At 38.5% G+C, this 1,032,043-nt stretch overlaps 5 protein-coding genes and 1 long non-coding RNA gene across 13 annotated transcripts; all 6 read right to left on the bottom strand.

Annotated features, from left to right (window-relative positions):
- Positions 1-812: 812 nt before the first annotated feature.
- PRPS2 (phosphoribosyl pyrophosphate synthetase 2) lies at positions 813-32,699 on the bottom strand. The gene is made up of 7 exons (XM_012784820.2): positions 32,443-32,699; positions 24,976-25,159; positions 17,117-17,215; positions 15,944-16,068; positions 6,476-6,649; positions 5,366-5,525; positions 813-3,455 (listed from the first exon to the last, which is right to left on the bottom strand). Exons 1-7 carry the CDS (start codon positions 32,562-32,564, stop codon positions 3,363-3,365), a joined length of 957 nt encoding a protein of 318 aa, XP_012640274.2. The 5' UTR covers positions 32,565-32,699; the 3' UTR covers positions 813-3,362.
- Positions 32,700-72,378: 39,679 nt separating this feature from the next.
- LOC105882445 (glia maturation factor beta) lies at positions 72,379-975,171 on the bottom strand. Its single transcript, XM_075999213.1, has 2 exons — positions 972,994-975,171; positions 72,379-72,670 (listed from the first exon to the last, which is right to left on the bottom strand). The coding sequence occupies exon 1, from the start codon at positions 975,085-975,087 to the stop codon at positions 974,659-974,661; it is 429 nt and encodes a 142-aa protein (XP_075855328.1). The 5' UTR covers positions 975,088-975,171; the 3' UTR covers positions 72,379-72,670; positions 972,994-974,658.
- On the bottom strand, positions 96,886-636,416 carry FRMPD4 (FERM and PDZ domain containing 4). Of its 4 annotated transcripts, XM_075999302.1 has the most exons (18): positions 629,876-631,101; positions 439,294-439,390; positions 280,382-280,498; positions 196,052-196,212; positions 191,461-191,563; positions 145,809-145,854; positions 137,156-137,260; positions 133,590-133,697; positions 129,289-129,420; positions 124,681-124,800; positions 117,277-117,413; positions 114,798-114,924; positions 111,969-112,058; positions 111,231-111,413; positions 108,394-108,532; positions 102,736-103,800; positions 101,096-102,352; positions 96,886-99,517 (listed from the first exon to the last, which is right to left on the bottom strand). In XM_075999302.1, the coding sequence occupies exons 2-18, from the start codon at positions 439,308-439,310 to the stop codon at positions 98,196-98,198; spliced, it is 5,229 nt and encodes a 1,742-aa protein (XP_075855417.1). In that variant the 5' UTR covers positions 439,311-439,390; positions 629,876-631,101; the 3' UTR covers positions 96,886-98,195. The 4 variants fall into 4 exon arrangements, with proteins under 4 accessions (XP_075855417.1, XP_012640278.1, XP_012640277.1 ...); XM_012784824.3 differs by lacking the exons at positions 439,294-439,390; positions 629,876-631,101 and adding an exon at positions 631,114-636,416; XM_012784823.2 differs by lacking the exon at positions 439,294-439,390.
- LOC142865854 (uncharacterized) lies at positions 464,329-688,662 on the bottom strand. Its single transcript, XM_075999304.1, has 2 exons — positions 688,653-688,662; positions 464,329-477,727 (listed from the first exon to the last, which is right to left on the bottom strand). Exon 2 carries the CDS (start codon positions 474,366-474,368, stop codon positions 473,598-473,600), a length of 771 nt encoding a protein of 256 aa, XP_075855419.1. The 5' UTR covers positions 474,369-477,727; positions 688,653-688,662; the 3' UTR covers positions 464,329-473,597.
- LOC142865895 (uncharacterized) lies at positions 850,399-898,783 on the bottom strand. The gene is made up of 3 exons (XR_012915988.1): positions 898,500-898,783; positions 869,148-869,277; positions 850,399-855,001 (listed from the first exon to the last, which is right to left on the bottom strand). It is a non-coding gene; the product is annotated as an uncharacterized LOC142865895 (long non-coding RNA).
- Positions 945,203-962,186, bottom strand: MSL3 (MSL complex subunit 3). 5 transcript variants are annotated; one of them, XM_012784828.2, is made up of 13 exons: positions 962,035-962,186; positions 960,533-960,615; positions 960,050-960,145; positions 959,659-959,759; positions 958,702-958,784; positions 958,021-958,143; positions 957,293-957,453; positions 956,680-956,838; positions 954,843-955,105; positions 952,091-952,200; positions 948,773-948,872; positions 948,302-948,386; positions 945,203-946,025 (listed from the first exon to the last, which is right to left on the bottom strand). In XM_012784828.2, the coding sequence occupies exons 1-13, from the start codon at positions 962,134-962,136 to the stop codon at positions 945,926-945,928; spliced, it is 1,566 nt and encodes a 521-aa protein (XP_012640282.1). In that variant the 5' UTR covers positions 962,137-962,186; the 3' UTR covers positions 945,203-945,925. The 5 variants fall into 5 exon arrangements, with proteins under 5 accessions (XP_012640282.1, XP_075855198.1, XP_075855199.1 ...); XM_075999083.1 differs by lacking the exon at positions 962,035-962,186 and adding an exon at positions 961,624-961,827; XM_075999084.1 differs by lacking the exon at positions 962,035-962,186 and adding an exon at positions 961,651-961,827.
- Positions 975,172-1,032,043: the final 56,872 nt, after the last annotated feature.

Raw genomic sequence — 1,032,043 nt, 5'->3', positions numbered from 1 at the left:
TCCTGCTGCCTCAGCCTCCAGAGTAGCTGGGACTACAGGCGTGCGCCACCATGCCTGGCTTATTTTTCTATATGTTGTTTCTATAGTTGGCCAATTAATTTCTTTCTATTTATAGTAGAGACAGGGTCTTGCTCTTGCTCAGGCTGATTTCGAACTCCTGAGCTCGAGCAATCCGCCCGCCTTGGCCTCCCAGAGTGCTAGGATTACAGGCGTGAGCCACCGTGCCTGGCTCTCCATGCAGTTTAGACAAAAAGATGTGTTAGTGCGTCTCAGCCCGAGTTCCCTTCTTCACTGGGTGTCCTCATGGAAACACATCATGTGCACTCTGCAATGCATGCTAGAACACAGGCATGGGGGTCTGGAAACTTCTGCCATTAAATTAGTAGTAGTGGGGGTCCCTTCACCAAGCCCTGCCTGATTTGGCCCTCTGCACGCCTCTGTCCCTTTACCACTGTGCCTGTAGGTCCCCTACATTTAAGTTTGGTCTGCTCCAATAAACTGATATTGAACATCACTACTTTGACGTGTAAATACACCGGGCAACCTTTGATTTTATAGGAAACATCTAGAATTAACGACTTGGATGTCTTAAGTGGCACAGCTGTTGTGCTTGGGGAAAGGAGATTGCTAGTTAAGTCTTTCAGAAAGAAACACCTTCAAAATGGAGAGGAGCTGACTTCAATTAATGTCTGGCTTTTCTGTAATCTTGTATGCTGGGCTATAATCGTAAAGTAGCAAACATTTTTGGGTACTGCGTCAACACGTCACTCCATCAAAACATCCACAATGATGATAGAAATTATGAAAGAAAGTTGTCAGCATGATTTTATTGAAATGTTTTAGTACAATGTTGAAGGATCTTAAAGTCCTATACCCAAATCAATACAAGCACTTCAAATGATATATTCCTAGCTGACATTGTATTTAACAAAGAAAAGGTATCATCTACAAGTTGACTAATATAATTTAAGCTGAGGCTAAACAACTTTGGTGTATTCATATTTCTATGGCTTCCCTTTTTAGCTAGACATATGCCAAGCCCACCCCCATTCAGTAGAGTTGGGCAGGATCGATATGTTTGGTGGTCTCAGGTTTCCACACTAGGAGCAGCAAAGATCGAGAAAGTTCTGGGACTCTACTGCTTACCAGGCAGTCTTCAATTGGCTTTGTTGAACTGGAAACATCAAATAGTTAAGGTCTGAATTTCCACTTTGTATGGATGAGTCCAGTCTAATTAGTTCATAAATGTATTCAGAAGTACTTTGAAATACAAAAGTGGAGCTAAAGCATGATAGAAACCATCAGTGTTTAATTCAGAGAATACCAATGCAGATTTCCTTAATCTCGTTTTTTATCTGAAGATCAGTATTTTAAAACTAGCTCTATACATTCCTAGACTTTAAATATCTTAGTTAAAATGATTACCTTTTACTAAATCAACTGGCTTTAGTCCCGTCCACATGTTTAAACTTGCACACTTGCACATCAAGCTGTCTACATGTGTCTTTACAATTACACCTTTATTTCATACAAGCATAGAAACTCCAAGAAATACAGATGTCACACATTTATCAAAAATAAAAATTACGTAGCATCAAAATAGACTCTTTACACTCTTGCTAGATATAGTCAATCTGTACTGCACAGCTGACTTTACCAAGCCACTTTAAGGTACAGCAAAATGTTAGTTTTTGCAACTAAAACAGTATTTTCTAACATCATTTCATCCTCTAGTATAGTGAAGTTTAAAACCCTAAAGATTGCTGTTCAACTTTGTTAATGATCTATTCTATTTTTTTTTGTTTTTCCCTTTTTTTGCACCTATACCATGGAAATGTCAATGATCTATTAAATAGATTTGATTTTTCCACCTGCAAAATTTAGAGCAGAGAATTTATTCAGCAGAAGGGAGAGACTGCTGTTCATTATTTCTAGGCTTTGCCTATGCAAATCCTCTTCTTTCAGGGCTGAAGAATTTAACTCGTTGTCTACCAATGTACATATAATAAAATTCACAAAGAGCCAATGCTTGACTTCTGCCACAGAGGCAGCAAGGCACTTCCCTTAGGAGCATGTTGTGAGGGTCACCTTATGGACAATGCAATCATCAGTGAATTTCTTCTCTACAGACACTTCTGAGCCACTTTTAAAACATTATCCTACTGGAGCAACTGAAGTTCATTAATCTGTGCTTTTTTCATAGGCCTCTCCCACCCATATTTTTCATAGAACAGCTTTAGTTAAAATTGCCAGTTGCTAGAGACTTACTACTTCTGATTACAAAGGGTAAAAGAACACTGAATCAAAACTAATGAAATAATGTTTATGCATTCGGTGGCTCTCATAAAAAGTCACCTTTTATTTATGTCAAAATCAAGATAATGATCAGAATAGTAAATCTGAGAGGATCCAAGGGAGTCTTTATTTCAGTGGATATCTACGAAATGAAATCAGTGGGAAAAAATGCAAAGTAAATGCTATAGTCAAAAATATGATATAAAAGAACAAGATGTTGGGACATGAGGCGCATTCCAAAGAATGGTCCATCTGGGAGGGACAGAGGGGAGCACTAATGTGACAACGAGCTCAGAGATTGTATCTCAAAAGAATTTCCAAATCAGAGCAATTGCTGAATATAATTTTGGAATTTTAGGTCATGGCATTTGGTAAGTAACAGTTATAATGTGTTTCAGAAGTAGTTATAAAAAAAAGATACAGAATACAGAAGTACATTGCCTCTGATTTTGTTTACCAAAAAATAAATGTGTCAGTGGCCATCTTAAGCTAAGTAAAATTTGGTCCAAATTAAGTACAATAAACAAGATGGTTACAAAAAAAAAAAAAGAAAAGAAAAGAAAAATTAAAAATTCATGGTATTATAAATTTTTTTTAAGGTTTACTCCAAAGTAAAGGGCTCATTCTATACAGGGTTTTACCCAAATGTCCATAGGCATTATCATTATATTTACACAGAAGGCTTTAATCTGAAGTCACCTTTGGCAACCTCGAAATATATAAAGTATGAACTCCCACGATGAAATTATACATTTGAAAGTTGTTGCCTCAAAGTACTGAAAGAACAAAGGAAAAGATCACCTGTCAGAACAAGTGAAGATGACAAAAACATTTCTCACTTAAGATGGTTCCTTTAAAGACTAAATAACCACCACCCTCCCCAAAACACTGGAAAGAAATGATCTTGAGCTTTAGAAAGGGAAACAATGAATCTGAGAGTATACAAAGATCTGATGCTTTTGCCAGTGATTATGTTATCATTGCTGAGTCCTAAAGCTAAAAAAATCAGACTAACGAAAACAACTCAGAAGTCAGAGTAGGATTGCTGGACACTGCATGTTCTGGATTTATAGCGGGACATGGCTAAACAGGTAGGACACAGATTCCCCGTTGTGTGTCCTTCGGATCGCCTCCGCCAAGATCATGGAAATGTCAATGACCTAAAAGCCAACGAGAAAAACAGAAGGGAGGAAAAAAGCGAGACATTGAGTTCTTTAAAAACTGAAAAGCCCGAAAGCTGAGAAGCGATTTCTCTAGCACACATGATGTGTTACCATCAAAACCTCCCATGCCCTTTTCTTTTGAGGACAGACAGCTTTGGGGTCTGTCTTCAAATGACAGCCTGTTGAACCAAACCCATATGGGATGGATCTGGGAAGGGAGATTTTTCAGTGCAGAGACTCAAAGGCTTTTTAGGGTGTTAACCAGAGACACCTTTTTTCTAGGGTCATTTGTTGTTTTAAAATTAATTTTACTCAATCATTATATGGAAAGTTTTTCTCTGTTTCTGAAAAAAAGGCGACCGTGTCATTTAAGAGTAGCACAACTGGGATCATCTAACCCAGGGGTCAGCAAACTACTTTCTATAAAAGACCATATAGTTAATAGTTTTGGCTTTCCAGGCCAGATGATCTCAGTCACAAATACTCAACTTGGCTGTTGTGTGAAAGCAGCCACAGGCAACAGGTAAAATGGGCGTGGCTATGCTCCAATAAAACTTTATTCACAAAAACAGATGATGGGCTGGATTTGGCCTGTGAGCTGTAGTGTGCCAACTCCCAACCTAAACTGCTACTAGTCAGGCATGAAAATATTAACTGCCAGCTCTCTGGTGGCTAGTGGACATCCAGTCAGGAGGGGCAGGAAGGAGCAAAGCTCTTAAGATTCTTAGTACATAGGGCAGGCGCGGTGGCTCACGCCTGTAATCCTAGCACTCTGGGAGGCCAAGGTGGGTGGCTTGCTCGAGGTCAGGAGTTCAAAACCAGCCTAAGCAAGAGTGAGACCCCGTCTCTACTATAAATAGAAAGAAATTAATTGGCCAACTAATATATATAGAAAAAATTAGCCGGGCATGGTGGCACATGCCTGTAGTCCCAGCTACTCAGGAGGCTGAGGCAGGAGGATTGCTTGAGCCCAGGAGTTTGAGGTTGCTGTGAGCTAGGCTGATGCCATAGCACCCACTGTAGCCTGGGCAACAAAGTGAGACTGTCTCAAAAAAAAAAAAAAAAAAAGATTCTTAGTACAGCCTGCTTCCCCATCCCGATTTTTTTTATTGTGCTAAAATATATAACATAAAATTTGCCATTTTAGCCATTTAACTCAGTGACATTAATTATATTCCCAGTGTTGTGTAACCATGACCATTATCTACTTCCAGAACTTTTTTTATCATCCCAGGCAAAAACTACCCCTATTAAATAATAACTCCCAATTCTCCCCTCTCCCATTCCCTGGTAAGCACCATTCTACTTCGTCTGTGTGAATTTTCCTATTCTATGTACCTCATTTAAGTGGAAACACAATATTCCTCCTTTTGTGTCTGGCTTCTTTTCACTTCGCATGTTTTCAACATGCATCCACGCTAGAGCATGTGTCAGAATTTCCTTCCTTTAAAATATTCCATGGAGAGCACACTTGGTTCTCTATTCATCTGTTGATGGACATTTGGGTGTTTCTACCTTTTGGCTATGGTGAAGAGCGCTACTATGAACATTCATGCACAAGTTTTTGTTTGAACTTGTTTCCAAATTTTGAAGGTATACACCTAGGCATACACCTAGGAATTGTTGGGTCACATGGTAATTCTGTATTTAGCTTTAGTGCGGCCTGTTTCTGTTTTTCTAGTGCGATTTTGTTTACTCGCTATTTCTAAATAGCAAGCACTGACTTTTGCTGGCCCTGGCCTTTCTCAGGGATCTAACAAGGTTTTTATCCTGCTGTCATGAGAAGCTGCAACCTCTGCCAGCATCTGCTTTAGCAAGGAGCCACACATACAGAAGACTTGACGCTATATTTGGGCATCTGAAATAGGTGCCTTGCTGCTTGGTTCTGCCTGCAGTGTAGACAGTACCTGAATCTTGGCGCAGTGCTTCATTTTGTCCTCTTGTGGAATTGTGTTTGTGACAACAACAGCCTCAAAGGCAGCATTATTTATTCTGGAAATAGCTGGCCCAGAGAAGATCCCATGGGTAAGGATAGCATAAACTTTGGTGGCTCCAGCCGAGAGTAGCCTATAAAATAGCAGAAGATAAATAATTGTCACAAATTCTTGAAATACCCTCCTCTAGTATGAATGGTAAAAGCAAAAAGTGTGTTCCATAAAGGAAAAGATGAAACAAACTTCACTCACATATATTAGCCTAAAATAGGATCTTTTAAGGTATACATTAGCAAAACACTTTGTATCCCATTAAATAAAGGATTAGCAATCTTGGCATTCAAGCCCAGATAATTCTTTGCTATGTGGGCTGTCCTGTGCATTTTAGGAAAATTCAGTAGCATCTCTGGCTTCTACCCCATAGCAACACCCATCCCCTCAGCCCTGACAATTAAAAATGTCTCTAGACATTGCCAAATGTCCCCCAGGGAGCAAAATTGCCCCTGGTTGAGAACCATTGGTTTAAACTAATATAGCCCGAATAACATCATTTTGACATGTAATCAATATAAAAATTATTAATGAGATACTTTACATTCTTTGCTTCATACTAAGTATTTGAAACCTGGGGTGCATTTTACACTGGCCACGTTCCAAGAGCGCTACAGTCATGCATGGCGTGGTGGTGGCTCCTGCACCAGACAGCGCAACTCTGCAACCTCTGGAAGACCACGACCAAGAAGGCTGCCTTGAAGACTGAGCAGAAGGATGCAAGGGCCCAAAAAAGCCCCCAAACTCTCTTTCCTTCCATACTCAGCACCTCCTCTGACCCTTTCTCAAACACTCTGCAAGCTCAACCTGGAAAAGGCAAAGCCCATGATTTCTTTTCTACCAAAAATGATAGATAAGATAAAGATGATAAATGATAAAGATAAAGATGATGGGCCTAGCATCTCCTTTGGTCTAAAATTCCACTGCCAAGCAACCAGCGATCATTATAGGAAAAACGGGCCCAATTCTAAAATCGGATGCATTTCCCTTTCTTAGTGACAGGTTCTAGCACTTTCCCCACCGCCTGCATACTTGTCCGCAGCGTGGCAGATGGTGCCACATGTGTCAGCCATGTCGTCCACGAGGATGGCCACGCGGTCCTTCACATCACCCACCAAAACCATCCGGTCCACTTCGTTCGCCTTCTTCCTCTCTTTGTGGATCAAAGCAAATTCCACATTCAACCTGTCTGCGATGGACGTGACCCTGGCAAAGATGCAGATGAACATGCAGTCAATTAAAACTCTTTACAATCAATTGTTTAAAATTTATTTTAGGGATGCAGCAAGCAACTACATTCAAGATGAAAGAGTCAGGTATCCCTCGTTCAGCCAGGCATGGTCTAAGGTATGCCCTAAGCAATGTACAGGGAGAAACGTGCTAGCCATGGGCCTTGTGTTCATGGTAGCTGGAATGAATGTCAGGGCACCCTGGATGGAATTATTGGATAAGAAATTGATATTCAATTTGTTAGTATTTGTGAGTACCTTTTAAAAATCACAGGCACAGCTTAAAGCATGTTATTTAGGAACTGCCATTTGCTCAGTTGGTGGAAAATAGTGGGGACAAAAGGCCTGGGTAACACTTGCATGTAACACGTAGGCTTGTGAGAATGGGTTTCATTAGACTTGAGGCCTAAGGAGACTCTGTAAGCCTTGAGTCCAGCTAAAGCAAATGTTCAAATGTCATTAATGCCAGCACATTGGTATGCACCTGTCGTCCTAGCTACTCAAAAGGCTGAGGCTTGAGCCCAGTAGTTCAAAGACAGCCTGAGCAACATAGCAAAACTTCATCTCAAAAAAAAAAAAAAAAAAGAAAGAAAGAAAGAAAAAAAATAAGTTATTGGCTCAGAAGGGGCTGAGCTGGCAACAGGAAGAGAAAGTAGACAGGCCAGGCTTGTTGGTGAGCCCTAGAAATTTTGGATTGTCTGGTGAAGAGTGGACTTAAACGGTAAAACTTATTTCAAAACAATGCTGTAGATACATGACATTAAGACTTTCCTATTCCTGGCTGGGTATGGTGGCACATGCCTGTAATCCTAATCCTAGCACTCTGGGAGGCTGAGGCGGGCGGATCACTCAAGGTCAGGAGTTCGAAACCAGCCTGAGCAAGAGCGAGACCCTGTCTCTACTAAAAATAGAAAGAAATTAATTGGCCAACTAAAAAAATATATAAAAAATTAGCTGGGCATGGTGGCGCATGCCTGTAGTCCCAGCTACTTGGGAGGCTGAGGCAGGAGGATTGCTTAAGCCCAGAAGTTTGAGGTTCCTGTGAGCTGGGCTGACGCCACGGCACTCTAACCAGGGCAACAGAGCAAGACTTTGTCTCAAAAAAAAAAAAAAAACAAAAACAAAAAACTTTTCTCTACAAAAAACACAAAAATTATCCAGGCGTGGTGGTGGGTGCCTGTAGACCCAGCTACTCGGGAGGCTGAGCCAAGACAATTGCTTGAGCCCAGGAGTTGGAGGCTACAGTGAGCTATGATCACACCACTGTACTCTAGCCTGAGCGACAGAGCAAGACCCTGTCTCAGTCTCCCCTCAAAAGACTTTCCTATTCCAGTTTTTAAAACAACAATCAGACATTATGCAATTTAGCTGAAAAAATATTTGAGGGACCAATATACACATACCCCAATTTAAGATGAAGTGCATGGAGGATACAAGCTCCAAACATTATTTTTTAAAGTATTGGTCCTATTCACAGTGTCATCCTCAGATAGTGACCAGGAATGGAGCTCCCATGTGCCCTAATCCAGAACAGAACGGCAAGCCTCTGGGAAGAATCCACTTGCTGGGGCCAAACGGGCAGCAGGAAGGGGACTAGGTGCTCCAGGCTACCCTTCCCCACTTCTGTGGACTTTCAACATAGCCAGTATTTTTTTTTCAATTGTGGAAAAATACATATAAAATTGAATCTATCTTAAAGTGCACAGTTCAATGGCATTAAGTGTATTCACAATGATGTACAACTATTACTTGTATCTAGTTCCAGAACATTTCATTACACCAAAAGGAAACCCCTTCCCCATTCTCCCCCCAACCCCGAGGCCCTGCCAAGTGCTAATCTACTTTTTGTCTCTATGGATTTGCCTATTCTGGACTTTTTGTATAAATGGAATCATACAACATGTGACCCTTTTTGTCTGGCTTCTTTCACTTAGTGTAAACTCTTCAAGGTTCATCCGTATTGCAGTGTGGATGGATAGAATCAGTGCTTTATTCCTTTTTAAGGCTGAATAGCATTCCATTGAGTGGATACAGCACAATTTGTTCATCCATTCGTCTGTTGGCGGACACATGGGTTGTTTCTACCTTTTGGCTATTTTGAATATTGCTGCTGTCAACACTGGCATGCAAATACCTGTTTGAGTCCCTGTCTTCAAGTGTTTTGGGCACACACCTCAGAGTGGAATTCCTGGGTCACATGATAACTGTGTATAACTTATTCAGCTGGTATTTTAACAACTTCAGCTACCCTCTTTTTAATTTGACCAAAGAATGCAGCAACCTCCTTCAAGCCTTAATGTTCTTTTTCCACATTAGAATTAGCAAGGACATTTGCTATCTCAAGGCCTGAAAATGAGGCCTAGGGAAAGCTACCTTTCTTCCACAGAGACATATCTCCGCTTCCAGATGACATCTTTCTGAGTTGTACTTTGGTGCTCTGGCAGACTAGGCAGCCTGCTCAGCCTTGTCAATGGAACAACGACATGATACATTACACTGTAATCCAAGGGAACTATCTTTATAAACACATCACGGAGCTGGAATGATAGCAGGAATCATTAGAGGCAGAGAACGTAGAAGCAAGCAGGTTATCCTGAGAAGCTGATATGCAACAAAGGGCTTGCTCTGCGGGTTTCTGAGGAGCCCTGATGATTTCAAGCTTCCGCTTTGTTGGCAGAGACAGGGGGATGAGAAAGGAAGCCTTAGGGCCCAGCCGAGACAGACTCTAGCAGGAGACCCTTGTGTAACCCAAGGAGGCCAAAGGTTCTTCAGAGTTACAAGGAATGAAAAATAAACCTGCTGCCCACGTGGGAATAGGAAGGATGCTTACCTGTCTCAAACTTGATGCTGAGTGGAGGGGGTTAGTTCTCTCTCGAGAGTTCAAAACCACATCTCTCCCTAGCACCCTGGGAGGCTGAAGGGGGTAGATTGCTAGAGGTCAGGAGTTCACAACCAGCCTGAGCAAGAGCAAGACCCCGTCTCTACTATAAATAGAAAGAAATTAATTGGCCAACTAATATATATATATATAGAAAAAATTAGCCGGGCATGGTGGCGCATGCCTGTAATCCCAGCTCCTTGGGAGGCTGAGGCAGAAGGATCGCTTGAGCCCAGGAGTTTGAGGTTGCTATGAGCTAGGCTGATGCCACGGCACTCACTCTAGCCTGGGCAACAGAGTGAGACTCTGTCTCAAAAAAAAAAAAAACAAAACAAAAAATACATCTCTCTCAGCTCTCCTGAGGGCTGCTCATCCAAATTCCTATTACGTGTATGATGAAAACCCTCAAGTGGAAAGTTTAATTTATAAGGGATACTTTGAGTTAGTACACCAACGTAGCTGGCAAATGACAAATGCAAATCCTCTTGGAAGGATTATAATGCTAAAATTCTAAGGAATTTGAGGATTTCGCAGGAGACAGTCACAAGGTACCAAGGCACCAAAAGTGATAGCCACAAGAAACAATGTAATCAACTCACAACAGCGAAAGAATCAGATGCTGGCATTAGCTGAAAGGAGCCTAAAGTGACTGTTTATGTTTTAAAGAAATAAAACAGAAACTTGGATAAGAATAAAATGCTTATAAAGAATGACTAATCAAGACATGGGCAAGAAAAGAATTTCAAGAAATAAAAAATATTGTATTTGAAATTAAAAACTGTAGTAAACAGATTGAAAGCACCTGAAGAGAGAACAAGTATAGTAGGAGACAGAGATGAAGACCTTGTCCAGGATGCAGCCCAAGAAACAAAAGAGACAGAAAGGCACCAATCTCCTGATCTAGTAAGCCCAAGACATGCATCCCCAAGCAATCTCAATAAACTAGAGAAGACCAAGAAAGCTTAAAAAGGATCAAATGTCTTAAAAAAAGGATAAAGATGAGTCGCCTAGAAAGGAATAGCAATCAGACTGATGGGCAAGTGCTCAACTCTCCCAATGGATGCCAGAAGTTAGTAGAGTAAGATCTTCGGTTTGATATGAGAAAATAACTTATCAATCTAGGACTCTGAACCCAGCGAAACTGCCTTTTCAGAATGAGGGCAACATAAAAATATTTTCAGCCAAACTATACAACCTGAGAATTCACTTCTAACATGCAACTATTTAAAGAATGCAACTTAAGCAAAAGGAAAGTGATAGGAGATATATCGAGATGTGGGAGGAGGGGAAGGTGAGCAAAGATATTGGCCGATATGTGGAAAAACCTAAATAAATGTTAATTGTCTAAAACCATAATAATAATAATAATAATAATGTCTACTTTGTTGAGAAGAAAAAAACATACTGCGCAATAGCTTTAAAGCATACAATAAAATAGTGGTAATAAATCCAAATATGTCAATAATCAGGGTAACAGAAAAGGGACCAAACTTAAAGACTGTTAGATAAGAGAATAAGACGCCCATTTCAGATTTCCAAATGGCCTTGGAAGCAAAGGGAAGCATTACTATGATGAGAGCCATGTTTCTCCTTCCCTTAAAAAAAAAAAAAAAAAAAATCACCCTTCAGGGTGGAATGAAAATCACAGTAGCCCTAGCAGATACCCTTCATTCCCTAACTTGTCTAACTACCAACTTTCCTTACATAAGGATTTAATTGAGAAAAAAAAATGTAATTTGGAGGCTGATAAAAAGTTTGCCCCATAATCACCTTAAAGCATACGCAGTACTACTATTTACATGTCATTTAAACTCCAATTAAGGAAAGCTAGTTTCACAAATGGTATTGGGACAACGCATGACACTGAAATCTTAGGCAGAAAAAGCCAGAACGAAAATAACATATATACAGTTTGCCTTTGATTTCCTCCAGCATATTATTTACATTCTGTTTTCTGTATGTATGAGTACGTGTAGGCACCGCCAGGAGAGACAGATACATGATATACCAATTTATTCATAGTGGTATCACTGGTAGAGATAAAAGATAAAGTTTTCTTCTAACTTTCCAAATTTTCTATAGAGCATGTACACAGATCAGGGGGAAAAAGTTGAATCTGAATTATTTAGTCTCAACCACTTCCCATTCCACTTTTAGGTTGATACTTGGTATCTCAGTAGTGGTAGGTCTGTTTCCTTCTTAGCTTTATTTTTTTCTTAGTGGTCAACCCAATCAAGCTTCAAAGACTACCCAAGGGTGACCTCCTGTGGCGATATTAAGTTTTACCTGGAATGAGTCAAGCCTTGAAGCTTTCTCTAAAGCAACAAGCTCCAATTTGATAGATATTTACGGTACTTTCTTGGGTCAAATACAACTTTTTGTATCACGGGAAGAAGCCACAGATAATGCCAACTGCATGCACCATGTCTAACCTGATGGAATTGTCAGTTGGGGAATGCCCCACTCCAGAATATGAGGGTATATGGCTGGGTGTGGTGGCTCATGCCTGTAATCCTAACACTCTAGGAGGCCGAGGCCAGCGGATCATTTGAGCTCAAGAGTTCGAGACCAGCCTGAGCAGGTGAGTGAGTGAGCAGGTGAGCAGGTGAGTTGAGACCCTGTCCCTACTAAAAAACTAGAGAAAATTAGCTGGGCCATGGTGGGGCATGCCTGTAGTCCCAGCTACTTGGGAGGCTGAGGCAGGAGGATTGCTTGAGCCCAGGAGTTTGAGGTTGCTGTGAGCTAGGCTGATTCCACGGCACTCTAATCTGGGCAACAGAGTGAGACTCTGTCTCAAAAAAAAAAAAAAAAAAAAAAAGGATATGAGGGCAACATGATGTAGAGCAGAAACGCTGGGCAAAGGGAAAGGAGGTGACAAAAATTCCACATCCCCTAAAAAGCTTGACTTTCCTGGCAGAGGAAGCAGGTGAGGTTGAGTGGGGACTGCTTTGAAGGGTTCTGAACAAACCATCTCAAGCCCCACCATTTACTCTGGTTAGTTTATTCTGCATTTTTTAAAAGCAGGAGTTGGCAAATAGCTATTTATTTGGAGCTGGGAACTTAGTATATAATAAAAGACGCCATTTCATTTTTTTTAGTACCTCCTCTACGGAAATCAAATCAATAGGGGAAGAGGTGGATTATTTAATAAATAGTTCTGGAACAACCAGATAGTGGGAGGCGAGGGGAGAGTGGATTCTTATTTCACTCTTTATTACAAAACAAATTTCAGATGGAAGAAAAACTACAACATTAAAAAAGAAAAAGGCAACCATAAAATATACAGAATAATGGGAGAAGCAGCATTTTAAGAGAAGGGCGAGCCTTTCATAAACCCAGAAGTCATAATATGAAGAAAAGATAAAATGACTACATAAGGTTTTAAAAGTTCTGCAGAGAATAAACATATAAAAAGGGGGAAGAAATGAAAAACTTGGAGAAATACTTGCAACACACACGAGAAACAAAGCTGCGATCTGATGCCTGTGCAGAACTCTTGACAATGCAGAGGAAAGGCCTGCAGCCCACAGAACAACAGGCAAAAGGTATGGATAGACAGACCTCTCAAGGAAAATCCAATGTATCCTCACCCGCAGCAACCCTAATTAACGCAGAGAGATCCCATAGATCGTGTACTTGATTTATAAATCAAAACTGCCTGATAATACACTATGTGAGCAAGACTGTACAAAGTCACTGGCATCCATACCTGATGGAACGTCAACAGGTGTATCTTTTTGGAAAGACCACATTTTGGCACTGTCCAGCAAAACAAAAATGGCTTGTGTCTTGCACTTGGCAATTCCACTGCTGGGACTGTATCCTACTTGCATGTGTGTACAAACAGTCAAAGTAAGTATACTGCTGTGAGACTGTATTTAAAAGTGCAAGCAACGGTGCCCATAAGTGGGTAACAGGGGACTGTTATAATAGAAATTATGGAACATGTACACATGGGGATATTATACATCTGCAAAAAAAAAAAAAAAAAAAAAAACACAAGGCAACTCTATTGCACAACTATGGAATCATTGCTAATATACAGCAAGGAAGTTTTTTTCTTTTTAACCTAATAAGTCCTTAAAGCTCAAGCAAGTAAGTTTTTAAAGAAGCACAGTGAAGAAGTGTGTACAGCACATTACCATTTGTGTGAACTAAATAGGGGGATATATCTTTAAATAACATAATTCTGACACTGGAAAGAACAGTGGTGTTTAAAGAAGCAAATTGGGGACAATACCCTTTTGTGCTGTTTGAATTTCTGCTAAGAGCATGTATAATATTTTTAGACTATGTATATAAAAATAGGGTTGGTGTAGGAAAGGAAAAGGCCATACAAGTTTGTGGAATCAACTATTTTGGGGCTGATTAGCTGCCAAAGTAACATTTTCTGGTTAAAAAAGGAAATATGCCACACACAAAGGCCACATATGATCGATTGATGTAAAAAGTCTCAAAGAGGCAATTCCACAGAGACAGAAAGTAGATTCATGGCTGCCAGTGGGTGGTGTAGGGGTAAGTAAATGGGGAGTGACTGCTAATGGGTACAGGGTTTCTTTCTGGGTTGGCGAAAATGTTCTGTAATTAAATACTGGTGATGGTTACACAAATCTGTGAATATATGAAAAACCACTGAGCTAGACAATTTAAATGGGCGACTTGTAGGTGTCTGAATTATAGCTCAACAAAGCTATTATTACAAACCAGTTACTCCTTGGCCCACGTCTTCACCTCTAACCTTCCATCAGGCCAGTGCACTTGCCATATTTGAATGCAGATTTTACCGTGTGCCTTATGGAAGTTTCCACATAAGCTTTAAGTATTTTGTTGGACAGCAGCTGAGAGCAGAATGGACAGAGCTCTTCTAAGAACTGGGACCTGTGCTTTCCTGCATGGGCATTTGGATGTTTGATTCTAGGTCCTTATCTGGGCTTTAGGCAGATGAGGGTGCCAAATGAGGGACCACTGGCTTTTGATTTTAAAGACATTCCAAAGCTTGATGGTCACTTGTCACGCGCATCACACCTTTATTTGCACATTTATGAGCTCCCTTCCTTTCTCACTGGGCTGGAGGGTAGAGGCTTCTCCTACTTCTCCCTTCCTTATGGAGGCCCCTGCCTGGGCAATAAAACTCCATTCCCCCTTTATTCCCTTTCCAGATAACATTTGTAAAGCTCTACAAGGTTACTGAGGCACCAAGCCTCAGCTTGCAGCAAACACTGTGGATCAGGTCACCATCCTCTTACTGTTGCCATCCTCACTCCTGAACACCCGGTGCCCTGACTGCTCATCAACTCCTGGAGCTTCTTTGCCGAGAGACTGATTGATTGATTGATTTTTTGAGACAAATTCTCACTCTGTTGCCTGGGCTAGAGTACCATGGCGTCAGCCTAGCTCACAGCAACCTCCAACTCCTGGGCTTAAGCGATCCTTCTGCCTCAGACTCCCGAGTAGCTGGGACTACAGGCATGTGCCACCATGCCTGGCTAATTTTTTCTATAAATATTTTTTAGTTGGCCAATTAATTTATTTCTATTTATAGTAAAGACGGGGTCTTGCTATTGCTCAGGCTGGTTTCGAACTCCTGACCTTGAGTGATCCACCTGCCTCAGCCTCCCAGAGTGCTAGGATTACAGGCGTGAGCCACCGCGCCCGGCCCTGCCAAGAGCTTTAGACGGGCTGCTCAGCACCACTTTCCCATGCCACGAAGTGTGCCACTGCTACTATCAGGTTGGTTCTGCCTCTTTTCTGCCTTAGTTTCCTTTTAAACTTACTGATTTCCTAGGCTAGTAATTGTTCTATTATCCCGAGGTGTTGGCTGCCTGCTGCCCTGTTGTCTGCACATGCTGGTTCACGGTGGACGGTGCCCACTTGGTCACCAAGCATCAGGTGGTGCTCAGCAGGGGATTTGCAGCCTGGGATGGATCTTCATGTTAACCCCTTCTTACTGTTGGCCTCAGACAGTTCCCTTTCCTGGTGCTCTACGCACAGAGATTTCTTTTTCAAAATGGTATTCTATTTTGGCTACCATTTCCAAGTGTTTGTAGGAGAAAGGCCTAGCTCAGTCAACCGTGTTGTTAATGAAAAGACTTATGATCCAATTAGGCTCATTACTTTTATTTATAATCAGAAAACATTAACTTAAAAAAACCTAAACCATAACTGTTCTTTGCTGAAAACAAAAGAATACACATATCGTGTGCGTGTGTGTATTTTATTCTTTCATGAATGATGAAATATTAACAAGGATAACGAGGCCTGTACTCTACTTACTTGTTCATTAGCAAAATAAAGTGTTAAGTAATTTAAAGCATGCTTCCTTATCTAATACACAGGAAAAAGAAAAACCCAGCGGCACATACAGCAATCTGCATGGGGCAGCCTGCACGGTACCTTTTGGCTCCCCCCGCGTCGGGTGACACGATGATGCAATTCCTCCACTCGGCGATGTTTTCCCGAATCCACTGCAGGACTGCGGGCTCCGCGTACAAATTATCCACAGGAATATCGAAGAATCCCTAAGGGGGAAGTGAGTGTCACTTTTTGCAGGGTTTTGTTTTGATTTTTTTTTTTAGAACAATACTCACCAGGGAGGATGGTTTGAAAATAAATAACATTTCATTAAATAACATTTGAATTTTTTATTCGAAAGGAGCCATTATAACAGATTCCCTTTTGTTAATTTTAACAGAATTAAATCAAAAGATAGATATGTTGCAGGGGCAGATTTCAGTCTAATCCATCTTTTGGGGTGTGTTGTATTATCTTACGATGGCCTATATTCTGAATAGAATGGCTTTATGGGGCAGTGAGTGAAAGCACCAATTACACACCAAATAGTTCACATTCTTGTTTTTTTTTTTTTTTTTTTTTTTTTTGAGACAGAGTCTGGCTTTGTTGCCCAGGTTAGAGTGAGTGCCATGGCGTCAGCCTAGCTCACAGCAACCTCAAACTCCTGGGCTCAAGCTGTCCTCCTGCCTCAGCCTCCCGAGTAGCTGGGACTACAGGCATGCGCCGCCATGCCAGGCTAATTTTTTCTATATATATTAGTTGGCCAATTAATTTCTTTCTATTTATAGTAGAGACGGGGTCTCACTCTTCCTCAGGCTGGCTTCGAACTCCTGACCTCAAGCAATCCACCCGTCTCAGCCTCCCAGAGTGCTAGGATTACAGGCGTGAGCCACCACGCTTGGCCAGTTCACATTCTTTAATGTCTCAAAGTGGGCATGGTATACTTTGGCCTGTTTTAGAGACAAAGGAACTAAGTTATGAAGAGGTTGAAGCATGTATATTATGACTCTGCCATTCTAATTATTTTCCAGAATTTGAGATAAAATTACATACCATTTCCTACCAAGAAGCCATTCCTACTCCTTTAAGCTTGATTGGAAGCAAAGTGGTGATAGAGACAGGTGGTATTAACATTGAATTATATTTCCAAGTTCAGTAAAGACAAAAATCCAAGAGTAGCCATGTACAAACTCAAACCTGAGTACCTCCTTCTAAACTTATTTAAGTTAACAGAGAGCCAGGACTTCACCGTGTGCAGAAAGGCAATGCTGATACCTGTATCTGAGAGGCGTGCAGGTCCATGGTGATGATGTGATCCGCCCCAGCCACCGAGAGCATATTGGCCACAAGCTTTGCAGAAATTGGAGCACGACTCTAAAAAATACAGACACGGATTTTGTAACAGGGGAAGATGGATACTATTAGATTCCTGCCACTAAGATGTACATGACATCGCTAAATCACAGATGCAATCAACAAAACCTAAGAAAGAAAATTGCATATGTTGTAACAACAAAGGATATACTCGTTCCATTTGATTCAGCAAACATTTACTATTTATATACACTATTGCAAGACAATGTGTTTGACACTGGGTACACAGAACGGATATCAAAGAAGCAAACAAACATATAAGCATGTAATATCATAATTTGTAAAATTAAAATCATAATAAATGTGTAGAAGTAAAATAAAAGGTACCGAGAGAGAGATGATAGCAGGAAGGACATAAACTTTAAACAAGATGGCTGTTAGAAATCCCTTCAAGGAAATCGCTTTTAAGGCATGGCCAGCAAAAGCAGGGAGAATAGTGTTCTAGAAGGATGGAGTGGCATGTATGAGATCACTGAGACTGAAAGACCCTCAAATAGCCAGGAGCTGAAAGAAATCTAGCTATTGAAGAATTCGTGTACTGACAGTTGGAAGCTAATGCTGTTACAAATGAAATAAAATGCAGGTTGGGCTATGCGTGAGGCTCACACCTATAATCTCAGCATTTGGAGAGGCTGAGGAGGGAGGACTGCTTGAGGCCAGGAGTTCAAGGCCAGCCTGGGTGACAGAGAGAGACTGCCCCCATCTCTACAAAAAAATAGAAAAATTAGGTGGGCAAAGTGGCACATGCCTGTGGTCCCAGCTATTCAGGAGGTTGAGGCAGGAGTATAACTTGAGCCCAGGAGTCAGAGGGTGTCATGAGCTATGATGGTATAATTGCCTAGGGTGACAGAGACTCTGTGTTAAAAACAAACAAATGAAAATACCAGGTTGAGGAAAAAACACTTTAAAGGGATTGATAATTTAATATTTAGATGCATTGTCATTTACCAATACTGTATCCTTTTAAAAATTACCTAACTTCTCTATAGCTTTAGTTTCCACATCAATATATTATAGACAATAAAACTGTCCCCATCAAAGATATCCAAGAGACTATGTAGACTTATGATTTGATTAGACCTAAGTAGATTTCAGCATTTTGCTGTAAACAACAGTATTCCTATACACCAGCCACAAAAAAGAAAATATAAGCTTAAAAAGAGATTTCATTCGAAATAGCAACACACATTTATACACACACACACAGTATATTCGTGTAAAAACACACAGAAAGGAATTCCATCAAAATGTTAACAGATTATTTGTATTTTCTCTAACACATCATTCTTTTTTTAAAAAAAATATGTTATCACCTTACAATAAAAATATGTATATACATATATATATTTTAAACACAAAAGAACGAGAGGAATCACCCCCAAAATGTTAACAGATGTTTCAATGCAGTGAGATTATGGGCAAATATTTCTCTCTCTCTCTTTTTTTTTTACTTTTTCAATCTTCTCTACTACTTACAGAGCATAACCCACGTTTTCATCATTTAACTCCTCTGTACTATGTTCCACATTGTCTTTGGAATGAAACCAAATTTTTGATGCCCTCTGGCCCTCCAAAGCCCTCTGGCCAGTCTGGCTGTAGTCTGCTGAGCACCGCTCCTCTCCCACGCCTCGGCCACAGGGACATTCCCTGCGGTCTGGCCTGGGCCTGCTCTCCCTTCTCTAGAGAACACTTTAAGCCTGGCAGTTTCACCCACATGCCCACCTTGTCCCCATTCCACCCCCATCTCTGCTGAGCCAACACGTTTGATCCTCCAGATCTATTTCAAACCTCCCAGTTTTAAGGCACCCCGAGAACTCCAGAAATAATCTCCTTTCTAAAGGGACACAGAATTGACTAAGCATTTGGCCCCTACCAAATCACCTTCTGATGCCTGCTGAAAGATCAACATTAGAAGATATATGTACAGATGTCATGGTTCACAACCAGACTATGTGTCCCTCAAGGGCAAAAAATAGGTTGTGGAGATTTTCATATAATCTGCAGCAAGCAGCTCTGTCCCTTGCATACAAAAGCTCTTAAATAAATATTTAATAACAGAATCTCTATAACACCAAATTTCCAAGGCTTAGTCATTAGCCTCATTGATTGAGAGAATTATTTAGTCTAACAAAGTTCCAGGAAAATAAAAAGAACAAATTGGTCACTGTGACCTCTTTGTAATAGAACCTGACTCCCAACGCTAATCAATTTCAGGCCCATCCTCTAATTTTATAACCAGCTGCTAAGCTTTGAATGTGGCTCCTCCAAAATTCAGGTGTTGCCAGTGTGATAGTATAAAGAGATGGGGCCTGCAAGAGGTGATTAGGCCCTGAGGGTTCCACCCTCGAGAATGAGATTAAGGCCCTTCTAGAAGAACTTGCCCTTCTGCCACGTAAGGCCAACATTCTTCCCCTCCGAAGGATGCAGCCATCACCAGACACCAAATGCCAGTGCCTTGGTCTTGCACTTCCAGCCTCCAGAACTGCAAGAAAATAAATTTCTGTTCTTTGTAAGTTACCCTGTCTGTGGTACTTTGCCATAGCAGCACAAACGGAATAAGACACCTGCGAAAAGAATCCTTTGTTCTTATCTCTCCTCAGTGGCATCAAGCGTTTTGTTACTTCTGGGATCCAAACCACAGGAGTAATTTCTAAATTCACACTTTCTGATTTCCTTCTTCAAACCTTGTTTACAAGTTTGGGTTTTGTACTGTGTTTCAGAGTTTGGCTCGTACCCAACTGAATCTTGCAGGAAGAATGATTTATAAATTAGCTGGCTTTATAGCCTACATAGAGAAAAATTAGTAAAGGAGCATTTAAACAAAGGTGGACTCAAGATACAACAGCTAAAAATAAAACTTTCGGCTCTCCTAGTGAAAAATGTATAAAAGTCAAATGTTTTGCAAGTCAACTCAATCATGACAAAGACTCTCAGGATATTCCAGATCTTATTCAATGCATCAAATGCCATCTTGCTAAAAGTGTAAATTTGACAAGAGTTAAAAAAAATTTACAAGATTGTAGAAATTCATGTCAGGGAAAATGGTTCTTAATTTCCCTGGTTAAAAAAAAAAAAAGAAACAATTTTATTGAAAAGAATATGACCTACAGGAATCTTCTAGGTCAATAAAATAAGAAAATAAATGTAAAAAAAAAAAAAGAAAAAAAGCAAGAAAGAAGATGAAAAGAACATGACCTTGAAAATGATTTTGAAAGAAAAAAAAGAAAGTCTCAAAGCTACAAGTCCTCTACTGCCTGCAGATGTAATTATTTCCAGCCTCATCCACAACCTACCATTTTTCCCAGGGAAGGGAACTTGTGATTATTGAATGCCTACTATAGCAAGGGCCAGCAAATTAGGGACCGTAGGACAAACTTGGTGGACAACCTGCTTTGTACAACACAGCACGCCCATTCATTTACGTATTGGCTATGGCTGCTTTCACACTAAAATGGGACAGGTGGCTGGGCATGGTGGCTCCAGCCTGTAATCCCAGCACTTTGGGAGGCTAAGATGAGAAGATCATTTGAGACCAGCCTGGACAACATAGCAAGACCCTGTCTCTACAAAAAATAAAATTGAAAAAAAAAAATCAGCCAGGCACAGTGGCTTGTACCTGTAGTCCCAGCTATTCAGGAGGCCAAGGTGGGAGGATTGCTTGAGATCAGGAAGTTCGAGGTTACAGTGAGCTATGATCGCTCCACTATACTCGAGCCTGGGAATTCCCTTTTCAATAAGTTTGGAGAAAGAATGAAATCATCTCCTTACTATAATACACGCTGACTACACAGACATATCAGAAATAATGGTGCCAGAACAATATACATTGTCTTGGCCATTTCCAAGGGCAGTCCAGAGGCTAGAGACCTATACAGAGAGGGTAGCCAAGTCACAATTGCCCAGGACAGCCTGGGTGGACACTTGTTTCCTATCATGGTTATTCATAAAGCCCCCTTTCAATCTCGAAAGTGTTCTGACTTAGATAATAAATGATATGATAACAATAATATCGCCAAGCTTGAACTGTCCTCAAAAGGTTCATTGCTTGACATGTCAATGACTTCCTTTAAGTCTCCCAGTGTGGGCTGAATGGTGGCCCCAAAAGTATCAGAGCTCAGTCCCTGGAACCTATAAATGGAACCATATTTGGAAAGAGGGTTTCTGCATGTGTGATTAAGTTAAGGATGCCGAGATAGAGAGATTATCCTGGATAATGCAGGTGGGCCCCAGATGCTATCACACGTATCCTTTAAAGAGACAGTTTTGACAGAGACAAAAGAGGAGAGGGCCACGTGAAGATTCAGGCAGAGATTGGAGTGCTATGGCCTCCAGGCAAGGAACACTGGAGGACAGTGGCCACCAGGAGCTAGAGGAAGCAAGAAAGGACCTCCCCTAGAGCCTCCAGAGACAGCGCCACTCTGCCAACTCCTTGATTTTGGACCTCTGGCCTCCAGAACTGTGATTCCTTCTTTCCTCCCCGTGTTATCTAACAATAAGCCACACGGCTTCCTAGGCCAGTACAGGCGCTGTCCCTCGGATGTCAGCAGTCTCGCTGGGAAGGAGGAAACATACTTACAGCAAAGTGGTTAAAGAAAGGGTGGAAGGAAGGAAAGAAACACGTGTTCGCAATGGGCCAAAGCAAAAAGACACATCTAAGGGTCTAACAATAGGAAAACTGGTAATAGCTAGTCAGACAGTGCAGTTCCACAAAACAGTTAAAGCCACTGGGGTTTTTAGAAATCTGTAGGGCTCTTCTTGTAGCACAATAGCTGGGGGCACTGCTGGCAACTAGGGGACAGAGGCCGGAGAGCCAGCACACCCTCTGCAATGCAAGGGGTGGGGGCAGACAGTGCTGGTTTCTCCATATTACAAAGACTTCCTTATGAATAAAAATAAGAAAAAAATTTGAAACTGTTGGGGAAAAAAGTTACTGCAGATCGGATACATGCACACAAAAAATGTAGCGAGGTCTCAACATTTGGATCAGTTCAAGATGAACTTGGGCCATGCAATGACAAAAAGAACAATTTACTAAAGAAGATGCAATCCGGCTGGGCGCGGTGAGGCGGGAGGATCGCTCAAGGTCAGGAGTTCGAGTCCAGCCTGAGCAAGAGCGAGACCCCATCTCTACTAAAAAAATTGAAAGAAATTAATTGGCCAACTATATAGAAAAAATTAGCCGGGCATGATGGTACACGCCTTTAGTCCCAGCTACTGGGGAGGCTGAGGCAGAAGGATCGCTTGAGCCCAGGAGTTTGAGGTTGCTGTGAGCTAGGCTGATGCCACAGCACTCTAGCCCGGGTAACAGAGTGAGACTCTGTCTCAAAAAAAAAAAAGGAAGAAGATGCAATCTATCAAATATCTTAGAGCCAAAAACAAAACACAAAACTTACTGGAAGTGAAAGAACTTGATTAAAAATACAGCTACAGTGAGAACTGACTAAACCTCTTGCCACATGGATGAGAAATCGTGACAGAAAATTAGCTACTTTATGACATGGACAAGGAGGAAGATGCTAAGCGATCCTTTGGAAACACACAGATGGGAGGAATAATTAAAACAACAGATTATACGGATGGGACAAAATTTAAAAATTGAAATTTAGCAGCTAAAAATATTAATACCCATAAAACTTGAGAATCAAGTTTAAAATAAAAGAAGCTGTATAAATACCAAGTGGGAGGACATGGCTCCACGTCGGCATATGCAACCTAAGGTTTTGGCTGCACAAGCTCAAGTTTAAGTCACAAATAAGTCACAGATAAACACACATAAAAGACTCAAACGCAAGGATTAGCAAACTGTGGCCCATGGGCCAAATCTGGCCAGCCACTTGTTTTGGTACTGCTTATGAGCTAATGGTGGCTTTTACACGTTTAAATGGTTGAAAAAAAATTCAAAAGAATAATATTTCACGGCACGTGATAATGATATGATATTCACATTTGAGCATCCATAAATAGTTTTATTGGACTACAGCCATGCCTGTTGATTTACGTATTGTCTGCCACTGTTTCTGAGGTACAACCAAGTTGAGAAGTTGCATCAGAGACTATACATCCATTTACAGAAAAAGTATCCTGAGTCTTCTAACATAGGGTAAATCATATCACAAGTGTTGGATGGAGTTCTAGAGATCAAATTTTAAGTGAGAAATTAACTGACTAGCCACTGTCAACACAGGGAATGGAAACTGAACCTGAAGAAGCTGAGATTAAAATTCAGGGGGACCAGGCGCGATGGCTCACGCCTGTAATCCTAGCACTCTGGGAGGCCGAGGCAGGTGGATCGTTTGAGCTCAGGAGTTCGAGACCAGACTGAGCAAGAGCTAGACCCTATCTTTACTAAAAATAGAAAAATTAGCCTGGCATGGTGGCACATGCCTGCAGTCCCAGCTACTTAGGAGGCTGAGGCAGGAGGATCACTAGAGCCCAGGAGTTGGAGGTTGCAGTGAGCTATGATGACACCACTGCACTCTAGCCAGCGCAACAGAGCAAGACTCTGTCTCAAAAAAAAAAAAAAAAAAAAAAAAAATTCATGGGGACCTTGGTAAATGAATTTAAATTTATAAAGAGATTTTTTACCCAGATATTATGGAATCTCGTGTGCTGTTTCAGAAATTTGCATTGTTTCAGAAATGAATTACAGGGATCAATGACAGTATATTGGGGGAAACCTTTCTCACAATTAATTACCAAATCTCAAAACAGCAGTGTGTCTTTTAAACTGGCAGGAATTCATGCTGAGCCCGACTGAACATCTACTCGTAAGATGTAGAGTAGACAATGGCTTGGAGTTGAGCCCGGTAGTAGGTCAAATGGCATTCCCCGAAAACTCATGTCCACCCACAACTTCAGCACGTAAGCTCATTTTGGAAACACCTTTGCAGATGTAACCAAGGCGAAGATCAAGATGAGATCATTCTGGATTAGGGCAGGCCTGAAATGCAATGACAGTATCTTTATAAGAGACACAGGGAAGAGGCCATGTGAAGACAGAGACAGAGACTGGAGGAATGCGGCTGCAAACCAAGGAATGCCAGAAGACACTAGAAGCTGGAACAGGTGAGAAGCATCCTCCCCGAGAGCCTCCAGAGGGAGTGTGGCCCTGCCCACACTTGGTTTCAGACTTCTGGCCTCTGGGGCTATGAGGGAATAAATTTCTGCTCTTTGAAGCCACCCAGTTTATGTAATTTGTTACAGCAACCCTAGAAAACAAATACAGTCTCTTTTAAAGCTCCCCAATTTGGGGAGCATTGTAGATTCACATGCAGTTGTAAGGACCAACACAGGCATCCTGTGGACCAAAGACTCAGGGACTTCCCATGGTAACATCTTGCAAAACTATAGCATAAGATCACCACACCAAGACACTGCCATTGATTGACACAATCCAGTGATCTGATTCAGATGTTCCCCAGTTTGACTTGTACTCCTTGAGGGGGTATGTCCGTGTGTATGTATTTAGTTCCATCCACCACAACAAAGATATACAACATACAACAATTCCATCCAACAAGGGCAATAAAGGTATTTTAATAGCCCATAAAAATATGCTTTATCTATTTCTATATTTATAAATATTAACATTAGGGTCAGTTCAAAGACAAATCCTAAAAAAAAAAAAAGGTAAGTATATTTACTTGATCATTAAAAGAAAAAGCCAATATTTTCCAGATATTCTAATCCAAGGGATATGTGAGTGAAAAAAGTTCACAGTGACCAGACCAGGTTCCCAAGGGAGGACACAACTCTCCTACCTTGTCCTTTTTATCTTGTCGAGCATATGGAAAACACGGGATCACAGCCGTCACCCTGGACGATGACGCAATCTTGCAGGCATTGATCATGATGAGGAGTTCCATCAGGTTGTCATTAATTTCTCCACAGCCACTCTGGATGATGTAGACATCTTCCCCTCTCACGCTTTCACCAATCTCCACGCTAGGAAAAGAAAAGGGCCAGTGATTACTATTAAAGCATATTTGTGTCTTGTGGGTCCCTGAGACCATCCCTGGTTTGATGATCACCAGGATGACTCACAGGACTCCGCATACAGCTGCTCTCATGGCTTTGATTTATTGCAGGGAAAGGACACAGAGAAAAACCAGCTACGGGAAAAAGCACATGGGGCGGAAGTCGGGCACAGCTTCCAAGAGTCCTCCCCCAGGGGATACTAACGTCCCCAGGAGTGAGCTGTGACAACATGTGTGAAATAATGTCTACCAGGGAAGCTCCTTAGAGACTCAGCATCCAGGATTTGTATTGGGGGGTGGTCACGTCAGCATCATCTAGCAGGTACCAAAATGCCAGACTTATAGGCATTCAGCATAAATCACATTATCAATTGTTGGAAAGCACACACAGTGAACCATTCTTACCAGGGACCGGCAGGAACCCTTCACAATCTAAGCCCCCAGAGGCAAGCCAAGGGCTAACCTTGCAAGCATGCCTTTCTAAATCTCAGGCCTGCTATATTAATTCTTCTGTAAAATACTATATTTTAGATTTTTTATTCTTATTAAAGTTATACATGTGCATTGCTTAAAAAATTCACTCTGTGAGGCTTATAACAGATAAGACAATCCAGAGGCAACCAATTTCAACTCTGGATATGGCTTTTAGATATTTTCCTTCAATTCTCTAGCTAGTATGCATGTATTCCTGTGTCTTGATTTTTCATTTTAGGCATCACGTACTGACTTCTCACTATGGAAGATGAGGATTTAACTCCATTTCCTCTCGGTCCCATCATTTGCACGCACCCTTCCCATCTCACCATCATGCCCATATAGGACAATACTCAAACTAAAGAGCGACTGCCTCATCTCATCTTAACTGTGTAAGTGCTGCTCAGAGCTCAGCCATGTGTAACAGTAAACTTAAACCAATGTTTATATTTTCCTTTCATGTACAACGTTTTTGTTGTCTGGGGAGGTAACTATCTTATCTTTTTATCTGTTGAGTTTTCTAAGTACTGAATCCAGCCAGATTCTACCCTAAGCACTTCACTAACAATCTAAAATGCCCCAAGGTCAGAGGCCTCAGGTCCCATCTGCATGTCACTGTCCTACAGATGTCCCTCTCAGGGGTGGGTGACCTGGGTGATCTTTCTGCCAGTGCACAGCTGCCATCCGGGGATTCCCTTCACCCCTCTCCTGCGCTTGATTTCCCATTTTCTGTATCCTCTTTCTTGGCGTACTTCCTTGTTTTGCTGGTTGGCATCCTTCTGTAGCTTCTTGAGAAAGAGTAAATAGGAGCTAATTTTTTTTGAAAATTGCATGTCTGAAAATTTCTGTATTTCTAGGTATAGAATTGTGGATGTTCCACATGACAGGGCCAGCCCATCCCTGGTATTTGCCTTTTGTCGGAAGAAAAGCAAAATAGTTTGCTCAGTAAGGCCCTTCACAGAGCACTGCATCAGAACCAAGAATATGGCTAGCTCTGCTATGCACTTGTTTTGAACAGGCAAATTTGTTCCAATGATTGATATATTTGGAGCAATTTGAGTATAACATGAATTTTGCATTTTGTTATGCATGACTCTTATCCTGAGATAAGAATGTGGAAAACTGCGCTGCGCCCAGCTAAATGGAGCCACTTGGAAATACACAAACGTGCACACGTGTACACCTCTTGAGGGCAATGAGCCATATCCATTCACATTTGGTATGACGACTTTCTGGGAGATTTCAGAGAACCTTCCTTCTATTACTTCACCATAACTCAAAAGCTGCAACCCCCTGAAACTCCCTTCCACAAGCAAATTGCAGGTATTTTTCAATGGAAAGTGCCCCATTTGTTGTAGTATTTATGTATTTTTTAAACACACAATAACACATAGAAGTGTTTTACCGTTTTTACAGATTGAGTATCCTTAATCTGAAAATCTGAAATTTGAAATGATCCAAAATTGGAAAGTTTTTGAATGCCAACATTTTTCCTTTGATGTTCGAAGGAAATGCTCATTGGAGCATTTTGTATTTCAGGTTTTTGGATTTGGGATATTCAACCGGTAAGCACAATGCAAATATTCCAAAATCCAAAAAAAATCTGAAATACAAAATACTTCTGGTCCCAAGCATTTCTGATAAGGGATACTCAACCTGTATTGTATTCTCATGTTTTTTTATGTATCCCTGAGGAAGTTTTTGAATGTTGTGCCCCAACCTCATTTTTCTCCTAAGCCCCATGGTTTTTAATTACACGATTTTGCATAGTATGGCAATTTTTAGCAATACGTATGTCATATTACAGCAGAACTGGCTGTAAATGTATTCATCCAAAAATGAAATACAATGAATCCTATTTTAAAATTACAAGTGAGGCACATGAATAATCACCCTTCGCCCTTCTCTATCAGATACTCAATAAAATTTGTTTTATTAAAAATGCCAATTATAGCTAATGAAAATTTAAAAACAAATCAACATTTAAGATAACCATGTAGTCTATCTGAATCAACAGAAACTTATACCCAACTTCAGGTAGACTAATTAGAAGATAAAAATGAAGTTTTTCAAGTTGGCATGTTCTGAAAATCAGTTTTGATAACATCCAGTCATGTTCTTGCATGCTCTCTACTATGGATAAAAATGGTACAATGCCAACCTCTCAGGATGAGAGACAAAAAGAATTTGATGGGCTCCCTCCATTTCAAGTTCTAAGGAGCTAAATGTACTTTCTTTATGAACATTACATCAACCAAGGGATGAACTTAATTTGGAAACTATTATGGTTTGAATATATATATCCCCCAAAGTTCATGTGTTGGAAATTTATTTATTTATTTTTTTGAGACAGAGTCTCACTCTGTTGCCTGGGCTAGAGTGCTGTGGCGTCAGCCTAGCTCACAGCAACCTCAAATTCCTGGGCTCGAGCGATCCTTCTGCCTCAGCCTCCCGAACAGCTGGGACTATAGGCATGTGCCACCATGCCTGGCTAAAATATATATATATATATATATATATATATATATATATATATATATTTTAGTTGTCCAGCTAATTTCTTTCTATTTTTAGTAGAGATGGGATCTCCCTCTTGCTCAGGCTGGCATGTGTTGGAAATTTGATCCTCAATGTAACAGTGTTGAGAGGTAAGACCTTTATGAGGTACTTGTACTTAGATAACACAGGCTCTGTCTTCATGAATAGATTAATGTCATCGTGGGAGTGAGTTTGGTCCATAAGCAAGTTTGGCCCTCTGTTGCTCTCTTGCATATGCTGTTTTACCCTTCCACCCTTTGGCCATGGGATGACCACAGTAAGAATATCCTTGCCAGATGACAGCCTCTCAATCTTGGACTTCTCAGCCCCTAGAACTGTGAGAAATAAATTCCTGTTGTTCATAAATGACCCAGTCTCAGGTATTCTGTTATAGCAGCACAAAATGGACTAAGACAGAAATCAAGTACAGTATTATATAGCTCAGGGGTCAACAAAAGTACAGTGCACAGCCTGTTTTCACATGGTCTGTGAGCTAAGAATAGTGTGGCAGGCAGAACAGTGGCCCCTCAAAGATGGCCAAGTCCTAATCCTTTGAATATGTTAGTTTACATGGCAAAGGGGAAGTAAGTCTGAGGATGAAATTAAGGTTGCTAATCAGATGACCTTAACATAGGGAGATTGTCCTGAATTATTTAAACTGGTCCAATGTAATCATAAAGGTCTTTAAAAATGGAAGGAAACAAGAAGTAAGAATCAGAGAAAGAGATGTGATGACTCAAGTGGGGTCAGAGAGACTTTGTTGCTGGCTTTGAATGTGGAAGAAGTGGCCAATAGTGAAGGAATGTGGGCTGCCTCTAGAAACTGGAAAAGGCAAGGGAATGGATTCTCCTCTAGAGCCTCAGAAGGAAATGCAGCCCTTCTTAGCTATGACGGACTTCCAACTTACAAAACCGTAAGATACAGCAGCAACACAGACTACACGTGGCCAGCAATGCCTAAAATATTTATGATCTGGCCCTTTAGAGAAAAACTTTGCCAACTCCTGGTCTTATGACTGTTTATCCCACAAGATCAGATTCTTTGGCCTGTTTTTCCTCAGGAACCTAAATCCTCATATGACTAGCAAGTCCAGGGAAGGACACAGTGTACCATCACCAAGGCAATGTTTTTTCCAAAGCTAGTCCTGCTTCCACTCAAAAATATGATCGTGATTATCTTTATTCTAGGTTTTTATAAAACTGTAGATAGAAGGCAGCATCCATTTGCTGCTCAGCCAGAGGATCTTTACTGACCCCCAAATAAGAAGGTTGAAGAGTATAACTGACTCAACAATGAATGAGTATGGTAATTAAAAGATGGTCACAGACCCTTTAACACTTTTCCCATAAGAAGTGGGTCTAGTCCCCTGTCCTCAAATCTGGGAGGACTCTGTGCTTGACCAACACAATGTGACAGAAGTGATGATGCACCGACTTCCAAGCCCAGGCCTTAATAGACTGGTAACTTCCACTTTCTGTCCTTTGGAACACTCGCTCTTAGAAGTCAGCTTCCATGCTGTAAGGAAGCTCAAGCAGCCCAGGGAGAGGTCCAGGGGAAGAGGAGCTAAGGTTCCCAACCAAGTTCCCAGGCAAAAGCTAGTACCAGCTTAAGTGGATCCTCCAGCCCCAGTTAGCCACCCCAGCTGCCATCACATGGGGCAGAAACAAGCCTTTGGTGAGCCCTGCCCAAACTGCAGATATGTGAGCCAAATAAGTAATTATTATTTTAAGCCCCTAAGTTCTGGGGTGATTTGTTACACAGCAATAAATAACCAGAACCTTCAGTCTCACAGTACAGCCAACCACTCAGCCAGCAGGTTAACTGACCAGTACAAGATGTTAAACAGACTTCCAGACACAATCACCAATGCTGTCCTAAGACATCACCATGGGATTTCTATGGTCTATAGTAAAGATGAAGCAGACCTCTCTCCCTGCATATCTGAAATGATTTAGAGAGAAAGTAAAATCAGGAGGCTCCATGTCTGGTAAGTAGTGTATTAAAAATGTGAAATGGGAGGACTGATGACCAGGAGACAGGAAACCAGATTTCTGATCCTGGCTCAGGGAGAGATTCAGACAGATGTCCCTTACATGAATTGAATCAGTTTTCTCTTCCTTTTGCCCTTCAGTTTCTCATCTCTGGGACCATACAGTAAAAACTGGATTACTAGCACAGTACCGTGTTGGGAGAGGACCATTTGTAAAAATCAACCTCTGTACCTGTACAGTTCATGGAAAAGAGAAAAGTCAGGAAGTTAACCTTTTATATTCTTCATATTAAAAACATAAAATGTAACTCTTTGCAAAAAAACAAAACGAAACAAAACATGCTATGTAGCTACATAAGCAATTCCCAGACTTCACGCTGAGTGGGTTTTGAGACCTCATGACTTCTAATTATCAAGCGATGGTTATAATACTCAAAAACAAATAAAAATGAATCTGCTTTATATTTAAAACAAACATATAAACAATCATATTTCAATGTCTGAGTTTCGTATAACAGCACATACAGTATTTTTAGTAGAAATCCAACACTGACTTAGCAATAGACTGATCTAGATTAACCCATGCTCTTTAGCAAAGGGTTGTGGTGCACTGAGAACATGGAAGGACAACATATTTGCTTTCAAAATCCACTTTATCCAGAAATTTCTCCTTTACTTATATGATAACACCTTCTTAAGAGAAACTATTATTCTTCTTGTGTTCTTAAAGCCAGTAAAATTTGAACAGGACTGGCAAAATATTATAACATTCATACCTACCTCTTATTCTTCTCCAGAGCCCTAGACCATCCTCCCAGACTTATTAAACTCTGCGAAGTGGAATTCTTTAGCCAAAGTTCTCTTGGCAGTAATACCATCTGCCACTCATTTCTTCACTAATATTATTATCAGAACCATGTGACTGGAATTTGCCACCTCGAAGAAATCACATAGGATTCACATATCCTTTTAACTCACCAAGAAATAGCATCTTGGCCATCAGCATGAATTCACTAAGAAATTTTCGCTTAATCCAAAGTCATCAAGATTTTCTCCTATGCTGTCTTTTAGAAATTTTAGTTTTAGATTTCACATCTAGGTCTACAACCCATTTCAAGTTAATTTTTGTAAATGGTGGAAAGTATGGATGGAAATAAGTTCATTTGTTTGCATATGCTGTCCAACTGTTCCAGCATCATTTCTTGAAAATGTTGAATTGGATCTTTGCCAAAGATAAAAAAAAAAAAAATTATCAGTAACAGTGCCAGACATTTGAGGGAGAGGGGGAAAAATGAGACCAACTTGAAATTAGTCAAAGAGCTTTGAGGACTCAGGCAGGTGGAGAAAGGAGCCCCCCAGCCCAGGTTCTGAGAAGGGTCATCGCCTGACGGCATTTAGCAGAGGAGACCATTTCTCCTGGACTTGAGAAATGGGTGGAAGTTACACTCGAATCATGGCCTTGCTGCTGGACACAGCAGAGACTCAGAACCAAAAAGGGACTGAAAAGCCATCATCTTTGAAACGGCCAAAGTAGAGGAAGCACAGGGGAGCCCAGCACGTGCGCCCTGGGGTTCTCTCACTTTTTCAAACCTTTGCACAACCGCAACCTCTGGATTGCTTAGTGGTTTACACACTGGCTGCTCAGGAAAATCACCTGGACAGTTGTAAAAACCCTGATCCTCAGCGGGTTGGATCAGACCCCCCTGGGACAGGCCCAGGAAGCAGTATTTGAACAGTCCCCAGGTAAAGCTGGTGCACAGCCAGGGCTGGGGACGTGGGCGGAACCTTTGGCACCTCGCACCGGCCTGGGGTTCAGCCCTGCAGGGACGCAGAACTGGGACCATCAGACCCAGGGGCGGCCCTCCACCAAGCGCGGCACCGATGCGGTTCCCGCCGGCTGCGCCCACTCTCTCCCCGACGGTCTGTGACCTCCCAGATGTCGCCTTTATGGGCTAGCGACATCAGGCCAGGTGGCGCCGCGAGGAAGCCAGGAGCACCTTGGGGCCGCCGGGTCGCCATGGTCCCAGGAGGCCCTGACGCCAGGGGCACAGCCAGGTCGCGCACCGCGACTCGCGGGCGCCCCTCCTCGGCTTTTCCCCTGGCGCGAGCGCGGTGGCGCGGAGGCCGCGTTGCCGCCGTCCCGCCCCGGAAGGGGGAGCGTGGTGGCCACCGAGGTGGCCGAGGCAGGCGCCGGCCCCGGCCCGGCCCCACGGCCGCGCGCCCAGCCCCGTCCCCCCACGCAGCCCCACCTGGTCTCTTGGTTGCTGAACTTCTTGGTGACCACCTTGCCCAGCTCCAGGCCCAGGCGGTCGGCCACGCGCTGGGACAGGTCCTGGTGCGAGCTGCCGCTGAATAGCACGATGTTGGGCATGGCGGGACGCGGGGCTCTGAGGAGCGCACGGCGGAGGCGAGGCGGCGGCAGAGGCGACGGCGACAGCCACAGCCACAGCGACGCAGACGGCTGCTGGCGCTGGAGCGGGAAAGCACGGCAGCTAAACCTAGGGAAGGGGAGGAGCCGAAGGAGGAGCCCGGGGAGGAGCTGAGGGAGGAGCCGAAGGAGCCGCTGGGGGTGCTGCCCGCGCCGCCGGGGCGGCAGCTGGGAAGCCCTGGGTGGTCCCGGAGCACTGAGGTGTGCTCGCTCAGCGGGAGAGCTGCTAGCCCGGTTCTTGACCTTGCTGACCTGCCTGGCAAGGGAGAGCCAATGAACCAAGACTAACTGGGCACAGACGGAGAGCGCAGGAAGAGGTGATGGAGGTGCCTCTCAGCCAGGGGCAACCCCCCGGAACACCCCAAACCCAACGCGGACGACTGGTGTTCAACTACAGCAAGGGTCTGCGAACTGTGGCCCTGGCCCGTGAACGTTTGAGGTTTGTGTGATGGTAGCATACACCACCCTCGAACTCCAGTTAAACATCACCCTTGAACTCCAGTTAAAAGAAATATTCCCTTCAAAAGAATTCCTTTTCTCTCATTAGTAGATGTGTTACAAATAATTATACTCAAATATTAATATATTTTGGGTTATGTCAATAAGAACATTGCGAATAATTTGTTTTCTCTCTTGTTATATAAGTATCTACATAATATCTTTTGCTTCTTTGCCTGCAAAGCCTAAAATTTTTTATTTATTTATTTTTCTGAGACAGAGTCTCACTCTGTTGCCCTGGCTAGAGTGCCAGGGCGTCAGCCTAGCTCACAGCAACCTCCTGGGCTCAAACTCCTGGGCTCAAGTGATCCTCCTGCCTCAACCTCCCAAGTAACTGGGACTACAGGCATGTGCCACCATGCACATGCCTGCTAATTTTTTCTATATATTTTTGGTTGGCCAATTAATTTCTTTCTATTTTTTGTAGAGACGGGGTCTCACTCTTGCTCAGGCTGGTTTCGAACTCCTGACCTTGAGCCATCCTCTCGCCTCGGCTTCCCAGAGAGCTAGGATTACAGGCTCGAGCCACTGCGCCCAGCCAATCCTAAAATATTGACCATCCAGTCCTTAACGGTTAAAATTTGCTCATCCCTATACTACACAGTTGCCCTGTGTTCTTGAAAAATCCAGCAATGCCGGCCACCACCTGAGCCTTGACCACAGGTGGAGGTGAAGGGTGGCCTGTGGGATCAAACCAAGTCTCCCCAGATTCCTCATTTTTAGGTAGATGTGGTGGTCCTTGGACCAGCTTCACAGTCTCCCACCTTTCTCAAGGACCTGATCCCAGAAACACAAACTGTCGCAGACAGTCACCCTGGCTCAGTCCCTCCATGTCCCTGGAGTCAGGTCCTCTTTCCCCACCTCTTGTGCTAGAAACCAGCAAAAAAGTTTTTCCAAGAAACTAATGCAGTCCCAGGACCAAACTCTGGACACAAACCAAGTGTAGGGAAAAAAAAAAATGCATTCCATTTCCATGGAGGGCTAGGAGTGTCACTGTCACTGCTCACAGTTTCCCACTCCTCAACAAAAGATAGATTCAACCAGATAGAGAAATGGCTAGGTTTTATTAATACTAACGTTTGCCAAGAATTGGCTCTTCGTCAACAGTGAAGCCCACTTACAGTTGAGTTGTAGCCTACCCTAACCTGATTTCATGTTACTGGGATTTGGAAGATTATTGGGGTTATTCATATCATTGGGAATTTTCATCTGGGTCCTTGTACTTTGCAAATGAGATTACCCTGCACATCAAGTGTTTCTTTTAAACTCTCATATCTGCCTGCCTACCAAAAAGTTGTTCAAAGCAACAATTTCAGCAGCATTTCGGGCCCTTTTTCATTCTGCCTAGAGACATGTATGCGCCCTATTATATAAGAAAACAAACCAAAAAACCCCTATCTGCAATGGTTTCTTATCTATATATTTCACGGTTAATTCCTGTAGCAATGATATTTATACTCTACTGTATGGCTAAAATTTTTATTGAATGAGTCTGCTAATGTAATTATATGTAAACTCTCCTAATAAAATTTACTATCAGCAACATTACAAATTTTTATGTCCTTAAAATTCTCTCATAGATGAAATTGACTGATAATGGACTTCCTCTGAATACATACATGTTCTTCTCAAAGAAAAATGATTTCCTGTTAGACCGTGGTGGGGCCACAGGTTGTTTGATAAAAAGGTTGACAGACTATAAAACAGTGTAAGTTAAAGCCCATGGTCTCCAGATGGGTTAACGGATGAAGATTTGGAAGCTAATATTGAATTGTGACAAACCATGACCTTGACAGCACCGGAGAGAAGCAATATCTGGGCTGGGGCAACTAATTCAATGGTTGTTGGTTCAACAGTCTGATGAGTTACTCTGCTTACATGCTGAGTGTAAGTAAGGGGAAATGTGCCATTGGGATCGATGAGAATATTAATGGGAATCATTGAAAATCATCACAAGCAGCAAACTGTTCAGAAAGCTGTCACTGGGGCCGGGCGCGGTGGCTCATGCCTGGAATCCTAGCACTCTGGGAGGCTGAGGCAGGCGGATCGCTCAAGGTCAGGAGTTCGAAACCAGCCTGAGCAAGAGTGAGACCCCGTCTCTACTAAAAATAGAAAGAAATTAATTGGCCAACTAAAAATATATATATAGAAAAAATTATCCGGGCATGGTGGCACATGCCTGTAGTCCCAGCTACTTGAGAGGAGGATTGCTTGAGCCCAGGAGTTTGAGGTTGTTGTGAGCTAGGCTGACACCATGGCACTGTAGCCCAGGCAACAGAGCAAGACTCTGTGAAAGAAAGAAAGAAAGAGAGAGAGAGAGAGAGAGAGAGAGAGAGAAAGAAAGAGAAAGAAAGAAAGAAAGAAAGAAAGAAAGAAAGAAAGAAAGAAAGAAAGAAAGAAAGAAAGAAAGAAAGAAAAAGAAAGCTGTCACTGGACAGGCTTAAAAGGGAGCTATAGATGCTTTTAGTGTGAACTTTCCCTCCCAAACCCCTTTATCCTTGGTCCATAGGAACCAGGTTGTGGGGAAACCTTGATCTAGAGCAGGTTTCTCAACCCCAGCACAGCTGACAATTGAATTGAGTAATTCTTCGTGGTGGGGCTGGCCTGTGCATTGTAGGATATTTAGCAGCCTCACTGGCCTCTACCCACTAGATGCCAGTAGCACTTGTCCACCAGTTCTGACAACCAAAGGTGTCTCTAGACATCGTCAAATCACCCTGGGTTGAGAATCACTTGTCCAAATGAAAACCTGGTCCTTTTCTCTTCCATGCGGGCCTTTCCTCATGGCTGCTCAGGCTTCCTCACAGTATGGCTGCAGGGTTGCAAGAAGGAGTATTGCAAGAATATAAGCATCAACGAGCAAGTGCTTATCAAGCCTCTGCTTGTTAAGCAGAGGCTTAATAGCAATCTGCCTTGCTAATGTCCCATTGGCCAAAGCAAGTTACATGGCCAAGGTCAACATGGCATGGGACAACAGAAGGGCATGAATAACTAGGTCCACCAATGGACTACAACAGTGCACTACTTCTTGAATGAAATGTGAAGTTAAAGGAGCCTCCTAGAAAATACACCACATGTTCAAAGACTCAAGATTCAGAAGAGAAAAAGAACATATACTCTGTATATGTGATCTCAGATCTCAGAACTACTATAAAATATTCATTAAGATAAAATTTTAGTGGAAAAAAATGATGAGATAATTTTTATTATCAACTTCTATCTTTATTGACTCATGGACAAGGATAAAATGGAAAAACAATAATTTGAATCTGTGGACAGTTTCACATCTTATATTTCTCCTACCATTTAGCCAAGTTCTTGGTATATAGTATGAACTTTAAATATTTGCTGAATTAATTTATTCCTAACTATTCTAGGGCTGAGAAATGAAAGAAATGACCCAAAGTTACATGGCTAGAGGAAAGCAGCAAAGGAATTAGAAGTGGTTTTGTAACCACGCTATAGAGAAGTCATCTTCTATGTAGAATGGTGCTATCCAAAGGAAATATAATGCAAGCCACATATGCAATTTACATTTTAGTTAGCCATATTTAAAAAGAATATAAAGGCCGGGCGTGGTGGCTCACGCCTGTAATCCTAGCACTCTGGGAGGCCGAGGCAGGCGGATTGCTTGAGGTCAGGAGCTCGAAACCAGCCTAAGTAAGAGCGAGACCCCATCTCTACTATAAATAGAAAGAAATTAATTGGCCAACTAATATATATAGAAAAAATTAGCCGGGCATGGTGGCGCATGCCTGTAGTCCCAGCTACTCGGAAGGCTGAGGCAGAAGGATTGCTTGAGCCCAGGAGTTTGAGGTTGCCGTGAGCTAGGCTGACACCACGGCACTCACTCTAGCCAGGGCAACAAAGGGAGACTCTGTCTCAAAATAAATAAATAAATAAATAAAAAATAAAAAGAATATAAAGAAACAAATTAGAGTAATTTTAATAATACACCTTTTAGAATCCAATATATCTAAAATATTATCACTCTAACATGTAATCACATAAAATATTAATGATATATTTTACATTCTTTTTTTTTGTACCAAGTCTTCAAAATTCAATATACAGTTTACACCTATAGCACATCTAGGTTTGGACTCACTATAACTGAAGTGCTCAATGGTTTTATGTGGCTGGTAGTTGCTGTATTAGAGCAAGAAGCTCTAGAAGACTGGTTCCTAGGAGCAATGCCAAGATACCCTGATGTGCTCATTCTCTTGTGAATTTTAATTAGGGGTGTGGAAAATAATCTATAACTCATTATAAAATGCTAACCTTTATAAACAGTTTACTTTAAAAATAAGTTAAAATGGATTCAACTTTATTCCTCTGTTAGTGACATTTTCACTCATAATCAATTTTTTTTACTTTTGTTTCTATGCCTTTACTGTTTACTTTGTATTATTTAAAGCAAATTCAAAAACAGAGAGTAGAGTATAATGGCTACCTACATACTCATCACTTAGGTTTTGCAGCTGTCAAAAGTTTCCCATATTTGCTTTATCATTTTTGCTGAAATATTTTAAAGTAAATTACAGATATCATATATGCACCTCTAAATTCTTTACAACTGTAAAAAGATAAGGACATCTCACCATATACAAACATTAACTTAAAATTGATCAGAGACCTAAATGTAAGAGCTAAAACTATAAAACTCTCAGAAGAAAACATAGCTATAAATCTTCATGACCTTACATTAAGCAAAGATTTTTAAAATATGATATCAAAAGCACAAGCAACAGCAAAATATGTAAACTGGACATCAAAATAAATAACTTTTGTGCTTAAAGAATACCAAGAAAGTGAAAGACGGCCAGTCTCGGTGGCTCACACCGGTAATCCCAGAACTTTGGGAGGCTGAGGTGGGAGGATTGCTTGAAGCCAGGAGTTCAAGACCAGCCTGAGCAACATAGTGAGACCCCCTCACTCTACAAAAAAAATTAAAAATCAGCCAGGCATGATGGTGCATACCTGTAGTTCAATGTACTTGGGAGGCTGAGGCAGGAGGATCACCTGAGCTCAGGAGTTCGAGGCTACAGTGGACCATGATCACACCACTGTACTCTAGCCTGGGGCAACAGAGCAAGACTCTGACTGTAAAAAAAAATTAAAACTAAAACTTTAATTTAATTTAAAAAAGAAAGAAAGACAACCTGAAGACTGGGAGAAATGTTTACAAACCATGTATCTGATGAGGGATTTGTATCTAGAATATTTAAAAATGACCACAACTCAATAATAAAAAGACAATCCAACTTTAAAATAGGCAAAGGAGTCTGGACATGGATGTTTTTAGCAGCCTTATTCATAATTGTTAAAACTCAGAAGCAACCAAGATATCCTTCAGTAGGTGAACGGATAAAGAAACTGTGATACATCCAGACAATGGAATACTATTCAGCACTGAAAAGAAATAAGCTATTAACTATCAAGCCATGAAAAGAGAGGAAGGAAACTTAAATACATATTACTAAGTGAAAGAAGCCAATCAGGAAAGGCTATATATTGTATGATTCTGACTATATGCCATTCTGGAAAAGAGACAGTAAAAAGATAAGTGGTTATCAGTGGCAAGAGGGGAAGGAGACACAAATTGGTGGCATTAGAGGATTTTTAGGGTGTGGAAACTATCTGGTATGATACTCTTATGGAGGATACATGCCATTATACATATGTCAAAACCCATAGAATATGCAATACCAAGAGTGAATCTTAATGTAAACTATGGACTTTGAGTGTTAATGACATGTCAATATAGGTTCATCGATTGTAACAAAAGTACCACTTTAGTTGGGGATGTTGATAGTAGGGGAGGTTGTGTGAGTGTAGGGCCAGAGTGTAAATGGGAACTCTCTGTACTTTCCACTCAATTTTGCTTTGAACCTAAAACTGCTGCAAACTAGTACAACCTCTATGGAAAGTAGTATGGAGATACCTTAAAGAACTAAAAGTAGAGCTACCATTTGATCCAGCAATCCCACTACTGGGTATTTACCCAAAGGAAAAAAAAGACACCTGCACTCGAATGTTTATAGCAGCACAATTCACAATTGCAAAGATGTGGAAACAACCCAAATGCCCAGCAATACATGAGTGGATTAATAAAATGTGGTATATGTGTACCATGGAGTTCTACTCAGCCACAGAAAACACTGGTGATCTAGAATCTCTTGTATTTTCCTGGATAGAGCTGGAGCCCATTCTACTAAGTGAAGTATCACGAGAATGGAAAAACAAGCACCACATGTACTAACCAGCAAATTGGTATTAACTAATCAATACCTAAGTGCTCATATAGGGATAACATTCATCAAGTGCCAGGCATGTGGGAGGGGCAAGGAGGAGATAGGTAAATTCACACCTAATGGGTGTGGTGCCCTGTCTGGGGGATGGACACGCTTGTAGCTCTGACTAGGGCCGTGCAAAGGCAATTTATGTAACTAAAGCGTTTGTACCCTCGTAATATTCTCAAATTAAAAAAAAATAAAGTAGTACCTACATTCACTATTATAAAAAAATTAAATCTATTAAAACATGAAAAAAGTGGGCAAAAGATCTGCATAGACATTTCTCCAAAAAAAGATATACACATGGCTAATAAATAGATGAAAAGATAGTCAACATCATTAGCCATCAGGGAAATGTAAATGAAAACCACAGTGAGATAATACTTTACACCCACTAGGATGGCTATAATCACAAAGAGAGATTATTACAAATGTTGATGAGAATGTAGAAAAATTGGAACCCCCAGACACTGCTGTGGAAACCAGTCTGCAGTTACTCAAACAGTTAAAGGTAGAGTAACCACGTGAGCGGCAACTCCACTCCTGGGTAGGTATCTACCCCAAAGAACTGAAAACAGGTTCTCAAATAAATAGTTTGCATGAATGTTCTCAGCAGCACTATTTGCAATAGCAGGAAATGAAAACAACCCAGATGTCTGTCGACTGATAAGTGGATAAACAAAATGTGGGGTATCCATACAATGGAATATGATTCAACCTTAAAAAGGAATGAATTTCTGATACCTGCTACATCAATAAGCCTTGAAAGAATCCAGACACAAAAGACCACATAGTGCAAGATTCCATTTATACAAAATGTTCAGAACAGGCAGATCTATAGACAGAAAGTAAATTAAGGGTTGCCTAGGGTTGGAGGACTGAGGGGATTGGAGAATGGAGGGACAGGGGGCTGACAAGTAAGGGGCGAGGGGTTTCTTTGGAGGAGTAATGAAAACATTCTAAAATTGTGGTGATGACGCACAACTCTGTGAATATACTAAAAACCATTGAATTGTACACTTTAAATGGGTGAATTATATGGCGTGTGAATTGTATCTCAGTAAACGGACATTTTTCTTTATGACTCCAAAACCATGATCACATTTAATGTATTAACATGTCAGGTTATCCTGCTATTAGTGATATTGACATTGATCACTGATTTAAGATGCTGAGAGCCTTATTCCTCCATTATAAGGCTGCCTTTTACTTTTACAAAATGCAAACTTGCTAATTATATCAATCTTTCCTGTCTACAAATATTAGCTGGAATTCAGTAAAGAAGAGCTTCCCTTTATCTTCTGGGGCTACTTGATTACCCTAAAATATGATTTGTCTGGGAAAGCAAGACAAAAGTTTTTTTTTTTTTTTTGAGACAGAGTCTCGCTTTGTTGCCCAGGCTAGAGTGAGTGCCGCGGCGTCAGCCTCGCTCACAGCAACCTCAAACTCCTGGGCTCGAGCTGTCCTCCTGCCTCAGCCTCCCGAGTAGCTGGGACTACAGGCATGAGCCACCATGCCCGGCTAATTTTTTCTATATATATTAGTTGGCCAATTAATTTCTTTCTATTTATAGTAGAGACGGGCTCTCGCTCTTGCTCAGGCTGGTTTTGAACTCCTGACCTCGAGCAATCCTCCCGCCTTGGCCCCCAGAGTGCTAGGATTACAGGCATGAGCCACCGGCACCCGGCCAAGACAAAAGTTTTATTTTCTTCCCTTGCATTACCAATTTTCAGAGTAAGACGTCTGGTCTCTAAACACTATCTCCCGTGGAAAGGAACCAGGGATCCTTGGCGATTTGGCTGATTCAAGGTCTGGGGCAGGAACAGATGATGTGACCAGGACATCTTGCCTCAGGTATATCAAACACAAGGAGGAATATGTCAGAAGGATAAGGGTGCTAGTTTAAAGTAACTATTGATCAAAGGTAGGACAGTCTGAACATCAAATATTAATGCAACAGGCCATGCACAGTGGCTCACACCTGTAATCCTAGCACTTTGGAAGGCCAAGGTGGGAGGATCACTTGAGACCAGGAGTTTGAGACCAGCCTGAGTAACATAGTGAGACCCTGTCTCTACAAAAAATGCAAAAATTAGCCAGGTATGGTGGCACATGCCTGTAGTACCAGTCACTCAGGAGGCTGAGGCAGGAAGTTCAGGTTGTAGTGAGCTATAATGATGCCACTGCACTCCAGCCCAGGCAACAAAGCAAGACCCTGTCTCAAACAAAACAAAACAAATCAATGCAACAATAATTGCCTGAAATGTACCTAATATATAAAAATCAATGAGTCTATAATGATACTCAGTAAAGTGAAAACCTGAACAAAAGTAAAACTCACTTGAATTCAATGAATATGAATATTAAACTAACGCCTTTCCCTGAAAATTGGTCACTAAAGATAAAGCTTTCTTGAGAGACAAAGGTGAAGGTGGAATTATTATTAACACATCGATTTCTCTTGGTAATTCCATATAAACTAATGTTGCCAAGGGGAATGTCCTTTTCATGAGGGGTTATAACAGTCACTCCTGGAAATAAGATCAAAGATGAAAGTCTGGTGGCTTCAATCGCTTAAGATAGCTGGATGTGGCATGCATAATTCAAACAGAGGAGGAGTCAAGGCAAGATAAGTGACGCAAGAATTTACACGGACAGGAGCATAAGGAAGTTTTATAATGGTGGACATAGAAGGTTCTTAAAGGGGATGGAAGATTTATATTGTCAGGGAGGAGGCAGGGTAGCATTTTGATGAGAGGAGTAACAAAGTCATTGACATTGGATTGAACTTCACTTTAGTGTGAGCCAAACTGATAGAGAAGGGGAGGGTCTAAATTCAATAAGGACCAATAAGAGCAAGTTGCCTCAAATCCTTTTTAGAATAAGGTAGCAATTAGAGAAGTAATAATATTGTTCATGTACTAACATGTATGCCATAGCATTGCACTTACTATATATGGCAGGCCTTCACAACAACACTATGAGGTCAGTCTTATTACTCTCATCCCCATTTCACAGGTAGAGAAACTAAGCAACAGAGAGGTTAGGTAACTTGCCCAAGGTCACACAGGCAGCTCTTTTCCACTGCTCTCTGTGCCTCATACTTCACTCCCTCGTGTAAGTGCAAGCATTTAAAGAAGGCTTTCAACTTTAAATCAATGTGGTGTACAAAGAGACCTTCTTTTTTATGGTTATGTTTTCTCCTTCTAAATAATCCCAGTAACACACACAATTTGGATAAAGATTATTCCATTTGGCCAAGAAATGCTTGAATGCATGCAAGCATGCTCCTGGGCTTTGTTGTCTTAGTTCCTTTTACAAGCTCCCCTTGATGTCATCCAGGCACATGACTTAATCCCGATGACTTTCATGTTTTTATCTCCAGCTCAGACCTCTCCCCAGAGGGTCCAACTTGAATATCCAACTCTACGACAGGGGTTGGCAAACTATGGCTCAGGGGCCAAATCCTGTACACAGCCTGTTTTTGTAAATAAAGTTTTACATATTTACACACTCACTCATTTACATATTATCTGTGGCTGCTCTTGTGGCCAGGACAGAATTTAGGGGTTGTGGTAGAGATGCCCTGGCCTTGGAAGCCTAAATAGTGACTATTCCACCCTTTCAAGAAAAAACTAGCCCTCTCCAATAGGAAGGCTTCCCTCCCAACGACCCACTCTTTCCCAAGTACATGGCACCTCTGGCCATCCAGTTGATCAAGTCTAAAAGGTGTGAATCACCCGTGGCTCCATCTTTCCCATCATCCTTCTGTCCCCACCCTGTCCCGAGACTGTTGGTTTAGTTTGCCAAATTTGGATCTCGAGCCCGCCTACTTCTCTCCATCAGCATGGCCACCAGCCAGCCCCTGCCTGCATCAGCCTCCTCAACGGTATTCTTCTCAAGATCTTTGCCTCCCTCCAATCCCTTTCCACACCACAATCAGAATGATTTATTTATTTATTTTTATTTTTATTTTTTTTTGAGACAGAGTCTCACTCTGTTGCTGGGCTAGAGTGCCGTGACATCTGCCTAGCTCACAGCAACCTCAACTCCTGGGCTCAAGACATCCTCCTACCTCAGCCTCCCGGGTAGCTGGGATTACAGGCACGCGCTACTGTGCCCGGCTAATTTTTTCTATTTTCAGTTGTTTGGCTAATTTCTTTCTGTTTATAGTAGAGACGGGGTCTCGCTCTTGCTCAGGCTGGTCTTCGAACTTCTGAGCTCAAGCAATCCTCCTGCCTTGGCCTCCCAGAGTGCTAGGATTACAGGCGTGAGCCACCTCGTCTGGTCTAGAATGATTTTTTAAATGCAAGCCAATGAATCACTCTCTTGCTTAAAAGCTGTCAGTGGCTTCCCATGATTCTTGAAAATTAACCCTGCTTAACCCTCCCACTTCATGTGACCTTCCGCCACTGACTTTTTCTTTTTTCCTTTGTAAGACACATAAAACCTTTCTGGCCATAGGACCTTTGCACATGTACCTTCCCCTCTCAGGAAGCTCAGGTTGACTTCTCCAACTCAGGCTTGGCTCCTTTAATCTTTTAGTCTTAGTTTATAAAGGTCATTCCTTTAACCTCCCTCCATCCCCAGCCCAGTTTGTCTTGATCTCATTGCTCCGTGCATTGATTGCCTTCATAACATTTATCTTCATCTGTAATTATTCATTTGCTGTCTTTAGTTGCATATTGACTATCTTTCCCATTGGTGATGAGAATGTAAAGCAACTCTAGGTCAGGGATTAGGTCTGTCTTGGATGCAGCTTTATACTCAGAGTCTAGCATGGGGTTAGCCAGACAGTAAATACAGTCAGCAGGTTATAGGGTCTCTGTTACAGCTACTCAAGCCTACAGTTGTAGCACAAGCAAATGAATGGATGTAGCATGTTCCAAAAAAAAAAAAATTATTTATGGATGTTGGAATTTAAATTTCATTTAATTAATGTGCCATGAAATAGTATTATTCTTTTTTTTTATTTCAACCATTAAAAATGTAAAAACCATTCTTAGCTCAAAAGCTATATAGAGACAGAGCAGGTAGGATTTGGCCAGTAAGCCTTAAGTAGTTTGCCAACTCCTCATCTAGCATATTGCTTGGCAGATTCTCATAAATTTTTTTTTTTTTTGGAAATAAAGAAGACATGCAGGCAAGAACTTAAGAATTAAAACTGGTCTCGAACTGATTCTCCTTAAATTTGTTTTCAGAGAGGGCACAGCATATTGTTAAAGGAAAATGTGATTATTTTGCAATTGATGTGATCAGTGCAGACGGCAACCAAAAGTCCATTCACATTTGGCATCTTCCTAAACACCCACTTCCCTTTATGCTGTGCAGACATAGCCACTCTCATAAATACTCTAGCTATAAAATAGGAATTAGAATTCAGTGACCCCAGCAACATTTTAGAGCAATGAGGAGTAATTCCAACAAAGCATGCCTTTCTGGTCATTGCACAACAAGGCATGCACACCCACACATAACTAACTGTTTCCAATTTTAGCATTTTTTTTTCAGTTTCTCTGGATTTTGAATTGTCTCAGTCTTTTTCTTCTCTTGCCCCAGAATATCAAGGCACTTTTCCTTGAAGGAACTGCTAGTGAACCAGAGAATAGCACCCAATGTAGCAGTATATGTTGTTTTGTTCTTGACTTAGATCTTTACCACTATTCTTTTTTTTTTTTTTTTTTTTTTTCTGAGACAGAGTCTCACTTTGTTGCCCAGGCTAGAGTGAGTGCCATGGCATCAGCCTAGCTCACAGCAACCTCAAACTCCTGGGTTCAAGCGATCCTACTGCCTCAGCCTCCTGAGTAGCTGGGACTACAGGCATGCACCACCATGCCCAGCTAATTTTTGTGTACATATATTTTTTTTGTACATATATTTTTAGTTGGTCAATTAATTTCTTTCTATTTTTAGTAGAGATGGGGTCTGGCTCAGGCTGGTTTTGAACTCCTGACCTCGAGCAATCCACCAGCCCCATGAGCCACCGCGCCCAGCCTACCACTATTATTTTTCACCACCATTGTTTGCTATTTCGGGCTGTGATTGTAACACTATTTCTTTTTATTGTCCCATGTTCAATATCTTTTGCTGCTCAGGGATCAGAGATGTCAGCTAAAAAACTACAAACTGTTTATCCTACCTGATTAATTTAGCCAAGGTAGTGGGAAAACGTCGAAATCAGTATTGCCTCAGTGCTTATTTTCTTAAAACTGTTTATTTCATAGTGTTTGTTTAGAAAAAGAGAAAATGAACAATTTTTGAAAACATGTTTTTCTCCTCCAACATAGACCTCTATAGGAGGTGAAAGTACTTTGGCATGTACTTTCTGAAGGTTTATCATATATGAAAATCTGATTAAAGACCACAGCTTTTTAACAAAAAATGTTCTTTTCCCTGAACGCCAACTTATGATAACAACTATCTACATATCAATTCTTAAAAGCATGATGTGATTTTCTTGATCTTTTGAAAGAAGAATAATGTGACCTTATTCAGGCTTGAAAAAAACCTCAGCTCAAGTGTCTTTGAGGAAAAAGCCATGTTTAGTAAATGATTAACTTCTTTGGCACTGCTTCAAGGTCACACCATCACAGGTAAAGGGAGGACCGAGCCAGCCACCTTCAGGAATTTTAGTTCAAGCATACTCCTCTCTACCGTTTAGACCCTCAGTTCCAGATGCTTCAAAGGAAGTCAACAAAATACATGTAATAAACACTAGTATTGTGTGAAATACAAATAAATTAAATCACATCAGTTTAACATAGAAAAAGGTGGTTCATTAATTCATTCATTGATGGGACTCCAAGAAGGGAACATGAATCCCTACCATGTGCCAAGCTTCTTCTCATACAATTCCATTTAATTCTCACAACAACCCTATTGGATATTGTTCCACTAGTACAGATAAAGAAGTAAGTGGTGGATAAGAATTTGAATTATCTTCTCTGTTTTCTAAGTTTGATTTTTTTTTATATTGAAACACAGAAGATGGTCTAGGAAAAGAATTTATGACTAAGACCCCAATAGCAATTACAGTACCAACAAAAATAAATAAATGGGACTTGACTAGATTAAAAAGCTTCTGCACAGCTAAAGAAATAATCAACAGAGCAAATAGTCAACCTACAGAATGGGAGAAAATATTCATAAACTACACATCCAATAAAGCGCTAATGTTCAGAATCTACAAAGAACTCAAACAAATCAGCAAGAAAAAAAAAACCCTATTAAAAAGTAGGCAAAAGACATGAACAGAAGTTTTTCAAAAGAAGATAGACAAATGGTCAACAAACATATGAAAATATGTTCCATGTTACTAATCATCAGGGAAATGCAAATTAAAACCACAATGAGACATCACCTTACCCCAGTTAGAATGCCTTTTATTAAAATGTCAAAAAAACAAGAGATGATGATGTAGATGCAGAGAGAAAGGAATGCTTATACACTGTTGGTGGGATTGCAAATTAGTAAACTCCTATGGAAAACTGTATGGATATTCCTCAAAGAACTAAAAGTACACCTACCATTAGATCCAGCAATCCCACTACTGGGTATCCACCCAAAGGAAAAGAAGTCATTTTATCAAAAAGACACCTGCACTCGAATGTTTATTGCAGCACAATTCACAATTGCAAAAATTTGAAATCAACCCAAGTGCTCATCAATTCATGAGTAGATTAACAAAATGTGATATATGTATACCATGGAGTACTATTCAGCCATAATAAAGATGAATTCATGCCTTTTGCAGCAATCTGGACGGAATTGGAGACCATTGTCCTAAAAGAAGTACTTCAAGAGTGGAAAAACAAACACCACATGTACTCTCTGATAAATTGGAGCTACCTAATAGGTGTGCAAGTACACAGAGGGAAGTAAAAGTCATTGGAAATCAAGTAGCAGGGAGGGCCAATGAGGGGAAGGACAAAAAGCCACCTAATGGGTACAATGAACACTATTGGGTGATGGGCACATTTATAGCCCTGACTCAGGCCATGTAACAAAAATATTTGTACCCCCTTACTATTTTGAAATAATAATACTAAAAAAAGAAACACAGAAGATAATTAATTGCTCACCCTTCAATATTGGATAGAGGGAGCTGTCCCTAGGGAATCAGTGGGAGTCTAGACATCTGATGATAGGCCACAGATGATAATAAATATATTGACAACTGGAATGGGAATAAGATTAATAAAAAATCAATACATATTTAAAATTATAAATGTGCTCACCCTTTATTTTATTTTTATTTTTTTGAGACAGAGACTCACTCTGTTGCCTAGGCTAGAGTGCCGTGGCGTCAGCCTCATTCACAGCAACCTCAAACTCCTGGGCTCAAGCGATCCTTCTGTCTCAGCCTCCCAAGTAGCTGGGACTACAGGCATGTACCACCATGCCCAGCTAATTTTTCTTATATGTTTTTAGTTGGCCAATTAATTTCTTTCTATTTTTAGTAGAGACGGGGTCTTACTCTTGGTTTCCAACTCCTGACCTTAAGCGATCTGTCCACCTTGGCCTCCCAGAGTACTAGGATTACAGGCGTGAACCACCACGCCCGGCCTAACTGTGCTCCCTTTTATACTCTAAACTAAGCTATACCAATCCAAAACTGCTTGTCAAATAATCTAAGTTGTAGTATATTGCTCATTGAATATCTTAATAATTTCCAAATCATTTCTTCATTTTTCAGAAATTGTTGTCACTATGTTTTGTCCAACACAACTATGATTGGCTAAATGGTGCTTCTGTTGGAGCCATGATTTGACACAAGGTGCCACAGCCAACTCATCCAATGACATCACCCTTATCATCATTAGGGCCCCCATTCTGGCTCTGGGATTTGTTCCTGCCCAGGGGCCACCCGGCGAAGTGCCCAGATCTCAGCTGGCTGAGCCTTTGGATATGAGAGCTTTCTACATGGCATGGACTCAGGAACTATGGCTCTGCAAACCATGGGGCCCAAAACATCCCCTGCTGCAGCCTGCTGGGCACCCCCTCTTCAATGCCTATACTAGGTGCCCTACACTAGCACTGCCCTGATGTCCCCATGGCCCACCTTTGAAGCTGTCAGAAGGCCATATCATCTTCTTATCTAATCATCAGAGAATTTCTGTTAATAGCAACAATATTTCAGCTTCTGATGAACCAACAGCATATTAATAAAAATATTTTCCAGCAACTTTTCCTAGCTGGGATGTTAATATATTTACTACCTCTATAATCTTCTGAGTCACACAGCCATCAGAAGACCATATGTTAATTGGTCATCATGATATTCAATAACATGGCAATTATCTTGAACTAACAACTTTATATTAGAATGCAAATTATTAATTCTTTTTACCACTAATAACAGTCGCTATTTTACTGTTTACCGATTAGTATAGAAGTGGATAAATTTCAAGTTGAAATTGACGCAATCGCTGATAGCCATTTTTGCCCTATAAAAATAGCAGTTTCATATGGTTCTACTAGATCTAACAACTTGAGAGGCAGTACCGGGGTATACCTGTGAAATTTACTTCCTGATTTAGATAATTACATTTTTATCTTGACCAGTGGTTCTCAACCAGTGGCAATTTTGTCCCCCAACAGTGTCTGGAGACATTTCTGTTTGTCACAACTTGAGAGTGCTACTGGCACCTAGTGGGAAGACACCAGAGTACTGCTAAACATCCCACAACAAAGAATCATCCAGTCCAAAATGCCAGTAGCACTGAGAAACCCTGCTAGAGGCAAATTTTATAGAGTAAATGGCCACGCGTGTATGTGTTGTCGTGACTTAGATGGTTTTCCCTTTCATTTTCTTCCAGGCCTTTATTTGTGCTTAACTTTTGCTTGTAAATACCTTATATCTTTTTAACTTGGCGAAGTAAAAAACAACTGAAATCAGGAGCTGGGAAGCTGGTAAACCACAGATGAGTAAAGAAGCCTTACTGTGATTATATAATATTGAAGTAAAGAGAAAATAAATGAGTTATGCCATTGCCTACTCTCTCTACATGGAATTCGGGTCTGTAATGGTTTGCTCTCCTTTTCTTTCAGGTTTTCACCTAAATCCTCCCTTCCCAGACTCTCTGACCTGCTCACATTAATTTACCAAATTGTCTTAAGATATCTTATTCCTCCTGGCATTTTTTCCCCCTGGCCCTCCAGCCCCATGCCTGAACATATTTGTGTTTTCTCCTTAGTTACCATCAACTCATTACAGTCGTGTTCATGGAGAACTCGCTCAGTGCATGTTTCATGATTTAATTGATGGGACATATTTCACATGTTATTCTATATAGTTTATTTTAACTAATCTTTTTAGTTTGGAATCATTTTAGATCCCAAAAAAGTTGCAGAGATGATATAGAGAGTCCCCGTACATCCTTTACTCAATCTCCCCGGATGTTGATATCTTACATAACCACAATGCATTTGTTGAAACCACAAAATGAACATTGTTTCAATACTATTAACTAAATTCGAGACTCGATTTGAATTTCACTACTTTGCCGCTGTGGTCTTTTTTTGTTCCAGGATCCAATTCAGGATACCACATTGCACTTAGTATATACATTTACTTCTTTAATATTTCTTTCAGAGAAGAGTGCTTGAATGAATGGCATTTGTCTCAATTTATGTTTCAGGTCGAAATGCAGCCCTGAAGCAAACCTCGTATACTCTAAGCCACAATTAGGAAACCAATGTCTTGCAGGTCTGTTTTCTTTGGTCTGCATAGTGGTGTTGCATTGTTGCCTTTAATTTATATGGGCTATTAACTTTTAAAATATTGACAATTTCATGTGAACACTACATACTTGACTTCTCTTGAAAACTTTGAAGATATGGCAACTCTGACCCTGCCTGCACATCTAGCCACAGTTGTCTGCCCTCTTTGCCTGGGGCAGCATTCTCTGCTCTGCTGTCTGCTCCAGCCGTCTCTATTTTATCTGCACGGAAGCCAAATGTCAGTTGTCCATTTTCATTACGACTAACTTGCATTTGCTGTTCGGCCGTGTCCTAATCATACCTTTCCATTGCTCTGTTGGCTCTTGCAGGCATCTGATTTTGCTTGTATGTCTCTCAGCCTTAGGACTTGTTTAAATTAGAGGGCAAATAGCTGCCTGCCTCCAATTATCCTGAATCTGCAATGCAGCTCAGGATGTGCATGGGGCTGGAGAAAGTTAATTGTCCTCCTGGAGAGAGAGTGTGCTTTTACTGTTGAAGAAAAATCAAAGAGCATATAAAATAGTTCTGGATAAATGGATAAATGTTGCCTTAATATGGAGGCTTTTTTTTTTTTTTAGAGTTAAAATCTTACTAAGTTGCCCAGGTGGAGGGCAATGGATTGTAATGTGCTGCAGCCTTGAACTCTTGGCCTCAAGCAATCTTCACACCTCTGCTAGACTCGAGGCACTAGAGGCTATTCTTAAGCTCTTGATGTTTTTAAAATTTTGAGACAGAGTCTCGCTCTGTCACCTGGGCTAGTGTGCCGTGGCATCAGCCTAGCTCACAGCAACCTCAAACTCCTGGGCTCAAGAGATCCTGTTGCCTCAGCCTCCCAGAATGCTAGGATTACAGTCATGAGCCACCGTGCCCCGCCAAGTTCTTTATTGTGAACTACCCTCAACAGAGCATTGTAGTCAGGGTTGAGGTAGGGGTTAGAGACTCACGTGTCAAAGGATTTGTGCTCCTCTTCATGGCAAAGGATCTGCTTCCTTTGTATTTTCAGAGAACTAAATTAAATAAAACTCCAATTTTAAAATGAATAATGCAGCCCTAAGAAAACAGGTAACAGTGGAATTGTCTAAATCTAGATTTCTGTTTCAGATGCTGTTACTTGGCAATTTTCTTTTCCATATGAATTGTAACCATATGTAGCTTGAGATTTGCAGGTTTAGCCTAACTTCCCAAATAATACTTTTTAAAGAAATATGTTTATATTTTTATTTTCTTCTGGAGAAAGGCTTTTGTTGTATCATCATTGTTTGGGGTATAATTTTAATTTTTATTGTGCATTTTCCCTACAAGTTAGAAAAATTAAGGTATGGAAAGTATATGGGTCTCATGGTAAAGCATTTAGAAAGGAAATAATTAGAATTCACTATTTTAACTTTCTAAAATAGAGCAAATTCTAGAGAACTTGTCTTTCCAAAAGTGAAAGAAATTTAAGAATATACTGTGTCTTGGTTAACCTATCGAATGTGTACTGAGATCGTGTATTATTAATTTTTATTTTTAGATAAAAATTCCAAAGAATAGCATTTCACAGTCTTGAATGAAAGATGACTGTATGCAAGGCAAACATTCAACTGTTTCAGTAAATTAGTGTTTGAGGGCAGTTACATTTCAAAGACATAAAAATCCAAAACCAAATCTAGGGAAACTTTTAAAGACAGAAATAAGGTTTTTCCTATAAATTCTTTTTTTCTATAGTCCCCAAACTTTTTAGTAGAGGAGAACAATTTGAATTGTGCCTGTTATTTAGAATGAGAATGATAAAATGGTCACCTATTGTTACCCAGTTTTCTTCTAGATAAAAATCATAAAACCATACTTACCATATTTGGCTCTAATGTGTATTGTACCCACATTATGCATTCTCCAAGCACGGCGCTAAGTGTTTGTGTTCATTATTTCAATTAATCCTTACAAAAGCTGGAGAGATATGAATTATTATCCCCATTTCATAGATGAATAAACTGATGGGCAGATGTTGGCAGTTAAAGATGTAAAAGATTTCAGGAGTTTTGCAGGGCTTTGCCTTGAAGGAATATGTGAACGTGTTGGTTCACAGATCAAAAGCTGCCTCGCCTCAGTAGTGCATCTCACAGATCAGGAGCATTTTGCATGGCTACGCTCATCTCAGACCTGAAGGCTGGCGCCTGATGCTTCTGTGAGACAAAGTTTGGTATGTAGTCACAGGTTGAGAACTGATCAAAGAATGTCTGCCCGGCAATCACCTGCAGCTAGAGACAATTGGCTTAAGGAACAGTTCTTGCTTCACTACTGATCACTTGTCTCAATCAACAAGAAACTAGTTAAAGAATTACATAGCCTCTATATTTCTGTGTAGCCTTTCTGCTACGTGATAATTTTATCTCAGGACTTAGAATTTTATCCTAGAAAAATTTTATAACCATTTGCTCATGTAGATAGAGTTAATTAAGGGATTTCTAGAAGCTTTTGGGGAGACTTAAAACCTAAACGAACTATCTGTTATTATGTGAATCTGTAACCACTGGCAACTAATTGCTGCACCAATAAATACTGATGCGGAACTTCACTCGGGGCCTCACAGCTCATGGCAATGCTGGAGGACTGCTGACTCCCCCATCTTTTTAAACTATACTTTTGTCTCTGTGTTTCTGTTACTTCTCTATTTCTATTATTTCCATATCTCTTGTGACGATCCTGCCAAGGGACCCATTTTTGCTGGGAGTGTAGCTAATCACCAGCAGGCAGAGAGAATAAGCAAGTTGATGGATAGCTGCTGAGTGGTACAGCTGAGATTTGAACTCAGGTGTGTATGATCCCCCAAGCTTGTCATCTGAACTACTGCACACACCACCCAGGCTAATTGCTATGACTTTATGTCCCATGATTCCTATGTAATAAGAAATAGGAGAGCAAAACTGTCTTTCTGCCTTTGGCTACCCCTGCCATTGCCATGAGCAGGAAGCAGAGTTCAGGCCTGCTTCCTGGTTCCCAGAGTTCAGGCCTGGTTTCCCTAGCACCTGTGTCCTTCCCAGCTCTCAAAGTCTTGGAGTTGAATTGCATATTTCCAACTTGAGTGTCTGTTTCCCTATTCCCCTTCCTGAAGGATTTAGGCCAGCTTGAAGATACAAAGCACAGAAACAATCAAACCAAACATCCTAACACCAGATTCAAAAGACCAAGCAGACTTGGAAGAATTACATTGGAGGACCAAGTTATAAAAGAACATTTGAAACCCCAAACAGCTCTGAGCTTCCAGGCAGCAAAGGGAGGCCAAGAAGGAAAAAGTAGTCTATTTATGATCCTCAGTGGCAGTGGGCAGGGTATGGGGGAAGACCCACAGACTCAGAGTTTTGAAAGATGCCTTTTTGCATTTGCCGAAGATCTGGTGGAAGTAAGAAACAAAAAGACCACTGGCCATGAAGAGTTTAGCACCTCTGTTCTTAACACATCCATTTTTACATTTTCTCTATTCTATACCAGGACAAGCAATCAGAGCGAGATTGCCTACCCCGATCAAGACCCCCTTCCCTCCCAGGACCCGTGGGTGATCCCAGCTGAGAGGAGGCTTGCACGCACCAATAAACACACTTCAAAGGCCATTTGAAACACAATGTGTTTCATAGTAATATATTTGAGAAGAGGTCAAACCTGTATTTGAATACAAGGGAAATCAGTATTTGCTCAGAAGAATAAAGGCGAGTATGACACTGAAAGTTCATAAAGGGTCATGACGTATGTTCAGGGTATTAAACAGTACGTTCTTTCTACCAGCTAAGCCTTTTCATGTTTAGGGCATAAGGCATGAAGTTCTCTTGAATATGCATGAGCTGGAACAAATCTTTTTAAAAAATGTTCTCAGAGAAATTATTTTTAAAATGAAAGGAAAGAGATGTTCTTCATCTGATTGGAGAAATGACATATTAATAGAACCAGCATGAAGCCATCCCAGGAGAAACAGCACTGGCTTTGAAGTGACAACCATTAAGTTTGGCTGTGGGGTCTTTCAACACAGAGCTGGTGGGTCACCAGCACTCATGTTCAAAACACAATTGAAGGCAACCATCTCTATTTCTTCTCCAACACCTAGCACCAGAGCAGCCCCCTTTGTCACACAAATGAGGGGCTGCAATTCACATCACTGTTCGCATGGTGTGTGCCCCCTGAGTTGTGCAGTACACAACCTGTGTGCCCGTATATGGCAGCCCTGAGCGAGGGGAATCTCTTTGGGTTTTGCAAAGTTTCCCTTTCTGTTTTATTTATTTATTTTGAGACAGAGTCTCGCTTTGTTGCCCAGGCTAGAGTGAGTGCCGTGGCGTCAGCCTAGCTCACAGCAACCTCAAACTCCTGGGCTCAAGCAATCCTTCTGCCTCAGCCTCTCAGGTAGCTGGGACTACTGGCATGTGCCACCATGCCCGGCTATTTTTTTTTCTCTATATATTAGTTGGCCAATTAATTTTCTTTCTATTTATAGTAGAGACGGGGTCTCGCTCTTGCTCAGGCTGGTTTCGAACTCCTGACCTTGAGCAATCCGCCCACCTCGGTCTCCCAGAGTGCTAGGATTACAGGCATGAGCCACTGTGCCCGGCCATCTCTTTCTGTTTTCATGTCTGCTGGATGGACAAGTATAAAAATGTAGAACCAGTGATTTGGCCAAATATGTTGGTATGCTTAACTGCAACTGCAACCCACAAACAATTGTCGAAAGAGATGAATATAGAATTGGATTGTTAAATTGAATAATTTAAAATATAGAAAATGAATTGGTTATCTTAAGAAATACTGTGGTGAATTTTTTTTTTTTTTTTTTTTTTTTTTTTGAGGCAGAGTCTCACTCTGTTGCCTGGGCTAGAGTGCCGTGGCATCAGCATAGCTCACAGCAACCTCAAACTCCTGGGCTCAAGCAATCCTCCTGCCTCAGCCTCCCGAGTAGCTGGGACTACAGGCATGTGCCACCATGCCCGGCTAATTTTTTCTATATATTTTTAGTTGGCCAATTAATTTCTTTCTATTTATAATAGAGACAGGGTCTCGCTCTTGCTCAGGCTGGTTTCAAACTCCTGACCTTGAGCAATCCTCCCGCCTCAGCCTCCCAGAGTGCTAGGATTACAGGCGTGAGCCACCGCGCCCGGCCATTGAGGTGAATTTTTTCATAAAGAGAGGAAGCCTTTTACAAAGTAAATAATCATCTCATATAATTAGAAACATTTGGATTTCCTTTCATTGGATTTACTTCAAATGGGGAACACTGCGGTGGATGGATCCCAGCGCTGCGAGTAGAAAGTGCATGAGGAGGCTCCTGCTCTTTTCCACTCTAGGCTGCAGAGTCTGCTAGGCACTGCTGCACTGCTTTAAGGAAATGAGAGCCTCTGTTTCCTCCTTTAGAAAGCAGAGACAATCAGTGGTGACACTGCATGCCTGCAGGAGGAGGCTTTAGGTCCCCATACTCTTGGTCCTTCTCCACCCCAGCCACCTCAAACAACCATATAATATAGGGAAGAGGGCAGGCTTGCTATGCAAACTTAGCTTCCAAGTGACTCCCCAAGCTTTCCAGCCACCAACTTGCCACCCCTTCACGCTCCTATGCAGAAATTTAGGAGCCACCAAGGAGCTGATTGTACTTATCATGCAGGGATTATACTTTATTGCACAAGGATTAGATGAGATAATCTATGCCAAAATGCTCTTGTATATTTCTTGGGGATTTTTTTGGTAATTACATATGAAATGTGCAACTTTGAATCAAAACTGTATCTCAAACAAGAAGCAGTACAATTAATCAAAGAATGCTCGTAAACTATCGACACAGTGTTGCCATCATAATGGTAGCGAGTTTGTGCCAGCAGTGAAGAAGAAGCCTGGAGAGCAAGAGGCGATGAAATTGCAAAAGGTGTTTTCCACAGCTTGTTGAGAAATGAATATTTTTCCTTACAAGATGTGGTCCAAAGCCTGGAAGAAGTGGTAGTCAGTTGGTGCAAGGTCTGGTGAATACAGTGAATACAGAGTTTCTAAGTCCAGCCTCTGTAGTTTGAGCACTGTTGATTGTGTGACATGTGGTCAAGCACTGTCTTGCAAGAGGATTGGCCTGTCTCTATTGACCAATCTCGGCTACTTAATTGCAAGCATCCTCCCCATTTCATCCAATTGGTTGCAGTAGACATCCACAGTCATTGATTGACCAGGTTTCATGAAGTTGTAGTGCAGGCGTTCTCAAACGATGACCCGAGGGCTACACACGGCCCGCCGGGTGTTTTTGCCGCCGCTGCCTGTCCTGCTTAGCAGCCAACTCGTCCCGGGCCCACAGTGCGCATGTGTGGAATGTGCGTTGCACTCTCCAATGGCCTTCTGACGGTCTCAGGGATTGTGAACTGGCCCCTTGTTTAAAAAGTTGGAGGACCCCTGCTGTAGTGGATAATACCAGTACTAGACCACCAGACAGACACCATTGACTTTTTTGAATGTGTATTTGGGTTTGGACTGTGTTTGGGCACTTCTTCGTTATCCAACGACTGTGCTGAATGCTTAACAATTGTCAAAAAGAATCCCTTTTTTTATCACACATAACAATATGATGTAGAAATGGTTTGCCTTTATGTCGTGACTGCAAAAAAAGGCAAGCTTCGAGACAATTTCTCTTCTGATGCTCATTTAATTCATGTGGAATGCATCTATTAAGCTTCTTTACCTTGACCATTTGTTTCAAATGGTCCAATATTGTTCGAATAGTAACATCAAACCTTGCTGCTAATTCATGCATAGATTGAGATAGATTCACTTTCACTAAAGCTTTCAGCTTGTCATTATCCACCTTGGTCTCAGGACACTCACGTGGGTTTTTCAAGATTAAAATCACCAGAATGGAACTTCTCAAATAATTGATGTTCACTGTGCGTTCATTAGCCACATCCTTCCCAAACACTTCGTTGATGCTTTGAGCTGTCTGTGCTGCATTGATTCCACAATGGAAGTTATATTTGAAAATAACATGAATTTTTTACTTATCCACGGTTTCACAAAAAATACTCTAAAAATTTTTTGAAAGATAATCACAAAGCGAAAACATGCATTTGAAAGACTGAGGATGTACCTTCACAATAAAAATAAAATAAGAAGTGTAGTGCAATGTCAAAGATATCAACTATCAAACTTTGTACTTACAGAAATCTGACATTTCATATTTAATGACCTAATATTATTTTCTCTAGAATTTCTATGTTGAAGGAAAATGCTCTTGTAAACTGTGAAGTTCCATGCTCATGTAAGATACCATTGCATGGACATAAACAGTGATCCCCATACATGACTGAGCATCAGAATCATCTAGGAGCTGCAAAAAATACTGATGCCTGAGCCACTGCCAGAGATTGGGATTTAATTGCTCTGAAATGTGGCCTTGGCTTTGAAATACTTAAAGGATCTCCAGGTGATTATAATATGTATACAAATTTTGGGACCACTGCTGTAGTCCATTTCTCATGTTTTCTAAAGGCAAACCTGTTGTTGGTCCTCTTTGTTTGTGTGATGATGACGATGATCACAATGATGAAGATAATGAATGTACATAGAATAAATCATGATATTTGCCCTTCTAAGATTTCTCTTAGGAGACATCCTTACTGATTATAACACACTGACAAAATGGCTTAGCTATATTGTAGGATGTCTGTTTTCTTTCATTTCCTTGTGTGTGTGACATGTCATATCTTGAAACTTTCGGTTGAATTACATTTTACTTTTGCATCAAATATTTTCAAATATCTGCTCTGCATAGGCATTTTTAAGAAAACTCGCACTTCAAGGATCAAATATTTGAGTCCTGGGCAAATATTGGTACGTTCAAAGGAGAAGATGTGTTATTAATTTGGCCAGTAGATGGCAGGAATTTTTAAATCAAAATGAACATAAATCCAAAGCCCATTATAAATCAAAGCATTCTTACTATAAAAACAAATAAATGGCTCCGAGGTGAAGATGGGGCAGGCTGAGGCAGTATTTTAAGGGAAATGCCTGTAGACTTCCCTCTCTCCCCATCTACTTGGGTGGCTCTAGGGCCATCAGGAGCACCTGACTCCACGTTGGCACATGTGCTCTCTGTCCTACTCCTTCTGGGCTCTCCATGTTTCGTGGCAATCGGTAAGGGCTGGGTAGCAAACCAAATGGCAAACCACATGGATTATACCAACTCCAGGCCAATTTATGTGAGACTGGGAGAATGAGTTTTTACTTTCCCTCAATCCATAGTTTGTTCCAGGCAACAATGCAACTAGTAGAACTAGAAAGGAAAGGTGTGTGTAGGCAGCCACAGGATTTATGTATGAACCATGCTGACCCACCCATGGAGTAAGTTACAGACCTGCAGGACCCTAGGCGATCAGGTGCATTGGCTTGGGTGTACAAACTGCATTAGCTGGCATTAGAATTGTCTTCAGGTTTAAACTATTGCAGATATATAAGATAAAGGTATTTAGAGTCAACCTAGACTATTACCTGTCAGTGCTTTCAGGTGAATATGGCTTTTTGGCATTTTCTGCCCTTTTTTAGCCTCAGGTCAGGTAAACCTCTCCCTAAGCCTCAGTACTTGGGAAATGATGCCTGTTTCATGCCTCAACTAAAATGCTGAAATCCCCAGCCCGTAATTTTTAGCCCACCAATTTATAGATTGAAACTGTTCTCCCATAGTAATGACTTGCACTTTGAAAGGCCTACGCCAGCGGCTTGCTTGAGGCTAGGAGTTCAAGACCAGCTTGGACAGCATGATGAGACCCCTGTCTCTACAAAAACCAAAATTAGCTGGTGTGGTGGCACATGCCTGTACTTCTAGAAACTTGGGAGGCTGAGGCAGGAGGATCACCAGAGCCCAGGAGTTTGAGGTTACAATGATCTATGACAATACCACCATCATCATCATTGTAAAGATGGGATCTCTTTTCTCATTCGGTACTTTAGGGTGAAAAAAAAGAAAATAATTTAAAAAATAAAATAAAAGGAAAGAAAAAGAAAAAAAAAGATGGGATCTCGTTTTGTTGCCCAGGCTGGTATTGAACTACTGGCCTCAAGTGATCCTCCTGCCTCGGCCTCCCAAAATGCTCAGATCACGGGTGTGAGCCACTGCACCCAGCCTCTATCCATGTTTTAAACCATCAGTGTTGAACTGATAGAAATAAAAACTAAATTTTAAAAAGGCAAACAAGAAAACAATAATAACTATAGAATCATAAAATGTTGGACCTGGAAAAGATCACCTCTAACTGCTTTGTTTTACAAGTGGGAAGACTTAGTTTCAGAGGCATGAAATAGCTTGTCCATGCCTGGAGGTAGTGGGAAATGTAGGAGTACGACCCAGGCCACAGATCCCCTTAGTTTGTGTCCATTGCCAGCTGTTAGCTCTTTCTAATCTTATCACTTCTATATAGGTGACTCATGAAACATTACTTGAACAAAGTAAGTTATTCATGAATTAAAATTCTCATGTGACTGGGGTTCACTGAGAATTCTCATTTAGCTTTCTACAATAAAATCTGTGAACCATGAAGCCTACATGCAATTGAAATTCCCAGACTTTTCAAGAACACTGTTTTGAGTATGCAATCACATTGCCTTGAATGTGATTTTCGATTGCTTTCACATTGTAAAGTATTACTCCAGCTTGCTTTCAGTTATTTCATCAACCCAAGTATGTATTTGCCAATTGGGGGCCTATCATTTTCCCAAAGCAGAGTTAAAGGTGCCTAAGATTGAGAGTTTGAATATTATTCATCCACATTGTTTGTTAAAAGCTAAACTGATATGACAATAGAACCCAAAATGTAATGGTTCACACACTAAAGTTTCTGATTCATGTAACACTTTAAAGGGATAAGAGTCAGGGGTGGAGGATGTTGTATAAGGTTGAGGTGAAGGAAGAGAGAGACTCTGCTCCACATGGTTATTCAGGGGCCCAGGCTGATGGTGGCTCTGCCATCTTCAATGTTTGGCTTCCAAGAACACTTTGGTCATTTTGAACTTTTTTTTTTTTTTTTTTTTTGAGACAGAGTCTCGCTTTGTTGCCCAGGCTAGAGTGAGTGCCATGGCATCAGCCTAGCTCACAGCAACCTCAAACTCCTGGGCTCAAGCAATCCTCCTGCCTCAGCCTCCCGAGTAGCCGAGATTACAGGCATGCACCACTATGCCAGGCTAATTTTTTCTATATATATTTTTAGTTGGCCAATTAATTTCTTTCTATTTATAGTAGAGACAGGGTCTCGCTTTTGCTCAGGCTGGTTTTGGACTCCTGACCTCGAGCAATCCACCCACCTCAGCCTCCCAGAGTGCTAGGATTACAGGTGTGGGCCACCGTGCCTGGCCTGATTCACATAACACTTTAAAGGGATAAGAGTCAAGGGTGGAGGATGTTGTATAAGGTTGGGGTGAAGGAAGAGAGACGCTCTGCTCCACATGGTCATTCTGGGGCCCAGGCTGATGGTGGCTCTGCCATCTTCAATGTTTGTCTTCCAAGGACACTTTAGTCATTTTGAACTTCTGACCTCCAAAACTCTAAAACAATAATTTGTGTCATTTTAAACCACTCTATTTGTGGTAATTTGTTATAGCAACAATAGGAAACTAACAAACCACCCATTCTGTTGCAAATGCCCCAATGTCATTTCTCTTGGGCTGGTGGAATTTTCCAGGGAAGAATTTTCTTATCTTCTACTTGCAGGGTGTGTGTGCACATATATGTAGATTTAACTTAATTCTTTTGTCATTATAACACCTGTTATGGTTTTAATGTGTCCCCCAAAGTTCATGTTTTGGAAAATTAATCCCCAATGCAAGGGTTGACAGGTGGGGACTTTAAGAGGTGATTAGTAATAAGGGCTCTGCCCTCATGAATGGATTAATGTCCTTATTTTGGGAACGCATTCGTTATAGCAAGAGTTGGTTTGTTATAAAAGTGAGTTTCGCCTTCTCTTGCACTTCTGCTCCATCTCTCTCCATGTGGTGCCTTCCACTGTGTTATGATGCAACAAGAAGGCCCTCACCAGATCCAACCCCTCAATCTTGGACTTCCCAGCCTCCAACTATGAGTCAAATAAATTTCTTTTCTTTATAAATTACGCAGTCTCTGGTATTCTGTTATAGCAGCACAAAACAGGCTAACACAGTACCCTTGCCCTTAATCATAGCTGGTTTCCCTCAGGGCAGGACCCTCTACTATTTTTATCCCGTCAAGAGCATGGAGCTGGTTCTTCTCCCAGAGTGAGAGAGAGGAAGTTTCTGCTTCAGTGATTGAGTGGAGGGATCTGAGGGTTCAACAGCTTCAACCAATTCTTCTATTTTTAATTCTATTTTATATTAGTTTGCTAGGGCTGCTGTAATAAAGTACCACAGACTTGGTGGCATACACAATAGAAATTTATTGTCTCACAGTTCTGAAGGCTAGACATCTGAGTTCAAGGCCTTGACAGGGTTGGCTCCTTCTGAGGGCCATGAGGGAACACTTTGTTCCAGGCTTCCCTCCTTGGCTTGTAGATGGCTGTTTTCTCCCCGTGTGTTCATATTGTCTTCCCTCTGTCCATGTCTGTCCCCAAATTTTCTCTTCCTGTAAGGATACCAGATATACTGAATTAGGGACCACCCTAAAGACTTCATCTTAAACTCAATTTTCTCTTTAAAGACCCTGTCTTTAAATATGGTCATATTCTGAGGTACTGGGGGTTAAGTCTTCAACACATGAATTGGGGGTGAATGCAATTCAGTCCCTATCACACCTTTATCTCTACTTCTAGAGGTAAATGGGGCCACCCATTCCTTAGTCTTCTGGGGGACCTACAGGAAAATTCTGTTGCTTCTTGGTTTTTTTCCCCTACAGGGTTAAGATTTGGTTATTTCCAGCTACCAAGTCAGTTACCTACTTTCTTTCTACTTTTCCACTTCCCAAATTGGGTTATTACTGTGTATTTTCTTCTCCAATTTCCTTTGTCTGTGAGTTTATGCCTTAAAAAACATCCCAATACTTTCCTTAAGGAGATTTTGAATGGAGCAGAAATAAGTGCTTAATTTTAGTGGGCCATCTTTAACTGGAAGTCCTGGTAAATTAAATTGGTATTTGCATGTTTTGACATAGACCAAAAGAAATTGAAAATTTGAAAATGTGACTTTTCATAACTTACACGGAGCCCTTGGAAAATGAGTCAAATTAGCTATAGTATTACATTTACTTTAAATATTTTAATAAATCTACTAGAGGATTTTCGAATTAGCACAAAAATTTGTATAATTTTTCTTGAGACCTACATAGCAAATGATGAAAGGGATTGGTGATAATTATCTGACAGGAAAGTATTGGGATGTTTCAACCTTCATTTAAACAACCACTTCATTTAGCCCATGAGAAATGTATTTTGCACTTAATTCATTCTCACAAGTTCATCAACATGATGGTCTGCATAAAGCTGGAATATTCTTAGAGGCAACACTGAGATTCTTTTATGGACTAAGTGATGAGAAGGAAACAGGTATTGCAAATGATTTTCAGCCCAAATATCATCTCTTTTTGGCAGTAACTTTGGACCTTATACATTTTTCAAAAAGATCCCAAGTTCTTGCCTGAGAAAAAAAATGCTGCTCCTCCTGTAATGGGCCCCACTATTTCTCACACTTTTTGAAAATCGATGTTCCATCTAGCTGAAAATAAACCTGACTCTTAATCTTTCTCAGATGTGTATATGTATTCTACCACTCCCTCTCCCTTCTAAATCTCACATCCTAGCATGTAACATACTTAAAACCACACTTTAGAATACCTGCTTTTACAGGCAACTTTTAGAGCAGGGGTTCTCAAAGTGTAATCCCTGGGCCAGCAGCATCAGTATCACGTGGGAACTTGTTAGAAATGCAAAATCTCAAGCTCCACCCAGACCCAAGTCAATCAGAAACTCTAGGGATGAGGTCCAGAGTTTTAACAAGCTCTCCAGGGGATTGTGTTGCACACTCAAATTTGAGAAGTGCTGTCTTAGAGGACTCAAGGATAAATTGACTGCTATTTTAGCACCTGGCATAGTGTCTGACATACAGAAGCTACTCAATAAATTTTTCACAGAAGGAACCTAAGAAAGATTCACTTAAGACACACAATATTGGAAGAGACAGCCTAATGGGCATAGTATATCTTTCATGTTTATAAGGAATCAATAGAAGAATCCATCATGCAGACAGCTGATGACTCTTGCATAACTGTAGTTAAAGGTGTTGTGTCGACTTTGCGACCAAGTGTCCTTTATTTAGTGCCCTGTTGTGATAAATGCACTTACGTGGGGAAAAAGTCTGTCTCTGAAGAGAAATAAAAAAAAAGAAATTTCATAACCCATGGTTTGCCTTCTTGACTTCACTGTCAGGAAATTTAGAGCTGCACAATAATTCCCTTTTGCCTTTGTCCTCTTCGCATGGCTCTCTTTATTCTCTAATTATCCCACTGTGTCTTTTGCTTGATCATGTGAGTAGCTTCAAAGCCTTTGGAAAGAGGAAGGGTAGGGATTTTAGATAAGAAGGTGCATGGCAGGACTCAGACACCTCAAAAGGCAGGGCCAGCTAGTAGAAGCTATAGCTGCAAAAGTGACCCCTTTGATCATTCAGGTTTGCTGCAAACACCAAGGAAAATGCAATATGCAGGGGTTGTTACCAGTGGCTTGCACTTGAGAGCAGGTTGGGTTGGGCAGGACTCCAGAATATTTGGTGAGATAGGGGCACACGCTATAGAGTACAAAAAATCCCCAAGGTCACGATAAGCATGAGCTTCTGGAATGACCTGATGAGCTCCTCTCTTTGATCAGCTGGGCAATCTGAGAAGCCTATAAAGCTCAGTGAAGCTTGTCTCTCCAGTTGGGGGAGCGACTGGGCCCCTTCTGTTGGTAGATCACTCTTGGGTCCTTTACATCCTATAGCTACATTAAAGGAACTTGAATCTGTGGCCTAGGACTGTTAGAACCTTTCCAGCAATTATACCCTGTCCTGTTGTGACAACCAAGCAGTAGTTTAAAACAAAAATTGCTGAGATATGGTGGTTTCAAAACATGTCTGGAAATTCTTTGCTTTGGTTCCCATTAAGAGCCATTGAATATGGGTTGGCCTTCATCACCCCCTTCTGATGAGAATGCAGCAGGAGATGCTGCTTTGTGATTTCTGAGGGTAGGTCATCAAAGGCAACACAACTTCCCCCTGGCTTTCTCCTTGGATCATGCAACATTGGAAGGTACAAGATATGTGGCCACCTTGAAACAGTCACAGGAAGAGATCATCTAGAAAGACCACAAAGGGTTAGAGAGCAATGCTTGAGGCCAGGTGTGGTGGCTCATGCCTGTAATCCTAGCACTCTGGGAGGCCGAGGCGGGAGGATCACTGAAGGTCAGGAGTTCAAAACCAGCCTGAGCAAGAGCGAGACCCATCTCTACTATAAATAGAAAGAAATTAATTGGCCAACTAAAAATATATAGAAAAAATTAGCCAGGCATGGTGGTGCATGCCTGTAGTCCCAGCTACTTGGGAGGCTGAGGCAGAAGGATCCCTTGAGCCCAGGAGTTTGAGATTTTCTGTGAGCTAGGCTGACTCTACGGCACTCTAGCCCAGGCAACAGAGTGAGACTGTCTCAAAAAAAAAAAAAAGTGCTGGGATTACAGATATGAGCCACCATGCCTACCTTCTGTATACTTTTAAACACTTCCAAATTCCCCTTTGGAAAAACTACCACAGGCTTGTCTGTGGTTCATGTTTTTTTCCAGGTGTGTCTTCAACTTTGGCTTACTAAACCTCCATTGATTAAGATTTTTGCCTCAGTCACTTATTTTGGGTCAAAAAATGGTGACCACATGAATGGATACCTTGGAATAGAGCCCCTTTAGACTTGCAACAATTTCTCTCATCAGGGCTAGGCTACCAGCTAGAGATTTGCTCTAACCAATTGTGAATTTTGCCAAGACCAAAAGGCAGCTCTCCCCTAGGTTCCTTGATCTCCCAAAATTTTTGGTTTGAGAACTAAGATTTACTTTGCTGGAAAACTCCTCTGAAGAGTTTTGTTCACTTTCAAAAGGAAGATGAGTTTCCCTACTTTCATGACAATGGAAAGCAGGCTCAGCTTGGGCCTGCTCCAGGGAAGGAGCTGGTCTGGGGTTACATTTTAGAATTTTTTAAAATTTTTTAATATACACATATATTTTATATTTTTAGTTGGCCAATTAATTTCTTTCTATTTTTAGTAGAGATGGGGTCTCGCTCTTGCTCAGGCTGGTTTTGAACTCCTGACCCTGAGCGATCTGCCCGCCTCGGCTTTCCAGGGTGCTAGGATTACAGGCGTGAGCCACCACGCCTGGCCTACATTTTAGAATTTAATAGCTGAAGGTTAAGGTTTATTGTCAGCTGGCTATAACTTCTCCTTATGCTTAGAGTTCTCAACAATGTATTAATTCTGATTTTGGTTTTAGGTTGTCTTACAGTAGTCCTAAATCATGGGAAAGGAGGCCTCCAAAATTGACTAAAACCCCTGCAGTTGCAGTACACCAACTAGTTAAAAGAAATAAAAATATTTTACCCCCAAATATATTTCTTTGATATATTCTGAGATGGCTGCCACAGAAATAATGCTACAAAGCTGCCTTTTGTGGGGTAAATTTACATCCGTAGAGAATCTACATTAATACAGCCAGGACTTTCTTTACGGAATCAAGGAAAGATTAACTGAGAGTCTAACACTTTTGCAGATTTGAAAAGAAACATTTACCACTCATTCTTTCTGAGGACTACTACCTGTGAGGCTTTATCAGCATAACAAGATCACATTTGCTAGCCTCCTTTTTTTCCTTCCTAAACCTATTTGTTGCTTCCAAATCCTGATTCTTCAAAAACCTCTGTACCTCGTTGAGAAGTTTTCATTCTATAGGCTCCTGTGTATACACATTAAAAATTATTTTAAACGTGTTTTTCTTCAGTTAATCAATCTGTCTCATGTTGTCAGGTTTTAGTCTGAAAATGTCAGTTCTTGGCGCGCCCATGGCCGAAGAATGACCAGACATGCCAAGGTTGGGCAAGTATGAAAATGAGGTTTATTGAGGAGAGAAAGATAGGACTATAGGGCAAGAGCAAGATATAGGTTTACAGAGCATGGTACATACCCCACAGATGATGACCAGGCCCCTTGTTGCAGGAGGAAAAGAGAGCCAAAGGAAGGGTTCAAAGAGAGAGATTGGCTATGGTCTGCATCTTATTTTATAGTGCCTGGATGGGGGCCTCCCTCATAGTTCAGAGGTCACCATGGAACCACTTTGATTGGATAGTTGGGAGTCACATGACCTGAACCTTAACTACACATGGGGGTTTTAGGTCACTTTCCAGACTTTATGGTACCCATGCGGCTTGGCCCATGGGCTAGAGAGTCCTCTGCATTCTTTCACAGCTGGCATGCCAAGTTCTGATTAGCAGATTCACAGAGTACTCACTCCTTCCCCAGAAATGGAGAATTAGGGTTGAGCAGGACCAAGATGGGGGCAACAGCATCCATTTTTGTCCCTAGGAGACCCGGAATCCCTCACTATCTACCTAACGATGTCAGTGATTTTTCAGTGAACCTTCATGGGGGAAACAGCCTTGCTTCCTACAGTTTGAAGCTGCTCTGTTCTTCTAACAAGCTGCAGTAGAGACAACCCAGGAAGCCGAGAGGCTGGCAGAAAGGGTAAGCCTTTCTTATCAGCCAGGCTCCTGGCCTCCCTCTCTCTACAATCTGGTTGAACAGAAGGTGAAGATCACTGTTTACAAGGTTTTGATTAATGGGAGAAAAAGGATTTGTGTGACTAGTCTTGGTATAGTGACTCTGGGGTGCTTTAGTACCTTGTGATGTGATTTCATATTGTTTGATCCCTTTCCTCCCAGAAATAGCCATCTTTTTTGTCTATGTTTTTCTGTGTTGTTCATGAAGAGGAATACCAGATAAAGTTCCCACTTGTCTTGTTCTATGTCCTTGATAGTTTGTCTTGTGACCATGTGGGAGCCCTCCCTCTTGATCTCCACCATCTAGGGGATGCAATTTTCAGGTTGTGTTTGGTGGCCAACATACAAATGTCTGGGAACCTGAGATTTTTGCTCCAAACATGGCAAGCTCTCAAGAGTGTTTTATCATATGAAGTCTCATTCATAAGGGGCCTTTGTTGTCTTAACATTTGTTGCTACCTTAGCCTATTTCTAGGAGAATGAGTGAATCTTTGGGATTGCTTCTTCTTTTTGAAGAGGCTATTGGATGAATTTGCTTTGGAATAAGTACATCATTGAAAATTAATGGTCAAAAGATGAATCCTTTAAATTAGAAAGACTCCTACATTTTTGAAAATAAATTTTAGAGATCTCTTATTCTAAACAGTTGCCTTATTTGTACTAATAGAGGAATTGGATTAAAGGAAGGACACATAATAGTGTTGCAGCTAGCCTTAAAAATTCTCTTGACAAAATTAAAGAGCAAAATCTGACCTAAAAGATAAAAATCCTTTGTATGCTGGCCCTGTGAGAGTAGCTGCCCTTGTGGGAATAATACCTAAAGCTAGTTCATTTTGTGGCCTAGTAGTTAAGGTTCTGTGCTTGCACCCTAGCAGCCTGGGTTTGATTCCTGGCTATTTCTGTTGGATGGTTTAAAGTCATAAAATTGTTGTTTCTGTAGTACTTTTAATATTTGCTTAATTTGTCTGTGAGTTAAAGCTGTAAGGGTGGACTGCTGGTCTCCTCCAAGGCCTTATGCACATCTTACTCTGAGCTTGTGTTTAGTTTCAAGCCTTTACATTTTGAGGTCTAGAGGAATGATCATGTCGAGGCCTCAGAACAATACCCAGGCCACCTGTACTCCCTTGCCCAGCTGTGTCAAATTACTTACTTCTAGGTTTTTCATTAAAATAAGGGTTATTAAGAGTTAAAATTATAATTATTTAATAATATATATAATTGAAACTACTGGATACAACAAAACCCCAGTTCCATACAAAAAGGATATAATGAAAGTAAAATGTGGGGGTTTTTGATAAAGAGGTTATAAAAAGGCATAGAAATGTGGTTTTTGTTAAAGGGAAAGTAATTTTGCCTAGTTTAGAAGTTTTGAGGATGGCTTTAAATTAAAGGAATAAAAAAAGATAGATAAAACTAAATGGGGCCGGGCGTGGTGGCTCACGCCTGTAATCCTAGCACTCTGGGAGGCTGAGGCGGGTGGATTGCTCGAGGTCAGGAGTTCGAGACCAGCCTGAGCAAGAGTGAGACCACGTCTCTACTATAAATAGAAAGAAATTAATTGGCCAACTAAAAAAATATATATATACAAAAAATTAGCCAGGCGTGGTGGCACATGCCTGTAGTCCCAGCTACTTGGGAGGCTGAGGCAGGAGGATTGGGAGGCTGAGGCAGGAGGATTGCTTGAGCCCAGGAGTTTGAGGTTGCTGTGAGCGAAGCTGATGCCACGGCACTCACTCTAGCCTGGGCAACAAAGCAAGACTCTGTCTCAAAAAAAAAACAAAAACAAAAACAAACAACAACAAAAAAACTAAATGGATATAAAAGTTGGGAAAATGGTAAACAATGTAAAAAGGTTTATAAAAATCTTAATTTGTGGTCTAATTGATTAAGATTACATAGATTTGTTTATAAGGTTTTATTAAAATTAGCCTTAACATTTAAGATGCTAATGCAAAGATAAAGTTTGGTTTTCTATTTTAAACAAGATTTTCATGTAATATTAATAGAGATAATAAAAGATTTTTATTCACTTTCTGAGTAAACTACAAAGAAAAAAAAGGAGAAAGAGAGACAGATTCAATTTGCCTCTTTATTAGCTTATCTTTTATTTTGTCTTTATTAGGTCATCATATGATTGTTTGGGAAACTGAGTCTGCTCTCTATCAAAGAATAAAGTTTTAGTTTTTAAAAATCTTTGAATTATCACTTTGGCCAAATGAGTAACTGTGTTTTTATAGTCACCTGTGATCCTCTTTTGGGATAACAAATGTTTTAAACCTTTGATATTTGACAAACTTTCCAAAATCAAAATTCTGAATTCAGTCTATTTGGCCTCAAACTAGCTCTTTTAATATTAGAGCCACTGAAAGTCCAAGAGAGACATAGTAAACTTATTTGGTATGTTAAAACCAAACAGGAAGTGATCTCACTTGATTGTTCACAGTCAGTTACAGATTGAACTCCTTGTTTTACTTCTTTCCTCCTTTCTCACTACTGCACTTGACTAGTCCAAAAAAAAAAAAACACAAAAAATAAAAACAGGAAACATTGTCAAATATGAAATGGTGTTTAACTTTCTTTGAGTTATATTTGTATAACTATATTATTAATATATGTCTCAAAATTGTATAAGATTAGTAAAATTATGATATGTCTTGGTATATGTTATTGGTAATAATTATAGTTATTATGTTAAATTGTTGTATGCTACAAAAATAACTAAATTTCTTTGTCAATTGCATCTTTAATCATGGCTATTCTAAAGGTTTCATTTTGCACAGACTATTATTTTACTTTGATTCTTCTTAAAAAGCAGTTTTTAACTAGCTACAGTTAAACATTTTTTTATTCAAGAAACTTTATAGAAAGAACTCTGACAGATACTTTTAAATACAGGTGCAGCTGATAACTTTGGAAAGCATTCCATTTGGACTAGGAAAACTTCTAAGACTTTAATTAAAAAGCTGATGCATTCATGAGGATTGCTAACCCAACCTTGAACAGAGCAAAAATTAATTACATGGGACTGAACTAAGCTTTTTAAGACTTTTTGTTTGAAACATTACTGATTCTTTTAGTGTTTTGTTTTCCAGAAGCTATTTCTATTTCCAGAAGCTATTTCTATTTCTACCAGTTTTACGAATTGGTAAAGCATATTTTTGTGAGCAAAATTTGAAGCGTTTATTTTTCTCTCTACTTGACTTCTCCAGAATTTGGAAACTATTTGTGAATATTCTTAATTTATGGCAATATAGTTATTTGCATAAGTTCAATAACAATCTGCTATCTTTTGTATCAGGACAGAATTGGAAACACTGGTTATTTTACCAAGGCTTTGAGGGAAATGGCATATTTTCAGATATGCCCAGACTGCTTTGAGGAATTAAGTTTGACTTTAAGGGCCAATAAAAAGCCCTCTGGAGAAACTGTCTTGGGGCCTCATCTATAACATTTTCTGGTCTGAGTAAGTAAATAGGTCACTTTTTGACAAGTCCAGGAATTCCAAATTACTTTGAGAGCTCAAGAAAAGAGGAATTTACCCAATTCATACAAGTATCCACAGGCACAGTTAATCCCTTGGCTTGGCTCAAGAGGCTTTTAAGTTCAACCTGAGATTCTTTATAAAAAAGGTTCCAGCAAACCCAATTTTTAAAAAAGGGAAAGCCTATACAGCCAATAACTATTCTTGTTGCACTTCATGCAAATAATCTAGCCAAGTATAGTAAGACTAAAATTTATGTGCCAAATAAATTGGTCCCACTATGATTTGTCTTTGGTACAAATAGGAAACTAGAGAGAGAAAATTCTGTTTCAAAAGAAAATTCTAGCTTTGTCCATCATTTGTGAGTTTTCATTTTTTGCCTACAATTTTGACATTGGTCCTTCTTGAATTTTTCTCCTCTCTGTGGACCATAAACTCCTAAGAATGAATGAGCCTTCCTAGTAACGTGGGATTAGATGAAATGAATTCATGTCTTCTACAATGCTTTCTCTGAGAGATTTTGAAGAATGGAGGAAATGTAAAAAGAAAATGAAAATCTCAGGACCACCCCCCCTAACTTCTTATGCAAAAAGAAGGTCAAGCCCTCAGACACCTGTGAAGAACTGGCCCCACAGGTCATTCATTAAGAAAATTCCTTGCTGGCATCCCATAAGCAAGGACATGCAAACTGTAACTTTAGGTTTACAGGCTATGTCTAGCTCCTCAAACTAAAGTCCATTCCAATTTCACACTAATAATGAATTACAAGCTTATCTTTACAGGTGCAAAACAGAGACAAGACAGGATCAGACATTTTTCTACTTACCCAGGGATAGCTACATAACTGATGCTTATTTTAGTCCCTTTTTCTTCTCTAACATTTGCCTTATCTTATGTAAAATGTATATTTTCCTGGGTCTCACAAAAATGTAACCATTTTTTTTTTTTTTTTGAGACAGAGTCTTACTTTATTGCCCAGGCTAAAGTGAGTGCCATGGCATCAACCTGGCTCACAGCAACCTCAAACTCCTGGGCTCAAGTGATACTTCTGCCTCAGCCTCCCGAGTAGCTGGGACTACAGGCATGCACCACCATGCCTGGCTAATTTTTTTCTATATATATTAGTTGGCCAATTAATTTCTTTCTATTTATAGTAGAGATGGGGTCTCGCTCTTGCTCAGGTTAGTTTTGAACTCTTGAGCTCAAACGATCCACCCGCCTTGGCCTCCCAGAGTGCTAGGATTACAGACGTGAGCCACTGTGCCTGGCCAAAAAATGTAACCATTTTGTCTCACTTCCCCCTACTCATTTTTCTGTATGCTTTTAATGCTGAAACTTCCACATTCCCCTCCAGAAACACAGACACAGGTTTGTCTGTGGTTTTTGTTTTTCCCGGGTGTGTCCTCCACTTTGGCTTAATAAACAGCAATTGATTGAGATTTTTCCCTCAGTCTCTTATTTTGGCTTGACATTGCTTTATATGTTTATCAAGCTACCTATCTATATTTTTTGCTGAATCTTCAAAGAAAGTTGTAGACATGATAACATATCACCCCTATAGCTCCTAGAAATAAGGACATATTTTTATATGATCACTGTAACATCACACTTAAGAAAATTGATAATGGCCTAATATCATATAATATCTAGTCCATATTTGAATTACCACAATTGTTCCCTGTATTAGTTATCTATTGCAGTACAACGAATGACCAAAAACTTAGTGCCTTAATACAAAATTCATTTACTTAGCTTGAAATTCTTTGAAGCAGCAATATAGGCTGAACATGCCTAGGCAGTTGTGATTTCTGCTGGTTTCCCTCATGCCTCATGTAGCTACAGCAAGCTTCAGGTCACCTGGGCCATTCTGTTTCTAGAGGATGCCTGGCTATCAGCTGGGGTGTCAGGTGAAAGTGGGCCATGAGTCTCTCCTCACCTAGCAGGCTTATCTGAGAGTCCCCATGTCCTGTTTAGCCTGTGGGCCAGCCTTCTTTTTTTTTTTTATATTTTTTTTTGAGACAGAGTCTCGCTTTGTTGCCCAGGCTAGAGTGAGTGCCGTGGCGTCAGCCTAGCTCACAGCAACCTCAAACTCCTGGGCTCGAGCGATCCTTCTGCCTCAGCCTCCCTGGTAGCTGGGACTACAGGCATGTGCCACCATGCCCGGCTAATTTTTTCTATATATATTAGTTGGCCAATTAATTTCTTTCTATTTATAGTAGAGACGGGGTCTCGCTCTTGCTCAGGCTGGTTTTGAACTCCTGACCTTGAGCAATCCGCCCGCCTCGGCCTCCCAAGAGCTAGGATTACAGGCGTGAGCCACAGCGCCCGGCCTGGGCCAGCCTTCTTGATGGTCACAGTTCTCTCTAGGCCACCATCACTATTTTTCCATTAGCTTCATTTTTTCTTCATCACCTCAGTGGTCCACATGGTAACCCCTTGAATCTGGAAAACAGACCTGACTTGCTGGGTAGAGCATCTTCAGGTGATCTATACTTCGAGATGATTTTCCTTTATTTCCATTTGTACTTTTTGGCAAGTGTGCCTAGCTTTAAGTAGTGCAATCATAAAAGAGTAAGTGTTGATAACAATACAAGCCATCCCCATATATCCATAAATGTGTAGCCAAAGCCCCAACATGCAGGCTATCAAAGACACCTGCTTCCCCTTAATTCATAGGGCTCAGACTGACTATGAGGACATTGAAATCATCCCCATTAGGTCTTCATTCTGATCTGCCGAGCTTGGTCACCTGACCTACCTCTCCCTTCTCCCCTGCTGTACCTTCCCTACTCTGGAGACAGTTCCAGTGGCTGGCAGCCTCTACTATGCTGTGAGCAAAGAGGAGAGCAGAGGAATTTTTGATGGGTGGATTCAAATAAAGGCTATTAATCAATACTTGAATTTTTCTGTTCTGTTCTATGTCCATGACTTGCCATATGACATGGGGTGGGTCCTGGGTTCTGAGTCAAAGACCACTTTGCCTCCCCTACTTCCTTTTCACAGGCCCCCAAGCAGATCTGCCAACCTCCTTGACCCTTTAGAGGTCATTTCCTCAAATGTGAAGTGGGGATAAACACAGAATTGTTCGGAGGATTTAAGAAGAATAATTGAGAATGCCCTTTGTAAATGAAAACACTGTATAAGCCTCATGAATCATTATTAAGACAAGCAGTTATGGCCGGGCGTGGTGGCTCATGCCTATAATCCTAGCACTCTGGGAGGCCAAGGCGGGTGGATTGCTCGAGGTCAGGAGTTCAAAACCAGCCTGAGCAAGACCCTGTCTCTACTATAAATAGAAAGAAATTAATTGTCCAATTAATATATATAGAAAAAATTAGCTGGGCATGGTGGTGCATGCCTGTAGTCCCAGCTACTCGGGAGGCTGAGGCAACAGGATTGCTTGAGCCCAGGAGTTTGAGGTTGCTGTGAGCTAGGCTGATGCCACGGCACTCACTCTAGCCTGGGCAACAAAGCGAGACTCTGTCTCAAAAAAAAAAAAAAAAAAAGACAAGCAGTTAGGAAAAAACAACAAGACCTGGAGAAGCACTGTGTCCTCTCTGAAACCTTGGACAAAATGAGTGAGGCACCCCATGAATTAAACAAGGAAAGTCCATCTTTGTTCATGAATGTAAGCACGGGTTTTGAGAGATTTCTCCAGACAGAGATTAGGATAGAGAGAAGAAGTTTATGTACTTTTTCCTGGACAGAAAAAGGGCCATCATGGAGGTGGAAAAATGGAGAATGTGCTGGCTTTGAAAACCAGCTATTCAGGCTTTTTAAAGGGGGGAGGGTTGTAAGTTAGCAGGATACAGTTGAGAAACTGCTGCATCTGTGCCTTTCTTTCTCTCTGGTGGCAGGCTGATAACAGAAGCACGGCAGCTGGATGTCAGAGTTGGCTCCCTCACCTTTCCCTGAAGATGGGATTGTCACTGGGGATGTGACTCTGCCCTCGAGATATGGCTGAGGCCTGAAGCCCACACCCTGCTGTCTGCTCTTGTCCACTCAGGAACTCCTTGAGGCTGTAAAAGATGTTTTAAAAAGTAGTTTTAAATGAGAAAGATTTACATTTCCTTTCCATCTGTTCAGCCCTTTTCTGATGTTTTGAGAAACAGAACACCCCACAAAGGTGCCTGTTAGTGAGAGAGCTCATCGGGTTAATCTTTAGCTGTTATTGGGGAAATTGTGGCATTAGATATTTTCCTGTTATTTTTACAAGGCCACCCTTTCAGTGAGAACTGCTCAAACAAGACCCTTGCCTGGCTTGTAATCTGGGTGGGAGCAAGCATCACCTCTGGTTATGGTTAAAAAGCCTACATTTTCCTGCAAGTGTATCCATTTTACTCAACCTAAAAATAATAATTTGTTTTTGTTTGTTAGAGCTTACCGTATGTCAGACACCCTTCTAAAGATGTTAATTAACTCATATATGTCATATGGAAAGTATAATGGAGGAACTGTTTTATCATTGTATTACAGATAAGGAAATTGAGGCACACAAGCATTAGGCACTTCACCCAAAGTCACAGATGGAATGTGGCAGAGCTGGGAAAAGGAGAAATATGTATTTATTATTCTATTAACCAGCAAAGTGAGTCTAACAAAAAAATACATTTTAAAATCTAAAAAACAAACACCTAAGTACAAAAAGATTGCTTTTATCAATGAAACTTTTACAATGATAAAAGACCCAGTTTATTTATGAAAGCAAGGCCCTATAGGAACACTTTCCTTCATAATGCTTGTGATAAAGAGCAGCAGTAAAAATACTTACCTGCAAAAATAATTCCATGTATCATTAAATCTGAAAATTTAAAAAGAAACCATCTATAGTTCAGCAGTCTAACCATGTATTCTTCTCGGGAGAGTCATATTAAACATTGAATTACGCATCTTTCATTCCCAGTGATACTTGGTAGGGTGTTGTATTTTAACGATACTTCAAAGCAGCTAAAATTAGCATATTAGCATAAAGTCAGGTCCTAAAGGGCTATTTGGAGCCCAAGGTTTATTACTTTTATTCATTCAACAGTAAACATTTAATGAGTACCTGCTATCTGCCAGGGGTATCTCTAGTTCTTTGAGAATAAATATAATTAAAACTCGTCCCTGTCTTCAGGGAATGCAGTGTGTATTACAGTTGCCAAGTTGCTGAGCTACAATGCACTGCTCAAGAGTAAAGGTCTAGTGAGGTGGGAGATCAGAATTGCAGGGGTAGGGGGTGCCCTGGGGGGTTAGCAGAGCAGGGGCTGCTTCAGCTGAGTCTTAAAGTATAACTATTTGTAGATGGAGAAATTCAGGCTTGGGGGCTTTGGTCATTTGCCAAGGAGACGTAAATCACAGGTTCAAGACCCAGAATTGGAAGCCAGGTCTTCATACCCCTGATCCAGTGCTCTTTCCTCCTTACCAATGGAGGAGGCATCTTTTAACATAATGAACCACCAAATTACTCTCACGTGGCAGACAGTTCCAAAGTGCTCCAATTTGTTCATTTACTATCACCTGTGCAAATGCTTGGACTCTGACAATTATGAATAAATTGGTCATTGATTACAGTAGTTTTAGGGTGACTCTCAGAGCACTGATTCTCAAAGTATAGTTCTTGTGCCAGCAGCATCAGCCTTGCCTAGGAACTTGCTAGAAATGCAGATTCCCTGGCCCCACCCAGGAGCACTGAATTAGGAACACTTGGCACGGTTCCCACAACTGTGCTCTCCAGGTGATTCTGATGGAGGTAACATTTGAGAACCACTGCCTTAAAGAAGTTTAGAAAAGCTCACTTTCACATTTGTTTGCTTGTTGATGAGTTGTCCAAATGTAGCTATAATTCATGCATTTGTTTGATGGGCAGGGGAACTAGGCTCTTGTTACTTCATGTGTGGTTGATGGACCAAAAGCACCACGTGACCTGGGAGCTTCTTGGAAATGCAGGATCTAGCCAGGTGCAAAGACAGGCACCTGTAGTCCTGGTTACATGGGAGGCTAAGGCAGGAGGATCACTTGAGCCCTGGAGTTCAAGGCTGCAGTGAGCTATGATTATAACAGAATAGTTGCCCCTCCTCTCATAGATATGGAAGTGTAAAATTGAGAGTAAGGAATATGTAACAGAGGGAATGGCATGAAAAAATGGCAAAAATGTTTTCTGTCTCTTTAAAACTTCCCCCTCTCTTTGGGAATTAAAATCTGCATTACTGCCTCAGGCCAGTGATTGGCAGGGGCAGGAAAATGTCCTTTGTTCTTTGAGCTACAGGAGATGGCTCAACAGAACTGTCCTGGTCTGGCGGAGGTGGAGGTCCAGAGGTCATGGTATTATCTTTGGTGGAGATGTAACAATCAGAACCATTAACTATAGTTGAATGACAGTAGCCTAGAACTGAAAACCGCCCCTTTAAAAGCTCTGTATTTCTGCTTATTATTAGGACATTGGCAGTTTTAGACAGGAGTCTCCATCCCTTCTCATTTGCTGGCAAATTAATAAACTCCTCTTTCTTTCTCCTCAAACCACTTGTCCTCATTCTTCTGATGCAGCCTCGAGGACAAGTGCCCCTGACGACAAGTGCTGAGCTTTCGGTAACATGATGATACCATTCCACTCTAGCCTGGGTGACAGAGCAAGACCAAGTTTCTAAAAAGAAAAATTAAAGAAAAAAAGAAATGCAGAATCTCAGGCTTGCCCCGAGACCTCCTGGATCAAAATCCACACTTTAACAAATACCCAGGTGATTTATATGCACATTAAAGCTAGAGAGGCACTGGGCTAGATAACATCCAATTTCAAAGTCCAGGTTGTATAATTCTTTGAGTTTTAACGTGGTCACAGATCAAAGTGTATTATTAAAAAACATATAACCGTCTGGCAGCAGCTGTTTCATCATTATGTGAATACATAAAGAAATCCCTTGGCATTTCAGCACAATTTTTTTATAAAAAATATATTTAGTTTGGTGCCTGCTGTGCACCAGGTATTGTTCTAAAACTCCAGGAATACAAATGTGAATAAGATGTAGGTATTCTACTAAACAGAACAGATTAAAAAACAAAACAAAACACTAATACTGTAATAGAAACATTGACAAGACACAGGTAGCTTGGGAGGAGAAAGTATTGCTTTTGAGTACAGTTGGAGGGACAATCACAGAAGGCTGCCTGGGGAAGTGACCTCTGAGTTATGATTTGAAAAATGCACAGGACTTCATTAGTTAAACAAAGCAGAGGAATGACATTCCACACAGAGGAACTCTTTTGATCAAAGGTACAGAGACATGAAACAACTTGGAGCATTGAAGGAAACTGGAGAAGAGTTTTAAGCAGGGGGAATTTGCATTTCAGAAAGATCACTTTCATTCAGTGGAGTCCCTTGCAAAGTATAGACGAATCCTTGCTGCGAACAGAAGGGGCAACTGTCTTTTCTCCGGAGATGGGAGCTTTGGGCCTGGAAAAGGGGAAAAAGGAAGAGAGGAGGGAATTGTTTTTGTTCTTTTTTTTTCCTGAAAACTTATGTTTCTACAAAAACCTGTATGTCGATGGGTTTTTAAAAAACAACTTTATTCACATGCCATAAAACTCACCCAATTAAAGTATTTTTAATTTAATTTTTTTTGTATATTCATAAAGTTGTATGGCCACCACTGCAATCAATTTTGGAATATTGCATTACTCCAGAAAGAAACCCCAAACTCCTTAGTTGTCACTCATCACTTCCCATATCATCCCCAGCCCTAGGCAATCACTAATTTACTTCCTGTTTCTCTATATTTTTCTATCCTGACATTTCATATAAGTGGAATCATACAGTATATGACCTTTTGTGTCTGGCTTCTTCCACTTAGCATGTTTTCTAGGTTCCTCCATGTTGTAGCATGCATCAGAACTCCATTTTGTTTTGTGGCTCAATAATAATATTCCATATCGTATGGCTAGACCATATTTTGTTTATCCATTCAATAGTTCACAGTGAAGGAAATAAAAATATTTTACCCCAAAATATAATTTCTTGACATATTTTTAAGTGGTTCTGCAAGGTTGTCTTTTGTGGGGGAGGTTTGCATCTGTAGATCAGTGGGGAATCTGCATTGATGCAGCCAGGGCCCTTGTTCTAATCTCCTAATGTAGGAAAGATTAACTGAGGGTCTGACACCTTTAAAGGTCTGAAAAGGATATTTTCCATCTATTCTTTTATTTATTTATTTATTTATTTTGAGACAGAGTCTCACTCTGTTGCCTGGGCTAGAGTGCCCTGGCATCGGCCTAGCTCACAGCAACCTCAAACTCCTGGGCTCAAGCTATCTGCCTCATCCTCCCCAGTAGCTGGGACTACAGCACGCACCACCATGCCCGGCTGATTTTTTCTATTTTTAGTTGTTTTGGCTAATTTCTTTCTATTTATAGTAGAGACGGGATCTTGCTCTTGCTCAGGCTGGTCTTGAACTCCTGAACTGAAGCAATCCTCCCGCCTTGGCCTCCAGAGTGCTAGGATTACAGGCGTGAGCCACCGTGCCCGGCCCATCTATTCTTTCTGAGGGCTGCTATCTGTAAGGTTTCTTCTACATAATGACACTGCCTTTGCTCCCAAGCCTCTTTCTTTCTTCCTCCCATAACCTGTCTTGCTACTAAAACCGGATTTGCCACCCTAACCTGGCATGCTCTGAGCCCCCATTCTTTTTGTAACCTCAAGATGGGGAGTGGGTCTTCATTCTGTTGACTCCCATGTATACACATTAAATAAATTTGTATGCCTTTTCTCCTATTAAATCTGCCTCATGTCAGTGATTTTCAGTGAACCTCCAAGAGACCAAGGGCCTTGGCCCCACGATGTGGATTGCTTCCATTTTTCTGGCTACTCTGAATAATGCTGCTATGAACATTTGCATATAAGCTTTTGTGTTGATGTATATTTCCATTTCTCTTGGGTATATGCCTAGGAGTAGAATTGCTGGGTCACGTGGTAACTCTGTTGAATCACTTGAGGAGCTGACAGCATATGGTCTCTGTGTTTAAAGGTACATGGAATTATTGAGTAAATGAAATGTCAAGTTCATTCCTGGCTTTTGTAGCTGGTTTAGACAAACAGTTTTTCCATCACCTCTTTGTCTATCCATTCTGCCATTTTCAACACTGGTTTCAGCCTTCTTAAACATCCTGAGATGGACCAGGGACTCCTCTTATGGGCCTATCAGGCCCACAAAGCATAGAAATAAAGGGAAAATCTTGAGTCCCTTCAAGGGAAATTCTGGGCACCTTAGCTAGCCTAGAAAAGTAAATGAGCAACCTGATAAGCAAGAAGATGATAATGACTTAAACAATAGTCTCCAAGCAAACCAGAGACATGAAGTGTTTTAGTTCCTTATGGAAACTAAAAGATAACATCTTAACATATGTTCTTGAGTTGTTTTTCAGAAACCCCCACTAGATGGAAAATGCCAGCCTATCACATAGACTTCGGGTAAGGGAGAACTAAGGGTTGAGCTCTGAGCACTGTTCTTTGCTCTAAATTTCTTCCTGAGGGGCCTGGAGAAAGTCACACCCACAGGCCAAACCTTAACATTCCTTTCTTGTGACCCCAAGTTTTAGACAAGGCCTTGCTTCCTTGATTAGAACCAATTGCTAATCAAAGAATCTCTGAATCCACATATGCCCCATAATCCCCTGCTTCAGGATATCCCGACTTTTGGGGCAAAACCAACACATGACCTCCATGTATTGATATATGATTTTACCTGCAACTTCTGCTTTCCTGACATATACCCCGGCCTTTAAGAACCCTTGCTTGTAAGTCATCAGAGATTTTGAGTCTTAAGCATTAGCTGCCTGTTCTCCTTGCCTGCCACCATGTTACCGAAAACTTGGCACTTGTCCACGAAGCCAAGGAAGAATGAACAAGTGGTTTGAGGAGGAAGGAAAGAGAGTTTACTTTGTTGGCAAAGGAGGAAAAATGGTAGACCTTCTTGTCTCAAAATCCAAATTTTTCCCCCAACATTCATAGAAATACAGAGCTTTTAAAGGATGGGTGCTAAGCTTAAGGCAATTACTGTTCAACTGCAGTTGATAATTCTGATCATCCCATCTCCACTGAAGACAATCTTGTGACCTCTACCCAGGATATTTCTTTACCAGGTTGGGCTGGGCCATCTCCTATTGCACAAATGAACAAAAGACATTACCCTGTTCTCCCAACCACTGGCCTGAGGCAGAGATGCAGGCTCTAGTCCTCAAAAAGGAGTGGAGGATGTTTTAAAGAGACAGAAAATATTTTTGCCATTTTTTCCAGGCCATTCCCTCTGTTACAACCATGTCATAAATGTCTTTTTCTCTCTCTGCACATCTTGGCATCAGTATCTGGCTCTACTATACCAGGCAAATGGACCTTAGTTTAGTTTGCTAACAAGCTGGGTATTGCTGACTGCCTACATTTCTCCTTTCTTTTTCTTTTCTATTTTTTTTTGAGACAGAGTCTCACTCTGTCACCCAGGCTAGAGTGCCATGGCGTTAGCCTAAACTCCTGGGCTCAAGCAACCTTTCTGCCTCAGCCTCCTGGGTACCTGGGACTACAGGCATGTGCCACCATGCCTGGCTAATTTTTTCTATATGTTTTTAGTTGGACAATTAATTTCTTTCTACTTTTAGTAGGGATGGGGGTCTCACTCTTGCTCAGGCTGGTTTTGAACTCCTGAACTTGAGCTATCCTTCCTCCTTGGCCTCTCAAAGTGCTAGGATTACAGGCGTGAGCCACTATGCCCGGCCATTTCTCCTTTCTTGAGGTGTAGGGGCCAAGAGAAAACTTCCCCCTCACCTTCTAAAGGTTCACTAAAAAATCAATTGACAAAAGGCAGATTAATAGGAGAAAAAGCATACAAATGTATTAACAGGCTTGGGAGTCCTACAAAATATAATATCTCAAAGAAAGGGAAGATGGTTGACTCTTTTATACCATCTTAAGGTTACAGAAAGAGTGAGGGTTTGGATCATGGCAAAACAGGTTATGGGAGTGGGGAAAGAGGAGGCCTGCTTGGCAAAGGTGGTCTTGTTACATGGATGAAACTTCACACGCAGCAGCCCTCAGAGAAAACAGAAGATAAATGTTTCTTTCAGACCTTTAAGGTATCAGATTCTCAGTTAATCTTTCCTAGATTCAGACAAGGGAGGCTCTCAGAGAAAGCCTGGCTGCATGAATGCAGATTTTTCTCTACAGATGCAAATCTCCTCCACAAAAGACAGCTTTTCAGCTATTTTTATATTTTTAGCTCTTCTGAATAGCCACCTTGAAACGTGTGAAAGAGGTATATTTTGGGGTGAACTATTTTGGTTTCCTTCAGAAGAATGATAAGAAGGATCTGCCTGTAAGCTGCAGGCAAGGTCTTTGGACACAGCAAAGCATCTGGTTTTATTGTCTCTTCTAGGGCAAAAAATGATCAGCAGTGGCTATTCAGCCATAACTGTTACCTAATTTACAGCACGTTCATGGGAAAGTTGTCATCTAATTCCTAACTGCATCATTAAAACAGGTGCAATTTCTAGAGAGATTTCTCACAGAATATGTGATGCCTGTAGAATATGTGTGTATGTATAGATTGCAAACTATGTATAATATGTATACATTGTCTTCTAGAAAATACAAGGTATTGCTCTGTCACTCATGCAGGAGTGCAGTGGCGCCATCACAGCTCACTGCAGCTTCCAATTCCTGGGGTCAAGCAATCCTCCTGCCTCGGCCTCCCAAGTAGCTAGGACTACAGGTGTTTGCCACCATGCCCAGCTGATTTTTGTTTCTTGTAAAGACAGAGTCCCGCTATGTTGCTCAGGTTGGTTTTGAACTCCTGGGTTCAAATCCCAGATCCTCCTATCTTGACCTCCCAAAGTGGTGGGATTACAGGCGTGAGTCACCGAGCCCAGCTGGTCATGAATTTTTGTAAAAAAAAAAAAAAAAAAATTGCGAGAGGAAGATATTTTAACTGGAGTTGGTTAAGATGGCTGTTTCTTTCCACTCTGACTTGCCCTCTCTTACTCTTCCCCTCATTTTATATAGTCTTGGGGCCACTGTGAACATTTTTGGGAAATGGTTAAGTGGAAGTTAAATCAGGAATACATTTAGCCTGGGCATAGTGGGATATATTTATGTGATTCCTAGTTGCTTTTGTGCGCAGTTAAGTTATTGCTTGTCATCTTGGTATGGGAATAGCTTCTAAGAATATTCCTATCACCCACTGAGATGACTCACCTGGTGGTGTGATAAGAAATGGTAGGAGCAAATGTTCTATCTCAATACCAACATATACTACTGCACCTGGAATCAAAAGTCTGTGAGTAGTAAAGGAGAAATGAAGCATGGAATATATAAAGCCAGAAGCTAGCCTGTGGAAAATCCTTCCAATCATTTAAATATGTAAAAGTATAAGCAGGAGATTTGGTTCCCATTTTTAGCTACTCAAAATGGAAATTCTCTCCCGTCAGAAACAAACTATATACTTTATCATTTTTTTCTCAGTGATTTGACATGAAATATGGACAAGAAACCATAAAATTCACAACATGCTACAACAGTTAAGTCATTGACAACTAACTGGCTAATGAATGCTGTCAATTCAAAGAATATTTAAGATTAATTACTGTACAAGGACCCTTGAAAGGCCCCCTAATCTTACAGCTTACATAGGAAAAAACTTGATAGAAGTTTTACCAAATTTGACAATTCTAAAAATTTGGCCTTAAAGAGCATAAAACCAAAACATTGTGGACAAAAAAAAAAAAAAAGACATTATAGCAATTTGTCAGGCAGTTAATTAATAAAAATAATCTGTTGGTTTTATAAATTTTTTGTGATACAGTATCTACCAACTTCACTGAATTTTGTTGTGATTTATTTCTTCTTCTAAATAAATATGCACATTTGCACCTACTTTTGTATTTTCGATTTGTTTTTTTTTTTTTTTTTTTTTTTTTTGAGACAGAGTCTCACTTTGTTGCCCAGGCTAGAGTGAGTGCCATGGCGTCAGCCTAGCTCACAGCAACCTCAAACTCCTGGGCTCAAGCGATCCTCCTGCCTCAGCCTCCCGAGTAGCTGGGACTACAGGCATGCGCCACCATGCCCGGCTAATTTTTTTTATATATATATCAGTTGGCCAATTAATTTCTTTCTATTTATAGTAGAGACGGGGTCTCGCTCTTGCTCAGGCTGGTTTTGAACTCCTGACCTTGAGCAATCCGCCCGCCTCGGCCTCCCAAGAGCTAGGATTACAGGCGTGAGCCACAGCGCCCGGCCTCGATTTGTTTTTATACTTTTTCATGACAAGGATCCATCAATTGTATAAGCTTCAGGTCCCACAAAACTGTATCTGCCTTTGCCTAGAACCCTGCCGCTTCTGCCAGCCCAATCACTGAGGAAGAATATCAGAGGATGGGTTTCCTTAACTCTAGCCTGACGAAGACCACAGATCCAAGGGCTTTTACAGAGGTACCAAGATCTGTGCTCAATCTCTGCCAATATCCCCTGCTGCCCGGGATCCACTTCTGTTTCCTCCCAGCTCATCTGACCTCCCAGTCCCTGACCAAGTCATGCTAGATAAATGCTGACACCTCTTAAGAAAATGGCTAAAACAGTTTATCTATCTAAGATGCCCTGTTGGAAGTAGTAAGAAGGACATCTAGAATGGGCAGTTGGGGCCAGGTGGTAGAAAACATTGGAGACTTTGCACTGTGTCCTGGAATTAATGGGGAATCACTGCAAGATTTTTCTTTTTCTTTTTTTTTTTGAGACAGAGTCTCACTCTGTTGCCCAGGCTAGAGTGAGTGCCTTGGCGTCAGCCTAACTCACAGCAACCTCAAACTCCTGGGCTCAAGCAATCCTCCTACTTCAGCCTCCCAAGTAGCTGGGACAACAGGCATGCGCCACCATGCCCGGCTAATTTTTTCTATATATATTAGTTGGCCAATTAATTTCTTTCTATTTATAGTAGGAACAGGGTCTCACTCTTGCTCAGGCTGGTTTCGAACTCCTGACCTTGAGCGATCCGCCTGCCTCGGCCTCCCAGAGTGCTAGGATTACAGGCGTGAGCCACTGCACCGGCCAAGGTTTTGGGTAGAAATGATCACACACACATGAAACATTTCAGTGGAAGTGTTTTGATTATGCCAAATTATTAATGGCAGTTATTACCTAGGTTGGTGGGATTATACATTAGTTTCTCCAATGTTATAATTTTTTGAACATTCTGGTTTATGATATATCTGTATTTACTCACATAAGGTTTTTTTTGTTTTTGTTTTTGTTTTTTTTTTTGAGACAGAGTCTCTCTCTGTTGCCTGGACTAGAGTGCCATGGCAGCAGCCTAGCTCACAGCAACCTCAAACTCCTGGGCTCAAGCGATCCTCCTGCCTCAGCCTCCCGGGTAGCTGGGACTACAGGCATGTGCCACCATGCCCAGCTAATTTTTTCTATATATTTTTAGTTGGTCAATTAATTTCTTTCTATTTTTGTAGTAGAGTCAGGGTCTCGCTCTTGCTCAGGCTGGTTTCAAACTCCTGACCTTGAGCGATCCTCCCGCCTTGGCCTCCCAGAGTGCTAGGATTACAGGCATGAGCCACCGTGCCTGGCCCTCATATAAGATTTTTAAATTAAGTAATTTTGACCCAGGTTACTAGGGAACTTGTTTTATTAACTGTACTAAGGTTCTCTAATAGTTTTTATATTTGGTTAATCACATTAATAAATAAAATGACCCAAGGGATTATAAGATCATCAGCTGTAGCAAAATGTACACCTACATCAAATTAAATCCAAAAATTAAGTTCTGTGAGACTAAACCCTGATTTATTTTGAACTGAACATGTGCTGGATACAATGAGTGATGTAAGAAACTTTCTGAGGAATTTGGCAATTTTCCTTAAAAACAGTCATTTAAAATTGTAATTAGAAATTCCAGAAGTATTTATCGAACATCAACCATTATTATACCTTATATTCCTGTGTTGCCTCAGGCACTTGTGAACCCCACTCCACCTTCTGCTCTGTACTCTCAAAAACATGTAAAAATATCTTTCTGGATTGAGTTATTCTTTCCACTATGCTATTTTACTTAAGATACTTTCAGGTGTGATTTAGTGATATTTTTACATGATTAAATGTTATAATTATAATGTCTTATTTCATATCCACTTGCTTTAACAGGCTGAATACTGCATAATAGAAAAATAATTCTAAAATACAGAGTAATCCTTCACTTATAACAATAGAAATGGGTGAAATATACAGACTTAGTTTCAAGAGTAAAAATTTTCTTTTGTCAAACTGCAGTTTTGTCCACAAAATGTAATTCTCATTTAATAAATCTGCAAATAGGCCGGGCGCGGTGGCTCACGCCTGTAATCCTAGCACTCTGGGAGGCCGAGGCGGGCAGATCACTCAAGGTCAGGAGTCCGAAATCAGCCTGAGCAAGAGCGAGACCCCGTCTCTACTGAAAAATAGAAAGAAATTAATTGGCCAACTAAAAATATATAGAAAAATTAGCCGGGCATGGTGGTGCATGCCCGTAGTCCCAGCCACTTGGGAGGCTGAGGCAGAAGGATTGCTTGAGCCCAGGAGTTTGAGGTTGCTGTGAGCTAGGCTGACGCCACGGCACTCTAGCCCTGGCAACAAAGTGAGACGCTGTCTCAAAAAAAAAAAAAAAATCTGAAAATAAAATGGTAGTTTCACTCCATTGCACATTAGAGCATGCAACTAACATATATTGTTCTATTTCCCTTGATCCCATTGACTCTGTGGTTATAGAAGTAATCAACTTTATAGTAATTAACCATAGGTTGGCTGCCATTGTGCCCATCTAGAAATGTAAGACTTTTCTTTCCCATTAATGTCTCACTCACTTTTCCCTGGGAGTTCTTAATGGTGTCTCACATGAGTTCATCAACAGTTTTGTCCAGAATGTGTGACATCCACCATGTTCTCCTGCCTTAGTTCACCCTTGTTGAGATCTGCTCCCTATAATAAGATGGTGAAAAGCACCTCAGCCTTTCCCTATGTCCATGTCACCACAATGGAACCTGTGTCATGAGCAAGGGCACTCCCTCTAGAAAGTCCCAAGTGGACCACAGGCAAAATGTGCAGAACTTAGAAGCGATGTCAATTACCATCCCTAATCTGTGCCACCCTTCGCCATCTAAGCCTTAACGTGTGCTGCTTCACCTGAAGGATCTTGATGTTGAAGGAATTGTCTACATCTATGGAGAAAAATAAAAGTAGATTCTTACCTAACTTCATATAAAAAAGTGTATTTCAGATGGGTTGAAGACCTAAATATGAATGGTGAAAGTAAATAAAAAAGAATGTGGGAGAATACATTTTCCACAAAGGATTGGGGGGAAACTTTTAAACAAAACCTTCATATGGAAATAATCAGATCCACCAATTTTTAACCTTATGATTTATTATTATTGTTGTTATTTCCATACTAAGGGTTTCTGTTTTATAAGAGAAACTAAGACTAAGTTTACAAATGATGGATTGGGACACTTAGATCATGACAAGGGCACATTCCACCGGCCACATCATAACTCAGATCATAAAAATGTCAAGCCAGGGCTCTCTGTGCACTAAAGAGAATTTTATGAAAACAATGTAGCTGGTATCTCTGAAAAAATATCTGTGACTATATGACTAATTGTTTACTCTGTTCATTCAACACTAGATAATAGTTATAGGGAAAATGGAAAAAAAAAGTAATGATAGAAGAAAAACAACTGAATGATAGAAGGAAAAAATTCGAGGAAAGATACAAGCTCTCAGAAGGAAAAGATCCACTAAATTCCAGGCAGAATGAACAAAAGAAAGTTCCAGACTTAGACACAACCTTATGAAATTTAGATTTCGAGTAAATGGAAGAAATGAGTCTCCTGGGTGAGAGAGAAGAACCCTTTAAAGGAACAAGAAAAACTTAGCAAACGGATGCGAAAAGATGATGGGGCAATGACATCCAAGTCCTCAAGGCAGGCAGTTTAAGCCTGGAATCCCAGACACAGCCAGATTATCAGTTATGCATATGGACAAAGTCAAGGTATTTTTAAACATGTAAGAACTCAAAAAGGTTACATTCTGTATAATCTTTGTCAGAAAATTCCTCCAGGCAATATCGGATGTAGGAAACGGTGGGGTTTACTCTAAGGTGGAAAGGGAAGTTCTAGGATGGTGTTTATGCAGCTAAAACAGGTTCGTACTAGAAAAGGAAGTCAAAAAGCTCTACCAGGGAGGGACAACTCCAGGAGGAGCTGATTTCATGGAATAGATAACATGACTGAGATGCTGGATCATGTTGAGGCTTTGGTGGAAGGACATGTGACTAATTAAAGGCAGTTGCAGGCTGGGCACGGTGGCTCATGCCTGTAATCCTAGACTCTGGGAGGCCTAGGTGGGCGATTGCTCAAGGTCAGGAGTTCGAAACCAGCCTGAGCAATAGCGAGACACCGTCTCTACTATAAATAGAAAGAAATTAATTGGCCAACTAATATATATAGAAAAAATTAACCGGGCATGGTGGCGCATGCTTGTAGTCCCAGCTACTCAGGAGGCTGAGGCAGGAGGACTGCTTGAGCCCAGGAGTTTGAGGTTGCTGTGAGCTAGACTGACGTCACGGCACTCACTCTAGCCTACGCAACAAAGTGAGACAGTTGCAGATTTTTTTGTCACCCATTCAATTGAGAGTCTGGTTTTGCTCTTCTAGTCTGATTGGGTGACTCAGTTGACCAATAGAAAGTCACTGAGTGGCTTTCCAGACCAGGCCATAGAAGCCTTGCAGCTTCTGCGTGGTTCTCTTGGGATACTCACGTTTGAGATGCTCTGTCTTGGAGGCCAGTCACTATGTTAGGAAGTGCTGCCATTTTGAGAACACTATGCTGTGAAAAGCCCAAGCCTCATGGAAAGGCCACATGTAAGATTCTGCTTGACAGCCTCAGCTGGGTTCCCAGCTGACTGCTAGCCATGTGAGAAATCATCTCAAACCAGTCAAGCCTTCAGTTGACTGTGGCTCAGTTACCACTTGACTGCAACAGCATGAGAGACTGCAAGTGAGAACCACCCAGCTCAGTTCATTCCTGGACCCAAGAGAGGTAAGACATTGTTCTTTAAGCTCCTATGTTTTGGAGTGTTTTTTAATTCAGCACTAGATATGCATGGCAGCACATTTTAACTTTGTCAGTAAGAAAAAAGGAAAACCTGTAGAAACTCCAGGAAATTTTGAAAAACAACCTAGGAATTTTGGCATAAACACAAAGAAATCTAAATATGGCAAGATTTTGAGAACTTCTGGCATATATACAGCTTCTTCAGGTTAAATGCAATTAAAGTTGTGTTCTATCTACTTCCTTTTGTCTTATGAAACTTTTCCTTGATGTCTCATGATGCTGAAGGTCTAATCTGGTAAGAGCTCTCTTAAATATGTATCCAGCCTGCAGTCATCTCTTTTGGAAATATTAATCATAGCCTCTCTGTGCAGATTTTAACTTTCACAGCATGTTTTAAGTAATTTCAGTTACAAGGTTTAGAGCAGGAAAGAGTCATGGTTCTTGATTTGTATCTGCTGTTAATTATTTAACACAGTGATTCCCAAACTTGAGTATGCATTAGAATCACCTGAATGACTTGTTAAATCACAGGTTATTGGACATCCCTCCCCCCACCCCCCACCCCGCCTTCTGGGATGGAGCCAAGGAAATTGCATTTCTAACAAGTTCCTAGGTAATGCGATGCTGTGGGTTCAGGAGCCACACTTTGTGAACCATTGCCCTAAGATAGAATGAATTCACAATAAACCCAACCTTTATTCTTTCCTTCCATTCATAGTTTTTGTTTGTTTGTTTATTTCACCCTCTATAAGAGCTCTAGATAATTTTATGTTTTTTGAGAAACCAGTTGACTATGCTGTTTCTCCAGATTGCAGTGGTTTACAAAATTTCAATCCCTAAACACCATGGAGAATGTTCCTTTTTTTTTTTTTTTTTCAAATTCACAGTCAACATTTATTACTGCACATATACTAAAGACAAAAGCAAAGGGAACTCTTCATTTCTGACCCCCCTGAGGACTCCTGACCCCCTCAAATCTTCTTCCTCTCCACTTTATTTCATTGTTGTTCTTAAAATGAATTCCAAAACCCAAGAGAGGGATAGGGCTCTTACCAAGAAGAAAAGGAAGAACCTATGCTGTTATGGTTCAGTGCATTCTGAAATTTTGAAATTTGGGGCCTATTTATACTTCAAGACAAACAGAGATCATGTTAACGATAGCAGATGTTCCTTTTGAGAACACTGTAGACAATGTAAATGCAAAAGGACTGCAGGCCTAAAACAGGAGGAGGAAGTGAAGTAGTAGGGGTAGGAGTGGAGGGAAAGCAAAACTGAGGGGTACAGAGAGCTTAGTTTCATAGAGGTGGAGAGTTAGGAGACTGTCTAAAGATGATTGAACAAGAAGCGGAGATGTAATTATAATATTTAAGGCTAAATAAGTAACCATGAATAGAACTTAATACTGCTGTCAAACACTGGTTAGGGGAGGAGAAGGAACGGTAAGTGTGACATAAGTAAGTCAATTCCTTATCTTTCAAGAGGTGGTCCACAAAAATCATCCAAAGTTAGTATGTCAAGAAATTAGATTATTTAGAACTATGCAGAAAACCACTAAGAAAAACTAAAACCAGACACTGATGAAATGGATTATCTCTTGGAATTGGGACTGAGGGTAGGAGTTTGGGGTGGGGAGACTGTTGCCTTTTGTTGTAAGTTCTTTGGTGGAATTTAATTTTTTACAATATATGTCAATGGAAAAGAACTTAAATTCTGTAACATAATTTAAAGAAGTTTATTCTGAGCCAAGTATGAGTGACCATGGCCCAGAGCCATGCCTAAGAAGCCTTGAGCGAGTGGTCTTGCCTCGGTTGGGTTACAGTTTGGTTTTATACATTTCAGGGAGACAGGCATTATACATAAAGTAATAAATCAATACATTGGTGTACATTGGTTTGGCCTGAAAAGGCAAGGCATCCTGAAGTGGATGATTACAGGTTATAGGTATGTTTAAAGATTCTTTGACTTGTAATTGGTTAAAGAAATGAAGCTTTGATCATTTAATACCAATTTGCTGGTGAGTACATGTGCTTGTTTTTCCATTCTTGGGATACTTAATAGAATGGATATCCAGCTCTATCCAGGATAATACAAGAGGTGCTATATCACCATTGTTTCTTATAGCTGAATAGGAATAACATTGATCAGGGGCAGATGGGAGGGGAGAGGAAAGGATGGGTATATACATACATAATGAGTGTGATCCGAAACGTCTGGGGGATGGTCATGCTTGAAGCTCTGACTCGACGGGGGAAAGGGACAAGGGCAATATACGTAATCTTAACATTTGTACCCCCATAATATGCTGAAATAAAAAAAAGAAATGAAGCTTTGTCTAAAGGCTTGGACTGTTTTAAGTTAAGGAAGTCTGGTGATCATAAGTGAGCCACTGGACATATACCAAGACTCAAGTGATCTGTTAAGTAAATTGAGGACCTGCAGGTGTAATTTAAACTTTGCCTTGCACGGCCTTAGGCCTGTTAATGAGTTATAAAGGACCGCTCCCCAAAGGGGTGGGGGCATGATGAGGCATGTCTGATCTTCCTTCTCATGGCCAGCAAATCAGCTTTAGGGTATTTCTGGAGTCCCCTTGGCTAAGAGGGGAGGTCCTTCCATTCAGCTGTGGGGCTCAAGATTTTATTTTAGTTCACAAATACATGCTGATATTTCTTCTTCTGCTTTTTTTTTTTCTATATCCACACACCTGCCCTGCCCCACGCTGATATTTCTCTGATTAAAAACAGTCAAGCTAGCTACTTGGCTAAAAACTACTGAACAAAATTGCAATTCTTGATTCTGACTAGCAATCCGTGATTTGGGTGGGGCAAGTTATTTGGACTCTCTAACCTCAATTTTCTTTTCTTAAAAATTGGGAAGGATGGCCGGGCGTGGTGGCTCACGCCTGTAATCCTAGCTCTCTGGGAGGCCGAGGCGGGCGGATTGCTCGAGGTCAGGAGTTCAAAACCAGCCTGAGCAAGAGCGAGACCCCGTCTCTACTATAAATAGAAAGAAATTAATTGGCCAACTGATATGTATATAAAAAATTAGCCGGGCATGGTGGCGCATGCCTGTAGTCCCAGCTACTCGGGAGGCTGAGGCAGAAGGATCGCTCAAGCCCAGGAGATTGAGGTTGCTGTGAGCTAGCCTGACGCCACGGCACTCACTCTAGCCTGGACAACAAAGCGAGATTCTGTCTCAAAAAAAAAAAAAAAATTGGGAAGGTAATAGTAATTTATTGTAGGTTATTCTAAGAAACAGATGCAGCAATTATGTAGAAAAAGCATGTAGCACATTACTGGGCACATCGTACCTGAATAAATATTAGCTATTATTATTATTATTAATGTCATTATAACCATACTTAAAACAGACTGGCTACCGTATTCATGGGCGTGGAGGGCAAAGGCAGACTACAGGCAGGAAAGCCAAATCTGGTCCCTGCATGTATCTCTGAGTATCGTGATACATGACATTAATTTTCATTGTGCGCATCTATGTGTGTGCACACCTATGTGTGTTTGCCTCGTTGTACCTTTCTCAGAAATCCAAGGAGTACCAAAGAAGGAGTACGTCAGTAAAGTCTGATTCGACAGTATAGCTTTATATAGCTTTGGGAAATAAGGGGAGAGAATAAAGGGTCATGGAATCTAGAAAGAAATGAGCCCTGTTCCATGCTTCTCTCTTCTGGAGACTGCATGGAGGCAACAGTATCCTTTCAGGGTTCTCTGGCCAGGAGTTCCAAGTGGAACATATTGGGGAAGCTGAACTTGAATGCATGGGCTCTGCTTCCAGAGTAACTTAGGAGCAAGCAACCTGAGCTGACCTCATTCTCCTGCCCCATAAATACTTGAGAAAGGCATGGCTACACTAGTTAAAATTCAGCATCTTTAATAATCCATCTGCCAGTTGAATTATTCGATCTAACCTGATCCCAAAGTCATAACTTGACTCTAAAATGAGTGTAATGAAAAAAGTCATATTACCCCAAAATGCTCACCTAAAGCACTAATAAAATCCTTACGTGCATAGGTCAATACGTTATAATCACTGGAGTTTCCATCCTGGGAGCAACTTGGCACACTGACACAGAAATATATCTAGAGAATGGGCCTGGACCAGGGCAGAGAAGGCTGAGAGCTTCCCATGTAGCCCTTAATGACTCATGTTAGGACTATGGACCCTGAAAGCCTTTCAAGTCTGTATTTCAAATGGCTATACTATTTTGTCCAGAGGAATGTGCGATCTGTTGAGTCTATAGCGGAGGGAAGGGCCTTGGTGGGCATGGCAGATAGTCCCTAAGGTGACCCCATGACTCCCCCCTGGTGTTCATGCTCTGTACATCTCTCTCCCTTGGGGCACAGGCACGACCTGTGACCTGCTTCTAGCCAGTAGCATATGGCAAAGGTGAGGCAATTTTGGACATGCACTTAAGGTCTCAATAAGTTATTATTATTATTATTGTTTTTTGAGACAGAGTCTCACTCTGTTGCCCAGGCTAGAGTGCTGTGACTACAGCCCAGCTCACAGCAACCTCAAACTCCTGGGCTCAAGCAATCCTCCTGCCTCAGCCTCCCGAGTAGCTGGGACTACAGGCATGTGCCACCACACCTGGCTAATTTTTTCTATTTTTAGTTGTTTGGCTAATTTCTTTCTATTTATAGTAGAGATTGGGGGGGCGTCTCACTCTTGCTCAGGCTGGTTTCGAACTCCTGAGCTTGAGCGATCCACCCGCCTCGGCCTCCCAGAGTGCTAGGATTTCAGGCGTGAACCACCACACCCAGCCTCAATAAGTTATTTTTTAGGCAATCAAAAGGGAGATTATCCTGGATGGGCGTGACTTGATCAGGTGAAAATCATAATTAACAGGAATAATAATTAAAAAAAACCCCAAACCCAAACCAAAATCCAATGCTCTGAAATTAATGTGTAACAGAAAATTGAGGTACAATTATAAATATGTAGGAAAGATTAGAGAAAGTGCAGTGGAAAGCAGCAGGTTAATTTGAAGTTGAATGGTGAAATAAGCTACTTTGGATAATTGATTGTTCTTTCAGTAATGTAGGATTTAGGTCATTCCATTGTTTTGTGTAGCAAAAATATTTGATAAAGACATGGACTGTTCTTCCATGGATTTCCTATCTATAGGCTTTGAAATTAAAACAATGAGATGAGTAGGCCAGGGAATAGGTAGAATAACTAAAAAGTATCCAATTCAATGATGTTCAAGTTGATATGAATAAAAATTCAGTTCAAAAGGTGAGATTCCTACTCTTTGATCTTCCAAAGCTGAGAAGCTATTGCTGACTTTAAAGGAAGATTTGGGATGTTATATATAAAATTTTTTTGTCATAGATTTGCAGTGGCAGCAGGGAAAGTAGCACTGAAATCCATAAAGCCAAACTGATAGCTGGTCTCACAGACAGACACACACACATACACATATACACATCCCTATCTATTCAACCCCATCCTACACCTCTATATGTCCATGCACACACACACACACACACACACACACACACACACACACATCAAAATTGACCACTTTCAAAGCAAAGACAAAGTCAGGTTAGAGACAAAATGCAATATTCATGCATTTTGATCCCCATAAAGATTTTTCAATGTTTGGAAGAGATAAGGAATTACCTAAACAAAGCTAACTTGTTTGTTTTCAATTTCAAAAATAGTTCACACAATTATGAAAGGTGATAAGCAGTCAGTAAACAAACTGCCCCCATTGCCAAATCAAGAGTAATCCAGGCAGTAAAAATTATACCAATATCCTGAGTAGCTCATAATTAACTTTCAGAAAATTAATAACTGGGATTTAGAAATATATGAAAGTGCTGGGAGGCCGAGGTGGGAAGATCACTCAAGGTCAGGAGTTTGAGACCAGCCTGAGCAAGAGCGAGAACCCATCTCTAGTAAAAATAGAAATTAATTGACCAACTAAAAATATATAGAAAAAATTAGCTGGGCATGGTGGCACATGCCTGTAGTCCCAGCTACTCGGGAGGCTGAGGCAGGAGGATTGCTTGAGCCCAGGAGTTTGAGGTTGCTGTGAGCTAGGCTGACGCCACGACACTCTAGCCAGGCAACAGAGTGAGACTGTCTCAAGAAATATATGAGAGTGGGATACAAAAAAATGAAGATGTCTTTCCTAAGACAGCTCATACGAAAGATGAAATTCATAGTCAAAGGCATTGAGCCATTGTAGTATTGCTATAGCTAGTGATTTCAATATTTATTGTCAGGCTTTCTTTCTGGAAAATAATTTCTTTTGTGATTAGACTGATTCCTACTGAGTCTGGGGTCAGTGGGGTCTGTGTTAATTTTAATATCTGAGCAATTGTATTAGTTGTTGGATTTTTCTAGAAGCTCAATGCTGTAGTGGTTGTTCATCTGAGCATTCCATCTTTCCACATCAATCATAACCCTTATGACCAATCCCCTTACATGAAATATGATGGAACTGAGACCAGACCAAGTCTCTGAACCAAAAGCAAAACTCACAAATGGTACAATAACAATAACCTTAGTATAAATAGAGAAAAAAATAAAAGAAAATGCCCTGAATTGTGGACAATGATTGTCTTTGGGGGTTGAGTTTATAGGGGTCTTGTACTTTCTCCATCATTTATTTCTGCAATGTTTATTTGATAATATTAAGGAATTACTAATTTTTTGAATGTGAAAATGGCATCATTACTATGTTTAAAGTTCTTATAGGATATTCTTACTGAAATATCAATGGATAAAGTGCTATGATGTCTGGGATTTGCATTTAAACTATACAGTGTGGAAGCGGGTAGAAATACAGAAAATAAGATTGGACATGAGTTGGTGTGTGATGAGTCCACACTGATTCATTATAGGATTGTGTCTACTTTTGTATAAACTTGAAAGTTTTGTAATAAAAGATTAATAAAAATGGCAGGAAATAAACTTGGAAAGGTAGACTGGTAACTAAATGTAAAGGAGCTTGGGTGCAAGGAAGTTTTATTCTCTAGTACAGTGCTCTCCAAACTTTAGTGAATGCAAACCCTACCTGCGACAATAGTTTTGCATGCATGCACCAGGCATATACGTATTTATTTATTCATTCGTTTATTTATTTAAAATTATGTACATATATCACTGTACTATTATGCCATTATAAAACATACACAACATAAAAAAAGCTAGATAAAAATACGCACAAGTATCATTTTAATATGTTATTTCTACACTCTAGTGAACCTGGACCCCAGTTAGGAGCCCCATGCTTAGTGAATGCGGGGGCCCCTTGAGGTTTTCTGAGTAGCAAAGAATTTATTTATAAGAAACAGAAACTTACTGGCGCAGCCACAGGTAATGGGAGATTGATTAGAAAGACCCAGAGCTATTTCCCTGAGGCTTCTCAAAGAACTCAAATGGACTGGGAAGTTGTTCTAACTCTAATAGATATGTGATTTGAACAAGGATCATCACTTCCTTGTACACTTTTATATATATATATATGAAATACATACAATGTGTTCTACATACAGAGTCAGGATACAATATGCATATAAAACAAACATCCCCCACATATTATCTTGGGCAATATATTCAACACCATGATTATGATGATAATAATATCTAACATTGAGTACTTACTCTCTGCCAGGTATTGTGGCTAAGAAGTTTACATACATAATTTTACTCAAAACTCATGACAACTCCATGGAAATAGATCTTATTATTGATTTCCATTTTATTATGAGGAAATTAAAACTTAGAAAAAATAGCTTTCCCACGATGAAAGGGCTAGAAAATGGCAGAGTCAAAACTTAAATCAAGATGTTTCTGACTCCAAACCCCATATCTTTACTCAACCATATTGCCTCCAGAGAAAATTAAGGATAGTGTCCAAACCAGCAGATTGTTGATGATTAAATGAGATAATATAGGTGATATGTTTAGCACACTGACATAGGGCACACATCCTATTAATAGGTCAGGATTTTTGTACACAGAATGATATTTACTAAGATTTTCCACAGTAAACACCACTAATATCTCTCAATATCAAAACACCAATATTTATAATTATAGTTGTAATGAAATAATGTTTTATTATTTAATTAAACATTATTTATAATAACACACACCTAAACCCCCTTTCTTTGCTGCTATCTGTAAACATGTGGGTTACTAGAGAGAGATTGCAATTGTGGACTGTGTTATGCCTCCTGCCCAGTAGGTTACAAAAATGGAAATATTTGTAACTGGTGTACTCCTGTCATATTCTAAGGAGCCACGAACATAAGTAGGAGTACGTGTAGTTTGAGCACTGAATGACCCAGGAAATACATATGTACATGATGACTTTATTTTACGATGGCAGGGTATTTTTGGAGGTTTGACACTCCTGAAAACTTCTTTGCATTCCATTGGTTTCACTTGAACTGGTCAAACTCACCACTTCTATTTCTTTCTTTTTTTTTTTTTTTTCAGATTTCATATTTTTAATTCAGCCAATCCAAATAAGTATATTCTTAATAAACACTTTACTATTTATCTAGTCATGGCTTCCATTATTAGAGTAGCCATCTCTCCCTGATTTCCTGCAACATCCCAGATTTGAGAGTTTGTCCTGATATTAGGCTGGAATTCCAAACTTGATTGGCAGCCTTGGTCCCTGTAGAGGCGGTGATGTATGAAGCCATATGCTGAGAGCTGCGATCTAAGATGTGACTCATAGGTGCTGGTGTGTGGTCTGGTCTACATTACTGGGTCTGTACCTAATTTTGATGATCTAATATTAAATGTTCCTTTTTGTAAGTTTGCAAATACTTTACTAAACGTTCTGTCACTCTAAAGGGAATGTTAAGTTTCATGGTTGAGTTGGGATGGAGGGAAAATAATGTCTTTGGTTCATAGATTTTTGACATTTAGTCAAAGCAGATCTCTCCATAAAATAACTAGTTTGGATATTATTAATTCAACACATTTTATGTAATGAGATAATCTATAACTCTAGGTATTACCTAGGAACCTGCCCATCATTCCCTCTGTTCTTCTATTTGGGAAGTTTTTAAATTCTAGAAACACTGTGAAGAGCATTTGTATTGACACAGTAGAATCCATCCCCCCACACATTTGTAGACCAAATAGCATAAACCCAAATTAAATATGTGGGATTCTTGGAAGAAAGCATCTTATAACCAAACACTATGAGCAAAAAAATTAATTTATTATAGATATATTCTCTACTAATTCATAATAGCTTCTTGAATTTTAAATGTCTTTTTGCTATTTCCAATGCTTAAAAATCATAATTTTAAAACATAAGTACTGTTTTATATACACTGTGATTTCTTTTCTTTTCTCTTTTTTGTTTTGTTTTGTTTTTTTACTTCTAAATATGAATGATACGGTCTCCAAGTATTTGCTTGGAAAGAAAGGGGAAAGGATTCATTGTTTTGCTCTAACACGATAGAATTTAAAATTTCACATCTCATATACCTGGAGTTTTGACTATATGAAAAATAGCCAAATGTCATCACTTTCTTGGATATTTCTTTTACGTGTATATATATATGCATAATATAAACAGAATACATCTGATTAGTACATTTCAACATTTCATCAATGTGACTTTTATCTCCTATTTTATATAAAATAACAAAATATACAGAGAGAAGAAAGGAGACATCTGTTCATCGTACACATAAAGTAAATAAAAGTTCATGTATGGCTTTGCAAAGGTAGATTATGACGTGACTTTCATATTTATTTATTTAAAAGCCTCTTGAGAGAACGTGTTAGTGTGCTTACGAGAGCGGCCATGGTGGTTGAATGTCGCGCCGAGAGTCCAACATTAGGGTCCCCAGTCTTTCCAGTGGCTGCCTCGGCAGCTTTCAGGAGACAAATGTAGTTTATGACCACTTCATCGATCTTCCCTACAATTTCCTGCTGCTGTGTTTCTGAGTTCACGACTTTAACTAATCGCATGCAAGCTTCTGTTAAGCAACAGAGCACTTGAAAGCTGGAAGTCATAGCTAGGAGCATCTCCTCTGGGCTTTTCTCAGCCATCGCCATTTTCCTACAGGCACTTCCCAATTGTCTGGACTCGATGGATAACAGTTGCTTGTACTGAGAAAGTGTAAGGTCGTACGCCTCAGGGCGTGACTCCTCTCTCCTCTCCTTGGTTGCCCTGACGAGGCAGAGCAGCTCATTGGCATCATTTTGGGCTGCGAGGAACCCATCAGGCATTGCATATGTGCTCTCCTTTAGGGCATTTATTCTTGCAATCCGGGCATCAAAAGCCAGGTTGCTGAAGTCCAAGTCATCTGGGCCACTCAGGTCTTCTGTCCAGACCTTCAGCACTGAACCTCTGGATAGCTCCCCTCCTTGCTTCTGAATCCCAACAGCCAGGGAGAGGCTGGTTGGTTCTGACATGGCCTGAGTCATCTGTGGTCGATAAAGGCAAGACACCTGGCGGGTGGCCTCTCCCTCCTCTTCCTCCTCATCACCATCTTCATCCTGCCCTCGGTTCAGGAAGCAGTAGCTGAAGGGACCCCGGCATCTCCAATTGCTGCCCTCCAGCTTCCGCAAGGGTAATGTCCTATAGAGCTTTGAGTCTTTATGAGCCACTGGGGACCTTTTGTGAAACTTCCCCTCAGAGCTTAAGTGCATTGAGCTTTGGGAAAAACTTTTGGTGAGCTTCTTCCCTAGGGGGAGTTCTGCTCGCCTTTCCGAACTGGCCTCCTGTGCTTCTGTGATGCCTGGACACTTTAAGCTGACTGCACCCCTGGTTCTCTCTCGGAAGGTCTCCAAACCTACAGATCCTAAGAGGATACTGCTGCTATGTTTCAGAGCTCTCTGGCTGGGGGTTGCCCTGAGGCTCCCCCCTCTCAGATCCGGTGGCCGCCAGCTCACAGCCTCTCCATATGCCTGGTTTGCTTGAGAGAAATCATTAGGGTCTTGATTTGGAATTGGCACCTTTGATTCCGAGTGAATGTTTGATGGTAGCAGGATGGGATCAGCTTCAAGATGTTGAGACCAAGCTGAAGGCATGCCTCCTTGTCTCTCCTTCCCAGGCTCTGTCAAAGCTACACTAGGGGTAGTAGAAAAACAGAGAGAATCATTAAGCATCTCTGGGAGGCCATTTTTTACTACATTTCTACATGATGTCTGTTATTTCCTAAGAATGCATTCTAGAAGGGCTGCCATATGCCAGGATCACCCTGCTTTTAAAGGCCACCTCCTGATATTGCATAACAGATTTCCATTTCAATGTATGCCAAGAAATACTGGAATCTGTTATTTCTGGAAGTAGTGATTTATTTGGAATTGTCTAGAAATCCCAAACACTTTTAGGGAGACAATGGTATTTTATGAATTGCCTTGCTCTCAATATTTACCTATCAAAGCTTAGACACATAGAAAACAAACATCCTATGTACAGATTATTCAAATATATTGAAGATATTTAAGTTTCATTTCAAGGGAGTTAGATGAATCCTGGCATCAGTTACTTTTTTTTTTCAAGAAGTGGCCTAACTTAATTAATGCAAATTAAGTAAGTTAATGTTTTTTAAAATGAGGTTTGCTTGGTACGGGATCTGAAGTTGAGATGCTGGGCCAGTTGCTAAACTATTCTTAGAAAAGGCAATGTGAAGAAAATAATCTTCATCTCACAGAATTTATGTGAGGAGCACCAGGTAACTTAGGTGAAGCTCTTTGTAAACAATGAAGAATTAAACAGTGTGATTTAATTAGTTTGGAGGTAAAGATGCAGTTGGGTGATGAGTTAAATAACATTCACAGATGGCTTTTCCAAGGTAGGTGAAGCTAGTGATGGGTTTTGAGAAAGCAGAAAGTCTTAAAAGGGCAGGAGCAGAAATTGACCAGTATAAGATCTCACTAGCATCTATTGATCTATATGGAAAAGACCGTATTGATGATATAATTTAAAGAGCATCTGCTTTCGCCATGTGACTGCCAGCCAACTGGGTGGTAAACTGGTGAAGGTGGGGAACAAAAGGTGACTGTGTACTTCTTTCTGCATGTGTCTATATTTAATTATTTTAGGGAAAATAAAACAGCTTATCACAAATAGCCTCCAAATCTTCCTGACACTGGGGTATGCCAGACACTTCAGAATATTCCTTTAGTGGAGTCTTACAGAGTAGGGAGGAATCTGTATGACTGCTGAATGACAAATGATCCCTCCAAACCCCTCCAATCTCCCTGATGCCCTGCTCTCTTATCCTTCCTTGTCTCTCAACAGCAAAATGACAGAATTGGAAATCAGATGTCTTGGAAAGGAAATCAACTATGATGTGATTCTAAGCAATACTACACCTTGTAACTAAAAGTCACACTGGGCACTGCTAAAAGTTTGCATTTAGAATTTAGGGAAAAAAATACTGCTCCACCAAATTCTAAAAACAAGCACAGAGCAAGATTATAAAGAGCAAATGCCATTTCCACCATTGTTCCAGATCTAGAAACTTTAGTATTTATTAAACACCAGGGGATCAATAATTGCTACTTAACAGTTCTGTGGCCTTTTGTTATTCTAACTTTTGCTTTTCTTCCAGACTTTTTACTTTTGGGTTTGTTGTAAATTTGGTTTACATGCTCCTGGCGTGTAATGCAAAGTACTAGATCCGTCATTGCTGTACCTGTGGTTTCCTTAATCTTGGGGAGCCGATGGCATCCATCTCTCAAAGTGCCAAACAGGGGTTCGGCATTAATGGCTGAGTGCAGAGCAGGTACTGTCATCCGTGGACACATCCCTTCCGTCTGTGGGTGCAGGTCCTTAAAGGTGGCTCCGTGGCCGGGAAGCCCAGGGGCTCTCTCCTCTGAAGGGATCAGGTGCTTCCCCATGGAGGGGCAGAGCGGCGACTCTACGGGAGTGGCGCAGGCACTGCCGCTGCTGCCGGTGCCACAGCCTGCATCCACTGAAGAGCCTTGGGAGCTCTGCAGAGAAAAGTGGCCCTCGCTTTGCAGCGATGACATCCGCTTGGCCAAGTGGTAGTCACAAAGGCGGGCTACACTTTCTTCTGCCTCGGGAAGCTTGGAGGGATGGTCGCAGCCGGATGAGTCAGCATCCTCTGGGTTACCTAAGTCTTTGGCTGAAGATGCACAGGTCACGTCAGTTAAGAAGCGGTCCCCTTGGCCAAGTCCCGAAACATCACTGGCTTCTCCATCAGGAGCTCCTTCATCCTTCCCTTCGGCCTCCCTTGGCCCAAGACCAGAAGCTCTTGGGAAGGTTTTCCCCGTGGCTGCCTCCAATCCACTTTTGTCAGCCACCCCACCTTCCGTGGCCACATACCATCTTTGGCTGTCCTTGCGAAAGGCAGTTCTCTCCAGGTTAAAAGTGCTTAGGTGTTGGCTGTCCCTCGAAGACACAGTACCAAATTTACCACCGGTGTCCTCCTCCAGCTCAGCTGTTTTGGTCCCCTGCTGTTTGTTTCCTGGCATGTTTCCATTAGGGGGTGCTTTCCCGTCCCCATCAGCCAGCTTGCTTTTCCTTTTGCTGGTGCAGGAATACGCCACCGACCCCATGTGCAGTTTGCTAAAATAGTCAGTGACCGACTTGGTCTCCATGGTTTCAGGCTCCATCTCCATGTGGTCTGAGTGAAGTATCTGCTTGGAAGGCACAACTTTGGGCGGGAGGTCGGTGGCCGGCCGAGCAGCCAGGGCGTGGGAGGACTTCGGAGGCAAGGACCCAGCCGGGGGTTTGGAGGCGGGGAACTCCGTCTGCTCTTCTGCAAGGGGGTGGTAGCCTTCGTGAGTGGCCAAGAACATGCGGGAGAGGTTTTCTGACTGCTTTTGTGCTGTGGCCAGTTCAGAACTCTCAGTCATTTCAGAAGAGTTAGTTTCATTGCCCGAGTCTGACGAAGACTCGGGACTATAAGCCCGCAAGATGGCCACACCTGCATGCCGTAAAAGACAAGAACGGGTTAATGCATGCATCACAGGCACTTGGAGACATGTACGAAAATGGGACTCATGATTATAAAAAAAAATACCAAGTTTTTCCCTTTTCAGTAAGGATTCTGAGTTTATTGCACAGGTGTTCCGGAAATGGGGGGAGGGGAGGGATGTGCCATACTGAAAAACAAAACAAAACAAAAAACAACAAAGGAAATCACGACTCAAAAAAAAAAAGAAACCCATGATGGTAGTTTCAGCACATTTATGAAATGGGACATGCGTGAAATGGAGAACAGCACATAACAGGACTCCAAGAGCAAATGGCTTGAAAGGATGAAATGACATGGGTATCAGTGAATAAATGTAACAATCGTGAAAGAACCTGAATTGTCACTGGTCTGCTGTTCTTCGGAAACAGATAGAGCTTCTAGAGCTTCCAGCGTGGAGACGACGGCGCTCTCCAGTCCCTTCTCACACTTGCCCTCGGCACTGGTGGGCACAGCGTCAATGAGGGACACGGGGATGTCATCATTTTGGAGGCTGCTGCCTTGCTCCTTGTCCTCGCGGAATGAAGCTCCCTGGCTCTGAGAGTCCTCCTCATCCGAGCTGTCTCTGAAGCCGGGTGGAGGTGCGGCGATGGCCATGTTCAAAGAACGCAACAGGAAGTCATCCTCGTTGTCATCGCCTTCCGGAGGGGGCAGGGACGTGAGGTCAATGATGTCATCGCTTGACCCAGACAGGCTGAGGATGGCCGGCTGGTTCATCTCCCCCACCACGAGGTCCTCCTCGCAGCTCACCTCATCCTCATCCTCTGCGTCGTCGGTGTTCTCTGCGTAGCAGATGTCGTGCAAGAGGGGCTCCTCGATCCCCTCGGTGGCCTGGAAGCTCTTCACATCGCCTATGTTTGCATAAACAGAATTTGCCACGAATTGGATGCTCTCCGCATCCGGAGCGAGATCCAGGCCCTTCATGTCATTGGCACTGCCGATGTAGAGATTCCTCTGCTTCTCCAGCATTTCTGGACTCTCATCTAACAGTGTTTCGTAGCCGAGAGTTGGGGGACTAATCCCATCATCCAACGCAAGGTCTCCAAAAATAAAGGACACTTTGGCTCCTCTCGGAGATTCCTGTGCTTTCTTCAGAGTTTCTGGTCCTGAGAGGGTCAACAGGGACCGCTGCGCGAGACTTCTGTAGTCCGCCTCACACGGGGCTTCCCCGGGCTGGGTCAGTGGCTGGCTAAGTTCATCCGAATTGTAGGTGCTGTCTATGAACAAGTGCCGGTGCTCTTTCGGACACATGGCACTATCTGTCATCTCAACCGCCTTCTGTTTGGAATCTATGTATGTTATCTGGGCTTCTTGTTCCCCTTCGCCAATAAAGGTGGTCATTTGGGGTATACAGTTCCAATCTGGGCCAAGGAGGTTATGCTTGCCTTTGTTTTCAGTTCCTAAAGAGAAAGAATCATGCAAAGACACGTTACTGTGTTGTCTGGTGTTTTTATTTTTTTTGGGGGGGAGGGGTGCAGGCGTGCTCGTCTCTTTCTTAATTTCATAGCTTGTAGAATCACTTGTGCAAATACAGTTATTCAACTTTCCAAATCTGGTACAGGTCCAAATAGGCTTCAGGTGTAAAGGTTCCTTGGTTAGGAGAATTGACCTTAACAAAACAGATACTGCATAAAAGATAATTGCTGTTTGATAAAATGTAATACTATCTGGGAGTAGGGAACTATAGCTTAATTCCACCTAAATTATTAAAAGACCTCATTTACGTCTGTGAATGCGAACATACAACAAGTCTTTTACAGTCCTTAAAGGTGAGATTTCAAGAGGCTGTTATTCCAGAAAATAAATTGCCCTTTTCTTTGTAAAGTAAGACCTAACATTCCCCACTTTGTAGAGAAGATATTGGAATTTGTCCTCGTCCAGTGAAGAGAAGGTCAAGGATCTTCATATTTCTATTATATTTTTTAGGAAATTAAAATAAATATTGTAATAATAGCACAAAAACCTCTATCTTTAGCCTTTTTATATCCTAGTGGGTGGGTATTAACATATTCATGTATAAACATCGGTATACATGCCATGGATGTGTATGTGTGTATACAGTACATAAAGGGGTGGTCACAGGTAACATACTTCTCTCTGCTATTTTAAGCATAATTAATATTTAGACTAATTTTAATTTTTGTTTGTATCATGGGAACCCCTGAAGATTTGTTTGATATTCCTCATTGATTTAAAATTGCAAAACCCTAATTTAAATATTATTATTTTGTTTGCTCTTCAAGGGTCTTTCAATCTGGAATTTTGATGTGGAGATTTGTTCTGATATTTAACAAGACAGGAAACTGGGTCACTCTGTAAATATTGCTTCATAGATTCGAGAGGCAACATTTTGAGGAAATTTTAGTGCCATATTATTCTCCCATCTGTTCCCTCAAATTGCCCCCATCAAAAGTTTGGATAATACTGACATCAGATGTGAAAGATATGTAGGAAAAAAATCAGTTTTACCAAAAAGGTTTTTGCTTCCCCCAAATTATATAATGGATTTAATGCTGAACAATGTTCAGAGTCATTGTAATAAATTTTCATGAACAGCAAGTAAAAGATAGAATTTTGAAGACACTGAATTACACACTGGTCATATCTGTATCTTACCTTATAATAAATACACCTTGTAGGGGTTCAGCATTGTTATATTAACAACAATTTAGATGAATACTGGCTGTATGTGTGTGTGTGTGTGTGCGTGTGTGTGTGTGTGTGTGTATGAGAGGAGTGTGGATTGTTGCAAGGAAGGAGAGTGGTTCAGCAAAGTTGTATTGTAACAGAGGTTTGGACCAGGGGGTGGCAAACATTTTCTGTAAAGGGAGGGCCAGATAGTAAATACTTTAGGTTTTGTGGGCCAATTGTTCAGTAAAACAGCTACTCATCTTTGCTGTTGTAACATGAATGTAGCCATAGATGATATATAAACAAATGGGTGTATGGGTTGAATAGTGGCTCCCAAAAGATATGTCCACTCTGTAAATGTGACCTGTTTTGGAAAAAGAGTCTTGCAGATTTAATTAAAGATCTCGAGATGGAATCATCCTGAATTATCTGCATGGGCCCTAAATCCAATGGCAAGTGTCCTTATAAGACAAAGACAGAGGGAGATTTGGGCAACCCGGAGAAGAGGGGAACGCCATGTGAAAACAGAGGCAGAGATTGTAGTTGTGCAGCCACCAGGAATACTGACAGCCACCAGACTTGGAAAGAGGCAAAGATGGATTCTCCCCTAAAGTCTTTGGAGGGAAAAGGACCCTGCCAACAGCTTCATTTTTGGACTTCTGGCCTCCAACACTGTGAGAGAATAAATATATGTTGTTTAAAGCTCCCAAGTGTGTGATAATTTGTTACAGCATCCCTAAGAAAGTATAATAATATAATATGTGTGGTTGAGTTCCAATAAAACTTTATTTACAAGAACAAGATTTGGCCCATTGGCCATAGTTCGCCAACTCTTGGTTTAGACCAACAAGAAAACTGAATGGGTGAACAAGCTAAAAGCAGGTTAATGGATACTTACTTACTTAGGCCCTCCTAAAGCCCAGAGATGCATAAATAGGTGGGGCCATGGATTTTGAAAGTGCTTGAAGGCTAATTTTTAAGACAGAGATGAAGAAATGGGGGCTTATTGGTCTTTATCTGAGATCCTGACTAAGGTCTATGATCAATTTGAGGTGAGAAGAAAATACACACTCAAGCTTGGCTTCCTTCCGGAAGAGTATACTGATTTAGCTTTCTGGGATGATTCTGGAGACATGGAAGGGTGTAGGCTGGGAACTGGAATCTATTCTGTGGCCTCGTCTCTCACAGAGTAGGAGGAGAGAATGGAGTAGAGATGAACTGGCCTAATCGGACTTTACTCTTTCTATTTTTGGGGTCTTAGGAGATCTTTTGGGAGTTTCTGAGGAGAAGGGAATATGTTCAGCCACTAGAGGATGGTTGGCCAGGGTCTACCAGTTTCTTTTTGGAGTGGAGTATGCTGTCTCCCTTGGCCCCACCCCCACCCCACCCCTCTCTCCTAGAATGGGGAGAGGTATTTGGAACACGTACCCTCACCCTCATTCTTGCTGTAGAACTGGGAGAAATTACTGAAAGGTTGAAGTTCCATTTCTTTTTCCCCCACAGTAATAACACTTTTTTTGTAACTAAGTTTTTGCCTCTCGAAGTTCTATTAAACATTATATTGTGGGTCACTATAAATTGGACAGAATGGAGACCCTTATTACTGTAATCATTTTTAGAATGGTAGGTTTGGTTTTCTTCATTCTCCTCTACAATCTTTATAGTCCATGGGGAAAAGGATTTATTTTCAAGATAAACTTTAAGATTTGAAAATAAAAAGGCAAAAACTGGTTTTCCAATGTGAAAGGATTGTGTCAAATGGCTGAACTGCTCTTCGGAATTTCAAAGGTCAATGTTAAATGGCTCTAAATCTCCTAGCTCAATGAAAACATGTGGTCATAAAAATGTTTACCACCAAGCCCAGTGTACACATATCACCTCCTTTTTGTTCCTTCCCTTTCTCTATTTATTTGAAAACATTTGGGTCTCTCAGGGATTTTCTTTGCCGCATGTTCTGTCTTCCTCTCTTTCCTGTGTTTCTATCATTTTCAGTCTCAATTTTTTCCACCACCATTTTTTCTACAGCCAATTATTGTTTTATTTAATTTTTTCCCAATATACACATATAACAAAACTGCCAATTATTAGTAGAAGTACCGAGCATCAGTACTGTGTATTAGGTGATATACATAGTTTGCTACCCTCACCTTGCAAACTAGGTTTTTAATCCTAGTCTTATAAACTAGGAAACCCAAGCTTAGAGAAACTAAAAAAACCAGACACCTCAAGATAGGGCTGGCTTAAATCTCAGATTTGTCTGACTCAAAAGTCAAAATTGCCTTCTTACATGCTTTGTCCATCTCTCTTCCTTGCTCTTGTATCTGGCCATCATAATAAATTGCATGTAAGTCCGTGTGCATGTATGTATATGTACATACTACAAAATATCTATGGAATAAAGATTTATGTTTTCTGCTCAGTTTAAAAGTGAGAAGATTTTCCTTCCCTTTTTTTTCTTCCCCCAATTTTCTCTCAGAAAAGTGACAATGAAATTGGTGTTTAAGAGTTCCCCTTTCTTTTAAAAGAAACCCTAATTATGGAACCTCTGATTATATTTGCTTCATGGGTCAGTGACTTTGCCTGAAATGGTGGTGTCTGTCCTTCAGCCACATTTAGTAAGCATCTACTGTAGATGGAGGAAAACGCTTAAATAAGTGAAGAAAAAATGTCCTAAAACAAATGAAAACAACCCACTGTCAAAGGAACAGTCAACTTAACATTTGCAGCCTTCCTTGTCCTCACTTTGGGGGTATTCTGTGCTGCCAAGTGGCTGAATTGAATTATTTGATGTCTTTTGCCATCTCGATGCTCCTATTATAGATCTAAGATGGCTGCCGGGGTAGAATAATTCTCTTCTTGAAGCTCCAAGTCCAAGCACTAGGCAGTTCTCACGTGCTCCTGTTGGTAAAGCTCCCAGAATCCTGGGATATGTCTGACTGAAAGGGAGGAGGCCCGCAGGCGCCTGGGCCTAGGCCACCTGAAGGAGAGACCAGTCCTAGAGCAGGGGCTCGCAACCCCTATCCGGGCACTCCATTATTACTTCTCTGCCTCCTGACCTCTGTAAGAACGAGGCAATAAAAACTCAGCCATAAAGACTTTCACAACAATAAAATCACTGCCTTTGAAGCAAGCCCCCGGACATTTCCAAGTGATGTGTCAAATGTAGTGAGAAATCCACATTTTCATTTTAAATAATTAGGCCACATCAGAAGTATGGGAAGGCTTTTGGTGTTAAATTTGGGCATTCGAGGGTTTTTTGTGAGTATAATTTTACCTTTTCCAGAAACATCCTTATTGCTATTGTCAGGTGGGGCGTATGTATGGCGGGGAGTCAGTGCTTCATGAGTTTGGGAAGAGAATACCTGTGTCCTGGGTTGCTGTGTTTTTCTTGTTGGCCATGTTAAATATGGACCTTCTGGAATCTACGAGTAGCCTGTAGTATCCAGCTGTCAAGCAGGCCAGGTTCATGGCATCTGAGGACTCCATCAGGAGCGTGATGGGCTACACAAAAGAGAACGTTTTGGTTAAAGCCATCCATTCTCAACAGCCTCCTGGAGTGTCAACGGCTGCATATATGCTTATGAAATGCAAACAAAGGAAGTTATTGAGCAAACATTTTATCAGAGAAACACAAATGGGGAGGGAAAAGTCAGGGATAGCACAAAATGCCTTCCTAAAAAACATTCAGGATACACCAGTTAAAAAGCCTAGACATTTTAGATCTCTTCAAAGTCACATCGAAATGAAAAAAAAAAATGGCATTGGTTTTGTTCCCAGATAGTTAACATTTGAAAAAGTGGTAAGTTATCAGTTACTTCAGTTACTAGAAGTGAATTCACAATCTGAATATTACAAGAAGATGAAGTTTTGGGTTTGTGGTGAAAATTAGTATTTAAGGAAGGTAAAAATCAAGTGGAAATTACTGCTAAGACTGAAGGAAAAGTGTCAAAGAAATTCAGAAAAGGGATACTTAAAGAAACTAAGTTCACAGGAGGGTAAAACAGAGATGGGAGTTGAGAAAAGGCCTTGCTAAAACTTTCTGGAAACGATTGGACATGGATCTTGGGCGTGTAGGGAAGAAAGTGGTGAATGAAGCCACTTTTCTCATTGTGTTAGGAAGGGTGTGTTAAAAAAAGCAGACAATGGCTGGGCGCCGTGGCGCAGGCCTGTAATCCTAGCACTCTGGGAGGCGGAGGCGGGTAGATTGAGCTCAGAAGTTCGAGACCAGCCTGAGCTAGAGCAAGACCCTGTCTCTACTAAAAATAGAAAGAAATTAATTGGCCAACTAAAAATATATAGAAAAATAGCTGGGCATGGTGGCGCATGCCTGTAGTCACAGCTACTCAGGAGGCTGATGCAGGAGGATTGCTTGAGCCCAGGAGTTTGAGGTTGCTGTGAGCTAGGCTGATGCCACGGCACTCTAGCCTGGGCAATAGAGTGAGAGCCTGCCTCAAAAAAAAGAAAATAAATAAAAATAAAAGCAGATACCAAGAGAGGCAGGCACAGAGACAGCAAGATGACAGGCCTCTTGCTTTCACTTTCAGATGTAGGACACTGGCCAGGTAGAATGTTCCTGGCTAGTGGAATATAACTTCCCACCCAAAGCCCCCTTACTACTTGTTGAACTGCCTTTCCTTCTGCTTCAGTCGAGGTCTCCCCTCAGCCTCTAAGCCACCCCACCATTATCGTACACAGGCAGGACACCAGCAGCTGGGGTTCGCCACTCATTTCTGTTTGGGACAGATTATCTCTGTCATCAGGTCTAGAATGACCATATCCAGTTCACCCTTTCTTCTGCCCTTTTCCCACAGTGAGGCTATTTCTCTCAGCGTCTTTGGTCATGGACCAGGCCAGGCATTCCAAGTCGATTCCCACACTTCCAGCTTGCTGTGAAGTCAAATGGAGCCCTCTGGACCAGCCCATGAATTTCCATGGGCCACAGCCACCGTGTCTGAGCCCCACGGTCTCTCCTTCTGTTCCTGCTGCAGAGCTCACTGATGTGCTCTGATCTGCTCTGTAGAAACCCTTCCCCACATTCTCATTTACTTTGTTTTTTTTCCTTTTTGAGACAGCGTCTCACTCTGTTGCCCAGGCTAGAGTGAGTGCCGTGGCGTCAGCCTAGCTCACAGCAACCACAAACTCCTGGGCTCAAGCGATCCTCCTGCCTCAGCCTCCCGAGTAGCTGGGACTACAGGCATGTGCCACCATTCCTGGCTAATTTTTTTTTTTCCTATTTTTGGTAGAGACGGGGTTTGGCTCTTGCTCAGAGCTGGTCTCGAACTCCTGACCTCAAGTGATCCTCCTGCCTCAGCCTCCCAGAGTGCTAGGATTACAGATGTGGAGCCACCTCACCCACTTTACTTACTCTTAATTCATCCCTCCGATACCACCCTGGGGGCAGTTGGGGGTAGGGCTGGGTCTTCTCTGAATGTTTTCAGGGCACCCCTCCTGGCTGAGGCTGTCTCCTTTGTGTAGTCACTGTCTCCCTTTGGGTCTGGTGCCTTTTCTCCATAGAAATATGAGATATATTAATATAACCAAAATCCACTGACTCATCTTTACTGGGAAAAGAAGATGGGGACAGGAGACCTGGATTGTGTCCTGTCAACTTCTGCTTTGGGAGTAGAGTTTAACCCTTTGTGGGTAATCTCAGATTGTTGTTTTAAATGGAAAGGCCATGACATTTATGGAGACCACATGTTCAATTAGTACCAATTGCTATAGCATGAGAAGACAGATTAACTAAAATACTTAGCTTTTCCAAAAGAATAAACATATATGGACCCAACCTAAACAAAGGGAATGAGAATTCTAAAGAAAATTGGGAAAAATCTCCCTTTCTCTATGAGTCATATATTCTAGAAAGTTAGTTCAGAAATCTGAGGAAGGAAATCTCTCTTTTTCTCTGTGATTAACATATTCTAAAGTCAGAGGGACCTAGAAATCATGCAGCTCGCTTTCTCACATATAGATAAAACCATTGAGCCCAGAGAAGTATAGCTACTTGTTCCCAAATCACACAGCTATTTAATGAGGACTGGAGTCCTTGGGCCTGAGTTGTGTGGATTTTTTTCTGTACCACGTGGCATCTGTTATGCTCTGCACACATTAAACTTTTGCCTGCTTTGTAGACAGCAGCAGTGTTATCAGAAATTCAGTGTTCAAATCAAGGCCTTGTGTTAACATCTGAAAGACTCACCTTCACATCCAGGACGTGGAGCTCCACCCTCACCAAGTTTTCCTCCTCAGGGAACATTTCGATTCTGTTGACATGGCTGAAGTCGGCTAAAAGTGCCACCAGATTGGTTTTGGTGTTTATGACGTGGCTTATGCCATATCGGGGCCCAACCAAGAGAGTCACTTCTGAGCGCTTTTCTGCCTGCTGAGAAAGAGATATTGACAATATTTTTAAAAACCCCGGCACCTCTGAAGCACTACGCAAAGTTGAACCTAGGATCTTGTTTCTATAAAATCACATTTACTTTAGAAAGTGTTTCTGGGTCATATTAGATATATGACTACATCGAGGCTCTGATAAATTATGAATAATGTAGAAAGTAAATGTTGTCATAGCACAGTATACTCATAATCATAAGAGGCTTTTAGGAATGAGGTTTGTGTTTTCTTTTCTTTTTTCAGTGTGAAAGTAACTTCTGGCTCAGTGATTTAAAAGAAGGCCATGGTTAGAATCCTTTGATTCTCTTGGTTCTTCACATTCCTTTTTCTAGGGCATTCTGCAGTGGCATTATCTAGTTTAACATGGCTTCTGATATTTTCAGGTGAAGTTGGTTAGCAATGAAGGCCAGAGGAGATTCACATCTGATTTGCTTTTGTCAACAGAGCAAACTCATTCAAGACAGCCTATATAGGGACATTTTGCAAGCCTCCCTGCCTTCCAAGAAAAAGCAAGATAATAATAATAATAATTTAAAATTACCACTAATGTTGCCTTGAACACACGGCCTCCATACAATCGCAGGTCACTGAGGAACTTGAGATAATGAACCTTGGCTTGCAGTGCAGAGAGCTGAGGAGAAAAAAGAAACCTCACGTATTAACGTCATCAGGTGTGACTCCATGTCAGCTGGAGAGCAGCTGAAACTAAGGGCAAAATAGAAGGATGATTTTATTGCTGAAGAGACGGGGTGTGACAAAGACTTTTCATTAGGAATGAAAGTAAATTGCTACATATTTGGTGTCTTACATTGGATCTTAGCCAAAAGGCCAAGAAGCCACATATTTGGTTTCCTGATGACGGACTTCAACATGACATCAAGATTCAAATCTTATTTATTTTGGGGGTAACGTATGGGGGATTTGTTAGTCCGGAGATGCTGGGCCAGGGCACTCAACGTGTGAGAACAAGACCATAAAAGTTTCCGTTGAAACATCTGGTCCTTGGGAGATTTCTAGAGGTGAGTGGTGCTTTCTACTTGCAATTAGGGGACGAAGGCAGGTTGTCTATAAATTCTCCCACAGCACCGGAGACTCACCTGAGAGCTTGTGGGAGCTGGTTTGAATACGCACCTGCGATCTAGGTAAAGCCTTTTAAACAGGCTCTCATACATTCCCTCTCAAGTTTCTTCCGGTCTGCAAGTTTTCAGGGAAAATGAACTTGCTGAGCTCCAATCATTGTGGAAATGTTTGAACTTGCTATGTAAGCCCCTGTTTTATTAATTCAACTCAGAGAATCTGTTGAGTTTCATGAATGATTTACAAATGAAATTTTATCCAGATAAAATTGATCTTTATAAAGACTTAAAATTATAGATTGCCATATCACTAAAAAACGTATTTGATTTAAAAAAAGTCCATGTTTGGCCGGGCGCGGTGGCTCACGCCTGTAATCCTAGCACTCTGGGAGGCCGAGGCGGGCGGATTGCTCAAGGTCAGGAGTTCAAAACCAGCCTGAGCGAGACCCCGTCTCTACCATAAAAATAGAAAAATTAATTGGCCAACTAATATATATAATATAAAAATCAGCTGGGCATGGTGGCTCGTGCCTGTAGTCCCAGCTACTCGGGAGGCTGGGGCAAGAGGATCGCTTGAGCCCAGGAGTTTGAGGTTGCTGTGAGCTAGGCTGACACCACGGCACTCACTCTAGCCTAGGCAAGAAAGCGAGATTCTGTCTCAAAAAAAAAAAAAAAAAAAAAAAAAGTCCATGTTTCATACTGAATATGTCAGGAATGTTTATTAAGGGTGAAGTTTTCCAACAAGGTGTAGATCATCATTAAGTAGCAATGACTGTAAAATTCTCTTTTCAATTGCAGATGACTTGCCAACTCTTTTATTAAGTATACCTAAAGGTACTGCCCTCTATGTGATTGTTATTTAGCTCCATTTGTCCATCCTACGTGGTTGGAAAAGCCAAAGCACTCTGCAAATTGTTTTGAAAGCAAACAACTCAGTCTTGGCTAGAAAAACCAACCTTTATACAAGGCAGTTATAGACAGATCAAAAGATTGCATAGCAGTTATCCAAATTATTACAAGACCAGTTGGCCAGGCTTGGAAAAAAATCACATTAAGCCAATTAATAGAAATTAGCTTCAGGCGAATCAGAATTGAAATTTTTAAAAATTTTGATCCATGCTGTCCTGGTATATTTCTGTAAGCTGAATGCTCACTGCAACCGGAAGTGCCCTCCCCATGAAACTGGCAAGTAAATCAAAGGTGGCTGATAGTGTGTTGAACCTGATTATACTTTACAAAAAAAAAGTCATGAGGTGAGGAGGGTATAGAAATAAGTGTGCTTTAGCCAGTAAAAATGACTTAAAATCAGATACTAAGGCAAAAGTATTATCCACATAAACAGTGATTTGTATTAGAGTACACAAGTTTCTCTAGCCAATATCAATTAGAAAATGTTCTTGGGTTGCCAGACTGCTTCCAATTTTATAGGTCCAATATTTTAAGGCTCCTTCTCTTTCTGGTTCCTAGACTCTTCTGCTTTTTATTACCTATAAACCATACCTCTCTTTTCTGACCAGTAGTACATTTTTCAATGTCCTTTGTGTTTTTCCTTCTTAATGAAAACAAAAAGAAAAGCAAAAGATTTTAACACTAATGATGGTGAATGACAGAAATAACGTTATCTTCCCTCCAAAAGTAGGATTTAATCCAACGATTGTTAATAGGCGTGACTTTGTTCCCAAGAGCGTATTTGGCAATGTCTAGAGACATTTTTATTTGTCACAATTAGAGGTGGGCGCTACTGGCATCTGGTGGGATGCCAGTAACACCCTACCAGGGATGGCACTAAACATCCTACAGTGCACAGGATAATCCTGTCCACCCCCCAACAAAGAACAATCTGTTCCCAAATGTCAACAGTGCCACAATGGAGAAACTCTGGTTTAATTAATGTGGCATTTGACCTGGTGGGCCCCTTGCTGGCTGCTGTGCATTTAAGCTGGTATGAGGGGTAAGCAAGAGCAGGATGGAAATGTAGACTTATCTCGAAATTCTATCCCCCATTCACAAGGTCTCAGCAGTTATGCAAGGTTCTCCTGCATGGGCACATAAACACATACCTCCCCCTAACAATAAGGAGTCTATAACTTGTGAGAAATAAATAGGTTTCCATATGAATACTTATTTTTCACTAGTCTTAGAAACATGTTAATAGTTTTAAAAAAGTTATACAGTGTTACTGCTTCTGAAAATATGGTACAATGTATTTTATTCACGAGCTAATTTTAAACATTTTTTAAAATGCATGCAAGCCTTTCTCTTTATAATTTTCTATTAAGATGCAAATGTGATACCTTTTTACCCGGTGGTACCAAGTTTTGATTTGCTTTGACAAGGTGTGAAAGTGCTTTCTTTATGTTCTTCTCTTTCATGCTTTGCAGTACAGCAGAGGGTAGAAAAGTCTCTAATCCCCATTCTTTTCTGCAATAAGGAACATATCTTTAATTTCACATTCTTGTGATTAGTTATCTAAGGCAAAATGGCGCTCTGATGTTTATTGGAACAAATGAACTCTTGGTAAGGCAGGGAATGGAGACAAGCCCCCAATTAGGGAAGTAACTTTTAATTTACACCCAGGAAACATGCTATTTGATCATTAATACATGTGTTTGCATTGAAAAAGAAACATATTCCTCACTCTCTAGAGAGAATGCTAAGAGGCATTTGGGGCCAGTGGAAGCTGAAGAGGCACTGTCCAATCCATTTCTGAGTCTCTTAAAATTCACTCACATATCTGAGTTTGTAATTTCCAACACCAATTTCTTACCAACTCTTTGTTTATTCCCATTCTCCTGTCTCCCTGTCTGCCAACACTCCATCTTTCTCTCTTCTCATAGAAGGATGGATGCAACTCCTTCATGCCCCCAAACCCTTCTCCTCTGTTCTTCTCCCTCCTAATGCCTCTCTCTCTAGGCACTCACAGTCCCCTTTTGCCCCAGCCAGTTCATGTCTGTCTAACTCCTTCCATCAACATTTCTTGCTTGGGGTTTGGGGGAGGTGCTGCTGGTGTGGAATCAGGGTGGGGTTCATCACTCTTAGGTGTGTCTGGTATTGATGGGGAGATGCAGACATCACCCATGGGTGTGCATATATAAGAAAACAACAACAGCAAATAGGACTAGGTTAATATATTTTTGCCAAGAGCCCATTTCCTCAGCAATGACTATAACCCTATTCTAAGAAGCTTCCATATTTTGAATTCTAGAAAATCTACCCTAGAATAGAAATCCTATCCTAGAAACCTGTCGCTTGTTATGTGCCCAACCAGCATCTTCTAAATTATGTAAAGACCTTCAAGAAGAATCTGATTATTTCTCCTGCTGCAGGTCTTCTCCAAAAAAGGGTAGGAAGACAACCTCCCCTGACTTGACTGTTCATGTTCTTATTTTTAAGAACCAGTTAAGATGGTATTTTTCATGATCACTGTGTTTTCTTCTTCTTCCTCAACTCGTACTTATTGTCTTTACCCATCATTTGGTACTCCTTATGGGCTACCTTGTAATTCTAGTTGTATCATTCTTTTAAATAATTGCTTTTCATACCTTTATACCTGTCTTTATAATCAGAACACAAGTTCCTCCATGATCACGGTTATAACTTATACATATTAGTATTTTCTACTGTCCTAATGTGAATACTGTATAAAATGCTCAATGAATATTTTTTTGGGAGAAGGAATTTATTAATGAAAACATTATTGTAGACTCTACAAAATTCTTAGTTGAGCTAATTATCTCAGAGAGGTTTTTAACTGTACAATGTTCAGCCTGGTAAAATGTGGGGACAGACAGTAGGAAAAGAAATGCATTTTAATTGCCTGAAAATCATCTCAAGTTGTGCAGGCCACCTTTTCAAATGGCAGCCAGTTTCACCTGTCCCCAAGAGCTTCAGAAAGGGGGAGGGTGTGAATGTGTCCAGCTGAGCACAAGATCTCTTTGTGAGCTTAGTCTCTCTCAGGTTACAGCCACTGCATGTGTGTGGCAAGAGAAAAAGGGAGAAACCATCTGGGAGAAGGAGTGGCCCAAGACTCAAAGGTCTGAGGTTCTCAAACCGTGAACGAGGATTTGTCTCTAAGCATTGACAAGTGAACTGAGAGTTGCCGGAAGAGTGGCATTGAAGTCAGCAAGTTGGAACTCCAATGTTCCGCAACCTAGGCTCATGAATCTGTTGAGAAAAGCCATTTTGCCCCCTGGTGGATCAACCTGGCATTGCGGAATTTAGAAAGCCTTTATAGGCAGCCCATAGGAAGCATCTTTGGAAAGTGGGATTTTAATTAGTTTGTACATGGGACGGGATCCAAGGCATTACATGTGCTTCCAAACACAGGTACCTCAACCCGTCACTATAGCACAATGAGGAGTCCTGCCGCCTAGGTTTGAATTTTGTGTCCCCAGTTAATAGTTGTGTCACTTGGGCACGTTATTTAATCATTCTGTGCCTTAGTTTGTTTGTCTACAAAATGAAACCCTAATCCTACTAATCTCATAGGGATGTTGTGAGAATTAAGTTAATGCATGAAAAGCACTGAGACCAAAGCTGGGCTGGGAACCAGACCCTTATTTTAACCACAGTGCTCTGAAGATGGATTATGTAAGAAATGGGTCGCTTCTACCAGAAATGAACATGATCTTCATACATTTTGCCTTTGGTTAATCAACACCCTGCCACAAACAAGATCAAATTTGGAAGCAGAGACAAAAGATCAAAAATACCCCCGGGCGTTAAGTAGGCACCATCTCGGTCTCCGAAATGGCTCTGAGAGCCAACACTTACTCGATGTATTTGAGGGAGATTTTCTGCGTTTGCTTGGTGGTGACGGTGGCGATGTACATTTGTAAGGCGGCCAGCCGCAGGGCTATGTCATATTTTAGCTCCGGCCCAAATCGCTCCTGAACGACGTCGTTACAACTCTGCAGAGAGACCAGCAGGGGGCGCAGCTTGTCAAAGAATGAGAGGAACAGGTGCCACGCATTTCCCCGGAGTGCTGCAACCTTCACTTCACAGGCAAGGAGGCTAAATGTGGAAACGTTTCCACCGCGCTGCTTGGAACCGAGTCAGTATTTAATCGCACGCACAAACACAGAGACCACACAAAACATTTAACATTCATCGACGAGCTGCTATTTAAATATTTAGCTTTTTGTAAAAATAATTAGGAATTTAGGTATGAAATTTCCAAACACAGGTGCCGCAGTCTAACACACAAAGTATTGATAGCATAATGTGGCTTCTGGAGTTATGCTGTCAGGGTTGGAGTCCTGGGTTCAAAACTTGTTCCTCCACTTCACAGGGGACATGACCTTGGGAGAGTTCCTTAATTGTGCCTCAGTTTCCTTTTCTGCAAAGCAAGGACAATATTGCTCCCTATTGACAGGGGCGTGGGGAGTGTTACATGAGTGTACAATGTAAAGCCCTTAGCACTCTACCTGATAAGATGGGACACCCTCACGTGTTAACTACTGTCATCATCCAGCATCACTCTTCTCATCCTTGTCACCATCCAGAGCAGCTTCAGGGAGGCAGCATTAGCAAGGTGCTTAAGCGCAGCAGCTCTGGACTCACACCTGCTGCTTTGGTGTCCTGGCTTTGGCAATGGTCCCCTGTGTACGTAACTTTATTTATTTATTTGAGACAGAGTCTCACTTTGTTGCCCAGGCTAGAGTGAGTGCCATGGTGTCAGCCTAGCTCACAGCAACCTCCAACTCCTGGGCTCAAGCAATCCTGCTGCCTCAGCCTCCTGAGTAGCTGGGACTACAGGCATGCGCCACCATGCCCGGCTATTTTTTCTATGTATATTAGTTGGCCAATTAATTTCTTTCTATTTATGGTAGAGATAGGGTCTCGCTCTTGCTCAGGTTGGTTTCAAACTCCTGACCTCGAGCAATCCACCTGCCTTGGCCTCCCAGAGAGCTAGGATTACAGGCATGAGCCACTGCGCCTGGCCTGTACATAACTTTAGACTATTTACTTCAACTCTTGCAGCTTTGGTTTACTGATCTGTGCAATGGGGATTCATGTTAATTACCTCATTGGAGTGGCTCAAGGATCCGATGAGATGCACAGTGAGCATTTTGTCACAGTGCATTGGTACACTGGGTAAAGGGTAGGTAGTAAACTCCTCGCTTCATTTCCATGGCAAATGCTTTGTTGTTTCTATTGCATGACTTTGTGGGAGTCATTCCACCTCTCTCGGCCTTAGTTTGTTCATCTATAGAATGGGGACATGTACCATACAGGATTTGCTGTGAGGATCAAATTAAAGAGTGGCTGAGAGTGTTATCAAGTGTAAAGTCCTGCACAAGCCCAGAGATTGGTTTTAGAGTAGCGTCCTCACTCACTGGTCAGGAGAGCCGCTGGGAAGCACAGCATCGCTCAGGCATATTCAACATGTGTGTTTACTTATTTTTGTTATGGGAAGCTGGATTCTTGGGCTAGAGAATATGATATTTAGCCCCTTTGTTACTTCTTTTCTTTATTCTTTGCCTTGTCCCAAGAAGATTTCAAATGAAAAACTATATCGGGATTTGTTTGCCTCCTTTCCAAGAGAAGCACATTTATATTGCTTCCTATATCGAATATTCTAACATGGGAACGTGTACCTCTGGGCAGCTTCTGCATACAGTATTTATACATGCTGGACTGGTGCTGTGCCATGTACACTCTGTGTTCACATCTCAGCCCATTGCTTCACTGCCAAGAGTAAAGTCACATTCTCTCCTGTGTCCATCCCTAATACAATCTTCCACTTTAGCTTCTCCTTAAAATCTTAAACCTATCTACATTGCACTGCACCCCTTACTGGAAGTGGGTCTTTCAGGAGACAGGAGTTAGGGTGCTCTGAGTTAGGGCAGCCTCTGAGAGCAATTCCAGGCTGCCATTTTGTTTAGCCAGTCTTGGGTTTGCCAGTTATTTCTGCAGGAAATTAAATTATATTTTATGCTAAAAAATGTTTTTGACATATTTTGAGATGGTTGTCACAGAGCCAGTAAAAAGTAGTCCTGTAAAGCTGTCTTTTATGGGGAAAAGTTGTATCTGCAGAAAAACCTATATTGATGAAGTCAGGTCTCTTTTTGGTCAGATCTAAGAAAGATTAATTAACAATCTGACACCTTTAAAGGTCTAAACAAAACATTTACTATCTATTCTTCTTAAGGGCTACTACACAGCAGGTTTCATCTACATAACGAGACCACCTTTGCCAGACATGAGTCCCCTATCCTTCTTCCTGTAACCTGTCTTGCCACTAAAACTTGATTTACCAGTACCTCTTTTTAGCCAAGCTCTGAGCTCACATTCTTTCTGTAACCTCAAGACAGCATATAAGCTTCTACACCCCATTGAGGGGTGGGTCTTCATTCTGAAGGCTGGCATGTACACGTTAATAATACATTTTATATGCCTTTTCCCCAATTAGTCTGCCTTTTGTGAGTTGATTTTTCAATGAACTCTCTAAGGGCAAAAGGGAAGCTTTTGCCTCTGCCCCTACATTTCTATGTGCTCTGGTTGTCCATATGGGCTCCAAAGGATAGAGTCCCATGAGAGGTGGGGATGAGGAAGCCATTGGTACAGTGTGAGGTACAGGCACTTGAAGAATCAGTTTTCTGATAAATCATTTTGATAAATCACTTTCTTCAATGACTGCTATTGCATGATGGATTGAAGTAGGATTTGAGCATAGAATTTAGAGGCAAAAGCTCCAGATTTGATACTAGGCTCTGTCAACTACTAATAAAATGACCTTGGACATGGCATTTCATCTCTCTGGAATCTCAGTTTTCTTCTCTTAAAAAATGGGTTAACTCGCAACAACAACTAACTTGAGAGTTAACAACTAACTTGCAAGGTTGCCATGATACCTGTAAGTATGATTCATAAAAAGGAATGCACTTTATAAAGATGAGCCATCCCTATTACGTCTCCTAGGAGTTGTGGCTGAGACTGTTTTTCCCATCCTTGCTTTACCCTGTATTTAACCAAACTTCTGGGTGAATTTTTTGACAAGGTGATTAGTCACTTAATTACGTTATATAATTAGTTTAGACTGATCCTGGAGAATGAGTTATATATATGTATATTTGGTATTAATCATGCTTTTATTACTCTCAACTACATTACTTCAAATACAGTTAAACAAGCAAATGGCAATCACTGTTTTGCTAAATATAGGCCCCAACAGGCTCCACTTTAGGCCTACAAAAAAGTTCATTTACAATGAACATATTAGATATTCAAAAGGAAACCAATACTAGTAAAATATCTGAAAACAATTTGGAGCCTCTTGGGTCTTATTCTGTTTACTAATTGGTGTAACAATCTTTTTCTTTTTTTTTTTTTTTTTTTTTTTTTTTTGGAGACAGAGTCTCGCTTGTTGCCCAGGCTAGAGTGAGTGCCGTGGCGTCAGCCTAGCTCACAGCAACCTCAAACTCCTGGGCTCAAGCAATCCTGCTGCCTCAGCCTCCCGAGTAGCTGGGACTACAGGCATGCGCCACCATGCCCGGCTAATTTATATATATATTAGTTGGCCAATTAATTTCTTTCTATTTATAGTAGAGACGGGGTCTTGCTCTTGCTTACGCTGGTTTCGAACTCCTGACCTTGAGCAATCCGCCCGCCTCAGCCTCCCAAAGTGCTAGGATTACAGGCGTGAGCCACCGCGCCCGGCAACAATCTTTTTCTTAACAGTGCACAGGTAAATGTCCGAATAGCCTATTATAATTATAAATTACAACAGTCTGGATTATTAGAGTTTACTGTTAATATAGATGTTAAAATCTGTAAAATACCTCATGGCCCATTAGGGACGAGGAGATTAATGGATATTATCACAATTGAAACCTCTGTTTTCATCATCATGGTTCATCTGGTCATTGGCTAGTGTCCTCGTTAGAAGCCCACTAAGTTAAATTGATTTTGTCTTTGTAAGGTGATACATATTGTTTTTTGTTGTCTAGGCTAATTTTAGTGCATTTTTTTCAGTATCTTAAGATCAACATGGGCACACAGGTACCATTTGCAGATCTGTTGGCTTATAGTAGATGGATACTTTATTTTAGACATACAGCTCCGCGCATTCTGTGATACAACACATTTCAAAGTAGAGGGTCTGAGGCAAAGATATCTTCATTTCTGATTTCAGTGGAGGATATATAAGATGACAGTAGCTTTATTTTGGTATCTATTGCCTACTATACATGGCTTTCCATTCCCCACTCCGGCTACTCCTTGAAGAGATGGCTAATGCACCACCCATGTAATACCCAAGGCAGGAAAGCAGAAACATGATCAGTGCTTTTCTGCTAGTCCCTGGGCAAGATTTCCAGACAAGTTTTCCTGTTCTGAGGACAATCTCACAGGTATAAAAGGTGTGTCTTGTGAATAAGAAAGAGCTCCCTAAACTGCATTAGATTTGAGCAAACTCACCTAAAACAGCACTGTGTTTAGCAGTACTCCTTTTCTACTTAACGGGTCTTCCCTCCCCAAGACAAATGCAACCATGTTGTTCTTTTATAGATGCAATGGACTTGTGGTGTTTATGTAGAAGCAGAGTAAAATAGTTTTAAAACACCATCCCGTTAGCGGGATGAGTATATATTATATTTATAGAGAACCACTAGCAAATGCATATCACTGTTCACAGCCATGGGCTGACCAGCACCTATAACTATTTATTTGCAACTAACACTGGTTGCACATGGGCTGAGCTATAGCAGCAAAGCTCTGGGTTGGTTGACAGCAGGAATTCGGGGAAGATGCAGTAACAGACTAGCTGAGAATCAGGCTCTTTGTTTAATGCAGTCACATCAGGGTTACCTGGCCTGTTGGGGACCAGGAAATATTGTTGACAGGTGAGGGGCCTAGGTGACCAAATTTTAACATTAAAAACCCAAAACATGATAGTTTCACTGTTTGGGGTGGGAAACATTATTAAGCACTCTCTACAATTCTTTAATTGATAAACAAGGTATAACGAACAGGAATTGACTTTTTAATGACTGACATAAGGTAGGATTATCTGCATGAACATTAAGCATTTTACTGAGCTGTAAACACCATAGTCTCTTCCAAAGACCACTCAGGGGAGGAAGGTTTAACTGGCCTCTCCTTGAGTGCCCCCATCTGCTAGAATGTTCTAGTATGTTCTGCCTCTTTCCTCTCTGATTTAATTTCTGATCTCCAGGGCTTATTGCCACTTTAATTTATGTCACCATTCCTAACCTCTGACATCTATCTTGTCTACATCCTTCTTCCATCTTCTACCTACATTTTTTTCCCACCTAAATTTTAAAGATTACAAAAGCTTTGAAATATACAAGAAAGTACTGAAAACAGTAAAATAAATACCAGTGTTATCAACTACCCAGAGTTAACAAATGTTCCTTTTATTATCTTTTTCCTACTTTTTGGCTTTTTATATTTTATATATGGAGCCAGCAATCTTTGGCTTATACAGCCATTCCCAGCCAAAGAGAGCATGCCTTCTTTTCCCTTCACTTTTGTTTCTTTTTCTTTTTTCCTTTTTGTAGGGGGAGAGAGGTTACATTTAGGTTTACAACCTCTTTGAGTAGTTCTACTACTAGATGCCTAAGCATTAGGTAAGTCAGTTCTTACTATTTAATGTGATTATATTGGAAGTGAGATTATATTTTATATAATTGTTTATATAAAAATATATAGATTATATTTAATATAATCTATAATTAATTAATCTATAAATAATATTATATTTAATCTATATAACCTATATATAGATTATATGTTAAGTGAGAGTAATAGGAAGCAGTTATAGAAAAATATAGGAACATCTAAATATCAAATTGGATAAATCCCTTTTAGGAAAAATTGCTCCAAATCCTCATTCCTCCAAGTTTTGTTTGTTTGGGAATTATATTCCAGAATCAGATATGAGCTATAGATAGTCTAGAAAAGATACTAGTCTCTTAAAGTTTTATCATCTTGTAATTAATAATTCTATTATATGAATATCACAACTTTTCAGAACAATTCAAGCACCAAATAAATTAATGAATAATAAGTAAATAAAGGAGAAGGGAAAATGCTTTCTTTATAGTATCATGCCGATTAATAAATGAAGAATAATGAATTAAATTAGAAAAAATAATCATTTTCAACCATCATAATAATAATGGATTCAGGTAAGAATCATCAGTCAGTACTAAAACTAGTAGGTGAAAATTTGATGAGGTACAAGATAATAAAAGAGTTACAAAGTGACTTCACAAATTACTAATTGATTACAAAAGGAAAAGTAGTAGCATTTGGATGGATAAATTTGGAGGACATGGCATTAACCAAGACTCAAAGTTCACCTTGTCATTAAGGGGATAAACTGACATCATGTTCCTCCCGAGGTGATACACTGAGGATGCAGTCACCCATGTTGTTCTTTCCAAAATGTATGACCTCAGTCTAATTATGAGAAAACATCAAAGAAACCCAAACTGAGAAAGAGACTTCTACAAAACAGCTGACCAGTATTCCTCAAAACTGTCAAGGTTATGAAAGTCAAAGAAAGGCTGAGGACTGTTCTAGATTTAAGGAGACTAAAGAGACACGACAACTAAATGCAACATGGAATCCTGCAATGGATCTTGTTCCAGAAAAAACCTGATATAAAGGACATTTGGGGGGCAATAGGCATAATTTGGATATGGACTACAGATGAGATAATGGAAATATATCACTGTTAAATTTCCTGATTTTGTTAATTGTACAATGATTATGTAAGAAAATGTCTTTGTTATTAGAAAATATACACTGAAGTATTTAGGGAGCAAACCAGCATGATTTGGGCAACTGATCTTCATATAGTTTAGAAAAAAAATTATATATATGTATGTGTGTGTGTGTATTTGTGTGGAGAGAGAGAATATGTGCACACACTAAACATAAAGTCAATGTGATAAAATGTTAACAACTGGCGAAACCAGTGAAGGGTACAGATGACTACTCTTGCAACTTTTTGGAAGTATGAAATTATTTCAAAATCAAATGTAAAAATAAAAAGAGCACCACAGAACCATTTTACAACTCATTGATCTTGGGGTGGGGAACAAAGAGAAAGAAGATACCAAATTAAAGAAGTCAGAAAAAAAACAAAACCCTAAAGTTAATTTATCCCACGACATTAACATAAAACATGCCAAAATTTTCACATACCTGAACATAGAGATACTCGAAAGCAACTGGATCTCTCCTTAAAAGGTCAATTGGATCCTTTGGGACGAAGCTAATTCGGAAAAGACACCTCATCTTATGGGAGCTGGGCCTCTGTGTCACCTAGAAGAGCAGACCAATCACACAAGAATCCGTCAGTGCTGCCTAGAAATGGCTGAGGGATGGTAAAGCAAAGTCAACTTTCTTTGGACACTAAGGAAAGAAGCAGTGGAAGTTCCTAACATTTATTGCAGATAGTCATTCCCTGAAAATGGCACATAACTTTGCAACTTACCTTGGACTCCCAGGAGCAGATCCTAAGATGAGAGTTTGTGTGCAAGGGACTCATTAAGGAAGTGCTCCTGGGAGAAGCCAGTATGGGACAGAGAGAAGCAGGTCAGGGAAGGAGAAGCCACGCAAACATGCCATCTCAGGGAAGCCCAGCAGAGGGTAGCCACAGCCTGATCAGGCAGGGGACCCTGGCATGTCAGTTACACCATAAGAGCTGCCACCGAGACCTGAGCCAAAGGAGCAATGACAAGTCATCGGTTTAGGGCTGTCCCAGGGAAGATGAATTTCCAGATGTGGATAGGATAGGCTCTAGTGGTCTGAGGGCAGTCCTCGGAAGAAGCTCAGCAGATGCTGGCTGTTGCTAGTGACAGCACACCAAATCTAGGATGGGGAGTACAATAGGATCCAAAGATGGAGATTGTCCACCACAGTTTATTATTGTATATGACTGTGCCTTTTTTGTTTTTTCTAAATTCGACTCCAGACTGATTGTAGCAATGAAAGCACAAATAGTGTCAACCTTGGAGGACATCACATTGGAAAGTAGGAAGACAGAAGTTTTGGCCCATGCACTACATCTGGATTCTATAAATTTCTAGGCTACCCCAAATTTCTCATAGCGTGACACTGTTCAAATTGTTCAAAGGAGCTTAGAATATACCACAGGTTCTTCAGTGTTAAGGACCACGGATCATGGTTTGTTTTCCTTTTATCCAGCACAGTATGTGTCAACTACTAGATGTTAATTTCTTAATTCCTTTTGCAACAAAGGGAAATCAATTAATAAGCAATAATAATAGTAAGTACTTAATAAACAGTTGAATGACTGAAAAAACATTGGACTACAAGAAAGAAGGCAAAATCTATTGATTTCCCATAAACGGGTCAACAAAACAAAACAAAAATCATGCAGCATGCACCAACACAGTTGAGAGTAACTGCTTTTAAGCAGCGGACAAATCTGGCAAAATAAAAATATTTGTGAGCTGCAATTAAAAAATTCAAAATAAAAATAGCTTTAAGTCTTATAGCACGTGTGTGTGTGTGTTTACAGTTTACATTGCTATCTTTGTTGACTAGAAGAATACCAATGGGAAAAGACTTTTAAATATCTGGGCATACTGAAAAGTAGTCACGCCAGCTTCCTGGCCATGGGCATGATTAGAAAGCTGAGCGGAATTGTGACACTTAGGGCTCTAGGCTGCTCATCGCTGACTAATGGGAAAGCAAACGAGGAAGAAGGAAACAGGGGAATCTCAGAGGCCTGGAGTGTTGGTCAGCCCTGCTGTGATTCACAGTGGCTTCACGGGCTATTTTGCTAAAGGCCTGCTCTCATGTTAGAAAGTCAGGAATCATCATATTTCCCACTGCTTTAATTATTGGCTAGAATCTATCTTTCCTGAATTTTCCATAAGCCATCTTGGGTCCACTTTTAATGTCAGTAGGATACACTAGTTTTGGGAAACAAATTAATGTCATGTAGAAAGGTGCTTTAGAGTCATTAGAAATGGCAGTCCATAGGAATAATACTCTCTAAAACAAACAAACAGAAACAATTTCTTAAAAACTTTAAGCAGTATGTAAATAGACAGTAGTATTTTCTAGGCATACATTTAACATCAAACTGCCAAAAATTCAGGTAGAGTTGCTTAAAAGTTCCTTTGGGAGTTTCCATCAAAATTAAATGTTTTAAGATGATTTTTGTTATTAGACAAATTATAATTTCTCATATTTACTTCCCTTTTCATCATGCCTATAAATATTTTAGTAATTGATTCTTTCATATGCATTGATTTCAAAGGCATATAGTGAGTTTGTTTCAGGATACGTAATCAATTTTCTTTTCTAGATACAGTGCTTGAGTTTTAGCACTTGACTTTTAGTTCTGATTCTAATAAAAGAAAGAAAAGATAAGGTAAGAATCACTGTTAGAAGTTTTTTGTTTCCTTCTAACATTTTTTTTTTTTTTTTTAGACAGAGTCTCACTCTGTTGCCCAGGCTAGAGTGCCATGGCATCAATCAGCCTAGCTCACAGCAACCTCAAACTCCTGGGTTCAAGTGATCCTCCTGCCTCAGCCTCCCAAGTAGCTGGGACTACAGGCATGCACCACCATGCCTGGCTAATTTTTTCTATATATATATATATTTTTTGAGACAGAGTCTCACTTTGTTGCCCAGGCTAGAGTGAGTGCCGTGGCGTCAGCCTGGCTCACAGCAACCTCAATCTCCGCGGCTCAGCGATCCTACTGCCTCAGCCTCCCGAGTAGCTGGGACTACAGGCATGCGCCACCATGCCCGGCTAATTTTTTGTATATATATATTTTAGTTGGTCAATTAATTTATTTCTATTTTTGGTAGAGACGGGGTCTCGTTCAGGCTGGTTTCGAACTCCTGACCTTGAGCAATCTGCCCGCCTCGGCCTCCCAAAGTGCTAGGATTACAGGCGTGAGCCACCACGCCCGGCCTTTTTCTATATATTTTTAGTTGGCCAATTAATTTCTTTCTATTTTTAGTAGAGATGGGGTCTCACTCTTGCTCAGGCTGGTCTCGAACTCCTGACCTTGAGCCATCCTCCCACCTTGGCCTTACAGAGTGCTAGGATTACAGGCATGAGCCGCCGTGCCCGGCCCCTTCTAACATTTTAAAAGAAATTTAGAAATTAGAATGAAAAATTTAGGTTACCTAGCACCAGAAGAGACTTTTAAAGAATCTTTGTCCAACTAAATCAGCACGAAGCTTTCCCATAAAGGCTATGTAGCAGATAAAAGTTTAGAGAGAAGGTATAACTGGAAAGATCAAAAGGTTGTGGGGGTTTTTGTTAGACTCATAGTAACTGGCTGTCGGCCCATGTGCCTTTGGCATTTACTGCTACAAGCTGAAGGCCATTTATTGCAAATACCCGTGACCAGCTGACAGCACAGGGAAAAAAACCCTGAGTCACCAGGGGGCTGCCCACACCAATAACAGACAGCATGTTGGTGGACAGATGCCCCAGCTCTCCCAACTTTGTGGGATAACTCTGCAGTGTGTTCCACATTGTCACCCAGTGCCCTCCAGTAGGACAGAGCTCCAGTTGCCTACAGTGGAAACTGCCTTGATGACATATCCTTCATTGGCCCCCCAATTTTTCCCATCTCCCTTCCCCATTCCTCTGCCAGTATTTCCTGAGATCTCGTTCCAAACAAACCACGTGCATTCAAATCCTTAAGTTCTGCTTCTAGGGGAACTCAGACCCAGACACTGACCTTTCACATGAGGGGTTCTGTATATCAGGGGTTGTTCCCTTGTAACGAAGCATAAAATAAGTCATCTAGTTCCGAGAGTGTTTTGGCGCACGTTAACCAATCAGTAGAAGTGATTGAAAATAGCTATAGGTAGATTTAAACTTGATAGAAATGATAGGTCAAGTGTAGACAGAGGAATATAAATCAACACAAATGGCACCTTGCTCACTAATTCATTACATCGAATTGAACTGGATCAAGAGAATCCGAGATACCCGCGGGACTGATGTGCAAGACACCAGCTTTTAACTGTACAACAACCAAGAAGCGCTTTAGTGCAAAGACACTTTCTGCCACTCTATCCAACTGGTGGTGTCTTGATGTTTCTCCTCCTGGTGTCCCCTCATGCCCCTCTCCCTGAAGTTCTCTCAGCTCTGAACTCTTCTATGGAAGAGGAATTTGTTGAAATCTCTTATATATTCAATAAAGACTCTGCTTGTGTGGAATCACACAAAAAAAGCCAGGGTGCCGCACTGAATTCAGCAGCCAAGCAGCCCGCTTGTCTCCCCAGAGAACAGATGGGGGTGGCATCTTGGTAACCAAGAACTGGGACACATTGGTGGATCATATATTTATAGCGAGCAGGACTGGGGCAGGGATTTCAGGCTTCCAAAAATAGTCTTAAGTATGTACCCAGAATTTAAAACAACTAAATATGATTTTGGATTAATTTAAATAATCTCCGGAGCTATTTCTTTTTAATGGTTTCAAAAGATTAATGGCCAAAACAGGCGAACAAGTCATTGCAATAACATAAACTATGATTCTACAGAGCTATATTCCCAGTGCGTAGCTGCTGAGTCTTTGAATGACAAATCTAGTTATGAGACCAACCGACTGTCTGTGAAAGATTGGCAGAAAGAGAAACATCAACTTCGGGTGTAAAATCCATTATGAAGGCCAGCACTCCCTTTTGTGAGGATACCCTGGGATGCAATTAATACATTTAAAGCATTAGAGGGAGGGAGAAGTCTGGAACTGGGCAACCTCTGCTCTTGCCAGCAGCCTCCACACCTGGGGGTGAAATTTCACAGACCTGAGTTAGAGTCTCCTGTTCATGAAGCAAGAGCAGCTTCGTTCCGGCCCCTTCCGTCCTCTGCTCCAGCATGAGGGAGAAGTGTTCGATGCCTTTGATGGAGAGCTTCTCTTGAAGGGTTAAGATGACATCCTTACAGAGGAAACATTGACATGATGAGATAAAAACTGAGGCCACCCTCTGGTGGAGTCTAGCATGGCCAGAAAAATGTTACACATGTAGACTTCAGATCTTGAAGTTTTGTACCTTTGGTCAATTCTAAAATTTAATACTCCAAAGATCCAAAAAGATACAGAAATGAGGTCTTTCTTCTCTTGCCCTTTTCCTGGCCTTCTCAACCACCCCAAATTTTTATGGACTTCAAAACAGAGAGTTAACAAGGTAAGTAGCTAGAGGAGGAGCTTACTTATGTAAGGTCTTAGAATAGTAATGTTATCGATAGATTATATAGCACAGTCAGTTCAGTTCTCCTTTCTTCTAAATGGGGTAGCAATTAAATTAGCTCTGAAAGTGGTCTACCCTAAGGGTTGGCAAAATATGGCCAGCACGCCAGATCTAGCTTACCACCTGTTTTTGTAAATAAAGTTTCATTGGGACACAGTCATGTCCCTCTGTTTATATAGAGCAGGGGTCCTCAAACTTTTTAAACAGGGGGCCAGTTCACTGTCCCTGAGACCGTTGGAGAGTGCGCACTGTGGGCCCGGGACGAGTCAGCTGCTAAGCAGGACAGGCAGCGGCGGCAAAAACACCTGGAGGGCCGGATAAATGTGCTAGGCAGCCCGGGCCATAGTTTGAGGATGTCTGATCTAGAGTCTATGGTCGCTTGTGTGCTGCATCAGCAGAGTGGTCGCAACAGATACTATGTGGCCTGTGAAACCTAGAATATTTGCTCTCTGCCTTTTATAAAAAACGTTTGCTGACCCCTGGTCTACCCTTCTGAAGAGCAGTGTGGCAGTGGTAAGGAAGGGGGCTCTGGAAACAGTCTGGCTTTGAATCCTAGCTCCACTGCTTATTAGCTATGCAGCTTTAGGCAAGTTATTTAATCTCTAAGTATCTTAATTTCTCTATGTGTAAACTTGGGATAATAATAAAGCATGTCTTGGAATGGAAATAAGGATTAAATGAGTTCATACGTAGAAAGCATTGATTACAACACAAAGGGTTGTGTTGGCACAGAATTAGGGCACTATAATGTACATATATTAGCTTTTATTTTACATCTCTAGGGAAGGTACAATGAGCAAGCTTTCTCAGAAATCTTTTATAGGATTAAGCACCTATGATCAGAAAAGTGTTCCATGGACAAACACACAGATTTACTGCAATGCAAAACTAATTCCTCAACCTTTACTTTTTGGATGTACCTGAAAACTAATAAGTGATCACTCTTCAAGGTAATTTACACTCAGATGCTAAAAATTCTGTAGAGCAGTGGTTCTCAACCTGGGGAAGTTTTATCCCATGGCAACATTTGGAAATTTCTGGAGACATTTTTGGTTGTTGCAGAATTGGGGATGCTACTGGCATGGAGTGTTTAGAGGCCAGGGATACTGCTAAATATCTTGCAACGCACAGAACAGCCCCACAGCAAAGAATAATCTGATCCCAAAATCTCAGTAGTGCCAAGAAAGAGAAACCCTGCCATACATAGAGTTTTCTTTTCCTGACCTTTCTGATATTTTGATCCTTCTCTGTGGTCCTTTTTCAATTTCTTCAGGTCCTATTAAATCAAAGATTCCCACATCTACCTGCTCCCCCCAAAATCATTCAACAGAAATTCCTTGACTCTGTTGAATTTCAAAAAAAGTTTCTCTGTTTTATCATTTTCACTCAAGGACCAGAAAAGAGAAAACAAAAACAGCCTTTGTGTGGCAACATGTAGTTTATAGAATATTTTCCTTAATCACCTGGGAGGACACCAAAAAATCGATAGCAATAGTTTTCTCTATTGTAACTCTGTAGCAAGAATTTTGGAAATTTTTATCAAACAGTGTCATATTCCTTTCAAAACTATACTATTTTTATTTTACACCTACCAGCCAGTGTCTATTGTGATAATGAGGCTGTTAGGTACGAGATAAGATAACTTGAATTCGATGTGAACTCTTTGCATTGCTCTCTGTCTTTTCATTGTCATCTACAATCCTTGGGGAAATCAAACTTAGTCTAGTGTAGGTTCCTATAATAAAGAGGCCAGAGGGAATTAACAACAGGGATTTCTTAAATTTAGATTTACTGTTAAGAAATACATTCAAGTCTTTATATCTTCAGGTGGGTTATGGAGGCCAGTGGTAAGGAGCTGACCAGTTGCTAACACAGAACAAGGCCATGGTGTCAGAGAGTTGTAATAACGTAGCTCTATGGGTTAGTTCAGCAGTCTGCAAACTATGACCTGTGGGTCAAACCTGGTCATGCCCATTTGTTTACATATTGTCTGTGCAGTAACGAATTGACCTTGCCTAAAGAAAGATTTGACCCTTTGCTCCCACTCTTGGAAAATAACCTCTAAACTCTTGGAATATCTTCCCTGATAGGAGTGGTTTTGTTTACCTGGGGGCCTTGGGGCATATAAGATAGTCTATGCTAACAATTGATTTATGACAGGAACCTTGGGCCATGTGGTATCAGCTTGAACTCTGGAAGGGCTGGAGACTAAGGGCAGCCATGTGGGTGGTTACCAGTGTCTATGTGGTAAGCCCCCAATAAGAACTATGGACACCAAGGCTCAGGTGAGCCTCCCTAGTTGGCAGTGCTGTGTGCAAATGGTCACACATCATTTCTGGGAGGATTAAGCACTGTCTGCAGAAATCCACTAGGAGAGGACACTTGGAAGCTCTCCTCCTGATCCCTCCTGTGCCCTGCCTTTGTACCTTTTCCCATTGCTAATTCCATTCTGTATCCTTTTGCTATAATATACTGCAACTATACATATAACAAATTGCTGACTTCTGTGAGTTCTTCAAATGAATTCTTGAATCTGAGGGTTATCTTATGGACTTCCCAAACCCACCTGTCTACAGCTGCTTTCATGATATAATGACAGAGTTGAGCAGTTGAAACAGAGATCAAATAGCCTACAAAGCCTAAAATATTTATTATTTTACCCTTTGAAGAAAAAGTTGGCCTACCTCTGGGTTAATTGGTCATTAATTACATTAACATCTCACCAGAAATTGGTATTGAATAGGAAAAAAGGAAAAGAACTTTTCCAGTCATCACCATTTAAAATTCACAGTCTTCTATGAAGGAAGTTAATATTTCACCTAGAATGATTTAAGGAGGATTTAATGCTCTGACATCAATCTACTAAATCACCACATACATATAGCAATTCAAAACAAGCTGCTTGCTGGTGTCAGGACAATAAGAATGCCTAGTGAGTGGGCCTCTGCAGAAACACTTCCACACATGAAGTCTGTGCTGATTAACTTAAAAAATGAGAATTAGGGGTTGACTATTGATAGACATTTTTAACACAGAGCTGATATTCTCTTGATAGATTATTGTACAGATCATCACCAGGTACTTTTTTACCTCCATAAAAATCTTTTTTATTGTGCCATTTGAATAAAGCCTATTTTAGGCTGATGAAGCATTAGGGAGCAATCAATTTCTGAACACACTTTTGTCCAATAAAAAAAGAGACTCTGTACTTTTCTTTTCCAGTAAGGAAGCATGGGGGGAAAAAACCATATGCCCTTGCTATGATGCCTATTATGTAAAACTCACCTGTGGCTCTGAAAGAATAGAATTACTTTGTGACTCTTCCTTTCCACCCCTTCTAAGAAGCATACCTCATTTCTGCCTTTTGATGCACATTTCCATGAAATTGGTTACAGCAATTCAAAGTAAATGTTACCTTCACATTATGCTACCCCTTGTTCTTGCTGCATACAAAAGTAATGGATATTCAATTAAAAGCTAACATCTTAATCTTCTGGGCAGCTGATGTTGCTGAGAAATCATGCTGGCTTTGGGCAGGGTGCCAAGCCTTCTTGGTGACAGTCACACTATTTTAATTAATCTGTAGTTGCATTAAAATGACTAGCCTTAGTGTTTCTTTGCTGATAGCATTTTGCAACTCCAAGGGGAAAAAACCAGCAGTACCTTTTTCGTTTAATTTTTCTGTTGTTGTTTTGGTTTGTTTTTAAGTATTCATACACTACCTTCTATGGAAGCAACCAATAAAATTACAGAAATAAAGGGATAGTTCTGAAAGAAGGTACTGCTACAAAATGGCTCAAAGTGTGTCTTGATGTACATGGCAGAGTCCAGGGACAGACTATAGCAGGTCATCCTACCTTTATGGAGGTGCTGCAGTCAAAGCGAAATGATTTGGTCTGTCCATTTTCCAGATAGACTTTCAAAACATTTGGCATAAAAAGAAGTGAGTTGTCCTTAACAGTTTCCTGTTTAACCAAAAGAAAAAAAAAAAAGATGGGGGGGTGGTTAAGTCAGTCAAATTAGAATTCTCCTCTTTGCAGTAGAAGCACATCTCTATAGTTTATGCTAATCTCAACTTAAAAACATTCAAACTCTCTAAAGCCAACCAAGGTGTTCCTTTGATGATATCTGAGTTAAGTTGTTCATAACAAAATTCTTTTCCAGCTACAAATGACTCAGGTGATTCAAATAAAAGACATTTTTCTCATCAGAAAATCAGATGAGTGTTGTTTTTTTTAAAAAAATAAAACAAGCACCACATGTACTCACCATCAAATTTGGTATTAACTGACCAACACTTAAGTGCACATATAGTAATAACATTCATCGAGTGTCAGGCAGGTGGGAATGGGGAGGGGGCAATGGGTATATTCACCCCTAATGGGTGTAGCGCACACGGGGTGATGGACACACTTATAGCTCTGATTCAGGTGGGGCAAAGGCAATATATGTGTCCTAAACACTTGTACCCCTGTAATATGCTGAAATAAAAACATTAAAAATTAAAAATAAAATAAAAATATATCAAGAAATCTCAAAACAACAAATGCTGGCGAGGATGCGGAGAGACAGGAACACTCTTACATTGGTGGGACTGCAAATTAGTGCAACCTCTGTGGAAAACAATTTGGAGATACTTGAAAGAGCTAAAAATAGAAATTCAATTTGACACAGCAATAGCATTATTAGGCATCTACCCAAAAGAGCATAAGACATTCTATTATAAAGACATCTGCACCCGAATGTTTATGGCAGCACAATTCACTATTGAAAGGACATGGAAACAACTCAAGTGTCTGTCAATTCATGCGTGGATTATTAAAATTTAGTATATGTTTACAATGGAATATTACTCAATTCTAAGAAATGACAGCAAGCTAGCACCGCTCATATTATCCTGGATTAAGCTTAAGCCCATTATCCAAAGTGAGGTGACACAAGATCAGAAAAATGGGCTCCACATGTACTCGCCATCAAATTGGTACTGACTGATTAACGCTACGGTGCTCAAAGGGTGGTGGTGTTCACCAGGGATTCGGGGAGTGGGGGGGTAGTCCCACATCTGAGGGATGTGGTGAGCATTGTGGAGGGGAAGGACATACCTCTAACCCTTGCTAGGGAGAGGCAAAGATATAACATGTAACCAAAATGTCCATACTTTTATATTTTCTTGAAATAAAATTGAAAAAAAAATATAAAAATAAAATAAAAAAACCCCCAAACCCTCAAGATTCCCCACTGAAAAACATGATTATAGAAATCATTCCTTTGTAATTAGGCTTTGACATTTGGAACTATCAGCCCAGACGTTAGCTGAGCAGGACATCTTGAGCAGAATGCAGAGCAGCAATGACAGTGCTTGATGGGCGATGCTCTTGGTGCCTGGTGCCAGCCATGCCTGTGAGTCACCAGCATCACTCAGCTTCAGGGGCAAAGTTATTTTGTGAACCTTTTTTTAGTCCATTTAGGAATGGTCCTCAAGCTCAAAGGGACAATATGAGGAATGGCTTAGTATGGCAAAAGAGTGAAAACATTAAGTATATAATGATCACATCATAATTTAGAAATAACTCAAAAAAAGATCCAAGCTTGAACCATGACCAAAAGTAAACAATAAATATATTCCTTTGGATTTTTTCTGTAATTGGAAGTAGTGAGAGATGACAGGAAGGAAGGAGGGAGGAAGAGAGCATGTCTGAATGAGTTTCATGAATCCTGGGTGTGAACTGAGCTATTTCCATGTGGTTGGTAATAAAGGCGCAGGAGTAGAGTGGAACTCGGCAATCAGGAAATCATACATCCCTTGTTTTGCAGATGAGGGAAATGAAGATGAGATATTCAAGGATTTGCCAAACCCTTACAGTTAGTCTGAGAGAATTCAATCCCTAAATATTTCCATAATGGACTCCCTGCCTTTGACTTTCTATTGCTTTCCAGAATTTTCTCCCCCTCTTTTCTGCTCCCGTGGACTTCCCATGTAACTTTCCTGCACCTAATTCATTGAATGAGTCTGGATCCAAGTCCAGAAGAATGGCACTCAGTAAATGAAGACAGCCACAAAGGCTGAGGGGCACACATGTGACTGAATGTCCCTGCCATCCACAGGCCTGCAGCGAGGCAGAGAGGCTGCAGGGGATGATCAGCCCTCAGAGCTGTCCTCACATGTCTGCTGCCTCACGTGAGCCCTGCTATACCCAGGGACAAACTGCCACTGCTACAGTAGCTTGTCGAATCATATTTTCTCTAAAGATGCATGAACTGCCTGTTCTGCCCATGCTTGGAAGCTCTGGGCACAAAAGGTAAGTTGCAGATGACCTTTTGTGGCATGTTGATTCTTCTGTGCCTAGAAACTTCCACCTCTCAATTGGGACAGACTTGTGCGAATCAATAATTCATAGTAACCCAGCATGACAGGGATCCACTGAGGTGAACAGAACAGACCATGCTCGTGGGGCAGCCTGGTGACAGCCTGAGGCACTTTCCCACAGCATCATGACAGTTGAACAGATAGGCCAGCCAACTGCCTGGACCCCACGTGGGGCAGCCCCAAATCAGTAAGTTTTAGTTAGACAGCACTCGGGCCATGGGTGCCTTGCCCAGGATGTACAGGAGTACATCTTCAAATACAGGTCCAGGACCAATCTAGAGAAGAGTTTGTGACCAATAACAAACATATAGTGGATGAGATTTTAATCTTGTGAATTTATTTAAACAGCAGCAGCAATACCAAACCTTAACAACAAACTATGGCATTCCAAAAGCACTCCCAAAATTAGAGCCCTGGATGACAGCTTTCTAGAAAGGAAAAAACGCTATACCAGATTTTTTTTTGAAAAAGTTGAAAATAAAACATCCTTTTGATGTTTTGCATTATTCATAGTGAAGAGAAATTAAGTGCCTGAGCAATCATGATTTTTATCAAGATCTATATATGGAGATCCAGGTAGTATTTCTTCAGTTCTGGTTACATACACAAAAGCTTTCCATCATTTGAATTGTTTTGCCATTTTGATTAGTTGAAAGATTAGATTGTTCTTTTGGATAAGGAAAAACTTAGGGGAGACAGTAACTTTCTAGAAATACATAAAGGGCTATCTTATGGAAGAATGCTTAGTTGGCAGAACGGAAAGGACTAGGTGGTAGTTTCAAAGAGGCCTATTTTACTCAATATGAATGAGGCAATGTCAGTGATCCCAAATCAAATGAACTGCTTTGCAAAGTAGTGAGGTCTCTAACCCTGGGAGCCTTCTGGGAACTACTGGACTACCACACATTCTGGCCACAGTAGAGGGCATTCAGGCACAGCCTGATGATTTCTCAAGCCCTTTAGAGTCCTGAGATTCGATACCTCTGTAAAAACCAACAATTCTGGATCGATCATTCCAGTGGGACCCTATCACAAAGCAGGTGACTGGAAACTCACCGACACTTGGCCGTTGATGATGACTTCCTCAGAGAAGCGCACTTTGACCGGATTGGACTTTAATCTTGCCTTTTTTGCAGCACTGATAAATGCTGATTTGGGAGACTAGAAGAAAAGAAAATATTTTATCTGATTACTGGCAACATAATGCAAACCTTGTAACAGTTGTTTTACATCTTTATCCTCCCAGATATGTTATATTTTTACTAAAAAAGTGCTTAGCACATGCCCAATTCAAGGATGAAATGCAAATATGGACACAGTGGAAACCCTGTTATGACCATAAATTAGTAAGTTTGATTTAGTCAGCAGGCCAGAACTACCAATAGCATGTTCCATGTTCTTACCGGGCACATTTCCAGGGATCTTTTAAAATGATGGCCACAAAAGCACACAAACCCTGCTTTTAATATAGAACTTTAAGCACAGTATGGAAGGTGAGGTGGTGGTCAAATCAAATGTCAGGTTTATGATGAGTTCATTATCGATTATCTATTTTACTGAAGTGGAGAAAAGCCATTGACAATTCTAAAATGATCGATAATTCCATTGTTATTCACATTAAGAGCATGTGAAAAGGTAAGTACACACACATACACACAAACATGCACCAAAAATCTGGTATACTGTTTTTCCTCTCTTAAGCACTCAAGCTTTACGTTCCTGCAATCTGAGTTTCAACCTCTTGTTGGGAACTTGTGATCTTATTGGGCAGGGTAGAGATGAGACCTTGACTTATGATAGAAAGTTGACTTCATAATCTGCCTCATCTTATAGGTTCTTTGCACTTTATGATCCTCTCCCTTCTTTTATTGGACAGGGGGCCATGTGACACAGTTATTCTGCAGAAATTAGAATTGCCATGGGAGAACCTGCTTAGAAGGGTGCTCCATGATTTTGGTAAAGTCATTTCATCTGACAATCATCCTTATTGCATTATTTTAATGAAGCCTAAGATTTAGGGAACTCACATCTAATAGATGTCTACTATGAGCCAGGCATCACTTCTTTATTTTTAAAAAGAATTGCATTCTCTATTAAGCCCAAATATAGAAGTAAATATTAGTTCGAATCATACAAATGCTATTTTATAGACTAAAATAGTCACATATTGGTAACTACCATGGTTCAAACTAATGTTTTCCATGCTATATAGTCCTAAGACATTGAGGCTGTTACATAAAGAATTCTAATAATTGATTCTAGAATCATTACAGAGGCTTAACTTTCTATGTTTTGTATTAATCTCAAGACACAAAAGCCAAATAAGGTGACCCATACTTTGGTTTCCAAGTAAAGTGAAAAAAAAAATTCTCATCCTTGTCAAATACAAATATACATAAGATCAATTAAATTAAAAACAACATGATAGAATAGACAAATCAAATGTGGGCTATCCATACAATGAAATATTATTCAACCATAAAAAGGAATGAACTTCTGATACATGCTACAACATGGATGAACCTGAAAAACATTATGCTCAGTGAAAGAAGCCAGACACAAAAGGCCACCTATTATATGATTTCATCTATATGAAGTACCCAGAATAGGCAAACCTATAGGAACAGAGAGTAAATGAATAGTTTGTGAGGGGCTGGGAGAGGAGTGAATGGGAGAACAGGGAGTAAGTACTGCTTAATGGGTACACGGTTCTTTTTTGAGGTGATGAAAAAGTTGTGGAACTACAATAGTGGCAATGGTTGTACAACACTGTGAATGTACTTAATGCCACTGAATTGTAAACTTTAAAATTGTTAAAATGGTAAATTTTATGTGTATTTTACTATAATAAAAATCATTGTTAAAAATATGATACAACATGTGTTTGTGTGTGGGGTGTGTGTGTGTGTGTGTGTGTGTGTGTGTGTGTGTGTGTATGTATTCCTGGATGGGGTTTTTGCCTTAATACTGGGAGAATCCTGTTATTTCTAAAGTGCCTCTCCATACTTATCCCACCCTTTGCTATGAGCAGTGTCTTAGAAGACAGGATGGTTGGATGATTTGTTCCCCAGAACTTGAATTCATGCATTTATGTAAGATGTTTTAAGAGAATGGCTGCCCTCTTAAGAAAACAGAGCAAAAATTAAAAAGAACTCTGAAAGGCTGCTCCTCCAAAAAGAATAGCTTTAAACACGCACCACGTAGGATTCAGAAGTCCTGCTGCAGAACTGAAGTGGTGCGACAGCAAGGTTCTTATCAGTATCTTTGTAATTAAAGGCAAAGTTCAGTGATGATCAACGAGCAAATCATACAGTGGTGAATTCATTTGCTTTTGATATGTCATTTTTTCGCTGAAGGGAAAACATTATTCTCCCATAATGATTCTGAGCAGGCGGTATTTACATTGGCACAATGAGTTGAACACGAGTGAAGCAGCTGTAATAAAGCTACCCAGAACAGACACTTCTAATTAGATGAGATGTTTTAATGCAGTAACACCCCACTTCTCCAGCATTGTTTGGGAATGAAGTATTTCACACATGTTCAGTGTGCCAGAGACGAAGGTTTATTCCGCTATCCATCTCGATTTTTAAATTTAATATTTTACCATATTTTTCTAAAATGTTCTACATAATTCCTTGTCTCAATAAAAAGTACATTTAACAGGACTTAGATTTTTGATGCATATCATTTGATATAATCTTAGAATGCACTGATGTTTCCAGGGGTCCTGGAAGTACATAGCGTTATTTGTCCCTAAAGTAAATAGCCCCATATAGTAAAATTTGCCATGCTGGGGGTGCCTGTCTCTTTTCTCTTTAGCTGTAACATGCCCACCTCGTGTAGCTTCATTCCTATCTTTATTTACCATGTCATCCTGACAAACATGGTCATCTAGGAAAAGCACAAAGGAAACTAGACAGCCAAGGTTCTTAAGTCAATATTATTTTATACACAATTTGAAGTCAACAGACTTGGGATAAACTTCCTTTTTCCTTTTTTTTTTTTAAGAGATACCTCGATATGTTGCCTCAAGTGATCTTCCTGCCCCAGCCTCCCAAAGCACTAGGATTACAGGTGTGAGCCACCACGCCCAGCCCAGGATGAACTTCTAACTAACAATCTACAAGTGCATTTTTCTTGTCCTGGGTTTGTGACTGTTTCATATAATGGGCATACATTTTTTAAGGTTACTTTTTGATAATAGAGCCATAAGTTCTCCAAGTCTGAAGGCTACTTAATGAGAAATAATAAAGTAATGGCTTATTTCACTGATGGGAGTTACTTGTGGTATATGGGGTAGTTCAAAGCAGTTGTGACTACAGTTTTAACTCTGGTATCTCTTTGCTGCTCAAAAAATACACAATGTGCACCTCTCAAAAGCCTGGTGAATTAATTTTTAGCAACCTGTAGGTGCTGATCACAAGCACTTCATATCCTGTGGTGGAAATGACAAATAATTACCATTTAGAATAATCCGATTCTCCTGATGTTAATTAATGTTAAAATTAGCAGGCCCCTAATCAACCCCTGTACCTCTTTCCAAATTTGCTGTTGCTAAAGTGGCAACAATAGAGTGTGGCATGCTCTTGATGCTTTTAGATGCTCTTAGAAGTTACCAGAATACAGTTTGAAAAAATTCCATAAATAAGACTAATTTCTGAAACTGAAGTGTCAGGTCTTGAACTTGTAAGTCCTGTAGCTCTACAATACAACTTACATTGCAGACATTGAGGGAATATTTGGTGAGGACTAGCCTACAGTCATCACTGGCTGACTTAGTTTGGAGTTTCCAAAAAGCAGACCCTAAGACAAAGAGTCACAAACAGCTAGCTGGTTTGGGAGATGTTCCCAGGAATCCCAGGCAGGTGAGTAGGGGAGGGAGAGAGGAAGAGGGAGTCAGCTAATATTACTAATAAAGTCTTCACTGCTAACTAAGGCATCACTGCAGGCAACTGGAACCTGCTCCTGCTGGGAACCTCTGGCAAAGGGAAGACTTCAGAATTATACTATCTGAGGCGAGAGGGAGCCGGGGTATTTATCCACCCCTCCTGTCAGTCACTGCTAGAGTGATTGTTTGTATTGTAAATTTGAAAACTTCATATTTTTGTTGATGCTGCCTCAACATCCCCACAAACAGGCTGTGAGCACCCTGCCCAGGTGACCGCATGTGCTAGTGTGACAAGGTGGGCCCCTGCCACAAGTTTCCCTTCTTATCCTCCCCTGACTGTGAACTAGTGACATTTAAACACTTCAGGGAAATCCTCTTGCACCTTTTCCTGTGTGTTCCAGTCTGACCCCTGACAAAGGCATTTGCCCCCCGGGCTCTCCTTCTCTCTCTGCTCCCCACCTGTTTGGCTGAGTCTGCTCCTTTGCACTCCCTCCCAGGTGAGCACCCCTGTTGGCATGCAGTCTCTCTAGGAGCTGTGAGTATAACATGTTCCCCCCTGCACCTCTCCTATGTCCCCTCTTATTGCCACACCTGACTGACCATCACCTAAGAAAACATAAAATGCTGCCCTTCTGGGAGTGATAGTTCCTCATCACTTGTGGCTTGCTCCACGAGCATACTCCTGGGGCCAGAAAATCCCCCCAGGCAAACAATCACTGGTGCTCTCCATTGGAACGTAGGCGGGTGGTCTCGGCATGACACATGCCAAGGGAATGTGATCTGGGCTCTGACTGCATTTGCTACACTGGGGTTTCCACGAGGAGGTGTGTAGCCTCTCTCAGGTATGTGAAACACGGGAAAGGTAGTTAGGAAGTGGGAGGCAGGCAAGCAAGTCCCTCAGCTCTTTGGACTAGAAGAAACCAAAGGGAATGTAAATTATGATAGCTCAGGGACATCAATACAGAGAGAGTGACTTAACCCAAGTCCTATCAAGTTGGGGTTGTGTGAGAGGAGGTTGTAGAAACTCTTTAAATACTCCCCATTTCAGGTAAGATTGACTAGGGAATTTGGGAAGTTCTAGACTTGGAAACTGTGGAAGGCAGAGTCAAAGGAAAAAAAAGATGGAGTTGGTCAATGAAAGGCCCCTCGTTAAAAAAAGATAACAGGGCAACTTCTGGGGCCCCCCTCTCTTGGGGCCCCAGAACCTCGTCCAGGAAAAAAAATTTAAACAAAAAAAAAAAAAAGAAAAAAAATTAAAAATTAAAAAAAAGAAAAAGATAACAGTACAAGGAAAGAAGATAGTTTATTAGAACCAAACAAACAAAATCCATGAGTAACCCAGAAATTCTCATTCTAAAATTCCATCCTGGGGAAATACTACGAAATACAGATAAAGGCTCATACATAAAGATCTTCTTTGCAGAATTATTTATAATAGCAAAACATTAAAGATAGTGTGAAGGGCCCAAAGATAGGGTGTTGGTTAAGTTCATCTAGTTCCATGTAGTCCATCTAAGTTCAATGTAATGTTTTGCAGCCATTTAAATGATACTTATAAAGGATTTTGATGCATTTAGTGAAATAAACACAATAAAATTATACATACAATATGATCTCAATGAAGGCATAAAAAAGACTGGAAGGAAATAGGTAAAAATGTTTATACTGGTTGTATATAAACATAAACCCATACTTTTCTGGATCTGTATTTCCACTGGGCAGGGACGGGGGAGCCCTCCATAATACTAAAAAAAAAATGAGGCAGCAACCTGTTAAGAAATAATTCTTATCAAAGAATTTCAGGGATCCTAAGACTCTTGTTCCAGGCCCTCTTGACCTGGGCCTCATTGGAGATGGATTTCTGTGTTTGGGTGATGTTAGGTGTCCTGGGCATATGTGGAATGTGGCAGGAAAGTGTAAATATTGGCTCTCTGTCTTTATTAGCCCTTACCATGCAGAATTGGTGCAACGTGAAAAATGCTGGCCAGAAAGTTGCAAAAGAAATTTAAATGCTAATTTTTATTATCTGTAATAAAAGTAGAATTTATGAACTTTCTTTTGGTCTGCTGGGTCATTTGTTTCTGTATGTCAATCTTGATTGCCAAGAGGATGTTTAGCAAATAAATGAAACCCAATAAATTTTTTTTTTTTTTACAAAAAGCAATTTGCTTGTAGGAAAATCCAAACATAAAAGTACAAGTAAAAACTGCAGTCTCTTCTTCCATCTGCTCTCCTCTCCATGTCAGCGTATCTATTTAAGTAACTTTGAGGTTTCAATTCCTTTATTTCAACTTCTACAGTTCAGAGGAGGGAAAAGCCACTCTGGACTGGAACAATAAAGGAAGGCTTTAGGTAGGACAGCAGTTCCCATCTAGGGACAATTCTGCTCCAAGTGGACATTTGGCAACATCTGGAGACATTTTGGTTTGTCACAATTTGAAGAGAGGTTGCTGTTGGCGTCTAATGGGTCCAGGCCAGGGTTGTTGCTAAACATCCTACAAGGCAGGATGGCCCCCACAACAGAGAATTTTCCAGCCCAAATGTCAACAGTACCAAGGTTCCAAACCCCTGAAGTAGCATTTAGAATTTGGGCTTAGACATGAAAGGTGAGAAGGATTTGGTTAGGCCAAGGAGGTAGTGGGAATAGAGTATGTGGTAGTCATTTCATAAAGCAGGGCTGGTCAAAGGAAAGTCAAATATGAGAATTTATCTGCAATGAGCAAGCAGGGGCAGAGTGACCCTGAGCAGAGGTACAGCTGTTGCCCATAAGAACATGCAACACTTGCTCCTAAATGTTATGGCTAAATGTTGCCTTTCAATATAGCACAAAGTGAGAGCCACTCAAACTCCTAGGAAATTGTAGATTATCTGTTAAAAGGAACTTCCATGATTCACTGATAGTAATGAATATTCAAATGAATAACAAGTCACACAGAGTCAAATGGCAAAAAGAGCAAGCAAAGGCACAAGACACAACCTTAAACTTAAATGCAAAACTCCTTTATCTCTAAGTTTACTGCATGGGGTAAAACAGTACCCAATGTTGCAAAAATAACCTGGGTTGGACTAAAATGGTTCTCTTGCATTTCTAATAGGTTATAAATATGGGGAGAGAGAATTCAGGAAAGATGATGTAAACGTGAAGTTCCACCAGGAATTTATAGTTGCTCAATCACACGCTTATAGACATTTACATTGGCTTTACCATTTTTTTTTTTGTCCACTGCAAACAAATTAAGAAGTGTGGGTGGATTGGAAGTAGGTGAGAATGACAATTTGGTTAACTAAAACTATCTAAAAACAGCCCAGCTGTACTTTATATCAAAGCACATGGAAAGAATCATGGACTCATGAGATGGTAGCGTGGGAAGGCCCTTGGACAAGATGCGATCTCACCCTTCCTCATATGGATGATGAGATGGAGCTTCTGCACAGCTACAGTGTCACCCATTACAGTGCAGGGAGCTAGATCTCAAATCTTGGTTCTATTACATCCTGGGGCTTCCTTAGTTTTTAAGCCCAAATGTGTATATGTAAATTCTGTCAAAGAGTTGGTGCTATAAGTTACAGTTAAGATGAAACTGAGCTTTTAATGTACATAGTTATGTCCTGGATGGCATAATTTGTTGTCTTGGTTAATTCTATTTGTGATCTTACTGGAATCCTGAATGTGTATTATTTCCTGCCTAAAGTGCCTAGCTCCCAGTGCTTAGGAGAAAAATTCTGGGGCAGGTGACATGAAGAGTTTGGTCGGAAGATGGAGACTGGTAAATACCAGAGCCTTTTAATTGATGTAGAAATGCTCTAACTCTACCGGGAAGAAAATAGCTACTTAAGCAGGTTGGAATCTGTGCCACTCCATATGAAGGCCAGACTGACAGTAACCACTTTGGGAAAAATCTGAAGGAATCTGTCTCGGTATTTTTTAGTTCAACTGACAATGTATGAAATTCACAAGCAATGGCAAGTCTATGGAAATAGAAAGTAAATTAGTGGTTGCCTGGGACTGAGGGTGGGAACAGGGATTAATTGTAAATGGGAACAAGGAATCTTACTGGAGTGATGGAAATGTTCTCAGACTGGATGTGGTAATAGCTACATACCTCTGTTCATTTTATAAAGACCATCCATTGATGGTACAGTTAAAATGGGTGCATTTTATAGTAGGCCAATTATACCATGATAAAGTTGTTTAAAAATAAAATCATGGGAACTGAAGTCAGTCCAATTTGTTAATCACTTTCCACTTTCCTAACCAAAGTGGCTAAAATCGAATTCTGACAGCCACATTTCCTCTAATATCTACTTTTAAAGCAGGCTTTTCTAAAACATCCAGTTCTCTGCCAAATTATTTAGATGAGGATAAGAATAACAATTGTCTCAAAAGGTAAACTACAGGACACAAAGATAAAAAAAAATAAAAAAATAAAAAAAGTAATATAATTTTTTAAAAATTTTAAATAAAAAAAAATAACAATTTTGCTTCAATCTCCTACAGTTTGATATTCCTAATTCTTAAGCTGGAAACCATAAGAGAGTCTTGAGGCTGGTGTGATTTACACATGTGACAGTTGCGTAGGACTGAGTTGCAAATTGCCTTTCAAGATATTTAGGAAATGCATTACTTTGTTTTCTCTCCTATAACGACTTTGCTAACCTGGAGTATAAAGTACAATACTCAAGACTTTTTTAAACCTATATTGTGAATGCACGTTATTTTTCTCTGCTGTTATTTATCCTTGTGGTTTTACCGGAGTGGGCAGAGGAGATTAGAAGTCTGGGATCATTCAGTGGCACTTTTACTCACAAAATACTTACAGGGTAAGGCTGAATGACAGTGAGGAGTATCGATTCTTTGCAGCTTCTGTAAGAGAGAAAAACAAACATTTATGAAATTCACAGAGCCTGGACTCTAAGCAGTGACTGTTTTCTTTCAAGATGAAATGTATGGCAAATGTTGCATGGACTCCCAGGGCAGAGTAAACTAAACAGCTCAGAAGTGGGCTCTGAGAACACATAGAAAACCAAAATCAAGTGTTTCCCAAGTGTAACAAACTACCCAATTGAAAGCTGCCTAGGCGGTTTATATTGGGTGATATTATCTGTGCTGCCAAACAGCAGGGCCCTAAAATAAAATTCTGTGAGGGAAGAACAGTTTTAGAAACATCAACTCAATCAGTCTCTACATTTTTCACTGCTCTCAAAATTGATTCTCCCCTTCTGATTTTCCTTTAGCCTACTTTTCTTTGTTGCTTAAAAATTTCTCTGGATGTCAGGGGAAGAGATTTTTAAAAATTCTATCAATTTGTGGAACGTCATTATCTTCTTAGGATCAGTATCAGGAAAGAAAAATATCATTGTAGGTTTCTTATATAAAAACACATCCCAACAAACATCACTTCCCATACTATGTAGCTTAGTAAGTCCCTGGTAACAATGCCCAGGACTCTGGGCTGATAAATATTTCAGACACACATTGATTGGAAATATTGTTCACAATAGGGAACACTTCATAGCTAAAAGCAGAACAATGTAGTATGATGTTTTATTTCATTTCCTCCAAGTAACCCAAACCTTTGAAACCCTTGTGGGAAAAAATCATATTATGGGTTATAATAGTTTTTCCTCCTTCCTTTCTCTGTTCCTTTTTTATCACGAGTAGGAGAAAGGTCAGTTGCCATTTTGTCAAAGAGGAGCTGACTTTTTCTACTTTAGGTTGTAATTAATTACCTGCTTTTGTGATTTATTGCTCTAATGAGTAAGGCAAAGGGGATCTGCTGCAAGGCTGCTCCCTTGAAGAAGTCTCTAAAAGTCACCTTTCTAGCATGTACTGATTTGTGGCTGGCCCACTCGCTCTGGCTGGGCTGGACCATGTGGTAGGGAGTGGGGTGGGGGCAGAGAAAAATCAACAGGACAGTTGAAGAGGACTAGCACTCCATGAAGACTCAGAACACTTGGGATGATGGTGCTGCTGGGAGCAGGAGGGCAGCACACGGGAAGCCACAAAAGCACCTAACCACAAGGGAAAGAGTCCACCTGCATTATCTTCCATGGATAGAGCAAACCAACACTAGATCACATTGGTGCCAATCAAGTGAGAACTCTTCCTGCTCTTTACCTTAACCACTCTGGCTTCATTTCAATCTGGAAGGAGCTAAAGCTAGGGCAGAATGCTGGGGCAACAGAGAAAAACATTGACAGTGCCCTTTAACCCCCTGCAGGCTTCCTAGGCCTGAAATAGGGGCAAGAGAGAAGTTTTGTGGAGTTGAGAGTTTTGACTATTATATGACAATTGAACATCTTAATTGTAGATTACAAATTCCTGTGATTATAAGTATACGAGTGATTTTTCTGAATCTGGAGAATTTTTTGAACCTGTTCAACATGGTTATGGAACCTGCCTGAGATTTTGTTGAGGGCTAAGGAAGAACTGGTCCCGGGGAGCTGTTACTAATGGGCAATGGGGGAAAAGAACATAATCACCTTATGATTCCACCCTGAGACTGGCTTGCTACATTTATTCCCAATTTCTCTTTATTTAAAGTGACTTGAATAGATCATATTCTTTGAGTCCAAACAATCACTGACTAAGACAGAGAGGCTTAGAACCTTAAGAAGAAACAGTAAAAAGGTAAACACAAGAATGGGGGATAAGTGTGAGAGCAAAAACATGAAGTGGTGGGGTGGGCGGGAGAATGGATGGGCCCATAAGGCTGCATGACAAATGCTAGATTCCTCGAGAGCAGTGCTCAGTGGCAACATAATTATTTGTTCATTTCTGGAAAGGGAACTATATTTTATTGTTTAGAAGGTTTCATCCACACTAAAACAGGGGAATACAGAAAAGTACGATTACAAGGGGACAGGATCATTGGGTTCCATCTTATATTCTGTCACACTAATAAAGAGAGACTTATAACCTAGTTATCTATAAGTATCTCAAAAGTAGTTTCCACCCATGATATCTCCTTACACAGAATTTTTTTTTTTTTCTGTCAAGAGCTTCAGGAGGAAGCCTTGCTCAGTACACCTTGTTAATTTGAAAACAGGAACTGGTTTTCATGATATGTTGATTATATAATATTTAAAGTCATTGTGTCTATAGTATTGCTCTGTAAATTGCCTGAAATATAACCTAAATTAACTTTAATTTTACTATTTAATGAATAAATGAAGTTATCTGAATTGAAATAAAATATTTCAATATGTTATTTATCATAAGGACCGGGAACTTGCTTTTCTTCTATATTTTTTCCTCATTAGAATTATTGTATTCTAATCTGCCAGACAAGAAAAATTAAATCCACAATATTTTGGATCCTCTAGAATTCTTAACCTAAGATCCTAAAGAGGAAAAAAAAAAAAGATCTTAGCCATGTTAAAACAGCCTTAACAGAATGATTAGAATCAGGAATGAAAGATGCCCTATTCACGCAATCAGATAACTTATTTTTAGGGAGACCTAAAACAGCTAGAGAGCTTTAAAAATACAGTTAGAAGCACATTTAGAAAAGAATTAGTTCATAATAAATTCCATGTAAATGTTCTACTTTTGAAGAGTAATTTCAAATTGCAGTGCCAATATTTTTTAACCAGTTGAGTTTGTTAAAAACATTATTTTAATCCCTGAATCACAGTGCTGATCTCTGGGGGATAATGTAGTCTAAACTGCTCCTGTCAAATTTTCCTTCAATTCCTCTCTCTTTAATTCTTTGAAACAAGTCTCTTCTTATCTTTTTTTTTAAACTTTTTTTGAGACAAGCTTCACTATGTTGCCCAGGCTGGCCTTGAACTTCTGGGCTCAAGCAGTCCTCCTACCTTAGCCTCCTGAGTAGCTAGAACTATAGGCACATGCCACTGTGCATGGCTCTTATCCTTTTTTGATGGGGAGTCCCTTGAAACATGTTCAGGACACCCAGCATCAGTGGTTGTATGCCATACTTTAACATCATATCCCATTTTATAATTTCATTCCATGTACCTCAGATTCTAATGAGGTAGTGTTTTCAGTATTAAAATCTCTCTGAACAATGAAGCTAAAGCTGGTGTTCTTTATTTCTTAGAGTAACATAGTTGGGCACCTTTCTTTAACTACCTTTCTCATTTTATATTTACACCATTTTAATATTTCAATATATAATCATATTGGCATGTGCTATTGTATATTTCCCTTCTAGATGAACTAAATAGATCCCATAATCAACTCAGAGATTGATACTAATTTAACAGAGTTGTGAAGGGCACTATGATTTTCTCAGAGATTGGAACAACAAAACAAAATAAAAATCAAATAATGAAAATATATAGGAAGGTATTTTATGTCAAAATTCAATAGTCTTGCTTTAAAAACATTAAGTCCAAACAAGTTAGCTACATGATTTTAAACTTTAAAAGTGGAAGTAAGTACTCAATCTGTGAAGGCTGAGAGGTTAGGCTTTTGAAAGGCAAACAAAGTGGTAATTTAGGGCTGTACATGAAAGGATTTTGTAAGCCATAAAAGGGTATTCTAACGTTAGCTCAAAAGATTGATGTGCAGTGTTTTTATTTTGAAAGAAAGGTGGTAAGGCACAGCGATAGGGCATTGAACTCTCACTTCTAAGATAAATACATGCATGTATAGGATTCTTTCTTCTTCCTGCACTTCAGAGTTCTTCAAAGAGATTAGAAAACTATTCTTTTCTGCAAGCTAGTGCAACACAGCCCTTAAACTCTCTGCTGGTGGGCAGCTACTGTTGATGGAAATAAGAACTGATGAGAAACAGTGTTTCTCCAATGACTCTTTGCTCAGAAGGGCCTTTCCTCCATCCTATGGTATTTTGTGATAAAGCCACTTGATTGCCTTCCATTTTCTCTTCCCATCTGAACCCAGAGATGTGAAAAGAACTCTATGATTTTTCTGATTTGATAACCAGTCATAATGTAGTGTCAGCCTAGTCAGTTGCTTGCAAAGCTGGAGGCAAGCAGCTTTTTCAGAAAAGTTGCCACAGGACTACACTTGGAATGGGCGTCTAATGCTTCATCTAGTTGACCTTTGCAACACTCTGAATAGAGATTATAATTATCCACTGAATCAGTTCCTAAGAGTACTGAAGCCATTAGCTGCAGAGAAAGGAAATGTCCAGCAAAATGACCAAGCATTCAGAAAAGGTCAACATATTATGGTTAAGCATAATCTGTCATGGACTATATGAAGCATTTACACTCTGCCCATTGTTGCTGAAGCTTGCCTCTACTCTGATGCCTACAAAAAAGAGGAAAGGGATTATTTGTCATCTCTAAATTATGTTCAAGGGGTGCTATGGAGGAAGATGGGCATAATGAAGCCACCATGGTTATCATGACAACGGAGACATGAGATGGATTAAAGAATCCACTAGGCCAGTAGCATTGGCTTGGCTTCTACCAATCCTACAGAAAATGTCTCTCCTACTACCTTTTGACTCTTCAGTGAGGGGTTATATTGCTGATCAAAAAGACTACCAGTTTGGTAGCCAAAGGGAAATTGAAGAGAATTTAAGAAAAGATCTTTATTAAGCAATATGTGTCTATCCTGAAAAACTAGATAATTGTATCACTCATCTTTTCCCATCTGTGGGAGAAGGGCTCCAAAGATGGCCCTCCATTAACCACACATCCTAGTATTCACATGTTTATGTAGTCTATCCCCTTAAATCTGGACTAGTTCTGTGATTCACTTTTGACAAATAGAATATTGCAGAAGTGGCATTGCATGACTTTTGGGTCTTGCAAGGCTTACGATGTTCAAGAATCTTAGAAGCCTTACAATGTCCACATGGATCTCTTGGAGTGTTCAGTTTGAGGGAAGCCAGCTACCATGTAAGAAGTGCAACAACCCTGTGACCACCATGTTATGCAGAAGTTAGGCATGTGAAGAAGCAGTGTGGAGAGAGGGAGAGATACCTGGCTAGTCCCAGCTACGTCAGCTAAGTCCAACAACACATAGGAGGGAAGAAGCCATCTTGGATATCCAACCCAATCAAGCCTTTGCATTTAACTGCAGCCACATGAGAGACTTCAGTGAGAACCATCTGGATGAGCTCAGTCAACTCAGAACCATGAGAGATAATTATTTTATTAAGGCATTGCTTTTGTTAGGAAGCAATATATTATAGAACATCATCTTCTTATAAAAGATGTGAAAAGTATGTTTTTTAAAAATAGTCATTCTAAGGGGTCAAATGGTTTTGAAATTGAACATGTCTCCCTTATCAAGGAAGGGAAAGTATCTAATCTGATAGCTCCCCAGTATACTGCAACCTGCATTAAAACAAACAAACAACTGTCTTATATAAACATGTTCAAGTGTGGAAAAGGATGCCCTTACTGCTGGGAGTAAGATTAGCACATTTGGAACATTAATTATGGACTTTTAAAGATTGGGATGGAGGGGAAAAGAGCTAATAAACTTAGGGGAGAAGAGGAACCAATCAGCATCTTGGAATAAAAATGCTTTACTATAAAGAATAATTTGGAGGGCACAATTGGTATTTCATTGTAGGGTATATATTTGAATTTTGCAGAGAAAGGTTTAAAGTACATTGTAATTTTAGGTTTGGAATTAAATAGCTTACATACTACCAATGATTTGAATATAAACCTAGGGAGAAACCAGAATTCTTTGCAAAGTCTAATTCACATTTTACTGAATGTATTTAAGGCTTAGGCTGTGATTTTCTTTGTGAAAAATATTAGGCTGTTATGGTTAAAATTCATATAATTGATACAATTATTATCAAAATTAACATTTTGATGAAATTATATCATTTCAAACTCTGTACTTTATTGTATTTTGTAAACCTTTGCAATAAAATTTCAGATTTGGCACTCTGAATTTGGAAACTACTGCTAACAGAGTTTTGTTTGCATGTGCATCTGCTTTTGGTTTGACCTAATTTTTTGTCCATTAATTCATATTTTGCTCAATGAATGTTGTCTTTGGCCTTTGAATTACTTATTTGACTAATGGATGAAAATGGCACTCATATTTAAGATTTATTAAAAGCAACAAGCTCTCACAAGGTAAATGTTAAATTATTTTATACACATGTGTGATATTAAATAGCTCTCCATTCATTCCTTCAGTAAATACTTATTGAGTATATATCTAGGGCTTGGCATTTAGGATACATCAGTGATTCTCCATGGGGAGTGATTTTTACTCCTCAGGGGGCACTTGGCAATGTCTGGAGACATTTATGGTTGTCACAACTAGAAGTGCTAATGAACAGAGCCTAGGGATGCTGCCAAAGATCCTATAAGGCACAGGGCAGTCCCCACAACAAAGAGTTATCCAGCACAAAATGTCAATAGTGCTGAAATTGAGAAACCTTGAGCTACAATAGACAATAAAACCTGGCAGGGCTCACCTTCTACAGAGGGAAGACATTCAATAACAAATAAAAACAAATATACTCTCTCTCTCTCTCTCTCTCTCTCTCTCTATATATATATATATATATCTCATGCTAAAGATGATGTGATGTGGAGAAAAACAGGGCATTTGCGAGTATTGGTGGGGTGGCCTGCCATGCCATTTTGGGTAAGGTGGACAAGTTAAGTCTCATTAAGAGGTGACATCTGAGCAACAATCTGTAGTCAACATGGTAGTTGACTACCACGCAGCTGTCTAAGGGCAGACCCTTCTAGGCACAGGGGGTTGCCATTGCAAAGGCCCTAAAGTTAGGGCCTGCCAAGGAAGTCTGAGGAAGAGCCAGGAGCTCTGTGAGTCTGCCATGGAGTAGGGAGGAATCCTAGGCAGTAAAGGTCAAAGAGAGGGGCAAGAAGCAACAGGCCATTGAGAGAGTCTACCTTTACCTGTGAGTTGGAGCAGAAGAATGACAAAATACATGTTTTTAAAAGGTCACTCTGGCCACTAAGCTGGGAACGGACTGCAGGAGGGTGAGGTGGAATCAAGGGTCCAGTAAGGGCTTAGGCAGCGATGCAGGCAAGAGATAGTTATTGTCAATAGCTGTGAAATCATTAAGTAGAAGACTCTCCAGAAGGCCCTTTAGATGAGCCTCGATTCTTAAGAGCACTTCTTACAAATACCATTGGAAGAAACTGACATAACAAACTGAAAGCACAAAAAATACTGAAGGAAAATAAATAGGGTAGATGTTTTCCTCAAACGCATTCTCATGGATGAGCGAGGTGGACACTAAGAGAAAGCAGGTCACTGTGTCATGTGCTCCCTTGATGGGTGATCCAGCCATGGTTATGACAAATGACAGAGAAAAATAGGATAGTTATTGAGAAGAAGCCAAAAGGCTTCTTTTAGAGTGAGAAATAGAGTGCATTTTAACTGGCAGTTCCTTTACTAACATTTCCCAAGCCTTTTCAGAATTGCTATTTTATTCTCATCACCTAGGACAAGACTTCCCTGGTTTAGTCCCGTCTCATCTCTCCTGCCTTTATGCATTTTCATGGTCTTGGGTATAGGTGCTTAAGTGTAAAGGTAAGAAGTGACTAGAAACAGGCCGACCCTGAAATCAGGGACAGTGTTTAGCATATTTATGATTTTGGCCCATGGCAATCATCCTGATGTTTGCTCAAGGAACCTTCGTGTTCTGTTACCATTTTAATGTGTGTCATTACTAGAGGGTGATTTTAAATAATACAATTTACCTTCTTCACCAGCTCAGAGGCTTCCCTGCTCTGACTGAATCTGACCATGGGATTGGCCAAGGGAACCCCAGGACTTGAAACCATCACGGCAGGCCACTTTCCCTTTCTATGACAAGAACACCAGGCCTCATGTTTTTCCAACTGGAAAGAACCCTTCAGTCTTTTGGGATTCATAGATTTTCAGAGGCAGTGGTGACCACATATATGTTCTGTGATGGTGTACAGGGTTGAGGGGCAAAGACCTAGAAAAGTCATTGTTTGCCCAGCTTGGCAGAGGTGGGTTGGAAAAAGGGATTCTGTTTCTGGAGGGCAGCCTTTTTAAATTTAAGAACCTCCAGTTCGGTAAAGTTTGTCTGAAGGCTGCAGGTCTCTTTTGTGAGATCCAGAGGTCCTGTTAATTATTCAATCAGTGACACTTTCCAAGTATAATGTATATATAGAAAAGTACACAAATCTTGAGTGGATAGCTCATTAAATATTACACACTAAACACACATACAGTAGGCAGCCACTAGGATGGTTCCCAATGATCACCCTGTGGGACTCAGACCATGTATAATCCGCTCTCCCTGAGTGTGGGCCACACTTACTGATTCATTTTCAATGCATAGAATATGGCAAAAGTGACAGGATGTCATATCCAAGATTAGGTTAAAAAAAAAAACCTATTGCTTCCATATTGTGTGCTTACTGCCTCTTCTACTCTTGCTCACTTGCTCTGAGGGAAACCAAATACCATATTGTGAGCTGCCCTTTGAAGAGGCCCATATAGCATGGAACCACAGGAGGTACTGGCCAAAAGTCAGTAAGAAACTGAGGCCCTCAGTCCAATAGCCTGTGAGAAACTGAATCCTGCCAAGAAATGTATGAGTAAGCTTAGAAGCAAATCCCCCCTTCCAATTGAGCCTCAGATGAGACCACAGCCCCAGACAATACCTTCACTACTGCCTTGTGAGAGACCTTGAGCCAAAGGCACCCAGCTAAATTGCACCCTGTTTTCTGATCCATAGGAAATGTGGGATAATGAATGTTTGTTGTTTTAAGCTGCTGAGTTTTGAGATAATTTGTTATATACCAATAGATAATTGTACACAGTATCCAGATAAAGAAGCAGAACATTGACCATATCCCAGAAGCCCCCTATGTTCCCTTCCAGATACAAACCCCAAGGATAATCACTATTCTAATTTCTAACACCATAGAATAGTATAACTTCATTTGGAACATTATATAAATGTAATTGTAAAGTATGAACTATGTTTTTCTTTCTTCTTTCACTCAGAATTCTTTTTGAGATTTATCCAAATTATCATGTGCAATTATAGATCATTTATTCTCATTGATGTGTAGCAGCCATTGCATGAAATTACCACAATTTATTGATTGATTCTACCACTGATAGACATTTGAGTAGTTTCCAATTTGGGATTATTAAATAACAGTGCTGCTATAGTCTTGCATATGTCTTTTAATGAATATACATATGCATTTCTGCTTGGTATATACCTAGAAGTAGAACTGCTAGGTCATAGGGTATTCATGTGTTCATCCAATGACCTTGTTTCATTTGGCTCTGTCATTCCTTGCCAATCCTGTGACACGTGCATCTCTAATTCCACAAACTCTACTAACCTTCCTTTACCCTACTCTTTTGCTCTTCTTAGTATCTCACTGAGTTACTTCTATCCTGCTGGCCACTGGAACAAGTTGCAGTCCATCAATACATGCTGTCATCTAAATACATATTTTTGAGTGCATATGGAGATAAATGCTATTATGAATGAAAGACATCATGTTGAATAAGTGATCAATTTATGTTTCACAAAGGAGGGATTTGAGAAGAATGTCTTAAAGTTATCTAAAAAGTAGTTAAAGCTTTGCCAGCTGAGTGAGGGGTGCTAAAAAGATATAAGCATGCTGCATTCAACTCATTCAAACTAAGTAGCACAAACTGTACGAAAATTATTGGGAGCCCTAAAGTCCTCGTGGAGAGTTGGTAATAGTTCATGCTCATCATGAACAGTTGGGAAAAAAGGCAGATAAATTACATGATTTCATTCATTTCTGGCTTATTTTATATGCTTCCAGTATGAAAGCTTTCTTTCCATTGTTTTTTTTTTTTTTGCCTGTCTATATCTTCAAGGATGTATTAGTTGATGAGTTAAATATCAAAATTTCAAACAGCATTCTTGTTGGCTCAGAACATCCAAAATAGTCTGTAGACTTATGGCTATTTACATTTAAATTCACTAAATAAAATAAAATTAAATCCAGTCCCTTAGTTGCACTAGCTACATTTTAAGTGTTTAATAATCAAATGTGGCTAGAGGCCACCATATTCCATCATGGCAGAATGATCTGTTGGACAGTGATGCCACAGATGCTCATCTAGAAGTATTTTCCCAAGAAATAAGATAATCATTTCCAAAAATGTTAGCATGATCTCTACCTTATTCTAAAAGAGGGCAGTTGTGCCAGTTAGAGCAGATTGTTGGAATGCACACAGAGATAGAGATGGTGTTCAGGGACAAGAAACCACACTGAACAATCCTCACAGTAGCCCATTCTCTTGGGGCAAAATATTTTAATAGTTTCTCCCTAAAATTAAGAAATATTGCATATTTCTGAAATGTGATTTTTAAATATTTCAACTACTGCTGTTTCAGCATTTCCCCAGATGTATTTACCTACGCCTGAGTGGGTAGAAAACTGGGGAAAACTTTGAACAGCAGCAACCACAAAATAAGAACAAGATTGAGAGCTAATGTGTTCTGAATACTTACAATATGCCATACATTGTACTACACCTGTTACCTGTGTTGCCTAATTTAAGCCTCTGGATTTTCCAGTAAAGAAGGTAATGCCAGCCTTATTTGGAGATGAGAAAACTGAGGTTCAGATAGATCAATTCAATGATCTCAGTTCACAGTTCAGTAACTGGTGGAACCAGCACATAAACTTGTGCTTTTCTGACTCCAAAGCCTATGTCCTTAATCAGTAAGTTATTCTGTAGAATTGAGAAATGGGTCTAGAAGCACAGAACTTAGAAAGCATAAGGGTGACATTTTGACAGCCCTGGTAATACTCCCAAGGTGATGAGTGTTATTAATTCTTTTTTTTTTAGTGTTATTAATTCTTAAAAGGAGCTTCTGTTTCTCATATACATTTATGCTTGCCACATCCTTATAAAGCAGCTATTCTTAGCCTCATTTTACCCAGAGGATGTTGAACTCAGAGATATTGAGGAATTTGTCCAAAGCCCTACAACTATTAAGTGGTAGAATTTTGACTTCCATCTCATGACTCTCTAATATACTACATTAAGTGTCAGATTTACAAAATGGTGTATGTATGTACACACATATATGAGTAGATCTATATATATGAGTATATACATGTGAGGGTAAATATGCTCATATTTTCTGTATCTACTCACGTATCTACTGTATATACTTTCCCATTCCTTTCTTTTCCTTTTTTGCTGATGGAGATGGGCCTTCTTTCACCATGGCTAATAAATGAATGCTACCTACACTTGTGATATATCCGAATAAAGGACAAAATGAGAAAGAAGAGAGGAGGTAAAATTAAACAGAAGAGGATGCCATTTACCAACAAAAACATTGAAAGTTCACAGAAGTCAGCATGGTAAAAGCAAGGAGTTAAGAAGGGAGGTTCTCCTCTCCTCTATTCTCTGGAATTAATTAGCTATGTGAGTCTGGGGCAAATCACATCACCCAAGTGGGCTTCATTTTTTTCATCTGAAAGAAGGAAGAGCTTGGACTAGTGGTTTTCAAACTGTGCTCCATGCAACCCTTCTGAGAGAGGAACTCATGGCAGTGGGTGGAGCCCTGGATACCCCTGCATCTTTTTAACTAGAACCCTTCTGCTACTTTATGCACCAATATTATGAGTTAGGTTTCTGTTGAAGAAAGAATTCTGTTGCTAAAAGGAAATATGAAAATAAACAAAATGGTTGTTACTGGTTCTTCAAATGCCAATACTCCTCAGTCTGTAATTCTAAATCCCTTTCTGAATTTCCATGGTTTCCATCATCCTCTTCTAATGTAAACTTCATTACCTCAATGAACAACAAAGATAAAAAAGTTTTATTGACTTTGATTGCTTTTCTATTCTTTACATTTTAAGAATGACAATAACATTGCTTGTTTTTTTTATTGCTAATGCAGAACATTTTAGCAATAATCATAGCACCCTATGAGATAGGTAATAGTATTATCTCCATTTTACTGAGAAGCAAACAAGGTTCAGAAAAGTTAAAGGACTTTTTAATAAAGCTGCATGGCCCCAAAGTGGTAAAGCAGGATCCCTCCAACTCCAGAATTTACATTTTAATCATGTAGGACATGGTCCCAGCTCTTCAGCCTTTCCTGTATCCATGCACTTTTGTATATCTTGGCAATCTCTCACTAAAGGTAGAGTTTACTTGGCTGACCCTAGACTTTGGGTTTGGCCAATGACTTGCTTTGGCCAATGGAAAAGGTATGGAAGTGACAGTGTATCAATTTAGAGCCTAATCTTTTTTTAGAGGCCTTGTGTGTTCCTGCTAGTCCTCTCATGTTCTGTATTGCCATGTGTAGCCCTCTGGTGTGAGGAGAATAAGAGACATGTGAAATAGATCTGAACCTAATATGCAGTTTCCAGGCAAGCTTAGCCAAGGTCAGCAGAGCTACTCCACCCAGTTCATAGATGTGTGAGAAAGAAACACTTATTTCCAGCAAGGTGCAATGGTATGTGCCAGTGTCCCAGCTACTTGGGAGGCTAAGGTAGGAAGATGGTGAGTTTGAGCCCAGCCTGGGGCAAATAGCGGGAGACCCTTTCGCAAGGAAAAAAGAAAAGAAATAAAAGAAAAGAAGAACCACACTTATCTACAGACACAAAAGGAAAAATATTATATGCCTCTACTTGTATGAAATATCTAGAATAGGCAGATTCATACAGACAGAAAGGAGACTAGAAGTTACCAGTGGCTTGGAGAAGGGGAGAATGGGGAGATATTGCTTAAGGGGTACAGAGTTTCTGTTTGGGGTGTTGGAATTTGAAAATAGATAGTAGTGATGGTTGCACAATATTATGACTGTAACTGATGCCACTTAATTATACAGTTTAAATTGTTAAAATGGCAAATTTTATGTTATATATATTTTTTATCACAATGAGAAAAAGCGATATTCAGTAAGCCGCTGAGATCTTGTGGTTATTTGTTATGAAGCACCAGCTGACTGATACAGCCCTATCTAATATTAATAGTAGGACAGCTGTTATGAAGAGAGAAGGATGTGAATTTCATGTAACTCTATAAATGAGTAAGAGAGGAAGAAGGGGAAAATGTAAACGTAAGATTCAATATCTAGTGTGCTGAATGAAATCTTTCCATGTTAAAAACAAATTAGGTAGTGGGCCAAGGTAGGAACCGATTGTTGGGGCAATTAAAAGAGACCATTTGCAAGGGGCTTGTGGCATTTCAGGGTCATTCCCAGGGGAGGCTCTGTTTTCACAGAATATGTGAGATGACTAGAGGAATTCAGCAAACTGGAAACATTTTTTGAGATGTTAAAAATTTTGAAGCCAATACATATTTGGAATTTGAAAGACTAGAAGAGATTAGAAAGAGACAGGTAGTGTCATCTGCCAAGTTGAAGCTGTTAGAAAGAATAGTTCATATCCCGAGTCAATTCTTTAAAAAAAAAAAAAAAATCACATTCTTATGCAATTTAAATCAATTTGCCTTGACAGTTGCCTTCCATTTCCTTTTTAGTTTGGAAGATATTTATGTTTGATTCTGTTCTCTTTCAGCACTCACTTCACCTTCTGTTCAGCAGTCCTGTGGTGCTCTCACAATACAGGAATTTAATATATTTTTAAACGAAAATTAAACAGAGGGCCAGAAACTGTAATGGAATACATAGCACAATCACAAATGGGAGGTGGCAATTGCAGCCTTTTTTCTATATATGCTGAGGGGCTAAAATTGTTCAAGAAATGAGGTGTTAGCTGCAAGTAGCAGCAGCAAGCGATGTGACTGCAAAATGGAAATAATAATAATGTTAATAATAATAATAGGCCTGTTCAAAGGATTGTTGTGAGAGCAAATTATAGATGGGTGAACTGCTTTTAGTGTCTTAGAAGGAAGGTATTATGTAAATTCCAGCTCTTTTTTTTTATTATTTTTCCTTGAAGATTGCCAAAATAAAAAAGGATCCTAGTGGGTGGATGAGAGCAGGCATTGAGGGAGGAAAGGGAGAGAAAATAATTCAAGGAAGGAAGGAATAGCTCATTTAAAGCACTTTTTGGCCATTACATTTGCTTCAATAAACTTCATCTACCTAGACACACAGCTATGTAGGATGTCGAGAGATTGCAAGGATATTTTCTGCTCTCACGCTTGTCCAGGAAGTATCTAGAGCTTATATCCATTTTGCTAACAGAATCATGTCCATCTTGTTGGCATGGCTATTACCATCACTTCCATCATTGTGTTCTATGTTTTCAGCATGCACAGAGAATACGCTGCCCAGGCAACTATAAATGTCTGGTCCCAAGGGCAGGCACCGATGCTGCATGCTCTAAGGGAGTTAGCATCAATATGTGCGACTTCTGTTTTTAAACTGAGCATTTCAGAAGGCAAGACTGAATGTCAGTTTGTTGCAATTTGTAGTGAGAGAAGTTAAATTCTTATCCTCGACTCTATGGATATGTTCAACTTTGTCAGGTAAGATAAGACAAGAAGCTTATGACTTTCACTATAACCAATACATAAATTGTTTTCCAAATTAATTCATTCAATAACCATATTTAGGGAAAGTAACTTTATAGCAGGAATTGGAGTGCCTCCTGTCTCCTTTCTTGCTGGTCTATTTGGAAGCAATTTGAACCATCTTCCTGAGGTATTATATTGATTCACTTCCCTTCTCCAAATACTCTGATGATTTCTAAATTCATCTCAGATTCAAATATGATTTCCTCACCATTTTTCCCAGTAAGAGACACCCCTAGTAGCTCTCTGCTCACCTCCCCTTATTTTCCCCTACATTTCAACTTTAAAGATCATTGGAATTCATTCAACAAATATTTTACAAGCTCCTACTATGTATCAAAGACTGTTATAGACTCTGTGGATACACTAGAGAACAAAACAGAAAATATTTCCTGCCTGTCTAGGGGTCACCATTCTATGGAATGACCTGGGACTCGAGCACCGGAGCAGAAGATGCCCTGGAAGCCTGGCAGCAAGCCTGGGTGAGCCCCTTACGTCTCCAGCCATCTGTATTCTCATCCAGAAGATGCAGAAACTGGCCTGGACCTCAAATCACATGAGTTTCTCCGAGAGACCCAAAGCTGCTTACCCTTTCAGTTGATGAGTCCCCTACATCACTTTTTGTGTGTTTTGTGCAAAGTCATTCGTCTAAAACTTCTTGCTACCTTTTCTTCAACAAATGGTACCTCACCTACTTTCTTCAGAACACTGCCCATGGATCACCCCCTTTGAAGTCTTCCCAGATTAGCTCAAGTACCTCCAGGCCTATTGGTGTCCATGGCAACCCTTCAACTCTGCAGCTCTGCAGGGGCAGGTGAGGGGAAAGGCTCTACCTATCCTTAAGGAAGAGAGAGAACAAATTGAGAGGAGAGAGAAACAGGCTGCTTGGCTACCTGCGGTCACACAGCTCGGACCATTTTTATCAGAAGACTGCTCTGCACAAGGTTTCAATACAGAGAGGAATGAGTGGTGAGGGATGGTCAGGATCTATGTGGGGTCAACCAGGGACACTGCAAAAGGAACTACCAGTGTAAGCAACAATTTGCTCCATGTCTACTACATGCTAGGCACTGTGTAAAGTACTTCACACCCAATATTCCCCATTTACTCCTCTGATTAGGCTAGGAGTTAGGTATTATTATTCCCACTTAGAGGTGAAGATACAGAGGCTCTGGAAATTAAAATACTTTGGACTCAGGTGCCAGAAGTACAAAGAAATCTTCATTTACCAAATTTATCCACTCCTGCTACAGCTGGATGGTCCTTGCTCCAGACCCAGTCACAGGCTCAAGGCAGGGGTGGACTCTGGGTGAGGAGGGGCAGGATTAAGTAGGCTAGCATATGGGAGGTGCCTCATACACAGCCCAGAACCATGTCTTCGTAAGTGGTGGTGCCTGTTGTTGTTATTAAACCATTACTAATTATTAGTAATTAGTAATCATTATCACTAATTTCTGTCCCTGGAGCCCTGAGGGAGAGCATTCTAGAAGACACAGAGGAGAGTCTAGCCCAGTCAGGGAGTTAGCTCATTTCACTGCTGTATAAAGAACTGCTCCTCTCCCTGTCCCCATGCACGCTGAATGTTCTTGAAGCTTCTTTCTGGGTCTGTCATATTTGCGGGTCCGAGAATAACTTTTGAAGAAGTGGACATGATGCTCTAGACTGCTCTCGGCCGAGACGCAGAGAACTCTGGGGGTTGAGCCGGTTTGCAAAGCAGGCTCCTAAAGCAGGAGCCTGACACTTGTCCAGGTTGGCAGCACAGCCTCCCAGGATGGAATTCCTCCTCATGGGTCTTATAATGACTATCTCTCAGGCCTTGTCAAGTCACATAATACTGCCTCTTGCCCAGGGTGTGTGCCCCGACCTTACTGGTCTGGGTGGGAGGTAATAAGGAAATATTGGGAACTATTTGAGTTTGCGTTATCAGAGATCTTCCAGCTTCCATTTATTATTCATTCCTGACTGGGCCACCCAGGGGTCAGGCTGCTTGAGCCTCATCATGTCTAATCTTGGCAGTAACTCTGCAAAGTAGACTGCATTGTTTCTACTTTCCACATGAGAAAACACACTCTCTTCAAAGAGATTAAGCATCTGGTTCAAGGCCACACAGCTCATTTGAAGTAGAGCCATGAATCCAACCCAGACCACATGCACCAATGTCCTTTCCTTCTATCCATGGTAAAGTCACCTTTGGTATTCATAGTATACCCACACAAGGTTTTGCCTTTTTCTGTTAGTTCCTTACAAGTGCCTAATAAAGATACATGTTGTGTTCATCTTTATGAGTTCCAAAGTATGTTCACGCATTGTTTCTTTTAATCTCCACAATGACACTGACAGGTCACTGTCACTTTCTCTATTTGGTAGTTGATTACACTGAGGCACAGAGAGGCTAAGGAATTTGCCCATTTCACCCCACAAGGCAGGATTTGACAGTTGCAAAGCAGAGCTACCACTACTTGAAAACACAGATGGGAAAACAGTGACTTCAATGTGCAGGACACAGGAGGGGAACTGGCAGAGAACCACAGAGAAGGCTGTGTTTGAGCTGGATCTTGATGGATGGGTAAGAGCTTGACAAGGAATGAGGTTTCCAGGAGCACTGTAGGTGAAAACAGGACTACAGGCAGGCATGTGTGGGGGCTGGTGAGGGAAAAGGATACTTCTGAGTGTGATTAGGACACAAGTCGAGTGGTGGGTGGCTCCTGAGAGACAGAAGTCTATGAAAGAAGACTTGGAAGAGTTGGGGAAGATGCCATTGTTGCAAATAATTCTGGTGAAAATCACTCTTCAGTGGGGAATTCATTAAAAAGTTGGATATTGGGAATTTATGGTATCAGAGAAGGTTTGGTTCCGGGTGTCAAAAATGTTGAGGATGTGGAGATGGGAGTGCTTGGCTGAAATGGAATGGTGGAGAAGGTGGTCAGAGTTGGGAAGATGGATAAACTGAGATAATAAATTCATCCATGTGGATCTTGATAGTCATCCAGAGTGTGGCAGGGTACTTCAAAGGTACCAAAGTCTTTAATGAATATAGGAATGCCCTGAAATTTTCAGAGAGCCTGAGGTGGTATTGTTGGAAGGCATATGTAGTAAAAGAGGAGGAAAATTTGCACTAGGATGAAAGAAAAATGGTCTATAAGTTAATCATGAGAAGCCAAGAAAATGCCAATACTATATCTTGACTCTGTGATTTAAGTGGCATGAGGATTAGACCTCCTTCCAAGATGGTTGCAAGAGAAAGGTCAGGTCTCAGAAAATGGTAAAGAGGTTAAATGTTAAGGTCATTAATTTACAATAGAGTAGGGGTTCCAGAGGATGCAGTGGAAATGGTTAAGAGGTATAATACAAATTAGGGTGCTCTTCTCACCTCCATCTGCCTGATGGATCTCTCTGGCTGCTAAAGTCTACCCTGCCCACACACAGTCAGCTGGAAGTTCTAGGAAATTACCCCCCAGAGCAGCCCCCAGTCAATACTTGACAAGAGTTGGAGTATAAATACCCTAACTCCCTTCCCTGTTGGTTGAATAGCTCCAAGGCATGTGTTCCACACTGATCCTGGAGTTCCCCAAAAGGATGAAGCTCCAGTTGTCCACAGGGGTGACTGGTTTGATAACTGACTCTTGATTGGTTGTCTTTCCTCTCAGTCTCACTTCCCCATCCCCTGACTGGTGTTTCTTGGGATCACCTCCCAAATCAACTACATACATGCAAATCCTTGTCTCCCAGTTGGCTTGTGGATGAACCAAAACTAAGCAGAGTCGTCATGGGGAAAGTGTTATGTTATGAAGAAGGAAGGACCAGGTGTCACAGAGAAGCAGGTGCTAGAGGAAATCTGTGTCCAGAGGCCTCATATTTTGAGTGGTTTAAGAATAAAAAGGTGAAAGGCCTGGGTAGAATTAACTAAGGGGAACCTATGTATAACATTTTTCTGGAGCCAGAAGTAGCTGGGGCTCTCAGGTGTTCATAAGGGTTAATGATCATAGCCACTGCCTCCCAATCTACACATATCAGAATTGGAACAATGTGGAGCTTTACTGGAATTGAACTTGTACTTGAATATTAACAATAAGGCAATGGTGAAGTTTGGGAACTCTTTTTCCAGTTGGTATCTTTCATATGCATGTTAGGGGAGAGGGGACAAGTATAAACAGAGAAGTACTATTTTTAATGTTGGCAAGGAATAGAGATGATGTCCTTGAAGAAACTTCAATTCAAAGATGGTATATGCAGAGACTACTTATAAACAACTACAGGACACAATATACCTTCTTACCAGAAGGTAAAAATTAGGTTAAGAAAGCATAGGTACATAGTTCTAATATGGCTATTCTGAAATGACACCCCAAATCTCAGAAAACCTAGCAATGCCCTAATCCTCTCTGAAAGTTGACAGATTTTCAGTCAACCATGATAATATTTTCACTGAGGGAAAGAGGTTGTGGGATTTATACTAAATTTCTGAAGTGTGCCTTCCATGTTTGAATTTCGCTTCAACCTAGGAAAATTATAAATTGATCAATAATTATACTTTATCTATGGGAAGACAGAGAAAAATTCCATTTTCCTATTTATTGGGAAATACTGCTTTGACATTGAACTTGGGCCATGCTAACCCTGCAACTGAATTCTGAAACCTTTCTGTTTTTATATTAATAGGGTTTATGGGCTGACTACAAGAAAAAGCAAAGTGTTTCACCAAAGCTATTCAATCACTACCTGAAAAATAATATAAATATTACGTTTCAGAAGTAGACATCCATTGGGGTTAGAAACTAAGAAAGAGCAAGTAAAACAAACTGAAGCTTCCTTCCTACAGAACCTGAGAGCACAGCTTTTCCTTACATATCTCCTAAAATAATAACGATTAGAGTTATTAATAGTATCATTAATAATAATAACAGATTAGAGTTTTAATAGTACCATTGCCTTTTACTCTTTCTACTTTCAAGGCTATGAAGAACAAGAAAGGTGGTTATTGTAATTTTCATTTTTAATCATCCTATGTTTTTCATTCTTGCCACCAAATGGAAGCTTAATCTCATGTCCAGAACCAGAGTGAATTAAAAAGGTGCAAACTAAAATGTGTGCAATAGCATTTAAAAAAATATGAACAAGTTTTTGTCTCTTATACTATTTTTTTCCTTGAATTTCTTTAATGTCCAATGAGGATCAATCTTTAAGTAGGTAAAAAGAGAAAAAATGTCCTGTGGGAAGGTGAGGGGATAAGAAATGGCAAATATAAAAATTGAGTTAAAGAGTGAAAATTTAAAAAAATTTAAAAAAATTTACTCAGTGCATACAGAATACAAAATACTATGCATGAAAAGTAGTATGCATAATGAGTGAGATGTGCAATGTTTGGGGGATGGTCATGCTTGAAGCTCTGACGCAAGGGGGAGGGGGGCATGGGCAATATATGTAACCTTAACATTTGTACCCCCATAAGATGCTGAAATAAAAAAAATGGAAAAAAAAGAAAAGTAGTATGAAATAAAATATAACAAGGTCTAAATAAAACATAATATGTTAGAAACAATGGTAAAGGATTAGCAGTAACATTAAATGGGTAGGAGATGATTACTATGTGAATATTATTTTGATAATATTGTAAAGTCCTATTTTTCATATTTGATAAACAGTAGCAACATTAAACATACCATGAAACATGATTATAAAAACACACATTAGGGCTTCTTTAAAAAATGCATCTTTTTTGCCCAAATGAGACCTTAATAGTCTCTTTGAAACTCATGTAATGTATGATCTAAATATGTTGTTAAGCATATGCCCTATAAAACCCGTTACAGAAAGTCTGAGCAGAATAGGTGAAGTAGTCAATTTGCATAATTAATGACTCTCTCATTACATGCTTTGCTATTATTCACATGCAGTTTCTTCATGTAGATGAACTGCTATATATTCAAAGAAGGGGAAGTAAAAGCCTTCCATGTAGATCTCCAGAAAATCATTAAATGTGAGTGGTACTTGAGCTTGAATTTGAAATGTAACTAGTTAGGTTGTTCTTCAGCTTCCAAATTGTATCAGATTCCAACCTGGGCTGGGTCTGTTAAGGAGACTTGTGTGTGGGTGGACTGGGGCTTGAGATTCCATTCAGCGGGGCAGAGTACTGGGGCCACTAAGAAAAACCTCTTTATGCCTTCTCAGCTACCTAGATGGGAAGCTGAACCACATGCAGGAGGTCTTGCTCAGGCTTGGGGCCCTCAGAGCCACTTCCATCTAGTTTATGGCTAAGCACAGTTCTCGAATCTGAGGTATGTTGTTGAGTGGGTCCCCCATAGCTGCCAAAGACAAAATAAATGCTATGGTGGCAGCAAGAGCCCAACTATTTTGAGCTCTGTATTATATGTCCCCAAAGATGCTCTCTGCACAGTGAATATAGATATATATTTAATTTGCATGTGAAAGATTTTAATCAATAGTTTGAAATATTTTTTATTTTAAAGATGAAGCTCAAAATTAGCTCATGCTTATACATAATACCAATTATGTATAAATTCTGTAAAATATAAAGAAAAGGCTATACAATTACAGGTCTATCTGCCTAAAACAGATCACTTTGACCCTTTCTTTGTGGCCTCATTACAGAACTGCTCCAAATATTGGCAGTAAAAAAAAAATTGAGTCTTGATGATTTTGTATCAATTCAAAGTTAAATCCATGTGATAGTTCTGGTGGAAGGCCACCTGTTTACTAGAGCTTACTGTTTACTGTTTACAAGCATAAAGACTTGGTCTCCAGGTCAGACTCTAAGATATAGTAACAGAGAACTCTTAACAGAAAACTTAAACTTATTTACCCACCCTAAGTTATTTCCACCTACCCTAGTTGGCTCATCTCATTGACTGGCACCATCATTCACCCAGGGTTCAAGTGAGAAATTTGGGAGTTATACTCCATTTCTCCCTGTCTCTCTATCTCTACATTGAATATACCACTAAGTCCTACCAATTCTTTGTCTACATATGGCTTTTCTCTATCCCCAGAACCACTGTTCTGGTCCAGTGCTCTAGCTGCTATTTCTCAATGGGACTCTTTTGAGAACTTCTAATGGTTGCTTGCTTCCAGTCTTATCTCCTAGATTCCATTTTACATGTAGTGTAGCCAGAGTGATAGTTTAAAAATATAAATTAGATTATTTGAGTCTGCTGCCTAAAACCCTCCAACGGCTCCTTCTCTTTCCTAGAATAAAATCCAGACTTCTTTTCATGGTTTAGGCCAGGGGTCAGGACACTTTTTCTGTAAAGAGCCAGAGAGCAAATATTTTAGGTTTTATGGGCCATATGGTCTGTTGCAACTACTATATTCTGTAGTCATCACAGAACGAAAGTAGCCACAGACAATGTGTGACTGGGCAGGTGTGGCTATGTTCCAATAAAAGTTTATTTACAAAAACAGGCAGTATGCCATATTTGGCGTATGGGGCACAATTTGCCAACTCCTGCTCTAGAAGACTCTCTATCACCTTGTTCCTGGTTCTTTCTCTAGTCTTTTAGCATCACTTTCCTCTTGGCTGGCCAAAGATGGCCATATCACTTCTGTTTCACTCCCCTAAACATTCTAAGCTCTTTCCTTCCCTCTATTCTTTGCCTGGTTGGCTTTCCCTTTTGTCCAGGTCACAACTTAAATGTCACCTCCTCATAGAGAATTTCCCTGAGTCCTCTACTCCTATGCCATCATTATGATCTACATTACCTTGTTCTTTTCTTTCCTGGCATTTCCTACCAACATTTATATCCCATGTATTTGCTTTTTTCATCTCTTATGGTCCATCTTCCTCACTAGGCAATGTGCTCAAGGAAAGAAGGGACCCCAGATCCATTTTGTTTGTCACTCTATAAGCAGTATCTCACACCATGGCTGACACACAGTGGATGCCTACTAAGTACTTATTGAATGAGTACATTTCATCTCTTTGAACCTTAGCTTCCTCACCTCTAAAACAGGAATAACGATACTTACCTTATAGGATTGCTGCAATGACTAAATATGCCAAGCACCCAGAGAAGTGCCTGGGATTCAGACATTTTCCTTGCATTTGGTTCTCTTCCGCATAGATATAGTCTTAATACGATAGGATAATTTCTTAAAAACACCATCCATTCTTTCAAATGGCATTTGACTGGCTGGTGATGCATCACCCTAGTCAGAACACTCACGCTACTTTGGTTGCATATTTATAATCCAAGTGAAAGATTTAAAAAGCATAGTTTTCTTTTATGGCAATTATCTTTTTTTCTATTAAATTAATTCACTCCCAAGTCCTTCCTCTAGAGATAATTGTCAGTGATTGTAGAATGTTGGACTAGAAATTAACATTGGACTTAGGTCTCTGATTTTTTTTTTTTTTTTTTTGAGACAGAGTCTCACTTTGTTGTCCAGGCTAGTGTGAGTGCCGTGGCGTCAGCCTAGCTCACAGCAACCTCAAACTCCTGGGCTCAAGCGATCCTCCTGCCTCAGCCTCCCGAGTAGCTGGGACTACAGGCATGCGCCACCATGCCCGGCTAATTTTTTATATATATATCAGTTGGCCAATTAATTTCTTTCTATTTATAGTAGAGACAGGGTCTCGCTCTTGCTCAGGCTGGTTTTGAACTCCTGACCTTGAGCAATCCGCCCGCCTCGGCCTCCCAAGAGCTAGGATTACAGGCGTGAGCCACAGCGCCCGGCCAGGTCTCTGATTTTTGATTTGGTAAATTTCTAGAAAACACAATAGAACTTGAACTTCTTATGTACCTTTTCCTGATTAAGATGTCCTTGGGAATGGATGTACCCACGGAAGCAGGATGAATAAAGCACCAGAGGCAGCCAGCATCCAGCATCCAGCACATGCACTCATCCCCAACACTTTCAAGCTCATCCTCTAGCACCTGGACTCTTTGTTTGAGAAACATCGTCAGGCTACTGAATATGCATTGCCTGAGAGCATGGAAGGGAGGGCGGGTTTCAAGAGCCCAGGAGGCAGTCCCTAACCAGTGACTGTCCTGTGGTGGTGGGGGGGAATAAGCACTCTATCCCTCTGCCTCTGATGGGACAACTATTAGATGTGACCTAAAAAGTATCTGGAACTCCCCTGTGGACTGAGCCAAAGTCACCTTCTAGGACTTTGCCTGATATCACATCTTTGGCCTTCTTTTCTTCCAGGTCCCACTTCTCACCCCCTGATTTAATTTTCTTTAAAATTCTTACTATTAAGTCACTTACTCATGACTTCTCATCTCAGAGTCAGCTTCTGAGAGTCCAACCTTAGACAGTGAACAAGTGCCTAATGATGAAAAATTGGTATTCTATCTATAAATTGTCATTTCAATCCCACCTTTTAAAAATTCTTTCTTTTCCTTTTTAATTTTTTTTTTTTTATCAACAGGAGTGCTAGCCAACCACTTATTAAAAAAAATAGAGATAGTATCTCATTATGTTGCCCAGGCTGCCCTAGAACTCCTGGGCTCTAGTGATCCTCTCACTTCAGCCCCTTGCATAGCTGGGACTACAGGTTTGCCACTGTGCCCTCTCAATCCCACCTTTTTTTTTTTTTAATTTTAACTTATCTGTATTTGTTACAAGTTTTAAGTGGATTGTGATTTGGGCACTACATTTCTATTCATAAGCCTCACTTTTCCAAACAGTTTTACAACACATATGGGTAGGGCTTATAATTTTGCTCCTCTAAACAATACTTCTTTGGAAAATAAGCCATGTGTAGAGTTTCAAGTTGCTTTACTTTAAACATACTTATTTTTAGAGGACTAGTAGTACATGCACAAACTACAAGGGGATGAAAAGTAGATTCTAGAAGATGAACTCAAGTCATTTTAACAAATACTTTTCTTCTAAATATCAAGATATATCTTGGAATACTCAGTAACAAAAGATTTGGTCTACTAAGGAATTTGGTTTAATAGCTAAGAACTCTAGGCCACAAAGTTAGTTAACAGAGGTTAGATACATTTTACAACACTTTTACCTCAATCTGTTACAATAAGCCAATGTGAAACCAGAAAAGCATTACTAGCTCTGCTTTAGTGTCTAAAGTATCACAGTATCACATTTAGAAGTAGAAAGAAACCTTATCTTCCCCTTAGTTATTATCATGCCATACAGATTTTTTTAAATGTTAAAAAATAAAGAAAAAAATCCTTAAAAATATATTATCAGAGGAAATGAAGTATTGAACACGTATACAAGTCATTCTTCAGGGAGAGCTTAGTCTACTTCTTCCATGCGTGATGTGTTATCATCTCCTTCAAGAGGTGACATCTCTTCAATCACAGCTTTGGATAAAATTTTTATAAAAGGTGTATGTAGACTTGTTGGTAAACAAGTCCAGCTTACTTGAAAAACTTAAATAAATTCCATTCAACAATTTCTGAACTAGAATGAGTAGGGGAAGAAAACTCTAAGAAGCATTTAGAGCTTGTAAGTAAATAAGAAACAGACCAGATTAAAAGTATAATCTCCTATGTCAAGGCCATACTGCGACCATTTTCCCTCTACCAAAACATATTGAAATAATCATTATAATAAGGATCATTCTATTAAAAGGATGACTGGAAATGTTCTTTTAAACTAAAGAAATGCCAATCTGTATTAGTCTTACATAAAGATTTCTCTGAGCAAAGAGGTAATTACAGCTTGACAGATGCCTAAAATAGCCTTGATTCCATGTTTCTTTTTCAATCTAGAGGTGGGCAGATACCACCCTAGTGCCTTGCTGAATTACAGATTATAAAACTTGGAAGAAAAAAAATTAAATCTATTGAATTGCAATGTTGAGAATATATAAATAAGCCTTTCAACTACCTTCTCCTTCCCCCTTCCTCTCTTTACTATCCTTTAAACAAACGAAAAGTCTAAGTGTTCTTCTTCAGTGGTAATGGTTAGAATCCCTTCTGTTGAAAGTATTGCTGCATGGTTTTTGCATGGTCTAATACAACGGCTCCCAATCTGTTGTCCCATTTGGCATCTGCATTCGACTCTGGGCTCTGCTATTTACTGGCTGCATAACTTTGGGAAAACACTACACCTCTTTGAGCCTCTACAACCTCATTTATAGAACAAAGATGACCTTTTCTGTGAGTCTACTATTATGTAAAGGTGAATGGTACTCTTTACTCACATATATTAACTACAGAAGAACACAGCATGAAAATAATACTGGCAGAGACAATGCCTTCAATGGATCAAATATTTCCCACACTACTTTATAGATACTTTACTTTGCAGGAAGTATTTTTATTTTAATCTAGGCTTTGTTTGATGTTTACAATTCTCAACATTTAAAATGTACGTAGAAAATTACATGTGTATCATAAAAGTGGTCTGCTATTCACTTCCAAGGAAAAAAGGAAATATTTTTAGCAGAACAGCTAATTTTTCTTTTTCCATAGTAGGTGATTAATTTTTCTTAATTTTTAAAAAAAGCATAATTACCATTTGCTTATATTTATCTGCCAAGATTGCAGGATTAATTTGAGCTTAATTAGTCAAATTAAAGTGCTACATGACCACAAAAGATACTGAATATTTGTAAATAATTGTTTAAAGAATTTGTAAAAATTTCTTCAACTTTTTGATCGAGTCCGCAGCCTCTGGAGGATTATGGGAAGAGGGTAAAAGAGATTTTGAATCTCCTTGAGTTCTCCCATAAAAAGGGAGAAAGCAACTCAGATAGCAAAGCCAAGACCCAATGGACAACATCAGCAGCAAAACTAGGTGGCGAGGTATTCCTGTGAACGCCAAAGTATGAGCTGGTGGAGACAAACCACCACCAGCATCTATGTGGGAGGAGATGGAGGGAAGGGAAAGGGCCTTTTAATGACTCAGAGACCAGAGAAACACTGGAATTGCCTGCATGTCCTCACAAAAAGTGAGAGATTCCTCATCCCAGGAATCTACAAGGGAACAAGCTATAGACATTCACAACAGCCAGCATGGTAGCCACTGAAGCAGAGTGGAAAGGCTCAAAAACATTTTTACCTGCACAACCACGACTCTACTGTTACCTGGGAGACAGGAGCCCCCATACTGGTTCTATTCTGACAATTTGGGGGAGAAAAAGGAAAGTTTATGAAGGGCAGAATCAGGTAGCTGCTTGCCTTAGAGGTATTAATATTAATTGGCAGTAGAAAGAGACTAGTTCAAGTTGAATGTTTAGGGAGAGAGTAAAGAAGTTACTTAGCTCATTTCAATAATGTTCATAGTAGGAAACCAATAGATGATAGCTAGAGGAGAAAAGGTGGGCAGATGTGTGTGTGTGTGTGTGTGTGTGTGTGTGTGTGTATGTGTGTGTGTGTGGTGGGGAGACAAAGCTATTATATAAAGGCATTAGTCTAATGACCACCACTAAAATAAAAATATACATCTTCCTAATTTCTAAAAGTTACACACAAACACATATACTTACTCATTTTTTTCTTTTTTTTTCACGTGTGTGTATGTGTGTGATAGAGAAAATATAATGCAATGAGTACTAGGATATATAGTTATGTGAAAACAGCTAAGTGAATAAAAGTGTGTGTAGTATACTACTATTTCTAAGAATGGAGAAGGATCAGAGTATGTGTTTACATTAAACAATGGAAGAATGAACCTTAAAATAAAATGGAAAAATAAGTGTTACATACAGGGACAGGGTCAAGTGAACAAGGACAAAATTTATACTTTTTCAATATACATTTTGTAGGTTTGACTTAGGAATCATGTAAATATTATTCATAATTGTAAAACTCATTTAAATTTAAAAAAGCAATTCCTAAACATTGCGTGGAAAATGAAATGGAGAACTTGTGTATCCAGTTGGTGGCATGATTATAGTTTTACATAATTTTAAATTATATATAATTTTAAAACAAAGTTAAATAAAAGAGCCATCCCTAAGAATTAGACATAAAATGAAAAAATGGCCTCTGTTAATCCTGTCAATGGCAGAGTGACACAGAGGGGAACTACCCCTAGTGATTTTAAAAGTCATTTGATATGTTTGTGGAATATGCCATAAAGATAAATCGAAGTGCAATAAAAATATCTTCAAATGTTATTTGGGGCAGTGATGCTGTTGTTCTGAGACTGTCGTATGTGTAATGTGGGATAAAATTGAGAGATTATGATGGTGTCACTGAGAATTGGGATTTACAGTTTAAGGGAAAGGAGATAAAGACTTAAGATAGATGAAGTTACATAAAAACCTTTTGTCCTGATTTTGAATTGGACATATCAGCATGAGCGCATGATATATCTTATCTTCAAAAAATGTACACATATTTCTTAGTTCTGTCCTTATCAATGAGCACACAAGCATTCCATTTCCCACTAAAAGGAATCATGGCTCCTTGGAGAAATTACTGATTCCAGCTCGGGAGCAACAAACACACAAGTTGAACCTGAACATCTTGTCATATCAGAAAGACACTAACAAAAGCTATTAGGGTTATGTTGAAAGGACTCAAAATCCACTTGAATAGGCTCCCACTTATCAAAGATGAGACATGTTGCATCTTCAATGAGAATAACAACATCAATGGATTTAAATACATCCAATATACTTAAATCCATGAGTTTATTATAATGAGACCATTAAAATTCATTATTTTTTTTTCTCCTCTGGGAATGCCAGTGAAACATCTCATTGTTTTCAAAACTGGTAAATAAAGGGACAGGATTAAGTATTTGTTCTATCTTTCATATGAACTATTCCTCAGAGTAACCAAATAGTTTCTAGAGTTATTCAGCTAATAATTAAAGAAGAAATAATGGAATTAGAGCATTACCTTTTACAATCATTAGTGAATTAATAGAACCTGGCAAAGATTATCAATAGCTGATTACGTCCCAAAGAGAGAGACCTGCACCTCTGGAGGAAGAATGTGTGGAGCATCCTCCATAAGGGAGGGAAAGCAGACTCTTACAGGAAATACAGGAGGACAGAAAATCATGAAATGACACCCAGAGATGCAACCAGCAAAGTGCAGACTCTGGGAATTTTGGCAGGACAAATAACTTTAAAAAACCCTACAAATACATTGTTTTGAAAGACAATTAAAAAAGGAGATGGAAAGAGAAACTATACATTAAAAGAGTCTTAAATGACATATCCATAAATCACAATATATGAACTTTACTTGGATCTTGATTCAAATATACTGTAATAAGAAATTGTTTTAGGCCGGGCGTGGTGGCTCACGCCTGTAATCCTAGCACTCTGGGAGGCCGAGGTGGGCAGATCGCTCAAGGTCAGGAGTTCAAAACCAGCTTGAGCAAGAGCAAGACCCCATCTCTACTATAAATATAAAGAAATTAATTAACTAATATATATAGAAAAAATCAGCTGGGCATGGTGGCGCATGCCCTGTAGTCCCAGCGACTCAGGAGGCTGAGGCAGGAGGATCGCTTGAGTCCAGGAGATTGAGGTTGCTGTGAGCTAGGCTGATGCCATGGCACTCACTCTAGCCTGGGCAACAAAGCAAGACTCTGTCTCAAAAATAAATAAATAAATAAAAAATAAATAAAAAAGAAATTATTTTATGAAACCATGGAAGAGATTTGAATACTGACTCGATATATGATAATATTAAGAAAATAGTGTTAATTTTTAAGGTATGATAATGGTATCATGGGTTTTCATTATTTAACAAAGAATTCTTATCCTTTAGATATACATAGTGGATCATTATAGGTGAAATGATATGATGTCTGGGGTTTGCTTCAATATCATCTAAGGGCAGGGAAGTGCCTTAGCATGTGGAATACGTATGGCATATGGCTATGAGTTGATGACCCTTGCATTGAGTGAGGGGAACATGGGTTGACTATACTATTCTTTAACTCATGATTCTGTTTATAACTTTCTATAATAAAATGTTTCTAAAATAACTGGCAGCCATGAACGACCAGCTGTAGTGACAGTTGTTTCTTCTGCTTGACCAGGATTCAGTCCATTCTTTAGTAATGACAATCAGTTGCCTTTGCAGAAACAACCTCCCCAACTCTCAGCCACTAAACATCCAGACTTGGCCCCTTCCAGAATATTTCACTCCCCTAGGTGGCAGAGTTTAGAAGTGGACAGTCACTATACTGGATCACTGAAAGCTGTTTGGGATGTCTGGTTGGATTTATTGGGAAATGGTGGTCTTTCACCTTCTTGGGTTGTTAAGTTGGTAGCACGCAAACCTAGAGCTCTCACACAATCTTAACGCTACTTGGAGAGAGCCCTCCTGAGAAAGAAGCCAACACAGGAAAGTGAGCTGAGCCAAGAGATGAAGGATGAAGGGTTCTTGCTCCCATGAAGTCTCGACATCCCACTCCCCTTGTGTCTGACCAGCTCCACCCCACACCCTTTTGAGTTCTGCCAGCTAGTAAGTTCCTTTTTTTGTTGTCATTGCTTAAGCCATTTGGACCACATTTCTTTCAATTCTGCCTGAAGGGCTCTTACTAATCACAGCTGTGCTACTTTTAAGATACACTATATATTTGAGAGCCCAAGGAGAGGGACTTCATGGAGAAAAGAAAACAAATTATAAGGGAAGGGCACTTTTAAGGGCCTCCCACATATTGTATTACTTTGTCAAATAATGGAAACTGGTAGCTTACTGTGCTTAAGAAACATAAAACATGCAGGCAATTAAAGGGGCAAGAAATGTATTTTTTTTTTAAATTTCACACTTTTAGAAGCTTTCCTGAAACTTGTTATTTTTTTAATCATAAATCCCAAGAGAGGTTTCCTTTGTTATTGTGTTTGGTTATTCAATTTCGAAATTATCAAGCTCCAAGCTACCCTGATACCCTGAAGTGCTCGACCAGAAAGAACATTCCAAATGTTATTTCTGGAGTTCAAAGTGAGCTGATACTGTTGATTACATTCAATGAAGAACAGTTTGTTCCACCTCTAATATCCTTGATTTAACATTAAATATAAATGAAAACACCCTGGGGTAGACTTTCAGAGTGTGTGATGAATTCTGCCCTGACATGCTTCTTGTAAAAATCCAAGAATGCTCAACCCACAAAGTGATACCATTTATTAGGCATGGAGATGTAGACTATTTTGTTCATAAAAATATAAATAGAATAGGAGTGAGGAGCTAAAAGGGAAGAAGGATGTTTAACAGTGATAAGTTCTTACGTGGGGAAAAAAAATCTTTTGTTTTTGGAGTCCTTTATTATCTGACCTATAGAATTGGTAACAAATTTTGCCTCAGTTGTTTAAGTTTGAAACACTTGGAATACAAAAAAAAATCTTTAAAAAGCAAAGATGTTGATATAAAAGTGAAATCTTATTTGGAATAATAATTTATTACAATTGCTTCTGTCTAATGACAAGATTTGTAATTTTTTTATACCTTTCTAACATATGTACCATATGGAGGAAATGAATCTATATTTTATCTTTTAAGTTGTGATCAAATGGCTTACTAACTGCTTCTTAATATCTACTACATGGTGCACATAATAAAGACTGATTTAAAATATGCAGAATACTAATAAGCAAAGATGTTGAAATACAAGTGAAGTCATTTGGAATAAGATCAATTTGATAGACATGAGCTCCTATGTTAGGATGAGGAATCAAATCATATTTCAGTGGAAAAAGGGCACTTAGGAAAGTCCCTACTTTCCAACATTTATAAATAAAACAAAACTATGTAGCATATACAAAATTTTTACTCCATAACATTAGTTGTAAGAAATATCACATTATTTTTCTACTCTGAGCTCCTACCCAACTGGCTGGCGGGAAACATATTCTTAAGTTATATCCTGGAAGATTTTCCCCCTCACCTAGGTCATGCAAGGTTCCTGGGGAAATTACTCAGGTATCACCATTCAGGTAAGGTCCTTTGGTGGTTAACCCAAGCCAGACACTGCAGACCTGGTCTGCACATTGTCTAAAGGTCCCTGGAAGGGGTTAAAGGTCAACTTGGACCTTTAACAGCATGGCTAGGGCCTCTCTTTCCCTGAGCTGCATCTGGGAAAAGAGATGAGACTAGTTTCTTTCCTAATAACTCACTTTGTTATCCTTCTATTCATTTCCTCTCACCCAGAGTGGCAGCATGGGTGTAAGAGAAAGTGCATATGCAGATGGACTTTGGGTTTACCTCCTGGCCTCAAGTATTGCTCAATTATAGAACTCACTCACACAGTATAGATGCCTGTACACTGTCAGCACTTGTCTAGTCCTCTTTCCTCAACTATAAATCACTCCAATTACCCCCATTCACAGAGATGTGTGAGGATTTGGTGTATGTTGCCCAGAGGAGGGCTTAATAAATGGTGGCTGCTCCCTTTTTCCTTTTTATTAAGAAAAAAATTCAGTTCAAGTGCCTCTTTCAGCAGGTTCTGAGTACATGAAAAAAAAAATACTAGCAAAAGAGTAGTAAGAGAGTGCAAAATCCTTTTTTGCATCTTACTTGTTCAAAGAATCCTTTCCTGCTTCATCTTGCAGACATAAAAGCCAATGCATGTTTACAGATCCCATTTATAACTACATAAATCCCATTTATAATCCACTGTCTTACCATTTAGTTTATGAACATGGTGGTCTCTGCTACCACACCATCTGGGTTCCCAGCAGGGAGAGAGCAGATCTTGATCATTGCTACCTCGCTGCTCCCTGCTCCCTGCTTCATTGCTTGGGAACAAGGACAGGACTTGACTCATTACCTCCCTCTTCTTTCTCAATAACCTAATGAATAGTCTGCCATCTTGGAACATTCCCATCTACTAGGGAACCATTCATCTATAGGAATTTGAAAATTGCATCCTCTTGATAAAAAGGTGAGATGCATGTACTACCATTTGTAGTACACTTAAGCTGGAAAGACTTCTAACAATCATCTCCAATGTTTTTTAATGGAATGGTTGCATCTCTAATGATTGGGGAACACTGCCAGGATTTAGGGGATGGGGTCACATATGTTAAATGTGCTTCCATTTAAGGATAGACATGTACAATGAAGAATGGTTTCTAGCAGAATGCCTGTAGCCTCCTGCAACTTGACATTTTGGGGGATAAGGACTCTGAAGCTGTCCCGTATCCACGTTGGGAAATCCCTGGTATAGAACAACAGTCTTTTCCTGCCCAGATGCAAGACTCTTCTGAGCTACCACATCCCTTCATCTTAATGACAAGAAGACAATAGAGGAAGATTGCATAGCGTGGATGCTGATTCATTTAGGAGATAGGAGCCTGTTTATCTGCAAGTTCACATGTAAAGGATACATGGAAGGCAAGAATACAACCCTTAAAATCCCACACAAAAGGGCACTACGCACCGCATTTTCCCAGAGCAATGACAAGTTATTGAGTTTAATGTAAAATTAGAGGTTGGTGGGCATAAATATGACTCTGGTTATGCTGGGTGTATGATCTGACACTGGATTAAGGCAGCATGGGGGGCAGAGAGTGGTCATTTGAGCAACTTGCCAAATACTTCATTTCATGAATGGAGCCTAAGGTGCTGTAAAGAGCTCAAGAACAATGAAGTTGGTAAAACTGAGGCAGATGGAGAAAATATAATGAATGACACTGATGAAGTGATGGAGATGTTTGTAAAATATGATGTGTCAAGGCTAAGATCAATACATATGCAAAAGTATGAGATGAGCAAGGAACCTGCTTCAAGTACAAAGCTGAAAAGTCTAGCAACTCATTTAGATTTGATTATAAGAATAGTAAATAAATAGTAGTAATCTTTTTAAAGATGGGTAGTATTAAATTCACATTTAGGTTTTTTTCCTGCAAACATTTCTTTTCAATTTTGTGCTGAGCACAGTGGTAGGCACAAAGGCTATCAAAATGAGTACAACAGGATCTGTACAGCGACTGGCAAAGTGCTTGCCACGCTGCTCCCTCCACTGTCTGGGCATGCAACCAGGCTAGGCTCAGCTTCCTGTGTAGGTAGATTCCTCCATGCGGCTGGCTTCTTACCAATGGAAGGGGAGCAGAAATGCTGTACACCTCTTGCATAAAACCTTTCCATGTACCTCTTCTGCTTCTGGCAGTTTGACAGGGACAGATTAGAAGGTCTGAGTTGAAAATGGCAGAGCTACAAAATGGAAAGGATCTGGGTTTGGACTCTGGATTAACCCCTAAAGAGAGTTTTTCACCAATCAGGAGCACCCATTATGGACTTTATGTGTTTGAAAAATAAATTTCTATTGTGACCAAACCTTTGTATCATTTTGGGTTTGTTAATGGCACCTAGTGCTACCTCAATGCTGGTCTTTGTCATTAAGAAACACATAGAATTGTGATAAAGATAGAGAAATTTGCAAGTAATGATAACATTGTATTATACAGATTATAAAAAAGGTATATGTACCTTTCAGTGGGTAAAGATTTGGGCTCAATTAACCTTGCAGGGTAGATCAGGGAGGATCACAAAAAGCAACACAAAAATTTGTGATGTTTGTCTGTTTGTTTGCTTATTATTTTTTCCCATATCTCCACTTTCCAAAAAGGATTTTAGGTGGCCAGAGGGTTTATAACATTTGCTTTATCTTCATTATTAGTTCTAGCAAAAAGCCTCTGTTTCATTTCTCTGCCTCTATCCCCTCTTATCTTCAGATTGGTCTCTTTACGCTTCATTGGTTAAGATCAGAGGTTGGCAAACAAGGCTTGTGTGCTCAATCTGTCCCTCCTGCCCCCAGTTTCTGTAAATAAAGTTTTATTGGAACACTGCCACAGCCATTTGTTTAGGTATCATCTATAGCTGCTTTTGTGCAGCCAATAAAATTTTTAAATTTAAATTTAAATTAAATTCTTCATTAAATTCTTTTAATGGCAGAATTGAGTTATTGTGACAAAAACCATTATGTCCTGGTCCTCTGCAGAGAAAAATTTGTTGATCCCTGATTTAGGTCATTCCTAATGTAATCTCAACCCCAGCAGGGCACATCCCAATAACCCCTGAATGTTTCCACACTCCCTTCACCTTTATAACAGAACAATGGTTGCACACCCATAGGGTCCCAAAATTCAAGTTCACTGCCAAACTCTGGTATCCAGAGTCCTGGGGGTAAGCCCTGGATGCCTTTAAATATCCTCAGTCTCAGGATATTGATAGTGAGTTTACCCACCCCAACCCCCCCAATCCCTGAAGAATATTACTACTGTGTATATTATAAATACAATAAAAAATTCCTCATTCTCAAGGTTTTGGAATTGTTCCGCAAGTTATCTTCATCTTGAAAGACTAGATTTCTGCCAGGGTCCTCTCTTTGGTTTTGATTAGATACCCTAGCTTTTGCCTGAATCTCCTACCCTGCAATTTCAACAGCAGTAATGATAGCCTCTGACACCATGATCTAATTGATTACAAGTCAGTTACAGAGTGCTCTCACATACACTATTTCATTCAATCCTGAGACAAACGCTTAGAAGTGCAAATTCTTAGCCACATTTATAGACTTAAAGACTAAGACCCTGAGATTTAAGCCATTTTCTCATGATCATTCAGCTGTGATGATCCTGCCAATGACAACCTTGATGAGGATAATGACGACTCAAACTTATGAAGAGCTAATTACATGCTCTTACTCTGCTAAGAGCTTTACTCAATGCAGTTTGTCTGATTCTTACAACAACTGTATAATTCTTACAACAATTGCCTTCATTTTATAGGTGAGGAAACTGAGGACTATAGGAATTAAGTTCCTTGCTCAATATCACACACAACTAATTCATTGCAGAGGTAGGATTTGAATTCAGATTTCTCTAATTTCTACCCCATGTGGGTTTTCATTGGGTAGCAGAACAATGTTTTGACATAGTCATCAAAGTTCCCCTCTTAACCCCACCCCCCTCATTTATTTGCTTTGCTGGATCAGCCCTATTTATTTGCCCATTTGGTCAGCCAGGTCATACAACCCTCATTGCCCCAGGAAAGGGTTGTTATGGAAGAAAGTAAAGAAATATCTAGATTTTAGGAACTAAGGGTAAAAACTGTAAGCTAGGAAGGATGCTTAATAAATTGGAGTAAAGCTTCCTCCTCCCAAGAATGGGGACTAGTCTAAGGATGGAAGAAATAGGGCAAAGCATAGGGTAAGCAAAGGGCTTAGATTTGTGGGTGCCTAGGAAATGGCAGGCATGCTCCCCGTCTTTTCAGAAGCTGATTCTCCAGGAAGAACCAACTAGGAACTCCCTAGTTGGAGTTCCAACTCAGATAGCTTTGTGGAATTAAAGAGTGCAGTGACCTGTGCCTTCTTTCCTAGTTAGAACCCTGGGGAAGAAGGAGTGATAAGATCCTGGAAAGAATTAGCCCCAGAGATTATTCTGTGTCCCATCATGGCTTGTGAGTGGCAAGTGCACCCAAAGTGACAAGAAAGTGGCTAAGGGAGGGTTGACACTAGTGAACAAGGGGTGACACAGTGGCTCCCTTCCTAGATAAATGATCAAAGACAGGCCAGATGGGCACTAAAATATTTCAGCACATTCTGGTGACATGGGTGATGCCACTGAGGAGTGGATATACTTCACTTCTCCCAACCCTTCCTCCCATTAAACCAGCCCCTCTAAATGTAGCCTTAACACTGGGGAAAATGGGATGAACTAACCATATGCTGCAATGGGGATTTGAAATAAATATTAGATATTATAGATAGTGAATACATGGTACACATCTGAGGGTGTGGCCTGCGATTGTTGCCCACCACACATACCCTCTGTGTTACCTGTAAAAGTAGGCTCGGCTGTGAGCTCCTGGGACCCTCCTCCTAAATGTCTTTAGGGAATGAGGCTTATACTTTGGTTCTGGGCATGTTCCGGTCACAGAGAAAATGTACAGCCTAATCAAGATGATTCTTTTTGTCTTTTCAACTACTTATAGAAAGGGCAGGCAATCATTTATAAATTTGTAGCTCCAAAGGATTAACAGAACATGGCATAGGCTCAATAATTGTCTCCTTCCATTTTTTTCTTAATACAAGTAAGATGTTAAGACATTCAGTAGTTTCAACCATATGAGATCATTGAAAACATGCCCTAGTTTAAAATTTATTCTGGTTCTTCAATCTTCAACATTCATTTTCTATACACGAGTTGCATAAAAGCATCTCCAGTTGTGGAGAGACTTAATGAGTAAGTGGGAGATGGTCATTAACAAAATCTAAGAACATTAAAATAATCTGGGTAAAGCCATTTTTCTTATTAATTTTCATCATTACATGTCATTATATCTTTTATGAACTATACAACCAAATCCTTTCTACTTTATCCTTGTTAGAATGTTTTCCCATGCTTTCCATTTTCTAGAATTGCTGACCTCTTTCTCCTCAGGCTCTGTAATTTGCAATTGTCAGAAAACGTGTACACTGCAAGCGTGTATGAGGTGAGACCACAATTTGTAGTGTCAGCATACCATGGGGTTGTTTCTTTTGTGTTTTCACTGAAATTGCTTGCTGGTTTTACTATAATAAGGCCTTATTATATCATACATCACCACGCATATTTTATGTGCTGGATGCTCAGTAGATGGTCTTTGCTTTCTTATTTTACTAAGCAGCACTGTGATGTACCTAAGTCCAGCTAAAATAGGCAGAAAGGTGACCTTCCTAATGTATTGTTCTCCAGAGACAGTGGCCCTGGAACATGATCTGATTTGACTTTCCATTGTAATTCTGATGAAGGGGGATTGATAAAAAGACAGATATGCTGACATCTAATTCTTAGATGGATCCCTTCTAAATGGTCTATTTTTCTCTTAGTAATCTTGCCAGTCTCTTAGCTACTGCAACAAGCAGCTACTCCTGAGCATTCCTTATTAAAATCAAGGCAACTGCTTTGCAAACCTGGGATGGGAGGTAGGTTATTTGTGTATAATCTGAAAATGAAGCATATCTAAGGGACATATGGGATAAGACCCAGGTTCTAGAGCCCAATCACAGCTCTGTTATTTGCTGGGTCCACCAAGGAAGGAAGACTTAATATGTCAGATAGTCATCAGGATCGGCTGTCTTTGGACTACCAGGTCCCAGTCATTTGTACTGACTTTCTTCTACTCCAACTACACGCCTTCCTCCTTGTTCTGACCACGAGCAAGTGTTTCAACCTCTCTAAGCCTCAGTTTCCACTCTGTAATATAGGTACAATAAACAGTACTTGCTCACAGAGCTGTTATGAGGAATACACACAATAAGCATGTTAAGAGCATTCACTAAGGAACAGATTGGGTTTCACTCCACTCACTAGCTGTGGGATCTTAGGCATGTCCCTTAACCTTTCTATGCCTCAGTTTCCCCATCTGTAAATTAGAGGTAACCAGTGTATCCATTCACCACTGTGAGCAATGACTGAATTCATATACAAGAAGTACTCAGGACAGGGCACAGTAAACACCATATATTAAGAAGTGTTAGTTAGTCTTAACAAGGAAAGAAAGTATTTAGCAGGTTTACCATATATTAAGGACTTATAATACATGTTAACTCTCATCACCGTTATTAGTTAGGATGTCACCATTTTTCTTTCTTGGAAAACTGTATTGTGGCACATCTCTTCATCCCTTCCTCCCCCCTACCCTTCTCAGCTTCTGGTGACCAGTCTCTCTAGCTTCATGAGATCCACTTTTTAAGCTCCAACATGAGTGAGAACATGCAATATTTGTTTCTGTGCCTGGCTTAGTTCACTTAATATAATGACCTCCAGTTCCATCCATGTTGCTGCAAATGACAAGATTTCATTCTTTTTATGGTTGAATAATATTCCATTGTGCATATATATCACCTGTTCTTAATCCATTCACCCATTGATGGACACTTAGGTTGATTCTATATCTTGGCTATTGTGAATAGTGCTGCAATAAACATGGGAGTGCAGATATCTCTTTGACATATTGATTTTCTTCCTTATGGATATATACCTAGGAATGGGATTGCTAGATAATATAATAATTCTACTTCTAGTAGAATTATTTTTTGAGAAGACTCTATACTGTTTTCCATAGTGGTTGTACTAATTTACATTCCCACAAATAGTTTATGAGGGTTTCCCTTTCTCCATATCCTCACCAGCATCCATTATTTCCTATCTTTTTGATAAAAGCCATTTTAACTGAGGTGAGATGATATCTAATTGTGATTTTGATTTGCATTTCTCTGATGACTAATGATGTTGAGCATTTTTTCATATACCTGCTGGCCATCTGTATTTATGTCTTCTTTTGAGAAATGTCTATTCATATCTTTTGCCCATTTTAAAATCAGATTATTATTATTTTTTTTGCTATTGATTTTTTTTGAGTTTCTTATATATTCTGGTTATTAATACTTTGTTGGATGGATACTTTGCAAATATTTTCTCCCATTCTGTGTGCTTTCTCTTCACTGTGTTGATTGTTTCCTTTGCTGTACAGAAGCTTTTTAGCTTGATGTAATCTCATTTGTCAGCCATTATTTTTAAAAATATGCTTTCTGATCCTTTTCCTCTTTCTTCCCCTTCTGCAACTCCTATTGTAGAAAGGCTTGTTCTCATGATAGTGTCCCATAATTCCTGTAGATTTTCTTTATTCCTCCCCAATTCTTTTGTCTTTTTGTTCCTCTGGCTGGATAATTTCAAATGTTCTGTCTTCCAGTTCACTGACTCTTTCTTCTGTTTGATTGATTCTGCTGTTGAAGCTATCAAATTTTTCAGTTCAGTCTTTGTATTTTTCATCTCTAGGATTTCTATCTTTTTATCATTTCCATTTTTTTTGTTGATCTTCTTGCTCTTTTCATGTATTATTGTCCAAATTTGATGAAATTTTTAATCTGTATATTTTTATAATTCATTGCACTTCTTTATGCATGTTATTCCAAATTTGTCAGTCATTTCATAGACTTTCATTTCTTTGTAGTCCATTATTGGAATTTTCTTTTGGAGGTGTCATGATTTCCTGATTCTTTGTCATCCTTGTGTCCTTATGTTGTTGCCTATACATTTGAGGAGCCATCCTTGTCTTCTGAACTTTACACATATTCTTTGGGAGGTATAGAGTTTCACTGTTTAGTCTGGCCTGTGATTCCAGAAGGGCCAACTGTTAACAATCCCAGTGAGGCAGAACTTGTTGTCTTTAGTGGGCTGGGATGCTGCCTTTTCTCTGATGTTGAATGGGGCTACTAGCTGGGCTCCACTGAATTGTGAGACCAGCCTGCCTCTGGGGACATGGATGGGCATGTCTCCTGCTAGGTTCTTGGGTGGAAAGGACTGCCCCCAGATTGTGGCTGAGCAGGGCTAGAGCTGGGTCACAGGGCTGTTTTAAGATCTGAAGTTGGACCAAGGTTTACAGGCCTGCATGTGGTGCCACAAATGGGCCTGTTATTCCACAGGTCTAGGTGAGGGGCAGGGCTGCTTCCAAACAGCAGATGAGAGTAGCTGTAATTGAGTTTTAGGGCTGTTTCAGAATCTACAGTTAGACCAAGATTGGTAGGCCTGCCTCTGGGGGCACAGAGGAGCCTGTTCCCCTCTGGGTCCCTGGGCAGGCAGGACTACACCCTTACCATGGCTGAGAGGGTTTGGAGCCAGGTTATGAAGCAGCTTCAAGATCCATATTCAGACAGGGGTCAGCAGGCCTGACTTAGGGGGCACAGATGCATGTGTGTCCCAGAGGGTCTCTGAGTTGGCAGGACTACTCCCAGATTGTGGCTGAGAGGGGCTATAATCAAGATACAGGGCCATTTCAAAATCTGTGGGACCAAGCTCCAGAGGCTTCCCTCTGGGGGTATAGACTGGCCTGTCTCCCAGTAGGTGCCTGGGCAGGCAGAACTGCTCCTAGACCATGGCTGAGAGAGGCTGAGATAGATTACAGGCCACTTCAGGGACCACAGCTGTGGCCAAGTTTGGCAGATCTGTTACCCCAACACATAGGTAGGTGTGATTCCTTCTGGGTCTCTTGGCAGATGGTGCTGGTGGTAGGACCAATGCCAAACAGTGCTGTCCACAGGGAAATGTGGCTATTTATGGGTCTGTAGCTGGGACCATAGTGAGCCTGCTACTTGGCCTGGGTGGGTCTGCCTTCTCAAAATGGTCTTCCTCAGTGTTGGGCTCCACCAGGATTTTGCAGCTTCCTACCTGGATGCTAAATCTCCCACAAAGGCACTTTAGTTCATGGATGGCTGCAAAATTATAGTTGCTGTGGGGGATGCCAGCAGGGGACCTCTTATTTAGCCACCTTACTGATGTCACTCCCCTATGATTTATTCTTATTTCTTATTACAGTTACTTCCTTATTGGAAGAATACTACTGCTCCCCAGGAAAGTTCTCTAATCACAGGATATTAGTATAGAAGGAGTGACAGGTCTGATAGATGTGAGCAACCTTCTGTTGATAAATGGCCATAGCCACAGCACTGTTCATCAATTAGATCAGCAGGAATAATCAACTTAGGTAATGGGAGAAAGCATATGGAGGGATAGATAGCTGCCCTATTACAGAGGGTGGGAGAAGAGGGTATTAGTCTCCAGTTCAATCTTTGTACCTTCCGATTATGCAGTGGACAACTTTTTACTTCCAGTGCTGTGATGGAAAAGGATAAGACTGAGTTGTTTATGTGCTTGTCTCTTCAAAGTCAGTTTCTGATACTGAGGAAGCGGGAGGAAGGGAGACAGCATTTTCACAGTTTGCTGCCAGGGCTTTAAAACTGGGATTGGCTTTAGGGGAAATCAAGAAATATTCTATTATATGCAGAATTTTGTACACATGTGGATTTTTCTGGGTAAAGGAAGAAGTCCATGGCATTTATCAGATTCTCAAATGGATCTCTAATGCAAAAGGCTGATACATCCATTCTAACAGGAGACAGTAGATTTATGTTGGTGCCTTGTGGACCAAATTTTGAGGTTGTGTTCCAGGATAGCCACTTAGTCAACAGGTTTTTCCGTATGTGTAGGTTGGAAAGCTTTTTCTCCATTTCTTCCATCAGGAAGGTCTGAGGTTGACAAGGACAAAGGAAAGATCTATTTTACCACCCTCTCCCTATGCATTAACCTGCCCTTCCATTCAGCATTGTTGGCTACTCTTTACCACCATCACTAATATCTCCTAATATACCTGTCTATTTTCAAACATTCATATCAAACACTATCCTCTCCAACAGCCTTGCCCAGTCATAAATATAGTGCAATTGATTAGAAGTCTCCTCTTTGAGGGCAGGAATCATGCCTATGTATCTATACATGCCCAGTGTCTTACATGATGTTTGTTAATGCTTAATGATTGTTTGTTAAAGTAAAATGAATTTAACTGGGTTGGCTACCCTTGGGGGACTGTGGCAAGATTCATAATGTTTCTATGAGCAATAATACCCCCTACTTTTTAAAAATAAAACTTTGGAGATCGCTTTAAGTTAATTTGTCTAATTATGAAAAGCCAAAGAAAATTATCCTTGGATATTTTTAAAGAAGAAAGATATGGTAATTTTGCAAAGGGCATGGATTCTTCAAAGATTTTACTCCTCATACATTATAAAGCATGAGTTAGAGTTAACAACTTAGAAAACTATGAAATGAACAGAACTCATCTAATTTCAGTATGGCAATTATAGCTTTTTGAGACTACATGAAAAAACCAAAATGTGGTTACTATAGCAGTAAATTGGTCTCTAAGAAACTCTTTCATTTTCTCAAGAAAAAAAATAAATTTCTATAATAGAGTAACCAAATGATAAGGAAAATAATCCACAAAGAAACACAAATGTATCTGGAAACAAAAAAATGATATAAGAGTAAATGCTATAATGAGGGGAAAAAGAACAAAACAAGACTAAACCACTAAGGCAAGCAAATGGATGCCAATTTTTAAAGAGAGAATTTTATAATGTTATTAAAATGATGAGTATTTTTCTGAATGTCCTCAGTGACTAAGAAAATGGGATATTTTTTATTATACAGGAAGGGAATTTATCTTGTGTAAGATATAGACATTAAAACACATATCAGCTGAGGAGCCCAGTAAAAAGGGGATTATTTTCCAAGAGCTAAATTTTTACGTTAGTAAGCATTATGGCAGATAGATGACTAAACTTATGGGAAGGCATAGGAAAATTTTCTAATACATAATCATTTTCATTAGTGAGAAATACAATATTTCAAAATTTTGGTTTAATGAGAGTGAAAAGGTTTCAATCCATTTAAAACACCACAATCTTTTTATCAAGCATGTGGGAATAATGCAGGGATTACAACTTCATTTTGAGAAAATTCTGTATGTATATTACATAGGATTTTTGTCTAAATATGGCTTAACCAAATGTAATTGGTTACCTAGATATCTCTTAAAGCAATGGTTATGGTCATTAAATGTTGTCTAAAAAGGGCTAGTGTTTCTGACTTCGTGAGCTTGACAGTTTTTGTTGCAACTACTCAACTCTGCTGTTATAGCAGAAAAGCAGACATAGATAATATGCAAATGAATGGGCATGGCTATACTTCAATGAATATTTATAGATACTGAAATCTGAATTTCATATGATTTTCATGTGTCACAAAATGTTATTCTTTTATTTTTTCAACCCTTTAAACATGGTAAAAACCTTTTTCAGCTGACATGCTTTGGAAAAACATGGGGCGAGCTAGATTCGGACTTCAAGCTATTGTGTGCCACCCCTCTTTTAACTGGTTCATTTATTCCATTATTTATAAAGTTCTATAGAGAGTGCTTTGTTTACAGAGATGTCATTTTCTTCTACAATGTGTTAAACCAGAAGGGAAAAAAAATCATCCTTGGAAAAAAAAAATCTTTCTAAATGCCCCTCGAAGGATTGCTGGGAAATGATCACACTTTTAAATAGCTTTTTCTCTGTCTCTGTCCTGCGGCAGGTAATTCAGTCACAGCAAACCCAAATACAGATATTTTATTTCTCCTATAATCCTCCGGGTGCAGAAATCAATAGGACTGATCACAGAGGTGTGTGCCTAGGGGAAAACAAAATGTCCATGGGACTTTTGCCATCGGGTCCAAACACGGCACTCCAGGATGCAAGCTGATATAAAACTCAGAGCCTGCCTGGATGAGATATGTCCCTGCTGACACCCACACACATCTTGATTCCAAATGGTAACATTGCAGCTCCTGCCCAAAGGCTCTAAAATGTAGAGTCTTTTCCTATTCTTGCATTCCTGGTCCACAGAAAGATCAGAAATGTTTCCAGGTCTTGTTCCTGATGCACGGTGAATATGACACAAGTCACAGTTCCTGCTGAGTGTTAACACCATTTTTTGGAAATTTGGATGCCCCATGAGTACAGGTCTGACTTTTCCAGCCAGCTTGGAAGGCTTCATTATATTAGGCGCAGACTAAAGTAGATTGACTATCTTAGTCCATTTGGACCACTATAAAATGCATTCAGTAATTTATAAATAATAGAAATTTATTTCTCACAGCTCTGTAGGCTGGAAAGTCCAAGATCAAGACACCAGCAGGTTCAGTGTGTGGTGAAGGTCCCTCTTCTCATAGCACTTTCTCACTGTGTGCTTACATCGTAGAAGGCACAAGGCAGCTGCCTTCAACCTCTTTTATAAGGGCACTAATCTCATTCATGAGAGCAAGACCTCATGACTTAATCACTACTTCAAAGGTCCAACTTCTTAACACTATCACATCAGGTATTAGGTTTCAACATATAGATTTGGAGGGGACACCAGCATTCATACCATAGCAGTGACCAACCATTCCAGGACTAAGGGAGTTTCCTTGGGATGTGGGCCTTTTAAGTGCTAAAACTGGAATGGCTGGTCACCCTAAAAATAAGCCCCCTTTCTTTCTATTTCTCTGCCCTTTTGCCCCTCTTCTAGTTCTTCCAAGAATGTTTGACCATCCAGAACTTCTTTGTGAAGCAAAAGCTGAACTAAGCTTGGGAAAAAAACTTTTTCCAGAAGACCCCAGAAATATTCTACTTAATGCTTTTCCCAATGTACAGATGTACTTTTTGTTATGAGTGAACACAGATGTTAGGAGATTCCCTTCTCAGTTTAAAGTATTCTGATAGCCTCAGCTTCTGCTTCAATCTTGGTTGAAAAGATCATTTTATAAAAGACAAATGCCACATCTTCTTATTCCTCAACATCTCTATAGCATGAGTGGATCCATTCATATGATAGGTCTAGCTTCATATGAAAAACTTCTAAAGATCCATTTTGCCCTAAATTCACTGAAGAAGGGTAACTTCAGTGGAATTCTAAGAGGATTCTTGACCAATATATATATTTTTTATTTCAGCATATTATGGGGGTACAAATGTTAAGGTTACGTATGTTGCCCATGCCCCCCCTACCCCCCTCGAGTCAGAGCTTCAAGTGTGACCATCCCCCAAATGTTGCACATCTCATTCATTGTGTTTGTATATACCCATCCCCTCCTCCCCCCTCACACCCACCCGACATCTGATAAATGTTATTCCTATATGTCCACTTAGGTGTTGCTCCATTAATACCAATTTGCTGGTGAGTACATGTGTTGACCAATGTTTGTAACATCACATAAGATACATTTTCTGGTTCCCCATTAAGAATATAACATAACAAACCAATTACATGTACAATACAACTAAACCAATAAGCCAAGTGCATTGTTTTAACTGTCCTAGCCTTGACCTAAATTATCCTTTTGCCTCCATTGATAATCTCAAAATTCAGTAATGAATTACTCAGTCAAATATGAAAAATCAGTGAACTGTATGTTGGTATATTCATGGGATTATGTACATAAAATTGCTCATCACTTACACTGAATTCAGGTATTACATTTTGATCTGCTTGATTATGGAAAATCAAAAATTAGTAATTAGTAATTCTGGAAGGAAAGAAAATGTAACGTTTGGATGTAAGAGTCATAAAAATTTTAAGCTAAACGATATGCACATTCAGTGTTAACACAGTGAACATTTAGGCATTTTGTATTTATGAATCATAGGTTTTTACATCAGAGGTTAATGTCAGCAGCATTTTTAATGACGTGAACGTGTAGGTTTGTGTTTCTGCTCTAAATTGGCCCACAGGAAGCTCTTCCTCTGCCGGACAGGGCTGAGAACTGTACAGTTGCCACAAGTGAATGAGTTACCTACCTGACTAGGTCGATGACCCGCTCCCTGGGCGCTGCGCTGACCGGCTCATCATTAATCATTACAATCTGATCTCCCGGGATCAGCTTGCCTTCTGAGGGCCCACCTGGAAACAAAAGAGAATGAAATGCAGGTGAGAAGACCATTGGCAACCCATCAGAAACCTCCTCTCCTGATCATGATTCACTGTGAGCAAATGGAGCTATCAGCAGGAACAAAACTCAATCACACCTGAGTGTTCTGTGGACAATGGGCCCAGGCTGCACCCTGACCAATTAAATCAGAATCTTTAAGGGTGGGACCCAGGCATCCACATTTTTCTAAAATATCACAGGCAAGGTTGAGACTCACTAGCCTCACTAGACTCACTTCCCACACCTTATCGCACTTATGCATCACCTGGGGATCTAATTTCCATGCAGGGTGCAGGGTGAGGGAATGCACTTCTTACAAGCTCTCAGGGGCTGCTGCTGCTGCTGGTCAATGGATCATACTTTGTGTGGTGAGTCCCTAGAAGAAGGTATTCTCCCAACAGGTAGCCAATCAGTTGTGCTGATATCCTGTAGCCAAGGCTGCAACCACTTGGGCACAGCTGGATTTGAACAAAGTTGCATTTGTGTACTCATTACAAGTAAGGAGGCAGCATACTGCAGGCAAATGTAAGACATCTCAATAAGAGGGTGTTAGAAAGGGCTTCTTATAAGACTTGGCCTTGTGGTAGGTGCTTTTGGGGTGGGTTCAAGGAAGTGGGGGTTTTCCATGGATTAGCTGCCAAGAGGAAGTGGGAGGTAATTCTACCATGAGCATCTTAATAATGGCCTAAAAGGTGAGAGGGAGGAAGCAGAGCAACCTGTGATTGATAAAGCAGCAGCAGTCACTCATATCAGCTGGGAGGGGGTGTGCCTGCATATTTTTGTGGTTTGGGCTGTGCTTGGATGTTTGTGTCTGTGCTCACAATATGATTATAGAGGAGTCTTATTTTTGTGTCAATACATCATGGTCACAGAATGGCCTTGTCTGTTGTTGATATTTGGTGATTGTTCATGTTCACAGGGACAGCCTGATCCAGCTGTGAGGGCTCACCAGCCCCCAGATGTGAACAGCTGCTTTTCTCTTTCAGTTGTTTCCAAGGAGGGAGTAGGAAACTAATATTTGTTGAGTTTATTAGACAATGGGCTAAATGCTTTGGCTAGTAACCTCACTGAAAACTATAATCCCTTTCATATAATGAGGCTCACACAGGTTAAAGAATTGGCTGGAAGGTAGCACTAAATCTCAGCTTGGACTCTTCCAAGTTCAGAATGACCAACATGTCTTTTGCACTTGCCCCCATAATTCAAAGCCTGGTCTCTTCCAGGTGTCCTAACACATAAACTGTGTGAAGCATATGTCTGTATTTAAGTAAAATCTAAAATCAATAACCTGGATTATGCTCTAGATATGTGCAATTATCTCCCAAATATTTATATGCTACTATAGAGTAGTACAATTTTAACTTTATTTCCACAGGTTTGCCACTGGGTGACAGGTGCTTCTGGAATATTATCTTTTAAATATTATTGGTATTACTTTATTTAGTAATGAAAATGAATACTTCATACCCAGAACATGGAACTGAATAATTCAGTTGTTCTCTACTCACCCAGATAGTTGGTGTTTGTGTCACTCAAGTTGTAGCACAAGTTTGTCTTCTTTTTGGGGAGTAAGAGTAGAAAAACCTTAACATCTCCCCATATTAGTGATAGAAAATATTCATTTCACAGATATGAGAACCGAGATTCAGCATTTACACACATAAGGAATTCAGAAAAATCACTTAGGAAACTTACTGTAACTATTGAATTACGTGCAAACAGTCACTCAAATTCAGCCAAACAAATAGTTAGAAATCAAATGCTAGTCAACTACAGAACAATTTTCAAAGTAACTGTTTGGAGGATGAATGTTAACTATTCTAATAAGAAAACCACTCTCAGATTAACAGAACATATTCTTACATTTGACCTATGTTTTTTCAACAAATAAAAATTGATCAAAATATTTTGATTAATTCTTGTTTAATCAAACAACTTTAATCAAGAATTCTGGAAGAAGCAACACACAGTCCCTTCCAAAATATGAAACAGTGCCACATTTCAGAAAATTGTCTTCTGCTTTTTACTCTGAAGATTGGATTATGTAGTATAGAAAATATGTTCATACCACTGAAATCCCTTGGGACTTCAGTAGAGTCATTTTTATGATAGACACAGTTTATTTGACCAGTATTTTCACTCATAAAAATAACTGGAAGTAATACTCTTTGACCTCTGCCTTCACTTTTATTCTACTCTTCTCAAAATTGTCTAACAGTAGGTGTTAGTGTCTTTGAAGCTAAGGAGAATTGAGGGCAAAGAAGGGAAAGAGGTTGAAAGAACAGTGAGATGGTACAAGAAAGTGAAAAACAAGACTTGAATCTCCAGTCAGCTTCAGCTTCCAGGAGGACATACTTTGGAGAATCTCATAATTAGAGATGCTAAAATATCCCAATATTATAAAACAGCATGCCAAATATGATTCCATTTAGGAAAAAATATGTGTATATACACATACACACATAGATAATACATTATATGATATATAATACATATGTGTTTGTATATGTACAGAGTTGTCTACTACACATATTCTCTCTATGTCTATGGCAATAATGGCTATCTCCTAGTAGGAGTTCAGGTGATATATATATATACATATATATATATATTTTACTTTCTCCTTTATATTATCTACATTGTTTATATTTTTTTACAAAGCATATGTATTATTTTATTATCATAAAAGGCAACAAATCTATTTTGAGCATAAAATTCTCAATTGTGTCAAGCTTAATAATCCCACACAGAGAACTAAAATATGATCTACATTTAATGAAATAAAAAGCTCAGCTGACAGAGTAAGAAGTTGCATGGTGAGACAATGATAGGAATGAAAAGGACACATTCTGTTCAGCACAAGTCTAAAGTGGTTAATTATTTGTGGTGCTTGCTCTGGGGTATATTATGTCAAAATAATGAAAAAGGAAAAATTAAATCAACTTTAAAAATCTATACCAGAAAAAAATTTTTAATAAAATTTTTTAAAAAGTGGGGTATGAGGGCATCAGGGGAAAGATCTATACCAGGTCACTAGTTGACTTTTGTCTCCCTTAATTGACAGACTCAACTGATCAAATATTTTAGAGTTTAATAATAATAATCATCATCTATGAAATGATCAGGACATGCCTGGCACTCTTCTAACTTATTGCATCCTCTCCATAGTCTTATAAAGTATTATAGATACTACTATGATCCCCATTATATAGAGGATATAGAGAAGTTACATCAAGCTGATGTAAGAGAGTTAACATGAAAGCTACAAAGTCTAACAAGGGGTAGAGGCAGGATTCAAACTCAGGCAGTCTGATGCCAGAGTCTGTGCTCTTAAGTGCAGTACTTTACTACTGAACACTGTTACTGATTTGCAAAATCCTGGAAAGAAACAGCATGGAAGAAAATTTCCTTTTGTCTGAAAATAAATCCAATACAAGTATATTATAGTAAGCACATACATATATATAATAAATAGATAATATAAAGCACATTTCTGGAAAGGCAAAAGCAGCCCACTTCAGGTGATTGCATCGTAGTCTGTGGTATTCAACTGCGTTGACAGTACAACATCTGTATGTCCTAATACATTAATTATCTGGTCATATTGTAGAATTTAAGCAACTTGACAAGTACTGTATCAGTACGAGTTTGATGTATAACAAACTACCCCCAAACTCAGTACAGTGTTCAGTGATCATTTCTTCTTATACTTATGGGTCTTCAGGGTGATCGCAGACTGGCTGATTTAGGCTAGGCTCAGCTGGGTGGTTTTCTTTCAAACTGCAGATAGGCTGCACTTAGCTCCCAGCTGCAGGCTTCCTGCTACATGTGTTCATTCTGAGGCTAAGGTGGAAGGGGTAGCAGCCACCTGGGGAAAACTCTCTTCTATGGCCATGGCAGAAGCCCAGGAAATAAGCTCAACTGCACAAGCACATCTCAAACCCTTGCTCACGTTGTCTTTGCTAATATGCCATTGGCCAAAGTCAGTCACTTGGTCCAGCCCAAAGGTAAGGAGGTAGGGAAATGTATTCTCTCCTAGTGGGAAGGAAGGGGAGTGCATATTTATAAAAATAATCCAACCACCCTGATGACTAAATTCTACTGTAACTTAAATACTACTTCCTGCTTTTCTCCACTAAGGAATTCTTCATGAGTTTATTGTAATACAGCACAGTGCCTGCCTTTTATTGCTTGTATTCATATGTTAAGAAGTGGGTCATTTCCATGGTTACAAATGATGGCTCAGTATTTTCTTGAGTCAAGTGATATGATGGATTTGGCAGTTTGAAACCTAGTTTGAGGAGCCAATTCTGTCTCTCAGGTGGTCTCACTCTATCCAGGAGTTAGAAAAACTCACCTAGCCTTCAGAGCCTGGACACCTTATGAAACTGAACAGTAGTCATTCTGGCAGGGTGTGGCAAGTGGTCCCTGGAGACCAAGAACTGGGGTTGGGTGCTTACCTGGTGTTACCGAGCGAACAACCACTGGCTTTTCACTCCCTGCCACAAAGCCAAATCCCAGCACAGGGTCCCTCCTCATCTCCACCTTGCGGGGAGCTGGAGGGATGATTTGGCAGCTCTCTAACCGAGGGTCGTCAAATGGGATTGCTTGTGTCATGTGACTGTGGAAAAAGCACACACAAGAGAAATGAGGCGTTAATGAATGTAGTAGGCCTTGGCCTGGCAATCACATCTCTCTGGTTTCAAAACCTATTCTCTGTTAGGTAGAGAGTGGGAAGGATGTGGGGAGACCCATAGTCATGCTTCTGTCATGGCCTCCTTGTTGACCCACTTCTGCTTTAGGCCTTTGCATTGGCTGTTCCTCCAACCCAGAATGCTTATCCTGCAGATATCCGCATGGCTCACCCTTGCCTCTTTCAAGGCTTTGCTCACATATGACCACCTTAAAAAGGACTATCCTGGCCATACATTTTAAAATTGCAACCCTGCTCTCCCACACCCCCATTCCCTTTATTGTCTTCTACTTCTTTTTTTTTCCCCATAGGACTAATCACCTACTAACATGCTGTACGATACAGTTGATCCTTGACCAACACAGGTCTGAACTGCATGGGTTCGCTTACATGCAGATTTTCTTCCACCTCTGGCACCCCTGAGACAGCAAGACCACCCCCTCTTCTCCCTCCTCCTCCTAAGCATACTCAAACATGAAGATAAGAATGAAGACCTTTACGATGATTCACTTCCACTTAATGAAAAGTAAATATATTTTCTCTTCCTTATAATTTTCTAATAACATTTTCTTTTCTCTAGTTTATGATAAGAATACAGTATATAATGCATATAAAAATAAGTGTGAATCGACTATTTATGCTATTGGTAAGGCTATTAGTAGTTACGTTTGGGAGCATCAAGTCATATGCAGATTTCTGAGTGTGTTCTGAGTTGGTGCCCCTAACTCTTGTGTTATTCAAGGGCCAACTGTATACTTATTTTTATGCTTATTTTTATTGTTTTACTCTCTACAATAGAACGCACACTCTGTGAGAGCAAGAAACTTATTTTTTTAATTAAAAAAATTTTTTTTCTTTTACAGGTATAGTGAGAATAAGGAACTTAGTTTTATTCAATGATTTATCTCAGGTACCGAGAACAGTGTCTGGCATATAGTAGGTTCTTAATACTTGAATAAAGGTATTTCTTTGTGGAAAACTGCCAAGTTATAACTGATATGCTGAGAAATAGCCTTAGAGGGTTGTAGACATGCTTGGGATGGATGAAGAGAGGGGGGCAGACCTCAGGTACACAGCAGATCACAAGAAGAAGTCTGACAGTTAGAAGACAGAATTCAAGACCCTGAGTGAACCATCAAAACCAGTGCATAGTAAGGCCTAGTGACCAGGGCAGGAGCCTCAGACAGGGTCTCAGGCAGGAGGGACAGAGACACAGGGAGGAGGTGGGAAAGCCAGGGCTGAAAGCCAGGACAGCAGGAGGACCTCTGACATTCCCATGGTGCTCCCTACTGGGCAGGAACTTGACCTCCTGACATTGATCCCTTCTGGGCCTAAAATAGGTATGGCTGGGTGCAACTGGGGGAGCATGAGGCCACCTAGGCATGGTGACCACTGTTTGGTTCTCTTGTCTCCTCTGTAAGAAAGCGCCATCTCAGAGCATGTTGTTCTTGGTTCTTGAGCTACATCTAGAAACAATTCTCTGCTTTTATCTCCAGATGAAACAATGAAAGGATGGAAGGAAAGAAGGAAGAAAGGGCAGGGAAGAAAGGAAGGAAGGAAGGAAGAAAGGGAGGAAGGGAGGGAGGGACAAAAGGGAATCCACATTTTTGGAGCCTGGCCCTAAGTTCCGAGTTTTCACCATCACCCACAGCAGACATATAAAAAGGAAGGTCAAGCTTGTTGAAGCTAAGTGACTTGCCAATGGTCACACATGTTATAGAACTGAGGTTGGCTTAACTCTCAATTCTAAGCACAGAGAGAGATCGAGGAAGGCTTTTTCTCCTTGCTGTTGCCAGTTGTGTGAAAAGCTTAAGTGATTCCCAACCTTTGCTGCACATTACAATCACCTGGGGAGCAATAAAAAATCCTAATGCCCAGGTTACACCCCAGACCAATCACATCAGAATATCTTGGGTTGAGAACCAGGATAAATTTTTAAAAGATTTCCAGGTGATTCCAAAGTGCAGCAAAGTTTGACAATCACTTACATGCCCAGGAAAGGGTAGGTTATAGTGTGCCTTCTAGACAATAAGAAAAAAGAACACAAATGATGTTCCTGAACATTTCCTCTGGCATCCATTGCCAATATACATTAAAATACTTAAAACATCTGTAGCTTGATTATCCTCTTTCCACTACATGATGAAGTAATAGTATATAACTTTTCAGTGAATCATGCATTCAATAACTATTACATTATTTTATTAATACCTGACATTTATTAAACACTAATTTTATACTAAGCACTATTCATTCTAAATGATTTCTATATGCTAGTTAATTTAATTATCCAAAACAACTCCATAATGCACTCATTTATTTATTTAGTCAATTTGTTAAACACCCACTGGATTCTCAACTAGGGAAGAAAGCAGACAAAAAATAAAATGTTCACTCTAGTGTTCAGAGACAGAGAACACACTAAGAAATTAGTGAAACTGATGGAATAGCAGGTCATTATAAACACTAAGGGGAAAATAATGCAGGGAGAAGGATGGAGAACTGGTGGGGGAGGAGCTGCAATGTTGGGGAGAACTTTGGGGGCAGAGCACTTCCAACACAGTGGCCACAGGGTGCAAAGGCCCTGAGGCAGGAGAAGCACAGAGGCCAGTAGGGGCTGGGTGTGGGGGGGTTGGAGGCAGGGAGGGGAGTAATAAAAAAAGTGATGGGGAGGGCACAGATCACACGGGTTCCTGGAAGGACTTTGCCTTTTGTCCTAAGTGGAACAGGCAGCTGTTAGAAGGTGCTGAATGGAGGCGTTAATTTCTAGCTGCTGCACTGAGAACAGACAGGGGACGGGGACATGGGTAGAAGTAGGGCCCATTGCACCAATCCCGACAAAAGATCGTGGTGGCCTGGACCAGGCTGAGAGTGGCAGGGGTCACAGAAATTTTTAGGCTTCCCAGTGAGGATGGCCCTATGAGCATGTTTCCTAGCGTAAGCCCCATGTCCTGATGTATCCACACTGCAGCAGACATTTTCTCTTCAAGAGGATAATATTTTCTTGTTTGCTCAAGAAATACATAAATGCCCAGGTATAGAGTGAACATGAGAAGTGACATGGTTGTCTAGTATGAGACTTTGGAGCCAGACTGTCTGTATTTGAGTCCTGGGCACCCCACCCCTCCACTTCCTAGTGATGCACATATTACTTCATCATCACCCTGTGCTTCAGTTTCTTCATCTGTAAAATAATGATAATGATAGTAACAACTTCATAAGATAGTTGTGAAAATTGAATGATGAAACGCAAAGCACTTAGCAAAATGTTTGACACATAGAAAGCACTCCAAAAGTATTAGCTGTTATTTTCATCTCGAGATCAATGAATAGAAAGGAATAGATTCCAGACATTCTGAACTCATTCTATATTAAAATATGAAAAGAAACTCAATAACGCTTCAAATATCTGCAGCCCAACTTTCTTGGTGAAATGCGTCTCACAAATCCTAGGCAAGCTCTGAGGCCTTCAATTTGAAAAACCCTATCAAATTCAATGACACAATAAATACAAATATACACTGATATACACAAGGCAATACTGTACCAGAACACAAAAGAATAAAAGAGGCACTAAGAATAAATAAATAAAGAATAAAATCCAGGCACTATAGTGACTGAACCACTGGTAACAAGTTTTCCTCAGCCATATTTCTAAGCAACCTTTGAGTGCAGGGCTGGGGAGAAAATTCGAGTCTTGAGGAAACTGAGAAGCACGAATTATGTCCCGTAAGTAAGGAATGAGACAGGCACAGGCCCTTTCACCTCAGATGCTGCTATCCTCTGTGTCAACAGAGAGTCTTACTTTGGTCCTTATCACTTCATTGTTGTTTCCTCACCCAAATAAGGTTTGAAACATAACCAATGTGTATTTTGTGGTCACTGCTTTTCTAGCATTCTCATCTGTGTTAATGATTTTTTGATTATTTTTGCTTTCCTTGCACGTTAAAGATAATCTTCCAATGTCATGATCATCGTCTTGCTCAGGGGTCCTCAAACTTTTTAAACAGGGGACCAGTTCACTGTCCCTCAGACCGTTGGAGGGTAGTTGGAGAGTGTGGCCGACCATTCCACACATGCGCACTGTGGGCCCGGGACGAGTCGGCTGCTAAGCAGGACAGGCAGCGGTGGCAAAAACACCCAGAGGGCCAGATAAATGTCCTTGGTGGGCTGCATGTGGCCCACGGGCCGTAGTTTGAGGACCCCTGGTCTTGCTCAACAGGTGTGTTTTCAGAAAAAATTGTCTGAAAGTAACCAACCCCTGTTTCTTTTCCAGTAAGAATGGATCCATAATAGACTGTCCCCGCATGAAACATCATTTGGTTTTCTGTATTAAGGCAAGGGGTTTGGGGCCCTGTACATGCAATACTTTTTATAAATATGCATGCCTCTTTTTATAATGAGCTGAAAAAGCAACATCTTTTTCCTGCTGAACATGCTTCAGTGAATTCTGATGCTGAGACTAGAAGAATACAACCAATAAGCCATATAAACCTCCGTCCTCTGCCCTCAACCTTCTCCCACAAACACACAGATAGGCCAAGAATCTATGACCTGAAACTATAGAGTATATTAATTGAGATGGAAAATGTGTACATCAAGATAAAGGGAGCAATCTTCCTGTTTCTAACAGATTTCATTTCAAAAGGAATGATGGTAACCCTGCGGCCTAACTCCCCATAACAAAAGGAAAGGGCTTTCCTTGAACTCTTGGAGCCTTTCTTCTTCGGCAGAAATAAAAGACTGATGTATCCAATGTAACACAAAAATTGCTTTGACTAGTAGAAGGTGCCCTGTATGAAAACCTAAAGTCATTCCAGTTTTTGATGCACTCATTAGAGCCAGCAAGGTCCTTTTTGGAGTATGTGCTGAGTGGAAAGATTCTGCAACGAAGAACCAAATTTAGAAGCCAGTATATTTGGTATGGAAGTTAAAGAATCTGGGAAGATAATGGCAGGTGGGCCACCTGGGTAGTTAAGGCTGGAACAAAAATAAGTATAAATTAACATATGTGCCCAAGTTATGCTTGAGAAGCTCACTGTTGGTGTTACCTTTCAGAGATGGCCAGCTTTAATTACACAAGAGCATAAAGCATCAATATATATGTTCTTCTCTTGGTAGCACTGGTCTGTGTGGTAGATTGACTTAGTGTTCATTTGCTTCGTAGGATGTGACTTGCTACCAGATGCCACATTCCTTTCCAGTACCTTCCCACTATACACAGTGCATGTTTCTCCACCCCTCAGCTCTGCTAACATTCCATTGCCCAAAGAATGTCCCACGACTGAGCCCAGATGTGACAAGTGAAAAACACTTGTGTATTTGGGCATGTGTTCTTGCTGCTCATCATCTCCATGAGAAGACCTTCTTAAGGTGGCTGCTGCCCCTTTGGCCTGGTCTCCAGAACAGATATATGTGGGCCAGATCAGAGCCTGCAACTCACTGAGAAGCCAAGTACAGCGGAGCTGCCCAGCCCCATGCCCCCACCCCCCCGCCAGCTAGATCAGCCAGCTGAATGAGGGAAAATACATAATGATGGTTTTATGACACTGAATTGGGGGGGAATATTTGTTTTGCACCAAAACATCATGCATCTAATTTGTATATAGTGCTTTTAATAGTATTAAAATACCCTGAATTTCCAGACCCCAAAAAGATTTTCTCCACCAACCTTATTCCCATCTTTCATGACTAAATATGTTATATTGGAGAAATAGCACAGACACTTCCAAAGGAAACTTCTCCCCTCATTATCCTTGTTGACATGGCAGCTACAGGAACCCCATATTCTATTCTTCACGACCTTCCCACATCCCTGGCTGGACTTGGGTAGGGGGAGCTCCCAACAGAAGGGGCAAAAATTCAAAGCCCTATTGTAGCCTGTGAGGTGGCCTAACATAAACAGATTTGACCTAAAGTGCTAATTTAGGCAAACCAGACTCTCCCAGAACAAGAATTTAAGTTGGAAGAGGAAAAAGAGAGTAAAGTATGGATTGTTAAAGTTGATATTTTACCACTGAGAGAAGTCATGAGGTAGGTTAGACCCCATGATAGGTTTCTAGGGAGTTAAAACTATGATAATGTGTGTGGCAAAATAATATGTTGAAAGAAAATGTTTTTGCTTTGTTCTCATTTTGAGTTTTTTCCTATCCCAGGTCAAATAAGGTAGACAGGACTTTTGTAGACCTTTGCCTTAGGGGAGGTGCATTTACACGGCTCAAAGCAAAATTTGACTGCATATAACTCTTTCCTGACTTTTGTTTCCTGAAAGTCTGAACAACTTGGCTGAGGTAGCCAAAGTAGAAGACCCCTATGAGGTGGCAGAAACTTCAAGAGAAATAGTTTGCTGGTATGGCTGGCAAGGCATCAAGAACTATAGGCTGAGCCTAAAGAAATGGCAGAGTCCATGGACTTCAGGGGACCATACAGACTCACTCGGACCAGGGTATCTTAGGAGCAGGTCAGGAGGAGGAGACCATAAAGGCTTGCTCAAATTTCTGCTCTGCATAAGATTCCCAGGACTTTTGAATATTCAACATGATTACATTTGACTTGTTGACCAGCAGGAATGTAGTATGATGGTACTCACACACATGAGTTTAGGGATAAGATTTATGTGTACTGTGTTTCCCTGAAAATAAGACAGGGTCTTATATTTACTTTTCCTCGAGGAGACACCCTAGGGCTTATTTTCAGGGGATGTGTTATTTTCCCCTCAAAGCCTCAGCTTGCAGCACGCACAGGATGGCCGGGACCTGACAAGTAGAGCTGACCTTGTTGGTGGGGCTGCCTGCACCTTTCCAGTCACCTCTGGGATAGTAGTAGCTGTCACGATGGAGCAGATGAGAAGGGCTGCTCATCTTCTTTCCCTCTCTGCGACAAAATTCATGGGTTGTGCAGATACGCTGCATAGCCACGCCCATCACTAGGTCTTATTTTCGGGGTGGGGGTTCTATTGCACAAATGCTTAGAAATCCTGCTAGGGCTTATTTTATGGGTACGTCTTATCTTCGGGGAAACACAGTACTATATGAGAAAACAGAAACAGAATCTTTGAGGAAAAGAAGAGGGGAGTTGGAAGAAGTTACCCACTTAGAGAGAGACCATTCTGTGGAGTGACATCATGGTAGGAGACTCAGGAACTCCTGCCAATGAGGATGCTAAGTCTTCCCTGGATCTGGAGCTACCTCCTTCTGCTGCTTCCCATGCTCAGCCCGTCTACAGTTCCATTCTCATATGTCCAAGGCATTCCACTTCTCTTATGATATACATATTTTTTAACTCAACTCCCATTTTTTGAGCAAGTCCAGACAAGCCTCTGTCCTTTGGGACCAAAAGAACCAAACCGAATCCCTCCACTAGAAATGAGTTCAATTTTATATGAACATACATAACTGCATATAATGTGTTTTCAGCTCACATAACATAGTCGAATGCTTTTTGCCTTCATAAATATGCATATTGTGAGTTCAGAAGAATTTAACCTTCACTGATCAATTCCACAGGCCACTGTCAGTCAATTCCCATAACACGTCAGGAGCATTTAAAGATTTAGAACTGTTTAGTCAAGCTTGGAAACTTACATTGTACTTGAAAAGCCAAGAGAATCCAGAATGATTCAACTTAAAAATCACAAAGTGTTTAAAAGAATCTTGTTGGAGAATTTCGGGAGGTTTCACAATAAATGAGGCTTCTCTTTCATGGGTAGACTAAACATAAAACTTTCAGTTCTCTCCAAATTAATTTATGGATTTAATGCCATCCAATAAAGCTATCTCAACAGTCCTTTTTAAAGAATTCAACAAAGAGAATTCTAAATTTTATATAATACTGTAAAAGAACACTACAAACAAGAAAAACACTCTTGATGTCTAGCCCTATAAGATACCAGAACCCATTATAAAATGACGATTCTTAGAATGTTATGATACTGGCACAAATATAGCAAAGTGTACAACATCGGAGTAGCAGCTTCGCCTAGAACAAAACAAGGCTTCCATGGTAAATGGTTGTACCCTTGAAAGAATTCAATGCAAGCTATGGTAGCAAAGAAATTGAAGGACTTTAGCATGTCAACAATGTGTTTGTTTTTGAAACAAAACCATTAAAATAAAGTAGAGTGGATATGAAAATCTTTTGTCCTATACAGGGGTTGTTGACTACCTGATGACAATTAAACTAAAAGAGTTGCCTTTTCAGGGGAAAGGAGGTATAATAATGAGTGTGAAAGTAACTTATTTTTTTTCAAAGAAACTTGGATTGTGGTTAGAATGTAGGGAAACAGATGTTTGGACAAAACAGCGATGTGCTTGTTTTATTGAAAATTATGCAAATATGTATCTAAAAACTGCAGTCTTTGAAAACTTGGAAATGAATTTGTCTAACCTGTTTAGAAATCTTCTAAATGAAGCATTTCAGTGGATGGTGAACTCATTTGTTAAAAATAAGAAAATGCAACATCTTCCATTTGGTTTGTAACAGTTGACAGATATCAAAGAAGATGGCAACTTCCCAGATGAATTTCAACAAAATCCATTGCAAAGATGGGATTGAAAATGGTGCTACATGATCTAGTAAGCAAATTGGTGCCACACTTTGGTCCATTTGCCTTTTCATTTGTTTCTGCAGGTTTTTTTTCCTCCAATGATAATGATTAAAACCAAGTAAAGACATTAAGCTGAACTTGCAACCAGAGCTTCAAATTTTCATTCAATGAAGTGATAAACCAAGATGTTCAAAAATAAATAAGCATTCTCAGTTTATTGTCATTAAAATATTAAATAATTTTAATGTAGTAGTGATATTTAATATTTAAAATAATTAATATATATTTTACTTTCATTTCATCTTATTTTAACATCTCATTTTAACACCTTTTTAATATATGCTTTATATGCTCCATAATATATTACTTACAGTTGCACATATATATATAAATTATGAATAAATTAGTATGTATTTAGGATACTACATGTTCAAAACGTTTTTACTAATAGGAGTACAAAAACAAAAAAATGTGGAGATTTCTGTTCTGTATAATCCAAAGGGTTCCTGACTACCAGTGTGAGTGAGCCCAAAGGGTGTTTTAAATATTTAAACGTGATGGACAGAGGCATTCACACTACAAAGCTCACCACAGCTCTCAAAAAGTCCAGCTCTCACATTCAGAAATATTCAGTGGCATTTTTAGAGACCTAAAAATGAAGATAGAGTACTGACGGGAAATGGTGCATTTCCATCCTGCTTGTCTAATCCTATCTCAGCAAGTGGGATGAAACAGAGTGGTCCCAGGTTAGCAGTTATGAGTGACTGAGACATAGACTGATTGATGCTTCTTACACGTGTCTTGCTTTGGGCTCTGATAGATTGAACCCTTTGAGGGTTGGAAGTCTAACCACCCTAAACCTTTCTAAGGAGTTGGCATCTGTTGCTTATAGAGCAGCATAATTACTGCATGGCTGGGCAGGCTTTTCCTTCTTGATTGATTACCCTTATTTATTTATTTTTGGTACCTGCAGGAAAATACCTCTTTGAGCAAAAGACTTGATCACAATGAGCAAAGCCTTTCTCAAATAAGTTAAAAACATCACTTTTAATTCTGAGAGTTTGTCTCCATCAAATTGGATTTATCCATATTTTAGGGTAGTGGTTGGGGAGGAGGGTTGAAGACATAGGATTGTCCCTTCTCCATCCCAAGGGGCCATTATATGTCCCCCTAGCCTACATGTATTCTTTGAAAATTTATATTATAACTTTATACTTGGAAAGTGAGAACAACCCCATGGTTTTGGTAAATACAAACTATAAGAGTATGTGTTACAGAAATCCGGGTCTAAGACACAAGGCAAAAAGATGAATTGATTTTTATAAAAGAGATGTTTTTAGAGAATTGATTGGCCACACTTTATAAAGTTCATAATTTTATAATCATTACACACAGGATTTTTAAAAAGTGATTACATGGTAAAGGCTTACTTTGATGGCTGAAAACTTCTGATGGAAGTTAAAAGGGCTGGTAAGGAAATCACAGAATCAAAGGTTTAAGCTAACAGTTCTGTTATAATTAAGAATTTGTGATCTCTTAATCTTTTCTGCATTAAAATTATTCCTAGGCCTTACCTAGAGAATTCAGTTTCCTTAGACATAAAACTATATTACTGCTCAACTTTAAACATTTTTTCTATTTGGAGTTTCGTTTGTGAGAGTTTCTTCCATTCTAAGACTTGTGCATGTGACCTGAACCTCAGTTCCTATGCCCAGCCCCACTCCTGTCCCAGATCCTCTACCTGGTTCCCTGGGAGCTTCACTGTTATGAAGGATATCAGGTGGGCTCCTTACCCTCTGGCTTCCTGTTGGGGTTCACACAATGGGAGGTGCTTGCAGGCGAGAATGAGGATAGGAAGAGAGAGATGGGTTATTTATTTTTCCTGCCACCTCCTTGCTTTGGTGTAGTTGCTTCACACTGTTCCCTTTCTTTGCCTTTTAAGGCCTAGCTGTGCTAAGTGGTCACAGCTGCTGCTAGTCCCTGGTGTCTCAGTGTGACTTGCTGGGTTTTTTTATCTGTGCCCACAGACATCTGTTTCCTGCCAGGACTCTCAATCATGCACCGAGCCTCTCTCTTCCATGGAGCAATCCACTAGATCTCATAAAACAACTGCCCCTTGAATGGGACTGATAAGGAATGTCCTCGTTCTGGCTTCCAGTGAAAAATGTCATTCTAGTTCCTTTTCTGATTCTTATCTAAGAGTAATAAATAATTTTTTTTCATTAAGAGCTGCACTGAGATCAATTATTCAACTAATATTTATTTATAATATATCAACCATATTTATATTTATACCAACAGTTCTCAAAAAAACAAAAAAACAAAACAAAAAATACACATCTATTAAATAAGCATTCTTTTCTTGATTTTCCACATATGGACCTTGAAATACAATGAGAATGTTAGGTTGATACATTGACCACTATAGAATCCATTTCTATTTGCCTAATTTAAATGAAATGAGATCTCTTCTTATCTCAACTGAGGCATTCTTTGTCTCTGCGTCAAAGTTTTCACAGTCAACTTTTATCTTTGGTCAACATTACTCATGTAGCAAACTTAACAGACCTATAGTAAAATGTATAACAGAGAGAGTGTCACTGAATTTGAGAGCATCACTGAATTTGAGAGCTAGAAGGGACCTTGGCAAATGCCTTCATGTTTTAGAAGAGTTGATACACTCATTTGAAGATTTTGTCTACCATTTTCTTTTAAGTTGGCAGAAATTGACTTTTCCAGTTCAATCAAAATTAGTCTCTTTTGTTATTTATGGAGTATCAAATTTATCTACCATTTATTCAACAACCATTTAATAAAAGCTTTCTATATGCCTAGTTCCTGAGATATGGCTGTGATTCAGACCTCCAAGCTTATATTCTAGAGCAGGGGTCAGCAAACTACAGCCCACAGGTCAAATCTGACTCACTTGCCTTTGTAAATAAAGTTTTATTGGAATACAGTCATGCTCATTTATTTATGTATTATAGCTGATTTTACACTATAATGGTAGAGTTCAAAGACTCTACCATTGTGGTAGTTGTGACAGAGACCTTGTGGCCCCTGAAGCCTAAAATATTTACTATCTGGCCCTTTACAGAAAAACATTTGACAACCCATATTCTGTTGGAAGGACTGAGATAATAAAAATCAAATGAACATAAACTATATGACATATTATCAAGGGCTGATAATTTTTACAAAGAAAAATACAGCAGTATAGACAGTGAAAGGGGTGTTTGTTTTAACAAGATGGAAGTGGAGGCATCTCTGAGATGCCTGAATGGAGATCTGAATGTAGTGAGGGATTGGGCTGGGTGAATATCCATGGGAAAAATATCCCAGGCAGAGGGAACATATGGATAAAGAAAGGCCTTGTAAGAATACTTCCAGGCCATTGTTGTATTCATGCATCTATTCCTTTATTCAAGAAAGTCTTAATAAGTGTCAATTTACTGTTCCTTGGATTTGTGAACACAGTGACACATTATACACATTCCCCGCCCTCAAAGAAATTCCAATCCAGTAAGGTAGCCAGAGATATAAACATCAGAGGACAAAAGATTGGTAGAGGAGCGAGTGATAGAAGGATGGCCCCATACTGTGGGGGTGCAATCCATGGGGGTGGTCAATCCAACCCAAGGGCAGTGAATGGAGGGTCCAGGAAAGACATCACAGAGTCTGTGTCCTTGAGGTGAGTCTCAGGAAGTGAGGCAGTAACTACCATGTGGATAAGGAAAGGAAGGCATTCCAATCCAAAGGAATACAAGCGCAGCCATAGAGGCATGAAATAAATTGCTGTTTGGTACAAGTGTAAGTGCTGCTTGTTGGGCATTGGGCCAGAGGGGTGTTAGAAGAGAAAGCAGTAGCAAGGAGAAATGATGTTAGAGAGGGAAACTATAAGCCATGTCAGACTGCTGTCCAGTATCAGCCATATACCCTTTACGTAAGCAAGAGCACATCCTTACCAGAAAGCTCAGATGCTAAAATCTGTCACTTGCTTAGGATCCAGCATGCTATGAATTGAGAAAATAAAAATCCTGAAATTCTCTCTCTACATTAAAGGAGACAAAAGTGGGATATCTTAGAAAATAAGGTTAATAGGGTTCTTAAACATTAAATTGAATGCTCATATTATTAATGAATCAGAGTATTATTCATTTTGAGGGTTACAATTCAAAGAACCATGGGGTTTATACAGAACCCAGATGGATACATTTTTCCAGTCATACTTTAGCTTTAGAAAGTGAGATGCAGTAAATCAAGGATCTATTAGGGCTTGTCCAAATTAACGTACAAGATAGATTCCATTAATGGATGACAAAATTTATCCTTCAAGGACTCAGTTCTATTTGTCAATACCACTACTGAAAATCATTTCCCCACTTAGTCTTTTATCAACAGTTAGTTCACCCACCCAGAGAGATTTTTGTCATCATTAAAGACGATAAATTTAGAGCCTGCAAAATGCTTATTGACTGTGCCTTGTGAATGTAATTGGAGGATCTAAAAGGGCAAGATGTTTGTCAGTTTCCCCAAAGCTGCAAAATCCCTGCAACTAGGCTGGTGATCAATTCTGTTAATTGAGTTCAGTTCAATGTGTTTAAGGAGATGACTTTTATGTTAATGACACTCTAATGTGTCAGGGGCAATAATAATCAAGTCACACGCACGGGTTGAGAGAGATGCTGAGGCAGAGCTGGTGGCTCTCTGACTCCCCTCAAACCATCAACCCGAGAAAGGCATTACTCCCCAGGAACACCCAATCTTAGATCGAGACTTATTGGTGATTAGAAATTAAAAAGACAAGTCATATAGACAACAAGAAATGCCCAGAACTATATGCTCTGTTTGGTAATAATCTGTATAAACAGTGTGATATCTATGTGAGAGTAAGCTAATGCGAATTGAATTCTAGGGGAGGCTATGGAACATGTCAACTGCCACTATCAAACTCTGTTCCTGGAGAATAAATTGGTACAACCACATTAGAAAACTATTTAGCAGTAAGCCCAAGCTTGTATTCGCAACCCTGACTTCTGAGCTATTAGGTAGGACCCAGGAATAGGAGTCTTCACATCATGTCAGTGGTCCTTCCGGGACACTTGGCAGTGTCCCGGCAGTGTCCCTGTGATTTCAAGAGTGTACTTCCCCTAGAAGCTAGAGGTGCTAGTGAGCAAGGTCAACATCAGGCGAAAGTGGGCTGGGAAGAAACCAGAGGACTTAGTTGTTCAGACCCTTCAAGCAGGGAAGGCCTTCTGCTTCAGTAGGGAGATGAAAATAGTCACTGGGAGTAGAATGGTCAGTATCTTACAGGATTATGAATTTCCCACCACCTGTCTCCATTTCCAAATAAAAATATTAAAATAATTAAAGAAAGCACAATGATATTTTCCACGATATCTGTTTTGACTATTTGAGCTATCTGCTTAAAACCATTTCATTTTCTAGTCCTAATTTAGCTGATAACCTAAATCATACTTAAATTCTCCCTAACAGTGAATCCAGCATTTGCCAGGAATCTATGATATTTTTGTTGTTGTTGTTGTTTGTTTTATAAGATCCGGGGTCTCACTATGTTGCCCAGGCTGGAGTGTAGTGACTATTCACAGGCACGATCCCGCTACTAATCAACAAAGGAGTTTTGACCTGCTCCATTTCAGTTCACCCCTCCTTAGGCAACCTGGTAGTCCCCCCTCTCAGGAGGTCACCATATTGATGCCAAACTTAGTGTGGACACCCAATTGGCAAAGCACACTACAGCCCAGAACTCCTGGGCTCAAGAGATCCTCTCGCCTCAGTCTCCCACAGCTGGAAGTCTGTGTTTTTAATAAGCATTCCAGGTGATTCTGTACAGGGTTCAGTATCACACTTTGAAAAGCACTGCCTCAGTGAGAGACATCCAGGGAAAGAGTTTAAGAGATGAAACAGATATCCAACTCCCATACAGTCTGTAATTTGCAGCCACTCTCACTGCAGGTGGCTGGAATGCTGGCCTCTATTATATCTTCTTAATTCTCTGGTGACTTTCTTGAGAATCTGGGTTCCCAGATGGAGAAGCATTTATGGGAGGCAATAGCACTTCTTTACGATAAACAATTTGATGACTTGAATTAACATTTGCCACTGCATTAGCATGAATCAAGACCACTGCCAAGGATTGAGAAGCATATAAATCAGAGGAACACATTTCAAAACTTTTTCTTATGTTGCATTGCTGAGAATTGATGTGCCATCATCTCACAGACAAAGGAAACAGCTCTGCATTGTTCTATTTTGTTTTGTTGTGGCTACTCCAACACAGACTGAAGCTGCTGAGACTTTGGAACATTCCTACCTGAACATATGGAGTTCAAAGCAAGTTTATTTTATGGACCCTTCACTACAGTAATTTGTGTTTGTCTTTCGTCTTACTAAAATAACTGTAAGGAAATTTTTACTTCATTTTATATCATTAGATTCTTGTGAATAAGCTCAAAATAGCTCAAGCTTTCTGAGGCCATGCATGCTTAATAGCATATTGAAATTTTTAAAGAGCTCAATTATTTTCCAGAATAATTAGCATGTGTCAGTAGTATCCATTTTATTAGATGCAGATTTCTTATGATCATAATTGATGTTTAACAAAATATGGAACATAGGCATTTTCAATGACATATATTTAGCAATTTTATGGATGTCTAATTAACTTGTCACAATAGTACTCATTTAATTCAATTTAGGGGCTGAAAACTAATTTCAACCTTTATTAGTGTGACACATTTTCTGGCCACACAAGGCATGGGGAAAACAGTCAAAGACCCAGGATAAAACTTTGGGAGATTTTGTCCCATCCCTATCCACTTTTTAAAAAGGGCATTGTGACTTTATGCCCCTGTCTTCCTCACAAGTGATTTCCATTCTCTTGAATAAGTTATGTTCATATTATCTAACCTTTAAGTCAGACTTGTTTAATCAGGCACTGTGCTTGGCCCTGAGGAAAAGAACCATCACCTTAAGAGCAGCAGTTGCTATTGACATTCACTGACCTTACCAAGCACTACTCTCGATTGTTTATATATATATTATAACATTCATTTTCACAACAAACCTTCTAGGTTGATATTATTCTTATCATTTATGTTGAGGACACCAAGGAACAGAGCAGTAATCACACTTTGGACAGTAAGTGGTAGTGAAGAGAATCTCCACTGAATCATTATATTATGGAACGATACATTCACTAAAAGAAACTGATGAATAGTACAATGGAACACAAATGGCCCAGAAGTAAAGCATGAGGGCAATTCAAATCATAAGGAGAGAATACATTATTGTTTAAAATGAGGTTAACTACAGTATCTATTGGAAAGTCAATAAGCTAGATCCCCATACATACCATAAACAAAGTTTCCCACATATATGTAAAACATTTAAGTTATGAAAGTACTAGAAGAAAATACCACTAAAGAATATATTTAGAGTCTTGGGGTAGGAAGGGTGTTTTTCAGCATAAAGTGAAACAAGAAGCCACAAAGGAAAAGACAAACAGATTCAACTACATAGTAATTTAAAATGGCAAAAGCATAAGCAATGTTATAAGACAAATAACACACTGGAAGAGAATATTTGCAACATATAAAACAAATATAGAATATACACAGAAAAGAGTTTGTACAATTCAAAAAGAAAGGGCAACTCAATTTAAAGAAAAATGAAGTGCATGAATAGGCACATAGATAAAAATAATACTAATGGCCAATAAAGTTCTGAAAGATACTCATTCTTACCAATAAATACAAAGTAAAAATACTGATATATGACATTTCTGTCTCCTAGAAGTAGAAGTGGAAATTAGTGCAACATGTATCTGAATGGCCATTGTAAGCTTTCGAAATTTAAATTCATATATTACGTGTCTCAGCAAACTCATTTCTAGGTCTGAATCCTGTAAGATAACTGGACGAACCATGTGCCTTAGGATGTGCACTGTTACAGGGCATTGGGAAAAAATTAGAAAGAAACATAAGAATGAGGAAATAGTCTTGGAAATTAAACATTTAATTTCATATTCAATTTAATAGAAAGCTTGAATAATTCTTTTTAAACCTTCCAGAAAGTTGAATAAAAAGACAAAGTATTAAATATATGAGAGAAAAGAAAAAAATTACAGATGATCAATCTAGAAGAGCCAATATACAATAGATAGAAATTTCTGAAATAGAAAAGGGAAAACAATAGGGAGAAAGGAATTATCAAAAATAAATAAATAAAATAAAATGAATCTGAAAAGTCCCTGAGCTGAATGACCTGAGAACTCAGCCTGAGAGCCTTTAGCCTGGATTTGAAAGCACCTTCACACCTGGAAGCATCACAATGAAATTGAAATACACTGAGGATAAAGAAATTATCTTTAAAGCTATAGAGAGAAAAGATATGTTGAGGATAAAAGAATGAGAATCAGATCATTATCTGACTGCAGGGCCTATAGGCCTGAAGGCAATCATTTTCAATCTAGATTTCTATGTTAAGTAAGAGGTCAAAATAAAGACATTTTCAGACCCACAAAGATTTAGAAAGTTTACTACCCACACATCTTTTTGAAGCAAGTGATCTTCAAAAAATCAACAAAATCAAGAAAGAGAAAGGCATGGGATCAAGGACACAATGGATCCAACAGAGGAGAAGGAAGCAAAGTCATAAGGATGCTAGTCTTGTAACATCCCTAGGAAGTCATCAACTCAGGTTGGAGCAAAAAGGAAGAACTGAGAAGGGAGGAGCCTGGGAGAGAAGATGGTTTTAGAGATTTGATTCTACTTTTTTTTTTTTTTTTGAGACAGAGTCTCACTTTGTTGCCCAGGCTAGATTGAGTGCCGTGGCGTCAGCCTAGCTCACAGCAACCTCAAATTCCTGGGCTCAAGCAATCCTGCTGCCTCCAGAGTAGCTGGGACTACAGGCATGAGCAACCATGCCTGGCTAATTTTTTTCTATATATATTAGTTGGCCAATTAATTTCTTTCTATTTACAGTAGAGACGGAGTCTTGCTCTTGCTCAGGCTGGTTTCAAACTCCTGACCTTAAGCAATCCGCCCGCCTAGGCCTCCCAGAGTGATAGTGATTCTACTCTTGAGAAGGACAAAGCATTCAAGACAGAACATACAATTGGAGAAATGAAAAAAGGGGCTGCTAGAAAAACAAAAACAACTTTACAATAGTGGCAATGTGACCAGCAATAATTAGCTATACAATGAATAATATTTTCTTAGTACTAAAAATAAAAACCTTCCAGTGTGTTTAAAAATTTACAACCAACCTCTATAGATAAGGAACAAAAGACTTAATAATGATTACAGAACAATAGTAAATGTTTTCAACCCTTGTATTATTAAGACAAAATGTGAAACCTGGCACAGTGGCTTGCACCTATAATCTCAACTATTTGGGAGGCTGAGTTGGAAGTCTCACTCCAGCTCAGGAGCACAAGACCAGCTTGAGATCCTGTCTCAAAAACAAAACAAAACAAAACAAAACAAAACAAAACAAAACAAAACAAAACAAAACAAAAAAACCAAAAGTGAAAATGTGGAAGATGGAAGATAAAAGTTTGGGGGAAAAAGGGGTAAAGAGAAGTAAGGAAGGGTACATAAGTTATATTTTCATCTTACTAAGTGGAATTACTAATATCAGTATACACTATTTATAGTAGAAGGAAAAAGAAATAAAAGTATAATCTATCATTTAACATTTCAAAGATAACTGGCAATTACAGAACCACACTGGGGAAAGAGGAGTATACAGGGACAGTAAGGTGTAACGCCTTTCCTCATCCATTGTAAGAGTCATGGCCAACATTTCTATAACAAAAGACAGGTTAATAAGAAAAAACATAACAAATTTATAGAACCAAAGTTTTACATGACACAGAAGCCTTCAGAAATGAAGATCCAAAGACCCAGGGAAAACTGTCTATTTTTCTGCTTAGGTTTGATGAAGCATGGATAGCTGTGTAGAAATGGTATGACAAAAGGGTATGACCTAATGGTAAAAGACTAAGGAAGAAACCCAGCAAAGTCTGTCAATTCAGATTCTTCTTGGCCTCTCTGCACAGCATTCCTCCCCACCACCCCCAGGTATGGGGCAGGACTCCTCTGGGATAAGGGTATTCAAGGGAGAGAGTGACCTTTCTAGGTTTTATGGCTTGCTTTGGGGGAGAGGGGTTTTAGTTACTAAGACCCACCTTGGGGAAAAGAAAGTCTGGCTTCTATGACTCATGCTGGGGGAGAAAGAGGGGTGTAGAAGACAGGAGGATGGGAGGTGGTCAGAAAAACCTTGCTACTGAGGCTTTTTTGACTTCCTTTAGTTCAAAGTACTCAGCACACCAAGGCGATATGCTTTGGGGTATCGTGTTCTGAGTCCCAAGGAGTGTAAGGAGGTGGGAAATGATGCAATGGACCTAGCCCTTATCTTGCAGAGTAAGCAATCAGTAGTAGAAAAGGTCTAAAATTGGTAAACCAAAATATACAAGTGTAAGTACATTATTTAGATCAGGAGTTGGCAGACTTTTTCTGTAAAGGGTCAGATAGACTTTGCTAGTCATGTGGTCTCGATCACAGTGACTCAACTCTGCCATTGTTGCACAAAAACAGTCACAGATAATGTTCAAAGAAGGAGCATGGTGGATGTTCCAATAAAATTTTATTTATAGAAACAGGCAGAGGGCCTTATTTGGACTGTGGGCCACAGTTTGTTGACCCCATATCTAGCTATACAGTTGACCCTTGAACACAGGTTTGAACTGAGTGGGACCAAATATATGTGATTTTCTTCTGCCTCTGCCACCCCTGAGACCACTAGACCAACCTCTCCTAACCCTTCTCCTCCTCAGCCTGCTCAATGTGAAGACGAAGAGGATGAAGACCTTTATGATGATCTACTTCCACTTAATGAAGTAAATATATTTTCTCTTCCTTATGATTTTTTTATTAACATTTTAATTTTTCTAGCTTTGTTGTAAGAATACAGTATATAATATATGTAATATACAAAATATGTATTAATCAACTGTTTATGTTATTGGTAAAACCTCTGGTCAACAATAGGCTATTAGTAGTTAAAGCTTTGGGGTAGTCAAAAGTTACACACAAATTTTTGACTGTGTGGGGGATTGGGTCCCCTAACCCCTGCATTGTTCAAGAGTAAACTGTATATGTAAAATCACCACATTTACAAAAATGAGAGAGTATGACTTTCCAAACTATCATTAGGGAGACATTAAAGTTTAATACTTACACTTCCTTCTTTATTTGGCCTCTAGAAAGAATCTTCTCTCTTGATTCTCAAAGTCACATCAAGAGCACAAATGTTCCACTAAGATTAAACACTGGTGATCTTTTCCCAATATTTAGGACAGGAAAGGCCAATGGATGAACTGTACTTAAATTGAAGATTTATGCCAGCATTTGTCCTGGCAAATCACTGATAGAGGCAGCCTTGGCAATTTTATTAATAGAATGGAATGCTACTGATTCTGAACTCCTTGAAGGTTGTATAATATTCATCTATTTTTAGTCTCTGACTGTTCGGCATATAGATGGGGTGCAAAGAATACTCGGTCAATACAAATGTAATTTAGCCAAATTTACCTACTTGTTTTTTAAAGTTCAATTTAACAATATTTCATTGGGTTTCACAAAGAATCCCAGAGATGTTATGCCCCACTTGAATAAATTTTAGAACCATTGTTTTCATTTTAAACTTGGCACAGTCAACTTTATCTAGTTAAAAGAAATGGAAAGACTATAAATCAAGATTATGAATCAAGGTTAGAAACTTTTATAAGGCACATTTCAGGCTTTAGAACTGCATGATGAATAACAAGTCTTTTTGTCCAGGTATTTGAAAAGCTATCCCAAAAGCTTTAAAAAATATTTTTAAGGCAACACTCAAAATGTAATGTTGATAATTAGCACTTTTTAAAGCTTGTGAGTAATATCTATTAACAATGAAGAGACAATCATATTAAAATCTCTAATTATTATTCAATTCAGGAAGTCACCTTCTCTCCTAAAATCAAGAAAAAAGAAGTTCCTATGGGGGACTTAAACTCTTTTGGAAATGAATTGTTTGTTTGTATTTCCCCCCCACAAACACCAGGTGAAAGTTAAAGCAGAGAAATAAACCTTTGTGGTTTCAGTTTGCATAAAGCCTTGTCTATACACTGGAGCATAACTGCATTTCATCATTCAATTACAGATAGTCTCACATGATAATTATGCAAAGTAGATTTTCATTGTGTCTCAAATTGAGACCTGAAAACTGTGGATTCGGTAGGTGGAAGGAATCAGTTGATGAATTTTTGCTATGGAGCTTTGCGCTGTTAATCACAACAATGAAATGGGAATGGAGGGTGAGGGAAAGAAAAAAGAAAATGTTCAGTAGAAACATCTGGAAATAAATCTAACTCTCCTTTTCTGAAAAGGGCTTCCTTGAAATGTTATGCCTATAAGTATTATTTTATAGGCATTATAAAATCATGCGCAATTAAGAAGCAAATTAAGCATGGAAAGGCTACAATTCACTTTTCGGAGGCATGTCTCAGGATGTGTGTAATATGTTAAAAGTATATGAAAATGGAGGTTGGATAGACAAAGAGTTTAAGTACTTGTCCTCTGAAGATATCAAATTTAGGAGTTTATAGACAATAATAATATAATTGCTAATACTTTTTATCTTACCTATGCTACATGAAAAGATAAATCTTTTCTATGTGTGACTATTATTGCCAAACAGAATGTAACACTTTTTGTATTCAATTTCAGATATTAAAATCTGATAATTGTTAGTAAGTGACTGAATAAACAGTAGCTTGATCCTCGGGAGAAGCATAATGGCATTTCCACTTTCCTGAATATTATCACTAGACAATAAAAGCTCCAAATGAAACACCTCATTTTGGCCTAAAGGAAAAAAATCAAGTTAGGTATTAGCCTAATTTAAAACTGATTGGATGACTTTTTTTCCCCAAAGAGTCTAAGACTCAAATCTATCAAATATTAGTGACCCTAAAATGCCTATGTCTACATTATGAAAATAATCTGACAATACTCAGAAAGTAATCTAAATAATTTCAATATGTCTTCAACCAAATATTGGAAGATATTGGCTTAAGAAGCTCTTTATTCTATAAAAACTGAAGATAAATAATCATTCCCAAACATCCTTACAGAATTCTTAAGAGAATTGGTCTCAGGATGTTTTAAAAGTGTCACATAATTCTTCTTTAAAAGGTAGTTGTGTACATGTGTGTATACACACATTTGAAACGAGCAGAAAAATACTTTAAATTAGGAGACATATGAAATATATTGGTAAATATATGATGTTTTGAGCAAATTGGCATTAGTTGTGGGGTGGCAGATTTCATTACAAAATGGGTACATTGAATTGGAAATATATTGACTTGTCTACATCATGCAAAATCATTTGGATTATTTTTAGGTAGAAGAGAAAACAAAACGTGAAATATTATTGGAAAGGCTCATTATTTCAGTTGCTAAGTTCAAACCTATGATACAGCTGTAAAATGCTTCAAAATATTTTATATATCCCACTCTTAAGATTCTTGTCATGGTGTTACCTTTATTGATTTACATTGTGAACATAAAAATATTTTGATTTTTAATTCAGATCTTCACAGATATGGACCACCCATCCTGATCATTAATAGCATCATGGGGTATGCTAAGTGGTGCTTAGCTGATTCTGTCTTTATACCCAAAGGGAGGAAGTCCTGGGCCCTGGCATTTCGCACTTCCCGAAGATTCTTTCATCATTTCAGTTAACAACTCTCTTAATTACTGTTTTTTCTCCATCATTGAACTCAAACTAAGTACATAAGAACTCTACAAATCAGGCCAGAATGGTTTTTTAAAACGTGTTAAGTTTGGCAGTTCCTCAATAAGTTAAACATAGAGTTACTCTATGACCAGCAATTCCATTCCTAGGTCCTATATAGACCTAAAAGAATTGAAAACCGGTGTTCAAACAAAACATTGTACATGAATGTTTGTAGCAATAATATTCATGAGAGCCACAAAGGTGGAAACAATCCAAATTTCTGTTAGTAGATAAATGGATAAATAAATTGTGGTGTGAATGTATACATACATGCACATACAATGGTATACTATTTAGCCATAAAAAGAAATGAAGTACAGATACATGCTACAACATGGATAAACCTTGAAAACATGATACCAAGTGAAAGAAGCCAGACACAAAAGGCCACATGTTATATGATTCCATTTATATGAAATATCCAGAGGAGGCAAATCCATAGTGACAAGAAAGTAGATTAGTGGTTGCCAGAGGTTGGGGGGAGGGGGAATGGGGAGTGACTGCTTAATGATTACAGAGTTTCTTTTTAGGGTAATGAAAATGTTCTGTGACTGGATAGTGATGATGGTTGCAAAATATTATGTATTTTACCACACAAAAAAGCATTAAAACACTTCCCTTTGAGGGGCTAATTTTCTCCCTGAATCTCCCTCATTTTCTTCTATGCTCCTATGGAGCATTGCCTGTAAGTAAGTTCAATCTTAGAAAGAAATGAAATCTCACTTGCAAAGTACAAGTATCAAATGTCCTGATCCATTATTCACATGATCGTTCCAAGGAAAAGAGTGGGAAAAGGAAGAAGGAAGGCAATGTATAAAGGAAGAACCTAAGAAAAAGGGAGATACAATTAATCCTATCTGCTAGTGGAAGGTTTGCAATAATGTTTTGAGCAAGTTCTTGGTGTGATAAATTGTGGATCTGAGCAGGAGACTCCTTGCTGCAGAATTAGCTTTTGCTCTCCATACTTTTGTGTATCAATGAGCAAACAAGGGACAGCTAAACTTATGTCTGCATGGTCTGCTTCATAATTTCACTAGCTAAATTAAAAATGATAAGCCAGTGATCCAAATCAAACCTTGCAGCAAGAAAGCAACCATAATGAATGCTAAGCTCTAAATAATAACAGCATATTAAGAGAAACCAAGACACAAACATCGATATTAAATCTGTCACTTTTTCTAAAGACCACTAGGTACAGTCTCCTTGGCACTGGATCCACACTTCATGTGTTTAATGATAGCAAAGAACAAGCTTTAAGACTGGTTAAGGCTGAAAGTCGACGATCTTGGAACTAGGTGGTTGGCGGAGGTCCAAAGTGATTAGACATAGCTTCCATGTGTGCGTTAGCTCTTTTAGTATCTATCTGGCCAAAGCCAGTTGTTCACTATTTAATCAGCTCTTGGCTCTGGCAACACGGAGGAGTAGAAAGGTCACAGCATGCTGTGTGAAGACACTTGGCTTTGCCACTAACTAACATCTGGCCTTTAGTTTCTTTTTCCACAATGCAGCAAATATTTCTTGAATGCCTCCAAAGTACAAGACACTGCAATAGGCCATTCCTGAAGTACAAATACGTGGCAATATATTGATCATCTATTTTGAATCTTCTATGAACCAGGAACTATAGATTTATTATTCCTAATCTTCATTAGACCTAGATTTAGAGATGTTTTTATTCCCAATTTTCAGCAGACATAGCTGTAGTTCAGAGAACAAAACATCATTCTTATCCTTGAGAAGTTTACAGTGTGGTGAGGACTGACAAATGCATTCATAATTTTAATATACTTTGGAGTATTGTAAGTCATGGAATTAGAGAATTTTTGTCCTAGAAGGATTTGAGTGATCAGAATGCAAACCCCTGACAGATGACTATATGGAACATAGTGACTTGTCCAAGGACAAATAGCAGTTGAGTGATAGGGGTGGAGGCAGATCCCAGGGTCAAGGACATAATGAGGATTCAGAGGAATGAAGGTGCCATGGGCTTCAGAAACCCAGGAAAAATTTGATTGAGGAGGGAGCATGGGAAATCAATCTTAAAGGATCAGCAGGGACGGTGGGAGAGGCAAAGCAGGTGAAGCGCAAGCACAGGCACAGAGGAATTGCAGGGAGTGACTTTTGCAACCAGAGTAGTAAGAATCCAGCTAAAAAGGCAGCAGATGCTGTCAGTGTTCCGTGCACACCCATATTCCCACAATCCCTTTACTGTTTCCCTACATGCTGCCTCCTGGGGCTTTCACTCCCAAGAGCCAGTGCTCATGTCTCTCGGTTGGCTGACAGCACTGAGCTGCCAGAACCTGCTTCGCCTGCATGCACAGAGAGCCGGGAAATATTCACAATGAAGGGAAAGGAGCCCATAGGAGTATAATGGGGTAGAATTACTCCAGTTTCCTGTCCCTAGAGCTAGAGACAACTATGAGGTGGGACCTTCACTTTCCACAGTGCTCCCCTGCAGGGTGGAGCAGACGTTCCCTTCTTTGGACTTTCTGGATGTTGCACCCTTGCTTGGTCACCTTTCTTTCCCTGTCCTGCCTTTCCACTCCCATAGGGAAGTTTGCCTGGAAAACTTCCTAATGAATTACTTTGCCAAGTATCCTTGTCTCAGGTTCTGCCTTTGGAGATGTAACCTGAGACAATGGTCATATTGTAGAGCCTTGGATGATAGGACATGAGGCACATTCTTAATTTAATAGAGGAGGCTTGAAAACTTTCACAGTTTTGGAAAATGAATCAGCTATTAACACGGATGGACTGAAGAAAACTGGAAGACTATTTTCATCAGGCAATTATTATTAACTCACCAGGGTGGACTGATGTAATTCCATTATTTATATTTTCTATCTCAAAAAGAAAGCAATGCAGAGAGAAATCAGTGCTGTCTTCAGGGATTGACTTTAATGTCTACATGTCTGAGTGAAGGGCATACAGTGAAAACATGACAATTCATTATTATAGTACATTGCACAATTAGATATAAGAAGATTATTCATTCTTGCATGCATGCATTTAATAAATATTTTTGATAACACATTATATGCCGGGCATTGTTCTAGGGATTGTGGAGACAGAAGAGAAAAAGCATACACATGTCCCTGCATTCATAGGAGCTTACATTCTAGTAAGACAGACAATAAAATATATGCCAGGTCAGAGGCTAATATGTGGTACAGAGAAAAATAACACAGGAAATGGATAAACAAGTGTCAGAAGGCAGGGTAGGGGGTGGAGGCAGGAAAGGCCTCTTGGAGAAAATGGCATTTGAGCAAGAATCTGGAGGAGGAGAGGGAGCAAGTCACATGGAGCAAGTCATATGGACACCTGAGGGACAGGCATTCTAGGCAGAGGGAACAGTAAATGCAAAGATCTCAGGCTGGAGGGTGCCCGGTATGTGATTCAACAGAATCACAGGCAAGCGACTGCCTGGAGGAGGACAAGCCAGGGGAGAGTAGCAGGAGAGGAGGTAAGAGGGGTAGGCAGCAGGTAGACCACACCGGGCCTGGTAAAGCATTTTATTTATTCAAACATGCACCAAGTACCTGCTAGGTGCCAAGCACCCTGCTTAGCACTAGGGGGTGCTCTTGCCTGTGCACGAGCTCCAGTGCCTGTGTGCATCCTGCCATTGCATGCCTCCCCACGTCACTCCAGAATATCTTTTCTTCCCCTCATCTGCGTGGCTAACTCTTCCTTATCTTTCAGCTCTTAGTTTAGTTATCACTTTCATTAAGAAACCTTCTTTGATCCCCTACCTCCCAGGCCAAATTAGGTGACCACCCTCATTTTGGGTTCCTATTATATCCTGACCTTGCTTCCCATGAGGTCTATATGACACTGCATTGGCCTGCTTGTTCGTTTGTCATTGTCCTCCACAAGACTTTGAGATACTTGAGGGCAGGGGTGATAAGTTTAATCTCAGAAGAGGTAGCATTTGTTACAGTTCCTACCACATAGGAGGTGCTCAATAAATATTTCTGGACTAAATGAACAAACGCTAGAAGAGCATTCTTTATACCTACTTATTTGACAAACTCAGATTTAAAAGGGACTGTTATCACTTCTGCTTTTTATTTTGGGTTCTGCACCAAAATCTTAATCTTGTAAGTAGGACCGATAATTTGCTAGATCACTGTCTTACAGGAAATAGGAGTTTAAGTCTAGGTCAAGATAGAGATTTAGACCTAGAAATGTTAGTTTTTGTGTCTGTTCCACCCATAGCTCTTTCTAAGGTAAACCATCCTGCCTAAATTCTCTGAACCATGTTATCCATACCCTACCTCTGGGCCACATCTAACTGGACAAGAGTGGACATCTGACCTGAAGGAACCCAATTCATAGGCTAACCAGTGGACCTACGATATGATCCAGCACCAAAAGATGAGCTGGGCTAATCAGTGTGTCTGATGGCAACAGAAACTGAGAAGAACAGTCTCCTCCCAAGAAAACTAGATCCAGTTATACCCAAGTATTCTATCTCTAGAGGCAGAACAGAGGTACTATGTTCCTCTTTACTCAATGTTATGGGATTATTGGCTAAAAAGGGGGGGGAGTCATTGAATCAAGTCTTACTTCCTACGTTAATGAAACACAGGAAGAAAACAACCTATTGTAGCATAATAAGGATTCATACAGAGAGTTACATTTTACCAATTTTTATTCTGCTCAGAAACTGTAATAACTTACACATAAGCTGGATCTAGTTTGTCTCTGTATTCTCTATTTAAAAAGATTTAACAAACAGTTTAATAAACAAAAAAAGATTATATGGGATCCTTTTATCCTTTCTTAAGACTTCAGATGCCACTTTGGTATAATTCATTAGCTTAAAATTAATAACCAGATGACAAATGATTATTGGTGCTTACTTTAAGCAGGACTTCTTCTTGACTATTTATCAAGCACTAGTAAGCACTAGTGTATATTGTTATATGAATCTTAAAGTAATCTTGCTATACTTTCTTTCTAGATATCATGTTTTTCAGTTCTAGAATTTCAATTTATTGAATAATTCCTAGTTTGCTGAGATTTCTATCTTTTCATTTATTAGGCACATATTTTCTTTTAGATCATTGAACATGGTTTTACTCATCTGAATCATCACTGTTGGTTTCTATTGATAGTCTTTCTCTTAAGAATGGCTCACATTTCCCTGGTTCTTTATATGTCAAGTAAGTTTGGATTATATCCTGTACATTGTGATGTTATATTGTGGAGACTCTGTATTCTGTTATGTTTCTCTGAAAAGTGTTTATTTCAGTCAATTTACTTGGTTGGACTTAAACTGCACACACTGTTAGGCATCAGCTAAAATTTCAGTTTGGTTTACTTATTCTTAGCTAGACTGCTTCTAGTTTGCTTGCAGAAGTTCAGGAGTCATCCAGAGATTTGAGCAGAGTTTATACTATAGTCCCTTCTTACCCGCAGTTTCACTTTCCATGATATCAGTTACTTGTAGTCAACTGCAGTCCAAAAATATTAAATGGGAGATTCCAGAAACAAATAATTCATAAGTTTATTTATTTTTATTTCAGTATATTATGGCAGTAGAAATGTTTAGGTTATGTATATTGCCTTTGCCCCACCTGAGTCAGAGCTTCAAGCATGTCCATTCCCCAAATGGTGCACACCGCACCCATTATGTGTGAATATACCTCTTCCCTCCTCCCCTCTCCCACCTGCCTGACATCCAATGAATGTTACTACTATATGTATACTTAAGTGTTGATCAGTTAATACCAATTTGCTGGTGAGTACATGTTATACTTTTTTTTTCCCATTCTTGTGATACTTAGTAAAATGGGCTGTAGCTCTATGCAGGATAATACAAGAGGTGCTAGATCAAATTTTGTGGCTGAGTAGAACTCCATGGTACACATATACCACTTTTTATTAATCCGCTCATGTATTGATGGGCACTTGGGTTGTTTCCACATCTTTGCAATTCTGAAATGTGCTGATATAAACATTCTAGTGCAGATGTATTTTTTATAGAATGTCCTTTTTTCCTTTGGGTAGATGCCCAGTAATGGGATTGTTGAATCAAATGGTAGTTCTACTTGTAGCTCTTTGAGGTATCTCCATATTACTTTCCACAGAGATTGTACTACTTTGCAGTCCCACCAGCAGCGTATGAGTGTTCCTATCTCTCCGCATCCACTCCAACATTTATTGTTTTTGGACTTTTTAATAAAAGTCATTCTCACTGAAGTTAAGTGATATCTCATTGTGGTTTTGATCTGCATTTCCCTGATGATTAGAGATGTTGAGAATTTTTTCTTATGTTTGTTGGCCATTAGTCTGTCTTCTTTTGAAAAGTTTCTGTTCATGTCCTTTGCTCACTTTTTAATGGTTTCTTTTTTATTTTTTTGATGATTTTCCTGAGTTCTATATAGATTCTAGTTACCAGCCCTTTATTGGATGTGTAACATGCAATATTTTCTCCCATTCTGTAGGTTGTCTGTTTGCTCTCATGATAGTTTCCTTGGCTATGCAGAAGCCTTTTAATTTGATTAGGTCCCATTTATTTATTTTTGTTGTTGCTGTGATTACCTTTGGGGTCTCCTTCATAAATTCTTTCCTTAGGCCAATGTCAATAAGAGTTTTTCCAACATTTTCTTCCAGAATTCTTATAGTTTCATGCCTTAGGTTTAAGTTTGTTATCCACTGTAAATTGATTTTCATGAGAGGTGACAGGTGTGGATCCTATTTCAGTCTTCAACATGTGGCTATCCAGCACCATTTATTGAATAGGGATTCTTTTCTCCAATGTATTCACAATAGCAACAAAGAAAAAATATATATATTTAACTAAAGAGGTGAAAGACCTCTGCAGGAAGAACTACAAAACACTGAGGAAGGAAATAGCAGAGGACATAAACAGGTGGAGAACCATACCATGCTTGTGGGTCAGCAGAATCAACATTGTTAAAATGTCCATACTACCTAAAGTGATGTACAGATTCAGTGCAATCCCTATTAAAATACCAACATCACTTTTTGCAGATCTAGAAAAAATAATTCTATGCTTCTTATGGAACCAGAGAAGACTCTCTATAGCCAAAGCAATCTTAAACAAAAAGAACAAATTGGGAAGCATCAATTTACCAGACTTCAAGCTATACTACAAGGTTACAGTAACTAAAACAGCATGGTACTGGCACAAGGACAGAAAGGTAAACTAATGGAACAGAACTGAGAACCCAGATATAAAACCATCCTCCTATGGCCATCTAATCTTTGACAAAGCAGACAAAAACACACACTGGGGAAAATAATCCTTATTCAATTTACGAGTTTAAAATTGCATGTCATTCTGAGTAGCCTGATGAAATCTTGCAACATCCTGCTCTGTCCTGCCCAGGACATGAATTATCCTTCTGTCCTGTATATTCACACTGTACACACTACACACTCATCAGTCATTGACATCATCTACTCCTGACATCCAACCATCAAATTGCCAAGGCTCAGTGATCCAGGATCACCAGAAGCAGATGATCTTCCTTCTCATGAACCATTAGAAGATTACTAGTAACGTAATGCTATGTCACAATATCTACATCATTCACCTCACTTCATCTCATCACATAGGCATTTTATCACCTCACATCATCACAAGAAGAGGAAGGGTGAGTACAGTATAATAATTTATTTTGAGAGAGACCACATTCACATAACTTTTATTACAGTATATTGTTATAATTGTTCTATTTTATTATTGTTGTTGTTAATCTCTTACTTTGCCAAATTTATAAATTAAACTTTATCATAAGTATGTATATATAGGAAAAAAACATAGTACACACAGGGTTCAGTACTATCAATGTTTTCAGGCATCCACTGGGGGTCTTGGAATGTATTCTCTGCAGATAAGAGGGGACCATTGTACAAAGAATGAAAGATACATCTTCTTTGGCTTTCTCCTTTCTGGGAGTTCCCCCTTTATTTTCCAGCAGTGCTGGTTGTCCCAAACTCTGTCCCCCTTGTTTTTCAGGCCAGAATGACTACAGGTTTTCTGTTGGTGTTTTAGCCACTTGATGTGAGGCCATCTGTGACATGCTTTTAGACTAAAAGCCAAAAAACTGGTAAATTTATCTCTTGCCATTCCTCTCATCCAGTGTCAACTTCCCTCCCAAATCTGCCTGCTTTTGTTCATTTTCCAGTGCCTTGTGGCATTTAAATATTTTTTATTCTGTTCAGAGCTTATAGTTATTTTATGTGAGAAGATCAGTCTGGTAGCTTCTTTGGCCATACTGGAAGTGGAAATTTGTTTTTATTTTTAAACAAATCTGTAATTGGAACATTTTACCTATTTCAATAGCTTTCCTTCTAATGGAGTGGAATTTTATTTTATTTTCCAAAGACATTTCAGCCCCTAGTTTTAACATCTTCTTTCTTTTCCACCTCATATTTTTCTGAAGCTGTAAAAAGAAAGTGTTTTGAGTTTTCTTTTCTTTTGTTTATTGGCAATATCTTTGAACTGTCATAAAACATTCACAAAGGAAACTGGATTCAACTTCATGTCCAGTAAGAATTCAGAGAAGGCACTAACTCAGTAATCAGCTCCTGATGGATAAAAACTGATTTTTGTCTATAAAATCTGTGGATATTTAAAAATAAAATATCAAAAACATTATATAACAGTGAAGATATAGAGCTAGGCATCTACTGCCAGGCTGAACTACAGAACGTGCCCAGTGCAGTCCCTGACTCATGATCACTGCACGGGGCCTCTGCTGGGCAACCATAAAGATTTGGAGACAAGGTCAGAAAGAAGTTACCCATGAAGCTGAAATTACTCAAAACAATACATAATGGATCTGCTAAAGTAACGCTCCTTAGTAGATGGCTTTGAAATGTCTCCCTGGTGAGACTAGAGTCTGCAGTCTGATCCAGTTAAGAAAACTAAGATGTCCTCAAGGGCTATAAGCTACTCAATTGCATTATAACAAGTCTGAAACAATTGTTGTATTATCATAAAAATTGGAAGGGTGGTCTGAAGCATGTCTAGAAAAAACAGAATGGAAAAAACAGATTGTGAGATTTCATTTAGCATTGTCAAAGAAATAGCAACATTTTATTTATTAGAGAGTTAGATGTATTTTTCACTAAAGTCAGGTTTTATGTGTTGGGGTGGGGGATAGTTATTTTGGACATCTCTATACCTTGAATAAAATATTCTCCATGACTATCTAATTTATTTTCTTTTGACTCAATGTTCTTTTTGTTCCTGTCTACTATTTCAATCTTCATGGTACCTAGATAGAAGACAGGAATATTCATTCCTTTGGAAAGTTACATTTTCCATAGTGAATGAATAAATAATATGTGATTTGGCATCCTCTTTTGTACAGTAAGTCAATGCACACATGCATATATAGCATGCATTCTCAACAGGGACATTATCGCTCCCAAGAGGGTGAAAATTGTTTTCTGGGGGGTAAAAATCTTATTTTTTATATATAAAACACAGATAAACATACTATATATGTAAATTTATATACAGTGTTATCTGTGGTGGCAGAGATAATGAAAAAAAGGTTAAGAAACACTGATATAAACACACATATGTGTACAGTATGTATATATATATCTCAGAATACATATTAGGTGTAGACATATTTATCAATATACCATAGATAGATATAGCTTTTACAGTTATATTTATATCCATTTGGGGTTTTGTGTGAGTCTGTCAGTTCAATATCATGATCACCCAACTTAGATCTGACAACCCCCCACTGCACTCAGTGGATAAACAAAACACAACTTGTCGCTAAGGCAAATCCTAGAAAGATATCTGTGCAATCTTATCTTATGAGCAACAGGAAAGGGCCGGAAATCCTACTCATTGCTGCCACTGTGGCTAGAGTTAGGGCCTTCCAGGTGTAATCCTCTCCACCCAGTGCTGTAGACTGAATTGTGTTTCCAAAAATTCCTATGTTGAAGCCCTAATCCCCAATATGATGGTATTTAGAGACAGGGCCTTTGGGACATGAGGGTTAGATGAGGTCTTGATGGTGGGGCCCTCATGATGAGATTAGTGCCCTTATAGGAAGAGATACTACAGAGCTTGCTCTCTCTCTCTGTCTTTATCATGTGAAGACACAGCAAGAAAGCAGCCATTTGCAAGCCAGGAAGAGAGCCTTCACCAGAAATTGCCATGCTGGGCATGCTGCTCTCAGGCTTCCAGCCTCCAGAACTAAGAAAGCCATCCAATCTATGGTATTTTGTTACAGCAGTCCAAGATGATGAAGACACCCTGCAATATCTCAGCGAGTGTCACATGTAGCCTCCAGGGTAGGCAGATACAGAATCTTCTTTTCAATGGCCCTGGAACTCATGCATTCAGGTCAAGCCAATATTCAGGCATATTTCTTTTGGTTCCCCAGCGTCCCAGCTCTGCCTTCTCAGGCACCTTTTCTCCACTCCTTATCAGCTGTGGGCTCTTGCCCTAGGCCCTGGCTCCCATGCAAATAGCTCTCTGATGTTGTACTGGGTTTAAATGACTAATAATCCACTCTTCTGTCCCATTCGAGTACCTCAGCTTTAGACGAGTGTGTCAGCTTCAGGCTATGCACAATGTCATCACCTTGTCCTGTACTGTCCTCTTCTTGTGGAATGTCTCTTCTACCATTTTCATCTGAAAAAAGTCCTATAGGCCACTCATGCCCAACTCAAATGGAGCCTCTTCCCAAAAGCCTTCCTAAGCCTCACTCTAGAAAAAGCACCTCTGCATTCCACAATCCCCCCTTACTTTGTTCCTATTTTTGCCATTGCACTTAATATATTTTGATCATGTTACAGCTGTCTGCATAAGGGTCTTCTCTATTCTCCAGGAGAGATTTCTTTTCAAATTCCAGAGCACCTAACACAATGTCTGGAATTAACAAACAGCTGTGGATTAAAACTGAAGTGTCATCTCTCTTCCCAATAACTAAAAAACATTTACTGAGCACCCAGTATAAATGAGGCTTTTGCTTCCATGGGAATAAAAGGATGATGAATAAGATATAATTCTTTTCCTCAGGGGGCTTAGAATTCAAGTCCATGGCTTTACAGTTTAACAGGAATCAGAGGTTTAAAGTGATAGCTATCATGAAATTCAGGCACCCTTGGTTCCTCAAATACCTCTGACCAGCCCAGGTGACAGCCACAGCTCATTAAACCATCCTCAGAGTGACTGTCCACTCCTATGCATGCCTTATTGTAGACAGAAAATGGCTAAAAAATAGTGACTATTCTAGACTCAATAACATGTTTCCTTTTTGGTTTCTAAACAATGTGCTAAAGATGATTTCTAAGCTTTTGAAGACTCCATAGCAGTAGATTACCATGGAGTATGGGAAGAGCCCCACATGAGTACCCCAGGATCCCATCAGAAAGATGTCCTCTGACCAATAACATTCACTTTGTCTTGCTGTTATTATTAGCCTGCTTCCTGCAACCATGACAAAGGATTTGTTTTTCTTGCTGAATTCCCACAGAAGAGTGCCCAAAGGTGCTGTTCTGAAAGAAAAGACTGACAGCTTTCTTGTTTCACAAATGGAGCCTGCAGGCCTTAAGCAGCTGAGGATTCAGTTTGGTATAAACATAAATTTCCCTGGACAGATGACTTCTTCCTGTGTCCTCACAGATGCAGACATATCTATGGTATCTGCATTAAAATGGGCTCTGTTCAGAGCAAGATATTTTTTTAAGTTTTCCTCTCTAACTTCAGCATGATTAAGTATAAGTCTAGATTAAACCTTTTTCTTATTTTAGTTTTATTAGCAAAATTTTATCCAACTTGAAGTCCAAGCCCTTATTTTCATTAGAGAAAAGCATCTAACTATATAGCCCGTTTTAACTCTGAACCTGGCTGTAAGTAAATAAATGTTTTACTTTTAGATACACAGAGCTTTGGTGACCTTAAGTCAAGGGAGTTGGGTTCTACTGCCATCCATCACATGAGATTTTGGAACATATCATGTGGCTTTTACCTTGGGGTCAGTCCTACCTGGAATTATATACAAAGTTGGGTGTGTATGCATGGATATGCACTGTATTAGTTTCCCACTGCTGCTGTGACACATTACCACAAGTATAATGGTTTAACCCTTTGCACTCGCTTGCTTTTTTCTCTTGCTGCTACTGATGCTAACCGTGTCGAGTCACACTGGACATCTGAGTGCAAAGGGTTAAAACAACACAAATGTATTATTTTATAGCTCTGAAGGTCAGAAATCTTAAATGGGTCTTACTGGGCTAAAATCAAAGTGTGGGCAGGGCTAGTCTCCTTTCTGAAGGCTCTAGAGGAGAATTTGTTTCCCCTCTTCTCCAGCTTCTAGAGGCTGCCTATATTCTTTGACTCTTGGGCCCCTTCCATCTTCAAAGCCAACAATGGCCGGTCAAATCTTTATCACCTCACAATACGCTGACCCTGACTCTTCTGCTTTTCTCTTGCATGTTTAAGGACCCTTGTGATTACACTGAACCTACATGAATGATCTAAAATAATCTCCATATTTTAAGGTCAGTTGATGAACAACCTTAATTTCATCTATAATCAGAATTCCCCTTTGCTATGTAATGTAACATATTCACAGGTTTTGGGGATTAGAGTGTGGACATCATTGGATGGCCATTAGTCTGCCTATCACATCCATCTTCCTGGGGGAAAGGGTTACTAAGCTGTCAACAGAATCTCAAAGGGGAATTAAAAAACCATTGAACTAAAAAAACAAAAAAAAACAAAAAAAAAAAAACAAAAAAAAAACCATTGAACTGAATGCTAAAAGGTTCCTTGATGCTCTAACACAGCTAGATTCTAGGAATGTTATCGACTAGCTGTGTGCTCCAAGGCAAAGGACTCAGACTCATCCACTTGGGCCTCAACTTTATTAGGACTGAGCAATAGAGAGTGTCATAAGAGAGATGAGATATGGTTTCAAAAAATAGGTATTTATTTATAAAAGTTAGTGTACTTTTTTTTTTAACAACCTATTTAACAAATGAGGACGATGAGAGGATAGTTGACCTGATAGATTTATGAAAAGACTGACAGGATAAAGTACACTTTACATTTCTTTTAGCATTTAAATAATCATGTATATCAAATAGGTTCTCTATGAATGGCATCACTTGAAGCACCTTCTTGATCTGTCATTTCCTGCAGGAAAGGATGGATCTGAGGGGGAGGATAGCCAGTCAAGGGACTGGCAGTCCTCTCATGAAATCAGGGCTTCTCTTTATGAGCTAGTATTAATATAAGGGGAAGACTGATATGAAAGCTGTCAGAGATATCCCTGTTTAATGAGTAACCTCGGGACATAGGAAAGTGTTAGGAGAGAAGCTTAATTGTTAATTTAGCATTTTATTGGGTTGAAGATGTTAATGAATCCCAGCTCTGAGACTTATATCTATCTTTAAATGTGTATTTAAAATGTTCCTCCATGCTAAAGACTCCATTTGAGTTTAGTCTGATCTATCCATTTCCGTGCACACCCAATAAAATATTCTCATTCTTCAGCACAGCACTTATAAAACTCTGTTCTCAGAACCCCTTGATGTGCTTAAGAATTATTAAAGACTTCAAAGAACTTTTTTGTTCATATGGGTCATATCTATTGATACTTACTATGTTGGAAATTAAAACAGAAAAATTTTAAAAATACTTATTAATTCATTAAAATAATAATAAAACCCATTATATTTTAATATAAGCAACATATTTATAATATAAACCAAAATAAAATCCTAAGTCCCTCATGATGACTGAATGGACCCCCTCCTGGCCAAGGGGACCCAAGAAAAACCTTAAAACTTAGTTCCCAGCCATGAAGGGCAGAGAGGTCAGACTTATTATAGCCCCTCCTTTTTGGAGTTTAGACACAACAAATGACCAGCATAAATGTTAAAACAGAGACCACAGACTGACAAAACAGACCCTTTGTGGCAATAAGATACTAACTTATTAACAGGACCTAACACCACTCAAGGCAAAGGTTAAATAACAACTGTAGGCCATCAGATCACTTAAGTCAGTATATTGAGGTTTGTTTCTGATTAACAGACTTTCTTAAAACATTCCAAGCCTTTAGATAAAACTTTATTTCTTTAACCAATTACAAATCAAAGATTCTCTGAACCCACCTATAACTGGTAAATCTCTCCCCACTTTGAGATGCCCCAGCTTTTAGGGCCAAACTAATGTATGCCTTCCATGTATTGATTTATGATATTACCTGCAATTCCTGTCTCCCTAAAATCTATAAAAAACCTGTAACCCAACTGCCTCAGGGCCACTTATTCAAGTCTTCTTGGATATGGCTCCCAGGGCCATTAGTCATTCATAGTCAGCTCAGAATAACCTTCTTTAAATAATTTTACAGAGTTTGGGTATTTTTTACCATTAGCAATAAAGTTTATATGTTCCAAAACAAACAAACAAAAATTAGTGAGAAGAGTGGCATTGCTTTAGATTTTTAAAAATCTCTTTAATGTTTGGCTTAATAGAGGCGGCTAGATTTTCATATCTGCTTCTGCCTTCAGTTCATTATAAGATCACACATCCAGAAAACACCATTGTATACTTGTGACAGAATGAGAATGAAAAGGGCAACTAACATTTTAGTATTATTGTGAAAGTAGTTTTGGTATCATGGATCCCCTGAATGAGTCTTCAGTACTCCTAAGGGTCCCTAGATCACACTTTGAGAACTGTTGCTCTTGTATGTTTCTCATCAGGAGGTTAGTACTATATGGACCCCTGTTAAATGGCAAACTTACGGGCTCCAAAGAATATGTACTAGGGCTGGTGTCAGAGAAAATCTGTCTTAAAAAGTAAAGTTTTATTTCATGATTCCATATTGCCATTGTAAATGAATTTAGTCTTTAAAATTGTTAAGAAGCAAGGACAGTTTGGGGGGCCCAGTCTCCCAGGCAGTCTCTAACAGCCTGCTTGATATAGTTTGAATATTTGGTCCATCCAAATCTCATGTTGAAATTTGACCCCCAGTGTTGGAGGTGAGGCCGAGTGGGAGGTGTTTGAGTCATGGGGGCAAATCTCTCAAAAATGGCTTGGTGCCCTCCCTGTGATAATAAATGAGTTCGCACACTATTAGTTCATCAAAAGCTGGTTGAAAGAGCCTGGCACCACCTCCTCCCTCTCTTGCTCCTTCTCTTGCCAAATGACGCGCCTGTTCCCCCTTTACCTTCTGCTTTGATCGGAAGCCCCCTGAAGCCCTCACCAGAAGCAGATGATGGTGCCATGCGTGTATAGTCTGTAGAACTGCCAGCCAAATAAACCTCCTTTTTTATAAATTACCCAGATTCAGTTATTCCTTTATAGCAAAGCAAAATGGACTAACATACTGGTCTACTCTCTTTTCTCTAAGATTCCTTGTACATACGTCTAGTCTACTTTTTTATCCTTCATTTTGTTCTAAGAGTTTTCAAACTAGAAGAGTTTTTGAGCTGCTATTAACCAGTGAACTAAGAATAAAGGCAAATTTCCTTTGGAAGTCCTTTTTAATAAGTAAAACAGGTAGAGCTTTATTATGTTTTAAAGGAACAAAGTCAAAGCACTTGATCAGTGGTCCCTTTGAAAATTTCCTGGACTTGCCCCTCAATTACATGAAGAATTATTGGGGTTTAGGATATACCACCTCAAAATATGACTGGAGGAGACCAGAAATGCCACCCCAAATTATACTTCTTGGGCATATTTTGAGCTGGTTATTCTGAGAAATTGTAGGCACAGGAGTAGCTCTGAAAAGCTGTCCTTTTGTAAAAGAAATTTCCATCTATAAAGGAAATCTACATTAGTCTGAGTATCTGTATCAGGAAGAGGGATGCTCAGAGACAACTTTTATTACCTGAGAGACTTTTTATTAATACATAACAAGGCAACCTTCACTCACCGTACATTTCCTCCCCTCACCCTGCCATAACTCAGCCATCTTTCCCTAGAAGCCCCAAGCCCCTATCCCTTTCTGTAGCTCATGATACATAAGCCTCAATCATCTGGCCCTTCTTAAACGCTCATATTTTGTGGGAGTCCTGTGTGTATGTATGTAATTAAATATGGTTTTTCCCTTGTTAATCTGTCTTATGTCAATTTAATTCGTAGCCAAGCCAAAGAACCTAGAAGGGTGGAAGGAAGCCATTTTTCCCTCCCCTACAACATATAGTGGGTAGAAGCCAGGGATGCTGCTTAACATCCTACAGTACATAAGACACAAACCCCTGACAAAAAGCACTGGCCTCAAATGTCAAAAATTATAAAGAATGACATTAATTTTCATCTTAAAACATTAGCATGTCCTTTTCTAAGGGCAGCATTTATTCTGCTTTCTTTTTCCTTCTTTTTTTCTTTTTTTTGAGAGAGTCTCACCCTGTTGCCTAGGCTAGAGTGCAGTGGTGTCATCATAGCTCACAGCAACCTCAAATTCCTAGGCTCAAGCGAACCTCCTGCCTCAGCCTCCCGAGTAGCTGGGACTATAGGGACTATAGGGACTACAGCACTACTGCACCTGGCTAATTTTTTCTATTTTTAGTAGAGATGGGGGTCTCGCTCTTGCTCAGGGCTCAGGCTGGTCTCAAACTCCTGAGCTCAAGAGATCCTCCTGCCTCAGCCTCCTAGAGTGTTAGGATTATAGGCATGAGCTACCATGCTTGGTCTATTCTGCTTTCTTAAACAGAAATTTAATCACTTCTCCTTTAATCGTGCATTTTAAGGAATTTTTAGAACCCTAACATGATTACCTTAATAAGTTTAAAAATGGTTGAGTGAATTATAAGCACAGTTCAACATAGTTAACATGAAAACCGTATCTTACAGTTATCTGGGAAACAATGGGTTAATCTAAACTTTAAAAAGTTAAAAGTAAATCAAATAGGGTTTGTTGTTGTTGCAGGAATCATCAGATGCTTTAAATATCTAGAACACACTGTAAACCACCAAAAGGGATGTATAATGCATGGCATTTTGGGAACAGTGACTCTTTTCTTTAGGGAATTCTTTGGGTGGGAGTATTTTGAGTAGCACACTTAGAGAAACTCTGTTTTTTTTAAGACAAGGCAAGTCACTTCAGAATTTTATATGCTAAGTGAAAACCCAATCAATTTTATTTTTCTTACTATTTTCTTCAATTTATAAAATATTTCCTTTGTTTTTGAAATTGAAATGAAATTACTATTATTTTATACCAATATTCACTGCTGACCACACAAAATGACCCTTTTTGAATCAAATTAAAGCTTCAACGACCCCATGATTAATAGACCATAGCTTTAGAGCTGGGAAATTTTCAATCAAGTGAACAATAGTAATTAGTATACTCCTTTTCAAAGTCTTCCAAAGCTAAGAATATTTATCATATCATGTAACTATAGACATAATTGTTCAGATGGGGATGAGTCAAGAATAGATGCTTTGCTGAAAGGAGAAGAAAGAAGAGGCCATAGGCCTCTAATTGAGCACTCCAGAAAAGCCAGAATATGGCCTGATTATTGCCAATTACGGAGTGGAATTAAAATTTATCATCTACAATTATGGGACAGAATTACTGTTCTGAGCTGTAAGCTCCAATTACTAAGACACAGTTAATCAAGATAGAAAGCCCGAAATGGCTCCTAGGAGGAAGGGGAAACAGGCAGGAAAGAGGAGGGGAAACTCCACCCCTTGTTTAGCTCCCATTAAGCCACTGTCATGTTGCAGGTCATGTAAATTTGCAGTTAACAAAGAAGTACTCGCAGTCCATACTTTGTTTAGTGTGCCAAAGTTTTAAAAATTAAAAAAAAAATTGCTGCCATAGCAACACCTATCTGCAAATTTCATAATACGTTTTATATGTGAGTTAGTAAGGGTTTTCTTGTGATCATTTGTGTGACTTTCATTTAATTATTTCACAGGCATGCCTGGCTAAAGAGTGAATTATTCATTGTGGAAGAAAAGAGCGCAGTAGTTCAATAAATACAAATCATGCTTAGTGATTGGGGAAAGAATCTTGACTTCAAAGTTTAGGTTTGGATGCAGATTACTTAGAGGCATTTAAAACAAAAATAACATTTAATTTTATTTACAGTAGTCCCCTCTTATTCACAGTTTTGCTTTCCATGGTTTCAGTTACCCGTGGGTAACCATGGTCTGAAAATATTAAGTGGAAAATTCCAGAAAATAGACAATTCCTAAGTTTTAAATTGCATGCCATTCCAAGTGTTGTGATGAAATCTTGCAATATCCCTGCTCTGCCCCACCTGGGACGTGAATCATCCCTCTGTGCACTGGATCTGTACATACTCTTTGCTTTTTATGCACTTAGTGGCCTTCTCCATTATCAGATTCAAAAAAGCATAGGACCTACAGGGTTCGGTCACTATCTACAGTTTTAGGTATCCACTAGGGGTCTTGAAACATACCTCCTACAGATAACGGGGAACTATTGTACCGACATAATGGTACTTCTGTGTTTTTTATTGTGGTGCAGGAAAAAAAATGTGTGTAAGGCTCAGAGTTGAGTTCTGTCTTTTCGGGGAGATTAGGAGTGGAATGCTGCCCTGAGGCACTGGCAGTGCAGAGGAAAGGGCAGGGGAATCGCAGGAGATGCCCTGGGCTACACTTCTAACCCGCCTCAGGCAAGTGGCTTCACCTCCTGGCAACTGTTGGGAAATTTACATGTACCCAGAAGAGATAATAATGTAAAAGTGCTGGACCAACTACAAAGTGCTATTCAATTTTACAAAGATACACAGAATTTGAGTAGAAATGAGGAATATAAGGCAAACACTCAAACAGAAGGTGACTGAAACCACTTAAATTTACATGATGCATTGGGTTCCACATTTGAGCTGCTTTTTAAAAGCTACCTTCTGATTTGAACCTAAGGCAACTCGAAGTGGGGCACAGACAACAGAACTGCACAGGAGTTGCTGGATTTAGATTAGGAAAGGGTGTGGGGAAGGGAGAGATTGTTTTATGTCATTTAGTAGGAGGAATTCTTTTGAATGTGAACACAGGAGGTAATGTGAGAACACTTTGTCCCCTGGGGTTGGCAGGTGTTTCTAGGACCAAGTCAGCTATGCCCCCAGCAGAAGGATGGAATTTCTGTGCATTCTTTCACTGTCTTTTCCACTGGAGATAAGGAAGAGAGATGGGGAATCAGCTGTAAAGAGGAGTACCGGTGACAGCAAAGAGAGGTAGTGGAAGGCATAAGATGGGCTCTGCAAGTAGTTAGAGAGGCCTTGTCCACTGAGTGGAGACCCTCAGGCCCAAGATAGGTGGAGGAAAAGGGCCTGTAGGCAGGCCCTTTGAGATTTCAGTACCCCAGCATTTTTAGTAACCTACATAACGAGTTAAATAAAATATTTGACACAGCTTCATTTTATACCTGTGGGACAGTCCTGAACTTATCTTATTTTGAAAATTATCTTTTAACAAACATTTATTAAGTACCTATTATATGCCTAATGCTATACCAGGTACTGCTGTAGGATATATGAATATGTTATATTAGTTCTTGAACTGAAGGCATTTACCTCCAGAGTAATTACCCAAAGTAATTTCTAAAATTTCTCTGATTTAAGCACATTTACTAGTGCTCAGCTCTTTCCATTGATACCTCTTTTGTTTTTAGAATAAATTCCTGTGCCACTAGACCCAGAGGAAAAAATCTGAATTAAATTATATTTTATTCTACAAATACAAACTCTAAATTAAAGCTAACAATAACAAACAGAAAATTTTAAATTAGGAGTGTGGTTTTATTAAAATTCTTTTTTCAAGTTTCCAGCTGAATTTCTTATAGATTTTGAATAGTGGGTAAAAAATATTGCTCTCCCATTGATGTGGGTAAATAGAATCAGTTTCATTTTGCTGACTGATAACCTGAGCCACAGAAAAGATAAGAAATGATCTTAATGCCTAACAATCAAGAGAAAACTTTTGAGCTCTGGGTCTCCTGACTTTCAGCTTAAAGGCACTTTAATATTAACTATAACTCTACATTAGCATAATTAGTTTTCTTTACCAAATTTAGTTTACCAAAATTTTCACTTGAAATATTCTGAAATTTCACTCTCTAGTAACTTCTTGGGTATCTGAAAATTAGTTATTGTCTTTGTCTGTTTTATGTTAGTATAACAAAATACCACAGACTGGATAATTTGTAACAGACAGAAATTTGGCTCCTGGTTCTAGAGGCTGGGAAGTCCAAGAGCATGGAGCCAGTATCTGGCAAGGGCTTTCCTGCTGCATCATTCCATGATGAAAGGCAGAGGGGCAAGAGAAATGGAGAATGAGCTAGCAAGAAAGAGCTGAACTTGCTTTTATAGCAACCCATTCTTGTGATAACAAATCCACTCTCAAGATAACAACATTAATCCATTCATGAGGGTGGAGTCTTCTTGGCCTTATTACCCTCTAATAGTCCCATCTCATAACAATGGCTATTACATTTTAACATAAACCCTAGCAGGTGTGATTTTATAGACTATGCAACTCTAAAATATGTATCTTCTTTGTAGATGAACCATATTGAATAATCTGATTCACAGACTAGAAATCAAATAATCCCATGCTTTTCACTACTAATTTATAATTCTAGACCAGGTTTCTAAAATTATGGAAGTCAAACATGCTTTAGGAGAAAATTTTAAATAATATAGAAGACTATAAAATGGAAAATAAAGGTTTTGCCCCAGGTCCCCAAACCCCAGGTCTATTGCCTAGAAGATATCAGTGTTAAACAATTTCTGGTGGATCCTTAAATAAATATTTTAATGATTTACAAAGTTCATATTTATCTATTATTTAAAAATATTTAAAAAATCACATGCAATGGAATTCTATGTAGCATTTAGAAAGAATGACAGAGGGAGAGAGCTCTATATATGCTGATAAGGAAAGCTCTTCAAGATTTATTAACATAATAAAGCTAGAAATTTAGCCTTTTGTTAGTCATATGTATTGAAAATATTTTCCCAGTTGGCCTTTTAAATTTGTTACAGTATTTGCACTTTAGTCTATTCAAATTTTGAAACAATTATTGTTAATCACAATATTTATTGTCAGCTTAAGGTTTATAAAGCATGACAAGTCTCTTAGATACATAAAGCATGCTGGAAAACTGTTTGAACTATAGAATTAAAAGTTTAAAGACTTCGAAATGGAAGGTATTACTGATAGCACATAGTACCTTTCTGTATCTGTCATTCTACATGCTGTACATTAATGTGGTTATCTTAAGCTTTTCCTATTGCTAATATTTTCTTGCAAAGCAAAATGAGATGTGTCTCTTTGCAGATTCAAGGCTGATATTTTTTTCAAAACCACTGAGCCCTGGAAGACTCTAGGGGGCAGTAAAGAGACCTTTCCATTTTGTGACTGTCATTAGATAATTTTTAGACAATAAACTTTTCTAGAAATGTTGAGAACTCTTTAAATACACATAATTAGGTTATTTTTGAAACAGGGTATGCAGATGTTACCAAAAACTGAGACTATCCATGTAACATTCTTGCTTAAAAAACACTGTTGGCCAGGCGCGGTGGCTCACACCTGTAATCCTAGCACTCTGGGAGGCCAAGGCGGGAGGATTGCTCGAGGTCAGGAGTTTGAAACCAGCTTGAGCAAGAGTGAGATCCCGTCTCTACTATAAAGAGAAAGAAATTAATTGGCCAAATAATATATATAGAAAAAATTAGCCAGGATGGTGGTGCATGCCTGTAGTCCCAGCTACTTGGGAGGCTGAGGCAGCAGGATTGCTTGAGCCCAGGAGTTTGAGGTTGCTGTGAGCTAGGCTGATGCCATGGCACTCACTCTAGCCTGGGCAACAAAGTGAGACTCTGTCTCAAAAAACAAACAAACAAACAAACAAAAACACTGTTGTTTCAAAATGCATATAGGAAAAAGTCCAAGGTCATTTGGTGGCATATAAGGCTCTTCAGAACCTGCCCCCAAATTGTCCTTTCCACAGTCATCCTGCATAGCCCCTCACTAGGATCTAGGGTCACCAACCCTAGCACAGGGAACATCTAACACCTGTCACAGGTGTGGCTATCCCTGCTGTTCCCACTTTGCCCAAAGTTTTCTGCTTATCTATCTACAGAGAGTGAACTCCTGTTAACCATGTAAATATCACCCCATCTGCTCAACAGTCTCCATTCTTGCTCAATGCTCTAGTTCAACATTGGTCATGCTGCATTACATTTATTTTCTTGTATTTTGGTCCTCTCCATGAGACAGTAACCTCTTCAGTGCAGGGCCTACTAGTTTATTTTTTAATCCTACCCCCTAGCACATAGTGGCTCCTAACTGTTTCAGGAAAGGATGAATGCATGCATGCATGAATGAATGAATGAATGGTTACAGAAAACTAAGATTTTTAGGTTTGATTTTATTAGAAAATTAATTCCATGTCACAGAAACATCACAAAGTGAAACAGATATTTCACTTCAAAAAAACTTATCTTCAATCCAAATGGCTCTGGGGCAACCAGCAGTGGAGCACTCTTGGAAAATGAATGTTGTGCAAATATGTTACCCTTGAAGTCCACCTTCCTCAGAAACCCAGAGCAATAGGAATACAATTGTTATTTCTTATAATAACTCAGACAATGGAAATCACCTGCAGTTCAGAATGTGGCTGTGCAGGACAGAAACTAACTGAGGAAGAGAATTTAATGGAGAAAAAATGTGTTTCCTTCTCAAAGTAGGACAAAGAGGGAAATGTGTAATGGCTTACCTATGTTTGTGGGAAGATTATACTGAAATGGAATGAAGGAAAACAGCATTAATTTATATTTTCTACCACTGAATTTTGAGTTATAATTAAGTTAGAATAAAGTATTCTTATAATGCAAGTGAGAAAAGAAAGGTGATTTTCTTATCACTATGAGCTGAGTTTTGAGGGCCAGTTTGGTGTGTGATCTTAGGGAAATAATATTTTTTACTATTTTTAATAACATTTTTACTTTCTCAATGAACTCTAAATACTGCACTTCAACCTGGGCAATACATCTTTCTCTTCAAAAAGGAAAGAGAAGAAAATAAAAGAAAAAAAAATGTAATATAAAAGTGGGCAGACTTTGTATATAATGAAAGTTTGCATGGTATGTTTTATGATGCAAATGTTAATATTTCTAATTATAATATAGTTTAAATGATACATTAGGCTAGGCTCAATTTTAAGGCATGCATAATGCAATCCAGGTATTTTAATGGGATGCCAGAATCTTTTTTTTTCTTTTGGAAATTCCTTTGTGGAACCAACAACAGCTTTTGAGTATTTTATAGAAGAGTATGCTTGATTTGACCTGGGGAATTATTTAGTTAAGATATGGCCATGTCTGCCCCTAAGTACCTACTTTTTCCTCCCTCTCCCTCATTGGATTTTGGTGGTAAAAGGTCAGGTATCTACTGCAAAGCTTTAGACAAGAGGAATGCTCCTGAATCTATCAGTTTAAGTTAGCCACAATATATTTTTGCAATATGTCTCAACTTGAAGTTTAATAATAGTAAAAAAAGGAGTGATACATATTTTATTGAACTTATATATCTAATCTTAAAAAATATATATAAAAGAATAATGAAGTCTCCAGAAATCCATAAGAGCATAGAACCCAATCTAAACAAAAAAGCAGGGAAAAAAGAACTTCTGAGCTGCATGGACTGATAGCACAGTAGAAAAAGGGCCAGAAATCCACCCTGACACTCTATGACTCACCAGTTATGTGGTAGCTGAAGGTGAGGTGGAGGCTCATTGACAGGAGGAAAATATTATAGAATTCTATCTTTTTTTTTTTTTTGCTCCAGACTAAGAATAGAAGACTCATGAGATGAAATTTTAAAAAGAAAGAGGAAAAGTAACAAGAAGAAGAGGGAAGAATAGGTGGGTATTCTGGACGTAGCTTCTGTGTGGAAAGGAGAGGAGGGGCCTGTTGGGAGATGAAGCAGAGTGCCCCAGTCACAGGGTGGTATGAATTAGGACCCACAGCCCCCAGAGCAGGGTGTTTCCAATATTTGTGACTGCCACCCACAAGAGGAAATACATTTTACTTTCTGATCTAGTGTGTATATGTACATCTATATTTATTTAGAGTGAAATAAAAGTTTTCTAAAACAACTTTATCCTACACGCAATGCATTCTGTTTTCTATTTTAATCTAGGTCATATTTTAAATGTTGGTTGTGTCTTATTGAATTGCTTGTATAAGTTGCTAATAGATTATGGTTACAGATTGAAAAACAGGGACCCAGACAGTCTTGGAAGGCATAGTCTTTGGAAATCTCTCTGCATATGAACCACCATCATCTGCTTTTCTGCATCTTAGTAGTTCCTAAATGCATTAGTGGGCCAAGTTTTGGGGATTAGCTGTGGGTACCTAGGAAAACTCCCTTCTATAGCATACCTAATTTGGCAATGATATTAGATAATGAGATTATATGTGTATAAAGCAAAAGTCTCTACAAAACAATACCAAACATAGGCAGATTATCCTAGATTATATCCTTGATATGAAAATAAACACAAACTAAAACATAATATTAAATATAAATATACATATATGTACATAAAATAATTTGTTTCTCTCTTACAAGCAATATACTCTTTAAAGCAGAGCTCACTACTCATCAATTCTAAAATCTGTTTTTATATCTCTTACTATGTCTTTTAATTTACAAATATAAAAATGCAAGCATACATTCACAATAAAGGAAAAATGCAAAATATAGCCCCTTCTATTGATTTTTTCTTGAGATGTAAAATTATGAAGCAGGGCTCCATCTCTCATGGCTCAAATTTTCCTATATAAAACCTCTGACCCCACAGCTTCTTGAATCAGATCAGTATTTCTTTCCAGGAATCGACTCAAAATGTCATCTTTGTAGAGATAACACACTTTACAGAATATTGGAAAGATACAGTTAGAAACATTTTTCAAGGGCATTGATGTTTGTATCCTCTTAAATGGAATAGCATGGAATGTTTGTGTATGTCCTTCTAGAATGCTGACATAGCCTAGATACAAAATGGGTATGCTGCAGCAAGACTTGAACTTTATAGAACTAGAATGATTTGATCTTTAAAGAACAAACAAAAAACCACAATGAACGTTCACCATAATGTTGATTGTTTAAGAAAACAAGGACAAATACAACCATATAATTGTATATACTTCCTATGGGTGGGTCACAAATTAGGAACTAAACTTTCTTGACGCCAATGCAGAGAAAAATTCTAGCCATGTACACAATTCGTATTTTCTATAAGATAAACTCATAACATAGCTATTTTGGATACTAAAATTATGTAGAAGTTTCTCCAGAAGCGCCTCTTCATGAGGAAGCTGGACAAAATAATGGACACAACTAAGACTGCAACTCTCAGAGAACTGGTCTTTTGTGTCATCTAACAGGACTTGGGTCTGTGTGGACAGTGCCACCTATGGCTTGGTGTAAGGACCTGGGGATCTGGGTAAGTGGCAGGGAGTTGAAGGCTGTCACAGAGAGGAGGCTGGAGGAGAGCCAAAATGCAACATAGAGTATGTTGTTGCAGTTAAAATAATGGAATATATATATATATATATATATATATATATATCCCACAAAATTAGTTAGCTGCATGGCACTGTATGTAGTAGCATAAAACTAGAAACCACCCAAACATCCATCATATTCTCTGCAGCTGCAAAACAGAGTGAGGACTACTTCTATATATCCCTGAGAAGTGATATCTAGAATATATGGTGAAGTGAAAAATAAGGTGGAGCAAAGCATATTTTGTATGCTACTGTTTCTTTTCAACAAGAAATGCATACACAGACATATGTACTCACATATTTGTTTTCAAATAATGAGATGACAGAATTGAAATAAAAAATAAAATAAAATATTACCTATGGGAGAGAGACTGAACAGGTAGAGAGGACAGGGATAAAAGGTAGTTTTCTCTGAATAAATCTTGTTTCATAGATTTCACTTTGGAATCAGGTAAATATTTTAAACAGTTACAGAACAAGATTAAATTTTAAAAGGAAATTTTTATAAATCAAAGTGAAAGGAAAGAAGCTATGAAATTAAGCTGGTGACATAAGTATAAATAAAGAAAACATTTCAAGTGAATTTAAAGTATAGCAATTTGACTAAACATCCCTAGTGGAATATATCCTAAAGACAAAAGAAGTGCAAAATATATTTAATCATTTTTAGTATATATTGTCATTGACAGTGTTGATATTATTATTTTGAGACTGTGTATGATTTATGGGATGAAGCCAAAGCATACTTACATTGGTGCTATAAGAGAAAATAGTGATAAAGTAGATACAGATATAAGATCAATGAGGTTATATAAAACTCCTATAGTCCTGAATTGGAATTGGAAGTGTGAAATCATGATGAATTTTATCTTAAAAAGTATATATTTCCTAACACTGTTTTCTGAAAAGGCCTCAAATAACAACAACCAACTCAGCAGTAATGAACATTCCTAGCTCCCAGATTTTGAATTTAAATACTATTTGCTATAGAAAGCAACCAGGGCATTTTGGAGAAGTGGTTGATCCTGGGTCTGGGATAGGAAATGCACAAATGATCCTGGAATATCTTGTTATACCAGAAAGCAAATTCACAATGACATGAGAAAACATCATTGGTCACCTTTGGGGGATGTTAGGGAACCAACTCATTATTTTGAAAACTGGTGAATAAAACAAAAGACTCAAGCATTTGTCCTACCATTCATACATACTGTAATCAGTGTAGTAAAGAGCAGATAAGGGGAAGTTTTTCCTTATGGAAATGCTCCAGTTGATAAATACAAATGGAATGATAGAATTAGAATATAACCATTTCCCATCACCTGGCAAATTAATGTTTAAGCAATAAGCATCAATGGCTGCTAACATTGCACACATGGACACATCCCATGCCTCCAAATGGAAGTACTCAATACCACCAATGAAATAGACTCCCCTAAAAGTGAAAATCAACTGAAGCCTAATAAAACCCCTAGATATAACTACCAATTTCCAGAAACTATAGGACAAGAAGAACATGTTAAATAACACCATGGGTATAAGATAAATAAAATCCAGACAATAGGCAAACCTACAGAATAAACCAAATAGTATTTTTTAACATATATGTGGAAAGAAAATTAAATACTAGAGATCAAAGGAGATTTGAGAGACATATCAACCAATTGCTATGTATAGTTCTTAATTGGATACTGACTTCCCAAACAAATAAGCAAAAAATCTATGAGACCATTAGGAGAAATTTAAATATGGAGCAGACATTTGGTGGTTATCTTTCTTGGGTATGATAATTGTATTGTTGATGTACGTAGATGTATTTATGAGTTTGTGTATCAGGAGTGAGCCTTGTGAGGAAAAAGATTATGTTCTATGAATTGAGGAGTATTATTAAACCAATCTTTTGCACCTAAGATACAAAAGAAAAAATAAGTGCTGTGTGTATACACAGGGAACAATTTTTTTTTTTGCTACATCATTTGGCTCAGAAAATGAGTACTCTTTAACAAACGGGTTGGAAAAGTGCTTTCAAAGTTGAAGCTGCAAACACAGTACTATGGTTCTTGAACTTGGCATGCTATTCTGAAATATTCAATTCAGTACACCTCAGTGAATCCAAAATAAATCATTCCACTCTTTTCTGCAAAAAATATCATATCTTTTGTTGTTTTTAAAATTTTCATGTGAGTTTTATTCTTTAAAAAAAATGGCAACATCTTTTTATTTTTTTCATTTTTTTCTTTCGACAAACCAATGGAGATGCTAACAACTTTAAGGTCATTGTGAATCAGTCAGTTCAGGGATATTTTTACACTTTGGCTTGGTTATTTTCCACATCCAACATAGAACTCTAGAATATTAATAGAATTTGTTATTTATCAAATTTTATATATTTTAATTGTGGTTTAGAAAATCCATGTATGTGAAGCTTCTGTCTACACACCTGCCACTTTCCAATGTGTAATTATACAGAGTTATTTACTTTGCCATTAGAAAAGTATTTCTCCTAGTCCCAAAGTGTCTATCTAAGAAAGATACCAATATGATTTCTTTGGTTCTAACTAAAATTGACCCTGTCACATACATAAATATTTAAGCTAAGATAACAAAAAGTCATAGATTCTCAGATTAGGAGATACAAATCTCAGCAACATTCTATATTATTAGGTTATTCTCCTCAATGATAACCCTTCCAACTGACTACATCTAGAAATATTTTATGGTAAATAGTGGATCAGGGTACTACTAATAAAAAAAGAGTGTTCTGTTGTCTAGGGATTTGGAAAATGCTGAACTGAGAGCATGAAATAGCTTTTTTTACTCAGGCATATAATGTTAATGACCATTATGATTTTCCATAAAAGGCAGAAAGTAAGGCAGAGTTTTCCATATTTATCTTCCTTGGAATAATTTCCTTTCACAGAGCTTTATGTTGGACTAGTGCTCATTAAAACACAGTTTGGGAAATACTGGTCTATTGGTTCCTGGATACTGCCAACAACAGCAGCATGAAGCCCATTAAATCTTTTTGTAGCTCTCATTCAGAACTTCCATTTTCTGAACCAGATGCAGAGGTTGGCAAATTTACAGAAAAAACATCCATCCATCTCTAAAGATACACTATGAGCTTTTGTATTAAAGAGACCTTATATAAAATATAAATTTGTTTTGAGAATGACTCCAGAAAAGGTACATTAATTTCAGCTATAGAATATAAATGAAGATGATCTATCATTTGAATAATCTAATTTTAAGGGAAAGTAAGAACAGTCAGTATCAATATAGAAAATAGAGAGGATTTGAGTGCGCACATTTCAGGAACCTGATTTGTAAAATAAATGACTTTTTTTTTTTTTTGTCAAGAACTTGCAAAGAAGAATCTGGGTTGTAATCACTTCTGAGCTGGCCCAGGAGAGAAGAGTTTTTGGGAGACAATAACTAGATATTTTCCTCACTGACACAAACCAATCTGATGGAATCAGACACACTTCTGGCTAGAAGTGATGGCTTTTCTATCTAATAATCTGGGAAATCTTATGTGTGTAGACATCTCCAGAAGAAAGTTTATTTGGCTAGTCACAGCTTTCATTCTTCCAATGCTGCACATGAGATCCCTGAGGACAGAAGGGAGAACAGGAAGTTTTCCAAAGAAGTAGAAATTTTGCAAAAAATCAACCTGGGCCCTGAGGGAACCAGGCTCTTTCAGAAAGTCTCCTGGGAACTGTCCATGGTGCTGAGCCACAACTGTGAGAAATTCATGATGAAAGATCAAGCCCCATTACGTATCTGGGCCCTATTTGCTTCCATTACCAGCCTAGATTTTGCCTCTGTATACAGGCTTAGCTAGAGCTAGCTATTTCCCCAACCCATGTATGGCCTGATTTGATTAAAATCTATGCTATCTACCTGGCCCAACCAGAAAAAACCTAACCTTGTCTATTGCCCCTTCAGTTGTTAACTGTCATGCTCTCAACTAGCTGCCCAGTTCCCTACCAGTTCCAAGTAGATGAATTATCATTCAAGAAGTCCACAGAAAGGCGGAGAAAACATTGTAAAGGGAAACCATGCCTTATGATACCCTTTAGTGAGAACCAAGGAAGAGTAGAGGATGGAATTCTGAACTGGATGGCATCATGTTGGCATGTTGCCAGGCAGTTGAGAAGCATGGTTTTGGTAGAACTAGATATAATATCTAGTAGATATTGGTATATATTTGGTAGAACTAGACTCTAGAATTTAGCAGCCATATAACTTCAGGCAAATAAACTTTTTTGAGCCTCAGAACTTAGGGCATTAAGCTACCATATTGCAATGAATGAACGATATACGGTGTGAAAGCACAAAGTAGAGGGCTGGAATTGTACACTGGTAAAAGAAGGCCATCCTTATACCCTTTTAAGGATTATAAAATCCATTATAAAATATTTTTCATTTAAACTTACTTTTCCCCCCTTCCTACAATACCAAGATATCAATGAGATTGCTTTATCTTCAGTTAAGATAACTTTTGGACATCTCACACTTAAATAACATAGTAGGTCAATACAACCCATGGGGCAAAATCTCATGCCAAGATACCCACATTAAGAAACTAATTAATAATGTGACAAATAAAACCTTAAGGTCTACATTTTCCCCTATTTTAGAATTAATAAGAATATATATGGTAAATAAAGATGCTTAGAAATTTGTGCAGTCTATACGTATAAGTGTGCTTTTAAAATTCTTGGAATATATCTTTGATGATTTTTAAGTACTCAAGAGTGATTTACAGCCAGAAGTCATCAAAATGGACACAATGCAGTTGTGTAGACTTTAGACTCTGATTCTAAGGTCTTTCATTAAGTGTCTATTTTTGTCATTTAGACTCCCTTCTATTCTTTGGCATGTTAACTTATCCTGTGCCAACTCATTTAATTTTTAATGTTGGCTTTTGTTATTGAAAAACAGAGAAGGTGGGAAATACAGATTTTTTTTTAATCACTCATTTTCTTATAGCCCACTGCTGATTTTTAAAGTATTTTTTCTGTTTAAACATTTTGTATAGATTAGTAAAATCATACTTTTTATATACTTTTTTATCCCTTGCCATTATATCATAAATATTTTGTCATGATATTTCTGGCCTGAAAGCAGCTATACACAATACGTACATGAATAGGTGTAGCTATTGTCCAATGAGACTTTATTTATGAACTTTGAAATGTAAATTTCATATCATTCTTTATATGCTATGAAATATCTTTTCTTCTCCCCCTGCCAACCCTTTAAAATTGGTAAAACCATTCTTAGCTTTCGGGCCATATGCTAACAGAGCTGTGGTTTGCTGACCCCTTGCACTATGGTGACTGAGAACATGGCTTAATAAGCCAGACCACTTGGGTTTGAATTGGTTCTTCTGTTTGCTAGCTGTGTGGCCTTGGGAAAGTTACCTGACATTTCTGTGCCTTGGTTCCTCATCTGCAAAATGGGGAAAGACCACTGTGTAGGATTGTTGAAGGGGTGATTTGATCAGTGAAGGGCATCTCATATGTATTTAATAAATATTAACTGCTTTTAAATGATTGGCCTTGTCATATTTACATGTAACTCACCATGGGCCGTACATGTCAGGTACCAGTGTTTGAATGGAGGAGAATGTGGTAACTGGCAGATAAAGGCTCAGCTGGATCCAACTCCATGATGTCTACTGGGTTGACTCACCTGCCACTTCTGCTCCTCAGGTAACAAGATTGAGAGTAATGGATCATAATATATTGCTACATAGAAAAACCATGGAAAAAAGAATTCTCTGTATTCCCAACTACAGCTAAATTATATGTTAACCAGGTACCTCTTGTGGGCTGGCCTGGAAGTTTGCCCCACTTTAACATTATTTCTATGGAAAAGTGCATTCCGTGTTCCAATTTCTGACTAATAAACCAATAATTGGAAAACACTCATGTGGGTAAGGACAGACTACAATAGAGCTTCCTGTGTGCTACTAGGAGAACAGGAATAAAGTCAGTTGGCAAGAAATAAGGTTCTCACAATTTGGGATGCAATATATTTCACTAAATGATGGCTATCATAAAACTAAAATTCATTAAAAAATGATATGCCCAAACTTAGACAACTCTTCATTGACATATTGAAACTACAGCTCAAAATGACAGTTTAAAATGATATCGTTCTCCAGCCACTTTCTTTCCCAGCTGTTACTAGCAGTGGTTTTAACTGTTGCCCAATAAAGGTAAGTCAAGTGGCTAACTGATAATTAGACAGTTTTCATTTCTACTTTCTAGATGAGCCACTGGTTAAGACTTGTGCTTAGTTTTTCTTCTTTCCTTCAAGCTGTGGGGCCCTAAACTGGAAAAAATATTTTAATAAAGACTTGGTCTATGCCTTGAAGTACAGAAAGCTTACTTCATGCCATCGGCCCCTCCTCCCTGTCTGTCTCCTTGCAGTTCACCATTAAACATCATTTTATGGCTCTTCCTAAAATAAGCTGAAATATGGGAGGCTGTAGCTTAAACCACAGTCTGTGGGCTCATTAAAAATAGCACAGAGAGCCCATCCCCTGGCCTGGCAACATGTGCTACATAATTTCCAAAAGAGTTATGCTGATTTGAATTAATTTTGAAAATCTCTGGGGTTCTTCCTTTTTGTACTTGGTTCATGGCAACTGCCCTAGGGCACACACCATCCAGGAAGACTTTGATGCATCTTATGCTTTGGTTCTGATGACAGGGAGACATAAATGAGAAATGCACTGCAGCTGATCCAGAGGAAATGGCTGAGTTTGAAGGAGCCAAGGAAAACATCTCTAGAATCAACAAAATTCTGTTGTTTGGTGTGCTAATAGAAGAGCCATACAAGTTGTGTATTCTACCTAGTTTAAAGATTTTAAAATTTCACAGAAAGGGCATTTACACTGATATAGAGACAAAACTATACAAAATGCAACCAAATGATTAACCTGGGTGGGGCTGGCAGTCTTTCTGAAGAACAAGAAAGGATTGGGTGTTATATATAATTCACCTCCAAAGAGCTGGGATGCATGACTGCACCTCTATAAAGCTATGGGTTTATTAATAGTGGTTAGCTATACAGGGTTAGAATAACCCATTCAAGTTCCTGAGAAAGATCTCGTGAATTCCTGGCTGAAATCACTGGTTGTTCAAAATCACCAGCACCCTCAAATTTCGTGGGGTAAAATGACAGTTAATTGGTGTGAGAAAAATCACCTTGGACGTCTACCATTCCAAGTCTCAGCACCCAATTAAAATCTCTAGTTAAAATTCATCTCAGTAACTGAGACTGCCTTTGACTTCCTGAGTGCCTAAGCATCTTTCAGCCCTGGGAAGCTCTAAAATTTAGAACAGAAATAACTGCGAGGCTCTCATACTCACTGTATTAATATTTCTTGGTTAAGGCATCTGCACAAACTTGGGGTTGAATGTGTTCGAATAATAGTCAAAGAATTATGGCTTATGAAGATGATAGCTTGTGACTCTCAGATAAAGTATATAATTGAGTGATTTAGTCCTTTCATTTTAAGCAGAAATCTAAATAAATTTATGTGCACATTAGAAATCAAAAAAGAAACCTTTGTTTCATTATAAGTTTGGTTTATTAGCTTTGTAAAATGTATTTGGAACCTGAAAAAGTTTTGTTAATTCAGACAATGGATGTACTTAAAGAGTAGATAGGAAACACACACACACACACACACACACACACACACACACACACACATACATATGTACATAAACTTCATTAAAATGTTTTGAATTTTTGAAGGTATTTGAAATGTATGAATTGGGCCAATATTATTTAAAGACCCCTTAAAGCAGATAGCTAAAATAATCTGGACTATACTTAGAAACTGAACTTAAAAGGCAGAGAGGAATTAATTTGGAGTCTGTAATTTTAATGCATCAAATGATAATTATTTTAACAAAACAATCCCCTAAAGGTTATTTTTCTGTGAATAAAAGCTTCCCTTATGTACACAAAGACCTTATATCAACATATGAAAGGTGACGACAGTCCTATAAGGTGGCTCAGCCTGGGGAGAGTCCTTTCTAAACAAACATATTTTTATTAAAATTATTTTCTAATAGCATGTATGTATGGATCAGGGCCAGGAATGGAGGGAAGGGAATGAGGCCCTTGCCTCGGGAACAAAATTTAAGAGAGTATCAAAAAGCTCAGTAATCTACATAAATAATATTTTAATGGAATATTTTTAAAAATCAATATCAATACAAATAATCCATGGTGAATGAAATGTCAACATTTTTAAGCAAAGATCAGAACCAACCTTGCACTTATATAACTCACTTCACATTCCTCACCCTGATCCTGGCTCTGGTATGCAATGTCTTGTTTTTTAATTTATGTTTCTAACTTTAGTTTACAGAAGAATGAGGACCCAATGATTCTTTAGTTATCATAACTGTCAAATTCACAAACATTCTGCCTTTTTCTCAGACATCAAATTCTCTCCTCTTAAATGATCCTCCTTTCTGAAACACATAGAACTGTTCTGCTGTGTTAAATTTGCTCACTCACCCAAACACGACCCTGTTACTTTCCAGAAATATTTTACTGTACTATTTGGAGCAATTTTTTTTTTTTTTTTGTCAAGGAGGTTTTAAGAGGTGGTGGGAGGACAAGGAGAGCTCAGATATTCTTAAAAGTCATTTCTTCCATTAATTTCAATTATTGTTTTAAACTCTAAACTGTGTCTACAAACTCTATGTAGGTAATTCTTATTAAAATTTGTGTCAAGATCAAAACCTTTTGTCCCCTGAGGATCAAGTGGACTTTTTTTTTTTTTTTTGATAACAGGTGTTACACAATTTTTCATGTTTTCCTTTTTACAATGGCTGTCTCAAATGCTGAGCATAAAGTTCAGTTACAGGAACTATGCTAATCCTCTACTATATTTTCCTTCTGGAGATAATTAGGAGATTTTATCAAATCCATTGCTCATTTTTGGTTTGGAAGTCATCTTAAATCCTTCTTGAAAAAATGCAGGATATAATCATATTTAAATATACTATGGGCTCATTTTAATTTCTTCAGAACTTGTTTATAAACCAGTTATATTATTCCTTATATATTTTCTGACTATTGTATTCTTCACTAGTTCAAAGGAATCATACATTGTAGACCTAGAACAATGTTCTATCTTCCCACAAATGTTTCTCTGTCTTAAAGGGGTGAAATGGACTACATTTATTTAAAGTTTACACTGCACCAGTGTAAACTTATACACTCTTTATCCTGTATATACCTTTTGCCCCTTTATCCTCACACCTATACTCTAAGTTAGGAGTCAGCAAAATTTTTCTGTAAAAGACCAAATAATAAGTATTTTGGGCTTTGTGACCATAAGCATATGGTCTATGTTGTAATCAAACTCTGCCATTGTAATACAAAAGCAGATGTGGACAATATGTAGACAAATGAGTATTACTGTGTTCCAATAAAACTTTATTGACAAAAACAGCTGCAAGCTGGATTTGGCCTGTGAGCTGTAGTTTGCTGACTCCTGCTGTAAGCAGAGGGCAATTTTACTCATCTTGCAGATAAGAAAATCAATTCCAAGAAAAGTTAAATTTGGTCAAAGTTCTATAAGCAGTAAATGTGGAGCTGACATTTGAACCTTTGTATTTGAACCTTGTCTGATTCCAATGACTCTGTTCTTTCCATTGTGTCATGCTGCCTTTAGGGGACAAGTATATGAACTTCGGTTTCCTGGTCTACAAATCAAAATACCTGAATTCAAATGGCCTTTACTATCTCCTCACTCAGGGATTTTTAACATCTTTTGTGCCAAAGATCCCTTTGACAGTTTAACAAGGCCATGGTACCATTTCTAAGAACAAAGTTTGTAAGTGCATAAAATAAAATGCACAGGATTACAAAGGAAATTAGTTATACTAAAATATAGTTATAAAAATAATATTTTTTAAGAGGCAATAACAGATTTCTCAACCTCGGAGCTATTAACATTTTAGATTGGATAATTCTTTCTTGTGATGGGCTGTTAGCTGTGCACTGTTTAGCAGCAGCCTTGGCCTCTACTTGCTAGATGCCAATAGAACTTCCTTCCCCAGTTATAATAACCAAAAATGTCTCTATACATTGTCAGATGTGCCCTATGGGGCAAAATCTCTCCATACTGACAGCCACTGGGCTATAGTAATAGACATTCTCCTTCATGAGCATGCTCAGTGAGAAGATGTAGTGGAAGGTTTAATAAGCACCAAAAGTTTGATGGAGTGGTGAGCATCAATTATATTTGATATCTACACAAGCTATAATGTAATATAATATATATTTGTGGTTTCTATTGGTAACCAAGTCACAGGCACTACAAATACTACTCTTGTCTGTTGCTTATATACTTGATTGAAGAAATTGCTCTCTGTTAGAGGTCAGTGAAAGTAAGAATGAAATGCTCCTCCCATCCAAGTTCATGGACTCTCTACATTTTCCCACAGAGTCCTTGGAGATCCATGAGACTCATCTTAGGAACTTCTCTTCTGGTTTACATATATAATGAAAATATGGGGCTAAGTTGGCCTCTACATAATTAATTTTAACAGACCACGGAGATCATCTAAATTTAATGTACTATTTTACAGCTGCTAAAATGTTGGCTCAGGTAGGGTAAGCAATTTCCTCAAGGTCATGTAATTGTTCAGCAGGAGGGTTGAGACTTGAGCTGCCCTATTTCCAGAGAAGACATCATTCCCCAGTGACTCACGCTGATTGCTTTTCTCATTTGTTTTTCTTACATACATTGCTGACCTCCCAAACACTGCAAGTTACTAGATCCCAAATTCTTACTCAAAAAATGGACTTTTCCCTGATCTTTGAACCTTAATTGATAGTGAATATATGAAGACTTTCAGGAACAACAGACTAAAGACTAAATATGAGGACTATAAACAAAACATTAAGCTAAGAAATGGTGAGGGAAAGCAGAAGGGAGTGGTGAGAAGGTCCTGTGTGACAGCTTCATTAGGGATCTGTAGGAGGGAATGACAGCATGCTGGAGCTACCCCCGCATATTATTATTAAGTTGGAGGAGCTGGAAGCATCAGAAAAGGGATTGCTAATATAAAATCACCCAGGGAGGCTATGAACAAGGGCAGGAGGTAAATGAAGTTTTGGATTGAAAGGTAGCTGACAGCCCAACTGTGTCAACAACAATAGTGATGTTAGCCAAGTCACCAATATTGAATGATACCTTAAGATCCTCATCACTAAGAGTGTGGTCCATGCATCAGCAGCATCAGTATTGACTGGAAGCTTGGAAGAATCTCAAGCTCCATCCAGACCTCAAAATCAGAATCCACATTATAACTAGAAGCACTGCCTCAGAAAATCTGACGTCCAAGAAACCTGAGAATTGCCACAATGTAGGGTTGTGCCATTGGTAGAAAGTTAAAGATAAGGTTAATGTAGGATGTGAAAAGAGGGAACTTCTTTATTTGAGTTTCTGGGAGAACAAAATTGACATTCCCATATCCCTTACTAAAACTGAAGGGATGCTAAATGGCTTCAGTAGCCAGACTAGTGGTTGCTTTGTATAATCTTTTAGGATAAAGTGCTGAGAAATCATATAGGTTTCCAAAATGTTAATATAATATGCACAAATAATTAGTTTTGTTCTCTAAAAAAACTACTCTTTGTTGGAATTTCGTTGAATTTGATGAAATAACAAATTGCCAATGGGAAATATCAAAGTCATGGATTTTCATAAAGAGAACAACTGTTTTTGTTTTCTAATTTCTCTCCTAGTACTTTCCACTGTGACCTTACTCATCTGAGGGCCTTATTACTTCCTCTATCCATTCTCTCCTCTGTCCCCCAAACTGATTTCCCTTCTGTATCCCCTTGATAAATGACAACATTATTTGAATTGACAACATTATTCATACATCCATATACCCACCCATCCATCCATTCATTCATCTATTCATCCAACTATCTATCCATCCACCCATCTATTCATCCATCCATCCATCCATCCATCCATCCATCCATCCACCTGTCAACCCATTGAATACCAACCAAGTCCTAGGCACAATTAAAATGTTGAGATTCTAAAATCAACTAAGACATGGTTCCTCTTTTATCATAAGATAATTTTATTCTCATGAGATAGAAATTTCAGAGAAATCCTTAGCTCTTCCTCATCCCTCTCTCATTTCTCACAACTCTTCCCTGGATCTAATAACCCTGTCAATTCTAGCCCTAAAATATCTCCTCATGTTTAACTCTCCATTTCCATGGCCTTCTAAAAATTTGTATCTTATTTTACATCATTATCAATTCTTCTTTAATATTATCTCAGCCTCCTATCTAGTGCTTCCAGTAAATTCTCCACCCTGCTTCTATAATTCCTTTTTAAGGCATGCATTTCACCACATTATTTTACTAATTAGAGATCTTCAGTGGCCCTCTACTTCCTATATGATAAAGCACAAGCTGCTTGGCATAGCATTCACATCCCTTTTTCTAATGACTCCAATTCATCTTTCTAGACTTGCTTCTTGCCATAACAATTCCCCGTTCCTGACCACATCCCCAACATTCTAGTCATTTTGTGATTCCATCATCCATAACATGTGCCACATTGCATCACTTCTCTATGCCTTTCATTTTGTTGTATTTTATAAAAAGCAATTCCTACTTATTTGATTTCTTAAGAGCTATGTCTAATGTTACCTCTTTTCAGAATATGGTTGAGGAAAAAGAAGAGTGTCAAAGAAGGTTCAACAGAAGAAGTGCTATGGTCCAAATGTTTGTGACCCCTGAAAATTCATATGTTGAAATCCTAACCCCCAAAGTGATGGTATTAGGTAGTGGGGCCTTTGGGAGGTGATTAGGTCATAAAAGCTCCATCCTCATAGGATTAAGGCCCTTACAAAAGAGACTGCAGAGAGCTAGTTTCCCCCTCCACCACATGAGGACATAGCTAGAAGGTGCTGTCAGTGATCCAGAAAATGGGCCTTTAACCAATACTGAATTTTCTGGTGCCTTGATGTTGAACTTCCCAGCCCCCAGAACTGTGTGAAATAAATTTTTGTTGTTTATAAGCTACCGAGTTTATGATTTTTTTTGTTATAGCAGCCTGGACAGACAAAGAAACATTGTTTTTAACTGTGAAATGACATTCCAGTCAGTGGACTCTTCATAAAAAAAGGCATCCCCCTTTTCCCTGTTCTCATTTTTTTTTTTTCTCATTGGGTTTTGAATCTGCCTCTACTATAAGATTTTGCATGTTAGAGTTAGATATTGATGTGAAGGCAGTTTCTGAGAGAGACCTAATGATCCCCATCTCTTGATATTCACTGCTTTGTACATTCTCCTTCCCTCAAATAACTTGCTTTAAACTAATAGAATATGGAAACATTATGGAAATATAACTTCCATGATTAGGTTGCAAACATTTTGATTTCCACCTTGCTAGCATATTTTCGCTATGTCCTTCTTGGCTTGCATGTTTTTTCTGGTTTTTGTTTTTGTTTTTGTTTTTTTGAGACAGAGTCTCACTTTGTTGCCCAGGCTAGATTGAGTGCCATGGTGTCAGCCTAGCACATAGTAACCTCAAACTGCTGGGCTCAAGCAATCCTATTGCCTCAGCCTCCCAAGTAGCTGGGACTACAGGCATGCGCCACCATGCCCAGCTAATTTTTTCTACATATATTAGTTGGCCAATTAATTTCTTTCTATTTATAGTAGAAACGGGGTCTCACTCTTGCTCAGGCTGGTTTCGAACTCCTGACCTCGAGCAATCTGCCCACTTCAGCCTCCCAGAGTGCTAGGATTACAGGCATGAGCCACCGCGCCCAGCCATGGCTTGCATGTTTTGATGAAGTAAGCAGCTATGCTGGGGAGGCCCATTAGCCCAAAACTGAGGGCAGCCTCAGGCCAACCAGCAATGAGGAACTGAGACCCTCAATCCAACAACCCTGGAGGAACTGGATCCTGCCAATAACCATTGGGTGAGCTTAGAAGCATATCCTTGCCCAATCTAATTTTCAAATGAGATTCCCAGCCCCAGTCAACCTTTCAACTGCAGCTTTGTGAGAAACCCTGGGGTAGAGGACCCACTTAGCCATGCTCAAATTCTTTTTTTTTTTAGTTCCTCTTTTAATTCCGGTACATGCCAAAATTCTTGACCCACAGAAACTGTGAGATAATAAATGTAGCTGTTTTAAGGCATTATGTTTTGAAGTAATTTGTTATGCAGTAATAGATAACTAATACAATGAGAGAATCAATCTGGGTGGATTGATAAATAGGCAACTTGAAGATAGTTCTAGATGGTCCTGGACACCAGCTTAAATGTCAGTATGAAAAAAGAAGCTTTTTAAGGCGAGATTTATTAAGGACTCTTGATGCTAGAGTTTTACACACAGTAAGTCTATGCTATAAATAATACTCCCTTGGAACAAAGGTTAAGATGCTTCAAAGAGGAGTCTTCCACTTAGCTATGATGCTATTTTATTTCTTACTCTGGCAAGTGTTTCTAATATGTGAAGCCCAGTGCAGGCTGGGCCAGACTATGAAAGCTTTGCAAGCACATCAGAAGTGGAAGAAGTTATCAGAAGACTGACTACTATGAGGAAAATGAGATATCTTAGCTCTGACAGCTACTTCCTCCTAGGGGCTTTGTCTTATCTATGATGTCCTGCTACATAGTTCTTAGATATTTTTGCTATGCTTATTCTGCCTCAACTAGATTATGTGCCTGGCACACAGTGGATATTTAGTAAACATTAGTTGAATGAATGGATGAACAAATTTAAGCTCCTTGAAATCAGGCCCATATTTTGGCTTTTTTTCTTATTTCTCATGGTACCTAACACATCATTTGGCATATGGTAATTAACCAATGAATTCCTATTTGTTGATTGGTTGATGGGTAATAATAGAAAAGATTTTAAATGCCAGAAATTATTGCATGAGAGAACATTTTGATTTCCCCACTAAGCCAAAAAGACTTCTCAAGCTTAAAAATTTCCTTGGAATGAAAATTTGAGAAAACTTGTCTAACACCTTAGGAAAAATTCCAACCATGGCATCTCAGCTCTGTAAGGAAGTTTTTTGAATACGACACATGAAAATAGCACATGCTTGGTGGTGGTTGAATTCCAGATAGTCAGGAATTAATCTTTACATAGGTATTTTCAAGTATATTGACCCAGTGCAGATTATACTCTTGTCTACATCTGGTTGCCATGCAGATGTCTAAAAGAGGAGAAGGATGTTTAGCCTGAGTGGAGGAGTTCTCACAAATGCAAAGCAAAATAAACCAATCAACCAACCATCAAAAAACCCAGATCCCAAGGGGCATGATGATTTGCTTATGTTTCACAAAGAGGGAAGATAAGAAAATTGTAATTCGGATCTCTGATGTTGGGTAAGGTCCAATTAATATTGCAAGCCTTAACCCAAAATGGGTAACAAGGATCATATACAGTAACAGAAATGATGCCAATAAAATAAATATAAATATAAATGTAAATTAACAGAGAAGGAAATAAGGCTAAATATCAGGCAACATAAGCAGACACACCTCTAGTGAGTTCTTTAGGCAAGGGCTCACCGGGAAAGATGCCACTAGCATGGCATTCTCCAGCAATCAAAGAATCAGTGACAGCTTTAATTAAGTTCCACGAGGAATGTGGGGTTTCCATACTCACTCAACTGATATTTGTTCCTCAAGAGATGTACTGATTATGCGTTTATAATCTCAAAGTCAAAATGATCAACTAAGACCACTATTTCCTTTAGGGATTGCTTTTTCCCCCAGCTTTCCAAAATTTAATCTTGGTTATATGATAACCCATGAAACTGATTGGATGTAGCAGATGAAGACAGACTGTAGATAAGAAAAAGCACTCTTTTTCTTTTCTTCTTCTTCTTTTTTTTTTTTTTTTTTTGATTTCTAATTCTAGGGCTGAGACTCCTGGGAATTTCAGGAGCAGCACTTACAACCGAATGTGTTGTGAAAGATGGAGAATTTAACAAGCGCCACCTGTGAGTAATTTCTCTTGATGATATGTACACTGATGTACAAGACAACAATATTTTAAAGCATAAGAAATTCTTTTGGCTTAGTGGAAAATCGGACTGTTTTTTCATATGATAACTTATTCTGGAAATTAAAAACCTTTCTGTTGTCACCCATCAGTTACCTCTCCTGGAAACACAAGGTGCTTTATGGAATTACAATTTCCAAGATGCCATCAAAAGCACTTTTAATGCCTATTTGACCACCAGATGGCTACAGCTTAAGTGAGAGGAAGGTTTAGAGAATGCGTTATAAATGCTGGCACTGGAGGGAAAAGGGGAAAGGATCCAGGGGGAGCATGTGATGAGTGTGGAACTGACATCAGGATTACTCTAAAGTCCTTTAGAAATGGACTTTTCTTGAGTCAGCAGTTTCTGCACTCTGTCAATTGCTAACAACGCCACTTGCCCTAAGGGGCTCTTTGTGGCTGGAGAGGCAAAACCTATGCATGTATTAAGAATAATATTCCAGGAAAGGATCTCATTATAGGCTCCTGTCACTTATTCTAGCTGCTCTAGATTTCAGGAGCAAACATCAATACTGAAGGTGCTTAAAATTAAAATTCAGGGCCGACAATGGCTAGTGTCAGACTGCACCCAGCTCTTGCTGTTGGGTGAGTGACCTGACAGACTATACTTTGATGAATTGGTCACACCAAGGGAACAAACCCACAAGGGGAGCCTGCAGAGGGCTATATGCTTGTAGGAATTGCTAATCAGTGCTGCTTCTGAGAGAAGACACTTCGAAGGCCCTCAAACTTTAAATTACCTACCCTGTAGCATTCTCAGACTGAGAAAAAAAATAATCACAAAATGTTTCAGGAAATAAAAAGAGATATTTTATCCAGAATATATAAAGAACTCTTACAACTTATTAATAAGAAGATAAATGACCCAATTTAAAACCAGGCAAAAGATTTGATTAGCTATTTCTCCAAGAAAGATATACAAATGGTCAATAGGCACATGAAAAGATCCTCAACATCATTAGCCATCAGGGAAATGCAAATCAAAACCACAATCAGATACCACTTCACTCTCACTAGAATGACTATAATCAAGAAGGCAGATAAGCACAAGTATTGGTAAGGATGTGGAGAAATTGGATTACTCATACATTGCTGGTAGAAATATCAAATGGAAAACAATTGGCAGTTTCTTTTAAAAGTTAAACATAGAGCTACGATATGATCTAGCAATTACACTCCTAGTTATCTACCTAAGAGAAATAAAATCACACGTTCACACAGAAGGACTTGTACGTTAATGTTTAAGGAGCAGAAACAGCCCAAATGTCCATCTTCTGATGAATAGATAAACAAAATGTGATCTATCCATATGATGGAATATTATTCAGCCATAAAATGGAACATAGTACTGACACATGCTACAATGTGGATGAACCTTGAAAACACTATGCTGAGTAAAAGGAACAAGTCACAAACGACCAGATATTGTTTGATTCCATTTATATGAAATATCCAGAAAAGGGAAATCTATAGAGTCAGAAAGTATATTAGTGGATGTCTGAGATTTGTGGTAAGAACATGGAGTGACTACAAATGGGTACAAGATTTATTTTGGGCATGATAAAAATGTTCTAAAGTTAGATTGTGGTGACAGTTGCACAACTGTAAGTTTATTAAAAGGCTTTGAGCTATATACATAAAACAAGTGAATTTTATAGTATGTAAGTTATACCTCAATAAAGTTGTTTAAAGAGTAGAGATGATGACAGAACCAAACATCCACCACCCAACTACAGAATTAAAAATCTACAACAACCTAAATTTTGATTTGGATACTTATTATTCTTCTGACTGTTCTAAGATATCCATTATTGGTATATATGTCCATACTCAGTATATACCATGCATATTTTAAAACTTTATAAGATGGCATCAAATCATAGACATTCTCTATAAAGTTAATTTTCCATTCAACATTGTAATTCTGAAATTTATCAATGTCGAAATGTTGAAATTTGTACCTCTAGAATATTCTTTGTCACTGCTGTATAGAATCCACTGTTATCACCATTTCTATATGCTGGTTTAACTTTCCAATAAAAAGTCATTTTAAAATGTTCATTACATTTAACACCTTGGTGAGGGCAGTCCATTGGGGAAGTTGTGACAGGCAAGGCTCTAATAAGTTGAGTGGTGAAAGACGGTATAGAGATGGAGACAGCAAAGGGGGGACATGATTCCAAGATTTTGCATGCATAGAGAAGGAAAAAGTAAAGTTGCAGGTATGGAGCACATTGCAAGGACAAAGGGTTTTTGATTTTATTATATTATCTATTTCTTAAGGTAGTAACTAATTGTCCATATTTAATACTGATGTGAAAGTGCTATATCATGTAGATACTGAATATACAGCAAAGGGAGGGCATGATGGAGGAAGTGAGGTCCCTACTGAAGGAAGTGGCAGGGCTTATATCTGGGAGTTGAGGAACCATTGACTCAGACAAAAGGGGGCCTCATCTTCCACCATGATGAAACCAAAGTGGATGAGCAGGGGTAAGAATGCACATATGTTTATAGGAATGCAGGTTAGTAGGTGGGCAGAAAATCGGCACAGGGGAGTCTTTGATACTAGAACTTCTACTATGAGATTCAGTTGTCTGGTTAAAGGCATTGCACCTTAAGAAAATGCAAATACCGCTAGGAGGAGGAGTACATGAGCTCCTTAGTAAGACTCCAGTGTGATTTGCTCTATCAGATCCATTCCTCAATGCAGGTTCTAATTGGAGAAAAATGAGGGCACCAAGGAGGTAAAGCTATAGGGAACAGGACTAAAAGAGGAAAGCAGAAAATATCAACATCAAACATGATAAGACTAAAATTTGACTCGTGGCTATCATATCTTGAACTTTGTCTATTTCAAAGTGACAGGTATCAGTGAAGGACAGTACACATCATCTGTTTCAAGACACCAGTCACAATGATGTGATTTAACTGGAAGTCTGTTTGGAGAGCTTGTTTCCTTACTTGTTCTCCCCTTCCTTCTCTTCCTAATGATTATAATAATAATGATGATAATAAAACTAACACTTGAGTACTTTCTATTCTTCATACTTCATATGAATAAGTCATTTAACCTTTATTAAACAAAAATTATGGGAGGCCATTGTTTTAGCCTGAGCTCCTGCACTAGGCCCAACAGACCAAACCAAACCAAAATGGTGTCACACATGCTAAATGCCACATAATCAAAATGAAACTTTAAGGAAGGAGATAGATCCCCAAATAGACCAGTTTTTCCTGAAAACAGATTCCAGTCTACCTGAGTCAGCTTAATAAGAAAGTCTTCTATGCTTTAACACTTACAAAAAAATGAATCTAAAGTAACCTGAAATTAACCAATCAGGTTTTTTTCAATTGTTCTGTTGCCTGTTCTCACCTTATAAAACTCACTATTCTGCCATTGCCCAATGGGAGCTCTCATACTATTTTGTAGAATGAAGGCTGCCCAGATTCATGAATTGCAAATAAAAGCCAATTAGATCTATAACTTAATTTTTTGTAACTTTGTCTCTTGACACCTTCTTACAATTCAGTGGAGTAGATGCCACTATTATGCTCATTTTACAGATGAGTAAAGCAAAGTACAGAAAGGTTAGGCAGCTTACCCACTCTCATGTGACTGGGAAGTGGTACATAAGATTCAACCCCAGGCAGCTTTGCTCCAGACCTCATGCCCCTAACAACTAGGCTTTCCTGCAGCTTAGCTTTTATTTCACAGATAATAAAGACCCTCTACCTTAACATTATTTGGAGGTTACTTTCCTATAAACACAACCATCTGGAACATAACAGTCAATCATTGAAAAGGATATGGGGAATTAAAAACAAAAGAGTATTTGAACAGTCAAAGAGATACCACACAACCTAAGCACCAAATGTCAGGCTCATTTATTTCATGAGAGCTCATGAAGGCCTCACTTAGAACCTATTATCTTTTATCTTACACATAATTCTAACAACCCAAGTCAAGTGGTTCCATGGTCATTAGCAAATTATAAACTATAACTTAAAAATAATCAGACAGGAGGATATTTCAGAAAGGGGCTGCTATTTGAAGGCAAATTTAAAGTCAAAAGCTATGCCCTGGGACAGAGTTTACCATAAGGCAGTCCTAAGTTTTAGAAAACAAAAGGAAGGAAAAGAAAACAATGAGAACAGAATCCCTAGAAGAAACAGGTAAATAACGAAAGCATCATGGAACCACTCAGAGGAAGGGCCAGAGCTAACCCTCCCTCCTAACCTGAGTGTGCCTCGTAATGGTGGCTTAAGAGAGCATAGAAGAAAAGAATTGTTAACTAAGCATTAGGAAACCTTGACATTAAAAGAAATTACTATAATAAAATTCTGGAATCTATAAATTATAATCTGACAGAATGAGAAAAAATTAGTTTTGTAAAGAGCTAGAAAAGTGAGTCCTCTATTCAATACATATGTCAGTATCAATGCAGGTAAATTCTACCTGGTCCATCACAGCCCTGTCTCCTAAAGGGCTTTTTGACCTTGTTTGGAAAGTCTATCTGGGAAATGTAACTCAAATGCACTGCCACCCCATTAGATGTGTCTCTCTCTCTCTCTTTTTTTTTTTTTTTTAATGAACTGCCTCAGATCAGGCCAATGTAAATGGCTATGCAGGGGGCCTGGCCAAGGAGCCAACTAGCGGTTGAAATCTAGTTCTCTCAAAGAACCCTGAAACTGAGCACAAAGATGCTAACTGGCTGGGACATAATGGCTCAAAGGCGGTGTCTTTCATAATTTACATAAGGGCACTACAGGCTAGTTGAGGCTCAGATTTTTTTTTTTAAAGAAGTAGATGGGTCATAAACAATGAAGAAATAAAACAAAGTCATTATATGTGCTAAAGGTATTTGAACTAAAATCCAAAGGCTGAAAAAATATATTTGAGCAATCATTCCACAGTTTTCCATTTTCGTTTTAAAACAGATTATTGTCCCCTTACAGCCCCATGCTATTCCAATGAATTTTGCTTTTTCCTAAGCCACTTTTCTTTTTGTCTCCCTCCAGAGATCCAGTCAAACATGTTCCTTACAGGAATTTAAAAGCTTCCTTGACTTTATCCTTTCTCTTCTCCTTATTGTTCAGCTCTGTCTCCCATCTCTCTCTCTCCCCAGGGTCACCCTCTGATCCTGAAGATCTTTACACTCACATTTCCAATACTTGCTTCAATCATTTACATAATAGCATTATGTCCAATAACTGGAAAATAAAGACTTTAAGAAATACATCATTCTAAAGACAGTTCCAGTCTACTAAATATTTAAGCTAGAAAAAAAGTCACTGTTAAAGGTGAACAAAAATAGAAGAACAATTGCTTAACCACAAGACAGAGTTTTAACTCCATAAATTGTAACTGCAGAGTTGAAAGCATGTTTTTAATATCCAATAATGGTGGAGGGGAAGAATCATTATCTTAAATATTTAACAGTGTACTGTTCTGTACTTCCCAAGTGTTCTACGGAAACCAAGATATTAAGACAATTCAGTGCACCTGGGGAAAGGAGACGCACTTGCATGACCTTCCAAATGCCTTGTTGTGTCAGGTTGAGGATTTTGAGCAAACACATCAGCTGAAGGTCATTTCATTACAGGTATTCCAGAAAGGAGGAATGAAGGTGGCCCAAGTAAAATTATAAAGATTACTGAGCTAAAAAGGCATTTGGAGAGATTATCTAGAACAAAGGTCTGCAAGCTACAGTCTGTGGGCTGAATCCTACTAGCCACCTGTGAGCTAAAAATGGTTTTTATTTTTTTAATGGTTAAAGAAAGAATATTTCATGATACATGAAAATTATATGAAATTATAATTTCAACGTCTGTACAGTTTTATTGGAATACAGCCATGTTCATTCATTTACTTAATGTCTATGGCTGCTTTCATTATATAATAGTAGAGTTGAGTAATTGCAATAAAGACCATATGATCCACAAAGCCTAAAATATTTATTGTGCAGCCTTTTACAGGGAAAGTTTGCTGACTCCTGGTCTCATTAGGAAACCACTTCTCTCCCAAGTGGTCTGGGTGGGATTGATTGCACTCCTACTTTAAAGGAAGGCCCTCTTTGGTTTAAGCCAATCTGTAGCTCCCATGCCCATAGTGATTGGTTCAGTTGTGGATGTGTGGCTTCCACTAGTCTAATCAGTGAGAACCTTGGCTGATTCTGAAAATGCTGGGACACAGGTTTTCTTTCTCTTCTGCCTGGTGAATGTAAAGATGGGAAGGGATGTAGCCATTAGGAATGAAACTCAAGGGGTAAGACAGTGTAGAGAGGGCCCAGAGAGATGGAGCAGAGCCCTGACCACTCCAGTGTACACTTTAAACATATTATGGAGCTGGCCCTGGCACTTACTTTGTGTATATTTTTTATTCTAATAAAAAACACATAATAAAATTTACCATCTTAACCATTTTAAAGTGTACAGTTCATCAGTGTTATGTGCATTTACGTTGTTGTGCAAGAGATCTTTTTCACTTTTCACTTTTTCACTTCACAGAACTGATACTTTGTAGCCATGAAACAACAACTGTCCTTTGTCTCCTGCTCCCAGACCCTGGTAACCATCCTGCTTTCTATATTTATGAATTTGACTACTTAGATACTTTATATAAATGGAATCATTGGAATCATATATCATAAATATCATAAATTTATCTTTCGCCACTGGCTTTTTTTACTTAGCATAATGTCTTCAAGGTTCATCCATGTTATGGCACATTACAGAATTTCCTTCTTTTTTAAGGCTGCATAGTATTCCATTGTATTATAGACCACATTTTTTTTATCCATCCATCTGTCGATGGACATCAGGGTTGCTTCTACCTCTTGGCTAGTGTGAATAACGCTGTTATGAACAAGAGTGTGCAAGTATCTCTTTGAAACCTTGCTTTCAATTATTTTGGGTATATACCTAGTAGTGGGATTATTGGATTATATAGTAGTTATATTTTTAATTTTTGGAGGAATTGCCATACTGTTTTCCATAGCAGATACACTATTTTACCTTGCTAACAATAGTGCATAAGGATTCTGATACAGTTTGGACATCTAGCCACTCCAAATCTCATGTTGAAATTTGATCCCCAGAGTTGAATGTGGCACCTGGTGGGAGGTGTTTGAGTCATGGGGCTAGATGCCTCAAGAATGGCTTGGTGTCAACCCCATGATAATGAGTTCTTGCTTTATTAGTTCACGTGAGAGCTAATTGTTTAAAGAAGCCTGGCATCTCATTCTCTCTCTCTTGCCACTTCTCTTGCCATGTGACATGCCTGTTCCCCCTTCACCTTCTCCCTTGATAGGAAGCTCCCTTAAGCCCTCGCCAGAAGCAGATGATGGTGCCATGCTTGTACAGTCTGCAGAACTGTAAGCTGAATAAACCTCTTTTCTTTATATATTACCCAGCCTCAGGTTTTTTCTTTATACCAATGCAAAACGGACTAATACAGGTTCCACTTTCTCCACATTCTTGCCAACATTTGTTATTTCCTCTTTTTTTTTTTTTTTTTTTTGAGACAGAGTCTCACTTTGTTGCCCAGGCTAGAGTGAGTGCCGTGGCATCAGCCTGGCTCACAGCAGCCTCAAACTCCTGGGCTCAAGCAATCCTATTGCCTCAGCCTCCCGAGTAGCTGGGACTACAGGCATGCACCACCATGCCTGGCTAATTTTTTCTATATATATATTAGTTGGCCAATTAATTTCTTTCTATTTATAGTAGAGACGAGGTCTCGCTCTTGCTCAGGCTGGTTTCGAACTCCTGACCTTGAGCAATCCACCCGCCTCGGCCTCCCAGAGTGCTAGGATTACAGGCGTGAGCTACCACGCCCGGCCTTTCTCTTTTTTTGACAGTAGCTATCCTAATGGGGGTGAGGTGGTATCTTATTGTGGTTTTGATTTGATCATGTGGCTTTGTCCTTCATTCTCTTAATGTTGTGTATTACATTAATTGAATTCCATATGTTAAACCCTCCTTACACATTCCTGGAATAAAACCCACTTGGTTATGGTATATAATCTTTTTAATGCACTCTTGAATTTAGAATGCAAGTATTTTCTTGAGGATTTTTACATCAATGTGTTTCTTTAGGTTCAGGGTCTAGAGTTTTATTTTGGTCCTTTGACTGGGCCATGTTTCCCTCTTTATTTGTGTGCTTTGGGATTTGCTGTTGTTGTTGAGACTTGGGTATTTGAAAAAACAATCACCATTCCCAGTCTTTATATATTGACTTTGTGCAGGGGAAAATCTTCATTGATCAGCCAAGCTATAGATTCTAGGACCTCCCCAATTTCTTTCTGAGGATATCTTCTCTGGGCTTGTATGTGTACTTTTAGTTATCTTTAATTCCCTAAGCAGCTTGTTCCTGTTTCTTCTCAGAAGTCTGTGGTCTTTGCTCCCCCTTGTGTCTGCCTTTGAAACTGAAGCTCTTAGGTGCCATGGGGATTATGTTTTGTTTTCAGCAGCTTCCAAACAAGGCCACCAGTGCTTGACCAAGTCCTGTCAGTGCTCTGAGTATGGTAAGACAGAAACCAGTCCCTCAAGCAGCTTCCAGACTCACCAGAATGCTGGATGCTTGGTTCACTCTTGTTTCCAGCCCCAAAGAGGATCCCTAGTATGAAAAGTTTCTTGTTGGTTGCATTGTGCTAGGTCAGATAGGGAGAGGAGCATGGACAGGTATGCAAAGCTTTTTTGCTGAAATACCTTTTTGGTTTTACATTGGTCTAGGTGCTTTTAACTTTTCAACTGGTCTCTAGAATTCTCACAAAGTTATTCTGGTCAATATATTGTTAACTATGTGTCTCTGTGGGAGAGTAAGGGCCTGAAGCGTCATGGTCTGCCTTCTTGGTGATGTTATCCCATTTTGCGTATTTTTTATATATAAACTTATTGTGGAACACTTTTAGATTTACAGAAAAATTACAAAGATAGTAGAAAGAGTTCCTGTATATCTGGCACCCAGTTTCCCCTATTCTAACATCTTATATTAGTGTGGTACATTTGTCACAATTAATGAACTAATATTGATATATTATTACTAATTAAAGTCCATATTGTATTCGAATTTCTTTCAATTTTACCTAATGTCCTTTATCTGCTGCAAAATTCCATCCAGAATATCACATCACATTGAGTTGTCATGTATTCTTAAGGCTCCTTTTGGCTGTGGCAATTTTATAATTTACTTTTTAGATATGTAAAGCAACAAATTCTTTTTATCATCTTTAAGTTAAATTGATTAAGAATTTTCTGTTGCTTGTAACTCACAGGATTCTCAACTGATACAGTTTTCTGGTCCAACAACATTGTTGTACAATGAGAAAAGTTAGGCCCACAGTTTCCAAATGATTACTCACCATTACACAGCTGGTACTGAAAGAGCTGGAATTTTAGCCTAGGTGTTTTTACTCTAATTTCTGTGCTTTATTATTCTATGCCACTTGTTGCTGGAATATACTGCAATTACACTATTCTGAGAAAGTTACCTTTATTACATCCTGAATTTTGGTGGTCTGATAAACAGCCACACTAACATACGAAATGGTGATAAGGCTTTGATAAACTTTTAGGGTTTTATTATGAAATATAGGCTTTATCTAAATGCTTAAATTCTGGTAGTGAAATTTCTATATCAGTAAGTTAAGAAGAAATAATTTTCACTCACTGATTTGTGTAGATGCATTTTCCCTAATGATCTACTGAACACAACGCTTAAGGAACATTCATCCATCCATCCATCCATCCATCCATCCATCCATCCATCCATCCATCCATCCATCTACTATTACATGCATATGTATTATACATACTTCCAAACATCTATTAACAAATATTTATTGGCTGTGTGCTATTGCCCAGACAATATCCTAGGCAGTGAAAACCAATTTTTGTGAACTCTTTTATCTCCTCTAAGGGAATAGTCAGTCATGAGTCTCCAGTATTTTTTGAACCCAAACCACATGGTATCAACATATTTAAACTCATGAATCCTTTACCTTTTTGTGGGTTTTAAGTAGAAATGTAGGCTTGATAATGTGGGAAACTGAAGTTTAAATGTTGAGCTAAAAAAGAAGAATCAGCTGAGGAGACATGAGAAGGAACCTCCCCTGAGCTTGGAGCAAAAGAAGAGGGATGGTGTCATGAAAGCTGCGAGAACAGTCTAGAACAGAATATCACCAAAAACGAGTTGAGGACCTTTATACAGCAGCTTTATAAAATTCCACAAGGATAGTAAGCAGCATTTCTTCAAAACACTATGAACAATTAACTTTTTGAAAGCACAATGGGGCTGTTTCTCTGTAGACCATTAGTGAGAGCAAGTTGCTATGTAATTTTCACCTTCCTAATAATTATTTGCACTTGCATTTGGCATTCCATTGTGACTGGGCTGCCTCATTGCTATCATTTCCTGTCCTCTGTACCCCTCCCACGAAGGTGTTGGTTGGAGGTGGGGAGCAGCTGCAAACCCTGTGATCAGCAGACCTCCTCCCTGTGAGCACCTACCAAAAGGAAGAGAGAACTTTCACATTATAAGTTTTACTTCTCTGGTGGATTTTGATGATGTTGTTCCTAGAACAACCTTTAGAGATAGGTCATAGGTGTCAGAGCTATACAAGAACTGCATGCTGACAGAAGACACATCATAGAGCTTTCTGGCAACAAGTAGGACAAACTGGGGCTCTGAGGTCCATTTTTAGCTCTCTGCAATCTCAGAAAAGTCATTGTACCAATCTCTGCCCTAGTTTCTTTCAAATATAAAATATGTGGCAGGTCCCCATTTCATGGAAGGGTTTTGAAAATATATCAATTAATGAATTAAAAATATGAGAATGAACTCAAGTGCATGATACTTTAAAGCAGGGGTTGGCAAACTACAATAGTCCATGGGTCATATCCAGCCACCAGTTTGTTTTTGTAAATAAAGTTTTATTGGAACACAACCATATCCATTCATTTACACACTTCCTATGATTGATTTAACACTATCATGGCAGAGTTGCATTGTACTAAGTCACAACAGAGACCACATGGCCTCCAAAGCCTAAAATATTTATTATGTGACCATTTACAGAAAAGGTTTGCTGACCTAGCCTAGAGAATTAAGGTTGGGGGGTAGGGAAAGAAAAGTATATATCTTTTGGTGAGAAAACCCATCCTTGACAGGCCATGGAGATTGCTTTCTGAGAGAGTCAACAGCTAGAAGCAATCATTCCTCCTTGCTAGGCCTTTATAGAGAAGCCCACATAAAAATGATTTTACAAAAAGAGTCAAGGGGTGAGGTTGGGAGGTGTGGGCTGAAGGCTAATTAGTTTTTAATGGATGTGACCTTCCAAGAAACATGATTGACCAAGGAACCCTGTCATATGCTTTCTTATTCATGTTACTTCCCTGTATTGGCCAACCACTTACACTAATAATGATGACATGGAAGGAAAAGAAAAGAAAGATAGGGCAACCTAGAGTTCCTTTTCCTTTCAGTTTTTCCTTACTCATTAGCATGCCAAGGGAAGGAGCTTTGGTAGAAGATGCACATATCAAGAAGCAAAACCAAACCACTTGAGTTAGTTTTGTGCAGCATTTTCACTGTTCTGGTTAGAAAGAAAGACATATGCATGCATGAATTGTGAAATGCAAATTGTGTAATTTCACTGATTCTGCAGACAAGTTAAATGCTTTTATATTTGCAGCTAAAACTTGCATTGTACACTGTAAGAATGATTGGTAAAATTCATGCTAATAATTTGAAATGGAATTTTTCTTTACTTAGAATGGCATTATATAGCAAATAAAAAACCGTTTGACACGTTGACAGAGACCGAAGAAAGGGGAAAGCTTTACATTTTAGTACATTTATCACCACTTTTACCCTGTTGTTTTTTGTTTTGCTTTTTATTTTCTTTCCTTTCAAATCTAGACCTACAGATATCCTGCTTTTTGAACAATGGCCTTGTATTTTCATTTTGCAAAGGGTCCTGAATATTATGTAGTCAGACCTGTGTGCTCAGCAGCATCCTTTAAGATCAAATAGCCTTCTTTGAGAGTCTCTTCAAGCCTTCTCAATCTGAATTGCCATTGCCATATATGTGCTCCTGGAGCAGCTGACTGGCACATTCCATGTAACAAGTGTGTGATATAGCTACTCTTGACTCAGACTGATATGAGTGACCACTGGAACAAAAAGTACCGCCATCTCTTATCACCTCTGCAATTGAAGAGATTCTTTGCCAGAAATTGGCCATTGATAAGAAGGTTTTATTTGTATTTTTAGAGGAGCTACAGAATAAGGGCTTGGCAAGAACTGCTGTTTCCTAACCTTTGGTAGACTACAGAAAGGCATTTTTGTCACCAGCCCTCCTGTCTTGGTTGCTCTCCTTCTCCTTTTGTGGAGGTGTGCAGACAATAATGAAAAGACACCTGCCACAAAGGTGATTCCATGTCCTCTTAAGCTCAGCCAATTTACTTGGCAGCAACACCCACACCCCCTACTTGGCATTTGGCACAGGCCGGAATTTCTGCCTGTGCCCCAGCCTTAGGCATTGACATCAAAATTGCTCTCTGCAGGGTTGGCTCAGTCCAGAAAGAAGAGGTCCAGAGGCCACTCAAAATAATCAGGGTGGCAGGAGGCCTCAAGCTAGTATTTCAATTACAGGCTGTGATGGAAACCTGGTCCTCCAGGTGCTTCTCCTTTTTACAAGCTGGACATCCCTGTGATACCGAATGGACTTTGTGACCCACCTCATGTACATCCCTAGGGGCTACATGCAGCGCCAGAGAAGGAGAGCTGACCCAGTGCACTAGCTAACCTGCTGCCCACAGCTTGGCCCCAATGTGCATGTCCCAACTCTGTGGTAGTCAAGTGGCCCAAGGAACTTCAGATAATTACAATCCCTTCAGATATGTTGGCATGCTGGACAAAAAAGCCAAGTGTTTCAAGGATTTGACCCAGAGTGAAGGCCAGATTAAGTAAACCAGCAAAGTTTTAAGAAGAAATGCACAGGGAAAATGAAACAGCCTTTGATACAGAAGTTTGCCCAGCACAGCTCTTTGTGCCATATGCCAAATTAGATCTGGAATGATAGTGTCATTTCAGAACCTTCCTGTTAAAAGCCCTTCCATCAACTCTGCAAACTTACCTTCCAGCTGGGAGCAGTGATTATTAACTCAGCAGATAGGTGCTTTGTCAGATTTGAAAGAAAACAAATCTGCTCCAATGAAGGGAATAAACAGCACCTAATGTTCAAACTGGGAAGCGTTTGCATTGGCATGACATAATTACCTTTTGTTTCCTGTAATGATACAATCATGTTGACTTTGTTCCCCCCATTCCAACATTTTCATGTACCTCCCTTGCCATGACGGGATGCTTGCGATCCTCAGGAACTTATTCAACAAAATGGCATTTGCTCTTGCCATGAGGCAATTATTTGCTTTTTATACAAAACTCATCATATGTGCTCAAATTTTATTTAGAATTCTTCAGCAGAAACACACAAAAAAAGAGGCAAACTGCCTCTTCTCTAACATAATGCCAGTTCTTAACTCTTTGGATATTTAAAACCTCACAAATAATAGAGCAACCCACCACCAATAGATCTCTGTTACCTCCTTCATGGATATAACTGTTAATTTCCACAAAGACCTCCAGCATTTTATTACCAGAAACAAAGAGTAACAACTTGGGTAATCTCTCAGATCTATTTGTCCTTTGTTAAGTGTGTATTAAAACATGTGCTTGTAGGCTGGGTGAGGTGGCTCACGCCTGTAATCCTAGCACTCTGGGAGGTGGAGGCAGGAGGATCGCTCAAGGTCAGGAGTTCAAGAACAGCCTGTCTCTACTAAAAATACAAAGAAATTAGCTGGACAACTAAAACACATATAGAAAAAATTAGCTGGGCATGGTGGCGCATGCCTGTAGTCCCAGCTACTCAGGAGGCTGAGGCAGGAGGATAGCCCGAGCCTAGGAGTTTGAGGTTGCTGTGAGCTAGGCTGACGCCACAGTACTCTAGCCTGGGCAAAAGAATGGGACTCTATCTTAAACAAACAAACAAAAACAAAAAACCATGGGCTTAATAAAGTAGGAAATTGATGTCTGCTTCAAATATGAAAATATCACATGGGATGGTGGGTCCAATCACAATATCCACATTCCAATTTTACAACTTAACTCTTCTTGACTTTTTTTTTTTTTAATTTCTAGAGAAGAAAAAGTTTAAAGGAATTCACCACAGAGTAACAGATGAAAGGAGTCATCCACAGAGTAACAGTAAGAGTCTTATGAAATCTGGAGTGAAAAATCAAGAAAAAATATATCTGAAGAATAACCCCAGAACTACCACATACTGTTTGAAAATAATCATTTACTTCTTTCCTTTTTGGGACATTTGAATTAGACCAAGTCAAGATGTAGAGGGACTACTTTGGAGCTTACATGGAAGTATGAGGTAAGGCTTTTCCATTGCTAATTTCTATGGTGACAGAATCCTAACACATTGACTTGATTGTCTTCTGCCGTGGTTGATAAAAAAGGAGGGAGGGAACTTGTATTTACAAACTACTTATATTTATTCAGATTTTTCTTTTCTGGAGATAGGTGAGCCAAAAATATATTTCACATTGACCACTGAATAAATTGGCAGATGCTAATGGCTAAACTACTCCCGAGTTGGGCCAAGTCCATACGGGAGAACAAAGTGGAAGTTTCCACATCTCATTACTAATCTCCACTCTTACTTCAGGTTTCAGAGTTGAATTCTTCTGCATTAAGGAGATAGTAACTCAGTTTAATTGCCCACCATGGGAATTGCTGGTAGAATAACAGAATAGTGTGTCTCGTCTAATACACACGCAAGGCTACTTTTTGTGTACACAGGGTAAAAGGTGGCCAGAAAGCCAGCAGGCCAAAAAGAAGAAAAAAACCTCTTAAATTTAGAACTTGAAAAATCAGGCCATGTGTTCTGGCAATGACCCTCCAGTCTCCTCTCTCAACCTCCATCGCGATCCCAGACTCCAACTTTGTTCATAATAATCATCTATAACACTTTGCCAGCTCGTGTTTAATATTTATTTTGATCATGTTTCAATTTCTTTTCTTTAATATATAAAAACCAAAGTTCCAGATTTATGAATCATGTTACCTTTGCATAAACTCTCCCTATGCTCACAAACATGCATGTTTGTACTCCATTTAACTTAAAAATGGGGGAAAGTAACATATGATGCTCCCTATTCTCTTTTAAACATATAATATGCCTCTAAGGAAGGTTAAAATAGACATTGCTCAGTGGAGAAAGATGGTGGACTCAATGTAGTGTGAGGCCCATGGCAATAACCTCTAATCCCTAAATGGATTAGATTAATTCCTCCTTGGGGGACTCTACTGTATCTAAAGCATAGTCTATTATTTTACTTATTCTACCACATTCTGAGATCCTCAAAGATAGAAACTTGCCTTACTCATCTTGGATCTTCAGTATTTAGTGATGCTCAATAAATGCTGGGTGGATGGATGTTGGGTGTGACCAGGAAGAGGTTTTGAAGGAAGCCCATGACCAGACAAGCAGGCTGATCAGGTCCAGGTCTAAGGGTGCTGAGTGCGGAGGGTGTGGCAGGGACAGATGGAAGTGAGCTGAGCACACAACAACAGGGCTGCGTAACCCCAGGGGTGGAGGGTCAAAGCTATAGAATATAGGGGGCTTAGTTTGGATTAAACTCCATGACCAAGTCATAACAGCCAAGGTGCCTTAGAGTCTGAAGATATGGATATAAACATTGGTCACCATAAGCTATTATGGTGTGGACATCTCAATCCCTGTGAACCTCAGCTTTTTCTGTAAGAGAGAGAGTCTTCTATGTGCCTTAACTACCTCATAAGACAGTTATCAAGATTAAATGAAATCTTATGTCTTACAAAAATTTTCTAAACTTTGGTAGTGTGATAGGATATATAAATTGAATTATCTTGTACTATCCAAACCAGAACACTTTGAAAGCAAAAGGAGGTGATATCTTTAATTATTTCAGAACAATACATATAAACCAGGACTCTCCTAGGCAAATGTTTTTATATGGCCACTCATCTAGAATCTATATCTACATATACATCTATATCTATATCTGATCAGCTATATGTGTATTCATATCTATGTATACCTATGACTATTTAAATCTATACCCATCTATATCTATATCAATATCCATGTCAATATCTATATTCTATATCAATCTATATGTATATATACATCTATATCTGTAACTGTATCAATATCTATATTATCTATCTCCATCTATTATGTATATCTGTAATTGTATCAATATCTATATCATCTACATCTACACTTACTAGTCATTGATGCTGTTATTATAACAATCAACTCAGAGTATATCAGTTTCTCTGTTTCTCTTAATTTCTCTTTTTTTCTCTCCCTATCTTACCCATTTCTCACCAGGACATTCTTTCTTGAGACTTTTTCTTTTCCTTGTAGTTTTTCTCTTCCCATCTGTCTCCCTCTTTTTCCCTCCTCTATTCTCTCTTAACTGGTAATAATAAGGAACTGAGAAATTTTTATTTCACATTTGTCATGTTTCTTAAAGAATGTTCTTTGTTCCTTAAAAAATTGTATTTCATATTTCTCTAAGAATACCAACCAAAGTTGTCCTTTTTAAATGAGGAATCTGGTGTAGTTGAACAAGCAATGGAGTATGGCTCAGCAGCACACATGTGTGACTGGGAAAGCCACTTGATTAGTCTGAGTCTCAGTTTTATGATCTGGAAAATGGAGATAATCATCCCTGTGTTGAAGCCAAATACATGAGACCATGTGCAGAAAAGTGCTTTAAAGCAGCAACCATAGCTGTTCATCAGAATCACCCCACCCAAACCCAAGTATTAGGATTTTTTACTGATTCTTAGTCTATTCCAATGTGTGACCAAGGTTGAGAGCCATTAGTTTGCAGACTATACAATATTACACAAATGTATATTAGTGTGTGTGCATTGGCATCCTTGATTTTTTTTAACCCTATGGATCAATGACTCTGTAGAAAAAAGTTTATCCTGCCCTACCCTAAATAATTGGGGATGGAAGAGGGAAGATGAAATTTGAACACATTTTGAACTATTCTGGGCCATGTTCTGAAAGAACATAATGGTAGAATTATCTCATTATTTAGCTATTAGACTAACTTTGAACACATGGATGCTGCTTCCTCCCATAGCTTTGTCCATCACTTGGAAATAGTTGTACCTTCGTTAAAAACAATTGTCTGATTTGGGTTATCATTTACATCCTAAGACAAGATAAAAAAGGAACACATCTAATCTCTTTCAAAAAGAATATTTAAGACAGTGAAAAATTAAATGCAAAGGTGCTAATTACTAACCATAGATTAATTTTCAAATTGTCCCTTTAACTTCTAAAACTAATGAGTACAGAAATACTCCATACTGCAAACCTAGGCTCTTAGAAACTCCGATAATTAGAGTACCTCTTTGTAATGGACATTACTCAGTAAGTTAAAAAAAAAAAAAGAAGAATTCTCATTATTTATAAAACTCATTAGTGATAAAGAAAGAACAAACACTTTTCAAAGTGCTGTTCTTAACATCTTAAAACTTTCTCAAAGAGGACTGTGTAAACTTACTTTCCAAGCAAAAAGAAACCACACAAATTTGGAGAAATGACATTGGTGACTTTGGTTTTAAAACCTACCATTTAGTAATCAGTGCAGGTTTCTCTATTAAGTTGCTGATTTGTTCTTACATGTTTTAACAGCTGGCATTAGGCCAGTGTAAATGTCAAATCGACACTCAGTCTGGCCCTTAAAAATGTCAATGATGCTAATGGTAATGCATGAAGGCAGAGCTAGCTGGTGTTCCCAGAACCTCTAACCAGTTGGCCTCAGTTTAGATTTCTACCTATTGATCGAATGGCCTGGAATGTACGGGAACCCAGATCCAACCAGGGGAAAAGAAAACTTCATTTTAGTCAGAGAAGTCTGAGACATACCTTCATAAATAAATAATCTATGTCTTTTAAAAATTATATTTCTTCGGCAGAAAGTTTGTATTGTTTTGAGTCAAATCATCTAGGTCACTTTAACCGAGCCAATTGCATAAATTCATAGCCATGTTACAAAATGGATGGCACAATATATATACAAAAATTGTCTTTCTAGAAGCCTAAAGAACTTGGGAAAACTATGAAATTCATGATTCAAAATCTAGGGTGGGAGCAAAACTACTGGCCTTTCTTCCAGTCTCTGAGTTTTCTGGAAGACTCTGCTCTAACTGCCATTTCTATTTAGTGTCTCTCTGAGCACACCCTTAGGAAAGCCTTGGAGAGCCAGGAGGCCACTTCTCAGTCATGTCCAAGGGCATCTTGGATCTTCCTGCAATGGACCCAGGAAGCAAGTCCCTCAGCAACAAACTGTGCTCTGAAGCGGGGGTCCTCTCTCCTCTGTAGCAATTCTGAGGAAGGGGAGAGATTTAGGCTGCAGAGACTAGGAAACTGCCCACCATAATCACATGTGTTTTTCCCCTAGCTACTTTCCAACAATCCTCACTTGGGGAGAGGAGTACAAAAGACCAAATCCCCCCAAAATAATCTTGGCAGTTTTTTTTTTATAAAAATGATCCCTTACCTCACGGTGATCCTATGTTTGCTAAATCAGTCCATATGCAGCTTGGCTGGAACAAAGAACACAGCCTGTGGTTGTGAAAGATTTTTCTTCCCCTGGCCACCAATCTCTGCTCAATTATAATTTGGCTAGAGCCAACTATGTTTCCTGATTTCAAATCTATTTCACTAATTTCTTGTAATTAAGAATATTTCACTTAGGTTGGAGAAAAAAGCAGGGTGGACCTTTGCTGCTTTGGGAAATGCAGTATAAGTGCTTGTCTCATAAAACTGAAAAAAAAAAAAAAAAAAAACCCAGAGCACTGCAGCTACTCTAAAAAGCAATCTGGTGTTTCCTCAAAAAGTTAAATGTAGAATTTAATTTTGACCCAACAATTTCAGATGACTCAGTAATTTCACTTCCAGGTATATGCCCAAAAGAAGTGAATGCAGGGACTCAACCAGATTGTTATACACCATTAGTCACAGTAGTATTAGTCACAATAGCCAAAAAGTGGAAACAACCCAAATGTCCACCAGGAAATGAATGAATAAATAAAATGTGGTCTCTCCATACAATGGAGGATTATTCAGCCTTCAAAAGAATGGAATTCTGACACATGCTACGACATGGATAAACCTTAAAAACATGCTAAAGGGAAATAAGCCAGATGCAAAAGGATATAAATTATATGATTCCACTTATATGAGGTACTTACAACAGGCAAATTGATAGAGACAGAAAGTAGAATAGAAGTTACCAGGGAGGAATTGGCAGATACTGTTTAATGGACACAAAGTTTCTGTGGGGATGATGAAAAATTTCTGGAGAAAGATAGTGGTAAATGGTTGCACAACTTTGTGAATGTACTTAATGCCACTGAATTGTACATTTAAAAACGGTTAAAATGGTAAATTTTGTGTGTTTTTATATATGTATTAATATATTTTTATCACAATTTAAAAATAACACCACAAAAATACAAAACCTAAGCTAATCTTAGTGTGAGAAATTTATAAAACTCATAAGGTACATAATCCTTTTAGCTGATTCTTTTAGTTACAGATGAGACGGTAACATTCCTGTCTCGACCGTTTCTAGAAAACTTTCTAAATGATACTCTTCCGTGTCAAACTTTAGTCTCAGACAATGATTACAACTGGCCTAATATTTAGTAATGGACACTTTTGCTTTGAGCCAGGATTACCATGTTATACAGTGAATTGTCACTCTAAGATGGCACCTGCCCAAGAACAAAACAACCCTATGTCACAAGATGTAGGAGGTTTACTCAATCAAGCAGCTTGAGTAATGGTCTTCAAATGCCTATCAGTACCTAATTTAAGTAGGTTCATTCTCCTAAGCAAATAAAAAATAGAGAAGTCCATTAGCCAAGGATTCTGTTGTTCATGCCATGTGTTCAACCTACCTGATGAAGTAGTCTCGCCCATCTCTGTTTGCCGTCATCTCCCATCCATAGGGTGGCACCTGGTTCAAGCCCCAGGTTCCTGAGGGAGGTGGCCAGCCTGAAGACTTTGTTCTGTGGCTGGAAAAGCAAAAAAAAAAAAAAAAAAAAAGCATCATTACAACTGACTCCTGAACATTTCTTCTGATACAAACTCCAGAAGGGGCACAATTTGTTCCTCTAAATTGTGAGCTGTATTCTCAACTGATTAATGAATAATTATAAAGAATATTTTTGATATTTTTGTGTCAGTTACTCTGCTAGGCATTTTTCTATGTATAATCTCACTTCTTTTTTGCATAAGTTCCATAAAGTAAGCATACATTTTACAGATGAGGAAACAATGAATTGCTCAGTAAAATGAAGGAACTTTTCTGAGGAGACACAAGCCAAAAGTTCTGTACACTTCCCACCACAGTAGTCATTCCTGAGGCCAGAAACTATTAGGACAGTTTGGGCACATAAATAGATTTCACCCTATATTATAAATACACATGAAAATACATTACTGTTCTTTTATGGCTCTTAAGCAAAAAATCTGTAGCTTCAGCTTCCTGGACTCCCATGACCAAAATACAAAATTCAGACCCATATAAATCACACTCCAGTCAAGGTGAGTCATAAAACCTTAGACCCTCAATTTAAATTGCAAAGAAAATCCACACATTATCTTTTATAATTTCTAATTCACAACTTAAATTCGACTTACCAAGATGGAACTCTTTGTTCCACTGTTTTCCCCCTTCTTACTACTGCCCTTGGCTGATCTTTTAAAAAAAAAATTCAACTCATCAGTAAAATGAAAGAGCAGGTTAAGGAGAATTTTCTAGAAGCCTACCTTTCCAAAAGCAAGAGGACATGTAACAAGCAGTCGTGATGGGCAGCACTGTGCCCAGTTTCTGAAGCATCACCGAGTCCGGCTAAGCCTTCTCAACTCAGGACACGCAGAAACTCCTCCCTTCCCTCAGAGCTTAACTATGTGTCAACTAAAGAAAAAAAATCAGGCTTTAAAAAAAATAAAGTTAGTTTTATTCAATCTTACTGAGCATTACAGAGAGTCTCTGTTAGCTCCAAAGCAGTGTTTCAGCCTACGACTTATTTATCAGGTGGTGGAGGTTCTGCATGTGCTCAGAAGTTACATTAGAGCAAAGTCTCACCAAAGTTTGAGCGTGAGAGTACATCTGGTGACAGATTATAGAGGCATAACCATTACTCCTGTCAGACGTTATCTTATGTACAAGAACAGACAAGGTCTAGGATCACTGACTTTATCTTTGTTAAAAAATGCAGTGATTCAAGCTGTGCTCTGTCCTGCTTATCGTCTTCGGGGCATTCTTCCGGAGGGCTGCGCTCAGTCACTAAGTCAGGGGCTTTGTGAAATTCTGCTGACCAGCAGAATGAAAATGCTTTCTTACATTTGCTACTTTGCCTCACACATGCTTTGGAAGGAAGTAAGAGATGCCCTTTTAGGATTGATCAACACCCCTCATTACTTGGGCCTTTGACCCCAGGGGAAGTTACTCACTGCATAGCCTGTAAGAACCTCTGGGTGGTTCTAAAGCCCAGGAGTGAGGCAGGTGGTGGGGTGAGGAAGCTGTGATAACATTTTCAGGGACTCACAATCAGTGTCTCAATAGCTACTCAAGAGACCTTTTCAATGAGATGAGAAAGAAGCGCCCCCTGTGGTCAGATGAAAGGACAGCAGGTGCCCCTTCCCCTGGCCTCCAAAGCAGGGGTCTGGATCTTTCCATGAGGAGGGAACACCTTTAATTCCTCAAAAGACTGGGGCAACTCATCCCTCCACAACCCACCCTCTCAAAATACACACACACACACACACACACACATTTTGGACCATAACCCAACACTTCTCAAGTAAAACAAGCCCATTTCTGGTAAGATTTCTGCAGAGGAACTATTTTGCATAATTTTAACTACCTTGGTCCCTTTTCTTTAACTTCCCATCAGTTTTTCTACATCCTTTATGAACACATTTTTTTGTGTGTGGAAAATAAGTGTTTTTTCCTCCAAAAAATTGTTTATAAATTTAATACAGGTCTGGCAAATGTAGAATAGGCCACCATAGGATTATTTCTTGCCCGTTGACTGTTAAAAGAAAAGACATGGCAACCGTTTTGTTCTTCTTTGCACAAAAGTCAGCAGTGGCAATTCCCTCTGGTGTTTTTTTAAAAATGTGTTGCTTCCCTGCAGTGAGAGAACACATGAATTTGCCACCCTGAGGTATTATTTAAAACACACACACACACACACACACACACATATACACCCCAATTTCTGCACACTGGTAGAGAACCCATTTGCAATGTTTTCTAAGGTGGTACCAAGAAAACAAGCTCTTAGAGGTATGAACGCAGTCTATTCTATTATTAAAAACTTTTCTAAAAGCAATTCTAAAAGTTAGAAATGACACAAAGAATACTCTTGTGAGTGAAAGGAGGCCTATGTAGAGAATGCAACAATTGGATTACTAAATTATGTACTGTATCAGAAAGTTAATCTTTCCCAGAGGGGGCTGATTTATTGAAAACAAATAAACTTTTTTCTTTTCTTTCATTCTCCCCACTAACCCCCTGTGCACCCCCCCCCGACCCCGCTGGAAATTTTAATCACTAAAGGAAAGGCATAAGCTTCCTAATATAATTGACATGTATAATACAGCATTATAATACCAAGCCGGAGGAAAGCCTGCATTTTATTACGAGCTACATTCTGTCCTGTACAGTATGTTCAGGAAGTAGCAAACAGCAGTTCGGCAAGATGTTTTCAAATAAAGCCTTATGTCATAAAACACCAAATGAAGTGCTAATACTGGAAAACTCTACAAATACAAATTGACTGAATCTAGGTCAAGGAGCCTCAGCTGATATAAAACAAATAATTGAATAATTAAGATCAGACATGACTACACGTCTGACTTTTAATGTGTTGACATAAAATGCATGAGTCTGAATAAGGCCTTAGTAAAATTTAGCAAATTAAAAGTACAAGTAGAAAAAAATAACACCCTTTGTAAGTATTTATCCATAACAGTCTTGAGAAAAATTAAGGATGTAAGTCATAATTGCAGAGGGATTTGGTTCCAGCTTCAATGCAGTGTGATGACTAGAAGTCCGGCCCTGACAGTGTCCAGCCTGGGAGGCTGGTGGTTTCTCTCTGCTTACTGGGAGATGTTCCTCCTTTCCCTACTCCCACCTCTGTGTGTATCCTAAATTCTCCACTACTCCCAAATGCCCCTCATCACATCACTGCTGAAAGATATAGACTTTTTCTACCCAAAATGCAAAGAAGTAGCCCTTTGCTAGAACAGCAGCAGGGACAATGCATATATAAGTAGAGTCCTGGCTGTTTAAAGTCCCCTCTGATGCAGAATTTATTCCTAGTTCCTTAAGATGGACCAGGCACTGCTATGATTACTCTATTCTGTGCAGAACTCCTCATTTTTAACAGTAATGCCAAACCTGTTTCTCCCCATTTTAAAGAGTTCATTCTGAGTTCCTGGGCACCCTTCCCAGAGGCTGGAGCCTTTAAAAAATTTCCCCTGATTGGCCAGGAATGGTGGCTCATGCCTGCAATCCTAGCTCTCTGGGAGGCCGAAGCAGGAGGATCGTTTCAGCTCAGGAGTTCAAGACCAGCCTGAGCAAGAATGAAACCCTGTCTCTACTAAAAATAGAAATAAATTAATTGGCCATCTAAAAATATATAGAAAAAATGAGCAGGGTATAGTGGCATATGCCTGTAGTCCCAGCTACTTAGGAGGCTGAGGCAGGAGGATTGCTTGAGCCCAGGAGTTTGAAGTTGCTGTGAGCTAAGCTGACACCATGGTACTCTAGCTCGGGCAACAGAGCAAGACTCAGTCTCAAAAAAATAGATAAATAAATAAATAAAAAAGAAATAAAAGAAAAAAAATTCCCGTTTGAATGAGATCTTTCTTTTCTTATCCAAAGACCTATCAGCATTAAGATTCCTCTTGACTACCTCTGTGTTACTCAAAGACTCTCATCTAAGTAGGACTCTAGCAATTCTGCTCAGCTGCCCAGTGTTGCTGAGCATGGTATGCAGCTTGGTCACACTGAGATCATTTGCAAGGATGTTCTCCAGCCTAGGATTTCCAGATTTAGCAAAAACAGATTTAGGACAACCAGTTAAATTTGAATTTCCCATAAATAACAAAATTTTAAAGTATGTCTCATATAGAATTTGGAGATACTTATACCAGAAAATTTATTCATAATTTATCTGAAATTCAGATTTAACTGGGCATCCTGTACTTTATCTGCAAACTCTAGTCCCTTTATTAAATGAACATTCTGATTCTCTGAGAGTCTAAAAGGGGAGGGCTTCTCTATAGGGCTAAAATATCACAGCACAGAATCTTTTAGATTTGCATTCACCTTAGTAGTAGGACCAAACACTACTTCCACTCAGTCTAAGACGTAAGAAGCACCCCCAGCTCCTTGACTAGAGTCAAACCAAACTATAGCCTCCTAATGAGTGGAGTGAGTGTGAGATATAAGTATTACAGGTGTTCATAATCCAGAGTTTATTTTTTCTTTTTGAGACAGAATCTCACTCTGTTGCACGGGCTAGAGTGCCATGGCATCAGCCTAGCTCATACCAACCTCAAACTCCTGGGCTCAAGCAATCCTCCTGCCTCAGCCTCCCCAGTAGCTGGGACTACAGGCATGTGCCATTATGCCCGGCTAATTTTTTCTATATATTTTTAGTTGGCCAATTAATTTATTTCTATTTTTAGTAGAGACAGAGTCTTGCTCTTGCTCAGGCTGGTTTTGAATTCCTGACCTTGAGCGATCCTCCCACCTTGGCCTCCCAGAGAGCTAGGATTACAGGCGTGAGCCACCACGCCCGGCCTAATCCAGAATTTTATGTATTTCCCAAATTGAGCTGATAAGAATCACCTGGCAGGATTTGTTAAATATACAGATTAGAAGGCACTCGAAATTATGATTTAGCACATCTGGATTCAGAGCAGGAATCCACAAGTATGTTTGTATGTGTTGAAATAAGTAATTCAGATGATTCTTCAGGTAAGGTTGTCAGATTTAGCAAAAACAAAAACAGAACAAGAATACTCATTTAAATTGAATTTCAAATAAACAATGAATAATTTTTAAGTATGTCCCATATAATATTTAGGATATACTTATATACTAAAAAAATATTGTTTATTGAGAATTCAAATTGAACTAGGTATCCTGTATTTCTTTAACTGGCAGGCATGGGGTTTGGAAAATACTAGTTCTTGTTACACCAAGTTTGGCCTGAGATCCAGCAGCATGGGTATCACCTGGTGGTTTGCTGGAAATGCAGAATCTGCATTTTCTTGAGAGTCCCAGGTGATTCAGATACCCTGGGAGGTTTGCTAGGCACTGCCCAAATCAGTGGTTTTCAATGTGAAACCTCCTGCACAGTGGAGTCTCATGGGGGAACTTGTAAGCTTTGGATGACTGGAATCAAAGCCAAGCCGTTGAGTCAGAATACCTGGGGATGGGGACTAGGCATCAGTATTTTATACTGCCCAGGTCAGCCAGGGTGGCAGCCCACTGCTCAGAGTAACTGCTCCTTTTTATTAGCTGAGAAGGCAGGAGCAGCAGAGCATGGTGATCAAGAGCATGTGCATTGGAGCAGAAAGTTCCAAAAGTAAGGTCCCAGGACCAGCAACAGCAGCATCACCTGGGAATTCCTTAGAGATGCAGATTTGGGAACATCACCCAAGACCTACTGAATGCAAAACTCTGGGGTATTGAGGGTGACCCAGCAATCTATGTTTAACAAGCTTCCAGGCAACACTGATGCCCACTAAAGTTTGAGAGCCACTAGGTTAGAACCAGACTGTCTTCAATCCAGGCTTTGCCATTTCTTTTCCATGACCTTGAGCAAGTTACTTAATCTTTCTAATCCCCTCAGTCCCAGTTACTCTTTGGTCAGATGGTAATAATAGGAGCCATGTCTTTGTGAGACTATTAAGTGAGTTTTGTAAAGCATTCAGTATGCTGTCTGGCACATAGTATAGTACCTGCTCTACAGTCTTCACTGAACAGATATCTACCTATCCCTCAAGATAATATAAGGCTTTGGGTGGTTGCACAAGTACAAATGGCTATAATACATCCTCAGAACACAAAGAGGGTAAAAATCTCAGCCATCTATTCTTTCCCACTCTGGCAAGTACAGGGAAAGAGGAGGTTGAACCAAGCAGTCATTCCTTCCCAGAAGGTCAGAAGTTGACGAGTTTAGCCATTCTCAAGGCAGAAGGAAATATCAGAAAGTTTTTCGTTGTTGTTTTTGTTTTTGTTTTTTTTTTTTTTTTTTACCAGAAATCAGGAATCCCAACTGTGTAATTCTGGGTGCAGAGTGGCCATTTCCACTTGTCTCAGGGAATTGAGAGTCCTTGCAATTCCAACGTCCTGTGACTTCTGAGAGCATGGCTGTGTGAACCACTTTCAAACACTTAGCTCAGCCTTAAAAATAGCGACCTACATTGGCAGGGCTATTTAAGTCACTTCAGAAACTCCCAGCGACTGACTGAACTGGTTTGCAACTTTGTGCTTCACCCATCTATTGTTTGCAACAGATTGAACCGCCCTGGATCAAAAAGATCTTCACACTTTATATGAACTGAGAGCAGCTGTGAATGGTACAGGCAAAGTTGCAGAACTATTTTGTTCAGATCACCAGTAGAAGTAAACCATAGTTTCCTTCTGTGTGTATGCCTCTAAGGCCTGGACGAAATCTTGATGTCGAATCCACCCTAGGAGAAGGCAAGCTCTTAGGAGTCCCCTGCAGGCTTCCATGGTGATCTGAGTTTCCTAAAAACATCTCAATATCAGAAAAAGTACAGGAGAAGGAAGGTGAGATCAGGTTTTAAAAAATGCTGAGGCAGATTCAAATTCTGCCACTTACTAGGATGGTGACCCTGTGCAATTTACTGTAAACTTTCTGTACCTTGTTTTCATCACCTGTAAAGTAGAATTATTCCAACACATTTGGGGGTGATTTTGCCCCCAAGGGATACTTGGCAAGGTCTGGAGACATTGGTTACAACTAGGAGGGTAGGTACTTCTGGCATCTACTGGGTAGAAGTCAAGGATGTTGATAAACATCCTACAATGCACAGGACAGCCCCTCACAACAAAGAATGATCTGGCCAAAATGGCAATAGCACCAATGTGGAGAAACCCTACATAGCTCATAGGAATGTTATGAAAAGGTCAGGTAATGAGTGTACAATTCTTAGCACAGTACCTGACATATAATAGGTGCTCAATAAACTTTAGTTGAAAAATAAATAAATAAAAACCAAGCATTCTCAATATTTCCTTTTATAGCCTAATTATGATAAGTAATCCAAGAGAATGAGCTCAAATCCTAGGTCTGCCACTTCATACTTTGGCTTTTTAGGGTTTTAGTTTTATATGTAAAATGGAAATAATAACATCCAGCTCACAGTGATGTTATGTAGATAAATGAGATACATAAAGCCCTAAAGTGCAGCACTTGACTCATTTAGAATAGTATCATCAAATGGTTATGTTGTGTTGTAAGTGGTAGTTGTAATGGTAACAAGAGTAACATTTAGGATTTCTACATACATCATTGTTTTACTCACAGATCTGCCTTAGTATGCAACAGTACGCCTGCTAAGGCATTATTGTTTCTCTGTTAAAGAAGAAGAAACTGAGAATCAGAGAGAATGTATAATTGCCAAATAGGAAGAGCAATCTACTTGGAAAAGAGACTATATCTTTTGGCAGGCACCTTGTCTTCCTTAGATTGTACTAGACATGGAAATCGGGGAGGAGGCTAGAGCCTGCCCCAAACTTGCCCCAGGCAAAGCTCCTGCTAGGGTGACACAACCCATTAGAAGAGTGTCTAGGACTGAACCCTCAGGCTTCCTATTCCAAACTCCACATTACTTACACTATTCCATGATTAAGTGTGACACCATTTTATAGGCTTCCTTATATATCTGGTCATATTTAGGACAGGTAGCCAGGATTAACTTGCATCCTTTGAGACTTGGTGTTGGGAAATGAATTATCATGTCCATTTCAGATATGGGAAAACCAAAGCTACATCTATTCAGTCATTCATCCCTAACATTGAATGACACTATATAAATCCAACAAAATAAAATGTGATTCAGCATTTGATCATTCTTATCTACTTGGACTCAAGATTATTTTCAGAATAATCCAAGTTTAGACTGTTCTCATTTATTTTGCTGTAAATGGTGGTTGGGTTACAGAACTCAAATCTCTACAGATACCTTAAGGTATCTTCACACAGTATTTTATGTTTGCAAGCAGATGGTATCCAAAGTATCTTCCGTGTTGACATGCAATGTGGGTTAAGGTAAAGGAAGTAGAGAAGAGTGAGGAAAATGAACAACAATAGATGGTTCTGGATGAATTTAAGAAGCTTCAAGTTTTGGTGATAGCCATATTTGTCTTGTGCCCAGCTTGGTGTGCCCCACTGGAGTCAATAGGAGGTACTAGGCATGACTCTTAGGGAGGCCTGTTCTGCAGAGTTTCTAGTTCCTATGAATCAGTAAGGAACTGACTAAATCTTTTTGTTCTAGTTAATCACGCTGTTGACACACAGACATGTCCTGAATTAGGCTGCATTCTCTTTTTTCCCTCAGGACATAACTTTCTCCATTTAATCAAGCTTCAGCACAGTAGTCAAAGTATTTTGATCTCATACAACAGTTAACGGCTTTCCATCCTACTGCTTCTTCTTAGCAGGTTTTGGCGCAGGTACATGTGAGAAAAGCTATGTTAATAGGGTGAAAATAACTTCAAAGCCATACAGACACAAGTAAGAATCATCCCACCAACTATTTTTAAGACGTCACTTTTCTTATGACAAGGAGGACAGGAAAATACAGTAAAGGGGAAAAAAAACCAGGCAGTTCAAACCTATATAAATATTAATGCCAAGCCTCATGAAAGCAGATATTCAAAAATATATTCATTACAAAATCATTTTCATCAAAGAGAAATGTATTATTAATTAAGAGTTTCACTATGATAAAAGACATTTGAACATACATTTTAATGACCAAATTGAAGCATTTTTCCTGATTATTTTCATCTACTTCATTACATGGTTTACCAACCTACACAATAAAATTAATTATGTGGTTATATATCTATGAGATTCAGCATAAGCCTCTCCCAGCTTGTTGAATTAGCTCTGTTTCTTAATTAGGTATCAGGAAGAATTACTAGAAGGATTAAATCCAGGTTAACAGGTTCTCCTTCCAAATGTCTGTACATACAACTTTAGCCTCACTTTGTGAACAATCCTATGACAGACTCCAGATGTCTTAAGAGTCTGAGGCCATGTATCCAGAGCCCCAGCCATCACATAAAGGAGGTGCCATTAAAGTCAGAGGCAGCCCTGCATCGGATTAGACTTTTGCCTTTTGCACAGTGCATTTGCATCTCTTAGTTCACTGAATTCTCTAATTCTGTAAATCTGGAAGGACAATTATAATTAACCTTGCCTTGTCAAGGAGAAAACGTGTAGAATGGTCAGGTTTCATTGCTCAGAGAGGCATTACAGAGCTAAATGAGCAAACAGTCAACAGGTGAAGTCTTGAGCTCCTTTTGCTAGAATGGTATTGTACCCACTCATGAGTTTGTAGTTATACTTCTCAAGGATGCATAGGATGCCAAGTGCTTATGCTAAGCTGGGCACACATTTCCAAGGTGTCTTCACTATGTCTTCATCTTTCTATCGCTATTACTCAAACTAGTGCCACGCATGCGACAAATGTTCAAATGTGAATTAATAAATGAATCCAAGGTACATGATGATACTGGTATAGAATATTAGACACTAAAGTTGTAGTCTCTGTCCTTGGTTGTGTAACAGTATGTATGTGTGGTGATGCCATTTTACTTAATGACAGCTGTTAGGCAGATACCATTCTAGGCACAATCATAGATTATTTATTTTTAATCCTTCAAATAGCTCAACAAGAGGGGTTATTTAATAACATGTCAGCTCACTTAAGAATGCAATACCATTCGGCTGGTCATTAAACCAAAATTATAGATGAAAACTGCCATACAACACAGTTAAATGAATAAAGTTGGTTACAAAAAGAGTGTGCACAATATGATCTACTTTGTAAAAAAAAAAAAAATCTATATACATAGGTATAGAAAAACAGCCTGGAAAGATGGGTCTGCAATGGCTATCTCTGGGTTGTGAGATTGAGGTGGCTTTTTTAGTTGTTTGCTTTTGTGTATTTTTATTTCCTATAATGAATGTGTATTAATTTGTAATTCAAATATTATTTTAAACAAAAGAAACTAGAAAAGGGATATGATTCCATGTGGATTCTTGGTGGAGTCACTGAAAAAAGTGTAGAGTAGAAGTATTGAAAGTTTGAAAATATAGTGTTGCTGTGGCTATAGAAAAACATGCATTGCCATATATTGCTCAGAGTGCATTTTTGCAATCCCTGATGGAGGGGAATTTAGCAGTCTCTATCCAAACTGCAAATGATCATATACTTTGACTAGGTGTCTATTGGTATGGGATAGATCAAATAAAATATAGCACAACCACACAATGGAATACTATGCAGCTGTAAAAAAGAATGAGGAAATTCTTTATGTACGGATTTGAGAAGACTCTGAAGATATAATAAGTTTTTTTTTTTAAAGCAAGATGCAGAAAAAGATGTACAGCTTTTTACTACTTTTATAAAAGTAAGGGAAGAATAAAATTAAAAAAAAGGCCAACCCATGGAGTCTAGATTCAGATAGAGCTGCATTTGAACACTGGTTCCACCTCTAAGCATCCTTGTGAACTTGAGTAGATTCCTTAACCCCACCAAAATATCAGCTTTGTCCTCTGAGGTAGGGATAACATTAATACCAACTACTTTGTTGGATTTCTATAAAGACTACATGAAGTAGGGAATCAAAAGCTGCTATCATTATTTGTGCATATTCATTAACACACTTAACAAATATTGATTGTGTGCCTAGTTTGTACCATATGCTATGCTAGGTGCTTGGAATCCATCCTTGAAGAAAATAGACAAAGAAAATCATAACTACTGACACAGAAAATAAACGTCAATGATAATCTCACCCAGACTTTCTTTTCTAGACTAGTAAGTACCTGCTATGATTTGAGCTTGTCCCCCAAAGTTCATGTGTTAGAAATCTGATCCCCAACACAGTGGTATTGGGATATGGTGGGACATTTAAGAGGTGTTTAAGTCATGAGGGTTCTACCCTCAGGAATGGATTAATGTTGTTATCATGGGAGTGGGTTCATTATAATATGGGAAATTTGGCCCCTTTTCCCTCTCTTGCCCATGTGATGCTTTTCTCCATGTTATAACGCAGCAAGAAGTCCCTTCAATGAAGGGACTTCAATGAAGCACCCTCTCAATCTTGAGCTCCCTAGCCTCCAGAACTGTAAGAAGTAAATTCTGCAAGGTTCTGTGTCTGTCCTGCATAGGATATAGCAACTCCACACTATACAGTTCATGCTCTGTGGGCTATAATGTAGTCTTCAAGTTCTCTTTCTCTCTTTCAAGCACCTAGGACCCTCATGACATTATATTCACTCGTTCAGAACATTTTATTGAGGACTATGGTGCTGTGACAAGCAGATAGGGTGCTTGTCCTCATGGAACTTATTGTTGAGGAAGACAGGCATCACCACTGACCCAACCTGGACGCTGTCCTAGCTCTGGGTTGTTTCCTGAACCCTGAGTGTTAATTGAAACTTTTCAGTTAGGAGTTTCATGCTGGGAAATTCAGGCATCAGGAGACAGGGAAATCTTCCTTACGCTCCTCAAATTATCCCACGCAGACAACTATTTAACTCATACCAATCATGAAATGCGTTTTCCTGCTTCATTTAGGTCCCAGTCTTTTGCCTTTAGCTGTAATATGGAACCTAAATATGCTCTCAGAACCCACCAAATACATCATGTCATAGAACTTGACAGTGATTACAGGATTAATGAAACACAGCATTGGTTGAATCTGCCAAATGGCCCAATCTAATTTTCAAATGTGTTGTTAAAACACTTTTGCAAACACTCATCATTTTGAAAGATAGCATTCATCTTCACGTTTCACTTATTTATAGATGACTCATAACCTAATATTGCTACTCACCAAGCTTAGCCAAATCCAATTGGCTTCCCATTCAACATGTATATGAAATACTCAAACATTTTCTGATTTAGCTGTCCATTGGGAACATTATACTTTCACTGTTGGTTGGGTACATGTACATATGTTTTGATCATTTTGAATTTTTATGGATTGACATGTAAACAGACTATAGTTTATTTAACTTTCTTAGCCTTGCTTAATGACGTTTAGAATCCAAAGATAAAAAGTATATCTATTTAATATTTATATCCCATTCCATCAAGTTTATTTTGAATTTATGAGTAAGAGAATCAAAATATTACTTAAAAACGATCCTCAGGTACAAACAGGAATAAATGGGGAGGGATTATTAAAAAGAAGAAAGTGGAGAGAGAGACAGAGAGGAAGGAACTGATACAACTATGTATATACCTTTTGTGAACTAAAAGTAAAAAAGGAATATATAAAAATATACTTTTTACTAAAAGTAAAAAAGGAATGCTGGCCTGGAAGGTAGGAGGCTAACTTCTAAGTCTACCATTGATAGCAAGAATAAGCAAAATTTTTTTGTAAAGAGCCAGAGAGTAAATATTTTCAGATTCCCAAGTGGTATGGTCTCTAATGCAACTACTCAACTCTACCATTGAATTAAAAGTAGCCATAGACAATATGTAAATTGATGAACATTGTTGTGTTCCAATGAAACTTCACTTATGAAAACAAATCCACATTTGGCCTTCCAGCGATACTTTTCTGACCCCTGATTTATACTGTCACCTTGGGAAAGTCATTTATATTTGTTCCCTTCAATCTTTTAATTCATAGAATGAAGGGACTAGACTACATGATTTCCTTCTCCTTCATCAACTAAACAGGTTTCTTTCTCAAAGGCCATAATCTTTAACAGGATTGGAAGAGACCCAGATACACAAATTCTGCAAAACTGTTTTTCCACTGAGGTAACAGTTCACCACTCAGGAAAATGAATAAAATTCCTATTTCCCATAGCATTTGACCCAAAGATGAAACATTATAGTTCAACCCATCACATACCTGAATATTTATGGGGAATTTTAAATCTCTGAACCATTGATCTTGTCTTGTAAATAGGGCCACTATATGGATGAATGGTATTTCAAATATGCAATATGCAGGCAGTCCAAAACCATAATGGGAAAACTCACTCTAGTGGCTGCTTTCCAAAATTCAAATCGAGATTCTTTGGGGCTTGTAGGAACAGTATCACAAGCTGATATTTAAAGGTTTTCAAGTGTGATGCTATAAAATGGTTTTACTACCAAGAGGTCTGATGCTTAATAATGTCCACTATTGTTTTAGCCTTATTCACATTTTTTAAACTACCAAAGACTGGTAATTTTCCAAGCTAAAATGTGTCTAATTTCTATCAAAAACATGGTTGAGTTTGGTTTACTATCTCAGTGTCTGCTGGAGACTCTTTACTGCTGAATTATAATCCCTAAAGAACAGGTGTTTATAGTAAGACTGCTGATGTCATTAACAAGGTAAGATAGAGAGTTACAGCCCACTTAGGTGCACCTAAACACATTGGTGCTAAAATGTGTTGTCTGGCTTCCTTCCCCAGAGTTAAGGTGCATTTGTGATATTTTTAATAGGATATTTATAATATAAACAAAACACATAAACCTAGTGTACTTTATTTTTATCTAATTCTAGGAAGATTTCTGGTGGCTTTTCATTTAGAGCTATTTCATTCAGAGACTCACAGCTTTGTTCCTACATTTATTTATATGACTGCTGCTTCTCCCCATCACAACCCTGAATTCATCACGCAGTTCCATGGCATCCCATAATTTTCTGAAACTATTAATACAGAAGGAACAAATGTGTACTTGATGCTAGGTGTAAAATTTAAGATGATTTTTTAATATTCCCAGCCTGGATATCAAACAGAGATACATTATTTCACTAAATTTCTCAATATCTGTACATTTCCAAGGTCATCAAGAATGTATAAGAATAGAGAGTACATGAAGCCTCATAGAGGATACAAATACATACACTTGAAAATAAAGAACTATCACTTGGGGCCTCTCTAATGCTCTTTTTCTCTTTTTTTCCCATTTTTTTTGTCTTTAAATAACTGTGAAGATTGTAGGAAGAAAATATATTCTCAGGATTACGTGGGAACTTACCAATAGTGATGGAAGTTGATTTGCAGATACTTCCTGCCCAATTTCACCCTGCACTTATTCATTTTTGTTTTGTTCAGTTAAAAACCTTTTTAGTGAGCACAGTTTTAAGAGAACTGACAGATAAACAAATAAGACAAGCCCCTGCCCTTAAAGAATGAAAAACCTAGTACAAAATAGAGACAGGAAGAGGCGATACTGACTATAAGCTGAAAATATGAGCATCAAGCCTCCTTGCTCCACACAGGGAAAGCAGAATTATGGTTTATGTCTTTAGAAAATTTCTCAGAGCTGGAGTCCACCTCAAACTCTGGAGGTGAAAGAGAAGGCCTATATTCTTTTATAATTTTCATAGTTTCCCACTCTGTCCTTGCACCACGACAACAATTTTGATAACAATTATATTTACCCTGACATTTATGATTAAACCTGCAGCAAGATAAATGGTGCTAAATGGTAAAAGATTCTGAAAAAAAAAAAAGATAAATGGTGCTGTTAGGAACACTATCAGGGTTCCTTAGTTTTTATCCATCTTCCCTGGCTTCCATTTGAAGTTCATTCACATTTTTCATTCCATCTGCTTCAAAGATAGGCACATTATCTCTGAACACAGAGAAAGATCCAGAAATTCCTTCTCCTAGCTCAAGTAATAGCCTCAGGTAAGCTCTGCTACCATTTTATGTCCAAACATAATCATTTTATAAATCAGGACAAAAACCATCATGTATTTTCCTAAGATGTGTCATAGAGATTCAAAATGAGTTCAAAACACTAGGAAGACAATAAGCTCTCTCTGTTTCTATATCATGAAGTAAGTATTTCCACAGCAAGGAGACTTATTTATAAAGTGCACAGACTTACAAATTGCAGGAAAGAGCTATATTGTAACCATGTATGACATGCTACGTTTTTATTAGACGAGCTCTAAGAATCTCTTCCTCCAACTGACAATGATAATATATCTACAACTGTGAATGTTTCTAGGAAAGAGATTTTAGCAACTAGCTGATACATTTATTAGAAAAGTGCTGGAAGCCTTTCATAACGAAAAGTGCCCCTTTACAGCAGGGTTTCTCCAACTTCAGTATGCATAGGAATCACCTGAACATCTTGTTAAAACACAGGTTCTGATTTAGCACGCCTAGGGTGGGGCTGAAGATTCTGCATTTCTAATGAGCTCCCAGGTGGTGTGGATGTTCCTGGTCCAGGGAGCACAGTCTGGGTAGCAGGCCTTAACATGTTCCTGAAATAGGATGCAAACCAGCCCTGCTGGAGATTTTCACTTGGGCTTCCCATCCTAGCAGAGATTTGCCAGGATGGAAGTCAGCACCCACCCCTTACTTGATACTGACCCAGGTCAAGGCAAAAGAGTCCATGAGAACTGGTTTGACCAGGGAGAATGAAACAAAACAAAGTATGTCACCTGAACAATACTGGCACTTTGCATTCATGGTTATCTGAGATTTCTAATATATGAGCATGGTGACTACTTGTTAAATGGAGCTCCAATTCACTTCCTTCTGACATCAACCCCCCTTATGGTCAAAAACCTAAAGCTTCATTCTCTGGGTAGGATCTTAGGTTAAGTGTCTAGTTCCTAAGCTCTATCAGCATCCCCAATTCCAAACATGGTACACAAGACATGGCTTGTCCTTAATCTATGGTTGTCACTTTGGTTCTTTAGCAAAACAGATTGAAAGCTCTGAAAAACTTCCCTTGAAGCCCCTACCTTACTCTTCTCCAAAAGGTCTCATTGAGCACATATCTTGGAATTCATCTTAACTCCATAAGGATGCAAAATGATCGCCTGGCCCCAATATTCAAAGAATATGTACAAAAGCTGATTATAGGGAACTATAAATAGTTTATAAATCACACAAAATAATTTGAGAACAATCAAGAATAAACTAGATTGAAAATAGGTATCCTTATGGAAGTATTACATGTCCTATCATTAATAGAACCATTTTTCATGCTACCCCACTCACAAAGGCTTGACTCTCACATCTAATAATGGTGCCTCCTCCCTCTACTCTTCACATCAGTGGTCAGAGAACCACAGCCCATGGCCTGGCCCACTGCCTGTCATTGGAACATGCCCATGCCCATTTGTTTAAGTATTGTCTATGGCTGCTTTCACACAAAAATGGCAGAGTTGAGTGGTGTGAGAGACTGTGTGGCTTACAAAGCCTAAAATGTCTACCACCTAGACCTTTACAGAAAACATTTACCAACTGCTGCTCTAGAGTAATGAGTATCTTCTTCACAGCACTTCTGTTGCATCTTATATATATATTTTTTCTTTATTTTTTCCAGCATATTATGGGGGTACAAATGTTAAGGTTACATATATTCCCCTTGCCCCCCTCCCCCCTCAAGTCAAAGCTTCAAGCATGTCCATCCCCCAGTTAGCACGCATCGCACTCATTATGTTGCATATAATATTACAATCCAGTGTAGATAAATAGATAGATTGATAGATCTCCCAGAGTTACCAGTTGCACTACTCCAGGTGGCGTTATTTACTTGGTGTTATAAGTGATCCTAGTCCTCTTATGAGGTTCTGAGCCTCCTTACTCATCTGAGTCGTATGACACCAGCATAGGGATTTGCCTAAACTTGGAGCTCAGTGAACAGAGCTGGATCAAACTGAACTCTGGGGGTTTTTCTAGGGCACAACTGAAGCTGTGATATTTAGGACGGTGAAATTACTGAGAGCAATAAGCAAACATCTGATTATACCTGTAACTAAATTAACGGAAACCAAATGGTCCTTTTGGCAGCAAAAGGAAAATGGCTCTGACAGCCATTTTGTTTGACAGGAATTTTACAAGAGGCTCCATAATGAATTTTAGCCATAAAATACTCAATATTAGCACTACTGATCCTCAGTGAATCTTTACTTCCAAGCCTTAGCAGAGATAAAGAGCACACTCCCTGCCCTTTCCAATTCATACAATCCAAAGGCACAGCCATTGGCATGCTGGTTTATGGGCTGTATATTTCTCCTTCTGTTCCTGCAACTCCATTCATGTGGCATTTTACAGTCTTAGCTGGGCTCCTAAGACCCAGCAGGAAAAAGAGGCAGTAATTGCATTTTGTAAGCAATTAACTTTTTTTTTCTTTTGAAATTTAGTCCTTCCTATTCATCACTTTTTAAGAATGGAACAAAAATATACACTTTCTGTCATTGCCTCTGGAAAGGAGACTAAGTAGAATCCTTTCCTAATTATCATATTCATCCACTGTATATTCTAATGCCCAGCATTTCATTCACTTACTGTCATTCTACCAGCCCCATGAATTCCATACTTTTACAATTGTGAGTCCTGTAAGCCCACACAAGTCCTACCAGTTGCTAAGATCACAGAAGAAATATTAAGTTCAGTTAATTTTTATGGATATAGTATTTTCTTTCATTTGTTTTCCCCCATTAAAAAATCTAAAATTTTTAATTTTTCCCCTATCCAGATTCTATATCAGAAGTTTGTAGATAAATTTAGAGGATGTTTTAAAAACTTGGAAACAATTTGGATAAAAAAGATTAATAAGTGTGATGCTTACATTTACTTGACTTAGGCATGGATCACAAAATTATACAATAAAATTTTGCATTTTGTGAATGATCTTTCTTAATAGCCTAAAATTTGTGAAATCCCTCTAAAGCACACAAAAATCCTTGATTTCATGAAGGATTAAAATATAATAATAAAAGGCCTGCATCCTATATTCAAATGCCATTCTAGCATACATAACAAGAAACCTTTTGTTTATAGAAGACAATGGGGTGTGACTGATAGGTACAGGTTAAATTGGTGCCCATAAACTTTTGATAATTTTAATAATTTAACTCTGTTGTATCTGTTCCTCTGTGTTGAATGGAAAACACTGAGAATTCCAATCCAATATAACCTACACTCTCTGTAGGGTAAATGACGTTGGCTACCCATCCTTTAAAATGCTGGTTAAACTCTAACACCCTTCTTGAAGCTTCTGTACTATAGTTCAATTCACATTAGGGTCTCTGAATTCCTGTAGTTCTTATCATTTCATGCCTCCACTTGTTTGTCCATAGGCACCACAAATACAACACATCCAAAAGTGAACTCATGTTTATTCCCCCAAACCTACTCCTCTGCCTGACTCTCCATCCCTATAAATGGCCAACCTGTACTCTAAGAGAGGCTGCAATGAATTTCATGAATTTCCTGGAAGCTTCTGTCTTTGAGTATTTGAGCTTGCCAGCTCCTCAGGCCTAAAATATTTCTCCAGCTCTCTCATCTCCATTCATTCTCTCCACTAACTTCTTAACCTTTCAGGCTTACTTGTTCATCCTACAAGAAACTTTTTCTCAACCTGCTTTGCACAGTGTGGCAGCCAGTCACCCCAGGTAGTCATTGAACATGGGAGATGTGGTGAGTCTGAATTGAGATGTGTTGCAAACGTGGAATACACACCAGATTTCCAAGACTTAGTAGGAAGGAAGAATATAAAACGTCTGATTAATTGTTTATAAATTGATTACATGTTGAAATGATAATATTTTAGATACATTAGGTGAAGCAATTATTGGGTGGATAACTCCATACTAAAATTAAATTTTACCAGCTTATTTTTATTTTTAAAATATGACTAACAGAACATTTAAAATAACATGTGGTTCCCATCATAATTTTGTTGGACTGTGCTGCTCTATACCTTTGGGACAGGGTTAGGTGCTCCAAACAGATTTCTTTACAATCCCCATTCTCTTTGTTAACTTACCTGGTGACGTGTCTATCTGTTTTGGGCTCTGTTAGCTGCCCGAAGCAGGGAATTTTTGATCTGGTTCAGGATCACACCCATAACTGACACATAGTAAGCACTCACATATGTCTGCCAAATGCACATAAGAACTACATTAAGAATCAGGAAGTCACCTCACCTCCCTAAATCACATTTAATGTGGGGGTTAAACTAGGCTGTTTCTAGTTTCATTGACTGAAAATATCTAACGAGTGTGTTTAAATGAGTCTCTTCTTCCTCATCAGGTTTTCAGTTCTTTCAAGGTGAACACATGTCTTATATTTTCCTTGTTAGCCTCTTCAGGACTCTGTAAATACAGCTGGCCCTCGAACAACACAGGTTTGAACAGGGTGGGTCCACTTACACGTGGATTTCCTTCCACCTCTGCCACCCCTGCCGCAGCAAGACCAACCCTTCTCTTCCTCCTCCTCCTCAGCCTGTCCAACATGAAGGCCATGAGGATGAAGACCTTTATGTTGATCCACTTCCACTTAATGAATAGTAAATATATTTTCTATTCCTTATGATTTCCTAATAATATTTTCTTTTCTCCAGCTTACTTTATTGTAAGAATACAGTATATAATCACATATCATACAAAATCTGTGTTAATCAACTATTTATGTTATTGGTAAAGCTTCCGGTAAACAGTACATGATTAGTAGTTGAGTTTGGGGGAATCAAAAGCTATACATGGATTTTTGACTGTGCAGGGGGTCAGCACGCCCAATCCCCCACTCCCCTGTATCGTTCCAGGGTCAATTTTACCTTAAAAGTCATTAGCAATTCAATAAGTAGTAAGCTAAAAGTACTTGATTATAAGTTTTACAGGGTGGGCCTGATGTGGGGGACTAAGTGTTTAACTTAGTGGGACTCTTCTTACAATAGGTACAAAGGCGGAAACTCTTTCCTGGGTTGGAGAGGTTAAGGGTAGTGGCGGGGGGCTTAGGTGGGAGAGTGGGGGAAGTAGAGGAAGTGGTGTGCCTATGATTCCTAACCATAGAAAAGCTGGCTACAGCAGGGCTGGCAAGCTCCTTAAAGCGACTGGGTAAATTGCTTACGTGCCACATCACTGGGAAGCTTCCAATTGAGTTAGGATCCAGGAATGGCTGTTCCCAGGGACACATCCTTTCTTTCTTTCTTTTTTTCTTTGGGAATAAGGAGCAAGCACGCAGGACTACACCAAAGGTATTGGGTATTACTACCCAATTGGGTTTGCTCATCCAGCTCCTTAACAGTGTCTCAAGGCCCTCAAATCACCTGTTTGTGGATCTCAAGATGCTTCTGATAGAAAAACACAATCTTAACTTATGTCTACAATAAGCAAATGCACATGATCAACTGCTAAGTTTATTTAGTGAAAACATCCACACCAGAGCACATGTTTGTTCTTAGGCTTTTTTTTTTTTAACTTAAAAATAATCTTAAACAGCATGAAATTATTTCCATCTCTGAACAACTGAAAACTCAGGTGTCCAATCCATCAACATTTACAGGCTGATGGTCTCTGCTAGCTCCACTGCTGTGATAAATGTTTCTTATGCGGACTCCTGAAGTCATGAAGACCATTTGCCTTATTCACAGAAAGCATGCCATGCAGCAGTCATGACGCACAAGACAACCTGGTCCAGGCTAATCTCATTTTAGTGAAAAGAAGGAGCATGCTGAAAGTAGCTTTGTCTAGAGCACAGGTTAATGAATTGAAAATGAAGCACACTGCGTAAAGCAGCATGATAAACTTCTTTGGTAGTCCTTAATTACTATTTATATTCCATGTGTATTTCTCCCAGTGATACCCAAATATCTTATGACTGAAAAATCTCTTTTTGGGGAGAGTCAAAATTGCAAGGGCCTATTGGAAATTTTGTTTTTCCTTTCTCATTTCTTTCTTCTTTTTTAATGTAGTGCCTGCTTGAAGCTTCTATTCTGGAACCCCTCTGATCACCCCTGGAGAATTCAACATTCTAACTCTCAAAGGTTTTTGTTGTGTTTTTCTCCTTACCTACCGACAGCCTTCCTCTGATTCTGGGATTTTGGCCATGTGTCCTTGAAGCCAATCTCTGTTTATATAATTGTTCTAATTTTTTTTCTTGCAATTACTTTTCTTTTTTTTTTTTCCTTTTTAAAAAATCTCACCCTCGTTCCATTTTTTTTTTTTTCCATCTCACTTCCTAGGAAAATTTCTCTTTCTGGCAGGCTCCTCTTGTTCTCTTTGGCAGTATTTCACAGCACAAATAGTCATAATGATCAAAATGTGCATTTGCAGAGGGAGCCTTAATCTCCTAAGGAGATTAAGCTACTCTTGCAGACATTATCTCATCAATCTCCCCTAACCTCTGCAAAGAAGGGACCCATTTCCTAGTAGAGACACCAGAGGCTAAAGACAGCTGCATTCTGAGCCTTCAAAGAACTAGGAACTGACTGTCCCTCATTTACATCACAATAGGCCCAGGCTCTTGAATTTTCCTTCTCCCATTCCTTCCTTTTGGGCTTCATCCTTAATTTTTACCAAGCACAAAAGGATGGCTCTTATCTCTTGAGACTCATTCCTTTCTATAAATAGAGTCTTAAATCTGCAGCTGTCCCAGGTAGAAGAGGCACGAAGGGAAAGAAACATAAATTTGGTTTATGCTTTATTTTCAAGTTTAGTATCTGTCTCATAAGTTCCTAGGAGAACTCTGCAACTGTTTCACTTTTTCCACTCCTATATTATTAATGGTCTTACTTAGATTTTGTTGATAATTTTATTACTGAAAGAGATTTGGGCCACACCTCTCTCATTTCCTGCCCCATTGTGATAAATGAGGAGACTGATTCTGGAAAATTTCATTATGTGACAAAGCTTGTTGAATGTCCAAATGAGCTTTATAAGCTAGGCCTTCTGACTTCTCAGTCTACAGGTTTTTTTTTTTTTTTTAGAGTATTATATAACAATTGTCACATTTAATGATCCAAACTATGATAAGGTTATTCATTATTCCTAGCCCCATTTCAGAGATGAGCAAATTGCTAGACCACTCGTCCAAAGTAACCTAGTTAGTAAGTGGATGCAGCCAGCATTTCAACCTGGCTTTGTCTAATTCAAATCCTGTGTCTGCACTTTTTTTTTAACTTCACCCCCCCTCCCACACACACACACACACTTCACCCTGGGTTTCCTAGGGCCTGTGCTCCCCTGTGAGCACCTGACCTTAGAACACTCCCTCCAAGGGAACCAACATCATGTCCTACTCCAGAGACCTCCTTCTTCCTAGGAGTGGGAAGTATCTGTCGAGAAACATGCCACGCACATCATTTTGTTTTAAACTTAAAATACATGTCTCCAAGAGGCATGATGGTGTTGCCAGCACATTTCCTCTGGGTCAGGTGTTGCCAAGGGCACAGTGGAAGCTGAGACCCTGGGGACACTTTCCCGTGTCACCTGTCCCTACCCTGCCACAGGCTGAGTGCTTCAATTTTTCAGGGGATTCTTTAGGGCAGGAACCCTAAAACTATTTTAAAATTCTACTGAGATGCAAATGTGTAGTTCTTTACATTTCTGCTTGGAGGTAGGAAAAACAAAACAAACAAAAAAACATTACAAGTTCCTCAAGATCATTTTTGGCCCTTTTAATGTATAAGCAAATACAGTATGAGAACTTTTTGTAGACAGTTCATCAAATAATCATAATGTTGAATACACATACACACACATTGTAAAATTATACTTGTATGTAATGAGCATATGACAAATATTTGTCAACAAAGACTGCAATGCCAACTCATTTGTTGCTAATTATGAGTTATTCTTAATAATCCTACTGTCTAACACATGGTCCCTAATCTCAAGGAGTTTTCAATATTTATAATGTGCCTTTGTATTCAATGAGGCAGCTGGAAATACCCAGCTGAAAAGACTGATGTCTGCCCAGTAATTCTTCCCACACTCTCAGCATGGAGGGGTTTTCAAGTAACTTACAGCTAAAGCTACAGTTTCTTAAATCTATACTTGAAGACTTTGAGATAAGCCTGTGCATAACTTTGTTCCATAACCAGAGTTCTCAGGCTCCATGCTGACCCCACAACAAGATATTTTACTCACAACGAGTCCTCTTTTAAGAGCACCCCCAAGTTATAATCATAGGTTTGGGGGAAGGAAGGTGATTGATTGTCTTAAGAATTTTGAACTGTACAAGCTTAACTTTCACATTGGGTTCTCTTGTGCAGTTTTGAATGTAGCTAAAATTGGGCTTGTCACAAACCTGGCTTCTCACCATAAGTAATGGCAAATAGATTTAACCAGATATCACTGATTTCTAGGATTCATCATGACAAACACAGGGTTTGTGGGCAACTTATCTTGGCAGCTTACCAATGGCCAGTGGCAAATATTTTTTAATACTGAAGAAGACAATATAGGGATTTTGATTTTCTATTGCATAATTTCTTGTTTCTGTTTTGAAGCTCAAATTGTGCCTAGTCTAGATTTAAGGGACTGTTTAATTCTGTGGGTAAAGGGCTGGCTAAGTTTTGCACTAGGGTGCTACCACAGATTGAGTTATTATTTCCAATTTTTAACTTTCCAGGAGTTATATTACATATCCACTTTTTTGTCATAGCCTCAAAGTGGACAGAGTAAAGTTCCCTATCCCTTCACTTGGTCATGTGACTTGCTTGGCCAGTGAAGTACTGGCAGACATGATGTAAGACCCTTGAAATGTACTTGAATGGCTGGGCTTTTTCACCTGTGTGCCTACCTTCACTATCTAAGACCATGCCTTCGATAGCTGTTGTATCATCAAGGAGGAAGGGGAGAAATGTGGAGCAGACTTGAACCTAAATTCACAGCTTGAAGCCAAGCTCAGCTGAGTCGTGCTTAGATAAGTCAACTGCAGTTGCATGGTCAGCTGCACTATAGAAGTGTCAATGAGAAATAAACACTTACTACTGTTGTAAAACACTGAAATTTCAAGGTTTGTTGTTAATGCAGTATTGTGCAACCATAGGTGACTAATACAGAATCTAGCAAAACTGCCAATATAACCAGCAACTTCGGATCACCAATATATCACCCTAGTAGTAGAAATTAGCTTTCTCATTTTTTATCTAGGATATGTCTTCATCTGAGTACAATCTCAGACAGTATAGTTTTGCAAAAGGCCTGCCTCGGTCTCCTTCTTGCCTTGCCATTGTTCTCTAGGAGTTTTGCCTTTGAGGCAACTACATTTTTGGCATAGGGGGTGTGGGGAGTGAGCTCTTTGTAGGAAATTAGATGCCCTGTGTATATACATATATATGTCCATAGGGAGATTGGGATGTTAGCCTTGCAAAATTCAGGTGTAAAGACAAATGGGGCCTCATTCACACCTACATGCTGGTGAGGAGAGGTTATGCACTGCCTGGGTTTAAACACTGGCTCTAACAATTATTGAATGAACTCATTGTGTGTTTCGTGCAAGTTACCTCACCTCTCTATGCCTCTGTTTCCTCATCTATAAAATGAGCAATAATAATAGGATAATAATAATCCCTACCACATTGGGCTGTTGGGAACATGCAATGAGTAAACACATGAAAAGTGCTGAGAATAGAGCCTGATGCAGAAAACGTAAGTGCTAATTGTTAGCAGCAAGGAGGGCAACTTATCCAAGGAACACTCCTGATGAATTGCCTACATGCCAAAGGCAGCCAAATGTCTCGAAGGCAGCATCAAATTTAGGATCCTGAGTTTCTGCATCAAATTCAGGTCCTAACTTTATGACATGGACCAGTAATGACACTTCTTAGTGATGCTACATTCCTATTCCAGAGATGGGTCAGTAACTACTCCTCCTGAAGTCACAGTGATGTTATAATTAAGGATTGGGCTACCAGTGTTACAGGGGTCCTCAAACTATGGCCTGTAGGCCACATGTGGCCCGCCAAGGACATTTATCCAGCCTGCTGGGTGTTTTTGCCACCGCTGCCTGTCCTGCTTAGCAGCCAACTCGTCCCGGGCCCACAGTGTGCATGCGTGGAATGTGTGCTGCACTCTCCAATGGCCCTACAACGGTCTGAGGGACAGTGAACTGGCCCCCTGTTTTAAAAGTTTGAAGACCCCTGGGAGAATAAATATATTAAATAAACAGAGGTCATAGGGAGACAAAAGTGGGCCTCCAAGGATGGTTAACACCCAATAAAGAAATATTTATTTCTAAATCAAGTTTTTGTTTTTTTTTTTTGAGACAGAGTCTTGCTCTGTTGCCTAGGCTAGAGTGAGTGCCATGGCATTAGCCTAGCTCACAGCAACCTCAAACTCCTGGGCTCAAGAAATCCTTCTGCCTCAGCCTCCCAAGTAGCTGGGACTACAGGCATGCACCACCATGCCTGGCTAATTTTTTCTATATATATTAGTTGGCCAATTAATTTCTTTCTATTTATAGTAGAGATAGGGTCTCACTCTTGCTCAGGCTGGTTTTGAACTCCTGACCTCGAGCAATCCGCCCACCTCGGCCTCCCAGAGAGCTAGGATTACAGGCGTGAGCCACTGCGCCCGGCCTCTAAATCAAGTTTTAATAAACCTTCTCACCAATAGAGAACCTTATGCAATTTAGCCTCAAAGAAAGAAATGTCTTTCTTTGAAAGGAAAAGAATACAAATTTATATAAAAAATTGAAAGTTCTTATAATACTTTAGAGTAGTAGTTCTCAACAATGGATGATTTTACTCACCCCTCAAGCCCCACCCAGGGGACATTTGGCAATTTCTGGAGATATTTTTTGTTTGTCACCGATGAGGGGTTGGGGCTGCTCCTGGTATCTAGTATAGAGGTTAGAGACCAGTGATACTGCTCAACATCTTACAACAAAGAATCATCCAGCCCCCAATGTCAAGGGTGCCAATGTGGGGAAACCATGCTGTAAAGAAAGAACATGGAAAAGTGGACAGAATGGAGAGCTGGGAATCAGGAAGACCTGAGGGGGAGTCTGGGCTCTGCCTCTGGCATCTAATTAAGCTTCAGCTTCCTGTTGCAAAATGAAAAATACCTTGTCCTTTAATCGTGGGTGAGATCATAAATGCCAAGTACAAGGATCAGCATCCTTCCGCTCACCTACAGGGTGAACTACCCCGGTTCATTTAACTGTAATCAGTGACACCACAGCAGTGAGTCCTCAGTGACGCATTGCCACCTACAACCTGCCACCAAGGTTCTGGTATTTACAAATAAAGGAGGAGTATTAGATGGAGTTCTCCATGAAAGTAACACAGCAAGCATCACAAACCCATCATTCTCAAGTCTCCTTGCTCCCTGGCCTAAAGACTAACAAGGCAAGACTGCTGCTCATGTGTGTTTCTGACTTTGCTTAAATTCTCATACCTGCTTTAGGAACTGTCAAATCAAATTGGCCTTTACCTTGACCATTCCAAACCCTGCTTGTATCACCTATCCACCTCGACCCCTGCTAAGTCTTTTTTGGTTTGTCCCAGGTATCCAGTCACCTAACTTCATGGTACAATCAGTGCTGTGTGCCTCCCTGAAGTTCTTTAAAACTGTATTAGTTTCACTTCACATGTTTTCTGTGAATGTAGTTTTCATGCTTCTTGTTGTATTTATCCTTGCTCTATTAGTTATAAGCACTTTACAAACAGGCTTTGTGTTTCTTAATCCTTGAGCATCTTTCCTTAGGGTCGTATGCAGTTTGTGACAGAGAGTGGCTTTTGCTCAAGCATTGACATGTCTGTTTCTGTGAAGCATCTCTTCTCAGAGTCAGGAAGGGCAGACTCGGATTGGGTCCTGAAATACCCACAGAAACAGGGAAAGCTAAGTTGAAGAGAATGTTTGTGAAGGTCCACGTGCTGATTTGAGGTTCTGTAAGTTGAGACAATAGCAGCTTCTTTAGTGGGAAATGCAGGAGAAAAGTTTTCATGAATAAATTATCAACAGGAGAAGGAGGGCTTACACTAGTGCTTCTGGAAGTAGCTAGCAGATGACATTAGATAATAAATAAGTATTTGTTACTTGTGTGGATGGATAGATGGATGAATGGATGGATGGATGGATAGATGAACACAAACAAGAGGGATAATCAATGAAGGGATTACAAGCCTAAAGCTAGGTTTCTGAATTTGTTTTCAGTAGTAATAAGGACCTACAGGAAGATTTTGCAGAGGAAGAAGACCTTTCTAATTTGACAGATATAGAACATATATTTAATAGTTTCAGAGAGGGATGTCTGAATGGGAGACCTTCTTAACTCAGTTTGATCTTCTCCTACTTGGTCTCAGGAAAATATAAGTATATTTTCTCAAAGGAATTTTGGCCATAATTTTCTATTTCATTGGTTCTTATTATATCTGAGATGAACACAAATGATTATAACAACACTAGAATTAGAATAAAGCATGTTTATATTCATTCACAAACGTGACTAATTCATGTTTAATATGTGTGAATCTAGCCAAAAAGACTTCAGGGCATTTATCCTTTTTGCTAAAAGAAAAACATCATAGTTATTGTAGTCAATCAGCAATGTTAATAAATAATTTATGTTTTCCCTAGACAAGTGCGATTCAATGAATCGGTTGATAGAGAGGTAAGAATTGGGTCTTAAATAATCCTGAACATAGATCCATCAATGGCTATAACTGCATTTATTTATTAGGAAAAAATGGCACTGGATTATCATGCAGATGGTTATTATGTGGAAAAAACAAATACAGAATATGTAGATTTTATGTAGATGTTACTACAGTTTGCAATTTGTTTAAATAGAAAGACAGGCTGAGAATCCTACCTTCTCAGGGAGAATGGTTTTTACTGGTTATTAAGAGACTCTGAAGAGAGGGCTTTATTTTCACCCATGCAGTGATTTTAATTGTGGCTCCACTTTGATTAGCTCCTCATTGGATTTTGCAATAATGGTGTCTTGTAATACTGGCATTTGGGATCACAGCTTTTCCTTTACAAAGTATTTTTCACACCTGTCATTTCATCTGATCCTACTCATTGGACTAAGGAGGAGAAATTAATATTTCCATTTCAGAGATGATGAACTGACTGGTCCCAGGTGAAATAGCTGATAGATTTTGTCTCCAAGTTCGGCAGTATCCTCATTATTCTATGTCAACTATCTGAGGGAATAATCTCCTGACAACAGATGAGACACTTTTGGATATTTTTACCTAATAGGTGACTTTGTATTTTTATACATAAGGTATCCAGTTATAATCAAACTATGGATAATTCATTTGAAATAACTTCAAAGATTTTATTCTTCTCCTCATTAGTCTTATTTTAAGGTTGCCTTTGAAATACTCATCACCTTGCTTCATCTTTAGTATTTGCCAGTGCTTAGCATCAAGAAGGTAATTATAAAAGCCAGTCTATCTCAACTTGAAAAATCATGACCTTCAGGGAATAACATTATTTTCCTATAGAGATATAGGTTGCCAAGATAATTAAACAAGAAGGAAGGAGGGAAGGAAGGAGAGAAGGAAGGAAGGAAGGAAGGAAGGAAGGAAGGAAGGAAGGAAGGAAGGAAGGAAGGAAGGAAGGATGGAAGGAAGGAAGGGAGGGAGGGAGGGAGGGAGGAAGGAAGGAAGGAAAGAAGGAAGGAAAGAAGGAAGGAAAGAGGGGAGGGAGGAAGGAAGGAAGGAAGGAAGGAAGGAAGGAAGGAAGGAAGGAAGGAAGGAAGGAAGGAAGGGAGGGAGGGAGGGAGGGAGGGAGGGAGGGAGGGAGGGAGGGAGGGAGGGAGGAAGGAAGGAAGGAAGGAAGGAAGGAAGGAAGGAAGGAAGGAAGGAAGGAAGGAAGGAAGGATCTATGTTAGTCTCAAATATCCAAATTACTAAACTCTACTTTCTGATTTCCCAGAGATGACCAAAATCTGGAACACTGTGCCCAACATCCAGGTCATTCTAAGTGAATAAAATGATTCAATTTCATTTTTAAAACAATCACTTTCAAAATTGCCATTTTTTAAGGAATCAAAACATTCTAATGCTTTTCCCAATTTGAGTTGCAGTTTTTCATCAAATAGTAAAAGACTTAGATTTGCTCATGCTCACATCCAACGTGTCATGTGCAGACAGTGTGAAACCAGCACAATAACACATTTATTTATAATACTCCTTTCCACATAAGATCAACAAGTGCTTTTAGGACATTTCACTCTCTCTGAACATCTTTCCAAAAATTTCTGTGGCTCATGCTTGGGATCCCAGAGTAAGGGGGTGATGATGTGGCTAGAATATTCTCTCCGCTTGGGTCTCATTTTGGGTCTGTCATTGATAAACCCCAAGTCATTCATGCATCACAACTGATAAGATCTTTCTGAAAATTAATAATTTTGCTTAAATAAAGTTTCCTTTCTGCAAGAACCTCTATTCCCCTGCTCCTGTGTAGGACCTGAGTACAGACACACAATACACTTGGAGTGTCAGGCAGGCCACTCCCATCACCACAGCCATAATGATGGTGATATCAACTTGGGATATGACACCTTCCTACATGTTCCTTTGTTAAATTTCCATTTTATGCAATCTTGCTGATAGTTTTTGCTGCCTTTGCATAATATCTCTTTTGTGTTCTGGTCAAAAACTGTTATAAAAGCATAATTTGTTCAAGCTCTTTGAGACCAACTCAAGTAGATACAGCTGGATCCAAACTATTTATTTATTCCTGACAAAAAATTTACACACGTTTGCTGAAAATAAAGCGAGGCAAATCCTCCTTTAATTCATTCAATACGCTTAGATGAAATTCATACACGTTGCGTGATGTGTGGGCTAACTCATGTAAATGAGATTTCTCACTAATTCACAAAAATTCACTAATGCATGCAAATTCACTGATTCGCATCTCTACTTTATTTTGGCTATGCAATTTTCAAATTTAGTTGTCATTTATTATTCTATGCCCTGCACAAAATGGACCTTTTCATGAAGAGATGGGAAAAGTGCCCATAAATCAGAAACCAGTATCCTGCAATTATGATGAAAACCAGGATCTCCTCTGTTCTACTTTTGATTTGTTTTTTGGGGGGGTAGCTCCGATTTCATGTCAATTTAAATCTTTCATTCACTGTAAAATCAAGTCCCTCCATGCGACATTACCTATAGAAAGCATGCATGTTTTCCTTCCTCCTTATTTGCATTAAATTAGAACAGATTAACTTAATGTTGCATGAAAATAAGTGAAGTGTCATCTTAATTAAAAGATAGTAGTGTTATATCTGTTGGCTGAGCCTCAAAAAGCACTTTCCATTTCTTAAAAGTAAAATGGATAATTTTTCCTGGTGGTTCACAAGCTAGAATTTTATCTTAATCCATTTTGATATGTCAGACTGAGCACATTTATGCTGTGGACCATCATGTTGAGAATGAAGCCACAACATTTTGACAATTTCCCAGCACTGAGGCTTGTCCAACAGGAATAGGCAGTTAAAATGTCAGAGTGGTCTTCTGCTACTAAAATGACAAGAAACACTTGTCAGGAAATAAACACTTAGTAGACATGACCCAAAACTGTGCTTTGGGCCTTTCATCTTGAGGTGAAAGGTAATCTTCAGCTTTAAAGAGAAGCTATGTTGGAAATGTGACTAACAAGGTCTATTGCATAGCACAAGTTGACTTCGGAAAATGTGGCATGTGTCACAGGTAAAGCTGTCTTGAATCAGACAAAATCCGTGATCACAAACTGCTTTTTCTTAGAAGAGAACACACCAAGAGTAAGCCTAGGAAGTCATGACGAAACATACTTATTTGTTCACTGATATTTCCAACAACTACCTTAGGGCTGCAAAATTACTATTCTGAGCAAGCAAGCAAGCATCCGTACAGCAGGTACACATGAAAGATTCTGTAGCAGCACACACACATAATTATCCCAATTGTCAGAGACTAATATTATACAATCATAAATTCAGGAACAGAAAGAAGGTGAAGCTAAGTAGAACTCTCTAAAAACAAGTTGGTTTAAACATATAAACACTGATTAAAAAAAGAAATTCAATGGTTCTAAAATTGATCCTACCTTTTCCAGTATGTCAACTGATTTACTTCTTGCTCAAATCTACCATTCTTTTCTTTGCTATTCCTTTAAGAAAGAGGGACTAGCTTTGTGAATTGACTTGGTATATATTCCATCAAGCATGGTCTTCAGGCAGTTGCAGAAGACTCTATTTTCTGTGCCCCTCACTAACAGAGGTTCTTGCCCTCTTCTTTCTTTCTTCTTCTGTGATTCGAAGACTGCAGGCATTCGAAACTGGATGTTCTTTTGACTCTTGTTAAGTTCTAAAGAAGCCCAGTGTATTTTCAGAGATCACAGAAGAGAACAGTAAGGACAGATCATAGGAAAAAAACTTTTGGGAGAGATGGAAATCAAAAGGAGACATAGGAAAATCTGTTTGTTGGACATGCTGAGTAAAGATTATGGATGCATTTAGGAGGCAAAAGAGTCTCTTAATCATGTGGTATAAAAGTATGATCCTTCTCATTTTTGTTTTTCCTTGCAGACATTTCTAAGGGGAACAAAAACACCACTGGAAAATATATTAGCTCTGGTTTTTCTTGGCATAACATTTTGTGTGCCTGTTTATTCTCACAGGCATTTCTGAGAACATAAACCAAAAAGGCTTATTCTCAGAAAAAGGGTTATATTGCCAGTTCTAATGCTCCATCTGTATTAATGAGATTTATATTGATAAATACAAAATTACTCAGATTGGAAATATGCTTCCATTATTCTCACTTCTCTCCCTTCCCACTTCTTCCAACTGGGGCCTCTAACTCTTTTGGGAATAAAAAGTCAAAAAAAAGTCCCATGGAGAATTTAACCTCAAAGTGTTTTATAGACACCCAAAACCTGTTAGGAAGAATATTCAGCCATACTATGGTCTTTCTGCAGAGAAGAAATGAAGACACGGAGCAGGGAAGTTGATGGCTCTATCCAGGCACAGAACCCAGGGCTCCAGTCTAACAGCAAAAGTTATCCACACCTCTACCCTTTCTGTACTTCCAAATAGATGTGGCAGATTATATTAAGAAGAAGAATTTTGTTGCCAGAAGTTATACTTCACATTAAATATTACTTTCCTTATTTTGGCCTGTTCTCAATAATGATAACAACCTGGAATAATCATGCATTCTAGGCACTGCATTCATTGCTGAATCTATCCTTCATTTAATTTTAAAGCTCACAACTCTCCCAGGCAAATGTTTATTAAAACCTACATCTTCAAATATTAAAAGTATTGAATCAAAGACAATTCAATTGAATTTGTGAAACCTCATTTGAAATACAACAAAGCATTTGTTTTGAGGCATATGGGACAGTGAAATGCTGAATGTTTTCTAAGCCATAGGATGGTACCTTCATTATAGAGTTTGGGTCTGTTCTAGACTATTTTTTGATAAAAATCCAGCCTCATTTACATTGTGTCACCAAGACATTTGGCCCTAATGCTGCTGAACTGCGAGCCAAGCGGCCATCAGTATACTAACATATAAAGCAAAAGCAGGAACCATCTTACCAGATCCTTTTCTTAAATTCGCAATTTTATGAGTGGAAACTCTTCTCGATTTGGGATTATATAATTTTCCAAATCAATGACATTTTGCTACTCCTATGCAGTAGAATCATGGGGACTGTGACAAAGAAATAACTGTGGTGTTATCCATCCTGGGCTGTGCTCATCAACCAAAAAAAAGTATAGACAGGGTTCCTGCCTCAGAAGGAAAGTTCGAGTATTTGACAATGTCCCTTTTAACCCTGGATTCCCCAGGTTCTAACTTCTATTTTCCAGAGGAAACCATCTGAAAGAAATGCTGTCCATATAGATTCAAAATAATCTCTAACTACTGCAAATATCTAGTACACTTAATGAAATAAGTGGTTATTACCCATAGTGAAGGATATGGGGAACAGATCATTGGCTTAAACTCTCTCATGAGGGAATATTAAAGGGGGGGACGACTCCATTTCCTGAATATCATTTTCTCTTTGGCTCCATTGTTTTGCCTACTCTCAATGACCACTTCTATTTCTAGTCCCAATGCAGCATTGTAGCACCTAACCCACCTGTCATTCCTATATAACCCAATTTCAAAGTATCTCTTAATTGGATTATGGAAATAGTTACAGTTGTTTACATAATTACTGATAATGAGCTTCTAAAGCAACATCAAATGGCAAATTGTTCTTCAAGGAAACATTAAGCTCCATATAGCTTGCCCTTGCAGTCATGTATATAACATCATTTAGGAGACTTTGGTTAGAATGAGGCCCCTGTCAGCCCTGTCCCTTAGTCTGTGGCTATGAATAGATGTTTCTATTTGGGAAAATTGTCAAGTTTAGTTTGCAAAATCAACTTCAAAGACAATCTCCTATTGCATGCATGCACACATGCGTACACACATACCAAACTTTCAAAATTCTTAATAATAGATGTCTGGGATAACCAGAACTTTCTGGATAATGGCAAAGGGGCAACAGCAAAGCTTTCTTGTTAGTCAAAGAAAAATACATGTTGGTGGGTGGGAAAAGGCTAATTCTTACAGGATAACAATACCATAGCAACTGCTTTAATGCCTCTTTGCCAGCCAACCTGTGCTAGTCACACAGCTATGCCAGACAGTTCTAGGTCTACTGGCAGTCTCACCTCAAGGGGCCTGGTTGAGAGGTCTCCCCACTTTTCTGTCTCAGAGCTTTCTTTTAAGTTGTTTACATGCAGTCCAGGTGCTCCTGGGAAAACACTTTGACTTATAGGAAGGGGTCAGTGAATAAATACTTCAGCATTCATCTGTCAGAAAGACAAGTCTGAGGCAAGTGCTACACTAGGAGTTAGCAAACATTTTCAGTAATGAGCCAAAAATGTTTTTAGATACTTTTAGATATTTTAGGCCATGTGGTATTTGTTACAACTATTCACCTCTGCCGCTGTAGCTCAAAATCAGCCATAGTTAACATATAAACAAATGGGGAGAGCTGTGTGCCAATAAAACTTTATTTACAAAAACAGGCCAGGTTTGGCCTGCAGGATATAGTTTGGTGATCTCTGTTCTACATGATTTCTTAGAAATTTCCCAGGGTGTTGAGGCCCAGATACTCACACTGCTATCCTACACACTCTTTTTTGTTTTGCTTTTCTTCCTTCTCTCACTTTTCCCACTTCCTTACCCCTGCTTCCTAGAATCACCTGCCAAATAAATAATGCCCTGCCCCATCCTTATCATATACTCTGTAAAACAAACAAACAAACAAAAAAACAACAAAAAAAAAACCATGTAGCAGGCACAGGCACCCACTCAATGTCTGCTGACAGAAGCCATGAAGGAAATGAAGGAAGCATACATGATAAAATGTGATCCATTTTATATTGGCTTGGGTGGGCTGGTAGAAATGGATGCTTCCTAGAAGATGATAATTAAGATAAAGCAGCAACTTCAGGATCCAGGTTCATTCTAGCATTAGAATAAATTGCACAACCTTTATATTCTGCATTCCATAATCATTATTAAGAAAAAAAGTATTGCAAAAAACATATCTGGCTCATAAAGGACTGCAGACTAGGGAGGCGAGTGTTGGTAAAGTAGTCCTGAGCTGACTGCAAGCCATATGCTTTTTAAGCATTTCTTCTAGAAGACTTTGCTAAGAGATGGTCTATACACACCCTCAGATTTACTGAACAGTGATAACTGGGGGCAACCCTGCTAAAAACAAGGGAACCATGAAACGGCAGCTTCAAAGGAGGCCTCTTAATGGTTTCTCCAATCTTTTTTCTCAGTTCATCAAATTCTTAGCAAGAATTTCTTTTTTGTCTGTTCTTCATGGATAGAGAGTGATTTGGGGTTTGATCTTATCCACAGTCTCTCAACTTACAACATGGCAACATGGTAGAAAAATATATACTGTTCTTCTTTTGATGACTGTTAGATATGACCTTAACAGCAATTTGATTTTCCAACAGATGTAGATTGTTTCACTCATTGAAACCTAGATGTGACAGTGGACCAGGCAAACTCCATTTTAAAAGAGTGCCTTTGTCTATTTAGGTTTATTGAATTATGGGAATATGGAAAGTGGACAAATATTTGACTATTTTCTCTAAGGGCATTAAAGGATCTGTAACTGTATAAAGTTGGTAATGATGAGTTACTAATCCTATGGTCAAATATGAGGTGTCAACTAGAGCAGAGTCCATAAATTTCCTAAAGGTTCAATATTTAAGTTTCCACATGAAAAAATAAAGAAATTATCTATTCTGTTCTGTTCTTCTCTATGAAAACAATCACCTGGTTCCAATTTGATGGCCAATGGGATTATATTTTTTTAATTTTCCTTCTAATTCTTATTATGTTCGTTCTCTACATTATATTCATTCATTCATTTATACAATACATAGACTATATATTATCTACAAAACATGGGAGGTAGTTTGGAACATTGCCTTCATTATCCCTCCATATGGGTAGATTTACTTCCTCACTCGATTGGAGTCAGGCTTGGACATGTGATTTGCTCTGGCCAATGAACTATGAGTCGAAGTGACAAAATAATTCCTAGTAAAAATTTGTAAGCATCATCAATAGTTCTACTTCCCTTGTGTTTTCTTTTAGCTAATTCCCAAAGTGAAGACCACATGGTAGAAAGCCACAGAAGATCTATAATGGCTTTGGTGAGAATGAGAAACAAATCTCTGTTACTGCAAGCCACTGAGATATTTGGGGTTGTTTGTGTGTTACCATGGCATTGTTTAACCAAAGCTCATAGTTTACAGGGATTTCAAAGATGAAACAGACATGGATCTTGCCCTCAAAAAGGTTTAGGAAAAATTATACAATACAAAGACCGCATGTATATGTTGTGGGTTGATAGTATGGATAGTGGTTAAGGGCACAAGTTTTGGAGTCAGACAGCCTGGGTCCAAAACTCCCACTCTGATTTAAGTTTGGCTAACTTATGGAGGTCATTTAAACTCTCTCAGCCTTACAAATATAATTCTTAATTTGTTGGGTTGGCTGGAGAAATAGCTGGGATAATATTACCATGTGTACAACACAAGATAAAATATTTTTGTATAGAGGAATTATTTGGACAATTCCAAATGATGAACAATTCAAATCTATTTAAGGGAACCCACCATGACATTGATGGCCTCATGTCCTTTCATGAGGTAAGTTTTACCTCATTTGCCTTAATCCTTATAACAAGAATTACAAAGACAAAAAATTTTGAGTAGAAAATAGTACTCAGTATATTGAATCATAATTCCCTAGGTTGCCACAAGTAACTTTTCTTATAAGTGAATAATTCTAAAGTTCCTTTTTCTCCTCTTAAAAATATTACATTTCACAAAGCCTCATTTTCTCTAAATGTAAAATGAAAACTATGTTAGTTACATATATATTTCACATGTCTCACTGTGGAGAATAAAACTAGTGAGGACCTGAAGGACCAGGTTTTGAGGTCTGCACATCATGTTGACTAGCCATGTGACCTTGGACCAGTTAGTTAATCCAGTAAATTTCCTAAATTAGCAAAATTTTAACAAAAATTATGGATCATGCCTTGAGCTGCCACTTTTAACTTTGCTAAATAAGAATTTCAAATAAAAAACATTACTATTAATTACCATGTTTTTATATAAAGGAGTGTTTTCATATGCAAACAATATGAAGGCCCCAATGGGAATAAAAGACAGTTTCTTCCAAGAAGGTAAATGACAAACTTATATAAACATATAGCACAAAAAGAGAAAAATATTAGAATGCAGAAAAATTAGAGTATAAAATCTTATTATATTTATTTCAATTTAGTAATTGTTTTCTAAATATAAATTATTTTGTAAATCCTCAGTTTGAGGATCTACATTCAACAGTATAAACCAGAAAAGAATTATGAGGCCCAATATGTTCCTTTACTTTAAAAATCCCAACATAATTACTGGTAAGAAACAAATCCATTTTGACATGTAGGTATATTGATAAGAACAGCAATAGTTCTTCCAATCAACTGGGAATATTGGGTAGTTTGGGAGAAACTCAAATATAACAGCAATTCTTTAGCTGCTTCAAATACCATGAGAATTATATGGTCAATTGATTTTAAACAAAGGTATCATGGTAATTCAATGGACAAAAGATATATCCATTTGGAACTGAATATCTGTACATGGAAAAAAAATGAATCTCACTCTTGACATTCACTATGCACAAAAATTAACCTGAAATAAATTATATACCTAAACATAAGAACATTAAAACATTAAATTTCTAGAAGAAAACATTAGATAAGATCTTTGTGACATACAGTTAGGTAAAGATTTCTTAAATGGGATATCAAATGCATGAACCATAAAAGAAAAATATTCATAAATTGGGCCTCATCAAGATTAAAAACTTCTGCTTTTGAGAAGGTACATTTAAGAACACAAAAGGCAAGCCACGGACTGGGAGAAGATATATGCAAAGCATATATACAGCAGAGTGCTTATATCTAGAACATGTAAAGACTTGATATAATTCCATATGAAGACAACTCAATTTTAAACAATAAAAATATTTGAGCATACTTTATGAAAGAAAACACACAATTCACTAATGTACACATGAAAAGATGCTCAACATTACTAAATGTCAGGGAAATGCAAAAGTGAAACCACAATGAAATCTCATTGCATATCCACCAGAATGGCTAAAATTTTTAAAAACTGACAATATCAAATGTTGGTAAGAATATGGATCAACTAGACTCTCATACATTGTTGGTGGGAATGGAATAGTACAGTCACTTTGAGAAACATTTTGGCAATATCTCATGAAATCAAAGGTATATTTACCATATGATCCAGGAATATCACTTTCATGTATTTACCCAAGAAAAATGAAAACAAGTTTTTATACAAAGACTTGTCCATAGGAGTTCATAACAGCATTATTCATAATAACCCAAACTAGAAACAACCCAAATGCCTACCGACTCTAAATGGACAAATTATGGTGTACCTATATAGTATGGAATACCATTTCACGGTGAAAAGGAATAAAATATAATACATGCAAAAATGGCTAAATCTCAAAATGTGACGATAAGTGGAGTAAGTCAAACACAAAAGACTCCATACAATGTGATTCTGTTTATATGAAATTCTAGGTAACCCAAAACTATAATGGTAGAAAGCCAATTAGTGGATATCTAGAGCCAGGGGATGGGAGAGCAGATTGACTGTAAACTGGCTTAAGAAACTTTTTGGGTGGATAAGAATGTTCTATAACTTGATTTTAGTGGTGTTTATATGATGATAAACAATTACCAAAATTCAGCAATTATACTTAAAATTGGTGAATTTTCTTATATATCAATTATATCTCAATAATACTGGGTATGGTTAGGGAAGGCACTGCCCTTGATAATTTCACCCAGAGTTGCAGTAAAAGCCTAAAGACATATCTATAGATTTCAACTTAAAAAACAAAAACAAAAAAAACCATGAGGACCCTGAGAGAAATCCAGGAAGCAGGAGGACACTCCTGACAGATTACCATGCTTGAGTCTATTCCCTGAGAGCTTAATAAAAAAAGACATAAATTTATTTGAAAATAAATACTTTCTCTTTTTGGATGGAGAAAACCTTACCCTTGTGGTAAATTTTTTCCAAAGATGGCCTCCAACAATTCTCTCAATCTGTGTGCTTTTGACATTCCTTTCATCAAAGAACTGGAGACTATTTCCGTTCTCCTTGAAGCTGAGCTGGCCTTGACTTGCTTTCACCAATGGAAATCATAGGCCCAAGCCTTGTGAGTCCTGGAAACTTCTGTTTTCACCCTCTTAGAATCCTGAGACTACCATGCCATTGAAAGGCCATGGAGGAACCAAGATATCCTGGCCACCAACAGCTCTAGCCCAGCCACCAGCCAAATATAGCCAAGAGTGACTCCAGACAAATTTAACAGAAAAGCCATCCAGTCAACCTATTGAATCAAGAGTAACAATACATCATGGCTATTTTGAGTCATTACGTTTTGGTATGGTTTGTTACCCAATAATAGATTACTGACTTAAACTTTGTGAATCCCAGTGAGTCAGGGGTCTTCAAGACCACCCCCATGGTTGGTGATTAACTAGAAGGACTCAATGGTCTCAACATACAGTAATATTCATTGCTAGGATTTATTACAGCAATAGTCTAGAGAATATTCTGAAGAAATCCATGTACAAGCTTCCTATGCTCTCTCCATCTCTTAAAAAGTCACACAGAGTGCATTCACCTCTTAGCAACAACAATGCAGAAATGTGTGTGTGTGTGTGTGTGATGTTTTTGTCCAAGGAAACCCATTAAAGACTCAACATCCAAGGTTTTTGTTGGGTGCCTATCATGTGAACACCCTCTGCCTAACAACTTCCAAAATTCCTGACTCCAAGTAGGAAAATAGGTGTTCACTGTAAAACACATTTTTTTGTACAAATAGTCTAGGTATAGTGAACAAGCCTTATCATTTAGTAACAAAGGGAATATTTTAACAGTAAAGTTTCTATGCACCAGCCAAGGGCTAACCTTGAAAGTGGGCCCTTCTAAAGGTAACAGTTTCAGATTTGCTATCTTAACTCTTTGCTGAACCTCCAGTTTCTTTGAAGAGCTATCTTCACTGTCTTATGGGCCTGCTCTGAGGATTAAAAGAGATGGTGATGGTGAAGTACTTTGCAGCACTAGCTGTAAAATGTATACAATCCCCATGCTCTGAAATCACTATCATCATTACTGCATTTTGCAGAGTTCTTTAATACAGTAATTCACAAGAATCAACATTTATGTAATGCCTTATCATTTGCAAAAAGGGATTAGAGTGCAATGGTTAAATATATTCTCCAGGAAGCTGAATCCCAGTTTTACCACTTGGCCACTGTGTTGTCAAGTTATTTAAGCTCTCTTTGCCTAAATTTACTCACCTCTAGTATGGAGATAATAATAGTATCTATACCATATGTAGTATTCATGAGGACTAAATGAGAGGTAATTCAATGAAGTGCTAGCATAGTGCCTGGCAGATAGTAAATGCTCTATACAATTTCTTAACTGAGTACTCCTCTCAATGCCAAACATTTCTATTTTGGATGTTTTTCTTCATGGCCCAACTGAGTGAGACATGTGAGGACCAGTGTACCAATAATCATTATGAGAGGGTCAGTAGTCTAATAAACTGGATCATTCTTCTCTGTTGTGTGCCAACTGGCTACCATCTCTCCAACTCCCCTGTAGATTCCCACCAGAAAATAAATGTTCTTCAAGATTGTGTTAGCATCTCCTATTGACTCAGGGAACAATCAGAACATGTTTGTTTTATCAAAAACCAGCTGCAAAAACAACTTGCCTGTGATTGCAAACAGTGGAAGAGTTTACTGACTGATAGTCTATAGGACTTAGACAGATTCCTCTCTGAGTGTTTGTGAGTTTTATTTCTGAAGCTCATAAAATTTAGTATAGTTCAGAGATTCTTTCAGTGAAGCCAAACATCTGGAAAAACACACAGGGGGTCAAAGTCTAGTACTGGCAGAACTGACCTGAAAGGAATCTGGTCAATGACAATTTCTCATCCTTACACGGTGAGACAGAGAGATGACCTTGGAACTGACCAAATCCATTACATTTTAAAGACAATCTAAAAAATAGGAAGCTTTTATTCAAACTGCAAAGCATAAATAAAAAATACTCTGGAGGCAGATGATATCTATACTTATTTATTATCTATTATAATTTAAACCTGTTTGTAGAATGCAATTATTACAACATCCAAAATTATTTGAGAATCTCATAAATTATTCTCATCTATCATCTATCTTTTTATTTTCCTCTGTTAATTTTATGCTTAAAGAGTAATTCTTATTTCAGATAAACCCCTTCTTTGAATTCAAGATCAAGAAAGAATCTATGGTGACTCCTGTCTGTGTTTATTTCCCTTTGAGAGAGAGGAAGGAATGTTGATAAACTGAATAAAATCAGTGGTATGCTGATAGACTGAATAAAGAAAACCTGATTTGTAGTGTCTGTTGATTTCCATGGTATAAGTATTTCCACTATGGCCAATTTCATGCTATTAATAATTTATCATCTCTCCCAAACTGGTAGAAGCTGGCTCCAGTACCACTAAATGAAGGTAGAAAGAGAAAGGAAGGAAGGGAGAAAGGGGGATACAGAAAAAGACAAAAAGAAAAAGAAAGGAATAAGAGAGAGAGAAAGCAAGAGAAAGGGAGAGAGAAAACTTTAGTAGTCACACTAGCCAGTATTTTTTGAGCACTTATTATGTGGTTGGCATTTACATTGATTATTTCATATATTCTCTCTATAGCTCTATAATATAGAGCTATTATTATTCTATTATCTTTATGTCTTTTATCCTATTATCTTTATGTCCATTTGAAAATGATGAAATTTAGGCACATGTAAATTAACTAACATGCTTGAAGGTACATGACCAGTTTGTGGTAGAACAAAAATGAGGCAGTTAGATTCTAGTCCTTACCTCCCAGTCAAGACATTCACTCTCAGTGCATCAAGATCAAGTCCAGACACCTTGATGGAAACTCACATTCCTCACTTACCTAACCTGACTTGGTCCAGTAATGTTCTAGGCACACTGCTCATTGTTCTTGTATCCCTATAATTACAATTACTATACACCTGGTCTCTCAAAAATTGCTCCTGCATTCCAAGAGGAAAGCCATTTGCAAAGCTTATATAAGAAGCCCAGGGTCCTTTGTGGATTCTAGGAAATGTTTTATCCTAGATAGGCAACACAGATACAATGAAATTAATGATGGATACTTAACATGCTGGGCAGTAGGACTCATAATCAGAGTCTCCCATTTTATACTCTATGCAAGATCATCATTATTTTAACATAACTATTTCATTGGTTCTGCAAAACCTTATATTTCCAGTCCTAACTTTTTGCCAGAAGTATATGATGAACTTATTTCAAATATATATGGCAGAGATAGAAGGTTCCTGACACATGCCTAACCCTGTCAGGCTGGCATTCTGCTAGTAGAAGAAACTCAGGGATGATGAGCTCTTTGTTTATACATAATTTTTTTTATTTTGGAACAATTTTAGGTTGCAAGACAGTTGCAAGGATAGCACAAATAGTTCCTGTATACCCTTCACCCTGGGTTCCATGGTACATTTGTTAAAACTGAGCAATTATCTTTGCTATATTACTAGTAACCTAACTCTGGATTTTATTCTAATTTTACTAATGACCTTATAGTAACTATTAATCCAATAACAAGATAATGTGTGTAACATTACAGAGTTTATAAGTTGTTTTCACTTCATAAACTTCCCTTTCTGGCCCTGAGACAGGTAGGTTCGTGATACCTCATTGAAAAGGTGAGGAAGCTGTAAGCTTCTTGAATTTTAGTCTAATACGTAGAACTACAAAAACATGACTTCCTAACTCCAAATCCCATGCTTTCTTTCATCCCACTACACACACTGTCTCTGAAAAAAAAAGAGGTTTCCCACTGTATTGGAGGGATCAACTCCGAGTGATGGATAAGAATCTATAGCAAAGCTCAACATCTAAGTTATTCTTTAGAACCCATCACTGATATGTCTAGAAAATAACTCCTCACGTGGGCTTGCTTGTCTCTTTTTATTATGAACCTATGTTGGTGGAACTAGTCTTGATCATTTTTCTTTGCAAAAAAACAGCCTCCAGCAATTCTTTGATAGTCAATATTCTCTGCAGTCCATGATCATGTGGTTATTCTTAATTACATTGTGGAATTTTGCAATATTGTAGAGTTCTTCCAGAAATCTCATTGCTTTCAATGCACACATGCCTTTTAGAAGAGACTATAGAAGAAGGAATGTCTTCTTAGCTTAGAAAATAGGAATTCATAATGCAGATATTTTCTAAGTACCTTCTTTAAAAAACAATTTATCTTCCCAAACCTCTAGGGTCTCACTGGATTCTGAAACACCAAAGCTTGTAGATCCATCACTGAAATTTTAGGGAAAAGAGAAGCTCATTGACTGATTTACATCTGGAAGCACAACTCATTTACAATATTAACATTCACATGGAAATTCATGTATCTAAAGATCAACTTTTCGCTAAGCCAGTACTAATGCATCCTTCTTGAGTATTCTAAGAAGACATAACAAAGATTAGATTTTTTCTGCCTTTTTGTTAACTTCCCTGGACAAGTAGCAAATCTGTTTACAAACAAATTACTCCTGTGCCATATTTATTTCATATGTATTTATGAAGTAGAACATGTAGAAATAACAAGTAAGCTTTCATGATAACACGAAGGAATCAAATTTGAATAGCAATATATTGGTTTAATATGTTAATATGTTAGCTTGAGGAGCTGTGGAACATTAAAAGTCAGGGGTTCACTGATGTATAAATAAAATCATAATCCATGTCGATCATTAAAGTGCTCATTCTATACCACCAATCAAAATTCTGCTAAATTTTCAGATGCTCAAAAATTTATGTTCTGTTTTTACTTTATTCTGGCACATAATGTGCTTAATAGGTGGTGGTTATAAATGTATGAATGATAGGATACAGTGCTGAATGTTGCCTAATGAGAAACCCAAACTTCCTGTACCCTGCTCTATGGTCCTTGACATCAAAATCACTCAGAACTGATTCTGAGGGATGACATTTGAACAAGAGAACTCATTACCCTATTTTCACCTTTTTGTTCCCACCAATGAAATCAAGAAACACTTTCCCAGAATCACTAGGAAAGATTTTGCTGCTTTTAAGAAGACATCAAAAAGGGCCTTTTTTTTCATTAATACCTTCAGTAAATTATTCACTTCAAAAGTAAACAAATAAAAACAAACAAAAATCCCAAACCAAACCAAAACAAACACGCAGGCTTGCCATGCCATTATTTCTCTCTTTCTAACCATTCCATTATTAATACCGACCTCCTGTAGCTACTTTGCTTTAAAAATATATGTACTTTTCAAGAAACAGAACGTCTTATTGTTTAGACAGTTGCCAAGGCCTAATTCTCTCCTTTGTTTGCTTAATTTGTTCTACCCACTGTAGAGAATTTTGAAAAAACACATGAGACAAACATAAGGCCTTAAAATGGACAGCAAAACTCAATACAACCGCTGACTGATAGTTCGTTTCTATACTACTTGCCTCTGAGTAACAATGACAAATAGGTGTGTTCCTTTGCTTTTGAGTAATGAGAGTCACATTATATAATTACACATTTTGGACATTCTACTCTACCTTCTGTAGTCAAAATCAAAAGTAGAGATAATTATGTCCATGCTGGGCTAGAAGCCTGGCCTTGCCATTCGGAGCTCCAGGACAGCGGCCATCAAGCATTCATCATGTCTGACCAGATAGTCAGGACAACTTGGAAGGCAGTTTTGAGGTGGTAATTCACTGAACTACAGGAAGCCTGCACAGCAGTGCGTTTTTAGAAGTAGCAATTTTAGCCTCATCAATGGTAATTTACAAGTGATTTAATGGTACTGAATCATGGACCTGCTTCAACATTTATGAGAGGACATAAAAAGTTATAACAATTTCACAGTACAAAATGAATATTAATATTAAAAACAGGCTTGCTTTTAACTGATATGCAATTTGTGAGATGTTAGATCTTTTTTGTAGGAGGGCATACTTCTCCCTTAAAAGGCACGCCCTGGGGGAGAGAGATGATAATGGTGGAGAGAGAACACAGGTACTGACAATGCAGATTATTGCCATGTTGGGAAATTGGCATTGGCCAGTTATATCAGCTATTTTCTGCTGATCATTGCAAAACTTCTTAATCACTTTTTCTTGCTTTCTGCACCTATTTGTTTAAGAAAAGATGTCGTGATAATACTCATGGCCATGAATATGTTTCAGATATTAAATAATAATTATTCCATAAGTTATAATGCAATGTCTGACAAAGTAGATATATATCCAATTCCATCTGTACATCACATTTTGATTACAAGTTATATAAAGTTATGTGTAAAAAACTATTAAAGTTGCCAATAATTCAGAATGACAATTAAAATGGGAGATTTAAAGGAAAAAACAAACTATATACATTTATTCTGTAAGGATAAAGACTGGAGTCATCCTTTCAGATGTGGCAGCCCTTGTTAGTCTCAGTTTTGCAATTTGGGTGCTGGTTGTAGTTGATATAATTATCATTGTAAAGAGAGCCAAAAGGACTCATCAGAGGAGATAATATTCTACTGAGAGAATTACATAATATCTGTTTTCATAGAGTCCATATAATGTCTCACGGTATGATTGTTAGAGGATGGTAGAAGGCTAGTGGGAAAAGACAAGAAAGGAGAAAGAATAGAGCTGCCAGTGATAAAAGTTCAAGGAGAGTATGAGAAATGGACCCAGAAAAAATAAGAAAGTAACTAGTGAGCCTGGACGCTGAGAAAAAGAGGAAAAATGTATTCAATATGCCAACACTTGGAACCCAGATAGGAATGGAAAAGAAGGGATTAAGTGAAATTCACACGCATACATGCACATACACATATGTTCGTGAGAATATCAGTAGTGGGAAACTACAAGCAATACAGAATTTGAAAAAAAAGATTTTACAGTGTAAACTAAGAACTTTGTGAACAGTCTGAAAATATTAAAGACTCCTTGCTTTTGTCCTGTGAGCATATTTATACATACACAGAAATAGATATCAGTCCCAATTGGTGATATGTATGCCATCTTTGTTCCTTTTTTCCAAGACCACACCCTGGGAAAATTCCCCTCCACTCCCTTTTCAATTAAACAGGTAGAAAATGTATCTCATGGAAAGAGAAAAATTAGAGAATCTAAGAAAGACCAAGGAAGGTTCTTCAACCATTTCCCAAACAATTGGGTATTGTCTGAAAAAGAAGAAAGTGTCATTATTTATCTGTTTGTTTCCTATTTTGGAGGGGGTGAGGATTCTACAGTTCTCAAAACTATGAAGAAAAGAGGGCAAAACTTCTGGTCTCTCTGGATCAGGTAGGTATCACTAAGAAGAAGGAATTTGAGAAAAGATTTGAAGCAAGAGGAAGAATGAGCCATGAACATACCAAGGGAAGCGGTTCAGGTCCAATGGAATAGTCACTGCACAGACCCTAAGGCATATCTATGGCTAGCAGGTCTGAAATGGAATGAGCAGTAGGAAATGATGTCAGGGAGATTACAAGCCAGGTCGTGGAGGGCCTTGTTGACCATTCATTATAAGGACTTTGGATTTTTTTCCAAGTGAGATCCAGAGCCACTAGCTTAATGTACTCTCTAGATTTTATACGTCTCCTTTACTTGGATAAATTGTACGGCATTGAGTCCAAAACAAATAGATATTTTCATTGATTTAGTGGCAATTATTCTGAGTAAAAAAAGGCATTCATCAAACATTCTATCTCAGTTTTACAGATTGTTACTTATTTATTTGGGGGAAAATATGGCTGCTATCTAACAATCATCTTCTCTTCTTCCTTAGTAAAATAATCCTTATTTTATTCAAAGTGTCAGCATGTGCAGTTAAAAGGCTGTATTTCCAACGTTGGAGTGCATTGAGGACGTGATTAAGCTCTGGTCAATGACATCAAAATGAAAGTGTTGAGTGGGACTTCTATGAAATTGGCTTAAAGCTGGTGGATCTGTTCTTTCTTACTCTTTTCTCCATCCTTCTTTTCTACTCCCTGGAATGCAGAGGTCAATGCTGTCAATTCACAGGTCATCTTGAAACAAGATGAATTTAAGATTGAAAACAATTCACTACAATGACAGAACAGAAAAGTCCCTTGGTAGTTGTGCAGTGTTTTTGCAAGCTTTGTCTACCCACTTTCAGACTTCTTTTACAGATGAGATAAATTTCTAACTTTTAACACAACTGTTTATTACTATTGTTATTAGTTTTCCATTACATGTAGTAGAATCTAATCCTAACAGAAAGAGTTAGGATGTTTTATTCTTATGTCTTTTCATCCTTTAGCTTTTCTTTATGTTTTTAAAAAAATCATTACTTTGAGTTTTATATAATACATCCCTCTCCCCCAATATCAGCACTATGAATTTAAAAAATCTTTTCACAGGTTAAAAAAAGTGGGGGTGGGGGAGAGCAGTTGAAAGAAACAACACTGCCTATAAATAAGGATATCATGAATAGTGAACCATGAAAGCAGAATCCAAGAAGATCAGAGACTAACTGGCTGAACTAATCATAAACAGAGCAACAATCTTTGTCCTGTACATAGGATACCTGTAGGATGGCTATAAATATGGCTGGCCAAATTAATATACTATGTGGAATCAGAAATTCCCATGCAAGAAAAATACTATGTATTTCGCCAAGTTAATAGAGAATTACTTGATGGAAAATTCCTCCCATTTCCCCACCACTTAGAACATAAGCAAAGGAGTTCACATTTTCAGAACCCATTTGATCTGTTCACCTTTCAGAACCCATTTGATCTGTTCACCTTTTATTTCATTAGTCAAAACAGATCAATAAAAACTCCTGATCATTTCACAAGGCTGCAGAGAATCAGATCAAATAAAAGATATGGAAGTCTTCTAAACAAATGAAAGGCATTGTTATTAGTAGTGGCATGATTTATATCGGTATTATATATTTTGCATTATTCCATTATTATAAGAAAAATATTTCTGGTTCATTCTCCAAGTCCAGTCATTCTGATAATCCAACTTCAATTACTAAAAATGACATTATCTTATATTTTGAGTGCACTCAAATAACTTCTAAAGCAATTTGAGATGTATTACTGTCTCAAATACTCACAACAACATTGAGATATAGGGTAGTTAAAATAGTTACTCTTAATTAACACTTGAGGACAATGAGAATCGAAAAGTTTGAGCAATTTGTCCACAGATGCCCAGCTGGGAGGTTAGGGGGAAAGTTTTAGAAGTGATTTTTCTGATTGCTAAATCCAGTATTTGTTTAGCCCCCCCTTTTTTTTTCTCTAAAGAATTTCTCAAAGAACAAATGGTTGACCACAATCAATTTGGCTAAAGAGGTATTGTGAAATACCTTAACTCATAATTTCAAATAGCAGGATCCACTCATGGATTTCTGCATTTATGAATGGATCAGCCAGGTATGGAACTGTCAGAGAATTCATTCCTTTAAGTCTTATAGTGAGGGTGCCTGGCCATGAGAGAGACAGTTTTCTGAGCAGAGGTGGGATATTCAAGCAGGGTCTTAAGCACCATTACACACCAACCAGAGACATTAAGTCCATGCCTGCTCAACCTGGAGAGAGTGGTGGAATATATATTGGGCCGGTAGCATTACTCAGTGGGAAAAGACTGGCATGAGATCAGATGTGTCTTTCCACACTCATTTTATAAAAGGATGTTTAATCTTCAACATATCACCTAACTTAAAATCAAATATTCAAATGTTGAGAACATGAAATAGAAGCACCTTCATTTCAATACAAGTGACTTATGGTCCCTGTATTAGCATGAAGATAGCAATACTTCCTATTAGTCTTCCTTGAACAACAACGACAAAAAAAAAAGCAAACCCATTTGCCTAGATAATTTAATATTTCCTAGGCATATGCTAGGAATGTTATTTTCTTTCCATCTGAAGATTTCTTAACTCAATCAATAGCAGAAATAATAAAATTCACAAGGACCAAAACTGTACTTACTGGTTTTGACTATTTGCCTAGTCCATATTGAATATTTTAGAAATTTTTATTTAAAGGAAAGGAACTCATTTTATTTATTAAAGTGATTCAGGGCTAAGAATTAGGTAGTTGTTTTCTTGTTTGTTTTTTACTCAAATCCTACGATCCTCTAGTTGACCAATAACATGAATTCTAAAGAATAAATTTCTATTCTTTCCAGCTCTAAATATAGTTACTGTTAAAATGGAGGACAAAGTTCTAACAAATGCATAGATCATTTTGTTTATCAGGAACAGCAACCCTTAATAAATTTTGAGAGGCTTGTTTTGTTTAGAAACAACAAAATGCTTCCACTTTGGTTAACTGAGTATACAAACATTCCATCGTTCCCTAAACATGCACAGTCAGAGAATTCTAAGATTCAAGCAATACATGCTGCATACAATTAACTACCATTCTACAAATATCACCTTTGTTTACCAGAACAGTCCTTCACAAGGACAGTTACCACTCATGACACTTAAATCTAAATCATGTTTCCCAGAAAAGTTGAAAGTGGGATTTATGTTGAAAACACAGCTCCACATTATGAAAACAGACATTTGAAGGCAACACTAATTTGATGAGATAAAATAGATAGGAAATAGAGTGAAAATTAAGGGAACTTAAAAGAGGGATTATGTCTATTTTTGTATGTTGCTTTGATAATAACTGCAAATAGGCAATGGCCCCGCATGTCACACATTGTCTTTGTTTGTTCAAACAGGATTTTACCAGGATCTTGTGAAGACTACAATTTATATATTTATTTCCCATGTGATTAAACAGAACAAAGCCCTGGATCTATGATGGAGTTAGGCTATAAAATGATTATCTAACCACTTGCAACCCAGGGAAATATAAGTAGTATAAGAAGTATTAATATTATTACCCCACCATGCTAGAAAAGACCATAAAACACCGATGCTTTGCATTGATGCAATCTAACTCAGAAAAGTTGCAGGAGGAGACAGGCTTGTTCTAGGTATTCTGCTTGTGAAGTGCCTGTTATTACCTGAAATTCATTTTAGAAGTTGTCTGGGGTTCTCTTCAGTATTTTAGACTAGTGTTTCTCAAGTACGATGACTTTCCCCCCTATGGTACACTTGGCAACATCTGGAAATATTTTTGGTTGTCATAACTGGGGGTTAAGGGAACAGGGCTCCTGACATCTATCATTAAGGCCAGGGATGCTGCTAAACATTCTGCAAAGCACAGGGAAGCTCCCCGTTACAAAATTTATCTGGCTCAAAATGTCAATAGTGTCAAGGTTGAGAAATCCTGCCTCGGTCATTTATATTGCTACCCTGATGGCCTTCTTTCAATCACTGATTTAGGACTGGGGTGTTCATTTAGTCATTTGAAACCATAGGTGCCTAGCCTAGAGACTCCCTCCCATCTAGCAGTTGGCTGCTAGGGCTCCAAAGGACCAGACTGGCTTGGTGGCAAAGAGCTCCCCATCACATTTCTCCATTGGAGAACTAGTGGCATGCCAGCCAGGAAAAGCTCTGCTGTGCAGGGTTGCCCCATGCTCCTCACCACAGCTAGCATTCCTTCCACCTAACTGCCAAATGCCAGTAGTGCTCCCTGTCATTGTGACAGCCATATCATGCTCTATAGGCACTTCCGAAAGGGGCAAAGCCACATAAACGAACCTCCCAAACAGCTCCTTACTACCTCACATTGTGAGGTTCAGAGGCCTAGGCCAAGAACTGTGGGAGGCCAAACCCCTGCTTTCCTATCTGGTTCAGCCTCTCTGATTATCTTGTTCCCACTGGAAGAACATTATTCCCTATAACAGGCACTCAAGACACCTCAGATTGTCCCAAAGTGTGTGCTGTAGACAGTACTTTTCAACATTTCAGTATTTTCAACATTGTAAGTTGCTACTGATTACTGAAATGGAAAATCACTATGGTGGGTGGTAGCTAACAACAAAACAATTAAATAGACTAAAATAGCAAATACCAGCATTTATCATACATACTAACTACAAATGTTTTATTATTGTTTTTAAAAAAATTCACATGTATGTCCTGAAGTGTATTGTAAAATGTATTTCTAACTGTGAGTCTTGATCAAAAAAGACTAAAAGCCATGGTCTAGAGAGCCATCTCCCTTTTCTACCCAGTCTCTGAGAGTAACAGAGTTTATAATTTCGTTCTCTCTCTCTCTCTCTCTCGCTCGCTCGCTCTCGCTCTCTGCTTTCATCCTTGAGCTCACAGACCCAAGTCATGTTAGCAATAAGAAGTCCACTCCATTGAAAAACACTTGTGATAAAGCATCTCTCATTTTCATTTTGCAAACAAGAGATTTCATCAAACACAAAAACACATGAGATCTGTACATGCTTGGTCTCTGTGCTACAGTTTGAAAATCTTTTAAGCAAAAGATTCTGACATAATACTGACATATACTGTTGAAAACTTGTTAGTGCCTGTAGCCAGAATATTTTCTAAAAGAGAACAGAAAATGCTATGTTAGCCATCAAACACTTTTCATGATAAAATGAGTGGATAAGAACACTAATCACACCTCTCACCAACAGCTCAATATTCATAACTCTATACTTCTCCAGGCTAAGTGAACAGATCTGGATTCAACTGATTCAACTCCTATTTCAATGTTGCCTCTTATTAGCTGTTGACCCTGGGTACATTACTTAACCTTTTTGAGTAACCGTTGCATCTGCTATAAAATAGATATATAAATGGATATACACCACCAACCTTTGAGATTTGTTGTTAGGACTAGAGACAATGTATATAAAAGGTGCTATAAGATTGTTTTTCACATTCCAGGCATTCAACAGATGGTCTGATTATTATTCCCAAATCTGTTTTTGCACATCTTTTCTCTACTTCTACTAGTAGAACTTTTCTCAACTGGAGATTTAACATTATTTCGATTCCTATTCATTTTTAAAGCCCCTCAAGTGAAGCAGGAGATAACATCAATGTAGTACAAAATGCTCTACATCAGCATTCTGAAACTTTAGCATGCATACAATTGCCTAGAGGGCTTATTAAAACATATTTTCTGATTCAGTAGATCTGTGGAGGGACCTACAATTCCTCATTTTTATCAAGTTCCCAGGTGATTCTGTTGATTTTCAAGCATGGATTACTCTTTGAGAAACACTGCTCTACATGGACTTTTATGATAACTAATGCAGTGGCCATTGTAAGAGGAATCAGCCAACCACACCTCATCCACCATGAAAGTCCTGGAGCCAGCTGAACCAGGCAACTTCTAAGATACAGATAATCAGAGAGCTCTTGAAGGATAGAGAACAGGAACCCTGTTTTCATAAGTTTCTCAAGTCAAACTCAGGTCAGGATGGTTGCTCCTAGAATGAGTGACATACATACTGGAATGCTGTGGTTTAAATGTGTTTCCCAAAGTTCATGTGTGCTAGAAACTTAATTCCCACTGTAACAGTGTTGGAAGGTGAAGCCTAATAGAGGTGATTAGGTCATGGGGGCAGAGCCCTCATGATAGATTCATGTCATTATCATGGAAGTGGGTTAGTTATCTCAAGAGTGGTCTTGTTATAAAAGCAAGTTTGGCCCCCTCTTGCTCTCTCACACTATATTGTTATTCTGTCTTCTACTATGGAATAATGCAGCAAGAAGATCCTCACCAGGTGCTGGTGCCATGCTCTTGGACATCCCAACCTCCAGAACCATGAAGCAAATAAGTTTCTAATGTTTATAAATTCCCCAGTCTTTCAAGGCCAGCCACAGTGGCTCACACCTATAATCCTAGCACTCTGGGAGGCTGAGGAGGGAGAATCACTTGAGGTCAGGAGCTCAGACCAGCTTGGGAACATAGTAAGACCCCATCTCTACAAAAAATTTAAAAAATTTAGCCTATTGTGTTGGCATGTGTCTGTAGTCCTAGCTACTTGGGAGGCTGAGGCAGAAGGATTGCTTGAGCCCAGGAGTTTAAGGTTGTTGTGACCTAGGCTGATGCCATGGCACTCTAGCCTGGGTGACAAAGTGAGACTCTGTCTCAAAAAAAAAAAAAATATATATATATATATAGATAGATAGATAGATAGATAGATAGATAAAAGTACTCTGTCTTTGGTATTCTGTTATAGCAACACAAAATGGACTAACACATGGAGGAGAGGAACTAGATACAACTTTGCTCTCAAGTCCCAAGAATTTCACTTCCTAGTAAGAAAACAAAAAACACAAACACCATGTCTCCATTTTGGGAGGAAGTAACAAAGGTAGTTCTCCTCCCATCCCCATAATAAAATTTCTTCACAGTTGTAGTTCATGGTCCTTTTTGCACAGAACTTACCACCCTCTTTATTCTCAGTTGTCAACACAAACACATTCACCAAATTAATTCACCAAAATTAATGAGGGACATAATTCTGCTTTTGGTGAGGCAAGAAATTTCCTTAGGAATCTCTTAATTTCTCTGTTTCTTAGAAAACCTCAGCTCTAGGGAAGAGATACACTTATATCCCCACAGGTTATTTTTTCCTCTTTCTCTTCTTCATGAATAACCCCCAAATCTACCCATACAATAGCAAAAACACTGCATCTCCCTCAAATCAGGGGATGGGAAGAAAAATATAGATAGAGTTAAGGTGTATTTTATGCTATGCTATTGAAATATAAGGGAACCAAAACCATCAGATAAACAGGAAATTAGAACTTGAAAAAGCAGAGGTTTTCAAGGTAAGTTAGAAGTGCTGAAATGAGCATTCGGCTGATTTTTAGAACACAGAGAAATGATGCAAATGATATGTATGTTGAAGTTCTTCAAAGAAGGCTAACTCACCATGTGGCTGGGACACACTTATCTGCGAGGTCAAAATATGAATGGAGAATGGGTTCAGCTAGCAGCTGTGTGTTTGCTTTTTTCCTCAAAAAGCAAAAACATCTGTGTCCCACATTTACTTTGGCAGCATAACCAATAGTGCTAGAAGGTATGAACAAGCTGGCCCTAGAATAATCAAAATATAATGAAACCATGCTTTTGTTTGTTCCCACTTCTACTAAATTCATTCAAAAGCTTAGACCATTATATTCTTCAGATGTAGTCCTATTATATATCATAAACCCAGAAGCTAGCAGCTGCTAATAACCATTAGTTAGACCCACACTGCCCACTATGGTAGCTGCTAGTCCCATGTGGTATTTGAGTCCTTCAAATGTGGCTAGTCTGAATTGAGATGTGCTGTGAGTATAAAATATACACTGAATTTTTAAGACTTAGTACAATAAAAAGACTGTAAAATATTCCACTAATTTAAAAATATTGTTATACATTAAAATGATATTTTGAATATATTAGGTTAAATAAAATGCATTATTAAAATTATATTCACCTATTTCTTTTTACCTATCTTAATGTGCCTAATAGAAAATTTATAATTATATATGTGGATTGCATTATATATATTTTTTAATTATAGATTTATTGCAATATAATTTATATATTACACTATTCACCCTTTTAAAGTTTATAACTCAGTGATTTTTAGTATATATATTTAAAGAGTTTGCAACCATCACCACTTGCTATTTTTGGAACATTTTCATCAAAACAAAAAATAACCCCTTACTCATTAGCAGTCATTCCCCACTTTCCTCTGCCTACAGCCCTTTGGAAACTAGTCATCTAATTTCTGTCTCTGGATTTGTCTATTCTGGATACTTCTCAGAAATAAAATTATGCAATATGTAGTCTTTCACAATTGGCTTATTTTACTTCTCATAATGCATTCTAGGTTCATGTATGTTGTACTGTGTACCAGTATTTCATTATTTTTCATGGCTAAATAATTTTCCATTGTATGGATATACCATATTTTGTTTATCCATTCATCAGTTTATGGATATCTGTGTTGTCTCCACTTTTTGTTTAATATGAATAATGTTGTTATAAACATTCATGTATAAGTTTTTGTGTGGCCATATCTTTTCTTCTCACTGAGGTATAAACCTCAAAATGGAACTGCTAGGTCATTTAATAACTCTATGTGTAACATTTTGAGGAACAGCCAGCTAGACTGTTCTCCAAGATGGCTGCAACATTTTATATTCCAACCAGTAGTGTATGAAGGTTCCAATTTTTCCACACCCTCATCAACACTTGTTATTTTCCGACTTTTTTATGCCATGAATCTGTAAACCAAAAATAAAATTCCAAGACCCCTGCTGACTGAACAGATCCCCTCTTGGCAAAGGGAACCCCAGAAAAATCTTAAAACTGAGTTGCCAGCCACAAAGGGAAGGAAGGGAGGTCAGACATACCTCCTTATACTCCTTCCCTTTTGGAGTTTAGACTAATTGCAAACTGGACCTACGGCCACACAAGGCAAAGGTTAAGTCATGAGAGTAGACCACTGATTTGCTTAGAAGATCACATTGAGTACATTGTGGTTTGCTCTCTAATTAACAGACCCTCATATCTTAACTCAAGCATTCCTTTCTACTGACTCCAAGTCTTTGGATAATGCTTTATTTCTTTAACCAATTACAAATCAAAGAATCTCTGAGCCCACCTATAACCTGTAAGCCCCTACTTTAAGATGCCATGCCTTTTCTGGGCAAACCAATGTATACCTTCCATGTATTGATTTATAATTTTTACCCACAATTCTTGTCTCCCTAAAATACATAAAACCCAACTGTAACCCAACTGCTTTGAGACCACTTACTCAAGGCTTTTTGGGTATGAATCCCTGGGCCATGGTCACTCATATTGGCTCAGAATAAACCTCTAATTTAAATTATTTTACAGAGTTTGGGTTTTTTATCCCATTAACAAATCCTAAAGAATGTGAAATAGTATCTTATTGTGGCTTTGATTACACTATATTTTTATTGGACGGTTCTGAATTAGATGATCTTTACAGGGGAGCTACAAGTACTTCAATTTGTCAAATTTACAGGGAAAATTTGGCCATATCACTTGTAAACAGGTGTTAATTTGTCTCTCCTTGTTTCCTCTCCCATCAAAAGACTCACTTGTCTCCACAGTGTTCATAGTAATCCTGTGCCCAGTGAGCAAAGGCTCCTTAACAGGATAGGGCACATCACATGCTAAGGAAAGCAAATAATAATATTTGTATAGTAGACTAAAAAAATGGATGAGACTGCCCATGGTCTGAGACAAACAGCCCTGTGACTCTAGCCACCCTAAAGACTGGGGAGATAAAAATCTTGGCTCACATATAACCATACATTTTATCACTCAAATTTATCATCCAAACTGGGACAATGTTTCTAGTGAAAAGAGGCACTATTAATAACTTTTCTGGGACTATAGACATAAACTGAAACTGTCCCAGCAAACTGTAACATATGGTTACCCTGCCTATATCCATTTGTGGCACACTGGTTAGAAAGTTCTGCTCTAGAAAACTCTGCCTCTCTGAAAGGAGCTCATTACACTGTGCTTAGAAACATCCCAACTGCCCAAATTCTTGTGGCCAAAAGTGCTAAGAAGCTACGTCTTTCCAAACTGTTTTGTTGAGAATTGCTATCTACTGGTCAGTTTCGATATCCAGGGTTTTCATTTAATAATCCCCAGGTGGAACTTCTTGGAGGGAAGGTCTCAACAGTTAAAGGCACGTTATTATCATTGTAGTGACAGTATTAGCACCTGGTAGCTGACAGAAGTAGTTTTCCATTGAGTTGAGAGGCCTTATTCTATGCTTTGTTCCTATAGCATTCATTGTTTCCCCTAATGCTCAGTTCTCAAAAACAAATCCTCCCATGTGTCTTGCCAAAGACTCTTTTCCTCTTCCCCAAGCTTCTCAGTTTGCTCCTTTTTGCCTCTAAATAATGCACAAGGCAGTGGCAAAATGCCCTGCCCCGTCTGCCTATCATTTTGCATCCTGAGAGTCTCACACACGAATGAAGGGAGTGAGTGTGATACCAGAGGATCCTTTTGTCATGGAGGTATTATTTGAGGGAGAGAGAACGGGAAAAAACAAACAACCAAATGAAATAAATGATGATTTCAATAGACGTGGTCTTTTCCAGTTGTGTATTTAGCAGTTTTTAATTTTAATATTTAGAGTTTTATAGGCCAAGCAGCACATACAGCTTCCTGGGGAGACTTCCTCTAAATTAGAGGGTTTTCAAAATGTGCAATTTGGGCATCAGTTTAAGGCCATTCAACTTCTCACCATGAGTTTTTAGACAAAGCCATGCAGCACTTCATGGAATTCCAAATTACTCCCCGCGGTTTCCCCAGGAGATGCCCTGCAAGGGCTGGCGATTGTGTGTTTATAGTTGCCTCCAGCTGGGCTTTCAACAGCACAGGAAAGAGGAGGCTATAGGGGATGCCTTCTCTCTGGATTCAAGGAAAGTTCATTTTATTCACAGATACATGCAAATAAAACTGGGGAGGAGATACTACCCAACCTCCTAAATGAGTGTCAGAATCTAGTAAAGAACTATTAGAAGAACTATGACTTTTATCATTTGAGGGAGTAAGGTCCTCTATCTCTTTGGTTTCTTCACTGAGAAGCCTGTCTCTCACTGCCTCTCAATGCGTTATCACCAACCATACATAGCCATACATAGTACTCTATAGCTTGTAGAGCAGTGTAGCGAATACAGTTGGTGCTCTTCCCAGGTTTCCTCCCATCCCTTCCTTTTCATTTCTGTTGCTGCCTTCCCACCCTCCACCCCTACTTCCTATGTGTTTTCCTTTTTAATGATCTGTATCTGCAGATCTTCTTTGGAAGGCTGCCTTTGGACACTTGGACCTGCTGTGCCAATTATTGGAGAGAGCCAGAGGTATCCCTTAACCAATAACTGAGAGGTGCAAGGAATATCAAAGTCCAGTTTTCCTACCTCTGGTTGAGGCATATCTACTGCGTAGCTCACATTCCAGAGCCCTGTGCAGTATGAGGCTGAAGCTCAGCTCTGCATGACTGCCTTGCAGCTGAGCTTTTGTTTAGCTTCCTCCTCCCCTTCCCTGCTCTGTTCTCTCTACTCTCTTACAGGTCACAGTCAGCCCTGCCAGCAGTTGCTTGGTAAACCATTTGAATAGAAATGCTCAAATCACGGTTACAAATAAAATATAGGGTATCCAGTTAAACTTGAATTTCAGATACACAAAAGATTATTTAGTATGTTACATGCAATGTTTGGGACATACTAAGTCATTATCTGTTACATATCTGAAATTCAACTATAACTGAGTATTGTGGATTTTTATTTTCTAAATCTGGCAACTCTATCATACCCTCACAACAATTCATTGAGATAATTATTTCCATTTTATAGCTAAAGAAAAATAAAAAACTTGGAGAAATCTAGTGACTCTTCAAAGGTCTTAGGCAGTTTTCTGACTCACACTTGGAACTTGGGAACTTTTTACTGTTCTTTGGTTTGTTATTTTTCTTTTTTTATTTTATCTAATTTTCTTAGATATTTCTAAGAAATATCTTTTCAACCCCTCTTTTGGAAAAGCCAACTTATCAAACTAATTCAAACTAAAGTTCCAATATGGCCAATAACCATTTGGTGTGTTGAACCAACTCCAAATATGGCATTTTAACAAACAATGCTCGAATAGGAAAGAATAGGAAAATGTGAATTGTTCACAGTGAAAACAACTCATCTGCTGAGAGGTGACCTTCTCTTGCCCTTCATACAATATAAGTAACCCATTTCCTTTGCCTTTGAATAAGGCTGGATATAATTTCAAGGTTTATAAAAGAGAAGAAAATGAAATGAGCTTTGGACTTCATCAGTTCAGAATGTAATAATAAAGCAGTTCCAGTTACACCATGACACCATGGTCTCTTGCTGAGATTATTGTGCCAGTTTCCATGGGAAATAGTACAGAGGGGAGGTCGGGAGCTCTGGCTTTGAGATCTGTCACATGTGGGTTCAAACTCCAGTACTTAATGAGCTAGATGATTTTGAAAGCTCTGAGATTTGACCCTACTTGCAAGCTAACACATTATTCTGCCAGAGTTTCATGAATGTTTGCAGAAGACATGAGATTGCTAGGTCAGAGAAAAAGGTATTTATTACATTACAGCAATAGCTGTAGTTAGAGTACTAGCATTTGTGCCACTTCCAGAACCCTAATTCGCATTGGAAGACACAAAGAGGGTCAGGTAACACCTTCACACACTGGGTTACATGACAGGAATCCACAGCCTAGAGAACCTGAATCTTTCATAATGGGCAGTGAGCCTGCCTGGAGGGAGACATTACCTTTATTATACCAGACAATAAACAAGGCTGCCTTTGTTCTCTCATCCAATTTTGTTCACTATACAAACATCCTTGGAAAGACAGTTCAGAAGAAAGGTAGTCAGTGCCACTGCTTGCAAGACATATGAAAAGGTGAGAGATGCACAGAGAATTGCCTCCTGGCACTAAGTCTTGGTTTCCTTGTCCAAAAAATAGGCTTAATAGTTTCTACCTCATGGTGTTCCTCTTCATCTTCTGTTTAGAAAAATTATTTTATTCTTACTACTTCTATTTCTTGCCTTATCCACAATGATTGTATAATTCTGTATAACTAAAGGCAGCTGTGGAAGTAGAAAGTGCCTTGGGTGTGGCATCGAAAACCTGGGTTTTGTCACCCCTTCATTAAGCAAATGTGTATTAAGCACCTGGCACCCAGGCTCCCTGCGATGCCTGGATTAAGCCCAGACTGGCTGACTTAATCTAACTTCTCTTACTTGAGAGATATCTTGAATCCCTCTGAGGCTTCCTTCTCTCTAAAATAAGAATAGCAATACTTTCTACATGTCTTTACTAGGAATGATGAGATAATGAATGAGAAACCACTTTTAAAATTATAAAGTGATATATTCATTCAATTTTCCCCCTCTTTTCAGTAGGAGTCTGGCATATAACCCTATGAATCTGGCATGGCCCAAATTGTATTAATGGACTAGCATAGTTAACGACCAAGGAGGTAGAAAAATTTTATACCTAATCCCAAGTTGCATAAAGGATGAAAGGCAAATTAAGGTCACTTCATTGATATTCTGCTCTTAGATCTCTAATTTCACAAAGCGTTTGTGGGCTATGTCTGCTTAAACTGACTTTTTAGAACTTTACTAAAACGGCAGGAATAGTTTACTTTATAAGGTCATCTGAAAACTGTTTTTGAGTTGGTTTGCTGATACCCTCACTCAGTTGTTAAATAGTATACTTGGATACAATCCAAATAGATTTTAATTCTTTTTAGGGCTTGAAAAATCACAAAATGATATATCTCTAAAGGCCAGAGGCAGTGTTAATTTATCTATTTCTCTCTCTTATTTTCTAGGTTTAGGTGAAAAATGGATGGAGGTAACCACACATCATTTTTCATCAGTAAATTTTGATCCTTACTCCTAAACAGAACTCAAAAAACAAAGTGTTCTTTTATTTTGAAATTGCAACTAACCAAGGGACTATGAATGCTTAATATGACTGGTTTCTCAGGAAACCCTTAGAAAAAAACTAAGGCTTATAAACTAATAGGAAAGATTCACTTGAGTGTCAACTACTTCCTAGCAAAGCTTCAGAAAATCAAGTGTAATGGGAGCATCATGAAAGGAAAAGGGGCAAAGGCAGATTACCCATGAGACACAGATGGAGAGGGACTGATAGCAGATTTCTCATCACAGCAGGAAATTCCAGAAGACAATGGAGTAATACCTTTGAAGGACTTAGTAAAACTGAGAAAGTTCTGAGGGGAAAAAAACCTAGAACCCTAAATCATCATTCAAGAGTAAAAATGAAATAAAGACATTTTCAAACACATTAGAACTCAGAAAGTTTACCACTGATAGACTACAACTGGGGAGAGGGGGAGTTAGTACTGATTTTAGCCTAACCGAAAGGAATAAAAGAATAAAAAAATGCATGAGACAGGCAGGCAGAAGAAAAGAAAACAAAAAGAAAATATATTGCTAAATCTAAATAAATATTGCCTGGAAAAACTGTGTGTGTGTGTGTGTGTGATAATAAATTGGAATGAAAATTCCAGATTCCAAGTAATACTGTCTTGGGAGTTGGGGATAAGTTCCAAGGTGAGACTATGTAGGGAAGCTAAAGTGTCTTGTTTGGGGGGGAGCAACTACTAATTGACTTTAGATTTTGCTCAAAAAGTATTAATAATGTGCTTGTTAATAATACGAAAAGGCAATAAAAATAAGAAAAATGGAATGCATAACTTCCTAGCAGTAAAAAAGAAACAAAATTCAATCAATTCAACAGAGATCAGAAAATAAAAAAATCTAAAAATTAAAAAGAGAGAAAAAGAAAATATAAAAATCAGTATAAATATTTTAATATTTGAACCAACTGATCAATAAATATGAATCAGTTAAACTCATCTATTAAAAGACAGATTTTTAGTATTTCTAAAATCATCTAGGTATTGGGATAAAACAATTCTTAGTTTTAAAGATCTACTTTTATATACACTATAATCAATCATCACAATGCAATAGCAGAAATAAGCAGAAAATAAAAACAAATATTTAAGTTGATGGATATCCAAATTACACTGATTTGATCTTTACAAATTATATTAATATATTAAATTATCACATGTACCCTGAAAATATATACATCTGTTATATCTCAATAAAAAAAGAAACAAGCAAAAAGACTCCAAATACCAAAAATCGGAAAACTAAAATATGTATCTAAATAATTCATGGTTAAAGAAGAAAGAAAAGTAAATATTATGAAATATCAATATTTTCTTAAAGCTAGTCCATATCAAAATCAGTAGGATATACTTAAATGCTTAAATATTTTTATTTAAAAAATGAAAAAGGAACTAAAAATAAAAACTAAGTGGTCAACTCAAAAAGCTAGAAAATGCTAAATGAAGCAAGAGGAAGAAAATGAAATATAAAAAGAAGTTAAATTGGAAAAAATCAACCACACAAATCTTCCAGAGATGCTCAATAAAGCTAATGGTGGTTCTATGAAAGTCTAATGGAATAAATAAGCCACTAGAAAGAGGATAAAAGAGAGAGAATGCAAAAATAAATAATAGTAAAAATGAAAGATATAACCATAGATGCCATAGTGATTTCACAAATAAGAGAACATTATACATAATTTTAAGGTAATAAATTTAAAGTCTAGGAAGTAAATTTCTACAAAGAAATAAATAACTGAAAACCTGAATAGACCAAAAAACCTGAATAAACCAAAAGCTATTGGGCCAGTAGTCCAAGTTCCTACAAAACTCCCACTAGATCTAGTGATTTTACTGGAAGTTTCAACTAAACTTCAAGTAAAATGATTTCTGCCTTATAATAACTGTTTTACATTCACAAAAGAAGTCTAGCCTGCCAACTTGTTTCAAGGGACTAGCATAACCCTGAAACCAAAACCAAAGCAAAATAGCATAAGCAAATAAAAGACCAAATTAATTTATGAATTCAGTTGTACAAATAATCCTAATCATGGCAGAGAAAGCATTTACTACCATTTAACATTTATTCATGACAAAAATTTATAGCAAACGAGAAAGGAAGGAAACTTCCTAAGTCATTAAAAGGGTATCTGCTAAAAAGATACAGAAAACAATCTATTTACATACATTTAAGATGCATTCCAGTGTAAATCCAGAAATAGCTAAAAATACCTGCTGTCAGCATATATTCAACAGATATTTAGCAGTATACTAGAGATTCCAGCTAACAGTGATTTAGAAAAATAAAAAAAGATTTTAGGATTGTAAAGGAAGGGACAATATTTTTATTATTTGCAAATGATGTACTAGTCAAAATAATGCACAATTTAATTTATATGATAATTCAGCAAGTGGCTATGACAAGATGAACATATATAAATCAATAAGATCCTAAATGCCACATTCTGATCAGTTAGAATATGTAGTAGAAATATAGGTCCCATTTACAATAGTAAGAAAAACTATAAAATATCTTAGCCTAAATCTAATAAAACATATGTTAACATACATAAAGACCCAAATATAAAGTATAAAATACTATTAATGGAAATAAAAGACCCAAATAACTACTACATAGTAGCAACATACTATGTTCAAGGATGAGAAGGTTCAACTCTGTGAAGGGGTCAATTCTTCTCAAAGCTATTTTTACCCAAATCCCATTCAAAATCTGAGAAAAGATTTTTGCTGGCACTTGGCTAAAAGATCCTAAAATTAACATGGGTGAGTAAATGCAAGAATAGCAACAGCAGTTTTTAAAAAGCAAACTTTGTGTATAAAATTCCATATTTGTACCCAAACTATAGCATGAATGCCTGAACCTTGGGGGTTTCCCCCAACATCCATTTCATGCCTTCTGCACTGTGCAGCTGCCGTGCACTTTGGGTATTTGTGGCAGCACCAGGACTGACTCTGATTGGTCAAAAGCAGTCAAGCTCCTCCCATCATTCCTGCCCACACGTAGTTTCAGAAACCAAGTATGGGCCGAACAGGAAATAGCATTCCCGTGTCTACAGAAGCTGGTTCAGGAAAGGGCATATGATGTAATCGAGGCCAAGGAGACCCAAGGGTAAGTTTCCTGGGTGCTTCTAGAAGAATCTCACTACCTGGAGTGTTTCAGGCAGAGATGCATTCTCTTCTTTTGATGTTTTCTGGCACTGACATGTGGAACAAACTGTGCCTCCATCTTGCTATCAGAGTGAGGATAAAGCCTACAACTGAGAGGAGAGCAGAGCCAAGACCATCACAGGGAAACTGAGTTAACCTCTCAACCACTGAGTGATGTCAATGCTCTGGCCCTTTATATTAATTTATAAAGTTTGTAAATTGAATAATGTATCCTCGCTGGTAGAATGAGAATTAAGTATTCACCACAGAGTTTCCCTAAACAGCAGTTTCTCACAGGACCTTTACAACATGATTGAATTTACACAAATTAAATCACAAACATTGAAGGAGCATGCCCATGTGTGAAACAGGCAATATCTGTGTAGAGCAAAGCTAGAGAGCAGAGGTCTACCATGAACTTCAGATCTTCTCTGCTGGTTGGGCCCTTCAACTACTCTCCTGCCTTCTCTCTCTCCTCCACACCCGAAGACTCTGCTCTCAAACACACTTTGTATTTTCTCAATTCCAAACTTATACTATTCAACTAACCAGGGAGATCCCCACTCCTTCTCTCCATATATGAAGTCACATTTATCTTGAAAACCCAGCTGAGATTTCACCCTGCTTACAAATATTTCCCTGATTTTTCCAGGCTACTGATTTCCTCTCTCTGAACTCCTATTTAAGGCTGATACCACTTAGCCGGCAATTGAAAATATATTGCCAGGTAGTTGCTCTTCTGCTGTTGCTGAAATCTTTTATTGCTGCTTAACCTCTCAAAAATTTATCTTCTTCCCAAGTAAACTATAAGTGATTTGGTGAAAGCAAAGCAAATCATACCTTTATGGTCCCTCATACTTTGAACACAGTAGCTCTCAGAAAATACCGTTGATTGAACTGGATTTCTGGATCATGCTTCTTGAACTGTCTGCATTCTAACCAGATTTTCTGTGCTATTAATATCTTCGGCCCTGATTCCACCCCCAGCTACCTTTAACTTGTTTCCAAACTGTACAACCTGTCATTCCCCTTTCATCAGTAAATTCAGAAGATGGAACTGTGAATTTTGGCCAACCTCTGGAGAGTTATATCTCCCTAGCAGCAAGAGGCCAATTCAATCTTCACGTTTTCAGATCCTTGGAAATCATTTGTAACCCAGGGCACTGTTGTATCCATGGAGGAAAAGAGATGACAATCTCCAGGCTGTATTTATAGCTTAATCCTATTCATCTCCTTTCCATGTCAGCAGAAACAGATTGCTTTTTGCTCTGCACTGTTCTGGTCTGCCCATGACTTTGTTTATAAAAACAAGCTCCAAGATAATAAACCCCTTCTCTGCTTCTGAAAACTTAGCTGCCTGTTCAACACTGGTTTTAATACTAACAACTTAAGATAGCTCAAATGTTAACTCATAAAATGTTAAAGGACTATTTAAGGTACCAAAGTATACTCATAACTCAGCTGCTTACCTTGACATCTCCATTTTTGAAATACTGTTTTCACTAACCTCTATGGCTGCTTCTCACATTCCATAGCAGAAAAATGCAGTTAATTTTCTATATATAAAATCTGTAGGCCAGGAGCAGTGGCTCATGCCTGTAATTCCAACACTTTTGGAGGCAGAGATGGGAGGATCACTTGAAGTCAGGAGTTCTAGACCAGCCTGGGCAACATAGGGAGACCTCTGTTTCTAGCACCCCCGCCCAAATTAAAAATTAAAAAATCATCTGGGCATGATGGCATGTGCCTGTAGGCCCAGTTACTTGGGAGGCTGAGGTGGGAGGATTGTTTGAACCCAGGAGTTCAAACTTGCAGTGAGCTATGATCATGCCACTGCACTCCAGCCTGGATGCCAGAGCCAGACCCTGTCTCAACAAACAAACAAACAAACAAACAAACAAAACCCTGTAATTAACAGTAGTTAGGGGTTAACTGAAATCAGAATTTGAAAAAAGACTAAAAACTGGATTTTTAAAACCCTACTTAATCACAAAGTGCTCGTCAACAGCAAAGCAATTTCAGGCGAGATTAAATGACTTAAAAGACTATTTTAAAGTTTCATTTACAAAACCTCTATATCCCACACTAAAATGTACTTATGGAGTAAATAGGTATTTGGTTGAATTTTTAGCAAAGATTCACAAACTTTCTACTATAAGAAGCAAAAGGGATGAGCATGGAGTCTTTTATTTTGAAAGGAAAAAAGCTTGTGTTTAGAGAAGAAGTATTCAGTAGAAACTGATTATAAATTATTTGTGTCTTCTTTTTCTTATGATAAAGAAAATTCCTTTCAATCTCCACGTCACCCCATCCTTCCCCTCACTGTCCATTATTCTCACAACCTATTGCTCTACACAGTGGTTCTCAACTGGGGGCTATTTTTCCCCCCAGGGACATTTGTCAATGTTTGGAGACATTTTTGACTGAAGGAAGGGCTGTTACTGACATTTACTGTGTAGAGGCTGAGGATGTTGCTAAACAGTCCACAATACACAGGACAGCCACCATCCCCCCAACAGAGTGATCCAGTTCAAATGTCAATAGGGCCAAGGTTGAGATGCCCTACTTGGCACCTAAGAATGAAGAAAATCCCACCTAATGTAAAATCCCACCTAATGTAAAAGTTAAGTTGAAATATATGTTCAAGGTCAAAAGCGAAGTATATAAGCAGGAGAAGATATTAAAAGGCAAAAATTGGTGCCTTTGTATAAAAATGGAAGTAACTTTTGTATCATAACATATAACAAAAAACATTACAAGACATGAGACAAACTGGAATAAACTATTTGTGACAAATTTGAAGATATTGAACTGATTACATAATATATAAAGAGTGTTTGTAAATCAATATGAAAAGATTCACAATCTCACTAAAAAGGACAATGATGAACAGTTAATTGACAAAACAAAGAAATACAAATAGCTGATAAGCTTTTAAAAAAACAGTTCAACTTCATTAGGAATCAAATGTATTGCTACAAGTGTAACACTATTTTTCAGTTATCAAACTGGAAAACTTTATAAAGATCATATTACTTAATTAATTCTGGCTAAAGGATCATAAGTGAAACGGTGGGAGATCAGGTAAATATAATTTTTCTGCCTAGCAACTTGCTAATATATCTCGAGAACTTAAAAAATGCACAAACTCTTTAACTCTGCAGAATATCCGAAAGAAACTATTATAAAAGAATAATCAAAGATATGATAAAGACTTCTAATAATTAATATTTATAAAAGTAAACAACTGAGAATAATCAGTTCAAAAAAGTTGGCTAAAAATTTATGCTACTACTTATAACATTTTACATAGTTGGAAGATTTTTTCAAAGAATATGTAATAGTTTAGGAAAATATGATGTCAAACATAAGAAAAATGCAAAAGTATACAGAGAGTGTGTTATCAGTGTTATTTTCATACACAGAGACACATTCATGTGGAGGAGCAATGATTGAAAAAAGTAGAGCTCCCTGCTGATCCACCCTTAGTGGAGTGACCAGCCAATGAGCCCTTCTCAATTTGCCCCTCTCAAAGGCAGATCAGCTTTTCTCATACCTTATTTTTAGACATAAACTGATGACCACAGACCAAATACTCAGGAAAAGCCTATAACATGAAAGGTAAAGTCCAAGACAAATAAAAAGCAGAAATGATATGTAGAAAACAGGCAATTCAGGAAAATGCAGTAAACTTAAAAATAATTAATATTCCTCAGATGATTTGGAAAAAATCCACAAGAACATAATGCTATAAAAAGGAAATAAAATGAACAATCAGAAACAAGAAAGAGTTGTTAGAAAAAAAGTGCTAGTAACAAAAAATTTAACAGATGAGTTGGATGACACAGTCAAGGAAATTTCCTATAAAATAGAATAAAAATAAAGAGACGTTCAACAGGGGAGACAAACTATAGAAATCAGATAATTAATACAGAAGTTTCAACATCCAACTAACAAGAGTTTCAGGATAAAAGAGCAAAATAAATGTAGGGAATGGAATGATAACTAGAAGTGAAGGTGAGGCAATTTTAGAATGAAATGACTCACCAGTGAATGAAAATATTTAGGGACATCACTGTCAAATTTCAGAACATATATGTTAAAGAGAAGATCCTAAAGAGAAAGAAAAGATCACCTATAAAAGAATGAAAATCTGACTGGCATCAGACTTCCCATCAACAACAATGTTAAAATGCCTTTAGAATCCTAAACCAAAGTTACTTTCAACTTACAATTCCATAAGCAACCAAACTATCAACCAAATATTAGGAAAAGATAAATCCATGTACGGATTCAGAAAATTTACATCTTATTCATCTTTTCTTATAGTTACTTGAGAATGTACCTCAGCAAACCTAGCGAATAAAGACCAAAAAACAAAGAGAAAAAACATGGTCCCAAACTAGAAGACCAATGAAGGGGATTCAAAGGAGAGCTGTAGCTCAGGCTTGCAAAAGAACTGAGGTAGACAGGAGCAGGAGAAAGGAGAATTCCAGTAAGTTGTATCCAGGAAAGGCCAGTTGAACTATTATCCTTGTATTACCAAGGCAAGCATCAAGAGATACTCTATTAGTTTATAAAAAAAGAAACAATGGATTAAGCATGTTATTTAAAGTTTCAAATATCCAATAAAGGAATCAAGGATGGGCTTCTAAATATATTTGGAAGAAAAGAATTTTGCTAGAGGGAACTGCCTTGTGAAGACTTGGGAATGAGACTGTGTCATGAAGTACAAACTGAATGAAGTTCCACATGACCAAAGCTTGAATGCAAATATTATTTAAAAAAAAATCCAAAGAGGTTACTAATGAACATCCACTTGTTAAGGAGGAGGGATAGAATGTTCTAGTGTGCACACCAAGGAAAATTATATTAACGTTTACTTCAAAAGCTCCATTGTTTTATAAAATGCAAACGTTCAACAAATATCTGTTGGATGTCTACTACACTTTAGGCACCATGGAGATTCAGCAGTGAACAAAACAAGCAATATCCCAGTTCTTCTTGAGTTTCTATTTTGGAGACAGAAAATAAAGCAATAAATATATGGTATTTAGTAGGCAGCCTTCTAAGATGGCTCCCAATGATCTCCACTTCCAAAAGGATAATGATTTATTTCCTTGTGTAATCCACACCCCCTGAGTGTAGACTGATGTAGTGACTTGCTTTTAATGATACAATTCAACAAAACTGATGGGATTTTACTTCTGAGATAAGGTTTTGAAAGATTGTGGCTTTTACTTTGCTGGCACTCTTTTCCTGTATCTTGCTTGCTCATTCTGATGGAACCAGATGCCATGTTCTAGGCTTCCCTACCAAGAGGCTGATAGAGCAAGGAACCGAAGGCAGCCTCTGGCCCACAGCCAGATAAGAACTGAGGCCCTCAGTCCAAAAACCCTCGAGGAATTGAATCCTGCCAGCAGCCATCTGAGTAATTTTGGAAGCACACCCTGTTCCAATTTAACCTTGAGATGACTCTGGCCTAGTCAACATCTTGATTGTAGCCTTGTATGAGACCCTAAGCCACAGAGCCACACTAAGCTGCGCCCAGATTCCTGACTACAGAAACTGTGCAATGATAAATGTAAGTTTTGGGGTAATTTGTTACACAACAATGGATAGCTAAGATGTGCTGTTTTGGATATTAAGTATGGTGGAGAAAAAACTAAAGAGGATAAGGAGTTTAGTAGGTGCTTAAAGGGAAGTAGGGGCTTCTATTTTTTAGAATGGTCAGTGAAGGCTTCTCTGAGAAGATGACACTTGAGGACAGAGCTGAGGAGAATGTAAGCACAGGCCATGCTAATATCTGGAGGAAGCACGCTCCCAAAAGAGAGAATAGCAAGTGCAAAGGCCTGAGGCAGGCATGGGCACGAAGCGTTTAGTTCTGTCAAAGATCAGTCTAAGGCAAACTTAGAGCCCTGAGTTATGGAGGGCAGGGAGGGGCATTCTGGCCCTGCTCAGCCTGCTTCTCTCTATAAGTGGACCATGTGCCGGTTCTGTCTCATCCCGCTTGAAGTGAACAGTTTCTCCCTGGCAGAATGTGAGCCCTTAATAAGGGAATGTGGTAGACCAGATAAGGCACAGATGACACATTCTTAAAGGTATAGCATTTTTGTGTTTCAAATGAACTGATATGAACCAGAGTAAGTAAAAGTTGCTTCTAAACAGGAAACATGTTAATAGTATATAAGGCAAAATTACTATGTAGTCAAAATTGTCAACCATGGAGTTTATTTTAGATGATTTTGTGTATGACAACCTTGTATAGTAAGTAATTCATGCTAAAACAAAACATGCTAAAACAAAAGAAAAGGGATTCTACACTCCAATTACTGGGCAGGCCTTTGAAATAACCACCAAATCCCATGGGAATGGAAGTGCATGGAAAAATCTCAACTCTTTCTATTTCCCTACTGGGCTTACTCTGCTCTGTTTTGATTAAATATCGTTGCAGCCTTAATGCATGTTGCTACTTTTATGAGCTATGTGTTAAACATTGGACACCTCACCTAGCATACAGTAGGTAGCCAATAAATGTCTGATGTGTTTGAATCTAAATCTTACTTGAACAGACTTACATTCATGCTGTTATTCAAAAAGTTGTTGAGAAAAACATAACCACCTCTTTCCCTTATTTATTGAAGCCCTGCCCTCCCTCAGATGTGATGCTTGTGCTGTTTGGCACTGGCCTCATGGGCCATATATACTCTTAAGAAATGCATTATATTTTGCTTGTAACAATTTCTCTATATTTGTTTTTCCCCTCCTAGATTCTTTGAGAGCAGATATTAATAACATATCTATTCATATATGCATTTCGAAAGCCCTCAAAATTGCTTGGCACATAGTGGGTTTTCACTAAATGTTTGCATAAATGAATGAGAAAATGGTTGAAGATACATTCCTAAAAGCCAAAATTAAAAGCTATGTCTCTCTTAAATATAATGTTTAAGATGCAATTTTATTTGTAACTAAAAGAGAAGACCAGATTTTTCTGTGCAATTAGAATACAAATATTCCTCTGAACCCTGAGTGTTATTGAAATTTTAGCCACAGTAAAATGCTTCAGAGCATGTTTTTCATCTAAAAAAGGATTTCAATAATGTCATTTTTTTCCTAAAAACAAAGTTTACATATTTGTGAGAGATGTTAGAAAACAATGCTTAACAAATGTAAAGATCAATCAGAAAGACTGAGTGTAAATGCATTGGCTGTAAAATAAAAATGTGAAACTCAAAAAGGTAATTCATTAATCAGAAAGAGGGTTCAGCAACAACTTATCCTTCAACTTGTCATTTGGAACCATCAATTTCTAGCTGCTGGTGAAACTGGCTTTGGCACTAGAAAAAGAGGCAAAACTAGACATTAAAATAAAAACAGTCTTTGTCTTTTAAAGAGCTATCATCCAAAAGAAATATCATCTATCCATTCATTGAACACATATTAATTGAGCACCTACTATAAGCAAGAACTCTGCTGTTATCAAGGACTCACAGATAAATAAGATCACATCTTTTCCTCAAGGCTTTCCCATCTGGTTTGGGAGATGGATGTGTACACAAATCAACAATGGTGTTAAAGAGAAGGCAAGGCTAACTGCCAAGAGTTAACTCTACTCAGGACATGAAACTTGGAAGTTGTGTATCTTTTCCTGAAAGTCACATTCAGTAAGGGTTTTCATAGAGCTGTAAAAGTACATGGCAAGTTTTGGGAATGGCAAATGATCTGATATGAAAGGGATACAGAATTAATTATGATGAATTATGGGAAATGAGATTGTAAGAACCCTTAGCTTTATTGCATTTCACACTACTCCAGTAATTTATCCCTCCTAAGCAGGTACAAGAAAACGATTAGTAATTGTCTTAGACCATTTTGTGTTGCTATACCAGAATATCTGAGACTGAGTAATTTAAAAGAACAGAAATTCATTTCTCATAGTTCCAGAGGCCAATGATCCCAAGATAAAGGTTGGCAGGTTGGGGGCTGGTGTTTCTGCTTCCAAGATGGCACTTGAAATGCTATGTCTTTGGAAGAGGGAAACACTATGTCCTCACATGGCAGAAGGCAGAAAAACTACTGGAAGCCTCTTTTATAAGGCCCTCAATCCCATTCATGAAGAAGGAGCCCTCATGGCCTAATCACCTCTTAAAGGCCCCATCTCTTAATACAGTCATATTGGTAACACCTGAATTTTGGAGGGAACACATTCAAACCACAGCACCAACTTAGAATCACAGAACACAAGAAGGACATCTGAGTCATACTTTCAAGATGGCAGAGGAAAGATATTATATCTTTTGAAAATTATAAAAACAATAAGAAGAAACAGGAAAATCTCCATCAACTTTGGGGCAATCACACCCCATACTATGGATAGGAAGTGAAGGAAAGCCAATGAACTTAACAGAGAGGAGAAAGGTTGAAGCTAGGTGCTTTGGTTAAGGAAGTGCGGGTGCTAATGGTAGAAGCAAGCATTTTACTTCTACATGACTCCAGAAAGTTTCAGCAGTCAGAGGCACCAGTTACAGTGGAAGGCAGGGTGAGGCAGAAGGCTGGAAAGACGGACTTTGATTGAAAATTAAGAGAAAGAGCTTTCATTTCAGCCTGCACCCTCACTGACTGTAGTCAAACAACCATCCTTCCTCAACCAATGGAGATGCCAGGAGGTTTTCTCATAGAAGAAACTGAAACTGAAGCAGAGAGGCTTCAGACACCTAAGATAGAGAAGCCACAGGGCACTGAAAATGGGAGGCTCACGTGGAAGTCTACATACTTAACATGAGTTCCCACTGCCTCCTCACCCAGCTCAGAAGGTGTCAGCCAGGCTTATTATCACCCCCTTCCCCTGACACAGGCAGCAGATTGGAGGTAATTCTCTAGAGAAACAGAAACGCTTCTGAGAAAGAACTGCAAGTAGTAACATTTGGGGACTCCAATGAAATGGATGGCTGTCTATCTAATTACCTGACAGTAAAGTCTATTAATCCACAAGCCCTAGTCTTGTATGTAGAGCATGCGACCGGTTCTTTCCTACCTCATTTTCAGCATGAGTAGGCAGTCAAGGGCCACATGACATTTGGGGAAGAACTCCAAATGGAACTATGGAAATTGACCAAATACATACAGAGAAAACAAAGAAAATTAAGAAAACAAATGAAAGGAACCAGAGGAAATCAGAAGAAACAGAGACAAGGGAGCAGAAGACAACTTCAAAGAGACTATAATTAAATCCCTAGAGAGGGAAGAGATCCGAGCCATGCACTCTTTCTTAGGAAAATACTGGAGGATGTGCTCCTTCAAAAAGAGGGGCAAATCTAAGAAGAAGATGACATGGGATTCAGGAGAAACAGGTTCCAGCAACAGTGAAAGAAACGAAGGAAATGTATAGGATGAGGGCTGTCTGCAAATCAAATGAGAGCTTCAGAGCAGGCCTAAAGAAAAGACTCAAAATTGGACTAAGAGATTGAAGGAAGTCAGGAAAAAATAAATAAATTTATCAATTTTTCTGATCTGTTGGATGCTGGGGAAAACTGTGTTGAGAGGTATTTTAAAGAATTGTTGGGGTTGTATGTAGGCTTTTCCAGATGGTTGAAAAATAAGCAAAATAAACATAAAGCAATTATGAAACCAAAACAGTTGTATAAGAAAGGAAATGTAATCATAGTGTGATACCTGGTTTGGCAGAGAACAACATTTACATCATCAAAATAATAAAAACAATCTGTATGGATTTTTTAAAAGTTAAAATGTGATTAAAATGGGAAAATGAATCAAAATCCTTATCTGTCATAATAAAAAGTCAATAGATAATGTCTAAAATCAGATGAATAAAAAAGATAGCAATTTATGCATTATTTTTAAAAATATGATTTTAAAAAACAGAATACATTAGCTATTAAATGTATTTTCCTCTGGGGAGCAGGGTAAGACAGGGGAAAGGAGGTAACAGATTTTGATCATAAGCTCTCTAGCACAGAATTTTAAAATCATTATATTTGCAAGTAAATTTTTGATTAAAAGTTAAAAAAATTAAATAGCATCTTGTTCCAGACAGGCATTCACATAAACCATCTTTTTGGCATCCTCTGTAACCTCAGCTGGTGGTTAGAGACAGCACCTGGGTCTATAGTGGCTTCACCATGTGGGGATCTCAAGCCCTTGGCATTGTCCCAGGTGACTCGTGTCATCATTCTCTGCCTTCTCTCTTGTATCTTCCTCATCAGAGCCCCAAAGAGACCAACCCATATCTTGATTCCTTTTATTCTTTCACTGTCCTGTTCTTCTCCTAGCTTATCTCCATCCCTCTATTTTCATCATCACTCACTCATCTAGTACTCTTAGCTCAAGGTGTTTGCATAGTACTTGTATACCCAAGGAGAAAATGTGTATGCACTGGCTTGTGTCTTGATTTCAGCTAGCCAAATTCTGATTGCTTGACTGTTTGTTTTTGCCCCAGGAGACAGAAAGATGAGGATAAAACTAGGGGAGGAAAAAAAAAAAACCTCATTATGAATATAACATTCTGTATTAAGGAGATAGGACATTGTTAAATATGCAGTGATAAAGTACAGGAGAAGGGATTTCAGCAACCAATTAATTACTCTTTGCATCAAAACAAAATTGAGTTCTAAGGTGTTTAAGTATGAGTATTTATTGAATACACATCATAATGATAACTAATGTTTTATATTGTGCTTACAATGTACCAGACATTGTCTAAGGACTTCACATATATTAATTTAGCTAATTTTCACCATCCCATCTACAATGTAAGGACTGTTATTATACTCATTCTCAGAGAGGTTAGGCACAGAGGGGTTCTGTAATTTGCCTGAGGTCACACAGCTACCGCGTTTCCCTGAAAATAAGACCTATTCGTAAAATAAGCCCTAGCAGGATTTCTAAGCATTTGCACAATATAAGCCCCACCCCGAAAATAAGACCTAGTGTTGGGCGTGGCTACGCAGCGCATCTGCACAACCCATGCATTTCATCATGGAGCGGTAAAGAAGACGAGCAGCCCTTCTCATCTGCCCCATTGTGACAGCTACTATCCCAGAGGTCGACTCCCCCTGTCAGGTCCGGGCCATCCTGTGCGTGCTGCAAGCTGAGGCTTTGAGAGGAAAGTAACCCATCCCCTGAAAATAAGCCCTAGGCTGTCTTTTTGAGGAAAAATAAATATAAGACCCTGTCTTATTTTGGGGGAAACACAGTAGTTATAAAGACAGAATTTCAACCCGGTTAAAAAACATTCAACTCTTTAGCTAGAAGCCTGAAGAAATAGCTATCAGATTGTGGGCATATTATTTCCAGGCCAAGATTGGAATGTATGCTAGAAGAGCAGCACCTGAGAGCTGGCTTTTCTGGAGGAGGTTCAATTCACAGTCAGACTGATAGGAGTGTTCTGCTCAGCAAGCATTAATCTGTGATTACAGAGGGGCGGACTGGGCTACTTTATCACTCCTTTTATTTTCTGTGCTCTGTGGTATTTTTGTTCCTTTGTTTTTTTTTGTTTGTTTTTTTTTTGTTTGTTCGAGGGTAGCCTCAGGCATATTAAGGGTAGAGAAATGTGGGTGGCACACAGAGGACCTTCTTCAAGTTAGCAGCTCTGATAAGAAAGAATAAAAAGGCCTTATGCAAAACAAGGCTGTCCATATTAGTTCAGATTAGGCCATTCACTTCAGGACCCAGTGTTCTCTTTCCCAAGGTCAACTGCTAATATTCATCTGTGAGGTGAGGAGGCTGCTTCCAACCGTCCCTCAGGCCCTCTTGGCTACAGCAGTTGGAGATTCTGGAACCACTACTGGTACAGAGATCAGCCATCTATCCAGGGCAATCAGGAGCAATGCAATTCAAGAGGAGTTATTATCTTGTTTCTATAATGTGTCCCTCCTGATGTCACAGTAGAATACTCTGACAAGAACACTTAATACCATATTCTTTCCAGAAAGGGCAACCAATCCCTCTAGTCTGGGGACTTCTGTCTTTATTAAGGGATAGTTATTGTCAAAATGCGTTTTAAGATAAATGTGCCCAAGTGACAGAGTTGTAAGACATTCATGATTTGAAATATAACTTGCTAAAATTGTTAATGATTTATTGTATACAAAAATTCACCTGCTGTTGAAAACATAAAAAATTACTGGTCACGAAATATAGCAAATCTTCATAAGACAATAGAATTGCATTGCCCAAGAATATTTATGTACCTAATGCTCATGACTCTAATAGGAGTTACACGGCTAACTCCCTCATGCATCAGAACAAAATAAAGTCCAGTGGAATTTAAGAGTAGTATGGATACAGTAAAACAGCTACACTAAGCAGGCAACACTGTATTGAATAACAGTAGACCGCGGTTTCTCACCCTTATCTTGACATTTGGGACTGAATAATTCTTTCCTATAAGGAGTTGTACTATGCACTGAAGGATGATTAGCAATATCCCTGACCTTAACCCACAGGATGCCAATAACCCCCACCCACCAAAATGTCTCCAGACATTGCCAAGTTTCTTGTTGGGGGCAAAATGCCACCAACTGAGAACAATTGCAGGAGATGTAAAGAATATACCAGCTATTATCTTGTCAGAGGATTCTACAATTATAACTTTAATTTCTATAAAGCAAACTTCCCTGCTATCTATATAATGTTCACAGATTCCTTTCATGGTGACAGGGAACAAGGTTTAGCAGGCCTAGAGCTCTGGGAAAATCTGAGACAGTGTCTTTTTACATGTAATTTCTATTTGTTTTGTTTTCACTGACAATGGAGAGAAGGGACAAGAAATACAACTTTGGTTGGTTGGCTATTTCTTACAACTTTCAAAATTGCTCTGACAAGTAGATGGAAGAACATCATGGACCACAAAGCAAAAAGACTAAGCAGGTGGAAGGTGGCATTTCTTTGAGGAATGTGGTCTAACAAAATAGAGGCATAAAAAAAAATCTAGCACAAGTACAAGCTCAGCAGATATGTCTGTCGAGTGAAGAAGGCAAAGCTCTAGCTTTTATTTCTTTTCCTTCCTGAATCGTGTCATAACAAGTGACTAATTAGCTATAAATTACTAAAGCTGTTTTTTAAAAGAGGGACCTCACATATTCAACCTATAGAAAACATCCCTTGGGAAAAAATTACAAATGAGTTACTGAGGGATTTGTCGTAAGGCTTGTCTTAGAAGAAGCAAAAGCATTATAGAAGTAGCACTGCCTTCACTCCAGCCCAGAGGAATCTGAATTTATAATCTTTATTCATAATTCATGTAACACTTGTAATCAGAGATGCTAAGAAAACTTTTAGATAATTAAAAATTGTTGGGAGCTTTCATATATTCTCACGATGTGATGAATAACATAATTATTTTCCAAATAGAGGGACTGGGGTATTCGAGGGATACACAGTCAGTGGGTGCATATGCAGTTAAGTCTGAACTTCAGGTAGGGCTTGAACCTCGCTACTCAGATTGTGGTCCCTGGATTGGCAGCACCGACACCATCTGGGAGCTCGGGCAAAAGTGAAGCTCAGGCCTCACTCCAGACCTATCTAATCAGAATCTGCATTTTAACAAGATCCCCAGGTAATAATTATGCTCATTATAGTTTGAGAAACACTGCCCTAGAGGGTCCAATTTTATCATTTAAGATCATATTTTTAGATTCCTTTGTGGTAACCAACAAAAACACTTTTTGAAAATGTTCTTTCTACACCTTCTTGGAAAAATATGAAAAAAAATCTTTTAAAATGAAGCCCTGATATTCCAGGAATAGCATTTTATATATATAAAAAGTGACACCAGAAAACAAAATCAATAGAACTAGAATAATGACAACTAAGCGAAGCATTCATTGTAGATGTTCTTCAAAGGAAAGGTATTTCTAGTTGGATAGTTAACATGGGGTAAGAAATCTATCTGAAAAGAAACGACAAGGGCAATACTGCAAGCTCAAAGGAGAACCTCTCTATGACCACTTACCATACCCAAGGTAGATACTGTCCATTATTTCTTTACAATGACAAGTTTCAGTCCTTTCATGCAAACATACAAAATTCTATGCTAGTATCAACAAGTAATCAAAACCCTAAGATGGCCCCTTAAACCCAAAAGGGCACCATACATTTTATTTTGAAAGCTTATCTTTCTTTCTTTTCTTTTTTTATTTCCTTTTTTCCCTTAAGTGTTTAAGACAATGTGGTGGCATTTGTTAGTATCTGCTGACAAGCCTAAGTAGTCTAGTAGTCTGTGATTTGAGACTATTGGGCACAGGAAGATTGTTGGGCTTTATTAGCAGTCCCCAGATGCCACCATCCTTGCTTGAAATGTGTCTTATTTTAAAATGATGAGTCAAAGTTCAATGCACAAGGTTAAAGAGCATAGTAACTAGCAGGCAATTAGCTCTATAAATGAAAAATAATACCATGTAATTAAAAGACAACTGTACAAACCTTTAAAACATACAATAAAAATAAAGCCAGTATTTTAAATACAATAAAAATTAAGTCACTGAATTGCAGAGAAAGGCATTTCAGTTACATTGATGGGTTATTTTTTCCTTGCAGCCTTTTTTATTCCTCTACCTGGGCAACAATAATATAGTAACAGGAAATACATCAAAAAGGTGGAAGCTTAGAAGCTTAAAGCTCATAATCCTTGTGGTGACAGCCAGAAACATAATTAAGGAAAAATGCTTATTTAAATTTCCCTTCCCTTTAAAACCTAATCCTGTATTTTTTCACCTTAGGGAGAAATTACAATTTAGGGTCAAATTTTGAACAATGTTAAATTATTGCTAACTGGACCCCATGATCTTATTCAAAATGAAATCATGTACCATCAGATTTCAGGAGTAGGAATTTTTAAAAGGTGTTTTGCTCTCCCACAGCCAGAAAATAATCCTTTTATACAAGGACGTCAGGAACACTAGGTTATTGCTCTAGACTTTGCCTTTAGAAACCTACTGAGTTTCCGCGGTCAGGATATGAAATATCCAACCATTAAGAAAATGTGTTTCCCTTAAAATCTCAGCTCAGTTTGAACAAACATGACGTACATAGGTCTATTACCCTTTCCTCCCTCCAGTAAACATCGGTTCTCACAAAAAAGTCACATCTGTCCCATTTCTGGACCTCTTCTGCCTTTTAAAAGGTACAAGCATGAACAACAACAACAACAACAACAACAACAAAACCTGTTGGTTTTTGTTCAAGTTTCTTGGCAGTTAATCCCCTTCATCAATAATGGATCAAACCAAAAAGCAAGAGTGCTACTTTTACAGTGAAATTGGCATAACTATTTAACTATTTCCCACTTTAAAAAAATGTATTCCCACATTAGTTTCTCAGTTATCTAAAACATGCAAGGCCTCCTTCTAGCTCACTTTGGAATCCTAAGGATCTTTTCTCATCTTCTATAATCTTGCTCATAAAGCTCTGAAAGCCATTATTTACCCTACTGTGTACTGGGCACTGACTGAGCTGGGTACTTTATTTGCATTATCTCATTTAATTCATAAAACAGCCCTGAAAATAGGTATTATTTTCCCCATTTTTCAGATAAATAAACTGGGATTGAAGAAAGTAAATGAAATAAGGTTCTATTCAGGTTTTATACCCAAATGTCAAAGCCTGCAGTCTGTCCCTAACATCCTACACAAGGTCTGTTTCTAGAAGATGGCCAATAAATTTGTTGAACCACACTGATTTGTAGGCCATGGTCTTCTTTGGCCAGATAATGAGTTGTGAGTCCTTTGAGGGAAATGCAACAGACTAGATACAGGAGCTAGTGGTCATGTGCACTTTTCTTTTCAAGAGAAGCATGCCCCCAAAGCCACATTCACTTATAACTCCCACGATTAAACTCCTGAAATGATAATATTGCAAAGGAAATATTTTACATACATACTCTGATTTCAAGGACTCAAAGACATTAGACCTTCACTTCCTCATTGTGGAAATGAAGGTCTGGTGAGAGAGCAGAAAGAGGAAAGAACATGAAGGAAGTAAGAACAGACGGCAGGAAAATGTGAAAAGCGCAAACCAGGACAGCCTTGTGACATCAACTAGGTTTATATCCCATTTTTTTCCTTATGTGGTGCAATGGAAATTCAACCTTTTTATGAAAAAGAAAAAAGACATTTACCTCCATTGCCAATATTTTACTTTTTGAGAAACTCAAGGTTAGCATAGAAACCTTTTCCCTCATATTGCCTAACTACCAATCATATCTGATTAGAACCTATGTGCTATGATAAATTATATAGTTTCATTTGCTCACCAATGTGGCAAAGCAGTTAAATAAAAAGACCATTTTTACAATTAAGGTTTTTATAATAAAGGTCACTTTTGGAAAGGCAAAAATAAAACAATGAAATCATTTTTGGTGATGTACTCATCTTAGAACAATGATTTTATCAGATCTCCATTCCCCACACCCAACCCTCCTAATATTTAGGTAGAAGGTCTTAACCTGGTCAATGTGTTGCCAAATTCCACTGCCACCCAGGACACAGGTATTGTTTTTTATGTCTTTCTTGCAGGTGGTAGATGAAATTATACCCAGGTTTCAGAGCAACTATAAATGCTATATTTTTGTAAGCACTGAAATCACTGCTTTTCTGTGCTAGAGCCACTCTTTGATTGTTTGACAAAGGAAAAATCAGTGAAATCTGTTCACCTGTAAAGTAAAAGATAAATTGAAGAAAAATATGAACTTCATCATTCAATAAATAGGTACTGAAAGATTCTGGTTGAGTGACAGAGCTAGAAGATGCTGTGAGGATTCCACAACAAATAAGAGAGACAAAGCTACTGCCCCCCTGAAGGTTGTGTGAAACCAGCAATTATATGTGTGGATTGACAAATGCAATCAGAGAGCACACATGGGGTGCTACAGAAGGTCAGATGTGGGCAGAAGGTGGGTGAGATGGAAGCAGGTGGTTAAGACAGGCTTCCCTGGGGAAGAGAAATCTAATCTGGAGTATAAACACCTAGTGGGAGTTAGCCAGCACTGCCTGTGCTCAAGGTGGGAAGATGGGGATGGGTATGAGGCAGGGATGGTAGCCCAGAATGAAGGATGAGTGTATGAGGGTCTAGAGAAGAAAGCACATGGTGGTATGGAAGCCCTTGTGGACAGCACAGAGTGTCAAGGGAGAGGACGTGATGAGAGATACAGCAGGGGAGGTGAGGGGGCAGGTGTTCCAGAGCCTTGGAGAAATAACGAACTGACAGATTCATATCTTAGAAGGATGACTCTTGGTGGCACTATGGAGACTAGATTAACAAAGAGCCAGTGAGGAGACTGCCACAGTCACCCAGAAGAGAGACGATGCGGGCCTATGTGGGACAGTGCTAGAAGTTAGAGAACAGTGGATTGTGTTGAGGATTCAGAGGGCCAATGACACAGGGCTTGAGATTGCTTGGATATTGCAAAGGACAGTGAAGGCTTAAGAGAAAGGAAAGAGTCATGAATGGTTTTCAAACCTCTGGGTTGGGCAATTAGATAGGATGGGCCAAGGAAACAGAGATGAAGGACTAGGCAGGTTGGTGATATGATAAGTCCAGTTCAGGACATGTTAAATTGTAGGTGCTGGTAGAATACACAAGTAGAGGTGTCTGAGTAAGCTCCTCAATATTTACATACAAAAACTGGTGGAAAGATCTGAACTGAACACAGCTATCCCCAACCTAGGGATGATAACAGAAAACAGGCAGTGAGATTGCTCAGGGAGGATAGGAGGAGGTGAGGTCCCCATAGGTCACTAACCTTAAAGAGTGGATAGAGGAAGGAAAGTCCATGAAGGAGATGGAGGAGGAGGAGCCAGGGAGGAAGGAGTAGTGTACATGGCACTCCTCTCTCGGCTTCTGTAAATCAATGGAAAAGTATTTCCAGAAGAATGGTTAAGAACAGTGTGGAATGATTTCCAGAGGTCTAGTAAAGACTTCTTGAATTTGGTGACCTTGGAGCAAACAGGTTCAGTGAATTGATGTGAGCAGAACCCAGATTTGACTGGGTTGAGGAATGAAAGAGAGGTAAAGAATTAGATTCAATAAGCATAGATTAGCACTCTTGAAATATTTTGGCCGCAGGATTCTTACATCTGAAACATTACTGAGGACCTCAAAGAACTTTTGTTCATGTTTGTTATATCTATTGATGTCTAATGTTCTAGAAATTAAAACTGAGAAATTATTAAAACATTTTAAATTTCTTTAAAAATAACAACTCTAGTGCATAAGTAATATATTTCTATAAAATAGAACCACATTTTCCAAAACAAAAACATTTGGTGAAAATAAGAACATCTTTTTATACTTTTGCAGATAGGTCTCTTTAATATACCAATAAATGGCAGTGGGTTTCTCCTATTTGTTCTGTATTCAATCTGTTGCAATGTTATAGGAGACAAGATACTTCTCCTAAGGCAGAAAAAGTGACTTCTCTTCCAATGGGACAAAAGGAATGAGGTAATGCAGGGTGTGGATATGAGTACATGAATAGGTTTGGATGCAGGAGATTGAGGGTTTCAACCAACAAACTCTACTTCTGGCAAGATAGGATCATGAGGCAGGAGTGGGGAGGGGTCAGAAATTTTTAAAAGCATGGGGAATATTTGAGCATGAATAATCAAGTCATTCTTTCTTATTAAGAAATCTAAGGGATAAACCCTCCTTGGATAAATATACCTCATAACATGAAATATCAAGAATGGTATCTGTGGTGTTAGAGAAATTGTAAGGCCCTTTTGGGAAACTGAAATTCATGAAGAAATAGTTAAGAAGCAACAGAAATAAATTCAACATGTTTGGCCTTTTAGAGAAATGCTGAAGAGGTGGTGGCTATTTTCAGCTATCTGTATGCTAACAATAATGGTGTCACCATAGGATACAACAAAATAGTAACATGATTATGTCTGGGTTCAACAGCAGTTTTCTCCTCTGCATATTTCAACCTTGTAACATAGAAACAAATATTATTTACAAATAGAAACACTGATGGATGCTCAAATCCATGAGTCATCAGCGGGGCTTGGGATAGACTGCAGTCACCCAATTTCTGCTCTTTCCTGCACCAGTCAGAAGTCCACAAGTTTCTCCATGTTGATGATGAGGGAATCATAGTCAATGACTAAGAGGGCAGCCATGGTAAGGCCCATTTAAAACCATCCTCTCAAATCTCTTTGAAGGGTTGCTGAATTTTACAACATGTTTTTCCAACAGGGGTTCTTAAACTTTTGGTGCCACACAAGCCCCTTTGGCAGTCTTGTGAAGCCTATAGACCCCTTCTCAGAACAATGTTTTTAAGTGAATAAAAGTATATAGAATTACAAAGAAAATGAATTACACTAATAATAGATAATAAAAATAAAAATAACTGATATTAAAGTTATCAACAAACTTTTAAAACCAAATGTATGATATAGAAATATGTGTACTTCTTGGTAGTATATTAAATAGAAAGATCTAGCAATATTTTGAAGCGCTACTAGTGTAGCACATATCCAGTATAGTGGTATCTGATGGCAATACAAAAAGTAGTTTATAGGCTAATGGGAAGGTAGACCTATAAAGAGATAAATGAATGCACTGAAGAAATATTAAAGCACAATATGTACTCATGCTAGGAAACACAGAGAAGTGTGTCTTTTAGCCTAGAAATGGCCTCCTGGAAGAGATGCTATCTGAGCTGAGCCTTTGAGTCTTGATGGTGTTATCCTTATCTGTAAATTAAATTAAATTTTTTCAATTAATTAGGGAGAGTCTCTAGACGACTAAGAAAAGAGATTAAGCACAAATGAGAGAAAATCTTCTACAATTTCCTTTCTGGTGTTCCCCCAAAAAAAGGATTTAAAGAAAGATAGACAAAATGTATGGTATGACTTCCTCTGTAAAATGGCTAAAAGAAAAGTGCAACATAACAAAAACATAGAGCAAATATTTTTCATTTTTAACAAGCCAGTTAAATTTTTATCTGGCTTGTTGCCCACAAGAGAGACAAATCAACTTTTATCATATGTCCCATCTCCAAAGAGGCAAATAGCTAAATAAAGAGAGTCATAAGACTGGTTAAAATACTCTCTGACCACATGAATCCTGTTTTTGAAAACCAGAATTTAGAACTGTGTCCCATGAAAATTTATCTTGGAGAAAATGCCAAAACCATTAAGGTGAAAAGATCTAATGTAAATCTGAAAGGTACTGATTATCATTGCTGCAAATTAGAGAATAGGGTTGTGTTCCCTGCCTTCAGAAGCTACATCATAACAAATCGTTAATAAGTTAGCAATGCCTTCTCACAACTGCAGTGCAAGTAGAAACTAATGGTCAGGAAGACCAGGCCAGGGCATGTCCATTAGGAAATCCACCATCACCCCTCCAAGAACAACTTTCCCTTAAGGAATTTAGGGAGGAGAGAGAGTTGTTTTGTGATTCTCACTCAATCACCATTTATATCCAGATAACAAGAAAAGGAAGGAAGGAAGGAAGGAAGGAAGGAAGGAAGGAAGGAAGGAAGGAAGGAAGGAAGGAAGGAAGGAAGGAAGGAAGGAAGGAAGGGAGAAATGTCAGAAAGAAGGAGGAAGGAGGGAAGAGGCAGAAAGGGAGAAGGAGAAAGAGGCAAAAAAGAAACATAAAAGAAAGAAAGAGAGAGAAGGAGGGAGGGAGGAGGGAAGGGAAAGAAGGGAAACATTCAGAACAGAATGGATGCTCAGTAAGTGTTAGTATTTCCTTAATAGCCTGCTCTTGGCATTTCATCATTTTGCAGGAAGTAGACTAGTTCTTTCCCTTTAAAATTATGTATGCTGCCCCAAAGTCTCATATTTTCATGAAGAATTCTAAATAATCAGCAAGTTTTCTGAAAGCTTGGCATCTGCCAACAATTGTGAAGAAGGCAAATATACATGGCCTTGAAATGACCAGAGTCACCAGTAAACAGCGGTGTTCGAAACATATTTCAGAGTGAAAGAATAGACTGTTCTCAGGAGATAATGACTAACATTGCTCTAAATTCTGAACGGTGGAAATAGCAAGTTTTGCTACATGAGCAATAAACCAGGACGACATTGGATACATTCACATACAATGCTATGTGCAGGTAATATAATCAAATCCAACAGAAGAAAGAGTTAATCTCAAATATTTAATAATATTCATAATCATAATATGTAAATAGCAATTGAGTGTTAGTCATATACTTTCAGTATAAGTGAGAGGTTTATCCCCCTATTATTGTTATCAAAACTAAAACTTTAAAGGAGATAGAAAAGCCCAAAGGGGTGTTGGGAGAAGAATTCTGGTATAAAATCCTTCAATCAGATTCCAAATATATTGATTTAGTCAGTTCCTTTCCTCACACTAAGAACTCAAGAAATGAGATTTTTTTTTTCCATTGGAGAGGAGAGATGGAGGAGGTGAGGGTTACAGGGCTCAGGACTATCTTTTTGAAAACATTTATTGCCCAGCTATTATCATTATATTATATATTATATTATTTTTCTGGTGCATCTTCAGTCACCCCCAGAGATGTTCAGTAGGGCTGGACTTATAATGAAGACCCACTTATTCCCAAGATTCACATGAGTCCACAGTAACGCCAAAGGAAGGCACAAACCATCTGAGCATCAGTTCAGTGTTAAAATAAAACCTGGGTAAATGAAGGGTTAAATGTGTCATACAGAATGGCTCACATGGAACACTGGGGCCCACTGATGCATTCAGAATACATTCCCCAGGCCCTCAACATCTTCCTTACCTGCGTAGTGCTCACCACCTAAATAAAGTGCCTAGCAGCAGCCTGACATTTAAACGATTTCTTTCATGACATCATCTAAAGGATCACTAGAAAGACGACCCACTCCCATACCCTTCCATAAAAGAAAAACTCTACCATTTAGTATTGAGCCTTTCAATATAATCTGGTATTCATGTGTGGAAACAGAACTATGGAGTCAGACAGACCTGTGTTTAAAGAACTCAAATGTTTTTTTACTAGTGTTCTAACCAACTTGGGGAAATGATTTAATCTCTTTGTGGTTTGGAGGGAAGATACAATGATATGTAAAAAACTACCATAGGTTCAGAACATAATGGATTCCTAATAAATGTTAAGATCTTCTCTCTTTTATTGGAGTTTTTCCCTTCATTATTTTTGGGCTCCCTCTTCTCTAAAATCCCAACCTGTGACGAAGGCTTCCAGGGTCTGTGTATACTGATGGCTCTCCAACACCTGAGATAAGCAGAACCCTGGGTTCTGGAATTCCCTAGTGCTTTCTGTAATAGGAGAATACAAATAATAATATGGATCTCAATACTGACACAAAGGATTTTCGGGATATTATTGAAATGAGACTTAATTAGTTTTGTGTGAACCTTGGCATCAAAAAACATAACAAAATGAATCAATCGAGACTAAGAAATAACTTTTTTCACTTCATAAAAGGCTTTTTCAAGTAATTCAAATGAATCTTTGATTCAAATAAAATAAAATTCCATGTTAAATCAATGACAGACCTTTTGAACTGTTATCTGCCAGAAAGTACACAACCCCAAAATTGAAAATGGGCAGATCAAAGTTACATTGATAGGAATCTGTTAATGAATCACCATGTGTTGTGTGGACAAGATTAGCAAGGACCTATCTGACTTACTGCGTGGGTATATTAACATGGAAGGTAGAAGGGGTGCATATTAAATTGTCACCAAGTGTTTCTGAAAGAATTTTTTTGTGGCAATAACATTTAAATTCCTTTCACTTAGCTAAGATATACTCATATAAAACTGCTAAAACCCTATTTATAGTCACACAGACCTACATCGGTTTAACAGGGAAGGCTACCATCTCACAAACAGTAAATCCACAGCCCTATGAGTTTTAATTAAAAAACATTTATCACCCAGACACTAAATGAATTTGAAGGAAAGAGAAGACTAAAATGTTCCCTTTTAGAGTGCTGACAATTCTGGCGGGTTGTTGGCTCAGAGGGCTGAACATCCCTAAAATAGCACCAGATTTAAAAAACAACCCTCCAAGAAGTTTAACTGGTGGGCACACCAGGTCCTCAAAGATAAGAATTTGCACATTTAAAGGCTTCCACACAGTGTTCCAGGGACCAAGCCATGAACACTATAGTCCATATAACATACTCTTTGCACATTTGACCTGGCATTCTTATTTTGGAAAAGTAACTAAATCTACAGACCACTAGGCAGCCTTTTCTCTACCAGATCAGAGTCTCTACTCGATAAGAAAATTCCTTACATTTCTTCACTTAGCTCTTGTAGCATATTTTTGGTGTAGCTGGAGTATAGATTTGGAAAACCAGACTCACTACATGGGTTTGAACCCCAGCTCTACCACTTCCTTTACCTCTCTGTGTATTAATTTCTTTGTGTGCAGAATAAATGTAATGATTGTATCCAATTCACAGGGTTGATACTAGTATTTGTCTTAGTTTGGGTTTCCCTAGATGCAGACTCCAAGACAAAGATTCTAGTGCGAGGGTGAGGAAACTGTGTTGGGAAGAGAAAGTGGTCAATAAAGAATGCATTATCCAGCCAGCTACCACAGTGGGTGGCTAGAGTTTAATACTGCCAGGAAACTCTGGGAATGGTGCAAAACTCACAGCTCTGAAATATCCTATCTGAAAAGCAAGGGAGTTGGGGTATTTATACACCAATTCATGTCAATCATTTTTAAAGTGCTCCCATACAAAAGCCTAGCAGCTTTAAATATTATAGTTCCAGAAAAATCCTTCAGAGATGCAGATACTGGCTACTGAAAGTCATCTAGTGCACAATGATGTGGTATGGTGAAAGGGATGTGGTTAAGACTGAACTAATTAATGTCCATAAAGTGCATAGAGCAGTACATGGCACATAGAAAAAGTTCCATATGTGTTATTTACTACTACTATCAATATTATTACTTTTATGACCCATGGAGGCATTGGCCAATGCTATTAAGTATTTATGTCTATGTCCTACTACCAGGACCCTTGCTGATGTTCCCCAAAAAACAGCTATTCCATAACATTTGATGATCATACTTACGATGATTCAGATGCAACCAGAAAAGCTCAGACTGAGAAATGGGCAGTTATTTGCCTTTGCACACTATGTTCCTATAAGACGAAGTGTAAACCATCACCAATCCAAACATAAATTCCTGTCCCAGGTACCACCAAGTCTTTACTCTCAGTAAAATCCATGCCTCTACCTTTGCTGCCATTTTGAGGTGTGGCCCTGAGAATCTCACAGTAAATTGTGGCTGAGTTTATTTAATCTGAATGCCATAGAAGGGCCTTACCCAGAAGTGATAATCTTAAGAAGTCAGTTAAGAAATTCCAGACACCTGCCCTAAAAGTATCCTGACACTTGCCAGAACATGGCTTAAGAGTTTCCCAAAGGAGATAAGCAAACTCTAAAAATGTCCTCTTGTCAAGCTGCTGCATTTATGAAATTCCTTATGGGCCCCAAAAGGGAACCTTAGACACCAGATCAACTAGGAGCAGCAATCACTTGTCAAGGAGGAAGGCAAATGACATCAAATCCATGTATGGAGCATTTACTGCATGTCAGATAATTCAGACAATGGACAGTGGGGCAGGTGATGGAATGGGAGAAGTGACTAATATTTAGAAGACTGACCCGCCTCATGGAATCTGTAGACTCATTAGGGAAAAGTGACTTAGTCACATTAAATATCAATTATTACGGACTTGTGCTTACTTTTGAATCACATATAATAAGAACAAAATGTAAGATCTGTCACTAAGGATTAATATTACATATTGAGTGGCCTATGAATCAGGTTGCACATGAATTGAGCCTTCAAAAGGATGAGGTGAAGATATCCTTAGTTGGTTACCCAGTAGACATTCTTCCCTTCTTCCCTAATAACAACACTCAGACTTTTTCCCTGGGGACAAACTTGCTCAGGTAAAAGATTGCAGATCTCAGTCAGTCTCCCTTCAAAGTTAGGTGGCATCCAATGAGTCCCTTACCTTTTTGTCCTTTCTGACTTTCTCCCTTTCTGCCTGGGCATGATGGCTAGAGCTTACTAGGTCACCTTGAACTATATAGTGACCTTGACAATGGAAGTCATATGCTAAGGATGCAGAGTAGAGAAGTAGCTCAGGTTTCTGATGGACTGTGGAGCCACCATATTGAATCATGAGATGTTAATCTTTAAAATTAAAATGAGGCTTATAATTGATGGTGTTTTAAATCACTATCCACAAAGCAACAGTTTACCCTGCACAAGTGTGAACAATGTACTCATTGCTATTTATTTATATGGTCTTCACCTCAACTGAATTATGTCTAGTGTTAATAGAGTGTAGTGTTAATACTACACCTGTTAAGCTTAAATCCCATTTAAAATGTCTTCCAAAAGATTACACAATGATTCAATATTTAAATAGAAAGTTACTCGCATGGAAACAGGGCAGTGGGGTGTGAATTTCATATCATGAAAGCAAATATTCATTATTGAAGAAGTGAAGACATTTTCCTATTTTCTAGCAAAGGGAGAAATACTCTTGGGACCCAAAACAGGAAAATATTCACACAAGTAGATGAAACCATGTTATATTGTGCTACTAAGATACTTTCAAAAGTGTTGTCTATCCCAGGCAAAGCAAGAAAATTCTGAGTCAAAATCTACAAAGTGGGTGTCAGGAGTTTGGAAGAAAATCTCAGAGACACGATAGTGGAGATTCTTTAGAAATGCTACATCACCAATGTTGTTGATGGCACAGTTGTATGAACAAACATGAGCATCAGTGATTTAGAGTCAGAAAGACATTCAGAAGGGGTTCTGAACATGATGAAATTTTAGGAATACCTTAACCAATTTATTTTGCTTATATATTCATCTTTATATATTGTCAGGATACATGATTTTTAAAAACCTCCCTAAATAAGTCTAAAAGAACTTAGACTCTAAGTAAGTCTAAAAGGGACAAGGAGGACAGAGAGGACAATTCAGAAACCACTTCTTTAAGTCAGCAATAAGATGAAAAGGGGCTGATAAAAGCAACAAGGAAGAAGAGGCAACTACTTATACCTTAATATTTAAGTGGTGCTTGGTGGAAATAACTGCATCAGCAAAATTAGAAGCTAAGTAGCCTTTTGCAAGAGTTGGGGGTTAAGAAAAGAGATTTTTCTTTCAGCAGGGTTAAAAGTAAGAACATTTTAGATGATTGTGGGCAGGATCAATTTTGAGGGATCTGAAATTGGCATTTTAGCCGCTATTCACAGCTAGTAGCTTTTTCTTTTATTACGCTTTTATGACTCCATCATAAAAGGAGCAAAGGCAGAGCTGCAAGTTACTGGTGCAAAGTGGTTATCTCTCAGAAACCAAGTTTGCTGCACACCATGGAGCATGAGGTGGCAGTTGGAAAAAAACAGATTAGAAGTACACAGAGCAACACGGATGAATACGAATATCCCAGGGCTCAGAAAACACACACATAATGCACCACAGAGCACAAGAAAATTTATGCAAATTGAAATGTATGCACATGAAACAATAATACTCCTTTGCAAAAATAAATGCATACAGAAATATCCACAGCAAACTCAGTAGAATAATTTCCTGGGCATGTAAATGGGAGTGGAATAGGGGATAAAAGGGAATGAATGAGTTACTCACTTAACCACATGTGAAAGTCTTTAACGATTAGTGATGATAAAGTGTCAGAAACGGATAAAATAATTAACTCAATCTGATGCCCACCTCCCTCCATGAAAAGATTTTAGCTTAAATTGGAAGTTATAATTGGCACTGACATACAGCTTCACAAAGATATTTTAAAGCCCTGTTTTTCTAAAATTCAGGAGAGAAAAAAAGTGGCATTCACATATTGTAGAACTAGTGTATACTTGAGGTAAAAATGAGGAAAAAATGTTTAGCGAACACCAATGAACTTCATAAGCACATTTTAGAATAAAAATTTGCCACAACTCAAAGGTGACATTAATTAGTACCTTTTTCCCCTTCAGAAAATAATAACTGAAAAATCATTTTACTGGATGATTTTTGCTAAGTATGGTTTTCATTTCATTTCCTTCAGTAAAATTGAAAAATGTACAATGTACAACTGATTAGTTTTAATTCAACTTATTTTGAAATCTTTTCTATTTGACCATTAAAATATTCTTTTATATTTCATGAAAATGAGTATACTCAAATTTCATTTCTTCTGCTAATTTATTTTTAGCAAGTTAGATTCTGGGATAACCTCATAGGGATAAATTTCAGAAATGTGTCCTACGTTTCCTACGTCCCTGTATCATTCTCTTCTAATTGCAACTTCAGAATCTCCTCAAAGTTTTGTTGTCTTTAATAAAGGAACAGACTCAGATGTCCTTCATTTCCATCAAAGTTGATCTCTAAAGTAAGAGTGTGGGACATGCAGAGAGAAATAGATTAGCAACTGGAAAAAGCAAATCCCTTTTAGCCGGAAAAAATGAAACCAGCAGCAACACAACAAATACCCATCTACTTTACTATATCCCAGGATTTCTTAACTTGGCACTATTGATATTTTGAATGGGATGATACTTTGTTGTAGGGGGATGTCCTGTGTATTGTCAGATGTTTGGCAGCATCATTGGCATTTACTCGCTAGATGCCAGCAGCAACCCACCCCGAACAATGTCTTCAGGAAGAGGACAAAATCACCCAGTTGAGAACCACTGCTATATAGGAAAAAAGTGCTATACTGAAATCTACTGGAGAGCAATGGCTTGAGCATTCACTACATGCCTTGTATTGTAGGAAGTACTTTTTTATGTTATCTCATTACAAACATGCTTAACAACAACAACTAGTTATCGATGGCTTATTGCACTGCCTCTACCCCTTCTTCCAGTAAGAGCCTCCCAGTATTTTTGCCTTGGAGACGAACTCTTCCCCATCAGTCACAATGAGGGGAGGTTTGCCAGTCAAGTTGTTTCACTCTGTACTAGCTAAGTGTGGGTACTCTTTCTCTGATTAAACAAAAGAAAGATAGAAAAACAAAACAAAACCGGATGTCATTCATTCTTGCAAAGCCCTCCTGAGTTGCTGCTTCTCAGTCCTTACAAGCTGCCATTGTTTTTGTCTTCCTGACACTTCTTTGAATTCTTTGAGTGCCTCTGTATCTTTCCAATGATTTCTTACTCTGGCCAAATTAGCTAATTTGAGTCTTTGTTCTTTGTAATCAAAGCACTCCCAAATGACTGACCATCATTTGCTGGGTTTCTGTACGGACTGGGCGCTGTGCTAATGGCATGCTGCAAAGTGACTTACTCATACTCAGTAGATTGATTGAATGCCCAGTATGAGGTAGGCCCTTTTCTGGTCCTGGGAAACAGAAACAAGGTTATGGGGCACACATTCTTCATCCAGGTTGCCATGAGCATCATCTGGAGAGAATTTTCACAAATCAAATACCTACCCAGGCCCTACTCCAGAAATTTTTGTTCACTGGAGCTGGAGTTAGGCCAGGTATCATCATATTTTTCTTTTAACAAAGTGTAATTGAAAACTTGCTATGTATAAAGCAGTGTCTTTGAGCATTTAATCTGAAATCAGGAATGGAAAAATAAGAATAATTTTATTTTTAATTAAAAGAAAAGTGAACAGTAGATGTGATATTATTATCTTTTTTAAAAGCTCTCAAGGAGATAATAAAATGTAGCCAGGGTTGATTCTCACTATTCTACAGTAGGGACTTGAAAACTATAGCCTGTACACACTAGATCTGCCCTGCTGCCTAAAGTTTTATTGTAATGCAGTAATATCCATTTATTTACACATTGTCTATAGCTATTTTTGTGCTATAACAACAAAGATGAATAGTTGTGACAAAGATTTGTGGTTTTCAAAGCCAGAAATATTTACTATGTGGCCCTTTATAGAAAAAGTCTGCTGATCCCTGAATTATCTTGTTTAATCCTAACAGCCCCATTAATGACAATATTCATAGCTAATGTATATTAAACAATTATTGTGTGCCAGGGGTTATGTTTACTGCCTTAAGTACCTTATTTCATTTATAGCCTCTAACAATCACTCTACTAGAGTGGTGTTATTGGAATGTTCATTTTGCACATAGAGAAACTGAGGCAAGGTAAAGTAACTTTCTCATGTACATATAGCTTGTAATTGGTAAAACCATTGCTGGAACTCAAGTCCTTTGACTCTATAGCTCAAGCTCTGTAAAATGTTGTATGGTTCTCTGTGTAACAGAATAATGTATGTGACCAATTCCAGAGTCAAGCACAATTGATGCCATATTTGGCCACTTTCAAGCTATGATAGGTAGAATAATAGCTCCCAAAGATATCCACTTCCTAATTCCCAAACTTATTAATATGGCACATTACGAGGCAAAAAAGACTTTGCAGATGTAACTAAGTTAAAGCTCTTGAGATGGGGAGATTATCCTGTAGTATGTGGGTGGGCTCAATGTCATCATAAGATTTTGACAAGTGAAAGAGGGAGACAGGAGAGTCAGAGTCAGAGAAGGAGATGTGAGGATGGAGGCAGACAGAAGTCAGAGTGATTTGGAGCTACAAGACAAGGAACGTTGATAGACTTTAGGTGCCAGAAAAGGTGAGAAAATATGAGCTCCCTGGAGCCTCCAGAAGGAAATGGCCCTACTGATACCTTAATTTTAGCCTAGTGAAATCCACTTTGGACTTCTGATCTCTAGAACTATAAGACAATAAATTTGTGTAGTGTTAAGCCAGTAAGTTTGTGGTAATTTGTTACAGCAGTCACAGGAAGCTAATACACAGGCCTTATTTTACTTACCTGGGCCACACTTGAGTACATACAAAATTGCAGCTACAGAGGTACTTATTCTAAGTCAAGCTCATGGTTAGTTGAAGCTTCACTGAGCAGTACAATGCACGGTTAGGTGGGATTTGAGTTGAGAAATAGCCTCTGAGCTAAGTAACTACTTGGACACCTGAGAAGAGGAATTCTGATATTGATTGCCCATATCAATTGCATTGGGTTCAGCATATCTTCTCTGAAGGCAGATACTAACCTACCCAGCTTGGTTGTGGGGAGAAGAGGCTGCATTGTCCCCCAAGGGCTAGAGACCGTGGTGTGAACATTTTTTTTTTTTAATAAGAGCAGGCCTTCCTCTAATTTGACTTTTTCCCTCTAGCATCCAAAAGCTCATTTTAAGATTTCCAGGTCCATTAATGCCACTACCCTCTACTTTGTTAAAAGATATCTTTGGGACTTAAGAGATTATTAAAAACTTGACTTATGGGGATAATTATAAGGATTCTTTGAAATATAAGACAGAAAATTTCCTGAAAATCAGTATGTTTCTGAACATATTAGCATAATCCAGGGTTATTCAACCTCAGCACTGTTGACATTTGGGGCCAGATCATTCTTTTGTGTGTGTGTGTTTGGGGGCACTGTCCTGTGCTTTGTAGGATGTTTAGTGGCATCCCTGGCCTCTACCCACTAGATGTCAGCAGCACCCCCCTACTCTAGTTGTGAGAACCAAAAATGTCCATAGACATTGCCAGATTTCCTCTGAAGGGGGGGGGTGCAAAATTGCTAGCATAATAAAAGATAAACCTTATTTTTTTTTTTTTTTTTTTTTTTTTTTTTTTGAGACAGAGTCTCGCTTTGTTGTCCAGGCTAGAGTGAGTGCCGTGGCGTCAGCCTAGCTCACAGCAACCTCAAACTCCTGGGCTAGAGTGATCCTTCTGCCTCAGCCTCCCAAGTAGCTGGGACTACAGGCATGCGCCACTATGCCCGGCTAATTTTATATATATATATCAGTTGGCCAATTAATTTCTTTCTATTTTATAGTAGAGGCGGGGTCTCGCTCTTGCTCAGGCTGGTTTTGAACTCCTGACCTTGAGCAATCCGCCCGCCTCGGCCTCCCAAGAGCTAGGATTACAGGCGTGAGCCACAGCGCCCGGCCGATAAACCTTATTTTTTACTTCCATCATGATGTTATGTATCTATGTGTCTAGGTATCTACTCTCCTCATCAATCCCTAGAATCCCACCGCCTCACTATCTGAAATAAATAAATGAAAGAACCAGTGGTGTTGGGAAGATAATATTGAGAGAGTAGATTCTAGGAAAGTGTACAGAACCCACCCCATTGTCTCTGCATTGTTCTTTAGGTCTCAGATTTTTACTTTTATTTTCAATTCCTTAAAAAAACCTGAAATTTAAGTAAATAAAACTTAATTATTCATTTGCCTTTAGTCACTGATATATTAATTCCAGAAGAGTAAGGCAATGACAAGGTGCTAATAAACAAAGGCTCCTGGTGCAGGCTCTAATTCTTCATTATGCTCCTAATTTCACATTAATGAGGGAGACAGAACTTGGCAGAAATTTGGCCGGAGATGTATTGTGCCTGCTGTTTTCACATCCTTTGGAAAAAAATGTTCCAGTCAAAAAAAAAAAAAAAAGTGCAGAATTCAAAGAATGGCTCCAATATTGCTCTCTGGGGAAACTTTTCTGACTGGCCCCTAGCCCCCAACCCTCTTTCTGGGGGTTCCCCCTTGTTCTTCTACAATAATTATTTCACTCTTAGATTTAGTTGTTCACATACCCATCTATAATATCTCACTTTGGGAGCTCCTTGCCTCTAGAGGAGATAACTCCCTTTAAAACCACTTCGGTACGGCGCTCACTGGCCAGGAAACCTTGCCCACAGCCAGCACTCATAGTCCACATAATAGTTTGTGCTGTGCATTGATGATGCATCCATTTTGTTCTAGTGTGATGAGGAAAGCTTTAAAGCACTGAAAGCTTGTTTTACTCTACAGGCAGCTTTACTTATAATGTAAATCAGAATAGCTAACATATACATATATGTTTTCATTACGTTATTTTTAAATGTTCACAATTTTATTTTGATAATGAAAAATTAGAAAAGTCCTATCACGGCTGTCGGCTAAAGTCGATGCTTGGCTGTGCACGTTCATATCACGGCTGTCTGCTAACATCACTGTGCGCGTTCATCTGTGGCTATCGACTATCACTGATGCTCATACAGAAGTGGTTAAACCAGTGGTTCTCAACCATATTAGAATCACTTGGAGAGCTTTAAAAAATACCAACACCAGCGTCTCACCTGCAGACATGAGGATTTAATTGGTTTAAAGTGGGGCCTGGGCATCAGTGTTTTTTAAAAACTACCTAGGAATGCTAACCATCTGGGTTGAAGAACACTGTTTAAACCAAGCATCTGCATACTCCTGTCTGCAGACTGAATCCAAGTAAAGTTTTGTTGGAACACAGCCACAGCCACACTCATTTGTTTACATAGTATCTGTGGCTGCTTTCATGGTACAATGGCAGAATTGAGTAGTTGCAACAGAGACTGTCTGGCTGTCAAAGCTGAAGATATTTTATATCTGGTTCTATATATAATAGAAAGTTTACTGATCCCTGCTTTAAACCACTGATGCTAATAGAGAAATAGCTTTAAAAATTATATTTACTCAACTTATTATTTGCTAGTTGTAAGAAGAAACACACAGATTACAATGGAAGAAGCAATCTTTTATTACCTGAACCCAATGGTGGAACAAAGAGAAATTATGTTCATCCAGACGTGATATAAGATGTGATACCCAACTTCACGCCTGAGGGAAACTTTCCCAAAAGGTTTATTTGGACTTTACTCAGACTTTTAATTCTAGTTTCCAGTAACAAAAATTATAGGTGATAAAAAAAATTTAAAGACTACAACAAAGCAATGAGACAAATTTAGAAGTTGAGATATTCCACAAGACATGACTTCTTTAACAAGTTATTAAGATTAAATAAAAGGCAGGCAGCTATTATAGATTAAAAGAGACCCAAAAAACATAATACCCGATGGAAATGTGGGCCATTTTGGATAGATATTTTGGGAACAATTAGGAAAGTTCAAATACAGATTGGGTATTACATGATTTGAAGGTATTATTAATTTAGGTAGGTATGAGAATGATACTGTGCATATGTAAGAAAACATCTTTATTTTTTGAAGTTGTAAGTTAAAGTATCTAGGGTATATAGTCATCATTCCTGCAATTTGTTTTAAAATACTTTCTTAAAATACAGCACAGATATGGCAAAACCTTAATGACTATTTAATCTAAATTTAGCTGTATGGAATTGGCATATGGGTATCATTATACTATTTTCTTTGCCTTTTTAATGTTTGAAAATGTTCATAATAAAAGCTCTAAGAAAAGTTTACACTTGGCCATACCAGCAGCACAAATAGTATTAGGCTGAGGTTGGAAGATAGTGCACACTTCCTGAGTCACTAAAGTGGAACTCAGCAGAGAAACACAGCCAAGAATGGGTGAAGGTCACAAACCAACTGAGGGCAGCATGCATCAAGACAGAAGCAGGAGGAAGCTTGAAGCTCCCAGAAGGTCAAGGCAGAAGAATGGCTAGGGGAGAGCAGAAAGCATCTATTCAGCAGGACAGCTATGTAATTGTGGTGCTACTGGTTGATTCTGAGGGGACCTGTGCTACTGCTGTATTTAACATGTATTTACTGAGCATCCAGGTTCTTTCTGAGGTCCTGGGGAGACAGTGGTCAACAAGACACATACAGCTCTCGGAGGAGATTGTGTGCTTAGGACAGTGGAGGGGACAGTGGGGTGGGTGATAAACAAGCCAGCCAATAAATGAGAATGTCTACTGTGCTAAAAGCCATCAGGAAACCAAAGCAGAGTGATGGGGTGGAGTTAATGGAGTAGAAAGTGGGGAACTATTTCAGATGGAGTGGTCAGGACACTCTGGCATTTTCCAAGGTGGAAGTAATGAGATCTGAAGGAAAAAGTATTCTAGGAAGAAGAGTCAGAAGCTCAAAGACTCTGAGGCAGGAACAGGCTTGATGTATTGCAAAATAAACAAGACCATGTGCCAGAAGTGGAAGGTGGGAAGAGTGTCCCTAAGGAGGCAGAAAGGTAGGCAGGGGCCAGATTAGTTCAGCCATGTAGACCATGACGAGGATTTGAGAGTGGATTCTTAGTGTAGTGAGGAGACAATGGTGGATTATAAACAGGGGCATGACATGGTCTGAGTGTTGTAAAAAGACCTTTCTACCCTGGTGCATAGAGAATGGACTCTAAGGGGGAAGAGTGGAAGCACAGAGAACAGTAAAGAGGCAGCTGCTGTAATCCAGGTGAGACATGGTGGTTGTCTTAGTCTGTCCTGTTATGACAAAATACCTGTGACTGGGTAATTTATAAAGAACAGGAATTTATTTCTCACAGTTCTGGAGGCTGAGAAGTCCAAAATCAAAGTGTCAGCAAGTTCAGTCTCTGGTGAGGGCAGCTGTCTACTTTCAAGATGGTGCTTTGTCACCACATTCTCCAGAGGGTACAAACATTGTATCCTTATATGATGGAAGGCAGAAGGGCAAAAGTGGAAAGCCTAAACTGGTCCCTCCCGGCCCTTTTATAAAGCATTCATTAATGGGGTGTGGGGGATGGGGGGGAAGGGTAGCTCTCATGACTTAATCACTTTCCAAAAGGCCCTACCTCTTTTTTTTTTTTTTTAAGAGATGGGGTTTCACTCTGTCACCCAGGCTGCAGTGCAGTGGTACAATCATAGCTCAATGCAGCCTTGAGCTTCTGGGCTTAAGTGATCTTCCTGGCTCGGCCTCCAGTGTAGCTGGGACTACAGGGGCACATGCTACCGTGCTTGGCTAATTTTTTTTTCATTTTTTGTTTCAGAGACAAGGTCTTGCTATGTTGCCCAGGTTAGTCTTAAACTCCTGACCTCAAGCAATCCTCCCGCCTCAGCTTTCTGAGCTACTGGAGATTACTGGCATGAGCCACCGAGCCCAGCTGACATGGCCCCATTTCTTCATACCACTATAATGAGGATTATGTTTTAACATATGAATTTTGGGGAAAATTCAGACCATAACAGAGGCAGGCCTTGATTACTAATGGTATTGATCAAATAAAAAGGGCTGATTCCAGAATCTTGTTAATGGATGGGATGTCAGGAAGATACAAGGGAGAGAGAGGAAGCAAGGATGACTCCCTGGACTTTGGCCTGAGTACCTGGAGTGGTATAATTTACTGAGATGGGGAAGTCCTCTTAGTCTTATAAGCAGGGTGTTTTATTCTGGAATTCATGGAGCTCATTCCTGCCTCAGAGGCTTTGGACTTCTTTTGTCCCCTCTTTCTGGAATGTTTCTTCCCTCAGATCTCATTAGTCATGTCTCATCTGAAATGTCACTTGCATAGAGAATTCTATACTGACCACTCTATCTGCTTTTGGTGGCAGAAGCAGAGAGTTATAAGTGGCTTTTTTAGAGAAAACCAGGATTACAAAAGACTTAAGAGGTGGTATTGGGGCCATTCTTGCCAAAGGTGCTAGTTGTACTTAGCCCAGCCAGTCTCTTCCTCCCCTTTCTTCTTTCCTGTCTCTTCTTCTTCTTCTCCTTCTTGGCCACCTTCTGACCTCTCACTTCCCCATTGTGAGACAGGGGACATGGGTTTTAACTCGAAGAATGTAAGCAGCTACTTGCAGAGTGGTCAGGGCCTCTGCCCCACTGGTCCAGGATAACCTCATCCTCCAGGGGCCATGCCTGCTCAAGACATGATTTTGACATTCTGTTACAAACTATAAATCTGTGGTCAATTTTACACTTGTTCTTGAGCAACTTGAGGACAAAAGCTCCATCGATATCTAGTACAGTGCTTTGTAAATAAACACAACGTTGCAAATGGACTACTGGTACAATGGATGAATCTGTAAATATTGGAGCCATCAGCCTTCATATTTATTATGGTATCACATGAATCATTATGTCTAAGAAATACCCATATGATAGCATATCTAAAGGCCAACTGATTTTCTTTATAAAACTAATATCTTTAATCATTATCTATCCCAATTTAACTAACAGATTCAACTTATGTTAGATATTTATTCCTCTTTTCTTGTTTCCACATTTATCTCTGGCACATTTGGTCCTCCCAAAGACAGGGAGAGTGTTTGGAGACAAGAATAACAAGGAAAATCTGGAACATGATGAAGACCAGAAATGGGGTGCAACACAAGCCAAAAACTATTAGAAGCAACTGTCCTCAGACTGTCCTCACTCAACCTTCCATGAGCTGCCAAAATAAACCAGCATCTGCATGGAGAATTACATTCTCCATCTCTGAGAGGGGGGGACAGGAAAGGAGGAAGGAGGAGAAGGAGAGGGAGAGGAGAAGGAAAGAAGAGGGAGAGAGAGGGGAGGGAGGTAGAGAAAGGGAGAGGGTAGAGGAGAGAGAGAGAAAAGGAGGGAAAGAAGAAGAGAAGGAGAGAGGAAGAGAGGGAGAGGGGGCAGGAGAGAAAGCAGGAGGGCTAGAGCACAAGAGCAAGCACACAACTCTCTTCTCAAGTCTCAAGATTCAAGGATATAATACCAACCAATTAATTGATTTCAACTATATTTAAGTTGTCCATTTTCTCTTAAAAAATTAAGTGAATATGTGACTTGAACATTAGACAGATTTTTCTTCAGCTGAGATCTGTCTTAAGCTAAAGGACAAGCAATTTGGTCCTTATATTTTTATTACATTTCTCTAACAAAACGTGAGAATTAACCCTTTCTATGTATCTTTCTAAAAATGAAATTTTAAGATTTTTAGTTTCAGGATTCTGTGTGGTTTGTTTAATTGTTGGTCACAACATTAGTTTCAAGCATTGTCTTCATATCAGTGTTATCACAACATCTTTCATGACCTTAAACTATCAAAACAGAAACAGTAATAAAACCAACTCTAATTAAATGAAATGAAACTCTTTTGTGAACTTAATATTTGGCCTGAACTTGTTTGAAAGCCAAACAGTACATCAAATTGAATGAGCATAAAAGTCATATAAATTAAAGTGGTAGCTTGGCATCTATCCTAGGTCGAAAAGGGCACTAAAATTCTCAAGAGTAGGGGTAAAAAGTGCAAGAAAGTAACATTCTCAAAATCACATTTTATAGTTGTGGAACGACAGTTGTTAATGTGATTTTCCTATAAACTAAGTGAACTTGATTCACATATGACATGGTGCTTGCTACATTGAAACATGTAGTGACATCCAAGGGAGGGAGCCATTAAAATTAATACTCATCCAATAATTTTAGGAATAGCACTCTGCCAGTTGGCATTTTCTCTCTGCTTTAGGCAGATTGCCCAAAAGTAGACAGTGGTTGCCCATTTTCTAATCAAAAAGCCATCCCAGTAAATTAAATATGACAAATATGAAGAAGCATATTGTTCAACTTACTTTCTAAAAGTCTCATTGAAGGTTAATCCAGCTAATTATTTTATATGGGTTTCATCTCACCTCTATATGGGAGCAAGGCACTGTAATGTAACCCTTTCAAGAAAATGGGTTTATTAACCAATGGAATAAGGGTAGTATGCCTATGTTACTTTCTCCCATCTGAGAAATCAGAAACAAAGGCAAACTACATTTGCATAAAGTTTCTTTTAAGGCTAAAGTTTGTTTTAAGGCTATTTTGCCAAAGAATATCTTCTAGGCGAAGAGTTGAAAATCTGATGTGGGACAATATTATTATAACCAAGGAACAACTGGGAGAACTGTGTGGGCAAGCATAAATGTAAAGCAAATGTCCTCTGGCCTAATATCACCTCTTTCCATTGAAGTGGAAATATTATGCTGCAGCATAAATATTTGGGATAAAGTTTCAGTGTCCATACTTTTTTCAGATTTTGTGGCCTTGAGGAACTTGTAAGATGCCTTCATTAAAAAATAAATTGTACAGTTGACCTTTGAGCAACATGGGTTTGAACTGCATGGATCCACTTATATGTGATTTTCTTGTACCTCTGCCCCCTTGAGACAGCAAGACTAACCCCTCCTCTCCCTCCTCCTCCTTAGCCTGCTCAATGTGAAGACAAGTTTGAAGATCTTTATGATGATCTACTTCCACTTAGTGAATAGTAAATATATTTTATCTTTCTTATGATTTTCTTAATAACATTTTCTTTTCTCTGGCTTACTTTATTGTAAGAATACAGTACATAATACATATAACATATAAAATATGTGTTAACTGTTTATGTTATCGGTAAGGCTTCTGCTCAACAATAAGCTATTCGTAGTTGAGTACTGGCGGAGTCAAAAGTTCTATATGGATTTTTTACTGTGTAGGGGTCAATACCTCTAACCCCCATGTTGTTCAAGGATCAATTGTATATCAAATATTTATGATTATATCTACATCTCTATCTCTATATCTATACCCACACACACATCTACATGTACATCCACACCTACTGTCCTAAGTACTAAACACAATCCTGTGAACAAGGTAGACCTGAACCTTTCTTCATGGAGTTCACTGCCTACAGGGCAACACAACGGGCACACTGTGCAGTAAAGCAAAAGCACGAATGAGACATTGGAGACTACATAGACGATTGGCTAAGCCAGGCTCAGGCACAAAGGAAAGACACAGGTGAGGCTGGATGCTGTCTGCACTGAGGTGTGAAGGCCGAAAAGCAGTTAGCCAGGTGAAGGGAGCCTGAGGAAATGGGATTTTCTGAAAGGCTGGGCCTTGCTCCCAGCAGGACCGCTGGTTTGGCGCTCATTTGACTGCCCTGCCTATGGGAGAGGAAGCACAAACTAAGTACTGATACAACTTTGAAGGAGGTCCACAGTAACATTTGAACTGACTCTTACAGAGAGGACTGAAAATTGCTTCTTAGCCTTTTGGCTAAGATCAAGTGCAGAGAGGACTGAAAAACACAGAACCTTCATGCACAACAGATGAAAAGAATATCATAGTGATGCCATATAAAATAATCACAGCCTAAAACATTTCCTTGCAAAGTAGTTATTACAAGTAGGCAAAGTTAACTTTTTTGGATTGATTTTATTTTACCCTTTGTTTGGAAATAGTCCCCTTCCCACCCCCACCCCCGATAATTTCTTGTAACACAAATAAGCTTTCTGAATTTTGACAATAATGAAAATAAAGAAGCTGATGTTTTAAAACAGTTTGATATAATGACCATATGGCCCCATAATTTTGATGTTCACCACATCCTCCAAATGAACTTTGACATTTCTCTAAGTCCAGGAGGCACAAAACTTATAACTTTAGTATGAAACTCCCAGCCAAGAGCCTAGAACCAAGCAATATGTGAAAGCTAATTATTATACTTGCTACATCCCTCTATGCCAACACATGCTCACTTCCTCTCTTTCCCTCGAATTCAGAGGAAGGAACAAGCAATGACTTTCTTAGTTCACATGGAATTCTTCCAGGGTAGCCTTTTACTTTATACAACATTGGATATATCTAAGTCTCTCCATAGCAATTGCCAGTATTTTGGGAATATGTTCTAAATTAATTTTGGAACACAAAGTAATCAGAAAAAAATCTCACATTCACTGTGATCTTCTTGGTTACTGAACCATGACAGAGGTAAACATACAACACAACTTCCCTTAGGTTTTAATTTTGAGAAACTCAGTTCAAGAATTGACACCCACTTAGTATATTAATTAAAAATAGAATGGTTTTCAAAAGTGGTCAAATCAAATGTGCACTACCCAAGGTTACCTAATTTATAAGGAGAAAGAACTCCCAGTAACTGAAGAATCATCAACAAATGATGGTTTTGTGGGCTCTTGTCTCCTACTGCTGTCCTCTGTTAAGAAGCAAACAGTTCTGTTGGGCCATTACCTACACATATTTATGTTAATTTGTTTGACAAATATTTATTGACCTTGGTGTTGTTCTAGTTATTGGGAATACAGTAGAGAACAAAACAGACAAAATCCTTTGCCCTCGTGGAGTTTACATCTTATTATATTATGTTATTATCGTGAATATCAACCATGCTGCCAGACATTTACATAGGACTTGGTGCTTTTCTAGAAAATTCACATTATCCACTCTACACTAGAGGAACAAACTGAAGAATGACCATAAAGCCAAGGAGCAGAAGAGGAGAGAGGCTGAGGTCCGCAATGTCTTTTCTGTTTGTCTATGGCCACTTACATCAGACTGCCAAGAGATGACCAGAATACTTAGGTATTGAAGACATTCAAAGACACCAACAAAAGCATCCATCATACTGATACAAGGTTTTATTCTTCACAATCTTGCTATAATAAAAACATGACCTCTGTATCCATTTTCCAAAATTGTATAGTTGAAAGAACTGAAATCTACTCTTGCGTTATAATTTGTAATCAATTTAGCATGCTCATCACTTGATAGCTGCAGTTGATTTTCTTCCTTTATTCATATTGCCTTAATAGCACTAATGCTTCAGTTGATTATTATGCAGAGTGTGTTTACCAAAATGTGCTCCACAGAAGTCCAGTTCTTAGGGATGTGACTGTGTTTATAAACTTGTATATTTTTAAATAAAAAGGTTCTGAAAAAACACTGCTCATCCTTCGCTCTTCGTGTTCTTTGGAGGGCTGTTAGGCAAGTCTGGGGGTCTTGGAACATACACCCAGATCCTGTCCCTTCTTTGGGATAATGAGTTTAGTTGTGTCAGGGTGAAGGACCAAGAGACAATTCATCTCTCAAAACCAAGAGGGTCCAGGGGAACGCTTAGTAGGACTGTCCCACTTGAGCTCTTTAATGCATATGTGCCCATGAACTCCTGTGAGCTGGGGTTGTGTCAGCCCCCTCAGTCCCTGGGAAACAACTCTTGGTCACTTTATGAACATCATCACAAGTTCAAATGAGGATGATTTAAGAAGAAAGAAAATAAATCACCAAATGTGAGGATTATGCTTATACTGGTAGTAAATAATCAATTTTATTTTTAAATCAAGAAGGTTAGAAAAAATTCAGTGTTGGATAGGAGGCATTAAAAAAAATTCTTACAAGTTTATTTTGGGAGTGAATGTATGGAAGCCCTTTAAAAAGTAACTTGAAGACATATATATATATACACACACATACATTATATGTCTCTCTATATATGTATGTATATCCTAAAAAGGTTTATAGGGTTTTGATCTAGTGCCATCCCAAGGAATTTATTTTTCACCCTCCAAAACATTTAATTGTACATATAGATATATCTCATTCAAGTATTTTATGGCCTGGCACAGTGTCTCACACCTGTAATACTAGCATTTTGGGAGGCAGAGGCAGAAGGATTGCATGATGCCAGGAGTTTGAGACCAGCTTGGACAATAGTGAGACATCATCTCTACAAAAAAAAAAAAAATTAGATGGATGTGGTGGTATATGCCTGTAGTTCCAGCTACTCAGGAGGCTGAGGCAGGAGGATCATTGAGCTCAGGAGTTGGAGGCTGCCATGAGCTATGATGATGCCACCGCACTCCAGCCTGGGTGACAGAGTGAGATCCTGTCTCAAAAAAAATAAAAACAAGTATTTTCTATAAGAGCAAAAATTTGGAAGAAACTTAAATATCCAATTATAGGTTAATGATTAAGCAAAATATGGAACATTCATTAATTAAGTAACAATCATCACAAAATGTACTTTTAAAAAGAATACACTAACATGAATATCCTTATAATCAAATGTTAACTTAAAAAGTAGAAAAAAAGGTGTATTTCTGGTTTGAGGATGATTAATTAAAAAAATATCTCCCAACCTACATAGAAAGACAGGAAATGTACCAAAACACTAACAATGATTATGCTTGCATAATGGGACTTGTGGAATAATGTTTTTTTCATTCCTTCTCTCTGCTTTTTTATGATTTTGTAACCTTTTTAATGAGCACAAGTTACTTTCATAGTTAATAATAAGCACACATATTTTTTCAGTTTCTTCATTCTATCAGCAAGGTATGTGTGTGGTTACCAGCAATCTCAGAGCAGACCCCTAAGAAGACCTGTAACCAGAAGAGACCATGCTACTGAACAAGAAAACATAGGTCAATAAGAAGTCATTAGGCAGAAGGTAATGCCAATCATATGCCAGCTTTTATTAGCAGAAATAGGTTTTATTAACCATTTGTTTCCAAGATGTCTATCTGTCTACCAAAAATTCACATCCCCCTTTCATAGCATAGAGTTGTTGGGACATAGCTGCCCAGCCAGGGACTATGTTTCCTAGCTTCCTTTATATCTAGGGAAGACAGGTGATTGAATTCTGCAATGGGATGTGGATGGAATCATGTGAGTCACTTCTAGGCCTAGCCCATAAAACCTCCCAGGCAAGTCACCATGCTTTCTCTTTCCCCATGTGTCAGATGAACCTCAATACCCATGGATACTCTACAAACCACAAACCACATGTTTGAAGGCGGCAGAGCCTTCAGCAGCCTTAGTGCTCGAATGACTGCATGGAGCAAAGTGTTAGCACCCCCTCTCAACCCTCCCTGCCACTGGTCAGACTTTTGGTTTATGAGACATAAACATCTATTATTTTAAGCCACTGAGATTTAGGAGTATGGCTGTTACAGCTATTGACATTACCTTAAATATTAATACTATCCCATTCATTTATTTTAAAAAGTTGTCATTCAATTCTACTGCTTCCATAGTAGCATATTATACTATGACTATAGAATTGAACATCATTCTAATATGTGAACATTCTAACATACATGAAATAGACAAAAATTGAAAACATTGCTTAATTTCAAGGAGCTCTCAAATTCTCCACCTTTGTCGAATCTCTCAAGTTTTGTATTCTTGCAAAACCACAGTCATCACTGCTCCAGGTTTAAACCAATATTAAATTGTATGTAGACACTTAGCAAAATATGCAGCCATAATTACAGCCATGTCAAAGAAAGGGCTCTAGAGCCTCAAATAAACTTCCAAGGATAATTATGTCAAAGAAGAGTGAATGGATGAAAATTTGAAAATTTTCCAGGTGATGTGAATGAAACTCCTATTAACAGCATCCATACAATCACTATAAAAATGATCAAATTCATCCTTTATTGGATGAGTAACTGGAAACAAATTTGCCCATTAATTTTGTGAAAACTTTGCTAATTGTGATAGTTCATATCTTTGCAGATAGTTTGTATCATCTTTGCAGTAAAAATAATAAACAACAACAATAAAAATGTAAGAGATCAACTTAATGGCTTTCATATCCTCAAAGAAATTTCTTTTCATTCTCCAAGTCAAGCCAGCCCCATTGGAAAGGTTTTGTTGGAGGCCTACCTGCCTTACAATTCACAATCCCCCAGTTCCCCAGAGAAGCCTCCTGGGACTAATTAATTTGCCAGTGTGCTTGTGAATAGAGCTTAACTAACTCTACATCACACAAGCAGTTGGAGGCTATAATTGTTATTGGTCAGTGCCCAACACCTACACCAACAGATGTCTATTAGTTAAATTTGTCAACACAGCCAGATAAGTAGGAAATTTCATGCTTCAGATGTGGCAAGCTGGATCCAGGCTTCTCTGAGTCCTGGAAATGCCAACCGGCAATATGCTGGGAGCACATAGCCTGCCTGACAATCTCAGTCATCTTTACCTCAGCACTTGTGATTCAAATGCAAATCCTGTGTGCAACATTACCCACCCACCTCCTGAATTTTTCTAATGGAGTACTGTGCACTGTATATCTGCAAGAGATCAGCATGTTTAGTCAGAACATAAATAAATCCAAACATGGGGATGAAAACAACAAATGCACTGCAAGTCTTCCAGACTGTTCTATGTTATATTTGATCAATAAAACAAATGACTTTTTCACTGCCAGAAAAGAGGAAGGAAGGAAGAAAGGAAGGAAAAAAGGAAGCAAGGGAAGGAGGGAAGGAGGATGAACAAATAAATGAGAGAGAGCAAGAGAAAGAGAAGGATTACCACTAACACTCAGTGTTTGTCTGCAGCATGACTCTCCAATTGTCAAAAAGGTCAGGGAAGAGCAACTAACATCTTTTTAAAAACAACTATTAGGAACTATTTTTTTTATTTTGATTTGAAATGCAATTAAAAGATTACCTCAATAAGAAGAGAAAAGTTCATGAGAGAAAAAAAGATCACAGGGCAAAGGTCAAAACAAATTTCATTTGGCTGTAAAGAAGAGCCACCATTCTGTTTCATTATCCTAAATACCTATTTAAATCCCCTCATTTCACCATTTTTCAGCTTCGGCACGGAAGCTGGTGGTCTCTTCTAACCCTGAAATTCTAGGATTCCACTGTGATTCTTTCCTCTTTAAAAGGTTGCTGCTTTTAATTGGGATAGCCATCAGTCAGTGATGGCAACATAAGGAAGCCATGACATTTCCATATTGATGTCAACACTATTACCTATTCTTATTATCACACATATATAGCAATTAAATCACACAGAATGGCTACAGATTTACATCTTTCATAAGCAGTCAGATGTCTAAGATTTTCCTTAAAAGCTCTGATTTTTAAAAATGCATCTGGTAGATCTGTAGAGAAATATTTTATTACCTTGTACTCCCTCAGGGGTGAAAATGCTATCTTGACAAATGGATTACTTAAGAATAAATTATGTACAAATTCTTAATCTTTTGGGAGACAGACATTAGTCAAGAAACAATGGCTCCGTCTGTCATTTTCCTGAAAAGCCAGGTAGATTTGTTCTAAAAACAGCAGCAACACCAAAAATGTTCTTGCTTTAAAAAGAAAAAACAGATCAACGATTTGGTTATTTAAAAATAAGGCCTCTGTACACATAACCCATTTAAAATGGACATTAGTGGAATATAATGACCCTTTAGAAATTCACAGTTCTTTACACTTTGGTTCAATATCTACTTAATTGTTTTCCAACCCAGAGGGCAAGATAAGCTAAGCCTATCTTAATTTAGATTAATAATGCATCACCTTTTAAAAAATTACCTCTATGATCAAGAAAATTCTATTAGAGACATATAAATGAAAAACAAAAGATGGTAAAAATATGTGTAAGAATTTTTTTGTTTTTTTCTTTCTTTCTCCTTGAAGCAACAGAAAGAAGTTAAAAGGGTAGAATGGATGTTTTAAGAACAGACTACTAGAGTTGCCAGATAAAATGCAGAATACTCAGCTTAATTTGAATTTCAGATAAACACACAAGCCATCCAGTATTTTTACTTGCTAAATCTGGCAATTCTACCAATGATGCTTTGTTTCTCCTTAAGAACTAGGGAAATGAAGGCACAGAAAGATAGAAGTAGAAGACACACTGAAGAGAGTTCCAAGCTTACAAACTGGATTTGCATTCCCTGCCCTCCAAACTGTTGATGCGACTTATTCACATCTTATCCATGAACTTTTAAGTTTGTTACTTTCAAAATTGAAGTAAGTGTACACTGAGGCAAAATTAAAAATAATTTCCAATTGTTTTACTGTATCTAGACTTTAGATTAAATGGGACGGTCTTATCTCTAGGATATGGGGAGCAGAGAGAAAATAATGTGGACGCTTAGATCCGAGCTGAAAATTCTACTCAACAGCCACACATAGCTATTAGTAGATTTCCATCATTGATGAAAAATTTTATTAGACAAAATTAGCATAGAGCTTACTAAGACCCTACTTAGGACAGAGTTGTGCAACAACATGTAGCTAGAACAGTAGGCTAAAAGGCAGTGATCAGGACTCACCAAATCTGGAAGTGACACTCCTCTAAACCAGAATTTTTGTTTTTGCATCTCTATAGTGGGTGAGGCCCCTGTGTTCCCACTCTATTCAAAAGCTCCTCATCCCTGAGTTGTTCACCTAGGTGTCTCCAGATAGAGATTTTTAGCACGGGTAAGGTTACATTAGGGAGGACAGAGCCCTGGTGCAGAAGTCAGAGAACCTGGCTTCCCAGAGAGCTCTGCACCAGCTAGTCAGTTACTTGACTTCTTTGTACTGGTTTTCCTCATTTCTAAAATGAGGACCAGATACTGGATGATTTCTAAAGGCTCTTCTGCCTCTCAAATGCTACGATTGAATGAGGCACGGTATCGACAGACCAGAGTCCCAGCGAGCTGTGAGCAAATCTAGATAATAACTAGAAATGTTCCTTTCCTAATTTGCTTCCAGTCATCACTGAAAGCCGATGAGTTCTGAAAGGGCAGTGCATCACGCTGTGAACTCATTTTTCATAGATGTCTGTAGGTAGCAATAACTTCTGTCTGGGACATTGCCCCTGGAGAAGCTATTTCTCTCTTTCTTGACAACAAAGGGACCTTAAATGTCAGGAATCTGATTTGTGTTATTCTCCTCTCCCCTTCCCCATTTCAATCACATGAATAAGGAGGTGGGGTAGCGGAATAGGAAGCAATGATTCCTTAGTAAAAATATTATTCTCTCAGTTATTTTTCCTTATTAAAAGAATTAGAAAGTTTTCTCCTAAGAAATGGTCTGTGAGACATTTATGATTCTACGTTTAAAAGGGCCTAAGATCTAAGATAAGAGGTTTGGATTGAGCATCTTTTATAGGCTTTCCGTTCCAAAGGACTGACTCTATGAAATACTGATACTTCTTTCCATGCTGATCTGGAAACGTCAGAGATTACTGAACCATAATGAAGTCATTGAGACATAAGGGAGAATGAATTTAAAAGATGATTTCCATCAACACTCTCTTGATTACATTTTAAAGTAGCTCTTGAGCCACTATATTGAAATCAGAAATGTGTGAGCAAAAAGAAAATTAGGAGAAGATTTCTGAAAGATATATAAGACTTAGATACTAGCCCCTAAAAATTCACCATATAGTTGGAGTGACATCACAGATCCAGAAAAACGTGATAAGCATCATAAGGTAAAGTCAAACTTAGCATCATTACTTTCAAGCAATGTAGCCATAAAACTAAGTACTGGGGCTTTGGGGGCACCAACGTCCATCCTTCTCTGAAATGAGGAAGTCCTAAATGTGATTGCTAAGGACTCAGTCTCTTTCTACTATTCTGCCATTCTAGGTAACTCTTACAGCAAAGTTAACAGATTTTGTTGCACTATCTAAGTACATCAAGCATTATGGAGAGCACAAGTAATGCAGATTATTAAAAACAGAGAAAAAAATCTGTATTTTGTTAAAAGGCAAAGAATTGACAGCAAAAGTGATGAGTTCACAAATAAATATTTGGTATACACTGGAGCCTTTGAGAAACCCACACAAAGGTAAAAAGGGATCATGACCAAATAAATAGAAAAAACTTTATATTTTGAATACTTACAAATTATTTAATTTATATTTCATAGAATATTTCTTTTTGGTGGGGAGGGAATGGGGTCTCATTCTGTCGCCCAGGCTGGAATGCAGTGGCCTGATCATAGCTCACTGCAGCCTTGAACTCCTGGGCTCAAGTGATCTTCCTGCCTCAACCTCCCGAGTAGCCAGGACTATAGGCATACGCTTCTGTGCACAGTTAATTTTTGTATTTCTTGTAGAGATAGGGTCCCACTATGTTGCCCAGGCTGGCTTCAAATTTCTGGGCTCAAGTGATTCTCCCGCCTCGGCCTCCTAAAGTGCTGGGAGTATAGGCATGAGCCAAATCCCTCTCTCTTTTCTTTTTAAAATTCATAATCTCTTTTTTTATGCCATTTAATAGGTTCTGTCCTCACACTGAAAAAATAAAACCACAATAGCCTTGACTTTTGTGAAGCTACTTTTGATTCCCTGCATGACTTTACTCCTCCATCACAAAGCTGACATTCAACACTGAAGCATAGTACTTATGTAAACTGCATTAGAGCTACTCTGGAAAGACTAGAAACTACAACATTCAAAGCTAATAATTTGTCAGCCACCATTTTCAATTTGACTTCTACTGCAGTCACAATTTTATTAGCTCCCATCATGAAATTGGAGTCAGATGAATCTGGGGTTAAATCTTGGTGCAGACATACTTAATAGCCACAGAACATCAAAAGATGAACTCTTCTCGGTGGCAATCTATAAAATGGGAATGAGGCTGCACATGTTCAATATTTAGTAAGGGTCTCTGCTACTATTGTTAATTATAGAAAATATTAGTATATTCACAATTCAGAGATCTTTCTTGCTTAAAAAGTAAACTCTTCTATATATTCATTAGACTGTATCTTTTTAAATTTATTTTTTATTTTATTATAAATTGACAATTTATAATTGTATATATTTATGGAGTATAATACAATGTTACAATTTATGAACACAATGTAGAATAATTAAAATCAAGGTAATTAACATACCCATTATCACAAATCCTTATCATTTTTGTGGTGAGAACATTTTAAATTTACTCTTTCAGCAATTTTGAAATGTATAACACACTATTAACTATATTCACTGTACTGTGCAATAGGTCTCACACCAAAAAAAATATTCCTCCTGTTTAACTGAGACTTTTTCCTTTCTATCATCTCCCCATTCCCCCCCAGCCTTTGTAGCTACCATTCTACTCTCTGCTTCTATGACCTTGACTATTTTCAATTCCACAGGTAAATGAAAATGTGCAATATTTGTCTTTCTGTGCCTGTCTTATTTCACTTAGCATAATGTTCTCCAATTCTATTCATGTTGTCAAAACTGACAAGATTTCTTTTTCTTTTAAGGCTGAATAGTATTCCATTGTATATATATACCACATTTTCTTTATCCATTCATCTGTTGATGGGCACTTAGGTTGATTCCATAACTTGGCTATTGTGAATAATGCTGCAGTGAATATGGGAATGCAGGCATCTCTTCAATAAATTGATTTTAAATCTTTTGGGTAAATAACCAGAAGTGAAATTGCTAGATCATATGGTAATTGTCTTTTTTTTTAGTTTTTTAGAATGTATCTTGCATCTAAATATGTGAATAGATTTTTGAAATTTTTACTGAAGTTTAACATATACAATAAAGTACATAAATCTTAAGTGTATAGCTGAGTGAGTTTTTACATATGGATAGGCCCTTGTAACCAACACTGCTGCCAAGATATAGAACATATCCAGTACCCAGAAGGTTTCCTCATATGCCTACCCAGTCAATACCCAACTGGCTCCCAGAAGTAACTATTATTTTGACTTTTATAACCATATATTAATTACGCCCATTCTTAATCTTCATATAAATAGAATCATGCACTATATATTTTATCTGATTTCTTTCATTCAAACATTATGTCTGTATCATAGTAATTCATTCTTTGTATTGCTGTAATGGTATTTCATTGTATAACTATACCACTTTTTTAAAAAAAGATTCCCATATCTTCGAGGTAACCAGAAGTAACATAAAGCTAGCAAAGGAAGAGTTGTCACAGTGACAACTTACATGGTCAATGGACAGTTACACCACCAACAGACATAGACAATGGCTATCAGATGTACTGAGACCATAACCAAGACAGATCTATTGTATGCATGAGGAAGAATGGAAGGGGAGAGAAAGGGTAGAAAATACTTTATGATCTCAGAATTTGTTTTATACCATACCATCCTGCTTATCTAACCCTCAGAGACTCACAAGAAAAAACAGAAATTTCTGAAATGATGCAAGTACATCAAATTAGAAACAGTAACATTATTAACAGAATTTTTATTAAATCTCATAAATAAGAGATATTTCCAACAAGATGTTGATCCATGATTAATTCATTTTAATTATGTTTTTCTTATTCATCTGATTTAAACTTCTCTCTTCAATCATGACACATTATTAAAAAGCTTCCTTTCTAGACATAACTTTCCATCCGGCCTCTGAGTGAGATTCATTTCACTCTATAATCAATAAGACTTACGTTCCATTGAACATCTTTCAGGCAGTTACTTTCACATTATTTAATCTGACTTAGAATTTCTTAGAGGCTTAGATTAAATGCCATAAAATAGAAATACACAGCCTTTAATCACCAGGTCTGTCTGAAATGGTGTTAACCCAAGTTTAATGTACCTGAGCCTGGAGGGATATTTGTCGGATCCTAAACAGTGAAAAATATTTATCAATGTTATATCTGCAAATTTTGTTACTAAAAAGCTTACTGATATCATTAGACATTCATCTCACACGGACAAAGACAGGATGGCTTTCCTATTGTTTTATGATGTTCTTAACCTGGTAATTAAAAGAATAGAGCAACCCAAGAACACAAAGTTAAAACTAAATACAGTACAGAAAAATAAATACAATACAAAAGGCTTTCCTTTATGTCCTGTTTGCCAAAAATTGCATGTTTTGATTCCTTTCTAGTATAACTACTAATAGCTCTTTATTACAACCTCCTTTTCTGATGACAGATTTCTTGTCCTTTCATTTATTTATCACCATTTCCATTTGTTACTCCTGATGAACAGCCTTTGTGCTTTGAGCTGCACCTCTTCTATTCGCCACTGTCAGCCCCTTTGTAGCCAGTGACATATTAGGTAAATATATAAGAACTGCTGAGGTATTTTCATGCAAAAATGATGATGAGTCGGCTACAGTAAAACAAGCAGAGAAGCAGATAATACATTCTGGTTCTTTTTATTTCCTGAAAGCAAACTGAATAGTTTGAAAAGGGCATATCAATTGAACGAGCAGTCACCCATGATACATGAACTCTGAGAGGGTCAGATAGACCCCAAAATGCTTTGAGGAGCCCATTTATCAAACTCAAAGCTGAACCACAAGAATTAAAAAAAGTCCTTTCCAATCAATCCGTCCACACACTTTCATCCTTGGCTGCTCATAAATTTCCCTCCATTCACTTCCTGCATAAACCAGTGAGTCTATATTTGGGTGCCAACTCTCCCAAGCTTTTCTCCCTCATGTAATTTTCCACAGAAATGGGTTGTTGCTTTGTACTTCATCATTTGAGAGGGTCATTTCATTTGGTGGCAATTTCAGCTATACTGAGCTCCTTCCAGATGTTATGAGATTTACCTCTGAATGCCCATTTCACTCTGAAGGGCTCGGATTTGTTTCCTATTATGAGGCAGATACCAATGTTCTTCATGTGATTTCTAAATAAGGTTTTGATCCTGGTGAACTTGAAAGTCACCAAGTTCAATGAAGAGAAACAAGAGATGGGTCATCTCAAAGCTCACCTGAATGTAGAGTTCTACTTATTTGTGAAAATTCCAAATTTCTAACAGGACTGTCAGAGAAATGATTTTAAAGGCCTTGGGTTGCAATTAGGTGGAAATTTATTGTAAGAAAAAAAGGCACCATTTAAAACTCCTTTGGACAGCTTTTCCAAACATTACTCCCTTTCTCTTTGGACTGCTTTACCTATAGGTTAAGGTACAGAGTTTTATCTATCATTTGACTCAGTGCCAATCTGGATTATTCTTAGAACCTGTTTAATTCTCCTTCTTTTTCATTGTGGTTAATTATGTGTTAATATACTTTCCTTGAAATTCTCCAAAGGCTCTTGCTATAAACATATTTGTGAAATATGCACTTTTTGGTATAGTCCAGTTTCCTAAGTCTTGATGTGTAAAGGACAACCTTTTGTTGGTGGGTGTTTCCACTAAGGAACAATTTTATTATAAATTCAAGTCAATTTAAATACTGACCTTTATATAGTCATTTATTTAGTATATAGTCTAAATACTGACCTTTAATATTTAGTGACAAATATACAAAGCCATTGAAGGACTGACCTTGTCTCTTGGTATTACTTATTAAGGTCTGTATTCTCAGCAGCGTGGGATCATCAGGCAGCAGGTCAGAAAGTAACTTGGCCTCTCTATACCAAGCTGCTCAAAGGTTCTATCACATAGGATAAAACCCACAGAATTTCTTAGTGTACCCTTTAAAGTGTCTAGCCCCACAGTTACATCTGATCCCATTGAAATTCTGCACTCAACACCATTCAGGTCTTGTTCAATTTCATTGATAACCAATAGGTGTTAGCTGACTTGCCAATGCACCATCCGCCAGCTTCCAGCCAAGTATATTTCCACTTTACCATGCTTCCATACCTATTTCTGCAAGACTGGTCACAGGAATGACTCTGAAACTTTGAGTAACAATTGGGAAACTTACCATGAGAAACAGAACATACCAATTCAAATTCCTTTAGACAGCTTTCTCAAAAAGATGTGGGGGAAAAAAAAGATATGGACATGGTCCATCTAAAAGTACATCCACAAGTCCCACTGAAACCTGAGCAAGCCTGCTACTTAGTTTATATCAATTAAATAGACTGGAAGAAGTGATACAGCAGTTTTCATAAAGTATATTCTGAGGAACACTGCTATATATTATAAATGATCTCCTAATTAATAAGTTTTAGAGGAGTCATATATTGTGTCTCCATCTTAGAGAAGTATATAATATATGAAAAACTCTGAGTTGTCCTTTGGCAGACATACTTGCTTGTTTTTGTTTATCCTTGCATTTTCTAAATTTATCTGATAGGGTAACCTTGTTTTCCTATAATATCCTTTGTAACTAATTTTAGGAAACACTCCCATTGTGAAAAAGAAGACAGAGAGTTCTAGCACCCCCTTTCTATGACTCTGGATAAAGCTCCTGATCTCTGATCTCCTCTTTCCTCTTTTTCCAGAATACAGGGGTTTACCAGATGGTTACCAAGATTTCTTCCAGGTCTAACATTTCATTATTCCAAATTCTTTGTTAATGATAGTAATGCCTAGTATATTAGGTCAAGGTCAAATTCTACAATACTGTAAAGATATAATTTTTATGTGTTATTAATAAATTTAATACTACATTGAGGGTGGTACCTCATGTAATCACAACAATCAGTTGTGCTAATTTTTGTAGGGATGATATAATGGAGACAGCTTAGCATGATGAAAACATGCCAAGACTATGAGTTAGAAAGAATTCTACTTCCAGTTCTGCCACTGAACTCTGAATCATTAGGTGAGTCCTTCAACCTCCCTGGGTTTCAAGTACCTCACCTGTAATTGAACTGAATGATCTCTCAGGTCCCCTTCAATGCCAATATTCTATGATGTGAGGTCCAGTGGACTTCTTAACAGAGACAAAAATGTGTGGCTGCTGTGTCTCTGCTTCTGCAACTTGTCATTGACTCTATTGGTTATTTAATGTCAAGGCCTTGATTAGAAATGCAGTTTCTAAATATAATACTGTTGTTCCAAAAAGAATACAAAGCACCTTTCTTGGCATCATTAACATTCATTAATTCATCAATTTGGCCATCATTTATTAAAAACCTAATGTATGCCAGGTGTTATGCTGAACTTGGGCAGCACAAACATGAGTAAGACAGACCACTGCCACCAAGAAGCACAGAGCTCAATGGAAAATAAAGACAAATAATAAAAACCATTCTAAAACAATGTGAAAAGGGTTTTATTTTAAGCCAGGGTTTCTCAACCTCAGCACTATTGAGATTTGGAGCTGAATGTTTCTCTGTGGCAGGGGCTGTCCTGTGCATTGCAGGAGGTTTAGCAAAATCCCTGGCTTTTAGCCACTGGACGCCAGTAGCACCCCCACCGCTACCACCAGATGTGACGACAAAAATGTCTTCAAACATTTCCAAAGTATCTCCAAGGGAGGAGGGTGGCCAAAAACACCCTTGTTTGAGAACCACTAGTTTAACTGTATCCTCTTATTGTTAGAGAATTTTCTATGTGAGAGATGAGTCTGACCATAAAATTTTAAAGATGGCAATCATACCCTATATATTTTTGGAATACTTTCAATTTTGTAAATATATATTAAGTTTGTAAATATATATTTTGTAAATATATATTATTTACAATTTTGTAAATATATATTATTTACAATTTTGTAAATATATATTAAACCTCTATAGGTTTAAGGAGCTATCCTACTTATTGAACACCTTAAAAAATTAAATTAGTATGACAAATTTGCTACTCCTGTTTAGGGCAGGGAGTTAGAGCACAGAATACAAGTAATACCAGTCCTATGGAGAAAATTCCAGAGAAGGGCTATAAATAAGAAGAATTAGGAGCAAGCCATTTATTCAACAAACATTTTCTGAGGCAGCACTGTTTTGGGCTCTGGGGAGAAAACAGTAAACAAGATAGATAATTACTACCAGGAAGGAACCTCCATTCTCATTTTCAATAAATAGTTAAAACATATAATATATCAAATGGTGGTGAATGCTTCTAATTAAGACAAAGCAAAGAGACAGGGAATTCTGGGGCCCAGGGGTGGGCACAATTTTAAAATTGAGGATGAGGGAACAAGTCATTCCCCACATTCTCCAGTAGTCCCGAGGATAGCTTTACAGAGGAGGATGGGCCATCACACGTAAGCAGCACCAGGCACAAAGTTTTGCTTTTGTTCAGGAAACAATTATTGTGTGCTATGCTATGGTAGGTAAGTCACCAAGTGCAGGTGAGAAAATTTCCCAGCTTCCCTGGGTCACAGCATCCCCAAGTGCATAATCCACTAGATACTTGTGGTTTAAGCCTTCCCCAGTCCCCTCTGAGCCCTCTCAACTTCATAACCCTCCCAGCTTCACAGACATCTGCTTGGCCAGTCCTTTGGATCAGTCCTCTGCTGCTGGGTCAACCCATCTTCTCTACACCTATTTAAATCTAAGCTACTTTTCTCATCGCCTTTGGTCATGGGGAAAGAGGGTCCTTTCTCTTGTACCCATTTTCCCGAAGTGCCTTTTGTAGCTTTTCTTACAACATTTAAAACTCACTTATTAGGGGCCTTAATGTTTTGCACACAAGAATCCTATTGTCTTACATCATCCTTTCCACTGGGGGTACAAAGAGCCACCTTCCCTGCCAACCTTCATGTTTCTGTCCCTGACTCTTAGCACCAGCATCTGTATGGATTCTTTGGGTTCCTTCAATCTCCACCAGGTCTTCCTGCTCTCCCCCAGTTTTTTGGTCTTTCCTCCCTCTCTGAAAGCCTCAAGCCTGGTCCACTATCCCCAGTGGCTCTGTTACTAGGCTGCCTCCCTCTGAGCTTGCTTCCCCACCATTCAGATTTAGATGCAGCAGCACACAAGAGTACAACTGAGTGCCACGCCATGGGCTGAGACCTTACAGATTACTGGATCTCATCCCCTGGTGGAATTACTCCATTCTGCAGACCTTCTTTCCAGGATCCATCTGCCCAGACTCTACCTTTGGATTATTATGTCATTTATAATTTGACCATAGCCAGAACATTCTCAATTTGTAATGGTCTTCTGGAAGGTCCTTGCCTTGCCATTTAACTGCCTATGAATCTAAATAAGATGCTAAGTTGCAACCACTTTGGTGTGCATTTGCTAATTTTTATGTATGTGAAAGCATTTTCTTATCTTGTAACTGGGACACAATTTCTTTCAAAATAAGCACTTAATAAAGCAGAGGAAAGAGAATGAATAAGTCTTCGTGAGTGTATGAGAACACTTTTTTCTAATTTCTTAATGTTTATTCCACTTTGCACTTGGCCTGCCTTAATAACTAAAAGCTAAAACACTAAAGGAAGCATGTTTCCTATCAGTTTCATGGTTCCTATATCAAGGGTGAGAAAGCATCCCAACTCTCTCATCTAGAGTTGACAGGCTTCTAAAGAGGGTCCAAATGTTTTTCAAGTCTAAACATTGGGAAGTCATAGGTCTTGTTGCTTTCTGTATTGGTTGTAAAGACCTCAAGTGACATTTGCTAATTCTGTGGCCCCAGTTTTGTAGCCTACAGGCATGTCCTTCATTGCTTTCACTCCAGTTGATCGCTGCAGATGTCAGACAGGTCACTGGAATCCTATAACCACAAATTGTTGGGATGGCAACCTTTACGTTCAGAAAGAACAAATTCTTCCTGGCTTGAGGACACCAAGGGACACACTGAGAATCTACTGGGCCTTACAGATAAAAGTTCCCAGATTCACCCATGGAGCTCACCTTGGCTCATTTCCTAGCTGTGTGTCAGCATTTTTCTGAATCATCTTGGGCAAATTGCTTTACCTCTCTGTCATCTCAACTGTGGAGTGGAGATAGTATGAGCTCTCTATTTCCTTGTCGTTCCGATAATTAGATAATGTTCAAAAAACACTCTGAGCTGTTCACAAAGGCTGCTCTGTAAATACAAGATATCACAATTGCTTTGATAAATCCTATTAGGAAATAAATCAAGCACAGACGTTCCTGACTTCCAGCATCACACAACTCTTCTTGGCTGTTTTCACAGGCAAGGCAAAGTTGGGCCCTCACAGAAATGATTCTTGCAGCAACTTTTAGCTCCAGTGGGACTCTGGACATCTTTCATGAGTGGACCAGATAATTGCTTTAGTGCAAGCAAAATAGTTCACATGACAAAAAAACTAAATTGCTAAATTCATCTAAATTAGCTGAAACATAGGCTCCCAGCTTATTTTCTCTCCTTTCTACTTTTATGCAGCTATACATAGTCTAACTAAAGGTAAGAAGATAATAAAATTTCAATTTCTTTGAAAATGAACAAAAACTGGTATGAATTCTCCTATGTTTTGCTCTTCAGCTTGCCCTTTTCTAAACTCAGTTCTCATTCTGCAAAACTGTATTTCTGAAAATTTAGTAACAAATTTTGTAAAGTATTTGCTTTTTATGCTGACATTTTGCCAAAAAATATTCCATAAAACTGTATGTTTATACCTTTAAAAACTCACTAACAAAGCATTCCTTGGAAGAATCTGATACCTTAAATAAGAAATTAAATAGACAAACCAAAAAGAGAACTAAAGATATACTTTAAAGGCTCAAAACAATGAAGAAAGTGTTATCAATCAAAATTGTTTTTCCTATAAAGTTATCAAGTTACTGGTTGATCCCTAGTACCAGTATAAAATCCATCAGAAGCTACTACTTCCAATACCAATTTTCCCCAAAGACCTTGCATCTCTCCCCTAACTTTTTGTCCCATTCCTACCCTCTCATCCTCAGATCAGATGCAGAGTTTCTGGAGCTGAAATAATCTACATGTCATGTCACAATGAATCCCTGAGTAATCACCACCATTGTTTCTCAAGTGAAATACAAATGAAGGATGCACACTTGAGCATCCCTCTTCTTTTTGAGAACTAATATTTATATGCCAAGAATGCTTTATTCTAAGTCTTGTTAACTCTGCTGCTGACAAATTGCCTTGCTCCCAATCTAACCTTTTGGACAAAGTATTCTGGAAGATACACACACACACAGGTATGTATCAATAAATATTAAATAAATAAATACATACATATATAAAATGGGCATATATATCTAATGGATATATATTAGGTATATTTTTATATAAATTTATGTCTCTATTCAATTTGGGGATTAATTGAAACAGACATTCATTAGGTTCAGTTGGGTAGGGTGATAACAGAAAATGCCCCAAAGATCTAAAGAACAGCAGACTTATTTTTAAATTGCAATTTATATGAATAGTCTGTTAGAAACAATGGAGTTATATTGTCCACATGCCCACATAACTGTATTTCAGCTCCCTGAGGGCAAATCCAATACCTAGTTTAATTAAAAACCTATCTTTCTATTTTTAATGCAGTTCGTAAAAGAGCTCAAAGAGCTGGACAAAAGATTTACTAGGCACAAGTTAAGTTTATAGTCACAAAATTTCTCAATTAATTGCAGCGAACACACATTGCCAAAAGACACTGCTTCCTCCAGAGAGTATTCATTTCAACCCAACACATGTAAAAATGATTTACAAAAGATGGTACTAAATTTCATTAAGCAGCTGATATGCTTTAAGGTAGCAGTCCCTCTCTCGAAGATTATCCCCTAAGGGATAATGGTAACTATATGTCTTTAGAAATGAATCTAAGGCACCAGTCACATTTACTAGGATTTTTTTTGTCTCTGAAAGCCATTTCTTACTAGATTTTAGAAAAGCAAACAAACAGAACCACTACTTCAAAACACCGAAGGCATTTCGGTGAGATTTCACCGGAATGAACACAGAGGCAGCAAAGACTACTCATTCATTTCTGTGGTCAAAACTTTTCTTTCCATCAGGATTCCCATTGAGAACATGCTTATTGCAAGGATAAAAGTATGATAAAGTTCTGAGTACTTGTGGACAAGATGAGATATCTTTATGTGTAAAAGTAACTTCTGGACTATACTATAAGTCAGCAGCAAGTCGAAATCTCTCTCCTTCTATTGATCCACTGGCCAAGAAAATCTAAGAAATACCTCATTCCTAAAAAAGTGAAACATAACTCCCTCATCCCCGGTGCAATCTCCCCTCAGCTCACATGTTCCTACACACAGCACACACTTCACGGTTTACCTTTTAATTACTGGATTCTGTCAAGGGTCCTTCCTAATATATCCAGCAGGAATGCAAGATGATGAGTGCTCTTCACCCCCAAGTGGCATTTGACTCCACTCCATGCAATCACTCAATGCAGTATGGATGAATAGGCCAAGTTCAGGTTCACTGCCCTACAGAGTCTTTATTCCTCATAGCACATGACTAGAGAGCAAGTGAGCACTGCTGCTGGTGATGCTCCGCTCCTGCTAAAACTAATTGAAAAAGCATGTTGCAAAAAGCTCTCTATAGGCTCGCTCTCCTTACCCTTGCTGTGACAAAGTTAAAGCTGCAGTCTCGAAAAAGAAGAACAAAAGAAAAATACAATACAAACTGCCTCGTCGGAGGAGCTTTCTCTTCCAGCAAAACATTATCCACGGCAAGCTTGGGGACAGCAGGTGAAGCCACAAATAAAGCCTTGAACTTTATTGCTCAAAAGAGCCCAGGCAAAATTGCATGGGTGCCATGCAGGCATCAGTCGCCCCATCTGTGCCTCTTTGCAGGGTACCTTGGGTGCACACCGAGGCCAGCAAATAAATATCCAATAAACAGCAGAGAACGCGGCTGACAGCTTAACCTTGCTCCTGCCTTCAAAGATGCCAGACTGTTCTGTTTGCTTAGGACTCTCCTTTTACCAACATTCAATTTGAATGAGCCAGTGCAAATGCACTGCTCGTCTGCTCCTGAGAACAGGATGCATTTATGTGAAACACGAGGAGAATGCCTAATGCCGAGGCATCCTCTGCATTCCCAGGAGCTTTTATTACAGGGCTAGCTTACATTTCACTGCCAGCACCCGCTGCACTTCTGCGAGTGTTGTAACTTCAAGCCAACATCCCATCCACACACTCACACACACCTGAAACGTTGTGATTGTCTTGTGTTAAGAGAAGTGCCTTTTGTGAGTTCCCATCTGCACCCAGTGATACTCCAGGTGACCATGACATAGGGTGAGCTGACTGTATGCTTCTCTTTTCTCTTTCAATCAGCATCTTTCAAGACTGGGAAAAATGACCACCAGATGCAATGTGGTATGTCAGCATTATGCTGAGAAGTAAACTGCTCTGTGGTCCTTCATGACAAATGAATCCAGGAAAACAGGCACTGTAGCTTTAATTCCTCTTTGATCTATGACATTAAACACAACCTTAATAAAATTCACCATCCAAAAAGTGTGTGATGCTATGTAACATAATAAGGTGTGGCTACCAGGCCACTGCCAACGTCCCATCTGATTAAAATGACCTGTTACAAGCGGTGAGAGAACAGTTCTCTTAATACATTTCATTTTACCCTCACAGTTCACATTTGACAGAGTTGCAAAGACAAAATTGTCATGGTATCCACCCCCTCCTTAAAATTGCCCCAACTGTCTAGCATGGTTTGGGAATTAAATTTGTATGGCTGTGTTACACTAGGTGCTTTTGTGTTAAGACATGCAGGGCAGAATCTTGGTGTGACTGGGGAGGGCCTTTTCTTAACCTTTTTTCACAACCTGAGAGTTTCAGTAATACACGTTTGGATACAGCAGGAGGATTTTCCCGAGATTTTTGTTACAGGGAGTGAGATGACTGAGGTCAGAGACTCTAGGTAAGCAGGAAGCATCTCATTGGGAGGAGGTATCTGGGAACTTTGGCAGAAGTATTTCTTTGGGAAATGCAGACTGTCATCACCCGGGTCAGAGGAATTCTGCTCAGTTCCACAGGTGAAAAAACTCTGTTTGGTCACTGTACCCAGGGCTTATACAGATCTCTGGAAAGTTATACTAGCCACACTCATGAGAGAATGATATATAAACCAAATTACAATTGATAAATTTTAATTCAACCAATAAATACTGTATGACAAAGAAGATATCTTTTAAATGACCAGAATTTTCACATCTACTAACTGAGCTTAACACAACTCTCCACCTTTTGCTTGGATTCAGGTACTCAAGGGGTGGCTTATTCTTATTATTCTTATTTATTTCAAGTATACAGAATGGCATGAAAGAAAGAAAGAAAGAAAGAAAGAAAGAAAGAAAGAAAGAAAGAAAGAAAGAAAGAAAGAAAGAAAGAAAGAAAGGAAGGAAGGAAGGAAGGAAGGAAGGAAGGAAGGAAGGAAGGAAGGAAGGAAGGAAGGAAGGAAGGAAAGAAAGAAAGAAAGAAAGAAAGAAAGAAAGAAAGAAAGAAAGAAAGAAAGAAAGAAAAATAAACCTAGCACAAAACCAAGCATTTGCTAAATAACATTACTGTCTATGAGCTTCTCTTTGAAACTGTAGCCATTTTTTCCCCATAGACTAAGAAACTGGGTGTGCAGGTGTGTGTGTGTGTGTGTGTGTGTGTGCGCGCGCCTTGATGGTATGGAAATAAATATTGAGTTATATAAATTTCCTAGGAGTCAATGGGAAATAAAAATCACAGTTAAGAGATTTCACAAATAGTTGGTAAATCAAGTAAAAAAATAAAATCTAGTAGATTCTTAGACTCAACGCCAGACCCAAGTACAGAAGTTGAGTTTCTAATCATAGCACAGACATGTGAAGCCATTAGTGTAAGCTGGGGAAACATGGGTGGTGATAGGAAAGGAGAAACAGATGCACATGTTAGCACCAATGATTAGGACAGAGAAATTTCAGGCAAATGTTCCACCCAGCTCTCTCAGAAGGGAAGCAAGTATTTATGATTATGATTGCCCACAGAGTGCCTGGATGATCGGATGATGCCTCCCAGCATTTGGGGAAATATGGAGACAGCTGGTAGGAAATGGTTGACTATAAATATCAGTTCAAAAACTTCTAGTAGAAGATGCTAAGGATGGATCAATTCATGTGTCCATTTATTTATTGCAATAAGCATTTCCAGAGTGCCTTCCATGGGCTATGCTTGGTGCTGCCGATGGGGGACACAGGAATGAATAATGGCTCACACCTGCTGACCAGAGGGGGCTCATGATCTTAGCACTCAGGATGCCTTTCCTCATTTCCCAAAGAAATATTTCTGCCAAAATCCCAGAAAAAGACAAGGTGGGATTCCACAAGAAAGATTTAAGACCCATCAGGAATAGCACTGTGGTTCTAAGCAGCTGACTCCCATCTTCCCAAATACCTAGGGAAGAGCCAAGGATGGGTGGGTCAGGAGGCACCAGCAGGAACTACGAGTGAGCAGCTCTCTCTGTGCTAATGCTTTCAGACTTGCCAGCTGCAGCAGACACAACTTTGGCCTCCAAAACCTTTACCTTCTGGTGTCATGCCTGTGGTGTTAGATGGCAAAAGAGACTTTTCCAGTGTAATTAAGGTCACTAATCAGCTGACCTTGAAATAGGGAGATTATCTTGGATTATCTGGGTGGGCCCAATGTAATCACATGAGTTCTTTACAGGCAGAAAAGTGATGCAGAAGAGTAAGTCAGAGGGACTCCAAGCATGAGAAGGATTCAATGTGTCATTATTGGCTTGAAGATGAAGGGGCATAGGTCACAAGAATAGGGACCTCAGTCCTACAACTGCAAGGAACTAAATTCTGCCAACAAACAGTGAGTTTGGAAAACACCAAGGCTCTAGAAGCTGAGAACTACAGGCATAGCTGATACCTTGATCTCAGCCTGCTAGAACACTAAGGAGAGAATCTAGCCATGGGATGACATATTTCTGATTCCAAAAACCTGTGTGATGATAAATGGGGTTAAGTCACTAAATTAGTGCAATTTGTTATGCAGCGATAGGTAACTAATAAGCTAGCTACACCTATGGCCAGGCTGGCTGATCTTCTACAAACCAACCATCCTGTTTTGCAGACTGTTTCCATTCATGGCCCATCTGTGGGGAGAGTAACCTCTACCAGTGCCACAGATATCACTGGGAATGGACAAGCCAAACCTAGAAGACACTAGGTCAGAACGGAGATACCCAGAGGCAGAAAAGATGACTCTAAGACCAATGGAACAGAGAGGGAAGTATATGACAAATCAGCACCAGACACTGTGCTCTGGGTATTCAGAGATAAATACGGCAAGATCCTTGTATCCAAGGGCCTTAGAGTAGAATGGGGTAAATAGTCCCAATAACTAGAAGGCAAAGTGGAACTAAGTGAGATGTCAGGAGCACAGGATAAGGCCATTTTTGCCATTTGGAGCCACAGGTGGTGTGAATACCCAAGCTGCCAGCTGTATGTGTACCATCCCCCATGAAAACTACCACCCATCAACTATCAAAATATCCAAGTTTTATGTAAAGACTGGATCTGACCCTGCACTTGTATAACTCTGCCTTACCTTATCCAAGTCTCAACCCTGTTGGATTCTGCATTTAAAATGATGAGATTTAGTTAATCTTGGACTTTTTAATATTCATTTCTCTTTTTAAAAGTATTGCATTACAATATTATTTCTCTTGATGACAGTATATTTGGCACCCCCTTAAATTTTGCTCCTCAGGTGAGTGTGTCACTCACGTTACCCTAGTGAGAAAGGAGCAGAGATGGCCAGGGAGGGAGATGCCAGGCAAGGGCAGGGAGTTAGTCCAAATTTAACATTGATTCTGGCATGGATCATACAGGCTTCAGGAAAATGGCTTGTGATTTTAATTTATGCTTTCTAATTTGGGAGCTCAACGAAAGTCTCATTTCTTTCTAGTCTCAAAATTCAGAGTCTAAAATTGTGTATGTAATGTTGTGTCTTTGAATGAGTAGCTTGACTCCTAAACTTAACAGTTCCTAGTTGCAGAAAGTTTTATAAATGCTCAGCTTCGTTTTGTCTGTCCAAAGTATTAATTTAGTCACATCAACTTCACTGTTAAATTAGAATAATTTCACTGCAGAAAATGTACAAAGCTCCCATTCTGGACATCCAACACATCTATAAAGAAAGGCAAACTGAGTCTAACGCCTTAGTGAAATTCAGGGAGAGCTAAGTCATAGTTAGGACAGAAGTTCTATGCAATCTTAGTGTGATGTGGTCAAGCTACTTCTGTAATTTCATGCAACTGGTGATGAGCTTACCACTGCCAACCCACAGGTACGATGCAGGTAACTGAGAGATCCCAGAAACCCCTATTCCTCCTCTGAAAGGTGGCCACCTTTGTGGGCTTCATTTTCTGCTTTTATAAAAGGAACGTTGGTCTCAAAAATAGTGCACAAAGAAAACGCTGAGTTTCCTGGTGGCCAACTGCATGTTTAATTGAATCAGTTTTACAATAAGGAGGATTCTTTTCCCCTCAAGTTCTAAAAATAGCAGGAAACCATGTGGTTTTAGCTTTGGGTTATTGACAGAACGATCTGTCCCATTGGCTTTTTTGCTTTGTTTAGTTAGGAGATATTATTCCATTGTCAGGTTGATGCTGGTTTCTTCTAGCTGTGAGTGGGCTTAACACAAAAGGTATTCTCAGGACCAATTTAAACCAGCAGGTAGAAATTGTTACACATCTGAATCAAAACAGAGGAAAAGTATATGCCACTTGCTTTGATAAACTCCCACCGTTTATTATCTGGGACTGAGGTTTTTAAAAGCAAACACTTTGTAGGGTTTAAGCAATCAGCATCTGATTATTACTTAATGACTGAACTCTCTTTAAGGCTCCATAATAATTAAATGCAAAAAAGGGAACTGGATGACATATGAGAATTTGAATTTTTTAACACCCAGGTTAAAGCATGTGAAATGTAATATTCTCTCTGCAAAATGAATTATTTCCTTTCCACTAAGCAGTCAGCTAGAACTCCAGTAATCAACAGAACACACAGAGCAAAGTGGGTGAGTCAACCTGTTCTGTGAAAACATTAAGTCATGCATATTGTGATTATGCACTTGACTTTACAAATTCAGGGCTAAATTATGCAAGGTTTTTATACTTCCGTACTTGATGAAGACCAAAATACAAGGAAACTGTCCTATAACTGTACAATTATCTGGTGAGGCAGCAAGAGATGACTCAGCGGGGCTATTCCCCAAAGTTCTAGAAGACTTCTCTGCTTCATCATGGCACCAGGAGTTAGTCCACGAACTCTCTGCCTCTCCTGGGGACTGGTCCTGGAAAGGCAGTGTCAGGCCCTGTGGTACTTCAGGACTGATGCCTGTATTTAATCAGACACAGACACTTCCACAACTCATAGCTCACTCTCCTTCTCTGAGGAAGTGCCTCGAACCAGGTTGAAAGGGAAGCCAGTTCCATCAGCACATGACAAAAATGGAAAAGGAATGTCCATCTTCCTAGGAACCTTCTAGAAACCTAATTAACCATTTCCATGCCCCAAATACAGAACCCAGAACAAAAAGCAATAGCCTAAACAATGCTTGGAGAACTCAGCATGCCTGGTCTCTGCAGCTTTATCAAGAATCAGGCTCTGCTACTTCAGAAGATGAGGAAATGCTGATGGCAGGGATGGCGAGAGGTGGAATAGAACACAAGAAGGCACACCCCAGCAGAGATTAGGAGGAGCAAGGGTCACTATGCTTCAGCCAAGGCGTCCGAGGGCCTGTAAGCAGAGGCTGTGGCTCTCATCTCAGGCAGTGCATTGGAATCACATGAAAAACATGACAAATACTCATGCCTGGTCCCACTCCTGAGATTCTGGTGCAATTGGTCAGGGGTGTGACCTGGGCATCAGGATCTTTAAAAGATCTTCAGTGATGCTAACATTCAACCAAGGTTGGGAAGCACCAAAGTAAGGACAACAGGTTTCTAGCAGCTTCCAGAAGTTAGCAAATGTCAAGCACCAGGAGGCTGCCTGTGGCTAAAGTTAATCTGACTATAGAGACAGGAACTTTGAATATAATCAAGAAACTCTGATGGGGCCCAGGTTTGTTCAGATAAGCACAGGAGATGGTGAGTGGGTGAGTCTTCACAGAGAAGCAGGGCTACTTTCCTGGAAGTAGCTCAGTGTTTATCACAAGCCACCATTCCACATGTACTCAATCATATTGGGTGTTGCTTGATAAAACACAGAATGCCCAGTGAAATATGAATTTCAGATAAATAATAAATGTTATTAGTATAGGTATATCTCAACTATTGCATAGGATAATTTTCAGAATAAGTGTGTCCCAAAAATTGCATGACATAATTTTTTTTAGTAATAAGTGTGTCCCAAATATTGCTGGGACCATACTTATACTAAAAGTTACTTGTTTATCTGAAATTCAAATTGAACTATGCACCCTGTTTTTATTTTTTTCTACATGTGGCCACTCCCTTCATAGTCATTCTTCACTGTCACCATAGGCATACTTATTGACCTCATGTAGCAGCCACTGTCCTAAGTATTTATTTATTTATTTATTTATTTATTGAGACAGAGCCTCACTCTGTTGCCTTGGCTAGAATGCCTTGGCGTCAGCCTAGCTCACAGCAACCTCAAACTCCTGTGCTCAAGCGATCCTCCTGCCTCAGCCTCCTGAGTAGCTGGAACTACAGGCATGCATCACCATGCCCAGCTAATTTTTTCTATATGTTTTTAGTTGGCCAATTAATTTCTTTCTACTTTTTAGTAGAGACAGGGTCTTGCTCTTACTCAGGCTAGTCTCGAACTCCTGAGCTCAAACGATTCACCCGTCTTGGCCTCCCAGAGTGTTGGGCTTATAGGCATGAGCCACCATGCCCAGCCCACCAATCTAAGTATTTAGCATGCTGTAGCACACTTGATGTTCCCAGAAACTACCATTGTGCAGATCTGGAGGTTTCCTAGCGCATAATAAAGACTCCTTAAATGACTGCAATCGTTATTGTCATGACATTCTAACACGTTGATTGCAAGGAAGTCTTTGAAATACTCATATCACAATGAAACTAAAAGAAACTCTTAGGTAGGAATTTCAGCCACAAGTAAATTGATTTAGAAGATAAGGGTTAATGAAGGACAATTTCCTCCAACCCCATGCTTTTTCTTCTTCACTTCTTGTCATTCCACCTGCCTCTCCAGTGTCTTGGCTCACTATAATTCTCAGACTTAATGGTGACCAGATGATCTGGCTGGGCTAGGTCATGGCAGGAGGTATTCCTCAGGCTATGCAAAATGGGTCGCCAATTCCTTATTGTGATTTTTTGGAAAATGTATGTTATTTGTCTGACTTATACTAAGAAATATAGATACTACAAAACCACTAAAACAGGTAAACAAAATTCAAATAGAGAAGGGAGTGAGAGAGTTTTACAAGAAAACCTAGGCTGCAGGTAGCTAGTGTGGGGCAATTTAGTGTAAAACAGCTGATGCAAAACTGGAAACAAACTATTTCTGGGTTCTCTATCTTATAACAGGAAGCACAACTTATCCAGAGAGAGAAATTTCCCCCAGTAATGAGATTAATATATCACCTTGCTTGTTAATAAATAAGGCTCCCTAGACAACATAATAGACTGGATCTATTTTTATACCTCACTAAAGACATGGAAGCATTCTGGGTTCCAAATATTCTTAAGGATAAAGTCCCTGAACACAAAACAATTGAGAAGCAGATGTTTAAAATATGTTCAAGGAAAAAGGCTTGGGTTCTAGCAATTTTTTAAAAGGCCAGGTGTCCGGCTGATGGAAACTTTAAGAACTACAATTACAGCCCACGGTTCACTACAGTCTTTCCTTTTTCTCACCTAATTTCTTTTTCTTTGGAACACTTGTAATATTTTGTAAGCAGCCGCCAAATGCCTTTTTCCTGTGAGCAGATTTTCACAGCGCAGGTGGGATCTTGGAGAGAGGAGCTGCCCTGGGGCTGCGCACAGCTCAAGGCAGCCCTACCCTTGGGTTTGTTCTATTGTGCCCAGCAAGGTTTTCTCCTCCACGTGGCCAAGGCCAAAGACAGAGGGGCCCTGCGTTTCCCTGAGGGTATTGATGTGAGCCTCCTGGGTAAAACAGCTAGAGTAACTCGAAACCCATTTGGCCTTTGCTTTTTGTTCCCTTTCTTCATCTGCTTTCCCAGGTTGAAAACTTTAAATGACAGATTTCAAGCAAGTTCCCTGTGGACATTCTCTTTGTTGGTTATGTTACTTATTGAGCAGCATTGATTTTTTTTTTGAAAATAGGAAAATTACAATGAATATAAAAGTTCAGGCCAATCAAAAATAAAACCATTAAGTCTTGGAGAGGAGGCAAAAATTATATACATGGTATAGATTTGATATATAAAATACGTAATACATATTTTTATATAACAGGAGGAAAACCAGTATTCTGAATTGCTGATTTAGAGTCTTATGACTGAGTCCAAACTCTTTGGCATAGGAACTAGCCTGTTTGAACTTGACCTCAGCCTCCCTAAATGATCTCCAGTCATACCCCACATCAAACTATGCTCCTTGACCCTATCATGCATTTTACACTTCAGGAACCTTCTTTATAACAGCAGTTTCCACTGACAATGAGACTCTCACTATTTCTCTCCAACTAGTGAACGTCTACTTACCTTTTAAAAACCAGATTAAACACCACCTCCTCCATGAAGCCTTCTCAGAATGCCCCAGGCATGGTTATTAGCCACCATGGCATTTGATACAGACATATAACACTTCTCACACTGTATAATTATGCATTTGAATCTGTTTTCCATTCTAGACTACACATCTCCCATTCTGACGTTTTCATCTTTGTGTCTCTGGTGTTGAGAGAGTATCTAGCCCAAATCCCAAATTAATATGTGTTGAATTGAATTTGAAATCTATTCAGACAAAAAGGAAGCCTTAGTTAGTTCAGTGATATAACCCATGCTGCAAAACAGGATTTCGTTAACTTTGTTTGGAGACAGACCTGCATGATTCTAATTACTTGCATGGTATCATAAACTGCTAAAGAATTCTCAAAATGAAAACACATTTGAGTTTCTTGTAATCAAAAAAATTAAAATAAAAATCTAAGTTTATTTTAATGAAAAAAATGTCCTTAGATAGACTGCCCCTTGAAAAGGGGAGGAGTCCCCAAATCAGATAATGCAAACTCCATACAATGCTACAGAGTTCTATTTTCTTGGGGCTACTGAGAGAGAGAAAGAGAGACACAGGGAGAGTGAGAAAGTGAGCATGCCTGAGGGAGCAAGCAAGCTAGTGAGCGCAGGGGAGGGAGGAGGCAGGGAAGTGGGGAAAGAGAGAGAGCAGCAGAGGAGGGAGTAAGGAGGAGAGGTAGAAAGGGTTTAAATTAGGTCTCAATTTATCACAAGCTTTTTGTAAATCTGGTGTTAATTTACAGCTTTTATTACATATCATGTTGTTTTTAGATAATAGGTCATGTTTAAATGCTTTGAATCTATTGACTTGCAAAAAAATAGCACAGAGCAGGAAATGTAAAACATGTTCCCTCGCCAGGTAGTAATCTGCAAACCATTCTTTTAACTTTTTTATTTCCTTCTTAATTTAGCGCTGGGCTTCACTTTATAGGAAAGAATACGGTGCAAATAATTTATACTAGCTGGTTTTTCTAATTTCAGTGGGAACTTGTATTCAGTCTCTTTCTCCCTGGTGATGTGAGGGGTTGTACACGCTCTTGTCTCCAGCCACCTGAAATGGTAAAGGCCAAAGCTTTGGGCTGCAGGGTCTCTGTTTTATATATCTCATCTCCCTTAGCGCTTGCCTCTGAGTGTTGTGGGGAGGAAACTGAGGCAAAGATGTAGCCACGTGCTCAAGCCCAGTCAGTCTGTCCCGAGGGGCAGAAGGAGAGAGCTTCTGGAGTGGACAGGCGGGCAATTTATGGCCATCGCATTAGAGGTGTCATGGATGCTGAAGTCACCCAGGAGGACCAGTGAGAGAGCAAGAACGGGGACCTAAGCCTAGGGAGACATCTGAAGATTTGTGGGTGTCCATGAGGAGCAGAATGAACAGGTATAGTCAGTCAGGTGTATGAACCTCCTAAGAAGAGTTTTTGTTATGTTTGTTTTTAATGAAGATGAGGGCCTATTTATTCCCCTTTGTTTCCTTTTTAATTAATATGATAAATCCCTTCCACAAAACTTCACCAGCCCCTAACATCATCCTTGATACCATCTTCTTCACCTTCCATATCTAATGCCTGACCAGGTCCATCAATTTTACCATCTGAATGTACCTTGAAGGGTCCCCTTCCCCTCATCATTATCTCCACTATCCCACACTACTGCTGCTTCAAGCACCATCAACTTTTCCCCAAACTATTAATAGTGCGTCGCCCTGTAACAGTACTCTTTGCCCCACCACCAACCCCACCAGTGCCCTCGAGTCTCCAGTCTCTGTTCTCCACACTGCCACCAACGTGCGCTTGTTAAAGTGGAAATTGGGCTGTAGGGCAGTTGCTGAGGGTGGTTCTTCGCACAGATCCTGGGGTGCTGTGTGCAATGTATCCATGATACCAGGATTCCAGAAGGCACCCTTCATTAGAATAAAATGTAAAGGGTACCCCTGGGGTAGCCAATGTTGCAGTGCTGTATGTACGTGGCAGAATGGGTCAGGGAAATGGGCGTCACTACCAACCCAGAGGCAGGCCAAATAGGTAGAAACCTCACTTGCATTCAAAGAGGGCAAGAAAGGAGGAGGATTTAAAAGTTTGTAGAAAACTGAAAATTTCTAGGTATTCTATTCTTCCTTCACGGATTCTGGGCAGGTAAGTGAATCAAAACACCAAGGTGGTAGGTACATTTCCATATCGTTTCACCTGGTCTGCTGCAAGGACAAAGCCATGGACTGGGAAAAGCAATGGCTCGGACTCCTGATGCCCCCAGGGAGCTGGCCTGGAGTGCAGAAACTGTGTGCCTGCCTGGTCTTTGATGATGTTCTCTGCCCTTGGCATCACCCAGACAGCAGCCCACTCACAGGGAAGAGGCGCAGGACAGGGTCGACCCCGCATAAGGCCAGTGTTAGTTGGGCCTCGCCTCCTCAGGGGGCTGGGTTGGCCCCTCCCTCCCCTGGTGCTCTGTGCTGTGGCCACTTTGGGGCTTGGCAAGTACACACTTGGCTCCCTTCACCTGTTGGCTCATGTGGACCTGGCTCAAAGCCCGTCCTTAATGCCAGTGTCACTAAGTGCCCTGGGATGTGGCCCATGGCCCCTGCAGGTTTCTTTCAGTGCATGTCCCACTTAGCTGTGTGCCCACTGGATCTGATGCCCCTCTCCTAAGAGATGGAATGGCCCTCAGAGCAGGGCCTGCATCACTCTTGTGAGGCATTATGTTTCCTGAGCTGGCATAGAGTCTGGTCCATGGGGACACTGAGTGGGTGTGTTCATATCTAGTGCTTACATCATTTCTGATAAACAAATAAATGCATGACAACTGCTAATGCCTTGGTTAATTTATTTTATTTTTGTCTCTAGTCTGGACAACTGCCACAGCCTCCTACCCAGACTCTGAAACTAGTCTCTGTGCCTCTGATCTACCCTCTGCACTGCCATCAGAGTTGTATTTTGCTGATATAATCCTGTCTGACCTTCTCATTCCCCTGCTCGGTCCTAGCAGATGCACAGAGCCCACAGGATGAATTTCAAGTTCCTGATTATGGTGTAGGAGGGTCTCCATCATCCAGCCTCACTTCTTTTATCAACCTCCCATATGTCCCTAGGTCTATGCCCCCCGACACTAAACTCCTGCTCTGTCCCTTTGTAAGATGGGCCATGCTCTTTGCCTTCATTGAAATGTCCTCACCCCTTCTCCACCTGGCAAACCCCTTCATGTCCTGCAGATAGACCTGGCTTAAATGTTACTTCTGCTGATATTCCTTGAACCCTGAGGTTGAGTTAGCAGCTTCCTACCCTGAGATTCTACAACTTTCTATCTCAACCCCTACCATGATCAAAACACATTGGAGAACATCAATTATTTAGTTGTTTCTTGCCAATCTGAACTCTTGAGGGCAGTATGATGCTTATGCATCCATCTTTAGTGCCAGGCATAGAGTGTGATGAGTGGAGTTATTGAGTGAATGAATGAACAGATGGGAGAACAAAGTAATGACTTGCAGGGAGCAGAAAATAAGGAAGATGGTGGGGGAGGAAAGAGAGATAAGGTGAAACGCTTGAGAAAAGACACAAAAAACAAGAACTCCCAGGCTTCTCTTCCCTAGGCCACTCCCTGCCCCTGCCCTGGGGTCAGGAAGAGGAAGCTATCCTTCCACCTGGAATGGCCCGATGGAATGGGTGAAACCACGTGTTCGAATGGATAGAGGAGAAGGAGAACATACATAGGCCATGAAATCATGGGAGTATAGAACAAGGTCTGACTCTAAAGAGGCAGGCCTCTTGCCATGAGCTCCTCTAAGAAAAACAACAACAATGTCAACAACAACAAAGAGATTGGCCCAGACAACAGCGGGATAGCAGGAAGACCCTGGAATTTGGCAAACAGAACCATGAGATGAAGGAAAAGGAGCCCCATAATGGAAGCCAAGTTTCTGAAAATAAGCTTACACTACTTCACAACTGCGGGTCTCTACAACCATGTAGCCACAACCAAGAAAGGCATGGATAGAGCTCTATCTTGTCTGCAAAGCCATTTCTCAAACCATCTCATTGACCCCTCCAACAGTAATGACTGCCACCCACATTTCAGAGCTGTGAAACCAGGGCCGAGAGGTGTGTCTGGCTCAGGGTCCCATAGAAGGGAGTTGTGGGCGTGGACATATAGGAATAACATTCACTGGGTGTCTGGCAGGTGAGGGGGGATGGGGATATACACACATAATGAGTGTGATGTGCACCAACTGGGGGATGGACACACTTGAATCTCTGACTCGAGGGGGGAGGGAAGGCAAGGGCAATATATGTAACCTTAACATTTGTACCCCCATAATATGCTGAAAAAAAAAATTTAAAAAAAGGGAGTTGCGGGAATCTGATTTGAACTCGGGTCTTCTGCCTCAAATTTCAGGCTCTTCCTCCCTCCCCCACCCAGCCTAAATATCTCAGCATGAAGAAGCTGAAGAGAAAGGCAAAGGATCCTTCATACTGTGAAGTAGTTCATGTCTGCCAGTATCTTCGGGTTCCTGCTCCCCACCTACCCCCTTGAGCTTAATCTCAGGGAAGTAAGCCCCAGATGTATCCTCAAAAGGGCTGTTTTCAAAGATACAGAATCAAAATAAGGGCTGTGTCTCAGTAGAACACTTGCTGGGTACCCCCAGCCTCCAGGCCAGGACATGCTGCTCCCAAGTATAGCTTTTCTGCCTGATGTGTACTAGACTTGGACGAAGAAGTAAAGACAAAAGGAATAAACCAGTCCATTAGGATCTAAGGGCTTCAGGCAATGTCTAACAAAGGGAAGCTATTGGAACCTCAGTAAATCAGTCTCTATGGCTTTGTAACTGGGCAGCAAGATTCCAAACTGTGAGTGTGTGTGTGTGTGTGTGTGTTTATTTACTGTGTTTCCAGCTTCTGTAATCTTGGTGCTTTAATATTTGCTCAATACACCTTGCCCTGGACAACAGGATGAAATGCCAGCTTCACATTGCCTGGCCTCCTGTCCCCCTCATGGTTTCCGTCCCTCCTCAGGATCCTCTCCATCCTGGGGGTGCATTTTGCAAATACAAACTAACCAATCCAGAGCCCATACCGCATCCTCCTCCTTTGTGGAACTCTCACACTCCAGGCTACTATATCCACCTGCCCTAATTACCCCAGGGCCAGGAACCAGACAAGGAAGGACAGCCCCTATGCCCCAGAGCAGGATGAAATTATTCAAAGCAGTCAGTTCTCAGCCTGATTATCCTGCCTTGCCTGTTTCTTCCCATGAAAACCACAGTTAAGACTCTTGCACACAGTGTGCCCTCTCCTTCTGCCTGTTGGCCCACTTGGTGCTTCCCCCTATGTCCCCCCAGGGGCATAGTGTGTCCCTCCTGTTGGGATCTGTGAGTAACAAACTATCTTTTCAATGGAGTCGCCTCCTGATCTGTCAGCCTTACTATACCTCGAGCTTTCTGTGAACACACTATATTTTGGAAGTGTATGTGAGTGTGGCAGTGGGAGAGCAGGATCTGAATCTCCAGTTAGCTTCAGAGAAAATGGAGGTGTCATTTTTTCCTTGATATGGAAACATAAAAAGTTTCCAACACCTAATGGATTCTAAACATAAACAAATGAAGTTTCTTCTGGGTTGTAATGAACCCGCAGCATAGATGGGACCTAAAAGAGAGCTGACCTCATTCCAAAGTACTCTCTGTCACCGAATGTGCTCTTCTGTTTCTAACCACACGGTGCTGATGCCAGGGGCATCACCTGCCTCTTTATTTGCAAGACGCTACTTTCTGGGCTGTCATGCTGGCAACTTGTCACTGTACTCCCTAAAGAGGCTGTCAAATTCTTTTTCATAATGCACACATACCACAACAGTAGAATAAACAATGACTCAAAGCTAGGTATCTGAGTTGTTTCATGTGCCAAGTAACAGCAATGACAGATACCCACAATTGCATTTAGTTGGCATTCTGATTCGTGGAATACTATGTACCCATCAAAGCCCTGGACGCATGAGCCATGGGAATGAAGGGTGGCCGGCCTGGTCTCTGGTGATGGCTTAGGGGGACCTCATTCACTCCTCATCTGGGTCCCACTCCTCTTCCCCTTCCCTCCACTGCTGCTAAGGAGCACTGGAGAATTTTCTGGCATCCCTCTCTTCATCATATCAGTTAATATCTGAGTTATTGGGACTTATACAACACAACCTGTGGCCACTGCTGATTTCTATACTCTCAGACCCCTGCCTGTCCCAGGACTCAAAGAAATGCAAACATTTGTCCTTGGAACTGTATCATCAGTGAGGTAAGTATTTTGAAAGCATAAAATACTCTGCTAATAGGAATGTAATTTAGAACTATGAGTTACTATTGGGTAGGATAAGGAAAGCTTCTGGATGACAGACTTTCTCTCCTAATATTTGTAGAGACCCAGAAAAGATTAAAATTGTCCACATGAGTGGAAAGAAAAGAAATGGATATATTTCTACTAACTACTAATTTAATTGAGTCTCCTTTGCTGTCTGTAGTCGGTTGAATCTTGGGTTATCTGTCTGGGTCCTAAATCCAATGACAAAAAGAGAAGAAGATAGAGACAGAAAAAACACCCCAAGAAGGCCATGTGAAGACAGAGGCAGAGATTGGAGTTATGCTGCCACAAGCAAAGAAATGCCTGGAGCTGCCAAAAGCTGGAAGAGGCACAGAAATATCCCCCCCTAGAGCCTTCATAGGGAGCATAATTCTGCCAACACCTTGATTTTGAACTTCTGACCTCCAGAACTGTGAGACAATTCCTTTCTGTTATTTTAAGCCACCCAGTTTGCTATAGCAGCCCTACGATACTAATATACTATCAAATGTACATTCAAAGTCCAAACGGCACATATAATGATGCAAAAACATGCCATTGTCTCAAAATACTTGCAAATCACTGTATTCAACTTGCTCCTAACAAGTTGTGTGTAGCTCTTTCCCTTGTGAGCAGAAAAAAGCGAACTGATCAAATCGTATGGGACACCAAATACAAAGACAGGATTGGCGTCCCCAGCAAAGCCCAGTGGTTCATCCGTCTGCTCTTTTGCATCAAGGCAAGCCTGCTCCTATGATTTCTAAATTATCTCAGAGAGGTGATGTCAAGTTCAGCCTGGAACCTTTCCAGAGTTGGCACACCCATTATTCCCATTGACAATTTTATTGCTTATGTGTTATTACAGAGAAGGTTCCCTTAATGCTCCGACTGAAATTTCATTGCTCTGGCTATTTGCAAAAGCCATCTTTTAATCAATACATAAGTATTCTTCAAAATGTACCTTACATGTTAGATTCAGAAAACTGCAACATCAGGATTGCACAGTCTCACGTAGTTCAAGAAATAACTGGTTTGCATTATTTTGTAAGACCATTAACCCAACTATTACACTGCATTGACTCATTTTTTTCAGGGAAATGTCACCTTCCTTTACTGACTCTGAGCTGACAAAACAAAAACAATATTGAGTGACTTCTGTGATCATTCTCCAAAGCCTCAGTGATCCATTTAGGTCTGTAGAGTTCAAAATACTTGTTTCTTCTTTTCACAACTCAAGATTTTAGCAAAAGAGCCACAAAATATTACACAAGAAGAGACAGATGTCTTTGAGTTTCTCCAAAATAATTAGAAAATACATGAACATATAAGGCAAACGTATAACTATCAGAAAACTACATTGTTTGAGCACAAAATAATTCTTAAATATACTCATCACTTGAAATAGTTTTTCAAAGATGTAGTCACCTCTCTATGAAGGAACACATATCAGGGACCGAGTATTTGGCAACCAACTAGTTTTTAACCAATAAAGAAATGTCGAGAATTAACCAGAGCATGATGAGATTTTAGTACCTAATTTGTGGGAGGATGAAAAGTAATTTTTATCAGTTGGCCTGCATGACTACTCAACATCTCATAATACTGATGACCAACAGTGATTCAGATTTGTTCACAATTGGAATTTGAGTAAAAGAAAGATAACACAGGAATCCTTTTTTCTTCTTTTTTTTCTACATGGTTACTTTTGATATAGAAAATGAAGCTGAAAGCATCAGGCTTACCAATGTACATGCATGGATGGATGCTCTCCACTAAACTACTAAGCCATCCCCATATATCGCCTATTAACTATATATTTTTTAGCTCACCTCACTGAGTGGGCCAATCTTTTGCAAAATTTTACAGTTACTGGAATTTGGTCTCAATGCCTCCTAATCCCAACCAGATTCAAAATAGAGTCACATGAACTTATTAATACTGAGGCATACATGGCTGATATTTAATTGGATCCATGCCTAAAATACCCAATTCATTTAAAGATTAAGAGCTAGTGGCACAATATATGCTTGGACTACTATGTTTGCAACATTCAACCTGATAAGCTTCTAGGAAAATAAATATAAAAGCAAAAGCAAACCTTGAACAATCAAAGCATACCATTAAAATATAGAAAAATAGCATTAAGTCTAAACCGAATCTCAGAAGGGGCAGCTTGATTAAGTGTGGTTGACAGGCACAATCAAGTCCCTGGCCTGGCCTTAAATGTCTATTGTAGTTATCACCAGATGAACCAGAGGCTTTGATGTTACATATGAGACATTGAGCATCTGCAGCCTTGCCCCCAACAGAAGAACCATAACTGAATGCATAAGTATGAAAAGGGAAAGAGGAAAAATGCCTCCTCCCTCCATTCCCTGCCTTCCAACAGAATGATGACACTTCTGAGAACATGGCAATGGTTCCTTGAGAATAAACAAAATGGCAGAAAGATGTGAGTAGGTGACTCTACAAAATTTCTTATTAATATTTTCAATCAGATTAACTTGAAAGTAATATTTATATTCTGAAAGGATTTACATAGAAAACATTAATTATATGTATATTTCTGTGCCCTCCACTCACACATAATATGCTTAATATTCATAAGGAAAAATAGTTAAATGGGGAATATGTCCTGGGTTTCTATCAGTTCATTTCATTCATCTCCATTTTTATAGTTTCTTTAATTTAATAAATCCAAGGTCAAAAATCAACTCTGGGTTATTAATAGATCTACCAGCAATGACATTTGCAGCATCATGGAAACCGATATCGCATTCTTTCCATCTAGCATTGATGATAGCTTCCAGCATTCTGTACCCTTGTTTTTTTTTAAAAAAAAAAAGACAATGGTTCCCTTCAGGGCAACCTCTGCAGCATATTTTATGCTGTTGTTGCAGTTACAGAAGTAATGTCTATTTGGAAAGCCAGTTAGAAATCATTAGGAATGACACATTGGGTGAAGTAAAAATCAAATTATAAGGCACTGAGCAAGGGGTAGCTACATTCTGAAGGCTTACAGTACAGGTTCTCCCATTTGTTCTTTTTTTTTTCTTGAGACAGAGTCTCGCTTTGTTGCCCAGGCTAGAGTGAGTGCCGTGGCATCAGCCTAGCTTACAGCAACCTCAAACTCCTGGGCTCAGGCGATCCTCCTGCCTCAACCTCCTGAGTAGCTAGAACTACAGGCATGCGCCACCATGCTCGGCTAATTTTTTCTATATATATTAGTTGGCCAATTAATTTCTTTCTATTTACAGTAGAGATGGGGTCTTGCTCTTGCTCAGGCTGGTTTCAAACTCCTGACCTTGAGCAATCCGCCCACCTCGGCCTCCCAGACCTCCATTTGTTATTACAGACATCCGGCATTGAATTTTTGAAGCCATCTTTTTTTCTGCTTTGAGAACTATAATTGAATTTTCTCCTTAAATTTAAATCATGGCAAGTAAAGACTTTTCTCACAGGCTCCCAGGGACCAAACTGTAAAATTACTTATCAACGAAAAATATTTAAAAAGGATGGGTAAATAAAATACCTCAATAACTGAGATTTTAGGTGTCTTCAGGTAAAATTATAAAGTCCAAGTAAATGGCATGTTGCAAAGCTGGCAATATGAGAGACTTTACTGTGCAATCCTGTAATTTGGAGACATGAAGCCACCAAGATGGGAACCACCATACTTCCTCTGTCACCAAGTAGTGCAGAACAATATACAAAACAAGATAGTCACTACTCCTAATGCATAAACTCTTTGATTTAAGCATCCAAGAGCCTTGGAAGAGGGCTAACAAGTCATTTCCCCAAAATAGGACACATATCTGCTGGCCTTAGGGTCTCAATTATTTCCTTATCTACACTTAGGAGTTTTGGGGGGAGGAAAAGGAGAAGTGTGTAGATTACATAATCTGGAAAGCAGTAGTATGTTTTTTTAAAAATCATCATAGCAGCATTATTCCTAATAGCCAAAAAGTAGAAACAATCCACATGCTCATAAACTACAGAATGGATCAACAAACCATGGGTTATCCATTCAGTGGTGTACAATTCAGCAATAAAAAGGCATGAATTGCTGATATATGCTATAGCATAGATGAACCTCAAAAACATTATGCTAAATGAAAGAAGGCAGTCACAAAAGAGCACATTTTGCTTGACTGATTCCATTTAGATGAAATATTCAGAAAAGGCACATCTATAGAGACAGAAAGTAGAGGAGTGGTTGCCAGGGGCTGGAGATGGGAACAGGAATTAACTGTAAATAAGCACAAGTGATCCTAATCTGGATTTTATAGTGATGCTTGTACAGCTTGGTAATGTACTAAAAATCATTGATTTATCCATTTAATATGGGTGTATGGTATGTAAATTATACCTCAATAAATAATAATACCTCAATTAAATTATACCTCAATAAAAATTATATTATACCTCAAATTAAAAATGATATTATACCTCAAATTAAAAATTATATTATACCTCAAATTAAATTATACCTCAATAAAAAATCAAGGAGCAAAGTCCAAAAGTCCCCAACGGCATAACACATGCTGAACGTGCTTCTAGAAGGTGTCTTCTTTCATATGTGGCCTTTGGGGTGCAGGTCGCTCACATCTGGTGTATTCATCCTATGCTTTTAATTTAGAGAGACAGTTTAAAGACTCAAGTAAATTGCCAGGACACGTGACCACCCTGGAAGCTGCATAATGTACAATTTCATTATGTTTGCTGTAGCCAATGATGCATCCCATTCAATTCCGGGTCCTGCTGTCCTGGATGTGGGTAAACTGAATCCCCATCTGATTTGAACAAAGTTGAGGTTTAGATTACAGAGGCTAAAGATTATGTTCCAGTTATGCAGTCAACTATAAGATGAGGCTAAAAGTACCTACCTCATAGAGTTGTGAGGATTAAATGAATTACTACACATAGAGTTCTTAGCAAAGAACTGGCACACAGACCATATGCAATATATGTTAGTTGTTGCTTTTTTTCCTTTGAGTATAGTTAAGGAATTTAAAATATTTAGGAGCTAAGTCTCCTAACGAAAATATTAATAATTTGTGCAAATGTCATATACTGTTCTAAAAGTCTATTCCTACAAAACATTATCTACTGATTTACTTGATAACACTGGAATTCCTTAGTATTATTCAAATACTTAAAAATGAGAGAAAGAGTAGAAAAACAAAATTTGAAATCTGTTTCATACATGGCATGCTATTAAATTGAATAGGAATAAATAATTGCATATTAATTCAGTCATGATGTGTTAGAACCTTTTAGTTACATGAATTGTTTAATTAACAGACTATTTTTTAGAGCAGTTTTAGGTTCACAGTGAAATTGACCGAAAAATACAGAATTTCCACATCTCTCCCCCAGCCTCACACACACACACACACACACACACACACACACTTGCACAGCCTCCCCCATCATCAACATCTGGCACCAGAGCAGTGTATTTGTTATGATCGATGAACCAACATTGACACATCATTATCAAGCAACGTTCAAGGTTTACATTAGGGGTCATTCTTTGTGTTGCACATTCTATGGGTTTTGACAAATGTATAATGACATGTATTCACCTTTATAGCACCACACAGAATAGTTTCACTGCCCTTCAATTCCTTTGTGCTTCCTCCATTGATCCCTCCCTCCCTCCCCCCAAACCACTGGCAACCACTGGTCGTTTTACTCTTTCCATAGTTTTGCCTTTGCCAGAATGTCATATAGTTGGAATCATATAGTATGTAGCTTTTTCAGATTGGCTTCTTTTGCTTAGCAAGATGTGTTTGAGTTTTTCCTCCATGTCTTTTCATGGCTAAGAGTAAGTTTTTAAATGTATTTTAACAACGTTTCTTTATAATAAGGTTATTTAAAAAATTAGTCTTTAAAGATATTAACATTGTGTATATTTTCAAAAATGAATAAATCATAATGAGGAAGGCAATATTAACTGAAAAATATGTTTAATTCTGTGACATATTGAGACCTAAAGAGACAGCCAATTCAGTGTTCTCTTTATCTCTCCAGAGCTGGCTGCAGAGACCAACATAACTTCATTTTAATATAAGCAACTGTCTGGCTACAGTGTGAAAGAACTAGAATATGGCCAAAGACTCAGAAGCAGTCACATGAACCTACCATTGAACTAAAGGTGGCAGACATTTAAATCATTAGAATGTCCCTTTGTCAAATTTGAATACAATGCATGTGTCATTTACTGGGATGAGATTAGTTGCCTCTAACATCAATACCTCAAGTGTGAAATATCTAATGCTTCCAAGGAAAATTTTAAAAATAACCATAGCCAGAATTGGAGCAATGGATAGTAGGTAACAGAAATATCTTTCCCCTAGAGCTTTCTGGAAGAATTTTATTAGAGCTGAAATGAGCCTTATAGATGATTTCAAAACAATCGTTTCAACAAACGTGTATGCTTGGATGTGAAGTCCACAGGGAACCGTGGTGAGAAGAGGGGAAGAGTATTCTGAGAATCTATTATCTGCAGTTTTTTTTCTCTCTTGAGCAGCACTGTCCAATACAACCTACTGAGATGACAGAAATGTTCTATATCTGTGCTGTCCAGAACAGTAATCACTAGCCACATGTGTCTGTATTTTTTCTATAGCACAATGATATTTATGTAATTATTAATAAAAGCATATTTGCATACAAAATAACTGCATATATTTTACAGTTATGTGCATTTTTAAAAAACAGCTTACTGAGATATAATTAAAAAAGCATAAAGTTTATCTTTTAAAAGTGTATAACTCAATGATTTTTATTATATTTACATGTGTCCTCACATGGCAAAAAGAGAGCAAGAGAGCTCCCTGGGGCCCCTCTAATAAGGGCACTAATCCCATTCCTGAGGGCTCCACCCTTATAACCTAGTTACCTCTCAAAGGCCCAACCTCCTAATTCTATCACATTGAGATTAGGATTACAATATATGAATTTTGGGGAACACAACCATTTAGTCCATTGCACATATGTAGCTCATACTCAAATGTAAATGACTCTTCCATCAAGGAATCTTTCCCCATGCTATATTTTTTAAATAGTGGCTTTGATTTTGCTATTGAAGGAAATCAAAATATTTTACCCCAAAATATACTTCTTTGACATACTTTGAGATGACTATTCAGAGGGCCTGCAAATAGAAGGAGTCCTGCAAAGCTATCTTTTGTGGGGCAGATTTGTGTCTGTAGAGGAAATCCACTTTAATACAGCAAGATTTTCTTAGAGGCCTTTCCTTGTCCAGATCTAGGAAAGATTGACTGAGACTTTGACACCTTTCAAGGTCTGGAAGAAACATTCACCATCTATTCCATCTGAGGGCTGCTACCTGTGAGGTTTCATCTGCATAACAAGACCACCTTTGCTAGCCAGGCTTCCTCTTCTCCCCTTCCTATAAAGTATTTTGCCATGGTCTACAGCCCCTTTCTTTCTGTAACCTCAAGATGGTATATAAGTTTCTGAACCCCACTAGGGGGTTGAGGTAATCACTGTGTGCCCCCCCCACATTAATACATTTGTATGCCATTTTCCCCATTGATCTCCTTTTGTGAGTTGACTTTTCAGCAAAACTTCAGAGGGTGAAGGGGAAGTTTGCCCTTGGCCCCTACACTGCCTAATATACTGAAAGCACAGAACTAATACAAAGGTTGCAAATTCCTCCCTAATAAAGGGAAACTAAACCCTTATTCCAAATGAAAACTGAAGAAGAGCCAAATAGTTCACCTGCCCACACTCATCTTGAAAATCTCTCTCTCATTCTAAAGGAAGAAAATTGATTCCACCTTCCCCATGAATGTATATAATAAAATTTGCCATTTGCCATAGTTTCATTAAAACTTTGCAGCTACTTTGAGAGATATAACTGATGGGGCTCAGAAAACAGTACCCCAAAATGAAGACCTCAGAAGTGGAAAAAAGTTTTCTCTGATCTTCTGCCCTCCTGTCTCTCAGTCCCATTCTCCCCTCAGGCTAGACATAGAAACTAGAATCCCTTTTCTCCAAGGTGGGTTATAAAAGCCAGAGCCCCTTTTCCTGAAAGCCAGCCATAAAACCTAAAACTATTCTGTGTAAAAACTCGCCATAGGCTGGGTGCGGTGGCTCACGCCTGCAATCCTAGTACTCTGGGAGGCCGAGGCGGGCAGATTGCTCGAGGTCAGGAGTTCGAAACCAGCCTGAGCAAGAACAAGACCCCGTCTCTACTATAAATAGAAAGAAATTAATTGGCCAACTAATATATATAGAAAAAATTAGCTGGGCATGGTGGTACATTCCTGTAGTCCCAGCTACTCGGGAGGCTGAGGCAGCAGGATCGCTTGAGCCCAGGAGTTTGAGGTTGCTGTGAGCTAGGCTGATGCCACGACACTCACTCCTAGCCTGGGCAACAAAGCGAGACTCTGTCTCAAAAAAGGAAGGAAGGAAGGAAGGAAGGAAGGAAGGAAGGAAGGAAGGAAGGAAGGAAGGAAGGAAGGAAGGAAGGAAGGAAGGAAGGAAGGAAGGAAGGAAGGAAGGAAGGAAGGAAGGAAGGAAGGAAGGAAGGAAGGAAGGGAAAGAAAGAAAAGAAAGAAAAAAGAAAGAAAGAAAGAAGAAAAGAAAAAAGAAAAGAAAAGAAATAAAAAAGAAAAAAAACTCGCCATAAAGAAATTCTCTGACCTATCTTGTTTGACTGTAGGTTATAAGACCCCCTTTCCAGAGAGAGTCCTGGAAGGAAGGATGCTGCTCAGAGAGAACAAGAAGAATCTAGACAGACAGGCCTTGTTGGGTTTCCCACTCAGTCCTTTAGCATTACATCATAGCCTTTTTGTCCATTCATATTTCTACACATAATTTGCTAAACCTAAGCAGAAAAATAGAAAATGCCCACTGTATCTTTGGGTCTTCATTCTGAAGGCTCCTGTATATACACATTAAATAAACTTGTATTCCTTTTCTCTTATTAAGCAGTCTGCCTCATGACAGTGATTTTTCAGTGAACCTTTAGGGGGCCTGGCACTTGGTCCCTACAGAACATACTTTAAGCATATATAGAATTGCTTGCAGGTATATTTAAAGTAATCTCTCACTAGCATTAGAACATTATAGATATAAACTTCAATGCAGAAAACGTACCTGTAATGTGCTAAGTAGATACTGAATTACCAGGAAGGAAAGAAACATTCCATTACCTCTCCCATAGAGGAAAAATGCCATACTATCCATACTATAAGTTTTCCAAATGGCTTTTACATTAAATTCAGGAGTACTATAGCAAGAAAAAAACAAACTTAGAAGCCCATCATATGTAGAAATTTCACACACTAATGTGAGATTTGGTAATATTCTCCCCAACAATCTTTAATTTTAATCCCTCATCCTTTGGAGGGTGGGGAATGGCAATGACATCTTATTCTGTCACTTGATATTAGTGGATAGATTTTATAGTTCTGGACAGAAATTTTTTTGCCTTCCTTAATGTGGCCTTCAGCAGAATGATTTATATTTGTGATTATAGACCTACTTGAAAAACAATAATCATAGTGTACTAAATTTTCAAAAGACCTAAACTGTCAGGAGCAGTGTCTTTCATCTAAAAAGGCAGAAAAGTTTGTCATTAAGTAGCAAAGGAATAACATTTTGGCCCAAACCCAAAGTTCAAGATTAACTCTGTAGTGCCCAGTGCTATGAGATCTTTGTGCGGAACTGAATAAGGTGGGGAAGACAATTGAAACCATGGGGATGACCTTGGCTTGGTTCGGGCTTTTGTGTAGCCAGTTCTCTCATGCTTGTCAAGATTTGCAGGCAGAGTACGGCACTGCCACTGCACGAAGCTGTAAGCCACTTTCCCACTCATGGGGACAGGTAGCTACGAAACCAAGGCGGGCAGGTACTCCAGCTCAGCTGTTCTTCATTTTTGTCCTCTACATGAAAAGGGAACACACTGGTTTTTTTGGAAGGCTCCTTGGAGAACATGGCATGAATGAGATAAAGTTAGAATAGACACAATTCTTTCCCAACAAAGAACATACCTATTAGGCAAGTGAAAAGTTAATATTGGGGATACTTGTGAATTTGTACTAAGATAGGAAATCCTTTAAACATTTTAGTAGGTCATTATTAGTAAAAACAAAGGGCCTTGGCTCTGCCACATTCTAGAAATATGACCTTGGCAAATTTCTTTAACTCCTCTGGGGTTCCCTTCTCTCCTATGAAAAGTAAGGATAGTACAGCAATAGTGTCCTTCTCTTAGGAGTGTCATGAATGTTAAATGAAACCTGTTGAGACTAGCACCTAGGGAATAATGAGCACTCAATGAATAGTGCCACTATTCTCATTAACTGAAAGACACTTTACATCTAATTGTAGCATTCTGCCTAAAAGAGTTATTCGTCTATTTGATTTCCAAATTCTCTTCCAAAGACAAATAAATAAAAAGTCAAAAAAGATGACAGACATCAGAAGCCAGGTGCTTATCCAGGTTTTCTGGGACCTGAAGTTTATATAATTTGGGGTGAGGCCTCTTTAAGAGCATGAATACAAAATTATGAATGCATAATTTAATTAGATACAGACTCTTATAAGGGGTCTGTGCAAATGAAAATCTCTGAAGCTTAATGATCATTAACCTCACAGTAAATTTGCCTCTGCAAAACTTTCTGATGAGCAACACAAATATTTTGAGCTTCAACTAGTGAGTCCAGCATGACTGGTTTCTAGCGTTCTGCAAGGTAAAAGTCACTCTTCCGGGGAGAATGTCGAGTGGGTGGATAATAATGGGATGCCAAAGGGGGCTGTTCAGTGATGAGCTAAGATGGGCCACCCCGTGCAGAGAGAGAAAGTGTTTGAGTGATGAAACACAGCCTGTGGAATCAGCTGGAGCTATTGTTGCTAAAAGTTGCTCTGTGGACTTGTGCTGGTGAATGGCTGACACTTTACCAGTGGGAGCTTCCCTCTGAGATACATTTCTGTCTGTGCTGGTGGGTCCAGGTAGGCCCAGAATCTTCTCTGTGAGCTCATGCAGAGAGGAGCATGCCCAGGGAAGGTCCTTTTCTCTGGTCCTGCCTAGCCCACCAATCCATACTTTCTTTCTAGCTCTGTAAGAAGCTTCAGGCATATGAGCTGGCTTCTCTTACAGGAGCCAGAATATTGTATTCTAGATTTACAGAATCACTATATAACTATTCATCCCAATTTCAAGTACGAATGTAATAATAATAGAAACACCAGAACACCTAGGCTCCACTTGCTGGGTTTATTTTGAACTAGATAACAACAACAACAACAACAAAGATACATAGTAACCCTGGTATATCATGAAAACAACTAAGATCCATGTCTTAAGGTAAAAGCAAAATTTAATGTTGTCCCTTTTCAGCATTCATATTTTCCATATGTATATGTAAAAGTTTGCAGGTCAATGAAAGTTGCCAAATTGTTCTCTTTGCTAAAGGATTATATCTTTTTCTGCCTTTATAGTTTCTAATTTTGCTGTTTAAATGATCCTTCTTTGGAAATGCAACCAAAAACCATAATGGGATACCACTATGCTACAGAATGGCTACCATGAAAAAGATATGCAATGACAAGTGCTGAGGAAAGGTGGAAAAGCAGTTGGAATTCTCATACACCACTGGTCAGAGTAAAAAATGGTACAAACACTTTGGAAAACTGAAAGCCAGTACTAAAGCTGAACCTATGAAAAATACCTTTTGTCCCAACAACTACACTCCTAGATATGTACCCAACAGAGATATAGTCAGTAAATGGCATGTAGTAGACTGTTCATGTTAGCAATAATTTTAATAGCTCATAATCAGAAATGATAAGTACAACAATTTAATGGCTAAGTAACTTGTGATATATTCATTCAATGAAATTCTATAGCATTATGAATGAATGAACTACAACTATATACCACTACATGAATGAAACTCACAAACACAATGTTGAATGAAAGAAACTAAATACAAAATAATGCATGCCATATGATTCCATTAAAATAAAGTTTGAAAAAGACACTAATCTGTGGTGTTTGAAGTCAGGAATAGACATTAGCCCTGGCTGGGTAGTAGCTCCAAGGGGGCATGACAGGCTTCAGGTGGGCTTTTAATGTTCTGTTTCTTGTTCTGGGATGTAACTGCAGCATGTGTGTGTTTACTTTATGAAAAGTCTTTGAGTTGTCCACTTATGACTTGCACAGTTTTCTGTCTGTATGTTAAATCTTAACAAAAAGTCTACTTTAAAATGTTCCTTCTTTTTTTAAATGATGGAGATTGTCACTATGGTAGTCCCCCAATTAAAAGAAAAATGTACAAGACTGAAATCTCCAAGTCTGGGAACTGCTTATCTGCAGGCTGCTGAGAAACTCAAGCATAAACAACCAAGTCACATATTCCTCTATTTCTAAGGGGCGGGGGCTACACCAATGGGGCAATGGAATAAGAAATGGTGGCTTTAGAAATAGCAGCAAGATCTACAAATTTCAGAGGACTCTCCTTTATACAATGCTCGCTAGAAAGAGACACACTATATATAGGCAAACACATTGCTTCCAAATGTTTTTTCTCATTTCTTGCTGCCTTCTACTTTGTGCACATCTTGCTCTGTCACGATGTACCCTTTCTCAAGGGTTTCATCAATAGATTTAATAACATTCATTCTAAAACAAATTTCCATGAACATTTTTCTACTCTGAGATTTTCCTTGCTCACCTCTGGTTTTCATTTCCTGTCTCTTGACCTGTTTTTAACTTATTACAAAGTTAATTTGAAATGTCCAACCTGTTTCAACATATAGTTCGTATCAGGGTAGTTTTAATCACACACATTTTGAAAATTTAATTAAATAGGAGACAGTTTATCCCTGCCCACTATTGTAGTCCAAAACAACTTTCCTTTTCAATAAAGATGAGGTCACAATGACTATGGCAGATGTTAGATCTCTATGAACGATTCTTATAAATGAATCTAGTGGTTCATCTTCTGAAATCTGGCAAAGAAAACAGGCCAGAAGTTTTGCACTTGAAGACCACTATGACCATTAAAGCAAATCTAAAATTTGAGGATTGGGAAAAAATATTCTCTACTCATGTTTTTGTAATTATGAAAATAAAACAAGCTCATGGTATAAAAAAATAAAATGAAAAATCAAATCCTTCAGAACAAAGGGAACAAAAATAAAAGGAAAAGGGTTTCTCTTTCCCTCCTGTTCCATACTTAAGTCATAGAACTTTAGGATCTGTTTTCTTTATTTTACTGCTGATAATTTGGACATATTACAGTCACTTTTTTGGATCTTCTAGTGCTTACCTTTGTAAGAGCATTATAGATCCAAACATCTGTTTCATTCATTACTAATTTTAGACAAGGTCTATTAACTATCTGCTCTAAGAGAAATCAATGTATGTAGCTTCCTCCTCATTCCCCTCCTTGCTCCATTGTCCATTTTGAGTTGTTATATTGTTATGTTTTATGTTCCTCTACTGGTTATCTTTGGACTTTTAAACACTGCATTTATAATATAACTTAAGCCTCTATTGCTTAGCATATTCATTTTAGGCAGTATCCTTTTATTCCTAACTATAAAGCATGAGGAAATCCACACCCTTAAACTTCTCCCACATCCTCTCTTGCCATGAATTTTTATTAATTATGTTATATAAATTCTATTATTAATAACCCATTAGGAAGACATACAATATTTGCATTCTCTTCTGTAACCCTAATTCCCATAATTGGTTAGACTTTTATATTGAAATTGATATAATATTAATTTCAGCTTCTTTATTAATTTCTGGTTGGAAAAAAAATTCTCAAATCAAGTATTCTGGTTTCAAGAAGACCTCATAGATGTCATACTCACTTACATGTTCAAAAATGTCTTTCTTTTGCCTTTCTACCTGAATGACAACCTGGCTAAGCATAAGCTTTTACTGTTGTCTTCCCATGGCATTGTAGCTGTTAGGCTACTCAGGACTGAGCTTAGCTATGGAGAATTCTAGAGGCAGCCTTACTACCCTCCCACCTACCCATCCCGAGGTGACTTGCTTTTGATCACATGGTGGCTCATAGGATTCTTTACCCTCCTTACCATTTTGGTGCAAACAGAATGCCTGCACATGGCTTGCAGCAAAGCCCTGTATGTCATAAGATTTCCACGTGTTTGTGGTGATTTCACCTTTTTAAAATTATTTCTTTCTCTGTGGCTGAGATAAGCTGCTGCATAGCTGACCGCCACCCATGATCTCTCTCCACCCAGCCACTCTGCCAGCTGACTGGTCTTCCCCAAACATGGCAAGTCTGAGTGACTCCTCCTCCAACTCTGCCTCCTCATGATGCTATGGAGGGGACCTGCTCTTTCAGGGACACTCAATGGGCCTTTCCTACCTGCCTTCCCCATTTATGGTGCTCTCCCTCCCTTGAGGGTCCCCTCAGTTTAGGCTAAATCTCACTGACCGTGGCAGTTCAGTGCTGTGGTTGATAGTTTGGGATTTGTTTGACAAACTTTCATAGCTTGCTTCCCTAGTTTCATTAAAGATGGAGTTTTCTGTTTTGCATTCTTTTTGTTGTTTTCTATTATGTTATGAGAGGAGAACAGGGTCAAACTCTAATTCTGACATATTTAAGTAAATTTTTCCATTATTTGGTTCAGAAAAGAATTGGGTTCAGTAAAGTGGGACCCAGGCTTAGCCTACGGCACTAGTGAATTCTTTAGTTTCATTTTAGCTTTGTTTATGATCAAGGCCTGTTTTCTAAATGTCTTTTTTTTACATCTTCTGGACAGTGAAGGCCTTCTACAAGGTCCACTTCCCCCCACCCCCAGAAGCATGTCCTTCGCATTAACTATGAAATATCTGTATATATATCATAATACAAAACAATATTTACATAAACTAAAAATCAAAATTAAGACTAGGCACATTTCACTGCACTATATTTTAAAATAACTATTTCCACATTGATAAATAATTAAAATAATAATTTAAATAAATTGATACCACCTTAGATTATAGAGTAAAATTTAATATTGTGAAACTCCTACAAAATAATTAGAAAGAGTAAAAATTTAACTTAACTTACAATTATCTACTATTCATTAATATTTAATCTCAAAAAATTATCACCTATATTTTCACATGTATAATGAAACAAATCTTGGGGTGAAATTTTTGTATCAATTTTATAAGCTACTTTAAAAAATTCTAGATTTTAAAAGATAATAAATACTATCAGGATTCTTATAATAAACAGCCATGAAAAAGATTAAATATATAAAATATTAAAATCATATTTTCAAGAGACAGGGAATATATTCTAGAAAGAATATCACATTTATCCAGCCTGCATTCCTATGCCCTAATCCAGAGAAAGTAGATTTCCTCAGTTGGATTATATGATTAAACAGAATATTCCTAACCAGGTTGAATCACTATATTGTCATAACTACCCCCAATTAAGCACATGAAAAGAGAACTATACAATCACTTTTGCAGCAGTGAAAATTATTACTCATGTTAACTACTTGTCTCAGAATATTGGATAATAGATCCCACATAATTTAATATTCTATTTGTAAATGCCAATTCTGCTGGTATGAATTAATGAAAATGTCTTTTAAGATTTAAGATGATTTTTTAAGAGGAGATATTATTATATTATTCAGAGAAATAATGAAAGCATCCATTTGAATCACAAAAATTACAATTTTATAAAAAATCTCTAAACAAAAGAAAGGAAAATACCAAGGAATTTGTACCCTCCCTCAACAAATAAAGGGGCAAAACAATAAAGTGACTGGAGAATAAAAATGCATACTCTGTTTTTGGCAAAACTAGGAGAAAGACTCCAAAATATTTTTAAGGTGTACTAACAGCAACTGAGTATGTATAAGAGGTATGCTGGGGAAAAAAGGGAATATACTTATGTCATTACTAATGATTTACCCAGCAGTTCTCTGAAGTAGTTTTTATTTTACTACTTTTACATGTATGGCAATCTAAGCAAAGAAATTACAGAAAATTTGCCAAGGTTTTAGCAGAAATAAGTGAGAGAGCTTGCATTTAGACCCAGGACTCTCTCTAAACCCCCATGCTCAGAGCCTTGTCTAAATTCAGCAACACCTCCCAACCCCCATATGACAATTTCAGACTGGGCTCTGCCTTCCTCTCCTTTATTTGCATAATCCCAAGGCAACCTAAATTTTTTCTTGCAACACAGTATCATCCCAAGAAACACTTTCAACTTATTCCATGGTGAATCATAATGCTATTTCATTAATAACAACTTTCAATTATCCATCAGCTTGCCATCCCAACAACATGCCATATTTTTGTTTACTGATTTCTTTTTTTTACAACTGCCTTCAAAATGTCAAGTAGTTCAAGTCAATCACATAATCTTTATTAAGCATTTACCTTTGCAATATACATTTTTAAAATGTAATTATTTAAAAATTCTCATGGGAAATTTGAAAGGCAAAATTATATCCCATAGTTTAAGAGAACAGTATAGATGCTTCCTTTCCTTTTTCCTTATAGATTTCTTGTTCATAAAGTAGCTTAACTAATGCTTTTTATAAATTCAGAGAAAAAGTTATTCTTGGGCCCTTTGTCAAGATTATACACCTTCCTTAAGAACACTACATATTGTATTTTAAAGACCTAGAGCAGGCTTCCTCAAACTACAGCCCGAGGGCCACATGCAGGTATTTTTGCCCATTTGGTTTTTTACTTCAAAATAAGATATATGCAGCATGCATAGAAATTTGTTTATAGTTTTTTTTTAAACTATAGTCCATCCCTCCAATGGTCTGAGGGACAGTGAACTGGCCCTCTGTTTAAAAAGTTTGAGGACCCCTAACCTAGGGAGATTAATAATGTTTTATGAGATGTGAATAGATTTAGTGTTCAATAAAGTACAGAATTAACAGGATTGAACTACATTGGCACAGTTAGTGACAAATTAGATTTGTTAACTTTCCTCTCCATCTCCCTATATCCACAAATTCTGTGTCCATATCACAAGATGTTGGCTTATCCACTGGGAAATTGGTAGCGGGTAATAAAAATCAGCAACATGAGGAATTGTAAAGGTTCCCCAATTCTCCCAGTATTCACTATCATTAGTCCTGGTCTACAGATCATGTTTCTCTGGATGGAATCCCAGCACCACCTGGGTCATTGGGAAAGTTAGTAAGCCTTCCTGAATTTGCTTGGGAAAAGGGTTAGAGGTGCAATTGCTAGAAGAAAAGAAGTGTCTTAATAGACACTGTGACACATAACAATGGGTAGACATTCTTAATATATAAAGAAATGATATACATACTTACATATATAAAGAACTTCTATACATCAATTATAAATCTCCTAATAGAAAAATGGGGAAAATTCATGAACAGAATATTCACAAAAGAAGGAATACCAAACTCACTTTGCAAATAAAAACTAATAGTTTGCACATATCAGATTAAGAAAGTTTAAAAGATCAACAAAATACAGTGTTGACAAGGCTATGGGGATATGGATGATCTAAAACACTGTTTAAATTGATTCATTTCCAAAGGTTAGGTTGGCAATCTGTATAAAATACAAAATACCGTCTATGATCTAGCAATTTCACTAAGAATTTATTCTAAGATGATAAATGCAAGTGCTAAAAGATATATAAACAAGGAAGTTCATTAATGTTTATAGTAGCAAAGCTTTTGAAACAACCTAAGTGGCTCTATCAATCGGGATGTATTATTTTAGTCAATTACTTTGTATACATTAAAGGTAATACACACCTACATTTATTGATATGTAAATATATCCATAAATACAATTTAATGTAAAAGGTAGGTTATAAAGCAGTACAATTCACTGTACTTGTCTGCATATTTCTGTACTTGTCTATGTATTTCTGTACATTTATGTGTGCATATAAGCATATGAAATATATAGAATATTTCCCACCAAAATGTTAATTAGAGGTAGAGGGATTTTGGATTTTTTTAAAAAAAATCTGTTGGTGCTCTTAATTATTTGTATTTATAGTGAGAATAATAAAAGCATATACGATTTAAAAAAAAAAAACTGCTGCTAAAATAGATCTGAAGTGCAAGCTCACACATGTCCACAATCAGGCCATAAGCACCCACCCCCTTTCACACACTCATCAATCCCACCATCATCACCCACCCATCAATCCATCCCTCCATCCACCTACTGAATGCCCCACTGGGATGATACTTGGGAATTTTTTCTATTCATTTTTAACCAAGTTTAATTTATATCTGTAAACAAACAAACAAAACAACCTTGAAGGATTACTATTATTTCCCTGCTTTGTGTGTGCTTAGGGAGGGGTGGGAGGATGGCGCAAAAATAATTTCAATTAGATTTATCTTCCCTCCCCACTATGGTGGATCTGGGGAGGTCTAACAAACATTTGGATACATTCAGCACCAGCCATCTAATGCAGGGTGCAAAAAAATAAAAACAACAACAACAAAATAACCACCCTTAAAAGCCAGAAACTGACTCCAAAGGGAGTCAACACCACTCATCTGCAAAGGTCAATGAAATCCCAATAAAGTCCAAAAAGATATAAGCTCTTTGGTTTGGAATCTACTGTACATGATTTGTTGAATGGGGCTCAGTTCTATGTCAATAATTAGCATATGAAAGTAATATTTTCATGACAGGGACAAAGCAATATCCCCCATCCGCCTAATGATGGTGAATGATAAGAAAAATGGATTGGTTTGGACAGGACTGCAAATGGGGATGCAAGGGAGGAGATGGAGAAGAAGGAAAGTGTGGTATCAAAAGATTTTTTTCAAAACTGGGGGAGGTTGTGCTGGCTAGGGAAGAGAGAGGGGGAGAGAAGAGAAGAGAAGAGAAGAGAAGAGAAGAGAAGAGAAGAGAAGAGAAGAGAAGAGAAGAGAAGAGAAGAGAAGAGAAGAGAAGAGAAGAGAAGAGAAGAGAAGAGAAGAGAAGAGAAGAGAAGAGAAGAGAAGGGAAGGAGAAATTTGAGCAGTTACTGAAGGGAATGGGATTAGGTAGAAAGAGGAAGTTTAATGAAAATGGGGAGGTAGTTTTGCAGTAAGATGTGATACCCCCACATTCCACACGTATACATACAGAGCCAGTGTCTTCAAGACCTTCAGCAAAGACCTACATTGATTTTGCAAGGCTTCCTTGGGTTGCATTTGTGTTTTTTTTTCTGGAATGGTGCAGCCTGCCAAGGGGAGCCTCAAGGCAAGAGCAAGCAGCCTAAGAGACACAGAGGATGTGTACTAAGGAACTTCATAGTGAAGAACAAAACAGGCACTAGCAGAAGCCAATTCAAAGCCCATTTGGGGCAATCGCTCTTCCAAATAACTGTAGTCACACACTATATTTTCCAATTCCAAATTAAATTAAGGGAATGAAGGCATTAATAAAACACCAAATAACAGCATCGTAATTTCTCCGGCAACATATGATGCTGCTTGGAAAAGAAAATGATGACTTTGAGACATGAAGAAGGAAGGGAAAACCTGCTTTCAGATTTTGTGTATGACTGTAGTAACTATGAGGCTACTGTTGAGGTCATGCAGCTGAAGTGATTTTATCCGAAGAAACAGCAAACGTGGAGACCAATAAATAAGCGTGCTCAGCTCACAACCTCAAGCTCATGATGAATCGTGCATAGGTCAAAAACACTGATGTAAGAAGGGAGGTCAGTGACAGCTTCATATATCAAAAAATACAATAACTAGGGAACAATGGATGTACACACAGGAATAGTCATCTGATCCATCCTGGATCAGGGGCAGGCAGGGGTTTTCATCAGCCCTCTTCTCTCCACTCCTCTTCCCATGTAGACATTCCCCTTAGCAATTTCAACTCTCATACACCTGGAGTTGACTCCTAAGTCTGTTTATAGCCCTGACCTCTTTCCTCAGCTCCAGACCTAGATTTCCAACTGAACTGCTGGGCCCAGCCAGATGGATGGCCTGCTGACACCTCAGAATCAGCAGGGCCAAAATAGAATTCAATTGCCTGGGGTCTGCTGCATTTTCCCCCTTTGTGAATGAGAAACTCAAAGCACAAGCACAGAGGCTAATCCACCAGCTCAAGGTCACTCAGCAACCCCTCAAGGACAGGGTCAGAAGTTGAGCCCTGAGATCCTGCTCCCAAGTCCCATGCCTACCTCATTCATCTCTCTCACCTCACATTCCTTTTCACTGCTACCCTCCTGCCATCAGGGTTGACTCTTTCTCACATGGAGTATCACAGTGACCTCAGCTGGCCTCTCCTCCCCAAGTCACTTGTCTTTCTTTTCCTTCCTTTCCTGCTCATGGGTCCTCAATCCACCACTCCACTTCCAAATTATATGGTAGCACAGCAGTTACCACCCTGGCCTTTGGAACCAGCCTCCTCATTTGAACTCCAGCTCTACGTCTTACTAGCTATGTGATGTTGGGCAAGTTAATCTCTCTATACACTTGATCCCCCAGTCTATGAAAATGGAATGGTTATACAACACATCACCTCGCCATGAGGAGTAAGTGAATTAACCTGTGTAAAGTGGGCACATGGCCCATGTCATGTAAAGGTCTGCTAAATGAACCATAAGTTACTGTGCTCAGTTTGGCCTTTGCGGCCCTCTAAACGCTCACCCTCACCCACCCTTTAACCACATCACATGGTACAAAAGGCACTCCTACCAGGTTGACCTGACACTGCTCCACAGACATTTTATTTCTACTTTCCTGCCTCTGTTATTTTTCTAACTCAGCTTGGGGTGGCCTTCCCAGTCCCCCACTACCAGGGTCTGGATGGCAAGTATGACCCTATCATTCATAACCAAGCTCCAGTGTCCTCTTCTCCATGACACATCTCTGCTAGAGCTGACCAACTCACCAATGACCCCACTGAAAGTACCAGTTCTGGGTCATGCTGCCTGGATTTGAAATTCCTGCTTTTTCACCAATAGTTTTGACCCTGGGAAAAGTCACTTAACTTCTCCATGCCTCCATTTCTTAATGGGGATTAAAATAGCACCTTCTTTATAGGGTCTTGATCACCAAATGAGGCAGTATGTGTACAGAACTTTGAACAGCACCTGGCTCAGAGAAACACACAATAAGTACTAGCAATTACTTACAGAAACATACCTATTTGCCTTCATATATGTCTCCCTCTTTTAGATTATGAAACCCTAGAAGATGAATGCTATTTTATTCCATTTACATGTCTTGTTTAGTAACTAGGTCCAGGTAGACACTACCAAAAACGAAGTGTTTGTTCAATGAATCATTATCAGTCAACCCACCTGCCTTAGTAGTTGGAGTATAGCAAATATGTGGTCCAGGTCCACAAATCTGAATATCTATTCTACTGAATATCAATTCTAAAAGATAGAGCAGATTTGCCCAAATCCACAGGCAAAAATCAGTATTTTAGTAAAGAATTACTTTTTTTCCATTTAGTCTTTTTTCCCCTACAGTATTAGGGCAGAAAGCAATTCCATACCAGCTTCCAGTTCTGATTAATTCCAGTGATCCTGGATGTTTTGAATTTTAATTTCAAGAGTCATTAAAATATCTGAAAAGGGACATTTTTAAAAAGTTCCTTGAATTAAGGATTGCTCACAAACTTTGTCAGGAGATATAAAATAATATAAAACTGTGTGGAAGATTCATAATAATAGTCAACCAGCAAAAATCAAATGTAATGGAATATTAAGAGCTCAAGGTTTAGAGTCAGAGTTCAAATCTTGGATCTGTCACTTACCAGCTGTGTGACCTCATGCCACTGAACTGCTCTGTGCCTCAGTTTCCTTAACTGTAAGTGGAAACACTAATGCCTGTCTCCTAAAACAGCAGAGTGCCTGAAAAATAACAAACACTCAGTAAATGGTGTATGTTAATACAATAACAATGGCGACAATAATAATAGTCTGGGAAAACAAATTTGACCTTTCCTTTAGTGTCAGTAATCAAGATACAAAAGTCCCCTTGAATTAGAGAGCAATTACAGTTTGACTTCTAAGAGAATCAGTAACTTCGAATCCATAAAGAAAAAAGACAAATGGTTCAAAATAGGGCAATATTTCATTAGGCTTCCCTCCTATGCATCATTGCTTTCTGATCAATGTTTTAGATTCATTTCCTAAAATGATGCAATTCTGAGATATTATTTCATGCCTTGAAGATAAAGGGAAATGCTTTGCAAGGCAAGTCTTTATGATGAACAGTCCTCACTCCAGAACTGAAGGCTGAAAGAACTTGAAATATCATGACCTCAAACTCAGTCATTTTACAGATTAACGAAACGCTGACTTGAAAACAAAAAGAAAAACAAAAAACACAAAAGCCCACGAAACTAAACTATTTTCCTGAGGTGAAAAGTGAGTCAAGTAAAGAGATTCCCAATTGCTAGGCCAACATGCTGACAGCAGAAAGTGCTGGACAGCTCACCTGACATGACTGGAATGCCATTGACCTTGATTACAGTAATGGGGAAAGCAAAGGACTGAAAGTTACCTCGTTACACAGATGTACATTTGCAAAATGTGGAGCAACAATAATAACACTGGGGAGAAAGGGTTGGAGCCCATTGAAAATTAATGTTGATGTCAAAATCAAAACCCTTAAAAGCATAAAAAAACTAAAACTAAGGTCCATAAACTATATGCAAATAAATTTCTTTCAAAACTGTAAAATGTGAGCAATTTTGAGGAGAGAATTTGTGCAGACCTCACCTTATTAAGATATGGGACACTGGCCCACTCAATGCAGAAACAAACTGTCATGCATGCTTCTCAGCTAAGATCTCAAGGTTTTTTTCCAAATCCTTCAGAAATGCCATAGTTTTCTTTGATAACTAACCCTAGTTGGCCACTAAAGGACAAAATATCCACTTTGACCTCTTTCCCAACCAACTAATCAGTTTCCCCCCAAGTTGTGAACCAACATTTCATATTCTCAGATTGGTTTTCTCCTCTCTCCTCTCTCATAAAAAGCCAGTTTTTGTCTTCTTTATTCTTTGACAGTAGTTGATAGACCATTTTCCTAATAACTAAATGTGCACACAAATGATTACACATGTCTGAAAAATGTTGAGTACCAAAATGTTGTATTCACTTTCACTGGAAGAAATGATATTTATGCAGGGGTTAATAACATTTATGATACAATCAACACTGTATTGGTGTAATATGGTTGCAATCAGCCTTGGTAATATGAGAACCCAGGTTTTGAGTGCCTCCAATGGGAAGCCTGATGTAGACAGCACAGGAAGTACCATGAAACTGCAGTCTGTTGGGAAGAACAATTCTAAGAAAGGTTGGAATTAACTCTTAGAACAGGTAGAGGAAAATCCCACTTGCCATTGAGTGACTTGCTTGCTACCCAAATTTGTTTGTTAACTTTTCCAGTGATACTGTGGTATGTCAGCAAGAAGTTGATCTCTTACTTCACATGCTCCCAGGAATGCTGAGAGAATGAAATATGCCATAGGTTAGCCAGGACTAGTGCAAATGTCATTGGTGGGGTTAAAGGTGTAAAAAGCAAAGAACACACAGTGATGTAAAGTATCAAAGCATAAAGGCAAGAACAAAGAAAGAGAAACAAAGAAAAACAAATTTCATGCAGTCAAACTATGGTCCATATACAGAAGTCTGGTATCCATAAATGATCACATGCATCCTGTCCTAATATGTGGAAAGTGCCTTGGAACATTAAAAAACCATGACTTAGGGTTCACTAAAACAATCTTCTATGTTGAAAACCCATTGAATTAAAAAAAAAAAAAAAACCTTTGAAGAAAGCCTCTCTAAAATCTGGATAAACCAAAATGGTCTGGTTCCAAATAGATGCTCAGCCTGGACTGTAGCCCTTAATTTTTTATGGATAATTTCTTTGCTCTCAAACTTTCCTTCTTGCTGCTCTTCCCTTAAAATGCTTTTGCCCCAATTCAACAGCTTTTTGGCATTTAAGGGCCTTTCCACAAGCTCTGTTCCCAGGCTGAAAGTACCTTTCCCCTACTTACTAACTGGTAAGTTCATACATACCCTTTAAGATCTAACATGGAACACATGCAAGATGGGCTCTGTAGTGAAGTAGACTGAGATTGAAATCCTGACTCTATCCCTGTTTAGACATTTGCCCTGGTGTGAGCTTCTTCAACTCTAGAAACATCTGTTTCCTTATTTATGAAAAGGCAATAATGATATGCTACCTGATGACTGTTGTAAAACATAAATACTGTACCAACTGCCTGGCCAAAAGCCCTCCAGGTAGTATATACTTCACAGCTGTGACTTCCCTTCTACTGGCTTAACATGGGCAACATTAGGCAACCATTCCTAAATTTCTAAAATGTTTTATATCCATTTCTAACACTTATCAATTTGTATTTTTAAAAATAATGTCTGTATCCCCCAATAGTGTATGAATTCTTCCAGACAAGAGACTGTTTTATCCATCTTTGTTATTTGCATTGTATCAAACACACTGATCAGCACATGGTAGGTGTTCAATCAATGCCTACAATGGATGTTTCATAAATGTTTATTGAATAAATGGGTGGTTGAATGATTTATTTCAGCTTATAAATCATAGACAGATACATACAGATAATGTGATAACCCCCCTTTCAAGCTGCCTTTCCCATAGCACCATGTGCTATCCAGGACACACATATACAACTAGGCACATGACTGCACATGAGCTCTGCTATAGTCTGAATATGTCCCTTCAAAATTCATGTTGAAACCTAATCCCCATTGAGTGATACTAGAAGGTGGGGCCTTTTAGGAAGTGACTAAGTCATGAGGGGTCCATCCTCATGAATGAGATTCGTACCCTTATAAAAGGGGTTGAAGGAAGCTCTCCAGCTCCTTCCACTACATGAGGACACAGCAATCCCCACTCCCACCATGTGAGAATGCAACGAGAAGGCAACATCTTTGAAGCAGAGCAAGCCCTCACCAGACACTGAATATACTGGCACCTTTATTTTGGACTTCCCAACCTCCAGAACTGTAAGCAATACATTTCTACTGTTTATAAATTAATATGTTTTGGAGACAATCACACATACTTTTTGTTATGTTTCTAAGTTAAATTAAACCAAATGCAGAATAAAATTATATTATTCTTTATAAAGTCTTTTTCATCATGAAGGTAGGATTTGACATCAGAAATTAACAGTAAAGCAATCTAACCACATAAAAAACTATTTTTTTCAATTGCCTTTTTTCTATTGGTGAATCTTTCTCAAGGTTCATTCTACAAAGCCACAGTTGACCTCTTAACCCACTCTAAGTACAGAGTATAAATCACTGTTGCAAAGCACCTACATAGTCATTAAACTCAAGGGCAGACTTGGTTTTCAGAATATTCAGTAAGGAAAAAAATAGCCCCTGACAGTTTCCTTACCTTACTTAATCTAGATAGTTCATAATAGTGTACTTCATTACCTTAATACCATATCCCAAACCAATTTCATAAACTAGATATTTCAAATTTACAAAATATAGGAAATAGTGTACTCCTAGAATATGTGAGCATTCCTCATAAATCGTAACTATAGTTTTCCCAGTCAGGTTCAGATGATTTCTCTCTGAATCCTCAATTAACAACTTTGTATAACCTAATATTCCTGAACAATGGCAGTAATGATCATTTTTTACTTTTATTTTTGCAGTTAAAAAAATTGAGCTAATAAATGAACATAACAGAAAAGCCTCTTAAGGAATACTTGCCTACAAAAAAAATCATCTTTAATTTTAGCATTAATCATGAGTCCAGGAATGTACACCTCAGGGTTTTAATGATAATTTAGGATTATTTGTTTGAATTGCTATCATTGCTTCCTTATTGCTCAAAGTACCTCTAGATTTTCACCCCTTCAGTCTGTTTGGCACCTCCTAACATTTTCAAACTCTTTGCATTACCCACTTGCCTCCTCCTAACACACACAGACATGCACCATTGTCCAATGTTCAGTCCCACTCGAACCCTGCCAGCATACTTCCCATTACGCCACAATCCAGGCCTGCTACTCTGCCAGGTTATTCATCTTCTTGGTTCTCTCCACTGCTCTTCCCCATCAAAAGCTCTGAGCCGCCATGCACACTGCTCCACTTTTCAAATCTCCTGCTCCTATCCTTGCAGCAAAAGAGAAAAGCTTGGCTTTGAAGTTGGACATTTTTCCTGTACCAGCTGTGTGACCTTTCAGACTCAGCATGGGATTAGTTTGTTCAGCTAAATCCAACACATAGTTTTTAAAAGTCCATAAGAGATGTTAAGGAGAAAGATCCTTTGGCCTTTCTCCCAAGATAAGCCTGCCTGTGCGAGATGTTACAGTTCCCTGCACAGTATCTGTGACGCTCACTGATGTGGCCCAATGCATGACTCAGCCATGTGCCAGGCGCTACTCTAAGTCCGTATTTAAGAAAAGGTGGCTGGGCGCAGTGGCTCATGCCTGTAATCCTAGCACTCTGAGAGGCCGAGGCAGGAGGATAGATCAAGGTCAGGAGTTTGAAACGAGCCTGAGCAAGAGCAAGACCCTGTCTCTACTAAAAATAGAAAGAAATTAATTGGCAAACTAAAAAATATACATAGAGAAAAAATTAGCCAGGCATGGTGGTGCATGCCTGTAGTCCCAGCTACTCGGGAGGCTGAGGAAGGAGGATTGCTTGAGCCCAGGAATTTGAGGTTGCTGGGAGCTAGGCTGACTCCACGGTACTCTAGCCCAGGCAAGAGAGGAAGAATCTGTCTCAAAAAAAAAAAAAAAAAAAGAAAAGAAAAGAAAAGAAAAGGTGTATCTGTCCCACCCTACTCAGAAAATATCTCCTCTTCTTGGGAGGGGGTGTTTAGGACAGCAACGGCAGCATTCATGTTTTTTCCCTTTATGACAAAAACAAAAACAAAAAAGCCTTGGAGAGGAGAAAATTAATTTCCTAACACTAGATCACTCACAGGCACATAAAGGTTTTGTATTTAGAACCCCAACCAGGCAAAGACTCAGTCACCAAGAATGAGCATCAAAACAACTCCACTGTTTCCTTTAAAAAGGTTTAGTCAATGCCTTTGTGCAAATTAGAGTCACAAGTGAGGTGACTGAGGGAAAAAAATGATATTGTCAAAGCTGGCTGCAGTGGAAGCTAATTATTCTAAGAGGATAGCCAAGTTCCTCCTTCCAAGAGAGCCACTTCTTTGTTTGGGGAAAGGCCTAAATGGAATTTGTGATTTTGCAAAACTAAGCCATAGGGCTAATGCAATAGAAAGGCTGAGAAAAAGAAAAGACAAAACATGCTCTGCAGGAGCAGGTAACCAGTATACTCATTCTCCTGGTAGAAACTAAGGTGTGAGTGCCCTGGAATTTGGAGAAGAGAGTTGATGGTCAAAGTATCTCAGTATGGAGAGAAATGGCCCCGGAGAATGAGAATAGGCTAGACCCAGAATCTAAGGGAAAAGAGGCTCATAATACATTCCTTGTGTTGGAGAGGAGACAATGTGTCATTTTAAAAGAAATGATTAGATAAAATCAGAAAGCTTTAAAAGAAAGTCTAGAAGTTAAGAAGGATGCACAATCAAATAGCTCTGAATCCCATGAAAATGCAGAAGCAACAACTCCTTGAATTAGTTATAAGTGAGGCGGGCATGAAACTCTGTAACTTTTCAAAAGTTATTGAACCTCAATTGTATCATCTGTACAATGGTGTTTGTGTGAAAATGAAATGAGCTAATAAATGTCAAGGGCTCAGAACAATCCCTGACATTTATTAAAAGAGGCACTTTGGCAGGAAAGTACCAGTAATGTATGAGATGTACTAAAGCTATATTTGTGTCTTTTCCCTTGTAGCCTGTGTGCTCCTCGGGGGCAGGTGTTATGTCTCATCCATGCCTCACAGTACAGCTAGCACATAACAGGTGCACAATAAACATTTGTTGAATTGAACTGAAAGAATTAGAACTCTCAGTTAATAACCACAAGGGCCAAAAGATCTCTTCTAGCTACCTACCTGTATATAAGTTGGCTTATTTACCAATGAAGAGAGTTCTGCGAATACCATACCTATTTACAGGGAGGAGTGGAGAGAGGCTTAGTAACTTAAAAGATGCAGAAACTTGTCTCATCTCCCAAGAATGCATACATTTATATGAAGTACACACTTAGAAGGAGTTTGCATAGGAACACCTTGCCCTTGCACTTGACTTGGCCGTGCCCATATCAAGGAACACTGTACCACCACTGAGGCAGGCCTTTGAGGGGGAGATGATTTCTAGCACCAGATGGATGGCCTGGCCCTGACTGGAATCAGAGAAGGGAAGGAAAAGAGAGGGAAGGGGAGTGGAGTGGAGGGGAGGGGAAGGGAAGGAAAGGGAAGGAAAGGAGAGAGGAGGAGAGGGGATGGAAAGGGGAGAGGAGGAGAGGGGATGGAAAGGGGAGGGGAGGGGAAGGGAAGGGAAGGGGAGGGGAGGGAAGGGGAGGGGAGGGGAGGGAAGGGGAGGGGAGGGAAGGGGAGGGGAGGGGAGGGAAGGGAAGGGAAGGGAAGGGAAGGGAAGGGAAGGGAAGGGAAGGGAAGGGAAGAGGGGAAAGGGGAAAGGGGAAAGGAAAGGGGAAAGGAAAGAGGGTTGAAGACAATTCCATTTGCATGCATATTATATTACTAGGCTGAATCCAATTACCTCATACATCTAAACTATTTTAATGCAAAACTTGTTCTCTCCCTGAAATAAGAAAATATGTTCAAAAGTGAGGATAGAGCTTATTGTGAAACTTTCCACTGTAAGGCAGATAGGAATACTACAGTAATATTTTGTGATTCACAAGTTACAAGAGGGGAAAGCCCTTTCCATAATCTCCCAATAAAAGTGTATGATTGCACAACATAGAAAAAGGGTCTTTTAATGGGAAAGGATAATGCGGAACCACAGATTTTGGTTGCAACTTACACTCATCAGAAAAGTCTACCTGCTAGGGAAACTCCCCATCATCTCTACCAGATGCAACTACATCCTGGAAAGTGGACATTATTATGGTTTTCTGCCAAAATCTAAAATAATTCAGAGATAACCAGCCAACAAAAAATTGCATACATAAATATGTTTCTTCTAGTCAGGTGCATATATGCCTTTTATTTTATATAAATTATGTGGAATGTCAGAAAGATTCCTCACTGAATTAAATCTCACCCTAAACAAACTGCTTGGCTGGCTTGTTAAACCATAGAAAGGGAAGATTATGATTCTAACCTTTCTTTTGTTGAAAAATCTATGTTTATATTTTACTGTGCTCCACATCATAGATCACACAAGGCCATAAAAGGTAAACCCAAATTTTGCAGAAATTATACAGCATAACTATACCCATTTGTAGCCCAGATTTTAATTTTCAGATGAGGGTACAACCCGTGTTATACACCATTCTTTGAAACATCTCTTTTCCTGCTTAACTTGAAGGAATGAAGATTCATTTTGTCAGCACTGTTACTTCTAAAGCTACCTTTTCTGAAGATAGTAATTCCTATTTCATAAACTTAGGCTAATTTCAGTTATCATTTATCTTGGCCACACCTCTGTAACTATGAGTCCAAAAAACAAACATGCCCTAGTGGCTGCCTTCTTACAAAAGCATTTAAATGCAAAAATGCACAATGTGGCTTAGGTAATGAATCATACACACTTGTGAAATTTCAAGGACATAATTGCCTGTCCATAATAAATTTTGGAAATTAGCCCATTTCTAGAGTTTGTGCATATGGCCCATAAAATGTGTCACTTTTTGTATGATTCATAGATTTTATTCCAATTTTAAAGCAAACAGATGTTTATCTTTAAATGAAGTAGAAAATATAATGCTTTAAAAACTTTTGGTACATTTATTGTGGTTAAAATAGCAAACAACTGTAGTTAGAAAAAATACGCTAAAGTGCCTTAGTCCTATGGGAAACCACAAATTAGGGGTTGACAAGTTGCAGGTATGTAAAATGTCTGGCTATATTGCCATTTCATATAAAACAGTGAGCTTAATCTGAATTATATTTACTCTGTCCATATGTTGCTTTCAGACTACAAGGGCACCTTATTTAATGATGTAGTGTTTTAAGAGTGAACTCTAGGCCAGGTGCGGTGGCTCATGCCTGTAATTCTAGCACTCTAGGAGGCCGAGGTGGGTGGATGGCTCCAGGTCAGGAGTTTGAGACCAGCCTGAGCAAGAGCGAGTCCCCGTCTCTACTATAAATAGAAAGAAATTAATTGGCCAACTAAAATATATAGAAAAAATTAGCCAGGTGTGGTGGCGCATGCCAGTATTCCCAGCTACTTGGGAGGCTGAGGCAGAAGGATTGCGTGAGCATAGGAGTTTGAGGTTGCTGTGAGCTAGGTTGACGCCACAGCACTTTATCCTGGGCAACAGAGTGAGACTCTGTCTCAAAAAAAAAAAAAAAGGATGAACTCTTTAAGAAGAAATAATAAATAATATAAAGGGATTATTAGTGTCTTTTATTTTTTACTTTCTAAATGTTAGATTATGTTGCTAAGCAATTCTCAAGTTCTATTTTTAAAAATTACCAGGAAAAAACTACTTTCAGTATTCTTAATTAACCCATGAACCCAAGATCCTAAGTTTTAATATTAGTTATAATTCAAGTTGAGATGAAAATATGTAAATTATAATTTATGTATTATACCTTTTTCCTAAAAGAAATTAATTTAGACATACATAATAAAGTGACCTGGAAACACTATGCATTTAATCATATTTCTCAGTAAGTATTTGCATTTTATCTATGATGTACCCAATAAGCACACTTGATCAACTCTCTCATTTCCTTAGATTTAATGAGGCTATAGTTTCTATATCTTGGCTGTTTTGAAAACCAGGAAAATCAAACTGTAGCATAAATCATTTATACTTTTTCCTCAATAAAAGTTTTCTTTTAAATGTCAAAATGTCAACCCTTCCAGGTCTTTTCAGGCCTTTTCTTTACTTTTTGTGTAGAAACATCACATTTGTCAAATGGTATTCATTACCTTGAGTCCATGGCTGAATTTTTTAAAAAGTATTAATGCATTTTGAAAAGGATAACGAAGTGAGATGAGTTTCATTGTTGCTTCTAATTCCAGCAGCCTTGAACTTGAGGATGCTTCTACAGGTATTCAAGTTTCAAAAATGCCTTTTGTTCTCCATGTCAGAGATCTAATTCAGATATGAACTTTCATTTAGGTTCTCAACATTCTCATTTTGAGAGGCTTGCTAGCTTCCCAACTAGAATGAATACAACCTTCAATACCTGGAGAAGTCATTCACTGGACTACTGTTATTTTCTGAATTATATCTCCTTGATGGCTACTCTGTTAAGAATTAATATTGATGTCTTTATAGTGCTGTCATTTTTAAGTGAAAAATGGACAAGATTTTCCTGTGTTTGTTTTAAAAGAATTCTGAAAACACCCTATTGCCCAGCCCTAACAACGTATGTATTTTATTTCTGCCAACCCAAGGGTCAGCAAACTATAGCTTGAGGGTCAAAACTCATTGCCCCCACTTTCTAAATAAAATTGTATTGGAATGCAGACATGCCCATAATTTAATTTACATATTGTCTATGGCTGCTTTGGTGCTACTCTGCCAATGGCAGAGTTGAGTCATTGTGACAGAAGTGAAGTCTTAAATAGTTACTATCTGGCCCTTTACAAAAAACATTTGCCAATCTCTGCTGTAAGTCATTAGTTCTGCTCCTAGCCATTGAGCTACTTCTGCAGGGAGTAGCCACACTTACCCTCAGGGTCTAGCCCTAGCAACTGTGGATGTAAAGCAGGGAGGAGGGTGGGAAAGTACAGGTAACAAACAGGAAGGCACACCTCTGCAGAGTCATGGGAATTAAGGCATCCAGGAGTGTCACAAGGATATCAAGATTGTTTCAGAAGTGAAGTCAAGTGTCAGTTAAGAAGGGCATTGTGGCAAACCAAGCTTTTCATTCACTCCTTTCTTAAGTGTTTAGCAAGTGACATCCCAACTTAAGGTCCCCATCAGTGCACTGACCGCTAGTGAAAAACCCCTGGTCACCAATGGTCTATGGACCACAGTGGGGTCCCACCATCAAAGTAGCCCTAAAAATATTATTCTCTGTGATCCCCAGACTTTCATTGCCAAAAGTTTCTTACACTTTGTCTCAAGAGCTTTTTCTAAACCTAGAGCCTTCTTCAGTTCACCTGCTTTCTGAAATTGCTTACTAGATTATCCATGTAATTATACATTACCCTCTTGGAATTAGGAATAAATAAAAGTAATTTTTCTACCTCTTTCACCTACTAGATGCTAACCTGTATGACCTAATGATAATAAAAATGGTACACTTGCTTGGCTTCTGGGGCATCAGTTCAGTTGAAGGTGTTCATGACATCATCATAGGCTGCGACCAACCTGATCATTACTTCCCTAATTTCACTTGAGGAAATTGAGGCCCAGGTAGCTAAAGTGCTGCATCCAAGTGCTATAATCACGGCTCAAATCTGACTCCTGACTGCTGGTTGAGTATTCTTCATTTAAATACTAACAGTAGCAGAGTTTTTGAGTATTTATTAAGTTTCAGGCATGTGTAGTAAGCATTCTGCATGAATCATCTCATACAATCCTCATAGCAATCCTATGAAAAGGTTTATAATTAACTGCATTTCATAAATAAGGAAACCAAGGCTGTACAGACAGAATTGATTTTCAGTTGGACTGGAAAAAGCTCTATCTTTATCTCTGAGGATGCTGGAGGTGTGGTTTCTGACACTCAGCCAAAATAAGGGCAGTGAGATTTAAGATGTATTTTTTGGTGATTACAAACTCTCCTGGCTAATCCCCGTGAGTTTCGTTACTGCAGGTTTGCAACTGCCCTAACTGGTTGGACAACTCTAGTTTGATTATGACCAAAGGGATTTAGGAGTGTCCTGCATTGAGAGCTGCTCTGAACTCTCCCCACACCAAGATTCCTCACACAGATCTTGGTGTTCAAGCCAATGACTCAGCCTGGCCCTTTGTGATCAAAGGAAAAGGCTCTGGGTCCTTGGAATGTCTCTCAGACACCTGATGCTTGCCCTCATTTGTCTTCTCTTGCTGTACCATATCCTTTGTCTTTAAACAAAAGCCTCCCAAGAGTATACTTTGTGGTGAGTCCTTTCTAATACTTGAACTTGGGAAAGTAATATATAGACTTATGAAGATGAGGTCCTCCTCAAGATCGCACAGCTTCTAAATGGCTGTGTCTAGAATGGAGGGTAGCAACCTGACTCTGCATTTCATGGCTTCCAATTGTGAATGCTGTAGCCTTGCATATGGACATGCAAGGAATAGAGTAATGTCAGAATAAGGGGTGCTATTACTTAACTCATGCACCCAAAGGGGTACCTTTTTACAATTCTCACTATTTTAGTTAGCTTTTGTCATATGACAAATTATCCTGAAATTCAGTGGCTTAAAACAACTATGTATTACTTCTCTTTACTGAGCTCACAACTCTGCAGGTTGGTGGTTGGACAGGGCTCAGCTGGCCAGTTCTTCTAGTCTCAGATGGGTTCACTCACACATCTGCAGTCAAATGCTGGTTTGGCTAGGACTGGTGCTCTAGTGTAGCCTCAGCTGGGATGGCTCTTCTCTAGCCCACGTGGCCTATCATCTTCCAGCAGTTAAGCTCTGGCTTAATCTCATGGGAGGTGAGTGTCTCCAAGACAAAGAGAGCAGAAGTATACAGGGCCTCTTGAGGACTCCAACTATTGATGGGAAGAGCCAAAAAATCACAGTGCAAAGAATATGGACAAAGGCAAAGATGAAAAAATTGGGGCCACTTTTGTAAATAGTCTCCAATACTCACAAAGGTACAGTGTGTACTAACAGTAGCATGGGCTAGATGTAATCTTTTTTTTCCTCTCTGGAAAATGATGAAATATCCAAATGAAACTGTAAATCAGATTTGCTCTGCAGTACCTTCCTCTCAGGAGGTAGATTACACAGTCGATTCTCTGGCTGACCTAGACTTACTCCCTCTGGCAACCATTATTACAGTCAATTGAATAAACTGCAAATTTGCATACCACAAATTTGGGAAATAACCAAATGGAAAATAAAGTCCAATATTTGAAAACTTAATATTTTAATCCCTGCATAGTATAAAGTGATTTTTAACAAGAATAAATAAATTAGGTTTGATCAGATTGAAAAGATTTTTGAGGGCCATCATTACTCAAACAAAACTAAGCATATGCCAGCTCTCTTCCTCACAAAGGACAGCCATATTACCAACCCTGACTTGTGATGAGCCAGTCATGGAATCAGCTACAAAAAATTAAATCATTTGGTGATGATTTTTAAAAAATATACCATGTGCCAAATAATTAAAATGAAGCAATAGCAAAATTCCAATTTGAAAGATTTCTAAACCACAAAAGTCAATTTGTTTCTCAATCCTCAGTATATTACTTTAGAGGTCATTTTGATAGAGATTTCAATTCAAAATGCCAAGTAGACAATACATATTCATTTCTTCTCTCACAAGAGATTATTTTAAATGGCTATAAAGAAAAAAAATCAAATCAGAACTTATCCTGCCAGAGACAATAGGAAGAAGATGGATCAGTGGTCAAGGGAAAGCTAAGTGGGTTGGGAAAATGCAGAGGTCATGGAGTGGCAGGGCCTCGGGAAGTTAGCTGTGGCTTTGACTTTGCTTCCCAAACTTCTCACTTCATAACCCACATGGAGAGTAATATTAATCTTATTAAGCCTCACTAGGAAAACAGAGGGAACACTCAAGGCTGGAGGCCAATGTCCTGGGCCTCTAGCTTTCTAGAGATAACCTGGGAGAATCTGATTTTTCAGCACCCCTTGGACTCAGTGGTTATCAGCTAGGGACAATTTTGTCCCCTGGAGTACATTTAACAATATATGGAAACATTTCTGGCCATCACAACTGGAGGTGGGGGATTCTATTGGCATTAAAGGAGGAGAGGCTAAGGATGCTTCTAAACACCTTACAATGCACAGGACTGCCCTACACAACAAAGAATTGTCTGGCCCCACATGTCAATAATGCCGAGGCCAAGAAACCCTGTTGTGGTCCAACCCATTGGTGGCCCACCACTGAGTATCAGCACAGAGTCTAGGAAGCCTAAGTATGGTCAGAGGGATCTACAACAAAGGGGGCAATTGATCTGACTTGATGAATGACAAAAAGTTTGGGACCTAGAAATTCCAGGTACAAAATTGGGTGGCACAAGACATGGACAGAAAATGGAAGGAATACTTACATACCTATATATGAAATAACTTACCCCACCCATTCCCTCATGCAGAAGTGCCCATAGCTAATATTTTCCAGAGGAAGAAATTAGGAGATTCCTTTGTAAAGAAATGGAATAGACCATCTGAGAAGACCTACAGCAGGAAGTGGACATTATTGGTGGCCCAGATAAAGATTTCCACATTCTAGCATTTAGAAATATACCATGGTAAAACAGCATGCTCTTTACCTGCTAAGCCTAGTGTTAAGTCCACCAGTCAAAATACTTATTAGTTCACAGAACTTCCTGGGAGCTACTTGTTTCTTGACTTTGAAAAGTAGTTTAGGCCAGTGGTCCTCAAAATTTAAGAAGCATACGAATCTCCCCAGGATCTTGTTAAAATGTAGATTCAAATTCAGAAGGTCTGTGGTGGAACCTGAGATGCTGCATCTCTAAAGCCTCCAGGGAATGCTGATGTTTTCAGCTGGGGGCAATTCTTCTTTGTTATTCAAAGAATAGTGTGGTGTTCTTTGAATAACAAAGATTTGAAGGGGCTGGCAAATTACTGGTGCTCCAAATCCAGCCTGATCCTGTTTTTACAAATAAAGTTTTATTGACACTCATTTCTTTACATATTGTCTATGGCTGCTTTCATGCTACAAGGCAGAGTTCAATAGTTGTGACAGAGACAGTATGTCCTGCAAATGTAATAATTCCATATGCTACAATTCCAGTGCAGTAATGCCAAACTTTTAATCTTAATGACTACTTTCCATGAATCCAATAAGTGCTCAAATAATTCTAATAATGCAGCTGGATTACATTTTCTGTGAAGGCCAGAGAGCAAATTTTTTTTAGCTTTGCATGCCACACAGTTTTTGTCAGCATTTCCTTCAAAGTTAAACCTGCCTCTAAGTGAAATTGAGTTATTCAGCTTAGATAGGTTTCAAACTCCAAGAATTAGAAAATTTAGACTCTGTGTCTTCAGTATTCAGTCCACATCACTTTTTAAAAGATGTATTACACACAAGTCCAATATAAAAACTAGTATATGAAACTGTTTCATATATTATTTTACAATAAATAATATTTTTCAAGAATAGAAAAAGGAAAACAGGTTAGATTCATTTAAAATGCCTTCCTCTTCTGGGATATTGTAATTTGTATTTTTTGTAAGGAAAACATCATAGAAATAAAAATAAACCCAAGGGAGATTACATTACAGAGTTTACTGCTTTGACAAAACATCAGACAAAATTGTTTTCTGTCCTCACAGATTTTATTGAATCAGTAGAACTTTTCTTGTCACATAAATATTCAAAGACCATAAAATACCAGCTTGTGCTTGGTTAAAGTCTATTATATATATTTTAAAAATCCACACTCATTATCTTGCTTAATAAGAAAATATATCAGTAATAGCAATTACTTTCTAAATATATCAACTAAAGGGAAGATAATTAATTTGGATGCATCAACATATATATTCATGAATATAGTCTCATGTCAATAAAAATCTAAGTTAAATAATCTAGGAACTTAATATTTGAGAACATAAAGCACTCAATTTGTTATAAAGAAGCCAAAACAATGAGAAAATCAGAAAAATTTCTCTATAGCATGTTTATTTTCGGACTGCTTTTTAGTTAACTGGCAGAAACTATCCATAATGCATTAAAATTATGTTAAAAAATTCTAACAGTTATACTTGAAAACAATTAATAAACAAGCAAAATGTGTTAGTTTGTCAAGCCTTTTGATCTTGTAAAGCCCACAAAGAAGGGCAGAAGCTATGGTTTGAAGGAAGAATTAGGTAAAGAACAAATTATTACATGCTAATTTGCTGGTCCTGGGCAGCCTTCAGTGATTTGATTAATTTTAGCCATAATCTGCTGACAATAAGAGCGTATTTTGGAATGCATTTTGGCAAATGATGTTATGACTAAATTGAGTTCCTTGGAAAAAGGTTACACAACTTGAACTACACATCATTATCAGACTGAAAAGATGAAGTCAGCAAAAATGGGGCTGCAGCCCAGTCTCAGTACTGAAAAGATAGGTCTGTTTCCCTCTTCCTGTCTACATTGGAGAAATGAAAATGGGGTTTCTCCAGAGAGAACCTGGCGAGGGAAGAAGGATAGAGCTTTACTTGGAAGCTATGACAAACAGATTCTTATGTCTTCCTTCTATTTGTTGGTGCAACCCACCTGTGGTCATTTGTACACACATCAGTGGTTTCATCCTCTCAAGAAGGTGAAATGGTGTAAGCCACATGAGGATCCAAGCAGGACATCCCTCCTCTGCCTTATACCAACTGATCCTACCCAGAGGCTCAGCCTTGCTCTAAGAAGAATTTTACTCAAATTTATATAGATGGGATTTATATAAACCCAACCCAACACTTTGGGACTTCAGTTGCCCTAATTTTTAGTGGGGCCTTGGCCTGACTTCTACTTAGTCCCAGAGACCCAATCCCTTCAGCTTAGATCCCCAAAGCAGAGTCAGGTGGGCTCTCTCCTTTTGCACCATCATAAAGTTAAAAAATCTTAAGTCAAATCATCCTAAGTCAGGGACTATCTGTATACTTCTATCCACTAGGTTTATATTTATAAATTATACAATTCACTTCTTTATCCATAATAAATGTGCTAAAAAGTCTCATTTCACAAAAATTTTTTCTCTAGGATATATATTCTTTGCTGGACACATTTATTATCTAAAGCAAAGTCTTCTTATATTTAAAGCACCAAAACTATAAACTCATTTAGTTGATTTTTTTTTTTTTTTTTGAGACACAGTCTCACTTTGTCACCTAGGCTGGAGTGCAGTGGTACAATCATAGCTCACAGTATCCTTGAACTCCCAGTTAATTTGTTTTTTATTTTTAATTTTTTTAAAGATGGAATCTTGCTATGTTGCCCAGGCTGGTCTTGAACTCCTGGCCTCAAATGATCCTGACTAGACATGGTTTAGTTCTGGTCATGGAATATTTTCTACAATTTAAAAAAATATATTCTGTTGCCTTAGAAAGTATATAGAGCAAAGTGAATCTTGTTTGATAATTGAATGTCTTGCTTTGCCTCAGGGTCATTGTCATGAATATTAAACATGATTACATTGTACAGAACAAGGTTCTCTGTCTGTACTTAGTCTGGAAATTAAAATTTTTAATAAACTCCTAACGATATTTTTTTTTTCAAAATTTTACTTATTCTTTCCAGGTCCAGCTGATTAAATTGGGTGCGTTTCTGTTTTCCTTGTCTTCTGGCTATTTAAGGTCTTACAGTACCTCTTTTAAAAGCCTTCTAAATTAAATAAACAACATAACCACATGGTAAACTATGCCATTAAGAAAGCATGCTGTTGATTATCACTTGCCCCTATAGAACATTGGTGAAATTAATTCCCAGCTGCTGTATGGATGATGCTATCTACCTGGAGTCCCAGTTTAATTTTCAAAAGCAAAATGTCTGTTTCTCAATTTGCATTTATACCATTTCAAGTAAAATATAATAATAACATTTAAAGAAGTTTTCCTCAAGGAAAGAGCAGTGATTGGTCATGTGTTTTACTACAAGCATCTCCTGGGTGTGCTTTGCATCCAGATAGGATGCAAACCAATGGGCAGTTAGAGACTCATGTTGTTACTGTTCTGCAGTAGAGGAAAGTATTAGATAGGAAAACAGCCTGGAGAGTTCTAGTTCTCTATTTCCCCTACCTTGCTGCGTGGCCTTGAAGAAGTCCCCTGTCCTCTTTTTGCCTCATTTCCCTCATTTATAAAATGAGAAGAACAGTACCTGGCTATGTGAATTAACTAATCAATCATTTTAAATGGCTGAGATGAAAGTGCTTTAGACTTGAAAGTCATTTTATAGGATGTAAACTGCTATCTTCCGAATACTCCATATGTGCCGACTCTATTAAGTTAAAAAAACACCAGTGGTTTCACAGCAAATTATACTAAGTGTTTTATCAATTCCAGAGGCGAATGCTGATAAAGGTTCTATAAACAGTGTTTACAACAACAGCCATGCACAGAGCTGCAAAATATCATTATGTTGAAGGTTTTCAGAAATAGGATTATTACTGAAATAATACTTAGTTCCAAACCATTGCAGGAAAAGAAATCAACCATAGCCATGCCTCTAGAACTTCAGATCATCTTCCATTGACATCTGAATGGAAGATAACTACCAGGAACATTGCCAGTAGATTTTCATTGTTCAGTGATAAAAATAGGCACCAGAGAGCCAAGGAAAGCTCTGAACACATAGACAATAGAAGCGCTTGGGTTTTATATTTCATCTTAAGTCAGGAGATTCAGTGCATTTTACAGTGGTGATCTCATTTCTTCTTGTCACAGCCCTGAGAAAGTTTAAGGAATTTTAAAGTTTGGTTGTGGGCTGCTGTTCCCAAGCCTGTTCTCTTTCCATTAAGTCTGGGGACAGCCCACCTCAAGCATTATTTACCCCCAACTTGCACCAAGAATGGTTCTTGCAATGCTACTTGGGTGGCAACACCAGCCTGCAGAGAGTAAGTGATCTTCCCATATGGGAGCAGCCAGTATCATAAGGCAGTGGTTCTCAAACTTGGCTGTACATGAGAGAACCAGCTGGGAGCTTTTAAACATCCTGGTGTCCAGGCCCCACTCTATACTAATTATAATACATTAGAATACTTGGAGGTGGGTTCAGGCATTAGTATTTTCAAAAACTCTCCAGATGATGACAACGTGCATCTGTATATGAGAACCAATACTTTTAGGCATTCTGAAAAATATTGCCTGCATGAAAAGACAGTGCAAGATACCTCTTTGCACTGTTGCCTTATGAACTAGCTGGGGTCAGCAAACTTTATCTGTAAAGGGACAGAAAGTAAATACTTTTAGCTTTTGGGGCACACAGTCTTTGTTGCAACTACTCGACTATGCTTTTGGAGCATGAAAGCAGCCATAGATAATATGTCAATGAAGGGGCAAGCAGCCACTAATATGTTATATACATTATAAAACACACACAATGAAAATTTTAAATGGATGAAATAAATGTATCTCTATGTGTTTTATTATTAATAGTATAGAATATCCTCCTGTAGAACCATTCTTAATATTTTTTTAGAATGAGCAATTGCTTTATAATAATATGCTTAATTTTGAAAATCTTAATTTCATACTCTATGATAAAGCAATCTGAAAGTCTGACACCAGGTTCATTGCAAAACTTGGATCCATAGCTCTCAGACTGAAAGAAAAACTTAACAGAAATATGTTGACCCATATATTGACTTGATGAATTTTCTTTTCTCTTTTTAAAAATGTATTTTAGAGGCCAGGGTGGGATGAGGGGGCAGGTGGGGGTGGTTGTCACTATACTGCCCAGGCTGGTCTAGAACTCCTGGCCTTATCCTCCCACTTTAGCCTCCTGAGTAGCTGGAACTAAAAGTGTGAGCCACTGTGCCTGGCTGGCTGAATTTTCTAAGTTATGAATCTCAGTTTTCAACCTACACCTACCAATAATAATTTTTGGTTCTGAACCACTGACAGTAAATGTCCATCTTCCCTGGCAACAATCAGTTGTCCTGGAAACTAATCAGAATGTGTTAATTTTCATATTTTTAATACATGAGTTCAGAACCCACTGAAACCCTAAATCTGGAAGTTTTTAAATAGGTTATAAAATTCTGTTTCCAAGAATTTTAACCATGTAGTTATGAGAGTTTTGATAGGTAATACCTTTCATTTTCAACAATAATATATTTATTTCAGAATATATTACAATTGAAACACTGACAAATATCCATTTGCAAAATGGTCCAGAATTTTAAAACATGTTTCTCTTGAAAAGCAGCTAATTGCTTGTTCATTGTTTAAAGTTTTATCTTGAAATAACAGTTAATTATGTTTGTCTCAAAATGATCTGCTGGCTAGTATACTATCAACAGCTTTTTACATCAGAAAAGAATTTTTGTAAAATAAAAAGTAACATTTTAAATTTTGATAATACTTTTTAGAAGTATTTTGCCTTGAGATAAAGGACAAGGCTCTGTATAAATAAAAAAAAATCATAGTCATGTCCCATCTCATTACAAAATACTCTGAAATTCTAGTATTTAAAGTTTTAATAAATGTTTTAATTAAATTAGGCACAATACTGACATCCTATACAATGTAAATGACAACATTCTAAAACCCAGAAAGAAAAAAGTCTTTAATTCATTTTGACTTGATTTTTGTATATGGTGAGAGATAACATTTCATTCTTCTACTTATGGATATCCAGTTTTCCCAGCAACATTTATTGGAGAGACTGCCCTTTTTGCTATGTTCTTATCGGAACAAAACAGAATAAAGGAAATCTGTTTCTTAATAGTGACAAGATAGCATATATATTTTTGCCATTTTCTTGAAATCCAATTTATGCAGTTGTCAAAGACCTTAAAATCCAAATGGTTTCAGTATTCAGATCTTAAAATGGCAATAGGAAGTTCATTAATTCAGAACTAAGCATTTTTCACTGAATATAAATTTTAACGATTTTAGCAACATTAAAAATGCTAAACTGTGCATGCCATTTTCAATGATGATCATCGTAACTGTAAAAGATTTTTACTTCTAAACCAAACAGTGTAATCAGTGCATCCTAGCAGCTATGTGCCTGGCTTTAAACTAACCTTTGTAATGTAAAACAGAAGAATGCCATAGAACCCAGGAGGCTTTTTTATGGTACTCTTTGTAATGCTAAAAGCAAGCACACCACACAGTGGATTTACCTGGATACCACATTTCAGAAGTAGTTCCACAATAATAAGAAGAAAAGGGAAATGTGAAAGCATTGAAAAAACTCGTCATGTTTGATAAAAACTGAATAATATAAGCAAGTTTCAGTTGAATTTAATAAAAATTATTATGGTTGTATCATTGTCAAACACACAATCGTTGAGAATATTTTTAATTTTACATTTCTTTGGGGAATTTAGATCATACAATTATCACCTAAGATGTTGTTTTTTTAAGAAATCTGGAAATGAACACAAATTGTAACAATTCACCCAGCTTACTAAATCTAACAGACTTCATTTGAGGTCTATGCTTATGTTCAATATCACCTTTGCCTCATGGCAGCCTTGGAGACTCTCCTATGGCTAAGGAGAGTAGCTTCTCACCCTCAGCTTGAATGCTACCTTTGGGCCAGATTTTGTTGTCCTTCTTGTTGTGGGACTGTCCTGTGCAACATGAGATGTTTAGCAGCACCCCTGGCCTCTACCCACTAGATGCCAGCTGCATACTTCCTACCCCCAGTTGTGATAACCAAAAATGTCTCCAGACATTGCCAAATGTCCCCTAAAAGACAAAAATCACTCCCAGTTGAGAAACACTACTTTAGATTTAGGTCTGCCAGAGGCACAAATCTTCTTTGGCAAAATCTGGTATCAATATCAAGCTCACGTGACAATATTTTGTTTGCTGGTGCCCAGTTCTCACTCTCATCTGTCCATCATGCATTGTGCCTTGTGCCTTGCTTTACCCTCTGGGAATGAGGTCATTGATGTGTCTTGCCTACTTTATGCTTGAGAATCCTCATATTTTTGATCCATGCCTTGTGTATCTCCCTCTCAGGCATGCACATCACCCCTAGCACCACCAGCTGGCTTTCCCAGGCTGGTTACTGCCTCTGATATTTGCTATGTCCCCTCCTACAAACCCACCAAATTCAATATGTGAGATTACATGAGACTGCTATGGGAATGCATCCTTTAATTCATATTTGGACACATACTGAGGCACAAGTGGTCAACGAATAATTATTATGACACTCATCTCAAGAGAACAAAATGGAGAATTAACTCAATGCTCTTTTTACCAAAAAAAAAAAAAAAAAAAAACCACAAAAAACCAACAAAAAAAAATTTGTTTGGAATTTTAAAATGAAATGGAATTTCCAGATTTCAGTTTGAAAGGAAAATGAAATTCATTTTAACAGTCTTTAGCCAAATTTTCTGGCAAGCAAACTCAAAACTTAATCACACAAGACATTAAATAGTATATTAGTCACTTGGCACAAGTTAAATTTATAACTGTTAAATCTAGAAAGCCATAATCAGAGAAACTACTGAATTTCTAAAGTATAAGTAGTAACACCATCTAATAAATATGACATGTAAAATGTTAGCTATAGAAATCGCTGATCCATGGTATTTACTCAAATGCCTGCACATTAAAGATAAAACTTTTTTTCTTCCTTTAAGAATGCATTAATTGTGGTGCATTTATGTTTCTTTAGGCAACCCAGCAGCTGTGGTTCCAAACATGAGCCTTTGAGAAATACATTTAAATGAATATTTATAAACTTTTCTCTAGCAATTATATTTAGCAACTGTAGCAGATGCCTCCACTTTCACAGTGTTAGCTGTGTCACTAATTAGAGTCCCTCTTTCATCATGCTGTCCTCTAGTCACTTGCCTCTTAAGTGGACCACCGACACATTCAGGAGGGAAAGAGAGACACACAGGTCTAACGGGTCTATTACCAAGTTAAAAAAAAAAGTCATAAAAACATACATAAACCATAAGCACTCAATGTTCATAACCTCAGATTCTCCCAAAGCAACTATAGGCTCATTTGAAATTGAGATTTTTATGTTCTCAGCATCTCAATGGGATATTATCTCGATTACCGCTGAATAATTTCCATGCATCCTTTAAAGCCAGTTGCTCAGCACAGGTCCACAACCACCAGACCACCCGCTCAGAATCCTCAGCCTCACTCCTAAAACTGATTTAGAAGCTCTGAGACGATGGGCCTGGAAATTAATATTACTTACAGGATCTCCAGGTGATTCTTAGGAACTCTAAAGTCTGCAAACCACAGCTTTAAGGCAATCTAGGCCTAACTCCTTTAGGAAGCCTGCTAGATAACACCAAACTGGCTTAAATGTCCATCTTTGTATTTCCACAGTAACCAGGGTTCCTTTATATCACTACCTTTATTACCTGTATTGGAATTGACTTGGTTGTTTCCTTTCTCCACTCTGAACTACTTAAAGAAAATTTACACATTTCTCCATGCCTGATTGATAGAAAGCAGTCAGTAATTAGTTGATTGAATAAACACTTTCAGCTCGAGAGCTATGTAAGTTTTAATATCATGTGTTTTGGCCTGGTTTTGAGAAAGATTCACCAAATTTGAAACCTAGAGCAGTTTTAACATCACTTATAGATATCATATTTGAGATACCTTTCATTCCTTGGTCATGATCTCCATTTTCTAGTTTAATACATTTACATTACATACATTACATTAAATTTTGGAGGAGCTCCATTTTAACTCCTGAAGACTGAGTAATGTTAAAAAGTTCATGGAGGATTGGGGCAGTCAGTTCCAGTGAGAGGAAAAAACAGAAAAGAAAAATAGTGGAAAGTACAACTCAGGAATAAAAATGAAACTATCCACCCCCCAGGAAATTCAAGAAGTTGGTTATAAAGATGAAAGAAATGGGGGAAAGAACTCCTAAAGCTTTACCCTTTCAAAGGGGTGGGTTTTTTCAATTTTCAGGGTATTCACATTACAAAGAGAAAAAGATCTCTGAAATTTTGGTCATAAGCTTTCTAAAAATTCCTTCTTCTCAATTCAAAGTTCTGACAAAGTTATTCATTCTCTCCTATCTAATGACTTAGTACCAACTCCTTGAAAGCTGATTTTTCCACCAGCTTTCCAGATCCCATCTCCTTGAGAACCACCCTTATCAATTAATTAGCCACTTTCCTACTTTGACCATCATTCTTGCCCTTTAATTGGCCTAAAATTTGGTCCTCTGTACTATTGAAAAGAAACAAGCACAACTTTGTTCATCAATGTAGTTCAGGGGCTAGCAAAAATTCTCTGTGAAGGGCCAGATAGTAAATATTTTCAAATATTTGCTTTGCATATCATACAGTCTCTGTCTCAACTACCCAACTTTTCTGTAGGATAGTAAGTAAAAAATAGGCATGGCTGCATTACAATAAAACTTTATTTACAGAACAGGCAGTGGGCTAGATTTGGCCTGCAGGCCATAGTTTGTCAACACCTACTGCTGGCTCCTCAAGGCACTATCCCATGACTCCACCCCTTGATCTACAAACTCTCCATTTTTGTCACTACACCATCCCCAAGAGTCCTGACTTCTACCTATCACTTCTGAAACCATTCTCTCAAAGATCATTAATGACCGCCAAACTGCCTGTTCATATTACCTCCTTCAATCTTCATCTTCTAAGTTTGAAACTTGTCCCTTCATGATTCCCAGGATATAGAACTCTACTATCCTTCTGATTTTTAACTATTACTTCTCAGTCACCTTTTCAGCCCTTTCTTCTCTACCTCTATCATGAAATATAAGTATTTTTCAGGACTTACTTTTTCCCTATTCTTTTGGGCCATGTTTACTGCGTGATCTTATTCATTTTCCACCCATCACTCCCCCATAGAGTCTTCCCTGACATCTTTCTCCTTTTGTTCGCCCATGGTACAAACTTAATTGTCACTGATGGTTTCTTGGCCTGCTATTTCCATCCTGTAGTGAGGTCAGGGATGCTGTCCATTTGTAGATGAAGCCTACCACAAGAAAACACTTAGATTCTTAAAAGAGGTCACTTATAATTGCAGGTGGTCTGTCATTAGGCTGATGAAATCAAGGACCTCAGGATACTATCTCCAAAAAGAAGAAAAGAATACATAAAGCAAAGGCATCCAGTTTCCACTAATAAGAAGTTTAATTATTTGTGACAATATTCTGGGTAAAAACAACTGAACAAGTGGAAACAAATAAACAAAAACATCATCTTAAATCTATAAAAAACTGAAAACTACAAAAAGTAATGGATCATATTTGAAAAAGAAACAAATAGGCATTACATAAATAAAAATATAAAAACTAAATTTAAAAACACAATGGACAGGTTTAACAGAAAATTAGAGCTGAAGAAAGCACTAGTGAATTGGAAGATAAATCAGAAGAAATTATTCAGAGTATACCATAGAGAAACAACATGTTGGTAAATATAGAAGAGAGGGTAAAAGATATAGAGGATGCAGTACCCAGTGAGGATATCTAACCTACATTTAGTAAAGAGTATTGAACAGAGGCAATATTTGAAGAGATAATATCTGATAATATTTTACCCTGATATAGTCCACAGTTTCAAGAAGTCCAAACAAATTGCCAAAGTATAAAGAGTATAAATGAAAGAGTATACCAAAGAATACAAATGAAATACATACCTAGAAATGTATATATTCTTAAAATGAGCCAGAGTAAAAAAGATATTATCTTTAAAGGAATTACAGTTAGACTTAAAGCTGACATCTCAACAGCAATGGAAGTTACCAGATAGTGGAATAATGCCCTTAATGAGCTAAGAGAAAATAATTGCTAACCTAGAAAAATATAATCAACAAAAATACCTTTCAAGAATAAAAGCAAAATAAATACATTTTTTGACAAATTAAAATAGAATTCATTGAACTCTAAATGAAATTAGAAATGAAATTCTAAAGCATATACATCAACCAGGTTAAAACAAACAAACATAGGAAAAAAGATGCCAGAAGAAGAAATTTTTAAGATGCGGGAAGGAAAGAAGCACAAAGAAAGCAGTAAATATATTTGGGTAACTATCTAAACCAACACTGACCGTATCAAACAAAATTCATTTTATTTTGTGGTATAAATTAAAATGTACAGTAACATCATATATAGTAATTTTATGAGGGGTAGGGGTAAATGAAGTTTAAATATTTTTTTATTCCATGGGAAAAGGATGAAAGTATTGATTAATTTTAGACTTTGATAGCTAACAATTCATGTTTGATTTTCTATGGTGACTACTAAAAGGAGAGAAAGCTGCCTAATCAGCCCTGAAAATAGATGGCACCTAAGTGTCACACCCATACACAACCATCAGTGGCAGCAGATGCACAAGACAGATAGAAGCAGAAAAGTCCCTGCCTCGGCAGGCCCAGCTTTCCCCTACCCCCACCTCCAAAAAATATAAAGCAACCAGAAAAAAATAGACAAAGAACATGGAATCATTGAAAGAAATACAAAGTACAAAATAAGATGGTACATATAAATCTTTGTATATTATTATCTATAATTACATTAAATTAAAATACATTAATTAAAATAAATTTTCAAGTTATAACATAAAACCAGACTAAATTTTTAAAAATTCCAACTTTATGCTGTTTGTCTGAGACATACAAAATTTAAGGCTACAGAAAGTTAAAGGATAAATAAGCATAAGAAAATCTAGAGAGGAACATCTACCTAGCAGCAGAGATAGAGTACAAAACTTAAACTAATCATTGATCTTCCTGCCTGCTTAGCAGATAAAGACTTCTGACTCCATTAGGATACTGCCTCAGTTGAAAATAGTTACCCATTATGGTCAACTTCTCAAATTAATTAACTTGGTTGCACTAAATTGGGGATAATAGAGCTTTATAAGAAGTTGCTCAGTTTTCGCTCTATGCGAAAGCTATCTTATGTTGGATATACCTCAGGAAAAAGTACTGATTTCAGTTTATGACAACGGTATTATTTATTTACTGGAGGAAAGGTGAGAAACTGGGCTGCTAATGGTTCCTGGGTTTTATTTTACTGGTTTCCTTTCATTTTTCACTGAGAGGCAGTTGGAAGGACAGTGCTTAAAACATAAACGAGCAGAATCCAATCTGTGGGGACCAGTGAGCTTTGTTCTTTCTGATCCAATCAGCAACTCTTACACCAAGGGGATCAGCAAGACTGTCAACAGAGCAGAGCAAATCTGGAACACTGGAACACAATGCAAGGATGCCTGCCTGAAGACTGATACAGGCATCATATAAGAGGGACAGCATATTTTGTGCACTGGAAGTATACCACAGTCATTTGTTTCCAAAACAGATATTCTCAGATACCAGGCTATAGTATCTGCATGCTCCTTTCCTTAATTCATTCAACAACTATTTATTGCACACCTATGACCAGGAGCTAGGTATAGAATGGTTAGCCAAGAAGATGGCATCTACCATCATGGTGTATACAGCCTAGTAAATGATCAAATGATCAAATCAGCTTATTTTTATATGCCAATTTCTCATTTCACAAACAACCTTACTTACTATTAAGTAGCGCAAACCAAGGTTCAAAGGTTTTTAAGTAATTTGGTGACACCCTTTTAAGAGGCAAGAAAACTTTCTAGGCCTTATTTTTTGATAATTTTTCATCAATGGTTTAAATGTTAACCTCTAAATAGTGAAAATGACTTTCTAGGTGTCTCTCAGAGATAACTCCACATAGACAAAGTCCACAAAGACAAAAAGAACTTGGCTCTGAGCATGCAAGGTCCTCTGGAGCAAGGGTTGGCAAACTATGGCCCATGGGCAAAATTCCACAGCCATCTGTTTTGGTAAATAAAATTTTATTGGCACACAGCCACACTCATTAGTTTATGTATTGTCTATGGCATATGTCATGGTACAACAGCAGAGTTGAGTATCTGCCACAGGAATCATATAGCCTGCAAAGCCAGAGACATTTACTCTCTGGTCCTTTCCAGAAAAAAAGTTTCCTCTAGAGGAAATTCAGAGAGGGACCATTTGAGCCATAAGTAAAGTGGATCTAGGTTCTACACACAGACAAATGTTGAACCACCAGGGGAAAAAATAAGCCCTTTCAGCATTTGGCACAAGTTGAACTGGCTCCCTGGAGTTGGCGAGGCAGTTATTGGATAAAGATTTTATTAAAACAAAACATTTACTATCCTATAATTAAACCATCTCCACTTTTAGCAAATACCAGTATGGCTCCTGGAACACCTTCACTGCCTTGGTCAGCCAGGAACAGGGTACTGCCCTGAAGAGTCACATTGTTTCTGATTATCTCTGAGATAGCCTGCTGCCTTCCTATGAAACCCTGACCTCTGTCATCTACCCCCCATAGTGTCTGTCCTGGCATAGTTCATCAGGAAGCTCCAAACCAGTGCAGCTGCTCCTTCAAGAACTTACAGTTCAATTCAAATGTATAGCCCTTGAGCACAGCAGACGCCCTGTGAGAAGTGGGAAGCCCATTTATCCAGGGCCCACCTGTATATACGGTGTTAAAAAGACAGGTAATAGAAGCACATCTTCATAACCTCTGTGTGGTTGCAGTAACAGAATCCAAGTATCCTTTGAAAATTAGCTATCAAGCATTAATGTTTTTTTTTGTTGTAATGGTCCTGAAAAGACAAAAACAAGCTTCCTATAACTGCAGACTGCAGAATCTTCTGGATACCGGATGGTTTCTATGTGAGGTTGGCAATGATCTTGGTGAGAACGTATTTATTTAACTTTCTCAGAGTGAAGAGTGGATCTATATAGAATACAAGGTGGATGCTAATGAGATGCAGAGATCATGGAATGGGAATTACAGACAGTGAGTTTTTGTATTTCTGTAGGCATGAACAAAGGAAGCAGAAGCAAGCCAGAATATGCCAGGACCTCATAGCCAAGGAAACTCTGCCAAGGCTACTCTGCCAAGGCTTGTGATGTCCCTGAAAATCAAACGGTCATCCTAACTATATGGTACCCAACACATGGTGATCATTTCATCCCTTTAGATATTACAGCTATGCACACACACATATCCCCTAACATTTATCTGCACTTGCAATCTCACAGCCCTCTCTTACTCCTCTCTCTCCTCTGATTCCTCATCCAATCCTTTACCAAACTCTGGACTCAGTCTACCTCTTATGTGCTGTTACAATTGTCTCCTGCTTATTCTCACTGGTGTCTAGTGCAGGCCCTCTTACCTTCCACAAAACTATTGCAATGGCTTTTTTTTGCTTTCATGTTTTTACTATTTCTTTAAATTGCAGCACAACAAACATGCAGTGAGGTACACCACACTTAAGTGTGCGGTTCAATGAATTTTTACATATGGATACACCCATGTATGTAGACTATTTACAGCACCTCAGAAGGCCCCTCAGGCTTCTTCTCAGCTAATATTTCCCCAAAAGTAACTACTATTGTAATGACTAATGCTAGACTAGTTTTGCTGTTTTTGAACTTCATATAAATGGAATGGTTCATGTTGGACTTCTTTTGCTCAATTTTGGTCTGTGAGATTCATCCAAGTTGTTGCATGAAGCAATGATGCATTCTTTTTTCATTATGCTATATTCATACAGTGGAATACTATACAATAATGCATTTATCTATTTTATTGTGGATGGATGTTTAAGTTGTTTGCAGTGTGGGGCTATAATGGATAAAGCCTGCAGTGCCCTTTTATTGGTTTCTGACTGCCAGTCTCTCCCCCATCATTTCTCTTTGCACAAGCCACAAAATTAGTACCTCCATAGCAAAGCTCCCATTATATGCCACCACAGCATATATAGTTTCAATGACTTCTTACTGGCTTTCTGAATAAAACTAGTTTTCTTGTTCCAACATGAAGAGTTTCCACCATTGCATTTGCATCATCATCAAGTCTTTATTGGCCATCTCTCCTCTCAATGTTTGTGTTCATTCAGCCAAGTTAGATCTCTCTCCACCAGTCAAAGCACACCCCACTTACTTTCCCACTTGGGGGCCTTTGTTTTCACAGTGGCCTAGGCCCAGGAAGCACCCTCTTTAATACATTCTCATTTCTGCCTGTGGAAAACATCTACTACTCGGGCTTATCTAAAAATGCCAGCTCCTCCAGGAAGTTTTGAGAAAGCATCACATTTCTCATATTTGAAGCCTGTTACATTGAAAGACTCTGCCACTATTTCTGGTGGCATAGTAGCACTAACCCCAGTGACTTAATAATAATTACCTGGAGAATTGAATGGAACAAAGGGTCAGCTGCTATTCTCAACTGAATTTCCAATGCTACTTGTACCATGTTCCTAAGAACATTCCTTTTTTGGGTTACTGAAATTCCATTTGGAAAGTAAACACTCACTTTGATTAATCGTTTAATCGCTTAAACAGTGGGAGAATCTGGCAAATCAAGAGGAAGTAAATTAGTTGGATGAAGTTCAGTGTTTTGTTAATTTTAATAAAACAGTGCTTTAAAAGACATTGACTTTTGTGAGCTTAATAAGGCGAGATCAGGCGCATTCAGGGTGGTATGGCCATAGACTGTGAGCTTAATAAGAGAAAGAAAAGAATTAATTGGAAAAGATCACTGGTTACATTCAGCCTGCATTCTCACAATAAATCTTCATTCTTTGTTCTTTCCCTAAATGCTAGTCACTGCAAGGCCTTGTACTAAGAGCTGTGTGGAGTGTAGGTACCAGAGACTTGTAAATCTTGCTCTCAAGGATCTCACAGTCTATTGGAGAAAATAAAAATATAAGAATAGAATAATCAGTATAGTATAAATATTGCTTTAAGAAACAAGGAAAGTTTTTCTGATTGTGGAAAAAAAATTCTATAAAAATAGCCTCTGTCAATTTAGAAAACATAGTGACACATTATAAGCTAATGTCTGTTGGGTCAGGATTTTGGGAGATATTTTTTGAAGCACAGAGTGAGTTTGTAAAATTAATGAACAAAATCTCCTGCAAAAGTAGAAAGTGGGGATCCAGCTGAGGTGGCAGTTAGGTCTTAAGTTTATATCTAGTCATGCTTAGAATCTCTTGAAATTGCCTATGAAATATAGTTTTGTATAATAATCAATCCTATGCAGGAATTTATATACTTTAAAAAGAATTATGGAAAGATTTGAATCATTAAATCAGCTAAGTGTTTTGCTGTTTAGGAAACTTCAGCACATTTATGAAGATTTCCACATCTGACTTGTGCCTGTCATCACTGTTGCCCTCTGGAGACAATTTTAGGATTCCTTCCAACTCTTCCCTGGTCAATATGTCTCTGAAGGCACTTGCCTGTCACCTGAGAATGCACTTCTCTATCAATGATGGAGAAACCTCTAATGCCATTCAAATAAGCTTTCCTGGGGCTTTGCCAACTTGCAGGAATGTTTTGGGTTTGCCTCTCTCCCTGTCTGTGGGCACAGGCTAATAATGTGGAGAGCAGGGCTGCATTACCCCTGGGATTATGTAAATCTTCACTGATACCCCTCCTCTACCTGCCTGGCCCCTCACTAAATAGAGCTGAATCTGGGTAAGTTAAATGTGAATGTGATGCTACTTCTGTGCATAAAGTCAAGGAAAAATCCTTATAGGAATTGTTTTCCTATCAAAGAGTTATATTTAAATCAGGGTACGCAAAGAATTTTTTCCCATCAATCAAACTTCCTAATTTCTAATCTTCTCTATCCATAATTTTGCAGTGGAATGCAACTAATTTGGAAAGTGGCAGAGTAAGATCTGATCTGCAATGTTCATATTTTATAATAGCCACCCAATTAATGAGGTTCTCTGTGGCATATTGTTCTACGATTGTATCATGTCTTCATCATGAATAATTCATCTCATATGACATGCATCAAGTCAAAATTCAAAATCATGCACTGGGTATCTATATTTTATATGTGATTATAAAATAAAAATTTTCCCAAGGTAGCTTCTGTCTCAAGTGAGTGAATGAGTGACAAAAGGGGCTGCCTTAAATGGCTCCACGGGGCAGAAGCAGGCAACAGGGCTGCCCTATCTCTACAGATAACAAACAGTGACAGGAAATCAACACCTTCCTTCCCCGTCACTGGCTTATTTTCTTACTTATAACATCTGGAGACCAAAGGAAGGCTGTGGGTTGTATTATTACAGGTTTAGTATAAAGCAGTGGTTCTCAACTGTGAGTAATTTTTCTCCCAGGGGACATTAGGCAATGTCTGCAGACATTTTTGACTGCCACAACTGTGGGGTGGGAGGTACTGGCATCTAGTGTGTAGAGGCCAGAGATGCTGCTAAACATCCTGCAATGTATAGGACAGACAGTCCCCAACAACAAAGAGTCACCAAGCACTCAATGTTAATAGTGCTGAGGTTCAGAGACCTTATTTTAACCTAATGTTGCCACTTAAACTGTTCAAGGCCTTTCGGTAATGGGCCCCAAATACCTTTTTAGTTCCCATTATTTGAAATAGCAACTTAGAACTTACTATATTAGAGATGATATTACTATATTAGAGATGATACTTCATACTGACACTCTGGTAAATTGCCATCATTACTTTTATTGTTTACATGTATAAATAAATAAATAAGTCATATGTCATATTCTGAGGAAACCCTCCGAGCTGTTGGTATAGTGAATTTTCTCTATATCTGTTAGGTGACAACAATCGAGTTCAGTTTTGACTGCTGTGTAGAAGCTTCTGTCTCAGGTCTATACAGTCTACCTTGAAGAGTTTTCAACTTGGACATGTCTGTCTTATGTTGAAAGGAATGCAAAGAGTTCACTTGTAACTTTTTATACAACTTTTGCCAAATAAAGTTTTACTTTGACTTGAGTCTTTTCTCTTTCTAAAAATCTATTTTCCTATATGGTTAGCACAGTATTTTGGATGTTCAAGGCTCTATTTTTATCAAGGTTTCCTCTCATGTTGCTACCACCAGCCTTATTTAGCAATTCATAAATTTCTTCTCTTTTTGTTTTACCTTTTAAACTCCTGTTCTTATTTAGAGTTATTTCCACTAATCTAAGCAATAGAGAGGAAGAAAATACCAATTAAAGGCCTAAATAATATTTCCCTTGAGATTGTGATTTAATACACACATGGAATTTTGGTTAAAAAGATAAATCAGTTTAATACATATATAGATATACTATATATATTCATAATCATCAAATGTACTATAAGCTTATAATTTATCAGTTGCTCTGAATTTACTATTACAATAAGCACATTTATCTTCAATTAGGAAGACTAATGTAAAAGAATAAACCAAACCTATGATCTTTATTTCCATTTCAATCTCAATTAATGTCATCATTATTATAACTGATTAATTTTACCCTCCATCTACATTTTCTGATCTGCCTAAAATCAAAATTTCATTCTATTTCTCTATTTAAGGTGTGTGGGAAAAGATCTTACTTCAATTTTTAATGTAAATTATATAACCAGATTTTATTCCCTTTAAAAGATTCTTTCTGAATAAGCACTTTACCATTAGCATTGAGTCACAAGATTGAAATTCTTTACAAAGGAGTTGATATGTTTGCAGTACTTACTCTTTGGACTAATGGGCTAATTCCAACAAACGCTTTTTGGAGAGAAAGGCTTAAGTAGTATCTGACACATAGTGGGTAGTTAATAAATACTAACTATAAAAATAATAATAATAAATTATCCAGTGTCTAATAATTATATAATAAATCATCTAGTTTGAGGGAAAAAACAGAGCAAGTGTTGGTGAGAAGTAGAATTCAAAGGCAGACCAGTGAAAGTGAAATTTCCAATCTGCATGTAAACTATGGAGGCAGGGCAGTGTGCGCTAAAGAAACAGACATGTGTAAGGAAACCAGCCCAGGGCAGGGTGACCCCAAGAACAGACTCCAGTTAGTTCATCGCAGGTAACGTCCTCCTGCCAGAACCCAAGGGCTGGCAGCCTCTCTTCTGAGGTGATACTCTTGGGACTGAGGTATAGGCTAGTCTTGGGCTGTGTCCTTTTCAGTTTTGGCTTCCCCTGTAAGGGCAGGAAGCTATTCACAATGCAAGAAATACTCTGCTGCGTGTAGGGGGGAAAGTTTAGGGATAAAGACGACACGCAGTAACTACAGACAGGCTTCTCCTTAGATAAACTATCCTGATGATGGTGACTTGTTGATTGTGTCCTTAAGCTTCTACTACTTGAGGTTTTACTCCAAGGCCAAAAGGTTTGTACTGAGCCTGCACTATTAAGTGTCTAACATGCTGTGTTGTACTTACTAGGGATATTGCACAGGTTAGCTGAATTGGATCTGAAATATCCCTCCAGTGTTTACTATATGGTCAGCACCACTGTAGCCAAGGGGCACAAGTGTCCTTGAGAAGTACAATGTCTGAAACTCAAAATAGATAAGCATAGTACAATGCTTTATTTAAAAAAATCTACAAAGGGTTAAAGGGACCCAGAAAATGCAGCGACTACATTGGTTTCTGGAGCATTGGTGAGAGTTTCTGGAGGAAGTGCTGTTCAGACTGGGCCTTGCAAGACAGACCAACATGGGAGAGGAGAAAGACAACCCTAAGAAGAACCTGTATGGAGACACAAAGCAGAAGGCCTGTATATTGTTTGTGGGTGGCCACAGGGTGGGACTGGAGGGAAGGAATTGAGAGGAGCTGGAGCAGCAGGTAGAGACCAGACGATAAGAGCTCTCACAGGCTCTGCTGAGGAGTTCGGACTTCATCTGGAGACCGAGACAGGCCAGTTGAGATTTCTAAGTAAAGACACTCAGGTTCGCTTGTAGGACCCCGACAGTGCACGGGTGTGGGGGACACGCCACGATGCCAGCCGTGACCACTTGTGGGGAGTCAGGGAGGAGACTGGCACCTCAGTCACGGCAGTGGCAGGTGACAAGGGAGGACAGACTTGAGAAACCTTCAGGAGGCAGAACCCACAGGCTTCCCCGCCACTGCTCACGGAGAGGAAGAGAGAGCAACTGGGGGCCATCGAGGCTTCCAGCCTGAAAACCAACCGAGCGGCGGAGACACTCCTGCTCTGCTGGTGGGGTGCAGACGCAGGGGAGGAGGGAAAGGACTGCGCCCAGGTCAGCTGGAGACACGTTCAAGCCGAGGGACCCGCGGGCCAGCGCGGTGGAGGGAGGCGGCTGAGTGCTCCTGCCTCCGCGGCGGCCTTCGGACGCTCCTCTGCTCCCAGTCAAGCTTGCCCCACGGTCCCTGGATCTAATCTACTGCGGCCGCCACCTCCTTCTCACCCTCTCCCAAGAAAGCTGTGCTTCTCGGCGCTTTCTCCGTCACCTCGCTCCTGAGGTTTCTTTCTCTCCCACTGTCTGGCGTCCGTCCGTCCGGGAGCCATTCCTGAGGGTTCTTTTTCTCCCACTGTCTGGTGTCCGTCCGTCCGTCCGTCCGTCTGTCCGTCCGGGAGCCATTCCTGAGGGTTCTTTTTCTCCCACTGTCTGGTGTCCGTCCGTCCGTCCGTCCGGGAGCCATTCCTGAGGGTTCTTTTTCTCCCACTGTCCGGCGTCCGTCCGTCCGTCCGTCCGTCCGTCTGTCCGTCCGTCGGGGAGCTGCCTTCCGGCGCCCGCGCCGTGTCAGCCCTGGCATCCTGCCCCGCGCTTGCAGGGGTTGGAAACTGCGCGGGGCAGGCGAGCTTGGTGAGCCCCAAGAAATCCGCCGGCCTCCCGTCCAGGGGGCACCTCACACGTGGAAACCACCGGGGGCCGCAAAGGGCGGCATGAAGTGCACGTCGCCTGTCGCCTGACTTTGTTTCCCGGCCTCTCCTCCCACTGTCATTCACTCGTTTTAGGAATTCCCTGTCCCCGTCGCGCCTCCAGAGCCTTCCCGGCCCGGCCTGTCGAAGCCCGCACGGGCCGCAGTACAGCAGCCCTACATGGGGAAGGACGGACACGGGACTCGCTGTCACGGATGCCCCTCCTGCCTCCCATCGCCCTTCTCCTTGTCGTTTACACTGAAGCCATTTCCACGTAGAAATTGTCGTTAGGCACCACCAGGGCCGATCCATGGCAGAGAATCCAAACTCTCTGTCGTCTCAGATCTGAACCCAACTTGGCTTCCCAGATGCAGCGACACGGACGCTGAGCCGTTCCTGCAGCCAGTCCCTGCAGTCACCACGTCCTTCCTCTGTCCTTTGTGTTTGTTTTCATGCCATTTCCTGAACTTGAATCCTGTGAGCTTTCATGGTTTACCTTTAAACGTCTTAGCCATTGTTCCAGGTCTGTCTTGATTATCACTTCCCCTGAGAATCCTTTCCTTTCTTTTGTTTTTGTTGAAGAGTTTTAGAATTGACTTGTCCAATCCACTTACTTTTGATTCTCAGCTTCGTCTTTGTTCCGAGAGCATTTTGTTCACATTCTTACACGCATCTATTGCTGACATGATTTACTTTTGTGTCCTACAAAATTGAAACTTCCTGGAGGGCAGGGACTATATTTGGTTCATTTTTATATTTCTCATGGTCCATGAACATTTGATTGTTGAATAAAATGACTAATTCTAATCACAAACTGGAGTTCTACATATCTGGGAGTACACTACATTTTTTGCATATTACATGTTTTTCTCTAGCTAGAGAAAAACAGCTTTCAGGATTTATCAGAAACAAGGAACCCTGGGCTTTGAAATATGTTTGTCTTCACCTTTGTACTTTATGCCTTTTTTAAGATGAGAAAAATCTTATGAAACCAGGATATTCAAAAGGCTCAAATTTTTCAGGTTAACTAACAAACATAAACATTAGAAATTTTACTTGTTTTTCGCAGGGCATTTTTTTCTTTAGAGAAAGTTAATCATTGCTACTTAGAAATAAAAATTAGACAAACTAAGTGATGCAATTTTGCCAAGGTTATATTCCTAAAGTATGAATTTAAAGATTGTTTCTTAAACAGAATGAATGTGCGCCTGTGTGCCTCATCTTGTGAATGAAGACCATATCATAATATGTCCCACACAGAAGCAAGAATGTACAGAGTCTTCTGCCATTTCTACCTAGATATTTCCTTCCACTTGTTCTTGTGTGTTCTATTGGGAACTTTCTCATGGTCTTGGCAGTTCATGATATTTTCCTAGGTTAAAATTATTGCAGCCATGTACTATGGAATAAGATTTTCGGTCCCTAATCTACCATTTGTCTTCTAGTTGATGGTCACCCAGAAGTATTCAGTCCTGCATGCAGGTACTTCTTTTGCCAACTTCTACAAAGAGGTAGAGGGGCCATTAGGCCAGGTACCTGTTAGGTTAGATGCTTCCATTTTCACAATAGAACCTTAAACTACCCTCCTGGTTGATATTCAAAGCAGATAAATTAATGAACATCTCAGAGTTTCCACTCTTAAGTTTTGGTCAACAGCAATGACTTTGAACCCTCTACTGTCTAATATTTATCAAAAGTCCTGCAATGAGAAATGTTTTTGGAAGACTGCCTAGAAGACCTGCATACAAGACTTTGATTGCTGCAAACCTTTCCTGTACCCATGACAAACACTGCTAATCAGTCAAAGAACATTTTCCTTCTGAGCCTGAACTCATCTATAAAACTTCCCAACATAATTATTGGGGCAGCTATTAATACTATGAGTGAATCAGAGCTGACATGCCACTTGAAACCTGCTTGCCTTCCTGAGAACAATGATCTAAATGGTTTAAGCCAGAACATTGAGAGCTTGTATATTTAGTTGAACAGAAGTTTTGATGGTTCATAGAATTGGTTTAATACATTCTGCTTTGTGACTGTGGCAACAGTTTACACTGAGGGAATCTGGTTGTAACTCCATACCACACTTATTTTCCCCCTTAGCTCACAACATCATCTTTAAAAGTAACTGGAAAAAAAAAAAAAGTAACTGGGATTTCACCCAGGATTAAAAATCAAGGAAACCAGTGGTTCTCAAAAACAAACAAACAAACAAACAAACAAACAAACAAATAAACAAACAAAAACAAAAAAACCTGGTTAGTTTTCATCTTATGAACATGGCAAAACCTTAGAGTCAAATCACTGACCCACTTTTAACAAGGGAACTAATGTTCTCAAAAAGAAAAAGTCCAGGATCCTATGGCACGTATACTTAATTGTTAATATTACCATCGCCTATATTATTTTCTTTCCATTAAGTTCCCCTTTTCCTGGTTGCTTCAACTATTTCTTTTATCCAGTGTTGTCTATATTTTGTTAAGCAGCCTCAAATTATTTGGGGAAGGAGGTAAGATATGTGGGATGACCCAAAGTGAGAGGTGGGTCCCTGCCCAGGGATGGCCTCCAGCAGGCCAGGTTCCTTTTTCCCTTGACAGTATTTCATCACTCCCATCATTCTTTGTTTTTGCTTACAGTCTTCCATTGTCTCCCCAAATGTTCCCTTTACCTCAAATTCTCAGGTCTTTCCCACAATTCCCTATCATACTCATGATCCTGTTCTTTCCTATAATTCTGTTTCTCCCACAATTCCTTATCTTATCCATAGTTCCCCATGCCTTCCAGAATTCTCTGTGCTTACAATTCTCCATTCTCAGTCACAATTCTATTCTCTCAATTCTCACTTACGATTTTGTTCACTCCAAATATTCCATTCATTTTCACAATTTTCTAATTACTGCCACAAGTCTACATTTTCTTCCACAATTCTTGGTTCTCTCACAATACTATATTTTCTTTCACAATTTCCTATCTCCCACAATTCTCTCTTATCTCCCATAATCCTCCATTCTCTTCCTAAATTCCATGTCACTCTCACAATTCTGTTGTTTCCCAGAATTCTCTGTCTCCCACAATCCCCAGTTCTTTCCCATAATTTTTTGCATCACCCACAACCCCCAGTTCCTTTCCAGAATTCTCTGTATCTCCCATAGTACCCAGGTATCTCCTGTAGTTCCTTATGCTATCCCATAATCCTCTGCTCTTTCCCATAATTCTGTCCAGTCCCACAATTTACTCTATCCCATAATTCCATGCTTTTCCCCACAAGTCCCTTTGACTTCCACAATTCTCTGTTTCATCCCACGATTTTCCATTCTCACCCACAATTTCTTCTCTTTACAATTCTGTTCTCAACCTGAATGCCTCACTTCTCCCACAATCTCATGTTTCTCTCATCACTCTCCTTCTCTTGCACAATTATCTCTTCGCTCAGTAAACTATTTTGGTCATTTTCAAATTGCCTATTCTCTCCCACCATTTCCTGTTTTACCCCACAATTCTCAAACCTTTCCCACAATTCTCTGTCTCCCATAAGCCATTGCTCTCTCTCACTATTCCATGTGTTTCCCACAATTTTCTCCTCTCTCCCCCAATTCCATCTTCTATAATTCTATTCTTTCCCTGAATTTCTTATTTATCCCACAATTCCATGTTTCTGTCATCACTCTCCTCTCTTACATCAGGAAATTATTTGGTCATTTTCAAAATTGCTTATCTCTTCAATAATTCTCTGTTCTCCCCCACAATTCTTAGTCTGTACCCACAATTCTCTGTGCTCTTCCATAATTCCATCTCTCCCACAATTTCCTATTCTATCCCACAATGCTCCCTTCTTTTCTATAGTTCCTGGTCTCTCCCACAATTTTCTGTTCTGTCCCACAATTCTTGGTGCTTTCCCATAATTCCCTATTCTGTTTTACAATCCCGTTCTTTCCCACAATTCCCTGTTCATTCACAATTCTGTTTTCTCCCAGAACTCCCCATCTCTCCCACAACTCCCTGTAGTTCCCACAATTCCTGTCTCCCAAAACCTCTCCCTTATTAACCCCTTGTTTTATGAATTATTCTTCCCAATTTCTGTTCTCACCCATAATTCTTCCTTCTCTCACAAAATTACCCATTTTTTTCCTCACAATTTTCTGTTCTCTCCCACATATCCCCATTGTATAATCTTCCAGAATTCTCCGTTCTCATCCAAAATTTTCCATTCTCTCACAATTTTCTGTTTTTTCCCAGAATTCTCTGTCTCCCAAATTCCTTGTCTCTTTCATAATTCCCTCATTCTTCCAATTCTGTTCACTCCCACATTTCCCCATTTCCTCTCACAATTAGGTCTTTAAATGTGTATTCCTCATCTATGAGTTTTCTGAATTTGACAATATATCTTATTAAGTTTTATATATAATATATCAGTGCTATGCAAACTATGACCTGCCAGCAGGGGGCCAGTTCACATACCATTACTAGTCTGTGAAGAGATGATGAGCTTGTGCCATAAGGGAAACAAAGCATTAATTCTTTTATTGCGAAAGTCTTTGTTATGGTTTGATTGCATCCCCTAAAAGTTCATGGGTTGAAAACCTAATCCTCAAATTCATATGTTGGATGTGGGGCCTTTGGGAGGTGATTAGAGTTATATGAGGTAATGAGGGTGTGGACCTCATGATGGAATTAGTGACTTTATAAGAAGAAGAAGAAAGATTTGAGTTAGCATACTTTCTCTTAAATGTGACATCTTCTGCCATATTATGAAGCACAAAGATGGTTATTTCCAGGTGTGGCCCCTCAACCTTGGACTTCCCAGCCTCTGGAACTGTAAAAAGTACTTTTCTTTATAAACTACCCAGTCTGTAGTCTGATATTCTGTTATAGCAATAGAAAATGAATGAACATAATTTTGTTGTTTTAAAAAAAGCCATCTCAATTAAACACTGTGCCTAGTGCTACAGTAGTTTTATATATTCTAGTATAAGCTTATGTCAGGTTAGAGGAATGGCATTAGAGTAGCATTGCCCTCTATCACTTATCTTAGTTCTTAGTGTATAAATGGACAGTCACCAAAGCAGTCAATAAGCAAAACAGTGAAGGGATATAGGATTCAATGAATTGCCCACGAGTGAGCAGTGGGATTCAAAATCTAGGGGAAATGCTCAGATAAGTGCACCTATTGAAGCACAGTTGGGAGTAGGGCCAGGAACCACCCTATGCTCATCTGCCCTGCTGCAAAACAGCTGTTTTTCTCAGGAGGATGCTCAGTTCCTGATAGGATGCCACAGAGGACTAGGGGTTGCCCAGCATAAAATCTATCCTTCCCCGTTCCAACCTTCTTCCTCCACCATGAGGGTCATCAGATGACTATAACTCATAAGAGTATTGTGCACTTGAAGGGAGAACTGCTACTCCAGGGATGTTGGGGGCTCAGAGGCTAAAAGACAGTTCCTTAGGAGAGGATGTTGCCGGGGTTAGTTGAATCTAAATAACTCAGGAAAATTCAACCTGATGTGACATAGTTAGAGATGAAAGTAAAGAATTATCTACCTGAGGTTGCAGTTTCAGAAACCAAGGTGCAGAACAGACTCGACTCAGGTCTGGATTGTTGATCTACCTCACCCCCACTCCCACCTCCAATATAACAAGGCCTGTGGACAAAGTCACAGCCATCCCTGGGGCAGGGGATCACTATCACAGCTGTGTCATGTGGATACAGCAACTTTCACTCCTCAATTCTTTCTTCTGGCTTTTTTCTTTTGTGTCTTTCCCCAGAGCTGTAAGAGAAGAACCTAGATAATAGAGACATTGGTGGTGGCTATGATTCTTTGTGCTATTGCTATTCAGCATTAAATGCTACTGCCATTAGGTTAGTGGAAATTTATTAATATTAATGAAAGTGTCCTTGCCTCCTTTTTGTTTTGCTGGGAAATTTTGAGAAATACTGGCAGATAATACAGACGTTAACACCAGTCATGGGCACTCTTTTATTGTAAAGCAGAGATTCTCAATCAGTGGTGGTTAGGCCCCTCAGGAGACATTTGGCAATGTCTAGAAATATTTTTGGTTGTCACAACTGGGATGGGGGCATACTACTGGCATCTAGTGGATAGAGACCAAGGATATTGCTGAACATCCTATAATGCACAGGACAGTTCCCTACAACAAAGAATTCTCTAGCTCCAAAAGTAAACATGGTCTGCTCTAAAGGAAAGGTTTTTAACTGCTACAGTTAACTCAACCTATATTTACTGAGTGTCTACCATGTGCCAGGCACCACATCAGGCATTGGATACTGGCAGCTCTCTCCAATAAATTACCCAAATTGCTGTCCAACCTTACCAAAGTAAGGTTCTCCACAATCCTCAAAACCTTGGAAATGAGTAATGGAACATTGACATTTGAGAACTAAACTTTAAAATATGTAAATGATGAGTTAGAGCAGAGAAATTCAAACTCTCCTCAAAGAGGCAAAAAACCTTCCTAGACTGAAGAGAAAGAGTTAAAAGATGTCAACACCTGCAGAGCAAGAGGGTATCTTTTAGAAGAAGGGTTAGTCATCCAAGGTAGAGGTGAAAGTAAAATGATGAACAAGGAAAAGATAAAAAAAAAATAAAGGAAGGTAAAGAGAAGGAATAATAAATGTACCTTATTTAAATAATAAATATTTGTTAAATTCTCAGTAAGTACCTTACAGAGGTTATGTCACTTTGTCCTCACAAAAATTCTATGAGATTGTCACTACTGTAAGAAACAGCTCTTTCTTGAAGGCAGACTGTAGCAGAGTCCACACATACACAGGCTAGAAGAGACAGGCTCCCTTCAGACAAACCAAAGACCCATTTCATGATGGTTACATCTGAAACTAAAAAAGTCTGATGGAATTAAACAGTCAACTGATATTCTTCACACCTGATATTCAACACATATTCTTCATTCTGATTCTAGTCTCAGCAGAGCAGTCTTTTGATAATTTGGTTTTTCCTGTAGATTCTGTGCAAGAAAACAGTGAGCAGCAGGTCAAGCTGGCATGAACCTTCAGGTGACTTGAGAGGTCTCATGGTACTCTGATAAACTGGAAGTCTGTTGGTAATTTGGCTTATCGTATAGCTTGCCTATAGGGAAGGAAGGCATTGATATAACAAAGTGAACATTCTGGCCTGTTTGAGGACTACATGGCATTTCAATAGAAACCTATATAAATAATCTCTGTGCATTTACATAAGTAAATGAGATATGTAAATTTATACTTCAATTCCATGAACTTGATTAATAGGATTCTACCCTTGGGAGGTCAATTTGTGCTCAGTCTGAGAACAAAATCTGATTCCCACATTATACATTTGAAGACCAGTGGCTTGATTAGGATTATCATCTGACCTTCTGTATCCACTTACTCATTAAATAGATATTTACCTAGGACTGCATTGGGGAGTGGGGATACAGCAACAACTAGGGTGACATGGTCCCTCCTCTAATGGAGGAGCCTCCTCCATCTTACCATTGACCCTTTGCAAATTAGATCAAAGGCACCTCCAGAATGAATTCACTATCCAGTGAAATTCCTATGATGTATATACATCATATATAGGGTAACATGTCAGTCAAACACTTTCATTTTATTTTATTATTTTATCTTATATTATTCTATTTATTATTTTTTGAGATAAGGTCTCACTCTGCCACCTGGGCTAGAGTGCAGTGGCTTGGTCATATTTCAATGCAGCCTCAAACTACTGAGCTCTAGTGATCCTCTTGCCTCAGCTCCTGAGTAGCTGGGACCACAGGTGTGTACCACACCTGGACAACCTTTCTATTTTTTGTAGAGACGGGGTCTCACTCTTGTTCAGGCTAGTCTCAAACTCCTAAAGCGATCCTCCCACTTGGCTTCCCAAAGTGCTAGGATTACAGGTGTGAGCTACCGCCCCTGGCCAAATACATTTTATTTAACTGCTGCATACCAAACATAACTGCTATAACCAAACATAACTGTAACATAACTGCTACATACCAAACATTACAAAGCTGAGTGCGTGTGTATGTGTGTGTGTGCACGCACGTGTTATGGGTTTCTGGCCAAGTTTTTCTAAACATTTTATATAACGTTTCAAACACTTCCTTTGACAAACAAATTAAATTACTTAGATCTCTTAGTTTATTGTCTAACTCCTGCTAGGCTCAATATTTATGTCCTTCATTGGTGTGCATCTTTTTTTGCTGCCATGAAATGCCATTAGCTTTTCAAAAGGGCATCGCATTTGATTATGTAGCACAATGATCTTCACCCCTTACTCTAAGGGACCTCAGAGTTCTAGGGACATCCTTCAGGACCACCTGGGCAAGCTGTGTACATTCCTCAACCCCACCACCATGCCTCCTTGCAACACAGCAGTTGGATAATAGTTTGTTTGAATAACGGATTCCAGGTCCTGAAGAGAAGAAGAGAGAGAGGCAGAAGATTTACAAAACATTGATGTAGAGTGTAACCTTGTATAGTTCAAAGGACCATGTCTCATGCTCTGTCTCAGCACTTAATCACCACCTTACATCAGTAAGTGCCCAATAAATACTTTCTGATTTATTAGTCTATTCTTTCCATAAGCATAATGCATAATTGCTCTAAGGACTATTCTATTATTCTTAGTCAAAGATAGCTTTAATTAAAATGAAATTTATTGACAAACACATAAAATGTTTAATCAGCTTTACATATGGAAAGAAACTAGGCTTGTAAAACAACCCCTATGTATCATAATATATGATACAATAGCATGCAACTGAAAGACAGACAGAAGTAGAAATATTTAAATTAATACTAAAATGATACATAAGATTTAAAAGCACGGTCACATGATTTCCAAAAGTAAAAATACTTAAAAAGCAGAACAACAGTTGACTTGCAATAAATTCAAGCAAAATTACCTAGCATTAATTCTAAAGGCAGTGGCCTTGGCTTATGCAATATGCAATACAAGGCAGCGAATCTTAATTTATTAGTCTTTCTTGTTGTACAACAGTGGCCACCCACTACAAGAAGAATAATTTAAATAAAGGTAAGGAATAAATTAAATGTAGAAAGAATCCTGTGTTCCTGTGAGTATTAAAATGGAGAGTGACACCACAAGTGAATTAAGGTATAATTCTCTTTTGCTATTTCAAAGAACGGAACAATTTGCATATTTATTCTCTGCTGTCCAAGACAAGTTGGATTTCAAATTGTTCCCCTTCTCCAGGCATTAATTTACATTGGATGCCAATTGCAACACAGCAAAGGGACTCCCCTCAAGTACATCTATTTGCCAGATATATTTCTGCTACATGATTCTTAGTATTCTTTCCCCCAGCCATGTTTCCACACACCTATATTCTTATTATTGCAAGCTGCTTGCTTAGCCTTCTAGCTGCAAAGTTGTGGAAGTACATCCTCAAATCAGCCAAAAATATAGTGAAAAATTTTATAACACAGACCACAGTCACTCAGCATTAATAACCTGCTAGGTGATGGATAGAAAAAAAATACAGCCAGTTACTATCCAACTTTCATTTAAAAAATCCACATTCTATATTCCATGGAGGAATATTAGGATATGTATGTAATGTACACCAAAACCCTTGGATTGGATTAATTGGAGAGATTCAACATTTGGCCCAGTTTGCTCAATTACACTCCAATGTTCTAAAATGACTGACATCATTTAATATTTTACCTAATATATGTCAATAGACTTCACAACCCAGGAAGCATGGTTTATATATAATAATGCATCTGAAAAAGTTCTCATTTAAATTGGCATAATCAGTTTGCAAAACACTGGATGAGGTACAAAAGGACCCTGGTTCAACTTCAATTTGTCTTTATGTGCCAATGAGGAGGCTAGCTAATGACTCCACACTTCATTCTTCAATTAATGAACTCAGAATAAAAAGAATTACCTCATACTGTTGTCCTGAACCTAAGTCAAATAATGAACACACAAATACATGATTGACACAAAATAAAAATAGGGAATATTTATTCTACCACTATTTTATGGGTCAAGCACTGAATTATTGACATTTTGGAAATAAAGCAATAATAGTAATAGGCAATGCCACCAATAATAATAATAGATAATACTTATTTGTTATTTACTATGTTCTAGGCAATGTTATAAGCACTTAGTATATATTAACTCCCACAGAAACATTTTTCATTTGGTGCTACTATTATTCCCATTTTACAGATAAGCAAACTGAGGTAGATTAAAGGTTAAGTAGTTTGCTCAAAGTTGTACAGCTAGCAACTTATTCACTGGAGAAGATCATAATATAGTAAGGGAAACAAATACATTTTAGTGCTAGGTAGGAAGTGGTATAAAATAACTCTGCTATTATGGAGACACTTGATTTTGCATATTTCAGTTAGAAATATAGGGGTGAGAATGAAGGGAAGTTTTCAGAAAGAGCCAAAGGCAGAAAGGCAAAAAATGTCATAGCCTGGTTAAGAAAACTGAGATTTTCAGTATGGCAAAAATATAGGATGCAAAGCATGGAAAAAAGTGGAAGAGAATGGGAGAGAAAGGTAGAGTAGAAAGCTAGAGGGTTCCGCTGGAACCAGTTGGCAACATGTAAGAAAAGGAAAGTAGCCTCTGGCATCCTAACAGCGGGGCCTGGCCATTCTCCTGTTGAACATCAACCATTTCACCAAACATCAACGTCGGACAAGGCCACTGTTTCCACGGTGAAGCAAGACAAAAACAAGACCTCTCTGCAATCATGTCTGAACACAGGCAAAACAAGAATGTTGTCCAAACTGTAAAAATGCCCAAATGTCACTCTAGCCTGGCTAATATGAGTGACTGATGCTTCTTTAATAATGAACTTCAGCCCTAATTTCTTCCTCCTTCTTATAGATAAGATTTATAGATACAATTTGTTAATCCCATCTATACTCACAGAACTGCCCCTACTTCCTAAAGTCCCCGTGGTGTGTGTTCTTCCTCATTGCAATGGGCAATAAACCCAACTTGGTCAAGTCTAGGTGTGATCTTAGTCATTGTCTGGAAAGCATTGAAAACCATCTTTTTTGCCAAGCAAAGACCTGTGAAGTTTTATTCCCTAGGCAAAGAGGTTTTTAGGCAGAGAAGTGGAATAACAAGTGTTGTTGTTTAGGAAAATAACTCTTACAGTAAGGTGGTGATGAGCTGAATTAGGAAGAAGTTGATGGTATCAAGCCTGAGTAGGAAGCAACATACCCTAGCAGAAGTCACGTGGGTAAGATTAAGGCCGTGAGTGCCACTGAAAGGAAGGGGGACAAGACTTGGGGTACAGGTCCAAGGAAGAACTAAGGAATGATTGGAGACTAAGGGAGAAGGGTGAGGCTTGGCAATGAGAATGATAGTGATGCCTACTGAGGTGAACTGTGCTATCACTGACTTAGTTCAGAACTGTAGGAAATAAGAAGTAGTTTGGGAGAAAAAAATCATTAATAAAATTTGGCAATTATAAATTTGATATTGCTGTAGGATATCCATGTAGAAAATGTCCCATATTTGGAAATATAGATATGGAGAAGGGGAGAGAATCCAGTGCCAAGGATTTGAGAGTAATTAGCATATAAATGACATTTGAAGCCAGGAGGATGGATAAGATCATCCTGGGATAGAATGTACTATGAGTCCTTAAAGGGAGCCAAGAACAATCCTTGCAGAATCATAACATTTGATGGAAATGGAACATCCAGCAAAGAATGATAAGAAGAGTCAAAGAAGTATAAGGAGAATTAAGATAAAGTGAAGAACTAGAAACCAAAAGGAGAAAAAGGTTCAAGAAGTAAAAGTGGTTTTGACAAATGTTACAAAGCAGTTCAAGGAAGATGAAGATCAAAAATTGGCCTTTGGACTTGACAGTGAAGTCTCTTAGGGAAACCATTCAGAAGAGAGATAGTGGCAGGAAGAGAGGCAGGGGAGTATAAAGGCCTTTTCATTTATTTCTTTAACCCAAGAGGAGATTTAAGCACACTAATTGCTCATGGAGATGTAGCCAGGGAGTAAGAAAGATTGAATATTTGGGAAGAGAAGTGACAGGGGAGGGAATCCAGGACTTTGGAAGGGTTAGCATTGTAAGAAAGCAGCTCTCTCTTCTTCCCAAACAAATCATAACAAAGAAGTCCATCTTGATGTGTTTAGGTAAACTTTTTGCCTATTACCTCTATTTCTCTATAAAATATAAAGTCATCTATATGTATGCACATGTGGAGGGGGTGGCAGAAATTAGAGCGAGGAGTATCAAGAAAAGATTACATTAAACAAAGTGATATAAGGTACACATATATCTTGCTACTTCTACCATTTATGTTTTCAAGTAACCTTGATCAATTGAAATAACTAATAGACATATAATGTATGGGTACTACACACCACTGAGGAAAATATGTGTGTGCTTCTCATTACTGCCTTTTCCAAAAGTGCCAGATATGTGAAATATGTTACTGCTCCTAAAAGGATAACTCATCAATATGTGGCAGTGGCTTTCCTGTTAATTTGAAAAGCAATGGCAAAATAACACACCATCAATATTATACTTAGTATTTTATGTATTTAGCCATTTTTAAGAGTTTTAAGTTTCAATCCCAAGTTGCAGAGGAGAAAACTAAGGCTCAGTGAATTTAATCAATGGCAATACTCCTGAAGTATGAAAGCCAGAAATTGAACACATAGTTCTTAATTTCAAAACCTGACCTCCTCTTTGTTCTACCTTTGGGCACCCTAAACAAAATTAAGTCTTGAGTCATTACCTGAATCCTTCTTGGAATGAGGCTCAGACTAAATCAGTCAGTAAATTCTTCATCACCTATGTTCCTATACAGCACAAAGTAAGTATTTGATAGCTCTGTCTTGCTAATGCTAGCACAGAAATCCACTTGATTTCTCTGGGGGAAGAAGTACTCTTTGTTGATTGTCACTGACAACTCCACACCTACGCACTTGCCTGGCTACTATGAGGGAGCAGAACCCTGAACTTGCAGGATGGTAGCTACGTGAAATGGTTGGCTCTAGGAAAAGTTCCATCTCTGTTTAAAAAGAAAATTGCCCTAAAATGTGTCTCAGCATTTCCTCCAGCCTCCTCACTCTGCATTACTCAAGCTAATGGCAGGGCTTCCTTATCAAATACCAGGTGTGCAGATTGCTTTTAGATCCTTCTCAGGAAAAGTATGTATCTGAGTGTCATGGCTGGGTTTTGGCCTAAGGCTCTCACACATGCAAGAAGGTAGTGGGCTTGCTCAGTATTAGCTTGAGCCTTCTCACATGGTGATGGTTTTCTTCTCTTTTGCACCATTCGAACCCATGAAATATAGGCTTGGAAGCTATGGTAGGCCAGGTCAGAAACAGCCCCTTACATCTTCAAGTCCTTATCTAAAGAGATGTGGACTCTCCCCCACCCCTTACTGCATTATACCCTGCACACCCCAAACATTCCAAAAGAATTTAAAAAGGCAACACTGGAAAGCATCTAGAATGGTATTTTCTAACAAAACTTTCAACGAGAAGGGAAATGTTTTATCTGCATTGCCCAGTATGATGGCCACCAGCTATATGTGCATCTTTAACATTGAGATGTCGCTAGTGCAACAGATGAACTGGATTTTAAATCTCATTTAGTGTTGTTAATTTTATTTCAACACTTACATGTAGGCTAGTGACTACTGAATTGGACAACACAGGTCTAGAGATGAAACTAAAATGTAAACATAAAAAGATTCCATTCCAATGATAAATAGAAGAAATGTAAGATGAATGGGGAAAACATCCAAAACCAGAAGGAAAATAATAATATTAACATATTTTAAGCCTTTCTTGGTGAGGCTGGCATTTAAAAACCAGATTGAAAATAGAGGAAGTGAGGTGAGGTGAAGGTATGACAAATCCAAGCAATAGAAACCCTATACTATGAGGCATGGAAGGGAAGAAAGACCCAGGAAAAAATGGAGAAGACAATGAGGTGCAACCACTGATTCTATCCAACCCAATTTATTTATTCAGAAAACTAAGGAAATACATAGACAATCATATACAAATATTCATCATTCTTTGAGCTCCTCCTAGCACTGTGCTGAGTCAGCTGCTCTCCCAACACTCCTGTGAGGCAGAACCTATGACTAGCTCCATTAGATACACAGACAGAGACACTGTTCTCTTGACATAAAAGTCAGAAACCGTATGCTGTATTGCTCCATATCCACGTGCCCGTGCCTTCCCTAAGATTCAGAGTTAGCCAAATTCTAGTAAATTGGCTGAATAAAATTATTTAATAAACTATACAACATATTATCAAAGCACTCTTTTTAAAAGGAGGGACAAATAATGTCCATTACTCAATCCTGTCTGAGATCAACGCTTTCCCAAGTCAAATGATAAAGTATAACATATTTTACCTAGGATTATATCTCATTCATCACCAAGAGAAGACTGGTCTGGGAAAAACTGAAGATGCTATGTCTTGGCAGAGAAAAATCACAAAGTAAAAACGCAGGGAAATTCTGCACACAATTGAAATGATAAGATGAATTTGGAGAACAGGAAGTATAATTTTTCCAGGAGAGTGGAGCTTTCTCATTTCCTCCTTTGGGGGCCAAGGAACTTAAATTATATATCTCTATAATATCACAGTAATCTAAGATAGACACACCAAAACCTTGGCCCAAGTACTAGTGTTATTATAATAAAGAACATTTGGGTGGAGATATTTGCTACATTAGAGAGGAATAGGCAAGATTCTGTCCCTCAGTTTTTAGTAGCAACTCCATTTTAATCCACTCCCACTTCCCTGGTTGAGAGTCATTAATAGTTTAGAATGCACTGTCACATTGCCTAGCCATGACCAGGTTCCCTTTCTTCCCTGTTAATAGGACTTGGATTTTGTTCAGGATTTGGATGGCATTATACCCAACACACATATCACACTTGGTCTAAGGCAGTCACAGTAATATCACCCCTCCTGCTGTGAATATGTGACTTCATGGTAGCCAATGAGAAGTTAGAAGAAATCATAAGAGAAATGAAGATTAAACTCAGAGAAGAGAGCTGAGTGAGGAGAAACCCATCCCTTCTATCTGACTTTGGATGTTGTCACAGGAGGGCATGCACTTTGTTTGGGTGGCAGCCATCTTGTACTCCCAAGACATAACTAAAACAGACTGCTGAGAAGCCAGAGCCCTGATATCTATCACTGAGCGGCATTACTACCAACATTCAAATTTTTCAATATTTGAAATAATAAAGGCTTTTCACGTTTAGCCACTGTTAATTGGGTATTCGTCACTAGCATCCAAACTATCCTAAATGATGCAATACTTACCATTATTTATCAGTAAAATGTTATCTTTAAGTCTTTATCTAAATCTACATTTTTAGAAGTTCTTGACTCTACCTTTCTGATCTCCTGATCCTCAAAACTTAGATCATCGAGACACATCTGTCCCAGATTACTGCAACAACTCAACACTTGGTCTCAACACTTGTTAACTTGTTGGTCTCAACGCAATATTCAGCCAATCACAAAATGGCAGTATAATATATGAAGCTTACTCAAAAGCATAAGTGTGTGTTTCATGAATTTCCTTAAAGTGTCATAGAAATCATAGAATTCAAAGGGTCATTCAGATTGTCTAATTCAATGCCTCATTTTTGAGGCAGATGGTACACTGGCCAAAGCCGTTCACGTCAAAAGAGTGGCTCTGTTCATATTATAGATGAGAAAATTGGGCTGCATTTACACTGAGTATTTTTATATATAGTGGAAGGGTCGTGATTAGAAGGAAATGATAAGATTTTCTCACAAAACCTAGAACTTTTCAAAAACACAAAAAATCACCCCAAAATATATCTGCCAGAGACATTTGGATGTCTAAATATAAATGTTTATGTTTGTGTGGTATCCTTATAATACATTCAACTTTTACCTTTAGCTACTTTGTCTTCTTTAGTAGGCACTTTATATAAAATACATTTTGGTCATTTCAAGAAATAGGAAGAACCATCAATGAAGAAGTGGGGTTATTGTTCCCTGCTAATGGTCAGTTTAGTAGAAGTGGGACGTGTCACAACATGCTTGGCTAACGGGTAAATTTCATATGTGCTTATTTATTTATACCACTATTGAGTTGAGTATAAAAGCCAAACCAGGAAATCTGTGTCAGACTTGTTTGCCCATAAAATTGTGCTAAATGTGAGTTCATATGATGGTTTGCATGAGGATTTTCATTTGATATGTGCAACTGATATACATTTAGCCCTCAGATACACCTGGCATTTTGGCTGCTGAGTACTAGACTCCTATAAGAAGCATGTCAGAGGAAAAGGCTTCAGAGAAGAGAAATAAAAAGCAATTGAATATTCAAATGTTCTTCCATAATTTTTCTCCAGAGTTTGATTAGAAGATTCCTTGCTTTAAAGATTTTGGTTACCCACAGCCTAATGAACATGCTGGGCTTAGCTCCTTCTACATATTCCAATGTGTCCATCCTTTCTCTCCTGTCCCTGCATATGTGAAATACCTAAGCTACACACACACACACACACACACACCCCACATTACCTGCCTGAGTTTCCCCAGCATATCATGAACATTACTATGTGTTTGCTCATCTCATTCCTTCTGTCTCTAAATCTCTTCCACAGCATCTCAAACATAAAATGATAAAATAGAAGAGTAGTCCCAAGATCTCTCCAGATGATTCACATACCCAACCCTGCCCCCCCCATAAGAACCACATGTCTGAAATTTATAGAGCTGATGTTGGTCTTTCTTAGCAAATATTATATTTGGAAAAAATCCTCCTCGGGAACAGGATGGAGCAATGTGTGTTTGAAGAAGTGTGGTGACATGATTTCTATCTAAATAAACAGCCATGGTCAAAAAGTGTTGTACAATGAATAGGTCTCCATCACCTGGGAAGGACTCACCAGTGGCACACCATTCAATATTTCCATTAATTATTCTGTTGGGGATGTAGACAGAAACCTGATCAAATTTATAGAGGGTACAAAGCTGGAAGAGTTGAATAACATATTCATGAAAGGTGAAGCTTGAAATAATAATAGTCGGCACCCTTACTGATCACTGACTCTATGCCAAAGCTGCTTCCTAATGCTTTACATAAATTAGCTTATGCCATCTTTCCAACACCCCTATGATATGGGTCATCTCATTTTCCCCACTTTGCAGATAAGAAAACTGATGCACGGAGAAATTTTAAAATTTGTCGAATTAGAAAACAGGCTGTCTAGAGAGGACCTTCCCTAAGTTGCCTTTAAAGATTCTGACAGCTGGGAAGAATAGACTAAATTCAGCAAGAGAAAATCTAACAATGATAGACACACGCAACATTTTGCATCCAAATGCAGGAATACATCTGTACGTGCATTTGTGAGAAGGTTGGTGTGAGGGTGGAAAGATGGGAGATGTATTTTGACTACCAAGGTGAACACGAATTGATAGGGTCATACTGCCTGTAACACTTCCAGAAAGCATGTTCTTGTCTGCAATACAGGTCTTAACTGCTACAAACACATCTCTCCCTTGCTGTAGTCGAATTACAAAAGGAATCTCTCTTGCCTGAACCATTCGCTATTCAGGGAACATGGGGGCTTGAGGGTGTAGAAGCAGTGAGGGGAGTGGGGCAGTAAGGTGATCAATCTGTCATCCAGGCTACACTGCAGAAGGAATGGTTTACATAAAACAAAGATTCCAAATTGCGGGCTCCTATTTCAGAGGGAGCAGTAAACAGAAGGAGAGGAGTTCATTAGTTTCTATTGAGGCCTATATTCTATTTCCCCAAAGTTTCAAGAAATAACACTAACATACTGCTTAATGATAATAGCTGTTCACCAAAACAAGCCAACCTACCAACAAACAAAAAACTTTAAAGAGGGGTGATCTGAAACAAAAATAAACGTGACAAGTGATGAATAAGACCATCTTCCACAGATTTATTTACTGAATTATTTATCAGAACCTTTATTAGGCTCATGTGCAGTGTTTACCACACTATTTGTGGAATATTTCTTTTTCTCTGAACCTCTATTGTCATAGCTCGTGGATCCTAGGTAGGATAGCTCAGAACACAATTTGGGAAAATGTGTGGAATTACAAGAGATAGTTCCTGACATGTTTATGCAATAAAGGTTACTAATAATTTGTTTCCATTCAAACAAATTTTTTCAGAATTTTAGGACAAAAGTCCTAAACACACATAAATGTTATATGTGAGCTTTTGGGTCTGCCTACGGTGTTATTCATCATTTCTTTATGCCCGTCTGGTAAGTTAACGAGAGACTTAATATTAGCAAAGCAAATGGTTCACATAGTTACAATGAAATGTAATGCCTCTTATATTTTAATTAGTCAATTAGGCAATTCAAACTCTGAAAACACAACTAAAACAACATGTTTATTAGAGAAAATGATATTTAAACTAAAACCTCATTAATTAAGAGCCCACCAATTTAGCATGCATCACCATTTGACCTTGTCTAAGCTAAAATTTATCTCTGCACTATGAAGAGTGTACTCATCCGTTTAATGGCACAAACAAGATTTCAGAAGACATGCTTCATTTGCCCACGAGAACAAACTGATCTTAAGGACTTAAAAACACTCACTTAGAAATAACAACATAACTAATTGCAAATCATTCTTATCTTTTCGTTAAAGCAGGCCCACCCACTTGGTTCTCCACTTGGCTTTCTCCCTAAACACACGGTCCTCACAACACCAGATGGAACTTTGCAAGGGCAGCTTTGACACTAGCAGAAATAAGATTTAGAAGCCAAGGATTCTTCTCCAAGGGGTCTGTAACTTAAGAGTTTGCTCCTGGAAAACCACAAAACTAATAATCCGAAACAAGCATTTAATACAGTATAGACCAATGCTGTCCAATGGAACTTTCTGCAGGGATGGCTATTGAACACTTGGTTATGGTTAGCGTAGCTGAGAAACTGAGTTTTTAATTGCATTCAATTTTAATTAAGTTAAATTTAAATTCAATAACCACTTGTGGCTAATGGTTATGAAGTGAACAGTGCAGGTATGTATAGACATTTACCTGACTGGAAATTTCTGGGCCTCCTCATTACAGACATGTCCTGATGTTGGGCACCCATTTGCCTTGCAGTATTAAGCATAGTGTTAGTGTGCCCAACCAGTCAAGTCAAGGGCATGCTGACATAGACCCTGGAGGTAGCTATAACATGAGTGCACCCCACCCTCAGCGATGATTCTGCTTTCCTTGGGTTTTGCAGGTGGCAAGTGGGTGCTCTTATCCTATCACTACATAGTTGTTCTCTTCAACTTCTCCAAGCCTAGCCCCAGGAGAGTTCAAATGCTCATAAGCATTCAAAAATCACAAAACTGGGTTTGTTTGAAGCTAGTTTTTACTTTAGCCTTGGGTTTGAGCTGCCACATATGACATGATACCTTCCATGGGCCGAGGCATTTTTACCTTTGTGCACCCCTTCATCCATTAAAAAATATTAAAAATGATATTTTATAACTACATTGCTATAAAAATGACAAATATATTAATATTATATGTTGAAACATTTCTTTTACCAAAAAGTTCGTTTTTCTTTCTTTAAGATGTAAGAGAATTAAAAAGAGATGGGCTGCCTACCTGCCTTGACACCCTCACCTGAGCCTGGCCTGCAGTTTCATAAGGTCCATGACAGCCTGTGGGCCCTTTAGCAGGCAGCATGGAGGGGCCATGGGTCAAGCAAAGGATGAGGGGCTTCACAATGGGAGAAACATCAGGTAAAGAGACACTTAGCCCAGGGAATACATTTTAAATTAGTAACTAAGTTCATTTGTTTTAAAAATACTTAGCATTACCAAATCAAAACCACAATGAGATATCACTTAACCCCAGTGAGAATGGCCTTTATCAAAAAATCTCCAAACAATAAATGCTGGCGTGGTTGCGGAGAGAGAGGAACACTCCTACACTGCTGGTGGGACTGCAAACTAGTTCAACCTCTGTGGAAAGCAATATGGAGATACCTTAAAGCGATACAACTGAATCTACCATTTGATCCAGCAATCCCATTGCTGGGCATCTACCCAAATGATACAATGACACTCTACAAAAAAGACACCTGCACTCGAATGTTTATAGCAGCACAATTCATAATTGCAAGGCTGTGGAAACAGCCCAAGTGCCCATCAATCCAAGAATGGATTAATAAAATGTGGTATATATATACCATGGAGTACTATTCAGCTCTAAGAAACAATGATGATATAGCACATCTTATATTTTCCTGGTTAGAGCTGGAACCCATACTACTAAGTGAAGTATCCCAAGAATGGAAAAACAAGCACCAGATATATTCTCCAGCAAACTGGTATTAACTGAGTAGCACCTAAGTGGACACATAGGTACTACAGTAATAGGGTATTGGGCAGGTGGGAGGGGGGAGGAGGGTGGGTATATACATACATAATGAGTGAGATGTGCACCATCTAGGGGATGGTCATGATGGAGACTCAGACTTTTGGGGGGAGGGGGGAAATGGGCATTTATTGAAACCTTAAAATCTGTACCCCCATAATATGCCGAAATAAAAAAAAATACTTAGCATTACAATGAATGGATCCTTTAGACCTCTTAATTTATGATCATATCTGCATCAATAAGCCATTAAGACCTGCTTCCTAGGGAAGATGATGCATATTAATCAAACTATAGGATTCACAGATACATCCAAGGGAGGTACAGAAATTCTGCTCAAAATCAGGAGTTTTGGGATCTTAATAACTCACATTCAAATCTTAGTTCTACCACTAACAAACTCTGTCACCCTAGGAATGTTACTGAACATCTTTGAACCTCAATTTTCAAAGAACTAAGTCAAATAAAATAATATCTACCTCACCATATTACAATGATAATTAAATAAGATAATGTCTACAAAGCACAGTGCTTTTCACAGAGTAAATCTCATTGCTAATATTAAAACTAAGAACAATAACAAAAGGTTGCTGAACTGAAAGAGACTTTTTTAAAATGAGATTAAACTGCTTGGAATTATTACCTTTAAAAATGTAACTTATGATGATTATGGTAGATTCTCTATTCTTTTGTATACTTCCTTGCTTTGGGAAATGAAATTCCAGAAGAAAAAAGCTTGCATTTTACCCTAACTTTATGTGGAATCTTCTGGAGAGAATAAGAAGCTGGCCTCCCATTGCCCAAAGCTCCCTGACCCCTGGGATGGGTGATAAGTACACACGACTGAACAACTGAATGCAAGGGAAAGGTGCGTGTTGTTTTCACTGTTTTATTTTTTCCCCAGTAATGCTTGGGACTTTGTCCCTCCACCCTCCAAGAAAGAAGAGTAGGACAATAGAAAATATTGATATAAGCTGAGATAAAGAATACTGAGGGAGTCAGAATTGGAATGTGAGCCCAGACAGTCTGGTTCTGTCCAGAGTTTGTTCTTCTGGTAGCTGTATGCTTCTGTAGAATGTGCAATTTTGTATAGAGAAGTATGACACTTGTGTACCTGGGAACCTTTTGGAGCAAAGAGTCATGAAGATGTGTGACTCTCCCAGACATTGAGATTGGAACAGTGAAATCCCTGGGCATGTTGGATCAGGCCTGGGCTGACCCAGGACATCATGTAGAAGAGAAGAGAGTTGAGATACAGAATACAGCCTGAATGTCAGGAGAGATGCAAGGCGAGGTGTCCCCTGTCTCAGTCCCAAGGGAATCTGCTTCAATTGGTTTGAAAGGAATCTGTTAGGCATGGCTAACAAGAATCCAATATTAGGTGGTCTCTAGAAAACAAAGACCAGGATCACCCTCTTTGAAAGCCTAAAAATTACTGTACTACCTGAAAGCCTTCTACCTATGAAAGAGGGCAGCCTGGGCAGCTGAGAGTGCCCAGTTGAGTGACAAGGTAGCAAATGTTACATTGCCATGAGCCAGAGGTGGCAGAGATAGCAGCATAGTGGAAGCTGCACAAGTGATGATAGAAGAGAGGGTTGGGTCCAATAAGAAGAACATTGGGCCTATCCTTGGGTACTGCTGAGAAAAGAAGGAATTTGCAGAGAAAAGCATCTGGACTCCAAATGTCACACTGAGGTCACTACAGCTCAAGACCACATCATTACCATTACAATGGTTACAAACACAAGTGGCTTTTCAACACTGCTGGAAGAAGCAGAGGTCTTAGACTGGGTTCCCCAGAAGCAGACCCCGATGCAAAGATTTGAGTGAAAACAGTTTATTTGGGAGATGACACGGGGAGCTCTAACAGGCTCTGATAGAGGAATGAGACAGGGGAGGAAGGCAATGAAAGCAATGTTTATAAGCACGTGACTGCTGTGGGCCACTGCGGCTCAGTCCTGCTGGAGACCTCTAGGAGACTCTGTAGAACATGCTTCGGAGTTGTTCCACCTGAGGGGTGAGGGAGCTGGGGTATTAACTCTCTGACTCTCTCATTCAATGAGGGCTGCTACCAAAGATGCCAACCCCAGCCAACAGCACTTTGGCCTCCCTCATGGGAAAACTCTGCTCTCTGAGTCCCAGGTGCTTGCAGTAGGGGGTCCTCAGCATGTTATAATGAGTGACAAGTGTTTTTGTGGAGGGGCCTGAAAGTGTCTGCCACACCAAGACACTAGAGTAATAATAAAAAACCCAAGACATCTTAAAGCCCTCTCCTATCCACGCTTTCTCTCCCACCTCAGCTCTAGCCGGAGCAAACATTTTTCCTTCATCTTTGTTTTCCCTTTAGGGATTAATATGCAGGGTGGACCCCCTGGGGGGGTGAGATATTTTGAGGTATCAGAATTAGATTTGGAAAAGATGCCCATGACTTTGTTTTGCTGGCTGGATAAGGACAAAGCTTTCAGACTGAATGGGATTAATAAATGAGTGCACAGAATGAGTGATGGCTGGAATCTGCCTTGCCCAATATCAAAACAAATGGAGAAGCCAGTTGGGGAAAGAATATATTCAGAGAACAGGTGGCTGAGAGCATCTGTGAGTAAAAGAGGCAGCTGAAATGGGTGAAAATCAAACAGAGGCTGGAAAAAATCATTCCCTGGCATTTCCTGTCAAAGAACAAGCTTAGTACTTTTTTGGACTTTTGTGTTAATATTGAACCCTGAATTTTAGATGGAAAAAAATTTTTGAGGAGAGGTAATCACCACCTTCCTCAAAGAATGGACACTTCTGAGACCAGTAAAGCAAGGAAAAGAATGGCCATGGACTTGAAATCTATGCATAGTCCTCACCCAGTTTTCCAATTAGAGAATAAAAAGTGAGAATCTATGTTTCACACAGAGGTCTGACTTTGGAGATTATTTATTCAGTTATTTCTTACAATTCCTAATACTAGCTAGATCAGACATAGGTGAAACCAATTAGCACATGAAATGCCATACTAGAAATCAGAAATCTCCTTCTATTAAACCTTAGTCTAAAGCCTTATACCTATTTTGTCCGATATGGTAACCATCAGCCCCATGCGGCTACTAAGTTCTTGTAAAGTGGTGAGTCGGAATAGAGATGTGTTATAATTAGAACATCATGAAGACATAGTAAACAAAAAAGTAAAATATCTTAATGAAATTGCTTATATTCATTACGCAGAGTGACAGAATATGCTACTCCAAAATATACCACTTTGGCATGAGAATAATTTTGAGCTAAAAGCATATGAAAGAGCTTCAAGAAGGATACTCTGAGGACCTCTTTTTCTTCCTAAAAGTAGGAGATAAAAAGCCCATATGAGAGATGTCCTCCCTGTACCAGAAGGAAAGTAACATTCTTATCACCAGTGACTAGAAGTTTAGGCTGAGACAAACAAACCTTGTTAAACTAACCCTTATCTTCCTAATTACTTTTCCATAATGGACCGCCCTAGCCCAAGCCCCTTTGTCTTGTCACATTTTTATAATTTATTATTCTTTGTTCAATTCAGTATAGAAGCTTCAACTCTAATTGCTTCTTTGAATCTTCATTTCCTTATGAGGGCTCCTGTGTCATGTAAAACTTATATTAAATAAATTTGCATGTTTTTTTCTTGTTAATCTGTCTTTTGTTACAAGGGCCCCAGCTGAGAAGTTACAAGGGTAAAAGGAAAAGGATTTTTTTCCTCCCCTACAATTACATGTTGAATGATAATGCTTTGGATCCATTGAGTTAAATAAAATATGTTATTAAAATTAATTTAACCTCTTTGAAGCTTTTTAAATGTAGCTACTAGAGAGGTTTAACCTTCTTATATGTCCCACACATTTCTATTGGACAGTGCTGCTTTATATAAAAAAAGGACTTGGAAACTGATGTTTGCAGTCAAATAAATATCCAATATTTTAGCCAACCATCCAACAGTTTTTGTCTTACCCCTTCGATCTCATTGGTATAGAAAGGAACAAGGTTTTTGTGAACAACCTTTTAGGGCTAGAGACTGATCCTGAACTATAATGTCTTGGTGGCAAGAGAGGAACATTGCCCATCTACTGACCTAAGTTGACTTCACCTTGCACTGTGGTCTTAACAAGTTGCTGCCTCTTTTGAGCCGAGGTTTATTCATCTGTAAAGTGAAAGGTTGAGCTAAACTGATCTCTAGATCACCCTAATACTGTCCATTAATCTTCCTCAAAGGTTCTGTTACTCCCAACTCAAAACTCTTCATGGGCTGCCCATTGTCCACTCAATAAGAAAGCCAAATATACCCAGCCTTGCTGCTGTCCATGGTGGAGCCTCTTTTCCCTTCCACCATCTTGCAGTGCTACCCTATACACAGCTCTCTTCCATGATTTGCATCAAGTCCTCTGCTTGAAATCTGTTTCAGTGCATCCCCACACCTTCAAATGTCACCCATCAATCAAAGTCAGACTGAAATGTTACCTTTCCCATGAAAGCTTGTATTTCTTCAGCTGGCAATAATCTTACCTCTGCTGAGTTTCTTTAACATCATGTCTCACCACCTCCTAAAAAGGAAATATATCCTATCTTGGGCTATAGTTATTTATGTACATGTCTCATCTCCTGAACTTGCTCCTGAAAAGCAGGGCCCCTCTTTATATCCCAAATGGAATGAGCACAATGCTCCATACTGAAGGCAGGAGCACCACAGACTGGGCCCCTTTCCCTCCTCATTCCCTTCTATTAATGTCTCTCCAGAAACAAATCCTAGGGCAAGAAAATATGAAACAAAAGCTGCATTGCATGGATTATTTGGCTGCTTATAGAAACTGTTAAACTCAATCATGTTGTTTCTTTGCTTTATTGTTCTATCAGCACTGTCTCTTTTTTACAGAACTTAAGAATAAACATGCATTTGATCAGAGTAAAATGCCCTATTTTTATTTCAAAGTGGATTTTGGCACTGAGGCTAGAGATGTTTCAGTTTAAGGACTCTAATTGCAAGGCTCCTTCTGAGGCTCTGGGTGGGGTTGTGGTAATTTATATTCATGATTTTGTATTCTTCCCAAAGAGGGCTTCTCCTAATGTAAAAGTTTCTGGCTCTATAAAACCTGGATCTGTACCTGATCTTAGTTCTCTTTTAATTTTTAATTGGAAAGAGGAGATACCTAAGTTTATTTTTTCAATCTTAAAAAAATATCTTAGAAGCCATTTAGAGGCTCTTAAACCCATGGCAATGTGCTAACTCCACATTCTGCATTCTTCACAGTTCCCCCTTTCTGCACATGAAAGCCCCATAACACTTATGGAATGAACAAATCAGTGAATGACTAAATGAATGAATACACAAATGACATTTTATAATTTCATAGTATTTCACAATGAGGACATTGGTGCTTTCAGAAGAATGGCATAGCAGCATGGAAACATTGTCACTTCTGTGGAGGAAAAGAAAATGACAGTGACCACACAATAAACATTTCAGTCAAGGAGGCAAATTAAATCACATGCATTTTTGATACCCAGAGATGCAAACTCAGCAGAAAGAGGAAAGTCTTCCCAAAGTAATTCCCTGTAGGTGAAGCATTAAAGAGCCACATACAGATTTTCATGCTCTCAGCAGGGCACAGGCACTTTAGAGCAAAACATGAAAAATATCCTTAATAACTGGCACACTATATATTCTAATGTGCTTCCACTAAAATATCAACCCCACTAATAAGACTGATGCTGCAAGCAACCAGAATCTTCTATAAACTAAGAGGGCACTATCATCTTGGCATATCATATGATTATATAGTACATTCACATAAAATATTATTTATGTCATTTTCATTTTTTTTTATTCCTGGAATAATCTGTATTTGGAAAATAATGTGTCAACTTTTCTGCTTGCAAAATTTTTGGTGTCTCTGAATGTCTGATTTGAAAGCCAAATTACTCTAAGTGCTTAAAAAAAGTCATACTGTACTTTGGCAGAAAATATAAAATACAAGAAAATTGAGTAAAATGGACAGCAACCTTCTTATTTAATAACTTTAGACATTAACTTGTTAATACTTTCAAAATTCCCTGTTTATTGGCACTTTCCTAGTGCTTTTTAAGGAGTCTATTTTGTAAAACAAAGCCAAACAAAAACACTTACTATCCTATAAAATCATCTTTATCTAGAATAACAATACTAAAATTAGTAGGGCATACGAGGTGTTGTACCCTAAATGACTAAGTGGGCATGCCAATAGCACTGGTAACTAAAATGACAGTCATTTTTCTTTCATTATGCTGTTGTTTCACACAAGAATGGTATTAAAAAAAAATATCTACAGTATAGTATTTATTTTCCACCTTGACTTATTTTCCCACAAGGTAGCTAATCATTAGTTAAGAATTGTTATAGGTTTCAAATAGGCCAAGGCTCAAACATTAAGCTTTTGAAATCACTTTATAAGTAAAGAGAAGTTGACTTAATAAAAAATGATATAACCTGACCCTTCTACAATCCATCCTAGGCCCAATGACCACAGTCATTTCATTAGGTATTGCTCAAGTATCAACAACCTGTCCTCTTTCATCACTTAATTGATTCCAATTGCTGCCACCCCTGTCACTGACTTGATTCTAGGTTCTACAGCAGGTAGCCCTCAATGTCAATGACTTTAGATTCCCACCCAAATGCCAACACCAACACTTTATCCTTAGTACTTCTCCTGGAAATAAATGTATACCTACCTAGAAGGCCACGTGGCTGCAAGTTCAATGTCAGTGATTGACAGAATATTTTCAAATGCCCAATCACTGAATAATGATGAGTGTTCATTGGGCATTTACTATCTGCAGGCACTGTTTGACACATATTACATGTATTACATTGTTTAATCCTCACAAAACCCTACTATTATTTTCCCCATTTGATAGATATGTAAACTGAGAGAAAGATTAAGAAATTTCTTCCAAGTCCACACGTATATGGCAGAATCAAGATTTGAATCTGGGCAATCTGGCCCTATAGTCCCTGCTGTCAACCACCACACAGTGCTGTCCCTGGTGATTAGGCAATATCTACATAAGTGCCACCCAAAATGTGGTCCTTTGAATACTGACAGCATCAGTAAAATCAGGAACCTGAAAGAAATGCACAATCTGTGACCCAACTTCAGACCCACCCCATGAGAATCTGCATTTTAGGCAAATTCTCACGGGAGTCTGATGCTCACAAAGTTTGAGATGCACTTGCCTAAGGAACTCATTAATGACAAAAGGTATGACACTGGCTTTTTGATCACCAGGCAAAAAAGCTCTCAATTTTATCTGAATAAAAGCTGTTACTTTTATCTTGTAATGACAAGCTGAAGTCAGAAATTTAAGTTAAAAAATTAAAGAAAACCTGTTCTGCTTTAGTTTAGCCCACCTGGCAGAGGTAAGCATCAAAGAGAAGAGCTCAACAATGGCTCTTTGGCTCACTGCATGAGGATGGATGCTTCCTGAGTGGGGCAGCACGCAACCTTCATGATGGTACGTGCTCATCCTACATCTTTCTCCTGGCAGAAAACATGAGGCATTTTGCCAAAGTTAGAAACAATCAAAGTGAATCTCTGGTACCAGAAGTCAAGATATCTTTACCCTTGGTAGAGGTAGGGCCCAGTTAGGGATTGGAAAGGTACTAGTTGTGGGGTAGGGAGGGATGGTTCTGGGTGTTGGTCATATTCTGGTTCCTGATCTGGGTGCTGGTTATATGAGTGTGTTTATTTTGTGAGCATTCACTAGCTGTAGGCTTGTGGCATTATTCTGCATGCATGTTATACGTTGATAAAAGTTTACATAAATGAAATTACTATTTCTATAAAATAGTCTCACTAATTAACAATAGGTAATATAATAATAGTTTTTATAGCTGAGTGGTAGGAATTATATAGTGTATATAGGAGTATTATGACATTTTTCAACAAAAATGCAGAGTATACTCTCTTTTATAGGAGGACTATTTACACTGATATTACTGTTAGAAGCAAGAAGACCATCCTTGTTGTTTCAATTTTTTTAGTGTTTTATTTTAGAGTCACAAGAATTTGCAAAAATAATACAGAGACTTCCCATGTACCCTTCACCCAGCTTCTTAACTCAATCTTCCATAGCCACAGTATAGTGTCAAAACCAGGAAAGTGACATTAGCACATTATTAACTAACTTACAGACTCTACTAAGATCTCACCGATAAGAATATTCTATCTTAGCTCTAATTTCATACCATATGGCCCTCTTCATAGATTTGTAAAAGAAACAATGATGCATAAGTGAATACAGTAGACGTGTGATTAGTTTTTAACTGTTAGATACTATTTTCTCTATATATATTACATAAAAATATATGTGGATATATTTGCATATATATGTAGATACACAAGATAGATACATATATGTATATCTATTTCTATATATGTATATCTGAAAAGGAAGAGTAAAACAATCATTAAGTAAACTTTTCCTATTCATGATATTGTCACATAACTTGATCATACACATTTAGTTCTAGTTACCTAGCTACTAGTTACCTAGCTGTAATATCAGAGCTGCTCTGGATCTTCTCCCCTCTTGTAATTCCTTAAGGGAAATTACACACTGATTTCAATTTTCAGGAGCTATGAATCAACCAGATGGTCAGAAAGTTTTAAGAAAATAGAAAATTATTTGACACATGGCTCAATTATGCAGTTCATCCAAGACAAACTACAGAAAGTATTTTTAAAAGCATTTTTTTGAAAAAGACAATGGCATTTGGAATGCTAAGTAATATTCCTCATCAGATTGGCAGTATAAAGAATTGCTCAGGAAAAAACGTCAACTAATAAAACAAAAGCAAAAAAAGAAATTCTACATATGGTCCATACCCAGAAGATGATATTACATATTGCAAACACATGGGTATTTTTACATCTGGAAATTCTTTCTGAAGGATCCAGAAATCAGCAATTTCACCAGAATTTTCTACCAGTTCATTTGAATTTGGGGAACTAAATGTTACCAAACCCAAGTAAATGCTTTCTGGGGCCACCTTCTCATCATTCTCCACATTTCTTACTCCCCTCATCTATGCCAAACTCTAAGTTAAACATGGTTCAGATACCTATTTCTTCCTGAAAATGCATCTCCTCATCCCAATGGCACAACATTGGAGAATCGGAGTCTCCACCTCGGTCTCTAAAGCAGTTTCTCAGGCTCAGCAGCATTAAGTATTGACATCTGGACCCAGATAACTCTTGGCTGGTGGGGCGGGGCCACCCTGGGCACTATGTTAGCAGCAGCCCTCAAATCCACCCACTAGATGCCAGTCATGCTCCTCCCATTTCAGTTGTGACAATCGAAATTGTCTCCAGACACTGCAAAATGTCTGCTGGGGCCAGGCAAAATCACTACTACTATAATGTAATGGCATTACTTAGATGTACTTTGAGAAGAAAACTTGGTCCTTTTAATAATAAACCATGGCTAGGAATAGCATCCATCGATGATGTGAGTGGACCCCCAAATACGTCAAAAGTTTTCTACCTCTGCTTTAAAAGACTGTTTCCCAGCCTTGCCAGTCAACTGATGTTTAGAATAGAGCCTAGAGTTAGAAGGCTTCTAAAGACCTTCAAAGAAGATTGCTTTCTGATTTTATGAATCAAGAAACTGAGGCCCTCTGAGAAGGTAAGCAGTTTTCTACAACCACCCAATAGGCCAAGCTGTGTGGTTTCTAGTGAAGGGCTCCATCCATTACCCGGGGTGGCCTCCTGGGCTTCTCTCAAACTCTTATTCACATAATTCAATGTGTTACTATTTGATTGATAGGCTGTAGATTACCTAGTTACATGATACAAAGCCACCGCCCTAGCCTTCCACATTGATAAACAATAGAAGAATAAAAAAATATGGAAATGACAACAGAATGAAAAAGAATAGTCAAATTTCACTTCCCACCCCCCATTCTATCAAAATAGCTATACTAAAACAAGAGAATCCAATCAGACATTTCAAGGATAAGCAGCTAAGGACACTTAGAATCACCTTTTCAGAATGTTATGTATTTTAATTCATTTCTAATGTATCATTTAATGACTTATGGAAAGTATGTCATCTAAATGCAGGTTATGGCCAAACTACCAGTGGAGGGAACAACTGCAGATTTTTTAAGAGAAGTAGGAATCTTTAAGAATAGAGGGTAAAGCTCAAAGTGACATTTATATCAAAACTTACTCAGCATTACAGGGGCCCCCAAAATTAGAAATATAACTCCTTGCAGAAGGCTCTGCACCCTAAGGAACTAATGATGTGCTACTCTTGTCAATGAAATGAAATACTTATATTTGGCAAAAGAATCACAGAGAGACCATTTCAGGCTATGCCTAGCACTATTCAAGAGATGGTAGAATACAACAGAATGATGATACCTCCAAAGTAATTTCCCAACCATTAGCCCATTTGATCCTCAAAATCATCCAAAGAATAATATCATTTTTATTGGTAAAAATAATTCAGGGATGAACCCCTAACCATTCATGAGTATAGTGTTCAGACTAGAACCCAGACTCCCTCCTGTGCTCTTCTTTGATCTATACCTCAGCTACCTCTTGAGGTACAGTAGGAGGCTCCTGCCTGTTGGGTGTTCACAATATTGCACTCCCTAAATTGTCCTGTCTTTAGTTATGGAAGAGCCTGCTATCACTCTCGGGTGTTCATGTTCTCCTCTTCTTGGGAAAACAGGAAGGCTATGTTTTTCTGACATCCTTATAGTCTGCCATGGCTGTGTGATGAACCGTAGCCAATGCAATGTGAGAAGTGCTGCTTCTAAGCCTGAGCAATTAAAAATCTCCCATTTGAGGTCCTCACTCTTTTTCCCAATTTGCTAGCTAAATGGCGATGACTCTACAGATCTAGAAGCAGGTAGATCCATCAGATGGAAGGAGCCTGGATCCTTGAATGACTATGCAGAGTTGGACACACCCCATCCAAACTGCACAGGTCAGGAATGTGAGCAAGAAATACTTTTATCATATTAAACCACTGTGATCTGGTGTAATTATCTTAACAACCACTGCTGCTTTTGTCAAAAACAAATGAGGACAGCAACATATTTGGGAGGAGAAAAACTAGCAGGTGTTCAGGGAACTTCTGGGGGTTCAGCCTATAGAAGGGAGTTACAGACATTCCTGCTAGATTCCCAACGACAGCCTTCAGCTTGTATAAGGAAACCCAGTAGGCCGGTATGCATTATCCCAAAGCCCTTTCCACTTCTGCTCAGAGATTTCACTTTCCACGGACTAGACTACCAACTACCTCTTCAGCAAAATTCCTAGTGATAACTGCTTTAAGGAAATTAATAATGGCATCTCTTCACAAAACTATGGGAGACCTCATAATATTCAAGTGAACCCCTCCTCCCACACATTTTCCATGTAGAAGAATACATGTAAACCAACAAGACAAATAACAGCTTAACATCAGTCTGCCAATGGTCAGTAACAACAAAGTGAACCAATAATTTGTTGCTGAATTTATAAAGAATTAACACTAATACCCATGCCTCAAGATTTCATTTTCAAGTATCCCATCTGTCTTAGAAAAAAAGGAGCTATTTGGAGCACTAAACATTTTTTATATTATAAAGGGGGGGGGATTGGCTGTCATAATAACCAAGCTTAGTCAAATGACCAGTGTTCAGTATTGTAGAAGAAATTTGGGAAAATGAGAAGGTGCTTGGAAGTCATACTTAAAATACATTTGCCCATCTAAATAGCCCATTTGCCCATCTCCACCTACAGTGTGGAGAAAGAGGGCATTTTTTTCTTGCTGTTGATTATACAGATGGTCCCCCAACTTACAATGGTTTGACTTAGGATTTTTTGACTTTATGATGGTATGGAAGTGATACATATTTAGTATAAACCATATTTTAGATTTGAATTTTGAATTTTGATCTTTTCTCAGGCTAGCAATATGCAGTTTGATGTTCTCCCACATTGCTGGCCAGTGGCAGTGAGCTGCCACTCCCAGTCAGCCACACAATCACACGGGTAAACAACCCATTACTCTACAATGTGCTATGTTGCAAGCATTTTTTAGATATGTTTTTACATGCCTGTAGGCTAACACAAATGTTCTGAGCACATCGAAGGTAGGCTAGATAAGTTAAGCTATGATGTTCAGTAGGTTAGGTGTATTAAATGCATTTAAACTTAATGATATTTTTAACTTACAGCAGGTTTATTGTGATATAACCCCATCATAAACCAAGGAGAATCTGTACAGACATCTAATTCAGTCTCCCAAATCTGCTATAGGTTACTATGAATATATAATCATAGGAGATACATCTCCCACATTATTTCCAGAGGAAAGGACTCAAACATGAAAGTAAACCTAGTTTATTTGAAAGTTTTTAATATATAAATTAAATATAAGGAAAAGCAATCATCAAGTGGTGTGGTAAATTTTAATAATGGTAAGTAAGGTAACATTGCTGTGTTCTCCCACTGTGAAGATATGACCCAACCAACCCAGCCCTTGATTCTGGGAATGGTCCAGTGACTGCTTTCGGCAACAGAAAGAGGCAGAAGTGCTACTATGTCACTTCTAAGCCTAGTTTCAAGGGGCCTTGTGTATATCTATTTGCTCTTTTGTTCTTTTGCCATTGTAACAAGAAGGGCGTGTCTACGCTGACCCACTGGTCCCAGCAAGAGGATGAGAATCATATGGAGCACAGTCAACCTGCAGGCACCTGAGTGAGGCCAACCTAGGTCCAACTGATCCTAGCTTAGATCATCTGAGCCCTGCAGACTGATGGGAAATGTTTATTATTGTATGCCATTGAGTTTGGAGGTGATTTATTACACAGCCAAAGCTAACTGATACAACTAGTCAGTAACATATTTTACCATCTAATAATGGTATTTTGTCCTAATATAGGCTGTTCATATTTTTAGTTTGAAATGAATTTTAAATTTCAAAATTCAATTGTCTTCCTGGATGGATTATTAATATCTTAATTCATATGAAATTATGGGGGGTTCTTAACTGAGATTTAATCACATAAGGCTAAAAGTACATTGTAATCATAAAGGGCTATTTATTGCATTATATACATGAAATATTTATTTATATTGCTGATGTGAGTCAGAGAAAAAAAGAGAAAAATAATATGGCAGAAACTCATGAAATAAGGGGAATTCAGAAAAGTAAAGTTTAGAAAATTTCCCCAAGGGACAGTCTCTACAAATCAAAATGCTCTTTCAACATATTCATATATATATGGCCAATAAGGGACTAGAAATGTTCTTGAAAGTTGATTAATTTACTATAAAAATCTTCACTGTTGAATGAACTAGCAAACTGCAACATCAGAATCTGTTCTACACTAGGGCTTCTCAAAATTAGCTGCACAATTAAATTACCTTGAGAGATTTTAAAAATCCTGATGCCCAGGTCATACTGCAGACCAATTACATCACAATCTTTTGGGGGTGGGACACAGGTATTTTTAAAGCTCCCCAGATGATTTCAAGGTGCACCCAAGGTTGAGAACCACTTTGTCTTTGATTACACTATAGGCTGAAACCAAAACACAGGTGACTTGTGCTTTTCCATTAATGCAAAGTCAAGGCAACTTTTTCTTCTACTGTTATATATTAGTAATTATAATGTACAACATTAAGCCTTAATTTTCCTCTACTGAAAATTGGCATGTTTTTACCACAGCTTTTAATCCTGAGCCTATTTAGGATATGGAGGAAAGAGAATGGCTAATTTCACTAGTATATTTCAAAGGAGATTTCACTAGGCTTAATACAACCCAACTCCATATATTTTCATCTTGAAAGGCAAAAAAAAATTCAAAATAATGTAAAATAACTTTGTCATTTGAAAATTAGTTAAAAAACTCTTTTAAATCAACCAAACAGTAGCTTTAGGCATTTTTCAAGAACATAATATGGCATGATCAAATGTCTCCTGATATTCAAAAATTTGTTATGTTACCCTAATAGACAAACTCATTAAAATCTTGTGGGAAAACAAACATACGGTAGCCCACACTTATATCTCACTTATATCCAATCAACACCTGTTGTGAATAGATGGAATTATTATCACACTGTATTTTTAGACATATTAATATAGGGCAGAATTATAATAAAATGTTTATAGAAAATGGCTACAGTGTGAAATACCAGCCCCCATCATGAACTGAGGAAGTGGAGAGTGTCTTGAGCCCCTAACAACACCCAGCCTCCTCATCACTCTGAACCCCAGATTTCGAAATCCAACTTCCTGTGGAACATTTCTGCTTGCATATCTAATAGGTATCTCAAACTCAACTCTTGATCTTCCCCTTAAAATAGCTGCTCTTCTCAGTCTCAGTAAATGGCAATATTCTCCTATCAGTGACTCAGGACAAAAATTCAAGAGTCACCCCTGATTCTTCTAATTCTTTCACTTTGCTATGGTTTCAATATGGCCTCCAAAAAAAGCACATATTGGAAACTTAATCCCCAATGCAAGAACGTTGACTGGTGGGGCCTAATGGGAGGTGTTACTGTGCCACCCTCATGAATAGATTAATGCTGATTATAAAAGAGTTTAAGGTTGTGAGTTTGATCTCTTACCCTCTCTCACCTTCTCTTTACCTTCTGCCATGGCTGACACAGCAAAAAGGCCCTCACCAGGTGGTGGCACCTTGATATCAGACTTCCTAGCCTTCAGAAATCTGAGAAATAAAAGTTTTTTCCGTTTTTTTTTTTAATAAATTACCCAGTCTTTAGTATTCTGTTATAGCAGCACAAGACAAACTCCATATACAAACTGTCAGGAAATTGTTGGTTCCACCATCACTGTAAATCCAGAAACCCACCACTTCTCACTTCCACAGTTACCCTGGCTTTCACCCAAGCACTATCATCTGGTGCCTGGGTCATTGTGGTAGCTACCAAGTAGTTTCCTTTCTGCTATCTTTCTCAACTCTCAAAACAGAAGCCAGCATGGGCCTTTAGTAAAAGACATTAACTTATGTCACTCCAATGCCAACTCTCCATTGCCTTTCCATTTTATTCCAAGTCAAAGCTAGTCCTCAAAATGCCTGATGAAGTCCTAAATATCTGATGCTCCTAGCTCACCGTTAACCTCATCATTTGTCACTTCCCCCAACAACTCACCCCACTCCAGCCACACTTGTCTGCTTGCTGATGCTCTTGCCTGCCAGGTACACTCTCACCTCTCCTAAGATGAGCAACCATCCTGATTCCCCAGGAGTACTGAGGGGTTTCTGAGATGCAGGACCTTCAATCCTAAAACCCAGTAAGTGCTAGGCAAACCAAGGCAAGTTGGTCACCCTACTTCTCCCTCTGCCTGGAACACTCCCCACCCCCAGATACCTTCATTGGCATGCTTTCCCCCTCAGCGTAGGTGTTTGTTCATTACAATTCCAGTTTTAATAGTAAATGTGTATACATCAGTCTTATGACCCGAAGTTTGTTTAAGTAGGAGATACTTGCTCTTGGAAAAATAACAAAATAAGGCTCCTAGATTTTCAAAGCTGAGGCCTAGACTCTAGACCGCAGCAAATTATCCCCAAGGGGCCTTTTGAGTGCCTGTCAGCTGGGTCTCTACAAGGACTCACATACACAGCGACTCTGAAGTGAAGAATACCTGCAAAAAAACACTATAATAACAGTAGCTTCCATTCCATGAATGCCTCCTATGTCCCAAGGCTTTGTCATCTTTATTTATTTCAAAAATCTTACAAGGAAGGGATAATTATTTCTCTTGTACAGACACAGGAGTAGGCTTGGCCAAAATAACATATTTCCTGAAGACCTTCAGTGACATAGCTGCAATTTGAAGCCTATTGGTTTATCTGACTCCAATACTACCACTACCATCACCAATAATATTGACAATGATGATAATGATGATAAAGCTAACACTAGTGCTTATTATGAACCAAACACTCTTCAAAGTATTTTACATATATTAACTCTTTTGAGCCTCAAAACAACCCTATGAGTTAGATTTGACTTTCGTTCCTGTTTATGGATGATTAAATAATCTCAGAGAAATTAAGGTGACTCATCTAAGGCCACATGGATGATAAGAGGAAGCTCATGCTCTAAACTAAAGGGCCAGATAAAAAAATGTTTTATGATATGCAGGTTAAATGGGCTATTGAGTCTGCCATTACAGCCTAAGAGCAGAGCAGTCATAGATATTACACAAATGAATGGATATGGCTGTGTTCCAGTAAAACTTTATTTTAAAAAACAGGCAGGGGGCTGGATTTGGTCAGTGGGCTAGAAAGTGCTGGCTCCTGCCCTAAACCACTACACTAAAGTGCTTCTGGAAACAACTTGGAAATGGAAATAATGTCATTCATATAAGCAGTGATTGATTATTTTTGTTGAGTTTTTTTGCCACGTTTTATTAAGTAAACTAGGCAATAAGTTATTTTAAATTTAAATCAAAACAAACTAATATTTTGTATTTATGTTAGTAATTTCATGATGGAAATATTTTTAACATAAGTACATTGGCCTTGAGCTTTTGAATATGTAAAATGAAAGCCTCAATTTTAAGTCAAAAGAATTAAAAAAATGAGTAATGTCTGAGTGTATAGACGACTCACAAATGGCAGAATGCTAACAGTTGTTGAAGCTGGATGATGTGAGGGGTTGTTTCACTATCCCATGTATATTTGAAACTTTCATAACAAGGAGTTTAAAACATGAATGCCTTGCTTATTGTTTAATGAAGTACACATGATACCATAAGTTTCTAGGTGGGCTCTTGCTCTGTTTTTCTCCTGACTCCTTGTGGGACTAAGCTATTTGTAGTTCTTTGTCACCAAAATAATGTTTGCCAGTCCTTTGGCTTCTGATAGCCTTTTCCCTAAATGTCAAGTCCTGGTGGTATTCACTTGGGCAGGAGACATCACTGATAACATGCTAAGAGGATAATGCAAATCACCAGCTTTTGAGGTCAGAGGTTCCAGGAAGCATCAAAACATTGCTGCTTCTTTTTTCCTTTAATCAATAAAGCCCAGAGAATCAGACAAAATTTAGGGCTTTGTATATTTTATATTCTACTTTTGGTAGCCTTAATGACTTTGAAATGTAATTTTCATGGATTTTTATGAAATAGGATATCTTTTTTTCCTTTGGGGTTTGGAGGTGATGAGCCATCATGTATGGGCATATCCAGATTCAAAATCTCCATCCAGGTGATTATATCCTCTGTAAGAAATTCAGTTCTATTTAGCATCTACTAAGCTACAGAAACAACTATGTCAGGAACTGAGACAAGCTTCCCTGCCCTCAGGGAAGCCATTCTTGGGAGGAGACACATCAATAAGGATTTCTGCATCTATTATACATGCAAAGATAAAGAAAATTATAGGGTGTGAGTAGAGCCCAGAGGAGGGCTGTCTGGGCATCTTAACCAGAAGGCATCTTAAGAAGAGATACTTGGCTCACTTTGAAGGATAAGAGGGGATAGCTATGTGCAGAAAAGAAAGAAGGTAATCAGGGAGAGAAACCAGCTTAAGCAAAGGCATGGAGGATTGAAACAGCATGCTGTATTGAAACAGCATGTTACTACAAGAACAAAGTACACTGTGGAGAGGAGAAAAGTATGAGACTGAAGAAGAGGCATGAAGACAGAGGTCATTCACGGCCTTCTATGCCATGCTAAGGAGCTTGGATTGGTACATGAAGGGGAATCATCGACGAGTGAACAAGGAACAACTACACACAGCTAGCATTTCAGATAGAATATTCTGGTATCAGTATGGATAATGGATTTGAAGGAGGCAAAATTAATAAATGAGATCATTGAAAGAAAGTGAAATAGAATCCAGGGAGAAATAATGAGACAGTAGATTGTTAGAAGCTCAGGGAGCTAGTTCAAAGTTATATCTATGAGGTGACATTGATAAAGAGCCAGGAGAATTGATGGTTACCACTAGTTTTCTGTTTGGGTGACCTGGTGGTGTCACTTAGTATGAGAATATAGAAGAAAGAACATTTTTTAGGATAAAATTGGAGAAGTACCATTTAGGAGAGGTTGAATTTCAGGCATCTGCAGGATATACATACTAGATATAACTGGATATATCATTCTGGAGTTCAGGTAAGAGATTAGGTATGAAGGCTTAGATTTTGGAGTCATCAACATATAGATGCAGGTAACACCACAAAAGGATGAAGCCACCAAGGGAATGCGTGTTGACTAAGAAGAACAAAAGGTCAAGGTCAAAACCAGGGAACACTTAAGTCCAAGATATGCCTACAAGAAGACCTACAAGAGTGATAAAAGAGCCACAATCAAAGAGATGGAAACCTAAAAGAGTTATGTGGGGTCACAGAAATAAAATGAGCTGCCAGGAGAGTGCCATTTGAGAAACTGGATAACAATACCTAATTTGTGGGGTTGTTGTGAAAGTTTAAGATAATAGGCATCAAGCACCTTGTCCAGCACCTGGCATGTAGCAGGCACTCAATACCTGGTTGTCAACATCCTCTACTTCCTCAGCAATATCAAGAACCATGTGGATCAGAGAGTCAAATGCAGCAAGAGATGATGACTAAAAATTCTTGGTCACATGGAGGGGTGGCAGAGACTACTGGCTGATCACTCAGACCCATATTCTTCTCTTCTTCCTAGACACATAGCTAGACTATGCTTTCCTGAATTCTTTGCTGTTGCATGTGCCCATGGAACTGAGTTTTGACCAATGGAAGGTGAACAGGAGTTAGGTATACCTTTTTAGGTTTAGCCTTATATTAGTTTCCTGAACCTGAATAACAAAGTACCACTATCTGGACAGCCTAAAGCAACAGAAATTTATTGTCTCACAACTCTGGAGGTTAAAAGACTAAAACCTAGTTGTCAGCAGGCCATGTCCCTTGAAGGCTCTCAGGGCAATCCTTCCTTATCTCTTCCTAGCTTCTGGTGGTTGTTGGTCGTCCTTGGCATTCCTCAGCCTACAACTGCATCATCCCAATCTCCACCTTTATTGCTACATGGTATTCTCCCTGTGTATCTATTTCTCTGTGTCCAAATTCCCCTCTTCTCATAAAGACATCAGTCATGTTAGATTTAAAGCCCACCCTAAAAACCAGGGGTCCTCAAACTTTTTAAACAGGGGGCCAGTTCACTGTCCCTCAGACCATTGGAGGGCCGTTGGAGAGTGTGGCGCACATTCCACACATGCGCACTGTGGGCTTGGGACAAGTCAGCTGCTAAGCAGGACAGGCAGCGGCGGCAAAAACACCCGGCGGGCCAGATAAATATCCTCGGCAGGCCTCATGTGGCCGCAGCTGTACCCCTGCTAAAAACCATAAAAACTTCCTATGTATGATTCTCCCTGTTCTTTTCTACTTCTGGATGGCTAGAATGGAGATAATCCCCCTTGGGAGCCATGTGTTAAAGAAGGCAGAGTCACAAGATGGAAAAAGTTTGGTTCCCTATATCATTGATTGAAGAAGAACTTCCTAAGCAGGATCAAACACTTACTATTCGATAAGAAATAAACTTTTATTCAGTTAAGCCATTGAACTTGAAGGTTGCATCTGTTTCAACATTGACCTTTACCTTAAAGAATACAGGCAATCTCATAGAGATACAGAGTAGACTGCTGGTTACCAGAGGTGCCAGAAAGGGTAGGGAAGAGGGGGGATGAAAAGAAGTTGGTTAATGAGTACAAAAATATAGTTATGTAGAAGAAATAAATTCTAGTATTTGATAATACAATAAGGAGACTATGGTTAGCAATAATTTATTGTATAGTTCAAAATAGTTAGAAGAATCAGAATGTTCTGATTGAGAGCCTTCTTGCTGCATCATAACATGGCAGGAGGCATCATATGGTGAAAGAGTGAGTGTGTGAGAGAAGGAAGGGGGCCAAACTCATCCTTTTATCAGGAACTCACTCCTGTGACAACTAACCTACTCCCATGACAATGGCATTAATCCATTCATGTGGCAGAGACCTCATGACCTAACCTCTTCTTAAAGGTCCTACCTCTTAATTCTGTTGCATTGGGGATTAAGTCCCCAACACATGAACTTTGGGGATACATTCACAACATAGCAGGTGGACTGAGAACAAAATGAGAAGTAAAAAAAAGATAAAGCAAATTTAGAAAATATTATCAAAAGCATTTTGTGGAAGGTCAGAGATAGGAAGAATTTGGGGGGAGGAGGTGGAACAAGAAAGGTGAAAGGAAGAGTACCTACAGGGTAAGAAAGAATTTGGACTTATATTAAAGGCTAAGGGAAGTTGGTGGGGAAAGAGAAAGTAAAGCTAGGAGAAGGGATGAGAATGAGCACAGAACCTGAGGAAGGTAGAGGCAATGGGACCAGGAATGCAGATGGAGGGGGAATTTCAGAAAAGATGGACCACCTCATCCTCTGAAACTGAAGGGAAGCACGTATGGATGTTTTCTAAATAGAAAACTTTACAAAAGCATAAGCAACAGTTATCGACACCTACCATGTCCCTGGCACAGTGCAAGACAGTTATAAATGTTTTTTCATGCACTCCTTAAAATAGTTCTTCAAGGTACATAAAGTAAGCATTAGGATTTTCATTTTTTCAGGTGAGGAAATGACTCAGAGAATAAGTTATTTTCCAAGGTCATACACTTAATAAATAATAGAATAAAGACTGGAATCTAGGTTTGTTTAACCAAAAAATAAAAATTAAAAAAAAAATCCTATGTTCTCTTCAACACACCCAGCAGATTAGAGAGGGCTCTCACCTAATCTTGTTTACCACTCCACTTCTCATGGTTCAGTGGGCAAAATCAGAAAAGGGGAAAAAATCAAAACAAATGAAAGATTTATTCTGACTTCTAAGAAACTGGAAATGACAAGATAATAAAATAACAAGAAAAGTCTTTGGCCTAAAGCATCAATACATGGAAAATAAGTCAAGAATCAAAGTATGTCTATGTGTGTTTGTGTGTGTGTGTGTGTGTGTGAGTGTGTGTATTAGAAAACAGAGGAACAAGCAAATCGAATTTGTAAGGTGGTAGAAAAGGAAAAACAAACAGAAACCACAAGTGTGACAAAATGTAAGATAACATTTTCAGTAAAGAGACTGTCCTTACCCAGACACATGGGCCTTTTGGCTTTGCAAAGAAAGATCATAAAGCCAAGTATTGGTGAAACAGAATGACTTGTAAGCACCAATTATAGATTATAGCACAAAGAAAATGAAAATGTTGGCAAGAGACTCTATGCCACTAAAACCAAATAAGAAACATTAACTCTGAAGAGTCATTTTAACTAGCATGATAATTAAAATTTACATGAGAAGCCAAATGGTATTTTCTAATGCTTGGCAACGAACATCTCTTCTGGAAAATATTATAGAGTTACTACACCTTGGTCATTAAATAAATGAGAATTCTGAGATAATAAGTTAATTTTATCAGTGGTAATGGAACAAACATTTAGGCGATTAGGAAGAATTGTGGAATAATGTACAATGCCTAAGTACACTGCTATGCCATGAATGAGTTATAAGTGTGTGGAAATATTTATCCAGAGATATTTAACTAAAGTTGCTTAGCCAGATATTTAACCAGAAGTAGCAGCCTGGCATAGTTGGGTCCTCTAGGTTTCTAACCTTTTGCCACAGATAACCTCATTCATTTACTGAATTCTGCATTTGTCATGACATGAAAAGGTTGGGACACACTGAGGTACACACAAATACAGATGTTGCAGCTGTACATAAAGAGGACTTTATGAAGAGGCCACTTTTACAGGGCCTGCCTATGACTATTTCCTGGTGGTAATCCTTTGTGATCATCCCAACTTCAAAGTTAAATAAGAATACCCTGCCATGAGGGCTCAAGGCTTACAGACACTCACTCACACTTGACCAGGTTCAAGCCTTGGCTTAGCCTCCCAAGGGGGTAGTTAGCACAGGTCTTGGCTACCAGCTCATAGGCCTAACTAGTTTTTAGGAAGTTCTGGCTATATTCTTAGGGCATAGGTTCCAGTTGTACCTTCCTGGTGACATGTAGCCCCTGTCTATCAGCTTTGGTTCTACCATCCTCTCCTGTTTGTTGGGGAAGGAGAATGACTAGAGTAGGGACATCTCTGGATGAAACATGAAAGCATCTGAGATTTGTGCTGCCAACATCCCCATGGAGCTTTTCAGGGATACACCAGGGGTTTGGGTTAGAAATTTGCAGAGGCCAATCACCTGAGAAATCTCTCATTTACTGCATGCCTACATTCTACCCTATGGGTGATTGATGGTCAAGCACAGGTGATTAGAACTGACCACCTGCCCTTGATGTTGGTATCTAACCTCTAAATATAGCCTTGCGTACCTGGTGATGTCAGCTTGAACTCAAGACCTCATGTTGGATGGAATAAAAGTTACCTAAGAGCAAAGTTGTTGTTGCTTCTGCCATATTTTATTTACATGGAGAATTAAGTGTTTTTCTGTTCCACTGAAGAAAGGAAAAGGCTGACATATCACTGCCTCCAGAAGTTCTGGGCTGCAGAAGGGCAAGGCCTGGCTCTCAGTGCAGGGGGAGATCTTCGTGAGACTTGAGAAAGGTAAGAGTGAGCATGGAGCAAAGTGGGCACTATGAAGACATCGAATTCCATGCTATATGGAGTGAGGGGGACTGACTTTCCCAGGAGAGCCTGCAGGAGTGATCCAGAAAACAGTAAAACAAAGGGTCTAAAAGAAGGAAGAAGACGGCTGAATCATATTTTGGCAAGGCTGAAAAATAAAGATGCTAGGAAACAACTGCTATAATGTTAGCCCCTCCAAGTCCCCAGAACTTTAGATTGGCTAAATAAAGTCCTTGTGTAAATAATTGTTGTTGATGATGTTGTTATCAACAAAACGGGGCTCTTTTCTACACTCGTGACAATGTAGAAGACAAGACAGCAACACAGGAGGACAAGGAGACAATTGGTCTATTGAACAAATTCAACGGAAGCAGAAATTTCAATTGAGATGAGCAGAAAACAATTTAAATGCCTGCCTCCCTACCACCAGCCCTGCCCATCAGGGATCCCCAGAGATGGCAAGGGCTGTGGGCCCCCTACTGTGTGTCGATTAGGGTTCAACATCATTGCTTTTGAATCCCAAAGCAAGTTGCCTCAGCTGCCTACCAGGTTATATCAATATATTCAACTGCCACTTGACATCGTCACCTGAATGTCTCACATACATTTTGTAGTCCTCCATCTCAGGATTAAACTAATGGTTCTAGTCCCCTGATATGTCTGTTTCCTATCTTGATAAAAGGCTCCAACATCCACCCAGGGGTTCTTCCTGCGTCCTGGCTAGCCTCTACTCCTCACATATTATTAACCATCAAGCCCTATCAATTCTAACAACTGCTCCTGTATTTACTCAACTTCTCTCCTTCTAATGTCAAAATCACTGCAGTAACCTACAAACTCGTTATCTACAGTCATTCTTGCCCTCATCTAATCTATTCTGTTTTCAAAGAAATAATGCACTGCCATATTTTCTACAGAAAATTTATATTCTGACTCTGGGCTCCATATCACTGAACTTATGGGGAATCTGGACTTATTTCGTCTTGGTAATCTTTCCTTCCTGGAGAAAGGAAAAAGAAAAAAATGTTTACATTTCATACTCTTCTGATAATATTCCCTTCTTCCTGGAGTACACTCTTTAGTAGTCATCTCTTAGTAGGAAATCTCTTGTATTTGGTTTATTGGAAAATATCTTTTACTTTGACTCATTCTTTGAAATAGTTTTTCTGGATATATAATTATTGGTGGGAGTCCACCTATCATTCACTCCCTCCCACCATCCATCCCTTCCTTCTATTTCTCTCCCAGCAGTTTGAAGATATTATTAAACTACACACACATTATCCAATTACTTTAACTAAAAATACACTGAAAAAATTCTGTCCATTTGAAAAAATAAAATCTTCATTTTCATATGACAGCTAGCATTAGTAATTAATACCTATTGCCTTGAGTAGAGGGTAACAACATTAGATGTGGTCTATAAAACTTCAAGATGCAACTTCTTAACTAGATTCACATAAATTACAAGGGTATAAAACTCAGGATACTTTAAAAATATCTGCCTCACCATCCTCCTCTCCCCACTTGGGAGCAGGCTCAGGGTGGAGCCAGACACCCAGACCTGTTAACAACAACAACAAAATCTTATTAGGAACATTGATTATGCTTCAATGATAAGGACCAAAATTATTATGAAAATTAAAATGAAATATTTACAGAGCTAGGGGAGAGGCAGACTTATCTGAAGTTTTCTGTAACATCTTTGATAAGCAGAAAACAACTCTAGTGCCAGACAACTCACTTGCTGTTTCCAGCTGAGCTGAAAGAAAGTGCATCTTCTGCTTATCTCTCTGGAGCTTTCCTCCGATAATTTTGGTTCTACCTTTTAGAAGCAGCAGCAAGAAGTCTACACCTTCATCCAGAGCACAAGCTTCCCAATAGTCAAAGAACATTTCTACACTCCTGCATGCCTTGCTTATCTTTGCTACTTGCCTCAAACAAACAAAAAATGAAAGACCCATTTTCTTATATAACATTATTTTGTCTTTCCCACTGCATCTATTCTGTCCTCTAGATGTTCTGATATATAGCTAACGTCTCTCAGACCTGGTGGCCCCAAACCCTCCAGGACACTCAAATATAATTTGAATTCCTTTTTATATTATTCAAAGGCTTATTGCTAAATGGATTTCCTACCCTTGACCTTCCCATCTAAACCAGTGAAATACACTCACTTTTACACTGTTATAAATTAAAGACTCAACTCACACATGCTCTCCAACATCAGTCTGACCAGGTTAGAGTCCTGTGCTTTGATATATTGAACATACCTGAGTTTTTTCCTCCCAGTACATATGGTTTTCCATATGCCTGATCTTAATTTCTTTGGAAGTAATTAACACATACATGAATGTAATCATATGTAGATTTATGCACATGACCTTCACATTTTTCATGTGATATTTTCAAATTCACAGATTCAAGAGCTTCTGAGAACACTATCATTTAAAATCTCTTTCATTTCCCCTAGATAAGGTAGAATAACCAATACCAGAGATTGGAATCATTTGAAATGAAGAAAGAATTGCACTTCTTGAAATAATGTTTGTGGCACTCAAAGAATGGCTAGAGGATCGACTCTTCCTGTGTTCTTCCTTATTTTTATCTTACATCTTTCTTTAACAATATACAATTTCTAATCTTTAGAAATCTCAGGCCTATTTTTATACTTGGAGTTCAGTGTGTTCACTGGTTCAAGCAAACATTCCCCAAATGTCAGACCACTAGATGCCAAGAGGATGTGCGTAACCTAGATAATGCAATATCCTGATAGTCCAGAGCCCTGCGTCCTCATCACAGATCACAACAAACCATATGACTTAATACACAGTCGCTTAACCTTTCTGAGCCTATCTTCTCAGATAGGGAACACCTATAGCTGCTCTATCTCATAAAGCTTTTTTGAGTTGTGCTATAGAGAATCAGCTAAACATATGGACTCCTTTGAAACTTAGGAGAAGAATCTCCTATAAAGCTAACATTTGCTGAGGATTTATCATGTGCCATGAACAGCTCTTTTGTGCATTATTTCTTTTAAGCTTCACACCAATCTTATGAGTTTGGTTCCATTTGTCCACTACTTTGCAAGGAAAATGAAGCTCAGTGGGGTTGGTCACTTTGCCTAATGTTCCACAGCTGCCAGAGGAAAAGGTGAGAGTGGAACCAAAGTTTCTCTGAGTCTAGAGCTCTGCTCGTAACCATTAGGCAACATAGCCACATGCAACCTGGGGTGTTGGTGTCAGTGCTCATTAGTTCCTCTTATCTTCCCTAAATATATGTGCTGATCTAGTGTCTTAGTCCAGGTTCTCCAGAATCAGACACTTAAAGGAAGGTTTGTATGCAAGAGATCATGAAGGCAGTACTCCCTAAGGACACATGGTGAAGGAGGAGGAGAAATAACCCAAGGATGGGGAGGAAGCCAAGAAGAACAGAATCCAAGGAAATGTCTCATAGTGGTAGCTTTGGCCTGAGCCTTCAAGGGACTCTGGAGTGTGAGTGATGCCTCAGAGTTACCTTGACCTGAGGCAAAGGATTTGAGCCTTCATGTCCCAGCACTAGCCAGTCTTGACTCAAAAGCTATGTATTTCTGTGTACAGGGTGGGGACATAGCTTCCCAGGTACTTCCAGCCTTCCATTCAGTGAAGCAAAGTGGGTTATAACAGTTAGGGGAATCACCAAGAAAGGAGTGAAAGAACAAAATCAAATCAAGTGGGAGCAGGAGGGCAAAGAAACAGTAAAAAAGCATAGCCAGACCCTGACATTGGCTGCCCTACCTGGGAACCACAGACCATCTGCTGAACATTTCTGTGGAAGACACCTGCTCCTTGCTCTTTGATTAATTGGTCCCTGCCTCAGTCTCCAAGGCAACTGGCTGAGACTGTAACTCAGAAAAGCATATTTCTGAACATCAGGCAAGTTTCCCAAATTTTATATTCCATTTGTAATGTTTGGAATTGTTATTTCTTTCATAATGAATCAGAGCTTACGGTGAGGTTAGTTTTAAACAGAGGAACAACAAAACTTATCCAGATGCTTTAGTGCCCTGGCCAGAAGACAGTAGAAGGATAGACCCTGAGCCTGGTGGACTTTTTACAAGAAAAAAGGGGCAGCAGGGGCTAACTGTAGTAAGGGAATAGAGGTGTAAATGTGAAAGAGCTCTTGGCCAAGGGAGCTCTAAATGGGGATATTTGACCTGAAACATCAATTAGAGACAGCCAGAACTTTCTGGGTTTTTGATCTATAGTTCCACAATCTCTGCACAAGGGGTGCTGCACACATCCAGCCTTGGCCTATACTTCAGTGAAACTTTTATTCCCTTTCTCTAGAGTAGTCAATTTGACTGAGATAAACTGTCCACTTAAGAAATTTCTATATTATTATTTTTCCATGAAATTTAATTCCGTAATATGCACCAATCTCCCCAAAGTTATATTCTCTTTACAATGTGCATCAGCAGTGAATTTTACCAAATAAATATTTGGTCAAATCTGAAAATTCTGGTTTTATAGTAGAGTAATTACATATGGCATTCTGAACAAAAGTCATATAAAAATTCATAAGATAGGCCGGGCGCTGTGGCTCACGCCTGTAATCCTAGCTCTTGGGAGGCCGAGGCGGGCGGATTGCTCAAGGTCAGGAGTTCAAAACCAGCCTGAGCAAGAGCGAGACCCCGTCTCTACCATAAATAGAAAGAAATTAATTGGCCAACTGATATATATATAAAAAATTAGCCGGGCATGGTGGCGCATGCCTGTAGTCCCAGCTACTCGGGAGGCTGAGGCAGAAGGATCACTCGAGCCCAGGAGTTTGAGGTTGCTGTGAGCTAGGCTGACGCCACGGCACTCACTCTAGCCTGGACAACAAAGCGAGACTCTGTCTCAAAAAAAAAAAAAAAAAAAAATTCATAAGATGTTATAACCCACTTAACAAAAGTTTAGATATGTTTGATGATAGCATGAATCTATTTTGCTGTGAAAATAATCATTGTGAAATGAAAATGTCTTAAAAAATTCTCAAACTTCATTTAGGTATGGGAGAGGACACAGTTAAATTCTCAGTTATAACTTGTTACACGAAAAAGTAGTTTCCAGCTGAAACTGCAGTGTGTTTCTGGAAATTGAGCCACTAAGCAAACCTCCCTTGCAGACTAATAACACAAAAGAGCCTTCAGCACACCAAAAAAAAATTCCTTTTATGCTGTTTGAACCTACTGTATTAAAGATTTTGAGGTACACATACACACACACACACACACACACACACACTCACCACCACCACCACCTCAATTAATCATTAAACCCAACACAAAGTAAGTTTAAATATTTATACTCTGCCAAATAAAAATTATATTCTAAACAAAGTCCTATAAAATGAATGCATGGATTATGCCAAGGGCTCTGATTATGGCTACCCATTATGCACATAACTGCAAAACACAGCTTGACTAGGTTGGGGTATTTTTGGTCCTTAAACTAACACATCAGGTATAAACCAACATTATATAACTCATTAACACTTCTTTTTTTTTTTTTGCCTTCTGATAATTTAGAATAGTTTTTGAGGGAATTATTTTGATGGCTGAAGTCTCTGCAAAAACTGCCCAAAGGTCTTCTTTATCTTTCAGTATACTTCTGGTTATTAAGCACTATAAAATGCATCCTACTTTCCTTAGCGGTCCACTGAACAGAGGAAATAGTCAATAAATGTATGTTGGAGATGATAATGATGGTGTTTCTTGCCCCAGAAGGCAAACTTTTCTCCCCTTTACCCTTCATCTCAGATACCACCATTCAGCTGCTCCAAGGCAACAATACCCAGCCATGACCCCAGGAAACAGCAGTTCATCTCTCTTGTGTTATCCTTCGTCCTCTTTCACTGTCAGCCAACTCTGCCCACACTCTTCCCCAGTCAGTCCACCGGTGCCCTACTAAATATGGCTGGTGATGTTAACAGCACCTTTTCTCTATGGTACCTGTTCAGACCTGTGACTTCACAAAAAACTAATGTCCAGGCATCCATCCTTCCCATTCTCTTTATAACTTAATGCCACAGGGACCTAAATGCCTTTTATGCCTCTTGTAGTAAAGATTTTGAACAGAAGAATATATTCAAATACACACAGTATCATATGATACAACATAAAACGGAGCATATGAAGTCATCAAAATCAAATACATAATGATTCTAGAAACTATCCATAATCTTGTATGTTTAAAAATTCTGACTACTATGATTCCAATGTGCTGTTTCCTTAATGTATGCACATGACTAGAAAACAAAAAAGACTAAAAGAACAGACATCAAAATGTCACCAGGGGTTATGACACAGCAGTAGAATTATGGGTAATTTGCTTTGTTCTTTGTGGTTTTACATTGTTTCCAAATTTGTTACAGTATAATTATTAAAAGCAAATTTTAAAAATAATTTCATAGTTATTAAATATAAAGTACATGTGACCCTTAATAACTTCTAGTATTTGGAAATTTGCTAACATGTTACAGAATCCCTTAACATTTCCCTGGGAAACTAAGAAATCAATTACCATGTTAATTGCTTGGACTCTACAAGGACTATCAGAACTCTCTCTTGCAAAAATGTCTAAGGCAAGAGCGTACATCTGAGAATGAATATGTTGTCATCTCCTATAAGAGGAATATGAAGAAGAGTCTTGTTCTTGCTTTTATTTGCAATAAGTGAGGCTTGAGACTGGAAAGGGATGCCTATACAGAAAATGACTGTCAGCAGCTGCAGTTATTATACTTTTCGTAAAAATTCCCCTAAACTACAGTAAATCTCAAAAGACACATGTCAGTTTCTCGGAATTTTACCTCTTGAACACTTTTTGTGACTTACAAGGAACAATACATGCTATAAAAGAAGATGGCAATCTATGACAGGTGGGAGATGGAAAAGGAAGAGTATGAGTAGTTGCTTGGGACTATTAGGAAGCACCCAAAAGGACTCTCTTGACACTTCAAAATACCTTGATCACCAGGCTAAGATCTAAGAGACTGCATGGTAGTCTTTCTTTGTTATACCAAGCTGCCTGACCTTGTTCAAATTACCTAATCTCACAAAGTCTCAATTTCCTCTTCCGCAATCTTACCTGACAAAATTGCTGTAAGTCTCAAAAAAGATCATGTGACAATTATTAAGCTATAGAGAGTTTTTTTTTTTTACTGATTAGATATTGAGTTTAACAAATCCCTCTTTTAAAATGCATGTATGCTGGTCTGAGTTCATCCCATGAGAAGTACATGCACCAGTGTGAACCACTTTAAATTAATTACATCATTACTTTGTGACAGTTATGCCTTAGTGGAAAGAGAATAATGATTCTGGAGCATGGGCACTCCAGAGGAGGGCACTTGGGGATGGGTTACTGGTGTGATGGGTTCAGAACACTAGAAGATAACGTGGAGCATCCAGCAAATGGCAGAAGGGAGGCTCGGAGCAGAGGTTCTCAATTAGGGGTTATTTTTGCTCCCCTCCCCCAAGGGACATTTAGCAATGTCTGGAGACATTTTTGGTTGTCACAATTGGGGGAAGGGGTGCTACTGACATCTAATGGGTAAAAGACAGCAATGCTGCTTAACATCCTACAATGCACAGTACAACCAGCCCTCCAACCCCAACAACTAGCCTGTCCAAAATGTCAACAGTGCTAAGGTTAAGAATCCCTGCTCTAGAAATAAGGAAGCGGCAGAAGAAAGAGATGAGAAAATCCAAGATAAATTTCACCTACTCTGTGAATCCCCTTAAGAGTCCAGCTGGCACCAACTGCTGGTTTATTAAATCAAAATACCTTCTCCTAGGCATATTAGTTGCCAGCACTTTCTAGTTTTAAATCATAGACTTAGGTGGCTAGAAATCTGGTTTCTGAATTTTTCATCACCTTCTTTTTAAATTACAGGAAACTTGACTTGGCAGATGTAATGATACTCTGTGGTCATCACATTAATGGAAAGTGAGACCTTAATTTTAAGGTGTCCAGGAAAGATTAGACTAAAATGTGCTTTAAAAAATGCTAAACTGGTTCAGGAATCTCATGCAATACATATCTGCTTTTGTCTGCATTATTTCTCACCAGTAGAAAAAGAATAGAAATTACCATAAGAATTATGCAAAGAAAAAACATGGCTTTTCCTATGACTCTAAGTGGTTCAACAGTATTATCAGAGAATGTGAAAATTATATCCTTAAAAATAATCTCACAGTCTAAATCAAATTTCAATGAATAAATACCAAAAAGCCCAGGAAAATTAATAGGTTCATCCTGGAATTCATAGTGGCTTCATAGTCACTATGCCCTGCACTAGCAATGAACCAATGATGCTAAGGGTTGAATAATTCTGTAAGTACTTTTTTTTTTTTTATCACTTTAGCATTTTTGTCTACTAAGAGCACAGCAAGTTAACCCTTACATATCAGAAGATGGTGGGAAATTGAAACTCTTCATTTCAGTGAAGTGGATGAACAGTCAGCTTTTAGATATAGGAGGAGGGATCTCATTTTGATGCAATGTGAACCAAAACTTCTTTGATTTCTGACAGAGCAGCAATCCAACTGTGAAGCAGTCTTTTTCAGAAACCCTGTGGGGTCTGGAGTTCAGTAAATCCAAGGAAATGAATTTCAGGAAGCAGTGGTTAGCTGTCAAAACATCTGTTTGCAAAGCCCAATGGGGGAAGAACACTACTGGCATCCCGGGCTGGATCAGAGGTACAGGAACCATAATTTCAGTGTAGGCAACTCTGATGCAATCTGTCCATGGTGATCATATTTGGACAATGTCTTAGTCTATTTTGCTTTGCTATAACAGAATATCACTGGGTAATTTATGAAAATGAAAATAATTTTTTTTTTACAATTCCGGAGGCTGGGAAGTTCAAGGTTGAGGGGCTTGTATCTAGTAAGGGCCTTCTTGCTGCACCATCCCATGGCAGAAGCCAAAAGGACAATAGAGTATGAGAGAGAGTAAGAGAGAAGAAGAGGGCTAAACTCATCTTTTTTTTTTTTTAATCAGGAACCAACTCCCAAGATAACTAACCTACTCCTGTGATAACAGCATTTACCCATTCTTGAGGACAGAGCCCTCATAGCCCAATCAGCTCTTAATGGTATCACCTCTTAATACCATCACAATGGCATTAAATTTCAACCTGAGTTTTGGAAGGGACATTAAACTCATAGCAGATATACTCTATGAGTCTAAGCCAAGAACCCCATGAAAGATGAGTACATGAAAAAAGAGAAGAGACTAGAAAAAGAGACCAAGTTGGTGATATCAATTGTCATTATTGAGTACACAGTAAATATTCGGGGTTTGCCAAAGGACTTACTAGCACTTCTCAACTCTTGGGTTCTCTTTCTCTTGCTAAGAAGATTATACGCTGAATGAGCCTCAAGGCTGGCCACAGACACAGTTCTTTTGTGAGGAAAGAATCCCAACTATTGTTTTGCCCCTTTCCTAATCATCTCTGGGAAAGGATGCTTAAGAAGGAAGACAAGAGCAAATTAATCTAGCCCTCTTTGCACACAAAGTGTTTTTATGTAAATGAAGCACCCCTCTTCCATTCAGGCCCACCCTCAACATACATAGGTCTGGGCAAGAGCACAAATGGAGGCCCACACACTACATGTATAAAATATGTAAAAGTTCCAAATCAAGTTAATAATCTGTTAAATGAACTATGTGTTATACCCTTCTAATTTGATTAATGTACTTTAATAATGGCATGCAAAGTAGTTTCAAATTTTAAAATTTTAGACTCTTCAAAGTGCTACTACAGTATGACAGGAAGGAGACAGTGCCCCCGTGGCCTGCCCACAGCCCACACCTCACATCTCCCCAACTCCTGCTCAGGCCCGCTCTGGAGCCCCATGTGGTCATCCAGCCCAGACACCTCTGCTCTGGCCACCTCCCCTCAGCTAAAAGCCCTACTTGGCCATTCTTCAGTATGGCCCACCCTTAGGAGCCCTGGAAACAGGCTCAGGACTGTTGGTGATGAAGAATTCTAGGGTCTCAGGTACTAAGCACATGGTCTAACAAAGGAGCTAGTAAATTTTTCTCTATAAAGCCAATTTTGTAGTAAACATTAATATCTTAGGCTTTATAGGCTATGCTATCTCTGGATTTCAGCCACCACTCATATCCCACTCCTCTCCCTCACCCAGCAACAAAATGTGTAATAATACACAGGTTCTTTGACTGAACATCCCTCAAAAAGCCAGAACTAGGGCACCAATCAACTTGGCTGTCCAAAGTGAACTCTTCTTTAACTTGGAAAAAAAATTTCGTCCACTGCCTCAAGAGAAGGAAGACTTTAAGTGGAAAAAAGAAAACCTTCCTCCCATCCACTAAATGGTGGAGTGATCAGATCTGAAGGGGCATATATTTGCCTCTTCCAGCCCTGAGAGGAGGTGGAACTACTTCCATCTCAGACAAGAAGCACTGAGCAAAAGAAACTTAGCTGAGCTGAAGGCAGCATCCTCCAGGCAGGACTGGACCCTGAACGACAACCAGCCCATCCAATTATGTGTTGTTTCTGGGCACATTTTCTCTTTGGAAGAAGGAATGCAGCTTCATTAAAAGAAAAAAAAAAGCAATAGGTTTAAGATGTCCCCCAGGACAGTATCTGACTGCTGCTCACTCCAGCATGAGGAATTGGGTCCAGGTTGGCCACACAGTTATTGGAATAAATGCCTTTCATGCTTCATCTTCCTATACAGTCACAGAGAAAAACTTGACCAATGAGATAAGCTACGTTTGTTTCCTGTACCCGAAGAATCTTTAGTATGCTATATAATGAAAAGAAAAATCTCCCATTTTGTGAATAAAAGTAACCTTATAGAGGTGTTCCCAATACATCACTCTCACCTTCTAAATATCTGCTATAGGAATTTGCAAGCTATTTGTACCCCAAGTTCCCTAACTAAAATGAAAGCCTGCCATAATTAATTTGCACATGTATGCCAGTGAAAATGTTCAAGGTGCTCATTAGTCTAGAAAAGAGGATGTGGATTGTGCTGTGGTCTTATTGGAATGTAACACATCTTGGTTGAGTTGTTTAAATATCTTGTGCATAAGCATGATAATCTTCCCAATATTAGTAATTGAAAATGTCTTTTAATAAAATGGAAAATTCCATGAACAAAGCAAGGGAGCAAGGAGACCTATAAAATCCCATATGTTAAAACACAAGGTAGAAGTGATGAAAATATAAAAACAGGTGAACACAAAGAAGACATAATTGGGCAATTCTCATGTCCCCATACACTTTGTGTACATGTCAAACCAATGTTTACTGGCAGTAGTGTTTATGTTGCAGTAGAAGAAGGAAGATGTAATTTGCATTGAATATTATACAGTGTTATTATATACTGCACATAAATCTACTAATGCATTTGTTAAATGTTAAATAATTTCACAATTTTTTCTACATGCTTTGAGTTATGTAGAAATTTGTTACAGATTGTTACAGGGTAGTTTAGTGACATTTGGTGGAGAATGTTTAGAGTTCTAGATGGATAGAAATGTATTATTATCTTTCCTTTTTAAAATAAAGTAACATAGACTTCTTATATCTAAATTCACCATCTAACACAACATATTTTTCAGAATAGGTCAGTTTGGAAAGGATGCTGTGAATGAGAACTAAAAAGTTTGGTGAGCAGAGATGACCATCAATTTTATTAGAAATGAGATGATCACTTATTTCATTAGATATGCACAGTTATTTGGAGAATAGTGGGTTGGTTATTCGTGTGGGCCAATACACTGGATCTTCTTAATTACAAGCTGAAAAATAATAATTTATTTAAAATACAGATATATTCACATTCAACCTCAGTCACAATCGCAAAGTCAGCCTTAAAGTATGTGAAGAACCTACAGAAAGTTTAGAGGAAAGGAAGTGCTGTGTGAGGAGGCCACGGAGTGCCAAAAAAGTCCTGGAAATTTCTTGTTTCTTTTCTCTATATCTGCAAGCCTCGGATGAGCAATTCTGAGTCCACCCTGAGATGTCTAACACTCACCAGAGTAGCAGAGATAACAGCAAGATAATATCTCAATATAAAAGTTCCAACTGTGCTTTTACCACAAAATCTCAAATATTGGGGTTTGGCAGTATCATTTTGATATACATAAGCTACAAGGCTAAAAGTTATAAACAAGGTACATTTGCCACTTTTCCAATTCCCACTTTCCACGCAATTGTGACTTTTCCAAGGCTCTCTAAGAACTCTCATAGATCCATTGTTGATGGCATGAAAGTAACCCACTTGGACAAGATCTGAGTCAGTCCTGTCCTGATTTTAGAAAAAATTGATACATCTTTGGAACATAATGAGTCAAACATCAATTTCGTACACTGCCTTTGGTGGGCTGATAAATATTTGTAATTTCTCTTGTTGCCAGCTTTTTAAAAGTTATTACTGATGTTGGAAAAGTGCCAGGAACCCAAAGAAAATCAAGGATCCTACTGGGTTTTATTACGAAGGGCCTCCCTTTAGTAATATAAAAATCTCTGATTGCCGTATTCCTATTATTTGTCTCTTTCTTCTGTCTTGAAAAAATCTGGCTGATCACAACCTTTGAGTTTATATATAGGAACTTCTACTCTCACATGAAATTTATACTCCGATGAAACATTACCCTTTGGGAAGGTGCCCATTTGACAATAACTCACAAACATCGGCAGGTGTAATCAGACCAAAAAAAAAAAAAAAAAAAAGGATGACAGGATCCAGAAAAACAAAACCTTGCTTTGTTCGATATTTCAAACACCTATTGCATAACTAGTTCAGTAAATATACAAATGAGCCTGTCAAACCCAACACAATTATTGGACACCCCTGCTGTTTTCATCACATTGCTTATCTCGATCTAAGAAAAGCCCCTAAAACCCAAAACCAAACTATGTGGCTTTCATTTTGTGACTATGCACATTGAGGAAATAAAGTGAGATGAGCTGAAATAATGACAGCTTGGGGAGGGCGAATGAAAGAGCTCATGCATTTATGGAACTTAAAATCAGAGGAAGTTACAGTCAAAGGCAGGAATCAAGAGTGAGTCTACATGAGTAAATTTCTCCTATAAAATGGCAAACATTGACCATTGTCCACTACTATCTGTATTCTCTTATCTGCAGCACTTTGCTAGATTCCATTTGCCAGCTTTCCTTATAGGCATCAGGGATACATGTTTGACTTCAGCCAATTGTGAAGGCAGAGCCACAAGCATATGGCATTAGTCTTGCCCTTAAAACCTCTTGAGAGGACCACCAAGTTCAAGCCCCTAGAAAAGAGGTTGCCAAATGTTTTTTTCGGTAAAGGGCCAGATAGAAAAGATTCAGACTTTGTAGACCACATGGTCGCTGTCACAGCCATTCAACTCTGCCATTGTAGCATGAATGCAACCATAGACAGTAAGTACACAAATGATCATGGCTGTATTCCAGTAAAACTTTGGATGCTGAATGCAAAAACTTGAATTGCATAACATTTTCATGTGTCACAAAATTTTTAACTATGTAAAATGTAAAATCTATGTGTTATGGACTAGATGTTTATGTCCCCGCCCCAAATTCATGTGTTGAATGCTAATCCCCACTGTGATGGTATTAGGAGGTGGGGCCTTTGGGAAACGAAAAGGTCATGAGGATGGAGCTCTCATGATGGGATTAAGTCTCCTTATGAAAGAGATCTCAGAGAGCTCAATCACGCTCCTTCTATCCTGTGAAGACACAGCCAGAAGACGGCCATCTATGAGCCAGGAATTGGGCTCTCACCGGAATCTGACTATGCTGGCACCCTGATCCCAGACGTCCAGCTTCCAGAACTGGGAGGATTAAATGTTTGTTGTTTATAAGCCATCTAGTCTATGGTATTCTGTTATAGCAGTCTGAACTAACTAAAACACCCTGCTTAGCCCACTGGCCATAGTCTGATGCTCCCTAGACTTAGAGACCTGCACGGCTGTCTGGAAAAGAAACTCTTTCCTCATCCCCCCACGCAGTGGATAATGACATGAGTAAGAAATCATTTTTATTGTGTTAAGTTGCAGCGTTTGCTACAGAAGTGGAATACCCTGACTAATATGAAAGTAATTGCATGATCTTGACCATCATAAAAAGAACAGTTAGCATGCAAACTGCTTCAAAAATGAAGAGTTTCCCAGACTTTTGGGGGGAGGGGGGGAAATGGGCATTTATTGAAGCCTTAAAATCTGTACCCCCATAATATGCCAAAATAAAAAAAAAAATGAAGAGTTTCCTTGGAGAAACACTAATGCTCCCATCTGGGTCTTTGTGACAAGCTTCAGCATCCAGATTTCCCTGAAGTTAAATACTTATTTATAATTTTTAAGCAAGCAGATATTCTTTTTTTCCTCCCTTGCCCCTTCCCTTTTAAACATTTGCCAAGGATAATCTGATGGGATAACTTCCTAAGCATTTTGAGATAAATCCTGCCAATGACCAATTTCTAAATGGCAGATACCTGAGAACAGAAGTAGTACTTGTCTTAAAGAAAGAACATACAATTTCATTCTGGAATATGGCCTCAGTTCCAACTTAATATGATGAACTGATAGCATATACAAATAATTCATACACAATGACATATACAAATAATTCATTTTTTCATCTGCAGATTGAACCACAAAAAAGACCATTTCATGCAATTGAGCAAATACTATTCCTAAAGCATGATTATTCTACCATCTAAAGAACAATTCAAACAGACAATGTAATTAAGCCCTCCAATATTCTTGGTTTTACAGATTTTATAACTGCATTGCTAATTTTAAAGGGAGTATTTAAGGATAGAACTGTGTAGAGAGGATTAACTAATATAAATATTTATAGTCAATTTGAAGTTTATTAGACCATATTATCTTAGAATACACAGTTTTTCAACAGGAATTCATTTTTTAAAATTTTAATTACTTTTTATTATATTGAATCCTCAATATGTAAACTTTTTACATTTGAGATGTAAAGAGATATGAAACTAAATTTAGGATGTTAAAGTATAAATATGTCATCATCAAATAATGATTATAAATTTTAATTATATATTATGACATATAACATTGATAGAACCTTTTTAAGAAAAATTTCATAAACAGTCTATAGAAGATTATAGATTACATTTTTAAAGACCTACACTTGTACTGCTAGGGATGGCAAACTTTTTTTGAAAAGGGCCAGATAGTAAATATTGTTGGCTTTGCAAGCCATATAGTCTCTGTTGCAACCACCTCAACCCTGTGGTAGAATGAAAGCAGCCATAGGCAATGCATAAATTAGTGCCTGTGGTTGTGAATCAATAAAACTTTACTTATCAACACTGACCACCACCCTGACTATAGTTTGTCTACTCTTGTTATACTGTTTCCCAATGGTAACCTAAAAGAGCTTATTTTAAAAAGTAGTTGTCTCACCTCTTAAAGCATTGGTTTATATATTTAGAAAGAAAACTCTAAGGATTATAATTATTAGGAAACACATATGATATACTTTAATTTTCTGATCAGTTTCTGGAAATGTTTCAAGCCCTTAACCCTCTCCAAAAATGGACTTTCAAAAAGATTTTAAAACCATAAAGCTTGTTGAAAATGAAATAGCTCTGGGTAGCTAAAAATTCTTGGAACAAATGTCAAGGAGAAAGAAATAATAGGAAATATTTTAATTACAAATTTTCTAGAAATCCTTGAGTTAACATCTAAATATTAATATATCCTTTTTTTCTGAATGTGTGGTCAAGTATAAAAGTCACATAATACGGGGGCGGAGCAAGATGGCGGACGAATAACACCGCCAGACAGAGGGTCTCTACAGAAAAGACCAATTCTAGCAGAAACTAGAGGAAAGAAGCAAGAAGACGAGCATACAGCGGACAAGGGCCGGAAGGAGGGGTACCTGAGACCCCGGGAGACTCCACGGGAGGAGGCTGCGGAGGAGAACTGGAGGCTGAGACCACCGGAGCAGCCCGGAGACCAGCGGCAAGGGTAGGTGGAATTGCTGTTTCCTCTCCCCTGCATTCGGGACTGCTGGCGGGCTCCCCAGTGGGTGGAGAGACCTGCGGACATCAGCCCAGAGACTGCCGCCGCTTGCCAACGGTGAGCCTGTAGCAGACGTGGCACCAGGTTCCCAACTTCCTCCGGGCACCTCCGTGTGCACGGACCCGAGCCGCGCGGCAGGCGCCATATTGACTCCTCCTCCTCTCCGCCGACCCTACCCGCGGCTGCCCAGAGAGACAATACAGCCACCAGCCGGAGGCACCTCCAGGGAACGGGACCTTCCCGTTTGGGACCCCGCCCACCCTCCCAGGTGCTGCTGGCACCGTGTTCCCAGGAAAACGGTGCCGACTCAGAGGCTGAGAGACATAGATCCAGCTTGGGCTCCCTGTGGGTGAATTAGGACCGGAAATCCTCTCCCTGGTGGGAATACAGTTTGAACTCTGGGACCCAGAGGTCGGACCTGCAGACCAGATCCCCTGCACCGAGGGCTAGCATTGCCCCGGGCACAGAAGGATTATACGCGAACAGCCTACTGAGGGCTGTGTGCCACCAGGGGCGGATCGGCGTCCTAGAGGGCAACCCTCCTCCCAGGAGGAGGCCGTGCGCCCAACCCAGGTGGCGTTCCTGTGCAGGGAACCTCCCCGCCGGCACCACAGTCCGGGGAGGCCTGGTGGCTTGTGGTCTGGCCTGCTGGCAGAGGCCCAGGAGTAGCTGCAGAGTTGGGGAGGGTGGAAAGAAGCGAGGCCTGCTGCAGACTGCGGGTCTCAGACAGCCCCACCCCCACCTCCAGACTTTCTGGCTGAGCGGGACCATTCCAGCCCTGCCCTGACAGCTTTCCCTGTAAGCTGAGAACAGAACTTTGACCCCTGCTAACGGCCTGAGGGCAGGCTTACCCAACCCAGCTCCGCCCAGAACGAGAGCTGATAACAGGACTCAAAATCAACACCATAGCCTGTTCCTCCAAGCAAACGCCACCTACTGACAGGGGCGGCATCTTGCACAGCCTTTCCACGGCATCCACTGACTCAATATACAGGGAGTGGTCCAATTTCACCCACAGGCACCACCTAACGCCTCAGAAACTAAACAAGGTGTGTGAATACCCAAACAATAACCTAAGGAAAGAAACAACAACTGATCGACATGGGAAGAAGTCAGCGAAAGAACTCAGGAAATATGAAGAACCAAACGGAAAACACACCCCCAAGGAGGAGCACCAGCCCCTTAGAAACGGACACCGACCAAAATCAGGCAACCAATATGACAGAAAAGGAATTTCGTATGTGGATCATAAGAACACTGACCCAGCTGCAACAACAACTCAATAACCAACACCAAGAAAACACAAAAAACCTCCAAGAAATGGAACAAAGGTTCAACAAAGAGATTGACACAGTGAAGAAAACTTTAACCGAAGTCCTGGAGATGAAGAATCAACTCAGAGAACTACAAAATACTGTGGAAAGTCTCAAGAACAGGGTAGATCAAGCAGAAGAAAGAATCTCAGAGCTTGAAGATAACACCTTCCAATTAAATAAATCAGTCACAGAAATACAGCAGAGAAACAAGAGAAAAGACCAAAGCCTACAAGAGCTGTGGGATTATGTGAAAAAACCTAACGTGAGGGTCATAGGTTTAGCCGAAGGGGAGGAAGACAACACTCAAGGGCTGGACAAGCTTTTTGAAGATATAATAGAGGAAAATTTCCCAGGCCTTGCTCAAAATCTCGATATACAAGTTCAAGAAGCCCAGAGGACCCCTGGGAGATTCAATGCAAACAGGAAGACGTCACGTCATGCAGTCATCAGACTGACCAAAGTATCAACTAAAGAGGCCCTTCTAAGAGCTGTAAGACAAAAGAAGCAAGTGACATACAAGGGAAAGCCAATTCGAATAACATCAGACTTCTCTAATGAGACTTTACAAGCAAGGAGAGACTGGGGCCCCATTCTCACTCTTTTGAAACAAAACAATGCCCAGCCTAGAATATTATTCCCTGCAAAACTAAGCTTCATATATGAAGGAGAAATAAAAACATTCTCAGACAAGCAAAGGCTCAGAGAATTCACCAAGACAAGACCAGCCCTACAAGAAGTACTTAAAACAGCGTTACGCACGGAACATCATAATAATAATCCACGGATATAAAAACAACCAAAACCCAAAGATATTAAAGGCCAGATATTACAATGGCTCAAGACAGAAATCATAGCAACAACATCCAACCCAACAGAATGATCAGTAATCTACCTTACCTATCAGTTCTCTCAATAAATGTGAATGGCTTAAACTCTCCACTCAAGAGACATAGGCTGGCTGAATGGATAAGAAAATACAGGCCAAGTATATGCTGTCTTCAGGAAACACATTTAACCTGCAAGGATGCACATAGACTAAAAATAAAAGGGTGGAGATCAATATTCCAAGCAAATAGAAACCAAAAGAAGGCTGGTGTGGCAGTTCTAATTTCAGACGATTTAGTTTTTAAACCAACAAAAGTAGTAAAAGACAAAGAGGGTCATTATATAATGGTGAAGGGCACAGTCCAACAAGAGGAGATAACAATTTTAAATATATATGCACCCAACTTAGGTGCACCCAGATTCATAAAGCAAACCTTACTGGAGCTAAGCAAATGGATTAATAGCAACTCCATAATCGCCGGAGATTTCAACACCCCACTGACGGCACGAGACAGATCCTCCAAACAGAAAATTAATAAAGAAATAATGGACTTAAACAAAACTCTAGAACAATTGGGTCTGACAGACATCTACAGAACATTCTACCCAAAATCCACTGAATATACGTTCTTCTCATCAGCTCACGGGACATTCTCTAAGATTGACCATATCCTAGGACACAAAGAAAATCTCAAGAAATTAAAAAAAATAGAAATCATACCATGTACTTTCTCAGATCACAGTGGAATAAAACTAGAAATCAACCCTAACAGAAACTCACATTTCTACACAAAAACGTGGAAATTAAACAACCTCCTACTAAATGATTACTTCGTAAATGAAGAAATCAAGACGGAAATAAAAAACTTCTATGAAGAAAACGACAATGGAGAGACAAGTTATCAACTCCTCTGGGACACAGCTAAAGCAGTTCTGAGAGGAAAGTTTATCTCCATAAATGCCTATAACCAAAAGGCAAGAAGATCACAAATAGACAATCTAATGAAACGACTCAAAGAGCTGGAAAAAGAAGAACAGACCAACCCCAAACCCAGCAGAAGAAGTGAAATCAACAAGATCAAATCAGAACTAAACGAAATTGAAAACAGGAAAGCTATTCAGGAGATTAATAAAACAAAAAGTTGGTTCTTTGAAAAAATAAACAAAATTGACACGCCATTGGCTAAGCTAACGAAAAGCAGAAAAGAGAAATCTCTAATAAGCTCCATCAGGAATGAAAAAGGAGATATCACAACTGATCCCAAAGAGATACAAGATACAATTTATGAATACTACAAAAATCTTTATGCACACAAACTGGAAAATGTGGAGGAAATGGACAAATTTCTAGAAACACACAGCCTCCCTAGGCTCAACCAGGAAGAAATAGATTCCCTGAACAGACCAATCTCAACAGCTGAAATAGAAACAGCAATTAAAAATCTCCCTAAAAAGAAAAGTCCCGGTCCAGATGGCTTCACACCTGAATTTTACCATACCTACAAAGAAGAACTAGTACCTATCTTGCAGAAACTATTCCACAACATCGAGAAGAACGGAAACCTCCCCGACACCTTTTATGAAGCGAATATTACTCTGATACCAAAACCAGGAAAGGATGCAACAAAAAAAGAAAACTACAGACCAATATCCCTAATGAATATAGATGCAAAAATTTTCAACAAAATCTTAGCTAACCGAATCCAGACACTTATCAAAAAAATAATCCACCACGACCAAGTGGGCTTCATCCCAGGGATGCAGGGATGGTTCAACATACGTAAATCTATAAATGCAATTCACCACATCAACAGAAGCAAAAACAAAGACCACATGATTCTTTCAATAGATGCAGAAAAAGCTTTTGACAAAATTCAACACCCTTTCATGATACGAACACTTAAGAAAATAGGCATAGAAGGGACATACCTAAAAATGATACAAGCCATATATGACAGACCCGTAGCCAACATCATACTGAATGGGGAAAGACTGAAATCATTCCCACTTAGAACTGGAACCAGACAAGGCTGCCCACTATCTCCACTTCTATTCAACATAGTGCTAGAAGTCTTGGCTACAGCAATCAGACAGGAAAATGGAATCAAAGGTATCCAAATAGGGGCAGAAGAGATCAAACTTTCACTGTTTGCTGATGATATGATATTGTATCTAGAAAACCCCAAGGATTCAACCAAGAAACTCCTGGAACTGATCAATGAATTTAGTAAAGTCTCAGGATACAAAATTAATACACAGAAATCAGAGGCATTCATATACGCCAACAACAATCTAATTGAGAACCAAATCAAAGACTCAATTCCCTTCACAATAGCAACAAAGAAATTAAAGTACCTAGGAATATATTTAACCAAAGAGGTAAAAGACCTCTACAGGGAGAACTATGAAACACTGAGGAAGGAAATAGCAGAGGATGTAAACAGATGGAAATCCATACCATGCTCGTGGATCGGCAGACTCAATATCGTCAAAATGTCTATACTACCCAAACTGATCTACAGATTCAATGCAATACCTATTAAAATCCCATCAGCATTCTTCACAGATATAGAAAAAATAATTTTACGCTTCGTATGGAACCAAAGAAGACCCCGAATATCAAGAGCAATTCTAGGCAACAAAAACAAAATGGGAGGCATTAATATGCCAGATATTAAACTATACTACAAAGCTGTAGTAATTAAAACAATATGGTATTGGCACAAAAACAGGAATATTGACCAGTGGAACAGATGTGAGAATCCTGATATAAAACCAATCTCATATAGCCGTCTCATCTTTGACAAAGCAGACAAAAACATACGCTGGGGAAAAGAATCCCTCTTCAATAAATGGTGCTGGGAAAACTGGATAGCCACCTGTAGAAGGCTAAAACAGGACCCACACCTTTCACCTCTCACAAAAACCAACTCACGCTGGATAACAGACTTAAACCTAAGATATGAAACTATTAGAACTCTAGAGGAAAAAGTTGGAAACACTCTCCTAGACATCGGCCTGGGCAAAGAGTTTATGAAGAAGTCCCCAAAGGCAATCACAGCAGCAACAAAAATAAATAAATGGGACATGATCAAACTACAAAGCTTCTGCACAGCCAAAGAAATAGTCATGAAAGTAAACAGACAACCTACAGAATGGGAGAAAATTTTTGCATCCTATGCATCCGATAAGGGACTGATAACTAGAATATACTTAGAACTCACGAAAATTAGGAAGAAAAAATCAAATAACCCCATTAAAAAGTGGGCAAAGGACTTGAACAGAAATTTTTCTAAAGAAGACAGAAGAATGGCCAACAAACATATGAAGAAATGCTCAACATCTCTAATCATCAGGGAAATGCAAATCAAAACCACAATGAGATATCACTTAACCCCAGTGAGAATGGCCTTTATCAAAAAATCTCCAAACAATAAATGCTGGCGTGGTTGCGGAGAGAGAGGAACACTCCTACACTGCTGGTGGGACTGCAAACTAGTTCAACCTCTGTGGAAAGCAATATGGAGATACCTTAAAGCGATACAAGTGAATCTACCATTTGATCCAGCAATCCCATTGCTGGGCATCTTCCCAAATGATCCAGTGACACTCTACAAAAAAGACACCTGCACTCGAATGTTTATAGCAGCACAATTCATAATTGCAAGGCTGTGGAAACAGCCCAAGTGCCCATCAATCAAAGAATGGATTAATAAAATGTGGTATATGTACACCATGGAGTACTATTCAGCTCTAAGAAACAATGGTGATATAGCACACCTTATATTTTCCTGGTTAGAGCTGGAACCCATACTACTAAGTGAAGTATCCCAAGAATGGAAAAACAAGCACCAGATATATTCTCCAGCAAACTGGTATTAACTGAGTAGCACCTAAGTGGACACATAGGTGCTACAGTAATAGGGTATTGGGCAGGTGGGAGGGGGGAGGGGGGCGGGTATATACATACATAGTGAGTGAGATGTGCACCATCTGGGGGATGGTCATGATGGAGACTCAGACTTTTGGGGGGAGGGGGGGAAATGGGCATTTATTGAACCCTTAAAATCTGTACCCCCATAATATGCCAAAATAAAAAAAAAAAAAAAAAAATTAACCCTCATAAAAAAAAAAAAAAAAAAAAAAAAAAAAAAAGTCACATAATACAAGAGTAAATAGAATATGTTGGCACCAAGAATTAAATTGAATTTAATTGAGAATATTTTAATGAATATGCCTCCCCATGAATATGCAAGATATTTATTCAAAATGTTAAGAGCCCTAAAACAGACCAAGTCTGATTGCCAATATGAAATATGATATAAAATGATCCTTCTCTGGCAGACATTCCATTCGTGATCAGGATGAATAGAGCATGTCTGAACATGAAAAATCATCTATTTTCTGATACAGCTACAAAACAAATACCAAAAAAGAGAGAATATTTGCTACATTTAGATATATGCAATATAAAAAGAATACAAAAATGTATTTCTTAAATGTAAAGATATACTTTCAGAAATAATTTTTATTCTATCAAATTTCATTCTATTATTATCAGAAGAAAAATTATACCTAACAAATGTCCTAATATATACTAATCTTAGAAAATAAACTGAAACCCTTGTTCTTTTATTGTGTATGGATCAGGGCTTCTCAACTTCAGCACAGTGACATCTGGGCTGCATAATTCTTTGTTGTGTGGACTGTCCTGTGCATCATATGTTGCCTAGCTGCATCCTTATCCTTTACTATCTAGATGCCAGTAGCAACCCTCCTCCCCAGTTGTGACAATACAAACATATCTTCAGACATGGTCAAATTTCCTCTAGGTGCAAGATCACCCCTGGTTAAATAAAATGACTGGTGTAGGTCAATTCATGTTCTAATATCCAAGAAAAATTAATATTCATCAACACTGCAATATACTAGGAACTGCAGGCTTACAGAACCCAGTGATGTTTCTGAAGTCTTGAACAGGACAAGATATTAGCCTTCATATTTCTAATTTATACCTAAGCTTATTATCAAGCATACTTTCTGATGAAATCCTTGGTACACGTGTAATTTAAAGGCTATTATTGCCATATAAATCTCCTTCAGTATTTGACAACACAACCATTAAAAGTATATAAATTCCCTTATTTTTCCTTTATTATAAATTAATTTACCTTTCCTTGTCATTAAACATTTCTGAAACACTATATGCCAATTTACTGTGAGAGTAGTAAGGATTAAAAGATAAACATGACTGATTCCTACAATTAAAGAGCTTTTAATTTGATCCCCATCTCTTCCAACTAGAATGTCAATTTCAAGAGAGTATCCTTGGAGCTAAGAACAGTTACTGACATATAGTAGATGCTGAATGAAACTGTTGAGCAAACCTTCCCCTTTTATGATGTTTGATAGTTTTCAAAGTCTTTCCACACACAATGTCATTTGAATCTCAGATAAAACTGTATAGTTCAATAATGCAAATTTTACAGATAAGGAAGTGCAAATTCAGAGTAGCCAAGTGGCTTACCCAAGATTAAACAGTTTGTAAATGTCAAATTGTTAAAAACACAGCCCTAGTTAATCACTCCTTCTATTACAACCAACATCAATAATTTCAAAACCATAGAAATAATCTGATAGCTCTGGTTTAGAGTCTGTTTAGCTTCTTAAAAAGCATCTCGGTGCTTGGAACAGGAACAGGTGGAGGGAGAAGGGCCAGGGGCAGGTGGTTGGGAAGTGGCTGACATTTATTAAACTCTTGCCATGTGCCAAGAGCTATCTGTAGGCCACTGAACTTCACAGCAACCCTATGATGTTAATACTAATATCCCCAAATACAGATGAAAATACTGATGCTCAGAGAAGCAAAGGAACTTGTCCATGTGAATCAGTGGCAGTGCTGGGATTGGCACTTAAGTCTCTTTCTGACAAAAAGCTATGTTCTTTCTACAACTGTATTTGGACTTTCAAAGATATGTGTTGAGAAATGGCTCTAGGTAAAGGTGCAACACTGTATAGAAAGCCCAATAACGAATAGTGGATATAAAATGCTAGACTGAAATCTGCCCTTCAATTTATATTTACTTTTATCATTACTGATGGTCAATCTTCTAAAGAAGCTTAATAGTACTAACTGATTGCACTATTAGTTATATGTGTAAACAAAGTACTATTTTCATTTATTCTGATATTGAGAAAGAACAAATTTTCATATCTAAGAAAAGTATCTTAGTTATCTGATGGTCAATCCAAACTCAAGTGGTGTTATAGGAAGGAATAAAATTACTCCAAATTTTCAACAACTTTGGCCCCCTGATACCCAGAGTATGGAAGGCCTCACTTCTCACAAGAAAGGCATGAACAACTATGAACGACAATTAAATTTAGGTTTGTAAAAGGAGAGAACATTTTATCCTCTCTCTTCTTGTTTTACCCTAATCTGTCCTTGAGGTCAGCACATACTATTTCATGCTCAAAGCCATTACCGTCTGCATCTCTCCCAGAAGGATGTGCAGCTGACAATGGTTGCTATTTGATAAGCTCACTCAGTTCCACCTGCTGACACTGTACCCACTTCCCAGTTCCTGCGGCAGGTCAGGACAGCATTCATAGACAGGATGGCAATACAGAAGTGTTAAAAGAACCTATGAAAGCCAATACTGTGTGTTAACAAGCCTGGTGCTTAGCACAGAGTCAGCATACAAAATGAACACTGAATGAATGAATGGATGAATCATAAGCAAATAAACAAACAAACAAATGCTCAAAATTAGATACCACAAGGGCAGGTCATTCTGCTGCTGCCGGTACATCTTTAGATGTTCTTTAGACAGTACATCGTTAGATGGATTCCCAAGAATTTGATTAAAGCTAAATTTAGAGGCTGTTTTCACTCCTGGTCTCTATCTTCCCCCTAGCAGTGTCCAATCCCCTCCCAAGTCCTTCACACATTTCCTTCTTTTCCAACGCTGCAATTCGTAACATTGCTGCCCCATCGCTTTGCCTGATTTTCTAACACCCAGTCCCACTGCTCCTAAAAGTGTTATATGGAATATAATTGCATTTTAAATGAAAGTGAATTTATTTTAATTTTGTTTTGGATATTTCTTAACACCCCTGGAGGTGGCTGGCATCGTTCCTGGAGGCTGCAAACCAAAGTCGTCACAAAGTGCAGTAGGAGAAACCCAAGAGTGCTGCTTAGTATAATTATCTTTCTGTGGCATTTGTGCACCTCTCTGCTCAAGCCACAGCAAATGCTCAATGACCTGCTGCATCACTGGTCTTAAACACTGGCTCATTTCTCACCTTCAGGATGGATTTTGGCTCATTTTTGAATTAATCTGTACTTTGGAGATTCTAATAAAAGGTTCATTTTATAAAATGCCAACACAACAATCTATCCTTAGCATAGTGCTCACCCTCCCTTCTCTATCACTCTCACAACATACACACACACACACTGCCATAAAATTGAAACATTAACATTATATTAAAATATAGCATTAAAAAGAGGACCTATGCATAGCTTGACTGGTTGCACACACACAGTCACACACACACACACACACACACACACACACACACACACCCCTACACTCTGTCCTAAAGTTAAAAGGAAGGCCTCCACCTAACTTGACTGGCCATACAGTCTCCCAGCCCATTCTTGCTCCCATTAGTTCTTTTGCTGAACCCCATGGGGCTACTCACAAACTTAAAGAAGGGAAACATTTTATGTGCAGCAGACAGCTAAGAAGTAAATTAGAAATAAATAAGTCATTCCCTGATGGAGGATGCGGAAGGAAAAGGGAGACGATATCCGCTTGGAAGAGGCAATTTAATTCACCAAAGACTTGAACAGTTCTGATGTGTAAAGACTGTTGTAAGACCCGTGGGAATATAAAAGGAAGAAAGGCCAAGTCCCACCTTCAACAAGCTTCCCCACCTCGTTTACACAGCCCAGGGGTGTCTGCCGCCATTTCCAGATCTCCCTCTGCTCCCCAGCACACTCCGCCCAGCTCTTCAGCCACTGACTGACTTCTACTGAAGCTCCAGAGAAACCGCACAGCTTATGGAGACTTCCCACCCACACATCTGCGCCTGAACTGCCCACTCAGCAACTTCACTGTGCACTCCCACTCATTGCAGTGACCTCTGCACCTCCGCATCCTGAACTGCAGCAGATTTAATGACTGTTTTTTGAAAGAACAAAAGAAAGTAATCTCATGGTAGGGCATAATTAGGGCCAAGGTTATTTAAAAAAATAAGATAATAATAAGAGTTCTAGAAAGTTCTTGATTTAAACTTAGCTCCCCCAAATTCATAGGGTTGCCAGATAAAATATAGGACTTTCACTTAAACTTGAATTTCAAATAAATAATGAATAATTGTCCCAAATATTGCATGGGATATACTTATACTAAAAACAAAAATGTTCATTGTTCAACTGAAATTCAATTTTAACTTGGCATTTTATATTTTTAGTTGTTAAATCTGGCAACCCTACAAATGTACCATTTTGAGATTCCTTTGGGTTAAAGTACCTCATGTTTGGATTAAAAATACTCCCTGGGAGCATCACACACTTATGTCAATTGTTTTAAACAGTTGTCACCCAACATTAATGGCTTCAGAAAATTGGATTTGTGAGCAGAAAAAAAGAGTATACAGTGGGAAAATTTAGAATTTAGAGCTTAAAGTATTTATATCTTCAGTATTAGGTAAGGCTACATAGAATTTAGAACTATAAACTACATTTAGAAAGTAAAAATGGGCCACCAAAAGTCATGCAGCATGAGTTCTTGTATTACTTCTTCCTGAAGGAAACCTATACTTAGCCTCACATGGTATTTGAATGGCCTGCGCACTTGCCTATACTTCCTACTATTCTGTTACTTCCATGAAGGCAAGGAACCTCTTATTTATCCTTGTATCTCAGAGCCCAGCTCATCCCTGATTATATGTGGATAAGCATAAATATTTGCTACCTATCATGGTTGAATGACTTGATGTGCCCAGATTTAATTGAGTGGTCATACAATGCAACACAATTTAGTTCACAGATCAGTGCAAAATCATTCCCTCCCTTCCCCCAACCCCACCGACCCCAATGTCTGCCATTCTCACCTCTCCAGGTGAGACCAATATGTTCCATTGGGTAGCAAATAAAGCTTCAGGGATGAGGAGGAGAAAGAAGCAGAAAGAAGGCAAAATATGGTAGATCTTCTACTCCCATGTAACCTCTACAAATGGGTTCTCCTACTACTACTTTTCTGTGTCCTTTTTAACTTAGGCCAGGTTCTTATGGGCGACCGTACATCCCAGTTTGTTTGGGACAGTCCTGGTTTATGTCTGTTTTCCCAAAGTAATTATTAGCAGCCCCCTTTTTACTCTTATAAGCACCCTGATTTTGATGGCCATCCCATTCATAGAACACTAAAGAATTCATTTTAACTAGGGAGGTGGTATGGTGACACCCAACAGAATACACAAATGTTTGTGCTCAGACTGGCCATGATAAAGACATTCACCCCAGTTAATCAGTGCTTCTCTACTCTATTTAGCTACTAGAAACTAGAATAACAGACTCATCAGGTGGGAAATATTGGAGTTTTTAAATCTCATCTGTTGGTTCCTATTTGTGGGAGCTGCACATAAGAATCACCTATACCCTAGGAGGCTTCAATACACATAGAATCACAGTACTCCCTCTCCCTTCCCCCAGGATGTTCTCATCCAGGAAATTTGTGTAGGGCCAGGAAATCTTTATTTTTTTAAAGTTCATCCAAGTGAATCTTCTGTGCAAGTGAGTATCTGGCAACTACTAATCTTATCTAATCACTTAAACTTTGGTTGTAAGGGCTTAGATGTTTAGAAGGTGGGCCACATGGGAGCCTTATGTCTAAGCTTGAGCCTGGCAGACTATCCACCAATGCTTCCTTGGAGAAAAGGAACTACTACACTAGGAAGAAACATATTACAAGGGCAATAGCCAGGCCATGTGCTAACTGCTTTACAAGCACTGCATCATTTACTCCTTTTACAATGAGGATGCTAACACTAAATTAATCAATTTGTTCAAAGTTATACCATCCAGTACAGGTGCTCAGATCTAGACTCAGGGTAACTTCGGAGCCTGAATTTACCCACTATACATATACAAAATATTCATTTGAAATACTTTTAGTGGTGCTTTGAAGTTGGGCCTAGAATAAAACAAAAAGAAAAGCAGAGGGGACTGCAAAGGGTTGAGAAAATTCTTCAATCAATAGCTCTATGCAGACTAGAAAAAGTAAGCACAAATTCCATTTAAATAACAGAATGCAAATAGGAAAGAAAAACTCTCTGGTTCATGCCCTTAATTTATCTATTCGCCATACAGGCCTATCTCTGTGGTCAGCCAGCCCCTCTGAAAACGTATCTCCTACCATCTGGTCTCACCATCTCTGCTAGGTCCTCCTTAGCAAGACATTGGGGCCCTTCATACCTTGATTCAAAGAGGTTCACTTTGCTGTGTGTGACATACAATATAGGTCAGTGGTGGGATGGCTAAGTCTGACTTCCCAGACTTGTTACCGATCTGGCTTAAAAACAAGATGGAGATCCTGTGACAATATTGCCATGCCTCCTGCTTATGTGCCCTAAAGCAGCCTGAATAAATTTGGTCTCCGTTTGCCAGTGTCCAGCTCCTTATACACTTTATGTACATGATGGCTGGCATGGTCATGTTTGAAAACGTGAATGTCAGGAGGGTAATGACAGTGCCAAAACTTTACTCACAGTCAATCTGGTTGGAAACGCTCATTTCCCCATGGGCCACTCCTCAAGTGACAATGATAGGAATACAGAGGAAGACAGCTGGTCAGATTTGTTCTGCAGATATAATTTCATCCTACTGAATTGCAGTGCATGGGACAGAAGCCAAAAGGCCAAGGACCACCTTTGGGTAAAGCAAGAAGAAGGCACAGAAAAGTCGACAGAATAACAGTAGTCAGAAAGGGAGTGAAAGGACATAGATGATGAATTGTCAGTGGAAAGCAGAGGACACATTCAAGGAGGGGTCAAAAGAATCAAATGCAGCAGAAAGGTCTAGAAGAATGACGACTGAGGGAGGTCAATAAATTCTGCAAAATGATTTCTTGGTGACCTTCAACAGAGGTACTACAGTGAAATAGCAGGCTCTAGGGCAGATGCTGAGGATTAAGACAGGAACAACAAGCAAAGAAATAGAAGCAGCTTGCATAGACATGTGCCAAGATTTTGATGAAGGAGAGAACAATGTTCGTAACTCAAGGGAGTCAGAGCACAGAACCAAGATCTTTTTGAGATGGGTGAGACCAACTTAAGATGGAAGCCTGGGAGAAAGGCCAATGGAGAGGAGAGAGTGAAGATGAAGCTAAGCACAAAAGCAATGGAAAAGACAACAAAAATCATTTAATTAAGGATGGGGGGCCAGGCGCGGTGGCTCATGTCTGTAATCCTAGCACTCTGGGAGGCCGAGGTGGGTGGATCGCTCAAGGTCAGGAGTTCGAAACCAGACTGAGCAAGAGCAAGACCCTGTCTCTACTAAAAAAAAATATAGAAAGAAATTCATTGGCCAAATAAGAATACATAGAAAAAATTAGCTGGGCATGGTGGCACATGCCTGTAGTCCCAGCTACTCAGGAGGCTGAGGCAGGAGTATCGCTTGAGCCCAGGAGATTGAGGTTGCTATGAATAAAGTTGACACCACGGCACTCTAGCCTGGGCAACAGAGTGAGACTCTGCCTCAAAAAAAGAAAAAAAAAAAAGAATAGGGGAAAAAAGAAATGTGCAGGAGGAGGGAATTGGGGGAGACACATATGGAGCTCAGTCAAGGGGTAGCATGGGAAAGATTTTAAATGCGGAGAAGAGAAGAAATGGAAGGGTAAGAGATGAACACACCAAGAGCATGCATTATATGCCAGGAACTATAGTGAATCCTTCATAGATGGCATTTTATTTAATGCACCTACCACCCTATGACATAAGTATATTCCTCTTCACAAAAGAGGAACCTGTGGCTCACAGTAATTAAGTAAATTCCCACAATGTATCGAGAATTAAAACACAAATGTTTCTGATCTCCCTGACTTGAATGTGTAATGAAACAGAGAAAGAAAAGAGGAGACGTGATGGGAAAAATAAACAACCTTTGCTCACATCACAATTTTAGCCACTGTGAAATTTATCACAAAATCAATGTGAATATGTGATAATTCCTGCCAGAATATGTCATACCAATTCCACCAACTTGGTCTTATCTCACTTCTTGTTTTGTAAGTGATAACTCCAAAAGGAGAAGCTTTCATGTATAAAATTTGATATACGATCTGTGCAAACAAGAGATAAAAAACTAATTTATCTTCCACTTAACATAATGAAAAACACCCAATAAATCCTCCAATTGATAGAGCCTTCTAAACCTGAAAACCAAGGCTGCTATCCAATTCTTAACTGTATTCTTAATATTTTATTTGGCAATAATGACAAAGTAAAAAAAAAAAAAAAACAACACACAAACCCAAGATAAAGACATTCTTATCCAATGGTCATCCACCTTGTGTCCTACATGCTCAAGGAATTCACAAATGACTGTTTTTAAGCAACTTTTAATATTCCATAGGCCTGTTAGAAATTGGAAATCTATCCTCAATAAGTGCTGCTCAAGTTCTGTGAAATGCCAAGGATGTCTGCCTTTTGCCAGAATCATATCAACTCAATGTGGTAGCTGTGGCTTATGAAAAGTTCATATTAACTACTAATGTCAAATATCAGAAATTCTAGACAATGTCTTGTGGACTAGAACCTCTTACTAGTGATGAATGCAGTGCCAGGATTAAAAAATGCTGAGTTTCTAATTGACCTTGGATATAAGCAAGATGTGAAATGATGGATATCACTGAAAAGCTCTTAAAGAGTCAAAGTTTCCTTCATCATTTATTAGCACTTCAGTTGTGACAGTGATATTATAACATTACCATAAAACATTTTCCACAATGTGCTCTCCAAAACATTAGTTCTATGAGATTTTCATGAGTGTTATGCAAAAATAGGATTCTATGATTAGGCGAGTTTAGGAAAGACTGGTTTAAACAAAGTTCAAGAGCATTCCAAAGAACAGGACAACCAAGAGTCTTTAATATGTTATTGTGAAGTATAAATTCCCAAAGGGGTGGTATGATAGCATTTTCAAACTGTATTTGGCCAAATGTTTTCTCTTTGTAGAGTATCTGGAGGTATGTCCTGGGGTTCCTCAAAATATACTTTGGGAGAATGGCAATGGATAATTGATAATTACACATTGCTGATAATATCTGGATCAGAAAAAAAATTAGCAGACCTAGGTGACTCAATTTGGTCACCACTTCTTCATTATTGTTTAATTTTCCTTACCAAATTTCCATTCTCTCTCTCTCTCTCTCTCTCTCTCTCTCTCTCTCTCTCTCTCTCTCTCTCTCTCTCTCTCTCTCTCTCTCCTACACACCATAGAAAGTCTTTTAAATCAGGAGTAGCAAAAGCCAAACTCAATCTAATCTGTGTTCTGTTGAATGTTGATTCCCCCAAATATTAGGGAGTCCACCCTTTTTTCTAGAGCTGCCTCCATTACTTCTAGGAGCCTTTAACAAGTGTCTACAGAAACTCTTAATCCTTCCTGTTAGCCTATCTATAGCAACCATCATCTATCCCTCTCAGGCCTGCACATCTGCATGGAGGTACCTCCTCAGCGTCTCCAGTGGCCATGCAGGAGCTGCTTCTTCCAGATTCTGGGGCTACCACACCAAGTATCACAACCTCCAGAATGACCACCAGACCAGAGCCATCAGACACCTACATACACTGTCCTTGAAATGCCATGTGTGCTCTGGAGTCTTCAATGTATCATAGCTACTCTCTTTCCCTTTCACATTACATTTTGTTGCATCAAAAAAATCAAAAACATCAAAGCAATGCTTCTTTGCATACTTCTCTATCTTCTAATGTAAACATAGATTTCAGATGTTGCTGTCAGGAGGAAATTCTCCATGGGTCTCTTGAATTTCTACACATCCTTCAAGCAGAGGCCTGACTGCCTTTACTCTGTCCTAATGTTTCAAAGATGTTTGTACAGGGAATAGATTTCTAAGATATAGTGCCTCCTTCATGAGCAGAGGGCAGGTTTGCTAACAATCTGGGAAGATACAGTGTCTCCCCTGGGAGCAAAGGGTAGACATGATTACTGCCTATTATAAAAGATTTAGGTTCTCTAAGCTCAAGGTTCCTTTCCTATAACAAAAACTACCGCATGTAGGTATCCATCTGGGCCTCTTCATGTTACCCTGTGGGAATGGGGGCTCAATAAATTGACACAAATGCTGATCCTCTGACTATTGCTTTGCTGTAATAAACTGTATTTTCTCTCTGACAAAGGAATTGGGTCTTCTGCCAGAATTCATGAAGCTCTGGAAAGCTACCTTGCTAGCCTGCAAGTAAGGCAAAAAATAATCTCAGACCTTTCACAGATCTTGACATGCATATTTAGGGACCTACTGTCTGGAATTAAGACCTAAATGCAGATTATGGAGCTAACTTAAAAAAATGTGATAGTCACCACTTTTCTCTTAAGTGCCCCTCCTCAGGATGATGGATTTTTACATTGAGCCAAGTTCATCTTTAGGATGAGTCTCTCCCCCCACATCCCCCAGGAAGTCCTAAGCTTTCTTTGATTTAAATAAAAACAAAAAAACAAACAAAACAAACAACAAAAAATAGAAACAAAAAATCACCACAATAACAATAATAAATAGCTAAAACTTCTTGAGTTCTTGTGCTAGGCACTGGACCCACCACCCCACATGGACTGAACCCCAGCAGTGCACACTGCATGGGCTCAAGCATGTTTAATTCTTAATTTGTTATTCCTCTCACTTAATTATACTATCCCTCATTGTTAACATCTGTAAATGGGAACACATGTGTGAAATGCTATAAATTGCTAGAAAACTCATTCCAAGGAAAAGTGAGACTCTTCCTTGGCCAAATACCTTCAGGTCACACTACTCCAGAAAATTCTACCCATTGCAATGGTTCTAGCTTGGTATAAAATGAGTAGAGCTGTAACTCAACCCCTGACTACCTCCGTCTAGAGTGTGTGTTTTCTCTGTTCCATTTTCAGTTAAGCTAGGGAAATCAAACAGGAGAAGGGTGGGAAACATTTTCTATTCATGTCTGAATTACAATTAGGATTTTAGAGCACTTAAAACCCTTAGAGAGAGTTGCTATTGATTAAGTATTAGAATCACTCTGTTATGTAAAGCTCTACCAGGATGGCCATCTCTCTTTAGGTTTGGTTAAGCAACTTTAGACCAATTTATGATGAATGGTGAAACAGTTCTACCCTCATCCTATTTGCTATAATCTCTCCTTCTATTTCATCTTCCCCTGGGCACATTAGCGTTCACTTATATATACAACCTTGCTGTTAATAAAAAAAAGATTTATGTGCAAGTAAGATTTTATTCCTTCCATCAAATGTTTATTTAAGGAGGTTTTATTGTATAAAGTACCATCCTTACTTGATGCAAAAGTAGATTTATCTTTTTAAACTCATTTACTATCATTTCATACTTCAAATATTAGTCTGTCATGGGGATTTTATTTCGTGGAGGAATTCTGACTTAGTATATTGTTTGTTTCATATATAGGATCTTTAAGAAAGGAGCATTGTTACACTGTTATTGTTAGAGGTTTAGAAATGAGTGCAGCTGCTTCTCAGAATATAGAGAAAAATAGTTTATTCAAAGACTATCTTTGATACAACAGGGCCTATACAAATTGGAAATGGACATTTCCTAGCTGGTACAAATTTGGAAAACAAAGAGGTGATACATATTAAAAATTCATTTCAAAGAGTTAATCCTTATCCCAGTAATATTATTCATAGATATTCATTGCAGAAAAATAATTCAAAGTAAGAAAAATAAGGACTATATGAACTGAGGAGCACACTGAAAGATTAGACTTAAAAGCACAAAATCAGAGCCAAACTTAATGCCTCACAAAAGGCATGTGCAGTCCTTCTGCTTACCAAGAGAGACTTGTAGATAAAGACCAGAAGAAAATACAAGAAAGGAAAAATAGTGTTGTTAGCATGGAGGAAAAGAGGACATGATTCTTGTCTTAAATCTCTAGCATTGAAAAATTATTTTAGCAGCAAAGCTTTTGATAAATAAGGAAATGCTTTACCTGAAATTCCCCCTCTTTTTTCTACCTGTCTAAATTCTATTCATTTAAAGTACCCAAGTTAAATTTCACTTTTACTACATACCTTCGACTGTAACAACTTTTGAATCCATAATAATTTACTAAATCATTGGTTTTCAACTAGGGGCAATTTTGTCCCCCAGCTGACACCTGGCACTATCTGGAGGCATTTTTCATTGTCATTACAGAAAATGTGCTATTGGCATCTACTAGATAGAGGCCAGGGATAGTGCTAAATATCCTACAATACACAGGATAGCCCCTCATAACCAAGAATGGTCCAAAATGTGATAATGTCAATATTGCCAGGGTTGATTAGCCCTATACTAAACCACAAAATTATGTAATGTTTCAAAATACTTTGCAAAATATATAAAAATGGGCAAAAGATTTGAAGAGACACTTGAACAAAGAACATATGTGAATGGCAAATAAGCATACGAAAAGATGCTCATCATTAGTCATGAGGGAAATGCAAATTAAGCCACAATGAAATACCACTTAATACTCACTAGAATGGCTGTAATCATAAAGACAGATAATGACAAGTGTTGTCAAGGATATAGAGAAACTGGAACTCTCATACACAGCTGGTAGAAATGTAAAATGATTCAGCCACTGTGGAAAACAGTTTGTCAGTTTCTTAAAACATTTTAAAGACATCATTCCTATATGATCCAGCAATTCCACATAAACAAAATGTGGTATGTCTCTACAACAGAATACCACTAGGCAATTAAGAGGAACAAACTACTGATAGGTGAAACAACTTAAGTGAACATCAAGAACAATATACTAAGTGAAAGAAACCAAACACAAAAGACCACATATTATCATATTCCATCTATAAGAAATTTTATGACAAAACAAAATTATAGGGACAGAAAGCAGATCAATGGTTGAGAAGATCTGCATGTGGGAGTGGATACTGACTGCAAACAGGCACAGAAGAACTTTTTTGACATGATGGAAGTTACTCTAAAACTGTATAGTTATACAACCATATAAATTTACTAAAACTCATCAAACTGTACAATTAAAATGATGAATTTTATTGCATGTAACAATATGCTTCAATAAAGATGCTAAAATGTTTTGGAGTGCTATAGTCCAATTACTACTATATAGTTATTTAACTGTTCCTGGGATGCCTAGTTTTCCTCTCCAGCAGCAAATAAATAACCTGAATTGTGTTTGCTTGGTTTTCAGTTTCTGCAATTCTTTGCACACAATAAACAAATACTTTGAATTATTATTTAATTTTTAATATAAAATGTAATATACGCTCATCATAAAGAACTGGAAAAGTAAATAGAAAAAAGAAAAGAGTCACCTAGAATTTCTGTACCTTAAGAAATCATTCTAAATATTTCAGTGTATTTATTTTCATTCTTTTATATTAATAACATATTTTTTCATACTGTAGTGGCAATGCTATATAAATACATGCATATCTTTATTTCCACTTATCAGCTATACTTTACATTAAATAAGCTCTTCATAAACATCACTTCAAATGATACTTTATATTCCATCTTGTGGATGTGCTACAATTCCTTTAACCATTTCCTACCATGCCTATTAGATGATTTCTACATTCTTATAGCATTATGCACGGGCACCTCCACCCAGGTTTCAGGGTCCACCAAACTGCAGCCACATCTAAATCAATCTCCCAGTGTGCTCAAAGTTCATACTTCCTCTTTATGGAGGCTAGTTGCTCTGCTTTTTTCCAAATTGGGTGTGCTTTTGTCTAACAGGAAGACTTTGCATGTGTCACCTACTTCCCTGTGCCTGGAATGTCCTTATTCACTGACTCCAATCTGACAAAGTCTACCTATCCTTCAAGATTCCACCAAGTTCCACTTCCTTCATCCATCCTTCCTCTGTTTCAGCTCACAGTAGTCACCTCTTCTGAATTCCTTCAGCACTTTATTAATATGGACATCTAGTTGTATCTGGCAGTTCCTTTGTTTATGTCTTGAGAACAACTAGGTTATAAGCCCATGGTAGACAGCAGACATACATTTTAGTTCTTCTATATTTTTGTATTTCCTTCCTTAATAATATTGTGTTTGCTATTAATAATACTCAGTACCAAGTGTGATTGTTATTGTTGTTGTTTAATCACTGAATTGTGTGAAGATGATTATGACAGCCTTAAAATCAGAAGCATATGTAAATTTGTGGTCTTGCTTCTAAAGGAATATCAACAGAGAAGTGTTTAATGAGTAAGCTTAAGTGTTTCACAAAAATTAGAAAGACAAGTACCAATCTCAAATGTCAAAGAGCTATAGTTAGAAAGAAAGTAAACTAGAGAAATCAGTCTTGTGATTTGAAGGAAGGCACATCTAGGGCATACTTGGACATTCTTCAGGAACCCAGACCCCAAGAGGGATTAATGTTCATTCCCATAAAATTGATATGGTGTCCAGGGCATGTATGAAAAATGACTTGTCCCTAAAAGTTCACATTTCTTTTTATCTTGCTCTAAATTACCTGCCATCCACAGCTCCATATAATAATGTTCAAGTAATCATTAATATAAATATATAGCTATTTGGGAATAAATTTACTTTCTTTAGAAAAAGAACAATTAAGTGAGAAAGTATACAAATTTTAATTTAATCTACCACACCCATAGAAAAGCATAGAAAGTATCATTATTTGGACCATAAGATTATATTCTAGATTATAATCTAGTAACCATTATAGAGAAAATATTATATGTTAATGACACTGTTTCATTTCCTGGGAACACAGGAAGTTTTCCCAGTACCCTTTGCAGTTAGGCTAGAATCCATATGTCTGCCTATATGCCAATGGGATGTGGTAGGAAGAGGTTTAAGCCACTTCTAATCCTGAACTCAAAATGATCCTGCCTGTTGGTTACATTTACTGGGAATGGATATGGGTAAATACTGGGAAGGGATTTTATGGCTTTTTATATGATCTGTTTCTTGAACTAGGTATTGGTTACAAGAGTATGCTCAGTTATAATAATTCATTAAGCACAACTCATGGTTGTACATTTCTGTATGATTGTTATTTCAATGACAAGTCAGCAAGCATGGATTTATAGCCCTCTTCCCCTTCCAGACTCACTTTGAACACCACTTTTCCAATAATAGAGATATCAGATAGGAGCAGTCCTTGTAGAATGCCAAAAATGGGGTTGGTTTGTTACTGCAACATAGCCTAGACTAACTTGCCTTATATATTAACATCCTCTACTTTGTAGTGGTTTGCCTTAATAGTGGGCATAGTACCAAGGAATGACTAACAATGTCTGTACTAGTAGCCTTCAAGATCCAAATATAAAGTTTTGAGACAGTATTTTTCAAAGTAGGATACATGGACCATTGTAGCAGAAGCACCTAGGATGTTTGACTGAAATGCAGATGTTCCACACCAGAATGTCTAGGAATGATAACTGGGAAGCTGAATTTTTAAAAATGAGTTCCCCAGGTGATTCTTATGCATACTAAAATTTGAGAACTATTATTAGAACATGAAGACAAAATCACAATAACTAACAAATCCTAAATTGTTATATTCTTATTGCATTCAAAACTACAAAAGTTTACTTTTTCTCACAGTAAATTAATGCATGGGAGTTTGCTCTCCCTCATAGAATCATAAAAAATAAAGCTCTTGACTGAGACACAAGAGACCTAGATTCTATTTCTAGCTCTACTGTCATTCAATGTATGACCCAAGCCATGTCATCCAAATTATTAAAGCTTCAGTTTCCTCATCTGCAAAATTTGAAGAATTAGCCTAGAATCTATAGTTTCAAAACATTTTACTAAAAACCCATCAAAATCTTATTTGTAAAGCAGTATATAGAAAACAAATGCATAGCTGTTATGTTTAGAAGGAGGGAAGGACCATACCCCAAACTACCTCCTAGGCCTCCAACAGCAATGGCTCCTGAGGGTGTCCCATAGAACTTTTAGACCCTGAAGCAGAGTTTAAAACTCTGCTCTAGCTGACCTCTTAGGTTTCTTACACTTTCTTAAAATTTTGACAGTCATGATTATCGCCCTTGAAAGCCTTTTATTAAAGTGAATGCTCCCATTTTGCTATTTTTAGAGCTGATCTATTTCCTCTACTCTCATTTGGGGGAGAAGGTGGATTATAAACCCTGCTTACGGATGATATAAACTATCATAACTAAATTCTCAGGCAACTTTGTATTCTTTGACTAGACAAATTTCTACCTTTCTCTGAGTATAGTTTGCATCTAATTTGTGCAGCAGTTCATAAGTGATGGCCACGCATCCCTACCACCTCCAAGCCCAAATGGAGACTCCTATTCTCACAGCCTGCAGATCTCAACACTACCTAATATTTTGTTACCATTGTCAAGGAGTTTCACTAGAATAACCATTTTTGAAAGTCATTGGAAATCTTTCACAAATTTCTATTAAACCAAATATCATTGTATGTTAATTAATAGAAAGTTATTAATCTTCCAAAGACTTCATCTTATAGATTCATAAATTCTTGTCTTGACCTCTTATTTTTTCTCATTAATTCTTCTGAGATGTTAAAAAAAAAAAGTAAGGATGTTAATGAACACTTATGACCAAAATCCTTTTTTAGAAAGTTTATTTCTCAAGTCCAATCATACAGGTACCAAAATTAAGAAGTAGCTTGGTTTCTTCTGACACCTTTATATTGACTAAATACATAATTCAGTGTAAAGTTAATTATATCCCTACTAAAATTCGCCATGTGACTCACTGTATTATCCGACATTTAAATGGACAAAAATTCTAACAATTAGTTTAAATGGCAGCATATGATTTGGGTTACCAAACTTTCCTGTAAAAAGTCCAGATAGTAAATACTTTCCCTTTGTAGACCATGTGATCTCTCTCACAATCACTCAATCTTGCCACTGTAGTGCTAAAACACTCATACACAACACATAAATAAATGGGCATGACTGCATTCCAATAAAACTTTATTTACAAAAACATGTGAAGAGCTGGATTTAGCCTACAGGCCATGGTTTAATAACCCTTGAGCTAGGTGGAAAATTATATGGGGGGCAGGGGAGATATAACCAAAATATTATTTTCTGAGATGAACTGTAATGAAAATCCAGTTTGCCAATTTAGACTATCAAGCTTATTACCCCAAGTACCTATGTGGTGGCACATCAAAAATGTATTCCTGCTTTTATAATTTTCTTTAAAGAAATACAATCATTTAATTTCTAAGGAAAGCTTCTTTTTGTTTTACTTACTATTATTGACAGGCTTGGATGTAAGACCATCAAGTGGTGTTTATGATCTATTTTCTAACTTTCATTTCAACCTTCCCTTTCTTCTGATAAATCTCAAAGCAACTCTGCAGAGCTTACTTTCCCAAGACAACAAAAAATTATACCTGGCAAAGAGGAGAGTCCAGAAATTACAAAGTCAGTGGCAGAACCAAGGGAAAACAAAAGACATTAAGCCCACCACCCATATTTTCTTAAATAATGTCCACTGACTATTTTAGTTGTGTCTAAAATATTTTTATACATTCAGCTTTAAGACAGTCCCCTGGTCCCCTCCTTTCATACATTCTTTTCATATCAACCCAGACTGCACCTGCATCCCTTTCACATAGAATTTCTTCAGACTCCATAAAGAAGCAATAAAGATTTTTAAACCTGGAACAGAGCAGAGGCCTTGCTTAGGCACAGGGAGGAAAGGAAGCCACTTCCAGATTTTAAGATTTGACTCTGGCTCAGAAAACAAGCAAGCAAACAAACACATTGATGATAATGCACATAAAAGGAACAGAGCTTGAGGATGAGAGTAATTGTCAAGGCTTAGATTATAAATTTGATGTTTTCTACTAAAAGAGGGTAAGGAAATAGTGAAATGAATGTGCTGTCCAGACACAAAGATCAGCAAATGTTTCAGAGACAAGGTGGTACATGGCAGATTATTTTCTGGCCAAGGACATAGTGAGTTCCCAGGTATAGTCTTAGGAGATAGGAAGATGTCTAGAGTTAAAGACAGGTGCGCAGATGGGGGTGGTAGATTCTATATTCCAAAGATAGTTACACCCATATATATTCCATCCCACATACTTTTCTTATCATGTGACATTGACACCCTTCCATTGAGGAGTGGGGCCTGTGTTCCTTCTGCTTGAACCTAGGAGAACCTTTGTGACTGCCTTGATCAACAGAATAGAGAAGAAAATGCTGCATGACTTCTGGGGCCAGTCAAAAAAGATGCAATGGGGTTTTAAAATTTATTTATTTATTCACTTATTTTTGCTTTATGTTCCTATCTTTTACCTTTGGTAGGAATTTTGTCAAAGAGGTCTATGCATAGAGAGTAGTCAATAAATGTTTCATCAATGTAAAAGAATGACAAAAACAAGAGCAGAATTTAATCTTTAAAGGTAAACTAATAAAGGTTTGGAAAGTAAAAAAGAAAAAAATGATGCAATGGCTTCCATATAGCTCTGTCTCTTGGAACATGAATATCAGGAACCCTGAGCCTACCTTAGAAGTCTGGATGCTGCCATACTGAAGAGACCACGTGGGGAGACCACCAAAATGAAGGAGTGATATCTGAGGAGCCGCTGTGTCCCAATAAAATTCTAGTTACAAAAAGAGGTGAGGGTGGGGAAGGAAAGGTTTTGGCCCACAGGATGTAGTTTGCTGACCCCTATTCTTGCCAAAGGAAGAACCCTGTTAGGCCCAGAAGCAGAAAGGTAGCTGCTTATTCTGAAAATAACAGAGACCACTCTGGAGGCAAAATAAGGTGCCTACAGAGCAGAATGGCTTGGTATATAAACATATGGCCTGTAGATCTAGATTACTTTTTGAGTAAGCCACTTAACTGCTCTGTGCCTCAGTTTCCTCATTCATCTTAAAATGGAAGATAATAAGATGACCTACCTCTCAGGTCACTGTGAGGATTAAATGACATGTACAAAGCTTAGAACAGTGCCTGGCACATAATAAGCACTATTTAAATGCATGCTATTTTTATCGTGCTTAACCAGGGAAGTAACAAAAGAAAGAAAGAGAAGGAGACAAATAGGAGAAATATGACAGAAGGAGGGGCTCTGCCACAAGCTGGTCAAAAGAGGCAAGAGGTGAAGAAGAAGGAGTCAGGGTGTGTTTAGGGAGAACATTAGCCCCAGCACCCAAAAAGAGGCTACTACAGCCCACCAGGATGGGAAGATGGTGGCATCAGGAAGAGAAAGAAGAGTAGTGGCTGCCTTTTAGGTTTCATTTAACCACTTTCTTGGAGGTTTCTTCCTGATTATAAAGGTAATAAGTGCACCTCATAAAACCTTGGATCATAAAGTAAAGGAAATACAACTACTTCAAGAAAAATCTACGGTCTCACAACCTGGAAAATGCCCATTAAATAAAAAGTTGAATGTCAACAATTTTAAGTGGTTCAACTTAAACAGAGTGCTGCAGGATTTCCCTTCTGATATAACAGACACAAATATATACATCTATACAAACATGCATATATATCAAAAGGGAAAACATTTCTCTATAAAATATTAATTTACATATAATTAGAAATTAAATAGTTCATAATATTTTACTATATTTTATAATAATTACTATATAGAAGGAAGGCTAAAAATATAAACATGTAACAAAATTATATATCTCACAAATTTCCATATTTATCAACTTTTTATCTAAACATGATCTGTTGAGCATTTTCTCATATAATTAAGATTATTTTTATAAGAAGAACTTTTCAAGGATGCTTAATATCCCATCTCCTCATTACTGTAGGAGGTATACATTACTGTATATAGTCAAATGACATCCACATAAAGAAGCAGCCATCAGTTTATGGAAACATTGAGTTTAAGAGAGATTAGGAGGGATATCTACCATGACGTGATGCTCTACTAAAAGATGACAAAAGAATTGTGTCATTTGTGTTATAGAGTCCTACTTTTTCCAAAATTATTCTTTGCCCTGAGGTCTCTTTTTGTAATTTACTTGGATTTCTTACAAACAAACAGTAAATTTTATATTGTATTTTTAGCCATGATGCATTCGTAAGTATTAAAATGATGTACAACTATGACAAACTAAGTGCCAATTCTCCCTAGTCTAGGAACTTGGGTTCTGGTAAAGCTAAGTGAAACAAGATTTTTTAAAAAGAAATATAATGTTTATTCAATGGGAAGAGAATATCTTACGGCATTAAGCTTGTACTTTTTAGGCAAGTTTATTTGGCATTTTTAAAGGTCAGTAATCAGGAATGAACTACTTCAACAATGTCAGTCATCAAGAAAAAATATACAAAGAAAAAACTTCAACTATTCATATTGTTAAAGTGCCTTGATTTCTAATTAACTTCTAACTTGATAAAGAAATTAATAAGTTATTAAGTTCATCAAATATGATATCATAAGAAAACTTAAGTGTTATAATAGTCCCTTAAATTTCAATATTCCTAAATAGCTATAGATTCTTAAGAAATATTTCTAAGTCCACTAAATTTAGAAAAGATGTGGCCCAAAGGTAAGTCAAATAAATGTATCCAGAGAAATGTACTCTTCAGTATACACTTAATGCTAAGAGTTTCACGGACAACAGATGAAACAAATAATTGAGGATGAATACATAAGACATTTCCAGCTTCATAAATAATACAAGAAGTCACCTTGGCAGAATTTGGTTAAACTATACATTTTTACTCTTCCTCATTGTACACAGATCAAAGTAAACCATCCAAAGATTATATGTAAAAAGCAGTTTGTGAATGTTTCTAAATACGTAAAGTCCGCACTCTTAACATTGAAATGCAGGACATTTTTCAAGATATTCAGTAGGTCAATAGTCATCCAACAAGAAACTCAACTGAAAAAACATCCCTTAGACAAAAAAAGATTAAATGTCCATCAGTCATCAGGGACCTACAACAAAAACTGAGCCACTCAAGTAAAGCACTGCCAGGAGATCAACACTTCTTTTGGAGAAAATATACCCCAGCCTCTCCGTGAAAAAATATTTTCCATAAATGATACATGTTTTATACCCATCCTTCAACTTTCATGTGTGAAGAAACCAATTTAATCTAGAAAAATGCATTTATTTAAATTTTATAATTTTATTTTTAAGGCCAGCAAGAAGAAAGAGTGTTACCAAAAGTTATGGCTTTATTCTGGTTTTCAAAAGCATTAAGGACAAGAGAATTAGCTTTTCTTAAGTCTCTACTATACATCAAATACTTCATCTTTAAGATGAAGTAATAAGATGAAGAGAACCTTATTATGGGACAAAGACTTAGGGGTAGATTCTATTGTGGAAGGAGACTGGCAAACATAAGCCAGAGCTCTAGAACCTGAGAAGTCAGAGCAAGGTATCAAAACTGAGGCTCAGAGGTATCAAAGGTATCAAGGTATCAAGGTATCAAAACAGGGCCAAGAAAGAAATGCAGCTATAGCAATGGCCATACCAGTTGGACACTGGGTCACAAGAAGGAGATAATGAGGGAGCATTAGGAATGGACTCCCAATGTCCTTTATGCCTAAGGTCACAATTTACACAAGGAGAATCAAGGGTCCTATGCACTCACATACAAACAGCCCTGCCTTCTTAGGAGAAACGAACCAAAAAACCAATGCACAAAACAAGGCACCAAAATAATGTCACTGGGCTTTCTAACAAACTATGAAGAGAATTTAAAAATTCAATGGAATAGAATCAGAATTTCTTTAGACCTGGGTGAAGGGTACAAGATTTTATCACAAAAATAAAGAGAAGTTGAAAGCAATTCCTAAAGAATTGACATGAATATGGTGGTTATGAATGTTTGACTCACTAACCTGAGCTCCCCTAAAGTATAAAATCTGTCCCCTTAGAAAGCAGATTAGCTAAGAAACAGATCTGGCTGTAGGTTACAGTGACTTAAGATAGAAATTTATACTTCCCTCATCAAAGTCTAGGCTTGTATGTCAATACTACTCCATGAGGTTGTCAGAGGGTATGGAGTCCAGCAGTACCATGGAACCCAGCCTCCTTCCAGCTTGTTGCTCTGCCATACCCATGGTACTGTCCCTGACCACAGGGCCAAAATCATATGCCATTATATCTGTCTTCCATTCAGAAGGAAAGATAACAGAAATTAGTCATAAGGCTGCCAAGCTACAGGAGAGTCTGGGAAATATGCCCAGCTGAAAAAAAAAGTTGAAGGATTTTAAAATTCTAGAATAGGGGTCAACAAACTATAGCTCACAGGCCAAATTCAGCCCACTGACAGCTTTGTATGACCAGAGGGTTAAGAATGTTTTTCACATTTTTAAATGGTTGTTTTTCAAAAAGACAAATATGCAACAGAGAGTGTATGTGGTCCACAAAACCTAAAATATTTACTATCTGGCCTTTTACAGAAAAAGTCTGCCAGTGCCTCTTATAGGAAGGGAAGAATGGATACAGGGGAGGAACTGGAAGTTTCTGCCAAAGTGATACATATCTTATCAACACTGTAAATGTTTAGAATTAAGCAAACAATTGAAATAACATAACTCATAAGATTAGTACTTTTGAATTTTATAAACAATATAAGTTATATAAGTGATTTAAGAAACTACAGATTAGCCTTACCATTTTAAGCTGAAAGAAACAAGAAAATTGATTGTATTCTTAAACACAATTTGATCACTTACAGAGCTTGTTTGCTTTGTAAGTTTAATTTATTATATTTATAAGAGTACTTCTAAAAGCTTGGAAAGCTTTGTTTGCATGTCAAGTTGCCCTGTGAAGCCACTGGAAGCAATTCAAAGGAAAATATACTATATTAAATGTATAATTGCAGTATAAAATATTTAAGAGTATTTAACTACCTTTGAAAATGGATCTGATTATTTAAGTTCATATAATCTGTTTGATTTGAATTAATTAAATATTAGTCAAAGAAAACATGAAGGTGGTTGTACTTATTTTACTAGGCTTACAAGTAAAATAATAAGATTTATACATTAAACTTCAAAACACAAGAAAAACTAGGATTTTTGCAAAGGTAACTCTAATAAGCTAAATATGATGATAAAAGCTAAGTTACTGTAAAGAATCCTCACTATCTGCAGAGATTTCCCTGAGACATGAAACAGCTCGGTGGCTGGTAAACAGATCTGTAAGCCAAGAGGAGCAATAGGGAGGGAAGGATTTGATAACTAAATCAGGAGAAACAGGAGACACATCCAAGTCTGGAGAAGATGTGAGCTCCTTTGCCCAATCTTGCATACCACCATTTCTTGCCAGAGCTTGTCATAGTGTTGCTTATCAAGGAAAATTCGGGTAACAAGAGGCTCAAGCAACCAGCACTATCCAAGTCTTGGTGGATTCCATCTTGTTAATGAGAACTACAAAAACACCACTCAGCTCAGCTCTGTGTCTATTACATGGAACTGATCTCTCCCAGGTCTTTACCGAGACAAAAATTAAAAAAAAAAAAAAAAAAAAGAAAGAAAGAAACGCCAGAGCAATGAACAATCACCCAGTGAATTCAAACACTGTTTCATTTTTACAAAAGTACCTTTCAGAGAGATATTCTATTTAATTTTGTCACTTTGAAATTATATCTGCAGGACTTTTTAAAATACCTAGTTTTGACATTTTAAAACCTTCATATTTCAGAAAGTTTAACATTTCGGTGTTTGATATTTTAAAATATAACTTTACCATCCAATGTTGCCTCTTTAAATTCAGTGAATGTTAAGGCTGTCACTTTTTCTCATACATCTAAATTCAAACCGTAGGTTGTCTGGTTTTATTTTCCCCCTTTTTAAGTGTTGGGGGGGCAGGGCAATTTCCAGTATTAACACATGATGATTGCTTGCACAGCCTCCAGAGTATCAGACATGCTCACTGGGAGCATCTCCAAGCTATATTCAAATGTATGTCAAATGTATGCCATGTCTTTTTCCCAAGATGAGGACACCCTTATCCTTTCTGCCTGGCCAGCCCCTGCAGAAAGCCTTCCTTTCGAGTCCACTTCTCACTCTTCCAATCAGGTGGGATGTCTTTGAAGGCAGGTTCCCAGGGTACACCACTTTCCATGCTGCATGCTATTGCAGACTCCTCAAAAAGACTGTCAGCTTCCTTGGAGGCTACCTTTCTCACCATGCTATGGCCCCTGTGCCCAGCAGGGAACATGGCACAAATAAGGGGTCAGGAAATGTTTACAGAAGAAAGAAAAGGAAGGCAGGAGGGAGAAAGCCACCAAGGAGGAGGTGGAAGGAAGTGGCATCAGAGCAGTAGGACATATTCATGGTGTTCAGGAAGGAGAAAGTATGAGCACTCCATTGCTCTCCATCCCAGGCGCTCTCCATGGGAAAACAAGGAGGAACCACTCCACCAACTGCAGGATACTGGCTTATACTACTTCACATAGGGCTGTGTTCATTCAAGCTGGCTTCTGCTGATTCAAGCTAGTTTGGATGGCCTGTCTTCTTATCCACTATAACTCAACTAATTTTCCCCTTTGTACTGACTGCTAGGAAGATTGGATCCAATTTTGAATTGTGTGTCTTGCAAAAGTGAAGTAGCTTGAGACACATGTTTTGCGTACTAACACTTGGCTTCCTATCATCTTTCCTTTTGGTCTGTGTTTCTTGTTTACTTGCTTTTATAATTTATGTTACATATTGTCTTATTGTTTTGTGCATGCACATAGGAGAAGTTTTAAATCTTTTTCTTGAATGAAGTAGGATATACATATATTGATATGCTCAAAGTCACAGGGCAAATCATTATTCACAAAGACACTACCACAGAATGAAAATCAAGCAACTGTCACTTTAGCGGAACTTATGAAAACATGGCAGCGGCTTTCATATTTTACAATAGCAACATCTGATACTGAAAAGGCTCATCTCATTTCTGATGAGTGAAATGATTCAAAGAAATGACTAAATGAATATTCTTTTAAACTGGATTCTCTTGTCAATTGCTAAAACTGGAAAGCCATGAGGAAACAGAAGAGATTCACCATCGTCAATAAATGAAAAAGTACCAATGTGTATAGATAAATACATTTTTGCAAACACTTTAAAGAGACTCACAGATCTACCCACCCCCAGCAATCAAGCCCATACACTACACTGAAGCCCATCACACTAGAGCAGAGGTTTTGAAATGATAATCTGTAGATTTAAATTAAGTGAAGAGGTGTTTACCGTTTTGCAGTGGAAAAAAATGAAGTCTATGTGATGTATATATTAATATAAGCAGATGTGGTTTTAAATATCTATCATACTTGCTTATAGAAGGTTCTAGTTTCTCTTGATATTGTTGTTATCTAAATTAATTTTTGGCTCTATAAAGTCATTTCTCTTAAGAAATGAAGATAATACATGGTACTAGTTTTTGGTTTTGCTCTTTCCAAAATAAAACTGGTAAAAATTAGTGTCAATCTCAAAATTACACTTTTTAAGATATTATTATTTTTATTAATGTATTACTACTCAATAAAATACAAAATGTGGGAATATCTGTTTTTAGTCTTATGAGCCATAAATTAAAATTCCCTGTACTATCTCATAGATATATAAAGAAAGTATTGTATGATTGGAAACAATTTACATATTGATTCAAGATAGACTAGATGGATTTATAAGAGAACTGAAAAAAAATGATACTTAAACAACTATACCAATTTAAGAAGATAAAAGTCCATTAGAGGTTAATGGAGAGGTATTGGGTAATGTGATCATTAATCTCACAAATTGTTTTTACATTCAATAATTAAAATCGACAAATTAAATACCTTATTGAAAGCCAGCTTACTTCACTTAGCTGATTCTAAATAGACAAAACCACCCTCCCAGAATGATTTGTATTTGCTGTAGTTTCTTTCAATAAATTCATAATTTTGCCAAAGATTTCCTAAATAGAACTTTTCCATAATGTTACTCTTTACACTTTATATATAGATATATATGCATGGCAGATATATAAATATAAATTCATGGATATAGATGCATTTATATAGATAGAAATGCATGGCATGGTTGTATTTAATTGGAGGGTAGAGTGGCTTAATTGAAATAATTTGTTCAACTGTGTTCAAAAATTACTAAGGTTCATTATTACTTTAATTTACTGTAAACATTTTATTATAGTATATTGAGATATTATCTGCCTATTTTTATACAATTTAAATGAGGAAATCCAAATTTACGGACTTTCAAAAATGTATCTTTTAACAATAATTAATAATTACTTATGCAAAAACTACTCTATTTGGCATAAAGTAATTAAAAAGAATATAAAAGTGAATAGTATACTAAAAAACTAATGTTGATTTTTCTGTTGTAGGATTTCTATTTGGGATTTTTTTGGTGGGGTCCTTTCTCTCTCCTGTTATTTCCCATCTTTTCACCCATTATATCCATCCTTTCCTATAAATTTTCAAATACATTACAGTAGTTTTTTTAAAGCACTTGTATGCTAATACCAACATCTAGATGACAGGTAGTCTTCAGCTATTGACCATTTGTTTTACTTGATTATGGGTTACATGTTCCTGCCTCTTATATGTCTAGCAATTTGTGGTTGGACAAATTGCTGTATACCACAAATTGGGTATATCACTGATGATACGTTGTATAGAATCTGGATTCTATTATGTTCCTATGAAGAGTATTGACTTTAGTCTTGGTAGGCCAAATTATTACTGGAGATCACCTTAATTCCATGAATGCTTGGTTTTCAGACCTTCTTAGGATGGATCTATTTCAGTTTTGCCCTTATTTAAAGGGCATAGTCCTTATTCCTGGGACACGGTACCTACTCCTAATGTGTGGCTGCTCTGGGGCTCCAAAGAAAACCCTGAATTGTTTACCAAACCCTTATGAAGTGTGGCTTTTGCCTAATGTGTTCCTCTTCCTTCAAGGGTCATATCCTCTGTAGTTCTGGCTTGCTTTTACTGTTCTCCAATCAGCTTTCAAACAATTGGTTTTACAGTTTATAATTTTGAGTTTGTAATTATTATCAGCAAGATGGTGAGTCCAATGTTAGTATAATACAACCTATGCTACCAATACTAGAATGAGAATCTCAGAAATTTCTTTTTGATTGAATGTTTCTTTTTTAAAAAAAAATTAAAAGGGTACTCCTTTTTTCTATTTCACAGTCATGGCTAAAATATTCAGAATTGTCTATCTAAAGCAAAGAGCTTTGGGGCATAATAGTCAGGTTTGAAAATAGAATATTAAGAAAGAATATGAGATTTTTTTATGCCAAAAACAGAAAGTCTAAATTATTTTCTCTCTGCATATGGCATTATAGGTTTTGGCAATCCTACAAGGTATATCTTTCTCCCTGTCATGGAGATCTAGCATCAAGAAAATGGTAACTCTGGTACACTGTTATTTTTCTAATAAGAAATGACATTCTACAGTAAAGAAAGACATAGAAAGGTTGAAAAACAAACAAACAAAAAGCAAACCAATTGAAAAAGGATCATTATAAGGGTCCATTTCATTATAGAAGAGAATAACAGTCTTTCCTTTTTTTTTTTTTTTTTGATAGCACAGAGAACATTACTGTCTAACCAAACAAGATCATTATCATATTTATAAAAATATTTTTATCAGTCAAAAAAAGTTCTAGTTGTGAGCAACATAAACAGGATGTGGATAATACAACTCCAAAGGGATTAATTAAAGCATATTTGGTTTAAAGCAAAACCAACTCTACTAAAGAATCAGAGGATGCCACAGACCCACCTTTCCAGCTTGTCTTGCAGCTAGCAGTGGGGCATATGGCCCAATCACTCACACTACCAGCTGTCCTTGAATGAGTAGCTCATGGTTTGGCAAAGCAGGGGCCACCCAGAATTCATTCTGATGACAAGTCACATTGGCAGCAGCCACCATACCTAGTCTTAGAGGTCTCAGTTGTTGCAGGAGGTAGTTCAAGTCTAGTACCAGTGATATCCATGGTGCAGGTTTCAGTGTCTGTCTTCAGTGACATCAGCTGTGGTGTCTTTACTATCTTGTTCTGTGATGCCATTTAAAATGCTGACCCTGGGTGCATCACCTCCAACTCTGGTTCTTATGTTTATGAATAATCAAATATGCTTTAATTAATCCCTTTTGAGCTTGTATTATCCACATTCTGTTTATGCTGCTCACAACTAGTACTTTTTTTTGACTGATAAAAAATATTGTAATAAATATGATGATTTTGTTGGGTTAGACAGTAATGTTTTATATGCTAACCGAAAAAAGGAAAGACTGTTATTCCCTTCTATATGAAACAGACTCTTATAATGATCTCTTTTCAGTTGGTTTGATTTTTGTTTGTTTGTTTGTTTTTGAACCTTTCTACATCTTTCTTTACTGTCAAATGTCATTTCTTATTAGCAAAATAACAGTGTACTAGAGTTACCATTTTCTTGATGCTAGATCTGCATGACAGGGACTGCCTGAAAAGGCTCTGTTAACCCTAGTAAAGAATCCCCTAATGTAAAAAGGTAATTTTGAAGCTGGGACCTCCCCCATAAAAAAGGAATAAATAAAAGTCTCTTACAGTATCTTTGAATCATCAAATAGAAAAGACAAAAACAACATTTATTAAGTACCTACCCAGTACTAGGCTCTTTGCTTAGTGCTTTTAAACCATGTTAGTTATCTCATTTGATTTAATTCAGTTTAATTTAATATCACAGTAATATTTAAGGTGGATGTGATTTCTTTCCATTTACAAGGGTAGATTCTGAGTCTCAGAAAGATCACACAGTGATAAAGACCAGATTTGTCGCCAGATTTATCTTGGTTCAAAGTCATGTGTTCTTGAAGAAGACAGAAAAGCATACTTATTAGAAAGTTATGCACCAAATGTTTCGCACTGTATCTTATACCAATTGCTATCACAGAGCCCTTTCTGGAACTTCCTTATTTACATATCTAAATTCCCTGCTCAACTCTAAAGCCCCTTGCAGTTAAAGACAGTGTCTTCTTCCTTGATTCTATAATTAGCCCACCTGGTGCCTGAGCACACGAAAGAGGCTTAATCCTTGTTTGCTAAATAAATTGCACAAATCTTGAAAATAGATTTTTGCAGTGAAGGGGGTAATGCTGAGGTAGACAGAACTGCCCTGGGAAGTTGCATAATTTAACAGCTGTCCTGTAGGAAATTATGAAGGAAACAATACAATGCACCATTTTAATATAGAAGGAGAGATGATTCCCTTAAAGAAATAAAAACCCCAATATATAAGTCATCTTAAAGAGCTTTCAGCATTCTAAGTCAGCTGTGCAGGACTAACCTGAGAGAATATAGAAAGAAATAAATTATTTTTCTTACCTCACATAATCTATCGTCTTTTTAAGCTTCTCATTTATCCTGAATTCCAACCCCGTTGCCAAAAGCCCTAGCTTAGCAATTTCTTCAGATAAAAATAAGAATCCTCTTAACTTGAAGGGAAATGGCACTATATAAATTTCTTATATATAAAGAAAATCTTAACTCCTATTTCAAAATTTATTACTATATATTTTTACACAATGTTGATTCCTTTATGAGGCAGTCGATTTAGGTTAGATAGAGAACAGCATTTCATAACAGGGTAGTTAATAGCTGGAACAGGTTATGAAAGTTTCCTCTCTGGAAATCTCTGAAAATTGGCTAGATCCCTCATCTATCTTGGATGATTTTGATCTGCCTAGGTGCACTGGGAATTCACTTCGAAGGCTTCTCAGGCTCCTTCCAGCCTGGGTTATCATCACCTTCATCATTAAAAAGCCTTTATTCAGCATCTGATTAGCTCTAGTTTTGTGTCCAGGTTGGTGGAAAAGCACTATGGGGACCTTGTTTTTGTCCCCTAAGAATTTACAGTCAGTGGGAATCCACAGAGGTGACTCCTCTTGCATTAAGCAACCAAACACAGAAAGACAATCATTCGTCCAATTCATGAATGGGGCAATTTCCAGCAAGTGTAAATGCAGGGTAAGTTTCCTGGGAATGGGAGGCTGGGGGAGTGTCTATAAGTGATTGGGGCAGGATCTGGAGAGAAGAGCAGATTTCTATGCCACCAACTTTTCTCCAATGAATCTAGGAAGGTGATATAGAGAAAGATGACAATGTTTAAAATGTCAAGATACAGAGCATTTGGCAAAGGGCAGGGATGAAGGGGAGAGTGATAAAGGGAAAAGAAGAGAACAGGCCTCCTAGCCATGTGATGAGACTCTGAAGAATGAACTTCAGAGGCAAGCTGACAGATGGGCCGTTCTCAGACTGGGAAGAAGACAGCTCTGAAAGCTAGGGGATCTGGAAGTGGAATGAACCCAGAGAACAGTTAAAAGGGAGGGCACACACTACCAGCACGTTGGTTCTGAACTAGGAAGCCAGGGGGAGAACTATGACCTCACTTTTCAGCAGGGTACCTCACAGGACAGTGGAGAAGTTAAGGCAGCAGACACTGGTGGCAATAGCATTAAAGAATACCTGAGGGCACATAGTCCCACCAGCCTAGGATCAAGACAGAGAGACCCAAGTTAGAAAAGGACCACAATAATAAAAATCTACCTCACCTTTTGCTCCAACCACAGATAGTAGAAGAACAGAATTTCTCAACTATGGTTGACATTTTGGCTGGGTAATTCTTTACTATGGGGGCTGCCCTGTGCATTACAGAATGCCTAGCAGCATCCCTGACCTTAATCCACTTTATCCCAGTAGCACCTCCCCACCTTAGTTGTGATGACAAAAAATGTCTCCAGACATTACAAAATGTCCCCTGACAGCACGAGGGGGAAATCAAAATTGTCCCATTGAAAACTATTAGCAACAGAGAATTGAGAAGAACATGCCTCATTTAACCAGAATGAATCTCTCATTTATGTATTTGTATAAAAACAAAAGATTAACAAAACCAAATATTTTTGCATGTACAAAGAGAAGGCCAAACAGATTAAAATCCTCAAGAGCAAACATTTCCATCTAAAATTTCTTTGTTTCTCCGAGGACTCCTCAGTAAACACTATTGTTAGTAAGTCCTTGTTCCAACCAAGTGGCAATTAGATGGATTCACTTATCTGAATTAAATCTTTGACCTTGTAAAAGTACAAATCATCCTGGTAGAAGAAAAAGCACATTTTAAGGTATCACTGGTCCATAACACCTTGGTATAAATAAATAGAATCTTTCTGAGAAAGACTTTTGTTTTTGAGAGAAAAAATCAAGCTGAGTAAGCAGGATATCATCTCTTGTATTCATTTCTGTCTCTGCCCTTCAAAACTCTCCCCAGTATCACTCAGGCTAAAAGCCTGGAAACATTTCCCAACTCCCCTTAGAGGTAGGGTTCCCATTCATATCCTGCCAATGACAGTCATTAACATAGACCTGGCAGGAGAAGAAAAAGAGAAGACATTATTCAGAGTCAAATGTGTGAACATAAGTAGATGGTATACGCAGACAGCTCTACGAAGATACCAAGGTTTTGTTGGTGTCTTCCAAGTATCTTCCTGAGAATGATCTCATTAAGTGCTCTATGCTGCTAACATATTAGGTAGTAGTTTCTTACCTTCCCTGCCCTTCCTGAATTCTTAATACTAGAAGAATATCCCTGAACTTTGCTCTCTACTTTCTCCAACAGTGTGCACACAGATAATTCTCTGTATTCAATCCCTTCCTGCTCAATATACTCAGAGTGGTTTCTGCTTCCCTTACTCAACCTCTACTAATATTTGAATAAAGCCTAAGATAAGTGCACAGGATACCAGAGAATGAAAGACACTGAGGAAGAAAGGGGAACATCACTACGAATAGGGGGACATTATATTCATTTCCTAGGGCTGCCATAACAAATGACCACAAACTGAGTGGCTTAAAACAAAAGAAATGTATTCTCACACAGTCTAAAGCTACAAGTCTGAAATCAAGCTATTATCAGGGCCATACTCTCTCTGAAGGCTCTAGAGAATAATCCTAGATCAGTAATCCTTCCTTGCCTCTTCCTGGCTTCTGGTAGTTGTTGGCAATCTTTGGCATTCCTTGGCTTGCAGTTACATTACTTCAATCTGTCTCCATTGTTATGTGGTATCCTTCCCCTGTCTCTCTGTCTGTGTCTTCACATGCCCTTCCTATAAGGATACCAGTCATTGTCTTAGGGTCTACTCTAATCCAGTATAACCTCATCTTAACTTTATATCTGCAAAGACTCTCTTCCAAATAAGGTCACATTCACAGGTACCAGGTAGCCATGGAGTTTTGGGTGACACTATTTAACCTAATATAAGCCTTTGATGTCTTGCATCAAAGACAAAATTTGCCTCCTGCTTCCTATCTCTAGTGGCCAGTCCTGCCCTGAGGGCTCATGCCCTGGGCATGATGGGAAGGCTGCCCAGCATTGTCAGAGATGAGCATTGTTAGAACTAAACCTTCAACCCAAATGTGAATATTGGACTCCCAAATGTTTCTTATAGGTGAAGTTATTCCTTCTGAGGGCAGAAAGCTTACATAACCACTCACACCAATACTCCAGAGAGGCAATACATAGTCTGATATAAATAAACATTGTTCATTCATTCAACAAAAACATTTTGACATCAATATGCACAACAGCCCTGAGCTAAACTAAAGAAGAGCAAGAGAATGTTGTTTAATTATTGATGCTATCTTAATCATTTTGATACAACAGGCTATAAATATAAGCCTCAAGGATTATCTAAAATATTCCATGTACACTAGCAATAAGATTTATAACTATATTGTATGTGTGGACCAACTGCTCTGCAAATCTCTCATCAGTCAAGATAAGGATTTCAAGAAAAATATGGCACAGAAAAGGATCTGCAGTTTAGCAGGATGTGAGGAAATGAGGATTATACCAGAGGTACAATGGCATGAGAGGGGAAAAACAAAAGAATAAAACAAAACACCCAAAGCAAAGAAAGACAACAAATCCCTAGGCGATAACTGATACCTAGGCAAATACTTCTGGAATAATATAAGCCATCAGCATGTTTATTATCTCTTTACAACTATAAAACTGAAGAAAGAAACAGCTCTGTTTAATTTTCAAATCAGTTCTATACATAAACGCATTAACCAGAGGTGGGTAGCAGGGACTCTAAAACATCTCTTCATTAATAATTGTCACACACAAAGTTATGGGAAGCATCTTGTATTCTGACACACCATGCACAGCCACTATCCTTCTCCCCTCTGACACCCAGAAGTTGCTCATTAGTAAACAGGGTTTTTACTGACTCAACTTAAAAAGGCACAAAAAATATTAAGAACTTCTTGGTACTTCATTTATTGAGTGTTAAAGCTAAAAGTGCCTCTGATGTGCTAATGCACCTTGGTTTCATCACTTCTCTTATGAGTGATAATATTTTAGGCCTGGAACACAAAGCAATCAATTGGTGGACCCACCAGAAATAGCAAGTTAGCATGGGGATATTGGCCATCCATGCTGTATTCTCTGGCCCCCACTCTCATCCTATTAAACACAATACCCCACAGGCCGTAGGTACATAGCACATTCTTTGTTTCTTTTTAATTATTGTCATTGTAGGATTTACTAAAAACATGAGAAGGTGATTTGTAATTGTTTTTCAATATAGAATGATGGCTTTTCTCCCCTGATTATAAAAAAATGACATATGCTCTTTTAGAAATCCTGTGAAAATAAAGAAAAATAGACAAAAGATGCAAATAATAACAGAAAATCTTACATCCTTAGATAGCTTCTCAATTTTCTCTTTTCATTCTAGACTTTTATATGTATATATTGGGAAAATTTGTGCTTCAGGGAAGACTATGCATTGTTTAGCCTCTAAATTTGAGAATACACCTCCGCAAGTGATCTGATTCTGACTGTATGAGGGCTCTGGCTCTTTCATTGTCTTTGAACTATTTTGCAACTCTGTACATTGTAGATAACTGACAGCAATGCAAAATAAAACTTATCTATAAACAAGCAAATCAATTGTAGAAGGTGGAGGTCCAATTGACTCCCTTTCCTACTGTGGAAGCAGCTACTTTTGGAACCATTTGAAAATTTATTTCAAGATTCCTGATCCATCAATGTGTTTGTTCTGTGGGGATTCCCCTTTGAACTGCTGTAACATCTTACCAGTTCCCTCATTAATAATGAGTTAAATAAAAAACTTTAACATGTTCATTTTATATCTGTATGAGAGTCAGGATTTTATTTTGCTTGATAATTTTCAAAACATTATATGTAGAAATAACAGAATTTCACCATACCTAATCCTTTGTAGCCTGCTTTATTCTTTTAACAATATATCATGCAGCTCTTTTCCATGATAATTAGCATAGATTTGCAATGACTGCATAGTATTCCAATGGCATGAATGATCCATACTACTGGATATTTAGATGATTTCTAATATCTTGCTGTTGTGAGTGATACCACAATGAACATTCTTAAACAAAACTGCACGCCTATCCAAGTAATTATTTGGACATACTTCTAGAAATGGAATTGCTTGGTCACAATACCTTCACAGGCTGTACACAGGTACACTTCTATGAACACTATATGAGAGGACCCACTTCTAGTAAAGTAGCAAATTTAACCACCTTCAGGGCCAGGCAGCTAACAGAGATGTTTTACTCAGGCCTTTTGTAAGATCATATCGTGATGAAGTGCCTCAGAACTGAAGAAAGCAGAGGCTCACTGCTTAGCTTGCTCCCAGGCTCTCAACATTAATGGCATTCAAAGAAGAACAAATACACACACACACACACACACACACACTCAAACACACACACATTTTTCCCTAAAATTTAAATTATTTACTTTATTGAATAAAAGAATGTGAAAAAGTTGGCCTGGAATTAGCTAGTTTAACTAAAAAGCTCACATACTCATAGAGTATGAGGTCCCTTGCTTCTCAAATATTTGACAGGAAAAATCACCCAGCAAGTTGTATTTCCTGACAATACTGGACTGATGTGGAAGGGAGGAGAGGCATAGCCATCAAGTTAACAAAAACAAAAAATGAAAACATGTATCTGTATTAATATGTTAAATCTATACAAAGTATCTAGAAACAATCTAAAAAATTATTTAGACACAAGAAGCAACTTTTTAAAATGGCGTATCCCGTATTACAAAATTTCATGTTCATTCAACCAAGTTCAAATTATCAGTCTGGAACATATACCCATCCTTTCTCATTTTTTCTTTCCTAGAGAAATATTTCTATGCATTTTTTCTCTTTCAATGAGCCAGTAATTTTCATCTTCAAGGGTTCCTTTAATTGTATGACCACAGTGACACGAAGTCTGAAGAGTATGCAGAGTCTTATAGAAATGACATTGGAATGTCTTAAGAGAGTCAAAGAAATGCAAAACTAATCAAACTATGAAGAAAGTGAAATATCTCATCTATGGGTAGATGGAAGAATTATGTAAAAAGACACTTGAATCTAAGGCTTTGATACTTACTCAAGTGTGGTCACTGCCCCAGACCATAGGCATCCACCTGGGAGCTTGTGAGAAATATAGACTCACATCCCCACCGAGATCTACTGAATCCAGACCTTCATTTTAACAAGACTCCCAGGTGATTCATGTGCACATTAAAGATTGAGAAGCCCTGGGATATTAACAGCAACCAGTATTTCTCATTAGGGTCACAACAATGAATAAAGACCAAGCCTATGTCTCTCTGCTTGAATTAAAAACTGGATGAAGCAGGATGGGAACCCCAACTTGACTGAGTGAGAATATTTTTATTTCTTTATTGGATGTCTTTTAATCCCAGAAAGGTTTAGAAGTAAGTAGAAAAATGGAGTAAATCAATCCCATAGTATTAATATATTTGTATAAAGTTTAGAATTAATCTATATATATTTGATATTATAAGTGCTTTCTATTATTTAAGAAAATACGGCTTGGAGAATACTGAATAGGTTAAGACATGGAATTCTAATTTAAAATGTGTGCTCGAATAACTGGTTTAGATTTGGATTCATATGTTAAAAGAAAGTTCATAAATGGAGCTGAAACAATTAATAGAACAAAACACATCAATATGTTTAAAACATTACCTTTACAAAAATTATTTAAATGCTTAGAAGAGTTTGTTAGACAATTGAAGGACTTTAAAAGAAATATAGAAATACCATTTAAATGTTTAAAATCATTTAATTATGTTATAAAAAGTCCTCGTAAAAATGACTGCAACAATTTCCTAGATTTATAAATATTTTTGTAGCTCTGACATGGATGTGGCAAAGGCAATATATGTAACCTAAACATTTGTACCCCCATAATATTCTGAAATAAAAAGAAACTATTAAAAAGCAAGGAAATAAACTTTTAAAAAGTAAATTTTAAACAATGCAAAAGAACAAAGCTTCTGCACAGCCAAAGAAATAGTCATGAAAGTAAACAGACAACCTACAGAATGGGAGAAAATTTTTGCATCCTATGCATCCGATAAGGGACTGATAACTAGAATATACTTAGAACTCACGAAAATTAGGAAGAAAAAATCAAATAACCCCATTAAAAAGTAGGCAAAGGACTTGAACAGAAATTTTTCTAAAGACAGAAGAATGGCCAACAAACATATGAAAAAATGTTCAACATCTCTAATCATCAGGGAAATGCAAATCAAAACCACAATGAGATATCACTTAACCCCAGTGAGAATGGCCTTTATCAAAAAATCTCCAAACAATAAATGCTGGCGTGGTTGCGGAGAGAGAGGAACACTCCTACACTGCTGGTGGGACTGCAAACTAGTTCAACCTCTGTGGAAAGCAATATGGAGATACCTTAAAGCGATACAAGTGAATCTACCATTTGATCCAGCAATCCCATTGCTGGGCATCTACCCAAATGATCCAATGACACTCTACAAAAAAGACACCTGCACTCGAATGTTTATAGCAGCACAATTCATAATTGCAAGGCTGTGGAAACAGCCCAAGTGCCCATCAATCCAAGAATGGATTAATAAAATGTGGTATATATATACCATGGAGTACTATTCAGCTCTAAGAAACAATGGTGATATAGCACATCTTATATTTTCCTGGTTAGAGCTGGAACCCATACTACTAAGTGAAGTATCCCAAGAATGGAAAAACAAGCACCAGATATATTCTCCAGCAAACTGGTATTAACTGAGTAGCACCTAAGTGGACACATAGGTACTACAGTAATAGGGTATTGGGCAGGTGGGAGGGGGAAGGGGGCGGGTATATACATACATAATGAGTGAGATGTGCACCATCTGGGGGATGGGCATGATGGAGACTCAGATTTTTTTGGGGGGGGAAATGGGCATTTATTGAAACCTTAAAATCTGTACCCCCATAATATGCTGAAATTAAAAAAAAATGCAAAAGAAAAAGAAAAGAAATAAGATTTTGAATGTGTAACTTGAATACACTGGATATCAAGTTTGTCCACAAAACTGCCCTTAAATAATTTTTTCTGTGTACAAAAGTCATTCTCAATACACATACATGAAAGTCATGTTTACAGCCAGCTGTCATAGCAAGGTCTTTGAGAGAACTAAAAGTGTCATTATTCAAGTTTACCCTTGTTAGTGCCTTATTTCAGCTTCCAGTCACACTATGTGCCCACTTCTCTTTTCTGCCTTCTCCCAATTTTTTCTGTGTCTATTCAGAAAGCAATTGGGGAAACAAGCAAAAGACCAGGAGCAGGAATATTAATATTTATGGAGGCTTCCAAATATTTAAGTGCTAGTTCTATGACAATAGCAATAACCTCTTACATTGTATTCATATTTTACAGTTGGTAAATGAGTCACTGTCTCATTGGGCCTGGGTAGCCCCATTTCATGGTTGAGGAAATGAAGGTTTAAAGAGTCATGACTTGGCTCACACTGGGGTCAGGGTTACCCCTGGACTTCCAAAGTCCACATGGTCATTTTGCTGATTCCCAAAGCCTACGTGGGCAAAATAGTACAGATATACTCCCCATCTTCAGAGAAAACTGCAATGGTAATTTTTTATTAAAAATACAAATTAAATATATGCATTTCAAAAGAGACGATGCATATGAGATAAACATGCTAACTTGTTAAACTGGAATTCATGATAAAGCTAGAATATTCCATTTTATGATGAGGCTTGATAACATTTTCTATACATCTGTAAAGACAGTTCAGAGAAGGTTAAAGAGGCTCCTAACATTCATAATGATCCAATTCAACTCAATTGTGTGTTTATGTTATTATATATACTCACATTCTGGGTAATTAAATGTAAAAAGTGAAAGAAACACACACATTCAAATCTGCTGATTTTCTGTTCAGAGGTTCAAAGGCTCTGTTTCATAAACAATCTGCCCTCATTCTTACCTGGCTACATATACCTCCATGCTCCTATATGGCTATTTATATAGATACATGCATATTTTAAACTTTAAACTCTCTGTCTCTCTCTCTTTCTCTCTCTCTATGTATTTAAGCTTCACATATATAGATCTTTTTACAACAACAAATGTTCTTTCCTTTAGGTGTATTCCACAATATCAATCACCCCTTAATTGGCTCTTTGAAGATAAATACTAAGGTTAACTAGATGGGGAGTCTCTACTAAACCTGTTTCAGACTCCTACAAACAATCCCAAATTTCAACTGGCCCAGATGTGGTGGATAAACAACCATCTTCTCTCTTCTTATTTCCTTCTTCATCCTGATGTGATTACTGTGATATTCTGCCCTAAGAATAAGCTCTTCCTCATGATCTTCATCAGTTCCATCCTAAATCCAAAGGAGACTGCAATGGCAGTGGGGACTCAGGCAAGTAAGGGCTCTGCCAATGACGGATGAGGATACGGGGTGGCTAAGTGAGCATTCCCGAATGACCATATCACTCTTATCCTTGGAGATGTCTATGATCATTGCTGCACAACTAATTTGGAAGTTGGAAATTATACAAAACAGGGAAGTATTTAGTAGTTAGCTTATAGAACCTAGAAATGAGGTCATTTTAAGATTATTGTGGCCAGGCTGCCAGAATTCTGTTCAGAAAATGAGAATTTTATCATCTATAAATTATACCCTCAGTTAAATTATAATATAACAAGCATTCAACTTCTAATTTATACACAGGACTAAAAATCTACTTCCCACTGATGCATTCATTCAGTCATCCCACAAATATTCATTGGGTTTCCCTTCAGGTCCATCTGTCATTCCAGGGGCTAGAGAAACATAGATGAACAGCCTATGACTTCTGTCCTCAAGGAACAGATGGTCTAATATATTTATTCAAACAAACATGCATGTACAAATTACATGAAAGATACTGCAATAGCACTAAAAAAGTATACAGCTCTGCAGGAAAGTGTTAACCTAGCAGGACTGAGCTATTATCTTTAGAAAGGTCAGCTTGCAGAGTTGGCCCTGGGCCAGCTACTGGGAACTCAGCTTCTACAAAGTTCCCTACACTATCAGGTTGTTTTGCCCACCTGGGGCACTAAACACCTGCTTTCCTTCTGGGAGTCGAACTTCAGTAACTGTGGCTGGTCAGTATGACTTTGTGACCTTACACACCAATAACAACCCTGGGCTCTGTGTCCCCAATGGGCTTCCATATTGCTTCATTTTCCCTGCCAGGGGAAAGAGTATTCTTTGTGGCCTCATTCAGGGACAACATGGCAAGCCTGCACATAGATTCCTCCAGACTCAGCCTGTGCCTTTTTCTCTGCATATCCTTGCTGTGTAGCTGTAATAAATAAATAAGGCTATAAGTATCACTGTATGCTGAGTCCTATGGGTCCTTCTAGAAAATTGCCAAACATATAGGTGGTCATTGTGACCCCCAAACAGTCCCATTGCCTCAACAGTCTATCATTCGGATTGGTGTTTACACATTAGTGCCATTTCAGTCAGTGAATTTGAAAGTTTGGGGAAAGGGGGAGGCGGTTTAAAACAAAATTTCAGATTCAGAGAAATAAATTGCCAAGTTCATTTTAATTTTGATACATCTGCCTGAATAGTCAATATTTTAAAAACCAGAAAATCTATACAGTGCTTAATGCATAATACACACACGCACGCACGCACGCACACATGCCACGTCTTTGAATTTAAAAGTTTGAGCTGAACATCAAATGACATAAAAAGAAAGGACAGAATTAAGCCAACGGCAACATGGCTTCTATTAACCTTTCAACCTCAATCCTTCACTCAAGTTATTTGGCAAATTAAATGATCTTGGATTAAAGGAGAAAGCCAGCATTGGAAGTTCCATTTCATGTTGGCATTGTTTTCAATAATCAAATGCAGGGCTTGCTATCAGCATTACCCAAGTGTTGTGCTAGGAATAGAGAAGTGTGAAAAGAAACAGTATTCCCCCTGAAAAAGATCCATCCGGCTTTTTCAGCATGCCTTTGCTCTCGTTAGCATTTTTTTGCTTTAGAGATTCTAAAATCCTGGGTCTTCAATATGGAATCAGAAAATGCTACAATCATTTCTATAACATTTCTTAAATACTAACCTAAATCATACACGAAACACCCAAGTTTTATATAACAGTACTTCAGTAAATAATAACAGCTCTCAAAATTCCTCCTTTATACCCAACATCTGTAACACTTACATTTGATAACGGGGCAATGCCCCCAATTTTTTAAATGCCACTGTAACTAACATAATGGACTTTCTACTCACCTCTTCTAGCTTGTTTTATAATTGAAACAAAACAGTGATACGTATATGGATGCAAAAAGTTAATTTTCATTCATATCTTAGAGATAATTAGGTCATATTTAAAGACCCCTAATCAGAAATCCACACTTCAGAGACAGCCAAGGCAAGCACTTCAAATGTGTTATCTAAATCTGCACCAGAGGGTTTATTAATTAGCAAAATGGTGTCAGAAATAATTTTTCATTGATGAAATGAGTAGTGTTCCACAAATGTGGTGGCTAGGAACAGTACACTGCCCTTGCATAAGCCAAACACCCAAGAGTCATACTCTGAACTCTAACATTCCATTTGGTCTTGTGCACAATCACTCACCCTCACCCACTTAAAAGAGGACTCTGTGTCTGATCCAGCTAGATGCCTGAGACCATGTTTGTTTCAAAGAGAACTCTTCAGGCAGGTACTACATGGGTAATTCACTGACCTTGCAAGAGTAGGCAGTAGATCTGTTCTTTTTCTTTGCTTTTTTCTCTTGCCCAGCTCACTAATTATTCGTATAAACTTTGATCTGAAACTTGTTTTCATTATAACATTGGAGCATACCACTCACATGTCAGGTTATGGAGAAAAAAAATAAGGATCTCACCTTTGTTTACTTGTCAGATTCTCTTCCAAAGAAACATCTAATTTTGAAATTATCCAATTTGTTTAAGTTCCTTTGTGACTACTTTTTTCACCTGTCATGTCACACTGACCTGGGTTCCTATTTTGTCCAAAAGGCATAAATGTCTGTTTAAATGACTGAATGTTTAGTGCCTAGATGTCTTTTACATTAAATGAATATTTGATAATATTTTGGAAGAAGAATAAGACTTAATTACCAATGATTTAAGATGGCCATCAAGCTGTATACAGAAAATGAAAAAGCTTTCAAAGTCAACAGATTTATTTTAGCAACTTACAATGTGTTGCACATAAAGCTGGCAGATAGCACAATTTAGAAAACCATATAGCAAATCCTGAGATGGACAGATAGGTGTAAAAACATAAAAACTGATTTGGAACCAGGCAGCAAAAGTTCCCATTCTTCTTATTTGGCATTGCTTTCTACCTCCCACCGGCTCTCTGCTCTCATTTTATAACATTTTTGGTAATGCCTTAAAAGGAAGTTGCACACTCTGTTTTTTTTTTTTTTCATCTGGAATAGTCATTATATTGGTTTTGAGAAAAAATTGTTTAGCAACTTACCCATTAAAACAACTAAAACAGTTGGATAAGCACATGATGCTTTCTGATGGCATAACACCTTCCACTAAGTTCTTCCTCTGTTGTCTGTGTGAACTTTCTCCTAGAGCAGGGGTTCTCAAAGTGTGATCTCTGGACCAGCAGCATCAGCATCATGTAGAAACTTCTTAAAAATACAAATCTTAGCCCCCATCCCAGACCTAAAGAATCGGAAGCTGTGGGGATGGGGTCCAGCAATCAGATTACAACAAGCCCTCCAGGTGATTCTGATGGACACTAACGTTTGAGAATCACTGTTTTTCAACATTTGGCACACAGTTAAACTTGGAAACACTGACTACAGATGTACCCAAGCTGTCATCTGTAGAGGTAGGGAAGCAGATGGCAAGGAGGTTAATCCTTCTGTCATGCTTGACTGGCAAGGTGAAGGAGAAGTGATCATGCAAAGCTCACAAAACCCTCGATACCACCCCGTCAGACCTCACTCCAATGTCAGTGTGGCTGCCATCTTCGCACATGGTCTTAAGTTATCATCTGCCATTCTATAATTTGCTCCAGGAAAAGTGTCAAAACACCTATTGATAACTAAAGAATACCATATCTCCTAAATACCACTACAGGAATAGCAAAGGCAAGTTAATTAAATCATCATAGATCTCCATGTCATATGGTGACCAGTGGCATGGAGGCCAGTCACAGCAGTGCCACTACAGGGCTCTGAGCCCCAGTTTGAGGAATGTGCCCAGAAATCTTGGTTATGTTTGAAAATGTAATATAGTTTCTTTAACCAGCAGACAAGAGTCATAGCTCATTCAAACCAAAACCAAACCTAAAGCAAGCTAATGCTTGGGGGAAAAGCCTCCTAGAAGGGAAAAAATTAATTCAAAATCATTTAAGTTTTTAGTTTAATTAATTTTTAATGTTTGTTTAGAGCGGTTTTAGGTTCACATTGTTTGGATGTTTGGCCCCTCCAAATCTCATGCTGAAATTTGATCCCCAGTGTTAGAGGTGGAGGGTGCGGGGAGGTGTTCGGGTCATGGGGGAAGATCCCTCGTGAATGGCTTGGTGCCCTCCCCGATGATAATGAGTGAGTTCTAGTGAGTTCTTGCTTTATTCAATCACAAGGGAGCTGGTTTTTTAAAGGAGCCTGGAACCACCTCTTTCCTCTCTTGCTCCTTTTCTCATCATGTGACACACCTATTCCCCCTTCACCTTTCACCTTAATTAGAAGCTCTCTGAAGCCCTCACCAGAAGCAGAAACTCATGCCATGCTTCTTGCACAGCCTGTAGAATGGTGAGCCAAATAAGCCTTTTTTCATTATAAATTACCCAGCCTCAGGTATTCCAAATATAACAACACAAAATGGACTAACACACTTCCTATCCAGGAACATGGAGTATCTCTCCATTTATTTAGTTCTTTGATTTCTTTCATCAGTGTTTTATAGCATCCCTCATGTTGATCTTGTACATATTTTATTAGATTTGTATCTAAGCATTTTTTCTTTTTGTGCTAATGTAAATGGTATTTTTTTTTCATTTCAAACACCACTTATTCATTGTGGTATACAGGAGAGCAACTGACTTTTGTATATTAACCTTGTATCTTTGTAACCTTACTATAATCACTTATTAGCTCCAGGAGATTTTTTGTCGATTATTTCAGATTTTCTACATAGATAATTATGTCATTTGTGAACAGTTTTATTTCTTTCTTTTCAATCTGTATACCTTTTATTTACTTATCTTACTGCCGTAGCTAGGACTTTCCTGCACAATGTTGAAAAGCAGTAGTGAGAGAGGACATCCTTGCATTGTTCCTGATCTTAGTAAGAAAGCTTACTTGGCCTTTATCAAAAAATCCCCAAACAATAAATGTTAGCATGGATGTGGAGAGATAGGAACACTCCTACACTGCTGGTGGGACTGCAAACTAGTTCAGCCTCTGTGGAAAGCAATATGGAGATACCTTAAAGTGATACAAGTAGATCTACCATTTGATCCAGCAATTCCACTACTAGGCATCTACCCAAAAATCAAAAGTCACGTTATGAAAAAGACACCTGCACTCGAATGTTTATAGCAGCACAATTCACAATTGCAAAGTTGTGGAAACAACCCAAGTGCCCATCAATTCATGAATGGATTAACAAAATGTGGTATATGTATACCATAGAGTACTATTCAGCTTTAAGAAACAATGGTGATATAGCACCTCTTGTATTTTCCTGGATAGAGCTGGAACCCATTCTACTAAGTGAAGTATCTCAAGAATGGAAAAACAAGCACCACATGTACTCACCAGCAAATTGTTATTAATGGATCAACACCTCAGTGGACATATAGGAATAACATTTATTGGGTGTCAGGCAGGTGGGAGGAGAGGATGAGTATATACAAAAACAATACAAACACAATGAGTGAGATGTGCAACGTTTGGGGAATGGTCACAGTTGAGGCTCTGACTCGAGGAGGAGGAGGGCATGGGCAACATATGTAACCTTAACACTTGTATCCCCATAATACGCTAAAATACAAAAAAAGAAAGCTTACTAATGGAGAGAACTCCATTAAGTATATTAGCTGTAGGGTTTTTTTGGGGGGGAATGGTTTATTTTTGGGTGTTTTTTTTGCATATTCTTTACTGAGTCAAGGAAGTTCCTCTCTATTCCTGGCTGACAGCTTTTAATTATGAACAGGTGTTGGATTTTCCAAATGCTTTTTATGCATCTACTGATATGATCATGTGATTTTTTCTTCTACACACCCTGTTGTTGTATTATAATAGATGACATTAATTGATTTTCAAATGTTGAACCAGCCCTGTATACCTGGAATAAATCCCACCTGGTCATGGTATATAATTCTTTTTATACATTGTTATATCCAATTTGCTAGTGTTTTGTTGAGGATTTTTGCATCTATGTTCATCTATGAGAGATATTAGTTTGTAGTTTTCTTTCCTTCTAATGTCTTTGCGTGATTTTGGTACTAGCATAATGCTGGTCTCATAGAATGAGTTAGAAAGTATTCCCTCTGCCTCTATATTCTGGAAGAGGTTGTAGAGAATTGGTATAATTTCTTCCTTAAATGTTTGGTAGAATTCACCAGCAAGTCCATCTGGGCCTGGTGCTGTTTTGGAAGGTTATTAATTATTGATTCAATGTCTTTAATAGATATAGGCCCATTCAGATCGTCCATTTCTTCTTGTGTGAGTTTGGCAGATTGTGTCTTTCAAGGAATTGTTCCATTTCATCTAGGTTTTCAAGTTTGTGAGCATAGAGTAGTTCATAATATTCCTTTATTATCCTTTTAATCTCTATGGGATCTGTAGTAAGGTCACCACTTTCATATTTGATATTAGTAATTTGTGTCTTTTCTCTTTTATTTATATTTAGCCTGGCTAGAGGCTTATCAATTTTATTGATCTTTTCGAAGAACCAGATTCTGAGGTGTTTTTTTTTTTAATTTTCTCTATTGATTTTCTGTTTTCAGTGTCACTGTTATCTGCTCTGTTATTATATCTTTTCTTCTGCTTAATCATTTCAACTAAAAAAGAACAAAGGTCAAAATGTCAGACTCTTTGTATAAGACTGTATGCATAAAAAAATTATTTTCTTGAATGTTAGAATTTGATGCGCTAGCCACCAGTGTTACTTGTCCATGATGCTTTTATTATTGCTAGTTGGGGCTATGTCCACACACCAGCAAAGAGACATCTGGCAAAACACAAGCTGGACAAAAAAGGATTGCAGCGTTTTTATTGGTGAGTGTCCAGCAAAGATTTTATTGAAATAAATTGTGGTTTATGTGCTCGTTTATATTTTGAAGCTAGGTTTCATATCAAAATGCTTGCCATCCTGTGCTCAGTTAAAATGTTTGATGCCATATTCCTTGTAAATGGTTTTGAAAATAGACCAGAATCCCTGAAATCCTTACGGGATACTGACAAGATGTTCTTTAGCGCCAAACATATACAATAATGACAACAGCAGTGATTTATTACAGTGTTGACTGTGTGCCAAGTAAAACTCTAAATACTTCTGCTAATTCTTTTAATCCTCTTTAAGCAACACTATGGGCTAGGTGTTATTACTCTCTCCATTTTACAGATGAAGTAGTTGCAGTGCAGGGAAGGAACCACGGTGACCCAGCTAGTAAATGGCTAGAGATGAATAATAATTGGCATATACTACATGATAATGCTAGGTACTGTACTATACACATATAAGAATCATTTCATTTAATCCCCATGAAGAAGCAGGAGACATGTTCTACATTTAGAAACAAGGAAACAAGATTCAGATTTATTGACTTGCCAGAGCCCGTCATGCTGATAGATTCTAGTCTAGGTCAGCTGATTCCAGAATCCATGCTCTTAACCACTATACCACACTGCTAGGTGATGGGCTAAGATGATACAGACTCAATACACGAACATAACTCTAGTTCTTTCTCACAACTGATGGGCACTTCTCAATGTGCCAGAATGGTGTTTTCAAGTGTCTGCACTATGGGATACCAATAACCATTGTATGTTTGAGAACATTTTCCCATGTGCACTCTCAATGTGCTTGGGTTCCTATGATCTTAGAACAGCATCATTCTTTGGCTGTGCCTCACAAAAACAAATAAATCTTTAATTTCAACCCAGTATATATACACAAATATATGTGTGTGTACCTGTATAAACACACAAACATTTCAATATATACACATAAATATTTATGTAGGTACATATACATATATAAATAGCAATGAGAATTTCATCAAATAACACTTCCTTACATAAAACAATACTTAGAAAATATTCTTACTATGTGTGATAGATTCTGATATTTTCTAATATTTTTCTATTCTATTTCACTATAAAATGCTGGTTGCAACTTACTTAAGTTGACTTCATAATTCACTAATAAACCAGGAACTGCATTTTGGAAAAAAAAAAAAACTGCCCAAGAATTTTATCAGGTGAATATCTTCAAGGATTTTTGTAGTTCTAAAAAAAAACAATTTTCGGTCTTAAATTTTGCGCAGCCATTCAACAAGCGCTGCTGACTTGTGCTATCAAGTTACTGTGGCAATACAAGTAAATTTGATTCAGTTCTGCTGCAACGAAATTCATACTTGTGTAGGAAAGTAAGTCTTGGAAAGAACTAAAATATAATGCACTATGGTTGATAATGTATTTATGATGGGCTATTGGAAAACACATGGAAGTAGGAAAGAGTTGGGAAAGACACCCTCAAAAACAACACTGCAATCCCACTGGAAAGTACCCATAGGAATGGGGTGGATGAACAAGGGCATTCAAAGCATAAGGACCTGGGTATACTTGTTGATTATTAGGTGGGCAGTATCTTCTAAAAGCCTCACACAAAATCATATTTACTTGCATTATTGCCACCTTTTCCACTTAATATTTTTTTCAACAATCAGAGGAGAGAAGATTATGCCATATTTCATATACAGGTAAAATAAATTCAGGTTTTCCAGATGCCTCCAAAATACTGCTCAATTTAGCTTCCTAGAACCCCCACTGTGCATGGCCTTTGCTGAGATATAAAGGAAAAGTTAAAGGGAAAACATGAAGATGCGATATGTTTATGAATATAATTTTTTTCCAAAATTTGTAAAGGTATTGTGCAATAGTGCGAATAGGGAGAAAGGGGAACCCACACACACAAAAAGTCATAACAATTTTTGTTTCCTTTCCAGAATTCACAAGCCAGTTCTCACTGTATGAATGGAAGTATTACTTATTTTCCTTTTAATGAAATTCTCTATTGACCATTATGCCCATGCCAAAGACACATTTGAGCCTTAGCTTTATTTAATATTTTATTGTTAGGAAGTCACCATTGCCAATCTTGAATAGGCAAGGTGTCAAAATAGATTGATGTTGTCATCATAAAAAATTATTTATGTTCTCTCTTTGGGATAGTGTTGTAGTATTACGTGACATATAATAAGTAAGATAGAAACAACAGTAACAAGCACTTTGGGAGATTCCATAAGAAACCAATTAAATAAGTATATGGAGCCACTTTTTAAAACAAAATATCCCAGCCACTCTCTTAACAAAAGAAAGACAGTAGAAAGAATTAACTGTCGCTGCTTCTTTGTTTAAGATTATGCTGTGCTTCAAGACACGAAGGCATGCTTATTAGCAGGAAGAAATCTAAGTTTTAGGATTTTATGAATGAGTTTTATGGTCATGGTGTGTATGACTAGTGAGATTTTTATTTATTTATACATGGAATATATATATGTATGTATACACACACACACACACACACACACACACACACAGAATCAGGGGGTGGGGTACATGAAGCCATTCAGACAGCAGAACAAGTGAGTCTGAATGTGTGCACTCATGTCTGAGAAACTAGCCTGGCCTCCCTGGGTGCCCTGGCTCCTCCCAGCTTCCCAGGGCAGAGCAGGCCCCAGCCTTGGTCTCTGTGAAAGGCTGTTAAGGCTCATCGCAGTGCACCCCTGCCTTTCCCCTGCCAGGGGCACACCAGCAGCCCAGAATGTCTTGCCTAATGGACTTCTGATATTTCTTTTTTTAGATAACTAATAGTACTGAGTTGATTTTCTGCTAGAAACTTGATAGGTTCTGATTTTAGATAAGTTGCAGCCCACGTGCTGTCAGGGAGTAGAAGAGAGCTGGAAGAATAGGGCAGCCTTTATTTATTTTAGAAGAGGGGTCTTGCCCTGTCGCCCAGGCTGGAATGCAATGGCACAATCATAGCTCACTGCAGCCTTGAACTTCTGGGCTCAAGTGATCCTCCTGCCTCAGCCTCCTGAGTAGCTGGGACTACAGGCACACACTACCATGCCCAGCTACTGGTGAGATTTTTAAAAGGTATTTTACAAAATGTAAAGAGTTGAAATATCTTGGGGTAGAGGTAATTCAAGGAACTGCATGCAAACAATGAAAGACATGAAAAACACAGATTATCCACCTTTAAAATTATTTATGATGTGGGGCCCTGTAACTGAACCTATGGATTTCCTTTATAATCACTTAATCGTCTTTCATATGTGAAGTAATGGGCAGCCAAAAACATCGCCTCCAAGACTACAGATCATCTGTCATTCACTTTAATCAGACTCAACCTGACAGCAGTGATTTCTTATTAGAGGGAATTTTATGACCCCAGGTAATGGAATTCAAAAACGGCCAAAATGTAATGATTTCTGGTGAATATGCAATAAAGTCATAGTGATATTTGATTAATGGAGCCCCTGGGAATAAATGGAGTTCCTTAAACTATCACCACTATTAGCACTCCATTTTTTCCTTTATTACTTATGTGAGGCCAAAACTGCTTACATTTTCAATGACATTTTAAAAATGACTGTGTGAACAGTTTGTCCATTTGAGGTGCTTTCTATTCCAGGAATCGTGAGAGCAAGGCAATAGGAAAAGAAAGATAGGAGGAGGGAAGATGGGTGATTTGGGGTATAGAGGAACACTTGGAAGAGTCAGCCCTGACATTAGGTCTAATGGTGGAAGAGACGGTTCTAGGTTTCATCTTGCTCCAGTCATTCTTAATGGTATTCACTTGTAAGGTGTTATCTTTCTACCCATGCTGGGGCACTGTCCTTAGAATTCTGGTTCAGTAGGTGTGGGGTGGGGCCTGGGCATCAGTATTCTAAAATATCTACAAGTGCTCACTTTCATGATGAACATGCACACCATTTATCTTAACACTTCAATGAATCCTTTCAAGTCGGAGCTAAGGAGTTGCCTCACTTATGTTTGGCCATGAAATATTCTTATATAATGGAAGGCTTAGGTTTTGCATGAGCACTTACTAGGGTAAATGTGCAATACTGGTGTATTCTTTGGTTCATGGAGGAAAAATGCATTGGCAGAACTCTCATTGTAATTTTTTATAGCTACGTGTGATGGCTTAGATTGCAATTTGTCTCAAGGCTGAGCATGTAGTAGGGGTTTTTATGCCTTTCATCTTGTGTGTGTGTGTGTGTATGTGTGTGTATGTGTGTGTGAATGGCCACCAGAAACAAAGACTTGAACTTTGAAAGCAAATTCAATGGTTATCTACCATGCAGTATAGATCTGTCCAGGAATTCATAGGCAGCTCAGGGCCATCTCTGTATATCTAGGCAGGCAAATATTTCTCAAAAGGCTTCCTCTAAACATGCATTTGTTTGGTGTTCAGGATTTTTATTTCTATTCCCTAAATCTATAATGTGCTTTAAATCAGCATATTTCTGTTAGATGGGAATGTAGCTTGGGACTTTTAAAAAAATCCAACTGTGTTGCAGACTACTAGTGAATATGATCATACATATCTTTTCTTTCTTTTTTCTTTCTTTCATCTATTTCCTTTATCTAACAAGGTGATATGCTCCACTTTCAATATACAGTCCTAGTAAAGAATAATTAAAAATCATTGGAAAATTGTGCCCTTCTGATTTTCAGGGAATTTTAAAGAGAACATGTCTTTGATTTGTCCCAGGAGACCTGCCATTTCAGAGAAAACACTGCAAGACTTAATGAGCCAAAGACAGGCACCTCAGCTCAACTTTAATTTCTAACTTGGTTCAGGGAAGTCAATTTAGAAAGCTCCAAGAGTATTTTCAATGCTTCTATTTATATTCTGAAGAACACTAGACTGGTGCATATGTCTTAAAAAGCCATGAACTATGAGTGCCTATCAGTGGGGAGACATGCTAAAACTGTCTCCATGGAAGACAGTAGGGGAGGAATAAGCCCGTACACCCTACAATTTATATTAAAAAGCTTCAAGACCAACCAAAGCTAAGTGCAAACCTGTAAACTGACAAAATCCAGATATTTGAGGGAGGGTGGATTCTTTGGTGTTATTATTAGACAAGATTTCACTCTCTGGGTGAAAGATCAGAAAATAAAGGTTTCTCCTTGAAATAACTCTTCTTTTTCTAAAAGCCTCAGGACTTCTTTACCCTAGTGAGGACCTCTGTTTGAGACAGGAAAAGGGAGGCAAAAAGACCATCATCTTGTATGTGCAATTAATGGAAATTTACACTTTGTGGATTTGTGAAGGAGTACCCATGCTAGTGAATGCTGGATTTGGGGTGCAAGTCAACCTATATAAATGCATGCCAACGTCAGCCTGGCCAAGCGTACTACTCATCAATAACTTGTTTATACTAAAAGGAAGTCAAGGCATCCCCATCTCATTTTCTATTCTAGCGTCCTGATTAAATGACTCAGAAAAGGTCCCCTGTGAATCTCAGCAGGTGTGGTGGACCTAGGGAGGGAAGCACTTTATATTGTTTTTGTGGTACTGGTTTATACAGATAGCAATAATGACATTTTACAGATGAGGAAAATGAAAGCTCAGAGAGGCAAACTATCCCAAGGAAATGTGGCTAGTGAGTGGCAGGACCAGACTTCAAATTCCAGAAGTCTGGCTCCAGAGACATTGTGTTTAACTTCTGCCCCAGTGCAGGAGACTTCAGGACAGACTTCTCCATGAGCTGCATGGAATCATGGCAGGGGTTGACTCATCAATTGCCCCCTGCCTCACCTGATAAACTAGCTGAAATAAAATTGTTAGCTAATCCAGTTCCCCAAATGCGTCAGGGTTGACAGGAAAAACAAGGTCAGACCTCACTGGATTCGAATGAAAATCTTAGCTGAGCTGATTTGTGTGGGTGGTAAATCCCCATTACAAATTCTTCACAGTCCTCGTGCTACCTTGTTCTCTTTGTCTTTTCAGGTATTTGACCTGCGATTTCTCCAAAAAGGTAAACTTTTGAGCAGAGCTTATTGAACAATGTGCTGGTTCAGAAGCAGGACTGACCAAGACAGAAAGTGATAACTTTTATATATACATATATTTTTCCCTCAAGAAACTGAACAAAGTTTTGGATTGAATGTGGGCCTGAGAAATATAACTAGGTTCCAGGCAACATTCCTCATTGCATTAAAATAATTTCCAGGCAGGGCAATAAGTGTTGGATTTCAGAATCTTGACAGATAGTTTTTAAGCAGCTCATGCTAAGAATACAAATGATATACTGAATACACATGACACAGCAAAGATATTGCTTGCATGCCTGAAAAAAACAAGAGTTTAAAATTTTAGCAAACTCTTTAAGGTAAAAGGAATCTATTTATTGATTGGTAAGATTTCTCAATTTAGACTTTATCTTACCTTGAGTCACTTTTTCATATCACTCATAATTGTTGTTTGCTTAACAAAGTAGACATTTATGATTAACCACCCTGCTCCATCCCCCCTTCTTCAGGCAACTGTACCCTGCTTTTCATTTATCCTTGTGCTTTGAGTAAGGCTGACTTTACCCTCAGCTCCAGGGTGGACACATCACCCAGGCCTGGCCAAAGGGAATGCCACCATGTAATTGAGTTCAGAGATGAGAAAAGTCTATCAGAAATGATCTGGTATCATTTGCTGCTGTCACCAGGGGAGAGGAACACTCTTTTGCAGTCATATAAATACAAGCCTTAAGCTACCAATGAAAAAAAAAAAAGGCTGCCTGAAAATGAAACCAACCTAGAGAAAAATAGAACAGAGAAGCAGAGATAGAGACCGTGACCTAAGTAAAACAGGGCTGGCTTCATGGGCATGCAACCTGTGTAGTTTCATAGAGCCCTGCACTTTGAAGGACCCACACTCGGTTCAATACTACGCTGTTGCCATCTGGAAATTCTTAATTTTTGAACGAGGGACCCTATATTTCAATTTTGCACTACAGACCACTAGTTATGTAGCCAGTCCTGCCTAAAGACTCTGGACCCAGCCACACCTGAAACTGGACCTATCTGGGACCTTTCAGTTGTGTGAGCCAACAGATTCCTTTTTAAGCTATTTTGGGTTGAGATTTCTGTACGTGCAACTTAATTCTAATCTCATAGTATAGCAACTTAGATGATTATCTTTCTAATTTCTCACCCAATTCTAGATCAAATTCTTCAATCAGCTCATAGATGATTATCCATCCTTTTTCTAAAAACCTTCAAATGTGGAAAACTCACTACTTTATAAGGTAGGCCATTTTGAAACAACTATAATATTTTTTTAAATTCTCCATTTATGAACTTGTACCTCCTAGTTCTATACTATTTCTAATCTCTAGAACTAGTAAGATAAATCACACCTCTTTCCACATGACAGCCTTCAAATACATGAAGACAGCTATATTCATATCCTCTAACAATTCTTCAGTGTAAAGTTAGACCCCAGTTGCTTCCATTCTCCTTTTATTGTTTCCAAATCTTTGAATATCCCATGCAGTATCCCACTAGTCAATATCCAGATTGAAGGCAAACCTCCACTGTGACTTACGATGGAATTCTTCCATCCCTGGCTTTGCATGGAACATGTCTATAAACACAGACTAAAATGGCATTAACCTACGGCAACTGGCTCAAGCCAAGCTACCAACCAACTAAAGATTCCCAAGACAGTGTCAGGCAAATAGTCATTAGGCCATGCCTTTCCATTTTAAGCTGGTTTAACTGACCATTTAGACCAGGGATCAATGAACCAAATCCAGCCCACCATCTTTTTTTTATTTTTTTGGTAAATAAAGTTTTATTGGAACATAGTCACACCCTTTTTTTTAAAAAAATATAATGTTTATGGCTACTTTCACACTACAATGACAGAGTTGGGTAGTTACAATAGAAATTGGCCTGCAAAGTCAAAAATATTTACTATTTGGATCTTTCAGAAAAAAGTTTATCAACCCCTGATTTAAACTAACAATATAAATATTTATATTGATCCTTATAAGATTTTGTTTCCTGAGCCCTTAATTCTATGGTATGATCTTCTTTAATTTCATCAATATATAACCTACATCTAATTCATAGACAAATGTTCTCTTAAACATAATTATATTCCCTATCCCCAATCTCCCCTTAAAATTTCTTTTAATTGATATATGATGCATTATGACAGGTATTTTGGATCACAGAGGAAATTATCTCTCACTCTTAATTCAATTTCAACATGGAAATCTAAAACTGGCATTACCAGTTTTATTCCCGATTGGACAATACATGTCAAAGCAGTACTGTTTGATAGACTCTTCCATGTTGATGGAAATGTTCTACTTCTGCACTGTCCAAGATGGTAGCCACTGGCCACACATAGCTATTGAGCACTAGAAATATGACTAGCTCAACTGAAGAACTGCATTTTTAATTTTATATAAGTCAATATATTTTAAATTAAATATAAATATGTATAGGTGGCTAGTGACTACCAGCTGCAGTGTTAGAGGGTTAAAAACACTAAGAAATAGTAAAGTCTCCATGCTCTCTAAGCAATATTTTCTTATTTGAGGCTCTTCTAAGGCTCTGCTTTAACTACCTCAAAAGAATTTCTTTTCTCCCATATCCAATACCAGCAAATGACTGGCAGGCTGAAGTCCATTTTGTTTGTGACAGTTAATGGCCAATGAGGGCTTTGAACCTAGTTCATGTTTGAAAGAATTCTGGGAAAGAAACAAATACACCATTAAAGAAAAAAAGCTAGGTTAATGAGACAGCATGCAAACTAGAACACAACAGAAGCTATATGGGAATTCATTAAGCTTTAATTTTATTACAAATTCTTTATTAAACATAATAAATCTCTGTGTGGGCACTAAACTTTGTAGTTAGGACCAGGGGTGAAAGCTGATTTGTTGACCTAGTTTCTAAATAATCACTTCAGGAAGTGAGGTTGGATTCTTCACTCCTTGGTGTCCAGTCAGTCTCATCTCTCCATGAAGCAGAGTTCTTCTGCCCGACATTTTGAAGCATCTCTTTCTTGCATAATTAATTGCCATTTTGCATGTAGAACACATGGAAACCCTTTACTATGTCTACTGCTTTCCATATCCTGATGTGCAGCCAGGATTTACAAGCCTCTAATCTATACACTGATAACTTCCAAATCTCTATCATCCAAATTACTTTCTTTAGATTCAAATGCATCTATATAACTATGGTAGATTATAAAATATGTGCATGGATTCTTCCCATCTTGTGTACAAAGGCCCTTAGCAATATGATTTTGTTTCTCCTCCCATTAAGAGGGTGAATCTATTTCCCCATCCCTTAAGACCTAGGCTGGTCACATGAATTACTTGGTCAAAAGAATGTAGCTGAAATAATGTTATGTATCTTCCAAAGTTGGGCCTTAAGAGACCTTACCACTTCTGCATCCACCACCTTGGTATGCTCCCCAAACACCAACATGTAAGGAAGGAAGCAAATCTATCACCCTGGAGGATCAGATGCCAACAGCCAAGAGCCACTGCCAAACAAGCCCATACAGCTTTCTTAGACTTTCCAGCCTAGCTATGTTCTGTATGAATGCAGCCAGATGAGTGAGCCCAAGCAGAACCAGCACTGACACTGTCCAGAAAACTGACTGAATTGTGAGGAATAATAAATTGTTGTTATTCTAAGCCATTAAGTTTTAGGGTGGTTTCATATGCAACAGTAGATGATAGAAAGTCCAACTGTCTCCAGAACATCTCTACTTGTACACTTCAGAAGCATGTCAAACATTACTCCACAAATAGAAGCATCCACATCCCCCTTCAGGATTCCACAACCTTTCCTTGGTCCCTACCTCCCAGCCCCAGCCTGCATGAGTTGCCCTTGCAAATACTTCTCCACTTAAAACACAGTATTACAAACTCTTACACCTTCTCTTAGCTCTCTGGGCATACACCATATTTGTTTTAGATCCTCTATTTACAACTACTAGAATAGTACTTGGCACATAGTAGGTGCTTAGTGACTGTTTGTTAAATGCCAAATGAATGAATCATACATCTAGAGACCTCAACTATCTAGAAACATAGAAACACAAAAGTATTTTTTTGGGGGGGTGGGGCAAAGCAAGAGCTATGCAACCAACAGCCGAAGAATTTACTCAAAGCCTACTATGTCCTATTTTATGTACATTATACAGTGTTCATATCATGCAGACCAGAGTAGCAATGGCATGAATGCTGGGCAAGAACATCTAAATCAATTAATTTTTGAAAAAATCCCTCATGGTAGGTATCTTAGTCCATTCAGGCTGCTATAACAAAATACATTAGACTGCGTAATTTATAAACAACAGAAATTTATTGCTCACAGTTCTAGAGGCTGGGAAATGCAAGATCAAGGTGCCAGCAGATTTAGTGTCAGATAAGCGTTTGCTCTCTGCTTCAAAGATGGTGCCTCCTTGCTGTATCCTCAAATGGATGAAGGGGCAAACAAGCTCCCTCAGACCTCTTTTGTGAAGATACTAATCCCATTCATGAGGGCTCTGCCCACATGACCTAATCACCTACCAAAGGCCTCACCTCCTAATACCATCACCTTATGGGTTAGGTTTCAACATATGAATTTGAGGAGGACACAAATATTCATACCACAGCAGTAGGCAAACTAAGAAGTAACAACTCAGAAACAAAAAGGAGATGAATGAAATTAACTAAAAGAACGGACAGGAGAACCACAAAAATTGTGAGAGTCAGCTATTTGGTGTTTCTTCTTAAAGTGCTCACCTGAGCCACCCTAAACATCTCAATAGCCAGTAGGATATAAGTGCTATAAGGGCCAGGATTCACACTCAGTAAATTCCGTACAGTAAATGTTTGCTGATCGAATGAACAACTTTTGAGGTAATCACCATAGACAGCACCAATGAGACTGATGTCTAAGTTAAGAATCAACCTAAGTTACCAGGAAAAGGTTAAAATATGTTCATTACACTAAATTTAAGAACAAGGGACAAGAGGTAACATTTGAGAGAGACTTGTACTAAAATTGCTTTTCAAAGTTTGGATGCATATACACAGTAACCTTCATTCATCTGAAAAACTGATGAATAGGACTGCCAGATAAGTCACTTAAAAAGTGTGTTTATTTTTTTCCTTGCATCTTGAGAACTAGAACTATCTCTTGCATTTTTCTGTATTTCCACTCTGCCTAGCACACAAGCTATAAATAATAAAACTGTAATGAATATTTTTAAACTTTTTTACAGAAAATTATAAACATATATAAAAGTAGAGAGAATAGTTGAATGAATCTCCCTGTGGCTACCACCTTGCTCCAGTGACCATCCTCTCTCGGTCAACCTTGTATCATGAAAACATCTACTTTCTCTCATCCCATACTAAGTTAATATTTTAGAATGAATAATTGGTTTAATATCCACTTACTCACTATCACCTATAATCCAGTAGGTGAAGTTTCCAGATTTATTTGTTTTTAATGGACACTAATTAATAGTATCTTTTCATTAAGTGATGATTTCATCTAAGTATATGAAAAATAACCCACTCTTAATGGCTTTTCATTTTTACCCCACAGAAAACCACATGTCATACTAGGATAAATGATTCTTTCTTATTTTAATCAATTTTATATTTGTTGCTCTTATTAAGCCATTCCTCTTCCTGAGGATCTGAGAAATTGCGTTTTGCTGACATGACTATGGCAAACCATGTAAAAGAAAGTTACCTAATGGTTTACCTTTTTCACTAATACCAGATTTTTCAAAAGGACACATTTCTATATATTTTCTTTGCCTTTTAGCCAAAGTATAAATCCCAACTGTAGTTTATTATAATGTTCAGAATACAAAACACTTGTTGTTTTGCTTAAGTTTAGGATAACACATTAACTATTTAGAATATTTGAAACCAATTTTAAAACATATATAGCATTAATCATTGTCTTAAAATAAGCTTGTATAGTGAGGAAAAAATATCTTATCTCAAACAATATTTTCTGATCTAAAAAGTAAACTTAAATTATTGAATATATACTAGATCTGATCTTAATTATACAGATTTTAATATCACACAGTCTTTATTTACATAAACTTTTTTTGAAAAGAAAATTTGGGGAAATATAGCCCCCATAAAATTCTTACATGACTTTTTTTTCTTGATTTTAAAATCCATTACTTCCCTACAGAACATGTTGTATCATTGCCAAAGTACAGAGGGGATTAAATCAAAGGAATAGGAAGTATCTTTTCTGTGGCTGGGTGAGAGGAATTATAGTCACTAACAAATTTATTTTACCTTTGCTCCACATTGGAATCACCTGGCTGGTTTCTAAAAAATACTGATATCCCCAGGTCATAGCCTGGACCAATTAATCTGGATCTCTGGAGATGGAACTAATACGTACTGAAGCTGGCTTGGCACTTGCTAGCTTACAAGACCTAAGAGTCCACATGTCTTCCAAACTCTGTGTTCAGTGACATCAATGTTAGCAGCTTGAAACTGGCAATGGTGGGCATATTTACACCACAGAAATGGGCAAATACTATAAATCATGGCTCCTTATTTTCCAAGGAGTCAACTATTAAACATTACCAGCACTTCACCAGGTACAACACAGGCATCTGTATTTTTAAAAACTTCCCATATGGTTTCAATGTGAAGCTAAGTTTGAAAACCAGTGGTCTAGACACAGTGGTTCTTAAATTTGAGAGCTCATCAGAATCACCTGGAAGACTTATTAAAACACTTTACTGAGCTTCTGATTCAGTGTATCTGGATCTCTAGCTCTAGGTGGAGCTCAAGAAACTGCATCTCTAACAGGTGATGCTGATGAAACTGGTCCAGGGACCACAGTTTGAGAACCACTACTCTAGGTAATTTAGTAAGTGTGAACTAATGAGTGGACAATTTAGAACTAGCAAAGGAGAAGAGGAAAAACAAACACAGCTCACTGCTCACACTAAAAGCTGGAGAATAAGACCTAAATACTAGAAAGAATAGAAATAAATACTTTTTATCCATACCTCTCATCTGCTGCCCATTCCTTATCACTTGCCATAGATTCTCTGGGTGTATTTATTCATTCATTTCTGTCACCATCTTTTATTAAATCTATATTACATGTCTGGTATAATACTATGTTAGAAATAAAAGATCAAAGAAGACAAAGTCTAGTCTAGAAGCTTACATCCTGCTTGGAAAGACACCAATCAATCAAACTGAGGTCCTGTCACTGTGCCATCATAAACATATAGGCAGTTTGCATTAGGAACTCAATGTAAGACAGGGATTAGTGGGTCTGCCCAGAAGTGCTACCAGTAGACTAAAGTTTTTAAAAGATTAAGTAAGAGTCAGGTTAAGTGAACCAGAGGAAGGAAGAAGGTAAATCATTCCAGGCAAAGAGAATACCTTGCTTAAGGGCAGGAAGGCATAAAACAACATATTGATACCAAGTGGGTCTCAAATTTTGGTGGCATTGGAATCACTTGAACTTGGTAAAAATATGAAGGCTCAGATCGGTCCTCTCTGGGGGCCTCTGTTTTCTTTATTGGCTCTCCAAGTGATTCTGATATACACCAAAGTTTGCAAACCATGGACTCACAGACTCCTGACCCGATGTAGTTTGCTTGAGTAGCACAAAGGGTCCCAGAGGGGAAGAACAAGCTGGAGTAGACAAGAGGCTGGGGCCAAACTACAAAGAGGGAGTTGAAATTATGTTTAAAAACAAACAAACAAACAAAATTGAGGAATTGTTTATATATTCTCCTAGCCATCAAGACCTTCATTAGCCCTGAAGAGAGTAGAGAATAAGCAGCTTTGGTTTCCTCAACCAGGGGTCAGCAAACTACAGTCCATGGGCCAAATCTGGCCTGCCACCCATTTTTGTACTATCCATAAGTGAAAAGAAATATTTCATGACACATGAAAGTTATATAAAATTCAAATTTCAGTATCTGTAAAAAATTAAAAAAAGGTTTTACTGGAACACAGCCCCACACTCATTCATTTACAAATTAGGGCTGTTTTTGTGCTACATGGGCAGAGTTGAATACTTGCAAAAGAGACCATACAGCCCATAAAGCTGAAAATATGTACTATCTAGCTTTTTGCAGAAAAGATTTGCTGATCCCCATTCTAAAGCCTAAGTCTATAAAGACCTAGAACTAAAGAAGTGTCTAAAGGCTAAGGGAGAAGGGAAGGATCCAGCCCCAGGAAGAGTGAGAGTCCCCAGCCTGGGACAGCGGCTGGTGGGCTCCATGTACAGGGAAGCCCTGGAGCCCTGCTATCAGCCCCAGAGGTAGCAGGTGTCTTCTGGGACCATCCAAGTGATAGCTTAGAGAAGGGTCACCAACATCTGGGGCCATGCATGCTATAGGGAAGGTCAAGAGGCCATGCTTATCGAGAAGGAGAGCAGACCATGAGCAAAGGCACTCACCTTCCAAGGTCATCTTGGGCCATAAGCATGTTAGTAGCAGTCATGATGAAATGAAGACCAGAGGCCTCACCTTAATGTACCCAGCCTACTTAATCCCCATAACTCCTAAATGACTCTAACTGTAGGAGCAGGGACCCTCTCCCCTGCACACTCCACGTATCAGGCAGATGGTGGCCAAGTCAGGTTGGATTCGATTTAGTAAGAGAGAGAAATGTGACATTTCCTGATACACTTGTATTTCCCAACACTCTGTTCATACTTCAGATGACCTACTCTTCAGTTGGCTCTCCTTGAATTTGAACATTAAAACCATTTTTCTTTCTGGCCTCACTGACACACAGCCACAGGGAAAAGCTGGTGATCCCTGGAGCAAGATGTTATCAGCACACCTGTGGGCTGCACCTCAGCACCGCACCCCACTGCGGTGGTTGCAAGGAGGCAGCGATGCCATGCCCCAAATATATCTTCTGGAGAACAGCCCGGATTTAATTCACTACTACAATCTGGGTGCAAGATCTGTTAATATCTTCCACTTACCTGCCTCATATAACCATAGTTATTTTAAGCAGAAGTCACTTAAGTCTTCCTCATCATAGAAAACCTTCCTATTTCCAGAGACTTCTGGTCAGAGAAAAAGGCACAGAGACCTTGAGCTTGGGCTCAGCCCAAAGTATGAATTTGATTTCTTTGGAACCAAGAGCTGCAGCAGTTTGGGGTTCTTCTGGATAGAAAGTGAATATATGTTTTGGACAGAGAATTACTTTATTTGGCAAAAACTGCTTGAATGGACCATTTAGTTATGCAAATGTAAAGTTGAGACTATAATTAGCAAAGGGGATGTTTGAAATGCTAAAACTGCTATAGTGGCGAATGAGAAAGTAGTTGTAGGCAGAGTTGCATCCCTGCAGATAATGTTTCCCTTAAAGAAAGATTTCTTCTCTGTGATGGATTTGGCTGTTCTTTGTCCACAGATTCTAGATTCAGCTTTGCTAGGTCATGGCCCCTTCCAAAGCCAGCTATTGTAGGTCTCTCTCACCTTTGAATCTCTGACTCTACTCTTTCCTACCTCTCCTTCTGTTTTTGGTCTCTTCTCTTCTTGCTCTTGGTTATCAAAGGGTGGTCCTTGGAACAGCAGCATCAGCATTTCCTGGGAACTTCTTAAAGATGCAAATTCTCAGGGCCCACCCTAGACCTACTGAGTCAGAAACCCTCAGAGTGGGCCCAGCTGTCTGTGTTTTAACAAGCTCTCCAAGGTGATTTTGATGTCCACACAGAAGGTCTTGTTTAAGCAGTTTCCAAGGAAAAAGCAAGAGTGAAGATATTTAGGGACGTACTTGAGATCTGCATTTCACTTCACACTAGAAAAAAGACCTTAACAAAAGAGCTAGAGCTTGCTGGATCAGCATCAACCTAGACTATTCTACAGACATCCTATACATTGGTTAAGACATGACTGAGTCCAAGCTTCAAGCAGGTACCAATATGAAGCAACAATGACCTGATATAGCAGCTCTCTATGCCAGCATAAATTCAAGGGAAGAGAGCTGCATTAAAGCGCACAACTGGTGTAAGTCTGGGGGGCTGATGGGAGGCGGTAACTGACAATTGGGATTTGTGGTATGGCGAGGAGCCTAGTGGAGAGGGAACCTTTGGGGCCAGGCTCTTGAGCGCTGAGGATGGCCCTAGCTGATAGCCAGATTGGGTTTTGCTACTGTTCATTTCTTCTTTCATCCCCAAGTCTATGGTAACTGTTGATATGACCTCCCTTGTTTCCACAAGTTAATGAATCCAAGAAACTTCTGAGTTATGCTTAAGTCATGGTGACTGGATGGTATGAAGTCCCACGCTCACAGGCTTGCACGGAGAACAACTCAATCAGATTTTGGCTTCTGAGTCTACAATAACTTTTGCTTTGTTTGGTTTTGACTCTGAAAAATTGAATCTATACCCATCACAAACCTGGCTTTTATCTCCATCATCTTGCCAAGTTGTAAGGTAGGTCTTCAACTCAAACAAGTTAGAGGCACACACATCAAGCTCTACTCTAAAGTGCAGTCGATTGATTTCTGTTGTTTTTAACTATGTTAAAGAGCCTCAGCTATTTAAAAGGCCTCTAGGATCTCAAAAAAGCAAAGAATGAGAAAATCAAAAGCTTTATGTCTCATTTTGAATGCTGCTTATATAACCATATCTGTCACAAAGCAAAAAATAAATAGAACTTGCATGCATGCCAAACTGGGATGCACAATCAGGAGAAAGGCTACCATCAACTCCTGATCCTTACCTGATGCATTTCAAAGCTGGCGGCTCTTGCTAGGCTATTCTGCTGGCTTGAATCTTTTGCCTTTTCACTTTACTGAGTCCCATCCATGAGAGTACTGGAAATTAGCAGCCCCTCCTCCACTGTATTTGGGGTTACATAGTCTTATGACTTCAACTGCCAGGGAAATAAAAAGAGGTTTCTAGACCCCAAAAGTTGAAGTGCCCTGAGACAGTGAAGAACAGCTTTCCTTAATAGACCCTCATTTGCTTTCTGACAACCATTCCCTGTGGGAAACTTCTCTGCAGTTCAGCACAATCAGCTAGAAATCTGAGAACAAGTGGAAACACCTGCTCATTAGGCACGCCTCTTTCGAACCACACCAGTGAATGGAAAGCCACTCAAAGAACGATCTATCGTGTTAACCCAACAAGGGGTTTCTAGATTTTCCCAGGACATTTATGTTACGTACAGGAAAGAGGAGAGAGATTAGTTCAGTTCCAGAGTTCACATGGGCTCCTGTGGCTGCTGAAGGAGGAGAGGACCTAGTTGCTGGAGCCATGCCAGTGGAGTTCCTCTGACACCACCAAGCATGCTGCAATCACTCTGAATTACTGGGACCCCCAGGAAGAGTGGAGCAGCTGAAAAATCTAGAGACTTATGAAGAATGTTTCCATTAGGTTTTATTTTGAGCCTCAGTAAGAAGTCTATGCAGCTTGATAAAGAAAGCAAAGCAAAGAGAAAACAACATTTGGTAGTACCTACCTTACAAAAGACCTACAGGAACATGTGGCTGGATTCTTTCTTTCTTCTCTCCCCTCCATAAACCAGAATGCAAACCATTTCTCATCTGCTGAGCAACACACTACTATATTTCATGGATGCTAAGATATACACGTCTTTTGCATCTTTAAAGCCTCCAAATTCAACTTATGATGGATGGCATTTATAAATGTCTGCCTACCTGAAGCAAGCATAATTGGTTGGTTATTCTTGGGGTCATGATTGACAACCATAACTCCTCCCCATTTCAGGCAACAAACTATTTAAAGACCATCTGAGGAAAGCATAGGAGACTGGTTGTTGCTGAAAAAAAAATTCTATGCAAAATTTCTGGAAAGATAAAGTATCTACATCAAAGCATACAGAATGGGGTTCAGTAGCTTGGAAGAAAATGTTGGAGGCCATAAAGTAGTCTGCATTCAACAAATTCTACATCATCGAAGCTTTTCATGGCACTGAGGGAGATATTTTGTAGAAAATCATGGTTTAGATTTCAGATTTGAATCTACATTGAAAAGTGATTCACATGGGTCAAATTCTATATGTTATATGTTTAAAAACTTGAGGAATACCTTAACTAAGTTGTTTGCTTATATTTCACTATTTTTGTATGCTCAAAAGTATTATATGATTAAAATGTATGCCTAAATTAAAGTTAGCTCAAGAGTATAAAAGTTTACGGGTTTGGCAAACTATTTCTGTAAAGGGCCATATGGTAAATATTCTAGGCTTTACAGATGATAAAATCTCTTTCACAACTATTCAACTCTGCCATTGTAGCAGGGGAGTAGCCATAGAAATGTCAATGGATGAATGTGGCTGAGTTCCAATAAAACTTTATTTATAAAAACAGGCAGTGGACCAGATTTGACCTGCAGGCCAATTTGCCAACCTACAATGTAAGTGATAGAACATTGTCTTAATTTATTAGTGGCACACACAAAGAACATCTAGCAATTGATGACCTCTTCAAGTCCATGCAATTTGGTATATATGCCAATGATATGGATTGTTAGTCAGCCAAGAAAAATAAACTGACATCTTTGTTTTCCACCACCTTCATCCTTCCTATATATGGGGATCATACATATAAAATGCTTCCCCTTTCTTCTAGACTCCAATAATCACTGCTTATTTCATGCTACTTCGAATAATCTTCTCATGTATACATATTTCTAGCCTCTTAATTATTGTCTCCTAAAATATTTGTCTAATGACATTAGAATGCTATCTTCACATGAGTCAAAATATGAGCTTTATCATGAATTATAAGTTTAATAGTTGTATTATGGATGTGCTATATTGAAGAAGATGAAAAAAATACTTTGAAATAAAGTAACACCTAATAAAGAGTTGGGTCTTTACTCCCTAAAAATCTCAAAAGGGTATAAAATAATTTTGAGAAAAGCACACTAACTTATTTTCTAATATAATCTGTTTCCCCTGCTTCCAACCTGAGCATTTTAAAAAGCTTCCTAAATTATATTCTCTTACTGTTTTGCGTTTTATAGCATCACAACTAGGCTGTATACAATTCATTTAAGTTGCATGCATATGGCATTCTGATCACCCTGCAGGTTAGAGAGATTTTATTTTTCAATCTGGCTTTGAATCTCTATTAGCAGGAGAAACTATCTGACATAACAAAACAACTCCAGAACACCAGTGGCTTAACTCAGTCAAAGTTTATTTTTCACTATCCCAGTCCTGTAAAAATATGGGCAGGGTTGGGGGAGGTTGTGTTTTGCTCTACACTGTTGTTCAGGATCCCAGGTACCTTCCATCTATGGGCTCTGCCTCCTCTAAACCTTTAGACCAAGTTTCTCAATATCAGTAGTGCTGACTTTCAGGGTCAGATCATTCTTTCTTTGGTAGGTAGGGGGCTGCCCTGCACATTATAGGGTATATAGCAGCATCCCTGACCACTATCCACATTGAGAACCACTGACTTACTCAAAAATGTTATTATTACCTATCACAGATGATGTGTTCTATTTATTCTTGGAAAACTAATTTGTTTACTTTAAAAGTTATATATATATATATATATATATACACACACACACCATGTATCCCCCAAAATAATACCTACCCATAAAATAAGCCCTAGCAGGATTTCTAAGCATTTGCGCAATATAAGCCCTACCCCGAAAATAAGACAGAGTGATGGGCATGGCTACACAGCCTATCTGCACAACTCATGCATTTCGTTGTGAGAAGACAAGCAGCTCTTCTCATTTGCCCCATGAGAGCTCTATTGCTCGACATGAGAGATTGGGGCCAATGGTTCTAAAGGAAATAGAGTTGCAAGAAATTCAGGATGGAATTCGGGGTTTGGAGAGTTATGATGATGTTGCAGAAGAAGACAACTTAACTATATTTGAATAAATGTAGATGGTTGTACCGTGCTTCAGAAAAAATAACACATACCCTGAAAATAAGCCCTAGGGTGTCTTCTTGAGGAAAAATAAATATAAGACCCTGTCTTATTTTGGGGGAAACACAGGATAGATAGATAGATAGATAGATAGATAGATAGATAGATAGATAGATAGATAGATATAGATATTCAAGTTATCTTTGTTCATATAGTACACCACATGGCACATGATCCTAATAGCTGTTGGAAACAAGATGCTTCAGTCAGAAAGTCCATTATATCATCTTCCCATAAAATGCAAGTATCCTGTGTCCCTGCCTTAAATTATTTCCCAAGCATTTCAGAGCCATTCTGTAGGCCACAGGAACAACTTCCGTGCTTTAATTGCATAAGGAATGTTTAAGAGTTTAGGTAAAATGGGTTTCCTTGGGAGTTTCTCCAGATCTCAGTAACTACCACTTGATATTCATTTTTCCTCTTTAAAATTCCACCATCTTACCAGCTTCTCTCAAAGAGAAGGTAATAGTGTATGCACAAAACTACTTCTGCAAATGAGACCAAATCTCATGAGATTGTAAAATTGCCTCTTATATGCCAAATGTTGGGACCCCTAATAATTACTTACATGATCTTAATTCCCTTTGAGTATTACTACTTCTCATTCTTGCTGATGAAAAAGTAATCAAAGGCAGGCCTGTGTCTTTTGTATGTTTTTGCCAACATTCAGCGGTTACTCAGGAAAGAGTAGTATAATTAATATGAATGGTGTTTTCCCTGTAATCAGTGCATGCTGGAGCCCATGAAGTCATTCTTTGGATATTGCTATCCTTAGAGACGAAAGGAATAGTGCATTGGCAAGTATAAACACTGTCTAGCACTGAACTAAAACCCTAATGGCTATAATTCACCTAGGTGGGGGGACTTACAATGAAGGCTACCATCAAAACCAAACTTTAAAACCATAAGGTCTCACACACCACTTTTTTTTTTTTCAAAAGTGTCACTGGAACCAAGAAATTCATTATGGAAAATTATGACTATCAAAAATGATCAAATAATGATGGGTTTATAAGCAAAAAGAGAGAGAGGGAGAGAGAGAGTGAGCAAGCGAGTGAGCGAGCTAGGCTCAAAAAGTGAGAAACATGGGGAGAAACACAACTGCAAAGAAGGAGAAGGGATAATTGGAATAGTTTATCTTGCTCAAACTCTTGGAAAAATCTCACCAACAAATATCATTAGATCTCAGATATGTCTGTTGTAGGCTATGCACACATGGAGGAGGTTCAGGTCCCTAATTGGAACCTAATGGCTCTATTTATCATTTGGAACCCACCTTCTGGCAACCATCTATTTCATTTTCACCTGTACACAAAAACTGGACCCTCACTTCCCTCCTTCCTCCTTTTTTCATGATGTGACATAAGGAGGAAGTATCAAAAGATGTTACTAGTGAGATATTTACTTAACACAGTCAATCTGGACATTTTAGTAGTGGAGAAATTCACCAAGGTGAAGACTACAGCTGGATGAGTTCTATGACCAATCATGACATTTGAAATTAGAAGGAAAAGAAATATATCAAATTTCACTGTTTTGCAACATAAGCAGACTATGTGTTGGGTCAAGAAGAAATCTCCCTGACCTGAAAGTGCCATGTTCACCACAGGAAAGGGGACATGCCCCCTGCTAGGGGTGGAAACGGAGGAGTCTTCCCAGATTTGCCTGGGACTAAACCCCAGATGCTGCTGTCAGGGTGTATGTGGTGGGCAGTAAATCTGAAAGCATATGTTATCACCACTGTGACTCACTGCTACGTAGTCTAACTCTCCCTGGCACTTGTGGTCCTCAGTTTCAAGGGCACTAATTGTAAATGTCACTGAAAATGATAAACAGGAAGCGAGTCACCCAAAAAAAACAGTACATCTGCTTATAGAACAGCCTGGATCCCATTTATCCCATTTACTATTGCATTCTGAGTGGGGAATCTGGTCTCCCAACTAACACGCCTCATGCAACCACATCTGTTCCAAGGAGAAGGTGCTGCAGTAAGTTTAAAGCCTCTGTTTCTACAAGGCTCTTTAACTGGTGCTTAGAAACCACCACAACTTTCTTGGACTTGATATTGTGTGATCCAAGATGGACCTCACAACCCCGCTATTAACTCCAAGTTGTACATTGTTACCAACTGGATAAACATTGTTAAATATGAGAAACGTGTTCCTGCCCTAGAGTTAATTATACATGCCACTGAAAATTATTAATCAGACCCTTCAACAATTATTCCAGGAGGAAAATAACTAGTTTTACCTGCAATTTAAGATTAACCTCCATACAGCAGACTTTTTCACATTTTCTGACATCTCATGACAACCATTGTTTTTTTTTTTTAAGTAGATCACATTCATTTAATTCAGAAACAAATGTACAAAGGCAATGTGGGTCCAAAAGAAAGAAGATAATATATAATGGGATGATTACGTAGAAAAGGACTACTCAGGATTTTTGGAATGCCTAATTGCTCTATTTCCTTTACTAGTAATGATAAAAATCACTTTGTTTTAAAAGAGAACAAAGAAACCATTTTCATTAACACCCATATTGTTGGAAATGAGACTATTTGTATTTGGTTCTGTAGCTCTGGAAATATATAAAATAGAACAAAGAACATAAATATTCTCTTTGCCATAAGAGATAGCATTATTATTTTAAAAGGCAGTTCCATGTGATCATAGAAGGCTAATGATGACAGCACATCAAAGTGGCATTCATTTCTGCAGTATACATAGTGGTTAACAAGTAGGGACTCTGAAGCAATGGTAAGGTCCTAACTCTGCTTCTTCCTTGGATGAGTTAGTTATACTTATCTTCTCTGATCCTCAGTGTCCTCTTCCTCTGTAAAATGGTAATAACAATAGAACCTATCTCACTAGCTTGTTGTGAAGATTAAATATCTGAACTGTTGTTTATAAAGTGCTTATCAAAGTACCTGGGACACAGTAAGCCCTCAATACTTTTAGGTAGTCATGGTAATAGAAAAGGCAGCAGTCACAGCAGGGGTGGTGGTCGTGGTGGTGGTGGTAATAGTAGTAGTAGGTAGTAGTAGTTAGAAATCATATCACCCATAGGTTTTGGAAGTGATAAAAAAATTACTAATAGCAGGAAATAGTAATAGTAAAATTGCAGATTAAATAACAAAATATTAACACTAATATTAATATTAATAATACTAGTAATACTCTTATGAACACTAACATTAACATATCTAATATCATTGGTGATTAGCAATACAAAGAGCATTGCTATTATCAGTACTCATAATAACACTAATATTCCAGGCCCTGAACATCATTGTATAGTCAATCCAAATAATGCAATATGAAACTGGTCTATTTTATACCAGAAATTACAACTTATTTTGGACACAGGGGTATTCTAAGAAGGGTGATGCCCTTCTGCCTTCCTCTCAAAGAAGATAATTGTGTCTTTCAGCAGTATTAGAAAAACAGACAACAATCTTCTGTAGATTAAAGGAATGAAAGCCACAGAGGAATCACTAAATTAAGGGTTATTTCTGAGTTATGTTGATTACCAATGAGGAAAAAATGTTACACTGAAAAGAATAGAGAAACTCATCTGAAACCAAATGAAATCAGTTTATTATCCCAGCAATAGTAGCTTCCAAATGACAGTCAATTCTTAATTACTTACAAGCAGATTACCTGGTTTGAGAATAATGATGGTCAAAAATATAGTGCCAAAATATCCACATATAAGAAGGTATGTACTAATTGGAACTTTATTGCAACAAATAGATGCCACAGTGTACCTAGTTATAACCACCTGTAGTATCCTTGTATAGTCAGTTCTGCTATAACACTGTTTTCTATATGTGAATTTGTTTCAGTGGAATTCATACATTAGGAAACAATTTGGATACAATGCAAATTTCATGTCTGCTTATGCAAAATTGCATTAAGAAGAAGCACTATTAACTCAGAAAATTGCGCCAGCTGAACAGGGCTTTGTAAGAATACACAAAATGCATGCGCATACACACACACACTCCTCAACATCTACAGTTACCTCAGTTTCCAGCAGGTTTCAGAAGCCACACCCATTTCCATCTGGTTTTACAAATTCCCCTCTGATTGTAGATGACCCTCCATCCATCCCATCATAGTCACTCACAAGCTACAACTCTTCCTACACCACTTCCACCAGCAAACTTCAGGGCTTTTCAGGGGAAAATGCCATAGGCATTGTAGTAATTATGTTTTTCTTAACCATTCAACTCAAGTGAAACTGTGATCATTTGTATTAGCTTCTTACCTTTTTAAAAATGTGTCATTGATAAAGTTTGTGAGTACTTGAAGTATTATGCCCCTCACCCATTGTCCTCAAAAGCCTGGAGTTTTTTATCACACAATTTTGTGGAGTGAGTGCCATTAATTTTAAGAATCCACATGTCACATTCCATCAGAATTGACTGTATCTATCTCCTAAATCTTCTCCAACATAAAAGAGATATATTCTGCCAGATTTCTATAAAAGAATATAGAACATAAGAGACATATTGCACAGGCCTAGGGCAACTGTTGGAGGGAAATGGCAATAGTCCTTAAGTTCCAGACTGTCCACCCCCAGGAGAGGACAGAGTACTGAGAGGGTAGCCAGATCTTTGGTCAACAGGAAGAGAAAGCTCTTAGAATTCCAGGGAGGTCTCTCTGGCATAGACTGGTCAGTTTGTCACCAGACCAATTTCTCTTATTCATGACACCCATGATTACAAATCCCAGCCTCTTGGTGTTGTTAGATCTAGCTTCAGAACAGGTTCTCACTAAGGGATGTGAGCAGAGGTAATATGTGTCCTTTGCCTCTGCTCCATACTCCCTTCCAAAATTGGCCTGCCCCATGCAGACGAGCATGTCTTGGAAGCTGTACACTGAAGACGATGGATCCATAAGACAGAAGGAATTTAAGCCCCTGTATCAACCCTTGGAGAAGACGTCACAAGAGCAGGGCATACAGTTTTGATATTGGACATATTACATACGTTGGAGTGGTTTGGGTATAGCAGATTTACTTTAACTCATTAAATCACATGGGCTGCCTGAACACTTGTATCCTGCTCCAGCTTAAATGTTAAAGGGTTAATGTAACAGCATATTCAGGACTGTTCAAGAAGGTTGTGCACTTCCTATGCAACAGCTTCTTTGCTAAGTGTACAGGTTAAATAATGGTGAATGTGCAGACCAATGAAGGGAGAGAGAAAACAGGAGTGACTACAAAAGACAGTTATAGAACCAACAATTCTACTCCTAGGAATATGCACAGTAGAAGGACATACAGATGATCACCCAAAGACTGGTATGAGAGTGATCATAGCAAGTCTGCTCAATGTAAAAACTAGAAACTTCCCAAAGAGCCATCACACACATAAATTGGGGATCTTCATACAATGGAATACAATGCAACAATGGAATAAATGAACTACAATTACACACAAACATGGATGAGGATCATAAACATTATCTGAGTGAAAGAAGCCAGACACATCTACATGATTCCATTGATATTATGTTCAAAGACAGGTGATAGAAGTCAGGATAGTGGTCAACTTTGGGAAGGGCTCCAAGGAGGGCCACTGGAGTTCAAGTTATGTTCTAGTTCTCAAACTGGGTGGTTGTTTCATGGATATATTCAGTTTGTGAAAATCCACTGAGTCTACAGTTATAATAAAGGATTTAATTGGACAGGAATATTATGTGTCACTAAACAGTCTTGAAAAATAACAAGTGTTAGGACAGAAGTTTGGACAGGGTACCTTAGGTACTTTAGAGACTCAAAGATCCAATGTGTCTACAGTGTCAACTGCACTCATTTAGGCAAGTGAGAGAAAAAGATTTTTTCTGGTGGGATGTCTACAACTGCTAGAAAGCTCTACCTACGTCCTCACCTTGCAGGCCAGTCTGATAACCTCCAATACAAACAATAGTTTATTTACAACCAAAACACACCCTCAAGTCTTAGAAGTCACATCTCTGCAGATACTAAAAGGAGTACAGCAGAATTATGGGGAAAATAAATTTTGTTTTTGCTAATGATAACATCACTTTTCAATAAATCTCTCCCCTGTCTATCCTCTCTCATTTTCCCTTCATTTCTCCTCAGTTTGTCCCCTCATTCTCTATCTATGAGCATGTGCACACACACAAATACACATACACACACTGTATTCAGTGGGTCTACCTTCTGTAAGCTTCTAATAAATTCACAGATCTTGACTGATTTCTGAGGTAAGGAATGGCTATATGGTTCCCAAGGCTTAGGCTACTGTGAATACAAGAGAAGATTCTTTGCCAACCCAGTCCTATCATGGAATCAATACATGGCCATCTCCAGGCTCACCATTTCTATAGTGGCTAATGTATATTACTTAGAGCCTTTTCAGGACAGAAACCATATTATAGTAGATTAAGAAAAAATAAAATGTCTGCTTGTATGAGTAAACCCACCAATGTACACTGGTCTCTGGCAGAGCTGAATCCAGAGCTCCGATGCTAACAGGGTCCTTTCACCCTACCTCTTACTAAATTCTGGCTCAGGCTCTCAGGCAGAGGTCCCCTGGAACTGATACCTATGGCTATAGGGAGCTCTGGACTTACATTTCTAAAAGCTTGTCACCATAGAGAAACAAAGCCCTTCTTTGTCAGCTCAGGTTCAAAAAACTTTGGGCCAGAGCTGTCACTGGCTAAGTCTCAATCCCAAGGTCGGATGATAGGCAGTCACATGGATATATTATGTGTGGCTGACATGTGGAAGGAGAAGTTCCAGAAAGAAAAGAAATTATGTGCCAAGAAGAAGAGGGAATAGTTTCCATAAGGGGTAAAAAAGCACACATCCACAACCCTGGTGTTTTTCAAGCATGGGCTGCAACTTACTGGAGGAGGGGGCCATTAAACCACTTCAGTAGGCTGTAATTAGCAGAATTAAAAACATGAAAAAGGATAAGATAAAACAGAATCAGCTTGTATCAGACTTAATATTATTTTGTGAAATTTCTGTTTTAATTGCATGCGTGTACTGGGTAACAACAGAAAACAAATTTCTTACTGTGGATTTGGTAAAACAAGTCAGAGAATGACAATAATCAAACACCAGATTTGTTTAACATGTGAGCATCTACACCAACCCACTTGTGGAAATGCTCAGCATATATTTCATACCTATCCTCATGCCTTTGTTTAATATGGTTATGGTTGTAGATATGAGAAAAAGGGTAGCTGAGACATTTTTATTATGAACTATTATACCTTATTCAATGAGAAAATGCTTAGGAAGAAGAAATTCATCATTGTGCATTTCTTTTCAATACGGCACCCAAACAACAAAGTTGTCTAAGAACTCAATTGGTTTCATCATAAATACCAAAGAAATTATTTTAAATTATTTGTTTATGATTTTTTATTTTTATTTTTATTTATTTTTTTTGAGACAATGTCTTACTTTGTTGGCTGGGCATGAGAGCAGTGGCATGCTCATAGCTCACTGCAAACTCAAACTCCTGGGCTTAAGTGATCCTCCTGCCTCACCCTCCCAAGTAGCTGGGACCACAGGTGTGTGCCACCATGCTCAGCTAATTTTTCTATTTTTGTAGCTATGGGGTCTCACTATGCTGCTCAGGCTAATCTTGAACTCCTGGCCTGAACTCCTGAAGTGATCCTCCTACCTTGGCCTCCCAACATGCTGGGATTAAAGATATGGGCCACCATGCCTGGCCTTAGTTTATTATGGTCTTTTAAAACTTACTTTCAATCATATGATTAATACATGCTTGCTGGAGATAATACAGAAAAGTATGAAAGAAAAGGCCTTTTCAGTTCTTGTAAACTCAAATTCCGTAGTACCTAGAACATGGGAAGCACATTTCCCACTCATGTAAAACTCCAGCATTATGAGCTGTTCCCCATCAGGGCAACCACTATCATCAGATGATGAGTCAGTCCATAATTATCAGGTACCCATGTAACCATCCCTTTCTGGATATCAATTTAGCAAATCCTCTCTGATATCCCAATCCAGTGCTCTTGGTTGCCTAATAAACAGTCATTTCCTCTCCTACTTCTTTCCTCCCAGAGTCTCAAATTTGCAGAGGGATCAGATGGCCATGTGCTGGGCTGGCAGTGGAATGTGGGTAAGGGGAGCTGAGGTCCTCTGTCACACTAGAAATTGACTCAATTAACATAAGCCAGTGTTTGTCAATGTGAAGGACCACTGCTATTTTGAGTGGGCCAATTCCTCATTATATAGGACTGTTTTGTTCACGTTAGGATGTTTACCATCCTAATGTGGACCAGGGACCAGGTCCCTTCCTACTATATGCCTATAAGACCTCCACCCCATCATTATAAGCAACAAAACATCTTAGGACTGCTTCCCAACACCTACTCCCCAGGTGAGAATCACTGGGACTCTAAAACAGGGGTTGACAAACTTTTTTTGTAAACGGCCAGACAGTAAATAGTTTATGCTTTGTGGGCCATGTGGTCTCTGTTGCAACTACTCAGCAATTTTATTGCAAAAGCAGCCATAAATAATATGTAAATGAATCGTCATGGCTGTGTCCTAATAAAACTTTATTTACAAAAACAGGTGGTAGGCTGGATATGCTCTGCAGATCACAGTTTGCGGACATCTGCAAGTCTAAACCAGCCATGGCAATTCCCTTCACCAGGTAAGACAAGAAACATGGTGACAATTCTGGACAATGTAAGATTGGGAAATTTTGCCATGAGGTTTTTGGTAAAATTCTTCACACTCTCAAAAAAGAAGCATGGAAGGAACATACCCTGCTCCCCTCTCCCTACCTGTGGTTGTGTTTGTGTGTGTGTATGTGTGTGTGTGAAGATAACAATATCTGGAACTACTACATCCATTCTACAACCACAAGAGGTGCAATTAACATGCTGTAATGGCACATAAAAAAGATGTCAAAATCCAGACACCTTGAATCCAGTTAACCAACCCTAAAATAGCCCTACCTCCAGATTTCTTACGTGAGATAATAAATTGTCCTTCTTGTTAGACTATTTTTTGTTGTGTTTTCTATTATAATACTTATGCTGACAGCATCCTAATGAATACACTTTCAATTTGGCCATAAAGCAATAACAATCTATTTCTAACAGAATGTGTGTATGATCTTCAGATGGATGTTTTTCTTCTGCAGTCAACAGACTTGTTGTTATTCTCCAAGTGCATCTCTGAATAAAATAGAAATTACTGAAGAACAGCATGTTAATTGCTTTTTCAACTTCTCATCCCTGCTTCCTCCATGCTACTATAACCCTGATTCTGAGTGTTTGGGTCTCTGGGAAGGTGAACCAGAAATGATCATCCCACTGCCCTTTGCTAGGTTGGTCATGTGACCTATTTTGGCCAATGAGACTCTAGGGAAAAATCCTCAGCTTCTGGAAAAGATGTTCTTCCATGATGAAAAGATAGAACCACACAGGTAGAATGCTCTCAGTTCTCCAGCCACTAACTGCTTCCTGCCTTTGAACCCAATCATATGATGACATGATGCCTGGAGCTGTGGCAACCACTTTGCACCCATGAGGTGACAAAGCCTGGGGCTGATGAAGCAGAAAGAGGGAAAGCACATGGATCCTTGTTGACCTGCTGAGTCAATGAACCTTGATCCAGGAACCACCTACCTTTAGAAATATTTTGTTTAAGCCACTGTTAGTTAAGCACTCCCCTTAACATGCAGCTAAAATATCCTAAGTGATAAACTCAAAATAAGAAAACAAACTAGGAAGATATTCTTTCACTTTAAAACAGTAGCTATTTACAGTACACATGTCCTACTACATAGAGGTGTCTCTAAATAAACTACCCACATTGCAGTAGAGTGTTAACATCCACTCCCATGGAAGTAGGTAGCAGCTAGATAACCTCAGAGGACAGTGCTAGGGTGCACATCCCCTTCCGTTTCATCTCTCCTGTTAAACAAGCCCACTTTTCCAGTGTGGTTTCCACACTTCCTTCAAAGCACCCACCTGTCTCAACAAAGGAACCAGTAGACACAGGGGAACCAGTTTATCTGCATTTTGCTTTTAATCCTTTACTGCCTAACATGTGTGAATTATTGCATCTTCTTTGTGGGAAAGAAAACAAGCATGGCAGGAGAATATAAACATTTAAAACACAATTCCTAGTCAAGATGTTTAAAGTCTATTTGGAAAGAGAAAGAACTCTTTACAATAGGAACATTAATACTGAGAAACATATATAAGTGCAAAGTGATATTTTCTAAAGTTCCATTTATAGAGAACTTCAAACCCAGAAAGGTAAGAATAATTATATATCTAAATCTGTATCTACATATTCATTTGTAATTCCCTTCCCAATAAATATCACTTGATAATATTTGATGACATAGGACCTAGGACCAGGGCCAGCAAACTTTCTGTAAAGGGGCAGATCTTTCAGGTTTTGTGGGCCATATGATCTCTGTAGCTACTACTAAATCCTGCTATTTTAAGCATAGGCAATACATAAATGAATGGGTTTGGCCATGTTCCAAAGAAATTTTATTTGTGGACACTGAAATTTGAATTTCATATAATTTTCATGTGCCATGAAATACTATTTTTCTTTTGATTTTTTTGAAGCCATTTAAAATGTAAAAACCATTCTTAGCTTAATACAAACACAGGCAACAGGTTGGATTTGGCCCTCAGGCTGTAGTTAACCAGCCCCTGACCCCTGACCTAGGACACAGCAAAAATTCTGAAATTACTTCCAGATCAGCAATAAAACTATAAAATATGTCCAATATAGTGTTATGCATTTATCTTCTTGTGCTCAGATAATCTTTTAAAAATGTTAACATGTGTACCTATAATAGCCTATTTAACACATCACTATATTCTAGATAAAATGGAAGTTTACAGAGTTTACATGACCACATCAGCACAAAAGGGAGATAAAGTAAAGGATTAACCAGTGGAGAAGGGTTAGACACTTTATTGCCTCCTATGTGTGTTTCATCAACTTAGTTAAATAGCACTCTATCCTTCAGCCTGTCAACATGATCTCAACCGGAAAGCCAAATTATGAACTAATGGCAGCATAATCAAATTACAGGCCTAAAGGAAACATCCATCAATACATCCCCAGAATGTGGTTCTCCAAAAAGCACCAAGTTGGCCCCTTTGGTGAATAGAAGATTATCAGATGATAAGATTTTTAAGAGTGTTTTCAAAAAATAATAAAATTTAAGTTTAAAAAACATAAAAGCTTTCCTTGTTGGGGGGTGTGGAACAAAAAATATTTTTCTCTTTATATTCCTATCAAAAAAATCTTATCTAGACATTAAAAATGAAGGAATTTTGCTTCAGAGTACTCAATTCTATACAAAAGCTCATTTTTATAATGATATGATCTTCCAGCTTTATCTTAATTTGCTAATAAAAATTATCATTAAAGTTTTATAGATCTGAAATTTCTATTACACTTTTTTGATATATAGCCTTAATATATTAAACTATCTCCTGTGTTTCATTCATTTGAAATAGAGAAAACTAAGAAATTATAGGTTAGAACTGTCTGATTTAGCAATTCATATTTTCATCTGGTATGGATTTTGCAACATTTTGCCACATTTTAGAAGATCATATTTACCTAATTTTCTTTCTTTATTTAAGTAGATTTTCTTTCCCCTCCCACACTCCCCATTCTAATTACACTTTTGCTAGTTTCTAATGTATGCTTTCAGTATTTTTATGTAAGTACAAGCATATTTACTGTTATGTACCCTACTATTTTCACTTAATATATCCTAGAGATCATTCTATATCACTGCATAGAATGTTCACTTGTCCTTTATATTTACAGCTTCATAGTGTTTGATGCTATTTTAATCTAAGTTCTCATAGATAGATTTCTTTGAATTTGCTCATTCCATGGTAAAATGATGTCATTTTTGAAATAGAATTAAATTTAGAGAGAATATTGCATAATTTTCCCATTTTACAAATAAGGAAACAATGGCCCAACTTGCACAAATCCACCTGAAATTCCAACTACCATTAATCAAGTTTTTCCCATCACCAACAAGTTCAAGTCTTATCATTAGGTTAACTTCTATGACAAATGCTGCTTGTCAACTTTAATACCTTTGGGGAACTAGAATGCCCACAATTTTAGCATAAAATTTGAATATCATTTTAATGGCATCTCAAACTACCTTCTGTCTTTTATGGGTTTTGAAATGCTCAGTATGTTATTATTAATGTCATAAAAAAATCTGCCCATGAAATCCAAGGACTTAGCTGTAGTGATATTCATCACATTATTATCCAAAGCAAAACACTGGAAACAATCTAAATGTTAATAAAATAAGAAATCATTAAGTAAATTGCAGTACAAGTAGCTGTTAATTTTACATTTATAAAGAATGTTTCATGATATGGGAAAATAATATTTTATAAAAACTTAAGAACAGAATTGTATATTTATATTAACTATGTAAAATAGATATAAAGCTTAAAGAAAATAGAGGGCTATGTGATATGACAGGCTGGTGGGATTTCAAGTATTTATATTTCTTTTATTTTATACTGTATTTTCAAAACATTTTACAATAAATGTATCTTACTTTTACAATCAGAAAAACGTGTGAAGAACCTGTTGATGTTGTTTGAACCCATGAATTTATGTGGGTATCCTACTAGCATTTTTGAAATTCGAGTTTATTAATGAGTAATATATTCCTAGGGTTCAAAATAAAAATAAAAATATAAAGCATGGATGGGGACATGGGGACCCATCCATGTGCCAGTGTACCACACCCTTCTCATATAAAACCCACTGCACCAACACTTTACTATGTTAAATATTGTTATTAGTTTTTTGTGTATCCTTCTGGTTATTTTTACACAAACATGAGAAAAATACATATATTCCATCTCCTTACCTTTTTAAACAGTTTCACACTATACTATTTTTACGTAACAATAAATATATTCAGAGATCTTTGCATATCACTGCATAGAGCATTTCCTTGAGTTTTTCACACCTGTTGATATATTTCAGGTTAATTTTTAAGCAAAGTTCTCATAAGCCCATTTCTTAAAAGCTTCTCATTCAGTGTGATATTTTTAAAAAGCAATATAAAAATTAACTCTAAGTCAAATATACATATTTTAGCAATGCCTTTCATCTACTATAGTGACTATTTCACTTTTTGGTTATCTCATTTTCCCAATATACTGTATGCAAAATACCCTGATCATAGGTTCTTTAACATCACATTTAAGTATACAACACTCTCATTATCAAATCTTTACGTATTTTACAAACATCTACAACTTTCTCCTGGCAGTAGAAATACAATGTATATAATCAAAGACCAGGATTTTCCAGGCTAGAAGAAGGGAAAGAAAACAATATGAAAATGAGAGGATATGGGCCCAGATGTGAGGCTGGGTCCCAAGCTGTAGGGGCAGGCAGCACTTCCCTGCCATGTGTAAAATGGCTACAATAAACAAGCAGTGATAGCAGATCCTAAAAATCAGAAGGAGCAGTCTAATCTGTTGAATGAAGTACCGAAGCAGCCATATCTGTGATAATCAACATTTAACATCAAGTAAAATGCAGTATGGCTTCATTCTGATTCATTCACAATCTTAGTGAGGCATACTTTGGAGATATTGTTTGGTTCCAGACCACCATAATAAAGTGAATAGTACAATAAAGCAAGTCACACAAGGTTTTTGGTTTCTCAGTGCATATAAAAGTTATGTTTACATACTGTAGTCTATTAAACATGTAATAGATTATGTCTAAAAAACTACACAACTTAATTTAAAATACTTTATTGTTAAAAAATGCGAATGATCCTCTGAGCCTTCTGCAAGTCAATCTTTTTGCTGGTGGAGGGTCTTGCCTCATTGTAGATGGTTGTCGATTGATCAGTATGTTGGTTGCTGAAGGTTGGGGTGGCTGTGGTAATTTCTTAAAATTAAGATAATAATGAAGTTTGTCACATCCATTGACTCATTCTTTCACAAAAATTTCTCTGTAGTATGTGATGCTGTTTGATAGCATTTTACCCACAGCAGAACTTCTTTCAAAATTGGAGTCAAGCCTCTCAAACCCTGCCACTGTTCTGTCAACTAAGTTTATACAATAGTCTACATCTGCCATTGCTATTTCAACAATGTTCAGAGTATCTTCACCAGGAGTAGATTCCATCTCAAGAAACTCAAGTACTTCCTTTATTCACCCATAAGAAGTAACTCCTCATCCATTCAAGCTTTATCATGAGATAGCAGCAATTCAGTCACATCTTCAGGCTCCACTTCTAATTTGAGTTTTCTTGCTATTTCCACTACATCTGCAGTTACTTCCTCCACTGAAGTCTTAAACCCCTCAAAGTAATTCATGAGAATTGGAATCAACTTCTTCCAAACTCCTGTTAATATTGCTATTTTGACCTCCTCCTATGAATCATGAATATTCTTAACAGCATCTAGAATGGTGAATCCTTTCCAGAAGGATTTCAATTTACTTTGCCCAGATTCATCAAAGGAATCACTATTTATGGCAGCTAGGGCCTTACGAAATGTATTTCTTTTCTTTTTTTAAAGACAAGTCAAATGCAGTGGTGAGAAGGGGGGAAAGAATAGAAAAAAGAATTTTATCTGTAACTGAATGTAAGCAATCACTTGAAATAACTCACTACCTCCAGACCAGCCAAATTTCTTAAATAATGAGACTCGAAAGTCAAAATTATTCCTTGATCCATGGGCTACGGAATGGATGTTGTGTTAGCAGGCATGAAAACAGTGATCATCTCCTTGTAAATCTCCATCAGAGCTCTTGAGTGACCAGGTACATTGTCAATAAGCAGTAATATTTTGAAAGAAATTTTTTTTTCCAAGCAGTAAGTCTCAACAGTGGATTTAAAATATTTAGTAACCATGCTATAAATATATGTCACCCAGGCTTTGTTATTCCACTTATAGAGCACAGGCATAGTAGATTTTGCATAATTCTTAAAGGCCCTAGGAATTTTGGAATGGCCAATGAGCATTGGCTTCAACTTCAAGTCACCAGCTACATTAGCCATAACAAGAGTCAGCCTATCCTTTTAAGTGTTGAAACTAGCCATTGACTTCTCTATCTGTGAAGGTCCTAGATGGCATCTTCTTCTAGCAGAAGGCTGTTTCATCCACATTGAAAATCTGGTGTTTACTGTAGTCACCTTCATCAATTATCTTAGCTTGATCTTCTGGATGACTTGCTTCTCCATAAGCACTTGCTGCTTCACCTTGTACTTTTATGTTATGAGGATGGCTTCTTTCCTTAAACCTCATGAATCAACTTCTGCTAGCTTCCAACATTTTTTCTGCAGCTTCCTCACCTCTCTCAGCCTTCATAGAATAGAAGAAAGTTGGGGCATTGCTCTGGATAAGGTTTTGACTTAAGGCAATATTGTGGCTGGTTTGATCTTCCATCCAGACCACTGAAACTTTCCCCATATCAGCAGTAAGGCCGTTTCACTTTCTTATCATCCTTATGTTCACTGTAGAAGCAATTTTAATTTCCTTAAAAAACTTTTCCTTTGAATTCACAACTTGGCTAACTGCTTGGTGTCAGAGGCCTAGCTTTTGGGCCTATCTCAGTTTCCAGCATGCCTTCCTCACTAAGCTTAGCCATTTCTAGCTTTTGATTTAAAGTGAGAGATGTGTGACTCTTCCTTTCACTTGAACACATAGAAGCCACTGTGGGGTTATTAATTGGCCTGATTTCAATATTGTTGTGTCTCAGGGAATAGGAAGGCCCAGAAAAAAAGTGAGAGAGGAAAGTGGGAATGGCTGATTGATGTAGGAATCAGAACACACACAACATTGATCAATTAAGTTCTCCATCTTATATGGGTATGGTTTGTGGTGCCCTAAACAATTACATCAGTAGTATCAAAGATCACTAAACCCCAATCACCATAACAGATATAATAATAATTTCAAAGTTTGAAATATTTTGATAACTAACAAAATGTAATGCAGAGACACGAAATAAGCATATGCTGTTTTCAAAAAATGGCACCCACAGATTTGCTATACACTGGGTTGTCACAAACCTTCAATTTGTGAAAAACACAATGTCTACAAAGTGTGATAAAGTAAAGTGCTATAAAACAAGGTATGACTGTATCTACTATGAACCAAGGAAGTTTAATACAAAGGGGTTTTGCCTTTTAAGAACTCATAAATGAGACATAATCCAAAACTGGACTCAATTATAATACAATCTATACCAGTCAAACATTGCCACAATAATGCTGCATAACACAATGTTATACAACAATAAACAACTGTTTTCATGCTTATAGGTTTGCAGGATGGTATGGCTCCACGTCATTCTAGTTTCTGGGACCAACTGGCTAAATCAGGCAATTCTTTATATAACAATGTTAGAAGCAATAAAGAAATGTGCAATTCCTCAAAGGCATTTTTCTAACAAACTGATACTCTATGACTCCTGCCCATGTTCCATTGACCAAAGCAAGTCACTTGGCCAAGCCCAACAGCAATGGGGCATTAAGTCCTCCACCTCTAGCAGGCAAAACCTTAATGTTACTTAGAAAAGGCTTAGATTCAGGGAATGCTTAAGAATTGGAAACAAAAGTACAATCTACCCCGTAGTGAATAAATGTTATAAAAAGGGTAGGGTATAAGATGTCTAGCAAAGACAGGGGACACAGCTAAACTAAATTTCCTAGCCTCCCTCACAGTTAGATATGGCCAGAGTTCTGGCTAATGGAATGAGGTTAGAATGATGTACTCCGATTCTGGGCATAGACCTTAAAAACCTCCCACCCAACTTCCCACCATTTCTCTCTCCTCATCTGTCAGCACATTGGCTGTCATATTGAAGATGAGAGAGCCTCTATCTTCCAGGCTCTCTGAATGACTGTTCATAGCAAAGCCCTCCTACTCCACCAGGAACACCTGTTTGGGACATCAGGCAAGTAAGAAATAAGTCACTAAAAATTGAGGGATTAATCTGTTAAAGCAAATTATTTTAACTAACAAATGATGCTAGTCAAGTTATTTAACCCAGGATTGGGAAGTTAAAGAAGGTGACATGGTACAAATTTAGGTTAAAAATTGAAACATGAAGACAAATAATAGTTTTCCAGTTGAAAATTAGGCAAGTTAAAGATTGTTCCAGACAAAATGATGAGTTTATACAAAGGCTCAGAGATGTGGCAACTTTTAGAGATTTGTAAGAAGTTCCACACGGTTAGAGGTAGATGTGTGTGTTTGTACACATACATGTTTAGTGTTGAATAGAAAGTTAAGGCTGGGAAGGAAGAATAACAAGTGTCCAGAAATATGGTACCCAAAGGAAACAGGGGCCAAACCTGAAAGGGTGAAGATAAACAACGTGGATTTTGCCGTCAAAAGCAAGTAGATAGAGAGGGCAGAGAGGATCCTATGTGTACTTTAGAAAGCTTCTAAATTAACCTACAAGTGGTATAGTGATTGCTAACAATCTAAGACCCCTGGAGGGGGGCTGGCAGGCTGATTGTGTACCCTCCAGCCATATCCACTATTCCCCTCCCAGTAAACCAGGGGTCCTCAAACTTTTTAAACAGGGGGCCAGTTCACTGTCCTCAGACTGTTGGAGAGTGCACACTGTGGGCCCAGGACGAGTAGGCTGCTAAGCAGGACAGGCAGCCTCGGCAAAAACAACTGGAGGGCAGGATAAATGTGCTAGGCGGCCCACATGTGGTCTGCGGGCTGTAGTTTGAGTTGTCTGCAGTAAACCATGCTGACATCCAGGGCACAGCTCTAGCCCCAAAGGAAGAATTTAAGTATTGGTCTGAGAGATCAAGGAAAAACAGTAAAATGCCCATGTAAAGAGCAGAGAGTAAATATTTTAGACTTTGCAAGCCATGTGGTCTCTAGTACTCTCTCAAGAGCAGCCATAGACAATACAGAAACAAATGGGCATGACTGCATTACTATAAAACTTTATTTACAAAAACTGGCAGTAAAGCTGTTAAAAAAGTAAGTAAATACAAATACAATTAAAACAAAAGTAAATAAATCAGGTGGGCTATAGTTTGCCAGCACGGGCCCTAGGCTATAGAGGAAGCATAGCCACGAGTCACAATTCAGTTGGGCATGTTTGGGACTTGGGCCAAAAGTAATCCCAGGTTCCACCCACTGTATACCTACGACCACTAATGACTCCAGTACTGGGGTCAAGACTGCTGACCTCATTCATGACTGTGAATTTCACATGAGATAAGCACCCAGGACTCCAGTTAAAGTAGCCATTGTAAAATCGCCATGGTCGGGTATGTGATCCAATGTAGAATTGCCACAATGCTAATTAATAGACAAATAAGCTCATGCCTACATTGATTGAGCAAATTTTAACATTAATTTTATGAACTTTATCCTTCTTTTAAGCTTACCTTTGTCAGGTAATCATCATATTATTGGTTTGAATTAGGCAAATCTCATAAAACTTATGAAACATATTAAAAAACCCAAAATTAAAATCCTATAGTAAGATGAACTGAATAACACTTAAGTGCATATATAGTAATAACATTCATTGGGTGTTGGGTAGGTGGGAGGGGGGAGGAGGGGATGCACATAGTCACACCTAATGGGTGCCATACGCACAGTCTGGGGGATGGACACACTTGAAGCTCTGATTCAAGCAGGGCAAAGGCAATATATGTAACCTAAACATTTGTACCCCTGTAATATGCTGAAATAAAAAATTTGAAACAATAAGTAAGAAAAATCCTATAGTAAGTTATAACTACAGGGAAATTGCTTTTCATTTTTAAACTTTAGAAACATTTCTTTCATAAAAATGATTGTGTTTTCCTAGCACTCAAGAAGGACTTCTGAAAATAAAAACATACTGATATCTATAAAAAATCCATTTTAATATCATCATAACTTTGCTTGTTGAATTTATAGCAATGAAACACAGATTTCTTAGAAGTTGATGACTTTTTAACCATCAATCATTAAAAACAATATGCTTCAAATGTCAAAACAGAAATAAAAGTTTATTCTCTGAGACTGAGTCCAAGAGCAGGCTATTTATTTTTAACATATGCATGCCTTTACATTCAAGAGGTACCGATCATGGTAATTATTCAGCTCAACAAATATGACAAATTGTTTGCAACAAGTATTAGAATGAATTGTTTATGATTTCACTCACTAATTATTTAGTATAGAGTATTCATCATATGCCAAATACTGTAAAGCATACTTGAAAATATATTTCTGAAAGAACAGTTCAGGCAGGAAACTCTTCTCATCTCTTTGCCAGGAAAAAATGGGAATGCTAACTTTGTTATCTAAAACTAAGGCTTAGATTTCTTCAAGATAATTTTCAGAGCTTAAGTACATAATGACCTAAATTACTCAGAAGCAAGCAGCATACTTTTGATATGTTTTTGCGGTAAAGAACTAAAGGTAGCCCACAGTTTTTCATTACAATGCTCTCAGTCAAATCATAAGAAAGTTAGATTAAACTCAACTCCAAATTGATACAGCCTACCTCCATTCCTCTGCCTACAACTAAATCCACTTATCTAGTTTTCTTTCCATTTGGAAACAGATTAGTGAAGGTCATTAGCCATTAGGACCAGATGGCTCAAGTATACTGTAAGGAAATACTAGGCATTCTCCTGTTGACTTGATTATCAGTTCACCGGCACACATTGGTTCAAGCTATCCAAGTAGTATTGCACATTATTTTCCATCCATGTTGAACTAGAAGTTTAAAGGCCTATGGAAGGCAGGCATAACCCTAACAAGTGCCTCTCCAGCACCCCCAAAACAGGTCAACTTAGTGGCCAAAGAATAAGCATGCATAATTTTCCCAAGTGCAACAAATACTAGTAGGACAATTATGTCCACTTCTTAATGGTCAGTTTCCAACAGTTAAATAAATAATTTGAGATCCAAATTTAACTAAAGATAAGGTCTACATTAATTGGGAATGTGCACTAGTGAATTTGAGTATTTAATATGCTAAATTAGACATGTGTATTTGGGTATACATGTGCCCACATGTGTGCTGATAATGGTAAAGAAAACAAGAAAAAGGTTTTGTTTAACCCAGGGGTCGGTAAACTTTTTCTGCAAAGACCCAGATAGTAAATATTTTAGGCTTTGCAGGCCATAAGGTTTCTGTGGCATCAATGCAATTTAGCTGTTGTAGAGCAAATAGGGCTGTAGACAATACATAAATGAATGAGCATGGCTATGTTCCAAAACTTTATTTATGGACACTAAAATTTTAATCTCATATTATTTGTCTTCTGATTTTTTTGAACAATTTAAAAATAAAGAAACCATTCTTAGCTCACAAGCTGTACAACAACAGTCAGCAAACCAGATTTGGCCCGTAGGCCATAACTTGCCAACCCCTGGTTTAATCTATTCATAATTTTCATTTCTTGCTATGATTAGCTTTCAAGGTTCAAGATCATCTGATGGTAAGGGTGGCAGATTTCAGGACTGCATGTTTCAACAACCTCAAAAAAATGGTCTCAATTTTTCTTATTGCACTAAGCGTGAAACCAGTGGTTTTAAGTCCATTCTTTAAAGATACATTTCTAGTTCACCAATAATGTATATTCTCTCACAACTAAACTTCCATAGTAAAGCCCAAGTGGAATAATAAAGGTGAACAGTGTGTGTGTGTGTGTGTGTGTGTGTGTGTGTGTGTGTGTGTGTGTGTCTGTAAACTAAGAGAATGAACAGCTGGAAGGGCCATAAGCAGAAAGTGAGAATTTCCAGGTCATGTATTGAAAGTACAAGTTTGTTTCACTGCTGCTGACAGTCTGTACTAAATTCTGATAGTAAGAAGGTGAAATTCACTTGCCCCAGAGAATGAGAGACAGAGAGGCAGAAACAGAGAGAAAGAGAGAGAGACAGTGAGAGAGAGAAGCTTGAAATGGTACAAAGTATGAACTAGCACCTTCTTCCCAGAACTGCCAGTGACTAGACTTTCACAGCTGCAAACTAGCAACCCTTTGGGAACTAGAGTTAAATATTACTAAAACAGGAATCTAGTTCTGTTATGAAACTGTTCATCATTTCACCTCCTGACAGCTACAAAAATCAGCAGAACTCAGAAAGGACTCAGAAGATGAGCAAGTAGCATTTTTAATAAAATTCAAATCCAATCTTTGGGGGTTTCACATTGCTAGCCTCCAGAGCTCACTATTATCAGCAATATTAATGCAATTGCTCAGTAAAAATAGTGGATATGGGAAAACTCTGACCTTTTGCATTTCTTTTAACTTCCCCTTTTCCCTAGGAAATATTTAATTCTGAATAAAGTAAAGGTAAAAAAGAGAAGTTTAGTAGTATCTAAATAGATTTCACATAAAAATCTAAGAAAACTATAAATACATATTTTTGTTTTTCCTCAAATGTAAGACACTTGTAAAAAATTAGCATACTTTATTATAACAGATATTAGTCAGTTTTATATATACCACAAAATAACCTATGTAACTATAAGAAAATACAAAATAAAGCATCCTCCAAATTTACCTGCTACTATAAGAAATAATCTTCATATCCAAAATTGATACCCAATCATTATCTCGAAGTCTACTATTTTGCTTAAAGAAAAGAAGTCAAGCACTCAATCCATGAACACATTACTCAGTTTAATAACAACCCTATGAGTTTTGGGGTTTCAAATCACCTCCTTCAGGCAAAAGGGGCATAATCATATGTTTTTCTACTGGACTGCATTCTTCTATAAACATTTGAAAGAGTACATCTGCTTTACGGATGAAATAGTCAATATAAAGAGCAGTAACAATAAAAATATATGCTTGTTTTTATACTATTACTGCTTTATAAAGCAATCATCTGTAATGCTCTCATCTACAAGGATAGAAAATGATATAGAACTGTTACCAAGGAAACAGTGAAGTAAAACTACATGTAAACTATCAAGCAGTTTAATAACAACCAGAAAATTAGAAGAACAGGAAAAAACATCTCCAGATAGAAACATGACACATTGTGCCACCCATGATGGATGCAATCAAGGGTCATAATGCAAACAGATGATATAAATGATCCCAACTATATGCCAGCTATTCCAATGCTTGCCAGCAAAAAAATTTTTTTAATGATAATCATATGATGGTACTGGGTTCTGGAGGGGCAATTTGAATTCTGATTTTTCACATGATTAAAATGGCATAAATTCTGGGAACAAATGGTTAAAGGTAAGTACTCTGAAAGGTTAAAATATGCAGTTTATTAATTCCAGTGTAGATTAAAATTCTCTTGGAATTCTCTGTACTGTCTTTCCTCACAGATAGGACACTTAGATTTCGGTTACAGCAAAATCCTTTCTGAATTACCATTTAGAAACTCAAGTTTGTAGGGACCAAAGGCAAGGCCAAGACCCAGGGTAACTACGTATGTTTGCCTCTAAACCAAGAGAATTTTAAGCACTCAAGTAACCACGCCGATCAAAGCTAAATCCTTTAGGAAGATTATCCATTCTGAAATCGGGGAAATCCTGCAGTGTAAGCACTTTTATACTTCACCTTTGAGAAAAGAACTTGATTTCTGTAACAGTGTTTAAAACACATGCACAAGACTTTCTTCCTTCAAGGGCAGAAACAAACATCTGCAAACATGTTTTTGCATTCTGATGACCCTCTAAAGGTTTCTGTTTCAATCTGGGGACCATCCTTGAGCTCACACTGAGGAAAGAGAAGAATTCCCATGGATGGAAGATTTTTTAATCAGCACATCAGCTCAGAACATGTGCACCTTCTCTCTTTAGAATAAACACTCTATTGGATCACATTAAGGATAGAAAGTGAAACTCACACTCATTTACTAAATTTTAAACTCTAAAATAAGATACTAATCCCCCCACAGCTTGGCTTACATTTTACAAAAACTCAGATTTGTGAGTATCACACAGGCATCCTAGAATTTAGTAAAATGAGTATAAAGCATCTTTTCACTGATACACAGCACTGTTCTCTCCAAAGCTCCAAAGTTTAAGGACTATATCAAGGCTCCAGATGTTTGGTTAATTTTGTTAGCTTTAGCATTTGAGGCCACTGAAAACTATCTTGGTTTCTTTAAACTATGCTATTGGTTGAACTTCTCTTTCCCTTTAGCAGTATCTCTGTCCATCACACAGAGGGCATCATGCAATCTCTAAACTCACCTACAGCTGTTTCCCAACCATGGTTCATTATTTGACAGCTGTTTATAAACTAGCCATAGGCAGAGCATGCAGGAAGTTAATAGAATAGTGGTGTCAAGTCATGGCCCTCTATGAGAGCAGCGTGAAACCAAACAATCTGCCACACTACGATTATCCACTACTTAACACATCAGTCTTCTGATCTGCAGGGCAACACCTCTTTGTGGGCTGCTCTAAAACAGATGTATTTACCCACTGACTGTATACCTCCAATCTACCCAGACTAGTTTTAAGTTACATTGGGCTCCTTTCCCTGGAGAAATCTGCTTGTGACATGAACAGTAGCCTATGTGAGTTGCAAGAGGAAGTGGAGATGGGCAAGAAGGACAAACAAAGACCTGTGGATGTTGGAGAGGATGACAACATCCAAAAGGACAGTTTCTGAAGTGGCCTAAATGTAATTTAGCAAAGCAAAGTCAACATACATTTCTGCCTCGGGCTTCCATCCCTGCCTGATGCAATCAACACATCTCACTCTGACACTAAGGACTAAAGGAAAACCTAGAATTATTCTCTCCATATTGCGAGTGAGTTTTTAAACTGCATCCTGGAAAAAACCTAACTGTCTACCTCCTAGTTCTTGGTGGTAACCACTATCTATCAGCTCCAGGGCCAGAAGGTTGGGCACGGTTTTCTAAGACCTCTCCTATCTGGCTCTTCCCAGTTAATGCCACACTGCAAGAGGCACAGACCTTACTTCCTGGATTCAATGAAGACTTTGGAAGCTTAAGCAGAGCAGAAGAACTAGGACTGCTCCGACCACGTAACACCTAGGTAGTCTAAAAGTAGAAATGTTTCTCTTCTATCAGCACTGCCCAAGAAATCTGCCTGAATTGATGATTTTTCTTCAGTTTTAACAACACGGCCACTTGGAAGCAAATATCTAAATCTTTCAAGGCTTAAGGATATATATCATTACCCTAAGAAAGGCTGAAAGTCTTTCTTTTTTATCTCCATGACTTCACCATCTAGGTCACTGCTGGGAGCATCTGGATCAATCAACCTAGGAGCCGACTTTTCTGGGCTGTGGAGGTCTAATTTCAGGGTGGGGGAAAAGGGAGCACTTTCGGTTGCTGCTGCTTGGAAGGTGCGCACCCAAGCTCCTAGCACTTCTGGCTTCCCCAACACTAGCAATTACAACCATCCTCTCTTAGTACTGAATTATACATGTGCCCCTAAGCACCACTGGGGCTTTTTCCTTAAGGAAAACAAACTGTCGTGAATATTGGTGCGTCTGTGAGTGTGTGTGTGTATGTGTGTGTGTGTGTGTGTGTGTGTGTGTGTGTGTAGCTCTCTGTGTGTGGTCTACACCCGGGGATACACAAGCCCCACCAGTCAGTGAGAGATAAGTTGAACAAGGCAGCCCCTGGCCACCTCGTTTCGGTCCGGTCCTATCTTAAGCCCCGCCGCTCTCTCCAGCTTTTGCTTTCCCTCAACCTCCCAAAAAATAAGGTACCAAGTTGCCCGCGGCAGAGATCCTGGGTGCCAATAGAACCCGCGCAGCCCCTACCTTGAGAGCTTTGCCATCTTCACAAAGCTGAAGACATCCATGCAGGCAGCTGGGGACCGGAGCGCGGCAAGTCCGTCGCCCCTTCTCACGCCAGCAACGGCAGCCCCATGGCTGGGACCTCAGCGCGCCCGGGGCTCGAGTGGCAGCAACAGCGGGTGGCGGCCCGGGAGAGCCTGCACCTGGAGGCAGCGGCTGCTACCCCCCTCCGGCCGTGAGCTGCGTGTGCATCCCTGGGCAGGACCATTGATGGGCACCCACGGCAGGAAAACTCAATGGAGAGGGAGCCAAGCAGGGCGGGCGGGGGCGGGGAGCGCGGCCCGGGTCCCGCGCCCCGCCCCGTGCGCTCTGGCCCCCAGACGACCGCAGAAGTGAGGCCTGGGCCACAGGGCGCTGCTCCGGCTCTGGCCCTCCCTTGGTGCCCCACGCACTGGAGGAGCGCAGACTGAGCCAGGAGGCGGTGGCAAGCTCAGCACACCGCACACGCTATGCACCCCTCGCAGCACTGCAGCTGCCTCCCTGCCTCCTTCCCCAAGTCCCTTCTCCTCTCCCCACCCCCACCCGCCCAGGGGGGAGGGGGCACTCTCCTGTCACCCGCCGTGCTTGCCTGCAGATGGGAAAGATCTGGTCTAACAGCCTACCGCACACTGGAGGACCGCTAACACTACCCCCTCCCTCCCCAAACCGAAGGAGAGCAGTGCCACTGTGCCACCGCAGGTTGCCCAGAGCCCCGGTTGGTTCTGTAAACAAAACTAGGATCAGGAAGGAGCAGGGAAGATTAAGGCTGCCTCATTAAAGGGAAGGGAAGGGAGATGCCAGGCACAGAGGGCTAGATTTGGAGAGCTCAGAGTTGCCCTAGCTTCTCCGAACCACTGGGGCGAAACGTGACTGCTGGACTGACTGGGAAGGTGTGTCTTTGGACAGCAACACCACTGGCGGGGAGCTTGGCGAAACGAAAAACGAACAAGAGGCTTTTGGGGGTGGGGGGGACCGACACAGCCGCTCCTTCCTAGAGGGGAATGGAGCGGAGGGTCCCAGGAGCCAGTGGTGCGGAGGCTAATTCGAACTGGCTCGGAATCCAAGGGAAGAGATGGGATGAGAATGGGGTCTGGCAGGCAGGGAGAGCCGCTTTTGCAACTGAGCAGCGGTGGCGGCGGGTGAAGAAGGGAAAGAAAAACAAAACAAAAACAAAAACAAAATCTTGTCGGAGAAACAAAAAACGCAAAAACATAAACACTCACCTTAGGCAGAGTAAACTCCAAGTTGCAGCCATTTAGAACTCCTAGTCTTCTCTTTTTACATAATTGCCTTGGATAATCACCCCTGTTCATTAACTCAGTTCAGTCTCCAGGGAGGCTCGGGCTTCTTTGGGCCCCCTTTTCTTCTTTCCCCGGGAGTCTCAAGGCCTCTTCTCTAAGATCCTTTAAAAAAAATTCCCCCAGACTCTGTGTGAAGGTCAGCTGGCCACACAAAGTGTGTGCTCTCCCACCGGGCAGCGTTCACCTGGTGGCAGGGCCCCCGCAAAGAACACACCTCACCCCGAAATGTTGGAGGATCTAGCCAGTGCTCCGATCTAGCTCTCCGAGGGGAGTAAGGAAAAGGAAAAGGGTTTAAAGTTCCCACACTTCTCTCCTATCCTGATCTGTTGTTATATTTAAAGTCTTCAGTATTCAAGCCTAGTACTAACACGTTGGTCTTTAAAAAAAAAACACACACACACATTTCTTTCAAAAACTAAACATAAAGTAATTAGCAATCTGCAAAATCTAAATGATTTAAAACTTGGGCATAAAATTGCAGTGTTTTTTTTTTTTAATAAATAGAATCAATTTTCTTTTAGCTTCTATAGACAGACTAGTTCGATTGCATAAACGGGGCTACTACCGTGGCTCAGGGAAGGCAAGAGGGACCTTGGCTTTTGAATCTCCTATTGTTTGTGTAAAATAATTATAGTTTGGGTCTGCACTGTGCTTTATAATTTTTGAAGTATTTTTGCATTTGAGTCTCATAGCAACCCCATCATATAAGTAAGGCAACATGTTTAAAAAAGAGAAATCTTTTCTTTTTGTGCCATAATCTATTCTCAATATACCAGACAAAGAGATGGTTTTTTAAAAAACATGAGTCAGATAGGGTTACTTGTCTGATCCAAACTCTGCGAAAGCTTTCCATTCTCCTTCCAAATAAAGTCCCACTCCCACAATGGCCAACAAGCCCCTAGATAACTTAGCCCTTGATCTCCCTGACCTCATCTATTACTGTACACCTCCCTCTCCCCCAAACACACTGGGCTCCAGGAACACTGGCCTCCCTGCTGTCCTTCAAACTCTGCAGGTATCTTCCCACCTCAGGCTCTTTGCATGGCTGTTCCCTCAGCCTGGAATGCTTTTCCTTCAGACATTTCCATGGCCAGATCCTTCATTCTGTCAAATCTATGCATAAATACCATCTCCAAAAAGCCACCGCTGAAAAGCCTATTTAAAATTGTAAGGCCCTCACACCCTGGACTTCAAGTCCTATTAACTGTTTTATTTATTTTTTTTTCATGTTTCCATAGCACTTATCACCCACTAGCCTACTATCTAATTTATTTTTATCTTTACTGTTTCTTGTCTTGCTGGAATGAAAGCTCCACAAGGGCAGGGATCTTTGTTTTGTTTTGTTTTTGTTTTTCGCTGATGGATCCCAAATACCTAGAAATGTTCCCTCAATGTAGAGAGACCTTAATAAATATTTATTGAATGAATTAATTTTATGCCCATTAGAATTATAACCAAACCAAAGCTGCCCAATTATCCCCATGAGTACTGATTCCTCTGTAACTTTATGGCTGATAATTTGTGCCTCTCCTTCCCCAGCATCCTTTATCCTCCTTTGCATTGTTGATGATGGCAATGAAGGCCTCTCGTATGTCCAGTCATTTTTCCCCTTTACCTTTTATACCTTCCCCAAGACACTGGCCACCAGCACCTTCTCTCGTTTCTGAGTCAACATCTGGCAGCCCATGACCAGCTCTTGACTGGGCAAGGAGGATAAGCAATGCCTTGGGAGAATGTGTTTTGAAAAAGTGCTTCCTTCTGAGAACAGTTGGGATGCTCTTTGAAAAGGAATACCCTATTAATCAAGAATTGTTCCAGATACCAAATAGCTAGTTATTCAACAGTGAAAGTGACAGGAAATAAGCCTTGTGTTTACTTGTTGAGAGACGCCTCCCTTCAAGACATCTGGTCTACCTGGAACAGCTTGCTGTGGGGCTTTGCCCTGTGCCAATTTGTGAGCTACAGTTATAAATGGTGCAGATGCCAAATCTCCACGGCATAACAGACACCAGGGGAAATGACTGGCTTCTCCAGGTCTTTATACACCTCTGACATAGCAATTATCTAGGATGTTTTCTAATGGATTGATATCATTTTCTAAAGCAAAGAGATTCTGCCCTTCCTCCTTTGTTTCTCATGAATGTGAAAATGAAAGAATCTGTTCCCTTGAAACATGCTAACACAGCCAGTTTATATCTTTAAGCCATCTTGGCAGAGAGGCAGAGATTTGAGTAGCTGGGCTCTCAGTTCTGTCCTCTTTCTGTGCCAGGTGTGTGCTGCAGAGGTTGGGATAGATTTGTCTAGCATGAAATGGATCTGCCTAAAATAAACAAAAGCCAAAGAGTGGAATCTTGAGTACATATGTGATTTTATAAAGTTTCATCTTCAGTCTGGATAATCTCTAATGCCCCTTCTAGATCTTATAGGGATTTACTAATCAGAAATATTACTCAGCCTTGAGAATCTACTTCATCTGCTTTACTTAGATTCAAGTGACATTTGGTGGTTTCTGAAAACCAGACACACTTTCAAACACTGTTGAATGCACTCATGAATAAGAGACTCAGGGTCATCAGATCCAGAGCAAGTCCTTTAACTTCTCTGAGACTCAGTTTCCCCACTTATAAAATATGAATGATAATATATCCCTACCTTAAATATTAATAGAATAAGCAATTGAGGTTGTGTACCAATTTAGAATTGACTACGCATGAGTTGAGGCACAAGGATGTTAACTCTAGAAGGATTTCCACAACTGTCTGGAGCCTTGGTAGTACTGTTCGGAAAAGTTTCAGCCTCTAAGGTCACTACTTTGAAAGTGAAAATACTTGCTTGGATTGATCAGAGGCAGGCATTTTTGCCTAAAAATCAAACATACATATGGGAAAGAGGGAGGAATTTCTTTATCACTATTAAGGCCTTATCTAAAGCTGCTGTTAGGAATCTGCTATTGAACCAGATGTTCCATACAAAAGAATACCAGCTAAGGGTTCTTTTGCTTCAAATTACAGTAGAAAGAGCACCATACATTTCTCAGTTGGACTATAGGATTTAGACCATCTGGTCTCACTCCTGAAAATGGAAGTAAACAACAGCAAGATATACATTCGATCAATAAATATTTATGGAATGTCTGCCACGTACCAGGCACTCTTCTAGGCACTAGGAAATAGGCCAGTCAACAAGGCAAGTTTCTGCTTTCACAGAACTTACATTTTAATAGGGGAGGTAGATGATAAACAACAAAATAAGAAATTACAGTAAATAAGAAAATAGCAGGTGGTGATATGCAGAGAATTAAGGTCATTTTGATTGAAAGAAAGTGACGAGGTAGCTATTAAGATCCAGTGGTTGAGGAAGACGTCTCTAAGGAGGTGACATTTAAACTGAGATATGAAGAACAGGAAGGAGGCTGCCACTCAAAATTCATGTGGAAGAGTATTCCACACAGAAGGAACAGCAAGGACAAAATGAGGATGGAGTCTCTGAGGCAGGAACAATGGTTGTACATTTAAAGACTCAGAAGGCAGCCAGTGTGTCTAAAGGGGGCTATGTTAAATGAAGTGAGAGTGGTTGAATTTGCAGGGGTAGGCAGAAGTGAGATCACATGGGGCATATAGCTCTCATTATGGGATGGGGAGCCACATGAGGATTTTTAGCATGGAAGTGGCAAATCTGGCTTATATTTTGAATGACCACTCCTGAGGGAAATGAGTGCTAGGGCACGGAAATGACATAGGAGCCTGTTGCAATAATCCAGGCAGTGGCTCTAAGAGAAACATGACAAGGAGTTTTGAATAGGATGGGTATGGGAGACAGGAAAAGAGAGGAATAAAGGAAAACTCAGCCAGGCTGGCACAGCGGCTAACACCTATAATTCCAGGACTTTGGGAGGCCAAATAGGAGAGTCACTTGAGAACAGGAGTTCAAGACCAGCCTGAGCAACATAGCAAGATCCTGTCTCTGCAAAAAATAGAGAAATTAGCCAAGCTTAGTGGTGTGTGCCTGGAGTACTTGGGAAACTGAGGCAGGAAGATCCCTTGAGCCTAGGAGTTAGAGATTGCAGTGAGCTGTCATGATGCCACTGCACTCCAGCCCAAGTGATAGACCGAGACCCTGTCTCTAAAAAAATAAAATGAAATAAAAAGGAAAACTCATTGATTTATGTTATGTAAGAAGTACCCTGGTTCCCTTTTCCAGGTATAGAACATATAAAGACCAGAGGGTTTTACCTACCTTTGTGCTCATGCACCCTTCCTTCCTTCCTGTTCTCCTGGATGAGTCTCCCACTCTACAGGCTGCCCCTCCTGCTGTGTGTCCCTCCCCTCTCTTGCCTGCTCAAGGCCCTCACTCCAGCACTTATTCTCTCTTTCTCCTACATCATCATTTTTTTCCTGAACTGTTAGATAATTCTCATGTGCATTCAAACATGCTGCTCTTTATCCAATCTTTAACAAAATCTTTTAACCCCCACCCCATCTCCCTTCAGCTAAGCCCCATTTCTCTGTTTGCCTTTATAGCAAAACTTCTCCAAAAAGATCCCCATTTGCTATTTCCCACTGTATCTTGAATCTATTCCATGCATGTTGTCTTACCACCCTTACAATCACCACTCCATTGAAACTGTTCCTGTGAATGTAACTAGAGACATCTGTGTAGCTAAATCCAATGGCCAATGCTCAGTCCTTACTGACTCAGCTGACCATTCCCTCCTCCTTAAAACATTTCCTTCACTTGGCTTTGGGGCCACCACACTCTTCTGGTTTTCTTCCTTCCTTGTTGCTTACTTTTTCTCAATATTTTCTTTGTTACTCTCTGTCATTGTGTCTCATCTTGCCAACCTCTAAACATTGGAGTATCCCAGGGTTCAGTCCTAGACTTTCTCCTCACTTTTTAGGTGACCACATGGAGTTTTATGATACTTAACATTGCCGACAATTCCCACAATTCTATCCCTCAACTCCAGACTACCTGCTTAATATCTCCATCTGATGTCTAATAGGCACCTTGAACTTAACATACCCTAAAACTATTATAATTCTCATAGAGGAGACTCCTCCCTACAGAGTTTTCCATCTCTGTTAATGTCAACTCCTTTCTTCTAGTTGCTTAGTTTCAAACTCCAGGAGCCACTTTTGACTTTTTTCCCCCTCCTAAGCCTCCCACCTCAAACCAATCATCAAATCTTTTAGTTCTATCTCCAAAATAGATACACACTATTTATACACCTCCCCAACTCCACCACAACCACCTCTGTCCAAGCTTCCATCATCTCTCTGCTGGACAATTGCAATGGCCTAGTAACTACTCTCCCTGCCTCCCCCATCTGCCCTTCCTTTCTTATTTTTCACCTTGCATGCATGTCTCAATATTCCACAGGGCTGGAGAGGGACTAGGAATTGGAAGTCAAGATAAGCTGGTTTTAAGTATTATTGTTTTTATCAGTATTAAATAAGGAGATGAATCATTACTGTACATTTGTGAGTTTTGAATTTTCTAAATGCTTTTGTTCCTTTAGTCCTAGTAATAACCCTGTAGGTTAGACAAGAAAGTTATTATTATCCCATTTTAGGGATGACAAAAGGTGATACTAGAAAAGCTAAGTGATGACAATAATTCTCACTGAGTATGAAGATTATTATAATAAGCATCATTTCTGGGGGATAAATCAAGCATCATAAGGGGAGCTTTTGAATATAGATTTGTGGAATAAAAATGTCTCGAGTTCTACCTCTATAATTTAGTTTTTTCTCTTGTATATGATTATCCTAAAGAAGACTCAAAAATTTACAAGGCTACATGGGGCATTAGAAAGCAACAGACAAGGTACCAGGATATTATAGTTCCATTCCCAAATCTGTAAATAGAAGTGATCTTAATATATCACTTAATTTTTCTTAGTGTTCACCTCCTGCTCTGTAAACTTTATGGCTTAAAATAAATTTGTATGTTCCCATTCTGCTCCCCTTCTCATGCAATGCAGGTACACAAATGAATCTTCCTAAAGGCCAAGAGATTATGATATTTTGAGATCCCGTCTACTTTGGAAATTCTGTAATCAAGAAGGCTAGGTTCTATAGGAACAAATCCAAGATCAAAAACTTTTACCAGTTAACTATATATCTATAAAATAGAAGATGATTGTTCAGCCCCCTACCAGCTGACTTTATTCAAGGTTAAGAACCACATTTGCTATATGTACCTTCCACTAGGCCTTATTAGGCTACTTAATTTCCTTTATTTCTTTATCCCCACCCTCTCTCACCCATTTTTCTCAGGCATATAACAAAAGTCTGCCAATGTAGGATTATAATTACTACTTTCCCATTGAATCTCCTCTTATCTGATGAGATAAGGAAAGGCAAGGGGGAGGAGGTCATTTAAAAGATTCTGCCACTGTATAATTTTCAGAATATGAATTCTTAATGTGACATACCCTGTAACAATATTTTGAATTTTTATGCAACATTAAAAAAAATAAAACATAAAGTCTCATATTTGTCCAAAGCACATTTTAATATTTCAAACTCATTTTAAACCTCTCAGATCCGGACTCACTTTTATGCTGTCTTTCTGACATAATGTTCCTGCACCTTGGCCCCCGACTAGACAAAAACTAATCAAATCACTTTGAATAACAGCACTCCTGCTTGATGGATAAATTGCTCTAGTCCTGAAGACTATTATGAGCATGAACTTTAAGGAAGATGTATGTCCAAAAACAGCTGACTTCAGACCAGTTATTCCAGGTTTTTTGAACTTTAATTCATGTATTAATTTATTACTTTACTTATTAATTCATTTGATTAATATTTATTGAACATATACCATACACCATCTACTATATACTAGGTACTGTGGAGAGGAAATCAAAATGAAGACAACCTGAGTTTTGTCATCCAGGGTTGTAGCAAACACTGTCTGGTGTCTACTCAGCAGGTATGCTCTCTCTCTTTTCATGTGGAAATGAAGTTCCCTTTCAAGGCCACCAGAGGACCCACCTCCCATCCAGAATCCAGTATTCTCTTCCCCCTCACTGTTTCCTGTCTCTGAATGAAGTCATTAAGCCATAAACTGTGGCTATCATCTTTCAACTATGAGGCAACAGGCACAAAAAATGGAAGTCAAGATGTTGAGGATATTGTATTCCAGTGTGGTTGAAAAACAAAAGAAAAAAAAAAGAAAAAAAAGATTTTGAGGATAGTGGGGTAGAAACCAGAAGGAGCTTGGCCCTGGAAGATATTGTTGAGTTGTAGAACCAACCTGGAATGTTGTCCTTCAAATTTTCTTTTTATGAGATAATTAAATCTCTTTTTTCTTCTCCTTAAGTCAATAATGATCAGGTTATTTGCAGCTGAATGCATACCTAATTGATATAGGAGATTGTGGGAGGACGGCATAAAATCATTTCTCAAGTAACTATAATATGAGAGATGTAATAAGGCAACTGTATAAATAAATACAATATAAGATAGAAAATCATTCCAATACTCCACATTAGCTTAATGCTCTACAGTTTAGAAAGATTTCTACGCATGTCATCTCAGGCTTTACAACAATCCTACAGGGCAAGGATTATTACTTCCAATTCATAAATAATTATACTGAGGTCCTAGGAGGTTAAGTGATTTGCCAGCGATCACACTGCAAGTAAACTAGAAGCAGCAGTCCTCAGATAGATGTATCCTAATTTCTAATTTGCTGAGTTTTCAACTATACCAGAGCTAACTCACTCAGCACAACAGCCATGGGCCTGAGAAACCAGGGGAGGTAGAGATAATAGGGTGCAGAGGGGTGAACAATGTTCAGAGGAGGGAGATATATAGGGCTGAGAAATAGGAGGAGTCTCCTGAAGAAGGGGGAACTTCTGAGCTGGACCTTAAAGGATGGGTGGAATTCAAAAAAAGATCAGAGGAAAGATAATTCCAGGCAAAGAGAATGTCATGAAACAAACAAACAAACAAAAAAACCAGGAAGATGCACTGAACAAGTATTTCAACTGGAGTACAAGTTCTGAGTTAGAGAAAATATTAGGATATAAGGAATAAAAAGTATTCTGAAATCAGGTCTTCAATGTTACACAAGGACATCATTTTAGTAGGTGATGGGGCTCCATCAGCATTTCAAGAAGAGAGACTGGAGGGGCAATTGCAACAGGAGGTTGAGCTTTATCAATAGAGCTCTGGATGGATGAAGGAGTGGAAGAGAACCTGGAGCACAGAAACCAGTAAGGGAGTATTTGCTGTGGTGAATCCAGATGAGAAAGCATGTAACAATGACCCAAACTAGGGCTGGGGCATCTGAAACGCAAGGGCTAGGATGAAGTTGGGATGGTTGGTTATACTTGTCTATTGGGTGTGAGAGATTGTGTGGAAAGGAGGAACCAAATGAACAACTGAAACTTCAAGGAATTCAGTGAAAGAAGTAGGTTTAAGGGAAGGACACTTGTTTCCTAGCACCCTAGGAAGAATATTTTAATTTAATTAAATCCAACTCCCTCTTCCTCTTGGAGATACTCAGAGGTCTCTTTTGTGAGGCATTGGTCCAGGTTGTATCTGATGTGGGACCTCTCTCTCACCCTTCCTGCAGTCACACCAAAATTTTGGATCCATCCTTAGCTGTGTGTCTGGCTTTATAAGATACTAAAAATCTACCTCTCATACATTATCCCAGAGTAGCAGGATGGAAGGAGAGCCATGATCTCTTTCTTCCCAAGGCACCAGCTTTGTCTCTGATTTAAAAATGTGGTCTTCTCCTCTATATGTTTTCTTTTGCTATTATTATGTTATTCATTCTGGCTTTCCTCAGGATTCTCGCCATCAATCGGCAGACAGATGTCCTTCTCTATGGTTCTTCCTGTGTCCTGCTGTGTCACTGGCTAGTGACAAGCTGTGGCTAAGTTGTCAGCTCCCTAATTACAGGACAGTCTAATTACAGGCATGTTACACTTGCAAGGTATTATTACTGAGGCTCTGTCTGCCATCACCCAGAAGTAATCTAGCAAAATGTTATCTCAATTGTTAAGGGACTGATATATGAAGTGATATAAATTCTCATGCATTCTTGGTCTTTGAAATGCCCTTGGACTCTGGGGAGGGGTCAGCTGATCAGATCATGCTGAATGAGCTAGAATAAAACATTAGGTAAGATGGGAAAAAGCTGAAGGGACAGGAGCATGGGGAATAGAGAAGGGCCACTAAGCTGGATTTGTCAGGACCATTCAGTGTGGCAGGGCAGAGTTTCTGTCCCGCTCACCCCATTCAATCCCTGCCCTGCTCAACCTGGGAGAAGGGGGGCTTTTGTGTTAGTTGCTTAAGCTGAACTTTTTATGAGGTACTATCAATGTTAGCAAGTGGAAAGCTTGGGTTATGATTGTTCATTCTACCCCAAAGAAACCAAAAGATGTAAATCTATTCCTATGAAGGACTTTACCCTGTCTGGAGGGATGCACTGGATCCTTTCCAGAACAGAGCTTGGAAAGACAGCCTCCACCCACCTGACCCCAGTGTGTTTGCCAGGAAGGCTCCAGATAGGGACCAGGGATTTAAAAAAAAATCAAGAAGAAGGGAGGCCAGGGAGGGGGAAACTCCCAATTGTCCATCAGAGACTGACTGTCCAGATGGAAAGATTACTCAGTGAGAAAAGTAATGTTGGGCACTGTCCTCTGGGTTTCATGCATATCTGAGATTAGTTAATAAAATAATAAATTACTGTCTTTCTGCTTACACTCCAGAAAGCCTTCCAGATATGGTTTCCTTCTAGTTTTGGAAAACCTAAGGGGTATCCTTCTAATTCCAGGTATCTGATATCTCAGGATGTCTAGGTTCCAAAATATTCTAGAAAACTAATACAACCTATGCTGGCTCACAAATGAAAGTTAGAGCCATATCAGAGGGTATTGGTACAGCAGAGGAGAAGTTTGGACCCTCAGTGTGGCATTTGGACCCTCAGGCCAATTTTAGAGCTTACAGCTTTTAGAAATTCTCTGGGGCTCCAAGTATTCTTTCAAGATTGCCAAGGCACCACTTGCACAGTGACTTAAGAAGCCAGCCAGGTTGTGGGACTGTCCCCAAAGGTCACTATGTCTCAACAGAAATGAAGTTGAAAAGGTTCCCAGCTGATTTGCTGGCTGGTAAACATACTATGCAAAGCAGAAATCAATTGAACAGTGAGCTTTGGAATTCATTGATTCATTGATTCACTCATGCTTTCATTCAATAAATATTTATTGAGGATTTTTTATGTGCAGGGTATTGTGCAAAATGCTGTGGCTATAACGGTGAGCCAAATGGATACAACTTCTAGCACTTTCACATTCTGGTGACATTCTGCTACCATTATGCCTTCCCCATTACATCAAGCATATTAAAATGCACACTCATCACACATTAAAAATACTTTGTTGCTATAAAATATTTGAAATAATTTTTAAAAATATAATTTTGAATTTTATTCTGAATCAAATATTTAGTTCATTTTTGTGACTTAATTCTATGTGTATACATGTATTTAGGAATTGAGTTTCAGTCAACTGGTTGCCATATTGTAATATCATTAAGTTTTATAGACATTTAATCATATATTTATTAATTTTATAGCTTATTTTCACATTGTAGAGGCCAATATTTTTCCTTAGGTCTCAAGTTATGCAATAAACCCTTAAAAAACTCAAAGGCCGTTGGTATTCGGTCTGTCACATGCAAGGGATACAGCAATCTCAATTGGCCCTCCCATTGTGGAACTCACTTTTTAGTGTGGGAGAAGAAATAATTATTTAATTATCCAATAGTGTATAAACTCTCAATTATGATAAGAGCATGAACAAAATGTTCTGTTAGCATTTAATTCAGTACCTAACCTTGTATTGGGAGGAACATGGTGTTAGGGGAAGTTTTCCTGAAGTAAGTGATAAGCTCTGAGCAATGAAAGATAAGCAGAAATTAAGAGAAAAGGAATCAGGTCAGGAAGATCATTTCAGAAAGGGAGATCAACATGTGTAAAGTCCCAAGGGAAGGAAGGGTCATGGGATGTCCCAGGGACTGGATGACAAAGGATATGGGGGAGAGTGGTAGCTGGGGAGGTCAGAGAAGAGGTAGAAGACCCACAGGCCACCAGAGGTATACCAGCTCATATCTTAAGAGCAATGGGAAGTCACTGGAGTGTGTTTTTAGAAGAGCAGTGGCGTGGCTGCTCCTGAGATTCCCAGGGGTGGGTGGACAAGGTGGGACGGTAGAGAACGGAGAAGGGTACAAATGAAGAAGAGACTCTACTGGTCTAACCAAAGTAGCACAGGCACAGCAGTCCATCAGAGGAGTACTTTAACCCAACAAGTTTATGAGACAATTACTATACTCCCAGGTCATTATCTGCCTCCAGTGGTTCTCAACTGGGGACAATTCTGACCCCCAAATGACATCTGACAATCTCTTGAAACATTTTTGGTTGTCACAACTGGGAAGAAGGGACTCATAAAAAAATTATTCAACTCTTCCCCTTTTCCTTCTGGGCAGCTAGACATTTCCCAGCATCCCTCACAATTGGGTGTGGCCACATGAGTGATTTGAGGCTGTGAAATATAGAAGGAAATGCTGGCTTGGCCCACAAAACCCTCCTATGTACAGTTTTCCATTCTCTCTTTCCCCATCTACACAGAATAAATTCCAAGGGCCTATAGAATGATGGAACCATGAGATGAAAGGAGTCTGGGTCTCAGAGTAACCATATGAAGCCCTCATCAACCCACTTTGCACTGGAACACAAAGAAACAATCCTTGTGTTAATCTTTTGTAAATTTTAGGTTGTTTGTTAAGTGCTGTTAGCCTGCTTTTCCTAGTATTAACACATTTCTAAGGGGGAAATTATAGTCATCAAGTCTATAGGCAGAGTGATATAATATAGTATTTAGTGCCACATGACCTGGAGCTAGAGCGCCCATGTCTGCATCCTACTCTTGCTACTTTGTAGCTGCAAGAACATGGGCAAATATACTTAAATGTGAGCCTCAGTTTCCCCACATATAAAATTAGAATAATAATACTACTGAACTCATAAGTGTGTGGTAAATTCAATACATGTAAATTGCCACCACCAATGTCTCACACATCATGAGCCTCAGCAACAGCTCTGCTGAGGCTGATAATTGAGTGTTCTGATTATGTAGATGCTGAGAGACTTACAGAAGAAGGTTGCTAATGATATGGGACTGGGCTTGGTGACCATATCTAGATCTTCCCCACAACCCTTCCTTCAGCCTGAAATGCCATCAATCTCTATGATATAGAGATGAGTAACCTAGGAGAATTCCTCCAGAATAGGAATGGGATGTGTTGTGAGGCTTGGATGTGATGGAATTGCCTAGGGAATCAAGCACACAGTTCAGCTTCACCTTGTATCAGTCTGAGAGGGATCCCAAAGATCTGCACTCTCTGAGAGCTTCTCCCCAAGGGTACCACCACTCACCATAAGATCACGGAAGGAGCAGGAAAAGTTAGAATATGTGCAGATCACCCTATATGCAAAGTCATATCACCAAGGTGAAGTGGTGGACCATTGGTTCTCAAACTATTTCATTTCAGGACCCCCATTATAGTCTTAAAATAATGAAAGACCCCCCAAATCTTTTGTTTATGTAAGTTATATCTATCAATATTTACTGTGATAGAAATTAAAACTGAAAAAAATTTTAAATATTTATTAATACCTTAAAAATAAGAACAAACCCATTACATGTAAATAACATTTTTAATTAAAATAACTATATTTACCCCCAAAATAGTGAGAAGAGTGGCACTGTTCTACATTTTTGCAAATCTCTTTAAGATACAATTTAAAGAAGACAGCTGGATTCTCATATCTGCTTCTGCATTCAATCTGTTGAGATATTATATATCACGTAGCCTCCTGAAAACTCCACCAAGAATTAATGAAATAATGAGGTTGAAAAAGCCAAATAAAGTCTTAGTAGGTGGTATTGTTAGAAGAGTAATTTTGACCTTATGACCTCCCCTGAATGAGTTTTTAGGACCCCCAGGATTCTCAAACAACAATTGAAGAATCACTGGAAGTGGCAGGCCAGGCCACAGTACTTACTCAATTCTCAGTGGTTCTCACCACTGGATGGTATGACTTTTGATACTATATGTTTGTGTTTTCTTTTAACTGATCATACATTATTGTATCCTCAGGTAGATGAATATACACATTACCCACATTTGAAGAAGAAATTAAGGCAAAAAGAATTTATTTGCTTCATGCAAGGTGACACAGTTAATCTGTCTCTGGAATCCCAGTATTAAGTTTTCTTCCACCCAATCAAAATGTTCACTTAGTTCCAATATTCTAACAAAATGTCTATTCAGTCCACTGCTAGTACACTTAATCAGATATAGGTAATCTGAACATAGCACACCTTCCTCAGGTGCCCTAAGCTTTTGTCCAATGTCACTGTGAGCCTATATATATCATTTTCTTTGCATCCTAACAGAGATTCAGCTCTATGACCCAAAAACCAGAAATGGATACAAGCAAGTTTGTCAGTTTCTCTAAGTGAACATTCCACCATCCTTACCTCATTTCCAGTAATCCCATTTTTCATCCTTTCTTCTCTTGCAGAGTCACTCAGAATCCCACTTTATTGTGGAAGAAAAGTTAGCTTTTACCTTTAATTCATAATTCCCATTTTACAAAAGAAAATCAATGATCAGTGACTACTGCTGCTTCTTTGCCCTGTGGAGAGCACGATTCATTCAGCCACACCTACAATGATAAACTATTCTTTGAAAAAAATATTATAAAATTTCTTCACTTCTGCCTTTCATTTCTACTAAGTATTGCCTCACAGAACTTGAGGTAATCTCAAGGAGTCCCCTAATTTATACTCCTCTCACTATATCACATTGTGTTCCTACAGATATATTTATACATCTTATACTTAAGAGAGCCTATGAATTTCTCCACACATAGCATCATTGTCTGAAAGCTTGAGCTTATGCTATCACTAAAATCTATATTCTGTTGCATATTATTTCAAGACAATAGAGATGAACTCAATATATCCCTGCTTCACCTTCATATATTTGAGGAAATTCTCCCATCATTATTCTGTCTTCTCTTCTTTAGGCTAAACAAGCCTATCATCTTCCTTAATTTGAAACTCGCATTTTATTTTCTTTCCCTTTTATCATTTGCTTAGCTTTCCATAGACCCCCTCCAATCCTTCCATATGCTTTTAAAAATTTGTAGTCCCAACTCATACCCAGCCTCAAATAAGATTTTTAACCATGTAACAGACAGTACATATGATCGTAAGAATTCATAATTTTTCCTTATTTCATATTGATGACATATTAGTAACATGTTAATTTTAAGATTACAATAACAAATGCTCTTCTATATCATGGTGAACTGGCTATTGAGTTTGGAAGAAAGCAAAGAAACAGCCCTAGGATATTAAACGTAAGTTCTTCATCTTTCATATTACTCAATGATGTATCCCAAATATACACAGCACACAGCACTTTTCACAGTGGAAGCTTTTGGACCTATGTCTAACTCTACTCAAAGCCCCCTTGAAAGGAGATGACCAAGTTTTGGTTTTTATAATATGTGGCCCGGATCCTGGACACAGTACTGTAGACCATGAATGAACACTTGGCCTAAGTTCAAGCACTACTGTCAAACCAGAGATTAACCAAATCCTCTCACTTGAGAATTTGAACTTGGAGTCAGAGGAAGTATAGTCAGTCAATGGTAGGGGATGGAGCTCTAAGGTCATGTGCTGAACTCAGGGAGACCTTGAGACCCTTTAAAAGTGGTCAAAATTGTTGGAGGAGAGACCAAGAGATGTAAAAATAGGAGAGGTCCTGTGGTTACTAACAAAGAGATAAAGAGAGACAGGGAAAGAGCTATCAGCTCCAGTGTTTCCCCTTCTCCCATTCTCCTCAAACTTGGCCCCATTTTGATTCCTGTGTCTGAGCAACTACATAGTGTAAATGTACTATAACTCCTTTCTTTGCATCAGTTAGTTTTTAGCAGATTTCTAACTCTTGCAACCAAATGATTCCCAGCCAAGACCATCTTTGCCACCAGATGACACAGGTGCGGGAGGCAGGATGCTCCAAGTCTGCATGGCCCTGGACATCAGAGACAAGCCTGCCCACCCCCACTCCTCAGTGGCAGAAGGTGTTCTCATTGCATTCCCACAGACACACACACAGGAGGCCTTTCTGCTTCCATTGACAATGACAATACGCCAACGGTGACTTGGAAATGATTTCGTTCATTACTAGATTTGTTCATAGCCAGCAGTGACCTGCTGTGGACTTTCATTTTTTTTAAGAAAAAGTATTGTATTTAGCAATTTGGTATAAAAAATAAAAGAAGGCGAGGCAAGAATACTTCTAAGCACTTTTTAGAAATATCTGGCTTCTTTGGCATCCACTTAAGTGCATACTTAACAGATTAATAAATGGCTCTTGATGAAGAGAGTTCCAGTGGATAATTCCAATTACTAGTAAGTAGACAAGGCAATAATGGAGAGTAAGAATTGAAATTAAGAAAGGGTAAGTATTTAGATCAAAAAGAGTCAAGTAGGCTTTTGGGAGGAGGTAAATTTTCATGCGATCCTATGGGATCAAAAATTTTTTTAACACTCTAATTCACTCTTTGCTTATTCTTCCTAACCATTGTATGTATGTTATATTAAAAGTATTTTAAACATTAAAAAGAATTACCCAGATGAAATGGAATGTGGGAAACAGGAAAAGTGCATATCAGGCAGAAAAAGCAGCCATGGATACTGCTTGATATGCTCAGAAAGCAAAATGATTAGAATACAGATATTGGGAAGAACATTTGGTAAAATCCAATATAAAATTTTAAAAAGTCAGTTATGCAGGTAGCAAGGAGGGAGGGTGGTCTTTGCAGCAGAAGCAAAAAAATGGCTAAAGGAGAGTGACAGTCCCTGTCTCAGCAGAGTGAAGGAACATGCTGGACTGAGAAAATGGGGCCAAAGCATGAAGGGGGTGGGGCTTATGTGCCAGGCTCATGAGATTTAACTTCATCTGAAAGCCAGTTGGGATGATATTTGGAAGCAAGATGAAAATGTGTCCTTTTACTTGGAGGAAAAATGATCTGTGTTCAGTATTGTTTAAGGGGAGAAAGGGAAAGAGCTAAATGGCAACATTAGGTGCTGAGGGCAGGAATGTGGGCTGAGATGCCAGATACCTCATAAGGATGGTGGTGCTGCAGATGAAAAGGAAGGAGAGACTGTGAGTGGCAATGCAATGTAATTAAAGATTAATGCATACAGTGACCAATTTGGCATAGGGTAAAAAGAAAATGGAGTAATCTCAATGGTTATTCATTTAATTATGCAACAAACACATACAGCAACAAAGATATATTCTCTGATGCTATTATGTCAGAGAAGGGTCTTATTTGTTAGCAACCAAAACTGAATCTAGTTATCTTATGCACAAAGAGAATTTATCATAAGAATGCCAGGTGCTCACATCATCAATGAGGACTTGGAGGGTCAGGCTTAGAAAGTTGCCAGATCCCAAAACACCCTGTAGCAGTCTCTCTGAGTCCCACAAGAAAATTAAGCTTCATCACCCTATAGCATGCATTACATATAATAACTGCACTCCTCTCCTATGCATCTAAAATGGCACTAGTTATGTGCCATCTCAGGCAGAATTGAGAAAATTGTCACTCAAATCATTTTCACTTTCTGTGGTTGAAATGAGGTTCTCCAACTGAGAAAGGCTGTCTGGGGGCAAGAGCAGAAGCACTATGTGGTCTCAACCACACACTACTCAGTGCCTTTATTACCATATTATTGCTTCACTTGCTCAAAATTAAAAGTCTCAGGAGCATGAGAAGAGTTCAAGTACCTGGGAAATCTTTAAAAATGTTTTAAAATGGATCTTGACAAGATCAGTGAGGGCTTGCAAGTCCAGCAAAAAAAAAAAAAAAGAAAAAGTCATCATGTGCAAAGATAGAAGACAACAGAAGGTTGAAAGGGCTTAACATGTTTGAGAAATGGAGCAAAGCATGATGGGGCTGGGGATAGAGAAGGGTTGATGGCAGAGGATGAGGTAGGAAATGGGAACAGGATGTGAGGGGCCTGGAATGTTCTAACAAAGAGATTAGACAATACTGTCTAGGCCCCAGAAAGTCACTGAAGCTAGTAAAGTTTGAGAGAGACATGACCAGACCTGTTTGTCACAATAGGAAGAATGATGGGGGACAAATTATGAGGAGGAAAGATGAGAAGAGTAAGGAAAGTACTATATATATGAGATGCCAGGGCAATGGGCCATTCATCCATGAGCCTATGTACATAAATCAAGGCTCAAAAATGTTCCAGTGACTAGCAAAGAGAGGCACAGCTTGCAAGAAAAGAGGGAGGACTGAAACCACTAGGAAGCAAGGAAAACATCCAGGAATGAATTTACATCATCCAGGTGATAAATGATAAGGTCTTACAAAAAGGGAGTGGCAGTCACTGTAGGGAGGAGAAGACATTGCAGGAATGATAATAAGGCTAAGAGAAGGGACATGCGCTAATCTCAGAGCTACAGAATTCTCTGGATATCTGTGACATGAAGGCACAGTCTGAAGTAAGTTAAAAAGAGAAGAAAGAAGCAGCACTGGCGGATACTCAGAGTTAGGGTATGCAGTGAGAACAGGAGCCAACAGAGAGGACAGGACAGCAAGAAGAGAATGCCAAGGGGGCAATGTCATACAGAGTGACACATGACACTGAAGGAAAGGAACAATTAAGAAAGAAGAAAGTAGTCACAAAGACCAGAAACATTCATCCCAAAGATATACATTTCATTTCTTATCCAAAACATCCCTCAGATCTCAGTCTCATTAAAAAACAAACAAACGGAAAACCAAATGCTCTCCTCAAATCTTGTTCATATGACATAGAATGACCTCATCTCCTTGCTTTCTTCCATTAAAATCTTATTTACTCTCGAGGTATTTCATTCTGATAGCACTAAAATATAATAGAGATAAGTAATTATGACCATTTTGCTTGGCCTGGTCTACTACCATTAGGAATCTATCCCAAGAAATTACTTTAAAATGTATTCAAGGCTGGCTTTAGCTGTACTGCTCACAGTTTAAACAAACACAGTAGAACAAAAACAGAAAAGATCTGACAAGTGAGCAAAGCTGGATATGGTTACATGTACTATGCTATAGCAATACTCAGCATTGTAGATCAAGTAGATACATGAAAACATTTACATGAATTAAGGAAAAAGAAAAAAATAAACCCCATATGTACTAGAACAAGAACTAGAAGGGGTCATAGAATCTTATAGATAATAAGATTACATTTATTAATAAAAAGTTATTGTGCATTTTTGTTGTCTGCTACATAGTTACATTTATTTTAAAGAGAGCTAAAAATGAATAAAAATAAAAATAAAATATGACATTTATTTCTGGCAAGCTAGTACAATGAGAAAAGAATTTTCATTAGCTGGGTTAAATTGCCATAGATAAGGTTTTATAGTTAAATGCCATTGAGTAAATAAGGAGCTTACACAATGTATTCTTATGAGCAAAAAGGAAAAATGGCCTGGTAAAATCATATTTCAATTTTAAAAAGATGAGACTGAAATATGGATGAGTATATAAAGACTAAAAGTATGATTTTATAAGCTTTTGAGAAGAGTGGTATAGGACTATATTATTTACATATAAACAGAAAAGAATAAGAACTCTGGAAGAGAGAGATTAATTTATTCAGTTATTATGAAATGGGAATTCATTTTTATTTGATACCAGTCATGAGAATTATCACAAAACATTCTCTAGAACAACAGAAGCACATGTTTTTTAAAAAAGCTTTGAGCCTATTTACCATCCCTAAAGACAAATAGAAAAAAATATTTATAGAAACAGTGAACAAGGGAAAATGGTTCACATTTAAGAAAGGAACAGATGAATATTCTGGAAAATGAGAAGAGTGACAATTGAGAAGAAACTAAAAAAAAGGATAACAGGAGAAAAATATATTGTCAAAAGGATTTGTGGCATAAAACAGGCTATAGGAAGCAAGATATTTTAAAGGTGAACTTGAATGAGAACAAGACTATGTGGAAGGAAATTCCCAATTGGTAGTATAACAGAAGGGAAAAAGATATTTTTAAAAGAAACAAAGAGATTAAAGGACAGGAAAATATTGGAGTCATTTAAAATTATATATATAATTTAATGTTCTCTGTATAATTCTTTCATCTTTCCAAAAGAAAAAAAAATGCTTTACAACTCCAAATATGTATATATAAAAGGTCCTTTTTTCATCATAATTTTTAAATTGCCCCAGTATCTCATTGTCTTTAATATAGAGTTTTCTAAGATTCTTGGTTACAAATGACAGTATTCTAACTCAGACTAGCCTAAACCAAAAAGGAATGAATTTGCTCATTGTGCTAGAATAATGCCCCCTCCCCCAAAGATATCCATGTCCTAATCCCCAGAACCCACAAATGCGCATCCTTACGTGGCAAAAGGAACTTCTGCTGATGTGATTAAGTTAAGGATTTTGAGATGGGTTGATTATCTTGGATTATCCCAGTAGGCTCATTTTAATCACAAGGGGATTTATAAGGGAAAAGAGAGAAGCAGGCAGTTGAGTCACAGTCAGGGAAAAAGATGCGATTACCAAAGCAGAGGTCAGAGTGATGTGGACCCGTGAGCCAAACAATGGTAACCCCTAGAAGCTGAAAAAGGTAAGGAAATGGATTTTCTCTGAGAGCCTCTAGAAGCAATGCAGCCCCACAGAACCATTTTAGACATCTGACCTCCAAACTACAAAATAATGAATATGTGTGGCTATTTGTTACAGTAGCAGTAGGAAACTAATACATTCATATAACTAAAAATTTCAACTGGTATAGCTCACTTCCAGCCAGTTCAATGAAAGGATTCAGATGATATGAACCTATCTATTACAATAACCTCTAACTAATATGCTCCACGGTGCTGATCTCATTTTCAGGCAGGTCCTCCCCATGTCATAGAAAAGATGACTTGATCACTGGTAGTTCAAGGCATTCCTTGTGCTTAATGAGTGGGGATCTCTTGAGCTACACTGTATGGTGGCACTGCTTAATAAGGGCAGCCCCAGAAGAGAAGCAAGAGCATTTTTCTGTCCAAACTCCAGAAAAGGCCAAGAGGGAATCTGGTTGGCTTGACATAGATCATACCCTTTCGCTGAGCCAACCATTTAGATGGGGGGATGCAGTACTTTATTTGACCAGGTCTTGATCATCCCACTCTTATGGTTGGGGTAGGGTAAGGAAGAGCCAGCCCCATAGAAACAACACAGACTTGGATCCCCACAAGAAAGATGGGTACTATTACCAGAAGAGGGGAAAGAAAAAGATATTGAGTAAATAAGAATCATAGCTACCTCTAGGTCAAAACATCAAATACTATTTAAAAAGTATATATTCCATACTTAATCAAAAGTTCAAAACTGGTGCTGTAGTTTCCTTTGAATATTGATTATATAATTTTAAGAATATTATTATAAAATGAAAACAGTACTCAAGATTTTTATTACATTTCTGGTCTCATTAATACCCTTAACACCCTCTCCCCATTATGGATATGGCTCCTAAAAAATTGACCTATCCTATATTAACAAATGAATCTGGCAGTTCAGCAGTTAGAAGGACAATTATTACTTTAAGAACAGGCAAAACAATTATACAATGCAATGCCTAAGTAGCATTGTTTTCAACCCAAGGCAAGGTTGCCTCCACAAGAACATGATCACTGTTCAAAAAGGGATTGGGATGCTAGGGTAGCAGAGCTCCAAGGAGTTGATAGCTGGTAGAATCTGACAGCAGAGCATCAGGAATTTGAAGATAGCATCTGTTAATAGAGTGAATATCCTCCTTCATTTATTGATCTGTTATCACATAGCCCTCCCTTTCTGCTTTGCAGAGCCTGTCATGCCCAAGGAAAAGTAATAGTAGTGGTAAAGGTTTCATGAAAGGTGATGGAGCCCAAGAAGCTGAAGTCACCTTCAGTGTGTAGCTCTCAGAGAAGTGTCTTATAAAATAATTAAAATATGTTCGCTTTTTTCAAGGTGTCTTCCAAAATCTCAAGTGAACAAGACCAACTCTGATGCGAATATTGGAGTGGGAAGGATTTTAATTTACTTTAAAGACATACTGAGTAGCAGGAAAGTTGATCTATCCTCTATAGTATTATCATCATCTTGCTCATCCTACCACAGGTCCTAGCACTTAGGAGGAGCTCAATAAATAAATAACTGAATGAATGAACATTGCTGCCCTTCCTCACTCCTTGAATATAAATTTAACTTTAAGGGTATACAAAAAAGACAAAACTATTTTTTTTTTCATTTGGGCCTGTATTTTTTATCATCATCAACATGCATTTGATGTTTGCTGCTTTCAGATATTATATTTGTGTTAAGGGTCTGAAATAGGGGTTAAGTGAAAGATTAAGGAGTTATAAGCAGCAATGATTCTGACATTACTACAACTGAAAATAAACACAGATGAATGCACATGTGTGTGTGTGCACACTTACAGAGAGCATATTCAAGTTAATGCAAATTCTAAATGTCTAAGATAATACAGACTGGAATGCAGCCAGCAAAAATGTCATTCTCTGGCTTAATGGAAAGATTAATAAATCAAAACCATGAATTATATATGAAGTCTCACTCAGGATCTCCGTTATTTTTAGCACAAGAGAGTAACATGATGCTGCAGGTATGGTTTGTGCCAATGCCATAACCTGAGGAGTAAGTGCCAAGGAAAACAGGGCTGGGATGTCTCAATCAACAAAAGCAGAGGCAAAAACCTAGCATATTCCAGAAGACAGAGACAGCTTTGCTCATGTGCAAAATGCAAAATTGAATGGCAAATGGGATGGAAGGAGTCACAAGTGTGAGGAAAGGACTTCTCCAGCATACTAATAACTATGCAAATAACTGAAGTTGGTCTTAAGCGCATCTCTGCTTGTCAGGTGATGGAAGGTAATGCACAGCTGGGATTTTAACTTCTCCCACATTAAAGAAGGCCACCATCAGAAAAAAAAAAATGAAGGGAGATAATTAGCGCTTGACAAAGCTATATCTAGTATGCAGACTAAAGAGGAATCCACAGATGTGAGTTCAAATCCCAGGTCTGCCACTTACCCTGTGTTGTCTTAGACAAATAATTTAGCCTTTAGAAGCCTTTGTTTACTTGTCTTTAAAATGAGAATAGTTACATCTATTTCATAAGGTTTTGAGAAGGATTTAATGAAATGACAAGTGTATTTACCATGGTGTCTAGTATATAGCAAGTACTCAATAAATAGTTAATTCTCAGAGATAAGTGTGACTAAAACAAAGAGAAGGGCATGCGTGTGCTCCCATATTAGCTTTTATAATAATTAAGCAATTTATTTTATGTATGCATACATAAAACTTGTGGGAGACAACTTACAAGATATATATTAAAAGGTTTAGCAAATAAGTTATATAATGATACATATTCAGGCCCCATAGATATTAATTAGTTTTGAAGCAACTAGCATGACAATCACATAAGGAATCTTGCTAGTCAATGAAGAGAGAAGATAATTCTGAAAAGAGTAAATCTATAAGGCATTATGTTACCACTTTTCCCCTGGGCTTTAGTGCCATAGGTTCTAAGCTCAGATAGTAGCCTTACCTGCTAATTACGATAATTAAACCTTAATTTTAAGAATTTTTTATGGTTTGAATGTCTCTTCTGAAACTCATGGTGAAATTTAACTGTCATCGTAACCGTGTTGAGAGGTGAGACCTAATTTAAGAGGCAGAGCCTTCATGAATGGATTAATACCATTAATGCAGAGGTAGGTTAGTTATCTCAGGAATGGACTCCTAATAAAAGGATGAAGTTTGGCCCCTATTTTTCTCTCTGTCTCACTTGCCCTTCTGACTTCCACCACAGGATGATGTAGCACAAAGGCCCTTATCAGATGCTGGTACCATGGTCTTGGCCTTCCCAGCCTCCAGAACTATAAGAAATAAATGTCTTTTCTTTATAAATTACTCAGTCTGTGGTAGTTTGTTATAGCAGCAGAAAACAGTCTAAGAGAGAAGCCGATCACAAATAAACCAAGCCCCCAGAGACCTACAAAGGGAAGAGATTAAGAACATCTTTCTACTGATAGAATACTCATTGAATATACAGCAAAATGTAAACTCTAGTTATCCTTCATGGTAGAATTTAGGCAAGTTTTATTTTTCAACTTTTTTTTTGGTTATCTTTAATTTATAAATTTTCTATAAATTATATAATATATACTCATACACACACACACACACACATATATATATATATATTTTACTTTTATACTAAGAAACTAATTATTTAAGTCATATCTTATTTTATCTAAGGGGAAGGGAGAATCAAGATACTGAAAACTAAAGACTGACTGCCCCTGTTTTTATAAATAAAGTTTTATTGGAACATGACCACACCCCTTTGTTTCCATATTGTCTATGGCTGCTCTGGCATCACAATGGCAGAGTTGAGTTGTAGCAACAGGGATCCTACTCTCACAAAGCCTGAGATATCTACTATTTGACCCTTTAGAAAGTTTGTTGAGCTCAGAGTTAGTCCACAGAAAAAGCTCAAGCATGGCCTGCCCATTATGAAATACTTATTATAAGTGGGCTGTTCTTTAACTGTGATGGCCTGGTTAAGTCATTTAACTCTTAAGCTGTCTTATTTTATTTTAAGGATAATAATAATCTTTATGGAGTATTTACTATGCAGGTACTCTTCTACATGCTTTACATATATTAACTGATTTAGTCCTCATAATTTAACCCTGAAATATAGACTCTATTATCATTGCCATGGGGAAACTAAGGCAGTGTGACTTGTACAATTACAGCCAGGAAGAGAACCCAGGAAATTTGGGCTCCAGACCTGTACTCTTAATCATGAAACTAAACTGTTGAGTAAAGGGTGTCCCTATTGCATGATCTCCAGGATATCTTGATCTTCTAAACTTTGTGATTTTATGTTGTGGCATTTTGTCTTGAAAAATATGTCATACCTCAGTTTTCCTTAAGGCAGAAATTACCATTTTCTGGCCTACTTGTAGCATCTTCCCATAGCTATGCATTTAGGCCATGTAATGTTTGAGAAAAACAAGAAGTTAAATTCCTTCAAGTGGGCATGCCCTCCTCACTAGGCACAGGCCCCTCCTCCCTGTGACAGCATACCCTGCTGCCACTCATCTTTACCTCCGTGCCTGGTCAAGGAAAGGCATCTGAGCCCCCAGAGTCTTTGGAAGAGGTAGATGGTTGATGAGTATTTGTGCTGTCTGTTCTTGCAACAGAGGTCCCTGTTAAGTGAGGCTGAGATTACTCTCTGACCTGGGCAAAGGGACTATAAAGGGGAGCTTGGTGGGAAGGGGTGGAGGTAGGGATAAAGGTTTGACTCTGAACTTTTGGTAGTCTGGGCAAGCTCAGAAACTCCTGTGAGGGAGAAAAGGAAAATGGGAAAGACAGGGAGAGGAAGGAGGGTAGGCAAGAGGACAGAAGAAAGAAGAGATGGGGGATGGGGAAGGGCAGAAAGGGAGGAGCTGGGAGAGGGAAGGGGAGGGGAGTGAGGCAGGAAGTGGGAAAAGCAAGGGAAGGAGGGGAGAGGAGCAAGGGAGAGAGAGGAGAAAGAAAGAAGATGAGGAAAAAAGGGAGAGAGAAAAGAACCTGTAGGCCAAAGTCAAAGTAGCTATTTTTATGGAAACTGCTATGCAACAGCAGGGAATAAAGAAGACACTTTGATGTCAATGTGATATAAAGAATGGGATGGGGAGAGGGTGGTCCATACACTTCTGAAGGGGACACAAAGTGGGCTTTGATGGTCCCAGCTCTACACTAGACTTAGGGCCATGAGCATTGGTGACATGGAGGCAAGAGCCATGCCTAGCAGGTCACTTGCCATGGAGGCCAGAACATGTTTGAGAGTCCATCTCACAACATTCCAGGTTGTCAAGGCCTCAGTTTTCTGCATCAGGAAAAGACAGAAAGGACAGGAAAATGGGGCACGTGCCACTGAGTGATAGGAAGGACAGGAGATATCTCATTACTCTTAAGACTCCCTCCGGGGAAACTGAGCAATAGCTGGGGGAAAAGATTTTGCTGGGTGCTGGAAGCACAGTCTCATATATAAACTGATACTTGATATGCCAAGAGACAGGCATATAAGGAAAAAGTCTACCCACCTTGAAAGTTTAACGCATTCTCAAACTACTCCCCTTATGTTAGCAATTGTTTTACCATGATGATGGCATCACTCTGAGCAAACCAACTAAACATCTTAAGGAAAATTTTACTAAGTTACTCTTTAAAGCAATCATAATAGGCCATCAGAAAATCTAGTAAGGGCCTTATCTCCAGGAAAAAAAATACTCAAACAAAAATATGCATTCAATTTCTAGGGATTCATAGACCACCTCCCCTAAAAATATCTTTTGACTCTGAGGCATCCATGAGCCCTAGATTTGAGAACTCTTGCTTTAGATCATTAAAACACAGTTGCAGATGAGATTTCCTACTTAGAGAACACAGAATGACTGGAAATCCAAAATGCATTGCAGCAGATAAACCTTGCTATTAAAATTTCCCCAACGCTCACATTTTTATGCACAAAACAGAAAAAAGTCAACATCTAATGTATAGCTTATCACCTTGAAAGGAATAGATACTGAGGAGGAACAGAGCAGAAAATGACTGATAATGGGTGGTAAGATCTATTTGAATTAATTCTTACTGCCTGTACAAAGATACATACATACACACACATACACACAAATCAAGACAACTTGAATCAAACACAGTGACAGGCTTTCCTTTTGAGCGTTTTTAACCTGGTATATTTTATAGCTTATATACATACGCCATCACATTCGCAAACGGGCCTCTCCCCTGTAAACCGATAGGCTAAAGGTGCCCAGATAGCAAGGAAAAATTTGATTTTCCAGCTAAGAAAATCAAGTTAATTTCAAGACCTGTATTTACATGCAGAATAGAAGTAGAGAAGTAGGACAAAAGTAAGGTAAGCCTTGCCGTGCTCTGCCTTGCTCAGTTCAGTTTGTGGTGGTTTCTGTCAGTCACACATGTAAAAGGGCACAGAGGAATTCTCATGTATTCACATGATAGAGTGAAATGTAGTTATTAAGAATAATATTCATGAGGCCGGGCACGGTGGCTCACACCTGCAATCCTAGCACTTTGGGAGGCTGACACAGGAGAATTGCTTGAGGCCAGGAGTTCAAGACCAGCCTAAGCACTATAATGAGACCTTGTCTCTACAATATATATATATATATATATATATATATATATATATATATACACACACACACAAAGATTACCCAAGTGTGGTGGCTCGTGCATGTGATCCCAGATACTTATGAGACTGAGGCAGGTGGATCACTTGATCCCAGCAGTTAGAGGTTGTAGTGAGCTATGATGATGCCACTGCTCTCTAGCCTGGGCAGCAGGGCAAGACTCTATCTCAAAAAAAAAAAAAAAAAAAGAAAAGAAAGAATATCTGTGAATACTATTTACTATGAGGAAAGTACATGTGCTATGAATAAATACAAAATCAAGATATAAAGTTTCATGTAGTTGGATCTCTATGTCAGTATATAAAGAAACAGCTATAGATGGAGATACAGATAAGTAGATATGTAAACACACATTTATTCACTCACACACAAAGACTGGAAAATAAGGACCAAAAAATTTAAAGCACGTATCTGAGTAATGGAATAATGAATGATTTGTGTTTTCTTTCTTTCCCTCTCCCTTCCTTACTTTCTTCCCTTCCTTATTTTCCTTCCTTTCCTTTCACTCTTTTGTAGTTATATATTACCCAAGGTTGTTTTTTATAATGAACATTCATTACTTTTAAAATCAGAAAATAAGTTATACTTGGAAAAGAAAGACACTGACATAGACTGGATCAATATAAGCATCCCCAGGATAATAAAGGGTTGGAATCTTGTCTTATAAAAAAACATTTGAAAGACTGTGCAATTTTTAATATGGAAAAATGAAAGCTTTGGAGGATGAGATAAGACTCGTCACATGCTCCGAAGAGCAATCGTGTAGAAAAGAGATTAGACATCATTCCAGGTAGCTTCAGAGTAGAACTAGGACCAATTGATAGATAAGTAAAGGGAGCTTCACTGACATTCAATAGAGGGAAAAATACTTTCCCATGTGCAAAATGTGCTAAAGAGGAAAATAGGGCTCTCCCTCTGTGGAGACACAGCCCCAGGTGACCATTGGGAAACACATCCCAGGTGCTGGAAGACCATCTATGGAAACACACATCTCAATGCCAGATGCCCATCTATGGATATGCATACACAGGTCCTGAATGGCAATCTATAGAAAAACGACCCAGATGCAGGACAACCATACATACGAGTATACATCCATAGGGCAATGACCATATAAAGAGTCACACACCCTGATGCTGGATGTCCTTCCTGCCCACAACCCATCATAAGCAGTGGTTTTCCATCCTTAAAAATATTCCTCAGAGCTATGAGATATGCCCTAAAATAATAAGCCTCAAAGTGGGGGTCTGTCTTTAGGATCCACAGTGTTTCGATAATACGAACAGTATCTTAGAACAGTGGTCCCTAACATTTTTGGCACCAGGGACCAGTTATAGAAGACAATTTTTCCATGGATAGGGGTGGGGGTGATGTTTCAGGATGATTGGAGCACATTACATTTATTGTGCAGCCAAACCTCTCTGCTAATGATAATCTGTATTTGCAGCCACTCCCCAGCACTAGCATCACCACCCCAGCTCCACCTAAGATCATCAGGCATTAGATTTCCATAAGGAGAAGCAACCTAGATCCCTCAGATGTGCAGTTTATAGTAGGGTTCATGCTCCTATGAGAATCTAATGCTACCACTGATTTAACGGGAGGCGGAGCTTATGCGGTGATGTGAGCAATGGGGAGTGGCTACAAATACAGATCAAGCCATTCACCTCCTGCTGTGCAGCTGGTTTCCTAACCAGCTATGGACTGGTACCCATCCACTGCCTGGGAGTTGAGGACCACAGTCTCAGAATCAATAGCACCAGTGACAGCTAGCTTCAGAAGCATTGCATAGGAATGATCAGTCTGCTCTTTTCAACCACCTCCTTTTTTGGCTGAAGCTGTGAACAGATGCAGGGGCTACTCATTACCCTCCCTTACAAAATGCTCTCAATTAAGAAAGAAGGGGGAGAGCTTGAGAGTGGAAAGAAGGAAGCACACAACTAAGGAAAAGAGGAGAAATGAAGGATAATAAAGTGTAGAGAATGGGGAAGACAGCAACAAATTAATACAAATAAAAGAGCTTTTAGAAAGTAATCAACAGCAACTATTCAAAATAAATTTATACTACAGCCTTTATGGTTTATTCACCTGTTTAAACAGTCAGCTACTTTTTTTTTTTAGAAGCTTCAAAACCGTGCTGCAAAAGGTCAGAGTTGTTAAATAGGAGGAAAAAGAAAAACCAAAACAGCTGTGGTATTTATATTTTTATTACCAACTCTCCTAATTAACTGTGTGACATTGAGGATGTTAATCTCTTAAACTCTGCTTTTTCATATTCAAAATGAAAATTATACCTACCTAGGCTGTTGTGAAAATTAAATATCTTCTTATATGTAAGTACTTACTCATTAGATGTTGAATAAATCCTGGTTTTAGTAATATTGTTGTTAAGAACAATTTATTAGGTCTAGAAAGGAATAAGTACTAATATTTTTTGGCATTTTTATCTGAGATGAGATTTATGTATACTAACTTTAAGTCCCACCAAATCTTTGGGTTATAGCTGCCATTGACAAATTTTGTTTGTAAGGGGCCAGATAGTAAATATTTTACGCTTTGCAGACATACAGCCTCAGTTGCAATGACTAAACTCTGCCGCAGTAGCTCAAAAGCAACTGTAGGCAATATGAAAATAAATGGGCATGGCTGTGTCCCAATAAACCTTTATTTACAAAAACAGACAGCAGGCCAGATTTGGCTCATGGCAGTGGTTTGTTGACCTCTGAACTAGATAGTATTCCCAAATTATAATGAAGAAACTATTTCTCAGAGTCCTTAAGCAACTTGCCTTGGGTCACACAGCTTATAAGTGGTAAGCCTGGGATTGAGCCTAGGACCATCTGTCCTAGAACTTGTGTTCTTTCCTCTATGCTGAGTTGTGTTAATTGGCATAATACCTTATGCAGTCATTTAAAAACAGGATTTATGGTTCAGAAAAGAGATTCTGCTCAACTAAATACACAGTTGCTCCACAACATGAATGGTGTCCAAATAACTCAAGTAGAACATGGCAGGATTTCAGGGGCCATGCTCATTATAAAATTTATAGTCTCAAAAGGGTTTGCTGGTATTATTTCAGCAAGAAGTTGGTCTTGCCAAAATCAAGTGGAGAATTATTACATGAATGTCAAAAAATAATTTTATCTTGAATTTCCTGGAAAACGCTAGGAGACATTTTCTTATTTGGGCTTCAGTAACCCAGAGATTTGCCCTAAATATCCAATGCACTGTCATAGAAGAAGGAACTGAATGATTCTTTATGGAATGAGAAAAGGGAATAGGAAAATATCCATTCTTCCAACTTATTTATGCTAAACATTAATTTCCTTTAAGAGGGATGACAGGTATTATGAAAGATTTGGAGCAATAGTTTTGCCTGGGTCAGAAAGAAAGAAAATGGAGAAAGAAAGGTAATATAGTCAACTGGAGATCTTTATCACAAACATACAGCTCAGGCTTCACTCCCACCACCCCAAGATTTAAAATCCCCTAAGCAGGGAGAATGACTTGGCATCTGAACTTAGGGAGAAAAATAAGGGGAAACAAACACTATAAGTGATTCTAATTATTTTACTTTCAGAAGCATAGGTTAAAGCAAGGTTTCTCCACTTCAGCATTATTTACCCTTGGATTGGGCAAATCTTTGTTGTGAGAGCTGTCCTGTGCATTGTAGGATGCACCATCCCTGCCCTCTACCCACTAGATGCTAGTAGAATCCCAACTTCAATCATGACAATCTGCAGATATAGCTGGCTATTCCTTTGGTAAACAAAATTGCCCTGATTGGGAAGCATTGGGTGAGAACATAACTCACCAGATATTGGCTTTATCCTAACACTTGGTTCAAAACAAACAAACAAACAAACAAACAAACAAACAAAACGTGGAAAAAATAAGTCCACAGGAAAGCCAGTTCTCTTCTGCTTTATTTAAGGACCACAAGCCCACCCATAGCCCCACCTTGTTAATGTGTGGCCATTATTTGCAGCTTTGAACTCATTAGAAACTTTTCGTTTTTTGGGACAGAGTCTTGTTCTGTCGCCCCAGGTAGAGTGTACTAATGTCATTGTAGCTCACCAATTCCTGGGCTCAAGCAATCCTCCTGCCTCAGCCTGCCAAGTAGCTGGGACTACAGGTATCACCACGCCCGGCTAATTTTTCTATTTTTAGTAGAGACAGAGTTTTGTTCTTGCTCAGGCTGGTCTTGAACTCCTGAGCTCAAGCAATACTCCCAGAGTGCTAGGATTATAGGCGTTGAGCCACTGCACCTAGCCCCATTGCAAATATTAAGTATGCCCTAACATGCTTTCTTGACCTGTTTTCTTATAGTACTAAATATCATTTGTCATTCACTGTAGTAGGTTTTATGTCAACATTAATGCTCTATGGATCAACATTTTTTCCTTGATTTTTTTTTTCATTCTATTTTTTATACATTTTAAATGATCCTGGAATTTGCAATAACAATCTTTCAAAACATCTTACCTCTCACCTTCCCTAACTAAAGGTTAGGAAAGACAGAAGACAAAAAGTAGCTTAGTTAAAACTGGGTGTGTGTAGGGGGTGGGGAGGGAGAGTAGCTGCCAATATGTATCTTACAAGCTTCACAGGGCAAGTTTCCTTTTGGGTTGATAAAAAAATTAGATCATGGCTATGGGTTGCACAATTCTGTAAACAAAAACTATTTAATTGTATACTTCCAATGAGTGAATTCAATTACCTCAAATATATAATAAAAAGTAACCAGTCCTCAAATAAATATCATTCTAGTATCAATTAAAATATTACCTAGATCTAGACAGTTACAAGTGTTGGCCAAAATGTGGAGATGTTGAACCTGTCATAAATTGTTGGTGGGATGATAAAATGAAAATGGCACAACCACTTTGCAAAACAGGTTGTCAGTTTCTTAAAAAGTTAATCATAATTTATCATAAGACCCAGAAATTCTAATCTTAGGTATCTACCCAAGAGAAATGAAAACATATGCCCACAGAAAGACTTGTACCCAACTGTTCATAACAGCATTATTCATAATAGCCAAAAAGTAGACACAACCCAAATATCCATTAACTAGTGAATAGATAAACAAAATGTGGTCTATTCATATAATAGAATACAATTCAGCAATAAAAAATAGGAGTGAAGTACTGAAACATGCTAAAGCGTGGATAAACCTTGAAAACATTATGCTGAGTGAAAAAAGCCAGATACAAAAGACCATTGCATTATTACAATTGCATTATTCCATTTATATAAAATATTCAGAATAGGCAAATCTAGAGACAGAAAGTGGCTTAAAGCTGGGTGTTTATAAGGGGTGGGGAGGGAGAGTAGCTACTAATATATATCTTATAAGCTTAACAAGGGCAAGTTTCTTTTTGGAGTGATAAAATATTCTAAAATTAGATCATGGTGATGGTTACACAATTCTGTAAAAAAAACTACTGAATTGTATACTTCAAATGGGTGAATTTTATGATATATAATCTATATCTCATTAAAGCTGTTAAAAAATAAAATGCATAGGTTAGATAAAATCTTTCCTAAATGAAAATTGGGGTTCACCTACCAGGCTGTACACTCAGTCTGTAAACTTCCACTGGCCTTCTGTTAAGCAGGCCTGACTGCAGATCTAAACAATGGGAGATCTGCTTATATCTGTATATCCTCTTCCGGTTCTAACATTCTCTGTGTCCTCAAAATTAATGGGTCTGAAACATGATATTAAGTTTTACAGGTTCTGATTCCATTGATGCTATGACATATCATAGAATCACAAATCAAGTTACTTCTTTGTATACGGGTATATCAATTAGAAGGCAATACTTGATTTCAGTACAGTAGGTGGTAGCTAGTTTCTGGAGGATTTAGGGGGATTTAATGTCCTCATAATACCACAAAGAGTTTCCCTTTCTGTTCTGTTCCCAATTCCTTTTTCTTCTTTTGGCTTAGGCATTGGTTCTAACAGTTCCTGTCTAATGTATACACATTTTTTTTATTATGAATTTTGATCAAGCTGGAGGCAAGATTGCAGTGGCTTCCCATGGGACTATGTTGTTATCAACATCACTGAAGATATAGACTCCTCATTCAATTTCTTATTCAAGTATGGGGTGGGCAGAAAGTACATAGTATAATAAAGTTAAAATTTAAAAATATCTCAATAAGCTGGAACTAAGTATTGAAACAAACAAAATTAAATTAAATAAGAATAGATATGAAGGTTCAATAAACACATTTCATATGGACAGAATGGAGGAGACCCAGTTTCACAATCATTGATCTAAAAGAAGCCTATGGATTTTACATGTTAAAAATGTTTACATGAATTAGATATATAATGTATTTATTAAAAGCATATTATGGTAATGAGCAGCAGTAACAAAGTCCAAAGTGCAGATGACACTTGGAGTATTACACCCATTTCTGGATGTAATATTGTAAGAGATATTAATATATTACACATTAGTCATTCAATAACCTTCAACAAATAATTGAGCCATCAGTGCCAGACATGATGGTGAGAATACAGGAAAAGACAAGGAAACGTGGTCCTTGCCCTTGTGAAGCTCATAAGATACTCAGGGAAGGCAGGTCTTGAGTCAGTCATTACCAGCACAGTGAGTCTTACAGAGGGAGAGGACAGAGATCATGAGAGCAGAAAGGATAGACCAAGTCTAGACCTCCTTTCACAGGAAAGCAACCTGGATGGAGAGAGGCCTGGAAACAGTAAGGCACAGTTGTGAGGTCTGGAGATGGGTGACCTAGACAAGAGAGAATTGATGGGGTGTGATTGAGGTATTACCATGTGGATAAAGATTCAGCTTTATATTATATTGGCTGTTCCAGAAAAAAAAATTAGGACCAATAGGGAGATATCACAAGGAGACAGACTTTCTATGTGGATATTTGGGAGAACATCCTCTGACAACAGGGGAGGTGGCTTAATAAAGTAGTGTGCTCATCAGTGCAAAAAGTATTTGAACTGATGATCTTTTTGTTGGCCTAGATCAAGAGTCAGGAAACTTTTTCTGTAAAGGGCCAGAGAGCGAACATTTTAGGCTTTGTGGGCAATATAATCTCTGTTACAACTACTCAATTCTGCCACTGTATCAATAAAACAGCCACAGATAATATGTAAATAAATGAACATGGGCTGCATTTCAATAAAAATGCATTTACAGACCCTGAGATTTGAATGTCATATCATTTTCACATGTCACAAAATATTATCCTTCTTTTGATTTTTTTCTCAACAATTCTTGGCTCATGAACTATAAAATACATACAGTGGGCCACATTTAGCCTATGAGCCCATAATGCTAATCTCTGGACTAGATGATGAAGTTTGCTTCCAGTTCTGTGACTCTGAGTTTGAGTAAAACCAGAGAAATATGATTTGTCCTTTTAAACTCATCACCTCTTTGCCAATAATTATAACTATAGGTAACATGAATTGAGACTGAAGCATAGAGAATGTTCTACAGCAACAAAGTGATGAACTGGGATTTGAACCCAGAATCACTTTTCTGTGTATTCTTTCAGCTAATCTATTCAACAAACCTACAAGGTGGGAACTCTGGTCATGCCTGTGTTATGAGTGAGAAAACTCAGGCACAGAATTATTAAGTAACTTACCCACACTCGCAAGAATGTAAATGCTGGGACCAGAGTTCCAACATAGGCAGTCTGACCCAGAAACTATTCACCTGACCACACCCCACTGCTTGCTGTGAAGTTAGTTTAACAGACAAGGTGGGCACGGCCATGGTTAAAGGTTGGTAGCTGAATGACTGCAGGTCTGGGAAATGGTGTGGGCACATCATTGAGCCTCTGAAACTAGTGATACAGGGTGAATAAGAAAAGGCAAGAGGAAAAAATGAAAAAGAGATCTAGAAAAAAAAAAAAGAAAAGAAATCCATTCTGCCTATTCCACAATTTGGTCAAGGGGAGAGCCTAGCTTCAATTTCTCTTCTGTAAAAGAAAAGATAATATTAATATTCACCAGTCTCACCCAAGGGTCTTGGGTAAATTAATCCATGATAATAAACTGCTTGCGGTCTTTAGATGGGAACAAAAAAGTCAACAACAAGTACAACAGAGTAGCTGATTTGTATTTATTATTGCGTTTATTAAATTGTCACCCGCCTGGTCTTTGGGAGGTTTTATGAATAAACAATAGCATATTAATTTTTCTCAGAACTATTGATATCACTCTGAGAAAACCAAGCCTAAATCCCAATGGCCACTGCAACTGAGATTTGGAAAGCCAAAGAATTACAATCTTTGATATCTCTTTTCTATTTGTCAACTTATAACTCTGTCACAGAAATGATGGGACCAATTTCAGCCTGTGTAATCTTTTTACTTTCTAAATAATTACAGCACAAACTCCCTGAATTAAGGAGTTCTTTTTGCATGAAGGCAGTCTTGTGCATCCTAGAGGGTACCATGTTGTAGAAAAAAAAAGAACTGGACAGATGAGGTGGGAGAGCTGGTCAGTCTGAGGCCCCAGCCCAGAACCGAAGTAGCATACTAATTTTTGGTCACCTCATACAGGAGGCCTTCCTCGATCTCCAGGCTGAGTTGGATGTCTCTCCTCTAAACCTCAATAGTATCAAACACACTTCTATCATACTACATATGCCCTTTTGAAATTGTTGGTTTGCTCGTCTGATAGACTGGACATGCTTTGAAGCTTTTTTTGTGGCTTTGTCTGCAACTATGACAAAGCTAGGCAGATCATGGGCTCCTAATAAACATTAAATAACAATGAACAATAAACTGCTCTTGGTTTGCTCATCAGTAAAATGAGAGAACAGGATGAGATAGTCAATAATGTCTCTTCTCGTCTTGAGATTAGGATAAAAACAATTCTTCTAACTCCCAAGTAAACTCTCATACATGTGGTTATTCTTTGGCTTGGGGAAAAGAAGGAGAGAGTCTCAAAAGAGAAAGAAATTTATATGACTAGACCTCTTTATTCCTATAGAATGAACATTCTCTTCTCAACTCTTCATCCAGAGGAACCCACTTTCAAACAGTGCAGCTCTTCTCATTCCCCTGCTCATAGCTCTCCAAATGATCCCCCACCTTGACCAGAGTAAAAGTCACAATCCTCCCATGTCCTACAGACACTGTACCATCTGGACATTTTCCTACTCACCTCCCCCACCTCTATCCTTGGCTGACTGTGGTCCAGCCACACAAGTCTCCTTACCATTGTTCCAATTTACCACGTACCTTCCAACCTCAAGGTCTACACCCTTGTGGTTCCCTCCTAGAACTCCCCCCCCTCCCCCAGATATCCTGATGACTTGCTCTCCTACTTTTTTCAAATCTGCCAAAAGTCACCTTCACAGGCAGATCTATTCTAACCACCTTGTTGACAATTTGGAGTTTCCCTTCCAGCACTCCCCATTCATTTCCTTTGCTGATTGATTTTTTTCTCCATAGTGCTTGTTACCTTTCAACCTACCAGAGAAGTGACTTTTACTTTACAGGCTTTTTGAGCCAGGGCTTTTGTCTGTCCTGATCACTGCTGTGTCCCAGCACCTACAAGACTGACAGGCATGCAGCATGGGCTTCAGTGAATGCTTGCTGGGTGAATGAACACAACTAAGGCAGCATAACAAGAATGGGAATGAGGCTCCCTCGTGAGCCTCAAGCTCTGTTGCTTTTCCTGGCTGGCCTTTGGGCTGCTGCTCTAATCTCATACTCATGGCCTCCTCCAGAGTCCTCATTTGTTCTGCTCTTCTAGCTCTCTTTCCCTTTTCAACCTCTGTCCACGGGTTACTCCCTTTCAGGACAGTGGGGGCTCCATCCCAAGGCAAATTAAGCAGGAGGCAAAGTGATGGAAAGGGGAAAATATCTGCATGCGCTAATGGAAGGCAAAAACTATTATCAACAGGGAAGGCATGGGGTTGACCATTGACCTTATTTCCTGATGTGGAAAAAGGAGGCAAACATCAAATTTTCAATCCCAGACTCTCACAAAAGCTATTTTTGAGCTAATGATGGTTAGAAAAGCAACTTCTCAAATAAAACTTGAATACATAAGTCCAGCAATCTCTCTTACCATAGCTGATATTCATGGAGGCTATCCAGACCTTGAAGTCCTAATGTCTAATGATTATGTCCAGTTACATAATTCATTATAAGAAGAAGAAAGAGGTAGCAGGGCAGAATGGAAAGACCCAGGTGTGATATAGGCACTTATATTTCTTCATATGAAGAAGCAAAATCATAATACCTACTTTATAGATTTATTTTGGAATGAAACAGGACATGTTAAGAGTAGGATATTGTATGCAGAATTATCTAGTCCATAATGGGTACTCAATAGATGTCAGCCACTACTACCACCACCATCATCATCACTATCATCATCATTATTGCTGTTGATATTATTTGAAAGTGTTGATCTACCTAGGAGGCAGTAAGAGAAGAGTACCATAATGCTGAGAGAAATAGAGAAATAGAGAAGAGAAGGCACTCTACAGGTTGAAAAATGAATCTGGTTCAATTGGTTTAAAATTTCTCAAATTTGGCACAATTAACATTTGGAACCACATAATTCTTTACTGTGGGGGGCTACTCTATGCATTATAGGATGTTTAACATCATCAAAGGCCTCTACATATTAGATGCAGTAGCAATCCTTCAATGGTGAAAAACAAAACATGTCTCCAGACATTGCCAAATGTCCCCAGAGAGGTACAATCATCCCAGGTTGAAAACCACTGATGCCTGACCATGAAACAGAAAATAGAAGGTAGTAAAAACCAGATCTTACTTAAATCCTTTGTATACATAAGGGACAATATATCATTCTGGTTTAGATCAAGGGTAGGCAAACAATGGCCCATAGGTCAAAGCCAGCCCATCACTTGTTTATGTAAAAAAAGTTTTATCAAAACATAGACATGTTCATTCATTCACACATTGTCTATGGCTGCTTTCTCACTACAGTGGCAGAGTTAACCAGTTGGGACACAGACTATATGTCCAAGAAGCCTAAAATATTTACTATCTGGCCCTTTGCAGACAAAAGTTTGTTGCTCCTTGGTTTATAGTATAGACAGAATCTGGAGGCAATCTGCTTGTTTTTAAATCCTAGTTCAGCTGCTTATTACTGGTAACATTTTGGCAATGTCCTCAAAACTGCTGGTGCCTCAGCTTTCCAATCTGTCAATGGGGCTGATATTCATGGTGCCAAATTAATAGGGTCATTGTGAGTATCAAATGAATAAAAATATGTGATATGCTCAGAACAGTCCCTGGAATGTCATAGGTACTTGATAAGTGTTTGCCATTATAATACTCTTGAGGGGGAAACAAAGAAAACATAGTGATCTTATCTTTTAAGGGACTGATTTATATATCTGAAAAAAATCTACCCAGAGAAAAATCAACTCTTTCATGTTCAATAAAACTCATTAGTCTCTATCCTACAATCATCTCTCACTAATATTTGATGTGTTAATTTCAAAGAAAGAAGGGGAGAATAAAATGCCTTTGAAGAATATGAGTTTAAAGTATCTGATGAAAAACCCAAGAGGAAAAATACAAATTTGCAGTGAAACTGACATGGGTTTTATGTTCTTTCTGGCCATTTCAAATTAAGCTTTCTTATTTCATTGCCCCTTTATCTTATTTATAAAGTCTTATAAAGGAAGGGCTTCCAGATAACAACCTACATGTATGTGTGCTTGGCTGTGTAGATATCCCCATCACAAATCCTCCACCCTGACTAGCCCAGGAGCCTTACTGTACAGGAGCAAGTTAAACTCTTGCCTGTCTCCTAGCATTTGTTCAGACTGTTTCTGCTTCTCCTACTCCTATCTATTCTCTAGGTATCAGCTCAGGTACTTCTTTCCCTGTGGCCCTTGGCAAGCTCTCCAGACTACTTCTTTGAATTTCAGTAGCACTCAGAGGACCTCATCTCTCAACAAGGCACTTCATCCCACACTTGCTGACTGCTGTTACTCATGTGGCTGCCTGGTTTCCCAACCAAATTGCAAATGACTTGTGGCAATGACGTTAACTTATGCTTCCCCCATGTATCTCCTATTGCACTATGCCCAGAAAGGGAGCTCTTACTAGACACCTAACACATTCATTAACTAAAAATTAGATTGGTTGACACCATACAGATATCCAATAAAAGATTCACACATATAGATATATAGAGATATAGATATATAGATGTAGATACTTGTACAAATCAATGAAAAAGCAAATAACCTCATAGTCAAATGAATGAAAAACTTTAATAGACACTCTACAAAAGTTTATCCAAATGGGCAACAAATATATAAGTTACTCAACTACATTAGTTATCAGAGCACTGCAAATTAAAGTCTAGTGTTGATACCTGTATACACCTACCAGAATGACTAAAACAAAAAATATGTAGAACAAGGAGGAAAGCAACTAGAACTCTGACACACAGTGGGTGGGACCACAGATCAATAAAACCATTTTGGAAAATTGATTAGCAGTATCTATAAATTCTCAACATAAGCATATTCTGTGACTCAGAAATTCCATCTCTTGGTTTATTCAAAAAAAGAAATGCATATGCATGTTCATTAAAAGGCAGATATCAGGCTGGGCACAGTGGCTCACACCTATAATCCTAGTGCTTTGGAAGGCTGAGGCGAGAGGAATACTTGAGACCATGAGTTCAAGATCAGCCTGGGCAACAGAGCAAGACCCTGTCTCTACAAAAAATAGAAAAATCAGCTGGTATGGCAAGCACCTGTAGTCCTAGCTACTCAGGAAGCTGAGGCAGGAGGATCACTTAAGCCCAGGAATTTGAGGTTTCAGTGACCCATAATGACACCACTGCACTCTACCCAGGGCAAGATAGCAAGACTCTGTCTTAAAAAGAAAAAGACAGATATTAAAATTTTCATGGTAACACCATTCATAATACCCCAAATCTGGACCCACCTAAATGCTGATTGACAGTACAAAGAATAAAGAAATGTCTATATTCTTTTAATGAAATATGATACCACAATGAAAATAATCATGATATTCTCATCAATATTGATGAATTTCACAAACATAAGGTTGAGTTAAAGAAACCAGATAGAAAAGGGTACATAGTGTGTGATATCATTTATATATAGTACAAACCTGGTGAAACAAACCTATGCTGTGAGAAGTTAAGACAGTGGTGATTCCTGTGGAGGAGAGTATGAGAGTTTTCTTGGGGAAAGACTGTTAATTTTCTAATTTTAAAATCTGAGTGTTGGTTATAAGGATGTGTTCAATTTGTAAAACTTCAGTGAGTTATGCAATTAAAATATATGTCCTTTTCTATATGTAGAGTATTCAATATAAACTTAAAATTATTTTGGTTGATTTAAATGAAAGGAAAAAGGAACAAATTAACAATATCCTCCTTTATTTCCATGTAGTGATTTCTGCCTTGTACATAGTATGCAGGTAACAAGTCACCATTCCCTGGAGAGAGGAATCTATAATGAAAGAACAGCTGTTCTGCTCAGACTGTCACAAAAACCCTTCAATTCTCCAGCACCAGTTCACCACCTCCAGTCTTTTGCTAAACACACTGGAACATGTCATTCTTTATACAAAGCTCAGAGCATTGAGAACTGCAAAGAGCTTCATTTTACAGGCAAGAAAACAGACTCTAAAAGTCAGGTTGCTGGTCTGAGACCACACAGCCAATTCACAGTTGAGGTATGCAATGGATTGAATGTTTATACCGCTTCCCTTTCATATGTTGAAATTCTAACTCCTAAGAATTGGGAGGTGATTAGGTAACCAGGGCTCTGCCCTCATGAATGGGATTAGTGCCCTTATAAAGGAGAACCAAGAGAGCTTGTTCACCCCTTCCACCATATGAAGACACAGGGAGAAGTTGCCATCTATGAACAAGGAAGCAGGTCTTTGCCAGACACTGAATCTGCTGGCACCTTGATCTTGGATTTCCCAGTCTCTAGAACTATGAGAAATAAAAAAAATTTGTTGTTTCTAAGCCACCAGTTTATTTTTTACATGTTATTTTATGATAGCAGCCCAAACAGAGTAAGACGAGGTAGGAACGTGGGCTCAGGATCTATGACTCCCAGCTGCATTCTTGCCTCCTGTGCCTGCAGGAATTAGCAAGGCTCCATCCACAGAACAGGTTCACAGTTTATGCCCTTCTGGGGCTGCTAACCGTCTTTGAAGCACAACAAAAGATGTAGACCTGCAGCAAAGGCACCAAGAATTCTGCATCAACACGTTTTTCTCTGAAATCTTGACAGGAATCTAATAGGAAAGGACACACTTATTAATTTTTAGGGGGGTGCCGAATGTTTCCTTCAGACTATATGTACGTGCTAATTTCTGCAGCTGAACAGCAGAATCACAACCTAGTACTTGGTTAGTAATTATATAGAACATTGTATTGTACAGTTTTTACATGCTTTGGGGGGGAAGAAAGAGAAAAATCTCACAAGTACCAATTCTTTGCCTTGTCATTTTGAAGGCAAAAAATCTATATTTGTATTCAAGGAAAAACAGGTTTAATGATGTGGATATTTTTTGTTTCTCCTTGAACAAGACTTTTGTACCTCTTCTCTGCTTAGTGCATACTGATGCCAGAAAGAGGTGAAGCTACAAAAGAGGCCAAAGTATTACATAACCCAGCCTGGGTAAACAGACCTGTCTACCTGGGAGGCTTCCTGAATCTCGATGCTGACTCCTAGTGATATCAACGATGAGCAAGGAATTCTAAGAAGAGGGCACTGAGTGCATAAGCTTGTATGTCAAGTACAGGCTGCAGAACACAGAGGGACAGGGCCCAACTGTAAAATAGGGGAAGTTGGCTTGAAAAGCCTGTTGCTGCCATATTCTCAACAGCTTTCTTTGATTTTCCCCTTGAACTCTTAGCCCCCATGTCTTCCTCACACCTACTTTAGGCCTTTGGTGTTCTTGGTGGACACACCCTAACATGGCCCACATGAGTTACAGCCTTTTATGATCCCCTCCCCTTAAATGTGAGACCTATGACTTGCTTCTAACCCACAGAATATGGCAAATGTGGTGAAATGTGATGTCAGATACCATCTTAGCAGGTAAAGTGAGAGGCTCTCCCCTTGAGGCCTTGAAGAAGTGAGCTGTCCACTTGTGAGAGGACCTCTGAGTGGCCTGTGAGATTACATGACAAGGAATGCAGGCAGCTTCTAGGAGTAAGAGTGGCCCCAGCTGACATCCAGCAAGAAATATGGGTACCTCAGTCCTACAGCACCAAGAAATGGCTCTGCCTACAACCAGGCAAATTTGGGCAAGGGCCCCAGAAAAGGAACAGAGCCTAGCAGCCACCTTGACTGTGCCTACATGAGGCACTAAGCAGAGAACCCAGTTCAGCCATGCCTGCCCTCCTGATTCATGGAAACTGCAAGATAATAAGTGTGTGTTGTTTAAGTTGCTATGTTTGTAGTAACTTGTTAGGCAGCAATAGAAAATGAATATAGTGCTTTCAGGACAAACCTAACTTTGCAAGGCCCACCTAGACCTTTTCACCTTGCCCCACCTTTGAAAGAACTCACATCATCCTGTTCCTCAAATATCCAAATTCTCTTATTTCTCTAGAACCTTAAAGAGAATTGCTTATTAATCTCGGATACATTAACAAATATTAATGACCCAGTCATATATCCATTCCTGGGATATAAACTTTTTAATAAAAAACCTCAGGATTTTTCCATATGTTTCTTGAGTTTCAGTTGTTACAGAGAAAACAATAATAACAAAAGAGTATTACAGTCAAATATTTGGGAAATGGTGAGCAAAGCAAAATCAAAGAAGTTCCTTTACTGCAGGAGTTTTAGAGCCTTTAACACTGTAAAGAAGTTTGTGCCTCCACAAGAGGAAGGTAAATACATAGCATTTCTATAACATTTAGCTCAATAACCATTTCCTCCCTCTTCTTTTTTAGTGTGTATGCTTTTGTCTGCATGTGGAATCTCACAGGATACATCCTCAGGAGTACATGCACTCACACACATGTATATATATGAAAATGAGAAGATACTCAAATATAACGATGTCTATAAATAATAGTAGTTATATCTACTGTTATAACAATGGGTTTAAGGATGTTTTTTCCTCTATAATATTTGTTTCCAAATATTTTTAAAAGATAAAAAAAATTAAGGAGAACAGCCAGCATGTATCCATCTAAACACAGAAATTACTTTTAAAAAATTCATTAAGGGGTGATTATTCATAATACAATCAGATCAATTACTTTTTTTCAGTATTTAGAAGTTGCTCACAGCTTTCCATAAAACATGAGCCCCCTCATACATTTGAATTATATTTCAATTTTTAAAAATTGAAATACACATGTTTAGCACAGTAATTGTTGTATGCTAGATCCACATGAAGACTTTGTTTAATTAAACTCTTTGAAGTCACATTTACTAGGTAAAATTTGCCATCTGGTGATCTATCTGCTATTATGGGGCATTAATAAATACCATTATCAGAGTTAATTATTTATCTATCTTATGATTTCTTTTATCCTTAGCACTATGTTTTAAATGTATTGGGTTGAGACTATAGGCAATTTATCCGTGCTGGTTTTTATTTCCTATTCTCCCATTATTCGTGATCCTCTGATGACAACCAAACAACTCTCTTTTCCCCAACACTTTTCTGGCTCTACCAAATGTCAGATTTGAGTTTGTTTTAAGGCTCTTATGTTGACAATGTACATATTCTCCTATCTAAAAACATGTACCATCAAATCTTCCACATACAGGGGATCTCACCCTTTAGTCACTGGTCTTTCCAAAGTGTCCACCTAATGTGGCTTCTCTCCTTTGGCACTTTCCTATGTCAGAATCTTTTAAGAATCCATTAGACCATTCTGCTTTTAGTCACGGTAGAGAAGAAATTTCAAAATCCATTGCTTATTTGTTGTCTTGATATGTTAGAAACTGTTCATTATTTTAGATAATGAACCACCAAAATGTTTAGCTTTCTTCTGATGATCAGAAATAAGATTCTTAGTATTAACATCAGAAATTCCCCATCAGTCCTTCAGAGTGCCAAAATTATCTGAATATTTCATCATCATTTCATTTTGTTAAATTTCATTTTGCTTCACCAATTAATCGGTCTCTTGTAGAAAATGACTTGTGTTTGATTCCTGAATGGGAAAAAACCTAAAAATATCATCAATTGGGCTACATCAGATAATTTCAAAAGTATAATTCACCAACTGTCTGAATAATGTCACAGTGAGAGGGAAGAATATTTATGGTGGCTCTTTCCTCGCATCATAAATTTCAAAGGAACAAGGAAATTTGTTTCATACACAGCAGAGAATACTGATGAAATTTTCTAAGGTAAGAAGAGCTGTCAATTCTGGTGACATTAGGGGATTTCAAATGTAATAAAAAATGAAAGGTGTAACTCCTAAAAGAGTCAACGGTCATATATTTCTCCATCTCCATTAGAATCTAAAATTATACCCAAAGAATTAAATAGAAGAAACTGGTATTCTAGCAGCAGAGATCTAAGTATCATCAGGGGTGGCAAAGGTTTTGGAAAGCTTTGTTTCCTTCTTAGCCTGTTAGTGATCTATAAGACTCTTTCCTCTCTGTTAAGTACTTAGAGTATGCAAGACAATGATGGTCAAAGTCATGGCTGATAAAGAAGCCTCAGAATAAAAGAGAAATATCAGGTCATGACAAGTTCACCACTGATAAAACCATGACCTAAAGATTGCCAGACAAAGACTGTTGTGTTCATATTAAATTGTAAGTAAATATATTTGCAGTCCTCCTGCAGTGTAGCTTCTGGGAAAATGTGAATTGAAAAAAGAAAGATACTATTAGCCTTGAGGAAAGGAAAATGTTGTCAGCATTAACCTCAACCCAGTTATAACACACAGGTTGTATCTACAAGCAAGATAAAAATAAATTCAACAAAGGAAAGCTTATTCTCATTCTCTGTGCTCTTAGCATTTAAGGGGCCAGGGTTTCCCGCTGGGCAGCAAGGCTGTAGTAAACCAGAACAACTTAATCTTTCGGTCATGTGCTCTATACGAGGTGACTTAGCTCATGAAAAGATCCAATGTGCGAAAGCAAGAAAGATTTGCCTTGATGAAGTTTTCTGTGGGTAGCTTTAAATAAGCAGACATTTAAATGGGAGGAAAAGCAAACAACTAGGTAAATAATTCACAGGAGTTAAGTCTGAAACATTTTTGGAAGGTAATAAAATGCAATATTGATGCCTTATAAAGAAATAATTCAGCTTTTGCATTGTTTAGCTGAGTTGTGCAAGAAACCTGACAATATTTCATTGACCTACAATTACCTAGAAAAGCAGCTAAAATCACTACTGAAAGGGACATGCTCATAAATTCTCTTTGAATTATAATTCCCAAATAATCACACCATAAATAATTTCTAGAATTCTGGGGTGTTTTATCTTATTTTTCTCCTAGCAATGACTATCTTCTATTCTTTCTGCAGGCTCTGATATTTTCTTGGTTTCAGAGTAGACTGTGCTTTTATTTTGTGCTTCAAAGTTTCAGAAGTTCTACTGAGAGTTTTGTGTCTAACATCTTCTCAAAGATATCCATGGGTTAGCTTTTCCTTCTCTCTTTTACTTAAAATCTGCCAGGAGAAAAAAAAACCACCTCTAGCTGAAGGATATAAGCCAGAAACAAGAGCACTCCCTGGTGGATGTCTATGGAGACACCACTTAAATAGAAACATGCACTGCTTTTCTCCAGACTTTGTCAAGAGAGATGATTAGGAAAAGGAGGACCATGTATGTTGTCGTCCAACCAGAATGCTTTTGCAAGTAAATGGAGGTTTTGAAAATAATGACACCAGGAAAACAGGTGTAAACCAGGACTGTTCAAAATATCTGACCGTTCTAGGCATTAAAGTTAAGAATAGTGACTCTGTCCCTGAGTAATTGAAGTAAGAAATATAAGTTGCTAATTTGTGGAGGGGATAGTAAAAAGCCACAGAGTTGGTAAGCAATATTATCATCCTTTCTTCATTGGGGATGATGTCCTAATTCTATCTGCACTCAGAGAAAGAAAGCAGCATGTTACTGATTGGAAGGATATAGTTTGTGCCTGATCTCTGAGTTTCCAAAAATAATTGGCTCAGCAACAATTTTCAGAATGTAAGAACTTAATTTCTACACAAATGTGTTAATGATCCAAGTGGCACATAGATGTATCTTTGATTTTACTTTTTATTTAGACCCTGGAACATGAAGCCATATTCATGTTTCCCAGCCAATATATATTGTAGCATAGATTATTAAGAGGCCCTCTCTATTTTAAGACCTTGGTTGCAGAATATATTTCAATTAGTGCTGTCAATAGCAGAATGACCTGTAGAGGTGGGTCCAAGACTGCAGATGTTTACAAAATAAATGAAATCATCAGGTTATGACTATAGAACTGACACAACTTAATATTACCTTGGCTTCAATGAAAAATATTACATAATAAAACAAAATAAATGGAAATAATCTTTCATGGATGCCAATAATTTAGATTTATGGGGTCATCTATACAAATTATAATTTCTAATGTATTATCAAACATGTGTCTGAAGACTTTCATTTTTAGTTGTGTACATTTTATTATCATTGGAATGGCTAGTAAATTGGAGTCTTAAAAGTGCAAAAATGGGGACATAAATAAATCTTTGGAAAATGGATCATGTGTAGAGATTCATTAAGCAAACTGTATCTTTCAAAGGAGTTTTTATTAATGTTTAATTATATAAATTTCAAAATTTCATTCATTCTTCTGTTAAAAGAAAGGTCCTGAGACTATTAATGGTAAATACAGACATTTGAAATATAATACTAAGTATGTTGTTGGGGACAGGGGAGAAATTTCAATGGATGCAAAGCAGTTTTCAAATCAAAATACATTTTCTGTGATTATAATATTTTTATTTTACAAAGTGTGTAAAATATACCTATTTTATAGATGAGATGACCTGGGCATATAGAAGTTACAGTCCAAGCTAGGACTGGAACCCTTTAGACCCCAATAAGCTGCCTGAAACAAGCTTGAACCTTCCTATTGCCTTAGATCATCAGTTCTAATGCAGTTGGATAGACTCACAGCTGTGTTCATACCAATTTCACCCTAATTATGTTTCCATGAAATTACACTGCATGGATTTTATTGCAATCAAGAGACGCCCACTGTCTCCTTAATGGAAACCTGGGGAAAGACCCTAGTTTAGTGGATCTCAACTGAGTTTGATTATCCACTCCCCTCTGCTGGAGGGACACTTTCTAGCATCTGAAGACATTTTTCATTGATACAACCAGAAGGTAAGGGTGCTACTAGCATCTGGTGGGTGGAGGCCAGGAGTGTTGCTAAACATCCTATAATGCACAGGACAAGCCTCCACCACAAAGAGTTATCCAGCCTCAAATGTCAATAGTGTTGAGGTTGAGAAATTCTATCCTAGATATTAGCACTGTATTTCTAACTGATTTCCCAGGATTGAATCCACTATTTGATAATTAAATGATCAGTTTATGTTAATGCCTATGGACTGTAAAATAAGATACCTTTATAATTACTTTCTTGATTGTGGAAATGTACTGCATCTGGAGCTTGATGTTCTCTATTCAGAGGATTATGGGGTCTTTTGAGGGTATTTCTGGCACAGGAAGGGATAGAAGAAATTTGGAAGGGCCCTGCTAAGAAGAAATGGCCAGCCTCTCATTCTTCATTGCCCAAGATGATCTCCAATGAGTACACTCTTGTAGTATCCCTTCCCCTTGAGTGTGGATAGAAACTGACTTGCTTCTAACCGATAGATAATGGAAAATTTGATGGGATCTTATTCTCATTGATTACACTGTATAAGACTCTGTCTTAGAAGATTGGAATGAGAAATTCTGCTGTTGGCCTTGAAGATCAGCTGCGATGTTGTAAACTGCCTATGGAGTGACATACCTGGAAACCATGGGAGGCCTCCAAAACATGAAGGCGGCCTCCATCTGACAGCCAGTAAGAAACCAGGGCCCCAGTCCTACAATCTAAAGGAGATAACTTCTGCCAACAACTTGAGCAAGCCTGGAAAAGGATCTTTCCCCAGTCAAGTTCCAGATGACATCACAACCCTAGGTGACACCAGTGGCCCTGAGCAGAGGACCCAGAAAAGCTGTGCTCAAACATGCCCCACAGCAACTATGAGATGATGTGCATTGTTTTAAGCCACCAAAATTATGATAATTTATTATGGATGAACACCTCATGAAAGAACAGTGTTTGTAGTGCTAAGGAAAACCATGGAGCCCTGTAATACTCTTCTTTATTGGCTCTACTTCCTGAAAGAACGCCTGGGGGTGATGCTTGGAACAGGTTTGGAACAGTATAAAATGGCATCTAGAGGCCAATTGGCAGCGGTGCATCAAAGAGCACTATGTATAAAAAATTCTACACTGTTTCACCAAACAAACGTCTGGAAAGCCTCCAGATTTCACCCTCACCCATTTTCTCTGCAAACTAGCCAGGTAACTAACTGCTAAGTGGGTGGAAACATGAGAGAAGTTTTTTCATAAGAAATGGCAAGCCTTGGACTGACACAGCCCCATGCAGAAGTTTCATCAGGTGAGAAAGGAAATTTCAAGAACATGAATTTCTCAGTTTCCAGCTGCAAAGCCCCATACTCCTCTTCATGTGCCCTATAGGAAACTGAGGGATTGAATATAGACTAAAAAGCAGTAATGCCCAGCCCTCCATCTAGGGCTCCAAGAGGAAGATTCAAATAGAGTCCAGATAGAACCAAGAAGGCTCCATCAGTGCTGTTTACTAGGAAGACAAAGGTGGTGGCATGCAAAAGGTAGGTGCAAGCAGAACTGTCCCAATTCAAAGCACACACAACACAAATGTGGGGTCTAAACAAAAATGTTTGTAACCAGAAAGAATAAATCCGGGATGGAGAAGGCAGATGATGTAAATAATCAGGGAAAGATTTATTCAAGTTCACAAAAGAACATTTTCAGTGACTCAAACTCTGATGGAAATAAAAAGAAACATGAGCTCTATAAAATCATAAGAAAAATGAATTAATAAAAAACAGAATGAGAGGGAAATGGTGCTGGCAGAGCTGAGGAAATAAATTGAGAAGAAAAATGATATATTCTATGACTAAAAGAAAGAACTGGAGGCTGGGGAGAGTGTTAGGAAAACGTATGAAAATAACATAAACTTGAGGTGATAGGAACTTATCCAGGCTTGAGGCTGTGGGAGTGGAAAAGGCTGAGGGCAGATTTAGGGAAGGGAGAATAGAGCACAGTAAAAGGGCTGTTCAGAGAAGCAGGGAGAGGATAAAAATAGAGCAATTTTGTGGAATCTGAGCAAGTGTTTTCTAGAAGCAAGGGCAGTCAGTGTCAAGCGCTGAGGAAAGGTCATTAATACGTATACAAAGTGGGAGAAAACCTCCCTGCAGAGGAGGGAAAATCGGAGCGCCTTCAATTTTGGTTCCTCGAGAGCCCTTGATCTCTATGGGCTGCCAAGAGGAAATCAGAACTTTCCAGATCAAAGTGGGAATAGCAGGTGTCTATTTGATCATCTGTAGTTTTCATCTAGGACTCTTAAGCTGCTTTCCCATCCACCTTTGCTTCTGACAAGTGGACTTTGATTCGAAGCTAATTTTTAGAATCTTTTAGATAAAATTTCTGTCTCGAGACACTAGGCTGTCTTATAAACCCTGGCAACAGGTCTGGATACTTTCCCTCCCTCCCCCGCTGCCCCCAAGAGTTTAAGCCACAGTTAATGCCTTCCTCGGTATCATTCCATCTAAGGACTACTAATTTGCCAATGAGAAACACTAATTGGTGTTACTCTGTAGAGGGTAAAAGGGTCAGTGAAGACATTACTTTCTACCTTAGGGACCAAATGCTTTATTCATGCATTTGATATGCTTCAGCCAACTTCAGATAGAACTGAGAAATGTTCTTAATTCTCCACCCCGAGTGTCTATTCCTCATTCAGATTAGGGAAGAAAGCAATGAAAAACATTCCTTATGGCTATGTTTGCAAAAAAAAAAAAAAAACCCAAACCAAAAACAAAAACAAAGGCAAGCAACAGTTTCACAAACAACTCATAGAATAATTTTCTGAAATATTTATTATGAAGCAGAAGCCAGAATTTGGGGCTAAAACACTATTAAGAACAGAGGAGGGAAAAAAAAAAAAGAGGACTTGCCAAATGAGAAATATCTTGTTTTGTAATTCCACATTCAACCTCCCAGTGTTCTTTGCAATCAAGACCCATGGGAAGCTCAGTTCAGTCCAGGCAAACTAATTCAGCAACCACTATGGTCATTGGCTGTTTTGCTGCTAATTTGTTATTATAAATAAAGTCTGGAAAGTCACTTGCTGCTCCATAATTATCATTTAGTTCTGGCCAAGAAAGCTAACTTTCCCACAATGCTGGATCAGCTAGCAGTGGGGAGACCCAGGGCACCTGCCGCAGCTGCCTTGCTGACTGCACTACTGCAGACCAGGTTGTGAGGACCCAGCCACAATTTGTACCTGGTTGTAAGGCCTGTAGAATTATTTATTTATTTAATCTTTGCACGAATGCATGTGTTAAGTGAATACATGCTCTTTTATTATATTGTAATGCAGCCTCTTTTTCCCATTTCCTTTTTTTTTTTTCTTTTTAAGAGCAGTTTTACATTTACAGCAAAACTGAGCAGAAGGTATAGAGATTTCCCATATACCCTCTTCTCCCCACAGGCATAGCATCCTCCATTATCCACATCCCTTATGAGAGTAGGATATTTGTTAACATTTATTAGCCCATGTTGATACAACATTATCATCCGGATTCCATAGTTTACATGAGAGTTCACTCTTGGTGTTATACATTCGATGGGTTTGGACAAATGTATAATGACATGGATCCACCATTGTAGTATCATATGGATGTATTCTCACTGCCCTAAAAATCCTCCTTGCTCTACCTGTTCATCCCTCCCTTCCCTTCAGAATTATTTGTAAGACTCCCAAAACACATGACAGACATTATAGCATTTTAGTACAGTGAGATAAGAGCTCAGCTATTGAGCTATCTGAGACAGACCAGGACCAATCCATGGCTCTGACAATTAATATTAGCTGTGTTTCCTTAGTCTCTTAAACAGGCTAAGCCTTCTTTTCCTTGACTTTTGAAAACAAAGAGCATAAAATGAATGAAGGAAGAAACAAAGAGGCGCTATTAGTTGCACCTGCTTTAAAACGCTGTAAGGATTAAATGCCACACTTTAAGGATAGTACTTAACACAGTTGTTGACAGATTATAAGTACTTTATTAATATTATTGTTACTCTATTATAAATTTAATTGGTTATATTGGTTGTGAGACTGAGATTGAGTTTTTTTTAAAAAAAGAAGAGCACCAGAGCTTTCAACATATCTTCCTAACCTGGCTAATTTGATCAATGGGTAGGGTCTATCAAGAAAGAATCACTTTATGTTGGTCGGGTACTATGGTGGTAAGAAGTGATTTGGAATAAAGGAGAAGGAAATTTTAAAAGTAAAGCCCAACAGCAGACTCCTATCACAGCACTTGTCCCATTGTACTGTAATAATGTTTCTTTACCTATCTTCTCTTCTAGACCATTAGCTCACAGAGGTCAGGCACTTATTTCGTTTTCCTCTCCCAGTTTCTTAACAATGCCTTGTCAGATGGATTGAATGGGAAGAAAGCATAACTTTAGTGAAAGGATGTCAAGTCTGCATTTCAAAATCACATCTAATAATGACACTAATATTGAGCCTCCCTTTTATGAAATCCCTAGATCACTAATATAGGACATATCTTTGGAGGTATAGCCACTCATTATTCAACTCGCAGCACTGCCAGCATTAAATTTTCTGGGTAATAGTAAGGTCTTGCCCATTCCATCTTGGAAGTCATCATTACCATCACCACCACCACTATAAAACTGATAAAGACATTAAATCTAGAGAAGGCTAAAAGTTTCCATTTCTATCTCTCTAAGTTATAACATCCACTGCAAGGAAGAGTCTCCTTCCTCCCTTTGTCCTTGCAGAGAGTTTTTAGAATGATCATCTGTATCTTGTGCAGACCCCAGGCAATTCAGTGGATTGTGCCTCTCCTTTCCTTCTAGGACTCAGGCTGGAGGCCTTCGCACATTCATTCCTGATGTTGCTGAGTGACATGCAGAACAACTTTGACCCATAAGAAAGAAAAAATCTGTTTAGGTCTGTTTTCTTCAGACTTCTTTCTTCTCTCCACTCTGTGGTCCTGAGTTATATCATTGTTTCTTCCTTGTCAGCAGGAAGAAAATTCCTTCCAGAGTTCTCATAAGTGTCTAATTTCTTCCTATATCTCCCCATCACCATTCCTGTTCTCTTTTTAAAAGTCTCCATGTGGCAGCCTCAGAGTCATTCTGCTGCAGTCTGTGCCTCCCAAACTCTTGACACTAGAGTTGGCCCAATGTTTTTCATCTCCAGAATTCCCTCTGTTTTGACCCCTGGCCATTTCTTGCATACTTGATGAACACAGGCAAATAAAAATAATAGTTTCTAATCTAAAAGATGAAAGAGCAAAGTGAGGCATCCGCTGGTTCATTCAATGCCCAGGCAAAACTATGGAATACTTCCAAGTGGCATCCACTCTCAGTCACTGAGCTTGAGGGTGGGTTCAAGTCACAGCCTGCATAGGCATCAGAGCCACTCACTCCCCAGTTTCTGCCATGATCTGGCTCATTAAATTGCCCTCTGCTGCCTGCAAGCTTGTTGCCCCTCAGCTTCTTTATCACTGATTACAACCTTCTTCCCACACAGGCTGCAAGATCCTTTTTGCTTTTACAAACACTGCACTTGTCTTTTGAAAGACCATAATTTAAGGCATTTGGGGAAGAATATCTCTGAATGTTGTTATAAGAATTATAGGATAAAAGAGATTATCTTAATTATGTCACTCGACATGATGCAAGACCCACACAGAGCAAATGTAGTTTCAATCCCTTGTCACTGGAGAAAAGCTAGCAAAACATGTAATATACTTTTGGAACACTTACAAATTCTTATTATCTCAAATTTCATTAACAGAATATAAAAACCATATGTTGAATCAATAATGTGTTGAACGAATAATCTCATTTATATTGCAACGATAAAGCAGGTCTATTGCAATCTAACCAGCTTGATTTCAGGAAGTCAAGATAATTCTCTTTTTTTTTTTTTTTACTGACTGACACCTCAAATTTTATATCAGTCAATTATTCCTTTAGATTAAGACATTGATCTCTTTGTCCGGAAAAATCTCTAAACAGGTATCAGGCATTTTCATCTAAGTGGGAAACTGGGAGCAGGATTTAATAGAACACACAAGAAAAAAGATACAGAAGAATGAGAGGGAGGGGTAATGCCAGGAGACAGGAGCTAGAGGGAAACCACCCCCAGAAAAGTCAGGAGATGGCCTCACCAGAGACAAGTGTCAGCTCCTGTTCAATTTTAGAGTGGGAGCCGTGGCAATGGCGGTAGTCTTTTAAATAGGTAGCAATGATTTTAGAGCAAGTAATCTCATCTAGAAATTTATTTTACAAAAAGCACAACCCATTAAAATGTTGAGGAATTTTGACACAGGCTATTCCAGTACAACAAATACATGCCACAAACCTAAGACATATACAATGAATTATAGTATTTATATCTACGAAAAGATTAGTATTCAGATTATATAAAGAATCCTACAAATTAGTAAGGGAAAAAAGGCAAAAGACCCAGTAGAAAACTTGAAAAGGAAATAGGTAAGAAAATAAATAAAAGAGTGAACCCAAGCAGCTAATGAACATATGGAATATTCTCTGCTAAGTCTCAATAAATGAAAAGATGAAAATTTCCAGTTGGCAGAAAAATATCTATTAAAACAAAATTATTTCACACACATCAGACTGGCAGGACATAATAAATCTGATTATACCAAGCATAGGTGAGGCTATCACAAAATATGGGTAGGACTAGAAAGATAAATAGTTACATTCATTCTGAGACTAATGTGTCTCTCTCTAAAGATGGAGTTGCACAAACGATTTGGTACAATAACGCCACAGCTAGGTGTATACCCTAGGGCAAGGGTCAGCAAATTATGGCCCATGGAATGAATGAATCAGGCCCATTGACTGTTTTTAAGTGGCTCACAAGCTAGAAATGCTTCTTTTAACATTTTTAAACAGCTGAAGAAAAAAATCAAAAGAATAATAATGATGTGAAATTCAAATGTCAGCATCGATAAATACAGTTTCATGGGCACACAGCCATGCCTATTGTTTACATATTTTTAATGGTTGTTTTCATGCTACAACAGCAGGGTTCAGTAGTAGTTGGGACAGAGGCCATCTAGTCTCTGCAAAGCTGAAAATATTTACCGCCTGGCCCTTTACAGAAAAAGTTTACAGACTCTGGCCCTAGAGAAGGTCTCGTACCTGTGTATAATGAGTACATGCAAGAGTGTCCACTGCAATTTGTTTGTATTAGAAGAAACTGGAAGCAATGTGAGTTGCTTAATGAAGTGATTGCATAAACAAACTGTATTATACTTATATAATACAATGAACTAGAATAGTTCAAAAAATGGATCTACATGTATCAACTTGGAAAAACATCAAACACTCAATGTTGAAAGGGAAAAAAAGTTGTTTGCAAAAAGATACAGGAGGAGCTGAGCATGGTGGCTCATACCTGTAATCCTAGGACTCTGGGAGGCTGAGGCGGGAGGATCGCTCAAGGTCAGGAGTTCGAAACCAGCCTGAGCAAGAGTGAGACCCCATCTCTACTAAAATTAGAAAGAAATTAATTGGCCAACTAAAAACATATAGAAAAAATTAGCCAGGCATGGTGGCACATGCCTGTAGTCTCAGCTACTTGGGAGGCTGAGGCAGGAGGATCCCTTGAGCCCAGGAGTTTGAGGTTGCTGTGAGCTAGGTTGATGCCATGGCACTCTAGCCCAGGCAACAGAGCGAGACTCTATCTAAAAAAAAAATACAGTAGGAAATTACTTATATACATTCTGATAAATACCTTAAATGATACAGTACATAGTATATAAAGATATAGAGAGCATATAAAAGTATAAAAATATAAAGAGGAACAATAAACACCCTCAGGATGCAAGTTATTTCTGCAGAAGAGAAGAGTGGAACAGGGTGGGGACCTTCAGATACATCTATAATATTCTATTGCTTTAAAGAGAAATACTTATAGCAAATAAAAAAGAAACTTGGCATGTTTAATATGGGTATATGTGTGTTTATTGCACTGTGCTATATATCTTTGAAATATATGAAATTTTTTCATAATAAAAAATATTTCAGAATTACAAAACCACTCCAATAGCTATTATTCATCTGGCCACCACCTTTTCTGCAAATGCCCTTTGAATTACATAATACTTGGGGAAAGAAATCAGGCAGGAGGTTTGGCTAGTGTCAGCCCTGCATTGTTGGATGCTAGGAAGTGCATACAACCGGGCATGATTAATTACATAGTCCATAAAGTCATGTTACTTGACTATACACCTAATTACAGAGAGCACTATAGTGTATGGGTGACAAAATAATTGCTGTAGCCCAAGACAAATGCTTTATGAATTTCAGAACAGAGATGGAAATGAGAAAGAACTTGTAGCAATGTATTGCATGAGGAGTGAGGCATCTTCTAATCTGTTAAGAAAGAGTATACATTTCCCAGACACAATGAATTAAAAACAGCTTCATTTCCAACAGCAGCATCCAGAAAAGAAATAGAAATGTGCTGTTTCCAGCTACAAGTTGAAATGGATATTGCTATGAAGCATGGTCAAATACCAATGAGAATGATGTCAGATACGGTAGGGAACTTACACCATCTATCTAAATGTCAGGGATTTTGAGGTTTCCTGGAGCCAGAAAGTGTTCATGGATGCTCATTTCCTTGTATTAATATTATCACTCATTGCTGGGTCACACCCTGCCTGACTGGTCCTAGTCCTTCCTTTTGCTAGTAAAAATGGAAGTAGAGTATTAGGAAAGTTTTCACCACCCTATGAGAGTAGAAAAGAGAAAAGCGGCAAACACAGGTGGCTTGTCAGGTTATATCAGCCTCACTGTTGTGCCTGTTTGCCTTCACTAACAAGGAGACATGCAGGAGCAGCATCAGGGTAAGAGTCTTGGAGTCATGCAACCTGGATTTCATTATCAGCGTTGCCGCTTGCTATCCATGAAATGCTTGGTAAGCTCCTTGTCTCTTGGAGGCCAAATTCATGAAATTGCAAGCTAATGAGAGTAAATATCTATCTTGCAGGATTGTTGAATGTTTTAAAAGAAAATTTCTGCCAAAAGTGCTTTAGAAAGGGTTAAGTTCTGCAAAGATATTGGCTGTTCTACCAGATGCTTTGATTTGTGTAATGCACAACTTAGTGAAACCAATCCTGCTGATTTGTGTTGTAAATGCCATGATGCATATGATTTACAAAAGGAGAGGGAAAGAGGCAGGAAAGATGGAGGAGAGGCATGTAGAAGAAAGGAGGAGAAGGAGAGAGAAAAGGGGGAAGGAAAGAGAGAGGGGCAAGGAAGGAAACGGAAGAGGGAGGAAGGGAAAGAGAGGAGAAAGGGATTAGGGAAGCCTGTTTATCTCTCCCAAATGAAGATCTTGACCAGGTCTGATCAATCCTCACAGACCCATTTATATCAGCACTATTCATGGGCTCTGGGCAAGTAACTCAACCATCTTATTATTGTCACCTGCAACATGTGGCTGATTTAACCAGTCTCTCATAAATGCTGTGAAGTAATTTTCTAAGACAAAAACTTGACTTTTCAAAATAAGTTCAGAGGGCACAGTCCCTTGAAAGATCTTAATGCCCAATATAGTCACTGAGTTGCTGTGATGAAACAGAGTGATATGTAATACACATATCTAAGGGGCTTGAAGGCCTACACTTTAAATGATTTAGTTCAATTGCAGCTCATCTTTGAAAAGGCTGGTCCATTACACTGGTCATATATAGAGAGAGACACTCCTGTCCCAAAGGGCCATCTTTTATATGAGATGACATTGACACACTGTCATTGGAACTATTTGTGCCCAGTAGTTAGGAGGGCCCTGTAGTAAATTAGCACCATATGTTCATCCTCCCTTGAGCTTTATTTCTATTGTTCACTTTGGTGGTGCAGTGCATGGCTGCACACAAGTATGTATCTCTTTAGAATCCACAGAACTACACTGGATTGGAGACTTGAACAATGGCCTCAACATAACATTCTAATGAATGAGTTAAAGCAGATATAATAACTACCACTCAACTAGATAATTGTCTATCTAGTTGTATATATGTGTTTCTGTGAAAGCCTACATTTTTAAAAATGTTCTGTCTTGGCTTTTTTTCTTTTTTCTTTTCTTTCTTTCTTTCTTTCTTTCTTTCTTTCTTTCTTTCTTTCTTTCTTTCTTTCTTTTTTTTGTGTGTGACAGGGTCTTTCTCTGTTGCATGGGCTAGAGTGCAGTGGCATCATCATAACTCACTGAAGCCTCAAACTCTGGGACTCAAGTGATCCTTCTGCTTCAGCCTCCTGAGTAGCTGGGATTACAGGCACATGCCACCATTTTTCTTATATTTTGTAGAGATGGGGCCCTACTGTATTGCCCAGGCTGGTCTTGAACTCTTGGCCTTAAGCAATCCTCCCACCTCAGCCTCCCAAAGTGCTGGGATTACAGGTGTGAGCCACCATGCCTGGCAAAAATCTTATGTCCTGTTGTTCCCACAAAACCATCAAATTTCTGAGAAATTTCTTTTTTTTCTTTTTTTTTTGCATTAAAGCCACATATCTTGAAATGCCTCTCACATTAAGAAGTGGCATAAAAATCTTTTGTTAAAATACATGTTCCTGTCAATTGTTTTGAACACATGTGAACTACTTGCAAGACCAAACTTTCCACCTGCCTGATGCACTCCATCCCTCCTCTTGACCACTAAGGCTCATCACTTTAGCAAATGTCTCCCAACTCTCTTGCACCCTCAATTTCCCCTGTTCATATCCCATGTCTCACATTCAATCCATATGAAAATCCCATTGGCACTTCCTCAGAATGATATTCACAATATGGTAATGTCTCAGAACCTCTGCCATGGCAACTGAGATCTAAGCTGCCATCACAACTTGCCTGCACTCCTATTCGCTCTGCTTCCACCTTTGCCACCTATAGTCTCATCTCTATATAGCAGACAGGGTGATACTTTTCAACTATCAGACACGTTGCCTCCTGAAGCTTCCCATCACACTAGAAGTCAAAGTCCTAGCCCATTGAGTAGATGCCCAGTAATCGGATTGCTGGATCAAATGGTAGTTCTACTTTTAGCTCTTTGAGGTATCTCCATATTACTTTCCATGACTCAGGTGGGGCAAAGGCAATATATGTAACATAAACATTTATACCCCCATAATATGCTGAAATTAAAACAAAGTCCTAGCCCAATGATGTACCTCTCTGATTACACCACCACCAGTCTTTCACTCGTTTGCAGGGCTTCCCCTCTGCAAACATATCTTTGTATCTTATTGTATCTTCCAAGCATCCTTCCAGCTCAGGGCCCTTGCTTTTAGCTGAGAAAGTGGTATTGCCCACTTCCTCATTTTCTTTAGGTTCTACTCAAATGTCACCTTATTGGAGTGGCATTCCCAGCCTCCCTGCATAAAGAGCACCAACCCAATATTCTTCATCCCACATGCTCTTTACTCTTCTTCAAAGCAGAGATGCTAGGGAGAGTATACATTTATTTGTTTTGCTTAATTATTTATTGTCAAAATATCCCCTCCAGATATAAGCACCTCTGGGGCAGGGACTTTATTATTTTTTATACAGGGCCTAGAATTGAGTCTGCCATAGACACTCAACAAATATTCATTAAACATTATATTTCATGCTTAATGAATATGTATATAGAGTACTCTGTTTTATTATAATAGTATCAATTCATTAATCAACTCATCAACAAGTTAAGCAATTATTGATTGTGGACCTGGTGTGTGTTAAGAATTTCACTAAAGTTCAGGAATAAAACCAAAGGAAACAAAGTTCTAAGAGTTCATAGTTACAAAGGAAAGTTAGAAAAATAAGCAGTCTAGTTCTGTAGTTTAATTAAAACATACTCTGTCTTAATGTATTCATTAGAATTCAACAGTAAGAAAGTGGAAGAAGGGGAAGAGTTTGAGTGTCAAAAGGTCCCAATACAGATTGGTTGTCAATAGGACTGTTGTGCTCCCCAAATGATGGTTTCCTTTCTCCCTTTATACTTTTCTGGAAAGCAAATTTTTAAAAATCTGAGCTTGTTATTGTCAGCAGAAAAAAAGTAGTTTCCATTTAAAAAGAAAAAGCATCTTTTCTGCTTCTTTCTCTGACATTGACCCTCCTGCCTCCCTCTTATAAGGACCCTGTGATGACATTGGGTTTGTCCAGATAATTCAGGATAATCTCCTCATCTCAAGATCCTTAACTTTATTGCATCTGCAGAGTGCCTTTGGCATGTGAGGTAACATATTCACAGATTCCAGAATTAGTACATAGACATCTTTGCAGGGCCATTTTTCTGCCCATACAACAGGCAAATACTGTGAGAACTAGAGGAAAAGATGTACTATATTGAGTCATCAGATCAATAACTTCATCATGCCAAAACTGTAATAGAACTTGAGAACACATAAATTACTTTTTGAGACAGAGTCTCGCTCTGTCACCCAGGCTGGAGTGCAGTGGTGTGATCATAGCTCACTGCAGCCTCGAACTTCTGGGCTCAAGCGATCCTCCTTCCTCAGCCTCCCAAATAGCTGTGACTATCAGCATGGGCCATTGTACCTAGCTTAAATTATTTACATCAAAAATATCTCCACTTGGTGCTTGGCTTTGCATGACCAAGGGCAGCTGGGTTAGCACCAGCAGCACCGAGTAGTCACTGGCATTTCTGGGACCTGAAATACTGTTCACAAGCCAGTGGAGGAGGAGGGTAAAGGGTATGGTGACCATCTTCTGACCTCATATGAAAGGAGTTCACCACACTAAACCTGTCATGGAATTCAGTATTCATTTAAAACCTTGGAGCTGCTGCTCTGTTTATGTTTTATTTTGTTCTTTGTTTTTTCAAGGAGTATAAACTATAGGAACTAGAGTTTGAGTTTTACAATAGGGTTCCCACAAAAATAATGCCTATGATATACTGCTCCTATAAAAATTATCATCCAGAATCTTTTGAAAACCTCTAATAATCCATTATTTTGAAAACATAGGTGGTCTATAATATATGAATTCCATACATTTTAATGCACTTCAAATATCCCAACCATTCAAAAACTTAAATGTTTCATAATTAAATTCTTCCCCATGAATATGCCCAAAGTAGTTATATTTGTTAAAGGACAAACAGAATTCAAGTTGTTTAAATGGCAAAAAGCAGAAAAGAAATGTTGACTATCCCATCTAATATATTTGCTCAATTGATCCTTTCAATTGTTTCTATGCAAACCCTTCTCACAAAAAGATGTATTCCTGGGAAGTTAAATTTCAAGGGTTCATCTCCAATCATGAAAGATTACAGAAAATACAGTCTTAGAATTCGATTTGTTTCCTAGGTAACACCCCTTCAAATCTGGTATCAGTGCCTCATCACTTCACTACTACACATAGATAAAGATCCTGAAACTACAGAGTGTAAATTTTGGGAAAAGAAAATAACTTGAGCACAGATATCCTAAAAGAAGGATCTGAGGTAGGTATTATTTTTTTGGAAGAAAATTCAATTTAATAAAATTTGCAGGAGAAAGAAACAAAATTGAAAACGTATTGAAACTTAACTCACTGCTGGAGATTGTTATCTAGCAGGTTAATCTTGGGCCCCAACCAAATGATTTCAGTTTTTGAAACACATGAAATATGTCATAGTTTAACCCAATGACTGCAATATGATATAGTTCCCAGAGTAGAAATAGAGTTAGATTTAAATGTTTGGACAATAGCAGCTGAATTCTGAACCTTAATAATGCGTAAGACGAGAGATACAGCATAAATGAGATTTGTATAGACTAAAAAATCGAATAATCTCTCAAATAATCCCAAGGTACAAATTTAGATTACTAAACATGTAAACATTAAGTTACTTTGATTACAAAAAAAGCCTTCCTTCAAGGTATAAAAATCAAGGACAAACCACAGGTGTGTCTACGTCCCCATCTACTGCTTGAATATGTATATTCAGGAAATGTTTTGTTCAAAACAATAATCAAACATAGCCTTGAACCACCAAGCCAAAAATAGAAACGTAGATTACCGTAGCAATATACAAAGCAAGAAGAGATACTCACATTCAATATGAAGCCTCAGGGTTGATATGGAAGTGGAAAGTGAGGAATATAGCTATCAGGCCTCCAGGCCTGATCCATCTAGTTAGCCAACCAGCCTGTCTGCCTGTACCTTTTCAATGGAACTGTCCTGGGTCCTGAAACAGGCATCTGAATAAGCCTTTGGTTCCCCTGATGACAATATGAAATTGTCAACAGACACCGTTTGGCGTTGGCTAAAGACATACTCTCCTTTTCTTCCTTTCTTCTACTATGAGTCACTGTGCATTCCAGCTACCTGCTTCTCACAGTGGCTCAGACCTAAGCCTGGCCAGGAATTACTCTGTTTGAAAGGGATAAACCAGAATATCTGGAGCTCTATAGAAATCGGTTTAAAGGTTTAATGATTTATTTCTTTCCAGCATTCACTGTCTTCTTAAAAGTCACAACACCTACTTAATTTGCCAACTGGGAATGATTTAAAATTCAATAGTCTGTACCCCCATAATATGCCGAAATAAAAAAAAATTCAATAGTATTTGCGAATAGGAATCCTTATGTCCTTTAACAAACTACAGAAGCCTAATTACTCTATTTCTACGTTAATTGCCTCCTCTTCCTTTAGTAAATGGATATATTAATAATGCACACTGACATTTAAAAATCATATGGATTCTATGTACTTATTTTACTAAGTGAAAGTTTTCAAATCATATTCCTTCCTCCACAAATTAGCCTATTATGTTAAATAAGACTGAAAATTTTTAGTAATTTTTATTAAAAATAGTTACATTAATCTACTGAAATGAACATTTTTCAATTATTTGGGGGCTCAACTAATTATTATATCAAGCCCTAGAATAAATTTTCTCTAGGATATTTTGTCAGGGATTCCCATAATCTGTTTCCTTTTTGAACAATGGAGAAATCACCTAATAATAAGGTAGAGGATGGATAAGCAAATTATTTTTTAAATTGATTTTGTGAAGCAAATATCCCTACCATCATATTTATTCTTACTACAGTATATAAAATTTCATTTGAGTTTCCAAGTAATACATAATCTTGCCTTTGGCATGTGACAATCATAAATTAGATGTGATTTTTGTTTTGTTTTGTTTTTGTTTCCTTGTGGTTTTTTTTTTCCTAATTGTAGGACCCCATTTGGCCATTCATCTCCATATCGTCCTAATTGGGGAACTTCATCTGTCAATTTTTCACTTTCCTATCTCTCCAATGGGTATTGTAGGAGACCAGAATATGCCACCCCCAAATATGCCTCCTTTGCATAAGGATTATTTTGAGCTGATTATTTTAAGAAACTGCAGACACAGAGAGGCTCTGAAAACAGAGTAGAAGTTACCCTGTTGTAAGGGAAATTTTACATTTATAAAGGAAATTTCCATTTGTAAGGGTAGCTCCTCTCTGTACCCAGAAGAGAAGGACCAATAAATCACCAGAGATGTACCCACCTAAATCTGCATAATAAACTTTACTCTTATTTACTGAGTTTTTCCTGGTTCCCTTCCCATATCTTGCCTCCCCCACGCCCTTTTTTGTTTTCCTTGAAGGTGCTATATAAGCCAATTTCTGAGCCACCTCTTTGAGATTTACTCATTCCCCTGGGTATCGCCCATGTATATATGAGGTAAACACCTTAATACACTTTTGTTTTTCTCTTGTTAATCTGTGTTTTGGCATAGAAGCCTCAACCAAGAACTTAGAAGGGTAGAAGGAAAATTATTTTTCCTCCTCAATGGTGTCAAAACCTTACAAACAGGAAGATTTTGTAAGGCACATAGCATATATTATGCACTACAATGTGTGAATTGTTATTATTCCTAAACAGCATGGAATCAGAGAAAAATGTGCAACAGCAAATTCTGATATATAGCACATTAAATTATATATATATATATATTGACTAATTACATATAAAGACAAAATATATATAATAACCATGTAGGAGAGTCATAACTACAAAGTATACAATTTTAAAACAGATGTTAGATGAATAGGGAGAGAGGAGGAGGAGGGTATACACAATAGGTGAAAATGGCGAGGAAAGAAAAGCCAGGAGGCTTCATGGATTTACAAATTTATCCAAGGCCAATGATCCAGTCAGTACCAACTTTTATATAAAATAATGTTCTTTGCTTAATCCAATACATATGGGGGAGGGAGTCTCATCCTTTAAAGATACATTATAGAGACAGCTAAGAAAACATATAATTGGTACTTTTCACCACAGTATTGGAATCATACTTAAAATAGATACAGAGACAACTTTTTTCCTTAGAGCAAACTTTCTCACCCCCAGCAGCTATTGACTATTGGGCTCGATAATTCTTTGTTATGAGGGACAGTTTTGTGCATTGTAGGATGTTTAGCAGCATCTTTGGCCTCTACTCACTAGGTACCAGTAGCACTCCTATCCCCCAGTATGACAAAAATGTCTACAAACATTGTCAAATGCCTTCCTGGGCTGGAGAGGGTGGGGTTGTGCAAAATTATCCCAGATGAAAAGTCACTAACTTAGTGAAGTGACGAGCTTTCTTCCTTACCATGAAATAGTCTCTAAATCAATCTTTTAATGATTTCTAAATATTACAATGTAACTTAATAATTATATACAATTAGATATTTTGGTTTCATCCCCTTTTAATTTGTTTCATGATAAATAAGAAACATTCATACAGTTGTATGTATACTTATATAATACATCATAGTGTAAAATTTGTATTTATAGGAATTTACTTTCCTACTTACTCTTCAATGAGTTTAAAAACATTTTATTTGATGACTGAGTCTCACTAGGGCTCAGAAACCTAAATACCAATATATGACACTTTGACATGCTGGACTGAAGCAGACTCAAGGTTTTTCTGATATCTCCCCACCCCTCCCCACATCTCTCAGTCCTCTGTCTCTTCCATAGCACAGGATGAAGTTGTTCCCTTAAGTTCCCTTATCTACCTAAAGTCCTGACTTGCCAAAGAAGAAAACAGTTACCTCTGGTCCCTTCCTAAGTTTTCATTAACTGAACTTATATTGTAGGAAGAAAGACTGAAGTCTGGACAGACTTTTGTCACAAACCATTGTCTGCTCTGCAGGCCTAATAGACTTTGTCCTAGCCCTTATACATGCATTCATTTTCCCCTAAAAATCATTTGTTAAATACTATCCCCCAAATTGCCACATTTCCCTCATCTCCCCTCCCCTATGAAAAAGGATATATAAGTACCTGTACCCCTTTGGGCTACTGGGTAATCATTCTTATGTGATTCCCCCATGTTATGCATGTTAAAAAAGTATTTTGTTTCCAGAGGTGGGTTGATCTTGAACTCCTGGGCTGAATTGGTCCTCCAACCTCAGACTCCCCAGTAGCTGGGACTACAGGTATGTGCTACCATGCCTGGCTTAAAATAAAATTTTGTATGCCCTTTCTTCTATCAATCTGCCTTTTACCAGTTGATTTTTCAGCAAGCCTTCAGAGGACGAAAGGTAAGCTTTCCCTTGGCACCTATAGTTTTATATGAAATATAATCCTTCCGTTTCATGACAATATTTCTTGAAGAAATTTCTGTTTGTGAATGACAGGTGACACCCTCTGTGTTCCCTGTATAGTTTTAATTTACTGGCCCTGAACCCATTGCTGGGAAAGATTTGAAATGGTGAGAGGAAAACAACTTAAGGGTTTACAGAAATAAACCCTTAAGGGATTTGTGTGAGAGGAAGCAGGCATTCTAGGTGTTGAAAAGCCCCTTTTAACTAGCCCCAGAACAAGAATTTCTTATCTAGTGATAAACTGTCTAGTAAACTCAGGCATCTGGAAACCAACCCTAAAGCAAAGATTAAAAGGAAGAGACAGAACTGATTGTCACCATAACTCAAGAGTTGACATAGAATTGTGATCTATGTAATGGTAAAGGAATGGATATTTATAATATTGTTTCTGTATTTTCAAAATTTATTAAATGGAGTATAATAGAGTCTATTTGAAAAGGTAGGCATGGTAAGAGAATTCTAAGGTGGGTCCCAGGATCACCACCCTGTTGGTGGCAGCCTGGTGAGATCCTGAACAGAGAACCCAAATAACCCATGCTTGCACTCCTGACCCATGGAAACTATGAGAATAAATAAGTGTTGTTTTGAGCTGTTGTTCGTGGTTATTGAGAATAGAAAACTAATACTGTGGGAGTTGACTAATATTGATTTAGGATCGCTTCCATTAAAATGCTTAAAATATTTGAGCCCTTGAAAAAGTAAACTTTAATTTATTAATCTGGAAGTGCATTCTCTTAGAATATCTCAGGCCCCAACAAGACTTGGTGAGAAGGAGGTAATTTTATGTATTTCACTATCTCTTAACAAATATCATTAATATAGAACATAATTCCAAATTTGCAACACACAGGACAGCAGACTCAAATCTAAATTCATGATCGAAATATTTAAATAGATTCCACTTATGCCAAAAGTAAGAAATGACACAAGAGAAATAACTAAAAATAGTAATTGTGATTTTGATTCTTTTCAGTGATGCTGATGAGACTAAATTATGCTCTGTTCAAAAACACCATCATCAGTAATGTAACTAATTGACAAATGAAAGCAGAAGGGACATCTGCCAAAATTTGGGTAATTAAAATAAATGCCTGTCTTCATTATGTACACATTAAATTTATCAGATAATTACTATATGGCATTTTTATTCTTTGCTTCAAAGCATTTTATAGTATTAAGATTTTTTTTTAATAAACACCAGAAGTCGACTTAGTAGCAAAAAAACCCACCATAATTTACTTTCAAATAAGCTTCTTACTGTTTTAAAGCAGACCATATTTTGTAAGTCATTTGAGTAGATATAATTGCATAATTGCTAAAAATATAAAGATGATCATTATAGCATTATTTGTTACAATAAAACATAGAAACATCTGACATACCCATCAGTATGGGAAATAGTAAATAAATATTGGTATATTCATATCATGGAATGTTATGTAGTCATTAAAAAGAATAAGTTTGCCAGAATTTATTGACCTAGATATATCCATAATATTTTATTGAATGAAAAAAGTCATAACTCAATACATAGTTTGATGATATTTTAAAATATTATGTGCAAATTTGTTTTATGTACAGAAAAAATTTAAATATAAAGTTTGTAAAAGTAAAAAAAGGTATAAAAGACCAAACTGCTAAGAGAAGATAACACTTAGGGAGAAGGAAGGACTTGGGAAATTTCACTTTTATTTCATTCACTCTAACTCCTATGAATTCAGTATTCAGAAGGTCCCAACAGAATACTAATTGTTTTAAATGTCTCATTTTTGATCTGTCTAATTTCTAAAATGTCTAATTACCCATACTGCGAACATGAAATCAGATTGAAATTCTCCCCCCACTCCCAGAACTGTGAATCATATTCCCTCCCATCCTCTCCAATCGGCCATGCTTTTTCCTGCTTTGTGGCCTTCCATGAACTAAAAGATAGGTGCAGCTATTTCACTGAGTCTCTCCAGGCTTCAAATCCTCAGGCCTTATCTTCCTCTACCCATTCTCTAGTTCATTCCAAAAACCTTTAGAAATTGACCCAAGGCAGGCAAAATCTTCTCTCCACTGAGTAAGTTCAGAGAGATTGGAAACATACATTTTAAAAAACACTTTTCCCTCTAGCTTTATTAAGATATAATCAATAAAATCACGTATATTTATGGTGTACAACTTGATGTTTTGATATAAGAATACATTAGGAAATGATTAAATCAAGCTAATCAATATGTGCCTCACCTCACATACTTACAAGTAGAAATATCTATACATTAATAAACTGACATATCATACTTCTATAATAATAAAATATCAAACATGTTTTACTTAGGCCACTTAAAAATGTTTTTGGATATGTACTTTCTCCCCATTTGCTTTTCATATGAACCATTCCAGTGAATGGCACAATATTGGGCATTTATTGGGTTCATGGACAGATAGATGGATGATCGATGGTCGGTTGTATGGCCATGACATCTATAAAAGGGTGGGGGTGGGAAAATTGGACTAAGTGATCTCTATGGTCATTACAATTCTAAAAAAACTCTATTTTTCAAAATTCAAATGCAGTACAATGAAAAGGATACAACAGTAACAGTTTAACCTTCTCAATATTATCTAATTTTATACTTCTCTGAGTAAAAAGCTTCAAAGAAGTTCAAGTTGATATAGAGAAAATTGAAGTTTATGAAGTTAAAATATAAGGAATTCTGACTACTTCATTATATTTCTATACTTTATGCCTGATCAAACAATTAAAACTTATCTTGCCACCTCTGAAATGCCAATATTTCTCCACATTATCCAAAAGTTCTTCTAAATTAGCATACTTTATTTGGTAAGGTTACCTTTCCTACCTTGTCTACCAAAAAAAGTATGACATTTACTATAAAAAGTACTAGTATATATCCATCAATCATCTGAATAAAATATTACAAATATATTTAAATTTCTTTGTGTGTACATATCCCTATGCCCCCAAAGTTTGCATTATTCTGAGTTCCTTATCATTCCCATGCACACCTTTATATTTTTTACTACATAGATATGTATCCTGTAAACATATGCGGTACTGTTTTGCATGATTTTAAACTTAATATAGATGGTATGGTCCTGTATGTATCTTTATGCAATGTGCTTTTTGTCACTCAACATGAGATTTATCCATATTAATACATGTAGCCCTAAATCATTCATTTTTCCCTATTGTGCAGTATTCCATTCTAATAATATACCAAAATTTATTTATCCATTCTCCCGACAAATATTTATGTTGTTTGCAATATTTGGCTCTTACAATGTTAATATAAACATCTTGTACAAGTCTTTTGTACTTGTGCAAAAGTACAAATTGTGTTTAGGTAGGATTGGAACTACCAGGTTATAGAATATGAATGTCTTTGACTTTATTAGATGCTGCCACATTACCCTCAAAGGTAACTGTACCAATTTATATGCCTATCTAAAAATTAAAAAGCTAAGCATTCCAGTTAAGATGTTATAATAAACTCCCCCAAATTAGGACAAACTCATAAAGAGTAAAAAAGAAATAGGAAACAAAGATATGATAGAAAAAAAAATCAATAAACCTACATTTAGTTATTTGAAAAGACTATATTATATATACATATACAGTCATGTGTCACTTAACAACAAGGATACGATCTGAGAAATGTGTCACTGGGGATTTTGACATTGTGTGAACATCATAGAGTATATTTACACAAACTAGATGGTAGAACATGCTTGGGCTATGTGGTATAGCCTATTGTTCCTAGGTTACAAATCTGTATAGCATGCTACTATACTGAATACTGTAGACAAATGTAACACAATGATAAGTATTTGTGTATCTAAACATATCTAAACATAAAAAGGTACAGTAAAAATATAGTATAAAAGATTAATAATTTCTTCCTTGATCCATAGGTTAGTTATAAATGTGCTTTTTTGTTGTTGTTTATTTATTGAGACAGAGTCTCGCTCTGTTCCCCAGGCTAGAGTGCCATGGCATCAGCCTGGCTCACAGCAACCTCATACTCCTGGGCTCAAGTGATCCTTCTGCCTCAGCCATCTGAGTTGCTGGGACTACAGGCATGCACCACCATGCCCGGCTAGTTTTTTCTATATATACTTTTAGTTGTCCAGCCAATTTCTTTCTATTTTTAGTAGAGATAGGGTCTTGCTCATGCTCAGGCTGGTCTTGAACTCCAGAGCTCAAATGATCCACCTGCCTTGGCCTCCCAGAATGCTAAGATTATAGGAGTGAGCCACCGCGCCTAGCCATAAATGTGCTTTTCAATTTCCAAGTGTACAGGGACCTTTTGTTATGTTTGTTATTGATTTCTAATTTTATTGCATAATAGTTGAAGAATGTGGTCAAAATAAAACAGAAATTTGCTGAGATTTATTTCTTGGTCAATTTTTGTAAATGTTCTGTTTACCAAGAGTGATGTATTAAGATCTCCCACTGTGAATTTGTTGGTTTCTCCTTGTAACTCTATAAATATTGCTTTTCATATATTTAAGATAATGTTCTTACTTTATCATAAGAGTTTAGAATGTATGTATTTGGGGGTTAACATGTATCTTTTTTTCATTGTGTAGTGACCCTCTTTACCCCTAATAGTAATTTTTGCCTTTAGTGTATTTATCCCAAACTAATTGACATGTCCACTTCTTCCAAAGACTACAGGAACCTTAGAGTAATTTAACTCTGAAAAACCTCCATCTGTTTTATATGTCACTAAAGCTCATTAATTTATTTTCCTCTTGCTTCTTTTGCCCCTAAAATTTGGACAATAACATTTTCTCATATAGTCATAATATTTAGATGTATGTACCTGTTCAGTGATTTCTTTTTCCCCTCATTTTCCTTTCTTAAATCTCAACTCCAAGTTTAAGTTTTTTCTTGCTAAGGACCCTTGAAGAGCTACATATCTTATCAGAAGGACTTGGAAAAAATTCCCACACTAGCCCCCAAAAAACAGGGGTGCTGTGTCTATCTCAATATGGACTCTTACAGGGAAAAATGGAAATCTTCCTCTGGAATTTAAAATCATAAGTCATCTCTGAAATGGGTTTGGGGTTCAGATGTTCAATACTGATATTATACAGAAACCTCCAAGTCAAGGAATAAATGAAAAATTAAAAGTAGTTCCTTATTACTAATACCCCTGGATGCAAAGAAGAAACATCCTTGGAAACCCCAGCTTAAGAAATAAACAATAAAAGGTAGTTTCTCATTGGTAGTAGTATGGGGAGTATACACAAAGCATGTTTGGAAATGCTTTCAACCTAGACCTCAAGATTTCTTACTATGTGAGGCTGGCAAGTCTTTTCTATAAAAAAACCAGATCTTAGACTTTTGGGGGGAGGGGGGGAAATGGGCATTTATTGGAACCTTAAAATCTGTACCCCCATAATATGCCGAAATAAAAAAAAAATTGAAAAAAAAAATTTAAACTTTGTAGGCCATGCAGTCTTTGTTCAAACTACTCAGTTCTGTCATTTTAGCATGAAAGTAGCCACAGCCAATATGTAAATGAGTGAGCATAGTTGTGTTCCAATAAACATTTATTTAAGGACACTGAAATTTGAATTGTGTATAATTTCCAAATGTGAATAAATATTCTTATTCCTTTTTCAAGATTTAAAAATGGAAAAAACATCCTTAGCTCGTGGGCCATCCAAAAATAGGCAGTGAGTCAGACTTGGCCCACAGGCAAAATTTTGCCATCCCTGGTTTAGAACATAGTAAATGATGTCTGTGTTTGCTATTACTAAGCAGAATTAATAATCACTAATTTAAAAAGAATATGTTCATTTCCATAGTCATTTTTTCAGCAGACAAACTGACAAAGAGAAGCCCTTATTCGACCACTTAAGGCAAATTGAAAGAACTCATGATATTGAGATCCCAATTTTTATGTATTATTGATCTAAGAAAATACTTAGGTCTGCACTGATCTGGAAGAGCAGAACATTAGATCTAGGACTTAGATAGTTGGGATCTAAAATGGTTAAAGTGACTTGATTAGTGTCTGACCCTAGGAGAGTGGCATAGAAAATCATACTCATCATTCAACATTCAGCTTAAATTGGTCAACTCCTCACAGATGCCTCCCTTGAACTGCCCAGTGTTAATGTTTCTGTCATCTGAGCTGACTTGACCCTTTGCACATATTCCCTGGTAGCACTTACTAGTGCACTGCAAGCGTTTGCTTTCTCTCTTGCTTAAGTGTTACATATTCACCTCTCTATCTCTCATGTATGAACCAATGAAGCTGACAACTGGAAATCACTCATTTAAAGATTATTAATGAAGAAATGTGGTTCGCATAGAGCAGAGCTCATGTATTTCCAGGACATAGGATCAACAGAATAAGCAGCAGCTGGTTGCTTATCGTATGAGAAGGACATGATATATAAATCCCTCGCATATACATCTTTAGAATGAAAGTGTTAAGACCATAACAAAATTATTATGAATATGATTCTGGACTGCTTATTATAAAAATCATTGCTAAATTGATTCAAAACAGAAAGATTTTAGAACTATGGGTAAATTTTTCCCCAGCTTAAATAAGATTTTATCATTCAGAAAATTGGTAAAAAAATTAACTCAAATAGCTAAATTACACAGAAGGGAAAGCAGTAATTCATTTTTCCTGTCAGTTATATAAAAAGCCATTCTCATGAAGAATAAACTATATTCCATTAACATAAAATGATATTTTATCCCTTTAAAAAACTGTCTGACTAAAATTGAGGAAAGCATTTAACTTCTCAGGACTGCAGTAAAATTTCAAAATGCTAGAGAATAAGATGCAGTAGAAAATATTTAATTTTGCCAAATAAGAATATGATATGTATATTTTTCCATTATCATCATTCAACACAGAGTATACGGACATTTTAAAACCAAGATGTAGGAAGACAATGTTACATTAGTTAAAATACAGTCCTTTAAATAAAATAGATATAGCTTTATGAAAAGCATGTTAAAATGTTACTGTTTTTTAAAAATTATGCTATGGATTAGAGAAAAAATTTTCACATGTCCCAGTGAACCCAATAATCCATAGCCCAGTGTTTGGCAACCACTGTGAGTATCTCAGGTCTCTTCTAGCTCTGATTTTTAAAACATAATTAAATTCTGATTATATATCATCATATAGTATATGATGTCTCTCCCCTTTATAGCAATCCTCACAATAGACCACCAAAGATACATTTTTTTAGAAGCTTAACTTTTCTTTTTCTTGAACTTGATGCTGAATTTACTTTCTAATTTAAATCTTTATCAATTTCAATTATCTTCTTGCTTGATTTACAGGCTTTCATCCTTAGCTCACTAAATTACCTGTATATCATTCCTTTCACCATAAAAAAATCATACATTTTTTAAAACACTTATGATTGGCAGGACATTCATCTATGACAGAGTGAAGATTTTGGCAAATCCTCCCCCCAAAATACATATAAAGCTGGACAAAATGGTCATAAACAACCATTTTAGAGCTCCAGAAAGTGATTAAAGGCAAACAACAAATAGAGAGGCACTTATTCATGAAAAGCTCCCAAGGTTTCAGGCAAGAACTGTGAGAGTCTGCAGCCTTCTTGCTTAGAGCTTCTCCCGTCCCCACTGCCTGGTTCAACATAGGAGAATGGCTGTTATAAGGATGTGTAGCTAGACTAAAAACCAGCAATTTCACTGCCAGAAAGGGCTGACTTGATTTGAAGCAGAGCTGAAAACCCAGGCTCAGCAGTGTTATCACTAAAAGTAGCAAACTCAGTAGAAAACAAAAGGGGGAAACCCACAGCCCTGCTAACCTCAGGTTCCATGGCAAGTGGGAAGCCAACCAGAAATTTAATGGGAAAGTGGTTCTGGAAATGAGATCACCTTAGAAGTGCAAGAAAAGCTCTTTACACATTTTTGACTGACTAGGGCAATGCATGTATGGGCAGGAAGAAACGAAAGGGACCAGTGGAAAATAAAAGCCAAGGTAGACTTTAAACTGCCTAAACTTTGAATGTGCTCCCAACTCACTCACAAAGTCATTGGCACAGTGTGAGAGTCAAAGAGCTCCAAGTGTTTGAGCACAACCTCTGCTCAATTATTGCCTGAGTGCTAATCTATACAGATACAGCAGAGGCATCTATAAATGCAGGATAAAAATTTAAATTAGGAAAAAAATTGAGCTGAGAGCAGTGACCACATACCATATCACAGACCACAGGAGAGCCATATTCTACAGATTAAGTCTAGGCAAGTTAATGAAGAAACATACAAACGAACAAAAAGCCTCAGGGAATAAAAAGCAGGATCCAAAGTTGCTACAACACATTATCTAAAATGTGCAATTTTCAACAAAGATTTATAAGGCATACAAAAGAATAGGAAAAGTGTTTCCTGTACTCTGGGGAAAAATGTGTTAAAGAAAATGACTTTGAATAGGTAAGATGGAATTAACAGACAAAGATTTCAAAGCCACCATTATAAATATGTTCAAAAATGAAAAGAAACCATGTTTAAAAGATTATAAGGAAAATTTATGATAATAATTCAATAAATAAGGATGAAGAAATCCTTATCAATGAAGAAATAGATACTATATAAATAATCAAATGGAAATTCTGGACAAGAAAAGTCCAATAAGTAAAATGAAAAATGCACAAGATGAATTCAACAGCATATTTGAGAAGGCAGAAGAACCAAAGAACTTGACACATCAACAGAAATTATCCAATTTAAAGAATAGAAAGAAAAAAGAAGAAAAATAATCAGTATCCAAGATGTGTTGCACATTATCATGAATACTAACATATGTCAAATGGGAATTTCAGAAGTGAAGAGAGGAAGTACAAAGGGACAGAAAAAACAAAGGAAGAAATTTTGGTTGTAAACTTCCCAAGTTTGATAGAAAACCTTAATTTAAAGATCCAAGAAGCTCAATCAACCCTAGGTAAGATAAATACAGAGATTCAAATGTATACACATTATAGTCAAACTGCTAAAAGACAAACAGAAAATCTTGAAAGCAGAAAGAGAAAAACAACTCATCACATACAGGGAAACAACAATGCAATTAACAGCTGACTTCAAATCAGAAATCTGGAGAACAAAAGGAAGTGTATGACATATTCAAAGTGCTAAAAGAAAAAAAAAACAAAAAAAACCTCACAAAGTTAACTAAGAATTCCATGTCTCATAAAACTATCCTTCAAAAACAAAGGTGAAATAACATCATTATAAGATAAACAGAGACTTAGAGAATGTGTTGCTAGATCCACCTTGAAAGAAATGCTAAAGGAACCCTTCAGACTGAAAGGAGTGATATCAGCAGAAAGTCAAATTCATAGGAAGAAAGGAAGAGCACTGAGATCAAACATACGTTTGTAAATGTAAAAGACTCAAATATATTTTTCTCTTAATTTTTTTAAAAAACATATTATATAAAGCAAAATTATAGCACTATATTGTGGTTTTATAACACATATGTAATTTATAAGACAAATCTAACACAAAAGGCAAGAGGAAAAAATAGAGCTGTATTGAAGGAAAGTTGCACATTTTGCTGGAATTATGTCAGTATTAATTGGAAGCAGAATGTAATAATTTAAGATGGGTGTAGTAATCCCTAGAATAACCACTAAGAAAACAATAAAAAAAAACATTTTAAAAATAAAAGAAGTAAAACAGAACACTAAAAAAAAATTAACACAAAAAAAGCAGTAAAGGAGCAGAAGAGGCACAAAATAAATCATGAGATACATAGAAAAAAATAAAGTGGAGACATAGATCCAATCATATCAATAATAACATCAAAATAAAAGAACTAAAATCTATAATCAAAAAGCAGAGACTTCCAGATGGGCAGAAAGTCATTATACTTCTATATGATGTCTACAAAAGAAACATACATATTAAAAGTCATATGATAGAAAAAGATAAATCATACAAACAGTAACTATAGAAGCTAGAGTGGCTATATTACTACTAGAAAAAAATAGTTTTTAAGATAAAAAATATTACTAGATGCAAAGAGGAACATTTCCTAATGATGAAAGGGTCAATATGTCAGGAAGGTATAACAATTATAAAAATATATATACCTAAAAACAGAGCATCAAACTATATGAAGATGAAAATGACAGAATTGAAAAAAATACATATAATTCAATATTTCAAGTTAGAGATTTTAATATTCCACTCTCAATAACAGATACAACTAGAAAGTAAATCAACAAAGATGCAAAAGACTTAGACAACCCTATCTACCAACTTAACCTTATTAACATTTAAAGAATACTGTACTCAAAAGCAGCATAATACACATTTTCTCTAAGCATACACAAAATGTTCCTCAAAATAAATCATATTCTAGTCCACAAAAGAAGTTTCAATACATTTAAAATTATTTAATGTTTTAAACTATTTTCTTCAACCACAATGGAATTAAATTAGAACAATAGAAAAAAAATTTAGAAAATCAAATATTGGAAATTGAACAATACTTTTATAAATACTATATGGGTAAAGAAGAAATAAAAAAGAAAATTAGAAAGTATTTTAACTAAATCAAGACAAAATCACATATATTAAAATTTATTAGATGTAGCCAAGCTAGTACTTAAAGGATAATTTATAGATATAAAGACCTATATTAGAAAAAGAAAGGTCTCAAACCAATAAGTTTCCACCTTAAGAAATCAGAGAAAAGGGCACATAAGATACAAAGCAAGTAGGAATGAACTCATAAAGATCAGAGGGGAAAAATCAAATGGAAAATAAAAAACAATAGAGTTAATCATTCACTGAAAGTTGATAAAGTTCTAGACAATATGACAAAAAAAAGAAGAAACAAATGACCCAAATCAGAAATAAAAGAGTGTATATCTCTGTCAACTCTAGGAAAGTTAAATGGATAATAGACAAACATTATGAACAAATTTATGCCAACAAATTAGGCAAATTAGTTGAGATACACAAATTCCTAGGAAGACATTTCTATCAGAGACCTAAATATAAGAACTGAAACTAAATCTTCTAGGAGAGAACATAAGAGAATATCTTTGTGAAGTTAAATTAGATAATACTTTATTAGATATAGACATAAAAAGCACACACTATAACAAAGTTAGTAATTTAGACTTCATCATATTTCTGCTCTTCAAAAGACACTGTTAAGAAAATGAATAGACACGCTGCAGAACTGGGAGTAAATATTTCCAAAACACATATCTGACAAAGGGTTTGTATAATATCTATAGAATACAAAAGAACTAATAAAACTCAAATCAACCAATAAAAAGACATTCTGATGGAAAATTAAAATCACAATGTTATATCACTATACATCTCTTAAAATGGCTAAAGAAGACTGACATATCAAGCACTAACATGGATATGAAGCAACTGGAAATCTCATACACTGTTAGTGGGGAATACAAGGTGGTGTAGCCATTTTGGAAAACAGCTTAGCATGTCTTAAAACTTAAGCAATACCCTTAAACATCCATCCCAGAAAACTTATTCTTGATAATTACCCAAGAGAAATGAAATCATATGTCAAAAAATTGGTATATGAATGTTTATGGTACATTTTTTTATTATCAGTCAAAAACTGGAAACATAAATACATCAATTAGTAAATGGATAAACGTATTATAATACAGCCATATGAGATACTATTCAGCAATAAAAAGAAACAAAGTACTGATACACACAAGACATGGTTGAATCTCAAAAGCATTATGCTAAGTTAAACAAGCCAGACCCAAAAGGCCACACACTGTATGATTCCATTTATATCATACACTAGAAAATGCAAACTCACAAAGACACAAATCAAATCAGGGCCAGAGGTGATGGGGAGAAGAGATGGGCATAAAGGAGCAGGAGAAATTTTTGGTTGTGATGGAAATATTTTATATGTTGATTGCGGTGGTGGCCACATGACTATATATACATTTGTCATAATGTATCATAAGAGGTACAAATGGGGGGAAAGATTATTAACAAATATGATCCTTATCCCAACAACAACAACAACAAAAACCTGTAGATGATAGGGAAGAACAAACATCACACAATAAAGGAAACACTACCATATTAAAAAAAAAAAAAGTAGGTCTCCTTCACCAGGTGCAGTTGCTCACGCCAGTAATCCTAGTTCTTTGTGAGGCCAAGGTAGGAGGATTGCCTGAAGCCAGGAGTTTGAGACCAGAGGAAGAGCGAGACCCTGTCTCTACAAAAGCTAGAAAAATTAGCCAGGCATGGTGGCGCATGCCTGTAGTCCCGGCTACTTAGAAGACTGAGGCAGGAGGATCATCTGACCCCAGGAGTTAGAGGCTGCAGTGAGCTATGATGATGCCACTGCACTCTAGCATAGGCAAAAAGCCAAACCCTGTCTCAAAAAAAAAAAAGAGCAGATCTCCCCATCCTCTCATGCTAAAAACTCTAAATATTTACCTATCATCGAGCTGAGAACATTGGAGAATTACCTGAAAGCTCCATGAGTCAGTGCATTGCCTGTGTGAGGAGAAAGACATAGTATGATTTTTCTGTATAGTTCCAGTACCCAGAAAAGGGTTCCTCAATCTTGTAGCTACTCAATAAATATTTGTATTAACAAATGGACGGATAAACGGATTCTAACAAAGATACTTAACTAAGCTCTTCCAGGTGTGGAGGTGGAATTGTAAGTGGTGAACTATGAAAACAGTAGAGTCTTATAAATTAATCTAATTCCTATTACCTTACTATGTCAATGTGTCTGTATGGCTGTTTTAGAATCTTGTATATAATAATACTGCCAAATCAGTAAACAAATAAACACCTTTTAAAAGGGATCATGTATAAATAAGAAAATGTCTTTCAAATGACTCACTTAAAGATTAAAATAACAAATCAAAATAAAGAAACTTTACACAAATCTTAAAACTCTATGCAAGTTGATCTGCATAGGTTAGACAATGCCTGTACTGAAATAAGCTTCTATATATAATAAACTGTTTCACTTAAAATAGGCAGAATTTCTTTTTATTGCATTTTTAAATAATGAAGCAAACTCAAAGGGTTCTCTGCAAGCTGTTCATTTCTTAGCTCTAGAATGTTTTCAAAATAACATTCAAATCAATTCATATTATTTCTAAAGAAGTGTCAAAATGTTCTCAATTGTTCACAAAGATACTGCTTTTTTCTTGCTCAACTTATTATTTTGCAAGTTTTCCTAATGATGTCCTTTATAACAATTTTGTTTTTCTGATCCAGATGCAAGTCATTGCATTTACTTATCATGTCTCTTCAGACTCTTTCAATCTGGAGCAATTCTGCCTTTGTCTTTCATAACATTGCCATTTTGAAGAATATCTCCAGCATCATGTAAAATGTTCATCAATATGGGCTTGTCTGATGTTTCCCATGATTAGATCATGATTGAGCATTTTAGGTGGTTATACCACATATGTGATATTGTGTCCTTCAAGCTATACCACATCAGAAGGCACCTGAAATTCATTGGTCCTATTATTGGAGATGTTAACTTGGATCCTTTGCTTTAGATGGTGGTTGTCAGATTTTGTCTATGGTAAAGGGATCTATTATCCTTTGTGATTAATAAATAATCCATGTAAAAACACTTTGATAGCTCATAATTTAGTTCCATTATATATATGTATATATTTGTATATATTTGGAGACAGAATCTCGCTCTGTTACCTGGGCTAGAGTGTCATCGCATCAGCCTAGCTCACAGCAGCCTCAAATTCCTGGGCTCAAACGAGCCTCCTGCCTCAGCCTCCTGAGTAGCTGGGACTACAGGCATGTGCCACCATGCCTGGCTAATATATATATGTATATATATAGTCCAGCTAATTTCTTTCTATTTTTTTTTTTTTTTAGTAGAGACGGGGTCTTGCTCTTGCTCAGGCTGGTCTTGAACTCCCGAGCTCAAACGATCCTCCCGCTTCAGCCTCCTAGAGTGCTAGGATTACAGGCATGAGCCACCATGCCCACCTCTATTACATATATTTTAATATTAGAATATTATGACATTGTAAAGTATAATACCTTTGAAAATAAACATATTTAATCATTAATAACCTCGTTAGATGTAGTTTTAGAATAGAATGATATATTTAATTATTATATACATTTCCAGAAACTATCATATATGCCCATCATCTTTAAGGCATAGATTTAAGTAGAAGTTGATGGAAGGGCTCTTCAGAAATTGTCTATTTTTTTCCTATACCAACACGAGGCTTGTTGTTTATGCTTTGTGCCCACAAGCCCTGTGGGACAATCATTTCCTCTGTTTAAAATTCAAGAGCAGTGTTCTTCATTCGACAGGAAACAAAATACTTTTCCAATGTACTGACAAATGTACCATCTCCCCAAATATCAAGAAACCCAAGAGGCCAGGCTGAATCAATAAATAAACTTTCAGCCCCTGGCCTAAGCTCCGATGATTTAGTTCCATTTATAAAGTGTTAACCTTGAAATATAGCTTGAGATCAAGTTGAACACATTTTATTACAATACAAACTGATAACACACTAGAAACTTCACTTACTCAAAGTTAGTATGTTATAATAGAAAGATCCCTAGAGTGTAAGACAACCAGCGTTTTTGGCTTAACTCCATCACCAGTCTTTGGTAATTCACTTTGACCTTCTGAAAATCGTTTACTCATCTTTAAATCAGTACCAGCTCTATGGGGTTGTATAAGCAATGAATCACATACTACATGAAAGAGCTTTGTAAGCCACAAAGCACTTACAAATGCTAAAAAGGGGGAGATGCCCTCCAAAATACAATATACTGTTATTTTCTACATGGAAAATCGCTCAACTTGGACTTAATACCAAATAAAAATCTATTTATTAAAGAATTTTCAATACTTTGAATGTCTGAAAATGGAGCATCCTGATTGTGCAAATGAAGCAACACTGAATAGAACAGAATTTTAATGATGCCAAGAACCAGGCATAAACTGCTCAAGAGACTGACTCCTTTCTGTGCTGACTTCAGGGAGGGAAGTAGTTTTAAGAGGAACAGCTGCCAACTTGGGTTGTCAGCCCACTGCATACCTTTTACAGTGATGCTAGAGCTGCCTACACATAGAGTTATAGGAAACACTCAAACACTGGTTGTTTTATAAGTCATGTGTGCACATGCACACATACACACAGGCACACATACATGCAATTGTTCTGGCAAAGAAACAAATCAGTCAACCAGAGTGTAAATCTCTTCAAGTAATGCTTACATGCTATTTTATGCATTCATCTAATCCAATTCTTGACTGGTTAGACTACAGGGATGGTGGCTGAGTGTACCTTCCCAGTGAAGGAACCAGAAAGACTGGAAAGAAATATGCAGCGGTGAAGCTAGTGACTCCATTGGAAGTTTCAGGTAAAACAATTATGTACCAGATGAAAATATTTTCGGCTAAGTCAACTCCCAGATGAAGGAAACAGCAGGAGGCCATAGGTAGATGGAGGGGACTCATCATGAAGGATCAGCAAGACGAGCATTGAAAAAACTTGCAGACCTGTGAGCACAGATGATGTTCAGGAACTGGCATTTGAGATTAGGAAAATTAACTGACCACCTGAATGTTGATCTTGTTTGTATATATCTCCCTCTCCATCCCAGCCATCACAGCCCTAGATCAAAGACTTCATTGCCTTTTTATCTGAGTTGTCTTTCCATTCTGACAAATTCCTACCCCATCTCCAGTACAATCTCTTTAAATGTGTTGACAGTCATTGCTCAAAATGGTGAAATTATGGCTGATTTTTTTTTCTTATTTCTCTTATTTTTCTTTATTTCTCCCATATGTTCCCTTAAGGATCTCTCAAGTGAAATCTACATAGTCTCCTCATCTTATAAATAGCAGGGTTGGGAAATAAATCCATGACCCTACAGGGCTACTTCTGAGGAACAACAATCCAAGTCCTTGGTTTAAAATGTGTCCTCTGCTTGCACTTGAATGTTTATAGCAGCACAATTCACAATTGCAAAGATACGGAAACAACCCAAGTGCCCATCACTACATGAATGAATTAATGAAATGTGGTATATGTATGCCATGGAGCACTACACAGCCATAAAAAATGTTGATCTACTATCAGACCATTCTTTTTAGTGAAGTATTGCAAGAATGGAAAAACAAACCCCACATGTACTCAATACTAAATTGGAACTAATCAATCAACGCTTATATGCACATATGGAAGTAAAACTCAAGAGAAATCAGGTAGATTGGAGGGGGAGAAGGGGGTAAATTCATACCCAACAGGTACAAGAGACACTAACTGGGTGAAGGGTACACCTATAACTTTAAGTTGAACTGTACAAAAGCAAATAATGTAACTAAAATATGTGTACCCCTATAACACTTTGAAATAAAAAATAAAATAAAATGAAATAAAATATGTCCTCTCTGTGTGACACCAAGTACCACCTTCTTCTCCTCCCCCTTACCATTACCTTTAAATCTCTACCCTTATTCCATGAAGATATTTTTTCCTTCAATAGTCTACATTCACCACCTCTTAGTACACATTAATTTGGACATTGCATTCAACACTCTTGTCTCTCAAGCCCTTGACTTCCTTGCCTGTAATTACCTTTACCTTCACTTCACTTCTGCCTTCTTCCAGGGCCACATTTTTATATTGCCTTCACCTAGAAACTCTCTATGTCTGAAACCTTAAAGTCAAATAATTTCCCCTTGGACCACAACTTCCTCTGCCTCCAGTTCTTTCAATTAGCTATTCTTTGGCCTCAGAGGGATCCTCTATTTCCTTGATCATTGTAATGTTTTCTCCCTATCCATCATCCCCACCTCCTGTCTTCACTGCCTTCTCCATTTAATTTATTTTTATAGACATTTATTTCCATAATACCTTTTCTTCACTCCCCTCTCTCAAATCCACTTGGCCAAATCTTAACCCTAATAACCCAACTGTCTACATTGATATCACCTTCACCAAGATGCTGACAACTGCTGTAGAATATCCAAAACAGAATGGATTAATGACACCACATTGAAGGTAGCCAGGCTTAACTGGTACTCAGAATTCCTTTGACCAGTAATCCTTTGTGTGTATTGGTCATACCCCTTTCCCAATTTCCACAGTAGCTATTTCAAACTTTTTTCAAGTTCCTCAAAATTCCTACCTTTCCCACATTTTCAGATAACTTTATCTTCAACTTCCTAGAAAAGAAAGAAGCTCTGAGACAAGTACTTACTTATTTACCATTAACAGACTCATGAACTTACCAACAACTTCTGTTACCCTTTTGGCTACACCAGAAGATGTCCTTTCTTCCTTCTAAGGGTAGTCTTGCCATTTGTGCTCTAGAAACCATCAGTTTCAAATTTTCCACTTTCAATTGGCACCAACCTTCAGCATCAAACATATTCTAGTTCCTGATATTTATTTAAAATTTCCTCTCTTTTACCCATAGTCCTCTCTAGGGGTGTGTGTGTGTGTGTGTGTGTGTGTGTGTGTGTGTGTGTGAGTGTGTGTGTGATTATTTTCCTCTCCTTTAAGGTCGAATGATCCACTGAAACTATTCTGTTATTATCAATGATTATCTTATTGCTAAATCAATGAATATTTCCAGTTAACTCCTTTAGACATTAATTACTGCTGAAGACTCCTTCCTTTCAAACATACTCTCACAGAAAGACATCTTGTGATGCTCCTGTACATGTGCAGGAGCTCATTCTTCATTCCCTTGGCAAACTCCTCTTCTCTGCCTATCTTTGAAAGGCTAGAGTTTCTCCACCTCCCTCTTGGTTAGTTCTCTTTTCAGTCACAACTCCTATGGCTTCAATTATTATATGATGGTGATTCCTAAATCCATATCTCTACCCCAAAGTTATCACCTGAGTTTTAGATTCTCTCCTGATTACTGAATCATACCACTTAAACATCCAAGCATGCATGTTAAACTCAGTATGTTTATTTTGTATATTTTTTTCATTCCCATCAAATTACTCCTGTTTTCCTGTCTTAGTGAATGATGTCATGAAAAAACCTGGGTTAACTCCAGAATTCTCCAAGGCCTCCTTCCTCTTACACATCCAATGAAACATCAGAATTTGCTGATTCTACTCCCTAATCTTTCTTGACTGTGTCCATTTCTTGTCACCACCTCCCCCATTGTCAACATTTCGGTCCAGACCACAGGTAACCCTTGCCCAGGAGAAAGACAAATATCTCCTAAGAAATCACTGATTCTAGCCTCGCCCTGTTTCAGTCCACTCTGTACCCCAAAAGCAGAGAGAGCTTTCTAAGATGTACATCTGATATATGCATCTCCTGCTCACAATCACTCAACAGTCACATGTTGCTCTTAGGGCCCAAACTCCAAACCAGCTCCCACATCCTTGTTACTCCTCCAGCTTATCTCCTCTTCCTTTCCCAACCACTCTGCTGACACCCTCACCCATTCCACTCTGCTCTACCCATTCTCAGCATCTTTCTTTCCCTTAAGCTGTCCGTGTCCTTTCTTGCCTCTAAAATCTTACCTATACTCTTATTTCCCTACCTGGAATAAGCTCTGTCCATATACTTCACCCCTTTACTGGCTAATCCCTCAGATCTTAGCCCAGCTAGCATGCCCTCTATGATATTGCCCCTAAATCCGCAGACATCTGTTGTTGATATGTCTTCTTTGTGCACATATTCCCTTAGGATAGCTCTTTCACATTGAATTTCAGTTGGCTGCTTTAATTGTCTATATTCCTCAGATGACAAGTTCTATGTGGATGGGAAGACCATATCCGTCTTGTTCTCGATAGATTTCCTAGAATTTAGTGCTATGTCTGACATTCCAATAATGTATTTAATGCATAAAAATGCATGAATGTACACTGCTTAGAAGAGACTCAAAATAACACAAATAAATAATCGAGGTAGTTCATGTTAAGAATGATTAGAAATTTTCTAGAGCAAAGGAGGTTCTTTCTGTCTGGTTATAAGAAAATCATATATATCTGGTGCTTAACTGAGTAGCACCTAAGTGGACACATAGGTACTACAGTAATAGAGTATTGGGGAGGGGGGGAGGGGGGGCGGGTATATACATACATAACGAGTGATAGGCGCACCATCTGAGGGATGGTCATGCTGGAGACTCAGACTTGTGGGGGGAGGGGGGGAAGGGCATTTATTCATTTATTGAAACTTTAAAATCTGTACCCCCATAATATGCCGAAATAAAAAAAAAATAAAAAAAAAAGAAAATCATATATATTGTAATAGTAATCCAATATAAATGTAAGAAGAAAATCATGACCAAAGAAAAGTAAGATACAAACTATTCTAGGTATTATGTTCAAATGCCCCCCAAATTATAACTGAGCCTCAAGTTTTGCCCTGAATTTCCTGGCTGCTAAGTTAAAAATGGAAAGAAGATCTATTATATGGATCTCATTGAACAGGAAATACATGAAAAATCCTCAGCAAAGGATTTTTCATTACCAGTAATGAAATTAACATTAAATATCTCATATACGACATGAGCAATATAGATTTGTAGATATATATATATATATCTCAAATGCCATGGTAAATATTATGTATTTTTTGTAGTTGGCTTTTGACAAAGGTAAAAGGCAAAATATCTAACTGTAACTTTGTGATTCTATGTGTAGCTAAACAAATACGGCCTGTGGATGAAGCATATACTGGTTCAACTTGATCCAGTAATAGAGTTAAAACATCTAGAGTAGAGTTACATGACTTTGGCACGATTGTCCTTTGGTGCTGGATAATTCTTTGTGGTGGAGGCTGTCCTGGGCATTGTAAGATGTTTAACAGCATCACTAGCCTCTGCCCACCAAATACCAGTAGCACCACCTTTCCTTCCCCAAGTTGTCTCCAAACACTGCTAACTGCCTCCTGAGTGACAAATTCATCCCTAATTAAGAGCTGTTGACCTAGAGTAATATAAAATAAACTTGACTGCTCAGTACTCTTCCTCCCAGTTCATCATCTATACTGATTGTTTCTTCTATCTTGCAATGGAAAATTCACAGCCATGAACAGTATCTCCAACATTTTGAACTTTTGTTCTTGATATTCCTCTATCCCTCCAGATTTCTTCTTAACCTGCAAAATATCACTTGTAAATTTAATTACAGACAATTCTTATAAATAACTCTATGCTCTGAATAACATTTATCACATAGACACAGATGATGCATGCTTCTATTCACTACAGTTTCTACCAGAAGACCGACCTCTTGGGGAAAGCATGACTGTTGCTATTACTGAAATTTGACCAAGCATGTTGAAACATGCTTTTCTGTGTTCACTTCTCCTTTATGTAATCCTCCCATAAATTGCTGTGAATATTGGTTTTATTACTTTATAGTTTTTACCTTTAGGAAGACTGCACTATATACTACTCATACTATTTCTTCTAAGAATACTGCTAGTTATCATTTGTTATATATACTCATTCTCTGACAGACATTATGGTAGGTATTTTACAAATATCATCAATTGTCCTCACCCAAGCCCATCCATAGAGGCATTATTGATATCTGGTAGAGTACCTTGGAAAAAGAGATGCTAAGTTAGTAATAAGGTGAGTAGTACTAGGCACTTAGCTCAAGAGTGAAATATCTAGACCCACATCTGAGGGATATGGTGAGCATGGTGGAGGGGAGGAGCAAACCTCTATCCCTTGCTGGGGAGAGGCAAAGATATAAAATGCAACCAAATGTTTGTACTCTCATATTTTCTTGAAATAAAAAAAACAACATAACCTTTATTGTTCGTCCTTTTATTTTGTCTTAGCTAACATTGTCTTTCCTATCTCTAGTAAGTAAATGACTAACTTCAACTTGCTTTTGGGTTTCATTTTTAATTTTTTTCCTTGCTAGTGCTAAGGCACAGTGCCTTCTCTAACAACTTTCATGCCCACTTGTCTTAGAATGATTCATATTCCTCTTGTAATAAAGAAATTGTTAGAAGCCTGTCGTTAGTTGCCACTCTCAAATTGGCCATAGAGAATATATTCTGTTTCAGCTGTCTGTTGTATAAACTGATGCTGGATTTTCAGAGATTTCAATTGCCAAGAAATAAGGCCCTCTCTGAATAGCTCAAAATGAGGTTTTCCAAGTTACTGATCAATATCAACAGACCGCCCCCCCCCAAACAAAAATTAGAAGAGGACCTCAAGCACCAGCAGGTCTACCTGGGAGAGGTCTCATTTGCAGGTTTATGCCATCATCTTGACTGTGGGTATCCCTTCTCTTTATTGTGGGGTATTCTGCTAATACCCCAGTGGTGCTGAACTAGAAGGTAACTATGAAAGATGTTGCAATGTAGATATTAACTTTTCTGGAAAGCCTGTTCCTTTGAGCTGATCTAGAAGACATTCTCCTACCAGGATGCCAGTGTGCCTCATGAAGTCTGGAAAGTTTCTTATGATTTTATAAGCCATATTATTTTTTTTTATTTTTTACCACCATAGCATAAAGGGAAAGACAGAACTGCTTCTACGAATGGGGTCCTAATATCTATAACATTTCTTATTTGATCTTTAAGCATTCTCATTTGACAGATGATAAATGTGAGGCTCAGAGATGTTAGGAGATGTAGAATGTAATCCCCCCTTATGTGTAAACATGACCTGTTTCTATTATCAGAGAGTCATTTTTGTGCTTAGGTTACATTATATGGCAAAGGTGAAGGAATTTTGTGGCTATAATTAAAAGTCCTAATTAGTTGACATTAAGGTAATCAAAACAGAGATTGGTCTGGGTGGGCCTATCCTAAAGAGGTAAACTCTTTCAAAGAGGGTCTATGCAAAAAGAGAAATGTAGACACAGACCTTATACCCTTCATAGAAATTAACTCAAAATAGATCACAAATCTAAATGTAAAATGCAAAACTATAAAACTAGAAGATAACGTAGGAGAAAATCTAGAAGACCTTGGGCTTGATATGACTTTTTAGATATAACAATAAAGGCACACACCATGAAAGAAAGAATTGATAAGCTGAGTGTCATTAAAATTCAAAGTATCTGCTCTGCAAAAGACACTGTCAAGAGAATGAAAAGGCAAATCTCTTAGTGGCAGAAAATATTTGTGAAAGACATATCTGATAAAGAACTGCTATCTAAAATTCAAAAACTATTAAAACAATAAAAAGAAAAATAACATAATTTTTAAAAAAATGGGCCAAAGAAATTAACAGACACTTCACCAAAGAAGATATACAGATGACAAATAAGCATATGAAAAGATGTTCCACTTCATGTCATCAGGGAAATGCAAATTAAAATAATAATTAGATACCACTATACACCTATTAGAATGACCAAAATCCAGAACTTTATCGACATCAAACATTGACAAGGATGTATAGCAACAACAACTCCCATTCACTGCTGGTGGGAATACAAAATGATATAGCCACTTTGGAAGACAATTTGGCAGTTTCTTACAAAACTAAACATGCTCTTACCATATGATCCAGTAATTGTATTCCTTAATGCTTAACCAAAGGAGTTGAAAACTTACATCCACACAAAAACCTGCATGCAGATGTTTATATCAGCTTTATTCACAGTTGCCAAAACTTGGAAGCAACCAAGATGCCCTTCAGTAGATAAATGGATAAATAAACTGTGGTACATTCAGACAATGGAATATTATTCAGCACTAAAAAGCAATGAGCTATCAAGCCAAGAAAAGACATGGAGGAAACTTAAATGCATATTACTAAGTGAAAGAAGCCAATCTGAAAAGGCTACATACTGTGTGATTCCATCTATGTGGCATTCTGGAAAAGTCAAAAGTATAAAGTAAAAAGATCAGTGGTTTTCAGGGGTTAGGGGAAGGAAGAATGAATAGGTAGAATACAACATTTTTAGGACAGTGAAACTTCTTTTTATGATACTATAGTGGTAGATACTAGTTTTTATATACCTGTCTAAATCTATAAAATGTACACCACCAAGAATGATCCCTGATGTAAACTATAGTCTTTGGGTGATAATGATGTAGCAATGCAGGTTCATCAATTGTAACAAATGTCCCAGGCTAGTGAGTGGTGCTGATGATGCGGGAGGCTATGCATGTGTGGGGGTGGTAAGTATATGGGAAACCTCTCATCTTCCTCTGAATTTTGCAATGAATCTAAGACTGCTCTAAAAAAATTAAGTCTATTCAAACCCACAAATTCAAAATATCATCCCTGCACATTAACAACAACAATAAAAGGTATAGAGATCAGAGAGATTCTCCTGCTGGCTTTGAATAACCTGCCACATTGTGAGAAAGTCAAGTGGCAAGGAATTGCGTGGGCGTTTGGAAGCTGAGAGTGGCCCTCAGCTGACAGCCAATAAGAAAGTGGGTACTTGAGTCCTCCAACTGCAAAGGGCTGAATTCTGCCAACAACTGCAAAGGACTGAATTCTGCCAACAACCACATGAGCCTGGAAGTAAACTCAATGTGGCCGATATCTTGCTTTCAAGCTTGTGAGACAATGAGCATAGACTCAACCAACTAAGCATGGACTCCTGATCCATGTAAACTTTGTATTTTGTAAGCCACTAACCCTGTGGCAATTTGCTATGCAGCAATTGAAAATTAATACATCCTTATTGTTGGAAAATAAAATTCAATGGTTAGCAAGAGAAAGAGACTAGTGACCTATCTAATAAATTTGCTTCTTCCATCTTATCGGGACCTCAAAGACATCAGCAACATTGAAACACTAGACAATAGAAAATGGTTCATTTTTCAATGGTTTATAAGCAAATGATTCCTTTATGCTTAAGACTACACTAGCCATTTATCAGGAAAAGTTTTATCTGTACAAGTAACATATCCTAGGCTTTAATTTTACTACTATTTCTTTTGACTAGGAAAAGACACAGTTTAGTTCAAAATATTTGATATCTATAAATGCATTTTGGAGTCTAATTTCTAAGAAGCAACGGCTAATATGTTCTGTTTGACTATTTTTTTTTTTTTGCATCAGGACTATTATTGCTTATTTCATTTATACTTCAGCAAATTTGCTTTCAGAAAGCAAGGACTGAGGAATGAGTGTTGACTTCCAAGAACAGTTTTTGCTGATCACTCTGTCACATTCCATGTAACAGGAAGGAATTGTTTCAGGCTAATTCTAGGCTTCCCTCACACAGATTGCTCATTCACATCAGGTGGTTGCATCAAACATTTATGTGGTTGAGGAAATTATAGTTCCTTACAATTCAAGATTTGAAGATTACCTCTTGCCATAGATAAAGAATCCATTGAACTGATGTGAGAACAAACTGAGTTGACTTTGGGGACCTAAAAGTAATAAGACATCTAAAAAGGATTAGTCATAAGCCTTTTGATATGAATTTGCAGAGTAGCAATGAGCCCTAGATTAGATTACTGAGTTTTCCTAGAAGTCAACAGCTTTAACAGACATAAATCAAAAGAAAGCACAATTCTAATTAATATGAGGTTAAAACAATTTCATCTTTCTCACATTAAATGAGCTGCCTTATAAGATAATGTGTTGATAATTCCTAGAAGGGATTCTGCAGAGGTTGGAACATTACCAGTTCTGAAGGCTATGTAGCAAATTCCCATACTACATGAGAGAGTGAACACAATAACCAGTAAAAGTCCCCAGTTCAATTCTAGGGTTTTTATGATTCGAAAAAATATGATGTGATAAGTTAGAGAAATCCTACATCATTACATGCCTATATTGGGACAGGATTTATAATGATGTGTTTTTCCTTAGATATAATGTAATCTTGACAATTTGCTCAAACTCATTGATGGTGAATGGAAGAACAACACTCAGACACAGTTTCTAGTATTTAAGTCCCCATACCTAGTGATTCATATATTGGAGGGAAACTAAGGGAGGAAAAAGAATAATTAGATTATAAACCATAATGACACATGTGTACTTTATCAACCACCACTTTAGGCACAATACTGGAAAATTTTGCCTTAAACAAACAAGTTGGGATCAAAAAAGATCCTCAATATCATTTTCTTGAGAAATCATTAGTATACTGGTATATTAGTATATTGGGCAGCAACATGGCTACGGGAGCACAAAGATCTGAGAATCTTATCCCAAGCACCCTGTGTCCATTATTAGTCAAAAGTTATCCAACAATTGTCTTTCAAGTTCTTACTATGTGCCCAGTACTGTTGTTGGCACACAGAAAACATCAGCTAACAAGAAAAAGTCCATGGCTTCATAAAGGTTATATTATAGTGGGAGGAGACAGTAAACAATCAAAGAAATTATAAGCAGTGGTAATTGAGATAAACAAAGCAGATGAGAACTTTGGGAGGGGTTGGACATTAAAAATCCAGTGAGCAGGGATGAGCTCATTGATAAGGTGCCATGTGTGAGGATTTGAGTCCAGGAGGTGAAGGATGACTGAGGAGTCTGAACTTCTTGGGACTCCATCTGTGTCTTAGTCTGTCCAGGCTACTATAACAGAATATCACAGTATTTATAAGCCACTGAATGGCCTATAAACAGAAATATATTTCTCACAGTTCTGGAAGCTGAGAAGTCCTAGGTCAAGGCACTGGCAGATTCAGGTCTGATGAGGGTCTGCTTCCTGCTTCCTAATCTTTTCATTGTGACCTCACATTGGTGGACCAGGTGAGGGAGCTCTCGGGGTCTTTTTTGTAATGACACTAATCGCATTCATGAGGGCTCCACCCTCATGAACTCATCACCTCTCAAAGGCCATACTTTCTAATTCTATCACCCTGATAGTTAGGAATTCAACATCTGAATGTTGGGAGGACACAAACATTCAGTCTACAACAAAGTGCAAATCGAGATAAAGGACAAGATGAGATTTGTCCTGATAGTTTCAAGTCACATTGACAGTGGCAACAGGGCTGTGAGTATGGGTGGGGAGGGAGGGAGGATGGTAGAGAGTGAGTGATCCAGCCAGCTGTACAAAGAGCCCTAGGGCTTCTTCTTAACTCTGATTTGTTCTTATAAGGACTTTGAGCTGAATACCCTACTGGAAGCTGAGACTAAACTGATAAAAGAAGAAATACGTTGTTGGTGCCTGACTCTGCTTGAACTGGGAGAGACTGTAAAGGATGCTGTGATTAGAGGCATTAGAGTCTGTATCCTAAGGGAAATGAGTGAGGAGACATATAGATCTGGGCTTTCAGAGACATAATGATATTGATGATGTCTTGAGCATGACTGAGAAAGCTGGTGTGTCATTTCCCAGCCCAACTTCATGTTGATTTAACACAGAATGGCCCACAAGCAAGCTGCCCCTAGCAAGGGAGAAGAAAAGGTGCTGAGTGAATACAGAAGTATTTCATCTTCATGCCCCATTTCTGAGAGAAATCCTAGTATTGAAAATCTCTGATGTGTGTCTTTTAGCAAGGAATGAGTGGGCCTACCTACCAAAGGAAGGTTCAATTTAGCAACTTTTCTGTACTAGCCAATGGGTTCAAGGTGTGCATGCATGCTGCCAGCACTTCTCATGAACGCAGATGGCCTTTTAGTTAAAATACTAGCAAACAACTGTGCAGTGCTTATACTGCACCAAATACTCTAAGGGGCTTTACATGTATTGGGTCATCTAATTTTTTTTCATTTAAACATTTATATTGTACCAAATATAGATTGGGCATCATGCCAAGTTCTAGAAACATGAACGACTGACACATTTCCAGCCCTCTGAAAACTCAAGGTCTAGAGGAGAAGATCTTGCAGATTTTCTAATCCAAACTTTTAATGTGCATGGAGGAGGAAACTGACACTAAGAGAAAGTCTTCCTTGTTCATGGTAACACAGCAAATTAGCACCAGAGTGGGAGCTGACACACAGACTTTCCAGCTCTCACTCTGTGCTCTTTCAGCTATACTGAAGGTCTTGCCCAGAAATGTGGTGTTGCTCTGGGATAGACTCCAACATGTCACCAAGCAAGTTGATAAGCTCAAAAGACTTAAGGCTCCAAAATGCTCTAATAAAATATCAGCATATATGGTTAATGTGAAAATGGAACCTCTTCTGACTAGTGATCTAGTAATGTCTCTGGAACTAGCTATGCCCAAATCTCTAGGATCAAACTTTAACATTAGATAGGTATTTTAAGTGTTCAAAAAATTATCTTGCCAAGGACCAATGGATTTTTAAAATATATTTGGGGGCAAGATGGAAATGGGCGGGGGAGGCTTTTCCTAATAAAAGCTATACTTCCATAGGTCATGAAGAACTGAATGGAACTGGAGCAATAATTTTTAAATTACTCGTATGTTTCATGTTTGACCTTGTTCCTTTAAGTGATATTAAGAGTTAGTTTAGACCTAAAATGAATGTTTTGTCAATCATATGAAAGCAATTATTAATTTGATTCTATAAACCAGCCATATAAACCAATAATAGATATATTTTTTTAAATGAGAGAACTATTCAGTCCCCTGAAATTCACAGCCTTATAGCATGTAGAGAGAAGAAATCACAAAAGTATTTTTACAAATCATTTGAACACTGCTCTAACATTTCTCATTTGGGAAAGAAAAAGAAATGTGTTAAAAAGGTAAATTTGTTATTACTTCCAGTTGATTAATTATTGTACAGGTTTGAGGCTGGGGGGAAAAAAACAGACTGAGACAAGTATTTCTTCAGGGCAATTTGATTTTAGGTAAACTAATGCATTGACTCATGGGTATGCCTACATAGATTTTTTTATTAATGGACAAATCATCTCTTATAGTCATATATGACAAGACAGATGAGATCAAAGGATTCCTGAATGGCTCAGCTCACTAGGTTAGGCCTCTGAAAAACCACTTCATTTCAACACAGATTTGAAATCTGATTAAATGTACATGATCCTGAGGAAATGATGAAAATAGGGTATATAACCAGAATTTACTAAGACTTTGGACATAAATTTTCCAATTATCCCAAGAACAAGGTGGAGAAACATGGTCTGCATGATGATTTGGTTTGGGGCATTTTGTGAATGGTAGGAAGACTGTACTCAAAAGGGGTTGATGAATTAATTGAAACCCTCTCTGTGGCATGCATTCACTCACTATTTACTTGTGCTCATGCCATTTGCTGTTTCCTTTTCCTCCTGGACACATAAAAATGTAACTTGATTACATTTCTCAGCCTCCCTTGCAGTTCAGTGTGGCCAGATGACTGAGCTCTGGCCAGCGGAATAATGTACACCATTTCTAGGCCTAGCCCATGCAAACCTCCCATCCACAGTCCTTCATACACTAATCACTCTCCATCTGGCTGTAAGGAAGAAAAGCTTAGGGCAACTTTCAAAGTCAAATGATAAAAATAGAGTCAAAAGATGAAATAAAACAGGCCCTTAAATTTTCCCTGGGAGAAAAGCCACCCAACCAGAAACACCTACGATGACTGGTTATGTGAACAAGAAATAATCTTTACCATGTTAAGTCACTAAGATTTCAGGGTTAATCTATTATCACAGGTTGTATCACCTTAGATAGTAAATAAATTCTTGCTATGTGCAAAGTACCATGCTAAGGAGGATACAAAGATGAAAATCCAGACAGCTTTTTAAATTAAAAAGCTAGTATCAAGATAGGGAGATAGATGCTGATATTCACAACCGGAGAGAGTGATGAATGATATAAGGGTACAATAAAGGTTACAGTGGTTAAATATGTAAGCTGTGGAGCTACACACCACATATTCAAATTCCAGATCTGCCATTAACCCGCTCTGTGACTTTGGGAAAGTTACTTAATTTCTCTGAACCTCAGTTTATACAAATGTAAAGCAGGGCTGCACATATGACTTACAGATTGTTGTGAGGATTAAACCAGTAAATACAAAGCTCTGAGAACAGTGCCTAGCACATGGAAAGTGCTTAAAAATGTTTTCCTTCTCATTATTGTGAGGCCAAGAGGAACAAATGAGATTGCAGCCAACTTAAAGGGTCAAAGACAGCTTCCTGCAGACATCATTTGAATTTGGCCTTGACAAATGGGTAGAATTTGGATATTTAGAAGTCATGGCTTGGGGGCCATATCTTCTAAGCAGAGAGAAAAAGCAAACATACTGGGAGGACACTCTGGGACAAGTGACAAAAGAATGTGAGTGGTCCAGTTGAGCTTTCACTCAGGGATCTTGCATGGAAGAAGGAAGCCCAGATTGTAGAAGCACTGAATGCTCTATTGAAGAGTATTAGATTTACTCCATACATGATGGAGACTGACACAAGGTATCTGATCAGGGGAATGGCTTAGTCAGAGCTGCTTAACAGTAAGATTAATCTAGTGGCAGAGTGCAAAAGGAATTGAAGAGGGAAGAAAAGGAAAGAGAGAAAGAGTCTGGTTAGGAAGTTATGAATATGTAAAAGCAGGAGACAATTAGGAAAGAACCTAGTACAGTGGTTTAATCATTAATTAATGAGGACCAGAACTAGAATAATGACAATGGGAATAAGGAAGAAAGGAATCTGAGACAAAGATTTTCAGGGGAATGGCATTCAAGTCAGTATGATATTCCTCCATAATCCATTATCTGCTATTCTGACATCCAAAAATAATATCCATACTGAAAGTTAAGTTGAAACTCATTTGGCAGTAAAATGTGATTTGAATGGATGAGATCCTATTAGTTATATATATTTATCTCATTTAGTATTAATATGATTGTGTTTTATATAAAAAGTATATAGTGTTTGAACACGTGGTACTGCTCTAGAACCTGCTGGGAGTGATACCTAATAGAGTATATACACAGTGTACTACCTTTCTACATACAACCTCAAAGCCTCTTAATTCCAAAATACCTCTGGCCAAATGATTTTGGGTAAGAGATTCATGTGTGTTATGGGTTCAATTGAGCCTCCCAAAAATATATGTTGAAGTCCTAACCCTCAGTACCCATGATTGCGACATTATTTGGAAATAAGGTCTTTGCAGATGTAATCAAGTTGAGTCATTAGGGTGGGCTCTAATCCAATATGACTAGTGTCCTTGTAAGAGGGGGAAATTTGTACACAGAGACACACACACATAGAAGAAAGAACACCCTGTGAAGATGGAGGCAGAGTTTGGAGTTACGCAGCTACAATCCAAGCTGGCAAACATAGAAGCTAAGAGAAAAAGACATGGAACAGATTTTTCCCTAGGTTCTTCAGAGAAAGCATGACCTTGCAGATATCTTGATTTTAGACTTCTAGCCTCTAGAGCTCTGAGAGAATAAGTTTCTGTTGTTTTATACCACCACAGTTTGTGGTACTTTGTTACAGCCCCAGGAAACTAACACAATATGGTCTAATTTGTATGGTGCTTTAAATTTATAAATACTCTCATTATCTTAATTATAAAAGTCCTAGTGGAAGAGCAGATATTGAGCTTCAAATTTCGCTTCTACTAAATGGAAATGAAAAGACTAGGACAATGTCACCCAGCTAGCTATCAATATAATCAGGACTCAGTTCAATAAATACTTCTCAAATGCCTACCTTGTTCTAGTTACCAAAATAGAATGTGGGTTAAATGATGAAAATAACTCTTATACCCTTTTCAAATCTAGAGAAACAAGGTTCCGTGACTGTATACTGCAACCTTTCCACATGGCTCATCCTTTGGAAGAGGATAAGGACCCCAAGATTTGAATTTGAACTACCAACAAAGAACCACACAATCCTAAGTTTCTTACCCTAGGAACAATAAAAGCATTGAAAATAGGAAACAAACTACAAAAAAAAAGGGAGAAATTAATAGTTTTTACACCATAAGACTCTCTCTTATTTTTGGACAGGTTAAGTTTGATGTCCCTTAAAGGAAAAAGTGTTAAAAAAAAAAAAAGAAAAAGAATTGATAGTTAAGGACTTGAAATACGGACATCTGAAATGGTGCCCACTCATAAAATCAGATTCCAGGCACTAACCAGTTCTTGACTTGCTGCAAGAGGGATGCTATAAACATTGCCATAGGCAGGAAGTCGGGCTTCTATTTTGTATCTGGAATATGTGCATGTTCTGTGCTTATATAAATTTCCTGCTGATTAGTCCTGTCTCTTTCTGCTTCTCTGTGCTTAACCCTATAAAAGAATTCAACAAGTTGCAAGGGCCTAGCCAAAGAACCAAGGAAGCAGAGGCAGAGTGTTATTGATTGAGCAAGTACTAGAAGTCAGAGCAAGAAATGGATCCACAGGAATCCACAAGGCAAGCCAATAAGGATGTGTACACAAACTATCCAAGATCAGGGCAAGTAAGGATTCCTAAGCTAGGTCAATCAGCAAGAACCAGGAGGATATAAATAGTGCATGTATATGGGGCAAGCACTATTTTAAGGCAAACAATAGCCTAGTGAATGGGGAAAAGAAAGGAACAGTGTAAAGCTCAGAAGGTCAGATGCAAGCTCTAGATAAATGAGACCAGAGTTTGCCTTCAATGAGAGGTTTTGGCCTGTTTTGTGGGAAGGGCTAGACCTTTCCCTAGTGTGGATGGCCTGTGTCCCATAACTGGTGTCATTTGGGAAAATTTCTCTAGAAGAAGGAATGGTGTGGGGAATAGTAGAGAGAGCTCCCTAACTCAGGCCATAGTTTGACCTATAGACCTGGCCTTCCAAAAGCAGACCTTTTCATTTATTGGCAATGTAATCTGTATATTTAAGTATGAGAAAGGAATTTTAACCTAAATGGTTGATTTTATAAGGATAGTACTCAATATAAAGTTTTCATCTTTGGCTAGCTTTTCTTTGCCTAACGACCAGAGGTATAGTTCTCAAGGTCAAACAGGCACACTAAATATTCTATAACATAGATGAAAAGGGATTATATAAAATAAATCTCCTTCCCCAAAAGCTTTTCTGGAGAAATACATTTGCAGGGATGCATTAGTCATTATTTTTCTAAAAAAAATGGCTGAGGATAGTTGTATAAAATCAATTCACTCCACATTTAATGCACTCTAAGTATACTAACCACAGTGAGCCTCTCTCCTCTAACTCAACCACACTTCTCAGCAGGAGCATTAGACAGCCCACAGACCTCATAACTTCCTTTCCATTTCCTTTGACTTAACTCATTTAATGAGCAGTTCTCCTGTTTTTCTCTAGTGGTGTCTTGGCTTCACTTTCAACTTTCTTCTCTTCTACTGACTTCTCCAATCATGAGTTTCCAGGAAGGCATATATAACTTTCCCCCACATCACTCTCTAAAACCATGTTATACTATCTAATCGAATGCAGCCCTCTTCTCCAGATGAAATAGTCTTAATAGCATTCCTTCTTTGCTTACCTTTCTGTGCCACTGCAAGTAAGAGAAACTCTTTTTTAAAAAGGCAATGAAAATCAGCAAAGTGGTTATTTTTCTTGTGTTAAAATAAAGTCCCAAGGAGTATAGTAGCTCTGCAATGCCATTGGGGAGTCCATTGTATATCTATCTTTCTACTAAGCCTCAACATAGTATGCAGCTGTCATCTTATGCTTGCTGTCTTGTGCTTGCAAAGTGACTTATTCTTTTCCAATATTGTGACTGGGTGCCAAGTAGGAAAAGGGAAAGGATGATAAGCAACAGACATCCGAGTCAGCTGTGTCTCCTGCTATCTTAAAGAACATTCCCTGAAGTTTCACCATGTAACTTACCTACATATTAATGGTCAGAATTATGTCACATGATAGCTGTAACTGCATAGGAGCCTATGAAATGTAGATTTCAGATGGGAAAATTTCCACCCTAAACAAAATAGGATTATTTAAATAGAATAAAAAGGGCAATAAATATCAGCTATCTGGAGATAAACATAAAAGAAATAATTACAAAAATACACAATGATGAGCTTTAATAAATTGGTAAAATGAAAAAGTATAGGCTGATATGAAAGCATCCAATGATGCAACATGATTCAATGAGGGGAAGAGGAAATGATTACACAAAACTTATTGGTAAGTGAAACCTAAGAAGCACATAGGAATTAAGTAGGATAAAGGAGCAGTGTGTTCTCTCTTTGCTATCTTCAAACTGGGGAGATGGCCAAACAGACAGACCTAGAAACTAAGCTTTTAAAATTTACCATGAAACAAACTATAATATGGGTGTTGGGGTTAGGAGCATATCTTAAAATTCCTTAACTTGGAGATGACGATCTTACTAAAGCCAGCCTACGTAAAGATCAATCTCTTTGTCTGACCACACTCTTAGAATTTGAAGCAAAAAAGTCAAGAATATTTTCTTTTCTCAAAATTCAAGCATAGTACTGCCAATTACAGAAATGCAGTCAAGAAAACTCGCCCACTCTTCTTCTTCTTTATATATCTGTGGGCCCAATCATAGAGTCCTCATCAAGCTAACTTATTTGTCCTTTACTGCTAGAATGGTATTTTATCCCATTACCTACTGGGCAATGGAGGGAGATTTGCAATATAATCATCACAACTGCACCTTCAGATGTTCACAGCCTACTTCTCTGTCACAACCTGCAGTACTTGCACTGTTATTGCTTCCACTGAAGGTTATACGTAATAAAAATCATGCAGCACTTGATGCTGTATATTTTCAGCAGCTATCCAGGCTCTCTTTAGAATTCTTTAAACACACACACACTCAAGTATGTATAGATTTCTATTTTTTGCATTCATAGAATTTTTTATTTTGTTCTTTCCTCTTCAAGGTACTAAAAACTCTATTGGAAGAATATAATCTTTTGCTTTTTTTTTCTTACTTTCCATAATACCTGCTTTAATTCTCTGTAAAACAGGCACTCAGCAGACAGGGATGTCTATATCCCTAAGCTTCTAAAATTTACCATATTTTAAAATTTACTATATCCTGTCACTTAAGTCAGACCCCGTCAAAGGTTTTAGCTTGCAGAAGTGAGCTTCCAGACCCATAGAATAACTAAAATGTAGCAGTAAATATAACAACTTATAACCATTAGGGCAGGTAGAGTTCACTTGGCATTGTAAAATCTAAATGCTATAAAGACAGTTAATTTAGAACAGAATGATAGATGTCATGAGTCATAGGGACAGCAGATTGGTCCTTCATGGGCAGTAGTTGCCTTCTTTCTTGTTTGAACAGAGAGGGCTAGACCTTAAGGAGCTCCTGCTCCTTTTCTTACTGCTGTTTATCATCAGTGATGCATTGAGGAATGGTTGACAGCCAGTAGCTGTGCTGCCAAATCTGGTGCTGCCATCCTCTGGATGAAGGTGTGGAGAAGCTCTGAGCAGACCCCTCTCCATTTATGGCATGGAAGCCATGTAGGAGGAAAACGAGAAAGAAGCTCTAGAAGGCTTTAGATAAGCACATTCTATGCTTGTCAAGAAAACTAAAATTAAAAAAAGAAAAGAAAAAAGAAAGAAGGAAAGAAAAAAAGTAGGTTAAATTTTATACCTGATTTAAAAATCATTTTCTAAGAACTACTAATACATGGTTTGCATTAAGTCAGTTCCATAAGGGTTAGTTCTCAGTGCACCATGATGCTTTCTCTGTAATTTAGGTGAATGGGCTGAAAGAATATACTCATGTCATATTTTTCTAATAGTGCTGAGCTAGGGGATACAACTGACAGCTGAAGAGAAGCAGTTGAAATAATTCTGACAAGTTGGAGAATTGTGTGGGTACAAGCCTGGTGCAGGCCAATGACAACCTGTCTGGATCAAATGATAAAGGAAAAAAAATGAATAACCTCAGAAATTAGCCTCTGCCAGGTTCACATACTAATGGTAATTATAGATCAAGCAAGGCACATCCCAAAGAGTTGATTATTAAAGACTATAAGTCTTATGTTTAGACTGCCACCAACACAGATGGCCTATGTTTAGGAAAAGTAGGCAGTAGTCTCCATGGGGAACAGCCAGGGACAGCCCCTGTTCCAAAAAATTTCCCTCCTTGCTTCTAGATGCCTAGATGTTCACCATTTAGAAGTCATTACTTTGGATTAGGTCTTAACCACCCGTATTAGTACTACATAACAAATTACTCCCAAATTTAGTGACTTAAAATAATACAAATTTATTATCTTACATATTCTGAGAGTCAGGGATCTGGATGTGATCTGTGTCCTCTGTTTCCTGGTCTCTAATGAGGCTGAAATAAAAGGTATGAGCCCAGGGTCTGGGAATTCATCTGGGGAGGAATCCATGTCCAAACTCATGTGGTTGTTGGCAGGAGTTAGTTCCTTGTAGGCTGTTGAGAGCCTCAGTTATTCACTAACTTTTGGTCAGAGGCTGCCTTTACTCCCTTGCCATGTAGACCTCCTCAATGTAGCAAACTGCTTCATCAAAACATTCAAGTCAAGAAGGCAATAGAGCTTGTCTCTAGGAAGACAAAGGTTACAATAGTTTGTAATCTAATAAAAAAAATGACATCCCATCATTTTTGCTGATCTACTCATTAGAAACAAATCACTAAGTCCATCCCACACTCAAGGTGAAGGGAATCACACAAGTGAGTGAATACCAGCAGACAGAGTTCACTGAGGGCCACGTCAGAAGCTGCCTGCCAAACTACTTAATGTCCTGTTCTAAAATGTTTCCACTTGGGGGTGATATAACATATGAAGCTCCTCATACCTTAGTGCAAACACATTTGTCAGGTTTCTTTGAAATCAAGAGGAAGCCAGAGAAAGGGGGATACCCAGAAGTGGAGGGAGCTGTAAAAGTGTAAATGTCTCACACGGGGAGAGAGGCAATGAAGAAGCTGATCCTAGCCCTTCACTGATACAGGAGTTAAGAGGATAAGACTGACATTACTGAAGCTTCAGAAAATAGCCTTGGGTAAAGTAAATTAAACATGAGCCAGCAAATTGGCACTGTAGCTAAAACAAAGTAAGCTTGAAACTGAGCTGGATAACAGAAGAATATAATACATAAGGGTCCTGGAGGTGATGCTTACCATGTACTACACCACAATGGTGAGATCTTTGGGAGGCTATAGATCTTTTCTTGACATGGATGTAAAGGGATTAATTGATGGCTCCTCGGATTAACTAACATGCAGAAAATAATGGAAAGTTGGGGATATAACGGAAGAAGGGCACAATAAAACCTGTTTACCTTTCCTGGAGAAAGAGAAGTCTCTGAAACACTGGAATATACTGCTAAACTGGAAATTTTAAAGAAGTAGAGAATGTTTTTGGTTCTATTAAGACACATTTCCTTAGAATCCAAGAGACTGTTTAATGACTCTGTCTCAACCAGAGACCACAGTAAAAATGGGCTTTCAGAGCTGGGTTTGGTAGACCTGTCACAAATTGAAATGTTATGGGAAGACCTCTAGGACTCACATACTACATACTTATGCTGCCAAAACAACTAAACTCATATACATCAGCTCATTCTCATCATTCATTAGTTCTTGAATTTTCCCTGATCATTTCCACTTCTCTCTTTGTTCATTCAGTTTTCCCAATTTAGAATCCTTTCCTTTCTCATCTTTCATCATCTCTTCTTTCATCTACCTCTTCTGTCCTCTTCTCTCTTATATCAGACTGCTACATCAATAAATAAATTCTATTTTTTCCTCATCAAAATAATGAATTATAAATACTAATGGTATATAGTTCTTCTCCCAAGAGATAACGTTTCCCACTATAGTAGTACACAAATTCTGCATTGATTCTTTAGTAGTAGCCTTAACATAGATGCCATGGATTTGTGTAATTTATCTGTTTACTGTTGCATGGCCTTCCTGGTTTCCACGGAAAGAAGATTCTTTAGGAAATGGTAGGTATAACCAATCACATAGCTGGTTTCTGATACCATAAGGAGCTAAGAGGGAAAAAAGCAAGTAAATAGAAAAGGTGACAAATTGAATGAACAGAAGGGAGCAAGGACCAACATACCTTCATGATAAAAAAAAAACAAAACAAAACAAAACAAAAACCTTCAACAGACTTGGAAAAAAGGGAACTTCCTCAACCTGATAAAGGATATCTATGAAAAATTCATAGCTAACATCATACTCAATTTTAAAAGACAATAAGCTTTCTACCTAAGATCAGAAACAAGACACAGATGTCTGCTTTCACCACTTCTATTCAACATTGTACTAGAGGTTCTAGCCAGGGCAATTAGGCAAGAAAATGAAATAAAAGGCATTCAGATTGGAAGGAAGTAAAACTATCTTTATTTGTGAATGACATAGAAGCAAGCAAGGAAATAATGGAAGTTGCCTGAAAGCACGGACATGGTATTATTGAAATAAGAGCAATGTCTTATATTTATGTGTCACAGCATTTTACAGCTTCTAACAAGCTATGCATTATTTTATCTTCATAGCCACCTGCAAGATAGGTACTATTACTACCCCATATTATGAAAAACTATAGGTGACAAAACAAATACTTAGAAAGCATTTGTTAGTGGACCCACAGTTACTAAATGTATTAACTGTCATCCAAATCTCCAGCCCTGGGAATTTAAGCCAGTGCCTTAAGGTTGCTTAGTTTCTTATCCCTCAAGAGCAGCATGATCTGATAGAACTTTCTGTGATGATGAAAATGTTCTATAACTCCATTGCTCAGTACAGTGGCCACTAGACACAAATGATTATTAGATACTTGAAATGTAGCTAGTGTGGCTAAATCATTGAAATTTTAATTTTATTTAACTTTAAATAGTCACATGAAGCTAGTGGCTACTGTGTTGGACAGTGTAGCTCTAGAGAGTTAGTTCCAGCTCTGAATCAGAAACTCCTCCTCATGGTTCTATCCTTGGAGTGGCCAACCTACATGCAACTCTTCATCGATTGATGAGTAATGTGTGAAGCAGCATGAAGGTAAACAAACCACCCCTGGGAACGGTTACAAGTTGCAGAACATCCTTAGAAATACCTAAAATGATTCTGCAACATAGAAACATGTAAGAGTGTTCTAACCAACCAAAAATAAAAGAAATGCTTTCCTAACAACTACAGCTTAGTATTCATTAAGGGGGTGGGGTGAAGTCAGAAATAATATAGCTTATGTTTAAGTGACTATATATGGTTTTCCTCTCTTCCACCCACTCCAGTGAATTCTTGCTTCTAACTCTATCCCTACAGATTTGCCAAATGCATTGCTTGCTCTTCCTTAAATATCTTTTCCATGTTTATACCTTTGTATCTTTCCTTGGGCTACCTTTCCTTCTGGGAATGTCTTTCTGCACCTCTTCAAGTCCAAACATGATCATATATTTTTTCATATTTTAATTTTAATTTTTTTATTTCAGCATATTACAGGGGTACAAATTTTAGGTTACATATATTGCCTTTGTCCCACCTGAGTCAGAGCTTCAAGCATGTCCATCCTCCAGACAGAGTGCACCACACCCATTAGGTATGAATATACCCATCCCTTTCTGCCCCCTAACCCACCTTCCTGACACTCTATGAATGTTACTACTAAATGTGTACTTAAGTGTTGATCAGTTAATACCAATTTGATGGTGAGTACATGTGGTGCTTGTTTTTCTATTCTTATGATACTTCACTTAGTAGAATGGGCTCTAGCTCTATCCAGGATAATAAAAGAGGTGCTAGATCACCGTTGTTTTTTGTGGCTGAGTAGAACCCCATGGAATATATATACCACATTTTATCAATTCACTCATGTATTGATGGGCACTTGTGTTGTTTCCACATCTTTGCAAGTGTGAATTGTGCTGCTATCAACATTCTAGTGCAGATTTTTTTTAATCATAGAATGTCTTCTTTTCCTTTCAAATTAAAAGCTTCTGCATGGCCAAGGAAACTATCATGAGAGCAAACAGACAACGTACAGAATGGGAGAAAATATTCACATGCTACATACTCAATAAAGGGCTGATAACTGGAATCTATATAGAACTCAGAAAAATTAGCAAGAAAAATCAAACAACCTCATTAAAAAGTGGGCAAAGGACATGAACAGAAACTTTTCAAAAGAAGACAGATTAATTGCCAACAAACATAAGCAAAAATGCTCAACATCTGTAATCATCAAGGAAATGCAAATCAAAATCACAATGAGATATCACTTAATACCAGTGACAATGGCTTTTATCAAAAACTCCCAAAAGAATAAATGTTGACATGGATGCAGAGAGATAGAAACACTCATACACTGCTGGTGGGACTGCAAACTAGTACAACCTTTGTGGAAAGCAATATGGAGATATCCCAAAGAGCTACAAGTAGAACTACCATTTGATCCAGCAATCCCATTACTGGGCAAACATGATCAAATCTTTCAAGACCTAACTCAAATCTACAATCTCCTGGATGACTTTCTTTCCTTAGCTGGATGTCATTCATTCTTCTCCTATTTTGGCTGTAACATTGAGTAATCTGACTTCATATTATAGCTTTATGTGCACATCATCTATCTGATTAGACCCAGGGTGGGCAAACTATAGCATACGAACTTAATCTGATACATTGCATGTTTTTGTAAATAAAGTTTTATTGAAAAACAGCCATGCTCATTATTTTCAATATTGTCTATGGCTGATTTTGTATTACAATCTCAGAGTTGAGTAGCAGTAGCAACAGAGACAATATCTTGTCCTCAAAGCCTAATATATTTCCTAATTGGCTCTTCACAAGAAAATGTTTGCTGACCTTGTATTACTATAAACTTCTGGAATGGAGTATAGAAACTACATCTGATTTTTTAAAAAATCTTCATGAAACCTAGAATATTGTCCTACATATAGCAGTAATACCATAAATATTTTAAATGAACATTTTGTTTATAAGGATTTAGTAGTAATATCTGTGTATATATATATATATATATATATATATATATGCACACACACCCACACATCACTTTTCTCATTCAACTTATCCCATTCAATTTCTCATTTACTCACCAAGGTAACTTTCTAGGACACAGAAAGTAGGTGTCATTATGCACATGTGACAATGTGATAAATTAAGGCACAAAGATTTGGCTATGGTCACACAACTCCTAAGAAGGTATAAAACTGGGTCATAAACCTAGATCTTCTGATTTCTACTCAGTACTACCTCATTCTGCTTCTCTTTGCTAATCTGCCTTCCTTACATTGAACTAAGATGCCAATGGAGCTCAAAATAAACATGGATATACATCTAGTCCATAAATTAACAATCATGGCCCAGGTAAGCCATGTTTATTTTTGATACAAATGCAACTATTTATATGAGAATAAGTCATTTAAAAATATTTTGTTCCTAAATGCAAAAAATAATGTAAACATTAAATTAAGCAACTTAATTAATATTTAAAAGCTTTACAGAAAAAAATTTCCCCTCAAAGTGGAAGGAATTTTTTCCCCAACACCAGAAAATACAAGAAATGTCCATTTACCATACTGGTCACACTGATTCTCCCTGCTCTATTTGAAGAGAGGCGGTTGCTCTCTCTTCTTCATTCAACATCTTAAAGCTATTGACTTCAAGTTAGTAGCTATCAGATTAAACCATAAGTGAGAATAATATGCCCCAACGGTGTGTTCAGTCTACCCAGGCCAAGTTTATCTAATTCAAGTCCATTATCTGCTTAGGGACACCTCTTTTCTATTCAGTATTGATTGTTTACACAGCTGATATGAAACACTGGAAAAACCAGAGTGGCAAGAATACAGGACATTTGTTTTATGTCTTCTGTAAAAATTTTCTGACTTTGTTCTGAATATATTAGATACCAGACTCATGAATTTTTAAACAATATTTGAAAAGGCTTTGCATTTATATTAGATAGCTACATTGTTTTTGATATATAAGTAGGATTTTTTTTTAAATACCCATTTCTCTGAAATGGATCACATTCTTTATTTTTATTTCAGCATATTATGGGGGTACAAATGTTTAGGTTATGTATATTGCCCTTGCCCCCCACCCCGGAGTCAAAGCTTCAAGCGTGTCCATCCCCAAGATGGTGCACGTCGTATTCATTATGTATGTATATACTCATCCCCTCCTCCCGCCTCCCATCTCACATTCTCTTTTTTAGCTTCATTGAGGTATAATTAACAAATAAGAATTGCATGTATTTAAGGTGTACAACTTGATGTTTTGATATATGTGTGCATTGTGAAATAATCACCACAACCAAGCTAATTAACATATCCATCACCTCATTCAGTTACTATTTGCTTTTTTGTGTGTGTGGTGACAACACAAGATCTACTGAAATGGCTTACTTTCTTTAAATTACAGAGAGTCTACTTATTTCTGCCCAGTGAGAAGGAATGGATTCGTTTTTGAGCCTCATGGAGGTGTTACAGTCAGCTTAAATTATGTATGCAATTTAAAGCAAATGAAAGGTTTCAATATAAGCAAGTGGTTCTCAAAACTGGAGGCTATCCTATTGGTAAAATACATATCATGAAATACGTATTCAACTCTCTGTGGGCACCCAATAAATAGTTGTAGGCAAAAAAAAAAAAAAAAAATATATATATATATATATATATATATATATATATATACACACACACACTTCTATGCTTTTTTTAAAAAAAGCAAAAATTAATATTTTTCAAGCCACAATGATGAGAGTTATTAGAATATCCATAAATGCAGGAACACTTGCCTAATGTAGATGTGACCTAGTTTCAGTTTCCTGGGTTGTCATAGTAAACCAGTCATCCAGTACAACCAGGCCTTCCTGTCTGCCATGCAGGGGCCAGCATTTCTGCTGTGCAAAAACCACTGGGCTAGCTGGGTGATGAGCTATACTCCAAAATCTTAATTCTTATTACACAGAGCTACTATGTATCTTTTACATTTTCTTTCCTAACCTACCTCTTGTGTATTTATTTATACTCTGCCTTCTTCTGAGGATGACTTTGAGCAGGCTGCAAAAGCAGATATGATATATTTGAGATCAAAATGTGTTTAAAATAAGAAAAATGAAGTATCTCTTAGCTCAATTGCTCTGATGCTTGACACAAGCCAAAGACAAAAAGTATATTGTGAACTCAAACTGAGCACTTCCCAGCTCTGAGCCTAGAGTCCCAATGTCAGCCAAAGCCAGGGACAGATGATGAAGCCAGACCCCCTAGGGTGGAATCCTGAATTCCGGTTAGACACTGCCATGCCATGCAACCTCTCTTCTCCATGCCTCAGTTTCCTCAGGCATAAGTTAGAGAGACCAATAGCATCTATCTTAATTCATACAGGAAGCTGGATCAGTACCTGGCACAAAGCCTCACTATGTCAGCAAGTAGAAGGAGCATTAGTACTAGTCATAGTAATGATTCAGTATTTGCCGGGCAGATAGTGACTCAAGCAGTCTCCCTTAGTCAAGGGTAAACCACCTAAGTGTATTTCTGATGCCCTCCCCATTTCCTGTTTCTCTCTCAGTATCTCTCTCTTTTTTCCTCTTGATGGTGTGTGGCCTCACCCTCCTAGCACTCTTGAGGGGGTGGTCTCATCCTGTGCCCTCTGACAGGCTGATCCTTACTAGTAGCTGATTGTCACAAATCCCTTCTCAGAATTTAATGACATCACAGAGTTTAGCTACTTCCTGAAGGGCATATTTATGTCCCCTAAGTGGGGCTATCAAGGACTAAGAAGGCTTTAATCTTGATAGAAAGCTTTCTGTTGGTATGACGACTAACAGCATCAAAGGGGTTCTTGCTCTGGACCCAACACACATGACTTGGTCAATCAGTGGGCTCTGAATAAGAGAAGATAACAGTATGTGGATGATGGAATTGGGGGGAGAGTAAGGTACAGAGAACATTTTAAATGACAGTGTTTGCCCAGAAAAAGGACTAGGAGGATGCATCCAATGTCATCCTGGATTTTGGAGATTCTCTGGCTGTAGAGTTATTTCCTAATCTCAGCAGTGCCTCTCAGGACAGCTACAGGAAGGAGCAGAAAAAGGAGATGCTAATTATTCTGGATATCTATTACTGCCCGAAGAATGCCTTCAAAACTTAGCTTGAAATAACAACCATCATCTACGTTTCTCCTGAATCTGCAAGGTGGACCGGGCCACGGTCAGCTGGGACAGATCAAGTTCCAACATGGCTCATTCATATGACTGGCAAATTGGAGCTAGCAGCAATCTGGCTTCAGTGCCTCTCAGCATCGGCCTTTCCACAGAGTTGCTTAGGCTTCCTCACAGCATGGGGAGGCTGGGTTCCAAGAATGGGTGTTCCAAGAGACAGAGCATGGAAGCTTCCTGTCTCTTGAGGTCTGGGCCCAGAAACGACACAGCAGCATCCCATTGTATCCTATTGTTTAAGCAATCACAAAGCCTACTCAGACTTGAGTGAAGGGGACATAGAAATCTTCCTCTAATGAAAGGTGTGTCAAAGAATTTGGGGACATATTCATTTGTCACACTAAATTGTTTTCAGTTGAAGAGGAAAAGACTAACCTGAGATTCATATAACCTCTCTCTTCTTCTCCATCACCTCAGCAAAGCAGAGGCACTAAAATTGGCTGCCTTACAAGGATGGGCCCTTCTTCCAGCCTCAGACCATAGAAACCCGTTGCACTTCAGGTTGTCACATTTTAGCATTCTTTCACTTTGAGTTCCTTGTATCCCTTTACAAAAGTTACCTTTTATTCTCCTAAAATCCATGGTCTCACTAAGATTAAAGTATAAAAAAAAGTAAGATGCTACAGCTGTGAGGCAGGAGGGTGGGGAGGATGCAATGCAATGTGCTATGCCCCTCCTTGAGGCAGGCTGGGCCTTGTCAGCCACCAGGTGACTATGAATGTTTGATGAGCTTCTAAATGATGACATTTCCAACCATACCTATACAGATACAATTTAAATCAAAAGCAAAATTTGCTATTTTGGTGGCTTTTCTGGTAGTAAAACCATTAATATCACAATTTTTAGCCCAAGGCGACAGAAGCATGTTAAAAGTTCTTATAACCACAAATTTAAAGATTTCAGAGAAATCTGGTTTTCAGTATTTATGCTTCAGTATAGATGATATCTATTAAATCCTCCTGTTCTTAAGCGAAAATTTGTACATACCTAAGCCAGAGGGCTATTTTGCTAAGAATCAACTTCCAATATGAGATTTTATAATGGGCTTAAAGGGCAAATGTTCAGTGCATGATAAAATTAGTTTTTAAAATCCTAGGTTTGAGGGGGCCAGAAAATCAACAAAGTCAGGGGCTTCTCTAAAAAGACGAGAAAGATAAAACTGATTTAGAGGTAGGGAGCAGGAGCTTCAGGCAGTGACTGCTGTGGGAAGTATGCTTTTGTCTGGAAGAGAGTCAAATGGGCTCATTGTACCAAGGCTATAATCATTTTACCATTTCTTCTAACAGCCTGAACATTTTCTCATAAAGATCAGGTTCTTAAAATTTACTCAACGGGAAAAAAAGAAGCTTGGGAGAGACTAATGACTAATGATTTCTTCTCTAAAAATAAATCCCACTTTCGAATGTGGCAGCCTGAGAGGAGACAGATCTGCTCACACATGCATGGAGTTGGGAGGCTTGAGAAACAGGACCATAAGCCCACCCCTTTCCCCACTCGGCCCCAGCCACGGGGCTTTCTGTCACATGTCTGGGAAGCCTCCCAAGTCAGAGTTGCTCCAAGTCAGAGATGGCACACTGAAGCCATCATTTCACACCGGACCCAAAGGCATATCAGTTCTCTCTGCAGAGCTCAGAAGGATGACATAATGCATTTGGTGAGGGCTCACATGTCTGTAGAAAGATGATTCATCGGGGTAAAAACTAGGACAATAAAATTCTACAGGATGGTTCTGCATCTCCAGGTACTTAGGGATTAAAAGAAACATTGGAAATAAAATGGACTCAGTCTAGACAGGAAAAAAAAAAAGTCAAATAAAGAGAACCAAGCAAATGATTATCTTTTTCAGGCACAGGCTCTTCATGCTGGGGATTCTCAATAATGGTCAAGCTAAAGTTCAAATACAAACTGTCAACCCCAAACGGGACGTCTGTGATTTTATACCAGTGTTTTTCAAAGTGTAGTCCATGGACCAGCAATATGGGCAGCCCCTGGAAGCATGTTAGAAATGCAGATTCTTGGGCCCCATCCCAGACCCAGCAAATCAGAATCTCTTGGAGTTGAGGCCAGCAACCTGTGTTTTAGCAGCCCTCCAGATGGTCCTGAAGCATGCCATCATGTGAGAAGCCCCAATTCAGACTGTGGGTGGAAGAAAAATAATAAAATAGAAAGACACTTGGTTTACTCAGGCTTAACTGTACAGAATACATAATAAAATGAGGCATATTTCATGTGTCATTTAGGCATATAGAAAACTGCCTAAGATTTGATAGGAGCGGAATAAATGCTAGTCAATGAAAGTTGGTAAGTTCACAGATTTGGGGGCAAATTACTAAAATAATTTGCCCCCAGATCACTGATGGCATATTCTAGATTTCAGGAAATGGGGATGAAGGTTATATGGGGAGTGTTAAGGATCTAACCAATGCAAGGAAGAACTTAGGCAGAGTACTGGGCCAGCAGGCCATGGAGGAGCACCTGGCCCCAGTCCAGAGGCCTAGCAGCTGGGTTGGGCTGGACATAACATTTACCCCTAGCAGTGAGATGCAGCACAGCCAGACAGTCCATGTCAACTGAGGAGGGGGGAAAAAAGGTCAGCGGCGAGGAAACGATACTGAATGCTCAAATACAAGGTGACGTTATAGATCATGAACAGGAAGCACAACCACAAAATCAGAAGCTCAGAATCTAATCTGTCTCAACCTGTTCCCATTTTTAAGTGGGTTGATACCAAGGTAATAACCAATACAAGGATGTGGGGGCCTAACTTTATTAGGTATTGGCTCACATTATGAGGTGGGCCAGCCAGGCCTGATGGTGAGCATAACCAGACAAGTCCCACGTGGGCTGCATGGAGATCAGATGTGGTGGTGTAAATCAGAGGCCATGTTCCAAATTGTTAAGCACACTGTTGGCGTGTCTGAAGCAAAGAAACTGCCACCCATGTATTCCACAGCATTGACTGAGCAAACACCAAGCGCCAGCTGAATCAGCTTTAGTTTGGCAGCAGTATTCACCTGAATCAGACTGGCAGACCTTGGCCTCAACAAGAAGTTCTCATCCCCACTAAGAGCTCTGCTTTAGAGCAGTGGTTCTCAATCTCTGATGTACAGACTCCGGTCAACTGTATAGCTGAACGTGGGACCCAGGAGTATTTTTAGAACACTCATCCAGTGATTCTATTATGCAGCCAGCATTGGGATATCAAGGGGAGGGAAAAAGAGGAGAGACAAAGCCAGTCCTGGCCCAGCTGCCTTTTTGGAGGCAGAGAGAGGGAGGGATGAGCCACACGTATGATTGGAACCTTAGTTGAGCTAATTATATTAGGAGCTTGTGTGCCTGAAATGCCCATGTGCAATCAATTGTCTGCAGCTTGAGAGATCAAGTATAGTGAAAAAAAATGTGCATTTCATAATATTAATGATGTATATTTGGGTGGATAATGAAGAGATTTTTTTTTTAAAAGGCACAGTGGAAGGAACCAAGTGACAAATGGGAAAGGGAACTAACAGATCCCCAGCAGAATCTCAATATATATTTGCCAAACCGAATTCAATTAATGGGTGTACATGTACCAGGCCCCAAGCAAGGTATAATACATCACTTCCCTTAGTCCTGTGACTGTCCCTATTAATCCTATTATATACCTATTTCACAGATAAAGAAATCAAGGCTTAAAAAAGGTTAAACAACTTGTTGGGCTAGCATTCCAAATCAGTCCTCTCAGATCTCAGAGATCTCTTCCACCACCTTGGACTGGAACAGGTAGGAACGCCAGGAGGTGACCCAACTCAATGCTGCTGCTGCTTCTGGATCCTTGCAGTTTGTGTTTTTGAGTTTGAGTTCCTGAAACAGGTGATGGCTTGATAAGAATAGCTTAATGCCAGAGCAGCTTCTAGAGTAGCTGATGGACACCTACACCATCCCTGCTTAGTTTACTAAAACTCCATCCAAGAGTGTCCCAGGTCCTGAGTCTTTGGGGAGAGATTCCTATCCCCTCCTCTGTTAGGGGGACTACTGAAGTGAATGTCTACTGCAGCAAGTTAGTAAATATGTGTCAATGTGTCTGCTTATGCCAAACCCTATCTCCCTAGGCTTGAGAAACTCAAGCATGCAAGATTCAGCCTTGCACTCCAAATGCCTGATAGTAGGAGATACATAGTAATTTCTTAATAATGGTCTGATGAATGCGTGAAAAAACACAGGGCTGAAAACTCAAGGGATCCTTCTTTAGTTTACAAGGGATTTTTTTCATGTATTCAACAAACATTTATTGAGCACCATGCACCATTCCAGGAAGTAGAGATATAGCAATGAACACAAGCAAAGGCTCTCAGTTGTCAACACTATTGCACTAAGATTAAGGGTTTAAAAATTGGGCACAAGCTAAAGAATGAGAATGTTGTTTTGCCACTTTTGACTTCTAACATTACTTAATTTTACTTGGCTTTTCCATTACATACTTGTTTTAAATCAGACCACAACATTGTCCTGTGATTAGAAATACAATTTTAGGAGTAATGTTACTGATTTTCTTGGACTTGCTGATCTGACACACAATCAAAGCCGCCTGTCTGCAAACAAGCCTGGAAAATAACTGATTTCCATACCACTCGAGCAGAAGCAGACAGCCTATTGCTCCTATATATCATTCAAGCACTTATATAAAGGGGAATAAGGGGTCCAAGAACTCACTGGAGAGACAGCAAGTTAATTAAAATGCATCTTTCATTGTCCAGAATTTGGGTAATAAATGTCCTACAGAATACACTGAGAAGGAAGTCCATGCTCTGTGGTAACATTTTGCATTTTCCCTTCTGGCATTATGAGAACTGGATGCCAAGAAGTAGCCCAATCCTGTGTTTAAGGCAAAGCTTTGTGTGCCAGTGGGTGTTCTGCTGGAGTAAGAGTAGAGTAAGAGCCACAATAATTATTATTTACTTCCTAGATTCTGGTTATACACAGATGTCATTACATTCATGCTCCACTTTAGATGTAATTTCTGAAAACCCAGGTACTGGTTCTAGTCTGTTAATAATGGCAAGTCAATCTTTATTCAAAACCAATAATCAGTGTGAAAAGATAATAGGGAGATTATTAATGCAATGGCTATTCTGAAGAATTAATTTACAGAGAAGAATTCCAAGTATCATTTAATTACAAAGATAAAAATGTGTCAATTTTGCAGATCAAGTCATTCCAGCAAGCCTCTATTAATAGTTAGGAAGAAAAGTTCAGAAATGAAAATTGAAGACAGTATGACTTTCTCCCCTCTTTAATAGTTTGATTGTTTGGTTTTTTGTTGTTTTTTTTTTTTAACAATGTTTGTTTCTTTGTTTTAGATACTCTGAGTTGGCGGAGATGGTATGGGCATCATTGTTTTTTCCTAAATCAATATTTGCCCATACTCATAAAATATCTGAGAAGCATACCGTCATTTATATAGTCCCTTCTTTCCGTAGGTTGACTTCCTTCTTAATTTAAACTATCTATCACCTATCACCTTCCTATATTTTCAATTAAATTTCTGTGTGATTGTCAAGTAAATCATCAGAAAAGGCAACTGAAACTTCTGCACTTCCAACTCTGTTCAATTTCATGTGGTCTACCTTAAAGGAATGTTAGGAACCATATAATAGATGTGGCTGTCTCTCAATCTTCGTTACAGCAGCTAGCACAAAAAAACTATTATTAATGCAAATGCCTACTTACTAAGTGCTGTGCCAAAGAGTGGGATGTATACAGAGAGGTCTGCCAGCCTTTAGCAGAAACTCAGGGTTATATGCATACCTGAATTCATCCTTTTTCTTCTGAGTTTAGAAAGGTGAGTAGTACAGATACCATTTATTATATAACCCATCAGTAGAGACCAGAACAGCACCTTATAATGAAGCACATTAATATTTCTGCAGCTGAATTCATGGATTTTCACACTGGACAAGATAAATAAAGGCTATAAATAGATTCATGTCAGTTTTAAAAATGTACCCAATGAGTTACAAATTGTATCAAGTAGAAAAGTAAGATTTACAGATAAAAGATCCATTCATTCAATAAAACTTTATGGCACTGAGGGTTCAAGAAGTGAAAGACACAAGCTCACAAATGAGTAAAGTATAGTAATTCAGTATAATAAAGGAGCTAGACAGAAGGTGCTATAGTTGCAGAAAGAAAAGTATGAACAGACACTAAAGAAGAGAAGGGATAGGAAGGTATGTTCTGGGAAAGGAAAATATATTCCAAGGCAGCTACTGTGAGCAGGAAGGAGTAGAGGAAAGGATGGCTCTGAAGAAGCTGAACTCAGCCTCATGTTTGACAATTTCTCTACCAGCAAATCATCTATCTTTGGTCTACTATAATATTGAACTTCCCTTCTGATAAACACTGCTGCATATTTATTTCAAAGATGCCTTTTATTAGACTCTTACTGAACCTTATCTTTGTTTCTCCTACATAATTCCAATCACTATTGTAGGATATTTTAAAGTAAGAGTTGAGATCCAGATACACATCTTTGGCTTATGTACCACCTGATCTCCATGTAACTAAAAATCTCCAGATTTTTTCACAGCTCTATTCTATGCCACAATTAATTGGGGCAAATTAATCCAAGCACTATGAAAATCTACGGAAAAGATTTCCTGTGGTAGCAGCTGAGTGGGGGTAGAGCAGAGACGGTAAAAGAGCTTACATAGGTAAAATACAATAAAGTAGGTTTTTGAAATCATTACACTATATGATTTGGCATAATTCAAAAAATAATAAATCTGAGAAGGCATATCATTTTATCTCTTCAAGCTTAATTCTGAAGCATGGGCCTTTTAAATGTCAATAAATTTAGTTCTTTTTCCTCAAAGAGTAGAAGAGAATGCAAAGCACAGAAAATCTTTTCAGGGTGTGCTTGGTATGTTGACGAGGAAAGGCTCATCTTTACCACGTTTTGAATATAGCTGATGGGCTCCCAGACAGACAGAGCCATCAGTGGCATGCACAGATGTTCATAATCATTTTATGAAGAGGTTGTTAGTTGGGGGAGCTGGTGTGCTCCATTTGCTAATTGCTTCCTCTGCCTGTGTCTCTGTAATCTCCCATTCAGATTTGCTTTCTACCTTTCGAGAGTCAGTGATGTTACCAGCAGTGGGAGAAACAGACCCAGTTTCTGTGGGATTGTCACAGGTGCACACATCACTTTGCATGTGCTGACTTATCTTGCCATGGTGAATTTGTCAACTGAATTTGTCTAACTTCCCTTGTAAAGTTTCAAACATGCTTTAATGACATCTTGAGGGAATAGCTGCAATACACTTGTGGAGGCTAAAGTAACTCCATCTTGGATGCTAATCTGCCATGTTAACATTTGATTAACCCCAGTTCTACGAATGCTTCTAAGAATTCTACTTTACCTGCTATCCCTTGTGTAAGAGCACATACTTATCACAAACTCTGTCCTTAGGGCAAAACAGTCTTAATGTTATCACACAAACTATAGGCTATGACATACATAGCATTTTTGTCTTTTCCTGGAAGGTCAACTTTAATTGTCCTGCACATTCCCTATAGAACATGTATACCCTTTTCCACTAATATATAAGCCCTAGGTTGGGGGTAACAGCATGGAGATCAACTTGTCTTGCTACTGCCCAAGGCCACGCTTCTGTCCATAAATTACTCAATAAATCACCTTTTACCAACAAACTGGATTTGTTTTCTTTGTTCCTTCTGCTTTTGGGACTCACTTTGCACATATGGCCCTTTCACAAAACAACACTCAATGTTGTTTATCTTAATGTATGTGCTTTTGTCAGAGATGCTAAAAAGCATTCATTCAACTTGAAAGTTTTCTGATTCAATGGTTAATGTGTTTCATTATTAAAATTATGTTAATTTATGGGATTGGACTGTTTCTAGATCTCTTTCCTCCTTGAGTTTCTTTAGAATGCTTACCATAGAGATGCTGCAAGCTGACCTATTCAGTTTGGTTCTTACATGGCTAGCACTGTCTTTATTACTTTTGGTTTGCATGGCATGTCATAAACAAATATGTCAACACTAAAGAAAGCTAGCACTGTGGACATGGTAGAGATAGGATATTGGCAACCAGGATAAAGTGAAGTGGTAGGTGAGGCAGTTCCACAGGTGACTATCTCCCAAACCCTCTCCAGAAGGTAGCACATGCAAGGGCTTTCTAGATGAAATCCTAATACACTAGCAGTCAGATGATCAACTATTAATTACTGTGTATCCCACAGATATAGGAAATTGTCCAAAGGCTACACAGCTCATTCATATAGGGACCCTGAACTATCCCTGCTTTAAGAAAGCAAAGAAGGTTTTTTTTTCTTCTATTAAGCAAAGAAAAAACATCTTCCCATACAAACTGAAAAGTACTTAGTCAACTGGTTTAAGTGACTGTGCAGCTGTTCCTGATGCAAGCTGTTTGGAAAGACAAGTTGTTTCCTAAAGAAGTATTCAAAGTTTTCATAACTTTTCATCCACACTATGAAATAAAAGTTTTGGAGGCAGGTTATGTAAAGCTGATTAAAACAATAATTTCTCCTCTGAGTATGGACAATCACACATTTCCTATGATTTGGATATGATTTACAGATTGACTATAAAAAAAGGCTTTTTAAAAATCCCCTTGTATGGCAGAACTTTCAAAAACAGGATTTTAGATTTTTGAAAACAGGATGGAAGATTCTTCATTTTCCTGTAACTCACCTATCCCTTTCCTATCCCCATCACCCCACACAATAACCACCATAAAAACAAAACAAAGAAAACCTTTGTTTCTGCTTCCCAATTCCTTCTAAGGGTACCACCATTATTCATTTAATCATCATATGCAAGGGATATATAGCTGAACAAGACACATGTCCAAACCCTAGGTCACAGAATGAAAATGTGGTATGTTTTATGACAGAGTTATACATAAAATGTGTATAAAAATAAGTGGCATTGATTGCAGGCTTGTGGGGGAGGAGGGTCAAAAAATCCTTCAACACTTCGGTTGAGACTTGAAGGACTGAAAGGGAGGAGGAGCATTCTAGGCATAATAAACAACATGTCATAAAAAGGCATGAAACTTTATGATGAATTAATGACAAATAGGTCATTATGACCAGAGAGGAAGATAGGTGTGGGCACATAGTGGAACAAGAATGGATAGGTGGGCAGATCATGAAGAACCCTGGTTACTAAGAAGTTTGATCTTTATATAAGGAGCCATGCAAAGGTTTTAAAGTGAATGATTTGTACAGATGCATTTTAGAAAAATCATACCAGTTGTAAGAGTTTGAATTAGTGCTCAGAAAATAATTCACTTAACCTCCCTTCTTGAGGTGGATTAAGTGCTTCCCTGCCCCATTGACTAGGGCTTTGTCATGTGACTTACTTTAACCAAAGAAATATAATTCGAAGAGAAGCCTTAAACACATTTGTGCAAGTTGACTTGGCCTTTTGCCCTCCTAAGATGACCACAAAAAGACTGTCCCTTCCATCTGGGCCCCATAATGAGAACCATGTTGTAGAAGTGAAACCTGGAGTTCAAAGCCTGGTGCATGGGATCCACAACCTGGAACTAAGCCCCAACAACTTCTAGCTAGAAAGAGAGCCATTCTGGCCAACCCAAAGATTTATGAGCAAGAAAAGTAAATGCTTATTATTTTAAACCACTAGATTTGGGAGTGATTTGTCACACAGCACTATTACAGCGAAAACTGACTAACCCATGTATGTCAGAAAATATGACCATTTTGGCCTCCCCTTTAACTTTTTTATCCCTTCTTTTTCCAGATCCAAACTGTCAAAGATCTTTTCAATCTTTCATTATAATTGGATTACTGGAACAGTCTCCTAAGCAATATCTCTGAGTCTAGTTTTGCTCAATTCCCATCCATACTGAAGTGTAAGTTTTGGCTATTATTCTTAAACACCATCTTCATGTCATATTCCATCTCACAATCTGCAGGGCTTCCCATTACCTGCCATTTCACATTCAAATTCTGCCTTCTTTCCAAATGCCACCAAATAGTTTAATCCCTTCACTCTTTGCATCCCAGACTAATTCTTGATACCATACCTTTATTTAAGCAGAGGAACCTCTTGCCCGAAACCCCATTTAGAATATTCACTTTCCCTTTTCACCCTATCTACAAAGCTTCATTTTAAGCCACGTTTCATGTAGTGATCACTGTTTCCAGACTTCTTAGAGAGCAAGGACTATATATTCCTATGGCATTTTCAGTCTATATCCCAGAAACATGTAATTAAGCACTGACTTTATATATATACATATATGTATATCTTGTCTTCTAAACACTTTTGAAATCTCCTTGAAAGGCAGAACTACTTCAAATTTTACTGCATTCTCTTGCCTCTGCTCCACCAAAGTTCTTTGCAGAATGACTGAACATAATCAGCAATGGGTATTTACTTGATAACCTACGATTAAGCACCTACTATGTGTCAGGCACTGTGATATGTATTGACTGAAAAAATAAATATTGCCTATACTCTCAAGGGTCTACAATTACTAGGAATAGCAAATAAATATACAAAAGGAAGTATTACTGTTTTCCTCCAAAAGAATTTTATTTGCTACATATATTTTAAATGTTTATATCTATTTCTAGACTTAAAAAATGGAAGATGAGCACAATAAATGCATTTCCTAAATTTGCAATCACATCTTACCTAGAGAATTTTCTTAACCTAATTGCCACCCACTGTGTGAATATGATTGTCAATTCTTAATTATTCTTTTTGTAGAGGCAGTGAGGAAGGGCCAAAAGGGCATCTGGGGAGGGAATCTTCTGCTAAAGTGCATTATTTATAGTTTTACAAATTTACCAGAAACAAATATTTAAATGTGTTTTCTTAATTTTCCCCCTTGTCATCTGACAGAAATGTAGCAACTTCCATAATTTGTCAAAGAGGTAGCATATTATGCTACAAAAAAAAAATCAATGTACTAATGGAATCACATTTTCTACTGTCTATTTTTTTTTTCATTTTATAAATAGAGAGCCTATCTAGATAGGCTTTATACTGGGTACATTTGGTGGAAAATTTAAAGTTCCATTGTTGATTATGAGATTATGAAACAGAACTCACTGATTTTTAAAGTAGCATTGTCAAAAGATTCTGAAAAACGGCCTTGATGCACTTACAAAAAATGAAATTTGCTTAGAGACCACTTCCTGTCTCCAATATTTCAACTGCATCTTAATGCACATAAGGGTTGGAGAATTGGCTATTTTAAATACAATTTGATACTAATTGTGGGAATGGACATTCAACCATATAAGTGAATCATTTCATCCACACTTTTAGTCCAAGTCCAGCATGGTACCTGGAAATGACAAATGCCAAATGAGTGTAGAAGTTGATATCCTTGTTGAGTCAAAGACTTTGTATGACCAAGAAGGGTTGTATTAATAATTATGGTGACAGACATTTAAATTTTGACAATTTAAATAAGTTTCTGTTAATACTTTAACTGTATGTTTAAAAATCTGCCTGGTGAAAGATTATTGAAAAATTCATTATCTTCAATTTTAATGGGTGTTTTCCAAGTAAAGTAGAGTCTTCCCCTGTGTCTGTTGGTGGAGGAAAGAAGTCTGAAATACTAAAGATTCAACTCTATTTACAGCTCACTGGCAACTAAAATGGGAAACCTCAGAAAATAAAGATAAGATAGCAGGGCCCAAGTAAGAGTGGGAAAGATTGGAATGACAAAATTAAATTTCTCTGGGACCTCTTCCAGGCTGATCTGTGCCTGAAAAAAAAAAAGATGCTACAGTATGTCACTGTGAAGAAACAGATGTCAGGAAAGCCCAATTTTAGGGGCTGCAGTGTCTGAAAGAACTGTAGTGTGACATTCTTGGTGATCGACTTCAGATTGCTTTGGAAAGTTTCTGCTAAACTCTTAATTAAACCCAACTTCCATTGTAAGACTACAATTTAGTAATGAGAAATATTTCAATACACAGACAAAATATACATTTTGGAAAACAAAAAGGTCCAAAGACCACATAGTCAGGCTTTGCAGAGAGAAAAAGGTGAGAGCTGTTGCAAGTATTTTAGAGCCTTAAGTAGAAAAGTGACTGGAGAAAAAGAGAATTTTTAAAGTGATACCAGTATTTCAAATTATTATGGCCTTACTTCAGAGCAGACATATGGCATTAAATATGCAACAATGAAAATGAAGAACATAGAAGCAGAGCTGGAATGAAAGACTGAGCATAGAGCTTCCTACAAAAATTGGTGTCTTCTAGAAGTCTATGGGCTAAATGTAAACTTTGGGCTGTTTAAGTTTTTGAGGTTAATAGTCCCCATTATCATTCACTATGTGAAAAACTAGAAAGCATGGGAAGTTCATTTGACAGAAATCATCTTTCAATCTATAATACAACTCTTATATACACACACACCCCTCTGAACAGTTTGCCATTATGTGTGTGTGAACCTAACAATGCTCCTGAAAACAACCAACCATAAGGAAAAAAATGCAAGAAATAGAGTAAAACCTTAGCATTGCCCCTTTCAGCAGCTTCTCCCTCATTTCAAAGACTCTTCTTCCACTCTCAAATGCACTCTTCAAACAAAGGTGCTCTATCCTGCAATCTTATCATAAGAGTAAACCATCTGGAGGATCTGACTGTATTGTAGTAACTCAGTATCTTACCTCTTCCCAAGACTATCTGCCTTTTAATAGAAGAGAATGGCAGGTCTCTGCTAGACCCAAAGGAATGAACTCCCACAAGCCAGTAGGGGAGTAATTTTTGGCAAAAATAACTTCCCTCTGATGAAGTCACCTTATGTGATAAAGCCCTCTTTTCCCTTATGTCTAGGCCAGACATTAGTGATGTTTGGGGCTGGAAAATTCTTTGTCACTGGGGACTCTTCTGTGCATTGCAAGGTGTTTAGTAGCATCCCTGGCCTCTACTCAATAGATGCCAACAGCACCCCTTCATCCAATTGTGAAAATCAAAAATCTCTAGACATTGCCAGATGTCTCCTGGGTGGAGGCAAAATCACCCACCTGAGAACCACTGGTCTATGTGAAGACAGGCCTTACTTGCAAACACCAGTAACCTTAAATTCATTGCCTCATATTTTGTTCTCATTCTTTTGCAGTTGCTATTAGTACATAAATCACTCTTTGGGAAAAACAAAACAGGAAACCTGTTCATCACCAAATAATTAGCAGAATTGGACTCTAGTCAAAAGCTTTTGTTCTTGCTTCACTGAAGAAAAATTTACACATGAATAATATTCTCAAGGAAGGACCTAATACATCCTTGCATTCTTTGTCCTCAGACTTCTTTACAAATACCTACTGGAAAATTTATTAAAGAGCAAACAACTGACTATATTATTTTAAACTCACTGTAGCCCTTGAAATCAATATAACATATCATAAAACTGTTGAAAAATAACTTTAAGGAACACATAAAGAGGTGGAACTTCCTCCTATCAAAGTCCTAGCCAGGCCCCACCCTGCTTAGCTTCTGAGACCAGGTTCAGGGTGGTATGGCCATAGACAAGAGATAGAGCTTTGTCATTACAAAAATGCTAATGTCAGATCCCTCACTTCTACAACACATATCTCTGGCTCAGGGTAGACACAGTAATCTATAGAAAACATCAATTTAAAATGAATGTTTATTTTTTTTTGTTTTTCTTTTGTACTCCTGTTTCCATTCCCTATAGTTTCTAGAGACTAGCAGTTCTCAACTGGGAGAAATGTTGCCCCCTAGAAAGCATTTGTCAATATTTGGAGATTTTTTTGAATGTCAGAATTGAGGGTGGGGAGCAGTGACAGACATTATTAGGTTGAGACCAGGGTTGCTGTTAAGCATCCCAAAATGCATAGGATAGCCCTCCCCCACAAGGAATTCTCTAGCCCCAAATGTCCATAGCGCTGAGGCTGAGAAACCTGGGTCTAGATACATAATTAGAACTCCCATTTACCACTCCTGATTTGGTTATAATCTATGGGAAAGAGATGGTACTCATACCTTCTCCATATGTTTAATGGCCCTCAATGCTTAATATAGGACTACATATATATATCCACAGCAGGCACCCATATATAATTGTTATCTGAAAAGTCCAATTTTTTTTTTTTTGGAAGGAGAAGACATACAAAATAACCTATTCTCTTTGGTTTAAAGGTTTTTGATAAGCCAAAAACAAAGTATGGTTAGAATAAAATCCTATTTTTAAATGAATGAATTGAATCATTTGGAAAAACAAGGACCGGGAAAGTCATACATCATTGATGATATTGGAACAAAGTCTTTATTGATTGTGCATTTGAGCCCCCAGGGGCAGCTCCAGGCTCTTTTCCTCACCCTGAATCCCCACCTCTTCTCCCTTACCCTCCACTAAGAAGAGGTAGCAAACCTGAGGAAGAATAATGCCAAAGTGCCTTGAAAGGTCACAAGGAGGCCACCATGCTAGAGGGTGGGGGCAAATAATGAACAATAAACAGAACTCCAGTGGGGTTTGAATTTTCTTCCTCCTTTAAGTAAATTTCTTTACCACCCATTTATTTTCTCCTTTGCATCTCTTTTCTGGAACTCCAGCTACAGTTTTTGAATGAGAGCTCTGATCTGACTTAATTTTTTTTAAAAAGATTTATGTAATCATATTCATTTGCTCTGAGTTCTCTAAAGGCAGTAGAATACAAACAACAACAAGGGCAGTCAAAATATTAAACTATAACACATGGGCTATAGTGAAACAACCCAGGGAATGTAGGCATCTCACCCTTGGGACTCTAGGTAAACCACACTAGATTCCTGTCCTGTGAGACTGAAAAAGTGGCCACAGCAGTAGTATGTTGATTTTTGTAATAAACCTTGAACAGCATAAGTAAACCAAACTGCTGTAAATAGAAATCCTGTGAGCTCTTCTTGTGATTAAGAATTTAAAGCACCAATCTTCTCCTGGGCTTGCAGACTTTTAGAACAAAAAGTTTTAAGTGAAACTGGAAAACAGTTAAATATTACTGATGCTCCCATATTGCTCATGTAATATTTATGAGCCATGGAATGATCATTCTGATTATTCCCAGCTGATTTTAACAAGGGATTTTTTCCCCCTCTCTTAATTAGGTGCCTGCGTGCAAACAAAAGCCTATTATAGCACTCAGAAAGAACACACTGAATAAAATTAGAGCAGATCTTCTAAATCATTGGATAGTAGTCTGGATATAAAAATACAATGAGTCCCTGTGATCTGGATAGGAGTGTACTTGCAATAAAACTTCAATACAATTCCAATTGCTACTCTTTGCAATTAGGGCAGGCAAATCTAAAATCAACTCAACTTTCTCTTTGAATTCTTGTAATGCATCTCAACTAAGATATATGCTTTATCAATGTCAAAGGTATTGTTATATCTCCTATTCTGTTTAAAGAAGCAAATTTCTAATGTTTTTGGGTGACTGAAATTTAAAGGAAATCATTTTTCCTATTGCTCAAAGCACAGAATAAATATTTCAGGTTGAAGAGGATGTGAGAAGAGTGGAACTTTTAGAACTAATCACTGTCCTTAAGCTTGACTTTAAAAGTCTATTCAACTAAAATTAGTGTCAAAATTTAAATCCCTGTCTGTTGTTGGAATAAAGGTACAGAGTTGGAAATTCTGTTGCAGCGTACACCTCTACTGTCTATTGAGGCATCTTATTTATTTCTGTGTTTCTAAAAAAAAGATAAAATAAGTTCAAAGGCATGGAATATTTACTGGCAACAATAAGATCCTGGCTCCCTGTTTCACATGATAATTAGTTTATAGAATTATAACTTGGAAGTGTTTAGGCATGAAACATTGGACCCCATGGCAGGGAACCACAGACAGATAGTAGGGCATGAGGATGGCCTCCAGGAGCTGAGCATGGCCTCTATCCAGCAGCCAGCAAAATACTGGGACCCACACTCCTACAGTCTCAAGGAAATGAATTCAACAAACAAACTGAAAGGGCTTGGAAGTGGATTCTTCCCCAGTCAAGCCTTCAGATAAGAATATGGCCCAGCCCATGTAAGGCTCAGTGCAGAGGACCTAGATCCTCCACACCAGGCTGCTGACCCATGGAAACTGTGAGATAATAAATATGTGTTGTTTAAAGTCATTAAGTTTGTGGTAATTTGTTACTCAGCAATAGAAACTAACACAGATACCAAGAATTCCATGAAATAGAATAGAAAAGAACTATAGTAGAAGATATTATAGACTATGTTTAACAGTCCCTAAAAATGTGAAAGATGGAATAAAATATATCATAGAAAGGAAATAGGATAACAAAGGAACCTAGTTCTCTGGTTTGGTGTGAACATTTAAGTTATGGGGTTTTTTTCCCCCATACTTTCAGATTTACTTAATTTTTAAATTTTGAGGCAAAATTTACATAACTTAAAATTAACCATTTTAAAGTAAATAATTCAGTGGCATTCTGTACATTCACAATTTTATACAACCACCACCCTGCCTAGTTCTGAAATATTTTCATCTTGCCCAAAAGGAAACTCTATATCCATTAAGCAATTACTCCCCATCCCTGTCCCCTCAGTCCCTGAAAATCATTCATCTGCTTTCTGTCTCTATAGATTTGCCTATTCTGGATACTTCATAGAAATAGAATCATACAATGCAATCTTTTGTGTCTGACTTCTTTTATTTAGCATAATGTTTTAAAGGTTGATCAAGATTATAGCATGTATCAGGACTTTATTCTTTTTTACGGGTGAAAAATATTCCCTTGTACATACATACCATCATTTGCTTATGCATTCATCCATTGATGGACATTTGGGCAGTTTCTACCTTTGGCTATTGTGAATAGTGCTGCTATGAACATGTATGTACATATATTTGAGTACCAGTTTAATTCTTTTGGATACATACCTAGGAATGTAATCACTGGGTAATTGGCTAAATCTGTTTGACTTTTTGAGGAGCCAATGAACTGCTTTTCAGTGGCTGAACCATTTTACATTCCCATCAGCAATGTACAAGGGTTATAATTTCTCTACATCCTCATCAATATTTGTCATTTTCCATATTTTTGATAACAGCCATCCTATTGGGTATGAAGTAGTACCCCATTGTGGTTTTGATTTGCATTTCACTAATGACTAATGATAATGAGCATCTTTTCATGTATTTGTTTGCCATTTGTATATCTTCTTCAGAGAACTACTCAAGTTCTTGGCTATCTTTAAATCAGGTTGTATTTTTTGTTGTTGATTTGTAAGAGTTTTTTTTCTATATTCTTAGTACCAGACATGTATCATATACATAATTTGAAAATATTTTCTCCTGCCCTGTAGGTTGTCTTTTTTTCTTGGTAATGTCTTTTGATGCACAAAAGATTTTACTTTTGATAAATCTAATGTATCTACATTTTTCTTTTGTTACATGTGATTTGGGTGTCGTATCTAAGAATCCATTGGCAAACCCAAGGTCATGAGGATTTATCCCTATGTTTTCTACAAGTTTAAGGTTTTACCTCTGTTTAGGTCACTAATTAATTTTGAGTTAATTTTTGTATATGGTGGTCCCACAGAGAATCAGAGGGGTAAAAACAGACATCTGAAGCAACTCACTGTGCGCAAATTTAATTTGGGGGAATATTTTTTCCTTAAGATTCCATTCTACTGTATTCTGGCTTCTAGTTTCACTGCTCACATTAACTTTACAATTTCATCATCAACACCTAATATTTTGCTTCTTTTTTTAATACTCCTTATAAACTTCTCCTTGAATCTTTCAAGTAAAGCCAATAAAAGGAAAGGTCAAGTGATTGACCAAGTAGGATTGGTCAATCAGGAGGTAGAAGATGAACCTGTGGTTAGAGAAAGCCAGGACTTCAGATTGGGAAGATAAGTGTTCATAAAATGTCTTGCACATGACACTGCTTCCAAAACCCTAATTTTCTGTAAACATGGCAGAATGATTTCGGTTAGGTGTTAAAAAAAAAGCAATAGCTTTCAATCTCACATAAACCTGAGGCCCTGAGAAAACTTATTTTTAATTGGGGCTGAAACACAGCTTGCAAAGATTCTGTCATATAAGAAAAAAATCTACAAATATACATGAGGGGTCTTCAAAAAGTTCATTGAAAATGCATATTATAAAAAACAACACATGGATTTAAAAGTTGTGTTCTACCAAAAAAACTCATACTAATTTATAACAATATGTCTGAACAGGATCTAGTTTGAGGCACTAAGAAGGATAAGACATCAGTTTGAAAAGAGCCCCTATCAGAGCAACATGAATTTTGCTAAAATTGAAGAAAGAATAAACATCAAATTTATGGAGAAGCTTGGGTAGAAGAATGGTTAAAACACTGATGCTTTACAAAAAGTCTATGGGGACAATGTCCCAAGAAATCAGCAGTTTACAAATGGATAACTTATTTTAGGAAGGGATGAGATGATGTTGAAGATGAAGCCCTCAGCAGGAGGCCATCCACATAAATTTGTGAGAAAAAAATTCATCTTGCTCAGGTCCTAATTGAAAAGGACTGACAATTAACATCACAAACAATAACCAATACTATAGACATTTCAATTGGTTCAGTTTACACAATTATGACTGAAAAATTAAAGCTGAGCAAACTTTCCACTCCATGGATACCAAAACCTTTGCACCCAGATCAGCTGCAGACAAGAGCAGAGCTTTCAATGGAACTTTTAAACAAGCAGGATCAAGACCCTGAAGAATTTCTTCAAAGAATTATAATAGGAGGTGAAACATGGCTTTACCAGTATGATCCTGAAGACATAACACAATCAAAGCAATGGCTACCAACAGGTGGAAGTTGTCCAATCAAAGCAAAACTAGATAGGTCAAGAGCAAAGGTGATGGCAACAGGCAAGGACACAAAAGAAAACTAGAGACCAATATCCCTGATGAACATAGATATGAAAATCCTTAACAAAATACTAGCCAACCCAACCAACAGCACATCAAAAAGATAATGCACCACAATCAAGTGAGTTTTATTCCAGGGGTGGAAGGATAGTTCACCATATGCAAATCAATAAATGTCATTCACCACATAAACAGAATTAAAAACAAAATCATATGATCATCTCAATAGATGCAGAAAAAACAGTCAATAAAATTCAGCACCCCTTCATGATAAAAACACTCAACAAACTAGGCATAGAAGGTATATACCTTAAAATAATAAAATCCATAGATGACAATCCCACGGCCAACATCACACTGAACAGGGAAAAGTTGAAAGCATTCCCCCTAAGAACTGGAATAAGACAAAGATGCCCACTTTTACTGCTCCCATTCAACATAGTACCGGAAGCCCTAGCCAGAGCAATGGGCAAGAGAAAGGAAGAAAGGGCATCCAAATCAGAAAAGGAGGTCAAACTATCCCTGTTTGCTTATGATATGATCTTTATCTATAAAACCCTAAATAACCCCCAAGAGACTCCTATAATTGACAAATAAACTCAGTAAAGTATCAGGGTACAAAAATCAACATAAAAAAATCAGTAACATTTCTATACACCAATAACAACAAGCTGAGAACCAAATCAAGAAATCAATCCCATGTACTATAGCCACAAAAAAATACCTAGCAATATATTTAACCAAGGAGATGAAAGATTTCTATAAGGAAAATTATAAAACACTGATCAAAGAAACTATAGACAACACAAACAAATGGAAAAACATCCCATGTTCATGGATTGGAAGAATAAATATTGTTAAAATCACCATACTTCCCAAAGCAATACAAATTCAACGCAATTTCTATCAAAACACCAACATCATTTTTCATAGAATTAGAAAAAACAATCCTAAAATTCACATTGAACCAAACAAGAGCCTGAATAGCCAAAGAAATCCTAAGCAGAAAGTACAAAGTGAAAGGCATCACATTACCAGACTTCAAATTATACTATAAGGCTACAGTATACAAAACAGCATGGTATTGATATAAAAATAGACACACGTAGATCAAGGAAACAGAATATAGAACCCAGAAAGAAAGCTACATACCTATAACCAACTGATCTTCAACAAAGCAATCAAAAACATACATTGAGGAAAGGATACATTATTCAATAAATACTCCTGGGAAACTTAGATAATTATATGAAGAAGAATGAAACTGGATCCCTGTCTCTCACCATATACAAAAATTAACCCAAGATGGATTAAAGTCTTAAATGTAAGACCTGAAACTATAAAAATTCTAGAAGAAAACTTAGGAAAAACTCTTCTGGACATTGGACTAGGCATAGAAATTATGACTAACACCCCCAAAGTAAATGCAACAAAAAGAAAAACAAACAAATGGAACTGAAACTAAAAGATCTGCACAGTAGAAGAAATAATCAACAAAGTAAACAACCTACACAATGAGAGAAAATATTTGCAAACTGTAAACCAACAAAGGACTAATATTCTGGATCTATAAGGAACTCAACAAGAAAAAAAACAAAAACAAAAACAAATAACCCCATTAAGAAGTGGGCAAAGGGTATGAACAGACATTTTTCAAAAGAAAATATACAAATGGCTAAGAAACATGAAAAAATTCTCAACCATCACTAATCAGAGAAATACAAATTAAAACCACAATGAGATACCATCTTGTTTCAGTCAGAATGGCCATTATTAAAAAGTCAAACAACAGTAGATGTTGGTGAGGATGTGGAGAAAGGGAACACTTAAACACTGTTAGTGAGAATGTAAATTAGTACAACCTCTATGGAAAACAGTATGGAGATTTCTGAAAGGACTAAAAATAGATCTACTTTTTGATCTAGCAATTCCACTACTGAGTATCTACTCAAAGGAAAAGTAATCATATCAAAAAGATACTGGCACTCGAATGTTTATCACAGCAATATTCATAACAGCAAAGATAAGAAACCAACCAGAGTTTCCATCAACTGATGACTGAATAAAAAAATGTGGTATATATATGCCATAAAATACTACTCAGCCATAAAAGAGAATAAAATGATGATTTTGCAGCAATATGAATGGAACCAGAGGCCTTTATCTTAAGTGAGATAACTCAGAAACAGAAAATCAAATACCACATGTTATCACTTATAAGTGGGAGCTAAATAATAAGTACACACGGATATAGAGAATATAATAATAGAAACTGGAGACTTGAAAGGGTGGGAGGGTGGTGTGGGTTGAGAAGTTATGTAATGGGTACTACATACACTAATTGAGTGAGGGTTACACAAAAAGCCCAGACTTCACCACTATGCCATTTATCCATGAAACAATTCTGCACATGTACCTCATAAATATATAAAAGTAGCAAAAGAAAAGGTAATAATTAAATTAAAAATTTAATAGACAAAAATCCCCTTAGTAGACGGATTAAACAGAAAATTTGATATTGCTCAATAACTGAAGACATGTAATGAAGTTATTCTAGATACAGCCTAGAGGACAAAGAATTGAAAATATGAAGGTTACAAGAGACACAATGGATAAGACGAGATGGTTTTATTCATCTAGTCAGATTTATTGAAGAGAAACTAGAAAGAATGGATAGAAGCAATGTTTGAAGAGCTAAATGGCTGAGAGTTTTACAGAACTGTAGAAAGACATCCCAATCCTACAATGCAGGAATTTTAGTGAATTACAAAGAAATCCATTACTAAATACATCATAGAGGAAATGTATAACAACAAAAAGAAAATCTCTCAAAAGAAGACAGGAAAAAATAAAGATAGTTCACCTATAAGAGCTACAACTTTACTGATAGGGTTTTTCTCCACTGCAACTGCAGAAACCAGAAGATGGTGCTGAGAGAAAAGAACAGTTCCACTGAGAGTTCCATAGATAGCAAAACCATCTTTCAAGAATACAGTGAAATAAGTATATTTGCAGACAAACAAAAGTAGAGGGAATATACTCACCACAAATACTAAAGAAAATTCTAAAGCATAGACACACAAAAGAAAAGTGGTGGTGTCAGATACAGAAATAAGTAGTATGAAATTTATAAAGAAATGTAATAAAACATTGAGTATATAAAAATACCTAATTTGTAGATTTACAAAAAATACATCTAAAATGCTTTATAGTGACATATAAGTTGGGAGGGGTGATTGGAGTCAAAGATTTCTAAGTTTCTTTTATTTTTACTACTATGGCAAGATGGTGATTAACTGTGTAACATGTACATGGCAAAATACCTGGAATTAGCAATCAAAATAGATAGAATCCATAACTTATAATCTAATGGAGGGCAAAAATGCCTTGAGAAAAAGGAGGACAAAAATATATCATTCCAAATGAAAAGAATGCAGGATGGGCAGGGTAGGGGAACGAAACATAATTAGAACAAATGAATGTGTAGTAAAATGATAAAACAGTTCAAATATATCAGTAATTAAAATAAATAGGAAGGAATTATATTTGCTTGTTAAAAAGCAAAGTATGTCAGGACTAAAATCAAGTCTCATATATTTTACAAAAGGCACAGTTAAAACATGAAAGACACAGAAATTAAAGTCAAATAATTAGAAAAGTATAGCTACATTAATATCAGACAAGACAGATTTTAAGAGGAAAAAGTTAATGCTGGTCATAAAAAAATAAGTTTACTACATAAAGATAAGGGGATCAACTCACCATTAATATAAACCAATTCTAACCTAATAATATAATACCTAAAATAGAGCATCAAAAGATATAAAGCAAAATTGACAAAACTTTAAGGAGAGATTGCCAATTACACTACATTGGGAGATTTTAATATTCCTTAGTTATTAATAGATCTAGCAGACAAAAGTCAGGAATAAAGATAATTTGAATATCATAATTAGCAAGCTTTTTCTAAATAGCATATATAGACTATCATATCTAACAAATGGAAACTGCACTTTGAATATTTATAAAAACTGATCCATGCTAAGATCATATACACTACTGTCCTAGGCCAGGGGGTTGCCAACCTTTTGCTAAAAAGGGCCAGATAGTATATATTTTAGGCGTCATGGGCCAGATGGTCTCTCTCATAACTACTCAGCACTGCTAGTATAGCCTGAAAGCATCCATAGACAATAAAGAAGTAAGCTGGTACATCGGAGTTCTAATAAAACTTTATTTACAAAAACTGCATCAGCCCAGGAGCAGTAGTTTGCTGACCATGCTTTAGCTTTTGGACAATTACGTTAAAAATCAGTAACAAGGATAACTAGAAAAAAAAACATGTAAGTTTATAATCACATGTAAATAATATGTCAAAGAGAAAAACATATTAAAAATCAGAAAATGTTTAGAATTGAATGAAAATAGCAATCCTACAAAATAAAATTTTTGAAATAGGTTTAGGGTGATACTTAAATGAGTATGTTCAGTTTGTGAAAATTCATCCAGTTATAAAGGCATGATATGTTCATCATCCTATGTGTATATTATGCTTCATTAAAAAGAAACTTTTTTTGTTTGCTTTAGATCATAAGTTCCTTATGTGATTGCTATATATGAATACATAGCTGTTTGTAATGTTCTTTATTTGGAAATTTGAGATAATCAAAATACCAATGTCCTGCCAGTTTAAGGGTACATTGTAGAGCTGAACTTTGAGTTACTGTGCAAGATTTTTTTTTTCCATGCTGTCATTTGTAATATGTTTTGTGAGAATCCTTGGGATTAAAGTTTTGGTTACAATTGTTGTTTAACTTGAAAGCCTGTTTTTCCTTGCAAACTCAAATCTGTGAGCTTGGTACAAAGTCCAGGTATAACATTCCTATTGGAAGCCATACTTATATTTTCTTGTAAAGTGCTTTTGAATTAATAAAATATTAGCATAATTGTGTAATAGTCAAAAAAAAAAGTATATAAAAGGTAAAAATCTGAAGGATGGAATTATAATATTTAGAGGGACATTTGTAATCTAAAATGCTTACTTTAGAAAAGAATCATTTAATTTATTCAGCTGATTAACAAAATTAAGAAGTTGGGGGGGGATAATAGAAACCCACATCTCAAAATCAGGAAGGAATTTTTAAAAATCCCAATTAATGAAATAGAAAACAAACCAAAAATAGGATCAAAGCTATAAGTTCTTTGGAGAGATTATAAAATAGACAAATCTCTGGCAAGATGAATAAAGAGATGAAACAAGGAAGCAGGCACAAATTTTAAAATATTAGGAATAAAAAGAAGAACTTAAATGTGCTACAGAGATTAAAGAAATAAGAGGATTTCATAAACAGTTTCACACAAATGCATTTGAAATAGATTACATGAAATTGACAAATTCCTGCAAAAATAAACCCAACAAAAATACTCAAATAGAAGTTTTTTTGGTCTGTCCTAAAAATTTGGAATATTCTTATAAACATAAAAGAAATTGAGGCAGTGATTAATCCTCCACAGTGAAATCACCAGGACCAGATAGTATAAATCTACCATACTCACACAAGTGCACGCCACATACAAACTTAAAGTATTACAGATTTAAATGTGAGAGGGCCAGAAACCTTTAGGAAATAGAGAAAAGCCTTATGACCTTGGGGTATGGAGGATTTCTTAAATAAGATATAAAACTATAAAGGCATATTTGGATAAATCTACTTATTTTAAAATTAAGAACTTCCATTTGTCAAAAGTCACTCAAAAGAGTGAAAATACAGACCACAAACCAGAAGTGGACATGTGCAACATATAGAAGAGACGAGGGTTTATTATCTGGAATATATAAAGAAATCCTCTATATCAATAACTAAAAAGGACTAGATAGAAAAATGCAAGACATGAATGAGTATTTCAGAGAGGAGCAAATCCTACTGACCAATAAACACACGATGCTTACCCTCATTAGGAACCAGGAAATAAAAATCTGAACCACAATGAAATATCTTTTCACACCACCAGATTGACAAAAATGAAAAATTTGGATAATGCCTAGCATCAATGAGGTACAGAATGATTAAGGTTTCATCCAATAGTGATGTGAATAGAAATGCACACCCCTACTTTGGAATTCAGTTTGGAGTTAGTCAAATTGCACGTCTACTCACTCTATGATCCAGCAATTTCAATCTTAGGTATATACCCTAGAAAAATGCTTGCAGATATACTCTAGGAGATAAGCAGAAATGCTCAGAGAAACATTATTCCTAAAAAAAGAAAAAAAAAAACAGGGAATAAATATCTATGAACCATAGAATGGATAAATAAATTATATTCATATTTATATTCATATGATGCATCATACTGGATGAATCTAAAAACATAACCTTGATCAAAGAGGCAAAACTAAATGGTATTTTGTTTAGTGATACATATCTATGTATTAAGACCATAATGAAGAGCAAGATAATTGTAACACAATATTCAGGGAAATGGCCACTGCTGGGTGATCAGGAAGCAGTAATTAGGGAGTGACATGAAGGAGATTTCAAAAGCACTAGTGCTAGTCTATGTCTTTATCTGGGTGGCGGGTACATGGATTTTCACTTTATCTTTCTTTAAACTGTACTATCTTATAAATTCTTTTGCATATATGACATATTTCACTATAATTAATTTTTAAAGATAGTAATAATTATAAAAGTACTTAGTGCTACAAAGAATAAGATATTATAGGCACAAATAGGGATCCATCCTAGGGTGAGTTGTTGGAGGTGGGGAACAGGATAGGGGGAAAAGGGAATGTTGCAGTTCTATATACACTGAATTACTGACAACACTGAAAATGCACTGACCCTAATGTGAATTAAGAGCTTAAAGACATTCTTTTCTTTTGTTCCCTAATTCTCTAATTGCTTCAAAATAAAGTTTTGTATTTGTGGGGCATGATTTATTCTCTACAAACACACTCTACTCATTAAGATTCCATTTTCCTAACAGCCCTGACTTATAGTGCTCATAATAACCATTTCATTACTTCAGTGATTCAGTTTAGATTTCTCCTGCAGTAATTACCAGAAGGATTTCTTTTTCTTCCCCTCTAAGACGAGTAGCATATATTCTTTGAATTGGTTTTCAACACCAAATGTATTTTGTTTTATTTTTTTAAAACAAGTGAAATGCCCTAGATATTTCAATCTTGCTAAAACAGATATGCTGCAGTATTCTTGGATATAGTTCCCTTCTCACACCCACAGTTAACATGATTTAACATATTCTACTCTTTAAAACAAGGGTAACTAAACCCTTTTGAATAGTATGGAAGGACTTCAGCCTTGGAGTTTTCCAGGAGGAATAACCAACATGATGTCCCAATGGCATTAGATTGCTCTCAGTATGCATCAGAGCACCATAGAATAAAAACATGTACACTGATAGATGCCCTTGATACCACCACACACAGATTTCATTTCTAAGACTAGGACCACATTGGAATAATTCTAAAAAGAAAATTTACACAAATGTACCCATTTGCTCAGAGTTTGTTTTCCAAAGTTCCAGCTACTTTTTGAGAAGCAGCAGCAACATATATCAACTTAAATGCCTCTTTGTTTTTTTTTACTATTTGTACACATGAAAAAACACTATTTGCTTAGTAGTCAAGTATAATTTGCCACTGTTTCATGAACCAGAATTTATATTATTTTTTAAGCAAGCAAAAGCCCTTCAATAGATACGATCCCATGCAATGGAAAATTAAAATAAAAATCTGATGCAATTTCTTTTAAAAAGGACAAAACAAAGTGAAAATGACCACAGGACTGGTCCCATCAAAGCTGATGAGTCATGGCAAATAAGGAGGAAAGAACTGGATCTAATAAAGACCGCTGAATCACAGCCATTCAGGGGCTTTTTCTGAGCAAGGTTAATGTCTTAAATTGGCTAGTCATTGGTAATTTGTTTGGCATTAATGCTCATAAAACAACTTGAATAGCAATGGGTTTGTTTGATACAAAACAAAAGTGTGTGATCTGAAGAATCACATTATAATTGACCAATTGATCTAATATTTAAAACGATGGCTTCCAATTCCTTTGACAATTGTAATCAACACATTTAAAGGGTCAACTAGATTGATGCCCTTGCCAGAAAAGTAGGTTTTCTTTCCCATTTAAAAAAAAAATCAATTCATTGATTAAGTCCACAGCTTACCTGAAAATGGATGTGTAGTCAAGAGTGCTATGTTTTAAAAGGTTTTTGTTGAAAAAGGAAGACAGCATCAGAACATCAAAGCTGTGTGATATTTCTAAAGAAAGAAAGAATAGCTTTTAAAGGAAATACACTCATCTACTATGGTATTCACTACTGAAAGGCCAGTAGGACCCTCTGGTTTTTTTTTTAATTCCTTGCTTTTTCAGGGAGAATTTGTCTTTAATTTTTTTTGATAAGCTATAGATTATTCAGATACCTCTGTTGCAGAACCTAAAATCTCAGGCTAGAAAACAGCTTGAGAGCCCAGGGTGGTAGTATGTACTTGTAGTCCCAGATAGTGTGGAGTCTGAGGCAGGAGGATCACGTGAGCCCAGGAGTTCTTGGCTGCAGTGCACTGTATCAACTGGGTGTCTGCACTAAGTTCAACATCAATATGGTGATCTCCTGGGAGTGGGGTAGCACCAGATTGTCTAAGGAGGGGTGAACAAGCCCAGGTTGAGCAGGTCAAAACTCCCGTGTTGATCAGTAGTGGGATCAGGCCCATGAATAGCCACTGCACTCCAGCCTGGGCAACATAGCCAGATCTTGTCTAAAAAAAAAAAAAAATGAAAGGAAAGGAAAGGAAAGGAAAGGAAAGGAAAGGAAAGGAAAGGAAAAAGGAAAGGAAAGGAAAGGAAAGGAAAGGAAAAGGAAAAGGAAAAGGAAAAGGAAAAGGAAAAGGAAAAGGAAAAGGAAAAGGAAAAGGAAAGGGGAAGGGGAAGGGGAAAGGGAAAGGGAAAGGGAAAGGGAAAGGGAAAGGGAAAGGGAAAGGGAAAGGGAAAGGGAAAGGGAAAGGGAAAGGGAAGGAAAGGGAGAAAACAGCTTGAGAAGAAACCACTCCTACCCCCTCAATGTCGGGGAAGTCCAGGATTAATTTAGCAGAAAAGAGGGTCACACAGAGATGGAATGTTCAAGCACATCAAGGATAGGGATATCATAAAACCTCCCTGTCCCCAAACTTCTCTCCCATGTACCTGCCACAGCATCAAAAACTCCCACTGTAAAAGAGTCACTGATCTTAATGGTGGCCTTTTTCTCTGGAGACCCCTGTGGAAATGCAAATGTCTTGTCTGGAACAGATAGGAAACTAACCTGCACCCACCCATTAACTTCAATAGTAGTTGGCCTTACACACAGTTCACCAAATAAATAGCAGCTCTTTGATTTAAGCTGATATGTCTGCCCTCACTTTATGGACATGGATTTTCAGGGCTAGCACTTAAGCAGCTGTTATTTTCCCTGAGGCTCTCTGCCCTCCATCAGAGAAAGGGGCAGTAGATGAGAGTTGTTCCTAGGGCTGTATTGTCTATAGCTTCTAGGTAAGAGTTCAATTTCCCTCTCTATCAATTATATTTTTAACTAAGAAATGCATCTGTCCTCATTCATTACTCACCAGAAATAAAATTATCTTCATGCAGTAAATGCAAAAAATTTTAGTATCCCCAAATGCAAAAAGAATATTTCCATAATGAGGCAATAGTAGGTACAGGGTTCAGACACCAAATAATTTCTCCTCCCCATAGTTATTTAGTTACAATTTAGCAAGTGCCTGCTATGTGTTTGGTGTTATTATGCTAGATATACTACATGTTTTAAACATTTTCAACAATCCTGCAAATAAGATAGGGTTTTCTCAGTTTTATGCACATGGAAACCAAAGCTCACAGATAATTTTCCAAAGCCCCAGTGTGTCTGATTGCAGTGCCGACAAATTTTCCTGATAGCTTGCTTTGTCCTATATTCAAAATAATATCATCTGGGTTAAGACATAAACAACTAGGCCGGGCGCGGTGGCTCACGCCTGTAATCCTAGCTCTCTGGGAGGCCGAGGCGGGCGGATTGCTCGAGGTCAGGAGTTCGAAACCAGCCTGAGCAAGAGTGAGACCCCGTCTCTACTATAAATAGAAAGAAATTAATTGGCCAACTAATATATATATATATACAAAAAATTAGCCGGGCATGGTGGCGAATGCCTGTAGTCCCAGCTACTTGGGAGGCTGAGGCAGGAGGATTGCTTGAGCCAGGAGTTTGAGGTTGCTGTGAGCTAGACTGATGCCACGGCACTCACTCTAGCCTGGGCAATAAAGTGAGACTCTGTCTCAAAAAAAAAAAAAAAAAAAAAAGACATAAACAACTGAAAATACGAAACCTTGGTCTAAATCTCACTGATTTGCAGTATCTTGCTCTTGTTCTCTGCAAGACTCTGGCCTTCTTTGTAATATGATTTGTGCTCAGCGTCATCCGTGCCCATCAAGCTCTATGAAAGAGCATGGAGAACAAACGGTAAAATCCCAGCATCCCAGGCCAACAGCCTCATTTGCCTGAATCCAGTTCACCCTTTCAACCTGAGCTCACCACCTTCTGTTGCTTTCCTGCCCCCTAACAATCCTTCAGGAATTCTTTGCTCCTTGGCCAAGCACAGTAGGGAAACCAGGGCACCTGCATTAACTCCTTCTCACTCTAGCTTCTTCAACCCAGTGGACTTCATCATTCCCACCCAGCCTTGCCCCACTGCCACCCACACCACAAGTCTGCCTGGGTCAATAGCTCCTGGGTCAGCAGCTGCCTGTCTTGATGACTCTCTCCCCTCACTCCAGCCAGGAGCTCCCATTTCATAATAACTTTAGATTCATGACCAACCACATGCAAGGCTCAATATCCTGCACTCATCAACAGCACATCACTGGCTGAGAAAAAAACAAATTCTCATTAACTGACAACCCATATCTCCTACTTCATTTTTTTCATACCTCTTAAACTCCCAGGGATCTTCTAGTTTCTGATTATTGCTTTGGACTTTTGCCTTAGTCCATTTAGTGTTGCTATAAAGGAATACTTGAGGCTGGGTAATTTATAAAGAAGAGAGGTTTATTTGGGTCGTGGTTCAGAAGGCTGTATAAGAAGCATGGTGCCAGCATCTGCATCAGATAAGGACTTCAAGCTGCTTCCACTCATGGTGGAAGACGAAAGGGAGCCAACATGTGCAGAGATCACATGGTGAGAGAAGCAGCAAGGGGCAGGGGGAGATGCCAGGCTCTTTTTAACAACCAGCTCTTGCAGGAGCAAAGAGTAAGAAGTCACCACAAGGATGACACCAAGCCATTCATCAGGGATCTGCCCCCATCACCAAAACACCTCCCATTAGGCCCCACCTCCAACACTGGGGATCAAATGTCCACATGAGGTCTGGAGAAAAAACATCCAAACTATAGCACCTTTTAATGGTTTTCTTAGCTCTATCCTATGTCTCTTGACTTCAATCTTCTCTCTGCAAATTCTTCAACTCTGTGCTAACAAGAGTTTCACTCCAAACCCCTCACTCCCAGATCAACTCTGACTCCCACCTTTAGCCCATCCTGGGACCCAATGCTATGATAATCCCTTTAAACTGTGCCCTGGGTCTGTTAACCCTACTCCCTTGCATCCCAGGGTGCAGAGAAACCTTTAATCATTGCCAATGGCTGCTGAATCTAATCCTGGTTCTCCTTAAGACTTAAGTAGAATGAAGTAGCTGCTATCCTTCCAGCTTTTGAGCTTGCTATGGCATAAAACATATTTCCCTGCCTACCCCTAGTGTTACATAGCATCCCTTATCACCAGTGGGTCCCTATCATTCTCATCACTCTCTTAATAAATGGTAGCTTTCTCTCTCAGGGACAAAGGGAAAGAATACAAAAGACAGAAAATGAAGAATGAACAGTTATCAGGATAAAATCACACAGAGGCCTTCTTACAATCAGAAGATGAGCTTTATAGTCAATTCTCCAGCTTTTTCCAGATATGTTCCCGAGAAACCAGTGCTTCTCAAACTTTTACAGCTATTCAAAGTACCTGTTAAAATGCAGATTCTGGTTCAGTAGGTGAGGGGAGGGATGCTAAGATTTTTCATTTCTAATACACTCCCAGGTGATACCCTGGCTATATCAAGGTCCATGCTTTGAGCAGCAAAGCCCTAGATCTAGGGATACCTGGAGATGGATTTATACCTGGCCTCCCTCTTAAGCAGTACACACAAGATTAGAGAGCCCTAGTCTCTGATTCAGACCATAGCACCTTTCTTTAAAACATAACATTTTATAATACGTTTAAGCAAAATGAAATGTTTTCAGACATAACAGTGATTTCTTTATTCATAGCTATAGATGGAAACCTGAATTAATAGACAGAAAAGTTGTTTCTTTCAACAAAGGGAGGAGAAAGAACAGAAGAAGCATGAATATGAAAGAGGCACTGAAGTGGTGGTTACTGAGCAACCAGGCAAAAATAAAGCTACTGAATTCTGTTGCTGAAAGAATAGAAGAGTTCACAGGAGAGGAAGGCAATGTCAAGCCTTCTATTTCAGAATGTTGCACAGGACCAACTCAAGAGGGGAATTTACATAATCTAGACAAATAAGAATCTTACTTATTATCTATCTTGTGGTCTAGCAGCTTTTACTGGTCACAAAAGCTTCCTTTTTCATCAACCTAAATTCTTGAGCTTTCACATAACTAATTTATTCTTATATACTCATGAGGCTAAGGCTATCCAATTTATGAACTCTTCTGGGTATGGCCTATAACTGAAAATGATTTCTAATTTCTCTATATTAATAACTAGCATCTATAAGGCACTCATTATGTGCTTTACATGCACCAATTGCATTTAATTCTCTTGATGATGCAAAGGCTAGGTACTCTATAAGACCCATTTGACAGATGAGAAAGGAAGAGATAAAGAAGTAAGCAATGTGTATGAGGCCCTAGGAGTGAGCAATGACAGAACCAGCATTTGAATTCAGGCATCTGACTCTGGCCCCTGAGCTTTCAAGCACTACACTACCCTGTCTCTCTGCTCATTTTTTTTCCAAACTGGACAATTCTGATTTATTATCTTATTAAACCTTACCTGGAAAAGTCATCTACAATTCTAATGGAAAATCCTCCAAGTGGATTCCAGAGCAGAACTAGTTATGATCTAAGAGTCTAGGTAGAGAGAGTACATGAAAGGAATGTACTCTATTTACAGGACATTCTTTCATTTATATTCCATCCTAGATTATGGTACAGAATTTTCTCCCAACAATTCTTACTCCTGCTTAATGTACTGTGTGTCCTTTCCAAGTTCAGTATTCCTTATTTAAAAAATCGTATTTGAATCAGGATGCTTTAGGTTCCAAATTTAAAAAGTAAAACTAGAACTGGATTAAGTGATAAGGGGAATGTATTAACTCACATAAGTGAAGAAATCCTGAGACAGGACTGTGTCAAGAACCCAGCTTCTTTGCATCATTTCATATTGCTATTGAAATTGTTGGCCACATCTGGGGCCACTGCCCCTCAGAGTCATAGATGTTGATGGCCAGGGACTCTCAGGGCCAAAAGCTTCCTCATTCTCTCTTGAGAATAGAGGCATCTCTTCCCCAGACCATCAAACAAAAGTCTTTAGCTCCATTCTGAAGCAACTCACCATATCTCATCCACTGGAAGATGCATATTTTCATCTTGTATTAATAATATCTCTGAAGTAAAATACATAATACATGTTACAGTTGATGTATAATTTAACTGTTAAGGTTTTTCCTCATTCTTTCTTAGTGGTACCTAAAATAGTATGCCCTGTTTGGTATCTAACACTAAGATACCAAATAGGGACAGATCAGTTGAAAATTATCCCTAGAGCTAAGGGGACTCCAATCCTGGCACGAATGCATTTTACTGCTATTTCCCATGTGGGAGTAGAATGGATGTTGGGAAGACAGTAGAAATGTTCTTTAAATTACTGAGCACACACTAGTGGGGGGAAATCTAACAGCACAAAGTCATTCTTTTATTTATTTATTTATTCATTAAAATGAAGGCATTTATCGAATGTGAACTATGAGTTGGTACTCTTCATGGTGCTAGGACATAAATGATTAATGAGATATAGAGCCTACAGCTCACACTCTGATATTTACATTGTCAAATCTATATAAATATATTTCAACATAGGTAATAAAATTATAACATTGTCATAATTTTTGCATCATTTTCTACAAATAATAATCAAATACAGGAAATGGTATGGGCATAATGTTATGTGAAGCGCTATACCCAAAAAGCTTTGCTGCAAGTGAAAGAAAACATGTTACCCTGCCCCCCCAAAATCTGATACATGTAAGGCAGCAACTCAGACCTTGATTTTAGAGTAAGGATGGCAGGCCAGCCCACAGCTAAGACACGTTTAGTGACTCAGAGATTCCAGCGAAAGACAGGAAATAAAGAAACTCTGTGGATCAGATCATGGCCTGCAGAAATCTAGGACACCCAGTAGAAAAACCCCTGACAAATTCAGCCATTGTAAACTATGTGAAACACACAAATGACCTGGAAGAGGGGGAAGAACAGTTGCCAATTTCATATACTAACCACCAGATCAATACTATATGTATTATGTTGGGGAGGCTTAAACGGGGGGGGGGGGGGGGGAGCTCAAATGGCATCGGATTGAGCCAAAGGGTAATTATCCAACTTCTATGAGATTCTTGGCTGGGAATAAATTTCTCTGCCTCAGCTGTGTGTAGTATGAGATAAATGACAGGCATTTGTGATCAGAGCCCCAATGAGGTCAAACCACATTAGCAAAACTAGCAAGTGCTTTAAGCAATCATCAAAACCTTCTGGGAAAAATCATTTCACACAGCTGAAGGGGCAGAGATTTGCAATCAGCAGAAATTTTACTCCTGACTTGGCTTAAGCATCTACTCTCTGTGTTCCTCTGGTGATTCTTGTATAGCTCATATCTATGGAGAGCAGTGGCATCCTGCTTCTCATGTGGTCTTATAGCACTGTCTGTTAATTTTTGTGATTCACACATAGTCGATTAGTGTGGGGGCCAAACCTTTCTCCCCTGTTTTCTAGGTAGTGTGATTAGGCATTTACCCTGACCATGATGCATGGATGCTAGACAATAGAGAGGCAAAAGAGTGTAATCAAAAAGCTTACGCAGGATGTAGTAAGCATCTGATTCCATCTGGGAATGCAGGTCTAATGGCTATGATCGATTGTTACAAAGTACAAAGAGCCTACAAGAAGAGACCATCAGATAAGCCCCAGGAAGAGAAACAAATGATACCACAAAAAGCATTCCTCTTCAGCTTCTCTTGATAATCATTGCTTATTATAGGATGAAAGTTGTCACTGTGACAAGAGGGTGAAGGTTATTGAGTTGAAAGGGAAATACAGAAGATCCTTAATAATACAAACCTTTGGAAACATGCATCCTTTTGACTTGGATAGGAGACCCAAATTGCCTACTCTCTTGGTGCCAATAGGCATCATGAAATTAGTAGTTTCCAAAAATACAACAAACTGTATCTGTCTCTGGTTTTGCTACAGTATCTTAGAAACCCCCAAAATACCACAGCTACTGGAACTGAGGCTAGGAGAGGAATGTACTAGTAACAGCTTATTACTGTAACTCAATATTAAGACTACTTGTATTTTGTATATTCCAATGAGGGTTGGTGGGAATGAAGGGAGGCAAGATAAGGGGGTGAGGTGGGGCAGGTTAAAGAAATCCATTAGCAGTCTATGAGGCTAATTACCTTGAGAAATAAAAATGAGTTGACTTGTTTTTGCATATTTTAAATGACAATGACAATAATGTTTTATAAAATCATATAGATTCCAGGCTCCCTGCATTTCCTAATCCCAAACATAGCCAGTCTTTCATAGACCACATCATTTCACACTGAAATGCATCAGTGGGTCTATAGCAAGATGGCCTTGGGCTTCTGTTTGATTCTGATGATTGCTGCAATTTGTCAAGTCTACTTTAGACTTGGACCCAATTTCCAAGCTGCAGGACAACCCCCTACAATTGTTTTAAGGCCCTTTGAATTCTTAACACTCATGATTCTTTTTTTTTTAATTTCAGCATATTATGGGGGTACACATTTTAAGATTTCAAATAATGCCCTTGCCCCCCCCACAAGTCTGAGCTTCAAGTGTGACCATCCCCCAGACGGTGCACATCTCACTCATTATGTATGTATATACCCGCCCCCTCCTCCCCCCTCCCACCTGCCCAATACCCAATAAATGTAATTCCTATGTGTCCACATAGGTGCTGATCAGTTAATACCAATTTGCTGGTGAGTATATGTGGTGCTTGTTTTTCCATTTTGGGATACTTCACTTAGTAGAATGGGTTCCAGCTCTATCCAGGAAAATACAAGATGTGCTATATCGCCATTGTTTCTTAGAGCTGAATAGTACTCCATGGTATGCATATACCACATTTTATTAACCCATTCATGTACTGATGGGCACTTGGGTTGTTTCCACAGCTTTGCGATTGTGAATTGTGCTGCTATAAACATTCAAGTGCAGGTGTCTTTATTGTAGATTGTTCTTTTGGGTAGATGCCCAGTAGTGGGATTGCTGGATCAAATGGTAGATCTACTTGTATTGCTTTAAGGTATCTCCATATTGCTTTCCACAGAGGTTGAACTAGTTTGCAGTCCCACCAGCAGTGTAGGAGTGTTCCTATCTCTCCGCATCCACGCCAACATTTATTGTTTTGGGACTTTTTGATAAAGGCCATTCTTATTGGAGATAAGTGATATCTCATTGTGGTTTTGATTTGCATTTCCCTGATGCTTGGAGATGTTGAGCATTTTTTCATATGTTTGTTAGCTAACCCTATCAAAAAGTGGGCAAAAGACATGATTCTTGTATTTTATTGTTCAAGTCATTGATGAGAGCCTCCCTATTTTCAGATCCAAGGTTGAACCCCATGGAAATCCACTGTTCTATTCACCCTTAGAATAGAACTTAGAATAGCATTGCCCCATCAGTAATATTCTTGGGCTCTGTTCCTCCATAACTGAATTCATGAATACTGACTTATAAGTTCAACAACTTGGCCTGGTTTCAATATATGGATTAGGAGCTATGCTAGGGAATCACCCAAAAAGATTTTCAAGGTATTCTGTCATACTAATGTACCTGGCACTATGAACAAATTTCAATGACCCCCTATATGTTTTTTATATAATCCTCTCCCTTAACTACTTGACCTTTTGAATTGTTTCCCAGAAATGGTGTATTTTCTGCAAGACAAAGGAGCTGAAGGCCTCGGAGCAGACTTCCTGACACCAAGATTTCCCCCTCCCCCAACCTGTCCCCAATGCTAGCAGCCCCTTCTTAGTTACACCACAACCTACCCCAAGGCACATTGTGCCTCCTTTAAAAGCCTGTGATCTCCATTAGTGAGAGAGACTTGTTTGAGGCAGCTCTCCTGACAAGATGTCTTTCATATTACAAAATTCCTTTCTTCCTTGGAATCCTCATTGTCTCAATAATTGGATCTTTGTGTGATGAGCAACTAGACCTGGGCTGGAAACCCTTGTGGTTTTGACAACACTAAGAGAGCTAAGAAGGAGCCCCTCTCAGCAGTCCTGTTGCAGAAAGGAAATGTTGATGAGAAATAGCCTCTGTATTTGGTCAAGTTGCCACTGACACAATACAGCTGGAGATTAAATACAATCATCCAAATAGTTCAGGCCAAAGCTTGCCAGAAATTGCCTTCATACCCAGTCATGGCCTGCCTGGAATTTGAGTTGGTCTATTTGTCAGGCATCAACTGGTTGCAAGTGGCAGAAATAAATAGCTTTATTGACTCCCATAACTTGGAAGGGTCGGGTGGAGATGGCATGGAGCATAACCGAGTGACAGTGTAGCTTGTTGGTTGAGAACAAAAGTGCTGGAGCTGTAGGGCAGAGGAATTTGTAGGACAGAGGAAGGGCAGAGGAGTTTTTCCAATTGTCGGGAATTTACTTGGGTGGGGCAATGAGCTAACCGCAAACTTTTGCTTCTGGTCATTGCTTGCTTGCTACGCCACTGTATGGGGAATTATGGGATGAGGTCATTGAAGCACGGGCGACTGGCCCATCAGGCAATAGAGGGCAACCAACCCGCCAATTATTTCAAAAGGCAATAGTGGGCAACCAATCATTTTAAAAGTCAACGCATGATCCATGCGTAGTCAGCTTGTGCGCAGCTTGTGCACCATGGTGATAAAAGGCATGCCGTTGTTCCGGTCAGGGTCCTTGCGAGAGTGGCCACTGCGTTGGTGCTCTGGGGCTTGGACCCTGGCTAGCCAGAAAATAAACCTTCTCTTGTGTGATTGCATCCTCAATGTCTCTGCTTTTCTGTCCGGTGGGGCTGTGGAAGGTCGGTCCCTAACATTTGGGGGCTCGTCTGGGATTTGCCTTCCCCACAGACTACTGGGTAGAATTCAGGGCTGAGGGAGGGGTGTGAAAATCCACCCCGGACTAGCCGGGTGTGGTGTTGGGCAAGGGACGAGGAATCCCCTTGCAGGACCCCGAATCAGGACGCTGGCACAGGACCTAGGCGGACGCGCTGGTGGGTCGCCGGTAGGAGCCAGGTGGAGACGTCCTCTGGCCCCGTTTGGACTCTGGAGCTGACCTTGTAGGCTAGGGCTCAGTCAGGAGGAGCTGCAGCTAACCTTGTAGCCAAGGGCTCGGTCACGTCCTCTGGCCCCGTTGGGACTCTGGAGCTGACCTTGTAGCCTAGGGCTCGGTCAGGAGGAGACCGGGGAGTAGGTCCGGACTAGGTTAGGTTTTCTGTTTACCTCACTGTCCACTTGTCTGTTGTCTGCTTTTTTTGTCACCGGCTTTCTGTGTGCGTGTGTGTGTGTGTGTGTGAGTGAGTGTGACATCTCTCATTGGCTTGTTGGAGTCTCTGGGTTCTATGGTTTCAGCCCGATAACCCATCAGGGTTGCATGGGTTTTCGGGCTGGGGCCGTGGAATTAGGGGACCCACGAAAAGATCCGCAGGGGCGACTAGAACCTCCAGGTGAGTATTCCCCTGCATGGGCTGGCAGCACACAGTGTATCTCCTGCCACCCGTGCTAGGAGTGGCTAGTGCGGGAGGGGCACGGCCGTTACCTCCGTAGGGAGTGAAAGGCTAGGGATTCAGATCCTTGTCCCCAGTGCCCCAACTGCGGAATATCGGTTTGCACATCTGCCTATTATTGAGTAGCCATGGGACAGGCTCTAACAATGCTGTTGTCCATCCTGGTGAGCCATTTTAAGGATGTCAGGGCAAGGGCACACAACCTGTCCCTGGAGGTCAAGAAGGGAAAGTTTGTTACCCTTTGTGAGGCCAAGTGGCCCACGTTTGGAGTGGGGTGGCCCAGGGAGGGCTCGTTTGATGCCTCCTTGATCGAAAAGGTAAAAGGGGTGGTATTTGGCCACCACAGCCACACTGATCAGATCCCCTATATTGTGGTCTGGCAAGACTTGGTTCTAGACAGGCCACCCTGGCTGAAGGCCCTCCTACCTGCCCCGAGGGGAAAGGCGGAAGTTCTGGCAGTTAAAGAGGTCAGAAAGGAGAGGGCACGCAGTTGGCTGTCCATTGGGACGCCAGTGTTGCCGGACTCCAATCTCCGAGAATCTGAGAGACCTAATTAATCTTTTAGACTTTGTTCTTTTTACTCATCAGCCCACCTGAGATGATTGCCAGCAGTTGCTTAAGGTGCTCTTCACAATGGAGGAAAGAGAAAGAATTTAGGGGCAGGCGCGGAAGCTGCTTCCGGGGGAGGACGGCAGACCTACTACAAACTCGAGAACCATCGACCGAACTTTTCCTCTTGAACGGCCGCTTTGGGACTACAACGAGGCTGAAGGTAGGGAGCGTCTCTGGGTCTACCGCCCGACTCTGATGGCCGGTCTCCGTATGGCGGCGCGAAAGCCGACCAATTTGGCCAAGGTAGGAGATGTTCGTCAGGGGCCGGAGAGCCCGGCAGCATACTTAGAGAGGATCATAGAGGCCTTCCGGCAGTACACCCCCATAGATCCCACAATGGAGGAGAGTAAGGCAGCTGTTATGATGGCGTTTGTCAATCAGGTGGCCCCCGACATTAGGCGCAAGGTGCAGAAAATAGATAGATTGGGCGAGAAGACTCTGCAGGACCTGTTAGAAGTGGCGGAGAAGGTCTATAACAATAGAGAGACGCCGGAAGAGAGGTTAGAGAGGATCAGGATAGAAGATAGGAAATTCCAAGCTGGGGAAGCACAGAAAGCAAACAGAGAGATGGCTAAAATCCTGCTAGCCGCCATAAGAGGGGGGCAGATAGGGTCAGAGGATAGGGAAAGGCCCTGGCGGGAGAGGCTAAGAAAGATCAATGTGCCAATTGCAAAGAGCATGGGCATTGGGCCCGAGAGTGCCCCAAAAAGAAAGGAGGGCGAAGACTTGGAGGTCCTAAAAAAAAAGTCATGGTTGCAAGACAGGTGACAGATGAATAGGGAAGATGGGGTTCGGTCCCCCTCCCCAAACCTAGGGTAACTTTGCAAGTGGAGGGGAACCCAGTCAGCTTCCTCATAGATACAGGAGCAGAACATTCGGTACTAACGGAAGACACAGGAAAATTGTCCAGTAAGACCAGTTGGGTGCAGGGGGCAACAGGAGCCAAACTATATCGGTGGACCACGTGGCAGAGATTGGATTTGGGTTCAGGACAAGTGAGTCACGCCTTTATGGTCATCCCTGAGTGCCCCACACCACTACTGGGAAGAGACATTCTTACCAAGCTTAAGGCTCAAATTCATTTTGAAGAAGAGGGAGTAATAATAACTGATAATAAAGGCAATCTCATCAACAGCCCCCGGGGTCACTCAGATCCTGACCCTGACACAGGCAGATGAATATAGACTGTACCAGCCCACAAAAAGCAGAGAGGAAGCCATGGAGCAATGGCTCTATGAATTTCCCATGGCGCGGGCCGGGAGAGGGGGCACAGGATGGGCAAAACACCGGCTGCCTCTTTATGTTGAGTTAAAACCCGGAGCCGAGCCAGCCTGAGTCAGACAGTACCCCATGTCCCAGGAAGGCAGAGTGGGAATTACGCCCCACATTCAGAGACTCCTGGACAGTGGGATTCTCCAGAAATGCCAGTTGGCCTGGAACACCCCCCTGTTGCCGGTGAAGAAACCAGGGGGTAAGGACTATAGGACTGTGCAAGACCTCAGGGAAGTCAATGCAAGGGCCCTGGATATCCACCCTACAGTCCCTAACCCCTATACTCTGTTGAGCTCTCTCTCTCCCACGCTGTCTTGGTATACCATCCTAGACCTAAAGGATGCCTTCTTTAGCCTGGCGGTGGCGACACGCAGCCAGGAGATTTTCGCCTTTGAGTGGCTGGACGACAGAGAGGAATTCATGGGCAGCTGACGTAGAGGAGACTGCCCCAGGGGTTTAAAAACTCACCTACCCTGTTCAACGAGGGAGGCCCTCCATGATGACCTTGGGTTTTCGGAAAAGGCTCCACCTCTGTATGAAGGGTGTAGGGCGGGAGCATGGGAGTGGACTGTGCAAATGGAAGACGCTTTTCAGGTCCTGAGGGCAGCCATGCTAGAAGCCCGGGCCCTAGCACTCCCTGATCCTACAAAAGAGTTTCACCTGTTCATAGATGAGAAGAGGGGAATAGTCAAGGGGGTACTCATGCAGGCCCTGGGACCCTGGAAGAGACCGGTGGTGTCAGTGGCGGTAGTCCATACCCCGGGACACCAGAGCAGGGATTCAGTGGAAGCATAGGGCAATCGGAGAGCAGACGCTAAAGCTAAGAAGGCTGCAGAAGGCACTCCGCAGCCAAACATCCTGTACCTTAGCCTGCCACCCCCCAGGCATGGGACAGTTGCCTCCTCTGCCAGACTATTCCAGTGTAGATGAGGTCTGGGCCTCAGAGCAGCTACGTGTAAGCGAAAGTGAAGATGGCTGGTTGCAGGACGAAGGGCATCGCCTAATAGTGCCAGAACTCTTAGGACGCCACCTGTTAGAACACCTGCATCAGACCACACATCTAGGGAAGAAAAAGATGCTGCAACTGCTGGACACTGCTCAACTAAGGTTCAAGTCACAAGGACGGGTTCCAGATGACATCGTCAAAAGTTGCTGAGCCTGTCAGGTCATGCAGCCGGGGAGGACCAGAGGGACCCACGCAAGTACAAGGGAGAGGGGGAGGCAGCCAGGACTATTTTGGGAAGTGGATTTCACAGAGGTCAAGCCTAGAAAATACGGGTACCAATATTTACTGGTCATGGTAGATACGTTTTCCAGATGGGTAAAAGCCTTCCCTATGAAAGGAGAAACAGCTTTGACAGTAGCTAAGAAAATATTAGAAGAAATAGTCACCAGGTATGGACTGCCAGAAGGGATAAGATCAAATAATACACCTGCGTTTATCTGTCAGGTTAGTCAAGGGCTGGCCCAGGCTATGGGGATAGATTGGAAATTACATTGTGCATATAATCCCCAGAGCTCTGGGCAGGTAGAGCTAATGAATAGAACAATAAAGGAGACCCTGACTAAATTGGCCCTGGAGACTGGCGGAGACTGGGTGACCCTCCTTCCCTTCGCCCTGTTCCGAGCCCGGAACACCCCTTATCACTTGGGTTTAACCCTTTTTGAAATCATGTATGGCACACCCCCTCCTGTAGTTCCTAGGATGAGCCCTGAGGCTCTTCTGGGACATCCCCAAAAAAGTGTTACAAGCGGTGCAGACTCTGCAACGTGTCCACAGTCAAGTATGGCCGGCCCTCCGTGCTATCTACCGGCCTGAGGAGGAGGGTGCCAGACACCATTTCACCCACACCAGCCAGGGGACTGGGTGTGGGTGAAACGGGCATAACAGAACACTCGAGCCAAGGTGGAAGGGCCCCTATCAAATTATTCTTGTTACCCCCACTGCTCTTAAGGTCGATAGAATAGTAGCGACCTGGATACACCGCTCCCACGTGAGACCTGCTAATAAAAAAGACCAGGATCGGTGCCAGGACCAATATAGAAAGCAACTGCAGACCCGAAGAATCCTCTGAAGACCAGACTGACCCGAGTGGCGGCGACAGCCCAGGACCGCTGACACAGACTTGGACTGGGGTTGTGGCATCTAAAGATTGACTGGGTGACAAACATGGACGGCTCGTGGTGGGGGTTGGTTGTTGTGTTTTGGGGATGTTGTGTTTTTGGTCTAATGTTTTTGGGGTAGAGACCTACAGCTGTACTTACCGCCCCGAACCCTCACCAACCCCATAACCTTACATGGGTCTAAAGATTACTGTATAATGGTGTTAGTGTTCCCAAAAAATACCACACTGAGGAGACAATGTATGAGGGCATAGTAGGGTGAAGAGTCACCAACCTAATTTTTGAAAGAAAGAGAGCCCTTCACAGCCATAACCCTGGCTACTCTTTTTGGCTTAGGGGCAATAAGAGCAGGAACTAGTATCTCTTCTCTGGCAATGCAGCAAAGAGGGTTTAATACTCTGAGGGCAGCTGTTGATGAAGATATTGCAAGGATAGAAGATTCAATCTCACACCTAGAAAAGTCACTAACCTCCCTATCCGAGGTAGTGCTCCAGAACCGGAGGGGGTTAGATCTAGTATTCCTCCAGCAAGGAGGACTGTGTGCTGCCCTCAAAGAAGAATGTTGTTTCTATGCAGACCATATGGGAGTTGTTAAAAAATCTATAGCTAAGGTCAGGGAAGGGCTTGCCCCCCGCAAACAGGAATATGAACAGCAAGCAGGTTGGTTTGAGTCTTGGTTTAACAGTTCTCCCCGGTTAACAACGCTACTATCCACCCTACTAGGCCCACTCATTATGCTAATCTTAGTCCTTACTTTCGTGCCATGTGTAATTAATAGATTAGTAGCTTTTGTGAAAAAATGGATAAACACTGTACAGCTACTAGTATTGCAACAACAATATCAGCAGCTACGGTCAAGTGCTATATAGTACTAGAGCACCTGAGAGACCTTGAGGATGAGCAGGAGTGCTCGTCTGCTACCTAGAGAAAGGGGGGAATGTAGGGCAGAGGAATTTGTAGGACAGAGGAAGGGCAGAGGAGTTTTTCCAATTGTCGGGAATTTACTTGGGTGGGGCAATGAGCTAACCGCAAACTTTTGCTTCTGGTCATTGCTTGCTTGCTACGCCACTGTATGGGGAATTATGGGATGAGGTCATTGAAGCACGGGCGACTGGCCCATCAGGCAATAGAGGGCAACCAACCCGCCAATTATTTCAAAAGGCAATAGTGGGCAACCAATCATTTTAAAGGTCAACGCATGATCCATGCGTAGTCAGCTTGTGCGCAGCTTGTGCACCATGGGGATAAAAGGCATGCCGTTGTTCCGGTCAGGGTCCTTGCGAGAGTGGCCACTGCGTTGGTGCTCTGGGGCTTGGACCCTGGCTAGCCAGAAAATAAACCTCCTCTTGTGTGATTGCATCCTCAATGTCTCTGCTTTTCTGTCCAGTGGGGCTGTGGAAGGTCGGTCCCTAACAGAGCCAGGTTGCCTGGATTTAAGTCTCTCTGCCAGCTATTACTCATGTAATAGCTAAGTTACCTAACATCTCTGTGCCTCAATTGCCTGATCTTAGAAAAAAGAGGGGAGAAAATACTAGCATATCTTCATTGGGCTGTTACAAATATTAGCAATGGTGCCTGACACATAATGGTAACTTTTATCATGAATGAGATCCAAGGCTCAGACAATGGGCTGGTAGGGGTGAAGAGAGGTGAACTCTAGCCCTTGATTTTATTGTTGTGCTCTCTGTCTTAGCCTCATTTTACCCTCCTGCAGACTGGCTTTGGGGCCACAGGGAAAACAGCACCCCCTCCTCTCTGAATCACGAGTGCTGTTACTTCACACTGCTAGAGGTGACGGGTTCTCCAACTGGTCATAGGAAAAGGGACTACAATACCAAGAGAAGATGGAATGGAAAGAACTAGTAAACCTATGTGGTCAAATAGAAAAAAAAAGGGGGGGGGAACACATAACTCTAGATGTTGGCCATCTCCCCCCAGTGGCACTTCCTGCCAATCTTCTATTTCTCCTTTGCAGAGAAAACTAAAAAAAATTAAAAACCTAGCATCTGCAATAAACAAACCCACTACAGCTGCCACTGGTCAGCTTCCTTAAAAAAACCATCACAGTTGCTTAGAAATCATACACTTCTCAGTGTATCCCAGGTTCCTGTAAGTCCAGATCTGTAAACTGAAGGAAGCTGATGAGCTGCCCCTCCATTCTCAAGAAAGACCAAGATCTGGTCCTAACAGAGGGACTGCAAGAGCAAATGCTTATTGTTAAAATGCAAATGATCAGTTCTTACTGTAAGGGCTCAAGGCACCAGAAATTTACAAATTCAAAGGTTCATTGCTATGAATGCATTGTGCAAATAAAGTCACTCAGTGACACAGGAGGCACAGTTCTAACTGAGGCAGTAAATGGTGACTCTAAAGCTAATCTTAAAAACAAAAACACACATCCATCAGGATCTCACAACACATCATCTTATAACAGTTATTTCCATGCAAAACAGTTCATTATATTGTATATTTTCAGTAGTAATGGGTAGGGGAGGCAATTAGGGGAAGGAGCCCCCAACATAGTCTTCATACAGTTCAAATTCCAGGAAGACAGTAGGATCTTTTTTTTTTTTTTTCCCTGCTACCTCTTGCCTTGAAAGGCATAAAAGAAAGAAATCCAGATAAGGATTAAAACTCTCACCCATATCACTTACTTGCTGATAGCTGACAGGGGGGTGGGTGCTGAAATTAGCATAATTAGAAGAGAATCCTCCACTGTAATCCAAATAAGCATGACCACCCAGAAATGTTTAATCTATTTTACTTGAAAAAAGTCAGCTGCCTTCATGTGAGTTAGTAGTCTCTTACAAATAAATGAAACTGGAAATTTAAGGGATGAAGCATTCGGAAGGATTTTGGATCAAAGCAAGAGTCTGTGTGAATGAAAGAAATTGTCACTTGGCATTACTGGAAAGGATAAATCGGGAAGGAAGTGATATTCACCTTAGTTGGATTTACTTATTGATTTTGCTTAAATTACTAGATTGGGGAGAAAATTAAAAACCTTGGATAAAACAACATTTGGGAATCAATGATTTTTATATAACTAACCCCTTGCCATGGCAAATTGAGAATTATAGCTGAAATAATATTATTCTTAATCCATTCAGGCTACTAAAACAAAATACCTTAGACTGACTAACTTACAATCAAAAGAAATTTATTGCTTACAGTTCTGAAGGCTGGGAAGTCCAACATCAAGGCACCAGAAGATTCAGTGTCTGGTGAGTGCTGGCTCTCTGCCTCAAAGATGGCACCTTTTTGTTTTGTCCTTACATAAAGGAAAGGGCAAACAAGCTCCCTCAGTCCTCTTTTATGAGAGCACTAATTCCATTCATGAAGGGGAATTCTCATGACCTAATCACCTCCCAAAGGCCCCACCTCTTAATACTACCACAATAGAGATTAGGTTTCAAACTATGAATTTTGGAGTATATAAACATTCAGACTGTAGGACATAATTAGATGCAAATATATTTCCATCACATAGAAAAGGTTCAATTAATTCTAGTCTTTGTATAAAAGCTCCTTCCTTCCAACTTTATATATATTTTCACTAGATTTTAAGCCTCTTTTAGGTGGGTTTCATGTCTTAGATGTCTTTTATCAAGCACAGTGCTTAACAAATACTCCCTGATTGAGTAGCTAAATATTAAAATATGGAGTTCAGGAAGTGTTACTATATTGTGAGAAATATAGAAAAACTATTATTTCCTTCTTGTTAGGAAAGAATTTCTTGCCTTCTGAGACTATGGAGCATAAAGTGGTTTCTTCTAAATAACAATCAAATCAAGATGCTATTCAAATTCCACACTGGGGTGGAAATAGCTAATACTATTTTCTTTTGCATTCATGTATTGTTTGATTTTTTTTTAATTCGAGATGCTGAGAGAGTGGAAAGCAACAGACAGGAACCATGTCCTACTGACAATAGAATGTTGATTTCTATTCCTAGCAACAATGATTAAACAGAAAGATGATTTTGCTGGACTCTTATTCTTCCAGAAATTCCAGAGACTCTTAAAGTAGTGAAAGATTTCCAGAATCAAACAATGAGAAGAGCATGGTCCTGGCAAAATGACAACAGCTTTGGTAGCATGTGAATTGATCTAAATAAGCACAAATAATATATTTTTGGGCTCTGACATGAGTTATAGTAAATTGATGTGTCATATTCCTGATTAAAATGTACTTAATAAAATTATTCTGGAGTATGAACTAAGAAACATGGAGAAATCCTTTTCAGGAGAATAAAACTAGTAAATGAAGGCACTTTCATTTAGCATTTAGCCCAAATTCACCCAACCATTCAGCAATTAATTATCGAATGATTACTTTGGAAAAACACCCTTCTAGTTGAAAGAATAAGATATAGTCCTGTCCTTTTCAAAATATAATTTGGAAAACAAGACATGATAAACAGAATAATGGCCCCCCCAAAGATGACTACACCCTTATCCCTAGAATCTGTGAATATGTTACATTATATGGCAAAGTGGAATTAAGATTGCAGATGGATTAAGTTTGCAAGTCAGCTGACCTTATGATAGGGAGGTAAGCCTGGGTTATCCAAGTGGGCCCAATATAATCACAATAGTCCTTAAAAGCAGAAGAGGGAGGCAGAAGAGAATGGAAGAAATGGTAGTGTGAGAAGGACTCAGCATGTTGTTGATGGCTTTCAAGATGGAGGAAGGAAGCCCAAGGCAAGGAATGTGGGTTACCCATTAAAAGCTGGGAAGGGCAAGGAAATGGATTCTCTCCTAGAGCCTGCATAAAGGAATGGAGCCCTGCTAACATCTTTATTTAAGACTACTGAAAACCATTTCAGACCTCTGACCTCCAGAACCATAAGATAATAAACTTGTATTGTTTAAACCACTAAATCTATGATAATTTGTCATAGAAGCAATAGAGAATTGACACAGGACATAATCATAAATAGACAAATAACTATTATACTTATAGTAGTAACTATCTAGCACCAAATAGTACATACCATACATTTCACAGGATGTTAGCACTCTGAAGGAGAGACTCTTCTCCTTGAGGGCCCAGAGGCTTGCAGACTGGATGTTGCTGTTCCCAGACAGGATGGTGTGGGAAGTCCTACAGCATTTGATCTGTAGCACAGGTTAAGTGGTGTCAAAGCCATAAAAATCATTAGAGCATTCTTGGTGAACATCTTAAAAACACTGACTCCCAGTCTCACATGTAGATTCTGATCCAAGTAGGCCTGATTTTGTATCTTTCAAATGTTTTCCCCACCTCCTAGGTGAATCCTATGACCAGCTGAGTTTGAGAAACATCTCCTAGGAAATCTTTTGTAGCATACCTAACCAACTTGGAGCAACTCACAAGCAAATCAATGCAGGGTTTATTCATCTTTAAAAACAAATGGTTGGACTACATAATCCTTAGTGACTTTTTTTCATTTATATAGTGAATTTGACCCTCATTCTGCCTCCCATCTTACCCTAATCACAAACTTCCCCTATAATCTGTCCAGTTACTCCTATTGAGAGTCCCCAGATTTGCTCCTGCTCCTTGCCTTAGGCTTATACCAATTTTGACTTAGTCTTTCCCCCACCTCTTTAAGGAAAACACCTGTTATATCTAGCACCAATGAGCTTGCCCATGCATCTCTACTCTCTGATCTATTTGTGTTCAACCAACATATATAAGCATTAATTCTTGTCAGTTCCATCTCACTTGCTTGGAAGGAAATAGTTGGCCAGCAACCATTGTCTTTTTTAAAAGAATGATGGTTACCTGGATAAATCTCTTTGACAACTTTCTAATTGCAGACTTCCTGGAAAAGAAACTAATGGCTAGTGAGAGATTCCTTACCTGTAGAACTATTGTAGCAGGATGTACCTGATCTGTTTAGGATTGCATATGGCAAACAGTCCTGAAATCTACTGATTTATAGAGCATGGAAATGTCATCTAAGTCATATAACTAAGTAGAAGATGGAAACGTTTTGTGTCCAAAACAGTTCCCTACTGTGTAATTGACATAGCAGCAGACATCATTTGGAGCCTTATGTTAAATCTGAAACAGAGTGCATCCCACATGAGGGTTCTGTTTCATGAAAGGGCAGAATGACAAAGGAGTATCTCTACCCCTCTCCATGCATCACCTGTGTTTCACATTATTTGTATTTTTGACATTAGGATCTTATCCATGTGAGTCTGATTTGACAAGTCTTTTCTGTGTGTTATCTCACTTGCTCAGCCCAGTACGGGTACTGGTAGAAATTAGACAAATGAAAATGAGAAAGGTATTGCAAGAGAAAGCAGTGGCACAAATTCTGTTTATTAGTGGTGGTGGCAGGAGAGGTTAATGGGAGGGAGATAATAAAACTAAGTCAGCTAGAGGTATTTTAGGTATATAACAAGGTAACAAGAGACAATAGAGATCACATTTAAAATGGAAGAGACTAAGAGATTATGCTGTGAATCCAGGCCCACCCCAAGAGAAACTATGCCAGATAAATTATTGTTATTTAGCTGATAAACCAACCCGTTCAGGTTCTGCCCTGTGGTACTGGGGCTGAGTACTACAGTCTGCTTTGTCAGCTGATCCCTGATAGGCTCTTTCAATAGGAGGCACTAGGGAGAAACAAAGTCTGGAGAAGGAGAACAACAGTACTTGCTCCTTGCTCCTTCCAGTTTTGCTCTCCTGAGGGCAGGCTGTCAGCATGGACTTCTCGTGCCTGGCACCTCAGCAATACTTCATCCCTGCAGCAGCATGAGTTTGTTCCTGCGGCTGAGCAGTGCCCCTCCTCAGAAGTGTGGGTCCCAGAGACACCAGTTGCTATGGTTTGAATGTACATGTTCCTCTAAGATTCATGTTGGAACCTAATACCCAATGTGATCATATTGTTGGGGCTCAGAAAGCAATATCCCAAAATGAAGGCCTCAGAAGGAAAAGCTTTTCTCTTGTCCTTCTCCTGTCCTCCTCTCAGCCCCATTCTCCCCTGAATCCCTCTTTCCCAAGGCAGGTCATAAAAATCAGAACCCATATTCCCCAAAGTTAGCCATAAAACCTAAAATTATTCTGTGTAATAACTGGTGATAAAAAAATTCTCTGACCTCCCTTGGTCAGAAGTCATAAGACCCCTATTCCAGAGAGGGCCCTGCCCCACACCAAGAAGGAAGGATGCTGCTCAGAGAGGCCAAGAAGAGTCTAGACAGAGAGGCCTTGCTGGGTTTCCCCAGTCTATTAGCATTAGATCATAGTCTTTTTGTCTAATCATATTTCTACATGGCTGTTTACACTCTATTGAACCTAAGCATAAAAATGAACAATTTTCTCTGTATCTTTGGGTCTTCATTCTGAAGGCTCCTGTGTATACACATTAAACAAATTCATATGCCCTTTCTCCTATAAATCTGCCTCATGTCAGTGATTTTCAGTGACACTCCAGGAGCCAAGGGATATTAAGAGGTGGAACCTTTTGGGGAGTGATCAAGTCATGAGCATTCTGCCCTCATGGAAAAAAAAAAAAAACAACTTCAGGGGAGTACCATAGTCCCCTTTTGCTCTTCTGCTCTATTAGGACACAGCATTTGTCCCTTCTGCCATGCCGCAAGAGAATCCAGCAAGAGGTACCATCTATGGAGCAGATAGTAAGCCCTCACCAGGCACTGAATCTACTCATGCCTTGATCTCAGACTTCCCAGCGTCTAGAACTGTGAGAAATATATGTCTATTATTTATAAATTGCTCAGTCTAAATTATTTTGTTATAACAAAACAGGAATGGACTAAGACACTAGCTTTATGAGGGGGGTTCTTTTAGTTTCTAAGTTTTAATAATTCTAAACTCTTCCCTTTGTTCCCTCAGCCTTAGAGGTGGTAGTGGCCTTTAGCAATAGCAACCTCTGCTATCTCCTAGAATTCTTCTTTTACCTTTTCAGTTGTTAAGAACTTTTAAATTTAATAATTCTTTACTTTTAAAAATATTAATATTCTATTCAAATTGCTGATGTGGTTTATTTCTCTTGATTGGACCAGGCTGAGCAGGAGTGGAATATGGAGGGAGGCCTAGAACATAGATCATCAAATGGAATATTCTACTCTTCTTCAGTTTGAATGTTTGACTCACACTCAAAATCTGAAGGGTGACAGTTAAGCTAAGTTCTTTGAAGGCACTGTATAGTGAAGGGGCTTTCTGGGGTGAATCTGAACTCTTTTTCACAAAGGATAATGCAGAGGTATTTCCCAGGGACTAGATGTCAGCTATGCATGAGGGTGAGCTGTCATGGCATTGTTTCAATCCTATCCAAGAGGACCACTCAAAGGAGCAAACAGATCTTAGCAAGAAAAACTGGAGTCATTTCCAGATTCCTTGGGGCTGAGAAAGGACTAAATGGCCAACAAGAATAGATAAAAAATGCCCATGATATAAAGAATCAACTTTCCTTCCTCCCCACTGAGGACATCAATGCTGGACCACTCTGGCAATATAGACAAGGAAGGATTTTCTTGCCTCTTTTTTTTTCTTCTTTCTTTTCATTCTGGAGGAACCAGAAACCATGGTTAGCAACCTAGTTAGCAACCTGAGAAGGGAGAAAAAGCCAATCAAGCACCATTCTCTGGCTGCAGACTTCCTGCTTGCAGTAAGTCCAATTTGAGGGCTTCATAATGTGGCACCAAACATCTTAATTACTAAATTGAGCTTGCATTGTGCAACCTGAAGTGACTATAGGAATTTGTGCTATCAAAGGGTAGCTAGAAAACTCCAAGGACAAAAGGAAAAAAAAATAACTTCACAAGAACAGGCTTAAAGGATAAAGGAAGAAAAACTAAATTTGCTTTATGATTCCATCCCCTAGGTTCTTGTTTTATATACTGGTTATAAGTAGGTAATCAAAGGAAAATAAGGTGAGAAGTTAAATAATGCTTTGATTACAAGGCTAAGAGTTTGGACTCATCCCTTAAGGCAACAGGAAATAAATTCAACTTAACTCAAATATGTACTGAGCATTGTGCTAGGCAGTGAGGATATAAAAATGAATAGAACAAGGTTGCTTCTGTGGAGGTAACAGACATATACACACAGTTAAATTCAATACACTGATGAATGCTATGATCAATATGAACAGCAAGTGCTGAGTGAATAGTATGCACAAGGCAGAGTTTTATAAAGAGTAAATTGCAGGATTAGAATAGACAATAAAGACAAAATCCATAAGTAGATATGGCACACACATCTTTGTATTATAGGAGATTTAAATCTTCAAATACCTATGCGGAAGTTAAAATTCTTAACCATACTTTGAGCCAAAGAATCTCTAGAAAATTGTGTCAAGAAACTGAGATAACTGACAACTATTTTAACATATCAGCCCCCAATATGAATCAGTGCATCTGAGTTTCAGGCTGCCTCTCAGGTCCTCTTTGGCAGCAATGCATGGCCTTTCCATTGACAGACTGAATTTGATGACACTCAGAAGAAGGAAGCAGCTGGCAACTAATCAACCCCAGGTGAGAAAGAACTTGACTTATTTTTCAGCCTTTAAAATTCAAATGGTCCTTGGCAGCACACATGAACTGGAAAGGAAAGCTGGAGGGAGGAAGCACAGGAAATCCTAACTGTTCCACAAGAAACCAGCTTGCTATTAACAAATTATTCCCCAACACTGTAATAATCATCGCTGTGATATGCTGAGCCTGTTCTGGGATGCATACACCAGCTGCTGGAATGGCTGACACACTTGCCACTTGCTGTGTACACTGTCCCCTTTCAACATGGACAGATTAGGGTTTCTTGGGTTCATCTGGTGATGGCCCATCATTTGAGACACTTGAACATCCAACAGAGCTGTCATTGACATCATTGATTACTATTTGCTGAGGTGATTTCCCCCCTATGAGATAGAGCATATGATGATTAAGAGCTCTTATATCCTTTCTAGAAAGTGGTTGTGCTGAAACAAGGCATGTCTGCTTCCCTTACAGAAATGGTTTTAAGAAATACAACCTATAATAATAAATAGTTTGGGCTTTTCTTTTAAGATTTCAAGACAAAACTGTTGTGATTTATGTTTTCTTTTTTTTTTTTTTGCAGGCTTTTTTGGCATTATGATTTTTCAAATATTCATTTAATGAAAGTTAATGGATTCGAAACAAAAACTACCAAATATCCTATATATTCATGTTGACTTTTGGTATAAAATAAAGGTGATCGTCTATATTGTCAATATACTACTACAAAATGCATCTTTCTAAAGTGATGGTGAACACTGGAATTAATTTCAGGTTAGTGGTGGAGTGAAAAGCTATATTAAAAGTATATATATTAGTATAATATGAGTGTCTTAATGATCTAAATATTATAAAGAAGATAATGGACCTTATCACCATCCAACAAGTGACTTGTTAAATAAAATTTATAGGATGCCATTAGTTTGGACTGAGCTTCTGCCAACAGACCAAACCAAAATGGAGTCACTCATGCTAAAGTTCCACATCATCAAGCTGAAACTCAATTGTTTATCTGACCTTCCAAGAAATCAGAATAGAAATGATAGCCAAATCCCCAAACAAGCCATTTTCTAGCCAGCATGGTAAGGACATGCCCTCTGCTTTAACCTCTACAGGAAAGTAATTTTGAAATGACCCATTCTCTTTTTGTTTTGTTTCTGCTTTTCTCAGCTCTTTTCTGGCTATAAAGCCAATCTCCTTTGCTCAGTTCATCAGAACACTCCTTCTATGGTATAGAATGAGGTGTTGCATGATTCTAGAATTTGTAAATAAAACCCAACTAAGATCTTTAAATTTGTTATAATTTTGGCTTTTGACATGCTCAATGACTGGAAGTAATCTTGAATCTAAGAAACCTCCTTCTCCTACCCCACCATCCAATATAATATTTAATTTGTCACTAAGTCACACCGTTTTCACCACCTCTAGCCCAACCCTCCTCTCCATCAACTCTAACATCTACTCCCTTGGGTCTATGATCTGAGAAACAAAAACAGATGCCCTTTAATCACTAAGATGAACCCCAAGGTTAAGGAAACAAAAATTACCTATGGGCCAGGGGTTCAGGGTTTGGCTGGCATGGCAACTTCCCAAATTCCTATGGCTATAAGAAAAACCACACTCTTGCTAAACTTCCCAAAGATAGGAGCTGTCAGGCAAATTATTAGCCCCCTCCTAACCCTGATTTACAACCCAGACCACTACAATTCTGTTTGGATAGAGGACCTGCCTTACGGTTCTTTTCTGACAAGCAACTACAGACATTAAGCCAGTTTCTGCCAGCTTATAGAGACTGGCCACAAATTGTCTTTGTGTCCTACAGTTCACCTTTTGATGTGAACAGCCAAATTCCATCTCATTTTAATCCTAAAACTCTGCCCCAATGTGAACATGGGATGTATGCTACATGTTCACCTACTGCACATTCACTCAACTCCTCTCATAAATATGCATAACTTTCCCCCTAAACTCACTGAATATATATGACTCTATTGTGTGATATAGACCCTGTGAGGCATAAAACCTAATCTGCCCTTTCCCTCCTCCAAGAGAGAGCCCCTTTGGCAAACACTGAAGACCATCTCTTCCTGGTTTGCAAACTAATATCACCAATAAAACTCTCTTTTCTACTATTTAGCCATCCTGATGGTCTTTTGGATGGCAGGTGTCTTTGTTTCTCACCTAGAGTATATCCACAGACTCCTAAAATGGTTCTTATTGCAGAATATGTCCTAAGGCTCCAACCCTCAATAACCTGTATTAGAAAATCCAGAAATGGGCCTGGAAGTCTGTATTTCTAAAAATCTACCTAGGTGATTTTGACCTACCAGGTTTGGGGAATCAATGTATTAAAGGATGGATAAATTTTAACTGAACAAAAGACCAATTGAGGGTTGTTTTAAATAATAAAAGATACTTCCTTAGGGTGTATTACAGAGGAAACTTAGTTATACACCAATGAAAGAGAAGAGAAGGAAGAAAGGAGTTCCAAGGCCAGGAGAAATCATTTCTACAACTGACTTTCAAAATAATGACTATCAATTTAAAGAAGATGTCAGCTTGTAAAAAAAATTGGAATTAGCAAAAAAGGTTACTATTTCTAATGGGAAAACTGCATCATTTAGAGCACAACCTTGTGGGTTATCTGATTGTAGCTTTTCATTTTCTTTGAGCTATTTTACAACTCTATAAGAAGTAGTGATAGAAGGGTAAAATAAATTTTTGCTTATAGGCATACAAAGAAAGTCTGTATAGTAGCAGTTTAAATGACTCCCTCAACCACACCTCTAGGGAAAAATCCAGTTTTGTGTTCATTTCAACATTTCTTTACTCCATATAAATCAGTGGTTCATTAATTATACTTTGAACTAGTTATAATATCTTCTTAGATCCTTGATTTGATTAACAAGTTATATAAAACATTTTACTTTACATGTTCTTTTTATATTTGTATGAGAGTCATGATTTTACCTTTTCTTAAAAGTTATCTTTTAACAAGTTCTACCCAGGAAGTTGTTAATCTTCAAGGAATTTACAGAGGGATGACACTGACCATTTAACTCACCTAGCTCACTCTTGCCTATTTTTCATGGCTTTCCTATAAAGGAGAAAATATGCTACTCAGATAAAACAAGTATTCTAGTCTTTTTGAAAATAAGATTTCTCAGTACAAACAAATCAATTGTTACTATGATTATAAATCAGCCTCTTGTGAATATAAATAGTTAGGTTATATGTGTTTAAGGCTGCCTGACTCTGGACACCACACAATTCTAATGTTTGAAACTACAAACCTGCAGACCAGATCCTGGAACATATGTTAGTAGCCAGCCCGCCTCCCACCATGACAATTCTATCTTGATTCTAACTTTAACACTGACAAAAAAAAAAAAGATTTTAATACTCTTGAAACAGTCTAAGTTTATTTTCTGAAAGGCCAAGGATGAAAAAGAGAAAGAACAAAGATGTTATTTAAAACTGGTACAGAAGAATGTTTCAAAGAGTTTTCTATGCCAAGAGAACATATTGATAAAAGAGGAAATCTCCACAAGCAATGGAGTGTTAAGTTGTACTAGAGGCTAATTTAAAAAGTGCATACATTAATCATGGGAATGTAGCATCCTGAATCACGCTAAGAGCTAACTTAACTCTATACTGACATTGAAGTGAACTCTTCTTGTTACTATATTCAGTTTTTTTCTAGGTTTGACTTTATTATATTTGAGTAGCTAATGTTCTCTAAAGAAGTCTTCACCTCTCCAAACCACATACATCTTTAATTAAATTTATCATATATCACCTTTTGGAAAGCAAGAAGTAGAGTACAAAGGGTAGCCTCCAGTCCCAGTCGGTGAAATGGAGTGCAAATAAGGAGAACCAGCAGAACAAAGCACCTACTTCTAGCTATGTAGAGAGCTGGTGGCCTTGGGGATGGCTCTGTCTTGGTGACTATATCAGAGGTCAAGCAGATAGCAGGCAGTAAGAATCCTAGAGCTTATCTACCCAAGGGTGTTCTGACTGCCTACCTGCATCAGAATTGATTCCACAACTTGGCAAAGGTGAACCTAAAATACAAAGTCCTTGGGGCTTATAGCTGAGAGAGGCTGGAAAGACCAGCCCGACTTCTGCCTCCTCCACAGCCCCTTACTCATCCCTCAGAAATCTGGGCTCAAAAGGGGACTCATTTTTCTGCCATGGTTTTTAGAAGCTTCTTGTAGTATAGTGAAAAGACTGAATTTAACTTTTTGGAAATTTATTTTTGTCATTTGTGAGGTGAAAGGACACCCACTCAGTAGGCTGTGACGTTTAAATGAAATAAAGTTGATGAACTGCCTAAGACCATGCCTGGCCTATTCTTAATAGCTTTCTATTGCTTTGGTCTGAATTTTTGTATGTCCCCAAAACTCATATGTTGAAATCCTAACCCTCAAGGTGATTGTATTATAAGGCGAGGTCTTTTGGAAAGTTCGGTCATGAGGGTGGAGCCCCCATGACTGGGATTAGCCCTCATGACTGGGCCCCTACAAGACAGGCCCAAGGGAGCTCATTCACCCCTTGCACCATGTGAAAACACAGCAAGAAGGTGCCATCTATAGGAAGTGGTCCTCACCAAACACTGAATCTGCTGCTGGCACCTTGATTTTGGACAACCCAGCCTGTGAGAAATATTTAATAAATGTTTGTTCTTTATAAGCCACTCAGTTTATGGTATTTTATTATAGCAGCCTAAACAGACTAAGACCCTATTCTTGTTATTATTGTCATTATTTTGGGGGGAGGGGTTTTAGACTCATCCATAGTAATGAGACTTTCCTACTCTGCTAACAAGCCCCAAAGGACACCAACAAGGTCAGGAACAAATCTCCAGTGAGAAATTTGCAGTTCCTACAATCAATTTATGATTCTCTCATAAAGGATACAGTGATAGAGAACAACAGTGCAAAAGCGTACAATACCGTGGTAAGAGCCCAGGATGATTTAGAAAAGATCTGTATTATTTTATAGAAGTTGTAGTCAGCTGATGGTCACAATGGACCATAGTACTGAAAAATGTAGTATTTAAAAAATTAACCTTTTTTTCCTAAGTGCTACACAAAGATTCCCCTGCTCTTAGTTGCTTTGTTTTAATTAAGCTGTAAACACACACACACAAAAAACAAAAAGCAATTTAAACGTGATTATTTTTAGGAGGTGCTAATAGGACAACCTGTGAACACCCTCTTAGCCACATTGCTTGCTCATTACTGTGTAATTCATGACTACCCAGCACTTCTTTGTTCACCAGTGTGACATATTGTACATACCAGATTTACTGACATGGAAAAAATATGTAGTATCTTTTTCAGTTGCAACTCTTGCATCCAGCTTTAAATAGTTCACCCAATTTTATCCTCAAAGTATTTTTTTAAATTATATTATATATTTGCATGTGTTTAATGCTAAGTTTGGTTACTACTTCTTCCCCAAAAGAGAAGTTTAGTCTTTATCTAATAAAGCAAATTCTCTTTAATTACAAAACATATAAGTTAACCAAATTGAAGTCAACTAGTGTTTTGTAATTAAAGAGAATTGCTTTATTAGAGAAATGCTAAGAGGTTGCATTTGTAAATGTTTTAAAGATATATACTGACAATGATATCTACTGCCTGGAAAACAGCACAAGTTAAGAAATTCCTCCATACTTTTAATCTCCAGAGGAAGAATTTACTACAAAGAACCACTCTTCTTAAACATATGACTTTAAGAATACTCATAAATAACCCCCTTGTTTATCTAGGACAAGGCCAGACACAGACCCTCCAAATATCCATTCATTTCCATGAAGGATTAGTCAAACTGTTTGTACTCACTGACGAAACTGGACAAAATGCCTGCTAACAGCATTGAAATGCCAAACAAGCAACCACGATGAAGGACCTCTCACAAGAATAGACTGACCCTCAAGGAAACCCATTTCCAGCTCATCCCACTCCCCATATCTAGTTCTTCCTAGCCTTGTTTACCGATTCTTGTAAGAGAAAATTCCTTTTCTCCTGACCTTTGAGATGCCTGCAGAACTTGTGATTGGATCACTTTCCCTATTGCAACAATCCCTCACCCCTTATCACAATAATCCTTTTGAATAAAATCTCTCCTTAACTAAACTGGATTTCATTTTTGCTTGACAATGGAAATCTGGGCAAAAGTTTTATTTTTTTTTCTTTTTTTTTTTTTTTTTTACAACTGTATTCATGAATGGGCAAAAGTTTTAAATAGTACCATGGGTAGGAATCTTACACTCTTAAATTCCATTCTCAAAAAATCCCACCCTGGAAATGGGACATCTTTGATGAGATTTATCTTCAAATTAAAGTTTCAATGCTAGATCCATAGGCACACAAAAAAGCAGGGGTTAGAAAAATAAAGTTATCCTTCTTTTCTCTCCCTCCCCACTGTTTTTTCTTTTCTTAATCTTTTTGGGATGAAATTGACAATAAAGAACTTCTTAAAGAAGGATATTACCAAATGATAAAACAACAGATGTTGGTAGGAGAGGGTAAGTCAAATTCAGTTTTAGTTTATATAAAAATGAAAATGATATAATGTATAGATAAGCTTCAGAGGTTTGAGTTAGTTTACTCATTTCTTCTTATTGGTCTTGTACTAGCATTCAGACCCACCTTATTAGGTCTACTCTGAGCCTAACCTGACAAGGACGAGCTTCAGGGTGATGCTGATGACCCCCACCTTCAGTAGCACTGGCTTATTCACCATTCAGCCATCCTCCATTGAAAAGTCCCAAACCGGTGGGGCGTGGTGTAATCCTAGCACTCTGGGGCCGAAGCAGGAGGATAGCTTGAGCTCAGGAGTTTGAAACCAGCCTGAGCAAGAGTGAGACCCTGTCTCTACTAAAAACAGAAAAAAGTAGCTAGGCATAGCGGCGTGCGCCTACAGTCCCAGCTACTCAGTAGGCAGCAGGAGGATTTCTTGAGCCCAGGAGTTTAAGGTTGCTGTGAGCTAGTCTGATACCATGCTCACAGCACTCTACTCATGGCAACAGAGTGAGACTCCGTCTCAAAAAATCAAAATAAAATAAAAAATAAAAGTCCCAAACCATACTAGCCAGGGCAGCCATTGCCAAGGCAGGTATTGGTGGAGAGAAGAATTCTCAGGGGAGGGTGTCATAGGATCTATGCCCAGGGCTAGCTTTTCCCCTCCTACAGTCTCTAAGACAGGAGGAAATGTAAAAAATCAGGATCAAAAATTGAGTTAACTGCTTCCATGTCAAGCATCCACATCCAGAGATGGGAGGCATCGGCAGGACAGCTGCCAGTTCCGACTGCCTCTCACAGATTACAACTGGGCTCCGGGGAAGGCAGAATTGGTTTTGCTCCCCTGGGATACAAATTGCAGCATCTGTGATAAACTTAAGGAGGAGGTTATCCTGATAAACGCGACTTTCCTGGTACAGCTCCAGCTGCGATTTAACGCTCCTATCCTGCTGTCCCAAGAAGTGTTGATTTTGCAGCTTCAAGAAATAAAAGTGCCAAACTTAGCCTAACTGAAAAGGAACCTGCTTTCCTTTATTGTCTTAAAGGCCCCCTTAGAAGGATAAGCCTCCCACAGTCCCTCATTTATCCATATCACTGACCACTGGCCATGATACTCATGAGAGTGGGGACAACTCACTCATGAGGTATAAGAGGCATAGCACCTAGGGCCCAACTTTGTGAACATACTAAATACCATTGAATTAGGCAATTAACTTAAAATGGTGAATTTTATGGTATGCAAATTATATCTGAATTTTTCAAAAGAAATAAAAGTGCCTTTAATAGTTAGAAGGGGGAAATGGGAAGATATTGGTTGAAGGGTACAAAGTTGCAGTTATGTAGGATGAATAAGTCTAGAGATCTAAGGTACAGCATGAAAACTATAATAATAATACTGTACTGTATACTGGAAATCTGCTATGAGAGGACATTTCATGTGTTCTCACCAAAAAAAAAAAAAGCAGCAGCAGCAACAACTAAGTGAGGCAATGTATACCTTAATTTGCTTGACAGTAGTAATAATTTCACTATGTAAATGTACATCAAGGCACAATGTTGTACACCTTAAATATACCCAGTTTCATTAATAAATAAATAATTTAGTTCCATAAGCTAAAAAAATCAAAAACAAAAATGAAAACAACTGATTGTCTTCTGGGAGTCTAAAAGTTGAACTTGGCATTATCTCAGCCACCAGGTAGCTCACAGGCAAGTAGACAGTCCCCAGATTCTGCCAAGTGACAGCCCACCCACCCCTTTCAGACCACTGGGTCAATGTGATCACTCCTTTAAGCAATCATCTTTAGCCATTTGGACATAGCCCTCCTGACAGCTATGTTTATGTCTAAAAGGTTTTTTCATGTCCCTTCTCCAGTGAGTGCCAGCTGGAAGCCTCTTAAAAATCCACTTCTCTCACCAGTTAATCCTACAGTGGAAGAGTGAACAAAACTCACACTAGAAATAGTAGCTAGAAAGAGGTCACCCAAATCCATCAACCCTATGAAAAGTCAGCTTGATTTTATTAGACCTTTGCTAAGGATTCATGATTCCAATGTTATCAGGCACTATATACGTCACCAACAAAATTAATACAATTGAATAGGGAATATTTTCATTTGTGTACTAGACACAGAAGTTATTTTACCATGGGTGAGAGAAAAATGGCATCTGATGACTCTGACATTTTGGGTTTAAACTCAGGTTTTGACATTTAGAATCCAAATCAGAGTTTCTTTAGTTGTCAAAGAGCAATATCGATAATTGCCACCAAAAAGACTTATATTAGATAAGGGATATGAAAATTCCTGTCACTGATTCCTTCCTGCCTGGAACTGAGTGCTTTTTCTAAAGTACATTTTGAAGCCAGTTTGAGCCCAGGTTGCACTCCGCTCCCCGTACCCAGAGGATGCTGCACACGGCGATCATGATCATGGTCCTAGCCCAACCACAGCCCTCACTGAGCTGTACTTTACCTCAAGTGGAATTCTAACAGCATTGGTCTCACTTGAGAATCCTGGAAATCACAGACATTCCAGATAGGAGAAAAGAGGAAAAGGAAAAAATTTCCATTTCCCCTTTAGCTCCATTCACCAACACACACACACACACACACACACACACACACACACACACACACTTTTGTAGGGTTCACTCTAGACAAATTTTGAAACTAGCAGATTTGTTTTTGGAAAATTGCTACCTCCTGAAAGTCTCTAACTTGGATTAGCTGTTCTAAGCAGTCTTCCTTCCTCTTCCACTTCTCGACAGACACATGCTTGGAAAGTTTCAAGTTACTTTTTGGATTTCTCCACAGGACTCCCAGAACAGGAATTCCTGAAGTTCCAAGAGGGAAGAAGGGCAAGTAAGAAAAGCACCTTCTTATGAGACCCCATGGGACAGTCAGTTCATGAGGGGATGGCCATCTTGTATGCATGCACCAGAGCCCACACAATACAAAACCCAGACTGAACTAATGTCACTCATTGCCATTACATTTATCACATTAACAGGACCACAAAAATAGAATCCATATAACAGCCTCTTCTCGAATTCTCTAATTTTGCCTTAAGTCAGAACACACTAACAGCAAGTGCCCTAAAGAACCACTAATTCCTGAGCCAAGGAGGAGATTCTAGGAGCTTTAAGGAACATCTCATTAAATTCTAGCTAAGTAAAACTCTCATGTGATTAAACTACAAATTTCCAAATCTATCATTTGGTTTTTGAGGAGGCAGGGAAAATGTTGTAAGGATTCATATGCTTGTGATTGCTAGAGCATTAAATATTTTCTTTAAAATGTTATATCAAGATGCTACATTAAAACCTTAATTGGCCAGAATACCAGGGACTATGAATAATTTACTGATTCATTTTATTTTAAAATAAAATTTATCAAAAAGCCTTGGTTTTCAACACTTGCTGCTGAAGATCTCTCTAAAATATACATTTTTCTAATGGCTTTCAGGGTTGTCTTTATTCATAGAATCCTTTCATCCAACAAAATCCTATGGTGGATGCTATTGATGATAGTGGTCAAGCAGTGCTGTTGAGGTTGGAGCAGGCATTGCTGGTTTAGGCCTTTCCCCTGCCCCTCCCCAAGAGCTCTGAGATTCCCCACCCTAGGTGTACTAAAGAGGTGCTTCATAATCTACATGTCTCATAAATCTGGGCTGCTATAATCATGTATCATAGACTGGGTGAGTTACAAACAACAGATATGTATTTCTCCCAGTTCTGGAGGATAGAAGTCCAAGATCAGGGTGTCAGCATGGTTGAGTTCTGACGAGGGCCCACTTCCAGATTGCAGACAGCCAACTTCTCATTGTGTCCTCACATGGCAAAAAAAAAAAGAGTGGCCGGGCGCGGTGGCTCACGCCTGTAATCCTAGCACTCTGGGAGGCCGAGGCGGGCGGATTGCTCAAGGTCAGGAGTTCAAAACCAGCCTGAGCAAGAGCAAGACCCCGTCTCTACTATAAATAGAAAGAAATTAATTGGCCAACTGATATATATATAAAAAAAATTAGCCGGGCATGGTGGCACATGCCTGTAGTCCCAGCTACTCGGGAGGCTGAGGCAGAAGGATCGCTTGAGCCCAGGAGTTTGAGGTTGCTGTGAGCTAGGCTGACGCCACAGCACTCACTCTAGCCTGGACAACAAAGCGAGACTCTGTCTCAAAAAAAAAAAAAAAAAAAAAAAAAAAAAAAAAAAAAAAAGAGTGAGAGTGCTTGGGATCCCTCTTATATGGTCACTAATCTCACTTTAAAGGGCTCCACCCTCATGACCTAATCACCTTTCAAAGGCCCTATATCCTTATACCATCACATAGGGTATCAGGTTTTCAATGCGTGAATATGGGGGATAGGGGACAAAAACATTCAGTCTGTAATATCAAAGAACACAGTAAGGCCCAGTTTGAAAGCCTTACTATTAGCCAATTTCCCCTCCCTTATACAGAGTTTCATGAAGATTGCTACTTATTTTTTATGAACATTAATAGCTAAAATTACTGCATGTTAACTGAAACACAATTCTGTTACAAGAGCTATACTTGTTCAAATTGTCTCAATGAGTCCTAACATCCACCCAATGAGCATTTACTTACAGCCAATATACCATTCTTTTAAACAGGGTTTGCCCTGACTCTAGTTCATTATTTAAACAAGACAAAATTGTGAACTAGATGAAATAGGTAACTTTTGCCTACACCTCTTATGTCTGCTTTCTTTGCTCTTTCCCCTGGAGACTCAGATTCAGGAATTAACTGTCTCTATGCCAACATTTTTAGTACCTATTCACCAAGTTTTCACTTTATATCCGGCATTGAAGCTACCAAGATAAATGAGACAATCCCTGACCTACAAGAGCTCAATCCAGAAGATCCTGCTCAGTGGTTAGTTTACTCTTTTTAGGAAATAGCTGTGCTCACGGTTATGATACAGTTCAAATTTTCTTGGGGAAAATTCTCAATTTCAAATATTCAAATAAAGATCTATAATCTCTTACCTGAAACTTTGCAACCAGATCTGTGTCAGAATTCAGAATCTTTCAGATTTTAAAAAAGGTAAGGTGGTATAATATATATACCCTTGTATCTGTCAGGATAGGCTAGCTTATGCTCCAGTAACAAATATCCCCTAAATCAAAATCTAAGTTGGTGGGGGCTCTTTTCTGCATCTTCTTCCAGGTCCCAGACTGTCACAGTGTATTACTCAGGGTCTCCAGAGAAACAGAACCAATAGGATATATAGAGATATATGTAAGAAGAGATTAATTATGGGAGTTGGTTCACATGGTTATGGAAACTGAGAAATCTTACAATATACCCTCTGCAAACTGGAGAACCAGGAAGATCAGTGGTATAATTTAGTCTGAGTCTGAAGGCCTGAGAATGGGGCTGGGGAGGATGGTGTAAGTCCCTGTCAGAGTCTAAAGCATTAAGAACCAGGAGCATGGGTGCCTGAGGGCAGGAGATAAGGTATATTTCAGCTCAAGCAGAGAGAATTCACCCTTCCTCTGCCTGTTTGTTCTATTTGGGCCCTCAAAGGATTGGACAGTGCCCATCTACACTGTAGACGGTGATCTTCTTTACTCAGTACACCCATTTAAATGCTACTCTCTTCTGGAAACATCCTCAGGGTCACACCCAGCAGTGATGTTTCACCAGCTATCTGGGCATCCCTTAGCCCAGTCAAGTTGACACATAGAATTAACTGACACACAAAGCAAGCACCAGCAACAATGTTGTGGGTCAGAGTTCCAGCAACCCTGGAAAGAGAGTTAGAGCTAATTGCAAACTGCCCCTTGAAAGTGCTGCTTGAAAATGACATATACCACATCTGATCACATTTCATTGACCAAATCAAGCCATGTGATCATACCTAACTTCAAAACGGAAGGGAACTTCTGTTGTTTCCACATTTTTGCAATTGTGAATTGTGCTGCTATAAACATTCAAGTGCAGGTGTCTTTTTTATAGAGTGTCTTTTGTTCTTTTGGGTAGATGCCCATCAATATATGAGTGGATTAATAAAATGTGGTATATGTATACCATGGAGTACTATTAAGCTATAAGAAACAACAGTGATATAGCACCTCTTGTATTTTCCTGGATAGAGCTGGAACCCATTCTACTAAGTGAAGTATCCCAAGAATGGAAAAACAAGCACCACATGTACTCATCAGCAAATTGGTTTCACTGATCAACGTCTAGGTGGACATATAGGAATAACATTTATCATGTGTCGAGCAAGTGGGGGGGAGGGGATGGGTATATACATACATAATGAGTGCAATGTGCACCATCTGGGGGATGGATACGCTTGAAGCTCCAACTCGGCAGAGGGAGGGGAGGGGGGAAAAGGCAACACACGTAACCTAAACATTTGTACCCCCATAATATGCTGAAATTTAAAAAAGGAAAGGAAAATGCAACCCTACAATGTGCCTAGAGGGTGGAGGGTTGGAAATGCTTGGCACACAGCACTTTGGATTTCCATAGCCACATATTATGGAACAGCCCTAGCAGAGTTTGGCACAGCAAGGACTAGGAAAACACAAGAACTGTGCCACAAAAAATGTGACTATTTAAATTATGGGGAGTACAAAAAAAAATATGCACAACTTCACATTGGTTCAGTTCAGGTTTTATAGGCAAATGAGTTCTGGGGCCAAATTTATGAAATTCTTTTTCAAGCTCTGGAGGATTTTAGAATTGAGATAAAGGATTGTGCTGTCCTCAAAGATTTACATTTTTGCTCAGTTTTATATTTTATTATAGTTTGATTATTTTCCATGAAGCCATTATCCATTTGCAAAGTTAAATGTACAGGCTGTGTAGCTATGATCTTGAACCCTGGGGATGGGCCCCCAGCTCTGCCACTGATTTCCTGTGTGTGACCTTGAACAAGTAAATTAACTTCCTTGCACCTCAGGTTCCTTTTTAGTACTAATAGGAAAATAATAATATTACCCTCATAGGTTTGTTATGTGAATATTAAGTGAGATAGTATCTGGAAAGTGCTTAAAATAGTGCCTAAATTTGAGCTATTATTTATGAATTAAATAGGACATAATTCTCATAGTCTTACATTTAAAAATCTTATGTTCAGGGCCGGGCGTGGTGGCTCACGCCTGTAATCCTAGCACTTTGGGAGGCCGAGGCGGGCGGATTGCTCAAGGTCAGGAGTTCGAAACCAGCCTGAGCGAGACCCCGTCTCTACCAAAAATAGAAATAAATTAATTGACCAACTAAAAATATATATACAAAAAAAAAATTAGCCGGGTATGGTGGCGCATGCCTGTAGTCCCAGCTACTCGGGAGGCTGAGGCAGTAGGATCGCTGAGCCCCGGAGATTGAGGTTGCTGTGAGCCAGGCTGACACCACGGCACTCACTCTAGCCTGGGCAACAAAGTGAGACTCTGTCTCAAAAAAAAAAAAAAAAAAATAATAATAAAAATCTTATGTTCTAAAACCATAATTATACTCTAGAAATTTCTCATGTCCTCTCCAAAGTAAAAACTTTTTTTATTTTAAAAAACTGTTTTATTGATAAATAATATTTGTACATATTTATGGAGCACATGTAATATTTTGTTACACAAGTAAAATGTGTAATGATCAAGTCAGAGTATTTGGGGTATCCAATACCTTGAATACTTATCATTTTTATGTGCTGGGAATAATTCTTTTCTAGCTATTTTGAAATATACAATACACTTTTCTTATCTATATTCACCCTACTATCCTATGGAACACTAGAACTTATTCCTTCTATGTAAGGGTATGTTTATACTCATTAACCAAGCTCTCTTCATCCCTCCCTCCACCCACCACACACGCTCCCTTCCCATCCTCAGGTAACTATCACTCTCCTCTCTATTTCCATGATATCAATTTTTTTTAGCTCTCACATATGAGTGAGAACATATGATATTTGTCTTTCTGTGCCTGGCTTATTTTACTTAAAATAATGACCTCCAGTTCCATCCATCTTTCTGCAAATGACAAGAGTTCATTCTTTTTTATGGTTGAATGTATTCCACTGTGTATACACATTTGCTTTAACCACTCATTTGCTCCATGTCACATCCTGGTGTCATTTTACCATTGCTGAATAAAGTGAACTAATATTAAATAAGTAAATCCCTTGGGAGAGGCACCCCCAGACATTTGCTCTTAAAAGGATACAGCAATTCTCAAACTTGAATGTATACCTGAATCACCTGGAAGGCTTGTCGGCTTGTCCAGAGGCAAAGATCTGGGGCCCTCCCTAGTTTCTGATTCAGTAGGTCTGAGGGGGGAGGGAGCAAGGTTCTGCCAAAGAAGTTCTGGGGTCATGCTGACGCTGCTGGTCAGGGGGCCATACTTTGAGAACCACTCAGGAATGCTTGGGATTGCAGGTAAAACAGTAGTCAGCAGTCGTATGGGGAGACACACTGCAGCAGAAAGACTTCCCAAGTAAGGCTGTGCTTTAAAACACGGGATTTTAACATGGCTGTGCACAGGAGTCACCCAAGGAGCTTTTTGGTGACAAAGTCTGGGCCACGCCCTCTCAGAGTTTGATGTCAACAATCTGGGGCAGGGCCTGGGCATCAGGAGTTTTCCAAGCTCCCTAGGTGATCCCAATGCACAGTCCAGTCCTAACACTGCTGCTCCGATGGCATTTCCTTAAACATTGAACCAGCATTCTCCAGTTGGAAGAAACAGTGGATTGCTTTCCCAGCTCTCTTTCCTCAGCAATACCACCCTGAGAATAGTTGTGTTTTGCTCTGGGAGAGGCAGGGAAGAGATTATGGAGCATAATCCCAGTTTGGGAACATATGTGCTGCTACTCCTGCTTATATTTGAGAGCTGCTGACTGAGAGTGGCTTCCTGTCCTATTTGCCACTATTGCTTGAGGTCCCAGGGTGTGCGGACTAGCATCTGCTCTTGGTGGCCTCAGTTCTCCCCCTGGTGGGCACTCAGAGAAGATGCAGCCTTCAGATTATCGGAGCATGCTGGGCTAACGCTGGCTGGCCCCTCCTTGGGAGGGTGGTTTTTCTTACCTGCTTTTTGCACGTTAGCCTCCTACACTGACTGCACTGCCTAAAATCTATCTTCTATTAATTTGACATGAAATCACGAATGCTAAGATCCCACCCATTGCTGGAAATAGATTTCTAGATAAAGGCTGAAATGACAGTGAAATTTGTGTCACAAGAAAAGAAAATGAAGATTAAAGGACCCAAATTAGTGGGACCTTCAAAAAGGTGATACAGGTAAAATAATGTAAATGGCATGTGGTGTCTGAGTCCAATTACAGAAAAAAGTAATGGAAGTGCCGACCTTTCATCCTCATGCTACCTTTTATTAATAATGCTCACCTGTAGTATCCAGGTAAAGATGATCGAAGCAGCAAGATATTTAGGTACCTTCACTCCTGAAATTCCAGTAAAATGACTACAAAAGCATTAAAGATAAATGATTTCAAAATAAGAATTGGAGAGGGGACAAACAACAGCAACAAAATTTTAAAAGCTGGAAAACAAATGGATCAGAGATCAGGAAGTTAGCAGACCTAAGGAAGCTGAATCCTAAATGGGCAGTGGAGAAAGTCACAGTGTGGCCCAATTCATGTCATAGACCCCTAGGGGGTTAGTAAATAAAGTTTTATTGGAACATGGCCGTGCCCATTCATTTACAAATTATCTCTGGCTGCTTTCCTGATACAACAGCAGAGTTGAGCTGTTGTTAGCAGCTGTAATTTGTTAGTTTAGCAGTTGTATGGATCACAAAGTTTAAAATATTTACTTTTTGGCCCTTTTGAAAAGAAGTTTGCCAATCCCTGCCATAGATTACTCAAAAGCCTCCAGAACTGGCAACATCAAGTACCCCAGAGAGTTTGGGAGAAGGTAGAATTGTAAAAAGGGGGTTTGGGTGAAAGTATGTTTAAGCAGCAAATAGATTTCCAGTTTCCCAGATCCTGTACAAAAGGAACATCTAGAAATTTAAAAAAAAAAGAGTTCTTAGACATTAAAAATAAATACAATAGCATCGAGTAAATGTCCCAAAAGTAGAGGGGAAAAAAAGACAAAGCATCAGCCTAGTCATGGTTCAATCTCAGAATATAATAAGATGTCTATAAAGAATAAAAAGAAAATGATAGATAAGAAGTTATTGATGCAATTATCTTTAAAATTTCAGGTACTGAAGAGCATGACTGTTAAGACTGAATGGGCCCAGTGATTGCCCGCAAAATGGATGACCAGAGACCCAAACCAAAGCCCATCATGATGAAGGAGCAGAACAAAGAGAAGACCCCACCAGCTATTAGACAGAAACATCAGTTCACAAAGCAAGGGATCAAAAATCAGAACAGCTTTGGTCTTCTCAACAGCAATGCTGGGACCGAGAACACACATATGAGAGCAATGCCTTCAACATTCTGAAGGAAAATGGTGCCATCTTCTGCTTAGCACACAGAGCTATTCAATAAATGTTTCTTAAACTACATCAATTTACTAACTTTATTCCTGATTTGTATCCTCTTTGTTTCCAAGACTCATAAAGGGATATTACATGGACAAAAGAACTCTTTTTAAAAAAAATCTCTGGATGTTCCTTTTGTACAGGATCTGGGAAACTGGAAATCCATTTGTTGCTTAAACATATTTTCATCCAATCCTCCTTTTTACAATTCCACCTTCTCCCAACTCCCTGGGGTACTTGATGTCACCAGTTCCAGAGGCTTTTGAGTAATCTGTGGAAGGTATCAGCAAACTTCTTTTCGAAAGGGCCAAAAAATAAATATTTTAAACTTTGTGATCCATACAACTGCTCAGCTATCAAATTACAACTGCTCAATAACATGAACATGCACACTCATTCCACTTTGCCTAGCACAGATGTAGGATTCAAGAGATGACCACTGTATGAACAGATGTATCTCCATCTTGTCCAGGCCACCACTATGACTCCCCTGGGACTTTTCATTACCCTCCTAACTAGGCTCCCTGTGTCTATTCTTGCCCCCTTAATCCTATCTCCTCACAGCAGCAAGTAGACTTATTAAAAAATAAATTGGATCAAATCTCTGTCTTACATGAGATACCATCCAATGACTATTCCTTGCTTTTATAATAAATTCTGTCTCTGAAAATATAAACTCCTGTTATGATTGGGCCTTTAGCTGCTTCTCCAGCCTCATCTCACTCACTATGTTTCTGTTTTTTTTCTTAGTAGAACATGTGATGTTCCTTCTTCCACAGTGCCACACTGTACATACCATTTCTTCTACCTGTAACTCTTATATACCTGTTTTCACATGGCTGGATTTTTGCATCCTTCAGATCCTAGCTTGAATATGACATCCTCAGAGAGGCCATTTGTGAACACACAGTGTAAAGGAGCTACCTACTTCAATTATTCACAGTCATAACATGGTCTTATTTTCCTTCATAATACTTATAACACTATGTGGTTATATATGTGCTTATTTATTCCATTATCTGCCTCCATACAAGGGTAAATAAACTCTGTGAGGGCAGATAAAGCACCAGTTTTGTACATCATGGTGTCCATAGTGTTGACATGCTCAATAAAGCTTATTTGCAAAACAAAGAAGGAAGGAAGGGTAGGAGAGATGGAGAAATTTTAGGAGTTCTCACAGCTTGAGTAATTTCAAGTACCTGACTGAGGTCACTGTAATGATTGAAAAGTTCCCTGTGAAATTCTGCCTAAATCTCTGGTTCTGGGACACAGGAATTCACATGAAATTCCAGGTTTTCATCTACAGTACCTACTACAGCTATTCTAGTACTCATTTCTGCTCAGTAATCCAGAGTCTCCTATTTGTCCTTGACGTAGGGTATAGCCAGCTGGCAGAAGGATGAGCCCAAGATTGTAAAATCCAACCATTTACTTTTATGCCACTTATTGAATGATGGCTATGGCTAGCTTGGATTTTCCCCTTTTAAAAAATTGACTCCATTTATATGAACTATCCAGAACAGGCAAATACAAAGAACAAGAATGCGGATTTTACTGGTTTGCTTAAGTCTGGTACTTGGTTGCTACAGGTTGAGAGGAGAGGGGAATGTAAAGTGACTACTTAATGGGTACAGGATTGCCCTTTGGGGGGATAAAAATGTTCTGGAACTGGCTAGTGCTGGTGGTTGCACAACACTGTGAATATACTAAATGGTCCTGAATTATATACTTTAAAATGGTTAAAAGGGTGAATTTTATGTGTATTTAACCACAATAGAAATTGATCTTGTGTGCTTTCCTTTTACATATTCTAAAAATAAGAGGCCAATATTATGGAAGACAACCTAATTCTTAACACTCCTTTGACAGACAAAAAGTCTGGTCCTAAACGAATAACAAATGTCACTATGTTTGGGGAAAGTTCTACTTTCTCATTTCCATTAGATTTCATGAGGTAGGAAGTTACTACTTCTCCCTTAGTTCTACTATAACTGGAATTTTCCTTGTGCTTCCTCCGTTTCTGTTTAAGTAATTACACTTTTATTTAAGTAATGATAAATTTTAAAATGCATATTGCAATTAGAAAATCAAAATTGCCTAGGAAATTTCCATAGGGTAACAGTTTGAAGCAAATTTACTACTGAAATATAAAATCTAGCATAAACTTCTGCTAAAATATAACTTTTTTAAAGATAAGTTTACAGTGGAAGGGATAAGTACAGGCCTTTATCTTGCTATTTTACATACATCAAAACCAGAAGCTAATTTGTTTGGCCTTTGTCCGTCTTCAAAGATTTAACATTCACAAGCATCTGTGTTTTCCTCACATCTCTACTGAACATGTTCTTCCTGGAGCCTCTGATGACAACTGATGATTGACGATTGACAAGACTCCTATTAGCCTCACAAACACTGGCTTAGAAGCCAGGGTTGCCTTAGGAAGGGCGGTCTAAGAAGACCTCGTGTTTTAAGCACAGCAGAAAAGCCTCAACTTGCAGAGCAATGAAAGTTCCTCCACAATTTCAGCAGTGCTAAAAATAACTTCCATGCCTTTAGTCTCCCTTGCCGAAGTCTTTTAAACTACGGGATAAATCTAGAAGCTTATTTGAAGCCCACTGGATTTCTTCAAACTTTGAACACTGGATTTATTCCAACAAATGTACTGCTCTCTTTATGCTTTTAAAGAGGCTTGAGGCTGAAGTATTTCTTAAACAAATTTTGGAATAAGCCATTGTATATGGAAGCTGTTTTTCTTCTCCAAGAGGGAGTGATGTGTAAGAAGTACCTACAGATATTAAGTGGCATATGGCTAACTGTGGGGGAGGAAGGGCAAAATGCTTCTATATTTTACCAAGTGCTAGGGGCCGTGGAGAATGCAGTTGCAAGCAAATACCAGAATGACCTACAGGTAAACATATGGCATTTCTCATAATAATCAAATCTTAAAACCTCCCAACAGTACTGTAAAAAAAAAAATCACCAATAGTTTATTGTACTACTAGAAATCCAGTGTCACAAAAGGCCAAAGTTTATTGACAAACTGGTATATGTGAAAGACCTTGACCTTCAACAAGAAAAGACCAATTGCATGTAATTTGCCTTGCCCATGTTTTTGCTGTGTACATAATATAGTACAGGTTCCTCTTCCTCTACAAACAAATTAAACGACAACAATAACAAATGATCTTGGGTAGTAACCGCTATTAACTTCAAGGATATCATTCATTCCTTCATCATTAAAGTTATAAACTTATTGACTCTCTGCCAGGTGTCAGACCCTGTTCTAGATCTTGAGGATAGAGCAGTGGGAGATATAGACATTGTTAATAACTTCAGAGGGTTTATAATCTCAAGGGAATACAGATATGTAAGTAATTACAAACAAGTAATTGTTCTAGAAAAGACAAGGGCTTCCTTCATCAAATCAAGTTATCATCTCAAAACACTAAATGCCACCTAATTATATTTGTAAAAACACATTACTTCTCCATGTAGGAACTGAAATTGTTCCCCCAGATACTCTCTTTACATTTATGACAAAGGTCAGTCTTATCATGAGTTAAATAAACTACCCCTACCACAGAGACTTTCCTGGGAGTGGCAACAGCCTGGACATCCATCACTGTCTCAAGCAGCCAGAGGGATTTTCTCCATTTCTCAATAACCCGCATATTGGCGTTGTGCTTGGGAAGTTGGGTATCATGTGTTCCTTCTAGCCCTAACATCCTGCTTCTATGTAGAATGACTGTCACTGGTGGAACCACTTAGGCGAGAACTTAAGCACACTCTCCTGCTGCTCTAAGAGTTAAGGAGACACAGGAAAGGCAAGCAGACAGACAAAATCCTGACAACTTCAAGTCTTGGTCCGCAGTGCCATGACCCAGTAAGCATACAGAGGTGCTGCCATCTACTCAGCATAGTAGACTAAATCCACACCTCTTGCTTGGAATTCTCTGGAACTGAAGTTATCAGGCATTATCAAACCATCTTGATAAGCTCAACAACCTTTTAAGTATGACTGGCAATGGGCCAGGAGAACTGGGTCTATACCATGAATGAGCCAGGACTATTTAACTGAAATAAAAATTCTACACCTTAAGCTCTGTTCTGAAGAGTTCAATTTAAAAAGAAAATTAGCACAGAGGCAAACATAAACGAAGGGGCAAGGTTATTGCATACTTAACATCAGATTTATCAACCGAATCATAATTAGACGCCCTGCCACTGAAATAATGCAATTTGATGCTACATTTACTCTAGTGAGATATTGATCATCACCAAAAAGAAAAAAAACCATGAAACTAACCTCAATAACATCACCAAATATTTTGGAAACTCATTTTCATTCCAATTGTATGTATACAATGCATACAATTATTCTCCCCAACTAGGAGTAGGTACAATTGGCTCCTGAAATAGAATTGACAATGGAGGCATTGAGAAACAATGACATTTTTGATCCTTTGGAATTTCTGGGCAATGGTTAGATGTAAGAAGAGTTGCAAATCATTTTGAAGCAATAAAATGTTTAATTTTCCTGGGGACTGCTACTCCACACGTCCGGAAAACTTTCAATAATCCAAATGAAGGATATTTCCAACCAATCATCTGAGGCTGCAGAGATAGTTCATCACTTATAATACAAAAAAGGAGGGCAGCCAGTATTGGGGGTGGGGTGCCATGAAAGATAGGAAGCCTGTCTTCATGAAGAATTTTGCAAAGGTATGGTTAGTATGAAACAATAAATACCAATGATGAGAAATCTTTAAAAAGGAAAAAATAATTCTTTTTTATGACCCATAAATAAAGAGGACAATCTGGAACCAGCAGCTTTTTTTCACAATTGGTATAGATGTCTCCATGTACAAAACCTAGGGCTGTAACCTAAATCAGCAGTGTTTGTCTTTCTCTTTTGTGGAAACGTGTACCTAAGTCTGGAGTGTCTGAGACTTCGTCTCCTGTGCATTACACTAAACTGACATTTGGGGGCTTAGTATTAGCAGTAATTCACAGATATTTATTGAGCAACTGCTATGTGTCAGGCACTATAGGGCTGGCACTGAGAAATTAATGCCCCTGATCTTAGTGGAGACAGACAAATTATAAACAAGAAACCAACAACTCTGTGTACATGCCATGAAGAAACTTAGAATAATGGGGATGCCATTTTAGCAAGGTCAGGAAAGGCCACTCTGGTGAGTGAGGTGGAATTTAAACAGGCTTCTGAATGGAATCGGGGCCAAATCCTGCTGAAGATGTGTTCCTAGACAGATGAGGATGCAGAATGTGGCCAAGGAAAGGTACCCAGGAACAGATTTGTCAAGTTGAAGGCCTTTTTTAACGTTTCTTATTTTATTCTTTGGTCCTTTCATTTGTTCAAACGGGAGAATGAATGGTACTAGTACTTGTCTTGGGTATTCAATCCCTGGTGCATGGTCTGACATGCCCAACTGAAAGAAGTGAATGTTGAAGAATCACATCACACAATATACAGCTGGCGATTATCGCTTTCAAGTGGCATGACCACTTGGACAGCTGACCAACCTCTTAATTTGAATAACACCTTCCCAAAAGGTACTGATATTTTCCCTCAGCATTTTGATATGATTTCTGTATGGTGCCTGAATTATTAAAATAATTGTTAGCATTTAATTTATAATATTAAAGCAATGGTAGTACCTTAAGTTAGAAAACTTATAATTTTCAGGATTCCTAGCATAGGAATGAAAGAAAAGCAAATATTAGGAAAAGTTAAACAAAGGGAACAATATGATTTATGAATGAAGAATTATTCAGTAAAGATGAAATGCATATATTGACTTAAAAGATTTTTAATTTTATGAAGTTTTTAAGTGAATAGCTCATCTTTCTTAATTCATGCCTATAGCAGTTTTATCTGCTAGAATACAATTCACAAAAAGAAACTCGATATCATTAATATTTCTTTGTAACAAATCTCCTACCTAAATGGCAAGGGAGTGGACAAGGACAGAGTCTTCCATGGGCCCAGCATTGTGGTATATGTATCCACCCTGCAGTTAATAATATGATTTAATTAATAATACCACTCTATGTTGACATTAAGCTCTTAATCAGACATAGAGCTTTTCTCTTTTATTTTCCTGATCTAACTCTTTTGTTTTGCTATTAGCAAATCCTCTTTTTAAGGTGCCTTAGAAATTCTAAAACATGACCAACTCTTCCCCATGGATGCATTCAGTTATTCATTCAATCCATTCATCAAATATTTATTGAATACCTAGCAGTGTGCCTCCTCCATTCCCATTTGTTCTGCTTAAGGAAAATGGCAAATGTGCAACTTTTCAAAAGTAGCCTTGAGATGGACTAAAGATGGCTGCTAATTCTTTGTCTTTTCCTATCAAGAAATGGAGGTTATTTCTACTTCCCTGAATTTGCTTTACTATGACTGCTTTAACCAACAGAAGCAGAAGCAAAGCTGTCCCAGTTTCTGACCCAGCTTCTAAGAGTACTAGTAGTTTCCACTTCCTCTCTCTTGGAACTCTCCCATTTAATATCCTTAAACTGCACTGCTGTAGAGACCACGTGGAGAAGCCACTTGGAGAGGAGAGGTACTGAGAATACACGGAGAGGGGCACAGCCCCAGCCATCCCAGTGTCCCAGGGAGCCTCCAATGGCTATCGACCTAACTGTTATCTGATTTCAACCATGGGAGACTCAGGAAGGCCAGCAGGAAAGCTGCACAGCTGAGCACAGTCAATTCACAGAACTAGGAGAGAGAAGGAAAGGGTTATGTTTTAAGCCACTAAGTTTTGGGTATTATGTCATAATAAATAACTATAACAAACCTGAATGGAATTGGGGGGCTCACCAATGGCAACACACACACACACACACACACACACACACACACACACACACACACACACACACACACATACACTGCACTGGAAATATTTCTGAGATCAGTATTCCAGAAGAGGCACTGTATGGCCAGATGAATACAAAATTTTTGCTTTTTTCAAAAGGAAATCACTGAAAAGGATTCTTTCTCTTCTCTCTAGTAATGAATTTGTTATTTAGGGAGCTGAATAAAGGCAGCTGATTAAATATCTCCCAAGAGGGTGCTGGGGCAACTCACTGGTTGAGAAGTGACTATGGAAGCTTGTGGCCAAGGCAGATGCCCAGCTTTGCCCCCACTGTACCTCAAGACCCACCAACTCATCATCGCCCCATTCCCCAAGCACGAGCAGACTGGCAGGAACTGCCTGATATCCTCCAGAGCCACTAGAGTTGCTTTTCTGATGCCCAAAGCAGACCATATCAGTTCCTTCTTAAAGATGGTCAACATTGCCTCCCCTGCCCATCCCCTGCTCCCAGGATGCTGTCCAAACTCCTCAGCAAGACAAAGAGAACAGACTCTTCATATCCTCATGTCTTAGCTTCCTGTGATTGCCATGCAAATTACCTCAACTTCATGGCTTAAAACAACCAAAATTTATTCTCTCACAATTTTAGAGGCCAGAGTCTGAAATCAAGGTGTCTGTGACGCCATGTCCATCTGAAGGCTCAAGGGTAGAATCCTTCCTTCCTTCTTTCAGCTTCTGGTGGCTCCAGGCATCCCTTGGCTTATGACTGTATCACTCTAATCTCTGCCTCCACCTTCCCTGTGTGTGTGTCTTCTCCTTTTCTTATAAGGATACTTGTCACTGGATTTAGAGCCCACCCAGATAATCCAAGCTATTCTCTTTTGAGATCCTTATTAACTTATTTGCATCTGCAAAGACCCCTTTTCCCAGTAGGGTCATATCCATAGATTCCAGGTAGAAATATCTTTGGAGGAGCCACCATTCAACCCAGTCTATGTCCTTCTCCATGTCATCTCATTCCCCCATCCTTGGTCAAGTTCATGCTGTGATCTGGACACCCTTTGCAACTCACACTTTCCACAACACACTGTACTTGTTCCATGTGTCTGTATGATGGTGCCCTTCTATCTAAAATTCTATTTGCCACCTTCTATTTTCCAGACTTCTTGAATTCTTTGGGTCCAGCTCAAATGTCACCTCTTCCATACAACCTTCTCAATACCTTACAAGCAAAATTAGTCACTTCCTGCTTCCCATGGCACATTGCATAGGGCATCACATGGAGAGTGTCCAGGGTATAAATGCTTAATGAATACTCACTGAACCAGTTGAGTCAAGATTGGCTTTCTGAACAGATGCACATGGCTTCAACCCTCATCTGTCAGGAAGATCACTGGCATTTTATTCCTTTGGGGCTCACAAAGCTTTCTGATGTTTAAGAGCCCTTTGTTAAAACAGACATGCATCCAAAAGTTTATGCCAAGGTCAGTTAACACCCTGGGGGTGTTGTTAACAGCTAGAAGACAGGAGTTCTCTCAGGAATTAAACACTGAAAATAGGCACTTATTCAGAGGGGAGCTAGGTGTTCACCAGTGTTTCCTTTCCCTAGCCATTCCACAAAACTATATTTCTAAGCTTCCCCTGCACTTAAGTTGGGACCACAGGATTCATTCTTATCAAAGAAACGAAAATGAAGACAGTGATACACTCCATTTCTAGACCTGTCCACTAAAATCTCCCAAGGAATCATTGGTTCTCTCTTGTTTCCATCTGTGTGGCTAGAAACAAAGACTTCAAGATGACAGAACCTCATGATGCAGGAAACTCATATTCCTGAGCTACTACTTGGAAAAAGAGACAAAAAGGAGAGATACCTAACCTGGACTGGACTGTCACTAAGTAAGAAATAAGAAATACATTTTTATATTGTTGGAGTTTCAGTTAGCTTTTGTTATGTTATGTTATAGTAACAAACAAGCCTAAAAATCTCAATAGCCTATGACAAAAAAAGGTGTATTTATAGTTCATATTACATGTTGCTATAGATTGGATATTTGTCCCCTCCAAATCTCATATTGAAATATAATCCTCAATGTTGGAAATGGGGCCTGGTGGGAGGTGTTTGGATCATGGGGGAAGATCCCTCATGAATGGCTTGGTATTGGTTCTCAAGGTAATGAGTAAATTCTCACTTTCTTCCTCCTTTGCCATGTGATATGCCAGCTCCCTTCACCTTCCATCATGAGTGGAGGCTTCCTGAGGCCCTCACCAGAAGCAGATGCTAGCACCATGCTTCTGTATCACCTACAGAACCATGAGCCAAATAAGCCTCTTTCCTTTATAAATTACCCAGACTCAGATATTCCTTTATAGCAATGCATATGGACTAAGACACATAGTAACTTCTGTTTGGCTGTGGCTATGCTCCCTATGTTTTCTTTATTCCAGAATCCAAGCTGTAGGATCATCCTCTGTTGGGAGCTGTTTTAGTGACAAAGGGGAAAAGGGACAAGCAACAGAGCCACTATGCAAGGCTCTTAAGCTTCCACTCAGATGTGACACCATTATATGCTCAAATTCCATTGGCCAAACCTCAGTTGATGGGATGGAAACTCTGCTTCTCTCCTGTTATGGACTGAATCATGTCTTTCCAAAATTCATTGGTTGAAACTCTGACCTTCATGTGATTATATTTGGAGATAGGGCTTTTAATGAGGTACTTAAGGTTAAACAAGATCACAAAGGTGGGGCTCCAATCTAATAAGACTAATGTTCTTATAAGATGAGGAAGAGATACCTGGAGTACACAGGCACACAGAAAAAGGCCATGTGAGGACATGGCAAGAAGGCAGCTACCTACAAGCCAAGGAAAGAAGCCTCAGAAGAAACTGAACTTGCCAGCACCTAGATCTTGGACTTCTAGCCTCCAAAACTGTGAAAAAATAAATTTCTTTTGTTTAAGCCACACAGTTTGTGGTACTTCCTAGTACACCCCCACAGAGACGCATGGCAAGTTACACAGCAGTGAATAAGGATGAGAGTCTTCTTTACATAGAAGACTAAACAGCTGGGGACAATTAAACTACCTGCCACATTACATCACTGAGGTTGGGAATGCTTGTTAAAGTAACTGGTCAGCATTACTCTGACTTTGGCCACTGTGCAGCTAACCTGAGTTGACTTGGCATAACAATACTGATGCCTTGGGATTGCCTAGCTAGATGCAGGTAGAAAGGAAGTTTGGGGGACACCACAGGTAAAATGTCCTTCTCTTCTCCATTTGTCCAGGGCTTCCTGCTTCTGTTCCTAGACTTCATAGAATGAGCAGCCACTGGCCCCAGTGGAAAGAGCTGGTTGACACAGCTACAGTTCTTTGTCTTTTGAATATGATTTCACCATCTACCAGCACGATAGCCTCGGGAAAATTTCACTAACTCTTTGAGTTTTAATTTGTTTATCTGTCAAATAAGTATACTGCTAACTGCTTCCCAGGGTTGCTATGAGAAGCAAATGAGAGAAAATTCTAGCACACAGTAGGTTTTCATTAAACATTATTTTGCTTTCTTCCTACATTCTTCTTAGGAAATAAAAAAGTTCATCCTGAAGGGAATTTAAAGCTTAGCATGTCTCAGTCTTATCAAAAGAGACATTCCCCTTTGTTCCAAAAGTCATTATTTCAAATCAGGGCACATCTTACAGGACTAATTACCATATAGAAGATATTGTGATTAATCATTTGGGAACTAGAGAGAGAGCAGGGATGGGAAAGGCAGGATGGACTTGTGTGGGGCCAACCTTCAGGCAAGAAGAAAGGTTCACTGCATTGATTTCATAGGGCCACTGTGCAGCTAACCTGAGTGGACTTGGCATAACAATACTGACATTTAAATAAAGATGTTAACATTAATCATGGATTGTCATTAAAGCCCATGGTTACTGCCAAAGCTGAAAAGATGCTAGGCTCTTTTTTTTTCTTCCCTTATTTTTCCCCTGGTCCTAGAAATACAGAATCTCAATGGCCCAGAATAAAAATTCTCTATTTTTATTAGGAACAAAATGGGGGGTGGGGAGGAATCTTGGAAATTATATCAGGAATTTAGATGGTAGGAGGGAGGAGAGTTCGGTGTGTTTGCCTAATGTTTCATAAAAGGATGCCAGCTGTGTTGTTTTTAATTTGGGAATTACAGGGCTAAAATGAGACCTACTCACGAATATCCATTCCCTTATTCTTCCTTGCCATATTGTGCTACCGTAATTTATTGCTGATTCCAGAATAGTTTAATACTTTCCCAGCAGATAACATGCAGTGCTGTCACAGACACTGAGCTCTTTGCTGTATATAAACCGACAATCTCTGAAGAGGAGCAAGGAGGAGAAGGGAGGAATTTTGTAAAGATGTTCTATTCTATTTAGGCTTTAAAACCTGGAGAATTGAGTACAATGAGGCAGTTTCACTTAATAGCCCTGAATCTGAAACATAAACTAGCTTTTATGATGGAGCTCCTGATTTGGGGAACCTTTTCCCCAAACACTCATCCCCAACATCATCTCTCAAAGCGGGCAGGACTCCTCCAATTGACAACCACCAAGAGTGATTTCTTGGCATCCCCATTGACTCTCTAGAAGTTCCTGGAAATGTCCAGACTAATTATCCCCTTGCACACAGCCTCCCATTGCCCGTGGGGGCTGTCCTCCCCACCATCCAATCTGTTAGGCTTTTTCATGGGTTCTAATAGGTTCACCAATGATTCCTAATAGATATGTGTGGAGTCCTTGCTATTCGCTCTTCAGATTTTAGCATATAACCAAAGCCTTTGCCTAGAACAATGGTTGTCAACTGAGGGCCAGTTTGCCTCCCAGGGGATATTAGCAATGTCTGGAAATATTTTTGGTTGTCACACTGCAGGGAAGGGATGTACTACTAGTATCTAGTGGATAAAGGCTGGGATGCTGCTAAGCATCTTATCATGCACAGAAAAATCTAAAATGTCAACAATGCTGACATTGAAAAACCTAGAAGATGGCCTAGAAGATGATAGATAATGGCAAGTCTATAGCAAGTAGCAGAAAAGTTGTTTTCTATCTAACTAACTTTGTTAGAAAGGAATGGTAGACAGAGAAGAAAAGGCAGGTCACTGGGAGAGAATTCACAGGACAGATGTCTATTGTCACTCTGTGGACAAGGAAGAAACCCACCATAGTTTCTGGCATTGCCACTTCATTCTGGAAATGTCTTCCCTTTTTGGCTTCCATCTCTTTTCCAGCCTGGCCTCCTCATGACTGTCTCTATGTACATTTTTTCTCATTCTTTGCCCCCACCCCTACCAAAAAAATGTAGGATCTGTGTTCAACCCTTTTTAGAACTTACATGTGTATGCTCTGCTCACATGGCCTTACCTCCCCACAATGTTGATTTCCATGTATGTGTGACTAGGACATACAAATCTATCACTTTAGTGACTTTTTCTCCCTTGAAATACAAATGCACATTAATTCTGGCTGTGTCCCTTTCTATATCTGAAATATATCAAATCAGTCAAAACTAAACTCATCTCCTCCCTGACATATATAACTCCTAATGAATAGCTTTACTTTTTACAATTTCACTTAAATAAACATTTTATAAAACACTACTATGTACTTGCTGCAGTGCAAGCACTGGGCACACACCATCCTTTTTCCATTGGAGTGATTTCAACTGAAGTAAGACAACACCTATTTAAAGGGGACATTAAGAGTGGGGCATGGAGGGAGGTGTGAGAAGAAGGGCAGCTCCATGTTTAGTCCAGAGCCTCAACGAAATCAGGGATCAGAGTCAGCTTCTATGATCTATTCACCATTGCCTCTTTGGGACAATAGGGCAGCCACAGTTCTAATTATGACATTTTCACAAAACAGTGTCTTAGAGCAGGAGGGGGCAGGAAGTGTCCCATCCAACTCTCTTCTTCTGTCGGGGAAGAAAGTCTTTGCCCAACCCCAGTCCCAGTACTTCCCCAGTTCACATAGGCCAGGATCAAATCATATGCCCATGCTTTAGTTGCAAGGGAGGCTGGGATTGCAAGGTATCTGGCATTTTAGTGAGAGGGGAACTCTGCTGGCAAGAAGGAGGGTGTGAGAGGTTCCACAGGATGGCACATGAAGGTATAGACATGGTCTAGTCCTTTCCTCATGGAATCACAGCCCACAACAGAGAGAAGCAGATTAGCATAAGGCAGTGCTGGTGGCTGCTGCCATCTAGAGCTAGAATGTGAGACACAAATCAATGAGCTGTCAGCACTGTCTGGAGAGGTCAAGGAAGCCTTCATGGGAGATGAGATCCCCAACCCTTCTCCTGAAGTCCCACCCAAGTCCTCCCTTTCCACCTCCCCACATGTAATTCATTCCTGAGACTTATCAACACTCCTCTCTCTCCCACTTCCATGCACTCTCAGCCTGAGGTCAACGTCTCATCATTCCCTTTCTCGCTTTTCTGATTGCTGGATCTCACACTTTAATCCATCTTCTACAATATCACACCAGAGTTATCTTTCTAAATCTTAGATATGGTCACATCATAAACCTTCACTGGCTCTGTATTCGTTTATATGAAATCTGGCCTCCTCAGCCTGGCATGCAAGGCCCAACATAATCTTCCTTCACCTGCCTTTTTAGACTCACCTTCTGCATTCCTGTTTCTACAGACAAACTGGGTGACTTGCCATTACCCAGATATACCATGTAATTTCAGGCCTCCATGCCTTTGCATGGGCTGTTCCACATGCCTGGAATACCCTTCCTTCTTACAAACTCATCTTCTTCACTTGTTAAAATTCATCATTCTAGGTCCTACTTAAATGTCACCATTTCCATGAAGCTTCCTAAGCCTCTCTGGGTCAGAATTAATTTGCTGTCTCTTCAGAGTGTTCAGAATGTCCTGCGGAACCTCTACTGAGGAATAGCCACACTGTGTCTATTGTACACTTCCCATGGGTCAGGTACTTGTAAAAGCATTTTATATGAATAAATTCATTTAATCCTCACAACAGCCCTCTTATGATTACCATCCCCACTTTACAGATCAGGAAAACTAAGGCATAGTGATTGCAAGGAACTCTTCTGAGCTCACACAGCTGGATTTCAAACCCAGTCAGTCTGACTCCAGAGGTCAGTTCATGATCTCCACACCAGCACTGTCCAGTGGAACTTTCTGTGCTGACAGATGTGTTCTATATCTGTACTGTCCAGTATAGTAGCCACTAACCACATGTGGCTATTGAGCACTACAATGTGGCCAGTGAGCCTAAGGAACTGGATTTTTAATTTTAATTAATTCCAACTTAAGCAGCCGCATGTGACTAGTGGCTACCATATTTGGCAACACAGCTCTGTGCCATATGCATCTCCAGATGAGGGCAGGGACTTCCTTGTTCATCAGATGCCCCCAGGACTCAGTTTATATGTTTGTTAGATTGAAATAGGCCTATTTCCTTTCCTGCCATAAAAAATGTAGGGCAGCTTTTCAGTTGAGGGACAAGATTATTTTGCTGAGTTCCCATTTTGTAGCAAGGGCTGAGCAATCCCTATTATCTGAAAACCCAGTTAACCACTCTAATTGAAAATGCTTCACACACACAAAATCATTTTATTACTTTTTGATACTAAAAGCTCACAAAACAAGCTTATGTAGCTTAGAGGAGAATCTGACCTCTGTGTTCAAAAATACAATTTCACTTATTGACAATTCTTGTTTATATTTACAAGGTCAACAAATAATCGTATTTATATGGTCAGCATGCTATGCCAAGGAATAGGAAATAAAAGTCAACTCCAGTAAAGATAAGCACATCCAGAAAGCTCTTTGTTTTGTGTTGCTAGAAAGTTCTTTTTTTCTTTTATCCCTAAAAAATATATATCCTATGGAGATTTATGCTTAGAAACTTTGGCATATATCTGTATCAAGAAGTTAAATTAACTTGAATTTCTGAACACTATTCAAAACTCAATGTGAAAATGTCTAAGTGACAAAGGCAGCATATGTTGTGTCTACAGCATGTTATTTAACGTATACATGAAAAAAAGTTGATTTTTCTCCCCATCCGGCACAGTACACAGAGAATAATAATATCCATAAAAATAATTTTTTTCCCATATGTTTAGCCACAGCTGCTACAGTTGAAAGAACACACAGGTTTGTTTGTTTGTTTCAGTTTCTTTCTCAGGGGGAGAAAAGAAACAATGAAATGGCATGTTAAGAGCTATAAAGAATTATCAAATAATTCAAAGGATTATAACTTTAAAGCTCTACAATACAAGCCCATAAGAGGACACTGATTGGTTTTGTTTGGATCAGGAGTTGCAATGTGCGGCCCTTCGATGTGTTTTATTGAACCTACACAGTGTTTTTTAAAATGTGTAACTGAGTGCCTTCAGACAGATTTGCATGCTCAAATTGTCCATGGTTCCCATTGTCCTTTCTTGTTTTCCATCTGCTAGGTACCCCTTTCTAGTTTACTTGCCTGACCCCTCATGGGCATTTGAGTTTTCAACCTCCGGTTAGGCAGTAGTCCAAGAGGAACTCGGAGCACTCAGATGCTTTCCAAAAAAATGTCATACTCCTACCTAGTTATTATTCAAATGATATCATAATTGAAGGACACTGTGCAATGAACTATTCAGATGCAGCATGTCATTAGTTCGCCATGCTAGATGTATTCATCATTTAAACAAAAAGGACAAATACATTTTCTGCATCTATGAACCTTCTATAAACCTGGAATTAATTCATCCAAGAGATATTTGTGGAATATAGAGTTGTAGTTTTAGACCATGTTTTTCTAGTCACTAGTTGAACTAGAATTCTAGGACGTATTGGCAACTCTTACTATCTAATGTGGTTAAAATGACTACAATTACTAAATCTAAAAATGCTGTCATTCTCTTTCCTCTCTGACTGTTTTCTCCAGACTTTTCTGGTAGCCCCATCAAAACAGGAAACTTGATCTGGCATGGAGCCCCTTCCTCTGCTCACTCACTCAACCGTCTTTACCCCTTGCCCTTCTTCCCTCATTCCATTTCATAGCTTTATAGAAATTCTTGATCTTCATTCATCAGGAAGTGCTCAAAAAAATCAGAAAATACTGTGTTTTTCCTTGGTTGTCAAAGAAAAATGATATTTAAAATTTTAATTCTAGAAAGAAACAATATATATTTGGAATTTTTACTTGAGAAACTGAACAATGTTTTCAATGTTAACTAGTTTTCTTCTAAGAGCCAGGTATCTGAAAGATATCTTGAAAGTGAAGTCCAATACCTTATATTTCCATGGAAGAACAAAGACTGCCAGTGATCTTGCAGTTACTCAATGATGAAACTGAGACCAGAACTAGCTGGACTAGAGATTCACAACCCTTGCTGTCCATCAGAATGACCATTAACACTGAAGGGGCGGGACTTTACATTTAAATACTGATGCCTGGGACCCACTCGAGAGACTCTGGGGTGAGGTGTCAAGCATTAGTATTTTGTAAACCTCTAGGTGATTAAATGTACAACCAGCATGGAGAACCTCAGGTCAGTCCAGACCAGCACTACTCCAAGTATTTTTCTCAGACAGGTAGCCTCACAATCATAAGGCATGCCTGATAAAATGGGAAGTCTTGACTGTACTCACCCAAAGCAATAGAATTAGGAACCCAGGTGCTGGGGCCCAGGAATATGCACATTACCCAGCTCTCTCTGAAACATGTAGGCTCACTAAACACTGAACCACAGGCCAGATAGAGTGTAGACAACCTCAAGGACGACTGGCTGTGGAGGCAGATATGGCTATGAATCTAAACTAGGCCCCTTAGAAGCTGCGGGCCCCCTTTAAGGGTCAGTTTCTTAACTTACTTTAGCCTTAGTTTCTTTATTTCTAAAATTAGTAATGGTAATAACTTCAGAATTAAATGAAATAATAAAACTACATCACCCAATCTCATGCCTGGTGCAGAGTTGGTGATCCACAAATTCCCTTCCCCACTTGTCTACTGTCTAAAAGAAGACTCTTTTTTGTAATCCCACTTATTCTGCTACAAATATCAGGAAATAAGGAACTTGTTCTTGTGTCCTATAACTATGATTGGATGACAGAGTGCTTCCACATATTTTTAAAAAATTACAAGTGTGAGGGGGCTTTTAAAAGTTGTCTGTTTGACCAAAAGGAAATCAATCCACAGGCAACATTCCAAATCTTGTTTTGTCACTATGTACCCATAGAATTTTTTTTTCTCTGTAGGTTGAGATAAGTTCACTAGCTAACCAGGCCAGCAGGCTCATCTTTCAGGTGGTGTTTTTGTCCTTGGAGGAATTTGAGCCTTTATATTTCTTTTATGTGTTATTATCCCAACAAGCCATTTGCTCTCTAACTTACAAAAGTGATATTAAACTAAAATGGCCTGTTCATTGTTTCAATCATTTAGATGGAAGAAAGAGAAGAAAATATCCTCCCAGTAGATGATCTCCTTTTTGATCTCTGAGAAGAGGGTAACAAAATTTGTCCTATGTTAAGCATGGGTTTCCATCTCTAAGAGTAAATGTCCAAGGCTGAACTACATACAAAGATGTGAGACCAACCTGGTTACACTAAAAATTTCAAACTGACAGGCAAAGAAAAAGAGGCTTGGAGTGGCTTACAGAAGCTCACTTCCCCTCTATCTGCCAACTTCAATTGAAAGGACTGAGGGGCATGTTCTTCTTCCTCTTCTTTGGTGGCTTCTGGGTAGGAGGAGTCAGCGCCTCCAGGTGAAGTAGCCTGTGAAAGCCTTCTTTTCTCTCTGCACTGCTCATCTCTTCCTGACAACCAGCTAGGAAGTTAAACCCATGAATAGTGTCAGTATGCCACCTCCTTGCTACCATCAAGGGAAAGTGCATGGGTCTTGCCTGCCTATCTTCTACTCTGCCCACATCTGGCTGTGGCACCACGTTGGCTCATTCGATTATTTTTTCTGATTGCTTAGATATCTTCTGGCTCAACAGCACTCACTTACAAAGCATCAGGAATGAAGTCCCCTAGCCTCCCTCCTACCATTATCACCACAATATTTGTCAGTGCTCAAAAGGATGCTTCTCATGTGTCCACAAAAAATATCTGCCAGTTGCAGTCCATCCCAGATATTTACTTTGTTCTCTTTATTTGCTCTTGCTAACCTGGTCTCCATTCCCTGCCTGCTCAGCCTGCCTGCCACCAGTACAAATCAGGCACCACCAAAATTATGCCAAAGAGGCTCTCTGTGGCTGCTCTCCAAAATGCCAGAATGGAATTGGAGTCCATGCAGAGAGAGAGAGAAGCCCTTTGCTGCGATGCAGTGTTACACCTTGGTGGCCAGCCCCACAAAGCTCCTGTAATTGTACCCAGGGTCTCCTAAAATTCTTCTTGAATGATTCTGTTAAACTTGACCTCCATGTTATTTTCACTGCAGGGAGTTCAAAACTAGCTGAAGTGGCCATTCTAACTTCTTTCATTCTTCCCTGAATAGAATATGCTCTCATCTCTCTCAGTTACCAAACGTATCTACAGAGACAAACAAATTTATTGTTTGAATTGAGGGAGGGCAAAACAGGGGATATTGTCTACACCAGAGGTTAGTAAACTATGGCCTACAGGCCAAATCAGGCCCACCACCTGTTTTTGTAAATAAAGTTCTATTGGAGCACAGACATGCTTATTTGTTCACATATTGTCCATAGTTGTTTTTGCAGTATAACAGCAGAGATGACTAGCTGGGTTAGAGACAGCAAAGCCTAACCATCTATCCTTTTGCAGAAAATATTTCCCATCTTCTAGGTTAGACTAACAATGAGCTAAAAATGTGCTGTTATAATACTTAAGCAGAATAGCAATCATTCTATAGGGATACTTGGCAGATTTTATTTGAGGGTTACATTTTTCACTTCTTTCTAATAGCAAAAATAATTCTATCTCTTAAATGATGAAAATTGTGATTTTGAAGGTCTAATATAGATATTTAATATTAATTCACAAAAGAGATGTTTAAATCCTACCAGCTGTCACCCTGTGTTTTGATGTGTCACATATCTATGAAGAAGGCTTGATACTTTGGTAGGAGTACCACATTAAAGATGAAGTCCCGAGTTCTAGTCCTATATTACTGTAAATTATTGTGTTATGTTTATACATGTTTTGATGTAGGCATTAATGATATAATAAATTGACATAGTAGTATATGGTTTATAATGCCTTTTCCTAAATTATTCATTTTGATGAACACAACAATGTACTGAGATAGGAAGAAAGAATCAACATTTTTCTTTTGGGACTCTTTCCCTAAAAGAGTATCAGCATTTGCATTTTAAACATTAAAAAACTCAGTCCCACAGGCTTCATGTCTACAATCATTGGGCTAGTGAGTAGAGAAGCCTCACATATTTAATTTTAAGATTTCTTGAAATGGACAAATCAAAAATTACAGTGGGAGGTTTCAAATATTCCTCTCTTAGAAGTTGATAACACAGACAAGCAGAAAACCAGTAGTGATATAAAAGATTTTACCAACACTACTAACCAGCTTGATATGACATTTATAGAATGTTCCATCCAACAACAAAAGAATACACATACTTTTCAAGTATATATAGAAGAAGAACATATTTTTCAAGTAGGTATGGTATGTATTCACCAAAATAGACCACATTCTGGTACATAAAACAATTCTCAATACATTTTAGATGACTATTTAAAAATATGTTCTCTCAATGCAACAAAATTAAACTAGAGATCAATAAGAGAAAAATGCTGGGAAAATGCCTTACATATTTAGACTTTAACACACTGACTGCCATGCTAGAAAAAAAAACAACCAATTTCCTTGGGGGCATGATGTTTTATTATGAAAATAGAATAAAAATGTTGAAAACAAAATGATCCTTTCTAACTTAATGAAAAATTTTCTATTTTTTATTGTTTTCTGTGCATGAGTTATATGCAACTTGAAAAATAGTTCTCATGGCTCCCAAGATGAAGAGATGTGTGAGTTACATATGCTTCATGAGGTCCTGGGCTCAAAACTAGTGTGAGTTAAATATAACTCCCATGACAGTTAATGTATTAAACACCACAATTCTAAATAAATCATGGGTTGAAGAAAAGATCACAATGGATATTAGAACATATTTTTGACAGAATTTTGAAAATGAAGGTACAACTTATCAAAATTTGTGGGATGCAGATAAAGCACTGATTAGAGGAAGAATTATAGCATTGATAAATATATTAGAAAAGAAGAAAGGTCTCAAATCAATGTTCTAAGCCTCAACTCAAGGAAACCTGAAAAAGAAAATGAGACCCAAAGTAAGCAGAAAGAAAAAAGATGAATAAAGAACAAAAATCAATGAAACAGAAAGACAATAAATAAATTCAATGAAACCATTATTGAGAAGATAAATAAAATTGGAAAAAAATTTTAGCCAGAATATTAAGGGAAAAAAAAAGAAAGAAATACACACACCAACACTATCAGTGATAGAAAAGGAGGCATCACCATAGAGCCTACAAACACTAAAAAATATTAAGGGACTATTATGACGAATGTTATAACAAAAAAATTCAAAACTCAGGTAAAATTGACAAATTTATTAAAAGATACAAACTGCCAAAGCTCATTCAAGAAGGAATGGACTACCGGAATAGTCTATATCTATTAAAGAAATTGAATTTCTAGTTTAAAACCTTCCTCAACAGGAAACTCCAGATCCAGGTGGCTTTAATGGTGAGTTCTACCAAATATTAATATTGGTATTGGTATTGGTATTAATATTAATATTAATAAGCAATAAGCAATAAGACCAATTATACCCAAACTTTTCTAGAAAATAGAAGATGAGGGAATATGTCCAGCTCATTTGATGAGGCTAGCATTATCCTGATATCAAAACAAGACAAAGATATTACAAAAATAAGGACAATAGAAACCAATATCACTTATGAACAAGAGAGAAAAACCCTTAATAAAATGTTAGCAAATCAAATATAGCAACATATAAAACGCATAACATGTCATTCCCAAGAAGGGTTTATTCTATGAATGCAATATATAACATCAAAAAAATAAATTCATGTAAAAGAAAAACTTTCAATAATAGCAGAGTAAAGTAGTCAGGAAATCTTTTGCCAAAACATAGTTATAAAACTGGACAAAACTAACAATAATCATTTCAAAGCTCTAAAAATAGATGAAAGGCAGAAAAATTGAGATGTATTTATTCATGAAAAACTTGTGAACTTTGAGTAAAACAGTATTGTCTGTAATATTCTTGCCTGGACCTGATCACATACACCCCTATCCACCCACCAATATTAATCAACAATGTAGTGCCAATTTGTAATAGTATCAGATGAGGCTGGCACTGTAAAGCAGAAGATTTGCCTCTAGATGGGACTGCCTTTATTTGGAGCAGAGGGTGAAAAACCCATGACCAGTGGTGCTGCCAGTAAAAATAGCAAATTTGATAGGAAATAAAAGGGGAAAGTCCATAGCTCTGTTAGCCTGAGGTTACAGTCCCACTGGGAGTGAGTGGCAGACTAGTTAGAAATTCATAAATTTAACAGGGAGATCCTGCAAATTAGAGATCCATAGAGAGTCTAGAAATACTCTACACACATTTCTGACTAATCAGGAGGATATGCACAGGCACAGTAGAGACTTGATAAATTCATTAGATGAAGTTGGCAGCAGAACTGAAATAGTAGAAGAAAGAATCAGTAAGCTTGAAATAGATCAATAAAATTGTCCAAATTGAATGATAGAGATAAAAAAAATTGAAGAAAAATTAGCATGGACTTGGAGATTTGTAGAACAATATCAGGTATACCAACCTACATGTAATGGGGGCACTAGAAAGAGAAGAAAGAAAGAAACAGAAATAATATTTGAAGAAATGATTTTTGCAACCTTCCCAAATTTGATAATACACATTAATCTACAGACCCAAGAAACTTAACAAGCCCCCAGTAGAATACACACAAAGAGATGTGCACCTAAAAACACCACAGGCAAGCTCTTAAAAGCCATAGAAAAAGAAAAATCTTGAAAGAAGAGAAAAATAACTCCTTACATACAAGGAGAAAAACCAATACAATAAAAAAATTGACTTCTCATCAAAAATAACAGAGGCTAGAAGGCAATGAAATGATACTTTCATGGTGAAAAAAAAAAAAAAAAACTTTCAACTAAGTATTTTATATCCAAGCAAAACTAACTTCAAAAATGAAGGGGCACTAAAGATATTGATTTTACATTCTACAAAAGGCAAGAGGACAGAATGCAGGTCAGTGTTTGCCAGGATTATGAGATCTGGGAGAAAGCTGGTATTTTTGGATTGATGTAAATATTCAATATCTTGATTTTGGTGGCTGTTACACAATTGTACATGAAATTTATACTTCAAATTGGTGAACTTATTGTTTGTAAATTATACCTCAGTAAATTTATTTTTTTACAAAGAGTATCTTCTGTTCAGAAGATTTCTCTGTGTCTCACAAAAAAGAGTCCATGACCCCAGTTTTGGCTTCCATAGCTTTTAGTCTATAACTCCATTATTATACTTGACTCACTGTATCAGAATTATCTACTTAAAGCTGATCTCTCCCACTTATTTATAAGATCCTTTGGGGTTAGGAGCACATATTATCAACCCTAACATCCCCAATATGTAGCACAGTATCTGAAAGTAGGCATTAACATATAAGTATTCTGAGATTAGAACCAAAACCTGGGTTAATTCAAGGCTCTTTCTAGTAGGCTATGCTTGCTTCTACAAAGTAGAGTAGAGTAGATGATTTGTCCAAAATATACAACAAAAGCTGACTCAATTAGCAAGGTTTCTTGTTGAGGAATAGAATTATTATCAATGACTTAAACAATAAATATATTTTATTGTCTCAGAATAAAAGAAGGTAAGAAATTCCTGGCTTGATGCCTTAGATCTGGGGTCCTCAAATTTTTTAAACAGGGGGCCAGTTCACTGTCCCTCAGACTGTTGGAGGGCCATTGGAGAGTGCAGCACACATTCCACACATGCACACTGTGGGCCCGGGACGAGTTGGCTGCTAAACAGGACAGGCAGCGGCATCAAAAACACCCGGCAAGCTGGATAAATGTCCTCGGCGGGCTGCATGTGGCCCGCAGGCCGTAGTTTGAGGACGCTTGCCTTAGATCAACAACATCACCAAGGTTTCAGGCTCATTTTTATCTTTCCACTTTGCTATCCTCAGCATTTTGCCTTAGGTTTGTAACCTCATGGTTGTAAAACAGCTGCTGCAGATCCAGGCATTACATCTTACAGCCACATTCAAGGCAGGAAAAAGGGAAAAAGTGCAGTGCAGAGGTGGTGGTGTCAGGCAATAAAATATTTCCCAGTAGTCTTACCCTTATGTCTTATTGACCAAAAGTCACATGGCCATCTAGTTTGCAATATGGGATGGAAAAGGGAGTATTTGTACACAAAAATGGAATACTGTAAACTTATTTAAACCACCAGTTTAGACTACCAGTTTAGACTCATCCCCTGGTTTATGTGCACTGCCACCTTAATAAAATTGAGTTCTTGGTGGCAAGAAAGAAGGGGAAATGCTCTTATGGACACAACCAACTATGTCTGCAACAGAAAGTAATAGAAAAAACACACTTTTGCTATTTGAGGAGCTATTTCCATTTTCACCAAAAATAGATTTCTACATGTCAATAATACTGTGGTACCATTAAAATAATCATCTCATAGAAGCTCAAGGGCTACGGGTGCAAGGTCAAAACTTCAGAGTCTCAACATTAAAGTGAGAACAGCAATCAAGGGATCAATAATGACACTGTCCTAATATGGTCATTGTCGATATTCCTAAAAGGTGGCTGATGAGTATTGACGTCCCATGGGTCTTGGAGGTTAAGGCTGATGCAGAGTCAATTCCGGCTTGCTTCCTGAGAAGGGTAAAAGGGAGGAACAAGACAGGAAACCCTATATTTGTTTCAGCTAATTGTGTAAAACCACTTGACTCGATGTTGGAGGGACAAAATGAAATGATAAATTTAAAACCCAAATCAAATTCTTGCCTTCCCTAAAGCCAACATTTTAACAGTGTCTTTTGCCCTTCAACTAAGAGGATCAAGGATCCACAGGACTTGATGAAAGAGGTGTATATCCATATCCCTCCTTAGCCTCGAGCTTAGTGGCAAAGTCCCTCCTTGATTATCTGAGTTCAGTGAGAAGGTAGTATTTTATGAGGTATACCTTTAATTATGGAGAGCTCTGTCTGTTTTTTTTTTTTTTAAATAGACACTGTAAAAATGAAAGGGGCAATGTTTTAAAACAGATGATGACTATTTGCACCCACCCATTTGAAAGAGAAATACAGAGGGGATCAATGTGGCCATTTCAAAATAAATTGACAATGCTCCCATAATACCCTGATGTTTCATTTAATATTCTCAAAATCAGACTCAAAATAGCAGGACACATTAAAGCTCAAATAACACAGGAGTTTACATAACAGCCATTTTTGGAAAAGACAAAAGAAGGAGCCTTCACTAGCTGAAGGGTTACAAAGAGAAATTTCTATGGAATTTTGGCTGGAGAACATAGAATCTAAATTTACAACTATGATTCAAGTATTGGGTTTCTGATATGATCTAATGACTTTTAAATTTGTAATTTAAAAATGTCTTGGCTTTACACAAAGAAAGCATAGAATTTAAAACATGGAACTTGAACAAAATGGAATTGTGATTTGGATTTAAATCAGAGAAGAGGAAGTAGGGCTCTAAAGAACCAAGAATGGGTTTTCCTGTAGTTTATTAATCAGCCTCATTATTCGATAGCTACACTGAATATGTTGATGTTCTGGCTCAAGGAATTTAAACTGTATATAAATGTGGACTGCTCTTTAATTTGCTCCCCAACCAAAGTTTGATACAATTTGTTCTTCAATAAAAGTATATTAGCATAAATATTAAAACTGGAAATATTATCATTCAGAAAACTCAGGCAACATATTCCATTTGAGGCTTAAAGTATGTACTCAGTACTAACACATAAACATATACCATTTCCCCTTCCTAGCATTTTATATTTACTGGAATGATTTGGAAAATGTCCAGCAGTAGGTAGATTAGACTAGAAATCACACATGAAGACTGTAAACAAAATGGAGAATGGCAGCTGTCTCCCACTCCATGCCACTTCATTCTGCCAAATCCTGCCTTCCTCAATTTCTCAACTACTGGCTTCCAAGAACACCCTGCCTATTGATTACATTCTTCCAGTTACTCAGGTCAAAAACCTTAGTGTTATCCTTGAACTACATCATATATTCATCCATCAGCAAATCCTGTTAGCCCTATATTTAAAACGTATCCAGAACCTACCCATCTCCCACCAAGCCCACAGCCAGCCCAGCAGTCCCAGCCTCCATCATCACGCCCCTGAATTACTGCAATAACCTATGAACCAGTCTCCTGGCCCACACCTTCAGTCTTTGTTCTGCCATTCATGTTCCTTCTGAGTATTCTACCTCGTATTGGATGAGATGGAGGTAAGAAGCCCCCACAATTCCCATTTTAAATGCATTCTAAGAGATGATTTCCCATGACAGGTATGAGCAGCCACAGATCAGATTCCCGAGGAAGGATTTATATAACAAATCTCACTGAAAGGCAATGGTTATAGACTGAATGTGTCCTCACAAAATTCATGTTAAAGCCCTAACCTCTAATGTGATGGTATTTGGAGGTGGGGACTTCAGGAGGTAATTATGTTTATATAAGGTCATGAGGGTGGGGCTCTCATGATTGGATTAGTGTCCTTATAAGAAGAAGAGAGACCAGAACTCTCTTTTTCTCTGCCATGTGGGGACATGATGAGAAGACAGCCATCTGCAAGTCAGAAAGAGAGCCCTTACCAGGAACCAAATCTGCCAGCACCTTGATCACCTCCAGAGCTCAAAGAAAGAAATAAAAAATGTCTGTTATTTAAGCCACCAGTCTATGGTATTTTGTTATAGCAGCTGAGTTATCTAATACAGCAGTTTAATAATTGGTTTTTAAAAGATATATATATATATGTATATATATATATTAATTATATATCCTCCATATAGAATTGCTTACGATTGGAGGAAAAAGCAAAAGAGGAAAAAAGACATCACCTCCTGATAGATCTGAAAGAAATTCACATATAGAAAATTGTTCAGAAGCATAGCCCACTGAATTGCAAATATAGTATTTTTCCAAAGAGCACATTAGGATAATTCATAAATACCCAATACTTTTGTATTATTGTGAGGTTGTGGTAATAGCAGAAAATGATTGAGGAAAGAATGATGAAAAGCAGCAATACTGTCTAGTTGGAATTGGGCTCACTATTGGCAAAAAACAACCCAGTAGCTGACCATGGAAATTCTTTCACATATTGTCAATTTAAGTGAATGTGTACTTATATTCAAAACTCCTTATAAAAATGAAAGTATTATTGGGAACACAGCAACCACAGCTACATAATCATGATCATATTGTATTATCTGCAATTTAAATCTTAATCCGTATCTCTCATGAGAAGAAAGAGAAAGATGTCAATGAGTGACAATAAAAAGCAAAAACAAACAAATAAATAAAAGGGAGGTTGGCAGCACAAAGTGTCAGCTGCAAAGAAAGTCAACATCACTCCTGAGTCACAGCAAGTGAAAATAAGATTAGGATTGATGTCAGGTTTTAGTCTACCATAAACTCTTCAGCCATTTTCTTCTGCAATAACAAATTATTCTGCAACACTCCTCTTGCTACAGTCACCAGCCACATCCTGAAAAAAGCAAATACATTCTCAATCACCCAGGTGCATTTTAGGCATGACAAATTAGGATGCTACCGAGAGGAATGTAGAGCATATTGCCATTAGCTGCTAGCATCACACAAAAATGCCCTACAAATTTGTAGTTCAGACTTCTTGTATTCCTCAATACCTTTTCAAATTTGCTTTGACGGAAAAGCCATTTTGTAGTTTTTAGGGAGCTATTGCACAAACATAATGTCTGGCTTTAAGGAAGTTGGATGTTAATGTTCACTGCAGAGTGGAGGGTTTGTGAAACAGCCTTTCACCCTTACTGGGACACCCCAAGCAGTCTTCCCATTGCAAAGATAACTGTATCTTTCTACTTATTCAGGTCCAAACCTTAGAGACATCCTTCACTCTCTGTTACTCTCACAGCACACAGCCAGTCAGGAAATACTGCTAGCTCTATTTTCAAAATATTTCTGGAATCTGACTTCTTCTCCCTACCTCCAGAGCTTCTACTTGGTCTGACTCCCCCATAGTTTCTCACCTAGATTGTTATCATTTTCTTTTTCTGTTTTTATGAATATTATTTTTAATTGACAAATCATAATTATGTATATTTATGGGGTAAAATAAATATTGCATATGTCAAAACATGATGTTTTGATACATGCATGTAACCTGAAATAATTAAATCAAGCCAGTTAACATAGCCATCACCTCGCTTACCTCTCATTTTCTATGGACTCACCTAGATCATAGATGGGGCAGCTCAAAGAAGCTCTTCTGAGGTGATGCTGATGCTGCTGGTCCATGGACTGCATCTACAGTGTGTTTCAAAGTTAAGAATATTTGAGAGGAGAGGAGAGACAGGAAAAGAGGAGGGTATCCTTGGCTGTGAATAATAGGATATGGAGCCATCCACATGCAGCACATGATAGAAGACCTGGGGACAGACCAAGTGAATGCAGCGACTGTCTGCCTGCTCCCCTCACCTCAAACCCTTGCCCCCAGACTCTATTCTCAACACAGCAGTCAGGTTGTACCACACTGCTTATAACCCTCCATGGGCCTCTCCCTCAGAGGAAAAGCCAAAGTCCCCACAACCATTGATCTAGACCCATTGCCACCTTGACCACCTCTCTTACTGACCCCCAACAAACACACTTACTCAGTCACAAGGACCTCTTTCTTTGTGTTCGAACCTGGAACTGCTCCTGTCTGAAGACTCACTAGTTGTTCTTTGCCTAGAATGCTCTGTCCCCGTTTGTCTGCATGGACTAAATCTCTCACTTCCTTCAGGACTTGATGCAAGTGTCATCATTTCAGGAATGCCTAACCTGAGCACACAGTTCCTCAATGAGCCTTTGCCTGCCTGACCCACCCTTCCTCCACTTCTACTCCCCTTAGCCTGTCCTACTTTTCCCATGGCGCTTATGTCTAACCTATTACACAATGTGTTTACTCATTGATTTTGTTAATTATTCATTACTTGTCTTCTGTACTAGATAGAATGCAAATGCCAGACCGTAGGGTGTAATTTATTTGTTGATTTATACCTAATACTTAACAGAGTACATAGCACACAGTAGCTGCACAACAAATGTATATTGAATTAATGAATGAATGTAGTCTTTGGTAATAATCTTTCCTATATTCATAAAAAGCTTTCATCATGAGAAGAAACATTCCAGCTGAAAATCACTTTAAGTTTGTGTTCTAGAAATATTCACATATATACAGAAGGTCAACAAGGGCCATGTACTCAACACCGAGCTTCAACAATTACTAATACATGGTTACTCCTGTTTTAGCTATACCCCCACCCTTTTCTACAGCACATTATTTTGGGGCTAGACCTGGGAATTGTATCATTTATTTGTAAATATATCATTATTATGTCTAAAAAATAAGGACAGTTATTACCCCTAACAAATTTAGATAAAACCAACCTCAGCAGTCAATCACTGATCTGATATTTTTCACTCTAGATTGGTTTTGCCAATAAAATGAATGTACTCTTTTGTGCCTGGCTTCTTTTCCTCAGTATAAGGTTTTTGTAATTCGTCCATGTTTCATACCAGATTTTAAAGTAGAAAACTAGAACAGTAATTATCAAGATTTTCAAAGAAAGCAAAGTGAGGTAAATGTTAGGTAATTTACAGCCAGATAAATTCAGATACTGAATTTAGCAGTTTCCAAACCTTCAAACACAAGATGAGTTTAAGTCCTCACTACTCAAAGTGTAGTCTGTCCCAGAGACCACATCAGCATCCTCTGGGAGCTTGCTAGAAATTCCAGGTCTTATCTCACACCTGCTGAATCAACATCTGCATTTTAATAAGATGTCCAAGGGATTCATGGCATCTTCCAGATTGGGAAGCACCAACTCAAATACTCTTTGGGGAACAACTCAGTGGCCCAGTCCATGGGCCACATGCTGACTGTTGTGCCAGGGCTCAGTCCCAAACACATTTCACAGCTGTGGTCATATGATATGAACTCCTAATGATAAGGACTCCTAATATTACCTTTGTGTCTTAGTCCATTCAGGCTGCTATAACAAAATATTAATATCATAAACTGTGTGGCCCATAAGCAACAGAAATTTATTTTACACAGTTCTGGAGGTTGGGAAGTCCAGGATTAAGCACCAGCAGATCTGGGGTCTATTAAGGTCTCACTTTCTGGTTTGCAAATGGTGCCTTCTCCCTGTGTTCTCATATGGTGGAAGAGGTGAGCACCTCTCTGGGTCTATTTTATAAGGGCACTAATCCCATTCCTTAGAGCTCTGCCCTCATGACCCAATCACCTTCCAATGGCCCCACCACCTCACACCATCACATTGGTGACTAGGTTTCAACATACGAATTTGGGAGGATACAAACATTCAGGTCACGGTACACACACTACAATTTGGAACTAGGGGTGAAAAGATAAGGAAGGAACACAGCAGGAGAAAGTAACTAATGTGGTCGAGTTCGAATTTCCTTCTTTAAAATACTTTAATATGCCTCTGAGATTTAGGAAAGAAAGCTAATTGAATTATCTGAAACTATGATAGCCTGAAGAGCTCAAGAAGGGTGTCTGTGCAATTACACGGGGGAAATCATTCAGAATTCAATGGCTATAAGCTCAAAATTGAGCAATCACATTGAAGAGCATCATAAGGAATAGCTCCTTTAAAGGAAAGAATCCTTCAGCCCTTATATATTCATCTAAAGCTGAAAGAGTAACTAGATTAGAGAGGATAAAAAAATACTAGAAAAAGAGTTCAGGTGAAAATACAGTGATTTTTAAAATAACTATAAAAGCTCAGGATGCTTACACAACTCTGTCAGAACCATAAACATTGACCCAGCTACAGGAAGAAAACAACTTATGTGAGGTGGAGCTCTACCTATTACACGGTTGAGAGGTTTCTAGAACAACATGGCACTCAGACCCTGGCTAGGCAGCTAATAGAAGACTAAAAGACGGAAGACATCCTCAGTCTTAACATAATGTAAATGAGCCTGCACATTACAATGGTTTATCTTTTCATCCCCTTGTTTGTGTAATAAGAGCAGCAGCAGCAGCAAGAGAATCCCATTTCCATCTCCTTTAACTATTTAATTTTGAAGTTCAAAATATTATTGCTGATTTTAATAAAGTAATGCTCATTAGAGTAGATGAACCCTAGGCCTACTGTCCTCCTCATTTCCTTCTCCCCTTGATCAAGTGTTCTCTGTCCTCCAAGGTAGTAATTATATCCATCATTCATTCTTGCTTCCTAATAGTTTTTATTAATCTCTAAACACTTGATCTTGGACCTTAGTGTAACAGCCCAACACCTACCCTGGGCCTCCCATCAAGCAGGAGACTCCACTTGCTTGGTCTGTCTCCAATGCTTCCCTCATGTGCTACATGTAGATAACTCCATATCCTATTACTCACAGCCAAGGATAACCTCCTTTTTTTGCAGTCTGTCCCCTCCTCTCAAATATCCTTGACTTTGAAACAAACTCTAGATGGTTGCAACCCATGTGTGGTCTCTGGACCATCAGCATCAACATTGCCTAGAAAGAGCTCTTACAGAGGCAGAATCTCTGCCCCACCCCAAATCTACTGAATTAGAATTTACACGTGAACACAATCCCCAGGTGAATCTTACACACATTAAAATCTGAGACATGCTGCTCTAGTCTAAAGCAGTGATTGTTGAATCTGCCTATGCATTGGAATCTGATGAAGACCTTTAGAAAACACTATGACTGGATCCCACACCCAGACAGCCTGATGTAATTGGGGTTCGCCCTGGGCATTAGGTTTCTACAGCTCCTGATGACATTCTAATGTGCGGCCAAGGATGAGAACCAATCGTTTGGATTAATAATTCCTGTATGGTTGATACTGGCTTCTTTCATTTCTACATACCAATACCTATACAAGAGCTAGTATAAAATAGCAATCAAGAGATTGGCTTTGGGACTAAACTCCATGGGTTGAATTCCAGCTGTCACTTACTAATCATGTGATCTTGGGAAAGTTATCAAATCTCTCTGTGCTTCAGCTTCTCTAGATGTAAATGGGAATAACTATCTCATATGATAAGGGTTTCCATCAGTTGGGGTTCAACTAGAGCAGCAGAACCAGATTATATATGAATTTATTACAAGGACTTAGCTTATGTAGTTGTGAAGGCCACTTATCAAATTTTATTTCCAGAGTGCAGGTGCTTGAGAAGAAAAGATCACAGGCAGGCTGCAGCCCCACGGGTACAAGTTTTAGTCAGGCGTCCTCAAACTACGGCCCACAGGCCACATGCGGCCCGCCGAGGACATTTATCCAGCCTGCTGGGTGTTTTTGCCACTGCTGCCTGTCCTGCTTAGCAGCCAATTTGTCCGGGGCCCACAGTGCACATGTGTGGAATGTGCGCTGCACTCTCCAATGGCCCTCCAACGGTTTGAGGGACAGTGAACTGGCCCCCTGTTTAAAAAGTTTGAAGACCCCTGTTTTAGGTTGTTGTCCATAGGCATCTCTTGACTCTTGACTCAGGGAAACCTACAGCCTCATTTAAAGGCTTTTGGCTGATTAGGTCAGGTCCACCCAGGATAATCTTCCTTTGGATGAACTTAAAATCAACTGATTATAGATCTAATCATATCTGCAAAATCCCTTCACAACAACATTTAGATTAGTGTTTGATTGAATAACTGGGATAAGATGTGTATACTACAAAATGGTCACCGCTCCCTTTTCCTCTTCTAACTCTCTAGGGAATAACCATTGTAGCCTGCCCTAACTGGAAACAGAAAGCCCTAGAAGGAATCCTTGGATAGTGGTTGAGCCTAGGCAAGTTGACACATCAAAAGCCATCACAGAGTTAAATACCTTACCACATTTAACTCTGAAAAAAGTGTCTCACTCATAGTTATCACTCAGTAAGTGTGATTATTGCCCTTATCAAAGCCATAAAAATTTATTTAGCTAAAGATTCTTATACTAAAGTATTTGTTCATATAATGCATTTGCATTTTGATATGGTCAAATCCCAATTTCAACTTTATATTGGCTTATGTTATAGCCAAGATATATTTTCATTCCTAACTAAAAGTAGGTTATTGGTCACAAAAATGTCACAGATACTTGACAGGCAGTAAGAAATCTTAAAACCTTTAAGAATTCAAGAAAAATACATACGAAAACAAAATTCAGGCCCAAACTCCTACAGGAAGAAGGATCTCTTAATAGTGGTGCTCTTCAGAATCAAAATCTACTTGAAACTTTTAAAAGATAAATGTACTTTTGGCCAGTATTCCTCAAGACTGTCAAGGGCATGGAAAACAGAGAAAAATAGAGAAATTGACAGACCAGAGAAGACTGAGGAGACATGACAACCAAATGTGATGTATTATCCTGGATGAGATGCAGGAACAGAAGATGAACTAGGAGAAAAACTGGTGAAATCTGAATAAAGTCTGGAGTTTAATTAATAGTAATGCAGTGAAGTACCATTGAAATCTAAGGTGTTAACAATGGAGGAAATTGAGTGAAGGCTACACAGAAAGTATCTGTGCTATCTTTGCAAGTTCTCTGTAAATCTAAAATTACTCTAAAATAAACATGGTTACTTAATAAAATAATAAACAAATAAACCTAGTATGCAACTCTAGGACTTTGATAAAACTGTTAAGGTCCAGATGTGTGTATATTGAGAAGGTGCTCCCTGATTCTGAAGCAAACCTCAGGGTTGAGATCCATCCCAAGCTTCACTCCTAAAAGAATAGATTATATTCCCAATTGTTGTTATAAAATAATCCCTTCAGGAAACACAGGATACCCTAGGGACAAGAGAGCAACCTATGGCTAGGATCCTTGCAGGACTCCCTCAAACTCTGACCAAAGGCAGCAGACTCCTAGGAAATGGGAGATCAGACTTCTTTCATCATTTGCCCTCTCTTGAACTGTGAAAAATCACCTTGGTTTCACCATCTCAGAACTTAATTATTGAGCAGAGCATTCCCTTTTCTGTTCAGCAGATTTTTTATGTGTCAATTCCAGGGCTTTTTGCTCATCTTGTCTTCCTTCCAACATGTACAGAAGCAAAAGGAGCTGGTAGTTGTCAGACCTCCAACAGGCCAAGTCCAAGAGGGATTTCACTCCCATAGACCACTCACTCACCCAAGAAAGACTGAGGAATGACTGTCCTGGTGCCTACTTTAAATTACAAACAAAAGCAAATATATTGTTGAAAGACCATCTTTAGAGCAGAAAGGCTATACCATTTCACATGGTGAGGACCTTGGATCTCTATCCATGTTACTCTTCTGCTTTACTGTGAGCATGAAAGTCTTCTATTTATAGTAGATATGCTCTGGGACAAGATTTTTAAATCAAAGCCAAAATAAGAACTTAAAAAATAAAGGAAGGAAGGAAGAATGGAAGTTCAGTCCAGGAAAAAAATGCAGTGTCATTTCTGACCAACTGAGCAGAACTTGGAAGATCTGTCCATCCCCACATATAGACATACAGTATACACCTGCTATATGTGCATGCACACACATATACAATCACACACATGGAAGTGCTCAACACCTAAGCTATTGAGTCCTCTGATGAAGCACAAAAAATAACTGTTGGAGTATTTTAGAATTTGTTCACTTGTTCATTCATTCATTATATAATTATTGAATATTACTAGGCACCAGGAACAGTTCTCAGAGCTGGGGATATAACAGTGGACAAGACAAAGTTTTTACCCTCACAAAAACTTTAACATTACTAAACATTTACCAAATATGTAATCCCTTTACATGTTATCCCATTTATTCCTCATAGCAATTACTCTCATTTTTCCAGATGAGAACCCTGGGGCTTAGCAAGCTCAAAGGACTTACCCAAAGAAAGTGATAACACATAGATTTTAATCCAGAGAGGGTCATTGCAGCACACGAGCTAGCATAATACTGCACAGCCAGTGTGAGGTATTAACTGTCAATCTATCTGTGGTGGCATAAAGTGCTAACTGGACCAAAGCAAACATAAACATTGCTCTCTGTACTCCAATGCAGAAGCATTCTCAAGCTTGTTTTCTTGGCCCCCTCTCCTCTCAGCTTCTGGGTCTAGAAAGAGGAGTGCCCTTGCCTTGCACTTGTTCCTCATCCTTCATCCCTTCCTCTCATTCCTGGAAAGGGAACAGCAAGAAGGAAATTGCCTTTCCATCCCACGCACAGCTGTTGCAAGAAAGCTCTGGCAGGTGCCGAGCTCTCCCAGAAGAGGGAATCCAGGAGGAGCCGTCCCCTGCTCCTTCCCTTGGCTCCCCCATTTTTGGATGAGCTTTGTCCACATGCCACCTGTTATGTGCAGCTCAAGGTCTGGCAGCAGCTTCCAATCAGAGCCCAAACGGTGCTCTCTACCCCAGGTAGGATCCAAGGTGTGTACAAAAGGAGAATCAGAGAAAATGCTGGACTGCACTCTCTGAGCAAAGGCCCTTGGAGACACCCCAAGAGGCAGCTGCCCAACTGGCAAGGCTTGTGTCAGGCAGCTGTGTGCCCAGGAACAGGGAGCAGCACACATACGGCAGAGCAGGTCTGTACCATCTGTCACATGCTCATGCCAGCCTCTTCACTTCAGGCAAGTTAGGAGTGGGAGGCATCAGGAGAGAAGTGACAGCTCACCCAGCCAGCCACATGCCGTGGCTCCCCTCTAATGATTTCTTCCTCTAAACATTTAGACTCCTTCGCCACTGCCATATGGCAGTTGCCAGTAGATATGCTATTGTAATTAAGAGCATGCAGTTAGGAGTCAGAAAGCCCTAGGTTTGAATTTGGGTTCTACCTGTACAAAGTGTAGGTGACCTGGGTAGGTTACTTAATGACCTGTCTTTGAGCATCAATCTCCTCTTTTGTAAAATGGAATTACCCATTAAGGTTGTTGTGAGGATTAAATTCAATAATATTTGTAAAGAGCTAAGAGCAAGGCTTAAAAAAACAACATAGTAGGCATGAAGTAAAACAAAGCCTTTTCCATGCTGAGTCAAGTCCCACACTACAAAGCATTCTTTCATAGGTGGTATATCTTCTGTCTTAGTTGCAGAAGTAAAAAGAACAATGGAGTTTCTCAGCACACTTTGTGCATTCGGAGCCCGTGGGGATCTTGGGAAAGGCAGATTCTAATTCAGTAGGTCTTGCATGGGGCCTGAAGGTCTGCATTTCAAATAAGCTCCTAGTGGTTTTGATGCTACAATCTAGGGATAGCATTTTGTGTGGCAAGGGTCTAGGAAACCCGCTTGTAGTACCTTGGACAAGCCATCTCACTTCTCTAGGCTTCAGCTTTCTAAGATGCAAAATTTTAAGAGTTTATCTAGATAATTTCATATTCCTTTCATGCTAACATGTTTTGATGGCAGCATTTACATTTGTGCAGATAGTTTCCTCCCTCTACCTCCCCCTTCTGCTATGTGACTTTGCCCCTCTTCCATCAAGAGGAAGAGCTCATCCCCTTGAATCTGTCTAGTCCTGTGACTTGTTTGGACCAGAATAATGTGGCAGAAGTAAAGTTGTGACTCCCAGGCCTAGGCCTTAAGAAGGTTGGCAGCTTTCCTTTTTTTCCTTTTTCCTTTTTTTTTTTTTTTTTTTTGCCTTCTTGGGATCCACCTGTCATGTGAAGAAGCTCAGGCTAGACTGCTAACAGAGAAAAGAGAGAGTGGTCCGGGCAGCACCCAGCACTACCAAGCACCACAGTTAAGGTGTCAGATACATGAGCATAACCATATTGGACATTCTAGCCCCAGTTAATCCCCTAGCTTTCTGTGCCTACATAAGAAATCCCAGCCAAGATCTCATGCAGGATGAACCACCCTGTTGAACCCAATCAACAGAATTGTGAGAAATAATAAATCCTTGTTCTTTTAAGCCATTATGTTTTGGAATGGTTTGTTACATAGCAATTGGTAGGTGATACACATGTTCTACTCACATAGGAGATAACAGAAATTTTAAAAACCACGATACTTGGAAGAATTATAAAGAAACATGACTATCAACTAGAGGGAAGAATACATGCTGAGAGCTGACTTTTACATCTACAGAGTCTTAATGAAGACTTTTCTTCTGTATTTAGCTCAATTCAATTCATACACACAATCCCCAAGTTGAGATGCTCCGATTTAGGAATTTTCAACTTTACAATGGTATGAAAGCAATATATGTTTAGTATACACCTTGACTTATAATGGGGCTATGTCTGAATAAATCCATCATAAGTTGAAAACACACATTTGACTTAATGATATTTTCAATTTATGATGGGTTTATTGGGAAATAATCCCATTGTAAGTCAAGGAGCACCTGTATTTGTACAAGGTTAGCGGGGAATGTAAGAAAAATTGAGAATGTAATTCCAGGAAACTTGCAATATATTTGGGGATGCTAGTGTGTTGAAAAGAAAACAACTAGAGAACACACATCAATTAATAATAGTACAGTAAACATATATTTGAGACTTAAAATATTTTAGCATCAATAATAAAACTGTATGGATGCCTAGAAGGTGCTCAGTTGGTATAGCAGGAAGTTATCAGAGAAGAGTTCAACAGACAAAATACAGGCATACCTCATTTTTATTGCTCTTCACTTTATTTCATTTTATTGTTCTTCAAAGTATTATATTTTTTACAAATGAAAGGGTTATGACCACCCTACAAGCCTATCAGCATTATTTTTCCAATAGTATGTGCTCTTTTCATGTCTTTGTGTCAGATGATTGTTAGCATTTTTTCAACAATAAAGTGTATTTTAATTAAAGTATATACAGTGTTTTTAGACATAATGCTATTGCACACTTAACAGACTATAGTATAGTGTAACATATTTTTATATGAACTAGGAAACCAGAAAATCTGTGTAACTTGCTTTATTGCAATATTTGCTTTATTGTGGTGGCCTGGAACCAAACCTGTAATATCTCTAAGGTATGCCTGTATAACTTAAACCTGGATAGATGGAGGTGTAAAAAGAAGTATGTAATGGTAAAATAATGGTGTTTAAAATTTTAAAACTGAAACAGTAAGCCCTATTGACAAATATGTTTTAGAAAGTCTCAAAGTCCTTTATACAGAGAATGACAATTTTAAGTAGGATCTTTAAAATTATTATTTGCTATAGCACACATAATTACACTAAATTAGTAAATTGTGGGAACAATGATATTATAGAATATATGCTACAGAAATAGACTAGTAGAATTTCAGAGATGTAATACAGGTAAAAATTATAAAGGTATATGGCAACATAGGACTTTCAAGGTAAAAAGTTTATACAAAATAGAATTGGGAAAAAAATGTAAAGGATTTGTGTATGTAGTGATCATCTTTAACCCTCTCATCCACTTCACAGTTACAGCATGTTTCATTTGGAAAATATTATCTATTAACTTATTGCTGTTGAAGATGTCTATAAAATCAACTGAAACCAAGGAGTTAAAACTTTCCTAGAGGTCTAAGCTTGACAAGATACAGCTATAGTTAAAAATTAACCAGCTTCTGCCCCTAGCCTGCTTCCCTATAATTGCTTACTGCTTAGGAGTTTGGTCATAGATTTATAACTTCCCTTAATTACTTCTATTGTAAAACCTAAGACTGCCTTTTGAGGTGTTTTCCAAACCCTGCATTCCTATGGACCCACTGACACTATGGAACTGACTCAATCGGTCCTATGTTCTCCATCAAGGAACTGGCTCAGCACAAGAATGCAGTTTCTACATTTCTATGATTTCACACCGCACCTTGACCCAGCAATGCCAATTCCCTAAGCTCCTTGCCCACCCAATTTCCCTTAAAACTCCCAGCCTAGAGCTTTTCAGGGAGACAGATTTGAGAAATTCCTCCTGCCTCCACATTGGGCTAAAGGCTAATAAATTCTTTCTGTATTGCATCCCTGCTGTCTCAGTGCATTGGCTTTTCCTGTGCAGCAGGCAAAAAGAACCCAGTTGGGCAATAACACTATTGGTAATGCAAAACCTCAGAATTAAAATTTCCAATGATATTCCACTAAAATGAGATCAATGGTTAAGAATAAGACGTAAGAAAAAACATAATTATACTTGTTTTTATAATATTCTTTATAAATGTTTTCTGTGAGGAAATTATGTACTCACAAATCATGTTTTGACTGTACTGGATAATAAATAAATCCACTTTTTTAGAACAGGAAATTAATCTTGTAGGCATCATCTCAAAACTCCATTTATCTATGTTATCATTTTGCTACCTCTTTTCCGTGAAAATTCCAGGGGAAAAACACAATTCTCCTATAGTGGCAACGTGAAACCTCAGAATAATATCCATTTTAGATGGAAGTTCCAACCAAAAATGATAGTTAAGTGTTCAAATATTCTCAAAGAGACAAAGGTAATGGTACAATGATACCTTCCTACCAGCACATAGATCATCCCTGGGTACATAGTTAGCACTCAATAAAGTCACTAAATGAATGAATACCAATGCATACAAACTTTCTCAAGGATAGCCTTGGGTATAGTAAGTAAGAAGAAAGTATATGGCTTTTTAAATCCTATTATACTTAAATCTTCCTTGACCATTTCTTCATCTATTCATTTAACAATGAAGTTAAAAGGCTGATATTGAAAAAGTTAGAGTAACCTAAAATCAGAGTAAAGGGATATTCACTGAGTACTTATATCTTGGTGGGAGAAAATGAATGGACAATAAACAAACTAATAAAGGCATAAGAATGCTAGATGACTATAAGTACAATGTTAAAGAAAACTAAGGCTGAGTCAGGAGTAGAGCAGTAGACAGGAACAATATTTAGGTAAGGTAGTCAGGAAAGGTCCCCCTGGAGGAGACATTTAAACAGAGACATGTGGGAGAGAACATTCCTGAGAAAGGGAACAATTAGCACAAAAGTCCTGTGTCAAAAAGGAGGGCTGGTATTAAGGTATGACTGTCATATAAAAACAAAAATGATATAACAAAATAGAGAAATAGAATAAGCAATAAAACCTTAAACAACAAAAAATAAAAGACATGATTATTGTAACTGGCTTTGTGTGTAAGAGTATGTGCGCATCTTCCTTGCTTTGGGGGTTTGAGTTCTGTATTAGTAATAGGAGATGGTCTTCCTAGGCAAACATACTAAAGACACAGAATTTCCAACCCATTAGCTTCAGTCCCCTGGGAGAATTGTGTTAAATCCAGTCAGCAATTATCTGTAATACTGGATAACAATCTCTACCTGAGAGTGAGTTTTGAAAGGGCACAGCACAGTCACTGTCAGAGAAGGGTCCTTCAGGTACATATCGAATTGCCTGGGGAAAGATCTTCTGACATCTCTGTTTGCTTTTCAGAGCACTGACTTTGTCTGTGCTTTGTAACCAGGGGAAAAGGGGTTTGTCTAAATTGATCTCCTTTCTGCAATTCCAATATATTTCCTAGCTGTTTCCTTCTAGAAATCCACTTTATTATTAATCCACTTTATTATTTAATCCACAGTGGGAAACTCCTCAACTTTCACCTTACAAATCTTCAAAACATTGGGGTGCATATTAGAGGAATATTACCAATAGAGAGTAAAAATTGATGGAGTTTGAAGCATTAAGTACCATTAGTTACATCTTCTTGATTTGTGTGGGAAAAGCTGAGAAACTAACAAATATGATTCCTCAGGGGCATATGCAGTTCTGCAGAATAAAGCACACTCTAAACCAGGCATCTCACAGGGGCACCTTGGTTTTATAAGTATTTGGCCATAAAATCATCCCAGCCACTAAAAGTATAGATGGAATAATCAATTGCCCAAATGAACCTTAATAAGTTTGTGCTTTATTTAGGTATACATTCAACTCAAAGCTTTGAAATAATGGCTTTTATGCACAGTTAATTTAATAAGGTCTATTTAATAGAAACAATCTATTGGGCAATGCTTCTAAGCCTTTTGTGGGAAGGGTGAGAGGGGGTGATCATATGCCCTTTTGAGAAACTAAAAAAAATGATGGCCCTTTCTTTTTCAGAAAAATGCTCAAACAGATAAAAAACTTGCAATTAGTATAAAGGAGTTCTTAGATCTCCTAGATGTACTGTTGAAGCCCCCTGCCTTAGAGACAGCGGGAGACAAGAGTATGACAATAAGAACACCTCAGGTCTGCATGGCACTAGAAAAAGAACTTTAATTTTATAGTTGATATGTACACCAAAGCAGAGTGTGTTGCTTTTTTTACACAATGGCTTTTTTTATATTTAAAAAATGTTTAATAAACATATGTAAAATAAACATAATAAAATTTACCATCATAACCATTTTTAGTATACAGTTCAATAGTGTTAAGTATATTCACATTGTTGAGCAAAAAATCTCCAGAACGCTTTTCTTCTTGCAAAACTGAAATGCCATGCCCATTAAGCAATGCCCCATTCCCCTCCCCAGCTCCTGGCAAATGCCATTTACTGTCTCCATGGATCAGACTATTCTAGATATTTCATGTAAGTGGAATCATACAGTATTTTTCTTTTTGTGACTGGCTTATTTTACCTAGTATAATGTCCTGAAGGTTCATCCATGTTGTAGCATGTATCAGAATTTCCTCCCTTTTAAAGGCTGAATAATATTCCATTGTATGGATAGACTGCATTTTGCTTATTCATTCATCCACTGACGGACACTTAGGCTGCTTCTGACTCTTGGCTATTATGAGTGATGCAGCTATAAACATGGGTATATAAATATCTCTTTGAAACCCTGCTTTCAATTCTTTTGGATATACACCCAGAAGTGGAATGACACAACAGTTTTGATGTGCCCATTTTGATGGGCCCTTTGGATGCAAGGAATACGACGACTCAGCAATTCTGAGTCAGGTCCCTTGGCAAAAAAGACCTACCAAAACGTGAAATTGGTGTTTCATTACTAAGTCATATACATGATAGGCATCCCTGATCCCTACTCTATACTTAACCTGTCCTCAATTATGTAGATTTTACTTTTAACTTTATTCATGTCAGTATTTTTTAAATTTTTACAAGTATTAATTAATCTCATAATAAAAAGGCAATAAAGATCTCTTTATGTCTGTTAGAACTAAGTCTCAAAGGGTATCTCAAATATCTCTTAAAACCATCAATTCAAAGGAAATTTACAATACAAATATTGGTGAATGAATTATACACACACATACACACACACACACACACACATTAAAAGAACTGTTAGGAATTCATTTAAAGACTTTCTGTGCAGTACAGAGCTAAGAGTAAGGACACATAAATTCCTCTTCTCCTTTCCTGAAGCATCTAAAATAGCACTATCAATAAAACTGAATGTAACCAAGAAGCCTTCAAAATAGCAGAGATGTCTATCCCCTCAATTATCAGATGGAAAAGGAAGTTAGTTAAATATTTAGTTGAGGAACCATAATTCTTTTTTGAATGTAAAAAAGTAGAACCTTTGTGATTTTAAAGGTAAAACTAATTAACATGAAATGTAGGTCATTCATTCAATGTGTCCATGATGTCTCCAAGAATGAGCATTCAGCTTAGAATGATGAAAAGTACTTCAGGAGCTGAGGACAAAGTTAGAACATGATTCCCTGTCATGAGTAGTTTGACTGCCAGATGGTGCCTAGACCCTACCCTGTCACCACCCTACCTCTGAATCCTACCTTGTTCCAACTCCATCACAGGAGAGGTGAGCCCTGGGATGGAGAAAGGACATACATTTGTTTACTTCCTAGTTATCAGGAAAGCTGGAATTTTAATGATTTGGTTTTGGGTCATGTCAATATGGTGGTGTCAGTAGGTACTTGAGTGATAAGAGCTCTAACGACACAGCTGGGTCAAAACTTGTTTCACTAAGACAACCTCTTCAAAATACCATATACCTATCTGCATTATCCCAAGTTGAACCCAAGGACTTGACGTCGGTCATTCCAAGCCACTGTGGATTCTGGACATCAATCACTGGCTTCAGAACATACTCCCTTTCAAAGTGTCCTTGACTCCTGCTTTACTGCTTTGCCTGTGAAAATGTACTAGAAGATTCAGTCTCCTCAAATTCAGCCTAGAATTTGTTTGTTTCCTTACTGCTGTTCTCAAGCACCATGGACATGTACAAAGTGTACAGAGGTGATCTCTCCTTATAGACTCTTAAGTGTTTTTAGACCAGGGACCAGGTCTATTTATTTTCCACCACCTCAACCACCAAAGCTTAGTATAATGCTCTGCATGTCATAGACATTTGCTAATTTTAAGACAGTACCTTCTAGAAAGATTAGAGATCCCTTTATCAGAATGTCATTTAAAAAAGGCACGGGTAGACAAGCACCCTTGAGATTGTGGCATAAGCTAGATGCATCTCTCCTCCCACTAATGACCAGCCCTGATGGCAGACCATTGAGAACAGTGGTGAAAAAATTAGATTTAACCAACTTCTAAGGTTCCAATTTCTATCTTTATGCCAGTGTTCCCAATTCATATTTTAAGCCCAAACTGCCCTTTCACAGCTACCATCTACTTTACTAGATGTTGTTAACCTGGATGTCTCAGAGGCCCTTTATACTCCAAAATTTGCCAAAGCTTAGCTGATTTCACTTCTAAAATACTGCCTCTGTAAGAGCTGGGAGTTTGTTTTGTTCATTGTTTGATCCCCAGGACCTAGGGTAGTGCCTGACATACAGTGGGTGCTCAATAAAGAGTTTTGAATGAATTAATGATGGATGAGTGAATGAAGAGACCTTCCCAGGAGGCAATCTTCCATTAAAGCCACACATGTTGCCAGAGAGTTCTCCAGCACTTGACAGCTAAGACCAAACCCTATACTTCTTTCACTGTGTTTATCCCTCCAGCCTCCTCTCTCTTTTATCCAAACTCCCTCTCTGGTGCCTCATTACCAGCAGCCTCTAAATATGCTTAAAATCTACCACAGGTTGAGTATCCCTTATCCAAAGTGCTTGGGACCAGAAGTGTTTCAGATTTCAGATTTTTTCAGATTTTGGAATAACTGCATATCTTGGGGATGATAACTGAGATATCTCAGGGATGGGACCCAACTCTAAACACAGAGTTCATTTATGTTTCTTATATACTTTATACACATAGCCTGAAGGTGACTATATAAAAAAGAGGATGTTTAATAATCATGTGCATGAAACAAAGTTTTGACTGTAACCTGTCACACGAGGTCAGATATGGAATTTTCCACTTGTGGCGTGTCAATGCTCAGAAAGTTTTGAATTTTGGAGCATTTTGGATTTTCAGATTAGGGATGTTCAACCTATATCATAAAACCAAATGCTCCTTTATTATACAAGATCATGTTCACAGTCTTACTTCCTCAGCCCCAGCTCACACTTTATACTCCTATAATCTTGAATGCCCTAGAGCTCCCAACTCACACCCCACTCTTTCACTCTTCTGTGCCTTTCTCAGGTAAGGGATAATTTGCTGGAATGTCCTCCCTGTTCCCTAGAGAAGCCCTCTCTTGCCTTATATTTCTCACTTACCCTTTAATTCCCAGTACAGGTGTTGTTTCCTCTATGAATTCTTTCCCTGAGACCCTCTCATCCCAAAGTATTCCTCTTCTATGCTTTCATAATATCCTGAGCCAGGACTTTTTCCAAACATTTTTTTTTTTTTTTTACATTTTGGCATACATAGAAAATGGCTGAGGATAAATGAACAAGGCTGTGCATGGACATAAGCAATTGGCCTGGGTCTCTGGCCCTAACAAAACTTGTGCAGTAACATCTGGGTAGCTGTAACTCATTTGTTGCACACTAGCGTGGCATGTCATGCTGGTTTGTAGCTCTGCTCTTAGCATGTCTTAGTCCTAATCACTACATTGACCCCACTGTACTATAATTATTTGTATTTGTCCCTCACTGGACCTGTAAACTCCTCAAGGGTAAGAAATTTGCATTCTTATTTTTTGTGTTTTAAATGATCATACAGTAAAATTGGCTTTGAGGGTATACAGTTCTATAAATTTTACCACATGTATAGATAGATTTGTGTAACCATGACCACCATCAGGATACAAAATAGTTCCATCACCCAAGGTGCCGCCACATGTGCTTCCCTCTGCCAGCCCCTAACCCTTGATACCCACTGATCTGTTCTCTGTCACTATAGTTTTGTCTTTTTGAGAATGTCAAATAAATGGAATCATACAGTATGTAACCTTTTGAATCTAGCTTCTTTCACTTAGCACAATGCCTTTGACATTCATCCAATGTTTTGTGTGCATCAGTAATTGATTACATTTTATTGCTGAGTAGTATTCCATTGTGAGTATTTAACACCATTTTTTTACCCATTGAAGGATATTTGGGTTGTCTCCAGTCTGGGAAGATTTTGATGGGGTTGCTGTAAACATTTGTGAACAAGTCTTGTGTGAACAGAAGTTTTCATTCCTCTGGGATAAATTCCCAAGAGTGGGATTGAATGGGTCTTATGGCAAATGTATGTTTAGCTTCATGAGGAACTACCAAACTGCCTCTAAAGTGGCTGTACCATTTGGCTGATAGATTGTTCTAGCAATGTATGAGACTTCTAGTTGTTCCATATCCTTGCCAGTGCTTGGCATTGCCATATTTTTATTTTAGTCATTCTAGTAGGTGTGGTGTGGTATCCCATTGTAGTCTGGTCTTTATCTTTGTACTTCAGCACTTTGTACAGTGGTTAAGTTCTCCATAAATATTTGTTGAACTGAGAGAAACTCATCTCAGTTGTTTTTATACTTCTTTCTTAAAACCCACTAATAATAGGTCCCATTTACATTATACTTTCTACTAAGCTTTGTGTTTAAAAAATAAAGAAGTTGCACAGAAGTATTAAATTCCCTCTTACCCTCCTGCACTCACTCCTTTTCCTAAGTCCTAAATGGATCATTCTTCCTATTAGAATCTTAGTATAGCAATATAACCTATAACTTTCACTCAAACAAACTGAACTTGAAGGCTTGCAAACAAGATTACTTTTGAAAGGCCCTGCTCTCACTGCTACTGGTGCTAACAATAAGAATCAGCATCAAGGCCAGGCATGGTGGCTCATGCCTGTAATCCTAGCACTCTGGGAGGCCAAAGAGAGAGGATAACTTGAACTCAGGAGTTTGAGACCAGCCTGAGCAAGAGCAAGACCTCATATCTACTGAAAATAGAAAAATTAACTGGGCATGGTGGTGTGGACCTGTAGTTCCAGCTACTTGGGAGCCTGAGGCGAGTGGATCACCTGAGCCCAGGAGTTTGAGGTTGCAGTGAACTATGATGACACCACTGCACTCTACACAGTGTAAAAGAGCAAGACTCTGTTTCAAAAAATAAATTAATTAATTAAATTTAAAAATATCACTATCAATAAGTAGATAATTGGATGGGCTAGACACTGTGCTAGGATCTGTTCCTATAATAACTTACTTATCCCTCCAAACCTATAAGGTAGATATTATCCTCATGTGGCTACTGAAGTTTAATGAAACTGACAAATTTACCCAAAGTCATACAACCAATAAGTGAGTAAAGGCTCTGAGGTGCACACCCAGGTCAGGCTAATTCCAGAAAACTTGACGCTAACCATTCTGTGTTCCTGCTCTACTGAGCAAAGGAATAAGCAGCTCTTTAGTCAACAGCAAAAGCAATAAAAATAATCTCAAGTCATTTTAATTTTAAAGAGTTATAAGACTTCAGGAAAGTGAACCTTTTTCTTTACATCAGTCTTATGACAGCTCCTTCAGATCAGCCGTGAGGCACAGAGATGGAGGGGAACAAGGACCCCTAGTCTGAGAAACCTCAACTGCCTAATTGGAAAACAGACTAAGCATTTTAGATCTTACTCCTGTGAAGCCAGCAGCACAAGTGGGACTCAGTTGAGCAATCTGGACTAACATTACTTGTAGCTCAATGATAATTATCCCCATCCCATGAATCTTAATCCACATTTACATAGTTCTATACTTGAGAACGTCCTTTACTGGTGGCCTGAGCTAACATTACAATAATGGTTACTTTATGTTGATTTATAAAAATAAAATAGTATTTTATATATAAAAAATAAAATTAATAATATACTAACCTGGATCATCTAATGACTATCAAATTACTTAGTGCCTCCAGGTATAACAAACAACCTTAGTTTTTAGAGACATATCTAGCACTAATTCTAATAAACAAGATACGATCTAATAACAAGATACGATCAGACCTTTCACTAGAAACATAGAGTTAAAACTATGGCCAACAAATTATTGAACTGGAATTCAGTGCTTCAGCCTTAGTATTTTGACTTAAAATATTTCTTATCTCTTTTATTACTTCCTCCCAAACCCATAAATAATATGCTTTAGAAAGCTTAGTGCTGGATCTATTTCTTTGAAACTTATTGACTGGGCAAGATAAGAGGCACAAATCCCAGGATCCCATGTCTTAAGAAGTCACTTTCCAGAGCCTAAATATTCAGTTATTTCACCCCCAGGTATGAAATCAGGAGGGAAATGTGGGTGCTAAAAAGAAAAGTCATCCAATGAAATTATGTCATAAGCCAACAGCACCTTTTGGAAATCACAGTAGCTAGTTCCGAAACATGAGACTATTTTGTGTATTTTAGTTCCATAGAATGACAACATTGATTTCAAAATTTTCATTACAATAAACTGCATAACAGAAAGAAGTTTCTTTTGCACTAACCTCAAAACAGTTCTAAACAAATAGTGCCACCAAGTAATTATCATAATGGAAATTTATGGCAACTCTAAAAAATATTTGGCTCCAAGTCCCAAGTAGTAAAAGTCAAGGGCAATGATTTTTATTAATTTGGAGAGCTTCTCTTAGCCTGTGGCAATTCCTCTACACTTGGGCCTGCACTTAATGTTCTTATCTCAATGCTTAAACACTCAATAATTATAGAATCTACTGAAAGAATATCATTTAAACAAATTTATAAGTGGTTTATAATACACAGTGCCAGTGATTAATGAGAAAACATTAAATAGCAGAATGACTGGAAACTTTCCAATCAGTATTCCAAAGTGTGTGCATCACTGATGAATTTCTCATACTTGAAAGTTAGACAACCCCAAGAAAGAATTACATATTTACATAAATTATAAGCCACTCAGCAACAATTTGAACTTTCTGTAAAATCGTGGTGCTTCTCAAAGGAGAAAAACGTATTTATCAAGACCACTGAACATAAAGAAGCAATTAAATACAAACCGATTTGCATAGCTAACATAGCATTTTCTGTTTAAAAATCAAAAGTTTTCATCCTGACAGATAAATTTGTCACTGAGAAGAGACCATTTTTAAAAGAAAACAAACACAGCACAATCTAATTTCCCTTGCACAAAGTACAGTCAAAAGTTTACTATGAATTATAGCCTATTATAATACCACATATATGAACAAGCAGCTAAAATCAGCTTCTCTTTTCCCAAAAGTACCTCTGGACATTTATTCTTAAGTAAATAAACAACCAAAGTAGTACATGGCTTTGTCCTTTTATTTTACTGAATACTTCTGCCTCACCTCTAATATTCTTTATAAATACTGGAATGAACTGAACAAAACTCAGAAGGACCTTATCACTTTTCTATCAACAGCATTGCTCTTGTAATAATTCTGAGACATGGCTTTCAACCTTTGTCCAAATAAATTTGCCCTACTGAAAAGCATGAAGTCATCTCAAAAACAACAATAAGACCCCTGATATTCTTACTTGAAGACCATTACTCACTGGCAAATATGTTCTCCTTCATCCTCGGCCGCCCTGCCGAAGCCCCAGGGAATGGAGAAGGTCTGCCAATTTTCTCCTCCAAGGTCCTCCTCCATGGTAGGAAGCCAAAACAGCCCACCTTTTCCTAAGGATGGAAATAAAGAACCCTCTACTTAGTTCTTTTATAAGAAGAATGACTGTATCATAACAAGCAACTGCTATCCAAGAAGAATGAGGAAGGAAGGAGAAGAGGAATCGATGCTGGGAGGCCAATCATATTTCATCACTCAGCTACTTGGAAACCAGATATGCTTAAACAATCACGTGCTCTGAGAGATTTGAGGATGCAAAAGAGGAGTGGCTCTGTCTTTTGTAAATTATTAACAGGGACATTTTTCCTGACCATGAGCAAAGATGCACAGGCTACTTATTTAAGAAAAAAATCAATCAGGTTTGGCATGGAGCATAAAAACGGACAAGTCAAGAAACAAGATCTCTGATCACAGTTCTGTGCTGACCCCTCTGAATCAGGACAACCCAGTGCAGTTAGAATGGAAGTGCTATCACACTGGGAATGAAGTGGCACCTTCTGAAGGTCTGAAGAGGCCATAACTGCAGCTTCAGCATCTGCCTCTGACAAAAATGCATGTTTGCTCCTCTCCATCTGAGAACTCATGATGGGATAGTTGGCACTCCGAGCTGGAGTGAAGCCGCCTGCACACAGTTCTCACATCCCTCCTAGATTTCAAAGTGCTGCTTAACTTCTCCCGTGGTTTTCTTGTGTTTCATCCAAATTTGAGATTTAACACGTCTACCTTCAAGCTATTTGAGAGTTGCCAGTTTCAAAGCTAGATTCTATCCAGTAATTTAAACTCAGTGGGAAAAAGCTGATCCAGAAATCTTTTCAAAAGTGTTGTCTTCCCATGCCATAGACAGGGCACATTTGGGGAGTGTTCTCTTGGGTGATATAGAATGTCTGTTTTTCTCTAGACCAGGATCTCTGAACCTTGGCATTACTGAATTTTTGGACTAGATACTTTGTTGTGGAGGGCTGACCTGTGCATTGTAGGATATTTAGCAGCATCCTGGCCTCTACTCAGTAGATGCCAGTAGCCTCTCCCCGGTCGTGACAACTAAAAATGTCTCCAGACATTGCCAAATATCCCCTGGGAAGCTGAATCAACCCCAGTTGAAACCACTGCTCTAGACCCATTTAAGTGAAGTTGTTCAAAAGAGGAAGAATGTCATTTACATCTGAGATAGGCTCATGCCAATACAGACTGTAGGTAAACAGACAAGGCTTTGGGTGAAACATAGGACTCATGTGCCAAAGTTCAGGTGGCCAATTCAATATGTCACAATGGAGACACATTTAAAGTGGGGAAATAACTCTCCAATGACATCTGCCAAATCTCTCACTGCCATAGTTTCCAAGTTTCCAAAACCTGCTATTTGGAATATGCTCACTTTTCTCCTTAGTCACATATTCTTTATTTTACCTTGGCTTCTGTCATCCCACTGCAAGAAGGGTTTGTTCTGACAAACTATTCCTAGCTGATCTTTGACAGCAAAACCAACCTAGGCAGAGATAACGAGGATATATAAATCCTTTGCCCAATTGTGTAACCTTAACATTGCAACGAGATGTTTCCCTAAGAGCCTTAGATTCATACAAAAAAGGGTGGGAGAAAAGTCTTTTCAATTAAATACACTAAGACCAGTCTATTTAAATTCAACATTGAGAAAATTAGGTAGATGGTTTCAAAAGCAAAAGTGCAGTTCAGCAAGTCCACAGGTGATGGTGTCTCATTAAGCAGAACAGTATGCTGGAGGGAGAAACAGTGCAGAGAGCAAGTTGTCTTGGGAGAAAGTGTGATCAAAAGAAGGTGCAATCCTCAAGTGGTAAACTGTGTCACCATGGCTTTCTGTCCCCTCCGGGAACTATTCTGGAGATTAGTTTAGAGGGCACAGTCACCGAAGGGCTGGAGTTTGAGCTTTGAAGTTCCTATAGGGAAGGGTATTGAGTGGGCAGGAGAGGTGCTGCGTCCCATTTCCTTTGAGATAAGAAAGGGGAAAATAATTTTTAACAAAGCAGAATGGTATTCTGAGATAAGTGAACTGTGTCCCTTTCTAGGGTCTGGATTCCAGGAGCAGGAAGCTGTCTGCCTTGGGAAATGTCCAGGTTCACAGTGTAGCTTTGATTGGGGAGGACCCTCCACTTGAGAGCTGGGTCCTGGGAGCAGGAGCTTCAAGAAACAAAGCCTCTTTTTTCCAGCCTATTTCCCAGATCTATTCCTTAGCTGTAGGTTGGAGATTTTTCTTTTCTTTTTTTAATTTGAAAATGCTCATTTCTTAACAATATTGAGAGCTACCAACTGGATCACTGCATTTTTACATCATAGCTGGTTACACCTATCAAATGGCCTGCACAATGGCAAATACAAAAGAATTAGATCCCATGTTCCCACCCTCAAAGAGTGTATATTCTAGGATTATATAGAGAGGTGATAAAGAAAACACCCATGAACAGCAGATTTGAAAGATTTCATTTCACGTTTTCATTTTGTTTTTTCTTTACATAGAATTGAGTTATTTTGCCTACTTTGAAAAACTAAAGGTACACTTTGAATGCCATTAAAACTACTTATGAATATGATCATCTTTTCTGACTAGCCAAGAAAAAAATAAGTAAGACTACTGCTTTACAGTTGAAAAAATAATTTTATATCCCTCTAAGGAAGGTTTTGAGGATTATTTAAAGTTGCTCAGATAAAGTCCTTAGTCTTTGTCTGACATTCAAGGCCTCCTCTCCTCTTTCCAGCTTCCTTTTGTGGTCCTTCTTCCCTTGTGCCCTTTCTCATACTTTCAGCACCAGTTACATTAATGAATGCAATGAGCTGCCTATGATCTCTCACCTGTAAACATTTGAGATTTTTCTCTTCTTTCCCACTAGAACACCTTTTCCTTTCTTCCTGACCAAGACCAATCCTTCCTCAAATACCTGAGATGCCTTCCACTTTCTCCCAGGAATTAATCTTTCCATCTCAGTACTCTAAAGGACTTTGTACTTCGGTAAGAGCAGCTATCACCCTCTGCCTTCCATCCCAGATATCTGTGTTCACTACTTCTGGCAGAGTGCAAGCTCCATGAGGGTAAAAGTTTTTTCTGCAGTCACCAGTCAGTATCCATGGGACTGGTTCCAGGACCTCCCACAGATACCAAAATCTAAGGATGCTCAAGTCCCTGATATAAAATGGCTTAGTACTTGCATATAACCTCCCATATACTTTAAATCATCTCTAGATTACTTACAATACCTAATACAATGTAAACTATCTAAATAGTTGTTATATTGTATGGTTAAGGGAATAATGACAAGAAAAAAAAGATCTGCACATGTTCAGTACAGATGCAACCATGTATTTTTTTTTTTAATACTTTCTATCCATGGTTGTTTGAATCCACAGATGTGGAACCCATGGATGCAGAGGGTTGACTGCACTTTGTTCATAGATGTAACCTAGAAATATGGACTGACTCATAGCAGGCTTTCAATTATAAAAATTGAAATAAGTAAATCGTTCTCTCTGCTACCATATTGTAGGATTTTCAAAGGCAAAATACCACATCACGCAGTGCTTAATATGAGGTAGGAACATAGTAGATAGCTTCGTAAATTCTTACATAAAATTGAAGAAATATGCTTATTTAAAATGTATGTATACATATATATTTTTCAGTTTTACTTTATTCCAGGTGAAAAAAAATTAAATTATGCTTTCCAGGTGGGTATATTAACTGAGATTTTACCCCCCCATAAATACAGCTGTCATTCTGAAAAGATTCATACTCCATTCTTCAAAGGGATGATTTTCAACATTTTTTTTTTCTTGCTTTGTAAAGTGAGTCATTCATAGCTATTTCTCCCAGAACTTTAATGAAAGTAGATGGTGCTTTCATCCTTATGTAGACAGCAGGGGCAATGAAAGTATATTTTCAGAGCTTAAATAGTAGCAATGGCTAGTAGGCTCCTTGGCAGGGTACCCAAAAGTCATAGAACTAGAAACTATTCACCTTTATCTCAAAGGAGAATTGTTTTAATATCTAGGAATTTTAGAAGGATCTCTGGTGGTCCTCAAGTTAGTTTCTTGTGTCACTTGAGTTTTAGTGTAATTATTACAGGCAGCTCCCAATTTACAAAAACACCAGACTTAGGAGCATACTTTACATACACTTCTTCCTTGTCCCCAGCACACCTGAATTCCCTTGATGATTCTCTTCTGTTCTTTTTATCTTGCTATTTCGTTTGCTTTTTGTGTGTATTTGATGTCCATATATTTTCTTTCATGAAGTATTTTTTATTATTCAGTCATGTTCATATTATTGAGTTCTAAAAGCCCTTTGTGTATTATAGATACAAGTCCTTTGTCGAATATATGCTTTGAAAATATTTTCTCCTATTTGCCTTTTCATCTTCATAACTGTCTTTTGAAGAATATCTCTTACAATTTTGGTCAAGTCCCATTTATCTGCTTTTTTCTTTAATAATTCCTACTTTTTGCATCCTATTTTAAAATTCATTGTTAAACCAAGGTCACTAAGATATTTCCCTATGTTTTCTTCTAGAAAATTTGTAGTTTTAACTCCTACATTTGAGTTCATGTTCCATTTTGAGTTCACTTATATATATGGTGTGAGATATGGATGGACATTCATTTTCCCAAATATGCCTATCCAGTTGTTCCAGCATCATTTGAACAGATTATCTTTTCCATGGTGAATTGCCTTGGGACCTTTGTTTCAAATTAATTGACCTTATATGTGTGGGTCTATTTCTGGACTCTCTATTTTGTTCCGATAACCTAGATGCCTATCTTTTTACCAAGAACACAATGTCTTGGGAAAAAGTCAAGTAGTATAAGTTCTCCAACATTGTTCTTCGTTTTAAAAGTTGTCTTGACTATTATAGGTCCTTTGTATTTCCATATGAATTCTATAATTAATTCATCAGTTTCTAGAAAAGAAACTGCTAGATTGTAATTGAGATTGTTTAGAATCTATAGATCAGTTGGGAGAACTGATATCTAAACTAGATTGAGTCTTCTTACTCATGAATACAGTATATCTTGCTTATTTAGGTCTTCTTTAGTTTCCCTCAGCAATTTTTTACAGTTTTCAGTGTACAGATGTGCTATATCCTGTGTTGAATTTGTCCTTAAGTATTTCATATTTCCTAATGTTATTATAAATGCTATTTTTAAAATTTCAAATTCATCACTATAGTGACCTTGTAGCTATAATTTTGCTAAACTCATTTATTGTTCTATTAGACATTTTGTAGATACTTTAGGGTTTTCTATATAATCATGTAATCTGCAAATGCAATCTGTTTTACTTCTTCCATTTTCAGTCTATTTTTTTCCCCTTGCCTAATGCACTGTTTAGAACCACCAATGCAGTGCTGAATAGAAGTGGTAAAAGTGGAAACCCTTGCCTTCTTCCTGATCTTAGGGGGAAGGCATTCTTAAATAGTCCAAAGAGTTGATAAAGTAAACTTTATAAAAATTTGGAAAGTATACTCTTAAACAGTGTAGAAGGTGGAGAAAATATTTTTGTGTTTCTGCAGCATTGGGGCTTTCTAGACATTTACCTGGAGTACAATTGCTACATCATATGGAATTTCTATGGTCAACTTTTTGAGGAATTGCCAAACTGTTTTCCATGGTGGTTGCACCATATTACATTCCCACCAAGAATGCATGAGGGTTCCAATTTCTCCACATCCTCATTAACACTTGTTATTTTATATTTTCCTTTGTTTTTGTACTTTTGTCAGCTCTTCAGTAATTTTAAGATTTTCTAAAAATATTTTATCCATAGAATTGATTTGAATAACTGACCCTGCCCTGATAGAGATTTCTGCCCTCTTTGTGTGGCTGATACAGTGTTAAATCAGAATGTTAACTCTAAAAACTACATCATCCACAGAATAAAATGATTTTAAGTTGAAACTACCCTTCAGAGAGCAGCCTGCTTGCTGTTTTGTAAAGCAAAAGTAAAATTGAGGAAATGTTGGCTCTCTTTTTGTGTTATCCACATGCTGCCATTTATCTTCTATTTCTCTCTGTTTTCTCTGTAAAAGAGTAAGGAAAATACCATCTGGCTTGCTGAGAATAAAACTAATCTTTTTCAACTTTGAACTTATAGTTAATAAACATAGAATGAGATTTCATCCTCCCTTTCAGCCTTCCTGAAGAAAGAAAAGGAAATGTCATTAAAAACATAAATTGATTAGTCTTCTGAAATTGGATGAGAAATTTTCCGCCCAAACTCTTTCTCTCAATCTAAATGCTTCAGTAATATTGTTCAAGGTTCAGATAAGTTGGCTATTAAGTAAATTAGCTTTGAACATACAAGTGGCATTCAAAAACCTGTCTAGGCATGAAAGATTTAAGTTGAATTGTACCTGCAATGAAAAATGAAGAAAGGATTATAAAAGCTCATTACTTAGAAGTCACATAGCAATTCATATTTTCTATGCATTTATAATCAGATGCATGTCATTGCTCAAAAAGGCCCTGCACATTTTTCAGTGGGTACCATTTTCCATAAAACTCCCAGTGGCAGAATTTCATATTTCCATCAATTTTCCTTGCCTACCATCCATTCAGTGTTTACTGAGCGCCAAAAATGAGTTAGGCATCATGCTAGGCAGTAGGGATAGAGAAATGAATAATGTCTGTGCAAGTTCAGTCGCTTCAGCCTCTCCCTTCCCACAATGTTTGAGGCTGCTGGTTGTAATTTTGCTGTGTTATACCTGGCTTTTGTCTCCTTGCCCAAGCCCTCTGAATTGATAATTTCTTATTCACCAGCCCATATCCATCTACTCCCTGGTTCTTGATCCAGCTTTATCCTTAGATTTTGTTACTTAGGTCTGCCTCACTCCTTTCATGCTGTATCTTGTAAGCCAGTCTCAATCTACCCTTCCTTTCCCCAGATGTGGAATTTAGGCTAGTCGCAATGCCCAATGCCCCCCACCACCCTCAACAAGATTTGGGATTAAGGATGAAAGATAAAATGCAGGACACCCCTTATGTTTGAATTTCAAATAAACAATTAAATTTTTAGTATATCTTGTATAATATTTGGCATGCGACCTACTTATACTAAGAAATTATTTACTGTTACCTGAAATTCAGATTTAACTAGAGTCCTGTATTTTTATTTGTTAAATCTGGCAACCCTAGTAGGGGCTAACAAAATACATTCCTCAAGGAACTGCCCAGTGTGAATTACTGTGCATGCTATTAATAGATGAACCCCAATATAATTTGCTTGGGAATGGTCTTCAGTTGAGTTCCCCCAGATATAGACTCTGAGATAGGGATCTGAGTGCAAGTGGTCTATTTGGGAGGTAATATAAGAGAGGAAAGGCAGGAGGCCACCCCAGCATGCATTATCCAACAAGTTAATACTGTGGGTGAGTGAGAACCAACTTCAGAGGTATTTCCCCAGGGAACAAGGATGCTATAGTATCTTTCTTCAACTCACATCTGGCATTAATTGACACTGTTCATGGAGGTGTTAACTTCACTACATTTCCAGCTAAGCATCTCTCGGTAGCTAGACAACAGCCTCTGGCAGAATCATAGGTACTTGTAGCAAAGGCTAGCAGAAACAGTGAGTGTCAAGGGGACATGAACAGGCACTGCTATGACAACATTTGCTATCATGATATCTCTGGAGCATGAATAACCCAGTATAAACAGAGTTAATTTGGGGGGTCAAATGTAAGTCCAAAAACCATGACAAGAAGTGAGTAAGACCTCAAAGATAATCTAGCCCAATGAGTTTATTTCACATATCAAGATGTTATGGCTCAGAGAGAGTTTCTTGCCCAAAGGCAAAAAGTTACCTATTTTGGCAGATCAAACATGCTATTTTTATTGCTCTTGGGTCATCATTAAAGAGTGACCTATGATTTGCAAAGAATTTTCACACTTCATAGAGCCCTGGTCCTACCACTCCATATCCCAAGGGAGAAGCATCTCTTTGAGCTTGGTTAGGAGAGGGTATTCGGCAAATACCAGAATTATCTGGGCACTATGTAGACCCAAAGGGGCCTTTCTCATCATGAGCTGAAAACCCAGCCTCCTGCTTGTGTCTGGGAGACAGAGCAGTGTAGGAATTAGGAATCAGGCCTCTTGCATGCAGAGGTTGTCCTGCCCCAGTGCCATGTCACTGTCCTCTTTCTCTGCCCCATCCTCAGCTCCACAAGGTGCCTGCCCTTCCCCATCCATGCCATCATCCCATGAAAAGAAGCTCATCTGGGGAAGGATGGAGCGTATCTAGACAGTGCCAGGCTGGGCTAACCTCTCTACTCTGGTATTCCTCCAGGAAGATCCCACACAAACCTGAGGACTAAACAGAAACCTTGGTCTGATTCTCTCCTGAACTTTGGGGTGATAATCAAGGGGGATCATGGTATGAAATCTCTAGGTTTCTATAGATCTGCAATCTATAGCAGTTAACATAAAACTGAGATATTCCAGTTCCTGACACAGAACTGCCACTTAATAGATGATTGATAAATGCTTAATGAATGAAGAGCAGAGTGCCTAAATTGCAACTGTTTATCCTCAAATAAAAATTCAATGTCTTCTACTTACTTTTGTACAGTTTGTTAGAAACCCTTGACTACATGATCTAATGGTGCTCATATTCTGTGGCCCATGATGTAGAGTGCAGTCAATAATAATAAGAAAGAGGGTAACAAGTACAGGAAGAAATATCCAATGTAAATTTTATGATCTGAACAAAATTTTTGCAGATCTAATGATCTTTAAAACCACTCCATGCTCAGAGCTTGTCCAAACCGCCCTTAGGCAGACACGGCCACCAGCGGATCCCAGCTGCACCAGTGGATCCCAGCTGCAGGGCACTGGGAAGGGGCAAGTCAGCACTTGCAGCTAAAATCCACCTCTAGGGCACAGCTGCTCCCAGAGCCACAGCACCCCTGCCCATGACAGGCCTCTGGAGGCCACTCCAGCACCTGCCCACCATCCAGAGGCTACAAGTCTGAGAGGCCAAGGTCCTCAGCTAATCCACAGAGATCCACACCCTGAGCAAAGCAACCGGCTGATTAAAACACTCCACAAGCGACTTCCTTGCAGATGGAAAAAACTGAGACAACATAGAACTTTGGAAAGACAGACTCCTGTTTGGGTCCTGGCTCTAATTGTACCAGCCATGTGACCTCAGATGAGAAACAAGATCAGAGAGGTCAACTTCCATATGTAAACCACACAGCCACTGGGAGGTAGAATCTAGGCTAGAACCAGATCTCTGACAGGGGCCTACCCCCCTGCTCCACCCTGGGGCCCACTAGGGAAGACACCCTCTTGGAGAGCCTGCCCAGACATTGTGTCAACCACAGAGCCTTCCTCCCTCTCATTACTTCAATATCTGGTTTCCTGCATCCAGATTTTCTGCATTCTGGACCCCTTGGGACGGCTGGAGGACAGCCTTCCAGCTCCAGGTACATTTGCTGTTCACCCTTCAAAGCCCCCAAAATAGAACATTCTCTCCCACCCCGCCTCTGCCAGACCAAATGCCACCATGAACAGGTCACCAAAAATAAAAATTAGGAGCAAAATGTCAAAAAAATAAAAGGTATTCATGAGGCTTTTATTTACTAAAGTATTTATAACTTAAACCAAAATAAGAAAAATCAAGATAATATAATTGATTCTAACTTAATCAAGACAGAGTTTTCTTCCCAAACCAGAGTTTTTCTCCTGTGATATGTTATTAACAGATAATTTTCTTATCTGACCCATAAATGACCTCACAGCAAGGCAAAGAAATTCAGTTAGGCTTTGAATGTTATATTTAACATAATTTTTTCACTTCTTTTTAAATTAATATAATTTTTGATTGCCAAATCATAATTGTGTACATTTATGGGGTACAATGTGATGTTTTGATATATATACAATGTGACATGATTACATCGAGCTGATTAACATATCCATTGCCTCACTTACCTATCATTTTTTATGGTGAGACATTTGAAATTTACTACCTTAGTTATTTTGAAATATATGCCAGACCTACACTTAAAGCATTAGAGATTGTAAGTGAACTCATTTATCTAGAGTTCTCAGAGTTACTTTACAATTAGTAAAGCCCTTGGGGAAAGCAGCGGGAAGGTACTAAGCCGCATAATAACTCTATTGCTCCAAGCACTTAAATACCAAACCACAGAAATGAACTAAATCTGGAATGCTCCAGATGTCTTTGAGATATATGTGGTAAAAGCTTTATGTCCATTTGATGAGAACATAACTTTTTGAAATAATATGTTTTCTGAGAAGATGATGAGTATAACCTTAAATCAGTATCACCTTGAATTTCCTTATGGATGCAATGTCTTAGATTCCAGGGAAACCAAACACGAACTCTGAAAAGGATCTCAGACACCATTAAGTTCAACTCATTTTACAAATGACAAAATCAATGCCCAGAGAAGTTAAGCGACTTTCTCTAGCCTAGGAGTCAGCAAACTTTTCCTCTAAAGGGCCAGATAGTAAATGTTTTAGGCTTTGTAGGCCATACAGTCTCTCACAACTATTTAGTTCTGCTGTTGTAGTGCTTAAGACAATATTGAAGTGAATGAGCATGACTGTGTTCCAACAAAACTTTACTTATGAAAAGTAGTGGTGGCCTGGAATTGCCCTATGGGCCAGTTTACCAAATCCTGAGGTGGATTGCACAACTGAATAACATCAGAGCCAGGCCAGACCCAGCCTCCATGACTTGCTACGTGTATTTATTTACTTATTCGTTGACGACATGGGCAGGATGATAGGGGATTCTGTTATAGCTGATATGGTTGACTCCAAGTTCAGACTGTAGTGTTTATCCACAGGGATAAAACTTAGCAGTCTCTACTAATTGTGTCTCAAAAAGACATCTCCAGTTGGAAATCAAATTCCTGATCGTGGAAATTGTCTATGGGACATAAAAATTTGATCTCCTTTAGAGATAATATCTGCATTTGTAGATCTGTGTTCCCAAATGCATAGGTGGCCTGATCATTTTATTAATACTACCAGATGTGAGCCATAAGGATTTCTAGGACCAGCCTCCATCCCCAATATCTGAGCCATGAGTGCTCCTTCCAGGCAGTTCTCACCGCATTTGGCTCACCTCCCACCACTTCATCCTTCCTAACATAGTATCTCTGCAAATGCTATGATGGGGAGGAACCCCTTTCAGAAACAAATGGGAGGGGAGATCCAAAGGGATTGGCCCAAGTGAAGCAGAGGGACAGGAGAAGTGCTGAGACATTCACGGAAACTTTCCACAAATATTTACCAGCCTTGGCAATGTTCTGGGGATATAGAGGTGAACAGTAGAGACAAGTGTCCCATTCCAGAGGAGTTTGAAGTAGAGTTAAGGGGAAGTAAATAGATCGTGGTAAGTTCTGTGAAAAAATAAATAAATCAAAGAGAGTAATGGAATAAAGAGTTGGGGGAGGCTGTGGAAAGAGAGAAGGGGGCTATATAAGATACAGTGAGCAGGGAAAGCCTCTCCAAAAGGGTGTCTTTGGGTACAAATCCTGCATGATAACAAGGAACTAGCCTCGTGGGGACCCTGGTAATAAGAAACACTGGTGTAAATGGCAGGTACTTGTTTGGTGTTCAGTGTCATTAGACTAAAGCGGGCAGATAAGCACAAGAGTGGTGTGAGATGAGACCACAACAGACAACAGGAGCCGCTGCAACCCCTGGCCAGCATGCCTATGAGTTAATATCTACAAAGCAGGGGACATGCTCCACAGGGCACGACCCAAGATGACCCACTGGGGTGTAGCAGGAAAATATCAGCACTTTTATACAAATGTATTTTTTATCTAAAACAATAAGAAAGAAATCAAGCTTTGCTAATTAGGCCATATAATGATTGCCACTGGTACCCTCTCTGTCAGGATGGCTGAAGGTCATGAACTACTAGGTATGTTACTGGAAATTTCCTAAGGTAAAGAGTCATCAAGGGGTCTCTCTGGGCACCTGCAAAACTTTTGTTCTGTTGCAGTTTAATGTGCCTTGTTAACTGAATTTACAGATTATATTATCTAATTGTAACTAAGTGAACCCTCACATAATACACAAACAGCTTTAAAAGCTCTGTGCAAATGAATCAAGGATTGGAAGTAGTATTAATAATACAAGCATGACAAAGCAAGAAAATAGTAGAGTTTATATTTCTTCTTTTCCTAAATATTAACATAACCCCTTCAACAGCTACAGGTCCTATCATGATTCAGTATTTAGACATGTATATATTGGCATGTAAATAGATACAGGTATGTAACTGAAATGACAGCTTCTCAATACTTATTAGTAAGGTACTCTGACATTTTATCGTCTATTTTATTAAAAAAGTCATTATTAACATTATAATTCACCAATAGGCTGTTGTGACAGGCAGTTTGAAAAATACTGATACAATCAGATCCAAGGAGAAACTAGCCACAAAAAAATTCAAAATTAAGATTACCTGAAAAAAAAAGAATATTATCTGAAACATGGATTAATATCCATTACTGTTAACCATTGATCTTACCACAAATGCATATTTCTCCCCTTAAAAATTGGTTAATGGTAGCATGAGGTCACCAGAATTTGAAAAACTAAACATCCAGACCAAGTAAACAAACCACTACAATATTTTTCAGTAATATTAAAAGCCATGAGATAACCTTCTATCAATTACTTAACAAAATTTCACTAAATTTGATGCATATTTAAAAACCTCTTTTACGATCTCTTAACATATTAATCCAGTAGTATATGTATGTAATTTGTAAAGATATATATATATACACACACATATTATATATATACACACAGATATACATCTATATTGACATTCTTATCATTTGTTTTACTGAGGTGATGTGTGAAAAATAAGTTTGGAGACAATCACTGTAGATCACAGAATTTGTTTACTCTGGATCTTCAGTGTCCGTCTGTGGATTTCCAGGACCTCAAAACAGAGGACTCTTCTTCATCTTGTTTCTCCTACTATTGCCTAAACTCAATGTTCTTGGTCCTTTATTACCTGAACTATTAGCCTGGAAACTTAAATAAAATGTAAGGAATATCATTGATTTGAACTGAACTCCTACACTAGGCCCCAACAGACCAATCCAAAATGGAGTCACTCATGCTAAGATTCCAAGTCACCAAACTAAAATCTAAGCTGTTTACTTGTAAGATCTGACCTTCTGAGAAGTCAGGAGAAAGAGTATAGACAAATCCCATTAAATCAACAAGATTCCCTACAAGGAAAGAAATTTTGAAATGACCAATCTGCTTTTTGTTCCTTGTTTCTGATTTCTTCAGCTTTTAATGCCTATAAAGCTCAACTTTATAAGCTCAGTTCATCGGAGCTCCTTTCTATTTTGGAGACTGGATGCTACCAAGTTCGTGAATTGCTAATAAAAGCCAATTAGATCTTTAAAACTCAATTTTCTGAAATTTGGGGTTTTGACAAAACTGTACCTGCTTTGTGAAATCCTTGTCCCCAAGGCAAGTGACCAATGAACATAATACATCATAAGAGCAGGCCATCATGGTTAAATGTCAAAGACTTGTATGAATCAGTTCACTTTGATTCCACTCACTCTACAATCTGGATAGCCTTTTAGAAAAATCAAATGTGTGAAAGTGTCTGGTTTATCTTAACCATCACTGAGTTTACCAGTTACACAACCTGCTCTGGTTAGGAGTACTAACTTTAGAGAGAGACAAACAAACCTGGACTAGTCATATTAGATACATGAACATCAGCAAATGTCTTAGTCTCTCTCTGTCTTAGTTTCCATATTCATAAAATAGTGAAAATACTTACCTCTAATTAATCTTGTTATAAGGATTAATTAGAAAAATCTATGGAACGCACTTTAACACAATGCTTGACATAGAATGAGTACTCCATAAATTGTAGCTACCACTGTTGCTATTTTCGTAGTTGTCTTTGCTGTGGTGACTTAGTTCTGTGTGTAGCACAACTTCATATGTTACATACAACTCATATAAGCATGCTTTTAAAAAAACATCAAGTCACATATTTTGATGTTCATGCATAAGAAAATAATATCATCATAATTATATTTGTAAGAATACTAAAACAACCCTGTAGTCAGATCTGCAGTGTTATCTTGGCCCTTTTCTGTTTCCATAGGCACTAGGTCAACTCTCAAAATGAATAAAAACACTCACCTGTATTTGTCAAAGACGATGATGACATAGAAGGGCAGGGTTTGGATTCTTGTATTTTATTCTCCACTCTGTGGGTAAAGCCAGGTCATTAAATCACTTATTTTTTTCTCTTGGTCTCTTTTCCATTTACCTATAAGATAAATGATATCTTCTTTGTACAAAATGTGCTACATATTTTTAAAGAACAGCATAACTCACTCAGTTTTACTCACTGCAAAAATTCTTCTAGAAACATCATATACAGATGAGACTACGGAGGAAAAAAAAAATAGAAACATCATAGATAAATGTTGTTCTGACTTTTCTACCTCTACCACCCTATGAAACTGGTAACAATGAATTATAAGGCTTTTTTTTTTACCTTTTTCTACACAAAAACAAACATTTACTAGAGGAAAAATAAATTTTACTATGAGGGGAAACACTCACATTTTACTATAAACAGAATTGTCAAGAATGTCAACAAGATCGAAGAGCTGTAAGGTCAATGGAAAGTGTCCATTAAACTTCTTTCAATTTTGGAATGCATCTTTGTTCTTAGTTGCTTAGCAAAAGCAAATGAGTGGAAGTCTTGATAGATAAACAGGACATCAATCCTCTAGAATATTCCTCAAGCAACAAAGGAATTACAGGATAGTTTTGCATATAAAGACAAGAGGCATGACCACTTTTCGGTTTGCTAGATAACTCCTCAGTCACTCATGAGGAAACGTATGCTTTCTCCAAGGGATACCCAAAGTTCCTATTCTTCAATTGTGCATGCAAATCAAAAGCACTGGCTATTTTCCTCTTCTCTTCTACTTAGAGCATTCAGAGTCTTGGTATACTCTTCTGGGTTCTGGTATCCTCTAGGTGACTTCCTCTGATCTCACCCCTCCCACATTTCTAACCACTCCTTTAGTGCTGCCAATGCAATGCTCTCAAAGTGCCCTCAGTTCATACCCAGGCTCCTCTCTGCTTGCTCCCTCATCCCTTCACTCTTGTTAACTTTCCGAGCAGTCTTTACTTATTCATTGCAGTTATTCCCGTAGATGTTATTTTCACAGATCCATGCAATGTGTATGACTTGCCAAGGCTACAGTATTTGTGGGAATCCGGTCTTCCCCTCCTCTGCCTGGCAGCCTATTTTCTCTTTCCACTTGTACTTGCGGCAAAGCCACAACCTAAAGTTGTGACATTACCATGACATACAAGGCAACCAACTGCAAGGCCCTAAATATACAATTATTTCAATGTAAGAGAAAGCACAACACAAAGCTGTGTAACAGGCAAACAGGATGCAGCTTCAATATACATCTTTATTAATATCAAATTGAGGCAAAGTAATTTCTGGCTGTCAAAAGAGTTCTTTCACAAATTATGCAAAGAAGGAGCATTGTAAGTTAAGAAATTATATAGCCATGCCATAATTTCTGATAAAATGTATTTAAAGGATAGTGGGGAACAAAAATAATGGAGAAAAAAGTTTCTAAACTGTCTTCATCAAGCATTTAAGACATCAATTCTTTCTAAGTCAGAAGCACTGAACTAGAGGCAGAAATTATTATTCAGTATTTTTAGTTTACATTAAGTTAACCAGTGTTAAAATCTGTTTTCTTTAGTTGTACATAATATACATGACTTTAGTCATAGTTTCTGACTGAACTATAAAATAATCTGCATCATCATTCTTATAATCAAAAACTTCAAATGACTCTCTACTACAAACAACCAGGGTAGCCCAAAGGTGCTATAGACCTCCATAATCTCCACCAGTTCCCATCAAAGTCTCTTCAAATATCCATGAAATATAAATAAAAGCAGTGTACTTCCCACACAAACACTGCTTTAAGACAAATTCCCTAACCACAGAACTGCAACCAGGTTGCTATGCTTAAACACCTTACTTAGTCTTGGTCCACAAAGATGCAGACATCAAGATGAGATTAAATGTACAAGGATATTTTTTTAGCAGAAATGTCTATATAAAGAGAAATGTGGACAGAGCCGGGTAAGACTAAGAGAGCTGACAGTCTCACTTTGACTTTGCTGGAAGTCAAGGCTCCCATAACATCTAAGGAAAGTTCAACAAGGCTGTCAGGGAGTGCTTGAGCCAAGGTCAGCCAAAAAGGATGTCTTCCAGAATGGTGCACCTTAGTATCCCATCATGCTGAGTCATTGGTGGGGAACATGATCCACAAGGGATTCCAGAGCGCAGGAGCTGGATCCCCAGGACAACTGCTCCCCACTGTAGGAGGTCTGTGAGGTGCATTATTGGGGCAAATACAACCACTCCTATACCAGTCCTATACAGAAATTCAGAAGTTTACACCATACAATAAATCTTGAGCATGACATCCCAATTTTCTCCAATCTCTGCCTAATCCACATGTAACGTTTATTTTCTAGCACTTTTAGCCACCTTAAATAGTCTAACTACCCCATTGGTTCCCATATGAGCCCCATAGGTCACCAAAATGCTTTCCCTCTTGCTATTTCCTCCCTGTACTACAATTCCCACCCCAAACACTCTTTTCAAGATCCTTTTTGATCTTTAAGGGCCATGTGCAATTCCAATCCAACACTAAGACTGTACTTATAACTCTTCACCTACACATCCTCTCAACCCCAACCCTAGTAGAAAGCTTTGCTCTGATCTCAGAACCTCCATGGGACTTCACCTACTTGGAGGTGAGCACTAGCAATACTGAGCACTTTCTTTTGCTTTAGTTATTATAAGTTTTATCTCTATAGTAGACCTCAGGAAAGACTGCACCTATTTTCAAAGTGTATTCCTATCATACCATACAAACAGTAAATGGAATATAGAGATTAATTAATTAATGAAAGACAAATTCTGGCCTGGTATATACTATGTACCCAGGACTAAAAATAAAGATAAATGACCTTTTTTTTCTTATTTTTGTGTTTGTGCTTTTTTTATTATTTTATGAGATAAACAGGCACTATCAAACTCAAAGTAATATGGATCCTAACATTCAAGGCAAAAAACAAAAAAACAGAAGGAAACACAGACCTGGAAAGGGACATCATTCCTGCTGCAGTCATGGAGAGTTCCATACAGTATAATGAGGTGACAAAGCAAACTGACCCAATAAATGACTATTGTTTGAGGGATTTAAATGTAAGATCCTAATAATACCTTTTCAGCTATCTATATCCTTTTCCTCAGATATCACTTATCTCAGACCTCAGTGTCAACTTTATATTAGAGCACATGGCTCTTTACCTTTGTACCACATATATCCATAATTAATATAAAGAAATAAAATTATTAAATACCTTGAAATTATTCAAGAGTCCCATAGCAGAGAGTAACTGCTTCTCTGCTTAAAACATTTTTAAATTAAATACTTTTGGAAAGAATTCCAACTGAATTCAAGCATCTAGATTAAAAAGAAAATCTTCAAATTGATTCTGCTCTTTTGTGAATAGAGAACCTTGTAAACTTTTTAATAAAAGAACAACCAGTGGTACATGAATATTAATCAAACATCATCTCCCAGGATAACAAAGACTTTTAGATTTACAGAAAGCCCTTAAAACTCATCCCACATCACTTTTAGCAATGAGAGCACATCTATTACTAACTCAGTTTAGGAAAAATCCAAACTGACTTACAAAATTTTTGTCTCTTTCGTAAGTGCATTTATAATCAGATTTCAAGAACCTCATTAGTTGCTTCCCAGGCAGAAACATTTTTCTCCAAGACAATTCATCTCTTTTAAATATCATTAAAGTGTGATTGGCACAGAGCCCTTGGGGAACTGACACCCAGAGGGAGAAGAACACAATACTAATAGCTAGTCAGCTGCCAACTGGCTCTAAGTTGCCAATTCCTTTTCCTGGAAAAACCAAGTATATCTAAGCAAAGGGAACTTTAATGATAATCAGCAGACATTCTCTAGCCTCAAAATTCTGCTTTGCAAGGGATAATCAGGATTGCAAACACCACCTGAATTAGAGAGTGGCAATCACACAGTCCAGTACACCCTGGAAGAAGCTGAAGTTCAAGCCAAGATCCCATAGACAATCGTCAATCAAGCAGTTCTGCTGCTTACATATCAAGCAAAAAAAGTGATTACCCTGAGAGACAGTAACCATGTGTAATAAGTTTGCTTAAATTAAAATAGTCAAGAACCACAGCAACCCATTCTTAAAGAGAAAATAATAACTTGAGAAATTATTCTTTCTTAAATATATGCCTACTGTTACAGATTACAATTGCTACAGCAAATGTACTCTTAATTTTGTTGTCCTAAGGACCATCCTTATTGCACTTCATTGGCAATTTGACACAATGCAAATGTTAAGCAAGTTAGCAAAAGTGACAGTCTGAAACCTCAAGTATAGAGGCAGGATGAGTGCACCCCAAAATAGGAAGATATCCCCAAGAAGGAGAAGGACACTGGAAGAATAGAAAGGTCAGGAAGTAGAAATGAACATTTCCTTTGAAGTGGCAGCAGCATCTAGGAATTGAGTGCATGGTGGGGCCAGAGTTTTGAGTACAGTCTTAGCGCTGGATTGGCATTTCAACCCTAGAGGAAACCACTTAATGTAACTGAAAGAACAGAAGCAGGATGGTAGAAATGATAACCCCAAAAGCAAAACTCTTCAAAAATATAGAAAAAACCATTTCAGTAAATCCTACCTGACCTTGAGCTTCAATGTTATTTCCAAAATGGTCATAAATTGTACAACAAAGCAAACTTAACTACTTAGCTTTTAAAACATGAAAAGGCAGGAACACAAAGTCTTAGAAAGAGGCCTTCCTTCTTTTAGGTAAAATATAGGAATTCTATTGTTCTAATGTGACTTTTATTTTTTTAATTATCCTATAAAATGTCCACCTTATCTCAAGATTCTATGTCAAAATGATCAATTCCAAATTTGAAATAAAAAGGTCCATACATTTTGTAAGACTTCATCATTTCAAAACCTGAAATTCCCTTTAAACACCACATAATAAAGCCTCAAAACATTGCATAGTGCAGTGCTTTGCGGCTTTGTGCTCCCTGCTTTTAGCTATTATGACCACTTTATATTGCAGAAAATAAAAATTGATATCCTGGGTAGTTTTGTCCTTGTCTGCAAGTGTCGTTCTTCCCATGTGCAGTAAATGAATAATTTTTTAATTAAATATATGTCAAATAGTTCAGTTCATGCATAGGAATGGCCTTAATAAGCCTATATTATATACGCAAATGTTTAAGAACATGGTGAGGAAGTAAATATTATTTCCACTCCTTCAAGTGTTTATCATAAATAGAAAAAAATAATTTTTTTGGCAGCTACATTTTTAAGGATTTCCACAAGTATAATATTTACTTTCTTAATAATTTGCATCATAAATGCATCTTCTTGTTAAATTTACTTTAGTCAGGAGAACAGGAAGAAGCCTCATTTACTCCAGGACATATCAACTGATTCAAAGTGCATTTCACAGGATACTTTTTAGTTGGAATCAAATTATTTGCTTCTCGAGGGGTTTTCATAGCAAGCATTCTTTCAAAGTATGCACAGAGGCTGGTATGATGGTAGTGAGTTATCAGAACTTATTAACATTGGTGTCACTAAAGTTGGTATACAACTCCCCACTGCCAAATTTTACTGGCTTTAAAAAAATTATAAATTTTTAAAAAATTAAAAATAATGGATAAAGTATGCAAAGAACACTCTACAGGACAGACTGTAGACTGGGCCACACAACAAGTCTCAATAATTTTGCAAAGGCTAAAATCATACAGAGTATATTCTCTCAACATAGACTCTGAACAAGTGATGGTAGCCCACATTACTGATGAAGCTGTCACTTCCTTCTACTGACACATTAGTACTTCCCAAATAGAAGGCACGATCATGTGGCCCAGATAATTGTAAGCATGAAATGGCTACACAGGAATACCCCAATGCCCACCCCAACCACCATCCATTTCTCAGCCTAACGGACTGGACTCTTATTTTCAGCTAATATCCAATGAGGAATTAAGTTTTGCCACTGGACCAAAACAAAGACTGTTTTCTTAGTCATACCAGGTGAAGGGATTTTTATTAACTTCTTTGTGATAAAGAATTAGAAATTGATAATACAAACCCACTGTCTATCTCTTAGAGGGTTTTTGTATATATTTACACCTAAGTGACTATAGGTAAACTGCATATAACCTGCATTCCAAGGTGTGAGTTTAACTGTTCTCAAAAATAAATTAAAAATGTATTTCTTTGTTCTTTGTCCTAGAAACTTTATAGAAATAAACGTAGTCTACTTTCTTTGAGGGGGATAGTTAGCATTAGTCTCAAAGGTATCAAAGAATAGAATAGGAATGGAAATGAATAATTTCTTCTTCTGAAATAACTTTATTCTCTTTGATCTTTGTATTTTATTTGATCTTTGATCTACTTCGAGTTAACTTTTATATGTGGTATAATCTAAGGGTCCAATTTGATTATTTTGCATGTGGATATCCCATTTTCCAGCATCATTTGTTGAAAAAACTGTCCTTTCCCCATTGAATGGTCTTGGTACCCTTGTGAAAAATCATTTGACTGTATATGTAAGCGTTTATTTCTGGGCTCTCATTTCTATTCCATTGATCTATATGTCTGTCTTTATGATAGTACCACAGTGTTTTGATTACTGTAGCTCTGTAATAAGTTTTGAAATCCAAAAGTGTAACCTTCAACTTTCTTCTTTTTCAATCCTGTTTTGGCTGTTTGGGATCCTTTGAGATTTCATGTGAATTTTAGGGTGGATTTTCCTATTTCTGCAAAAAATGCTCTTATGATTTTGATAGAGACTGCATCAAATTTGTATATAGCTTCGGGTAGTATTGACCTCTTAAGTTTTCCAATAAATGAACCCAGATGTCTTTCCATTTATTTGTGTATCCTTTAATTTCTTTGAGTAATGTTTTGTAGTTTTCAGTTTTAGTCTTTATTTATTCATTCACTTATTTATTTATTTTTAAGACTGTGTCTCACTCTGTTGCCTGGGCTAGAGTGCAGTGGTGCAGTGGCATCATCATTGCTCACTGCAGCCTCAAATTTCTGGGATCAAGCAATCATTCTGCCTTAGCCTCCCGAGTTGCTGGGACTACAGGTGTGTGCCGCCACACCTGGCTAACTTTTCTATTTTTTGTAGAGACAGAGTCTCCCTATGTTGCTCAGGCTGTTCTTGAACTCCTGGGATCAAGTGATCCTCCCACCTCGGCCTCCCAAAGTGCTAGGATTATAGGTGTGAGCCACTGTGCCCAGCCTCAGTATATAAGTCTTGCATCTCCCTTTATTCCTAAATCTGTTATTCTTTTTGATGCTATCATAATACAGTTTTCTATATTTCCTTTTCAGATTGTTTGTTATTATGTAGGAATGCAACTAATTTTTTGTGTTGATGTTGTACCCTGAGACTTTGCTGAATTCATTTATTAGTTTTAACAGTTTTATTGTGGAATCTATAGGGTTTTCTACATATATGATCATGTCCTCTGTAAACAGAAAATTTTACTTCTTTCCTTCCAATTTGGATGTACTTTATTCTTCTTTCTTGGTTTGTGTTTTTTTGTTTTTGTTTTTGTTTTGCTCTGAATAGGACTTCCAGTACTATGTTATATAGAAATAGTGAAAGCAGACATCCTTGCCTTATGTCTTTTTTTTTTTATTTCAACATATTATGGGAGTACTAATGTCTAGGTTACATATATTGTCTTTGCCCCACCCAAGTCAGAGCTTCAAGAATATCCATCCCCTAGACAGTATGCACTGCATCCAATAGGTGTGTATATACCCATCGCTTTCTCCCCCCTCCCACCTGCCTTATTTCTGATTTTAGAGGAGAAGCTTTCAGTCTTTTGCCATTGAGTATGATGTCAGTTGTGGGAGGTACTGAAGGTAGTCAGTTAAAATGGTGATCTTGGTTGCAAGGGATCAGGGAAGACCAGTCGCTCTGACAGCCGGAAGTTGCAGTCTTGTTTGCTAAAATTAAGATGCTGTCAGATTAGAAGGAGATCTAACAGGGAAACCCTGGAAATGAGTTAGCCACAGGGGCTTGATGTGCTCCCCACAAATCCTAAATTGACTGGAGGTTCTGCACATTCAGAGTAGATACTGGAGTGGGCCCAAACCACACACGCATCCCTGGTTAAAAGAGTACGCATGTATGCACAAAGGAGATGCAAGAGGGTCCAATGGAAAAAAAAAAAAAAAAAACAGGTTGGAGCAGACTTGAAAATATACTGAATGTACTCCTTAGCCCACAAACAAATTTATCAGCATATAGCAGAATCCTACTGACCAAAAATATTTAAGCACAACTTTCTGATCAATCTTTGGCTCAGCATTAAGTTATGCAGACAAAGGAATAACACCTAGAAATTCAAGTTAAAAAATAAAAATAAGGGGGAAAAACAGCAGAGACATCAACAGCCACAAATATAAGAGTAAGAAGTCTGGTAGGACAATTCCACAAATTTAACCCTTTGCACTCGCTTGCTTTTTTCTCATTATCCACTCGACATTATCCACACTCGATATCTGAGTGCAAAGGGTTAAGCCTGGGCAAGTTACTAAATGAAACAAACCAAAAGAGAACAATCAGCAAGCACAGAAACTCTCTAGGGAAAAAGTAAGAATCCAGAGTTGCTACAACATATGATATAAAATGTACAGTATTCAGGCCAGGCACGGTGGCTCACGCCTGTAATCCTAGCACTCTGGGAGGCCGAGGTGGGCAGATCGTTTGAGCTCAGGAGTTCGAGACCAGCCTGAGTAAGAATGAGATCCCATCTCTACTAAAAAAAAAAAAATAGAAAGAAATTAGTTTAACAGCTAAAAATATATGGACAAAATTAGCTGGGCATGGTGGCACATGCCTGTAGTCCCAGCTACTCGGGAGGCTGAGGAAGGAGGATTGCTTGAGCCCAGGAGTTTAAGGCCACAGTGAGATCATGATCTGTACTATCCTCTATCTCTAAAATATTTTTTTTAATTTTTTTTAAAAAAGAAATTCACAACTAGACAAAAAGGCAAATAGAAAATCTTGAAAGTAGCAAAAGAAAACTAATCACTACATATAAAGAAAAAATAATATGGTTAATAGCTGATTGCTCATCAGAAACAATGGAGGTCAGAAAGCAGTGTCTATTAGGGTTCCCCAGAAAAACAAAACCAATAATATATATATATATATATATATATATATATATATATATGCATATATATATGCATATATATATATTTATATAAATCTCTCTTTTATATGTAAATCTGTCTTTATAAATAAATCTCTCTTGTGTATATAAATCTCTCTTTATGGTAGTTTTCAAATGGCAACTCTCCCCAAACTGATCTATAGATTCAGTATAATCTCTATCAAAATCTCAGCTGAAAGTTGTGTAGATATTGACAAATTGATTCTAAAAATTATATGGAAATGCAAAAGACCTAGAAGAGCTAAATATATTGTTGAAAAACAGAGAACAAAATTGGAGGACTTATATATCCAATTTCAAAACTTATTGTAGAACTAAAGTAATCTAGACAACATAAGATTGGCATAATAATAGGTATATAGATCAATAGAACAGATTTGAGAGACCAAATTATGGTCAATTTACTTTCAACAAAGGTACTGAGACAATTCAATGAGGAAAAAAATAGCCTTGTCAACACATGGTGCAGGAAGGGAAGAAAAGAATAAAGGAAGGGAGGGAGGGAGGGGCTTACCTCATATTGTACACAAAAATTTACTCAGTAGTCACCTCTCCTCCCATATATATGGAAAGGTAATATTGACAGGTGAGGATATGTAACAGAAGAAATGGCTTGAAAAAAACAACAAAAATGTTTTATGTCTCGTTAAAATGTCTCCCACTCCTTTTGGAGAACTAGGATCAGGATCTGCATCCCTGCCTCAGGCCAGTGGTCAGGAGGGGCAGGGAAATGTCTTTTGTTCTTTGTGCCACAGGAGATAGCTCAAGGGAATTGTCTGGGTGGAGATGATGAGATTGCCTTAGCTGAAGATGGAATTGATCATAACCTTTAAAAGCTCTGCACTTTTGCTCAGAAGCAGGATGTTGGTACTTTGAGACAGGAGTCTGCCAACCTCTTCATATGCTAGCAAATTAATAAACTCCAATTTTCTTCTCCACAAAAAAGAAAAAATAAAACCACTCAGAATGTATCCTAGACCTAAATGTAAGAGCTAAAACTATAAAATTTTCAGAAACAGAAAGAACTTTTCATGATTTTTGACTTATAAAGTGGACTTTGTGAAAATTAAAATACTTTTCACTTCAAAAGACATAAATAAAAAATTAGAAAACAAACCGCAGACTAGGATAAAATATTAGAAATCATATATCTGATAAAGGCATTGCATATGGAATATACAACTTGTAATTCAGTAATAAAAAGACAAACAACCAAATTTTAAAAAGGATAACAGACTTAAATAGGCATTTAACCAAAAAAGACATACAAATAACTAATAAGTATATGAAAGTATGGATGTACAAAACCATTAGTCATTAAGAAAATGCAAACCAAAACCACAAGGAGATACCACTACACACACACTAGAATGGCTACAATAAAAAATAAACAATAATAAGTATTGGTGAGGATTTGGAGAAACCAGGACCCTTATATATTGCTAGTGGAGATTTAAAATGATACAACCACTTTATAAAATAGTTTGGCAGTTTCCTTAAACTTTAAACATAAATCTATTATGTAAACCAGCAAGTCTACTCCGGAATCTACTCAAGAGAAATGAAAACATATATCCATACAAATACTTATATTCGAATGTACATAGCAGCATTATTTATAATGTCAAAAAGTAGAAATAACCTAAATGTCCATCAACTGGTGATTCCATAAACAAAATGTGATATGTCCATACAATGGAATATTATGCAGCAATAAAAGGAACAAACTACTAACACATGCTACAATATAGATGAACCTCAAAAATATTGTGCTAAATAAAAGAAGATAGATACATAAAAACCTACAAATTGCATGATTCCATACATACGAAATTTCCAACAGGCAAATCTGTAAATATAGAAAGCAGATCAGTGGTTGCCTGGACCTGGTAGAGATGGGGATGGGAAGCACAGAGGTGGGGATTGACTATAAATGGGCTCAAGGGAAATTTGGGGGGTAATGGGAAAATTCTAAAATAAAATTCAGACAATGGTTATATAACTCTATTAATTCATTAAAAACACAAAATGAAAACCATTGGGTCAATTTAATCTAAAATCTTTATTTTACAAATAAGAAAAGTGCTATCTTTGGCCAGTAAAAATATATGAATATCCTTATAATACCTTTTGCCTGTGTCTCATATTTGAGCTCTGATATTGCTTTCTAATTTTTCATGATGGGGGTCTTGTCCCCCCCACCCCACATCAAGGATGAAGACCACCTTAGAAGATAGGTTAAAAATCTGTGCTAGATTTTGATGATTTAATTTGAACTGAACTTATTTGATTTAAATTCATAGGAATAAGGTTAGTGAGATTGGGCCATTTTCCTGAACCGGACCTAACATAATTGCTTTTCTACTCATTAATTACTGAGCTTGTACTGCTGAAAACTCCCCAAACATACACAAGAATACTCATATCTAGAGGCAAACAAAAATAGCCTCTAGGACAAAAACAAAACTGCAAAATGTATTCTCATTGTAAATTATTATTCATTTTTGTTTTTCATCATTAGCAGTATGAAGAGTTCTACATTCAAAATGAGGGGACATGCTGGGTGAGCTCTAAGATTCCCTCCAGTCCTAACATAAATCATGACCACCCTATTATTCCTGACTATAATTTATCATTTCTACCCACTATCACCTATTTTTGTAATAGTTGAGCAAGAATCTATTTTTGTCACCCTATTCTTTTACCACATCCTTAGAAAAATAAGATTTTTCAGATCAAGGGCTGAAGAAATGTGAAATTTCAGCTTCTAGAAAAACTGAATCCAAGGACATTCCAAAATAATTTCCTCAAAATTCCACATGAACATAAATATTTGAGATGCCTAACTCAAATAATTGACCAGTAGGATTTTTTGAAAATGAAAAAGTAATGTATAGAAATATATATTATATATGCTAGTAGAGATTTTTTTTTAATTTCTTTTACTGAGGACTTTAATTTCAAGATGAAACAAAAGAAACCAGAAGAATTTTAAGTTTGGTGCTTTTATGTTGAAGCTTTAATTGTTATAGTGAAATAATGAACATTTTTATCAAATAGCTGATAATTTATGTTTTCTTAAAAAAATTTATAATGGAGAATATTTAAGACCAAATCCATCGACCAAAGTGATGAAAGAGACAATGAAAATATAGAAATACATTTTTCAGTTTAAAAATGAACTGAAATATAAACTATTATAAAATACAATTCATAGTCAGTAATGCAAATTCAGTCCAGCATGGCCATGGCCACTTAGGGTGCTTAGACTTTGCCCAGGAAGGCTATGAAAAAAATGATTTGTTATTTTAAGGATTAAATTTAGATATTGGTGGGCTCATATCTTTTTATTTGATATTTCACAGTATTAGGCAATGAGTGGGACAATGAGAAATGTTAATGTGATTTACACTGGTGAATAGAATGGGGGAAACTGTTGAAAAAGAATGTGAATTTTGACTTTCCACTTTGCACTCTTTTTTTCAACAGACATTTTTATCATGAACACATACTTCTTTTACATTTCAAAACCTAATTAGAATTATTCAAGAACAAAATAGAACTTTTAAGTTTCTTTATGTGCATTTCCTTTGGAAGAAAGGGAGAATATAGCAATAATGAACATTAAAAATAAAAACCATACATTTGTCATCAGAAAGATTTATATTCAAATCCCATAGCACCCCAGGCATATATTCGTCTCAAGCTATTACTAGAGCATAATGATTAGGTTTATCTGTCCATTTCCTCCCTAAACAATTCTGTAGTTTGCTTTATGTTTCATTTATCATTTTATCCTGTATCTAGTACATTGCCTAGTATATATTAGTTGTTCATTAAACTGAACTAAACCATTGAAGTCCTGTCTCATCCAACTCCCATCTTTATAATCTTTGGTGAGTCCACTTCCTCACATTCAAAGTAAAAGTGATAATTATTACCTCACAGAGTTGTTTAAATTATACATTTACACAAATTGCTTAGCACAGTGCCTGGTACATAGTAGTCTCCATTCACCCTCACCTGTAATTTTAAAATAAGTCTCTTCCTAATGGGAAATAGTAATAATTTTCACAAGGTAAAAAATCAGCAATCCTTTATCTGACTTTTAAATACCACTTTGAAGGCAATAAAAATGAGCCAGGAAAAACATTACCTTTGGTATTTGTCTCAGAGGTCCCAAGACCCATACATTTAGTGCTTTGCTAGAAGGACTCACAGGACTCAGATGTAGTTGTATTCATGGTTATAGTTTATCACCAAAGGGAAAAGAGAGATCAGGGATCATCTTGAGGAATCCACGCACAGGTTTCCTATGTTCTCTCTTCACACAAGAAAGGAATGTGTTCCTTCCTCTAACAATGAGATGTAGTAACACGTGTGTACTGTTTCTTCATATTCAGGCTTGCTTGAGACTCAGAGTCCAGAGTTTCTATTGGAGGGTTGTCAGATAGACACAGTGACTTGCCACAACTACCAAAATTCTAGATTCCCAGAAAGAAGCAGGTGTTTAATGGCCCAAGTGGGGATAACAATCTTTTACTTAGAGAAGATTTCAAATGCAAAGTTCCCAGGTACCAGACAAGCACCAACCTTGAAAGAAGGCCTTTTAAAGATAGCACTGTCAGGACTGCTCTGTTAACTTTTTCCTGCACCGCATGGCAAGTGATGACACTGGGAATAGGGCAGGAGTTACAGGAAAGAAGAGCAGTAAGAATTCAGGAAAGCAAAGAAAGGACAGAATGGCAGAAAGGAAAAGAGAGTAAATGAAGTAATGGGAGGGCAAGGAAAGAAGTGAGGAAAAAACAAGCAGAAAGGCAGAAAGGAGAGAAAGTAATCACCTGGCTGATCCAACCTGGTTTCTTACTTGGGCCACCTGACCTGATAATACCTCCCTGCTCAATGCCGTTCATCCCAACACCCTATCTCCCACTCTACTTGCTGTGATGCCATTTGCACATGCCTATTTTTTATCCCCTATGTTAATATAAACGTCTGTTCCTTTAGTCCTGCTGCCTTGGTGCTATTTGGCTGCTTTGATAAGGAGAAAGGAGATGGAAGAGGGAGGGAAAGCCCAATAATGATAAGATTAGATAGGAAAAGGCATTCAAGCTAAATGGAACACAGTGGCAATTACAGGCTTCCAGAGCCCCTCTGAACTTAGAAAGAAATACATAGTCCTTCTGGCTTTAGAAGACAAGAGACACTGGGAAAATAAATACCATGGCAGAATGGGCTCCTCTGTGTGTACTTTTAAATTATAAATTATAGTGGCCTCTCTGACTTCTGAGAGGTCATTGGTTACTTCTCTCATTTAAATACCTAAAGCAAGTTTTTTAAAAAGCTGAAAGGTGCTAGGGTTGTTTTCCTCCAACTTTCCCCTTTTTTGACTTCCCAAGTTCATAAAAAGGAAAAGAAGATAAAGGAGCTATTCCTTGCCTTGTGCTTTTATAATTTAAAAAATATGACAGATCCTTTTCTCCTTTTCTCACATTTTGTATTTTAAAATTGCTGTCAGACTAAGGCTTTGCCAAGTTTCAACCTCAAGTGAAATCTTACAAAGAAAATGAAAAGATGTATAAAATGCAGATGGTTTATAGGTATAACCATACAGCCTATGCATGTGTTATAGCTTTTTAAAAATAAGTTCATTCCCCTTGTGTTAAATGTATAATATTAGCTATAAATATATTTGTGTACTGAAATATCCTTTCATCATCCTATTTTCTTATCATCAGGAAGGTTTCACTTTTGTAAAAATACATATATATTCATCTGGATAAAAACAGATACCCTAGATAAGACAAAAAATTGGAAGGGACATGATAGCTTTCCATCTTCAGTTACCTACAAGTGTACCATATGGAAACAGGGGAAGATATTCTTACAACTCCAGAGACTGGGGTTGACCAAATAAATATAATTTTCATGAGACACATTAAGCTCACTTAAAGAAAAACTCGATATCAGTTAGACTCTTCTAAAAATAGAATGGGCAGTCTTATGCAGTAATTGTCAAGAGAGGGACATTGACACCAAGGGAGCCCACGCCTAGATCCTTGGTATTAGCCAAACTAAATCATTGGCGAGCCTGTGGAAGGACTGCACAAAAGAACGAACACATAGATTCCCACAGAGTCCAAAGACAATGATCAGCCACAGGGAATTAATTGGGAGACCTAGGAAACCTTATTGACATGGACAGATTCTAAAAGGCTTGTTGAGATGGGTCAGGTTGCCAAATATAACTATAGGTTTCTGAAGTTAAGTTTAGCACAGACATAGGAGGGAGTTTCAACTGAATGAAGATAAAAGGACTGAGAGCCAAAAGAAAACTTAAGGGTCAGCAAAGAGAGGTGCACTAGTCAGGTTACGCTAGACTATGTGGAGGAAACAGATCAACCCTGGAATCTCGTGGTTTAACACAACAAAGTGTATTTCTTGCTCAAGATGTCCCAGTGCAGAGGGAGCTCTGTTCCACACAGTCATTCTGGGACCCAATTTCACAAAAGCTTTGGTCCCTCATAGCTGCTCCATCTGAATCATAGGGTACTTCAATGGCTCGGAATACAAGAAACAGAAAAACAAAGAGGCACATATTATTAAGTGACCCAGACTTGCAATGAGGTTTCACTTCTGCTCATATTCCCATTGGCCAGGGCTCAGTCACATGCCCCAACCTAATTATAAGAAAGGCTGGGAAATGTAGGGGAGGAAATAGATATTCAGTGAGCTCTCTGCTACAGGCAGGTACACTGCCCAAAGCCCAGATAGAACTCTCTCTGTGTCCAGGTGGAGGAGCCACAAACATTCTTTATCTCAGCTTAATCCCCTATAAGGCCCTCCTTTCCCCAGCCATTAAATGTGTTCTGAATTTCTGACATGCTTAATTATCACTGGGCATTCAAAAAGAAGCCAAGAATGGTCAATATCCAAAACCAAAAACTAGTGAAAATATGGAGCAACAGGAACTGTCACTCCTTGCTGGTGGCAATGCAAAATGGTTACAGCCACTCTGGAAGGCAGTTTGGCAGTTTCTTATAAAACTAAACATACTCTTATCATATGATTCAGCAATCATGCTCCTTGGTATTTACCCAAATGAACTGAAAACTTATGTCTACCCAAAAATCCATACATGGAAGTTTATAGCAGCTTTGTTCATAATTACCAAAACTTGGAAGCAACTGAGATATCCTTCAGTAGGTGAATGAATATAGAAAACTGATACATCCAGATAATGGAATATTATTTAGCACTAAAAAGAAATGAGCTATCAACCTATGAAATGACATGGAGGAAATGTAGATGCATATTACTCAGTGAAAGAAGCCAATCTTAAAAGGCTACATACTGTATGATTTCAACTATGTAACATTCTGGAAAAGGCAACATTATGGAGACAGTAAACATACTAGTGGTTGCCAGGGGTTGGGGGGAAGGAGGGATGAATAGGCAGAGTACAGAGGATTTTTAGGACAGTGAAACTATTCTGTATAATGCTACAATGGTGGATACATGTCATTATACATTTGTCAAAACCTATGGAGTGTACAACACCAAGAGTGAACACTAATATCAACTATAGACTCTGGGTGCCAACGATGTGTCAGTGTAGGTTCACCCATTGTAATAAAAGGACCAATCTGGTCAGGGAAGTTGATAGTGGAGGAGGCTGTGCCTGCATATGGGGGGAGGGGGTATATGGGAAATCTGTACTTTCTACTTAATTTTGCTGTGACCCTAAAATGGTCCTAAAAATAAAGTTTATTAATTTTAAAAAAAAAAGAAGCTGAGAATGCTCTTCTTCAATGAGGTAGTAGAAGGGACATATTTATTTGGTAGGAATTGAATCAGATGACCTCTTCAAGTCCCTTCCAACCCTGATGTTCCCTGATTTCTATGCTCTGCTTGGTATCAGGAGACCATGGACTCCTAGGGCAGGAAGGGATTGTAAAGGTCATCCGATGGGTGAATTCTGATGGATGAATTCTTTCCTTTGCAGCACAACTACTGAAAGGTCATCTAGTCTGCTCTAGAAGATGTTCAGAGAATGGAAATTTGGTGCCTCTCTGATTAACTCTTTTGATACCTCTTTGAACCACTTTGTCTGAGAGACAACCTTGCATTGTGACATTTGTCTCCCCATGGCTCCCACTCATTAGATGTATCTGCAGGAATCAGAAAGATACATTGGTGCCTGTGGGAAAATCTGGTATATGTTCAACAGAGAATCCCACCAACAAATGTGAAGCCCTTGCCAGAGAGGGGAGAAATGGAAGAAAGTGAGGCAGAGATCAGCGATAACCTGACAGAACCAGAGAAGAAAGCAAGAGGACTCAGAGTGACCTTGAGGTCCTGGAGGAAAAAGGCAGGGACTCAGGTGCTGGTGAAGTTATCACTGTGCAGGGCCACATGCAAGTCTGGACAAGGAGGACATTCATTTGTTTGCACCAGGGTCATAATCTTCTTGATGGACATTGAGTTTATTTCAACTAAACATTCCTAAGTCATATCTTCCCTGAGAGGTTCTTCTAAACTCTTCACAGACAGAAAGAGCTAGCTTCTAAAGAGTTCACAGCCCTGCTTAGAAAATATAAAAGAATTTTGCCAAATCAAGTAGATACTTCTCTGTCCTTATTTCACTTGGTATTCCTTCAACATCTAACACTGCTAATACTCTTTTTCTTGATACTTTCTCCTGCCTTGCCTTAATCTCCTTTATCTCTGGCCTACTTTCTCTCAATGGATTCTCTCCTCTCTCTTCTAATAATGATGGTTTTCCCAAAGCCTAATCCTCAGTCTTGTTATCTTACATGAAACACCTTTGCTGGCTAATCTACCCACTGCTGTGGCTATATCTACACTTATATGCTGATGAATTTCAAATGTGTATCTCTCCTAAGAGACTCTCTCCTGAGCTCCAGGCTCCTCTTTAACTGAACAGGGAGTATGTGTGCTCACAGTGGACTTCATTGTTGTTCACTTGTCTGTTCATGCATTTCCAATTTGGCACCATATTTGCCCAGTCTCCAAAGCTAGGAGATCACAGTCATCCTGCATTCTTACCTCTCCATGAACCCCCATTATCCAGGCATGAAGTCCCATCAACTTTACCCCCAGGCATCTCTAAAATCAGCCTCTGCCTTCAATTTACATTATCAATGACATGGTTCCTCCTGTCTTATTTGGACTATTATAATATTCTGCTTTAAGTGTTTTCATTATAATATATTATAGTTCAGGTGCTTTTATAATGAACAACAGTTTAGTTTTTCTCTTTTTTTTTCTTTGAGACATAGTCTTGCTCTGTCACCCAGGCTGGAGTACAGTGACACAATCATAGCTCACTGCAGCCTTGAACTCCTGGGCTCAAGCCATCTTCCTGCCTCAGCCTCCTGAGTAGCTAGGACTATACCCAGGTCCCACCATGCTTGGCTAATCTATCTTCTCTTTTCTCTTCTATTCTCTTCTCTTCTCTCTCTCTCTTTTTTTTTTTTTTTTTTTTTTTTTTGTAGAGACAGGGTCTCACTATTTTGCCCAGGCTGGTCTTGAACACCTGGCCTCAAGAGATCTTCCTGCCTCAGCCTCCCAAAGTGCTGGGATTATAGATGTGAACCACCATGCCCAGCCTATAATGAACAATAGTTTCTTGACTGAATCTTACCCTGTCCCAGACTAGCTCTCCACAAGCCACTAAATGAAACCATCACTGGTTTTTAATCATCTAGTAGTTGCCTCAATATCTCTAGAGGGTATGCTTTATGACATAATTTCTTGGTTTATCAAAATCAGATATTTCTCTTAATTTTCTGATACTATAGATGAAGATTTGACCCACCTCCCTTACCCCCAAATTTTCAGCAGTTCTTCCCAAAATTGTGTGTACTCAAATATAAGGCAAGATTTTTCTTCAAAATTATCCCATCAAAAAATAAAGTCCTTATTGAGACTTTTATATTATGGGCAGTCTCTCAATTACTTAATTATGAACAAATTACTATTTGCGGAAAACACATTAACCTGAAATGACCTCAATCAAAGCTAGATTTGTATGCTTATAGAGGTCGCCTGACATGACAGGAGATGGTAAATAAATTTAACACAGATTGAGTCATTATTTCTAGAGAAATGACTTCAAACTGCAGATCCAGGTGCCATTACATACAAACCTTTTAGAAAATCACTTTATTAAAATACATTAAATGCCTATGTTGTGGAGCCCACTACAAATTAATGAGGATATGTGAATCAGGATAAAACTTCCAGTGACAGCATCAGACGCAGATTCAAAAAGTACTGCAGTCAGACAACTTAGTGGAAGTGAATATGGCACTACGTTTTCAAGTGGCTCTAGAGGAAGGAGAAGTGAATGCCAATGTGCATGCGTGGCATTTGAAAAAAATCCCATCATGAAATATAACAGTGAAAAAGAGCAATTTCAAATAGCAGTGCAGTTTATATAACATGTGGTTTAAAATATGGATATATAACTAAAATTTAAGTTAAAATATTATAGGTAGCTATTTGGCCATTTTGACTCTTTCTCTAAATGTTGTATATTACAGTTAAAAAAATAAAAGTTGTTTTTGACCTTATCATTTAGGAAAATGATGGTTAGATTTATATTCAGTGTCCACTTATATTTAGGCATATATTAGTTACATCTCCAGATCAAGACTTATATTAGTCAATACTGCCACTAAGAGCATTCTTAAGCATTCTAAGTATGCTGCTATTTCTTTTTCGTGTTCTGTCCACCATAGTCAATGTCTCTTGGCTCTCCATTTTATAAGGGGAAGCAGTAATTTTCTACCCTTTCCCTCCCCCTCTCCTTCCCAGTCCCCACTAATCTGATTCTGTAATAAAACTTGTCTGTGATTTGTCTAGGAAGGGTCACAAACTTTTGGCCCTTAAGTAAAAGATGACATAGATGTGCTTTGATTTAAACATAAATTTATAAATTGAATTAGTTTCCCCCTATTTTAAACTGAGAGATTTCACTTGTAACAAACATACTATTTTCTGAATATTTCTATTGTGCTTTATTCTTTTGCCTTTTCAATGACATGACCTTCACCCTAGAATGTTCAGTCATCCAGCTGTCTGGAGAGAGGCCAGAATTCATTACAGAGGAACTTCAAAGAGAATTTCCAAGGGAATATTCATCTCCTGATCTTCAAAAATAGGCTTAGGAAGCAGGACACTAATCCTCTAAAACTAGCTATTTTCTTGAGGAAGGATTTTCTAGATTTTTATATGTCCCTAATAAGCTTGCCGAAGGCCAACTTTAAGGACCCAGACTCATAGATTTCTACAGCAGCCTGACAAGAAGTAATTAATCTGTTTATTTCTGCCAGCTGGACACATACTAGGATAGTTGAATATCATGAGTAGGGTCACCATATAACCTGGTTTGACCTGTGCAATCACAGTGTACACTAGTCCATACATCCCACCCAGCCAGTGCCTCCTTTCACTCTCAGATACATTCCAGATTGGATGATGTATTTTATGGTCATCCTACTTACAACAGAAGTTAAGAGAAAGCCCTCTATGATGGTTAATTTTATGTGTCCAGTTGACTAGGCCATTGGGTGCCCAAATATTTGGTCAAACATTATTCTGTGTATTCCTATGAGGGTGCTTTTTGGATAAGATTACCATTTAAATCTATAGACTGAGTAAAACAGATTTCCCTCCCCAATGTGGGTGGCCCTCATCCAATCAGCTGGAGGCCTGAATAGAACGTAAAGATTGACCTTCCCCTGAGTAAAAGAGAACTCCTCCTGCCTGACTGCCTTCAAATTGGGTCAGTGGCTCATTCTTGCCTTCAGATTTGAACAGAAACATTGGCTCTTCAAGGGGTCTTGAGCCTGCCAGCTTTCAGACGACCTACACCATCAGCTCTCCTGGGTCTCCAGCTTGCCGATTCAACCTACAGATCTTGGGACCTGTCAGCCTCCATAAGCCAATTCCTTACAATAAATATCTCTATCTCTATCTATCTATCTATCTATCTATCTATCAATCTATCAATAGATAGATAGATAGATAGATAGATAGATAGATAGATAGATAGACAGACAGACAGACAGACAGATCCCCTATTGATTTTGTTTCTCTGGAGAACTCTGACCAATATGCCTATCTTTTGATCCCAGGAACTGTGAGGAGAGAAAGAAGGAGGAGAGCAAAGTAGACAGTGAATCTCCTGATTTCCGCTCTTTAGCCTATGCCTGGCAAAGGAGAGATACAACAGACAATTTGGGGAAAATACAGAGGATGTGGGACTCTGAGATGAAGCTGCATCATGCCAATCTGCAGTACATCCATATAATCTTACTGGACAACCAAGTGATGCAAAAGGAGACCCTGAAATTTAGCTTTCTCAAGTTGCCCTGTGCTCCACTATGGGAAAGGTAACTGAGCTTCTGGATGTCAAGTTCACCAAAGGAAATGACTATAGCTGGGGTAAGGTGGCTGTCCACTGAAGACTCCACAGAAGATTACTCAAGTCAGAGTCAAATGGAAGTCAGTGTGAGACCTCAGAGGGCTCTGAAGTGACAAAAGAAGCAAAGCTAAGACCGAAGCATCCAGAGAAACACAAGACGCTCAGGAAGCCAAGAGCAGCCAGATCACCAGTTCTCCCATCAAAGACATAAGCCACAAATGCCAACTTACTTAGTAGCATCCAAATGGACTGTAGAGTATTCTCTACTTTTGCACAGAGTTTGAACCATATTAATTGCCAATTTTTGATCATTTGTGACCTGCAAGAAATGGCAATCATATATTTCAAACTATATAAAAGGAAGCATATAACGCAATAATAAAAAAGATAGCTCAATATTTTAAATGGGAAAATGATTTAAATAGGCATTTCTCTAAAGGACATATACAAATTGCCAATAACCACATGAGAAGATGCTCAACATTATTAATCATTAAAGAAATAAAAATAAAAACCACAATGAGACAGCAATTCATACCCACTAGGATGACTATAATCAGAAAGAGGGACAATAACAAGAGTTGGCAAAGATGTGGAGAAGTTGGAACATACACTACTTATAGAAATGTAAACTGATGCAGTCACTTTGGAAAACAGTTTGGCAGTTCCTCAAAAAGTTAAATACAGAGTTCCCAAATGTCCCAGCAATTCCATTCTTAGGCATATACTTAACAGAAGTAAAAACATATGTCCACACAAAGACTTGTACACAAATGTTCATAGGATCATTATTTGCTATAGCCAGAAAGTGGAAACAACCCAAATGGCCATCAATGAATGAATGCATAAAGAAAATGTGGCATAGCAATACAATGGAATATTACTTAGTCATAAAAAGGAATGAAACATTGATACATCTTAACATGAGTAAACCTGTAAACCTTGAAAACATTATATAAAGTGAAAGGAGCCAGAGAAAAAGAGCCACATACTGTATAATTCCATTTATATGAAATGTCCAGAATAGGCAAATCCATAGAGACAGAAAGTAGATTAGCGGTTACCAGGGTCTGAGTTGTGGGGGGAGGGAGAATGGGGAGTGACAGCTAACAGGTATGGGGTTTCTTTTGAGGATGATGAAAACATTCTGGAATCAGATATTACCAGTTGTACAACTTTGTGAATATACTAAAAACTGGTGAATTGTAAATTTTTAAAAAGTTAATTTCATGGTATGTGAATTATACCTTAATAATTGTTTTTAAAAGTAAGCAACATTTCCCAAATTTTCAGAGTGGACTAACACTGAAACAAGATTGACTTTTAGTGTTGTTGGTGTTTTGTTGTGTTTTTCCCATGATCAGCAGAAGGGAGATTGGGAGAAGGCCATAATTGCAGACTAAACAAAGAAATAAGACTCTTTTCTTCAAGTCTATAACGTGCTGTGAAAAGAATTTTGTGGCCCTGCTATATGCATAAAGATCTAGCTTTCTGGTTCTTTGGAAATTTGGTATCTTGTAACAAGGGGCTGGCAATCCTGTGGGAAAGCACCCCTCTCAGTTCAACAGCAGCAGCGTTTGCCCACTTTAAATGGGGCACACACTCTCCAGTTTGCTAGGCTCATCCCCCTGCTGAACTGGTATCACTCACTCATATTGTCTATCTAATTCTGAATATATTTGAATTTGTGACTCCCGGTCAATAGCCCATTTTTAAAGTTAAACACTAATTAACAGTGTTTTATATTTTGTTTCAGTTAGGAATATGACGAGCTACAAATAACAGACACCTAAATAACAGTGCCTTTAACAAGGGTTTCTTTTTCTCATATATCAGAAAGCCTGGATGTGGGTAGTTATTGAAGTTGGATCAAGAGCTAAATGATATCAGAACCCAATGTTGTAGAGACTCCACGCTATCTACCAAATGTTAAATTTTCTCTCTTCTGTACTACTTGAACCTAGAGATTATTTGACAGGGCAATGTAATGAGTTACAAACAAAATTTTCTATGTCCCTTCCAACTAGGAATATTTGAAATACTCCTGGCCAATGAAATGTTACAACAGTCATAGAAGGGGACTACAGGGAAGGCAATTTTGGGGCAGTTAATACAGTTGGAAAATGCCTTCTTTTCTCTTTGCTCTTCCCCTTCTTCATGTCTGAAATGAAGATGTGATAGCTGGAGCTCTGACAGCCATGTTGACAACAGGAAGATTAGAGTCTGAAAGTTGATCATATGAATTGGGTCATTCTTGTCATATCCAACTAAATCAGAATTCAGGAACCCGGGGATAAAGCACTCAGGATATAATACATTGCTCCAAGAATGTAATTCTCTGCAAGCCTGACTGCTGAAACTACCTGTTGTAAACTGAGACCAGTTTTATGTACAGTAGCTAAGATAAATTACTGCAAGTCTCGGACTAATTTGCCCACTACTCTCACCTACCAATCATGGCTTGCCAGCTCCCCAAACCGTAACTGGTGCCAGTAAACTCTATTGAAGGGCAATATGTAATATTTCTCTTTTTTTAATAAAGCCTCTAACATTCTCTTTGTTCTTTAGATGTGCCAAAAATCACCTGGTCTTCGCGTAAGACCCAGATTTCAATTCTTTCTTCCCAAATAAATTTAGCAATTCATCTTTACATATTTATTTTTACTTCAACAAGTCTTACCCAAAAAATGACAAGGCCAAAATCTGAAAGGAGCATTGGTCCCAGTTTATCTTATTAAACCACCAGAATGGCCCTGGACTATCCACTGTGGACTCAATAAATTTAAGCCATTCTTTTATGGTTTTTTTTATTACTAGCACCAAGTTCTATTGATACGTGGTTGATACACTGATCATGTGTCTGTAGCTCTTTTGCCTTTTTCATTAAGGTTTTTGAATTGCTACTGCCTTGCTCATGGCAAGAATATGGAGAAGGAGAGAAGATTTCCTATGGGCATAGCTTTCTGGCTCCCTTAAGGGCAGAGTAAGCACTGGGGCATTTTTCAGACACTAAATGGCTATCTTATCTAGCTGTGGTTGGAAGTAGGGACAGACAAATTCTTCATTAAATATGTCCTACTACACATCCTCTTAACGAATTTTTTCTAGTTGGTCCAAACAAAGATTGCCATCTTTGCATCTGTGCAAAAGATGCACTGGAACACAGATATGCCTCCAATGCTCAATCCCAGGTTTTTTGAATCCCAGTTCCCAAATACTTTGTGCTGTGGAATTGCTCAGTTCTCATATCTACTTCAAACTAAAGCAAAACATTCATTGGAATAGTGTACAGATGCATGAAAGTCAGGTGGCCACGAGTATTCAATGAAATACACACTTATCTACATGATCATATAAAAAAGGTATGTGTGTGGGTAGGTGTGTGTGTGTATGTGTATATATAAAATTTCCATCTAAATAAAATCACAAAAATTTTAAATTCTTGTAGCAAACTCAACATGCCCCAAGAATTCATCCTTCTATAGGCCCAGTTTGAGATACACTGTCTTAAACAATGAATGATATCCCACCCCCATATCTTTCTCTGAACCTTATATGTGCCTCTCTCACTGTGCTTGCCATTTTGTAATATACTTCTTTGTTTTCTCATGTCTTTTCTCTTTGTCTGGGAGACTTTTGAGGTCAGCAACTGCTCCTCTTGATTTCCTTAGAGACAAATCTAATTATTTAACACTGGATAAATGCTGTATAAATACTGGTTGCTTTGAATGAAGAACTCATCACACTTTGAAGGAGGCCCATCAGTAAGACAAATCTGAAATGAGCTGTACTGGCAATTTACACAATATGCAAAACCCATTAAACAGTACTCAAGTCTTTAAGAACTTGACTTTGATGACCTACAAAGAAGACCAAGGAAAAAATCTAGTACCCCTTGACAGGTATTTATTATTTATCCATCCTGTCAGAAATCATAGATTTTGTTTATCCTTCCTGTTCAATCAGTATCAAGAGGCATAATGGTTGTTAAAGGTCCCTAATGTCTTTGTGCCCCCTCCCAGCCTCCTCCTTTAGGGCAGAGCCGATGAGCTCATTTGCAGAGAGGCTTGCCAGGCTCTGCATATGGTTTGTAATATAAATAGATCACATCTTAGGCATATCAGCAAGATAGAGGAGGCTTGCCCTCCCCAAAGTCCGCTGAAATAGAAATTCTCACCTTAAAAAGTAGGCAAGCCACCTCTACTTTCTGGGAATTTAAGGATGTGTTGTATGAATATTTTAATCTTTAGCTAAACCTAGATGAATCCTGGACTGTCCCAAAATAAAATATGCTAAAACTAAAGACTAAATGGTAGTTCTGTTTAATTTCAGACTTTCACCTATCATTGAACTTTGTGACTGCATATTCATTAAGAGCAATTCAGGTCATGATCTGGATTATAACCTATTACATTAGCTTAAATATATATTGATCAGATTCTATTTTCTCATTTATAATAAAACCTGATAATCTGGCTTACTTATGATACAAGTTTCCATGAAAACAAAAAGGAATCTACAAGGTAAAGTTGATAGCAAAGTAAATTGATCCAGAGCTACACAATAGTCATAGTTTTTATTTGCAATAGTTTAAGGCTCACAGGAAGCTGCAAAAATAATAGAGTTCTGTGTACTCTTCACCCAACTTCACCAAAAGAGAACAGCTTACATAACTATAGTATATTGTGAAAACCAGGAAATTGACATTGGTACAGTACTATTGACTCACCTAATAATCTTATTTGGATTTCACTCTTTTTCTGCACTCTTTTTTTCTTTGGTCAGGAGGGGGAAGGAGAGGTGCTGTGTACAGTTCTGTGAAATTTTATTACATGTTTAAACTTGTGTAACCACCACCACAATCAGGATACACATTGTTATTATTTTTAAACATCTATAAAAGTCCAACGACGTACTAGATAAAGTTTATTATCTTCATTTTGAAGTGAGAAGACAAAAAGGAAAAAGCAGACATTTCCCCTTTTTTTGGTCCTTTGCTCTCAGGCATGTGGCTAAGAGGCAGTTTTGTCTAACAACATTAATCTCAATATCAGGGACTGAATTTTTTAACCTTTATATTGGGCCTTTATTAAGCTGCAGGTCTTCAATTTTCAAATGTATAAAGAGAAACATCACACAATCTGCTCACTATTTTTTAACTATAATTAGGCATGAGGTAAGTGAAGAGATCACAAAGAAAAAAGAAAAAAAAAAAAGAAAAGAAAAAGAAAGCAAAGAAAGCCCAACCCACAGCTCAGGATGGTAAAAGCCACAGCTCTTAAATCTCTCTTGCTTTTCCTCAAAACCATAGAAACTCTATTTCTATTCTTGTTTCTCTCCTGAACCCAAACCATAACAGTTTTATCCTCTGAGAATTATTCCTAAAAATAAAATGAGAAAGAAGAAGAAACGCATAAAGGTCTCTATCTTTGGTTTCTAAATGTTATTTTTACCTTATTTATTTTTTACCATTCCCCACTAGAAAACCGTCCATCACATTAGCTTCAGGCTCCATGCAGTTAGTGCTTGTGTGCCTCATCCCCTCGCCTACCACTGGAAATCTCATAAGGGAAGTACAGTGGGACTCAGTAGGGCTCAGCCTTGAGCTCTGGGGCATTACCTCTTGTCTGTACCATCCACCTCTGCCTTTCAGCAAATATTAAACCAAACCAATAGTTGGGACGAGGCATATGAATTTTTCTCCTACTTTACTGACTACTCCTCAGTCTCTTTTCCCCTTCCTCTTCCTGACTTCCAAAGTTGGAGTCATTAAAGGACTATCCTCAGCCTTCTCCTTAAAAGAGTAATTCTTAACCAAGGGTGACTTTCATACCAGGGGACATGTAGCAATGTCTGGAGGCATTTTTGGTTGTCACAACTAGAGTGGGGGAGGCGCTACTGACATCTAGTGGGTAGAGACCAGGGATGCTGCTCAACACCCTACAATGCACAGGACAGTTTCTATAATGAAGAGTTATCCAGCCCCAAATACCACAGTTGAGAAATCTTGCCCTAAAAGATGTTATTCAATGCCACGATGTACCCAGATTTGGTCTACATGCTAATGATTCTCATATTTCAAGCTGTAGTCCTGCCTTCTCTCCCAACTCCAGATTCCTATATCCAACAGCCTCCACTTATATTTGGTGTCCCAAACTTAACTTGTTCACACCTAAACTCTTACTGTCCCCCACAGACCTGTTCTTCTTCCCCATTCCTCATAGAACCGATGGCACCATCCAATTCATCATCTTAGTGCAAATTTTGATTTTATGGAAATCATTTGGTGCAGGCATACTATGATTAGGATCAAAGAAGAGTAGAGTTGTTCGGGACCTCATTTGGGAGACGAGGAGAGCATGACCCAGAAGTTTTTAAGATGTGCCTAAATATACACATTTAATTTGATGGTAGAGCAGAATGAGAAGTATGGTCTCCCATAGCTTCTGTCCCATAAGCTTTCCCATGGCTGACTTGGCTACCTTAGGTAAAATATATAGCTCAGTTGCTTTCACTTCACTATTTTCATAATTTGTTAGACAGGCAGTTTTGTACAGTGCAGAGATCAGCAAACTATACCCTGTGGTCAAACCTAGGCTTCCACTTATTTTTATATGGTCTGTAAGCAGAATGATTTTATCATTTTTATGTAGTTGGAAAAAAAAAACAAAGAACAATAATTCATGCTGTGAAAATTATATTGAATTCAGATTTTAATGTCTGTAAATAAGGCTTTATTGGAATATAGCCACATTCACCTATTTACATATTGTCTATGGCTACCTTGTTCTATAATAGCAGAGTGGAGTAGATGTAACATACCCTGTATGGCTGCCAAAGCTGAAAATATCTACTATCTGGCATTTTATAGAAAGAGTTGCTGACCCCAGTAATAGTGACCAGACCTCAAGTTTGGGAGTTTAAAAAATAAAAGAAAAAAAGCATAGATTTTCAGTTTTGTCTCAGTTGGCAATGTGATCTTTGAGTATGATTCAATGTCTACGAGCCTCATGTTAAATGAGAATAATGATAGAAGTGTTAGAATTAATGCCTGTAAAGGTTTGGAGTATAGCAGGAACTCAACAAATATTAGCAATAAATAATAATAATATTTATTAATATTATCTGCATAAACTTATCTCTCAAAATTTCCCCTTTGGTATGATTTGAGAGTTCCTGTGTCAAATGCCTTTTCCCCAAATCCAAGCAAATACATAACTTAAAATGACTGCCTTAGTCTCTTTCAGCCATTAGTTGGGTGATGACAGAACAGGTTTCCATCACATCATGAGTTGACAGCAAATTGGAGGGAGGTTAATATCTTTATAATTCATATGTCATTCCACCCAATCATGAATTCCCTCAGTAATTAGTTTCCTGGAAAATTGTCTCCTGAGTGATAAAGGTGACAATATCTGAAATAGGAAATAGTCATGACCTACCCCATCTCCTTTTCAACTTTCTTATCCCAAGAATGTCAGAAAATAAGTTCCGTTGACAGAAAATGAGGGGAGCCAACATTAAATTCGTAGATGGCACATAGAAACAGATAGCCCCAAGCTACCAGATCCCACTCTTTGCGATTTCCTGGAGGGCACTTAGTGTCCACAGAGGCAGAGATTGGCCTTGATTTTTCACTGGCCTCCCCACAAGCATCCAGGGAATAGAGAAGGGGGCATGCCTGACACTTACCTCACCTGTGGCCTCTGTCGGGACCTTGACCTTAGTCCTGGCCACCACATCCAGTCCTTCAGGAGATTCTGCCATCCCTGGTGGAGTCTCAGCCTCAGGCTTGCCTTCTGGCTTACATCTCATTCCCAGAGTGGAAAAGAGGTCAACTCTAGCTCTTTTTCTTTGTGTGACCCCATCCTTTCCCTGGCTTGCATACTGCCATTTTCTCCTGCTCTCTAAGGCAGTTTTTGCTGAGCAAAGAGTCACTTCCAGCCTCCTTAGACTTCCTCCTCCTGCTGAACTCCCTTTTCTATGGCACTTTCTGGGATGAGCCACATCCCTCACGAGTGACAAGGCACAGGGCGTCATCCTGCTAATTAACATATGGCCTAATTATGGCTGTGTTACACTTTAGAAGACAGAATTAAGTCTGAAGTGACCTAAGTAATTAGGAGGGGTACATGGAAGCAAATGAAAGCAGCAGCAATGAGGTTGGGGTGGGCAATGATGTGACCACGTCCTGTGAGGCTGGAAAGGTCTAGAGGCCAGTGAAAAACAACCGGCCGTGACTCAGGTCAGGATCCGTTACAAGCTTTACAAGCTGTTTTAAAAAGGGAGCATCAAATGTAGGGCAAGATGGGATTTTCTTTCCTCCTCCCTGTCTTTGTTCTGTCCTCTACCATCCCTAGTGCTGAGATGGCGCTTGGTAAGATAGAAGAAACAAATCAGAAAAATTCATGCACACAAAGTTGAATTTTCACACAGTGCTGCAGAAGAGACAGGGTTGGGGGGGGTAACTTAACTGATATGCTGAAGCTGACACATTCTTTCGCCACTTCTAGTGAGTGATAAGGGCAGGACTAGGACAGACAAGGACATGAGGTGTGTATGAGTTGCTGTCTTAGTCTGTTTTGTACTGCTACAACAGAATACCTGAAACTGGGTAATGAAGAGAAATGTATTCTCATAGATCTAGAGTCTGCAAAGTCAAGATTGAGAGGCTGGCATTTAGCAAGGGCCTTCATGCTGCATCATCACATAGCAGACGGGCAAAGAGAGAGCAAGAGGGAGTGAAACTCACCCATGACAAGGAACCCACTCCTGCCATAACAACATTACTCCATTCATGAAGGTGGTACCCCCTGTGACCCAAACACTGCCTACTAGGGCTTACCTCCCATAACACCTTGGTCCCCACCTCTGGGGACCAAGTTTCCAACACATGAACTTTGGAAGACACGTTCAAATCATGGCAGTTGGGTACCCCTAGAAGTTGAACTTGGGTCAAAGATGGAAGTACAGATAGTTTATTTGGGAAACAATCTAAGAAACAATGACAGGGAGTGAGAAAACGAGACAGGGAAGGGAAGGAAAGCAATAGAAGGTATGTTATCAAGCACTTTAGCACTGAGGGCAACTGGAGCTCAATCCAGCTGAGGAACTAAGAAAGACAGAATAGAATGGGGATTGGCAAACTTTTTCTGTAAAGGATCACATAGTAAATATTTTAGGCCTTGCAGGCTGTGAAGTTTCTGTCACAATGACTCACTTCTACCCTTGCAGAGAAAAAGCAGCCATAGATTCAGTCATTCCTGAGTATCCACAGGAGATTGGTTCCAGGACCCCCGTGGATATCAAAATCCACAGATGCTTAAGTCTTTGTTATAAAATGGCACAGTATTTGCATATAACCTATGTACATCCTCTCCTATACTTTAAATCATCTCTAGATTAGACTACTCATTACAATGTAAATGCTACATAGTTGCTATACTGTATTGTTATTTATTTGTATTATCTTTTATTGTTATATTATCTTTTTTCAAATATTTTGATTCCTAGTTGGTTGAATCTGAAGATATGGAGGGAAGGCTGTAACACATAAAGGAATGGGTATAGCTGTGCTACAATTAAACATTTATAAAACCAGGCAGCCAGCAAGGGCTATAGGTTGTCAACTTCTTGCTGCAGAACAGTGTTTTTCAAACTCCTGTGATGAAGCACCGATTTTTTTAAATGTCTAATTCATTGCAAAACAAGATTTTTATAAATATAAGAAAAATAATATTTAAAAAATAGACATACAAAACATAAGCCCTTTTTATTATTAGATTCAAAAGACACAAAATGACTCTTTCCAATTGCCAGATTCTTTGTGTACATTAGCTATAATCCAGGTAACAACCCTGCAAGGAAGACACTGTTGACCTCATTTTAAGGAGGAAACTGACCCTTGAGGAGGATCAGTGACTCATTCAAGGTCACACACCTAGTGAGAAACAGAGCTGGGATTCCAACCCAGGGCTATCTGATTCCAACACACACACTCTACATGCATTGGGCTGAGGAAAACTCTGTGAGACAGATCACTATGATCTGGGCTGGGAAAAGAATAAGCAAAGACACATAAAAGAGAAAATGATGCATAGGAAGGCAACAAAGAAATGCCCTTACTATAATTGAAGTTTTTGAAAAAATGGAAATGGGAAAAGTACAGTCACACGTTGAAGGCTTTAACAAGCCAAGCTATGGGTTTTCAAGGGGTTTGCCAAGGCAGTGGACACCAGTCATTCTCACTGGGATTTTTCCAGGAGCTGAAAATGATCATTTAAGAGTCACATGCACAAATAAATTTAAAAAATTAAATGAAATGCAATGAGGGTGCTATAGTTTGAATGTGTCTCCCAAAATTTCATGTGTTAGAAACCTGGTCCCCAAAGCAGCAGTGTTGAGAGGTAGGACCTTTGGGAGGTAATTGGGTCATGAGTGTTCTACTCTCATGAATGGATTAATGTATTCACAGATTAACAGATTAATGGGTTATTGAGGGAGCTAGTTAGTTATCACAAGAGTGGGTCTGTTGTAAAAGTCAGTTTGGCTGTCTCCTGAGCCTCTTTGCCATGTGATGCCCTGTACTACCTTGGGACTCTGCAGAGAGTCCCCACCAGCAAGAAGGCCCTCTGCATATGTAGCCTCTTATACTTGGGCTTCTTAGCCACCAGAATTATAAGAAATAAATTTCTTTTTTTATAAATTGCCCAGTCTCAAGAACTCTGTTATACAGAAAACAGACTAAAACAGAGGGAGAAGACTAATCCTCACAGGACTTTATATGCATTATAAAGCAACAAGATTTTAAACAGTGCAATATTGGCTCAAGAACAGACAGAAATCAATTACTAGAAGAGAATCAGTAGCCCAGAAAATGAGCTTCTTTTTGTATAAAATTGAATATTTAATGAAGAAAGCATTATAAAGCAACATAAAAGAAAAAATCATTTAGCATATGCAGTTGAAAAAACAGATTAGGAAAAAAGTACATCCTTCTCTTATGTCATGTATCAAGTTAAATTTCAAGTGGATTTAAGAGATTTTTTAAAAGTTAAATATAGAAAAACATGGAAGAAATGGAAAGCTTCAATTTAATTTCTGGTAAAATATCTTTAGGAAATAATCAAACATATGAAAAAAGGAAAATGCAGAAAGATATTTACACATCTAGTGTTCATTTAAAGGGTGTGATTAAGGAAACACCAGCATTTCATCTCTATGGACTAATATGTGGCCATTCAAATAATTATGAAAACTACAGTAACATAAAAAATGTTTAGGCATGATGGAATTTATAAAAACACATAGTATTTGTTTTCTATTGCTGCTGTAACAAATTACCACAAATTTAGCTACTTAAAGCAGTGCAAACATATTATCATTCTGGAGGTTAGAAGTCCAACACAGGTCTCACTGGGCTAAAATCAAGGTGTCAGCAGGGCTGCATTCCTTTCTGGAAGCTCTAGGGGGTAGATCTATTCCCTTGACTTTTTCAATCTCTAGGGTGCCTGCATTCTTTGGCTGGTGACCATTTCCTCCATCTTCAAAGCCTGCAGAGGCCAGTAAAGTCCTCACATGGCATCACTCTGACCTCCTTCCGTAGTCACGTTTCCCTCTGGGCCTTATTCTGCCTTGCTTTTCTTTTAAGGACCTTTCTGATGGCATTGGGCCCGCCCAGGTAATCTAGGACAATCTCCCTATTTGAGTTCAGCTGATAAGCAACCTTTAGTTCATCTGCAACCTTAATTCCCAATTTTTCATGTCACCTAACATATTCCCAGGTTCTGGGGATAAAGACATAGGTATCTTTGAGGAGCCATTATCCTGCCTATCATATGGTTTTCAACAGACAGAGAAAATACATAAAAATGTGACTATATATTAGGGTAGTAGGATAGTGAGTGAATATTATCTATTTTCTAAATGTTTTGTTTTGACATACTATTTCTATAATTTTTTGCAGACAAGAGTAGTGGCTGATGTAGGCAAATAAGAGAAATATATGCTACATTTCAGTGAAATAATTGTTGGGCTAACACATTAATGTCTATTGCATTGTTGCCATCCTTGCTTTTATTTCTGCACATTTTTAGATTCTCCTCAGTCATGAACGCCTTGGTGCAGTCCTGACTCATCAGTATAGTCAGCAATGCTTATCAAATACAAGTGATTGTGGCTGACTCCCTTGCTATAGCAAGCTCCAAATAAATAGCATTTGCTTTTTTCATTTGGTTGATCTTTGTTTATTTCAACAGGAAATGTAACTATTTCCTTAAGCATTGACCACCTTATTGTTTCCATTCCAGCAGTTATGGTATCCTCAAGAACGTTGGGTTATCTCCCCAGGTGATGTTTAGACTTTCTCAGAATTCTATGGAAAGAGGTCCAGGCCTCAGACTATATGAAATACTTGTGCACACACAGGAGGGACACACTCAGCTCTCTTTATAGTCACTACCACATTAATCTCTCCAAACAGGGAGGTCTCATAGACCACCTACCACAAGCACCTCTCATTGAAATCACAGATTTCAAACCAGCTTGCAATAGACATTTTGTGAAGCAACCACACAATTGTTTCGATTCCTACTTCGAGAAATGGAAGCACAACAACTATTCCTCCATTGTCCATTTACCAAGGAATTCCTCCATTGTACCATTTACTAAGGAATACAAATAAAAGATGTTATGTACCTTCATTTGTTGCCATGGTGCAGCATCAAGACAATAAGGTCATTAGGTGGGGCAGCCATGGAAAAAAATCATAGTCTAGCTTCAGAAAAACTGACAATCCATGAAAACTTCTGTCACAGGATCTATTCTACTAAGTTGTTCTGTAATCTTCCCTGACTTCTCAACTTTATTAAAACCTCAAAAGTGTTCTAAGATCAACCTTTTCCAGTTCCAACTCTTTTATTTATTGAATAACTTCAGATAGTTCATGAATAATGCTACACAATGTCCAGAGTCAACAGTGCAGTTTGAGAATTCTTTCTTCCCATGACTGTAAAATGTTTTTATATAGCAGACTGTGCCAACCAAAATCACAGGTATTCAAAATAAGCACAGAGCTGGAAAAGATCTTAGCAATCATCTATTTACTAGTTCTCCATCTTGACTGCATATTTAGAGTCATCAGGCTGGGGGGGGGGGGCTTTAAAAAATACTGATGCCCAGGACATACCCCAAAACAGTTTCATTGGAACGTCTGATGGTGGGATTCAGGAATCAGTGTTTTTAAGGCTCCCCAATATCACAGCTAACATTTAAAACCACTTGCTCTAGCCTAGAAAATGGATGTTCAAAGAGATGAAGTGACTTTATTAACATGACATAGCTAAACAGCTGCAGGACCATCAGCATTGTGTTTTCTTTAGAGCTGGTGCTAAAGGATTGAATTCTACTCAGGGTGTGATCTCAAAGCAGCAGTCCCAATCTTGACTAAGAGAGACACATGGAGGCTTTTAAAAATACAGTATACATATTTGGTTTGTTTTGTTGATGAAGCTCCCCAGATAATTCTTATGCATAGCCAGGGTTGAGAACTACTGATCTAAATTTTAGCATATAGCATATAACCTATCTGCTCATCTTTCTTAACCACAAACCGCAAAGTAGGAGGATGTGTCTCCTTCATGTCCAAGGGGATTTATCAGAATGAAGTCATGTCTGTAAGCTCTTAATGTCCAGAAGAGAATGTGGAATAGACAATACAGTAATATTGCCCCCAAATTACTGGAATTCCTCTCTGAAGAATGAAGAATATTTCCAACAACATGCTTCATCATTTAAAGCTTCAGTGTCAGAAGGAAATCTAATGATGATGTAAGAATCAAAGGCATAACAAGGGAGCTTGTGGTACAAACATTACCTTCAATATGAGATATTCAAAGGTGATGAGGAAATGCAGATATGTTCTTAGGAGTCTTGAGTGAGTTGGTATTAGGAGGAATTATCTAGGAGAGTATGTGAGGATGCAGACATGCCCAGGTTAGAGTTCAACCAAGAAAGGTATATTAGGTTATCCATTGCTACATAACAAATTACCTTGAAATCTACCAGCTTAAAACAGTGAACATTTATTACCTTACTGTTTCTATGGGTAAGGAACTTGGGAGCAACTGAGGTGAGTGGCTCTGGCTCAGAGTCTCATGAGATTTCATTCATGGTATTTTGGGGGCTATAGTCATCGGAAGGCTTGACTGGGGCTCAAGGATCTGTTTCCAAGATGGATCACATGGTAGATAAGTTGGTGCTGGCTATTGACAGAAGGCCTCAGTTTCTTGCCACACGGACCTCTTTATAGTCCTGCCCTTATGACATGGAGGCTGGCCTCCTCCAGAGAGAGTGATCCAGGAGTGAGCAAGGAGGCAGCCGCAATGCCTTTTAGAACATAGTCTCAGAAGTCATATATTATCACTTCTACCTTATGTTATTTATTAGAAGTGAGCTACTAAGTCAATCCACACTCAAGGGGAGAGAAGCTAGGCTCTACTTCTTAAATAATGTGCCAAAGAATTACTGGACATATTATGGTTTAAACCCTCACATAAGGCAAGAGACAATAGGCAAAGACAACAAGGTACTTGCTGATAGATCTAAGGCAAATTCCATTTCCTGTTTAAAAAAAACTGATGGCAAGCAGCACAAGCCCTTCTCCCTTGACAATTGCCAAAAGGTCCAGGAATAGGCCTTTGGAACTGGCTAGAACAGCCTCGGGAAGGAAATAAATGTTTGTCTTTGATTTTAGGAATACTTTTGTTCCACAAATGTCTATCTACCTGCTTCCCGAAGGCTAGGACTATTTTAAAATTCAGGCAAAAGCCACAACTAGAGATAGAGGCAACAAATGAAAATGATAATTGAAATAAACACTGATACGGTGGAAAATGGAATAGTTTACTGACCAATAGGCAGGGAGAGTCAGATCAAAGACTTAATCCTCTCATATAGGGGAAGGAAGAATGGAAAAAAAATAGGAGAAAGGAAATAGAAAGGTTAGGTTGAGTGCTAGAAGGACTGGACTTCAAAGACCCAACAAGTCTTCCCAGGTGGAGTTTCCAAGTATCTAGTAATTAATCAGCTACTTCTGTATTTTTGCTTCCTACTTTATACAGTGAGAAATCTTTAGTCAGACAGTTAAGATATCATACTGTGGAGCTCCAGGGGTAAATTCAATAGTATTCTTTGCTTGCTGTGTACTTGTACAAGCAAGTCTTGTAAACATCCCGCATTTTTCCTTCCTCATCTGGACAACAGAGAAACTAATAGTGCCTACTTCATAGATTGCTGGGTGGATTAAACAAGTCATTATTTTCTCATCATTAAAAAAAAAAAAAAAAAAAAACCACTTCTTGATAGTATGGCAAGACATCCCAAGACTCAAGTTCAGTATCTCTGAACATTTGCTGATGAGAAGCAGTAACCAGGCTTCTAGAAATCTGCTTCCTCAATTGCTATAAGTATCTGTCCTTCCAACTGACTCTCATGTGTGAAAGGCCATTTTAGTGAGCCTTCTTGTTCACATATGTATTCTAAGAGCTGAATCACAATCCTTGGGGAGCTTCTGACTACTCAAAAATAGTAAGATTAGATATTAAACATCAATCAGTGGTTTTTGCTTTTTCTCATATCAGTTTTTCCACACAAAAAATAAACTTTAAAATTACGTTTGATATTAAAAAATAACACCAAAATGTCCAACTCAAAACCTAATTCTTCTCAAGCTTTTCAATTCAACTCACTAATCATATTATTATACTTATAATCTACCAAATTTTAATAATCACTCTTGAGGGATCTTTAATTAATGCTTGCTTCCATTGCCAATGAAGTTGATTAGATTCTCTCTAGTATGTTAAACAACATTTAAAATTTTAATATATTCTGTTCCTTTTTTACGTGCTTTAATTATGTGAGTAACCTTCCCAAGTACTTATGCACTGTTTATAAATCTAATAGATTAAAATTTTAAATATGTTGATAAACACGTTTTCCTTAATTTTCTAATATTGCTGATAAACTTTATAAGATTTCAAGCTAAAATCACAAGTTTAAATCAATAAGTCAAATAGACACTTTAGAATTGGTATCATAAAGCTGATTGGTTATTTTAATAGCCCAAATTCTCTTAGATATAGTAAATACCTAAATACTAAACATGTATAGATCATTCGTAAACATAAAAATATTAATGCTGTGATTTTGATTCTTTTAAATTTTTTTCTAAATTATAATTTTTCTTTAGATTAAAATATGATTATCTGTTAAAGAAACACAACTATTTAGTTAAGCATTGAGCATCTTTTTTTTTTTTTTTTTTTTTGAGACAGAGTCTCGCTTTGTTGCCCAGGCTAGAGTGAGTGCCGTGGCGTCCTAGCTCACAGCAACCTCAAACTCCTGGGCTCGAGTGATCCTTCTGCCTCAGCCTCCCGGGTAGCTGGGACTACAGGCATGCGCCACCATGCCCGGCTAATTTTTTATATATATATCAGTTGGCCAATTAATTTCTTTCTATTTATAGTAGAGACGGGGTCTCGCTCTTGCTCAGGCTGGTTTTGAACTCCTGACCTTGAGCAATCCGCCCGCCTCGGCCTCTCAAGAGCTAGGATTACAGGCGTGAGCCACAGCGCCCGGCCAGCATTGAGCATCTTAATGCTTTCATTCAAGCAGTTATGATAACCCCCAGGAATGTTGGGTTACCTACCCAGGAGATATATGGGCCTATCTTCCAATTTCCTGAAAAGAGGCCCATGCCTCCACCTCTGAGATTCTTATGCACAGCCCTGCAGGGAACACTAAGGTCTATTGATAGCCCACACAGTAACATTCTCCAAATGACATGGTCTCACTGCTAAACTCCACATAATCCGATTCTTGAGTCTGCTAATGAAACCCTGGAACCCCTCCCCAAATCTAAAATGATTAGATATTGAATTTACTTGGCTCTAAAGATACTGACCACCTTTCTCCTCTAGCAATATAAACTTGAATAGACCCTTTTCCTTGACTTACTGTCTAGGAAAGGCATTTTCCTATAGATATTAAAATAACAGACAACTGGAAAATGGCTTGTGGGGCAAAAACAGAAGCAGGAGGAAGAGTTAAGAAAGTACTCAGTAGTTCAGGTGACATATGATAGTGGTAGGGACCAGGGTTAGCTTAGTGGAGATGAAGTGTGGATACTTCAGGATATGTTCTAGAGGTAAGGCTGACAGGACTTGGTGATGGCTGTTACTATTGAGAGGGAAGGAAAGAATCAGGGATGATGCCCGGATGTTTGCAACTAGGTGGTTGGTGGTACTGATTACCAAGCTAAGGGAAACTTGAATGGAAGGAAGCTTAAAGAGAAACTTCAATATTTTTCTTTCAGGTATCTTAAGGTTGAGATGCTTTTTAGACAACCAAACAGCAATATCATATCATAAATTTGAGTGTGGCTAGAGAATGAGCTCTAGCATCAAGACAGAAGGCAGAAGTCTGATTCTTCATCAGACAGTCCAACAACACTTCAGCTTTATTTCTAAAAGAAAAGACAAGGCTTGGATTAGCCACTGCTGGGCATATTTGCTGCCTGGATCTGAGGGAAAGAACCCCATCCCCCTTTATCATTTCTATAGAAACTAAGAATAACTTTATGCCTACTGCAGACATTGTTTATCTTCAAGGAAGTGGGAATAAATATTTTCATTATACAAAGCTTTAAATGCATGTAGTCCTCTATAAGATTTGTGATCATTTGGATACCTTTTGAAAAACTGGACTTTATTATAAAAGATTTCACTTCCAAATGACCTAATAGTCAAGGATCCCCTATATGTAATTGTGATGGTTAAATTTTATATGTCAACTTGTCTAGGCTATGGCTGCTTATTTGGCCAAACACTAGTCTAGGTGTTGCTGTGAAGGTATTTTGTAGATATAATTAACATCTACCATCAGTTGTCTTTAAGTAAGAGAGACTACTCTCCATAATGAGGATGGAACTCATCCAATCCATTATAGGACTTAAGAGCAAAAACTAAGGTTTTCTAGAGAAGAAGAAATTCTTCCTCGAGACTGTAACATAGAAATCCTGCCTGAGTTTCCAGCTTGCCAGCTTGTCCTACAGATTTCAAACTTGTCAGGCCCCACAATCACATGAGCCAATTCCTTAAAATAAATCTCTCTCTCCATACATACACACACACAACATATGCATATATATGTGTGTGTATATATATATAGGATATATATTATATACATATATATATAGGATATATATATTATATACATATATATATATATATATATATTGGCTCTGTTTCTCTGGACAACCCTGACTTATATAGTTATTTATTCATATATTTCATATAGGTAAAAATAAGAAAATTACATGCAATGATCAAAAGTATCCTTGGCCTCCTCTAATTTTGTGTACTATCCCAGGGACATCAGAGGTGCTTCATGAATATTTGATGACAGGAGGAGGGAGGAAGGGAGAGAAAAATTTCCATCTGTAAACTGAACATTTTTGGAGTTCCTGCTTGAATATAGAGAGGGAGGTCATAACGACTGGACTTGCTGCTGCTGAAGACCACCCTCGGCACTCCTTGGAGGGACCGCCATGTGCCACTCATAAAAGAATAGGCCTGATGAAAGCTGTTCTGCATAGAAGCTGAGGAAAGAGATTTCCAAAACCGTAACTATTTCTGGAGACAATATGCCATTGATAAGAAATTATTTCAAATTACAAAATGCATCTGTGTAAAAGAAATGCATGTGAAAACCTGCACATTCTTTTGTTAGCAAAACCGAATTTGGCTAGATTATCTTTCCCATATTATTACAAAGTGAGTTTTACATTAATTAGCAAGCTCTCCCAACAGAATGAATGAAAGGCAGCTGATTTTCTAAATCACTTGCTTACTAATACATGATTGCAATTTAATGGGCCACTATGAATAACTTATTTTTAGGACATATGTTTTGCATGCCATTATTTCCACAAAGAGCTCTTTTATTATATAAAGTGTTTTTCCTGTCTTGACAAATTTGTATATAAGTAGCAAATAAGTACCTTCATAGGATCAGAGCCCTAAAGGTAAAGGCAAAAACTAAAATTTATTGAGGAAATCATAGAAAAATATCCTCTTGACCTTGTAGTAGGCAAAGGTTCCTTTATACAGGATCCAAAAATTATTAACTATAAAATAAAAAGTGATAAATTGGACTTCATCAAAATTAAAGACTTCTGTTCACAAAAAGACACCATTAAGAAAATGCAAAGGCAAGCCACAAACTCGATCATATTTACAATACATAATCCATGACAAAGTACATGAATCTAAATGAGAAATAATACTACTACAAATCAATAATAAAAAGACAAATGATTTTAAAAAATGGGACTTGAAAATAAACTTCACAAAAGAAGCTTATAGATGGACAAAGAGAACATGAAAAGATACTCAGCATCATTAGTCATCAAAAAATGCAAATTACAGCCACAAAAGATACTACTATAAACCCAATAAAATGGTTAAAATTAAAAGATTAGCATTAACCAGTGTTATCTAGGGTGTGAAGCAACTGAAATTCTCATATATTCCTGGGGGGGCTGTAAAATGGTGTGACATATTTGGAAAACAGTGTGATACTTTCCTACTAAGTTTCCATATTCTTACTCCTAAGTATTCCACTCCTAGGTATTTACCCAGTAAAAATGAAAAACATGACTACAAAAAGACTTATATGCAAATGTTCATAAGAACTTCATTCATGGTAGCCAAAATCTGGAAACAGCCAAATTTCCATCAATGAGTGAGTGGATAATCAAACTGGAGAATATTCATACAATGTTCTATCACTGAGCAACAAATAGGAACAAACTACTGATAGATGCAACATGAATGAATCTCAAAATCAGCATGTTCAGTGAATGAAGCCAGATGTGAATAAGCACATATTATATGGCTCTATTTATATGAATTTCTAGAACAAACAAAGCTTCTATAGTGAAGAAATCAAATTGGTGGTAGTCTTGAGTTGGGTGGAGGACTGGAGGGTAAGATTTAATTGGAAAGGGACAAGAGGAAACTTTCTGGGGAGACAGAAATGTCCTATATCTCAATTGAGGCCATGAGTACATGGCTGTGTACCTTTGTCAAAACTCACTGAACTTATAATCTTTATACTTTGTTGCCTATAAATTATGCTTCAATAGAAATTTCTTCTTTGTAGGTATTAATAACACACATTGTTGCTTCCATGTTTTTCCCCATTCATAAGAAATTTTCCAGAATCTTTATAGGATGGTCAAGATTTTAGAATAAGTTAGATTTTTTTCCAAAGGTTCCAAATAAAGCAATACCTAAAGAAATTATGGCAACTGTTCTAACACTATTTTACTAATACTTAATTTCTATAAAAGAGGCAAATGTAATAATAAGTTAATATTTCACACCATGTTTCTGTGGGCTCTAATAGAATGGAGAAAATACACGTGTGAGGTCACACGAGGAAGAGCAAACAGCATTCTTTACCACTGCCCTGTTTCAGGAACCCTTATACTCATCAGTGTAATCTCACTGACACCCCTCCCCCGATGGCATCACACACCTGTGTCCTATTGCCACAGCTGTGCAGCTCTCAACAGTCAGCAGTGGGGCTCTGTGTTCAGGTGGCTGGGTCCCCCTTTGCAAATGCTGTTGGCTCTGTGGCCCACTAGGCCTCTACAGTGACCCCTTCAGGCAATCCTAACCAGCCTTTCTGCAGTGCAGGGGGCTCTCAGTATATTTTCAGTTTCTTCTCTCTAGAATTGTGGCACATGTGCATGAACTAGAATTTGGAGGATAATTCAAGAACATGCATTCTTACAGTGGGTCCTCCATTCTGCCTTGTCCCAAACCTCCAATCTGATCCTTACTGGGCTCTGAACTGTGAAGTCCTGAACCCTTTGCCCTGCTGTTTGAAAGGAAACATCAAGGTGTCTGAAGCCTTAATAGACCACCTGACTCTCAGCATCCTGTGTCTTACCCTACAGCTTCCAGCCGCCGACCCGGGCACTGGGCCGTCGCCCATAAAAGCAAGCCTTCTCCCACCACCAGTTATCACTGTGGATGTGCTCCCTCCTGATGGAGGTGGAGAAACCACACTTACTAACTAGTAATATGCTGATGAGAAAACTAAACATTTGAGAACAGTTTAAAGAACTCAAAGGTTAGCAAGTTTACCTCATCCTAAATTTAAAAATCAGTTCTTCATATTTTGTAAATGCAGTTTAAAAAAAAAAACACTACCTCACATAAAACTGTGGGCAAGCAGGTCACACTAAAATTTCGATACACTGAAATCTTTTTTTCTTAACTTGGTGTTTTTGAGGTATGTAACTGAATGGAAAGTTTCTTAGAAATGCTATAATTCCACATATATGTACTCAAAACTTAGGGGATAATAATAGATGTTCATAAATAAAGGACTGGATTAGGAAAATGACAAGCTTTCCTATTATCTGAGAAAAGCATTTTTTTTTTCAGATATATTCACTGGCATTGAGCTGACTTATTCTCTAAGAACAAAGAGGCCTTGTTTTGGTCTCCTACCCATCTGAGTGTAGGAACCAAACTTAGTTTATAGTCAAATCCACATAGCACATCTTTATAGACTGCAGCTTTTTAAAAAGATAGTTTCTGCAAAATTAAGTATGCATCACACTTGAAGACACTAATATCAAAGAGAAACTTAGACACCCTAAGGAAACTCTTTTGTCCCAAGCTGAAACACAATAGACTGAAGTTCAATTTAGAAGGCTGGAACTATAATCTATTATTTTTCACCCTAGCCACTGCACTTTTAAAATGGAAAATGTGGCTAATCAATTATAGCAGCTGAGGTGGAATATTGCATAGCTTGTAATCTCTGAAGCTTAAAAGAAAATCCGTTTACAAAAATTCAGAGATACATCAAACTGACAAGGGGAATGAAAGTTCCTTCATTTTCAATTAACACCAGCTAGAGTTTTAGAAAGCTGTAACATCCTTATTCCCCTCTTCCTTACCTCTTCTGAAGTCTTCCAGTTTGACCATAAACATGCCATGGAAACAAAATTGATGGGATGCTTACAAAACAGATGTTTTCAAGTGATGCTAATAATATATTTAAACCCAAGACCTACCTTTCCAAAGGGATATAAATTATAAGTGACAGATACAAGGCACACAAGAATGCATTAAAATATATACCATTAAGCAGACAAAATCAAGGGAGATGTTGTCTAGTCTGTATTTACTAAATACTCACTATATGATCGAATGTTCTGAGATTTCTCCTGAAGAATACTCATTCACTCTCAAATTATGTACAACTATCTCTTTAGAAAATGACTCAAAAAGAAAAGTATATTTCATCCTACCCAGAATCAATAGGTTCACCCTACCCAGAACCTAACAAAAATATCCAGGATATTTTTCTTATGAGTGAATAAATAATAGAATATATATATATATATATATATATATATATGCATATGTACACACATCTTTATAATGATGAAGTATTTTTTCTCAAATTCTTTACAAATGAAGTATTTAAGGTGCCCCTGATAGGAAACTCTGGTTTGCTAGTGGGACAGAGATCTGATTGTTGTTGGTTCTCCTCATGTCTTTCATTGCTTCTTTGTGTGGACATACCTTTGTCATACTAAATACAGGTTTTTGACATATAACTGTTCATCCAGCACACAGGAGAAAGACTATTCTTCTGTTAGCCCATCCTCAGCTTTGCTATGGCCACTCTCTAACTCAGTGGCTCTCAATTATGGGTTACTCTGCATCCCTAGGGACATTTGGCAATGTCTAGAGATATTTTAGATCGACACAACTAGGGAAGGAATGCTACTGACATCTAATTAGAGGCCAGAGATTCTGCTAAATATTCTACAATGCACAGGTGAGGCCCTCATGAAAAACAATGGTCCAGTGCAAAAGTGTCAACAGTGCTGAGATTTAGAAACCCTGCTCTGAACTTATAACTGGTTAGATATAAGTTGGTCTACTGTGTGATTGGCACACTGCTAAGTAATTGTACTTTGGGAGCTAAGATGCAAAGGGCTGAATTAATGAAACTCCCTAGTTTATGACACATTTTCATCATTGGACTCTACAGGGCCTTATTTATTACTTTTCTATTTCCATTCCCCCACTCCACCATTCTAATGTATTTGATGCGTATCCTTTTATTTGTGTGTGTCCTTGTGTAGCTTTTAGGGGTGCATTTGTGTGCACACATTTTATGTTATACACATAGCACTGGGATCTAGACTCATCCCATTCTGTTTCTGACTTGTTTTGGAGATCTTCCCATGTTGCACATTCTAGTATGTGCCTTCTAATTGCTAAGAGACAGTCGAGAGTACGCTTTCACTGCAGTTTCCTAATACCCCATCCCCCACCCCCATCCCCGCCAGTGGTGGTGTTTCCAACATTCTCCTACCGTCAACATTATGATGAACAGCCTTGAAAATGTTCCTTATGTGACTATGTGAGAACTTCCCTGAGACATATGTCCAGGAGAGAGAGTAGTCAGTGCTTTTTCAGATATTATTATACTTGACCTTCAAACAATGTGAGACAGGTATCATTGTTTCCCGTGATGGAGAAACTGAAGCTTAGCAGGATTACATAGGTTGCTCAAGGTCACCCAGCAGAGCTAGGACTGACCAACTGCATTTTCTGAAATATATCTCACTTTCTCCTTGGAAACCCATGATGCAGAAGAGAATGAAGCCCACAGCAGAATTGGCACTGATAAGAGACATGGAGAGATCTGTGTAAGTCTGTACTCACAATCTAGAGTCTTTTGGCCTTCTTCAGATGAAATATTTTCTCCTCCAGCCTTTTATAATCCTCAGGAACAAATCTCACAGGGACAGCTGAACCCATCAGAAAGAGAATAAGGAGGACCTGCTGGCCTAAGCCTCAAGCCCAAAGGAGACCTCATAGAGAAACCCCAAACATCGCCTGGTGTGTGAATGTCTTCACCAGTCATTCTTTCATCCATTTTCAGTATTAATCAGTATTAATCAGCTACTATGTGTAGCACACTCATCAAGCAAAACCTATCATTCAGGGGACAATGCTCCATATTACAGCTAGCTAGTGCCCTTGATGGACTGCATCTGAGCCATTACACATGTGGTCCTCAGGGAAACCAGCCAGTTGACTATGGTCCTAAAGGCCAGAAAGGCTGGCAGTGAGCTGGGATGTGATTCCTCCTTATGTCCAGGAGACCCCACTGCACAGGAATGTACTAGAGACCTCTTATACCTAAGATGGTCAGACCTTGGGCAGTACTTAACCCTAGCAGAACCCTCCACACTGCAGGGACATCATTCATAGTGGCTAGGATTCCTACACTTGATTTAACACAGATGCCTGATCCCAAACCAACACACTAAGGGGACAGAAAACTAAAGGTTAAAAAGTCATCTGGAGATGAGGGGAAAGTTGCTAATCTATAGTAGTTTCACATATCTCTAAGTTCAATCATGTTTAGAGGTATCAAACCTGAATGTGGCTGTGTCACTTTGGACCCAGGAAGGCATAAAGGGAGGAGGCAGCTCAGAGGTCCAGATGCCTAAGCCTGGTCTCAGCATTACTGCTGATCTTCTGAGCAACTGGGAGCAGCTCAGCTTCTCTGGGTCTCACTGAATTCCCCCGGGAAAGAGGTGAGGTGTCAGATTATGTTTCAGTGAGCCTTAAGGCTCAGTGAAGGTCCCTCAGGGATGACTCCGGATGAGAGCTGGGTGGGGGAGGAGGGAGACAGAGTTGGGAATGGACACTCCAGCATCCACCTACTTTGACCATATTGACCAATTTTATATGCTAACATTGCATGTAAGAATTCATCTGTTTACAACAATGAGTTCCAACACTGAAGAAAGATTTTTAAAATGACCGATCACAATGATCTTAAAGCTCTGCTTAAGGCTAGACACACTCTGCTCCTATATGGCTCATTCTCTGTCTCTTGACACCAAAGCTCTAGCTTTCCTTAAATTCCCTTCTCCCATAAAAGGGAAGGAAAGGAAAGGAAAAGGAAAAGGGAAAGGGAAAGGGAAAGGGAAAGGGAAAGGGAAAGGGAAAGGGAAAGGGAAAAAGGGAAGGGAAGGGAAGGGAAGAAATTGAAGGAGGAATCATGTTAGAGTGGACAGGCTGACTTTTCCACTAGGCCTGGAAAATAAATCCCAGGCCAGGCCCACAATGTGTTTACATGCCACATAAATTTAATCTTTTTAAATCAGAACAAAAAGAAATAATAATAATAATGTGTACATAATAATGAAACCAGCTCGGATTGCGATAATCTTTATGCAAAAACAACCAGAAAGTATAATTTTTAGTATTTTTTTGTGGAGGATGGAACCCATGAAGGCAAAAGTGCCTTCATAGGCTTTGGAGACACACAGATCTGGGTTCAGGTTCCTGCTTTTAACATAGCTACATGGTATTTATCTTTGTGTCTCAGTCTCCTCCTCAGCTAATCAGGGACAGAGATTCCTCCAGGACTTGGTGGGAGGCTTAAATGAGCACACATATGAAGCTCTGGCCCAGCAGGTACTAAACTCATGGAGCTTCTCCTTCTCCCTCCTCCTCTTCACACAAACCCCCAGGCAGGTGGCACAGGCAAACATCTTAGGAGGCACTTCGTCAAGATTTGCTCACAGACCTACCTTCTAAAATCTCCTGCCAAATAATTCATCCCTGTGTTGTACTATCCATACTAAGGGTTAAACAGAAATCATATGATGGTTTATATCATAACTACTTCCTGCTTCTCTGTGAAAAATCCCAGTTTTGACTGAAATAAACTGAGGTAAATGAAGGAACCACAGCCTAGACTTCATCCTCTCTCATTTGTATCCCCAAGAGCTGATAAGTAGCAAGACTTAACAACAGAAAAAGTATTGACAGAACTTATAATCTGGTTAACATAAAAGATTATCCTGGGAAAGGTACAAATAAATCCAGTTTTCATAAAATGGATGTTTACCTTTCAAAAACATACAAAAACACACTTAAATATGATTATCTGTGCACTTAGGTTGCTTCCATACCCTGGCTATTGTGAACAAGTTGCAGTGGGCATGGGAGTGCAGATTCTCTTTGACATATGGATTTAATTCCCTTTGGATATATACCCAGAAATGGGATTATTGGATCATATTGGTTCTATTTTTAGTTTATTGAGGAACCTCCATACTGTTTTCCATAATGAAACAAAGAAGGAAACCATGTCATTTGTGACAACATGGATGAACCTGGAGGACATTATGCTAAATGAAATAAGCCAGGCACAGAAAGACAAATACCACATGATCTCACTTACATGTAGATCTAAACAAGTCAAATTCTCAGAAGCAGAGAATAGAATGATGGTTTCCAGGGGCTGGGATAGAGGAGGTAGGGAAAGAGGAGATGCTGATCAAAGTATAAAAAATGTCAGTGAGACAGGAGGAATAAGTTTTAATAATCTACTGCACAGCATGGTGACTATAGTTAAAAATAATGTATATTTTAAAATTGCCAAAAGAGTAGTTCTCACCACAAATATGTGAGGTGATGGATATGTTAGCTCGATTGACTCATTCTACAATGTACATATATAACATCACATTGTAGTCCACAAATATATACAATTAGTACTTGTCAATTAAAAATGAAAAATAATAAATTAATATTTGCTGTTTTGATTTAAAAAATAAGAGTATAACATTAGCAAAATCACTCCACATTAAGCACATACTAAAAATAAAGCAGAATTGATAGGATACTTTAAAGGTATAGAGGTACTATGAAGAACTCTGTGTCTGAAAGTGAACTAGAATTCACTTTAGAAACTGTGAGGAATTTGTGGGTGTGTATGTGTGTGTGGACAGACAGAAAGACATTTATATATTATATATGCATATAATATACATAAAATCAGAAGAAATAAAAACTAAAATATATATTTTATATTAATAAATTTTATATTAATAAATAATATAAAAACTAAAATATGTATATATATATACAGTATGTGTGTGTGTATAAACAGATATAACCAACTGAAACGAAATTGTGGTACAAAAGTGATCACAGGAGCCCACCCCCAGCTGGGGTCACCTGGACTAACACCCAGCTGGGATCATGGTTTATGTAAGGAGGAAGCTTCTACCCCTTCTTCTCCCAGTGAGAGAGGCCTCATATGAACTCAGCTTTCCACAGGCCCCTTGACTCACTTCCTGAGATAGAAGCGGCTGTGGGCTACCGTGGAATCTGAAGTCCCCTGGTCCTGGGTAGTCAACATTTCCAGGCAAGTTATGTGCAGGCAAATAGCCAACACCCAAATCTAGACTTGCAGTGCCAATATTCTGATTATCTCACCCTGGACTCAGTTGCTCTCAAGCTGTCCCATGGGAATGAAAACTCAAGAGGTGCAGGGTGACCCCACTAGAACATGAACGTCCAATGCATATGCAGCTTTTTGCCTTGATTTTATTATTCCTTTCTGTGGAATTTGATAATGATAGGTGCCCATGATTCTCACCTCAAGTCGATCCTGGTCTTGTAAGTCTACCCCTTCCCTATAGTACCTATTTCCTACTACAAACTATGTAACATACAATTTATCCCCATTCCTGATAGGTGATGCAGAGACAGCCAAAGGAACCACCTGTATGAGAGCCGTGTGCTATAAGTTAGTGGTGGTTGTATCTGGGTGGTAGAACTGTAGACAATGTCTATTTTCTTTTTTTCATTTCAGGATATTATGGGTATACAAACATTTTGGCTACACGTAATGCCTTTGCCTTGCCCAAGCCAGGGCTACAAGTATGCACTTCCCCTATACAGTGCACTCTGCCCCCATTAGTTGTGAGTTTACCTCTCCACCTCCCACCCACCTGACCGGCATCCAAGAAGTATTACTACCATGTGAACACCTTAGTGTTGATCAGTTATTACCAATTCGATGACGAGTACATGTGATGCATGTTTTTCTATTCTTATGCTACTTCACTTGAAAGGATGGGCTCAAACTCCATCCAGGATAATATAAGAGTTGCTAGTTTACCATTGTTTTTTGTAGTTGAGTAGAACTCCATGGTATACATATACCACATTTTATTAATCCACTCCTGTATTGATGGGCAATTGGATTGTTTCTACATCTTTGCAATTGTGAATTGTGCTGCCATAAACATTTGAGTGCAGATGACTTTATTATAGAATGTCTTTTTTTCCTTTGGGTAGATGTCTAGTAGTGAGATTGCTGGATCAAATGGTATTTTCTATTTTTGTCTCTTTGAAGTTATCTCCAAATTACTTTCCACAGGGGTTGTACTAATTTGCACTCCCACCAGCAGGGTAAGAGTGTTCCAATCTCTTCACATCCATGCCAGCATTTGTTGTTTGGGGACTTTTTGATAAAAGCCATTCTCACTAGAGTTAGGTGATATCTCATTGTGGTTTTGATTTGCATTTCCCTAATGATTAGAGATGTTGAGCACTTTTTTATATGTTTGCTGGCCATTATTCTCTCTTCTTTTGAAAAGTTTCTGTTCATGTCCTTTGCCCATTTATTGATGGGGTTGATTTTTTTCCTTGTGGATTTTCTTAAGTCCTATATACATTCTTATTATCAGCCCTTTATTGGATATGTAGAAAGCAAATATTTTCTCCCATTCTGTAGGTTGTCTATTTGCTCTAATGATAGTTTCCTTGGCTGTACAGAAGCTTTTTAAATTGATCAGGTCCCAACAATGGCTATTTTCTTCTTTCTACTTTTCTAACTTTCCAAATTTTCTACCTTACTCTTACAATGGGAAGGAGGTAGTTATCTAAAATAAACTTGAAACCACCCAAATAGTAGCCCTTCAAAAGAAATAAATCTACTTGGTGATTTGGTCTGGAATTAACCACTGGTTCCTTCAGAGATGAAATCTATGAGACACCGATTGTAAAGGAAATCTAATCTCTGCTCTCAATTTATCACCCTAAAAGTTGCTAAAACAGAAACTAGTCCATGTCTCTTTAGTTTAGCAGATGACAGTTTCTGCTACAAAAGATTATTTCTTAGAAAATGTCTCGTTGCATCTTTATAAGGTTCCTTTCCCTTCAGGATTTTCAGGGAAAGCTATTCTTGTGAGAAATAATAAATCAAACTAAATAAAATAATGGCCTAAAAAGGGATTTACACATCTATTTATGAGAATGAATAGTGGCAGTAGATGGATCAAAGTCACCTCATTTAAAGTATGGTCCTAACAAGGGTGGTAATCTGGCTTCTCAGCCTATAGGAAATAAAAGATGTGAAATAGGCGAGGGATGGAGGGAGGAGGTTAGGAGTAGACTGCAAGGCTGGCGGCAATGAACAGACACAGATAAATGCCTGCCTGACTCAGAGGGTAATACACTTGATGATGCCTCAAGAGATACTTGTAATGTAGATATAAACAATTACAAGAAAATCTGTGAGGCACTATCGAACCAGACAAATAGAGAAAGTTGAGTTTTCTGATTTTGTTTTATGAACAGTGCCTGGCACAGTTGGCACTTTACAAATATTTGTTGAATGAGTATTGAATGGATAAATAACACAGAGTCCTGGCAAGCGATAAAGTGAAATGGCCATACAGACATTGATGGCTCCAGTAAAAATTACATTTTTCTTTTTGGAAAGTAATTTAGAAAAATGTATCAGGACTTAAAAATGCTTACAACTTTGGATTCAGTAATTGTCAGGAATCTGATACAAGGAAATAAACTTAAAGTAAAAAAAAAAAAAACCCTTAGCAAAAATATTTTCAATTGATAGGCTATTAGTACTAACATTGGAAACAAGTCAAATTTCCAACAAAGAGGAATGGTTAAATAAGTCGAGTGGAATATCACATAACAGGGAACCTATGATGTGCAGGACAACCTATGAAAATATAATAAAACACTTTAAATTCTTTAAATTTATCCACCTATCCATCTACCTGCATATATATATATATATATATGAGTATGCATGTATATATGCATACAAAAGCATATATATAGTATGATTATAATTTTACATTGAAAGAATGAGTATTATTTTCTACACCAACTGTACTACAGGGTAATCAAATAATTGTTAAAGGAAAGTTTCTCTTTATAGAAGCATTCCAGCTAATAAACGAAGATAGAATGAAAGAATAACACAGAATTAGTTATCTTTGCTGAGTAACAAATTACCTTAGAACATAGAAGCTTAAAATGTCACAGTTTCTGTGGGTCAAGATGCTTTATTTTTGGTATGTATTCCCATAAGAAACTATCACTAAAGGAAAGAATAGCAAAAATTCTGTGGTTAAATGTTCTTGGTTTATGACATTTAATAATTTCATAATTACATTTACCACCACAATTTTATTTGTTAGATTACTTATAAGGTGGTTATCTAAGAAGCAAGGCTACCAAAATAGTAAATACATAATAGAAAACTATCTAATAAACTTCCCATACAAGCACAAAAACAGAAATAAAGGATCCTTGTATAAGTAACTTAGACTACTGCTATTTGTCCCTAAGATTATCATAAATGTAACAGATATCAGTATATTTTTAAAGATAAGAACTTTAATCTTTGCATTGCATTTTAGCAGTGTCTTTAGGTATTTGGATTTTTTGTTTACTATAATTTTTAAAAATTATTATGGGTACATAATAGTTGTATATCTTTTATAGGGCATATGGGATGTCTTGATACAGGCAGACGGTGTGGATTAATCAAATCAGAGTAATTGGAGTATCCATCACTTCAGGCATTTATCATTTCTTTGTGTTAGGAACATCCCAATTCCACTCTTTTAGTTATCTTTAAGTATACTCTAATTCGGGGGGAGAACCTTTTCATGTTGGAAGGCCACATTAATTTAGCTGTAATCAGATAAGGCTGCATTCACGAAACTTCAATTAGATATACTTAAAAATGTACATTGTTTTGTAAAAATCTAACTGCCATGTACTTAATAATTTCAAAAAATGAAAACTGTGTTAATTTTAAAGTTAACTAATCTTTTAATGATTTTGTTGTATCTGCTTTTTTTGGAAAGCATTTGAATAGTTGGTTGTAGTATGTAGGTCTGCAGTTTCAGTATCCTTTAGATGGGTATCAATCATTTGTGACCTTAAGGGCATCTTGATTTGAGTTAGGTAGGAGAATGTAGATTCTCAGCAATAAGTGGTGAAAAGCAAGAAAGCAGTTTTTAGGCATGTGGCTGAAGATGTAGATATTCTACTGCATTTTTCCATGTTTCAATTGGATCTTTCTTAGCAAACAATGACTTTAAAATGTCACCCAAGAGCTCAATCAATTCCATGTGTAGTTCTTTAGGTGCCTTGGTGATATCAACTAGGTGAGGCTGAAATGCTAATTTGAGTGTGATGTCATGATTCTCAAAGTCAGTGAACCTTTCATTATATTCTCTAAGTAATAGGTCTAAGAGCCACATATTCTTCAAATGATCCACATATATCATCCTGCTTATCAATGACCTTTGTTAACTGAAAATGTTCATCAAAATTTCCTTTTGAAGAAGTGTTTTGAACAAAGATAGCTTTTTTTTGAAATGCTTGGATTTTTTGCCACATATCATAGACTTAGTTTTTTACTTTACAAATAAATATTCAAGTCATTTTGATGTGACATGATATCACACAGAAATGCCGCATTCCTATAGAAATCTTCTCATAATTCACATTGCTAATTCTGTTCTTCATACAACTATCTGTTCTTGCAGAGATAAGATTTTGGCTAACACCTGTCCCTGCGATAGCCAATGCACTTCAGAATGATACAGCAAATCCATACTGAATATCTCATCATTCAACTTTAGCATGATACGGAACTTATGATGCCGTGTTGCATTTGCATGAATACAGTTAATAATACTTATAACTTGTTGCAAAGTATCACTTGAAATAGTAACTTTAGCACAGATATTTCGCTGACGCAAAATACAATGAAAAGAAATGAGACCATCTTTTCTTTTGAAATGATGTGTTAATGAGACCATTAACACTTTTTTAATCTGTGCAATAAACCCTTCACATTTTCCTGTCATGGAAGGTGCACCATCTATGCATACACTCACTAAATTCACTAAATTCAGTCCAACTTCATGATATTTATCTTGGAAGTTATTGAAGATATTGATTCCCCATGTTCTGTTCGGAAGAGTTCCCAAAGTGAATAACTCTTCACAGCAAAGAAAATCTTCTGTTATGACCCGAATGAAGTATAAAACCTGTGCTGAGTCAGTAGTATCAGTTAATTCATCCAAAGTGATTGAATAATATATATTTTCTTTTGATGTATTGCATGAAGTTGTCCTGCTAAGTTGAAGGCTAATTCATGCTGCTGATCAGTTATAGTTCTCCTTAAAAGAGGCAGTTGTTTGTACTTTGAAACGTTATCGAGTTCTAAGCATCCTACAACTTTGACAATGCATTCTTTCACGATTTCCACATCATTGAATGGTTTCATCATTGAATGTTTTTTCCCCGAGTGTATAAGCTACTTTATAGGTTGCTTCAGTGGCATTATTTTCAGGTCTTATTGTTGCTTGAAAGAATTGTCTTTGCTTTTCATCTTTTAGTTTCTGCAATACAACCTTTCACGCTTCTCCCTCTAATTTAAAATATTTGTGGTCCTTATGAGTATTGTAATGCTAATCAACATTGAATTTCTTTAATGTTGATATTGCCAGCATCACAAAGCAAGCAAATCATCTCATCTTGAGCAGAAACAAGATAATATTCCAATTCCCAATCCTCATCTGTTTTCTTCCTTCAGTGTTCTCTTGGTCTTCTTTGACATGATGGGTTGTTAAGCAGACAGAATTAAAAAATACTGTCGATCTGTGCAACTGTTCACAAATTCCACTTCAAACAGAAACATAGTGCACCGCTTCAAAAGCTGGTAACAGGCTGGTGTACTCAACCCCCATAAACTCTCACTAATCAGCCTCATGCAGTAGTGGGGTCAGCCAGGCGGGGGAAGTTAGAACTAAATCATGAGCGTAGCAGTCGTCAATTTAGTCCTTATGGCTTACTAATGTTCTAATTGTGCCAGCCAATCTGGGAGGATTATTTTGTTGAAACTTATTTTATTCTTTGGTATTTTAAAAATAAAAATATAAAAGATGAACAAAAATGTAGTAATAAAAATAGAAGGATTTGTTCTGTAAAATTTGGATGCAGTCAAAAAGCCACATTTAAGAACCCAGAAGGCCACATGTGGCCTTAAGGTCACAGGTTTCCTACCCCTCCTCTAACTTATTGTTGATTATAGTCACTTTGTTGTACTACCAAATATTGTTCATTCTATCTAACTATATTTTTGCAACCATTAACCATCCTCACTTTATCCCTTTCTCTCTGCTCCCCTTCCCGGCCTCTGGTAACCACCATACTACTCTCTGTCTCCATGAGATCAATTGTTTTAGTATTTAGCTCCCACATATGAGAACATGCAAGCTTTGTCCTTCTGTACTTGGCTTATTTCACTTAACATAACATTCTGCAGTTCTATCCACATTGTTGCAAATGGCAGGATTTCATTCTTTTTGTGGCTATATTCCATTGTGTATATGCACCACGATTTCTTCATCCATTCATCCATTGATGCATTCTTAGGTTGATTCCAAATCTTGGCTATTGTGAATAGTGCTACAATAAACATGGAAGTGCAGATACTTTCTTGATATACTGAGTTCCCCTCCTTTGGATATATACCCAGGAGTAGGCTAGCTGGGTCATATGGTAATTCTATTTTTAGTTATTTTTAGGAACCTTCATACTGTTCTACATAGTAGTTGCACTAATTTACATTCCCCCAACAGCGTACGAAGGTTCCTCTTTCTCCACATCCTTGCCAGCATTAGTTATTGCCTGTCATTTTGACAAAAGCCATTTTAACCGGGGTGAGATGATATCTCATTGTAGTTTTGATTTGCACTTCTCTGATGATTAATGATGTTGATCTATACACCCAATATCCTAAAAAAATTATAGTAAGAACATTCATTTATCCATGCAGTTAACAAATGTTTATTGAGCACCCAATGTGATTAAGGCATATTGTAATTATCCTAGTCGATACAGAAAAGGTTATATTATGTTTCATACCCGGTACTTAAAAGGCAGCTAAGTACAAGCTACATTTTTGAAGATTGGTATAAAAATGATAGAGCCTCAATAATCTGAAATTTGACTTGGGCAGAAGACATCAAAGAAATTTTCATATCTCCCTTGTATTGCTTAATTTTATAGCAGACATTTTAAAAACAGTTCACCTTTTTAAAGGTGAAGATGCCTGCCTCAACCTCTCAAGCTTTTAGTGGCAAAGTAGGTCTATCTACTTACCTTTGGTGTGATTAGATATTCTTATTTCCATGGCAACTTTTTTTGAGATATAATTTATATATTATAAAATTATCCCCATGAACATGTACAATTCAGCAGTTTTTAGCATATTCAAAAAGTTGTGCAACCATCACCACTAATTCTAGAGCAATTTCACCACACCCAAAAGAAACCTCATACCCATTAGCAGTCTCTCTCCAGACTTCCCCTAGCCTCTACCTGTGCCCCCTTCTCACCCTAGGCAGCAAGTAATATACTTTCTCTCTATGGATTTGCCTATTCTGGATATTTCATATCAATAGTATCATATAATATTTATGATCCTTTGTGACTGGCTCCTTTTACATAGCATAATGTTTTCCAGGTACATCCATGTTGTAGCATGTGTCAGTACTTCATTCCTTTTTATGACCAAACACTATTCCATTGTGTGGACAGACCACATTTGTTCATTCAGTCATTCAGTTGGTGAATATTCATATCATTTCCACTATTTGGTTATTATTAAAAACACTGCTTTAACATTTGTGCACAAATTTTTGTGGGGACATATTTTTTTTTTTTAATATGAGGAAGACTGATGGATTTTTTATTTTTATTTATTTATTTATTTTTTTGGGGGACATATGTTTTTAATTCTCTTAGATATATACCTAAGAGTAGAATTGCTGGGACATATGGTAACTCTAGGTTGAATTTTTTGAGTAACTGCCACATGCTTTTAGCCTTACATTTATTTATTTACAAAATAAATACTGACTGAACAATTAAAACATCTATATTTGGCTCTTAGTTTGTACCTAATTCATTATTTTGTAAAAGTTTGGTTTTATGTCATAAGGTTGACAGCCCTTAAATGCCAGCCCCTACTCCATTTTCTTGAATTATGTTGGCATCATAGCTGCCATTACCTAATATTTTATTTATACTTTATTTTGTCTAAGTTTTAAAAAATGCTTTTATTTGTAAAGGCACTTTTACATGTGATGATACCTGGAATTTACTTCAAAATAATGAGAGCAAGATGAGAAGTGGGTAAATATAGAAAAAGCAGAATGAAACAAGATTGACTATGAGTCAATAATGATTAAAGCTGGAGATTGTACTTGGGGGCTCAATATTCCACTGGGTCACCTTTTGCATACCTTCAACATTTCCCATAATAAAACATTTTTAAATAAACATTTTTACATTATTTTCATAGATTTCAGCCAAATTTTTTTAAAACACTGAAGTTATATTTTTAATTTTAGCTGAAAACTCACAATACTCACTAAACTCACTATATCTTTTCTGTTATTAAACATAAAATATATTTCATTGGACAAATTTTCTCTTCTTTGTCCCAAAAGTACTTGAATGTATAATTTTTGTTTGTTTTACATTGAGGGCTTATAGTCCATGTAGAGAGAATCTCCTTGTTCTACCAATGCTAAATGAATATTACAGAGTCATGTAGCAATGTCAAAGTATAATCACTTAATTTAATGCAACTTACAGCAGACTCCATCTTGACAAATTGACTACAGAACAGTCAACGATGGAAAATGGTGCTGCAGTTAGAGGGGACCAGGCATGGATCATTTGTCAACCTGGCCATTGTGAAGCCCATTAGGAGCAATGCACGACATCTGAAAACACATACTCAAGCTTACCAGAGGCCAAGCCACGATTCTAGCAAGTCTCCAGCAAAAAATAATGCAATAACTACTAATTACCAGGTATTATTTGTATAATGCTGTCATAAATAATTTCATATTTTAAGGTGATTAAAATATGCTTAGATGTTCTCTGCTTGACTTAATCAAAATATGCAACTCAGTCATCAACACTGACAATGTAGTTTGCATACATCATTCTATTTGCATATCCTGACAGCAAGCCAATTTTGCAGTACGTCACAGGAATAGATATTAGATTTGGTTCACATAGATATAGAAAATCTGGGAAACAGGAAAGTATCCTCAGGAAAAGAGTATCCTTCTTAAGATGATCATTTACAATAAGATATTAAAGATAAAATAATAGCTTAGAAGCATGAAAAGTCTACTGGAAGGGTAATTTTTCAAAAATCTATACTGTGAAGTGTCTAGGGAAAGCATATAGATATTTCAATGATGGCAAGTAGGTTAAAAAGTGAATGGCATGTTATAAACTGCTCATTTTCCACCTGCCAAGACCTGGACCCTTATGAGCTGGCAATTTACACAGTAATCTAGGAAATCGAAATGAAATGACTCTCATTTCTAAGTCTTCAACAAACTTATTACTGGCACTTTGAAACTACTTTGTGCCTTTTAGAAAATATAGGAAAAGGCATATTCTGCTTCACAGCTGATCCTTGGCTGCCCTCTCAAGCATGAATCACCAACATTAGCCATCAGCCACACGAGCATATTTAGTGTCTCAATTTTGGTATCTGTAAAGAAGATGTTTCAACAGATAGCAGAAATGGAAATAGGACAAGAATCAAAAGAGATAGTTCTGAAAGAAAGCTTAGAGAAACTAACCCAATGCGTGGTGATTATATATGTGTAAAAAAGTGCCAGTCATCTGGCTGGTCAATGAAACAGAATGAAATCTGTGCTTTACTGTGGACTGATTTTCCTCAAGGAAGCACAAAAGAAAAATGGCCCTTTCCAGAGAGCCAGGCTCCAGGCTGGCTTCTAGAACCCTGGCCACATCAAGTTGGAGAGGAGGATCCAGCCCTCTGGCTGAGTGCTCAGGGTTGGAGGGAAAAATCAGAAAATGAAAGAATAATACAAAGGAAGCACCCATTTGAAAGGGCCTGAGAGGAAAGCAAAAAACCCACTTCCAAAGTTGTTAGGGATGGATTCTATTTTTATTTTATTTTTGAGCCAGTTCCTGGAGAGACTTGTAGGAACAAAGAGAAAATTTCCCCTTCGTCCTCTGAAGATTCACTGAAAATTAGCTGACAGGAGGCAGATTAATAAGAGAAAAGACATACAAAAATTTTATTTTAACATGCATAGCATGGGGGGATGGCAGGAGAGTGATTACGCACTAACCCAGGGCAGTACAGAAGCTTAGATAAAGGAGAGGAGAGAAGTGGAGTGTAGACAACTCGTTTGAGAGGCAGTAAATCATTAGGGAGGATGAATGGACCTGGGAGGTGGGAGGCAGACAGTACAGGAAGGTGAGAGGTGGGCTGCACAGAAACCAAGGTTCTCTTATCAGGAAGCTAAAGTCCTCCAGGTAATATCTGGGAAATTCCCTCAGAAGAACAGATGAAAAGTCTGTCTGGGCAAGGTGATGACTCCAGTCACTTCACAGGCAGTCGATCTTTCCTGGACATTTGATGAGATCCCTAGGGAGGGGATTTAAGACAATTGCATTTCTTTTGGAATAAAGCTTTCTTGGCCAGGTAAGAAAATTCCAGAGAGGGTCTCTCCCAGAGCTTGGTGGGAATAAGACAAGGTTAGAAGGACCTTGAGTCTGAGGCAGCTTCAGAGTCCTCTCAGCATGTCCAACCACCAGGCTTTGGGGTGGTGCTTTCTCAGCCCTAACAGACTCATGGCAGGTACAGAAGCTGAAAGAACTCTCTGTGGCAGGAGTAGGAGGGGCTCAGACAACAACTGCTATTCTAGTGATGTATAAATTTTCAATCTAAAGCAGTTCACATGTTGTCTGTCTGAAGCCACTGAATGCCCAATGCTGCTTTAATCAAACACAAGCTATGTGGACAAGGATACATGAGACATCTAATCAAATCCTTTCACACTGACAAAAGAGGCACTTTGTAAAAGCAACTCTCCAGGGAAGCTTGGGTTTTCTCTTAATCCCCTCTGGGTACACCCTGGCCCAAACACCTCTCTCCCAACCTTGGCTGTACCATGTCAGCTGTTAGAGGCCTGGAACTGTGCCTGAAGCTCCCTCCCCCTGCAGGTAGATGGTGACAGCCTGGCCCATGTGGCAGGCTGGAAAATATGACCACACAACCACAAAATGCAGCATTTTCACATTAGGTCTCACACACTCTTAGTACCTATCATTCAACATCTGAGAAAAACAAAGCCCAGGGGACAAAAAGATGAAAGAGTGTTTCTATTCTGGTGTCTTATTTACAAGGAAAAAATAAAATATGATCTCATAAAACACTAAGGTACTATGGATGAGATGAAATGGTAAGAATTTACTGGAAAGTACAGAGGTCAAAAAAAAATCATTAACTACTAAAAAGTGGTCAAGAGGGTTTTGAAATCACAACTTTCCTTTTGATTCATTATTTAGACCTAAGATTTCAAATATCTGGAGTCATGGGAACAGAAAGCTAGTAAATGTATTTTGCAAATAGCAACTATCCCACCGTTTGCCTTTTGCCTACCAAATAGGATTTCACATTATCAAATATCCTTTCTCCCAGGACATTAAGTGATTTTATAGAATCTAAAAGGCAATGGTAATCAAGTAAGGAAAAAGGCTGTGCCTCCATGCATCACTCCCAAGTAATAAACAGATTCAATACATCGTGCTTAATGCTATTAGTAGGGAATGATGTTGATGATACAAAAATAACAAATACAAGCTCACTATGTAATCATTTTTGTATTAATTTTAGTTTGTTTCAGATAGTTTTTGTGGATATTATTAGAATCTGAGATCTCATTCTCACATAATTAATTTAAAATCTATTTAGAATGCATGAAAAACACTATTTCTCTAGACCAGAGGTCAGCAAAATACAGCCCACAGGACAAATCCTGCCCACCACCTGTTTCTTATAAACAAAGTTTTATTAGAACATGGCCATGCTCATTCATTTATTTATTGTCTATGGCTGCTATCACACTACAATGGCAGAGGTTGAGTTGTTGTGAGAGACTATGTGGCCCACAAAGCCTAATATATTTACTACCTGGCCCTTTACAGAAAGTGTTTGCTGACTAATGCAACAGACATTTCGTTATTTACCCTCATAGTGATACCTTGCATCACTATGGTACAATAATAGATATGTAAAATCTCAATATCTATTATTTTCCTGAATGAAATTAAAGGGGTCTGTATTAAGTTTTGGCACATTTCCTGCAAATATGGCTGCCAAGTAGTCTGCTCTGGCCATCAAGACATAGAGTTTATTTTCCCTCCCCACCTCTTGAATCTAGGGTGGTCCTGTGACTTGCTTTGGAAACAGAATATGGCGGAAGGGGCCTCGCAGCTTCTGAAATTTTCTCTTGAAGCCCTGAGTCACCACATGGAGAGTTTGTCTCCCCTGCTAGAGAAGAGGCCCAGCTAGTCCCAGACACACCAGCTGCAGTGCCAGTCTTTGAGTGAAGCCATCTTGGAGGTCCCAGCCTCAGATGAGCTCCCAGCTGAATGTAGCCCAGGAGTGGCCACAGTCAATGGTAAGCATAGCAGAACTGCCTAGCTCAGTCTAGGCAACCAACAGGGTGGAGAAAATAAATCATTGTTCTTTTAAACCACCAAGCTTTGTCATTATGCAGCAATAAATTAACTCATCTCAAGGTTTTCATGTTCTATTTAGTATTTTAAAACTTTCTTTAGGATATTTAAAAGTAGTACTAAAACAAGACAACTCCATCATCTTTTATATCTTAAAAGCATCATTCTGTTCAGATAGCAATGCAAGCCCATTGGATGAAAAATATCTGTAGTAAACCACACGTAAGACATGGAGAATCATCTAAGAAAGAGCAAAATCATCTGACAACAGCAACAAGATACAAAACATAATCTAAATACTGGGGGGAGGGGGTTAATCTACCATCTCAGTGGTCAGGGATTTCAGAAATTCATTTTTGAAGAATGCATTTTTTGCCCTCAGTCTACTTGTCTTATTAAATAACAACAAACAGGTAAATAGAAAGAAAGACTCCATGGAAACAAAAAAAAACATTGTTGAATTTAAGGTGGCAGATGACAGGTGACTTATAACTGACTAGTAATATAAGAATCTAAGTTGATAAATACTCCCAGAAAAATAAAAGAGAAAATGGTTAAGGAGAGGAAAAAATGAGAGAAGAAACTGATTGCAAACATTAGAATAAAAGTCCCCTTGGAGTCAGAGACACTTGGAGCAGGGGATTGCATTTCCTAAAGGGTTATCAAAAAGAGGGCTCAGGAAAATTTATTTAAATTTTATTTAAAAAAAAAGAATGACTTCAATTTACCGCTGAAACTCATGTGCCTCAAAAAGGAGACTAAATTGGTACAGCTAACAGGGGAAACAGTACAGAGATTCCTCAAAAAATAAAAACAGGATTACCATATGACCCAGCAATCCCACTTTGGGGTATATATTGTAGGGGCCAAGAGAAAATTCCTCTTTGCCCTCTGAAGTGTTGCTGAAAAAACAACTTGCAAAAGGCAAATTAATTGGAAAAAAGGCATACAAATTTATTTAATGTATATACACAGGAGCCTTCAGAATGAAAACCCAAAGATACAGAGGAAATTGCCCGTTTTTATGCATAGATGCAACAAAATATGGACAACCATATATTATAGAAATATGATTGGACAAAAAGGGTATGATCTAATACTAATAGATGGAATGGGGAAACCCAGCAAGGCCTGTCTGTCTAGATTTTTCTTGGATTTTGAACATGCATTCCTTCATTCAAGGTATGGGGCAAGACCCTCTCTGGAATGGGGGGTCTTATGACCTACAGTCAAACAAGATAGGTCAGATAATTTCTTCATGACCAGTTTTTACACAGAAAGGCAGAAGGACAGTTAGAGTAGTATTTATAGGTATTATGGTTGGTTTTAGAGAAAAGGTGTTCTGGTTTCTGTGATCTGCCTTGGGGAAGAGGGATTGTAGTTTCTATGGCTAGCTTCAGGGGAGAATGGGACTGAGAAATATGAGGGCAGGAGAAAGTCAGAGAAAAATTTTTGCTTCTGAGGCCTTCATTATGGGGTGTTGTTTTCTGAGTCCCAACAATATCCAAAAGGATTGAAAGCAGGATCTCAAAGAGATATTTGCACATACATGCTCATAGTAGCATTATTGACAATAGCCAAGAAATAGAAGTAGCCCAAAACAAATGTCCATCAACAGAGGAAATGATAAACAAAATGTGGTCTATCTAATACCATTCAGCCTTAATAAAAAGAAAGAAATTCTGACACATGCTACAACCCAGATGAAACTTAAGGACATTGTGCTAAGTGAAATGAACCATTCACAAAAGGACAAATACTGTATGATTCCACTTATACGAGGTACCTGGAACCATCAACTTCAAAAAGACAGAAAGTAGAATGGTGGTTGCCAGGGGCTGGGGGAGGGAGGAATGAGGAATTGTTTAATGGGTACAGAGTTTCAGTTGCTGAAAAAGTTCTAGAGATCTGTTGTGCAACAATGTGAGGGTACTTACTACTACTGAACTATACCATTAAAAATGGTTATAAGGTAAGAAAGCACATAACATAAAAGTTACCAATTAAAAATAAAATTGTTATCCTACCACTCTGGGAGGCTGAGGCGGGAAGATCACTTGAGGTCAGGAGTTCAAGACCAGCCTGAAGAAGAGTAAGACCCCGTATCTGCTAAAAACAGCAAAATTAGCTGGGCATGGTGGCACATGCCTGTAGTCCCAGCCACTTAGGAGGCAGAGGCAAAAGGATTGCTTGAGCCCAGGAGTTTGAGGTTGCTGTGAGCTAGGTTGATGCCATGGCACTCTAGCCCAGGCAACAGAGTGAGACTCTGTCTCAAAATAAATAAGTAAATAAATGAAATAAAAAATAAAATTGTTTTTTAAAAAAGAATCTAGAAGGAAAAATTCCAAAATGATTATGGTGACTATGGAAGTAGAATGTTGGATGGTTTTTTTCTTCTTTTTATCTGTGCTTTGATGGTGTCTTTGCCTTCTAGTTTTTAGTTTTAGTTTTTAAACTAAAAAATGTTAATTTCCTGTGATTTTAAAAGAAATGGGGGCTGGCTGGGTCAGAAAAAATAATTATCTTAACACTTTTAGAAAAGGATTAAGTCTAAGTAGGATGAAGGAAATGATAAAGCAAAAAATAAATATATTAGAAAACAGATATATATATATATATATATATATATAGCATTATTTATAAACCCAAGAGCAAGTTTCTTGAAAAAAATGTAAAAAGAACACCTTTGTCAAACATAATCAATAAAAGGGGAAGAAGAAAATGTCCATTAAATAAATTATGAGTGTTAAAATAGACATAACAGCTTTTGGGAATAAAAAACCCTGAAACTGCAAGAAATAACTAGGCAGACACAACTGCAATATATTTGAAAATCTAGATCAAGTTTGGCAAACTTTATCGGTAAAGAACCAGATAATAAATAGTTTCAGCTTTGTGGGCCATACAGTCTCTGTAGCAACCACTCAACCTCTGCCATTATGAAAGGACATCACTGTGTTCCAATAAAACTTTATTTACAAAAGCTAGCAGTGGGCCAGATCTGGCCCACAGGTCATAGTTTGCAGGCTAAGTGATAGAGACTGAGTCTCTTTTCCCTCAGGTTTTCTTTTCCCCTAAAATTTGGCCTCCCCCATCACGTGACACCCCTCACCAAGGCAATTAAGAACTAGAACTACTGTGTTGTTTTTTTTTCCCCTGGGCCACTAACATCCTCATCTACAGCATTCCTAATTAGATACCACTAAACAAACACATGCTGATTTTGGAGCCTAAGAATCCACAGGCATCCCCCTTCAACATTTGATATTTTATACTAAAAAACTAAAGGTCAATAATCCTAGAGGGCAAATAGAGGAAAAGTAAGAACTACATCTTGGCCTACCAGTACTCACACTCAATTTGCAGGAAATATCTCAGGTCCATTCCTTAAGGTAAGGAAAACTACAGACAATGTCATCCCAAAAGCTTTTGAACGTGGGAACCAAGGCTCTACATCTTGGAGAAAGTACTAATCAGAAAAAGAGACTATAGCCAAGGCTCGGAGGGCACACAAATATGAAAACCAGGGCTTCCCTTTCATGCAAAGTGTATCCAGTGTAGCTACCCCAATTAGGGTTGCTCCCCTTTTAGTCCCATTTAAAAAAAAAAAAAAGGTCAACAATAAGTAAACAATCCAAAAAGTCCCATAACTATTGAAGAAAGGGGGGGGGGTGAGTCATAAAACTTCAAAAAGAACCATGGGCCCTGATGATTTTAAAAGTCTGGGGCAAACTTCCAAGGCCTAGATAATTCCATGTCAACAATTTAGAAGTTTGAAAATAAAAACATGAAAAATTATTAATTCTAAAAAGCTTAAACAGCCTGTGCGTGGTGGCTCATGCCTATAATCCTAGCACTCTGGGAGGCCGAGGTAGGAGGATCGCTCAAGGTCAGGAGTTGGAAACCAGCCTGAGCGAGAGCGAGAGCGAGACCCCATCTCTACTAAAAATAAAAAGAAATTAGTTGGACAACTAAAAATATGTAGAAAAAATTAGCCGGGCATGGTGGCGCATGCCTGGAGTCCCAGCTACTCGGGAGGCTGAGGCAGGAGGATTGCTTGAGCCCAGGAGTTTGAGGTTGCTGTGAGCTAGGCTGACGGCACGGCACTCACTCTAGCCTGGGCAACAAACAGAGTGAGATTCTGTCTCAAAAAAAAAAAAAAAAAAGCTTAAACACGGCTTGAGGTTAGCATTTGAGAACTGAACTAAAGAGTTAAATGTAAAAAGCCATCAAAGACAATGATTAGTTCATTAACAACAATTGAATGGGAGAGGGTTTCCTGGAAGCGTTTTTCTCACTTAACTAGTGAGTGTAAATCACGCTAATTCGTCTGGAAAGCAATTTGGCAAATGTATCAAGGACTTTAAAAATGTTTATATGTGTTGATACCTGTGGAGGAGGGAGCGCTGCTTCTTTAGTGGAGGCGACTGCAGGCTAAGGCTCAGGCAGCTGAGAAAGGGGCGCCTCCCAGCTGTTACTGGTGTGACCCTCCGGCCCCAGGAGGACGTTTCTGAAAGTGCTGACAGAAGGTGCGGGCTGCCACCGGCCGCTGCTGCCAGGGTAAAGCGCCACCGCGTCCTGACAGGAAAAAACGAGCCAATCCGGATGAAGCGCCTTCTCCCGTCCTGTCTTCCGGCTCCAGTGCCCCCTACTGGCAGCACATACAGGAAGCAAGCGCGCAAAGGAAAAAACGTGTTTTGCCGAGTCCCATTTTCACACAAATAGAGCACAGCAGAAAGCTGGGTATTTAGAGCTGTCTGATTATCGCTGAAAAACTGGCAACACCTGAAACGTCTTTATAAAATTCTCCTCAAGTGTAAAAAATATGCCGGATATTTAAAAAACCAGAGCCTTGATTCCAAAAATCTTCTTAAAGGATGAAGCTAAAAAACTAGCATCAGATGTTCCTTGAAGAGTGATTTCTGGAAGCACACAGGATTTTACTTGATTAACATTATTACTTTATTACTTGTGTTAATCATCATTTTGTCATAGGTCTAGCTTGGGAGTTTTGAGGACAAGGAAGTAGTTTTAGAATAGTTTTATTTCTCCTCATTTTTTTCTATACAAAATGCATGATAGAGTATTACTTCTACAAACCAGCAATTCTTGTGGCCAGTTATAAGAATTTAAAACTAAGAGAACCTACATTATAGATTATCTGTCATGTAACCTGACATAAACCAAAAAACCTTGGGGCAGCTCCCAGATATAGTTACAAATTGAAAGCAATAGGATAATGTTGACATCATCCTATTATGATCATCTGGTCTGAGCTGAACCTAAAGGACAAAGGGTACACACAATTTGTTGAGAAGAACATTTATTATGAGGGCAGGCTTCTTGTGTGCTAATTCACTTTTCATAGAGGATGTGTAAAATCTAAGAGCACTTACCTACTTACTGGTTAAAGAACAAGAATAATGTTCTTCTGTTTACAGAAGGAAACTTGTTTGACTTTACCATGAACATACTATGGTATGTTTACCATAGCATGCCTTGGCATAGTAAAAAACAGGCTTTTAAACTTGATCTCTCCATCAAGAAAAACAAAACAAAAGAGCTGGTTTGCCTTATTGAGTAATGAATCTGAGACTCCTCGGAAATGATCTAATGTGGTGTGTTTGCCCCACTTGGAGAATGTTTCAAAGAGATGTCAAGTTTTCATCTAGTTTTTCTTTTCTTTTAGCTTCCCATGTTATAAATTTGTCCCACGAGACAACCACCCTGAAACTTAACATCCAGCAACTCTTATAAAGACAGGTCCCTATCTGATGGGGTAAATTTAGGGTCCAGAGAATGCAAAAAAGCATATGTTTGACCATCCAGAATTCTGGGTGTGTGACCTAGAGAAAGTCTTAGTCTTTGAATACAAGAAATTATGTATAAGTGCTGTTCATTGCAGCACTATTAGTAAAGGGGGAATTTGGAAGCAATCTGAATGTACAATCATAGAAAAGGAATTAATACAGGGTATTATATCCACATGATAGACTACATACAGAAGTGTAAAGGATTAAACAAAATATGTATACATGTAAAAACTGCATTTGTGTATATATTGTACATATATGGATATACACATATAGATGTATCATACATCTATTTGTATGTCAAAAATATGATGAGTAAAAGAGCAAGATGTTCCATGTATACAATGTGAGTCCACACTACACCACACCACACTCAGGCTAAAGAGTAGGGGATTGAGACCAGGTAATGGTTAAACGGAACTTTAGCCAAATACAATTTTTTTTTCCTTTTAAAACAGTGGTTGGAAACAAATATTACAAAATAGTAACAGTTGTTAGCTTTATGGTGAAATGTACTTTGTATCCTCCTTTTTAGCTTTCTGCAAACTTTAAATTTCTTACCAAAAAAAAAAAAAAAAACAAACCTCACACTAGCTATAAGATTTCAAAGACATGTTGCTGTCTCTATCCATTTTCTTCCTTGTTACCTGAGCAGTAGCAAGGGCAGAAATATGTTCCTTTAAGTATCTGATGACTTCTGAACATGCCAGAGTTTCAGCAATTTCAGCCAAGGCAATGAAGTTTGAGCTGTTCCACAGACAGAGTGTAAAACATACACACCACAAAAGGCCAAGTAGTTCAAATCTCAGCAAAGTTCCAAGGGAGAGAATGGAAGAAAGTCACTTCTGCCATATTTTCTTGGCCAAAGGAAGTCACAAGGCCAGACCAAAGTCAAGGTAAGGGAAAATAAACCATACTTCTTTATTAGAGGAACTTCAAACTCACACTTCAAAACTTAGGGAAGGTGGGGGTGGTGTTATTAAAGATTTAGAAAGATTTTTCAATCCATCTACTACACTATGGCTTCTTGTGGACCACCAAATTAACAAAAAGTTTCAATGCTCTAATGGTTATGCTTTATATGCTACAGAATATAAATGATAAGATGAAATATCACATATCAAAAGAAAACCTTACTAGGTTTTCCCTCTAATAGAGTGTTTTTGGTTTTCAGACTTTGTTTTATGTACTGCCCAAGCACATTTAAACAGCCTTTATCCTCTGACACTAATAGGTATGTTTCTATGCAGCTCACAAATCATCACACCCAAAATTATTTTCTTGATACTAATGGACAACTAATAGATGCTGACAATCTGAAATTGTCTCCAAAGTCACCTTTACAATAGGAAAGATTGCACAGTAAAATAGAGCCTGCAGGCTGGTGTAATTTACCTGTGCCAAACCATATCTCCAAAATAGCTTATTAAATCATTCCACTGAATGTTGTAAATCTAAATGGAAAAAGTGCAAATCAATAGAAAAACACAGTCAAGCACTTTACTACCTATGATTATCATGACCCTCTGGAAGGATGAAGATTGATGTTACAAAGAAATTCCAAAACATGAAGACTTGTAAAGATTAACTGGCTCTGGTTTGCATTATTCGTAGCAATTCATTTTATTTTTGCTGTCACTAACCTCTCTGCTTATTAACCTTTTTTTGCTTAAATCGTAGTATCAGTATATACTTATTCCTTGTGTCCCTCTTGCTATGCAGAAGAATTTGGAAGCCAAAGAAGTTTGAAGATCTGTCAATCCCTATTTGCTTACAAAGGAAATTGCATAAAGGTGCAGCACTGGGTTTTCTGACTTTCAGAAGTATGAACTCAGAGGAACCTTGGCCTGTCTTAAGCATGAAAAAAGTATTGGAGTATGGGGCTGAGTAGACTTTCAGCTCTGGAAAATGGGTCTTCATGGTGTGTTTCCTTGGGTTTTAGGCATAGCTAATTTCTAGTGCCCCCTTTTGTAAAAACTGAGATATAATTCACACACCATAAAATTCACTTTTTGAAAGCATGCAATTCAGTGTTTTTTAGTATATTCACAGAGTGGTGCAATGATCATTACTATCTCATTCCAGAAATTTCCATCACCCTAAAAAGAAATCTCATACCTAACAGCAGTTAGTCCCAATTTTCTCCTCTCCCTATCCTCTGGCAACCACTAATCTACTTCCTGGCCCTATGGATTTGTATATTCTGGGCATTTCATATAACTGGAATCATACAGTAGATGGCCTTTTGTTTCTGGCTTCTCCAAGATCCCTTTCAATGAGTGAAAGAACATATGAACCCGATGTTACCAACTTTTGGGTTGGTCTTGTTCTTTTTCTACCTGCGCAGAAGCCTGTTACAGCCTGGCAACCCATCTCCACTAAAGCTCAAAAGCAGAAATCCAGCTCCTCAAGCATGAAGTGAATGGCTGACATTTGGGCAGAGATGAAGGGGAGGTTTACAGAACATGTCACCCAACAACAATGTCCCCATACCCCTTTGAATCTTTCTTTTTTTATGAAACATATCCTTCATTGCTTTTCTTTTCCTTTCCTCCTCAGAAATCTCCAACACCCCCTTGAGTCACAGCTCAACCTCCTCCCCAGATGCTTCTCCAAACACTTCCTTTGAGTGCCTCACTTGACAAAAGTAGGCACAGGCCTGTTGTGGGCCAGACTATGCCCCACACTGGTCCTCAAGGTCCTCCTGGGAGCCCTTATTTATCTTATCCCACACCCATTCCAGAGCAAGAGCCCATTTGGGTTTGTGGGGCCTGAAGTCTCTATAACTGAGGAGGATCTCTTTAAGAAACAGAATACAAAATTATGCCTACAAAATTGAGGACTTGTAAGAGGGGCACTAGAGCAAGTGAGTGAGGAACTCTGAAGTTTCAGCCTCACCAGCTCTAAGGTAATTCTGCTCCTCTTCCAAGGTCAATACCATGCATTGTTGGAGCATCTGAGTAATGCAAATGTCTCCTGGCCTGACCATTCTCTTGTAGGTAGACCAAAGGCCCCCAAAGATGTCCACATCCCAATCCCCAAGATATGTGAATGTGTTACCTTACATGGCAAAAAGAACTTTGCAGATGTGATTAAGGCCCTAGAGATGGGGAGATTATCTGCATGGAACCAGTGTAATCATATGAGTCTTTGTAAGTGGAGACCCTTTCCTGGCTGTGACCAGAGAGCCATAGAGACAGCAGCATGAGAAGGACTTGGCCCAAAGCTGCTGGCTTTAAAGATGGAGAAGGGGGCTACTAGCCAAAGAAAGCAGGAAGCCTATAGAGGCATGAAATACCAAGGGAACAGGTTCTCCCCTAGAGCCTCCAGAGGGAATGCAGCCCTCTGACACCTTGCTCTTAGCCCAGTGATATCTGCATTGGACTTCTGATGTTCAGAACTATAAGCTAATAAATTTGTGTTGCCTTAAGTCACTAAATTTGTGGTAATCTGTTACAGCAGCAGTAGAAAATTAATATAGACTCTAACATGTGAAAGTGTTGTAATTTAGGCTTAAGTGGAAAAGATGCTTATCCCCTTACCCGACTGCCCTAGCAGGAACCAAACCCCTTTAAAAAGGCCCTTCCATTTTTTTTCTGTTGAGTCATCACAAACCAGTTGGCTAGCTGTAGTCACCATGCAGTCTGCCAAGTTCTTCCTCTCTGTCTCAGGAACTCAGAGGAGGAAGAGGGGGAGGAGGAGGAGGGGAGGAGGAGGAAAATAGTGGAGGGCTGATTTGGAAGCTCCCTGAAGGAGACTCGCCTTCCTCGGAGTGCTAATGGGACCGTCAGGGGAGTACTGGACTGTGGGCTGCCTCCAGATGGTCCCAAGCTTGAAACCTCATGGAGCCAGAGAAGTGTGAAGCTCATGTCACCTCTGTCATCTGGGCCCACAGACAACTCTGCTAGAGTCTCCAAACACACTCGTGAGGTTTCATCAGCTTCTGGCCTCTGCCTTTGCCCACAGGCCTGGGAAGTCCCTCAGGAAACATCACTCGGGGCCTCTACCGCTGGGGACTTGAGCCATCCATGGAGGCAGATAGGGAAGAGATTCCAGGCCACCCTCCACATTTTCCTCCTTCTCCTCCTCTGCACTCACCTCCCCCAATGCCTCTTCTCCCAGAAACCAGCTGGAAACGATCCCCCTGTGTTTCAACATGTGAAGACAGAGAGGAAGTGGTTGTCCAGGCCAGCAGTGTCTGGGCCCTGCTTGGCCAACCAAAATGCTTTGAGAACCAGGGCAAGGGACAGCAGAGGGAATTAACTATTAATTAAACAATAATGCAAATGTTGACTTTTCTGATTTAAAAATGAAACACAGATAAATAAAAATTAAAGAAAATAAAGGTAAAAATTAATAAAAAATTAAATAGCTATAGATAAAACCAATGTTCCAGAGTCCCCATCCCAGTCCCCACCCCACACCCAGCTGTAACTGCTGTTATAATTTGGTAGCTGTCTGTTCACACACATTGTGTATATATGTATGTGTGTATGTGTCTAGACACACCCATACACACACACACACACACACACACACATACATACACACACGGGTCCATTCCGGGTCTACTTCTGCTGTTTGTCTTTTTCTGCACCATATTTCGATGAATACAACTTTACAATATATTGACATCTGTGGAAGACAACCCTCCGTACTTTCTTTAAAAATTATTTTTTTTAGTGGCTCTACCACGTTTATACTCTCATATGAATAAATAGCTCTCTTTGTCTTTATCATGCTTTTTGCTGTGGACAGATCTGTCTCCTGCTTGCAGGAAAGTCAGTAGAAAATTTGTCACAGAGAATCACACAACACCAAGCCCAGAAATGATACTATACCAACTCAGTTCTCAAGTCCTAGTGTTGAGGGCCCAGAAGCCCAGGCATGCTGGCTGCTGTCACAATGGCCTCTGCAGCATTGAATACAGCACGCTGAGAGGTGACTTGAGTTTGAAGGCTATTGTGACTGGCGAGCTCTGAAGCTGGTGCTTGGGAAGGTGGCCAGGGCCACAGTGGAGGGTCCCTGAGAGCCTGAAGTGCTGGGAAAGACTCTCGCTCTTGACTCAGTTTGTTTGAGGATAAAGTGTAAGTCCAAAGTTGTTCATAATCAACATTTTAAAGATATTTTTTGGCCCTGTCTTTTGCATTTAGAGTTCTTTATTAGAAGTCTGATGTTCTTCTCAGGCCATATGCTCTCTCCCCTGGTGACCTCAGCCAACCTCAGCCAATCTCAATTTACCACCTGTGTCTGGTGACTTTGCAAATTCTATTTCCCTCCTAGTTATTCTTCCTGAGGTATGGCTTCCATCTCATGTAAGTCTCAAAGTATGCTCCCTGTCTCCATCCCCATTTTTGTTGAGCCCACTATCTCCCCACTGGTCTACAGGGTATTCCTAAATTTGCCAAACATAGGAAAAATGGGAGATTGTAGCTAAATGTAGCTTTATTTATAAAATATTCATTACAAAATTTTTCCTTTGTATGGACACTTTTGGGACACCCTGTACTTTCTTCTTATCTCTTTCTAATCCATCTCTGCACTGCAGCCCAGTGACATGCAGAAAACACAAACCTAACTGTGCCAAGCATTGCCATTTGATTCATTGTCCCCGGAGATAATGTGCAGACCCTTAATGGGGTCTACATGAACCCCAGCCCTTTGCCTCTCTGACTTCCTAACTTTTCTCCAGCTACACTGGCCTCCTCTTCCTCCAGCAATGTCAAGAACACTTCTGCCTCAGCTGTTCCCTCAGCCTGAGCACTCTTCCTCCAGCTATCTGCATGTCACACTCCCTTATACTTCAGGTTTTTGCTTGGAGGTCACCTTATCAAGGAGTAAGGCATCTCCATAGAACTATAACCACTTTACCTAAAATATTAATTTTGACCTTGGGAATAGGGTCTATTAACTACTAACTAATAAATGCAGTAGCATTCAGAATAGTTAGATGGTAACTATTAACTTCAGTAAGACTAATAAAAAGGTAAAATAGTTTGATGATAAAAATACAAGATTCATCTATAAATGTCCATTTAGATAGATCATGCTGGTCCACAGAAATCAGTAACAATGAGCACACCAGTGCTTTGAAATTACTTCAAATAAGGAACTTGAGTTATTTCTGCTGGGCTAAAGAGATCTAGTCTCCAGTGCTCTTTGAATGTAGCCATAATTACTCTGGCCATTTAGCACATCTTCTATTTTACAGTTCTTATTACACTCTCATGCAACAAAGGATTTGGATGCCAAAACTAAGATATTTTCTTAAACATCTATAAAACTCTTGAAAATGTGTTTGGTAAAATGTGTTGTAATTGAATCTTGGATGAACTTAACTAACTTAACTTTCTTCTTTTGCAATCAGCCGTCAAATTTCAGAATTACAAAAAAATAAAGCCAGCTTAGATCTAGCTATGAAAATAAGCCTTAAACTAAGAACTGCCTATTCCTTTAATACCAGAATCAAGCAAATGGCCAAGCAGATGGTAGTTTAAAACAGTAAGAATTCTGGGGGACATGTGGGAAGGGTGAGGAAGATGGAGAAAGTGGGAAGATGGCAGAAAAACGATTCCAAACAAACCCCTATTCTTCCCTCTAACCTCTGACCCATGAAACTTGACTATTGTCTTGCTTCAACTTGGGAAAAATTGGGGGGAGATAGCTTTCGGATCAAGGGATCCCAGTTTGAATTCTCTTCTGGCTTCTAACGAATCTGAATTCAAATTCCTTGATTTATGTAAGATATTTAATATAATACCTTCCTTATGCAGCTGTCCCGAGAACAAATGGAAAACCATACAGAAAGTATGACACAAAGGACTAGCTACGTCTGCTGAATCCTGTTTCTTGTCCCTGATTTTGTACATCCTAGCCCCTCCAAAAACATCCCATAACTTCCCTATTCAAAGTGAGGACCAAGGGCCAGCAGCATCGGCACACCCAGCAATCATTAGAAGTGCAGACTATTGGGCCTTGCCCAGACCTGCTGAGTTGGAACCCACATCCTAGCAAGACTGCACATCCTAGTGTGAGAAGCACTGCCCTTAGGAAAGGTCTCCTGATTTCCAACAACCTGAAGAGTCCACTACATGTGAACTCTTGCTCATTCACCCATTTACAGTAATTGTATTCCTTGTATGACAAAAGATGTCATGTGCGTGTGTGTTGACAACATGTCCATCTGGATAAGATGATCTCAGATGGCCTCCCAGTTGATGTGCCCAGCATCGTGCAAAGGGAGTGAGTGGGGCAGGCTAGGCACAATCTCCCGGGCCCTTGGGCCCTTGAGCACATTTTCTGGGAACTTGCATTCTGCTCATTGGTCAGATGTCCCACAATTTATACCAGAGGGAAAGCTGAAGGCAAGAAATGGCCATTGATAAATCCATATTGAATTTAGATGGACTCCGGGGAAGAGGGAGGCATTCTCTTTTGGCTGGAACTATGTAAAAACAAATATGCACTAAGCATTCATCCCAAATGAACATCTGGAATAATGTGGCTCAAGCATAAGATAAGCAGCAGCAGAATTAAAAGGTGTCTCTCCAATCACATTGCTTTAAGAAAAAAGATTTAATCAGTTTATTGAGGAGTTTCAACATGCCTTTAAATGACTACTGAAAACACTGATACAATGAATGTGATACTTTAAAACTACAAGATTTGGAAGTTTAGGAAAGTAATTTAAAAATAAACAAAAGGAGGATAATTTATAATTTTTATAAGGATTTAAAAAAATTATATACACGTTTTTATCTGAGGAACGATTTCAATTACTAGAAATATACAATCGAGGGATGGATATTTTGAAGACAAGTTATTATTTAAATCAACCTAAGCTGCATATAATTATCTTTGAAGAGAAGTTGTAATTAAGAAATGCTTTTAGGGGAAGAAAATAATTTTTCATTAGCAAATGAATTAATTGTAAACTCAAGGTATATAACTATATAAATGTTCTGAGAAAGTGTGTGTTCATTTCATTGGAGACATTTAAACAAGTAGATTCTTCTGAAGGAAATTTTTTTTTCTTTTTCAGGCCATGAATAATTTACTGATTAAACTTTTTCAACAATTCAGAGCACACTTCAAGTGCACCAGATTTAAACAGGCATTGCATACACCAAATGGAGACAAAACCTACCATAAACCCAAATGTCTCTCCAGATTATACGCCAAAACCCCACTCTAACTTAGCAACTACTAAGTGAACAGTACTGATTTTCACTGGTCAGTGTATGCACAAGTCACTTTGCTAGAACTACTTATAGATTTTTAAAAAATCCTCGTGGCCCTTGTTGTTCATGACCAATGGTCTTTGGAAGTTAAAGTCTACTGAGCTAAGCTATAAGAAAAGACACTTGCTATATTCAATGCTTGTATGGCACTGGTATCATTTCTACCGATTTAGAACTTTTTAAAACATCTGGGGGTGAGATAAGGCATGTGAGACTAAAATAAGGATTGGAGGGGTGACTGCAGAGACCGTCATTTGGTAATGAGAGAGGAGGATAAATTGGTGTCGGCCCCAGATGAGCCCACAGGGCAGCAACAAGACAGCACAGAACCAAAGGAGCTTCCAGTAACCACTGTCTAGTCATGCCAAGTGAGGCAGAACCAAAGGGGGACTTAACAAAAAAGACACAAAGGTAAAACAAAATGAAACAAAAAGTTATGAGTCAAGGTTATCCCACTGTTATCCTGCAAAAGAGAGAAAAGGACAAGGCCAGAGCAAAACTTCTTTCTCCTGGTTATTTCAAACAACACAGGCAAATGCTTTATTTAGATCGCCCAAAATAACATTTTACAGAAAGGGAACCATAATATTACACAACAAAGTATAGCTATAAAATCTCAAACAAGACAGGCAATGCTTTATTTGGATCACCAAAAATAATGTTTCACAGAGAGGGAACCGTTACAAGCAAATGTATAGCTGCAAATTTTCTTTTGCCATCAATACCAATTCCCTCTAAAATACTTTGAGACTACTTTGCAGTTTCCAAGTACAGACTAAAATTTGTTGGACAGAGTTGCTCGGCCTCATAACAAGAATGAAAATAGTTTGCAAAAAAACATTTTGTTTAATGCTAACAAATAACAAAACAATGTCATTCTTGCTAACTAACTGGAACATCTACCCAAATGGTCTAACCTAGGTACATTTTCATGAATATTTCATTGTGAACATAGTTGCTATTTTTTTTTTCTGCCATCACAGACGGCCTGTGCAGTAGTAAGTGTGGCAGAGCCCTTACAGGTACCTCGGAAGTAATTATTAACAGAACAGCGACAGTATGTGGGCAATTAAAACAACAGGACCCACCTCTGCCAGAGCCCACAGGATGGGCATTGCATTTACACTCTGTGTAAGGAAGACCCACTATTCTGTTAGTTCTTCAGCTGGAACCCAGAGCGCAAAGCTAGATGGAGCAGCTGGTCTTACAGAACCATCAAAACGTTAATAAATTGCCCGAGGGTTCTTGGTGCTGTAATGTGCCTCACAGGCAGCAACATAAGCTGACTCTGGGAAGAAGTCATCATGGTATTCTGCTAAAAACCTGGCAAAAGAAACAAATGGCCCCAGTGAGCATCATACTAAGGACTAAATACCACTAAGCAAAATATTATCTTTCAACCCTTTTTTGGTATTAGAAAGAAAAAAAGACTATAATCTAGATTTTTATATACTGATTACTTCCATCACACTTATCCGACTTCTACATTAATTACTATCTGTTAATATCTGAATCCCTTCACCATCACCAGGTGTACAAAGAGAAATAGGACCTACGCTCCGCTAGGTGGCAGTCTGGTTATACAAACACTTCAGTGGGAAAAAAGCCTCAGTGAATATTTCTACATTTTCCTGTTTTTCAAAGTACAAAAAACAACAAATTATAAATTCAACAAATGTCATGATAAATTTATGTTGCTTGTATGAGCAACGTTACACCAAAAGTGAACAGAATAACCAGTAATAGCATTTCGTATCTTAACTTGCCATGCCAAAAGGTGTTATAGTTTTAGCTTACTGTGCACCAAAACATAAAAAAGACTTACGTGTGTAGATGGATGTTAAAATGTGGCCAGGCATTCAAGAGTCTGCAATATGCAGATGATATCTTGACTCAAACTTCAACTGATTTTGCCATGGAGGGCTAAAACATTCTCAAATGTGCAATATTAACTAGTAAGCTATTTACTTTCATACTTGTTTTCCCAGCTACCTCCCACCTGTCAAAATTCCTAAAAATGTATAATATCTTCTTTAGTAAAAATGAGTCACAATTCATTGGGCAACTAACTTTTTTCCTTCTACGATTGTAACATTTTTATCACCATTATTGAGTCCACTGGTTCTAATTGATGTCTTTGGATATATTTTTTACATTTCTTACTATATTTACATATAAATCTTTCTAAGTTACTTCCTCAAATTCTAATTTATACTTTGTATTAGGCATACTTCAAAATTAGCCAGGTTTCTCATGCTAACTTGCAGCTACCTCCGGATATTTTCTTGGCACTATTTCAGTTTACAAAATTTTATGCCAAATAGCGTTGTGGGTTTGTTTGAAAAGGAGAAGGGGAGGGAAGAGAGTATTTCTGAAACTTGTTTCCAGTAAAATGTTAAGTCTAATTGCACTAATGGATCCCTTTTTTTTTTTTTTTTTTTGAGACAGAGTCTGGCTTTGTTGCCCAGGCTAGAGTGAGTGCCGTGGCGTCAGCCTAGCTCACAGCAACCTCAAACTCCTGGGCTCAAGTGATCCTACTGCCTCAGCCTCACGAGTAGCTGGGACTACAGGCATGCGCCACCATGCCCGGCTAATTTTTTCTATATACATTAGTTGGCCAATTAATTTCTTTCTATTTATAGTAGAGACGGGGTCTTGCTCTTGCTCAGGCTGGTTTCGAACTCCTGACCTCGAGCAATCCACCGGCCTCGGCCTCCCAGAGTGATAGGATTACAGGCGTGAGCCACTGTGCCCCACACTAATGGACCCTTTATTAAAAATGCCTACATGAAATTTATCTTTTAAAACCAAAAGACCCATTTCTCTGGCTGGGGTGTTCACCTGTGCGGTAGTTGGGCCTCACTTTGACCTTGATAAGTCAGGGTGGGGCCTGACTACAAGGAAAAGGTGCCCCTTAATGAGAAGGAAGAAACAAGCTCAGGTAGCTAGGGCAAGCTGGGCAAGGCAGGGTGAAACTAGCGTTGAAGGCCTTGGAGAAGAAGTGATCCACAGACTTCACCTGGCTGGGAGAACGGAAAAAAGCAGAGCCTAGGGCCAAGTGACCCTACTAGCCAGGATAATGACTGGCTTTGTCAGTTGAAGAAAACAACACTTTTCTGTGACTTCACAAACAACAGCACAGACTAGGGTCATTTCTCTTAACTCTAAAGTAAACACCAAAATCCAACATGGAAATGCTATTATTTAAGTTCATCTACACACAAGAAAGAAAAGTCCAATGGTTGAGGTACTCCTGAATAAAATATGTAAAACTAAATTATTATCAATCTCAATCACTTCTACTTTAGAAAATTTATTTTCTATTTAAAAGCTTATTCAATTGAATTCTAGTGACACGAAACTCTTTACCTCTATACAATTAATGCCCTTGACTCAGAAACTGGAGAAATCATAGAAAAAAGAAATATTAAAAAAAAACCCTATTTTACCATTACAGTTAGAACCAACCATACTTAGGTAATATTATATTGCTACTATTTAAAACACCACAGAGCTGACTTCCACATGTGCTAAAGAGAAGTTTAGAAAAGTCACATATATAGCAACTTATAGAAGTTTTGACAAAGCAATAAAAATACCTCAGAAAGAGATCAAAGTGCTTCAGTAAAGCCTTCAGATTCTTCTCAGAAAAGGACATCTTTCCAAGGATTTCTGGAAGTTTTACTGCATTAAAAATAAAGGCAAAACCATTTATAATTAGCAGAATCTGACAATGCATAGGATTCACTCAAGGATCATCTAGGTCCCTCCTTATCCTTATTGGCACTAAAATTAACATCCATGTCATCAAACAAAACCAAAAACTCCTACTGAACAAAGATAGAGTGGCAATACAAATATTACAAACATAAGTTTTGTGAAATTTAAGGTCCATTCAGTGCCTTTTCTTTGAACAGGTCACCTTTGGATGATATTTCTTAGACTTCAAAATTTCTGTATCAGTTAGATACCTAGAGCCCAACCTGTAAGATGTTCGTAAGCTAACAAGAGTGCTAAAAGCAAAGCAACATGAAAAATGGAAAGAAAAAAGGAAGAACTGGGATTCTCACCAAACAACCGCAGCAAATGCTGTGCCCCATAAATGTAAGAGGGAGGGGGCGGCTGGTCCCCTGGGGGGTAATTGTCAGGCACGAGCTTCCAGGAGAGGACCTGGCAAAAAGCACGAATTGAACGCTTTCGTTACTCTTAATGGAGATACTTCCAATCACCTAAAAATTATGACAGCAAATTGTATGTAGAGGGAAAAAATATGCCACTGTATCAAAATAAACACAAGGTAATATAAAAATAAATAAAGATGAAGGGCAAAAAGACTTAAAATCAGATCACGGAAATATTGATTTCTTAATTCTCAATAGCTATTCACTATAAATAATGGTAACTATTTTGGTTCTTTAAAACTATTACCCTTTTAAAGAAACATGATTCCCCTTTTCCTTTATTGAAAATCCTGCTGCATTAGAGAGAATGAAGCATCAAAAAGTAACCCAAAGATGTTTTGAGTAATATTACCATTTTATCAAGATTCCCTAATTTCTTGCTATTACATTCATTATGGAAACTAATTTGAATCTTTTAACCCCTGAATCAACTGAAAATAGACTTCCAACTTGGTAACTGATTTCTCTGCCTTCACTCTGAATTTCAGAACTGTGGGTAGACTTGGGGCTTTTGCTACAGAGAGAGCTGTATTTCAAAACTCTCTAATGAGTTTCTGTAGTACTTCATCAAATTATAGAGTAGAGCTGCCACTTTGGCTTTTGGGACATCAAATTTAATATACAAATAGGCTGAAGGAGATCCTTTAGGAGATAAAGAAGGGTGCCCCCCAAAATCCAGAAGTGCTGACATAGAGTCAATTAGACAAACTGAAACTGCAGAAGCTAAAAAGCACCAAAGTGGCTCCGTAGGACTCCAGGATGAAGGCCTCTGTTTCACTTCAGCCCCCATGTCGCCAGCTCTAGACTCTCCCATAGGCCCTGCACCCCCTGGCCCAGCCTTCTGGGCTGCACAGCACTGAGAGCAGGGATTGTTTCAGCATCTTTATACCATCCCTGGCACCCACTCAGTGCACACGGCTGAAGCTTGGGAACCATTTGGAACCATTTTGACAGTGGTAGTCAAAGGGAACATACAGGAATTTGCAATCACTGGAGGCATGAACCGCAGTACAAAAGCAGGTCATTTGGCTAATTAGCAAGTGGCTCTACCTCACTCACTCAATTCTGCATTTCAATGCAGTATATAATCTTCTCCTTATCAAAGACTCATTTTATGGGTGAAAATAGTAGGTTTCTAGTGGAGTGATTCTCAGTGTGGCATGCACGGGAACCATCTGTGGATCTTTACTAGCAATGTGCAGGGCCAGATCTTCCCCTGATGCAGTGGGGCAGTGACTAGTTAAAAAACTCCGTGATAGAGGCACATAAGGAGGTAGGAATTCACTGAGATCTGACAAGTCCTAAGAGCCTGCTGAACTCCAACCAACTACCAGAAAGCATATTTCTTTTTACTTTTTCACTATGGCCTGTGGCTATTACCCATAACCACTAGATGTTGGACTTTCACTGCTGACCAGGGTGGGAATGGTCCTTGCCTGAACATGCAGGTGCCCTTTTAAAGAAACGTAATTCCCCTTAAATAATAAAAACCTGCAGTGCCTTCTTGTTAGAAAAATGGATGTGTTAAGGACTGCTTGAACTAGGAATATCCTAACCTACCCCCAACAATCATCATAACACAAATCAGGCTTTGTCCCTTCTAAATCAAGGTCAGGGTCAGCCAACTGTAGCCTCTGGGCCAAAATAAGCCCAATGCTCATGTGCTCAGAATGGCTGGAAAAAAAATCAAATGAATAATATTTCATGATATGTGAAAGTCATATGAAATTAAAATCTCAGTGTCCATGAACGAACTGGGGTGGGGAGGGACACAGCCACAGCCATTTGTTTATGGATTATGCTGCCACCCCATTGGAACTATCTCGAGAGAGACCATATGGCACACATCCCCGAAAATATTTATCATCTGACAAAAAAAGTTTGCCAACCCCTGTTTCCATATCATCAAGTGTTCTTTGCCTAGTAAAGCCATCTTCCTATGTACAATTCCTACTCATCTTAAAGAAACAAGGAAATCCTACCTCCTAGGGGAAATTCACAAAATGTGCCAATGGTCTAAGACTTCTGAGCCCCTGAAATGCTCACTACCTATACTACATCACCTAACAGGCCTTCAAAATAGTTTTAAAATGAAGTTTCCTCATTTGTCAAATGAAAACCTGGTGGCAAAGCTGATCTCAAGAAGTCAAAGAAGGCCGGGCGCTGTGGCTCACGCCTGTAATCCTAGCTCTTGGGAGGCCGAGGCGGGCGGATTGCTCAAGGTCAGGAGTTCAAAACCAGCCTGAGCAAGAGCGAGACCCCGTCTCTACTATAAATAGAAAGAAATTAATTGGCCAACTGATATATATATAAAAAATTAGCCGGGCATGGTGGCGCATGCCTGTAGTCCCAGCTACTCGGGAGGCTGAGGCAGAAGGATCACTCAAGCCCAGGAGTTTGAGGTTGCTGTGAGCTAGGCTGACGCCACGGCACTCACTCTAGCCTGGACAACAAAGTGAGACTCTGTCTTAAAAAAAAAAAAAAAAAAAAAGAAGTCAAGGAAAATTGGTTCAAATGTCTTGCACAATGGTGGCATACAGCACGCCCTGGAAGGGATGACTACTAATATTACTGTTAATAATGGAGGAGAATCAGGTATGGAAAGCAGGAGTCAGCAAACTACAGCTCATTGGTCATACCTGGCCCAACCACTACCTGTTTTTATATTGATCATGAACTAAGAATGCATTTTATATTTTTAGATAACTGGAAAATAAACAAAATAACATTTTGTTAACACATGAAAAGTAAATGCTATTCAAATTTCAGTTTCCATAAATCAAGTTTTATTGAAACACAGCCCACTCATTTTATTTCTACATTGTGGCTACTTTTGAGTTAAGTAGTCTCAACAGAAACCATATGGCTTACAAAGCCTAAAATATTTGCCCTCTGCCCCTTTGCAGAAAAAGTGTGTTAATACCTGTTATACAAAGTGAAAATACTGGTATTTCAATAATCACACTTATTTAAGATAAAAGATGATCATAAGTATAGGGCTGGAATCCTAACAAAAACCAAAATTTTGGAAATTTCTCATTTTATAAACCAAAAATGTACTGTTAAGCAAAATCCTATGTACAATTTTGTTAATGCTTACAGTAATAACAACATGATGCCTCAAGAACCTTGACTTCTTTCCATAGGATTTAAGCAACAAGTGGTGAAGGACTCACTGGGGACGAACATCAAAAACTAACTCTTTACCTCGTTTATTTCATTAGTTCTTCTTCCTTCAAAGCCAGCAAACACAGCACTCCCTTCCTTGCTGGGAGTCAGAGGAATAGGTGAAGATGATCTGCTATGCACTGGTGTCTCTTCAAAAAAATAAAATGGAATTATATGCCTGTAAGTTACACAGCAAATGAATGAAAGACTGTCATCAAGACTGTTAAAAACAGAACACAAATTTAAAATTGGTTCTCGGAAATTATTAATCTTTAACAAAACTTTCCTCTTATAAAAAGTTAACATTGGAATATTTGGTTAAAGGGGTTCCATGGTGTAATGGTTAGCACTCTAGACTCTGGAATATTTGATTTATAAAAGGGAATAAAGTACTGACACATGCTACAATGTGGATGACCCTTGAAAACCTTATGCTAAGTGAAAGGAGCCAATCAAAAAGGGCCACATGTTCTATGATTCCATATATATGAAATGTCCAGGATGGGCAAATCCACAGACAGAAAGTAGCTTAGTGGTCACCAAAGCTTACAGAAGGGGGAAATGGGAAGTGATTGCAATGAGTATGTAGTTTCTTTTAGGCAATGTTGAAAATGTTCTGGAATTGATTGTGGAGATGGTTGTACAACTATATGAATATACTAAAAAACACCGAATTGTACACTTTAAAAGGGTGAATTGTATGATATCTCAAAAAAGCTGATCAAAAATAGTGCTACTGAATTATTCACTTTAAAACAGTTAATTGTAAATGTGACCATCACCTCAATAAATAAAAAATGCAAACAAAAAAAGAAAAAGCACTTTATTTTTTAGCATCTTCTTTTAAAAAAACAAAACCTGCCTCTTTACTCTTCCCAACTGAATCTTCCCAATATTCAATTAATCCTTGTTAACCACCTACATACATATTATATGATTCCATTTATATGAAATGCCCCAAATAGGCAAATCTATAAAGACAAATAGATTAATGGTTGCCAGGGGATGCAGGGAGGGGTGCATGAGTGACTGCTAATGGATGTGGGGTTTTTTGGATGGTGAAAATGTCTGGAACTGTTTTTGGCAATGGTTGCCCAACTCTATTAATATGCTCAAAATCACTTTAAATGGATGAATTATAAGGTACATGGATTATATTTCCATAAAGCTGTTAAAAAAACTGATCTTATTTTAGCATTTGATTGTCCAAAACGATTTTTTAAAAAATGTATGTTGTCTTTTACTCTGCCCTTCTGAACTTTTCCCAATCTTCACTCAATCATCAAGTATTTATTAAGCACCTAAAACAGGGGTTGGGAACCTGCAGCCTTGAGGCCACATGTGGCCTCTGGATCCTTGAGTGTGGCCTTTGGACTAAATCCAAATTTTACAAAACAAATCCTTTTAATAAAGGAACTATGCCCCCCACTCTGAGCTATGATGGAGGTGACATGAGCAACAAGTCAGCCCCTTCTCTCAGGAGCTTGTGATGTGATGGGGATGGTGGGGTTGGAGTACACAAGGAAGCGGGCGCCTAAACATTGAGTGCCACTGTGATGACAGCTTTGGGAGTTCAGATATGGTGATGTTTCACAAGGGACTTGAAGGAGTCCGCCCAGCAGGAGAGGCTGGGGAAGAACAGGGGTGAGCAGAAGGACATGCATGAGATACACCTAATGGGGCCTCAGGCTTAGGCTCCAAGCAGTTTTGCCCTGACCTTAGCACAGGAGGTCTCTGTGCAGTTTGCCCTGTTGACAAGCATGCAACCCGCCTCTACTATTGGCTTCTTCACTGAGTCTGACATCTGCTGCATGACAGCATTGGTCCTGCTGGCATCAACCTTTCATTTTACTCATTTTGGGCAGTAAATGGTGGAATTATGTAAACACTGAGCACCACATATTTTATTTGTTCAATATTGTCATAAATGTAAAGTGAATAATACCAGTAAGAGGGCTTTATTAGCATAGGCTAAACAGCCACATTTTCATTAATTTGGGAAAATACCTGGTTAGTGTATGTTATGACAGCTAATGTTAGCTTCTGAAGTCATTGTGTCCAATTAATGGCACTTGTTTTAGCAGTTTTAAAAGTTTAAAAATGAGTAGCAGTGGCTTAAAGTTTTATACTACAGTCAATCGATCTATGTGCATTTTGGAAAAAAAAAATGTGAACTCTTCCATAATTTATCTTGCCCTTCAAGCACTGCAGCTCAAACTCAAGGTGGGCAGATCTGATAGAGTTTTGGTTGGGGCTGAGATGAGGTAATAAGAGAGGATGGAAATCTGGGTATTCTCACTTTGATATTTCAGGATAGAGAGGAGAGGAAGTAGAATGTGAAAAGATATTTCAGGATAGAACTATCAAAATTAAACTTTCGAATGGAGAGACTATTGAGATAGTGCGAGTAAACAAAAACAAAAACAAAAACAAAAACAAAACAACCCATTAGAACTTCTCATTTTGAATGAATCCTTAGGACTACCTCTACAAAACACAGAATTCTAATACCTCAATTTGCTCACAAGAAGAGGTAGAGAGTGATGGTGAGAAGGGAAAGCTGAGGACACAACTCAGTCCTCCTCCACCAAGCCTGCTGTACGGTCTGTGCTGGCCACTTCATCTACCTGCGGCTCTGCAAAGCGTATGGTGTAACAGGGCTTTGGACATGTCATGGAAATCACACACACTGTGCACGCACGCAAACTTAGCACCAAGTAAGTCTAGCACAGACTAAGCAGAAAGTAAACGTTGGCTGTCCCCAGCCTGGGATACCCAGGAATGAACCTACTCTTTTCCAGGTGCAGGAACAGTTTGGGCATGCTGGCGGACGTGTCCTGCTGCCGGCGCTTTGGCTGAGGTGAGGCGCTGCTCTCAGACAGCCTGTCACAGTTGGCCGTGTGGCGCGTGGACCGCCTCAGAGACTGCAATGCTTCGGGCTCAGCTTTGCGCCTTTTAGGGGTGGCAGGTTCACCCGTGGTCTGCTGACTCTCTGTGGACTGTGGTGTAGATGGATTCAACAAAGGTGGGCTAGGAGAGAGCTCTTCCTGGCTCCTAGGGGAGAGGGAGAGTGTCACACACAGCCAGCACAAGGAGCTTCTGCAGAACCTGGGGACTTCTTAAAGGGCCTCTTGAGGGCAGAAAACACTCTCTACTTCAAGAGGGTTGGAAGTCTGCACCTCCAAATGCACGAAAACACATACTTTCTTAAAAAGAGTCATCAAACATATTAAGTTGTTTTAATCCTCTCCATAGCTCTGCAAGGCACACTGGCATAAAAGATTGTGATACCCCTTTTACATTTGTCTTAGAGAAGTGGCTCTCAATTGTGAGCAATTCTGCCCCAATGGGACAGTTGGCAGTGTCTGGAGACATTTTGGATGTCACAACTGAGGGAAGGTGTGCTACTGTCATCTAGTGGGTAGGGGGCAGGGATGCTGCTAAACATCCTACAATGCACAGGACACCCCTACAACAAATGATCCAGTTCAAAACCTTCAGAGGGCCAAGATTGAGAAACCCTGGTCCAAAGAATAAGAATATCATACAATCTCATCAAAATGTAACTGCTGGCAGGGCTAGAAAAAACCACAAGCACCAGGGGAGCTTTGTGGAAACACAGTCCACCCTGGACACTAGGAATCTTGAGGTTAGGAATAGGCCACAGGGACTTCGACACAGGCCCCCAGTGAGTCTTGCATGTCTCTCACCTGGGGTGAAACTGACATGAAGAATGGGAGGGGGGAGAGAAGCCCTCACAGGCAGGCAGACAGAGAACCAGGGGAGCTGGGAGCCACAAAGCAAAGGGAGAAGGGGAGGGTGGAGAAAGGCAGCTGGTACATAGCACAGCACATGGCAAGTGGGCCGTTACTAGTGCCCTTGGAGGAAGAGTATATAGCAGGGCAGTGATAGGTAAAGGCAGCTGATAAGTTGTTAAGAGAGGAGATGGATGAGTGGAAATTATAAGAAGAGACCACCCTCTCAGGAAGAGAGGAAGGAGGGAGATAGAGTAGTAGCTTATAGAGATAAAGGGAAAAGACTTTAGGTTGGGGGAATTCCCCACCTCCAAAAGAAGAGACTGGAGCATGCTTGGTCACTGAGGGAATAAAAGTGGTAACACATCAGAGTGAGAAGGGAACTAACCTTTACTGAAGACCAAAGGTTGCTGGCCCTTTATGAACATTCTCATTCAACATTAACTGCCAGGGAATTGGGCATTCACTCCATCATATAGATGCAAAAGCAAGAAGCTCAGAAGGAATCTCCCCAAGTCACACAGCAACAAGTGATGGACCTCAGTTCAAACCCACCCCTTCCACCCTTCTGGGCCTGTGCTCTCTTCAGCCTACCCACCGCTGTCTTCCGAAAGATGGGAAGAGCTGCTCACCATCCCGCCTGAGTTCTCTACACTGGGATCTTCACTTGGTAAAATCTGTCAGAGCCATGTAAAAGTCAATGACAACTTAGCTTACCCAGGGAAAAAGAAAACCACCTATATGGGCAGTTTTCAATCTTTTCCCTCTTCCAAACATGCTGGCCTCATAGCATCAGATTGAACTCTTAAAAAGAAAAATTTGATTACTGCATTGCTGACATCTGAGGGTGAAAGTGCAGGCCATGGAACTTACCTACTAGTGTTTGTGGCACTTTCCTTAATTGGAAGAAAAAATTTAGACGAAGTCACCTTTTTATACTGAGTTTGTTCATATGGATAGAGCAAAACCAACGGAAGAGTGTAATCAAAGGTTATTCTTAGTCCGTCCACCATCTCTTTACAAAGGTCAACGCTAGGAGGATTAAAAAGAAGAGATTAGAGCTGCAATAAAGTCATAGTTAGATACTGTTCAAAATTTCACAATGCAGTTGCACATTTTTAATAGGGCAGAGTTTTAAAATTAAACTCTGTTTAGAATAAATACTATTTGTAAACAAGCTTTGGGAAAATCCTCACTGCTCAATCTGGTGCTTCTCAAGGAAAGATTTCTCACCCTGAGTCTATCACTGAAAACACTGGTCTCAGTGCTGAGGCAGTGCATTATCCATGAATCCAGGCCAGATTTGTGGAATCTTCACTAATTATTAATACAAGTGACAAGATTTTGACCTTAGATTGATGAGTCAATGAATTATGAATTATTAAATGAATTCAAAATAACTGGAGATAAATGTCACCTGTTCTAAATGGGAGCCACATCACTAACACAAAGAGAACCACAAGACACCAGACAAGCTGGTACTCACTTCTTTTCTGCTGGGATATAATGCACATTCATGTTGGCATGTGGCATAACGTGGTGGTGACGGGGCCTCTCATGGGCTGAAAAGGCTGCATTGATAGCAAAATGCTTCACGTAGGATTCCAAAATTGTTATGATGTTGGTCTGGCATGGAAGCTTCACTAACTGTTAACAAAAATACAGACATCTGAAGTATGCATCCCTTGTAATAAACCACATATTTCAAGAAAGAGTGGTCACATCTATATCATTATTTTATCACCAAAATAAAGCAAAACCAATTCTGTTCAAGTAGAACTTCTTAAATAAATAGACTCTGAAGTCCTTTGATCATTTTGTTCCTCTACTGATCATATCCCTATGTTGATTATGGTATTACATTTTTGAATAAATGTAAGCACTGATTCTCCATCTTAGTGAACAACCAGGGAGCCCCTACAAGTATACTCACACTTGGGCCGCACCCAGATGAGTAAGTCTTAGCCTCTCAGTGGAAGCTAAACCTAACCCAGGCAGCAGGATTCTGGAAAGCTCCCTAGAGGATCCCAATGGGCAGCCAGGGCTGCATGAGTTTTAATTTAATCAGAGAACTTTAAAACCTGACTTATTACAAAACTGAAAATATAAACTTCAATCTTCTAAGCTTCTCAATTATTTGATTCTGTGATTGCAAAATATGGCCAAATGAAACCACTACAACAAATCCATGCTTTATACATTCTCTTGGTATACCCGTTTCCTCCTGTTAATATAGTAACAATCATCCTCAAGCTGCTTCTTCAGAACTTCAGGGATTTCTATAGTTATTGTTCTTTCTTCCATTTCCCTTTTTGTTTGCAGCTCCGGTTCTTCTTTCTGCAATATCACAATTCCATTTGTAACTATTTAAAACAGTAGGAGCGTCTATATCCAAAGGACTAACACATGAGAGGATGCTATGAAACAAATCCAGTTAATCCTCAAGGTGCACATTATGCCATGTGTGCTAATTGAAAGTGCATCAAAGGCCAAAAGTTAACTTATTTTAGGGCACTAACCACATCACAAATGCACATTTTGTTTCATGCCCATTTAAGTTTACCACTGGGATTTACATTAACTTTGGAACCAGAGAGAAGTTGCCAAACTGTTATACTCCAGTAAAAAATCAATTATCATTATAAAATAAAGTTCACAATTTGATTGGAAAGAAAGTGATAACTACAATTTTTGGGAACACTTTATGGTCATAAAGAGCCACTGAGAGATTCATACTAAAAATAAGGGTTGTTTTACTTTAAATGTCAAGAAAAAATTTACATTATTGGTTTAAAATATGTATCTTTAGAAAATAATTCACAACTGCAGAATTTTACCATGAAAATTTACCACTAAAATATGCAACAAAGAATTTTTACAATAAAAACTTTATACCGCTTCAATCTTTTCTTCAATATCACTTTCTTCACTTATTTCTTCATTCTTTTCTTCATTACTATCAGAGGAACCACTTATTGCTAGGCAAAACAAAAATATCAAACCCATATTATATACTTCACCAACCCTTACATTTACAAATATTTAGATGTAGCATGCATTCTATAGGGAATAATAAACTACGGTCCTGTATATTTTTTTCAGAGATGAGGACTCTGTCACCCAGGCTGGAGTGCAGTGGCTCGATCATGGCTCACTGTAACCTCAAACTTGTGAGCTCAAGTGATCCCTCCAGCCTCAGCCTCGCACATAGCTGGAACTATAGATGCATGCAACCACACCTAGCTGGGATTTTTATTTTTTGTGGAAATGGGCTATCACTATGTTGTCCAGGCTGGTCTCAGAACTCCTGGCCTCACGCGATCCTCTCACCTCAACCTCCCAAAGTGCTGGGATAACAGGTATGAGCCACTGCACCTGGCAAGTCCTGCATATATTTTAAATGCTGAACATAAATACTACATCTTTCGCAACAGAAATTTATTTTGACAACAATTTCAATGGATATAAAAATCACACAAGCTAATTATCTGAAAGTGTTTCATCAGTTAGGATCCTACAGTTCCCTGTTGCATTTATAAGTGAGGCCAAGGCCTGGGAGGTGCCAAGAAGAGAATGACCGTGAGAACAGACCTGGGAGGGGTTCATACAAAGACACTGGCCAAGAAGACAGTGGTCATGAGCATGACTCTGATAAGATACCATTACTGACTTACTGACTTATCATATTGACTGCTACTTTAATTGTCAAAAACAAAAGGGGAAATATTATACATAACAAGCTTGAAATGTTTCCCTGTCTATAATTTCAATGAATCCTCCCCTTAGTCCTGCAGTATAAAAAGACTAGGTGAAAGTCCTTTTTGCCAAAGAAAATGAAGTCAAGTCACTCACAGTTTTCATCATTTTCATCCTTTTCTTCAACAGGGAGGCTTTTTAAGACAGAGTCAACACCAGGCAACCTACAGCGCTTCTTCTTTCTTCCTGTGCTTCTCCTGAAAAAGATAAATGCAACTGAAATACATTTTGACATTGAACTGATATGGGTCTTAAGATCAAAACAAGATATAATAAACAATATATCTGAAAAATAATTAAACCTTAGAAAATAAACGGTAATTTCCATTTCAGAAAATTATGCAATAACCACTCCGAAAACACTGTAGTTACTTAGAATAACACTCTTCTCTTACACACTTTAAATAGGTAAAACTACTTAATAAATCCAAAATATTAAGAGAAAACACATTGCATAACATTAAAGTCTTGATTTTTATATTCTTACAGGCGAGCTACAGCTTTTCTTGCCAATTTGCGCTGTAATCTACGATTTTCATCAGTATCACGAAGCACATGATCTTCGGCTGCCCATCTATCCCAGCTAATTGAACAAAAAAAGGAAAATTCAGTATTTTAGTTTGATATGAAACAAATGCTAAAAGTATCTCACAGCAACAAACTGCCTCAGAATTACATTTTAAAAAAACTATTGAAATGTTTTTAAATTACAAAGAGGATACAAATAAACTCAAAAAGTAACTTATTCAGATATAGAAACAACTGGGGTTTCCAGAATCTCTTATAGAAAATCCAAATATAATCAACTTAAAAGCAATTATTCCTCAGAATAGGCTAGCTTTGATAACAAAGCAAAAATAGGAAATGAAACAAACTTCTCTACAAGTGTTTCTAAAACTTAAAGAAATCTGCAATGTTCCTGGGCTGCAAAGATGATCAATTTTCAGTCCAGTTTAACAAGTACACTCACCTTCTGTTCCAACCATTAAAATGGATCAGATATTCTGGGATCTTTCTGCCTTTTTCGTCTTTCCCAACAATAACATCGACAATCTGAAACCAGGAAATATTGCCCATAAATGATACAGCATACAGAAAATTGGAAGTTAGATCAGGAAAACTAGATCATAGATCATTTTTAAAAGAAAAGAAAGAATTCTCTCCTCCTTTAGACCGAGAGCTAGGCTGAAACATTTTTCCTTTCAATACCATTTTTCCCCCTAAGTGGACGCCTTCAAAATAGGAAACATCCGTCCAACCATCCCATGATTGGTCTCTGAGCGTGAGACAGATGAAATTTCAGAAGCCATTGGCTGGCTGATTTGTCACTAACAAGAGAGTCCAGGCAAGGCGAAAGCTGCAGCTCTGAGACCTATGGGAGTTGTAGTATCCTGGGCTCCTCTGCGTCCAGTGCCAGTAAGGCTGGCAGGAGACTCTGGAATCCCTCTCTGCTGTGTCCCCAGAGGGAACATCTGAGGCTAATGATAGGGCCTGTCTCCCACCCCGCCTTCCGGGGAGACTCGGAGGTGGGAAGAGAGAGGAGGGACAGCAGAAGGGGGTAGAAAACAGACAAGGACTGCGGGGAAGGGGACCAAAGGTAGAACATACTCAGCCCAGAGACCCTGGAACATCCCTAAATGACAGAGCCGCCCAGGCTTCGCCAAAGACACACCTGGAGCCGCCCCTGTCCCTGCTGCCAAATGTTTTGCCCAGGTGGCCCTAGGAAACCAGGTCGCTGAACTGCGTTTTCCTTAAGGTTCCAGGAATTCGGTGCTCACTCCTGCCCACCAGCCAGACCTGAGGAGCTGCAAGATGTGGTTCGCCGGCCCCGAGACTTAGGTGGACGGGCCTGGGGCGCAATTTTGCTCAAACATTGTCAGAAACACGCAAATCCTTCGAGGACTGAAACGTAAATGCTGCAAGGCCCCGAGTGGCGAAAGCACTGGGACAACCTTGCCCTGGGGATGGCCTACATGAGGAATTGGGCCTAAACTCGACTAGGGTCCTACAGCAAAAACCTCGCAAATCGGCGGCCAGTGCCGTGGAACCACATATTAGGACCTGAGTCGGACAGCAAGGGCGTCCCACCGGAGCTATCGTGGCACTGGGCCGCATAGGACGAGCAGAGATTTGAGGCGACAGATGAGGCCGTAGTCGAGAAGCCTCCTCCACCCGTGGCCCACGCTGGGGTCGCGGGTACTAACCGCTGCCCTGAGCTCGCGACACTCAACTCGCGAGGGTCCCTATCGCGCATGCGCGGCCCGAAACGCCGGGAGGAAGCGGAAGCACCGCATACCCACTCCGACTCCCACGCTCGGCGCCTCGCGCGCGCCCCCTGCCGCCCACACTGCTCCTCGCAGGCCGAGGAGCCCGGCCGGTCCCCGCGCTCCGCGCCGCTGTCCGCTCCCGCCCCCGCCTCCGGTCCCCGGGTCTCCCGGCCCGCGCCTCCACCCTGTCCCTCCGTGGCGGCACCTTGGCATCGTACAGCACTCGCGCCTTGGTGGGGTCAGGCTCGAAGCACAGCACTTTCTCCCCTGAGTGGAATTTAAATTTCATGCCCTCGCTCGCGCTCATTTGCTCATCGTGGCGGAGGGCGAGGCTCCGGGGCGGGCGGAGCGCGCGCGGCGGGGGAGGGCGGGCGGGGGCGGGAAGGCGGTGCGCCGCGGCCGGGGGGGCCCGGGAATGGCGGAGGCTGCGGCCGCCCCGCCCTCGGCCCCTCCTCTGCCCGCCCCGTGCTGTTGCGGGGCCCCCGGAGGCGCCGGGCACGCGCGCTCCTGCCCGAGCGCGTCCCTGCGCGTCCCCGCCGTGGCTCCGGGAGGGGTGCCGGTGGGCAGCGCGACCCCTTGGGCGAGGTCTACCAGCTGAATGTCTCCTCTCGCCCCCATGGGAAAGGGTCCCCGCTGCCTCCAGGCTGCGCCCACGTGCGCGCGGAGTCGTCGCCCGGGTGCGCGCTCCCTGGCCGGAGCGTGGGGGCCGCTTAGGGACAGAGCCGGCCTGAGGTGGGCCCTGAGTGTCAGAGAGGCTGGACGGCGTCTGCCCCCAGGAGCTCCCTGGCCGCACTAAGCGTCAACCCACTTGGCCGAGCTGCGCGCCGAAGAGTGTGGCCACGCAAGGAGGACGCTGGCTGGAGCTGGCTCCAGGCGGGCAGTGGCCTTGGGCAGGGGGAGAAGGACATTCCGGGCAAGTGACTAGAACACTTGGTTTTATCACTCGGAGAAGGACAAGCAGTTGGAAGGCCCAGAGCCCCCCAGTGACGGGGTGAGCAGTGTGCAGCGAGGCAGATGGGTCCTTAAAGGGTCGTTAACATCTTAAGTGTCAGCTTACAGCATGACTTCACAGCCCCCAGCACTCCCGGAATGCGCCCCCCTGGTCTGTCTGCTCCAGTAGATTAAAGACTCGCTAAAGTCTGGAAGCACCCTTGAGCCCGCTATCAGCTCCGTACTTGCACCGAGTGGGTGATCAGTACATACTCCATGAATGAATGACAAGTGATAGGAGACTGAAAGGGCAGACCTCCAGAGACAGGAAGGACAGTGCTGGGCTTTTTCTTTTGAGGAGTGCAAAGCCACTTGGCAGTATGGTTACTGGTTTACGACCGCGCTGTTTTGGAAGTGCTCAGTTCAAGCCTCTAAAAATTTGCAGTTGCCTTTCTTCCCAGTTCTTCCTTCACCAGGGTACTGGGACACATCGTTCACATTCCAGTTCAGGCATTGCCAAGAAAAAACCCTCAGGCTTCCCCAGATGAAATATATAGCTCGCCAGCCTCCCCCCGCTCCCCGCACTCTACTTACCCTTTTCTTGCATTTATTACTCTACTATAGAATGGGTTGTTCATTTGCAATATGCACTCTTTAAGATGGTAAGCTCCTTGAAGTTGGGGGAGGGGAGGAATGTGTCTGATCCAGTTCATCATTGTATACTCCTGGCACACAATGAATATGAATGAACAGATTGCAGATTTATGAACTAGAATCCACAAAACTCAGTGGCCAATTGGATGTGAAGGAGGAGAGGAAACAAGGAATCTTGGGAGACTTGCAGGTTTTCTGGCATAAGGAATTGAGTGAGTGACAGCTCCATCCACCAGGATAAGGGCCATAGAGAGGAGGGACAGGTTGGGGGAAGATGGCCAAATAATGACCCGTGTCTGGGATAATACAGTGCAGAAGACAGAATTGGAACCATGATTCCTCTCCAGGTTGTGGTTTGTCAGTGATGAGCAGAACAGTAGATGGTGGTGTTCCCCATAAATGACAGAGGCAGCTCTGAAGAACAAGTAAATTATGTGTCATGTCTAACACATAACTGAATTAGCAACCTTTTTATTTTTCTTGCCCATGAATGGAGACCTCTACTCCAGGCTCTAACCTTTTGGGGGCAGGATTTTAGATGCTTGCTTTTGTTTCTCCTCATTTCCACGTCCTTCTATGTCATTGAGCAATGACCCTTTCCCTGTCCCCCTAAAAAGCCCAAAAATACAAAAGCCTTCAGGAATCTAAAAGCTACAAAGCCTGCCAGTGGCCGGTGCCCTCCTCCAACTAAGGATCCACTAGAGAGGGTTCCATCTCTAACACAAGTGGAACATGCTTTATCTCCTCAAGTGTAAAGGCTCTAGAGTCCACTCTCTGGAACTTAGCCTTATGCTTGTCACCCGTTAGCTTGTGACCTTGGACAAGTAGTTTGTCATGCACTCTGCTTATGTCTAATGTGAGGATAATAGTGGCTTCTACTTCACAGGTTTGTTTTAGGAGTAAATAGTCTATTCAGTGTGCATAGCTTTGTATAGTTCCTGGCATACAAGTGCTGAGTAAATGTTTACTATTAATATTAGGCATTGCTCCTTGTCTCCTATTCCTTCATTCAACAAATACTTATTGGGCCTCCTGTGTGCTGGGTGCTAGACACAAAGTAGAATACATATATTATCCCTGGCCTTCAAGAGGGCACATTTTAGGAAGTCAGAGCAGCAGGCAAGCACATTCGAGCCTTGTGCATACCCTGACAAAGCTGGTGTGGAATAGAGGAGACACAGTGTTCTCCCTAGGAGGAGGGATAGTGTCTATAAAAGCTCAAGAGAGGAAGGTGCTCTTGAACTGAAATTTATAAAATGTTTTCCTCATTTTCCCGTTTTCGCAGGGGAGCAGGGGATTAAGATAGCCACCAAATCTCCTATAACAAGCTTTTTAAATTTCTCATTATAGGTCATCAGAGGGTCACTGACCTGGAGAGATCCCTTTCTCTCAGCTATAGCAAGGTGAATGCACATGGCAGACCCAGCTCAGGCTGGGGTGAAACTTGATGAGGCCATACAGTAGGACTCCCTTCTGAGTATACATTCGGAACAGCTAGGGAACTTTTTAAAGATACTGTTACCAGGCGTTGCAATTTTGTTTCCTATGCTCCTAGCTGTTTCCAATGTATAGGCGGGGCTGAGAACCTCTGGTCTAAACCAATCACGGTAACCCCCTTTCTCTTTCAGCGATTGGTTTAGGCATGACCATGTGATACATTCTTGGCCAATGAGAAATTTTCATAGTGAAGGACCGTGGGGAACAGAGCGTACTTCTGGAAAAGATTCTGCCCTCCTCCTCCTCCTCACCCCAAAAGAAATAGATGTGGCATAAAGTCTCTTCTTCCTCACTGGGCATTATTGTCTGCATGGGAATAGGGGTCATTGCTGCAGCCATCTAGGCACCACGGAGATGGCCACCGTCACTAAGGCTCTGAGGATAAGAGAGCCCAAAGCTAGCGCTCGCTCACCTAGGTCACTGGGATGCTGTTGAGCTCCTGACTCATGGAGTTAACCAGTCAGTCCTGCTGCCTAACTCCAGGCTTCTTGCCATGTGGCGTAATAAACTCTTGTGCAGCAAAAGCGTCCTGATCACACCCTTCCTACAGTTGTAGAGAATTAAGTTACCTGCATCTAGCATGATATATATTGCTAATTTGAGTGATATTGATGAGATGGACTTCCAACGGTGAGAGTGCATGTTTCCATGGACATGTAGACGTAAATAATGGTACATCTGAGCTATTTTACATATATTCAGAATTAAATAGGCTTTGGGAATGAAGGATAAACCTAATATCATCGTTTATGATATGGTTTCAACTGGAATGTCGATTTTATGTTAAAAACAAACTTTTAAGTGAATTTCTGATGCAGCCCATTTATAAAATTAAGAACAATCTGTGACTTCACAACTTTGACCTTACAAGTAGATGACCTTACAATTAGATACTTTTTTTCTTTTGGTCTTAGGTAATATGCAGGCCTACTTTATAAGAATGCATTTTGTGGTTAATGAATATTCTGATAAAAAGTTGTAGTTATCCTTTTACAAAAGTTGCAACGCTTCTTAATCCTGAATCTTTGTCAGTGCTTAAGTGGGGATGACCAACATCGCTTCTTGTATTCTACCTCTAATTCTTCAAATGATATAGGGATATAGTTCCGAGGGAAAACCAAACTGTCTACGTTGTGGTTCCATTATAAAGAAAGTGTTCCAGAGTAATACCATCAATGCTCTCCAGCCAAAGACCACCAGGAACACACTTGTTGAACTTGAGTTGAATAAGTTGGGCTTATTATTCATTTCAACCGGGAGAAGGCGCACGATGAGGAGCTGTGGGGCGTCTCAGGGAGAGTTAGAAAAAGATGGGCTGAGCATGATGGCTCACATCTGTAATCCCAGCACTTTGGGAGGCTGAGGAGGAATGACTGCTTGAGGCCAGGAGTTCAAGACCAGCCTGTGTGACATAGAGACCTGTTTCTAAAAAAATAGAAAAGAAAAGGCTTATCGGAGGACTTGGACTGATGATAGGTGATTGGCAGCATGGAATCCCTCCTCTTGGGGAGGGATCAAGGAAACAGGGCTTTGCTCTGGATTGGATGCTGTCAGGAAGAGGGGTTTTCATGATTAGGTATTTGAGTACATCTCACCTAGGAAGAAGAAAGAATAGAAGCTGCAGCTGTAATTGTTAAGGAAGCAGCTGTCACTCACATTAGCTGGGAAAAGGTACTGTTTCAGATTTTGTGGTTTGGACATTTGTGTTTTGCCTGTGTTCAAACATGATTATGGAGTGGTCTTGATATTGTCATGGTCTATCACAGTTACTAAGTGGTTTTGTCTTATATTCTGTGGCATTATTTATGGTCAATAGAACAGCCAGGCCAGGCTTATGAATGCCTGGCCCGCTCCTAGATGTCAGAGGCTGCTTGGCTTTTCCCTTGATTGTTAAGGTTTATTGAGTGTTTACTATGTGATAGGTGCTGTGCTAAGCAGGTTACATATTCAGAGCAAATCATTCCTGCAACCTTATGAGGTGGTATTATGATCTGCCTCATTTAACAGATGTAGGAACTGGGACCTGCATTTCTCACGATGTGGTAACAAACACATTACAAAACAGAATTTGTTTTGCCTGAGGAACTTTTTAAAGCTGCAGTTTAGACCCACTGAATCCGAATATCAGAGTGGAGTTCCAGCATTTGTATATGCAAGCATTGGAGCTCTTATTGTATAGGCTAAGCCTAGTGTTCTAGTTGAGAGGTAGACCAAGGCAGGTGCTTGTCAGCTTTGCTGTTCTATGATCAAGAACATCAATGACCAACATTCAAGACATAGTTGGGTTCTAATGAATTCGGTGCTGTGGGATGTGGTTACTTAGCATTCTCTTGAGACATTTTGCTTAATGAAGATCCGCTGGTGCTTTTGAAGATGGTCAGGACAATTATTTACATCCATTAGCAAGTTTGAGTATCAGTAACGCCACTTTGGGCATAAGATTTGTCCCTGGTGACAAGCTTAAAAAATATCTAGGTCCTCAACCTTCTTCTTCAAGATTAAATATTCAAAGCTGAGGCTCACTCCATTTAACAGAACCAAATAATAACAGCAGGTATTTGTCAAGTGGCTACATGCCAGGTTTTCCATTTGTATTTTATTTAGCCCTGTAAACAATCCTCTGAGGTAGATATTATTATCATCTCCATTTAAAAACAAGAAAACTAAGGCTCAAAAACATTAAGGAGCTTGCCCAATGTAGCACATGAATAAATATCAGAACAGCAAGGTGTTTTCCAATCTGATTCTACCTAATTCTCATGTCCTGCATTCTCGGTTTCCTTGTTAACATCCCAACAAGTTTTACAAGGTTTTAAAATGGCTTGTAAAACTCTAAAGAGGTTTCAAATATCTGTCTTTGTACTGAGGTGTAATCTATGCTCTTTGCACCTGTGACATATCAAATTAGCACTAGCACAGAGAATATTATTTGCATTAAAAAGACACAGCTTGAAGTCATACAATCATTTTAGCCTTCATGATATTGAGTCATATCAGCTACAAAAGCCAGATTACAAGAGTATCCTTACAGTTAAAGTTCCAGAGAAATTTACAAAAAATAATTTTCTAAAAGGTCCAAAATATCAAATCAGTCTTTAAAAAATTTGATTAAATTATAGTCTCCAAATGCTGAGGCCTCTGACATAAAGCCTAATTGAAGTTTGGTGTAAGAATTTTAAAGAGAACATTGAATCTCTTACTCACCTGAAATTTGCTTTACTTAAAACAGATGATGTTTCTGAGTAAAACGACCATATTCTTGACTAATTTCAAATAAAAATGATTTTGTATTAACATGAACAACAAAAGTACTATTAATTGTACATTATGAATCATTGGTGAACCTTGACAAGGATATAAAATACACATAAACTGTAAATTTTGATGTTTAGCCATATTCTCAAATTTGTAAGTTTCTTGATGTTTAAATGTTCACATTCCAGCCAGTGAATCATGACAACAGTGTTCTTTGGTTTTATCATATTGGTAAAACAGGTTTTTGGTTCCTGTAATTAATTTGTCTTTTAAGTTTTTTTTAAGGAGCAGTAAAGGGAATCAAGCTACACTGAATATTTATTATTAACTTTCAGTTCTCCCAGGAATCATCGCTATATATTTTCTTCTTCTTTACCCAAATCTATAATTAATGTTTATAAGATGTCATGTTGACATTGTTTTTTGTTTTGCTTTGATTTTTAATTTTTTTTTTTTTTAGCTATGGGGTCTTGCTATGTTGCCCGGGCTGGAGTGTAGTGGCCATTCACAAGCACTATCTTTAGTGCACTGCAGCCTCAAACTTCTGGCCTCAAGCAATCCTCCTGCCTCAGCCTCCCCGGTAGCTGGGCCTGCAGGTACATGCCACCTCACCTGGCTGACATTGTTTTTTTTTCTTTTCTTTTTTTTAATTCGGCATATTATGGGGGTACAGATTTTAAGGTTTCAATAAATGCCCATTTCCCCCCCTCCCCCCCTCAAGTCTGAGTCTCCATCATGACTGACATTGTTTTTTAAAGCAGAAACTTATGAGGAAATTACCATATGAGTCAGTGATAAATGGATCATGAAAATATTAGCTCAATCAAGTTAAAAATTATTGACTTAGAGTATCCCTCCTTATACTTGGATTACATATAGTAAAACCTAAATGAATAGTGGTAATTTTGAGCTCAAAAAGTAACTTAAAATGATTTTCATATTTTATTTTTCAGAGATTAATAATTTGTTACAAATATGATATTTTTAAAACCTTGAAACTTCTAGGGATATTCAATGACATACATGATTTCACCCCAATCTTATTTTGTCTACATACAAAATTCTCCTCAATGAAAATTACCATTCACAACAATGATTCTGAGGTATTTTCAGGGTTCTTTTTGGTTTGGTGGGGTTTTTTGTTTGCTTGTTTGGGGTTTTTTTGAGACAGTAACTCTGTCATTCTGGGTAGAGGGCAGTGGCATCATCATAGCTTCATAGCTCACTGCAACCTCGAACTCCTGGTTTGAGGAGTTTGGAATCAAACTGGGCTCAAAGGATCTTTCTTCCTCAGCCTCCCGAGTAGCTGGGACTATAGGCACATGCCACTGTGCTGAGCTAATTATTTTTCTATTTTTAATAGAGATGGCATCTTGCTCTTGCTCAGTCTGATCTCAAGCTCCTGACCTCAAGTGATCCTCCCACCTCAGCCTCCCAAAGTGCTAAGATTACAGGCATGAGCCACCACACTTGTCCCAGATCTTTTTTAATGCCACCCAAAGTATTGGATTTTCATGATCATTGCATGGATTGTTTGGGTAGTGATTGTATTTAGTTTTTCTCACAAGATTTACTATCTTCTCTATTCTGGTAGCAGATCTTTTCTTCTAACTATAGATTGGGCACATGACCCAGGCCTGGCCCAAGGTATTATCTCCTCTCGTCTCCAAGGTGTTTGGCCAAAAAGCCAATCACCTTGGTGACTTTATAGGGCCAATCATAATCATTCCCTGTTCTTGCTAATTGGACACAGGGAGAAAGCAACTCAAGTGGAAAGAAAATAGCTTATCTCTCAGATAGGTTTCTGTCACTTGCAACCAAGAGTCCTAATGAATATAATAACCTACTGAACACTCACCAATGCACCAATGTGGCCACTATTTTATATGTAGTAAAAGCAGGAAAGTGAACCAGATTATTTTAAACATTTTAAACAAGATTTGAAATAAAAGGGGGTATTCTCCAAGATTTGTACCAAATCTATTTTTAATTTTGTCGCATCCAATAAAAGATGATTAATAAAAAAATAAATATTAGCTATAATGAGTGTTGTAATCCCATCCTGGGTTTATAAATAGTTTTGTGAGAGTGGTACACATGAGCCTGGTTTGGACGTACTGTTCCATAAATGTTGGTATGTCACAGTTGCAGTAGAAAGAATGGTGAAAGACCAGTTCTAGGACAGGAACAAAAAGATTGCAGAAGCTAAAATGTAAAGATAATTCTTCTGCTTTTCTTTACTCAATACTTGATCTTATTCTGTTGAAGGAAAATGGTGACTTGGGGATCTGATTCTCAATCACTATGCTCCCTCAAGAGGGGCTGGAGTTAAACCCGGGGAAGTTGCATAGACAAGGTATAAATTATCAGAGGCTATATAAACATGTAGCTGAAAAAAGGTTGAATTTTTTTGTTAATTTGGACTTTCATTAATTGGACTCTTTGCATTAATTAATGCAAGAGGTGGTCAGACCTGCAAACCTGGTTCTTAATGGTGGTGCTTCCCCAGAGTCCCATCTCGACCCTGCTGATGGCATCATCTGTGACTTGAAAAATGATGACCCTCCTTTCTGATCTCTACTCCAGTCTTCCTTGGAGTGTTAGACTCCTGTCTGTAAATTGTATGCTTGCCTTACACCCATGGAATACCCAAAGTGTCTAACTGCAACAGGTCCAAAATGGAGCTTATCACGTTTCTTCCTAAACAACCTGCTGTGTCTCAATCTCAGTGGCTATATCACCATCCACCCTATTGTTCAAGCCATATCTCTGGATACCATCCATTCACTTTTCTTCCCCACTCTTAATATCCAATCAATTCTACTTCCTAAGTAACTCTGAAAATTTGGAGTCATTCTTTTTTTGTTTTATGTTAACATTTTATTTAAACCAGTACAAGCACCATGCTTAACAAAAGACTGTCCAAAATAAACATGCAATATGAACTAGCAGAGACTGAAACCACAGCTTAAGAAGTTGTGCCAGTTGTTGCTTTTGTTAAACAATGACAGAGAACTGTTAAAATTCACAAGACTAAATCATTAATGTTTCAAGCCTCCTGAATGAGATTATATTGGACCATCTAAATCAGTGGAAACTGCCCTGACACGTTAGTGATCTCAAACAATATTCAAGTAATTATATGTGTATGAATTATATTCCAAAAAGCAATAAAATACAGTTTCTATCACAAGCTTAATGTAGTTGTTTTAAACATTACAAGAACATGATTATTGATTTGAAATGTCAAATGGCATAATAGGAAAACAAATTTCTCAATATTCAATTCGCGACCATTAGTTTTAAGTGGCCTAGAAGATTACTTATTACATTCTTCCAGAAATACAAAAGATTTGTCCAGAAATGTTTGAAACACATCCTCACATAAGTTGTAAAGGCTCAAACTCTGTAGATTCCAGTATTATCAGTCTAATGAACAATTAGGGAAAGCAATCATACTAAGAATACTTGAATTGATAGAATACAAGTTACTCTCTACTTCCACCAAATATCAGCATTTAAACTCTTATGAAAATATCTATTCGTCACTAGTCCATATACGGATTAGTGACATCGCTGGGGTTTTACAAGTAGTCCAGACACTTTTTAAGTATATCTTCCTTAATATTTATATGGGTGGGGGGAAACAGCCAAATTAAATTTGGCAATAAACTCCCCTAACCGGAAACGTAGTTAAAGTGTCAGACAAGGATACAGTTTATGGCTACGTTTGACTCCTGAAAATAGGAGATAAAAAGGGCAGGAAAAAGTGCTGACAGATATTTTGCCACAAAGATTATTTAATAATGACAATAAAAAATTTAGCAACACCCTCTTAAACAAGAGTATGTTTAACTGCACTAGGCATTTAGTAAACTTTTTAGAAGTCAAACAAAAACAATCAACCAACTTTTTTCCTAACATAATTGCTTCAATACCAGAACAAAGTGATTACTATTCAAAACTCAGACATTTTGGAATTTCAGCATAGTAACCTGAGAACAGTTTTCTTCATGTCATTTATGTTGCCACAAAACCCATACTAAATAATACTGTGATTACTAGTTGGTTCTATTTTGACATTAGATGCTATGCAGAACTTACACAGGCCAACAATTTCAAAACTTAATGCTGGCTTAGAAGACCATGAAGGAGGGTCCCAGGAAAAAAGATGCTGCCAAAAAGGAAAGATTAAGATTTAAGGCTGAATGGGAATGGTTGTACCAGAAAGATATGGAATATAAAAACTGGTATTATAAAATCTGGAGTTACTATTTGAAGGAAGGCAGAGAAAAGAGACTAAATAGGAAATATACTTGAAAAGAATAATGCAAAATTTAGTTAGATGAAAGGGAAATCTACATAAATGTTTGAGAACACTTTAAAGCATGGAATCTGTAAATCTCCTATAGGACTGATGGAGTAAAAATGTCCTACTGATCTTCTAACCTCAATCTGTTGTCTTGCAAAATATACATTGTTGATAAGGAGTCAAGGCAAGCTCAAAAAGCATGGTTTATCACAGCTCTTTGGTCCTGTTAAGATAACAGAACTAAGGAGTGCTGTGTATGCTAGGTCAATATTATCTGACATTATGGAGGACTTCCAAATTAAAAAAAGAAAAAAACAAAACTACACATGCAAGACAAAATAAGGAACCTCATTGAAAAATACATTCATGCAGCACTTGTTTCTCTTATTGCTGCAAACCAGGTGACACAAAATCTCATTTCCTTCATTCGAAAACATTAAAAACACTCTACTCACTTGGATTACATTTGCATTTCTACAGAATTAATAAGCAAGTTATTTTCCATTATCAAAATACCTGTTTAAAGAATTCTTAAACTTCCTGGATGAGTTTTCTCTCTCTCTGGAAATTGGAATAAAGAATCCTTTCCATTTTAATAACCAAAACAAATACCCACTCTAGCACTTCCTCAACTCCAACTAACTTCCTATTGCTTCCTGACTTCTAAATTAGTGAAGTCAAACAGTGTTGGGAACAGAAGATGCTCTATTCAATATTGTGAGAATTCCAACTATCTTTACCTCTTTATAGTAAAGTTGGCACAGAAACCTCAAAAATAAAACACAACGAACATATGAATGGAAAATATTCCAACATAAAAAAATGCCTTTGCTAGTTTTGAAATGACTAAGATATTCTTAATATAAGAATGTACTCACCAAATTTGGTTAGTTTTTAAAGTCTCTAGACCTATTATCAAATTAATGTTAAGTAGTTACTTATATATGTTTTTAAAAGTATGCCAAACATTAGAATCCTTGCTTTATGCCAAAGATGCCACCATCTAACAAGACTGTTTTAATTAACTACTCAGGTGTCCAGTTTAGAATATCTTCTGATATTTAGGATGTAAGGTATGATTTCTACCAATGTGTTAATGTTATCAACTATGGCCAATGTTTTAAGATAAACAATTTTTTCCCTATGGCACAAAACTAATCACAAGTGTACCCCAAATTATAACTCTTAACTGCCATCTGTTCACCAATGCAAGCAGATAGTTGGAATTTTAAAGTATGAAGCTGATTTTATTACAAATTTCAGATATACACATTAGAAAATTGTTTTACTTGGACTCTTTAAAAAAGTATTAATTTCACCAAATCTGGAATACTGTCAGTGTAAAAGTCTTAAACTAACTTTAAAGCTAATAAATCAAAGGCACAGTATTAACACATTTAAAATAATTAGTGTTCATAGGACAGTGGGAGGTGCTTTATAAATAAAGTATTATTAACCTAGATTCAAAATTATCTAGAAATGACATAACCAGGAATGAAGCCCTTGATTACTACCACCCACCAATTTCTAAGACTAAGATGCTATTTTCCACAAGAAGAAAACCTAACAGTCATAATTCTGCCATAAAATCTAACTCCCAGACCTTAAGAATGAGTGATTGATGAACACAGTTTCTAGACTTGATTAAAAACCAAAGATGATAAAGAATTGATGAAAAATATAATTGTAGTGCAAGTTACACTACAGTAAATTATTCATGGCTCAATACTGGGTCATTCAAGTCTTTAACCCCAAATTAATTTCAATGATTTGACAAGTGATAATATGCTATTTTCATACATAAACTGCTAATATCCAGTATTTGTCAAAAGGAGGCAACTGTTGTCTCTCACAATCTAATATCCACTTTCCAATGGTGTCTGTAAAGAGTAACAAATTCTGAACCATAAGTTATAGAAATTAGTCACAAGAGTGCAAAAAGTCCCTGGAGAAAAGTAGCCCACCTAACAATTACAAATATAAGGAAACACTTTACAAAGTTTCATTACTATGAAGATGATTTCTTCTTTGTTCAAACTTTGCACAAATGAACAATTTTTCTTTACTGCAGGAAACAAACTTGTAAGTTACAGTGCATTTTTAGGCATAAATAAGTATTTATGTCTGGTTCCAGTATGGTCAGGTTAATACATAAATACTTTAGAAACACAGAAGTTCACATTAGTGAAAAAATCCAAGTTTCTCGCGTATCCATTCTTCAGTTAGGTCTTCAGTATTTCTTATTTCAAATACCTTGGTAAGTTCAGCTGTTTGGACTAGCTTATTCTTACTCCCAGCATACATCATCTGTTGTTCAGGCTTACATCCAACAGGACTGGAGAAAATAAAGCACAGAGGATATGAAACTCTTCCATCATCATGTTGATATTTATAACTATACACAATGACGCGAGGTTGTCGTTCAGGTAGTTCATCTTTAAGTTCATCTGGTGAAATGCCCTCAAGCTCTTCATCCAGCACCACCAGGCGTTTATCCTTGTCAATCTTCATTATAATGGCAGCATTGTTCGTTTCTTTGCGAAAACGAAATTTTCTCAGCTTTTCCACTAAATCTTCAGCAACATCACAAACCACCAAAGACTCACTCATTTTCCTTCCGGCCGTCAGCAGCCCGTTGCCTTCACTCGGGGCCCTTTAAGAATGGCACGGCGGCCGGGCTTGGTGGCTCACGCCTGTAATCCTAGCACTCTGGGAGGCCGAGGCGGGTGGATTGCTCAAGGTCAGGAGTTCAAAACCAGCCTGAACAAGAGCGAGACCCCGTCTCTACTATAAATAGAAAGAAAATTAATTGGCCAACTAATACATACAGAAAAAATTAGCCGGGCATGGTGGCGCATGCCTGTAGTCCCAGCTACTCGGGAGGCTGAGACAGAAGGATCGCTTGAGCCCAGGAGTCTGAGGTTGCTGTGAGCTAGGCTGACGCCATGGCACTCACTCTAGCCTGGGCAACAAAGTGAGACTCTGTCTCAAAAAAAAAAAAAAAAAAAAAAAGGATGGCATGGTGGCCGCCTCCCTTCCTGCCTGGAGTCATTCTTGACACCCCCTTTCTTTCAGCCCTCTCAGTGATCCCTAACCTAGTCTTATCATGTAAATAGCTTTCTGACTCATCCATCTTTTCTTCCATCTCTACTGCTGCCACTCTCATCAGAGTCTCCGTCACCTATCCCAGGTGAGCACAGTAACCTTCAATTAATAACTGGTTGCCTTACATCCAATCTGGACTCTATACTATCTTTCCTACAGTGCAGATGGGGTGGGCTGTTTTAATATGTAACTGTACCATGATACAACACTGCTTTAAATCTTTCAGGGGTTACCTTTTGTTGTTAGAAAGAAATGGCACATCTCACTAGGCACTTTGTAGTTTGGACATGGCCTTTCTCATGCCACTCTCCTTTTGCCCTATACCAACCACACTGACCCTTGTCCCAGTTCCTTTAACATCCTACTGGGAATGTTATTCCTTCACCCCTTTGCCTGGTTGCCATGTTGGTCTTCCCAGCTTCCAGAGGTGGCCTCTAGTGCTTTTTATGTCCCCAGTGGTCCCTTCATTTTATAGTCCTCTTCTCAGATTATCATTACACACTCATTTATGTTATTGTTTAATTATTCGTCTCTTCTACTAAGTTGTAACTTCTATGAGACCCAGGACTGTGTTATCTTGTACAAACATGTGTCCCCAGAAACTAGCATTTTTCTATAGATAAGACATAATAATGATTCATTGTATTTGAAATAGGACTATTAATACTTTATGTGTATTATGGGTTAAATAGGCTTTGAGGGCTGGAGGGTAAACCTAACCAGTATTTATAATACAATTTCATTTATTAATATAAACTATAGTCTACCTTTGGACAAACTGTAAATGAGTTTCCGATTCATCCCACTCAAAAATTAGAAACTGCCTCTGAAATTATAGCTATTTAATAGAAATTGATTTTTGTCTTAGTAATGTAACTATATGCAGATTATAAGAATGTGTTTGGAGGTTAATGAATACTTGGACAAAAGGTCTTAAATATGATCTTATAAATATCTCTTATCCTTTTTGTGAAAGCTACTAAGGAGAGCAGGGACTATGTCTATATTTACTTATCTGTACCTTGTGCCTAATACTATGTGCCATAGGAAGCACTCAATAAGTGTTTGTTGAATGACTAAAGATTTTTGTTTGTTTACTTTTGGACATCTACTCATGATGCAATATTTCTACCTCTATTCCCCTTTGCCCAGTTAGTTAATATCTATCTTTTATGCTTCAACTCAAGCATTCACTCATATGCAAAGTCTTCACAGATGCCAACTTCCCCTCACCAAGCTTGAGCTAGATGCCCCTCTGTGCATCTCCATGTTCCTATGTCTGTCATTGTGCTTACCATGCTATGTAAGTATCTGCTTGTGCCTCAGTCTCTCCTTGTGCAACAGGAACTCCTTAAAATCTCTTCCATGTCTCCAGGGCCTTGCACACCTCAGGACACATCATAATTTCTCAAAAATGCTTAGTAAGTGAAGTAATTAGTGCATAGTCAACCTTCAATGTCCCCAGAGGGCCAGGCACAGTGGCTCATGCCTGTAATCTTAGCATTTTGGGAGGCAGAGGTGGGAGGATTGCATGAAGCTACGAGTTGGAGGTTGTAATGAGCTATGATTGCACCACTGCACTACAGCTTGGGTGAGAGAGTGAGATGCTGCCTCTGGGGAAATAAAATGTCCCCAGAGCCTGTCATGGATCTTGGTGCATCATAATTACTCCAAAATTGCTTATTGAATGAAAAAATGAATCAATAGATCTTCAGCTTTCAAAAGTCATCTTGATCTCATTTTAGTTTATATTAAAAATGTAGATAAGTGATCTAAATTTAGCCTTAACATAAATTCAAATTGATACAATTTTTTCCTTTTATTTCTGAAAATACAATAAATAGGCAAGATCCAAGCAGCAAAATAGAGGAAGACTCCTTAAAAGATATTAGTAAAAGTTACATTGATATGCAAAACAGAAATCACATGCCATAAATTTATGAAGTACTCCTGAATGTTCTTCATGACTCTGGAGGCAGCAAACATTTTTTTTTTAACACAAAAAGCATTGACTAAAATGAAAAAGTGGACTACATTAAAACTAAGAATTTTGCTCATGAAAGAGTAGCATAAAAATAATAAGCAAGTCACAGTGTGGGAGAGAATATTTGAAAAGGTGATGAACTTCAGTAGGGAAATGCAAATTCCCAAGATATAACTACATTTCCTCTGGAATGCCTTAAATGGACATTACAGATAATACCAAGTTTTGGTGAGGCTGTGAGCAACTGCAACTCCCATGCACTGTAGGTGGTAGTATATAGGAAAACAACTACTTTTGAAAAGTTGTTTGGAAGGATTTACATAAGTTGACCATGTAATTCTTTGTGACCCAGCTGTTGTATTCTTAGATATCCTCCCTGCAGAAATACATGCATAAGTTCACCAAAAGACATGTATAAGAATGTTCATAGTAGCACCTCTTTGGAATAGTCCAGAAACTGTCATCTATCCAAATATCTATCAACTTTAGACTGAGTAAATAAATTGTAATATACTTACACAATGAAATATTATACAGTATACCAGAGAGAACAAACAACATGGGTGAATATTTCAAAAGTATTACTGAATGAAAGAAGCCACACACTAAGTAGTACATAATGGATAATTCCATTTATATAAAGTTCAAAACCAGCAAAAATGGTGTATAGTATTGAGATTTGGGATTGTGTTTACTCTTGGGAATGCGGACAAAAGGAGCTATTCTGGGTGCTGGTAATATCCTATTTCATGATGTAGTCCCTAATTCCCTTTGTGAGAATTTGCCGAGCTGTACACTCATCATCTGTGTACTTTTCTCTCTGTATGTTATGTGCTAATTTAGCATTTTACTTAAAGAATGTGATTACCAGAGGGGGGAAAGTTGTCAGAGAATATTTTTTATAGAATGCTTAGAAATCAATACGAAAAAGATCAATGATCTAAAAGAAAAACAGACAAAGCAAAAAATAAGCAAGTAACATAAGAGAAAATTATAATGGAGGAAGCATTCAAAAGTATGTATAACCTTGTTAGTGTTTAGGGAAGTGTTTCTTCCAAAAACAATGTAACTTTCACATTCTCGAATTGGCAAAAATGTAAAGGCTATATAATACAAAGTGCTGGTAAAGACACCAAGAGGTGAGAATTCTCATCTGCTAGTGGGAGTGTGAATGGGGACAACTGCTTTGGAGAACAATCTGGCCACATATCTTAAAGTTGAAGCTGAACCTATCTTTTGATTCTCTAGTTCCATTTTTTGGTCTATATCTAGACAGTGCTTAACGTTATGTAATAGGAGACACATAACGTTCTTTCTAGTATTGCTTGTTATTGAAAGATTATGAAAATGATCTAAATGTAAATGGGAGAATGTAAAAATGTGTCCTATTTATACAATAGAATACTATACAGTAAATAAAATAAATAACATAGAGATATCATATGAAAGCCATAATAGTCAATAAAACATCCTAAAAACACACAGAACAATAGTCTATATGACATATGATATTTACACAAAATGCATGGAAATAATAAACAATAAATTCAGAATGGTGGTTGCCTCCAGGAAAGGAGAGAAATAAGATGAGTGAAGGGGTACATATTGGGGAGGGAATGTTCCAATTGCACAATTACTTCTTACTTAAAAATAACTGAAACAAATGGGACATAATATATGTTATCCTAACTTTCCATGCATTTGTAATATTTCATAATTTAAAAAGTTTTAACAGGAATAAGTGGTCAAAATTGAGCTGTTTTCCACAAAGTATCCCCTCTCAGAAAAAGAGCTGGTTGTATATATATATGTGCAAATGACATTTCTCTAGACGTGTCTTACTGATTGATATCTTGTTCCTACATTCAAAAATGTGCCTAAACGCCTAGAAAATTGTTTTGAGATAGTAATAGCTGATAGCTATATAATGCTAACTTTATGCTAGCCTCTTCCTTTCCTACCCCTTTCCTGCCCCTCTTTTTCTTCCTCTTTCTTCTCTCCTTCCTTTCTCCCCTCCCACCCTTCCCCCCTTCTTATCATCTTTTCCTCTCTTCCTCATTTCCTTCTTTTCCTCTTCCAACCTTGTTTTCATTATAACATATTACACTCATATAAAAACTGCATAAAACCTAAACCTACAACTTACCAAATTATTGTAAAGTAAATGCTTATGTCACCACAACTGAGGTCAGGGAATACAGCATGATGAACACCAGGAAAGCCCCCATGTGCCAGGTTTGGCTCTAAGAGGCCCACAGAGGCAGCGCATGGTGGAGCCTGTATTCCATCCCAGGTCGTCTGTCTCCATACTCCACATAACACTTGTGTGTGTGTTTGCGCACATGTGCGCATGCTCAAATGCACATCTCAGTTTCTTCATCCATCAGGTGGGTAAGATATTCATGTCTCACTCAGGACTGTTGGGGAGATAAAATGATAACATACTATAAAGTACTTAGAACAATACCTAGGACATATAATTTTTTGCTATTGCCGTCATCACTATTATATTCATCATCAACCTATACTTTATTCTACTCCTGGATCCCTTTTGAACTTTGTCAAATGTTAAACCCCCAGAAATGAACACTCCTTTTCAAAACTTTCACTTTCTGCAGCAATAAATATTTGGGCAGACAGACCCATGAAAAGGTACAAAACAAGACACATGTAAACTTTCTTGGTTTAATACTGAAATGAACCCATAAAAGTTTCTGGTGAGTGTATTTCAGTGTTTGAGAGTCCTAAAGAGACCTACACCCTTTCTACACAGTGGTACTTTTATACCAAGGAGAATAGTTTACATTGCGATGAATCTGTAAAGTAAATTCTGTGTTATAAAAGATATGCGTGCACCAGGAGGAGAAACACAGTGACTGAGAGACACCAAGAAAAAGAAAGAGAATTATGCAATGTGGTCATTTTGATCATTAATTCATCCAGAAAGTATTTAGTAGGCACAGACACTGGAGGAGATACTCAGTAGATGGCAGCACAAGAGCATAATCCCTGGCTTCATCAAGCTGAGACTGGTTGGGTAGACTGATGGATTTACTAACTCAAGGAAGAAAAAAAATGCAATGAAAAAGGAAGGACAGAGTGCTATCAGAGCACATAGCAGGGGCAAACAAATTCATGTCTGAGGGTCAGGGAAAGGTTTTCTGAAGGAGATATTGTGCTGAAAGATAAGGAGTTGGAGAAGAAAAGTTGTTTCTAGAGCTAAACAGGAAAAGCACGGACAAAGGTTTAGAAAAGAAAGTGCAAACAAAGCCTACTTTGGCTAAAGTCTAGACATCAGAGGGAGTTTCGGGAGTTGCTTAGTGCTCAGAGTGGCCTTTTTGACCCTAGTTGACAATGGAAAAATGGGGTCAAGGATGTCACAGCTTGCTGTGTTTCTCACATCCTTACATTAGATTGTGGCTAACCTGAGCCTCTTATCTTATAAACATACTTAACATACTTGGGATCTTCTTACTGAGATTGCTAGGTTAAACGATAACTTTATAGTTTCCTATATTGAATCTTGCCTGCCATTTTTTCCTTGTTTATATCCCAAATGATAAAACTACAAATAATGCTGGATTAATTTTATAAACAAGAAGCTACTAGATTCCCTATAAAGACAGTGTCTCTGACCAGATATATTTGTGCTATCAAACTTCCCTTTTTTGGAAATCTTTTAAAATTTTCATCCAACAATGTTTAAAAAACAATTTTTAGGATTATAACAAACTGATGTTGTAAAATGGCACTTGGGACGAGCCAAGCATTCCTTTCTCATTGTTTAAGCTGTATCACTTCAATTAGACCTAAATATTCACTTTTGTTAGCTTAATAACATGTTTGTGGCAATTTTTAAAACACTGGTTATTTTGCAGACAGGTTTCTTACAGACTTGAGATGAGTACACATCGCAAAAGGAGCATAAAAACAGCAAAAGGTATGTTCTGATTTTTAAGTTATTTCACAAGCAAGAATGATAAAGCTTATGGAATGAAATATATATATTATATATAATATATATATATACAAGTTGAAGATATATATATATATCTATATCTTCAACTTGTATACTAATTTAAATTTTATGCTGTGTATACCAATTTAATTGGTATACAATTTATGCTGTGTATACCACATCTATGTTGTTTATACTGGATTTTAAGTTCCAGGGGGCAAAAAATGTGCCTGATAAATTGCTCTGAGTTATTTAGTAAATTATTCTAGGAAAAAAAAAAAAAGAATATTGTGGGCTTTCTTGCGAGTTTAGTGATAGAAATTAAAATAAATTTAAAACCCCTGACATGGCCTTATCCTGCTAATGATGCTTCCTTCAGCCTTGAGATCACTTCAATCCTTTACCTCTCCTTTTCCATATGTAAATTAAAGATATCTATGCATGTGACCCTCCAAACTACAAGCACTCGTCAGCCTATTAAAGATTTTACTATACTAATCCTTTCTCACTGTCTGTTATAATCTGGAGGTAAAAGGCCAGATCCTGCTGGATAACTAAACTATTTCCTTAGGAAGTTATGTTAGCAGGTGTGTTCTAAATTTCACCTAGTGACTTCATTTCCTGTAGCAAGCAATATAGAAGCTTTTTCATCACAACAGCTTATTAAGATAATCCATCAGCGTGTAGGGGTCTCCAAATTGGTTTGAATCTTTAAAGTTCATCTGAACTGACTTTGTGTATTTGAACAAGCAATAGAAACTTTAAAAAAAGAATACCGTGTCCTCCTTTTCAATACAATAACTTGCTTATATTCTTCAGAGGGGTGCAGGGTGCATTCCATTAAAATTCCTTTTATCAAGACCTCTGATGACCTCACCAAGACCTTGGTGCTCACACAAGTGACAACAGAGTTTTGCCTTGGCCCTCTTGCAGCATTTGTCCAGGCACTGACTCTCACTTTCCCAAAACACTCAACTCCTTTTGCTTTTGTTTCTCCATCTTTCCCATTCTTCCAAGCTCTTGGGGCATCTGTTTCCTTTGCATGCTCCTCTTCCTTTATCTATGGATAATTCTTAGGGCTTTCTTTTAGCCCTTCTTTTCTTCTCATTTTACACCAGAAGTTCTTTTTAATTTCTTCCAGAAACATTTTGGGATATAATATGCTCAGTTGGTAAAAATTCCAAAGGGTGTCAAATAAAGAGTCTCCTTTGCATTCTATTCCCAGCTGCTCAGTTTCTCTTTGTAGGGGAATTTGTTATGGGTTTCTTGTGTATTATTGCAGAGATATTTTATGTATATATAGGCATATACACACAAAAGATACTATATGCATATTTTATTATGTCTTGCTTTTATTATTTAATAATGTGTCATGTAGCTTGTTACATATATGTACATATAGAGTTATATTTTATGTCTGTGTGAATATAGAGCAGCAGTCCCCAGCCTTTTGGCCACCAGGGACCAGTTTCATGGAAGACAATTTTTCCATGAATGGGGAGGGTGGGGGGCGGGGGAGGTGAAGCTCAGGTGATGATGCATGGCCCAGTTCCTAACAGGCCATGGATGGGTACTGGGCTGTGGCCCAGGGGTTGGGGACCACAGTTATAGAATATACCTACATATGGATTACTGTATTTTATTTGTGGATGTGCCATAATTATGGATGTACCATAATTTATTTATCCAGCCCTCTTGTATCAGTCAGAGTTTAATGTGAGAAGTAGAAATTCACTTGATTTCTGGCATAAAAAAGGTTTAATAAAAGGAATTACATGAGATAAAGTCATTGAAAGGGAGGAAAAAGTGAAAATCATGGTGTTGCCAGTAAATTACTGATTTCAAAGTTATACAATCATAGCCATCATCCAGAGATCCAGAAGTTGCTATCACCATGGCCACAAATGGCACTTCTATCTCATACCATGAAGCTGGTGAGTAGACTTTGGAAGATGGAAACCAATAGCTACATAAACTTACATCTATTTGCCTTTGTATGTAGCCTGCATAATATCATGGAAATGGCCCTTGTCTTACTTTCAGTCTGGACTTTTCAGCTTGGCCTCACCTGTATTAGAGCAACTCATGGGAGAACCTAAATAAAACAGAAAGAGGAGTGGAAATGGATACCAAAGGCTGATTGAGCAACACTGTCCACCCCTTTGGCTATTCAGCATAAATACCTAGCCTTTCACCTGACCTTAAATTGCAACAACATGGTCACACCTTAGGTAATATGGTTATACCTTATATCAGTGAAAATGTGTTTACCCTCTCCCCATAAAAGAGAGAACCAGCTCCATCAGGTGCAAATTCCAACTCTGGTTGATTTTAATTACTCTTTTAAATTAGTCACAATTTAACTATCATATCCTGTAATTCAAAAACTACATTCTAAAAATAATCATTACTTATAACATCATGACATAAAATAATAGTAGAAAGGAGGAAGGAGAAAAGAAATTTGGTTAATATATAAAGGTATATACATAAAGGAAAAATATATGTAGCTATTATATTCCTCGATTTCACAACTAATCATGAGGTTGTACTTGGTGTTTATAAATGTCTTTCTTCATTTAGCATTTTGTTTTCCCTTTGCTTTTGGATAGTATTTCAGCTGGTCAGGGATATTTATATGGTGGAAGGATACAAACCAGTATGGTGCTATTTTTAATCTATATAAATTAATCTATATGGTAGAAGGATACAAACAAGTATGGTGTCTCATGGTGTTATCACTGCCATGAGACACAAACAGGTTAGATAACTAATTTTAGTTTTCCATCTTGGTGCCAAATACTGTTTTATTCAAGGTTATGTGCATTCTAGTTCAAGTTGGTATCTGGATAAAAATATAATAATTAAGATATTTAAGGTTATATGTAGAAAACAGAAAGCACTCTAGGTATTTTACATAGAAATGGTTTTAATACAGGAAACTGGTGCTTAGAAACTCATTGGAAGCAATTCAAGGGCTAAATCCAGAAGGTTGCCACTGGGCTAATGATTTAAAAGTTACACCATAATTACTGTGATCACAAAGTCAGGGCTCATGCCCATGTATCTAGTGAGCGGTCTCTGGCATGTAGAGTTCAGCTGCTGCAAATGCTTCTGTCTGCTTCACTTTCCTTTTCAGACTCTAAAGCATCGGGAAAATGTCTCATTTCTACCTTAAATTCCATACATATGCAGCTCATTGATTAAATCATGTCACAAATCCTAGCTATACAAGAATCTGACATATATTGTTTTTAGTCCTCAAACTTTATGGCACCAGGGACCAGTTTCATGGAAGACAGTTTTTCCACGGACTGGGGATAGGGATGGTTCCTGAGGGGGTATGGTGTGGAGCTCAGGTGGTGATGCGTGGCCCATTTCCTAACAGGCCACGGATCAGTAATGGGCTGCAGCCCAGGGGGTTGGGGACCATAATTCTAAATCATTGTAGATATAGAGTAGAAATAAAGAAGCAGGTAAGAAAGTGCTAGCACACTTATGACAGACATTTATGTGGCTTACTATCTTTTGTTTTAACAATCAATCTCAGGAGAAATATCTTTGAACATATGTAAGAATATAAGTAGGATAACTTCCTATAAATGATATTGATGGTTTAAAAGAGGTGTTCATTTAAGAATTTATTAAGCCTTGGCAAATTACTAGAGCTTGTAACACAGACTATGGTTTGGCCGGCAGACCAGCAGTGTTGGCCTCACCTGGAAGCTTGTTAGAAATGCAAAAATCTCCCCTAACTGCCTGAACCGGAATCTTCATTTTAACAAGATCCCCAAGTAACTCGATGCACATTCCAGTTTGATGAGTCTTGGGCTAGAGGTGGTATACACTACATTCCCAGTGACAGTGTATATATGGCATTCTTCCTTTCTGTTCACCAAGACTGTGCTCAATTGCCTTGATATTTTTCAAATTAACATTTGAAAATAGTATTTCTGATGAAATTGTACATGTTTTCATGTGTTAAAAAGTTGTTATATCAATTTCTGTGAACTTGCTCTTCACATTTATTGAATTAATCTATTAGTCTTTTTCTTATCAACTTAAAAATATATTTAATATTAAGAAAATTAGCCTTTTGGCTTTGATATAAGTTGCAATTTTTTTTCATTTTGTTATTTCCTTTTTGATTTTGTTTATGGTTTTATTTCCATGCAGAATACACACACACACACACACACACACACACACACACACACACACATATTCTTATGTGGTTGAATTTGTTAGTCTTTTCTCTTATGTATTGGAGATTTTTGTCTTATGTTTAGAAACTCCTTTATCGCCTCAAGATTATTTTCAAAACTCGTTTCTTTTGTTACAATCCAATCCTTGAACCATCGGTATGTATTTTTGTGAGAGATGTGAAGTAACGATCCAACTAAATAGTTTTCTTAGATAACTATATATCAGGAGTTCTTAACCTAGCATCTGTGAATTCCCAGAGAGTGCCTAAACCCCTGAAATTGTATGTGAATTTGTGCCTGAGTTTACATTTTTCTGAAGCAGAAATCCTGGGGTTCATTAGATTAAAAAAAAAATTAAGAACCATCACTCTATGCAGCATCCCATCTTCCAATATGGCTTCAGTTGCTTTTTGTATCTTTATTACTCATGTGTGTTCAGTAGTAGCCTTCTCTTGACCTCTATATTTGGGCATACAGAAGTGGGCAGGCCCAATGTAATCAGGGTCCTTATAAGAGTGAGGCAAGAAAGTGAAAGAAAAAGAAGGAGATGGAATGACAGAAGCAGAAATTGGAGCGATGCACTTGGAAGATGGAAGACAAGGCCAAGAACCAAGAAATGCCTTGATTTTAGCTCCTTAAGGCTCATTTCAGACTTTTGACTCCAGAACTGTAAAAATGTGTCTTGCTTTAAGCTACTAAGTTTTTGATAGTTTGTTATAGTAGCAATATGAAATTAATACATGGCATAATGTAGAGAAGGCAGCAACAATGTAGCTCCAGAAATTTAACAAGTTTACTAACCTTGTTATAACTGTTGGTATTATGAGTCCATTCCAGACAATGTAATACCCAAACCTATCTCAATGCGATATATTTATATAAAATTTTATAAAGTAGAAAACACAAAAACAATGTGCTTACAGATAATCCCTCTCCTATAACCTTAAAACTGTATCTCATTGCACGTGACTGGAGCATTATTGAAAGAGATGGAAGGAATGAGCCTACCATAGAACCTTGGCCATCAGATCTCATCTAGCAATCTTACCTTGTTCATCTTTTAGACTCTTTGCCTCATTTGACATACAACACCTTTCTGTAAACACTGGAAAAGTTCTAGTGTTGCTCTAGCTCTCAAGTAAGGAAAAACTAAAAGGAAATAGTCTCAGACATAAGGGGAAAAGGGCAGCAAGCCATGCCCAAAGGTAAGGAAACATAAGGCATTAGAGAACCATAACTGAGTTTAACTTGGAAGAGGGAAGGAGAAAGGAGAGAAACACTGGCCAATGCAATCTTGAATTTAGCTACCCAGCTCCTGAAATTGGGCACCTAGTATAGCTAGCTGAGACCTATGCCATCTGACTACCACCTTTCCAAAGCCTACCCTAAAATAGCGTGGCTGTGACAATATGGTCAAATAAGCAGACTACAGCAAGGCAGAACTCTGCAACCAGGGTCTGTTTATAACTCCAGCCCATATTGCAACTCAGGGCCATCCTCAGAGGTGAAAATAACAAGCTCCCTAAAGGTTATAGCAAAGGAAAATCTTCCAGGGAACACTTAGTTCCGGAGATATCTCCTGTAGCCTCCAATCCCCTCCTCCTTCATTCCAGAGAGTATTACCATTCTCTAACCACAGTTAGGGAAAGCATTTTGTAGAAGGTATTGACGAATAGACAACATTAGCCAAGCCAGGTGTATTTTGGTGTTTGGTGAGATACAAATAGGGACAGACACTGCTAGAGCAATGCTAAAGAGTCCAGAATGACTGAGAACAGTTATCACCTCTGTGGAGGAGCCTTGGACTGGGTACAGGTGACAAAAATATCAAAGGTGACTTTTAATGAAGCCATATGATGACTGTCTTATAAATGAGAATATATTCATGTAGTTATGTAATTAAAAATAAATTTTCAAAGAAAGTGTCTGTACTTTAGAAGCTAAATGTTGATGAACTAAAGACTAAGAAATAGAACTCTACTATTGATGAATCAAACCAGATAAAAGGAAGCAAATGCCTTTACATGGAGCTCATTATTATCATGGAAGTGGATTAGCAAGGAAAAGAGAAACATATGACATCCCAATGACAAAAGAAGAATCTGGGGCAGAATCAAGGCAGAATGTGAATTCCCAGAGGGAAGAAACTGTCTTAGTCATCTTTATTCCTCTGGCCCTGGTGCAGTGCTGACTCCTTGTAGTTGTGTAAACCCCCAAATGTCTGTTGACTACTTGGCTGGATGGGCAAATGGGCAGATGGCACAATCCCATACAGGCCTAGCTAAGTTCTCATATGTCCCTGGTGGGAAGGGCTGTGTGTAAACATTACTTGGCTTTTAATAGACATTATGGCCCCTGTGTGTCTATTACTATTTGCATACAGTTTATCCATTCACTTCCTAGAATAAAATTAGGATTCTTAATGATTCAGTGATGCTGACCCTAACCCTAGTAAAAATGTATGGGAAATCTAAAAAATATTGACTGTAAGTAAGGTTTGGCAAAAGAACTCAGATGATCAATCAATAGAGAAAATGAGAAAGTGTTTTGTACATGGTAGCACTCTATGCAAATGTGGTCTGTAATTATAGTCACTTGGTCTGGTGTGGCTTGCCAGTGCTCACCACAGCTGGCTTTGAGTTGCTGAACTGCTCTTGGTAGGGCTAGTCTCTGTAACCTGGTCATTTGTCCCATGCAACCATCCATTCTGGTCCTCTTCAGCAGATCTTGCTTCTTTCTCCTTGGTGGTGTTGATGGATGTGAACTGGTCCATTATATTTTTCCACAAGGACACCCTTCCTCACCAATGCTGTCAATTTACCAGAACATGAGGAAGCTGAGGTCCCCAACAGCATATTGTGATCCAAAGTTTATTGAATGGAATAGAATTTTAAAATGACAAAAGGCTCAATGAGTCAAAATTCTGCCATTTATTTTGCTTTTGTATCAAAGAATTAAAGGACCCTGTCAAAATACACACAGCTGCTTGAGAATTATAAATAATTCATTATCACTGATCAACCATTAGCTGGAACAGGCTCATCAGATTTTCTCTCAATTAGCATGGTGTTGAGACAATGATATAATAAATACATAAGTATTAATAGTAAAAAGTGGGAAAGGAATGTCCAGAACAAGAATGGCAAATCCAAGGTATGCATGCTTTCCTCTTCCACTTCCCATACACATGGCAAACATCAGACCCTCACCAGCCTTGGCCAGATAGAGCCTCAGAATCGTGCTCAACACAAAGCTTTGGGAAACCACTGTGAATTCCACTTTGTGTTGGCAAAGGAATTAAAACCTATTGGTCTTTTCTGGCCTAAAATATGAAGCAGGATGCCAGAAGAGTACCATAGGAGGAGGTAAGAGTAGAACAGTGGTGGAAGGTAGGCAGGGGGACAGGAAGTGACTGAACTTCTGGGAACCTGATGTTGTAAGGGGACACAGCATAGTGACTCAACTGGGTGATTATCTTTCCATATTCATAGAGCTGAACAACAGTGCTTATCAAAATTTAGTGTACATAGGAATTATCTTAGGAGTATTGTTGAAATATTGATTCTGATTTGGTAGATCTTGGGTGGGACTCAGGAATCTGCATTTCTAATAAGTACATGGTTATTGTTGAAGTTACTGGTCCAAAATCACATTTTGAGTAGTGAGGACAGAGTTACTTAATGTGAATTAAAACTCGTGTCTTGGGCACAGAACTCTGTACTCTTTCTCTATGTTGTAAGAGGGGGGAAACTGGAGTAGGAGTCAGAACACCCAAGTTTAATTTGAGTCTGCCACTAATTTTGTGACCTGTGTCTTTGAGACTCATTTCTCTTATCTATAAAATGGGAACAAAAGCATATACCTCGTGTGATGCTCATGAAGATCAAATATGCATGGCATTTGGTAAGGGCTCAATACATACTAGTTAACTCTGAACCAGACACAGTCAATAGTATTCCAAGAAGACATAGAAGCTCTGGCTACACACCCCCAAAGTATGCAGAAGAAATATTTTATCAGCCTTCCAGATGGCTGTCGACATAATGCCAAATATCCAAATATTTGGAATGCATTCAGAACATATTCAACAAGTATCTTTCTTCCTTTCATATGGGTGTTTTGGCTTCAGGAAGACAAAAGAGTGAGGGGGTTTTATGTAGAAAAATGTTATCTATCTAACTTCACTGGCTCTTTTGTATACTTTGGAGCTGCTTACAGACACATTGGAAAATGGTAATGCATGCAACATAGATAATCTCAATTTTCGGAAAGCCTTTGATACTGTTCCATATAATGGGCTGCTTAAACCTAAGACAGCAGGGATTCTTGATGGAACCCTGGGAAAAAGGAGAAATTGGCTGGAGAACAAAACAAAAAGTTGAGAATGAAGTAGAATGGAAAATAGAAGATGGGGTTATGTTCAAAGAGCAGGGAGGAAGTCCAGATTTTGCAATTGTGACTGTCACATAGGTTGATACACAAGAGTGAGCAATAGGAGAAATGGTAATTAGGACTGTGGCCCAAGCATGCATGAACATCAAGCTTGATACTGACAGGAACTTCCTATGACAATATTTTAACATTATAAGGGCTAATATTAATTAGACTAGAAAGACTGTTAAGGATGCTTGAATTGATGTAAAACCAGTTCCAACTTAAGAATTAAAATATTCAGATGAAACACAAGACTTTTAATAGAAATTTTATATTTTAATTAATTATATTCATCATCATCCTAGGGAAATAAGAAATACATATTCTTCTAAATCAGTGATTCTCAACTGGGGATGGTTTTGAGCTCCCTCCACCCCCAGGGACATTTGGCAAAGTCTGGAGACATTTTTGGTTGTCACAATGGGGGAGACAGAGAGGGTGCTTCTGGCATCTAGTAGGTAGAGACTAGGGATGCTGCTCAACACCCTACAGTGCACAGAAAAGACTCCTACAAAAGAGAGTTATTCATCCCCAAATGTCACTAGTGCCAAGATTGAGAAACCCTGGTCTGAGCCATCATACCCTAATCTGTACACAGAAGGGGAAAATTCATAAGAAGAATTTTTTACACAAAGCATTTGAAAAATAACTATCATTCCTAGAATAAAGTTTCATTATCACTAAACTATAATATGATGCTTTAAAACTAGAAACAGAAGCAAGGAGGAGGGGCAGAAGAGAACAATGGAGAAATTTGAGGAGAAAGAGAGGTAGCCAGAGAGAACAGAAAACAAAGACATCTAACCTCTGCTGGGACTTCCATGGCCTGCACAGTCCCCTTTCCTCATGGATCTTCTGCTCAATTCCCTTCAAATGAATTGGTCTGGAGTTTGCTACAGAACAGGATCTATTCCAATCTGGCTCACAGATGTTTGAATCTGCACATGCCAGCTCGTCTTACAGATGTCATTTTCTTTTAGAGAAAAAAACAGGTCCAATGAGAGAATGAGGAAGGTAGTTGGAACACAGAAAGAATTTCACAACTTTTCAAAATGTATGAAATTGCCTGTTTTGTATTTCTGACATATAGATCAGAAGAGAAAGTAATTCTTCTAACTGGATTTTCCTAGAGGTACATTAAAAATTGAACCAGTCCAGCTTTTGATAACTGCTTTCAAAGACCAGGGGAAGAGGCAGCCCTGGATGGAAAGCCTGGGATGGTTTCAGGGATTCTACAGAGGAACCTGGGCCCTGTTGCCAACTCTACCTCTTGTCATTTCACAGTTGGATCCACTGCCTTCAGAAATTTTGCCTCCCATTGTGGCGTGAATATTCTCTGCAAGTTTCCTCATTAAGCAACTTACTCAGCTAACTCTATTTATTAGTTAATGTGGAATATGAACCAGAATGCAACATAGCTTTGGAATTGAAGAGAAGTGGAAACAAAAATATCTCTGAGAATAGATATTAATAGTAGAAAAAAAGCTACCTTCGTTTACATTTTCTTCAAAAGTCAGACTGATTTGTAAGAATGCAGGGCCCCAAATCATTCAAAATTGTCTTTAATTCAGTGGAAAAGAAAGCACACCTGTGACAGGTTCTTGGCTATCAAAATGGCACTTACTAACCTTTGGACCCCGGAAACCTGGTCTGGTATCTTAGAATAAGGGGTTTTTGGGGAAAGACTGAATTATGAGTAGTGACATCAAGGCCCTGCAAAAGCAGCCCGAGCTGAGGACCCTTGAAGCAACGTGAAGGGAACTCTACAGCTAAGCCCATTTATCCATGCAGATATTCACACAGACGGTATTGCCTTGACTTTCAGCACCATTGTCATCATTCTTGGTTGGATTCTTTAGAATCATTAATTGATAGAACTCTGTGAATTAATTGATTTTTTCTTTTTTAAATTAAATCAATGTTTTTAAGTTTCAGAATACTATGGGAGTATAAACACTTTGATTACATATATTGCCTTTGCATGGCATGAGTCAAAGCTACAAACATGCCCATCTCCCACCCAGACAGTGTGCACTGCACTCATTAGGTGTGAATTTACTCATCCCCTCCTTCTCCTCCCCACCTGCCCAACACCCGATGAATGTTACTTCCATATGTGCACATAAGTGTTGATCAATTAATGCCAATTTGATGGTGAGTACATGTAGTGTTTGTTTTTCCATTCCTGTAATACTTCACTTAGAAGAATGGACTCTAACTCCATCCAGGATATTTATCATGAACAACATGAAGTTTGAAATATGTATACTTTATGAAATGGCTCAATTGAGCTAATTAACATATATATTACCTCACATACTTATCATTTGTTGTGGTGAGACCCCTTAAAATCTACACCCTTGGTGATTTTTAAAATACAATAAATTGTTATTGACTATAGTCACCAGGTTATACCATAGATCTCTTGAACTTGTTCCTTGTATCTAACTGAAATTTTGTATCCCTTAACCAACAGCTTCCCACCCGCCAACTCCCTAGCCCCTGGTAAACACCATTCTATTCTTTACTTCTATGAGTTCAACTTTTTTAGACTCCACATAAAAGTGAGATAATGCGGTATTCGTCTTTTTGCACCTGGCTAATTTCACTTAACATTATGTTCTCCAGATTCATCAATGTTGTTGGAAATGAAAGAATTTCCTTTTTTAAGGCTGAATAGTATTCCATTGTGCATATATACCAAATTTACTTTATAAATTCATCTGTCCATAGACATTTAGGTTGATTCCATGTTTTGGCTATTGTGAATAATGCTGAAATGAACATAGGAGGGCAGATATCTTTTCGACATACTGATTTCCTTTCATTTGGTTGTATACCCAGTAGTGAGATTGCTAGGTCATATGGTAGTTCTATTTCTAATTTTTTTTAGCAATTTCCACACTGTTCTAATAGCTGTGCTAATTTACATTTCCATCAAAAGTGTTCAGGGTTTCCTTTTCTCCACATCCTTTCTAACACTTATCTTTCATCTTTTTGATAATAGCCATTCTAACAGATATAATATGATATCTCATTGTGGTTTTAATTTCTCTAATGATTAGTGATAGTAATCACTTTTTCCCATACCAATTGTTATTTGTATGTCTTCTTTTGAGAAATGTCTATTTAGGTCCTTTGTCCATGTTTTAATCAGGTTATTTATTTTCTTGCTATTGAGGAGTTTGAGTTCCTTGTGTATTTTACATATTAAGCCCTTATCAGATGTATGGTTTACAAATATTTTCTCCCATTCTATAAGTTGCTTCTTCACTGTGTTTATTGTTTCCTTTGTTGTGCAAAAGCTTTTTAGTTTAATATAAAATTTATTTTTTTGCTTTTGTTTGTGATATGTATCCATCCACATGAATACACACATATACACTGACAGAACTTCGCAGCTGATTTTAAGCATATTTCAATTCTTTTGTTTGTATTTTATTTTACAGTTTGTTATGGTGTTAGTGAATTTAAAGCTCTGTATTTGATATGCTAGGGACTGGTACATTTCCCTTTATTCCTTACCTATGGATCCTAGCTCATCTTTGAAAAATGTATACCTTAGTCATAAGTGGGAAGGAGCAAGAAGACAATGATGAATGAGTGCCACTGCTTATCCTCAACTGACCCCTTGGTGACAGGGGTCAGTAAAAGCATCTCTATACACAAAGGGGAGGGCATCTTATATATATTTAACATATTTTAAATGGTTCTCATAGGAAGTAGATGCTCAGCACTGAGCAGACAAGAATCCATTTTGGTGCTCATCTGTTTTACACATGTGTCAAAATAATGGAAGTGAGCAATGGGATGCCTTAAGTATAAAGATGATTCCTCATTGACCTTCCAAATACTGGTAGTCTGTTCAGAAATCCATTTTGCATATATGCCAACTTTGGGAACATTTTCAATCACTGCTGAAACTCAATTTTTTCCCATTTACTTCAGAATGCTGGGGGAAGGGATAATAAGTAGCATTGATGATATGGAAACTTCATAAATTGAATCCATTCAGTTGCCATATATTGATTGTCATATTACATTTTTGGCCATATCTCATCATTACCATAAAGCATCATTTAAGTTTTTGTATGTAATAATAACAAAACTAACTTTCTACATGTAAAAGATTGGCTTGTGAGTTGGAATCAACCAGTCGAAGAACATGTAGAAGAATATACCAAAAATACACAAGGATAAACAAAGGAGAATTACTAATTTCAAGCAGCTCGATAAGAAAGATTAAATGTTTATTTTATGCATTGTTCTTTACCCACAATAGACATTTTAAAAATATGCTACTAGCACTATCCCTTATAAATTTTTTTGAAGTTGATGTGTATGCTCTATGGAGAAAAAGCAGGGATCTACACCTGGATAATGTTATGTAATGTCCTATAATGTTATGTAATCTTAGACAAAATTAAATTAGGTCCAAATTACCAAGCACCTATCACGTGTGAAGTTCTGACCTTGGAGGGAACAAAAGGCTCCTGAGGAATAGTCTTTGCCCTTAAGGAAACTACATTAATCATGATGGGAAAAAGACAAATTTGAAAAAGTTAAATGGCAATAAAATATTTTACTTATGTACCAGGATGTTGATAGAAGACATGTCATCAATGACAGATACAGACAATATTTCCGTGCTAGGCAGAATAATGGCCCCTCAAAATGTCCACATTCTAATCACCGGAAACTATGAATATGTCACACTATTGGTTAAAAAGGTCTTTGTAGTTATGATTAATTTAAGGCTCATGAAATGAGGAGATGATCCTGTATTATCCAGGTAGGCCCAATGTAATCACAAGATCTTTGTAAGATGGAGGCAGGAAGGTCTGATGCAAAGAGGGAGATATGAGGAGGGAAACAGATCAGAAAAAAAGCAGGGCCACAAGCCAAGGAATGCAGACAGCCTCTAGAAGCTGGAAGAGGCAAGAAAACAAATTCTTCCCTAGATCCTCCAGGAGGAACACAGTCCTGCTGACCCATTGGATTTCTGACCTCTGTAACTGTAAGATGATATATTTGTGTTGTGTTAAGCCACTGAGTTTGTGGTAATCTGTTGTAGCAGCCATAGGAAGCAAATACACTTGCTATTTTAATCTGCCTCATTTCAAGGGGCGCAAAGTTCACAGCTGTCAAAGGAGGGATGTGACACTAAAGCAATATCCCACTATCCCAAATTATCCCCTTGACTCATGTAACATCTAAGTGCACTATCTTTAGAGAAGAGAGTAGGGGAGAGGAAAAGCAACAGAAATGCAAAGGAGAGGAGATAGAAGGCGCTGGGGAATTTCTCTCTCTGGGGCTGTGCTGATTGATTTGCAAAGCACAGAGGAAAGACAGTATGCTTTCCAGGTCTCAACCCCATGTATGAGGTGAAGCATTAAAGAAGCCAGGGCAAGAAGCATGGCCCAAGGCTACCAAAGCCATTAATTGCTAGTTTGATTCTCAATGATGAGCAAAGAATTTAACTGGTTTCAATCTGACCCAAACTCATGTTCTTATTATCAGCTAACATTAGGGTATTATGGCATGAAGTCGTTTTTTTCTGATTATCATTCTACAAAACTTTAGTTGATTATTTTTTCAAAGGAAATATCAATTTATAGAAGATATTGTGGGTGGGGTCTGGGCAGAGAGGAAAGTCACTTAAGAATGAGAAATCCCTCAGTGTTCAAAGAAATATATTTTTATTTTTATTCCTCTTTATTTTTATTTTTAGTTGCTTTCTCAGGAATGACTAAATTGACATAGACTTCTCACTTCTTAAAAGTCCCAGGAGGCTCTACCTCAAGACAAGATGATACATAAACACAACACTATGTACATATGAAAAGCCAGATATCTCAGTGGCATTAGAAGCTCCAGATACAGCCTGACAATTACAATGGGATACCTCGATAATGATACAGTGACAGTTTTTCCTAGGGAGACTGGTCATGATGGAGACTTGGTATGAGATGTCAGGGAAAGTAAAAAGAAAGTCAACAGAGAGACAGATAGGGGTATTAAGACAAGTAAAAATGATTTATGCAAGAACATAATGAGAAAGAAGAATACTACAGGAACTGGAGTGAGGGGATCTGAGATGTCACCTTCATTCCCAAATCAATTCCACACTCTACCTGAATTCTCTTATGTGCCTCTCAGTTACAGTAATTGTAATGGCTAATAAGAATTAGCCCCTGGGCTAAGTGTCTCCTGCATTACTTGTCACAATTTCCTTGTGTAAGGTAGATTGACAAATGTGAAAATCGAGACTTCAGTTATTTGCTCAAGATCCCAGATTTCAAGTGATGGAACGGCGATCAAATCAAAATCTGTCTGATTTCAAAGTCCACGTTTTCAAGCATTGCATTATACTAAAATGAAGTTTACATATGCCTAAAAGAATATTTCCTGGACATATCTTAGGCATTATTATTTTGATTATTATCTCTCTCCATCCCTTCAGCTGAACTCCAATTAATAGTATGTTGTTGGAGCTTACCATTTATCTGTCTTATTTTTTAACTTCTCTTTAGCAATTTTCATATCTTTGCCTTTCTGCACCATAGTTTGGCCTTTTCTTTAGATTTCTCTCCAAATTCACATTTCTCTGTTTAGCTGTATCCACCATACTGTTTAACTCATTTATTGACTCCTTTATTTCAATGATCAAATCAGATTCTTCTATTATCTATAATTCCTTGTTATTGCTTATGGCACCTGATTTCCTCACATGCTTTGTAAATTTTGTCTGTGAACTCATCTTTAGAACAAACTGTCTTCTATATGGTTCCTTTACTCAATCTCTTATTTGCTTTTGTGATCATCTTTGCCAGGGCTCAACAGGGTTAAGAGTTCCTAGACTAGATGGTACATTGGTCTCACAGCCGCATGCTTTTTCAATACACTGAGATGCAAGCAGAAGATATCTAGCACAAATGCATAGTATGTATCATTCACAGTCATCCTGAAGGAAGGTGATGAGTAGAACAGTTAATGTAGGCTAGACCAGGTGTCTACAAATTATGGACCTTGGGCCACCTTCCACCTGTTGCCTGTCTTTGGAAGGCCTGTAAGCTAAGAATGTTTTTTACATTTTCAAATGGTTGAAAAAATACAAATAATATTTTGTGACATGTGAAAATGGCATGAAATTCAAATTTTAGGGTCCATGAACAAAGATTGATTGGGGCACAACATGCCTATTTGTGTACATATCATCTGTGGCTGCTGCATCCTACAACAGCAGAGTTGAGTAATTGCAACAGAGACCATATGGCTCACAAAGCCTACAATATGTACTATCTGGCCCTTTACAGAAAAAGTTTGTTGGGTTAGGTCATCTAATTGAAATCATTCCTGTTTGAAAGTGAAAGTACACTCAATAACTGTGTGTCAAAATTCTCTACCGATATAAAGAAAAATTCAGAGCACAGAAGATAAAAAAGCCTCTAATTGCCAACCCCGAAAGATACCAAGGAAACTTCTTTTGTTTAATGTTCCCAATTTTACAAAGTTTTGCCCATAATTTCCTCAGGAAAATATGCCACTCCCCATTGTGACCACCAGATGGCAACTCTAATGATGGTTCAATGGTACATGAACATTTACTTATGAAGATCCCTTATGCATAATTTAAAAACAATACTTTGTGAACAGTCTGAATTTAGAGATCAGCTAAATCATGACAAACTCAGAATAGTCTTGGTGGAGAAACAGGCTGGGGCTCAAAGCTTAGCATTTGAGGAGGTGGGAGCATCCTTGAAGTAATCTGTGCTTGATCTTAGCCAGTAGTCTCAAACTATCATGTACAAAGAATAGCCTAGAATGCTTGTGAAAAAGGCAAGCTCCCAAGCCACACTGTTAGAGAGTCTTCCTCAGCAATACAAATACTGCATTTTTTTTTTTTTACCAACACTGTATTTGATTCTTACATAGGTGATCTGAAGACCACAGATTTAAAGATACTGATTTTAGATTTCTTTTCTCTAGGCCTGACTAAAAGGGTGACTGATTGCCTAAATTGCAAGGTCCAATGAAGAATAAGGACATTGGGGCTCACTTCATTGGTAGGGGTTCAAACTTATGGGCAGGAATGGAGAAAGATCTTTCTCAAATTTTAGCGCCCAGGGAGAGGGTCAGAAAAAATTGATGAGGTTCCATCTAAATGGAATGGTCCTTAGGCAGGGCTGCCAAAGGTGTGCTGTGGATAGAACATAACTTGGAAGGATGCTGGAGGGACTGAGGGCTTCTGTGTGAAGAAGTGCCAAGTGTAGAGGCAGCAAGAGCAATCCTAGACTCATGTGATGCCAGACTTACTTAGGCCTGCTTAAGTAGGGGTAGGCAAGGCTGAGTTGGCAGCTTGAATATAGAAATTTCCCTAACTCTTCAGGTTGAGGAAAGCAAGAAAGAAATGTCTTGGTGATCTTTTTTCTCTTGTGATCGTCTTATCTGTTCTCTTAATTCACTGATTTAAAGCAGTACATCCATTCCAAAACCTGTATCGCCTCTTGTTATAAAATGAAGGGTAAATACAGAAACTTTTATATCTCACATATGCTGATCCTCCTAAGTGCCTTCTTTCTTTTCCAAGTGTAATGTTCAAAGCGCTTCCAAAACATAGACAAGCCCTTTATTTAATAGTCTGGTCTGAGGCATTTTTAGATGATTTTTGTTTGTAGGGCCCTAAGTTCTCTATCTTAGAACCACTATGAGGAATTCATATGGGTGTTCAATAAGTGGTCATTAAATGAATGAATCATACAAAGAATAAAGTTTTATTTTAAAAGGGACACAATCTGACATTTTTGTGTCTGTATGCTCTTTCTTTTTGTATTATTTCCTTCAAGAGCATAGAGAATGGAGACATGTACATGACTTCATGCTCACTTCTTGGTTAAAAACTCCTGCATCTCTATTTCCCGTCTTATCCTCTCTTTAGACCTTCAGTTGCCTGTTGTATGTTTCCACATACATGCCCAAGACTACAGTCAGCAAAACTAAGCTCACCGTCTTCTTCCCATATTTCCTAGGATCACTGCCATTTTTCTAGTCGATCACACACAAAACTTAGAGTCATCTTCACTTGTCCCCTCTTTCTTATCTGCTGCCCTGCTGGCTTTGTACTGTGTCAACTTAGCTCAGCTAGGGCCAGGGTTCCCAGAATTTCCTTTGCCATTTGGTTGTGGGTAGTGTTGGCTACCCAAGACACTTTTTGCTCATTTTGGAAATTGGAATTGAACCAGAAGTCATGTCTTGTACACTCTGAGGGTTTGTGCAAGGCTTCTGCACATTGTCACCAATCTATTGGCATGAGGCCAGCACCTGCACCACAGTTCCTCTAGTTCCTACTGATGCCCCCCCCCCCAGCTTCCCCAAGGAAGGCCTGGGCCAAAAGCATGGACAGCTGGCTCTGTCGCAAAGGGCACTGTTCTCACCAATGGCATCAAGGTTTTCTTCCAGATTGCTGATCTTTGTAGATTGCTTCACCAGCTCCCACAATTGCATAAGCCTTATCTCCCACAAATGCAGCCGTTATCTGTCCCTCTGTCTTAGGCTGCTCGGGCTGTCAGAACAAGATACCACAAACTGGGTGGCTTAAACAACAGACATTTATTTCTCATAGTTCTGGAGGCTGGAAGTTAAGATCAAGGTGCCAGCATTGTTGGGTTCTGGTGAAGGCCCTCTTCCTAGTTTGCAGATGGTGCCTTCTTATTGTGCCCTCACATAGTAGAGAGCAGAGAGAGGAAGTTCTCTGGTGTTCCTTCTTATAATGGCACTAATCCCATAATGAGGTTCCACTCTCATGACCTCATCTGGACCTAATCACCTTCCAAAGACCCCACCTCCAAATACTATATCACATTGGGAGTTGGGGCTTCAACATATAAATTATGGGGAACACAATTCAGCCCATGGCACCTTCCTAGAAGTTCTTCTCTAGTTGAACCCTGATGGTTACATCTGTTCTCATTATTCAGGAAGTTCAATAAGACATTGAGATTCTATCTACCTGTTTATTATCTCAACTGCCTTTGCTACCCGCTCAAGTTCAGAATCCCTTCCCTGGACGTGGATTTCTGCAGGAGCTTCCTGGCTGAGCCTCCCCACCCCAATCTCAAGGGCCTCTGATCCATCCTGTCCCTGCTGGATCATTTTGGCCTCAAAACCACAGTATCTATGTCTCAACAAATTCAGTTTAAATGTTTTTTGTTTTGAGGATTTCATTTTATTTTCTCCTGCATATACCTTCTTATCCATTTGTTAATACACATGTCTGGGCAAGTTCCTTGGCTACTTTGTGCCTCAGTTTCCTTAGCTATAAAGTGGGGAGATTAATGTTGTCCACCTCAGGTGGCTGTTGTGAGCATTAAATGAGTTAACATAGGTAAAGTGTTTAGAAGGCTGCCTGTCTGCCTCTTAGAAAGTTCTCTGCAAGAGTTAGCTATTAGTATGAGCCATTATTATTCCCATTGCATAGCCTCTGAAGTAGCCCACAGATGTTCCAAGCTCTGCTTTTGTGCCTTTTCTTGTGTAGAGCAGCCACACCACTTCAAAAGATAAAATGACACCTACTAAGAATAAGCAATTAAGATAGAGGAAAGACTTCCAGAGCATATGTAGGGCCTGTGCTGGACTTACCAAATGTACTAACCTGCAAAGTGTAGAGTTACCTCCTAGCTGGCCACACCCCATAGACATCATCTTGAAGGAGAATCTGTGGTGGCATGATGTGGCTGCCTGGTTGGAGCTGGGGTCACCCAAGAACAAAGGGTGGAGTCTCCACAGGTTGAGGAGACCCCTGAGGGACCTGGTATAAAGGCTTTGTCTAATAAGGTGGTGGGAACTAGCTAGGCTGATGAGACTGGCTCCCAGTGGAATCTGGACAGGAGAACACAGTGCATGTTGGCCAATCAGGAATGGGGAATAACGGTGTAGACAGAAGAAAGCAGAGGTGCCGTGAGGGAGATGAGAGAGAAGTGAATCCTGAAAACAGCCTGGGGGCTGTTCCTGCCCCAGTATTGTTTATTGCCTCTTATGATTGCCTCTTATGATAACTCCTCCCTTCCAAAAGGAGGCCTTCTTAGAACCCCAAGAACCTAAATCTAGAAGGTCGTTTTCAAGAAGTCAGGGAACAGAGGATGGAGAGAGACATGCACCGAGACATGTCTCTCTGAGGGAGTTTGGATAAGGCTGATGAAATCTTGACCAACCAGCTCCCCTCCCCTTTGCCCTACCATCATCCAGGCTTCCTTTGGCAAATATAGAGCAGAGAGATACAAGAGTCAAAGGTAGACAGGATATGGGCCCGAGAAGTGTTGGCATGACTATTTTGGACTACATATTGGTATTTGATTGCTGTATTAATTACTAAAGGCATCGGTAACAAAATATCACAAACTGTATGGCTCAAAGCAGTAGACATTTATTGTCTCACAGCTTTAGAGACCAGAAGTCTGAAAGAAAGGTGTTGGCAGAGCCATGGTCTGGTTCATTTCAGTGATACATACCAAGGAAAGTGATTTACAAATTCCCAAATCTCAGGTTTGCTTTTGATGCAGAAAATAAAGATGAAAATCTAGGAAATAGAAAACTAGAGGCTTTTTTTTTTTAAACAGATTTAATTTAAAAGTCACAGAAACACTGAATTAAACTATCAAAGAAGCTTAACTCCGTGAGTGCTAACACTTTTAGAGAAAACTCATAAAAATACTCAGTCAAGCATATATTTTTCAAACATAAATAAGAAGATAATAGTACATCTTTATGAAGACTATTTAGCCCTTTGAGAAAACATGCATGATATAAAGGTCAATAAAAAAATTCAGCCACAAAACTTAAAATAAGATCACAATTCATAGCTATGCTTTTTTGATGAATGTGTTGATAAAAATATTGAAGAGAAAAAATACTGTAATTAAATACTCTCTAAAATATTGTCTGTAGGTATTGAGACTGGTTTCTTCTTTGCTACTTTGATTATTGTGCAAATGTTCCACCTGGAGCGTGTATTACACACTACAAAGAGAGGGAGGGAGGAAAAGGAACTGGGGGAGAAAGTCCAAATCTCCTTGGACAGAAACTACTTTAACACCATCAGTGAATAGAGAAGTGCTTTTGATTGAACTATATATGACTGTTTATGTTGGCTGCCTTCATGAATTGTATGGAATAGATCTGGTGACTCTCTTTCCATATTTAATCAAATCTAAGCAAAACATGACTAATTAGTTCACCTAACCAAATGTACTTTGGAAGCTTTCATTTTCTTTGTGCTGTATTTATTTTTGTTGGGGTTTCTCTTGAAAGCATATGAAAAAGAGAAAAAAAAACATTTCAAACACTAGATACAACTATTTCAAATATTCTTAAGCTAAATAAAGAAAAAATGAGAAAAAGTTTTCTTACCTATTTAGTATTTGTATTTAATGGTTCTTTTATTAATGAACCTAAGAACTAACCGTTCAAAGAAATTTTCTTTCACCTACCATATTTTTTTATTCCAGTTTGAGAGTTTTTACAACTCAGATATCTTAGAGAACTCTGGCTTCTGACCACAAAAGCCTAAGATAAATAGTATGGAACAGTTAAAAAAACTCAGTAGTTTGAGCTTTGTAGTTGAGAATGCAGCAAGGCACACTCAGATTTAGGAATCATCTCTGTTCAGTTGCAAGCATAGATTAAAAGACTCCAGCCCCAATATAGGGGTGGTCTCCCCAAAGACAAGAAAACATCTTTTCTAAAATGAATCCAACAGGATTTTGAAAACTAGTTATAAATTTTGCATTGAGTTAGCAGAGAAGCCATTCCAACTAGGGATGATAAAAATAAAAGGCCGCTTTCTCATTTTCTTTATCATTATTAAAAACATTTAATCAGCATCTGCGCTCATGTGGTGGTAGGCCAGTGAATCTCAACCAGGATGATTTTGCCATGTCATCTGGGACATTGGGACAATGTCATCTGGGATATTTTTTGGTTGTCACAACTGGAGAATGGGAGTGCTATTGGCATCTTCTGGGTAGAGGCCAGGAATGCTAACTTAGAGGCATGTGTTTAGTAGATACATAGATTATCAACATTGATCCTATTCCCAGATTGGATTTAGACTTTTTAAGGCACCTGTTACTGAGAATTAATAGGAGCCTTCAAATTGATAGGAGCCCTCAAATCATGAATCTTGGATATTCACACATAAACTATGTAACTTATAATTAGCTTATAATTGTAAAAGCTGATGGGTTTTTATAATTTAAATTCATATATGTTGTTCCTATGTGGGGATTTTTCTTATACTGAAATATGGACTTAAATACAGTATCCCTAAGGGAGCATGTTCATCAGTAAGCTATTGTCCATTAGCCCAAGTAGTATAAATATTGGTGGAGTCTCCAAGTAGAGCCCCGTGTTCTGTGCTTTGGTTTCCCCATATATAAAATATATAAAATGAGGCAATTGACTAGGTGACCTTGAAGGGATTTCCAACACTGTCCCTTCTAAGCTGTGATAGTCACTCAGAACCTTCTGTTAGCTTTAAGATTTGCTGGGGTCATAGGAGGGTAATTTGAAGCTTAATGTCATTCCATTCATAATGAATAGAAAGGAAGACGAGCATATGAAAAAGAGAGAAAAATCTTCCCATGGCACTGAGTAAAGTAATTGAAGAAGGAATAGAAGGAGGAAGGGTTTGATAGAAAGGCATGATGCAGGAACCAGGGAGTGCCCCCAGAAAATTCTTTTGGATAGCTATCCAATGTTCCATAGCCTTCCAGAAAAATCTCAAAGCCTGGCCCCTGCTGTCACACCTATACTTCCCTTGGAGGTTTTCTTCTCCAAACCCAACTTCTTGTAGACAAGGTTCTTGCCCTTAAAGACCTCATAGCATGAATGGGGGAAATTGAGCAATAAATCAATGTCTTAGTCTGTTTTATGGGGCTACCTGAGACTGGATAACTTTCAAACAAAAGAAATTTATTTCCTCACAGTACTGGGGGCTGAGAAGTCCAGGATCAAGTTGCTAACATCTGGTCTGCTGAGGGGCTTCTTGCTGTGTCCTCACGTGGCAGAAGGTGGAGGGACAAGCAGGCTGAACTCTGCATGAAGCCTCTTTATTGATTGAGTGCTTTTCTGGGGACACTTCCTTGATTTTGTTTTCTAAATTAATTAAGAAGATCTCTAATAATAGAGATTTTTGATCCAAGTAGGAAAGTGAGAAGTCCAAGCAAGTTAACACCTACTCAGTTTAAGTCAACAGGAAGTTTCTTTTTTGGTTCTTGTTAATGACAATATTGCTGAAGGAGCCAAGTTTTTTTGGAAAAAGGCGGGGGAGGCCCACATGTTGGGCTTCCCCTCCATCCACAGTGTCAGAGACTATCCACTACATCTGGACCCAGATGTTCCCTCACTTCCACTGAATATAATCATTTTTAAACAAAGGAAAAATAAATATGCCCCAATGCTTGCTCATTTAGAGTCCGTGTTTTCCCAGGTTTATGAACCAACACCATTTTAGGCAGTTCAGATTTGCCCAAATGAGGCCTCTTGACCAGATGTGCTATGCTAAGCCAACAACATAGTCAGCAGAACTGCCTATGAATATGAACAAAAGTGAGTGTTTCAGATAAGAAATGATCCCCTGGACTTTATGCCAGAAAACAACTGTGTGAGTTTAGATTTCTGAAGCAAGAGGAGTTCTGAAGCAAGATAATTTCATAACACTGTTGGTTGCTTCTTTATCCTTAACAGCTTTAGTTTTTCATCTGAATTAAGTGCATGCCTGTAATTTGCCATTCAAAATGTAAACTCTATTCTCCCCCATCTTGTTCTCTTTTCTCCCAGGGGCTTTGATCTCCCTAATCTCCCAAATTCTGTCCAGAGATGCAGACTTCAGCAGTTCATTGTATTGGTCCTTCGCCATGAAAGCACAGCTTCCCTCCTTTTAAAAGTCTTATTCATTTTGCACCTCCTTTTAACCTATAGCCAGAAAGCCAGTGTAGGATAGCAGAAAGAGGCAGGCTTTAAAATATTTTTTTTTTATTTCAGCATATTATGGGGGTACAAATGTTTAGGTTATGTATATTACCTTTGCCCCCCCCCAAGTCAGAGCTTCAAGGGTGTCCATCCCCCAGACTTGAAGTCAGCAAGACATAGGTTCGAAAAACAGTTCTGCCTGGATGGCTCTGGAAATTCCTTCACTTTTTAAAGCCTCTCTTCCTCACCTATACTGTGTGGGTGATTGATAAAGTAAATGCTTACAATTTCTGAGGTTTCAATAAAATAATGAATATAAACTGCAGTTAATATATGTGTATATAAATGCCTGGCACATTGAAGGTGATATACAGACAAATGTTTGAAATTGAGTCCCTTGCTCTCCCTTTTTTTCCTGTAATTCCTTATTTGGAAAAATTGCTATAATTCTCTGTGTGTGTGTGTGTATGTATATATATATATATATATGTATATATACATACACACACAGAATATATTTCTCTCTTTATGTTTCCATAAAGTCTTAGAAACATGATTTTAAAACTTTAATGTACATATAAATCACTTGGGGAGCTTGTTAAAATGTAGCCTCTTCTGATTCAGAGAGACTGAGGTTGGGCCTGAGATTCTGCCTTTCTAAAAACCTCTCAGGGGACACTGAGGCTGCTGTCTCATGGACCATACTTTGAGTAGCAAAGTCTTAGAAGGAAAATTCACAAGTGTTGTTAGGAATGCATTCAGCTGCATGTAACAAAACACTAGCTACTAGTATCGTGATTTGTTTTTTATGATTTGTTCTCACACATCAGGCAATGTAGAGGTGGTAGACAGCTGCTAGCATTGGTTTTGTGACCCCATGATATTAAGCCCAGAATGGCTGTTATTCTCTTGCTTTTCCCTCATGCTTGTTGGTCACAAAATGGATGCTTCAGTTTCAGACTTCATATTCACATTCGAGGCCATGAGAAGGGACATGATCATATCAGCTGTTTTCTTTTATCAGGACAGCAAAAACTTTCTCAGAACTCCCTGAAAGCTTTGGCTTATGTTCTCCTTGGCATCTTGGTGTCACATGGCCAACCCACACTCCAGGACAGACTGGGAACGTGAGTCTTCTGGGAAGAAGGGGAGAGTGGGTGTTGAGTAGGCAGCTAGCAGAGACAGCTCTATCTAGGCTCCTTCTACTTTTTTTCTAAGGAATTGCCATATAGCTTTCCTCTGATATCTAACTTTTCCATATATACCCCAAAAATGCTTAGTGACCCTTTTAAGATTTACTTAGCTGCCTCAATGGATCAATTGCTTTTCACAGCTCTTATATCACACAGGACTAATATGATATCCATTATTACACAAAATATAATTGTGAGTTGATAAAGTCAGCTTTCAGTTCCTTAAGAAAACATTCAGATTCTTACTGAACACACAGACCACATCATTCCACTTAAGTAATTTGGACTCTTAAATTAAAGACTTTAATTTATATTTAAATTAGGTCTCAGTGAAGGAATTAGATGTCAAGAATAATAGGTCAAAGGGAACATGGGAATGTTAATCCCCCTGGCTATAAATAGAAGACTAGTGATACACAGTAAACACAGATCAAAATTAAGTTCAAAAGGCATGCCTAAAATAGACTTTTGCAAATGGGACTTCTAAGGAGGAATTATTTTAGTGTAAATAACTCTAGCTTCTATTTTAAGAAATCATGCATATTACAGTAATACATTTAACTAATGGCAAATAAATTAGTATATGTCTAATAAAATTGCACAAAAATAATTCTTAACAGGAAAAAGATAAGTAGATTTACTTCATAAAAAAGTTGAATAAGCTATGGAAATGGGAAAGAGAAAAATAATTCATATCTCCTAGGGTCAAATTAGAGGTCAATAATAAAATCAGGTTTCAATTATCTGAGACTATATGGACATTTTTACCAACTTTACCTTATGAATCAATTGTCAATATATATGAGATATTTAGTAAACTAGAGGCTATAAACTAAAATTTTAAGTCAACATAATTACCTCTGTGTCCCAGGAATAGCATGAACCAACAACAACAACTACAAAAAAGAATTAAAAAAACTACCAAAAAACCCCCCATTTCCAGAGATGATATGTAAAAACATGGTTATGGCTTTGGCTTTAGACACCTGTTTCTGCCACCTTCTTCAGTTGTGTGGTCTCAGACTATTCCCCCACCCCAGTGGCAATCTTGACAATGTACAATTGCTCTGAAGGTTAAGTGAGAGGGTATAAGAAAGGTGTCAGACAGGCAGTAGATCCTCAAAAATGTTCATTTTTGGTCCTCTGTATCTTTCAGAGAATACCCACTCTGCTTTCTATTGTCGCTTGGTTTTCTGATACTCAAATACTAGAAAGATGCTTGGAGGGAAATCATAGTAGAGAAGAGCATAAGATCCTAACACAGTTATTCCTTTATTTTAAAGCATTGTTAAGTCCCCAAGATATCTGAGATAAACGCTAGAATAACATAGAGGCAAATGTAAATTATTTGACAATTCTTCACTGTTTCGTAATTTGAAAGTCTCAACTTTATCAAACTTTGCATAGTACAGATAATTAAGAGCTGGTGAATTTCCTAGACCAGAGTAGGCTCAATGATAGCTCATTCTGCTTCATAATTTAAGTAATATCTTTTTTGAAAGATATCTTTTGTGAAAATCCATGTCAATTAGTGTCAGAATCTAAGAAGTCTACAGCAGACAGAACTAGGGCAGCAAAGATAATTTTCAAAGAAAGTGCACCCACTATCAACACTGCAGAAATGAGAAGCAACTTCCTAGTTGATGTTTTGTACCAAAATGGCACATTCACTATTATAGCAATATCACATAGACTGATTTCTTCTTCTGTGATATAGTGATCATCCTTGCCAATTGTTTCTAAGGTTATAAAAATGATTGGTCATATTCCTGATGCAGGATTAGAGCGGGCAGGGGATGGAGCTAGGGTCAATTAATTCATTAAGCCCTATGAGCATCTGATCAAGGCTTTGGGGCTTTTCAGGGACTTAAAAGTATTCTAGACTTGAAATCAAATTTATGTGCTCAAAATACAAGTAAGAACTGTAAAATGGATAGGAATAAATGTTTAATTAAATGTATACAAAGCCTAACATTATGTCAACTTCAATAATTAATATACTTAGTACCTATAAACATTACAATTAATAATTGTCTGTAAGTTATATTTTCTCACTTTGTGATAGTTGGTGTGTATGCATGATGACTTCTGAGAAATTATAACCAATTCATAAAAGTTACTTGTAGCCAAATATCATAAAACATAATTATAAAATCCTGAACATTTTTGACAGTAATGAATTATGCTTCCTCTGGGATGTGAGTTTGTTTTAATATGTTTTATATAATGTAGAAGGGAGACTCCAAACGTAAGAAAAAGCATGGGCACATTTAGACCAGCCCTGGAATTATATAAAAAAGTATGAGTTGATTCCATCTTATAGAAATCTTTTAATTAAATAAGATCAGTATTTGATATATACAATTATTGGTAGAAAAAATACTCTGTCTTTTGCTTTATTGAAAAATTCATCTTTAAAATCCATTCTCATCAATCACTCCCATCATCTGTCCAAAGTCCCTACTGATTCTAAGACTTTCCTAGTATAAAATTCTAGGCTTGGTTTTCACAGACTGTCATAATTTACTCCTAATTAACCCAGTTCTCCATACCTGCCAGACTCCCAGGCATCAACATTGCCCTTTCTCATTGCTCTTCACCTGGAATGACGCTCCTTATCCTCAGTCCTCATTCATTTAGCATTTATGGAGCCTACTGTGTGCCAGGTAGTGTGCTAGGTTTTGAGAATGCAAAAGTGAAGGAGACATGGTCTCTGCTTGAGAGAACTGATAATCCATGATCTTGCTACTCAGAGTAGCAAGATTTAGACAGGCAGCACCAGCATGACCATCACCGTGTAGGAATGCAGAATCTCAGGTCCCGCCTCAGACCTGGTGAGCCAGAATCTGCTCTTTAACAAGACTCCCAGGTCGTATGTACATCAAAGTCCGAGAAGCACTATGGAATAAGCAAAGATAGACAGGTGAATATTAATAGCTAACTACTAAAAGGGTGGTATATTATGCAGTGGATGAATGTTCTATTATGCAAGTGGTACTCATTGGGCTCAGCTTCTCCCTCTCCCATGAAGCCATTTCACCCACTTCAGTTCCCAGTGCCCATTTCTGAGCATCTACAGTACAGCCTTCTACCAGCAGCTTAGTTCTTAATCATACACCTTTCTCTTGTTTGCTGTTGTTTTCAGCATGGAATGTTCTTCTTCCCAAATGGAGTTTGCATCGGCCAAGAGCAAGGATAGAGACTTCTTACACTTCCATACTCCATGCAAGCAATGGACATTTACTGAGCCTATATAATTAGCAAATATTTTTGTTTTATCAGTTTAGTGAAACTACTAAGATAAAATATGCTTTTCCTGCTGAGAAGTCTAGAGACCATACTAGCTGGTAGCATTCATGGCAGTTGTAACATCCTCTAAAGAGAGATTAGATTGGGACTCCTTATCCATCTGAATGAAAATGAATTGAAGTCAGATATTTCTTCAACTAGCTAGAATTGCTGTTATGCAAATATGAGCAGCCATTTAAACAGACATACCCCAGGCCTGCTGGAGCACTGGGAGAAAACTCAAGGAAAGAAAAACAGTGGCCAATGTGTAGGTCCCCAGTGCCTCATCACACTCTAGGGACGTGCACAGCAATCTGGCAGGACCAGGCATCAGACCCTAGGAGAGGAGAATAATAAAATAGAAAGAAATCTTAATCCAAAGGACATCAGAGATAGAGAAAAGGGAAAGGAGAAAAGAAAACTAAAAGCTGGAAGTAAGGCAAAGCATAACATAAGATGGAAAAATGAACTCAAAGAGTTTTATAATCATAATAATTACAACTAAATCCTCTAATTAAAAAGCAATGATCATAGCCCAAATAAAAAAAACTTCTTATAAATTATATTGCTTATAGGAAACATACCTGAAATAAAACAGCACAGAAATGTTGAAAGTAAGATGATTGGAAAAGTCATAACATACAAATATTAATAAAAAATTAAAATAAATAATAAAGGGAAGAGAAAAAGTTGGTGCATCTATAATACTATCAGGCAAAATGTTGAGGTGCAATATATTACTAAGGGTAATATATAAATGTATTTCTGCATTATATATGTGAATATGTGTAGACACACATTACACAAAATAACTGGAGAACATACAATATGCTTTTTAAGCACACATGGAACTTTACAAAATATGATTACATAGCATAAACTAAAATAATCTCAACAAATGTCTAAAAACCATTATCATACAGCCCATTCCATCTGATCACAGCTACATTAGAAAGCAAGAACAAATAAAACAATAGAAAACAAAAACATACCCTGCACTTTAAGAAATTGAAAAAAAAAATAAAAGTATATAGTCCATTTAAAGGTACTAAAAATAATATGAGGTGTGGTAGCATGTGCTTCTCAACCTAGTTACTCAGGAGGCCGAGGTGGGAGGATCATTTGAGCTCAGGAGTTTGAGGCCAGCCTGGGCAACACAGTAAGACCCTGTCTCCAAAAATAATGCTATGCATCAAATTTGAGGGATGCAACTAAAGTGGTATTTGATGGAAAGTTTATAGACTCAAATGCTTATATTAGAAAAGAAGACTAAAAATAAATGTGCAGATTAAGAAGTCAGAAAAGAAACACAGAATAAGCTCGAAGAGTGTAGAAGAATGAGAATAATAAAGATAAGAACATAAGTGAAAAGATGTAAGAGAGTAGATCAAAATAAAAGCCAAGTTATTTATTTTAAAAGACTAACAGTAGTGACAAGCAACCGACAAAACTCATAAAGTAGAGAAGGCAAAACCAAAACAAAATGAAACACCAACACTCTTAAGAATATAAAAATGGATAGCTACAAATGCCACAGAGATTTAAAAGATAATGAGAACCACTGGATTGGAATGTGGAAAGCTCTTCTGCAAAAGAAGTTACGAGGCATAGTGCATGGCATAGGATTAGTGCTGAGATAATAAGGACAAAGTCTTCTGATTTTCTCAGTGAAATAGGAAATAAGGGGACCCTAGGTGAGAATGAGGAGGGCATATGGGAGTAAAGAACCTATCCTGTAAAGCACTGTGATTGATCTTTTTAATATAATTTTACTCCTATAAAAGAAGAACAAGTGATTTAGAGTGCCTTTGCATATTTGGGAACCCCTCTTCCAAAATCATGCACAGCATAACAGTAGAAAGTTGTTTGAGTATGTATTTAATTTTTTACTAGGAGAAAAGCCACTTGAATCAAACTTGATATGGAAGATGAGGAGAAAAATATGTATTTTGAATCAAAGTGATATGTAACTTTAAAGTAAAGAAACAAGTGTTATTTGGTTCTCAATTGGCATTGGAGGCCCTTTGTATTAATATAGAAGTCTTTCACATATTTTAAGCTATGACAGCATAAGGCTAAGAAGGTCACCACCTCTGTAGGTAGTTATGTTGAAGACCTCACTCAGCTGGCAGGTGTATAAAAAGAAAATCAAATTGCCTTCCTCAAGATAATTGCTCATTTAATGTTTGTTGGATTGGGGAAACAGATGAATCAACCTATTGACTTAACACCTTACATATATCTCTTGTATGTTAAAGAAAAACATATGGTTCTTATTGACAATAGCATGTTTCTCTTTAAAATTTTTTAAAATTTTGTTTTAGTTGACAAATAATTATATGTATTTATAGGGCACAATATGATGTTTTGATATATGTTTATAATGTGGAATGATTAAATTAGGCCGATTAAAAGATCCATCACCTCACATAATTTTTGTGGTGAATTGTTTAAAATCTACTTTTTGCAATTTTGATATATGCAATACATTATTATTTATTATAATCACTGTTTTGTACAATAGATCACTAAAGCCTTATTCTTCTTGTCTAACTGAAACATTGTACCCTTTGATCAACATATCTTTCCCCAACATTCTTTCCCCAACAACCTCCCGCCCCCAGCCTTTGGTAACCATCATTCTACTCTCTAATTCTATGAGTTCAACTTTTTTAGATTCCACATATAAGTGAGATCATGCAGTATTTGTCTTTCTGTGCCTGGCTTATTTCACTTAGCATAATGTCCTCCAGGTTCATCTATGTTGTCACAAATGACAGGATTTCATTCTTTTTAAAGGCTCCATTGTGTATATATATCACATTTTCTTCATCTATTCATCTGATAATGAATACCTAGGTTGCTTCCATATCTTAGCTATTGTGAATAGTGCTGCAATGAACATGGAAGTTTAGATATCTCTTCTACATACTGATTTCAATTCCTTTGGGTATATACCCAGAAGTAGGATTGCTGGATTGTATGGTCATTCTATTTTTAGTTTTCTGATGAACCTCCATACTGTTTCCTATAATGGCTATGTTAATTTACATTCCAACCAACAGTGCACAAGGGTTCCCTTTTCTCCATACCTTGTTATCTTTTGTCTTTTTGATAATAGTCACTCTAACAGGTGTGAGGTAATACCTCGCGTGGTTTGAATTTGCATTTCCCTGATGATCAGTGATGATGAGCATTTTTTCATATATCTGTTGGCCATTTGTATATCTTCTTTTGAGACACGTCTATTTAGGTCCTTTACCATTCTTTGATTGGGTTATTTGTTTCCTTGCTATTGAGTTGTTTGTCTTCCTTACATATTTTAGATATTAACCCCTTACCAGATATACGGTTTGCAAATATTTTCTCCTCATCTGTGGGTTTTCTCTTCACTCTATGAATTGTTTCCTTTGCTATGCAGAAGCTTTTTAGTTTGTTGCAAACCCATTTATTTATTTTTGCTTTTGTTGCCTGTGCTTTTGGGGTCATATCAAAGAAATCTTTGCCCAGACCAATGTCATGGAGCATTTCATTTCCCCTGTGTTTTCTTCTAGTATTAATAGTTTTACAGTTTCAGGTATTATGTTTAAGTCTTTAATCCATTTTGCATTTATTTTTGCATATGGTGTGAGATAAGAAACATGTTTCTTGATGATCCATTAAACAAAGATAGCAATAGAATGCCATATACATTACTATCCTTATTTTATTATTTAAAAGTTAGTATCTGAGCAATATTTAAGGAAATTGAATAACCATAAAATATTCACCATAGTCCAATACGACGATTAATCCATCTATTCTTTTTTTTTCTTTTTTTTCCATTTTATTTGCATTTATTATGGGTACGCAATAGTTGTATATCTTTTTGGGGTACATGTGATTATTTGATACAGACATACAATGTGAATTAATCTAATCAGGGTAATTGGGGTATTGATCACCTCAGGCATTTATCATTTCTTTGTGTTAAGAACATTCCAATTCTACTCTTTTAGTTATATTAAAGTATACCCCCTCTATTCTTTATTAAGAATTTTTTTCTGTGCTTGTCTTCCTAGATTAGGGTAACATCTTGTCAATGGATTGAATTGAATGGTCTGGGAACTGGAGGTTTATATTTCTTCATGTTGACAGTAAGCAAGGAATGACGTCAATGGTACTAGAGCCATCAGATTTTCTAGTTCAATTTATATCACCACTGTTCCTTTCCTGGTGCTTTACAGTACGAAAATGTTTTCTGCTGTTAGAACATGACTGTGTAAATTGAGTGGAAAGTAGGTGGTTTATTAATCACTTTAAATTTATGGCATCATAAGGCCCGTGCACAGAAAGAACAAACAGAACACTACATAACTGTACATTAAGTCTAGAAACTGATTTGTCCAAGTACTGTATGCACGTTGGTAAGATAAACATTTATATCCAATCTTCCTCTTTATGCAGCCAATAGCTCAAAGAACAGTGCTTTTCCATTTGGATTTCATCATTTATTGTGTTTATCACTTCCTGGCCCTTTCCCACGGGATAATCCCAAACTAATGACTCAGGTTTCAAAAAGCCACTAATAGGTCAAAGATAAAGTTACTTTTCTTTTCTTACTGGGCTCCTTCTCCTTGCTTGCTTTTTCTTCATGTGAACAATGTTGAACTGCATCACAACACACAGACACACACACACACACACACACACACACTTAACAAGATATTAACAAGCCCTTTGCAACTTCTCCCTACATCTGCCAATACAGAGTGCACCACGTTTTTACATTTAGCTCAAAGTCAGGGATTTTTGTGTCAAGAAAAATATACCTTGTTTTGGTTGTTGTTTCTACATAGATAGATGAACTGGTATCATAAATCAACAAGATCAACTCAGGTTTGTAAGATGAACTCAGAGGCTTGGGTTCTAGGCCCAATTCGTATTGATCAAGTCTTGAGAGTAATTTCAACAGTCGATGTTCTTTTTTTCTTCAAGAATTTTTCCATTGATCACTTACCTGCCCCTAAGGCATGTTATATGGTTATGTAAGACATGGCTGCAAATAGTGCCAAGTTCCCAGGAAGAAAGCTAATGAATAAGGCATTATCAGTAATAGCTCATGACAAGACTTCAGTGTAAGTACACGAATTTACACTGCAAGAACTTCCAGAACTCTTTTGGAAGAGTTCATGTTTTAAAAATAATAGGTTGAACTATTAATGGTTAATTAAAAATTATATGGCTGGGCACGGTGGCTCACACCTCTAATCCTAGCACTCTGGGAGGCCGAGGCAGGTGGATCACTCAAAGTCAGGAGTTCAAAACCAGCCTGAGCAAGAGCGAGACCCGGTCTCTACTAAAAATACAAAGAAATTAATTGGCTAACTAAAAAATATATATATATATATATATATATATATATATATATATATATATATATAAAAAGTTAGCCGGGCATGGTTGTGCATGCCTGTAGTCCCAGCTACTCAGGAGGCTGAGGCAGTAGGATTGCTTGAGCCCAGGAGTTTGAGGTTGCCATGAGCTAGGCTGACGCCATGGCACTCTAGCCCAGGCAACAGAGTGAAACTCTGTCTCAAAAAAAAAAAAAAAATATTATAGTTTTCTTTGTCTGGATGCAAGCAATTTTGGAGTTCTTTTAAAAATTAATTTCTTGCATTTTATAAATATTTGCCTTCACTCTAAACTGTAGGATATACTAACTATAAATTGTGTCAAGATAGCAATAATATTTAATAAATCCAGATGTGTTGTTTCATATAAAAGAATGAGGGTTTTCCTTGTTTATGTTGGCAGATGATCGAAACAGGTGAGCCTTCTGTTTGGTCTCACAAAAGCAGTTAACAGTTTCTCATTAATCAAAACAGGAAGGAAATTTTAAGGGCAACTCTTCTGCATGGGGACCACCTTGTCTTCAGGTCCTTGAAATGCAGGCCTCAGGCTATTATCACATGACCCCCATCTGACCCCATTCTGCAGAGATGAAATGGGAGTCCAATCAGAAGGTCTAGGTTATATTGACCATATATTCCCCAGAATCTGGAAGATTGCCCAAACAGACACATATGGCTAAGTGAGCTTCAACAGATTGAAAGAGAAAAGCCGATAGACTACAACTAGGTGGATTGCATAGGTGGGCCATTTCTCTTCCTTAGCACTCACCCTCCCTCCCCAATTCCTATAGAGTGGCTGTAGGATTCTGATAATGGGTCACAGGCACCAGCATCCACCTGGGAGCTGGAGTTCCTTCTGTTTATTGAATGTATTTAATATGTGGAGGGAAAAGGGTCATTTTTAAGGTACAGGCCTTTCTGCTTTCTCCCCTCACAACCCTCCTTGATGATGTGTCAGTGTTGTTATCTGTGACATTCTGATAAGGAAGCCAGGCCCAGGAGAGTGGAGTGGCCTGTTGGGATCCAACAGTGAGTCCCAGGCAGAGCAGGCATTAGAATCTTCTGCCACCCTTTGGCCTGTTCTACATCATTGCTTTCCTGAGGGATCCACCAGCTGATCTTCAGATGGCAGAATAAGACATCACATTATGAAGACAGACCCCATTGCTTTATAAGAACAAACCTGGAATATTCTCTTGCATTTGTTTAGGTTTTTTATTTCGTTATTTAGACCTAAGATCCATAACTGAGTTACTTATATTCTTCAGTACATAGTATACCATCACCTATAATATCCATTTAAAAATTGTTATTACTTTTCCTTTTATTTTCCTCTCCTACTATACCACCCTAATGAGTTCAATATGTCTTTAGATATGAATGTGCCCTTGAAAAATTTTTCTTCATAGGGCACCATTATAATCAATCCAGGCAATGTCTCTTTCTTGTTGTATTTCATTAATTTTCTGCTACATTCTGTATCCCACCTCACCCTGGATATGCCCTGACATGGTTAATACATGTTTTTGGATAAGAAAGTATCCTAAAAAAAATATTCATTGTTATTTTGTATTTTTACATTTATGAATTTAATTTGTTATAGTCTAGATCTCATTGTTTCTTACTACTTTCCTTAACCTTATATTTTTAAGATTTATCTTAATGTATTTTTAGTTGATTGCTTCTGATTACTGCTTTGTTTTCCTTCTTACACTTATACTACATTTTACTAATTTGCTTCCCCAGTGAAGCATTTTAAGGTTTTTAATTCATTTGAGGTCACTTTTGCATAATGGCTTGAGATTTTGTGATCCAAATTGCTTTTCTTCATAAATTGAGCCAATATTTCCCAATATTAATCAGTAAACATAAGGAGGTTATATGTCACATTCCAAAATTAGAAAAGATGGTATGTATCCCATGGACTACTATTCAGCTTTAAGAAACAATGGTGATATAGCACCTCTTGTATATTCCTGGATAGAGCTGGAACCCATTCTACTAAATGAAGTATCTCAAGAATGGAAAAACAAGCACCACATGTACTCACCAGCAAATTGGTATTAACAGATCAACACCTAAGTGGACATATAGGAATAATATTTATCGGGTGTCAGGCAGGTGGGAGCAGGGAGGAGGGGATGTGTATATACAAACATAATGAGTGAGATGTGCAACATTTGGGGGATGGTCACACTTGAAGCTCTGAATCGAGGGGGGAGAGGGGGCATAGGCAATATACGTAACCTTAACATTTGTACCCCCATAATATGCTGAAATAATAAATAAATAATAGAAAAAGTACTTTTTAAGATACCAAGGTAGCCAGATATGTTACAGCATGGCTGTAACCCTAGCTACTCAGGAGGCTGAGGCAGGAGGATCCCTTGAGCCTTTGAGTTCCAGTCTAGCCTGGGCAACATAGCAAGACCCCATCTCTTTAAAAAAAGATACCAAGGTGTGAAAAGAGAAGGTATGTTTTAATAGCAGCCAGGGGATGCCATTATGAAGATGGAAGGAGGTGAGGATGAAATGCTAAGTTGGAGCTACATTGTGACTGGTTGAGTACACACATGCTTCTGAAGGCTGGTGATGGCCACTGTGATGCTTACCTGGGAGAATGTCATGATTAAGTTTAAATTTTTAAAACAAAATTTTGTTGGCTAGGCAAATGGCAACTGGAAGAGAAAGAGGTTGGTGATGGGGGATAAGTTTAGGAAGCTGTGGTTAGAATCAAGGGTAAAATGAGAGGGCCTGGTCCATGGCAATGGCAGCGTGATGCAGAGAAGAAATGGATTGGAGAGGTATCCAAGCAGCAAAATTAATTTCTAAACCACCAGTGGCACTGAAAATTGAGCATAAGACCTCTGGATTGATGATTTTGATGCTCTATTTTTATTTTGTTTAACATAGCCATGATCTAAGAAAAAAAATGATGTTGTGTTTTTAAAAATTATAGTCGTATATGTATGACAGGAGATAGAATTCAAGAAAATAACTTTTCTTTGGTTTAGGAAAACACTTAATGGGACTTTGGACTCTGAAAAGACCATGTCCCTGGACCTAGTCACAGATCAGAACTTGAGGAACATGGAGCTACCTGCTTTGTGCTCTGGGAGAAATGGAGTTGAGGTCTTATAATTGGTAGAAGAGAAGGCAATACATTAAGAAGCTAAGGGCTGAGGAAAGAGTAAGAGATATAATCTTCCATAGAGAAGCTATAGCCAAGGAAACTCACAAGGTTGTTGATGCCTAATTTTAAGCTATTTCTGTGATTATGTGGCAATTCCTTTACATATTTTTTTAAGTCTTTGGTAGATGTCTGTTGCACAACATGACACTTCTTTTAGTTGCACCTTGACAATGAAGGAGAGGAGACTATGTGCATCCAACCCAGGGCAAAGTGGTTTGAGCACATAGGCAGCAAGAAGCCTGGAGAGTAACTGAGGATGGGCAGAGACGCGGAGTTCTGGTGAGGAGCAACAGACATCCACCACTATGACTCTGACACAGCAAAAAATCCTTAACAATAGTGGAGCAGGCCTAGGGATGGTGAAGTGAAGGAGACTTGAGTTACTTTATTTGGATATTCAAGGGCCCAGAAGGTTAGAAGACTTGAGCACTCTAGTTATAAGATAACTAAACCATTTAGACCCAAACTCAAGATGCAAAGACTCTAAACCCAGCCAAGAGTGACTTGCACCAAGTAATACATTGTCTGGCCCCAGTTTCCTCAATGACTGAGGGAAATAGGTTATGTGAAGTCCAAGATAACTCCTGGTTCTGAAAGTCTGTTATTCTAAACCAGGCATCCTCAAACTATTGCCCACGGGCCACATGCGACTGTTTTTGCCCATTTGTTTTTTTTACTTCAAAATAAGATATGTGCAGTGTACATAGGAATTTGTTCATCATTTTTTTAAACTATAGTCCAGCCCTCCAATGGTCTGAGGGACAGTGAACTGGCCCCCTGTTTAAAAAGTTTGAGGACCCCTGTTCCAAACTAACCTGGTTGTTTGGCTGCTTGAAGTACTGACATGGAAACTCTTGCAATTGGTTTTCAGAGTTTTATTTTGGGGCCACCATATTGTATACTAGTGTCAAATGGGTTTTCTTGGTGTTTCCCTTCTCATTCCTTTTTTTGAGGCTTCATTTCACTTAGATGGGAGAATGTGCCTAATTAATACCCCCAAATCTCCAATGAGTTCAAATTTTTTGTGCAACCACAAAGGAAATACTTCATTTTGTCTTGATTTAAACCTCAAAATGGCTTAAATTATTCACTTCATAGCTGGAGGGGATTTAATTCTCCTTTTGCCAGTGGTGGCAGGTCTCCCTGTGCTGACCAGGGCCCTATAAATTCTAGAGTGAAAAACAGATACCCCCCTCATTCCATTTTACTTTAGTAACACCCCTCCAGGACCATGCTAGAATTCCTGAGCATGTTTTTGTAGGCTGAGTCCTTACTCACTCAAATGCTTTGGGGCTACTGCTTTTTTCCCCACTTGTAGACTTGATATTTCTCCCAGTCATGTTCATTATATACCTTATGTCTTTTCTCATTGTGCCAGAAGTGGGACAGGTCTAATATTTTTATTGTCTAGAAAGAAAAAAAATAATTGTACAGGGAAAATATTTGCTTGTACTTTTATAGCCAGTGGTAGGAAGAAAAACAATTTTATTTAACATCTGTAATTCTTATTAGTAGCTATATTCCCTAGAACAGGCATCCTCAAACTATGGCCCATGGGCCACATGCGGCCCGCCAAGGACATTTATCTGGTCTGCCAGATGTTTTTGCCACCGCTGCTTGTCCTGCTTAGCAGCCCACTTGTCCCGGGCCCACAGTGCACATGTGTGGAATGTGTGCCACACTCTCCAACGACCTCCCAATGGTCTGAGGAACAGTGAACTGGCCCCCTGTTTAAAAAGTTTGAGGACCCCTGCCCTAGAATGTGGCTGTTGCTATATATTCACTGATGGGTGTTAGAAAAGCCCACAAGTCTAGTAAAATTTGAAGGTCAAAATCAATTCACCTGCACCCTGAACACGCATCTTGGAATATTTGAATGAATTCTACAAAAAAAGTTAAAGAGAAAGGTGAGCCCTGTAAAGTATATGTTAGTGTCAATTCATACAAGTGTGAGCTCCTGGGAGCCAAGGAAGACTGTTAGTCATGTCCTTGGAAGAACATTCCCAGGGCTCTTGGTGTCAAGTGCCTGTGTGACTGGCTTCTTAGGTTTCATGAACAGACTCTAGGCCACAGGTACAAGATAGGAATATAATTGCCTGGAGAAAAGTATGCCTTTAACCATGAGTATATGGAACTTCCAGTAGGGAAATATTCTTTCCATATGAGGAAGGGCATTTGGCTAGTGGAGATGCCTTAGCTTTCTTTCTTCAGCAGTATTTATACCAGATTTTTAAGAAGCCTTCTTTATTTTCTGTAAAGTAATGTGCTAAAGCATTGAGATCTGCTTTGATATCTTACGTCTTTTGGATGTGATCAACTGGTATTTGTCTTTCTTGTTGAGAACCAAGGGTGAATTTTTAAAGTGCTCATGTTCAAGTCCGTTGACATTCACTGAAGAGATGGTACTTCACCTTAAAGACCACTATGAAAACATTATATACAGAACAACGCTAGGTGGGCATACGAGGTCTGTCTGGAAAGTATCCAGCCTCTGTTAAAATAATGAGAATGGTTTGCACGACATCCATGTAACCTGGCAGCCAAGGAGAATGGACTGTGATGTGCATACGCGAACAATAACACCTTCACTGTACTAGCCAGTGGGGCTCTAGACACCATTGAGTGAGCATGTTCACTGCTTGGCCATTACATTCAAAATGACTGAGCAAGTAGAGCAACAAATCTGCATGAAATTTTGCGTTAAGCTTGAACATTCCTCTGCACAAACTATTCATATGATTCAGAAGGCTTTTGGCGATGATGCAATGAGCGCAGTGCAAATAAAAATGTGGCACAAATGCTTCAAAGATGATCGAGAATCGAGAATCTGTTGAAAGTGATCCATGTTCTGGAAGGCCTGAGATAATCAGAACACCTGAGAATGTTGAATGTATATGGGTTAGGGTAAGAGACGCTGGGAGAACTGTGTGAGGTCCCAAGGTGCCTACTTTGAAGGGAACTGAGGTGTCATTATTATCCTATGGGCAATGTTCCTTGTATCTTCTTCAATAAATGTCTCTATTTTTCCCAATTACATGGCCGGATATCTTCCAGACAAACCTTGTATTTATAAAATCTATGCTATAAATATGTATGTATATGCATATACATATATGTGTATATGGATATATGTGTATATATATGTTCAGGAAAACAATTGAGACATATTAAGGATTATTACAGTTGGCCCTCCATATCCATGGGCTCTGCATCCTTGGATTCTACCAACTTCAGATAAAAATATATATATATATATATATATTTGTATATGTGTGTGTGTCTGCATACATATATAAAGGATGATTTCATCTGTACTGAACATGTACAAACTTTTTCCTTGTCATTTCCTAAGCAATACACTATAATGACCATCTCCCCCAGCATTTACATTGTATCAGGTATCATAAGTAATCTAGAGATGATTTTAAGTGTATGGGAGGATGTGCATAGGTTATATGCAAATACTATGCCATTTTATATCAGGGACTTGAGCATTCATGGATTTGGTATCTGAAGGGGGTCCTGGAACCAGTCCCCCATTGATACTGAGGGCTAACTGTATTTAAAAGATACATCTATTCTGACATTTTTCCTTTAGCAGCCTAGAATCAAATATGTAAGAAATTATTATAGTGATAAAATTATATTGTTATGTCCCTTTGCTGAAATTTAGTGTGATTCCATTCAAAGTACTTTCTTTGGGAAAATAAATGGGCATTAAAATACATTAGAGGAAATAAAATTCTCCAAATGTAAATCATTTACAGAATATTCAAATTGAAGTTGCAAGAATGTAGGGCAGCTAGACAGCAGCAAAGTGGTGTAAGAAACAGAATCAACCCATAGTATTACCTTGAAACTATCTTTTCCATAATATAAGAATAGTAAAACAGCTATTTTACATTCTGCAAAAACAGTTTTGAATTAACAAGAGAAGTCTGGTTCCAACAAGGACCACCAGACTAGAAGCTAAAGACAGTGCTGAGGACACACTTAGTTCACTCAACTCACATTTTTGTGGCAACCCAGCAACAAAGGAAAAGCCTTATGTCATCTTTTATATCATTGTTGAAACGGGTGTAGGTCTTAGCATTGAGGGCAAAGCTCATTTTCCTGTATATCCTAAGATCATTGGTGCATATCTTTTGTGAACAAATATATAAATATTCTGGCTTACTTCTGACAATTTTCCTGTTTTTTCCCCTGCCAAGTGTTACTTATATTTTCCATAGAATGAATGTATGCAACTTCAAAAGCAGCATCATGCATTAGAAAAGTTTCCATAATACCACAAATAGATTCTTTGAAAGGTTCAATGTGAAAAAAGACAGTTCACAGTGGAGAAAAGTCCTCAGTACCTATAATGCATTGCTGTGAACATGCTATGCAGGAAAACAAATATTGGGTGGCCATCATGGAATTAATCAACTTTGTGAAGACCAAATTCATTTTAGGAAAAAAAATTATTGGAAATTTCTATTAGAGAATTTTTCCAGAAATTATAAAAATTGTAAAAATAAGTGGAATATTATAACCATTGCTCTTTATAAATAGGAACAGTTTGAAAGAAAGAAATAAAGTATGAATTATGAGCCCTCAAACATGCTTTCTCTTTTCTATCAGATGCTAAACCTACCAAAACATGGAATAAAGAATGCTGGGTGTAATTGTCCTTATTAATTTAACAAGTGCTCAGATAGTGTTCACTGTGTGTCGGGCACAGTTCTAAGCCTTGTGGCAAGTATTAACTTACTGAATTCTCGTAATAATCCAGGAGCAAAGGATGCTTTTGTCCCATTTTACAGAAGAAGAAATTTAGGCTCAGAGCTGGTAAGGGAGCAGAGGCTAAATTCAAGCCGGCTCTGATTCCAGCATCTACCTACTTAGTCTATTGCCTCTTGGATATACCTTTCCTATTCATATTATTAACTGGATGGTGACCCTTGCAGAAGGAAACAATGCAAAATGTGTGGCATTTCAATATTCAATGGCCAGCACTGCTTCTCAGGGGACCTGAGAGAGCTTTCTTATTTGTCATCTCTCATTGCATCCCTCTCTTCCCTGCCTGAGAGGGTGCAAGCCTCTTTGCATCCTGTCAGCCTTCAATTTCCTACCCCACTTTTTATTTCCCTCCCTTCCCTTATTTCTAGTCCTTAAAGCCCAGTTGCATAAAGAGGAAACAATCTGGGTTGATGGAGTCTCTCCCTCCTCCCCTTAGATCTCAGTCTTTATTCTAAACAGTTATCTTCCCAGGAACTGTGAATTTATCTCTGAGTCTCATAGATGATTGGACCGAAGAACCTGGCCCTGATATGCATGAACTTTCTATGTTGCAAGAGCCAGCATCTTAATTAATTAATCTTGCTTGATTCAGCCCCACTTTTAAAAAGCATTCTTTTATCATCTCTACAGTGCTGGAACACTCAGGAAATTCTTTGAAAAGCTTCTATTTTTCCATGTGAATTAGTCATGTAACTATCTAGCTTTCCTGTTTAATTCCCTTTGTGGTTTCTGTGGAAATAATGAGGTTTAAAAAAGACTGAGAAATTGTGTTCTACAAATTATCCTTCAAAGCCTAACAAGTAATGAAAGTGATATGTTTAAGCATTGCTTCATAAGACACACATTTATTTTCTTTTAAAGCTAGAGTGAACTGATTCTACTACTAGGGCATTTGATATTTACAGAGCGCTCGCTCACTGTGGATGGGTGAGTGAACAAAGATGTCTGCCATGCTTTACTGGACTTTTATCACCATTCTCACCATCAGACTAGTAAGCTAAAAGAGCCACAATTGTTAAGAGATTTAACCAAAGGAACATGCTTAGTTGGGGGTCAGGAGTAGTTCTTTGAATCTTGAAGTCATGTTTAATTAGTTCATTTATTGCTGATCATTTGAGTTCTCTTAGGCGTTTATGACTAAGAAATCATGACCTTGGACTTCATAGCCCAAGGTGAAATAAACTCCAGAAAATAACATAAAAGTTTTGGGCAGAAGAATTCAGGTAACACTCATGGAGATCTCTATCGTCTATTCCCCCCAAAATAGATAACTCTCCTCGAATGTTTGTTTATTTTGCCTCCCCAAAATAGAGTGTTTTATTTCCCCCTCGAGTTATCGGAATAACTGTAGCTCTGATGACCTGGCCTCAGAAAACTGGAGAGGATCCTGACTTCCATTTCAGCACCAGTTTCTGGGTCTTGTCAAGTCTTGTATTTACTTAAAAGATGATATATTATGAGGTCAAATTAGTCTAAGCACCAAATTTAGTTTTTGTGAAAGAAAAAAAGCACCAGGGCAAAGGTTTGCAAAACCTAATATGAACAGAAATGTTTGTGTAAGGTTTTTTAAGAATTAATGAAAACATAGGAGGTCATTTAAACACTGCCCCTGCAGGGCTGTGGACTCAACTAGCAGCAGCCTCTGAATGCATGAGAACTAGAAAGTGAACATGCCCTTAAAGGCAAATATAATTCAGGAAGTCAGCCAATGAGCATACATGCCAAAACTAAATTTAGTTTTGGAGACTATATTTTGAGTGTAAGTGAAGTGTTTTTGTAAAGTTGTTTTTTTTTTTGTTTTTTTTTGTTTTTTATCATAGAGGTACTATCTTTTCAGTGTGATTATAGATGAGTAGGTTGAATCAGAACACCTGGCCTTCTAAAGAGGAGAGCCACTGGATTAAGCCAAGGCAGGTGATAATTTAAAGCCTTTACCAAAATCTTAAGCCAGATTTTGCTTTTCTCATAAGGACAGTGAAACAAGCTTCAGGGTTATAAAGGCTCATGCTTTAGGTTCTCCTTGGTTGCTTAGTGCAGCTAGGGTTATCATCATTGACCTTTGAAATTACTATCTTAGTCTGAGTTCCCTACAGTCAAACAGAAATCAAATCAACTACCACTTCCTCAGAAAGGGCTTTTCCCATTTCTGTAACTAAAGCAGCCCAAAAGTCCCTGTGCTTTCTACTCCTCATATCACTTACCAGTTCTTGAAATTATATATTAATTTATTTATGTTTTGACACATTCCTCCCTTCACAATTTTGTAAGCTCTCTGAAAGCAGGGACACTTTTTTTAGTTCTATATTCCAGTACTTAGGAAAATTCCTGATGCATACATAGTTGCTCAATAAATATTTGGTGACTGTGTGACTAGGGGTATAAAGGTATGATCATTTATTTGGGGGTAAAATATCAGAAAAGATGCTTTGGGTAGAATTTGGAGGCTCAAACGCACCTACTGAAAACAAATTGGGTCAGGTTCAGGAAGAGATCTGTGTCAAATTTTCTCTTTCTCCAGAAAGATCATGTGTGAAAATCAGTATTTCCAAGATGTCCTGTGGTTGCCACACAAAATTGACTACATATTGGGAGAAGTTTTATTTCTTTTAATGACATAACATAAAAGCTGACCCCTCCTCCCCAAAGAAAGGAACAGAAAATGGATTTCTCACCAGAAGTTTATTTTCTTTTGACTTTCGATTTTATCAAATGAAAGTCCCATTGTGTTCATGCCTTGCTTTAAAAAGTTGATGATCTGTATTAGACTAATAATTTAGCTCCGAGAAGAGATAGAAACTGGTTGATCATGGATTAAATTTTTTCACATAAAGAGGGGCATCATCCAAATAGTCCTTGGGGCTCTGGTCTGTCCTGGGCTGCAGAAGGGGGCTTGAGGTCACCATTATCAATTACTCTGTCCCTCCAGGGCGGTTTGGAATTATGTTTTATCTGGCCCTCTCATTTCCAGTGTTTTTAATTTGCCTTTTAAAACAACAGCAAATGTCAAACCAGGACACTGAAGCAATCTGTGAAAACAAATGTGTTATCTTGCTGGAAATCAGTAATAATAAATCCATCTGGTTTCTCCTTAGAAGTCTGTAGCCTCTGGATCTGGTCAATCATCTGACAATCCCATGATTCTCCTTTGGAAGCTCTTTATAGCAAGATGCTGACTCAAAAAAGCAATCTCCTCATTATTTTAACATTTCTCCACTAAGCTAAAAGTGTACATCAAAACCCTCTTTTAGTTACAGCCAATATATATTTTGGAAAATACACTCAATTCTCAATTGATGGTCTCAAGGGATCCATTAACAAATAAATCAAGAGATGGATTCCAAAACTGGTTTTAACTGTGCACATTCACCTCGTCTCCTAACATAGCTTTTAAGCAGACTTTAAGTAAATACGTGTAATTCATTATTTGGCTAAACTTGAGTGAAAATGAACTAAACTGGAAACGGGTGAATTTTATGGCATGTGAATTATATCTCAATAAAGATGTTAAATACAAGGAATGGAGGTGAGTGAATTAATGTCACAGGTGCAATTCAGAATAATATTATGGATGGTGACCTTGGTGTATCAAGTAGCAAGAATTCTAGTTCCAGAAATCTCTCATTCATTCATTCACTCATTCATTTATTCACTTTAATGAGTGCCTATTTAGTGTCAGGCATTACAGAATATTCTTGGGGTAAAACATTAAATGGAACACACTTTCACATCATAGGCTTGTCACTTGCCATTTCTGGGCTATAGCTTTCTCCATTTCCTATGTAAGTGGACTAGACACAGTGCTTCTACTTGTTTCAATTTTGTTGCTGGTGGAGGTGCTAACAACTAGGTCAAAGAGAAAGGCATAGATTTTAGGACATACTGAATGCATGAAAGATTGCCATGTCAGTTGCTGTGATACAAGTACTTACTTTCAATGAAAGATCTTGTTTTTTTTTTTTAAAAAAAAACAATCAGGACTTTTGAATAAATGGTTTACACAATCAAATCAAAGTTGATTAGGTATTTCCTCAAATCAGGCACTCAAGTAGTTTAAACATATTTTTTTCATTATTATAATGATCCAGGTTGTGTCATATGCTTGAACCAAATAGATCCTTTCTTAGTCCTCTGCCTTATCTGGTCAATCTCCATTTGGAAAGATACCATTTGCTGTGGCATACAATTTGGAAGTGCTCCAAGTATCATCTGGCTCAAATACACTGACTTTCCATTGATGAAAACTCATTTGGGCAAAAGGAACCGTTCTGAACAATAAAAGGGAATTTAGTAAGAGCAACTTCTCATGACCTTGGAATTCAATTTGTCAGGATTGGCCTCCCTTCACCTTACAGATAATAAGAATTTGATCTATAAGATTTATTTACCACCACCCTAAGGATATCAGACAAATCATAAAGGATGAATAAAAGCCTTCTCCATAACTTCTTATTTGGCACACATAAATCAAACTAAACACAGCTTGAATACGTCCTGTATGAGGGCACTGTGTCCAGTCTGGGGCTTTTCAACTTAGGAGGAATATGTAGTATTAATATGTGAAAAATGTCCCCCAAACACGTTTAAAGCATGAGATAGAACTATTTTGGAAAAATTAAAGATTTAGCCTGAAGAAAAGAAGGCTAGAAGTCTTTTAATGAGTGCACATATGCACAGGAAACAGAGCTGCAGCTAATTTTCACCTGCACTCAAAAAGTACAAGGGGCAAGTACAAGTTAGGGATATAATGTGTGTGTGTGTCTGCTCATGTTCATGTTTTCTGATGCTTGTGATCTTCTAGCTTTGCTAGCCAGATTCAACGTTCAAGAAGTATAGTAGGAAGAAGACAGGTTTTGACATCAGGTGTGAATTATTGATTGATGAAACAGGAATAAGAATATCTACCTCACAGCAATGTTGTATAGAAACAACATATGTAAAGTTTGTAGCACACAATAGATGCTTGGGAAATGCTTAAACTCTCCCTCCTCCACACCTGACCACCATACCCCAACACTCTTAATCCTGGCTATGCGGCCCAGATTGTGTGAATGGGGAGATTAACATGACATTTCTATTTGTCACACATTTTCCATAGAAAGCATGTATTGAAAATCAAGTTGGTATACTGTTTGAGGATTAGCTTGCTGGCTCTATCATTTCTCAGCGAACGGGGCAAATCCTGGCTCCACCATTTACTAGCTCACTTTGACAAGTTTCTAACCTCTCAGTGACTCAGTTTTCTCATTTGGACAATGAAGATAATAAGAACTACTTCATGGAGTTGTGAGGATTAAATAAAACCCATGTAAAGCACTTAGCACAGCACCTGATGCGTATTAAGGGTTGGTTATTATTACTGTTATTGTTAGATATTCAGTTTTATGATAATAGGTACAGAAAAGCCTAGAAACATGATACTATGTGTCTTCTGTAATTTACACTAATAACTTTTATTAATAATAGATAATATTTTGTATTTTTTCTATGCCAGAAAATGTACTAAATGCTTTACATTTTATAGATATTAACTCTATGTATCGGAGGAAGAATTGAACCTCTGAAGAATTAAATAACTACCCAAAGTTGATTGGTTGGTTGTGTGTGCACGCTCTCTCTCTCTCTCTCTCTCTCTCTCTCTCTCTCTCTCTCTCTCTCTCTCTCTCTCTCTCTCTCTCACACACACACACACACACACACATACACACACACACACACACACACACTTAGTACTCAAACTTGAAGATGTCTGACTCAAAGTTTATGCACCTAACGAAATATTACCAGTTTTGATAAGAAGATATCTATATCGTTATCACTCATTGTAGTCCTTCTGCAACAAGTCAAATCAAAAAGATACTTCTCAGTCATGTGTGAGGATAATTCCAAGGTTTCTGAGATGCAGGACGTGAGAGCTGGCAGAGACTCAAAGAGCCAAGTTCCATCTGAGGAGACTGGGGGTGAGAGGTTGATTCATGGTTATTTGTTCAGCCCTTATTATGTGACATGAGCTATTCCAGCACTAGTAATACAATGGAAACCAATCAGTGATGGCTCTTGCTTCATGAAATTTCTGGTATTGGGGATGTTAGAGATTGAACATACCTAATTTTGTTAAGTGCTATGATGAAGAAAAAGTCTGAGAGAAAGAGAGTGTATATTTTCCATGAGAACTAATTTAGTTGGGGTAGGAGCAGAAGACAGAGAGAACTTCTCAGAAGTAGGAGTTTACTTTGTACAAAGTTAGTTGACTGAGCTAGTTATTATAGATCTATGATTCTCATTCCTGGATTTTGTCCACTGCTCCATAAACCTCCAACAACTTCTAGCAGTTTGCATTTGCCAATTCCATGACACTGGTTTATGAAGTCATTTCTATTTAAAGGGGGAAACCCTTTACTTTTAGCTCCCTGGTCAACACCCTGCTTATTATAATCTTTTGAGTGTCTTATTTTCATTCCTATATCTTTAAAGGGGGGGTGGGAATTCTTTGGTATGTCTCTAATCTGTGTCATGCCACAAAGCAGTGAACTGTGAAAAATACCCAAGGAATTCCCAATAAATTGTACAGAAGGCAAATAAAGGGCATGTGGCTATTAACTTAAGCAGCTCTGCTTTTTCAACTGGATCCCCGGAAGTTTTCCCTAGAGAAAGGCTTACCAGGCTTTCGTTTCCATGAAGTCTGTTGAGTTTGAGCAGCTCCATCTCCTTTTAAAGGCATTTCTTTCTGGCCTGCTCTGGCACTTGAACTCATTTCTCGTCTCAGGTGTGCACTCAGCCCCTTTAAAGCAGAGTGAACTAAATACCAAAAAAGGCAAACTAAAGCATGACAGCCCTCTGGATATAAGTGTCTCTTTCTGGCTTGAACCTGTAAAATACTTCTGTATGTTGCTTACCAAATAAAAACCCAATCCCAAACACCTTTCCTGAAACAGATGCACAGAAGGGCAGAAGTTTACCAAGGGGGAAGTGAACTCTACCCTGAAGGAGGACTACAGACGTGTGTGGGACCCGAACTGCAGCTCAGCTGCTGACATGACAATGATGACACCATGCTTAGCACTAGACAGGAGGTCCTATGGATCATTCTTTCCTTGAAATGAAACACTGACAAGCATTCACTAGCCATTCTCTTGTCTTTTTAAAAAATTGTTTGGAATTGCTTTTTGCTCAGTGAATTCCGTGGGTTTTATTAAATTGTTGACAAAATGAGAACCAAGCTGTGGCAATCTGTGCTTAAGGAATATATAATTTGCCTAGGGCTGCCACAACAAATTGCCACAAACTGGGGGCTTATAACAACGGAAGTTTATTCTCTTACAATTCTGGAGGCCAGAAGTCCAAAATCAAGGTGTCAGCAGCGTTGGTTCCTTCCAGAGGCTCTAAGGGAAAATCTGTTCCACCTCTCTCCCAGCTTCTGGTGGCTACTGGCAATCCTTGGCATTTCTTGGCTTGTAGCTGCATCACTACAATTTCTGCCTACATCTTCACGTGGCCTTCTGTGTGTGTGTGTGTGTGTGTGTGTGTGTGTGTGTGTCCAAATTGCCTTCTCTTTTCTCTCATAAAGACACCAGTCATTGGATTTAGGGCCCATCCTAACCCAGTCTGACCTCATCTTAACCTGATTACATGTGCAAGGACCCTATTATCGCATAAGCAAGGACCCTATTATCACATAAGCAAGGACCCTATTATCAAATAAGCAAGGACCTTATTATCAAATAAGGTCCCATTCACAGGTACAGGGGTTAGGACTTGGACATATTTTTGGAAGAAACACAAATAAACCCACTCCAAGAAGTAAAAAAAAAAGCTCTGCATTCTATTTTGTTCTCTCTCCCTCACTCGCTTCTTTCCTCCCTCCCTTTCTATATTGGCTGAAGGCACAATTCAACCACTACACAGTACAAAACTCAAGTTGTCGATGTTCATTGGACATTAATGAAAGCATACTCAGGAGGTGATGGGAGTGTTCTGTATATTGATTGTGGTAGTGGTTTCATGGATATGTATACACAGCTTTCAAAATTCATCTATATAGTTTATTTGTATGTAAATGATTCCTCAATAAAGTTGATGAGAATATGTATATGTATACGCTTACATACATACATACCCCAGGCACAATACCAGTTTTTTCCCATCTCCCTTCTATACCCCACCCAGCCTTGTCACCAGAAAAACATGTTGGGCAAAATAGGTCCTCCTGTTTCCATTCAATATAGAGAAGTGAAGATTCTAGGGAAAAAATTAAAATTTCAGAGGGAAAAAACTCATATTATTTGGTTGCTTTTAAAAATTAGAAATATTAACTTATTTTGAGACTCTAAGTATACCTTCACCCACAAAGATAGAAGAAAGTAAAACAAAGAAAAAATGCCACTGGCACATGGTGTGTGTTAAAAAATGTTTATCAGTTTTGAATTTAGTTGTCAGCCAATTTATATTAGTAAAAGTTTCTTTAGATCAAGTTTCAAAGCCAAAAACAAAAGGGATGATCATCTCACATTTAGGATTTGATGGTGGGAGATTGTTTCACATGCTGCAGGTAAACAATAACCATGATTTGTTTCAGGACTGACCCTGAGACCTCACAGAGAACATCCATACTACAACTTAGTTTAAGATTCTTATACAGCCTTGCTTTTCACCTGCCCCAATAATATAGGTACCACGAAAACGGAATGGTTGGCATTTAGAAATACTGTACTCTTACCAGCTAAATCAATAAACATGTAAGTAAAAGGGGTAGAAAAATATGTCTACGCCAAATTTTTGTTTTGTAAAGTCCAGGAAAAGATAAATGTGAAACACTAGAAAACATAGAACATCTTGCTAATATTTGTACAGAAAGTGAGAGAATGGACAGTATTGCAAGAGGATTTTTTTGTGTGTTCAATGCAGATGTTGACATTGAGACAGGAATTTTTTTCTCTTCACTGAATTTGATATTTGTAAAGTCACAATTGGTGAGGGATGGTGAAATTAGGCACACAGAATGGGGAAATACTGGGAAAGGTGAATAAAAATAGTCATTTGAATTTCTGAATATAATGTTGGAAAAAAG

Source organism: Microcebus murinus, chromosome X (assembly GCF_040939455.1).
Source record: "Microcebus murinus isolate Inina chromosome X, M.murinus_Inina_mat1.0, whole genome shotgun sequence".
In the NCBI taxonomy this organism is placed as follows: domain Eukaryota; kingdom Metazoa; phylum Chordata; class Mammalia; order Primates; family Cheirogaleidae; genus Microcebus; species Microcebus murinus.
This window is presented reverse-complemented; position numbering and strand designations above follow the sequence as displayed.

What these genes read in the sequence shown, in the direction of transcription:
- PRPS2 (XM_012784820.2), bottom strand. Translation starts at nt 32,564, where the DNA reads ATGCCCAACATCGTGCTATTCAGCGGCAGCTCGCACCAGGACCTGTCC. An exon ending in TGCACGCCTCTCAGATACAG is followed by an intron (nt 16,069 to 17,116) that starts GTATCAGCATTG and finishes CTTCCCCCTTAG; the next exon opens with GGATTCTTCGATATTCCTGT. An exon ending in ATCTGCCACGCTGCGGACAA is followed by an intron (nt 5,526 to 6,475) that starts GTATGCAGGCGG and finishes GCTATTTTATAG; the next exon opens with GCTACTCTCGGCTGGAGCCA.
- FRMPD4 (XM_012784823.2), bottom strand. Translation starts at nt 629,916, where the DNA reads ATGGATGTCTTCAGCTTTGTGAAGATGGCAAAGCTCTCAAG. An exon ending in AACAGGAGACTCTAACTCAG is followed by an intron (nt 124,801 to 129,288) that starts GTCTGTGAAATT and finishes CTGCTCTTCTAG; the next exon opens with GTGACACAGAGGCCCAGCTC. An exon ending in CAAGATTAAGGAAACCACAG is followed by an intron (nt 99,518 to 101,095) that starts GTACAGCAATGA and finishes CCCCTAGTGTAG; the next exon opens with CTTTGACAGAGCCTGGGAAG.
- LOC105882445 (XM_075999213.1), bottom strand. Translation starts at nt 975,087, where the DNA reads ATGAGTGAGTCTTTGGTGGTTTGTGATGTTGCTGAAGATTTAGTGGAA.
- MSL3 (XM_012784828.2), bottom strand. Translation starts at nt 962,136, where the DNA reads ATGAGCGCGAGCGAGGGCATGAAATTTAAATTCCACTCAGGGGAGAAA. An exon ending in ATATTAACAGGAGGAAACGG is followed by an intron (nt 957,454 to 958,020) that starts GTATACCAAGAG and finishes TTTTGTTAACAG; the next exon opens with TTAGTGAAGCTTCCATGCCA. An exon ending in CACTTTGATCTCTTTCTGAG is followed by an intron (nt 946,026 to 948,301) that starts GTATTTTTATTG and finishes TTCTTTTGCCAG; the next exon opens with GTTTTTAGCAGAATACCATG.
- LOC142865854 (XM_075999304.1), bottom strand. Translation starts at nt 474,368, where the DNA reads ATGGATCGGCCCTGGTGGTGCCTAACGACAATTTCTACGTGGAAATGG.